At 45.3% G+C, this 1153433-nt stretch overlaps 2 protein-coding genes, 1 long non-coding RNA gene and 1 other non-coding gene across 10 annotated transcripts; 1 reads left to right on the top strand and 3 right to left on the bottom strand.

Annotated features, from left to right (window-relative positions):
- Window positions 1-56883: 56883 nt before the first annotated feature.
- LOC121146323 lies at window positions 56884-56991 on the bottom strand. The gene has a single exon (XR_005882191.1). It is a non-coding gene; the product is annotated as a U6 spliceosomal RNA (small nuclear RNA).
- Window positions 56992-433124: 376133 nt separating this feature from the next.
- On the bottom strand, window positions 433125-569997 carry QKI (QKI, KH domain containing RNA binding). 6 transcript variants are annotated; one of them, XR_005882134.1, is made up of 8 exons: window positions 569751-569997; window positions 539454-539596; window positions 516689-516805; window positions 477191-477334; window positions 445516-445603; window positions 443839-444138; window positions 441094-443162; window positions 433125-437222 (listed from the first exon to the last, which is right to left on the bottom strand). XR_005882134.1 is itself a non-coding variant. In XM_040965174.1 (8 exons), exons 1-8 carry the CDS (start codon window positions 569890-569892, stop codon window positions 437206-437208), a joined length of 1026 nt encoding a protein of 341 aa, XP_040821108.1. In that variant the 5' UTR covers window positions 569893-569997; the 3' UTR covers window positions 433125-437205. The 6 variants fall into 6 exon arrangements, 3 of the variants coding, with proteins under 3 accessions (XP_040821108.1, XP_040821106.1, XP_040821107.1); XR_005882135.1 differs by having other exon boundaries at window positions 441094-441929; XR_005882133.1 differs by having other exon boundaries at window positions 443839-444114; window positions 569751-569992.
- An 80037-nt stretch (window positions 569998-650034) lies between these two features.
- Window positions 650035-1147585, bottom strand: PACRG (parkin coregulated). Of its 2 annotated transcripts, XM_040965490.1 has the most exons (5): window positions 1147187-1147585; window positions 1063729-1063863; window positions 870611-870782; window positions 844237-844386; window positions 650035-650687 (listed from the first exon to the last, which is right to left on the bottom strand). In XM_040965490.1, the coding sequence occupies exons 1-5, from the start codon at window positions 1147340-1147342 to the stop codon at window positions 650527-650529; spliced, it is 774 nt and encodes a 257-aa protein (XP_040821424.1). In that variant the 5' UTR covers window positions 1147343-1147585; the 3' UTR covers window positions 650035-650526. The 2 variants fall into 2 exon arrangements, with proteins under 2 accessions (XP_040821424.1, XP_040821425.1); XM_040965491.1 differs by lacking the exon at window positions 1063729-1063863 and having other exon boundaries at window positions 650339-650687; window positions 1147187-1147466.
- LOC121146171 lies at window positions 832066-855802 on the top strand. The gene is made up of 3 exons (XR_005882153.1): window positions 832066-832096; window positions 838722-838725; window positions 855731-855802. It is a non-coding gene; the product is annotated as an uncharacterized LOC121146171 (long non-coding RNA).
- Window positions 1147586-1153433: the final 5848 nt, after the last annotated feature.

Below are 1153433 nucleotides of genomic sequence, written 5' to 3'. Positions count from 1 at the left end.
GCTAATTCCAAATGCATTGTTACCGCTGCCCCCGCCCATGGAGCAAACACACCACCTTCATGTATACTTGGGTATACATATGCACCTTCTAATGCATACTTGGGTCTTTTTCTCGGCCCTGTGCTCTATTCTATTTGTCCTTTCATGAAACTACTCATGTGTGAGTTACAGAAAGGTATTTTGCAATGCATCTCAATATTTGTCACCGCTTTCTCTCCACTCTTTTGCTGAACACTTTAGCCTCAGCCAAAATAACTTAATGGTGAAAGCTTGGGATTAAGTACAATTGTTTCTTAATCAACAGGTGCCGTAAATTTAGAGATTAAATGGGGAAAATTGTCATGTCGATTGCATTGCAACATCTCCAGCTCATGCTGCTTCTGCTTTGCAATTTCTCTCATACACGTTTCAAGAATTCTTTTTAGGTTTTATCCAATGTATTTTATCTTGAATTGCTGCTGTAATTTGGATTTTCTCATTTATTATACTTTTAATTGGCTCTTTTCATATGTAATTGATTTTTGCATGCTAATTTGATATCCTACTAATTCATTAATTTTTCAACTAAGTTTTATCATTAATTCTCTGGAGTTCTCTTGTCTCTACAAATAAGAGCTTATTTCTCTTCTAATTCTTTTGCTTTCAATTCTTTTCTCACCCAATTACATTGGCCAATGGTTGTAGAACAATATTAAAGAGTAGTGAAGGAAGTACAATTTTTTTTTCTTTTTTCTGTCCTTGAGAGAAATATCTTACCTTTCCCAATGTAGGATGATTCTGTAATCCTACGAGGTTGGATGCTCCTGATCCAGGAGAGCATCCTGTAGGAATTTGGTCTAACAGCAGAGCACATGTTGCAAGCCTGGGCCCCTTCCATTGCTGACTCCCATGCAAGGGTGAAGAGCTTACCCAGACTCACAAGAAGGAAAAGAGAACTGGCTCCTCTGATCCCACGAGGCTCTCAAATACCTCTTCAAAGGATGGAGATAAAAGCAAGTGCAGAACACTTTAGAACAAGTTTTACAAAACGCGCTTAAGCCTGTGGACACTCTGATGCAGACTTGGACAACCTTTGGGTTCTAGAACATACGTATACAGAGAGAACATGAAACAACACCTATGAGGACAGATGGATGATGCCGCCTCCAACACAATGAAGCCAACATCTTAGTGCAACCAAGATGATGTGGGGAGGCAGGGACACAGAAATAGCCACGGCAGAGAAAGCCTTTCTGCAGTGCTAAGGATCCACTAGATGAAGCTCAGAATTAGGACGCTGACCCAGGAAGCTTAGGCCACAGACCAGAGTTTGCAGGTGCCACTACTGAGGCCCCAGCAGCGTAGTCTTCCCTCACTCCACGCCCACCAGAGACACGCTTCTCTCTCCCCTTCTCCCTCATCCTCTCCATCCCAACCAGAGGTCCACACGAGTCTGCCATCCCCTCACCTTCTGAAATGAACATTTAAACAGTAAGTTAAGAATAAGATTATTTGCATAAGTATTACATTCAATCTCATAATTTTTTTTAAAAATTCTCCATATTCCAGAGTTATTTCCTCCTTGACACATTTTATCTTTAAAAATTTTACTTTTTTCTCTTGATTGCCTTGTTACTAGTTTTTTTTTTCTTGCCTTTAAAATATTTGTGCTTAACGCAATCCACATGTTTCTGGTTTTCTTACCTTATTTTGCTCTTTTTAAAGTCATTATCAGATATTTCTTTCTGCCTGCTTTAATGCTTTTTCTCATTGTTTTAAATTAAGTTTCTTTTTTATCTTTTGGCTGACAGAAGCTGGGTCTGTACATTTTCTATCATCACCTTTTTAAACATACCTCATTGACTTTTTACATATTGCTAAAACAGCTCTTTTTATTTTTGAATAACAGTTTCAAACACTAACTCTTCCGCATTGTATGACTTTTCTTCTTCAGAAATGCAATCATCTGTGTATGCAGACACTCTTGGCAGGTTCAAGGGCAAGGGGATCCTTAGAGCTTCATTTTGGGAAACTGAACCTTCCCTGGTAGAACGAGGAAGTCCCGCACTTGGGGGAACAGAGCAGCAACAGGCTGGACGTGCAGGCAAAGGCGGAAGCCGCAGTCTCGGGGCAGGCTTTCTCCTTTCTGCCAAAATAACACGAGAGCAGATTTCATGTGTCGCATAGATACAACTTCAAGAACAAAGCAAATGTGTAATCAGCAGCTTGAGGCTCCGCTTCATGAAGTGTTCAACACATACAAAGTCAGAAGACCACTGCGCCACAGAGATATACCCAAGGGCTGGCAATGATGCCAGTGTCGCTGTTGTGCAGTCAGGGTTTGTGGTTGCTGTTGTCCTGTTTATTTTAGCTATCAGAAATCAGACAGAGTGTGATAGCTCACCTTTCGTAGAAAATCTTGAATTTCCTCGAAGTCTTTTGACTGCTTAGGTAAGCCCCCATATTAACAAGTGCTGGCTCCTTCTCGGGACTCAATTGATTGTAGAAGTTGCTACATCTAGGAAATACAACTTTGGCAGCTCATTTGATCAAGTCACTGGGCATGACCATCTTCTAAACAAGGGATGCCGGAGTCAACACAACACATACACTGTCTGCCTCTCCTCACATTGACATCATTTCCCCCTCTCATTCTTTTTATTTCTTTCTGTATCTTAATTGCATCCTCTAAGGTCTCCTGTTCAGGTGTTTTTAGCTTCTCTTGAATTCTTCATTAAGTCTGTGCTTCCAGGGCTTTCCTGCAATTTTACCTCCACTGCTCATATGCTTTCTTCTTTCTCTCCTGTGCTCCATTAACTCTTGTTTTATTCCTGTTAGCTGTGTTCCTCACTTCTACTTCTAATTCCCACTCTTTTTATGTGAGGTATTTCTTCAAATCTGGAAATGTTTGTTTGATTTAATTCCATTTCAGTTACTCCGTGACAACCTTCTGTTTTATTGCTTTTTCAGAGAACTTTGATCAGTTTCTAAGGGTGGATTCATACACGCTCTTTTGTGTTTCACAACAGCTTCACAGGAGTGTGCTTGTGTTTGCTATCCCAGTTCACAAGGCAGAACTAACAGTTCCTTTAGGCTTTGACTGGTTAAGTACTTTCTCTGAAGGAGGTGTTAGGCTGCCTGGGGTGGGAAATCAGCTGAAGTTGAGCACAGTAGGCCGCCGACAGGAATGCCAGTGAGGATCTGCAGCCGGGCACTAGCTCGGCCTCAGCTTTGCTGCTGTTCTTGTTGCTGAAAAGGAGACAAGAGCACTGGAACAGAGAAACATTTCTTAAAGTTATCTTTCTGTTTAAGAGTTTGGGGTGGGAGTAGAGTGAAATATTTCTCTTCTAGGTCAGTGTAGTGTCTCATCTTAAACAGCAGACTCTCCTCCCCTTCCTCTCATCCCTCTTCATCTTCCCCTGGTGTTCATGCATGCACACACACACACACAATCATACACACAATCACACACACACAATCTCTCTCTCTCTCTCTCTCTCTCTCTCTCTCTCTCTCTCTCACACACACACACATACTCAGCCCCACCCTGCAACCTACCTCCATCCTCAGACCTGGGATCCATTCTCAAAGGCAGCTGTGAGAGGGTCTTAAGGAAAAAGGCTGGATAAAATATTACCATAACCTCTGGAGGCTAAGAGTAAAGCCCCTATTAGAATTCGAGACCTACAGCTGGGACTTGAGGCATGGGGGCAGGAGATAAAGTTCACTATTGTTAGCTTACAAGTGGCTCAGACTTCCTGGCAACAGTGGTGAATCATTCAGTCCTTTATGCAGGCCCTCAGCAACAGCCCACTGTTTCCCAACAAAAAGGGCATTCAGGAAGAGCGAGCTGGCTCTCGGGCCTTGAAGAGCCAGCTTGGGGGCCCTGAATGGGCGCTCTGGCCTCCCAAGTCAATGGGCTGCATGGGAAAGGCAGTGATGTCACCCCCAATGCATCTTAGGTTCTGCCCTCCTTCCCCTGCTCGCTCCCCTTTGCTGCTACCCAGTCTTATGTTTCTCTCCTCCCTCTTCCTCCCTCCAGCTTCTCTGAGGTCACTATTTCAAAGTTGAGAGCTCAAATCCACTGAAGGCCTACAGCAATGGTACTGCCATGGTAACCCTAGGTTTTCTCCACTTGATGTTTTGCACAAAAAGAAAAAGAAAAAAGATGCTTAAAGGAGGGATAAGAATAAAAGAGGGAGCAAGGCCCGGACAGCCCTGGTTGGGAAATGACAGAAGTCAGTGGAAAGTCAGCCCAGGAAAGCCAGCGGGAAGCATGGGAGAGCCAGGGAGAGCCAGGGAGGGCTCTAGGGCCACCTTGCAAGAGACCCGCACTGCTGGCCCTGGCACCCGGTATTGGGTGTTCTCTAGCACAAGAGGAGAGTGAGAAAATTTTTCCAAGAAAATTCCAAACATGCCCGGAACCCCCTGAGAGGGAGGAAGCTGTCAGAGCTGCAGTGGAGGAGCAGAGAGCAGAGGGCTGAAGAGGGCTGTGCAGCAGGCAAGGAGCTGACCTCCGCACAGAGCCCAGGGCCTGGCACTCCCATGACCTGCAGCCGTGCCAGCCAGCACCAGGTCAGCAGCACCCACTGACTCAGATAAACACTGCTCACTCCTGGAGAATGGACTTGAACTCCTGACAGTCATTTCTTTGATACATTTCAAGACCACACTCCAGAAAGCAGGTATTACACACCCCGACAATCAGCTCCCCAAAAGGCCAGGCAGCCCCTCCCCAGTGGAAATCCAGACAAGAGATTAGAACCATGGGCTGGAGAGCCTTGCGCCATACCTCTTGCCCTGGTGCCCAAGTGACCTTTGTTACTGCCCCATTTTGGGGAACCACACCTGGTCCTGGGCCATAGTCTCTGATCCTATACCCACTCCCCAAACCTGAATCCTTTCCTCATGTAGAAACACACAGAGTACAGTGCCCACAGTCCTTGGGACTCAGTACCCCTCCTTACAAGACTGGCTGCTGTGGTGATGTCCACCAGCAGCAAAGGCTGAAGAGAAGGAGCTGGAAGGAAGAGAAAAGAGAAAAGAGAAACAAGGCTTCTTGGAGAGAAGGAGTTTCTGGACAGGGCTGCTAGAGATTAGCAATGGATAGGATGGAACAGAAAAGGATGTCTCCCCAAAGAGGACACATACCTGTTGTATGCAATGGCTGGTGTTTCTAGTGGCTAGATCGTCCAGTAGCTGGGTTTCCAGAGGCCGGGGTGTCCATTGGATGGAATGTCCAGTGGCTGGGGCATGCAGTGGCTGGTGTGTCCAGTAGTTGTTGTGTCCAATGACAGGAGTGTCCAGTGGCCAGGGTATCCAGTAGCTGGGTGTCTAGTGGCCCGGGTGTCCAATGGTAGGAGTGTCCAGTGGCCTGGGTGTCCAGTGGCTGAGTGTCCAGTGACTGAGTTGCATTCACTAACTGATTCATTCAGTTAGTTGACTGAGTTGTAGTTAATATAAAGCAATAAGAAATGGCTGTTTTCCCAATTGGTCTTTATACGTGGGCTGTGGAGTGCATGTCCCTGGTTCTTACATGGGTACAGCCTCTTGCTTTCAGTCCTTTTCAGATGTTACGTTGATTTAGTTTCCACGTGGAAACCTCCCCATTCAGTTTAGAATCGGACTTGAATCTCATGAACATTTCATATTTTTCCTGAGAAATGGGCTGAGAGTCGCTGGTTGGATGCACAATCATTGGCCATAGTGTCCAATGCATAGTTGGGCTGCTCTGAAATGGCTGTCAGTCAGTGAAGCGGGCTCTAGCACAGGCACCTTTGGGTCTCCAGGTCCCTGCAAGGATCCCCATGAGACATACTTCCTACTTCTTGCTGCTTCTGAACTCATCTCTGCCCAATAGATATTCTAGGCATTAGCGGAGAATCCTGTCCTGTGCAGGCTGTCCTCTTGTATTCTTCTCACCTCTGCCCAGGAGGTGGCCCAGGCCCTGCTGGTGGACCCTGTCCCTGTGGCAGGCTGTCCTATTGGGTGGAGTCTCTTCAGAGTGCTCCAAAGCAGTCATCCTCTGCCAGATGCACCCGACCTTACAAAACTGTATCCTGATCCCATTTCAGCCTATCCCCACCATGTGTCAAAGCAGGCAGCTATCAGGGCCATTCTCACCCTGATTCCAGAGTCAAATTCAAGTCCAGGAGGCTTGGCCATTGGCCACATAGCCCACTGCACTGGCTAGAATCTCAGGATCTTATGGCTGAGCAAGTTCCCAGAAGACCCAAGTCCTTTCCTGACAGCCTTGCCTGATGTTATGGTCTTGTTCTTTTAGTGCTTACTTTCATATGGCTTGCGCAAATTTGGAAATCAAGAGATCCCTTAATCTGTGTTACGGAAAAACAGAGAAAACTCTGAGATCATGCTGGCACACTTCCATTCCTCACTGGAATTCTCTTGTATCCTCGGAGCCCTGCACAGTCACTCTTCTGATGGCCCCAGAACGCACTTGTGCTGCAAGTTCTCCATCTAGGCATCGTGCCTCTCTTGGGTCTGCGGCCATGCTTACTGGCCATTTTCTTTCCATCTCTAGGGTTCCAGCAGAAATTCTGAAGCAGAAAAGCCCCATTAAAAATCCCGTGACTCTAAAACATTCTCAATTAAGAGCCACATCCAGAAGCCTCTTCTGAATCCCTCATAATCCATTCATCTTCCTCCCTCTGTCAACCACCCCCTCAGCTTCCGTCTCTGGGGTCAGGTTGGGGTTTCCCAGTCTCTAGGGGTGAGATTTAAATTGTGTGGATCAGAAGGAGAGCACAAAACTCCCTAAATATGAAATCCGTTCCGGAATGGTAGCCATACAGACCAAACTGCCCAGGCCATAACAAATCTGACCAGACACAGTTCTGTGGCTCCTGCTGGAGTTGTTGTAACTGAGCCTGGGTCCTTGAACATGGACAGTGGCCCTTGTTCAGGGTGGGAAGAAGCCAACAAGGAGAGTCAACAGACTGACAAGAGAAACAAATCCTGATGACGTCTTAGTCCCTGCATCAGCCTGCACCGGATCAATTCCCAGATTTTTAGAAATATGAGCCATTCAATTTCTTGTCATAAAACCAATTTGGAGCTTCCTCTGTATTAATGGAACCAATTTTCCAACTCTCCCGTATGCAAATTCCAGAAGTCATTTTTAGCTCATCTGTCACTATTATCCTCAGGAACAAGTTGCTGAATTCTGCCTTTTTTTTTTTTTTCCTCCCTTCAAAAATCTCAGAAAACTGCTTAGGCCCTGCGGTTCTCAAAGACCATCACCACCTCCCTCATATTTCCTCAGCCGGAAGAGTCCAGATTCCCGCAGCTGTGTCTACACTAAGCCTGACTAAAACTCTGCACTACAGGGGACTATTCTTTGGCAGATACTAATCCCATCGTGTTTCCAGAGTTGACTTTGGCTTCTTATTTTCCCATTGTCATAATCTCCTTTCCCAATCCCTTGAAATTTGCCATGCCCTGGCCCCACTTTCTCATTCTTGTTTCCAACCCAGCCCTTACCAAGAATCTTCATCTTCACACTGTGAATTCCTCACACAGGGTTCTGCTCCCAGCCAGTAACTGGGCAGGGCAGGTAAGAAGGGATCCTCTCTGCTTCTCCCGCAGCTGGGATTTCTCAACTGTGTGGCCTGTGTTCAGGGCCATCACCCACTGGCCTGGCAGGAGTCCTCCTGTCTGCTGGGGGAGATTAAATCATACACGTTGCCCTTGGCTTGTGTTTGGAGACCCTAACCACGGTACTTCCTTTTGTGACTTTACTTATAATTTTTCTCTTTTCATAAGTAATCAAGTTAAGAGCCTCTGTAGTCACAAAGGATGCAGTACTGCCCTTGCTAGAAGGACAGTCATGCTCCCTGGCTTGCACTCCCTGCAGTTACACCAGATCAGGGTCCACTGGAGCTGATCTGCCAGGCCTATCCTGAAGTGACACCCTGGGAAGGCACAATTCCTAAACTCACAGGGTGTGGTTTTGCCTCTCTTATCCACAGAGCCTCAGCCAGCACCAGGAGCTGCCAACCTACCTGGACCCAAGGGCCCAACTCATCCCTGGGGAGTTGTGGTAGGGAACATGGCCGTGGAATAGGTTGGTTGTGACACATCTTTCAGGGCACCTGAAACAGCAGGTAGAGTTTGCTGCTAGGATACAAGTTGTGCGTGACACCAGGGGCCTCCTGATGGGATTGCATTCCCAGGGAGGATGCATGGTCAGGGAACCCAATAGTAGAAGTAGGAATGGAACCCTTCACGTCCCTCTTCATGGTCTACTGAAGGAGTCAGTCCTTCCCAGGCCGCATTCTAGGCCTGCCGTCCAAAGGCCCATCTTTGTGGTCTATGAAGGAGTCAGACCTTCTCGGGCTGCATTCTAGGCCTGCCATCCAAAGGCCCATCTTTGTGGTCTATGAAGGAGTCAGTCCTTCCCAGGCCGCATTCTAGGCCTGCCGTCCAAAGGCCCATCTTTGTGGTCTATGAAGGAGTCAGTCCTTCCCAGGCCGCATTCTAGGCCTGCCATCCACAGACCCGTTTCTTCTGCTGAGGAAACAGGAAAGTCCCAAGGAACACAGGCAGTAAGCCCTATCTGGACACTCCAGATTCCTTAAGTTGGGAACCTGCAAGTAAAAGTGGTGTCATGCTGGTTACTTCATGAGGAGCTGATCTATTTTTTTTAAAGATATATTTATTATTTTTATTGGAAAGTTAGATTTACAGACAGGAGAGACAAAGATCTTCCATCTACTGGTTCAATCCCCAGGTGACCACAACAAGCTGCAGCTGAGCCAGTCCAAAGTCAGGAGCCAGGAGCTTCTTCCAACTCTCCTACATGGGTGCACGGTCCTAAGGCATTGGGTTATCCTTCATTGCTTTCCTCAGCCACAAGCAGGGAGCTGGATGGGAAATGGAGCAGGTGGGACATGAACCGGTGCCCATAAGGGATCCCAGCGCATGCAAGGCCAGGACTTTGGCCTCTAGGCCAGCATGCCAGGCCCGAGGAGCTGATCTTAATTTGCAGGAGAAGGCAGAGCCACTTGTCCACAAGGAGGGCAGGGGAGTCACAGGTCTCCTGGGCTGGTTCTCGGTGCCCTTTCTCTAATCACAGCCATGAACAGAAGCATGAAATAGTCCTTGACTGTGGAGGCTCGGACAGCCACAGCTCCAGTTGCTAGCTATGACCGTGAGGCATGCTCTTGCTAGGGGTGCAACTGGATCCTCTAAACAATGCCACTACCCCTTGATATCCAGCGGGGATTGGCTCTAGGATCCCACAGAGGCCAAAACCCACTAATATAAAGCAGCATGGGATTTGCCCCTAATCTATACACTGCTTCCTCCTGTGTCTTGTACCATCCCTGGATCATTTTTAATGCCTGATATAATGTAAATGCTATGCAAATGACTGTTCAAACTGTATTGGTTAGGGAATGACAAGAAATCGTGTAAACTGGAGACAAAATTACTGCTTCTGACTACTGCAGACAGTGACTGCCTAGGCCCTGGGCCCCATTCTGAAGAAGAGCCCTTACAGGTGTCTTCCAGTTAAGCATGTCCGAAGCTACTTTGTCATTGCCAGACCTATATGATGGAAAAGAAAAATTATGTGTCATTATACGGACACAGGCAACACCTCTGCAAAAACTGATACCAACCAATATAATAATAAATAAACAAATGAAACAAACAACTACAAAAGCTCTCAAAAAACCAGGAATGGAAGGAGACTTCCTTAACTAGATAAAATGTGTTGGCTGGAAGCCCAGAGCTGGCCTCACCTTGGTGCACGACGACAGACCACTTCCCCTAGGCAGGATCCAAGTAGAGTTCTGCTCTGGCCATTTGTATCCAACTCAGGACTGGGGGTTCTAGCCAATGCAATAATTCATTAAAAAAATAAATGCAATGCAGACTGAAAGGGAGAAGTTAAGCTCTACTACCTATCTGCAGATGCCAGTTATCTGTGTAGCAAAGTCCAAGGCATCTACAGATGTTAGCTGTTAGAGATCACTGGTGAATTCAGCAATCAGCCCACACACAAAGTCACATTTCCAGACATCAGCAAGAGTCTGTGAGCTGCAACAGAGCACAGGTATTTCTTCTCTGCAGCTTGACCCAAAGCTCAGTGTAGTTTCTAACCAAAACTATCCCGGTTTGTTTGTTTTACAAAGCATTTCCTCACTTATACTGTTTGAAAGTCAGAGTGACACAGATGCCCCAAATTACTGCTATGAGCAGAACGGGGCCAGGCTGCAGCCAGGAGGCAGCACCTCTGTCCAGGTTTCCTCAGCGAGTGACAAGGACCCAAGTACTTGAGCTGGGCCGATGTTATGGCATAGCACGGAAAGCAAGCACCCCCGCACCAGCATCACACATGGACAGCAGGTCCTCCACTTCTGATCCAGTTGTCTGTCAATGACCTGGAAAAGCAGCAAAAGGTTGCCCACGCTCATGGGCTCCTGTCATTTGGTTGGAAGTCTTGGCTCCTAGCTTTCACCTGCCCTGGCTCAGGTACTACAACTGTATGGATAGTGAACCAGTGGATGGAAGACTTCCCAATGAAAGTCAAGTGGCAGGAGTCAGCTGACACTGCGTCAAGGCTGGGCGGTGTGTCAGGAAGCAGGACAAGTGTTGAAGACAGACCCACAGGCGTAGACCCAACTGATTTCCATGAGACTACAACAACAGCGGAAAGAGGAAGGGCTGTCTTTTCTGAAACGGGTGCTGCAACGATTCTTACAAAAAATAAGGAAGGGCAAGCATGATAGCGTAGCAGCTAAAGTCCTCACCTTGAACACACCGGGATCCCATATGGGTGCCAGTTCTAGTCCCGGCAGCCCTGCTTCCCATCCAGCTCCCTGCCTGTGGCCTGGGAAAGCAGTGGAGGATGGCCCAAAGCCTTGGGATGCTGCACCCGCATGGCTTCAGATTAACTCAGCTCCAGCCGTTGCAGCCGCTTGGAGAGTGAACCGTCAGACAGAAGATCTTCCTCTCTGCCTCTTCTCCTCCTCTCTCTGTATATCTGCCTTTCCAATAAAAATAAATAAATCTTTTTTAAAATGTAGGAAAAAATAATTTCAGTCTAAACTTCTCTGGATGTATTTCCAAATGAATCATGGGCTTTCAATATAAAATGAAACATTTTAGCGAGTGTGGGGCGATGAGAACATCTTCAGGACCTATGCGACGAGTTACTGCTAACTATGACACCAAAAACCAGGATCCAGAGAAAACATTGATAAATTGTACCTGAGGAACTCTTGGCCTGTGAAAGACTTCCTTAAGACAAACTACAAACTGGTTTTTTAAAAATGCATTTTTGACTAAGTATTACTATAATGAATTGTAAAGAACTCTCAACAGCAAAAATAAATAAATAAACAATCCAATTAGACCACAGGCAAAGCCATTTCACAGCAGAGAAAATGCAGATGGCAAATAAGCAAATGAAAAGACGCTCAACATTGTTAGTCATTAGGGAAATGCAAATAACAACCCAAATGAGACATCATTGTAGACCTATCCGAGTTACTGCAACGAAACACAGTGCGAACACCAAAGCCAGCATGCAGACAGAGGTTAGACCAGGCCACATTGCAGCAAAATGCCATGGCCACTTTAGAACAGTCTGGACACTTTTTAAAAAGAACTAAACATGAAGCCAACATGTGATGCAGTGTCTGCATCGGGAAGTTGTGTTGAAGAGACGGAGGTTTGAGTCATACGCAAATGTCTGAGCGGCTCTTCCTCTAACAGCCCACTGGCTGTTCCACGGCACGCGGTTCATGCAGGGCTGGTGCTCAGACCACAGGCTTCACAACAGAAAGACTGACACTTCACAGGAAAGTTCTTCCAAACAACCATGGAGAAATAAAAAAGTTTATTCAGGTACAAAAGTAGCATAACTATGTTCATAATGTACATTTCCTATGATGGTTTACAAATACCTCATCATGGATTTCCAAAACTATGGCATCAAAATAAACTTACCAGGACTGGAGTTGCAGTGTGATGTTTTATTCTAGCAGCATCCCTTATGAGAGTCAGAGTCCCAGCTGCTCCACTTCCTATCCAGCTCCCTGCCAATGTGCCTAGGAAGACGACAGATCATGGCTGAAAACCTGAGCTTCTACCATCCACATGGAAGACACAGATGGAGTTTTGTGTCAGGGCCCCTTGGCCAGCAAGTCAAACCCCGACACTCGTTGTCTTTGCGGAATCTTTATTGTGGAGAAGACACAGCAAAACCGGCGTGGCGGCTGCAGCCGCGCAACAGCCACACCATCGCGAGGCGTGCTCTCTCTTTCTGAGGCGCGCTCTCTCTCCCCCTCCCCGGTTCTCTGGCTCCCTTATATATTGGGTAACCCGGCCAATCGACGTAAAGGTCACCTGTGCACGCAGCGGGCAGGCCAATCATCACACAGATCACGCGCTGTCCACTCGCCATCCACGCACCCCTGGGCCAATCACAGCAGACTTCCTGTGACTTGTTTTTTCTACCACAGGAGGAAGCAGTAGTCCGGCGCCGTCCGTCTAGGGTGTGGGATGCAGGCTCCCTACAGTTTTGATTTCCTGGCTTCAGCCTGGCCCACTTGCAGCCATCTGGGAAGTGAGCCAACAAAAGAAAAATCTCTCTCTTTTGCTCTCTCGCTTTACCTCTAAATAAGTAAACACATCTTTAAAAAACTAAACTTATCTTTCATTTATTTTTCCACAAAGTTTGTGCAGCCTCCTTGAACATATAAAGTATTCTTCTGAGTGAAAAAATAATAACAACGAAATATTAGATGGCTTATTGGCTTGTCACCCCATTCCTAGAGCATTCTGACATGAGAAAATTATGGAGACAGGAAGCAGAGGTGGTCATGCAGATCTCCCTGGATGGCACAACTACATAGAACCAAACACACAGAGAGAACTGGTAAGATCTGAGAAGGTTGGTGGGGCACATCCTGATTGGTTTCTTGGTTGTGTTGCTATTCTATATTCAGGCAAGGTTAAGGATACAAGGGTCCACTCTGTTCTAATTTTTGCAGTTGTGCGTGAGTCTACAATGATTTCCCAATGAAGAGCTTCAAGCACACACGAATTCACCTCCCCTTTTTTGGTATTGGGTTGAATGGTTCTGGAGCAGATCCTGACCTCTTGGTTTTTCACAAACATGGCAGCTGATGCTGGGGCTCAAGGACACCTGGGAGGCCTGTCTAGAACTCGGATTACTGGCGGGCTGTCCTGTGTGGCTGAGTTCAGGCATAAGAATCCCTCACAGAGTCGTTCTTACTCCATGAGCCAGTCTATCAACTTCATCCTCATAAAACAGAAGTGCGGCTGCCATATCTGATAGCCCAGGCTCAGTAAAAGGAAAACAGTCATTTTCTTTAACGGAAAGACTTTCTCACACCGGAACCTTAGAAACAACACAGTTTTATGGACTTGTTGATGTGCGTGAGCATGGGAGATAGTAAAAAGTTTCAATTTCCTTGCTGGAGTTGTATTTCTGGCTGTGAGTTTCCAATCAGCCCTCAGACATTTGCTCTCTGGACGCTGACAGAGAAGTCTCTACAAGCACTCCACGTGTGAGCTCAGGGTTTTAGCAGCTGTGCTTGTGTTGATCTGCTAAGATCTGGACTGTGAAGGAGATGTTATGACATTGAAGATGTCACACACTGAATTCCATGAGGATTCAACCTCACAGAGGTCTGTCTGTAGGAGTGTAATGCTGAAGAGGGAAGGTTCTAAATGGTGTACCATGGAACTGGCATTGTTCCGACACCCGGCCCAGCGCTCACTGCTCAGAAGTCGGTAGTGGTGTTTTAATCATTTGTTTGCTTCCTAACAAAGAGAAAGGATCAGCCATGCCCCTCTCCACGTTGCTGTAGCAGCATCCCAGGGAGCTGCTCACTTCTGCTCTCACAGGTGTACAGATGAACACACCAGGAAATTCCCATGTGGCAAAGGGATTCTAAGCAGAAAGCCGAGTTTGGCTGGGGGCGGGGGGAACTGAGCCCAGCCTCTCCCACCTGCTCCTGTAAGCTTACTCAGCACCCAAGCAGCAAGCCTTCAAACTCTCCTTGTGCAAACTTCCATCACACTTCTTTGTTCCCAAAATTCTCATGCGTGGTCATTCATCTTGTGTGCCATGCACAGAAACAGGCTCGCACACCTTGATGTTGCCAGCTTAAATAAGCCTGCAGGTAGGGTCTCAAGAACTGATTTGAGGTTGTTCCACAGTTAATTTTCAGAAGACAGTGACAGCAGACTTGGCAATTATCAGTCAGTTTCATCTGCACAGAGTAGTGACACTCAGGTACCATGCATTTTACTGGGGGCACTGACATTTTTAGAAGCAGCAAGAAGGAAATTACTTACTTCTAGGACATGAGCTTTAAGGAGATTTCATTAAAAAACATACTAATTTTAAGTTGCTAATTTTCTAACCTTCTTAAATGTTTAATCTTCAAGCATCTAAATTCTGGCAAACTTTAAAATGAATAAAAGTTTCTACAGAAAGTCATTAAAACAAAGTCTTCTTTCTGTCTGTGCCCACATGCACGAGCCGGCAGAGAAGAGGGTGCTGTGACACCGCAGCTGGTGGCACCCACAGGGGCATCTCAGAGCCTGAAGTTAGCAGTGTTGAGCGCCCCAAGATTTGCAGTGCTTCTTCTGCAAGATGAACCTGGCTTTCCAAGAATCAGATACCCAATGGGTGACTAAATAAGCAGCGAGCTGACTGCTTCTGCCCACCTCAACGTACTTTCCTCGGTCTTCCAAAGATCTCAAATTCTCATGGAAGAACCCTCTGCAAACAGCAAAGGATCACTGACCCAGAACAAATAACTTAATAAGCCTTGGTAATTATATTTGGGTCATTTTATTTTAAACTGTGAAATAAAAAACTCAGTTCACATTAGTGCCACAATCACGGTAGCCAGACACTGGAATGTCCTTGATACATTGCTGTCTGTGAATGCAACAGTTTTCTTTCTACACACAAGTTTCAACTGTGTCCATTTTTAGCACACTCTTTGCCTTATAACCTCGCTCTAGGACTGGATTCAAGACAGAGCTCTTCTTATCCCCTTGGCAGCGGCTTGGGATGTTATGAACTAAAGGATGCAAGTACCTTTTTACAGGTAACCCATGTTCCTTAGGGACACTGCTCAGGATGAGGCTGCCTGGGCCTGACCCTGTGTGTGGTGAGGAGTGGCCAGGGCATGGCCAGATGTCAAGAATGCCGCCACCTGCCTGTAATTACATGGGTTCTTAGCATGTGTCACACATTGGATGAAGTCACCAGAACCTCCTGGAAACAGAGAGAGTGAGTGCTAAGCTCAAGGAAGCCCTGGCACAAGTCTGGGAGATGGCAAGATTGAGAAGAAGGCCAGAAAGGAGACTGTTTTCTCTCGACATGTAAGCTGGTAGGAATCCCAACTCCCTCAACACACAGGGCGTTAGGGTTCGAGAAAAATAGAGAGCCGAAGAAGAAAACCCAGCACACATATATTTATTTTAACATTCTTAACCGCCTTAACAGCAGCACATTTGAAAAAGAGTAATGCTATTCTTCTCAAAGGGTTTTTCTCCTAGAAGTGTTTCTTATATTTATCAGAAGACAAATATTTGTTTAGCTCAGGTTTTATAAGTTGCATAGAATGTGTGGTAATAGTGAAACCACGAACATTATTTATGCATCAATTGAATCATAAAAGGAGACCAGAAGTGGGTTCTTCGTGAAAGGCGTTTGGCATACTGATCAAGATGCATCCTGGGATGACAGCTTCCTGTATCTGTGTATGCCAGGGTTGGGCTCCCAGCTCTGCCCTGGATTCTGCCTTCCTGCCAATGTGCACCTGGGAGGCAGCCGATGGTGCGCCAGGCCTGGGTTCCTCCTTCCTTCCATTGGCCATGTTAAGCAGGACTATTTTGGCATTTGGGGAATGTGCCAGGAAATGAAAGTCAAAGCTCTCTCTCTCATTTGTTCTATCCTCTCTTGTCCTCTCTCGCTCCATCTCTCTGCCTTTCAAATAAAATTTCTAAAAAGTAGATTTAATAATTTTTGTACGATGTGTAATTTTACCTTTAAATAAATACTATGGTTTATATTGATTTTCAGTGGGTGAATCTCCATACACACCCATAGGACATGCTCCCACTTTTATAACCATGCAAACACAATGCTTTGACCTCTACTATGGTGTGTGTAGTCAAGACTTTGCAGTGAACCCAGTCAGGTACCTGTGCTCTGCAGGAAGAGCCAGGTATTGCTCTGAGATGTCACAAGTCTTTGTGTCCTTTTCTTTGGAACATTCCCTCAGCTTCTTTCCTCCAGGAGCTTGATGTTTTTGAGAGCCTCGGTGTTCTTCCCCCCTTTTTAGTTGCAGGCTCCTTGGGTTGGCTTTGTCTGAGGCTTTGCCATGGGTCAATTTGGGAAATGCATTCTTAGCCGGTGTTCTCGGGAACCAGACCTGGGCACCCGCCAGTTCCTCAGCAGTGGTGTGCATTTGTGGTCTCCCATGAAGGTTCTGGTCAACTTCTCCACGTGGAGGAGGAAATGGATGGGCAGGCTGTGGAGTGAACCTTTAATGATTTTCATCAAATCATCCCCTTAGATTTGCCAACCGTTTCTGGCTTTTGATTTTCATTGCAAAGCATGCAGAGCTTCCGTACTCCAACATCAGTACTGCCTTTCTGTTTACACATGGCGCTCGCCTGCAAGAAAGATGCAATTCTTCCTCCCTACGTGTTGATGTGCTTGCTTAATTATTGACTTCTGAAATGCACTTGTGACTTCATTGCCCAAATCTGCATAAGATATGTGATATTTTTGTGCTCTAGACTTTGTAAAATACCTTGCATGTGTAAATATGTGCACCTATCTATACAAATTGTGTGTTCATACTTGTGTGTGTGTCAGCTAAGGAATACAACAAATGTAGCATGAAGCCAAGACCAATATCCTAAAGGAAAAAATTACCGAGGCCAAAGAGGTCTTAAAAATGTCATCCTGCCCATTTTGAATATAAATAAAGCACGTTTAGCTTATTCTCAACCTAGGCAGTCTCCAGTCTGCTCAAAATACAGGGAGCTGTGTTTAAACTGATGACCATCAGTCCATCTCCCACTGTGGGAGACGCTGCAGGGAAGACATTCAAAGCCCCATCATTATGATTTAACATTTACTTGCCATCATAAACGTAGGCAGAGAAGTGTGATAAATAAAGCCGTGCCTGCCCAATAAGGCCGTGTGCCCTCGGGAGCTCTGTGCCATGAAGAATGGTGAGTGTGCTCCGTTAGAGAAGCTGCTTTTATGACGTCGTTAGGAGACTACCGAGGAATTCTGCCTCCTGTGGATTTGTTTCCAATGTGTTTGTCGGAAATAGCCCACAGTTAAACAACAACAAAAGCCAAAAGCTACAGGCACAGGAGGAAGGGGAAGGTGACTAGTGGACTAGTAGAAGGCGACCCCTTCCTGAGCTGAGTTAACGAGCACGGTCTATCCCTTAACCAGAGGTAAAGCCCCTGCCAATCCTACCCCAGGTGTTGATGCACAGCATGCCACGCTGAGCGGAAACCCAGGAGCTGAGACCCCGCCATGGCCTGACCCTCAGCGTGTGTAGACGTTGCGTGCTACCCTCAGACTCCTCACTAGCTTTTCTCGATGCTCTGCGTCAGAACTGTCTTTACATGAACATCTCCAATGAGTCCTCTCTGCCTGGGCTCCAGAACATACTTCACCCCGGTACGTGTACCTCCATCATGCTACAAAGGGCACTTTCAAATTCTCTTGATGGGAACTACTTTCAATGAAAAATATGTACTTTTTAAAACAGAAAAAAATCTAATACAAAAGCATCTTAGTTCTTTCATTAATTTAAATAATCAAAGTAAGGTGAGCCCAAAAGGCTCGATCTCTCTAGCATAAGAAAAAAAATTCTCTTATAAAATAGATCAATGTCCTAGAGCTTTTTCCAGCATGTCTAATATCTTGATTCTTTAATACTGGCATGAAGAACTATATACATTTATAAGGCGTCATATTTGAAGTACGCATGCATTATGAAACCATTAATTCCAGCAGAGAGACAGGTATTACCTCACACTGTTGTCATGCACGTGGTGAGAGCTCTTCCCGTCCTGCCCTCATGTGTCAGGAATCTGATCCAGAGTTGGCCTCGGTCATCATGTCGTGTAGTGGCTATTTTGAACATATTTCTTGTATCTCACAGGAATTTTACATCTCCTGGCAAACATCCTCATACCACCCACAGCCACCACTATTCTGTTCTCTGCTTCCATGAGACCAACTTGACTGCACATGCAAGTGGGGTCATGCGGTGCTTCTCTCTCTGTGCCTGGCTCACTTCCTTGGATTCATCCATGTTTTCATAAAAGAGTTTTTCATTTTTAAGACGAACTAACATTCCTTTGTGTACATGGCATACTTACTTATGCATTCACCCTTAATGGGCACTTAGGTTGATAACTTGATCATTAGGAATCAGGCCGTAATCAACCAGGTAATGCAGATATTGCTGATAATCTGCTTCTTTATTATGTATATTATATATGTGAATATATGAACATATGTATATATGAGTAGATTGTTGCGGCATATGGTAGCTCTATTAGCGTTTTTAAAGAACCTCTGTGTTATTTCTATGATTGTTACTTTATGTTTCCATAATTTTTGTCTTTCATAATTACTGTGTCAGCCTACGTTCCCACCTGCAGCGTGTCCCTCACGACCTCATGACAGCTGTCATCGTTTATCCTTTGCTAACTTCCCAGCTCACTTTCTCTGAAGACACATTTTGTTGTTGTTGCATTGTTCTGCTTTACAGACCTGTTGGTCACTGGTGTGTCTGTTTGTTGAGACTGTCCGCCAGTTTTCCATCTGGTTATCTGTTTTGTGTTTATCAAGTTCCGCTTGATGTTGGGTTGTTTGAGCTTTCCGTACACTCCGGATACTAACCCTTTGTCACACACCTCACGTATTTTCTCCTATTCTAAAGCTTGCCTACTTGCTCTGTTGATTGCTTCTTTGCAGAATTTCCTTTGTGTAGTGCAGTCTGGGCTGTGTACTTCTCTCTGTGGTGCCTGTATTTTGGACATCTGTCGCCGGGGCATCCTAGCGCTCTCCTGCCAGATATGCTTTCTGGTCTGTCCTTGCGTAACGTGAGTTAAGAGTCTCATTTCACTCTTCTCGTGAACGTCCAGTTTTATCAGCACCACATGTTAAACAGACTATCCTTTCCCCATTGCACATTCTTAGAACTTCTGTTTGAACTCAGTTATTTCCGGTTCTCTCACCTGTTCCATTTGCCCATGGGTCTGTTTTAATTCTGTGGTCATGCTGTTTTGATTGCTGCAACTTTATGGTGTCATTTGGGGTCAGATAGGTGGATGCCACCAATCTTATTCTTTTTGCCCAATGTTATGGAGAGCGAGAGAGACCATGCTGGACACAAGTGTAGCGTGTAAGGAGGACTCTTTAAAGATTTATTTTTATTATTTTTTATTGGAAAGGCGAATATACAGAGAGGAGAGACAGAGAGGAAGATCTTCCATCCAAAGATTGACTCCCCAAGTGACCGCAACGGCCTGATGCTATGCCGATCCGAAGCCAGGAGCCTCTTCTGGGTCTCCCACGCGGGTGCAGGGTCCCAAAGCCTTGGGCCGTCCTCGACTGCTTTCCCAGCCCACAGGCAGGGAGCTGGAAGGGAAGCGGGACTGCCGGGATTAGAACTGGCGCCCATATGGGATCCCAGGCGGGCATGCTAGGCAAGGACCTTAACCACTTGCGCCACCGCGCCGGGCCCAAGGAGGACTCTTTATTAGCCAGGCGTGGCTACACAGTTCCTGCTACCCACGCAGCAGCCAGGGATTTTTTTTTCAAACCATCCAAATAACAGACCATGATCCGGTCAGCATGCAATACAAACCATCCAATAAACTTAGGTTCAGACCACAGCTTAAGCCAATCAGCTGGCAAGAGTGTTCATAGGAGCAGACAGCTATTGCTCCAAACTCAGTTCAGGAACCAAATCGCAGTCACAGCTGTCCACTGCGAAGGGACACTCTCACCCTGCTGCACCCCATCACACTAAGGACTGTTCGGATGTTTGAAGTCTTTTATCACTGCATTCAAGTTTTAGAAATTTCTCCCTGTGTCTGTGACTGTGGTGTCTTATGATTCAATGCTTAGTGGAAGCTGTTAAAAACACTCTCCCATGTCTAAAATTACAATGCCTATGAGAAAATTAAAAAAAAAAATCTGAATACAGGTCTAGTACAAACTCCAGGTAAGAAAAACAAAATAGGGTGTCTCTGCCCCTCCCCTTTCGAGAGGCACCCCACCTCCCGGCTTTCTCTCTGGAGGTGCTTTCCCCTTCCCTCCCCGTTCACTGATCATGTGGTCCATTCACAAATAAACTTTTCTGTCTGTAATAGAAAAAAATAAAAGTAAAAGCTGTGTTCACCACCACCCCCCCCCCCACACACACACAACTCAATGCCTTTAAGATCTATTATTGTAGAGCAACTTATTTTGGATTTTAGAGTTCAAGACTCCAAAAGCAAGTTTTAACATTCATTGTGCACAGCAGAAGGCCTTGTATGTCACTCAGTTGGCTAATCCTCCTTCTCCAAGCACCAGACCCCATATGGGTGCTGGTTTGTCACCCAACTGCTCCACTTTCCATCCAACTCCCTGCTTGTTTCTGGGAAGGCAGTGAAGGATGGCCCAAAGCATCAGGACCCAGTGCCCACATGGAAGACCTGAGGGAGTTTTCTGTCTCCTGGCTTTGGACTGGTTTGGTTCTTTCTGACTGCTGGTCATTTGATGGGTGAACCAGCAGTTGGAATATCTTTCTTTCTGTCTCTCCTTCTCTCTGTAAACCTTTCTCTGCACATCAGCTTTCTATTCCTCACATAATAAAACCTTACAGGGAACTAGCAGTGTGGTAGAGCTAAGCTAACACATGCACTGCCAGCAGTCAATACAGGAGTGACAGTTACAGCCCAGTTACTCCACTTCTAGTTCACATCCCTGCCAATGTGCAGGTGAAATCAACAGAAGGAGGCCCAAGTATGTGAGCCCCTGCCATCACGTGGCAGAGCCAGATGAAGTTCCCAACTCCTGGCTCCAACATGGCACAGCCCCAACCATTTTAGCCATCAGATAGAAGACCTTTTTCTCTGCCATTCTGATGCTGAAAGAAATAAATTAATCTTAACAACAACAACAAAAAAGTTAAATTGGGGTCCAGGATGATATCCTAGTGGTTAAATTCCTTAACTTGTGTGTGTCGAAATCCCATGTGGATGCTGGTACATATCCCAGCTGCTCTAATTCCCATCCAGCTCCTTGCTTGTGGCCTTGGAAAGCAGCCAAGGACTCTCAATGCCTTGAGATCCTGCACCCGTGTTGGAGAGTCAGAAGAAGCTCCTGGCTCCTGGCTTTGGATCAGCTCAGATTCAGCCACTGCAGCTACATGGGGGAGTAAATCAATGGATAGACTATCCCCCTGTACTTCTCTCTGTAAATCTGACCTTCCAGTAATAAATAAATAAGTAAGTAAATAAATATCTTCAAAAATGTTAAATTGAACCTCCAGCTTCCAGGACTGATATTGACTTTCCTTACTGAAAATTGAAATGATAGAAGATAAATTGTGTTGATGATAAAATAGATAATAGAGAATGGAAATGTAAGATACTGGAAACAATTTATGGATGGAAAAATTAAAAATGTTTAATTTGATGAAAAAAGTTTGAAATTCCTTCACAGTTCTTTCATATTTTGCGTTAACCATGACCTTTCAGAAATCTTCTGATGCAGTTCCACACCAGTTGTGGTTACAAACCGAAACCCTGAGGGCCAAGAGGCAGTTGGCAGAAGTGGATCCGAATCCTCCTCAGTGGAGGACTACCGGGCCTGAACACATCCTTACCACTAAGTCCAAGAAAATGAGTGAGCGACACTTACCATGCATAAATAAAAATCACAAGGTAGCAGCCATGTAGAAGCGGCTGAAGAGAGGTAATTGCTGGAGGAAAGCTTTATTAAACTATGTATGTCCAGACAGGGTAGAATGTTAAAAGATGAATAATTGAAAAAGAGTGACATCAACAGCCTATCTTCTACAACTCACTTAAAATCAGTTAATATGTTAAAGAGAATGTTAGAGAAAGTTGAGAAAAGAACTAATGAGTTGTCAGATAGAACTGAAGAAGTCATGCAGAATGTAGCACAGAATAAAAAGAGTGGGGCAATGTAAGATTGCCCCACAAAAGGTCAAATATATAAACATCTGCCTACTATGCTCCTGGAAGGAGAAAAAGAGGATAAAGAATTAGAATCAACATTCAAGATATAATAACAATGGCTGGAAACTCCCCAAAGTATTGACATTCTTATAGTCATGAAGTCCGATGAATACCCATCTTTTAAAAATCCGCATATTGTTCTGAAATTGTAGAAAAGTGGTAATCCAAAGTAGAAAAGAGAAAGAACCATGAAAAACACAACAATACACACACACAAAAATGAGGATTGGCCTGCTGATGTCTCCACAAGGAAAGCAGAAACGTCAGGGAGCGTCAAGCTTTGAGCGAAAGGAACAGACAGAGCAGGTGTCCAACCTTTTCAAGGATGAGGGTGAGGGAAAGACACGTCCACAGAAGGTGGACCTGAGCAGACACTCCCCGCAGGAAACGACCAGGATACAAGGACCTTAGCCCCATTCAACAGCAATGACCTGCTGCCCAGATTCTGACCATGCCTCCCGGCTGCCTGGTGGCCTCTGCATGGGAGGGAAGGAGACTCCACTGGAGGTGCCTTTTACCCAGGCGCAGACAGGGTATGCTAAATCAGGAAAAGCCATCTGTCAAAAACTTGCTGGAGACATGGTCAAGGATGCCAACTGGATAACCCAGAGTACTGTACCACAGGGCCACTTCTCCACATTCCTTCTCAGACCAGAATCTGTCTTGAATCCGGTCAGTGTGTCTCATTCACTGTTTTGGAAAAGAGCCAGCTGTGGACGAGCAGTGCCACCACTCTCACCACCTGCTGGGAGCCAGGATCTCTCTGGCAGGTCTGGGCTGGCTAAGATAGCCTCACAAGGGCCAGCTGTGGACGAGCAGTGCCACCACTCTCACCACCTGCTGGGAGCCAGGATTCTCTCTGGCAGGTCTGGGCTGGCTAAGATAGCCTCACAAGTTTGCACTTCTCTGCCACAGCCTCATCACATCCTTTACTTAACGTGTTTCCTTCCAGGGCACCTGCCACTTCTCTACCGTTTAGTGATCGATTACTCGAATCGTTGTTTACTTTCTTCATCATCAAAGCGGAAATTGAAGTCTGACATTTTTTGTCATCTTTATTGCATCTGTTTTCCAGGACATTAAATCAGAAAATGTGCTGAATAAAGGAAAAAGTACAAGGGTCTTCTTTAAAATTGGGATTTAATCAGCAAATGGACTAAAATACACAAAGGAAAAAATTGCATGAGAAACCAGGATAAAGTTAAACAAAATGTCATTGCTTTAGGAAATATGATAATTTTAAAAGAAATCTTAAATAATATGCAGCTACACTTTATAAATTAAGAAAATGTAGCCAAATTGCCAAAAATAAACTCAACATGTAGAGTTGCATTTCTATTTCATAGCAAGTGATTTAATATTTAAAATAGGATAACATTTAAAAAATAAACAATATATAAATGCTCAGAATGAACCCAAAGTAAAAAATTAAACATTCTGTTAATATAACATGCCAAAAATATGTACAACATTTAAAGAAAGATGTTAAAGGTGATCTAAATAAAATGTTAAACACAGCAACATTTTGTGTAAGAATTGAACATTGAGCATAAATCAATGCAGTTCCAATAAACTTTCAAAAACGTTTTTACAAATTTCAAAAATCACTTCTAACTTTTGAAAGGAGGGATATCTAGGCAAGAATCCAAGGCTCTGTTGGAGATATGAGACTTTGTTATAAAATAATAGCCATGAAATTATAAATACTCAAGTGATGGCTGTCACAGAACACTGTGAAACATTAGTTATTAAGGCGGTGTGGCAATAAATGAAAGTAAACAAACCTACTGAGAGTCGAGGAGCAGGTGCACACGCACAAAAACGACTTATGAAGGAGGGCACGTAGGCAACCAGGGGAAATTATGACCATATCAAATGCTTATTCAAATTGTAAAATAATGAAACCTTTGCTAACATTTTAAAGGAAAAAGTAAAACCTGCTACAATATCTGTGAATGATGAGATTTCTGAAAAAAAAATTCAAAAGCAAAAAGTGGGTAATTTCAACCTCATCGAAATGAAAAAAAAAATCTATTAATCTGAAGATAGTATAAAATGAAATAGCAAGCTATGACCAAAGAAAAGGTATTTTTAACACTTGAAATGAATGAGTAGGTCACATAATATTTGTAGAAAGTGAAAATATTTGCAAACCGTGAGACAAACTATCCCATGGAAATATCTGTCAAAAAATCATAATATTCCATATGATTACATATTACAAAAATGGAAGACACGATTTATCCCTAAATATACGCCACTCATTGTATTCATGAAGAAGATGAGAATTTAATGCATGTAAAATATATTTCACTGCCATCATATTGCAAATGTGAGTGAGGTGTAAATTAGTACAAACACTCCAATATAATTTGTATTTCCTTATAAAGCTGAATAAAAGAATTCCTTATGACTAATCTAGCCTCAGAGAAAATATTGCTGAGGAATATTGGGAAGCATATAAGAATGTTATTACAGCACTGCTTGTAATTTGCACGTTTATCCTCAGTGTAAATTACATATTCCTGGCAAAATATCTTTTCAGTAGAATGCTACAAAGTAAAGAAAATAAAGTAACTAATCAGTGAACAGAAACTACTGCCATTCCTGTGTATGCAATATGATAACACCACAAGGACAGTACAGTGGTGGTCAGCAAGAAGCTCAGGGATTGGGTCCCTCCAGACAGGATGCAAAGTCAGGGAGGGACACAGAAGAATCCACACATCTTCGGGCAATCACCTGCTCCTGAGTACCAGGATATTTCAAGCTCTGCATAGTCTGTGTGTGGTGCCTTCGTGTCTTGCCGGGCACATCCACCCTGTCAGGCATGCTGCACCGTCATCAGGTCGACTTCCTTTTCTGTGGGTTTCTGTTTGATTCCGTGAGTTTCCTAAGCAGTCCAAAATAACATCCTGGCCTCAGGGGCCCTTCCCGCATACACTTTCAGCTTTTGTGTTTTTTAGAGCTACATTAAAACAAATTATTATATGTTGTGTTAATAAGATGCGTGCAACATAGAAAATGACAGGAATTCCGGTTTGGGAAGTTCTAAGCCTCTATTTCCATATTCCAAAATGACAAAGCAGATAGTAGCATGAACACATGAGGCAAACATATATAAAATAAACACGTGAAGATATATTATAATATTTAATTATTTCAAGAATGCTGTTCCTCTGACATGTGTTTATGGAAATTACATGGCAGAATCAGCTAATCAGACAGTATCTAACCCTATCATTGCAATGCTTCTTTTACTATAATTTATAAAATACATCCTCAATTTTAATATGTGAGAGTGGTCTCTAAAGCTATGCAAGAATTTTGCCAGTTGCATCAAGTGGCACAAATATTAATTCTACAAAATATCTTACTTGCAAATTTACTCATGTTCTCCCGAAGCAAATGGCATTAACGCAGTTACAAATTTGCATTATAAATAGATTTTTTTCCCCAAATAATCTCTCTCGGTTTCATGCCTCCAACTAAATAATCCTGAGATGTTTGCATTGGGTTATTTAGAAAATGATAATCATAATAATTACCATATTTCCTGAAGGACCAATAATCTAACAATTAACCCACTGAAATAGAAACCTATGCCTATCATCTTGTCCTGCTGGTGAGCTAAGACACAAGTTGTTATTCCACAGATTAAATGAGAATGACATACATGGATAGACATGCAACACACATTCAACAATAATCACACAGGGAGGTCTGAGCTGTTCTGAAACAAAGAATTAACTAGGAGATTTGGATTAAGTTGGATTTTATCCCAAGGACAATAATCTTATTTTGTTTCAACCTGATGAGATGGCACCACCTAAATGCACATCAAGATTTACAGCAATGTCCTCAGACCCACAGCAAAGCAGAGCGGGGCAGTGTGATTCTTTCTAAACCATGAAATCAAGCTAGAATCTCTCTCTCAATCATCTCAGGAGCCTATGCTGCCGGCACCTTGTCCAAGTCAAGTTAAACTACAAAAGAAGTCGTTTCTGCAGCCACAGACCAAACAGCGCTACCCAGAACACTGGAATGCATCAATTCAAGATTGCTTTGAGGCCAAGTCACAGAACCACAGGTCAGTATCTGCTGAGAAAGAGAAGGATGTTGTCTTTGCTCATGGTCCCAAGAAACAGGGAGGTAAACAAGGACAGAGAGGAGCCCCTACCCTCAATACAGACATGCAGGGAAGGAAATTGAAGGAGAACATGGGAGGCCCAGAAGTTTCCTTGTTTTAAGCAAACCTTGTTGAATTATGGCGTGGCCAGCCCAAAAGCTTCCTTCCTTTGCTGGGAAAGCAATGCCAGTGAAAGGAAGACTCTGGTTTCTGGGGCAGACAGCATCCAGGGAGAATGTGCCATATGATCTGAGAGTAGGCCTGAAAAGTACACCAGCACAATGGAAGAGCCCGTTGGGAAGCATCTGTAAGCGACACCTGCCAGGTCCACAGTGCTCAGCAGACTGGCCATCCTGACAGCCAGGTGCCCTCTTAACATCCAGCCAACATGGCTGCAGGTGGGGTGTGTGAAAGTGTAAGCAACTCCATAGGGAGGACGTGTTGTCCGCCGAGGATCGGCAACATTGCAGGATGCTTTCTGGTGAAATGCTACAAAAATAACTTCCAGAAAAGAAGGTGAAGTATGCCATCAGTCAGTAAACCAAACCTAAGAAAAGAAAGTGTAAACTCTACTTTCTGCTAAGGTACAAATGTACCTTACAAGCACCAGCTATGATGACATGTGATGGTTATGGCTTCTGATAACCACTAGATATTTTTTTCTTTAATTTTTTTTAAATTTTTATCTTTCATGCTGCACTTCCATAGGCTCAGGGATTTCCCGTTATCCTCTCCACTCTCCCCTCACCCCCTTCTCCTGCCACATGCTACAATTTTACCCTACATTGCTACAATAGTGTCCTCCTTCAACAGCAGTCACAAGTCCCTCGTCCTGCTAATGAAGGGTACCATGACCTTGTAGCTATAGACAGTGGTAGAAAGCTCGTCCCAGCATTCTACTGTCAAGATACATTGAACAGTTTCATTGGATTCCATCTTACATTTGAGAGTGGAGATACATACTGCTCTATATCATCTCTTCTTGTTTTGCTAGTCTCGCTTAATCGTTCATTTACATGAATATATGCATCTACGTGTTGACCTGTATATCTATTGATTTGTGTTTTACATGAAGTTGGTTGATATCAGAGACCTATGCCCTTTGTCCTTTCAGGATGGACTTATTTCACTGAGCATGATGATCTCCAGTCGGAATCATTTTGTTGCTAATGATAGAAATTTCATTCTTTTTAAAGGCTGAGTAATATTCCAGAGTATATGTTGCACCGTTTCTTTATCTACTCCTCTTTGGACAGGCTTCTGGGTTGTTTCCATGTCTTCACTGTTGTAGATTGTACTGCTGCATATGTGGGGTTGCAGGTCTCTCTCAGATACAGGTTTTATTTGCTTTGCATGTATTCCCAGCGGTGGGATATCTGGGTCATATGGTGGATCAATATTCTGTTTCCTTTGCACTCTGTGAACTGACTTCCTAGGTGGCATTACTAGCCCACATTCCCACAGCAGTGGGGTAGGACCCTTGTCTCCCCACACCCACGCCAGCAGGTGTTGTTAGTAGAGCTCTAAATGTAGGGCAGTCTCACTGGAGTTAGGTGGAATCTCAATGCAGTTTTTATTTGTATTTCACTGATGATTAGTGAGCCTGAGCATTCTTTTCATATGTGTACTAGCCATTGGTTCTTTTGAAAAATGCCTGTCCGTTTCCTTCATCTGTTTCTTCACAAGATTGCTTGGTTGGCTCTCACTGGATTCCTGAAGCTTCCTGTAAATCCTGCATCTGAGTCCCATACCTGTTATGTAATGTGCAAAAACGTTTCTCCCGTGGGAGCATTCTGTTGGTTACTCCTTCACTTTGTTGAACATTTCCTTTGCTGTACAAAGATTTCTTGATTTCATGCAGTTCTGTTTGTTAACTTTGGCTTAATTGCCTATGTTTTAGAGACTTTTCTACATCTGTTTTCATCGCTACCTCCTGCCATATTCCTCCTTCCTGGAATTACACATCTTTGTAACTTTCAAGACAAGAGGAAAGGCTGGCATCATGACACAGCAGACTGCCAACTGTCATGCTGGCATTACATAAGGATGTCTGTTCAAATCCTGGATGCTCCACTTTCAATCCAGTTTCCCATCAATATACCAAAGAAACCAATGGAATATGGCCCAAGAGCTTGGCTCACTGCACCCATGTGGGAGACCTACATGCAGTTCCGATCTCCTCAGTTTGGTCCAGCACTGATTTGAGTTGTTGCAGACATTTGTTGGGTAAGCCAGCATGTGGAAAATTGCACTCTCTCTCTCTCTGCCTTGTACCTCTGCACCAATTGACGCTCTCCTAGTTGTTCTATTCATTAAAAAAATCATTGAATGCTTAATATATATAGTATTCTAAGTCCTTTGTATGACTAGCTTACTTAATACTTCAAGTTTATTGCCTCTACCATCTCCATTTTCTACTTTATTTTCTATATTACCAAAGAAAACTATTCTTAAAACTCAACTTGGAGTAACCTGAGTGACAGAGTGGGTGGTTTTATCTGTCGAAAGGATAATAGCATCTTCTAAGAAGGAGCTCTACAAACCGAAGCAGTTCTAAAACTACTAACTTGGAAGCTGAGAGCAAGGGTTCAATAGCTGCTCTGTCCCAATTTATCTCATTCATGCTTCTACAACCAAGAGCTTCATTTTTACTCCAGATTAAGTGTCTCCTTAGGAAAAAGAAACAGCTATTAACCACTGGATGACAGACTGCAGCCTAGAAAACAGGGAGGAAAGGGGAAATTCAGGTTCCAAGTCTGTTAATCAAAGTTTCAAGGAAAGTATGACTGAGGCTCATTTTTTCACATGACAATCCCTAGACTAATTACCATAATCAGAGATAGGATAAAATGAGGAGATTAGGATTGAATCAGATTTATTTTTATTATTTTTTTTATTGGAAAGGCGGATATACAGAGGGGAGAGACAGAGAGGAAGATCTTCCGTCCGATGATTCACTCCCCAAGTGAGAAGCCAGGAGCCTCTTCTGCGTCTCCAACGCGGGTGCAGGGTCCCAAAGCTTTGGGCCGTCCTCAACTGCTTTCCCGGGCCACAGGCAGGGAGCTGGAAGGGAAGCGGGGCTGCTGGGATAGAACCAGCACCCATATGGGATCCCGGGCGTGCAAGGCGAGGATCTTAACCCCTTGCACCACCGTGCCGGGCCCTAGGATTGAATCAGAAACACTGAGATGTCATGAGGTCAGAGGGATCCCAGGTGGACGCCAGCATCCTGATGACAGTTACGTTCACTACTTCACACCTTTCCCTTCAGTCACAGCTCTTACAAACTGTGCTTTTGTGCTGATGGGTTAAAAAGAAACATTTGAAAACATGCAATATTTAAAACAGTTTTCTTTTAAAATATGTGTTTGTTTTTGTTGGAAAGGCAGCTACAGAGAGAAGAAAATGCAAAAAGATCTTACCTAGAATTTTGACTTACTGGTATAAATCAACAAGTGCAAGAGCGTACAATCTTATGCCACTTCCTGGATAATCTGGATTAACAAACCACTCAACATATCCATTCAGTGATTCATTGCTTTGCAAAAACCAAGCACAATACAAAACAGGTGCATTGTTGGACATTTGTAATTATTACAGATGTTACTTTTTTGGATGGATCTAAACTTGCTTTCCTACTATCACTATTTTTTTAAGTTTATGAAATAACTCTGTATCAGCTTCCCCAGGATGACACTTTAAATATTTTAAGTTACCTTCTCTCATCCTTTTTTAGGCTAACTAACCCCATAGCAACATGAACAGTTATGACTGATGTTTAGAAAAATACCTTTTTCATTTTGATTCCTTCACACAAATTTTTAAAGTGCATCGGAACTTAAAAGGTTATTGTTTGTGATTCTCATTATTTATGAGTCAATCTGAAAGTCATGCCATATGTGGATTTTGTGAGATAATTTTATTGAAAAAAAAAAAAGCTAGTTGTGAAAGCACATCCTCTGGCTAGCAAGGACTCCATAGCCCCAGCCACCATCTGTGCAGAAGGGTCCTATTACTTGAAGGATAGCTTTTTTTCCCAGGACACAGTCCTCGAAACCGTTCAGTTTATCCAATGTATAGTAAACATGTTATAGTTTAAATTTGATTCCATAAAAAAGAAATGGTCTTTGCTCATACCCCCAGTGCTGGCATTAGTTCACACATCACATCAACCCCAGAAAGTAATTACCCTTCGTTAGGCGCCCACAAGTTGATAAATTGTAAAAGCCTTGTTGTGGCAGTCTTCTCATCACCTAGTTGCAGTAATAAATCAACCTGGCAATCCCTCCCTAGGGTCACTGCATCACAGAACGTGTGCTGAGGGGACAACTTGCAGCAATAGCAGAGCTAACTTTGGAAGGAACAAGCATTCCAGCAATGTGGGAATTGTGACTTGGAAGCAGTGTTGCTTCCATTGACGTGTAATTGGCATTTAAAAAACATAGTTTTGGAAAATGTGTCTGATCCAGCCTCGTTAACCACGAGATAAAATGGGCACTCACTCAGCATCTGTGAGAGTACAGGGCGGGGGGAAGGGCGCTATTCTCTTCAAGCAGATTTCATCAAAACCTTTGCCCTGTGTGCTCACAGTTCTACAATATGCATGGTCCTTATCCCAGAACCGACAGCTCCTTAACCTCTTCCATCCTTGCTTCTTGTGCTCCTGCAGAGAACTCAACATGCTTTTCCTGAATGCCAGTTTATAAACTAACATCTGTCTTTGTCTCAAAGATCCTCAAGATCCATTTCTACCATTATCCTCAAAGTACACTCAGAATTCTAGACGGAGTTGAAATGAGAGAGAGATGGAAAGCCCGACTAGACAGCCAATTTTATCCATGTGACTTGTACTCCTTAGTCATGCAAGAAAGGTGGTGCTGCCTGGGGCCCTTCACTGTGCCCTGCTGCTTTCCTCGTCCCTCTGTATTCCTGAGGACCATGCCTTGAGTGAGGGAGCACGTGTTAAACTCAACAGCCTGGAGGAAGAGTAAATATAGATGTGAACTATGATTTCTCTCTAAGGAATATTTGTTCCTTTTTCATTCAGCTATTTTTCATGATATATATCATGAATATTTAGAATCAGAACAATGAGACTTGCATATTATTTAAATAAGTGGAGGGAGATAACCATGTTCATGGATTAGAGCAATCAATATTACTAAAAGAACATAAAGTTTTATTTACACAGGATGGATAAGTTCTGAATACTCAGCATACAGCATGTTGATGATTACAGTTTTTAAAGGGATTTGTTTTGAAAGTTCTCATTATACACACACAAGATCACCTATAAGCACCTCCCCGGATCCCACAGGGTGCTAGGGCCCAAGCACTTGAATCAACCTGTTCCACTTTCCCAGTGCATTGGCAGGGAGCTGGATAGGAAGTAGAGCAGCCAAGACTCCATCTAGTGTCCAGGTAGGATGCCAGTGCTGCAGGTAGCAGCTTAACCCACTTTACCCAATATCAGCCCCTGATAACTGGTTTTAAAAACATACCTAAAAGTGTTAATTTGCTATGTTAATGCAAAGTAATCCACACCGGGGTATACCAGACCTGATTCTTGTGTGTGCATGCCAATACAGGGCCTGGCACAGTCTGTCACCCAAATCTCTCTTTGTGTACACTGTTAATTGCCATTGCCGGGTCAGTTGTCTCCAACTCTGTCTTCTACACAAACTAATGGGTATTGCAGACAGTCAGATCCTGCCCACCACACACTCAGCCCCCAGGCAAACCAGTGGCATTTGTAGCCTAGTAGGAGTAACCAGCAATACCCCCACCAGGCCTGCCCCCTACCCTGGCTCCTGTGCTTGCCAGTATGTACAGCACACTGGTCCAGTCTGTATGACATCCCATTCAGCTCTCATATCAATAGGCATTGAACCCTACCTCAACCCAACCAGCTCAACTATCCAGCCTTCACATGTGCCACTCTCTATCTAGCTATGCCTGTCCTAGTCCTGGTTCTCATGCTCACCAGAGCGGCAACCCAAGAGGGAGGTGCCTACTCTTTCCCTAATGGGCTCACTCCCACTCCTGGATCTGGCACTCTTCAGGTGGTACTGAACTTTAGCTCGACAGTTTGCTCTCCCATGGCAGCATCTGCCAGCTGGTACTATGGCAAAGCCCAATCAACCCACACCCACTCTGGCTTATGCATGTGCCAGTAGGTACAGTACACCTAGCCTGGCTTGTCCCCAGTCCAGCTCACATGAAGGCCAACAGATGTTGTAGCCCTGCTTCGTCTGGTCTGCCCCCATCCCAGCTCTCACACTCACCAGTGGGAATAATGGTTCAACAGGGGAGCTCCCTGAAGCTCCCCTACCAGGTTCACCCACTCTCTTCTGAGTCTCACATGTGCTGGTTGGACCCAAACTGGCATGGCCTGCCTCACCTTGGCATTTGCCAGTGGCTGCTGTTGCCTGGACCAACCTGGCCTAACCCCAGTTTCAGCTCAAACTGGTGGGAAATACAGCCTAGCCAGCCCAAGCAGCCCCCAGTTCAGGCTCTAATGTGAACTGCCTGGTATTGCGGCCCGACCTGGCAGGACCCACACACCATTCTGTCTCTCAGATTTGCCAGTGAGTTAAATGAACTGGCCTAGCCTAACTCACCCCTGACGTGGCAAAGGTAAGCCTGTGGGTACTGTAACCCAGCCTGGTCTGGGCTGTTCTCTTTCTTGGTTTTCACACTCACCTTCAGGGACTGTGTCCCCGACAGAGGAGTTTCCCAAGCTCCTCCATTAGAACCTCTCCCAATGCCAGATTTTGCATATACCGGTTGGTTCATGGGCCAGCCCTACTTATTCCTCTTCCTGTCACAGCAAGAACAGTAGCCTTTACTGACTGGCCTTCATCCATTCTGGTTCTTACTGTTGGGTGCTACAGCCTAGACAAGCCTAGTCCACACTCAGACACAGTTCACACATGGCTCAGCAGGGGCAGACACCTAGACTAGCCCATTTACCCTGGTTCTCATGATTACCAGTTTGTGTTGGAGTCTAGCCCATTCTGACACATCCCAGACCCTGTCCACATTTGTGCCAAGGGAGACTGCATCCAGACCAGACTGCAGCCCCTACTCTGGCCCCTGCGCTCACCAGTGGAACCCACAACCTAGCAGGGTTTGATCTCAGCCACTGATCACACACATGCCAGTGGTTGCTCTGACTCAGCTTGGCACAGCCCCTCCCCTTTCTTAACCTTTGCCTTTGGAAGCTGCAGCCTGGCCTGGCCCAGCCAGCCCCTAGGCCTAGCTTTCTCACTGGCTGGTGTTGCAACCTGGCCTTGCTCAATCTACTCTCATCCCTGGCTAATACAAACTAGTAGGTATGGCAGCCTAGCCTGGCCTGACCTGCTCTGCATCCTGGTTTCTGCACTTGCCAGTGGGCTATGGTTTTCTTGGCCCTACCTGGTCTGCCCACTTCCAAAACTGACTCAAACACTTGCTGACAGATGGAGCCCAGCCTTCCCAACACAAAGACCTGAACAACGCGTTCATCAGTGAAGCAATGACCCGTTAGATACGTTTCCCAGGTTCCCCCATGCGGGCCACTCCCATTCCCAGATTTCATGCATGTTGGCATGTGCTAGGCCCTTACACAGCATGGTCTGTTCTATCCATTCTGGCCTTTGTATGAGCTGGTGCGACCCAGCCCACCCCACACCCTGTTTTAGGGTGCTCATGCGGGACCAGCCCCGCTTGTTCCCAGCCCCAGCACCGGTAAGCATCAGTGAGTTGCATGGTCACACCTAGCTCAGTCCATCACCATCCCAACTCTCAAGCTAACCAGTGAGACTTGTAGTTCCATAGGGTTGGGCCCACTTGTCCCCCACAGAATCCACCCCTGGACCTGGTTCTCTTGTGTGCTAGTTGGTCTCATGGCCCAGTCTGATGTGACACATTCCCTGATCCGACATTCACTGTCAGATACTAGAACCTAGACCTGCAAGACAGGCCCCCAGACATAGCTTACATGTGTCCTGGCTTGTGGTGGTCAGCCATGTTCCATGCTAACAAGCCTGACCCAGGAATCCCATGTGGGCTTGTATATCCGTCTGACCCATAAAGATCTTCAGGGCCTCTTCCCTCAAAACAACCAGGTCTCAGTCCCACTGCTTACCTGCAAGTACAGTGGCTTTGTTGTTGAGTGTCCCTCAGGATTCATTCCTCACCTACATGCATAGTGGCCTTATCCATGGATGTCCCTAGGCAGTAATTGATACCCCCAAAACTCCAGAGCTCACCGCCAGGCTGCCAGCAGGCAGAGCCCAGTGCCAGTTGGCACACTGGCCACCCATGAGCCCAGGACCCTCCCCCACCCAGGAGCAGCAGATAGGGAGCAGGGTCCTCAGCCTGGCACTACATAAGGTACCTGCTCTACTGCTCAGACTTCAGACAAGCTTTAGATCCAGGAATTTTTTTGTGTGTGTGTGAAATGGTAAGCATGATGTGCTGATGACATTTGCATGGCTACATGTAATATGAGGATGTCATCACACTGAAAATATGTGCCTTGTCCGGCCTTTGAACGTAAACAGGATACAGAGTATGGAGAACCTGACATTGGCTGAAAGGCTGGAACACACGAGGAGACTATGAGCTAGTAGGGGAAATTTTGTCTGACTCACTGAATTTCCCCCAGGATAACGGATGGGTTAATCACAGCACCAGGCTGAACTGCCAGGGCTCAAGAGCACTTGATTACACCTAGACTTTGGGCTCTAAGGGTTGAATCTGTGTTTTTCAGTAAAGCATGTACAAGTCTGTGTGTCTAGATGGATGCCATCTGGTTGTGACAGTGCAGCCACCATGATCACGGACACAGCTTCCTTCCCTGAGCAGCCCCTGGTGACAACAGCTAGGCACAGGAAAGAAGAGTGAGAAGATAGGATTTAGGTAACACGATGTGTGCTTATGTCTTTTAAGGTTGCTGTATTGTAAAAATGGTTTGAAGTGAGTTACATTATTACATGAATCACAGCAGGGTTTATGAAATAAATACGAACTAGGATGAAGGAAACACACAGAGTGGAAAGTTATGAAGCCAACGAATCCCTGCCTTGCGTTGCTTTGCAAACACACAGTGAGGTAGACGTGCTTCTGACTGTCCCAGCACGTAGCGAGCAGGGGAACAGCCACCTCCAATAAGCAAAGCTTCTTCCAGTCCATGGATGATAAGCTCACGTTTCTGTGCCCTCACAAGGAAGACTTCACAAACTTAGTAATACAGTAAATGGGAACATGATTTGCTAATATTTCTTCCAAAGCCTGTCGCTGTATGCCTGTGACATGACACCCCAGGTCAACCCTGAACCAAGACGATGCAGTACAGCTGCTGATCTGCCTCATTTACCCTTCCAACCAAGACGTCTCCAAAGCATTCACACATGGGAGTTGATGTACCAATACAACATGAATGTGCAAGAAACACACTTCTATGAAAACTGAAGTACTACAAAGCTGGATAACTAAAAGTAGTTTCCATCAGCTGCAAGGTTTCTTAACAGAACTTCTTCAGCCAGGAGAGCAGCTTCACAAGTGGCTCACTTTACCTTAGATTAACTCACTCTTTCTGAATGACAGATGGAGCAAGTTCCTTTATTCCAGCTGACTACCCAAATGCTCACAATGCCATGGCTGAGCCAAGCCAAATCCAGGTGCCAGAAACCCAACCCAAATCTTCCAGTCAGTTGAGCCACTCTACCGCCTCGCATGTCATGTGCTAGCTGAAGTCTGGAGTTAGGAGTCAGAGACAGCATCATCAAACAGGGGTGTGAACAGCAGCATCCTAACTCCTCAACCAAACAGCCCCCATCATGAGCTAATGTGGCTGTGTGAATCATCAAATAGAGGACTAGAAAACCACTTTCATGTTCATGTTCCAACCCCCTGTAGCCAGAGCTGTGATCACAGGTCTTGCCCGTGGACCTCTGCTGTCCTCCTGAAAGGGTGGTGTGCTGTTAGCACTGAACTCCTCTCTTCAAGGGCTACTAACCGTAGCTTTAACTTCTCTCTGCTTTAACTTCTGTCATTCAGAACATTTTATGTAAAAGAATGTGATGCCAAAATTGTGCGCTCCATGTAACCGAAGGAAGCATTTTAGATTTTTTTTAAACAAAATTGATTGTTCTCCTAAAAAAAGAGTTGTTTTAATGCAAAAGTTTCATCTTTTAAGTTAAGAAAAATAATCTTCCATTAAAGTTACTGAGCAAAGATCTTCATGAAAACACATAGAGAGATAAGGTAAGTATGTGTGTCCTACATTCCTTAACGCGTCTAGATAGCTCCAGTGGGATTTCTCTTAACCAACTACTCAACAGAAGTCAGCACCCTCAACTTCCATTATAAAAACATGCTGATTGGACCCAGCATGATGGCTCATTGGCCAAACCTTGCATCCACTTGGATCCCACATAGGCACCGGTTCATGTCCCGGCTGCTCCAGTTCCCAGTCAGCTCCCTGCCTGTGCCCTGGGAAAGCAATAGAGGATGGCCCAAAGTCTTGGGACTTCTCCTACACATGGGAAACTTAGAAGAAGCTCCTGGCTCCTGGCTTTGGATCAGCTCAGCTCCAGCTATTATTGCCACTTGGGGACTTGGGGAGTAAACCAGTGGATGGAAGATCTTTCTTTATCTCCTCTCCGTAGTTCTACATTCCCAATAAAAATAAATAAATATTTTTAAATAAAATAAAAAGACATTCTCTCCATTTTGATTGTCAATTCTGAAGAGTCAGCTGCCTTTGCTATACTATTTTAACTAGTACTTGCAAACTAATGAATAAACAGCATAAAATTAATATGTGATTGCAAAACAGAAGATGAGTAGCCGTATGTAGTTTCCGTCACTTATAAGGAAACTAATAAATATTAGGGGAGGAAATATTAAAATTCAATTCTTCTGTGCTCAAATAGCATTGCTAATATTTTTAATTCCACACTCCTCTAAGGAGCCTCAAAGTAGAAAATGTTGATAAGGAATTTTGATTCATTATAATGATGAACTGTGATTGCAGTCTATACAAGTAGAAGAATGACACTTCACCCGTGGTTCGTAGGTTACAAACGCTCAGTTTCTCTGTTGCAAATGTCTCACTGAAGAGCTATATGCAGGAATCGTGCCTCTCTAGTTTTCTTCCCGCATTGTTTGCTTGTCATTCATTTGCTTGTCAAAGAAGTGAAATGACTCTTCATGGGTGACTTTTGCCTCCCAATAGGGCTGGCTTCACAAAGACGGCATGGATGCTCTGGTCTGAGACCACCAACTTGTTTTAATGTTTTGTTGTCTTTTTGAAGTCTGAGTAAACAGGGCACATGCACAGAGCCTCCGGGTGGACAGGGTCAAGCTCAGAGGCACAGCACACCACACAGGTGCAGCAGTAAGCCTGGCACTCAGGTGTGTGTTCCGTGGCACCTGGAGGGCAGGCACAAGCCATAACCTGGACTCAGGGTGGGGACAGAGATTGCATTGGCATCCACAGCACTAACCATAGGAGAGGGGAGGTGCTACCTGTCTGGGAGATTTAGGACTCCCAAGGGGCTGGGTCCCCTTCCATTTCTGAACCACACTCCCTTGCCTTCCAACCTAGGTTCCAGGTAAGGATCTCCCAGAAGCCAAGAGGAATTTTATCAGTGAATAGAAGCATAGTCAACATGGACATCATAATAAAGCTTATCAGGATACTATCAGAATGTTTCAAAGATTTAAAAACCTATGGTTTTCACAACACAGGGAGAGGCTAGTATTGTGGTAAGGTGTCGAGCTACTGCCTATGGTACTAGAATCCCATATCAGCACACCTGGTTAAGTCTACTTGCCCCACTTCTAATCCAGCTGCCTGCGAATGCACCGAGAAAAGCAGCAGAGGATTGTTCAAGAACTTAGGACTCTGCCAGTCGTACAGGAAGCCTGCACAAAACCTTGGGTCCTGGCTACATCCTAGCCAAGTGCCAGTGCTTGCAGACACACAGGAAGTGAACCAGCAACTGAAGATTCCTTCCCACTCTGTCTCTCACTTTCTAACTCTGCCTTCCAAACAAACAAATAAATCCTAAAAAATAGAGTAGTATAATATTACAAATCAACTATTCATAGATATTTATAAGTACCTTAGAAATTAAGTGTAAAGATCTTCAGACTTGATGCAAAAGAACAGAAACTTTCGCTTTGTCACTTCAAATAGAACTTCAATTAGAATCATGACCTCTAAGCACACCAAAATGCACATTATGAATGATTTGTCAGAAACTCATTTTAATGCTAAAGGTTACAGGATATTCTGAACATCACAGATAACATGTTATTTGCATAAGCAGAACCATCTTTCTAAAATTAAAAAATGAAGTTATTTATATTGCATTAATTGTTATTAAAATATAAATTATATTGATCTAATAAATGAATTTCCAGAAAACTGAGCTCAAAAAATCTCATGAATAATCAAGATTTCACATTAATAAAACATCAGCTATTACATAAAATTTTAGCACTTAAGTATTTTCATAATTTATATATATGGTATGATTCATACATTGTTAACACTTTTATTACGTTTGTATACTAAGATACCTTAAAAGGAAAAATCTTCACTTTAGCACATGTAGTGGCACATGTTTCTGCTTTTTGAATAATAATAATTGATTGCACTTTCATTTTTCACTGGGTCTCAAGATTTGCACGGCTGTTGTACCCCAAAATATGTGCTTTATGTGTTCCTTGTTATAGTCGAACTCTTCTGACCACAATACCTTTTAATATAAATAATTGATTAACTCGCTGGCAATCACTTAGCAGGTTTTACAGAACGGAGTTTCGTTCCTGGAGGACCTCTCCTCACTGATGACAGACTTGGGCAAAGATTCCTCAGATCTTAGAGAGCACAGGCCTTCCCTTCCTTTGGAGGGTTTCCGTTTTCAGTCATGACTGACAGCTCTAAGGCAGGTCCAGCAGGTGCAGCAAGGAAGCTAGTGATGAGGTAGTGAGGTGAAGACCCTGTGCGAATCCTCAAAGTATTCCCTAGGTGCCTGTGGAAAACAGAAAAGTAGTCAATAAGCCTCATCGAATCCCTATGAATCCTTCAAACTACAGACTTCGGTCAGCATCGTGCCCTGCAAGAAGCATGCTTTGCTGCAGCCAAAAAGAAAAGTGTTCATCTGAAAAAGGAGCTAAAAATACTTACCCTTGTCAGCTTCCCCAGGGACTCTGAAAAGTGTTGATTGACACAGGAATTAGCTAATTTCATTTGGAGAAGGAAATGGAGGCGTCAAATCAGGGCAGCCATGACCCAGGCTGCAGCCTACAGAGACTGCTGGACTCTCAGGAAGCCTGGGTGGGCTGCCTGCTGCCTCCAGCTGCCCAGAGCCCCTCGGACCTGACTCTGCTGTGCTTCCCCGCTGGGCCTCTTCCCACCCACCTAGCAGGGAGCTGTCTGCACAGTGGGTGCTCTGCAGCACATCTCTCTCTGTGATGAGCTTTCCTAACTCATTCATGATCACCAGTCATGACATTGATTCTGCAACATCATCACATTAAAAAGTTCAAGTTTCAGACTACCCACTTCTTTTTTTCAACTAGCTGTTACTTTAAACATATGTGTGTGTGTGTGTGTATTTTTAAATTCCTGGTGCATGGTACAGCGTAATTTCTTCTCCACTGGCTGGTCTTCTTATCCCGGTTATTCCACTTATGAAGGCCTACGGATTGATTATGACCCACGTGTTCGCTTCTGGGACTTAAAAAACACACAGCAACTGGGGACAAAAGTGTGGCATAGCTAGTCAGGCTTCCACTTACAATGTGAGCCTCCCATAGGGGTGCCAGTTCTTGTGTAGAATGTTCCACTTCCAGTCAAGCTCCCTGCTAACGTACCTGGGAAAGCAATGCAGGATGGCTCATCCACTTGGACTCCTGGACCCATGTGAGAGACCCAGATGGAGATGTCACCTCCCAGCTGTGGCCTGGCCAAACACCAGATGTGGAGGTCATCTGATAACTGACCCAGTGGATAAAAGATCTCTCTTTCTAACTGCCCTTCTAACTGTACCTTTCTTACACACACACACACACACACACACACACACACACACACACACACACACACAGATTACGAAACAAACCCATTCATCTCAAGCCATTCATTCAGATGGGTGTTCTCACCAGACCTACAGAATCTTTTCATTCTGCATGAAAAACAAAGTCACGATTTCCTATGCCACTTACCTTCTGTTATTAAACTTCATTGTTTTACAACCACTCCTTAAAAAAAAAGTTCCATATTCAGTACATTGCAAAAAGAATTCTATCTCTGTGGCTTCAAACATTAAAACAAAATGTAAAGAAAAATGTTCACTCAGTGAGTTGTTCTTTTGTGAGTTTATATTCTGATACATCTTGACAAAGTCCAGTACTCGAGGCTTTAGCAGTTTCTCACACGCTACCCCAGCCTTATCAAGACACAATTTTTGAATGATGGAAGTAACAAAATTCCCAGATAGAGCAGTTTTCACAGGTTTATAAGAGGAAAGGAGTTTAATATTCACTTTCAAATAATCATTTAACTTCATAATACTATCAAATAGATCTTGTTAGCCTCATTTTGAGACGAGCAAATTGAAGCCATGCCCTTCAGATGGCCATCATTAGAAAGGTGAGCATTTCAAAGGCCTGTGGGTACACAGGTTCCACCTGTATTTCTTTCTGCACAATAGACGCTGGTATCATAGTATAACTTGATTAATAAGGAGACCGATGATAGGAGTGCAGGAGGATTATGTTAGAGTAAGGCCATCATACACGCCCTTCTGAGTATGTCGTATCACAGGAACAATTTGCAAGCAAGAGTGGAGAAATGGGTTTTGTGCTCCCTTTTTGGAGGGCTTTTAGACTCAAGGTGTGAAATCCTATTGCTGAGAGAATATATTGTTTCATACAAAATGTGAGATGGCCTGAGAAACACCAGAACCTCAAGAAACATTGCTGACTGAGAGCCATCGCCGGAGCCTCTTCCCAGCTCGGTCTGCTCTGGCTACATCCCCGACGGGCGCCTGTAAAAGAGTGGCTGGCAGAACACACCTGAAGAAACACCAGTGGAGAAACAACAGAGCACCGACCAGGACCACAGTGTGACAGCAACACAACAGAACTCCAACCAGGACCACAGTGTGGCAACAACACAACAGATCACCGACCAGGACCACAGTGTGGCAGCAACACAACAGATCTCCGACCAGGACCACAGTGTGACAGCAACACAACAGAACTCCAACCAGGACCACAGTGTGGCAACAACACAACAGATCACCAACCAGGACCACAGTGTGGCAGCAACACAACAGATCTCCGACCAGGACCACAGTGTGACAGCAACAAAAGCCAGGCTCATACCCCCATTGTTGATGAGAGACAAAAAATAAAATTGCATTACTGCCACCTTCCTCTGAATTATTGTGTGCCTATAAAAGGCAAACAGGCATCTTTATATGGTTGTGAATTTCTATTAACCGGGATAACATAGCACTCATGGAATTAATACCATCAATGTCAAATTATTCACCCTGATAAACATTTCCCTATGAAAATTCTGTCTCAGTCTGAGAAGGGACAAAACAACCCCAGTCATGTCTGGTGTTTTAAGTAAATCACTTATTTATTTTATTTATTTCTTTGAAAGTTCCACAGAGATTCCCCATGTGCTGTTTTACTCCCTAATGCCTGCAAAGGTTGGGGCTGTGCTCAAAGCAGGGTTCCCCATGAGTGGTGGGGACCCAGTTACTTGAGTAGTCAACACTGTTGCCTTCTTGGGTTCATTAGCAGGAAGTTGAAATCAGAAGAGAAGATAGACCAGGACTCGAACCCAAGCATTCCAACAAGGGCTGCAAATGTCCCAAACAGCATCTTACCCACTATACCAAATGTCCACTTCTGCCACTTACCTGTTCCCAACTATAACTCTACCCAACACTGTTGTGCTGGAGGCCCTTGTCAGAGCACTTGCTATCTATTTATTGCCTTACTCTATCATACCAGCTATCAATCAGACTGTAACTTCTCAAATCCCTGACTTGCAGATGAAGGGTCCAAGCAAGCAGCGGTTAGCAACAACCAAGTCTTTCATCAAGTTCCACAAACTATATGCCCAGGCTCATCTGAAAAGCATTGTCCACCGTTTTGGTCCCAGGCCATGGGTGTGTCACCGTTTGAACACCACCTGCTCAGGGGAAACACCCTCAGAAGAGGCACTTGCCCATCTAGGGCAGCCTCATCGAGGTCTAACACATTGGCTCAGCTCCTGGGATCAAGGCACCCGGAGCTCCCTAGCACTAGGGATTCGTTTCTGGAATGTTGCCATGTTCCCTCCAGAATCTTCCTTCAAATGCATCTCTTCCAACGCCAAGATCTGTCCCCAGCATCTCACTGATTTGTTTCCTGTGGCCACCTGAGCTGACCTTCTAACAAGCCACTCTGCTTCTACCCTAGCTCTGCAGGGTCGTTTCCAACAGGGGCTGGTCACTTCTCTGTGGTGATTCCCCCTGTGGCTCTCTACCACCATCTGAATGGCTGTCAATCCAGATCCATCCAAGGTCACAGGATCTCCTGTGAACAGCCCCCTCCTTGTGGGGCACAGCACAGACTTACAGCCCAGGACTAGCCCTATGCAGGAGAGCAAGGTCTACACAGTGCTTATGTAAGGCCGCATTCCAGCACTTGTGCTTCCATTGCCCACAACCTCCTGGCCTCCCTGCCTGGTTCTCCACAACCCTCTGCTCAATGCAAGCATGGAGAGTTCTCTGTCTACCACTACCAGGCCTGCAGCTCATTGATTCAGTTCAGAGCCATGGAGGGGAAGCAGCAACCACAGCAAAGCCAACTTGGGAACACAGATCCGGAAGGGAGGCAACTTGCTAGCCTCCTATCTCTCCCAAAAATCATTCTCCACAACTCTGACTCACAACACTGCTCTCCTGCAATAACATGTTAATTTGTTTCATTGTAAAAAATAAATCAGCTTCCTTCTGCACCCGGGTAAGCCTGGTCCTGTGTGCATGTGTTGAAGGAGTGGGACAGAGGGGATCAGCTGTCGCTGCCTCAGAACCCCTGCATGCTCCAGTGCCCACCCCAATAATGAGCCAGAGCCTTTTCCAGCACACAAAAGAGAAAGCTTTCAGGGCCCCACCAGGCTCCACGTTCCTGTTCTATCTTCTGTCTGTGTCACCAGGGAGCACACCGCAGCACTGCACCTGAATGCTATCTGAAGCCATTACACCAGCCTTTCTGTGTGAAGAGATAGTGTAAAAAATGATATAGAAAATGCCAAAATTTCCTGATAATCCAGAAAGTAATTTTCCATAACTGGACTTCCACAAAAGGTTTCTTGATGTCTGATTTGGGGGCGGGGGGAAAACCTGCTTTTCCTGCTGAGGGAAGGTTAATGATACTAACCAATGCTGTTGGGATTGTCAAGAGTGACAATTTTTGAACCCTAATACTCATAGTTTCCTTCCTGTAAATTTTGTTTCTGCTGGGCCTGACGAATGTCGCCGTGATAATGGGCTCAACAGGGGTAGACCAGTTAACTGCGTCACCAAGATGCCATAGTCAAATTAACCTGATTTTAAGATGTCAGTCATTCACTGACAGCCACACAGACAGGAGTTCACTACCATGCTGAAATTCCCACAGATGCAACCGTGGGTTCCTGGGAAATGCTTGTACTAAATTTAGGAGATAACTCCTTTGCCTTAGCACAGGTAAGTGCTGAATTCAAACGCATTTCTTTCCTTTTTTTCATGACAATGCATGTACCAATTCTAATAGATATTGTTATAGTCATATCACAGAAGGATTCAACTTCCTGCTTTCTGGCTTCAATAATCAATTTTTCAGAGCACAAAAGATGCACACAAATATATTACGGCTTCTCCTCCTCCCACTTCTCTTCCCATCTCCCCTTCCCACCCCTCCTTGATGTCACTACTATATCCTGAAACCTGTCTCTATGGAAAATAGCACTTTTCCCCAGCACTTGTTTTATATAGGCCAAACCTCTAATCAATACCAAAAAGGAAGCTCCAGCTTTCTACAGATCTTGCTATTTCATGTCTCTGACAAACTCACCACATTCCCAGCCATCGTTTCCCTCCCCAGCGTTATTCGAAATACCAATTAGTTTCCTGTGAGATCCAGTTGTCCTGTGGAAGCCTGCAAATATGTTAGTCTCCTTGGTGATGCCTACGGATCTCTGCATCACACAAGGAGATTAAATAAGGGCCCTGGGGGATTCATGTCACATCCACCTTTGGGTCAACCCAAAAGCTGCTCTCCCGGGAGCCCATTAAAGATCCCGAGCTGCTTAAGAACCAGTGATGGCTACTTACAGCCCCGGGACTTGCCGTCCAACTGAATCCTGTCTACACAGAATGGCATTTGTCCTACCTCTTCATCGAGTCCACTCGCTGTGACTGCCGGGGGTGAGACTGCATTCACTTCCAGTGTCTCTTCAGACCACCCAACAGGCCAACGTCATGATTCATCCTTCTGTTTCCCCAAGTAATAATTTTCAAAGCCACTTATTTCATTTTGCACAGGACAGGAAAAGAGAGTGCTCTTGAAAATACTTGTTAGACACATAATAAAATCTGTGGCTCGTGAAATCCATCTGCCGTTTCTCAAGACCTACCCAAGATGGAACAGCTCCATGTGATAAAAATGACTTGACTGATCTACCCATCCTTGATTATTGTATAATAGAACAAGATACTGCTTGGCTCCTTATTACATTATTCAGAAGAATTTGCTCTCAACACACACCATATTTTGGGTCAGCTGGCAACCTTTCAAAGAGTGGCAGGTGTGATCCTGTGCTATGCCCCTGATCTCATGAGTTATTCCAGAACAGTCTCAGTAGCATAGCATTCACTATGGGGCAAAGGTGGTGGGAGTCACTTATCCCAGGCTTTGGTAGCTTTGGGAGCCCAGCCCTGCTCAATGGCCCTTCTTCTCCACTCTTCCAATGACCTCTTTGCGTTAGCTCATTGCCACAGAGCTCTGGCCAATGAATGGCCCATGTTCTGCTGTCTTTGTCTCTCTGTTACTGCAAGCACTGAGAAGTAAGCCAGCTATACCTCCAAACTAGGCACAACAGCCTAGTGGCTAAAGTCCTCACCTTGTATGTCGCAGAACCCATGTGGAAGCTAATTTGTGTCCCAGCTGCTCCATTTCCCATCATGCTCCCTGCTTGTGGCCTGGGATTGCAGCGGAGGATTGTCCAAAGCCATAGGACCCTGCACCCACGTGGGAGACCCAGAAGAAGCTCCTGGTTCCTGGCTCTTGGATCAGCTCACCTCCAGCCATTGTGGCCACTTGGAAAGTACATGGTAGATCTTTCCTTTTTCTCTCCTCTCTGTATATCTATCTTTTCAATAAAAAATAAATAAATCTTGGGAAGAAAAACCTTGAAATATACAGAGTCCATCCTTTGAGGACCAGTGTAATAGGTCCTTGTCACATATACAGTGCATCTGTGAAGTCACCAAGTAACTCCCCTGAGCCGCCATCTTTCTTCCTAGCTCTCAAAAATTAAGCTGATCACTTCTTGACTTAAATATAGATTTCTCCAAATGTTCAAGAAGCTAGCTAGGCTTATACTCATGGTAAGCCAACTGCCTCTCTAAGTTCCTCCTTCTTCATAACCTTTTGTAAATTCCTGACCATATGGAATCTAGTTGGTGCTAAGCAAATATTTATCCAATGAGCAAGGACTCATAATGTCCACCAGCTCGTAGTATGATCACCGGAAGGGCAGAGTTGGTGCAAGAAGCAGAGTCACGTGGTGATGACTTTAAATGATGTAAGATGTCAGGGGAGGGAGAGATCAAAGCAAGCTGAGATATTATGGGAAGGGTTTTACAAAAAAGGATTTGATTCAAGCAGGATGTGATCATATTTTCATGGGTGGAGAGGAGACAGGACATAAGAAAGAGCAATTTAAGAACTACAGATAAGAAAAGCAAGTTTGAAAATGATTTCTACATGTGTCTTCATGTCTAGCTCAGCGTTTCCCATGTCTCCCTCACCTCTTACATAAAAGCAGTAATGCTTACACTGCAGGTAGTTCCAGGAGTTAATAAAGTGACTCTGCACAGTTCAGCACAGGGCTTAATCATCACAATGATCAATCAGCAATACCTGTGACTGCAACCTCTGCCGCTGTTCTCAGCGACAGTTACACGATTATCATGACAATGAGCCACGGGAAGCTTATGGGTTGTATGTTTTTAACAGACCACAGAGGGGACTAAAACCGCTGAAGGAGCCTGCATGTGAAGGTGCTTGAATATGAGTGTGAGTACAAATAATTGATCCTGCGAGATTGGCTCTGAGAAAGAAATACATATCTTTTTATCACGTTTTTTAATCAAGAAGTGAACATTATGGTACTAAATAAAAGGAAAGAGTATTACGTTGTCTGAATTCCTATAAAGTATATGATACTGTGACATGCATTATTACATTTATTACTTCTGAGAAGGAACAAGAATATGAGCCCAAATAAAAATCCATGTGAGATCCTAAACCCAATTTTTCTCACATGCAATGGTGTACATGCAGGTGACCTGTCTGATTAACACCTGTTGAACAGGGCTCAACAAATAAGAGCTAAATCCTACTTTGGTCAACAGAACACAAGGAGAGCATAGCCACCCATTTGCTCTGTTTTGTATGAGGCAGCTTTAGGGTCATGACCAAGGAGTCCAGGAGAGCCCCACCAGCAGAACCTAGGCCGTTGGTCGCTACCCCCTTCCCAGTCGGACTCTGCCTTTCCTAGGCAAAATACAATTACTCCCTTCTAAGTTGCTCTGCTTCCTACATGTTTCCTGTTACATAACCTAAGCTAATTTTCCACAACAGTTCCAATTATTTCACTGCCAAAGTTCTTCAGGACCCTGCACTGGTACCAACACAGAGCCCAACTTCATCTTCTGGGTTAGATGGAATACTCTGAAACTGAAACATGTAGGGGCAGAAGCATTTGGGATTTCTGACTGGTTGGAACTTTGGAATGTTTGCCTTTACATAACAAGATACCCTCTCAATGGACCCAAGTCTAAACTTGTGTTCATTTATGCCTCATACATAATTTAGAAAACAGCTTCAAATTAAATTTCTAAAATATTTTAATGATGTTGTATGTGAAAGAAAAACTGCGGTATGGGATTTTCCAATCACAGTCATATGGTGCTCAGAGTTGCACAGCTTCTCTTAGGGACGCTCAGTCTTGCCACCAGGGAGCCTGAGAGTCACAGCCCTGACTCGCAGGATTTCACACTGCCTTCCCCATGTGAATGAGCCACCACACTGACGAACAGCCACCTGTTTCCCTGCAGGTTCCAGTTCTCCCTATTTCTGTACCCACAGTGTCTCTGCTCCCCTTCCTGCCTCTTACCATGAACGCACTCCCAAGCACAGAGCGACATCCCAGCTCGAGGCGACCCTCTCTACCACTGTGTTTCCAACCCATGCGGGACTCTCCTCTTTGGCAACTCAGAAGCCACCTGCTCCTCCCAGCAATGGTCCTGCCTTGTGCTTCATTCAGACAACTAGCATGGAATGGTAGGCATTACCTGTGTCTCACCTCCCCAATAGATCCTCTATTCCTTGGAGGCATGATGATGTCACATCCTCAGCTTTTATAATACGGACTTCATGCTTATAAGGAACCTGGGCAAAAATTTCTTTAAAAAGATAATATCCATGAAATAGCAGATAACTTGAATATATGTCCATTTCAGGCAAAAACTAATATAAACTCCTATGTATGATCATACATTTAGATGGAAAGATTTTCCTCATTCCCTGTCTCATTTGCAGAAAAACTTGGTAGATTTTTTAAATGGTCGCTTGATCTGTCTGTCTCATTCAGAACTTTTGCCATCATTGTAATAGTGAGGACAGATCTTCAGCGTCACTCATGATACTAGGCCAGGGCTCCTGCAGCTCTTATCACATTCACCAGGACGATAAGACGAGCACATGAGTTGCATGACAGCCTCCTCTGCCATGCTGTCATAACTGCACCTTGGAGACTGGCATTTAAAGCCAGCCAACCTTTACTTTTTTAATGATGCATTTTGTATTGCTCAAAGATTTGCCCAACTAAAACACTATCATTACAACATGAAATCCACACCAACATCGCGTATGTGCTGTTTTGCTTTCTAATTTATTAAGTGAAGTCTGATATGCATTTCATACACATTGCGCAGGACCAGCTACACGTCAGATGCTCAGTGGCCCATGTAGCTGGGATCTCTGGGATTTGACGAAGCAACTTTGCAGCTCATTTCAAGAAGTACCAGGTGGTTCCCACGGTGTCCACAGGTATATGAGGCAGTGGTAACATCTTTTGTTTTCTATTCTGCTTTCTGTCTGTCCTCTATATATATATATGTCTTTTGATACAGTTCCATATGGTCTTGGATTTCTTCTCTTCCCTTCTCAAATCCCCTTCCCCAACTGATTTCCTCTACATTATTACAATAGAATAGTCATTCATAAGCAGTCTTAACTCCATCATTCTGCTATTTAAGTGTGTCCTGACATTGTAGGCACGGGCAATGGCAGAGAGTCGAGCACGGATCTATGTAACAGTCGAGCATGGATCTATGTAACAGATTCATTGGGAATCCATCTTTGATTGGAGAGCAGAGATGTATACCGCTCTGCGTCTTCATGTCTCAATGTGACACTATTGTACAGTTACTCTAAATGACTATATGTACATGTATGTTGACCTATATATCTACTGCTCTTGTATTTTGTGTGAATGTTGCCTTGTATCAGGATTAACATATGATTTTTGTCCTTTTGAAATTGTCTTATTTCACTGAGCATAATGGTCCTAGTTGGGAATCATTTTGTTGCAAATGATAGGATGTCATTCTTTTTAATGTCTGAATAGTATTCCATAGAGTGGATGTACCTCTTTTTAACCTTTATTAAAGAGAATTCCTAGCACAAAAGACAGCTATGTTGACAACTTCATCATGGATCGCTTAATTTTTTTCTTTTTTTATTGTGTGCTGTTGAAAACTGCTACTTTTATTTAACATTTCCTTTGGATTTGAGAATTCTAAGATTTCACTGAATTTTCATGATTTTATTGATTCTGGCTGCTGAAAATGAAATAATGCGTATTCATCCAGATTTACATGAAACGATTATGACTCAGAAAATGGGTCAAAAACACATTTGTTTTTACTAAAAATCTATGTATCTGAGCTCTCAGAGAAGCAGATTTTTAAAAAATATTTAGCAAGAAAATCTTCTAGTGTTCTAATTCTACTGGCAAGATTAGGAGACATAGTTTATTGAAAACTATCCACATAACTGAATATTTTGGGTTAGGAAAGCATTTTTCTTTAAAGACCTGAGTTTCTCACAATTTTAAGGAGAAACTCATAATGGAAAGAATGGCTGTAAATGAGTGGATCAATTTGCACAAGAGCCCTATGAATCCATGGAAGTGTGGACTATTCTTTTCAGGTCAGTTTTGCCGTAAAATTTTCCTGATATAGCACAGTTGGATGAGTACCAGAGAACATAAGGGAGGAGTGGCCGTGGAATGCTGAAGTTTGAATAAATCAGGAGACAGGCAGGTCTATCCTGACGTGGACACACTAGACTCCTGCCCAAGCAACCAAGGTCTGCAATCCTGGGACCCTTGGCACCTGGAGCTCCAGGTTGCACCTCCCGGATATGTCCCTGCCCAACCCACTTCCTCCTTGTCAAACCAAGCACATTGGGAGCTCTCTTTGACCTGAACAGTCTGTGGCCCTATGCACCACATATGTCCCTACAGTGGACAGGGCAACAACTGTGTGGCTAGGTTGTCTCTTCCACACATTTCAGGGGAAGAAAAATGGAACTTCTTCACAGTGGCTTATGTGAAACTTGTAGTTCTGTCTCCGGGAATGAGTGTCCAGCTCTGACACCTTACAGATAATGAGAAAGAGAAAAGAAAAAGGAGAGAAATGCTCCCATGGACAAAATCAATCTTACAGAGTGAAAGGGACCCTAGGAATCACTTTATTTGAATATTAGATGAAGCTTAAATCCCGGTCTCCATGCATTTGTTCAAGATCTGGGCACCAGCAGGGTTGCTCTCTGCTCCTGAGAGGGCGTTTGGTGGCTGTGTCCTCTGGAGGGAGTAGGTCCTCACGTTCCATAAGCGGACTGCGCACTTCCCTCAGGCCCTGGAGTGACTGGGTCACCTCCTCCAGAAACACCTGTTAGTACTGTCACCTTGCTGGTTCAGTTTTAACACGAGTTTTGCGGTCCACAGCTTATTTCGTAAGCACCCAAACTGAATCGTTTCTTCTCTACAAGCAACGTATTAAAAAGTGGCAGTAAAAGAGTTCATTTGTTCTTGGCACAGGGGTTGTCATGTTGGTGATGATCTCCTTACACATCCTTACCCTGGGTCACCAGGAATTCCTCACTGCTCCGTGGAGAACTACACCCGCACCCTGCCAATACCCAGCACCTGCACCCGTACCATGGCCTCTGTGACACCAGAGACAGCAAGCAATGTCCTCCCAATCAGCACTTTGTAATTTCTACCTTCCAGCTTACTTCACATTCATGAAAATTCATTGAGAAGATTCTGTTGTCTTAATGTAAACAGAATAGTTTCCATGTATTTCATAGCTACCATTCTAACAAGATAACCATGCAACCTCTCTCCCATTCTCCCTCCCTCAATCCCCCTCTTTGCTTGCTTTCTGTTTTTTCTTTACTTTTTGCAAAGGCACTTTTTTTTCCTGTCATGTGTGGATAAGGCCAGTTCACAAGTAAGGGTGCCTGGGCTCAGACTCACATGTACTGATGTGACATTTTCAAAATTCTAACAAAGGAAAATGATCACACACACACACACACACACACACACACACACACACACTATGTGCATGTACTTTAGGCTCTCTGGTAAGAATGATCCCCTTTATAAGAATGAAGGAAAGAGTGGCAGGGATGGCTGGCACCGCAGCCAACAGGTAAGGAAAGGTCACAGACCTGGCTGCTCAGACTTTTGCAAGCATGGGCTTCTGACTGACAAGAAAGCAGATCTCCTCCCATTCACTGTGGAGTCATTTCCTCCCATTTGACAGCCAGACAGCCCCATTCCGAAAATGAAAGACAAATACATAAAGTTAGAACAATTAGTGACCTTCATATTCCCACTTAGGACCAAGAAGCTTCCTCCATCTCCAATAATATCTCCATTTTTATCTGTCAGAATTAAGAAAAGAGAAGAATTATCCATCCAAAGGCAGCTGCCAGCTAATTCACATTTGACTCCCATTTATGAATTGTATCACAGATGTCATTGTCAACTCCAGGACATTACCTTGCCAATGGTGGTTGGCATGACCTTTAACTCCAAATCGTTTAAAAGAGGTTCAAGTGCGGTGATTCAGAGACCACAGCCATCACTGCATGTGACACATGCCAGCTGATGCCAGAGGGTGCCACGCACATTGTGGAACGGGTACGCTTTGCTCAGCATACAGTTTGCTGATTAAGCATCACCCAAGGGTGCGCAGATACAAGACCTGTTTTGAAAACACATACTTGAAATCCCGTTGAACTGGATTTCCTTTCTCAAGAGTTCTCTGTAGCTATCTTTTTCCCCTCCTTCAGAGAAAAATCAAATGTTCCATAATGCGTTTTGTGTAGAACATGGTTCTAACAACACAGAAAATTTCGTTAAATGTCAGAAGAATTTAAAGCCTTGTTGTTGAAAATCACAGGCTCAAGATGTTGCCAGTATTTAGATCTTTGAAAACTTAATAACCAATGTGTGTGAAAATCTCTCTGAAACCTGTGTGTGGCTGTGGAACACGATGTGACCACCAGTTTATCAAAAGAAACCAGCAATCATGCATGCGAAGCAAGAGAAAGGTTAGGGGTGCTATTGAATGGGTACCGAGTAAGCGTTAATCCAATTGCATTTTAAGAATACAGACATCCATTCCCAATTGTTGCTCCACTAAACTAAACAGTAATGTCTGTAAGGCCATTAAGATAATTTGCTATCCTTGCTTTGTCCTGTGAGCCCTGAAAGAAAAATTAGAAATTGAATGACAAATAGTGGTACGATTTTAATCTAAAAGTAGATGGCTTTTGTAAAATATTGAAAGGTGCTCAACACAGGCTAAATGCATGCATGAATTCAAACATATATGCAAAGACAAATGTGCACACATAACACTACCCAGATGGTGCACACATGTATACACACACAACACTACCCATGTTTAACCAAACAGAGAATGATAACAAAAGCAGGGTATAGCAGAGAGGCTGTGATCCCAGGAAATAGGAGAAGACAGGCCAATTGTAGAGGGACAGCTGGAGACCTGTGGACCCAGGGAAGCAGCCAAGACAGCAGAAGGTATTATAGTAACCAGATAACCCAGCTGTGGTCAGCAATCCATAACCGGAACTCCAAAAATGGTTAGGTGGGAAGGGGAATTCAGCAGGAGTTCAGGAGGTCAACCCAGGCATAGAACTGTTTTTCCTGCTGTTCTGCTTTTTTTGACCACGAAAAGAAGCAGAATGGCAGAGCCGGATCAGACGGGTGCAGGAACAGGATGGATTTCACGGCTCAGACTCCCACCAGTGCCATATCAGGGGAGGGGAGATGGAAGAACAACAATGAGCTCCACAAGCATTAAACTGAGAGAGAATTCATGTCCAGTTCAGCACATCGCACTGGTCCCATAGGGAAAACAATACTGACTTGGCATCCTACATGTTCCACTCAAAATAGGTCCGGATGGCCTCCAGACCTAATGGCCAGCAGGCCCAGACCATCACCAGTGTCACATTGTCCACCATTTTGTGTGCTAAGGAAAAGGCTGTAGGGCTGAATAAAAAAACAACAAACTGCGAAGGCACTGAGCCAGGAGAGAATGTATGTCCAGCTCACTACGTTGCGTTGGTCTCACAGGGAAAATATTGCCAATTGCCAGCCTACAGGTTGTACCCAAAATAGATGCAGGTGGCCAACAGACCTAATAGCCAGCAGATTCCAACAAGATCAGCCGCTGACATTCCAGTGATTAAGCACAGCTGGAGTCTCCATAATGCAAAGCACTGCTTGAACCATGACTGGGAAAGAGGCTGTGCAGGCAATGCTGTGGCCACAGGACAGGATCACAGGGCGTAAAAAGTGGTGAGCCAGGTGCTGGAGCTACTGAGACCATGGTGGAAGTCTAACACAAGAACCTGGAACTGGAGCTCACTGCAGGAAGTGGCACAAGTGACTGCAAACAAAAAATTGGGTATTGACATCGGTTCTAATCCAGGGGCCCCATTTTCCATCCAGCTCCCTGCTTGCAGCCTGGGAAAGTAAGTGAAATCAGCCCAAAGCTTTGGGGCCCTGCGCTCATGTGTGAGACTAAGAGGATCTGAGCTCCTGCTTCGGATTGGCTCCGCTCCAGCCATTGCAGCCACTTAGTGGAATCAGTGGAGGAGGATCTTCCTGTCTCCCTTCCTCTCCATATGTCTGATTGCCCAAGAAAAATAAAGCTTAAAAAAAAGTGGGTACTGAATGCAATCAGTGGTCAACACACCTTAAAGATCAGACCTAAGGAGAGAAATTTGCTAGCCAGAGTAGCAATAACTGACAGCAAAAGAAGAGACAGAGGCACAATGAATATTATGGATGCTTCCCCCACAAACGAGCAAAAGCCTTTGTGAATCTCAGAGTTAACTGAGAAAGAAATCAGAGAAATGGAGAAAAAGAATGTTAAAAACTTGTTAAAGAGCTTCTCAAAAATAATGAGAAGCACATACGGTAATTTAAAGATTATAAGGAAATAGCAGCAATGACTCAACTGAAACCTGATATACTAGATGAACACAGTATAGCAAATTAAAAATTCAGCAGAAATCTTCAAAATAGAATGAGGCAGAAGAAAGAATCTCAGAACTGGAAGACATTCCTTGAACAATAGGGGAAAAATCAAAAAGCTGGAAGAGGAACTGAGTCAAGCTAAGAAAATTATTCAAGAATTAAGGGCCACTAGTAAAAGGCAGATTATAAGAGCTATGGGAGTTCAAGAACGTACAGAAAGAGAATTGGGCTTAAAAGTGTGTTCATTGAGGCCTTTGCGAAGCCAGAGCAGTAGGTGCCTTTCTTCTGAGTTTTTGGACTGGAGCTGCCAGCAGTCTCTCTTTCATGAGCTCCCAGGTCTGGGGATTCGCCCTGGGGACTGTTGGAGTGAGCCTGGAATCAAGCATGTGTTTTGGTCCCAAGAGCAGGTGGGATGAGGGAAGGAAAGACCCCAGGCTAGTGTGTTGTGCATGTGAGCTATGCCTGGGATCTTGCACACACACTTGTATCCTAGGAGATTGGAGAGCTAAGGTCCCATACCTAAAGCTGTGTGTGGAGAATGAGGTGTGGAGCGGGCCAGGCCATGATATCTAACAGTTCATACAAAGGCTGGGACAGAAGGGGCATGCTATGCCAGGTAAGGGTCTAGCACCTGCTGGCATGCGTGAGATCTGGGTCTGGGAGTGGGCTGGGGATAAGTGACCCATGGGAAACCCCTCGTGGGCCACAACTGCTGGTGAGCATGAGGTTCAGGCCTGGGTGTTGGTCAGGTTGGGGAAGGTAGTTCCACCTGTCAACAAGTGTGTGAGCTGGTTCTAGAGGGAGGCAGACTGGCCAGGGCCAAACCAACCTTATCCTACTGGCTGGTGCAGAAGCCAGACTGGGCTGTGGATCATGCTTGGCTAAGTGATCACCTACTAGTTTGCATGAGGCAGGGATGGGTGCAGACTGGGCAGGGTTAGGCTGCAACACCTGCCAGTGAGAGTTGGGACTGAGGGCAGATCAGGTCAGGCTGCAGCACCAGTGGCAAAGGACAAGATGGGAGAAGGGCTATGCTGAACTGGGTCAGAGCAACCACTGGCACGTGCAAGATTTGTGGCTCAGAACAGGTCTTGTTGGGGAACTACAGGGATGCCCCAGTTGGGTTATGGCTCCCACTAGTGAGTATAAGAGCTGGAGTGGAGGTGGTGATCTGGGCTGGACATGGCTACAGTATCCCTAGGAATTGGTGTGAACTGAGTCTGGGGTGTGCCAAACTGGGCTAGACTTTGATACCCACTGGTGCTCCTGAGGGCCAAGGAGGGGGTTACACAGGATAGGCTAGGTGTCAGACCTGCTGAACCACGCTAGAGCTGTGCTTGTGTCTAGATCAGGTGTGCTTGGGATACAGCACCCAACAGTAAGAACTGGAATGGGTGTGGGCCAGTTGAGTGAGGCCATTGTTCCCTCTAGGCAGGAGGTGGACTAAGTCAGTTTGGGCCAAGGACCCACCAGTATGCACAAGATCTGCCACTGGGAGGAAACCTGATAGATGAGCTGGGAGAACTCTTTGCCAGAATATATTCCCTGCAGGTTAGCTTAAGAACCAGCCTGGAAGCAGCTAGGACCTGGCCAGGTTATGGTACCTGTTGGCATACATGTGTGTCAGACCTGGGGACAGGCCAAGTAGGGCCAGTTCAAAATGTCCACTGGCAGGTTTGAAAACCAGAACAGGGTACAGGACAGTCTGGGTCAGACCAAAACACCAGCCAGTTCACATTAGGGCTAGGACTTGGGGCTGGCTGGGCTAGACAGGGCTGCAGCACTCAACATCATGAGCTAAAATGGAGCAGACCAGGTCAGGTCAGGCTACAGCACCTGCTGACAAACACCGAAGTCTGGTTGGCAGTGCCAGTCTGGGCCACAACACCTACCAGCACATATGAGACCACAGGGCAGGAGGTACCTTGTAGCAGGTTGTGGAGGGCTCCCCTACTGGTTCACTGCTCCCACTTGCAAGTGTGAGAACTGAGATCCAGGCAGATGAGGCTGAGGAAGGCTACAACCCCTGTTGGGCTGAATGTGACCTTGGTTGCGGAAGAGCCAGTTCGGGCTAACCCACTGTATCCACTGGTGTATGCATATGCCAGAGTAAGAACAAGCTGGTTGGGTTTTGCCACAGCATCAGCTGGCAAATCCTGGTGCTGGGGCCAAAACCTGTCAAGCTAGACTGCAGAACCACCTGGAGAATGAAAAATCAAGGACTGGAAGTAGGTCCAGTATGGAAACTGTGGTCACTATTCTGATAGACTGAAACTGGCACTGCGTGAGAACCAGGGCTGGGGAAGGGCCTGGCCAGACAGGCAGTGGCACTGGCCAGCATGAATGAAGGCTAGATAGTGGAATCAGTTGAATGAGGCTAGATTTCAATATCCATTGACGTGTATGAGTGCTGAATGGGATATGGGCAGACTGGACCAGTTTCCTGCACATATTGGCAAGCACAGAAACCAAGGGTGGGGGTGGCCTGGTGGGGGTTATTAGGGGTCACTCTGACTGAGCTGCAGCTACCACTGGTGTACATGAGGGCCAAGTGTGTCGTGGGAAGAGTTGTCCTTGCGCAGGGGCCATGCTAATTTTCTCTGTATCATTCCAATTTTAGTATATGTGCTGCCGAAGCAAACACGGTGGGAAGAGTTGTATTAGGTCTCAGAATCCATTGGTTTGTGTAAGAGATGGGGCTGGGGACAGAACTGACCTAGCAATTGCAATTACCAGTGTGCATAGGCTAATTTGAGTGACAGACTGAGCCAAATCCTGTACTGTTAAGGCACACAACAGTCATGTCTGGGATCACTTCACACAAGGTTTCTTTGTGGATCCCCTCAACTGAACCACTGGACTCAGAACTCCAAGCACAGAGAGAATTTCAGGGTCTGTGGTCTGGGCAAGGAGTGTACATGTCTGACCTAGGCCCCCACAGTGGTTCAGATGGAACAGTGGACAGCATGCCCAGATGCACCTGGAGGATATGGCAATCCATTGGAGCCTGCAAAAGACATCTGGTACCATAACAGAAGAAGGAGGTAGAACAACTACTCGAGCCAAGTGTTGACAGCAAATATCTGGGCAAATAATGACTCTAAATTGGGTTAGATCGGCCAATGGACCTTGGAAAGATTTCCTCATCCTTGCACTTGAGCAGAACCCTCAGAGCATGTCCCACTTCAACAACACCGGGATGACATTAGGTGGCCATTCCTCACTTCTGGGTACTGAGGCAGTTGGGAGGCTGGGTGTGGCTTCTCCCCTTACTCTCCACCTTTCCCCAGACACAGGAAGAAGAAAAAGAAAATTCTGAAGCAATAGTCTCATCAGCTTTTCTGTAATCCTCAACCCTTCCCACCCTAATCAACAATGAAAACATCATCAAAAATATTTTTTTAAAAAATTGTATTCAATGAAATAATAAAGAAAAATTTTTCAAATTTGGAGAAAAAAATTGGGAAACAGAACTTCCAACAGGACTGACCAAAAGCGAACTTCACCATGACACATAATAATCAAGCTCTCTTCAGTTGAACACAGGGAAGATATCCTTAAATATGCATGTGAAAAAAACCAACTAACATGTAGACTTGCTGCTAATCTCTCAGAGGAGGATGGAAGAGAGGCCAGAAGGGAATGAAGCAACATATTCCAGATATTGAAAGGAAAAAATGATCAGCCCAGAATAACTTACCCAGCAAAGATTTCCTTTGTCTTTGAAACTGAAAGGAAATTCTTCCACAGTAAAGAAAAGCTCAAAGAATTCACCCTTTCTGAACCTGCCCTACAAATGATACTTAAAGATGTTCTCTTCACAAAGAAAAGGAATAGTACTCACAAAAACCAAAGGCAAATGTGAAGAGCATCTGAGCAAAACAGCAACAGAAGACTAAATCAAACAGTGAACAACCCATCGCTAAAATGATAGGAGCAAACCAACACCCATCAATATCAACCCTGAATGTAAACGGCTTAAACTCATTAATCAAATATCATAGATATGCAGACTGGATCAAGGAACAAAATCCATCTTCTGTTACCTACAGGAGATCCATCTCAACAACAAAGATATGTGGAAACTGAAAGTTAAAGGATAAAAAATATATATATATTCCAGGCTAATAGAAAGGAAAATCGAGCTGGTATGGCATCCTTATATCAGATAATATAGACTTTGATGTGAAAAATATTAAAATAGGTGAAGAAGAACACCACATGATGATCACAGAAGAGATCACCTTACTAGTTTCTTAGAATGTGTTATTTCTCCTGTCTAACTTCACCAGGATTTTCTCTCTTGCTTTTCTTTGCTAGTCTGGCTAAAAGTTTGTTTTGCTCATCTTCTTTAAAAATGGCTCTTCCTCGGGCCTGGCGGTGTGGTTTAGCAGCTAAAGTCCTTGCCTTGAATGCACCGGGATCGCATATGGGCGCCGGTTCTAATCCCGGCAGCTCCACCTCCCATCCAGCTCCCTGCTTGTGACCTGGGAAAGCAGTCGAGGTCAGCCCAAAGCTTTGGGACCCTGCACCCGCGTGGGAGACCTGGATCCTGGCTCCGAATCTTGGCGCAGTAACGGCCGTTGTGGTCACTTGGGGAGTGAATCATCAGACGGAAGATCTTTCTCTCTGTCTCTCCTCATCTCTATATATCTGACTTTCCAATATATAAATAAATCTTTTTTTAAAAAATGGCTCTTTCTTGATGTGATTTGTACTTCTTAGTTTCAATTCCATTTATTTTTGCTGTGATTATCATTTTTCTTTTATTAATAAGTCCTTGAAACATATTATTAGATCATTTATTTGAGATATTTCTGTTTTTTGTAAGCACCTGATGTTACAAAGGTCCCTCTAAATACTGTCTTTTGCGACATCTTATGGGTTTCGATACTTTTGTCTTTATTTTTATATCTTTAATAAAGATTTTTTTCATGTTAATTTCTTTAGTGAAATATAGGTCATATAGTAGCATCTTTTTCTTCAAGGAAACTTTTGATTTTATTTCTGCAATGACACATTGGCCATTCAGTAGCATGTTAGTTAACTTCATGTTGTAATTTTACTATTTTTCTTTCTGTTGTTAAGTTTGTCTTATGGCTTTTAATTTAGGCAGATGTATAGTAACTGTGTAATAGAAACTATCATATCCAGATGTGAAAATACAAGGTAGAATTCATCTCTACTTCCAAATCAAAGATGGATTCCCAGTGAGACTGTTGAATATATCTTGACAATAGGATGCTGGACTATTTGTGGTTGTCCTTCCCTACAATTAAATAGCAGAATGATGGACTATTTATGAAGGACTGTACTTTGGAATAATGTAGGGGAAATCATTTAGGGAGAGGAGAGCTAGGAAAAGGGGAGGTGAAATCCCAGAGCCTATTGGAACTGTATCACAAAATAATACAATTAATTAATTGTTTTAAGAAGTGAAAAGATTATGACTGAGGCTGAACCTCGATATCCATCTTGGGTCATTTAGTTTAAAAATTGTGTATTTGCACTGAGTTTTTTCTATATTGCAGAACTCCGACAATGGCCTCCAGGGTCTGGAAGTATATATGAATACTCTCACAGAGCTCAGGATCCAAACAGGAAAATTCAATTACTAGACACAGCACCAAGGATAGTCCTGCAGTAAACCTTAGCCAACAACCATAAATATTACACTAGGTTTTCATTCTATGCTGTGTATGAAAATCCAATAGTAGAATTATTCCGGTCAAGTCATATACAGGTGACGAATTGTTAAATCAAATTTTGAAGAGGGAAAGAGACAAAATTTGGTAGGCCAAATTGGGGTGGACCACTATTAAAATTTCCATAGCAAGAAACATTGCAGAAGCAAGAGACCTCAGGTTGTGTGCAATACAGAAATGCTGAAAATTATTTTTAAAGCAAATACATAGTCAAAGGTTTAAGAATGTAAAGCAGAAGGGGCAAAACTCACTTCACAAAAGACACTTGCTCAGTGTCTTTCAACTCTCTATCTTTATTTCCAGAACAATTACTGACAAGTTTGATGAAAAGAGACAGAAAAGGACATGAGTTTTAATCAACTTAGTAAACGAAGCCCTGTTGTCTGTCTCCAATCTGAAAAAAAAAAAAAATAGGAACAGCACTTCTAGTTTACAAGACAACTGTGAGAATTGAGATAGACTAGACACAGGGCTTGGCACAAGGCTTCAAACCTACATTAAGTGGTACTAAACAAATGTTCATTCATTTAATTCTTGAATACAACTCACCTTCATAGTTTGGTACAAAGAGTTCCTGGAGTATAATATTAACATATCACAAAGCAATGGAGCCTAATGATATCTGACAATATGACTTCTGTACTTAAGATTAGCACTAATAAAATAAAACCCCCTGAGTTATGATTTGGTAAATCTGTGCTACAACAGGAATTAAAGCGAACTTGGCATTAATCAATCCCATTCAAATGTGCGCTGGCCTTGGACCAGGAGAACATGTCACTGTGTGTGCAGAGCTGGAGCCGGCCCCGTTGGCTGCTGCCGCACCTGCTCAGCCCCTGTGCCATTTGGATTTTTCATTTTGCAACACTTTTGCTTAATCTGTGTCCTCTTTTCCTTCTGATCATTCTTTAGGCAATGGCCTCTTGATAAAGATTTATAGTGAGTATTTCCTAAATTAAACATGTCTTTCTATTCATCCCCTGGATTACCTCCTAATTGTGAAACTGCAAAGGGCTCTGTTATGACCTGGGAGGGAAGGAAGAGGCAAGAGTTTCTAGGCCAAGGTTAAGCCCAGAGAAGATCAGGCTAGACCAAGCACAGGTGTGAAAGGCCCAAACGTTTGCAGTGCGGTTCTGCCCTTCCCTGCTTCCCAGGACAGGGGCTGGTGTTTCTTTTGCAGCTGTCGGGCTTTTACCAGAGGCCCCGCACCAAACGGCATGCCCTTGAGCACAGATGTTTGACCTCTTTCAAAGCAGGGGTATCCCGCCCAGACACAACAAAGCAGCTCGTCTGGGTAAACGGCACGTTGCCATAGTGGTAACGGGTGAAAGATGGGAATGTGGGATGAATGATGTCAGTGACAGCGGAAGGTAACTGATGGACAGGCACGAGGAGATAATGAAATCATTCAGACCCACTGTGGTTCTCCCAGAACTCGGAAATATTGCACACAGTATTTTCCATGAAATAAGATAACCACAGAAGTTGAAAACACAAGCATATTTCATTAATGCATTTCAAGCCCAATACAACAAACAGTAAGGAAAACAGCAAACATTTATCACATGCTTTTTATTCCATTTATTTGACTGCTAATAGATTGCAATAGTTCCTACTTGCTTTAGCCTTATATTCAAGTACTCACCTTATAAACTCTGCCACATCCTCATTTCCTGACTTGCAATTAACAGTTTGCTATGAATCTGACACGTTCTCCCCCGTGAGCCTCACTTAAACTCCTTCATCAAACACACCTGCCTCTTCTAACGTGCAGGCAATTGCCTCCTTTGCCAAGAAGTAGCAGCTCTTCTAAGCAGAGCCTCTTCTCCCAGACTTCTACTTTCCCAAATTCATACATACTTTATCCCAATCTTTCTCGGATCATGGGCTGACTCAGTAGAAAAGTTCGTAACATTTGCTGTTTCTATCCATACACCTATCCATCCATCCATCATCAATTCACCAAATATTGATGGAGTGACAGTTTGAAGGACCTGCTCTTCGAAAGGGACTAGGATCTGAGGCTAGAAATCTAGATAGGATTTAAGGATTGTGTACCATTTTGCAAATAAGTGAATTTTCTGGAGTTCCGTGCAACTCCCCCAGCCCCCTGGGCAAACAGCACATTAGGGTTTTAGGGTATGATCATCTAGCAGAAAATCTCACCACAGTCATGGGTACTTGGGAGCTTTTCACATCCTCCCAATCCTTAGTTATCACATGGATAGCAATGACACTGCCATGGGGCTGGGTCCAGGTAAAACACCAGAAGCCACGCATGTGAACGCTCCCTAGAAGTCAGCCACTGTCACTTAGTCTAGACTTTTCCAGCTGAAGATCTGATGTTTTTCAGGCCTCACACCGTGGTGAGAATCCTCTAGCCTCCTGCAGTTACCGCTGTTCACAGTGAACCTGCAACTAGTCCCTGACCGAAAACAGATTCTAATTCCCCTCATGGACAAAACTAAACTCATCACCTGTGAGTAAGCGCTGTCACCGGCTCAAACACATCTGGGTCCCTGTACTGCTCACTGAGGTCTCAAAAACCAGACACTGAGTATCCCGTGCCCCTGGAATCCTGGAGGAAAGGACTTTGTTCATTGATACGGGCTAGGAATTCTCTCTCACCATGAACCTGCATTATTAAACCTAAGGAAGCAATTGGAATTTTTTTAAAAAATAGCTTTCAGAGATTTAGAAGGAAGGTTTGGTGGCACCAAAGCATTGCCCAAATAAATTCCTCATGGCTATAGACAGGGTGGGGAAGGGGGTGGCATTGCTTCACCAAGGCAGCACCCTGGTCCCACCCATGGGAGAGCACCGTGTCCTTTATTCTAAAACTAGTGTTCTTGGTATCTCAGGGCATGATGTGTCCTGTGCTATGCTACCCTCCTATGACTCCCAGGCATGTTTCTTTTAGTTAGTTGGCAAAGACAATTTAAAAATCTTAATGTGTAACAGTGTTGTCATCCACCTTCGCCTAACGATCAGCCCTATGGAGGAATACTCCCACAATATTTCTGTGGTGCAGCAGCAGTCAGACATTCCATACTCTCTATCCAGAGTTCAAATTCCCTGAGATGGAACCTAGGCTGCCCCACAGAAACGTGCTCAGCACCTGCATATTCAAAGTGGAATGAATGCAGAAACATGGCACATTTATGTTCTGGCTTCTAGAACACCAGCTCCTATATCAGGAATCAGAAAGGGATCTTGACATGGGCTGCCAGGGGGTCTGCTACCCCTCCACTGACCATTCCCTCAGTTGATCATCCATATACCCAGTCCAGCTGTCCCAAGTGTCCCAGGGTGGGCCTGGGAACTGATGGAAGCACAGTGCAGCCTGGGTCAACCACCGCAAAGCTTGCTCACAGCCTGCGTCTGGCTTTAGACAACGAGACGCGCTGTACTCCCTCTTCCTCCACACTCCAGGTGTGAATACGTCTCAGCTTGTAACACGCCCCAAATCTGGATCATCTCCAAGCTCCCAGTCTCCTGTTTCTTCTTTTCCTTTCCCCCAGAAATCTCTCTCTTCCAAGTATTTGGCTCCCAGTGTAGCACACTGATTGACAGCCCGAGTTCTAGGGAAGACGACTCTACCACTGTTGGCCAGTCACTCAGAAGCTCAGCTTCATTCCTCATCCTGAAAGCAGGATTAATAATCGAAGCCTTGCAGCTATTGTGGGGACTAAATGAACTGATACATGCACAGTCTTGGAGTGATTGCTTGTAGAAGTATAAGCTATTTAGAAAATCATTGCTCTGGCGTTTTCTGAAAGCAGGTGACTCTCAAATACTTATCCAGTGTAACAAATCTCACATTCACCTCCAAGTTAAAAATGTCAATCTGCATTCCAGTATTTGCCTATCCTAGGCCTACTCTGTTCCACATATGGCACTCTCAAAACCACTTGTTGCGCATGACTCAGGACTGTCATCCAAGCCTACTATTTTGCACACGTGACATTCTCACTCTGGCCTGCGTTATCACAGGTATGACCTGCTCATTGACTCATTTACCAGAACCAGACACACAAACGGACTGTACTCTCCTGATGCCCCGGCACCCCCAGTAACCGGAACAACTGGAGCATTCCTTTATCTGTGTTCCCCTTCTCCAAAGCCTTTGACCAGGCCAGTTGCTGGGGTGATCAGTGCCATGGGATGTCTTCTTTCCCAGTCTGTGACCCCGTCTAGACCCTTGATGCCTCCAGAAGCAGCTCTGAGCCCTAAAGCCCTGAGTTATCCTCTTTGTCAGAGATCAGCTTGGGGGAGTGATGCTCTCTCTGGTGGCAGAGAACACCAGTGAGCCTGAAATCTGGCATGTGCGGAGTTGAGTGGCGTGTACCCAGGCTTTTTGTCTAACTACTCTGAATTAAATCATGTGTACACATTATATGTCCTCTTTAATGTGTACGTTTCATGTGACTTTAAAATAAGCAAAGGTTTCAAAACCCCAACTCATCACAGTCGTTATAGGAACAGTGTAAGTATGATTGCTAAACTTCCCCAACATGACTCAAATATCTCCTTGCTGGTCCTGGGCACACTCTCTATCACACGCTGGCAGTAACCCGCTGCCTTGACTCCTCCAAATGTGCCCTCCAGAGCCTCGGAGATCAGATGCTACCCTGAAGCTCACACTGTGAGGGTAGAAGAGGGAGAGGGAAGAGAAGAGCCGCCTCCCAGCCCTTCCTCACCATGGCTCAGGGAGGAGCCTGATTTTCCCTGCTCCCACTTCTGCACATCAGTGCCCTGTCAAAGTCAGTGCTGTCTACGTGCCTGGAGTGTGCACTGCTCACACCACCCTCAGAAAACACTAGCAAGCAGCCTGGTCATTAGAGAGTCACATGTGGAAGAGTGAGAAGCAGATGTCTGATCCCACAGAAGTCACCTTTGAAATCCTCTGTCCTTGGGGCTGGCACAGTGGCGTAGCAGGCTAACTCTCCTCCTCTGGTACTGGCATCCCGGATGGGTACTGATTCTAGTTCCAACTGCTCCACTTCCAATCCAGCTCCTTGGCCAAGTGACGGACGGTGATGGTCCAAACGCTTGGGCCCCTGCACTGCATAGAAGATCTGGAAGAGGTTCCTGGCTCCCAGCTTCAGATCGACTCAGCTCTGGCTGTTACAGTCACTGGGGAGTAAACCAGTGGATAAAAGATATCCCTGTCTTTCCCTCTCCTTCTCTGTAACTGTGACTTTCAACTAAAATGAATAAATCTTTATGATCCTCTGTCCCGCAGTTCTCTCACAGCAACCCTTTTCCTGGTGCAGCGCGTGGGCTTGTATGTGTGCCTGTTGCATGTACACAAGGATGAGTGCACATACATGCTCAATGTGGGTATGATTTCACAGGTGCACCTATGTACCTGCTTTGTGTGAATGTCCATGGGTATACCTGTGCTGTGAGAGTGAACTGTGCATGTGTGCAGGCCCGTGTCACACGTGTTATGTATACACGCATAGGATGCTGATGAACTACGAGGTTCCCAGGGCTCAGCCTCCTCTGTGGGTAACAGAGTCGAAGAGGCCAGGATAATGCAGGCAGATAGGCAGACTCTGAGAACAGACAGCACGTCTGCTCTGGGGCCAGATGTCGCCTTGCTGCCCTTCGTCCTGTCTGTTTGTGCAAGCGGTGAGAGTGAGGCAGTGCTGCTGCCCTCCACTTCTAAACACAGGGGCCTGGAGCCCTTTTTGCTGTGGGTGATACATCCCAACCTGTTATCTGCCCCTCTCCAGGGCAAGTGGCGACTGTGACGAATTAGCTAATGATTGGCCCAACTAAGAAAAATGTTCAGTTTAAAAATTACTTCCAAATATTTCATATGACCTTGTATTAAATCCAGATTAAAACTATCCCATGTTACAGTTCCTCGCACACTTCCCGAGGTTCCCCTTGAAATCCTGGAGACACCACCCACCAAAAGTCACCTGTACAGTCAGCCATATCATACATCCTGTTTTGATTGGAATTACTTCCAGAAACACTGTCATTGCACCCTGGCTACATAATTCTCTGATTCTTCAATGATCATTGCTGTTAGGAGAGCTGGAATGGGGTGGTGGTGAAGATGGCATTCGTGGTGTTAGACACAGAGTCCTGCATGTTCTATGGGGTCACCAGCTCCCCAGGCCACCCCAAGACTGCCAACGAGAAAAAAAGGACAACTTCCACATAGCCATAGCCATGAAAGCTAGGAAAGCAGACATAGCAGGGTGGATGGCAGGAATTCACAGGCCTGAGGGCTCTCAGAAACGACAGAGTGAAGATGGCTCCTGTACACACCGCCCAGGTTGTCGTCCCTGATTAAGGATGTGTGAGGGTTATTGAGTTTTGAATTAGGTACACTCTAATAAAACAGTAGAATGTTCTTATCTGATTGCACCTGCATTGATTGTGCTAAAACGGTCTACCTTGGATCGGGTCAATGACTACATAAACTCGCCAGGAACTCGGGCTGGGTGTTTGTTTCCAGATTTGTGTAGGCGATCCAATCTGTTAGACTACAGCAACCCAAGGAATCAGCAAGCTTGCCTCTTAGTGGCGGATAAAGTTTATTTATGTTTCTTGACTATAAGGCATTTTGTTTAATCTCCCTGGCCACATACTCAATTGAGTTACTTTTGTTGTAAAATTCTGCATTAAATGACAGAATTTTATTTCAATTGTTTTTAAATTTTAACAAATCTTTCATATAAATATAAAATAGCCAGTTACATATCACATAGAGAAACTGTATCTTTCCAAATAAGATGAAATGCACAATTTATATTTAAGATGAAAAATATAGGTTCCATGGGTATTCCATTGACAGCACAATCGAAAATCCTAGTTATATTATTGCCAATGCCATCTAGACCTGCATCATATAAAATAAGCCCACAGAGAACCTCCTACCTGTTAATACCAGAAAGCCTCACTTTGGCACAGAAAAGCGCTGAGCTGCTTTTGCAATCCTCCATTGCCATGTGCACGACATTGTATTTTCACAAATTACAAGGTCATTAACCGTGGTATCATTGAAGCTTTACTTACATCACAGTGTAGTTCTTTTAATAGACTTTTTAGATTTTACAAATAGAGTGAACTAAAACCTCAAGGTTAGAATTGACCTATCTTTCATTCACTTACATTTTTGAGGCCTGGTTCCATTCTGACCCAAACCTAGGAATTAGAGTAGGAGGGTAAACAAGAGAAGCAGGTGCCTTGCCCTCACCAAGTGAGGTGCTGGTGCCGAGAGCAGCCAATGGCGGCCGTGAGCAGAGAGCCCAGGTGCTGAGGAGCTGTGGGACATAATGCAAGGTGGGGCTGTGGAGAGGCGGAGGGGAGAAAGCGGTGCTGCCAGTGCAAGCAGGGAGATGGAAACATCAAGACGTGTATGAGAGAGGAGTTTAGGCAGAAAGATGACAGACTCAAAGATGGGGTGTGTACAGAAGTCTGGTTTGCCTGAGGGGCGAGGCCACCAGGGAGGAGCTTGGGCAGACTGAGAGCTGAGAAAGAATTGCTGGGATCCAGACCATAAAGGACACAGTAGGGGATTTATTTTAAGAGTGACAGAAGCTACGTAATCATTTAAATAAAGGAAAAACATGTTCAGATTCACCATTTAAAATACTCTGCTGGCTGCTGCTTACGGAAAGGGTGTGAACAGATGCAGTAAGGCCAACACCAAAATCTAGCAACTGCTGCTAACTAACTACCCAAATCTCTTCTCATTTTCATATTAAGAGGTCACGTAACTGCCTAACAGCATGATTTGCTTGCACTTACGCTGCAGGCTTGTGGGTGAGGTGGAATCACAGGCTGCTGAGGAGTTCTAAGAACCCTGCAAGACAGGGAAACAGGTACAGCACGAGCTGCGGTCTCCTTGCCTGTCCCCACTGTGTCAGGGGGCCTAACGACCAGGCATGACAGGGCACAGGCTGACTGGGATGGGAGAGCAGGAAGACAGAAGGATGAGCCTAAGATCACCCCAGCCACCCAAGGATGGCCAGTCTCCGAGAGGATAAATCACTATCTTGCTTAACTTGGTGTCTTTGCAGTGAGCTGAGTGAATAGAGGTCAGAATCTTCTGGATATATGTGCTCCATGAGGGAGAAAGAGGAATCAAGGATGAATAACTGAAGTGCGGTGCACGTGACAGTTGGGATAGTAAGTATGGAGTGTAGACAAACTCTTAGCATTACTTGTAGATAGGCAGGTTCATGATCAGACAAGGAGAAACTTCCCTTTAGATCACTCATGTTTTCAGAGAAAAGAAACAACGTCATCATCTGGGGACTGAGGCTCTACAGAAGAAAGGTGAGGCGTGGATGTTGTATGAAAAGCTGAGCAAGTTGAACTGAGAGATTGTTAGTGCTTCCAGGCTGACAACTCGCCCCACATCTGAGGAAAGTATAAAGCAAGAGCCTCTTTTTCAAAGATTTATTTATTTTTATTGCAAAGTCAGATATTTACATAGAGAGAGAGGGGAGGAGAGATAGAGAAAAATGATTCACTCCCCAACTGACCGCAAGGGCCGGTGCTGAGCTGATCCGAAGCCAAGAGCTCTTCTGGGTCTCCCACACGGGTGCAGGGTCCCAAGGCTTTGGGTTGTCCTCAACTGCTTTTCCAGGCCACAAGCAGGGAGCTGGATGGGAAACAGGGCTGCCGGGATTAGAACTGGTGCCCATATGGGATCCCAGAGCATTCAAGGCAAGGACTTTAGCCACTAGGCCATGGCGCCGAGCCCAACAAGATCCTCTTTCTATCACCAACAACACCATTAGGTCATTGTTATTAGGCTCGTATCACCTGGTCAGGAATGAGCACATGACTTATAAGGCTGGATTTAACCAGACTCTTTGGACGATGGTCCAGATTCCCAAAATTAGTAAGCACAAAACCAAAGGTGTGAGACTAAAGGAGTCTAAGATGAAAGAAGATAGGGACAGTGAAAGGGCATCAGTCCAATGAGTGATGAACCCTATCTAAGTGAAGCTTGTTGGTGCAGAAAAACAAGAGTAAGTAGAAAGATGAGGTTGGGCAGAGAGTGCAGTGCTTTAAGGAAGATTTCGTAGAGAGTGAAACCATTGGCGGTGACTAGCTAGACATAGCTGTGAGAATAATGGCAAGACTGGGAGCAGCAACATCAGGAAGTGAGGAAATGAAGCAGCAGAGCAGGTGTTTGATAGCTCCTTACCTGGGTGAGAGCATCACCAGCGATGACACACACTGAAGTGGGGCTAGGCTCTGTTACCACCTGGGGGGTGGCAGGCGACTTCTCTGACATGATAGCATAAGCTTGGAGCTATAGGAACTACCTGCTTGCTTTGTCTATCCCTAAGAAAGGCAGTGGTCTGAAAAGAGCAAGGAGGGCACTGGCCTTCCTCCTGCACCTGTGCAGCACATCACCAAGAAGGAGCCCTTGCTAGAGACACAGCAGGGAAGCCATGGCTTTGCAAGTAAATATATCCGTATCACAGCTGGAAGGGCAGAAGGCCTGACAACAAGAAAACTACACCCAAACAAAGCCAAGGTGACAAAAAATAAACAAGTGAGCTAAAAGTGCACATGTGATGCTTGGTCTTGGGCATTCACCGCTGTGATTGGACAGGCACTCTGTTAACAGCATGCTCACTCTCCATGTTTGTGCTCATCATCATTGTGGATACAACCTATATCATTCTAGGGGTGCTGAGCCCACTACTCTTCCACTGAACAGAAAGGCAGGAGACTTGGCACTGGGTTAGGATTGAACTAGCCCAGGTGTGACGTTGAGGAGGAGAGTGGCACATGCGTGGGTAGACTGAATGGGAAGGTCCATCCCAACGTGGGTGGGCAACAACGTGTCAGCTGCAGTCCCAGTTGAACCAAAAGGCAGAGAAAAGAAAACTCCTGGCTTTCTTGTCCACAGCCAAGGCCTCCTTCATCCCCCACACTGGGATGTCAGGACTCTAGGTTCTGTGGTCCCCTTCCTAGAGCCCATACTGGCAGACCTTTGGCCTCCAGCTGAGATTCACAATGACTGTGTGCTCTGGTTCTGAGGCCTCAGACCTGGCAGAGCTCCGTGGCTCTGCAGCTCATAGCCAACATGTCGGGGTACTTACAGTCTCTGAGTGAATGAGCCAACCCCCAAACAAGTGCCCCTCATGCATCTCTTCTTGTTTATCTGAGTGGTTCTTTCATTCTAAACAACATGATGGAAGCAGCAGGTTCTTCACACGCTTCAGCTCTGAATGTATACAAAACACCACTGGTTTGGAGAGTGGGACTGAGCAGAGCATTGTCAGGAGTGCAGGAGACCTGAGACCACGCTGGTCTGCATCTCTTTTCAGAATTTCCCAGCTCAGTTTTGCCCTGGCCCTCACCTGTCCTGGAATCTGGGCCAATGTCTGAGGTTGTTCTGCAGCATACTGTTGTATTTGTTCAGGAAATGTCCGGAGACTTAGAGCTTCAAATCGTTAAGCACAAATGTTACAGGTTTTTTTTCCTAAGATTCTAAGACATCAAAACACAAAAATGAACTTTTAGAAAGAGAATTCTAATAAATGCTGGTAAGAGCTTCCCTGAGCAGCCACCTCGCACAGAGAGAGAGAGAGTGAGAGAGAAAAATATACAGAGAGAGACAAAACTCACTGTGGCATAGCACATTAAGGCCCCGCCTGAAGCATCCACTTCCTATATGGACACTGGTGCAACTCTCAGTCACTTCTCTTCCATTCCAGTTCCCAAATAATGCTCCCTGTAAAGCAACAGAAGATAGGCCAAGTGCCCGGATTCCTGTCCCCTATGGGACACTCAGGAGCTCTTGGATTCTGGCTTTAACCTCATGCAAACATGGCCACTGCAACAACTAGGCAAGCACAGCAGCAGCTGGAGACCATCTCTCCTTAACTCTTCCCTTCACAGAAAATCTTTAAAATGAAAGGTACATGTTAAACACAAGTAAACATGCACACACATTACACTTATGCACAAACATACACACAAACACATTCGTGAACAACCCTGGCTTCCTCCCTCTCCCATCTCCAGTGACCACCCACGTCCTCGCAGCCTTTGCTCCATGCTTGCCGCCCCTAGTATCACTTCCAGAACTCACAAAAGTATGGAACATGTCTGTGTTCTTGTGTTCTCACTAGAATTGAAGATAGAACCTGCTCTCCTTGTGTCCTCAGCACTCAGCAAACATATACTGATTGGATCCAAGAGAGAAAGGCTGTATCAAGGTCCTGAGTTATGTAAGTAGGAGACTTCACTTTATTCTCATAAGCACAGACAGCCTAGAAATGTGGGGCTTCCCCTCTTTCCCAAGAGGCTTACAACATTGGTTATTGTTCTGGCCACGCATAGCAGCCTACTGCCCAGGGAGCTCCTGGAAGCGGGACGCATGTTTCTGACAGTGATGAGAGTGCTAGTCTGTCCTTTCCCATGGTGGGCATGACCAGGGAAGCCTACCCACCCCAAGAAGAGGTGCTGACATAATCCAGATGGCAGAAGCCTTTGTTGATGCATTCCGTACACTGTGTCCTCCACATCCAGCTTCTTTCAGACACTCAAAGACTGAACAATGAGTACATTTCAGCAAATCCACTTATTCCCGTGTTTCAAGTATGTTCTTGAATAGATTCTTCAAAACTAAAGAGCAGCTAATTGCACCATTATGTGATGAGCTCAGAAATAGCAGGTCTGATCAAAGCCATGGCTTTGCTATAATTACCTCTCACACATGCCTTTCTTTCTCATCACTCTCACCTTAGGCTGTACAAACAAGAGCATAACCCCAGCCAAAGCCGATCACAGCCACGCGAGTGGAACCCAACAAGCCGGCAGATAGAGGCAGACATCTAGAACCTGGAATTCAAGGCTCAAATCGATAGTCAAAGAAAGGCATTATTATTGCAACTCCAGCATTTCCCAGGATAAGGAAGTTATAAAGAGGCCTAGTATACAAATTGAGTAGTCCTAGGAGGTTAACAATTGCCGACATCTGATGAAGACAAACCCAGGCATTGCTGTGATGAGGCAACGACAGAGGTCAGAAAGGTTTCTGTGCAGGCTCCCACTCCAAGCCACATCACAGCCTGGAAGCTGCTGAGGAAGTCACAGGTCCCAGCTGATGGGGTTCTCCTGCCAGCCAACATCTGGGAGCCAAGGAGCAGCTTTTCTGACTGATCCTAGGACTCCAAGTGCAAAAGGAAAGAAAGAAATTTCCCGTTTCCGCAATCTGACTGTGAAACTCAACGTATGTATAGCGGCGATTCACTGCAGGTCAGACCACCTGCAGGACTCATCCTGCCCTCATGGGTGACCCAAGACCCACCGAGCAGGCCTGTGTGTTCCCAAGAGTCAGTAATACTGCTCACACAGAAGTGTTTTTGAAGAAGTAGGAAGGACACGAATAGGGCCTCGCCTGCCCGCAGGAACAGTGCCGTCTGTCTGTGGTGAGCGCTGCTGTTGAGGATCACAATCAGATTGCGGAAACGGGAAATTTCTTTCTTTTCTTTTGCTCTTGGAGTCCTAGGATCAGTCAGAAAAGCTGCTCCTTGCCAGGACTGCTACTGGTTTGTGGCGAAATGAGAAAAAGCAATGAGAATATCTAGAGCTCTCTGCAAAACCAAACGCAGGTGTTTCTTCTTTTTTCTTTTTCTTCAAAGTTAACTTTCTCTCTGTTCTAAAATGTTCATGTGTCTTTTTCCCTAAGTAATTATACCTTTAAGAGATGGTAGCTGGTATCTGTTTGGTTTCCTATCTACAGTATTGTTGGCTAAGGATGAAATCAACAGAATTGTCCTGGGCTCCACTTCCTTTGGAGGTTTTTACTGCTGTAGGGAACCACTCCTTGGAAGGCAGTTATTGCTCTCATTGTAAACCATTGGCAGGGGTTGAAACAACCCAAGAAGACACTCAGGTGCCTGGAACACAGCTCTGCCAAGCCTGCTGTGGAGACCTCTTCCTCACCTCCCACCCTAAAACATTTTCTAAACCAGAAACAACCACAGGTCCTCTCCAAACACACCACAGGGCACCCACTAAGCCTCGCCGTGGGTGTAGATCACCAGGTTCCTAGCTAGAAGCCTCATGTCCCAGCCCATCATCCTTCCCTGAGTGCAAGCCCTCCCAAGCCACAACACCAAGAACATACAGGATATGCACTCTGCTCACAAGGCAGGGTCATGTCCCTCCAGAAAGCTCTCTTCAGGGGGTCTCTGGTCAGAATGCAAGACCTCTTTCTTACCTTTCCCTCATGAAAAGCCTTTGATCTTACTTTTGTTTTTAAGCCTCATTTCCCCAGATGAAATCACTAAGTGCAAAGAAGCTCAATGCAAGACACAAGACAAGAGGGAGGGCAATGCCCTAGGACTTGGAGTCAGGGTGAGGATCCCAGTCTTCACCAAAAGCCTTTGATTTGGGCTCTGTGATGCCTTCATCCCCTGGAACCAGCTCATCTCTCCGATCCCTTCCTGCTCTAAGCATGTGATCGCAGACAGATCAGAGACAAACTTGTTTAACCATCATCATAGGACGTCTCCCAGAAATCCAGCCAGTCTTCACTCACCTGCTTTCATTGACTCGATCACCTTTAGCCATGAAATACTTAGTAATTCCAAATGTCTCAACTTGCGTGACTGGGAAAGCCGCTGCTGCTTCCTAGCACACACGAGACAGACATTCTGTCCTCTGCAACATCCGCATTTCCCTTCTCAGGCAAGGCTTGTGTATGGCTTAGACTTTGATTATGAATTTTGTAGTTCTATATTCCACTCAATAGATCGCATGCCTTTTTCTCTCACTGAATCCCTCAAAGGTGGTGAGCTGGTTTTACTCATTTTTAACATTTAGTATAGAGTGTGGCGTGTGATGCGTTCTATTAACCACCTCCCCCTCTATTCCTTGGGTGGCACACACTAAAGTACAGGCTCTGTCTAGTCTGTTCGCACACAGTGAACCTGGCTTTTGCTCTATCGTTTTCATGTCATTATCTTCCATACACTGATAAGAAACATGTGTGCAGAGAGCTCAGGTGACTTCTGCAGCTCTCAGACATGATAAATGAACAATCGATTGGTTCCGGGCTCCAGCCAATAAATCCATGAACTAATAACACTCATTGGCCTCACTGAAATATTGCAATGACCATTACACAAAAATTGGTTCCCATATAGAATCTGCCAGAAAGTACACATGGTGTAATGATCTCTATACTCTGAAATCCTATTTTACACATTATTTTAAAACAGTATCTCTATTTGTCTCGAATTAATTCTCACTCTTTGGGAGCAATCCCTGATAAAGTTCTCCACCAAACTCCATGGATTCTGCTTCCCCTGAGTCCTGCTCTAATTTGTCTTCCAAATCAGCGTGCTCAGTCTAGCCTGTAAACATATTTACTTCAACAGTTCGGGATTTAGTCAGAGAAAACAAATGCAATTAGCTCAAAATTCTTGATTTTGGAAATGGGAAATAAATCTTGAAATGTCATCTTGATTGAAAACATTTTATTGAATAAGTGGAGAAATAAAAAATGTGCTTTCAAGTTTTATTATTCTGTGACTATTGACTAAATAAATGCTCAGCTGTGGACTGTGCACAGATTAATTTGCCAGTTCAATGTGCAAACTCCTTTGAGCCTTCTACAAGTTGGACTGGCTCCTCAGTTAATTTCATTACAGCTTGCAGTGACTAGATAAAAAGGGAGATGAATGATATTTGAAATTAGTGTTTCCCCCTCCAGGGCTAAACTACAAATCAGATATGATCAATTTTTTATCCCGTTCCCAAATCAAATAATGTCAGACTTCATCCTGTGAGAATCCCCATTGAGCTGAGGGCTGTGGCTGACCTGTCCCTGCCTCCTCTGAGAAGCAGAGTCATTCACTTGGGCTTACATTCCAGGCTGGGTGCCTGGGAAGGGCAGGAGTGGGAGCAGGAGGTTGGCGACTTCCCCGAGACCTGAGGATTCAGACCCAAACACATGATCACTACTCCTTATGTGACACAGCGGGAACTTCAGAAGATTTCTGCTTTATTGATCGTTTAATTTCTCTCTCTTTAAAGACATTCTTGGCTAATGTGACTTCCTTGTGAAGTCACAAACAACGGTGCCATTGTGCTCAGGGGCTGAGCTGTGGAGCTCCAGAGGCTCCCAAGTCAGGGCTTCTGGGCTTCATGAACAGCAGCAGCACCAGGTCATTGCACTCAAAGGGTCCCAGTAGAGCAGATCCAGCTTCCACAGAGGATGAAAAGCCATAATCCCAGCTCACTCTGCCTGCCGGCTCTCCCAAGGAGCTAGAGTGACTGCACATTGCGGGAATTCTGTGCAGAAGGTAATTTAATGGGAATGTGGCACTTCTCTTGTGGGATTATCCACCATAGTTGCTGCTTTTATTGGCAAAGAAACCCAATGACTGAAGAGAAACCGAGTTTAATTTCCAGGTGACACTCACGGAAGCTCTTGAGATGCCCTGCTGCTTCAATTGTCACCATCGGATTTAGGGGTTCACGGTGGCGTCCCTCCCAAAAGAAAGTACAGAGAAAGGAAAATGGGGGCTAGCATCAAAGCAGTAACAAGGGCTTTTTTTTAAAAAACTATGTCATATCACAGACAAAAGAGCCCAGAAGCCCTCAATGATCAGCAAGCTATTTACTATTTAATAATGATCATTATGACTGCATATTATTTAAACCATACACCAAGAAGGTGGTACAAAATCTGCCTCCCCCATATCAGGAAGCAAGATATTCAGAAGACCAATGCTTTCTGGTATCTCGTGATTATTATGATACAGTGTATATTGTTCCCAAAGATTCCCAGAACTGTGGAATAGCATGATTACAGTAACAAACACAGGATATTCAAGTATGCTTAGTCAATAGTAAAGAATTGTTTGCAGCTTTCCAACGTGATCAGAACTGACGATTAAAAGCTGCAAAACCTTCCTTTCTCTAACAGTAATGCCCAACAAAAGACCGTTTCTTCTGAGACCAATTTAATTATGGTCATTGAAAAGTATGAGCATTTTGGAATCTCATTTAAACTCAATAACTGGGCCCGGCGCGGTGGCGCAAGTGGTTAAGGTCCTCGCCTAGCACGCCCGGGATCCCATATGGGCGCCGGTTCTAATCCCAGCAGCCCCGCTTCCCTTCCAGCTCCCTGCCTGTGGCCTGGGAAAGTAGTCGAGGACGGCCCAAAGCTTTGGGAACCTGCACCCGCGTGGGAGACCCCGAAGAGGCTCCTGGCTTCGGATCGGCAAAGTATCGGCCCGTTGCGCTCACTTGGGGAGTGAATCATCGGACGGAAGATCTTCCTCTCTGTCTCTCCTCTCTGTATATCCGCCTTTCCAATCAAAAAATAATAAAAATAAATCTTTAAAAAAAAAATAAACTCAATAACTGTGATACAGTATTTGACCTACGAATAATATTAGCAAAATTTAGAAAATTTGCATTAAAATTCTAACATTCGGGCCCGGCGCGGTGGCGCAAGTGGTTAAGGTCCTGGCCTTGCACGCCCGGGATCCCATATGGGCGCCGATTTTATCCCGGCAGCCCTGCTTCCCTTCCAGCTCCCTGCTTGTGGCCCAGGAAAGCAGTCGAGGACGGCCCAAGGCTTTGGGACCCTGCACCCGCGTGGGAGACCCAGAAGAGGCTCCTGGCTTCAGATCGGCATAGTATCGGCCCGTTGCACTCACTTGGGGAGTGAATCATCGGATGGAAGATCTTTCTCTCTGTCTCTCCTCTCTGTATATCCACCTTTCCAATAAAAAAAAATAATAAAAATAAATCTTTAAAAAAAATTCTAACATTCATTCTAATTCCATTTGCTCATTTAACTTTATTTCCATTTTGCCTAAAAGGCAGAGAGACAGACAGAAATCTTCCCTCCATTAGCTCACTCCCATGATGGCCACGACAGCCAGATCTGGGACAGGCTGAAGCCAGGAGTCCAACTTTTAATCTGAGTCTCCAGCTAGGGAGAATCCCAGGCACTTTGTATACTATCTGCTGCCTCCCGAAGTAGGCATTAGTAGGAAACCGAAATTAAAAGTGGAGCCAAGCTCAAGCCTAGGAACACTGAAATGGGCTTGGGAGAGGTGGCAAGCTGCATCTTAATCCAAGAGCCAAATACCCATTCATTTGACTCATTTAAAACTCACTCCAGGTAAGCAAGCAGGTGACTTGCCCTGCACTCCTGTTACTCAGCCTATGGGCTTTCCTAGGCACATGCTAGAGGCCTGATGTGCAGAGATGATCTTTATGGTTCTCTGCGCATCTTTGCAGGGAAAAAGTTTCATGAAAGGAGCTGACTTCAGGCATCTAGAATGTGCCTGGGCGTTGTGGTTGTGGCCATTCCTGTGAGACTGAGTTGGGCAGCTGCTTGTCCGCTGACTCCATCAAGGCCCAGGGGGCATAATGTTTCTGCTACCAGGGGAACCCAGAGAGTTACTGCAGTGCAGTGACGATAGTTAACAAGGACATCTTGATACTTCTGCCTGAGATGGTTGTCAGTTATTCTGACCGATACCAGGCATTTGTGCCACCTCCCTTATAATGTCGCCAGTGTTGGATTCATGAACCCTGACGACATAATCTCCAGCGAGGTAAAGCGCTGTACTCCACAGGAGGCCCACCCCCTGTACTCACTCTGTGTGCCCTCGAGAAAAAGCATCAGGCTCTGATTTGCAGCACCTGTTTTTGCAGTGGAGGTTTTGCAGAATCCACTGCCCTTCACTCAAGGTCCAGGTTGTCCAGAAAAGCTAACAGACTGTCTATCATTTGAAGACCCAAAAGACTTGAGAGAGAAAGCTCGATATAACAAACAAGTAAAACAATAGGTGAATTAAAGACCAGATTGGATGAAAACTTGCAATATCAGGAAGATCTGTCACAGATGAGTCATTCTGTTCTGTAAAAAGTTGTTCCTTGATGGAGCCTGCAACCCATTTGGAATAAGGTTATGTGCCAATAACTAGTGAAACCCTAGATGCCGGCATCAAATTGATGATTGAGAAGAAGGACAACCTACTCATGCCGCTGTGCTCCGGGTAGCTGTCCTGGGCATGGTTTCCCATGAAGAAGCAGGTAGCCCAGCAGAGGGTGAGTGGCCAGAAGTGATGAAAAGTCTGGAGGTTGTATAGCAGTCACAATGAAGTCATTCCTTGCCCTCCACACACTCTCAGTTCAAGAGGGACAGCAGTGGCACAGAACAACAGCCAGGAATAGACAGGCAGAATCCAGCTGCCACGGGACTGAGAAGGAAGCCAGGGGATGGGAAGACTCACAATCAGTTTATTCTGGGTTGGGCATGAGAGTTTTCTGAATGCACAGCCCGAGGCTCACATGTTCAGGCAGGGTGAGCATTAGAGAAAGAGGCCATCCGAGCACTTTCTGGTGCACCTGAGAGGACTCTAGACGAGGTTGGAACATCAGCAGTGAGAATGTTGGGGTAAAGATGAAGGGTGGAGGACAGGATGGATCTCTGTCATCTAGGAGGCACTGCAAAGTGTCCTAGAATGAGGCTCAAGGAAGGTCAGCCACACTGGCATTCACCAACCCTGCCTTGTCCACTGGGTGTGGATCCAGCTGAAGCACAGAGCTCAGCAGGGCAAGTCAGGCCAATCCGAAGTGCTCTGCAGGGAAGAAGCTGAGAAGGAAACAAAGACGCAGCAGAGGCATTTGGTCTAGTGGCTAGGAAACCAATGAACATATCCACATCCCGACCAGCAGATTGTCTGGGTTTGTTGCCCATCCCCGCTCCTGATTCTAGTTCCCTGCAAATGTAGACCCTAGGAGCACCATCTGAGTGAGTCATCCTCTTTTGTTGAGATTGGGTTCTTGACACTGCATTGACTGGAAGCAGAGGGTAAACATTTGCCCCACTCCAAACCCTGACTGAAAGATGTAGGTAAATATTAATCTGGAAGAGAGATTATAAATTAAGCCTGACCTTTCCTTCAGGAGAAGGAGAGAAAAAATAGGATTGTTGCAGCTGGAAAACAACTCACCCACCTTGAAACATGAAGGGGAAATTTTCCAGACATGGCATGCGTGTTCTAAAGCAAGGGGCTGCCATTGGTAGGATGCACAGCTGTGCCAGCACAGGAGCAAACACCCTTTGATTTTCTTAAGCAGTATCTGACCTTCTGGACACACTGGAAAAAGGTGAATTTTCTAATAATAAAAGTTTCCATTGTTCATAACAGTGTTTTTTTTTAAATATTTTGAATTTCATCTCTGATTAAATAACAGATAGCAGTTGACATGTATTTAATATTATATGATTCGGTTGTTAGTTTTTTCTCTTTTTTTTCATAGTATTTCCCAAGATTCAGTTTAGTAGGCATAGGGATTAGCCCCTCCACCTTTCCTTCTTCCTTTCTCATACTTCCCTCCACTGTTTCCTCCACATTATCACAACACTATAATCCTTTCGCAACAGTCCCAGGTCCAACATTCCGCTATTTACACAAGCCATGGCATTGCAGGTGAAGGCGATGGTAGAAAGTCTAGAATCCTAATGTTCAGATATGTTTTAAAGTTTCAATGGGAGTCCTCCTTTTATTTGGGAGTATGGATGCATACTGAGATGTATTGTAAACATACATTTATGGAGTGTCATACACCATGTGTCAGCACTGCATGAAACAACGGTCCTTGAAGGACAGTGGCCCCACATGTGTTATTCCTGAAAACACATTTTGAGAGAAACCCATATTCCTGGAAACAGCAAGAATCTGCAGCAACAGCTGTGTATGGCCAAGCACTTGTGCAATTTCCCTCTGATCATCAAGCTTTTCCCCTTCCTTCTTCCTGCTTCTGTCCTTGTTCCTGCATTGTATATCAACTGATCCTAGGGAAAATGTGCTTTGTTCCACTAAGTTCTTACAAGGTCTCTCTAGCATGCGCTTATTTCAACTTTCCCTAGCTCTGATGCCAATGCCAAGTGCTGCAAAGTTGGACATCAGTGGACCAGAGTTTTTCACCACCCTGATACCTCAGAGTCAATTTGTTCAGCACCTGGAACAGCTTCCTCCCCACCTACAATCAAACTTCAGGTGCCCCATAAAAGCTTGGCTGTGCTTTCCTTTACCTGCATAGGGTCTTTCATATCTCTCTTTCCTTGGCCCAGACTACTAGGTTTGATATTTTGTTCAGACCACGAGTTTGGTCCCTAACCTTTCAACCTCTGGTGGATAACTCAGTGCACTTTAACTCAGCCTGGGTCACATTTTCTACTTCCAACTTCAAACTCCGTACTCTGCTCCTTTCATGGAATCCAGAACCTCAGATGTTAATGCACCATGTTAGGAGGTGACAATGATGCCAGAGGACACCTCACTGAGCTTGATCCTGCACTGTCCAGTACCCCCCACCCCGTCTGCTTCCATGGAGATCAGTACATGGTATTGAATATATCCAGTGTCTTGGGTGTGCACTACCCTGGGTCTACTAACATGAATGTTTTCACCGCCAGTCCTCTTCTTTCTCACTATGCCTGCTGTTCAGGTCATGGGCTAACCACATTGCATGCACGTGTGTCCTTCATTTTAATCATGACATTACTAATGAGCATGATTATGCTAATTTGCGGAACAGGAAGCAGGGGCCAAGCAACAACCCCAGCTCATTATCAGTGGGATAATTTGAGCTCTGGGATGGAAGGACTTTTATTCCATGGATCAACTGCATGCTAACACTGTTATCTGCATGACCTTGCTCCTCTAATTGCATGTGTTATTTCATCTTTAAGCTTTTCCTTCTCAACACCACTTTGCTGTCTGTCTATGGGAGGGAGGGGTGTCTTACACCTCCCCAAGTCTGCTTTAGTCCAAGGCCAAAGAGCTTTGAAAATTAGTGGAAACCTCCTGTCCCTGTTACCAACTGCTTGTTTCCTCAACTGTCAGATGCTAAACTTGGTTCTTCTGCTTCTTCTTCCTCCTCCTTTCTTGCTCATGGCTGTATTGCTTCAACACTCTGGATTTTCCCTTCATCCTCCAAACCAGTTACTAAGTTCTTTCAAGTTTCCTACCATAACGTTTCTTGCATTTATCTCAGTATTTCCTTCCCAGAATTCTACTATCTTTGTTAGAGATTCTTATCCTCCCCCAAGAGGTGTCAACAGTTTTCTCCTTATGCATGAGATAACGTTTCTGTTTAGACCTTGATAACATCCCTTTTCCTTCCAGATGCCCAATGACTCCATTCTCCTAAGGCTTTCAGAAAGAGGCTTGAATTTAAGCACCTTCCTTCTCTCTCCATCTCAACACTAGACAGGGTCCGGGCCAAATCTTGCTGTCCAAAGCTGCCGGCTCCAATACTTCTTACTCAGTCACGGACACAGTACTCTGTATTCCATCCAGGCTTTTCAAAAGTGTGAAGAAACAGCTAGAAAACCATAAAATGTACAAGTGAAACAAGTCATTCATTTGTCCAGTAGTCTTTGTTTTAATACAACAGAATTAAGAAACATTTAGAAACACTTTAAAACAAATTTAGGCCAAATTAAACATTGTTTTTGCAAGCTTGGGTCTAAGGTTTGAAACGACGATTTTAAGTCTCAGCTCCAGCCGTTGCAGCTACTTGGGAAGTGAATCAATGGACAGAAGATCTTTCTGTCTGTCTTCCTCTCTGCATATCTCACTTCTCAATAAAAATAAATAAATCCTTTTAAAAACAAAACAACAAAAAACAAATTAATTAATAAAAGAAGCAGAGCATCCCGTCCTTGAACTCCTGCTTCTATGGGAGCCTAGATTCAAGGGTGATTGACCACCCTTCTACACCACAACTCTGGCCACCCAGACTAATGCTTTAGCAAGCACATATATTCATTTGGTTGTTTTCCTGTATGGTGCAATTTCTATGACTTCATCAATAATTGCTAATCCATTCAAGGAAGATAATTTAGTAAAGTATTTATTTCAGTCAGTTGAAGAAATGCACAGTTTTGCTGTAACTAAGATTCATAAATATTATTAAAAGGAAAAAGTTCATAGGAATTCCTGCCCATTTTCAGTAAAGCACCTGAACATGGATCTTGTGCCTGAGCATCCAGCTTTGCAGCTGAATCTCAGAGTGTGTCCACTCTGCCGTCCACATCATCCCCTGTGAAATGGTAAATCAAAGCACGGGTCCTGTGAGTGACCTTCCCTGATGTGAGATGAATCTTGGGTGCACCCTCAGTTAGCCGATGGAGGAAAAACCACAGAAGCTGGGCACTCTCTTCCCAGTTTCCCTTTGGAAACCAATGCTTCTTTTCCCACAGAGAAGGTTCTCCTCTAAGGATTAAGGTGTGGCCACGTTGTGGAGCAGGCAGCCATCTAAGAAAACAGTTCAGACTTCACCATAAGGACATAACCACGAAATAACCCAGTAGGGTCCACAGCCTTGATTCTGAAAGCTGACCTTGGGTCAGTAGGAACTGGTAACTGTAAATGGTCATTCTTTCCCAGACTAGCAGTGCCATTTTAATACCCCCGAAAAACATACATGCTTAAAACTCTAGTAGCTTAAGAAGCATTAAACCTCTGGACTTGACAATAGCTCCTATTGTACTTTTGATTCAGTCCCTCTTCCTACTTGGAAAAAACTCGAAGCTTAAACTTAAAGGAGAAATAATCAACAGGATGTAAGCAGTTGAAATGACAGTTAGTGGCATGTTTTCATACTTTCCTCAGCTGCGCCCGCCACGAAGGTCTCTGTTGTGTCTTCACCTTTCTCCTGCATCCTCCCTTCCAAGTTCTTCAGAACTCAAGCACTATCCAGGCTTGCCTTGGCTGCACCAAAGTGCAGGTCTTTGCTATCATCTTTCATCTCCTGCCTCCCTTCCATGTTGTGTAGGATACTAAGGGATCTCTATAATGTTTGATTGAGTAAGGCACGGACTGGAGAAGCCGCATTCCCAGCACAGCCATCTGCTAGGCAGTCGGATTCCCCCAGGCATCTGTTTGTAGCAAACATGACACAACACCTCCAGGCAGTCTGCTCGACCTAGATGCCAACAGACTAGCTGTTCTTGAACCATTCTGTGTGATGAGGATTTTCATCTTGGCACCTGTAAACAAGGTTTCTATTTCCTTCCATAGAAGGCGCTTTCCTTTTTTATCAATCCCCCACTCCCTGCAAAGCTTACACCAAGCCACACTGCAAGACAGCCTTCCCTTACTCTTTGCTTCTCATCAGTACAAATATCTTGAAACACACTTGAGGCATCTCTTCAACCAAATGCAGAAATATCCTCACCCATCTGAAAATCATCGAAGAAAAACAGCCTTTAGTTTCCAAACACCCCCTGTGTTCATTGTTAATAAAATCCCAGCCCAGAACAATGTCGCTATGAGCATTGCTCAGCCTGGCCCGGAGAAGGGGGCCATTTGCTGCGAGTCGCTCATCCGGCCATCCCGTGCTAATGAATGCCTTCTGTGCATTTCCTTAAACAAAGCCATGATTCACCCAGCAGATGCACATGAGATTGGCTCAAGGTCAGAAAACGACAAGGAAAAACATTTAAAAATACAAATGCAGGGTGATTATTCCTCAGCTTCTCATCCCTGCTCCTCCCATCCTCAACCAGGTGGATCAAAATTACTTGTGCAGCGTTCTGCCGGAAACAGCTCTATGTGAAAAGCTTGCCAGTTGGGATATTTTAAAATGCTACTGAATGATTAAACACAAATCCTTAAATGGAGAGAGTTGGATTGTATTAAATATCCCCTAGCAATGCTGGCTGCCCACACTTGCGCCTGTGTCTGGCTGCTGGCTGATAAAGCGGTGGCTTTAAAATATTCCTTATTAGCATGCCTGTATATTTCTACCTCACACAGTCATCCAAGGGTGATTGTTATCTGTTAATTGAATTCTGTGCCAGCAACTGTGTCTTTGTACACTTGCCATTATAATTTCAAGGATTGTAACTTCATTTCCTATTTACAAATAATAGTGACAAAAATATAGTTACAGATTTATATATTCCCATGTATGTATGTGTGGATTGTGTGTGTATGTGCATGTGTGCTAAGAAGACTCACTTAAAACTACTGCAGGTCCCAGAAAGACACAATTTTATAAGCCACACCAAACATTTCTGGATGGAAACACATATATCCTAACACGTGACAGCTTCCTGCCGCTGAGCAAGGCTGCAGCATCCACAGCACAGAAGCAGGCATTTTTAGTTTTGCACAATAATCAAAACTGACGTGATGGGCGGAATGCTTGGTGAGCAGTCACGAAGCTATTCATTTATAAGCCTGTCTTTTCCCATGGCTTATAAGAATGAACCACAGTGACTTGGTTATATCCCACTTTGGCTTTCACAATGTCTTATCCAAATCAGGCACTACACGTGACAAAGCCCCAGGACAGGTGCAGCCTGGCACAGGATGGCCCCTTGTCAGCTGTGGGAGCAGGGATGCCTTCCAGGCAATGGCTTCCCTCACCCTCATGCCAGCTTGACCTTCACATTCTCTGTTAGGAAGTGAGTCATTCTCTCCAGTTTTGTAAGATTCAGACAACTCCTAAAGCAGAGTGAAAATGCTTAGTCCTACTATAGTTAAATAATGTGTCCAGTGGTGTTTGGTGAAGCACTGGTAAAAGAAAGGCACCAACAGACCAACGTGACTCATCTGGAAAACATTTCCTTGCCTTTTCTAGCAGCCTTAGTGGCTCACCAGAGCGTACAGCAGTCTTTGGGCCACAGAAGAAGTGGATTGACAGTTGATTTATTCTAGGGTGATGGGTTGAATTTAGGACTCCAGCCACTACTACTAGTGGGATACGTGACTCCCTGTCCTGGGTTCCCCGAAATCCCACAGGACATTGTGAAACATGGCATGTTTTCCTGCTAAAATCCACCAGGAACTTACAGTTCCCGTGGAAATTTTGCTAGCTAAGAGTATCTGGACTAAAATTACAATGTGTATTTACTTATAAACTGAGAGTAGCAAGTGGTAAACCATGAAGTATGGTTAATTGAATGAATGAAGCAATTTCCTAAGGAACAGAACATGATTTGAGATCATTCCTAATTTTACAAGGACCAGTGTAAGCCCACAAACCTTGAAATCTGACTCAAATGTCCTCCCAGTACCAGGGGGCCAGTGCTGGCACGGTCTTCTCCTGGCCAGGATGGAAGCTGGAGTGTATGAATGCAGCTGAGTGTCTGCCCCAGCCCTGGGTTAACCAACCACCTGCTCAAGTTTAGCATCAACAGAGGGAAATGTCCCCCTCCCTGTTGGAAAAGGACAAGAGAGTGTGACTTGTCTGAGCAATGGTCCCATCTACCATAAGGGGCACAAACTGGAAAAGTGACACTGTAAATCATGGAGAGGAACGCCAAATAGCAGGTATTAATAGGGAGATTTGGGGTGGGCTGTGCTTGCAGCAAGCCTGGTAGTACAGCAAGCAGAGACCGAAGAGAGAACAGCAGAATTGAAAGGCAGAGGCCACACAGGGCAGGTGTCAGGTTCCTGCTCAGTTAAAAATAACTCCGTAACTCTCCAAAGGAGGGTGCATTTGGAGGACGCTTCATTCTTGAGTTAAGTGGTAAGACGTGGAGAACAGCCAAAGCACTCTGGGCAGTCTGTCACACCTCGTATCCTGCTGAACCCCTTATCACACATACAGTACCATCACGGGCCTAATTTACTGGGCCAAGTAGGAATTGCAGACTTGGCTGTTTAAAGATACCAAAACTTGGGTCAAAAGTTAGAATGCATTTGCCTTCTGCTGGTGTTGGAAGTCTCTGTGATCATACCAGACACAGTGTCCATGCCTCTAGCAGTGTGCTGGACGGTCCCAGAGCCAATCAAAAGCCAGAGCCAGATTTTAAAATGGCACAAAACACAGCACACCGTCTCCGTCTTCCTGACCAGTGGCTGCTCTGCTGCCGAGAACCCGCTGTCCAGTGTAGACTGTCCTAACCAGCAGACAAGCACGGCCGAGTCCTGCTCCCTTCACGGCTAGCACCTGAACTCTAAGGGTTCAGTGGGCATGTAATCACAAAACATGAGCAGTTATCTTTTTCTTTCAAAGCCTCAATATGATTTGATTTAGATTTTAATATTTATGTGTTATTACTGAACGTAAAATATTATAGTGAACATTAAGGTATCATTTCAATTCACTTTTGGAGTGGAAGTTTCCATGAAAATAAATAACCTACTCTTTCTTAAATATTTGCATGATGAGCTATTTAAATGCAAGACATTCTAACATATGTAAACAATTGGAAATAGCATGTGTGTGAAAATCTAAAGAAAAACATACACATTGTTAGTCCTAATGTGTGATTCATGATTTAACCAAAGCACATTTTTTAAGTTTCTATGCAGTAAGAACCACATTCTATAATTAAGCATACCACATTTTCAAAGCAATTAGAAATCAGTAAAGTAAAAGAGATGAAATATTCTGTCATAGTGTTAAAAAATTAGTGTCAAATATAAAAATGTTTCCTTGAACTGTATAACCGTAACACCCAGAGGAACATACTTGAACCCATCAAAATCAATCCCATTACTTCAGATCCCATAGGACGTGATCGTGTGTTTAGTAAGTGATGAGACATCAGCTAAAGTAAGACTTTTGTTTAAGAACTTCAAGATTATATACTAATTCTCATTAGCCATGAAGTTATTTTAAACCAATCAAAATAAGCACTCTCAAAAATATTTTCAACATGAAATTTGCAGAAGTAGCTCAGTAGTGGACCCTAAACTGCATTAGCTCATCCTTTCTAGCAAATCCAACTAGGCCACGCTCTTCTTTCTCTTTCTAGTTTTTTCCTAGAAGGAAACTGGAACAAATGTAAGAGGAAAAGTCAGTGAAGGTGGATGCTGTCTGCTTTTGATAAGCACTCAGACTGTATCCAGCAAGCAAAGGCACAGCATAAACTGTTTTGTGCTTGCTCTGTGTTAATTACTGCCCTAGGAAAGCCACTTCTGTGAGTTAGCATACAGCCAGCAGGCAGCCCCGTAAGTGCTGCAGCTGGCAGGGATGCAAAGCACGTCTGGCCAGGTATGTTTGCGACACGGTAGGTAACCTCCCTCCTTTCTGATTCCAGACGATTTTGAATAATCCTACGCCCTGCAGAACGTCGCACCCGAGCTGTGTCTGTTTGTTTAGGCGCCCACAACACAGCCCTTAAAAACCCAAATCTGTATGGAAATTGGCCTAAATGTTTCTACTTATTTCATGTCCCTTGTTATTTCTAAGTGTTCATTTTATTCCAGGGCATAAGCATCATGAAAAGTGATTTTTATAAAATATCCAGTGACTCTAAGGACCAGTGGGATGCAGTCCACCACAATGTCCCACTTGATTCACCTTTGCACGCGAAGAGTGCACCTACAGGAACAAGGGGGGAAAAAGCAGTACCAGGAAAGTACCCAGGACCTGTGCAATCAGAATTTTACAATGTTTATCTTTAAAAATAACACATTTGGGGTCTGCCACCACAGCATAGCAAGCTTCAACCTGCAGGACTGGCATAGCATAAGGGTGCTGGTTCAAGTCCCAGCTGTTGAGCTTGGGAAATCAGTGGACGATGACCTAAGTCCTTGGAGCCCTGACCCACATGGGAGACCCAGAGGAAGCTCCAGGGTCATAGCTTCAGACCAGCCTAGCTCCAGCTACTGTGGCCATTTGGGGAGTACAGCAGAGGATGAAAAATCTCCTCTCTGTCTGTTCTCTCTCTGAAAGTCTTTCAAATAAAACTAAATAAATCTTTTTTTAAAAAGCATATCTAAGAAATCACAATTTTAAAACCTATATATATGTGTGTGTGTATACATATATAAGTACATATAGATGTATGCATATATGTGTAAGCATGTTTTTGAGTGTTCATGTCAAAAAATTTGGGAAAATGAGTAAGGATGCTTCATAGATCTCATAGCTTATCTTCTAATTGTATTTGTAAAGTATGCTCCCATCTATCGACTGAGTGTGCTCACACATTCCTATAGGAAGGCGTGCACAGAAGCATATGGATCTGAAAGGACGGGCCTCGTTTCCTGTTTCCAGCTCTGGGCTCTCAGATGGTGAGACCAAATAATGAATTCACCTGTAACTGAACAGTGGTTTTCCACAGAGCATTGCATAAGCTTCCTGGGGAGAAAATAACGCAATTAAAAGGACCCATTCTCTTAATGGAGTTTAGCATCTCCACTGCCTAACCGACTGAAACGAATGAAAGTGGACGGAGTGCTCAACACACGAGCGCTTTTGTGCTTTAAGACAAACTGACAGTGGTATGTCATTTTCCCTGTTAAATGTTTCGAGAAACATTTAAATTAGCAACCAAAGACAAAAACACGGGAGTGGCACATGAAAGGCTTCAAACATTATGGAAAGATTTTTGGAAATTAAAATTATGAAAACAAGACAAAGGTCATTGCAGGAGCCCCTTCTCCTGGCACGGATGGCATTTTCACACATTCTTTTCCAGAAACCACAGCCTCTGACAGGCTCATTTTCACCAGTCTGTGTCACATCTGAGTGCATAGCCTTGTCCCAGATCCATAAACTTCCAACAAAGTTCACCTTCTTTCCCAATAGTTATTTTGCCTTTCCTTGTGAAGCAATTTCATACTGCTGGTGGTGCTAGCAATAGAATATTAAAAGTCAAATTTATGTCAACATCCACAGAACAAATATCAAATGTTGCTATTAACACTGACATCGAAATCATTATGAAATTTCCATCATGTAAATTCGATATCAGAACTGTATTGGCATGAATGCATCACAGCATTATTCATGCAAATAATTAAAAAATACGCCTCCTGAAGACAAACGATAATGGTGAGGGGAAATGTCCTGGGTGTCTTCTTGCCAATCCGTTAGGCTTGGTTTTGCTCACACAGAATTTCCACGTGATGAGAAAGAAGAGGAACAAACAGCAGGTCTGTCCTTCACAGTGCCAAGGCCCAAGTGGAGGTGCTAGAAGGCTTGTTGTGACACTTCAAACCCTCCTCACTGTTCCTGCTACTGCACAATTGCTGAGCAGTTACTGCTGAACAGAAGATGGGCTATATTGCTGTTGCCAAGTTTCAAAGCGCCCCTCACAGGGCAAGCTTGCTGTTACAAAGACACGGGTGCTGACAGAACAGAGCACAAGAAAGCCATGGAGCTGAGTGCTCACCAGTTCTCCCTCCACAGTGAGATGGTTGCACCCGATGGGTGCAGGAGGGAACTTGAGTGCGGAGGCCACGGAGGTCAGACACCTCAGGGAAAGCATCTAGTTGCCTCTGGGTTGGCAGAGATACCTAACTCTGCTGCGTATACCAGGCTGATAACTTGTACACCAGGGCACTGACTACTGAGCTAAGTAAGCTGTTAGCTTCAAAAGCAATTCCAGACAGAGCAAGAAGAACCAACTCAAGACGCTCTGCCATATCCGCTCCAAAATGCTTCTGCTGCAGAGATGAAAGAATCCTATCCAAATCCACTTTAAAAATGGAACTCTAGCTCAGAAGAGAGCAGGCAGGATTTCGCAAGCCTGAGTTGCCATAAATTATAGAAAATGGACTATAAACTGATTGGAAGTATCCTATGGTGTTGTTATCAGTGAGATATGCTGCAATGGTTGACAGAGAAATGAACTGATGCCAAATGAATTCCCTGAAATGTTGCTTTTTTGGAAAATCAAGAGCTAACTCTTGATGGAATTGGCTTCTTATGACATCAAGCCTCCCATTGCTTCTTATAATTCCAGGTCCTGCTAATGTGAATACATCCGCAGAGAAATCCTGCACCTTAACCATATCTTTCTTTAATTTTTATTTATTTATTTGAGAAGGAGAGAGAGAGAAAGAGAGCATTGCTACCCACTGGCATTCTCCTAGAGTATCCAAAATGGCCAGCGTGGGAAACCTGGGCCGGGAACTCAAGCCAGGTCCCCCCCACCCGAGTCCCCAGGACTGCTCCCACCTGAGCCCTCCCTGCTGACTCTGACGGTCCACCCTAGAAGAAGCTGGAATCATGACTCACGGATGGAAACTGAAATCAAGTGCTCCCAGGTGGGGCCTAAGCATTCTGATAAGTGTCTAAACCATTAAAGCAAACACACACCCAATCCCCACTTGAATCCCTACTGGTAAGACCACACCTCGCAACACTTTTCACTGAGAATGTGTGTTGCACTCTGAATACTGCGCTCTTATAAAGCTCTCGCTTGTACATAATTCACACAGACTATTCCAATCTACAAGATAACGTCTTTAAACAAAATATCCTTTGCATATTTCACATTCAAGCAGTGCGCCTATACACCCACAGCTGGGACTGGTCAGGCAAATCAAATACAAATCTGCTCCTAGGAAGGAAAGTTCTACATCACAACTGCCCATAATGATATGCAAAGTGCTGGCCAGTCCTCAAGATGGACAGAAAAAAAAAGATTTATTTAGTTTTATTGATTTACAGATTCACAGAGAGGAGATAGTGACAGAAAGATCTTTCATCCATTGGTTCACTCTGCAAGTGGCCAAGACTGCAGCTGAGCTGATCCTAAGCCAGGAGCTTCTTTGAGGTCTCCCACATGGGTGCAGCATCCCAAGGCTTTGGGCATCCCCTACTGCTTTCCCAGGCCACAGGCAGGGAGTTGGAAGGGAAGTGGCATGGGTGCAATACAAACCAACACCTATATTGGATCCCAGCACACGCAAGGCAAAGACTTTAGCCACAAGTCTACTGCTTCAGGCCTGGAAGCTTACTTCTTAATTAAGCAATAAAAGCTGTGTCTCTTCAGAACTGAAAGTTCTTTACTTACACCACAAAAGAACAAGCTTTACAAGAATAAAACTCTAGAAATTCTAGAAAAATTGAAACATTATGACAACATGTTCTAATTTAGAAATATGGATATTTCCGTGAAAGATTATCCCAACCAGGATATCTTCTAGGGAGCAACCAGGAGCCCGTACCTGGATCAGGCTGAGTAAGGCCAGGCAAGCAAGATATCCCCAAGCCTTGGAGCAGGCAGGAAGACAGCAGGAACTGTCCCTGTTCAAAACGGGGGTTCACATGCTTTGCTATGGAGTCTTCTGGGAGTCAGAGAGGCCTGGGGTGCTGGACATGCCTGCCTGTTCTTAGCTAGAGCCAGGAGTCTCACAATGAACCCAGAAGATCCTGGATGCCCAAACTGTGGGGTGGAGCTGCAGTTGGACAAGGGAGAGAAGCTGGGGTGTGGGAAAAGCTAGCAGACCAACTCAGCATCCCTTGGCTAATTCCATGCAAGTGGGGTGTTTGCCTGTGGACAGGGCCGCCTGGTGATGGGCACATGGCCTGTATGCAATGCAACCCAGGGCACAATGCCCAAGGACAGTACTTTGTGCTTGTTGGTCTAACCCATCAGCCACGTTTCCTCACATGAGCATGTCATTCCTGTTGAAAATACAGTAAGAGATCCTTGCAGTGAACCCTGAATGGAGGCCCACTGAGTCTTTTTTCCAACAGACCTTCCATGACCACAACCACCAGCTGCCATTTGTCCTCATCTTGTCTGTGCCTTTCTCAACCTTTTACCTTATAAAACCCTCTCTTGTTCTATTGACCGTAAGCATTCCTTTGGATCTTCTTAAGTAGGTGCATGACCATTTGTTTCACAACTCCAGTCAAAGTGAGTCACATCATTTCTTTGCACTATCTCTGCTTTAATAAGCCTTCTAATACTGCTTCAACTTAGAGTCTGTACTCCTTCCAAAACATACCCATGCCTTTATTACTCTGAATAGGATGTCCCAGTGCTAAGAAACAAGGGACAGTACCAGGATGGAAGAAAGGAATGGCAGGGACCACTACAGCTTGAAATGCATGTTGCACTAATTCATAGTCATGACTAAACAGTCACAGATCTTTGAGGCAGTTGAGAAAGTGGACACTGGCCTTTAAAATTTGATATTAAAGACATCTGCAACACCTAAATATTTCCTCCACTGAACTTGAATGAAGGCCGTGCCTGGCATCAATCATCATTAGTCATTCATACCTCAGAGTATGTGAGGTGGGTATCTATTCTATCCAAAAAGATAGCAATTCTGTTATCAAAACAACCACAGGGCATAGCTCCAAGATGTAAACAGAAAGACTGGATGTGTCAAGATGCAAACTCAGGCTGTGTGCGGAGCAGACGGCTCCAGTAGAGGGACCATACCTCACAGGACGGCAGGGATGGCAGCACCGTGCAGGTGAGTGGGCTCTGAGGGGCTGGGCAGGGTCAGCCGAAGGATGCAGAAGGTCTTTGAATTAGGGTGAGGTTCACTTTCCCTTAACCTTGGGGGAACATTTGGGGACAGAACAGGGCAGAGAAATGGTGTGGTTAGTTTTCCCAGCATTTTCTCAACAAAAGCCCAGCATGCTTCTTTGGGGACACAAGGGCTGTGAACCTCCCTATAACTGGCCTTGACGGTGACACTGACAACATCACCGCGTCCTGTCCTATTTCGTGGTAAACTTCATTGTCAAAGGTTTTATCCAGACTCACTTCAGGACCATCTGGTAGCAAAGTAACAGGGACTCACTTCAGTCTGGATTCACAAAAAATGAGGACTCGTTAGAAACAACAGCTGGAGGAAATTCAGCCTCCTAACTGCATTTACAAAACCCCCGGACACTGAGCACTTCCGTGAAAACAACGTTTCGGCTCAGCCATTGCCCTGCTGGGCCGTGTGGCAGCTGCCCATAATCTTGAATGTGGCCAAAGGCTTTCCACGATGCTGGGATGAAGCCCAAACTCCTCAGGCTGCTCTGTAAGACCTGACTGGACCTGCCCCCACTCCCACCTCACTCACTGTCTCCCCTCACTCCCAGGTCGGGTTCCTCCATCCAGAGGTCTTAGCGATCCAGCGCTTGTAAAGTGCCAAGCCTTGGTTGGTGTTGTTCCCTCCCTCCATTCCCAGGAAATAACTTATTCCTTTTCATCACCTGTTCCAATTCTACCTCTTCTGCTCAGCCCCTCCCATTACAGATTCCTTTTGTGGATAGGGTACCAACACAATGGCTAGTTTAAGAAAAGGTATTTATTTATTTATTTCAAAGATGAGAGAGAAAAGGAGAGACCTTCCATCTATTGGTTCATTCTCCCAAATGACTACAACAGGACCAGGGCTGTGCCAGGCCAAAACTCTCTCACTATCCCGCATAGGCGCAGGTGTCTAACCCCATACCAGATGTCAATACTGCAGGTGGCAGCCTAACACTAAGCCACAGTGCCAGCCCCACCTACTACATCCTTTAGCCCACGGGCTACTCCAAGATCATAGGTGTGAAATACATAGCGTAGGACCTGCTGCTCGGTGATACGCAAATTACAAGCCCACAGTCATCAGCATTCCTCTTACTATAACCTGATGACAGCTCCTGGTATTAATCTCTCACTACCGCATTTCCCACACATTTCTCCACTCCCCAGTGCCTCGAAGCACGGGCTGGCTTTGATTCCACTATGAGCTTCCTGAACTGCGTCACAGCTGCGCGTCGTGCTTCTGGAAAACCTTGTCCCTGGAGGAGTGGGACCCTGCATTGTGCTTCTCACTTACCAGGACGTGCCAGTCAGAACAGGTGTGCCAGGGACGCCTGCTCAGCTGTGTAGAGAGAATGAGTGAATAAATACAGCTTGGAAACGAGGTTTTGCTAAAAGGTAAAGAAGGTAAATTCCTAGTGGTAAAAGCAAGTGTACACGAGCAGAGCAGCGCTGCGAGCAGGAAACACTCCCGTTTATCTCAGGCAGTGTCTTCTAGTCAAAGATTCACCAGACACTCAGTGCAGAGTGAGCTGTACCTAAGGCTGATGACCCCATGAGGTATGTTGGTCACATTTTATGCTGGGGGAAGGCTCTGCTCCGTGTCTGGTCACCCAGCTGAGACCCAGCAGGTGATTGGAACGCCAAGAAGCAGTGGTGCAGAAACTTTACCGCATAAGACAAGCTTCAGGGCTTACGCAGGCAGCACGCAGAATGGAGCAGAGCTTCCTGTACCCGTGTCCTGGTGTCAGCCGGGAAAGCCACAGTGAGGAGCGACCCGTGAGTGCGTTCTCTTCACAGCACCAGGAAACACAAGCTTCCTTCTGGAACACTCCCTGCACGTGTCACCACCAGAAGACATTCCTGTGACATTCCTCTGAAAAAGTAGGCAACTGTGAGATATAAACAGTAAATTGCTTATTCCAGTCTCAGCCCCGACCACTGCCTGCAGGAGAGCAGAAAGCAGGCAGGCATGTTCTTCACACCTATGCCGCCCCTTCTCGCCCCTCTGGAATTCTTAACTCAGCTACCACCAGCAGGGAAAGCGGAGCGCAAAGACAAGAAACTTTTGCAAACGCTCATGTTCATTGCAGTAAGGTTTATACATGAGATGCAAATTGCTGTGTGTTATTTACACATCTGAGGAAAAGCAAATCTTGAATGTAAATGTTTAAAGGGCATATTATTTTTAAATATGAAAGTGGTAAAAAAAAATTAGAATCTTTGCAACTCCCACTATGTTAAAGAGAAATTCCAATGAGCTTTTAAAAGAATTTCTATCAGAATTACAGACATGCTACCAAGCAAAACATCCAAAAAGTAAAAAAGTATAAACTTCTGGCTAGGGCCACTTCAAGCCTGCTGCACTTATCTGGCCGCATCTAGAAGAGTTCGCTACTGATTAAACATCACACATGGAATGTTGAGTCACTTGTTTTCAAGTCCCCCATTGTTTCAGCTGGGATTCAAATAAGTGGAGCATTTGTTCATTTTTGGTTTTGTTTTTTTCCAAAACTGGGACGAGTTGAGAGAAGATGGAGCCCCACTGGCTACATTTTCAGAATGGCTAGTTGATTATTTGGGAAAGTGCGTGCAGAGTGAAACGTGATTCACCCACAGAGGATGGGCGTCGCCTGGTTCTCATGTTTTATTGTTATGCCCATCTCCATCCTCTGCATTCTGCATGAATCGTCTCCTTTCATTCTCACAACCACGGCAAGCAGAACATCGCAGCGTGACTATGGGGCAGATGAGGAAGTTAAGGCCTTAGTCTTGGCCAAGACACCTCATGCCTGTGAAACAGCGGCTCCTGGCTGCAGCCCAAGGCCTCTGCCCTTCTACTTGCTAACCTCATGTGTGCAGAACTGTGCTGCCATGGCCAGAATGTACCAAATCCACATGTGAAAACCTGCCACCCAATGCAGCGGCATCGACAGGTGGAGGTCTCAGGATGGGCCTAGTGTCCTTGTCCCTTTTGCCATGTGAGGACCCAGCAAAAGGCATCATCCTTGAAGCAAAGAAGGAGCCCTTCTCAAGCCATGCAATAGGCAGATGACTGCATCTAGGATCCCTCAGCCTACAGAACTGTGAGCCCCCAAGTTATTGCTATTTGCAAACTGCTAACTCTAAGTTATTTTGCCACAGCAGCCCGAGCAGATTCAAATGTGCATGTTATTATATTTTTGTTGTTGTTGTTACGACCTTTTTGACTCGGCGTAGGATCTTCCTGGTTCACACATAGTGTAGTTTGTATGGGAATTCCCTTCCTCTTATAAGGCTGGATGACATTTGCTGTATGGGTATACCATATTTTGATTCTCCGTACACAAGTGGGTTTCTCCTGGTCTTTCATAGTCGCTCCTCTTATTCCCTTTCTTCTCTTTGACTTACCTCTCCTGCCTCCAGCAACTGAACTGCTTGCTTTCACAATAAACGAGTCTACCCAGAATGTTACTTTTAAAATAGCATCAGGAGACCGCCCTGTGCTGTATCAGATTAAGCCTCCACCTGCGATGCTGGCATCCTGTATGGATGACATTTCAAGTTCCCATCATATCCAGCTCCCTGTCACTGGCTGGGAAGGCAGGGAAGGATGGCCTAAGTCCTTGGGAACCTGTACCCAAATGGAAGACCTGGAAGAAGCTCCTATCTCCTGGCTTTGGATCGGCCCAGCTCCAGCCAGTGTGATGATTTAGAGTGGGAGATCTCTCTCTCTCTCTCTCTCTCTCTCTCTCTCTCTCTCAATCCTACCCTCTCAGTAACTCTGCCTGTCAAACAAAAATAAACAAATCCCACAAAACATAGAATCAAATTTTGTTAGTTGACTTCTTTTGCTCAGTGGAATGATTTTTGTAAACTGTATCAATAGGTCACTTCTTCTTACCGCTGAGTAGAATTCTGCCATACAGTTCTATCACAATTTATCATGGTCTGTGCTAAATCAGTCTGCCAAGAGTGTTGATGTGTGCGTCTCTGCACAAATATGAGATGTGTTTCTCCTAAATAAATGCCTGGAGAGGAAATGTCTGTGCCATGTGGTGCCTGCATCTTCACCCTTGCAAGGAGCTACAAAATCCTTCCTGAAGAGGCGCCTAGCTGCACGTCTCTGCAGCTGACTGGGGAGCTTCAGGCTCTCCATGTTCTTGCCCACACTTGATGATGTCAGCCTTTCTAGAAAGTTCAGTGAGAATCTATAGAATGTTGTGATTCTGAGTTCCTTTTCCTATCAGTAATGACGTTGATTCTGCCATCATTTGCTTACTTGCAATCTGTGTTTTCTCTGATAAAGTCAAATGTCTTGTCCACTTCTAAAATTGAGTTGTTTCCTTATTATAGAATTCTAAGAATTCCTTATCTATTCTGTGTAGGAAAGCTTGCAAATCATTTCCATTAGCGTTTAACTTATCTGTTCATGTTGTGGTGTCTTTTGAAGACAACTGACGGACTCGATGCACCTGTCTTTATGTCTTATGATCAATGTCCTTTACAGGTTGATGTCCAATATTTTTAAAAATGTTGTTACATTTTTCTGGTCCTAGTGGTTGTTTCAGGTAAGAGGGTATATATAATTCCTATTACCTCATCAGGATTAGAAGCTAAAATTTGACCTACACTTTAAAAACATAATGTTATGATTATCGAAATGTAAATACATATGTTTTTAAAGAGATTACTGAATTTTGGTACATGTTTGATGTTTATATATATATATATATTCTCACTCAAGTGCAACTTGGAGAGTAACTATCATCTTTTGAGATTCTGAAATATTTTCTTAGAGCTTAAAGTGCTTTAAGGTTTTAAGATAATTTTTTCTTAAATAAGTGCAGCTTCCTCACTCTGAACAGAGCAGGAGACATAACTATGAGGATTAATCACCAAGATGTGAGGAGCCTGGAAGAGGTCTTACTCTAAGCAATTATGAACCATTTAGCAATCACTGAACAAAAACCTGCTGAGAAATCAGAGGTGACAAACTGCTGACCTTGGAAGACACCCTGGGCTCAGACCTCCTTCGACTAGAGCCATTCAGAACTTGGAAAATAAGGAAATAGCTTTCAGAGGCTAAAGAACAGCAGACACAGCACCCTAAACCACAATGTCCCGCAAAATAAAGCAGTGGGGCCCTCATTGCCTTAGAGTGCCCGTCAGCACTGCATGGCAGCCTCTTAGGCCCATCTGAGGCTGGGAGCACTTGCTTTTCACATCTGCAGCACCTCCCTCCCAACTCTCACCAACATCCCTGCCAGGAGCCTAGAGAGGCCCATCTTTGAGAGCCCAGGTCTAGAGAATGTGATTCTGTTACTCACAGGACAGAGAGCACACAGCCCTGGCCTGGGGTGAGGGAGTTAAAAGAGAAGGCACCCTGCCAACCAGGCCAGTCCTGCCCTCCAGTCCTGACCCACATCCTGCAGACTGCTTGTTCTAAGCACAACATAGCCACAGCCCCAGCAAGCACAGCTGTCACCAGGAGCAGGAAAGCAGGGCAGGATTCCTAAGGTTTCCTACAGCTGAGTGATTCGTTTGTCCTTCCTGCTTCCAACCCACTCCTCCCACTTCAAGAACTGAGAGGCTGGGTCCACGGCCAGCAGGCTTGCGTGTCTGGGTCCCTGGAAGTCAGGAGAATATTTTATGTACAGAAGGGTCTAACAACACAACATTATGCAGCATTTCCCCATACTTATCCTGTTTTTTAAACAACTTTGTGCATTTGGCTCTATATCCCCACAGAAGGAAAAATGTGCAGAGATTCTCACATCAATCCTGCATCCTTTACTCTGAAGGATGGGCCACATCCCTTCGAAGCTTTGTGTTCCAGAGTATGGGGCTTAGCTCAGGTCTAGACCTCTGGGCACCTCTCCACAGCCCCCCAAGGCCTTGGCTCAGGTCTAGACCTCTGGGCACCTCTCCACAGCCCCCCAAGGCCTTGGCTCAGGTCTAGATCTCTGGCCCCCTCTGCCATCACCAGGGCTCAGCTCCCACTAGCACATCACAGGCTGCCCCAGCCAAGCACTGCTCTTCTCAGCTCTCAGCCCTCTTCTTTGGAGTCCGTCTACTGCTCCTCCAGGCTCAGATGTTCAGCATTAGGAACCTGCTGGGTGCCTTGTGTCTTGATATAACACATCTTTATTCATGAACAGCAGTGCACACAAATAAGGTCCCTGTCTTAGATTCAGTATTACTGTCTTCAGAACGCTATAATAAATGATCACATAGTGTGGAACCTATAGCAATGGACTTTCATTTTTCTTGTGTCACAGGAGGCCCCGTTCTACTTCAGGACTCTATCAACCAAAAGGCGATTACCAGAGTCCTTGTCATTGCTAGAATCGTGAACCAAAATGAACCTCTTTTTGCGAAGTAGGTTGCCTCTCTCATTTTGTTAGTCACATAAAACTGATTCATATAGATTTATGTCTTTATGTCCTAAATGTCTCCTGTCTCTCTCTTATAAAGGCACCATTAACTGGATTCAGATCTCATTCTAAACCCAGGACAATCTCATTTCAAGATCCTTTGTGTTTATGAATAAGATCAGGCGCACAGCTGCCTGGGTGCCTCTTGGAGACCGTAGTTCATCCTTTCAAAGTATAACTTGGATACCCAGCATTGTGGCACAGCATGTTGGCATTCCATGGGTCTTGGTTTGAGTCCTGGCTACTCCATTTCTCATTCAGCTTCCTGATAATGCACCCACGACGTGAGCAGAAAAGGCCACAAGTCTTTGGGTCTGTAAATCCATGTGGGAGATCAGAGGGAACTGTCTGGCTTCTGGCTTTGGCCTGCCCCAGTGCCAGCCACGGCAGCATTAGAAGAATGAATCAATAGATGGGCAATCTCTCTCTCTCTCTATTGCTCAGTCTCAATCAGAACTTGGAATACACTCTCTCACCTGCCTTTCAAGTAAATAAATCTTAAAATAAAAAATTAGGTCCAATATGTAGTTTCGATTCTGCCAGCCTCCTTTTTTTATACAATAGTCAATTTTGAAGTATCCTCAAGTTGTTGAGTGAAGAGCAATGTTGATTTTAGTAAGTACATAATATCCCATTGTATAAGGATGCAGTGTTTTATTTAACCATTTTCAGGTTCCTTGGCTGCTGATGCTTTATTTTTCTGAGGATGATCAGTGGTGCAGTGAGCACTGTGGTCCATAGAGCCTGACGTTTTAATTCTGTGGGATAAGTTCCTATAGATGGCATTGTTATGTCAAGGCTACTTGGGAGTTAATTAAATGCTAATGAAAGTTCTGAATTGCTTTCCAAAAAGAAAGAAACATTTCACATTTTCACTAAAAATATCATATGGATGCAGTTTCCCCTCATCGCAGGTGGTGTTTCTCAACTTACCAAAAGTGCTAATAGGTTGTAAAGTCTATCGCTTGGAACTGACCTAAGATGGAGGTTGGCATGTATTCATGTGTTTGGAGGCTGTGTGGATTTGCTGGACTCGCTAACCTTTCATCCTTGGTATCTGTTTGTTTGATTCAATTATCCTGCTATTGACAATTTGCAAATGCTCTTCCAATGTTTGTTACTGTTCATTCTTCCTCGCCCTTTTAACATTGTAACTCTCTAACTCACCCACAGCAACATGATTTACCCTGGTCTTTCATTTGTTAGCTGACACTGCATGGGATCTTTCTGCCTTACAAATGGGATTTCATTCTTCAATAGCCAACTATGTTTATCATTTATTTTGTGTTTTCGGCGTGCTCTACCTTGCTTGCAACAAGTCCATCAGCTTAGCCCTACAAAGTGTTGCTCTACAACTTTTCTCTGTGGCCTTTAACCTTAATGCACTTAGTATCATGCGTGTTGAGTGGGGTAGTCCCAGTCATTCTGTGTCCGGCCGAGCCTGGTACACGTGTTTGTACCTAAGAGTGTGCCTCTTTAGATCCCCTGGCACGCAAGAACCTGCTCCTTGCATTCTCGTCCTTTCCAACATCAGACCCACACGGTCTGCCCTGACTTACACTGTTCCGGAGTCCAGCAAGACCAGCACCTGTGCCCATGCACCTCGCTCACAGCTTTCTTGCTACACTTTGAGTAGGACTTCACGGCGGAAGATACATTCAGATGGAATCGCATTAGTGTGTGTGTTTGAGAGAACCAGTATTTTAACATCTCACTTCATGTAAAAATAAAATATGTTCCCATTTGTGTGGATCCTGCTTTATGTTCTTCTATAAAATTTTGAAAACTTTTCAGAAAATTTCCATACCTTTATGATTGAATGAATCTTTGACATGCAACCTTCATATGAATTATAATTCATACTTTAAGCTGCTGTTGGCTTTTAGCAGGATATTTCTGCTTTCATGTCTAACTAGCTATTAGTAGCAAAAGAGCTATTGATTTTCACATGTATCACATTAACTTCTTTAACACATTCTCTTATTAATTATAATAATTTATTTTATTACAGTTTGAATTTCATAGATATGAACAGCATTAGCAGCCAAAGGAATTTTATGTCTTCTTTCAAAATATTAAAGTCACTATTTCCTTTTTTTAATCTTCAGAAACATCAAGCAAGCTCTGGAGTAAATAATCTCGAGCTGTTCCTCATTTTAGCAGAAATGGGTTTCACACTGTAACATTTAGAATAATGTCTGCGCTGAAAAAATAACCTCGATTTTAAATTTCTTTTTGGTTTCTTTTACACTCACATGTGAATGTGTTTTCTGCTAACCCTGGTCCTCATAGCTCTTCCTCGGGAAGATGTGCTAGCGTCATCGAATGTCCTCCCAGACTTTGTCCATCTGCTGCTACTTTTTTTTTCTCCTTCGATGGCTTGCTGCGATGAATCAATCAATCTAACAGACATCCTCCCGCAGAAATCAGCTAACATATCCTAAATTGTGGATTATGAACATGTGATCTGAAGGCCACATGACTAGAAGTTAGGTGCACATTTTCAATTCATGGTTTTTGCATGTCCAGGTGCAGCCACCGGGATTCGATGGCCGCGACTTTAGGTGCTGTCTTTGCGACTCCTTGACCACACAGCTCACTGAATGAACTGCTTTGGTGGCACCTCTGGCTTTCACTCCATCCTGCTCTCTCATGACAGGGAAGCGACTTTTCCTCTTGGCTGCCCAGTCCCGGTGCTGCTGGACCAGCCTTCCTGGGCAAACACCTATAGCCCTGCCCGATGCAACCCAACTGGGCGTTGCTGTGCTCAGGCGACACCACAGTCACCAACGCGTTAGGGATACAGTGGCTTCCAAGGTTGACCGCACACCCAGAGCAGCAGAGAATTCTGGACTTGTGCCCACTGCCTGGGCTTCTGAATGGATTCCAGGGAATACCAGGAAGCAATCTCTCAACTCTGGGAAGAGAAACAGGAACAGTGCACTTTAGGGTGCTCAGGCCTCACTGTTCCACTATTGTTGAGAGAGGTGGGGTGCCTCCGGAGGGAGCCTCAGAGACCCAGTGCGAATCTAGTCCCGGCTGGAAGCAGCCATCCACGCTGCACTGAGCACAACCCCCACACGCTCCGTGCAGCTGAGGAAATCTGGAACCTGTTGACCTCTCCGAGGCTCTCAAGACGCCATCTCTGTCCAGTCTTGACACTTTTCCATGCGCCCTATTTGCTCACCGAGGAGGCGGCGTGTTGCTGCAGCAATGCAAACACGCCAAGCTCTGTCCAGCTAAGCAGGCACCACCGCAGCACAGGAATGTGGGAGACAAACACAGCTCCCTCTCTCAGAGAGAGGGACTCCTGGAAGGGGGAACTATGGAAACACACTGCCCTGGATTCCAGGAGTTCTAAGATCATGTGGAAGGGAGCCTGGAGACAGCGCCTTCAGGGATATAAAGGGAGCAGCACCTGATAAGCCTGTTCTGTTCAGGTGACTTTGTTTCCAAACTCTGAGAAAATTACTTAGGACGGTTCAGTTTCTGAAAATTACAATGGGCTGAAGGTGACCAAAGCGGTCCATATTTTAAAAAGCCAGTCTTTGGAGGTTGGTGGTTCTGACACTATTTAGAACCCCTTTGAAAGTTAGAACTTTCAAGAAGGCAGCAGCCGTGGGGACCCCAGAGCGCACAGTGAGCCTCCAACAACTCTCCCACCTTACTGCGACATAGAGAACTCCCACACTCCACCTTTCTTCCTGGAGAGACAGCATGCAGTAGTCTCCTGTCCTTCCTTCAGACCCCTGGCCATATTGTTCCCCTCAGCCTTGCTTCCTAGGGACCCTTGGGCAACCGGGCACACCTGGCAAGTGCATCTGTCTTGCATGCCCATGCAGGTGGCAGCCCTGTTCCTCATCTGGTCATGGTCAGTGTCCATGCTGTCTTGATCTTGGCAGCCCTGCAGAGTGCACAACCCTGCAGTAGATCACCCGCAAACAGGATTTCCAATGTGGCAGCTCCCCAAACTGGACCCCATGGAGCCCTTCTGAGCCTCTCTCATTGTGAGCCTGGAACTAGGTGGGCTGTGATGCTGTTTGCAGGTGGACAGGACTTCTCTGGAAACTGACTCCAAATTGTCTGCCACATCTCTCGCCTTCCACACCTTGGGCATGCTGGACTGGGAGGGCAATTTCCTGCTAAGCGGGTTACAGATCCAAGCCATTATACCATGTACAATTGGCTACTTTGCTTTGGTATTTTTTTTAATTAAAAATCACAACTGTATCTTCATTACTGAAGCAACATGTGTTTGATGAAATACAGATAAGAAAATTGAAAAAAAAGAAAGCCTCCATTCGCTCATCACACAGACACACCCGCTGTGGATGCTTTGCAGCCATTGATTTTCACATCTTTCTCTCTCTGTCTTCATAAATTCATCCTTTTTTAAAAAGTGGCTCCGACAGTTACAATTTTTGGTGACTCTCTTTTTCATTTAACAAGGGGGTTATATCCAAATCAGATTCCATATCATCAACACCCTCCTAGAATACAGTTAGAATAGCACTTTGTTGTGCTACTATTTAATGGTGGTTTAGTTCATTTCATTCTTTTCCTGTCACAGGTCTCAGTCTGGCCTTTTTTCCCTTTGGGACCTGTCTGGTCCAGGCATTTGGTGGGTAACTGCACAGCACAGGCTGTGGGGACACAAGGACGAACCCAATAAGCACATCCCGCCCCAGTGAAGCAGACTTTTAGGAAGTTAATATTGGAATGAAGGTGACATTGTGAGTGTGGATAGAAAGCATGTTAGAGACTGGAAAAGCAGGAAGTAAGAGCAGAGAGAGCATGTTTGATAGGAGGCCTGCGGAAAGCCGTTGAGCGCGTGGGGGAAGGAGAGCACTCCCAGGCCTCCTGCCATGCCAGGGAGAAAGCAGAGGGAGGCACAGGTGCAGACGCCTGCAGAGAGACTGGGATCTTATTCTGAGGGCAATGGGATGCCCCACAGTGGTTCATTCATGAGAGCGGCCCCCTGGGTCGGACTTGGATGATTGCTTATACATCAACATCAACAGGAGCTGGGCACTGCAATGGCACAGGGGCAGACAGAAGGCAGACACAGTGGTCCACAGGTGACAGTGTGCGATTGTTGCCAAGCATTCCGTAAATGCTGGAAAGAAAAGGAAAAGAGGTCCCCTAGGATCCCATTATCCAAACATCATTTCTATTCATGCGTTTTTCTCTAGCTTCCCAGAATTTCAGGGTCTTGTCTATAAACTTCAAATGGTGGAGGACAAAACTGGTCGTAGCATAGGTTTTCTGTTCACTGTATGATGAGTGTATTTACATTCAGAGAGAATAAAAAGTACTGAATTGTGAACTCATAATGTTAAGCTTAATCATGTAATGAATGCATAGGAATATGAATCTGAATTCCTGCAGGCATATCACAGTGCTTAGTGAGCAGTTGCTTGCTTTGGATGAAGAGGGCAGCTCTGTTCAGAGAATGCAGAATACACACACCTGCTACATGGACAGTGCCAAGAACTATCCCTGAGTCAGCAGCTGCATGAGGAACCTTACTCGAGAGAGCCAGAGAGCTGTAGCCAGCCCCTCACTTGCATCCTGTGCAGCACCCACCTCGTCAGAGAGAGGGGCCATCCTGCCTTCACACCCTTGTGTTGGTTTTGACTGATTCCTACCAAGTCAGTCAGTGACTTCTATCATACAGTATGTGTTGTTTGGCCTTGACGCTTGACGAAGCTTGTGGCTGTTTTTGGTGATTTCCATGTGTTAGTGCGTGACACTCAGGCGTGTTTTGGCTGCAGTATGGATTCTAGCAGAAGATGCGTATTGTCACGGAGCAGTAAGGGTGAGGGCTTCTTCTGATGGTGGTGGTTTTCTTTAAGATTGGCACTGACTGGCCAAAAGCCAAATAGCAGAGCATTTGTTGGAGATTTCCAGTTGTTCTTCAGAAAAAGAACATTAATTTAGCTCCCCACCCAGATACATCTAAATTTCACCCACAGCCTACAGTGGGAGTTAGGGAGGCACATTGCCTTGGGAGGGAAAAAGCCAGTGCTGGCCTTTGGCAGAGGCTAGGCATCCATCACTTAACCTGGCTTCCCTCCATGGGTGATGGGAACCAGGTACTCCGAGCACAGCCTGCTGTCCCCGAGGGTGTTATTAGCAAAAAGCTGGGGAGAGGAGGGTCAGAACTCAGCCCCAGACCCTCTGATACAGTGCAGGCATCTTCCCCAGTTTGTTTCTTCACCACAGTGCCGATTTCTGCCACTGAATTCCTTTCAAACCATCGTCGATGAAGAATCTGTATCCAGTTAAGAATTTACAAAATGTTTTATACTCATTCCTCTCTATCATTATCCTATTCTTCTTTCTAAATTCACAGCTGACCAGCAGTTTAACAAATGCATCCTAATCTATCATTTGTTCATGCCAAAGTTTACCTACGAAGAGCTCCCGACACAAGCATTTGTTGTTTTAAGGTTATTTTTCCAAAGAATGTGCTGGGTCATAACAGCCCTATGAGTTGGGCTACATCATGACACCTGTTGGAACAAGAAAGAAATTGGAACACAGAAAATTATTAAGCAACCTGCCTAAACATGAGTAGCTAAGGGACTTTAGAAGCGGCCGTGCCCTCGTTTAAGCAGTCATGGTTCTAAAACCCTTTCCATGCTTCCCTCTCGTTCAGTCAGAAGAGGCAGTTCATCCCCACAGAGCACGATAACCCAGGAAACACAGCCCCATTTATACGAACTTTCACTAAGAAAACAAAGCAAATGAGTGGAAACAAGAGAAAGTCTGTGTTTATTTTGAAAAGTGCAAAGCTATGCCTTCTTACAAAATTCACCCTGATAACTGTTTTTTGTTGTGTAAAAATTCTCAGTCACATTTGTGCTATTTTTTCGAGTTTTATCCCACGAGCCTTTATTGGTCTTGAGAATCAGAAGGCTGATCTCTCTCCAGAGGCCAGGGTCTCTGCAGGGCTGAGCGTTCAGAGACCCTGTTCAGGGTCTGGGCGTCATCAGCTCCTCCAGCAAGGATGCCGCCAAGCTCACCTTGCCACGCGCTGGAGCGGGAATTACGCCTGACGCAGATCACATCCGAGTCACTGTGGGACAGTTGTCCCGGAATGACTGGATGGCCAACTTATTCCTCAAGAACACTTCTCACTCGGGAAGTTAACATTAGGATAAAAGACAAAAGACAAGATTAATGACTTTGTTAGGTTTATTGGAAATTCCAGAAACATGAAAACACATCTACAAACAACCAGCAATACAATTTGGCTGTTAATTCTGGGTTAAAAACAGCATGTTCAGCCAACCTCTTTCAACACAGTAGTCACCTAAATTGCTGTTTTTTAAAAGCCAGTGCCTTTCCCTGCTAAACCCAACAGCTGTCACATGATTAATGTGCTGGTGTCTTATTAACTGCTCTGTTACAGAAGCCGTCCAATTCACAGCCACACTCTCCGCAGAGACCTTTTTGTAAAAACCTCGTTGAAATCATGCTGTTCTGACTGCGGGCTACGGCACCTTCCACCAAAACATCATAAAGAGCAAAGAATTACTGCTTCCAGTAATCCAGGCCATAAATCAAGCGGCTCTGAGGAGAGGGGAACCAAATCAAGCACTTCCTGAATTTGTATTCAAAAGCCAATCTGTACAGTGGCTTGTTCACGTCCGGAACTGTCAGTAGCCATGTGTGTGCGTGCGTGTGTGTGTGTGTGTGTGTGTGTGTGTGTGTGTGTGTGTGTGTGCTGAACAGGGATGAAAAAACAAAGGAGATCTCAGCACCCATTAAATCATTCCCAGCGCTGTGATCTTATCACGACCTTCCTTGCAGTAACAATATTTTAAGATGGCTGGAAATTGCCACCTTATCTGTTTGTTGCTATCACCCACTGCTAGAGTTATCTAGGCCCAGCTTCTTGAGAAAAATGCAACGTGGCATGACCTTGATTCCTCAGCACCTGACCTTCATGTCTAATCAAACCCCGTCTGGAGATGCCCCTGTGGGGCTCAGTGGCTCTGAGGATGCTGGCTCCCGAGCAGTGCTGGGCACTGCCCCCTCCCCGTCTCTGCTCTGAGTCTGTGCAGCCCCTGTGGGGCTCAGTGGCTCTGAGGATGCTGGCTCCCGAGCAGTGCTGGGCACTGCCCCCTCCCCGTCTCTGCTCTGAGCCTGTGCAGCATTGCAACATAAACTTCTGGATGCCTGGCAGCTGGAAATGATATGGTTGGATTTACTTTAGTTATCAAAGCCCAAGAAGTGAAGCCGTGGTTTGGGGAGGGAACACATCAGGCACTGGTGGAACAAGCCTGTAGATCATTGCCCATTTTTTGACTATTCAAAGAGTTCACACGCACAAGTGAAGCACACACACGCATGTGCCCATGAACACGCATATACACAGCATGAGCTCTAAGGCTTCCGTTTATTTAAAAAAATTCAAAAGGACAAAATGTTTTGTTGCCCCAGATTGGAAGAAAACCTTAAAAAATAGAGGGGGGGGGGAGGAAATATACAAAATTTTCAGTTATTAAAATTCTATTAAATTAAAAGTGACACAAAAAGAGCTGGATTTTTTTTATCTCTCTTGGTGACTTTGGAATTGAATTTGCTTCGTTGACAAAGCAACAGCATCTCCTGCCAGCCCGGCAGGCTCAACCTGGAACCTAGAAACCAAGCTGTGTGCTCCCCGATTCTGACTGTCACCGGGAACAAACATCCTGCCATGGTGATGCTGCCAACCCTTCAGCCCAAACTCGGCCAACAAATAGTCCCCGTGCTTGGCTTTGCCCATTCACTCACACAGGCTATGCCCGTGACAGTGACAGGACACTAGTAGGAGAGCTCATTTTCAGGACTGGCACTGTGGCACAGCATGGGAAGCCACCTCTGCGGGTGCTGGCATCCTGTCCACCACCGATTCCACATGCTACTGCTCCACTTCCAATCCAGTTCCCTGCAGAGCTGCTCTGCATTGCTATCATTGCGACGGTTTCACTAGCCATGGCAGATGAAGGTGGCCTAAACTGTATCTGATTTATTTGAAAGGCACAGAGAGGTGGACAGGGATCTGTCATCTGCTACAGTCCTCAGATACTTAAGGCAGCCAGGGCTGGGTCAGGCCAGAAGCAGAAGCCAGGAGCTCCATTCAGATCTCTGCATGGGCAGGCCATCATTACTGCCTCGAAGGGTGTACACTGACAGCAAGTTAGAATCTGGGGTGGAACCAGGTTTGAACCCATATGCTCAGATATGAGTTGTGACTGCTCAAAGCAACACCTTAACTTAAGGCTGCAATAAGCACCTGCCCCTGTTATTATGGTCAATTGACAAATAACTGTACATATAGCGTAAACACTCTTGTATGGTATATGGTGCAATGTGACTAAATTAAGCAGGTTATCCCCTCATTTGTCACTATTTGCAGTGAAATGTTTGAAACTTACTCTCAGCCACTTTGAAGTTCACAATATGTCCTTACTAGCAGGTCCTTTTTCAGCTACAAATAGCAGTCCAGTGCAGCAGGCACCTCCCAGTGTGGACCAGGGCTTCTGGCACTGTCCTCACTTCTTTAAGAAGCTTATGATGACCAAGTCCACCTTAGTGCATCCACACACCCAGGCACTTGCTGCAAAGCTTGACCAAAAGAGGTGTCCAACCTGTTCTACTTTCCATCCTCTGATGAGACACTTGAAATCCTTTGCTGGTCTAAAAGAGCTGGCTGTCCTGTTCCCCGTGTGTATTTGAGCATGCTTTCCAATATACAGGCAGCAATTCAGGAGGGCCCGAGAATTTCTCTCCCTGGAGCAACAAAGCTGACAACATCTCAGAGCTATCAAAAGCACTCGAGGAATACCCTCAGAACATTCTTCCCCACTCTGAGGTCTCCAAGATGACATCAAATGACTGTCACCCAACCCCCAGTGCTGATGTAGTTTGGCACCAAGGAGTTTGGCTTCCTCCCATTTCCTTCACTGCAGACAGAAAAAGAAGAAAAAATAAAAACATTTGTCCCACCCACCTTCTTCCATACCTCAACCCTCCACATCCAAATCAGGCCTACATGGGAATACATCCTTCTCAATGTAAACAATATTAAAACTAAAAAGAAACCTGTGATGGGGAGCCAAGTGACCATGATGTGACGAAAGGGCAGACCCCTTAGGATAGGTACAGGGCCTTAGGAGGAAAACCACAGGGTGGGTAGGAAAGGGTCCCCCAAGCTCCCATTCCCCCACCTCCCATGGGTGATGCACCTGTCAGCCTTTGGTGCTCACTAGTGCCCATAATCCCCCACCACCACATCCTGCAGGCCCAGGTCTGCGACCTGGCATTTTTCTCTAGCCACAGGTGTCACATGCTTTGGAAACCCATCCAGGTAACCTGTCAGATGCCCAGCTGCACTCCTGAGATGGCAGCAGCACACCCTCCCATGCTCCTCCTAGGATGGCAAGAACCCCCAAGGCCTCTGCCAGAGTGGCCCCTAGTCCCCATACCTCATAGTGCAAATCTGGAGAATGCTAGGGAAACAGAGGCAGGGAGCTTGGGTTACATGCCTGTGAGCTACCCAGTGCTTCCCTCAGGGTGGGCAGCCATGAGTGGCATGTGTGGCTAGGGAAACAAGAGTGAGTTTGTTGATGTCACAGCCAAATCAACTGAGCTTGGGGGCCCGGTGCTGGCTCTGTCCAGGAGCTGTGATGAATGAGGCTGTTCTGTTCTCCGGCCTTCCTTGTCAGGAGTGAACTTTGAGCATTCATCCTTCACCTTGCAGCAGGAAGAAGAGGAACTGCACAGGGACACTCAACCAAGCAGCAGAGCCTTGAGCTCTGCCTTCCTATGCCTGTTCCCAGCCCACTTGCTCCTCACCTGAGCTGTGTAACTTCAGTCAGCTACTCAGCATCCCTGGGGTAAGCTACTGGGGGTGTGGTTCCTGATGGTCATACGCTTTTTTCCACCTCCCTCTCCCACAGCCCCAAGGCCCTGCCACGGGTTGACTTTGGAAGTACAGCTTGAGCTGGAGTTGAGAAACTTGCTGGGATGTGCCCTTGCTTGCTGTCGGCAGACCTCTGGCTAAGACATGAACAAACTGGAAGATAGGGGACCAGGCCCAGTTGCCCTGGTCACATGTGCACGCACTGCACACAGCCTGAGGCCATCCTAGTGGGACTGAAAGGTGTGGATCCCGTCAGCCTCACCAGAGGCTCCCAGCTGGACCACAGCCTGGCCACAGGGTCCTGGACTAAGTCCAAAGTTGCTCTGCTAAGCAACAGGAGCACAGGGAGGTGGTCATGGAACAACCAATAGCAGATTACCCCCAGCCTCTGTTCTCTCACTACCAACCCAGGACCAAGAACCACTTCCCTGAGTTATCGTCTGGGAGGACAGCTGGAGGTGATATGTCATGGTCCTACCAGGCATACCCTCAGACACCACCAGGCATTGCCAACACAGCACACTGCAACTATCGTTGTCGCGGTAACAGTGTCACTGACACTTTCTCTAAATTCCTAAAGCAGCCGCTTGACACTTGAGAAATAGAAGCCTCTGTGTGAACAACAATGTGGGGGAGCAAGCAAAAACGACCGCGGGGGGCAGGGGGGAGTGATGGCATCGTTCTTACACAGCGACAGCTACAGCATTCAAGCCCAGCACTCAGTCGTCCACAGAGCTGGCTGCGGGGGTGTGACCTGGCCTGGGGTGGGCCAGCTCTCCTGTGGTGCCTTCGTACTTCCTGCACAGCCCCAGGAGCCTGTGCCAGGGGCTCAGCATCACCCACATGGCATCAGGAACCCACAGTCACTCTGACAGGAGCTATTGGAACCAGCTCTGCCATGATGGAGGAGTGGCCAACAGCAAACACCCTTGGCTGGGCAATGAGTGACAGTCACTGCAGGGAACTGCATGGGACTTTGCCAAACCCACATCCCTCAAAGACCCAGGAAGAGAAGGTTGTGACTGTTTGTTTTGGGTTCCCACGCTTCCCTCTGCCCCAACTAGCTTGAAAAACTTTCTGTCTGTGAAAGTGGTTGCTTTCTGAAAAAGAGACCACACTTGCACAGAAACTGCAGCCTCCCATCACTATGCTGAACCACCCCATGCCTGAGCCCTCCCCAACCCTGGCTCAACCTCACGGGCCTGGCAAGGTGTGAAGCCTCCCACAGGCCTGAGCCTGCCACAGACTGCCCATGCAGAGGATGCCACAACTACATTTCCACCAGCAAAGGCACTGGGGCAGGGTTTGGCCTCTCTGATGCCAGACTGGGAATTTCTGCTCCTCTGAGCTGGCAGAAAGAGAAAGAAACACGAAGCAACTAAGTGTCAAAACAATCGCTGTATCAAGAGCATGTCTGGAAGCCAGGACAGAGAGGGATGGAGACAGAAAACTGATACACACACAACACCTGTTCAATTGCTGAGTTCAGGAAAGCAAATCTGAAGCAGAGGACCCAGAGTGGTCACTGTTGTGATGAGGCCTGGGCTGCAAGATCCATCGTGAGAATTCCTCCGAGAGCCAGCAGCAAGGCACTGCCTTACACCAACGAGGATTCTGAGCGCATGTGTCAGATCAGAGGGCCAGGTCTATGCTGGAATCAATGTCTAAATCTTTGGGAACATGGACTAAGCCCCTGCAGAGAACCATACACCATGACAAGGGAACAAAGAGAACTTGGAAGTATGGAGCATGGCCCAGAGTTGGGCGAGGCAGTGAGGGGTAAGGGCAGGGTGTGGGCTGGGAGGGATCAGAGCAGAGGCCCTTGGGTGACTGAGTGTGGCCCGTTTAGGGCACAGCTGCTGGAGCAGTACACGGAACCACAAGTGACAATTGAGGAGCATCAGGGATTTGCTGAAGACCCAATATTTCAAAAAGCTTGTGGGGAGTTAAAGATCCATTTATTTTGAACACAAGAGCAAGGACTGGGCTGGAGTGTGGACCCTGGAGCTCCACCTAGGTCTCCCTCATGAACAGGGAGCTGAGCCCTGTGCCATCAGCACTGCCTCGCCGAGTGTGCGACGCCAGAACGCTGGGATGCACTTGTTCCGGGCAGAGCCATCGCCCACACCCAAGTTAATCTTTTAGTTTTACTTCCCACCAACTTCCTGGGATGCCTTCTGTGCTTTTCCAGAGCCAGTCCCAGATATCTGCGAGGGAGATGCATGCAGTTGCCGCAGAGCTCCAGTCTGAAGAATTCAGTGTGTTGATTACAACAGGAATTGCATTAGCCTTACACGTCTTCTCCCTAGAGCAAAAGTCCTTTTATTTGCTTGTTCCAGGCCCTGTTCTTCTCAGAGCCCATATCACTTGGAGTTAGGATGGCCAGAGGGTAGCTACTGGCTTTTAGCTTCAGAGAAGCAGTGAGTGGTATTTCCGTGGAAGTGGGTCCCCAATCCCACCTTGGCAGACTTCCACACCTTGTCCGGAAACCTCACTAAGAGGTAGCAAGGAAGTGCTGGGCACCCAGATAATTCTGGAATTTTGGTGGGATTTGCTGCACTTAGAGCAGTGCCAGAGGAGACCCTCTAAGCCTAAGGTCGGTTTTCCATCCTTTCTGACATGTCACACTTGCAGCTTCCAGAAGCTTCTCACAAGACAGAATCAAATGCATTGGCAGAGGAACAAATATTTCTGTAATGGGAAAAATAGCAATTGAGTCAAGTACTTTACAAGTCAGAAATACATGCACAGCATCTTCTTAAAGGAACCATCGACAGAAAGAAGAGTAAGGCTGTGATGTTGGTTCCCCCAAGGCACCTGTTGAGAAGCTCAGGGGAGAACCCACCAGCTCACAGAATGACCGGCAGTCAGTCTCTGTGTCTGACTGTCCCATTCTTCCAGGGATGAGCTGGAGCTGATTATCTCCTGACTCAGGGTGAGCAGGGTGAGGAGGAATCACAAAGAACCTTAGGATGCAGCGCTGGGATGGAAGGCTTAGGACTGGAGACATGAGCTTATCTGCCTCCTGAGTCAAGCCATACGTATTGGTAAGCACCACCTGACACTTGCAGCTCTGTCTATTTGGAACCACATTTAGCAGTGGCCTAAACTGAGCAGCAGGAATTGCATGTGACACGGTGCCCCAAGAACAAAGCTGATGTCACACGACTGGAACGCTCTGACCCGGGGCAGCATGACGCTTCCTCTCCTCTCACTCTCATGAGGAGTAGCACAATACTTGAATTGTGAACTAAAAACTTTTTTTTGCAGTGAAATGTTTTAATCAATGCAGAAAGTGATAATCAGCTGCAGAACCTGGACTGGACAGCAACGCTTGTTTATTAAAATGCAATCAATAAGCAATACGAGCCCTGAGGATACTTCAAACTGGAAATGCTGCAAAAGTAAAGTTTTTTCGTGAGATCCCATGTATTTTCCAGGAAATATCCTCATTGCCCAACTATGCATGCAATGTGGTTTCTCATCTGCATATGATCCCAGAGAACTGCTTTTAAAGTAGAAAACCTATTACAATTGCAGCATTGATACCATACCTTTCCTTTTGAATATTTGAGATTGCCTTGGTCCCATAGTATCCATATGAGACAAGTCCACATTTTCCTCTCTAGATTCAAAAGTTCATTTGCCTGTAAATCTAAAATACCAGAAACTTTCCCACCTCACTTTCAGAATCTACAAATCAGTAAAAGAAAATGAGGAAAGAATTATCAAGGAGAGAACTAGGTATAAGCAAAAATCTGGACAAACCCAGCACTTATGCACACATGAATTACCATATTTAAATGAACAACCACAAACTCATCGGGTGTACAGGTGCAAAGCTATGACCCCGCAGCATGAAAATGCTTTTTAAAAAATCATAAAGAAGGAACCAATGTGAATTGTTGTATACAACAAAATTGAAGTAAAATGTTCATGGAAACAGAACCCTTAGAGACAACAAATGAAGGCTCAGGCGTTGGCCCGGTTGCTAATCAGCACTTGTTCTGCCAGAATCCCATTTCGGAGTTGCTGCTCCAAGTCCCGGTTCCCCTGCTTTGCATCCATCTTCCTGCTAACACACACCCTGGAGGGCAGCAGGCAATGGAAGTGCTTCCTGCCAGCCATGTGAAGGCCCAATGGGGTTCTGGCTCCTGGTGTCAGCATGGCACAGCCCTGAAAGCTGCAGAAATCTAGAAGGAAAAATCTCTGCCTCTCAAGTAAAATGAAAATAAAAGTTTAAAAAGTGAATAACAGCACTGATTTCCTACACTGCTAATCTGTAGGACATTCTCCCCCAAAATGTTAACAAATGTGCCATAAAATGAAGGTAAAAAAAAAAAAATGGGGAAAGCTTGCTGTTGGACATGTTCTTTACATATTAAATGTTTTGCTAAATTCTGAAACAGTCAATCCTATTTCATCCTAGTCAATTGACCATGTTCGAGGCTGACTTCGTGATGTAGCTCCCTCTCCCCGTAGCTACTACCAATCTAAAGAATATTGTCCCAGGAATTGCCAGCCTGAGAAACACTGGGGGATTTGAACGCACATTGTGTTTGTGTTTCTTGCCCAAATGCTCAAAAAAGAAAGGAAAAGCAATACTAACTCACACTGTCAGTCAAAAGCATCCTGTCTATTTTTTCCTTGATGTGGTCCAGTTTCCTTGCGTCACAGACTTGGGGAGTGACCTTGAGTTCCCAGAGGGAGTCTGGGTCCCCAGGTCTTCCAGCAGAGGGCTCTGTCCCCCAGCATTGATTGCGAAGGACTTAAAGAGCTCAAGGTTAAGATGGCTCCACAAATAAAAAGGCAGAAATGTCATCAGTCCCACTAGGACATAACATTATAAAACTGTAGTCATGATCCAAGAATGTTGCCATGAGAAAAATCCGCGCTCAGAATTTTATTATTAGGCTGCCAAATATAGCTGAGAGCTCAAAGGTGGAGGAGACTGTATCAGAAACCAAAGAGCAGTTTTGTAAAATCATTGTCTAGTAGTAAGGCTCACATTGGAAAAATTAAAAGGATTTAGAAGGTTTTCAAACTAACTGACAACACAAACACAGCAATTTTAAACTAGTGCAGAAGAAAATGAAGACTGTAGAAGTTGAAAATAAATGGAAATAAGTCGCTTCCACTAAGAAGGAGATGAAACTCAATGTTTTAAAAAAAAATCTCTGTAAATGAGGACGTGATCCTAAGGGAGCTGTGGGTTTGGGTAAATTCACACCTCTAGCTAGGGCTAGCTCTTCTTCAATCCCTCCCTTGATTATCCGAACCCTGCCTCCACCACCAACACTTCCGACACAAGGCATTTCTGAATTCTTACATGTTGAATTGCAAGGAAATGAAAATATTTGACTCAAAGTCTGTCAATCCATACTTTACTAAGAATAGTCAGAATGATGCTAAAATGGCCAGGCCATGAAATCAGATACGAAACAGGCTTGAGACAAATGCACATCTTTCTGACCTCACTTGGGGCACAGAGGTGGTAGCTTCTGGAAGCGGCATGCATTCCCAGTAGGAAAGAAATAAACAGCAGGGCAGGTGCAAACAGCTAATGAATTATGGCGTTTGCAGAACAGCGGAACAATTTACCCCCTCCCAAGTCTTAGGAGAGTTTATACGTGACGTACACACATAGACACACATGCAAAACATCTCATGAGTAAGACAGCCAGAGGTTTGCCATTCTTTTAATAAAACGCCACAGCTGTCTCTACAAATAAAACAGTCTGCTCTCTAGTTTTCACATAACCCTGTGTCAATGATTTGGGGAACATGATTATTTTCACACTATGTTTTGATCATGTTTACAAATCGGTTTTATGTAAGGTTGTTATTTTCACATAGTAGGTGCTTTTGTCTTACTTTCGTTTCTCTCCAAGAAAGTGACAGTGGCAATGTAGGCAACATGTACACTGAAAACTGTCCAGTGGGCAAATCTGGAGGGGACAGAATGAACTGGAAGGACACAGGATTGCCAAGTGTTTTTCAACATACAGAAACTTTCGCTCACAGTCATTCGCAGGTCTGTCCTTTTGCTGAGACACGTGACTTCAGGGGCAGAGCGGAGGAATGTCCACACTGAGGGTACATCTCATCTGAACAAGGCTCTGCAGGCCACATGCTGGCTATTTCTAGCAGCTGGAATGAGGCTCAGAGTGGCACAACATGACCCTGAGAGCCCCTGGACAGTGCCTGCACCCCCATGGCCAAGCTGCTTTCACAGCTCCCACCAGAGGACTTGGAGACCAGCCGCAAATGCCTGGGGTTTACAACACCAGGTCAGGGGACTCAGGAGACTCAACCAAATTCCTGTGTCATAGAATCAGACCAGGATTTCCAAACAGAACGAGCATTGGACATCAGCCAGAAAGAGGCGCCCTGGCAAGTACCTACTACTGCTCTCTTCCAGGAAATGAAGCCCTCCAGTGTGGAATTTGCCAATGTCCACTGCGTACATGCTCCCACCACGGGCACCTAACTGAAAGCCAGCAAGATGAGATCACCAGGCACAGTGAGCAAGGGGAATCAGGACGCACCCTTAGGAGCAGGTGTGTGGACAGCATTGGGCCCAAAATAGAGGCTCCCAGACACCCAGAGGCGACTGAGGCTCACAGAGCATAACAAGCAGCTTCCAGACTCCAAACTCAGGGAACAAGATGATTTGATGCGGGAAGACTTTGCCTCATACCGAGCCTGCCTCTCTCTATCTTGAATGAGGATTTGCTCAGAACAGATCTGAAACGCCTTGGGATATCTGTCAAGCTCAGTGTGAGCAAACAATCAAATAGTTAAAAATAAATAAATAATTTTTCCTGAGAGCAGCTTTCTGCAACCAGCCACCAGGCCTCATTTGGCTACTGCCGTAAGGGCTTTCTGAGAGCAGCGCTTAGGGCGCTGGGGAGAGCCACCAGAGATGGGCACTGAGCCGTGTTCCAGCTCCATGCCACCGATGTGTGCACAGCCATGGTTCAGGTCTGCCTGACCCATGGCCACTTCACCTTCTCTCCCCAGTGTGCCCTCACCAGAGCCTTCCAGCTATGAAGGAACACAGGATGCACCTGCAGAGAACAGACAGAGCAGAGGGGAGGACGAGGTGAGCAGCCACAGAGCCATGGAGGTGACCCAGGGTCTCAGCCCACTGTTGGACCCAACACAACACCATGCAAGGCTGGGGACTGTTAACTGCTGAGAATCATTGGATACTTGTGACATCGTTGCCTGGGTCCTGTGAAATTATCAACTTCTTATTAAGAAAAAAAGAAGAAGAAAGAAGATTGTTTACTTATTTATTTGAAAGAGTTACAGGGTGCTGCTGGGACACATGCACACAAACAGAGCTCTGTCACCTATTGACTCACATCCCAAATGGACACAACAGCCAACACTGGGCCAGGCTGAAGAGAGAGGAGCCAGGGGCTTCATTTGTGTTTCCCATGTGGGTGCAGGGACTCAAACACTTGAGCCATCTTCTGCTGCTTTTCCCAGGCCATTTCAGGGAGCTGGATCAGAAGGAGCACAGGGGAGGTACAAATCAGCCTCCAGATACAATGTCCATGCTGCGGCCAGTGGCTTTACCTGCTATGCTGGTCCCACAGTTATCAAGTTAACAAGGTACATTGCTAAAAATGTAATGACTCTCAACTGCAGCCTTAGCAAGGCCAGACCAAATGCTGTGGCATGATCTACACAGCCTTCACGCTGGACTTGCCCTACCTCTGGGCTCCATCTCTTGTCTCTTCCTGCCACATAAAATCAAAATTTCAGAGCTACCACTGGCAGTGCCAGTATCCTACATGGGTACCAGTTCAAGTCCCAGCTGTTCCACTTTCCATCCAGCTCCCTGCCAATGGCCTGGGATGGCAACAGAAGAGTATCTTAGTGCTTGAGCCCTTACACCTCATGGGAGAACCAGAAGAAGCTCCTGGCTCTCAACTTCAGCCTGATCAAGCCCAGCAGTTGAGGGCCATTGGGGACTGAACCAGTGGATGGAAAGTCTTTAGCTCTTTTGCCTTCTTACTATAACTCTGTGTTTTCAAATAAATAATGCCTTAAAAATAATCTTTTCAATTCCAAAAGTCATAAGGCTCTTCATATCCCTATGAACTTCAAAGTATTTAAATTTCCTCCAGATTTTGTGCAATTAAATGAGTGGCCCATGGAATACTAAAGTGGAGACTGAAGAAAAAATTCTTGTTGAGAAAGACATTTAAAATTGCTGTAAAGTACAATATCAAACCATTGGTTTAGGTCAGTAAGATTTTTATATTAAACTCCTTGCTTTAATTTTATAAAAGAGTCACCAAATGACTCCAAATAATGAGCATCTGAAAAGACAAAACCTAAAAAATAAAATTAAAGTTTTCAATTCATCGTTTAGTATTCATGTTGTTTCTGCGTTTATCTCATTACTACAAACAGAGAGGTGAATGGAAATAACTCAGTGAATTTCATCTTTGTCCCCCGAGGCTGTCCTGTACTCTTGAACAGATTATGTGCTTTGAAAAAAAAAATCCCTAGGATTGCAAATACTCTGAACATGTCAAAATGATATATTCTTTTTTCCAACTTTCCTGTAAAGATATAGAGCAATTTTTGTGAATTTTAACAATTGCATTTGAAATAAAATAGAAGTGTGATAAGACCTCAAAAAATTTATATAATCAATGGGCTATACTCAGAGACTTCAAGCAACTGAGAAATCTATCATAAAAAGATCAGAATGAACTCTTTAAAAGCACACACACAAAAGCATGTACGACTGAAGCTCTAAGGAATTAGTGAAATAATTATATATCAAGAAAACTGTCATAGGAAACAAAAGGAACAAATTGAAAACTAAAAAACCCAGACAAGCATTTAAAGTGGAAAAAGGAGCCCTCAACTTAGATAATGAGACAAATGTATTTGGGAAACACCATCACCATTTCCTAACATAAGCAGATTCTGAAACAATAGTAAAAAAACATAAACACCATTTCAGACAGCCAACTGTCACAAAGGAAACACGATACAAAACAATCAAAGCACACCAGCTTGGGTACAGAATTTTCTAGCAACCTGCAAAAAAAAAAAAAAAAACTCAAGACAAAAAACAAAAAGACCAATACATGCTGTGTTCGCCTCACTGTAGGGTGACCCCCAAAGCACGAACCTTCCCAGGAAAGAAAGGACCCAGATCAGCTGTGGCGGAAATGGGCTCGTGACTGCTCCACTCACAGCACACGGAGCTCCTCCCCCGTGCCTTCTTTCTCTCTTAAGTGCATCAAGAAAATAACACATCTTTACCAACTCAGAAGCTGCACAATCTCAGCCAAGCAAGCATCACCGCCCCTGTGTTGTCAAAGAAGCAGGAAGCTGGCCATCCCTGCTTTCCTTTCTGTGAAGTTTTCTGAGTGCCTGATCATGTTATGTAAATGCGCTTTGCTAAACAGTTCTGAAGGGGAAAAACATCCTCCACTCACTGCTGATGATGCTTTGTTGCAGCTGTTAACCCTGTAGCTCAACCACATCTCTAGCAGTCAAAGGAAGGACAAACAAAGCTTAAAGTGGCAACTTGAATGTGTGTGTGTGTGTGTGTGTGTGTGGTGTTGTGGCTGCTCAATCGGAGTGGCCAGAATAAAGCCACAGAGTGAGTATACATTAATTTAACAAACTTAACACCGATCAGAGAGCTAATGTGCCCCAGCTCACAGCAGACGAATGAGCGCAAACAGAACGGTCTCTGAATTCTAGGCTGAGGTATAACCTCAGTACAATGCCTAAAATGGCTCTCCACCCAGTGCCGTGGCATCGGTGGAAGACCACAGGTTGGGTTTTAGGTGCACGCAGTGGGGAAGGACAGAAGTCACAGGGCATGTGGCTGGGCCAGGACAATCTGGCTCTTACAAAGCTGATTTGACCTCTACAGGTTTGTAACTGGACTAGTTTCCCAATCAGTCATTTCCAGTCCACTTCCTTTCTGCCACCTGAGAACTACCTCTGAGACAGCAACTCCAGCCGTACTTTGCTGTGGCTTGAACACCTCAGATGGCTTCAGCACTAACCTACAGATGTAAATAAACACACGCGTTTTTGCCAGCTGGTTGAGACTCACAATGCCACACTTGTGCTTCACCTCTATGGAGTCTTGGAAGTTCTGGGTGGTGCCATACACTGCCCTCTCTCACAAAGCTACATTGAATGCCACCGTGAAGTTCTCTTCCGCCTTCTCTGTCGAGAACCTGTCACCTTACACTTCCTAGGAATGACTCCTACACGTTGCCTCCTCATCTGTCCTCCGCAGTGAAGTTCTTCCTCTCTGAGTCTGCAGCAGTTTCTTACACAGAAGAGCTTACACTTGCATTTAGGCACTACGGGTCTGTTGAAATGGGGGTCTCCTGGGGTGGGGACAGTTTTGTATTTCTTTCTGTGCTTAGTGGCTTCCACACCGTAAGTACTCAATCAGTACTTGTTGGTTGAATAAATGAAGTTTCACAGGCTTCTAAATGTGATTATTTCAAATGGTGTTTTTCATTTGGGCAGACTTATATATATGTCTCAGCAGTGAGTTGGTAGCCATGCCCACTGAATAATAGGCCCAGAGATGTCATGCATTTTTTTTAACACATCCTGTATACTCAACTTCCTTTCTGTAAGCAGGGTAATACATCCACAGGACTTGCATTAGAGAAACTTTTATTTGTAAAATTAATAGCACAGCCATTGTTATTGTGCTCATTTTTTACATGTGAAAACATTAGCACATAAAAGCCAGACTAATTTACTGGCCTTTCTTGGTGAATTAACCACGGAGCCGCAGCTAGCAGCCAAGATTTACTGAATGCCCATGTGACTCTAAGTCCATTACACCATCAGTCTTGTGGCCTACGCAGTCACACTTAGGGGAGAGCAGGGGTGAGAAGCGTCCCTCCTGGCACTGCCCCTGGTGGTAGGATAGGTGTGGATCAACAGATCTGATGTGGGCATAATGAATCAGACCATAAGCTATTGCTCTTCCAAGATTTCTCACTGGCTGAACCAGTCACATGGAAACTGACACCAACAGATGCCCAGGTAGCTGTAACCCCCTTGGAGGCAACATCCTCCATAAAACTCTACTTCATTCCAACACAGGAAGAGCTTTCCGGAGCGAGGGTTCCCTGGAAATTACATTTTGCGGAGAAAGAAATAAAAACAAAAATCGCCAAGTTATGCATTCAGTATGACAACCTTCAGTCCATTTTAATGCTTCTAAGAAATGTTTCCCAAATTACAGTGGATTTCCTGCTTGCTGAGGGAAACAATTTGCATGACATCAACAGAGGCATGAAAATCCCAAGCTGTGTCAGAAAAACTTTATAAACATAAGCATTCGGTGTGCCAGTTCCACGTCTCAGCACCAGCGCGCGAATCGTCAGCTCGGGACTCTGGCTTTCTGATGTCAGCTGGGTCACACCCATCATGACCACGCTTCTGCTAAACGAAAGGACAAAAATGCCAGGCAGATTTTAGAATGAGAAAATGACCACGGAAGCCAAAAATAGGGAATCAGATGTGTAAATAGCCTAATCTGTGGGAGATCAGTTCTATTTTAAGTTTGATATTACACAGAAAGAGAGCAATAGTTAAACACATGTGTCCAAGTACGGACACACACACACACACACACACACACACACACACACACACCCCTAGACCTAACATCAGGGCTCAGAATCATGTGGCTTTGAACAGTCCTAAGCTCTGAGGCTGCTTCCTAATTTACAAACAGAAAAGCAGGACGGCCATGAATATTAACCTGATGTGAACTAACAAATCTGTTCAACCGGTGAGGTGTTTCTTCTTTAGATGAGCAACAGACACAAGTAATGAGGTCTCAGAGGCCAACAGCTGAGGAGCAGCAGGTGAGCCGAGAGGTGCCTGTAACCCGGCTTCAGTGCCAGGCGTTGCCATAGGCTTCCAGCATTTTCTCACTATGGGCAGACTCGCAATCGTGGGGACCACAGCGTTTATGTTCACACACAGCCTCTTAGCATTAGCTTGGCTGTCTGACGTCTGACCTTCTCTAGCCAGCTCCTCCCCTTCCCAAAGTCCTCACACTGATTCAGGCCCCCCGCCGCTCAGCATTGCTGTTCTGGCTTTTCTTCTTTTTCCTATGTTTAAGGGTTTTTCTTAACTTATTTTTTGGTGGGCTTATATTAAATTTTCTTTGTGGTTTTCCTCATATTGCCTTTTCTTCTTTTGGAAACTCTTTCCTGTCTCCTCCTACAGTGCAATACTTCTCTTCTTTGCCTCTTCATCCCTCCTCCCCAGGGCAAAGCAGGCACGGTGCCAACGACCCACAAGACTTTGAGGGGCCTATAAATTATTTCACTTACAAATCAGAAGAAAGCAAAGAACTTTGATGTCAAACAAACTTTTAACAAAGTCAATACATTCAGCTTCGTACTAAGGAAGACATGAAATATTGACCCTGTATTCATTTTATGAAGAAAGGACTCCCAGAGAAACAGCCTGTAGGGCACCCACAGGCTGCTGTCACCTTATCTTCTCCCTCGAGTAAGCCCTACCAACAAGTTTCTTTTCTCTTCCATGCCTCCGTAACACATGCAGTCATTTTCCCAAGGTTTTTTCTACAACATAGTAGCTAACTCCAATCACCTAGATCACATTAATACCAATTTCTTTTTGTGAGTCTTTTTGTGGGTCGTGAGCAGCGTGCAGGCCAAAGCCTGCCTCGTTCACCTTGCACAGGAGTCACCAGGGTTTCGTGTCTGTAAACCCAGGAGCAGATGGTCAGTAAACCATCGGCACCTCGTGCCAGGCACAAGGCTTCTCACCATCAGACCTTCTGCCACCTGTGCCTTCTGGGGAGCTGCAGTCATGGCGAGTCCCACAGCCATCTGAGAATCACAGCAGGTGGGATCTCAGCCAGGCCATCAGCTAAGGGAGGGGAGGCGTGACTTACCGAAGGCACGCCCTGCTCCAGACAGGGCACTGCAAACATGAGCTTTGACATGTTATGGTATGCAGCCTCAGCACTCTACATGCGCTGTGAGCCAATGAGAACGCCCATGAACTGATTCTAAGACATTACCCTCTCACAAATGAATGTGCAGAAGTGAATAAAGATGTATTTATTTGGGACCAAGAAAAAAAAGTCTTTAGAATCAGTGCACAGTTTTTCACGGTTTGCATTTTCCACACTTCCGTCATTTCTTCATACAGAACAAACCAACCCATTATCTGTCTTCATTACAGCCAGCTTGATGGAGGCAGCAGAAATTCCTGGGGAAAAAGTCGCACGTATTGTCTACACAGCATTCCCAGGCTCTCAGTGCCCTGTGGAAAGGCAGCCTCTGAATTCAATGCAGGAATATTTAAAATAGATGAGGAGGAACAGAGCTAAAGAAGAAAGGAACCGACTCGGAGCAGCAGCACTCGGAGCTCCAAGGCTGCTGGCATCGCTGAGTCCCGTTGTTTAAGGCCAGAGGACTGTTTCTGAGTTTCTCATTTGTGTAGCTTGACACAGTTTCAAAACATCACCAGTGCTTGTTGTGAATTGGATGTGCACAAAGTGTGTGTGTGCTATTACTGCCAAAGGAGCCCTGAATGTCTCCATAGGTGGGAAATCCAAACCCTCCCAGGGGAAGAACGGGGCATTCACTCACCCAGACCGTGTGAACCCGGGTTCAACTTGCAAGAAAGAAAGTGCTGTTTTCCCTCTAGAACTTTCGGTTCTCACAGATCCTTTTGTTGCTATAAAATCACATTCATTAACTGAGCCCCAGGGAAAACTGCCGTCACTGAGCAGCAGTTGCGAATAATCTGTGGAATGAGGCTGGCACGGACCCCAGGGCTTGCACAATCCAAGACTCAGAAGTTGGGGTGCAAAGTAGAAACTCCAGCTTGGCCCAGCACCTTAAGGCCGCTGCCCTCAGCCCAACTCTTGCGCTTGCAAAGTAGAAGTGCCTGGTGGTCTCTGGTTGACCCTCCACGTCCTTGACCTTACAACCCAACCCAGCCTCCATAGCCAGGGCCCCCACCACTGCCCTGGCAATTCTTCAAAGGAAGAGAAAGCAAAAACCAACGAAGAGCCTGTGCTTCCTATCCTGCTGGGAAACTGAGAAGACTCTGTTCTCTTTCTCATTTATCCAACTTAATCAAACCCCTACCCATGTATCATTCTAACCTCCTGAATGGAAGAAAACACATATATGAAACCAGTGGATCCACCCATGCACAGTAAAGCCTTTACAATTGGAGCAAGCGGAAGGTGAACCACTAGCCCAGGAGGGCAGGAGACTGGGGATAGAATCCCCCTGCACAGCCGCGGATGAGCAAGTGTAAAGTTGGGCTCCCCCACTCCTGCTGGCTCAGCTTCAGTCGGCCCGGGGCCCACTTCACTGCTTCTTCAAGTCTTCCTAGTGACTTTCTGAGCCATCTGACAATCAGAGCTGGGCTCACCCAGCAACTCCCACGCACAAGGTCCCCTCTGGTGCTGAAGCTGCCTCTTCAGTGCACAGAATAGACCTGGTCATGAACCCGCTGCTGATGCAAATGGATGCTGATACAGGGCCCCAGTGCCTCCATTAATTAGGCTACAGATTTAAATTTTGAGGTTGAACTTTTCCCTCTTGATTAAACCATAAATTTCACAGGCTGGGCAATGAGAAGACTTCAGACATCCAAAGAAAGCGACCTTGCTTGTGGTCACCTTTTTTGAAAACTTTCTCAACTAACTCATGTTTCCAGGGAGCTTCATCTTGTTCTTCAAAACCTGCAAAAGTCAGGATCTGCCCTGATAGGAAATAAAAACTCACATTGGCTCTCGTGCTAAGCACTCTTGTTTAGCTCTGAAAAAGAAATCTCATTTGAGCACTTTGAAAATGCTCTAGGTTTTTGGTAGAAAAACAGAAAACACACAAAACCCACCTCTTTATGTATATAAACCTCAGAAAAAAAAGAAAGAGGAGAGCTCTTGATCTTACTAAAGGCCAGGACTGTAATGAACCTTGTTGGAATAACACCACACACCGGGGTTACATCTGCACCGATGGTCCTGTGACAGCCAGGCAGGGACACGGCCCCTTCCAGGAAGCAGTGTCTACCAGCCACGTCCCCAGGGCTTTGTGGATGGCTCCAGGCATGACACCCTCTGCCCATCCACCAGAGGTTCATCAACAATGAGGCCACCAAGCCACACATGCAGCAGCAGGTGGATAGTGACAGCAGTTACATGACTCCGGGAGGAGATCCTGCAGGGCCGGTTCTTCCCCAACCCAGCACTTAACCCAACCCTGGTCCTTCAGGGTCTCTGTGGGAACTTACTTTCCCTTTGGATTTCTCCCTGTGGGTACTCAGACAAGTTTGGGAAAGAAGGAATTTCAAGGCCAGTTTACAGGGTTGCAGGAAGGCCAGAGATGGTTCTTCCAACGCATGTGCTCCCCATGCACCTGCTGACGCCCCACTGGGCTGTAACTAGCGCAAACACTGGCCTGTGAGTTTTTGTCTGTTTTGGATGCAGTCGTGCTGCCCAGTGCTGAATCCTAAACCTCTCTTCCCGCAGCCTTTCTGGTTGAGACGATGGACGAGAAACACGGCCCCGTTGAGGCGCCAGTGGATCTTTGCCTTGGCCAAGGCAATGCTCCTTGCCGAGCAAGCCCACCAGGGCCCCGACCCAACATGAACGCCCCAGGCCCTGTGGAGGAGCTTCGGCTCAGAATTCCACCTCCCCGGTGCCTGGACGCCGGCCAGAGCCCCACTGGGATTCAGACAAGCAGGCCAGTATTGACCTGGCATCACCACGGAGACAGGAGAGCGAGGGACAGTCAGCACCCGTCCCCGCACCCAGAGGTTGGAACGCCCTCCTGGGAGACTCCGCGGACGCCTGCAGGAGGGCAGGCTTTTACTTTCATTAACACAGAAATCTCCACAAGATAGTGTGCTTTCCTCTGAGAGACAGAGGAAGGAGAGCCCCACTCGGTCCCGCCCCCTCCGCCCTGCGCCGGTGTCCATGGCAACGGCCCGGCTGCCCAGCGTCCAGCGTTTGTGTGGCCAGCCTGGCCTCCGGCTCCGCCACGCCTCCTGCCCGGCTGGCCACCGAGGCGGAAAGCCAGGAGGGAGGACTGGCCCTAGGCCTCCGGGGCGGCCTCCAATCTCCGCACAAAAGTCTCCCAGGCAACCGGGAGGCCACGGTGGCTCCGGCTGGGTGGCTCGCCCCTTCTCGGAGCAGCACCACGCGTGACTTGGGCTGAAATGCGGTGTCTCATGCCCAGCATCCGGGGAGGAGGAATGCGCTGATCACACACGGAGTGGGGGGACTGGGACGGAGAAGGGCTGCAGTGCAGAGTGAGCCCTCGAGGTGTGGGTGGCCTCTGCATGCATGCGCGTGGGAAGAGAGGGGGCAGGCTGGTCCCAGGTCACCCATGAGCCGGGTTTCTCTCCGTTGGACTAGCTGCTCTAACTCCCTGATTTTTCCTCGTTCATTTTGACTATTAAATTCAAAGAGGGGTTTTTTTTTTAATCTGTTGGAGGATGCCGTGCAAAACTAAATTTTGCAAAAATAAATTCTCATCGTTTTGCCAAGTGTCACAGCTTTTTAAATACATATAAATAAAATTTATATATATGTAATATATATGTGAAAAGGCATCTTTCTTAGGACTGTCCATAGATCAGCACTAAACTATTGAGAGCCACAAGTTTCTAAGTTTTCAAAGCCACTTCACTCCTTAAAAGCCTTACAGAGTGTGTCCAAGTCTAGGCTACGCCGTGCTGGCTGTCCCTCCAAGGCAGAGGTTTCCGACCCCAAGACACTGGCGTTTCATTTGTATGGGTTTTTTTTTTTATGAGATCCACAGCTCATTTTCTTTTGCAAGATGAAGAGGTCAGCTTTCATCATTTACATTAGGATAACCAAGGAACGTGCAGCCCAGTGGCCGCCTCACGGGGTTGGAAGGTGTGTCAGGCTACAGGGCAGGAAGGGAGCTGCTTCCTATCACGCCCATTCATGGAGAGTGGGAAATAGATGTGTCATAAGTGCTGGAGACCATCGTGGAACTCGCCTTCTGCCTCGCTCACCCGCCCCGTGCATGCAGCATCTGTTGGCTCCCAGGATGCCGAAGCAGGCGCAGTCCTGCCTGGGGGGCGGGGACTGCGGGCAGTGCTGGCTGGACCACACAGAGTTCACCCTTCTCAGCACCCTTCTCAGCTTTGCTTTTCTTTCTGAGTCTTCCTTGAATGAACACTTCAGAGTCAGGAAGTCCGGAAGACCGTAACATCATTATCAGGAACCGGCGGCCATCCATCAGTGTGATTAGTGAATGCTCCGCGCCTCTCCCGCACCCAGCAGAAAGGAAGGAAGGATTCACCATTTTCCTCCTTCATTTCCAGGCTTTTCTCGTGGCAGGGGCACGCTCGGGGGTCAAGGACCCAAACGATGACGTCACCCCATGGCAATTGCATCTCAGAAGTCTTGCCCAAGTCCAGCCACTTTGCCAGGAATGACTAAAGGGAATCTTCCAAGCCGGCATTATACTTGGCTGGCATGCCAGCTGTTCATCTCTGTCTCACACCTGACCTTTTTTTTTTTTTCGTGATGTAAAGACAAAGACCTCTAACACAGCTGTCCCCAGTACCACCTTGAGAGGAGGATGGAAAGATGGAGGGGAGCTGCTTGGCCTGAGAAAGTGAGGCCATGGTCTGGCCATGTCCTCCACACGGGAGCAGCAAACACAAAGTGCAGGCGGCCTCCTAGAGCTTCTACCGCTGATGCTGGGTGGGTCACACAGCCTGCACATCCTCACCAGCAGTGCGGTAATGTTGCGGCATGCCCGCAGTGGACAAGTAAAAGCCGCTGTGGAAGACCATGCGGAGTGCTGAGAGAGGGTGGCGGAGGGCAGGCTCCCACAAGAGGTGCACAGCCCCCGAGTGACATGGCCGGAGGAAGGTAAGAGTGAAGGACGTTCTGTTCCGACAGCGTCACGGAGTGAGACACGATGACATTGGTCCTGAGATGATCTTTCCTCTGGGACCTCAGGTAATTGGTACTTTTGGGGAACAGCTTCGTGGAACTTGGTAGCAGCTGGCAGCAAAGCCCTTGAATAGGAAGTCCAATAGCTCGGTGACAACGCTTGGTAAGGTTACTTTTCCCCCCATGAGGAACTCGATTTTAAAAATAAAAAGCCAGTTCCCCTGTCTGCCTAACTCCAGTCCTACCAGTCACAAGCTCATCAAAGATGGCAGACTTCTGGTGGACACTTCTGCAGCGGGCCTTGCTGGCTAGCTGTCACTCACAAACAACCGAAGGACAGCCTGTGTCCTGCTTGTGGGAGGCCACTCAGGACCAAAAGCAACTCGTCTTACAGATCAATTCCATAGCATTTAATTAGCCAGAATCGCCGGGTTGAGGTGACAGAAAGGATTGTTGCTAAGCTTGGCTTCCACGTTACCAAGTGAGATGAACATATGCCATTATGTTAAATTCGATGATACTTGAAGGTTTGATAACGTCTCCACTGTGTTCACTCCCCCTTTCTCACAGTCTCCATTCACTGATACATGTGGCCCCAGAACTTCTGTGAGGTTCAGTATTATGTAACTGGGATGGTGTTCTGAACATTTATCTGTGTAGATGAAGGAACCTCAAGAAGGTTATAAAAAGATGTGATTAAAAATTGTTTATTTGGGTGCAAAGATTTTTCTGACAACCACATATAATTTTTTTAACAAATTTTCTTTAAATATTTTTATTAGAAAGGCAAATCAAATCTTTACTGGGAGAAGAGATAGAGACAAAGGTTCATTCCCTAAACGGCCACAACAGCCAGAGCTGAGCTGATCCGAAGCCAGGAGCCAGGATCTCCAGGTCTCCCACGCAGGTGCAGGGTCCCAAGGCTTTGGGCCGGGCTCTACTGCTTTCCCAGGCCACAAACAGGGAGCTGGATGGGAAGTGGAACAGTGACACACAGACCAGCACCCTTGTGGGATCCCGGTACTTGCAAGGCAAGAATGTAGTCATTGAGCTTTCACACTGGGCCCTAGATTTTTATAATTAGCAATTTTATGAACTTTTTGAAGAATCCTCGTGCATTTGTTAGAGCCATAGGCTTAGCTGCTGTCACAGAAACAACCGACAGTAGCTAGGAAAGAAATCTATTTCCCTGTCCTAAGGGGAGGGAGTGATTCCAGGCAGGCTTCGTTTTGCTTCCTGCTGTCTTTCTGCTCCATCATCCAAGTGCCTTGAGCTCAGCCACTTCCAAGGCTGTCTCCCATCAAACACAGGATTTGATGTGATTCTAGGTGGGAAGGTAGTTCAGGGTCGTGGGTTTGGAAGCCACATTCTCCACAGCTCTGTGATGCTTTCTGCCCACCTGCCAAACAAATGACTCCTTTCCAATGGCACGCCCCCCTCCTCTGGGGTCTGAGGGGGACAGCGTCCTATAGCTCCCCCTTTCAAGTCCTTTAGGCATCATGCTGAGGAGGGTCACACTGTCTCTCCCTACAGATAGGCCTCAAGGACAAAAGGTAGAAACCTGTGTCTCTCCGTTACTCTTTCCCTTCCTGGCCCACGTGTGTCTGTATTCCTTGCCTTCTGAATAAACCTTACTGCTTTCTTAAGCTGTGTCGGTGTCTGTGCTTAAAATGCTTATTAAGTAAGAGGCAAGATCATAGAAAAGAATTATTAGGCCCAAGCCTAGACTACAACAGCTTCATGAACACAATGAAAAAAGATAAAACAGGCAACAAGCCTCTCACCTCCAAGGCCACTGCCCAGGGTGCCATACATCAACCCTGCACATGCCCATGACCAAAACAAGCTGCCAAGGACCCCTGCAAGTGTGGTTTGCCTGGACAGCAAAACATCTGGGTGGAAGGTCCAATCCTAAGACAAGAAGAATGGATTTAAAGGGTGCACTGAACAACTATATCATGTTTGTTCTTTTTTTCTTTTTGGTTTTCTAGCTTCTTATAGCAGTGTAAGATTTTACAGAGCTGAAGAAGCTGAAATGCTGAGGCAGGAAGGCTGCCCAACCTCTTTTCATGCCCAGAGCCACCCTGGCAAACCCCTCTCTCCTAGGGTGGCGTGAGTTAAGAGATGAGACCTGCTTTTCTGCTGCTGGGGGATGGGGACTCACAGAGTTCAGGTGAGGAGGCAGATGGAGAGAGTGCAACGGTCCAGCAACAGCATCCCCAGGCTGTGCCTGAGAAAGGAGGGCTTGCAAGGAATGCGGGCAGCTGGAGGACAGGGGGAGTAGGGCGAGTTCCCATGGTGCCCCAGCTGGCCCGGATGTTCCCTGTGGGGCTCAAGCAAGAGGTTTTCTCAGACTGCAGCCTTGTCCTTCCCTGCAGCTGTGCAATGTGACTTCAAACAGAGACCTTCAAGTCTGGGTCTGCAGAGCTGTTCTTCATCCATTGAAGTGCTGAGCTGAGAGTCAGCAGACTAGCCTGTGGCCAGCCAAGGCTGGCACAGTGGTGCCCAGCAGTCCCTGGGTGCACAGGGTGGAGAGGCCGAGGAGGGAGCAAGGCCAGGGAAACTGCTGGGTAGGCCAGCTCCAACCCAGCCAAGAGAAAGCCTGCGCGGGAGTATTCTTATTTTTTAAACATGTCCTAGACAAGAAAAGACATCTATGATTTTCTTCCTTTCTCCCAACAATTAAAAAGAAAATGCGATTTTGAACACAAAACCTTGCACAGAACAAAATACAGCTCAGTTTCACATAAGGCATTCCACAAGTTAAATGTGAATTCACACTGAAGACAGAAGGAGCTCCGTCTATCAATTTCCCACATTTTATAATGAAACCATATTTATCTAATCAAAAGGAACCAGCGACAGCAAAATCCCAAGAAACTGAAGAAAACTAAAATGTATTTTCAAATGTAACCGGTCCCGGAGCCATGATTAGTAAGTACTTGTACCGTTGCTGCTCCTTCTGTCCTCTATAGCTTGCTACATTCCAATGTATGTAAATTAAATTTGAAAGTGTACAAAAACACCCTTTTTAGTCCTATCTTCAGACAAAATGAAATCTTACAGACTGAGTAGCATGTGCCCACATATCTAAACATTCTAGGTATCTAGGTATTGGGGAGACAAAGGAAGAGAGAGAGCTTCCATCTGTTGTATTGTTCCCCAAATACTTGCAAAAAACAGAGTGCCCAAACCAGGAACCAGGGATCCTGGTCTCTCACATGGATAGCAGAGACCCAGTCACCCAGGCTGTTGCCTCTGCCTCCCCAGCCTTCATGAGCAAGAGCCAGAGCTGGTCAGCGGTCAGGCATTGCATGAAGCAAGCTCTCCAGCCAGCATCCACCTTTTCCTAGACGCCACCTTCCTCAGACCAACAGCCCTGGATGCGACTTGGCCAACCTTCTTACTTGACACCCTGTCTTCACACTGGCCTGCGCACCTCATTCTCCTCTCTGTCCAGGTTGTCTTCTTCCACACTTGCTGTTCCTCTTCCCGTGGAGGTTCTGCAGGGATCCCTTCTGACAACTTGCTTGCATCTCTTGGTGCCCTGTTGCTTCCCCGACTCACAGGGATTCTGGAGTCCAGGGGTATGTGGCAGAGAAGCACTGCATGAATCCAGGTAGGGGTGTCTCCTGCAGCACTGCTGCTTTCCCCAAACGTTCTCCAAAGGGATGCAGCAGCTGAGTGTTCTCCCGAGCGGTGTACAGGTTGCCTCACTGCTTCCCAAGCTGGCCATGCTGGGTTATTCAAAGGTAAATTGCATTTCATTGTTAATCTGTCTTCAAAGTTTGAACATCCTGTCATTTGTGTTAGATATTTAACTTACCTATTCTGGCTTTTAAAATAAATCTCTCAGGGGCCCAGCGGCATGTTCTAGTGGCTAAAGTCCTTGCCTTGAACGCGCAGGGATCCCATATGGGAGCTGGTTCTAGTCCAGGCAGCTCCACTTCCCATCTACCTCCCTGCTTGTGGCCCGGGAAAGCAGTTGAGGATGGCCCAAAGCTTTGGAACCCTGCACCCATGTGGGAGACCCGGAAGAGGTTCCTGGTTCCTGGCTTCGGATCAGCGCAGTACCGGCCATTGTGGTCACTTGGGGAGTGAATCATCGGACGGAAGATCTTCCTCTCTGTCTCTTTCCTCTCTGTATATCTGACTTTGTAATAAAAATAAATAAATCTTTAAAAAAATAAATCTCTCAGTATTTTCTGGTTGTATAATTTGCTTCCTTTAAAAATATTTGAATCTCTTGTTTTTGCAAACATTTTCTGATTAGGTAGTTGCTTGATTTTTAGCTGGCTCGTATGTCCTTTGATTAAAGTGTTGAGTTTTATTGCGAGCTTTGTATGCACACCTCCCTTTGGGTTCTCTGCATTTGCAAATATCTGCTCAAGCTCCTCCCACTCCTTCCATTCCTTCCAGCTTTTGGAAGTCATTTCTTGGCATAGAGAAGTTTTAATCTTAGCATTAAATCATTTGGTCTTTTCATCTTAAGGTTTGCACTGTGTATATCAGTTTTAAGGTTCATTTTTACCACAAGATCAGATATAATTCCTATTATCTTCTGTAAATTTTACTGTTTTAATTGATTTGGGTGTATAATGGGAGGTACAAATGCAATCACACTCTTCATATATTAGTGGTCAATTATTTCATGACTGAATTCATACTTTTTTTCTCCACTGATTTGGTAGTGCTGTTTCTGAATTTTTGCATGTTGGGGTTAATGCTGGATTCTGTTCCATCCTCCTCCATTCTCCTTTCGCTTTGGTCCTCCATCCACGTCATCTATCTGTTTGACTATTACTCATAAGACAGCCTCAAGCAGGTACATGTACGGCTGGGCATTGTATGGGAGCGCCCCATCTCAGCTCAGTGAGGACATAAAGGTTTAATTACAGATCCTTCGTGCTTATCAGGCACTGCAGGAATGTTATCAGCCTTTGGCCACTTTATAAATATTTTTCTGTTTTGTGAGCTTCTATATTACAAATACTGTCGATTTCAGCTCAAAAAGTGATATCACCAAAAAAAAAAGTGACATGGTTACCGCTGTGTTTATAAAACTTTGCAGAGCATTTATCCCACTTAGAACTAGAGTGGATGTGTAAGTTAGTGTTCCTGCTTCTCTGTGGGTACGTTCTGCTCCAGCTGCAACCTTTGAGAACCCCGCTCTCCTCGTGGCCTGACCCCTACCTCGCTCAGTTTCTTCAGCTTGCTTCCTGTGTGTTCGAGAACGCAATTAAAAGAGTGTTCATACAGCATGTGCTGTAGAGATTGCCTAGGCATTTACTAAGAGAAATTCTAGAATATTTAGTCTGAAACCTGTTGAATATTGAATTGTGCCATCAACATCTTCACCCCGTATCTCCATCTTATTTGATTATTTCAGCACAGAGAACCACAAGAACTTCAAAATCAAATTCTTTCTTTTTCAGCATAAAGTTCTACTAAAGACATCTGTATCTTGTCATAGCTAGATTCAGAACTTCACTCCAGCACGCTTGTTCTCTGTAAGCCGTATGTCCCAGTGTCCTGTCTGCTAAACCAATGAACTGCCCATGGTATAGGCCATGAACCCTGAGATGCCCAGTTTCCTGACTTTCTTGCCACTGCCATTCTGGAACCCTCAGTGGGCACCGGTGTTTCTCACTGCAATAGCCTCCACCTCAAAATGCTTCTCTTCTAGTCACCCCACCCTCCCTGGCCAGATGCATCTCCCTACAGTGGTGTCAATTCTACCACTTCCCTACTCCAACTCAGACATCTGCACTGTTTATAAAATAAAATCCAATCTTTTCAAAGTGGAACTTACACCTTTCCAGAACTCAATTCCAACCTCCTTCTGAATCCAATTCCCAACATCCCTCCTCTGACACCAGCTTCTACCCACACCTGTGCTTCCAAGCTCCCCTGAGGGAGCAGTGGACAAAGTCAGGACTGGAATTAGACAGTTGAACCAAAATTGTGTCCTCATCACTAAAGCATGATTTAGATAACTTTTCCATCTGAACCTCAGGATGTGTTTTGAAGATATAGCAGCTGCAACTTGCTGATAGACTGAAAAATACAAGACAAAAACATGAGTTGAGGATAACTCTAGGTTTACAGCCTGGGGCGCAGGATGGATGGAAGCATAGGGGTGGGACAAGGCCAGGTGCTGAGGTGGGCAGACAGGAAGTGGACTTGGAGAGTCCGCTGACAGCCCTCCCTCCAGATCCAGCTTCCACCTTATCGCCGGGGAGCTGTGACTGATCCAGTCTCCACTCCAGGGTGAAACACGGCTCTGCTCGGTTACTGCTTCTGCCCTTCTCCCTTCTCTCAGACAACAATCTTGCCAACAAGAGGACTTCCATCTGACTCATTTTAGCTGGATCACAACAAAGATGTGATTCTTTCCAAACCCAAGGGCTAAATACTCACTAATATAACATATTAATATAATCTATCAAGGTAAGTGTGAGGCGTGACTGGAGCGGCAGCCAGGAAGACTGACGTGACGCCCACCATTTCAGCCGCACAGCCACTTTGTTAGCTGTTTGCCTTAGGATCCAGCTGCCCTACAGTTCAGTTTTGGTCTCTAGTTCCACGCTCAGTTCTGTTCCCTGACAGCCCTCTCCACCAACTCCCTGGGGCCCTGTATCCCTGTCCCCACCTACTACTGTAATTACCAATCCCGGATACCCGCCCCAGTGCCACAAAAGCACATTTCCTTCCTTCCTCTCTCTCTTGCTCTCTCTCCCAGCTCTCTGCTTTCACAGCTCCAGCCTCTGTTCTCCTGCTCTCACTCTCCTGACTCACAGCCTTCTCTCTTCTCCCAGCTCTCTGCTCCTGCTCAACTTTCGGCTGTCTTGGCTCTCTCTCTCCCGGCCCTCTACTACAACAGCTTCTCCACGTGGCCATCTCCCTCAGTGCAAATCAAGGCTTTCAGTCCTCAGCTCTCCCCTCTCTGGGTCCTTGGCTCTCCCCACTCGCGGTTCTTGGCTCTCAGCCCTCTGCTTCCCCACTCATCTCCCTCGGAGCCACTAAAACAGGAACCGTCTCTCCTCTCTGTCTGCTCTTTGACTTCTCTGCCTTCCCACGGCCATCTTCCTCTGTCCTGCCGTCTCTCACTTCTGCGAGGCTGCCTCTCCCACTGGAATAAGCCCTTCGCTGTGGCTGCCTTTCCTGTATGACTCACTGTCATTGATGCTTGGGTTTGTGTCATTATTTGCTAAAAATAAAGGCCTGATGTAGTAGCCTAGTGGCTAAAGTCCTCACCTTGCATGCAACAGGATCCCATGTGAGTGCCGGTTCATGTCCCGTCTGTTCCCAGTGTGATAGCCTAGTGGCTACCTTGTATGTGCCAGGATCCCACACGGGCACTGGTTCATATTTTGACTGTTCCACTTCCCATCCAGCTCCCTGCTTGTGGCCTGTGAAAGCAGTAAAGAATGACCCAAAGCCTTGGGACCCTGCACCTGCGTCGGAGACCTGGAAGAAGCTCCTGGAACCTGGTTTCCAATCAGCTCAGCTCTGGCCATTGTGACCACTTGGAGAGTGAACCAGCGGATAGAAGATCTCTCTCTCTCTGTTTCTCCTTCTCGCTGTAAATCTGACTTTCCAATAAAAAAATCTTAAAAAAAGATTAAGATACAAAAATAGAAAGTCTCATGATTGGATCAAGTTTAAGACACTCTTACAAGCAGTGATTTCCATTATTTAGCCCATCCCTAAGAACTTGGGGTCCTGGGAATTTGATGTTAATGCTGTCATTTTTAATTAATAAATGATTTTAAAAAGGTGTTTTCTGAAGGTTTTGTTAAGAATAGGACACAAAAAGACATCAGAGGGAGGCAGATCGGGACTATAGTGGATACCTAATGATTTCATGCTGAAGTCTTGCCGCCTTACCCTCGTGTCTGTGATGAGTCAACAGGAGCATTATGGCGGGGAAACGTTTTCTAGTGAAGCTTTCCTACTATTTTTCTGCTAGAACTTGAACTTTTTCAAAGCACTTTCACAGTATGGATATTCTTCTTCAGGTTTTTTTTTTTTTCAATTTTACTTTTGATGATGCTTACACAGTTGATTATGGAGGGAAGGGTCAAGGACTAAAGGAAAGCAGGTGGAATCATTATTTTCATACCTTCTTTATCTTCTTCCTATATCTGGGGGGGGAGGGGAGACAAAGGGAGATGCCACACCCAGCCTCCTAATCACCCCAGTACCCAGGGATAGGGAACAGCCACCCAGTGTCACCCCAAGATCCCCAGTGTGGAGCATGCTCTAAAGGTTCTGTTCGAGCGGTTTCAATAGTTCTGACATGCTGTCAATCTCAGTGATCCAAGGATGAGGAAACCCTTCCAACAGGTTGACACAGTCCACCCCAGAGTCTCCATTTGTTGTCAGGCTTCTCTGGGATACTTGACCAATTTTTCCTGTCCTGCTTCCTCTGCCATGGTATCAGATGTCTTCTGCAGGTTCCAGTGGGCTGCCATATCCTTACATGCATCTGGGCATATTGTCCCCTGCACCGTCTTCAGTAACTGAGGAGGCCCAAGAGTCAACACACTTGCATTCCACTGTCAGATCAAAGGTCCCGCCCACTTTTCTATAGTTGAAGTTCTGAGTCCAGTGGTGCAGTTGGGGGGATCCTCAAAGAAATCTCATCTGAGGTGATCTCAGACCTGACTTCTATGTGCACCCACCAGTACAAAGCCTGTTCATTCTGTCACCCACATCAGCCTACACACACTAATTGCAATTGCTGGGTCAGATCTGTCTCCAGCCTCATCTCTTATGCAAGCCAATGGTGCTATAGCCCAACCCAATCCCATCTACCCACTCACTCAGCCCCCATGTACACCGTCAGGAAGTGCAGCCCAGTCAGAGCAACCCCCAAGAACCCCCACAGGGCTTGCCTCCAGCCCTGGTTCCTTTGCCTGCCAGTATGTACAGTGGACTGGTCCAGTCTGTCCCACATCACCTTCAGCTCTCATATACATCATTAGGTGTTGAATCCTAACTTAACCCAACAGATTCCACCCTCCATCCCTCACTCATGCCAGCGGGTGCCACTTACTGTCTAGGCAGCCCCACCTTCAGTCCTGGTTCTCATGCTCAGCAGTGGGAGTTACAACCCATCAGAGAGGTGCCCATAGCCTCCCCAGTGGACCCACTCCCTGCCCCAGATATTCTACTCTCAAGGTGGTCCTTCAGTCTAGCTCAACAGGACTTGTCCTCAGTCCCAGCACTTGCCAGCTGATATGGTGGCAAAATACAACCAGCTTGTTCTTACTCTGGCCTATCCATGCAACAGTTAATATAGTCAATTATCCCAGCCTGGCTCTCCCCCTAACCCAGTTCACATGCAGGCCAACAGGTGTTATAGCCCTCCTGAGTCTTGTCTGCCCCCAGTCCTAGTTCTCACACTCATCAGCAGGAGCAGCAACTGAGCAGGGAAGTCCCAACCTGGCATGGCCCACCTCACCTTGACATTTGCCAGTGGGTGCTGTGGCCTGGTCCAGCCTGGTCTGCCCTCAGTTCCAACTCATGCTAGAGGGCACTGCCACCAAATCTAGCCTAGCCAGCCCCCTACCCAGCCTTAATGTCAACTGCCTGGTGCTGCAGCCCAACCTGACCCATCTGGTACCCCATCCTGGTTATCAGATCTGCCAGTGGGTTTGATGGACTGTCCAAACCTGACCCACACCCACATATATGCTGGTTGTTACTGTAACCTGGGCTGATCTGGGCTGCTCCAAGCCTTGATTCTTGTGCTCACTTGCCAAGACTATATCCTGGCAAAGAGCTCCCCAGGCACCTCTATCATGTCTCCATCCAGTGGCAGAACTCACACACACTGTCAAGTCCTTGGCCCAGGCTTACTTAGTCCACCTGCTGCCTGGAGGGAACAGTGACCTTGCCCAACCGTCCCATACCCATTCTGGTTCATACTGCAGGGTGTAACCCACCAGGCATACCTGGTCCGTGCCTTAACACAGCTCTCTCTCACACAGCTCAGTGGGTGCCGAGACCTAACTCAATTCTATATCCACCCTGGTTCTTACGAGCACCAGTGGGTGCCAGAGTGAAGCCCAGTCTGACATGTCCCAGACCCAGTCCATACCCATGCCAAGAGAGACTGAAGCCATGTCCAGCCCAAATCACCACCCCCACTCTGGCCCTTGTGCTCACCAGTGGGAACCACAACCCAGCCGGTGCATCCTCTTAGCATCTCAACCAGGCCTGTTCAAACCCACAGATCTTGCATGTGCTAGTGGTTGGCTCCGACCCAACTCAGCATAGCCCTTCCCCCATGTTAGCCTTCAACATTGATGCTGCAACCTGACCTGTCCCGGCCTGCCCCCAGTCCCAACTCTCACTGGTGGGTGCTGCAGCCTAGCCCTGCCCAATATGCTTCCATCCTCGATTCTTGCAGACTAGTAGGTGTAATAACCTAGCCCAGCATGACCCACACTCCAGCCTGGCTCTTGCACTTGCCAGTGAGCCCTGCCAGTGAGGTTGACCTGGCTCTGCTCACACACTTGCCAACAGGTGGAGCTACCTTGCCAAGCATGACTAACACCCAGGCCTGAATCACATGCTTACCAGCTGGAGCGATAGTCCACCAGGAAGTTTCCCAAATTCCCCCACTGGACTCACTCCCTCTCCCAGATCTCATGCATATCAGTAGATGCTAGGCCCTTACCTGATACAGTCTGCTCCCTCCATCCCAGTGTATGTGTGAGCTGGTGGATGCTGTGGCCCAGTCTGCCCCATACTCCATTCTTGGGTGCACCAGTGGGTTCTGCATTCTGGTCCAGTCCAACCTATACCCAACCCCAGTACCCATGAGAGTTGGAGGGCTCCATGGTCATGCATAACCCAGCCAATCACCAATCTCAGCTCTTAAGTAAACCAGTGGAAGTTGCAGTTCCACTAGGGTGGACCCACCTACCGTCCACACAGAATCTGTCACTAGACCTGATTATCTCACATGCTGGTTAGTGTCATGGCCCAGTCTAACATTATGCGGCCCCTGTTCTGACTCTCACTGGTGGATATTGTGATCTAGCCCTGCCAGATAGGTTCCCAGTCCCAGCTTTAGTTGAGACAGTGAGTGATATTCAGCAGAGGTGGATGTTAACTAGCCCTGCTCACATCTCCACGTGTGCTGGTGCTTCAGTCTGACCCCTAAAGTCCCCCCATCCTCCCAACCGCTCAGTCTCAGTCCCCCATTTACTTGGAAGTACAATGGCCTTGTTGATGGAAGTCCCTCAGAAGTCATTCCTAACCTGAATGTGAACACTCAGGACCTGCATGTACCCCCAATGCCAATCCCCAGACCACCCCCCCAACAAGCCGACACCCCCATGCCCCCAGAGCACCATGCCAGGCAGCCTGAGGGCTTGACTCAGTGCCATCAGCACCCAAGCCATCTGATCCAGGTTTCCCTGCATCCAAGGTTAAGTCATCTGGCTGCCCACATGCATGCCAGTTCCAAAAGACCCAGGCTGGCATGGCCCAGGCCCTTGTTGGACTTGCCCACCTCCAAGGTTAAGCCACCTGGCTGCCTGCCTGCATGCTGCTTCCAAAAGCCATTCTACAGTTCCTAAAACAATTCTTCTATTTGGGAAGTACTGATTTCTTTGGGAAAAAATTTTCCCTTACGTTTTTCATAAATTATCAGTGATTTTACTACTATTCCACCCAAGTTTCTCATAAGTTTTTGTTTTTCCTTGCTTCAAATTTAGCAGAATTTTTGTTATACTGGTTGGAGCTCTTTTATAATCGATGTCTTATTCCTTTTGGTGCTTTAAAGATACCCTGCTCAAATGTATTGTGCCAAGTTGGTATAAGTTCATTTGGAACAAATGAGGTCAAACACATGTATTGTTTTCTATGAGGTTTTCAAAAGCATGTTTAATGTAAACAATACATTTAGGAAAAAAATACAAGAATATTTAGGATAGAACATATAGTGATATATTTAGGATTAATAAAATACATGCTTTACCTATGTGTGTATAACATATATACCATCTGTATAAATTATCTAAGAAATTCCATTCTAATAGCGTGCATGATAGTTTCCAGGAAGAACAGACTTTCTATACAGATTATCTCACATGTATTATCTTACCATAACTGCACCACGTATATATTTTGATAGGAGTATTGCATTAAGGAAATGGCTGACATCCCTTCACTATCTACTCTGTGTTTATTGTATTGCCTGGATATTCTCTAGAGAGAAAAGAAGCTGGCAGCAGGCAAGGGGTACGAATCACTGGACTTGCATCTAGTAGCTGGGGAGAGTTAGGTGGGAAGGGCAAAATGCCAAACGGTGTGTCCAATCTGGACAGAAGAGTCCACTCTTGGCTCCTCACAGCCTCAGGACAGTTGTCTGTTTTTCATCTGTCTGCTTGCTTGATTGATTTGGTTGATTATTTACAGCTTTCTGAGGATAAGCAGAATTATACTCATTGCTACAAGTTAATCTTAGTTGTTTCTGGATGCCCTGGGAAGTTTCTGGAAAACAGTCAGTTGTCTGTGTTCTAGAAAGAGGAGCAGGCATCAGCTTTAAACCAACTCAGCAGGGAGCATCTCTGTGAGCCCCGAGCCCCTGCCACCCTGCAGCCAGGTGACTTACAAGGACCACCTGGTAATCCAGGGTTAGTGTCTCCATCTGGGCAATGAGGATTTTTTAATACCGCCGAGGACATTGATGCTAGCTCTCTGTAAAGAAGTGTAGTTTCAGTTATCAATCCTTTGCAAATCTGTTTTTATAGGGGAGTCTTACATGAAGGCTCCTACTTACCTCTTACGCGCACTCCTACATCTCTCCATGGGACCAGCACTCCAACCAAGCAGGTGCTCCCATCCCCAAGCACAGCAGCACCTGGGGCCAGGGTGAGAGCTTCCCCAGGGTTACCTGGTGCTCCTTTTCTGTATGTTAGCTGGAAGCCACTCTGAGAGGCTTCCCTGGCCCCTGCACATTGCCATGGTCACCATAGCAATCTGTCACCTTCAAGACAGTGGGTATGCTCTCTCAGTCCCTTGATTGTCCTGATCTTCATATTACATTGATTCATTTCCTCCTCATGTGACATCCCCCACTGTCACAGAAGCTCTGTCAGCACAGAGCCATTGTCTGCCCTCGTCTCTGCTTTGACCCCAACAGCTAAGAATGAAGTAGAGCAGGCACTAAATGGGCATTTGCTGACTAAATGAATAATCTCGAAAATCAAATACTACCCAGCCATAACAAATGCACACACGAAATCTGTCCTTAGACTCAGCCATCAAATTCTGATTATAAATCAGAAACTCGAGCGTAGGGAATCCCCGCATAAATATAAAGGGAAATCCATCAGCATTGAACAGCTCCTCCAATCCCCTTTGCCAACAGGAGTAAATCTAGAGTCAGAGCAGGGCACACCAGCCCGGGAAGGAGTGGCAGCGCCAAGTGCCAGCTTGCTTTCTGCAGTTTTTAGCCTCCTTATGACATTTCCTTTCCATCTCCCCTTGACCCTGCCATCCTACTGCTATCCACGTGGAGTGACCACAGCACGTGCAGACCTGATTGACACAATCCCCTTGTCGCACTTGTTCAAGGACACTGCGAGCAGGATGGGAAGAAGAGGAGGGTGCTGTGGGATGTCTCGATGCCTCCACTGTCCATCAAGACCCCCCTGTGACCTTAAGACACGGCTCAGGAGACTGTTCTTCCCAAGCCCACAGCAACAGTCCACTGTGTGGTAACTGGTGGTAACATGGCCTGTTGCCTAAAGAGAGCTGACATTGCTCGAAAACGGTCTCTCCATCCAGTTCTATAAGATGCCTGGAGTTCTAGGCTCCAGGTTTTGCCACTGAAGATCATAGGCCCTGGGGATTTAGCGCATTGAAGAATTGACCCACCAAGTTCCTTTGCCTAGTGGATCCATGGAAGAAAGAAAAGTGCTTTCCCAAAATGTAATAATATAATATCCTCTATCTCTCATTGCCCTCTGCCCCAGCCTCACATTTTATTTACCAGTGTTTATATATGTCTTGTAAGTCAGACACACTCTAAAGCCCTTCACTAATTTTGATGACTACATTCCCAGGCAAACACGGTGCACCTGTGCAGCTGAGCAAGCGATGGTCTTGATGTAGGGTTGGTCTTCAGTTCCAATGAGGCCGCTTCAGCAACACAAACCTTGAGTTGAGCATTGTGCATAAACAACATTATATTTCTTTCTTTGTTTTTTTTTAATTGACTTTCTTGTCAATTTAATTCTTTAGCTGCTTTTTTATTTTTCTTCAGATATGTCAGCCTTTCCCAAAAGAGACATTTTTTTTTTTAAATGATTCGCTTTTCTGGAAACACCTCCTGTCTTTTCAATGCACTGTTTACTTATTTTTTCCTTTATGGGGTTTTCCTTTTGTGCTTTTCCCTGGTTTATTATAAAACTTTCTTTTCTCTTTATTGTCTTGGTTATTGTCTGTGTTTAAAGCATTTCAGGGGGCCTTTAAAAGAATAAACCTGAACATTGCCTAGATTGTAGTATAAAGTTACAATCCAGAGGCATGCACTGTATGATAAATGTGGGGCCCTGCAAGGAGAAAGAAGAGCCACCATTGGGTCATATGCATTGCATCCTCCTTGCACCTGAGACCTGTATGCAATTGTGTTACCAACAATGAAGAGAAAGTGGCTGGAATTCAAATGTTGACATTGTAAAATGTCACTCTTCAGTGTTGTTGGGACACTGGGGGATGAAGAAGTGCCAGAAGAAGGAGCAAGGGTCCGTAGATCCTTGACCCTAACACCCCAGCTGACTGTAATGGCCTTGTAGCATATGCTGACCCTAAACCATGCGCCTGACCCCACTGCTCAAGGCTGACCCCACTGCTCAAGGCTGACCCCACTGCTCAAGGCTGACCCCACTGCTCAAGGCAGACCCTACTGCTCAGGGCTGACCCCACTGCTCTAGGCTGACCCCACTGTGTGTGACTGAGCCTAACATAGTAGCTGACTCTAATGTACTCGGCTGACTTTTACACTTCTAGCTAACCCCAAGACTCTAATGTATATAACTAATGCATGCTGACCTTAAGGTCTATGGGTGACACTAATACATATGGCTAACTTGAATGTGCATGGCTAACTCCATGCATATTCCTGCTCTACATTAGCATTAGCTAACCCTTTGGAATATTGTTGATACTAACGTACATAGCTGATTCTAACACATTTAACTGATCCTAATATGTAATATATAATATACAGCCTACTGCTGATCTCAAAAGCCCACTGCTGATCCTATTGTATACAGCTGAACTTAACGCACATCACTGAGCCCAAAACATGAGACCGATTGTATTACATATAACTTATGCTAGTAAACACAACAGATTCTAATGTGGACCCAATCCTAAAAGCAGAAAAGGAAACCACCAAACAAAGGAAAGGGCCACAGGTCAAATCCCCAACTCCTTACCACTGAATTGCCTCTGTAGAAAGCTCTACTGCTTTGGCATACAAACAGCAACTGCTTCTTAAATTCCTCCAAATCGAGGATAAATGAGGCAAGAGGTCACCAACTGGAACTTAGCAAAGTTTCTTCAAAACGGTTGCCAAGCAGCATCACTGTGACCCAAAAGAGCCGGATTTGGCCATGGGACTTGCTAGCCATCTTCCAGCTCTGCACTTAATGTGTAGTGGGAAAAATACTTCCTTCCTAGGAAGGGCAGCTACTGTCAGCACCAAGTGACTCAACAACAGTGAGAACGCCAAGTGAGCAAGTTCCAATGCTTTGCTTCCTGGCGTCAACAGTAACCCACTGAGCTTGGGCAAAGCAAGGACACGGGCCCCTCTGGTTGCTTCTGAAGGCATTCAGTTCTCTCCCATCCCAGCCCACTGGCATGCCTTTCACAATAACACCCCATAGGCTCCCTGGGAACTATGCTGAGCCGACAGGAACTTGGCCTCCAAGTCACTTTCTTTGCCTGGAACCACATTAGGCAGCCTATTTTCCTTAACAGACAATTCTAGCATGTCAAATCATCATGGCTTACTGTATCAAATCCTGTTTCCAAAAGTAAAACACCCTCTACTTGCAGAGTTAACAAAAACAGATATATTTAGGCTACAAGGACAAATCATTAAATATTTTAAAAAGATATATGATTGTGCAAAATAAAGCTGTGGTTGTGCACATTAAGTGCACTACTTCAAACTGAGATCAACTGGTGCCAAGGCAAATTCTTACAAGATGAAATAAGGCAGGTTTTTTTTTTTTTTAATGTAGAATGAACCATCAGTTCTTGGAAGAAGAATTTGGGTTTTTGATACTTGATTTTTGTGTAGTTAGAATTCTGTAACTGCCAAGAACCTGTGTTTAAGTAAAGCAAAGTTAGGCAGTTTATTCAGTTTGGCCAACGAGTCCTTCTTCCAAGATTTGCTTATCTGAAAGGCAGAGTTACAGAGAGAGGGGTGGGGAGAGACAGAGATCTTTCACCTGCTAACTCATTCCCCAAATGAATGCAACACTCAGAGCTGGGCCGGTCTGAAACCGGGAGCCAGGAGCTTACGCTGTGCCTCCCACAGGTGCCAGAGCTCTACCACATGAGCTGCTTGCCCAAGCACATGCGCACGGTGTTGGGTGAGCAGTGCAGCATCTGGGGACTAGAAGTGGTGCCCATATGGAATGGCTGTGCTTCAGGCAGTCACTTCACCACGCCACACACTGACAATTCTTGTACATCCAGGCTCTGGGAGATGCTGTTTGTACCCCCTTGTTGCTCTGCCAACAGCAAAGTGTAGTAGACAATGCACAGGAAGATTCCGACAGGCTGCTCACTCACCTGTGCTCACACAGCCACGGTGTGGCCCGGCTGAGGTCTGCCCAGCGCTTCCGGAGGTTATGCCATTCGCATTCCTAATTGTTATAACTCTGGAACCTCACCCTGCACCCTCAGAACTCAGAGTTCTGATAGAGAAAAATCTTCTGAATAAACAAAGTGGTTTTATTAGAGATTTCATGCTTGAAATTCACACAGCTGTTAACAGTAATCTGAGATTTACACTGGGAAATATGTCACCAAATTACAGAGGAGACACTCTTGTCAGTGCTGGAAGTTCTCAGGACTGTTTGGGCTGCCAAAACTAAATGCGTGGACAGGGCAGATCATGAACAGAATCCAGTTTCTCACCATTCTGCAGGCTGGGAAGGCAGAGCCCGGCCTGACACTTGGACAGCTGTCTAATTACTCCAACCTTGCAGGGAGAAGGGACAAGGATAGTCCCCACCCTCTTTCCTAGGAAGGCTCTGCCCTCAGGCCTACCTGCCATCACTGCTCTGGGAACAAGAGTTGTGCGTGTTAACTTTGAGAGGAGGTGAGCATCCAGGCATCGCTTAGACATTGGCCTTTGACCTTGAATTTTGCTTTGGAAACCAACAGTGCCATGCCCACCCCTGCACTGCCATGCCCACCCCTGCACTGGCTCTGGCCCCCTGCAGGAATGTGCACTCAGCTACACTTTGTGTTGACCAGGCCTGCACATTTAAGGCTTTCACTGCCACATCAACAGACAGCATTCTCCAGGGGAGAGAGACCCTAAAACATTCGCAGACCTTGCCTACAAAGTTCATGGATTTGTAGAATTATCCCCCTGCCCAGAACCCATAGAGGCCCATGCTCCATTTCCAAAACTTAAAGTCACACAGTTCACTTCAAAATCAAGCTGAACCTGTTTCATCAAACTATTAATAATATTACTTCTTATGTTTCCAGTGCCTTACAGGTACGGCTACCTGACCGTCAAGCATGATGGGGCATACAACAATCACACAACAGCTGCAGAAGCCTGGCAGGCACGACCTAATGTCTTCTGTTTCCTCCCGCCCAAGGAGTCAGTAAAAGCACGATTTAAGAAAACGTCAGTAAGCTGGTAAAGTAGCAACAGAGCAGATGTGTGTGTCAAGGTCTTTCACATGAGGCCATGACAGGCGTCAGAAGGGAAGAGGGGAATGGGCAAGAGGCTGCGAGACAACGGTGGAAAAGAAGAAAAGGAAAAGCCATTGGCTCTACTGCAGATACCAGGCACAGCCGGCAGCAGCTGGGCACATGCTGAAGTCCGAGGGGAGCACAGGCCCACAGGCACAGGCCATCCATACCCTGCTGGCTGCGTGCCACACACTCCACCTGCCATCCATGCACACACGCTCGACTCTTCCTGAACGTCTGGACCATGTGGTGCACACGGACACCGTTAGGTAACCCTCACACTGTGTTCTCATTTTCCGAAAGAAATGAAGGCCCATTACGCTTCTCTCCCTCTCCATTGGAGACCTAGCTTATTATCTTTTTCTTCCATTTTCCCTGTAGTCATCAGACTCCCCTTGACCCCAAGTGTGTACCTCTTTGATCTAGGCAAGCCGACTTCCTTTTCTCTCTCATTTGTTGTGATCAAAACGGAAAGCCAAGATGTCATGTCTAATGTGCCAGGTGGTATTTTCACTAGCCTTTACTGACATGCTGAAAATCAGCACAGCACGGAGACAGCCCCTTAAGTGAATGTGGGGTAGTATCATCCTTGTCTGCACTGGCTGATGCTACATCAGGGAGAGAGGGGAGAGAGAGGGAGGAGAGGCCACACACACACGGAGAGAAATGACCCCCTCCATCTCTGACGTTCCTCCTGGCTCTGCTCTCTGTCAAGCCTACTCGCAAAGATCTTTAAGACTGCCCGCTGATGAGAAGGCTCATCCCCAAGTCGTTCTCAGTTTCTATTAAGGAGTCAAATGGGTACAGAAGCAACTACCTATTAACCACCAAGTCTTTGGCTGCCATCCTTCCACCGCAAGTCATGAAGGCAGAGGAAGCTCTGCGGTGAGGGCATTAGCACCCTCACCCGCCCATGGCTCCACGCACAGGACTGACCCTACAGGAGCTGGGAATCCTCCTCTCCCCAGGTCAGCACTTGCAGCAAGTTGGACTTTGTTTTGCCCTCCGTGAGAGATGCTGTTGGTGCTGGGAGCTTCTTTTCCAGAGCCGGATGCCAGCGGGATGTGATGGGGAGGGCAGAATGAAAGTCCAGGCTGGCTTTGGGACGAAGAGGGGACAACTGCAAACACTTCCTGTTCCTTAAGAACCTGTCCAGACAGTGGAGTTGCAGTGATTTTACAACGAGAAAAATCATCACTAACTTCCAAAATACTGGCTGGAGTTGATTTGTACACAGGTGCGAAGCTACGGCGCCCGGGCTGGGAGTGCAGCCTACACTGAAGAACTTCTTAAAACCCTGGGAGTTCAGTGTCTTGCTAACTTAGCCTCAGGAAGCAAAGCTCTTGGGCCGTGTGAGAGGCGTTGGTGCATATGGGGCAAAGGGAAGGCTGGGCTGCCCCATCTCTGCTTCCACTCAGTCACCCAGAAGCTGAGCGAGGCCACATGAAGGCATCGCCAATGCCTTAGTGAGGAACCACGCATGAACCCTTATACACCAGCTGAAACAGTGCCACCCCACTAACTCTCCAGGAGCACGTTGTCTCCCTCCAACTTTCTCGTACTTTGGGTCCAGCAGGAGCTGCCCTAGGGCTTCCGTTTCCCTGTGCACTTTTGCCTTTGTGGGTCCTTGAAAAAGTTACCAATTGGGCCCAGTGCGATAGTCTAGTGGCTAAAGTCCTCGCCTTGCATGTACTGGGATCCCATATGGGAGCCGGTTCTAATCCCAGCAGCCCCACTTTCTGCTCCCTGCTTCTGGTCTGGGAAAGCAGTAGAGGATGGCGCAAAGCCTTGAGACCCTGCACCCATGTGGGAGACCCAGAAAAAGTTCCTGCCTCCTAGCATTGGGTCAGCTCAGCTCTGGCCATTGTGACCACTTAGGGAGTGAACCAGTGGATGCAAGATCTTCCTGTCTGTATCTCCTCTATAAATCTGAATTTCAAAAATAAATAAGTAAATAAATAAATGAATAAATAAAACCTTTTTTAAAGTTATGAATTACATTTAATGGCTACATTGGTGTAAAAACCTGTGTATTCACATCATATTCAAATATTTTCTTTGACTTAAAGGCTTATTCTTTTCCTTTGGTTTTCAAAATAGCTAAAAATGTTTTAATGGACACCAAAAGTATTATGGCTTAAAGGCACGATGCCCATTTTGCCTTTTGGAAAAGTCAGCCCTGGCTCCAGCAATCACACTTGTACTTCAGATATCATCAGAGAATGAAAGAAGGGCGTATCTCCCACAACTGATTCTGTACCTTCCTGCAGCTCCCAAATTGGTTGGCCAGGACATAGTCAGATAAGCACGCATAGTGACAAAGGAGCATGGGAAATTCAGCCTTTACTTGAAGCATCCAGCATATAGCTGATTGTTGTAAGCCGGCCAACTAGCAGAACCTGCCAAACTTGCCAGTGCAAATAGTTCAATATCTCCCTTAAATGATGGAAGGGGCATGCCCAGCGATGACTGACTAATCAGTACATAATGTTCTCGTGTTATTCTCAAGGCAGCTCTTGCAGGGAAAGCGCAGGCATGCATCTCTCTTGCCTGTGTTTCTGTGAACTGGATCTCAATTTTCTTTCATTGTAGACTTTGATGCCGATGGTCGTGTCCCCGTCATCTACCCTGCCCCTTGCCGCAGTCCGATGCTGGAACCGTTTCCCCACTAATGCCAAGCCTGGGCTCCGTTTCTTCCTTCCCTGTTATCTGACCTTCTAACTCCTGGCATTTTCCTCGCTCTCCATCCCTCCAGGCCTGGTGAACTGCTTCACAATTACTCCCTGCCAGACGCTTTGCCAGTGACCTCTAGTTAAACCCTCCTCTTGGAGCACCCAATAAGCATAAGGGTTGTTGTACAAATAAATAGATACTAGGCTTTTATTATTATTATTATTATCTAGAGATGTATCTGCCCAGGAATTGTCTGAAGACAGGTTGCTCTCCGGTCTCTCTGTCTACAGGGACTAAGAATGTGTGACTCAGTCATTCTTTAGCAAATGGTTGCTGACGGATACAACAGAATCAGAGTAGCTAACACAATCATAGTTCCTCCTGCTGGAATTGTTGGGGCCAAGATGCATTGTTTCCTCGCAGCCTTTGAATTCTTGCTGTAGGGAGAATTCCAGCGGCCCCGCTGCTGTGGCAGGTCCACCTGCGGACGCTGAAGCCCGTGTGCACACACAGACACCCCAGAAATAATCCGGCCAGGTCATAGCGCACCCAGTGACTCAAAGGTCTTTGGAATAAAGGTGAAATACAGAAATAAAAAGCCAGGAGCTTTAAAGCACTGCAGGGTAGAAATCGCATATCCTTAAGACTCATGTGTGGACTGCTTCTTTTCCTGGACAACATTAGAAAGGAACTTATTGTCACAATAGATAGCATCAAGAACATCTTAGCTCAAGAAAACCCCATAGCAGCAAAATGATATTTATAGCCACGATGAAACACCTACCACAAGAACCAGCACAAAAGAGTGCCTGTTTCAATCAACAAGTTATTACAGATTTGTGAAGCAATTGACAATTTTTCAGAAGAACTTACAATAATATTCCTGCACCAGGCCACTTGGTAAAAGCTTCAGTTTTTGATCTACAAAAATCCAGTTTACACTTACTTTTCAGTAGAACACTCGGGCTTTGAAGCCAGTTATGACTCTAGGTGCATCTGCCAGAGCTTGAGTTACCTTTTCATGTCAACATGACTGTCTGAAGCATGATGGTCTTGGTCAGTTCCAAACTGAAGGTGGTGTCCAGGAATGCAAGAAAGCCAGGTGTGTGTTGGGAATGGTCAGCAGCAGCACGGGGGACGTGTCCATCAAAACTAAGAGTTGAGGGGAAAATAAAAAGGACAATAGAGGATTCCACTTGATCCACAGGTTTCCAAATAAATGGCACATTCATTATGCTGTAAGGAAAGACCTCATTAAGACAGAAACACTAGAGAAAGGCAAACACACACACACACACTGTTCTTAGCAACCCACATTTCCCAACAGGCAACTGACCCAACTAGAGGGTGAAGCACATGTTGATTCTGATGAGCAGAGGCCAAGCTTCAATTCTCTGGACTTACAGCTCTGCTCCATTCTTGAACACAGCCAACTTGAATACCCCAAACTCACCAGGACAGACTATGGCTCCATCTGAGTGCTAGTTTTCCAGCTCTTCTTTCAGAGGAATGGTGGAAAATTTTGTTTGAAATTGTTAGTTCAACAAACCTCTATAATTTCTATTTTTTGAGCAGTAGGCCCAATTCAAAATTCTGCTCTTCCCTTGATCACGCCTCTGTGTCCAAGACACTTGAGTGTTGTCCTACTTTCTCTTCCCCCCAGTGGCCCACCTGAACTGTTGATGCTGAGCTGTGGCACCTGCTGAAGCTTGGCTGTCTTATCCAACAGCCGGATGTTTTTCTCTAGCTTCCATCAAAACTCTCAATCCTTGTTCTGACCTCTGGCTACTGCCCATCCTCTGTGTTTATCAACATCCTTTGGGGCCCACTGTTAAGAAGGGATTTGCAGAATTTCCACCTGGGTTCCTTGCACCATGCTGGGTGTGGTTGAATATCATTTGGCTCCCAGCAAGCCTAGTGTCTGCTCATTGACTACCTGCATTGGAAGCCAGTGGCTTGGAGCTTCCCTGGCTGAACCCTGAAATGTGAGGTCACTCCAAAGCACCTGAGAGTCCACTGCTTCTCCCCAGAGGGAAGCCTTTCTAGAACATTCCTGCCGTATCTTCTCCTACACTACTAAGCAATATAGCTTTCAATATACATGTCCATGGGAAGGTAGGGGAGAGAAAGTGATGATGGTGCCATCCAATGTTCTTTCTTCCTCCTAAGTAGTTAATATACATTTTATACTCAGTGTTCTAAGCTTAACTTTTCCTATTCAGTTCTAATAGCTTCAATTCACCCCCCGCAAAAAAAAACCCCAATTTTTATTATTTTCTCAATAAATTCTGGTTATTGTACATCAAAATGAGTTTGGATTTCAGGCTATTGTTCCTGATGTTCAAGAAACCCACACAGAAATTAAATCGCTTTTGTCCTCTGCCCCTAAGACTGGTGCACATCACTGTTGCTTGAAATGAAGGAGAGGAGAGGTGAAAGTTTGGAATAATTAATGAATCAGTGTCATAAATTAAATACTTTGGGTATCCAGTTACCAACCAATTTATATGCTCTTATTCAGATTTTTTTTCTAAAGAAAACCAACAATGGACATTGTTGGTTAATTTCTACATTTACTACATCATAAAAGGCCATGGGGCAGGCATAGTGGTGTAGCAAGCAAAACCACCACCTTCACCACTGGCATGCCATTCATATGGTACCCCATTTCCAATCCTGCTCCCTGCTTCTGCACCAGGAAATGGAAGTTGAGGTTGGCTCAAGTAAAGGATCCCTGGCCCCCACATGAAACGCCAAAAGGAAGCCACTGGCTCCCATCTTTGGCCTGGCCCGACCATTGCCCTTATAATCATTACGGGAGTGAATCTGTAGATAGAAGATCTAAGCCTGCCTCTCCCTCGGCCTTTCTAACTTTGACTTTCAGATTAATAAATACATTTTTAGAAGAAATAATAAAGGCCCTGCCTCACACCAGCCATCACCCAGCAGCAAAGGCGTTAAGCTCCGTAAAGGCACAGACCACTACTGGGCCTTCCTCCACGTGCTCCAGCTCAGTCACAGGGCTCGGTGCCCATCGCCGACGAGCCGTAACTGTTTCCCACTCTCCACTTGAACAGTGAATCAGATGGAACAAAGTGGTGGAAATGAACTGAGCAAAGCAGAAGGGCCGGAAGGGTGCAGTCACACAGCATTCGGTGGGTATATGAGTATTGAGAAACTCTACAGTGACTGGGGCAGCACACGAGGCAAAATCAGTGAGGCACGGCACTGTGAGCGAGGTGACGCATGTGGCTTGCTGTTCAAAGCAGCGATACCTCAAAGGAAAAGAGAGCTCTCATAATGGCTGATTTGCCTGTCATAGATGAGGATGTACAATTGTCCTCAAACTAAGAGAGCTCAAGCAACAGCACAGAACCTGAGAGCTGGCGAGGACTTGGGAAGCCATGCAGCTTGGCACCGAGAATCCAGAAAACAGAGAATAAAGGGCAACCAGACACATTTCATGCCTGCTCGCTGAGACTCATGACGCATAGTGACAAATTAAAGGGAAGTTCTCTGAAAAGCAAGGTTTGTTTAAAATGTCATTGCCCAGAACAAGCCGACATCATTTCATGTCATGTCTTGATTCTTTGCTTTTGATAACACACTCATAGCCACCTCAAGGACAGAGAGAGCTGACCAGTTCCATTTCCTAACTTACAGGGGAAATAAAGTCCCGAGCAGATGAAGTAATTCGCTGAAGGGCACAGATCACTCAGTAGCAGCACAGACTAGCAGCACCAGTAGCAAAAGTGGCAGAGATAATAATAATAGCAGCACAGTAATCGAGGTGCCAGCGGCAGTCACATTTAGGGTAATAGTAGGAACTGAAGTTATGCTGACTGTACCCCACATGGGTACTGATTTTTGTCCTGGCTGCTCCACTTCCAATCCAGCTCCCTGATAACAACCCAAAGAAAGCAACAGAAGATGAATCAAGTACTTGGGTCCCTGCACCCACGTGGGAGACCTGAAAGAAGCTCCTAGCTCCTAGCTTGGAACTGATCCAGCTCTAACCATCGGAGCCATCTAGGGAATAAACCAGTGGATGGAATTATCTTTCCCTCTCTACTACTTTTTTTAAGCATAAATAAATAAATCTTTATTATTATGAAAGAGTAGTAACGGCGCTAGCAGCAGTAATGGGGGAGTGAGGGCATTGAGAGTCTCTGCGGTGATGGAAGTAGCAGTGACAGGGCAGCAGTGCTGATGGTTCCCAGTTTTTAAGCCCGTACTACCAGGAACGTGAGGAAGCTTCTAGACCACATTTACATACGCAGTCTCCAGCTGGCAGGCAGGTCAGCTCACGGGAGCAACTGTCACCACAGCAGAGTGCCTGACACACAGGAGCCACCTCGTAAACATTATCAGCTATTGAAGGATGCACTGCACAGGCACAGTAAGGTGCAAACTAGAAAGCACCACCCCCATGCGCCGCACTCCTCCTAGCTCTATTTCCTTCTCCTCTGGAAGCAGACACACGCGCGGAATGTGTTCCAACTGCCCACAAAGTCACGAATGACGCTTGCTTGTGCAAATCGGAAAAGATGCGCTGCAATGATTTTGAGAATTTCCTTTAAACAACAGGAGCATATGTTCAATTCAAGCAGTGGTTTGCTAGTCACTGGAGTCACACACTTAAAAGACCCCCACTGCAAAATTATTCTGACAAGAATTAAAAGAAGAAAAAGTAACAGTGGGTATTGGCAGGCAGGAAGCAACTGATCTACAAAATTAGGGGTATTTCCTAGGATAAAGGAAGGTAAGTGTTTTAATAAGCTGGTGGAGAATGACTTGGTAATCACGATTTAATACGAAGAAACAAAAAAGAAAGGGATGGATGTTATCAAACAAGAAAATGTCTTCAATAAATTACTCATGTTGATTTTTGTGCATTCCTTGTGATCATTTCTGCCCCTTTCCACTTAAAGCTGCTTATTCCAGAAAGGTGAGTTCTTATTTTTCATTTAAAGGTAAAAATAAGAGGGAAGGCAATGCATGGTGGCTTTCGTCAAGTGCCCTAAGAACCTAAGAAAGAGGGACAAGCAAGTGCTCTTTCTCCTTCCTTCTCCGGAGGTGAGACCTAAGAGCTGCAGGTGGAAGCAGCAGGAAGGAGGAGTTTGTCATGATGAGAGCTGACCCAATACCACATGGATTTGCCTTGAAATCACAGACCCAGGTCTTGCATCGGGACCCTTTCCAGGGAGCCTGTCTGCGGTCAACTTTCATTTTATGGACATACACTCATCCTTTACTTTCCAGCATTATCCAGCGCTTGGTGGAACACGGAGCACTTTAATTTCCCTACCATTTCAGTCCTAATGTAGATTTCTGTTGAATATTGTCTCCTGTGGCTACATTCCAGGAGCTGGTGATGTCAAATCAAGCATTGTGCCAAACATTCCTAACGATGCACACGGGTTAAGTCAACTTCTTCCCATTCCCCCATTTGTTGAAGGCCGGAAGCAAGCATCCTGCACCGGAGGTCAGCATTATGATGCAGTGGGTGAGGTGGCTGCCTGCAATGCCAGAGTCCCATGTGAACACACCAGTTCCTGTCCAGGCTGCTCCGTTTCTGATTCAGCTCCCTTCTAACGGCTTGAGGAAAGCAGCCCAGGACGGCCCACATGCTTTGGCTATGACACCCACATAAGCGATGAGGGAAAAGTTCCCAGCTCCTGGCTTCCCCTGGTCCATTTGTGGAATTAGCCAGTGGGCGGGAGTTCTCTTCCTTTCTCTGTGTAGTTCTGCCTCTCAAATAAGCAAAACAAATGTCAAGAAATACTCACAAAGCAGGAGAAATCAGCGCGTAGAAAACGCCCAGGAAATCCCCAGGAGCCACTGAGGCCTTGGGCAAGCTCTAATTTGACGCTGCACTGAGCCCAACGTTATGGTTTACCTCCATTGCAACATAATAGGAAGAGTTTCTAGCAATCACTACGAAAGGCAGACAAAGGTCTTCTCTAAAGTGACTGTAAATTGGCTAAACATGCAAAATGTCCTTGAACACTGAGTCATCAAGGTAATTGCAGATTAAAACTACAGGATGCAGTGTGATAATGAGTAAAGCTAAAATTAAAAAGAATGACCAAACCAATGGTATGTACATCAACTGGAGTTCCAAAAGTGGCTTAGGTGAGTTCATATTTGTACAGCCTCTTTGGAAAACTCCCTAGTGGTATTTGCACTATTGAAAGCATGCATACCTATGATCCCAAATTGACCCTCCTGTTTATATGCAAAATGTGCCCTTTTGTGCATCCAAAGACTTACACAATGAAGCTCGTGGCAGCATTGTTTGTAACAGGCACACAGCAGAAGAAACCCCAAAATCCATTAATGAGGAAAACAAACACATTTTGATAGTTCCATTAAATGATACTTCATAGCAATAAAAGTGGCCTGTAGGAGGAAGCTAAATCAAAAGTAGAGCATCAGCAACTTAACATGACACACAACACCTCCCCGAACTCTGGCTTTAGAAGGCAGGAGAGCTGTTGCCTCTCGGGAGGTGGAGACCAGCCAAGGCATGCAGGGAGGCGGTGCCCGGCAGAGGCATGCAGGGAGGTGACGACCAGCTGAGGCAGGCCAGGAGGTGGAGACCGGCAGAGGCATGCTGGGGGTTGGTGATCAGCCCAGGCATGCCGGGCCAAGGAATGCCGGGAGCTTCTCTGGTGCCCGTAGTGTTCATTTCTGGACTGGGGCTGTAGGGAAGTGCTTGTGTTCATCTTGTGAATGCATTGAGCTTTACAAAAAAGTTTATTAAAATAGAAAAGCAGATTGATTATTCCTAAAGTTTTTGCCTCCTCAAGTTATTTTTAATTTATCCAATAATAATTAGCCCTAGAATTCAGACTATACGTAAATTTAGAAAAGGTAGAAAAAACAAATAGTAGTCTAGAAGGGATTGGTATATTACTGTTGCTACTGACACAACCTCCTACCATGTATGCACATTCTCAATGGAAAAATTCATAGAGCTTACAATCTGCTCATTCATTTTCACCATAAAGCAATCAGAATATCTCCTTGAAGTCATTCTCTCATATACAAGCATATTAGGTATTTACTGTCACTTTAAATTCATTGTTAAAAATTCCCCTACCTACTGGGCTCAGTACAGCAGAGACGACATCTCCATCAACAGTTCAATATGTTGCTTCCTGATTTAAACTGAATTTATAAAGCCTTATAAAATAAAGTGTTCCCTTTTATGCAAATCACTTAGATTCCAACCAGCTACACATGCATACCATGCATTCTATTTAGCAATAGTCTATACAGGATTATACACATTGCATTGTCCCTTCTGGGTTCAACGTCTTGATGCAACAGATTAAGCCAGTGCCTGCAACACAGACGTCCAATAACAGAGCTTTGGCTGGAATGCTGGCTGCTCCATTTCCAAGCCAGCTTGCCTGGGAAGTCAGCAGAAGATGGCCCAATGCTTGAGCCCCTGCCATCGATGCAGGACACAGAGCTGGAGCTCTAGGCTCCTGGATTTGGCCTAGTCCAGCCCAGTCATTGCAACCATTTGAAGAATGAACCAGTGGATAGAAGACCAATCTCTCTTTCTCTCTCTTCTCTGTCACTCTGTCTTTCAAACAAGTATATTTTTACAAAATTAATTGATTTTTCCATTGAATTTTAATCCAAGAAACAAAAGTTTAGACTGACTGCTTTGTAAACCCAGAATAAGAATTGAGAAAGTGAGCCAGCTGATGCAGAGAGAGACGAGCCCTTTTTCTCACAGTGAAGTAGGGCCCCAGTTCCTCAGTGTGTGAGTCTGGGTGTCTCCTGAGGCTCCTAGATGCAGAGTCTTAAACATCCTTTGAGCAGCAGTGTTTTAAAGGCAGTTTCTGACATGAGTCAGTCTGAATTTCCCATTTCTCCTCCGACTGGTCCTGCCTCATACTGCTGGCTCACCCACCTGTCAGCATGGATGCTCTCATCTTTGTTTACAAGAATTGCCACCTTAATTGCTCAAAGATCACACCTTACCTGCATAACTCCAGGAGACTCGCATCCCTGGACTCTATGTCCTCTGGAGAATTGACTCAAAACATGTACCCCGTTATTCCCCTATCAGTGCGCCTCATAAAGAAGGCCACGTGGGACAAAAACCATCATTACTGGATCTGCAGCCCAAGCCAGGCTCTGCCTCACCCCGGCCTTGCAGCCCAGCCCTTCCTTGGTGATTCCCACTTGAGCTGGATCAGGGACATGTGTCTGTTGGAGGTGAGCAACCCTCACAAGGAAGGGATTTGCACAGTGCCGTGTCACTCACCTGAACAATTGGGGACACATCTTCCTATTTCTGTACACTCGAGTTCCCTGTGAACAGTCTTCCATATCGGACTCATCTTAAATATTAACCCAGTACATTATGTATTTTTTCTATAAATGTCTATGAGATAGAATTTGCTTAAAAATGATGATATAAATTCAGACTTTAAGTGTCTTAGATTCTGTCATACTAGTAATCTGTTTTAAAAAGCACTAAGCCAGTCACTTTTACTCCAAACCCTCCGCACTGTGACTTTCCTGAAGTTTGTAAAATACATTAACTGAACATTAGTAAAAATAGTTTTTAAGACTATTGGTTTTTTAAAGATGTTTCTAAAAATGATTTATCAACATAAAATTATAGAATCACTGAGCGTCGTCAGGATTTAACCAAAGGGCAGTGATATTGCGGTGACCTGGTCAAGTCTTCCTTCCCCAGGTGACAGTGGGAAAATATGAACACAATACATTAAAAGAAAACTCCAGCCGTGCAGACTGGGAGCCGTGCATCTGTAGCAGCTGAGCTGCAGGCCTGCGCCAATCCATGTGTTCTGTGCAGCAGCAGGTCAGAGCCTCAAGCCAACAGTGTCAGAGAACAGAGCAAACAGTAGAGCAGTCGCAAAGATGGGAGGAACCCGTGCCCAAGGAGGGAGGAAGCCTGGCCGCTAATCTGTGTAGACTTAGAGATACCAAGGCGGCCCAGGTGAAAGAGCAGGCCAGAAATTTAGAGCAAAGATTTCAGCTTCTGCCCACTGCAGGGAGGGTGGTGCTGAACTGTCCACGGAGCAGACCAGCTACGCGTCTGTATCTCCGACGACTAAAGACCACTGCATTGAGACACTTGTTCCAGTGCAGAGAGCTGTTCTTCTAGAACATCCACATCCGAAGATGTGGTGCCAGGTTCAAGTCCAAGCTACTTGATGCTTCCCATGCAGTTTCGTGTGAATGCACAGATACAACCCAAGTACTCGAGTTCTTGTCACCCACCTGGGAGTTCCAGATGGAGCGCCTTTGGCCTGACCTCACCCTAGCCACTGTGCACGTCTGGGAATGAACTAGGAGATGGAAGATGTGTCTGTTTCTCAATGCCTCTTTCTTCCTCTGTCACTATGCCTTTCAAAAAAAAAAAATAGATGAGCCCATTAGAAAAAAAAAGTTATGGATAAATCAGAAAGCTGACCAGAGCTTAAGAGAAAAAGCAGTCAAAAAATAATTACCCAGCTAACACATAGTTAGGATATAAGACTTTAGATCCAGGGCTTGGCACAAGCTCAGTAGCCTAGAGGCTAACATCCTTGCCTTGCACACGCCAGGAACCCATAAGGACTGGTTCATGTCCCAGCTGCTCCACTTCCCATCCAGCTCCCTACTTATGGCCTGAGAAAGCAGTCAAGGATGGCCCAAAGCCTTGGGACCCTGCACCTGTGAGGGAGACCCAGAGGAGGCTCCTGGCTCCTGGCTGTGTGGATAGGCTCAGCTCTGGCTGTGGTGGCCACTTAGGAAGTAGACCAGCAGATGGAAGATCTTCCTTTCTATCCTTCCTCCTGTCTGTATATTTGACTTTTCCATTAAAACATTTTTAAATGCTTCATTTTAAGAAGACTTTAAACTATCATGCATGTTTGAAGCCTCAAAGAAAAGAAACCTCACAATGAATTAACAAATGGGTGCTACTAGAAATGAAACAGAAGCTACAAAAATCATTCTATAACTGAAGAATATGAAATGATAAGTTTGTAGATTTGGCCTAAAAGCATATTAGAGAAGGCAGAAATTTGATAAACTTGGAAATATATAGAAATTATTAAATCTGAAGAACTGAGAGAAAAATGATTGAAGAAATACAAACCAAGTCACAAATACCTGTTGAGGAAAGAGAACAGGCAGAAGAAAACAGCTGAGGAAATAATGACTGAAAACGTCCCAAACATGGGGAAAGATCTGACCAAAAGTTTCACTCAGCATGAAGAAAGCACATGTAGGAATGTGAGTTTCAGCCCTTCAGGGGGGAAGCATTAGCTATGACGGTTGTACAAATAGAATAGTTTCTCTTGAACTCAAATGCGACTTCTTCCTAGAATCATTTCTCAGGGTTTGTAATTATCCATTGTGTCACTTGCCTATGTGAACAGCAGTCATATGTACATGCTGTTTGTGGGAGGTATTGTCTTGCATGTAATGGGCACTTTGTTCAGGTGCATCCTGCTGTTCCAGCTGCTCATGGTTCTGCCAGATCCACTGGATCTCAGTGCTGTGCTGTCCAGTGGCCTTCCCTGCCATGGCACGGGGTGGTACCTGTCCAGTGGCATGGGGTGGTACCTGTCCAGTGCCTTCCCTGCCACGGCACGGGGGGTACCTGTCCAGTGGCCTTCCCTGCCATGGCACGGGGTGGTACCTGTCCAGTGTCCTTCCCTGCCACGGCACGGGGTGGTACCTGTCCAGTGGTCTTCCCTGCCACGGCACGGGGTGGTACCTGTCCAGTGGTCTTCCCTGCCATGGCACGGGGTGGTACCTGTCCAGTGGTCTTCCCTGCCACGGCACGGGGTGGTACCTGTCCAGTGGTCTTCTCTGCCATGGCACGGGGTGGTACCTGTCCAGTGGTCTTCTCTGCCATGGCATGGGGTGGTACCTGTCCAGTGGTCTTCCCTGCCATGGCACGGGGTGGTACCTGTCCAGTGGTCTTCCCTGCCACCGTAGAGGGTGTTATCATTTCATCTTTTCAGCAGCAAAGGGATCTTACATTCTGAATTTCTTCCACCTTGGAAGGAGCTGTTTATTTTCTAACAGCAACAGACCATGTGTTTTCTCCATGATTATTTAAAACTCAACCAAGTCACAAGAACAATCAAATGAGAGCTAAATGATCTCAGGATTCAATTAGATAAATTAGCTAAAGTGATGATTCCTTTTAAATCCTAATTGATGGCCTGTTTTTTGTTTTGTTTTTTTAGGAAGTCAAGTCTATTTTACCTTTATTTTGAAAAAAGTTGATATATTGAAATAAAATCCTTTAAGCTACAAAAGCAAGTTAGAAATGCTGACAAACATGGTTTGGCACCAGGGCGCGCTAGGCTGAGGCTCCCACAGGGTGCAGCACCACCATCTCCTATGAGCACGAGTTCAGACTGCAGCTGCCCCACTTCAGATTCAGCTCGTTATGTAGGACCTGCAAAAGCCACAGCGGATGGCTCAAGGGCTTGGGTCCCTGAAGAAAGAAAGAAAGAGAGAAAGAAAGAGAGAAGGAGAGAAAGAGAGAAAGAAAAAAAGAAAGAGAGAGAGAGAGAAAGAAGGAAAGAAGGAAAGAAAGAAAGAAAGAAAGAAAGAAAGAAAGAAAGAAAGAAAGAAAGAAAGAAAGAAAGAAAGAAAGAAAGAAAGAAAGAAAGACTGAGAACCTGCAGGGGGTTGATGAGACGCCATTTTGAGTATTAGAGCACAGTCCACAGCACAGCACACTCATCAGCATGCTGGGATTTTACATGCTTGTTTTGTTAAATGTGGAGTAATGAAACAAACGGAAACCCAAAAATGAAAACAGTCATAGGCTGGTAGTCTGCAAAACTAAGGACATGAGTTTCATGACTCCAAATTCTAGCCATGAGTTACAAATGCACCTCATGCAGCCCTATACTAAGCCAGGAGGAGCACGCGGCAGAATTGGCATTGACAAATGAGCTGTCGACTTTATTTGCCTCTTTGATGTTAATTCTTCATTTTCTTCCCAAATTCCAGGGTCACATCCTTTGTGATTCATGTAATTGAACAGCAAAAACAAAATCTTAAGAAGCAAGCAAGGAATCAAAATGGTAACCGTGTTAGAGAAGAACCAATCTCGCCCTGCAGCTGAGCCATGGCGCGCTGAGGCTGCAGCCTTTACGGTCCTACCAGAAATCTCTTCAGTTAAACAAAAAGGCTTGGGAAAAAGGGAGAGGCGCATCGTCTGCCAACCACTCCAAGTGAAGCTTGCCTACGAGCACAATGCGCGTCTGTGGGGTGGTATCACCTTCTCTAAGACAGAGCTGTTCAGCTGGATCTCCACAGTATCTCTTGTTAGTGAGAGAGCAGACTTGGCCAAACAGCAGCACATCCCTGCAGCATGGCTGTATAAAGTGTCCTTTTTCCCCATTGATCTTCAGATGTCCCATTTTGGGGTCATTCCGCCTCCACGTGCACTACTGGATGAGCGCAGAAAAGGAATAGCTGATTTGGGTTTTAGAAAAACAGTGGTTTTGAAGGGAAGGAATAGCAAAAGGACAATGAGAAAATGAGCAAGAATCAGCCACACCAGAGAGGAAAGTTGATTTCAGGAAGAGGGACCGGCATGCTTGTGTCACATGTTCTTTTTTTACGGTGCTCACAGCCCATTGATCCAGGAGTGTTCTGTGCAGGGACACCGGGGCACTAAGGATGAGGCTAAAGAGCAAAGGGAAACAAAACAAGTTGAATGGAGAGAGCCAGAATCAGGTGAGCAGTCCCAATCCGGACAGGGCTCTGGTTAAGTCTTTGAGTTACAAAGACCACTGGGGCTGCACTATCGAACACGGAAGGAAGAAGGCGGAGCTGACGTGATGAAACGTCACTGACAAGACTTCTGTCTCTCCACGTGGCCATGGTGGTGAATACTTAAGTAACAGCGATGAAGCTGAAACACCCTGGGCATGAAGTGGGGAGCATGAGGCAGCATGAGAGAGAATGAGCCTGGAGGGCAGAGCCAGGATGCTGGCAAGGATGACAGCAAAAGGCGGCTGCCTTTCCTGCTGGAGGAGGAGGCCCAGGCGCGGGGAAGACACAGCTGAGTGTGGGCCTGCCAGTGGATGGCAGGAAGAAAACCCAGGTCAAGGAGTCTGAAAGTTAAGATCTTGCCTCTAGAAGATCAACTGTGCCATCAGAGAGGCAGCTCACCCCCAGGATCCTTACAGCATAGCTTCTGGTAGGTAAGATACAATAACAGCTTATGCGTCCGGCCATTGATGAAGAAATGAAGAAAGTGTGCTGTCTTCCAAGAACGCACACACAGAGCGTGGAATCCCGTGACTCGTGCCGCCAAGTTAAATGAAGCCAGTCAGATACAAAAGGACAAACACGTGGAATGCAGAAACAAGTGTCTAGTGGAAATCCTAAGTGCAGTAGTGCTTACCAGACACTGAGGGACAAGACAGCAGAGAAGGCATTGCTCACTGAGTGTTAAGCTGCGATTCTAAAGGAGGAATAAATCTGGTATTCTATGTCCCAACAGGAGTGGGGGCATGTATACAGCCAACCAGGCACTGTGTTTCTCAAAAGGGTTAGAAAAGATGATTTTGAATATACTCCCCATAATGCAGGGACAACAGTTGAAGGTGAGGAACATGCTAATTGCCCGAGCTGATCATTTATACGTGAATCCAACATTACATTTTAATTCCTAAATAGACACAAATAATACGTTGATAAGAAACAATATTAATAAAACATAAAAGATATATGTGGAAGGAATAAGAGAAACCTTGAAAAGCTTCAAATTGACCCATAGTTATTCTATTCATCATGTGGACACTATAAACAAACAAGTGAGTCACATATACACCTTACTGCTACAGTAAATTCTCACAACAGAAAATGCATTTCTTTATGTACCAATATAAAGCTGTCCTTTTGGAAGAGGGCAAGCTGAAATCGTGGAGCTGATGTGCTTCACCCAGGAGCAAGTGATGAAACTGGCCCCAACATGGAGCCATGGGGACCTGCGTCACCCTCAAAGAGTCTAGGAAAGGGCGGGGGTCAGGGAAAACAGCCTGTGTCATGGCCCCACAAGCAGAGCCTTTGAAGAATGTCAATTCCCACCTGCACATCAATGAGCCAAGTGTACCTTCCAGACCATCCAAGATATTAATGAAGACAAGCACCCACAAGCAGCTAATAATAAAACGCTGACCCCTTTCTTTCTCGCCATCATCCTTCCAGTCTTCTACCTGTTTCCATTCGCAGTGCAATCATGAGAACCAGAACTCTTACACCAAGGTCATCACAGGCATCGGCTATCTTCAGTTAAGAGTGCGATCTCATTGTGCTTCCGGCATTCTCAGACCGACCTGTTCTTCTATCAGAGTATTCATTGGTCCCAGCCCCAACTGGCTGTCACCATGCTGCTTGCTGGGCAGTTAGAAATTTGGAGATGATTTCACAGAAATTATCACAGCCTCCCCAGCCCAGCCCAGCCCAGCAATCTCCAGACCCCATGAGCAATGCTGGAGGGTAGCAACGAGCTCAGTACCAGCCAGTGACTTAGCTGATGCAAATGGATTAGGGGAGTGGAGGTGGTTGTGTCTTTAAATATTATCTTTGGTATTGTGGGTAAAGCCTGCAGAACCAGCATCCCATATGGGTACCAATGCCAGTCCTGGCTGCTCCAATTCCAATCCAACCCCCTGTTAATGCAGCTAGGAAAGCAGCAGAAGACGGCCCAAGTACTCAGGGCCCTGCACCCACATGGGAGACCTGGAAGAAGCTCATGGCTCTTGATTTTGGCAACTCTGGCCATTGTGATTATTTGGGGAGTAAGCCATCAGATGGACGACTTCTCCAGAGAGAAATTATTTTCCTGGATTGTTAAATGAAGATAAAACTGCATCACAGAATCGCTATGAGGCATGAGCAACGCCGTGTGTGCTGCTGCCTCGTGGGAATCAGCACAGAACAGCTCTAAGGGGAGATGGGAGAGCAGCCTGGTGTTGGCCTCATGCGGCCAACTGGATGCCACACTCTTACAAAGGCGTCAATGGTTCTTTTTGATGCCTATCAATCTCACGGTTTCTTTATGAACACAAACTTATAAAACACAAATTATCACTAAATATAAATATATGTATATATTGTTACTTGTAGCATACATATATATCCATACGACTTTCATATTCATATATTTTTTTCTTACGCAACTACTAATTTTGTAGTGACAATACTATCATTTTTAATGTTTATTATTATTATTATTAATGCAGTTTTGTATAGGCTGGAATGTTTGTGTTTTAGTATTTCAACAAATGTTTGATCTTATAAAATGTTTTTAAAATATTTGAGAGTAATACTAAGACTTCCAAATGAGACAGAATTGATATTTCCAAAGTTATATACAGGGAAATCATTGCTATTTTATAATAGTTTTTCCGTTTATCATATCATTACTTATTATTTGACAATCTTTGTATTTTAGTTACATATTTAAATCAGTGGAAAATTATAACAAAATGACTTGGCAGGCTTGAATAAATCATTTCCTGTTCTCCAACCACAGTGATTGCATTTAATGTTTGATAATCAAAATTCAGTGATTTATCATTAAGGTTTATTCCTTAAATGCCAAAAAAAAAAAAAGACCAAACTTGTTTGTGTCCAAAATGATGAAGCTGAGATGAGAGCCCAGGAATCATAGACTTACGTGCCGGGCTTGTAACGGGGGCAAAGGCTCAAAATACAGTGTTTAGGTCATTGGATTCTTGTGCTTAAAGGATCAGGTTTGGGATTTGTAGGAACAGAATCCTGGCAGAGAAAACCAGGGAGAGGGATGCTGGGACGAAGGTAGGTAGACACTGGGGCTAAGACACCGGGACGACGGAAGGGGATCAGTCAGCAGCCTGTTGGCACTTGAAGGTGCAAAGAGAATGGCTTGGATTTCAGGAGCCTGTACAGTCACTCTGCATCCCCAGCATCTGAGTTCGAGAGTCAGTGCCAACACATTTTTTAAGAATCCGTACAGCTGGGAACGAAGACTTGGAAGCCAAGGAGTGCCTCCAGAGGCCTACATATACAAAGGCACAAGTAAGAGACAGCTATACCAAAATATTTCAGGGTAAGCATCGTTGGGAGGAAGTGGCTGTGAGTGAGGCCCTCCTGTCAAGTGATTGGCATATGAGCCCTGGCCTGTTCTTTGCCATCTGGCTAAGCTGTGGCCAGTCCCTCAGCCTGAGAGACTTCAATGAGATGTTTTTAACACTTCCATGTAGATAAAAAGAAGTTGTTATCATTGGCAGTTTGGGATACTTCACTTCATTCCTAAGCATTAGCTCTCGCATCTGTAAGGCTGCGACTCTGGACAAAAATGGTGTAACGTCCCTGTGGGTCCCGAGAAGCCATCGACTTCAGAGCAGAAGCACTGCTCCAATGCAGGCCCCGCGGCAGACACAGGTTTCTTCACGTCTTGCCCACACGATGCTCACCTGGTGAGTGCACTATTTTAGGAACACTGGTCATTCCAAAAAAAGAACAGAAAGGAAAGCTTGCAAGTTCAGGAAGTGGTTAACTAAGGACCCCTTGAAACAGTAGGCAGTGAACTTGGAATTTACTCCCCCGGAAACAGAGAGCCTCAGAAGATTTTACACAGAGAACCGATATGGCTGATCTGGCATTAAAGGATTTCCCTGGCCGTGGTATGCAGACAAGATTGGTCAGAGATATAGAATCTAAAGAAAACTTAATGGGAAGCGATCACAATCCTTCAGAGACAAAGGAATAAAGCTCTGAACTAAGGCGGGGGCAATGGGATCAGAGAGGATAATGCAAAAATCTGGCCCTGCATTGTTGTCACAGTGCCGAGCTTGGTGGACAAGAAGCCCCTTCATCCAGCCTCGGTGTCCCAGAGTACAGGGTCTTCATGTACGGAGGCTTCATCTGCATATTTGCACAAGGCTGAGTGCATTTGAATTTTGCTAATGGATGACAAATAACAATAGGTATTTCTTGCTTGGGTTCTTTTCTTGTCTTAAAATAAACCATGGTCGCCTAGTCACAGCTGCACTCGCACAAAGCCGTCGCAGTCTCTGACTTCAAAGGGAAACAGCTGAGAAGGGAGAAAACAAACAAAATTGCAAGATCTGAGATTTCATCCAGCGTGAGAATGATTCTTTTAAAAGCCTTTCTTCCCCTCCACTGTCACCCATCTCATTGGGAAACATGCTCAGGCTGCGGACACCTCGGCAGCAAGGCCACAGACACGAGGAGGGGAGGCTGCGTGAAAAAAGACGTGCCCTTTCTCCCAACACTTTCCTTCCAACCAGCAAAAGCAAACACTGAAGCCATTATAATATCTGCTAAAAAAAAATTGAAAAACATGTGGCATAATTTGTGGAAAATTTGGAGATTTAGATGCTTGAAGGTCATGGGTTCAATGGAAAAATTCACAAGATGCTACTTTCCAAAGGTCAATGAGAGAAAATCTAAGATTCTCTTCCTGGCTATAGAGTAATCAGATGCTGCAGACATCAATAAATTCTGGGGGTAGCTTTCTACAGAGAATGTAAACCTTAAATGTTATCTGATATTTGGGTTGTGCAGAGAGGTCTAATCCCAGACAGGGAATCAGAGCTGCCGATCTAATTGGTACCACACACTTCTGTCCATCAGCTGTGCTCTTTGAGCATCATCAGAAAGATGAATTTCAACTGGGATTTTTTTTTAAATTCCTAATATGAAAGAAGGGGGTGGCAAGAGTCAGTTGGACAGCTGGCCAGAAACAGGCCAAGGGAGCATCTCCTTGCATGCATGCACGCTGCTGATGGTGGCAAGGACAGCCTGAAAAGAGCCTCCTGCAGGCAACACTCCAGTCCCTCCTGCTGCTGCCACCCTCCTGCCTCCCTCCATCTGCTGCTGATGCGTGGAATCCAGGCCCTACACGCAAAAGGGGACTGACAAGGACACAGCGACTCAACCCCCAGCTCACTCCTTCTCGCCAAACAGTCCCCCTTCCTGTCAGCCACACTCCTGTGTGTGTTTTCTCTTTGCTCTAAACCTCTCTGGCTCTCCAGGTTTGATCATTTTCAGCTGGGAAACTTCCTTCCAGCCTCTTTGTTGTGCTCGTTTTGTGCAGCGTTCAAGGTGCTTAGATTCAGCCCAACTGTCACTTTCATGGCTGCATTCGTGGCCAATGAGCTGCTTCGTGCCATTTGTTGTCTCTGAGAGATGGATCCACAGCTCCTTAGCACAGAGAGGATCTGGAAACTGAGGCTTGGAGTCTCCTCATCTGCTCCTGATGGAGAATACTCACAAAGAAAATCTCTTTGGATCTTTTACAATGTCCCTGATCTTTGATTTGGAAACTCCTCTTTTGGGAATTCACCTGGAATTAATGTGGGTGACCCCAGTCCTGTTCCAAGGTAGCAGCCAGTTCACCTGGATAGCAAGAGCTTCTGTGTGTGTCCACTCCACTGGCAGGGTCTTCAGGCTGCGGCCATGAGGGAGGGGAGCGGGTCAGATCATCACAGACAAATGCTGTAGTCGGGACTTGCTTCCCCTGGGAGCTTCTGAAAGCACGTGAAGCCAGCAGAAGGAGGGCCTAGGTTCAACGTCAGAGGGGAAGCAGACAAAAAGAACAACAGGGAAACGTGAATGTCCACAGTTAAGGGTTAGTTTGCTGAATTAGGTAGTGCTTACACTTAAATCCAAGAAATAAGGCAGATTCATTAGCCGTGGCCCAAGCCCGGGATGGGATGAGAGGAAAACGGGAGTGGGATTTCCAACTGTGCAATTTGTTTGGTGGGTCAATCCTTGCTAACTTTTCCACAATGCTTGTCACTCTGGGATAAGAAATACGAGCTTTCATCTTTCATTCAGGAGTAGAGATGCATACTACACTGTACCTTTACTTCTCAGTATGCTAGTCTCCACTACACAGTTCTAGATGAATCTACATGCCTACGTGTTTACCTGTGTATCTATTGATCTTGTGTTTTGCATGAAGGTTGCCTTCAATCAGAGAAAACATATGAGATTTGTCCTCTTGGGATTGAAACTGTTAAATACATCTAATGAAACTGTTAAATACATCTAATGAAACTGTTAAATACATCTTGGCCATAGGATGCTGGACTCTTTTGCATTGTCTATACCTACAATGTCGTGCTACATTTAAACAGAACAATAATGGACATGTGACTGCTGCTGAAAGATTATATGCTACTGTAACAATATAGGGAAAGATAGCTGGTGGGGGGAAGGAGATAAGAGGAACATGCAGGCAGCACCTGGAGACCTGGTCTACTAGGCCTTGGCAGGCTCTCTCGAGAAACTTGAATCGTGTGGATTCCAGGACGGAGGGGCGGAACATGCGGGCAGCACCTTGGAGGTCTGGCTCCCCAGCCTTGGGAGGTTCTCTAGAGAAACTTGAATTGTGTGCTTGCAATACCCAGGGGTGTATCAGTAGCCAGGTTAACAAACACATCTCCTGATTTTTCAAGCCAATATCTTTTCTTTCAGATATGAAGCAGCAGCATGGTTAATTTGCACATGCTTCCTTCCTCCCACTTGGCTTCAAGCCCATCACCTTTCTCCCCCCACCACCCCCAAACAGGCTTTCCTAGCCATGCAAGCAAGACACTGGAGCTCTCAGCAAGTCAGAGGTGGACGTATGTGGTGGTGGCAGCTGCCATCACTCGGAGGAGCTGCAACTAAGTTGTCTGTGTGCTTGGGAACTCCGTGGAAATGAGCAAAGGCAGACCTGTCCCAGTGTCCCTGCTCTTGAGGGGACCCAAAGGGAATTCCCAGGACACATCTGCAGCACGCTGCTTCACCATTCCCAACCCTGCATAGCCAGCAGGGGAGCTCCTTTGGCTCCAGGCATTCCTCAGAGCTTCTCAGCAGCCCCAGAAAGCCCTCCACCCTGGGCCACCACCTCCTCCCTCCAGAGGCTTGGGCACTGGGATTTACTCATGTTTTCCCAGGTGATGCTCACACATGGCCAAAACTCAAAGGAAACCTAACGCACGCACACATACACACTGCACACCACACACCCCAAAATCATGCCTGAAGGGCACAGAGCCTCCACTGTCTGCTACAGCCATTTCCCCAGAGACCAGGGATCAGTGGACGCAGCTGCCCGCCTCTCTGGGGGACCTGGCTGTGGCTGTGGCCCACCGTGAGTCCTGAATTATTCAAAGCCCATCTTGTGCCTGTGGAAGGCCTCCCAGCCCCTCCCCCAGCATCGCCACCAACCTTTTTCCTTTCAAAAACCACTACTAACAGCGTCTGTGCTGGCTTCAAAGGGGCCACACTGCTCAGCCAGCGCGGGCTGCCATTATGGAATTCAAAGGTCCTGGGAAGAGGCAGAAGCGTGGATTTGAAGAGGAATGTCTCACGAGGTGAAACCTTAGAGGCATGTGGTGAAAGCTTCTGATGTGAACTCTTCAAACGGGAAAGTGCTCAGCGCCCCCCTGGCAGGGAGAGCTGCCAGGAACCAGGGAGAGGCGAAAGCGCTCGTCGTGGGAGCAGAACTGGTTGCTGAATTACCAGATAGAATGCAGCCAATTCTTCCACTCTTAGATCAGCAAAATAAAAATCCTGACGCTATGAATGGAGTAGTGGACAAAAGAAATAATGTAAAATTATCCGCGGGTGGGGGGCAGAGCGGGGTGGCTGAGGGGGAAGCAACGCTCAGGAATACGCCTCCTTAAAAGCTTTACAAGATGGATTCCTCTCCTGGAGGTGGTGGTAGAGGTTAAAGAGATAGAAAATGCAGTTACACTAAAAAGCTTTCCATTAACATTGCTCATGAACTGCAGTACTTCAAATGAGGACACATTAAGGTTAGCCAAAAAAAAAAAAAAGAAAAAAAAAAGAAAAAGAAAGAAAATGATCGCGATTTGCAGTGTGGATTTTTTGTTACCGAAAATAAACGGGCGTCATGTCCAGTCGCCACAGCGATCTTCACTCCAGCTCTCTGTTCTGGATTCTGGGGAAACGGGCAAGTGTAATTAAGGAGCCTTCTCACGATACTGAGGCGTCACTGCCCTAACACACAAAGAAATTCTTGATTTTTTTTTCCTCCCGCCGGTTCTCAAGTATAGATTCAAATGCACATGCTACATCTTCATCTGCAGTCTGTCCCACCTGACCCACCAAGAAATAAATCTACAGGGAGCACCACAAAAATTACAGTATGTTGCTGGAATCACTTCAGGCCATATTCTCCAAGCAACAGCGTCTGAGGTTCGAACGCTGGGAAAAATTCAAAGTCCTACACAGGCAGCGTGTGGATATTAACCTTCACATTCCACTGTAGGTTCAAGTGCTTCCTCTCCTAGATCTAAACAGCCTGAATTGGAAAGTCACCCACTAGTACTGAGCACTGATCGTTGCCATTCGGGTCTGCAGATGAAGAAACAAGTGTCTTAGCAGTTCCTTTGTAGAGTAGGGAAGTAGGGTATACAACGGTACTCCTCAACAGTGTGTGTTGGAGGCGCCCAGCTCATGTTTTCCCCACATGTTCATATGGCCCATGGAAACGCCAGGGGCAGGAGACTCAGGAGCAGGTGGGTGTGTGGGCCTGCCTGTGGTTGCCTGGGGGTCAGACATGAGCTAAGTCCCCTGACTCAGCTCAGCCCAGTGAACTCTGTGATTGCTGCAGTGGCTCCAGAAGACCAGAGACTTGGCAGGACGTGGCCACTCCTGTGCTTTTTGTGCCTGAGTGAAAAGGAAGCTGAGCTGGAATGTGTGAGGAACAGTGGATTAACAAGGATTAATGAGGAAAGGGAAGTCTGACTCCGAGTGAGCACAGAGCGAGTATTCAGACGCTGCTATCGTTACTACTTTTAGAAAAGGAGCACTAAATGGGGATCTTAGACATTTTTATGACAGCCATTTTAGCTGCCCAAAAGGAGCTACTTCCACTCACAGAGAAAGCTTAGCACACTCACAGTGGATGCAGCCACCAACAGGCTGAACACAATTAGACACGTGTAAGGACTGCAACAGGTCCTGCAACAATTCACAGGCCAGCAAGGGCTCGGTGAACACTGGGAATTCTTCTTCTCCCCACTCCTTGTTTCCTCTTCAGCAGAGGCTGGAGCTGAGAGGCCGTGGTTTCACACACTTCCTTTCCCAGGTGTGGTCACATGCCCAAAGCTGCCCGCACCCTCACAGCCCGCACCTGACACTTGCTCTGATCTCCTGGTTCCTTCCCGAATCGTGTTCTTCTCAGGCAGAGATGACCCATGGGCACTGTGGGTCCAATGGTGGCGGGAGCAGACTTAAGACCATGGAGTGCTCAGGCGTCAGAATGAGAAAGAATATGAAATGGGACAAGCTTAAGACCATCCATTTCCACTGGAGACGAGGCTATCCAGGGCATCTAAATAGTCTTCTAAGCTTCTCTGTTGGTCCTGGGCACTGTAACCTAGTAGTCAGCTTTATTTACCAAAATTATTGAGCCTGGCCACTGCTGAGAGCTTATACCACAAAGCAGACCAGCATCAAGGACACTACAACAGTTCACAAATGACATGACACAAGGAGGATTGTGTCCAAGTGGGAGCAACTCTAGAATAACTTAAGTAAATTGTCATTACAGTAACCCAAGTCCAAAATGACAGACCTTAACAAAGACTACTTTACCTTGACTATGAAGGGATCGATATGGAGAGAAATCAGAGAGAAATCAATGGGGCTGTATTGTTTTTCAAGGGCTGCCTTAAAACACACACAGCAATGTCTTCTCTCACACTGTAAGCTATAAGTCCATCCCACGGTGTCAGCAGGCGGTCACTTGTTCTGTGGGTTCTGGGAGAGTCTTGCCATACCCCTTCAGCTCGTCATGGTGTGTCAGCAGTCCTTAGTCTGCAGCTGCCTCACTTCCATCCCAGCTTTTGGGTCATGTGGTGTTCACCATCTGCAGATGAATGTCATACAGAAGTAAAGTGGCATTCACCTGTGGGCAAGTGTCAGGTTAGTGAAAACATCCAATGTTCCAAGTCATGACGGGACTGGGAAAAACAGGGGGAGGATAGGGCAAGATCTAACAGAGCTAAGTACTAACATTCCTTTCTTAACGTAAGTCAATATATGACACCTAAATGGTACAGAATAAAAATGGCTACACTTTACTTAGAATGTGCAGGGAGGTAGCAGAATGACCTAATATAGTGGAAGGGAGGGAAGGAAAGCTGGAGAGAATGTTGCATTTGTCATTGTGAATGTGTGAGTCACATTGGCCATCTCCACTGACAACAGACCCCTTACACGGGATGCTCCCATCAGACTGTCCCTCCGAGGGAGGCCTCAGCTGAGCCCTTAAAGACGCTGTCTGTGTTGATAACGCAGAAACGCTTCCCAGAACACGCACCCATCCTCAAACAACTCGCCAGGCTTTGTTTGTCTTTTTCAGTTGCGTGTGTGTTGCTGAATTTAGAAAGAAGAAGAAATGGTATGTTCAGGCTCCAAAAGGGTGAACACATTAACTGACGGTTTCCTGGCTGACTCGGGCTCACCTTCCCACTGCGCCGGCCCCCAAGCAGGTGGCATGGCAGAAGTGAGTGACTTCATTGTGTTGGGGACACCGTCTGCCTTTGTCACCCCAGAGCATGGCTGCTTACCATCTCTGCCATTTTGAGTTATCACACTCAGAAGACAGTGCCTTCCTGGTGAGCAGTGCAGGGGGCAAAATGGTGTCATCACTGAGTAATTATCGCATTAATACTCCATAATATTACAATAGCAATATATAGCTAGTTAAACAATAGATACAGTAGCATACAAGTGATTATATTATTATTTACCTGATATTACACACTGGCTTGGAGAAAGTCAGGCTCACATAGCACAAACATTTGGAGCAGCAGCTGAGACATCCTTTGGAATGGCCACATCCCATGTAAGAGTGCCTGGTTCCACTCCCAATTCCAGCTTTCTGCTAACGCATCCTGGGGAGCAGCAGGCAATGGCTCAAGTCCTTGGGTCCCTGCCACCTACATGGGAAAGGCAGAAGGAACACCAGGTTTCTGCTTTTGGCCTGGTCCACCTTGGCTTTTGTGGGCATTTCAGGCATAAACCGATGAATGAAGGTCCTCGTCTTCCTCTGCTTCTCCATCTTCCTATTCTTTCCTCTCTTTGTGTTTCTGCCTTAAAACAGATTATTTTTAAGACATTGTAAAAAGTGTCTTCATTTTATAAGGGAGTTGGTCTCAACAAATGAAAAGTCAAGACAAAGATTTGGAGGTGAAAACAGCATCTACTGCTGCATGTTAGCAGAGAGAGAGAGAAAATTCCTTTCTACACAGTCGAGAAAGGGGCATTCTGAGGAGGAGGGCGCTGTGTTTCCTGGCTGTTTCTCTCGCACCAGGGGCTTCCCCAGTGTTTCATAGCCATGCCATCCCGCACCACAACACCCTACACCACTCACACTCTCATCTCTGGCTAATAGGAAAAGCTAAGACACAAAGCTGGAGCGGAGGCACTCTGGGAAGCAGACTGGGAAGGCCTTGCTCCAGAATTACTCAAATAAAGCTTCTATGAGGACTCAGGACTTGCTCATTTTTTAACACTCCCAAATAATAGTGTAGCATGGCTGAGCCTGGGACCACAACATTAGAACCATGTTCTGAACCAGGCTAAGTCCAGCCAGCTCAGAGGAACATTCCACAACAAATGGAACCAGTTTACTCAGTCTTCCTCTGTGCTTTTATTTTTGATTTTATCTTTATATGCAATACTAGTTTTCCATTAAAACTAAGAATTACCTGAATAAACATTCAGATAATGGGCAATAACCTTAGAGATCTGCAATTATAATATTTTATATAAACCAAACACTTGTCTAAAAACAATATCCATTGCATCTCTGAGTCTGAAGGAGAAATTGCCAGAAACAGACCTGGCCCCTAGTGGAGGCCCAGCAAGCAAGTGGGAGGCTTTGAAACTTGGTGGACCCGGAGTCACATTCCAGGCCTGACTGAGGCAGCAAAGACCAGGGAAGACACTGTCTACCCTGCAAGATCATCATAAAAATCAAAATTCAAAGCAAAGCCACACATACAGCCATTGGTGTGTATCTTCGGGCTCATAGTAGCATGAACTGCCTTTCCAACAGCCCAGGGAACTCATGCTTTTGTCTCTTTGTTCAGAGTCTCCTTTTGCACTAAGTACCATTTCCTTTCTCTTCCTACTCCTCTTATTTATCCAATTAGTAATGAAGCTCCTTTGTTTTCTAAACTCACTTCCTTCCTATTCTTTTTTAAATATATTTTTATTTTGAATTTTTGAATTATGTGGTACAATTTAATATAGACTGGGATTTTCCCCCCAAACTCCCAACCCCCGACAGATTTTCCTCATTTTACTACAGTGGTATAGTCTTTCATAAGAAATCATAATTCCATCAGTTTCTTATTTAAGGGACTGGTACAGACAATGTCAGACAGTCCAGCATCCCATTGTCCACACATGTCCAATAGTTTCATTGGGAATCCATCTTTTGTCTGGAAGCAGGGATGCATGTTGCATTGTACCCCACATCTGGATATGGTAGACCCCAGTACTCCATCATTATACATTTCCATAATTGAGAAGCTATGAAACAAGGTCAACAACTGGTATGAGTTAGAACAACAACCACAACAACAACAACAAATTACAGCACCATGAAAACACGTGCCGCTGAGTAACCAACACATGGGTGACAAAAAGGAAATACAAAAGTCTCTTGCGAAAAATGGTGTAACCGTGTAATCCATGAGCCATTTCCTTCCTATTCTTAAAACTGGAAAAAGTATTCCTTCAAAGCTTTCATGTTTCGTGTACATTATTCATGTATCATAAAATTAATCCTTCTGTACTTCTTGGTTCTAATGAAAATTGTACGGCTTGACTTTTCTGGGATTGTGTACCGTAGGGTAATTTGCTTCTGTTCCTCCCTGACTGCGCTGTCAGATCAGTCCTGCAGCCACTGGCACGCAACACACTGAGTGTCTCCCACACCCAACCCGACACTGGGGATGCCAACCCAAGGTCCTGGATTTGCCCAGACAGTTCAAATACTACATAGTTCCTCTTTTTAAAACTAGGAGTTTTTAAATGAAATTGAGTACTACTTAATTACTATAGCATTCATCTCGGATTGTGGCTAAGATACTATACTATCTTTCTGATGTGTAAATTTATTCCTGTTAGAGTCTTACAGGGGTATAAAATTGAATAATGATTACTTGACACTTAATGAATCTCCCCTTATTGAAAGGAATAAAACTATAAAATCCGAACTGTCTGGGGCACAGAAAGTCTGGGGCACATGGTCATAATCACCATAGTAGTTTTTTGGTATTTTTCCCCCTTCGGCGATGAAAAAGCAATCATTATAACTCTCTTACATTAACTGAAGAAACTCACTTGGAGAAAAATTGCTGTATGACTACATTGTGCAGGGAAGTCCCTCCCAGCAGACATCAACCAGGGATTGCTCACCAAAGTGATCTAGGCTCAATGGCATGAGCATTAAAATCAATTAATTCCTCACTCAGATGACTCACAGCTCCTAAGAAGATTGCCTGCAGTAAAGGCTGCCCATAGTGCTCACTGTTTAAGGTGCTGGGTAATACAGATCAACAAAACTGTGAATCCAATGACATTGTGCACTCAAGACAAAAAGTGCTTTGATGCTAAAAGTTTCAGAGGACGGGAACCCAGACTGACTCAGACTGGTTCAGAAACTTTCCACTGCAACATCATCACTGGCTGCATTTCTGCCAAGAGTTAAGTTCAGGAGCCATCTCCTTTTGGGGGAGAATTTTTTTTGAAATTGTATATTCACTTGGGAAGGCAGAGAATGATAATGAGACACCAAGAAAGAAAGAGAGCTGCCATCCGCTGGTATAATCTCCGAATGCCCACAGAGCTGGGCACCAAAGCCTGGAGTTGGGAATTCAACCACATCTCCTATGTGGAGAAGGCAGGGATCCAATTACTTGTTGTCACAGCTGTTCCATTACTACCGCAGCGGGTACATTACCAGGGAGCTGGGTCAGGAGCAGATACTGCACACGGGACGAGTGCAGGCTTCCCAAGTGGCAAACAGGCTTTCTTCCACCATTCTCCCTCTCAATAAGCCCGTGCTAAGTGCCGTTTATTCTTTGTCAATCCCAGAGACACTGTGTGTGCCGAATGCCAACACCTCTGAATTACTTTAGGCAGGCACTGTGTTCTGGTGCTTTCCATCCACAGCTGTTCTGGGAAGTGGTCTGGGTGAGTGAGGGAAGATGCTCAGTTGCCAATACCTGACATGAAGATCTGTCTGCCATCGCCAACTTCAGGCAAGCAGAAGTTTAACTGCCGACTGGATCTCAACACACACTATATCCAACTTATCAAAGCTACATGATTTACTCCTTGAAATAACCGGTTGGGTGACTACTAGTTCCCCCCTTTTTGTGGATGAAGAAATTGAGACTTGGAGTAATGAATGAAATTGTTACAAAGTTCCACAGCTGCTACATAGCCAAGCTGGAATCAGAGTACAGATCTGCCTAACTCAATTGTCTACTCAACAGATCATTGTAAGACAAAACCACTACCTTACGCAGTGGAAGACAAACAATCAGTCCTCACACCGCTTAGAGGCTGCAGCCAGTCAGTGTTCTCGCACACTGCAACGGAGGACCCCCAGGGGCTGTGCAATGGAACGAACAGCCTTGCCCTGTGTTGCCAACTTTGTGTTGCAAGGCTTCCAATGTTCTTTTCTTGTCTCTGGTGTCGCTGCTTGGTGGCACACGGCCTGTGGGTTATACAGTAAAAATGCAAGTGGAACTCCTCTCCAGCTGAGTACATAATGACAGAAATTATAGCCAACAGGTCAACTCATCACTGTCTGGGTAAAACAACAGAGACCGAGGCCTCCAGCTCTGCCCAGTGGCACCACAGGTCAAACAGCTGGCAACCTCATCCAAGAGGTGTTGAATCATCTTCATTGGCCCTGCGAGGAAGATTCACCTTTGCTGGCTCCTCAGTGAGCTGAGCAATGATTTCCTCAGTTAGCTGAGCATCCTCCCTGCCACTCCTCTCAGAACTTACACAAGAAATAGCTCCCTGAGCCTTGTGTACCTGCCTTGTCTAACCCTCACTCTAAATCACATGGCAGCACTAACCTAAACCCTAATACTAGCCCTCATCTTTCCAGCTCATCTCTTTTCATGTCGTAGTCCAACCTCCATTACCTCATGCTGCTAGGTTAGTCCATTTCTCTAGGCTCCAGAATATAGTCAGATCAAGGGGCTGCCTGCTCTGTCTAGCTCTAGTGCAAATACTGTGTGTCATGTTGGCTTTGGGATGTCTGGATTACAAACCTATTGGGGAAGAAAAGCATGTGGAAAAGTGACTTCAACTAAAATTTTCTGAATTACCTAACTGTGAAATGGGACCTTTAAAAAGTTGTAAGAGAATTTGCAAAGAGTGTAAACCATTATTTATGTTTTGTGGGATAAGCTAGCTGGAGTTCTGTGGCCTAAACAGCTATGGAGAATGCATGCGAGTATTTCAAACTGCTCATGGAAAAGGGAAAGACGTTTATCTTTTTGCAAAAATTATTTGAAACGCATGAACAGTGTTTTCATAATATTCATTTTCTATACACTTCTAAAATTCCATATATGACTTTCATTTTTTGCACCAAAATAATCATTTAGTTCTGTTTTCCATAAACTTTCTCAAGCACCTTCAGATTTCTAAACCACTTGCTAGTGGCTTGCTTTGTAGCAATCGCTTTCACAACACACAATTTATATCACATGCTTTACAATCCACATTCCCAGTTGCATCTTGCTGGTATTTGCAAAGTAGGAATGATTTGAGTCACATTGAAACTCATTTTTCTTCATTTTTAATTATAAGACACCTTTTAAAACAAGTTGAACTTAATTTTTAATACCTTAAAAAACATTTAATCTTATCTAATGAAAATTTTCTCATTTTTCATAAAACTCAAGCTTTTAATATAGTGCAACCACATCCCCCCCTTGCCCTGAAACAAAAATAATACATGTAGGTTTCTCTCTTTCATGGTGCAGACACTAGAGACTGTAGAAAATATTTTCAGTCAAAATATCATGCAAGGAACAACGCTCCAGAGACCGCGAACGCCCCCCAGATCTCCACCCGAACCACGGCCATAATGACAGAGTGCCATCCCCAGACCATGCTGTGTATCTACTGAGACAACGAGACACCGCACGTCATCTGAGGACGCCTTCACATTGGCACATCTCTATTCATTCAGCTCAAGAAATAGAATGTAGCACTGCATACTAGAGGTGCCCAACGGGAGACACGGACCCTCAGGAAAGTATTCCTCTCGTTTCCTGACAAGGAAACTGACAACAGGCAGAGCCAACGCAACAGAAACCCATTTTCTTTCTCCTCAAAGCCCTGCCACTGGCCAAAGCACGCTATTAGATAACTCAGTCACATTTTAATAATGAATCACTGTAATTTCTTTACGTACAGTTCTATCTTATGGTGAGCAACAGGTCATTTTTATCCAAAAAATAAATTACATACAAAAAATGCACTTAACCTCTGCACAGAAACATATGGAACATATATGCAAAGACTTCTGCATGCACAATAATGTGATGGCAAAAAGAAACTATTTTTAATTCAATTTAAAATAAATCATTTACAGGCTGCACCAGACTTTTGTTAATACTCTAGGACTAAATGAAGGCGCTTCTACCCACCCTCTATTTCCATCCTTTAGGACATAAGAAGGACGGAAAATTGCTTCTCTGTGAGCTGCAAGTTTAAAATACTCACAAGGAATGAACCAAGACAGAGGGTTAAATGAAAATAGTGCTGGCAAAAGAAGTAGAAGAAAAGCATTGGGCCTAATCCCAAGGCCACACTCGTGTTTGGTTCGCTTTTCTTGCATGATTATAAACTGTGCGAGGCAGAGCCGACTGCCCTGGGATTCTCTGTGGTCTTCTTTCTCCCATCCTCTCCACAAGCCATGAGGATGCTGACTTCGATGTTTGTTGTCCTCGTAAGTATTTTCATCTTGCAGGTGCTCACGTGCAGTGTGCATTCATAAAATGCATAGAAATTTCTACTGGTCTTTACAACTTTACAAGCCTTGCATAATGAGTACACATACATGTGCTGTGTTTATTCACTCAAAATTATTTTTCTGAAACTTCCCCAGATGGACACGTAGTTTTTGTGAATATGACACAGTAGGATACCTTCTTTCTGAATTTGGCATTCCGTTTGCAGGCATTTAAGTTTTCCAGTTCCCACCACTCTAAGAAAGAGCGCAGTGAGTATTTGTGTGTGTGTGTGTGTGTGTGTGTGTGTAACACGTTACTCTTGACACAGACCAGAGTGGAAATGCTCACCCACTGAGTACAGAAACGCACAGTGTTACTGGACATTATCAATTTTGACCTATAGATACTTTCTGGTGCTGGCATCGAGCTTGTTATTACTCACAGACTATAAATTTTTCTCATTTTCTCATGAATCATGGGTTCCATGATGACTCAAAGCTTACCTGTAAGAGCATCTGAGGTGGTTTCTGCTTTATATTTCCTATCTCTGCTGATGGACCCTAAGGGCTAACCCCTTGGCTTGCTGTTCGGTGGCTCATGGGGCTAACATCTATATGAATTCATAGTCCATTTTGAAGTAATTTTATATTACTCTGGTTATTGGCATAAATTTTCAAATAGTGCATTCACATTTCTCCTCCCTTAAACCTATTTTCTATATTTTTCAAATGTGTTACAAGTTTTATAACTAGTATAAAAGCTTTTCTATAATAGCTTTTGTTATATAGTAGTCAATTGTACCTTCTTTCCAAATTCAACTGCCGTGCAGTGACTGGAAGTCAGCAGTGTTAGGGCATTTACAGCTGGAAAACAGAAACAGTCTATGAGGTAAGACATTTCAGCCTGAAAATCCAGCTATTCTCCACTTACCAACAAATTATTTTATAAGCAAAACATGCATATTGCTATTATTTTTGCTTTAAGAAGTTATTATGGCTTTGAAGGGGAAAAACGAAAGTTTTACGTTGCCCAAGCATTTACCGTGCCTGGCCTCTTGCTTCTGTCTACGGATCTTTGCATTTAGGTTTCTATGGTGATTTTCCTTGTTTTGAGGATCTAGCTTCGCTCTTTGTAACATCCATCTGCTGTTGGTTCATTCTTTCAGTTTTGGACAAACTACGGGAGTCTTTATTTGGCCCTTGTGTTTTCCAAAATACATTTTGTCTATGACAGAGTTTTAGGTTTATAGGTTTTTTTTTTCTTTCAGTAATTTAGACACTGTTCCACTCTCTTCTGGCTCGCATTGTATCTGAAAAGAAATCTGTTGCCATTCTTATCAGTATTTTCTGCACATCATGCAACTTGCGCTCTGACTGCTTTCAAGGTTTTCTTCTTACTCCTTCCAAGCGGTTCAGTTACTATGTCTGGTTGTGGTTTCTTCTTGTGCCTGCTGTTGGCATTTCAGATCTACATGTATGTGGTCCCGTAGTGTTACCTATTCAGCTTTGAAACTTCTTGCTCTTTAATGCTTCAGGCGTTTCCTGTCCCCCCTCACCTGGGCATGCCAGGTAAACTGCATGGCTATCGTCAGACTTATCCATATCTCCATAGAACACTGCGTGCCTGCATTTAGTTTTTGCTTTGTGCTTCATTTTGGATACTCTCTGTTGCTGAATATTTGAGCCTGAACTTTTTTCCTATGATGTTTACTCTGTTGTTAGTCAAAAACAATTTATATTTTCACGTCCAATATTGTAGTTTTCAAGAAATTCAACTTGGCTTATTTTTATATCCAAAATACAGATTTTGACTTAACATGTTTAATCTTTGTTTTTTCAACCTTAATAAACCTACGTAATAGAATTATACGATTGTTTTATTTTCTTTGTCTATTGATTGACTTTTCTCCCCAAACGGCCACAACAGTCAGGAACTTCTTCCGGGTATCTCACATAGGTTCCGCAGTCTGGGGACCTTGGCCATCTTCTACTGCTTTCTCAGGCACATCAGCATGGAGCTGGATCAGAAGTGGAGCAGCTGGGATGTGAGCTAGCACCCATGTGGGATGCAGCTTGATCCGTTACTCCACAATACCAGTCCCAGAGAGTGTTTGTAACCTAGTCCTCCGAGTGCTGTGTCCAGGGCCCCGGGAACCCTCGTGTTTCTCGTATGCTTCGTAGGAACACCATCAGCCTTGACTGTGTGAGTTCGGAGGGCTGTCTCCTCCTTTTGTGCTGCTGATACTCTCTACAGTGGCCACTTCAATGTAGGTGGCCTTTCTGCCACCCAGCACTCCCCCTGCACACCTCGCCTTGACCTCACAGGACCCTGGGCTTCATTTCCTCAACACAGGGATTCTCTGCTGCTCCAGCAAGATCTCCTTTCCCAAGACCCTTGCTTGCAAACTCTAAAGACCTGAGTTTAAGCACAGGGTTGGTCTGCTTGTTCCTCTTTCTCAGAAATCATCTTTCTGTGCTCCACAACAACTAATTCAAGCAAGCGCATTCTCTCACATCTTTTCTCCAATTTCTTAGTGTTTTATTGGGTTCATGGGAACAAGCACCCTCTTACTCCGTACTGGGAAAAAGAAGAATTATCCGTATTGCTAATGAGTAATCTAATTCTCCACTTTAAACTGGCCTTTGGATGTCACACTCGGTCTCGTGGCTTGGTAACCTTTGAACTTGGTTTTGGTCTGCACGCGCACGCGTCAGGTGGCTCCCAGTTTGTGGTCTGGCCTGAGCCCACACAGTCCCTGACAAGTTCTGAGGGAGGAGAATCCCTGTAGGAGGCCAGCTCGCTCAGCTCAAGTCTGATTTCTATTTTGAATTTGTTCACAGAAGATGAACAAGGCATGTGCATAATTTAAAAATAAAATAGCTACAAGAACATATGTAGCTTACAAACTGTTGCATTTTACCAAATTCTATGAATGATAGTGCTAAAAATACTTGCTTACTCATCAAAAAATTTAGAGCGCAATGAGTAGGTATCAATAGCTGCACCAGGAAGAGAAACAGTCTCATACTGAAAGTGGCACAGCATGGTATTGGCAAAAACACAACACTGTCTTTTCCAAGAAGCACACGTGTGTGCTCTAAATCACTTTCTTTTATATTTTCCATATTCAAATTGTCAGATGTCGACTACAGACTTCTGAAAAGGCAGTAATGTTAGCTTTACTTCCTGTCCACTTCTTCAGATTCTAGTTGCACTGATAAGAGTAAGAGACGCCTCTTCAAGAAACTGCTGTTTAGTTCACCCTTGCGGAGATGTTATCTTAGAGGGCATGAAATAGTTAAATATGGATCTATTTGGTTTCAAGGAACATTGCCAAAATTTCTCATTTCTTTTTCTCAGCTGAAATGCCAGGGTAGGACCTATTTAAACTGGAATTTTTGGCTACAAAAACAATAAACCAAATGGTTTTACCTATTTACTTCTTTCCTAGCTTGCTGGAAATAACAATGGTTTATATCTGGGAGATTGCACCCCTTTTTATTTGTTTTTCAAAGTGTGTTCGGAAGTGAGACAGGGCCCTCCAGGTCGCTGGTTCACACCCTCAAATGCCTGTGACAGACAGAGCTGGGCCAGAGGCAGGTGCTAGGAACTCACTCCAGGGTGCTCTTGTGAGGGCATGGACTGCTCTCCTTGTGCTTCCCGGATCTGGGACTGAGCCCATGCAGGTCTACAGGCATTCTGACCGGCCTCTTAGCCGTTAGCCTGACACCTCCCTCCCTTACTGTTTAAGAATTGTCTCTGTTCAGAGCAGGTCAGCGTGATGGACTTTAAAAATATTTGTCTCCTTAACCCTATTCAAGTACACTCTGATACTTGGAAGTTAAAGCAATGTGTTCCTGACAGTTTTAAAGGTTTGTTACTATCAAAGTTACACATAACTGGGAAACACATACATGAAGAGTTAGTCTCAAAATTCATTAAAAAATCATCAGTGTCTCCCATCTCCATTTTTCCTACATCCTAGGAAACTACTTTCTTTCAATTTTTACCTCTATAACTCTAAAGTCCATGGATTTTCTAAATATTGATTCTGTTTATTTGAAGGATGAACCTACAAAGAGGGGAGACAGAGGCAGAGAAAGCTCTTCCATGTTCTGGTTTACTTCCCAGATGGCCACAATGGCTAAGGCTGGGCCAGGCCGAACCAGGAGCAGAAGTTTCCTCCACTCCTTCCACATGAGTCCAGGGACCAAGGACTCAGGCCGTTCTTTGCTGTTTTCCCAAGTACATTCGCAGGAAGCTGGATTGGAAGCAGAGCAGCCTGCATTCCAACAGTCACCCATACAGGATGCTTCTGCTCCACTGGCTCCTGAATTCCACGCATCTATCACTTTGTCCTCGCTCTCTCTGTGCCTGTCTACATTGCATTAATGAGATTTCCAACCACTCTCTTCCCCACTTCCACCGCACCACCAGCAAAGTGCATCACCCTGAGTTTTCATGGAAGGATCCCCTGCACTCCCTTCTCTGAAGAATCCCCTCCCCGTAGCAGTGTTCTTTCCAGCATCTGCATGACACCCTGCTCAGCACCCCTTTCCACATGCCTATCTGTCCTTGCAGGCCCATCCTACCTACCCAGATGCAGCCGTACCTGCTGGCTACATCTCAGTATCTATGCAAATACTCATCACACAGGTTAGTGTGTTGAAAGTACATTGTTAAAATACCTGGATTAATAACTTTCTTGATCCTGTTATTTGCAATATTTTGACTCCAGAGCTTCTATTCATTTCAAAATGTCTTCTTATTATTTTATTGTTTTTAAGAATGGAGCCCAGCACACTGGGAAGTAAAGCTACACTGAAGCATGCATCCCTACTCCTGAATAAAAGAAAGACGCCCAATGAAGTTGTGAAGTATATCCTGACAATAGGATACTAGCCTCTCTACCAATGTCTAAACCTACAATGCATGATACACTTACAAAGCTTAATGATAAAAAGAAAAACTTAATGATGGACCTGTGGCTGTTACTGTAATAACACGGGAAAAAACAATTGGGAGAAATGGAGAAGGGTGGAAGGATATCTATGGAACAGCATCATGAAACATAAAAATAAAACAGGAAAAATCTCTTCCAAGTACGTCTAGAGGCACCAGTTATTCACTTGGCCCTCTTGAAGGGTCTTTCCATCCCTGCTCCACATCAGACTGGTGACCACATGACCGTTGCACCTGTGCTGTGCTGTACTGTACTGAAGGCACCTGTCCTTCATCCTCTCTGACGTAGTACTCACTGTTTCCTTTGTCCTAAGCCTGCCAATTTTCTGGTTTTCTCCCTTGTTTTGATGGTGTATATCCCTCAGAAACTTCTTGGAAAAGAGTGTATACAGAAACTAAACTTTTTGAGAAATGCTTCAGTCCAGGTGTTGGCACAACAGGGTTCTGAGGGAACATGAGCTGCCACCCTGCTGCGATATGAGAGTCCCAAACACAGAGATTCTCTCTACTGAAGCCATCCTGGACCAGCTGCCCCTAACAGACCCCTGGAGATCTGCATGAGCGAACCCAGTGGAAACTAGAAAAACCACCATGCCGAGCTGCACTCAGCCGTTAGCAGGACAGATGCTGCTTTAATCCACCTGTGCACGTGGGTTGCTACCTACGAAAGACTAATTGGCAACTTTGGAATAATGTAACTTCCACTTTATTGCATCAGAAATGCTCCTCACCGGGTCAGAAAGGGAGAGAGCCATCCAAACCGGTAAATTTGCTGTTGATTCTGAATTTGAATATCCACATAAATAATGAATGTGTTGGCTTTGAACTTTATGTTGTTTTTATTACACAACTACACTCCCTAAAAGATAGCAAATCAATTTCATAGCCAGCGCTCACGCAGCAGTAGACAATTTATCTTGACACTTGATACCTGCTGGCTACTACTCGCAATTACTCCAGATGCTGGGGAGGGCCGCCGCAGAGCACAGGGAGCCTCATTAGGATTCCAGAAGTGTGTCAACTGGGGTGCCGGGCAGCACCCAATCCCTACCACAAGCAAAATAATGACACTTCGTACTTTCAACTGCCTCCCAGCCCTAAAACAACTCATTAATGCACTGCAAGGTTGCCTTTGTTGAGATTTTAGATTTCCCCATAGTCTAAAAAATGTGTCCCAAGATGTGAGAAAGTGTGAATAAAAAGCAAAGCAAGCATTAGTGCCTGTGACACTGCAATCACACCAGGGCACAGACCGAGGGAAGCGTTGAGGCCTGGCCATGTGTTCTACTGTGCAGGTTTCCACAGAGCTCAAAGGAATGCTGAATGGGTACAGAGCAGTGGATCCCAGCCCTGTCCCATGATTCTCCTACGCTGACCCACGCTGCCCACACTGCCCAATGCTGCCCCACACTGCCCAATGCTGCCCCACGCTCCCCATGCTGCCCCACACTGCCCAATGCTGCCCCACGCTCCCCCATGCTGCCCCATACTGCCCAATGCTGCCCCACACTGCCCAATGCTGCCCCACGCTCCCCATGCTGCCCCACACTGCCCAATGCTGCCCCACGCTCCCCCATGCTGCCCCACACTGCCCAATGCTGCCCCACGCTCCCCCATGCTCTCCCACACTGCCCAATGCTGCCCCACGCTCCCCATGCTGCCCCACACTGCCCAATGCTGCCCCACGCTCCCCCATGCTCCCCCACACTGCCCAATGCTGCCCCACTGCACTCTGAACACTGAACCAGCAGTGTGGGCAGGACATTGTGTTCTCAGAGCAGGGGGAGCTTGCTTTCTCCAGGAGACATCAGTCCTGGAAAAGGAAAAGAGGAAACGTGAGACATGATGAAGCAGCCTTCTTTTCTGAAGCTCCGAGAGCTCTAGTTACCTCGCAAGGTAACAAGAACTCAGAAGTGGTACAAGAGGCTGATTCTCCAACCCTTGACATGTTGATTCTTTGAATTTTTTAAAATGTGTGTCATGATTTTCCCAAGTGAAATCTGAAACAGATGTCATTAACAATTAACAACTCAAAGTTTCTAAAAGTACAATGGCAAAAGATTTTTCTCCTTCATTCTGTCTTTTAGATGTGTCCCTCACTGAATTCACTTTGCAACCCACACAATGGACTTGGAGGTTTGGATCAGATCATCTACATGAATTATTGGTGAGGACAGAAAAGAGACTTCTCTGAAATGTATAAAGCAAAAAGGGGTGAATGACATGCCAACAACCATCAGAACTATCTCAAAGAATCAGAGAGCTCACAGCCACGGAGTGCTTCGTTAGACACGCCCCATAACTGTCACCTTTCCTGCATCAGAAACGAAGAAACACTGAGAACACATATGAAAAAATAGCACCTTGAAGGAAAATAGTCTTCATGACGTACACACTTAATGAACTTCTGAGGAAGAGTTATCTGACTACACTGCTGTGGACTCGAGAGTATAAACAGACGCGATCTCTGACTTCAGAGCTCAACCTGGTGAGGCAAACAAACAATGGGGCTGTGTGAGCACACAGGAAAACCCCGGAGCATCACCAAAGGTCTGGATAGCTTCTGCAGAGGAGGCATGTCCAAGCTGGCATGGCAAGAAGGAGGGAACAGCAGCCAGGAAACAGATGGGGGAAGCCGGGTATGGCTGCATGTGTCCATGTCCAGTGACAAACCTCAGAGCTCTGAAGGGATTACAGGTGGGCCTGCCTCTTTAAAGATCTGACATCAAGTAAGATAAAAAGTTGTGGAAGGGGCCCGGCGCGGTGGCGCAAGTGGTTAAGGTCCTCGCCTTGCACGCCCAGGATCCCATATGGGTGCCGGTTCTAATCCCGGCAGCCCCGCTTCCCTTCCAACTCCCTGCCTGTGGCCCGGGAAAGCAGTCGAGGAGGGGAAAGCTTTGGGACCCTGCACCTGTGTGGGAGACCCAGAAGAGGCTACTGGCTTCGGATTGGCATAGCATCGACCGTTGCGGCTCACTTGGGGAGTGAATCATTGGACGGAAGATCTTCCTCTCTGTCTCTCCTCTCTGTATATCCGCCTTTCCAATGAAAAAATAATAAAAATAAATCTTTAAAAAAAAAGTTGTGGAAGTAATCAGGGAACAAAACAAGCAAATATTTATAAGCCAGGTTAAGGAATTTGAACTTAACTCCAATAACAACAAAAGAAACCATCTATCTGTCATCGATCTATTATCCATCCATCGTCTTGCAGCTTCTGCGAGAGCTTAGCCATCATCTTTCTGGCTTGCCAGTATATCCCTAAGGCTTAGAAAGTGCCTGATACTTCCGAGACACTCAATAAATCTTGGTTGGATGCAAGAGCTCTAGCTGTGCCTAACCACATTTGTGTTGCACAAAGACACTGCAGGTACATGAAGCTGGGGCATGAGCCATGAAGCTGGGGCATGAGCCAAGCGCTGTGGAGGCTGGTACAGAGGCTAGTCTACATGGAGGCGAGGGGTGGTGTTGGGGATAGATCCACAGGCATGGTGAGAACTTTCCCACACCTCTGTACGTAATACATAAGCAGACCAAACATCAGAGCAGTACAGATTTGAACACCTTGATTAGCGAGTTTGATTAGATGGCTGTCTAAGAGATTATTGTGTTCAACAACTGCAGAATGCATAAATACAATGTTGGCAAAAATTAACCCTATCCTACCTCCAAAACGAATCCTCAAAAATCCACAGGAAACAAATTATACAAAACTGTAGAGATAGGGTGATTTGGGAATGTGATCCAGGTTCCCCATGTGGGCGGCAGAAATACAAATGCAATCACTTTTACCATCACCTGCTGTCAACAGGAACCTGGAGTCAAGGGCTGGAGCCAGGACTGAAACCCAGGAACGCTGATGATGAGGCAGTAGCAGTAAGGCTAAACACTCACACCGGAAAACATCCTTTCACAAATTTAGAAAACTTCCAAATAACTCCTTGGTTTAGAGTTGGGCACTGTGGCACAGCACATGAAGCTACCACTTGGGGTGCTGGTATCCCATTTCAGAATGCCTGGTTTAAGCCCCAGCTCTCCACTTGCAATCCAGCTTTATGCTAATATGTCCTGCAAGTTCAAGTCGTTAGACCCTCCTCTACCCAAACAAAGGCCTCTATAGAGTTATGGAATTCTGCTTAGCTCTGGTCCAGGCACCACTGCTGTGGGCAATTGGGTAGGAAACCAATAGATGGAAACTTTCTCTCTTCTCTCTTACTGTCCTTCTGTCTTTCCATGTGTGTGAGTGTGTACGTGTGTGTGTGTGGCTCTGCCTTCCAAGCAGATTAAAATATATTTAAAGAAAATGAAAAATAAATCATTTGTTGAAAAATAAAATTAAAAATCATACTGAAAGAAAATGTTACATGTGAAAACTTTCAGGATGCACAGTCACACTTAGAGTGAAGTTCCTAACTGGGAGGGTCAGGATTAGAAAAGAAAGAAGACTGCAAGATGTCAGAGAGCTAACAAGCCATTGGAAAGGCGTTAGAAAACACAAAGCTTACACAGACCAGATAGAGAGAGAGAGAGATGATGAGAGAAGTCAAAAACAAACTGTGTGGTGACAGAGGGATGGAGGGCCCCACGCCAAGTCCAATGTCCAGGTCTGAGTTATGGTCACAAATAGGTTCTATTACAACAACTTGTCATATTTATTTGTCCCTGAACTTTTGTTTCACATACTTTGTGTATGTTAGCCCTATTTCCATAACAAAAGAATTCAAACATTTCTGCCTTGCAAGAAAACAGAGATGACAGGTGTCGAAACCACAGCAGCAGAAAGGGAAACAACAGAATTAAGCAGAAATGGTAAGTCCTGACTGACATGGACTGATCTTGGAGCAGGTGCTGCTTTGGATTTCAGTGCTACCCTCAGAAAGAAATTCGAGGGAGAGCCCTGTGCCCGAGGGCTCCTGCAGAACGTCCTCCAAGTGGACACTGGCACTGACTGATTCAGCACCCATGTTTTATTTGACTCTGCTGAGAGGAGACTGGACTTGTCCTTAGGGCACCGAGAGGAGTCGCTTAGGAGTGAGACTGCGGAAGGAAATGAGGAAAGCCCAGATGCAGGCACAGGTGCACTCAGACGCCAGGCAGGGGACGAAGGGCTCACAGGCTCCTGCAGACTTGCAGGAAGAAGACCAGGTGAGAGTGGCCCGGTGGAAGCTGACAGAGGGAGCGACTCCAAGGCTAGAAATGAGCAACAGTGGCTACAAAGATGCGGGCAGAGAAGCGCCCTTTGATGACAAACAAGGAGGCTGCAGCAGTTGCCTTCCAGAGACTCATTTCAATGGAACTGGGGAAATCGTACATGAGGGAAACGCAAACCTGATTTTGGCAGATAAAAATTCCACTCTGGTTGGCTGTGTGATGCCAGGAGGAAACAACAGAGGCGGCCTTGCATGCTTCTCCACGTTTTGCTGTAAAGAGGGAAGGCTCTGCAGCAGGCTCCTGTCATTAGATGGAATGGACATGAACAGGCTTCAATGCTGCAGAAAAATATGGTGGACAAGAAAACACATATTTAATATTTAGTCAGTTATTACTAATTTTGACATTTCTTTCTTTGAGAATTTTACTTATTTGAAAGACAGATATAAAACAAGAGAGAGAGATTTTAATGAGCTGACTCACCCTTCAGACGGCCAAAATGGCCAAGGTGATTACAAGCCAAGGCCAGAATGCCAGAACTTCGTCTGGTCTTCTGCATGGGTGGCAGAGGCACGAGGCCCTGGTCCAGCTTCCCCTGCCTTCCTGGACAGATGACCTGGGGCCTGGATCAAAGCTGGAGCAACTTGGACTTGAACGAGTGCTCACAGGAGATGTTGGCATCACAAGTGCCTGCTTCATCGTGTCACAATACAGGTCACTGAACTGTTGCATCTGTGTTTCCAGACAGTTTTTTCTGGCAGTAAACCATCATAAATTTCTCTTTTTTTATTATTTAAAATGTTCCCAAACCAGAAGTACAAATTGTATGCTTTTGAAGGGTATTCTCAGAAACGCAAGTCATACATTCCTAAAACATACGAGATATGTGATCCTGAGTGCGAGGTAACTGAGCAATTAAATATGTCTGACTGGTCACAACCATAAGCCAAGTAAAGATGACCCAACCTCTCAGATGATGGAATATTCCAGAAGCCATGACATTTCCCCTGCAAATTCCAACCAACCAGAAATGCCTGTTTGTGTTCCATTTTGATGTGTGTCCATGAAACACCACGTGGCGAAGTCACAGCCATTCCTCCCCCAAACGTGCTCTGTCCACTCTAGATGGTAAGGCGAAGTCCCCTCCCCGGACCAGTACTCGGCTTTCTTTGACATACAGAGCATGAAGGACACAGGGATCCAAAGGAATGAACTCTTTTTGCTTCATATGTTCCATGTGGCATGAATGCTCATATTAACATGCACTTCAAGTATGACTGACAAATTCATGTATGCAATGTCATACCATCATCAGATGGTGTATTAGTATGATAATTCAAAAGAAATAGGCAGCTAATGAGATGTTTTGTAACAGTAAAAGCTGTTCCCATTAGTTAGAATTCCAATAGTTGTCTATTTCTATCAAAATGGAGTCTATAGAATCCGGTCAGTGTAATTTCTAAGTGGAGCTTTTCTCCGGACCCTCCGACACTAAGCATTTAATCCTCTCACCAAAGCTGTGGGTCGGGAATTGGCATGATTAGGCTCATTTCCACAGGAGAAAACTGAAGCATGGGAGATCAACTTTCATGCCAAAATCTCATCTTTACAAAGGCGTGGACTTAGGGCCCACTTGGTTAAGAGTGACCTTAACCTTCACACCCCTCGACCTGAATGCCTCCCCCACATTTGTCATTTCAGAAATGGTAAAAAAAAAAAGTTTACATTTGTAAAAAATTATGAAATGTTGAGCACACAAAGATTAAAATGTCACCAGGGTCAGATCCTGATGAGCCACTTCCACTAGCACTCTGGCAAGGCGTGACTGCACGGCGACAGCTGTGTGCCTGACCCTTGCCAACAGCAGTCCCTGAAGACAGCAGGATAAATGTGAAGAGTGGGAAGAGGCAGCCAGTCCTCCTCTGCCAAAGCGGGCGGGGAAGCCAACACGGATGAAACAAGCAGTGGGCGGAGGCACGTCTTCCAACCCCAGTGATTTACACTGCAAACAGGAGGACCACAGGCGCCAGCTGGATTTCAGATCCTCCCAGACGGAGCCTTCAGCCCTTCCGTAAGGTATATTGTTGGCGGTCAGGTGTGAATGAGCCAGTCCTCCCCAGATGCAAGTGGAGAAAAGGCTTCTCTCTCTCTTCCTCACTGCTTTTCAACTAAATAAAAATTGTGTTTATGATTATCATTATTAAAATAGCTTGAAGAGGACCTGGCACGGTGGCCTACTGGCTAAAGTCCTCATCTTGAAAGCCCCGGGATCCCATATGGGCACTGGTTCTAATCCCAACAGCCCCACTTCCTATCCAGCTCCCTGCTTGTGGCCTGGGAAAGCAGTTGAGGACAGCCCAAAGCCTTGGGACCCTGCACCCATGTGGGAGACCTGGAAGAAGTTACCGGCTCCTGGCTTTGGATTGGCACAGCACCAGCCATTGCTGTCACTTGGGGAGTGAATCATCAGACGGAAGATTTTCCTGTCTTTCCTCCTCTCTGTATATCTGACTTTGCAATAAAAATAAAATGAATCTTTAAGAAAAAATAGCTTGAAGAAAACTATCTGCTTCCAACCTACAAAATGATATGCGGTATATTATATTGGGGGAAAAATTTTGACAACTTTTATATATATTAAAACATGAACCTAACCATAAAGATCCCTCTAGGATTTTACAACTCCAAATTTAGTTGCTACCTGTATACATATTCATATGTCTGTACTTATCAAGGTATTGTACACACAAACCTAAGTCTTGAATCATTGTGCATGCCAGAAACAACGTAACCAATGTCAACATTCCATTGCTAGAGTCACTCACCAGTGTGACAATTAAATAGACAGCTATGCTACTGATTTGCTGATGGGGACACTCAAAACAAGGCAACAGCAAAAGACAGCTGGGACAAAGAAACCACGCTTGTTTCTCCTTGACACAGAAATGTTTCTTTGGTAATTTTTGCCAAATATTTCACCTGAGCCCTGCTTCTGGCTAAGTGTTGTTCCATTCACTTCCTAAAAGATACTTCTTTTTCCAATTTCTCACATCACACAGAGCAACTCATCATCTTACCTGTGTAAAACCACCTTCAAGCATGGTGCCACCTGTTGCTCTCAGGATGCCACTGGGAGCCTTGCCTTGGCCTCCTGTGGTCCTCCAGAGTCCGCTATACACTGCTGGTCCCTTCCTCACCTTCCTGTCACTCCCAGTGCCTGCATTTCTTTCTCCCCAAAAGCATCTTGACCTTGAAAGGTAACAAAAGGTGAGGACCACAGTATGACGCAGCAAGTTAAGCTGCTGCTGCTGGTCCTAGTTTAAGTTCTGGCTGCTCTGATTCCAATCCAGGTCCCCTCTAATAGCTTGAGAAAAGCAGCAGAGGAGGGCCAAGGTACTTGGACCCCTGACATGCTTGGGACACACAATGAATGGAGTTCTTGGCACCTGGCTTCAGCCTAGCCCAGTCCCGGCCATTGTTGTCATTGGAGAATGGCCCAGCTTCTGATCTAGTTCCATGCTAATGCAACAGTAGAAGATGGCCCAAGTACTCTGGCACTGCTACCCACGTGGAAGACCTAGAGGAGTTTCAGGCTCCTGGTTTTAGCCTGGCCCAGCCATTGAGCATTGCAGTCATTTGGAGAGTAAACCAGGAGATGGAAGATATATCTCTCTGTCTCCCCTACCTCTAACTCTGCCTTTAAAACAAATAAATAAACTTAAAAAAAAAGGAAGTTGATCTTCAGAGCCCCTGAGTTTTTATGGTTCTAACAGGGTATCCCATTTTCCAATGATGTGGATCACAATTCTGTCACCTGGTCTTGGTGCTTCTAAGCACACGACCATTTGGTACAGCGAAGATGCCGAATAGAGCAACGTAACTGTCAAACGGTGCTGCCGGGCAACCTGCCGAGGGAACGGGGGGGGGGCTTTATATCCACAGCAGTGTAAGTTACAGCTATTAACATCACAAGGATTTGGAGAGTGGTTACTTCAGACTCCCCTCTTGATCCCATCTGAAGTCCTGCCAGTTTATCTCTCCCAACCTATCCATGAGCACACAACAGGCTGATGCTTCAGCACTAGACTGACTCCAGCCTCCAAAAGCATTGGCCCCAGCGTCCTTCCCGAGGCACGTCCCGGCGAGTCGTGCTTGAGCCACGTCACCAGTGCTTTGTCTTTCCCGAGACCCTCAGACTGTGCTGCCCTGGGATCCGAGAGACCCTCCGACTGTGCTACCCCGGGATCCGAGAGACCCTCCGACTGTGCTGCCCCGGGATCCGAGAGACCCTCCGACTGTGCTGCCCCGGGATCCGAGAGACCCTCAGACTGTGCTGCCCCGGGATCCGAGAGACCCTCAGACTGTGCTGCCCCGGGATCCGAGAGACCCTCCGACTGTGCTGCCCCGGGATCCGAGAGACCCTCCGACTGTGCTGCCCCGGGATCCGAGAGACCCTCCGACTGTGCTGCCCCGGGATCCGAGAGACCCTCCGACTGTGCTGCCCCGGGATCCGAGAGACCCTCAGACTGTGCTGCCCCGGGATCCGAGAGACCCTCCGACTGTGCTGCACTGGGATCCGAGAGACCCTCCGACTGTGCTGCCCCGGGATCCGAGAGACCCTCAGACTGTGCTGCCCCGGGATCCTCTCTGGTCACATTCCTCTTTACCTTCTTCCCTTGTGTCAAAACTCCAAGTCCAAGAGGAGGAACCTTCTTTTCTGTGATCTGTTCCTTGGCATGACGATAACTGCACAGGCCAGTGTGACTGAGCTAAGGGGTATCCAGAGAGCTGACACATTGTTGGGGGGCAGGGGTGTTTCAGGAAGAGACTGGTGTTTGAATCAGTGCGCTGAGTAAAGGGAGAGATCCACCATTATCAATGTAAGTGGCTGCTAACCAATCTGTGGGAGGCCTAAGGCAGAACGCAGTTCCTCTTTTGGAGCTGGGACATCTGTTTTCTCCTGCCCTTGGTCAGTAGAGCTCAGACTCAGTTCTGTGGACTCCAGGATTCACAGCATTAGCCTTTTTTGTGCCCTACACCTTGGTTTCCAGGCCTTCTGCCTCAAGTTAATTACACCCTTCGCAGTCCTAGGTCTCCAGCGTGCGGAGACTCTAGAATCACATGAACCAGTTCCTACCATGAATCTCCTCTTAGTGGCCTATTTACCTGCCTCAACCTCTCCCCACCTCTGCCCACCTAGACTACTGCTCGGGTGAGACACATGTGTGGATGCAGACCAAGTGCAGGCCCAGAGGAGAACCTGCTGTTGTACATCTTGCAGAATTTCACCCAAAAGCCAAAAGGCCTAGAGTCTTTCTCTGACCTCACCTCAGATGAGCACATTTTCAATGATCAGCTGTACTTCTTTGATGTTTCATTTCAGTTCTCAGTCCTCTGAGGTCTCCTGTGTCCAAAACCTATTTTTCATTTAACAACCTCAAATTGCATCAAGGCCCTACAGTCACAGGGCATTCTGCTGTTTATTAAGCATAAGAATAGCCATTGTGGTGCCTGGAGCCAGTCTCACTGCCCTAACAGGTCTTTGTGCATTCTCTGATTGAAGCTTCGGGAGTTCACAGTGGATTTGGTCTGATCACCCTCATTTTTTTCATATTGCAATAAAAACAATAGCTATTACTTACTGAGAGGTAAGCATTACTCAAAGCATGTTTTATAAATTAACTCATTTCATGCCATGAGGATGCTGTGGAGTAATTAGAGTACATTTCCTGTGTTGCAGAGGAGGTAACCGAAGCATGGAGGAGTCTAAGTCCCTCCCTAAGCTGGTACAACCAGCTGATGACAAACCAGCATCCTCCCAGAACAGCAGTGATGCAGGGAGGAAATCCAGTCAAGATCAGGGGCTGGTGAGTGGGCAATTACCCACACGATGCCTCGGGATAGCGAGGCTGTCACACAAAACCCACCCTTGACCCGTTGCCTTCTGGGTTAACTCTTCAGCCCCGGGCCTTCCTCAGCAACTGGGTACCCTAGTGTTTCATAGGATGTGGAACCATCACAGGCATCAGCATCATGGGCATGCCCAGCTGCCAATGTAAAACACGGAAAATGTGGAAAATGGTGTCTTTGTAACACAAACACTAGCCAAAGAACATAACAAGGCAGATATCTGACAAGCCTCCGTTGTCGAAAGCAGCAGGTGTAAGTGGCTCGATTCCAGAGTTGCTGCCCAGTGGTGGAGAGGGCTGTTGACCGTGGTGGTGAAGAGTTTAAGACTCGCCTGGCTCAGAGCAGCACTGCAGCTGGAGCAGAGGAAAGTGGTCCGGGGAAGGCTTGTACAGGTTTCCATAAGCATCCTCCACCCTGCTGCCCACCTGCAGTCCTGCCTCAGAGATACCAGAGGAAGACAGAAACTGCAGTGGGAGTCACAACCTTCCAGCGCCTGATTCTCTGTTCTGTGGTCCCTCGGCAAATAATGGGTACAGCATGCCACAACCAATCCAGACAAGACCACGCCAGGGTCACCAACCAGCATGTACACCTGCTCCAGGATGAAGAAGTACCACCCCCCGGTAAGAACTGGGCAGCAGATCTCATCCCAGCAGTCTGACTGATTCATGAGCGACATGAATTGTAGCTCAGCGTCGGGAGATTTGGTAGTTAACAAATGTCAGCACTTATTGGTGGGAATGAAATTACGGGGACAGGATGCAAGATGGAATCAGAAAGAAGAATTTAGTGTGAAACAGGAATTTAAGCAGTGCCGATAAATCAAAGAAATAAACTAAGAGGAAAACACTACAAAAAGTTCAAGCAACCCCATTAATAGGGAATGAAGTCCCAGAAGCCAGAATAATTGAGTTATCCCAGAGAGGAAATCACATGGAAGAATGAATTTACAGCCTTGTCGTGCCTGATAGAGTGAAAGACACAACAAAGCTTTTAAGTGGGTGAGAAATATGGAGACAGAGCCAACAGAATGAGAAAGTGGTGATTTTCATAGCAAACCAGGCCTCACCTTATCAAAGACTCTCACTCCTGATGTAATTCATCAGGAAACAGGCAGTCTGGCTGCTGCGGGGCGAATGACAGGATGGAAATCAGTTAACCAGGAACCCATCCCTCCAGGGATAGAGAACAATGTCCTATCACTGACTTCTTTCAGGGTCACAGATAAGTCCATGTAAAAATAGAAAGAATGAAAAAGTGCTGAGAAAACCATCTGACCCAGGCTGCCCTGCTTGACAGATCACTAAGTACCAAGAAGAAATCCCAGCTGTAGGCAATGGACAGCAGCACAGGCCTGGTCCCAGGAGCTTGGCAGGGGTGGGAGCACACAGCCCACCCAGAATCCTAGAGGCAGGGACTCCGCTGAAGCGCCGTGTTAAGGCACGAGGCTGGCGCTGGCATTTAGCATAGTTGGTAAGGCTCCCGGGTCCCACATCAGAGTGTTCGAGGTCAGTCCTCGGCTCCATCTCTGGCGCCTCCAGCTCCCACTAACAGAGACCCTGATGATGCCTACAGAGGAGACCTAAACTGAACTCCGGGATTCCTGCTTCGGTCTCTGGTCTGGAGTCCCCGAGCACAACTTTGGGAAGTAGTCTCTGTCTCTGTCTCTCTCTCCCTCCGTGTGTGTGTGTGTTCGTCTCTCCAAAGTATAAAACACAGGAGACATGAGGAAACTTTGTAGTCTAGACACACCCTGGCCAGTAGCTTCATACGACTGCTTAGCACACAACCTATGGATATTGGAGTTAAGATGGGATACGAGTTTAGCATAATTTCTGGAATTTGAAGACTTAGTAAAAAAATGTTAAGGACATTCAATAAAATTTTATATTTATTGAGTATTTCACAGATACTGTTTTAGGTATGTTGTGTATTAAGTGACAGGATGCCTCCCATAGCTGGGGTTTCATTTTCCATGGTTTTGCTCTGAAGGGTCAGTTGGACCTGGCAAGACTGTCTATTGGAAAAAAACACAAAATCGTCTTAGACTGTTTTTTATGTCAGTCTACAAAGAGACAAGAAGAGCTGAAACTGGCCATAAGACATATGCAAGTTAACTTGTGTTACAGTTATAAAGTTCAACCAACTTCATGTGAACCCTGGATAGTTTTTGGTTCTGTCTTGACCAGGTGTGAGGCTCAGTGGGCAGCCCTTACTTGCTAAAGGCTTGGCCCAGGCAATGAACCCTGTTTCCTGGGTTTGCCAGGATCCAGTCAGGTGTTTTTTGGCACCTGCATCATGCAATAGAGTCTTATTCCAGTGTTGAGTGGGGCCTGAGATTTGATCCCCAAATCTGATCCCAAATGGCTCGGAGACAGGTGACCCTCCTGAGACCATAGGTCATCCCAGCCTGGCCCCCATGGTGCCACCATCATCATCATCACCATCATCATCATCATCATCACCACCATCATCATCATCACCATCATCATCATCATCATCACCATCATCATCATCATCATCTTTTTTCACCTCTGAGTGTCAGCAGTTGCTTCTGCTTCATTTTTTAACACTTTCAGCTCTGGACGTTTCTCACATCGGGTTTCTGTGCTGTGCAGAGAACACAAATCCCTCAGGCAGGCCACTGCCCTGGCAGTCTGCCACCCCTCTGCACATTGCTGCTGGCACAAGCTTGGACACAGGGGGAAGACTACCAACTTACTGTCCTGCTCCTCAACTGTCTCTCGCTGCTTCCCTGGGCTGCTCCATCTTTAAAGCCTTTTCTTAGCAGTTTCAGTTTCCTCCACAGGTACTCTTGATTTAACCTTTAGGCAAGCCCATTTAAAACAAGTAGTGCAAAGGAGAACCTGGTCGTGCCCACACTGCACTCATTCCAACAGCTCCAAGCCTTAGAGAGTCAGGTTGCACCTCCTTGCCCAACAGTCGCACTGTGGATTCACCCAATACTGAGGTTGTTCAGCAGCAGGGCCAGTGTACTCTCCCCAGGCTCGGGTTGCTCTCAGTACCAGAAATCAGGATTTCAAAGGATGGTGAGTTGGCTTCAGTTCCTTCAGCACCTCGGTTTGTCTAATAAGAGTGCTTAGCAAACCAAAGGGAAAGGCGACTGGGGACTGATGAAATATTCAGAATGGCAAAATAGCACGTGCCAGAGAACCACCCCTTTTCTGGGGTGCATCAAGACAAACAGAGCTCCAGGAGGCAGAGCCCCCACCGTGGGAGCAGATAAACCTTGGCTGAGAACACCTCCCGGTAGGCTTGCTGCTGCACACTGCCCGCTCCAGGGAGCACCGGTTTCCCATTAAGATCCCGTTGATCTCTGGAGCCACACGCCATTTAGGCCGTGTGTATAACTAAGTGAGGGTTTGGCTCCCGCTGCCCCGGTCGTGTTCTGTGCTGAGCAGATACTGGGCCCAGCTCGGGGAAGAGCCTGGCCATAAATCATGAAGTGTCAGAGCCTTTTCAAGTCAAATCCCACAGCATTCAGGCCCATCACTCACAGGCTGCTCGCCGAGCGTCAATTATGGAAATGCCTTGCAGTTAAGATTAGACGTGCATTTGCTTATTCATTTGCTTTCCATGCCTGAATTGCAATAATTCTATTTTAGGCATCATTTGGCACTACAGTATTTGCTACAATTTTCTAATATAAAGGGATTTCTGCAAATAAATATAAGCTCTACCTGTGTATTTTTTTTTTTGGTGGAATTTTGTCCAGGATAAGTCCGTTGAAAATAAATGTTTAATTACTGCTGATGACAAGTCTTAAAACAACGTGGTTTTAACCAGAATTACCATGACACAGGGTGGGAGATGCCGGGAGAGGCGCTTGCTTGGCATCATCAAAAGCAGGCTTCCTGTCCCTTAAATCCACGCAGCCTAATCCTTGTGGCTTCTGCTGCACCTCCTGAACCCTTGCTGTAATGAGCATTGTATTTAAGCCATTTTTAGGATTAGAATGGAGTTCACTTCTTTCTGCTTTTCATTTATGTTACTTTTAATCCCTTCATTCTATAAACTTAATTGGTATTTTGCTAGTCCCCAAGCAGTGAACCTAAGCCTTCTTTAAGCATTTCTTAGTCATTTTCCGTTAGTTATTCACTGTGTTTTCTCTTTAGTCAGCTAAAGGAAACGCACAGGCTCTTTCTTTGCTAGAGAACACTTTTCCGATGAGGTCTTTGTTTTGTTACGATGAATTTTTTGTAACAATTATTTTGCATTTTCCCCTCTTCTTGGATGATTGAAGCTAGTTGTTAGCAATGATTCCTTTTTAATCCTGGGCAAAACATTCAACATTTCATTTGGTACAAAACCCAGTCAGCACTGGAGGCAACTGCCATGGTCTCCACAACCTGGACAGGTTTCAGCTTTGATTAAAAGTTTGGGAACCCCTGGATGAAGTCTGCATGGGGGCTGTTAGCCACGTAACCCCTCTGTCTTCAATTTCATTATTTCACAAATACTCCTGTTACAGTAGCAGCATCAGAAAGAACCCCTTGAGCCATCCATGTGTGGCCAAGGAAAGTTCATCCATGAAGATCGTGTCAGAAGGCCGTTCACTTATCGATGCATTTATTTGCTTTGATAAAAACTATAACAAATGTAACAAGTAAAATCAGAATTTGTCATAAGGCCCAGGCAACATGTGCACACAGGCATCAGTAATCGCTGTGTGGGTGTGTTTGTGTGTGAGATATGTATTATTAACTATAAAAGAGAAGATATTATATTAAACTTCAGAAACGGGGACTAAGTAGCTTTGGTAGATAATAGGGTGGCTGGCCTAAGGAACAAGTCACAAACATGCATGCCATCAGACCTCGGAGGACCGATGGCCTCCTGTGCCTGTCCGTGCCTCTTGGTGCTGTGGTTCTTCCATCGCTCATAACCACCGTGTTGAGGTTTCCCATCGAGGGCGGTTGTTATCTTCCGCTTTCACAGGGAGGAAAGTAATGCAGTCCTCCCTCCAGATCTTGCAGCTCCACACTCCCGAAGTCCCAAAAAGCAAAACAAAACTGTGTCTGTATTCAACATACTTATTCTCTCTTTTTTTTCTTTAAAGATTTATGTATTTTTATTGGAAAGGCAGATTTACAGAGAGAAGGAGAACAGAAAGAGACTTCATCCGTTGGTTCACTCTCCAAACAGCCGCAACAGCCAGAGCTGAGCTGATCTGAAGCCAGGCGCCTGAAGCTTCTTCCTGACCTCCCATGCAAGTGCAGGGTCCCTAGGCTGTAGACCATCCTCTGCTACTTCCCCAGGCCACAGGCAGGGAGCAGAGCAGCCAGGACACAGACACCTGTATGGGATCCTAGTGCTTGCAAGGGGAAGATGAGCCAACTGAGCCATAATACTGGGCCCTGTTCTTTTTTCTACTTCCTCATTCTCTATACAATGCAGCATACTAGACTGATCTCTAGAGGTGATCTAAAGTATATCAGAGGGTATGTGTGGCTCCCATGCCATTTTGCACAGAAGAGGAGCACTTGCAGATATTGCTATGAGCGTGCTGTTGGGGGGGAGGGGCTGGTTCCAGAACAACCTCCTGTCACACATCACACAGAGGCCCCAGGGCCTCCCGTTCATTCCCAGCTAACCTCTGCTACCGACACGGAGGCAAATGCTCCTACCCCAAATCGCCTTCTTTCAGCAACGCCGTAGACACCGACAGCCACAAGTGTTTGGGTCTTCATGTTAAAAGAAAGGAAAAAAAGGAAAGCAGGGCTTTCTGTTAGCTCTGATTTCAAACCCAAGATGCCACTGGCCTTTCTTTCTCTCACTCTGTGGTGGAGTCTAGGAATTGGCATCAGGAAGTCAGGAATCTCCATCAGCGATTCAATGGGAATAGATGTAAGACGCCTGGCCAAGCAGACACTGGAAGCTGGCAGTAGCTCAGCCTTTCATGCCTCAACTTACTCTTGGAAGTCTGCTCGTACAACTAAAAACTTTGTTATGAGATCTAAACTGTCAACATACAAGATGAAGTGTCAGTTTGATGTCATAGTTACTTCAGGGCCCTCCTCACCCAAACCCTGCCCCTTCCAATCCACAGGACGGGGAGCAAGGAGACCTGGGGCGGCTCATTCACCCACCCTGCGGCTCTCACACTGGATCTTTCTGTTCTGTAAATATCTATTTTTATTTATTTGAGCGACAGAGAACTGCCTCATACTGGTTCACTCTCAAATGGCAGAAAATAGCCAGTCTGGATTCAGGCCCAAGTCAGAAGCCTAGAGCTCTGGCCAAGTCTCCCACGTGGCTAGCAGGGACCCGGGCAGGTGGCCATCCTTTACTACAGGATCTTAAATCCTGCAGTCAAACTGAATTCGATGTTTCCAGATGTATCCTTCATGATCCTGTGATGTGAATGTCCCCTTAAAGCAGAAAATTGCGGTGATTTACCCAAACAGACAAACAACGACAGGGCCAAACAGACAAGTTCCATGGTCCAAGTTTTTTTTTTTTTTTTACAATGCAAGGTTAAGGGTTGATGTTGCACAGAGTCTTAAGCCGCTCTTTGCAACCTAGCATCCTATATGGGCATGTTTGAGTGCTGCTGCTCTGTTCTCAACCCAGCTCCCTGCTGACGCCCCTGGGAACACAACAGATATGCCCACACAGTAGACGTGGTCCACATGCTTGGGTCGCTACATGGGACACCTAGGCGAGTTCTTCATTCTGTCTTCAGTCTTGCCTAGTTCTAACCATTATAGCTCCTTGGGGAGTGAAGCAGCTTAAGGGGGATCTCTCCCTGTGTGTGTGTGTGTCCATCAGTGTGTCTTCCAAATACGTGAATAAATCTTTAAACAGCAAGTCCTCCCCCAGCACCGCCCCCCCCTTTTTTTCCGAAGAAGCAGAGCCATGGCCTGTTCTTGCTTTTCGGGACTTTCACCTCCATGGGGGTGTTTGACTCAGTCAATGCAAGCCCACAGGGCAATAGCGATGCTGCAGTTACATTGCTGCTGTAATTGATAACAGTAACAAAATGTACCCAACGGTAGCTGCTGGAAACGGAAGGCTGAGGCCCACACGGAGCACAGACATGGTGCAGCTGAGCCTCGAGTCAGGCCTCCCCTCACCTGCTCCCTGGAGGCCCAACAGGAAGTAATGATGGTGAGAAAATGTGTCAGTTCCACTTGCATAATTTCATCCACCTTGCACATTGTCTAAAAATGTATTTATATGCAGTGTGGACATAAAAATTGACGTGCAGCCAGGACTCTATTCACACCTTGATAGAGTTTATAATAGAGAAAGCAGCGGTAAAATTAAAAATGTTGTTGACTTCCAAATGGTGCTTTTTTGTTGTTTTGCGTTTGACATAACTGACCAAATGGGACATGTTCACTTTTAATGTGGTTTTATTTATTTTTCTTACACTATTTCTTTAGCACTTTTTCTTCTCACACGACACATTAATGCATAATTCAGGTTTTTATGTCTCCCTGCGCTGTGGCCATGATTTCTTATGCTATTGAACTGTGCTATTTATGACCAAATGGCCAAAATGTCTTTTATTATTCATTTGTGGGGGCAGTTTTTTGAAAAAAAAAAAAAAAGCAACTGGGAATTTTAACCTCCTGCATCCCAGATTGCTTTCCTGTGCAAAAACGAAAGGTCTAAATCCTGTCCACGGATCCCAGCGATCTCCCTCCCACGGGGAGGTCTCGCCTCTGACCAGACCCTCTGTGTGCACTGGTGGAAGGGCAGGCTGTGGTGTGGGCATAGCAGCCATGTGCAAGGCTCCCATTTTCATTCCAGCAGCAGGGCCATTCTTCCTCCTAGAACTCACTCACCATAGAACACGGTGCAGGCGTGTGTGGCTCTGGTATTCTCACTAACTTCTGTCATCTGTGGGCCGGATCCCCAGTAGCTGGGATGCATGAAGGTCCTGGGCAGGTAGCAGAGGCTGAGTGAGGCCCAAGCAGGCTGAAGCAAGGGCCTGTCCCTGCCACCCTGGGCAGGCCAAGCTCTCACCATCCCCCTGCCTGTGCCTCCCTCAGAGCTGCTGGGAAGGCAAAATCCTCCCAACAGAGCCATAACTCGTACAGGTGCCGTAATTACAAGGTGGAGGGATCAGAGGGAGCCTCTAACACGATCTAACTTTTCCCCTAGGTGAGAAAATGAAGAATCGAGGCAGGTGCTCAGCCCACTAGGCTGAGGATTCGTAACCCGGAGTCTTGAACTGTGATCCCTTGCTTTCCGGAATGTGTTTTTCCTATCACTAAGTTGCGCCCAGAATCAGGCACCTACACTTGTTTTCTTTTTAATTTCTTAGTTTTTGTGCTTATTTAAGTTACAGACATCCCATTGACTGCCTCAGCCTTCAAATGGCATCAACAGCCAGAGCAAGGCCAGGGCCAGGCCAGGCCTGAAGTCAGGAACTCCCACTTGAAAAATGGGGATGCAAGTACTTGAGTCTGCTTTCTCCTAGAGACTAGACTAGCAGTAACCTGGAGTCAGAAGTGGGACTGAAGTTAAACAGCAGACACTGCAATGCAACATGCAGATGTCCTAAATGGTACTTGAACCGGTGTATCAAACTCCCAGTGTTATTTTGTTTTGGTTATTTGAAAGGCAGAGAGATTGAGACAGAGGAAATACAAAGGCAGACACAGAGATCTTCCATCTACTGGTTCATTCCCCAAATACCCACAATAGTCAGGGTGGGCCTTATTGGGCCCAAGTGCTGAAAATTCAACCCACAATTCCCAAAAAAGTGGCAGGGATCCAAAAGCTTGAGCCCTGCCCTGCTCTTTACTAGAGTTTGTGCTAACAGGAGCTGGGATCATTAGTGAAGGCAGGACTCTAATATGGGATGCAGAGGTTCCAAGCAGCATCTTTGTCTAGGCCAAACCCGCCCCCCAGTGTCTGCAGCTTAAGTTCATGATTGTAAAGGCTCCTGAACACCCGAGCTCACACACGTCGCCAGGGCTATGTGGCGCTGCCCAGCATGCCTCTTCCAGAGGGTAAGAGTTTCCTCCCCTAATGACAACAGCTCAAGAGAAGGATAAGGATGGGGAAGGACAAAGAAGCTCTTGGATACTATGAGGAACTTATCCTGATCTGGCTTTGCTCCTCCTCCTGCCTTGGCTAATTTACTTTCTGCTGTGTGAATTCTGACACTTGTCAGTCACAGTCAGTTATCCTTGTCAGGAAGGTCTGGGTGGAGCCGAACTTGGTACAGCACAGGGGCATGGGACAATGGGCGTCAAAGTGGAAAATAGTTAATTAATCTGCTCACTTGGTTGAGAAGCCCATGACTGTGAGATTCTAGAGCCTTGTAGAATAGCTGTGCCATCCTCCATCATTCCCTCCTTCTTAGCACCTCTCAGGATCTTTAAATAAAATATTTCATAAGCTACAATCCATTCACTTAATTAACTAACTCAAAAACTATTTGCTGAATGCTTACTGGGATGGATACCAAGGTGAGAGGGGCAGGTTCTGGCCCTCACCTGACACGTGGTGCTTCTTGCTGCCAGTCTTCTTCAACCAGTGGCGGTCTCATCAGGCTGAATTGAGTAGGCTCAGCTGGGACAAGCCTTACGCTGATGTGACCCTCTATTCAGAATATGCATGCTTGGAATCGTGAAAGCAGGTGGAAAATTCTGAAAGCAACATGAAACAAATGACTTGTCACATAAAAAGGAATCTTCATAAGGCTAACAGCATATTTTTCAGCAAACACTTTGCAGATTAGAAAGAAGGGGAGAAACATGATCAATATGTTATAAGAAAAAAATTTTGCCCATTAGAATACTACACCAAGTAAAAGTACCATTCCTAAGTTAGGGTTCAATAAAGCGAAGTAAGCCAATCCCCGAAGGACAGTATCATATGTTCTCTCATGTCAACATTCATGCAAAATACAAAACAAATAGAAACATTGGTAAACATGCATTTAGGTATACATACATTATATATATATATGCTATACTGCATATGTTGTATAAATACATATATTCTCATATATGAGACTACCGTATAAGAAAATAAAGATGAATCTCTACACCTGAAAAAAGGAAGATTCCCAATGAAACTGCTAAATAGACCTTGACAATATGATACTAGCTCTTCTACCATTGCCTGTACCCACAATGCCTTCAATCAGATAATGATACACCTGCGACTGTTGCTGAGGGCTATACTATTGTAATACTATGGGGAAAAACAGTGTGTGGTGGGGGGAAGGCTGAGTAAAGAAAAGCTCAAAGAATTCACCTGTTCAACTTGCCATACAAATGATACGTAAAGATGTTCTCTTGACAGAGGAAAGGAATAGAACCAACAAAAACCAAAGGCAAATATGGAGAAAGTTCCAATAAACAGCAAAATAAGACTAGATCAAGCAATGAACAACCCCTTGCTAAAATGACAGGGCCAAATTACCACCTATCAATATTAACCCTGAATGTAAACGGCTTAAACTCATTAATCAAACATTATAGATTAGTAGACTGGATCAAAAAACAAAATCCATTTATTTGTTGCACTCAACAACAAAGGTAGGTGGAGACTGAAAGTGAAAGGATGGAAGAAGATATTCCAGGCTAATGGAAAGAAAATTGAGCTGGTGTAGACATTCTTGCATCAGATAATACAGCCTTGACGTCCAAATATCAAGAGAGGAAGAAGGACACCACATAATGATCGAAGGATCCATCTAACAAGAAGAAATAATCTTACTAGTTTCATTTTCATCTCTAATTGTGCTCGGTTTTTCTCTCCTGGATTTCTTTTCTGGCTAAAAGTTTGTTTTGTTCATCTAAATAACTGGCTCTTTCCTCTTGCAATTTGTAGTTTTTAGTTTCAATTCATTTTTACTGTGATTTTCATCGTTTCTTACTTCCTGTTCATGGTTTCTTTTTTAATAAGTCTTTGAGATGCATTATTAGATCATTCATGAGATGTTTCTAATTTTTGTTAGTACCTGATGTTACAAATGTCCCTCTCAACGCTGTTTCTGCTTTATCTCATGAGTTTTGATATTTTTGGTTTTTTTTAATTTCTTCAAATTTGTTTTACTATTTTCTTCAATGATATATAAATCATACAGTCGCATCTTATTCTTCAAGAATTTTTTTTTAATTTTCTTTTTCATTTCTTAAGTGACACATTGATCTTTCAATAACATGTTATTTAACTTCATGTTGTTGTAAATTTCCTGATTTTCTTCCTGTTGTTGATTTTATTTTATGGCTTTTCATTCAAGGGGATGTATGGTAACTGCGTAATAGAGATTATCAAATCCAGATGTGAAGACACAAGGCAGTGTGCATCTTTACTTCCAAATGAAAGATGGACTCCCAGTGAAACTGCCATAACATACCCTGGCACTGATGATACCATGATGCTGCATTCGCTGATACTGTCCGTATCTACAATGTCAGGATACACTTAAAGAAGAATGATGGAATTATGACTGTTCATGAAGGACCGCAGCATTGAAAGACTAGAAGGGAAATCAATAGAGAAGAAAGGACTTGAGGAGAAGGGAGGGGAGATCCTAGAGCCTATGGCACCACGTCATAAAATAAAATAATGCAAACACACACACACACACGATACAGAAAAAGCAAGAGGATTTCTTACAAAAGCTAGAGCTACTATCTACTGCCTCTAAGATACTCTCTTTAGGTTTAGAGACAGTAGTAGACTGAAAGTGACATTACAGAAGCAGATACCCAATGCAAATGTTATCTAGAGGAGGGAATATGTGGCTACACCTGTATCAGACAAAAGAAGCTTTAATGTCAAAAAATACCACAAGAGGCAAAGATGATTATGTAATGAACGGTGCAACTCAGTGATAAGTAATAACAATTACAAACCTATCTGCACCAACTTTCTAAATATATCAGTCAAACTTTAAAACTACTCGAGGCAAAAACACACAGCAACAGCAAAATAGTAGCAAATTTTAGGACACTACTTTCAGTAATAACTAGATATCCAGATTGAAATTCAATAAGGAAACAACTGACTTAAACATTAATATAGACCAAATGAGCCAGTAGACATATACATAATACTTCAGTCCAACAAAAAAGAATGTCAAAATTTATCCTACATGAACAGTTTTAAGAGGAAAATTTGTAACAGGAACTGTTACAAATGCTTCAGGAACTGATTGAAAAATAAGCCTGAAGTTAGTAAAAACAAGGAAATAATAGATCAATTCATAGGAAAATAAGCTAAAAATAATAGAAAGGTGAAGAAAGCCAACAGCTGTTTTCATGAAAAGAAAAAAAAAAAGCTTTTAGCTAGACTAATAATAAAAGAAACACACGTTAAATCAGAGGTGAAAGAGGTATCACTATAGTTGATGCCACAGAAACACACAGGATGGTAAGAATCTATCATGAAGAAATGAAAATAAAAACAAAAATAGCAAAACACATGAGTTGCAGCAAAAACAGTTCAGAAAAAGCTATTGATCTTATAATTTGCATGAAGGCTGCCTTATATCAGAGAGAATATATGGTAATTGTCCTTCACGGGTTGATCTATTTCACTGAGCATAATGGTCTCTAGTTGGGACCATTTGGGTGCAAATGGTGTCATAAATTTAAAAATAAAATAGAAGGAAAAAAGAACCTATTGTGAACAATTCTACACAAAGAAATTAGTTAATTTAGAAGAAATGTATAAAATCATAGAAACCTACAACCTCTCAAGATAGAGCATGAAAAAGACAGACATCTGAGCAAACTCCTAATGAACAAATCATCCCAAGAAAGCCCAGGACCAAATGACTCCACAGTTAACACCAGCCCTCCCCCAAAATTGATGAGGCTAACATTACTTTTATATGAAAAACAGACAAGGATACTACAATAATGGTCAGTGTTCTGATGAATAAAGATGCAAAAATTCGCTACAAAGCACTAGCCAGAAGAATTCAACAGCACATTAAAAACAAAGGCACAGGATCAAGTTAGGCTTGTCCCTGAGATTCAAAGATGGATCCACAACACAAATCAACAAATGTGATTTTTCATAGTAATAGAATGAAGGATTAAAAAAAAGCATGCAATTCTCTTCACAGTCTCAGAACAAGATATTTTTTTTTAAATGTACTTTCAGGATAAAACCTCTCAACAAATTAAGTTTAGGAAAAATGTACCTCAAAATGATAAAAGCCATATATAAGGGGTCCACAGCTAAAACGCTACTGAATGGTTAAAAAGCTGAGATTTTGTTCTAAGTCAGAGTATAAGACAAGGATACCTCCTCTTATCACTCTTGCTCAATATAATCCTGGAAGACTTGACCTGAGCAATAAGATGAGAAAATGAAATGAAAGGCATTGCAATTTGAAAGGCAGAAGTGTGACTATCTGTGTAAAAGGCATGATCTTACATGTAAAACATCTTACAACTCTGCCAAAAAAAAAAACAATGAATGCAGTGGAGTTGCACAACACAAATCAACATACAATGAACAGAAACTGAATTACACAGGAAAGAAATTTAAAAAGAAACTATTCTACCTACAAAGTCTCAGAAAGTAAAGTGCCCACTTAGTAAAAATGATAGCACACGACTGAAAAAAACTGAAGAAATGACATTGTAGACACTAAGAAATAAAAAGGTACACAATGTTCACAAGTGGGAAAATTAACATTTGTGAGATATATGGAATATCCAAAATTATATAATAATTTTATCCCTATCAAAATTTTAATGCCATTTTACAAACGTAGAAAGCACAAATCTCAAATTCGTATGGAACCACACAAGACTCCAATTATTCAAACAAATCTCGAGTGAGAAGAAAGCTTGAAATATCACATCTCCTGATTTCAAAACACATCACAAAATAATCAAAACAAATGGTACCAGCCTAAAATCAGACATATAGACCAATGGGGAAAAAACAAAAAAAAACAAGAGTTGCCAAATAAAGCAATGCACAAATGTTCAACTATTTTTCTACAAGAGTGATAAAAAATGCACAATGAAGAAAGAACAATTTCATCCATTAATGGTTTGAAACACTGAAAAATGCAAATAAATGAAACTGGACGCTTCTTTCTCACCATTCGCAAATTAAGTGAAAACTGATTAAAGCTTCTAACCTAAAGGGGAAAACAACAAAAGAAAACCCAGGGAAAGTTCTTGACTTCAGAGTTGGCACAGAAAACAAAAGTAAAAATGATAAACAATTTGGATTATATCAACCTAAATTTTATGCATAACTAATCGGTCCGTCAACAAAATTAACACACAGCCTATAAAGTGAAAAAAAAATCTTTGCAAATGTTGTAGCTGGTGTTAATATCCAAAATATACAAAGAATTCATGCAACTGAGTACCAAAAATAAACAACACAATTTAAATATGGGTAAAAATATGCATTGAAATTTTTCCAAACAGTACATACATGTGGCTAACCAGACTCTGAAAATGTGCTCAAGGCTATTAATTATTGGAGAAATGCGAGCCAAACTGTAGGGAGATGGATGTCATCTCACACCTGTTAGAGCAGCTATTCAAAAGAAAGGATGGCAAAAGTTATGGAGAGTGTGGAGCAAAAGAAACACCGGCACGCTGTTAGTGGAAATGCCCATTGGTACAACCATTACAGAAAATCCTTGCAGGTGCTGCAAAAATTCAAAGTGCTGCAACTGTCTGATTTACCCAACCCAGGCCAAAAAAGCAAAATCGTTACCACGAGACTAAGATACAGCTGCACTCCCAGTTTCAATTCAGCATGAATCACAATTAGCAGCGTATGGAAACAGTTTAAAGGTCAGTTAACTAAAAATGGACAAGGCAAAGTTGGCATGATTCTTAAACAGAGCACCACTCCGCCTCATACACAAAGAAATCATGACATACTCGTTATAGAACTGATTGGCCTTAGTCACAGAAAGATAAATGCTGTACCAACTCGTTTACCACGAAGTATGTCACAGAAGCAGAGTGGAAGTCTGGTGACAGGGACTTCAGGGCAGTGGAAATGGAGTTCTGGAGCTGGATTCTAAACGTGGCGCCTGCAACAGACAGTGAGGTACTGTCCACTGTGCTTCAGACTTGCTCAGGGGTAGAGCCCACCGTTATATTTAATTTAAAAAAATAGCAAGAAAGCAATAATTAAAGGAACTAGAGGAAAGTTCAGGAAGCAAGTTCAGCTTTGCATATGAAAATCATGCCTAGAGAAATGTCTTAACATCCAGAGTGGGCATTTGAACTGTCAGTTAAGGTGCCAGCTACAATGCTAGATCACCTGGATTCATACACAGCTCCAAATGTGTTTTTTATGTGATTTTCCAATATAGTCATGTAAGAATCTCTTTTTTCAGTTTTTTTTTCATTTTTCATTATTATTATTTTATGATACAGTTTCATAGGTCCTGAGATTTCCCTTACTCCCTTGCCAAGTCCCTTCCCCTCACACTGAGTTCCCCTATACAATTGTATCATTCTTCATAAACAGTCCATCATTGCAAGTATGGCCGATAGCAGAGAGATCAGCATCCTATCATCAAGAACTATTCAGCAGTTTCATTGGGAGTCCATCTTTGATCTGGAAGTGGAGACGCATACTGCATTGTATCCTCACATCTAGATGTGATAGTCTCCATTACACAGTTACTATACCTCCCCTTAAATGAAAAACCACAAAACAAAAATCAGCAACAGGAAGAAAAATAGAGATATACAACTCTATGAAGTTAAATAACGTGCTACTGGATATCTAATGTGTTGCTGAAGAAATGAAAAAGAAAATCAAGAACCTTCTTCAAGAAAATGATACCACTGTATGACCCCTGAGTCAGTGAAGAAATTAATGTGAGAAAAAAAACTGTTTGGAGAAAATGAAAATAAAAACAAAAACATCAAAATCCATAAGATATAACTTCCACTGATCTTTGTTTGTGAGATGTGTCTCCTGAAGGCCACAAATAGATAGTTTTTGTGTTTTTAATCCAGTCTACTCATCTATGACATTTGATTAGTGAGCTTAAGCCATTTACAACCAGGAATATTATAAATAGGTAGTAATTTAGTCCTGTCATTTTAGCAATGGTCTTTTCATTGATTTAGTCTTCAGTTGTTACTTTGCTGGGATGTTCTTCACATTTGCCTTTGGTTTTAGGGGGTGCTATTCCTTTTCTATGTCAAGAGAACATCTTTGAGTATCATTTGTAGGACAGCTTTGGAAGAAGTATGTTCTTTTAGCTTTTCTTTACTGTGGAACAATTTTATTTCCTTTTTGAAGCAGGAAAGCTTTACTGGGTATGTTTTTCTGGACTGACAATTTTTTTGCTTTTAGAATCTAGATATGTCACACCATTCTCTTCTTGCCTGTAGAGTTTCCTGTGAGAGGTCAGCTATGAGTTTGATTGGCATTCCTCTATATGTGCATTGATTTTTTCATATGCACATATATGTTCAAGTGAAGAGAGCTTGATTACCATGTGTCATTGCGAAGACTAATCTTAGTCAACCCTATTGGGAGTTCTGTGCCCCTCCTGGATGTTGTTTCCCAATTCTTTCTCCAGATTAGGGAAGTTTCCATTTACCATTTCATTGAAAACATTTTTAAACCCAGCTTCTCTTTCTGCACTTTCTGGAACTCCCAGAACTTTTATATTTGGCCTTTTAATAGCATCTCTTAATTCTTGAATACTTTTTTTTAACTTGACCCAGCTCTGCTTCCAACTTTTTTATCATTTTCCCATTGTGCAAGAAATGTCTTCTGAGATTGTTTCTTCTGCCTGCTTTATTCTATTATGGAGATGTCCCCCTGAATTTTTAATTTGCTCTATTGTGTCCTTCATTCCCAATAATTCGGCTTGATCATGTTTCAGTGTTACTATTTCCTGTGTAACATACTCCTTAAATTTCTTGAACTCCTGTACGTACTTCTCATTGTTGGTAAGAAGCATTAGAATGAGTTTTTTGAATTCTGTATCACCCATTTTCTCGATGACTTCCCCAGCTGACTCTGAGGTTGGCAAGGGCTTTTGCTCCTTTTCAAGGGGAGTCTTCAGTAATATTCATTGTACCACTGTCTGGATTTTTGTTTGTTTTTTGTCATTGTACTTATAATAGTCAGATTCTTCTCCTTAGGGCAGGTTTCTAAGCTCTCACCCACAGGTCTACAATTCAATTTTATTTTTGCAGTTGGTACCCAGTTAGTTCAGTCCCAGCCCAGTGCATATGCAGTGCTGTTCCACAGACTTTGCCTCCATGCACACTCTGTTGGGTGTCTGAGCTGTGAAATCCACCCTGTTCCCACACCACCAGTTTGGAATCTGCTGCTCTGTATCTGCCCCTGATCAAATCAAACAGACCAGCAGAATGGGCAGTTCTTTGTCTAGGTTCACCTCCTGGTGAATACCGTTCCTACCTGGTTGTTTGTGGAGTTCCAGCCACTGGTGCAGTTCACATCACCACTGACTGATTTCCACTGAGGTATCTGGTCACTGCAACACCAACACTGCAATGTTGGTTTCTGCTGCTTTCCCATGTCCGTCAGAATCCAGGTGCCCCTGTGCCATCAACCTGTCCTCTCCTATTTCGTGGAATGTGGCCTCTCTGATTCACCCTGCTTAATTGCTTCTCCATCTTTTAAATGTGTCCTTACCCTATTCCAGCATCTCGATTCTGAGCTCCAACTTCTAATGCCAGCTTCCTGCTAATGCAGACCCTAGGAAGCAGTGGTGATGGCTCAAATGGTCAGATCCCTGACATCCCATGGGAGATCCACGGATGGAGGGTGGTAACTGCAGGCATTTGGGAAAGGAGCCAGCCGACAAGCCAGCTTTCTCGTTCTCACTCTGCTTCTTAGTCTCTTTATCTCTGCTCTGTCTTTCTGCCTCTCGAGTTTAAAAACCAAAATGGGTAAAGGCTAGTCACAGTAGGTGAACAGTAGGTGGTCTAAGTAGGGCTGGCCCATGTGTGTGCAAGATCTGGCATTGGGAGAGGTTCTGATGGAGGAGCTTGGGAAATTCCTCTGTCAGGACAGAATCCCTGCAGAAACACAATAGGGAGCAGCCCAGACCAGGAACTATGAAATCAAAGTCTGTACCTAGGAGAAATCCTAGCCCAAAGGAAAGGCACTTCCACTGGTAGGGCGGGCATGACCAGTGCATCTACACCACAAGGGAAGAACCACCTAACATTGGAGAAGTTAAAAGTTACTAGAAGTGTATATGGGTAGCAAGCAGAATGCAAGGACACAAGTCCCCCCAAAACCTCCCCATGATGCCAAATTGGAAGCTTTATCAACTAAGGCTTAAGATTTTTTCTATTTTGTTGTAAACTGTATGCACACAGGATTGGCCAACCATAATCAAAAGCGAAAAGTCTGTGCTGCTGGTGCAAGGGCTCAACTCCAAAGCAGTAAGATTCTGGGGCCAGCAGAACATCGGTGCCTCCGGCCCTTTAGGAAATGACGTGCTCTTGGCTCTCAAGCAGCTGTACACGATGCAAAGTAAAAGCAAATATACAAATATTTTTAACTCATGGCCTTGAATACGTACTTGCCAAATAATGCTGCATCTCTGAGTACTTGGAAACTGTGAGTTTATATAAAGTCACACTTTCTCAGTTTGGTCTTGCACAGAGGAAACAAGCGGAATTTCATCTTCCCATCACTATGGGGGACAAAGACAAGTCCTTGTGGTTTCAGCACGTTTAAGAGCAGCAAGAGCTTCTGTCCACTCCGTCTTACTCAGCACTCTGTGTACAGCGCCACTAAGAAGATGGCACAATGCACTGAACACAACCTGGTAGATTAATTCAGCGACACCTGCCAGTATCTCAAAGGTACGATATCTGTTCGGTGGCCTAGGTTGCACATCCAGGCACTCTCCAAGGCAGTTCCTGATACTGCCTCGCCGCTACCTTCTTCTCCCTGGAGTTTTCCTTGCAGTTCACACTCATGTTACAAACTTCCTCAGGAATCCCTCTTCTGCAATCATTGAACTTTAGGAAACGCCTTCGTTACAAGTGCCTATGTCTGAAGGTTTACAATCATGCCATAAAACTTTGACTGAGATTAAGACAGCAAGAGGTGTTTTCTACACTGCCTCAGGATTTGAAAACATCCAGCAGTCATCTTCCGTGAATAAGCTTATCCCGACCTTGCTTATCTGTGTGACTTAGACAACTTGCTGGAGAACACAGGCTTCCAACAGTATCTGGGAACTGTGTCAACATGTGCTAGTGTGCGAGATAACAGGAATTGAAGAAGCATCCATTTTCGTGCTGATAAACAGCACCCATAGGATGCTGGGTCAGCAGCCTGAAGAAACCAGCCTAGGCTCGTGTCCATACAAGTGGCTCAGGCACTCCGATGACCCACTGCCACTGAACGGGAATGGACATGGCACCTTGGAAGGAGTTACTAGCACCCACCAGTTACTAATATGGGCAACAGAACAGGAATGGGTGGGGCAGAGGCCTTGGGCACCAGAAGCACTTGCTCTGTAGGGACAGGGAGTTGAAGGCCAAGGGGCTGATTGTGTCATAGCATTGAACAAAGTCACAGACAAAGGGGTGGGCATGGAGTCATGCAGTCTGGATGGAGCCACGAGTTTGTGGTGGGAAGTAGTGGAAACCAAAATAAATAAATAGAGAAGAATGGAGGGCTATGAGCCCGGGGGGGGGGGTGCGTCTGCTGCTTTCCTCCTCTGAACAATCCCTCCAGATGTTTTTACACCTGCACCTGGGAGAGGCAGCCCATCCTCATTTAGCCAACAGGGGACTTGTTCAGAGTTGCTGGGGTGGTGCACTTGGATGAGAATGTAGCACTGGGGGAACACAGGGGTCAGGGTAGGGAACCCTAACCCTGCTCCCATGGGCATGGGCAGATCAGGAGAGTGCCACACGGCTGCTCTGAAGGACACGGGCTGGGGATGCCTGTGTTTCTCATCCTGGTTCTGCGACTGTAGACAGGATGATCAGGAGGAAATTGTGATGCCAGGAGCTAAGCACCAGACAAAGAGGAAATACTTCCCACTCTAAGCCGATCAAGCTGGGAGGAAAAACACAGGGACCCAACTTCTTTTTTAATCCCAACTGGGTTTATCACATCTGGAGAACATGTTCTGGAGCTGGAGTGAGACTGAGCAAGACTGCCTCCTGCCCCGGGACAGCGGACAGGGTTCACCATGTCCTGGACACCCTTGTGCCTCCTGCTGCCAACCACAGCACCAGTGGATGGGGTCTTCCCTCGTGAGTCTTCTTGTCGCTAGCATGGCTTTTCTGCAGAGTCAGAAACTTGTTAAATTTCTGTAGAAGAGTTTATAAGATTTAAATTTCAATCTCAAAATTGCTCCTAGGACTTGGGAAGTCCTATTTAAAACTACTGGTTAAACAGAAGTGATTCTGTCCATCCGTCTTGCCAGAGGCTGAGACTTGGTAGAACACTTAAAAATTAATCACTTGTTACAGAAATGGAAAAATACATTTCAGAGGGATGAGAACACATTTCAGTTACTGGTTTAATTTTACTCACGTCTGTATGTGAATACTATGACTCAGAATCCATTGTCCAATTTGGGGTGGCATTGCACTCGGCATCCCCCAGACTGCCTGTCCGGATTGAGCCATGCTTCTTCCAGTAGGAAACCAGCCCACTTCCAAACTGACTAGGGGGCACTAACTTCAGTGGCCACAGGAATATGTGTGTGACAGTCCCACTGCCCAAAAATACACACCAAGAGGTTGAGCCATTGCCTGTGAATCCACGTAAGGTTAGGTTTTTCTCTCTTTCTCACTTGCTGCAGAGGACCCAGCTTGGTCTGTTGTGGCTTTGAGGAGTCCCCTCCATTTCTGTAAACAACTGGGCTTTCTCTCCTCTCCCAGAAACCCTGCAGGCTCCTTTCCTTACTCTGCTCTGCTGCGGTTAGCTCAGAACCAAAATCTCAGCAGCCAACCCAGTGCTGCATTCTCATTTTCTCTTAGAACTCTTTTAACTAAGCAGTGCGGCTTTAACTTCGCAGATGTCCAATCCGTGATAGATGGACTATGACCCAAGAAGCTAAATAAGGAAAGACTAGACAGGTTAAATGCAAATGAAGTCAATCAGGCAGTGAGAAATTCTGGATACTAATGACCCACTTAGGTGACATGCAGGCACGTGATGTGGGCTCGTAGAAAGTGGGCGAGGAGTGCACAGACAGTAGAATCAAGAAAAGGTCATGGAAACTTGATTCCCATTTGGCATTTTCTACTTTTGACTTTCTCAACTTAAGAAAACGATTTTCTGTGATATGACATAGAGGGATTTGTGGGGAAGCCATCCCTGACTTCATCAAGATGAGGCTTCCAGATAGCTTCGCTGGTCGCGGAGAGAGAAGCTCCTGCTCAGAGCTGCTCATTCATCGCCTTCCTCACTCAACATTTCCTCCTAACCGGCCAAATTCCTGTCAATTTAGATGCACTAAAAACTGGTGACTCTACTGTTTTCTAAGTGAATAAATTCTTCTAAAATCCTTGGGGCACTTAAAACAATTTGGCTGAACATTCAGTCAGAGAGGATCACCTCACTTCATAAGGCAGTTCTGATCACCAAGGGCCTTAGCAATGGCCCTGTGCGGAAGCCCAGTGTGGTGTCCAGGCACTGAGCTGGGAGTGGCAGCTCCATGGCCCGTAGAGTCAGCATGCAATGGCTCAAAGTTATGTGCAACTCCTCTAAAAATACGTGACTGTGGAGATACACGATTGCCATAACCTCACAGACGTGTGACCTAATAACTGTTTAAAGAAGAACCAGTATTGCTCATGTAAATGCTTTCCCTAATAGAATAATCCCTGAACAATAAAAGAAGATAGAATTTGCTTTCCAAGTTGATTATATGCCTTCCAAAGCCACCGATCTTAAGAGCCCTTTGTGAAGTTTGCATCTTTCTAAGGGAAGCTCCAGTTTTGGCTGGAGTCCCTCTGATATGTCTCCAACGGTGCCCACACCCAGCCTGGCCCTAGTTCGACTCATAACTTAGACACTTGACCAAGCTGGCAAGAGACGCCTCTGTGTTGAGATCTAATATTGGAGGCTGTGTCACATTCTATTTTAAAGAGCTTTGTCGTGCACATCAAAGAAATGGAACCTAAAAGTAGGTAGATAATACGTAAGATCTGAGTCTATCAGGATTTCAAAAAAGCCTAACAGATACGGTCCGCTTGAATCATGTACACTCAAGCTGACTCATAAGGTGGTTTTGTGAACTTTAACCAAACCCCCTGCTGTATGCCAGCTCATCAAAGCCCAGGCTGCTCCTGGAGGCAGAAATGTTTGAGAAAGCAATCTTGTGCAATCAGACCCTAAGGTGACTCCAAAGGTCAGAGGTTGTCAATCTTGGACCAGCAGTGACGACATCATTGGAGAGCTTGTTCGAAATGTAGACCCCCAAAAAATAAATCCCACAGAAGTAGATCATGCCTGGTGCTCTGCATGCCTGCTTACATCTTGGAAACCTCGGATAGAAAGGTGATGATCATGATAGTGGTTTACCAAGGGGCACTTTGGATTCGAGCTGATCTTCCTGCAGGATGGAGCTGTATGTGATCCAGTGGTGCAAAAGACGACAGGGAGAAGCAGGGCCCATTTCGAACTAAGTCATCACTTCTTTGTTATAAAAGCAACAGCAGAACACAACACTTCTTAACACTTTTTTTTTTCTTGGCAGGGCACATTTGATGCACATTATCTTTATTGACTGATGACCACAGCACTAGTAGAAAATAACAAACAATTACTTTTTTAATCATGATCAATTACTGGATTTTCTGTCTTCCACCAATCAATGCTGTTTCTCTGTTCTCTGAACTGGCCACTTGCCCTGGGATTTGCTGCTTCACCTGGCTGCTGCATCTGCGGTCAGAAAGCACCGTCAGTCCTGTGGGTCTCATTGAACTGGCTGCTTCCTACATAAGAGGGGCGCCAGAAGTTCCCCAATGGAACCAAGGATCCCTTGGAATTTACCTAATTACGCATCCCATCATTTACATGTTGCGTATTCAAGTGACCACCTGCCTTCCAGTTTGACCTTGAGAAAGTGCACGGGCTGCTGTCTGAAAGCTGCTTCCTTCAGGGGGTTCACAACCATCTCCTGACTGCCTCTAATATCAGTGCACCGGCCTTTTCTACACACTCAATGGGAAATGTTGCAGATGAAAATAAGCAACATTTTAGTTATCTTTCTCTTGTACCTATTTATTTATCAATGTATATTGCCAAACGGTCACCAAAAACAACAAAAATAGGGCGCATGCATGAGGCTGTTGTAAATGGCCGTTTCGGCCAAAGTGAAAGTCTGGGATATTATGTCATTTTCTCCAGCACATGGAGGCTACATTAGTCTTTCTTTAAGAAAAAAAAAGTGCTTCCACATATTTGAGACAAATTTTGCTGCACACTGAATGATATGTGTGCTTTTTATGTTTATGAAACTACCATCCAGCGAAAAATAGCAGCCTAATATTTTGACATGAAGGTCATTTGAAAGTTTTACTGCCTGCAAGACCGATCCATTTTGTTGACAAAAAGCTCTCCCAGGGCTCTTTAAGATGCCCGGGGCTGCTCAACTTTCTCCAGTCTGGCATTTCCGTTCCCCACCCTCTTCACCTCCTCCCACCAGACTAATTATCAGCTCATTAAGGCTGTCCTAATGAATTATGTTACAGCATTAAGGAAGGGTTTGGGACCAATGTTGGTGTGGATGGAAGGGGCCGAGGCATCACACACTCCATTCACGCTGCTGCAGAAGCCTGTGTGGGCCCGAGCAAGCTCCATGCACACACACCGAAAATCAGAGATTTCAGCTGCAATGAAGCTCACGTGGATATAAATGGGCTCCAGGGAAGGGCTGACTTCCTAATCTTCCTGGCTTTGCACAGGCAAAAATGTCCCTGAGCTAGATGCAGGGCATACATGGGCCTAAATGGGTACCTAAGCCCAGCTGGACGAGGTGGCAGGAAGGAGCATCCCGCTGAGGCTCTGGCAGGCTGGCGAAGCAGGTCATGGATTTTCTGCAGGGCTGACCAAACGTCAAAACAGAGGAAGAAAGATAAAAATGTCAGCCCAGTCTGTCTCTCTGCTTAAAAAAACACACACGTACAATTATGCTCTTACTACTGCTTATTGTATTCTTTTGGGTGCTGGACCACCTCCGTTTGTCTTCAACCCTAAGGACGCAGAAATCATCGCTGCCCTGAGAACAAAGATGGCCTTTTACGCTTCGCTTGTCCCTGGCATAACATTAACAATAACAAAATGATACAGACAGCAGCTCCAAACTAAATCAGATCCTACAACCAAGCCTAAGGAGCGAATCACCAAAGAGCAAAGAAAAGCATCGCATCCGGAAATACCACATGTATTTTAAAGGGCTTGGGTTTTCTTTCCCTCCTACATTCAGGGTTGTGTCACTAATATCGATCACAAAGGCATTATTTTCTTATTTCGACTGCAGCCTGCATCTCAAGTCTTGCAATTACTAACTCCCAAGAAAAGAAACACTAGCCGTATAAAAATCACATGGCCAGCATTTTTTTTTCCTGGTAATTATACTGCATTGCCTTTCTGCATATGGGCCTCCCAGAGCACCAAGCAACCATGGAGCAACCACACAGGGCCCTCTCCAGCTTCTAATGAGAGACAATTACTCCTGAGTTGGAAGCACAGAGCTAATTAATTATCATATTTGGCAAAAAAAAAATCCTTTGTAACTAAACAGATACTGGAGATGATAAATGTCACTCTGTGCATGGACTTCTGAAACTTTTTGTCACTGTAAAATGATGCTTTTCCCAGACAGCATTACAGCAAAAATTCACATTAGATAGAAGCTGGTTAATTTCAGCAGTGATGACCACGTTAACAGCTTTATTGTCTCTAAGCCGGAGTACGTTGACACAGAACAGCGAGCTGACATTGCCACACAGGTCCACAAAACTTATATTCCACACAGATTAATTTTCACAATGTTCCTAAAACAGAATCCAGGAATGATTCCAGGAGGACGAGCCTTTGAGAATGCCCGTCCAGGTGGGACGGCTCCGTGCCATGGTCACAGCCTTCCACAGCTGAACACTCCACACAGAGGGTCCCTCCACAGTGCTGGGACCTGTTCACGCTTCCTGTTGTTTTTTCCCCCTTGTAGCACTGTACACAGCAAAACTTAACTCCTGATGGTAGATGACTCAGACTGTCAGCACCAGGAAGGAAAAAGCCACATGTTGGGGTGACTCAGGATGAGGCTGGGGTACCGTTCAGCCTAGTAGTTAAGCCAAATTCCCACATCTCCCCTCAGACCATCACAGTCCTATCCCCGGCTCTGGCTCTTGACCACAGCTTCCTGCACATGCGCACCAGGAAGCAGTAGGTGACCATGGGTCCCTGCCGCCAACAGGAGACTCCTGGGCTGAGTTGCCAACTGTTGGATTGGGTCTGCCTCATCCCAGCCATTGCACTTAGGGAGTGAACCAATCCAATGCATGGGAGGCTGCTGATTCTCAATGTGCCTCTCAAATAAATAAACATTTTTTAATAAAGAGAGATGACAGCAAATACTGAAAAAATAAAGGTGGGCATGAGATTTTGTCATTGAGCCATACATTAGTTCATCCGGTAAGTGCTACAAAGACTCCCTTTCCTGACCTTGCCAAGTGACAAGCAGCCATCCAACCAAACACTTCCAAGAGCTTTGGTGCAGCTCAACACCCCCAACCCCAAATGTGAAGTGCCCCATCTGAAGTGCTCCAATATCTGAACCTTTAGGAAAGCCAAAACAATGCCAAAAGCAGAAAAAATACCATACCATTAAACTTCAATTCACTTAACAATAGTACTCTAAAAATTATATTACCTCCAGTCTACATATGCAAGATCTAAATGAATTTTGTGTTCACAGTTTGATCCTATTCCTATCATATCTCATGATATATAAGCAAAAATCCGAGAGCAACTGAAATTTGAAAACCTGTATATATCTCCTACCAAAAAAATAATAATAGTAATTAAGCCTCAGCCACAGCTGGAGACCACTCTGTGCCACATACCAAGTAGGGATTCATTTAATTCTCACAAGTACCTAAAGATGTGGGCAGTGTTAGCACCTGACAGATAAAGACAGTGAGCCTAGTTAGGGCACCACGGGAAGGAGCAGAGGAAAGTTGTGTGAGAACCACCATGCGCTAGAGTCCTTCTGACTGGCCACTCATTTGTCTACCTGCTCATCACAATCATTGTGAGAGAACTTACCTCCTCAGGGTTACACACCAGCTCCCTGGAGCCATTTCCGTCACTTGCCTGAGCCTTTCTGCCCACTAACTGGTCACCCCCCATCTCGCCTTCCCCAGATCCCAGCAGCCACTGCTCACATTTTGATTCTGAGAATTTGACCATTTTAGATGCCTCACATAAGAAATCCTGCCAGACACGTCATTTTGAGGTTGGCTTGTTTTCTTCTGCATAACGTCCTCAACTGTCATCCACACTGTTGCACATTTCAGAGTTCTCTTCTTTAAGGCTGCATTATATTCCCTTGCAGATATTCATCCACTCATCTGCTGACAGGTACTGATCTACCCTGTGTCTACGACAAATAGTGTACAACAAATCCTCCTGGAGATTTTGACTTCCGCATCTCTAGATGAATCCTGGCAATGGGATTCCTGGATCATATGGGAGTTCTCCATACCATTTTTTCACAGAAGCTGTGGCATTTCACATCTCCACCAGCCAAGCACAACAAACCCAGCTTCTCTACTCAGGCCAAGGCATCCTTCTTTTCTGCAACAGAGTGAGGCGAGAGCACAGAGTCCATGCTGTCGTTTCTCAGTTCATGCCAGAAAACCCCAAGGGGGGTCTTGCAGGTCCTGCGCCAGCTGAAAGGACAGATTGGTGCTTTCCTTGGGACCATGGTGATAAACTTGACTGTGCTAGGCATGGGATTAGGCAGCTGCACTGCGCAGGTACACGCTGGACAAAGGCTGGAATACAGGTTCCATCCTGTCGGATCGGAGTACAGACTTGTTTGATGTTTCCTAAAGTATACAAGAAGAGCTGGAGCCCCAACACACACTGGCTGGCCTGCCAGGGTCCCTCTTGGCCCTGTAGGCAGCGGTGCTGAGCAATGGCCTACAAACGAGGGACAGCATAAGAAACAAGAAGAAGCAGGAGACTCCCACTGCTCACTGAGTGGAACTTCCCATTCCTGTATGGCTCAGAGCTTCCTTTTTGCCCTCCGGGGACTGGCTCTGTGCCCAGATCTCACAGCCAGGCTGCTATAGTGCTTTCCTCCTTCCCTCCCTCCCTTGGCCAGCATTATTTCTGAGGCCTCAGTCTCAGATCCACAGGCTGCCACTTGCAGCCCCCAACCCACCCTACTCCCACAGGAGGAAGAGGAGGAAGTGGGAAGCAAGGCCCAGGAAACCGGGGGCCATGGCTTGGGTGAACACTCGACGTCAGGCGGTGTCAGAGATGCTGCGGTGCCAGAGCAGGCTCTCTCCTGTGCAAGGAAGCACCTTTCAATCCCTTTAAGGGACAAGGAGGGAAGAGTCATGAATACCTGCCAAAGGGCCAGCCCTGAAGTCCTCAACCTCCTCTGTCTGGGGGTGCCTGTAAGTCCCCAGGCGGCTGTGGCTTCCATCACAGAGATAATCCCACAAATGCAAATTCCGCAGGAAGGAACTGTGTCCGAGAGCAACAGTTTCTCGTCATATTTTGTTTGGCTTTGTCTCCATGAGTGTTTTGCATGTGAGCAGCACTCAGGTGGTTTGTTTCAGAGACGCTGGGATTGGTTGTTCTCCGCTGAATGCCCGCTCGCCACCCGCTTGTGTCAGCTCCCAGCTTAACGTATTTTCTAGCAACATGAGAGCCTCCAAGGAGAAAACTGATAATGTGCATTATTATTCTGCTCTTAATAGCCACTGGTGCATAATAAAACACTGTCTCTATTCTGGTCCACTGTGCTTAAAATAGCTGTTCTGGAGCAAAAACATGAGTTAGACATCAGAAAAACCACTTTGGAAGATTTCTATATTAGCAGTTTCAGTCCATTCTCAATTCAAAAAGGACAGAGCAGAACACCAAGCAAATTGGAATATAAAATATTCCAATGCTTTTGTAAGCACAATTTGCAATGCAAACATTGAGCAGAACAGTGGCTTCCCAAAATGCCCAAATCCTAATCCTCAAAACTTGTGACTGTGTTAGGCTACTTGGCAAAGAGAGAGGAAGGCCGTGGGTGCAGCTAAGATTGCTAGTCAGCTGGCTTCAGCTGGAGAGATAATGTTAGGTTACCCAAAGCAGGTGAAATCACCAGCTCCTAAAACGGAAAACTGAGGCAGATCTGCGGATGGAGAGGATTCAGCCTGTTGTGAATTGTGAGGCCAGAGAAGCTCCTGGTGACCCCAAGAATCGGGAAAGCAAAGGGATTCTCCTCAAGCACCCTCAGAAGGAGCAGACCCCCACCCACAGAGGCAGTGCACCCCTGAAATTCACACCAGGGTCTGTGACATACGCCAAGCGTACTTACACCATGTCAGATTGCCTAGATGAGTTTGTGGTGTATTCATGGCGAATTCCTCCAGGAGCCCTTTATGGCTGAACCCAATTTGACATTTATGATAGCCTGGGGAACACCTCTCCCTAGTGACAGCACATCACCCCATGTCACAGTCACTGCAGGTGACGTGTACTAGACAAGCTGTCATGGGAAGGGAGGTGACTCCTTCCTGGAGCCTGAGCAGCAAGAGCACAAGAAACCAAAGTTGCAGGCCTTGACAGGCACATGGCAGGTTGTGCGCATGCAGTTGGCCTTTGGGGGGTGAAAAGGAAGGTCCTCCGAGAATTCACCTTTTTACAGATGCATGAAAAATCACAAATACGCATCACTTGAACATTGCCATTTTCTAATGACAGCAACTCATAGCCCATGGACCACCGTCCAACCTAGACATGTGCTTCAGTCCCACAAGAAGTGAGCGCCTGGGTGAATGTTAGTTATTTAAAAGTGATAGAGTGCTAGTTCTAGTTCATACGATGCTACGATATTTCACGCGCAGCTAATTCCCACAACCTGGTTCTTTACCATGAGCTGAAAACACCAGACGCAACGAGGTATCTTAGGAGGTTTATTCCAGCGGAGCAGGAACAGAGTAGAGGCGGTGGAGATCAGAAAAAGGGGAGAAGGAGGCACCTGGGGCCTTTTTATGCAGGTAGGCCCAAGGTGTGGGGGGCGGGACTGGGAGGGCTTGAGGGCAGGCCCCAGGGGATTAGTGCCTGGGGATGATTGGTGAGTGGGCTGGATTGGGGAAGGGCTGGAAGATTGGGGGTGGGATTCTCAGGTGGAATGCTAGGCTGCATCCGTTTGGTGGATGGCTAGGCTAGCGCAAACTTCATGAGCTGTGAGGAAGAGGAAATGGCGCCAGGTCCAGGGTGTCAGTCCGTGATGACCTTCGAATCACTCCTCACAGTGAGCACCACATTTTCTGGTTCCTCTTGCATCTGGACTGGAAACCAATTCTTAGTAAAGACTGTTGGCAGAAGTCACGTGTATCTTTTCTGGGCTAAGCTAAGAGGCCAATATGCCTTCACCACTCTTTTCTTCTCCTTTTAAGCATGTGTGAGAGACAGATGGAAGATAATGGAGCCATGATGAGGGGTGTGGGGTTTGGGTCCCTGAGTATGTGGAAGACCAAGCACTGAACACACTTGTTGAACTATTCTACAGTTGATCCGTTGAATCATGTTAAGCCATTCAACTCTCAGGGTGTATCTCTTACAGCTGGTGCCCTTCCTGTAATTAAAACGCGCATGCAAAAGATAAAGAGGCATAGGATCATGCTGTGTTTGTTCGCTTTGGCAGCAATAAACCTAAGGATGTAGGAGGCAAAAGCAGAGGTCATTAATGTGAGTAGGAGGTAATAAGGACTCCTCGGCAATAGTTTCTCACAAGGTCTTTTGCCAAAGCGATGAAGGTTAGCAATCTTGGAAACTCAAAGTCGTGTCTGTTGGCCTGGAAATGATTCTGACACGGAAGGCTGCAAGGTGCACATTACACGCCTTGCCCTAAGAGCCAATATTGACTCTGTAGGATTTTTTTCAAGAGAAGAACATCTTGCTCATAGATAATGGTGTCTAAAAACGGCTCAAAAGGCTTCCAAATTCAACTCAGAAAAGTATAGTTTTATTTGCAGCATGTAAATTGGGAGAAAATAATTATTCATCAGCAGGCTTTTATATCTGTGTGCATCAGCTAAACTTTAGACTGTTGTATGGGGCCCATAGGGGAGACTGTTGTATGGGGCCCATAGGGGACTGTTTTGGGAATTAAAATGCCCTCAAGCAACTAGCAACATTTAAAAGATAATGTAGAGAATTAAGGAGACCTGGAGCACCATGCAAAAGAGAACTGCCTCTCACTCCAAATGCCTAAAGTTGGTGAATGATTGAAGCTCAGTCCTCCCTTGTTCCCAAATACGTGTCCCACTGCACTTCCCAGCAGCCCGTACGGCTGACCTCTTTAACCTTGGGAAGACTATTAGCATTTCGAGGTAGCTCTTGGTCACTGCAATGAGACACCTGAGATAAGCTGCTTATGAAGGAGAGATTTGTTTAGCTTATAATTTCAGGTTGGAAATCCAATGGTGAACAAGCCAAAGCAAACCGTTGAAGTGTTACGCAGGAGGAGGATCCCAGGGCAAACCAGGAAGCAGAGGCAGCGGGTCACATTCAGGCTTTTGTAACAATGAGACACCTTCTGAGCACCCGGCATTGTCACATTGGGGTCTTTCCCTAGGCCCATCCCCGAAAGAGTGTCACAGCAGGGACCATGCCTTTATTACACAGGCACTCTTCAGACGCTGAACATCCAAACTGAGCAGTCTGCACCAGCAGTAACTCCAGAGAGGCATGTCAGACTCAGTGTCTCTAGCAGGAGAGTCTGCAGTGCCACCCACAGAGCATGGAATGGGCTCGCCCAGCTATGTCCTCTCCCTGAGGCTCCCAGGTCCTTGTGGGCTACACAGGACACATGAAGAAGTCAAGAAACTCCCTCAGGAAGGATTCCCAGGTGCACAGTCAGCTCCATACTTTGCAATGAGTCCACTGGGCCAGTCCCCACCTCAGGAAACTCACCGTTAGGGTTGCTGCTGCCCTGTTGACATGCCACTCCCACCCGTGATCTGTGCGCCCTCCCTGTAACCTGTAACGGACAGGGTGAACTCTGTGAAGCTGCTACTTCCAGGGAACAAAAACAGGCCAACAGGAACAATTTTATGTGAATTCACTCAACACAAGGCATGGCAACTACAAACCAGGATAGCAAACACAACACCAACACCAGAGCAGTCACAGCTCCTGCAGTTCCCGCTACATCAGAGGCACCGTCCTACTGACAGCCTGCATCACTGAGTGGCCAGGCTGCCTCTTTCATTAACCGCCACTTCCCGATGAAGGGTCAATAGTTACGTACAAGAGCGCATCAGGCATTTTGAAGAGGATGCAAAGTAAAAATGATGTGCTTTAAAATTGAAATTATTCTCCCTAAAAACTAGTGGGAAAATATAGACATGCGAATGACATCCTGTTGTATGTGAGAAATGACTCAATTTCAAGCCACACTTTGTGGCATTGACCTTGCTGGATGCTCAGGAAGGCTCGTGGCTGTTCCTTAGCAAGCTGAAGGCCAATTTCCTACTAGCACAATGAAATCCCCAACCCCAACACCCGGTGGAGCTCTTGGAAGGCTCACATTCCTGGTGAACAAAACGGAATTACAATGGTTTCTCTTGAAGTGTTTAACTTCTAAAGGCATGTTCTACCTAAAAGGTAACTGCTGAGAATGTGCTGATTTCACCCCACCTCAGTACGTAATATTTTCCTTCTTCAATAACTTTAAAAATTCTAGTAATGAATCCGTGGAAAAGCTGAAAAAAAAAAAAAACAGTGAAGAGCGAAAAAGGCATTTGCAGTTGTAGCAGGCAGCGGGAATTGGAGCCAAAGCCACCGGTCACTAGGAGCAAGCCCAATCCTACCAGGAATTCCCATCCACTTTTTGCACATGGCCTAGAACAAGTCTGAATTCATAAATCTCTGAAAGGAGGGGCAAAGCCCATTGTCATCCTCACCAGCAACTCCTGGTTTAGAAGTGGATGATCCATCATACTCTGCAAAGAGCTTTTCTTTCTGAGGGAAACCACCTTGACTTTTCTTTTTAATAGCAACAGTTCAACGATCTATCTGCATTTACAGTTGGTGGTTCTAGAATGAGCAAGGAAAGGCCTTTGTGTTTCCATCTTTGGCTTCTGTAATCACACCCAGCTGCCCTGGGGAACTGAATATTAAATTTCATTGACTGTCAAGTCCCTCAAAAGTGCTCCCCGGTGGTGCTGCATCCTGTGCCTTGTGAAACCCACAGAAACCTCCTTCTTTCTTTTTTCAAACATTCTCCCTGGGAATAATGTCAGGCGGTTTTAGGAAAAGAAGATTCTTTTTTCTACTCTTCGCAAACACTGACCAGACATCACCAGCAAACCTATAACGGCTACTGAAGCAAAACACGAGCAGGGACCTCCACAGGCCCTGCAGACGGTGTCAGCACAGGGCCGGCGGAACCTGCGAAAGGTTCCCTAAGCTGAGTGACCGTGCCCTTCCTACTTGGAGGAAGCTTAGAGAAAGAAGAAAACTCTGTGTTATTCAGATCAAGTCACAATTAATTTTTCTCATGGGGTAGGAAAGAACAAGAACCTAAGGATCTCTTTAAAGCCTCCTTCCTCAAAGAAAACTTGCAGTTAGCATCTGGTATGTCGGCTTCTACAGTCGCACTGTGTTGGTGTGAAAATGTGAATCCCATGGTAAATCCCTGCTTCAAGCAACTTCCTGCCAGTCATCAGAGAAATCACTGGGCCAGGCTTGAATCCCAGACATAACCAAGACCAGTCCCGCACGGAGCACAAGTGCCTGTTTTCAGAAACACCTCCCAGCACCGCATCCTCCTTCGACCCGTGCTCCGGCTTCCAGTTGCCCCACAGCCTGCAGGGCACTCCACTCCACCCCAGCCCTGCCCGCTGTGCAGCAGAGAGCAAGGAAGTCCCTAGGACCCAGGTGTTCACTCTGTCAGGGACTTGGTATGCTTCCTGTTTGGAGAACAGAGGCAGCATCAGTGTTGTAAGTTAGAGGAGGCCTGGACCTGTTGGGGGACACAGAGAAGCTGGCCAGAGGACCCTGGCTGTGGGATCTCAGCTCTGAGCTCTCTCGCGTGCATGCGTAATCTCTCTCTCTCTCTCTCTCTCACACACACACACACACACACAGGCAGAGTGTGCTGAGCAGGCATCTTTTTTAGCTGATCACAGTTTTGCATCCAAGGATTATCTCAGTGTTAAATGGACCATCACACAGACATCATGAAAGCACTTACATGTAATGTAATGAAAGAATATCTTATAGTCTGACCTGCCACATACTAACTTGGTGATCTTAGAGAGGATATTGAAAAAATCTGAGCTTTGTTTCAACTAGGGAAAAATAACACTTGCGTCAGCGTCAGGAGTGGCTACGGATGCACCAAATGATTTCCAGCAGATTATTTGCACCCACTTCCCTCCCATTTCCTCGCCTGGGGAAGATGGGATTAATAATCTAATGATTATACTTACCTTGTGGAGACATTATGTGAATTAATTGAGGTAATTCATGTAAAACGTTTTGCATAGCATTTGGAGGACAGGAGGCATTTATGAAACATTAGACAATATTTTTTTTCTTCTAGCATACATTAGACAATATTAATGTGATCATTAGTCACCCATTTCTCCATTCACTTAACAAAGAGGTGATGAATGGTTAAGGCAGGGTGTATCAGCACATGACTTTATCGTCCTTTTGTTTTCCACAAATGAGGAACGAGAGACAGAGACCGTGAGATTCCCCCAACACACTGAATTGGTGCTGCTCGGATGTGTGCATGAAGCAGCTCTCCTGCAGGGAGAATTGGAAAGACAGAAAGGACTGGAGAGAAACGTGAGACTCTTGTAGTGGCTTCAATTGATTTACTAGGGTCACACTCCAGGAGCGGTGACACAATTGGAGTCCACTTGGCTGACTTGGGAAGTTCTGCTTTTGACCTCTGACAGCAGAGCTCCATAAACTCCACTGGGTTTCTAATTGTGTGGCCAGAAAGAAAAATTTCTCAGCTGCTTTTTCATGCCTTCAAAATGAATTAATTTTCTAAATGGAAAATTGAAGTAATTAGGTTATAGACTGAATGACATTTACTAAGGTGAAAAGCAGGGAAATTTTTATATCCTTTATTAAACACTTATTAGGTATATTAAGCAATACAGAGTAATTATTTTTATTCCCCCAAATGTGATTGTTCTTTTCATGCCAAGACAAACTGGACCCACAAGGATCCAATAGACAATGCCTGCTCAAACACAAAACAAAACAAAACAAAAAGGCACCAGATTTCTTTCCAGGCCAACTGAGGGGTCGGGCCAGGTACAGGGGGTACAGGGGGTACAGGGGGCACAGGGGATACGGGGGTACAGGGGGCAGCAACCCAGGCAGAGCGCTGTAGGAACCCAGTGCTGACTTGCCATTCAGCCTCAACAGTCCTTTGGGCGTGCCTATCCATGTAGGTTTCATCTACCCCAACCAAACTGTCCAACCAGGAAATTTATCCATTGATTTGAAACTATTTTGAATACTACTTGCTAATTCCAGACACTGCTCTAAGGTGTCTGAGCCCATGGCTGTGAGGGTAACAGGCTAAGCTCCTTACCTTCATAAAGCAGGCATTTTAGAAGGAAAAGCCCAGGCCGATGTGATGACCTAGCAAACTCACTCTCTGTCTGCAGTGTCAGTATCACATACATGAGTTTAGTTGGTGTCCTGGCTGCTCCACTTCTCATCAAGCTCCCTGCTTGTGACTTGGGAAAGCAGGGGAGATGATCCAAGCCCTTGGACCCCTGAACGCACATGCAAGAACAAAAGAACAGTACCGACTGCTGCTTCCTAGCTCTTGGCTCCTGGCTTCAGGCTGGCTCCGCTGCAGCTGTTGCAGCCATTTGGGGAGACCACCGACAGATGGAAGCTCTCTCTCTTCTCTTTGTCAATCTATCTTTCAAATAAAAATAAACAAATCATTTAAAAAAAATTAAAGGAAATAGAAGGAAAATTCAAACAAAAAGCAAAATGGATAAAGTATGTTAGTAAGTTGGGAGGTCACTGTTACGGAGAAAAATGTCTTACTTGAGAGCAGCTGTTGTAAATAACATTCAGGAGAGATGTGGAAACTGCCCAAGCAGCCACGGAGGAAGCACAACGGAGACGAAAGAACCAATGTGTGCAAAAGCCTAAGACAGTCCAAAGGATTTAGTATCACTCCTGGGCTGTTGGGAGAGAGATACACAGCAGCCCTCCCCTCTCCCTCTACATACACACCATCAGGAAAGAAATCGCTGAAGACCTATGCGAACTTAACCGGCCAGCCTCTGGAGGGATACTGTGTGTGCCAGCTAGTCTGTGATCAAGGTTTTTCCATGCTGTTGCAGTGGGTCTAGGGAAGGAGAATTCCATGTGTTTGCTATTCATGGGGACTTCCTGTTTTACGGCCCATAAACTCCCCTAGACAATGACCCTTGTATAGGAACCCTTCCTTGTACAGTCAGGAACTTTTATCCCCTTTCTTTGCATTCTTTCAATGAAATACTTCTGCTTTGCACACTCTTCTATATCCTTGATCCTTGTTCTTCATGAATGTGAGACATGAAGCCAGAAAAGGAGGAGGCAGAAGAATTGTAATAGTCATAGATTTATGACCAATGTCACCAACTTAGGCAGAATACAGTAGATTGAGCAGCTCAAACATTAGGAGTTCATTTTGCGTCTACAGCCATATCACCCTGAACGCTCCCGATCTCGGCTGATCTTGGAAGCTAAGCAGGGTCGGGCCTGGTTAGTCCTTGGATGGGAGGAGTTCATCTTGCACAATCGTGGGTGTTGGAAAGTCCAGGAGCAGGTGCAGATGCCTGCCTGTCTAGTTCCTGATGAGAACTCCCTGTCTGGTTTGTTCTTGATTGTGGTTCAGCCAGAGGTTGAGACAGAAACCACGGTTTCATCCTCTTCTAGAACGGTACTAAACTCATCATTGCCATGACCTCATCTAGTCCTAATTGCCACCTCAAAATTACACCTATAAATATCATCACATCGGGGCTCAGAGTTTCAACAAATGACCTGGAAGAGAGGGGAGAGGAAGGTGCAAGCCTTCAGACTGCTGCAGCTCCTGCAACTTGATTGCTTAAAAAAATCAACAGAAAAGTCTGTTTTCAAAAAGTATAGAAACAGGGCAGTCATCATCTCGGACTTCTGCCTCCACCTTCTAGAATCTTCTGGCTTGTTCCTGGATTGTTCCCTCTCTCCAGCTCTTTCTCAGCCTTCTTCAGTCGCAGCTCTTCCTCCTCAAGCCTCAATCTCCTTGTCTATGAAAAGAATGACAACAATGCCAACAGCACCAGGGATGGTTACCATAAGGGCTTGTTACATGGTAGGCACTTGATCGATGTTAATTTGCCTTTATAGTGTTTGAAAGCTTCCTTTCATCTCTGCCCAAATAAAACTGTCATTTTCTTAGTGCATTAAATCTTAACTAAATGTTGGGAGGAAAGCCCTTTGAACAAATGTGTATTCACATGTTCCTGATTAATAAATCATTAACCCTTCAAGAGGCATCTGCCATTATTTTTAGAATCCATGTTAATTGAAATAGTTTAACAATTTGTAGGCATGTGGATTTCAAAGAAGATGATGCAATGAAATGGAAGAATCCAGGCTAACGTGGAGTCAGAATAATCCTCCAGCACCAGCGACACCAGCTGAGGTTCTTGTATTTCCCAGCCTTACCCTCTGTGCTACCCAGGACTCGGAAGTCTGGGAGAGGCTCGCATGTGTCCCTCCCCAGCTGGCAGCACCACTGGCCAGCTCTGTCCAGCTCAGCCCCATTTCCCTCAGGCCACACTCTGCCCTATGCAGCCAAGCAGCTTGTCCTGCAGGGCCCCTCCCATCTGCACACAGGACAGTGGATGAGGTTGCCATGTGTTTGTGCACAGGGGTCAGTGAGGAAACAGCAGCAGCCATGGCTACTTAAGCCTTTGAAGGCCCCTTCCACATCGAGTTAATTTGACTTCTAAAGCACCATTCAGGTAACTGTCTCTTATGATGCCAAGCACAGAACACCACTGCTTTTCAATCACGTGGCCCAAGACACTTCCCATGATAATGTATTTACATGGACTCCTTCCTAGACCTGGATTTGAGTATCAGCTCTGTCATTTAACACCTTTGCCATCTTGGCTGTGCTATTTACCCATTACAATCTTAGATGTGCATTCCGTCCAATGGAGTAATAGTGACTTCATCTTTAGTGAGTGAGAGCTCAGTGGGTGACATGGGAGCCAGAGATTCTGAAAGTGTTGGGAGATGTGAGTTGGCATCGTTGGCAGCAATGGTCATGGAGCTGGTATCATTGGTGCTGGCCCTGGTCAGGCATGTCCATGCTAATGGGGCCACTGGGCATGGCACTCCAGAGTCAGGTGAGCCCCCCCAGCATACATCACCCAACATACACAGTTACACACACCCTGGGTAGCTGCATTTTGATGGATGTGTTTTCGTAATGTTTGCATGCACTGGACTGTCTGTCCCTTATTGTCTGATAGTTTTCCTAAGAGAAATGAAATAGATGTTTTCAGAGTTGATCAGCCTGATAGAATGGATGAGTGACACAAAAACATGTGTCTGCATCCAGAAGTTCTTTTAGAATTGTCTGGTTTTGCCAGCATTTAGAATAATAAAGCTGGTGACTGTCTCCTTTCCTGCTGGCAAGGGGCTAACCACTGCCCCAAACCCCAGGTTTCCTCTCTGAGTGTCTTTACAAATCAGGCTGTAAGTGAAGCAGGAGGCTGTCAGAGGTTCAGAGTGCATCCTACAGTTTGTGTACCTGGAGAGAAGGCTATGGGACCCTTCAGATGGAGACTGAATGAAAGAAGATGTTTTTATCACTGGTGTCATGGTAGCAGACATAATTATATTGTTAGAAACTTGACAATCTAGTTGTAGGAAAGGAAATTAGGAGGGGGAGATGATCCCATTCCTGATTGATGATGTCTTCTTCAGAGGATGGATTTAGGAGCAGCGGCCCCGGGTGCTGTGAGACTTACCAGGTAAAAGGCATTGCCAGCAGGAGAAAGGCAGTTCTACTGCGCCCATCTCCTGTTTCAGGACAGCGCAGTGGGTAGCGTAAGGTTTGGGGGTAAGCTTTTGGGACGCTCTGGGAGAGGCTGGAGTGCTTCCCTCCCCTCCTCCACTGCCTGCCCATCTATTCTGCACTCCACTGGGGGCCCTGAGCAGGAAAACTGCACCCCTGCGATGCGCCCTTCGCCGTGGGCTCTGCCAGCCAAGTTTCTGCCTGCGGGCATTCCCTTCAAGCTGAGCTGAGTGTCAGTCGGTGTCATTCGAAACACAGCACAGACACCCAGCGGAGATGTCACCAGCCACCGCAGCTCAGAGATGTCAGACACCAGCAGCCCAATTCATCAGGAAATCAGAAAGATGACAGCCCTGGGATCAACACCGAGACAGGCAGAGCCCAAGTGGGTGTAGTAAACTCAGGAAACTAAGAGCTATAGGACCACTGCCACCGAGCTGGCCAGGGAGCTCAGCTCTGGTGTTGGACAGAGATCTGACCGGCGGTACACTCCAGACTACCTCGCTACCCCATCCCCCATCGCTTGCCATGGACATCTATGGACATCTATGCGAAGGCTGGATTATGCTGCACACCAGAAACCAGAGCACAGCAGAACCCATGGAGCATTGCTGTTAGGTCTTACATGCGTACAACTCTAGGAAATGGATTCACTTAAGCAAATGTTCATAGACTCCTCCATGCCACCCCACCCCTACATGCCTCTGACCCAAAGCTGGGAGCTATGGAAGAAACAGGGTTAAAGAGACATACCATTCTCATCATTAAGTCCCTTCCATGGACAACTTGGATCATCCAGGTAAAAACACTGTGGAATATGTAACAGAAAAGCATATATCCATGAGAATCACAAGGTGCTGTTGGGGTTCAGACAGGAGAGTTCACCCCATGGCACAGGCTTGCAATTGGTCCTCAAAGATTAGAAGCTTAGAGATTACCTCAAAAAGCAAAACTGATGGTTGATTGAATTGTAGCCTGAGGCAAAAAAAAAAGGCATGGATTTTGCTGAGCAAGTGTGCAGGGAGGCCATGAATCCTTTCACTGGCTAAGCCCACACTCACGGTAGAGATGTGAATGGCCTGACTGTCCTAGAGTTAGCTGGCTTTTAAATGCATCTGTGAGGCCACAGTCAGAGCACGGTGACGGCAGAGCAGGGAACAGCACCTTCTTCAGAAGGTGGAGGGGTACTCAGGGAGTGACACGCAGCCTGAGATCCCCCAGCAGGGAGAACTAGGGTTAGGGTGGGCATGACTGTCCAGGGTACAGAAGATCAGCATGGCTTGGGTGAAGGGCAGGAGGGCAGCAGGACTCAAGGTAAAGGATCAGACTAGGAAGTAACATTGAGCTGTGGAAGCCAAGGTTTGGAGGTGACTATAGGTAGGTGGGGGCCAGTGGGAGTGCTCAGCAGCGGGGTGACAGGTGCTGGCTGACATGTCTGGAGGTGATGTTGATCGCTAGGTGACCAGAAGGAGAACTGCCACTCCGGGAGAGAGCCTGCTCCACAGCTGGGGGACAGATGGCGTGCGCAGGACAGGTGGTGCTGGGAGTGGACAGAAGGCAACACCTTTGAGGAGGCTCTGAGAGCTGGAATCTGCTGACATGGTCATGTGAGCCCTGGAGCCAGGAAGACCAACAATGCTCCCAGATTTTTGCTCGAAGCACTTGCAGGGAAGAGTTTTTGAGACGGAGAACCCTGTGCAAAAGGTAAGTTTAGGGAGAAAATTTTACTTTAGTCAAATTAAGTTTGAGATTGCCTCTAAGTATTCACAGTAATATAACCTGAAGGGACAGACACACACACACACACACACACACACACACACACACACACACTTCCTTCTGAAAGCGAAATAGAAAAATTAGACAGTAACTGGAAGAGGTGGTAGAGTAAATTTTTGTCTTTAGGGTAGAAATACTCATGCAATTTCAAAAATCACCTCAGCAGTTTCACTTTCCATGGGCCTCCCGGAGTCTCCTTTGAAGCACCCCTAAGGCATAAGTGAATGGTGTTGAGAGGGTAGAAGTTTAACCCAATTCTGTTCAGGAAAAGGGCTCAGCGGGACATCCTTAGAAGCATGTTCCCATGGGCAGGGTGTTAGGAAAGCATGAGTGATGCCCAGCCTGTCTCCACCTCCCCAGGGACCCAACACCCTTACTCACGCTCCACTATTGCCCTCCATTCTCTTCATCAAAGGCTGAAACAGCAGGACTAGCCAATCCTGGGCTTGGGCGAAAGCCTCCGAAACAGAATGCTAGATAAACCTCTACAGAGTCTGTTGTCTCAGATGTTTCATTGTGCTGATGACAGTACGACTAAGCCAACACTTGAGAAAGCTCAGGGCATGGGCACAAGGCAGGACAGAGCAGTGTGAGCTGGGAGGGACGCCCCCTTCCCACAATGACCCATGGAGCCAACTCCCGAGGGAGCGGCCGGGGCAACATTGCTTTGACATGCTGTAGACCCTCACACACACTAAGTGCATGGGTAGTTGCAAGACTGAGGCAAGGTTTATCTAAGAGGATGCCCATGACCACTTTGTTTACAACAGCCGATGTTCTCCAGAAACTTGTCATTCAGTGTAACACAGCAGTTCCATTAATCAAGTTCAAATATAACACGGAATGTTTGGAAGCATACAGCATGCTGCCTGGGCTGAATGGCATGGGGAGTGCTTACAGGCTGCAAATGTCTTCATGAGACACAGTCCGTGTTTGGCACACAATAACATTGGGAGAAATTCATCCCAAAAGTAAATTATCTTAATTCAATCTTTCTATAATTTGTTCTTCAGTTAGCACACATTCCTTTTATGATCAGAATATTTTAATAAGCGAGGAAATGTGAAATTAGCATCCCTATATGTTGCAAAACACACCAGGTTTTATCTTTTTGTCTAACTTGAACAGCCTCTGAAGATAACTCAACTATCGAGAAAATTGCCTCCATAAAGCAGTTGCAGTTCGCACACCCATTACTGCCCACCTCCCACACATTCCCACTCATCTCATCCACGCAGAGACGCATTAATAATCGGGGCCCACACGGTTCCCCCTGGTACCTGGGAGCCACAGGAGCTGCTGTTCAGGCAGCATCTGGAAGTACAGGAGAAGGTCATTCTTCAGCAGAAATTGAAATGGATGTTATTTACTCTAACAAACACTGATTGCCACACAGGCTTATCAATCACTGCAGATATGCGGAACCAAAGGCCACATCTGCCTTTATCCCAAGTCCCAAAAGCCAGGGCAGGTCTCAGCACAAGTCGTCCATTCCAAGTATAAACTACAGCAGCTCTCATCAATGCATCCCGGACCAAGGGAGCAGCGTGTCACTCGGGTGCCCACAGATGCTGCAGACATTGCAAATGACTGCATTGGACAGTCTTAAGTCAGCACAGACTCCAAGACAAGCAACCGAGATAAGCTCAGGCCGGTCTGTCTCTTCTCTGAAGAGGCCTGGGCTGCGATCACATGAGCATCCAGGGGTTCTTCTGCTCTGAGCTCTGACTTGTAAGTGTTGCCAAGAGTGAGCTGATCGGTTCATATGAAAGAAGGAAACTGAGCAACCAACACTGATTACATACGTCCATTATTACTATTCCCTTGGGAGACAGGGAACTCCCATTATCCCTGTTTTATAGGTAAAGCGGTGAGACTCAGAGAAGTTCAGAAACTTACCCAAGGACATACAGCTCATTTCAAAGAAAATCCCACTTGCCTGTTCCAAGCCCTTGTACAAACATGTTGCAGGAAGTACCACTCGTATTTTGGCACTGCCAGTATATAGCACTGAGAGACAACAGTGCACATTGTACATTCCTGGTGGTGCACACTACCGGCTTTGCTGTTAGAGAACAAGACATCAGGAAGACATTAAGGACAGAGCTTTCTAGGAGCTTCTGCTTTCATCTACTCCCCAGTCCCATCATGGGGCCGGCATGCCTTCTGAGCATCCTCAGGCTCCAGGAGCTGCCAGGGCAGGAGCCCCCTAAGAGCTTGGGGGAGCATTAGAGGTGCCTCTGCATGGCTAGGGTGTGGAAAGCCTCTGGGTTGTTCAAGTGGGATAAAATTCCTGCTCCTATTGTCTTCACGTGCTTCTCCAAATTAATTGGGGAAAATGGTTCTGAACTCTAGGTCCCTTGCACATTAATGCCTAATTACGATGCATCATCTGCTTAGCCCAAGACCTTGGACATTAGAGAAGGCCCTCCTGCATATTCCTTAACAAGACTACTGACTCAGACTTGTGCTCAGCAGCTTCCTCCTAAAAACAGAGGAAATAAAATCACACAGTGAGTGGTGATTTTATTCCACTCTCACTTTTTAATCAAATGCCTTAAAGAGAAAAACAAAGAGCCAATTTAAAATTATGAAATCTGCTTTCTGGTTTTTTGGGGGGCGATTGTTTATATCAGAGAACAGATGCCGCATAATCTGGTCATATACCTTGAATCCACTGCGCCTTCTGCTGTTTCACAAGTATCATTTGATGCTTAGTGACAAACTTGTTACATGTCAAGAAGCCACACGCTGCCAAAGCATGTCGCAGCCTGTGCTGCGGGACAAAGCAGCAGCCGCTGGCACTCCGCCTCCACCACCCACCCTGCCGCATGCGGGGTTTCCTGGCAGCCTGCTCCTTGCGCAGCTGCAGTGTGACTTCATGACAGGCTGCAGCAGAACAAAATGATTGCAGGACACCCCTGCAAATACCCAGGGCTTCACACCAGGACATCAGTCACGATGCACGTGGCTGATCTCGTCTATCTGAACCTATGCACCTGGACTTTGATCACTAGCAACCCTTCTAGAAATGGTCTGTGTATTCCTCACGGCCTTTGCTCTGTCTACCTAACTCCCCTCTTAAGGACAAAGGAAGCTGCTATCCTATAAAGGCCTTAAAATGCATATATCTTCCACGTTTCTAAGCTGTTACAAAAGCCATACAATTAATCACTTGGCAAACACCCAAGACCTAAACTCGGGAAGCTTTTCAGAGCTTCCCATCCTGCAAGAAGCCTTCCAGGCATCACCTAATGCACAGCTCCCAGACTCTGCCATCACCCTCAACTCTGCTGCCAAGGCACAGCCCCTTCCAACCTCTCCCCACCTCAAGCTATCTGACCCCTTGTCCATAGGTTGTTTCCAGAAAGTTGCTGAAGGCTGGACTTCCACAAATTACTCAAGATTCAAGGGCACCTGAAGAGCACAGCATCAAAGGCATCCCCTTTCCAAATGAAAGAGTCATGCAGAAATAAGAAGAACCATCCGCGGGAAACCGGGATGAGTCAGAAGAGATTCCAGGAATAGACTCTGATTTCCGTCTCCCATTTCCATCCGACATTACCACCAACAGCCTCCTGCGAGGGCAAAGTGACCTCATGCATGTTCTGACTCCTGAAATATTTGTCTTGAATGCTCTTCCAACTCCTTTCAAGCTGCAATAAATCAAACTGTAAGTCATCTTCTTTTTTAATTTGACAACAGGAAGCTAATGTTAAATTTCTACTTGTAAATGTGTGTTTATGAATGCATCACTTTCCTCACAGCCACCAGGCATGAATCCAGAGGACAAAAGGCCCCTAGCACCAGACCAGGGAGAACAACAAAGGCATTCTGCAAGGGGGCAGGCTTTGTTGGCAACTGGAAAAGTCATGAACTACAAGGTGGAGAGAGATCCTGGCCAAGGACAAACAGGTGCTCCTGGGAAAGTAAGCAAACGAGAGAGAAAGGAAGAAAGGGATGACGGGTGAATGCCTGCCTGGGTAGCGACAGGGCAGTCACCTGAAAGTCTGAGGCTGATGAAACGTGAGGCTGCTTTCTAAATGAGGATTCCTTGACAAATGCCAATGAAAACATTATTTAAAGCAAGGAACGAAATTCTGCCAGATCCATTGGATCTCTTTCTCTGACAGTGACACACCTCAAAGATTTGGGAGAAGCTCAGAGTACTTACTGTTCATGTGACAGCAGGAATATCACCTTGGAAAGCAGAGGAGAAAGGCTCTGAGATGAAGACACTCCAGGGGAAGTGTGACCAGCGGCTGCCACCTGGTGCAACAGACACAGGCTCCCAAGGATTGAGAAACTCACCCCAAGTTACACTCCCGCAGATCCCACGGAGGCTAGGGAAGATGATGCACTGGGGCTGAGAGTGCAGTGCAAGACCAACTCAGCTCAATGCAAAGGGAGCGATCCCAAGCGGCCCACCTCACTCAGACTAACAAGGAAGATCACACACTGGGTGCCTTTATTTTGAAATACACAAAATAAGATATACCAATCAAATGTTGCCAGGGAAGAGACTTGGGTGATTCTCTTTGGTGCCGTTGGTCCATGAGAACTTCTGGAACAAATGATGCACACTTCCAAAGTGTGTCCTGAAGGCCATCCACACAGAATCCTACATAATTCCTGAGGTTTGCCCACAGTGGTTTCTAACAATTAGCACTGTTGCAGAAAGAGTAAACACCAGCACAGCTCTTGGTGACCATGCTAAAGGTCAGGAGTCTCTCTAACATAGATGGCAACCTTTCCAGAAAGTATATTCTATAGAGGAGTGCTCTATTCCTAAGAAATGCATTGGAAAGTGTATCAAAGGCATACACAGTGCTGCTAAGAATGTATGGATTGTGATTGTGGTACAGCAGGCTCAGTTGCCACTTGGAGCACCAGCAGCCCATAGGAGTATTCATTTCCAGCTGCTCTATTTCTTCCTCCCTAATAACGTGATGGGAAGGAAGCAGAAGATGAACCCTTGCAACATGCATGGAAAACCCACATAGATTTCCTGGCTCCTGGCATTAGCTTGGCCCAGACTTGACAAGGACTTGAGCAGTGAACCAACAGATCAGAGATCTCTCTCTCTTTCTGTCTGTCATTCTGTCTTTCAAATAAATTAACCACCTAAAAATAGAGGGTAATGACAATGGTTTCAAAATCACCAGCCTTGTGGCCATCACTGTGCCAAAAGACGGGAAGCCACCACTTGCACTGTCATAATCCCACACGGGTGGCAGTTCATGTCCCAAGTACTTTTGATCCACTAATGGCCTAGCAAAAGCAATGCAAGATGGCACAAATGTTTGGGCTTCTGCCACCCATGTTGGAGACCTAGATGAAGTTCCTGGCTCCTGACTTCAAGTCGGCCCAGGGCTGGCCATTCTCTCTCTCTGTCTCTCTCTCTCTCTGTCACTCTCTCTCACTCTCTCTCTCTCTCCCTCACACACACACACACACACGCATACACATACACACATTCCTACTTCCTCCCCATCTTCTCCCTCCCTCTATAACTCTAATTTTAAATAAATAATATTTTTTAACACATCAATAACCACATGCAAATTATTCTACACCAAATGTTAGTCAAATAGAACCAAAGGGATATACATGTGTAGAAACATAACTGCGGTCTTGGCTCCCGCAGTTCTGTCGGTACAGAAGCACCACACGAAAGCACCTGCTAGCTGCAGGATTAGGAACCTGGTGATGTCATTCAGTGTCCAGCTGCAGGCAGGAGCCCAGCTCTGCCAAGCCCTCACAGAGCAGACAATGCTTACCCCAGTGGGGAGTTTGTTCCACTTTAGTCAGTCTGTTGGTTCTCTTCCAGAAACACTTTACAGACTCACCCAGAAGTAATATTTGGCCAGCTGTCTGGGTATCTTATAGCCCAGTCAAGTGGACACAAAAGTTGTCATCACACATAGTGCAAAAAAAAAAAACAAAATATATTCAAGGAAAGCAACTTCCATGAAACTCCATATCCTTTTATTTCTGCATGGCACACACAGACACTCTAGACTCTGACAGGTCCTGCAGCCAAGGGATCTGTCTACCATCTGTGTGACACAGCAAAGCTCAACTAACTAACTTGACAGTGGAGCCCTATTTCTGCACAACATAGAAACAATCATAATTGAAGTGTATTCATTTTACCATTGTACAAATATACACCGGATACGGATTCTTGCCAAGCACTAAACTAAGCAATTAGTAAAAAGAAGAGAAAGCAAGAAAGCACCCAAGTGAGGTTACATAAGCCATACACTCCAGTAGCCAGTGGAGTCCACCGGACAGCTGCAGTCCTCTCACCAGGCCACACCAGCGGGCTGGCTGAAGAATTTTTTGTTATTATTAGTTTTACTTCATTTTATTAATATCATTTTATGATGCAGTTCCATGCCCTGGGATTTCCCCCATCTGCTTCCCAATTCCCTCCCCATCACTGGGTTCCCCCACATCACTACTATAGTATAGTTCTTTATGCACAGTCATAAGCCCATCATTGTGGGCATGGACAATAGCAGAGAGATCAGCATCCTATTACCTAGAACTATTCAACAGTTTCATTAGGAGTCCATCTTTGTCTGAAAGTAGAGATGCATACTGCATTGTATCCTCACATCTGGATGTGATAGTCTCCATTACACAGTTACTATACATCCCCTTAAGTGAAAAGCCACAATACAAAATCAACAACAGGAAGAAAAAAAGAAATTAACAACACCATGAAGTTAAATAACATGCTACTGAATAACTAATGTGTCACTGCAGAAATGAAAAAGAAAATCAAGAACCTTCTTGAAGAAAATGATGCTTCTGTATGATCTATGAATCACTGAATAATCAGAAGAAAGTTTTTTGAAGAGATGAAATAAAAAAAAATCAAAATCCATGAGATATAGTTTCCACTGATCTTTGTTGGTAAAATGTGTCTCCTATAGGCCACAAATAGATGGGTTTTGTTTTTTAATCCAGTCTACTTATGTATGATGTTTGATTAATGAGTTTAAGCCATTTATATGCAGTGTTAATACAACTAGGTGGTAATTTAGTCCTGTCATTTTAGCAATGGTTTGTTCATTGAGTTAATCTTCTATTGTTATTTTACTGGGATGTTTTTCACATTTGCCTTTGGTTTGGGTGGGTGCTTTTCCTTTTTTCTGTCAGGAGAACATCTTTGAGTATCATTTGTAGGGCAGGTTTGGAAGAGGCAGGTCCTTCTAACTCATCTTTATTGTAGGAGTATTTTATTTTATTTTCAAAGACAAAGGAAAGTTTTACTGGGTAAGTTATCCTGGCCAACAATATTTTTCTTTTAGAATCTAGAATATGTCACTCCATTCTCTTCTTGTCTGTAGAATTTCCTGTGGGAGGTCACCTGTGAGTTTAATTGGCATTCCGTTATCTGCCCATTGATTTCTAAGAATTTTTAAGAAACTTTTCCTATGTTTGATTAAAGAGAGCTTGATTATCCTGTGTCATGGTGAAAACTACTTTTGGTCAATCACGTTAGAGGTTCTGTGCCCCTCCTGGATTTTGTTTCCCAATTCTTTCTCTAGATTTGGGAAAGTTTCCTTTATTATTTCATTAAATACATTTGTAAACACAGCTTCTCTTTCTACACCTTCTACGACCCCCATAACTCTTATATTTAGCCTTTTCATAGTATCTTTCAATTCTTGAATACTTTTTTTGGCCTGATTCAGCTCTGCTTCCAGATTTTTGTTTGTTTCCCCCTGATGACAGGAAATATCTTGTAATTTTGAGACTTTTTATTCTGCCTCCTTCATTCTATTTTGGAGACTCTCCACTGTACTTTGATTTGCTCCACTGTATTTTTCATTTCTGATATATCAGTTTTCATTTGATTCATTTCCAGTGTGACATATTCCTTAAATTCCTTGAATGCCTGCATTATGTACTTCTCATTTTTGATAAGAAGTTTTATACCAAGTGTTTTGAATTCTGTATCCCCCATTTTCTCGATGTCTTCCTCAGTAAACTCTGAGTTTGACAAAGGCTTTTGCTCCTTTGCAGGGGAGTCTTCAGTAATATTCATTGTGCCTCTGTCTCTTCTTTTGCTCTTGGTCACTGTATTTCTGTTTAGCAGATTCTTCTCTATAGGCCAGGTTTTAAAAGCTGTGTCACCCACAGGTCTACAGTTTGATTTTACTTATTGTAGTTGGTACACAGCTCTTTGTTTGCAGTCGCTTGTGCCACTCCCTCCAGTTAGTTCCAGGTCTGGGTTCTCAGCTTAGATTTCCACCATGGTCTCGACAGCCCCAGCTCCTGGCCCACCACTCACCACCTCCTGTGATACCGTGCTGAGGCTGCACCCTTGTCTGTAGAACCTTTCTTCCACTTCCAGTTGGAGTAGGTCCCAAGATTAGGGAAACACCAGGTTTTCTATCTAGCGAGGTTGTTGTTGGTACTGATATTGCTGGAACCTGTTGGCTGTTATGTCTGAGGGCCACTTGGACCTATCTTGACTCATACAATGCCATAGTCGGTATTATTTTCCTGTTGGACCAGTGCAATGCACTGAGCTCAGTGAGTTCTCGCCAAGCTCAGCACATACTCAGCTCACTATTTCCCCTGCAGTCTTAAATTTTTAACACACTATAGGAAATAGTGCCTGATGTGCCACTATAGAGTTCTTGTTCTGCTGGGCATCGGGTCTGAAGGTTACCCAGACCTATCTTGGGTGGAACCTGTAGGATGCCATATTGTTGCAGTTGACTAGGCCAGAAATGAATTCACTCCCAGCTCCATAGCCCTTGCCTCCTTAAGCAAAATGGCGACTAATTCAGCTCTAGGAGGTGGACTGGGCTGTGAATCCACCCTGTTCCCACACTACCTGTTTGGGATCTGCTGCTCTGTTTCTGCTCCTGCTCAAATCAAATGGACCAGCAGGATGAGTCATTCTTTGTCTGGGTTCACCTCCAGTGCTCCTGGTAAACATCCCTTCCCACTTTGTTGCTGGTAAAGTTCCGACTGCTAGTGGAGTTCAGATCGCTATTAGCTGAATGCCGCTGGGGTATCAGTCACTGCAACACTACACTTGTGTCACTGCTTTCCTGTGTCTATCAGTCTCCAGGTGCCCCTCCACTGTTGTTCTGTCTTCTCTTATTTCCTGGCATGTGCCCTCTCTTCTTCACACTGGCTAATGTTTCTCCATCTGTTTAAATGTGTCCTTACCCTATTCTGCCATCTTGATTCTCGGCTGAAAAATTTTGAGAAACGCAATCCCTCAAAAGAAGCAGCACTTTATTCATCTATAAATGAAGGCTTGAGAGAATGCAAACATGCATCAAATACAAGAAAATTTGTTCAGCTGAAAGAAAAAGTGTCTTGTCTAAATGATTAAATACTAGCAAAGACCACAGAGAGAAGGCAGAGCCATTGAAATCTCCACCAGCAGGGTTTGGTGGCATCTTCACAAAGTGGCTGGCTGGCATGGCCTGAGGCTGAAGCGTGAACTACATGACCTCTGGAAAGTTGCTCCACATCCTCAGCTGTGTCTGTGAGGGACTGAGGAGCCATGAAAGAGTGTGTGTGTGTGTGTGTGTGTGTGTGTGTGTGTGCATGAAGTGTGCATGGAGTGTGCATGGAGTGTGCATAGCTACAAGAAAGAAAACAGCCTCAGAGGAGCAGCTGATGCTCGATGTCAAAGTCAGGAGGCAACTCTTTGCTTCAGCAAATGCAGAGGACAGGACAGAGGAGGTGCAGCCTGTAATTGCCTTAAGGGCTTTGTTTACATATTAGTTAAAATTTGCACACTCTATTGTATCTACTGCCCCCAATTACAGCAATTTACATTTCCCTGAAGCCATAATTGAGAAAGTTAGAATTTATAACAGAGACCTAAATGTCAGAGTAGCCATTCTCTAAAATGATGTCAAAGGCTTTAGCTTTTCATTTAAAATCCTTTCTCTTGCTGAAACTCTGGCAACTGAGGCCACCCTATGGGTGCTGCTATGCCGCTTTGAAATCTGTGTCCTGGGTTGCACTCCACCTTGCGGATCTGACCACAGAGCAGGGGGACCTTGAGAACAACATGCTGGGAAGGGACTGTTTAGCTTAGCACTTGGGCACCACATCCCTCAGTGGAGAGCTTGGGTTCTGTCAGAAACCATGTACTATAGCCACACTGAAGCTATTTGGAATATAGACCTATGGGACAGTGGAAAACCCCCGGTTGGCTAGATGCTTGTGATAGAGGTTATGAAACTAATCACACACTTAGCTACAATTGTTTGTAGCAACTGTTTCAGAATGTGATTTATGCTGTACCTGCCGACATCTTGTCACTGATTACCTATGCTATTGTTGATATGTTGGTTACTATTGTTGATATGGTGGTTGCTCAAGAACAATCGGTCTGGAAACCATGGCCTGTGTCCCAGTTTCTCCTTCCCTCCCTGAGCCTTAGTTACTGAAGAATATAAAAACCCTCAGTTGAAATCAATAAACTGACAGCTTGATCAGACATTCTGTCTTGCTGTCCATTCTTCGTGTCTCTTGTCCATTCTCTCCTAGGTTGGTTGCGACCCCCATTGACTGTCCTGTTGGACGGGACAGGGTTCAATTCCCAGAGCCTGGCTCTGCCTCCAGCTTCCTGTCAATGCAGACTCTGGGGAACATTGGGATGGTGTAAGTGGGCTCCCACCTACTGTGTGGGAGATCTGGGTTGCACGCCCAGTGCCTGGTTCTGCCCCCAGCTCAGCAATGGTTCTGGGTTTTGGGAAGTGACCCAGCAGTTGGGCACTGGCTCGCTCGCTCTCTCTCTCTCTCTCTCTCTCTCTCTTTCTCTTTCTTTTTTTTTTGTTTGTTTCTTTTTCTGTCTCTCTCTCTCTAGCTCCAGCTCCAGCTCAGCAATGGTTCTGGGTTTTGGGAAGTGACCCAGCAGATGGGTACTGGCTTGCTCTCTCTCTCTCTCTCTCTCTCTCTCTCTCTCTCTCTCTTTTTCTCTTTCTCTCTCTCTTTTTTTTTGTTTGTTTTTCTGTCTCTCTCTCTCTAGCTCCAGCTCCAGCTCAGCAATGGTTCTGGGTTTTGGGAAGTGACCCAGCAGATGGGCACTGGCTTGCTCTCTCCCTCTCTATCCCCTCCTCTCTCTCTCTCTAGCTATCTATGTTTCTATCTCTCTGCCGTGATCTTTCTGCTCCTCAAGCAGCAATTTCAAAAGAACTGCTTCATGATAAGTGCATGTGAGAAATGATTATGACAGACACGCTGCTTGCTCCGGTGCAAAGTAATTCTTGTGGGTGTAAACCTTGCAGAGGTGGCATTTTGAGGTCAGCAAGAAATAGCATTGCCTGCTGGCACACAACAGGTCAGCCAACCAGCTACTTGTGTTTTGAGGTGAGTGTATTTGTAGAAGACACCCAGATGCACAGCACACTCATCCGTAAGCATGTGTCATGCACACAGTCATCACAGGAACTCATCAGTTACCTGTAAAGATGGGGGCTAACTAGCCGTTTGAGCCAAAGGCCTCCTTCTCTTCCATTAAATTTCTACCCTACACACTTACAGAAGCTACTGTCATTCTGATTGTAACCACATGTCATCAGCAGCAAGACACCAAAGCAGCCCCCAGCGCGTGAATCCATATTCTACAGAACCTGTACACACGCTATCCCTTTAAAGCTCATGTAGCAAAGCAAATATTCAGAAACCCCAGATATTAGCAGCTGCTTTTTTCACATGTTGCTTGTTCAAAAGAGCAAGACTTGACAGAATAAGTCTCAGCTCCTATTTTTTGCCCTTTCTATGATCCATCTATCCAAAAAGTGACTTGCCCTGAAGACTGCCTAAGACCACTCAGGGCCATGAGGCACCATCCGTGAAATAGTGAAAAATAGGTCCATCTTGACTGCCAGTCTTACCCACACTGGGTTTGGAGACTCTTGCTTTGGAACAGAAGTGTGTGGGCCTCTGCCTCTTGGCTGAATTTTCCCTACATCAAATTCTCTTCAGAGAGGACGAAAGGGAACGTGTGTCTCCAAACACAGCCCCTGCCTGCACCTGCAGGAGCACGAGCTGCCTTGTCAGACAGAGAAGGCGAGGAGAGAGAACATGCTTCACATACTAAGAAAATGTTTGGAATATTCATCAACAAATCCCCCCGCTGCTACTTTGTCAGGACCCCATGTGTGAGATAGCCTGGAGCTTCTCCATGCAGCCAATGCCCAGAGACTCTATCCCCCACTCTGCGTCGTCCAATTTGCTCTTGCTACATTCACTGGCAAAGGCGAGAGAGGTCCCGTAGGTCTGACAGCTCAGACGGATTGGCTTTTCTTTGTCTAAATGGTCACTAGTTTTCAATGCCATTTTCCCTCTTGTTGACAACAGTCCCATTCTCTGATTTTTTATCTCCACAAAGTATCTGACCCTCTTTCAAAATGTTAGCTGCCCAACATGTTGGAAAAGCTGTGTATTCAAGAATCTTTTACCAACAGTTACGTTGGTAAATGCCAGAGGTAAATGCTATGCTCTCTGCAACAACACTGGTGCCCGCAAATTGTTTGGGAGAAATTGAGGAATCTTAATAAGAAAATTCAGTGATTTCTTTTTTTAAAAAAATTAATTATTTATTTCAAATGCAGGGTTAGAGAGAGACTGAGATAGAACATTCTCTGGTTCACTCCCCAAATGGCTGAAACAGCCAGGGCTGAGCCAGACCAAAACGGGGAGCCACAATCTCTACCCAGGTCTGTCACATCCGTGGAGGGACCCAAGGGCTCGGGCCATCCTCTGCGGCCTCCAAACCACATTCGCAGGAAGCTGGATCCGACGCGGAGCAGCAGCGTTCTAACCGGCACTTGGGTGGGATGCACTGCACGTGGTGGCTAACACGTGACACAACACCAGGCTCTTGAGGCATTCTGACCGGGATATAACTTCGAAGAAAAAAGATGTGTGGGAAGGAGAAACCAATGTCCAGTAGCTTGATCACCTTGAGAAAGAATCATTGAACTGTCAAAAGATACTAAACATCACGGAGAACTTGCCAGATGTGTGCCAGCCGTTAACGTGACAAGGTTTTCCTTCGGCCACCCTCCTTCCTGGGCTTGCACTCTGCCACGTTTACCCAGGCACAGCCCTGTCAATACAGAGACGAGCTCCAGGCCTCCTTCACTGTAAACAGGCGTGCGGTCACAGCTAACTGGTGCAGGGTTGTTTATGGAGCTCACACTGCACCTCCTCTTATTGGCTTGGCTCTTGCAGATAATTTATTTAAAAGACTTAACTGGCCCCTTATGGCTGGAATCCATTTTAATCTCTAAATTGACCACTCTTCTCGATTGAATTTAAAGATGAGGAGGCTTGATGTTTGAGACTGGAATAATGAAGAGGCTTCTGATGAAGACTGTAATTCAGGCTAATGCACGGCGTTAGTCAACCACAGAAAACGTACAGAAATAGAAATGAAGTCACAGCAGCCCCCACCCCACGCTTGCCCTCTTCTGATGTTAGAATCTGCTTGCTTCAAGGTTTTGATTTTGAATCACAGTGGCGCCACATAAATGGCCCTGCATAAGCAATGCTGGAGGTTTACAGTTTTAAACTTGGAAATGTAGCTGGACATGCATGTCTGTCAAGGAAGAAAAAGATACATTGGCCAAAATGAGATGCAGGAAAACAATCCCTGTCATGCAATGCTTGCATAAGAATAGAATTCTTAAGCTGTTAAAAATAAAGTCATTCTTAAGCTATGTTACATAGATATATGTGTAAATGTCCATAGAAGTTGGACATGTGTGTGTGTGTGTGCATGCATGTTTCAATTCCAACACAGGTATATATGGGTGTCGTCATTCTCTGTATGTGTAGATACAGTTGTGTTCATGATAGTGCTTCCACCAAAAGATGACATACGTGATGACAGTCCCATGGGATGGTATCACGTGGTGCTGCCATAGCCATCTGAGTCTGTATGAGCACCCTCAACGTTCAGTCCAACTGGCCACATTAGATCTATGACAATGCAGGACGTGAGAAATTCAATAAATCTACAGCAGGCGAACTTTCTAAGCTAATGCTTGTGTATGACCCACAAATGGTGTCACAAACATCCAAGCAGTAGCTGGCACAGAAAAGATTCCTCACTCGTGCCCTAAGACTTTCTCACAACACTGAAAATCAGTCAAGGGCACAACTCTCAGAGTGCAACTAAAGCAGACATGGCTGCGTTCCCATAAGCATGCATTATGGGCACAATGTGCAACCGGCCATTGTGTTGGCTGTGCCTCCCAAGGCTGCCTGTCTGCTGAACTCCTCACATAGCACGAGTGTTTGCTATCACTCACTTGTTCTTCTCAAGTCACCCTGGCACAATCCCCTTGGTTACCAGGATAGTTCACAATGTCAGATGAACTGGCTCAAGGATAGGCATCATAATTCTATCGTGTCTCCCTCGCTGGTGATAGAAATCAGATACACTACCTATGGAAGACTCATTCCAGGTTCAAGTACATGGCAGGAAGGGGCAACTTCGCAGGCCAGACCTCCCCTACATCACAGGACCCTGAGCTACACTCAGCAGGCCTAGGCCAGGTAGCAGCGCCCACCTACCCACAGCACAGCCACAGACACTGGCTGAGGTCATTGTGCCCTTCTGGCCCCCTCACCGCTGTCCTCACCCCCCACCACTCTCCCTGAGAGACTGGGAAGCCCAAAGGAAAGGCAATAGCTTCAAATTATTCATTGGAATCAATTGCGGAAGCCATTGATGCTTCCAGGAGTGACTTTCTTGCTGGGGAGGAGAATGCAGGGCCCCCAGGAGGGGTGGCTCACAGGCTCCAGGGAAAGGCAGTGACAAGCTTGATCACTCTTATCCCTACCTTTATTGTCATCCGATTCCAGAGTAGAAAGAAAAGTTGTAAAAAAAAAAACAACTCCCAGCAAAGCCACTTGCAAAGACAAAACCATGACCATCTACACTCTCAAAGATTCAGTCACTAGCGAACTTCGGAAGTTTGAATCAGACTGTGCACGATTAACGACCAGAAACACCAATTTCATGTTAATTGATTTTAATTAATTAAAATTTTCCCTCTGCTTATCTACAAGGGCTTATTGTCAGGGTACCGGCAGTTTAATCTTTGGATTTCTTGCATCACATGTTTTGCCTTTGAAGTCGAACAGTAAAACAAACCTCCCAGCAACAACTGAATAGTCCTTTAGGGAGCAAGAAGGAAGCTGATGAGAAGGTACCAAGACAGGGTGCAGAAGCAGGCACATGACAGGGGCACGGGAAAGGCAGGACACCCCACAAAACCTGCCACAGCATGATCAGATTGTCCAAAATGCAGAATTTGGAGTGCTGTCAATGAAACCACATCAGCTGTCAAACTCCAAAATGTTCCACTTTCCAGAAAGTAAAGGGAAGCATGTGTTTTGGGTCTGGGGCTCGAGAGCTGCACAGAAAGGCTGAAGGAGCGGGCTCTCTGGGGACGAGAAGTAACCCAAACTGCAAGTCACGGCATGAAAAGAAGTTGGGTCTGGGAACCAACCTCCTTTCTTCGCCCCACTGCCCTCAGGAATGTCCCACAAGAGGACAAATAGACACGAGACGAAAATTCGGCTCTCCAACCCACACAACACCGCTGTCATACTTCTACTTTGTGAACACCCTCTTTGAGGAAGAGCTGTGAGATTCATCTATTTTAAGTCTCTCCCACAACTCAGAATGGAAACTGTCGATTTTCTTAAACACCAGTACCACTTGCCAATGTCTTTGGTGACATTCACCCCTGCTCCTACTCAAAGCCGTCACGCAGAGTGTAGAGGCACCTGTTTGTTTTCTTGTATTTCTGAGAGTTCTATCAACTCGGCCTTACCAGTGGACCGAGGCTTCCCTGAAGCACTCCCGTAATGGTTCTCACAAGGCAACAGCTGTGGCCGAGGGATCCCATATATTTCTGTGGATGCTACAGTTGTTTAGAAGGTCAGCCATCAAACAGGGCTCATTTTTCACTGGAGACAAAGGCATTGCCAAGGTCTTTTCAATTTGTATGGAATTAGGCCAGTTGTTCAGGAGTGATAACAGGAGCACTAGAACCATTTTCTTTCCAAAAAAAATGCAATAGAAGATTTATCTTTAAAAATTGATGAAACATTGATCAAGCAGTAAAGTTTTAATGAGATTTGTAAGACAAATGGTAAAACAAAAGCTATGACTGTTTGTAGCCACAAAGGTCCTTATTAGTGAGATAATATAAGAAAATTTGCTACCGACTACACAAGAATTGTTATAATTGAGACAATAGGCCTCCAACACGAAGAATGACATAACAGAAAGAGTACTTAGAGAATAGCTTACTTGCATTTGTTCAGTTAAAAATTTCCAAGGAAATTCAACATGGTCTCCACGAACAGTTTGGGGCTATGCCTCAATCAACAAAATCGGTTCATAGCTCAAGTGTTTTGATTACACTTTCCTTTCTGTTCCAACAGATGACTTGGCCTGTTGCCTTGCTTGTTTTTCAGTTTACCTTCTCCTCTTCTAGCATCTGGCCTGGCACTCACCTATCCTACTATAAATCTTCTTTCCCCCAGACAGCCATTGCTCACTAGCTGGCATAATTCTACACAACCATCACAGTAGATGCTCGTGTATTTGTCTAAGATGTTCCGGAAATTCAGAACATTTCTCTGCAACTGGCTTCTCTCGTTTAAACACAACCTACTGGAATTACTCCACATCTGCTGGCGTGAATTCCTGCTTCCAAGTATTGGCATCAAAGAACTCCCCCAACGTGTCAGCAGGCTAACCTGGTACGCACACCAGAGCTGAGTTCCCTGTTAGCCAGTGAGAGAGCCAGGATGGCATCTCGGACGGAGAAGCACACAGTTAGGCGATCTACCGAGGTCTGAAGCCTGGCTTACGCAGACTCTGAATTCAGGCAACTGGCTAGATTCAGCAAGGACCATGGGATGATTTTCCATTTCTAAGTGTTTTGAATTATCTTATTTTTAGGGGTGTACTTGCTACCCAACAGACTCCACATGTCTGTAATGGAGGATTACACACGTTTTGACATGTGTACACCTATGAAAGCACCACCACAGCCATGACCCTCTTTCCTGTTGGGTCTTACATGTTCCTTGACAGCCCATCTCTCCTGATCTCTGACACTCTACCCTGCCCAATCCTGGACAAGCTCTTGTGGCAAGAGACTCATTTTACACAGATGAGATCCGATGGTATGTCTGGTAATCTTCCGTGTGGCACAGTTATCTTGAGACTTACCTGGCATGCATCACCAGCTTGCTGTCTTTACTACTGAACAGAACTATACTGAATGGGCATACCACAACCAGCTGAAGCACATCTGAGTTGTTTTCAGTTCTGCTTTTACAAGGAATTTTAAAATATTACATATTTCAGTACAAGTGCTTGCAATGAGATGTGCTTTGATTCCTGTTGTGCAAGGACTAGTCCAACGGTCAGATAATTCGTTTGTGGTTATTTCCTGAAGGAATCGCCTGGGTGTTTTCCAAAGTTAAAGTTAGGGTTAGCATTCCCACTAGCACTGCATGAAATTTCCAGTTTCTCTATACCTTCATCAACACTTAGTACAGTACGTTTTAAAGGAACATACAGTTATACCTTAGTGTGGAACTAACTGTACTTCCTTAATGACTGTTAACGCTGAAGACTGTGCTGTTACATAGTGTTCTAATGAATGCTTTAATCAGGTCACATTGCTTTAAAGTATTGCTCGGGTATACAAACCTGACTTTCTGTCTACATGTTCTACTCGTTTTGATAAATGTCTACTGAAATTTAATTATGGACTTGCAATTACCTTTTGCAGTCCTTTCAGTTGTCAGTTCACATGCATTGGTCTTTCATCTTTAGAATTAGAAGGTTAAGTTCTTTTTGACTAATTGCCTCCCTTGTCATTATGAAATAGGCTCCTTTATCCCTGGTTATAATATTTCCTATTCCTAATATTAATATGGACATTGCAACTTCTGCTGGGCCAGTCACAGAATAGGATGTATTTTTTTCCTTCTTCTCTTTTCTTTTTATTATTTTTTTTTTTTTACTTTGGAGTTCATTTCTTTCATTTCACAATAGCCACTCTAAACATTGGCAAAGATATAGCCATTTGGTGTGTGATGATGGCTAGAACTCAGTAAGGTTGCCTAATGGTGTTCCTGGGGTATTTTCTTCCTGTGTAAGCATCTACTCTTACAGCAGCCTTAGAATACACAGTCCTCCTGTGCACACCTCTCCTAACTGCGTTCCTACAGAGTCAAGAGCTCTGGTTGGTTGCAAAGCATGGACTTTCCCAAAGCAAATGCCAGTGTGCCGGTGGACCTTCTGACCGCGTTCCTCCCTCCTGACCAGATGCCAACTCTGGAAAGGAACCATTGCTTAGAGGCAGGCTGAGATTTGTTTTGGCTTAACTGCTTATGACACACCAACACTCATACCGCTTTTTCTAATGGGGCTTGTAACAAATTTTATTAGGACTATAGACAGTTTAGAAACAGGTTATGTTTCTCCTTCTTCAAGAAAATGGAGAGAGAGGAATATGACTTAAGGGACCAATAGAATTTCATAAAATCCAGGCCTCCTTGTTGAGACGTTTTATGCATATTTAGTGAACACTAAGTTTGAACCCATTGTAGACTAACTCAAGTAAAGGAGACCCCAAAGCCAGATTGGCAAGGCTTCTCTGCGGTTATGGTTTGTAAGATACATAGAAGAGTTGTGCCACTGAGTCAAGAGAAAGTCTCTGACGATCCTTCTGAAACCAAGCCAGTGACTGAAGGACTTTCATTTCCTGGAGAAATCTATAGAGGATTGGGTAAGCAGACTGAGAGGTTGTTAAAAGGTTAATTTTAACTCGCAGAAAGTCTCTGTCAGTGTCTAAGCTCCTGAGAACGGTATCTGGTTGGTTATCAAGAATCGGTTAGATCATATAACAGTGTGACAATTTCAGACAAGTTGGGCAGTCATCGGCCATAGTACCCTATGAGATCGGAAATCTCAACCATGCCTTCATTACCGGCCTTGGAAAATCTTGCTAAGTTCCATAGATCATAATAGGTAAGAGATTTATTTACTTGGCATCAAGTGTGCCCTAGCAGTAAAGTTCACTATGACAAAATTATAACTTCTCATTGGAAGGCTGCGGTTTCTTCTAACCTACACAGTGAATGGGATGTGTCTTAGTGTGTGGCCTTGTCTTCTCACCACCTCAAGGTCGTCTTTGTGCTGGCTGAGAGCACACAGAGAAGGAGAGCAAGCAAGGCCTTTGTGCTTCCTCGAGGCATAAAGCATTTGACCTTTGTTGATTTTCCCAAGAGAAAGCAAACTCCATTGTTGCAATGGAACATGAGAAGAATGCAATAAATAACTATCAAATATGTGTTCTCAGTAGGAGGCAAAAAGAGTATGTGGGTTTGTTTTCCAGGGAAGGTGGGAAATGGCTGTTGCACTTACACCCACAGGTTCTGAACAAATCTGCCTCTCCCCAGAATGGATTTCTCTTGGTTTGTTTGTGTTTGTCATTGTTGTGGCTCCTGCGGCTGCTCCTGCAACAGTAGGAGTGTTCTGAGAAGTGGCGTGGGGCACCATGAGACCCTTCCATGAGACGTGCTACCACTGACCTTGGTCCTTTTTCGGTTTTTGATGTATGAAGCTGGTGTCCAAGTCTGGGGTACACATTGCATTTTTCTTACTCTACTTTCCTAGCCCTTTTCCATTTTTTTTTTTCTATTTATTTCAAGTGTCTTGAATGAAAGTCTTACTAACTCAAGTTTTTATGAAGACTTCCTCTAAAGCTTACCACTTTCAAGGGCACAGCTGAGTACTTTGCCATATAGTCACCATGCTCTGTGATCCTTCAGAATCATCTAACTTCACCGCAGTCTGTTGCAGCGAACAAAAAGCCCATCCTCTGTTTGCAGCCGGATCTAATTCCCATGGCCATTAATCCATTTCCTTCTCTGTAAAGCTTCCTCCTCTGCATATATCATGTAAATGGAATAAGGCAAAGCATGGTTATTTCTGGCTGGCTTTTTCCTTGTGCTCTGATGCCTCCAAGGGTCATCCGAGTCGTCATGTGCGTTAATTCCTGATTCCTGCAAGTGACTCACTGATACCCCTTTGTCTGCAGAGAACACATCTTGTCGGTCTACTCCTTAGCTAATGGAAAATTTTAAGTTGCTTTTTCTTTTTTTTTTTTGCAGTTATGAATAATGTTGCTGCAAACATTTACATACAAGTTTTCTTATAAATATTTTCTTAAATCTCTTGGCTAGATCTGGGAGTTGAATTGCTGGTCAAATAAATACTAACTCTGTGTTTAATACTTGAGGAACCAGCAAATTTCTCACAATGCTTGAGCCATTTGCCATTCTAATTTTTCCACATCCTCACCAGCACATAGCAGTTGATTGTTTTTCTGATTGTTCTGATTAATACCATCATTCTGCGTATGAAGTGGCATATCATTTGTGGCTTTACTTTCCCATGATTCATGATCTGAGACATCTTTCATTTGTATGTTATCATTGAAGAGCTATCTATTCATTCACATCTTTCACCATTGCTTTAATTGGGTCACTTGTCTTCATGTTTTGAATGCTAGAACCTAATCAGATATAGGATTCACAAATATTTTCCCATCTCTGAGTCCCATCAAATTCATAAAAAAGACTCCACAGGCTACATGTTCTTTCCCCAACTTTTCTTAAGTCTTCAGAAATTCTAGAAGCTGAGTACTTCCATAAAATAATAAAAAACTCATTGATCAAAGCATCAGTGATTTTTTTTTCATTGTGAAATATCTATTGTTATTTGAACTTTAAACGAAAGGTGAAAGGGCAAGGAGTTACATTAAATAACAATTTTGAATGCTGACCAAATGAAAAGGCAAATGCTCAGCCAATACACCTATAAGAAACACAAAAGTTCAGTTCATTAAATAGGCTTTATGAGAGACTAAAGGTGTCTATCTCCCTGATGCTAGATGCAAATTTCAAAATGTAATTATTTTTGTGTCTAATGGGCAACAACATAAAGCCAGTCAAGCCCAGCACCAGGTATTAAGCTCAGTCCCATGACTGGCCAATGCCAAAGACAACCCAGCCTACAAATCAGGTGTAAAGGCTCGATTTGAAATGAAGAACACATGGACACTGGCAGAAAGACACGGGATTTGTCTTTGACCAGTGCACTCACTTTATAAAGCTGCTTCAGTCCTCAAAAAGCCTTTGTAAATTATGTGAGTCTTAATCCAACTTATTTTATGTAGCCTAGAAATTTTGCTATTTAAAGATACATAACAGCAAATCCTTTCAACAGTAAAGAATATGAAATTTCTTGATTTCTATGAAAGATAGAATGACATAGTGCAAGGGAGAGACAGAATCTTCCTTGTACTCTTTCACTCCCCAAAGGCCCACCATAACCTGAGCCAGGTGAAGCTGCAGCCAGAAGAGTGGAACCCCTCTTGGGATTCACATGTGGCTGGCAGTAACACAAACACCTGGCCATCGTCCACTACCTCTTAGGATCTATATGAGCAGGAAACTGGATCCAAAGCATGCAATATCTGGGACACAAATCTGGCACTCTGATATGAGACACACCGGGTGTCCCAGCAGCGAGCCTGTCCCACCCATGTATCTCTGAGTTCTCAGGAATGCCAGGCCATTGAATGGGTGCCTCTGGAGAGCTAGAATGCTTTGTAAATAACAACCACTCGACAGGTCATCCATGATACAGATGTCTCCTGCCATGAACCGACAGCTGAATGATCAAGGTAATTCTGCCGAGATGGAAGATTGGGGATCAGCATGGACTGGGGTGCAGCCTCAGCTTCTGCATTTCACAGAACCTGTGCAGTCTGGAGGGAAGCCACAGATGGACAGCTGAAAGGATTAAGTCAATGCAAACCAAGGACTTGAGGAAGCCTTGGAGGATTGACAGTTACTTCATTTGGAGCAGAGAAAGCTAAGGTCTACCCTGCTTACTGCCTTCAAAAATTATACAATGTTGGGGATAAGTCTACAGTAAAATTCAAAGTGGAGAAAATGTATATCATGTAAACAAAGAATGAAAAGAAAATATAATAACACTACCTGTACCCACAATGCCATGCAGAATATTGGGCTTGTGACTGTTACTGAAGGACTATATATTGCGATAATATGGGTGAAGAGTTCGGGAATGAGGGACAGAAGGTGGAACCCCTGTGCCTGTGGAACTGTATTATGAAAAATAATAATAAAGGCATTTTTAAAGCAATGTGTTCACTAAATATTATGAATAAATTATGTTTCTGCATACTGCTTCCTTTAATGTTACAATATGAAAATGTAAGATATAAAAATGTAGCATAGTTACATACTATGGTGCTATACTCGCAATAACCATGGGAGTACAGGAAGACCCTCCTTGCCCCTCTCCAAGTCAGCTTCCTTCCTAACTACTCCACACTGATGTTTCACCAATGTCACCCTCAAGCGTGAATATTACCTCCCATGGTCATATGGAGACATCACGCACTTTCATTTGCTGCTTAATAACAGATTAGCTCACCACTTACCATACACTGGACTCTGGACTATAGACTAAAGCAAAAACATGCAGCATCCTACCCGATTGAATGTCCCGTATGTATATAAGTTCATCATGTACACATGTAAGAAGATATGCTTGACCTTCCTGTATGTGTGTAAGTCCACATAACATGAAAAATAACATGACAATCAGCAACAGCACATGTTGGAAGACCCACAACAGGCAGAAGAACAGCTGGAATGTTCTGGAAACTAAGAATGAGTGATGGAGGCGAATGATAAGTTGCGAGAGGAGAGACTGCCAGATGGCGAGGACTTCGTATGTTGCATGAACAAGTGTGACATTTATCCTGAGTGAGCTCTCTGAGGGTTCTGAGCAGGAGGAGGGCATGGGAGAGCGGCCAAGTGCCCAGCAGAGAACAGACTGCAGGAGGGAAATTACACATGCGGTGGGGCAGGGGAGAAGGCGGTGAACTGACGGACAACCTGACAGGTAGAAGGGGTTAAAGAGGATTCTGATTCGCAGGGTCACGCAGTTCCCGAAGAGTCCCCTGACAGAGCGGATCTGTGAGTGGGTAAGGCCACAAGACGGGCCTCGGGAGAGTGACCTCGTAGGGAATGAGTGGGAGCAGTGCCCCGTGACAGAGAGCTGGATACTAACCCCAAGCTTCCCCTCAACAATCCACACTCGGCGCTCCCACAGTGAAACACCAGGGACCCAGCAACAAGGGCAGTCACTATGCTGGCTGTATAGCCATCATGAGCGGCCTGGAGGATGCAGTGGCCCTCCCTGTACCTAAGCTCCCTCAGGCCCTTCAGGGACGAGTCAGATGTCGCCACGCACTCTTCAGGTTAACTTCTCAGTTACTTCACGGCACTCTGTGCAAGGGAGAGAGGGACTGATGACTGTGACAAAATATCTGTCTTAAAGGAGTTCCAGGTGTCGGATGCGGCTCAGACAGCCTAGGGCAATGGCCATGACGGCACATGGAGTGCCGAGGTCGATAGCACAGGAGCCAGGATGGACAGCCAAGGCTCAGATATGAGTGAGGCACCAGGGGTCAGAATACCTGAGGCAGGTCTTCAAGGTCAGTTTTGATGGGAGCTTCACAGAGAAGGGACGAAAGAGACAGACTTGGGGGCTGGCATCGAAGCATAGCAGGTAAGCTCACTGCCTATGGTGCCAGCATTCCATATGGGTACAAGGTCATGACCCGCTGCTCCTCTTCCAATCGAGCTCCCTGCTGATGTGTCTAGGAAGCACAGTGGGAGATGCCCTTGGCCAAGTGCTTGGGTCTCTGCCACCCATGTGGGAGGCCCAGAGGAAGTTCAAGGCTCCTGACTTAGAGCTGGTCCTTAAGTTCCTGTTGCAGCCATCTGAGAAGTAAACCAGAGAGGGTCATACTCTCTCTCCACACTGCCCATTCCCCAACTTTTCCAAATAAATGAAACTCTCGGAAAAAAAAAAAAAAAACTTGGGTGGTGCAAAGCTGTAGAACAGAGAGAGAATCTAAAAATGAGTGTGTAGATGAAGAGCCTGGCACCTCAGTGGGAAATTGGAGTGTGACGTGGCAAGGAATGTTGATGCAAAAGGTGGAGAACAGGGCGATGGCAAGGCCATGCCAGTCTCCTGTGTCTCTGAAAACATCTTGGCACAAAGAAATATTATGTTCAAATGGGCATAAGAGCAGAGATTGCTGACACTTTTACAGACAGTGAAACATGATGGCATTGGTCATAATTATAGCATGCTTTTAGAATATGACCAAAGCTTTCTTAATTCCAGGAATGATCATCAAAAGATGCTACAAAATGATTACTCCTAGGCCTTCCCTCCGTAATTACACCCCAGGGATGGCGTGCGCACACCCTGCAAAGTTCTGGAGGAACAACATCAAAGTCAGTGAAAAGCATTCGTTCCTTCCACACCCAGCACGTCATCGCTTCTGTTTTCTTGCAAATGATGTCACAGAGATGTTCAGCCCCACCCTGTCTTTTTGCCATTTCCCTACAACGTTTTCTCTGCCGTTACATAAAGCACCATTTCATTCTTCTTAACAGGTGCATAATTTTTTTCTCTGTGGATGTTTCATAATTGATTTAACCATTTTCCCGTTGTCATCTGATAACACTTTTGCTCCTATAAAAAGGAGGTAGAATGAATATTTTTGCACATATGTTGTTTCGCCTCCATTTGAGAATGTATGTAGGATAAATTCCTAGGAGCTAGAATTGTTCAAGTTGGTATGTATGTTTTAAGTTTTTATGGACTATTACCTACTTATTCTCTATAAAGACTGTAAAAATATATACTCGCCAAGGCAATTGGTTCCTTTCTCTACATAAAACCCTTAATACCAAACTTTTTGACCATGGCTGATTTGTAGGGGAAATATTTTACATCTAAAATTTAATTGAACATTTCTTCTTCTAGGGCTAAGTATCTTTTTCCGTGTTTAAGAGTCACTTGATTTTTATTTACTCCAACAGATCATATCTTTGGCTCATTTTCCAATGGGTTGCTGACAATTCTCTTATGAATGTGTAGGCTGCTTTTATATGAAAGCAATGAGACCCTTTGTGAAAGAGTTGTGGTAACTTGTACACTTTCCTTTTCTCTTTGTTTTGCCATGCACAATCTCATTTAGGTTTATGTGACCAATTCATCACTCCTTCTTCATACATGGTTAACGGATTTGAGGTCAACTTTATAAGAGCTTCCCTGGGCCACAGGTAGTTTCTAAAAATGATTATTCATATTTTAAAATGACTTTATAATTTTAATCATATATCTTAAACTTTAATCAGCAGCTGGGCTGATATTAAAATAAGAAATCCCACTTTAATTTTTCCAGACATTGGACTATAATTATACCAGTCCATTTTTATTGAATATCAACATCTTTCCCCTGAATTTGTGTTATAAAACATGGAGAGTATTGGAACTATTTTGATTTCATTGCCTTTTTTGAATACATAGTGAAGCATGATGTTTTGAATTTAAGAACGCTACCCCAACTTTATTCTATTTCAAAATTTCAAAGATACATTGGTGTGTCTGTTTTCCAATAGAAATCTTTAAAATATCTGTTTTTGTCTCCAAAATAATATATTCATCTGTAGTATTATTGAATTCTCATTAAATTTGTAAAATGACCAAGAGAGAATTGAGGCTTTATGTTATCAAATCTGTTTAAGAAAAAAATTAAAATTTAATCATTAAAAAACGTATAGGATTTCAGATAACCTTCCCTCTCCTCTCTAACTTTTGCATCTTGGTGCTGTCTCGTGTCATTTGCCAAGCACCTCTCCACAGCTGCCGGGAGGAGTGCAGCGTGACACAGCGCTGCTCTCCGCACTGCCAGACACCTGTAACTGACACATTGCTGACAGGCACACTGCATCCTGGGAGAGGCATGAGGTGGGAGGGCTGTTTATCTTTTTATGTCTTCTTTTCAAGAATAAGCATTGAATGTCAGTAAATGGCTTTCTGCCATGTTTGGTAAAGTCTTAACATTTTTCTCTTTTAATCTATTGCAATTATAAATCATATTGATTTTCCTAATGGTAAACTTCTCCAGACTTCCTGGAATAAACATAATTTTAATTGATTTATCTTTCTGTGATGCTGCTCATATATTGCTGCAATATATTGCTCATATATTGATATTGCTCATATATTATGTGAGATTTTTTTCATTCCATAGAATTTTTTCCTTTTTCATTTTTTGGAGATTTTATGTGGAATTGACATTATGACTTTCTTACGTGTCTGACAGGATTTTCCAGTGAAGCTATTTGTATCTTCCAAGGAGGTTTTTTTTTGTATTAAATTCAATTTTCAGAATAGATATGAAACTATTCAAATTCCCCATTGATTTGATTCTTTCCTGGGCCTCTTATGTCTCTAATTAGGTTTATCTCTAGGTAGTTCACAGTGCTACTTGCTCTGCAGATTCATCTTACTTTATATTTTGTTTATTTGTACTAAGAAATGTGACAGCTGTTCACATATTCCCTATTTTGAAATGCCTCGTTTCTCTTACAATTTATACCTACCAATTCCATAAGGTTCATTCTGCGGTGTGTTATCACAGCCGTTCTCTGCTGAACTGTAGAGATATGCTTGCTCACATTGAATACTTTCCTTGAGTGTTAACATGTTGTCAGGATAGTGCTAAATTCATGTAAAGCTTTCTAGAAACTGCCTCTTTCCTCTCTGCATGTTCTAGAACATTCGATCAATGTTAGAATGGCACGGCTGTCAGCTCCCTGTATTTCATATCCATTTCCTGATCTCACAGAAAGCTTGCTCTCCTTTTGGGTCAGTTTTGATGAATTGTCGCCTTAAGGTCTCAGATTCCTAATGTAAGTGTAGTACTTTCCAGTGACTTTAACTTATAATTGGTAACTATTACTGACACCTGCGTGCTTCTCACTCTTTATCTTAACGGAATCTGCCAACAGTTCATCTATATTGGTATTTAGTGTTATTCAAAAATCTGTCTTTCTAATGTTTTGTTTATTGTTTTGCATGATACAGCTTTGGGAGTATAGGGGTTCCTTCATGAACCCCTTTTGACCCTCCCCATTTTCTCTTCTCCCCCTTTGTTCCCACATTATCACAGCGGTAGAGTCCCTAGTACAAGTCACAGGTTTAACTTTCTGACATTTAGATATCTTGTGACATGGTAAGTAGAAGTCGGCTAGAAAACGCAGTACCGTGACGCCCACTGGGAGTCCTACCTTTCTTTAGCAACAGACAAGTGACGGGTCTCAGACTCCAGACCACTGGGTGTACGGTCTCCCTTGTGCAGTTCGTGTCTACGGATGTACAAGTTTTACATGTGTATATATTTTGTTCTCTGTGTACTTTCCAAAAATGAATTTTTTATGCGCATTTTCACTTTTGTCACAATTTCTTTTCTAATTTAATAATATCTGTCTTATATTTGTTAATTGCTTTCTTTTTAAGTTTTATTTGTTTAAGAAGACAGAGACACAGACAGCTCCCACTCGCTGATGCCATTCCCAAATGCTCCCAGCCACCAAAGCCAGGACTTAGGGTCTCAGGCTAGGTCCCACGCATACACATCAGGCCATCACCCCAGGAGTTAGGGTCTCAGGCTAGGTCCCCCACACACACACGTCAGGCCTTCACCCCAGGACTTAGGAACTCAGGCTGGGTCTCACACACTCACACACACACACACACACGTCAGGCCTTCACCCCAGGACTTAGGGTCTCAGGCTGGGTCTCACACACACACACACGTCAGGCCTTCACCCCAGGACTTAGGGACTCAGGCTGGGTCCAACACACACACGTCAGGCCATCATCCTAGGACTTAGGGACTCAGACTAGGTCTCTTATAACTGTGCCATCATCTACTGTTCTTCCTGCACGGTATGAGAAAGACAAAATGAGGCGTGCAGCCAGGACCCAAACCCAGGCACTGGGGTAGGAGATGATATGATAAAGAAATGCCGACCTACTCTGAAAGTCAGCGTGATTATCCAGGGTGAGCCTTGATGCATATCTGTGGGACGTAAAGGTGTACATGTTGCTTTACGCGCACTCTTTGGATTTGTCACAATTTGCTCTGCTTTATTAAATGCAGGGATTTTGTCTGACGGATGTGCAGGAATAAGTCAGTGCCTGTTTATTCTTGCACTGCTGCTTTTGTGTGTATTTATGTGTTTTTAATAGCAAGGCTGCGCGATTGGTGCACAGGACGCTGTGTCATTCTCAGCGCTGATGGCATTCTGCCTCCCCTAAGTGCCCTTGTTTGTCTTGTTGGCACGTCGGTTGCCCCAGGTCTAACGTGCGATTGTGAGCTATGGCTTTATTCTGGCTTGCATTTGCTTAGGAATCTGCTGACATATGTTTCGGAGCACTCTGGCTTTCTTCGTTCTGGCTGCATCTCACATTCAGTCCTGTCTGCACCGTGCTGAGAGCACCTGGGGAGAGTCCAGGCCAGAGAGCGCTCTCATGCTCAGATGCCTCTGCTCAGCTTCTCAAAGAATGACCTTTTTTTTAAAACTCTATGACTAGCATATCAGTTTATACAGGATTCCATTTGTCCTCTGGATCTGTGGATTTTGTTTTCATCTAATGGTGGAATATCTTCTTGGGCTGTTGTTTTATCTTTGTTCCACTTTGTTGATATGCTTCTTAGGGAACAGCAGCTCGTGAGATGCTCAATGCCACGTGTTCCCGGCTTGCTACTCTCCATCACTCTGCTTGTTAGTGTCTACTCTTTACTCACTTCCATTTTGCTTTGCTCACTTCTGCAGCCCTGTCCTCTCACAGGTTCTGTCTCCGCCCATCCCTCCTTCTGCGGCTGCTTCTGCTTCTCCCTGTGCTCACTCAAGTCCGGGCACACCACACTGCCCTCCTCGCCCTCAGCACACTGCCCTCCGTGCCCTCAGCACACTGCCCTCCCCCTCCCCACACTGCCCTCCCCCTCCCCACACTGCCCTCCGTGCCCTCAGCACACTGCCCTCCTCGCCTCAGCACAGTGCCCTCCCCCTCCCCACACTGCCCTCCCCCTCCCCACACTGCCCTCCGTGCCCTCAGCACACTGCCCTCCGTGCCCTCAGCACCATGTCTTGCTCAGTGCCCAGATCTCTGCTTTCCGTCCCACTGCTCGGATTTGTTCACTCTTGCCTTTGCTTACATTCCTAAATCCTCTAGTTTGGGAGGATGGTGATTTGAATCCACCTCACAACAACGTTTAAGTTCTTGTCTCCCATTTGTTTGCTCATCTGCCTTCATCTTCATCTTTTCTTCTTAAGGCTCGTTTGCTGAGTGGCATCATAGCACAGTGAGCTAGGCTGCCGCTTGCTGTGCCAGGTGCAATACTGCCGCTGACTTGAGTCCCTACTTCTCGGCTTCAAACCCATCTCCCTGCAGATGTGCCGAGGGAAGCAAAGGATGCTAGCCCAAGTTCTTGGGCTCCTGCCACCCACAGGAGAGCAAGACACGGATGTGGCCATTGTGGCCATTTGGAGGAGTGAACCACCAAGTAGAAGCCGTCTGTCTCTCCCTCCATTCTTTCCTCACTCCCCTCAAAACATCAAAGAAATCTCTTTTTTAAGATTTATTTTTGTATTGAAAGTACAAATTTACAGAAAGAAGGAGAACCAGAGAGAAAGATCTTCTAGCCGATGGTTCACTCCCAAGTGGCCACAACACCCAGAGCTGAGTCGATATGAAGCCAGGAGCTTTTTCTGGTTCTCCCACATGGGTACAGAATCCCAAAGCTTTGGGCGGTCATCAACTGCCTTCCCTGGCCACAAGCAGGGGGCTTGATGGGAGGTGGAAGAGCCGGGACATGAACAGGCACGCATATGGGATCCAGGCATTTGCAAGGCGGAGGATTAGCCTCTAAGCCATCATGCTGGGCTCATAAATGCATCTTTAAAAACAAAACAGGACTTGTTTGCATAAGACTCTGTTTTGCTCCGCAGTGACCTCCGTTCACCTGCCCCAGGCCTGCTCCTTGCAGGTTGTGTGACAGGTTTACAGGACCGCTCTTTGGTGCCCTTTATGAGTTCTTTGGCCTCTTGGCTCCCATGAAGCCACTAAGAGCTGCAAATAACCATTTCCTGAAAATGCAGACAGCCTTTGGGATGTCTCGGCTGTCCCCACCTTGACTCTTTTCTAGACAAGTCTTTGGAGAAGCTGCTGTTCAGAGAGGCACTATGGATGTCTTTGCCTCTGCGGAGGACTCCTTGTGCCTGGAGAACCTGCCCTCACAGTGCCCCTGCCCACTCCTTCCTCAGGGTCCATAGGCCTGTGGTGCCTTGCCCTGCATCACTTATGTCTCATGGTTTTAGCAGTGTGCGTTTGTGTGTGTGCACGTCCATGTGTGGGGTGTCTGTGTGTGTGCACGTGTGTGTGCATGTGTGTGTGTGCTGAAGTTGATGCTTGAATGTGCATGTAAGTTGCACTCCTGCATTTCCTTCTCTGTACTGACTTAATGTGATCTCTCAGAAGAGAGGCGATAATACCGCTGATTCCAAAAAGTTCCCTTCCCATCTTTATCCATCTTTTCAATAACACTTATCTAACCTAGATCATTAGTCCTTCATTTGACAGGCTTATCATAAGAGCTCACCAAACATCATGTGATGGGCACTGTGCCTAGCACCTGACTGGAGGGATTGTCATTGTACGTTGATTAAAGAAAAACAGACAGGAAGAAGCTTTGCTTCTGGCTCTTCAGATGAGAAGAAAGACGGTTGGGGAGGGACTGTCAGTGAAATCTGAAATGACCCAAGACACCTGGGGTGCTGACCAGAGTCAGCTCCATTAAGTCAACAGCTGAAACGCAGCACATTCACGTACCATCAAAGCCCCATGCTGGAGCCAGCCATTTGTTCTGGTTGGCAATCTAAGCCCCAAGCCACAGCTGTTGGCAACCCAGCCCTGGATGGAGCCTTTGGTACAGGAGGCGCTCGCAGCTGGCTGCACCAGCAGTCTGTTCTTGCCAGGCAGTTGCTCCCTGTGTCATCTGCCTAGGCCTTTCTGAGAGCTGGGACCAGCGCTGGGGAACCCAGCTGTTGTCAAGGATTGAAGCCCAGGCCAGCTGTGCCACCAGGTCCTGTAGCGAAGCTGTAGCCCAGCCCACTAGGTGACAGCTTGCCTGCAGCTGTCCTCAGGAGGCCCAGGGTCCCTGAGTACAAGCCCTGTGAGTCTGAGGATCCCCTCCTCTCCTGGTATGCTGGGCATCCACGGGCACAGAGATGAACTCCCCTGTCAAGGTAAACGTCCCAGACTAAACAAGACACGCTTTGACACGATGTTCTGTCTTGAAGGGGCTGGAAGGGCATTCAAGCCCAGACAGACTTCCATGACTCAGTCCCCACCTAGCAGAATGGCTAGACGTCACAAACATTCCTACCTTCAAAGCAAAGCAGTTGGGTGAGTGATGGCCTCTGGAAGGAACAGAGCCGTGCAAAGGATGCTGAGCTGGTGTCCCTGGGCACTCCGCTGCTTCAACACAAAGGGGAGAGCGAGAGGCCCTTGGTTATGTGTGTCCTGATAAAGAAAGAATGTGTGTTCGTGTCATCCAATGGTGAGCCATAAAAAGCCACCTCTGCTGTACAGGATGCGTGGTAAGCAAAAGCAAGCTTTGCGAGGGCTCTCTCCCAACTGGGAACACTATTTGGATGGGAGCCATAGACTAATAAAAATCTTTATGCTGGTATATTTTTTCAAGATCTTAAGAGGCATTATTTCTAGAGTTTTATCTAGTCAATCTTTAACCTGTGAAAGCTTAAACCAATATGAATAAAACTCCTTTTTTCCAATGCCTTTCACAGTTTAATTTTTTTCTCCCTAGGCATTAAATAGCCTGTATGTACCTAAAGTCAAAGCAAAACAAATATCAAATGTGTGCACGCAACAGAAAGCACGGGAGGCTCTGAAGTGCCTAGAACCTTGGCTTTCTCACGAGCTCCACTCCGCGCAGGACCTTGAGTTCCAACACAAATCCCTGTTACAGTCCTTGCAGGGCGCATTCATGTCTGCACTGAACACCTGCGAACATAGAAGCTCCCACGTTGCCCGTGTTCACTCTTTCAGGAGTGAAGGAACAAGAAGGCAGGACAGGCTGCTGGACTCCTGACAAGGTTCACCAGGACCAAGCCCAGTCCAAGATGCTGCCGTGTCCTGACTGGCATGTCGGTCAGTGTGCCGGCTGCCAGGCGACAGGAACCTGTGGTATCTTGAACTCACCTGAACCCGTTTCTCGGCAAGTCAGCCGACTGCTCTGGGACTGGCTCCTGCCCTGCCCTTGAGGACCGGAGTAGGCATGGGACCCAGCTGGGAGCTGTCAGGAGAGGCCAAGGCACAGACGCAGGGCAAAGCTCCCCGCCCAACGCCGATGGCCGGTCTGCCTCAGCCCCACCCCTCTGTCCCTTCCAGCAGCCACGTGACCGCAGCACACACTCCAGTGACTGTTCAAGCACAAACTTTTATACATGTTCAATGTTTTCTTGGTTTTTCTTTGTGATGGCTGAAATGTCATTTTTCCTGCTCATCATCCTCTGTCTTTACAATGATTCTCAGACAATCAGAAATTTCCCAGTCACCAAGCTGTGTGGACTGAATCAAATGCTTAAAAGAAAATCACAAAAATGTACAACTTATTTCTGTTAAGCCAAACAGAGGGCATATTTCTCTAGGCAGATTACAGAGAAAATAAATGCATTGGATAGGTCAGATTGACAGGGATTGATGATAGATGATAGATTTGAGACACCAACCTTTAACGCAGCCATGATGGGGGCAAAGGCAGCGGTACTTCGGGCTCAAGAAGCACTGCTGGATTTCATCACATCTTCTGCCCCATCCCACCCGACCCAATTTCTCAGGAAGCTGAGCGTGTGGGAAATTAAGTGACCATTCTAATCTCATATATCTCCAGTAACAGATGGGACTGGAAATGCATTCCCTTCCCAAACCAGCCAGTTTCCCACCACATCACGCCCTCACTCTCAGGTGAACTGCAGTCTTGCGCATTTGTACGCTCATCCTTGCAATGCCTCAGTCCTTACCTCAAATTTCTCTATTCCAAATCACCTTATTCTCCCTGTTTCCTTTTCTTCCACCCACAAACGGTTTTCTGGAAATACATTGGACGGGCACCTCAGTGGGTGATGACCATTTGATGGCCACCTGTCACCGCTCCTCAGAATGAGGCACACAGCTTAGGACTCACAGCTCCCAGCTACAGCTGACTAGTAGGCAATCCAGAAGTTTCTGGAACAAGAGCCACCAGAAAGCAGTGTCTGCTGGGCCGTGCCTTTTGCTACCGCTCCTTTCCTTTCTCATCGTCCTGCAATCACCACTCTGTCCTCCTTCACTTCCAAACAGATTTACAGCATCCGGGGACCCAGGAAACCATCACATGGAAGGTTTTTTCCATGTTTCACCAGATTTTGTCTACATTTAATCGTGTTCCTACTGGGTCCTTCTCTTTTCCTACTTACATCCTCCACATGCGCTCTATCTCCTGTTCACGCTGTTGTGCCTGATGCTGTGTCTGGCGTGATTCCTGGTCTGTCACTTACACAACTGCAGCGTTGGGTTCCAGGAACAGCTAAACGTGATCACCAGTGGCATGAGAGTCAGCCAGAGTATTGCAAAAGCATCTTGTAAAAACCTCATGTAAATCTCCACATAGAGCAGGTTGGTGAGCAAACTTGTTCTTTAAGTGTCAGTCTGGGAAAGTGGGACATGCTTACACCCCATGACTGGAATGATAGCACTAAAACACAAAGTCAAGATCAAAGAGCTATGCCCTTCCTCTTTCTAAACCAAGAGCAAGTGACCCATCAAGAAAGGCTGAGGCAGCACATGGGGGGACTGCGTGGGCGATTCACCTCAGTGCAGTGCAGTGGGAGGAGGCAGTCAGACAAGGTATGGAAGTAGCCTGCCTTTGTTCTGACTCATGGATTCCCCAAAACAGGCCATAGGCCAGAGTTCTTTTTTATAAAGGTTTATTTATTATTTTTATTGCAAAGTCAAATTTACAGAAAGAATGAGAGACAGAGAGAAGGATCTCCTATATGCTGGTTCACTCCCCAAGTGGCCGCAATAGCTGAAGCTGAGCCAATCCAAAGCCAGGACTCGGGCCAGGTTTAACCAATAGGTTATACATTGCAGAATCATGCTCTAAACTAATCCACTGCTCCAACTTCAGAGGTGCTGGGCCAGGTGGCATCACAAGGATGCCTCGCTGGGCGTGCCTGTCCCTTCCCTGGCTCTCAGTTTCCCCAGTTCAGAGTGACTTTTTCAGGACTTGGGCAGGTGCAGCAGAGCTGGGCTTCCTCTTCTGCCACTCCCCTGCTTTCCTGGACTGCAGTACCATTGCCACAGGGGCCGCAGCAGAGAGGGCAGATGCCACAGATGGGATTTTCTGGGCAAGACCAGTAGAAAGTGTAAAACCAGTTCAGGGTGACACTGTAGTAAGGATGAAATGTGGTTGATTGTTTTCATGTGCTCTCAAAAAAAAAATGATCATGAAGCATTTGACCCTCAATGGCTGAATTTGAAGCACCGCATCATGTATGGATTATTCAACCCAGCCCCAAAATGCAAAATTATTATCAGAAAAGTTTAGACCTGTGACTTTAAATACAAAGATCTGGAAGCAGCAAATAAGTGAAGATTTGGATGCACAGGAGGCATCTGCTTAGCTCCAGAGGTTGCGCTTGCATTTCCATTTAAATATCGTGAGAAATATGCAGATGCATCTGAATCACACTAGACCCTCTGAATGCATCATGGATTTGAGCTTGAAACACTAAATAGTGGGGAAAAATAGATATGTTTTTCTGCTCAGCCATTTATCACTGGTGCCAGGCATAGTTGTTGGCTGTGGTGGAAGTTTAATAAATAGCTGTGAGAGAGAAGGAGGGGCAGTAGCGGAGGAAGAAGGGTAGGGACGAGGAAGCAGGAGAAGCAAAGAACAAAGGAGGGAAGGAGGGGTGAATGAGAGGGAGAGAGAGCAGGTGGAGTCAGACCAGGAAGTACAAGCAGGTGTATAGAAGCAGTCAGGTGTGGGTGGATACGTGTGCCTAAGCAACTCTTCCTTAAACCTTGAGTCTCTGGACACAGAACTGCTGTGTGATGTCCTCAGCACCAACATGTTCTCAAATACGCAGCCTTCCCCAACTGCCTCTACTATGCAGCCCACAGGCACAGCCTGGCTCTCGGTCACGCAGAAAAGTCACTGTAGTATGGACTGATTCAGCATAATTAGAGCCAACCACAACAACCAAAAAAAACTTACTTCAGCTTCCTATGTACTGAACCCGGAGCCTTATTTTTACCATATGTTTCTGTCACGAAAAATTTCAAACACATAAGATTGACAGATAAATGAGTCCCTGTGTAGTTAGTGCCCTGCTTCAGCAGTGGTCTCCTTATCATCCTGCTTTCTTTGGAACCCTGCCCGCTTTCCTTTGCCCAGCGTAATGCCTAGTCACAAGGATGACTCCTCCTTGCCCTGTATCCACTCCCTGGCTGTGCCATTTCCTGGTGCCTGGCCCAATATCACTAAGTGAACATTTGCAAGTTGAACTTGAAAGTTGCTTGTGCAACCAGGCTCCTAATGAGCCTGCTGAGTTAACCTGCCAAAGAAGGAGAAACACATGGCCATCCTAGCTGGCCACCTTAGCATCAGAGCATCTTAGATCAGCCCACAGCCAGGAACACCTCCAGACGCAGTTCACACTGAAAGTGGGGCCAAGATCAAAAGAGCCACCAGTCAAACATGCCAGCATCGTGCACCACGAAGCCCTGCCGTGGTACACCCGAGACACTCGTGGCTGTTTGCGGAGCAAGGGAATGTCCGCATGAGTCTCATTTCCTTTTCATAATATAACTAAAGCAGTTATATTGATCCCTCAGTGAAGTGGTACTGAAGTGTAACTTGGGCATTCGTCGTTGAGTAATAATCCACAGCAGGGTTCAAGTTTCCAGTTGCCTCACAGGTACCACAACGAACTTTCTTAAATACTTGATTCAGTACCCGTCATGCTCCATCCACACTTTACATTTTGGTCAGTAAATGTGTCATTTTACTGTTTTTGATCTGTAAAATCCGCTTCCTTTATGTGGATATAGAACTATTTTTAAACAAGATCCATTCAATTAGCACTATTCTAATCCCATCACTCCATTTTTCTGTTGGCTGGAATACTACAATCACAACATTTTGTCCTTACCCACAATTTAGGTATTGGGGTATAGTTTTTACAGGAAAAGTAAAAGCAATATTTGATTTTTTTTTCACTGTTTCTTGAAACAAAATGTTGGTTTTCTCGAGTTTTTCAGGGGTGACAAGTAACTGATCTTTTTCCTTTTGTTTGTTCTTTTTCTTAGCTCAGCACTGAGTCCTTTACATAAGTGTGTGTGTGTGTGTATAGCTGCAGATGCTTACACAATGCACCAACGTGTTGTGATCACTAGCACTGAGTGCAGCATGCCGCTTTGTTAACTGGGCAGAGTTCTGGAATCAGCACGCTCATGAGGTGGCGGTCAGTGAATTACACCATTGAAGGCTCATCTTCCGGGTTTGCTCCTCAAGCCTGGAGTGAGCTGTTCCACCAAGGATCCCTGTGTCCTGGGAATGGCACGTGAGACTGTAGTCTGGGCTGTCATGGTGCTTGTTCTTGCTGGCTTGCACATTGCTTCTCAGCCTTTTCCGTAAAGAGATCCAAGAGAAAAATTATTCTTTTGAACATAAATTCCATTGTAAGCCCATATTCCAAGGCAAATCTAGGGCTCCTGTATCTTTACTTGGTTCTATCATATGTCATACATCAAAATCTTCTTTTTTCCACTGCAAAATTATTTGAGAATGGTAGGCTATCACACAGAACAATCTGAATTATAACACCAACATTGCCACTAGCAAAATGAGTGCCAAAAGAGCTTTAATGTAACAAAGTTTGTCCTCCATGTGAATGAGTGTATATATACATTACAAAAGCTACTGTTTTTTTTAAATATTTCTTTATTTGTTTGAAAGGCAGAGTGACAGAAAGATTTCTTTCCTCCCCTGCTTCACTCCCAAGTGGTCACAGTGGCCAAGGCTGGGCCAGGCTGAAATGGAAGCCCAGACAGCAGGTGGCAGGTACATGGGTCTTTGGACTCCATCCTGCAGGCACCTTAGCAGGGAGCCAGATTGGAAGCTGAGCAGCTGGCACACAAACTGATGCTCTGATATAGATGCCAATGTCCCATAGCTGGCAGCTTAATATGTTGTACCACAACAGCAGCCCCATACTAACATAAATTAATTCATATTTTTCATTTTTTTATTTTGAAACATACTCATTGTTAATTTCATATTAATTATGCAAAATATTTAAATTTCATTATCAACTATCTAAAAAATGATATATTCCAAGGACTCATAAACATGTTATTTGTAAAGCCTTAGTTGCTGATATTCCTAAAGATTATTTAATGCATTTATAGCTTTTTATAATTTTGCCACATAGGCATATCTATAGGAAATGCATTCATGTATAGTTTAAGTGTTGGCCCTTCTCTTTATTTACTCATTCATTTATTATTCATTAACTCATCTTGGGTCAGAGGCAAACTCTTCGAGACTCACAGCAGGTCCTGCCTTGGTCCCCACAGCCCAGATGTCCTCAGGAAGCAAGGCCCAGGTTTACACTGCGCACACGCGGGGAGCCCTTGCCGCAGGGGAGGGGCCTTGGAAGGGTGACCCTGCCATTGGCACTGCTCTCCTATGCTTTCAACAGGAAATATAAGAGGAACTCTACCCCAAATGCAAACAAGTCATCTCTAGGGAAGGGAAGAATATGCAGGAATATCTGAGGTCCTTTACAACACTTTGAAATGTGACCAACGGCATAAAAAGGAAGACTCAACGTCTTACCGCGGGTCTCTAGCATCCTCTAACCCTGGAAGGAACATTTGCTCTGACCTTGCATTCTGTCACCAGAACTCATCTGGCTTGTAACTTTACAAAAATTACATCACACAGCATATAATTTTCTGTGACTTCCTCTTTCACTCAACATTGTTTCTAAGCTGCTATAACAGAATTACATATGCTCTAAAATTTTTATATAATCACTTATAAAATCATTTGATATTTTCTGAAATATTAGTCTTTCTTCCTTAACACTCTTTTTTACCCATTTCTGTTTATTTTAAAGGTAAAGAGATGCCTTTCATCCACTCCATCACTCCACACCTGCCTACGATATTAAGAGCCATGCCAGGCTGACGCCAAGAGCCTGGCATTCAAACCAAGTCTTGCAGATGTAGGAAAAGGAGCAGCCTCGCCACCACCCGTTGCCTCCCAATGGACACATCAGCAGGCCGCTCGAGTCACAAGCACAGCCGCGTGTCCAGTACGGAATGTGGGCATCGCATTGCACGAAACACCCACTGCTTGCCTGCTGTTTTCTTTGACTGTGTAATGCTAATAGGATTGTTTCTTCTCTGTCTCCTTATCATTTTAGATCATTTAGATCATTTTAGATCTGTTTTCTTAGTAACAATACACCGTTTCATCCACGTGTTTAAGTGATTAGCATAAAGCTGAGTATTACAATGACATTATGCATTTGTTCTCGTACTGTGTCCCCTTTATGTCTCGTATTGCCTACTGTGACTGCTGCCCCTTCCCTTGCTTTCTTTACAGCTACTAGCCCATTTTCCTCATCTCTTCACAGTGAACTTTTGGCTTTAGTGACCCTTTTCATGGCATCGTGGCTTTCAGTTGTCTGTATTATTGACTTCATTCTTGTCTCTGGGTTTGCTTCATTGTTCTGTCTTTTGAGTATTGAAGCTGCTGTCTGAGTTCCAGACTATCTTTCTTTACAATGTTCACAGTATTAATAATCCTTTAAGTATTGCCTTTATATACCTTTAACGTGTAATACTTCATCATTTGCTGTCAAACATTTTCACATTTCCATTTTTTCCATTTTGATCAATTAATTGCTATTTTGAATAGTCTAAGCATGTGATAGAATTTTCTTTTACCATCAGGTTAAATATAATCATTCTCATCAAAATGGACTGGATTATAATCATTATTTGGAATACATTAAGAATGTCTTTCTGGCCTTGCATGCCATTACTTTTTTAATTTTTCCAAAACGCTTCAGCAAGGTATATTCTCCAGGGCAAGCCTTTGGCACAATGTATAAATGCCACTCAGAACACTCACATTCCCTATTGGGGTTGGCTGGATTCGAGTTCTAATTCTGGTCTTGACTGCAGCCTCCTACTAAAGCTGATCTGGAACGCAGTAGTGATGGCTGAAGCAGTTAAGTCTCTGCCACCCACATGGAAGACCAGATTGGGTTCCTGTCTCCTGGCGTTAGCCCAGCACAACCAGCCCTGATGAAAATAAATCTAATGTTTAATTAAGGGGGTTGGTGTTTGGCATAACAGATAAAGTCACTGCTTGCAGCCCCAGCATCCGTAATGGAACACAGTTCAAGTCCTGGATGTTCCACTTCCAATCCAACTGACTGTTAACGTATGGGAAGGCACGGATGATGAGCCAAGTGCTTGGGCCCCGTTATCCCTGAGGGGAACTCTAGCAGCACTCCTGACTCCCGGCTCCAATCCTGTTACGGCCATTTGGGGAGTGAGCAGCAGATGGATGGTGTATGCACATGTGTAAATGTATGTGTTGCTGTCACTCAGCTTCCCAAATAAACACCTAATTAATTAATTATGTTATTCCCAAATCTGAACTAGTTTCTACTGCCTAGTTTCTGGCTTCCTATTTTTATTTTATCTTTTGCCTCCTTTATTTTTCACTGATTTTTTTAGGATTGATATATTTATCTGAAAGGCAGAGTTACTGAGATGGATAGGCAGAAATAGAGAAAGGCAAATCTTCCGTCTGCTGTTTCACTCTCCAATGCTCCGACAGCTACAGTTAGGCTAGGCTCAAGCCAGGATCCAGCAGCTTCATCCCGGTCTCCCACATACATGCAGGAGCCCAAGGACTTAAACCATCTTACACTGCTTTCCCAGCACTTTAGCATATAGCCGGATTGGAAGTGGAGCAGCAAGAACTTGAACTGGTGCCCACATGGATATCAAGATCATAGGCAGTGGTTTTAAGGCTACGCCATAGTGCCAGTTCTTATTAGTTAATTTTTAGTAGATTTCTTTTACATCTCTCTTGCTGTTCTTAAATCTTATTGTTTTATTTATTAATTTTTTATTTTGATTTTTTATAGCTTATGTCTCAAGCATCTGCAGATTTGTGTCTTTCATTACTTCTAAGTTAATTATCCGTCATTATCTTTTTAGTATTCGCCCACCCTCAGTGACTTCTATTTTCTTCTTCAAGTACCTTAGATACAAGCCAGCTTTTCTCATTCTGTGTCCCCAGGTCTCCTAACCTCTGTTTCAAATTTTCCATTTTGGTGTTTGACCACCGTTTGGATAATGTCTTCTGATCTATCCTCTAGTTCAGGATGTCTTTCTTCATCTATGCCAAAACTTCCCTTTAGCCTACTCCTTTAGCGTCATTCTAAGTTTTGAGTTTTCCATTCAGAAAATTCCATGTGATTCCTTTTGTCTTTCAGATGTGCCTGATCAGTTCCAACACCTGTTGCTGTCTGGTTATTTTTATTGTATTTTGTTTTACTTTAAACATTTCATCTGTGATTATTTTATATTCTGTACCTGATCGTTCTAGCATTTTCAGATGAGATGTTGTGTACATTTTAGTTGGTTTTCTTTTATACTAGATGCTTCTTTTCTTCGGGGAAGTGTGTACTTGTAAGCCCAATTTTATCAGTAGTGACTCCAATACTCTAACACATGAAGCTTTTCGTCTTAAAAGCTTTATGTTTGTTTCTCCCAAGTGCCAGAGGTGCTACTTACCTGTGACCACTGTCCACCTTCTTAAGAACTGGACCAATGGGTCAGTGGGGCCCTCGTTTTTCTACCTTACATGGTCTAAAAGCTTTCCACATGGGAAGAGACCACTTCCATTTTTTGTTCATTGTTTCTGTTTTTGATGTGGATTCACATGTTTTTTCTTATTTTCTAAGGAACTCAGAGATGTGCAAAAATTCACAGCTACTGTTATGCATCTGAGATCTAATTGCTTTAGTCAAATGTCCCTCCAAATTGTTTCTTTTGAGATATTACAAGAACCACAAGTTACAACCTACAAAATGAGATTTTGGACATGGACACTAAATTATTAAAAGGTATCAAAACTTCAGACTACTTCATTTATAAAAGCATTAAAACAATAGAAACAATAGAAAACATAGTCATAGTAAATAAATAAATAATTTACTCACTAGTCTATTTTTCTTATTCTCACAGCTGGCAGAAAAAAAATACCACACAGCAGAACTGTTTCCTAACTAAGAAGGTAGAATTACACACCATGGTACATAAGCAAAAAGCTAGAAATACTCATGAACATTACCCTTAAATAATACTCAAGTTTAGAAAGCATTTTTAATTTTATAATATGCATTAGTATTCTTGAAATTTAAATGACTTCAGGACAATTATTAGCAATCAGACTTCTAACTCCATTATCTGATTTGACCACAACTGCTGGAAGGAAAAAGACACAAAGAGGAAGACACAGACTCAGGAAATGTCTCACTGCAAGAGTTGTGATACAAAGCCAAGACCATCGACGCTACTTCCTGGGCTGTTTTCACCACTTTGCTAAAACACATTAACGGAATCAACCTAGGTAGAAAAGATTCCATCATCCTATGGAGACTGGGAAAAAAGGGCTAGCAATATAAAAACCTAACAAAGTGGCAAAGCAAAATAGAATAACCTCCATAGTACTGGATCTTCAGAAACCAAAACTTCAAGTTACCAACATGATTTTAATAATTCCATCATCAAAAAGAAAGCAGTGCAACACAGCATGATGAAGTTTGCCCAAATTAGACATTAAAATATTTATAAATCAGCAAAATCTGGCACCATTGTGTCTGTAATCTATGTAATTGGTTATAGTACTAATTGTGGTGAGACTTTGGGGCTATGAATTAAAGACAAGGACCAATGTTTCCCACCCCCAGAAAGTAACTACCTGATGGTCAGTTCATTGAGAAAGCCTAGAGTGACCAGCATAAAACTCAATAGGGCACGACTGTGCTACTGTTCAGTCTGCCTCTTTACAAACAATCCTGGCATTGTAGGAACATATGGAAGGAGGGGGAAAGAGCTGGGATCTCACTGAGGTCTCCTCCCCAACACACATGACAGTATGGGTAAATGAGCAGCAGCTCTGGGTGATTCCCATTGTGACAACTGTGACCTCTGTGGGACAGTGTGGCTCAACTGTCCTAACAAGTCCCCTCATGTACAGCATGCAGGCCCACCTGCCAGCCACCACCAGCTAGGCCCCACCCCTAGCAATAACCACAAGTTGCACAATCTTACAAAAACGGCACCAGCACTGCTTGGAAATATACAAAGTGGCTGAACGGTATGTGACCCTCCCATCCACCACAATCTTATAGGTTATCATGATATCATCATAGCTACCATGGATCACACACCCTCTCCCATCATGCACTCCTCACCACCAATCAGAGAAATGGGTGGTACTCCAGCCTTGCACTGGTCATCCAAGCAAGACAGCATTCGCCTTGGTGAAGGTACTTGGCAGCTTCTAGGCTGAGTTCAGAGCACACTGGTCCCTTGGGAGAATTGTCTGTCCCAGTTACCTGACAATTCTTATTTGAAAAATATCCTCAAGGACCAGCATGAGGGCTCAAAGGTTAAATCGTTGCCTTGCATGCACCAGGATCCCATTCAGATGCTGGTTCATGTCCCATTTGCTTCACTTCCCATTCAGTTCCCTGCTTGTGGCCTGGGAAAGCAGGAGAGAACAACCTTTAAAGCCTTGGGACCCTGTATCCATATGGGAGGTTCAGAAGAAGCTCCTGGCTCCTGGCTTCAGTTCAGCTCAGCTCTGGCCATTGCAGCCACTTGGGGAGTAAGCCAGTGGATGGGAAATCTTCCTCTGTCTCTCCTCCTCTCTATAAATCTGCCTTTCCAATGAAAAATAAATAAATCCTGGGCTCGAAATCCTTGCCTTGCCCCACTTCCCATCCAGCTCCCTGCTTGTGGCCTGGGACAGCAGATGCAACTGGCCCAAGGTGTTGGAACCCCGCGCCCACGTGGGTGACCCAGAAGAAGCTCCTGCTTCAAATTGGCTCAACTCTGGCTATTGTGATCACTTGGGGAGTGAACCAGTGGACAAAAGATCTTTCTCTCTGTCTCTCCTTCTCTGTATGTCTGCCTTTCCCTCACAAAATAAGTCTTATAAATATCCTCACACTGCAAGCCTAGAAAAATAAAGACCAAGCTGAATTTCCAGGACAGCCACACAATCAGACCAGAACCGAAGCAAGGTATCTACTACCGAGTACCTATTTCAGAACAGGTTAAAGAGTGAAAAGAAAACATTTATAATCTGCTTGGCCATTTTATAATGACCCTGAGTTATTTCCTGACAGCAGACACGCAGCGGCACCACACTTCCAATGGCACACGTAATGGCTGCGTAAGTTCCAAAAACCCTCCTCAGAGTCACGTGCTCATCCACGTGTCCGTTAGGAGCGCCATTTGGCTCATGTAGCCCAGCGGTTCTGCAAATCACTCCTTCTTTGTCCCCCAGAAGGCCGCAGCTGTTGCTGACAGAAAGCAGACAGAGTGGCAGGGCACTCGGGTCAGCCCATTCTCTGTCCTTCTATTTGAAAAGGGAAGAAAACGAGCAGGGAAGAGGAAAGGGATCTGCTTCTGCATTCTGTTTCCAATAAGCTTATTCCCCAGCTGTTGTCCATGACAACAAACCCCAAAGCCCTACGGAGGGGTCTAAACTGAGGGCCTGCCCAGCCTTCATTGGAGAATGACTTGGCCGTCTCCCCCACTGCAGTGTGGTCTTGCAGCTTTCGCAATTCTGCTAGCCTGAGCTGAACATGGAAAGGCGGGTTTTCTGCGGATCCCAGGCTACGCCGGGCACACTTGCACTAGTATTTCTAATGGCTGTGAATGAAATCCGGGAACCAAACCTTCCCAGACCTGCACTTGAGATCAGCATGTCCTCCGTGCCTTCTCCCTTCCTAGGGCCTGTTCTTCCTGAACCAGCTTCCTTAGGGCCCGTGGGCTGAGGAGGGAGCCTTCAGAACTCCACGATCCACTAAACAATTCCATCACACCCTTCCTGAAGCCAGCAAGGATGTTTGCAGAAACCCAGACAGTGCAGGGAGGGGTCAGGAAGTGAACCCCAAAGGCATGCTGTTTATAGGCCGGTAACATTGCTGGGATTTTATTCTGCTTTGCTTGTTTGGCTTGTGAGGAGGGCACCGCCCTGCCCAGGGAAATGCCTGGAGTCCACAGGCCATTCAGTCAGAGAAACTACGTCCGTCCTGTCTGGCCACAGGCCTCAGGGGGCCGACAGAGGGAGACAGATGATGAACGGATGGTCAGAATAGCTCTTGGTGCAGGAAAAAGGAGAAACCAGGAAAACTTGTGGAACATACTTGACAAACTCTTACATGCTGAGACTTGCCCGGTGTTTTGCCTGAGTCCGGCAAGGTCACAAGCTGTCATTGCCGTAAAACTAAGGAAAACAAGAACCTAGGCGATAGAACGTATTCCTGCGGTATCTGGCAGCATGCAAGGGACAGCAAGGCCCAGGAACCGCTCACCGAATACCAGCGCTCCACGGGCTGACAGGGGCACGCAAGGTTTGTGTTGCTTTGTGGATCAGCTAGAAGATGAGGTGGTGGGTGATGGAAACTTCAGAGCCTTCAGACGCCTTCAACATCATAAACAAAGACTCCCAGAGTTTCTGAATTCATTGTGACTTGGACACGAATTGTCCGGCTGAAGCCATCTTGTAATCGGAAGTGTTAGGCTGAAGGAGAGGGAGGGGGAACGTGTGTGTCACAGCAGGTGAAAGCGAGGTCGTCACCAGAGGAGGGTGTGCCGAGTGTCAGAGGGAGAGCAGGAGCGGATGGGGCAGCGGTGGGATTGGGGAGACGCCACTGAGAATGTATACTCAGGAGTCATTGAATATGAGTGCTATTTCAAAGTTTCTTGTTTTGTTATTGGAGCTCTCTATTACGAAAATCACTCTGTAAAAGCTGAAATGATTTCTAAATCCCACAATCAGCAAGACTAACGGGTTTATGACTTTGAGTGTGACCTCCAGGGACGGGCTATAGAGCATCCGTGTCACAGTATCAGTGTGTCGTGGCTGCTCTGCTTCTGCCTAGTTCCCTGCTAGGGTGCCTGGAAAGGCAGAAGATGGCGTGAGTAGTTAAGTCCCTGCTGCCCAGGTGGGAGACCCTGATCGAGTTCTGGACTCCTGCCTTTGCATGGCTGTTGCCAGCTGTTGCTGATATTTGGGAAATGAACCACCAATGGAAAACTCTTTCTCTCTGTCTCTCTCTCTCTCTGCCCATGCCACCCCTCCTCCCCCCCCCCCTTTTTTTTAATATCTGTTAAAATCATGTCTTCCAACAGGGTCAAATAACTAAGAAAGATCCTTAGTAAGCCTGAGGTCCAAACTCATATTCCAGGCTCTCACCTGAAACACTAGCAGATCTCCCGGGAGAGTGAGACTGTCAGGCAAAGAAAAACAACACTGCACGGTCACCTGCACCTTGGCTTCCTTCTGGCCCGGACTGCTAAAGGAAGGCCCAGGAAGCCAGCCCACCTTCAGTCCCAGCCAGCCCACTGGGACCGTTGGCTTTTGATAACAATTTGAGTCCCTGGGTTTTGAGTTTTTGCTATCAAAAAGAAAACTTAAAGCAGAAAATATTCAGCCCAAAATAGCTGATAGCACTGTGAAATAGTGCTCTGTAGGAATAAAATCGCTTGAGGATTTCTTTTTTTGCTTGCTTGCTTTTTTTTTTTTTTTTTTAAATATCTAAGAGGTCCTTACAAAGATGGTGTCAAACAATTCCTGGACGTATTGAGGCCAAAGCATTTGTAAGCAGGCTGGTCTTAGAATAGCCATAGACTAACGGCTGTCTGCCTGGAGCAGTAGGCTGCTTCCTCTCCTTTATCCTGCATTCAGAAAGTGTTGGTTCTCCTTTAAGCATTGTTACCTTCCTTCTCAAGTCATGATGACCACAATCAAGTTCAGAAAAAAAAAAAAAATGACTCCAAGTTCAACTTCCTGTGTTGACCTTCGAAGCAAGTAATGTATTACTGGCTCATCATTAAATCCTAACCAAAATGAACATTAATGAGGCCCACTTTCCACAGCTCCCAAAGGTAGCACACCCAGACACTGATTTCCATTTCCCTGAATGTGCTTCAAGTTCATGGTGGCGTTACGGAACTTGGGCAGTACCTGCTGTTTTGAACACAATGGACTTCCCATACATTTTGATGTACATGTTAACCAACTGACACTGTATTTTGACTTTGCAGTTGTGAACTATATTTTTATAACCCCCAAAGTCCATATTTCCATGTCCTAACTCCCAGTACTTGAGAAAATGGCTGAATGTGTGAAAGCAGGGTCTTCATGATTAAGCCGAGATGAGGTCAAAGGTCTGGTCCCTTATTCAATCTGATGTTATTCTAGGAAGAGGAAGCTATGACAAACACACAGCAAGCTGCTAGACACTTGCACATAGTGCCATGACTGTGTGAAGAAGCAGCAACTGGGCAGCTGTCTGAAGGACAAGATGAAGTTCCTCAGCAGAGGCCAAACTTTTGATCTTGGGCTGCTAGCCCACAAAACTGGAAAAAATTGCCCCATGGAAACCACCATGTCTGTGATATTTTCTTAAGGCAGCACTGGGAAATTAACACACTAGTCACTTCCTCTTCATAACAAGATTTGGAAAATCTCAGCCATCGGCCAAACGCTCAGATGCCTGTTTAGCCAAATTATTCTAAGTTTTACTTTTCCACATTGGTTCATGCTAATTATTAAAGATACACATACATTCCAACTGGTGACTGCTGTGAGCCTGGGAATACCTAAAAGGATTTTGCTTGGAATTTTCAAGTACAGAAGCAGAAAACTGGCTCATCTCTCGGCTGAATTTAAAAAGTCTCTTATCTGTATGTCACCTGGCCTAGTTTTCATGTTTTCCTCCACACCAATAGCTGAAAATGAACATGATTGAACCTTAGTTCAAAGTTTGTTCCAAGGAAGAAGTGAGCTACAGGAACCGAATGTGTCAAGAATGACATACGACAGACTGTGGCATGAATGGAGGCGAGGAAGAGGTTTACTAGAGCAGGATGCTAAACTTTCATATGACTCTTGTTACGTGACAAATATCCGTAAATGCTCTGCCTGGATTACCTCATTAAGAACTCACAATAGTCTGGCAGAGGAGGCAGCATCAGTAACTTCATCTTTCAAATGCATTTGCTAGCATTTCAGAAAGGTTAATTTACTGTCCCATTTACGTTACTAACAAGCAGGAGATCTAGACCAAAAAAAAAAAAATCTCCCGGATGATTACAGTTGGGACAAAGTTTGAACTTTTCTATGCTAGCTCAGAATTTCATGCTGAGTTTTCACAGGACTTTGATTCCTGTGTCTTCTACAGCGGAGAAGTTCTCAGTGTACACAGGCAGATTCAACCTTTTTCTCTTCTGTGGAAAAGGAATAGAACAACTGACAAAGAAAGGAGATGGGGAGACGGGAAGAGGGAGGGTCTGGCCATGGCCGTGGAGTGAAGCTCTGCACAGGCAAGTCCCAGTTGTTGTAGGCGTGAAGGGCCAGACATGAGAAATGGGGCGCAAGCAACAGGTCCACAGATCAGATGCCTTCTGTGTGCGGGATAATGAGAGTGACAGTGATAGAGTCAGGAAATTTAAGAGATTATTTTCTGCATATTGAAAATGTACACTTAACCCACTGATCTGCTATTTCCTTTATTAATGAGGTTAAATATTTAATTGCTGCATATGACTTCTTGATTCTACCTCATAGGTATTTGAGCTGATAATAAGAAAATGCTGTCTGGTTATAGCTGGGTGACAATTTCTGTGTTTATTTTGTGGGTCTGGTGAACTAAAGCCAAGTTAGAACTGTTAGCTGCACCCTGCTTTGTCAGCTGTTCTGCCCAAGAGTGTATATTGAATATCCATTATGAAAATGATGAAATGGAGTAGAAGGGACCGAATTCAAGCTATGTAGGCTCTTCGCAAAACATCCAAGATCTGGAAGGATATTCCAACCATCAGAATAGCGTGGGTTATTATTTACAACGAAACAGAACCAATTTTCAACAGCTAAACTGCCACACACACACACACACACACACACACACACACACAGCTACAGTGAGACTCATGGAGGAAACCCTCCTGGGCTCCCCAGAATCCAATCATGTGGCACCTCTAAAGCTGTCCAAGATGGAGAGAAAGCCTGCTAAGCTACAGGATGGGTCTGAATGGTCTAACCTGGTTCTGCCTCACTGCAAAGTGGACTGGGCTTTTCAATGAAGTCTTACCAGTTCCACAAAGGGGAAGAGAACTAGAATTACTGTTAGAAATGGATAGTAATAAAAAGAAGGAGGAGGTGTTACAGTTTGACAACTTGAACGGAAATTTTCTGGCTAGCATTCAGTGTCTCATACCACAGCAGATGTGTGTGGTTACACCACAAATCAGCTTTGTCTGACCCCAACTTCCCACACACCTGTTTCCTCCAGAAATCAGAGTCAGTCCAGAAGTTAAAGGGACAATTGGCCAAACACACTTGGGTTCACTCAAGCCTTTGAAAGATCCTCCCACCAGCTCCCTCAGGAGCCTGGCAGCTGCCAGAGGACTTAAGATTGAGTCTGATTTTTGAACAACTGGCTTTCTGCTATGAATCTGAGAAGTACACAGGACATGACAAGACACAGGTTCAAGTCAAAAAGCTCTTTGAGTCATGGTTAGAGCCAGTACTGAAACAGTACCAGCATGGAAATCTCTGGAAGCTCAGCCACCTATCTGGATCTCAGTGTGGTAGGGGAAAGATGCTGGAACCTGCTCATCAAATTCTGCAACGTGCTCAGTGAGAACCCCAAGGCGTGAGTGTTAGGAGCCGGGGAGCCGGAAGTCAGCTGCCTTGTATGAGGAAGGCAGAGCTGTTATCAATAAAAGAACATCAGGAATGGTAAGAGAGAGAAGCCAAAGAAATTTTTTTAAACCTTTGTGTTTAAATATAATTGTGCTCGCTTTTCTGCTTCCTCAAGAGGCTGAACAAAGATATTGAGTATTTTAGTGGGTTTTGGACTTGACATTTTTTATTCATATACTGAGTCATAGAAAACTCTGTTATCATTGATGTGCAGGTGGTGGCGGCCTTTCATGAGTTATCAGTGTGCTGCACCACCACGTTGAGAAGACATATTGTGTTAGTCACCTTGGCTGCCATAATAAAAGACCATCAACAGAGTGGCTTGAGCAGTTGACACTTCTTTCTCACAGTCATGGAGCCCAAAGGGGCCACCTTGAGACTGGAAAGCCAGCAGGGTCCAGGTCCAGTGAGGATCCTCTTTCGGGCTTGCACATAGCCACCCTCTTACTCTGTGATCACATGCCTAAGATAGAACATATCTCTTAATGTCCGCTCTTCTAAGGACACTAAGTTAGTCATCTAATCACCTCCCAAGTTCCCACCTCCAAATCCTGTTGCCTTGGGAGTTACAGCTTCAACAAGTCAACATGAGCTTCAATTCAGACTGTAGCACACGCTGTATTTATCTTCAAGTCCTCCCAGCTACTGCTGAGCACAGCAGCGTGAGAACACAAGTTGGCTTCTGTACACTGGGAAATTTTTTTTCTTTTACAGATATATTTATCTACTTAGAGGGAGAAAACACAGAATCAGAGAAAAAGACAGGTCTTTTATCTGCTGGTTCATTCTCCAAACGGCCTCAACCACCACAGCAGAGTCAGACCAAAACCAGGATCCTGGAATTCCAGCCAGGTCTTCCCCATCACTGACAGGGACCTAAGCCCTTGAGCCATCTTCCACTGCCTTCTCAGAGGACTTAGCAATAAGCTGAATCAGAAATGGAGCAGTCAGCTCAAATGGGATGCTGGCATTCTAGGTGCTATCTTAGCCTGATATGCCATCATGCCAGCTCACACACTGGCAGACTGTTTCTTTGTCCTGTGATCTTAAGTCTCATTTTCATAAAACATCTATAACACTCACCTAAGACTCACTCAGTGCAAAAGCCAAGACATCTTACATTGCTTTTGCTTCCTAAAAATTACTTTTAACTCTAGTTCCTTAAATTCCTGTAATGAAACTCATTGCAGCCTAAATATGCTTTCAATTGTCAGACAAATACTGAACACATAATAGTCTTCCCAACATTGAAGACTCAGCATTTAACAGCCTGGTCCTCCTAGCCTTCCTGCACAGGACATGGGCAGCTGAAAAGTAAGCACAGAAAGACGAATCTAGGTCCAGATGGTGAGTGGGGACGAGAGGCATGTCAGCCATTCCACCCACATCAAGGCTGTTGCCTCTGACATGTCCATCACAGAGGCCTCTGAGCAGAAGTGACATTTGAGTGTAATCTGAAGACGTGAGGCCCCTATGAGCCTGGAGAAGCATCTTATGTGCAAAGGCCTGTGACCTGACAGCCACAGTCCCACAGGCCTTGAGCAGCCGCGAGTGACACAGTGTGTACAGTCAGAGAACCAAGCGGAAATAACAGTACCACACCTTCCTAGACGAGGGATCTCAGCCTGAGCCCGGCACCTTTATGGAATTACGTTTTCAAGAAATTTAACCACAAAGATAACTTCAACTCTCACAGAGGTGCACATGTAACTTCTGCAGTGAAAGCAGTTTTGTGCATATTTATAGAACCTGTGGAAAAGCAAAAACTACAGGTGAGGACACGTTTTACACATAAAGTGTTGAGAAACTGGCCTATGATTCAACAGCAGATGTTGGTTATAAAAACGTAGCCCGCTGTAATCCGGAGACAATGCCTTCAGCTTTGACCACTGTTCTGTTCCTGGTGCTGGTCACTACCATAAACGTGCCTTTGTACAATTATTTGCAAGAGTCCTTAAGTCTCTGAAGATACTTTTGAAGTCTTCAAAATTAAGTGTTTCCCAAAGACAGTGCGTGTTTCTCTTCTTTCAGTCATGCATTTAACAACGATCTACTCTGCACCCACCATGAGCCAGCCACTATCCACATCCCTGGGTAGTGCTAAGCAGCCAGCACCACACCGCCACAGGTCCGGAGGGCATTGCAGAGCAAGGAGAAAGGAGCCGTCCAGGAAACGGCCACGGGATGCCACGCGGGATTTCATGGACATGTGGGAAACAGGAATAGCTAACAGCAGGGAAACACCATGAGCTCTAACTCAAAAAATGTGTAATCCTAAGAGGCCACATCTTGAAGCCAGTGTTGGAGGTTAAGCCTCCGCCTGGGAAACTGGCATTCCATGTGGGCACCGGAAGTGAATGATGGCATAATTCAGACGATCCTGATAACCAGCTGGATCAGGGTGCCTTCCAGTGCAGGAGGAAACCGAGGAGGAGCCCCGCCCCAGTCGAGCGGGAACCCACTCTCACAGCATCAGCTGTTGCCTTCCCGGATGAGAATTAGCAAGAATCTGGATCAGAAACAGTGGCTGGAATCGGAATACTGGTGTCCCAAAAGACAGATTCTCCCTGTGCTACAACAGCCCTTGCCAGGTTCATTTGCGTAACATGAAGAAACATTCTTAAGTTATGCAGGTGGAAATGTCAAATGGATAATTACCTAATATGCATCTAGAATTCAGAGTGGCAGACTTATGAGAAATTTAAATTCTAGAGTCCCTGGAATTTTGAAGTCTGCAAAGTGTCCATGGAAACTGTGTATTATCTTCCCATTCCTTTTCCCCACAAATATCTGGAAGCCTTCTCCTAAGTGGGTTAGGGTTAGGGTTAGGGTTAGGGTTAGGGTTAGCAGGATGAGCTCTCACAAGCACTCTGAAAAGGAAGGTGTGTAGCCATGCGTGGCAAAAAAAAGAAAAAAAAAAGCCCAGAAAAGGAGGAGCCCCAGAAAAGGAGGAGCCCCAGAAAAGCGAACTGAACAGAAGGGAGAGGAAGAGACAGAAGATGCTGACCGTGATATCAGGGAAGCCCTTGGCAAGAAAGGGAAGAAATCATGTCAGGTGCTGCTGGAAACACAAAACAAAGGCGCAAGAGCATCCACTACACATGACCACAAGCAAATATACGTGGTACAGGGGAGAGCTACTGTTTTCTTGTTAGCAGAGCCCAAGGATACGTTGAGGAGTGAGCAGGAAGTGAAAAAAAATAAGCCATTTACTCTCACAAAAACAGACACTCCATTTTAGAGATTGATAGGACTCAACCAGGCATTTCTCCATAGATATACCAAGAGTGAGCAAGGAATGAAACACAAACCAGTATCGCATCGCACTCATCGGATGGCTACTATTCAAAAGATAAAGAAGGAGAAAGAAATAGCAAGCGTTAGTGAGCATGTAGAAAAATCAGATGCCTTGTGCACTGATGGTACAAAAATATAAATAAAAAATAAAGAGCTGCAGCTGCTTTGAAAATAGTACTAAGGATCCTCAAAAATTTAAAGAGAATTAGCATATTCTACTTGTGGGTGCAAATCCAAAGGTGTTGGAGGCAGTCTTCAAAGGAAGTATGTATACCACAGTGCTATTCACAACAGCACAATGATTGAGGCAAACCAAGTGCCCATCAATAGGCGATAGATAAACAAAATGCAGTGTACGCACATTGCACTGTGTCATTTAGCCTTAAAAAGAAAGGAGATTCTGACAAATGCAACTGCTTAGATGGTCTTTACTAAGTGAGAGAAGCCAGTCACAAAATGACAAACACCGAGTGAGTGCCTTTGCAAGAAGCATCCAGAGTAGTCAAATCGTGGAGACGGAATACAGGGGCAGTTGCCAGGGGCTGAAGGTGGGAAGAGCGGGTTGCTTTTTAGTGGACACAGCATTCGTTTCAGTCCTGTGAAAGGAAAGGAGCCCTGGAGACTGGCTGCAGTGTGTGAATGTGTTTAACCCTCCTGAGCTGTACCCTTAAACACGGTTATGGTGGTTGCATTTTATGTTGTATGTGTCTTATCACAGTTACAATTAAAACTAGCTTTTAAAATGTAATCTTTATAAGGAAATACTTTAAAATTCATGGAAATCAAAACTGTAAGTGTACTTTGGCAAAAAAAAAAAAAATTGAACTCCATGTGTAATTTTTTTCAAAATGCACTGTCCATAAACAAAGACCTGCATTATGTATAGAAGGAATACATCACATATCAGTAGTCAAAAAAAAAAAATCACAAAAGCTTCTTTAAAGGAACTTGGAGAGACAGAGACGGTTGTCACTGAAAGACAAACCTGGCATCAAGGGCCATTGGTTGCTGCTGCTGCTGCTGTGTAGAGCATCTACCAGATGAGAGGAATGAGCTGGAGAGAATAACCCACAGGGAAGCACCTGTCGGAGGTGGAGGATGACGTCAGAGCAGGACACACATACAGGAGCACTGAGCAGGAGAGCTGGACGTGTCGGCTTGAAAGCAGAAGGCTGGTGGGTTTGGCGCAAATGCTGCCATTTGCCTGCAGAGAACCCGGGTCCTCTTCCAAGAGGGAGGTGAGGCTGAGGCTGTGGAACTTCCAGAAGGACAAGCAGGTCTGAGTCACCAAGGAGGCTGGGAGAAGTTGGTGACGCGCAGTGGGACTGCTGGGAAGGGTGAAGGTGCTGTGACAAGCCAACAGCCACAGTGCCCTGTTACCTGACTCCCTCTGTCATTTTTCAGGGATGTGTATATTCAGGCAGAGGGAAAATGTGTTGTTAGGCTGACAGGGCCCTGGACTGCAAACTTACATGGAGCTCATTGGGTGACAAGTAGACTAAAATAATTTTGTGGACAAATAAATCGAAGGTAGGCAGAGAGAGAATCCAACGAAGGCTTTGCGATACCAGGTCACCAGGCATTGCTGAGGTCCCCAGATAGACGGCAAAAACAGGATAGAGAAGAAAACAGAAAAGTAAGTGAAAAATCCTAGGCTTAGCTGGAAAGTGGGAGCATCTGTCCGTCACACACATGACTGGGCAGAGCTTTGTCCGTAAGAGATTGTTCTCACACCCAGCTACTCTGGCTGTGTCTGGGGACAGGGCCACCAGAGCGCGGTCTGGGATGAGGGAGGGGAGAGCTTGGATTTGAACGTCCTCCCCTCTCCCCTTCCTTAGATCCCTCATTTGTAAAAGGAAGAAGATGATGCTGACCTTTGCATGGAGGTCGCACAGGCTTCTTTCAGGAACATGCATGAATGGAAGCTCTGCTGTCCACCTGCCGTGGGCTCCACTGTGTCCACCTGCCGTGGGCTCCACTGTGTCCACCTGCCGTGGGCTCCACTGTGTCCACCTGCCGTGGGCTCCACTGTAGCCGGGGCTGCCTCCCCCCACTCTCTGAGGGCTCCTGGACCTCCCCTTGATGTTGGCCATGGATTTCCAGCTCAGGCTACTTGCCTCCCACAGAGGTAAGAACACAAAGCTGAAAGTGGCATTGTGTGTAAATAAGAACAGAATGTATTTGGCAGTGAGGGACTCCATGCACATACATGTGCAAGTATGGGCCACCCCACACTGAGAAATACTCAATGTGAAGGGACCACAGAGCTGCCCATGAAGCAGAAAGAAAAACTGGCAGTTAAAGAGACAGTACCCCTCAGCAGTTGTACAAGAATTCGGCTCATCTAAACTTTGATAAGCTGCCACGTTACACCAAATCACCTTGTTCTCAGGAATTCCTACTCTGCTTCATGCTATTGTTTGTCATCCTCCTAAGAGAATATTCCAGATGCTGTGGAGCAGGAGCCTCAGGGACAGACCCCTTGGGCTTCCCCTCCCTTCCTCCTGGTGACAACCCCAGCCTCTACCCTGTTTTCTGCAGCGCTGGACCACAAGTGTCATCCCTGACTCATGCCACACCCTCTGCCAGTGCCAAGCCTCTGCATGGACCATGCCCTGGACTTTGTGTCATTGTCATCTAGGAAGGGAGAAGGCCTCCATCGTCTGGCTAAGGCTCAGATGTCCAGTGAGTGTGACCACAGGTTTCCCATCTTCTCCTGTGTATCCTCATCCACTCAAAAATGTGTATCCATCACCTGGCTCAGGCTCTGGGGCATGGCCAGAGCTGAGACCAAGTGCTCGCCCTGGGCCATGTGTCCCTGGAGCAAGCCAGAGACACAGCAGGTCAGAGCCATCAAGCTGTGGGCTCAGAGGATTCAAACACTCCTGCTCCGGTCCAACACCGCACCTCAGTGGACAGGGGCTCCTTCCTACAGCTGCCTTCCTCTCGCCTTCCTCTCGTTTGCAAGTCACCGCCAGGGACCTGCTCTCCATGAAAAGCACTGAGAGGCGCCTTCGCTGGACATCACTGCTGCCCACAGCCGGTCACTAATCCCACCTGACTTCAGACAGACAAAGAGCGCAAGGCAGAAGGAAAGGCGTGCCATGGGGGGTGCGGATTCCTGCAGAGGTGACCCAGCCGAGTAGCAACACGTTAAATAAGGTTGACGATGTGTGAAGAGGAAAATGTCACCAGCGGAGGAGAGACACCGTGAACTTTAGTTTTGATTTAAATTAATGGGAGCTCAAAAAGAGAAAATCCTTCCAGTGTTCTGAGAAAAGTCGAAAGGTTGCAAGTGTGGGCCCGCCTGAGGAGCCGTGTGCCTGGGTGTGACAGTCGCTGACACAGACCTCTTGTGTGTGTGTAGACAGCAGTGAATCACAGCATGAGTGAATTACTGAGATGTCATCCGCCTCCCGAGTAACGCAACAAACTCGGCGGCTTTCTCCCTCTGCTTCACCCTTTCTCTCTCTTTATTTTTTGCCAGCACGGTCTGGAAGAATGCAGAAAGCGAAGAGTTCCAGCAAGCAACCAGCAGCTACGGGGAGTAAGGAGCACAAGATGGTGCCTGCTGAAAAGCCCCCCAGTGCTGTGCTGTGCTGTGAGTAGGGTTTGCCCAGGTCATACAGAGCTTAATTCCCAAAGTCAAATGCCAATGGCACAGGAGGGCAGCAATACAACTGCTTCCTGATGGAGCTCCCACAATGCAATCTTGGTACTTTATGTCTTTAATTGTTTTTTGTTTGAAAGGCAGAGTAAGACAGAGAGAGAGAGAGAGAATCTGTGCACTGGTTTACTTTCCCAAAGGCAGGAGCTTCTTCTGGGTCTCCCACCTGGCTGGCTTGGACTCAAGTACCTGAGCCATGATGTGTTGCTTCCAAGGTACATCAACTAAGTCAGAAACACAGTAGCCAGGATACAAAGCAGAACTCCAGGATGGAGTTCAGAATTTCCTAGTGGAAGTTCAGTCTACTGTGACGCAACTCCTGCCCCAATCGTGGCAATTTATAAGCAGAAGGAAAAGGAGAGAGAGAGAGAGAGAGAGAGAGAGAGAGAGAGGCAGATAGCCGAGGTTCCCATCTCCCTCCATGTGGGATGTAGCTAAGGGGACCGACACAGAGCCTGCAACCGCTGCTTCAATTATCAGCCTCCAAAGTCACAAGAGAAACAAGCCTCTTTCCTTGGCAAAGCAGCCTGTCCTGGGCACTCCATTCCGGACTCAGGCATGGGGACACACATGCCGTGGGGGTTCATGGCCCACGATGGGCAGGCCCAGTTAGCAAGGCTGAAGCTGTTAAACCATACCCCCTCCCTTCTCTCCCGGCTCCCTTTCGGAAACCAACCCACCCAAGCCATGTAAGTTCTTGTGCCAGAACAGCGCCCAGCCAGGCTTACCCGACTTTCCAGTGGGACCCCAGAAAATATGGGTGTGGGGAAGAAATTCCTGGGTTTGAGCTTCAAGTCACAAGGCATACCTGCCTCACCTGGGAGTTTCCAGAATGCCCTAATAGTCATGGACCAGCTCTGCGAAGAGAGCAGTGTGTTTCTGTCCCACCCTGGGATAAGAAGGCTACCCCATTCTCTGGTCCCCTCCTTCCCAAGGCAGGAGGGGGTCACATATCTAACACGGGACTATCTAGAATGCCCATCACAAAGTGGACCAAGGGACCGAAATCCAATTTATTACCACCCAATAAGCCGGTGTCCACTTGGAGAGAGAGAGAGCATAGCTCGGCAGGTGACGCAGATGTACAGCCAGCATCCGAGCAGTGCTCAGAGAGGCCGTGTGCCCAGGCTCTGGGGTGTCTCTAACCCCGCCAGGCCTCTGGACCCACCCGGGAGCCAGCCCCCCTTGCTCCCCTCACTCCAGGCAGGGGTTTTCGACCACATGGGGCAAACTCCCCCTGCAGGCAGGACTCCCACACCTTGGAATGCTGAAAAATGGGGAACAGGACAAGTCACACAATGAGTGATCCAGGTTAAACGGAGGATGACAGTGTCACCAGTTACTGCACAGGATATGTGTGCCAGGTGAGGGATGGCCCTTGGACTGCACTGCAGTGGGGCAAGCCTCATGGTGCAGCGTGTTGGGCCCCTACTTGAGGAGCTGCACCCCATGTCAGAAAGCCCCTTGGAGCCCTGCCCCCTCTGCGTCCAATCCAGCTCCCTGTCAATGAGCCTGGGAAGTGCTTCCAAGTGCTTGGGTCCTGCCACCACATGGAGACCCAGATAGAATTCCTGACTCCTGGCCTTGGTCGGAGCAAGCTCTGGCTGGTGCAGGCCTTTACAGAATGAACCAGCAATGGAAAATTCTGTGTCTCTTTCTCGTTGCCTTTTAAATAAATTGTTAAATATTAAAAAAAAAATAGATTGTATAATGAATTCTTTACCCTGATTTATTTTGCCAGGAAGCTAAATCCTAAATCCTACCTCGACTGACCCAGGCTGTTCCATGATGTCATTGAGCCCCGAGCCAAGTGCTGCCAGACCACTGAGCGACAGAACTGCTGTGTGCAGCTTCCTTCCTCTCATCACCTACAGGCCCACATGCAATTTAATCAGAAAGACAGCATTCCTGCCTGATGAAGACTTGCCAGAATGAAAACACGAGATAGGCACAGCGTGTCTAGTGGGTGTCGCTGGCACTGACGACAGCCGGCGCATAGCTCTACGCATCCGTCACCCAGCGAGGAGGTCCTCCCGCCTGCTCTCTCACTGGCCACGGGAACATGATCACGCCTGTCACCCTTGCAGTCCACTCCTCAGAGCCCCAGGCACCAGCCTTCCTACCCTGCCACCAAAGGAACATGCTCCGAGTGCAGGCGGAAGGCCCAGGTCCCACCGGCAAGCTCCCGTTCGAAAAGTAAGTGTGTTGAAGTCCATTGGAAAAGAGAAGACGGCCACAACACCACAATGACAAGGTCAAACCCAGCCAGCCGACTTAAATACTGCCTGTAGCATGGTTAGCGAGCCGTTGTCACACACCCTCTAGTCATCTGGAAGCTGTTTCTTTCTGAGTACGTGGAATGTGGGCAGTTGTCTTTGAACTATCTTTGAAACAGGAATTTGTCAAGTATGAGGCGTAGCTGATACCACGCAGAAATGCTCCATTTCAACACAGTCAAGCCTTCCTAAAGATATTGCCCCCGTTTTGTTACTCTGGCATTGGAATGTTACGTTGAAGCAATATAAAAATTAACTTCTGGAATCCGTGCTGTGCTGTGGTGAAAGCCACCACCTGCAACTCTGGCAACCTTGATGACTGCCAGTTTGAGTTCCAGCTGCTGCACTTCTGGTCCAGGTCACTAACGCCCCTGGGAAAGCGCCAGAGGATGCCCTGAGTGGGTTCCTGCACACGCATGGAAATCCACATGGAGCTGCTGGCTCTGGCTTCAGCTTGCCCCAACCCTTAACTGTTGTAGCCATTTAGGCAGAGAACTAGCAGACAAAAGCTCTCTCGTTCTCTCGCTCTCTCCCTCATCTCCCTATCTCTTTTTCTCTTTTTTTTCTCTTTCTCTCCTCTCTTTCCCCCCTCTCTGTATAGCTCTGCCTTTCAAATAAATACATCTTTTTTCAGCTTTTTAAATGTTAATTTAATAACATTTTGACAGCATTCATATTACATTCTTTTGATTTTGAAATCTAATAGAGTGCATCAAAAAGGAACTGAAGCCATGAGACAGGGCCAAGCTGTCAGATAAAGTTGGCAGTTTGGAAGGTGTGAGGGAGCGCCAGTCCCCAGCGAGATGTCATCATGGGGACTCCCAGGACACTTGAGGACACGAGCCCTATGTGTCCTGAAAAACAATGAGCTTCCACCAGCAATCCAGCTCTCCTTTCCAAGCTGTGTGTTGGATGACATTTTCTCTAACCATTTTAACAAGTGGGGGGTTAAGGGGAATGCTGTTTGGCTGCCAAGACTGAGTCCCAGGCAGAATGGATAGAACAGGAATAAATGTTGAGCCTCAGGCAAATAGCACTAATCACCCTGATCCAAAAGCACAACAGCTCAAATCAGAGACTGGGCCCTGGGCACCATGTCTTGGATCAGCCCCTAGCCCCTTGGCTCCCCAGACACACAGGGAAGCAGCCCGGGAAGCACCTTTCCCCGAATCGGATGTGCGGTGGCTGCCAGGGTCTCATGAGCTGGCTCTGGGACCTCTCTGGGCTGGCTGCATATCCCCCTGTCACCTGCCAATGTCCTGAGAACCTGAAGCACCTGGGGTCAGTATCCCACATTCAAGTCTAGCCCCCAGGCCTCTAGGACACTGGCTGGAGGAGGACCTTTTAAGAAGTAATCTGTTGGGCCCGGCGCGGTGGCGCAAGTGGTTAAAGGTCCTCGCCTTGCACGCCCGGGATCCCATATGGGCGCCGGTTCTAATCCCGGCAGCCCCACTTCCCTTCCAGCTCCCTGCTTGTGGCCTGGGAAAGCAGTCAAGGACGGCCCAAAGCTTTGGGAACCTGCACCCGCGTGGGAGACCCAGAAGAGGCTCCTGGCTTCGGATCGGCATAGTATCGGCCCGTCGCGCTCACTTGGGGAGTGAATCATCGGACGGAAGATCTTCCTCTCTGTCTCTCCTCTTTGTATATCCGCCTTTCCAATGAAAAAATAATAAAAATAAATCTTTAAAAAAAAAAAAAAAGAAGTAATCTGTTTAATGTAAGGTCCCACTGGCGAAACACACACAGAGGGAGCAGGTGACATTGTGAGCCCAGGAGAGAGGCATGGGGGACACTGTGAGCCCAGGCTTCCCACCTATGAGGGCAGAAATGCCCTGTGTTTAATCTGCTACAGAAGCCCAGGCAAGGCTCTTGCCTTTAGGTTCTTTACACAGAAGCAGAAGGCCCCCTGCGTGTGGTCAGTGCTGACCTGGCCTGGCTGCTCTGTGCAGGGAGCAGGCCTGCCTCAGTGCAGGTCTAGGGGTACCGAGCCCCCTTGGGGACCCACAGTGGGGATGAAGGCCATGGCCAATGCCCAAGCCGTGGTCATGGAGTTAATTGCAATCGCCCGCAGCCCGAGGCAGCCAGGGCAGCAGCTGTGTGCTGTTTCCAACAGGGTAAAGTGTTGAAGGAAAGTAAGGCACAAAAGAGCAGATACCAGGGCTGGGGTGGCGAGGCTGGCAGTGGTGTCTGAGGGGGACAGAGCATCAGTTCTGGGAGGTGAGCAGGTGGTGAGGGTTGGGCACCCCTGGGTGTTACTCAGTGAAATAGAGCTGCACGCATAAAACTAGTTAATATGCCCAGCTTTATGCTAGTGTCTGGGGTAGGGACTCCATTTTCCTCTAACAGGAACCATTTGCACATTTCTGGGTTTTTTTTATTATTATTATCTTTATTTGAAAGACAGACTTGCAGACCAGCAGAAACAGACGAAAAGATCTTCCATCTGCTGGCTCACTCCCTAACTCAACACAATGGCAGAGCTGAACCCATCTTTAACCAGAAACCAGGAGCTTTCTCCTCATCTCCAACATGCGAACAGGGACCTAAAGCCTTTAGCCATCCTCTGCTGCCCTCCCAAGCCATTAGCAGGGAGCTGGAGTGGAAGTGAAGCAGCTGAGATACAAATCAATGCCCATATGGGATGCCAGTGCTGCAGGTAGATTAGCCTGCCATGCCACCACAGTGACATATTTCTAATACCTTTCCTGGACCATACAAAATCTAGAGATCGATTCAGTTCCCAGCTGTGGATCTTGGCAGGGCCAAGCCATATGATTTCATAGGCTTTATATGGTCCCCACTCTGTATCGCTAAAAAACAAAGAAAAGAGAGAGAGAGAGAGAGAAAGAAAAGGAAAAAAAGAAAGAAAGCTCCCCAGAGTATAGAAACTCACTCATCTAGTCTCCCTAGCAAAAGCCCCTTCCCATACAGAACTGCAAAGACTGTTCTCAGCCCTCAGCAGCTCTTCCACAAGCATGGCATCCTCTGCACCACGATGGGCTCCAAGGCTGACATGCGATCCCAGAGTACACAAGCCCAGGGCTCTCCTAAGAAGTGCCCCATGAACGGTCACAAACATCCAGAGAACCTCAGAGCAGGGCCAGGCACAGGAGAACGCCAACCCCACAGTCTCACTCACCAGTTAGGGATGGGGATACTGGACCCCTGCACTCCTCTGGAAGTTATATGCTCCTCAGTAGTTTCCTCTTGACCACTTTTCTGATTCAGGATCCTAGAGATGCTTTCCTGATTGGGCAATGGCGTGGAAAGTGAAGCAGAAAGGTTACCAAATGCATAATTCATTTGAAGTTACACGGATAAGAGAGCCCGGCTCTCATCATCACAGCCTTAGGAAGCCAAGGCTTGCAAAAGGTGTCAGGTATTCCATGCACAGATGGAGTCACAGAAGGCAGAAAATCAATGTCTCCTTCTCACTAGGATGCCATTACAGGTGGGTGCTGGGTGGGTTTGGGGCTGTAGGCCGAGATGCTCAAGCCACTCATGAAGAGGGTGGAGAGGAAGGACTGCGCAACCCCATAGAGGATCCCGCAGAAGGAGGGGCACGGGGGCTCATCCTGTAGAGGTGCAACTCTGAGAAGGGAGCACAAGCCCACCAGGAAGCCATGGGAAGCAGGCAGAAGGCGACCAGCAGGACCTGCAGCCTGGACTTTGCTGTGAGTAAGCCCGGGCACTTCATCTAAGTCAGCATCGCACCTGCTCTCTTCCTGACATGTACACACTCACCTGCATGGTTGGCCTGGACTGATTCCCTCCCACCAGTTGGTGTTGCTCAGCCTCTCTTCAGAAACTACCAAGAAGAGGAAGCTGTCCTCTCCCCTGGCCTTCCTGGAGGAGCAGGTAGCTGTCACTTCCCCTTGCAAGCCAGCTCAGGCCCTGGGATGCTCTGGGCCCCAATGCAGCAAGCTGCTGCAGTGCAAGCTCCAAGGGGCACACTGATAGGTGTCTGCGGGGGTGCTCACACCTCTCCCACATGCCTATGCTTCACATCCCAGTCTGAACACCACCTCCTGCATACCTGGCACAGCCGAAGAGCTCAATGGGCAAATCACAGAATGGGTGTTTTCTGGAACTTGGCCTTCATCAGGGACTCAGATGGAACATGCGGCCTGTAGCTGGATGGATAACCTGAGTGGGGGTTGCTGTTCACATCCTTAGGAAGGGCCTGGAAGTGACATCAGAGAGAGACTGTTGGACAGGGAGGAGTCCTCAGCTTGCTGTGCCATGAAGGCCCTTGCTCTGAAGTTTTGACTTCATCAAAAGTGGGAGCAGGAGCTTCAAAATAATACCCAAGGGGCCAGCATTGTGCTATAGTGAGTTCAGCCCGGTATGTGATGTCAGCATTTTGTATCAGAGCTCCTGTTCAAATCCTAGCTGTTCCAGTTCTCGTCCATCTGTTTGCTAATCCTTGCTAAGGCAGCAGACGATGGCCCCACTATGGGCCATCTATGGCCTCTGAGAGACCCAGATGGAATGTCTAGCTCCTGGTTCCTGCCTGGACCCCCCATAGCTGGGGAAGCCAGTTAGAGAGGCAATCAGAGAATAGGAGATTCTCTCTCGCCCCCACCCACTTTGCTTCTCTCTCTGCACTGCCCTTCTCTGACTCTCTGCCTTTGAAACCCACGTTTTTAATAAAATAATAATGTGCGCAATCTCACACAGCATTATCCATAAGAAGAGACACAGGCCTGCTCGAATGAAGTGGGGAAACAGCTGCAGTTTTTGACGTCAAGTTAACAATATGTACTTGGGTTAAAAAAAGCTGAAGTGCATTCTGCAATTTGACCCAGCACCTCCAGCTGTAGGAACTTATCCTCCAAAGGCTTGAGGACTCATGCCAAGCACATGCAGAGATGCCAATTAATTGCAAATGATCAGGTTGCAAATTTAGCAACAACCAAATCAGAAAATATTAGGTCATCATTAAAAATCAGGCATTTGGGAAATACTGAAAGATAAAGAAAAGGGCTCATGATACAGAAGTTAAAAACAGAAAAATACAGATGGAGGCTTGTCTGGCAGGCCAGGTGCCATTACCTGATTGGGTGGTGGAATAGTGGACTGGTCACACTTAGCAGGTCAAGACACTAACCAGCATGCAAGAGAATCGGACCGGGGTAAACTCTGTTGAGGGGAGTGTGGGCTCAGCCCTGTAGAAATACAAGCCCTGCAGGTTAACTCGCGAGTTGGGGTGGTGATGAGCTGCGCTAGGTGTGACCATGGCACCTGCCATCACTTACAAGTAGATGAACTGATAGCAGTCTGGGCAGGTCAAGGCAGCAGCACCCAAAGGTGCATCCTAAAATAGGATGTGGCGTGGGCCCAGCTGCAACTGGAAGGGGACAGACCAGGCAGGACCAAGCAAACCCCAACTCACAAGAAAGAATAGAAATCTGGATGGAGCACATGTCATACCGAAGTAGGTTCTTACACCAATTGGTCTACAAAAGCCAGGGATATAGGCCACAGCACCGAAGGCAAAGAATGAGACAGGTGGGGATCTTAGCCAATTGGGTCAGAATAACCACTGGCATGCATGTAATCTAGGGTTGGGAATAGACTCGGTTGGGGAGCTGGGAGAGTACACCCTTGCTGGGTTGAGGTTTGCACGGCAGAGTGTGGGCCAGAGTGGGAGCTGCATTCTGATCTGGATATGGCTGCAATCTCCCTAGGCACAAGTGTGAACTGGAGCTGGGCGCACCAAGCCGGGCTAAATGCCAGCACCATCTGGTGCTCTAGAGAACCTGGGTAGATGTAGGACAAACTAGGCTGGCTCTCTGTCCCTACTGAGCCATATGTAAGCAGTGTCTGGGTATGGATAAGCATTGACTGGGCTGAAACATCCAACTGGATGTTTTGAAGAACTGGAATGAATTGAAGGCCAGCAATGAGGGCTGACCCATGGAATCACCAGTGTGTGCAAGATCTAACATAGGGAGAGGTTCTGATGGATGAGCTTGGGAAACTCCTCTCTCAGGACACAGTCCCTGCAGGTAAGTGCAAAAACCACGGTAGGCAGCAACCCAGACCAGGCCAGAGGAACCACTGGCATATAGTTGGCATAGGTCAGGGGCAGACCAGGCTGAACCCATTCACAACACCCGCTGGTGAATCTGACCACCAGAATAGAGCGTGGGTCAGGCCGAGTTAGGTCACTACCCAAACCAGTGCACATTACGGAATGCCAAGGTAAGGTGAGCTGTATAAGATGTGGTTGCAGCACCCAAACAGCACATGTGAGAACCAGGGGGGGATGGGCAGAGCTGGCTGGGAGAATGTGGGCTCCCCTACTAAACGGCTACTCCCACTGGAGAGCATGAGTTGGGATGGGGGCAGACAGACCAGGCAGGGCTACAACAACTGTGGGCCTCATGTGAGCTAGATCAGCAAAGAGCCAGGTTGGGCTGACTGTTCTGACTGGTACAAGCAAAAATTAGAGTAGGTGAGGTTTTGTTGGGCTTTGCGGCAGCATCAGCTAGCAGAGGCTGACATCGGAAGCTTAATCTGTCAAACTGAACGTCAGAACCACCTGGAGAGTGCATAATCCACAGGTTGGAGTGGCCTAGTAGGGAGATAGTGGGCACCTCCCTCGTGGATAACCACTCCCTCTGGAGAGCACAAAAACCAGGACAGGGACAGAGGTGGCTAGACAGAAAGGCACCTGCCAGCATGTGTGTGGGCTGGATAGTAGGGTTGGTTGGGTTGAACTAGGCTTCAATGCCCATGACATGTACGAGAGCTAAACGGGATGTGGGACAGACTGAACAGGTCTGCGGTGCATACTGGCAAGCATGGGAACCAGGGTAGGGGGCAGGCCTGGTAGGGGGCAGGCCTGGTAGGGGTTATGGGGAGTCTCCCCAACTAGATTGCAGCTCCCACTGGTTGCGTGAGGGCTGAGTATGAAGTGGATAGGATCGGGCTGGACTACAACACCCATCGGTTCACATGGAAGACAGGGCTGGAGACAGAACTGACCCAGCAATTGAAACAACCAGCATGTGCATGGGCTGATTGTGGCGACGAACTGTGCCAGACCCTGTGCTGGCAAACACACACAAGAATCAGGACTGGGATCACCTCAGACAAAGAAAAATATAAAAATTGTTTACATAGTACAGTCCTAATTGTATAAGTGTACTCTACCTGCCCTAAGAGAGACACACAGACTGAAGGAAAATACAGAAGATGCTAACAGACCTGATGGATCACAGGTTAATATTTATGTTTCTCTTGCTTTTCCAGGAGTCTCTAAAAATCCTGGTGTGGGATTCATGTTGCCTTAACCATGGGGATGAGGGAAGCCAAAGCTGTATTCACAGGGGGAAACTGACAATCAACTTATCGACTGTCGATGTTACACCTTGAGTTCAGCTGGACGCTATGCCATCCAGGCATGATGACTGGCAGCCATCCTGGGCAGCACTGGAGGGCACTAACACCTTCCACCTCGCAGGATGCTGAGCCCATGAAAACCCTGTCCCCCACCCCAGCCCTGCACTTTCCCAGCTCTTTCAAAAACCTTCCAATGTGGGTCCCACCACTCTCCTGTAAGGCAGGTCAGCAGTTGGAAGCCACTATCATTCACCTCTGTCCTCTCCTGCAGCTGGGGAGAAGCAGCTACACAGCCTGAGTCAAACTCACACGGAGGGATGGGTGGAAACAGTGTCAGGCGCAAAGCAAAGATGGACACCAGTGGGCTACTAGGAAGCTGCCATCCCCTGGGTGGCTTCCCCCGCAGAGTCAGGGGAGGGCAGACACTATGCCTGATTTCCCAGAAGAGATCAGGGTGAGAGAAAATCCCTTCTTCACTTGAATCTCTCCTCCCATGGGAAAAAAAAAAAGTGAAGAAATGATTGTTCAAAAGGCGATGAGCACCCAAACAGGAGCCCTTCACCCTCTAGCTGTGTGCAGTCCCTGGGCAGGCCTGGCCCCAGGCAGCCATTGATCTTGCGAGCTTTATCTTTCAATAGCTTGTGTCGGACTATGCAGGTGGTCCCACGGAGGGCGAGGTACCAGCAAGCTCCTCATGAGCCCCAGTTCAATGTCTCTTCTCCAGTCCAACTTCCTACTAACGAATGTCTGGGTCTGATCTGTACCCAGTTACATCTTTGTGTTTTTACCAGCCAGTTGCCTACTAAAGAAAGAAGAGGAAGTTATCTGAATCCGGAAATAAGTCACATCCTAGGAGTGCAACATGTGTTGTTTGAATACCTATATGTGTATATTTTACATATAATATCATATTCAAACATGTATACTTAAAATATTCCCTTCAGTGCAAATTCAGGATGATGGTTTAGGTTGAATGATGGGATTTGGCTGAGTGATCCGGACACTGTGTGTGCAGCAGGATCTGGAGGAATGTCTGTGTTGCATCTTCAGTGGGCCCAGCGGCCTCCAGTCCATGTGACCGCTGCTGAGAAGTCGCCTGTCAGTGAATCAGACGTTCTTGGGTCATGTTCTGACTGAGAGCAACAAAGGTGCCCCAACTCCTAAGAAAAGGTACTTGGCAAACTCATTATAGCTTGTTGAGTCAAAGCATTTGAAAGCCAGTCTGATGAAGAAAACACTGCCAGTGACCTACTGTTCCCGTGCATTTGCTAGCACTTTCCCTGATTGAAATTTGTATCCATATTTCTGAATGTTCTTGGCCATTGCGATAATAATTATTAAGAGTGCTTGATATGCACAGCAAAAGAACTCATTGTTCTTTGAGATTGACTCCAACGTTGTGCTAACTTTTGGAAAGCTTTACAATTCACAGAACTCCTCCAAGAATCTCACTCTGCTGCATGGTCACACGTTACTGTGGATGACGCATATCACCTCCCCTTCCACTTACAGACATCCCACGGTTCAGAGGTCAAATGACTTCATCAGAGCTATGTACCATAAACGGGGAGAGCAAGGAATAAAATGCGGACTCCTGATTTACCCCACAGCTATGAGAAGTTGGCTAAGCTCTAACCCTGTTCTCAGTAAACTCTTCTAAAGCCCAATGGCTACTTGTTAGAGCAGGTGCCTCTCGAGAATCTAGAACAGACTGTACCAGTGATAGAGTCCTGACTATCTGGCCTTGACTCCTTCATATTATTCTCTGTCCTTGCTTCTGTTTACATCACTTCTCTCTTGCAAAAATCTTTTTTTCTCCACTTCAGTACTGTGTATATAAACAGGGTGACTCATCATTCTGAAAATTATGCAAGTAGGAAGTCTCCCAGTGCCGTTACAGAGGTACAAAGGACAACCAAGACACCAGCTACAAAGCAAACACATGGTTTTGTCGAAAAAGACGGATCTCACTTTTTATCAGGTGATGCACTAAATTACACAAGTTTTAAACACCAAGAGATTAGTCCATCTTATTCAATGCCTTTCAATTGAATGTTCAGGCATGGAATTAATGTTATGTTTATGCCCTGATTCCAGATCCTTGATAAAGATGTTAAGTAGGGCTGAATTTAAAAGCCATCTTATGAATAACACTGTACTATGCTTATTTCCCTAAAAATGGCCCTGTCCTCTGTCACCACCACAAACACAATGCAAGAAGCCAAGAGCTGAGTGTCACTGTTTAGTTAAAATCCCAGGGTAGACCTCACACTGGACGGTGGTGAGCAGAGGGCTGGGGAGACTGGGGACTCTCCCCTGCTGTGGGATAGAGTCATTGTATTGAAGGAACCAAGTTGTCACGAGGAAGGGACCCAGTAGCAGGACCTTCCTTCCAGGGAAGCGGTCCTTCAGGAAGTCTGAACCCCAGCCCTTTCCAGGTCCTGTGGTCTAAGTGAGGGTAGGAGCAGAAGCATGAGCAAAAATGGGGAACCTGAAGACAGTGGGGCTGTTTCTGATCCTTTTTTCTAAGATGTAGGTCGAATTCCTGAAGACCTCACCAGAAAAGATACACAAGCCTTGTTCCGTAGGGTTTGCTGGTGTTAATGTGTAGTTGATGTCTTACGTAGCAACTGAGCATCAATTATGTGTTTAGGTATGAGGTTAAGAATTGCAGATGGAAAAGGAAACATTTAAAAATATTTACTTATCTGAAGGTCAGAGTTAGAGGGAGAGAGAGAGAGAGAGAAACTCCATCTGCTGGTTCACTCCCCACAAAGCCACAGGTAGGCCAGACTGAAGCCAGGAGCCAGGAGCTTCCTCCAGGTCTCCCAGGTGGGTACAGAGATCATCTTCCACTGCTTTCCAGGGCCATCAGCAGGGAGCTAGATTGGACATGGAGCAACAGCTGGGACACAAACCAGTTGCCAGTGGAGCTGCAGGGCCAAACAGAGCTCCTCTGCAGAGAGCCAAGTCTTTCAGAAGTGCCTGCAGTGGCTTGGGAAAAAGCAGCACAGACTGCCCTGCTCCACATCGTCTCCCAGTTGCAGCCTCACATTCTCCCCACCAACCCCTCCCCTCCGTGCCAAGTCCAAGAGGAGAGGCTCCTTCCACTTTGGAGTACTTCTCCCAGCGGGGGAGAGGCAGAGCACTAGCCCTCAGCTCTCACCACCTTGGGGTGGCAGGAACACATGGCAGTGTCTGGAACTCCCCTTCTCCCGGGAAGAGAGGCTGATGCTCTGCCATGGGCATTCACTGTCCCTAGCTTGCCCACTTTGGGCCTTGGGTCCCTGCTCTGACCCATTCCAGGACACTGATGATGGTCTGCTGTCCAGCTGCCCTGGACTCCCCTCCGTGCTGAGCAGTACACGCCCACATCACGCTCTCTCTTTTCTTCACTCCAGGCTGCCCTTGGCATGCCCATCTTCTGTCAGTCCTGGATAACATCCACTCCCTCCATGCGTCGCAGCCCTCCAGTAATCAGCTCTAACATTAGTGCTGTGGAGGTAGGTGCACGTATTCACACAAACAAGGCCAGAGCTATATACTCAAGGTGAGCTTGCGTCTGTCCAATCAGCCACTGAGCCCCAGCTTGTCCAGCCACTCAAGGAAGGTCTGCATGCGAGTTCTCCTTGCCACATCAGGTGTAGGCAGTGCCCACAGCCATGATGCCACAGAGGGATCAGTGAAATCTGGAAAAGCCGTCCATGCCATGACTGCCAGCAGCTGCCTCCTGCCTCAAGCTACCCACCCTGCTGAGTCGCTGCCAAAGCCCAGAATAAATCAAAGGATATTGTTCTTGAAGGGTTAAAAAAAACCCAGACAGAATATACAAGGAGGCTCAAGGACCTGTCCACCAGCCTGAGAGGCCAGTCTCCCCACGACCCACTAAAGCATAAGGATGCCCAGGTCGCCACAGCATGTCCCCTGCCAAGCTGATGTGCAGTGTAACTTCACAATAACAGCAAGCCTCCACCAAAAGCCACTCTCCAAACAGCCTCGGTCTTCCAGCGTCTTCTTGGAGGAAAAAAGCACAGGGAGTAAGAATACAGAGCATTTCCAATCTCAGCGATTTTTAATGCTTAATGTTTGTGTTGATTTTGCTTTTTGAATATCTACTCATTTGAATAACAGAGTTGCAGAGGATAAGAGACAGACCAACTGGTGCCCACAGCAGATGCCGACAGTGCAAGTGACAGCTTAGCCTGCACCTCCGCTCCAAGGCCTTGGTGTTTAACTTACTGTTTACCTCCCTCCTCTCCTTCCTGACTTTCTTTCTTTCCTTTCTCTTCTTTTCTTTCTTACTTTGTTTTCTCTCTCTCTCTCTCTCTCTCTCTCTCTTTCTTCCTTCCTTTCTTTCTTTCTTTCTTTCTTTTCCTTAGAAGTGGAGATGGAAGGTCCCCAGCAGACAGAGGGCTGTCTGCCCCTAGTCACCACTCAGGGTATCCGCGGCTGGAGGTCCCTTCCAGGAACACAGCAAAACTCCTCCCAGGGCTGGCTCGGCCACAAGCCTGGGTCCGCACCGGCTTATTTTAGATGGAAAACAAGCGGAAAAAAGAAGAACGTGGAGTTCGCCGAGAAGGAAGAGAGGTGCTGCCCCCAGTTCATGCTTCTGGGGTCTGGGTCATGCTGAAACTAAACACACAGCAAACTTTCTCTTGGATGTTTTTGACCTGATGGAAAATAGGAGGGTCACCAGTTTCTCTGCTTAGAAGTTCAAATCCTTGAGGCTCATGTCGTACCATCGCCAGTGAGGCTGCCACCATCCATCTGGCGCCAGCTCAGTTCCCGGCAGCTCCACTTCCGATCCAGCTCCCTGGTAATGTGCCTGGGAAGGCAGCAGAGGATGGTGCAAATCCTTGGGCCCCTGCCAGCCACATGTGACATCCCAAAGAAGCTCCTGACTCTTGTCTGTGACGTCACAAGGCCCAAACCATTGCAGCCATTTAAGGAGGGAACCAGCAGAAGGAAGTGCGTGTGTGTGTAACTTTACCTTTCAAATACAATAAATAAATCTTTTTTTTTTTAATTTAGGTCCTGAAATACCTAATTCACTTCACCCCGTGGGGCTTTCCTTGGAGGTGCTATGGCAGGGAGCTGGTTTTGTAAGTCCCACTGGCTCCCACATCCTTCCGGCTGACCAGACGGCCGTGGCCTTGCCATCAAGCAGGCCTGCGCTCTGGGAAACTTCTTTCAGCCAGAGAAATAGTGAGCTGTACATCTCCCACGCTAACGGAAGGGACTCGGGCCACGGCTCTCTTTCTCAATCGGTGACGGAAGCTAATAGGAATTGATGAATTGTTTCCTGTCCCACTGGGTAAAGCATCAACCAAGCCTTAGATTTCAATTGCATGAGAAATGACTTCGGCAGTTCAGCCAGCGAAAGCGTACAGAGCTGTTTTTCTCATCTTACCAGGGTGTGACACAATCAGAAAATTCATAGCTTTGAGACAGCAGCACACGAATGCACCCGTTCCAGAAGCCCAGCTGCACAGCTGTAACGAATGCAGCCTGCTTCTGCACAGGGCTCATCCGAATGCCCGGGCTTCTCAGACGGCTACAGGGGGGCTCCGAGAACCCCATGCACGTCCTGCCTCCGTTAGCCGGCACCGAGTCTGTTCTGCCTCTGCTGCCCCGGCTTGCACCCCGGGCACTGGGGTCGGCCTAACAACCCTTCCAGGTCGTTCTGTGGCTCCGAACCTTGCCCGTTCTGTGGGGCGGGCAAGGCACTCACATGCCCTCTGTGAGACTGCTATCTCTTAGGACTCATGGTCCTGGGTGAGCCTAAAGGGAAGACGAAAGTCCCTGTGTTAGCCCGCCAAGCACTTCCAGGAGCGTGCCCGGAGACTCACAGACCGAGGACGCTAAGGACTGATGGCCAAGGTAGCCCACAGAGCACGAAGCAGATGACAGCAGACAGCAGCTCCCAGCGCACATGGGGGCCACCCTCTGCTCTTCCCAGCTGTCAGAGCACACACGGTGGGCCCCTCCTGGAGGCCAGGCAGCATGATGGAGGCCGCAGCAAGGCCAGAGCAGAGCAGAGGAAGACGGGGTGATTAAGTAAGCAGGAGGTATCGGCAGGCTTTGCCATCCATTTTACGGGTCAGGAGACTAGGTGAAGGAGGAAGAGCACTGCCCAGTTACACAGTGAAGGCCAGCTGAGCGTACATCCAGCATTCAGCATCTCTCTCATTTTGGTCGCATTCTAACATCTCCTGCTCAAGGACAGCCTGTGAAAGAAACGCACCTCCCTCGGCCCCAGAATGTCCCTGTGTCACTCCTAAGTTCAGGTGTGACTCATCAGCACTGTCAGAAGGAGGCCCATGCTAAACCCGGTCCCTGGACCGAGGCGAGGCCCTAAGATAGTAATGGCCGCAGCCAGAACACTGCACTGCCTGTTGCAGCTTTGCTGGCGTCCCTGCTCACATCTCTGGTCAACAGTCAGGGATCTGGGAATGGAGGCAGCCCCCTGGGCAGGGGAGGGGCCTGAGCACACACTGTCAGACTCATGCTGGAGGAGCACCTCCGTCCGTTCTGGTGCGGAGCCTCATGTTGGACAACTGGGAAGGGGACACACCCAGCCACCCAGCTCAGCAGCTGCGGTTCCTGGAACTGTGACCCTGTGCCCAGGCTATGCCACACCGAACGGGTACCCAAACCTCCAACCGTTTCCACATGTATCTCTGAATCTGAAAGCTGAGCTCCTGAATCTGCATGCAAAGGTGAATCTTTCACGTCATCTGTGGTCGGGAGAGAAAAGTCAAATAGAAAACTGCTTTCTTCCATGGGTCAAAGCATAAAAATTAAGAAAAAAACTAAGCTGATCAACTCAGATAATGAGGCAAGGATAAGGGGAGAAGGCGAGTTTAAAAAGCTAATGGCTGTCACAATTTCTGGAACAAATTCAGGTCCCTGAAGGTTACACACCTGACTCCACTGCAGAAGCCCAACTGCTGAGGACCACCGTGTGGAGTTACGTTCTCTCAGCTGGAAGAGGACAAAGCCAGCCTTGAACTCAGGTCTGCTGCTGGAAGCCGGAGGTTCCTTCTGCCATACCATGGGCCTCTCTGAAGAGATGTGGCTGTCTCGTGTCTTCTTAATGACTACTGATTTATCTAAAGAGAAACCCGTGTTCTATTTTTTTCTTAGATTTATTTATTTCAAACAGAGCGACTCTTTCATCTATTGATTCACTCTCCAAATGGCAGCAAGGGCCAGAACTGGGTCCGTATAAAGTCAGAAGCTTCTTCTGGAACTTTCATATGAGTGCCAGGGCCCAAGGATGCTGCTTGCCCAGGCAATTAGCAGGTAGCTGGATCGGAAGTGGCACCACTGGGGCTCAAACAGGTGCCCATATGAAATGCTGGTGTCACAGTCAGAGGTTTAGCGTGCTACACCACAGCATCAGCCCCTATTTTATGTGTTTTATTGAACTAAGCAATTACGGCATGGCCAGATACCCAGGAATGTTGAGAAGGACTAATGAGTGCTGTGTGTGTGTGGCTTTATCACATGTGCAGATCTGCGCAGTCACCACCACGGTCAAGGCATGGAACAGCTCCTGCAAGGACACCTTCCCCTCACAAAGCCCACGAGAGCCAGCTGGGGCAGAGCCCTTGGCTCCGAGTCCCCTGCCTCAGCATCAGCTTCCCAGCTGGGATGCAACTTTGCAAGGCGTAACACCTGTGTCCCTGGGGGAGTGGCTGTAGCGTGTGCCTGTCTGTCGGCACTACTCCTTGCCACTGCATGAGAATACACAACTCTCAAAATTTGAGAAGACATTTTAAAGTGTTGTGTGAGTTCCAAGATTATGACTTTCTGAAACTATTTCGTAATGACTGACCCCCCAACCCAGCCCCAGGACAGGCGGAGCCATCACTGTCACCAAGAAGCTCAGTGCACAGCACACATGGTGAAGTCACACAGTGGGGTCCAGGGACTCCAGGGACAGGCAGGACTCAGCCTGGGGGCACACTGAGGGGCGGAGTGAGGGTGAGTCTGCTGTTTGGCTGCCGAGATGGAAGCAGCTCCTGAAGCCGAGGTGAGCCCGGGGCACTAAGTAGGGACACAGTGAGTCCCACCTTGATCCCAACAGAAATGAAAACAAGCACCTCCCCAATGTGGGATGTGACTGCTTCTAGACAGTCTCCTAGGAACCCCAAGAGGTCACACGCACCTGCAGGACTCACTGGCTGACACCACAAGGTAAGCAGGAATGGCAAAGCCCCCCTCACCTTCGCTGGTTTACAGCAACCATCACAGTGCTCCTGGCCCCAGACCACGGCTGCCCCTGCTTCCAGCCTCACCTCTCCTCCTCCCGACCCTGACACCCTGCTTAAGAACACCCAGTGATGACACTAGGACCGCCAGCTCCCACCTTCGAGATTCTGATTGGATTACACCTGCCAAGGAGGGTGGAGGGCGTGTGACATCATGGGCGCAGACATCTGAAGGGCTAAGCACATCTGGAATGAGAAAAGGCAGGAGCTGCGGTGACAAGTCAGTGCGTGGGGACTGGTTGCAGCACAGCACAGGCAGCCCCCTGAGAAGACGAAGGGGAGCCCTGGGTGCTTACACGACGATGCTGGGGTCGTGTGGGCCTGCGAGGAGAGACCAGCAATGGGTGAAAGCAAGAGCAGCTGAGCCAGGGCGTCATATCCAGGCTGGAAATGCAGCCACTGGGGCTTGTGAAGGAGGAGCGGCTCCCAACTGGGGCTCACCACAGCCTCCTGGGAGAAAAGCCAGGTAAAGGCAGAGCCAGAGGCGCCTGGCCATGCCATCCTGTCTGGTGGGTCCAAGATCAGAATCCCCCATGCACGTGTACTGTGGCCTAGTTTAGTGACATTTGGATGGGGTCGTCTGCTCCCCAGCCCACAGTCAGCCGTGGAGGTAAGGGGCTGACACCCCAGAGTCTACACCCGAGAATGGTTTACAAGCCACAGCTGTGGGCTCCCACGCCCTGAATCCCAGACGCAAGCATCAGCTCCTCGCCCAGACCCCGCAAACCCCCAAGGAGGCTGCAGCAACATCGTTTCACAGCGCAGCTGCGAGGCTCCTGAGGATAATTAGGCCTCAGCTCAGGGACAGATTAGATGCATGTGTCACTGGGGACAGACTATGTATCAACAAGAGGGCGAGCCCACCCCCAAAGGACCCTCAGCTACAGGCACTGTCTCCACATCACTGCGGCCGCTGCACGGGACCTGCCTTCCCACCACAGGCAGGGACACATTTGACAGCATCTGCTGTCAAATGGTGCAGATAATGTCTTCCTGCAAAGCCCCACTTCACCCTCGCAGTCCTGTACCATTCTTCCCACCAAAACCCTGCGTGCAGCCTGGCTTGTTCTCCAATCAATGCCAATTATGCAGAGAAGAGCTTATTCCATAGAATTATAACGAAAGCCACATGGGCCCCAAGGGATCGGGCCTGGCTTTTATGGAAATAATCAATGGCAACTCAAACCACCTCAGGTAGGTTGCAAACAGCCCGCCCTGGGCCCCCAGACCTTGGAAAAGCATCTAAGATCACAAAAACAAAAGGGAAGAAGGGGGGTGGGGTTAAAGAATGGGACAATTTCTTTCTTCTCTCTCTCTTTTCCAGGCATAGAAGGAGCCAAATTGTTGCATGGCTCTGCCATCTGGGCCCTTTTTCTCCTAAGGACCATCCCTGTCCCTCCCAAGACCCCGCCTCTGCTTCTGCCACCCGCCTGCAGCTCCCTCAGGCCTCCTCCAGCTCTGGGAGAACAGCAGAGAAAGATTAGATCTCCCTGCTATGCAAACCAAAGGCTTGAGGCCAGGGAGCAGCCAGCCTTGCCCAGCTCTGGCTGCATCGTCCTCTCCCCAGGCTGCCCACCCTTCCTCCAGCCACTTGGCCTCCCTGCTGCAGCTGGCATCCTCTAGCACAGGCTCCCAGCGCTGACTTCCTGGTGACCACCCCTTTCTCAGGAAGGAGCCTTCCACCAAAGAAGGCCACTCCTTATGCACACACACATCCAGGTTTTATCCCACTTGCACTCCACCCCAAGATGTGTTGGGGCTTGCTGGATCCCTGGGGCCCTCTGGTCCTGCAAATAAACCTTCTGCTTCCTGGTTTAAAAAAAATGCTCAGAGCAGGATTCCTCTGCCAGGCTGTTTGTTGACAGCCATCGAAGTGCAGGCTGGACTCCCTACCGTTGGGGCCGCTGGGGCACCGGGCAGGGTGGTGGCCCTTTCGTCCTGTGGTGACAACCCAAATATCGCCAGGTGTCCCTTGAAGACAACCCCCAAAACAACCACCCACTCAGGACAGAGTGGGCAGTGGTGTGACCCCCCACCCTGACCACACCTCCCTGGATCAGGCAACCTACATAAAGACACGGAGGTGTGTTAGCAGGACAGGAAAGTGGGAAAGTGACCCCAGCATGTGCCAGTCGTGGATGGAAAGTACTGGAAGCAATTATTTCCATACTGAATGTGGGCAAATTTTTTGCATGTTACATCCTAAGCAGTATGGTGTGTTGATGGTTTACACAGCAATTTAGACATGATCCCAGGCAAACCGTGCTCCATGGTAGATGAGGAAATCGATTGCCCACGGATTTGGGGGTCTGAATGGATTATGGAACCAATCCACTCTGGATACTGAGGGCCACCTGTGTATTGATGCCAGCCTTTTTTTTTTTTTTGTAGGGGCAAAAGTCATGCACATGCCTCTCAAAAGAGCATTCCTGAAGACACAACTTCCTGGGAAGCCCTTTAGAAAATGCAGTGACCTGCCCAGGAGCGGTGTCTGAGTGCCACCTGTTAAAAGGGGAAAACCAGAGCTGCCCGTGTTTGCGGCGTGCTTCTGCTTTCCAGTAAGCCAATGTGCAGTTTTCTTGCTTTTGTTTTTTTGTCATTAAGCTACTTTGAGTGCTTTTGCATAAATAATTGCACCCACAAAACAGGAATTTGACACAGACTGTATCCAGAAGAAAATTCTGCAAGGTGACCCATGGAACAGGCAATTTTGCTTGAAGTACTTGGCAACCAAGCTCATCTGGCTCAGCCAGAGGCCCTTGTGCCTATCAATGTAATGTCCCCGTAAGCCCTCGGTGCTTGCTAATTCCCAAGAAACAACACTGGAACGGCTGGTGGGCTTTTATGAGACTATTATAATATCATGAATACTTATTCAGGATTAATCCCAAAACGACATAAGAAACTAGGAAGTCTGCTGGAACCCTTCGCCTGCAGGAGTAATCCACCAGGATCACCAAGAGTAGGAGCCTGCTCTCAGCTAGAGGCAGCCCTGAAAAAACAAGGCAAGATAAGACTAACAGATAAGCCCAAGATTGTACTGGCCAATGTCTCACTTGCTCTGAGTCCGGGAGCAGCGTGCTTCTGTAACCAGCAGTAATCCCAGCTGGTTCAATCTGTTTCTTCCACAGCTGAGAAGTCAATCTCCTGTCCACAGCATCATATTTTCAGACTCTGAGCGCCACCCTGTAAGTGCATGCAGAGCTAACGGGACGAAGAACGTTAACAGTCAAGAAGAGTCCAAAGAAAACTGAAGCTTCTAGAAAGTGATGAAATAGAGAGGTTTCTATCTTTTGTGACATGTGTTTTCTGTTGTAAGTTAAAATTACAAAGTCGCCAACTGTTTTCAAAATGAACAACTTTCTGAACTTAAAGTTACAAACTCTTGAAATACGCTAATTATGGGTCTTCGTAGTGGAAACTTTCCGCTTCTCTTGACCCATGGGTGAGGGGGCCTGTGTTTTGGAGTTGGGGTGGTGTCTGGCCCTGCAGCCACTTGTCACCTCAGCCACCTGCTGCTGTCTGTCTTTGGGGTCAGTCCAAGACGCTGGCTGAAGAACAGAAAATGCAAAACTGCACCAGTCTTTGGGCCAGGCTTCACCATTTGATGCCATGCAGCATTTGCTGGCAGCCAACATGAAAGGAGTGATTCTATGCTCAGAAACCCGAAGCCCAAAGTAAGAAACTTGATCTAGCACAGCTGCAGCCTGGCCACAGCCAGTTTCTTTGCCAGCCTATGAAACAGAACTTCTTTTTAGCTGCTCAAGGGAGCTGCTCCATTCCTGCCCCCAAAATACGTGTGCTGTGTTGTCCTCACACATTCAGGACATCTTTCTGGAGCAAACAGCTGAGAGGGACTGAAACAGGCCTTCATTGTCGCTGCTGTCAGATGGTGGAGCAAGGGTGGGTGAGGGGCCGAGCAGGGTCTCCACCTGGGAGCCTTGGGGCCCAGGACACTAGCATTCGAAGGCCCACATTGGGGTGTCCCTACCTGCTCCTCGCCCAAAGGCCAGAGGCAGTACCAGCTTGCTGCGTCCCTGCTCAGTCCTCGCTTGCCTCCCCTGGCTGAATTTGTGTTGCCAAGAAAGAAAGCAAGCCAAGGCTCCAGGGAAAGATTGTTTGCCTGGCTGCTCAGCTCCCCTCCTCGGCCCCATCAGAGGCTCCGGGGAACCCGCAGCCCCTGGCTGGAGGTGAGGAGACAAGCTCTTGTCACCCGGAGCCTTGGTGGGGAAGTCGGGGGAGGGCAGATGTGGGGCTCCACAGGACAGGAGTAGGGCTCGCAAACCATCGCTGTGGACAGCCATGCTTCCCAGTGGTTCTGCTTGTGGCAGAAGCAGATGTGGCCCTGAGCTGTAACCCCACGGAAGGCCGGAAGGCCGTCAAGGCTTCAAGGCGCAGCCCAAGAAAGGCCCACCAGGTGTCTGCCCTGTTTCATGGGGGAAGCTGCACTCAGCTTCCGTTTGCTGAGCAAAGTAGAACAGCCCCCATGTCAGGCTGCCGGCAGCCAGGGGCAAACCACAGCAGGCTTCTTCACAAGCCGGGTTTCTCTAATGTCTTGATTTGGAGAACTCTGCTGCTCTTGCGGCCTGCTCCTGTCTTCCAGGAGACACTGGGCGGGCCGTCCGATAACTGCTTTTCTTGGTCGGCTTCACTCTCACTGGCCAGACTTGCAGCCATCATACCCATCCCATTCTGGCTGTCAGCCAGAAGCCAAACACCTCATCGTGATCCTTCCTGGGCCACGTTCATCGGCCTCCACCAGAGTCAGCACAGACACCGTGGGCAAGGGAAAGCAGCCTCGCCCTCAGCGTCACCGCTACCGGCCGCAGCTGGCACTGTGGCCTGCTGTCTGCTCACTGCTCCTCCAGTCTCCCCCTCCCTACATCTGCACAGAGCCATGCACGGTCACGCCCGCTTGTGCACACAGGCACTGCACACGTATACATTTGCGTGCATCCATACACAACCACACATACACATATATGCTCCACACTTTTTAGCTCCTTGGTCTAAATTAGACCTGGCCAATTTACACATCCATTCCAACCTGAAGCGGGTGCTGTTACATCTCCCCAGCCTGGGTCAGGTAGACCCTGTGGCAAGTCTCCTGGTCCAAAGGAGTCCAGTATTGATGGCCCAGTGGACATCAGGCATGGCTGGGCCCCATTCCAAACATTGGGGCTCGCTGATTTTCTTAAAGGTGTTGAATAATTGCATTGACACAGGCAGCCACTTAACCTGCTGTACTTCAGTTTCTCCCTGTGTGAGCGAGGAGAGCAACGTCCACCCACGGGGCTGCTGTGTGGCTCAGGAGTATGCGGTTGGTGAGCACCCACAGATACTGGCATCTGCAGCTGAAGCCATGGCTCCTATTGCTGCCTGGCTATTGCTAAGGCTGCTACCAAAAGCACTATGCCAGTGCAGAGGGATAGAGAGGGAACCAGGGCAGCAGGGTCAGGCTTTGTCCCCTGAGAGGTGAATCACCATAGTAACCATGGGGAATGTGAAAGCAAATTACAAGCCAGAAGCTCAGGCCCCCAGCTCCAGTCACTGAGAGTCACTGGCTGGCCTTGCCCACCCCTCGCCCAGAGCCCCTGCCCAGTCACCTCTGCTCCAGGGCTCTCCTCCTCCCCATGAGCGGCTTAGACCACCCGAGTGAGACACCCTCCTCCCCTTCAAAGCTGCAAGTGTTCAGGGATGGGGAATTAAGAAAGGCCAAGAACCTGCAAGGGCACCAGGATTCTAGCAAGAGAAGCAGCCTGGCCTTCCCACAGCAGGGTTCTAGGTGACCCATGGCAGACGGGTGCGCCGCAATCTTGCACAACTTGGGGAGCCTTTATGAGAAATACGAAATGAGGTGTAGAGATGAATATTTCATGAGAGAAGAAACAGCAGCCGTGTACCGAGGCCTTGGCGCTCCTCAGGCCTTCCTGGGGACATGGGTGCCCACCAGCCTCAGGGGCTGCCTCAGGAAGGCTGCCTCGCCCCCTGAGCCCCCCAGCCTCCGGTGTCACAGCAGGGGAGGGACACACGTGGCTGCCTCCAGCTCCAGGCTGCTCCTCCTGGCAAACCCACCTCCGCCGGACCAGGGACTGCCCTGACGCCTGCAGGAATCATCGCCAACATTTTGGGGTGTCCAGGGGAGAGGATGAAACTGGAGCTCAGCTGGGTAAGTTTCACGAGAGTCCCTCTAAGCTTTAAATCGTGAGGGTAGTAATTTCAGCTTTAGGGCCACGTGCATTCCCATGGCTGCAGTGAGCAGTTGCTGGTGGCTTGCAAGGCAGCAGCATGGGAGCCTTGGGTAGACCATGCTCACACCTCTGCACTCTGCACTCCCCACTCTCTGATGCCCCTCTCACCTTCTTTCTGTACCACCCACGGGAGCTCCAGTTGCCCCTCACCCATTTTTCCTCCTATCTGCACCATATACCTTGGTCTGAACCGCAGTACGCTTGTCTCTGTCTCTGCAGAGTGTTCTAGAAACCTTAGCCATGGCTCTCATCCCATTTCCACAAAACTACAGGGCAGGAAGTAAAAATACCCACCCAATGACTGGTGCCCCAAGCCCCCTCTGACTAGCTCACCTCACCTCCATCCTACTCCACCTGGCAGTCTCCCTCCTACCCTGGGTCTTCCAGGCCCACCTGTCCATGCGGGCCAGGGGGTCACCTCAGCCACATGTCACAAGCCGATGATGCTCACCACACTGCCAGCTCTCCCAGGCGAGGCTCTGCAGCGTGAACTCATGACGGCAGGACTAAATACACACGTCATGACAAAGAACTCAGGGTAGGTTTTATGGGAAACTATAGTGTCAATTATTGATTTAAAAAAAAAAGTGTTCTTTTGATAAATGACACTGAGCATTTGAAGGTGCTGTGAGAGGCTGGGTAATTCCTATTCCTTGGTGCGCCTCAGTTTTCCCAGAAGCAAAATGAGAGTGGCCACAGCAGCCACGTAGCACATTCACTGGGAGCTGAATTGAGGACCTCTAAATGGACACCTTAGGCACTCACTAGAAGAGAGCTAGGTCTGCTGGCCCGGACCACAGGAGGGAGAGTCTACCTACAGCAACAGGGTTAAATTCCCTCTGGGGAATAAGGCCTGACCAGCAGGAAACCACCAGGGGGTCAGCACCTGGGCAGGCCAGCAGGGTGGGCGGTTGCTGGTAGCTCTGGCCTAGGAACCCAACTGGAGCCCATCTCCCTCTCACTACAAGCCCAGCTGCACCCACGGCTAAGACGCCCACAGGAGCGTCCCCTCTGTGTGTTCCACAGCAGCCACTCTCTGACATCCCCAGAAAGCGCTGGTTCACTTCCCTTCTCATCCCCTTGGAGGCCAGTCCTGCCCCCATCTTGAACCTTGTTTGCATGGCTCACATCTTCTTCAAGCTGATGAATGAACTTGGCTGTGTAGCAGCATACCCTACTCTGTCTCCCTCCCTGGAGCGGTCCCGCTGGGAAACCTTCTTTGTTTCTGCAAACTTGATGGCTTGGCTCTAGAGGGTGTGCATCAGTGTCTTTAAAGGTAAAAAAGAAGAAGGAGAAAAGAACCACAGCTGGTCTGCAAGTTCCAGGACAATCACTCACTCATAACAGTTCAGCTCAACCTTGAGACAAACGCTTAACCCAGAGGAAGCACCTGGCCCATGATTTAGCCTCACCACCCTGGCCTACCTTCACCTTGGTTCTTCTCCCACCCAGCCAATGTTCTGTACACACCAGGTACACATCATGTACAAACATTCCACTGGGGCCTAGCCTATGGTACCACATGGGAGCTGGTATGAGTCCCAGTTGCTCACTTCCAATGCAGCTCTCTTCTAATGTACCTGCGGAAGCAGCAGACAACCGAAGAACCTGGGCCCCTGCCACCCACCTAGGAGATCTGGATGGAGTTCTTGGCCTCAATGTGTCGAATCCCTGCTACGCTGGCTGTCGTCTCTGAGTGCCTTCTGGTTGCCACGTCCTCATGGCTAAAGCCCATCACCCTCCAGCACCCACTGGTGAACCCCTGCTGAGTTTTCTTTCATCAGTTTTTAAGATAAAGTTTCTGTTTCAGAGTCATTCTCAATGAGGACCATGTCCAAATCACAGGAGTCTGGTTTCTTAAGTTTCCTCACAGATCTTAGTGGCAGCATGCAGCATACCTGCATGGTGGGCTGATGTCCAACATTGCAGAGCAGGTGCAGCTACGACACTAACAGCACTGCCACACCATCTGTGGGACATCGGGTCAGTGACCCAACCCAAGCCTCAGTTGTCCTGAAGAGCCCAAACACTGCTCTCAGCAAGATTTTGAGTCCTTTCCTGCCATGTATGTGTCCCCTGGAAGTTAGGTGGGGGTCACATGAAATGTCAGAGGGATTGACATGAGAGTCACTACAGAAGAATTCTTTAGAAGCCGGCATGTCCAAGTTCTCTTCTGAAGGAAGATAAGTACGGAAGCTCAAGTTGACTTAGATATGACCTAAGACGGAAACAGCCTAGAAAGCTAAGCCTCCACTTAGTCCTGGACAGTCGCCCAGACCCACAAATGGCTTTACTTGCACAAGAAATAAACATTTGTTGAGTTAAGCCATTGAGACTTTTAGTGTTGTTTGTTACTCTAGCACAGGCTAGCTGTGCTGGCGGACGCATTTCCTCACAGGATGTTGTGAGGATTAAATGAATTAGTGTACATAAACACTTCAAAAATGCTAGCACATAAGGCCACACAAATATTTGCTCAAGCTTGTCCAATCAATTTTTCTAACACACTGCTTCTGCAATCTCACATCTTACAATTGATGGTTTTCATGCATAGGTTGACAGATGGGTGTTTCTTAAAGGTCCCCCAAGTTGGTGCATCTCAGCCTCAATGAGTTAGAGTTGTACTATTACTGTATTCTAGCATTAGTGAGTTAAACACAGACGTTGACGTCTTGATCTGTAGGTGTCGCATTCTCGCATCACAACATGGAGAGTTTTACAGCAGCTTGAGTAGAGTGGAGGGGAGAGTATGGGGTCAAGTCTGAAAAGCACAGCAGAGAACAGGTGCTGCATGTGGCACCAGTGGCCGCACCCACATTTGGAGCTGGTGTGTAACTGGGACTCACTGCTTGCACGTAGGAAGCAGTGCATAGTGGTTACTGGTGAGTGAGACAGCCCACATGCGAGAATGGTCTTTCGGTGAACGCTTTCTAAAAAACTGTTCAATCTTGGAGCCAGAACTGTCTCACAGCATAATAAGCTTCCCCCTGCAGCACCAGCATCCAATACGGGTCCCACTTCACGTCCTGGCTGCTCCAGTTGGATCCAGCTCTCTGCCTGTGACCTGGAAAAGCAGCAGTGTTGTATCCGCATGGAAGACCTGAAAAAAATTCCTGGCTCCTGACAGGATAGTTCAGCTCGGCCATTGCAGCTGTGGCTCTAACTCTGCCTTTCTAATAAAAACAGGATGGATCTAATTGTTTTAATTGTTCATCTTATACTTTGGGGAGTGCTTATACATTAGTTTGTCCATAAAAGTAATAATTGGGAATTAAAGCAAATTCATTGTTCTTTTCTTCAGCAAAATGTCGATCATCACAACACACGGTGCTAATCTGACTTCCACCTGTCCTTGCAGTTTCCTCTCTCTCGTGATTGTAAATATTAGTTTGACATCTATATAAGAACTACATGCATTAAGGATTTTCCATTGTTTTATATTTGCACACATCAATGTAGAATTACAAATTCTTTGAAAGGGAGTTCCATCTGTAGGAACACAAGCTGTGACAACACGCACAGGTTGCTTAGCTTTTCTGACAATACTCCTGAGACACTGTGTTAAGAGAAGGTTCTGGCAGATGTGCAAACTAGAGAGAAACCTCTGCTTGGCAGCCAACGTGCAAGCTCAGGCTTGAGAACCGTGCCTGGATTCCTCACTCTGCGTCCTCAGCATTGCTGGCAGTCTCCCTCGCTCCCACAGGCCTGCCTGGTGGCCAAGGTCTCCAGCAGGCAGGGCTAGGAGCATCTGGAGAGTGTGTCTGACATGAGGGCCCAGGGAATCCAGGGAAGCAAGGGGCAGTGGCGTGACATTAACATTGTACACGCGCCTGCTCCAGGGCCAAGGGGGCCCGCTAGTGTGGAAACAGTCTCCATCTGGCTGCTGCTGCAGGGACCATGCCGGCCTGGCAGGCTTGTTGACAACCCCCTGCTCAGGCCCCTCTCCTGTTGGAGCTCCTGTTGAGGTTGTCTGTGCCGCCAGGGGCAGGTGCTGCTGTTGTCACAGCCTCAAAACATCTGGGCCCCCATGTCCACAGCATCTGTGTTGCTTTTCTGCTCACTGACTACAGAATTTGCCTTACCAAACCACGCTGATGACAGCTCACATTCCACTCACTGCAGCTCTGCTTGGCGGGGTCCATAACTCAGAGCCAGGGAAAGTGTGTCCTCCCAGTCTCTTTGATAGGCATTTGGGTCTTGATGGAGTTACCTAATGAATTAATCCACATCCTGAGGCCTTGATGAAAAACCGAGTCCTCTTGGCTTCTTGGAGTAAGCAAAACACCCCAGCTGAGCAGCTGGAGATCATTGCAATCACACCTGGCTCTGAGACACCACCTGCAGACCCCAACTCACAGACGCAGTGACATCAGAGAGCTGGAATTGACCTTGGCCAGAGCAACTTCCCCAGATCCTCATAGCCACCAGACAAGGATCAGGGGCTCCTCACTCTGTCCCCAGGGCTCGCTCTTAACTTAAAGAAAACATAACCGATCACACCACTGAACTTACCCATCACCAGCCAATGGCATATGCACATGATAAGCAGGCGACCACACCTGGCCACAGATTGCGGTCATTCCACTCAAATGAGCAATCCCCATGCAGGCAGTTCCTGAACGATAACGACGCTCCTCAAGCTAGTTCAGTCTTACGGTGGGTGAACAAATAGAAGCCATAGTTGTCATCCCCAATCTTGCTCTTGTCCTGAGCCAACCAGGTGCAGGACCATCCTCTGATGCTGCTAGCCACCAGCCCTTTAGAGGCCAGGAAAGATGGTGCACACTGCCCTGTGCTGCTGAGCTGCTGGTTCAGAGGTCAAGGGGCAGCAGACGCATTTTCCAAATTCACGTGTGTTTGTTCAGAGATGATGCTAATGATGGCTAAGGAGCATCTGAGTTTAGCAGCAGCAGCCGAGGGCCGATTGGAGCGGTCGTGGAGCCCCTCAGAGAACAGGGGCGCACCTGGAGCCCATGGCCCAGCACTCACCTGAGGGACGCAGGGGTCTCATTGAAACATGCCTTGTGAAACTTCAGGACCAGCAGGGGGTGTAGCACATGGTTTATGCTGCATCCCCTTATGCACAAGTTGAAGGCTCAACTCTTAGAAACTGTGTCGTTTTTAATCCAACCTGGCTACAGATAACCAAAACTGTGATAGGCAAACTCAGCATAGGAAGAAACAACTTCCTTGCTAGAGCAGCCAAGCAAGCTGACAGGAGCAGCAGAGTTATGCTCAAACAACACCCAGCTCACTTGTTTAGTAGTGATTTTAGGTATCCAAGCTCTTCAAGGGAACAGCCAAAAATATCTGGTATTTGAAAATATCCTGCAAACAGAAAAGAATAGAGAACAGCTGCCCAGACGTTCTCATTTCCTTTGGATGCTCACAGCACTTATAATCACCACTACCCAACTCTGGATCCGACACCATTCTTTTCTCCCACCCTAAAACACGTCCGGCCCAACCATCTTTTAAGGAAGGATGGGACTAAAGCAGGTGACACAAAGTGCTGACTGTGCCTGGCCACACAGCCTCCACAGCTACAGCCACGCACAGGCACACATCTGGAAAACAGCCACCCAGCGCTGGAGCCTGGACACCCTGCAGAAAACAGAACAAGACAACCTCCCAGGCAGCTCACCTCAGAGACCAAAAAGCACCTGCACAGAGCTAGCAGAGAGAGATGAGGCAGAGATGAGAAATGGGTTAGAGAACCAAAGACAGACGGGCTCTGCTTGGGGGTGCGAGTTAGGGATGGAGAGGCAGTGGAGCGCCTGCCACCTGGAGAAGTCCTTGTGCCTGGGGCTGGCCTAAGCGTGGCAGGAGCCTCAGTTTCCTTTCCATTCACCAGTTTTGCTGTGATGTGGGGAAATACAGCAGCCAGGACGCGTGGGTACAATGAACTAGCAATGTAGGTTTGCAGCAGGTAAGATATCATTGGAGAGGTAATTAAGCCTCTCTCGATAAAGATCAAAACCCACAAGAATGCTGTCCAGAAGCAGGGTACCTTGAAGCACCAACTTGGGAATTCATGCCATGCTACCTGCCTGCTCCAGTAGAGACTGGAACTGCGTGCAGGGTTCCAGTTTGTTGAGTCGAGTCTCCTCCTCCACCAAGTGCAGGAGAGGAAGCATACGAGGGATACTTCACACAAGGCCAACCAGTGTCCACCAGGAAAGTTCTAGAGCACTCTGTGGTGGCCTCAGTGGGTGAATCCTACTTACTGAAAGACTCAAACCCCGGCTTTAACTTCCCAGCACCATGAGGGGCATGAGGACACCCACGGAGGAAAGGCCTTGCATCCCCACAGCGAACACCATGCTGTCCTTCAGCCAGCACCACCCTCAAGGCCATGTTCTTGAGGACTGTCGGTGGTTCTGACAGCTCCCTACGTGCCTTGGGTGTCAGGGGACAGAGTCCTTGCAGAGGGTGCTGTTGTAGCTGGGCTCCCAGCAGGCCTTCTCCTGAGCTGCCCAGGACCAGAGGGCCTGCGGATGTGCTGCACAACAAGGCTGTTCCCTGGAGATTCAGAGCAAGAAGTTGTCATGGGAGCTGGGAAGGCGGAATGGACAGAATCCTGGGGCCCGCCTTAGTGGACTCAGGGTGCCATAACAGGATACCCTACACCAAGTGGTTTGTACAGACAGGGAATGCATTTCTCCTAGTGCTGGAGGCTACAAGTCCAAGCACTGGTGTTGGTGGAAAATAGTGGGCAACCTGCCATGGGACGCGGGGGTGAGGGGATTGGTGTGCCGCCGAGTGAGGGGAGACGTGTGGGGGCAGCCCCGCGTCTACACCTCAGTTCCTTCCCTTGCTGGGTTACCTTGTTTGTTCGGTCCCATCCCTCACCAGCATGGTAGCTTGGGGGACTAGTCCTCAGCCCCATGTACCAGGGGTCCATTAGATCCAATAACACTGAGCTGATTAAAGTCCTGAGCCCTTGCCCAGCAATCGCCCAGAGCAAAGGGCCACGGGAGGAGACATGGTGGCCCCCAGCCATAACATCTCCAGTCTCAGTGCTTCGCTGAAATGCCCACCTGGCCCTTTCAGTGGACTTCGTTCAGTAAATGTGGCCACCATGCTCACTGCTACTCCATCTCACACTGAAAATCCTTTCCTTGAGCAAAGCCAGGACCTCTCACCCAGCGGTCCCCAGTCGCGCTGGCAGACCTGCTCTCTGCCAGGGCCACTTCCTGGCTCACAGATGGGCACGTCTCCCTGAAGCCCTCATGGTGAAGACCCAGCAGCCCTGCAGCACCCAAAAATCTTGGGATTTTTGTCCCAAGACTGTGGGGTCACTCCTTGTCTGCATCTGACTGTTGAGACTCTCTTCCCAAATCCCATGCAGCCAAAGTAAAGTAGCCACAGCTGCTATCATTTTGATCTGTCCAAAATCCAACATTTTTAGAGAGTTATTTATTTTTATTGGAAAGTCAGATATACAGAGAGGAGGAGAAACCAAGAGGAAGATCTTTCATCCACTGATTCACTCCCCAAGTGGCCACAATGGCTGGAGCTGAGCCGAGACAAAGACAGGAGCCAGGAGCTTCCTCCAGGTCTCCCACATGAATGCAGGATCCCAAGGCTTCAGGCTAGCCTCGACTGCTTTCCCAGGACAAAAGAAGGGAGCTAAATGGGAAGTGGAGCTGCTGGGATTAGAACCGGCATCCTTATGAGATCCTGTCGTGTGCAAGTCGAGGACTTCAGCTGCTAGGCTACTGTACCAGGCCCTCCAAAAATCCAACTTTTAAGACCTAAATAGGTTGCAGAGCATGTGGGGAAGAGAACATCCAGCAGACCCACAGGGCCATGGTTTGTAAAGCACCCACCCCTCCCTCATCTAACATATGTCCTCCTGAAATTTAAAGGTAAGAAGCAGTTCTCTGTCACCGACCAGCAGCAACACTACCTACGAGGCACACTCTTGAGGCTCTGGGAAAAGCCGGAACCGCAACCGGACCCCTTATTGCAAAAAAGCGGCTGCTTTTCTACCTTCTCTCCTTTTCTTCCCTTTCTCCACTGCTTCTCCTCTTATACCCCTGTCTCCGCTGCTTTTTCCCCGTAGGCCTTGGCTTTTCTCCCTGAAGGTCTTAGCTTTTTCCCCGTAGGCCTTAGCTTTTCTCCCTGAAGGTCTTAGCTTTTTCCCCGTAGGTCTTGGCTTTTCTCCCGTAGGTCTTATTGCTTTTGTACCCCTCTCTGCTGCCCCATTCTTCTCCCTATTCGTCTTATTGCTTTTAGCGGCTGCTTTTATACCGCTCTCCACCAATCACTTCTCACCGTGGTCCACTCGGCGCTACCTGATAGGCCAGGCGCAATGACATAATCGCTGCGAGGGCATCAGCCTATCCCTGTGACTTCCTGTTTATCTGCTGGCAAGATCAATCCCACCTCCTGGCCCTGGGCCAGCCGCCATCCTGCAACGGCCTTTCAACTTCATGGGGGCTGCTCCTGCTCCCCGCTTCCCACAGTTCTCCCCCTGCTTGCCAGCCAGTGCCACTCCACACAGGCCCTGCCTGCAGTGCTCAGCAACATCCCGCTCTGGCCTGGGGTCTGGCTTTGTCGGGGAGTGAGCCCAGGGCAGGAAACCCAGCTCATTTCCGTCTTCCTCGTACTGAGTCGCTGTGTCCCATAAGAACCCCCAGAGCAACTGAACTGCTGTCAACTGAACTCAAACTGAATTGAAGCCTTGTCTTAACACCCTGTAAGTCGCTGGAAAAAGGAGCTGTTTGCCCACCACCAGCCTCATTTCCCCTCTGGGGGAAGACTTTGAGCCAAAGCCCAGCCTCCCAGATGGCCACCAGGTTTCTCCCTGAAAGATTCCAAGGGTGAATCAGCACTTTTCTCTTTGCGATGCTCTCTCCCAGCGGGGATGGAGGCCAAGGCAGCCCTGGGGCAGCACCGAGGTTGGATAGCACCCTTCCAGAGTGCAGCTGGAAGGAGGAGATGAGGCGTCCACAGCACTTGTCAGCTGCAGGTCAACCCTGGTTGTCAGGGGAGGGTGGAGATGAGCCCCAAGCAGCTGGTGTCGGCAGCTCTGCACCAACCCACCATTTCCCAAGCTTCTCTCGAGATGTTCATGGAATTTAAAATTCACTCGGCTTGGCGAGGGGACTTGGTTTGTAAAACCCGTTCTACTTAACTGCTGTTCTCACTTCTAGCCACGGTTTTTCTGTCGGGAAATGACTTGTGTTTGCTTCAAAAACACCACCAACATTAAAACTGGCAAGCACAAATAGTTCTAAATTTAGCAAATATTCGCTCCTCCCTCCTACCCCCCACGTGGATAAACGCAGTATTTCTCTTCCACCCCTTCAATTCCTGCCTTGATCTGGAAGTCCAAGTTTAGCTAGAGCGATCTCTCCCACACCTCTCTTCACATCCTTCTCGCGGACAAGGAGGCTGGTTAATGAGGGTGCATGGAACGCGTGGCAGCACGGGTGGACCCAGCTGGCGGCCGGCCTCCATCAGCGGTGGAACGAGCAGCGGCCCAGCCCAGCTCCCTTGGCCTGCAGTTGTGCAGTGGGTGGAGACAGGAAAACAACTGCTTTCCTCATCAGCTGTTCAAAATACAGCGTTCTCGCTGAGACTCTGGGAGGACAGGGAGTTCCAGCTAGCTGGGAACTCCTTGCAAACAGATGATTTGGAATGCTGATTTCATGCGGGGTGACGGGCGTGGGGCTTTCAGCAGCCCTCTGGCTCCGCTCGATCCGTGACCTCCCGCTCGATCCTGTCCGTCCCAGAGCTGGTTAGAGCTGTGCTTTGTTGTTTGCTGTTGATGTGAAAGGCAGGCACAGCTCCATGTGCCGGCTCACTCTCTGGGGGCTCCAATGGCCAGGGCCAGCCCAGGCCAAAGATGAGTGAGGAGAGGTAGGGATTTAGCTGCTTCAGCCATCCTCCCAGCTGCCTCCCAGAGTAAGTGTTAGAAAGCTAGAACTGGATCCACATTAATCCTCGCAGCTAGCTGCGTTCTTCATGGACGCGCGGGCCGAGTGATCCACGGCTAAGAGTCGTAGGAGGCGACGCTCAGAGAGGCGTAACCCCGGAATCCCAGCAGGCAGGTGTCAGACAAGCAGATTTGAAGACTGGCTTGGATGCCACACATCAAGGGGTAGCCAGGGAGTGGGGGTTTTGTTCACCTCTAAGTGACCCAGAAACACCACCAATGTGGACCAACCTCCAGGACTCAATCTTATCAACTTGCTTTCCTTTTCTGTGAAACATCGATGCAGGGTTTATGATTCAGAAAGGACTAAAAGCAGCTGTGAAATTCAACACAACCATCTGAGCCATTTGAATATACGGTTTATGGGTGTTGTTCTGCACTGATTCTATGTATTTTGTCAGTTCATGAACATTCAGTAAGATTTTAAGAATATTTCATATTCATAACCAACACTTCAGAACAACATCCCCCTTTGGCTACTTGGTGTCTAAGTCAGCTTTGCTTATCAGTGTATAATAATGTTCACAGACTGTCGGCTTAGCCTGACCACCCTCCACCCCACCCGACCACACCCTACCCCCTCCACAGTGCCACTAGCCTTCAACAACCAGCTTGACCTGGCTGATTCACTTGATGTGTAGGAGAGCACCCATCATTACCAAGGGATGTCCAGGACCACAGAGAAGCCAGCCCTGTGCTCCACACTCTGTGGCAGGCCTTCTGGTTCCCCCCAATATTTACGATCTCCAGCAGGGCAGGCGCTGGGGACCTGGCCCCCAGACTCTGTGTTCTGTCCCAAGCACCTCAGACCCAGCCAGGCAAGCCCGGGGTTGATGGGGACAGGGAGATTTGGAGGCTGGTCAGGCCTTCCTGCCTGCCATCTGGTACTGTTCCCAGTTGGAATGAAGTGAGGTCCCCAACGTCCCCCCAGGGGCGGCTGTCCTGGCTTCCTCTGCTACAGGAAGGGAGGTGATGGACTGGCTAGGGAGGGTGTGGACCCAGAAGGGGCCAGGCACAACGGGAGAGCAAGTCGGGATGCTGCAAACAATCATGAGCTTCCTTGGAAGGTTCCTGTTTAGTTAGAGGCCAGGGTGCCCCCGAGAGTGGGGGAGGGTGCAGGCCACGGCAGTCAGCGTCCACTCCATCAACCCAGCTCAGCTGCCTGCCTCCAGGTTTCCAGCGCAAAATGTGGAATGTGTGCCTCCAAGGGGCCAGCTCTCTGCTCCCCCTCGGACTGAGCGGGTGTGGCTTCCGAGACACTGGGCAGGGCTACTGGTGCCTCTTTCCCGTCACACCCTCATTCCACCATGAGCTTCTCCCTGAACCAGGAGGCACCTCATTCTAAGGGTCACCTTGGGTCTCCGTTCCTTTGCTGTGAGGAGGGGAGTGTGTCCTGCCAAGGCTTCTAGGGAGCACTTCTCCCTTTTATTCCCCCCAGTACCTCCTCAGTAGGAGACCCTCCGGTGCCTAACACCATAGCACCATGTTCATGCTGCTTCTGAAACGCTGGCCTGACGACAGTCATCTCCTGCCTGGAACGCTGCTGAAGCGGGCCTTCGGGACAGACGCACGCGCCCTTCCAGCTGCGATGATCAAGATGAAATACTGTGTGACAGTTCTTCCAGATATCTGTAGCTGCCACAGCTCCAAAGCTGAGTTCCAAAGTGAGACCCAGTGAGTCCTGCTTCAGGTGCAGGCCTTGGCTTCTGCGTGTTCTGGTCATTTTCCAGCCAGTGTTAGAAAGAAAACTCAAGACTCACTTTGTAGATACGGGGTAGAGTGGGGTGGGGACAGAAAGCCAGAGAATAAAGATGGGCAATCCCAGGTCAACATGCTGGGGCGGAGGGCATCTGACAGCAGCCAGGGAACACCCCTGAGCACCCTGGGATCCAGAGGTGTACCCCCAACCTCCCGCTGGAGCAGCAGACGAGAGAAGCGCCAAGGTTAAACAAGGTCTAAGGAATTCTTCCAGAAAGGCAAGTTCCAGGAAGTCAGCTTCTAAAGACCTTCCCCATCCCCAGCCCACTCCCTAACCACTCCACCACAAAGCCATACAGACCAAGTCTCCAAACAGAAAGAACAGACTTCACGGGACCTGGCACAACAGCCTAATGGCTAAACCTTACACGTGCCAGGATCCCATATGGGCACCAGTTCATGTACCAACTGCTCCACTTCCCTTCCAGCTCCCTGCCTAGGGCCTGGGAAGATAGACGAGGATTACCCAAGGGTAATCCAAAGGCGTGGGACCCTGCACCTGCATGGGAAACCCAGAAGAAGCTCCTGGTTCCTGGCTTCAGATATGCTCAGCTTCAGCTGGTACAGCCATTTGGAGGATCTTTCTCTCTGCCTCTCCTCTGCAAATCTGATCTGCCTTTGAAATAAAAACAAATAAATCTCTTTTTTAAAAAGAAATAAAACATACTCAGCTCCCAGAAGCTTAAAGGATCATTTGTCTTCTCTTTCACTGGGAGCCCACAGGTGTTCTGGGCTGGAGAGGCACCTGCCAGGGCGACAGCAGGACTGACACCAGCTCAGGTCTCCCCAGGTGGCGGGCACCCAGGCTGCTGGCCATCCTTCATGCAATGCAGAGAGAAGGGCCTCTTTTATGACTGTGTCCCCCTTTGGCAAGTTCTAGGTCACACAAGTAATCAGGTTGACAGGATTGTACCATGGCTGTGCTGTACTTGGGCCAAACCACAAGGCTCATACAGCTTTTTATAAAGGCCCCAACTGTCTGTCGGACTGACCATCCCGAACTTAGAACATCTCTGTGCCTTAGGCAGCCATGAACTCCACACCAATGAAGCACCCGAAAGCCAAGGAGGCTCCGTAACCTAGAATCAGCACATCATAAGCTGCAGTTGCAGCAGGATGGCTGGCTGACGCCCGTTTGCCTGGCACACGGCACGGGCCCCTCCAAAGAGGTCCTCAGCTGTGAGCTCTTCCTGCTCCTGGTCACGTCTGTGTTTGCTTGATCCTGACGTGAGATTCGGGGCATTTTCTGCCTTCCCTGCCCTAACAGGCAGAGCATTCTGTAGATTCCTCCCAGAAACTTATCCAAAGGGCGAGTTTTTGCCCGACTCCCACATTGGGTCTTTGAGTGAAACACTGTTCGCGCCTGCAACAACAGCTTCACTGTTGACACTCATTTAAGAAGATGCACTCTGCTGGGAGGTCACACCTGTGACAGGTGCAGGCTGCTCTTTGTCTAGCACTGTCTCTCCTCCCACACTCTCCTCGCTCCTTCCTCCTAGCCCTAAGCACACACTTCCCCACAACTGCCACCGTGTCACACACAGCTGCTTTTACTTCTCTGTTTTCAGTGGACATGGTTCACAAGGCCTAAGTGGAGTCTGCAGACAGCTCCTGACATACCAGAGTTCTGGAGTTATGGGAGAGAAGAACAAATAAAATAAAGGAAGCAGCTAAACCAATTTCTAGAACGACACCTTTGGCCCACTGGAAAGAAAGCAGATGCTAACTCCTGCATGGTTTATGATTGATAGCCATGCCTGGGTATTTGAATTTCAACGGTCCTTTGCTGTGGGACCAGAGATCCTTGAATGATGTTAAAACATAAGAAAAACACATTGTGAGAGAACAAGATGGCAGGAATGAAGTGAGAACATTGATAAAACAGACAGAGAAGGATTAGTGGAGGAGAGGCAGAGAGGGCACGGTCCCGGGAAATGGGACTCGGCAGACAGATGGGAGAGGGACAGCTGGAGATGCATGGACACAGGAAGTAGCGGAGACAACGGAGCAGCACTGCAATGAACAGCTCGCCCAGAGGTGATCAGAGCTCCACTGACGGCCAAGAGGGAAGTGGAGCTCACCAGGAACTCGGGAGGTGAACCTCGCATGGAACTGCAGGTCCTGATGACCTCTTAATGCAATCACGAGCAGAATCAGAGCAACAGAACCCTATCAGAGGGGGGTAGGCATGGGGCAGATTTCATGGACCCCATCAATGCCAAAGCAGGTACCATGCTGAGTGCTGCAGCAAAGCCCCTGGGAAAATAATACCAACTTGGCATCACATGGGTTCCATCCAAAACAGGATCAGGTCGTCTACAGACCTAAATGCCAGCAAAAAGAGAAAAGAAAAGAAAATTATGTCATGGGCATCACAGATAACCCTATGATCTAGTTTAAAGACACAGCTTACCAGGTGCTGCTGAGCTGTGAGCAGGGAGCAGAAAAAAAGCTGAGCACACAATGATGTGTCCCCAACACAGGATCAGAGTGGCTGAAGAGCGGCTGCCCAGGAGTCTCAGCTGATGAGGTAATGGCAAAAGTGTAGAATGGAAACCCGGCACTGAAACCAGAGGGAGTGGCATGAGTGACGCAGAGATCCAGGCCCTGAACAGGATCAGTAAAGTCAGCATGTAGACCCCTGGATGACACAGCTTAGACATCGGCCCTGAGGAGAGGAACCCACCAATCCAAGCTGCACTGCCCAAGGGCGAAGGAAAGGCACAGACACAATGAGTGAGATTGCCAGCACTCTCCCACAAGGAGCAAAAGGCTGTTTCAGTCTCAGAATTTACTGATGAAGGCATCAAGGAACTGCCAGATTAAGAATTTTAAAAAATCATTATAAAGCTCCTTGACAACAACAAGAAACACATACAGGAGTGCAAGGAATTTAAGGAACACATTACACAGGAACTAGCAAGCCTGAAACAAAATTAAGTGGAATTATTAGAAATTAAAAATATAATAAAGCAAATTAAAAATTCAATGGAAAGTCTCAGTAATAGAATGAGTGAGGCAGAAAAATTTCAGAGTTGGAAGATATCACATGCAAAAATGTCCAAACAATCAGAAAGCTGGAAAAGGAACTAAATGACCAAACACGAGGGTCACGGGAGCTCTTGAAGGTATGGAAAGGTAAGTTGGGTTGAGAGATAAACTCAATGAAATAAGATGAAAACTTCCCTAACGTGCAAAGGGAAAGGGCAAACCAACTACGGAAATGGCAGAGAACTCCCAAACAGACTCAACCATGAGTGACCCTCCCCATGGCACACCACGACAAAGCTCTCTTCAGTTGAATATAAAGGAAGCAACTGAAAAACATCACTAAGTTCTAGAGAAACACCAGACTTACAGCTGACCTCTCAGAAGAAACAGAATGGAGTGACACATTGCAGAGCCTAAAAGAAAAAGAATCGTCAGCTAGGAATAATATACAAAGCAAAGCTGTCATTTGTATTTGAAAGTGAAGCAAAAAAAAAAAAAATTGAAAGACTTCTCCTCTACAAGACCTGTCCTACAAGTATTGTTGAAAGATCTGCTACAGACAGAAAAAAGAGTAACATCCACTAAATCCAAGGGCAGAAGTGGAGGACATCTCAAAAAAACCTTAGAGGAAACCTAAATCAGACAAAGAGAAATCTAATGCTAAAATGACAGGATTGAATCCTACCTGTCCATAATAACCCTAAATATAAATGGCTTAAACCCATCAATCAAAAGGCACAGACTGGTGGGCTGACTCAAAAAACAGGTTAATGGAAAGGAAAAATGAGCTTGCATAGCCATTCTAATATCAGATCATATATACTTCATAACCAATGGATCCATTCAGCAAAAGGAAATTACAATAATATATGCAAAAATAAATGTTAATACACTGAATGCTAGGACACCCAGCTATGTTAAAATATATAATATATTAGCAGATTTTAAAAGGAAATAGAGACTCTCATAGTTCCAGTACAGTATTAGTGGGGACTCAATGAAAAGACTACTGGAATCCATAAGAGGGTTTGGCAAGGTAACAGGGCACAGAATTAGTGAATGTAAATCAATGGCCCTAGTACACACAAGCAACTCCATGGCTGAGAAAGAACTTGTTCCTTTAAAAATAGCAGAGAAAAACTTTCAATACCTTGCAATAAACCTAACCAAAGATGTGGAAGACTCTTACGATGAAAATTACAAAGCACTAAAAAAGAAACTAGAAGAATGCATTAAAAGATGAAAAAAATTTACCATATTCCTATACCAGTAGAATCGAAATGTCCACATGAGCAAAAGTGATACACAGATTCAATGGAGTCCTAATTAAAATCCCATTCTCAGAGCTGAAAATAATGATACAAAAATTCATCTGGAAATACAAAAAAACCATGAATAGACAAAGCTATTCAGAAGAATAAAAATCAAACAAGAGGAATCACAATTCCAAACCTCAAGACATACTTAAGGGTGGTAATCAAAAGAGCCCAGTACTGGTACCGAAACTAAGAAGAAGATCAATGGAACAGAATAAAATGCTCAGAAGGGAACTCACACATGTACAGCCCATTACTCTTTGACAAGAGAACTGAAAATAGTCCAGGAAAAAAGGTTGGTCTCTTCAACATATGCTGTTGGGACAACTGGATAGCAGCCTGCAAAAGTAAGAAGCAAGAATAGCACTTGCCACATTTTACAAAAATTAGCTCTAAATTGATCAAGGGCCTAAATCTGCACCCAGAAACCATCCAACTGTTAGAGGAAAATATAGGAAACACACTGTAAGACTTCTTGAAAAAAAAAAAAAAACACAAGTAATCAAGGCCAAACTAAACAAATACAACTACATCAATCTAAGAAGCTTCTGTGCAGCAAAGGAAACGATCAACAAAGTGCAGAAGCAGCCAACAGAAGGGGAGAAAATCTTTGCACACGATACAACAGATAGGAGACTAATATCTAGGATTTACAAAGAGCTTCAGAAACTCAACAACAGCAAAACAAACAACCCTGTGGGGGGAAAATGGGAAAAGGAAATGAATAGACATTTTTCAAAAGAACAAATTCAAATGACAGACACACACATGAAAAATGCTCAGGCTTTCCTGCCTATTAGGGAAATACAAATAAAAAATCACCTTGAAGTTCACCGAACTCCAGTGAGATTGGCCTACTTCATAAATCTGCCAACAACACCTGCAGGCATGGTTGTAGGTGAAAAAAATATACCCTGTTTCTATTGAAGGCGACATAGGCTAGTACAGCTGCTTTGGAAGTCAACATGGAGAGTGCTAAGAGAACTGAAAATCGGTCCACTCCATGAACCAGCTATCCCACTTCCTGGGAATATACCCAAAGGAAATGAAATCTGCATTGGAGAGAGTGACCTACAAACCTGTATTTGTAGCAGCACAATCTACAATAGTGAAGATGTGAAAACAACCCAGATACCTGTCTACCTGTCGAAAGACGAATGGATAAAGAAGCAGTGGTACATCTACTGATGGAATGCTACTCAGCCATGAAAAGAAATGAAATTCTACCATTTGGAACAAAGTGATCCCAACTGGAGACCATTATGCTCAATGAAATAAGCCAATCCTCAAAGAACAAACAGATGTTCTCTTTAGTATAAAGCAATATTCAGGCAAAATGCAAAATAAGCAGACATATAGGTAAATGTGCATGTACATAGATTCTCGTAAGTGAACTGTATAATGGGAAGCAGGGCCCAATGTGACAGCTCAGCAGCTACATCCTCACCTTGCATGCACTGGGATCCTACATAGATACCAGTTAATGTCTGGGCTGCTCTACTTTCTATCCAGTTCCCTACTTATGGCCTAGAAAACAGCATGACCCAAAGCCTTGGGACCCTGCACCCCCATGGGAGACCCAGAAGAAGCTCCCGGCTCCTGGTTTCAGATTGGCTCAGCTCCAGCTATTGTGGCCATTCAGGGAGTGAACCAATGAATAGAAGATATTTCTTTCTGTATCTCCTTTTCTCTCTTTAAATCTGTCTTTCCAATAAAAATAAATTTTTATTAAAAGGAAAAACTGTTAAATATACCTTGACAATAAGATATTAGATCTTCTACTATTGCTTATACCTACAATGACATGATACACTTAAATAGCAGAATGCTGGACTTGTGACTTTTGCTGAAAGACTATACTGTCGTAATAACAGGGGAAAACAGTGCAGGGGAGTGAGGAGGAAGAAGGGGGAGGCGGGGGGATCTCTGCATAAAAAATGATACCGTGGAAAATAATAATAACAATAAAAATAAAAATATTTTTGAAAAGAGATTGTCAGAGAAGAAAAGCTAACACGCAACTGAATATTAACAGAAAGAAATTAATTTCAATATTTGAAATTAGAAGTAAATAGATTAAAGTAATTTATGTAGAGAAAAGTAAATAAATGTGTATTTTGCAGTATAAATATTTTTAAATAAAACATAAGAAAAACACAGAAGATAGAAAAAGCTAAGTCTGGGTGTATGTGCTTTCCCAGTGGACGAGTTGGCGATGGTGACAGTGTGGGGCGTTTTCTAGGTGGTAAAGGATGGCGTGTATCATTGTACCCCTTGGCTCACCACCAGACCCTAACTTGGTGGTTCTTCCAAAAAGAGAAAGATGCATTTATTGATTTGAAAGGCAGAGTTTCTGAGAAAGAGATAGAGACACACAGAGGGGGAGCTTTCAACTACTGCTTCACTTCCCAGAAGGTTACAGGGATTGGCCAGGCAGTAACCAGGCACCTGGAATCCCAGAGGAGTCTCCCACATGAGAGGCAGGACCCAAGTATGTGGGCCATTATCCATTGGTTTTACGGTCATATTAGCAGAAAACTGGATCTAAAATGGAGAAACCACCCTGACAGCATTTCTGCACTCACTCGCAAGGCACATGGACTGCACAGAAACGACTTCACGTGTCCTTAAAGGCCAGCAGATCACTACAGGCATGTCATGAGTATGAACTACACAGCGGGCATGGAATCCTGACTGAAATCTAGAACTTAAGTAGCAATAAGCTGTCTCGTTAGAAATCAAACGACCATGGAAGGACCTTAAGCTCTCAGTGTATTTTTGTTGTTAGATCTGCTGATGCATAGCAGCAGACTTAATCTGGAAGAAAAACTTCAAATTGTCATCCTCATCCACCCTGGTTTATCGAGGCTTGTGCCACAATGGTGTGTGTGCCTTGTAGGGGACGACCCTCTCCCTAAGGTAGCTCTGGCATGGACATGCCAGATCTGCAGACTTAGGGGACCAAAGATCAATGACTGCAGCACCCAGCTGACAATGCCACATGGAGAGTGCCCTGAGTGTCACGGGCCATCTAAAGTAAGGGTTGTTGTCACTCGCTTCCCAAACAGTGCAGATAGACACCGAGGAATGGGAGAGTTGATGAAGGTCGCACACTACAACTAAGGTCAAGTTCAGAGCAGTCCCCTCCCAAAGGCCCCATCTCCTTGGGCCAGCAGCGCAGGGATGAGGAGAGCTGCCCAGGAATGTCGAGGGGACGCAGTCAACCAGTGCAAGCAGGATAGGAGAATCACCCAGCTGAGTCCTTGTTGAATTCCTCACCCTGTGACACCAACATGGAGCAAAGGCTCCAGCAAAACCATCTCCTGAAGTGATGGAGTCACTCAGCTGAAGGAACTGCCGACAGCCAGGCAGTCACTCAAGGAGACAAAGATGAGCCAGGAAAAGCACTGTTCGTTTTGTGGACCAAGCATAGAAAAACCAGCACTGGCTCGACTGGAAAGCCAACTTTCGCTTGTCTAACTTTTCCCAGCAAAGATTCCTAAAGGAATGAGCAGCTCCGAGGCCCAGATCAAATGCAGGCTGCAAGTGTCCTTGTTAATACCTTGGAATTCCTTGGAAGACCAAAATGAGGTGGTATCTCACAGAGCATGTCAGGGGTCCTGCCAAGGATGCCTGCGACTTGCCTCAAAGCCCTGCTCTGATTAAAAAAATAAATCAAATGACTTCCAAAAATCTTCAGGGTTTGGTTCCAGAGCAACTTAAGAGCAAAAACAGCTGTATGACTCAAGCACACCCACGTGAGCCCCGCTTTCTAGGGGACCCTTCTGTGGCCCCAGGCACATGCACAAGGCTATTTGAACCCTCCAGACCAAGCAAAGAACTCTGTGGCAAGTGCTTGCCCAGATTCAGGGTCCACTATGCACGAGACACAAGATGACTGACACTTGGTGTACTGATTTGGGGGGTCACTCACTATGAATCAAATGAATATGATACAAACGAGATCAACACCATCGAAACTCAGCAAAGCAGTACTCACTGCTTTCGTACTCAAATCACCACTGAGGGACTCTGCTTTCCATCAGCTGGTCACCAGATCCAAGCGTTTTGAACGTTCTCTGTGCCAAAGCTGCTGTTGACCCCATCAGCCTTCTTGATATTCACCTTGACTTCCCCTACACACTGAACTGATAATCTCTTAACTCCACTTTTGCAAAGCTCCACCTTTTGTCCCTTTCCATGGTCAGTCCGCTGCTCTGATTTAAGCTGTTGTGTCTCTTACTGGCTACCACAACCACTTTCTGATTAGTACCCATACCTCCATGACATCTGCAACCTGTACCAGGTTCATCTTCCCAAAGTGCAACCCCGATGCTCTGCAGCCTTAGCTCCTCCAATTCCAAATTCACTCGTCACCATTCCTCAAACACGCGCACATGCTACTTGCCTTGTGGAATAAGCCCTCCTCCTCCTCCTCACTCAACATCCACACTGGTCTTGGAATCAGGGCAGTTCCTATCCATTCCAAAGCCAGCCCTGTTCTTTCCTCTCTGAGAAGGAACACATTCAACCTCCCCACCTGATGTCCTTCCTCCCAGGCTCCCATGGCTGCCAGGTCACATCTCCCCAAAGTTTCATCACACTCCAAAGGATTAACACTCAGCTTTATCCTCTACCATTTTCCATGTGTTTCAATTTTGAAAACCATCCCTCCCGCCCCAGCTGTAGGATAATCTAAAAATGTCATTGCGGGTACACTGGGGAAGACAGACCTAGTTCTCAAACATTAATCCCTCCAAGAAAAAAGACAAGACTAAGACAATGAACAATTACAGAACAAAATAAGGCACAATTAACTTCTAAATTACATGGTGCAGATGCAAAGTGAATTTGGAGACCGGAGGGAGGCAGAGCAGAGAGGGCTTGAGTGTTTGACTCATCGCCTGCAGGGAGGAGGTAGGTAGAGTTTACTTGTCACGCAGGGCTGAGAGACACGAAGAAGCGACTGCTGCAAAGAATCAACACAAAGACGAAGGGCCACAGCAACGTGCTAGCTGTATCCACAACAGCTGAAAAAGATGGGCTTCAGGTGGGCCTCCAGGGAACGCCTGTGACCCCCCAGGAAAGAAGCCCCTCTCTGAGTCCCAATCAGAGTCATAACATTGCTTAAACTTAGACAAAATAACTCATAAAAGCATTTCGCAGACTGAAACCTGGATCAGGTAAGAACATTTTTCAATCCATTACTGCTCAGAATCAAGGAAATACTAGCAGCCTGCACACTGGCTAGGGGGCGAGGACCGGTGAGCACCCTGCATGCTGGCATAGAGGGCAAGGACCGGTGAGAACCCCACACACTGGCTAGGGGGCAAGGACCGGTGAGCACCCCTCACCTATTTGAAAATTTATGTCCTTTCCGGATGACCAGAGGAGCACAGGCGGGAAAGGCTGGCTGTGTGGGGTAGAGACCCCAGGACTTACCCATCCCAATGTGAAGTAGGCACCTAAGAGGTTCCTGGTGCCTGCCCACTGCGGCAGGGTGCTGGGACCTGGGCCACCTCTGCAACGCAAGGCCAAGGAATTACCCCCGGAGTATGCTCTGTGGCCACAGATGCACGTGCTCAGGTGGCAAGGACCCAAGGGTGAAACAGCCTGCGTTCTTGAACCTCCCGGGGGAGATGACTGCCCACACAGCCACCTCGGCCAGCGGCAGGCAATATGTGCAAGAGGAGCATGCGTATCCCACCCCTGAAGGCTGCAGGTGGCCGCTGCCACGACCCCCAGCCTGTCCTGACTCATTCAGCCTGCTCTTCACTGCAGAGCCGTGAATCACGAGCTCAGAGAATGTGGGTCCATGGTTCTGTTCTAGATGAAGTAGATCCGTGCTCTGACATGAGCCATCTGACAGCAGGTACCAGCGGGCCTCACGTCTGTCTCACCCCCTGCAGGCCACAGGAATTGCAGGCAGCCACTCCCAGGGGACACCCACTAGCAGGATGCCTGCAAGGGCCACTGTCCTTCCCAGACCTGCCTCGAACCCTCAGAGAGGAGGCATAGGAGCAAACCACTGCCCTCTGCCCACCCTCGCTGGGGAGACACCCCTGGTGTAACAGGGGAGTCGGACAGCCTGAGTATCCGGCCTCAGTCCACTCTTTGAGAGAAAGGCACCCAGCTCTATCAGCTCTCCTGGGACTTTTTGTGGAGCTGCTTCTTCCCTGAGACTGTGAGGCCAGTTGCATGGCAGGCTCTGTCCAGTTGCAGGCCCCTGAGCCCTGCCAGGAAGTTCAGTTAAGGAGAAAAGGAACAGCAAGCCCGGAGCCCCACTGTATCCAGACTTCCCAGCCAAGAACGAGGTTTGAGCCCTGTCCCAGCACTCGGAGTCTTCCTCTTGCGTTTCAGGCTCGGACTGGGTGGGAGTGCTGAGTCCCTCCAAACCCTGTGGCCTCGACCTCAGGGCAGGGAGAGCCGCAGAAGCCTGTCTCCCAGAAAACACCCTCGGCTAGCTGCTGCCAGGAACTGCGTGAAGGTCCCTAACGCACGCCACCCTGCACTCTGGCCCTGCAGTGCCACTGCCGCCCAAGTCTGGGCTGGGCTCTGTTAGCTGGCTTCCTGAGGCCTTGAAGCCCTGCCCCCTGACCCCCAGTTGTTCCCTGTAATTGCAGGGGACTCGGCCTCCCACGGAGACCCAGGAGTGAGCCTATTGTTAGCTGGGCTGACACAACCCTGCAAACGGGCTGACTGCTTAATCACTACTTCTAAGCCCTACCGGGGAGCAGCAGAGTCTGAGGAGCCAGATGGAGGGAATCTGCTCTCCACAGTTACCTTTGCAGATGAGAGGACAGGAGGACAGGCCTAGAGCCACAGAGAGGGGAGACCCCGGGGCTCCCGAGACCAAGGGCTGCCCGCGCCATCTGCTCCAGCTCTGCCGCTGTGCAGGTGCAGGGCTGACATCTCCATTCGGGCCACCATGCTCCTCCAACCCCGGGCAGGAGTGGCCCCTCTCCCGCTCCTTGACACAAGTCAAACCCTGCTTCTTTCCAGGTTGTCGGGTTCCTTTGCCCAGCCTATCCACGGACCCTCCACTCCCAGCCGAGGGAAAAGAAAGAAACCCTCAGCAGCTCGCCTCTTCAAGCTGCTGCTGCTCCAACCACTGCTACAGAGCCCCATTCCCAGCATCCTCCTCTCCCAAGGCCAGCACTTCACCCCTCCACTCACAGTCCCCACTCTCCCCCACACATCTCTGGAACTGACCTGTGTGGGGTTGAATGTCATCCCCCGAAAACCAATGCCTGGCCAGAACCCGTCTGCGCAGCTGTAACCAGCTTCAATCAGGGCAGCCAAGGAGAGCTTCAACCCAGTAGGACTGATGTCCTTATGGGAAGAGACACAGCAAGACACGTGGGCAGAATGCAGCCTAGAGGTGGACACAGCCCTTGGAGCCCTTCTGCGAGCCAAGGGACGGTAAGAGTGACAGTTCCCGGCACCTTTGGGCCCTGCTCCGTGGGAGCCCTTGGGAGTTACCCCCTGACCTCCTCCCAGCATCGGTGGGCTCCGCAGGACCCCCACCCCGTGTGCCCCTGAACTCGCGGACTATCCGTCTTTCTCTACATTGGTTTGCCACACAGCTCTGTCCTTACCGTCACTTTCTCACTGTGCCCCTCCTTCCGTGGGGCTCACTTCCCCTCTGTCCGCCTCGGCCCTCTCCCTAGCCCCTCGCTGGCCTTCCGCCTCACCATGCATTTCCTCCAGGCACAGCCCATGTGCTTCTCTTCCAAAGGGAGGAAACGCATGGTTTGTTGTCTTAATCCTTTTAAAAGACAAAATAGGGTATCCCTTCCCCCAAAAACGGATATAAACAGATATCGGCCTATCCCCACCAGTGTGCCCTCTTACTTCTTTGTTATAGATGCCTTATCAGCCAAGGTCAAATGCACATTCGAAAGCATCTAGCCCTTCCGGTTTTTCCACCCCCTTTCCTTATAGCATGTCTTCTTCCTCTCTCAAAACAAAACACTTAGCATCAGAACTTCTATTCCACTTACTATTGCTACTTAAAAACTTATCGCACTCTAATGACACAAAACAACCGTTTTTCCAGGATCATGAATTCGGTGAGTCTCAGGAAGACTTGAAGCCTCGGGGAACTTGAGTGTGTGGGCAGCCATCATTGGGCTGGGCATGAACTCGAATCTGAGGGTTGACCCTGTCCACCAGCTGACCGTGCATCTTAGCCTTCTGCATAGCTTCTGTACATTGTGTTGGCTGGCTCTGAAATGGGGCATTTCCTTTTGTTTTAAACAGCTGTATTGAGACAGAGTCACATGTCATGTGCTCCATCTATTTAAGGTGTATTTGAAGTTCTTCGTGTCCTCACAGTTGGGAAAACATCACTTCCAACAGTTCTGGAACATTCCATCAAGCAGGGAAAACTCCCGCTCCATTAACAGTCCGTCTCCCACTTTGCCTGCCCTCCACACCATGAGTTAAACTCATGCCCCAAGTTATCAGTTGTGTTTCAGTCTGTATTTGCCCACTTTCTAACTCCTATATTTGTCTATTTTCTAACTGCTTTACTGCCTATGCGCCTTCGCTAACCACCTCGCCAGCTGGGTAACCAGCATCTTCAAGAACACTGGCAAGAAGTCTCAGGGCAATGTGCTGCCCCAACTCCTAAATCACATGGCCTCACTTTGTCCCAGCACTGAGGCTGCCTAACTTAAGGAAGATAAATGTCACCTAAGAATAGACAAATAGCGAAGTCACAATGGAAGGAGGGTCCGTGGAACTGGAGACATTGCATGTGCGAAACGCAGCCTGCCTCTGCTTCCTGAAACGCTCCTACTCGGCTTAACTGACCTCTGACACCAGATCAGCACCGTGGCTCATCTTCACTTCAAAACTACGCATGAATTCCGTATGTGTGTTGTCGGGGGTAGGAGGAATAGTTATTTGCGTATTTTAAAGGCAGAGTGACAGAGAGGGAAGATCTTCCATCTGCTGGCTTACTCCTTAAATGGCCACAGCAGCTGGAGCTAAGCAAGTCTGAAGCCAGGAGCCTCTTCTGAGTCTCCCACATGGATGCCTTGTCTCCAAGACTGGAGCCATCCTCTGCTGCTTTCCTAGGTCATAAGCAGGGAGCTGGATCGAAAGTGGAACAGCCAGAACACAAACCAGTGCCCATGTGAGGTGCTGGAATCACAGAGTGAAGGATTAGCCTGTTGAGTCATGGCGCCAGCCCCTGTCTTTTTTATTTTAGGGATATAGTTTATGGGTTTGGCATGATGATAATAGAAATCAAACCACTGAATAGCAGAAGTTGGCTGGTCAACATGTATTGTGTACTTGTAATGTGTCTGCTAAGACTACACAGGCCCCAAACCAAAGAAGCACAGGTGCATCCAAGGAGTCATGGGACCACACTGTGGCCTCAGGGCCATTCCTGAAACCTCAAAATGCATGATTCCAGCACATGCCATAAACAGCTCAACTTACCATGAGTTAGAGCAATGCAATTCTGGGGACCCGTGGTTTTGATTATTTTATTAAAAATACATGTCATAACTTGTTGCTACATGGAAATATTTACAGGATGCTATCATGAGACTATTTCCAATGACACGAAATATTTTCCGAGAATGCATGGATAAATTATGGATGAATAAAGCTAGTCATTGAGAGTGTCAAGGTAACTTTGTTCCTTTTAAAATTTCAGTAAACATGGGCACACACAGGATTTGGTCACAGTTCTGTGCTTTGTAACTCTATAGGCAGGTAGCTGCTTCAACCCAGTTGTCTCATCTTCATGTTGGAATATTCATGCATACTTTTGTCAAAATTTTTGAGCTATCCCAAGAAAAAAAAAAAACTTGGACAAACTTTACCCCAGACAAACCCTAAACAAAACAAATAACCCTGGCAGATGTAGTAGTTTCATGAACCCAGGCATCAACCTTGAACTGTTCTCTTCGGGGAAATGACAAGAGGTGTCTTGATTTTCAGTACATTCAACAAGTGCTTGTAGAAGAGATACAATGATGTGTTCTCTGCTACCAAGTCCTGTGATCACCTGTTCTAACCAACCCTGCCTCCCCAGAAGAGTCGGTAGATCTCCTTGGTTCCCTTCGTTTCCTCTACCAAGCTGGGAGCTTCAAGGCACACTTAATAAGTAGAGTAAATACATGATTTGATTGACATTTTGTGGAATTGAATATAGCTTTCTACCGTCAGGGACAGATTAACACTACACTGGGTCCAACCATTATTTTCCTTCCAGCAAAATCCTTCAAGCCTTCTGAGCAATTTAATGTTTTCCCAGCAGAGTCACCTATGAGGGAAAACATCCAGTGACCCTCTGAAGGGCCACCAAGCCAGTGAGAGGTTTTCATCAAGCAGCTCCCGGTTCTGCTAGCAGGTATTATTAAATGCCTGTTCTGTACCAGGCACAGACATGACAGATCTAACGGGGAAAGTGAAGGGCCCAGGGCTGAGCTGGGGTCTCGCTTCAGCATCCCATCCCTGAGTTCCTGGGAGACATCCAGGTGTCTGGCATACTGACCAAGCCTCCAGGTGAGACTGCAGAAGCCACACTTCAAGAGTCTGCATCAGCCAGGACTGAGCCACAACTTTCAACTCAATCCACTTCTCCTATGTGGCTCGCAAGGACCCACGAACTTGGGCCTCCAGCTGCTGCTTCCCAAGGAAGCTGGAACTGGGAGCGCAGGCATGCCAGTGTTAGACGCAGGTGTCTGCAGTCCTGGGCTAAATGCCCACCCTAAGTCCTGCTTCTCATGCAACCAAGTCAGACCCTCCCACACTGTTTCAGGATAACCTCACTTAGAGTAAACCAAGTACAGTCTTGATTTACACCTGCAAAATTCCTTCACAGCAACACATGGGGTGGCCTTTTCCAGGCAGCTCAACAGAAGCCATCCCCCATGGTTTTCTGTTGTTATGGGAGTCAACACACTTAAGTGCCAGACTGCCCGACTGTGAGTTCTTGGGGTAGAACACTCTGTCGCCCTGTGCTTCAATTTCTCCAACTATCAGGTGGTAACAAACCGTTCGCACCTCACACACTGTCCAATTAAATCAACTAACGCGAATGTGAGGCGCCAAGCAACGTGGAACTACAGTAAGACTCGGTGCGTGATAACTGGTATTGTCATTAGGATTCTGATCACCCAGGCAGGACAGTGCATGGGGCAACATGTCAGTATTGCAATAGCAAGTTGGTGACACAGCCAGGGCTGCAATTAAAGGGTCCTGAACCCAATCTTTCGGTAATTATGTATGATCCTTTAGGCTTGGAAGGATGTAAATCGAATCTGCCTCCTTGTTAAAGCGACATTTTAACTGAAAACATGACAGAAACAACGCATCTTACGTGTCAAACAAATGTATTGAAAACAGGGTTCATTTTATTTTTAACTGATACATAAAAATATTTACCTACATATGAAAATATCACAACACATATAGACATTACCAGATCGGTATAATCGGTATCAATACATCCATCTCCTTGAAATTTTACCATCTTTTTATGGTGAAGAGATTTAAAAAATTCTCTTTTAACCTTTCAGGAAAAGAATGTATACAGTGCATTCTCGTGATTTACTGCTCCCTATTGTGCAAAACAAACTAGAACTTCTTTCTCATACAAACTATAACTCATTAATCAGGTTTTCTCCTCCCATCCCGCCCCCACCCTCCCCAGGCTCTGCTAACCACTCTTGAACTCGTAGCTTCTTTGAGATAACTATTTCCTCATATTCTACAAATAATGAAATCACTCTTAACTTATTTTATTCAACATAATGACCTCCAGTTTTATCCGCATTGTCATGAATGACACAGACTCATACTTTTATGGCTGAATCGCATTCCACGACGTGTTTTTTATTTATCGGTTGGTGTATACTTAGCTTATCTCCATTTCTCGGCTATTGTAAATAGCGCCACCATAAACATTAGAGTGCAGGGGTCTCTCCAACAGACTGAATTTCCTTTGGGAATGAAGCCACATGCAGAGCTGTTGCATTGCAGGGTAGTCCCACTCCGGCTTCCTGATCTATACCATTACTATTCTCAGCATATGCTCAATGGTGCCTTCTTGCATCAGTCCCAGAGCTGTTTGGGGAAGAGCTAACTCAGTCAACTGGCAGGAGGAGAGAGGTTAGGGGAAAACATTTCAGCAAAGGCCAGGGCAGGAGAGGCTACTTGGTCAAAAGACACAAGAATCAACCAGGGCAGAGATGTGCAGGTCTCTGAATCTCCCAGCTGGGGAACCCACACCAGGCCAGGCTTCCTGCTGGCAATCCTAGCTCCCAATCCACCACTGCCAGGCGCTGGACAAATCCTGAGCTTGTCCAGGCCTGAGGCCCGAGAATTCCCTCTGTCCACAGTGACCATGCTGTGGACAGATTTTGGGCAGCTCTGAGCATACTCAGGACCATGATTCCACCCACCGCCACCATGTTGATGGGCAGAGTCCAGGTAAGTCTGGGTAAAGGCATGGGTGTCTGAATAGGGTTCATGTCTTGATGAGGAATGGCTTCTCTGGAAGTTCCATGGACAAAGCCACTCTACCTGAAGGGCTGCAACATGGAACCCACCATAGAATATCAGAAAAGGGAAAAGGTACTCTGAGGCTGAGCCACGAAGCTCACAAATAAATGAGTGAATCAGGCCTGGGGATAGAATCTGCAGGGGATTGTGTGGGCTCACCCTGTGGAACAGCAATCTCCAACAGTATGCACAAGAACTGTGGCTGGCAACAGGCCTGGTTGTACAACAAAGGGGATGCTCAGACTGGGCTGAAATTCGCACTGGTAAATGTGAGTGCCAGAATCAGTGCATTGTCCCTGGCTGAATATGGCTATACTCTCCCTTGGTATGGGTGTACCTGGGTCTGGGGAGAGCCAGACTGGGCTAGACTCCAGCACCCACTCATGAGAGTCAGGGTAGGGTGTAAAATGGGCTGGGCTGGGTCTCAATCCCCGCTGAACCATATGAGAACTGTGTCTGGACACGGACCAGGTGTGAATGGGCTGCAACACCCAACATTAAGAACTGAAAAGGGTATGGGTTGAATAGGCAAGGACACCATTCCTGCCAGGACAATAAGTTAACAAAGTCAACCTGGGCCAGAGACCCACTGGTATGGTAAGATCTGCCACTGGGAGAAGACCAGATAGAGGAGTTTGGTGAACTCCTTTGTCAGGTTGCAGTCCCTGCAGGTAAATGCAACAGCCAAGATTGGGAGCAACCCAAACCAGATCAGGTTACAGTGCCTGCCAGTATAGACATGGGTCAGGTCAGAGGGCGAGTCAGGCCAGGCCAGTTATTAACATCCACGGACAGATCCGAGAACAAGGATGGGATGCAGGAGAGGCCAAGTCAGACCACATCACCAACAGTTCACACTCATGCAGGGACTGGGGGCTACTGAAGCACCCACTGGTGGATGCCAAGGGCAGACGAGTCGTATCAGTCTGGGGAAGGTAGGTGTCAGGTCCATGAGTTCCAAGAATGGAGGGGCCCTTGGGCTTGCCAGTCAGGTAGGTACCAGATCTATGAACCCCAAGGGTAGGGGGGTCCGGAGTGGCATAGGTCTCCTAGTCCAGGTCACCAAGCTCATCTGAATGGTTGGGGGCTAGGTCCATGAGCACCAGGAGTGAGTGGTCTAATGGGTCCTGGGTCACAAGGCACATGGCCATGGGATTGCCTTCAAGGTGGCCGCTGGGTCCATGAGCCCCAGGGGTGGGGGATCCAGCATGGCCCAAGTTGCCTGGCTCAGGTCCATGAGCCCACCTAGGAGAACTGGTCTTCCTCAGTGTAGAGGACAGAGTACTGGACAGCAGACCATGGCACACATGGAGGTCATGGTAGCACATTGAAGCCTGCAGATGATATCTGGTACCATAACAGAGAATGGAGAACAGAACATGTGACAGCAAATATCTGGGCAAGTGGAGACTATGATGTTGTCAGCCAATGGACAATGGAAAGGTTCCTTATCTATAGTAAGATCAACAGCATTTCAAAACTAGCACATCCATCTGGACAAATCCTTCAGAACATGCGCCATCGTGACCCTGGGCTGACATTGGGTGGCCTTTCCACATCCTCAGGTACTGGGATGGTGGGAAGGTTGGGTATGCCCTGATCTCTCCCCTCCCCCCAGAAATGGGAAAAAGATATAGAAAGTTTGGAAACAATGATCACATCCACTTCTCCCTAATCCTAGATGCTTCCCACCCTAATCAACTATGTAAACATCATCTAAAATAAAAAAAAATCAGCTACACAGTGATGCACGTGACCAAGAAGAAACACCCAGGCATCACCCCTGGCTCTGCGTCCTAGACACAGCATTGTTGCATTTAAGACAGAATTAATTTACCATCTTGAGCCTTTATCGTTGTATAAAACTTCCATAGCACAGTCTTGCAAGTTCAATAGCACATCCAGAGATTAAAGTCACCTCTGCTCATGACTTCCTTCTCACTGACTTCGGTTTCTTCTTCTGGTTTTTCTCCATTAGTGGGTTTTAATTGTAGCAATAGATACAGCAGCTGATATCTAATATTAAAAAATATAGTTTCACCGGATTGGCACAGCTAAAGGGTTTTATTTTACAAAACCCATAGCCAGACAACATTGGCTCTGCCTTTTGTACTAGAGATGTGATGGAATTAAAGGATTCGCAATAGCAAAGCCTTCATGAATAATTTAGAATCCTCTAGTCCCAGCAAATATTCACTTCATTTTCTATGTGCCGGTGTCGGACTCTGACACTTGATGAAGGTTTAATAGTACTGAGTGCTCCTTAATTCAGGATCGTCTTCCACTCCCCATCCTCTGCCACATACACACACTGCTTCAACTGTCCTAAGCAACTCTGTCTAAAAACCCAGAATTAATTTATTCTCAATATGATGGAGTTTGCATGCAACACAATTTATTTTAACACTTAATTGACATTTATTTAGCAAACCTCAAATACTAGCTTACATTGGTCCTCATGACAAACCTAAAAGGGAGGAATAATAATGATGTCTTTTCAGGGAAGAACTAACAAAACCCCAGAGCAATGAAGTCCCTCTTGTAGCACTGTGATACTGCCGCAGGCTTGCTGTCCCCTGAGTCTACACGTCTGCCTGGGGAGCTTCCTGCACACTGGATGCTGAGAATCATGTTGACATCCAGAGGCTGCTGCAGCCTCTCTCTCTCATATGTTCAGCAAGGGTCAGGACACTGGGCATGCCTCTGCCCAATTTAGAGAATTTATTCTCAGCTTGAATCCTAACCAGCAACTATTCTTTCCGATAACCTTCTCCCTCACCCAGCATGCCAATGACAAAATACAAAGACATTGCAAGCAGAAATGGCCAAGCAGACCCATTAGCTCTGTGTCCCCATGCAGAGCAAAATGGTCTTCCCAAGGCCCAGAGACTGTGTGACAGTTTACAGCCCACATGAGATGAATCGACTCAACACAGCTACAGGGAACATTGAAGACTCCAGACAAATACACACAGTGTCCATCGGTGTGGCCCTTGAATCCTCTGAAGGTCATCAAGGTCCTTGCCCATCAAAGGGACTCTCCATTTACAGGTATACATGCAACACCTCAACCTGGACTGGGCACAAAGACTCACCCAGACCAGTGCTGTGTATCCCACTGCCCACCATGTCACAGGTTCACCAAGCCAGTGCATGAAGGACATGGCAGTCTACCCCACATTTATGCTATATGAATAATAAGGTGGGTCATAGTGGGGGTCACATTGCCATTAAGTTGGTACAAGAACTCTTTGTGATGGCTCAGTGCTTAAATCCTTGCCCTGCAAGTGCTAGGATCCCATATGGGTACTGGTTTGTATCCTGACTATTCCACTTCCCATACAGCTCCATGCTTATTGCCTGGGAAGGCAATAGTGGATGGTTCAAAGCTTTGGGACCCTGAACCCACATGGGAGACCCACACATAAGCTCCTGGCTCCTGACTTCAGATCACCTCAGCTCTAGCCACTGAGGCCATTTGGGAAGTGAACCAGCAAATGGAAGATCTTTGTCTTTTTGTAAATCTGATCTACCTTTCCAATAAAAATAAATATATTTTTAAAACACTGCATTTTACATTTAACTTATTCAGAACAATGCAAGAAAGGCTCATTGTTTCAAAAATTTCAGAGCACCGGCCATCAAGGCTTGCAAGTGTTCTTGTTGATGTATCTATTGACAAGTGTTCTTGTTGATGTATCTATTGACAAGTGTTCTTGTTGATGCATCTATTGACATGTGTCAGTCTTTGTCAGTTTCTTCACTTCCTGTACAAGGGCTCATTTTTCCAGAGTTTTGCACAAGATTTAAACAACTCTCCCAACATCTCTTTTGTCACCTTCATAGACTCATACCTCTATCAAAGACTTGGATTTCATTTTGAAAAATGTTTTTCATGCATGTGCATAGCAACATCCCACATTATAAAAATGCTGATAAAAAAGGACTCTCCAAGAGACAGGTCATTCTTCCACTGATTAGTGATTCTTTTAATGACTTTTGTTTTCTCTTAGTGGACTTGCATCTGAAGAGCCCAAGTGACCAACAGAAAGCATGAACCTCAGATTATGATTCTGCGTGAATGATGGAAGCTTTGGAGTTCTCTGGCTACAGCTCCGGTTTCTGCACATGTTGCTCTCTTTTCACTGTGATGCCCTACTGTACAGGTGCTGCACAGGGGAAGTTACACGCAAATTACCTGGAACAAGTGAGCTGAACAGTGCTCTGCTTTATCAACAAGACAACCAATGGCTCATGATCAAAGTCTCCAGTGCAAAACTATTAAAAGCTAATGTAGAAATATTAATTTTAAACTCCTCTTATAGATAGTCTGGAATAAATTCACAAGAAATTTTCACATGTCAAAAATGATGATGAATCCTGCCTAGGAAAAGTAAGCCAGAGCTAAAGCTGGTAGACACTGTCGTCTTCTGATGCCTCAGGGACTGTGCAGAGAAAATAGAACAAGGAAGTCTGGGATCTGTGTGAGGACCTAAATCAGAAACCACTATGGAACGAATGACAGGACCCTGAGGAAGCAAAGCCCACAAGAAAGAGAGCATGGGGCCTGCATTGTGGCATAGCAGGTAAAGATGCTGCTTGCAGTGCCAGCATCGCACAGGAGCACCCATGTGAGCCCCAGCTGCTCCACTTCCAATCCAGCTCCCTGTTGATGCCCCAGTGCTTGGACCTCTGCACAGATGTGGGAGACCAGGAAGAAAGTTCTGCCTCCTGATTTTGACCTGGAGCATCCCAGCTATTATAACCATTTTGGAAATGAACCAGTGGATGGGAGATATCTGTTGTTCTCTCTCTCCCTGTAATTCTTTTAGATAAATAAAGTACATACTTTTAAAAATGAATACTCAGGGCCCGGCGCGGTGGCGCAAGTGGTTAAAGGTCCTCGCCTTGCACGCCCGGGATCCCATATGGGCACCGGTTCTAATCCCCGGCAGCCCCGCTTCCCTTCCAGCTCCCTGCCTGTGGCCCGGGAGAGCAGTCAAGGACGGCCCAAAGCTTTGGGAACCTGCACCCACGTGGGAGACCCAGAAGAGGCTCCTGGCTTCGGATCGGCATAGCATCGGCCCGTTGCGCTCACTTGGGGAGTGAATCATCAGACGGAAGATCTTCCTCTCTGTCTCTCCTCTCTGTATATCCGCCTTTCCAATAAAAAAATAATAATAATAAAAATAAATCTTTAAAAAAAATGAATACACAATACGCAAAGACTGCTTCAACATTAATGTTTGGTCAGAATTGACATACTAATTCTGCAGCCCCTGCAACCCCTGGTGTTTGTGGCCATGGTACAGGAAAAAAATATTCCTACACATAGGTTTCCAAGTAATACATTCACAACTGGAAATTAGATAATAAATGCAAGAATGCAAGTTGTCATGAATAACAAATAACAAAATCAATCAATATCCAAAGCAAACCTATAAAGAAATATAATTTGAATGATCAAATACATGATTTAGAATCACATGTCTAGAATGTTTGAAGAAAATATGGAAGATACAATCTCATAACACAAAACCACAAAATAATCATGACAATCTTAAAAAATCTGTATTTGAGAATTCTAAAAATAAAACAGCAAATAAAGTTAAAATAATAAAAATATAAATGCAAGGAATATATTGAAACAGAAGATTAGAATCTCTAAAGACAGAATTTGTAAACTGGAAAAGAGATTTGAAGAAATAGTCCAGCATAAATCACAGAGGAAACAAACTAGTTTTTATTTTATTTATTTATTTGAAAGGCAGGGTGAAAGAAAGACATGCAAACAAAGAGATCTGATACCCCACCCAAATAACTACACCAGCTGAGGATGGCCACGCCAAAGCCAGGAGCCTGAACTGCTGCATGGATAACAGGTACCAAACACTTGAACCATCACTTGATGTTTCTCAAGCACATAGGCACAGAGCTGGATCAGAAGTGAAGCCACCGGGACCCAAAGCGGCGCTCACACAGAATGCCAGTGTTGCAGGCAACAGCTTTTTCTGCTCCTGGCTTCAACCTTTCCCGGCTCTGGCTATTGCATCCATTGGCACATGAACAACATATGGAAAATCTGCCCCCTTTGCCTCTCCCTCCTTCTCTGTCACTCTGCCTTTCAAATGAGTTGATAAATCATTTTCTTAAGTGTGAACAGAAAACAACGAAACAAAAGACACAAAAAGAAAATTAATAATGCCAAAGCAGATTTCTTCCAAGATCTCAATACATGATAGTGTGTAAATAAAACATTTACAACATATGCAGAACCAGATGTGTGCGTCAAAGTTCAATGGAAGTCACTCGAGGTGCTTTCAACTGTAATGAAGTTGACAGATGAAATTAGGAATTTCTAGAGAATTGCTAGAGGAGCTGAGCAAACACGACACCCACAAAACTGAGTTCCCCCAGGGGGAAACTCCTCATCTAATTCCCCTACGAGAGCCAAAAACTCATTCCAATAGCTGATGTTGAAGGATCAAGAAGTGGATGCCATAGCCAGGGCCACATGGGTCCCAGGACCAAGGAATTTTGAAGTACAGTGCTGGCTCCCTGTGTGTAAAATCATCGTAGATGCCACCCTCTCAACAGCAACGTCCAAACTCCACATCAATGCATCTAATTAGTACAAACCAACTTGTCTCTCTAAACAGAAGATAGAGAACCAGTCTCCATCACTATTTCCATTGAGCTGGGGCTGCTTGCCACACACACGCACTGAAAATGCCTAAAATTAGATGATAGCTGTCCTCCAACTTTGATGATCAGGATAAAATGATTTGATAATTCCATTTTGCTGTGAAATAATTACCCATTGGAGCGATTCATACACTGCCTCTACTCACTGTCTCCTTTTGTGTCCTTTTTCACCTACCTCTCAAACAGAAGCTTATTTCTGTATTAAGGAAGTGCCAGGAGGACTAGATAATTTAATACTTAATTAATTTGAATTAATTAATATTGAATTTAAATTTTAAAATAACTTCCCTAGTCCCTTTCCCATGACATTCGAGGCTCCAGAAGAAGAAGACACAAAGTAATCATGTAAGCAACTGAGATCCAAAATAATGGAAGCCAGTGATCCCAGAAGTACCAAATTGATGGCCAGCAGTTGATCAAAGTCGATACATCCCGAGACACTCATGAGCCTTGTCACCAGCTGGGACCATCTCGAAGCCGCAGGGAACACCTGTGAGGAACTGGGAACATTTCCTGAATGAATGGTATTTTGTAGAAAGATGGTAGGAACATTTATGAAACTGGGTGAAGGCCACCACGTGTGGCAATTAATCTACTGACATTGGGAGAGGTGAATAAAGTTGCCTGGTTGTTCTTACAACCCAAGAAAGAGAAGGCAATTTTCATCTGGCTCAAGACCCTAAGTGGAGGATGAAATTTCTTCCTTGAAGATTATATCCTTGAACCTGGGTTGCAGGTTCCATCAGCATTGACAGCTGTCCATCATGTCACATGCTAACTACTGAGATTAGAATGTGGGCCATCAAAAGCTCTGAGGTTGCCCTTTATACTAGTTTTCAACTTCCACACAGCAAATGAACACAATTTGAGTGCCTTTAAGCAACACAACTTTATCATCTTGTAGCTTCTGTGAGTCTGGGGTCCAGGGAGAGCAGAACTGAGTGTTCTTGTCAGGGTCCCATAAGGTTGGACCCCACACAGTAGTAGGCAAGACTTTAGTTGCATGTAAAGCCGGCATGCTGCACAAGTTCAGAGACTGCTTAGCACAAGCCTTTCACTGTGGTGGGGAAACACACACACACACACACACACACACACACACACACACACACACACCCCAGCTCCTTTCTTCAAGGCCAGGAGTGCAGAGTTAGATTTCCTCGGCTTCTGACGCTTAAGGCTCACTTGGTTATGTCTGGCACACACAGGAAAATCGTGCATTTGATTGATGCAGCCAGCTTAGCAGGTACTTTGATTATATGTGCCATCATCCCTTCACGCTTGCCAAGCTTCGCTGCTTAAAAGCAAATGAGAGACCACAACCACACTCTAGAGTTGGGGGATTTTACAAGGACATGGGTATTTGGAAGTCATCTTAAATTCTGAGCTCTCTCTCTCTCCCCCTCTGGACTCTTTTCTCTCTGTGAGTCTGAGGCCAGTGCCCCAGACCGGATGTATCAGGAAGCCATTCTTACCTACACTGCATTTGCTGAAAAGAGTAATGATCTTTTTCCAACCCACCACCCAAACCAAGATTCATGGCCTTTTTGTTCTGAAAATCATCAAGCCAAAGAGGAAGCCGAGGTCAAGAGCAAATTATTACCGGGCATTTCAGAGCAGGGCACACATTTTGTATTCAAGCAAAGTCGTCATGAGAAGCTGATACAGCAGCAGTCTGGGAGAGTATCCACAGCTGGGCCGCCCCTAAGCCTCTGGAAGCATGCCTGGAGTGGCTCATCTGAGATCCGGGAGCTTGAGAATAGAACTGGCTCAGGAATTCTCAACCCATTACACTGTGCTTGAGGGCTGTCTCCACACAGGTGCCCATCTCAAGGTGCAGAACCTGTGACCCTTAACACCAAGCCCAGGTCAGGGGTCCCAGAAGCTGTTTCTCTCACAATACAACAGCGCAATCATGAGATGGCAAGACATGCTAAAAGTGCTTTCCAAAGATAACCATTTGGTGCTGCTCAATGTTGTGCTTTTGTTGAGTAAATAAAATTAACTACCTGATAGAACTATTACTTCAAAAAAAACTGATGGGTTTGTGTGTTATCTAAGGGTCCCATTGCTGAGGACAGCAGCAAGGGGTCAGAGCTGGCAGAGCCCAGGAACATGCACGGAGTACGGTTGCCATCCCCTGCGATGCCCCAGCCTCATGGGTGTACATGCAACAAAAAGTTGCTATGCCTAGACCAAATAGGAATCACATAGAGAATGATATAAACATAGAACAAATAGGCACTCATGAATATATTGTGTCACATACAACATGCAGTAGTAGGTCAGAAGCCACTATAACAATGAATAGGCTGGACCCAAAGCAGTAGCCTAGGAGCTAAAGTCCTCGCTTTGTGCACCAGGATCCCATATGGGCACTGGTTCTAATCCCAGCAACCCCACTTCCCATCCAGCTCTCTGCTTGTGGCCTGTGAAAGCAGTCTAAGATGCCCCCAAAGCCTTGAGACCCTGCACCCACATGGGAGACCTGGAAGAGGTTCCAGGTTCCTGACTTTGGATCAGCTCAGCTCTGGCTGTTGCAGCAGCTTGGGGAGTGAATGAATGGATGGAAGATCTTCCTGTCTGTGTATCTGACTTTCCAATAAAAACAAAATAAATCTTTTTAAAAAATAGGCAGAGGACAGAGAAAATCCAGAGGAGAAAGGCTGTTGGAACCCCCAAGCATTCAGAAAGTTGCCTGGATTTGCACCAGCCCTGGCCCTCGCAGTGATGACTCTGACCCAGGGGCCAAGAACATGTTCAGATCAGTTGCACTGACAGTCCATTGTAGCAAGTTGTAAGAAAGCGCCAATTCAAAGATGAAAGAAAGAAAAAAGAACCCTTGCTTATCAACTTAGAGTTGCACAACCACGCTGCAATGCTACACTCAACTCAAAGACATTTCCTATTATTAAATTCCACTTAGCTGTTCTCATTTCCTTCCTTTGAAGGCCACTTCTATTTTGGGCAACATTAACATAGCACCATGCTCCCCAGAGGACAAGGTGTTTTGTCAGCTTAACATCATCTCCCCACCCCATTCAACCGTACAATGGCTACTTTCCATTCAAGACACACGGTTTACCTCTAACCACGACCATAAACAACGGAGAGCTACTTGGAGACAAGATTCCTTGGTGCAATCCTGACTCTCCATAATTCGTTTTCCCTTGTTCCCTCTCCACCACTGTCCTTTCTCCTTCCCCCAGGCAGAACACTGAGTGCTCTCCCTCCCTCACTCTCTCTTACACACACACACACACACACACACACACACACACACACACACACACACACACACGCACACACACACAGGCTGTCCCAGTTTCCAGCGCACCTCGGCGGCCATGCAGTGCGCTTGCTGAGCTCACGAGGAAGAACCAGTGCATTGAAGTGATCACCTGGGCTTTGCAAGTCTGCAGACACAATATTAATAATTGACTAAAGATGAGTTGCACCTGTGCTCAGAATGTGACTATTTCAAATGTAATTTATAACGTGCAGATGATTTCAACCCTTTTATCACAGATTTGCTTTCTTAAAATAATTATGTTAAAAGAGGCTCCCTCAGGCCATAAATCCTCATGTTTCGCTTCACTCTCGTTTTCCATCTTCGCCCGGCGCTTCGGTAATAAAACCCAAGCTCGTCTAGCATCTTTGTAGAGCACTTTACCCAAAGAGTCCCACGGGCTTTCCAGGTTTCCTCCTATGGCAGACGAGAGAGTAAATTATTCACTTTACAGAGAGCTGTGAATAACGGTTCAGGCTCTCTCAATCTCCTATCACAGTGATGACTAAGCCACACTCTGCAGCCCTTGGCCACCCCACATCCATCCATAGCCTTGCTGAGATTGGCGTCCAGGGCGCCCGCGACCCTCCACCTCTCTCCTCTCCAGTCGGGTCTGCACATAGGGAGGCACAATGAGAAACTGAAAACGAGAACATTCCAAAATGAATCAGTGCACTAACCATTCCCCTGTAACTCAGAGAGGCTGCTCTCCCGTCAGAGCACAAACAAGCATCCACGTAACCTCTCACCCCCACAGCACATCCAGGCTTCAGACCCACACACCACCACTGGTCTCAGATGGAAGTGAAATGGGAAGAAGAAGTAGAGATCAGACACATCCTATCTTTAGATATCTAAAGACAAGCGGCCTTTCCATATAGGAGCCATGAGAAAGACACCAGCTAAATATGCAAGAAGACAGAGAAGGACCAGAGACCATCCCTGCAGGACACGGGGGAAGGCACATGGGCTACACCGCTTCTCAGAGAGGCAACCACGGCCATCCTGTTGTGCTCAATATAGACAGACGGAAAGCATCACTTGACAATGCTAATTGCTGTTAAGAGTCAACAAGTCTCCCTAGAACTGTTCAATCGACCTTTATTAATTGTAGCCTGACAATGTTGCCAGCTGCGTGTTAGCCTGGAAAAGCCAGGAACCTGACCAGGCCATCATTTGGGCTTAACTTCAGGCTTTCTGCTCTAAACCTTGGTGCACTCGGGCAGTGCCTTGAAAGAGCTTTTCCCAAAGCCTCCATCACACTTCACATCTTCCTTTTAATATGCGCATTGCTTACACCATGGTAATAAATATATGCAGAACTACAAATAAACATCTTTACAGATTGGGAATCAATGCACTAAATGGTTCAGCTTCTCTCTAGAATCGCATCAACCCAGCAGCAGCTCATTGCTCTGTGTGTGTGCCAGATCAATAAAAAATACACCTTAAAATACCAATAAAACAGAATGCCACAGAATACATCCTGTGAGACTACAAGAAACGATTACACTGTACAATTATATAGTGTAATACCAACAGCAAGTACTTACCTTAACTGCCCATGAAAAATTACGGGATGCTTCAAGTTAATTTGCTTTCCATTACATCCTTCCCAAACAAAGGCCAGTATCAAGAAGTTTGTTTCAGGCCCGGCGCAGTGGCGTAGTGGTTAACGTCCTCACCTTGCATGCCCGGGATCCCATATGGGCACTGGTTCTAAACCCCGGCAGCCCCGCTGCCCTTCCAGCTCCCTGTCTGTGGCCCGGGAAAGCAGTCCAGGACGGCCCAAAGCTTTGGGACCCTGCACCCATGTGGGAGACCCGGAAGAGGCTCCTGGCTTCGGATCGGCATAGTATCGGCCATTGCGCTCACTTGGGGAGTGAATCATCGGATGGAAGATCTTCCTCTCTGTCTCTCCTCTCTGTATATCCGCCTTTCCAATAAAAAAAATAATAAAAATAAATCTTTTTTTAAAAAAAAAAGTTTGTTTGTAGTCCTTTATTCACATGTTTTGACACTGTCACCAAAATCAAAATGTCCAGTACCCATTAAGATGAGTAGATGATCTGAAAAATTGTATTTTTATCGCTTTAAATTCTATTTATCTGCTTTAGAGGCAATGAGACAGACAGAGCCAGCTTCCTTCTGCCACTTCACTCCCCAAGTATCTGCAGCAGCCAGAACTGGAGCTGGGGTGGAGGGGCTAAGACCGAAAGTCAGGAGTTCTCCAGGCCCCCCACATGGTGGCCAGGGACCAACCACCTGAGCCATCTCAGCACTGCCTTCCAGAGTGTGTGTCAGCAGGCAGCTGGAGTCTGAGCTGTGAGTTGAACTAAGATGCTTCCCCACTGACATGGACATCTTAACTACTTGGTTAAAAGCCCACCCCTGAAGACTCTATGCCTGGAATGTCGTTTTCTCTAGTGGGGTCCTGTTTAGGCTGCAGAAAGCACATGTCCCTAAGCTCAAAGACGTGGCCTGTTCTCCCAAACATGCCTGCTGTGTGGGGGAAGAAGGAGCATTTCACTATCGCTGGGCAATGTTTTCTCTTGCCTTGGACCTCATTCATGTCCCCAGACGTGTAGGGTTGAAGATCCCCAGCACAGCCTGACCCCTCCTAGCGCCCAATCTTTCAGCAGCAGCAACAGCAGCTTGTGTAGCCAAGAAGTGGGGACACAAAAAGAAAGAGAAAGAGCAGAGGGGGAAGAAAAAAATAAACATGCAGAGAAACCGTTGGAGGAATCACAATTCCAGACCTCAAGACATACTACAGAGCAGTAGTTATCAAAACAGTCTGGTACTGATACAGAAACAGAGAAGATCAGTGGAACAGAATAGAAACACCAGTAGGGAGCCCACACATGTATAGACAACTAATCTTTGACAAGAAAACTGAAAACAATCCAGGCAAAAATCTGGTCTATTCAACAAATGCTGTTGGGACAACTGGGTAACAGCTTGCAGAATAAAAAAGCAAGACCCACACCTGTCACAGTATACGAGACTTAGCTCTAAATGGATCAAGGATCTAAATCTATACCCAGAAATCATCAAACTATTAAAGGAAAACATAGGAAGCACACTCCAAGATATAGGAACAGGGAAAGACTTCTTAGAAAAGACGCCAAAAGCAAAAGAAATCAAATCCAAAATGAACAAATGGGACTGCATCAAAAAAGCTTCTGTACAGCAAAGGAAGCAATTAACAAAGTGATGAAGCAACCAACAGAATGGGAGAACATTTTTGCACATTATACAAGTGATAGGGGACTAATATCCAGGATTTACAAAGAGCTTCAGAAACCCAGGGACAGAAAAAAAAAAAAAACCCCTCTAACAAAATGGGCAAAAGGAATGAACAGACATTTTTCAAAAGAACAAATCTAAATGGCTAACAGACATAGGAAAAGATGCTCAGGCTCCCTAGCTATCAGAGAGATACAAATGAAAACCATGTTGAGGTACCACCTAACTCCAGTGAGACTGGCCTACATTCAGAACTCGACTGGTAACACCTGCTGGTGTGGATGTGGGAAGAAAATTACCCTCCTTCATTGCTGGTGGGAGTGTAGGCTAGTACAACCACTGTGGAAATCAGAATGGAGAGTGCTTGGACAATTACAAATAAACCTGCCATATGGCCCAGCTATCCCGCTCCTAAGAATACACCCAATAGAAATGAAATCTGCATGTGAGAAGGGGATCTGTAATCCCATACTTGCAGCAGCACAATCTACAATAGCAAAGACATGGAAATAATCCAGATGTGCTTCCAAAGAAGAATGGTTAAAGAAACTGTGGTACATCTACTCCATGGACTATTATTCAGCTAATAAGAAAAATGAAATTATACCATTTACAACTAGGTAGTCCCAACTAGAGACCATTTTGCTTAGTGAAATGAGTCAATCACAAAAGAACAAATATAATATATTCTAATATAAGGACACCATCATGGAAAGTGTAACTTCAATAACTCAATCAATACTGGGTTTTTTTTTTTTGGCTGCATCCCATGTGCTTTGATGTCTTTTTGTTTCTGTTTCATTTATTCCAAATACTTTCTTTTCTCTTGTCAAATTCATCGCTGGCTCACAGATTACACGGTGACATCATTTTCCCAAGAGACTTTTGTGTTTCCTTTTTGTCACCCATGTGTTGGTTACTCAGTGGTGTGCTTTTTTTTTTTCATGGTGCTATAATTTGTTGTTGTTGTTGTTGTTGTTGTTGTGGCTAGTGTTCTAATTCATACCAGCTATTGACCTTATTTCATGGCTCCTCATTTATGGTAATGTATAGTGATGGAGTACTGGGGTCTACCACATACAGACATGGGGGTACACTGCAACATGCATTCCTGTTTCCAAATAAGAGATGGACTCCCAATGAAACTGTTGGAAATGTGTAGACAATGGGATGCTGGACTGTCTGACACTGTCTGTACCAGCACACTTAAATAAGAGGCTGATGGAATTGACTCCTTATGAAGGGCTATACTATTGTAGCAACGTATGAAAAACTTGTTTTGGGGATGGGAGTTTGGGGGGAAAATCTCAAATAAAATAATTTTTTTTAAAAGTCAACATTCAAAAAACCAAAGAGGAATACATAATTAAATGTTGTCCACTAGTTTGAAGACGACTTCAATCCACATTAGGTGCTCCAGGCTGCATGAATGCAGGATTCCCACTGCACCCACTTCAAAGTCACTACTGTGCCTGATGAGCCTCTGAGCTCTGGCTCAGGTCCCGAAGGCCATGGGTAAATATAACTGCTCGTGAATGTGATTAAAAGGCAGGATACTGTCTACTGTGTGAAAAACCGGTGATAACAAGAAAATAGGAAAGTGGGATCTGTTTTCCAAGTTAGGGAACGCTGTCATCAAATAGTTACTAAAATGCTGCAAATGGAGACGAATCCTTTCCGCAGCCCAGTCAGAGCCACTGGGAGGAATTCTATTTCGATGCCCAGAAAGCCGTGCTAAAACATGGCCTTCTGAGCTGCATAAGGACTTCCCAGGCCCCGGAGAGCTCCTATTACTCCAGATCAGGACTGGAAGTCCATGGACAAACAGGAGGGGCTCCTGTCTCTTGGAGAACAGAGGACTTGGTGGCCTGCACAGCCCCTCCCACACACCAGCCTCCCAAGGAAGAATGACATCATGGGCTACGCTTAATTTTCACTCCATGAACTATTCCATTTTACAAGTCTTACTTTTGTGTTGCTATGATGAACACCAAAGACTAAGTGAGGTTTAAAGTAAAGGAAGGTGTTTTTCCCGCCACATCAGAAACTAGGAAATCAACTGTCAACACGTAGGGGCCTGCTGCCTCAGCCCATGCAAAAGAGGGGAGGGCGAGAGAGCAGAGTGGAGGTCTCGGCTTGCTTCCTAACAAGGCGGCTTCTCCAGACAGCAGCCCACTCCCAGAAAAGCACTGTCAATCACCTCTTGTTTGGGCTGTCTCCTCAACACTGCTGCAAGGGACATGAGATGTCTACATGTGAACTTCGGAGACATCGTTCAGCTCCGTTGGTGTGAACACAGCCCAAGCCCTGCACTGTGGTGGTGCTGGACTGAAGGTGGACCTCGGACACTGCTGGTCCAGACCAGACCACAGACATGACCTGAGCTTGGCCAGTGTTGGTCATGTTCAGAACTCACCCCAGAATCATCAGGGCTTCTCTGCTGTGCATCCGCAGAGTCTTCTCCCTGCAGAGCCTACCTGCCATACAGGTGTCACGCTCAGGAATCCACCAGCCACGTTCAAGACTGACTCAAAGTAGACAGGTGGCCTCTTCCTCAGCCTGCTCATCCACAGCAGGTTGACTGGAACCTCCACTCCACTTGTGGATTCAAACTAATGGTACAGTCCCTACCCAGAGCACAGCCGCTCACCAAGGTCAGCGCACAGTTGGACCCCCAAAACTCCACCCAAAAGGACACACTTGGCTTAGGCTTGTATTCCATGTGTTTCATGCATCAGTAAGAATCTCAAAGCTACACCATAACCCTCAGCACCTGCCCTGAAGCAGAGGGGACACAGTGTCCGGGAGTGGCCACCTCCAGCCTGGAGCGAATCTGTGTGAAGCTCAGATCAGCACTCCTCCCCTAGGCAAAACAGGACTGCTGGCAGGTGCATGGGCCCACCAGCCCAGGGATCTCACAGGAGGAACCACCAGCTGCCCATGGACCTCACGTGTGGGACCACCAGCCCCTGGACCCTGATGCTGAGAATCCCAAGAAGCCATGGCCAGTCCATGGCCAGTCCGCTGAATCAGCCTTGCAGGCGTGGTTCTGGAAACCACTGCTAAGAAGGCCTGGTCTGTGTGCTAGACAGAAGCCCGTGGTGAAAGTGGTTGAGTTGATCAGAGCCATATTACATACCTACCTCCTAAAAGTAAGGCATGCAGCTGCACAGGCTGCCTGAGCCAATGAGTTCTGAGATGTTACCACTATGCCCAGGAAGAAAGTGCAGCTTGCAACACGGCCCTGGCCACCCAGTGCCGGTGGGTGCTCAGCCGTGGGAGCTGTGCACAACACCAACAACCTACAGGAAATGATGCAAACGACACGTCTTATCATTAACTGGAAAAGAAGGGGAGGGTTATTTTTTTTTCCTGATGGTAGATGGAATTGCAATCTTCTTCAAATAAATGTGGACCCATTCCATTCCTTTACAGATGAATACTTTGTCTGCACAATTACATTCTGTCTCTAACGTGTTTTCCTGGTGAGTCCCGGGAGGAGGCGGCTGCAGGAGCCCCAGCCTCCTTAGAGGAAGGGAGGCAGATCCCACTCGCTCCATCTCAGCTTTTCCTTTCAAGGCGTTAGGGGCGAGATATTATTTGCAAGCAGCCAAGGTAATTACCATCCAGCAGGGTCCAATTGTTTTCAATTAAAAGCTTTACTGAAGTCTTTAGTTTTAATACCATTGTGGCCATCTGCTTTCACTGAAGACCCACCCGCCAAAAGCCCAGGCCACATCCAGCTGCCGTAACTCCCAAGAGCCGTTTCCCTCCTAAATGAACCATGCGTGGTTTAGAGACAATATGTGAATAACCCCAAGAACTTTTGGTAGCCTGAGGAAAGCTATAAGACTAGAAAAAAAATCATTCAAAAAAGACACACACTTGTGTAATCGGCCCCCAGTCCACCCTGGCTATTTTTGGCAAGGCTTTGGTAGACCTGGGTTGGGTCTGGGCACCCTGGAGTTGCCCCTGGTGGAACCTGGGAAGTGCCCTTCCAGGGCAGTGCAATGCAGGTCTGGTCCTCACCAGCCTGCTGTTCTCCCGACCCCAGCAGAGCCCCCTGGGAGGCCTTTGAGGTTACAACCCCGGGCACAAAGCCCAGCCACCAGACACTCTCTCTGCTGGAGGCTTGGCTGATGGCCATTTCTTGTGGTTGTCAAATCAAGAGAAAAACTGGTATGCTCCCCCGACTTACTGTCTCACTTCCCGCAGCCACGTCCCCGGCAATGACAGGATTTAACATCTCTCGTAAATTAAGAGCAAGGTTGTCGCAGCCCTCACCCCCTGCAACACTAGTTAGAAAGGAACCTTGCCAGGACTTCCATTAGGACCAGTGGTTTCCTGCAATGCATATCCTCCACCCCACTGCCACCACCTAACCACAGATGAGATGGGGCCAGCGGTATCACTCCTGCCCCAGGGATCCCTGTGCAGCTTCTGGAGGCTCCCCCACCGCCCACCCCCTGAGCAGTCTTCCCCGGGAGCTCCTCACCAGGCCTGCAGCTCCCAGCCATCCCCACAGGTCTCCCTGTCTCTTGACTTGCTCAGCTGCCCCTCCCTTCACACCCCGTCCGGAGAAAAGACTCAAGCTGTGGCTCCGCCATCTCACCCCCTCAGCTGAGGCTGGCCCACTGAGTCCCTCACACCAGCCCCAGGGCCAAAGTGGGTAGGGGACTGCAGCCACATCCTCCCAGTATTGGCCTCTGCTGGGGGGAAGCTGCTTGTTGGTCCAGCCCCACTCACACATGGGGAAAGAGTGTAGGCACCCTAAGTGCTTGGCACACAGGAGCAGTGCTGGCATCACTGTAAGACTATGACTGGGTATTAGGATTGGGGTCCCAGGGTGCAGGTTGGCTTTTTCTTTTAAGCTGTGTGCCCAGTAGCCCTTTGAGTACGTCTCAGTCTCTCCGGTTTTTGACCAGAGATGGGGAGAATACAAAACTCTATACTCAGATAACATTTTAGGAAATGGAAATGTGGGAGCTGCCATTACTGCTGAAGAGAAGCAACAATGCCAGCAGTGACCAGGTTGCAACCCAGCTTCCTTCCGCCTGCCCACCCCAGGGCCTTGGTCCCCTCCTGGCTCGTCCCCCAGTGTGCCGGGAAGACTGCCCTGACAGGATGCTTCATGCACTCCACAGCACCTGGCAAACAGCAGAAGCTCAGGAGGTGATGGCCACTCCGAGTTTTTAGTATTTTTACTTTTCATTATTTGATTGGAACAAAGATCGGCCAAGAAAATAACTGAGATGTCATTTTTACATTTTAGGAGCCTCAAAAGGGAAAGGTTGGGGAAGGAGACGTTTCACATTTCTTAAAGTGGCTTTGACTCAAAAATAAACAGCAGTGCTGGGTGGCTCCGGAACCGTGTCTCACAGCTTCGGAACTCTGCAAACCGCCAAACAGCTGACGCACACCGCTGGGTAGAACCAGACAGCTGACGCACACCGCTGGGTAGAACCAGACAGCTGACGCACACCGCTGGGTAGAACCAGACAGCTGACGCACACCGCTGGGTAGAACCAGACAGCTGACGCACACCGCTGGGTAGAACCAGACAGCTGACGCACACCGCTGGGTAGAACCAGACAGCTGACACACACCGCTGGGTAGAACCAGTCACCAAAATCGCTCTGTGATTTGTTTCGGTGTTTTCCTGTGGGCGTCTTTTTTTAACTGTACACGTGTCTTCCGCAGAGGAGAACAGCTCATTTGGACTTGCTGTGATCTATTATGTAATCCAGGGAGCAGGGGCGGGGCTCGGTGGGGATGTGGTACTAACTTGGCTGAGCATCAGGTATGAGCTCAGACAGATGTGAGCACGTTAGCTCCGCCTGAGCATCTTCCTCGGTCAGTACCCATCTCCCCAAAGACAGTGACATCACGGCATCACGGTGCCACCCTACAACCAAATCTCTCCAGGTGGACATACACACAGCAATGCAACAAATCCGAGAAGTTTCTGTGTTAAACTTTAAGGCGGAAGACAGGCGTGTTCCTGCGTGTCTGTCTCCATGTATCTTCCTGTGTGTGACTATGTATGAACATGTCTGCCTGAGGGATTGAATGGTTGCATGTGGGGGCATCTGTGTGTATATGAGCATGTGTGAATGCATGCCTATGACTTTGTGACTGTATATAGGATTGCCCGTGTGCTATACGTACATGTGACACATCTATGTACATGAGACCGTATGACTGCCTGCCGTGTGTGCGAGTACGTGTGTGTGCATGTCCGAGTGTGTCTGACTAGCTGTCTGTGGGCGTGCCTGTGTATGGATGTGAGTGTAACTATATGTATGTCTGTCTCTGACTGTATGACTGCCTGCCAGGTGTGTGTGTGAGCGAGACCGTGTGGCTGTATATGGGAGTGCCCATGTGGGTGCCCCTGTGTGTCTGGATTGGGTGTGTCTGGTGTCTGTGTGTGAGCAGGCACTCAGTCATTCGAGGGCTGAATAAGTGGTACAGCTTCCACCTTTTCTGCGCAAAGAGACAGACAGACTGCGGGGCCGCACAGGAAGGCACACATTCTTTACCACCCTTACTTGGGTTTAAAGCAAACTTGGCAAGGCCATGATCTCCTGGTAGAGTTAATCACCTTGCCAATACATGCCTGTTGATTAACTGATGGATCTGACACGGGCTTTTTGTCAATTCCGTTTCTATTGGGTAGTTTCTCTCCTTCAAGACAAATTAGTCAGGGCATTGGAGACCGTCTAGTCAAGATCCACTACTTAAATTACTTTGAACACTAAGAAAAACCAGGCTCCGATCTGCCCAAAACGACAGACTCCCATGGGTCGGGAGAAAGATGCACCCCCAACACACCCAGCGTCCTGGGAGGAGGACCAGCCTGCCAGGTTGAGCCACTTCTCCCTGAGCTGCTTAATTGTTAACTTCTTGCACCTAAAGTTTGTAGGGACCCACACACCTCTGCCTGAGGGGCCATCCCAGAACCTTCGTGGAAAACAGCCCACGGAAGCTGACCTAAAGGATGGCAGGTGCCTGCTGGCCACTCCACAAGGCCTCAAATCAGTGCTCACGAGCTTAACTAAGTCAGGGGTCTCTGGTCTGCCATCGGTGGGAGCCGCCCAGGTTTCCCGGTTATCTGAGACCAACCAGAACTCAAGTAGCTGCCACCAGCATACCTCACAATAAATGTCATCCTCCATGCGTCTTCAGCTCCAAGTCAGCTCCGCTGCACGTGCCTGTCCCCAGGGATGCAGTGTTGGAATGGTACTAGCCACCGACAGCACCCACACTACCCCAAGAAGGGGTTCGTCCTGCCGGCATTCATTCCCTGGGCTCGTCTTCCTTCCCATCCATGGCAAGGATCCATCAGGAGCACCATGGGCACAGATGGGCCCTAGGGTGGCAGAAGACCCCAGGACTCATGGGCAGGAAAGCCTGTGGCAGTTGAGGACCGACTGCCTCCGAGGCACAGGCAGGCTGCTCACGGCAGGGAAACAGGTGCGTCTCGGTCACGGACAGGGCCTCCAGAAGGCACGGGATCCAGATAAGCACATGTCCAGTGGCTCAGCCACGGGAACCAGCTGGAAGTAGGGCACAGTGGCCAGAGGTAACAAGAAAGACTACCGAGCCCATGGAGCCCTCCCTCAAAGGCCTTCCCAAAACCTCGCCACCTCTTGCACCAAGCTTGCTCTGTGTCCCCTGCCTCTCTCCAAACCAGGCTTCTGCGTGGGCAGTTCTCTTGGTGGATAAATCCCAGGAGTCGGTATACTGGCAAGAACGGCTGCTGCAGCTGTTGTGAGCAGTTCCTAGGAGTCACCTAGAAAGAACACCACCACCGGCAGGTGACCCCACAGCGCTGGGGCCTCCCACCATCACCCCTGCCCACAGCAAGCAGGCTCCTCAGCGTCTCTGCCTCCTGATCCCATTGCTGCTGTGCTCATGGCAGGCACCTGCCTGCCTTATTTGCTTCATCCGCAAGATCTGAGCAGCTCTCCAGGCCTGCCTCCTGGTCACTCATTTTTCTCAGCCCAAGCAAGGGCACATGCTCATTGGTTCAGCTTGTTCTCAGCCCTTTCCATCAAGTGGCTTACCCAATAACATCAGAGTGCTCACGAGGAGCTGGATGCTCCGCAGAACAAACCTGATCCTTGTTGCAGACACTGTTTAGAGCCTCTGTTCACAGGTGCAGCAATAGGAGGACATAAACAGGCCCAAGGTCATGTCTAACGATTGCCAGTGAGGCCCTGGAGCTCCAGGTGCCTCAGGGCTTGCCCTGAGCCTGCCCAATGCATGACCTTCTGTCTGTTTCCTTGGACACGGGGCCCAGCAGAGATGTGTCAGCTTTTGTTTTTGTCACTTTGTGTCCTTTGTCATCATTCCCACCAGTGAGAATGATGGCAAGGGGGCAGAGATCACACTGCAGGTGCCAGAGGGCCTGGGCTCAGCACTCTCCGACTGCCGAGTACGAGCGTGGACCACGTCCACAGAACTGCCAACACTTCTGATTCCCTCACACATGTCACTCAGAGCCGAGAAGGGCTCCGGGCACAGCCCAGGAGCTGGGCACTTTGTGGCTGAGTCTGCCTCTCTGGGCAGGACCCGGGGTGTCCATGTTTGCTGGAGGATTTCTAACCTTTGCACCCAGTTCCTATCCACGTGACAGGCTGGGCCCCTAAGCAGGGGGCAGCTCCTAGCTTTGGGAGAAACACAGTGTGCACCAGAACAAGGACTCGACCAGGCTGCAATGGGGAGCCAGCAGGGAGACCCCCCAGAGTCTCTGGCGGAGAGAGGCCAGGAAGCCTGGCAATGCGGAAGGAGGCTGGGGGACTGGCAGCACAGCCAAGTGTAACAGCAGTGCCACACACAGACTCTTGTCGTGCTCACGACCTCCGAGAACCAGGAGGTGAGGCGGCGGGAGTTTGGTTCTGCACTGGATCCTGCAAGTCCCCAGCATGGTGCTACCACCAGTGGCCAGATTTAACTGGAGTCTGTGAGCACAGCAGCAGACACCACCTGCAGGTCACAGGTCACTCCACCCGCACCTGACGCCTGCTCAGACCTCTACTTGACCTTTGCTCCCTGATTAAATTGGCCCCTTCCTCCTCACCTTTCCCTCACTTGTTTACCAGGATCCCAATTGCATTTAGCAGCTGTTTTCCCGCCGCATGCAAAGCGGCTGCGGAGAGCAGGTGAGCTCTGACTCCCGGCCAGGGAGGCCCCCTCTGTTCTGGCGCAGTTACCATCAACTCATAATTCAGCCTGACCCTCTCTGACCTGCCCCTGTGGAAACGGTCAGCCCAGGCAGGGCAGAGCTGCAAGCACTTGGGGGGCGGGAGTCCACTGCTTGGCTTCCCTCAAGCTCCAGGAAGGAACTGGCTCTGCCCACACAAAAGTCAACATGACGCGGGGCCAAGGCATGAGCCTGGCCCTGATGACCTGACAAGGACCGGGCACCAAGTGTGCACAGTTGGATGCAGAATCTACTGTCACTTCAGAGCAAGTTTCATGGGGGCAGAGGAGTGCTCAACCCCCACCCCACTGGACGATCTGCTGCCACTTCCCAAAGCATGAACGCTGTGTCAAACCCGAGACGCTATATCTAGGGGCGGAGTCTCAGGACACTGGCCACCAGAAGCAAAGTCTCTGCAGTGGCCAGCGGAATGGAGCCTTCTGTACCACTTCAGGTGTTGGTATGCTGTGGTCCCATCCACAGAGCCGGGCAGCCAGATAGGCTCGTCGCCCCAATCAGCAAAGCCAAAGCGAACAAAGGAAGTGGAAGGAAGGACACGTCTCCCTGGCATGAATGGTTGAGGCTTTGAAATGCAATGTGGAAGATGCCAAACGCAACTACAAGCCCAGAGGAAGCCTTACATGAAGCGGCTCCAGAGGGGAGAGCCCAGCGGGAGACCAGACAGAGCCCAAGCCTGTCTCCACTACTTCTTTCTAACAGACTCCTGGGTAGATCAAGGGCTCCGGCTCAGCAGGCGAAATCAGAATACAGAAGCACGTGGCCATCTACACAAGTCCATTTTGTCCGACAGAGGACTGTGACAAAGAAGGGAGGAGAAGGTGGCAGAACCGAGAGCCTGGGGAGAAATGATCAACAGAGCTCCAGCTTGGAAACCAGCCAGGTGGGGCCCTGGCAGAGATGCCAGCCAGACTCGCCGACGGACACCTGCGTGCACTCAGGGGAGCGCAGGCCGGCCTGAGTGGGTACCATCAGGCAGACCTGCAGGAAGTGAGCGGAGGAAGCCATCAGCCCTGCAGCGGGAAGCCTGGGTGACCAGGGCAGGTAATACAGGAGCAAGCTCCTGAGACTCTCCTGGACCAGGGAGCAAGCGCCCGCAGGAGCCGCGTGGCCAGGGTGGGCACACCAGGACCAACTCAGCAGCAGGGGTGAGCCACATGGGCTCTGGATCTCCACCCTCATCCCCTGGGGGGCAGGTCTCTCAATGCTTGTTCTACACAGACCCCCTGGTGGTGTCCTGCCTTGATGCGAATAGAGAAAGTGAGCTGGAGTCGAGGATTCTGTCCCAGGCGTCTGGGGCTGGGGATAGAAATGCATGGATACATGGATTGTCAGCAATGGGAAATGGGGGTGTCTGCTCATCCCTCCTCATGCAGCCATGGGGACCAGAGCTTTCAGGTGGGAACGTGAGATCTGTCACAGAGGCATGTAGCTAGCTGATGATGCAACAGCCCCAAGCATGTGAGCAGGTATGATGCATGCACCATCTAAGACGGGACTTCTGGTTGTCCAGGAGCTGGCATGGGACACCTTGGACCACAGAGATGATCCTGGCACCTCACGACCACAGCCTGGATCCCTCGTGCCTGGCCACTACGTAAGAGGGGTAAGTCACAGATGCTGCTGAGTCTGTGCATCAGCAGCCTGCAGGGTGTGACACTCTTTAGCCAGTAGGAAGAAAACCCCTGATGTTGGTTCATGGATGAGCCAGCTTTGGAGGAGCTTTGGAAAAACAGGTGATCATTCACTGCTGGTGGCAAGAAAAATGCCTCCCCAGGTGGTTGTTAGTAGCCTGCTTCTCTGATCAATCAGGAGCGATTGGAGGGTAGGGAATGGAGGCAAAGAGTTGGCACAGTGTCATGGGATTCGTGTCAGTGTTATGCTGGATGAAAACCGTCCCCACGGAAGAGTCACTCAACAGGTAGACAAAGTGAATGGGACAGTTGGCGTCAGCCAGCTGCAGGCAAGTCAACTACCCTAAATCTCTCCCATATTGTGGGGTCGGTCGTTCCACCTGATAAAAATGAACGTACATCATGGTACAGATACCTGACCTTTTGTTAATGTTTCGATTTGAGAAACAGATAGATGGAGACAGCTTCCATTCACTGCTTTACCTCCAAAAATGCCCACAGCGGACCATGATGGGCTAGGCTAAAGCCAGCAGGCCAGAACTCAGCTCTTCCACATCAGAGCAGGTATCCAGGTATTTGAGTCATCACCGGCCATGTCTCGGATGTGCATTAGCAGAAAGCTGGAATAAGAAGCAGAGCCAGGAGTTGAACCTGAATGGCATGTGGGTACCCAGAGTGGCATCCTGACTCTTGCATTTTACTCCTGCCACTTGTCTTTGCCTTTTACAGGCAGAGCCACTGCCTAAGGGTTAACCACCTGCTTCTCCCATGGACTCAGGGGAGAACACAGCCCCACTCTGCAGCTAAGGCCATGTGGGCCTATTGTTACAGGCTCTGCTTGTCACATCACACACAGCGTGCTGTGCCATCCTGACACAGCTGTCCCTGTTGAGAGGTGGAGCAGCCCACTAAAGGCTTGGGCAAAGATGAAACCCTCCAAGTGAGCAACCTGGGCACTGAGCCCAGATGACCTGACCTTGGAGCTCCGTGAGAAATGTGTGAGTCTGGAAACCAAGGGGCACAAGGAAAAATCACACCACTGCCATCCCTGCCAGAGCTCTGCCTCTCAGCAGCTCCTGAGCTGGGCAGCCAAGGAAGCCACCATCACACCATCTAGGGAGCCCAGCTTCATCCTGGCAAGAGCAGGACGCAGTGCAGGGCCATGCACCAGAGTGGCCATGCTCCTTCCCCGTCAAGGCTGGCTCTCATCAAGCGATGCACAGAGCATCGAAACCACACGTCCTCCCACGTGTATGAGCTCCGCTTTAGCCCTGAACCAGAAGTTCCCTTCATGACTTGTTGATTGTCGGTTGTCGAGAAAATGAAGACAGAGCAATATTAAAATAGATTAAATAAACCCCTTGCCTCTAAAGCCAAGCACAGCAAGTTGAGCACCAGAATGGTTAGGTTAAAACAGACGCTCAGCTGAGTGTGTTGTAAGGCCGGAAGGAAGGGCACGGATGTTCTTGGTGGAGGGACAAAAGAAAGAGGAAACAAGAATGACCTCAGGACAACATTCATTAGAAAAGGTAAATAAAATGCTTGTCTTCATAACTAGACGAGGACCCGGGGCAGGGACATAGGGGGTGGGTTCAAGCTCGCCTGAGCCACTCAGGAGTCCTAAGATTAGCACGGCCTACCTGGGGGTGGTGACCATGAACAGCAGTCTGGTAGATCCCCAGGACATGCCTGTTCCCTGCAAGTGTCCAGGAGGGCAGTTGCACACACACTCCATCCAACCCCTCTGCCATCATTGGAGTCCTGCCCAGTATGGGACATTCTGAATCCCAACTGTGTGTGAAGTGCATGGTGGGAACTTTGAACAAGAAACACACATACAAAAGAACACATGATCAGAACACTCAAGTGAAGTGATGTCCAGAGAGTCCTGGACCATTGTAAGCAGCAGCCAGTGCTCAATCACCCTGCGGTCCCATCTTAGAATCACCTGCCCACAGTTTTGACCTCAGGAGTAATGAGTGCAGACAGGAGGATGCAAGTTGCCACCCAAGTTTGGAACTAAAAGTACATCTCCCCTCGGCCACGCCTTCTCTGCACTTGGGCTCTTTCCCCTTAACCCTGTGTCTCCAAGCTTTGTCTGCACCGGAGTCCCCAGGAGATGGTGCAGCAGCGTCGAGGGCTGGGTTCACCCTTCCATCTCAGGCTTCTGCTTTGGGAGCAAGCCATCTGAATTTGTAACAGGCTGCCAGGAGCTGCAGCTGCCGGGGGTCACCCTCTAAAAACTACCTTAACTTCTGCTTGCTTGCACTTCCTGCTTTAGAGCATCTTTTAGCCTGCTTCCTCCCCCTGCCAGGGGTCTTCATTGGCCAAGCAAGCTTGCAACAGAGCATCAACGGAGGACACCTCTGCTGGACTCTTGACAGCCCTGGCTCCCAAGTGCCTTGGCCCGGAGAACTCATCTGTGACCTGTGGACACCCTCTCGGTCTCTGGCTCACCCAGGCAAGCTGCCCCTCAATGTTTCCCTGCAAGAAGAACTTTTCTATCACCTGCCAAGGACTTGCTTTACTCTTAGCCACATGAGAGACAAGGAGCACCACCACTCCAAACCTAGGCGGGATAGTACACGGCTGCTGATCTCTTGAACTGAGCCAAATTGAAACAAATGACATGAGAGAATCTGTTGGTGGGGCACCACACCCAGCTATTCTCTGCCCGCAGAGGGAGAAACTTCATCTCCAAGAAATCAAGCGTCCACCTTCACTCCAAGGGCAGCCAGGATGATTCCGCTGGCTGGGTGGAGCAGCGCCACAGCCATTCCGACTCCGAGTTGCCTTCCAGGATCCCTCGCTCGTGCTCTGCTCCTCTCACACGCTGCAGGCTCCTAGCCCCCTCCCACCCCAGGCTCAGCCTGCATCAGTGCTTGAGGGGAGCTGCAGCACTTAGGCGGTCAGGTGACCTCTTCTGGGGAACAAGGTCTTTCTGCTGGAGGAGCCTTTGCCCTTTGCCTTTTGCCCTTTGCCACTGTGGCTCTCACTGAGATGCTGACACCTCCCCTAGCTAACCTTGTTCTGAGCAGATGTTTGCATGTCTTCCTGCAAACACAGGATGTGTTTAGAACACCAGTGATGACCCCGAGCCCTCTGCCTCACAGACTCTGTTGGAAGCTGTGGCTCAGGAAATGGGTGAGAACAGAGCGTCCAAATGACTATCTTAGCTTCCCAGGGCCTGGGGACAATTTGGTTCCCTGCTACATGTCTGAAACTCACGCTTAGTTCTACAAGGAGAAAGTCAAAAAGAGGCCCCCTAACCGGGATCGCCCCATCAGGCCCCCATTCATCAGAATCCTCCTCCCTCCAGTTGTAACTGTACCTGTCCGACTAGCTCATTCTAGTGTGGTCTGGCACACATTACTAAGGTCAGTTAGTTGACCAGATGCTTGCTACATGGCCAGTTCTCACTTTGTTCATATAGACCCTATTTTATAGCATCAAATTTATTGTTAATGAGAGTTAGATATTCAAATGCAATAAGGACCATCAAATAATTCAAATAAGTGGACCCATTTTCAAACAGAGAGAGGCAGACCAATGTCTCAAGGGAGCCACTGATATTTAGCTATAGATAACCAAGGGGGGGGCTCTGAAGTTTAAAGAAAAGTAAACTATCCAAATTTTCATGTGCAATCTTCTACTTTTAAATGTTGGCAATTGGTTCAAACGTGTTTAAAAGCTTGAACAGCTAAGCAAATCAAATCTGCTAACCAGTCTGGCTAGCATATCACCAGTCTACAGCCCTCTCTGGGACATATTTTTCTCTTATTAACCAGTGGCTTACTGGGAAAAGCACCAGCAGGTATTCGGGGTACAAGGTTAGCTCTCCCCAGTTCTGGACCCAGCTACTTACATCCATAGCTCTGCCGTTATCAGCTATACGCTTCCAAAGTCCCCAGCAGAGAGTGGAGGACTACCCAAGACGATCCCGAGGACTATCCCAGCATTGCCTTGAAAGTGGCACAGGCCACAGCTCCTGGGGTCCTGCTACTTAAGACTTGGAACGCCAAGAATTTCTAGCTGCAAAGGAAGCTGCCCCATGTCATCCAGCCACGTGCTCGGAGGAAGGGCAAGAATGATACTACAAGAACGTAGAGCAACAGAATTTCAGCCTGACAAAGTACTCAGCTGCTCCTCAAGGTCATTACTCCTGGTACAGTGCTGTGCACGTCAAAGACAGAACCATTCACTGAAGTAGGTAATTGACATGGAGGTTGACACACACTGACATCGTTGCACACCAAGGCGGTTCCATCCTCAGTTTGGCCTGCTGGGTTGGCCTGGTCTGCATTGGACTTGGGGAGTCAATGGGGAGCAGAAAGAGTTCTGAGCTCACCCTAGATTCAGTCTCTCACAGAGCTTTGGGCCAGTAACCTTGAGCAAGTTGCTCATCTGCCTCAATAGAATAATGGAGGAAAACACATGCAATGACCTTTACAGCTATTGCAGTGCAGCATGAAGTCCAGTGACCTATCCAAGAGGCTGGTGTCCCACAGGCAGTTGGCCGCAGCGCTGAGGCTGGAGCCACTCAGAGCGCTGCCAAACTTGCCCAATGCTCCTGGCAAATCCCACCGTGCCCGGGTCACAGGTGCCACGGGTGACAGTCCCCCAAGGGCAGACACACTTTCTACACAGACTTTCTGGCCTCCAAGCAGTCTGGTTCAAGGGTGACAAAGCCCTCCTCTACTTTCTGCTCTGACTCGGACCAGCCTCAGCAGAAAGTCCTTTGCCCCTCACCCAAAGCCCCACTTCTATCTGAAGATGCATTTGAAAGGCATAATGATTCAAAGGGCTGGGGAGGAGGGAAAGAGAGCTCTTCCATCCCTTGGTTTACTCCCCAATGGCTGCACCAGCCAAGACTGGGCCAAGCCAAAGCCAGGAGCCTGGAGTCCCATCTGGGTCTCTCACATGAGTGGCAGGGGCCCAACTGCTTGAACCATCTTCTGCTGCTTTTCTGGATGCATTCCTAGGGAGCTGGATTGGAAGCAGAGCAACCAGACTGGAATTGATGCCCACATGGGATGCTGGCCTCCCAAGCAGTGGCCTCACCTGCCACCCCGCTGCCAGCCCCTGACAGATGATTCAGATGTACACGTACCCACAGCCAATGCTGCAGAGCCCCGCCAGCCCTCCAGACACATCCCTCCTCCCGTCTCCACGGCGAACGGCAGGTCTCTTTAGCACCAGCCAATGAAGTTGCCGCTTCTTGACTTCACTGCCCGGCTCCCGACAGTTGGTGAGATTTAACTCCTTTGAATAGTTCTGCAGGTTACTGGCGTCCCAACTAAACCCGATCTAAATTTACAAACACAGGCAAGTCAGCAAGCACACAAGTTGCCCTTTTGATTTATGCTTATAACGACACTCATGCCTAAATTGTTTATGTGAGAGGCTAAAGCCCCGTCAGTTGTGGGTGCTTTGAGGTGAGCCCACGCAGATAACCACTCTCCATCCTGGAGATAAAATATGTCAAAATAGAATAATGCGGCATTTGCTCAGACCGAAACGCTGATGTGATTTGCAAATGCCATGCTCCAGGGCAGGAGTAAGATCCTCATTATTCATAATCGACAAGCCAACCAGGGATTCTAGGAGACTGTTGCGAAGGAAAACGAGGTAAAGGTTTCTTCCCAAACATGCCAAACACCCGGGGTACTTCCCTGTGAATTATTCAGACTTGAGCATGCACGTGGGCAGACAGCTTCGAGTTGGGCACTAATTACCTCCCCAAATCACCTCAATGCTCTGGCCCCGGCTGCAGCAATGGGAGCAGAGGTTGGCTTTGAGTGAGCTGTGCTCTCCACAAGCACAGTACATTTAAGAAGGAAGAAAAGGACAAAACAGTCATCAAGAGGCCTTGCGGGATTCTAACAAACAGAAACTTACCCATCATTGCTTTGCAGGGCTGTTTCCCAACCCGGCCACACAGCAACAGCATCCAACTCTCCCAGGAAGCTGTGTTGACATGAGGCACACAGTAGACAAGCTCTCGTGCTCACTACCTTTCAACTCTGCAGAATGAAGTCAAGTCTGCAAAACCCACCGTAAGCCGTCTTCCTGCCCTTGCCCCAGGCCTTGGAGTAGCAGGCTGACCTTGACCCCTCAAACGCTAACAGGGAGGGCAAAACCACTCTGGAGCACTGGGCTCTTCTCTGAATGCATGAGAAGGCGTGCGAAGGAAACGCATCTATAACAATGCCAACTAGGAGTTGAACTTGCAGGCCTCCCCCAACTACATTTAGTAGAACCCAAGTGTTTCCAAGGTGGGCAGCCTCTTCTAAAAGGGCTCCAGGGGTCTGGCCAAGCTCCCTACCCCTCACCAGTGTCAGGACACAAAGAGAGTGAAGTGTCAAAGACTTGACCTTGGGTGGCCCAGATCCAGAATCCTAAGAAATGGATTTCTGTTCTGTATAAATTACCCTAAAATATTTTGTTATAATAACAGAAATGGGCTCACCCAGGATCTGAAGAGAAGTTGATTCAAGTTGCTGGCCATCTCTGCTCCCTGGTGTGCGCCTGCAGCATCCCCTCCTTCCCTGGGGGTGGGAGCTCTGTCTGTAAGTGGGTAGCTAACTGTGGGAGATCACACCTGGATCTCTGCCTGCCTAGCCCATATGGGTGGCCATAGGCACATGGCACACTGTGCCCTTGGTTAACTGAGACCCCAATATGGTCTGTTCACTGGGCATGCAGCAAGAGCGATGGGCTGCACCCCAGGCTGTCTTTTCTGCTAGGACTTTTCTGTGCTAGGACTTCCTTTGTAAACAACTCTAGGAAGTCAAGTGTTACATTCATCCTGCTTTGCAGCAGGTAAGGAGTCTGCCCTGAGACACAGCTAACTATGCTCCCTGTGTTTCCTGACCTATAACTTCATTGGAGGGTCCAGAGAGACAGACATATCTGTTAGCCAGTCACAATGTTGTTGGTGGTGGTGGTGGCTGGAAGTACTGTTGGGACCGTCTTCTGCCTACCCCCTTCTCCTATATAAGCTTGTGACTTCTCTCAAATAAACAGACATTCTTCACCACCAGTTTGTCTCCAGTGTTTCTGCTGCGGAAGAGTGCCATCGCCTCAGCCCTCAGTGGTCGCAGGGCCTGCTTGACAGAACACCCCCAAGAACTAACACACCGACCTAACTAACACAGGTGCTACCTGGAAAGAAGCGAGGTTCATGCTAAGAAGCCCAACCTGCACCTCAGAGGAGAGCCCAACCCCAGCGGACACCTCATCTCAGCCTGTTGGGACCCTGAGCTGAGGACCCATGTCCCACCTACTGACCACAGAAACACTAGGGGTATGATGTTTTAAATGACCACGTGTGCAGCCACAGTTGCTTCATGGATGTATAGAGCTATTCAGAATAATACATAGTTATTTGTTTAATCAGAGCGCTTTGTAAAAAGTGAAGCATCAGTTGGAATCAGCTACTCTACTTGAATCAGTTGATTCAGCCAGGAAACTTGCTGCAAATCCTCCGTGTGGAAGTTGACGGAAGAGGCTGCACCCCTTGCTCTCAGCCAGACCATCACTTGCTCTGTATGCCCAGGCCCTTGTGTGCCCCTCTGCTCCCAAGGCTGAGATGCAGAGCCAGCACAACCCACATCTCTTCTCATCTCCCCCTGTTGGCACTGGGTCTCGGTACCTCCTCCACCCTCCTTCAGGCACTCAGGATGAGCAGCAATGCCCAGTGGGCTGGGCCAACACCGCCACCTCCCTGCTCACTGCCCTAACTGAGAGCTCCACTTGGCCTTGTGTAAATGACCACAACAATTGTGCCTCTACTCACGACAATGTCACCAACGCCAATGGGAGGCAGCCAGTGCCCTGAGCCCTGGGCAGCCCGCACATCCCTGGCATCCCATATGGACATCAATTCCAGTGCTAGATGTTGCACTTCCAGTCCAGCTCCCTGCTAATGGAAGGCAACATAAAGATTTCCCAAGGCCTTGAGCCCTACTGCTCAAGTAGGAGACTCAGAGGACGCCCCGGGCTCCTGACTTTAGACTAGCCCAGTTCTAACCATTTCAGCCATTTGGAGAATGAACCAGCAGAAGGGAGATCTCTCAACACTTCTCTCTGTAAATCAGCCTTTCAAACAAACAACAAACAAATCTTAAAACAAACAGAAACCAAATGATCAAGGTAGTTATTGAAGGCAGGAGATGTAAGAGCCTACGGATAATGCTAGAACACGCCCAGAGTTCCTAGCTAGTCACAGTCTCTGGAGCTTTGGTAACACACACGTAGCCTTGTCCCCTGATAGAAAGTGGATCATGAAGAAAGACTGCAGTGTCTGCTAACTCGGTGGCAATATCCAAATGAATTCACTTCATGCACGTCAGCTGTGGCAGCAGACACACGCAGACCCTGAGGAAATACAAGATATTGTTTCCCCAAAGGAAGCCCCAATATTAAAACACTATGAACTCAAGTCCTTTCTAAGTCTAAAATTCCTAAAGGGTAAAGCTTTTCCTTGCTTCCTGTGACATGGAAATTCTTGCCCTTCAAATAAACCCAGTAGGCCACTCAAAACTGTCATTGTCAAAAAAGAAAAAAGAAAAGAAAAAGAGTACACAATTAAATGAAAGCTATCTACTTAAGAGTTAGGCATGACAAGGGCCCAGCACAATAGCGTAGTGGTTAAAGCCCTCGCCTTGCACGCCTCGGGGTCCCATATGAGCACTGGTTCTAATCTCGGCTTCCCATCCAGCTCCCTGCTTGTGGCCTGGGAGAGCAGTTGAGGATGGCTCAAGGCCTTGGGTCCTGCAAACACATGGGAGACCAGGAAGAAGCTCCTGGCTCCTGGGTTTGGATTGGCTCAGCTCCAGCCATTGCAGTCACTTGGGGAGTGAACTATCGGACGGAAGATCTTCCTCACTGTCTCTCCTCCTCTGTATATCCACCTTTCCAATAAAAATAAATAAATCTTAAAAAAAAAAAAGAGGCAAGACAAAACGCTTAGAACTTAGAACTGGACAGGAGGAAGACGTTGCGGTGTGGATTCTAGCAGAGGTTTGTTCCCTCCCCAAGTCTTGCCTTCATGACACTGATCCTGGTATGTAAACTCGGACCCCTGGGGATGTGGTTGGATGAAGCTGTTGGGTCCCTGTGGCCACACAGACTGGCCAGGGGCTTGCGCTGCTTCCAGGGCTGCCCATGATCTTGCCTCTGCAGGCAGTGAGCGCCATGGCTGGTCTCCAGCCTCGCCAGACCAGCCACCGGCCCCACCGAGTCCTGGCCTGCCAGCCTGCACAGACGCCTGCCTCAGTGGTTCGCTTCGGGCACTTACTGTGTGGTGAAAAGCTGGCTCACAACCAAGAAAGCCCAGCAAAACAGGCTGCTTCAAAAGGATGCTTTGGGGAATTTTTTTATAATCTAGCTTAGGATATTTCCTTTTGAAAATTAATGGCATATACTTGATCGGGAATGCTGAAATGCTATTTCTAGCAAATTACACAGATAATTAAGTCTAATTTCTGTGATGTTTGAAATGAGGGCAATGGATCTTTATAGGTTCTTATATTCAACCATACTGAAAAGTCATTTACATTTTATTTTAATACAGACTTTTCTCAATCTATGATGTTTTATGACGTCAGTAACTAAAGATATATCTATAGAACCAAACATACAAACTGGGAGAAATATCTAATTCAACTATTTAAAAAATCGGCTTATTCTATAGAATGCAGTTTCAATTCACTGAACTTCCTTTTCGGATTAGTATTTGCAGGCATCAACTCCCACCTCTCAGGATGAATGGGTGCCGAGTCTCTCCTTTCGCACAGTGCAGACCGGAAGTGCTGGTAAGTATGCAAGTTAGCGAAGGGCTGCGGCTGGCACAGTGACACTGGGGAAGCAGACAGGGAGCGGATACAGCGACTGGGCTCCCAGGAAAAGCGCGTTGTGGAATGTGCCTGACCAGGATCACAGTTCCTGAGCCCCCCTTGTGCAGAGGGCTCCTCACTGAGGCCAGCGTGCCTGGGGACCTGGTGACGCTTGATGACTTCTCAGAGCCCTGCATCCCTCCCTGAAGACCCTTCGTGGACAAGCTGACTTTGTCAACAAAAAAAGGGTATTCTGTGTTTTCTTCATAATATTTTCTATGAGCTCTTTGAAGACTCCCTTGGAGGCAGATTTTTGAAATTTCACACCAAAATAAAGTCAACTTTAAATTTCATTTTCCAGTAGCGTTTTAAAGTGCACACATGTGAAGTGACATGGTTTCCAATGGAAATTCTTGCTAAGCTGACACAGTCCTCCACCTGCACGTCCTGTGCTCCTCCCATCAGGGCAGAAGCGCTGCAGACATGGGTCTCTACAAGGCCGATGGCCTTCAATGTTTCCATTTCGGGTCAGCAAGCTGTATTCCGTGCCTTGCAGATTAGGGGCAAGCGTCCTGTGGCATCACTCAGCTGGTTAAAGGACAGAAGCACAGACACAGGTGATTGGTTCCAGAGAAAACTTGATTTATGCAAATACACAGTAGGTTCCATTTGGTGCGCATGCGTTAGCTTGCCAATCCTGCTTTTCTGGGCACGTGAGACAAAGAGTGCTGGTACCCACTCCGGGGCCTCCTCCCCACAGGCACCCACCCTCGGGCCTCCTCCCCACAGGCACCCACCCCGGGGCCTCCTCCCACCACGTGCACGGTGTGTTAAGGTTCCTTCCACAAGGAAATGCTTACAGATTTAATATACTTCAACATCCGCACACTTCCAAGAAAAGCTTTAGAAAGGCTTATGGTAAATCCCCATTTGTAAGTGTAGAAAAGACACTCCAAATGATCTGAACGTATTCCGGGAAAGTAGGAAAACACACGATGGCTCAGGCTTTTCCCCCAAATACACAGAGCTTGTGGATGATTTACTTTCCAACTAGGGGTGAATTGAATGTTAAGGTTGGCCTTGAATCTCTTGGTGGACCATACAGAAAGATTACGCAACCGTTCTTCCGGGAGCCCTATTATAAGAAATTCATTACCCACAGCTCAACACGAAGGGTGGTGTTCTCTGAGGACAACGCTCTCAAACAGGTAAACCCCAGGATAAACCCTCCAGTCTCAGGAAGGGGGGAGTCATTTCTCAACATTGGAGTCCAGTGGATTGAAATGCAGTCCATTGCTCCCTGCTCAGTGGGAGCCGTGGTCACAGAGAAGGAGCCTGCACCCACCGCTCCAGCCCCAGTGGAGCCCACCCCTTCAGCCTGGTGTCTAGGAAAGACAAGGAGCCAGGGCCCGGGGAACTTGCACCCTCACCCAAAGCTCCTCTCTAGAGTACAAAGTGCTCATCACCGTTTTGAAGATAGTGGATTCGTCATCCTTTCACGGGGCATAAATAGGACAGTGTAAATGCCCAGTTCACGTAAGACTTGAGGAAAGACAACTTTGTGTTGGTGGAAAAGACAGGATATCCGGGTGCCACATGAGGAAGTCACGTGATACCCAGGTCACTAATGTATAAAATAGAGCTTAGTGACAGCACCCCGCGGGGGGTTGCGGGGACTCAGTAAACACAGTCGCTCACCTCCCAGCTCCTTGGCCAAGGGCAGCACCTGCTTCCCTCCACCCTTCGTAGCTGTCACCAAAGTGACAATGCCAGGAACCCAACAGCGGCTTACCCTTATCCCGCAGTCACTGCCCAGAACCAGTTCTGAGATGCCTGGAAGGCACTGCCAGCCCTCCTTAAGCATTTACCCAGATACCCTTGTTCCCATCAGCGGAGATGCTAAGAACCCAGCTAAACACCACACTTGACATTTTAAAAGATGCAATCAGGTCTGAATTGTTATCCATGTCAAGGGAGAAACTAAATAATTCATAACACTAAACTCCGGTTGTCTGAACAAGCGCTGCTGGTCAGAAATCCGGTGCGGCTATGCCAGGTCACGGATTTGCATTCGTAGCACCCAAGCCACTTACTACTTCTTCAGGAGCAGCAGGTTCATGCAGAGCACCGGGCTTGAAACAGACTTCCACCTCTCCACCAAAGCACCCCATGTTTACATGCAATCATTCACACTCCTGCATCCACTTGCTTAATTATTTACTCAGAAATCATGTAGCAATTGCTTGCTGCAGTCAAGGTCACGCCCTTGGAAAGTCTTGTGTCCCTGTAAGGGGTATGAGGAGGACAACAGCGAGAGGGCAGGACTGGCCTTGTGGGGGCAGGTGACTCTTGGGTTGCACAGCCAGCTCTTCCAGATGTGTGAGCTGTCCAGGCAGCTAGCCCCCGTTGGCTTGGTATCCTCTCCTGTGCACAGTGGATAAGAAGACTCCACCAGGTGGGGCATGGCCGTGACACGGGGCAGTGTGTTCAGGAAGTCAACACCCTATCACAGGGCTCTCTCTGTAGCAAAAAGCATGACACTGCAGACAGAGGAGGATGCCAAGAAGGGAGGCAGGACACAGGTCCTTTTGCCGGCACGGGCACCGGGCCACAGCCCACGAGAGACCCAGCTATGCTGGCCTCCGAGCCCACTCAGCCACTCATCAAGCAAGGGACTGAGCCAGCTCATGGGGGCAGAGCCTGCTTCATGACAGCACGGCCCACACAGCCCACCCAGGAGTTCTCATCTCAGAGACTGACGCTGCATGTGAGTTCTGGAGCGGACGGCGGTGCTGCCAGGCTCCACTGTCTGAGCAGAAAGCTGTGGCAGTGGTGAGCAGCACTGGGAAATCTCCAGGCAGTACAGGGCCGGAGAGCCACCGTCTGTGAGATTGCTTCATTTCCTTCTTGGGTCCGAGTCCCGGTACGGATTCTGACTTCAGTGCTTGGCAGGTGTCTGTTGTCACGTTTTATTCATTCATCCACAGTGGATGTGTCTCCTTATGCAAGCTGTGAAGAGGGAGTGTCTCGAGCCAGAGCCGCACAGACCTGAGCTCGGGGAAAGGTTGTCAGGCCAACGGTGGGGTGCAGCCTTCATGCTTCAGGCTTATGCAGAAACAGGGCAGTAACCCAGGGGCAGCCATCAGGGGCTGCAGTCCAGCTACATGAACACCCAAGAGAATCAGGGGCTCTCCTAGCCCCCCACTCTCACCTCCCCTCCAGGCTGGGCCTCTGCCTGCTAGCCGCACACGCACCACCCTCGCTTGCTTCTCTCTTCCGGAAGGGAAGAACTTCACGGACACTGCACCCCTGACAGCGCTTCCCCCGTTAGTCCTGTGGAGCTGGGGAGGGCGCACCTTCGTGCAGCCTGCGTGGTAAGCTGTGTGCACACTCACTGTCTCACACACGCATTCTTGCAGATGCACACTGCCCAGCCTCAGCCCACGCTCATTCCCGTCCACACACTCTCATCCTTGCCCTTGTCACTAGGTTACGCGCACACACACAATCCCACACTTACACACCACATGGCCATCAACATTCTGCCGCCAGGGCAGTTGTATCCCCAGGACCAAGGCCACAGGAAGGCAGGGACACCAAGTTTCGTTTCTTTATTTATTTTTCAAAAGCCAGCACAGCCCATGGGAAACCAAGGGTACTCCGGTCAGGAACAAAGATTTGGGAAAATTCATGAGGGCTCAGACATTTTTTGCACTTACAACTAAGGGAGATTGGTCAAGAAGAGAAACCAAAAAAGGAGACACAGGGCAGATGAGTGAGCCGTGTGAGGGGCTTTGTGGTGCTGGGGCACAGAAGCACCTATGACCCCTTTGCTGTGGGGGTCTGCACAGAGCCCACTCCCCAGGGCACAGGAGCACCTATGACCCCTGTGCTGCGGGGGTCTGCACAGAGCCCACTCCCCAGGGCACAGAAGCACCTACGACCCCTGTGCTGCGGGGGTCTGGACTGGGGCACAGGAGCACCTATGACCCCTGTGCTGTGGGGGTCTGCACAGAGCCCACTCCCCAGGGCATAGACTGTTGCCCAGACAGCTCAGAGCCGGGCACTTACAGGATGCCACAATGAATGATGCTTGACCTCCAGGCTCTGTCCCGAGGGGCTCGACTGGGCTTTCCCAGACCCCAGGGAGCCTTCAGGACAGTGGGCATTCCAGCAGCTGCAAGAGCAAACAGAGGCCCAGACAGCTGTTGGTCCACGCTGTGTCCCTGAGAAGCTCAGCCCCACCTCCCGGACAGGCTGCTTAACCGTCGGCAATAGAGAACCAAGCCAGCTGAGCGTCAGCAAACCGAACTGCCTGGGCTGAAGACAAATGCACCCACTGTCTTCTCCTGGCCACCTTCATTGCTCTCTCTGCATAGCTCTCCACCTGCACTGCGTCTACGCCCGGCGCCTCCCTCTTTGGAAGGCAGCCAGAGCGAGAGGACCAAGAGCAGAGAGTCGGAAGTTGAAGTTGCTGCTTTAGACTCTGGTATCCCAGATGGGTACCAGTCCGGGTCCCATGGCTCCACTTCCAGTTCAGCTGCCCCACAGAGAAGCCCTGTCCCATCAGTCCCGTGAGACCTGCAGGAGCTCCTCCCCAGCCAGAGCCGGGAGGGTCAGCCCACAGCTGGAGGCACAGAAGTTGAGTAGTGCCTTGTCCACGAATAAACAGCTGAGTCACAGCACAGGGCCTGTGTTCGTTAAGACGGATTGTCAAATATCCCAAGTTAGCAAAGAACTGTCTTCTACTTATTCATTCTGGTTTTATGCGTGGGTCAGCGTTTAAAGCGCTACCTTCAGGCGTGACCCTCAAAATTAGCTTTGCCACTCCACACCCTGCTTACAGCACCTCCCGGCATTTTCCCTAACTCTTAAGCTTTCACATCTTTAATTCTGAAAAGAAATAGATGACAAGCTGGAGGTATTTGCCCTGCCTGCACTGTTCACTCTTCTGGTTCTATCAAGTGTTGCCAAATTACACTTCTCTCTGCACCACCTAGAGAAGCCGATCCTGTTCGTACCTCGGGCACTGGCTGTTCCGACAGAGCAAGCTTCACGCGGATACGAAGAGCCCGTTACTTAGTGAATTAACCTTCCTGTTTCTGTGCGTACGTTATGTGATCATGCCAGTCTGCCATCCCCAGCCCGCGGGGGCGCTGGACGGAGCACCTCCAACACCTCACGCTCTTCTGTCCTAATGTTGGCCTAAGGTTGGCTCCGAGCAGCAGCTCCCACCGGCTGTGCGTCCACACCAGTGCCTTCTGCAAGTGAATCAGACATTCCACCAGCGACTGTGGGTCAGCCATCGCCTCCCTGTGCAGCCAACACAGGAGACAGGAGGAGCTGTCTGCACAACTCCAGGCTGCCAAGCCCCTTCTTCTGCAGAATGAGATCCGTGCCATGGCAGGCAATGTGGGGTGCCTTTCCCTTTGTGCCCCATTACTCCCCTCCGTTCCTTCCAGAAGTGGGGTCTCTCCTGGCCTATTTGCGTGTGATTTCTTCCCCTGGAGTACAAGGACCAGGTCACCTGCACACAAAGGCACTAGGCACAAAGCCTTCACGTGGCACCAATAACTGAATGAATGAACAGAGGGTAAGAATCAGCCTGCCCAGTGGCCAGCTAGAGATAACCACGCCAGAGAACACACGTGGATGACGCACCTGCGGCCTGCGCAGCTGTGAGAAGACAACATCGCCAATGAAAGGAGCCTTTCAAAAACTGGGAACACAAAGAGAAAGTCAGCAGGTGCCACAAGGCAAGGCGCGAGTGGGGGTGGGACCTTCGGAAGGAGCTGTGACTGATGGATGAGGAGTCTGGCACCCCTTCGTCAGTCCGCAGCCTCCCACACACACTTTGAGTGAGACTAATGAGGCCCCGTCAGCCGCACGTTCACCTCTGCCGAGCTCCACACAGCCAGGAGAAGCCAAAACAAGCACAACCTACATGAGCGGTGACAAATGCGCCGTGCACAGTGGTCACTGGTCACGCAAAGGTAAAGAAGACCACGGCAGTGACTGCGGCTGGCTGGCTGGCGAGGGACAGGGGACCACGCCTCATTAGAGGCAGGGCCTGGAGCGCCAACCAGAATGAATTCCAGCTGCCTCACAGCCCTGCAGCAGCAGCTGCCTTCCCTCAAGGGAGAGAGCAGATGCACAGCTTGACCTTGGCCTTGACCTGGAACGTGCCTGCAAGCCTCTGACACAGCAGCAGGGCAGGGCAGCCTCAACTCTCCTCCACCTTTTATCTCAGCTGGTCCCATGTACTTTCTCCTGCCTGGTCCCTTGCCTCATTTCCCAGCAGCCCCTCCCTCCTTCTGCCTCCCTGGAGGCTCTGATGAAAAACCCCACCTTAGTCCATTTAGTATGGGCTCCCTCCTGCCACCCAGACAAGTCAAAGAATAGCCCCCCAACACACACACCAGTGACCCAGAGAACCTGGCCCTCCTGGGTGACCAGACCCTGCAGACACACACTTAGAGTAACTTCATATCTAACTCAGCTGGTCAAAGTCAGTTTTAAGTTGACCACGAGAAGAAGGAATTGATTGGAAAGGAGTTGGACTGTGTCCAAGCAGCACCTGGGGAGAAATGGTCCCCACTCTGTCCTGCCATTTCCTGGAGGGAGAAAGAAGTTAGATAAACAAACAAGCAGCCATTTTGGCTGCACTGGCTCCAGGGGGCTCTGCAGCCCCACTCCTTCTCCTCAAGGTCCAGGGACTGGCACAGCCTTGGGGGTGAGGAGGGGTCTTAGGGTCTGTGCAGCTGCCCAGCTGGCTTCCTCTCGGGAGAGACCACAGCCAGCTGTTTGTCCTCTGGCCCAGCCCAGAGCCTGGGCTGTGAAAGGCGCTAGCTGAGCTGCTCCTTGCTTGCTGTCTGGAGCTTCAGCCCGCATCGCGGCCACCACCTGCAAGGCATTCATTCTCCCTCACTCTCTCTTCCTCTCTGACTCTCCCCTTGAAATAAATACAAGGACAGCAGAGTTCCTGCCTCCCCAGCTTCTGAGGCTGCTCACCTTCCTCCCACGTGGGGACCCTCTGCGTCGAGGCTAGTGAGGGACAGTCCAGTCTGCTGGCGAGGCAGCCAGAAGAGTCACCCACGGTGAGACCAGCTTGCCCTCAGCTAAAGTCCAACTTCGTTCTCAGTTCCCACTTGCCCTCTGTGGCCTGACACATTAAGACAGGGCCCTCTTGCATCTGATCCGCAGCATCAGATAAATCGATGGGAATGGAGTCAGTATTTCACATCAGCCACTTTTTTTCCAGTGGTTATTTCTATCCTCAGAGCAATTCACATATTTAAGGAAGAACAGGTTACCTTCATTCCTATTGTCGGTGCTGCTGGAGACTTGCGACTCCTGGCCCGGCTTACAGCATGACTGCTGGTGAACTTGATCGCCTGTGACCAAGCACCCAGTACTTTCGCACAGTGTCAGCTGGTCAGGATGGAGGCTGCAAACAGCACTGATCAGACTTTCTTGGGAACCATCGAAGATGATGTAAAAGATTTGTCCTGTGCATTCTGACCCCGGCAGGAGGCCACAGGGCTCCCGCGGGAGGATGTGGTTTCTTATCACCACACTCAGCAGTCTGTGGGCACAGGGCAAGGACCCTGGCACTGCAACTTCAAGTCACTCAATAAAGAGAAAGCACACTCTTACCAATCACATGTTAGAGATTAAATGCAAAAGAATTTAAATTCAAAATCTGGATTCAGTACTGTGATGGACTACCAGCAGCACATATAAATCAGTGTGCCAAGAAACTTGCTCAGTGCTGTGAAAACACAGCACCATGTTTAATCATTATCACAACTTAGTAGAGAAGATTTCTTGCAAATAAAAATAGTAAAGTTCAGGAAAGCGATATAACTTTCCAGGTGGTTCCAATATCTGTTTTTAGCATTCAAGTATGTCATACTAGTTCCAATTACCTACACGCCTGTTTTCTTGTTGTTCTGATAGGCTATTTTTAAAACCTGAACTGTGAACCACTATTGCTTCAACATGCTCCAGAATCATCCACACTCCATGGAGACCCTGATCACATTGGGGTGTTCCTCGGGCATCATTATAACCCCAGGCCCCTTGGAAGGCCATCCCAAGAGACTGTGCTGAGCCTTCCTCCTAATTCACAAGTGCCCCAAGCCTTTGGCCTCCAGTCTATCACTTGTTTATTATTTTTTATCATGGGTCATTATCTGGCTTACTAGAACTGGATCTGTCGAAGGAAAACAGTGACAGCGACCCCCTGAACCCCAGCTCCAGGAGCTGACTGACCGCAGTGCCCAGAGCTGAGGGCCGCTCTTCCCCTACCCCCCTCCCACTGCAGCGTCTCCAGGCAATAAGCCACAGTCATTCACCCATCAATGTGACCGAGAGCCATTCCTTCTGAGGGTTAATTGTGTGAGGCCTTGCTAGCTAGGCAGCTACGTTGTAGAAGCAAGACCAGTCACATGGTGACCAAGCTGCAACTCCGTTCGATGCGTTCTACCATCTCTGCAGTCAGACCTGGTGGAAGCAAGGAAGGAAAGGAAAATAGTTTTCACCCCCAAAAGCAATAAGCAAGCTGTATGAAGAGGCTATGTCTTACAGAGCGTGGCAAGCAGCATCCTTAGGAGACGCCTGACCTTGCGAAGACTCGGGAAAGTCCTTGTGGACACTGCACTAAGCTGCTATCTCTTCCTTCCTTCCTTCCTCTTTCTTTCTTTCTTTCTTTCTTTCTTTCTTTCTTTCTTTCTTTCTTTCTTTCTTTCTTAGACTTATTTATTTATATTTATTGGAAAGGCAGATCAGATTTACAGAGAGAAAGAGAGACAGAAAGAAAGATCTCCCATCTACTGGTTCACTCTCCAAGTGGCCCCAATGGCTGGAGCTGAGCTGATCTGAAGCCAGGAGCCTGGAACCTTATCTGGGTTCTCCACACAGGTGCAGAGTCCCAAGGCTTTGGGAAGGCTTCTGTTGTTTTCCCAGACCACAAGCAGGGAGCTGGATGGGAAGTGGAGCAGTCGGGACACAAACTAGCTCCCATTTGGAATCCCAACGATTGCAACGTGAGAATTTAGCCACTGAACCATTGCGCTGGGCTTAAGATGCCATTTCTCACCAACTAGATGAGCCAAAAGCCAGAGCTCAGCCCCACACTCCACTGCCGGGCTGGGGGAGTCATACCCACAAGCATTACTGGTGGAAGCCCTGTGGCAGGGCTTCCTACACAAGGACTGGCAGGAGCAGTCACCAACTTGTCACTTCCCTGTTACTGTCAATCTTGTACCTAGGAGTCTGTACCAAGGGGACCCCAGCAAGAGCATCCAGTGGAAAAGAGAGGGAAAGCAGAAGAATGTTTAGCTGCAGCACATCCCCCAGAGAAAACTTCTTAGTTTGATCTTAAAACACAGTATTTCGATGGCCTGTACACCTGTAGGGTGTCCTAAACGTCATACCTCAGAGTAATCCTCAGTGACCCACTCCTTTTATTAGTTAGCAATAACATTATCATTTTAAAATTCTATATACTAGGAATGAAACAGTACATAATTAGGCTCATTCCAACAGGATAAGTTTTCAGTGTTAAGAATGCAGACCCACACTTGTATTTGAAAAGTGTTATCTAAGTGTTTGACCAACAATTATTTCCTTTCAATGATTACATGGAAGTAAAATTACCACAGGAAACCACAGGTGGGTTTTTGAAACATTGACCAGGCAGCCAGTAGGAAGTATAAAGATCGGCAGCAGCAGGAAGGCGCCTTCTGGAAGCCTCCCCACTGGGAGTTTCCGGCGTGTCCTACCATACCAGTGTCACAACTGGTGACAGTGGTCATTGCTTTTCTAGCTTGATTTCTTGGACTGCCAGGAAAGCTGCAAGACTTTCATATGTTTTTGGCCAACTCAATATCTGTATGTATGTGTGGATTCTCTTCTGCCTTTCCTTGATACATATTTGACCTTTATATTTATTTTCTCAGTCTCTTTGTATATTTGGCATTTTCTGTAAGCTGCCCCCAAATGCTTTTAATAATAACCAGGTAGCATATGAACAAGAAGTGAACAAACACATACATTTTTAATTGAGTTAAATTTTAAAAATACAGAACCTCTTATGCACAAGAGACTGTGATTGGGCCGTGGGCACATACAGATAGCCCACCAGGTCATGTCCTCGAGGGAGCACCTGTCCTGGAGCGGGGATAAGATGTGACTACACAGACACAGCCACAGGAAGAGGGAAGAGAAGGGCACAGGAAGAGATGGTAAGAGGCCACATCATCCAGAGAAGACAGGAGCCCTTTCCTCTGGGAAGATGAGGCAGCGGCTTCGCAAACGAAGTGACCACAAATCAGGGCCATGGGGACAAGCGAGATACCATCAGGGGATGTTGAGGGACAGGTGTGTCCTACAGGTTGTGCACAGATCTGCACCAGAGGCTCCAACGCCGTGCTAGACAACAGAGAATATTTCCATCTGGCTGTAGCGAGGGTGGCAACAGCATGATGGAAAGTAAGACTGTCATTTTCCACTGGAAACAGAGAGTATGGGCCCCTGACACAGAGGCTCCCGTCCTGGGAATCTGCTCTGCATCTGTCATGGTAGGTCGACGGTTGTTTGTTGCTGTTGTTGCCAAGGAAGTGCTGTAACCCACATCGTGCCCTGGGAGGACTGTCCAGCAACAAGGGCAAGGGCTGATGGTGGACGCCTGCAGAAGTACAGCTGGATGAGGGACTGCTGAAGAAGCCAGGTCTCGGGGAGCAAGGGCCAGAAAGAGGCATGGGCAGACAGGGAGATGGAATCCATAGAGCATGGCAGAGGGGACATGCAGCGTGCATTTGTAAAGGAAGCTGTCAGCACTTCAGTTGGAAAAGAAAGGATTTGCCCTTTCTTAAAGTGTGAAGGAGGTATTGCACTGTTTAAAGATGCCAAACACCACAACAAAACTCCAGCAGCCCAGCACTCTGTAAGGCAGCTCAGCAAGGCAGGAGGAAGCAGAGGGGGCCGAGCTGACAGGTGCCCCAGCCCTCTGGGGCAGCACTAGCACTAAGGAAGGAAGCTGCAGAACAACAGGATGGAAGGAGACAGGAACCCAGCAGGGTTAAGGACCCCATGGTGACAGGACCCCATCCTGTCCTGCTGGAGAAGGCCTCCTGCAAGGGAGATTTCCAGCCCACTGTCACTGGGTCTCTCCTCTGATGGCTCTCGCTCTGCTCTCACCATTAAGGGTAAATCTTATTAAGCATTTGGCTCAAATCACCCCACGCAGTAAACCACATAGCTTTCCTACATGATTTCTTTTTTGTTTGTGTGCCATTAACATGTTGCAACAATAACATAACTAGTGATTAATGGGATGAATTTCAATTCAACTAGTATTTCCATTCATCTAAAAACTGTCTCTTAGAAGTCTGTAAAATTAATTTTTTGAAAAAATTTCAACATAACTCTACCAGGAAATCTGAATAATAGTGGATTTAGCTATTTATTCACTTTTGATCGGCTCATACCTTCTTCCTGAAGACGTATTGCCAAGGGCGTGCCTGCAAACCTCCACAGAGGGGGCCTGAGAGCATGAATCACCAAATCATTGACAATCCACAGGGGCCTTTAGAGCAAGAACAAGGCATTGCACAAGACGCTGAGTGTCTGCAAGGGGAAGGGCCCGGTCCTCTCAGGCCAAGGTTGTTGGAGTCCACACAGGCCTCCCCTCCAGGAGTGACTGTCTTTTCAACTTATCATTGATTTACGGATCACCTGAATAATTGAGAATGATCCCATATGCCCATTATTAGCTAGTTACATCTGCAAAGCCCCATTTGCCTACTCGGGTCCTATGCATGGGATCCGGGTCTCAGGGCAGAGACATAGCTTTTTGAAGGTCACTGTCCAACCCGCTGTCTGAGTACAGGTGAGCAGTGTTTGTGTCAGACAGGATACTCTGGGATGTGCTGAAGGGAAACTCAGGCTGGTTTCCACTAGCTCAGATGACAGCTCTTCCGCCTGGAGCCTTAGGGACCCAGGAGTGGTGCAGATGAGCAGAAATACGTGTGGGTCCGACTGTTAGCCTTACTGCCCCTCTGCTGGCTCCCGATGGCTACTGTGGCCCTTGGGGAACCTTGTCCCCCGTCGATGACTAACAGGGAACAGCAAGAGGGAAGCTCTCCCTGCACCACAGAACCATATGGTGGCGGTTGAGCCGCGTTAGGTCAGGGAGCCCCCAGGAACCCTCTTGGCTTGAAGAACTCCAAGTCACTGGCTACCATCGTTCCAATTACATTTTGGCCTCAGGAATATGCGCTTCTTCCTCTGTGCTGCTCAGCTTCACAGACGTGGAGAGCCATCCTGAAAGTCATCCTGAGTAAGAACGGGGAAAGCGAAGAACAAGGGTGACCGCACACACTGAAGCACTGCTGGGAAGGGCTGTGCTTGAACATGCGGACTTACGTTAGGGACACCAACTGATAGGGATTTAAGAGTAAGGACATTCCCAATACAGAAGGAAAATTGGAAGCCAAATCAAGAGTCAACAGTAAAAACAGTTAATAAAGAAATACGAGACCCATGCAGAGAGATACACGGAATCACCTTAATAGTTCTGGGACTGCGTGGTTCTCAGATTCTAGACATGTAAAAGAGAAATGAGCACAAATACAATAGGACAATTGAAGACATTTGAAAATAACTTATGAATTAAATAATAGTGCCTAGATCAGTGTTCAGTTGCTGGATTTTAAAAAAGATTTATTTATATTTGAAAGTCAGAATTACAAAGAGAGATGGAGGAGACAGGGAGCGCGCATTTTCACCTGCTAATCACCCCCCACATGGCTGCAATCGGCAGGTGGGCCGGGCAGGGCCAATCTGAAGCCAGGAGTCAGGAGCTTCTTCTGCGTCTCCCACAGGGGAGCTGGGACCCAAGCACTTGGGCCATCTTCCGCTGCTTTTGCAGGCGCACCAGCAGGGATTTGGATGGGAAGTGAAGCAGCCGGAACTCAAATGAGTGATGCCAGTCATGTAGCTGGCGGCGTTATTTATCCAACCCCCATTTGCCAGATTGTGTTCAATTAACTGTGACTTAATAAGAGAGTGTAATCATTCTTAAGAAATAGACCCTGCCAAACTCTGAAGTATCTACGAATAAAGAGGCATGAGAACTGCAACTTACATCATCTGATTTAAGGGGAAATGTGTATTTAAAGAAAAAGGAAGTGGGCCCGACGAGGTGGCGCAAGTGGTTAAGGTCCTCGCCTTGCACGCCCAGGAACCCATATGGGCACCGGTTCTAATCCCGGCAGCCCCGCTTCCCATCCAGCTCCCTGCCTGTGGCCCGGGAAAGCAGTCGAGGACAGCCCAAAGCTTTGGGTCCCCGCACCCGCGTGGGAGACCCGGAAGAGGCTCCTGGCTTCAGATTGGCATAGCATCGGCTGTTGCACTCACTTGGGGAGTGAATCATCGGGTGGAAGATCTTCCTCTCTGTATATCCGCTTTTCCAATAAAAATAAAATAAATCTTTTTTTAAAAAAAAAGAAAAGAAACAGGAAGTGACAGTAATGCAGGAACTTCTGTCTTCCTTTGTGGCTTCTCCTGGGGCGTCTATGAAGAGCTGGGGTACCTGGGACCGTCCGAGGAGAAGCTACAGCTCTGACCCCCGCAGCCCCGCAGCCCCACAGCCCCGCAGCCCCACAGCCCAGCAGCCCCGCAGCAGGGAGAGCTGGGATGAAGCTCATGGCCTCCCTGGGCTGCACTTCCAGGCTATCTGCATTCGTCACCCTAGGGCAGCCCTGCTGCCTGGCGGGGTCTCTGGAGGCCCACTGGCAGAGACCATGCCCTCACCAACACAGAGCCTGGGGCTCACACGCAGATCCTCGCTGTCTCTGCCTCCTTCATGACACACCGAAAGGAGAGCTGGCATAGTTCACACATCTCTTTCCAAGTAGGCAGCCATGCAGCCCCCCAAGGAGACTCTGTCCCTGAACCCAGAGAAGAAGTGGAGGTCAGAGGCATATTGTGCTCAGGATGGACACTGGTACAGCCCCCGAACTACAGTCCTCTCCTCTTGGCAGAGCCACGAGTGCCACCAGCAGGAAGCCAGCCAGCAGCCCAGAGGCAGCCCAGCACACCTGCTTGCTGGCCGAGCGCTGTTGAAGTGTGGCAAGAGGCACCAAAAGTCCTGCTGCTGAAAGAAACCCAGCATGAAACACTCCACAAGGAGCTTGGACAGCAGAAGGGCCTGGGGCCTTCGCTGGGATCCAGGGCGTTGTGGCCACCTACCTGGCTCCCGGGGCAAGATTCAGGACAAAATGAAGAGTCTCAGAGACCTTGCTGAAGACAGACAAGAGCCAATCCAAGCGGAGAGACAAACAGACAAGTGTTTGGGAGCAGTTTGGCCCATGGGAAACGCATGCCAATTTGGGTGTATACCGTGGCGCTGTCAGCAAGGCCCGCGGGGTGGTGACCAGCCGGTAGAGCTATCCTGTCCTGAACTCGCTGCCGTAAGGCGAGGCCTTCCTTTCTGTTTTTCCCCTTTTGATCTCAGAGTCCCACCTTCCTGAGTCGTGAGCCAAATACATCTGTTTTCTTCATAAATGTCCCCATCTCTGGTATTCAGTCACAGCAATACAAACACACAGAGGCAAGCTGGAATTTAACGTGAAAGCCTTACTCTGTACCTCCATTTACCCCTGAAAATCTAGAGCGGCGGGCATTTGGCCGAGTGATTTGGGCCATGTGTCGGGCAGAGGGGTACAGCGTCTACACCCACTTCCAGCTCCTGCTCCACAGCGGGCAGCAGGTGTCCCCTGCGGGGGTCAGCTCCTTACAAGCCACTCCTGAGACCTGACCCAGGCGCTAGCTGCGGCTGCACCCCGCCTCAGCTGTTGAGGCACTGGGGAGTGGAGCGGGCGGCGGGGTCGCTCTCGCTCACTCTCTCTGCTTCTGAAGTCGTTTTTCCTTCTGATTCTTTGAAGACTGCATGTCAAAGGGATGCTTGCGAACGGGCAAAGTCTACAGGTGTGTGACCTTCCTGCGAGGGGCCCGTGCCCCCCAAGGATGATCGGTAGCCCTTGACCCTGTGTCTTCTCAGGGTGCCTGCCCCACACGGTGCCCATGCCTTCCCCTGCCCTACGCACACTCTTCTCCCGTGATCTGGACTTGGGCCCAGCAGCTGAGCTGGCCGCACCCTGACATCCTGTCCCCAGGACAAACATAATGGCCTCCTTCAAACTGCGGGACAGGAGCCCAAGCCCGAACCATATGAGCAACTAGAACAGGAAACCCAGCCCGACGGAAATGGCCTGCTCCAGCTCTTCTCGGGCTGAAGATGGACCTTGCCTCTGTCCAGCATCACAGACACCTGCCCCTGGAGCCATTCTCAGCTTTGGTATCGTGGAGCCAATACCTGTGTGTCCCAATTGTGGCAAAACCAAAGCGGGTGAAGGGAGGCCGAAAGGCCCCTTGGCAGAACCACCCTGTGTGTTCCTGGACCTTCACCAAGCACTGTGAACCCTGTGGGAAAACAGGGGCAGTACCAGCGCTGGGCAACAACCTGCAGTTAAGTCTACCCAGCCAAAACCCCTCAGTGAAGCTCTGCGCATGGCCTGTCCAGGTCATTTCTCGATGAACTGAGTTCTTTCACGGGACCATGGACGTGCAGGTGTGACCACACAGATGATCCACCTGGCAAACATTCTCTTTCTCCCACCCTCAGCAGAGGCACCTTTGAGGGGGCTACACCACGAGTCTCACCTTGCCTGTGACTTTCATGGACTGGCCCCACCAATCTGGATCCACAAGGAGGCACCCTCGGCTGCCCGGGTCAGCCAGCCGAGGCCACACCGGCCCAGCCAAGGCCACACCGGCCCAGCCAAGGCCACACCGGCCCAGCCGAGGCCACACCAGCCCAGCCGAGGCCACCCCGGCCCAGCCTCAGCAAAAGGTGCTGTTGGGAGCAGCCAACTGGGGCTGGGAGCTGCAGGGGCATCCCTCTGCCTCCTGAGTCCAGCTGCAGCACAGGTCCCTCATAATCAGACAGGCTGCCGGTTCAAAGGACGCTTGTGCACAGGGAGGGCCACGCAGAGAGCCTGGGCCCTCCAGCGGGCCGCACTGCGGGACTGCAGTCTGTCAAAGGAAGCCGGAGACCCGGGCTGCCTGCGAGTAACTGTCCATCGTGAACAAGGACCGTCTGTACACAAGCAGGTCGGCAGGACCGCAGAAAGGCTCATCCATTTACTGGCTTTTATTGTTTCAGTTCTCGTGCAGCTGTTTTAGGACTGATGCTCAAATTAATCATGTCAGAACCCTTTTTAAACTGTTTTAAACAGAGAAAGACACAGGGTGTCCATCTGCAGGTTCTCTCCCACAACATCCAGGACTGGGGTAGGCCGGGAAGGCAGAAGCCTGGGGCTGGGAGCTCAGCCAGCTCTCCCACTTGGTGGCGGGGACCTAATTGCGGGGACCAACGCCGTCTGCACTTGCAGGAAGCTGGAGCCCAGAGTTGGAGCCGGAATCAGAGCTCAGGCATGCTAACGTGGAATATGGGCGCCTCACAGGGCATCTTAACCACTAGGTGAGACATCGGGCATCATCTAGTATTTTTTTAATTAAAATGTAAGGGATACTTAGAATGGAAATTACACATTTGAAGAAGCGCACGGTTTAATAAAGTCCCAAGCACCGGGTAGTTACTGCTCTGTGTACGCCTGTCTGGTCCGAGAGGAGCAAGGTTGTTCCTTTTAGGAAGAAAGCAGAACTGAAACAGACTCGTTCAATTTTAGACACCAAGGGGTGCTGACTGGTGCCCCTGCCCGGGCGCTGCTGCGGGGTGCTGACTGGTGCCCCTGCCCGGGCGCTGCTGCTGTGAAGGGCAGACCCTGGTGAAATGAGTTCAGCAGAAGGCTCCTCGTTCACGCTGGGCTGGAAAGCAGAGCTGCAAGCACACGGGGCAGGAAGGACCCTCACGGCAAACACCAAAGTTGTCTCTGTTCAGGAGTAGCAACTGGATTTTACAGGAGTGGCCACTCCAGATACCCGGGGCCTCTGCCTGTGAGGACCCTGGGCCCACAGCCGCCCTTCCAGTGTCCCGAGGGTTGGGTCATAGGTGCCAGCTGGTCCAGGCAGCAGATTCAGAGGCAGGCCCGCTCCCAACAGCAGCACCGACAAGCCGCTGCTCTAGTCTTAGCAGGACTTTCTCAACTTCAAGATGGAGATCATGAGTGCTGCATTATAGAGGCTTGTTACAAAGCTGGAGTCAAGTGGGATAGTATGGTGGCCCCGCAAGTGACGGCACAGCCTTCGATGTCCTGCATGGGCTCTGGCTGCTGCCCTGGCTGCTCCACTCTGAGCCAGCTCCTGATGACCTGGGAGAGCAGCAGAGGACGGCCAATTGTTGGGGCCCCTGACCCGTGTGGGAAACCTGGAGAAAGTACCTGGGCAAGTCGGTGTTTTCAGTCATTGGGGAGTGAACCAGTACACAGAAAATCTCCTCTCTCTCCTCTCTCCTCTCTCCTCTCTCTCACCCTCTCTCTCGCTCTTGCTTTCTCTTTAACTCTGTTTTTAAATAAATAAATAAATAAATTGTTAAATCTTTAATAAATATTAAGGAAATCAATACAGAACATTTGTTCTCAGTGTTGGACCTGCGTCAACGACAGAGGCATGACTTGGGAACTGATTAAAACTCCAATCCTCAAGTCCTCCCCAGAGCTGCTGATCAGGCCTAGGGGTGAGAATGGGATTCCGGGGACATGGGGTGCTGGCCATGAGACAGCTGAGCTTCAGGTCTCTGATGTGGTGAAGCCCTGTGTGGTCTCTGGGAGCACCAGACAAAAGTCAGCCAGCCACCCACCTGGGCGGGTTTGATGGTGCTCCTTCCCAGTGTTCTCACAGCCTGAACTGCACCGGGGGAAGGGAGGTAGGCTCAGCTCCAGCCTGAAGCACCAGAGAGCTTTGCACAGCAGCCACCCTTCCCATCCCACTGTCTGGACGAGGCTTCGTCCAGGAAGAACTGAGACACAGCCACCTCCTGCCTCCAAGTCCCTGATTATCGCATCCACAACACAGACGCACATTGTCTTGGCATTCACGTGACCCTGTGGATGGTGCTCCTTCCCACTGCCCTCCCTGACCATGGCAGATCTTATGGATGTGAGTCTGCAAATTCTTCATTCTCATAGCAATTCGGAAGGGACAGGTGTTGTGGATCAGTGGGTTAAGCCATCACCTGTGGCATCAGCATCCCACAGGAGCACGGGTTCAATTCTCATCTGCTCCACTTTTGAGTCAGCTCCCTGCTCATGCACCTAGGAAAGCAGTGGGCAATGACCCAAGTGCACAGGGCCCCTGTGCCTACATGGGAAACGTGGATGAAGTGCCTGCCTCCTGGCCCAGCCCTGGCCATGGCTGCCACCTGGGCAGTGAACCAGTGGCTGGAAGTACTCTCTATTCTCTCACTCTCTCTCTCTCTCTCTCTTTTCTCTCTCTCTAGGTTGGTATAATTCTGACTTTCAACAGAAACAAATCTGTAGAACAATGGTTTGGGGCGGATATTGTGGTGCAGTGGCTTTGGTTGCTGCTTGAGATGCCTGCCATCCACACTGGAGTTCCTCATTCAAACCCAGGGTCATCTGCCTTTCAGTCCATGCCCACACATGGCCTGGAAGGACCCTGCTGTCACCAGATGGGGCAGCATCGTTTCCAGGAGAGACCTGAGAGTTCCTAGCTCCAGGTGTCAGCCTGGAGCAGCCCTGGCTGTTGGCCACCACTTAGTGGAATAAACAATGGGCAGAAAGTTCTTTTCTGCCTTTCTCTGACACTCCGCCTTTCAAACTACATAAATAAATATTTTAATAAAATGCGCACAATTTGCAAATCTGAAGTCAGAGGTTGTAAGAAAGATGTTTCGTTATTTCAAGTAGGACTAGCAGGAAGCCGATCCTAAAGGTTCGAACACAGTCGCGTTCTGCCTGGTGACTGCTTGAGGTGGCAGTGAGCCCTAGGTGGGGTGGGATTTCCGGGATGCCTGAAATGAGTCGGGGAGCGGGAGGAAGAAACCCAAGGTGATAGTCAGGTCTGCTCCTGGTGGTCACAGCCACAGTGGGGGGCACGGTGGCATCCCTGGGAAAAGGCAGGGCCCTGGTGATAAAGATAGCAAGTGGGGGTGGGGGCATATCCTCACAGGGGGGATCCACTGACAGGAACACACAGGAAAGCAGTACCAGGGCCAGGCACCCAAGGCACATCAAGCCGACTGCCCTCCCCTCTAGCCACCCAGCCTTTCTGGCTTTATTGGGAAACCACCACCAGGAGGCCAATGGGTGCTGGACCCCGTGCCTGCGGCTGGACCCCAGGTTGGCCACTGTTGCCTTTGTCTAGTGTGTTTTTCCTAAAGATGCAGCCCAGGCCCCGTGTGAGTGGCCAGGGGAGGGCCGAAGGAGCTTGGCACAGGCCAGCCTCAGGGGAAGCCGCGCCGGCCCTCCTGCCCTCTGCCCTACCGTGAGCAGGGCGTAGAGGCAGTTACAGAGGCGAGGAGGCAGAACCCCAGGAGGACAGCACAATGGTGATGCCCCTTACAGTGAGAGCCGCTGATGGAGCAAAGAACACCGGCACCAGATGCAGGCCAACAGCATTTCTGTCTCAGATACCTGCTGCAGTGATAATTCCACTATTGATTACATCTAATTATTAACATCTCTTTCCCAAATGAAATGAAAACTAGTTTCCTGGATGACAGATTGCTATGAGCTAATGCAACTACATAATTCCTAATGACTACCATGCATAAAAATAATAATAAAAAAAATTGGCTCTTTATACAAAAACAATACAAATGAGATGAAAATGACAAATAGATGGTTGAGATAAGTGCATTCAAACGTGCAGTGTAGCTCCCAGCCTGCGCACAGAGACCCCAAATGCAGAGCTGATCAAATCTGAGCCTGCAGACACGTGCCAGTGACAGGCAGTCAGGCCCCTGTGCGCCTGGCCTTCCACGGCGGGCCTTGGCCTGCTGCCCCTTCGCCCGCCCCGGGCTCCTCCAGCCTCACCTGGAGCCTCTGCATGCAGGAGACAGGTGGTAGACACAGTCACAGCAAGAACAATGAGCAACAAGGAGTAAGACGTGTCCTTTCCCAGGAGAAGGTGTGTTCTCACAGAAGACAAAACTGAATCCACACGAATGATTGGACAACAAGAGAATGAGAAAAGCAGGGTGGAGGCCCGGGCCAGGAGACACCTTCCTGTGGCCCCGATGTCTCCCTCCCGGTGGCCACCCCGTGAGTCACTGCTTTGTCTGCACTTGGGAAGGAGAAAAGCCCACGTTCCTCTCCAGGGTTGCACTGCTATGAGAGTAACTGGACTTGGGAATGCCTGCGATGAGAGCAAAGAGGAAGAGGCAGGTGCGTGCTGCCTGCACCCCGTTTGAGGCTGCCTGATGCCCGCCTTGGCAGCCTCACGTTCCAGCTTCCTGCTGACGCACACCCTGTGAGCCAACCGAGGACGGCCTGCCTGGCTGCCTGCTGCACCCAAGGGACACCCACTGAGTTCTCAGCTCCACCTTTGGCTTGGTCTGACTCTGTTGCAGATGTTCAGGGTGTGACCAACGGGTAGAAACCCTCACTCTCTCAATACAAATAAAAATAAATAAAAGCTTGAACAAAACCAAAACAAACTGGGGGAGGGGAGGGTCTGAGATCTAGATTGAAAAAGAAAGACTGTGATTTTATTATTCCATTATATACCTTCCTTACCCAAAAAAAATGCATTTTAAATCTTCATGGGAGCGGTTCTGGTCCTGGGGAGTCCCTGAGCAGCCATCCAGGCTATCTAGGCCTTAATTTACATCTCACATCTTCAAGGAAATCCCTATAAATCATCTTCATCAAATGCATGCATTAGTGATTCCCAGAAGACCCACTATTTGCTGCAAACTCGAGATAAGATGCCTGTTTCCCGATGTTTTACTCAATTAGCTTCATAAGCTGGAATCTGGCTTCACCGCCGCAGCACTAATGAAATGAGAGCGTGTGCCTGGACGTGCCTCGGCCGCTTCCTGCCGCAACGCTGCGGTTCCGCACCAGACCCTCCCCGAGGCCACTTGCTCTTAAACGTGGACGCAATTGCCCATTAACGTGATTGCTTTAAGTGCTGTGGCGGGGAGGGTTGGAGTCAGGGGCATCCTCCCAGCGGACCAAGCCCCCGCAGCGGGGAACGCTGCCAGCCCAGACATAGCAAATCAGCGAGAGGCAGAGATCTGGTTGCTACTGGAATGGGACAAAGCCCTAAAGCCACAGGCACAGCAAGAGTGGTGTGGGGCACACTGCAGGTCACACCTGTCAGGCCCTGTGCTCAGCTCTGTGACAGGTGCTCGACCTCCACGCGGCTCCACCACCCATACACAGCTCCTGCACAGGGTGCTGCCAGCCAAGACCTGGGGTCTTCCTTCCCCTGGAAGCAAGCAGGCACCATTCCAAAGAATTCTGATCATCGGAGCCTTTGTTCTCTCATGGGTGTGTCTTCCCACATCCCTAGGTGTGAGCTCGCGATTTACAAGTGACGGGGCAGAGTCCACTGCAAGGCTGCCGGCCGTCTCCATCCTGGGCAGGAATGGGCTGAGCTCCTCAGTTGCCTCGGGCACAGCTCTGGGTTCCACATGGGGTAGCCAGCAAGGCCACGTGAAAAGTACATGGGCAGAAAGCAAGTGCATGGGTCCCTAAGCAGTCTTCGGCTTATTGCTCTGCAATAGAGACACAGGGCACCCGGAGTCGCTGTCCAACAGCTGCCAAAGACACTCCATGGAGAAGGCTCCAGACCAAGATCCTGGGGTGTGGAGGTCTTGTGTGGACTGAGCCTGCTGGCCCTGCAGCATCACAAAAGCAATGCAGAGGTGCTTGGAGGCAGGAGCATGGGGGAAGTCTGCCGTCAACACTGCATCCCTGGTGGCTTGAATGGGAGCACAGGAGACTTAGCTTCTCGGTAGCCTGGCCTGGCTTCCCCATCTCACACACCAGTCACACGGCCTCCTGGACAGGCAGGACACTGTAACTGATCCACAACACCCAAATCAGATGCAAGCCACCCAAGACGTCATTGCTTTACCAGCAACTCTCACTGCATCCACTAAGACCAAGTCCATGGTGGCAGACAGGTCAGAAGGTGCTCCAGATGCTGTGGGGAGTGTGGCAGGCAAGGTGAGAAGGCGTGGCCCCAGTTCCTGGGAAATATACTCCTTCCAAAGTAGTCTTCCCTCTCCTCTCACATTCCGAATCCATGCAGGTCAGTGCATGGGCCGAGGCTCAGATACGCCATTCCCTGCATGGCTAACAAAGCCAAAAACTGACTAGAAGACTCATGCCAATAAGAGCACACAAAATGTCTAACATGGGCCCTGTTGTGGTGGTGTGGTAAGTGCTGTCCCATATGGGCACCTGCTCAGGTCTCAGCTGCTCCACTTGCAATCCAATTTCCTGCTAAGGTATCCAGGAGAGCAGCAGAAGATAGTCGGAACTCTTGGTTCTGCATTCCTGCAGCAGACCCAGATGGAGTTCCAGCCTCCTGACTTTGATCTGGCCCCATCTTGGCTCTTGTGGCCATCTGGGGAGTAAGCCAACAGATGGAAGGTCTCTGTCCCTCTTGCCCTCCCTCTCTCTCTGTAACCCTACATTTCAAATAAATAAGCAGATCTTTATAAAAGCACCAAGGGCTTCTGTCAGATTCAGATATCTCCCTTCACCCCAACCTGGCCACCAGCACAACTTTCTCAAAGTCCCTAGAGGACCTTCAAGAGGTACAGGAGACTGGGGGTGGAGAGACAAAGAGTGGGAGGTCCCTGCTCTTTGTATAGCACCTTGAGTAAATCACAGCTTAGCAGGCTACTGCCCAGGCAACACAGGACTGTGCTCCACCCACCACGGTCCCAGCTGAAGTCACAGCCGTGAGGCTGCTGTGCAGTGCTGACCAGCCTGCTGGGCTAGTACTGGGGACGCTGGCATAGGTGCTGTTCTCAGTGGCACCCGTGGGCTCCGAGGCCTCACCAGCACCTCTAGATGGGACATTTCCCCCCATATCCGCTGTGCTCATCCTCAGAGGCTACCCGCCCATTTAGGCAGCCTTTGCTCCATCCTCGATAAGAAACTATCCTTAATTAAAGCACCACATCAGAATTCTGCACCAATCTCTTCCCGGCTCTCCTAAGTGCTTTATACAAAACATTAACTCTAGAATCTCATTATGCCTTTGCCACCCCTGTGACAAACACAAATGATCATTTAGCTCTAATGCCTTCCCCAGGAAGCTGTGTCGATGAAGGCTCCGGGATCACAGCGACTTACATTTGTCTCTTCACTTTTTGGACGAGGGTTTATCTCTGATGACAACAGGCTCAGCAAATGGTCCCAGAGCATGCAGCTGACAGCTCCCAGAAGATGTCCTTGTGGAAACAGGAGCTCAAGTTCAGTGTCGTCCTGCCAAGTCCCGGTCTTTGGGCGGTAACAAGACGTGGGCAGCTGGTACGGGATAAAGCTAGAGGCAAGCAACAGATTCTGGACTTGGTGCCTGTGGGCTGAAAGGCCAGCCTCAAGGGCCTCGTTGCTGAGGGAATGTGGACTCCGTGAACTGCGGACACAGGGGTTTGTGACCTCAGGACCTCAGTCTGGTTACGCTTCCCCATGGCCGTGGTGGCATTTTTCTCCAATTCCCAAAGAGAAGAAAGAAAGAAAGAAAGAAAGAAAGAAAGAAAGAAAGAAAGAAAGAAAGAAAGAAAGAAAGAAAGAAAGAAAGAAAGAAAGAAAGAAAGAAAGAAAGAAAGAAAGAAAGAAAGAAAGAAAGAAAGAAAGAAAGAAAGGAAGGAAGGAAGAAAGGAAGAAAGAAACCTTGCGCAATTTTAAAATAAAGCTTACTTAATCTAATTTAAAGGAATATTCTATTATAAAACTGCATGTTTTGGGGGTTGGCATGATAGATAGTTCAACTGGCTGATCCTCTGCCTGCAGGTGCTGGCATCCCATATGGGCACTGGCTTTTGTCCTGATTGTGCTGCCCTGATCTAACTCCCTGTTGATGGCCTGAAAAAACAGAGGACGGGCCAAAGCCTTGGGTCCCTGCACCCGCCTGGGAAGCCTGGGAAGGGCTCCTGGCTCCTGGCTTCAGATCAGTTCAGCTCCTCTGGCTGCTGTGGCCATTTTGGGAGTGTACCTGCAGTTGTCTCTCCTACTCGCTGTAAATCTGCCTTTTAAATAAATAAAAAATAAATCTTTTAAAAAGTTAGAAACAACATGTTTTGTCTTAAATTTTCCTTCATTTGTTCAAACAATGCTGATATCACACTGTGATGTTTTTTAAAAAAAAAAACTAACTGGAAGAACTACCATTAGCAAGCCGCAATAACTTGCATGTGTGTTTCAGCATTCGTGGCATTTTACTGGTCCTTGAGATCCAGGTGATGCCAGAAGCTTCCTTCTAGAAACCCTTCCAAGATGCTCCCCATCCTCTTCCCCTCTCCTTCCTGGCCCTCTGTCCTCCCAGCCTGTCCTATTGCACAGCCATGTTGTCTGTCCCTCTGCGTGCACTGAGTTAGGGCAGGCTGGGCCCTGTTCTGGCTCATTTTCCTTTCTGTAACAGCAGAGCAATGCCATGCTCTACTAAGCAGTACAAGTTGGATACTGGGAAAACTTTCTTCAAACAATTTTTTGGGGGTTGGGCATTTGACACAACGGTCAAATTGTCAATTGAGATACCTGTGGCCTGTATCAGGAGGCTCAGAACTGAGTCCGAGTTCCACTCCCAGTTCCAACTTCCCTGGAAGGGCCTGACACCTGGGTGAGATACCTGACTGAGGTCCTGGCTCCGAGCTCGGGCCAGCCCACACTCAGTAAGTATAGGCACTTGAGAACTGAACTGGTACATGGGAGATTTCTCTTTCTCTCTCAAATGAGTGAAAGTTGAACATTTCTCTGAATATGAGCTATGGATCATTTATGAAAAACTTTGAGGGAAAAGAAAAATCCATTGCTTGCTCTGCCCCCTTCAGTAGACCAAGTCTTTCCAAGCACTTTGTAAAACTCTCCATGACAGTGTCTCAGCTCACAAATGCTGGGCATGGTGCAGCTTTCAGATCAATTTAAAGCCTCACCAACGATACGAGGATTAAGTAGCTGTCACTCTGAATAAGCACCAAGAGAGTGTTTTTCTTTGGAAAAGATTTGCTTAAGTAGAAACGCTAGCCTTCCAAGTAGCTCCTAGTTATCAACGATATTTTTAAACAGAATAATGCTAATTTTGTTTCTTTATCTCTTTCTTAATGGGTCTGATTGAGCATGTCAAAGTAGATATGAACTTCCACGTTCAGATTCAAAAATTGCCGCCAACTTCTTTAATTCTGAGACTGTCCTTATCAGTGACACTAGAGAAAATCAAGGAGAACATAGAGGTATGATTCTGGCAGCTGTTCGAAGCCAGTTTTTCAGTAGGTGTGGGATAGGCTTGTTATTAAACAGTGAATTTTCTGCAATGCAAAACTTAGACTTCCAGTCTCACTAGATAGCTTTGTTTCTGAAATCCCTAGATTCCTACATGGTCCCATGTGACAAATTTCCCACATCTGGCACATCTGTATTCCTGAAAGCATTGCTTGGTTTTGTCCTCCTCCCCTTTTTTTACTCTGCATTTTTCCAGGGGTTGAAATGCCCAGCGGCCAAGCGCTCCTTAAAGCACTTCGCCGAGTGTCTACCTTCCTGCTGGGATTTTCTTGTAACAAAGATGTGTCTAAATTCATTCCTGACTTGGACATTTTTCCATCCATTAAAGATATGACTGCAATCAGAATTACCATATTATCCCACTGCCAAAAAAAAAAAAAAAGACTTTTTAAAAAAATCCTTGGGGATGTTTGACTCTTGGGGGGAGGGAATAGGAGGCTGAGGTCCAATGCTGCCATCAGGACCAGCACCCAGGCCCTGGCCCTGGCCCTGGCAGCAAGCCCACAGGAAGCACGACTTGCAAAGGGGACAGATGAGGCCTCTGCGTCATGGTGCAGCTTAAGAACAGGAGTGGCTGCGGGTCCCTCCAGCTCCAAGCAGATGTGCACTTGCGTCTGCAGTGAGAGGACGGGTTAGATGAGCCCTAGTTCATTCCAGCTACCGGGCTTTATGCACAAAGCCACAGCTTAGCACGCAGTCACTGCAGGCTGCCCCACAGCGTCACGGGAATTCTCCTCTAAATCTTTATTGAAGCGTCAGAATAGTCAAATGGATCAGACCAATAAAAGCTGAAAAGGCAATAGTGGCACTGTCAGGTCCAACAGAGTGGCAAGTGTTAACCTTTTTTTTTTAAGATTTTTTTTTATTAGAAAGTCAGATATACAGAGGAGGAGAGACAGAGAGGAAGATCTTCTGTCCATTGATTCACTCCCCAAGTGCTGAGCCAATCCCAAGCCAGGAGCTAGGAGCTTCTTCCAGGTCTCCCACGTGGGTGCAGGAACCCAAGGTTTCGGGCTGTCCTTTACTGCTTTCCCAGGCCACAGGCAGGGAGCTGGATAGGAAGAAGAGCTGTCGGAATTAGTACCAGCACCCATATGGGATCCCGGTGTGTTCAAGGTGAGAACTTTAGCTGCTAGGCTATTGCACCAGGCCTGAAAGTTAACTTTATTATGTCTTGGTGCCCACCTGGTCTGTGCTTGTATTACCAGACACACACACACATGCACACATGCAACCCTTACACACACGCATGCATATGCACATAAGCCTTACAAACACATACCTTGCACACACGCTCTCAGGAACATACACACATCAGCACATGTCCAACACACAGAAACTTTGCATACACACATGCTCAGGAAAACACACACGTGTGACGTGTACACACAGTTCCACCAGTTCTGTTCAGGACTTTAAATGTAACCCAAAAGTCAGAAACAGCATCAGACCTCCGCCCGCTACCACGGGCTCCGCCTCGCCGAGGCCAAAAGCAGCTCCTCCCAGCATCCTCCCGGCATCCTCCCAGCATCCTCCCGGCGTCCTCCCAGCGTCCTCCCGGCGTCCTCCCGGCGTCCTCCCAGCATCCTCCCAGCATCCTCCCAGCATCCTCCCAGCATCCTTCCAGCATCCTCCCAGCATCCTCCCAGCATCCTCCCGGCGTCCTCCCGGCGTCCTCCCGGCGTCCTCCCAGCATCCTCCCGGCGTCCTCCCGGCGTCCTCCCAGCATCCTCCCGGCGTCCTCCCGGCGTCCTCCCGGCATCCTCCCAGCATCCTCCCAGCATCCTCCCAGCATCCTCCCGGCGTCCTCCCGGCGTCCTCCCAGCATCCTCCCGGCGTCCTCCCAGCATCCTCCCAGCATCCTCCCAGCATCCTCCCAGCATCCTCCCAGCATCCTCCCGGCGTCCTCCCGGCGTCCTCCCAGCATCCTCCCAGCATCCTCCCGGCGTCCTCCCGGCATCCTCCCGGCGTCCTCCCGGCATCCTCCCAGCATCCTCCCGGCATCCTCCCAGCATCCTCCCAGCATCCTCCCGGCGTCCTCCCGGCGTCCTCCCAGCATCCTCCCAGCATCCTCCCGGCATCCTCCCAGCATCCTCCCAGCATCCTCCCAGCATCCTCCCGGCGTCCTCCCGGCGTCCTCCCAGCATCCTCCCGGCATCCTCCCAGCATCCTCCCAGCAGCCTCCCAGCATCCTCCGGCGTCCTCCCGGCGTCCTCCCAGCATCCTCCCAGCATCCTCCCGGCGTCCTCCCGGCATCCTCCCGGCATCCTCCCAGCATCCTCCCAGCATCCTCCCAGCATCCTCCCGGCATCCTCCCGGCGTCCTCCCGGCATCCTCCCGGCATCCTCCCAGCATCCTCCCGGCGTCCTCCCAGCATCCTCCCGGCATCCTCCCGGCATCCTCCCGGCATCCTCCCGGCGTCCTTCCGGCATCCTCCCGGCGTCCTCCCGGCGTCCTCCCGGCGTCCTCCCAGCGTCCTCCCAGCATCCTCCCGGCGTCCTCCCAGCATCCTCCCAGCATCCTCCCAGCATCCTCCCGGCATCCTCCCGGCATCCTCCCGGCGTCCTTCCGCATCCCGCGTCCTCCGGCGTCCTCCGGCGTCCTCCAGCGTCCTCCGCCTCCCGGCGTCCTCCCGGCATCCTCCCGGCGTCCTCCCAGCATCCTCCCAGCATCCTCCCAGCATCCTCCCAGCATCCTTCCGGCGTCCTCCCGGCGTCCTCCCAGCATCCTCCCGGCGTCCTCCCAGCATCCTCCCAGCATCCTCCCAGCATCCTTCCAGCGTCCTCCCGGCGTCCTCCCGGCATCCTCCCGGCGTCCTCCCAGCATCCTCCCGGCGTCCTCCCAGCATCCTCCCGGCGTCCTCCCAGCGTCCTCCCAGCATCCTCCCGGCGTCCTCCCGGCGTCCTCCCAGCATCCTCCCAGCATCCTTCCGGCGTCCTCCCGGCGTCCTCCCAGCATCCTCCCGGCATCCTCCCGGCATCCTCCCAGCATCCTCCCGGCGTCCTCCCAGCGTCCTCCCAGCATCCTCGCAGACCCGCAACCTTGTGCAGTTCACATGGCCCTGGTGCAGACCCTTCTCCTTGCCTCCCTCTGCAGCACTGGGCTGCCCTCCTTCTGTCCGCAGATCTCCATCCATTGCAAGTCTGGGCTCTGGGCCCGCGTTACCCCTGGCAGGCTTGCGGCACATGCCCCTCGTGGTGTGCGGCAATGAACCTCCAGGCTTTAGCCTCCAGTGCGAGAGGAAAGTACTGCGAAGGAAAGAAGCGGTGACTCCTAAAACTATGAATTACACCAAGGGAAATCCTCCCGTAGTAATCTCGCTCTTGTTTCCAGAAAATATGAACTGAAACAAAGAATATAAAAGTAGGGGATGCATTTCTGATTCCAGCTCACTTCTACCCAAAAGAATTTCCTCCCAGAAGCAATCTCTGCTCTGTGCCACGGTCGGAGTGGGCAGAGCACCTGGGGGCAGGGCCAGCGGGTTGGAGGCCAGGCAGGGAGTGTGCCAAGAGCCGGGTGGGAGGAAGGAGACGTGCTGGGCGCACAGCACAGAGGGCAGGGCGTGTGCATTCCAGGAAACACAGCGCTTTGAAAATCCCCATCCAGGCCTCACTGGCTGTCCTGTTCTGGCTTTGAGGGAACTGAAACTCAAGCGAGAAGAAAAGCACTGGAGTTGGCCATTCTTGCTGTGAAACACCTTGTGCCGCGGGGAGGCACAGGGGGACGCAAGCCGGAAATTCCCCTGCGCCAGAGCGTGCTTTCCACTTACTCCTCCTCCCACCTCTGCTCCCTTCCTCGCCACGTTATTTCAGAATGACCTCCGCAGATAGGAACGGGCTTCAGCAAGTTCACGGGAAGTTGGTCTGTGTTATTCTGCATCCCATTGGGGTAGTGCTTCGCTCCCCAGGAGGGCACTGTGTTAGGAAGGTGCCAGCTGGGGGTCTCTTTATTGGCTTTGTTCTTGCTCAGCTCCCCCAATCCTTTTCCGTCTTTGTCCTCCTGTTGGGGGACAGAATAATGCACATTGTGCACTGTTACACCTAAAGCCACCTCATCCAAGTAGGTGACCAAAGGGACCCATTTGCAGAGAGCAGTGGTCCAGGTATGTCGGAGCGAGTCCTGTGTCCAAAAGTGGTGCTGATGGAAGTCCCCTGTGATCAATTGCAGCAACTATGAAAAATAAATCCACCATTCCCCACAAGCCAAGCACAGGATGAGGACCCCACTGGATGTTGCTCTCAGAGAATGAGAATAGAACTGTGTTCCATGAGCTCTGGGCACCTGGACCAGGTGGCACGTGATGCAGTAGCAGGTGGCTCTGCTCAGCCGGTTACGCAAACCCCAGCGGCAGAGGCTGCATGAGCATCTCCAGGCAGTTTCTAAGATCAGCTCTGCTCTCTGGGGGGGAGTCCCTGGCCTCCTGGCCTCTGGCTCCTGCTTTGCCTGTGCTAGATGGTACTGTTGGGTAAACAAAGGCACACAAACAAAGAAGCCAAAGTGTCCAGTTAGATGTGATATAGAAACACGCTCAACCACAGCGGGCTAAAACCGCAGCCGCAGCACTGGGCCAACAGGACGGGGTGGAAGCCCAGGTCGCCGTTCACCCAGCCCAGCTCAGGCTGAGCTTGAGGTGTCTTTGGTGTCTTCAAGTCTTTGCAGGCTTGGGAACATCTGTCTGCCACGGAAAAGGTGACAGTTGCTGCTTTTGAAGTATCACCCAGACGTGGTTCCTAACTCCGTGACCGCTCTCTGATTCCTGTTCTACCCGGCCCTCCTCCCAGCTGGCACCACTTACCCTAAGGCTATGTCCTCCATCCTTCCTGTGGCCTGCCTTTTGCCCCTGGCAGGACAGCGCTGAGAAAGCCACTAAGCCTGGATGGTGGCAGTGCCATCTCACGCTGGCTGGCTGCCATGAGGTTGCCTTTGGACCTGGCCTGGGCACAGGGGCTGCACCCACTCTCTCTACTTTCCCAAAATCTACGGGCTGAGCAAGCTTGTGGCCCACCTGCAGGCCTGGTTTCATCAACCCTGCCCAGGAGGAAAGGTTGGTCAATCTTGACCTCTGCCTTGGGCCACCTGATTTTGTTGGTCTCTTTTTTGAGGGAGAGCAGCTGGTGTGTCCACAAATAATACAGAAATGGAGATTTTGAAAAGTGGGGTGACCAAAAACTCAAATATATGGTGATGGTTCGGCAGGTTCAGGAAGCTACTGCAACAAGTGCGGTTCTGAAAACAAGGCGGCAACTCACTCGAGATCTTTAAACATGTGCAACATTATTTATTATCATTTTGTTTGAAAGGCAGAGAGGCCACAGCCAGGAGCACAGAACTGGGGCCACGGGGCCGGGGGGAGGTGGCCCCCATTGGCCCCACAGTGCACGGTGACATTGAAAGGGCACAGCCCATCACTTCCTGGCTCTGTGCCTTCATCTGCTGCGACCACTACCAGCAACGGAGTCCCCGCAACAGGTGCTCCTGATGCCACGCGGCTGTTTGGAGGAAATACACGTCCACGAGCCCGAGGGTGCCCTGTCTGTGCGTCCTCACCAGGCCCCTCTGCCAGTCTCCCTCAGCCTCACGCTGTCGCCACCCTCCTCTTTGTCACTCCCCTGATGGGTGAGACACAAAAAGTGTGGGACCAGGTGACTGCCCTAAACTTCCTTTGGAGCACACTTGTCTTTCCCTGCTTCGGCCGGGCTTCGGGTCTGCGCGTGCGAGGTCCTCTCAGGTTCTCACGCAGGAACCTGTGCTCTTTGGGCCAGTTAGTAAGGATTCTCCCTTTACACGCGTGAAGCGCTTTCCTTCACATTGTCCGTGTTTTTGCTCATTTTTCATTGTATTTCATTTTGTCCTTTCTCATACCAAAGCTTATAATTTCACAAAGTTTGCAGTTTCTACACTCACTCAGGGCTATCTGCCATGTTATTGCTGCATAGTTCCAGACAGAAGCATCTCACACCCACAGATTGTCAACTGAGCAGCTCATTTTTTCCTGAAGGATTTAGTTGTTCTCTTTTATTTTGCATTTAATTTCTAGTTCACCCAGAATCGATCTATCATGATGGACGGACTTATACGATTTGTGTACTTTGCTTGTGAGGAGACCACTGGCTGTGCCAGGGCTGTTAATATTGAATCATCCCTTCTTCTGTCCACTGAGGTGAGAGGTGACAAGTCACATATTAAAATCCATCATTTACCTGACATTTCTTTCCGGACACTGGCCAGCTGTGTGTTTCTGCAGCTCCCTAGCCCGCCTGAGTGTACTGCTTCCTAACTTGGAATTGCTTAGCACACAGGCCAGCAGGACGAGTCCTCACTCCTGGTTCCTCTTTCCCTCTGCATCACACTGATCGCACTCCTGTAACATCAGCTTCTGTTACCAAAATACAAACAAACAAACAAAAAACGCTAAGCAAAGACTCCCTGTGCCCAGCCTGTCCCGCCAGCAATTGTTCACCGCAATGCCTCCGTTCCATGCCAAGCCCAGTTAGCACTGGTGTGAGGCCACCGAGGGGCAGCCTGTGTCCCTGCACACTCTATACCCACCAGGCCTGGGCCCCCAACAGAGCAGACCCTGGCCCAGGCTGGAGCTGTGAGGGAACCCTTTTTACTGTGTCAAGTTTGATGTGTTCCTTTTGCGGTTTGCAGAGGGGTGAGGGCAGTGAGGGGGTGGGCAGAGCGCACAGAGGTGTGGATGCAGGGTCGGAGCTAGCACAGCCATCTGAAGTCAGGCCCAGAGGCTGCCCCGTGGCTGTGTTTGCATGGCTTCACCCCTACATGAGCCATGGGGCATAGCAGGCAACCCCTGCAAGTCCTCCTTCCCCAGTGTTCTATGCCTGTAATTAAATATACTAGAATATAAATCCTTACTGTAAGTGAAAAAAAAGCCACAAAAATACCTGTTGTGTTTCATTGCTTTCTTTCCCTGGACAGGTTAATTATAGGGTTCTCAGGTCTCTCCTGCTTGTATTTAGTCTTCTTTCTCTGATTCCTTTAATCTGCTTTCCTATTTTCTCCGCTGTGCTCATGTTTGTCCCTTACTCTGAGATCTGCGTGTGCTCACTCATGTGCACTGTTCTTCAAGTGTTTTTTCAAGTTCCAGTCACCTCACCTCCTCTCTGAAGTTTTCAAAAAGTGTTTTTGTGATTTTTGTTTCAGAATTGTAGTTCCTTCATAGGTGACTTTTCTTTTTAAATTAATTTTGCAATGTAGGATACCAGTTATCAGCTGCTTTGTCGAGTCTGTTTTGCTGTAGTTTTTTTTCTTTCTTTTTTAAAATATATTTTCCTTCTGATGAGAAGCTTTAATTTCCCAGTTCTTTTTCCTTTTTAAATATTTGTTTCTTTATTTGGAAGGCAGAGGTGCACAAAGAGGGAGAGACAGAGAAAGAGAGCGAGAAATCTCTCCACTGGCTCACTCTTCAAACGGCTGCGATGGCCAGGGCTGGGCCAGGCTAAAGCTGGGAGTCTGCAGCTTCTTCTGCGTTCACCACGTGGCTGCCAGGGCCCAAACACTTGGCTTGTCCTCTGCTGCTCTCCCAGGCACATCACCAGGGAGCTGGAGAGATGGAGCAGAACCCCCACGGGATGCCACCGGCACAGGCAGTGGTCTTACCTGCTTTTCCTATTTCTTTTAAGGCCATTCCATGTGACAAAGGTGGATTTTTTTTTTTAAGTTTGAACATTCTTATTTGCGTGTGCTGCATTTTACTAAGCCAGCTCTTAGTAGAAGAACCCAAATCAGTGAAAAGGTTACTTGGTCTCTCAGTTAAACGGTTGGCTCATGTATTGCTATTATATTTTTACTAACCCTCTCTTGCTATAACATAATGACTGTTTTGGGTTGTTTGGTTTCATTTTTCCCACAAAATAATGCTAGTGTTTTTGAATTTGTATATTCTTAACTTCTAGCTTTACCAAAAGATCAATACTGTTAGTGCTTCCATTATGTTCCCTTATTATTCATGATATAGTAGTGTGGCTCCTACCACACTCTTCCCAGAACCTTGCTCTGCCATTTGGCTTTGTGCATTTTCCAATAGAAACAGCCAAGGGTATGACTAGTATTCTACTTACTGCATTAGCTGAATCACACACCTTCAGATACACAATACTATGGTCATTTTGTTGAAAACATGTCTAAATGTTCAATACCATTCTTTCTTCAAGATTTATTTATTTATTTGAAAAGCAGAGTTACACAGAGAGAGAGAGAAAGGGAGAGAAAGAGACAGAAATAGATTTTTCCATTCGCTGGTTTATTCCCCAAATGATTGCAACAGCAGGGGAAAGACCAGGTGGAAGCTAGACGCCTTACCTGGGTCTCCCAAGTGGGCAGTGGGGGCCCCAGTACCTGGGCCATCTTCCACTGTCCTCCCAGCCACTTACACTGATTCCTGCTTTAACTGTGTTGTGGACAGAGGACATAGTCTACACTATTTCATTCCTCTTGAAGACTCACTCTGACACAGTATTAGGTTGATAATGTGTTTCAGTAGTTGTTGAGTACAATATCTAACGTGGGCAGGATAGGTCAATCTTTACACCATGTTGCTCAAGTGTTCTATCTTCTTTCTATACCCTTGTGTTTTGATACATGTTTTGCTAGTTGCCAAAAGCCATCAGAAAAAGATTTATGCAGCTCGAGATGGAGTGAGAAGGATGTGAACTGGAGCTCTTGGAATGGAAGCTTCCCAGGGTGATGCCAAATGACAAAATCTGCATTTAGCAAAGCCAAGCCTACAAGGCCATTCCATGTGACAGAGTCTGTGGAGCCTACAAGGCCATTCCATGTGACAATCTGTGGTTGACAAATGCAGGCTGTGGGGAAGTGAATATTCTCGAGGCAACAAGCTCCAAGGGTTGGCACACCCAGAGGAACATCCTAGCTCTCTCCTCTGATGTGCTCCAGGTGGTCCTCCAGACGTGTCAGCATCCGTGCTGTGTTCCCTGAGAATAAATGCTGCCAACTGAGCCACAGCCACCACTGCCACATGCTGAGCGAGTCCAGAGCCTTTGGGCTGCCAGCTGCTGGCTGCCCAGAGGTGAGCTCTGGGGTCTTGGGGGTGTGGAATTGCTGCCTAAGTATGTCCCTGAATGAGGCAACTGTGCGTGTTGGTGAGGAGTCAATCCTGAGGGACTCCCAATGCCAGGGTCACTTTACTTGAAAGGTAAGCGAGGATATTGGGACCGGCTCATTTGGAGGGGAGAGGCCAGACAATTTGTATGGGTCAGACTGATATACCAGCCTACATGCGAGTCCTGTGTAGGACTTGTTACCACCAAACAATGCTGACCAGCTCACACCAGTCCACGCAAACGTTAGGACTGGGGGCCTGTCTAGCAAGGCTAGACCCTAATATCTGATAGGATGTTGGAACAGGGGACGGGTCACATTAGCCAGGGCCATGACACTAATCAGCACATGAGAGAACCAAGTCTGGGTGTAGATTCTGTGGGCAATGTAGGGGCCCAAACCTATGGAAATGCAAGTCCAGTGATTAGCTAAAGAGTTAAGGTGGTGATGGGCTGAGCTAGGTGTGACCATGGAACCTGCCAATACTCACAGATACAGGGGCCGATAACAGTCTGCACAGGTCCAGGCTGCAGCACCCACATGTGCATTCTAAACCAGGGTGTGGGGTAGGCCTGAGTGTAATGTTCAACAGCTTATAAAAAGGCCAAGATGGAAGGGCAAACTATGCCAGACACTGGACTAACATCCACTGGCATGTATGAGAGCTGAGTCTGGGAGTGGGTCAAATGGGGGAACTTGGGAAACTCCCCTCGTGGGTCAAAACTCTCACTGACAATCACATGGTCCAGGCCTAGAAATCAGGCAAGCTGGGCAAAGTAGCTCCAATGGTTGGCTAATGTGTGGGTTGATTATGGAAGGGGGCAGATTGGGTAGAGCTGAGCAAACCTGAGCTCACCAGCAAGAAGATAAATCAGGCTGGAACACAGGTCATGCCAAGCTAGGCTCTTACACCTACTGGTCTGCATGACCCAGGGATGCCAGGTTACAGCATCTAAGGCAAAGGCCAAGGCAGGTGAGGGGCTATGACAAGCTGGGTCAGAGCAATCAATCCATGGCTGGGAACAAGCCTGGTTGGGGAGCTAAGAGGACACCCTAGCTAGGTTGGGGTTCCCACTGGTGAGCGTGGGGGCCAGAGTGGAGACTATGTTCTGGTCGGGATACGGCTGCAGTCTCCCTTGGCTCAAATGTGGACTGGGGCTCGGCACGCCGAGCTGGGCTAGACTCCAGCACCAACTGGTGCTCTGGAGGACCAGGGTAGGTGTAGGACAGACTAGGCTAGGTATCTGCCCCTACTGAGCCATGTGTGAGCTATGTCTGGGTGTGGACAAGCCTTGGCTGCACTGAAATATCCAACAGTAAGAACCGGAATGGGTTGAAGGCCAGTCAGGAAAGGCCAATGTTCCTGCCAGGACAGCAGGTAGGCTGTTTAGGGCTGGCCCATGGATCCACCAGTGTGCACAAGATCTTGCATTGGGAGAGGTTCTGATGCAGGAGCTTGGGAAACTACTCTGGCAGAACACAGTTGCTGCAGGTGAGCACAAGAACCATGACAGGGAGCAGCCTAGACCAGGCCAGGGAACGGTATCCACCAGCACACATTTGGTGGACCAGGCTGAACTAGTTCCCATCACCCACTGGCGAATCCGAGCACCAGAATAGAGTGTGGGTCAGGCCAGGTTTGGTTGCAACACATACCAGTACACATTATGGCTGGGACTGGGTACCAGCTGGGCTGGGCTAGGCTGTAACCCCCACCAGCAGGAGCTGGAATTAGGGGTGGGCCGGCCGGGCCAGGCTATAGCACCCCCTGGCAAATGCCAAGGAAAGGCGGGCCATGCCAGACTGGGCCACAGTACCCAACCAGCACATGTGAGAACTGGTGGGCAGGGGGCAGAGCTGGTAGCGGGAATGTAGAGGGCTCCCCTGCTGGACAGCGACTCCCACTGGAGAACATGAGTTGGGATAGGAACAGACCAAACAGGGCAGGGCTGCAACAACTGTGGGCCTCATGTGAGCTAGATCAGGGAAAAGCCAGGCTGAGCTGACAGTTCCTACTGGTGCAAGCAAAAATCAGAGTGTGTGAGGGTTGGTTGGACGTTGCCTCAGCATCAGCTGGCAGAGGCTGGCACTGAGGGCTAATTCTGTCAAGTTACACTGCAGAACCACCTGGAGACTGCATGATCCGGGAGCAGGAATGGGCCGAGTAGGGAAATAGTGGGCACCTCCCTCTTGGGTTACCACTCCCACTGGAGAGCACGAAAACCAGGACAGGGGCAGAGGTGGCTAGACAGAAAGACACCTGCCAGTATGTGTGTGGACTGGACATTGGGGCTGATTGGGTTGCACTAGGCTTCAATGCCCATTGACATGTATGAGAGCTGAATGGGATGTGGGACAGACTGGATCAGTCCGCTGTACATACTGGCAAGCACGGAACCAGGGTAAGGGACAGGCCTCGTGGGGGTTATTGCGGGTCGCCCCGACGAGGCTGCAGCTCCCGCTGGTTTGTGTGAGGGCTGAGTGTGTGGTGGGCAGAATCAGGCTGGACTGTAACACCCGCTGGTTCATGTGGGAGACAGGGCTAGAAACAGAACTGACCTAGCAATTGAAACAACCAGCATGTGCATAAGCTGATTGGGGTGACAGATTGTGCCAGACCCTGTGTTGGCAAGCACACATGAGAATCAGGTCTGGATCACGTCAGATGAAGTTTCACTGGGAATCCCTTCAACTGAATTGTTGGTCTCGGAAGCCCAACCATGAAGAGCAGTGCAGGTTCCATGGTCTGAGTGTATGTGTCAGAGCTGAGCCTCCTCGGTGGCTCAGACGGAGCAGTGGACAGCATAGCCAGGTGCACATGGAGGACATGGCAAGCAGTTGGACCCTGCAGAGGACACCTGGTACCACAACAAATTGATCATCTACCCCAGCCATGTGTTGGCAGTGAAAATCTAGGCAAATGGAGACTCTAAGGTGGACTATGTCGCCAGTGGATTCTGGAGATCTCATTGTGCTTGGAATGGCAAGAATGGCAGCAATTCAGAACTGTTGAACTCTCAAAACCACTTGAGCAGGACCCTAGGAGCATGCCCCTTGTTGGGGACCCTAGAATGGGGGGGTGGGGAAGTGGGGTGGAGCTTTTCCTTTTATCTCCCGCCTTACTCCAGATGTAAAAAAAAAATGTGGAAACAAGGGTCTTACCCACTTTCCTGTAGCCCTTGACCCTTTGTGCCCTAATCAACTATGTAAAGATTATCAAAATAAAGTAATAATTTTTAAAAAGCTGCCAGGCAACATCAAGTGTTCTCTGCTTCAGCGTGCTGGGAGAGCTCCCTCCGTCACCACCTCAAATCTGATCTTGTTTCTGAGTCTTTTTTTTTCCTTTTCTCAATTGCACGCTGTTCCTTGCTGCATACCAGCACATGGGTTGCAGCATTCATTAAAGAGAAAACCATAAAATTTCCAACTCTGAATGCAGTTTTATTTCATTTTCCTTGGGGTTTTTCATTTTATGTATCTGCTGCAATTTTTTACATGTTAAATATCGAAAAGTCGCAGCTTGGTCATTATATCGGTTCTTGTTTTTTGTCTTAAGTCCATATTTTTTGCTGTTATAATAGGAATGCTTCCTCCTGCTCAGGACTTTGCTGGCCAGTCTTTTCACTAGCAAAACATTTTGTCTCTTGCATTTCGGTTTCTCTTTCCTATAAAGAGCAGACAGACAGGTTTTTAGGAATCCAGTCTAGGGCCTGCCACGCTAGCATAGTGGTTAAAGTCCTTGCCTTGCACGTGCCAGATCACCATATGGGCGTCGGTTCTAATCCCGGCAGCCCCACTTCCCATCCAGCTCCCTGCCTGTGGCCTGGGAAAGCAGTCGAGGACGGCCCAAAGCTTTGGGACCCTGCACCCACGTGGGAGACCCCCAGCCGTTGCGCTCAATTGGGGAGTGAATCATCAGACAGAAGATCTTCCTTTCTGTCTCTCCTCCTCTCTGTATATCTGACTTTCCAATAAAAATAAATAAATCTTTTTTTTTTTTTTAAAGAATCCAGTCTAAGAAGTTTTTGCTTTTAATTGGGACTTAGAGCTCACTTCTACTTGTCATAACTGATTTGTATTTGTAACTATTATTTTGTTATTTTGTTAGTTATTTTCCCTGCTTTTATTTTTATTTCCATTTCCTTTGCATATTGTTTGGATTAACTGGATATGGTTCTCACTTGTTTCCGCTCTTACGCTGCCATCACTGTGCTGTTGGGGAGCTCCGGGTGCTCCCAGGCATGAACACGAGGACGGATCCCTGGACAAGCCATGATGCTCATTCCCAGGCAGCACGAGGAGCGGTCACGAGGGCTACCACGCAGACTCCACCATCGCCCCGGCCTTCTGCAGGCTTGCTCTGCTCCCCGCCGCGCTGCGGCTCCTGCTCTAGCCCACAAGTGATGTGGTGCTCAAGTGTGCTGAGGAGCTCATCAGTGAACTTGGAAAGTTGTGTCAAGATGGACACTTTCCCCAGGCCTCACGTGTTAATGATTAAATGAGCTCCCTGCCAGCTCGCATCGGGCACAGGAAACAAAGCTTCCTCCGCTCACTAAGCTCAGGACCGCTTCTTACTGCAGGAGAAAGCAGCCCGAGCGGAACACACCACAACTTTCACCGCATTCATCTCTCGTTGATGTACAAACTGTCACGCACTTCACTTTTGTGCGGTTTTGGGGTAAGTTGTACCTCCAGTTTTATCACTTTCTGAAGCTCAAGTGTGGTTTTGTATGATCATGATTTATTCACAACTATTTTTGATCTCTGCTTCTATTTGCATGTCGGATACTGCATTATGGATCACCTTGCTTCCGCCTGAAATACGCTACTCAGAACTCCCTTTTACACGGGTTTTGTGTTCATCTGAAATATATTTTAATTGATTATAAACTTCAGTTGGGAGGTCTGAATGGGAGTTTCTTTTCATTGATTGACCTGCTTGGATCTTTGGTTTGGTGTTTTTCATCCATTTCCAGCTGTTCCTGTTTCTCCCTTCTCTTCTGACTAGTCTGGGCCTCTGACTGGACGTGAGCTGGACGTCACCCCACCTCGTCAGGGCGCGCTCGGACACTGGCTGTGCTCCAGGTGCAGAATCTGTGAACGGTCTCGCCAGCTGGCAGCAGTCTGCCGGACCAGCTCACTGCCAGTCCCCTCTCCAGCTGCAGCTCTTTTACTAACAGCTGTTCTGTCTGTTCCGAATCTCTGTGCTTGATCACTTTTCCAATAGTTCCTTATCCTCTGCTCATACCTTAGGGCCTCAGCAAATCTGCATATTAGCCTCTGTCTATAGCAATGTGTCTTACCTGAATCTACTCCGGGATCTCCACAGCTACACCAGTATGCGATGCTCTGTATCCATCCTATGTAAGGGTGTTTGTATCTATGAACAGTACACACACACACACATACTCTCAATTTTTCACTCATGGTATCTTAGTCCCTTATTTGTTTATGCATTCATTTTCATTGCGAGTGGCTCGTTTTTCTTGGAAACATATTCATTTATACATTTGAGGCCTGGGATGAAGGAAGATTTTTTTAAGGAGGATTTGCGTTTCCTTTTGGAAGGTCCTGGTAGGGTACTTTAAGTTCAAAAAAGAAAGTCTTTGGCTTGAGGCTTTTTTAGGTCAGCAAGGTAGCTGGAGTTCTGGCTGCTGACCCACGTGCGGGCAGCTTGTGGTTAAGCTCCTGGGGAAGCAAGCGTGTGCTCACCTGCTCTTCAGGCTCCAAGCTGCCAAAGAGGCCCTGCCTTGTGGTCCTTTGGAGGGAGCAAGTCCTAACTACCCTTTATTCTAAGGATTCCCTGCTCTATGGGGTGGGGTCTCCCATTGGGTATCTGCCTCCGGTCGACCCCGGATCTTGCCTCCTGTGTCCTGTGCCTCAAAGGTGAAGAAAACTGCAGTTCAAGTTAGCCAATGTGGCAACACTTCCCGTGATGTAGGCCAGTCCCAGGCCTGTGCAACCTCTCCCAGGCCACACCCTCTTCGAAATGCTGGGACAAAGGTTCCTTACTCTCTTGCTGTTGTGTTGACACTTGTCACAAATTCAATAATTCACACTGCTCCTTTGGATGCTTTCAGTGGGGACTGTCACGAGGCTGCCCTGCCATATTAGCAAAAACAGAAGTCTCCTTCACTTGTAGAACATGTGTTTGGAGATTTTCTTGCGTGCAACCATAACCTGAGTGGAGTACCAACCGGGAGGGTGAGATAACCCACAGCTCCTGTCTCAAGGACACGACGACATGGAGCAGGCTGTGGAGAGGTGAACTGTTACTGACACGGAGGGGTTGTGGATCCCCCAGGGTGATTTACGGGACGAGCCCTGTGGCGGTTTAGACAAGACTTTGTGTCTGAAGTACTAAAAGCAAGGGCTGGTCAGCTAGGATCTAGGAGCCATCAAAGCTGGCAGCCTGGGGTCCCCAGGATGATCCTCAGAAGGGTGCTGCTGGTTTTGGAGGGTGTTTGGGGAAAGAAGAGCAGGTGGAGTTTGACTCCCTGGAGTGCTTTTGTTTCGCTGATGTGATTTGGAAAGAACCAGCCATGGAGGTTGTGGTTTGGGAAGACTGCTGCCTTCCAGTGCCTGTGGAGCTAAAATACAAAAGGAGGAATAGAATACGGAGGTGCGGGGTCAGGCAGCTGCAAAAGGGAAGGCCTTGGCACAGCAGGGAGAGAAGATCTTCAGGGGAAACCTAGAAGCACTGCTGCCCTGAGCATACCACAGCCCTAGGACCAGCAGTTTACACATATGCTTGGATGGCACACGGATATGTGTCTTGCAGAAATTTTGGACAATAATCCAATAAAAGCAGAGCCTACCCACCCTTTCTGTGCACAAGATGCAAAAAGACAAGGAGATAAGGGACTGGGGAGGCCCAGGCAGGAGCAAGTGCTTCCTGGGAAGAGTTGCATGGAGGATGTGCTGGGGATGGTGGGTGGAAACGAGGTGTCATCCAGAGCCTGGTGTTGCAGGCTTCGAAGCAGCATCAACCAACATGGTGTGGTGCCAGTGGGAAGGAGTGGCAGCTGACGGGAAGGGCCCCTGGAAAGTGGAAGGCAAAATAACAAAAAGTCAAGGCTGATTCCTAGGTCCTCCTCATGAGCAACTGATGGGCAGTGAGGGCTGAGAAAGCCTAGAAGGAACGATGGGCTTGTGGCTGGTCTTGGGCAGCCACAGGCACCTTCTCCCGCAGCTTTGAGGGGGCAGCCACCACCGGACCAGGACTGACTAGAGCAGCTCCAGAGTGGCAAGAGTGTAAAACGCAAACAGCCTTTAGTGAAAAGCCCCATGATGGTGACCACTGTGCCTCATTTTCCACTTGGGAGCTCCTGCCCTCGCTGGAGAATCCAGTTCAGGCCATTCTCACCCCTGGAGTTTTTTACACGACCAGGTGGAAGGAGCAGTCACTGAACTCAGAAAGTACTGTAAATGCAGAATGCCAGTTACACAAATCTTCCCCAGGAGCCTGAGTAAAAATTATGCTCTCAAGCATGAGCACGTGGCTGCTTTCTGCATTTCCCCTAACTGTATTTCAAACTCAGTTTTCATGATTCTGCTGGTTGGCCAATGGCACTCTTATCACACCTCTGTGGTTTACAACAGGGAGCTCCACTCTCAGCAATCTACCCCCGTGAACAGCTTCCACCGGGGTCCTCTGTTCTGTGCAGACTGTCTCCTCCAGGGAACTCTGCTGCCACCGAGTCCTCTTGCAGAGCTGGGAGCCCGGAGATCAGCTACAATGCCAGGGACAAGGTGCTCAACTGCCAAGAAGCACATGTTTAACTCCAGAAGCTTCCTGTAGGCAACTCAAGAGGTGACATGTAAGAGAACTGGCATCCACAATTTCACCTCATATTCTGCCAGCTGCCCAAGGAAGAGGATCTAGCCCATTTTCCAGAAGGGCCGGAGTCCTCACCAAATGGGTTACTCAAGAGCTTGAGAGAAACAGGCCTGGATCCACCCGGGCAGATGGCACCGTAGTCAGGTCCTTGTGCGGATGGAGAAGCTGAGTTTGTGAAGCAAGTAAGGAGACCAAGAGAAAGTCCATCAAGAGGGAAGCACCCAGGGCCCGGCACAGTGGCGCAGTGGTTAAGGTCCTCTCCTTGCACACCCGGGATCCCATATGGGCACTGGTTCTAATCCCAGCAGCCCCACTTCCCATCCAGCTCCCTGCCTGTGGCCCGGGAAAGCAGTCCAGGACGGCCCAAAGCTTTGGGACCCTGCACCCACGTGGGAGACCTGGAAGAGGCTCGGCCGTTGCGCTCACTTGGGGAGTGAATCATCAGACGGAAGATCTTCCTCTCTGCCTCTCCTCTCTTTATATCTGCCTTTCCAATAAAAAATAAAATAAATCTTTTAAAAACATTAAATTAAATTTAAAAAAAAAAGAGGGAGGCACCCTGGAAAAGGTCCACGGCCCTTGAAGGCTTCCTCAGCCCTACCAAGTCTTTCTCCAGACTCCATGCCTACCAGACTGCAGGCAATAAACTCAGTGGCTGTCACCTGCGGGAACAATCTAGGCATGTGTGTGAGCTGAGGAAGGCGGGGGGGATTTCCTTTGCAGGTGACCTCCACCCACCTGTTCATGTGCTCCTGCTCTATTTGTTGAGTATCTGAATTTGGAAGCATCAACATCGTGCAAGCTGTGAGGGACTGGAGAATGGCCCAGAGCCTTGGGCCCCTGCACCCACAGGAGAGACCCAGAAGCTGCTCCTGGAGCCTGGCTTTGGCCCAGTCCAGCTCCAGCCATTGCAGCCATTTGGGGAGTGAACCAACAGATCCAAGAACTCTGTTCCTCCTCTCTGCAACTCTGCTGTTAAACAAAAATAATGTTTTAAAAGTATCATTATTTGGTGATGTGCTTTGCAGCATTCTCTATGTCATTTCAAGTATTAGAAAGAATGTGGATTTTAAAATTTCGCTTTAGAGGACATGGCAATAGGTACTAATTAGGAATGAGTGCTAAGTATGACTTCCAGGTTAAATAACAAGCTTGTTGTCTGGGGCTCAATTCCGAGATGGTATACAAGTTTTTCTAGTGGATAGTCCAGTTAGGTTTCCACGGCCAGTTGCTTCAGCTGCAGAATCCCATGCTAGACATGCAAGAGGTTAGGATACCGGCCATCCTGGCTAAGGGTTGCCCAACAGCAGCATGAGCATGAGGGTCTCCTAGGAAACAAACTGTCACAAGCCACAGGCCATCAGCAGGAGTGGAAGAGAACTGTAGATGGGCATGCAGACTGCACCATCTCCAGAGTGCTACGTTGAAGTCATGTTGGCTTCAGAGAGCTCCACAGGAGGCAGTGTTACCAGAGACTAAAGGAAGAAGGGTCCTTGTGATGTAACAGCTCATGCCAGGACGGAAGCAAGCAGCAGATCCCAGCAACCCTATGAACGCCTGAGCCGGACACACTGTCGTGGCAGGTCCAAGGGACCTGAAGCTGCTTTCCTGACTATCAGGACTGGCAGTGGCCTGGACCCCATGACTTTCAGCAGCAGGTGCAGTGGTATCAAAGGTCACTGCTTCAAACCTTCTCATTGCTGAGTCACAAACAGGAGACCCAGACGCGTGAGTAGGATTGACAATGGGCAACATAGGCCAGATCACGCCTGGTTTTGATAGGGAAAAAAAATCAATCAAAACTCTATAGTTTAACTTGACTTTCAATTGTCAAAAACATGCCACACGAGGAGTCACGTGACATCTGTTGCGCTATCGTAAGTGCAAGGGCTCACATGCTTCCGCTTGGAATTCTTGCCTGGGCTTCGCATAGCTTCTCCACAGCCCTCCCAGGCCTGTGGCCAGGAAGGGTCTACAAATGTAGCTGCAAGTCTTGTGTCGAGTGGGCAGGCGCTGACCAGGCCTGTGCTCCTAGGAGCAGCAGCAGAGCCATGGCTCTCACCCATGCTCTATGTGCTGGACAAACCAGGAGCCAGCTCCCACATACCATTGACCCCCTGAACCCTCACAGTGGAGGGAAAGGGATGTGGTACTTAGGAGAGCTCACACTCACAGGTCTTAGTTTGGTAGAGGGCCGGGGACTGGCGAGATGTGGGACAAGGGAGGCAGGCATGCAGGCAGAGAAAACACTATGCTGAGTTTGATGGTCAGTGGGAGATTCCAAATGCTCTAAGGAGGAAGCACAGCGGGACAGGGCAGAACAACTTGATTCGGTTTTCCATAAACACATCCTACTGCATTCCACAGAAATGTGGCCTGATGCAGAAGGTGTTGTCCTGTGTCATAGTGTATGTCCTGTCAGTGTGTCATGTGGATCGTCTTTTACAGTGTGTCCACGTGTCCTTTACCAGTGTGCTGTCCTCTGTCACGTGTCCATGTGTGTCCTACATCATTGTACACCACACATGTCCTCAGTGTCCACATGTCTTCTATCACAGTGTGTCCTCTATGTGTCCATGTCTTCTATCAGAGTGTGTGTCCTCTATGTGTCCATGTCTTCTATCAGAGTGTCATCTGTGTCCATGTCTTCTATCAGAGTGTGTGTCCTCTATGTGTCCATGTCTTCTATCAGAGTGTCATCTGTGTCCATGTCTTCTATCAGAGTGTGTGTCCTCTATGTGTCCATGTCTTCTATCATAGTGTGTGTCCTCTATGTGTCCATGTCTTCTATCAGAGTGTGTGTCCTCTATGTGTCCATGTCTTCTATCATAGTGTGTCATCTGTGTCCACATGTCTTCTATCATAGTGTGTCCTCTATGTGTCCATGTCTTCTATCAGAGTGTGTGTCCTCTATGTGTCCGTGTCTTCTATCAGAGTGTCATCTGTGTCCATGTCTTCTATCATAGTGTGTCATCTGTGTCCATGTCTTCTATCATAGTGTGTGTCCTCTATGTGTCCATGTCTTCTATCATAGTGTGTGTCCTCTATGTGTCCATGTCTTCTATCAGAGTGTCCTCTATGTGTCCATGTCTTCTATCAGAGTGTGTGTCCTCTATGTGTCCATGTCTTCTATCATAGTGTGTCCTCTATGTGTCCATGTCTTCTATCATAGTGTGTCATCTGTGTCCATGTCTTCTATCATAGTGTGTGTCCTCTATGTGTCCATGTCTTCTATCATAGTGTGTCATCTGTGTCCATGTCTTCTATCAGAGTGTGTGTCCTCTATGTGTCCATGTCTTCTATCATAGTGTGTCCTCTATGTGTCCATGTCTTCTATCATAGTGTGTCATCTGTGTCCATGTCTTCTATCAGAGTGTGTGTCCTCTGTGTCCATGTCTTCTATCAGAGTGTGTGTCCTCTATGTGTCCATGTCTTCTATCATAGTGTGTCCTCTATGTGTCCATGTCTTCTATCATAGTGTGTCATCTGTGTCCATGTCTTCTATCAGAGTGTGTGTCCTCTGTGTCCATGTCTTCTATCAGAGTGTGTGTCCTCTATGTGTCCATGTCTTCTATCAGAGTGTGTGTCCTCTATGTGTCCATGTCTTCTATCAGAGTGTGTGTCCTCTATGTGTCCATGTCTTCTATCATAGTGTGTGTCCTCTATGTGTCCATGTCTTCTATCAAAGTGTGTCCTCTATGTGTCCATGTCTTCTATCATAGTGTGTGTCCTCTATGTGTCCACATGTCTTCTATCAGAGTGTGTGTCCTCTGTGTCCATGTCTTCTATCATAGTGTGTGTCCTCTATGTGTCCATGTCTTCTATCATAGTGTGTCATCTGTGTCCATGTCTTCTATCATAGTGTGTGTCCTCTATGTGTCCATGTCTTCTATCATAGTGTGTCATCTGTGTCCACATGTCTTCTATCATAGTGTGTCCTCTATGTGTCCATGTCTTCTATCAGAGTGTGTGTCCTCTATGTGTCCATGTCTTCTATCAGAGTGTCATCTGTGTCCATGTCTTCTATCATAGTGTGTCATCTGTGTCCATGTCTTCTATCAGAGTGTGTGTCCTCTATGTGTCCATGTCTTCTATCAGAGTGTGTGTCCTCTATGTGTCCATGTCTTCTATCAAAGTGTGTCCTCTATGTGTCCATGTCTTCTATCACAGTGTGTCCTCTATGTGTCCATGTCTTCTATCATAGTGTGTGTCCTCTATGTGTCCATGTCTTCTATCAAAGTGTGTCCTCTATGTGTCCATGTCTTCTATCACAGTGTGTCCTCTATGTGTCCATGTCTTCTATCATAGTGTGTGTCCTCTATGTGTCCATGTCTTCTATCAAAGTGTGTCCTCTATGTGTCCATGTCTTCTATCATAGTGTGTGTCCTCTATGTGTCCACATGTCTTCTATCAGAGTGTGTGTCCTCTGTGTCCATGTCTTCTATCATAGTGTGTGTCCTCTATGTGTCCATGTCTTCTATCAAAGTGTGTCCTCTATGTGTCCATGTCTTCTATCATAGTGTGTGTCCTCTATGTGTCCACATGTCTTCTATCAGAGTGTGTGTCCTCTGTGTCCATGTCTTCTATCAGAGTGTGTGTCCTCTATGTGTCCATGTCTTCTATCATAGTGTGTCCTCTATGTGTCCATGTCTTCTATCATAGTGTGTCCTCTGTGTCCATGTCTTCTATCATAGTGTGTGTCCTCTATGTGTCCATGTCTTCTATCATAGTGTGTCATCTGTGTCCATGTCTTCTATCAGAGTGTGTGTCCTCTATGTGTCCATGTCTTCTATCAGAGTGTGTGTCCTCTATGTGTCCATGTCTTCTATCAAAGTGTGTCCTCTATGTGTCCATGTCTTCTATCACAGTGTGTCCTCTATGTGTCCATGTCTTCTATCATAGTGTGTGTCCTCTATGTGTCCATGTCTTCTATCAAAGTGTGTCCTCTATGTGTCCATGTCTTCTATCACAGTGTGTCCTCTATGTGTCCATGTCTTCTATCATAGTGTGTGTCCTCTATGTGTCCATGTCTTCTATCAAAGTGTGTCCTCTATGTGTCCATGTCTTCTATCATAGTGTGTGTCCTCTATGTGTCCACATGTCTTCTATCAGAGTGTGTGTCCTCTGTGTCCATGTCTTCTATCAGAGTGTGTGTCCTCTATGTGTCCATGTCTTCTATCATAGTGTGTCATCTGTGTCCATGTCTTCTATCATAGTGTGTGTCCTCTATGTGTCCATGTCTTCTATCATAGTGTGTGTCCTCTATGTGTCCATGTCTTCTATCAGAGTGTCATCTGTGTCCATGTCTTCTATCAGAGTGTGTGTCCTCTATGTGTCCATGTCTTCTATCATAGTGTGTGTCCTCTATGTGTCCATGTCTTCTATCAGAGTGTGTCATCTGTGTCCATGTCTTCTATCATAGTGTGTGTCCTCTATGTGTCCATGTCTTCTATCAGAGTGTGTGTCCTCTATGTGTCCATGTCTTCTATCATAGTGTGTCATCTGTGTCCATGTCTTCTATCATAGTGTGTGTCCTCTATGTGTCCATGTCTTCTATCATAGTGTGTGTCCTCTATGTGTCCATGTCTTCTATCAGAGTGTCCTCTATGTGTCCATGTTTCTATCATAGTGTGTGTCCTCTATGTGTCCATGTCTTCTATCATAGTGTGTCCTCTATGTGTCCATGTCTTCTATCATAGTGTGTCATCTGTGTCCATGTCTTCTATCATAGTGTGTGTCCTCTATGTGTCCATGTCTTCTATCATAGTGTGTCCTCTATGTGTCCATGTCTTCTATCATAGTGTGTCATCTGTGTCCATGTCTTCTATCATAGTGTGTCATCTGTGTCCATGTCTTCTATTAGTGTGTGTCATCTGTGTCCATGTCTTCTATCAGAGTGTGTGTCCTCTATGTGTCCATGTCTTCTATCATAGTGTGTGTCCTCTGTGTCCATGTCTTCTATCATAGTGTGTCATCTGTGTCCATGTCTTCTATCAAAGTGTGTCCTCTATGTGTCCATGTCTTCTATCAGAGTGTGTCCTCTGTGTGTCTATGTCTTCTATCAGAGTGTGTGTCCTCTGTGTCCATGTCTTCTATCAGAGTGTGTGTCCTCTATGTGTCCATGTCTTCTATCAGAGTGTGTGTCCTCTATGTGTCCATGTCTTCTATCATAGTGTGTGTCCTCTATGTGTCCATGTCTTCTATCATAGTGTGTGTCCTCTATGTGTCCATGTCTTCTATCATAGTGTGTGTCCTCTCTGTGTCCATGTCTTCTATTAGTGTGTGTCCTCTATGTGTCCATGTCTTCTATCATAGTGTGTCCTCTGTGTCCATGTCTTCTATCATAGTGTGTGTTCTCTGTGTCCATGTCTTCTATTAGTGTGTGTCCTCTATGTGTCCATGTCTTCTATTAGTGTGTGTCCTCTGTGTCCATGTCTTCTATCATAGTGTGTGTCCTCTATGTGTCCATGTCTTCTATCATAGTGTGTCCTCTATGTGTCCATGTCTTCTATCATAGTGTGTCCTCAGTGTCCACATGTCTTCTATCATAGTGTGTGTCCTCTCTGTGTCCATGTCTTCCATCAGTGTATGTGTCCCCTATGTGTCCATGTCTTCTATCGTTGTGTGTCCTCTATGTGTCCATGTCTTCCATCAGTTTGTTCTCATCACTGTGCAGCTATGTGTCTTCCATCAGTGTGTGCACATGTTCTGTCACAATGTGTCCATGTATGCCCTCTATCATAGTGTGTCCTGTCACAATGTGTCCACGTGTCTCCTATCAGTGTGTCTGTGTGAGTTCCCCATCACTGTGCATCTGCATGTATCCTCTATTACAGTGTGTGTCATCTATCAGTGTCCACGTGTGTCTTCTACCAGTGTCCAGTGTGTGTCCTACTGTATCCTGTCTCACTGCAGTCCCCATTCTCTCACCACCCTGACCCACCTATGGACAGCAGTCAATGTTGGGAGTGCTGGCTCCAAGGAGCCTTGGTCCTGGCCTCCTTAAAAAGCTTCTTCTTCACGGAATGGATTCCACATCGCACATGTGGCTCACACACAGGATGGCAGGATCTGCGTGTGTACTGTCTCGTCTGTGCAGTATGTAGAGCAGCTGTCCTCAGAAGTTTTTTTTTTTTTCGTCATATCATTTATAGAAAGAATCTGGGTTACATGAAGCAGTGGACACTACACTTTTCTCAATCTCCTCTCACAAAAACCATCTATGGTGTCAAGTGGCAAGGGCAGTCCTGAAAATGCAAAAAACGTGTGTATGTTGAGCAGAGCTCAGGTTTTGACAGTTGGTTCACTGAGGCCAGCCATGTCCCCCTGGCACTGGCTGCACATATGCCCCAGTCTGCTGGGGACCACCTGACCCCTCAGCTTTCCCACAACCTGATCCCGAGTCCACCATCCTCCAGGGCCAGCTGTGGAAGCAGGGACACGGGAGCACTTCCCTCCTGTCCCATTCCCCAGAAGCCAGATGTAGAACCTTTGCGTCTTCTTGAATGAGCACAAGAGCCCTCTTCAGAAGGTCTCTTTTCGCCCACACTTGGGACTTTTAACACATCAAGACGATTGCAGACTGGATACCTTTGGAATCAATGTACCTGACCAGATCCTGTATCCTGTCTCCAAATTCCTGTATTTCCAATCTGCTTCTCTCATCATCACCCCATTGGGTTCCAAGACCGAACTATGCAGGCTTACAGTCCTACTGAGGGCACATGAGCACTCAGCGGCAGGTTCAGTGTTTTCCAGTTTGCTTTTCAATACCCCCAGCTTTTGAGCTAAGTGCACGCAGGAGAAGCAAGTTTTTCTGACTTTGAATGAATGGAAGGCACACCTGTGGGCACTTCTTGCTATAGTGCTGGGAAGCTGGTGGCCTGCACCACATGTTACCTTCAAGTTCCTGTCACCGAAGAAAAGCAAGACTTAAAAAGGGGGTGGCAGTAAGACATGTGCCAATTCTTAAGAGGACACTAAGCTTGTAAAAATGAGGCAACTGAAATTCTTTCTGCTGCCCACTCAGCTCATGCAATGCCAGTTACACCAGTAGCAAAAACCCATTGGTCACAGTATTTTTTCTTTCAAGATTTATTTCAATGACAAGGGTGGGAGAACAGTGAGAATCTTCCGTCCACTGTCCACTGCTCACAAAGCTGCAACAGCAAGGGCTGGGCCAGGGAGAAGCATGAGTGCAACGACCTGAGCCACCAGGCACTGCTTCCCCCACACACGAGCAGGGAGCAGGAGCGCCAGGGAACCAGCCTGGGTGCCCGTTGGAGCTCCAACAGAGGTTGCCAGCAGCAGCTGCTTTGCTCTAGCACCAGCCCTGAAGGAAGCATTTTTTGAGATGATTTTTTGAGATTCCCCTGAGATTGTATGCAAAACATGTTCTGCACATGTAAGTTTGATAAGTTTGATATGTAGGGAACTGGCGATTTTCATTATTTGGATGTAACTGATTTCATTTATTTAACTTCATCTAATTCAAAAGTAGACAGTGTTTATCTTCAGTCTGAGTAACTGCAAACAAGGTGTGTATGACTTAAAATTTGTTTACTTGAAATAGAAAAGACAGCACAGATTGCAATGGCCTAGGCTGCTCTGGGGTGAAGCCCAGAAGCCCAGAATTCTGGGTCTCTAATGTGGGTGACAGAGGGGCCCACGCACTGAGCCCATCTTCCTTTGCTTTCCCAGGTCATCAGCAGGCAGCTGGATCAGAAGCCGACAAGCTCAAGACTCCTGCCTCCACTCTGATACTGCAAGTGCCTTAACCTGCTGTGCCACAAGGCAAACGTTTCTCATGTTACTTTCATCTCTAAAGCCATTCACATAGCATCCTTTCAGGACAAATGACCTACATTTCCCTTTGGAATTTCTGGGCTTCAGTTTCAGCCCCATTACAGAGATGGAAACCTGTTTTCTGCCAAGGACCATTTTGATATTTACAGCATCACTTGTAGACCACACATGATCAACTCAATCACCAGAACAACCTGTTACAGATTCACTGCATCTTGAGTTGTGCTCGAGACTGCTTCGGCAGGGCCAAACCACAGCTTTATGCAGCCTGCTGCCAGAAGAAATGGTAAACGGCGGCTGTGCACACAATCCTACTGCTCAGGCCCCTGGCAGGAAATCGTGGCAACAAGGCACGTTCTCCTTGGCACAGCCTTGTTCCCAGTAGCACAACAAACACAAAAAGACCTCATGACGGTATGCTAGCACCTCCCACACCCGTTCTTTGCATTAAACGGCCTCCTGGCCAGCTCACTGCCTACCTGCTCAAGGGCAGGCTTCTACAGGTGACGGTACTGCACACCTCCACACTGGTTTCTTACTTGGGCACTGGTTGAAAAGGTGCTCACTGCTGAGCTCTCTTTGCCCTGGCCTAAGGTAGGACTGAGCACGGAGCTTCCTGGGGGAGCAGAGAACAGGACTGATGCTCCCTTGGAGGGTGTGGGGTGCCTCTGCAGCTCCGGCGGGACCCAATGAACCCAGGTCCCTTCAGGACAGGGAGCCTTCCACGGCCAGTCTCCCTAGTCATGGAGTCCATCTCAGAACATCAACGCTCACTGATGAGACCCACAGCTCTGCATGGCATCAGACCTTGCCCACTCAGCCCTTCTCCCTGCAATCAACACTCCTGCTGGTGGCACAAATGGCATGCTGAGCACCAGTTCAGGGTGAGGCACAGGAATTTTGTACGCTTCACTTGCTAACCTACTTTTCTTTCCTGAGAGGCCACTCACGAACTGTGAGGCGTATATTTTTCCATCCCCTAGAACCCTACAGAGTTTAATCTTGGATGGCTTTCTAATGCCTCCTTTGCCTTTTTGAGAAAATAAGCAAAAGCATCATTAGTGTAAATCATTCAATTAAAATGTGTTCAAGACAACTTCCCACTTGCACTACTTGTCTTTTTCATTTTATAGACTAAACCCGACTGTACTACTGTAATATTACAGAGGAAATCAAGGAATGGGGAGGATGGAAGGGCCAGTCCCTGAGCATAGGGAACATTATAAAAAAAGGGCAGACTGTGAAATTCAAGTTTCCATTGTGAAACAAGGCACTGGCATTACCCAGCTTTGACAGGTAAGAGTGAGGGTCACATTTTTAGTATCAATTCCAAAGAGATATGCAACAAAATACTTGGGGATTCATTTGTAAGTATATTCTCTCTTTTTGTTATTTCTAATTCTTCCCCTACTTCGCAGTAACTTCAATTTATTCACATCTAGTTAGGTAACTGACTGTAGAGCATGCATTATAAAACAAGGACCACAGGATTCATTAAAATTGATCCTAATCTTGAGAGTCTCCAAAATTAATGCATTACAAAATGTACTTTTTTGAGCAAATGTGCTGTGTGCTTGTATCAAACAATTGCACTCTGCTGGAAGAAACGAATGCTACATTTTCTAAAAAGATGCCATTTTTGCAGTTTACCAACGGTATTTTCTTTTAGTTGGAGAATGTTTTCAGGACATCTGTTAACATGTTCAATTAATTCGTAACTGCCTTCTAACAAGGTCAGTTATTACACGAAAGCAGCTGATAATTGCAAAAAAGAAATCACATTAGGTGGAAAAGCCTCAAGTCATCCAGTTGCTGCACTCAGTAGTCTTCCTTTTATGAAGACAATCAGTGTTTAGTCGACTGCGAAGACACTCATGTGAGGCCTAAGCTCGGTCTTGCACTGTCCCTTCCCATGCCACACTGGCAGGAGGGACGGGCAGGAAAGGCTCTGCAGGCCTCAGGTGACAGCCAAGGGCAGCCCTGGCAGTGGCCGGATCACGGACAGGTCTGCTCGCTCTGAAGGGCACTGCCACTCAAGTCTCAGCTCGGGCTTTTGGAACACGTGTTTGCTACTTCAGTAGAAACCAGTCCGGCTTCTTCGAACTCTCCTGTGTAGGTTGTCAACATCAGCAAGTTAACCGGAAAGGTAAACTACTCCCCTTTAGGTGGTGCTTTGCTGGCTTCTCCTGGAGGAGCCGGGACGGAGGACGGCATGGGGCCTGCAGCGTGTGAGACCGGCAGTGCAGGGTCCCAAGACCAAGACGCCACAGAGAAAGCTTACAGGTCTCCAACTTACAGGAACCACGTACAGCTTCTTAGCCACTCTTCCATTTTGTTCAACAGCTCTTTGCACACGGGAAATGAGATCTTCCTTTTAAAAACCAAATAAAAATCGCACCCGGTTCTTAACTATAATCAGAAACTATTTTGGAGCGACAACCCAACTGAAGAGCAATGCAGAAGTCCGTTCACTCCGAGTCACTGTGGTCAGAGCTAGTTTCATGGTCACTCTAAAATGACAAGATCCTTCAAGCTTCTAGATACTATTCAAAGTGGCAATAAAAGTTAAGCAGTGGTTTTTTTATTGTGACCCTTGCCCCGTCTGGAAGCGCAGCAGCGTGTTGAGCTGCAGCGATGCCACAGAGCATGCGCGTTGCCCAGGAGGCGGGGCATCCTGAGGATAGCTCCATGTGACTCACTTCCAGAACACGGCATGTATTCTCAGTCTGCCTCTTGCTCTCTCAGTCATACAAATACAGTTTCCACAAAGTTCTAAATGTTTTATATGCCCCCCACCACATTTAAATCATACAGGGTATGTTTGGTAATTGGAGAATTTCTCAGCAACATTTTAAATGAGCCTTTCCTAGCCTGGGATCTGAGATCACCCCACGATGTCTTTTACTAAGCACAGTCAACCATACTGAGTAATCTGAAGTCATTGTTCTGCATTGTTCACCACACTCTGCCCAGTTCCACAAGCACCTCCTCCTCCTCACCTATCGGCACCCCTCCCTATCATCAGTGCAGCACAAACATGAGAGGAACGTTACGTTTAGACTAACCAGTTTGATTCAACATTGAGTACCAGGGTTGGCAAATCTAACCTTTAGTCTCTTCATGGCAGAAACACCATTCAGGTAACATCCTAGTGAATCAATCGCAAGGACATGCATTGGGCCTCGCCCTGAGAGAGCCTGGTCCACGTTAAACTGAGTGGATTTGCTTCTTCAGTCTAAGTCTCAATGCTAGGTTCCTGCCAGTGTAGACCCCAGGGGGCAAAAGGGGACAACTCAAGAAATTTGTCGGTAGGAACCCTGCATCGGGTTCGGGCCCCGGGGTTCAGCATTAGTCCAGACGTGGCCACTGTGGAGTCAACCTGAGGGATGGCCCTTTCTGCTCCTGAAAGACGCACAAACAAAACCAAAAAAAGCCACAAAAAGATAACTAATGAAAACAGAAGAAACATGTAAAGCAATTACTCTAGAGATTTAGGAAAAATTTTGAGCTTAGTTTTTACTAAATAATGGATTAAAATTTAGAAATGCTTCACTTAACCAAAAAGCACTAGTTGATAACTGTGCTATTAACCATATATTGCTGTTGAGAATAAACTTAGGGCACAGTGCAATAGCCTAGTGGCTAAATCTTCGTCTTACAAGTGCTGGGGTCCCACATGAGTGCTGGTTTGTGTCCCAGCTGCTCCACTTCGCGTCCAGCTCCCTGCTGGTACCCTGGGAAAGCAGTGAGGACGGCCCAAAGCCTTGAGATCCTGCACCAGTGTGGGAGACCCAGAAGAAGCTCCTGGTTTCAGATTTGCTCAGCTTTGGCCGTAGTGGCCACTTGGGGAGTAAACCAGCAGACAGAAGTTCTTTCAGTCTCTCCTTCTCTTTCCAATAAAAATAAATCTTACCACAAACAAAAATAAATATATCCCATCCCAAAGTAGCAAAACAGAAGAGATCCTTAAGATTCTCGTATATAGAGGCCCAGTGGCGTGGCCTAGCAGCTAAAGTCCTCACCTTGAACACACTGGGATTCCATTTGGGCGCCGGTTCTAACCCCGGCAGCTCCACTTCCCATCCAGTTCCCTGCTTGTGGCCTGGGAAAGCAGTCGAGGACGGCCCAAAGCCTTAGGACGCTGCACCCATGTGGAGACCTGGAAGAAGTTCCTGGCTCCTGGCTTTGGATCGGCACAGCACTGGCCGTTGCGGTCATTTGGGGAGTGAATCATTGGATGGAAGATTTCTCTCTCTCTGCATCTCCTCCTCTTTGTATATCTGACTTTCCAATAAAAATAAATCTCAAAAAAAAATTCTTTCATATAATATCATCATGCTTCATTAGTGATGATTCTTGATTTGCTAATGAGCAATTTCTTCTAAACTCGTCGTCAGCTTATGGTGCATCAGAAAATTCCAGTCTTTTTGATTTTGTGTATGTATGCATGTGTGTTTTGTGGGGAGCCAACCACACACGGAGCTGCTGCACTAAGGCACAGATGAACTCCTATTTGCATGCTAGGTTTTTCATTTTGTTCAACAAGAAAGGAAAGTTGTTTCATTAAGTAATTCATAAAACAATTAAGTTCAAACAATAGCATTTTAGTATTCCAGGAGTACTATTGCAATTTGTGTAACGATGGGGTTTGTAATGTTATTTTCAGCTTTTAAAACAGTCTTTTTACAATGTTTGCAATGTAAAAGGTGACAATGTGACCTAAGCACCTATCCAGTGCCCTGCATACTACACTCACAGGCTCCAACAAGGGGCGACTACACAGGCACTCATTCATCTGCTTCAGTGACGTGGGAACATGACAACCTGTGTATTAGCAGCTTTGCATACTATAACATTTTCACAGGACACAAAAGTTCTTACAGCATGGGAACGTCTACAGATGGCAACACATCAAGATTCTGTCGACCTAACAATGCCTTGCTCCACCTCTCCTGTCAGAGAACACCCCCAGACAACGATTCAGTCACTCCAATTCTGGGTCGTGTGTGCATGCATATTCATGAAATATGAGGGTACTAGGCAGTCTGGGTAACAACATACTGGGTCAAGAGCAATTACTACATGGAACTCATTTCAGCCCTAAATTTTAAAACTCTAAATAAAACTTGGTGTATATTGGTAAGCCATTATTTAAAATTCATTCTGAAAAAAAAAATACTTGTATTAGGCAAAAGATAGTAAAAAGTTTGTTTCATAGAAAAGATAATGGCTAACCTGAAAAATGAAAGTATATGAAATGAAATGAGAGCTAAATTACAGGTCACGATTGGGTCATTTTATGCTTGAGAAAATACAATGTCCACGACGTGACCCCAGGAGGGGGTGGGATCTCGCGGTGCCAGGCCCTAACGCACAGACCCTATGCCTTTGGCGTCATCCCTGGTGCAAGACCAGCACCATGAGCACCTGGCTACGCAAGCTTGCCAGTTGGCATAAAAATAAATAAAATAAAAAGATTCTTCATGATGTGGACATAGTTATCTATTTATAGGAATTAAATAAATGGTCCAACAAGGAATCAAACTGGTTTCTCAGGGAATATCACTACAAGGAATCTCTCTGACCTTCATGCTCTGAGCAGATCACGATTATTTCAGAAAACGAAGTGTGGAATTAGCAATGCAGACACTGAAAGGCAAGTCGGGAGACTAGGAGCTGATGCTCCGTTCCTGTCTGCACCAGCTCCTGCGCCCCCAGGAAAGGCCGGGAGCCCAGAGCTGTTGGACAGCAGTCTACACGGTGCCAGCCGACAGACAACAGACACGTGACGGCATGTTATCTGTGCTCATGTGCTCTCCAGGGTTAGTCCAGGATCTTTCGTCTTCATTTGCTTGTTTAATTAGACATGTAAAGGTTAATAAACAGAAACAGTCCAGAGTTAGTAGGTTGGTATTATAACATTTATTAAAATAATGCTATGGGTTAATAGAAACAGCAAGGAACCAAAGAATTAAAAGGCAAGCTATGTAAAATCCCAACTAAAACCCAAAGTGTCTAATGTTTTCATTCATTAGCTAACTAAAAGCTCAAGAAAAGACAAGACACCCAATATAATAAAGTACTGCAAAACAATTGGCAATTTTCAGTTATCAAAATTGTGGATTTTGCATTTTGTATCCTTTTCTCAATCAAGAAAAAAATTCTTTTGAATGTTATATAACATACATATAAAACAAGATAGAAAAATACATTATAAACTTGTAACAATGGCTGTAAATACATTATCTTACATGTTTCTCATAGGCAATAGGTTGGTTATGGTACATACACAGCATGAACTACTAGGATAATAAAGAAGACACAAAAATCCACGTCAGCTGTATGGGAACATACAAGCGACACTCCCATCTACCTGCACTAAACAATTACATAATACTGTCAGAAAAAAAGTCTTAAAAACTACATATTTTAATAAGAAATAAATTCAATAAAGAATGATAATACTGAGAACCAAGGCATTCAGAGATTTCAAAAGTCATGCTTTTTTTTCAGTTGATCCAAAATTTATCAACTAAGTTTTCAAAAGTTTGTTCCAAGCCAGCATTACTTGTAAATGTCACACATTTCTTCCTTCCTTCCTTAGAGAAGACCTTTGATGAACATCTAAAATGTCCAGGCTGAACACAGCTGAGATGAAACTGGATCAAATACTGGTATCGTTTTTAACTAAACTATCACCTCAAGTGTTTGAGTGTCGCAAATTTATTCAACCAACCAAACAAAATAAAAACCAAAATGGCACAGCATATATCGTAAATAAATCCAAACAATGGTATGTGTAACAGAAAGACAAAGCAGTGGCACATTAAACCAAGCTAGCGGAATACAAAACAATGAATGTCTATTGCATAGTAAATAAACTGATAAGGGTTTCCAAGTGAGCCACGATGAAGGGGAGGTCACCGTGAAGGTGCTGACCTTGCCTGGGAAGTGTGGGGAAGGGAGCGAGTTGACCAGCTGAAGTTCACTGCCACTGGAGATTTGCCACGTCTGGTACTGAGCAGGTCACAATGATTCACTCAGTGTTAAGATACAGTTTTGCACACAAAGTGCAAAGTGCTCCTAGTACAGAACTGAACTTCATGGCAATGGAGGTGCACTTGAGCATTTATATCCACAATGATGCTTTTTCCGAGTACTTTAAAGATAAAAAACAGAGGGGTCAAAAAGTTGTGTCGGCTAGAGGAGGTTATTCAAACCAGCAGAGATGTACAGCACACGTTCTCTGATGCTGGTGGACAGAGGATGATTGAACTGGGTCATTCAGAAGCTGTTTTCCTGAATGAGTATTACTAAGACTCATTTTGGTAAAAGTTTTGCTAGGCATACTGCTATACTCTCCAATTAGCAAGAGAGAAAAAAACCCACCGTCTCCCCGACTCCCAGTGAAGCGCAGCTGTGATGTCGTCTGTAAACTAATGCTCAGAGGACCTCACAAAATTTTAATCTCAGAATTCTCTGGATGCATTGGAGATTGTAATAAAAGTACTCCATTATGATTTTTGAAAAAAATGATGTTTCAAAAATGTAGCAAATCAGACTTGGACAAATCATCAATTTTGTTCACAGTATCAGATTTGGCAAATTTGTTTCAAGTTAATGTGGCAAAAATCATAAATCAAACCATCAACTCATTTGTCTCCCTTCTCATCTTTCACATACTGGGCGACTGAGGAACATGCATTAACTCTTATTGTGAGGGAGGAGCTGACCTTACGAGACACTTGACTAAATGACCATGAAGGAAAATAAGGCACTTTCTTTTCTTTAGACTTATTCCAATACTTAAAAAATAAAAATAAAGACAAAAAGGCTCTTTTGGTCTTTTGTTTCTTGACAACCACCAGAAAAAATCATTTAATGAAATAAAGGGTTTCTTTGTTCTTTTTCTTTTTTTTTTTATAACACTTGAAAGTATAAAATGCTACATTTCCAAAAATATATATATTTTTTTCTGCACCAGCACCCTTGTATAGTAAAAGAATCTACTTTTTGTTCATTTGTCTCAATGCACTACACTTTATCTACAATTTCATTACATGTATACAGCAAGTAGGCAAGCATGGCTTTTACATCCTTAATGATTTTTTCTATACAGGGAGGTTTAAAAAAAACACTTGAACAGTTTGCCCAGTAATGTGACACATAATGCATGTACCTTGTTCTCGTGTATTTTTAACGGAGGTGTAAAATAAAGGTTCCGTCATTTTAACTCAGATATTTAGCTTTTTAAAAATAGTGTTGCAATTTTTTACTTTGCATTAATTTTCAAACTCCTCGTTATGCTTTCCTCTCATGGCACACTTTCTTCTAATACTTCAAAATATTGGCAGGCAATGTAACAAGGCTGCCACTCGCCCTGTGAGGGCGCTGTAGTGACCAAACAGCGTATCAGATTCCGAATACTTTTTGAAGTCATTCCCCAATGACATCCCTGACCGAAGGTTCATGCATGATGTATCATCACACAGTACATTCAGAGAGCTTTGACTTTGCTATGAGAAGAGAAAGGTTCCTAGAAGTCTCACAGTAACTGCCTCTGTCAATGAGTAGTTAAGGGCCAGCTGTCCCCCCTTCTTACCGTTCGCTCAGAGGGGGACATTAAAAGACGGTCAGTGCTGTGGGATGAATTGGGCCTTATTGCTTTACTACTATTCAGTGCAGTTTCTAGAACCACGTTCACCCAAATGGGAAAAAGAAAAGAAGCTGAGTTGGAGGACAACAATTTCTTTGTCTTTTGTTTGGTTAGATGGTAAGACGAACGGACAAGTGCCTCAGCTCGCTGCGCTGACGACAGGCAAGCAAAGGCGATTACCAGTTAACTGATCAGCAGGCAGGCATGGTCAGGTCATCATTGGGTGAAGAGTTCAGAGGTCAGAAGGTCATAGGTTAGTTGCCGGTGGCGGCTGGGTGGTTAGAAACAAAAAACAAAATAAAAAAAAGAAAAGAAAAGATAGAGAAGAGATTAGTTTCAGCTAGTGACGGCTTAATGACAACATGAAAACTAATCACAACTAATAAAAAAAGCATGTTTAATTCTGACAAACTGATTGACACCATCTACAGAATACAATCAAAATCATGACAATTTTGTATCATGATTTGAACAAATGAAGAGCCCACTCCCACAAAAAAAAAAAAAAAAACTGGTTAACAGAAAAAAAATAGAAATAAAATACAACTAACAACTAATAGTTAGTAGCAGTCAATGAAGGAAACCAGAAAACAACAATGAATAGGTTTGGTATACAGAATTTGAAACAGTCAGTGCAGTTAACAGTGTCTCTGACTGCTATTAAGCATTAGTATTCTCTCAGATGCAAGCATTAAGCAACTATTAATGATGGATGTGATTATTAATAATTGATGATCAACAGAAATGAATCTAATGGAATTTAAATTTCTATGTACAATTTGGATCAACATAAACTCTGGGCCAAACAGGTTTCTTTTGTTCAATAAATGTTTATTGCTTTTTCAATTATTCTATTTACAAACAACATGGAATTTCTTGGCCTCATGATACAAAGCAATACTAAACTGTAGTCTAGAAGTATAGGCAACATCACGGGAACCAGAAAAGGGCCAGGCCTCTGCACCAGCCGACAGTTTCCAGTTGAAAAGACTATTTTACACATATAGAACACTTATAAAATGCACTTGCATGTAAACACTGTAAAATCCTGCCATTTAAAATTCTATACTCAAAAAGCTCTAGATACATCAAAAAATAGAAGAAATTTCTAATTGATACCAATAAGGCATTTTAAAACTACAAACAGCTTTCTTTATTCAACTTCAAAGCTAATACTCTGCAAATACAATAAAATCTGACATTTCATATACATTCCTGCTTTATACTTTTATATTTTAAAAGAAGCCACCTGTAAATACTATTTTCTTTTGCAAAGTAACAAAAAAAATTTTTAAAAATTACAGTAGAACATAAAGTAGTTCTCAAGTGGAAAAGTTACCCCTCCCAGCGTCCTGGAGTTGTCCCTTCCCTAATCAACACCTCTCACATTCTGCTTAGTCCAACTTGGTCCACTTAACAGTAGTATGATTTTTTTAAGACTCATTCAACAGCTTAATTATTTCTACTATATTCTGAGGTTTGATAGAATTTTTTTGTACTGTTGCCATTTGTGACTTAAGGCAGAGGAGACGTGAACAAAAGTTATTCAGTGCAAAGTCAGATTTTCTTTAACTTCACAAACCAAAAAAACCAGTAGGTATAATGCTCACAGAGTTTAAATGATATAATATATATAATGGACTGATTTACCTTCATATGACAAAATGTTTTCCACAGTCAGGATAGTTTATAAATACTATAAAAATATTCTATCTTCAATGTGACCAAATCTTCCCTGAATTTCTCAAGAAGTGGACATTTTGTTTAAAATAAAACTGCTATTTTAAAGTCAAAGGAGAAAATAAGTATTTATATAATCATATTATTTCACAGGTATTCCAGAATATGGAATCTTAAAGCATTTTATATTAATTAGTTCTGATTATAATTGTTTAAACTTTTAATACAAATTACGTGTAAGCAATGGTTTTTATAAAATCATTATTCAAGTGTGGAATATAGAAACAAAGCAACTGCCACTGGTACAGTGCACCTCGAACGTGCCCTCTGCCAGCCGTGGCTTCCCACAGCACACAAAGGAGTGGCAGCCGTGCAAAACCACTGACAGGGCATGACAACTAGAAAGTCAGTTGGTCTCTAAGGCTTCAAATTCAGTCTGACATACTTATTTATAAAGATGGGTTGATTTTTAGTAAAGAACCAAAGATTTGCCCACCATGTAGTACTCTAAATGTTCATTTAGATAGAATTACATGGTTACAAATCCAAGCGCTGAGTTCCCTTGTATTACGAGAATAGTCATAGTAATCTCTTCAAAAGTTTTTTTTTTTTAAATAATTAAGAAAACCTCAAAAATAGAGAAAACAGTAGTATCATAAAATAATTTAAGGAGTTCAGACATCACCCTTAGACCCAGTGAGTGCACACAGTGAGAGCAAGTATATAAGGATTCTGCTATTTCAAAAAATAGCATTTCGGTTTGCTGACATTGCATTCTGAATAAAAACAGCGACAGAATTAAAACACATTTAATTAAAAAAGAGCCATGCATGGAATGTGTTGTCACTTTCCAAATATGATAAAACCTTCCTCTTATAATATTTTCACCTATCTCAAGGCATCAGAGTATTTAAGTACTGCAGTGACTATCATGTTAAAATAATGAAAAACCTCCTGGGGGGGGGGGGATTCCAGGGAAAACGTAAGAGTAGAAAAACTATTTTATTGTACTCATTACAACTAATTTAGCATTACCAATAAGAATGAAGCTTTAATTCATTCATGGGACTATTCAATTTCTTCACACTTAAATGTGCTTTTAAAAGAAAAAAAAAAAAAAAGGCCAACTTTCCATCTCCACAAGACTTGCGAAGAGTCTGACTTTAAACAATCACTGAGCTGAGAGTCCATTTTGTTCACTGAATGATCACCCCAAGTTTCATGTACATGAGAGTTAAAAGTCTTCCAGGCTCTTTAAACGGTGCGTGAGCCACATGCGCCTCACCAACGGAAAGGTATCTCACTCCTTACGTGGACAGCAGCAGCGTCCAACCTAACATGCGCAGTAACTGTGAAGTAGGTGGGTCTCAGAAGGCATATAACTGCAGTGCAAACCCATCACTTCCTTCCCCTACTACCTGTAGAGACTTGATCAACTCAATTAGTAGATGACAAATGTGCCATCACAGAAAACTGGAAAGCATTCTTTTCTACAATGCTTTGGACTCTTGTGGTAAAAACTTAAGAAAACAATCCAATGTCAATAAACCGAAAAAAAAAAAATCACTCCTCAATAAGCATAAATAATGTATATAAGGGTCCAAGGACATATATATATATATATGTATATATATATATGACACAAATGACAAATATTGAAAAGGAGAAAAATGAAGACTTACTTTCCAGTCACAGGTGAGTTAAAAAGGCTATTTAAACAGCTGAATCTTACATACCACAGAATTTCAGGATAGGTTTACCTTCAGATCACATTTTAGCAGCAAATGAAAAAAAATCAAAGGATCCATTTTGGCAAGAAAATGTAAGAATAAAAGGGAACTGATGTTCTAATTTATATATATGTGTGTGTATATATATGTATATGTATAAAAAAACCAACTACATGAAAGCTATCTTCACAGTCCTTACTTTGTGAATTTTAGCTAGGCATTTGACATGTACATCCTCTTGTTTATAAAGTGGCTCAAATATTTCATTACAAAGAAAAATGGAAACTAAATCTTCAGTTTTCTCCAAAAGTACACAGGAAGCATAGAGTCCTTCACTTCTCTCATTAAAGCACCATCTGTTCAACTCATTTTGCAATACCAACCCAGAATTTAGACAATTAAAAGGTAAATTTTAGCAAAAGTTACTGAAAAATAGTTAAGGCAACATAAAAATGTAATAGCTTCTGAAATTAACTAAAGTATGTCTTAGGAGGAATAAATTCCATAGTACATAATCATAGACTTAATAAGTTAAAATATGAAGGGAGAAACAAAATAAAACCAAACAAAAGCCCCAAACCCCTCAATCTGTCAATTCTTATAAATGAATTTAGAAAAGGAAAAGCAACAGGAAGCAGGCAAGCAGTTACATCTCGCATCAGGTGTGGTGTTGCAAAGTGCACGGCCACCCGGCGCACTTCTTACAGACAACAAGTGCATTACTACACTAACCTCGGTCTGCGGTCACAATCCTTGGGTAAGGATGGACACGCATATCGTGCCTTCGAACTTTAGTAGCCACCGCACCTAGTTAAATCGCAATTACCAAGACAAAGTTAGAAAACATTCACAAGGGAAGAAACATTAACAGCAGGTTTATCAAAATGGACTCCAAATGTCATTTACTACAAAAATTTGCTTTAGGAAATATGCTAAGGCACAGTAGTTTTAAAGTTAACCATGTCATGTATATATGCATCTATTAATATTGCATTTATTTTAAACATCTTGCCCTTAACCTATTTCATCTGTTCATTTACAGTTCCCAGGTCACAGTATTCATGAGCTGTCAGATGCAAACACACTGAAGCTTTACTAGTCACATATTCACTGACGTGCCTCGCTTACAGGACAACTTCAATAATGCCATGTTTCATACTGAGAATTATTTGCTAACCTTAAGCCCACTTCCAGAGTTTATCACTTAAAAAGGTTTCAAAGCAATCCTGAAAGCCTACAGCTTGTGGTTTTAAACTCAGTCAATAAGAATGAACTGCAATGAATTAGGTGATTAGTAAAGCAAACAGTACAGTACACTTAGCAGTCAGTACACTACTATACACTCCTTTATAAATTACTGTTACTGGGTAATATGACCGACTAAACCAAATTAATAACAATTTTTAAACTTTATATCTATGTGCAAAAAGTGCAAGTAAGTCACTGACTGCTAGGCTAAGCTTTTTCCCCGGAGGCTGCTGAGACTAAGCATTTGTTAAATTCAGATCTGATGAGGGTTCAGTTAAGACCGTTCTTGAATTCTTAGCCTTTCGTTGGGAAAGCCATACCTAAAGATAAAAGGAAGGGAATTAAAAATTAGTCATCAATGAAGATTTGATGCTAACACCAATCTCCTCACTACCATCAACACACATGTCTGCATTGTTTTGAAGGGCACTGCGCATTTAAGATAATTTAATGTGAGAGCTGATTTACAGCATGCATGTTATCTGTGTGCAAGTTTATGGTAACAGCAATTTATGAGAATTCTCTCAGTTCTTCAGATGGTTAAGTTTTACTGCTTAGGTTGCAAAGCAAGAAATAAAATTGATAATAACAGACTTCACTTAGTATTGATTATTACTCATCTTCTAAATTCCAATTAGAAAATAGTATTTTATGGTTAATTCTGCCAGTCTAATAATTCAGATTTTATGACTAAAAACTTCCCATCAAAGAAAACAATAGTGTTTTCTGGTGAGAAGCTCTAGAGCAGTGCCTCTTGCTGCTTCTAAGCAGTAACTGGCCTATCCCCCCTTTTCCTGGAGAAGCTCGGCACACAGGACTGTAACTGCACAGGGCAACATGGACAGTGCTAGACTAGGAGCAGCGGGAGGGAGCCCCAGGCCCGTGCGAGCCACGAGCCCTAACTCCTCCGACAGATGCTCTGGGCGCAGCACACAGGAGTTCTCGGGGGGAAGCATGCACAGGGCCACAGGACAGAGATTAATAGAAAGGAAATTGGAGGTTACAGGTTATAGGTTATTTTTTAAATGCTTTGAGAAATATGCAAAAGAAACAAGGCTTTCATCAGCAGTTCTGTGGTATGATTCTGACCTGTGATTATTTCATACAGAGATGTAGAGATGAACGGAAAACATGTACAATAAAACGTATTTGTTCATAAAACAGAAGGCACCTGAGTGCATGCACACACACAGATAACATACAGAGCATTGTAGCTTGCTTTAATTGAACAATGCATTTTTGAGTTTAACTCTTAGTGTTCAGGTTCATTAGACTTTCAAATTTCTATAAATCAGTATTAATGCTGGAGGAAAAAAATCCCTTAAAACATCGAAGTCCTAGAAGTCCACAGCACAGCATGCATGCAGCACCAAGGTCATGTACAATTCAGGGAAAAAAAAGGATTTGAATTCTGTGTGGGAAAACAAAGGGGTTGCACAGAAGCAGTGTGTTCCACATGGACTGGTCGTGTTGGAACAGCTGCTGTTCGCTACTCCTCCATCCAGCAAGTCAATGGGCTGAAATATCAGGCATGACTGGCATTTCAATCCACTCTATAAAAAAAAGGCAGCAATAATGTCTTTTTCGAGAACATCATTTTTTTCATGTAACACCAAGCGTTCACACCACGATCTTAATTTCTGGCTAAGTGTGATCCTGAATTCAGTGACTTGGTATTTATCACCTCATCCATTAAATACTTCACTACTGAAATCCATGTCTAATTATAACTAAAACTTCAAATGACAAACATTGAAAAATTTTATCTGGTCTGCTATTTTAAGTGATTACGAGTCTTTAAAAACACACAATAATATAAATATTATAAACATCTTAAAATAATTACACATGAAAATTTCAAATTTAGTTGACAATTTGCAAAGCAAAAGAAATCTAGCTTCATGAAGTGGAGGTGATGGAGATGACAGGCCAGTAGGCAGACCCTAACACTCAAAATTACCTCCGTGATGTCAAAAGTGAAACATGCCTTCTATGTGAAAGTGTATGTAGCAAATTTACCGAACCAAAGTGAATTTAAGTTAATAAGTGCACCTAAACAGGTTTAAAGTACAATTAATTAAAAGGGAAAGCCTTATGAAAGTCAAAATTAAATACAGACTTTCCTAAGTGGAAATTTGCCTTGACTGTCTAAAACTGGTAATCAATTCAAAATCTGGGACAGCAAAAGTTATTAAAAAGAATGTTCACCATACATGGAGAAGCACTTACCTAATACCCCACTAGGTTCAATAGGATACTCAAGGATTGACGTAGCTGGTGCCAACGTGTAGGGGTACTCGTAGGGTGTGTAGATTAAACCAGCTTCAGGCCCTGGAGGGACTATTGCAGCAGTCGGGTGAGGAGTTCCGTTTGGCATGACAGCGGTCTGTATTTGTCTGATCAAAGGCATTATGGTAGGGCCAGCTGGCGTAGGAGTGCGCAGGGCAGCTGGTGGAAGAACAGGCGCAGGCCCGGTAATGATCCGTGGGGCAGCCTGGGCTGTTGCTGCAAGAGAAAAGGCAAGGGCTGCTACAGTAAGCAAAGAAATTCAGAAGGAAGTAGAGAGACAGCAATATAAAACATGGGAAAATAAGAAGGGAGCAGGAAAAAGAAAGGAAAAAGGCAGGAAAGAAGAAAAATAAAAGGAAATCATTAGTACATGCGCCAATCACACAGAAATGTCAAAGCAAACAGCTTTCCCCTTCCCAATGTGATTAACAAATGTGCACAGATTAAGAAGCCACTGCAAAAACAAAAAGACACCATTAAAACAGGTTATATTTATCTGCCTATAAAATGTCAGGACCAGAGGCGCATGCAGAACCCGGGAACACCGCATAGAACCGTTAGAACAACATTTGTAACCAGAGTCCACAGAGGCACATTTCTAAAACCCTGTTTCAGTTTCACTTTAAAAAATGAGTGTTACAAATAAATTCCTCCATCTTAGGGAATAACTATTTATGAATTCAGAATTAATGATATAAAAAAGAAAAAAGTTCATGGATAAAGAATGAAAAGAAATTTGCAAGAAATTTGAAATCCATGTGTGTACTGACTTAATAACACACATTTTCTATGACTACAAATAACACACTCACATCCTCATGAGTAAATTAGTCAGTTACCTCCTAAGTAACTACTTCTAAATCCACTAGGTTGCTTTGATTTTGGAAAATTTTCAATGACTTCAAAATTTTATTAAGAAGTGTGGCAATTTAAATGTTACATTCATAAATGACATATGTAAACATTATTGGACCATCTGAAAGTATAAATTTCATGCTATTCCATTGAAAGCAAAAAACAAAACAAAACAAAAAAGCCGAAAGGAAATCTTCCACGCCTTATACAAAGAAGATATAGACAGGGAAAGTACACTGAGTACAGTTACTGCCAGCCGGCTCCTGTGAACTCTGCGTATGAAAGCAACAGAGAAACACTGGCATGAGAACAAGCAAGCAAATGAGGTTCAAACCAAAGAATTTCACAGGTACACTTTTAAAACCAAGTCATCACCATAAACAAATGACAATGACTACGGTAAGCCGATATGTTTACCCTGACTTGATGTTATATACAAAACATATACATGTACGAAAACATCACATGGCACCCCATAAAAATTTAGTCTACTAAAAAATTTTTCACGTTTTAAAAAATATGTCTTTTGAATAACAGTAAGAAATCTAGGCAGAATAAAAACTTATGTGAAACTCTTACATTGAGAGCGTGACACATCACAAAAACTACAAATAAAAACAGAGTTCTTAGACAAATAAACCAAAATCAAGAATACCCTCAGTTCTTCGAAGTATTAGACCGAGGATTGTGCACACAGCATTCACTGCCCCTCCTACTGCCCGGCAGTGACTGCCCTAAGCCCGGCCTCGGGTTCAGCCTTACGTGATTTAATGTTGGCATCTCTGTAGGTGCCATTCAGAATCGCGAGCTCCATCAGCTGCATCTTCTTCAGGCTGTCTTCTCCTTCCGCCTACACATGGAAAAACATAAAACCACTGGAGTTTAGGACTGTTTACAGACACCACGGCTATATCTACACACAGACTTAAAACAGATATCACGTGACTACAGCCATCTGCTTCAACCAGGAAAGGTGCTGACAACACCAAAGGGCATGCGGTGTATGGCAGTCTCCACCACCACTGCTTATGTAGCTACTTGAAAAGTTTCAGGTAGGTCCTACTGACTTATTAAAAGTTCCTCAAAAAACTTCACTTTCAAGTGGAAGTTAAATGTTAAGTAAAATTAAACATAGCATCTTCTCTTCAGCACCTCTTGTTCGGCTCAGTGTTCCAAAGCACAGAGCTATAAGATCGGTCACACTGCAGGGTCACTCTGATCACTGAATATTTGGCCACCCTATGTTAACTTGATTTTGGCATTCTCTTTCCACTTACTTTTGTTCATCTTTGTTCTAGTTATTATTGATACAATACCAAACCCATTAGACTCTTCCATTAATGGTATCTGTCTTCCAACGAACGTGCACAGCCCATATAACTGATCAAAACACAACATCCTCCTTAACAGCCTCAATATTCAATACCTCATTATCCTTAAATGGTAACTTGCTATCTAAAAATATAAAGTTAGGTCACTGAAGATGATCTAGAGCCTAACTACCTTTCTCAAGTTAAGCCATTTAATTCCCTACTACCTTACGCACACAGCTACTGTCGTAAACCAAGCCCAGACACTGCTCTGCACTTCCAATCTTGAAGAATAAGCTGTAGTCAGTCAGAAACAACAGCAGACAAAGGTCCACCTGTCCAAGCTATCTGGACAGTGACGTGGAGCTGCTACTGATATGCATTATCTAGTTTTGGGGACATAATATTTAAAACCATGTAATAAGTGATACATTTTTCTAACAATTTTGTTCCTCCCTGATTCAAAGGGACAGAAGGGGATAGGTGACAAGATACTAAATTTCCTTTTCTATTACAAATGAATGTCCTCCCTGGCACTAGAGCAGCAAATGGTATGTGTGATTTGTAGTAAACAAAACTCTGGAATGGGCTTTTAATAAGTCGCAAAGAAAATATATTTAGTGTGTCTGGAATATTGTAAATGAAGTCACTATAAAAAATATCATGCCAGATTTCATTTAGCCTGAATAGAGCCTTAGTAAGAGTGGCTGCACCTTCGGAACAAGCTTCGCTCCTGATGTCCGCATGGGAAGAGCTAGGTTTGAATTAAGCATTGTATCTTCACTTTTGAAGCATCAAATGACTAAAACATGTGGCATCAAAGAAGTATCTTGAGAATTATGTAATTTTTCAGATTGGTAGAAACAGGCTCAATGGGGAAAGGGTACACTCAAAATAATACATCAGAAACAAACAATTCACACAAGTGGAGTAAACTGTAAACATTTTTCTGAAAGTTGGGGGTCCTTCTGCCAATATGGATAACAGACTCAGGAGTAGGTATTAATACTTTAGTTTATGCACACATAGTATAGTAAGAAAAAGGTACGTTCTCAGTTAATGCCAACAGCTATTTACACGAACAGATCACATACAACACTACTAAAAAAAACAAGGCATTCTCAAATAGAATAAAGTGTACACTATTTTGGTTAATTAATACTAGATATTAATCATCATCTAAGCAGTTATGCTTCACCACAATGTGTGTCAAAAGCAACTGTATTAGCCCTGAAGCTTGAATGAATAAGGGCAGTGACCAAAAGCTGCACAAGGTCAAACCAAAGCATAGTACTTGATTCACAGACCTCATGAACTTCACAAAACACTCTGTCCAATGATGTGATGACTTTAAGCAGAAGCATGTTTTGAATTCATCAAGAAATTTAAATAGTACTAAATAAAATTTCATTTTCTTACTATAATGGAATTCATAGTCTTTAAAAATGGCAACCATTTGGGGCTGGTTCTGTGGCACAATGAGGTAACCCGCTGCTGTAGCACTGGGTCCACATGGCACTGGTTTGCGTTCCAGCTGCTCCAGTTCTGACCCAGCTCCATGTACTGCACCTGGGAGAGCAGCAGAACACCGCCCAAACCCTTGGGCATGTCACTCACACGGGAGACCTGCAAGAAGTCCCTGGCTCCTGGCTCAGCCTTTGTCACTGCAGAGCAAACTTTGTCACTGGGAGAGCAAACCAGTAGATCAAAGATCTTTCTCTATCTTTCCTCTATGCCTTTCCAATCACTTACAGAATCTATTTACTACATTACTACAAAGCTCTAACAAAAGCAAATCTATGAATGTTGTTTCCAAATCACCAACACTGTATCAGCTAAAACACGACTTGAACTGCCAATGACACTGGCTCCTCATCCTTGTGTTCACAACACTGAAGGACTCTTATTCACCAACGTCCCGTAAGAATCAACATTTTGTCACAGCCCCTTGCCTAGAAGCCCTTTGTGTTTCTCTTTGAGGAATCTCATTTTTCCTTTCCCACAATGCAGTTCCAAGTCAATGCCACACAAGATGGCATTACTTTCATAAATCCAAGTCCCTTATTGTGTGGACATTCTATCATATACCACGTGCTATACCTCATTCTCCATATAATTTCAAAGTAATTTACTCTTTTATTGGAAAGTCATATATACAAAGAGGAGGAGAGACAGATAGGAAGATCTTCCGTCTGCTGATTCACTCCCCAAGTGGCCACAATGGCTGGAGTTGAGGTGATCCAAAGCCACGAGCCTGGAGTCTTCCACGCCTGGTGCAGGGTTCGAAGACCTTGGGGCATGCTTGACTGCTTTCCCAGGCCACAAGCAGGGAGCTGCATGGGAAGTAGAGCTGCCAGGACAGGAACTGGTGCCCACATGGGATCCTGGCACATGCAAAGTGAGAACCGTAGCCACTAAGCTACCGTGCTGGGCCCTCATCCTCTCTATTTTTGGTATTCACGAAAAAAGTTCTCATGGCTGATATCCATAAACTAACCAGCCTTCACTGTAACTCCTAAAGACTTGCAAAAGTGAATTTGATCATTTCCCTTATATTAAAGACAAAGGAAAAGCAGAAACCCACATAACAAAATGGTGTAGGTGTTTGAACTAGAGGTTAAGTCAGCAGTTCAGACGTCCTCTCCCTCCAACTGAATACCTGTGCTGCAGCTCGGGCTCCCGGACTCAGCTTCCTGCCAACACAGACCACAGGGTTGGCACGTGAGGGCTCAGGCTGGAATGAGCTACTGGTGCCCAGCTTGGGCCTGCCCCAGAAGATGGGAACTCTTTCTGTCCCTCAAATAAAAAATAGGACTTTCACAACTGTTTATACTAATCTGAAACAAGAGAACAGATTTTCCAAATAGAAATACATGACAAACATATTTAGAGAGTAACAGTTGAAAAAACTGAGAGAAAGTAACAACAAAAAGTGACCATATTTTTATAAACAATTATAATATCAACCCATTACTCTCACTGTTGTGTCAATTTGGCAAGCAAAAGTCTGACAAGGAATTCAACAGACTTAAACTAAAGGGCTTCCAAGAGAGGAACAGCGTTCAGCCGACTAGACAAACCCAGCAGGTGAATGGGATGGGGGCGGTGTGAAAGGGACAGACACTAAAGAACCACACGGACCTCAGGCTAGCTCTAATTAACCGACTGCTAACAGCTGAGAGGAAGGGAATCAATGTTCTATCTTAGAAAGTGACGTCTGGGGGCCCGGCAAGGTGGCGCAAGTGGTTAAGGTCCTCGCCTTGCACGCCCAGGATGCCATACAGGCGCCGGTTCTAATCCCGGCAGCCCCGCTTCCCATCCAGCTCCCTGCCTGTGGCCCGGGAAAGCAGTCGAGGACGGCCCAAAACTTTGGGACCCTGCACCCGCGTGGGAGACCCAGAAGAGGCTCCTGGCTTCGGATCGGCAAAGCATCAGCTGTTGCGCTCACTTGGGGAGTGAATCATTGGATGGAAGATCTTCCTCTCTGTCTCTCCTCTCTGTATATCTGCCTTTCCAATGAAAAAATAATAAAAATAAATCTTTAAAAAAAAAGGTGACGTCTGAAATTCTTATTTCAAATACATGAGGTGTCAGACAGACATTCAATATGAATCTGGGCCAATTTACATCAACTTATCCTGTAACAATGAGAAACCTTAGCAAGATGACACAACAGCTACTTAGTTCCCCAATGACCTGCCATGTGCTAGCCAGGCTCTACTGCTCTTGGCTCTTCCTCTCGGCCCGCAGGTTTCCTGTGAGGCTCCCAGCACAGGGATATACTGAAGTGTCCCAGATGGCCCAGAGGAGCTAGAGAAGGAAGAGGGGTGTGCTCCCTGCTCTGCGCAGCAGCTCCTCTCAGCTACACACTCCCGTGGCAGCTGTCTCCAGGCTCCCCAGCCTCCAGGAACAACCCTGGTGCGCAGCATACCGCCCTCCCTTCACCTCCTGAGCTGCTGGCATCCATCTGCCAGCATGAGCTGAGGGACACCAGGCTATGGTCTCTGATGCACTCTGTACAGCCCCAGCTCTAAATGTCTAACAGTTGCTAACAGTATCAGGCTCTTCTGGTCCCGGGGTAACCGCACAAGCTTTTAAACTGTTTCCTGCCATTTCTGAATACCTGTTTAACCAATTCCTTTGTTAATTCTCTGCTGAAATATCTAGTGTGACTTTTACTCTGCTAATCCAGATGATGTGTGATCTCCTGATTTCCCAGGCTGTCATTTACAAGTGGGCCAACTCTGCTGACATCACCAACTTCATTTTCTGACAAGAGTCTGTGAACTCCATGGCCAGCTTTTTAAAAGTGCTCTTCATCCCACACTCCATCTTTCCCCAGTCTTCCATCCGGTTACTGGAGAGACACCTGAGGAGCGCCTTCTGCCGTGGGGTGCCCGTGCCTCTGTCAGCGGAGATGTCAGAACTGCTAGGCTCATACCAAGAGCCTCAATGTCTCACCTGGGTCACAGCGACAATTTCTCTTTTTCCAAGAACCCTTAGTTCAAACAATATGCAAAATAGAACAGTCTCACTGACAAGTTCAGACATCAAAATAATAAGACAGAGTAAAGAAAAAGGCTTTGTCTATCTTTTTGGATTTCCCATTAAACTCTCTCGCATATATCCTGTTAAACATAATACCTGGGTAGTGGCAACATCCTTCCTCAGCTAAAGCAAGTACACACACACACACACAGAGGAGATTAAATCAAACATTGATTCTTATGATCACTTACTTAGGTATATAAAGTACTAGACATAGTCTTTGGGACTGACAGTGGGAGAACAACGGAAGGCGAGTTCACTGAAGTGTAACTGGTGGTACCAAGGAGCAGGGCAGATCAAATGAAACAGCACAGAGAACACGAACAGCACCAATGCCTGAAGTTACACAAGTTCCTTCTCTAGAAGGCAAACATGAGGATTACAGGCAAGAAACACTGCCTCCTGTTTAGGGAGCTACCTGGGGAGGATGTGTAAGAAACGCTAATTAACCCCACCTGCTCTTCTCAGGTAAGCCTGCCAGAAAGTCTTCCCCTGCCAGGGACTCCTCAAAGAAACCCACTCCTAGCTATTTGGGACTGGACCACCACCAAGCACAACCCTGATAACCTTAAACACAGCATGGCCGGGAGGACACCTGAGGCAACCCTCCAAGTCACCTTTCCTGGTTTCTCTCACAGTTGCTGTGCTGTGTGGTCATCAAGGGGAGCCCTGACAACAGAGTTTGGTTCTTTCCAGTTGGCTCTAGTTTGGGCTGGAGAGATTATTGGAAACAAAAATAAGGCTGACATCACTGATGCCTCTTGACACATGGCCTGACCTCTTACAATACCAACAAGAAACTGCATTACAGCTAGACAGGATTAATCCCGCTGAAATGCAATTCCTGTTCTAGACTAAGACCCCAATTCACCTTTCTCTAGTCAGGAAAAAAAATTAAAACAAATAGCTTTTATAAAATCATATTTTGTGGAGTTTCAATTGAAATTATATACTCCAAGTATTTATAGGTCATAAAGAATGTCACCTTTGTTTTACTCATTTAAATCTGAACAATTCTATAAAACCCATCATAAAGGTATTATTTCTTGTGCCATTATGTTAATGAATGGCTGAATATTTAATTACAAGGCTACATGAAGATATCATGAAGTCACACTTCAAGAATTAAGTAAATAACAAACGAAATTTGAAACACAAAAACACATTCTTGTAGGAATGAACATATTTTACTAATCAAATAAAAAGCAAAGGGCCTGGCGTGGAGGCCTAGCAGTAAAAGTTCTCGCCTTGAATGTGCCAGGATCCCATATGGGCACCAGTTCTAATCCCAGCAGCTCCATTTCCCATCCAGCTCCCTGCTTGTGGCCTGGGAAAGCAGTCAAGGACGGCCCAAAGCCTTGGGACTCTGCACCTGCATGGAGACCTAGACGAAGCTCCTGGTTCCTGGCTTAGGATTGGCACAGCACCAGCTGTGGCAGCCACTTGGGGAATGGAAACTCTTCCTCTCTGTATATCGGACTTTTTAATAAAAATAATAAATCTTTTAAAAAATCAAAAATAAAAAGCAAATATTCCACCATTATTTAAGTGGTCAGCAATCTTTATAGCAACTTAACAATTCACTTCCAAGTAAGCAAAGAATTAATTAAAAGGTTGTCTAGGAGTTTATGGCTAGGAACAAGTCAATTATGGAACTAAAATTTCAGAAACTTTTGCTAAAATTTCAGTGAAACATTTGCTCTACTGGAGTGGCCCAGTTTTTTTTTTTTTTTCTTCAGGTTTGTTGGAAGGCAGAATTAGAGAAGAGGGGGGAGGGAGGGAAGGACGGGGAGAGAGAGAGAGAGAGAGAGAGAGAGAGAGAGAGAGAGAGAAAGAGAGAACTCTTCCATCTGCTGATCACTTCCCCAATGGCTGCAACTGCTGGAGCTGAGCCCATTGGAAACCAGGAGCCAGGTGTCCCACATTAGGTGCAGGCTTCCAAGGCCTTGAGCCATCCTCCACTGCCTTCCCTGGCCATTTGCTGGGAGCTGAATCAGAAGTGGAGCCACCATAACTTGAACTCAGAGCCCATACAGGACACTAGTGCCACAAGCAGATGCTTAGCATGCTATACCACTGCACTGGCCCCAATTTTGAAAAGGATAATATGCAGGAGTGGGTATTTGATCTGGCAGTCAAGATACACAAATCCAATATTCGAGTGTATGGGTTTGAGACCTAATATTGCTTCTAATTCTAGCCTTCCACCAATGTCAGTCCTCAGAGGCAGACATACTGGCTCAAATAGCTGACTTCCTGTTGCCTGCCTGTAAGACCAGGATGGAGCTTCCGGCTCTCCAGTTGGGCACGAGCACAGCCCTGGCCATTCCCTGTAGACATTTGGGGATGAATCAGGAGATGGGAGCTCTTTGTGCTTCTCAAGAAACTATTTTCCATGAACTTTTTTTTTACATTGAATTAATTAATTAATTTGAAACACAGAGACAGAAAGCTCATCCATCTGCTGTCTCAGCCCTCAAATGGCTACAATGGTTGGGGCAGAGCTAGGCATCATCTGGGTTTCCCAAGTCGGTGCAGGGACACTTGGGACATCTTTCGCTGCTTTCTCAAGCCATTAACAGGGAGTGGATTGGAAGGAGATCAGCCAGGACTTGAACCTGCACCCATACGAGGACCTGGCATTGTGATACAGCTGGTTAAGCGGTTTGCAATTTCCATAAATTTCTTAAGACTCCTTTAACTCACCAAGAGAGAAGAAAACAGTGAGGATGACAAACTTTGAGCCACAAAGGAAGAACCACAATTCCATCTAGTAGAGTACTAGAAGAAATGCTTATCAAAATCAATGTGAGCCTAGAAATAGTATCATTCATCTAAATCTAAGGGATTTCAGATTATATTTTAGAATGTATGCATGTATGCACAATTAAACACTCAAAGACATTTTAGAATTTTTGTCCCCACTTAGATTTCATGAGGAATGAGAATTTTCCCATTAACAGTTGCTATATTATTTTATTATACTATTGCTATGAAATGCTATTATCAAGGTTCTGCATCACAGTCCTTGAAACTTTTAAAAATCCTAACTGATTTAGAAATGTTCTTCTCTAACCATTCTTCTCTAGTTAGCATAAATCTACTCTCCTAGAAACCTGTGGAGGCACAGACTTTTAGAAAAAAATATAATTTTCAAGGAATTAAACGGTTAACAGGACTTCCCAGGAACAGACAGCAAAGTGTCAAGCTGAGTTTCAGAGGACACGAAAGGCCTTCACACTATCAATACAAAATGACACTCAAGGGACACAGAAGTGCTAAAGAGAAAAGAAAAAAAAAAGCCAACGCAGTTCTGATAAAGTCACATTTTAAAAAATTCAGACTCAAGTTGAAACAACAAGGCTCATAAAGTAACAGTTGTGGTAAGAAATTCAATTCCCCCTGCCTTTAAAGACCTTTAATTTTTTTAATTTAAAAGTAAACAGAGGGGCGTGGTGCCATGGCCTAGTGGCCAAAGTCCTTGCCTTGAATGCACCAGGATCCCATATGGGCACTGGTTCTAATCCCAGCAGCCCTACTTCCCATCCAGCTCCCTGCTTGTGGCCCGGGAAAGCAGCAGAGGGCAGCCCAAAGCCTTTGGACCCTGCACCCACGTGGGAGACCTGGAGGAAGCTCCTGGTTCCTGGCTCGGGATCGGCACAGCACTGGCCATTGCGCTCAGTTGGGGAGTGAATCATTGGACGAAGATCTTCTTCTCTGTCTCTCTTCCTCTTTGTATATCTGACTTTGTAATAAAAAATACATAAATCTTAAAAAAAAAAAAAAGTAAATAGAGAATGCTACAGAGACATTCCATCTGCAGGTTCACTTCCCATATGCCGACAACTGGCCAGGAACGGGCCAGGCAAGAATCAGAAACGCTGTCCCAATCACCTACACGAGTGATGTGGACACAACATTTACGCCATCATCTGAGCCTTCCCTGGGAGCCAGCAGGAAGCTGCACTGAAAGCAGCACTTGCAGACTGTCTAGGAGTACGTGTGTCCAACAACAGCTGAACCTGTTAGTTTGTATGCCACACTCAAGTAAGAGGACTTACTCCTAGAAATTACTCCTTTAAGTTACTAATTTAAAGAAAGTCCTAATAGATTGTACGTGACAAGTTCTCTTTTACCTCAAGCACAAATAACATTAGGAAAAATACGGTTTAAGGCAGGAGGACCATATAGATTAACAAGTAATTACAGCAGAATCAAGATGGTGGAATAGGGAAAGGACAAGTTTAAGCCTACAAAGAATCATTAGCCAGGTTGAAACAGAGAGCACATTCCAGGAAACAAAAGAGGACAGGCTGACAGCAGAGGGGCACCAGGAGACCAATGGACACAGGAAAGCAGCTGAGGCAACAGTGTAGTGTTGCAGTGACTAGATACATCAGTGGCAGTCAGCACGTGGAGAACTGAGCTGCAGTGGTGGCCAGAGCTGCACCGGCATCTAGGCAGGAAGGGAAGTTCACTGAGCCCTCACCAGCTAAAATCAGACAGAACTGCCCATCCTACTGATTTGTTTGATTTCACCAGGAGCAAAGACAGGGCAGTACACCCCAAACAGGCAGTGTAGGAACAGGGTGATTTCACAGCCCAGACACCCAAACAGGCCACATCAGGCACCATTTTGTGAAGGGGAGCACAGGCTGTAAGATGGGACTACACATACACTGAACTTAAAGCAAACTCATTTCTGGCTCAGCACACTGAATTGATGCGGCATTCTACAGGTTCGACGCAAAGAGGTCCAGGAATGGTAGCCCCCAAATCCAGCAAATCTAGAACTCTAGGAGTGACACAACAGGCTCCATTTTGTACAGTGTGGCAAAGGCTTCGAGACTGCAGGGACAATAGTGAGCTGTATATGTGCTGAGTTGGGAGTAAACTCACTGAGCTCACTGCACTGCACTGTTGCAAAGGGAAAACGATACAAACTCTGGCATCCTACAATGGGTCAAAACAGGCTCGGCTGGGGCCCAGATCTGATGGTCAACAGGTTCCAGAAAGATTAGGACCAACAACAACCTAGTAATTTAGGACACCTGGTATCTTCCTAATTCTGGGACCTGCTCTAACAAGAAGTGGGAAAAAGGTTGTACAGACAATGGTGCAACCACAACACAGAATCACAGGAGGTGGAAAGCGGCAAGCCAACAGCTGGGGTTACAGAGACAAATGGTGGAAGTCTAATTAAAGAGCTCAGGTCGGAAACTTGCTGGAGGGAGTGGCACAAGTGACTGCAAACAAAGAACCAGGTACCAGCCGCAGTAAGTAAAATTAAGCTGTAGACCTGTGGGTGACATGGCTTAGAAACTTGCCCTAAGGAAAAGAATCTGTTAACCAGAAGTATAATCATCCAGAACAAAAGAAAAGACAGAGACACGTGAATATTACTGAACACCACTCTGCAAAGGAGCAAAAGCCCCTGTCAACCTCAGAGTTAACTGAGCAATACATCAAGATAATGGAAGATATAAAATCCAAAATATTTCTTATAAAGCTTCTTATCAACAATGAGAAGCACATACAGGAGTTTAAGGAATTTAAGGAATGTCACACAGGAAATAGCAAACTGGAAACTGAACCAAGCAGAATTATAAGAAACGAAGGACACAGTAGGACAAATTAAAAATTCAGTGGAAAGTCTCTATAATAGAATGAATGAGGCAGAAGAAAGAATCTCATAATAGGAAGATATTTCTTGCTACAATGGCAAAACAACCAAAATGTTGGAAGAGGAACTGAGTCCCAAGTATCCAAGAATTAAGAGACGCTAAGAATTATAGGAGTTTCAAAAGGTGCAGAAAGAGAAGCTGGGTTTAAAACATATTTAATGAAGATAACAAAGGAAAATTTCCCTAATCTGGAGAAAGAATTGGGAAATATCATCCAGGAGGGGCACAGAACTTCCAACAAGGTTGATCAAAAGCAATCTTCACCACAACACATGAAAATCAAGTTCTCTTCAATTGAACCTAAGAAAAGATTCTTAAATGCACACGTAAAAAAAATCAATTGATATATACAGGAATGTGGCAATCAGACTCACAGCTGACCTCTCACAGGAAACTCTACAGGCCAGCAGAGAATACAGTGACATATTCCAGATTCTAAAAGCAAAAAAATTGTCAGCCCAGAATAACATACCCAGCAAAGCTTTCCTTTGTCTTTGAAAAGGAAACAAAATTCTTCCACAGTAAAGAAAAGCTAAAAGAACATACCTCTTGCAGACCTGCTATACGAAAGATATTTAAAGATGTTCTCTTCACAGAGAAAAGGAATAGCAGCCACCAAAACTAAAGGAAATGTGAACAACATCCTAACAAAATAACCACAGAAGACTAAATGAGGCAAATAAACAACCCACTGCTGAAATGACAGGACCAAATTACCACCCACTCATATTAACCCTGAATGTAAACGGCTTAAGCCCATCAATCAAATATCACAGATTAGTAGGCTGGATTAAAAAGACAAAACCCATCTATGGATCTGTTACCTACAGGAGACATATCTCACCAACAAAGATCAGCAGGATGTATCTCATGGATTTTGATGTACTTTTTTTTCCCATTTCTTCAAAACAGTATTCATTTATTCAGCAACACATTAGTCATTCAGTAGCATGTTATTTAACTTCATGGCACTGTAAATTTCTTTTTTTCATCCTGTTGTTGAAATTGTTTTGTGGCTTTTCACTTACGGGGATGTACAGTGACTGTGTAATAGACTATCATATCCAGATGTGAGATCAAAGATCAAAGATATACTCCCAATGAAACCGTTAAATATATCTTGACAAGAGTTTGCTGCACTCTCTGCCACTGTTCATACCTATAATGTAAACAGCACAATCATGGATTTATGACTGCTTATGGACTACACTCTTGTAATGAGTAGGGAAAAATAGGATGCCAGCACTGCAGGTGGTGGCTTAGCCTGCTACTCCACAGAACTGGCCTCAGTTCTTTACTTAAAAATAAAACTGCTAACTGAATGGAGAATATGCTACTCAAGTCATTAAAAATATTTTAATATGGAAAATATCAAGCATAGACATACAGTGACACACTGCATATTCAAAATATTTCTAATTATACCAGTTAAATAAGAGACAAATATAAACTGTTGAAATATATATATTTTTTAAACTTGGGAACATTTGCAAGCAACTGAACAAGGCTTACAGGCATTTTCCACTGTGACTGTAATTACAGTCAAATCTAAGAATCACTGCATCATTCAGTTCTCACTCAAAATTTTGAGTGGCAGGAGGAGAGGGAGAATGTGAACGTCCTTCCAGCTGGGAGCTTGCCCCTAAATGCGTGAGAGCTGGAGCGGGCAGGACAGGCCTCCCGTGTACCTGGCAAGGAGGGATCCAGCAGGTGAGCTGTTTTCTGTTCCCTCAGAGCACACATCAGCAGACGCTGGACTCCAAAGCTGAGCTGAGACTCAGACACTGCTCAGTCGGGAAGCTGGTTCTTCCTGAGCAGAGCCTTTACCTGTACCAACCACCTGGCTGCTTCACCTAGTTTCAACTTGAGTAGCACAACTTCTGCTTTTCAAGCACACTCCAGAGTTTGAGTTTTGTATGTTTATTCTAGCCTAAACAGGCACTGTATTGTGATTTTTAAAAAAGTTTTCTTTATATTTACTTTTATTGGAAAGGCAGATACACAGAGAGGAGAGACAGATATCCTCCATCCGCTGATTCATTCACTCTACCAAGTAGCTGCAATTGCTCATCTGAAGACAGGAGCCAGGAGCAAGCAACTTCCTCGGGGTCTCCAACATGGGTACAGGGATGGGTCCCCAGGCTCTGGGCCATCCTCCACTCTTCCCCAGGCCACAAACAGGGAGCTGGAAGGGAAGTGGAGCAGCTGGGACACAAACCAGTGCCCACATAAGGATCCTGGCACATGCAAGCCCAGGTTCTAGCCACTAGGTGCTTGTATTGTGATTTTATGAAATATATTTTGAGTTCATCTCCTGGCATACAGCCTCTAAAATTATTCAGATCTCCAGAATGGTGTCTTTTAGATGCAAATGAGACAACCAGGAGGGGGCTCTCTAGATACTTAGACAATGGAAACTGGTTACTCAAAGATCAAAGCATGATTACAGAATTGATCTTTCAGCCCCATCCACAATCTCCAGGGAAGGAAGAAGGGCAGAAGGTTGGATTCATCACTCATAGCAACGATACATTTAATCCTGAAAGCATGATGGAGCCTCCAAAGAGCAGGACTCAGACATGTATGCACGGAGCTTTGGGAGGGTGGTGGGCCTGATCCTCCCTTACCTTGCCCTGTTCTTCCAGCTGGCTGCTTGTCTGTGTCTTACAGCATTTCTATGATAAATGGGTCACTGTAAGTAAAGCAGTTCCCTCAATTTTGCACACTGCTCCCGCAAATTAATTAAAGCCAAGGAGAGATTGTGGACATTTCAAGTTAAATTTAATTATCAAAAGGTAAGAGTGAAAACATACTACTTGTTACTGGCACCTAAAATGGGGCAGTCTGGTGAGACTTTTAGATCTGATGCTGTCTCCAAGGAACAAGCGCCAAACCTGATTGCTACTGGAAGAAATCTTTACACATTTTGGTGAATTGTCAAAGTAGCCTGTGTTCTGAGAATGAATGAAATATAGCCATACTCATATTAGCAGCATACAAACAGGCATTAAGGCAGCAAAGATTTCTAGGGAAGAAATAGAGTCAGGAACCAGTGAGCTACGGAACAACATTCATGATGGCTTACTAGTATTTGATGACTGTTGACTAGTAGCTGATGAGAGCCCAAAGTTGGCAGCTTCCTACAGGGTGGCTGGCATTGTAAGTATTTAGTATGAGCTGCAAGAAACAATCTTAGTGGGGGTGGGGACGGAGAAGGAAGGAAGGAAGGAAAGAAGGGAGGGAGGGAGGAAGGGAGGAAGAGAGAGAAGAAGGAAAGAAGGAAGTTAGGAAGGAAGGGAGGGAGGGAGAGAAAGGAGGCAGGCAGCTAGAAGCACTTCCGCTGAGCTGACCTGCTCTGACCCTACTTGCAGAGCACTACATAGATACTTTTCCTAACACTGCACCACAGAATTGTACAGAAAAAGAAACTATGTTATTGTGGATTTTCATCACCAAACTTTTTTTTTTTTTATTGGAAAGGCAGATATATAGAGAGGAGAGACAGAGAGGAAGATCTTCCGTCCAATGATTCACTCCCCAAGTGAGCGCAACTGGCCGATGCTATGCCGATCCAAAGCCAGGAGCCTCCTCCGGGTCTCCCACGTGGGTGCAGGGTCCCAAAGCTTTGGGCTGTCCTCGACTGTCTTCCCAGGCCACAGGCAGGGAGCTGGAAGGGAAGCGGGGCTGCCGGGATTAGAACCGGCGCCCATATGGGATCCCGGGAGTGCAAGGCGAGGACCTTTAACCACTTGCGCCACCGCACCGGGCCCATCACCAAACTTTTGACTACATGGTACCAAGGAGCTATCTCTTCATCCACTAAAGAACAGACTGAGCAGCTCAACTCTGAAAAGCTCACTATTCACCTTCTGGCATATGTAATTCCAGCAAATATTTGTGAAATGAAATCAAGTACATGTTTAACGCACTCATCAAATATGTTAAAAAAGGGCAACTGTTTTGAGAGTCGGTGAATAATTATCACACATTATTATAAACTCATTTAAAACCGTAGGAACTTAACTGGTCAGGCTTTTACTACAAATCTTAAATTATTCAAAGATCCAGAATGCTAACAAATTCTTTATGCTGGTATTTCCTGAGCATCTGCCTATCATGTCCTCCAAATCCACCCCAGGTCTGTTGATATAAATCAGTCGTTGAAGCGGCTGATCTGCTCTCATCATTACCTCAGGCACCTGTCTCCACAGAAGGCTACCTTCTCAGGAGTTTCTCAGGAGTTACCCTTTCTAATTCACTTTGAAATGGACAACGAAACTTTTTTCAACTTTTCCCATCCTTAAAAAAAAAATCACCCAGAACATGCATCCCACCTCAAAGTTGTATCTTCTCATCTCTACCCCATGCTGAATCTGCACACTTGACCCATTTACTCCAATCTGGGTCTCACAACCATCATTTACACTTACAGCACTGACTACTCTGGGAAGAGTCTGTGCTTGACTGCCCATCACTTCTTTACATCTCCAACCCTCTGTCTTTGCTGCCCTTTCCACCTGCCTGTGGCACTTCAGTCTTTACCACTCAGCCACTACACTAGATTCAGCAGTCTTAAACATCTCCAATTCCTAGCCATGAACAGATGTTTGTGGAGTACACTTTCTTCTAAACAGATAAACACATTACAGAGCATCTCACACTTGTTCTGGTCAAGCCTGAATTCATAAACCTCCGTGGGTGTCCCTGCTGTCTATCTTCGTGACTAGCAGTACCATTCCAACAGGCAACGCAAGCAGAATTCAGTGTATACCTCATCTCTTCCTGTCACTCACCTTTCATCATTTGGTTTCTAAGCATCTGTCTGTTCTACTCAGTTCTTTTCTAACTATTCACTCCTTGGCACAAAATACTGATAGGCTGAAACAGAGGCATGATTAATTTCAGTGTCCACTCTGCCCCTTCCATCCCTGATCCTGGAGAAATGAAAATATACCTGGACACCCTCATCTTCTTAAAACTCTGAGATGTGCGCCTCAAGCTCTTCAGGTGAGACTGGCATCCTCAGAGTGTACGCTGGCCAGAGCAGAGCCAGCTAGCGAGAACTAACGGATTAAGTGACTTGTGCAAGGTTTTTCACTCATGCGATTTTAAGTTCTATAATCACAACATAAAAGCAAATAGTTGAGTGGGTTTCTTTTTAATCACTATTCAACCTGTACTTACTATCACTGAGTAATAAGGACTATTTTGGAATAGCTACTAAGATGAACTGGGCTTTGTGTGTGTTCCTAAAATGCAGAGTCAGGGCATGGAAGATTAAGAAAGAGAAATGCAGTTGTGTCACAGTGAACACAACCCAGGGTACACATCAAAGGAATGTGGCTGTACCTGTGTGCTGGGAGTTGTACAGGAGGAGCTCAGAGATGATGTTCTAGTGGAACTAACATTCACATTTCCAAAACCGTGTAAGAGAGCAGAAGGGTGACAGGGGCCGCCACTCTGCCCTAAGTCTACAAGGGCTGCTGCAGGAACTGCCCAGGCATTTCATACAGGTGGGCGTCTGAGCAATGACATGAAAACCAAGCTGGAAAGGCAGGTACTCTCCACACGCTGACTAAGCCAGGCACGTCTGCCACGGCTGAAAGGCAGAGGAGGAGGACTTCTCTGTATATTAAAACGAAGGCTCTGGATGTAATTGACACACAGATGGGTAGGTGTCCCACAGGCAATCATCACCACTGTGGTAATGACCACAACTGACCAACAACAGGGTGAAGAAGCGAGATGAGCATCACCCGCAGTCCACGTGGAAGGTTCCTGAAGAGGACACATCAAATCCAACGAGGGACATCCCTGCTCTGGAGTCCCAAGCCTGTCTTTTTATGGCGCTCTGTCTTCGTTCCTAGCCTGCTGAACAGTAGTTTCTCAACTGAAATTTGGGACGTGAATTGCTTCTGGCAATCACTTAACACTTTTCAAATCTTCACAGGCATAATTTCAAAAGCAGTAAATTTAGTAATAAATGTATTTAAACTGAGCATTGCACTCCTTAACAGAACATATGAATTAGTACCAGAAAGTAACCCAACTCACGAATTTGCTAATTTTGCTAAAATACACTAGAAAGAATATTACCATCAATATAATGATATGTCAGTTTGATAACATAACTAAAAACAACCCAATATATGTATTTAATTTAATTTAGAATTTAAAAACAAGGGACTTATTTCTATAAAGGGAGTATGTTTAACTTACTGAAAAAGTTATGTACTATAATTCAGTTACATGGTTTCAGAGTTAATTCCTAAAAGTCCTGCCACATGTAAGTAAACTAATCTAATAGCTCCTTTTATCACAAACTTTTCAACCCCAATATTAAAATGCTTATCTGGACCATGATATTTAGATGTCTGAATAACTATGTTTAAATATTATAAACATTTGAAATGTCAAAAATTAATATAATTGAATAAAAATATAAGTAAAATCAGGGACATTTGGTTTTCTTAATAACTTTCCCAACTGTATTTCGATGCACATAAAAAGTAAATGCGTTACAACTGGTTTGCCTAAAAATAAGGTACTAAAGGTGCTACTTACCAACCATCAGAATGGCATGCAAACAAATTAAAGGGACGTAAGAAAATAATTGAACTAAAAAGATACACTGAAAAAAAATCACTCAACTAGTTTTCTTCTTTTAAGCACTTTACTTTAAAATAAAAGTTAGTAAATATTTTAAGCTAGAGCACCTGCTTAGAATGCCATAAATATATAAAGAAATGTAAAAAGAAAAAAATACAAACACAAAACACTAGAATGCATTATACTGAACAATGAAAAGCTTATTTAATCATGGAATATAAACATTACTATTTAAGAATTAGCAGGTGTGTGTAATTAAACTGTTACATAATAAACTCAACATGCAAATTTTGGGGGATACATGGTATCCAAGGCTAAAATGAGAAGATATCATATATAAACTACAAAAACGTTTTTAAGAGAATCAACCCACACTGCCTTATTACTCTATGCCCAAGACTGTGTCTCTTTTACTTGCAGCACCTCAGATTTAGAGCCACAGGCTATCCAGACGGCTTGTCAACAGGAACCAATCCTGACGCAGAGAAGCTAATCTGCAGTAAATCCTCACAAGAATCCAAAGGAGGGTGCCATCCGCACGTTCTGGATTTGTGAGAGCTTGTTCACAGTTACCTCCGACAAGACACACTTCCACATTATCACCAAGGAGTTTCATCTACTGAAGCGCCAAGTTTGGGGAAAAACCCTGGAGGTTGGTTTTCAGAAGTCTGAAGCACTGCCAGGCAGCCCCACGGCATGCGGAAAGTGTGTTACACAGCTGAAACAGCGTTCAAGGATTTCTGCAATCCCAACATGACACTCAAGTCTTAAAACACACACTTTGCCATATTTTTTAATCTGTATGAACTGTTATCCTAGAAATAGCACCACTTTGTGAAGATTATGTTAACAGAATTTTCCACTATTCTAAAGTGGAATAAAATAGCACAGCTACAACACAGCGATGAGTATAAAAAGAACTGGGTTAAATTTTCTTTGATTCGTTTTGCAAGAAGAAACAAGTGTGTCAGCACATTTAAGTTTCCCAGGAAGCTCGGTGTCAGCTCGACCGGAAGGAGCTCCAGGTGAAGCAGAGTGGATTTCCTCAGCCTAGCCCTAACATTACAATTTGGGATCCTACCATCCCTGACATGAACATTATAGTGGTTCAAAGGGAATTTTAAGTTACAATGATAGATAAGCATATATTAAGTGGCAAAGATTAACATATAAATAAAATAGATTTTTGTTAGTATTTATTTTACCCCTTTGGAACAAAATTAAACCAACTTTTTCCAGTGAAAGATGCATGCATATTTTGAGGACACAGAGATTAGCAACAAACAAATCATTTTAATTTCTCTTTATAATTATAACTTAATGGATAAAACTAACTCTCAAAGATCTTATTTGTTAAGTGAAAATATCTTACAATTCAAAAATTTCATTATTTAAAATTTCCCTCTGAGTGTTTCAAGGGCAAGTTGCTAATTCTGATCTGCCGGGAACCAGGAAGTCCCAGAAGCTGCCGGGCTCACCCAGGGAGCGTGCCCGGGGAGGGTGCCCGGGAGCGTGCCCGGGAGCATGCCCGGGAGCGTGCGGCGCAGCAGGCACAGGTCCTCAACTGACCGCAGTGCTTTCCAGAGCCGGGCGGAAGGGACGTTCTTTCTACATTGCAACTTGAATAATCTATTTCACGAGCTTGAGTACCTTATTTTCCAAAACAGGTTTAAATGTGTATACTACTTTGAGATACAAATATGAAAAACATGTAAATAAATAAGAATTCTATGCACTAAGAAAAATTAAGGCCAGGAACTGGTTAATGTATATTAAAAGAGAACCATTTTAATAGCATTTTAATGTATACTTAATTTAGAAAGAGAAATTATTATCTAGAGCTGTCACTTTTTTCCCTCCAGAGATTTGGAACAAAATTTGTTTCCTTCAGCGTGCTTATCGTACTATATTTAGTAAAAAAAAAAAAAAAAAACAAGGCTTAAAAAGCCGATGGCCTGCTCAGGGAACACGGATCAACTCATTCTCATGAAGAGTTTAAGAAGTGATCAGTCTTGCCTACATGAATGTAAGCAAGGCCTGGCTTCTCTCAAACCTATCATCTATGAGTTTGATATTCAAACCCACCAAACTGCTTTAAGTAAACGCCTCTCACATTTGAAAATTCCCATGGCAGCTCAATTAGTTTGGCAGACATGAAGACCCAAATTCAACCCCTTTCTCCTGTAGTTAAGCCATTACAATGACAATTCTGCTCCAATCTTCTGAAGAGACTGTCCCAGCCAGATTCCCACTCAGACTGAAATGACTCTCCAGGCACAGAGGGGCAGCACGGCTCCCTCCAGAACAGGCGCACTCTCCCAAGGAACCACCAGCACCTGGGGCTGACAGATCTACGCTCTGCCTTCTCTCAGAACAACATCAACGGGTGGCCAACAATACCAAGAATCAAATTACTCAGATTTGGTCAAGAACTACTCTTGTAGAGCAGCACCAGTTCACCAACCGCTAAGCTTAAACACTTCAACTCAAGGTGAAACCACTCAGAGCTTCTGTGTACCTTATTCATTAACTCGCTCAAATATACTCACTGCAAACGGTCATAAACAAGCACAAAAACTGCTCAGTTTTGTATTACTGACTTCAATGTCTTTGCTTATTTTTATAAGGAGATTAACCACATGCCAAAAATTTTTTCATATTCACTTTCTTCAGTATCCGTGTAAGTAAACAAAAAAACAGCAATGAAAAAGGATTCTACTTATCATAAAGTTAAAAGCTTACAGATAAACACTTTGTGAATTGCCTGAGGCTTGGTTGGCCAAAGTCTGCCTTTACGGGCCAAGGTCTGTCTTACATGAAGAGACCATTTCAGGTTATTGCTACACAGCTAGCACAGTCTTCATAATTAACAGAAACCTCTGATCGTCATTTGTACTAGAATGACTAAGGATTGTAACAAGAAGAGGGGCATATACCCCACTTCCTATTTCTGCCCTATCAGCATGGTCCAGCACAGAACTCCATCAATTTCACCGATTTGTTGTTTTGTAGGGCCCCTAAGACAGTCAGGAAAGATTATAGGCTATGTATTCACACAAACTCCTGGCTGGGAAATATTATAATTTGATATTTTCCAATGAAATAGGATGAGGAATAGAAGCAAGGATGGCATCTGACAGCTGCGACTCACTCCCAGAGTGCGTGTTGGATACACATGCCCAGGTGACATTCCTGGTGAGAAATGTTGATAGAATGTTTCAGAGCTTTTGTGTATATTGCTGACCTACTATTTCACAGCAAACACAACTCCAGACTAACGAGATCAGCATCACACAGTAATTAGAACCGCACCCCGAAGAATTTACAGATCTGTCTAAAGGAGGTTTAGTTCAGGGTTATGTGCTGAGATTTGAATAAGATGTACTTTAAAAGATGTACTTATTTTTATTTGAACGACAGGTGTTTACAGAGAGGTCTTTTTTACTTCCCAAATGCCGAAGGGCTGAGCTGAACCTATAGGAAGCTGGAAGCCAGGGGATTCTTCCCAAGCCCCCTCGGAGGGCCTCGGGTCATCCTCCGGAGCTTTCCCAGGCCCTGAGTAGAGAGGTGCACAAGGAGCAGGGCACCCACGAGGGCCGCTGGCGCACGCAGGCCAACAATCAGCCTGCCTCGCCATGGCGCTGGCCCTTAACATCACTCACATAGTTTGAAGGCAATGGATAAGAACTTGTCAGATAAAAAACAGTCTAAGTAGATATGCTAACTTTTGTCTAGTTACTGCAATGTTTATTCTTATTCAGGAAACAAGAGAGGAAAGTGAACTAGTTATTAAAAACAAAGAACTATCTCATATACAAATGTAATATCTTCAGAGTAAAATTCTCCAGATAAAATATTATTTTATTCCACTAACTAACGATACAAGATCACAGAAAATCCTTTATTACTTCTATAGTTGAATCAGATAGTGACTGTGCTCTGGGAAACAACTGCTCTACTGAGCCAGCTGCCCTGAGTCTCCGCTCCCTGCCCAGGTGAGGACCAGCTGCCCTGAGTCTCTGCTCCCTGCCGAGGCGAGGAGACTTCCTTGCTAAGACAGGACTGAGTCCTTACCTTCAATGGAGGAAAGCTGAAATGAGTTACCAACACTTAGTTACATGTGCAGCTTTGCAAAATTAATAGGAATGCTTTTAGTTTTTCAAAATAATTACAAAAACAAGGAATGGAACTAGAAACTTGTACGGATATTTATGAACCTTAAAATCAGCACATAAAAAAAGCATAAAAACGATTTTTTTACCTTTAAATATGTTAATGCCAAGAAAGTCTATTTGCTTTTTTCTATCCCCCTCGAGTCACTACTAGATCATTTGCTTAATCAAAATTCTTTTACGTCTTTCCAAAAGGAGACACCGCTCCTCAGGGAAAATTAGAAACATTTACACAGACATAATAATAATCCTGGGCTCTAGCTGTAAATGTATTCTTTAAATGACATTCCCCTAGAACTGTATACCAGTCTAAAAGATGAAGACAGGGGCCTGGCACAGTAGCCTAGCAGCTTAAGTACTTGCCTTACACATGCCAGGATCCCATATGGGCACCAGTTCGTATCCCAGTTATTTGGGGCCTGGGAAAGCAGTCAAGGATGGCTCAAGGCCTTGGAACCCTGCACCCATGTGGGAGACCCGAAAGAAGCTCCTGGCTCTGGGCTTCAGATCAGCTCAGCTCTGGCTTGCTGCAGCTAGTTGGGGAGTAAAACAGCAGACGGAAAATCATTATCTTTCCTCTGTACATCTGACTTTCCAATAAAAAACAAATCTTTAAAAAATAAATAAATAGGGCCTGGCGGCGTGGCCTAGTGGCTAAGGGCCTCGCCTTGAATGCACCAGGATCCCGTATGGTCGTGGTTCTAATCCCGGCAGCTCCACTTCCTCTCTATCTCTCCTCCTCTCTGTATATCTGACTCTGTAATTAAAATAAAATAAATCTTTAAAAATAAATAAATAAGAGATGAAGATAAAATTGACCTTTAACAACAAATAGTTAAGACACAGTTTTAGAGACTTGGTAATAGCTAGCTCTGATGCTGGGAAACAGCTATTTCCTGTCATGTTAGCAGCACTATAACCTAGTGCAGACTTCCTAGGAAACAACCCAGACATTTCAACAGGATTAAGCATTAGCATTTAAAATGCACTTGTTGGGATTAGCACGGTCAACTAGCAAGCTAATCCTCTGCCTGAAGCACCAATATCCCATATAGATGCAGCTTCAAATCCCAGATGCTCCACCTGATATCCAGTTCTGCTTATGCCCAGGAAAAGCAGTGGAGATGGCCCAAGGCCTTGGGCCCCTGCACCTGATGGGGAAGCTGGGCAGAGACTCTGGGCTCCCAGCTTCATGGGCTGGGAGTCACTCTGAGGAATGAATCAGGTGATGGACTGTCCGGCTCTCTCCCAAGTAAAATAAACAGAACTTAAAAATTATGCCACAAGTATATTCACACAACTTAAAGTAAATGCACACTCAAATTTTATGCAGCTTTTCCTCCTTGGTAAGAAGGAAAATAAACAACACTGCACATCCAGACGGAGAGGCTCCTGCATGGTGTCGCGCGAGTACGACAGCATGAAAGGAAGGAACTGCGGGACTCACATGCGGCAAAGATTGTCTTTACATGAAAAGTGAAACCAGTGGGGGCTGGACGAGGTGCAGAATCACAACAACTTTCCTTGCTGTGGCACTTTTGCCTGAACTCACACCAGTCTGTAACCTCTCTGCCCTGCAGCCAGGCGGATTGAGAAGCTCACAACCATCCACAATTTGCTACACCTGATGGCGAAGTCCTCAGTTGGAAACAATGTAACTGATGCTCCATCCCTTGGCCGTGTCACTGCTCCTTCTGCTACCTTCTGACCCCTCTCTGCCTTCTGCTGTGGTTTTCTTCACAACTAGTCAGAGAAACACCCCAGGGTCAGGCCTTGGTCTTTCCTCCTATACCTACATTCTTACTGATCCATTCAGTCTCAGGCCTGATGATACTGAATGTGGAAAATGGAATGCTGGGAACAGGGCTGAGGAAAGGAGTCCACACTGGTGGGGCTCTGAGCACTCCTGAGGACTGATGTCTGAGTCACTGCACAGCATCCCCCACGTACACCAGTTCTTTTTCCTTAGCTTTTGCTTACTTCTGCAGGGTTGGGTCCTTTTTCTGCCCACCCTAGGCCATGAAAGCGGTGTGTATGCTGCTACAATGGTTTCAGTTCTCAGCATAGTATCTTCTACCCAAACTGTCAAAAATTAACTGCAATTACAATCCAAGACTCCAGCAGAGTTCCGGAAGAGTTGCACTGACAGATTCTGCTAGTGCAATTGTGTAAATTGGGGGGAAAATTCCCGGTGCTACCTACTCTGTCATGTACCCTTAACCTAAATTCTGAAACAAGTAACACATGGAAATTTCAGAAAGATTTCATAAAAAATCTAACAGAAAGATCATACTGGCATTCATGGCAATCAAAATCTAAAATTACACAAATCACTAAAAATTATCTTCTTTCATACTATGAATCTGATATGCTTTATTCCATTTCCATGAAATTAATGAAGTAACTTATTTCTTTAAGTTTAATTCAATGCATGGTTCTTAATAAAAACACATCTTAGAAGAATTACTGAAACATCTTTTCCATTAAAACTTTACATGAATAGCAAGGAAAAAAACAGATACAGCTGAATTTATTTACATGTGACGATAAGATCGTTCAATATTTTTAAGCCATAATTATTTCTTAAACATATTGAAGGAATGATAAATCCATGAGCCTTATACACGTTTTTTAAAGAGTGCCTAACCTATCTAGAAATAGTAACAATGAATTGGTGGGAAACTAAATTTCCTTTGACTTTCTCCAATTCCTTTCATAAGAAGCATCTGGGAAGAACAGCACATCATCTGTGAGAGCATCCCTCAGGTAACGTCCAAGGAGAAGCAGCAAACCACGCCGAGCATCCTCGGTGTCTCACCCCCACTAATGCCTCACAACAGCGGCAGTGACAGCATGCTGGCCAGTCCTGCAGCTCAGGACACTGAGCCTCTCAGACACTGCATTCTACAACCTAACAGCCAGTGGACTAGTTAGGAAAAAGCCCAATTCACTGACAACTCGGGAAGCTTCAGTTATCTGCTGTATTCTAACAGCAAATCCTGACTTTCTCCCACCAAACTCACTCATTTGTTTATTATTAACTTACTGTGTCACTGCTGTGTGCTGACACTATCCTATGTACCACAAAAAACAACAGTAACCAAGGCAAGAGATGAAGGCTGAGTGAACAAACAAAAGCAGCAGCAGCAGCTGTAAGGCAGCATCATACATGCCATGGTCACTGGAAGCACCACACTTTGGAAGAACAAATTTAATGGTAAAGGTGGAAGTAAAAAAAAAGTCAGACTATGATTGTATTTTTTCCCATTTTTTAATTATATTTTTGACAATCTTAACATAGTTAATTAGGGTAAAAAGGTTCAAGGGCTACAGAAGTGGGTAAGACTATTATTTCCACATCGTTTCCTTCACGTATCTAAAGGGGATATTAAGGGAGAAGCCCCACCCAGTCTCCCACCCACCCCAGGTCCCTGATGTGGGGCATGCTCCGAAGGTCTTGCTCAAGTGGTTTTGACAGTTCAACAGTTCTGAACTGCTGCCAATCTCGCCATTCCTAGCATGATGAGGTCGTTGAAGAATCCACTGATTGACATAGTCCATCTCAGAGCCTCCGTGTGCCCAGTTTTCACTGCCAACATATGGCTGAGGCGGTTGATTGACCTGTTCTGTCATCGGTCTTTTCATGGTTAGGGTTCTGAGTCTGGCAATTCAATTGGGGAGATCCCCAAAGAAACTTTGAGGTGTTCCCAGACCTGATTCTTGCATGTACTAGCAAGTACAGGGCCCAGCACAGTCCATCACCCCGATCAGCTGGTGGTTGCAGTTGCTGGGTTGGTTCTGTTTTCACTCCCGACTTCCACTGGAACCAATGGGTGTTGCAGTCCAGCCTGTTCTGCCCAGCACATTCTTGGCCCTCACATAAACCAGTGGGAGCTGCAGCCTAGTCGGAGTGACCCACAATAACTCCCACCAGGCCCGCCCCCTACCCTGGATTGCCAGTATGTGCAGCAGACTAGTCCAGCCTGCCCCACATCCCATTCAGCTCTCATACATGTCATTGAGTATTAAAGCCTAGTTCCATCTAACCAGCTCCACTATCCAGTGATTGTATTTTTGTAAGGAAGTATTAAACAATTGTTGATATCATGCTATGGAATACATGCATCAGAATAGAAAGACCAGTTCTGCAACTATTCCTAGTAAAAATTAAAAAAAAAAAAAATTAGAAATACTTTCTAGCTGTCACAGGGGTTGTAGCATAGCAGGGCAGTTAACAAGCATTTGGGATGCCCACAGTCGTCCTGGAGCTTGAATGCCAGCCCTATCCTGTGTCCAGCTGGGCTCCTGCCAGTGCACCACAACAGGGGACAGCAAGTGACAGCCCCTCTCAGGTGGGCCACCCACACTGCGTTCCTGACACCTGGCACTGGCCTGGCTCCACCCCAGCTGCTTTAGGCACCTAAAAAATGAACCAGCAAAAGTAATTAAGGCAGAAAACCACGTGAGAAAATGAACATTGTGACACTGCAGATCAGCACCACAGAAAAAAGCGTCTAAAGCAGCTTAGTGTAAAATCAAGTATTGGGTTTTTGGGTGCCTTAGTTTGCTTTAGAAACAGTCGTGTGTTTCACGGAATTAAGCAGCCATTACATATTCTCTCTCTTTTTTTTTTTTTTAAGATTTATGTATCTGAAAGGCAGAGTTTATAGGGAGGCAAAGAGCAGACAGAAAGGTCTCATACACTGGTTCACTCTCCACATGGCTCCCACCTGCTGTGACCTCCCCAGGCACATCAGCAGAGAGCTGGCTTGGAAGTGGAGTAGCTGGAACTCGAACTGGCACACTTATGAGACATTAGTGTTTGTTACAAGCGCCAGTTTTAATCACTATGCCATCATGCTGGTCTTATGGCAGCCACTATATTTATCATCAACTCCAATGGTTTTTGACTCTTGCTTCGTAATTCTATCCCTAAGCCACATGACCCTCACAAAGTAGGACCGTATTAAGTTTAAAGCTGAGGCTAGCTTTGTGTGGCAGCTGGTTAAGCTGCTATCTGTGATGCTAGCCTCCCTTGCTAGACCACCAGTTCAGGTTCCAGATGCTCCATTCTTGGTCCAGCTCCCTGCTGGCCCAGGTATGTGCACCTCTGTCATCCATGTGGAGACGCGCATGGAGTTAGACTCATGCCTTGACCCAGACAAGACCAGCCCTTGTGGTTATTTGGGCAGTAAACAAGCAAACCTCTGCCTCCCTCCTGCTACTTCACCACCTCTCTGCCCTCTTCTGTCACTCTGCCTTTTGAGTAAGTAAATCCTCTGGTTAAAAAATAAAAAAGAAATAAATAAAGCTGATCTATTTGGGCCACTCTGAAACCATCAGCCCTTAATGCGAAGCTTGGATATTCCAACAAGATTGTATTTTATCAGTTAAAACTATGTAAGCAGCAGGGTGAAGTGATTTAATCAATTCAGCCTGGGGAGCCGTGATGTATCAGAAAGGTCAATGCTTTCACCTTCCTGTTGACACAATACACTGTAACTTAGTAATGCATCACAGGTAGACAATACTGACTGAATCCAGGCTGCATTTTCCGTAGTAAGTATCCAAGTATTATCTTCCTGAATCTTCAAATTCTTACACCAACTTCAACCCTAATGCTTTTATTCATATAATAAGCATTAGCAGAAAGCTTCCTATATGCCTGACACAGTCCCAGGTAATGAGAACTCGCCATGTAAGATATGAGATGCTTTGAAATGTTTGGTATGGCTAAGCCGCTGTGCCAGGCCCACAACCTGGCTCACAGCTATACAGTTTAAGGTATTTCATTGATTTAAAATTCTGCCATGGGGGTTGGGAGGTGCTGAGAAAGCCCCCAAATCACGTGGTGCAACCCAACAATTTATCTCCTGTACAGAGACAGAGAAGCTGTGCCGCACACTGTCACAGGGTCCAGGCTGGCTGTGTCTCATCTCTGCAGGCGTCAGGACAGGATGAAGCTTCTCTGGAGGTCCATGCACTGCCTACTAAATGCTCTGACTGCAAAAGAACACAGCTAGACTCAACAGTCACTGAGCTTCAGGGAAAGAGCAGGAGCAGCATTTCCATACGCTCGGGAGAGAAGAGCCCACAAATGAGTATAATATCACATCACACAGGCAGAGATGGGATGCGAAGTTTCTGCTAAGTGCCAGAAAATGGTTCACAATCTTCAAAACACACACCTGTCCTGGAAACATCTCCTTGGGTAGAGCTTTAGGGAATGGCTTGGAATCTGCACTACACTTCTCTCCAAGAAGTTAGGAACGCAGAGTTCCACAGATTCATAAATGCATTAAAATACAAACATTGTACTGTCCATCATCTTGGGCAGAGAATCCAGGTACACAGCCCAACCCCAAACTGGAAATCACTACTTTTGATTTTCAATTTCAAATTTCTCTCTTAAGGTTAAAAAAAAAAAACTGCCATTATTCACAGTCACTGAGGTTTCACATGTCAGAATCATCCCAAATATTCGATTTGGAGGCTAACGTCAAACAAGATACAAACTAAAAAAAAACTTCTACAATTCTCCTATTCTCTTACCTTATAACTTAGCCACTCTTTTATACTTTATTGCAAGCAAAAATGCTCTAAATGAGTAAGTTTCTCCATTTTGCAGCCTGTTCAGATGTATTAAATTGCCACACCGTTCAATCTTTTGAACAACGGGAAAAGTTCTAAGTAATTTGGTCACATTAACATATTTTCAAATATTTTTTCCATTACAATTCTTCACACTCTCCTAATCCTAAACAGCCCAGTGAGATAACACTCCTCGACCTCCTGACCCAGGCCTGTTCTCTTCTTATTCTCAGATAACCTCTGATGCAAAAAGCATGCCGAACCCAGCATAACTTCTACACCTTTCTTAAAAACATTGAAAATATTCTGTGTTTACACAGTGCAATCTAGCTCTCCAGCTTTCTTCTCTCCATGAACACATGCTTTCATTTTAAAAATGTATGGAGTTTTTCAGAAAAAGAAAATTAACAAAACCTATGGAGTTTTGCTCATGAAAACAAGAACCCACACATCTTACCAACACAAACAAGCTAGGTACGAAAGGAAGGAGATAAAAGCACCGATTTTCACAACCCTGAGAAAACAGACAGAAGGTGAGCTGCCTGGCACAAGAAACACTAGGTTTCACAAACACAAGAAATTTATAGATGATATTACAGCATACAGCAATAAGCTAAAGGCTAAGTAAAACACTAAAAGTAAAAATTTAGAAAAAAATGCAAAGACTTTACTTGTTTTCAAATGAGAAAAACCATGAAAACAAGCGAACAGGAAAAAAATTTAGTAGAAAATTTAGTAGAATTAATAAAACTTGACAGAAAAATTTTAGTAAGTTTAAAAGCTGTGTGACTAAAAGCACTAGGAAGGAAAAGAAAGATTAGATTGGATTCATATTATATAAAACTCTCCCGCAATCCAACTTCAATGAAAAGAATAAATTGCCATTAACTTGATATTGGCATTTCTAATAGAGGAGTACTAACGTACAGTGTTAACTGAAAGTAATCAATATCAGAAAAATGACCAACGAACAGGAACTAGGAGGAAGCTTGTCTGGAAACAGAGCATTCATTCTAAAACATGACATGCTCACTTTTTCTGTTCCTTTAGTATAAAAGCATGCAGTTCAAGATCAGGTAGTTGGGCCGATCCAACCAGCACAGATGTCCCTGTGTAAGTAACACACATCCCAGAACCACTAGGAAGAATGTCCTGAAATTGGCAATTCTGAGTACCCAAAGCGGGCAAGTTCACTGAACGACATTCAGCAGAGCCAAGGTTCCATGACACAGAACTCCTTCTGCTCTGGCAAATAAACGGCTTGCTCTGGGAAGAAGCTTGGCACAGCTGCTGCACCCTACAACCCATGCTGGCTGGGCGACACGCACGGCCCAGCGCCCGATTCCAGCTGCTTGCTCCCGTGCAAGTGGAGAGGCAGTAGGGACTAACAGAAGTGCTTGGAACCAGACCACTCACTCACATGACTCAGACGGAATTCCCAATCCTGGCTTGAGCCTGGTCCACCCCCAGCTGCTGAGGCATTGTAGAGAAAAGCAGTGGCCTGACAGAGCTCTTATCTCTTAATATACATACAAACCCCAATCAAGTTCTAAAGCAACATTCTCTCTCTACTAAGGCTACAGAGGGGTTACTTTCCCTAAGCATGTACTTAACACTCTTGATTTGTAATCCTAAGAAAGTTTATTACCTCAACAGATTTAAAAAAATTATAATAATTATTGTGATCTGTTAAATAACAACCTTGTATTCTTCAAAAGAGATAAACACAGCAATAGATCATTATAACTGTCTTAGTTCATGGGCCTGGCACAATAGCGTAGCAGCTAAAGTCCTCGCCTTGAATGCGCCGGGATCCCATATGGGCACTGGTTCTAATCCTGGCAGCCCTGCTTCCCATCCAGCTCCTTGGTTGTGGCCTGAGAAAGCAGTCGAGGACGGCCCAAAGCCTTGGGACCCTGCACCCGTGTGGGAGACCCGGAAAGAAGTTCCTGGCTCCTGGTTTTGGATCGGCATAGCACCAGCCATTGCAGCTACTTTGGGAGTGAATCATCAGACAGAAGATCTTCTCTGTCTCTCCTCTTCTCTGTACATCTGCCTTTCCAATAAAATAAATAAATCTTAAAAAAAAAACTCTCTTAGTTCATATATATACAGAAAGAAGGCAGAACTTTCTGAAAGATGCAGCTCTACCAATTATACAGCACACAACACAAAATTTATGCCAGGAAAATACCTTTTAGAATTAAAGTAGCTTAAAGAATTACTAAAATTATTATTACAGAATTAACAGAATCACTTAGCAGGACACTCATAGCTTCCACCAGTCTATTATATTATGGGGCTTAATTGCTTAGCATCACATGAGCTGATTATTTTCTGATATACTTAGCAATAAGTCTATGCTATTACTCATAGAACCAATAGTCACATATGCTTCCAAAAACCCCGTTCCGATACAATGTATTCCAAACCAGCAAGTAAGAAAAGGAGGATTACATAACAGTGTACCAACACAAACTCTGGTTTCTATTTCTATTCCTTACAAAATCAAAAGAATTTAAATGATTTCTTTAACTTAAAGGAATTAATTATGTAAAATTATTGGAAAGTAATTGATTTGTGATTCCTTATAAAATCAAAAGAATTTAAATGATTTCTTTAACTTAAAGGAATTAATTATGTAAAGTTATTGGAAAGTATTTGATTTGTGAGTTTATTTGTAGAAGACACTAACATAACTAGGTAATAAAGATTAGACCAATGGGAAAAGAAAGGCAATGGCTGCTGTACTCATTTATGCAAATATTAAAACATTTTTGTTGGATGTAATACTCTAGTAAATAGTTTAAATGCCATTTTTTAAATTACTAAGAAGTTTCCTAACAAAGTGAAGCAGAACCAAGGGAGATGAATAGAGATGAAATGGAGGAAAAATGAGAAAACAAAAGTGGCTCAGTAATTTCTCATGAGATGTCACCCTCAAAATCAGTCTATGTCCTATTTAAGATAAAATGAAAATGTAAGAGTTCTACTATCACCGAAATAACTAAGTAAATCCTGTACATTAATAGAAGTTACACTCAGAGTTCATTCATCTTCCTGTAGCCAATAAGGCGATGCCACCGAGAGGTACCCGGCATCCACAAGCCATAGGAACAAAGCCACTCGGCAGCAGCATCCTCCCAGCGCAGTCCCCCTCACTCCACGTGGGCAGGAGAGGAGTCGACACAATTGAACAGCTTCCATCGTCTAGCTGATGTGCTCAGTTTACATTCTTCCCCAATATATTTTGACTCAAGAGTTGAATACTATTTTTGAAAATCAGTCATTACTGACGTTGCTCCCCCTCCACAACTATTATACAAAAATAGGTCAGAAAAGGATTTTCCAGGTAAGAACCTCAATAACATGCATTTTTGTCCATTAGTCAAACATTATATTTGACTATGTTTCTCTATTTTCTAGTTAATAAGTTGTACTGTATTAGAATAAACATAAATTCAAAATAAAGCTGACTACTAGGAGTGAAGCCCAAACCTAAGATTTGAAAATAATTACTTACTGCAGGTACCAACAATTTCTTCACTTCTTCCACTGCTCTCTTCAGTTTGATTTCTGCCCTGTTCTGAGCATCTTCCACAGTGATCAGTACATGCAAATCTTCATTCAGATGCTCCCAATTGGGCTTGCCTCTATTTTGCTCCTCCTAAAAAAATTATAAAACACATTATTAAAGAGTTCTCTTTTTTAATTTTTATTTTGAATTTTGTGGTACATTTTTGTATAGGCTGGGATTCCCCCTCAAACTCCCACCCCCCGTCAGATTTTTCCCATTTTGTTACAATAGTGTAGTCCTTCATAAGGAATCATAATTCAGTCTCTTATTTAAGTGTATCCTGGCACTGTTGGTACAGACAATGTCAGACAATACAGCATTCCATTGTCTACACATGTCCAACAGTCTCATTGGGAATCCATCTTTTGTCTGGATGCAGGGATGCATGTTCCATTGTACCCCCACGTCTGTACATGATAGACCCCAGTATTCCATCAGTATAAATTACCATAAGTGAAAAACGATGAAACAAGGTCAACAACTGGTATGAGTTAGAACAGCGACAACAACAACATCAACAACAAATTATAGCACCTTCCAAATAATCTTTCAAATAATCTCTTTTCTCTAGTAAAATTCATCACGTGCTCATGAATCATACAATGGCACCATTTTTCCCAAGACACTTCTGTGTTTCCTTTTTGTCACAAACGTGTTGGTAACTCAGTGGTGTGTTATTTTTTCAAAGAGTTCTCTTTAAAATAAGTCTGCATTATTTTATTTTAGTGACATTAGATACCTTATCAATTATTTCAGTGTGAATCTTCAACTTACACACACGTACACACACACGTACACACACTCTGCATGTATGATTATTAGGTTAAATGGCGTTACAATAAATAATTGACGAGTACCTACTATGCACGAGTCAGACGCTAAAGATACAACAGTCGCATGAGAATCCCAACCTATACAGTGCTTCTGAGTAATAACTAACTCTATATATGGCCTCGTCATTAACTCACCACGTGAAACAGCTTAAGTAACAGGCTAACTTGCAGTTTCCTTAAGGTAAACACAATGTTGCCAAGGATAAGAAAGACCTCTCAAAATCACATATCTAAGTTTTCATTCTCAAATTCAAAACTCTTTCCACTTTCCACAACTGTTTCTGATGCCACTAGCTGCACCCATAATTAAGACAAGGGATTTGCAAAGGTTAATATTCTATAACTACAGTGTTACTTAAGTATTTCAAGTAGTAATTATTAAACATTTCATTATAATCCCAACAAGGAATAAATTTAAGATCCGTTAACTTTCCTAATAAACTTTACATTTTAAAAAGTGAACTCTAAGATCACTCCCAATTAAAATCAAGTCACAACTATTAGTTTCACAAAGAATACTGACATTTCATTTCCTTGTTATTGCCTAGTAGCCTGACAAGGAATATTCTCATGCTGAAATCTGCCAATTTACAGGGACGTTTCTTAGAAGTAGAGCTGGGTGAGGTGGGCGTCTGGCACATACCCTGTGTGAAGCGCCCACATCCTACGTCAGATTGCCCATGTTTCCAATTCCACTTCTGATTGCAGCTTGCTATTAAATGCAACAGTGAGGGAGTCATGTGGTGCAAGCGGCTGGTCCCAGTCACCCACAGGGGAAGCCCAGATGGGCTCAAGTTCTTGCTTTTGTCCCAGCACTGGTCTTACTGTGGTTGTTTTAGACATGTGAAAATGTATCAGCAGGGCCTGGCGTGGTGGCGCAGTGGTTAAGGTCCTCGCCTTGCACTTCCCGGGATCCCATATGGGCACTGGTTCTAACCTTGCAGCCCCGCTTCCCTTCCAGCTCCCTGCCTGTGGCCCAGGAAAGCAGTCGAGAACGGCCCAAAGCTTTGGGACCCTGCATCCATGTGGGAGACCCAGAAGAAGTTCCTGGCTTCGGACCGGCATAGCACTGGCCATTGCGCTCACTTGGGGAGTGAATCATCGGACGGAAGATCTTCCTCTCTGTCTCTCCTCTCTGTATATCCACTTTTCCAATAAAGATAAAATAAATTAAAAAAAAAAATGTATCAGCAGACTGAAGACTTCTCTCTCCTGCTTTTTAAGTACATACATAATGTGTATATACTTTCCACTAAAGATACAATATTTCATAATATGTTCTTGCTTAACATTTTGGAGATAACATAATTCGCAGTGTATAAATTACATATACTAAACTTAAAAAATAAAAGTTTATAAACACATAACTGGTATACATAAATGCATCTGGCTCAGAGCCCAGAGCAGCAAAGGCAACAGCTAGACGTACCTCTTGCTTCCGGGCCCTGAACTTAGAAGTCACTACTTACTGTCAGATTCTAGCCAGAGAAAACCAAACAGCTTTCCACTACAACACATATTTTGACATCATCCAAAGAAAACAGAAATAAGTTTCAACAAGATAATATATTCTTATTTTCAGTAAACATCTTTAGAATGATACTTAAAATTTCAAGGGAAACACAAAATGAACAGAAACAGGTAAACATGTATATACATATATCCTTATGAATCAACTGTGAAACAGACCAGCGTACTGGGAAGCAGATACACTGCAGCACCCAGCTCTGCTCCCAATGAAACATCTAAACAGGCCTGTACACTGTGACACCAGACTCCCTACCTCTGCCTGTACCAACTACACCATGATACATTCAAATAACAGGAAGGTAAACTCATAATTCTTCTACTATGATAACTTGGGGAATATTGGCCTAAGAGGAAAACACGGAAGGAGAGTTGGAAAAATCCCTGTGCCTACAAAGCTGCATCATGGAAAACAGTAATTAAAAAGAAATAACTTGGTTAAGAATCCGGAGAAGAGAAAAAGGAAATTTCAAGGGAAGCAAAGTAATAATCAGTGTTTGCATACTATGTAAATTACTAACTCAAGTGATTTGGCTATTTCAACATTATATCATACCAAAACTACAAACCTGGTGTTTTGGAAAACCACTAATTAAAAGCAAGCTCATGCCCTGCCCTTGTCCATACCTACAATGTCAGGATACACTCAAATAGCAGAATGACAGAACAGGACTGTCTGTGAAGGACTGTACTATGTAGTAACATGAGGAAATCGGGGGCTGGGGTAACATGAGGAATCGGGGTGGATTTAGGAAGGAGGGAAGGGAAATTCCAGAGCCTATGGAACTGAATCATAACATAGTTAAAAAAAAAAAGATTAATACCTTAAAACAAAGCAAGTCCACAAGTCCATGGTCCAGGGTAGTAGCCTAGTGGCTAAAGTCCTAGCCTTGCATGCACCAGGATCCCATGTGAACAACGGTTCATGTCCCAGCAACCCCGCTTCCCAACCACCTTCCTGCCTGAGACCTGGGAAAGCTGCAGAGGACGGCCCAAAGCCTTGGGACCCTGCATCTGTGTGCAGCTTTCTTGTTTTGCCCAGAGGGCATCATAAGAAACTGATCAACCAAGGAGTCCAATGAGCCCAAGTTGAGCTGGAGTGCCTGGGTTCCAGGGCAGGTGATACCAGGGCCTGGATTCAGCTTCCCGTCAATGATGAGCCGGGAGGCAGTGGTGATGGCTCAAATAATTGGACTCCTGCTTCTGGGGAGCCTGAGTTAAGCTTCAACTACCAGCTTTAGTATACAGGGGCTGGTGCTACAAGTTAAATTGCCTCCTGCAACAGTGGCAGCACATACTGTTGGCTGAAATGCTAGCTGTTCCACTTTCAATCCTGTTGGATCAGAGCTTGTGACCTGGATGTAGTTTCTGACTCCTGGCTTCAACCTGTCCCCAGCCTTGTCTGCTGCAGCCACTCAGGCACAGAACCATCAGCAGACAAGAGAGGCCTCTCTCTCATCTCCCCCCAACACTGCTTTCCCTTTCAAAAAAGCAAAACTAAAATATGTATAAACATCTCTGTTACGGCATGGAAATTAATTATTAAACCCAGCTTTTAACTTTCATGAAGAATGCTGACTATACTGTCCCAATAAAATTTTTATCTTATCTAAAAAGTAGGGAGTGAGAAAGACATAAACAGAAAGGGTGCTTTCCTCTATTCACTAGCTCGTTCCACAAAGGCCAAGGCCCTAGCAGACCAGCGCCAGGGGCTCCAAGCACAACCCAGTTCTCCTAGCGGCAGAGACCTCATTAACTGGGCCATCACCACCGCCTCCCAGAGAATGTACACTGTGAAGAAGCTCAAGTGAGGAGCTAAAGCTAGGGGACAATGCCAAGCATTCTTATGTGGAACACTGCTTCTTAGCAGAGGGGATAAGGCCCACTTTTCCTTTTTTAACCTGTAACATTTGTTGTGCTTAAAACTGTAAATATTTCTCGAAATTCACAGTCTAAGAGACTCCTGCTTCCAGCTAAGGAAACCAAAATCACCGAGAGGCAACACGTGAAACAACAGCTTCAAGGCACTGGAAAGACGAGTGAGAACAACAATGGAAGGAAACGGGAATCAGGTGAGCCTCTGAGGGCCCAGTCCACTGGCAGGAGCCCCTCAGCGGGAGGACACTATACACAGAGGCCAAGGAAGCAGAAGCAGGAGGGATTCAGGAGTCCTGGAGAGGGCCAAAGCAACACTCACCCAAGCAGGAAACCCCAGAGACCAGAAAAAACGATCAGCCTGAAGAAACTGAGCTCAAAGTGCCTGGTTAACACACCACACCAGACTGGAGGACTTTATCGTTCACGAAACGAGGGCCAAGTACACCAAAGGACCCTGTCTGAGTACTGTTCCAGAATTATCCAGAAAATTTTAAGAGCATAAGCCCTTCCCAATGAATTTAACACCAGAACAAATTCAAGGATATTTATAAGAATACAAAAATATCTATCCAAGAAGGTGAAATCCACAACTGGTATCTCATCATGCAGTAACATGCACGCAAAGCAGCAGCAAAATTCAATTAGTACACAGGTCAGGGGAAAACAGCCCAAATGAAGACTGGAATTAACACTGATCTGGTAATCAGTACACAGACATTTAAACGTGTGTACGCATGCACATCGCATTCAGCTACTGCATATACATTAATATCAGCAACATCTGTTATAAAATCAGTTCAGATAAGCTCTAGAATAAAAACCTAAACCAGGGCCCAGGGCGGGAGTCTAGCAGCTAGTGTCTTGCCTTGCAGACACCAGGATCCCGTATGGGCGCTGGTTCATGTTCCAGCAACCCCACTTCCCATCCAGGTGCCTGTGGCCTGGAAAAGCAGCAGAGGATGGCTCAAAGGCTGCAACCGCGTCGGAGACCCGGAAAAGGCTACTGGCTCCTGGCTTAGCATCAGCTCAGCTCCGGCCACTGCAGTCACTTGGGGAATGAATCATAGGGCGAAAGATCTTCCTCTCTGTATAACAGACTTCCCAATAAAAATCAATCTTTAAAAACAGAAACCATTACTTTCATACTACATTGGAAACAAAAGCTAGAAGGATTTAAAAGAAGCAACTATTTGCTTGACAGAGAATTAAACTACAATTCGTGATCATGCTTTATGGAAGCAATAAGTGACGCATCTGAACTTTCAGGTTAAACTTTATTTGAAAGCCGGCAAAGACAGACAAAGCCAGAACAGCTAATCTTGATCTGCTCAGGTCTTCCCTCAATGGGCTGGGCAGAGCCAGCAGGACTCTCAGGGTCTCCCGGGGGGGGGGGGGCGGCAAGGATCCCTCACCCACTGTCTTCCACCATGCACAGCAGCAGGAAGCTGGAGCGAGACCGCTGCAAGGAACTCTAACGCAAGCTGTGGGTGTTCCAAGCAGCAGCTGTACAAACAACTAGGCCACGGGCCTGCCCCAACAGTTAGGTTTTGAGTTGAATATTACTGAATAGTAAAATGTCTCCCTGTGCCTCATTTGTGAAACACACCAAAAGCAACCAGACTAACAAATATTATAACACATGTCCACAAAGTTATCATTTAGTCATAAATTAAGAGAGATGATTTTTGGCTGCTTACTTCTGATTTCAATTAAGTAATTAAGGACAAAGAAAATACTCAAAAGCAACAGAAAGGCAGGATGACAAAATGGATAAACTTTCAGAAAGTGTGCCCCTACAGCATTAGCTCTTTTTATAGTCACACTTCAACTAACATTTCAAGGCAGGAAAACACAACCCTCATGGCTCCTAATGACTTTTTAAAAATGTTGCTTAGCAGTATAAAACACATTGCTTTTCCTTGAGTTCCACCAGTATATTCACAATTGTATGCTTTCCAGCACAGTTGTGCCAGCTCATTTCTGGACCTGCAGCTCTGCCCACCTGCCAACTTGCCATCCATCTGCAGACGGACAGGGGCCAGGGTCTCTGAAGCATCCTTCCAAACTGGAGTTCACTGTCTCCCCGAGCAACATGCCCACAGTCAACTACAGTCTCAGCTGCTTTTGCAGTTTTTGAAGTATGTATGGATGATTATAACAGCTCAAGTACCAACTAGATTTGCAGGAAAATCTGAAGCCGCACTGCTTCAGCATTAAATCCACACCAACTTCCAGCGCTATTCCCCACTCAGTCCATGACTTACCTTCCCACACACACCCTGCCACATCCTTCGGCAACGCTACCACCTCTATCTGGGATTCTGCCTTCATTTCTCCTGTGTCACACAGCAATGTACAATTATCTCTGTACTGCTTGTACTGCTTTTAGTTAACATCAGAATAATGTCTTATTGATTTTCATATTGTATAAATACACAAAATTTAGTCTTATTTAACAGTAAATAACTTGGCTCAATTGGATAACTGGGTAACAGTTACTGAAGGACATCACTGAAAGAGAATGAGGCCTCGTCTAATAAAAGGATCACATTCTGAGACATGAAGGCAGACAGTGCTGTCATCATGCATTGGCACATTTCCCTATGCAAATAAAAATGGCCACAACATCATTAAAAACACCATTTTAGGGGATCACTGACCTTCTTGGCCAAAATGTCATCACTCAGCTCATGACCGGACTGTACCCAATGATCCATCATATGCTGTATTTCCTGCCATACACTGATGACCGGATCTCTGTCTCTGTAACCGTCCACATGTTCTTGTTTGCTAATTTATCTAAGTTTCTAGGTCTTTTTGATCTCAAGCTGCCAGCCAACACAATCGTCGTCTTCATTTCATTCCTGTTCTATTACTACCTTCCTGATCAATTCTTACAACTTTTCTGGAGTCTGTTTTTATGTCCTATCAAAGATTGTGCTTTTCCTTCTTTTTATAACCCCTCAGTGCCAATTTTAAATATCTCAGAATAATAGAGGACAATAAAAAACAGTCTTCTTAAAAACTATACGACTCAAGTGACATTTAAAGCAACGGGGGGAAAAATGACAGTAAAAACAAGTACATGGTTTATAAAATTTTCAAAAATTCAAACCACCAAACTTCAGTCTTCAAACAAAGGTAAAACAGTGAGCCAGGATTCACAGAAATGGATTCGTAGCAAATAACTCCTAGTACAAGGCAGTGTGTGCACAAGAGCCACATGGTGCAGCAAACTGTTAAAACTGCATCACAAATTTGGGACGACAGAATTCTTGCATCTTTTGGATTATCTCCTGCTTCCAGGTGAAGTGCCCTTACAGTTTCCTTGTAAGTTACATAAGAATAATAACAAGTAGGAGAAAAGCGCCTATACAAAGGTCTACTTATCTACAGAAACACATTCTCTTTAGAGAACTACCTAATAAACTGGCATGGTGGAAATTGAAAAATGATAAACCATTTGCTCTTTTAGACAAAGAACTGTTTACATATTCAGTTTCCGAAAAGGTGAAGGCCATTACTAGTGAGTCAGAGCAGATTAACACTCCTTCTGTTCACAAATACAAATCATTACTTTCTGATAAAATATCTTCCATCTCACTTTTGAAATTGCTTATATACTGACAAAAAATGAAGGGGATGCACAGCAAATTAAACCATCACCTGGAAGGCAGGCATCCTGCATTAAAGTGCCAATTAAAAAGAAAAGATTTATTCATTTTTACTGCAAAGTCAGATTTAGAGAGAGGAGGAGAGACAGAGAGGAAGATCTTCCATCTGATGATTCATTCCCCAAGTGACCACAAAGGCTGGAGCTGCACTGATCCAAAGCCAGGAGCTAGGAGCTCTTCCAGGTCTCCCATGCAGGTGCAGGGTCCCAAGGCTTTGGGCCACCCTCTGCTGCTTTCCCAGGCCACAAGCAGGGAGTTGGATGGGAAGTGGAGCTGCCGGGATTAGAACTGGCACCCATATGAGATCCAAGAGCATTCAAGGCAAGGACTTTAGCCACTAGGCCACGGTGCCAGGCCCTTAAGTGCCAATTTGAGTCTGGCCACTCTGCTTCCAATTTCTGCTAATGGACCTGGGAAAGCAATTGATGTATTTGAGCCAAGTATTTGGGTGACTGCCATCCATGTAAGAGATCTGCATGGAGTTATGGGCGCCTAGCCTCAATCTGGCCCTGCCTTAGCCATTGTGGCTCTTTGGGGAGTAAACCAGTAGAAGGAAGACCTCTTTTCTCTGTTTCTCTGTCTTTGTCTATTGTTCTGTGTTTCAAACAAAAAAGTCTTAAGCAAAACATTTGAGAAATTGTGATCAGAAAAAACACTTGATGAGTCACTGTCCTATGAAGTTTAAAATTGTTCTCTAATTACAATATCTGTTTGAACAACAAAGTAATTCTATAATATGAAGCAGCAGAGCACACTGATTGTCCCAACCCCTGCTGACAGATTCTTTTAATTATGCATTTGTAGTCAAGCAAATGAGCACAAGACTTCTGTTCCTACTGTGCTCTTCACAGGAAAGTTCAGACACCAAAATCTCTTTGTGATAAACTTAAAACCCTTCTGTACTAAAGGTACAAAGACTCAGATGGCGAGCTAATTACAAATGTATATATTTTAAACCAACTACAAAAGTTTAAAATAGACAATTATCTTCAGGTCACATATAGTCTTAAATTAGTTTAAGAAATGTTCAATGACAAACTGGACATAAAGCAAATTTCACATAGTCTAATCCTTCACCCTCTCTAGGCCCAAAAGCAGACTTCAAAAAATATTTTCTTTAACTTAAGTATAAATCCAACAACAATGTTGCTTTCAATAAAGTACTTTCTAATATTACATGAAGATGAAGATAATTCTATATTCACTCTGTTCAAACAATCAAAGGAAAGTCCTGGCAGAAGGCACTCTGCAAATTTATTAAATCAAGCACAATAAAACAATCCGCTGAAGTAAAAAAAAAAAAAAAAAAAAAAAACACCACAAAAACCAACACCAAAACAACCATTGTTTTTTTTTATCAGTTTCCACATTAGAAACAAAATGGGAAATCCCTGTGACTATGGAACCATATCATAACAAGTAAAAATTAAAAAGCCAAACAAACGAACAAAAAAAAAAATCATTTCCAATTGCTTCCTTTCATAAGAATATCTATCTCCCAAAGCTGCAGTATTCAGACTGTCAGGAAGTCCTATTTCAGTTTTCATATTAATTCCATTAACTCTAATTACTATATGCTCAAACCAAATTATGTAACCCCAATCCTAGCCAAATAATACTGGACTATTCCAATGAGCACTGAAATGAATAGTCTCTCGGGCCCGGCGGCGGGGCCTAGCGGCTAAAGTCCTCGCCTTGAACACTCCGGGATCTCATATGGGTGCTGGTTCTAATCCTGGCAGCCCCACTTCCCATCCAGCTCCCTGCTTGTGGCCTGGGAAAGCAGTCGAGGACAGCCCAAAGCCTTGGGACCCTGCACTCGTGTGGGAGACCCGGAAGAAGTTCCTAGATCCTGGCTTTGGATCGGCATAGTATCGGCCAGTTGTGCTCACTTGGGGAGTGAATCAACGTAGGGAAGATCTTTCTCACGGTCTCTTCTCCTCTCTGTGTATCTGACTTTCCAATAAATAAATCTTTAAAAGAAAAAAAAAAAAAAGAAACGAACAGTCTCTAGATCTGAGCTGCATGTGGTAGGCACAAACAGTTCTGACTCAGAGCTATTTCCATATCTGTTACAATGACTTAACCAATGCCCCTAACAACTGGGTATTCACTATGGCACAGAACTGAGTCTCCCCTCCAAGGACACTTAACAAAAGTGTTCTATATATTCAGCATTTTATTATATTCATAAATGAATCCTTTTAACACCATTAGAAATGAAATACACTGAAGGACAGAAACCTGACTCAATGCACTCAGTAGCTGATGCTTTAGCCTCTAAAGACCTTACAACAAAGGTGAGAGGAACGATTAAACAATGCTTAAAGCAATACAATCAAGATAGAGCATGTCTCTGAAAACAAGAAACAAATGGTTATTCTGAAAAGTCCAGAGAAAACTTATCAAGTGAACAACTTATCAAGTTGTTCAATAGGCTAATGAAATCCAAGTTTAAGGACTCCACATCCCCTACGAGCAAGGTAAGTGATACCCCATGGTGTCCCCACGGTTGGGATATCCGGGGCGGGTCATTCACTGCTTGGAGTGCCTCCAACCTGCATCAGAGCCTGCGGTACGGTCTTGCCTCTGCTTTTAATTCAGCTTCCTGCTAATGCATCAGGGAGGCAACAGACTGTGGCTCACATGTGTGGGTTCTGTCGCCCACAAAAGAGACCTGGTGAAGCTCCCAGTTCTGGGGTTCAGCCTTGTCAAACCCCAGCTGTTTTCACTGTCATTTGGAGAGTGAACCACGAGAAAAAAGCTCTCCCCCTTAGGTTGCTGAAGTTCCTGTAACACTCCTTGCCTGCCAAGACAACTCTGCCTAAATCGTTCTAGCACGTACAGTTACTGTGGAAGTAGGTGGCTCCCAAACCACAACTGCTCTCATGTGTCTCCACATGGCAACGTACTTATTCAATGAAAAATTGTGGGCACACCGCGCCCCTTGCCAGTAAACAAGCCTTACACAGCTTCCACAGTTATGGAGCAACTTTCAGGGTCATGGAAGTTGTCCCAAATATCTCTTCAAATAATGAAACTTGGTAGCCCAAGCACATCTACCCACAGAAATGACAACTTTCCAGTTAACAGAATTCCCCTTGATTCTACTGGAGAATTTTCTCCCTGTCATTATATTCAAATATTTAACAAAGAATCAGAAATGTCTGAGTTGCTCAATTAGAAAGGCTCAAACTCATAGGTACAGCAAACAATTAGCAATTATTCAATGATTCACTTAAACAATGCAGATGACCAGTCAAAATCATATAAGATGCCATAATCACGATCCTTAGTGGTGACACTGAAGCTTTAAAAATGGGGCCCTGAACCATGGCTCCATTGGCTAACGCTCAGCCATGCCAGCACCAGAATCCCAGCAGCTCCACTTCCCATCCAGCTCCCTGCTTGTGGCCTGGGAAAGCAGTCAAGGACAGCCCAAAGGCTTGGGACCCTGCACCTGCGTGGGACACATGGAAGAGGCTCCTGGCTCCTGATCAGCTCAGTTCTGGCCATTGCAGCCACTTGCCAAGTGAATCACTGGGAAGAAGATCTTGCTCCCTCCCTGTCTTTCCTGCTCTCTGCATACCTCACTTTACAATAAATAAATTAATTTAAAAAATCATTTCTGTTATGATGTCTCCATAGGTTTCACCAGGGTCTGCTCACAAGTGACACAGTGTGCACAAGGTTGAAAGCACCACAGGAATGTTTCTATCTAATGGACTAATCAAGATAAACAGGGTACTTTTTCTATATAATTTCATTCTGATGGTGCTTTTTTAATAGGTGAATTGACTATGTGAAGATATTTCATGGTTTAAAAATTGGTATACAAAATGTCTTAAAAATTCATTTTAAGAATGATCAAGCTGAGGGTCCCCTGACCCAGAGTGAGAGCACTGTACAGGACAGGATGGTGCAGGGCTGATCCCACTAATCCTCTGCCTGGGCCACTGGTCTGAGTCTGCAGCACCACTTCTTATTCAGCTCCTGCTGAGGCCTGGGAAAGCAGCAGAGGATGGTCCAACACCTTGGATCCCCATACCTACCTAAAAGACTAGGAAAAAGCTCCTGGCTCCCAGTTTCGGAAGGGCCCAGCTCTGGCTGTTGCCGTCATTTGGAGAGTGATCCGGCAGACAGAAGATCTCACGGTCTCTCTACCACTCCTCTCTCCATGTAACTCTTCCAATAAAATAAATATTTAACAACAACAACAAAACCTGCAAGGCACACCACACAGTGAGAACCTTCAGGTTCCAATTCTAGCTCCACATCCTGTTGCAGCCATCATGTGCCACCTAGGGCAGCAGGCAATGGTTCGAGTGTCACAGCATCTGCCACAGTTACAGGCTCCTGAACAGGTCCTGACTTGTCCTACTGAGAGCGACCAGCAAGCGCAGCATCTGTCTCTCGTCTTTCAAATAAGTGTTTAATACATATATATAAATGAAGCTATATAAAATCTGGTTACATTCATGATATTTTCTTATGACAAATTGTCACTTTTTATATATCCTATACATTATTATTTCTATTATATTTATAATTCTTATGAAGAAGAAACTATATTTCTTAATTTTATGCTTTTGTATAACCATTTTGAATTCTGTAATTCAACAATGTGCCAGAATTAGAAGACAAACATTCTAAGAATAATTTATTTTCTTCATTAGAAATCATTTCAAATTTCAAAGGTAACTAAAAATCCATTCTTAAATTCTTCTTCCTGTTATCACCTAATATCCACAACTACATAATCAAAAAGTAAGCTTTGTAAATTCTGTAAATTTTATTAATGGTTCTAAAATATAGTTCCCTGGTTTCCCACAATGCATTTCCAATGACCCAGGAAAGTGCATATTACTCACCTACTGGCGACTAACAGCTTCCCTCAAGGCCTTGTCTGTCCAAATATCTCTGCTCGCTTTGGCTTAAATAAGGAACAGATACAGTATATCCTTTTCTCTATCTTAACGGAAATATAAATACAATGAAAACCATTTTCTGAGATATAAAAACATCAACTCCATGTAATTACTCAAGCTTATAGATTTAGCTATGATTAGCAATTACTGTAATTAATATTTATTTAAAAGTGACCAAACATCTATGGATGGGGAGAGGAGGAGGAGAGCGGTCTGGAGGAGAAAGATGATAACTACTTAAGACTACTTACTACATTCAGCATTTACAGATAATATGTAATATGCAGAAACACTGACACCGTATAGGGCTACAGTTAGATACGTAAGTTTAAAAATCCATAGGACAATGTCTCTTTAATTACTTTTGCTAACAATTATATATGCAAGAGAAGAAAACAAGGTTTCTTGTGAGCCCACTTCACGCTCCTACCGGTGTCCACTGTTTGCCACGCGGCAACCAACTTCTGTCTGCCAAATATTCTTTTGGCATTTCCTACTCTGCATTCTAGCTGATAATTAGTTCTCCTGGCTAGTTTTTAATTTCTCAACAGCTTTATTTCACCTTCATAATGATATTTCCACAGGGTACAGAATTCAGGGTACACATTTATCTTACTTTTAGCATCTGAGCACCCTGAGTCTGTACATTTATGTCTTTCATCAAATTGCTAACACTCCCAACCATCACTCACACATTTTGCTCCCACCTAGGCTTTTCCCCCCTTTTGCTGGGACTCCAATTATACATATGTTAGGTCACATAACTTGTTATCCTCTTGTATTTAAATTGTTGTTCTTCACAAAAGAGCTTCCAATTATTCAAACCTCAAATTCAGCCTTTCTGAAGTAGTATATCCAATTAATTTTTCATTTCAGATATTCTACTTGACTATTTTAAAAGGTTCCATTTTTCCTCTTCATTGCTTCACTTCTCTGTGAGGATAACATTTGTTCATTTTCTCTTTATTTTTTGAGAATCACTCTAACAGCTATGTTTAAAAAATAGAAATATACTCGTGTGTGTGTGTGTGTGTGTGTGTGTGTGTGTGTGTGTGTGTGTAAGCTTCAAAGTATGGATGTTGCTCTCAGCTGAATTTCTTTTGAGAATGTGACCTATTTTTCAAGGTTTAACTCTGAAATGTCCTGTTTCTGGATTCTGTCTGTCTGGAGGGTTGTGTCTGGTCTGTGCTGTGTGCTGGCAGGCCATCTCCTGATCCAGCTGAGGCCTGGAAAACGCTGCTGCTCAGGTGTCCGCTCTGATCGCAGTTCCTACCTTTTCAGTGAAGTGAGAGGCGCTAATGAGCTACAATTCCGAGTCTCTCATTGTTTCTCCTTCCCTTCTTACAAAAGTACACACTTTTCCGGGACAGGATTAGTGCCACCTGCTGTACCATGACACAGGCTACAAGCAAGGTAAAAAAGTACCCACTGGCCAGACTTTCCTGCTCCAGCAGCTAACCACATTGCAGGCTGCTTTTGTGCAGTTCTTGGCGTAGCTTTTCTTAAAATACTGCATCCATATTTTTTTAACTATTCTAGGGGATTCAGTCTGTTAAGAAAGTTTTCTTATTAACTCCATAATCCAACACTCTCACAATGAGACCATATGGAACCAATTCTGGTGACAAATTTCTCTCTCCTTCCTCCTCCAACCAGAACCACTGACTAGAGGTTATGGAGGCACGCCTTGCAGTTTGTACGCACACAGTCCTGTGAGACTGGCTTCAACAGCCTTCCCCTAGTCATCCTAAAGCTGAGTGTGTCTTCGCTTACAGCCACATGTTAACCAACACTGCTACTGGCAGGTAGGAATAGTGGCGAGAAACCAAAGTGGTCAGATAATCTTAAACCTCATTATTGAAAAGAACTGTAATTATACAGAAGTAATGAAAGAGATTCTTAAAATTCCAATGGATTATCTCAAAAATAGGATACTAAGAATCACATTAATTCAGCAAGACTGAGTGTCTACAAGAGGCTGACACTGTACAAGTGACAGAAATTATAAACCTTCAGTTACTAACCTTACACAACTGCACAATCAACTACTTGACACAGTAATACTTGAAAGATGTGAATGTTACCGGATCACCCAAGCAGGAAACAACTTTGAAAAACCCAGACGAGACCAAAACGCAGACTGCATATCTGGATGCACACACTGAGACCACAGTGCCATGAGGCGAGGGGGTGGAGAGCCACCTCCTGCAGCTGCAGCAGCTCAGCATCAAGTCCCTGGCCTTTCCTCTTCACACTCAATTGTAATGGCAAGGCTTTTGTAAAGTAAATGCATTCATTATACACACAAGCCACTGAAATGTAAACTCGACTAAGAAAACTTCACAAGGATAACTAAAATTTAGTTGCCTGACAACTTTACCTCAACGAGATTTATTATAAGTATCTAAAATATTACAAAACAGAATTTTCAAAGGCCAACAAAAAGGAGTTTTCTTAAAACACAGCTTAATGGTAAACACTTGGATTCAAGCAGATGGGGGCAAGATTTTAGAAACTCGTATGAAAATCAGCATTAAAATGACAGTATAATTTTCAAGTTCATCCTGAATGCAATAAACAGTTACTATTTTTTATTTGAATTTTTATAAGCACAAAAATTTTAGAAAAATAAAATCTTCAGTTTCTAAGAAATAACAGAATAAATTTCACCCCAAAATTTAGCAGTCTATTCTGCCCAACCCTGAATCCTTTATATGAACTTTGGTCTAAGGTGATACCTGCCATCTTTTCTCACAGTCTAAATATTAAAAAACAACTTCTAATTCAACATTAATGAAACTGAAAATTATACTTTCAAAGATGTATTACATTTTATAAATTCAAATGAATTAAACTAGAAAAAGTTTTACTAGCCCCTGACAAACTGATACAAAACTATCAAATTAATTTAAGAATGCTAAAAACAATAGTAAAAACAAAATCCCAAAGAAATGACCCTTTAATGAAGTAGTAAGAAATAAAGTGAAATACATAAAGCCTAAACAAACACACAAAGGACACATCTTACCAAGGATTTTTTTATTCTAAAAGGATTTAGGAAAAAAAAAAAAAAGCAGCCAACAAACAGCTGGGAAAAATAAAGTTAATTTTCTTCACCTCCTGCCTTCCCAACAGATAGACTGGGCACTGCGGCTGCTTATACAAATGTTAATTGAGGGCTGTCACTGTTGGGGAGAAAGTGTGGAACCACTGCTTTCCACATCAAACAAAGCAGGTAATTAACAGCATTCTGGCACAATCCCTTATCAGAGAAACACACAATGGAAGCTAACTCTCAAAGCCAAGGCTCAGTTACAGCCAAGCTGAGCCCGAGTTTCAGGGTCACATTCACTTCTTTATTACACAAGCATACATTCACAGCTCAGTCAGACACCTATAATTAAACACAAGAAGACTATCATGCTAATACTCGGGCTGGCTTGCACGGGGGCTGGAGGTGGCTGTGGGGCTCCTCCCCCACCCTGTACACATGATTGCCTTTCATTTTAGCTTCAAGTAGCTACAGTTCACTTAGTTTTGATTACATAGCAATTAGGTATGCAAATATGTAAGATCCAGAAAAACTTTCTCAAACATCACATGGTGAGCAATCAGGCCCATTCTCTTTTCTTGTATATGTTAGCAGCTCATTACACAGCCATTGTCTAAAACAAAGTATGCCTCAAATGCTTGCTTTTTATAACATCAAAAGGCTTCAAAATACATCTGCAGACCCTGGTTAGGTTACAAAACAATATTTACCAGTGCTGGGGGCAGAGTGGGTTAAAGGGGAGCCTGTAAGGGACCAGAGAGAAAACCCCACCATAATTCACATGACATACTGAAAGCCAAATACTTTGATTGGCCAACCAGTTTAGAGTTTATTTTAATAAATCCATTAAAGCTTTCTGCCAAATGTCCTATATTAGTAACAAAATAAACCAAATGCATTAAAAAAAGTACTATGAAATGTCCCAATCATCTCATTAACAGTTTTTGGCTAATTTAAGGGCCTGTATTACAAGCCATGAGCACACTGCATCGTGGACAATCATACATATTTTGGAGATGGGATACAAATGTCTATGTTTCATGTTCATTAAAAAGCAACCTTCTAAATGTTTGGTAATGGCTTGAAAACTACTGCAGTTCCTCGCTGCCTGTGCTCACTTTGGGTTCCTAGCTTGCCAATTTACTTTTAGGCTTTCAATTTCAATCTTGCTAATGTCAACGATTACTTACCAAGTGCTTCTTGGCCTCCTTTTTCATATTCAGCTTCTAACTCACACTCAGTTGTTGGAACTGTTTAAGCTGTTTACTCAGTACTACCTACTCACTGCCCCCGATCTCAGAGAATAAGAAACTGGATGACTACAATTCCATCCCAGTAACAGTTGGTCAGATGGATCAGTGCTGCCCACAGCTCACTGAGAAGTCCAGATGAGAGCTCTGGACAAAGAAACAGAAACAGCACCGTCTGTGTGAACACTACCTTGCATACTCAGAGAAAAGCATCGGGAATCCAAAGACAAACGTGGAAACAAAATGAAATTGACACAATTTTTACTTCACACCATCTCCACCATCCACAGCGTTATCAGTGAATTCCCTTCCTTCAAGTCTTACCCATTCCCTACATAACTCTCTCTGATCCCTTGTGCTCACTTCAAATAACTTGTCATCATCACAAATACAGAAAAAATGTAGTCTTCTACCAGTTACCTCTACGCATGTAAAATCCTCTAACATGAACCCCACATTAATCATTTTTTGCTGACAACTGTAACTTTCTTTGCAAATGTTAAAGCTCTTACAATGTGATACTAGATGCTTCTTATTAGCTACAGGTTCCTACTGATGGGAGACACAGGAAAACATCTTAGCAGTTATGACAGGTTTAACTTTTAAAACTTAGGCTTTTTGGAATCAACAAGTAAAAGTGTTCCATACACGACATTCTAAAAGCTGACCGTTAAAATTGTACATATTATATACATCACCTACATAATAAATGATAAAAAATGATGAAGTAACTAAGTAAATCACGTGGCAGCAACAGGACACTTAACTGCTTGGCAGAAGTAACAACATTCTCCCATATACAAAACATAATCTCACCAAACCCTAAGCACACACATACACACCAACAACGCAGTAATAAAGAATCTTGCAACTGAAACAACAGAGAAACAGTGCAAATTACATTCAGTGGTGTCTAGCTAGACAGAACAGAAGGACGGGCCACAAACAGCTCCCCTGCCCCAGCAGCAGTGATGGGAGCAGCGAGGTGACACCAGGGTCCTGAGCAGTGCACCCAGGCCACTGTGTTAAAGAGCTGCCGCCAGTGCTCCTGTCTGCCTCACTGCTGCTTCTGCGCAAACCCAGCAAGGGCAACAAAGCATCAAGTACTAGAGGCTAAAAAGGTCGATGTATGCTTTAATAATTCATTTTCTCCAAATATCATACAAATTTCATTCTTATTCTAAGACACGCATTTAAAATGATATTTTAGGTTTGTATCACACACTTCGTTCCCTAAGAAATCCCCCAACAGTAGATAAACAGATTTCAGAAGGATGGCCAATGCTTCCTAACCGCAATAATGGCCAAATCTTAGATGCCCACGGTAAGTGGACATCTAAAGCAAGAGATTTTTTAAATGATTATCAACAATGAAATAAACACATGAAGTATAGCTAATACTGTCCTTGTAAACCAAAGACTAACAGCCACATGCAGAGAGAAACAGTGTGAGGGCAGAACAATTCAGAAACACCATGACTTTAGCAAGCAGTTTCTACTCTTAGCATCATCTTCCAAATCATTAGGCTATAAATGCAGCATCTCAGTAAAACAGAGCAAAGGACCTGCACATTTTCATTGTACAGTAAGAGCCAATTCCTCGGGTGAATCACTGAATCAAAAAATATTCCTTTAAAACTTTATTTTGCTACTAAATTGAATGTTCCCTAAATCTGAATTTCACATTCCACATACTGAAAGAATTACACAATAATCAAATCAAATCAAACTTTTAAGTTATGAAAGCAATCATTTATAAAGTAGAATTTCCAATCCTAACGAAAAAATAATTTCTAAAAACAAAGATCTAACCACATAAAACTGACAGCACACAATGCCAAGTATATACATATTTTTAAAGATTTATTTATTCTTGGGGCCCGACAAGGTGGCGCAAGTGGTTAAAGGTCCTCGCCTTGCACGCCCGGGGTTCCCATATGGGCGCCGGTTCTAATCCCGGCAGCCCCGCTTCCCTTCCAGCTCCCTGCCTGTGGCCCGGGAAAGCAGTCCAGGACGGCCCAAAGCTTTGGGACCCTGCACCCACGTGGGAGACCCGGAAGAGGCTCCTGGCTTCGGATCGGCATAGCATCGGCCCATTGCGCTCACTTGGGGAGTGAATCATTGGACAGAAGATCTTCCTCTCTGTCTCTCCTCTCTGTATATCCGCCTTTCCAATGAAAAAAAATAATAAAAATAAATCTTTAAAAAAAAAAGATTTATTTATTCTTATTGAGAAGTCAGATATAGAGAGAGGAGGAGAGAAAGAGAGCAAAATCTTCTGTCCGATGACTCGCTCCCAAATTGACCGCAATAACCAGTGCTGTGCTGATCCGAAGTCAGGAGCCACAAACTTCCGCCAGGTCTCCCACGCGGGTGCAGGGTCCTAAGGCTTTGGGCCGTCCTCGATTGCTTTCCCAGGCCACAAGCAGGGAGCTGGATGGAAGTGGGGCTGCCAGGATTAGAACTGGTGACCATGTGGGATCCCAGTGCACTCAAGGCAAGGACTTTAGCCACTAGGCCACCACGCTGGCCCAATGCCAAGTATATTTTAAATAAACCAAAAAGGGAAAAACTTTCAAGTTTGACACTTAAGACTCAGTGCACAAAATGTTAAGCCAACTGTGAATCAGCTGGGAGACGACCAGCACCCATAAGGAATGCCAGCACCACAAGAGGAGGCTTAGTCTATTATGCCACAGTATAGACCCTGCTATTTGAACATCTTCAGAATGAACTGAAGGATGGAAAAATCTCTTCCTTTTCTTTTCTCTCCCCATTTCAAATAAGTAAATAAATAAATCTTTTGAGGGGGTGAGGGCAATAGCAGCTACCTCCTAGGGCAGTCATGGCTGACATGGACTAGTTTCCATGGAACAAGGACAGGTTAGCCAGCTAAAGCCTGTAACAGCACCCGACGCTGCAACCCTCCTGCCACCACACCAAAAGGCAAGCCTTTAAGTAGCAGCCCGGACTGCGGGTGAGACAGACAGGCAGGAGATGAGAATTCTAAAACCAAGAAAAGAATGAAGACGTGATAGAGAAAGAGATCCTATCACTAATGACAATATTTTCACTAAAATAATACAAAACCAAAGTGAGAAACAGCAGTAAGCAAGTCATCAACCAAGCCTAAAGCCACTGCCCCAATTTAGCATTTTCTCATTAATTATGGATGTAAAAATTTGTGCAGTAAGGGAAGAAAAAAAAAAACAATTTTAACCAACTGATCAAAAGCAATCACCACCCAAATGGGGAAAGCCACTGTACAATACTGAGATTGCCAAAATGCATGGCCTCACTCTAATCATAGCGGAGACACACTCCACTGGGACACAAAATCATAGATTGAGAAACTTAAATTAGAGACAAACTGATACAACAAACACAAAATGGGATGTACATTGGGTTCTGCGTAAAAAAGATTTTCATAATGGGCCCAGCACTGTGGCCTAGCTGCTAAATTCCTTGCCTTGAATGCAACAGGATGGCATATGCGTGCCAGTTTTAACCCTGACAGCCCCACTTCCCATCCAGCTCCCTAAGTGTGTCCTGGGAAAACAATCGAGGAGAGCCCAAAGCCTTGGTACCCTACCCTCACGTGGGAGACCTGGAGGAAGTACCTGACTCCTGGCTTCAGATTGGCACAGCACACTACATGCCTAGCTTGGTTTTGGCTCCAACTGGTCCACATTAAGCACAGAGCTGAGCCACGGTGTCTAAGACAGGGGTCGTGACAGGTGGATGGGGCTGCGGTAGGGTCTGGATACAGTTGTCGTCTCCCTTGGCACAAGTGTGGACTGGAAAAAGACGTACCGGGCCAGGCCAGACCGTAACACCTTCTGGTGCTTTGGAGTACCAGGGTGGATGTGGGACGGACTAGGCTAGGTCCCAACCTCAACTGAGCCATATACGAGCTATATGGGGGTGTGGACGACCGTGGCTGGGCTGAAACACTCTACAGCAAGAACCAGAACGGGATGATGGCCAGTTAGGAAAGGCCACTGTTCCTGCTAGGACAGGAGGCAAACTGGCACATGGACCCGCTGGTATGCGCAAAACCTGGCACATGGAGGGGTTCTGATGGAGGAGCTTGGGCAACTCCTCTGGCAGGACACAGACCCTGCAGGTCAGCGCAAGGAACATGGAAGGTAACAGCCAAGAGCTCATAGAAAGTGTCCCACTGGCATGCATTTGGCATGGGTCGGGGGCAGACCAGGCTGAATACTTATTTTACATAATATGGTTAACAATATGAAACTTGAAATTTACAAAGGTGCTTATTATCAAAACAAAACCATCATTGTTTACACACTTAAATAACAGAAAATTTAATACTGTAACTGTTACTATGGACTATACTACTGTTATAATTCAGGGAATAATACAGGAGGAGGACAGGAAAGGAGAGGGAAAAACCCCTCTGCTTACAAAACTACTGTGGTAAACAATTTTTAAAAAGACACTCTGCTAACCATTAAAAAAAATTCCATTTGTGTCACAAACTGTACTCTAAGACAGTCATGAAGGATCACAGCATCTACAATTTAATTTTAAAATTAAATACTGTTATTTTTTTCTATATTTGTTTTTTATAAATATATATATACAAGGTTCTTTTATGAGTCATTGAATGATTTAATCAGAAGAAAGTGTTTTGAAGAGATGAAACTAACTGAAAATCTCATGCGATATAATTTCCACTGAATTTGTTGGAGAAATGTGTCTCTTTTAGACAACAAGTAGATGGGTTTTGTTTTTAAATCCAGTCTAATAATCTATGATGTTTGGTTGAGCTTAAGCCATTTACATTCAGCGTTAAGTATGTATGGGTGGTACTTTGGTCCTGTCATTTTAGGAATGCGTTGTTCATTGCTTTAGTCTTCTGTTGTCATTTCACTGGGATGTTCCTCCCGTTTGCCTTTGGTTTCGGTAGGTGCTATTCCTCTCCTCTGTCAAGAGAACATCTTGAAGTATCATTTGTAGGGCAGGTTTAGAAGAGGCAAATTCTTGTAACTTTTCTTGACTATGGAAGGATTTTATTTCATTTTCAAAGACAAAAGAAAGCTTTGCTGGATATGTTATCCTAGGCCAACAATTTTCTTCTTTTAGACTCTGGAATATGTGACTCCATTCTCTTCTGGCCTGTAGAGTTTCCTGTGAGAGGTCTCCGGTGAGTTTAATTGGCATTCCTTTATATGTCAATTGATTTTTTTTTTACGTGCACATTTAAGGATCTTTTCCTTATGTTCAGTTGAACAGAGCTTGATGATCGTGAATCTTGGTGAAGATTGCTTTCGGTCAAGCCTGTTGGGAGTTCTGTGCCCCTCTTGTACTCTGTTTCCCAATTCTTTCTCTAGATTAGGGAAATTTTCCTTTATTATTTCATTAAATACATTTGTAAAACCAGTTTCTCTTTTTGCAGCTTCTGAGACTTCCATAACTTTTATATTTGGCCTCTTCATGGTGTCTTTCAATTCTTGAATACTTTTTTGGCCTAATCCAGCTCTGCTTCCAGCTTTTTGTTTTGCTTCCCCATGAAGACAGGAAATAAATTCCAATTCTGAGATTCTTTATTCTGCTTGCTTCATTCTACTTTGGAGACTTTCCACTGTACTTTTAATTTACTCTATTGTGTTCTTAATTTCTGATACATCAGCCTTGGTTTGCTTTATTGCTGCTATTGCTTGTGTAAAATATTCCTTAAATTCTTTGAACTCTGGTATCTGCTTCTCATTGTTGATCAGAAGCTTTAAAATGAGTTTTCTGAATTCTGTGTCCCCCATTTCTCAATGTCTCCCTCAGTTAACTCTGAGGTTGGCACAGGGTTTTGCTCCTTAAGTGCAGGGGAGTTTTTGGTAATAATCATTTTGCCTTTGTCTCTTCTTTCACTCTTGGTCATTGCACTTCTGGTTAGCAGAGACTTCTCCTTGGGGCAGTTTTCTAAGCTGTGTCACCCACAGGTCTACAATGTGATTTTACTTATTGCCGTTGGAACACAGCCAATTGTGCCACTCCCTCCAGCGAGTTCCAGGTCTGGGTTCTTATGTTAGATTTCCACTGTGGTCTCCACAGCCCCGGCTCCTGGCTCACCACTCTCCACCTCCTGTGATACTGTGCTGAGGCTGCACTGTAGTCTGCACAACCTTTCTCCCACTTCGGTTGGAGCAGGTCCCAGGATTAGGAAGACACCAGGTGTCCTGTCTAGTTAGGTTGTTGGTGGTGCTGATCTTGTCGGAACCTGTTGGACATCAGGTCTGGGTGCCACACGGACCTATTTTGACCTGTATGATGCCACAGTCGGTATTATTTTCCTGCCGGACCAGTGCAATCCACGGAACTCAGTGAGTTCTCGCGAGCTCAGCACATGCACAATTCATTGTTGATCCCTGCAGTCCTGAAGCTCCTGCCACAGTGTACAAAATGGCGCCTGATGTACCACTGCTAGAGTTCTTGATTTGCTGGCCATCAGATCTGAGGTCTACCCAGACCTGTCTTGGGTGGAACCTGTAGAATGCCACGTTGATGCAGTTCACTGAGTCAGAAATAAGTTCACTCCCAGCTCGGTGTATGCTCAGTCCTTTCCCTTGCCTTTGCCTCCTTACGCAAAATGGTACCCAGTTTGGCTCTAGGGGGCTGACTGGACTATGAAATCCACCCTGTTCTCACACTGCCCGTCTGGGATCTGCTGCTCTGTCTCTCTGCTCCTGGTCAAATCAAACAGACCAGCAGGACAGACAGTTCTTTGTCTGGGTTTACCTCCCAAGCTCCCAGTGAAAGTCCCTTCCCACCTGGTTGCTGGTGGAGTCCCGGCTGCTGGTGGAGTTCAGATCACCGTTAGCTGAATGCTGCTGGAGTGTCAGTCACTGCAACACCACACCATTGTGTCTGCTGCTTTCCAGTGTCTGTCAGTCTCCAGGTACCCCTCTGCTGTTGTTCTGCCCTCTCCTATTTCCTGGAATGTGTTCTCTCTGCTTCATCCTGATTAAATGTTTCTCCATCCATTTAAAATGTGTCCTTACCCTATTCCGCCATCTTGATTCTTCCTGTATAAACAAGGTTCTATGTGGTGCTGGATCTCACTGCTTGTGGTAAAGTTACCAGGAATGTAGAATGCCTACTAAAGGAACTCTAAGTCAGCCTCCCACAGTACCACTATCGTTGAGCCCAGTACTAATCCTTAGAACAGTATTTTTATCGATTATTTAGATTGGTATTTTAATGTAGCAAAATTTTCAAGTTAAAAAACCATATAAGCACCTTTGAAAAATGCCCTATAATTCTTATTTATTCTTTTTCTGAATAATTAAAAACCCAGTAATTAACATGAAATTTAGGATTCATAGCTTTAACTTTTGGGGAGGGGAACCAACAATTGTGGGGACCCCACAACAGTCTGCTATTTAAAGCGCCCCCCCCGCTCCCCCAAAAAGCAGCAGCATTTCAGAACTATCCAAAGCACTTGGGCAGAACCCTCAGGGTACGTACACACTGAGACTCTGGGTTATATGAGCTGGCGGATCCTCATCCCTGGGTACTGGGACATGTGGAAAGTCGTGAGCGATTCCCCCTTTGTCTCTCCCCTTCCCCAGGAACAAGAAGAAACAGCACATTTGGAAGCAATTTTCCCTAAGCCTCGATTCTTCCCACCCTGATAAACCATGCAATCATTATTTAAAAATTAAACTTATTATAAAAAAAGTTAATGCCTGTATCCATATTCAACAATTCCACGCTGTTTTGGAGTCTGCTGTGGCCTCTGATCCAGCTTCCTTCTAATGAGCCCGAGGAAGCAGTAGAAAGTTGCCCAAGCACTTCCCCCCCAGCCACTGGTCCGTGTTCCAGTCCTGGCTCAGCCTGGTCCACCCCCAGCTGCTGCAGGCTCTGAGACACTGACATCCAGCAACTGGAATAAATAATTCTTTAGAAAAAAAAGTTTTAAAGTCAAAATGAGCAACAACAAAATATTTTAGCGTTTTATGACGGAAAGAATAAACAGAACACAACAGAACACGATACTATGGTTTATCATGATTATGAAACTGCTTAATAATCTCGTGACTACGCCTAAAAACATATCCCGAAGTTTCTTGTTAAGGGACTGTAAGAATGAAATTGATACAGCATAATGATATACACAGCAGCCTACTAATGCTGTCAACAGGGAACTGAATCTTCTAAACAGAATTTGCAACATACAACACAACCACAAGGCACTCAAATATTCCTTAACTAAATTGACTGCAATCTAATCAAGGCTTAATTTTAAAAGGCTCATTAAGAGCATCTAGTGATAAAATGGACTCTCCCTTTCCACAGAAACTCATGTCTCATTTCATTAGACACGGCCGATTAACTCATCCTGGGATTAAATCTATGGCACAGTAATTAGCTCAAATTTTACAGGTTACTCAAAGTGTTACTTTACTAATGAAAACAAAGGTTTATTTTCATTGGCTCCATCTTTTAGTGCCCCTCAAAATAATGCCTCAAAAATTTCAATAAGGATAACATTAAAATAGAAATTTTGTCTCAAATTTTCCCAATCTTTCTTAACAAGCAGTGTAGGCAAAATAATAACTCTTAGGTTTACTCAGATAATACTACACAACCTAAAATAGCATTAATTTTTGTTTTGTTGCTTTATACTCTTCCATCTTAACAAACAAAGCCAAGTCACTTGAGCCCATAATCAAAACGTAACCAGAAACAGAACTAAGAAATAATCTACTAAAATTCTAGCAATAATTTTACTCTGAAAACACCCAACAACTAAGAGTGCAAAGAACAAAAGGCAGCTGAGGCCCAGGACCGGAGGGGCCAGACGGGCTTCCCTTACAGATCATGCCACAAACCGGCAGCGGGCAGGGCTGCTCCAAGTGCGGCTTCAAGTGCAGAACCAAAGCACTTTCAGAAATTCATAGCATTCTGACTGGCTAATTATGTATCTGCTGAAATAAGGCGGTTCTAAACTGGATTATACTGTGGCTTTCTAAAATTTCACCTGATAACTAATTTTAGTCTATTTCATAAAGAGTATGCAATGAGTTAGACTTTTTGTTTCCTGGCAGTCTTTAGTAACACAGATAGCTAAAAAAATTTATTTAGAATCTCCCAGAAAGGCAAGCCTTCCTGTCCCTTTAAAAAAACAAAAACAGTCAACCACCTTTGCAGCTCAAGTCAACTGTCCCATGACATTTCTTGCGAGGCAGGGTGCCTGAGACAGAAGTTCCTGCACGGCAGTTCACTCTGCAAACACCCCAGAGTAGCCGAGACTGGGCCAGGTCACAAGTGCAAGCAGGGAAATCACCAGGTCTCCAACAACCTGGTCTATCAGCTGCTGCCTCCCTAGGTATGCACCAGCAGGAAGCTGGGACTGACTCTAGAGAGCCCAGACTCGCACAGGATGTGAGCATCCCGTTACCTTAATCCGCAAGCCAAATGGCATCTCAGCACCCTCTGGGGGTTGGAGAGAGAGTGTACAAGACACACCTTCATTTCAGACACTAGGTTGGGAGTCCAGCATGGTGGCTTAGCCAGCCAAGCCTCTGCCTGCAGTGCAAGCATTCCATATGGGAGACAGTTTGAATCCACATTGCTTCACTTCCAATCAGTTACTATTTATTGCTGGGAAAAACAGCAGAGGATGGCAAGTCCCTTGGGCCTTGTACGCACATGGGAAACCCAGCAGAAGCTCCTAGCTTCCAATGGGCACAGCGCCAGCCACTGCAGCATTTGGGGAGTGAACCAGCAGAGGGAACATCTCTCTCTCTAAATCTGCCTTTCGAACAGGAATATTATAATTTTATTTTCTATACTCTTTCTGCCTTTTAACTAACTTCTTTAAAACAAAAATCCAGAACAGGATAGAAAACCCTAACCCTGTATCAAATATGCTAAAGCGCTAATGTTTAAAAGATTTTGTTTTAAATTCAAGCTAGCATTAAGATCCAGACTCAGTCTTAAAACCCCTCCAAGTAGAGCTCTCCAGGACCTGCGATGACAGTCTCTGCTGGTGTGGCTCTTCTGCCCACTCTGACAATCAACCCTGGGTGAACCTTGTGGTACGGGGCAGTGCCATCCCCTGCCAGCATGTCAGTCTAAGTCCTTGGGAAGCAGTGCTAGCCCTGGAGTGCCTGTCACACAGTTCCCGGGCCCTCTCTGCAGCCTATTCAGGTCCAGGCTGTTGGACAGAGCCAGCAGATGCAAGCTCACTCGCTATTACTCTCTGCCTTTAAAATATACAAATGGGGCCCGGCGCGGTGGCGCAAGTGGTTAAAGGTCCTCGCCTTGCACGCCCGGGATCCCATATGGGCGCCGGTTCTAATCCCGGCAGCCCCGCTTCCCTTCCAGCTCCCTGCCTGTGGCCCGGGAAAGCAGTCCAGGACAGCCCAAAGCTTTGGGAACCTGCACCCGCGTGGGAGACCCGGAAGAGGCTCCTGGCTTTGGATCGGCATAGTATCGGCCCATTGCGCTCACTTGGGGAGTGAATCATCGGACGGAAGATCTTCCTCTCTGTCTCTCCTCTCTCTGTATATCCGCCTTTCCAATGAAAAAATAATAAAAAAAAAAAAAAAAAAAATCTTAAAAAAAAAAAAATATATACAAATGAACAAGTCTTTTTTTTTTCCTCAAAAAGAAATAACAGCAATTTCTTAAGAGCCTCACAGTGTCAAAGCATCACTTTAAAAATCAGAAGGAAAATCCTGTGGTATTTCACTCATGGATTACCTTGTCTGCCATGTCAACACCACTTGAGCCTTTCCACTGCAGCAGACCAAGCACCCACACAGTACACACACACACACACACACACACACACACACACACACTGCCTGATTCTCTCTGACATTCACAGTAATATTTTACTCATCTGTTCAGTAAACTATTCTAGTCAATCTTTTCCAGTTTTTGTGAAGCCCAAAAATCACATTTCTTGAAGAAACTACTTCCCATTAGCCAAACACCCACCCATCTCTGCCTTAGTATTTGCCACATTATATTTTAGTTTACTAACAATTTAACTGTCCTGGGGCGTGCTGGTATGTGAGAGAGAGATCCAGAAAGGGAGAGAGGGCTCCTTCAGGGCAAAGAGGCAGACGTGTGGTTCAGCTGTGAAGTCACTGCTTGGGACACCTGCCAAAGCGCCTGCCTCAAGCTTCAGCCTCTCTGCCTCCCATCCTGCTTCCTACCCTGCACGCGGCACAGGAGGCTCAAGAACCTGGCTCCTGTCCCTCATTGGGGAAACCTGGACCGGGGCCAGGCAAGCACGTGCCAAGTGTGCCAGTGAACAAAACATCTGTCCACATTTCAAAGTAAATGAAAATAATTTTCCTTTAAAGTTGATAACTCTCATAGACGATAGTACATTATTACAGGAAGAAATTCGGATGTAACAATCATTTGTTGTACTAGAACTGAGGTATCACAAAATTAATTACCACAGGGCTAGTGAATAAGGCTCCTTCTAAACCAGACAATACAAAGGCATAAATTTCATAGTTGCACTTCTAAAGCAAGTGGTCTATTTTCATAGCTAAAACTACCAATCAATCCAATTTCATGAAGGTCTATTAATATCTAATTTACAAGAAGAACACTTTACAAGAGCATCTTTAACAGTCCCTCTCTAGCTGATCTTGTCAAAAGTAATCAAATGAAGGAGGTGGGAGAGGAGCAAAGATAACCGAGTTTGCTGGTAAGGAAGGAAAATAAAGTACAGAGGGAAAACGTCCATTCCTTACAGGCCATGGTCCTTCTCAACCAAGGATTGAAAATACCAAGTTGTAGGGCCTGGCACGGTGGCACAGTGGTTAAGGTCCTCGCCTTGCACGCCCAGGATCCCAGATGGGCGCCGGTTCTAATCCCGGCAGCCCCGCTTCCCATCCAGCTCCCTGCCTGTGGCCCGGGAAAGCAGTCCAGGACGGCCCAAAGCTTTGGGACCCTGCACCCGCTTGGGAGACCTGGAAGAGGCTCCTGGCTTTGGATCGGCATAGCATCGGCCGTTGCGCTCACTTGGGGAGTGAATCTTCAGGCGGAAGATCTTCCTCTCTGTCTCTCCTCTCTGTATATCCGCCTTCCCAATAAAAATTAAAAAATAAATCTAAAAAAAAAAAAAAAAAAGAAAGAAAAGAAAATACAAAGTCGTATGGTCCAGCACAAGGAAGGTTTGATTTCACATAACTTCCCTCCTATACAACTACCTTGGTATTAATGAGAAGTATGAATAATTTCTATTTATGTGGTTTAGATGAGAAACCCTCACTGAGACAGATACAAAATCTAGTAGGAAAAATTAGTACATTTCTCACTCTCTCTCTCTCTCACACACACACACACACACACACACACACCCTCCCTTCATTTATCTCCTGTATATAATACAGAAGCTAGTTCAGGACCAGCATTGTGCATTAAGGATTACACCTAGGCCTGCAAAACAGGCAGGCCACACGGGTGCTGGTTGATGCCCACTTCTGATACAATCCCCTGCTGACTGCCTAGGAAAGTGGCGGAGCAGCTCAAGTCCCGGGCCCCTGCCACACTTGCAGACACAGAAGCAGCTCCTGTGACGGCCTGATCCAACCCCAGCTGCGTCAGCCCTTCAGAATTCAGTCAGCAGATAAAGATCTGTGTCTCTCCTCACTCTATAACTGCCTTTCAAATAAAAACAAAAATTTCAAGAGACAGAGCAAGAGAAGGAAAGCAAAGGAAGAAAAAGCGAAAAGCGAGGGAGGGAAGGAGGAATAACTTTATTAATTCAGCTGTAAGGAAACTGATACTCTGAAACAGTTTAATGTTCATGCAAAGAACAACCTTCCAAAGAGCGTATCCCTACTAGAAAGCAAAATTAACAGTTCAGTATGACTTGGACAATACTATCCCAAAACGATCTAGTAGCTACATGTGAAAATTACTCCACAGAGCAGTACTCCCATTTGTAATAGCAGATGACAAATATAATTTAAAATACATAGCTTATGGAATATTAGGTTATTAAAAAATAAAGACTATATATTCAATGATGTGCTGTTACATGAAAAAGAAATAGCAAGGATGTGGAGAAGTGTTGGTTATATAACAATCTATGGAACAACTGAGAAATTACACACAATTATTCAAAAACTATATGTGGCTTTAAAAAGCAAGGGAGAGGGCCCGGTGGCGTGGCCTAGTGGCTAAAGTCCTCGCCTTGAATGCACCGGGATCTCATATGGGCGCCAGTGCTAATCCCGGCAGCCCCACTTCCTACCCAGCTCCCTGCTTGTGCCCTGGGAAAGCAGTCAAGGACGGCCCAAAGCTTTGGGACCCTGCACCCGTGTGGGAGACCCAGAAGAAGTTCCTGGATCCTGGCTTCAGACCGGCATAGCACTGGCCGTTGCGCTCACTTGGGGAGTGAATCAACGTACGTTAGATCTTCCTCTCTGTCTCTCCTCCTCTCTGTATATCTGAGTTTCCAATAAAAATAAATAAATCTTAAAAAAAAAAAAGCAAGGGAGAGACTGTCTGGTTCAGATGAAGTCAGTGCTTGCAGCACGGGCATCACAGGGCCCCTATCAGAGCGCAGTGCCACTTCTGACCCCGCAGTCTACTAGCAGGACTTGATACCAATGGAAAATGGCCCACGCCAGAAACATCCACTTGGCAGTCCCAGGCACCCAGCTCCGACCTGGTCCAGCCCTGACCATCACAGCCAAAACATGTGCTGAGCCTTTGCCATCCTTCACTTTGCTTTTCAAAGAGGACAGGAAGAAATGGCAAGAGAGGGAATAGGCAAAAGGGCTAGGAATAAAAGCCAGACTTCTCTGAAAATTAACCATTTCCTGCTTTGTAGAGCTGACTTTGGAAAACTAAGTATCTTCAGTTATAAAATGGAAGATATTTAAATCATTCCCTAAAAGTAGAAAACAAAGTGTAACAAATTAACTGTGAATGTATACAGTAGTCCAGGTGTTACACTCTACAACTGAATGTTTTAAAAGATGGTGGTTCCCAACAGAATTATCCTGAAAAGGTAAGAACTAAGGCAAAACTGCTTTCACTATTTTATTGGTAGTATTGTTTCTATCATTATTTTGATGTTGCTTGGTATATCTTTAAATTTTCCTATTATTTCTTTTCATATTACTTTAAAGGTAGAGACAGATCTAGAAAAACAGAGATTTTCCAACTGCAGGTCCATTCCAGAAAGCATCAAACAGTCAGAGTTGGGTCAGGCTGAAGCCTGTCACGCATTCAATGCAGGTCTGCCACGTAAACGGCAGGGACCCAACTCACTGGGGCCGTTTTCCACTGCCTGCCCGGGCAGCAAAGCGGACTCCAACCTGGTACTCCCTCCCACATCTGACCCAAGCATCCCATGCAACATGCTAATTCTTTTTTGTTTTTTTACACATTTATGTATTTTTATTACAAAGTCAGATATACACAGAAGAAGAGAGAGAGAAATATCTTCTGTTTGATGATTCACTCTCCAAATGACTGCAATGGCCAGTGCTGTGCCAATCCAAAACCAGGAGCCAGGAGCTTCCCCCATGTCTCCCACACGGGTGCAGGGTCCAAAGGCTTTGGGCCGTCCTCGACTGCTTTTCCAGGCCACAAGCAGGGAGCTGGATGGGAAGTGGGGCTGCCGGGATTAGAACCGGCACCTATATGGGATCCTGGTGCGTTCAAGGCAAGGACTCACTAGGCCACTGCACTGGGGCCACACGTTAATTCTTGCAAAGACTTGCCCATCAGGCATAATTTCTAATGAAGAATACATTTTGCATTAGTAGAAATCAATTTTCTGTGAGGGAAGACACAAATCAAGATGGAGTCAGTGCAAGCCTCAATTTCAATGAGAATGAAATTACAAACACGAGTTTCTGTACTGTACGTACCTGAGAGTGCCTGCATGTACTGTACGTACTGCACGGAGTGCTGTGTGTGCTCCACACTTACATGTGTCTGTGTACCATACGTATGTTAGAGTCTGAGTCTGTCCTACCGACACTTGGTGTGTGTCTGTGTATGCACACTTTACTACACTTCAGCGTATTCTACACACTACAGAGAGCATGTCTGTACACAGACTTCATGGAGTGCTTCTGCATGTCACGAACACGTCAGTGTGTTACACACATTACATGGGGAGTGTCTGTGTATGTGCTACATGTATTTCCATGAATGCATTCTTCATACAGCATATCTGTATGTATCACATATACATTATGTGTGTGCATACACTATAAGCACCTCATAGATCTGTACCAAAAATTTAGATAATGATTTTCACTAGGATCCAAATTACATGATTACAAACACTACAACTACTAGTTCTGTATCTCATCAACTTAGAAAACAAAAGCTCATTTTTCACCTGGGATGCAATTTCTGGAAACCAAGTCACTAATTTAGAACTCTGGAATTACTTGAGTATTTATTCAACTTTTCTTATCAAATTGTATCTAGCTGTTAATGAAGAAATACAGTATGGCTATTCTGCAACTCTTACTGAAATAAAGAACCTAGAAAACCATCTATGACGATTCGCTTAAATAACAGAGCAGAGACAAGACTTTATGTGCCACATCACAACAGTGCTTACGAAACATTCCTGCAGCAGAAGAAGAGATCAGGAAATGAAGTTGGAAGATTGCAATCTAAGTCTTTCTAAGGACAAAAAACACATTACCGTTATAATGCAATCAGCAAAATCTGTGAGAAAATTTCATTACAAGTCATAGGGCCCCTTTCAAGCAAGAGGAAAAGATGGAGGTGAGTGGCAGGGTTGGCTCAGAGACCTATCACCCAGCCACAATGTACAAGGCTCTCGGCAGGATGTTCAAACAAATGCTTTTGCAACACATTTGTGAGGTGTGAAAGAACCAGGAACACCAACGACAGAGTTGACAACAGAATGTCCTGGTTTAGGAAAGCACAGTTGCATTAAAGACTCTATTTTTGAGGTATCTAATGAAACAATCACAGTTGGAGTTGCACGTCTGGAATCTGCTCCTCAACATCTGCGCGATCATCAGAACTGAGGGATGAGGAAGAGTACCCTGCAACACAGCAGGGACCGCTCTGCGTGAAGAGCAGGTGACAGTTCACCACACTATCGTTCTCCTATGACTAACTCATTAAAAAAAAAAAAAAGATAAACTAAAACCATCAACAAGATGAATCCAAAGGCTATGTGGAGTCACACGTACCCTTGACCTCAGGCTGCTATCCGTCAAAGCCACTCTCATGTCAACCACAAACTGAACTTACTCAAGTTCTTTCCTCAGAGTGCTGATGAAAAGTGTGTCATAAGTGTAAACAATCTAGATCCCCTTGTCTTTGCTATTACCTTCAAAGCTGCCTAGGAACTTGATCTTGGAGCTCTCTTAGCCAAGCCCAAGTCCTGGCGACACAGATCACTGAGTCACCTGACACACGACAGAGCAGGGCTGAGGGGGAAAGTGATCATTACAAAAAACACAACTGTAAGAGTACACTCCAAACAGTTCATGAAAAATATGACTAGAATTTTTTGGAAATATAATTTTGGGCCTGGCACGGTGACCTAGTGACTAAATTCCTCACCTGGAATGCACTGGGATCCCACATGGTCACCAGTTCTAATCCCGGCAGCTCTACTTCCAATCCAGCTACCTGCTTGTGGCCTGGGGAAGCAATCGAGGACGGCCCAAAGCCTTGGGCCCCTGCACCCGTGTGGAAGACCTGGAGGAAGTTCCTGGCCCCTGGCTTCAGATCGGCGCAGCACCAGCCGTTGCTGTCACTTGGGGAGTGAATCATCAGATGGAAGATGTTCCTCTGTCTCTCCTTCTCTCTGTATATCTGACTTTCCAATAAAAATAAATAAATCTTTAACATATACATACATATTTTTAAGTCCTTGAATATACTGGGTCTTCTAAAGTTAATAGAACATGTGCATTATGAAAATACTACATATTGATTTCAAACCATAACTGAGCTTCAAACTTATCACTGAAGGAAAAACAGAAAGTCCTCAGAGATTCTATAAAGTGTGTTCCATCAGCTTCCCAGTTCAGGTCTAATATTTCTGAGGCCACCACTGGTAGAAATGGTTTATGATGAGAAGGTAGCACAGCTCAGACCAAGCACAGACTTCAGACTCAACATTTCTTCTCATTAACCAATTTGAGAGAAAGAGCTCCCACCTCATGGCTCATTATTCCAAAATTACTGGGACTGAAGAAAGGTGGCGACTGCAGACAGCAGCACGAGCGCAGCCTCTGTGCTGGCGGGAGGAGCCCGGCACGCAAGCCGTGGGGCACGCCTGCAGGAAGGGCAGGTGGAATCCAGCTGTGCTGCTCCGGAACCACGAGGTGAAATGCCTCACTCCTGGCTTCAAACTGAAAACCTTATTTGAAAGGCAGAGAGGGAGGAAGAAAACAGTATTCCCATCCTCCTGGTTCACTCGCCCAACAAGCACAATGGCAAGGGCTAAACCTGTGCTGAAGCCGGGAGCTGCTCCTGCCTCCAGGAGGTGCGTTGGCAGTCAGCTGGAGGCCAGAGGATCCAGCAACCACACTCGGTTCCTCTGGTGGGAAGTATAGGCAGCTCAGCACGAGGCTGGACATCTCATGCCCAACTTCAAATCTGAACTACCAACTTTGGCATGAGACCTTAAGTGAATTAATCTTCCTGAGGTTCTGTGGTCTCCTTGATAAGACATGAGTATTAGAATTCAGATGAATTAACACAAATGTAAGGAGGAGGCATTTGGCCAAGCCCACGTTCCCTATCAGGGTGCCTGGGACCACTGTGGGCATTTGGTAACTGATCCAGCAAATGGCACTCAGAAATAGAGCAATGCTGAGTATAAAATACACACTGCATAAATCAAAGAAGTATTCCTTAGAAGCACTGAGTTTCATTTGCTACATACTTTCTCTCCCTGCCCTGTTGTCCTGTATGCAGCCGGCTGGCTGCTGCAGAGGAGCGCCAGCGTGCACTCACAGGCTGGGCGGCACCCCAAGCCCCATCACCACAGTCTCTGCCCCCGGGCTCCAGGCTGCCCAGGAGCACTGACAAAATGAACACCACTGATCCCACCATGACCTCTGAAGCTTAAAGAGGCAAAATTAACCCACTTGCTCAAGAATGGCAGTTTAGAACGCCACAATACTACCTAGGTTCCCAAAAGAATTAAAAATACGTAGTATTCACAATTTCCTGTATTTGCTAAATCACTTCAGGGACAATGATGCACCACATTTATTTCCTGAAATGAATAGTCACTCTTATTACAGATACTCTTTCTAGCTCCATGTAACAAACACCAAGGAAATCCAGTAAAATAGATACAATCAGCTCTGAAGTTAAAACTCTTGTCAAGATTTGGGAACAGCAAAAGCCTTTGTAACACTGGTGCTGAGGGACTTCAAGTTCAGCTGCCTCTTGTAATGCAGGCATCCCGCCAGGGGTGGCAGTGCAAGTCTCAGCTGCTCTGCTTCCTTCCAGCTCCCTGCTAAGGGCCTGAGAAAAGTGGTGCAACAGGGCCCAAATCCTTCAGTCCCTGCTTCCCTGTGGGAGATCTAACAAAGCGTCTGGCTCAGCTTGGCCCAAGTCCTGGCTGCTGCCACCATTTAAGGTGTAGATAGGGGTAAACAAGGAAATGAAAAATCTTTCACTTTAAAAAAAAAAAATCACCGGGCCTGCCTCAGTTGTCTAGCAGCTGAAGTCCTCTCTTTGCACACACCAGGATCCCATATGGGGGCTGGTTTGGATCCCGGCGCCCATATGGGATCCCGGTGTGTGCAAGGCAAGGACTTTAGCCACTAGGCTGCCGCACCAAGCCCTGATGCTACCTTTTTAATACTTGACACAAAGTTTCCTAAGTCAATGTCTACAGAAAAATTTCCACATAATGACAAAAATTCACAGATATTGAATAATTCAATGAAAAGGAAAAAAAGAAAAAGTTCTGCTAGTGAAGCCCAACAGTTTAAGCTAGCACCTAGGACACAGGCATGTGAGCGCCAATTCAATCCAGCTCTCTGCTAACGGGCCTGGGAAGGCAGTGGGAGATGTCCAAATTCTTGGGTCGCCATCACCCTGGTGAGAGACACAGATGGAGTTTCACATTCCTGGCTCCAGTCTAAATCAGCTGGGGCCAGCCTGAACCACTGCAGCCATGTAGGGAACGAAGCAGCAGGCACACTTTCTCTGCCTCCTATCCTCCTGTTTCCACAAGCCCCCCAACCACCAATCTTTCAAAGACGACAATTTTTTAGTTGGAGATGAGGAAGACTAAGCAGTCCAGACAGAATTTAGAAGTAACAAACTGAAGAAACAAAACAGAAAAACTATGAGAAAATGTAAACTATTTCAAAATAAGAAGTACTAAAATTTCCAAAACTGAAAAACACAAGACTATCAGACCTACAATGGTAAGATTAAATTTATAAAGAACTGTCATTAACATGCATCACTCACTCCCCACATACGAAACACTGTTCTAAGTGCTTTCTAACTCACTGATTCTCAAAACCAGTATTAGACACAAGTGACAACACTATTCTAATTTTGTATAATAAGAACTCCGGAAAAAACATTTGTCCAATGTCATCAAGCTGCTAAATGGTAAAACCAAGATTCAAACCCAAGCAATCTAGTCACAGTCTTTGGTCAAACCAGCAAGAATTCATCTTTATTCCAGATGTCTGACTATGGCTCCATACCCTAGCCCTACCGTGAGTGAGTGACTGAAGAGCCACGATGACAGCTCTACTATGAGTTCAAGGTGAGGAGAGAGGCAGTTAACCACATGAGCAAGCATCTCCTCAGCCTAATGGAAATACACAAATCTCTCAGGGAAACAGGAGTCCTTCTGTAGCGTCCTTCTGTAGAGACCTCACTTGCGTCCACTGGCAACTAAGTTAGTACTAAGTCCAAATCTGGGAACCAGAACTTCATAGAAATACTCTTCTATCTGAAAAGATTACCTTACAACTGATTCAGAATGTTTTTATTTCAAGATGCTAATCAAAAGGTAAATGAAACATCTACAAATACTTAAAGAACACTCACATTCAACGCACGAGAGAAAGCAGGCTTTCAGCAACTTACAGGAGGGCATAGGAAACGCAGAGAACACAGGCCTATTAAAGGTCAGGTCTGCGGGTCTGACGTTCACTGCAGCATGTCTATAAAGGCATTCAGCACTTAGGCTACAGTGCACGCTCACCACACTCCAATCACAGGCCGACTATTCAAATCAACACATTTCCAACAACAACTGCTGGGCTGCATGCACTAGGTGTGGATGGCACGAAGGTGTGAAGAGAACAGCTCCCCTGTTTGGCAGGGCCCGGCGGATTTTTCTCTGCCACCTTCACCCAGTCTCACCCCCTTTTTGCATGGACACTCAAGCACCCCACTAAGAATTCTGTAATCTATTGAGGCATTATTTGCCCCTGTGAGATGGCTTTTGCAACCAACATGAGCTTGGGAGCCTTTAATTGCACACAGGAGTACAATTAACCCATGCCGTTTCTGGACACCTTACTGTGTGCCTACCCATTGCCCTGAAATCTGGCCCAGACATACAGCACGCCTTCTGGGAAACGGCTTGATAAGAATTTTACAAAGTAATGGAAGTGAAGGGAGTATGAGTGGAAACTGCTATGGCAAAAATATAGTTACTGTGACCTTAAAGGATAGACTGTCCTTGCAACTCTTTAGAGCATAGAAAATGTGGTTGTTTTAGTTGCTTTCATAATTTTTTAACTACAGGAAATATGGGGAGATTTTATTAACATCACAGAGATATACTTTTAATTATTGTTTGATTGTTTATGAGGTTGTAGAACCTGCAGTTGTAGGAGGATTTAATGTTTGAACCTTTTTGTCTTAGAACTTTGTTTTTTCTCTTTTGTTGTATTTCTCCCGTAAGTGACAGATAAGTTGTGAAAATAAAACGTAGTAGGAATGTTTCACTGATTAGCAGGTAACCATCTGTGCCTTGGCCTTGGAGTTCTGGCTGTCACCTAATGGCTACTTCTGAAGAATGAATAATGGCTTGCTTTAAAGAAATTACAGTAACTTACAGGATTATCTTTAAGAGCACCTGGTTGACCATGAAGCAAAAATTAATTGAACATCTGTGCATGCTGGCTTAGTTCTGAAGTCAAAGATAGTACAATCAAATGTCTGCGCAGAGGCTTGTGCTGTGTCTGAGTAAATAAACAGGACAGCTTCTTCTTGAGTTGTGGCAAAAAGGCACCAGTGCCTGTGTCTTTTCTTACCTCCGACTCCACGCACCCTTTTCGAGCTCCGAACTCAGCTGGAGCTGGACTAAGGCACACAACAATAACAACAACAACAAATCCTCCCTCCAAACAACTTTGGATACAAAAATTTCCTAAGTGCCCAGGTGTACAGTATTATCAGATAAAAGAAACAAGCCTAAACCTTCCAACAGCAGCAACAAAAACAAATAGTTGGACATTTACAAACTATACTAATAAGAATGATCAAAAATAATAAATAGGGCCCGGCGCGGTGGCGCAAGTGGTTAAGGTCCTCGCCTTGCACGCCCGGGATCCCATATGGGCGCTGGTTCTAATCCCGGCAGCCCCGCTTCCCTTCCAGCTCCCTGCCTGTGGCCCGGGAAAGCAGTCGAGGACGGCCCAAGGCTTTGGGACCCTGCGCCTGCGTGGGAGACCTGGAAGAGGCTCCTGGCTTCGGATCGGCATAGTATCGGCCCGTTGCGCTCACTTGGGGAGTGAATCATCGGATGGAAGATCTTCCTCTCTGTCTCTCCTCTCTGTATATCCGCCTTTCCAATGAGAAAATAATAAAAATAAATCTTTAAAAAAAAAAAAAAAATAATAAATAAAGATAAAAGAATTGTCAAGGGGGAAAAAGAAATCAACAATGCATTATAAAATACCTAGAAAATTTAGAACCAAATATTGCTAAAATTCAGTCATTCATGTCAAATGCAAGCTTTTATTTTATTAAGGTCTTCTCTCCCAATGTGAAAGAAGCACATTGATACAAAATCTTCAATTTTTTTCACGACTTCAGTTGTATGTTTTCATTACGCAACACTATAGTAGTACTAATTTCTAAACTGGCAGTATTCCCTAGTGTAAATGTCAAAGTCCTATCAACTGATATTTTGGTTCACTAAAATGAAAAATGATGACTAACAAGAGAAAATAATAAAACCTTTAAAAGTATAAATTCCTGAGTACTGTATGTATAAAAGACCTAGATATTTTAGTATCTGCATCCAGAGGCATATTACTCACAAGACTTGCCCTTTTCTCAAGGACTTACCTTCTTTTTATCCCTCATTGAGCCTTTGCCTCGGACCATTATTTTACATCCTGTTTCCGCTTCAAGTTGCTTAGCTGTAAGCCCTCTAGGTCCAAGGATCCTTCCAACAAAATTAAACTAGGAAAAAAAAAAAGCCAACACAAATTATTCATTTGCAAGAATTTACAGTTCTTCAATTACATTCAGGTATGTGCGGATATATGTATTTCATTTATACTTAAGTTAACAACTTTTTTAAATCCTAAGTTGAAATGACAGCTACAGTCTTTACAAATTTATTTCAACATCACTATTGTTTTGACCACTTTTAGCACAACATCCTCATATGCATTAATAAAATACAGTATGAATCAGCAGCGACAGTACAGCTAGAACAGATACCATAATCAACAAGTCATCTAAACCAGACTACAGTAAAGACTTTGATCAACTACCAGTTGCTACTCAAGAATACAAATCCTTCCTAAAAACACCCAAAATCCTGTTAGGAATTGAAGGTGCTAAAGAGGTTGTTTATTATGTTACATACTGGCTGCCCTTTAGACGGAAATCCTTGGGGAAAAAATTCTCTTATTCATTTACAGAGGAAAGCTACACTTTGTCCAAACCTGTTCTCAGGGAATTGCTAACACACAAGTCTGGGTTACATCAAAACACCTAGGTCAAATGTGGATTCGACCCTGTGCTAAATTAATACAAAAATTTCATCATATTCTGTGCACAATTTTATGTTTTCTCTTATCCATATCTACTTTTATCTTGAACTATTTTTTACCCAGAAAAGTCTTTTTACATTAACAGGACAGTGATATAAGTAACTGGATAAACAGAAAATGAACATCCCTGAAGAGAAATTTCTGGTGTTTTTATATATTCAAGTTTAAGACAAAAGCAGTAACAAATTGATTCTGAAACTCAAAAGTGTGTTTTATTTGCATAAAATGCAAAATTATTTACATATCAATTCCACAAAAACCCATAGGTGACTTTCCTCACTCCTCTTTCAACACCATTCTGCAAAAAGGCAAAGCTGCCAGGGCTCTGGAAGCAGGTTCTTCGGGCCTCAGCACTCTCCAAGGGCAGGAGCGCACACCCAGGGGTCATCTCAACAAAGGTCCCGGCTCTCAGCAGATCCCAGCACCTCCCTTAGCCCAAGGGCAGGAGCGCACACCCAGGGGTCATCTCAACAAAGGTCCCGGCTCTCAGCAGATCCCAGCACCTCCCTTAGCCCAAGCGGGAGAGGAACAGCATTTTATCTTTACCACAACAGCCCAAATACTGAAACTTTCACCCAAATCAGCCCTTCATGGACAACTTAAATTGTTGCATTTCCTCAACACACAGGACTTTATCTACCTCTTTATCCAAACTAAACCCTCACTGTATCCATTTCAACAAGAACCTTACTTACAGTGGAGAGCCCCAAGTCAATGTGGCCTTCCCAAGAGGCCAATTTGAATAAAATCAAGGTTTAAACTCAGAAAGTACATTTATTCCGGCTTGCAGTTAACTCTAAGAAAGATTTATAACAAATTCGAAAGTTAGATCAAAGAAACCACAAATATAAAACAAGGATGAAACTCTGGTAAAGCCGCCATGCCAAGTCCCTGGGTGTGTGTATGCACACTGAGCACCACACATTAATGCAGACCAGCAGAATCTGGCACATGACCGAGAATCAAGAGTGCACCAAAAACTCAGTGTTAGCTTAGAATGACACAGAATGAGATGGAGCACTAACCAAATCCAGACAGGCTTGGCTTGAGGTTCAGACACCAAGAGCTATAGAAACCAAGATGGAAAACATACACAAGACAACTGAAAATCCCACCCCAGAATATCAAGAGCCAAGTAAGTTTCGTGCACGTAGCAGGCTACGGTTACATTAGCTAGAAAACAGTCAAGAATACAGACAGCATGAGCCCTGCTTGTGAAACATGACTGTTTCTGGCAACCAGCTCCAATCAACACTGGCTGTGGACAAATGCCACTGAGGAACAAAAGCCCCTAATTCAAACTTCCATTGCTTCACATGTCAACATGAAAAGTTTAGAAGGGTACTAACAGGAAAACCATGGTACAACCAAGATAAAGGGGTAAGACAATGCATCATCCTTGAAGAAAAAAACACTCCATTGGGTAAAGAGTGAAACATAACAATAAAAACCTAGCACCATAGTAAAAATAACTCTTATAAACTAAATCACTTTAGAAATAATGTAAAATCTAAAAGGATGTTGATTGCCTCCAGGAAAATTATTAGCTCACGCCAAATATCTACTGTTACTAGAAAACCAAGAGTTTCACTTCTTGAGAAAATTTCGAGTTTAGATGCAATCTCTCAAAGTCCCTAGACCTCCTAGTTAACTCCTAACTCCTACTGTACACATCTATTATTTTGGCCCACAAAGTAAACACCGGGCAGTGTAGTGGAGATTCCAAACTGACAAACCACAGCTCCAAATCCCGAACGTCAGAGCTCTCTCCAGGCAGCCCTCTATGTATTCAACAAACACGGGGGGGGGGGGGGGGGTGTTCAAAGCCAATATTGATCTTTGATCACCTGACGATCAGAAACTAGTAATTTACAATCTTGCTTCTTGGAACTCTGATGTATTCGAGCAGATTTTCCCTCACTGTGTCCTATTATACCTAAAGTGCTCACTGGTATACCTACCTTGCCAATCCTTAACACACACAGTCGGTCACCATTTTTGAAGAAGCTGCCTTTTAATGTAAACACAAAAGTGACATAACAGCAAACAGAATGGGATAATAATTGGATTGAGGGATTCAGGAAAAGGGAAAAAAAAATCACAGAGAATCCATCAACATGCCAGGCCTTTTGCATCTCCATTAAGCTCTTCCCCTGCTTCTCTGCAATTTGGAAACTTATGATAAATGTATTAAGATACTGGATAAAACTTTATTCCATCCCCCCTGAAAACAACCTGAACAGACAGTAACCACCATTCACCTCTACTCACATTTTGTTTCATTTCTGCATCTTTCAGTAGAATGAAAAACAGGCTTTAATCCTCAAAATCAAGTCAAAATTTTTATTTAAGGCTTACTAACTGACAAGGAGTGAAATCAACCCATAAACAAAGAAGCTTCCTGATCTCCACAAGTCTGTGAAAATACTTACACTCTCTACTTTTCACTCTGAAATGCTTTTGTAAAAGGCTGATTCGCTTAGTTGAAGGTCAGTCACAGAAAAAGCAGGGAACACAGAGAGACACAAAGAGATGGCGAGCAAGAACAAAGGACATCTTCCACCTGTAGGTTCACCCTCCAAACGGCTGCACCAACTACAGCTGAGGGACGCCAGGGCCAGACTACACTTTTAGGTCTCCCACATGAGCACAGCATCCAGGGTACATAGGCCATCTTCCACTGCTTTTCCCAGGCCATCAGCAGGGAGCTGGATTAGAAGAGGAGGAGCCAGGACTCAAAATAGCACCCATGGGGGATGCTGGCACTGCTACGCCACAACAGTCCCTATTTTTGACAATTTCTAATTTTTGACAATTCCTACTCAGCTGCTTTTTAGTAACTGTTGTGCTGTACACAGAACTTTGTCCAGATAAATTCATTTACTAGATGAACACCATTTACCTCAAACATGACAAAAAATATCTAGAAATGCATGATGCGAGTACATGTTGGTTCCGTGATCAAGCTGCCAGTCACGTGACATACATACCACAGCGGAACACCCAAGTCAGAAACAGGGCTCCTTGCTGAAGTGACTTTCTGCCACCAAAATGAAAGCTCTAGGTTGAGTTTCTAGTTTCCAGCTGTGGCAGTAAATTAGCTGATGGAAACTCTGTCTCATTCTATCTCCCAGGTAAGTAAGCAAATACATTATTAAATGCATTATGACTGGAGATTATTTAGTACATGAAATAATTAGCATGTTAATTGATTTTGACCTGTACCAGACCAGTTGGTCTACACTACAAAGTTTCTACCACAGCTCATCTATCTGCACAATTTCTACTTACTTACCAGAAGCATGTTAAGCCGGCTAAAGCCAAAATATTAAATCCGTGACTAAATTTTCCTAGCCTTAAAAATGAACCAATTGTTAACTGTCCTCAAGAACCAACAGACAACAGCTCAATATGTTGAAATACAACTGGGACTGTCAAGGTCAGCCTTTGCAAAATGTGGCAAGTGGAGAATGAAAAAAATTAATCATACCATCTGCTTTGTCTTGTGCAACCAATTTCCAAGTTAATATCGTTTGCTTTGCACTAAAATCCATTCTGTATTGATTTATCATGCCAGTTCTGCAGTTTTATTCAATTAAAACAATGTCACACACTTTCAAAGCAACCAGAGCTAAGTTCAACTTTAAAGACCAGAAGAAGGGAAAGAGAAAAGGAAAAAAAAAAAAAAAAGACTTTCATTAACCCCACTGTTTAAATATAGAGCTTCTCTGTGGCTCACAATTGTATTTCTACCAAATGGCATGCTAATTTCCAAAGAAGACATTTAACCACCATATCTAAGGTTAAATACCAGCACTCCATCTTACAAAGAAACAAAACGACACCCTTCTCCCAATGCAAAAAAAAAAAAAAAAAAAAAACCCACCTTAGAACATCTTCTCAGTAACATTTTTAAAGATAACACCTCCAATGACACACTGTTAGGATGATGGAAAACTAATGGTAATATTCTCAAAGCATCTCAGAACACTTCTCAGAATTTTGAAAGAGTAATTCCTGGTTAAAATTTGGGGCGAAGGGAAAGCAGCAGCAGATGGCCCAAAGCCTTGAAACCCTGACCCACGTGGGAGACCAAACTCCTGGCTTCAGCTCAGCTCCAGCCAGTGCAGGCATTTGGGGAGTAAATCAGCAGACACAAGATCTTTCTGTCTCCTCTGTAAATCTGCGTTTCCAATAAAAATAAATAAACAAATATTTTAAAAAGGGGGGGGACATATGAAATTTGCAATTCTATTCTTCTCTATAAACTAGATTGATACTACCCTTATGTCCAAGATTTCTAACATGATGTTAGTAGATACCTTACAAACCTTATCAAACAAACAACAGGGCAAGCATGAACACCACAGAGAAACCTATGTCTAACGTATACTTGGGGTGAAATCCTGCACTCAGCACAAGAGCAAAGCAAATCACCACCTCCAGCCCAGGGAACACTGGGGATCTGTCTGGTACAAGTCTATGAGATGCAAGAGTCATCATTATGTAGAAGGCAAAATTGTTATTAAAAGTTTCAGAATCAGTAAATGGAAATGACTACCAGTTTTGGGAAATAACTGCCTCTTTTCTACCTCCATGCTGATTCTGGATAAGTAGTCAGACACCACTTTATCAAACATAAGTTATATTCTTACAGGAACTGGAAAAACCTTTATAAATACTCAAGTTGTGACAATAAATGCATTAAATAATACTTAAGAAAAGATGCTGCATAAAGACAACCAAGAAACGACGGCTGCAAAGGAGGAAAATCAGTAACTGCTTACAACCAAAATGTGAAATTTGTGGCACAGAAATGTGAACAGCCTAAATTATGGTAACACTTCACTCTTTAAATAAGATGCATTTGAGCAAGAGACTGAAAGCAGTGAAGTTAAATTCCAGTAAATAGCACTGCTGATGATCCTTCCACAAACTAAATAACAATAAAAAGTAACAACAATAAGAGATGTAATCAATTAAAATTAAGATATGAAGAAAATACTGTAAGAACGAAGGATGTGAAACACTACATGCAGGTCTGTTAAAAGACTTCAACTCACAGTAGCTCCATGAGTTCTGCTAACAACCCTATGCTCCAGTAATATGCAATTTACACAGTACTATAAAAGGGGCAGTTCATTTTAATGTTTTTCCTTCCCATCAAAGAAGACAGATTCTTCCCCCTTCCCACTATTTCTGTATCTGTTCTGTGTTCCAATGGCTTCCCTGCCCCGAGCCGAGGGTCTCCGAGCACTCTCCAGCAAAGCCTTGATTCCACTCCATGGCTTGCAAAGACTTTCACACAGTCACGAAGGTGACCGATGAAATCAGGCACCCAGCCTTGTCTCTTTACTTCTTTATTGGTTTATTCCAGCCACAGGGCTGCACATAAGGTACACCACATGTAAGAAACTAGCATGTATTTCTATGTGAAATCATATACATGCTGCATGACCCCAATCTGAAATCTGAAATGTGTTAACTGTTGATCAGATACTCAGAAAGTCTAAGATCCTGAAGCATGTAAGAGTTCAGATTACTGACCTGCCAACTGCTTCACTAACATTACAATAGAAAAACATCCTACATCTCAAACAGTTTGACCCCAATTATTTCAGAAAGGGTTACTGCTTTTTATAATGAAAATTTGCTGGAATGCTTTTTTCATGTATAGAAGACTGCCTGGGAATACTAGATACTACAGGCTAAGGAAGGAAATAACAAAAATTAAAGAACAAAGAAGGATAAAAGAAAATTAACTAATGGAAGAGCCAATTTTTCAAAAGATAAACAAAGCCAACAAGTCTTTAGTTTGACCAGCAAAGGCAATAAGGAGAATTCAACTAAATAAAACTTTAAAATGGAAGTTCAAATATAACTAATGCCAAAGAAATAATCCTGAGATTGTAAGAAACTATTGTGATTTATCACGAATCAATCAAGCAGATGACATAACGAATGAATTCAAGAAACAAAAAACCTACACCAAGAACAGTGAAGAAACAAAAAATCACCACAGGCTTGTAACTAGGAAGGAGACTGAACTCAACCACCAAGATCCCGAAGAGGACTGCCCAAACAGCCCGAGGGGAAACACGTGCCAATTCTAACCAGCAGAACAACAGAGATAGTGTGTTTTCAGGTGGCAAGTTCAAAGTTTGAAATGGAGATTCTACAGCAGGCAGAGTCACACCACAGAGAAGGGTGGACATGGCAACAGTACTGCACAAGCTGAGACACAGCCAACAATCCCAACAGCAGGAACTAAAGGTGACGTCAGCTTCCAGAGACGTGGAGCAGACGCAGGCCAGCCAGCACCGCTAACCAGGCCTGAACCTGTGTGAGCCACAAGGATAGCAGGTGCCGGAATAAGCCATTGTGGGGTCCCTTGCGTCCTCCTAACCATTTCCCACTGACCAGCAGGGATGGTGCCAACTTAATGCCAAAAAACAGGTGAGAGTGGCTTTAACACAGAAATGCAACTGGAGGATTTTAGGAGAAAGATAAGTCTGCATTCCCCTCTGGTACTCAGACGGGCATGGACTCAGCAAGGGGAACCCACTTCCACTCCCACCATATTACAGACGCTGAGGCCTGAGCTGCCACAGCTGGTCAGGGTGGATCACTGCACTCAGATCATAACAGTCTTGCACACTGACTGACCAAATAATAGGGTGTGGTGTGGATCTGGGTCTCTGATCAATCACATATCTGACATCACAGACACAAAGACCCCCAATGGCCCAAAGCACATCACTGTCTTGCCCTGTGCTCACACCAAGGCCCACACAGACCATTTGTGAGGTTCCTGAGCCAATATGGACAGGGGCTGCCACCACTGAGGGGGAACTTGGGTGCTGCTTACTTCAGAAGAGAGGTGAGATCAATTATTCTAGCAAACATGATTCTATCACTCTCACCCACTTGTCTGCTGCTCAGAGAAGATGAACCATGGCCAATTGGGGATTACCCTGGACTCTCGCCTCACCTGGAGCACTGCCCAGAGCTCCCCGGCTACCCTCTGCACATGCCAGCAAGGAGGGAGAGAATGGGTACAATGCCTATTCAGCAGAGTAACAGCAGAATACTAGAGATGTCGACGTGCGGGAAGCACACAGAACTCCACCTACACGTCATCACAACACATCTGCACTGCGCATCGTGGTCAGACTGCAGCAGAGACAAGAACAGAGTCCAACACGTGCATGAAGAAAACACCAGAGCATCTGCAGAGGATCGCTGATTAGACTAATAGTTGATTTCTCACGAGAAATCCCACAGAAGGAGGAGACACAGTCCAAGTTCTCCAGGAATCCAACCAGGACACTGCACACAGCATTGCCTTCATCTGCAAATGAAGGCAAAATAAAGACCTTCCACAAAGCAAACACAAGACAGAAAACTGTGTGACCACTCGCCCAGCCTTACAAACAATGCTTAATGATGTGTTACAACAAACAATGAGCATCAAAAAATGAAACAATATGAAGGCAGAAAAATTCCCAGCAAAAGACCAAAGGAAAATAAAAACAAACAATAAGAGTATTTATTGAAAAAGGGAGAGAACCAAGGTGTTATTTACCAAAAAGATAACACTGAGGGCCAGCGCTGTGGTGTTCCAGACTAAGCCACTGTCTGCGGCACCAGCATCCCATCCCAAATGTGGATGCTGGTTGGAGCATGGCAGCTCCACTTCTGATCCAGCATCCTGCTAAGGACCTGGGAAGTCAGCACAGAAGGGCCCATGCATGTCCTGATCATCCACACTCACAGGGCAGACTCAGAAGAGGATCTTGGCTCCACTCATTGCCAACCTCAGAGAACAGCTTGTGGACATGTGGTCTGGCCTCAAGCACCTGTTAAAGAAATGGGCCACCCCCATTGCTAACTTCATGTAAAGAAAAACACCACACTGGGGATACACACACAAGACAGGACAACCAGCCTCTCTGATTCTTCAAGAGAAGACCTTGAGTGTCTTATTAAAAGACGAAAGAACAGGTTAAATAACACCACAGGCCAAATTATGCACCAAGCATCCAGACACAGGGTTGACAAGCACAGGAAGTGATGCCTCACACCTGGTACAATGAAGCCAACATCATCTCAGAACAATTGTGACCACTCAGGCTAACACCTAAGGACATGCTTACTCCCATCAGTGTCCCTGGGACAAAATCCAGGGACCATCTCTGTCCCCTGACTCTGATGTGATCTGGCAGCAAGGAGCTTGGCAACATCTGCCCCTCCCCCACTCCGTGGCCACCGAGGGAGGGTGAGGTCTTTTCCCTCCCCCAGAGAGCCCACCCCACCCAGACGCATGGCTCTACAATATCTTCTCTTTGACAACAAACAAATAAAAGTAAGTAAATTTAAAATTTTTTTTTAAAAAAGCCAAATCTATCTATTTGCTACCTGCAAGTACTAAACCTCATTAGCAAAGAAACAGACTGAAAGTGAAAGGACGGAAAAAGAAATTTCATGTTAATGGAAAGCAAAAACAAACAGGCATAGCCTTCTTAATATCATAAAAAAAATGGACCATAGCAGAAAATATTAAGATAAAGAACAGCAAGATGTAATGATTAAGGGATCAATTCAACAGGAAGAGGTGACTGTGGAGAATGTAAATACACGTAATGCCAAAGCACCTGGCTATCTGAAAGGAACGACTGCGGGTCCGAAGGGAGAACAAACCCTGAGACACAGTTACAGCGGGGGCTTCGACACCCACATCAGTGGGCATACTGACCAGAAAGCCAACGAAGTTAACAACATACCTGCGGACCAAATGAACCTGGTATCTACAGATCATCTCATCCCACAGTGTGAAGACACACCTTCTTTACCAGCCCACCAAACCTCCTCAAGTCTATGCCAGATCATAAATCAAGGGCCCGGAGCGGTGGCGCAAGTGGTTAAGGTCCTCGCCTTGCACGCCCGGGATCCCATACAGGCGCCGGTTCTAATCCCGGCAGCCCCGCTTCCCTTCCAGCTCCCTGCCTGTGGCCCAGGAAAGCAGTTGAACGGCCCAAGGCTTTGTGACCCTGCACCCGAGTGGGAGACCCAGAAGAGGCTCCTGGCTTCGGATCTGCATAGCAGACTGTTGCGCTCACTTGGGGAGTGAATCATCGGACGGAAGATCTTCCTCTCTGTCTCTCCTCCTCTCTGTATATCCGCCTTTCCAATGAGAAAATAATAAAAATAAATCTTAAAAAAAATAAATAAATAAAATAAATCAAGTCTCAGAAAAACATGCGTCTTTTCTGGCCACAATTGGCTGAAGCTGGAAAGCAACAACTTAAACTCTATAAGGTATGGAAACATATGAAGACTAAAAGCGCATTTCTGAAATGACAGTGGGTCAAAGAAAAATTCAAAAGGAAAATAAAAAAATTCCTGAACCTAAATGAATATTGCAGCACAGCATACCAAAATTCACAGGATAAAACAAAAGCAGGGCTAACAGGGAATTCCCAACTATATCAAAAAATTACAGGGCCCAGCCCGATAGCCTGGTAGTTAAAGTCTTTGGCTTGTATGCTCCAGGATCCCATATGGGTGCCCGTCTGTATCCCATCCAGCTCCCTGTCTGTGGCCTGGGAAAGCAGTCAAGGACGGCCCAAAGCCCTGGGACCCTGCAGGCACGCCGGAGACTCGCAAGAAGTTCCTGGCTTCGGACTGGCTCAGCTCCAGCCACTGCGCCTTTTGGGCAGTAAACCAGTGAACAGAAAATCTTTGTCTCTCCTTCTGTCTGTAAATACCACTTTCCAATTAAAAAATACATAAATAAATTCTCAATAAATATATACATAAGCATCAAATAAGTAATGTGTCTGTCAATGCATCTCAAGGACTAAAAGTCAACCCGCAAAACACAAAATTAAAAGTAAATAAAATTTGAGAAGAAATAAAGCTTTGAAACAAAAAATTCACAATATCTAAAAAAATCAATAAATTAAGAGCTTGTTTTTGGGGAAAAAATTAATATATCTTTGGCCCAGATGACCCAAAACAACAGTAATATCCAAATCAGCAGAATTAGAGATGAAAAAGGAGATGCAACAGGGACATCACAATAACACAACAAATCAACTATTACTACAGCTGTGTGTCAACAAACTGGAAAACCACAAGAAATGGACAGACTTCTGAACACAATCCACCTACCAACTGAGTCACGAAGATCCAGAAAGCTTCAACAGTTTGGGGTGAGGCAGTAACAAAGGCCCCCAAACACAGAAAAGCCCAGTCCAGACGTCTTCACTGCCAAATTCAACCAAAATTTTCAAAAACAACTAATTCCAATTCTTCTAAAATTATCTGAAACAACTGAAAGGGAGGAAATCTTCCCAAACTCCTTTTCTAGCATCATCTTAATTTCAAAAGCAGAAAAACACAACAAAGACCAATATCCCTGACGAGCCCGAGCACAAAAGCCCTCAACAAGTAGCAGGCACCTGACTCCAACATCGCAGAAGAACCACTCACCCAGACTGAGGACGGCTATGTGTACTCCACATATGCAACGAACACGTGTGACCCACAGTAGCAAACGCAAGTGGAAATCTTTTCCTTTTTCTATTTATATAACGTTAACAATTTTCACATATTTAACAATACAAATTTAGAAGCATAATGATATCATTCTAACATTCTATCTTCCTGCCTACACACACACCTCACAAACCCTTCTTTCTTTCCTAATTCTTACAGCAGCATATTTTCATTTCATTTCAATCAGCAGGCTTAATATTCCATTAAGTAAAGATATCACTTAGCAACTAGAAAAAAGGGGAAAAAAACAAAACCTACTTTTCCTCTGGGTGTAAATAATCATCAAATCCCAGCATATCAATCTCACTCATACAGTTTACATTTTTACTCTGAATATTAGTTATCACAGACTGAGAAAACATCTATATTCAGAGGACTGATTTATTTCACTAATCATAATGGTTTCAAATTACATCCATTTAGTTGCGAAAGACAAGTTTTCATTCATTTATGGCTAAGTAGTATTCCACAGTGCATCCAGGCAAGTTCATGGCCAACTGGGTTGATTCCATATCTCAGCTTTCTGAATCGAGCTGCTATCAACATGGAGGTACAAATAACTCTCCCATACACTGATGAGATCTTTCTTAGAAATCAACCAGCGGGGCCAGCATGGTGGTATGGCATCTTGATCCTCTGGCCTGTGGCTGCAGTTTGAATCCCAATCAACCCACTTTTGATCCGTCTCCCAGAGGATGGCCTGGGAAAGACGTGAAGGATGGCCTAAAACCTTGGGCCCCTGCACCTATATGGGACACCTGGAAGGGTTTCTGGCTCTAGTCGTTGGCCCACTTCAGCCCAGCCTAGCTCTGGCTGTTGCAGCCATTTGAAGAATAAGTCAGTGGAAGGAAGGTCTCTCTCTCGCTCACTCTCTCTTTCTGTAACTTTGACATTCAAGTAAACATAAAAAATAAATCCTAAAAATAACAGAAGTCAAGAGCAAGACATGAATGTTCATTCTGACAAGTTCTATTTAACATAAACATAATAGACCTAGTTGGAGCAGTAAGGCCAAATAAAAGAAACCACATTCAAACTGGGAAACAAACTACTAAATTGTTCCTGTAGGTGACATATGATTGACAAAAAAGCCTGAAATAGCAACACCATCACTAAATACAAAGCAGGTGAAACCTCAAAACAAAAAGTTAACGTTCAATGCTCAATTACATCCACACACTAACAAAGTATTAAAAACAAATGAAGAAGTAATTTTATTCCCAAAAGTATCCAAGAAAATAATACTTGGGAACAAATTTAACCAAGTATGTCAAAGTTCTAAACACTGAAAAAAGTGAAGACACAAATGAATGGAAAGAAGGTTCACATTACACAAAGCAATCTATATTTAAAGCAACTCCTATCAAACTTCATTGACATTCCTCACAGAAATGAAGGGAAAATCCTAAAATTCCTAAGTAACCACAAAAGATACAAAATAGCCAGTGTAATGCTGAGAGAGAACAGAGGGCTTGTACTTCCTGGTTTCAAACTTTATTACAAAGCTACAATAATCAAAGGGAGAGGTCTGCATTGTAGTACAACGCAAACATCCCAAATCAGAGAGCCAGTTCCGGTCCTCGTGGCTCTGCTTCCAATCCAGCTCCCAAAGATGGCCCAAGTGTTTGGACCCTTGTCACCCATGCAGGAGATCTGGACAGAGTTCCTGGATTCTGGCCTCAGCCTGGCTCTTGCACCACCTTTCAAACAAATCATTTAAATGTATGCATGATACTAGCTCAAGAGCCACATGGACTGAAGAGTACAGGAGTATAGAAATAAACTCATGCACAAATAAATAGAATAACTGCACAACAGGGAAAGAACGGCCTTTTCCATAATTGGTGCTGCAGAAACAAAAATTAGCCATTCACACTCAAATGAATGAAAATGGGATCCTCATACTACACACAAAAACTAAGTAAAAATGGATTGATTTAAACATATGAATGAATCTGTAAAACTACCAAAAAAAGGATTTACCTCTTAAGCCATTTGTCTTGACAATTAGGGTTTTTGTTTTGTTTTTAAAGATCTGATATAACAGACAATAAAGAGAAAAGTAGATGCCAGCCAGAGCTACCCTACTGCCATGGCCACCACTATGGGGATCAGACACTTTGCCCAGGGAAGGGAATCTCAGGGCAAATAAGAGCACGGGCCACTTAGGGCTTGTTTTGCATGTATGAGATGCTTTCTAGAGGCTTCCACAGACCAGCCCTAGGTAATCCAGGGAGCTGAGATGGGGTGGATCAGACAGGGGGATCCAGAGGGTCTCCCTACTTCTGGCCAAGAAAACTCTCAGGCATGCCTGAGAATCTGGGGCTGGTGGTGAACAGGGCCAGGCCAGGTCACAGTACCCACTGGTGTTTTCAAGAGCCATGTTTTGGGGCAGGTCTGATAGGGGTGACTTGAGGATCACACCACATTGGGGGCAGGGATTCTTTGGGGTCACCCTGACTAGGCTGTAGCACCTATGGCTGCACGCAAGAGCCTGGGCTGTGGGCAGGCCAGACTAGACCCTAGCATAGGCCAGCACACATGAAAACAAAGGCAGGGAGTGGGATGTGACTGGGGCCAGATAGGGGAAGTTGGTAGTTACCCTGATTAGGCTGCAGGGTGGCACCCCCCACCCCACAGAGTGCAAGAGAACCAGACCTAAGGGCAGGCTGGACTGGGCTGTGCTAGACAAGGCTAGGCAGCACCACCTGCTGGTTCCCGATACCCAGGGCTGGGGGCAGGCTGGGCTTGACTGTATCAGCTGGCATACACAAGATCAAGGTCTAAAGACCTCCCAGGTAAGAATTCTCGGCTCCCCCTCTAGACCTCTGCACTTCATCCCAGACTTCATCAGAGAAATCACTAACAGCTGGTCCAACCCCAGAGCACAGGACTGCCACCTTATATCCAGAGGTACAGGAAAGACAAGATGGTTGGCTCATCTAACCCAGCAGAGAACTTCAAGTGCCTCTTCAAAGAATGGAAAGCAGGGAAGGCTAGAGAAGGGCTGCTGGAAAACCTCTCCAGGCCAGCCTTCACAGCAAGCACCTAGAGGAGTAGACACACCGGGAACAAGCACAGCCAACAGGCCTTACTTAGAACGCCTCACCTCTGGTGCACTGATGCCAATAACTTCTCAGAACAATTAAGACCACTCAAGTGACATCGCTGACACGTTCTTCCACTCCAAAGGGTCTCTGAGGTCACAGAAAGGGCCATCTTCACTCATCTCTGAGAGCCGATGCAGTCCTAAAGCCAGAAGCAGTGCAGGGTGCACTTTCCCTCCCTCAGCCCTTGGGCACAGAAGGAAGGGTAGATGAAACATGATCTCACCTGCCTTCCCCTCCATCCCAACCCTCTCCCACACAGGTTTGCAACCTCCTCACCTCTGTAATGAATTAAAATATACACTGGTTCAACCATTAGAAAACAAAATCCAGCTATCCTATGTCCAGAGATTATTTAACCCACAATGACCACAGGCATTACTAGCAAGGGTCAAAATATGGAAACAGCAGAAATATCCTACAACAGCTGAGTGGATAAAGAAGGTGTGGTGCGGGCCTGGCGTGGTGGCCTAGCAGCAGAAGTCCTCACCTTGAACACCCCGGGATCCCATATGGGCACTGGATCTAATCCCAGCTGCCCAGATTCCAATCCAGCTACCTGCTTGTGGCCTGGGAAAGCATCAGAGGGCGGCCCAAAGCTTTGGGACCTTGCACCAGCATGGGAGACCTGGAGGAGGTTCCTGGCTCCTGGCTTCAGATCGGCGCAGCCCAAGCCTGTTGTAGTCACTTGGGGAGTGAATCATCAGACGGAAGATCTTCCTCTCTGTCTCTCCTCCTCTCTCTATATCTGACTTTCCAATAAAAATAAATAAATCTTTGAAAAAAAAAAAAAAGGTGTGGTGCTATTCAACAATAAAAAAGGAACTCCTCCAATTCTGGACAGCAGGGATGAAAAGTACATTACACTGAGCTTTAAAGTCAGACACAAACACCACATAACCCAACTTCCGTGTGAAATCTGAACAGCTGAACTTGGGGTGGATACAAAGGTATTTTGAGTTAAAACATCACTTAGGACATCCACAAGGGTCTCCCAAGGGTTAACTCCACAGCTTAGCTTGTTTCTCTAGGTGTAACAGGATGGGCAATCTTGGCCTGATACATTTAGCCCCTGGCTTGACTGCAAGTTCCATCTTCCCTGCTTCCCCTTTTTAAGATGCCCTTGTGGGAGCTTAGGAGTCGCTTGAGCATTGGGAAAATCCTGGGAAGAGTCAAGCAGACTATAAAAGATTCAGATTGACTTTGAATAAAAGGCATTCTCTTTACAAGAATGACCCACTGTGTGTTGTCTGTTTTGTAACCCTAGTGCCACTGCTCAGCTTGGGGTATGCAGCAACAATGCCGACATACAGGGAGCACCAGTCTTAGCCTTGGCCACTCTGCCTCCAATTCAGCTTCCTGCTAATGTGCCTGGAAAGCAGCAGGTGCTAGTGCAAGTACTTGAGTCTGTTACTCACACGAACATCCAGACAGAGTTCCTGAGCCCTGGCTTCAGCCTGGCCAGCCCAAAGCGCTATAGCTATTCAAGAAGTAAACCAGCAGACTGAAGATCTCCTGATGCTTATTCCCCTTAAACTGTGTCTACGGAATAAGTCAATTTTCAAAAAATAAGTAAGCTACTTACAACAGTGATTGTAGGTAGGGGATGAAGACAACAGGAACACATTCATCAGACTACAAATGTTCAACCATACCAGATGAACACCTTCTGGTTATCTAACATATGGTATGGTAGTCAAGGGTTCTCACCAGGCAAGGTTATGAACAAAGTGTAGCAATCTTCACATGGTACATCTCAAAAATGCAAAAATTTTGTCAACTGCTTATCTACAAAACTGAAAGGACCAAAAATCACTGAATAATAAATTATATCTTCCTCTTTCCCTCCCTCTCAAAAGAGGGCAGGCAGGGCTTGTCCTGCTCCATCGGTGCCTATGTCTCCTGCATACTCCAGAGGGCAGTCACCTGAGCCTCCAGGAGCACCTGCCCTTACCATGGCTGCTCCTGATCCCACTGAGAGCCTCTGGCATTGGTTAGCAGCCTGGGCTTCCATGTCCAGCTGGCTCTGGACACGCCAGGGTCTCCAATCTCAGGGATCAGAGCTGTGAGGTTGTGTCCTGATCTCAGTGCACACTGGGCCACGTCCTCTGCAAGGAAGGGAAACACGCCCAGGTGCACACAAAGGGTAAGTTGGCCTACCCAGTGAACTAATCCAAGATCTCAAGTACCTCTGCGAAGGCAAACAGGTATGAATAGCCATTACTTTCACCATATCAAGGCCAATACCATTTTAAGGCTCTTTTTACCCACCTCTCCTCTTGTTGCTCCTTGGAAGCTGCTACTGGCAGAACTCCTTGGTGAGTTCTTCTAATGCAGCAGTCGATTTCAGTGCATCACATGAAGCTAGCTAAGTTAAAACCCAGATGACCACTTTAGGCAGATTGGCCCACACTTAGGCCAATTTCTACAGCAAGTACTCTAGTCTGTAGACACTTGGTCTAAAGCAATCATGGGCAACAACAGGCTATAGACTTATAGAAGAAGGAGCAGCCTGTGCACTGGTTAACTGACTCTGTTACCTTACCTGTAATGGTATATGCTCACTGGAAGGGACATTTTAAGTCTTTCCTCGACTTCCAGTTTGGAGCTGAACTGGTCTGGCAGAAAAAGGACCCAAATCCTTGGGCTCCTGTACCTACATGGGAAACCTGGCTATGAGCTGCTACAGCCATTTGGGAGACAGCAGATGGAAGATGTCCAACTCTTTCTCTCTGTAACTCTGCCTTTCAAATAAAAGTAAAGTTTTAAAAATACATTAGCTCCATAAACTATTATTCAGCTTTTTAAAAAATGAACTGCTCTTATAGGCACCAATTTTAGACCTATTTAACATACTGATAACTGTCTTTTATCCACCCCCATTCAATGCTCTATTATATTCTAAACAACTACTTTAAAAAAAAAATTTATTTTTCTGTTGGAAAGGCCGACATACAAAAGAAGGAGGTACAGAAAGATCCTCCATACACTGGTTCACTCCCCAAGTGACCACAACAGCCGGAATAAGCCAATCCGAAGCCAGGAGCCAAGAGCCTCCTCAGGGTCATCTACACGGGTGCAGAGTCCCAAGTCCTCTGGCCGTCCTCCACTGCCTTCCTAGGCCACAAGCAGGGAGATGGATGGGAAATGGAGCAGCCAGAACACAAATCAGTACCCACACAATAACCCAGCCAGTGCAAGGTGAGAATTTATCCACTAGGCCATTGCCCCGGGCCCTGAACAACTACACTTGTAGTGACTTTGAGTTAGTATATAGTGTTCAGGTAGTTGGTGTGTCACTACCTCCACCTCGGCTGTGCTACCGCATTAGAACACATCAGCCCCTTCTGTTCTCTGTAGTCAAAGAACGTCTCATGACGCTCACTCCATGCATCACAGTAAGATACAGAAATCTTAAGATTTTTCACTGTTTAGTGCATTCCTTCTTCACGTTAACTGTCACTCTGAGTTCACACTCACATGATTCCACTCTGGATTATGGCTGTGACAGCACCACAGTAGCGAAGATTATATCCTAGCACCTAAAACATTGCTGTTACTTTCATGGTCAGGTCCACTTTTCTAACTTTACTATTTTTAATGTTCACATGTCACTTCTCCTTTTGTCTTTAAAGTGACAAATTTATACTGCTTATCATTACTGTACAACCCCCAGTACACACTTTAAGCTCAACTAATTCCTTACCAAATAAACAAAAAACATCACACCCATATGAAAAACAGTCAAATCATGGCAGATATTTTTTTTTTACCAATGATATTGATTTTTAATTAGGGAAAGTAGATTTGCAAGGTAGTTATAACTACATTTCAGCAAGTCTCTCATTTTTTTGTAAACTATTTTTGTGCTAACTGGCTAGATTGACTAAGACAAAATAATACTTTCCCCAATGAAATCATTAATCAATCTTAATTCCAAAGCTAGTTGTTGGAAAAATCCATTTCAATATCTGTGAGGTAAAGTTAACACAGGTTCTCTCAAAAACCCTGTCATTTTCTGCACAAACAGCAATCACAAGAAAGAACATATGATTTCATTCACTTACAAAAATAAATCTAAGCTCCCTAATACAGGTTAAACATCCTTAATTCAAAAGCCTGGAAACATTAATCCTTTCAAATCCCAAACTTTCAGGGTTAGCATGATACCACAAATGGAAATTTTCACATCTGACCCGATGTGATACATCAAAACCCAAATCATTTCTATACCAAGCATTTAAGCCAAGGGATGCGCAGCCTGCGTAAACGGGAAATGGAATGTGTTAAAAGTATATAGCTTTTGAGTGTTTTATAGCCCATGTCATTTCCCAATATTGGAGGAAATAGTAGGAATTATGGTGTTAACTGTTTGACTCCAAGATGCATCTCTACCAACACATGCTGAAAGACAGCCTCCCTTGCACTTGCTAAGCCTTGCTGTGCCCACAGTGCTGAGGCATGCTTCTCCCCCACAGGTCTTCCATCAGTAAGCTCAGACACCTGTAGTTAGGGATCCACCTTACCTGTAAATCATTTGCAGCAGTAATTTTACCAGAGTCGATCCTAACTCTTGGACTAAGTCAAATCACAGGCAAATTTTCTACCGCAAAAGAACTTGGTTCATCTGCCTGAAAACAAAACTCTTGTCCACTTCTGCTCATTTTATTTGAATCTCGGAGACAGAGAGGGCTTGCTTCTGTTTCCCTCCCACTTAATGTGACAGGGAGACAGGAAGAAAGACAAAGTATCCTTCAATCTGTTGGTTTACTCCCCAAAATGCCCACAACAGTCAGAGATGGGTCTGATAAAAGCAAATACCTGGGAATTCAATTCTGGTCTCTACCAGTCTACTAACAGCTTAAGAAACTCAATACAGGGCCCAGCGGCGGCGGGGCCTAGTGGCTAAAGTCCTCGCCTTGAACACCCCGGCATCCCATATGGGCGCTGGTTCTAATTCTGGCAGCTCCACTTCCCATCCAGCTCCCTGCTTGTGGCCTGGGAAAGCAGTCAAGGACAGCCCAAAGCCTTGGGACCCTGTACCCACGTGGGAGACCCGGAAGAAGTTCCTGGATCCTGGCTTCGGATTGGCTTAGCATCAGATCAGCATAGCATCGGCCGTTACGCTCACTTGGAGAGTGAATCATCAGACGGAAGATCTTCCTCTCTGTCTCTCCTCTCTGTATATCTGACTTTCCAATAAATAAATAAATCTTTAAAAATAAAAAAAGAAACTCAGTATATATAAAACTACAAAAAACTTACAATTGTTAAAACATATTTCAAACATAATACTTACATCTATCAGTTAACTGGCTTCACTCTATTTTTATGAATGTGATGAATGGAAGCAAATTATTAATGATTTCACCAGCCAAATAAGTCTAAATGTTATCTGAATACCCACTCATGTCATTTATGAATCAATGAGGCTAGTTCTTGGAAAACAGAAAAAGTTCATTTTATGTAAAAGTATTTTTAAACTTACACAAAAGGGTCTTTTAAAAGCTTATTTTAAAAATATTTCATGAAAACCCATTCACACTCTTCAAAACTGTTGCAGTAAAATAAATTCATCTTAGATCTTCCACCTGCAGTTTTACTCCACAAATGGCCACAATGGAGTCAGGCCAGGAGTCAGGAAGTCCACATGGGTGGCAGGTCCCAACACTGGGTTCATCATCTGCTGTCTTCTAAGTGCAGGAAGCAGGAAGCTGGACCAGCAGGTGAAGTAACTGGGCCTCAGAGCTGTGCTGAGAAACAGGAGCCCCGCACCACCACACTGATTCCTACACGCATATTTTAACTTCATTTTCTGCAAATTTGTTCAAGTAGTCCACTATAAAAACCTCAACTGTCTTAAATGATTCAATGCAGTTATCTTCTACCTCTTGCCTATAAAAATGAAAGCTTTTCAAGAATAGGAACCATTTTTTTATTCATGACTAAACAAACCATATTTAGTTGTACTCTATCAGGTGCCATACATTAGTTTATTTCAAAACATAATTTTATGAGGCAGACTTCTGCAAAGCAATATGCTTAAAACTTAACACTCAAAGCCAATGTAATAATCTGAATTATTTTTTTTTCTAGTCTCCTCCTCTTGAATTGACTTGATACAGCCATTACATTTCGGGCCACATCACTCTTTCCCACAGGTGCTGATGCATGAATGTTGCATGCTTAATAGCATTCTGACTGCGACCCGCTATTATGGCAATAGCACAAGGTTTTGCCAATCAAGACCCTCTCCAGAAGCATCCACTGTCCTTGGAGACAAAATTATTAATTTGCGTCCACTGGATCTTAGCAGAAGTAAAAGCCTGACTAAGACGCTGTGTGAGCCGGACAGACTGGCACTCCCAGGGAAAGAAACACAACATTCCCAAGCAGTCACTACCCTTTCACCACGGACCACTACACCCACACAGCTCATCTACAGTAACCCAAGTCACAAGTTCCTACCGCTATGAAAAACCCAAATACCCAGGACAGGCTCACAGCGCTCACATCTAGGCCTGTCACTTCCTCTCCTTCAACATGCAGACTGGACCAAACCACATTTTCTAAGAATCTGAATTTTGAAGATTACGTTTGGGAGGCATGGATAAGTTAACGGCACAGCAAGCAGCTGCTCCCCCGAGGCTGGCCGACACAATTCTCAGACACTCCCTGATTCCTCTCTTCCACAAAGTTCTGTTCTCCAAACTCTTATTCAGTGTGATATCTAGGATTGTGTGTACATTTACGACGACAAGAAAAATGTACAGAGTAAATTCACAAGCCTTAAAGAACACTAAATAGGAAATTCAGATCATGAAACATCAGCTTCCTTGTTTTCCCATAACCAACTTAAGGCACTTACTTGCCACCTGAAATAAAAACAGTGCCCTGGTCCATGGAACCAATAAATCTTAAAGCACATCACATTTTCAACATTTTAATACCAACTCCGTCCACTAGAAAATTCTCTGAAACTTGCCTCCTTATTCAATATTCATGTGTCAACACTATGGGGGACACAGCCACGAGTAACAATGACAGGGCCTTTTCTTAGTTCCTTACATTCTGGTGGGGACACAGAAAAATAAACACACATGAAAATATGGCAGATAGGGCCCGGCGCGGTGGCGCAAGTGGTTAAAGTCCTCGCCTTGCACGCCCGGGATCCCATATGGGCACTGGTTCTAATCCCGGCAGCCCCGCTTCCCTTCCAGCTCCCTGCCTGTGGCCTGGGAAAGCAGTCGAGGACGGCCCAAAAGCTTTGGGACCCTGCACCCGCTTGGGAGACCCAGAAGAGGCTCCTGGCCTCGGATCAGCATAGTATCAGCTGTTGCACTCACTTGGGGAGTGAATCATCGGATGGAAGATCTTCCTCTCTGTCTCTCCTCTCTGTATATCCGCCTTTCCAAAAAAAAAAATAATAAAAATAAATCTTTAAAAAAAAAAAAGAAAGAAAATATGGCAGATGGGCCAACACTGAGGCACTGAATTTGACCTGACCCAATCCCAGCCACTGTGCCCATCTGGGGAGTTAATCAACAGATAAAGACTGTTGCTCCTCTTCTCTAACTTTGCCTTTCAAATAAATAAATATACCTTAAAAAAAGAAAGAAAGAAAGAAAGAAAAGCAGCAGGTAATAAGAAATACCTCACGGGGGAAAAAAAAATCTGAGTGCAACAGTGAGTAAGCTGGTGTGGGGATGCCTCTTTGGAGTGACCTAAATCTGGACAAGAAGTCAGCCAGTATAAACCAAGGCACAAGTAAGAGAAAGATGCTAAGGCTGGGCACAGATCTGGCTTGCTCTAAATGCCAAAGGCAGCCACAGTGACTGCACTGTAGTAAACAGGGCAAGGTCAGAAAAACAGAATAGACTGTATGTAGAGTTTTGTAACCTAAGTCAAAGAGGCTGGATTTGGAAATCAACTGGTATAGGACAAGGACATTATTTGTAATAAGATGCTTACAGAGAATGGCTGAGCAATGGACTAAGATGGGGGCAACAAGATCACAAACAATAATTCTAGAAAACCATTAGAGCCAAAAGAATGTCCATTCTAGAGAAGTGCAGGCTCAATCGTGGCTTCTCAGAGGTCAGAAGGAACACGAGTAGCAGCTGCACTTGGTGCTGACAGGTGTTCAAAGCTCTTTCCATAGTTCCTCACTTCCTCCAGAAAGTCCATGTTCACTTCCAAATGAAACAAAACAACACATTTTCAAAGATTTTTTAAACTATTCATGATGAACTATTCATATCTCTATCCCTTGCAAGAATTTATTAAAAACAATTGATAATAGTTAAGTATTTACTATCAAATAAATTTCTTCTCCAAGTTATATAAAACAGGGGAAAAAAATGAACAAAAAAATATACTTACATCTGGGTATTCTTTAACAGGCACATAAAGTTTCTCTTGTAACTGAACAATAGGTCCCACAGCATCAGGCAATTCTGCACTCCTTCTCTCTGTACTGCCATTTAATGTGTCATTGTACATGTCTTTCCGTACTCTGCTAATTTCTGTTAAAAGTAAAAATTTTAAATGTGTTAGACAAAAAGATATTCTTGCTAGTCCAAGAAAAAAATATAGGCAGTGGAGGAATTCATTGATCAACTGTTAGAACGCCAATAAATAATTACTGATTTATTCTGTCATTCTCTAAAGTTCATCTGTAACAGGTCTATGAGCCTCATATCTACCACAAATAAAATTTATGTTAAGAAAATATTCTATTAAAACTCACTACAGACCACCAGCACAATATACATCTTATTTTAACTAATTTTTTACATTGCAATAAGGCAAGTTATTCCAAGTAATAGCTTTAGTTTAAATAAACGAAATTAATACCAAAGGCTCTTTTACACTCCAGAGCTGATCTGAGCAAGTTTAACCTGGACCGCACTTCTAAATATTTTATCCTTAGGATATTCAAATCGGTGATCAAAATATAAGCTAGCAAGCTCAAATGAAGTCTGAGTCTGCTATAGAAGCTCAGTGCTTAAAGTTATGAGATGTCTCAAAGGGAAAAGGGGAGGAAGGACGAAAAGGGATATTCTAGGATACTGAGTGAAAAAAAAAAATACTCAAACCAAGAGGAAACAAAGGGAGAACAGGGAAGAGAGGTATCACAGAAAGTAAGAAATGTGAAATTTAATGACAGGATGGGATGATCAACAGTGTCAAATACTACACAAGTCCAAGGTTAAGAGCAGAAGACGGTAGCAGGGATTTGATCACTAATTGGTGAGCACAGAAATGTCATGAACAAACGGTAACCAGAGATCAAGTTAGATCAGGTCAGACCACACTGTAACGATGCAGAGATACCTAAAATCAAAGGCCTGCCTAAAACAGCACAGCCCACACAGTTCCTAGGCTTCTTTCTCTACGCAGAGGTGGGGCTGGAGGAGTGTTTCTACTGCAATGAATGAGCAAGTCCCACCAAGCAAACAGATTCTTTCAGACACTGCTCATCCACCACGCCCGAGAGGCTCCTGGCCAGAACACACCACAAGCGCTGCTCTGACTCACTGGACACCAACTGCCACTTTACGCCCCACCTCGCATTCATCACTGTTTAGAAACAAAATGGGTTTTATTATAAAATATATTTTGGATATCTTCCAAATATGGATCTTCAGTTTGCTGACCTTAAGGAATTACCATAAAAATGCCATGTTTTAATTTTTCTAAATTCTTTAATTGTTTCAGTAAAACGAAATCCAACACAGCTAGAACACATGACCAAAAGTGCTCTTGTTCAGCTGTAATAGTTTTTATCAGTTAAAACAATGCACACTGTCTACTTCAATAGTAGTTTATTTTATCATAAATTTTCTCTCTTAAACAGTCAAACTTAGCAAAGATTTCTCCCTAGCTAGTACATAACAAAAATCAAAGTGCCCTGGTTTTGAATGCATTACACAAAGAAAACTTCAGACCCTCCTAAAGCGCTTTCTGTAGTCCTAGTGTTACAGTCAAATCTATCCTAACCATGCCCAGCATCGATTAGCATTTATCCTAACCCAAGGAAAAGACATTAGGAAATCTGACATCATGACAACTGCACATCTACCCTTTAATTTGGGTCTCCAATAAAAGAACCTACAGATTTCTATTCACTTAAATGCCTGAATCACAAGCTACCAATTCTGTACCAATATGAAGACATGAAGGGAAGCTACAAAGCTTCGCTTATAATAGATTCAAACATCCTAAACAAATAATCCACTATAATATTTTACAAGAATGCATTATGAACAGATGAAATTAATAGCACAATTACAAGTATACTTCAATATTCTAAAATCTAGATTATAAGTAGGAGGATCACCTTAACAGATCATAGACTTATGGTTTTCCAAATAATAATTTATTAGACTTAGAAAGAAAAAATGAACTAAGTTATGAAGTCCTGGTTTTGGCTCCCAAACTCAGGTCTAACATGAATGGCAAGAAGACTTTCCAACATAACTTTTTCAGTCTCTTAAGATACATTATTAAATTTATTAACAGAATACAGGGAACAGTGTGATAGTTCAGCCGGCTAATACTCCACCTTGCAGCACCAGCATCCTATATGAGATACAGTTCACGTCCTGGCTGCTCCACTTTCCACCCAGCTACCTGGCTGTGGCCTGGGAAAGCAGTGGAGGATGGCCCAGAGCCTTAGGACCCTGCTCCTGCAAAGGAGACCAGGTGGAAGCTAGGCTCCTGGCTTTGTATCAGCTCAGCTCTGACCATTGCAGCCACCTGGGGTGTGATCCAGAGGATGGAAGATCTTTCTCTCTCTCTGTGAATCTGCCTCTCTAATAAAAAGAAATAAATCTTGAGAAGAGAGGAGAGGGGAGGAGAGGAGAGGGGAGGAGAGGGGAGAGGAGGGGTAGGGTGAAGTGGGGAGGAGAAGGGTGGGTGGGGAGGGGAAGGGAGATTATGTACAGAAAGCAATGACAAGATGAGTACATACAGTTTTAGGTCCTTGAGGAATTTACTGTTGAGTCCCTGAGGACTCCCTTTCCAAGCAGAGAATCAGCACTTCCAGATGTGTTTTATTTGTAATAATAACCAAATCACAAGTTCTGATTCCAATTCTACCAGTAAGACTGTGATTGTATATGAGTATTATTTAACCTCTGTACTTGTACATCAGTTAGCTGAAGTTGTTCACTGAGCGAGTAATCGGATTATACTGACTTCCAAGAATCCCAATAATTTTCTCTGTAGTTTCACAGTAAAGAACCTTCCACTCCAAGGTCTGGCACTGTGGCACAGAAGGCTAAGTCACTGCTTGCAGCGCCCACATCCTACAGAGTATCAGCTCAAGTCCATTAGCTACTCTGCTTCTAACCCAGCTTTCTACTGAGGAGTACAGGAAAACCACAAGTCCTTGGGCCCCTACCATTCATGTGGGAAACCAGGATGGAGTTTCTGATTCTGCCTTCAACTTGGCCCATACTTATGGCTTATTACCACTGCAGAGTGAGTTTTAAAAAAATTCTTTTTACTCCAGTAGTCCTGATAATCAGAACCTCAAGTAAAGGGAATGTTAACCAACAATATTTTTTTTCTTCATCAAACCGTGTAGTACCTGTTGTTTTACGTGACTTTATGTTTCACTGTCCACTGTGCATCTTTTCATCCTCCTTAACTTACCCAACTACTGATCTGATTCAAGATGGTTAAGTCATCCTTAATGTCTCTCGGGCTCAGTTCCTTGTTTTGTTTTCCTATCACTGCCACTTTGATGGTATCTGAATTAGAGTATGCCCAGTCTGCCTCTTACAGTTTCATGCAATCCTTTACAGATCTGAACTGCTGTATTAACAGATCAACTAGCCAAATGGAAAACTAGAGAATCATAATCAAGGACAGCATGAGAAAACGGAAAACACACAGGTTGAGAAATGCCAATTTCGGACCTAGGCGGTCACATACAAAGCAGCTGAGGCTGCCCACAAAGTCAACACCGCAATGCTGGAAGGCCCGGAAAAGAGGAGTCATCTTTCACTTTGTTTTAGAATTTTTCCAACGAATTTAAGTCAAATGAACATTACCAAGTGTGAAAATTATTTACTAGCTCAGTAGTAAAAAAAACAAATGATATCTATAAATACTTGTGTAAATAATCAACAAAATATACAAATGAATTCTTTTGAGAACTGATAACAATCCATATTAAAACAAAAATCTTTTAAGCATTAAAGTATTCACATCTTATACTCTTATACTAAGCTGAATAAAATTCTTCACCTGCTTAGTGAGGCATTTCTTTGTTAAATTTAAAATCATCAAAAAAGAAAATGAGCAGATCAGCGTAACACACTAGAGTTAAAACACAAAAAAAGCATAAAACCGGGACGGAGTGTCATCTGATCATGACTGCCTGTTTCATTCAACATTTTCTATTAAGTTACTCAGTAAAATACTGCCTATTTACAACTAAATACACTTTGATATACAAAGTATAAATATAAATTCCACCGAGCAAGTTAAAACACTAGCTTCACATTTCAACTTCGGCTTACCTGGATTCTGAGTGTTTGCACTCTACCCGCCCTCCCCTCTTCCTGAACATGAAAGTCACACAAGCACAGCAGTACAGCAAGTGTGCAGCTATTTTAAGCCTGAATTAACAGACTGCCAGGTTTTTTTTACATTCATTAAATATTACAATAATTCTAAACATCTATTTATAACTAAGGAACTGTCACCCTAAAAAAAGGGTGGCTGCTGATACCCTAATGTGGTGAGGGTTAACAAAGAACTCTTCGGTAAAAGAAACCTTTAATTCAGGGTGCAACTAATAAACACAGAAAAAGTTTTAAAACTATTTTCAGCACAGAAAAATCCACGGACGGCAACTTCACCAAGCTTATTTTAAGAAGCCGCCCTCATCCACAGTATCAAGAGCTAACAGTAACAAGAACAAACTCTAGAGTATGCATCAGTAATGGAATGTGTTGCTCATACAACAAGCAAATACGCAAAAAAAAAAAAAAAAAGACAGGAGTGAAGTACAATTAGTGAATAGGATATGCTTTGCCCACTCAACAACCAAAATAATTAAATCTGATTTTATCTTGAAGGGCCCACTTCCAAACAGCATGGATCAGGGGGAGGTGGGTCAGACGGGATCTGATCTTGGGCACTGAATTATGTGCTATACTGTAGATTTATAAATGCAGACGTCAACTCATAGTCCTCATTTACAATGCTAAAATTAGCTGCATGGAACTTAATAAATCTCACACACAGAACAGCAAAGATCTTAACAATGTTACTTCTACTTTCATTTTTCTCAACAGGTCTGTATAAAGAAATGTATTTTGACAGTAAGCTGCAAATTCTGTACTCTTTTACGTAATATAAAAAGGAATGGCAACGATACAACCCAATTTATTATACTTAATTATATGTACAGACATACAGAAGTCAAAAAAAATACTCATTACTGTAACTAATTGTTAGCAGTAATCATTGCTTCACATTACTATAACTATTTTTAAATAATCCCTTATAAATAACAACAACAGAATATCTCAAAAAGAGTTGAAAGCACATGAAGTTTACGGGCTGCAGGTGGACTCAGCCTTGTGACATCAGCATCACAGGGCTCCACTTCCAGTCCAGTCCCCTACAAAAAGCACAAGTTACCCCAGTACATGGGTCCCTGCTCCCATGTGGGGGACCAAAATGGAGCTCCCGGCTTCTGGGAAATGAACCAGCACATAAATAGATCTCTCTCTCTTCCTGTCAAAATAAAAATCAAGTCAGTATGGCTAAGCCTCTATGTGTGGCCACGGAATTCCATATGAGTACTCAAGTCCTGGTTGCTTCCCTTGCCATCCAGCTCCCTGCCACTGTGCCTGAGAAAGCAGCAGAGCATGGCCCAAGTGCTTGGGCCCCTGTGCCCACCTTAAACCGTGCCCCAGAAAAAGCTCCTCACTCCCAGGGTAAGGAGGGCCCAGCCCTGACCTTGAGGCCATTTGGAAGTGAATCAGCAAATGGAAGATTTTTCTCTCTGTCTCTCCTTCTCTCTATAAATCTGCCTTTCCAATACAAATACATAATTTTTTTTAAAAAGGAGCTTGCTTGAACTGTTAATCATCTTAATATACTATAAACATACAAGAATAAAGAAATCTTTCATAGCAAAAATCTTAATTAAATGTACTCATGTACATGCAACTAGACACTCACTGTAAATAAATAAAAAAAAAACACCACAGACGTAATTGCAGAAAACACAGATAACAAACAACACTATTGCAAAAAGGATGTGAAGGACCTGGTGTGGTAGCCTAGCAGCTAAAGTCCTCACAGTGCATGCGCCAGGATCCCATATGGGAGCTGATTGTAATCCCGGCCACTCTGCTTCCCATAGCTGAGGACAGCCCAAAGCCTTGGGACCCTGCACCCACATCAGAGACCCAGAAGAGGCTCCTGGCTGCTGGCTTCAGATCAGCGCAGCTCTAGCCATTGCTTCCACTTGGGGAGTGAATCATCAGACGGAAGATCTTTCTCTCTGTCTCTCCTCCTCTCTGTATATCTGATTTTCCAATGAAAATAAATAAATAAATCTTAAGGAAAAAAAAAACGATGCGTAAAAAGGAAATGTCTCACACACTACTGATGGGAATGTAAGTTAGTGCAACCACTGTAGAATACAGCACAGATCTGCCATGTGATCCAGCAACCCCACTAAAAGGTGGGTTCCAAAAAGCAGGGATTACTGTGTCAAAATGACCTGACCTGACCACTCAAGACTATCATGCCACTATTAACAATAACCAAGGTGTCCATCGGCATAGGAACGAATAAAGAAAAGGCAACACACCCCCACACACACGCGCACGCACGCACGCATGCACACACACACACACACACACACACGCGCGCAAGTGCCATAACAAGGGTTGGCCCCATGACACAGCAGGTAAAGCAGCCTCCCTCAGTTCAAGTCCTGGCTTCTTCACTTCCAGACCAGCTCTCTGCTAATACACTTTGGAAAGCAATGGAGAACGGCTCACATGGGCCCCTGCACCCACGGGAGACCAGGAAGAAGTTCACACGGACACACTCATTCCTGGTCACCACAGTCATTCAGGAGCGAACCTCTCCACCCCGGCCACAACTCTGCTTTTCAAACAATCTTCAAGTAAGAATGAAATCATGAAGTTTTTCACAAATTTAAAACTACGCTGAAATAAAAAATATTTTAAAAGCTATATTTACCAATAATACAGCGGATTTGTACCCACACATGTAACAAATACATATTATAATACCTACTCCCTCCTCCTCAGCCTCTGGCCAAGGCTAGGGATACAAGCAGGCAAATTGGGCCTTGCTCCCTACTGCTGCACAACAAGAGCAGGCAAAAACAGGGTACGCAGTCATGACCTCCTACAGAAGGACCCCAACATATTTCATAATGCAAAGTAGCAGTAGCATTACCTTTCTTGGAATTTATCTCAGTCACTCACACAATCTAAGGAAGTTACATAAACACACAAAGCATTATGCTGGATTCAGTGGTCATGTGGGCTGCTTGACTAGGACGCTGGGAAAAACTGAGTCCTCAAATGAGAATTGAGAGCCCTGGCTCCTTCTAGACTTCACAGCTTCCAAAGCCTCAGATCAGCAAGCCAACCAGCCTCTACACATGGAGGGACAAGCCGGAATGGAGCTTTCCTGGCAAAGACATCACCAGGCTGGCTAGTCCCTATTTTGCCATTATTCAACCATTCCCCAGAAACTGCCTTACATGACCTTGCAGTACTCCCGAGCAGAGCAGAGTGCAAGTGCGAATGGCAGAGAGATCTGGTCCACAGGAGACACATCTCTCAAATTCACCATGTAGCACATGGGCCAGTCGTGGCCAGGAGGGCTAAGCCGCTGGGCACCTCATATGGACACAGGCTCCATTCCTGCTTGTTCCCTTGGGATCCAGCTCCCTGCTAACATGCCTGGGAAATCAGCAGGGCAGGGCCTGAGTGCTTGGCCCCGCCCCCACCTCCCAGGACATCCAGATGAAGCACCAGGCTGCTGGCTGGCTTCACTGAACCCATGGGAAAAGCACAAATCTGTCTCTCCGCAACTCTGATCTTGGGAGAAAAAACACAACAATGAATCCTAACTCCTTTCCACACAGTCTTACTAAGATGACAGTGCTTAAATGGCACAATGTAGTTAAAAGCACTTCCAAACAGATATCCTTCATTTTTTTAATAGGTAGAAAACAGAGGTCTAAGTATTAAGTATTTCCAGCAAAAGATTCCATCACAGGTAAACAGAAAAATCAGAAACTATATCTGACCCTAAAAGTTGTATTCTTCTCATACAACATGGCCTCTGCAGACTTAACTATTTCATCCCCAAAATTAGATTTGCTTTCTGACAAAACCGATGGTCACGACAAATGGGGGAAAGTAGAGACAAGAGTCAGGTAGGAAACACTCCTTTAAACTTTTCTCACAGACTAACTGCACATCCTTCAAGTTATTTTAAGTTTGTCACAATGTTTACTCATCTATAATGACATCTTCAATTATTACTAAGTTAACCTTCTGAGCTTAATAAATTCTTTCAAATGTGTAAATTATCAAACACAAAACAGAATCTATCACTAACTAAATGCATCCTACAAGGGTAGTTGAAAAATCCCATTCAGATCTTTGCAATCCCATTTCTCTTAACTTGTTCAAGAGCACTTAGGTCTCTGATTTCAACCTCTGTCCTGCACGCACCATGGTCGGCAACGAGGACCTGCCAGCACAACCCTGGGCGCCTTTCCTGGTACAGCCTAGAGGGCTCAAAGGGCACACGCGGCTCAGCGTCCTGCACTGACCTAAACCTCAGACAGCACCCATTTTTTCACAGTTGGCCAGAGTTCTATGTTTTTTTTTCCAGTTATTACAAAAGAAAAAGTCTGTAGGAAAACTTAAGTCTGCTTTCACATTAACTCATATCAATTATCATGAAGGAACGGAAAACAAAAGTAGGAAAAGTAAAGATTCCTATTTATCTGCTGATGGCATCATTACACTGACGGCTCTGATCCGTGAAACGAGCTTAGAAGACACGCTTCTGTGAGCCTCGAAGGTTCTTCCCATGCTTGGATCTCTAACCCCAATCTCATCACTGCTGGATGGATATGCCAGCAACACCTGCGGTGATTCAGGTAAGTGCTTCTGTTTTTCTTGTTCAAGGTACTTTTTGTTGAAAAACTTCTCAGGAAACAAGTCAATGAACAATTGTGTTTTTTAAAGCAGCCTCTAGGTTGGCATATGGCAGCTGCCGTTCAGATTAGCTATCTGGTTCCATAAAACCAGTATGCATTTTTCCCAGTGGAAATCAAATGAACAGAATCTCTGAGAGCAAAGATCTGCTTTCACCAAGACCAGTCTGGATAGGCATTAAGTGGAAACTTACTGGCATGACCCAAAATTATCTTTTAAAAAAATTTAAGATATATTTTACTTTTTTTGAAAGGCAGAGTTATGGAGACAAGGAGCAAAAAAGAGATCTTAAACTCATTCTCCAAACACCTTCTCTGGCCAGAGCTGAACTGATTCGAACCCAGGAGCTTCTTCTGGGTCTCCCACGCGGGTGCAGGGGCCCAAGGATCTGAGCCATGAGCCACTCTGCTGCTTTCCTAAGAGGCTGTATCAGAGGAAGAACAGCCGTGACTTGAACCAGTGTCATTACCACGTGTCAGCACCACAGTACCGGAAGCTTAACCCACCATGCCATGGCACCAGCTCCTTGAAAAATTTTTAAACAGCATTCCATCTCCACCCTCACACTGACACAGGAAAATTGGTGAAATCCTGCCATTCGAGATGAATCCCAGAACTGAGCTAGAGCGGACCCTCTCCCTGACAGTAATTTAAAACCAAGCACCCCAAGAAAATTACACACAGCAACAGCGCTACTGTGTCTAGTGGGCTGTCTCCAGAACAACAGCAGGACCAGCACACCAGAAACCCCCAGGACCCTTCAAGAAATGAGAGGTATCACATGAGCATTCAACGAGTTTTTAAGATTTTGAAGAATTTCACAGTATGGACCAAACGTGCCCAAACTGCATCTGCTCATCTATGTAAGTATTTCTTATCTGAAACGTGCAAGTGGTCTTTTCCCAGACACTATGTGCATAGAACATATTCAGAGAAAGCCACCTAGCAAATTGTGTCTGCTTAAATTAATCCTATATGGTTAGAATACAATAAAGAAATAGTTACATTTTCCCCAACTCCTTTTCACTAAACTCCCCTCAAATATTCAGGTATAAAATCCAGGAAATCTTATAATCTGAGCTATCAATCCCAAAGTATATTAGTTTATTAAAAGTATCCTTGGAGGGGCCAGCTGCTCTACTTTCAACCATTCTCCCTGCTTATGTGTGCCAAGGGCTTGGGCTCCAGCACCCACATGGGAATCTGGAGGAGGCTCCAGGCCTGTGGCTTCAGATTGGCTCACCCGAGCCATGGCAGCCATTTGGGGAGTCAACGAAAGAATGGAAGACTCATTCATTCATTCTCTCTCCTCCCCATCCCCATAAATGACTTTCTAACGAATAAGTATTTAAGAAAAAAAAAACATTCTCCAGGCCAACATTGGCATATCCGGCAAAGCCGCCTGCAGTATCAGCATCTCACACAGCAGTTTCAGTCTCAGCTGCTCCACTTTCTATCACCTTCCTATTAATCCTCCTGAGAAAGCAACACAAGTAGGCCTAAGCACTTGGGCTGCTACACCTATCTGGAGACCCAGAAGCAGTTCTCGGCGACTGGCTTCAGATGGGCCAGCTCTACTCACTGCAGCCATTTGGTGGACATGATTCAGTGGGTAGAAGCTGACTCTTGCACTCTCGCTTGTTCGCTCGCTCTCTCTCCCATTCCCATCTCTAACTCTGCCTTTCAAATAAACAAATCTTTAAAATATATACATATGTAACTTAATAATGTGTTATATTTACATAGCTGTAACTTCAAACCCTGAAACAGTAATCAAAACAAAAATAAACTGAAAGACATCTTTTTTTTCCCCTTAAGTTACATATGGCCACAACAGCCAGGACAGGGTCAGGACAAAGAGCAGCTAGGAACTGTGGCTGGTCTCCCACGGGGAGCAGAAGCCAGTACCTTCCCAAGTGGGATGGAAATGGAATGGCCACAACTGGAGTCAGTACTCTAAAACAGGATGCCAGCATCACTCCAGCAAATGGCTGCACCTACAGTGCTGCACCCCCATACTCAGCAGCACATCAGTCTGAAACCATGCTGTAATTCTGCGATCACCCTCCTTACCTTTATAGGACCCCGGCAATCCTCCAATACTGAACTCACTCAGTGACAATGAGTTTTCATATGGATGATTCTAAAATCACTCTGTAACTTCAAATGTGAGCTACTTCAGATTTCGTAGGCACTGAGATCAACTGCTAATCAACTAAGTTATGGCTGCATTTATCACAGTAGTTGTGCTTTGGATGTGTATCATAAGAAAACTCTTTTGAAAAGGTAATGCATCATTAGTAATTGTGGGAACTAAATTTAATATCAGTTTATGAGCAAATTACACGCAACCAGCTACACTACAGAACAATCAATTTACTAAATTCACAGCTTGCTACAGAAAAATGGCAAATTTTTATGTGAATACTAAACACACAAGAGTAAGATCACCAAATTACACAAACACATGAATTGCAGAGATACGAAGCACAAAAGCTATCTATACCTTATTCTAGCTTGACTTTTGATGCTAAAACACAATAAAATTTTACATTTTACCTGAACATGAAAACACTGTGATCCTCTGCAAGTTCTTCTCCTGGATAAGCAGCGTTACAGTTAAAACAAGCACACTGGGTATTTCCTCACAAAGCATATGTATTCATATTCTCTCAGCTCTAGCCCTAATGCCAACTTTGCCACATCTTAAACTTCATAAAGCAGAAGACTGAGCACCTGTATCACTGACAAGAGAAAAGCTTAAAGGAGCTTTGTCTACACTGCGCTCTCAGTGCAACTCTGCGGTGGTAAAGAGCCAGGTGGAGCGACAATCAACCTTACAGTAACTTACTGATTCTTATTTTAAAAACAAACAAACAAAAAAAGACCTTCCACCTTCTGACCACAACCTCAATCATTTGTTTCCTGAAAGTTTAAAATATTTCTTCCTTCCATTGCTGCTTCCTCAACCCATTATTAAGTTCTCCCACTGTCTTCAAAAACTACCATTTCTTAAAATCCTACACTTGAAGGAGCAGATTTACCACAGCTACAAGCCTTTATCACTTAACTGAGCTACCCAGAAAATGGTCACATCAGAGCTGCACACCGAAGCAAATCTAATAATCTAGTAAGAGCAACCCTTATTTTCCTTTAGGAAACACTAGTATCAACAGGTATAAAAGATATTATTTTCACATTTACATTAGCATTTGTCACTTCAAACATCTATCACGCTGATAATGCCTCCCTTTCTTATAGTGACAAGCCCACCTCCCAACACGGACACAGCAGTCTTTCGGTGAACCGGTCTTACAGGGGTACACCTCAAAACCCGTGCGAATGTAAACCTAGCTCTAGGCGTACATTCGCTAAGGTGGATAAGGACTGGGCAACTCCCCAAGGAATGACAAGCACTGGTCACTAGAAGCAGAAAATGACAAAGCCCATGGTGCCCACAATAGAAACTGTCCTATACTGTGTTTAAACTTGATGATGAAGGGCGAGCATGCTTAGACTAGCAGCTGAAGACATCTGCATCTTAAAGGCCTGGCTCTGGCTCTGACTTGAGCTTCCGGCTAATCCAGAACCACATGGCAACTGCGACTGGGTTCCTGCCCCGACAAGGGAGGCCTAGACGACATGGAGGGCTCCGGCTCCCAGCGGCAGGCACGTGGCAGGAGAGCAATCAGCGGGAGCTCCCTCGCTGTCTTCCTTTCTGTGTCTCTCAAACACATGAAAAAACTAAAGTTTTGTACTATAAATTATTTAAAGCAAAACATGAAACAGACGGAGAAGCCATCAACTCAGCATTAACTGCAACAGTGTTCTGCATTCTTTAAGATTACAATTCTTCACATTCATGAAAAAAATGGCTTTTTTATTGTTAAAGATTTTATTTCTTTTTATTAGAGAGGCAGATTCACAGAGAGAGAGAAAGATCTTCCATCCTCTGGATCACACCCCAGGTGGCTGCCAATGGTCAGAGCTGAGCTGATACAAAGCCAGGAGCCTAGCTTCCACCTGGTCTCCTTTGCAGGAGCAGGGTCCTAAGGCTCTGGGCCATCCTCCACTGCTTTCCCAGGCCACAGCCAGGTAGCTGGGTGGAAAGTGGAGCAGCCAGGATACGAACCATCACCCCTAAGGATCCTGGCATATGCAATGCAAGGGCTTTGGACAACGGGCTACAGTGCCAGGCCTTTAAAGATTTATTTATTTTTATTGAAAATATCATATTTACAAAGAGAAGGAGAGACAGAAAGGTCTATCTACTGGAGCTGAGTCCATCTGACACCAGAAGCCAGGAGCTTCTTCAGGTCTCCCACACTAGTGCAGGGCCCCAGGAGCAGCCAGAACAAGAACTGGCACACATACGGTATCCTGGATCATGTAAGGTGAGGATTTAGCAAGAGTCATCATGCCAGACCCCATTTTATTTTCAATATTGTCGACACAGCTGTGAAAGATGCATGCCCATGCAGACTTCCAACTAGGGTGGGAGGGTCGAGGTATGAAGAAAGGTGGAGCGACAAATATTGCCTTTTTTTTCTACTGTGTCTGCTCTGCTGGTGAGGAAGTTGAGGGGGCCACTCCTTGCTGCCAAACTCTGTGAGCAACCAGCGGACAGGAAGGGTCTGTTGATGACTGCTCCCAGACCCGGATGTGGGGAGAGTTCTGAGGGTGCTACTGTGCTACTTGAATGGTATGACACTGTAGGCCTCATTGCTCCGGGGTTGAGAACATCGTTCCAAGATCTGCTGCCTGACCGAATCCACCTTAGTGCATCCACACTCAGGAACATGTTGCAAAGCTCAGCCAGAAGAGCTGTCCAACATCCTCTGATGACGAACTCTGTCCTCTGCTGGCTAAACGATTTGGCTGTCATGTCCCCCATGTGCATCTGGGCATTCTGACCGCTGCCCAGGCATCAGCAACTGAGGATACCAGGCCCAATGCAGGCACTCCAAGGTCAGACCACATATATTGTGACTTTCCATGTGGCCAGGGTTTTTTGTCTAGACATCTAGTTGGAGATTTCTCCAAGAATCCTCACCTGGGGTGACCCCAGACTTAACTGTTGTACATGCCAGCCAGTGCAGGGTTAATTCAGTCCATCACCTGAACCAGCCAATGCACATGCCAGTGGACAGAGCTGCCTGGTCAGTTCCACCCTAGCCTTGGACCTCACACATGCCACCAGGTGCTGCAGCCCAGCCTGGCATGGTCTGCCCTCAGTCTCAGACTTTGCATGTGAGTGCGGGTGTTGCGGCCTGGACCCACCCAGTCTCTTCTAAGACCTGGCTCCTGTAAGTGTCAGTGAGTTTCCTAGTCCAGCCTGGCTCAACCTGTTGGCACCACAGCTCTCATACAAACCAGCAGATGCTGCAGTACTACAGAGGCCAGCCCACAAGCACCCTACAGATTCTGCCCCCAGATCTGGTTCTCCCATGTTCTCTACTGGGTGCTGCAGCCCAACCTGACGTGGCCTTCCCCCTGCTCCGACATTCGCGGGGAGGTATTGTGGCCAGGTCCAGCAAGGTATTTCCCCCAGAGGTGCTACTTAGCCCATCCCAGTTCTCCCACGTGGATGAGTGCCTTGGCCTGACCCAGACATGTCCTCTGGCCGCCCCTCCTTGGCACAGCTCCCTCACCTGCCTGTGAGTGCAATGACCGCCAGCCCATGGAAGTCCCCCAGAAGTTAGTCCTTCCCTGTTAAATAAGCTCTCAGCCACTCCCATGCCAATGTGCCCCAAAGCCCCTTCCCTGGCAATCCGCAGCCCCCCCACCCAGGGGCTGGGCTTGCATGTCCAAGCCTGGTACTCCCCGTCCTTCCCACATATTCCTGAGAAAAAAGGGCAGGGGGCAAGTATGCTGGCACACTGTATCATCAGCACAAATTTGGCATTAACCGGGCCCAGGATGCCCACCAGATAATGGCTGCTTTTCTTCCAGCAATGTAACATTTACCTAGGTACAAGCAACCTAGGCAGTAGCCTACAGCTGGGGAAAAGATATGGCTTATGATCCGAATTGGAGCATCTTATTTAAGAAAATACTAACAATGTACTCCTATGTGCTAAAGGCCTTCTGTATAAAGCTTATGCTACCTTAAATGAGCCAGCTCTAGCTTTTACACATTCAAGTGCCATCCATCTGAACGAAGCAGGGAAGCACACGACCCTGGGATCCCTGTCCTCAGTGTTGAAACGGGTGGATACATTTCAAGCCTGTTCTCTCAAGAGTTGCTTTATAGGCAATTTTCTCCCAGTATCAAGGCCTACAATTTCCAACTGGCTGCCAGTTTCTGATTAAATTCATCACCTTTATTATACAAATGGGCTTTACCCCATGGCCTGCTGCACAACTACTATGAGGAAAGCATTTTTCACTGGTAACGGCGAAGTCACGCTGCAGCAGCCAGCACTGCCATCAGAGCCACTCCGACGCCAGCTCCTTCCACGTGCTGTGGCAGCTTATCGCTCACAAGAAAACCTCTAACAATCGTGTAGCACACAGAGTTCTACAGAAATGCCCAGTGAAACTCAACTTCAAATTTCTCAGTCAACGTTATCAAGTAAATGAATCACAAGCAGAAAAATCAATGTATATAATATTTCTAAATTATAAAAAAGGAACAAAAATCTTTTGAAGTGTTGAAAAAATGAAGAAATACCTTTTACTACTTTTATGGTTTCTTCTCTACTTTCAGCTTAACTTTCACCATCTGACTCAACTGTCATACATTATGTTACACAACACTTCTACCTGACCTGACTTTTCTTAGTAGTGGGGGAGGGGCCTGCAGCAAGGAGGGAAAAGACAGAGCAGAGAGCCCCCGAATCGCAGCTGGTCACCAGAGCCAGTCCTGGGGCGTAACAAGTTAATCCTCAGCCTGTAATGCCAGCATCCCACAGGGGTGTTCATTCAGATCTTACCTGCTCCACTTCTGATCCAGATCCTGGCTAACACTCTAAGAAAGCAGCAGAGAACAGCCCAAGGCTTTGGGCCCCTGGATCCAGGTGGCAGACCCAGAAGTCCCTGGCTTCAGGCATAGGATGAGTCCAGCAGACAGAAAATCAAGCTCTCTCACCTTTCAAGTAAAATAATGTTTAAATTCAAAAAAAAATCTACTCACCAAGGCATTTTCAGAAAACTGGTATTACTGAATTTGCAAAAATGTTTTATAGAATCAGTGTAGTTAGGACTTACCCTAATAAATGTGACCAGTAAGCCAAAAATTCAACTAAACACATTTCCAAATTTATAAAGGAAAAAAAAAATGTCATCTCTAAGAGCCAGATTGCCATTCTGGGATTTGATCATTGTGCATAGCCGTTTCACACTCCCAAGGAACAGCAGGAATGTGTGTGTGTGTGTGTGTGTGTGTGTGTGTGTGTGTGTTCTCTTTTGTTATTTTCTACTTGCCATATGCTGATATCTTTACCTAATGGACTGTTATACCTGTGAATGAAGAGAAATCAAAGTATGCTATTGCAAAGCTAGAAAGGAAGGTAGGTGGGGAACTTGGACAGAAAGAAAGGTTGGGCGAAGTCTCCCTAAGCTACCCCTGTGTTACAATATACGTGAAATGTGTCTACTTTGTATATTTAAGTAACAAATACATTTGAATTACACAAAATCTATTATTCAGTGAAACCACATGACTAAACTGTCATTTAACAAAAACCAGAAACCAACACGTTTCCCTGTTTTCAGCTAAAAGTTGAACTTTGGACTAAGTGAAATTTACCTAGTAATATTTTTCTAAGTAATTTCAGAAAATATTCTGCTAAACTAAACACTTTTATTATCAATCCTGGAGTACTTTACAGTACTCTGTGTAATAATCCATGTTCAGGATACAAATTATCATCCCTTCCCTTCCAACCTGATTGGTCTTGCAAATCACTGGAACAAAAGCAATGGGTAAGGACACTGAAAAGGCACTAAGGTGAAATCTCACATCAAGGAGAGGTTATCAGCAACTCGGCCCTGGGGTTTAGACGCCATGGCTCCAGAACCAACAGAATCAACCACTGCTCCTCCTTCATTGGCCTGACTGATTCCTAAAACCAAGACAATCACCAGTGCAAGACAACAAAGCAAGAAGTTAAGTAAATACAAATGAACTAAAGGAATAAAGAACTAGAAAGCTGAAGTAAGCATACAGAGATTATGAAAGCAGTAAAATAGATTCCTTGAATAACAAAAAGGGTCAAAGAAAACCTGAGGCAAGGGGAAGAGAAGGGCAGCAGGACCACAGCAATCCACTGACATGCCACACTGCAATGGGAACCCACAGACTACAAGCAACCCTGCGCTCGAACCAGACACACACACAGGAAACCCTGAGAACAATGTCCCGGTGAACTACAAGGATGCCCGCCACCACACAGGCAGTGCAGACAAGGTCCTCCGCACGAGGCACACAGCACCTCCTGCTCACCTTTTCTGCACTCAATCCTGCCTACCTTCAAAAGCCAAATGAATGCCTATCTCTTCTCAAAGATCCCATAACCTCTTATGTTTTCACTACTTGCAGCACTTTTCATAGTATCTACCAAGTACCCAGACAACTTGAAAAATACAGCATGCATGTGAGGCTTTGGGGTACCCCTCACAGGATCTACAGAGAGCACGCACTCAAATATTGATTAATCTGAATAAAAAAGCTCAGCTACATGTTCAATCATTAAAAATTAATGTGGAAATATGCAAGTGCTATCTGGAAATGACATGATGTATCATGATAATCACTTTCTACTGTCAAGCAGTGTAACAGGTTTCAGGTTAACTGCAGAGTAACAGTAGCAGAGTTGGCACTCATAGGGCCCACTCAGAATATTTACAAATTAAATCCTTTTACAAAGTGAGTCATAAGGAGCAGGCACTGAGCACAGCCGACAGATACTGCCTGGGCCACCCGCGCACCATGGCAGAGGACCTGCAGGCAGCTCTACTCTCTCCTGGCAGCGAGAGGCCCCTGTTGATGCCCACCGTGACCTCAACCACAGGCTGTAGGGAAGAGTCAGGTCCCTGCCAGGCAAGCGGATTTTACATTCCTCCTGCCCCAGACCAGTTTCTACAGAAATCTAGGAAGCCAAGCTACAGAGGATTCCGTCCTGCCTCCCACTGGCCTGCTGCCCCTGTCTCGGTCATTCGCCTGTCTTTGAAACAAATAAACCTCAAGATTAAATTAGTGTGTCCAGTGCATCTATTTCCTCTTAACAACTTTTAATAATTTGTGGGAGAAGGACAACTAAGCTTCTCACGTATCCGTGAGCTGTAACAATAGTCTTTCTTGACAGTATAGATACAAAATTGGTCAGTCCTAACCTCCCCAACAGATGTCAATTCCAATAAGGTTACAGGACAACGCTCCTGCAGCGCCTCTCTCAGGCCTGGGAACAGCTGGCTATTCAATTCTCCAGTCTAAAAAGGACACAACAGGGAAAAGTGGCAGTGGGGAGAGAAACGCAAATTATGATCAGTTCTATAAAGGTATCCAGGGGATCTCGCCCTTCCCCTCCATGTAGAACCAAAGAAAGCAAACTCTCCCCTGCGGGCAGAATTCAACTGCAAGAGACTGGAGTTGCTAGTTAAAAAAAACAAGTTCAATATCAAAGGACTAAGAAAACATAATCTCAATAAATTGTTAACCAAAACACATTCTATGAAAGACCTTAAATAAGCGGTATATCTTCTACAACTGCGAGATACATTTTAAAGCAAAATCTACAATATCTGCCTAACTAAAAAAAGCTGACAGACTGTTATAATGCTGTAAACTATAACAATAAAGTGAGATAAGATTATCTTTTTACTACTGCTGATAATTTTTTATTACGATAATAAAACCAGGATCCCTAAAAAAGAACTTTCTCTTTCTAGCAGGTGACAATAAACTATGACACGTTCTTCTGACTTACATAAACAAACCAGCTGCCTGACAGACTTCAGAATTGCATCAATACAGATATACCGTAACTTCACACACATGCCACCCAGCCCTCCCCCAAAACACAGAAACCTGCCAACAACGAAGCTGCCAGCCGCAGCCATTTCAACCAAGTCCTGAACGAGCTGTTAATACACCCAGCCTAGCGACAACTTGTGCAAAAGACAAGTTCTTCTAAGACAAGCATTCTCCACTCACACCCCAGTCATTCACCCATTTCCGCTTCCATCAGATTCCCGAGTAACTCATTGCTTACAACTAAAAGACAAACTATTTCCAATTCTGACATCAGGGCTCACTCAATTCATTCTACTCACTAACCACTCTTTCGTGTATTAATACCCCCATCTACTGGAACATAAGTTCCTTACTATTAAAAATTCTTAAGGACAAAGAAGTTTGCAGTAGAAATTTTGCAACTACTTAATTTACATACAACAAGCTGCACTTATAATTCATAATGTCTAAAATGCATCTAAAATATTTAAACATTCAGCAGTTTAGCATTATTAGGAACATTATTAACATCCTTAGAGTTTCCTTTCTGTACTACAGATTTTCATAAGTAATTATCTCACTTAAGATTCCTCATCAGTTCAGTGTTGGCCCAAAAAAAAAAAAAAGATCATAAAATATACTGTAATGTGGGCCCGGCGCGGTGGCGCAGTGGTTAAGGTCCTCGCCTTGCACGCCCAGGATCCCATATGGGCGCTGGTTCTAATCCCAGCAGCCCGCTTCCCATCCAGCTCCCTGCCTGTGGCCTGGGAAAGCATCAGAGGACGGCCCAAAGCTTTGGGACCCTGCACCTGCGTGGGAGACCAGGAAGAGGCTCCTGGCTTCGGACCGGCATAGTATCAGCCGTTGTGTCACTTGGGGAGTGAATTGTCAGACAGAAGATCTTCCTCTCTGTATATCCGCCTTTCCAATAAAAAATAAAAAAATAATAAATCTAAAAAAATACATATATATATACTGTAATGTTAGAGTGGAATTGGAGATACAAGCAACCCTAGCCCCATTTTAAGACTGATTCTGTGTGTCACCCCTCCCCCCCCCACAGAAAGTGGACCACAAGGAACGGCACCCTGAGCACAGCGCACGTGCTCAAACGCGCCGCCTGCACTCAGTCCCAGCCCACCACCCGTCCAGTGCAGCTCCAGGGACACAGCAGGGATCCGTCTTCAGTGCTGGAGCCCCTTCCTGCACCACAGCTGCAGACCCAGCCCTGGCTGCTGCAGCCACACAGAGAACCAACCAGTGAACACAAAGTATGTGCCTTGCAAACAAAATATACAAATTTTAAAGTTTTCTAACAAAAGGCCCTAGCATTGTGGTGAGGTGAGCTGAATTCCAGCTTCCACACTCTGCACCCAGGTTCCTGCTGGCGCCTCTGGGGAAGGCTGCAGAAACACGGCCCTGGTGTTTAGAATCCTGCCACCCACAGGGTCAGGGAAGGATGACCTGGCCCAGTCTTGGTTGTAGCGTCTACTGGGGAGTAAATCAGCCAATCACAGACATTCCTCCCCCCTCCTCTCTCCCTCCCCTTCTTCTCTCCTTCTAACTTCCAATAAAATCTAAGTTTTAAGAGTAACTTGGAGGGCCCGGCGCGGTGGCGCAAGTGGTTAAAGGTCCTCGCCTTGCACGCCCGGGATCCCATATGGGCGCCGGTTCTAATCCCGGCAGCCCCGCTTCCCTTCCAGCTCCCTGCCTGTGGCCTGGGAAAGCAGTCGAGGACGGACCAAAGCTTTGGGACCCTGCACCCGCGTGGGAGACCCGGAAGAGGCTCCTGGCTTCGGATCGGCATAGTATCGGCCCGTTGCGCTCACTTGGGGAGTGAATCATCGGACGGAAGATCTTCCTCTCTGTCTCTCCTCTCTGTATATCCGCCTTTCCAATGAAAAAATAATAAAAATAAATCTTTAAAAAAAAAAAAAAGAGTAACTTGGAAACAATGACAGAAATCTGAATATAGAATGGTTATTGCATTTATGTGTGTGTAGGATTAACCCATTTTGTTCAGTAGCCATAATGGAGGAAAATATTAACTACTGAAGAGATATATGAACAGGAATGTCAAGGGACCAACTAATGTCATAAGCACAAAAACCAACAATAGGTCCTGGCGCAGCAGCCTAGCGGCTCAAGTCCTTGCTTTGCTTGCAACAGGATTCCATACGGGCGCCGGTTCTAATCCCGGCAGCTCCACTTCCCATCCAGCTCCCTGCTTGTGGCCTTGAAGGGCAGTCGAGGATAGCCCAAAGCACTGGGACCCTGCACCCACGTGGGAGACCCAGAAGAGGCTCCTGGTTCTGGATCAGCTCAAATTCTGGCTGTTGCAACCACTTGGGGAGTGAATCTGTGAAAAGATCTTCCTCTCTGTATATCTAACTTCCCCATAAAAATAAATAAGCCTTTTTAAAAATCAACAATAGAATGAATAATGAATAAGCTCACAGGATTTCCACTGCACCTGGAAACACACAGAACACCACATCAGTGATAGTGGGCCCAATTCCTCAATGGGCCTGGGAAAACAGGGCGCCCCAGCCAGTTCCCAGACCCGCACACTGCCTGGGACACCCAGACACTCCTGGCTCCTACATTCAGACCAGCCCAGCTCTGACAGCTGCAGCCACTTAGGCATAAAGCAACAGCTAGAAGACCAATCTCTCATTTCTGTTTTTCTCTCACCCTCTCCACCACTCCTCCCTAACTGTTTCAAATAAAAACAAAACAAATTTTCAAAAATTCCTGTAGTAATAACACTAAAGAAAATCTCAAATTTAGATCCAAAATACAGAAACCTCAAAATGAAAATAAGTATCACTTTCAGAAAATGGAACTATTCCAAAAAAATAAATTTTCCAATGGGTTATCACGACAGCTCACATTACATGTAATTTTCATTTTCTTAATCTCATCAACCCTACACTTTGTTGCTTTGCTAAAGAGTTCATTATAATTGCCCTCACATTATAGCCCGAGTTTCCAATGATCCCCTACAGACGTCACGATAAAATATGAACTTCTGTAAACTGCACTTATTAATCTACACACCTTTTCTGAACAAGCCTTGCAGTCTAAACATCCCCACCATTCTGACACCTGCTGAACGCTCCCTTCTAGAACAAGTAAGAACATCAGGCCTGTGGAATCATTTGGTCTGGCTCTGCCAAGGCAACCACAGACAGGACTTGAAAGTTAGTACAATTATAGCAGGCTGATATTATGCTAATAATTCCATATGGTCTATGAATGATGTGATAAATAGCCCAAAAACCCTGCCTGGAACATGGTCCACACCCTCACTCACTTTATTAAATCCTATCCACTTTCAACACCAACTCAAGAATCCAGCACAACGGCTCAACTGGCTAACCTTCCCCTCACAAGCACTGGGATCCCAAGTGGTAGTAGGCTGGGGTCCTGGCTCGCTCTGCTTCCCATCCAGCTCCCTGCTTACGGTCTGGGAAAGCTGTGGAGGACGGCTCAAAGCCTTGGGATCTTGTACCTACATGGAAGACTGGGAAGAAGTTCCTGGCTTCAGATCAGCTTGGCTCTGGCCACTGCAGCCACTTGGGGAGTGAACTAGCAGACAAAAGACCTTTTTCTGTCTCTTCATCTCTCTCTACCTTTCCAATAAAAACAAATCTAGAAAAGGAAGGAAGGAAGGAAGGAAGGGAAGGAGGGAGGGAGGGAGGGAGGAAGGGAGGGAGGGAGGGGTGAACACCAATTCATGGTCTACTTGATTCCCCACACGCCATCTCACAGTAGGTCGGCAGCGAGGGATCCGGGTGCACACCATAAACCCACCAGTGCTCCCCTTCTCGTCTCTCTTCTCTACAGGCTACTTGGCTAACGTCACTGTGCATCCCATCTTAACCTACAAACACTGAGAAATCACATACTGCTGCCATCCGACAGTACGAGCAGCTCTTTCATATAACACTCTTCAACCACACAAAGTTTACATTAGTGTTTGAAGGGCAGTTGGTAATTCCATTCACAGACAGAGTGGCTATTCAGAAATGTTAAATATCTTGTCTGAGATCAAATTAAATCAATTAATTGCAGTCACCATTAAATTACAGGTTGTATGAGCATAGCCAAAAAGAATTCTTACCACTTCACCACATGGTCTCCTTAGCAAACTCACTCATTTCTATCTCTCTGCCGGCTCACACCTGCGTGCTCACATACGGAATTAACAGCCGGGCATCTGTCCTAAGAATGGGCATACACTCCCAGCCACGGAGGCAGCGGCAGCACAGCAGGAGCGCAGGCAACTGCACAATCATTTTTGTTTGTCCCGGGTTTGAAAATTTTTTTATTCTTAGAAAACTTATTCAGTCACAATACAAAACAACCGTTATCAGAGGAACACAATTATTGTACTACAGTTAACAAAAGAACTGTGGTTCATACACAAGTTGCCTGAATTTACTGGAGAGGCGCAGTCCACACAGCCACTGAGGTACTGGTGGCAGCCACTCCACACCGCTGGCTTAGACACCTGCTTCAGATCCAAGCCTGCTGGGAATGTATGTTTCGGATCTGAATCAGTTAGCAACATTAGGACTCCATACTAAATCTTTCCATCAAAAATATTGTTTTCTTTTGAGTGGTCATTTAAAAATAGTAACAGCAGCAACTGAATGTAACTATATTGCATTATGTAAAGAACTGGCGGGCTGTGTTCTGGTTACAGACAAGCTCACGTGAATGAGCTGAAATCCTCTAAAAGTACCGTAACTTCCTCACTTGCAGCCTCTCATCAGACTTACAATTTAAGAAAAAAAACAACAGTACTCCAGTTACAAGAATTTTATCAACATTTGTTCAACACACACAACTTAAGCCAACAACAGCACTTTCTTCACTTACAAAAATATTCTAATTTCTGTCCTCTAGTTCCACTTACAGAGCTCTGCTCAGACCTTAGCTTGTGACATGCCCACGTCACAGCCTCACCAGGCCCAAGTCTGCACCTGCGCAACGACCCAGGCACCTTCTTGCTCGGAAATAACAAGAAGAATCGCCTCACGCTACCTCAACACTCCCTGCATGCAATCAGGAAGAAATGGTTTGCATTACGAATTTGAAAAAATTATACCAGCTTTCATAATTTTACTATCAAATTAAATACGTATCTTAACCTGAAATCAACTTAGAAGCCAAGCGCTGCCCAGGTGTTGACGCTGCCCAGGCGGTCCTCCCCAGTCTTGAAGATGACCAAGCCCGTGTCAAACTCCACAGCCAGGTGCCTCTTTACAACTCTACCACATCCATCCCAGGGCCAACACCCTATCACGTCCATCCTGACGCCAACTAGGAAAGGCCTTCAGAAAGTTCGAGAAATCGTGCATGGATTCCAAAAATGTTTAAATCAAAATTATTCTACTTTTTTTTAATGAGCTTTTTACTGTTTTAAAAGCATTCTTCATCTGGAACCTCACCAGTTCTTAACAGTCACAGATTCCATCACATCCACTGTCTATGTCGCTTTGTAAATATACAAATGTACAGATATATATAATCACACATATATGACCCAACTTTATGAATCATGCAAAAATTTGGGACATATATATATAGAAAGGCTTAAATACAAGCCAATCTGACAAATTCTGCTTACTACAAATAAGGTGATTAAAAAACAAAGTTATAGTAAATGAATTCATTTCACCAGACCCAAACTTTTCAATGCAGCACACCGAGCATAAGAGCTGACAGGCAGACTCCATTCCACATAGAGCTCTGCTCAGGACAAAAAGACAAAATCACAAGAATTCTAAATAAATCACTCATCTTCTGCTATCTAAGTTTTAAAAACTCACCACGACTTTTAAACACTGTAATTACTAAAACAGACTCGGTATCTTTTAGAAATGAACTGTCAGTTAACTGAAAATTGCAATTAATCAGTCTTCTAAAACATGGCACCATTTCAAATTAGCTTAAAGATGCACCTGTATTTTCAAAAACACTAATGAATTAAGTGACAAACTGGCACATAGAAGTAAACTCGGATTTCTCTTAAACTAAAACCATTCAAATGGTCCTTTATCCAAACACATCATAGCATGACTTAAAACAAGGAATCTTTGTATTTGTTATGTTTTACATAGAAATTGATGAGGAACAACGTTTACCTAGGTAACTCCATAAATGCCAAAATTCCCAAGAGCAGAGATGAGCACTGGGGGGCTGGCGCACCATGGGATAAAGGTTGAGGAAAAGAAAGCACTACACTGCTCTCTTTCTCTTTAACATCCACAGCAGTACAACAAGACCATCACTGGCCACCCTGAAGGCAAGTACTACAAATAAAATTAAAACCACTCAAGAAAAAATAAACTTTTTACTCAAAAAAAGGTCCAAAGCCATTGCCAGTCAGTACTTAACTTTTTAGTGTTAAGGCAATGTTTCCAAAGTTGCCTCTGGAGGACAGCATTGGGGTGCAGCTTGTTAAGCTGGCACCTGTGACACCGGCATCCCTGAGGACAGCAATTCAAGCCCTGAATGCTCCACTTCCACTCCAGTGTCCTGCTAAAGGCCTGGGAAAGCAGCAGAGTCGTCGTGATGTGTGAGCCACTGAAATCACTGGGGAGAAACAGAAGATGCTCCTGGCTTCTGGCACCATCCCAGCCACTAGGCCCATTTGGGGAGTCAATCAATGACAGAGTATGTCTGTCTCTCTCCCCAATGAGTAAATAAAAATTGTTAAAAAGAATCTATTAAAGATTATTAAAAAAAAAAAAAAAACCTACCTCCATGCTCACATCCCATACTTGAGAAACAAGAAAGCAACCACAAATAGGTGTCAATGTGCTTTGCACACATCTCAGAGTGGGCAACAATCCATCCCGAAACACACGATGGAATCCAGCAAAGGTAAGATGCCACGCACATGCTGAGGTTACAGAGGGTCAACTTCTTAGCGCAGCCTGACATAACTGTACTCACTGTTTATAGTAATACTGCCCAGAGACCCCAAAGCAAACACCAATTTTTAATTAGTGTGTAAGCATTACTTAAAAGTTTTCATTGAATAAAAAACACATTATTGCTCTTAAAATTCCCACTGAACTGTCTTTAACATCAAATAAAGAAAAAAAAAACAAGGAAAATAATGAGCTCCCATTAAGCATGTAAATAAAACCTGGTATAGAATTCTGACTCCTCGACAAGTCCATCCACTCTTCCCGTTCCTGGTCTTAAAACAAGAATTCTTGACTGTGTTCACAACGATCAACGAGCCAATAGCATGAAGTTGCTCAATGGGCCAACTTCCAACTTATCAACAAATAAAACTCACCTATATCACAGCATTTACCATCCAGGAGACAGAAGTTCTGCTTATGACAGCACATTAAAAAAAACTGTAAAGTTTCTACACACCCACCCAACTCACCCTGCAAAACCCAGAAGAAAGCAGCCTCTTTGGCATCTGCTGTTAAGAGGCTCCTGTGAAGAGCAGCGGCGTCCAAGCCGGCTGTTGTATGCTAGCTCGCTGCTTTGGTCATCCACCGCCCTAGCTAGACACCAGCAAGCACTGGGCCTACGGCAAGGGGGCTCCCGCACAGACAGCAGATACAAATGTGCAGGAAGCATCTTAAAGAGCCAAATTAACTTACTTCACCTTGATATTCTTCAACTCATTTAAGCAGAAATATTCATATGAAACACATTAATGAATGTGATTAGCAAAGTGATTTATTTTGAAATAAACCCAATTATTCTAAACTTAATATAGAACATGTAAAGCCAATCAAGTTTATAAAGGAATCATCTCCCACTTACAGAGAAGCTACTGAAAGTGCAAAATGCAGCTGAATGAGTAACTGTTAAAACAACGGGTCATTCCTAGTCTGCCATCTGTAGCAGGTGACACCTCCCTGGGAACTGATGCCAGCCTCTCATCACAACCAAGGTAAAGGGCTTGAGGTCCAGGAGCAGCGAGGCCAGCTCTGGGAGCCTGCTGACCTCATCCCGCAGGGACGTGCGCCTGGAACATTGTCAACCATGCCGGCTTCCACAGACAGCAGCTCCTGAACTAAAATGTTAGTAAATGACAAGGGTTCTGGAGGAAAGGCCTGTAAGAAAACTGCGTATTACTCCAAAAAAAAAAAAAAAAAAAACCATATTAAGAAAAACCTTAAGTAAATGTCTATTTAAAATATTTCTGCTCAGAATGTTTAAGGGAAATGAAGCAAACAAGGAGCAACTCCTCTGAAGCCAAAAAAATTCTCTAAAAACACCGCAAAGTCCACTTTCTTCCATCAGGAACATAGAACAGGCTCCTGCTCACCTCCCGAGCCACACACGCACTGCTGACCCCACAGAGGAGCCTCTGCTCACACACTCCCACCCCACGGAACGGAGCCGCGGCCTCTGCTCACACACTCCCCACCCCACGGAGCCGCGGCCTCTGCTCACACACTCCCACCCCACGGAACGGAGCCGCGGCCTCTGCTCACACACTCCCACCCCACGGAGCCGCGGCCTCTGCTCACACACTCCCCACCCCACGGAGCTGCACGGCCTCTGCTCACACACTCCACACCCCACGGAGCTGCACGGCCTCTGCTCACACACTCCACACCCCACGGAGCTGCACGGCCTCTGCTCACACACTCCACACCCCACGGAGCTGCACGGCCTCTGCTCACACACTCCACACCCCACGGAGCTGCACGGCCTCTGCTCACACACTCCACACCCCACGGAGCTGCACGGCCTCTGCTCACACACTCCACACCCCACGGAACGGAGCCGCGGCCTCTGCTCACACACTCCACACTTGCTCCAGATCAACAATGTCAGCCCCCTCCTCTCCACCCAAGCCAACTCTGACTAAGAAATCCGGCTCTCCACTTCATTTTTAAGTCCATTTTAACCTTCATTTTCTCAATTCTGATTGCAAAACTTCGTAAAAAGCAAGAGCTGGCATCCATCTAGTCAAGTTTCCCGACAAGGAAAGGACACCGACACAATCGGGCCAGCTGTTCTTCCCCACGGGCGGCCATGAAGTCCCAGGTTTGATCTGTCACCATCTGTCTTCCATGAAAGGTTTCCATGTATTGAAACCACCAACTTAGGCCCTCTCTGACTGGCCTAACCTAGAACGAATCCCTACTCAAAAAAAAGCAAGCCGTGTTGCAGCTACTTGGCAGCAAAGAGCGGCAACTCCCTGGAGAGCGAGCCGAAGGCTGGCCAGGGAGCAGCAAGGCAAGCAGGAAATCGCACCACACTCCCAAACTTTCAAACAAAAATCCTCAAATTGTAAAAGCAAATGGCAAACTGTAAAACATTTTGTGATAAAAATCCTAAATGGTTTCATTTAAAAAATAATCAAGCACCTCTACTAGCAAAAAACTTAACTCCATTAATCAAAAAAGTAGCCTTTATAGTTTTACCTAAATTTGCAATTAATTTTTCTGAATTTGGACAAAAACATTTCAAGCCACAAACAGAAGTCACAGTTTATTCGGGGCAGTGACCGGTTGCAAAGCACTGAGGCATAACTTGCCAAATTCTATCATTACTTAAATCATTCACCAAGTAAAAAAAAAATGCAGTTAACAGACGAATCCAGTTCTCAAGTCATGTTAAGCTTATAACAAGCTAACAATCACAGGAAGCGGCTTATCCCACACTGGGGAACAGCCCCTTTTCCGGCAGGCTTGTGCTGGTCTGATTAAAACAATCGGGCTTCCGAGGCCTCGGCGGGCAGAGCTCAGGGCAGCGGGCAGGGCGCAGGGTGCAGGGCGCAGGGCGCAGGGCGGCGGGCAGAGCTCAGGGCGCAGGGCAGCGGGCAGAGCTCAGGGTGCAGGGCGGCGGGCAGGGCGCAGGGCTCAGGGCGCAGGGCGGCGGGCAGGGCGCAGGGCTCAGGGCTCAGGGCTCAGGGCTCAGGGCTCAGGGCTCAGGGTGCAGGGCGGCGCGCAGGGCTCAGGGCTCAGGGCGGCAGGGCTCAGGGCTCAGGGCTCCGGGCTCCGGGCGCAGGGCTCAGGGCAGCGAGCCTCCATGGCGCAGCGATCTCCAGCGAGCAGCCTCTGCCACGCTAGTCATTTTCTTCTCTGAAAACCCCACACTTTCACATAAACAAATACATAAATCTTGGTTAGAAATAATGACGACAGGGACTTCTGGGTCTAAAAAGAAACTACCAAGGCCAAAAGGATAGAAACTTAACAGGAAACCAACGTCAAATTATTCAGTGATTCTAGATCAACGAAAAGACACAAGAACGAAGATCTTTTCCTTCCAAAGAAATTCGAATTGTTTCGTTTTTAAATGGTACACACGAGCTGAAAATAATTACAACGTTGCAACTTCCTATGCCATTCGACTGAGTTCAACTTTGAAAACTGCGATTTTAATTAACTTAAAATATGGCCGAGGCCTCTTTTCATTTCACTACTAGATTCCTTCTCAACTACTTCACCTCACAAACAAGCTTTCCTCAGAAACGCTTACTGCTAAAACTTAATCCAAACATTCCAGAAAAATAAGTGTTAACGCTGAGCCGTGATAAAGCTGTTAACAATTTTAAAAGGCCCCCCGTATTTGCAAGCATATTTCTGGACACAGAGTAACATATAAAAATGCTCCGTAATTTAAGTTTCAAGTAAATTCCATATAGGTCAGAGACGGCGTTTCCTTCGTTACAATAACAACTGGCGCCCCTTAGCGCTCACATTTGGAAACACTCGATTCGGGAGTTCCTGCCTTTTTTTTTTTTTTTTGACATTCCAGAAAGTTTTCTGCCTCCACAATCTTTCAAATGCCAACACAAATAGGAAAGGCAGAGCCCCTTAAAGGGACAGCTCAGCCTCCCTCAGCCCCCGGGGGCGAGCAGCCCCGCCGACCCCGAGGGCGAGCGCCCCTTCCCACGCGCGGGGCTGCTGCGTGGCGGGCCCGGGGGCCGCGCGGGGGCCGCGCAGGGCTCCTCCCGCACACGTTTCCGGCCTTTTGTTCGGCGCTGACATCGCGCTCGGAGCGCCGGGCGCCTTTCCCCCGCGCCGCCGGCTGCGGCCCACGGCTGCTCGGCACGACGCGCGGGGCCGCCGGCGGCCAGCCCGCTCCCCGCGCCCCGCAAACTTTTGCCCGGCTCCGGTCGGAGCGCGGGGGGCGCCGGCGGCGGGGCCCGGGACTCGGCTCCCGTCCGTCACCGCGGGACTTCGGGCTCCACCCCCTCCCCAAAGCGAAGTTCAACTCCCGCAACACTTCTCGCTTCCCCAAACAAAAGGACAGAAAAGTGCGTCGCCTGTCACCCCGCGCGGCGCCCCAGCCGGCCCTCCCGCCCCGCGCCCCCCGAGCTCGCGACGCGCGGGGCTGCCACGCGCGCGCCCCCCGCGCCCCGCGCCCCGAGCCCCGGGCCGGCGCCTCGGCCCCCCGCGCCCGGCCGTGACCTTCCCGCCCGCCCCCCGCAGCCCGCCGGGGACCCCGCGGCCCGGGGCGGCGGCTCACCTTCGTCCAGCAGCCGCTCGAGGTGGTTGAAGATCCCGCAGAAGTTGGGCAGGCTGCTCATGAGCTTCTTGTCGTTCATGAGCTGCATCAGGTAATCTGGGGTGGGCTTCGGCTTCTCCTTCGTTTCCATTTCCCCGACCATATTCCAGGCTGCGCCGCTCGCTCGGCCCGCCGCCGGGGAGCAGGGAGGCGCGGGGGCGAGCCCCGGCCGCCGGCCGCTCGGGACGCGGCGTGCCGCTCCGCGCCGGGCCCCGCGCCGGCTCCCGCGCCGGCTCCCGCGCCGAGCCCCGGGGCGGCCGGCCCCGCGCGCCCCGCCGCCGCCGCCGCCGCCGCCGCCCGCGGGCACCCTGGGCCGCCCGGCGCGTCCCCCCGCGAGGCCGGCGGGCGAGGCGGGCGCCGACGCCGGGGAGCGGCTGCGGGTGTCGGGGCGCGGGCTGTGCGCGGGCTGCGTGCGGGCTCGGTCCCCGCCGCTCGGCCGCCGCCGCCGCTCCGACTGCGCTCCTCCTCTTCCTCCGGGTCCTCCTCCTCACTCACTCGCCGGCCGAGTTCGCCTCAGTTCAGGCGGCGCTGCCGGCGGGGGAGGGGCGCGGGCCGGGGGCGGGCGGCGGGCGGGGCCGCGCAGGGCGGCCGTTGGCGGGGCCGGGCTCCGCGTCTGCCCGCCGCCCTGGCCGGGGCCGCCCCGCGCCGCGGCCGCCCGCACCGCGCCCTCCGGCCGCCCCGCGCCTCGCCCGCCGCCGCGCCGCCGCTGCCTTTTTTCTTTTTTTTGTTAGAAACCTCTCTCCGCCGCCCTTCGGCAAGAGACCGCCACCCTTCCAGAAGGAAAGAAAAAAAAAAATTTTTTTTTTTTCTCTTAACGTCCTGTTGCTTCACGGGGGACTTTGGTGGGGTGGGCGTCACGTGGCGCGACACGTAGCGCTGGGGCTCCAGGGCGCGTGCGCGCGTGCGGGCCGCTGTCCACGCCCCTCCCGAGGGTCGCTCCGCCCCCGCCGGGCTCCCCGAGCGCGCGGCGGGGGGAGGGGCGCCCGGAGCGCGCCTGCGTGGGCAGGGGCCGGGGCGGGGCCGCCGCCGGGCTGGGCGGGGCCGGGCCCCTCCCCTCGGAGCGGGCCGTCGGGCCGGCGCGGCCCCGCCCCCCGGGCCGAGCGCCGCCGAAGGTTCCCCCGCGGTGGCTGAGGGGGCCCGGGAGCCCCAGGGGCGGCGCCGCCCCCGCAGCGGCACCCGCGCGACCGCCCCCGGTTCCCCCCGGCTCCCCGACCCGTCGCGAGCGGACGCGGTGCGAGGGGCTGCGCCCGGCCACCCCGTCGGGCCTGGGCGGAGGAGGCGGGCCGCGGAGCCGACGACGTGATGGAGTCGCGCCAGCGCTCTGTCTCGGCTCGCGCCTTCCGCTGGAGGCCGAGGGGGGCGAGCCTAGAATCCTGCTTCTCCGGAATGTCTGAGCGCCTGCTAAGCCCGGGCGGAACAAAAGGTGTCGGACTCGTTTCCAGCACTCTGCGGTCGGCGGGAGCTTCTGGTGAGCCCGTTTGAGAACAACGGGTTCGTTTTAAAATTAAGTTCATTTGATCGAGGAAATGAGATGGAGTTGGTAGACACATTAAAATCCTTTAACTCGAGTACTTTCAATTCCCCAGCAGCCATGGCCGTTTATAGGGGCTTCCAATATTCACCTAATTGTCTGTTTAATTGATGGGTTGTGCAAACGCAGGGATTACTGATTTGATCAAAAAGCCGTTGTCTGGAACACAGCCTTGGAGCAGGAACCCCGCGGTCGTTTTCGCAGGTTATGACGTGGTTTATTCGGTTGCTGGGCTCCGTCGCAGCTAACTCCCTCTCCTGAGCAGGTCATGGATCGCTCCCTCCACCTGGGGTCCGGCGACCGCACTGGACCCTCCCTCCACTCTGGGCCCGGTTAGCCCCTGACCACGGTCCTGAGAGGAATTCAGACCTTCTCACTGGCCGCATCTGCACGTGACCCCGTGCACCTGTGACTGCCTACCTGGCCTTACCCCCAGTAAACCTCTGTCTGGCGTGGCCTAACCGCCTGGGGTCATCCGATGGGACCAGATGGACCAGGGATGACACGCAGTGCTCTTGCTCCACGTAGAATCCCACGTGACGGCTGTTGTATAAGACTTTTGTGAGCACTTCCCTGCTCACTGCCTACTCTTGGTTTCTGAGAGTTTAGGGACCCCAGCACCCCACCCCCTGGTGCCACGGGCCTTGGGCCTGCCCTCTTCTGAAAGGGGAAGAGCGGGAGCCCCATGGACGCTACCCCTACCTTTCTCTTGATCCTTCAACTTGCCAAGCATGCTCTCCTACCCAGGCCCCTGAATTCGGCCTTTGCTGTCCTGGGGGCGCCACGAGCTGGGCTCCCTGCTATTCCGGGGTCTCCGCAGAGACCCTCAGGGCAGCCCTGCGTCAGCACCAGGAGTGAAGGCGCACACGGCCTGTCGTCCTGCTTACCTGCCCAGCGTTGGTGTCCACCTGCCGTGTGCGCTGAGCTCAGCTGCTGCTTGGCCACTTACTGCTGCCCCATGGGCTTCTTCTGAGCAGCCACGTGACTGCTTGGAATTCCCAACACCTAAAGAGCACATGGCGGGTAGACTTTCTGTAAGAATGTATTCAATCAGTGAGCACTTGACAGGGACGCTACAAGACTCTCCTGTCCTTCCTGCAGTGTGGAAGTATGTACAGGAGCGGGGAAGGGCCAGCTGTCGCCCACACGAGAAGGAGGGGCCTGGCTGCCAGTCACCGGCCACCTCTGCATTGGGCCCTCGCGGGCCACAGCTCTCCCGGGACACACCTGCTCCATCCCAGGCATCTACGTCTCCATCCCGCCGACTCTTGATTCAAGCATCTCGATATACAGAGAATGCTTTAAAAATTCATCAAGCAATGCTTGTTAGGAAAAAACAATGTGTAGATTTCAATAGTTTTATGCACCAAACACATCACAACATTAATTACCGAACATGCACTAGATTCAGCAAGGAATACCAAAGAATCTTTTTTTATTATTATTATTATTACTATTATTATTGGAAAAGCAGATTTACAGTAGGAGATACAGAGAAAGATTTTCCATCTGCTGGTTCACTCCCCAAGTGGCTGCAACAGCCAGAACTGAGCCAATCCAAAGCCAGGAGGCAGGAGCCTCTGTCCCAACGCTTTGGGCCATCCTCCACTGCCTTCCCAGGCCACAGTCAGGGAGCCAGAAGGGAAGTGGAGCAGCCTGGACTTGAACCAGTGTCCATATGGGATCCCTGAGGTTGCAACTCCAGGTATTAGCACCTAGGCCATTGCACCAGAAATGGAATACAAAACATCTTGAGATACATGGCTTCCCTTGGGGAAACTTAGAAATTTTGAATTAACATAGAATAAAAAGTAGCATCTTAAACTCAGAATGTTGCAGTAGACGCTGGATATATAGTGTCCAGTTGAAGTCCCTGGCAGTGGTGTCCTTTCACTGTGGGCGATTGTGTCATCTGATGTGTCTCCTGTGATCAGCAATTAACATGAGTACAAATTCCCCCTCTCTTCTCCTATGTTTGATAAGTTATTTTTGGTTGTTGCTACTCTTGACATTTAAAATAGAAAAATTGGGATAGTTCAAACATTCCCGTCCTTGTCACCCAGAGGCCCCCCTTTTTTTTAAAGATTTATTTTTTTAATTTTTATTGGAAAGGCAGTTATACAGAGAGGCAGAGCCAGAGAGGAAGATCCTCTGTCCAATGATTCACTCCCCAGGTGGCTGCAACGGCCAGAGCTGAGCCAATCCGAAGCCAGGAGCCTCTTCCGGGTCTCCCACGCAGGTGCAGGGTCCCAAAGCTTTGGGCTGTCCTCGACTACTCTCCCAGGCCACAGGCAGGGAGCTGGAAGGGAAGCGGGGCTGCCGGGATTAGAACCAGCGCCCACATGGGATCCCAGGTATGCAAGGCGAGGACCTTGACCACTGCGCCACCGCGCCGGGCCCACCCAGAGGCCTCTTGTGGGAACTGAAATGTCCCTTGGATTTAAAATTCCCTGTTTGATGACTTTGTATCTCAGTGTTCTCTTGAAAAATCTTAATCCTTAAATTTTCCACACAGGAAATGGGGCATTTCTTTGGTAGCTGTGTACCTGTTTATTAAGTGATTTCTCGGGTATCATTTTAGTTGATGCAGGACATAGGAGATGCTGTTTGAAAGACTGCAGATGGCACACCGTACGTGTGAGTATCTTGATCTGCTCTGTAACACCTGTTACAAGTAAATGAGTGGGCGTTGACCCCGAGGTGCTCCCGGGGTCAGCTGGGAGGTCACTGCACCCGCGTTTCCAGTTAACTAGTAACCGCCAAGCACGAAGCAAAGACGCGATGCTGTGGCCATGTCATGAGCAGTGTCCTTTGCCCCCGAAAACCTGCAGGGCCACACTAGGTCACAGTGCACCTCCGCTAAGGGGAGAACCCAAGAGCTGCGGGAGGGACATGAACAAGAACTCGGACAGGCGGAAGGTGCCCCAGTGTGGCACAGGCGTCCCCGTGGGGAGAAGTGGGTGCCAGGTCCTGGTTGGCTCCAGCGTCGCACCAAAGAGTTTGCAGATGAAGGGCCTCGGGAAGTTTTAACTCCAAGGAAATGAATCAGTCAGCGGGAAGCATGCTTGTCTCCTGGTACAAACTCAGCATTTGTGAATTTCCCTACTGGTGTTCTCATGTTTGTTGTCCTGCCGTTTCAAGCCCGAGGGCAGCAGAGTTCCAGATGTAGTACCACGGCCTGGTGGTTAAATGTTAACTGACAGTATAAAGTTTCTACTCATTTGACCCCAAGTGAAACCGTAGAGGCAGAAACTTTCCCAGCCAGGATGGGGCCCTTGGGCCGCAGAATGCAAGGCTCATTCCCGGCCAGAACAGAAACCTCAACTAGAAGGGTCTATTAATCATAGGAATATGAGAGTGAATTAAAAATGTGTTTTGTTCTGATAGGCACATGGACTGACTGCAGGAGGACTTGACAAGCCCCTGCCTTCATGAGCTTCCTTCAGCATCTGTGTGCTTAGACGAATCTGTGCTTAGATGTTTAAGGGATTAAACAGATGTGGTTTGATTCAGAGTCTGTGAGTTTTAAATAGCTAATATGGGTAACCATGGTGTGAGCAAAGAAAACAACCACATGTGTCCCAGATAGTTAATGAAATGCCATTGTCCCTTAGTGAAATTCGACTTAGACACTGGCTGTAATTTTCCACTGATTTCTGTAAATCCTGTGCCTTCTGAAAGGAACTCCCAAGGGGACTCAGGAAAGACCAGAGTGGGCTAGCATTTCATAAAAGCCCCAGTAAAGGGCGGGAGGCCCCATTTTACAGTTGAATAAGCCAAGGCCCAGAGGGTGAGTTGAGGAACCCGAGTTGTACCAGTCGTGGATGCTGAGGACAGCTTTCAGTCCGGACCATGCAGCTTATGATGCGCTGACCACACAGTGCTGGGCCTTCTGCGTGTCTTTTCACAACCAAAATAACTGTCATGATTGAGTTACATGTTTTTAAGCATTGAACCCTTGAATGCAGTTGAGACATTGCTGGTGTTGCACAGAGAAAATTGCTGAGCTGGGTATAAAAAGGGGGCGGGGTTTGTGAGTTCCATCTTATTACAAACTTTGAGTCAATAACTGTCTGCCGAGTTGAACTCAGTGACCTAAGATATCTTTTGGAGTTCCAAAATTCTGTGACTATGAATAAAATTTGCTCATGAGGATCAGCAAGTTTATTTGGTGGTCCTTTAATTTGTATACCTAGGATAGCTCTATATGCATTCTTTATTAAAATAAAAATTTATCTGATGACTTTGTTGGTCTCCCAAAAACAATATAATGCATTTTACTAAAATACTTAACATTTTTATAGTTTCCAAAGGGTTACAGCCACATTATTTTTTAACCCATTATAAATTAAAAGAAGAGCACAAAAATTTTTCATCCAGAACTGTAAATGGAAAAACTTACCTCAAGCAGTCAAACTCGTTTTTCTGTTCTCAAAGTGCTTTATAAGCAGCCCACTCTTCAATAATGACTTGTTTCAGTGAATGAATGATAAACGGAAACACAGACCTGCCTGGACCCCAGGGAGAGTGAACAGCTGTGTAAGCGGCTCGCAGCAGCGGAGATGCGATGGGTTTCTCTGCCTTCAGTGTCATAGGGAACTGGGAGGGCCGGGGTGGGATCTCCAGTGTTTGCAGAGCGATTCCATGATTCCCAAGAAGGCTTCTAAATGCAAGAGGCATGAGACTCAAAAGAGACCAATGATAGGAGGCAAATGGGCCAGAGTAGTGTAGGCTCCTGAATGTGTAGCAGAATGGAAAGCCAGGCTCCCAACATGGAAGGGACTGGCGTAGCCATCACATTCTAGCAGAATCATTTTCACTTTGTTCCTTACATAGGTTGGAGGTTGAAAGCAAGTATTTGACAACTTACCAGTACTCCTGGATCTGGTTTTTCTATGTCTAACTGTGAAGCCAGGGCCATGGCCTAGCAAGTTGAGCCACCACCCGCGACACGGCATCCTATCTGGGTGCTAGTTTGAGTCCTGGCGGCTCCACGTCTCGTCCAACTCCCTGCTAAAGTGTATGCTCCTGGTTTGACCTGCCCTCACCGCTGCGGTTATTTTAGTTTGTGAACTAGGGGATGAAGACTTTGTCTCTCTCTCTCTCTGTTTCTCTCTCTCTTTCTCATTCTCTCCCTCCAGAATTCTGCTTTTCCAAATAAAATCTTTGAGAAAAAGTTGAAATATCTCCACCAGACTTGACAAGCAGTCACTACTCTGAGCTGTATGCCCAGATCCCTGTGCCGGAGTCCAGCTCCAGCTGAGTTTGGAACTCGCGAAGGGTGTGTGGATGAGGCGTAAAGAGGAAAGAAAGAGATGGACCACTAGGACTTCATGATCATAATGGACAACGCACAAAAGCTGTCCGCTTTATTTATACAAAATCAGTCAAATTCTGGCTCAGACTTTTTATGTCATGGTCAAGTGGGTGTTTCTAAAGATAACTCTGCCATGGTATTACCTAGAAGTTCCTGCTGCCAGTACCTAGAAGTTCCTGCTAGGATTCTTATCCTACAACTCAATCTTGTATCACAAAGAAAAGGAGAACTTAAAGATCAAGGAAAGAATGAAAGCCTAAATACAGGTCCTTTCATTAGCATAGGTTCAATGGGGACAGCCAAGACAGTGGGAATGGTAAAGGGCCCTTTTTGCAAGATATTGACCTCCAAGCTCAGGCTGAGCAAAAGGTTAACCTTGCAGTAGCAAATGCCAGGATGAATTAGAATTCTTCTGCAGGGTGGTCCAGTGTCTATGCAAAAGAAGGTGGAGCTGCATTCAGGTGGTTGTAGAGACATCCGCCGGGCGGGCCCTGCCGAACAGCAGGAAATTCCTTGCGGCCCTGCCTGCAATGGAACACTCTTCACCCCCTCACGTCCCCCACATCTACTGCACGGACCCCAACATCCCTGAGATTCACAGCAGGATTCAGGAACCAGAGCCTGGGCCCTGGCACCTGCTGAACCTCGAGCAGGCACAATTCCTGCCACTTGGCACCCATGTCACCACAGTTAATAAAACCTTTTTGTGACTATTGCTTCTATTTCCATCAGCATCTTTACATATTTGGAAAATGACTGTTTCCTATCTTCATGTCCATTAAGGCTGGATTTACTCATTTTTGCTAACTGCAATGAAAAGAGAGAATGTTGTGTCTAGTGTTGCCATAAGTTCTTTAGGTATATGTGAGCCCTTCCAGAAAGCTTATAAAAATGCACAGTATGCAAAAAAAAAAAAAAAAAAAAACTGTGCTTAGCTCTCAAAAACATTTCACACCAAAATAAAACTATCTTTTAATTCCAGTTTCCACAAATGTTTTGAACCGTCTTCATTTAGAAAGGCTCATGAAAAATCATGCTCGCACAGTTACAATGAAATCAGCTTTACTATTTTCTCCCCCAAATAATATTTGAAGAAAACGAGTTCTTGCCGGTGCTGAACAATGATTAATCCTCTGCCTGTGGTAAACGGCACCTCACACGACAGCACGCCCGCCCGCTCAGCGCCCCTGCTGCAGAGCCCCTCGCCGGCCTCTGCTGAGCTGGACAAGCAATACTGATGATGCAGCGTTTACTAGTTCCTAATTATTCTGTCCAAGCCCATCTGTAAAAGTGCGTTCCATTTGCATTCTATAGATCTTCAAGGGCCACCAGCTTGATTAGCTGGCAATAAAGGCACTGCATTTTTCTCAGTATTCTTTCACAGCAATCATGGATTTTTGGGAGAAAGCACGATGGGACATAGTAAAAGGAGTAACACTTTTAGGTTTAGCACTTCCGAAATGCATGGCCTCTATTTATAGTGTGAGTCTGGAATTCAGCACTGGTGAGAAGCTGCAAGCTGAAAATGTGACAGCCAGGGCTGCTACCATTTCCCCGTGCAGGTAGACCTTTTACAGGAGCAGGGCTAGGAAAGCTAAACTGTCGAATTGCACGCTCAGGAGAGAGAGAAAGGACACGGATTCAGGGAGTGTGCGGACCAGCCGTCCCATCGGCTGACGTGGCAGCAGTCAGCCGGGTCCGGCGCCAGAGCCTCTCTGGGCTGCTGCAGGCCGGAGAGCACATCCTTCCCCGTGCCAGCCTCCTGACCTCTGAGCACCGGCACAGCCAGGCTTGACTTTTCTCTCACTCAGCTGACCAGTTTCAACATTTCAGCTGGTCCCATGCCTGCTTTCGTGAAGACACACTTGCCCTTGATCAGACGGCCCCAGGCAGGCCCTGCCACTGGGTATGGGGGCAGGGGGCAGACACCGAGCCCAAGACAGCAAGAGGCAGGCAGGCAGTGTCTGCGTCAGAGCCCCGGGGGGCGGGTGGAGGGGGCCCTTTCATCTCCAGGCTGAGACAACTGGTTTGGGGCCCTTTTAATAAGTACTTCCTGCGCATTGTGAAAATACGAGCTAATAATACCTTAGCCCCACAATCAAGCCATCTGCCAAGGCCTGTAGATGCTTCTTCTCCCACGTGTCAAAGGCGAATTGTCCTTCACCCCTGAGCAGCAGCCCAGAGACCTCAAAAGGGAGGGAAGTCCTGGGCTCCCATCTTGGCTCTGCTGTTTACCTCAAGCTGCTTGAATGTACTTATTCTTGCCTCTTTGTTTGTCGCCTGTGAAACGGGACAATGCAACACAAGGACCCAAAGATTGCCCCATGTTCCTGATCAGGAAGTGCCTAGCAAAGTGCCTGGGGCTCAGTAAGCTTTCAAAATAAACACTACCATTTTAGAAATGAAAAAGAGTGAGGCCTGGATGGAGCTTGTTATTTATCAGGGCACTAGGATTTTAGAATGTGTGTGTGTAGATAACTCCAGTTTACATTGAAACTTTATCCACAAAGCTCAAAAGTATAGTAGTCATCAGTTTTATGCCTGCTTCCTATTGCACAAACCATTTCCTGTTCCCAGGACTGCTGACAGAGGAAGTAAAAGGACAACAAGCCGATGACCAGGAGCCTGGATTCCAGGCCAGCACTGTTGCCAGCAGCGGCAGCAAGGGATCGAAAGCTGGCCCGGGGCCCCACGGACTCCCAGACCTATGTCCAGCTGTGGACGGATGGCAGACGCAGCTCTGTAACTGCAAGATAACAATGGACAGGAGCGGCTGCCTTCTCCCGCTCCTCCCTGCCGGGCCCTGGAAGCTGAGGAAGCTTAGCAGGCCAGGTCTTGGGAAGGTGCCGGAGTGTCTGGTGGACGCACACCAGCCTCCCGAGGTTCACTAGACACCGGGCCGTTTAGCACTGACAGCTGTGGGCTGCTCCAGGGCTCATTCTTACCTTCTGTTTTTAGAAGGACTGTTTCCAAGGCAGAGACACAACAGAGCTGCTCTCCACTGCTTCTCTTCCCAGCTGTCCACAACAGCTGGAGGTGGGCAAGAGCTAGAGTCAGGGGGCAGGAACTGAACCCAGGTCTCTCGCACCATCTCCTAGGGTCTGCACTGGCAGGGAAGCTGCAGTCACTGCTGGGAACGCATCCAGCCACTCCGTGGGGGATGCAGGAATTCCAACATGTTAGCTTAACCACCTTACTTTGGATCCAACGTCTGAAACGTGACAGTCACAGGCTGGTATTTTGGCATAGCAAGTTGAGCTGCAGTCTACAATGCCAGCATCCAAAACGGGTGTTGGTTCACCTCCTGGCTGCTCCACTTCAGGACTCAGCTGCTTGCGGATGTGCCTGTGAAAGCCCGGGTACTAGGGCCGCTACCACATGAGGGTACAATCAGAGGACGCTCTGGTCCCTGGCTTTGACCTGCAGCCCGCCCAGGCCTGGGCTGCTGCGGCCATCGGGGAGTGGGACGGCAGCTGGAAAATCTGTGTGTCTGTTACTCTGCCTTTCAAATAAATAAACCTGTTTTCAAAAAGCTTAAAAACTATATACAGGCAACCGCTGGCCTGTTCAAGGCCTTTGTCACAGACCCGTCTGCATGGACCCACAGCTGTGAGTGCAGAAGAGTGAAGCGGCCCTGAGGTGTCTGTCCCGTGAGCCACTCAGCAGAAACACACCCACAGCAGACACTGGGCAAGAGTAGGCAACAGACTCCTTTTTTTTAATCAGATATCGTGGGGAAAATAGCCCTTGTTTGGAGGGCACCTGAAATCCGAGGGTGGGGCAGCAGGAGGGAGTAGTGCACCTGCCTGCCCAAGCAGGCCCTGCCAGCACCACGCAGCCCTAGGCTAACCCCCTCCCCAAACCAACACACACCCACAGAGCCTCCAAAGAAACGCGCCAGGAAGCCAGTGCAAAAGCAGCTCTCAGAAGCTCAGTTCACCTGGTGCCATCAAGGGCATTCCAAAGAAACATTGTGTGTGACCCTGTTCCGAGTGTGGCTTCACAGGGAGCCTCATGCCACACTGTACCATGCGCGACGGACAGAGCTCACACGTGCAGCGTGCATCTTCTTGGTCTCCAAGAGGGCACGTGCTCTCTGCAGACACCCGGCACTGAGATTCACGCCGAACCACAGTCGAGTCGCTGACACTGTGAGAAACTTGGTTAGCCATCTTCCTCAGGGTGCCTGCTTTTACAAAAATGAGGGAGCTTTACACACGGCTGTGGTAAGAAAGGATAAGGCTGCACAGGTCACAGCAGAAAGCCATAATCACCTGCTTTGATATCAAGGCAAAGTCTTGGTCGTAGTGTGATGCTGTCATTCCCTTAGCGAGTGGGCCAAGTGTCCACTCTGCACAGGGAACAGCTCCCCTCTGCTGGGAGCTTGAGTTAAACAGCTCCACCTCTGCCTCTCCCCGCCCCTGTGACAGTGTTGCAGCTCTGACTCCAAGCCCCTCTGCTCAGACAGGCTGAGTTCCTTCAGTCCCAAAACTCACCGGTGTGCCCCGACAGGACTCCTAATTTACAGAGCAACATATTCATGGTAGCTCCACAATGTGTTTATGCCAAAGCCTTGTTCTACACATTTATCATTGTACCTCCTGGATCTGAGACTGCCAGCACCTCACCATGACTTCTCAAGACTCGGCTGACATTAAAATAAAATAAAATAAACCAATGGCTGTGCCTCAACACGCTAACCCTCCACTTCTAGGTGCTGGCATCCCCTGTGAGTACAGGTCTGTGTCCCGGCTGCTCCACTTCCCTCCCAGCTGCCTGCATGTGGCCTGGGAAAGTAAAGAAAGACGGAGCAAGCCCTTGGGTCCCTGCACCCTGGCTCATGGCTTCAGATAAGTTGCAGCCATTTGGGAAGCGAACCAGCAGATGGAAGATCTTTCTGTCTCTTTCTCTGTAAATCTGCTTTCAAATAAAAAAATAAATAAATAAACCTTAAAAAAGAAAGTTGATGGTTGTCACTTACCCTTTGCTGTACACTGCATACAGTAGTCTCCACCTCTGCGGTTCTACCAACATCATTCTGGTTTGTTCAGCATGTAAAAGCATGAGAAGAGAGCCAAAGGCACAACCCCCCCCCCCCCAATCGTTCCAGTTGGAAGCATGGCCACTTCCTTATTTCTCAGCCCCACTGTATTGGGGGTCTCTGGGCCACCTCTAAATTTAACAGTTGCGGTTGGTTCCAGAGGACATTTGGATTCCGAGCCCCGTTTGAAGCCACTCTCGGCGGCAGCACTGCTGGGGAGAGAGCCGGGCGTTCTGCCCGGCCACCCCGGGACAGTGCTAGAAAGTATCTCTAACTAAAAGGGCGTTGGATAGGCCATCTGCTTTCAACTGAATTCTGATTGGAATGCCTGGTCAACTTCACAAAACTAACACGTGTTCAGGCTCACTATATCCTTTCCCCAAAGGAGGCAGCAACTTAAGCGAGGCAAAGATCTCCGTGCCGGTGAACAGCCTTGATCTGTGAAGTCGCTAGCAGCTCCCGATGCCCGCCACTCTGGGCCAGTAGTTGAGGAGCCAGAGCCTCGGCCTTGGCCATGACAAACCTCAGGTAGCTCCAGTTGTCAAGTGCCTCTAATCTCCCTAATTCCTACAAGGGAGATTTGAAAAGCTTGCGGTTATCTCCTCCTAATCAGGTACAAACTGTGCTTGCGGTGAGCAGGTAAAGGGAAAAGCTTCCCCAGGTGCGCCCACGCATTTCTCTTTGCTGGGAATCCTCCCTGGGGTCCACAGGCGGGTGCTGGAGGAATCTAAAGGACCCACAGCAGCCCCTGCCTGGGGCCACACACCCGGCCCCACCTGCACTCCCTGCACCTGCCCCTTCTCCCAAGGATGAACAAGGCTTCCCCTGCCTGTGCTCAGCCTTAGTTACAGAAAGGTCAAGAGGTTGTAAAAATTATCAGCAGTGGAAAAATCACAAGCCGTTAAAGAATCTCAGAAAACTGCCAGTAGTCACTTCCAAAGCCTGACTTCATTTAAGTTTCCCAGGGGAACTGAGCCAAATCCATCCAGTATTTCCCAAACATTCATGTTGCTGTTACGTGTAGCCAGAGGTCCCATGTCCATGCTCTGTTACTGAGCTGCTCCTAGCTCTGGGCAGGATCCACTCCCAGTCCCTGGCCCTTCAACGAAAGACCCCTTCCCCTCGCCGCTCCATAGCCCCTAGCATAGAGCTCCTTCTCCTGATAGGATCTGGCCGTGACTGGGGTCTTGGGGTTCCCTCCCTGTTGTCACTTGCCACCCCCCTCATCCCCTGGAGACTTCTCTGGTTTTATATACTTCTAGCATAGAGTAGGATGTGGGCTTCTTGGTCACTGACTTAAAGCTGGCTCGACAAGGCCACACAGGAGTGTGATGGAGCCTTTTGCCACTCTGTTGTGTGGCCTTGCTCCGACTGCTGGATCTCTAGAACACTCGATGTTCTTGGAGGAAAAATGGGCACAGCAAACCTCCCCATTCTGTCGCCTTCTTGTGAGGATGAGATGAGGCAGTGATTGGGAAGCCTTTAGCCCTTATCTGGAATATGGCGACTACTCAAACACCAATCCCCAGGCCTGGTGGCTAAAGTCCTCATCCTGCACACACAAGAATCCCGTATAGGCGCCGGTTCTAATCCCCACAGCCCACTTCCCATCCAGCTCCCTGCTGGTGGCCTGGGAAAGTAGTCAAGGGTAGCCCAGAGCCTTGAGACCCTCCACCCGCGTGGGAGACTCCTGGCTCCTGGCTTTGGATTGGCTTAGCTCCAGCCATTGTGGCTGCTTGGGGAGTGAATCAACAGAGGGAAGATCTTACTCTGTCTCTCCTGCTCTCTCTGTCTCTCCTGCTCTCTGTATTTCTGACTTTGCAATAAAAAACAAACCGATCCCTATTGTTACCATGCCATGCATACCCCATGCTCCTCTTGGGCTGTCTTCTGTTGCACAGCGCCTAGCCTTGGAGATGCCAAGGTCAGCAGCAGTCTCTGTCATCAAGGACCTAGCAGGGTGCTTAAAGAGGCAAGTAACAAGATCTGCTGAGCAACAGAGTAAGCTGCTCACGGGTGCCCACCAGGGACCCTTTAGGGAGGTGGGGCTAGTCGGCCTGAGGACAGCAGCCAGGGAAGGCGATATAGAGCTGGCTCCCTCAGGAGCTGCAGCACTAGAGGGAACAGCCCCAGGAAGGGTTCTCTCCAGGACACAGGGTACAGAGGGCAAGGCGCCCTTGCCTTGACTGGTTCCACGGTTGCACTGCTTTCACAAATGAACCCAGTGTCACTTAGTGGTCACAGGGACTCCATCGGAAAAGCATCTGGAACCTGCTTCTGTAGTCTTCTGTCCAAGCTCGACCTGCGATAAGCCTCTGGCAGAGGCACTGTGCAGGAAGTAAAAGATAAGTCTATTTAGGTACAAATAAAGAAAAGAACTCATGCCCAGTGTTTTTTCATACCATGTGCTTTCTCGACCTCCACTGACTGGGTATTTTCCATGAGCTGACACCCCGTTAGTCTCACCAACAGCAATTCCATGTGGGCCTCTTGTCACTTGTCAGGTTCTCGCTCTGCCACTGTCTGGTTTGGCAATCCTGAGTCTGTTTATCTGACAGTAGGGATGCCCGGCTTGCAGGTGGATGAGACACCGTGTGAGCGAACGCACGTGGGACCTCAGAACCGTCAGCGACCCTCAGTCCACTGCATGTGCCTCTGCTTTCCTAACCCACTCTGAGAGCAGTGAGCACTGCTAAGGCGAAGACAATGTCAGTTCTCCCAAACCAGCGCCCTGCCCTTCCCGGGAGCCTGCCAGCAAACCCGCGGGCTTTGAGCCTGGGGCAGGGCCTGGCTCAGAGACCCTAGGAGGTCTCCGCCCCATCCGGCTGCCAGGACCACTGCTTGGAAATGAAGGTCCTCCAGTGACAATGTGGGGACACGACTTTCTTACTATTGCCCACATCCGCAGCTCCACTGTCCAAGGGAGACACGGGCTTCCATAGTGTGTGAAGTAGTGAGTGTTGGGCCAGCCACCTCGCTAGTCCGTTCTGCTTCCACAGACAGACCTACACAGGCTGAGCTCACTGAGGGAGAGAACCTGCAGTGCCTGTGAGACACAAGCCCCTCCCCGCCCCCCAAGACCTCTCCTAGTTTACACCATGTGATTTTGGGGGAGCTTCATGTCCCTCCCCCAGCAACTCATAGACATGGCCCTGATCCACATCCTGGACCTCAGTCCCATCGCAGCCGCTTTGCTCGATGAGGCTTACGTGGGGTCGCTTTTTTCTAAATTTATGTGTCATTGCTGACTTTACAAGGTGAAGATGTTTTAGTCATTTTTTAAAAACAGATTTATTTATGTTTTTGAAAAGGCAAGTTTACAGAGAGAAGGAGAGATAGAGAGAAAAGTCTTCCATCCATTGGCTCACCCCCGAAATGGCCACAACAGCCAGAGCTGAGCCTATTAAAGGCCAGGAGACTCTTCCCATCGCTCACATGGACGCAGGGTCCCAGGGACTTGGGCCATGCTGTTGGGCTCACTCAGGCCACAAGCAGGGAGCTGGATGGAAAATGGAGCAGCAGAGATAGGAGCTGGTGTCCTTGTGGAATGCTGGTGCTTGAAGGCTGAGCTGGCCCCTGGACTCAGGAATGCTTGATTCACTTTGGACAATTATCTAGCCTGGCTGATCTCCCTTTTGTTTAAGCTGATGAATGCTGGGTTTCCCCAGTACTGAAAACAAGGTACCAACCTATCAGCTTTGCTCAGGGCCCGGCTCCCCTGGGCCTCAGAAGAAATCTTGCCCCATCCCTTCCCTAACCCTGTCCTGCAGGCCTTCTTGATAATCCCATTCCTAACATCAGTGACAGTGACAGACCTGGCTTACGCTGAGGGAAAGCCACGCACAGGCGCCTCAACAGCTGAGATCGCTTATAGAGCAGGACCCTGGCTAAGACTCACAATCCTAGGAGGAACTCAGTCAAACTGCCTGCGTCTCACCGCACTGACCTTCTGCTTTCATTGAAGATGCTTACGGTTCCGTGTGCACCTGCAGGCTTGGGAATGTTTGTGCCAACTTCCTCTGTAATATTCCCTTGGGTTGGAATTTGACCAATAATAATTCTTCTCATTTAGAACAGTATAACTGAATCCCTAGAGATTTGGGGGAAATGGAAGATAACAGAATTTGTTTATACTTAGTTATGTGGACCAATTTCTTCATTTCAGTCTTTTGGTCAAGTTCAATATATCTACTAATGGTTGTTGGGTTGGTTCTGTAAAATAATGCCTCTGCTCGTTTTGTCTAAAGTGCATTGGGGTGTGACTAAGGTTTTGTTTCTGAATCTTACTTCAAAAATCTGGGGCCCGGCACCGTGGCCTAGCGGCTAAAGTCCTCTCCTTCAACACATTGGAATCCCATATGGGTGCTGGTTCTAATCCCAGCAGCTCTACTTCCCTTCCAGCTCCCTGCTTCTGGCCTGGGAAAGCAGTTGAGGATGGCCCAAAGCTTTGGGACTCTGCACCTGTGTGGGAGACCTGGAGAAGGTTTCTGGCTCCTGTTTTTGGATCAGCAGCTCTGGCTGTTGCGGTCATCTGGGGAGTGAATAATTGGACGGAAGATCTTCCTCTCTGTCTCTCCTCCTCTCTGTATATCTGACTTTGCAATAAAAATAAATCAATCTTAAAAATATATATATCTGGTACATAGAATCCAAGTCTTTATCAACATGAAGAAATTTCAGGTGCAACTTAACTATCCTTTCCTTTCATTTGGCAAACAGCAGGGTGGCCCCCGATGCCCAGGCGTTCTGCTCTCAGATTCCCTTTCCACGCTTTGGGTTTGTTGCCCTCTCAAAAATTTAACAAACAAACAAAAAAAAAACCTTTTCTAGCATTATTCTCCCTTAAATCTTCCGCCCCAGCCCTTCCAAAACGAAGTGCGGAACAACTGCCAAAGGCATTTACCGACCCTGCTCCTTTCTGAAGGAACGGGAAGAGGCTGGAGTTCCCGCTCCCTTGTAAAGTTTCTGTTGGATGTACGCAGATACAAGGGCCCTCTGAAAGTTCACAGAAAATTAGTTATTACCGAGCGGGGAGGGGTATGCATAGATCCTAACTGGTGTTAATTTCCCCTCCTCATCAGTGGAGTTACTGTCACTAAACTGAGTGTGTGTGTGTGTGTGTGTGTGTGTGCATTTGCTCAAACAAAATATTTCCGTCCTGCTTTCTTAGCAGATACTGAAACAGCCCTTCTGTGCACGAAGGCAACAAAGAATGAAGGAATTCGTCCAATGAAAGAAGGGTAGAGCAATTTTTGTTTCTTAAACAGAACAATACAAAACTTTAAAAAAAAAAAAAAAGTGCACGCGAGAACAAAGCGCACACACCCCGGACCAACCGTCTCGGCAAGCCGGCTCGGCTCAAAGCGGCCGCGGGGCGACGGGGTGGGTCCGCGCGGGCTCAATGGCTCCCCGGGGACCGCGGTGGTAGCCCCAAGTCCCGCACCTTTTCATCCTTTTGTGCCCGCTTCCCGATTCACATGCAGATTAACTCAGACCAGCTCCTCTCTAAAATACTTCCTTTCTCTCGCCTTGGGAAGGTGAGGGAGCTCTAAATATTCATGAGGGCTTTCTCCTGGGGTTTCTGGGGCGCTCCGGTCGGGCGCCTTCGAGCGGCCTTGAAGCCTGCGTGCGGGCACGCACACACACCCGCAGCCGCGCGCACACACCCCGCAGCCCAGCCTGGGTCAAGCGCACGGCCCGCGCCCTGTCCGCCCCGCGGGCGCGCACCACCCGGTTCCCATGCAAAGACACAAAGGCGAGAGGGGGAGGAAGAGGAATGGAAAATCTGTTGCCGGGGAGAAACAATTGTGCAGCTCAGCACAAAAGAAACAACAAAGTTTCGTTTGCTTTCTCGAGCTGCGAGTGCAGCCGCCGTCGGAGTCAGCAGGAATGTTGCAAACTGGAGCTGGTCCCTGCTAAGCAGGGCCTGGCCGGCCTGCCCAGCGACCAAGAAAAACGGTTTCAGCGTTGCACAACAGAAGACCCCTGTGAGGGGGTCTTCAGAAAGACCACGGAATAAACATTTTACGAGAAAAAAAAATGGATTTCAAAATATTTGCACCAGAATACATTTTTAATTCTATTCTCGATCGCCTCAATAACCCAGTATTAGTTATTCAAGTCTAAAAATAAGTGACTAGTCGGTTTGTGTTACCATGTGACAATCAGAGCGTTACCTAGTCTCTTATAGTGATGTTGGCTTTAAATCAATTGCATCCATTAAAATTGAGACAGAAGCTCATCCGGAAGTTTTGTAAGTCCACAGGGACACTGTCAGGGTTCAACTCACTGAGCACGATTCACGATTTTAGTCATTTATTACTTGTCTGTGAATAGGCACTTGACTACAACCAAGCTTTAGAAAAAGACTATGTTTTTAAGAAAAAAAAAACTAATGAAAGTTTCAAAAACCATTCCAAATTCCCTCTAGAGGGGAAAAAAATAGTTTGCTTGGAAGCCATTTCAACAGAGCATTTTGTAAGAATTGGCATGACTATTGTCTATGTATTTTACTTTTTTTTTTAAAGATTTATTTTTATTATTTTTTATTGGAAAGGCGGATATACAGAGAGGAGAGACAGAGAGGAAGATCTTCCGTCAGATGATTCACTCCCCAAGTGAGCGCAACGGGCCGATTCTATGCCGATCTGAAGCCAGGAGCCTCTTCCAGGTCTCCCACACTGGTGCAGGGTCCCACAGCTTTGGGCCGTCCTCGACTGCTTTCCCAGGCCACAGGCAGGGAGCTGGATGGGAAGCGGGGCTGCCAGGATTAGAACCGGTGACCATATGGGATCCCGGGCGTGCAAGGCGAGGACCTTTAACCACTTGCGCCACCGCGCTGGGCCCGTATTTTACTTTTTTAAAAAAGATTTATTTTTATTGGAAAGGCGGATATACAGAGAGGAGAGACAGAGAGGAAGATCTTCTGTCTGATGATTCACTCCCCAAGTGAGCACAACGAGTCGATGCTATGCCAATCCGAAGCCAGGAGCCTCTTCTGGGTCTCCCACGCGGGTGCAGGATCCCAAAGCTTTGGGCTGTCCTCAACTGCTTTCCTGGGCCACAGGCAGGGAGCTGGAAGGGAAGCAGGTCTGCTGGGATTAGAACCAGCACTCATATGGGATCCCAGGCATGCAAGGCGAGGACCTTAACCACTGCGTCATCGCGCCAGGCCCGTCTATGTATTTTTAAATTGTTGTGTCGCTTTAATAAAAAAATGAAATGAACAGGTAAATACAGTTATCACCATATGCATAAATAAACCAACCCTCTTGCTGTTGGTTGATCACAAACACTCAGCTGACTGCGTTGAGGGCCTGTGCCACAGACGTCCGGTCCCCTCGAGGGCCCCCATCGCTGGCCAGGGCTGAGGCTGGGGCTGGGGTCTGCAAACAGCACTGGACACAGGACGGAAGGCCAGCTCTGGCCTTTGACCTGGAGGGCCTTGACGGACTTCACCTGAAGCAGCTGTGTTTTTTGTCTTGGCTTGGTTTTTGATTGTAAAATGTAACTATATGTTTCCTTCATTATTTGTTTAAATTGACACATAATAATAATTGTTTTTTTTTATTTTTGTTTACATTGTATTATGTGGTACAGTTTTATAGGCGCTGGGGATTCCCCCCACCCCTCCCATACCCCTCCCCCCATGGTGGATCCCTCCACCTTGTTGCATAACCATAGTTCAAGTTCAGTTGAGATTCATTCCTTGCAAACACATGCCTAGCATAAAGTTCAGCGTCTTATTGTCCAGATAAGTTCAGTGGCCTCTTGGGGAGACCTTCTCTAGTCTGAAGATAGGGCTAACAGAGTAAAGATCCGGTCAGTTAAAAGCCCCAACAAGGCCTCAGTATCAATATACAACATTATGGAATTAATTGACATAGTATTGGGTAAACAATATGTTAAAGATAATGCAAGTTCCATTCTTCGAAACATCTGGGTTGAGACAGTATCAATGACAGGTTCAAAAAAATAACAAACAACCAAACAAAAAATTACAGATTAAATCAAGGCAAACATGTGGTATCTAACCTTTTGGGATTCGCTCATTTCCCTTAGCATTATAGTTTCCAGTTGGGCCAATTTAGCCACAAAGAACTGCATTTTGTTTTTTTTAATAGCTGAGTAGTATTCCATGGAGTAGATGAACCAAAGCTTTCTTATCCAATCTTCTGCTGATGGGCATTTCGGTTTTTTAAAGTTTTATGTATGTATGTATTTGAAAGGCAGGGTTAGAGACAGAGTTCATCTGCTGGTTTGCCTCCACAAATGGCCTCAGCAGCTCACTGCTGTTGGTCCAGGTCCGGTCCAGGCCCAGGGTCTTCCACATGGGTGCAGAGGCCCAATGACGTGCGCCCTGCTCCGCTGCTGGCCTAAGCACGTTAGCAGGGAGCTGGATGGGAAGCAGAGCAGCCAGAACTTGAACCAGGGTCCATATGGGATGAAGGTACTACAGATGGTAGCCTAACATGTCACAGCACCAACCCTGACACATAATGATTCTGCATATTAATAGGGCAAATTGTGATATTTTAATACACATATTAAAATATTTAATGGGAAGCTCAGGACAATTAGTTATGTGTCATCTCAAACATTTATCATTTGTATGTATTGGGGAACTTGCACATTTTTGGCTATTTTGAAGTGTGGAGTAAGTTATTTCTAGCTGTGTTATCCACTCATTGCCTGTACCCACGCCTTCCAGTGTTTTTACAAAATTCTATTCTAATAACTTTGTATTCCAGGTCTTTGAGCCATTCTGAGATGGTTTTTGTGCTTTGCCTTTTTTCTCCTGCAGATGCATATCCAGTTTTTCAGCATTCCTCACTGAAGTGACCGTTCTCCAGTGTACACGCTTGATGCTTTTCGGCAAAGATCAGCCGGCAGGGGTTGCGTGGATCTATTTCTTGGTTTTTTATTGGTTCCGTTGGCCTGTGCTGTTTTTCATTCTAGGACCATTCTGTTCTTGTTACTATAGTTTAATAGTCTGTTTTCTGATCAGTTTTTTGATGCCTCCAACCTTGTACTTTTACTGAAGATTTCCTTGTATGCCTGGGGTCTTTGTGGCTCTATATGAAGTTCATAATTGTCTTCGCTTTTCCTTGAATAATGAGCATTGTACTTTATGTTGGCTAATATGGACCTCTCAACGTATTATCCTTCCAATCCATGAACATGGGTGTCTTTCATTTCTTTGTGTGTTTCCTGTTTATTTTCTCCCACCAGAGCTTTGTAACTTTCATCATATCTATTATTCATTCCTTGGTTAAATTTGTTCCCAACTGCGTTTGTGTGCGTGTATCTGTTGTAAATGGGACTGTTTTTTTTCCTTTCCTACTCTGCAACTTCCGGACTGTACCAGTGCCCGCGATTTGTGGGTGTTGCTTTTGAATCCTCCTACGTTGCTGAATTCATTCATCCGTGCTAGCAGGTTTTGGTGACGTCTGACCTACAAGGGGTCATGTACAAACAGGGGTGATTGACAGCCTCCTTTCCTACTGGGCGGTCCTTATTCTCTTGTCTGAGTGATCTGGCTGAGAGTTTCTGTGTTCAGAGTGGTGGAAGTAGGAATTCTGACTGCCAGCCCGCCTGGCCCCGCAGACACCTTGCCTCTGACGGCAGCATTTAGTGCTCTCAGTGCCCTCACTACTGCTTCGGTCGCACCCCACAGGTTTTCATTTGCTTCAAAACATATTTTTAACTGCTCTGTTAATTGCCTTCTTGACCCCTGGTTGGTCAAGAGCATGTTATATAACTCTATGTATTTGTGCTATTTCTAGGGTTAGTCTTGTGGCCTCCTGGTGAGCAGAGATCTCCGATATATGCCATGACTTTGACTTTTGGTTTTTGTTTGTTAAGTCTTTCTTGTGGCTGCGTGGGTGGTCAGTGATGAGGAGAATGGATGTTCTGTGGCAGTTGCATGAAATGTCATTTTTAATATTTGCTACATAATATCGCTTGATCTACAGTGGAGTTTAACATTGATCTTTCCGGGTTGATTTTCCGATTCTTGCGGCATTGCAATCTACCTGCCTCTTTGGAGCTGATCGTGCCTGCTCTGTATAATTCGGTGCTCCAGCAATGGATGCAGATATAGTTACAATTTTATTTTTTCTTGTTGAATCAATTTTTTTGTCATTATATAGTGACCCTTTTTTAAACTCAATGTCTATTTTATCTGGCACAACCATAGCTATTCCTTTTGCTTTCCATCTGCATAGAGCAACTTCCTCCATCCCTTCACTTTCAATCTATGTATGTCTTTATGATGAAGTACATTTCTTTCTTTCTTTTACAAGACTTATTTTCTTTATTTGGAAGGCAGATTTTTATTAAAGATTATTTATTTATTGGAAAGGCAGACCTACAGAGAAAAGGAGTGACAAAGAAGGAACTTCCATCTGCTGATTCATTGTGCAAATAACCTCAATGGCTAGAGCTGAGCCAATCTGAAACCAGGAACCAGGAGCCTCTTCTGGGTCTCCCACAAAGGTGTAGGGTCCCAAGGCTTCTGCTTTCCCAGGCCACAGGCAGGGAGCTGGATCAGACGTGGAGCAGTTGGGACACAAGCTGGAGCCCAAGTGAGATGCCAGTGCTTGCAGATGGAGGATTAGCTAGCTAAGCTATTGTGTCAGCTCCCGAAAAGCAGGTTTTACAAGAGAGGAGAGACAGAGAGAGAGAGGTCTTCTCAAATGACCCCATTGTCCTGGTTGGGCCAGATTGGAGCCAGGCGCTGCTTCTAGCTCTCTCAAGTGGATGTAGGGGCCTAAGGATTTGGGCCGAGTTTTGCTGCTTTCCTGGGCCGTTAGCAGGGAGCTGGATGGGAAGCAGAGCAGTGGAAACTTGAACCAGTGCTCATATAAAACGCTGGAGTAACAGACGACAGCTTAATCTTTTATGCCACAATGCTGGCCCTTGAAAGTTAATTTATTTTTTCTTTAGAATAATATTTTTAAAATATTCATTTACTTTTATTAGAAAGGCGGATCAGATTTATGGAGAGAAGGAGAGATAAAGAGAAAAATTTTCTGTTGCTTCATTCCCCAAATGGTTGAAACAGCCAGAGCTGAGCCAATCCAAAGTCCCAGCCGGGAACTTCTGGGTATCCCACGTGGCTGCGGGCCCCAAGGCATTTGGCCATGCCCCAGTGCTTTCCCACGTCGTAAGCAAGGAGCCGGATGGATGCAGAGCAGCTGGAATGCAAACTGGCATTCGAGGTGTATCCCAGCACTTGCAAGCTGAGGGTTTAGCCACTGAGCGATCATGCTGTGCCTGAACTGAATTTCTTAAAACCAAGATATTGCTAACCCTTATTTTTATTTTTATTCATTCATCCATTATAAATAGTTTAATTGGAGAATTTAACCCTTTCACACTCAAAATTATTGCCTCAAGACTGTTTTATCAGTTAAATTATTTTGCTTTTTGTTTTCGCATCTGTTTAGTTCCTCTCTTCTGCCCTTGTTGTCTGGTAGTTTTCTGATTGGTGAAGTTTGACTCTATTCTGTGTGTCTTCTCTGGTGGTGCTGCGCTGTGGCCGTGGCCGTGGCCAGCCTTCCACTCCCGCCTGTTCGACCGTCCGCAGCGACCTCGTAAGGTCGGCCTTGTGGGCGTGAATTCCCTTGGGCTGCTCCTGCTTTCATTACGCTCTGTTTCTTCATCCTGTGTGTGGGTAGCCTGGCTAGGCAGTATGCGCTTGCTTAGCTGAAGAAAACTTTCCACTGACCACTAGCTTCCACAGTGTAGAAAAACTTGACAACAGTGAAACTAACATGAACAATTTAAAATATGTATTTGTTTATTTTTGTCGGAAAGTCAGATATACAGAGGGCAGGAGAGACAGAGAGGAAGATCTTCTTCCATCCACTGATTCACTCACCAAGTGGCTGCAACAGCCAGAGCTGAGCCAATCCAAAGCCAGGAGTCAGGAGTCTCTTCTGGGTCTCCCATGTGGCTGCAGGGTCCCAAAGCTTTGAGCCGTCCACTACTGCTTCCCTAGTCCACAAGCAGGGAGCTGGATGGGAAGTGGGGCAACCGGGACACAAACTGGCACCCATTACGATCTTGGCACATGCCAAAGTAAAGACTTTAGTCTTTACTAAGCTTACTGTGCTGAGCCCAACATGAACAATTTTTTTTAGCCTGTAAAATTTAAAAGTATGTTTTGAATATAATATTATCTGCCATTTGACTCCCATACATGGATGGTAATGTTATAAATCAATGGGATCTTTCTGCAAGGCAATTTAATAACAAATATCAAATGACTTAGGATTGTATGTACCTTTGGGCTATAATTTCACTTCTGAGAATTTAGTTTGTATAAACAACCATGAAGGACAAAGAAATAGCAATGTTATTATGTCAAATGAAAGGATTGAGAGAAAATTATTTTATTATTAGTGTTATTATTTTATTTTTTTGGCTAAAAGCTCCAGGAATTACTTATGTAATGAGACATTAACAATAAAGTTTGTTAAGAAAAAAAAGTTTGTCCACAGTTAGTGAACTCCTCGGTATCTATTGATGAACAAGAAAGGTCCCTTGCTTCGTGGAAACTCCCCACTATGACAGAAATGCTCAGGATGTAGAGAAAATCCACGTGCAGGCCCTCACAGGACAGAGCCTTGACGGCAGTGTGGCACACGGGGGTGAAGCCACCCCTGGCTGCTCTGCCTCTGACAAAGGCCCAGGTGCTCGGCATGCTGCCATCCGCGGGGGCTACAGGCACCTGACTTGCAGCCTGGCCCAGCCCTTCTGGCCTTCCGGGAGGGAACTGACAGGTCTCTGCTTCTGTCTCTCTCTCTCTCTCTCTCTCTCTCTCTCTCTCTTCTCTCTCTCTCTCACTCTTCCCTGCCCTCTCTATCACTGTGCCTTTCTATTAAAAATAATAAATATTTCTTTAAAAAATGGTTCCTCTGTGACATCAAAAGAAAACATGAAACATTTCACCTAATTGGTCATGATTTGAAAAACATACCAAAAATATGTATTTCTGAAAACATCACATAAATCGTTTCTCATTAGCTTCTTTAAAAGATTTACTTATTTGGGCCCAGCATGAAAGCCTAGTAGCTAAAGTCCTCGTCTTGCATGCACCAGGATCCCATATGGGCACCAGTTTATGTCCTGGCAGCCCTGCTTCCCATCCAGCTCCCTGCTTGTGGCCTGAGAAAGCAGTAGAGGATGGTCCAAAGCCTTGGGACCCTGCACCCGCGTGGGAGACCCAGAAGAAGCTCCAGGCTCCTGGCTTTGGATTGGCTCAGCTCTGGCTGTTGCAGCCACTTGGTGAGTGAATCAGTGGATGGAAGAAGATCTTCGTCTCTGTCTTTCCTGTCCTCTGTATATCTGACTTTCTGATAAAAATAAATAAATTTTTAAAAAGAGAAAGATTCACTTATTTGAAAGAGTTATGGAGACAGTGGAAGAGAGCTTCCATGTGTTGATTCACTCAAAAATGGTCATAAGAGCTAGAGGTGGGCCAGCCCAAAGCCAGAAGTTTCGGCTGGGCCTTCCACATGAGTGTGGGGCCCAAGAATTTGGGCCATTTCCCCTGTTTTCCTGTATGTGCTGACAGAGACCCGGGCTAGGTCAGGGCCCTCTCATTTGCTTTTTAAAAAACAGCAAGGGATGGATGTTTGGCCTGGTAATTAGGTGCTGGTTGGAATGTCTACAGCCATCTCAGGGCGTCTGGAATGCAGGCACACCTCCACTCACAGTTCCAGCCCCCCACCCTGCTCACGTGCACCCTGAGAAGTGGCGACTGATGGCTCAAGTGGTTAGGTCTTTGCCACTCCCGTGAAAGGCTGGAATTCCTAGCTCCTGATTCGGGCCTGGCCCACCCCAGCTGACATGGGCATTCGCGAAATGAACCAGCAGATAGGAGGCGGGTGTGTGCGCGTGCGCCTACCTGTCTGTCAAATAAGTTAAAGTGTAATTAAAGTTCACACAAAATACAGGTTACATTAGCATTCCCACTGTCATTGTGGAGACCTCCTCTCTTATTTAACCTCTCTTTTTTCTTTGCACAACTTCATTACAATGGAGTTTCATGCAAATAGAAAAGCGTCTCAGAACACCATCTTTTCTCCAACCAGAACTGATGTGAATTTGTTATTATAGCAGCAAGAAATAAATGGAAATGTCTATACAGAGTCTTAACTTCGAGCTGAAATATTAAAAGTGACAGTTTGCATCACTTCCTTTCTCACAAAATGTTACGTCTTGGGATGATTTTCAGTCTTCAAATAATTTTAAATGTTTACTCCTTGAAACCTTTACCCCACTCATTGCAGAGTTGGAAACTCCGTCTGCTTTTGGAATGTTTACTTGTTGTCTCAAACAAGATAGGCGCAGGCAGGCCAGCCACGGGCACTGGGACTGACCGTTCCACACCGTGGCATTCCTGCAGCCCAACACGGGCGTTGCCCTAGACCAAGACAAGTCCACAGTTGAGCCCAAATCCAAGTTGACTGTAAAGGTTTAACTGGCCGAGTCCCAAATTCACAGCTACTCTTGCTCTGAATTGCTCTGTCCTCCAACAGTGTGCTCCTGTACAAACTTGTCAGGAAAGGATTGGTTTGCAAACAAGGGAGAAACTCCCCAGCAAGTATTCCCACTGTGAAATAATCGCTTTGTTCTGTTCATACCCACCAGCTCGATGGGGGGAAAAAGTACATATTTTCTTTTTAAGTGTTTTGGTGACTTAGTTGCATGGTCTCTTTGTATTGGCTATTCTGTGAGTTATCCTCATAATGACTCTTTAATATGAATTTCCATAATCTAAAGAAAAAAAGGCTTTGAACTACATCACGAGATGCTTTAAGTGACAACCATATTACTGTAATTGATATTTCATCCTGCAGCTCAATGCAGCTGTTGCTGAGTCATAGATGCTGCAGGTGGGAATGGCCCACTGGGTTAATGATGACCCTGGCCGCTGGTGGCTGTGCGTCTCCGTGGCCCCAGTGTGGCCTCTGGAGCTGGGCCAGTCTGTGTGACTCTTCTGTAAGGAGAACTTCCTAAAGAACAGCCACAGCAAAAATGCATGCTGAAACCCAGCGAGCCTGTTGAGTCTTTTACTCAGTTCCCCTGCACAGATTTGCACAAGGATGTGAACCCTAGGGCACGCCACGTTTGGAACCTTCTGGCCTTGACTCCACGTCTCGGAGAAGCGTGCATGGCTCCTGAGGAGTTCTGTGGGTTAGCTTTTCGCAGAACTTCTCCCAGCATTTTATTATCTGGCATTGATTTTTTTTTTTTTCCAATAAGCAATTCAATGCTAATTTTGGCTTTCCTAGACTGTTACAACAAACTGATATAACAGAGAAACATGAAGAATGTGACTTACGTAACTCTCCATTTTAAGCATAATTCATCTGTAAAGTGATTCAGTCCTCTTCAACTCCGTGCGTGGAAGTTGTTTGTGTAAATGGAATCCCACCAAAGGCTTCTAAACTGTGGTCGAATTTTGGCACTTTCCCAAAGTTAATCTCTGAATTTGTTACCTTTTGCTTTTCTTTCATGTGTCATCTCCCTTGTTCACATTGCATTAGGTGTCAAACCCAGCGGAGAGGAAGTTCAAGTTCTTTGTAGTCCATCAAGTCTCAAGGTAGTGGGAAGTATTTTACGCGCGTTAGAAGGAAGAGATTCTTAGCCGATATTTTAGTGGCGCATCAAAAACAAATCGTTGTGGGCAGTACTATCTGACAGCGGTTTTTACAAATAATCCTAAGCACAGTTTTCCACCGAATTTAGTTTGTACTTTGAAGTGCAAGGAGCTGCACTGGGTGCACACGGATCTGGGCGTGTCCTGTTTGTGCACTGGGGCACGACGAGCACGGCTCCGCAGAGCTTTAAGCCCTTGTTCCTTCTCGCATTGAATGACAGTGGAAAAGTTGCTTAATGTCTCCCAACATCGGCTTTCTCATCTAAAATTAGAATTAACAATCCTGAATCTCAAACAGGCGGGCATCTTGTGCCGTGGAGGAGCCGCTGCTTGGCACAGCGTTCGTGTCTCTTCTGCCTCCGCCTCTTCCTCTGTTCCCCCCAACCCCAGCCCCACCCCCACAGCCCCCTCCCCATCTCATCCTTTCTATCTCTGTATCTCTACCTTTCAGATAAAGAAAATAAATAAGGCATACTTCACATAGCATGCTATTGTAGTGACTCGGTATAGGGCCTGGGTGTTCTGTGCCGCTCTACTGAGCCTCCATGAGGAGTAAGTGGAAGGGGAATTATAATAGGCTCCTGAGATGGCAGTGATCTGTAGTGTAACGTTTAGGATAGATACAATTAGTTACCACTCTTGGGCATGGAAGTCTCCCGGACCCAGGGGAAGGGCAAGGAAGCAGCTGAGGTCGAGAAGCCACTGGAAGCAGGGATGGCCTTGCCAACTTTTGCCTATTGGCTACAGACTGTTTTCCATCCCTCGGACAAGCTACCTGTGTGTGGCTGGACCAGAGCTGCCAGAGCTCCAGTCTCACAACTTCCACATGTGAAAACAGAAACAAAACTTGCATAGAGCTGTGTACCTCCTCACCCAATCATGATGGCAGTTTAAAATCCTAAGCATGGCACCACATTGTGGCACAGAGGGCTAAGCCACTGCCTGCAGGGTCTGCATCCCGTAAAGAAGAGCCAGTTCAAGTCCTGGATGCTCCCCTTCTGATCCTCTCCTTGCTGATGTGTCTAGGAAAGCCATGGAACATGGCTGAGGTGTTTGGAACCACACTATCCACATAGCAGTACCTAATTGAGTCTGACCCAGCCCCAGCTGTCCCAGTCATTGAAAGAGTGACCAAGCCTTTCAAATAACTAAATAAATCTTAGGAAATAAAAAGTCCCAGACAAAGACTTCAATAGCTCACACAAGGTGAGGTCCTTAGCTGGCCAAGCAGAGGGGTGGTGGCCACAGAAAAGAGACAGTCAAAGCAGGGCTGTTCGCAGAGGAGTGCAGAGGGTGGAGCCGGACTCCCGCCTTGCTCCTGCACCGCTCAGGCCTCTGGGCTCACGGCTGCAGCTCTTGGGATAGTGGGCAATGTGAAACCTCACCCTGCCTCGCTTCCCCAGGGAATGTGAGGGGCCCAGCACACCATGGGCTTGAAGCCTTGAGCAGCCTCAAGTGCATGCTGCTGGTTCAGTGTTCTCTTTCCAGCCGCAGCCTGAGGGAGAGTCACTCATGTTGGCAACTTCAACCAGAAAGCTGGAGTGAGGACGAACACATCACGCTGGATCTACTATCTTCTGATGCAGCTTTATTTTAGAGATTTAAATTTTTTTTTCCCCAGAGTAAGAATCTTGGCTTTCCTTTGTTGAACCACTTGTGTCATTCCTGTGGGGTGTCATTCCTGTGGGGTGACCCCAGAAAGTTTCCTCATTGGTAACCCTCGAATTGCAGAGCATCCTGCAGCACACCCAAAGGTGACGGCAGTGGAGGCGAGCTCGGGAAGCAGCAGCGGGTGGACCCACACTACATGGGTCAGGCACTCGGCCTGTTGTCTTCGGGCCTCCTTGCATGTCCCTGAGCTGGCTCCTGTCTAGCCTGGCAGCGACCGTGCCTGTGGCCTGGGGTGGGCTCTTCTGTCACACACTCCAGGCCTTTCAGTTTGTCTATTCTTCATGAAGTGGGCAAAGGAAGAGCATGTGGCATTGCATCTTCAAAGCAGACTCACAATGGTCAAACTTTACCCACTGCCCTGCCCCACTGCTCTCTGGACCCCTAACTCTGATCGGGAGCCAGGGACTGGGCACTGGCGTACGTGAGAGGGTGGAGTACCTCCTGCCCAGAGTGCCAATGGCAGAGGCAGAGGATACATGCTGAAAATAATATCTCTGGGGTGAGGGCCAAGGTCATGGCCAGTGAGTGAGTCCAAACCATGTCATAAATTAAAGTAAGTATTGGAAAACTGAAAACTGGGTGGCAGAGCCAAGACGAGAGGTGTTGAGCTTCCGAGAAAGTCAAGAGTGACCAGTGGGAACGAGAGCAACAGGCCACGCCGGGGAAGGTCATGGGTGGTTAACCTGGTGTGCTCCAGGCGGCTGGGCTCATGGGAGAACCAGGCGGGAGCTGGCTCGCTGCCCACTGAGCGGGGAAGTCACCTGTCCTCCACTGAGTGGAGGCTGCTTGCTGTTAGGGCTCCTTCACAGATGGATAGGAAATTCTGCCCTTTAAGTTATCCTAATCTCACACGAGAGAGGGTGCACACGGAGCCCAGCTCAGGTTTCACAGCGTGACCTTTATCCAAACAGAGATCAATTCCTTTTGCTTTGTCACCTCGCAGAGCCCCCAGACGGCTTGAGCACAGCTGAGAGAGCTCACCGTCGGCCGTGCACGTGGCTTCAGGATTGTTTGCCTGATGTGTGCGTGTGTGCGCGTGCGCAGGAGGTGGGTCTGCCAGGCTGATCTGTGGCAGCATCTGTGCTTTATCTAATTATCCATACACTTCCTCCTCTTCCCTCTGTTTCCTGTGGGGGCTTTCTTTGTGCGTGTCCAACACCATGAGATTCCAGAGGAAGTCAGAAAGCTTTGTGATTCCAGAGTCCAATGGCGAGGTTAGGCTCTCTGTTTACAAGATCAGTCATCATACAAAAACTAACCATACACCTTTCAAAACATTTCAAAACTAAGGATAATTGATGATGTAATTGGTCTATAAATACAGACTTGGCTAATACACAGGCAAAATTATCTAGTGTCTTCAACTGAGACACCAAATAATTTAATTCCTTAAAAAGGATTCTGACAGGAAAATGGGCCACTTTGAGCTGCGTGCTTCGTGCACGCTTTGGTTACCCATCCACCATCCATCCACGGGGGACTGCCCTTACTGAGGCGTTTTATTTTGTCCTACCATCTTATTGTTCTTGTAACTGATTACACTCTATCTCCTGCCCTGTTCTGGCATCTTCCCACCCACTGCCAGGGGCGACGGATGGAAACTAGCTTGTCTAACTGTGTGTTTGGACGGAGACAGTTTTGTGGCAGGAGATGGAAGATCTAGGAGCCCTGAGGATCCAAATTCCCCTGTGATTTCTCACTCTGTGCTTTCTAACGGGAAATCGAAAAAGTCTTACACTCTAAAAAACAAAAACAAAACTCTTTATTCATAACTTCTTTTTTGTCTATCAAGTAAAATTCCTCTAAAAAATTAAGTAGACAATGTCTCTAAAACCTTTTGTTTTCTGGTTGGGCAGTTCCAGCTTGGTTAGCGTGATGTTGCTTTCCGTTGGGAGGCACAGCAGCCGCCCTAGTGCTGGGGAATGCTGGGAGCACCCTGCAATTGGGGGGGCAGGACGGAGTGCTGGTGCCCAGCTACCCACCTTGGCTGGGTGCTTCAGGAGAATGCGTCTACAGACTCTGAATCTCACCACCTTTTCCCTAACACTGTTCAAGCTCTGTGAGAGTCTATAATTATAGCAACCAATAGCAGCAGGAATCCTGTAAAGATTATCTTGTGAGCAATTAATTCTCAAATGTGAATTAAAGAATGGATTCCTATGGCAATCTAGGCATGACTTTCGTATTATTTTGTCAAATCACCTCTAGGAATATCCTGAGATAGAACCTTAATAACAAACCAATAAATTCTGGACAGCAGGGGCAATATCCTATTATATGAACAAAGCAGCAATTAGGGGAACTGATTTTTATCTTAACAAGGGGAGCACTAAGATATTGAGCACTTGCTGTGATGGATGCTGTATTAAGTCTCCCCAGCTTCCAATTCCTCATCTCGTCTCCCTGGCAATGGCAATCCTGTGGCGTCAGTAGCAGTCTCGGTCAGATGAGGAGACAAGGTCTGACAGTGAGGAAGGAGGTACCACCCGCTCTGCCACACTCAGTCGGGAAATCACAACCACCTGGATGGTGATGGGAACTCGTCTCCCAGAGCTGGTCTTGCTGGTCAGGAGTCATCTTCCACACAAGGAACAGGGACTGCATGCCTTGGGCTCACATTCAAAACTGGTGAAATGAACAAAATCTTGGCCCGTCTGTGCCTGTCTTTCGTGCGTGGGTGATCCCTAGAACTCTGAGCTTTCCTGTGACAGCCGTGTTTGTCGTCTGGCCCGTCCGGTGGGTAAGTCTGTCGCTGCAGTGGCTCACGTGCCGAGCAACTTGCGATTTAATGTGAATGAGTGGAAAGGTCAACAGCCACATGGTATGAGAACCTCTGCATCAGATAACGTGTGTCTAGGGTAGACTATGAGAAGAACGTTTGACGTGCAGCGAGAAGCAGATTCTGAGATGAGATGTCCTCAACTGGAAGTTCCAGAACCATGATTCAGCCTCAAGTTTTTCTGATATAACCCAAGCTCTTGCTTTCTCTAAAACTTTCTCATGCATTACAGCAAACAGGCTCAGGGCCAGGTGTGATGGTTCATCTGGCTAATCCTCCTCCTGTCAGGGCTGGCATCCCATCTGAGTGCCGGTTCATGTCCCAGCTGCTCCACTTCTGGTCCAGCTCCTTGCTTATGGCCTGGGATAGTGGGGGAGGGTGGCCCAAAGCTCTGGGACCTGGTATTAGTGAGGGAGACCTGGAAGAGGCTCCTGGCTTCTGGCTTCGGATCAGCTCAACTCTAGCCAGAGCAGCCATTTAGGAAGTAAACCAGTGAATGGAAGATCTATCTCTCTATCTCCTTTTTGTAAAGTCGGCCTTTCCAATAAAAATAAGTAAATATTTTTAAAAAAAGAAAATAGGTTCAAGAACCTTGGGCTAACAAAGATTAAATTTAAATGCATAAGAACACCATATAATCATTTCCATGACATGCAATGGCTTAGTACAGAGAAAAAAAATTTTTTTTTGAAAATCATAGCAAGATTTCCTAGCCAATGGTTCAATCCCGGAGTATCCTCACCAGCCAGGGCTCGTCTGGCTGGCCTGGGGGCTGGGAAGTCAGCCCCAGTCTCCCATGTGACTGGTAGGACTCAGCTGCTTGAGGCCCCACCTGCTGTCTCTCACCATATGTATTATCAGGAGCAGAGCTGGTTCTTGAACCAGATATTCTGATGTGGGATGAGGCTGTCACATCTTAATTGCTGAGCCAAATGTTTGCTGTCACGTAGCACATTTGGCCTCCCTTTTGAAATGGCTATCTCTGTCTTTGATGTCCTCTCCCTAGATAAGAGACTTGCCACAGGGAGATGGACCTGGCACATGCACACTGCAGCTTGGGTTCTGTAACAGAGCGAAGAATGAGCTCGCCTGAGTTGTTGGGGGGAAGCAGAAGGGCGGTGTTCCCCATCATGGACCAGCGAGGGGCAGGCCATCTCAGTAAAGCAAGAGCCTCCACCATTGCCAACGCTCCAAGTACCTTAGGAGTCCCGGACTTCCAACTGCTCGCCCAGGGAGTTTCAAGCCTGCTGGTAGACCGTGCTTCCGTCACATATTCAACATACAGCTGTAAAAAGAATGTCATCAGGGCTTGCTCCCCAGCGTGAGTCCTCCTCTGCTGAGGGCAATGTGTGGGGGCACATCTTCCGGGGGGAGAGTGGGCTGGACTGGACCGACTCGTGTAGCTGTTGACGACAGGCAGAGGCTCTGGGAAGGCAGATGTCAGCTTTAGTCCTGCCTCTGGCTCTCTCGCAGAGTCCTTCACTGTGGGAGCCTCTGCCTGAGTCCCCCACCTGCAGGATGGGCTGATAATGTCCTTGCGCCTCCGACGGTGTGAGGACAGCATGAGGCAGTGGAGACTCCTGCGGGGTTGCTGGGAGATGGTGGGCAATCTCTGCGTGGTAGCTAGTCTTACTGTCTTAGTAACGCAGAGACACCCCTGCGAGGCAGTCCATTTCTCAAGCTGCTGTTTCCTGGAAGCTTCCATGTTTGGGTCCGAGAGGTGCTCCACAGCAGCCAGGAATGGTGCTGTGGCTGGGGTGAGGGTGAGTGAGGCATTGCTGCTCTGAAGGGCGCAGGCTGTCCTCCCCTAAGCCCGCCCCATGTCAAGCCTCCCAGACGCTTATTAGGACCCTTCAGAGCTGATAAGACAGACAACGCAGGCAGCCTTTGCCCAATATAAAATATGCAAGTAACACCATCTTAATTAGATGTTCATGTCTCTGAAGATATAAATAAATGCTTCCTCTTTTGATATGTCTGATTTAATAGCCTAATAACAGGGGACTGCTGCTGAAATATAATTCAGGGGGGTGAGGGAGAAATTAATAAACTCAAATATTTAAAGCTCAACAGCAATTAACAACCCATTTAAAGCAAATTTTTGAATTTAAATTTTATTTATCCTCTTCCCACCAGGACTCAGCCTGGGGTTTCTCATTATCCATTTGCACACCTAACAGGGTGCTCTGCCCTTTGCTCGGGAGGCACTGTTGTGGTCCTTTACTCGGGACCCTGGGCATGGTGCACCAGAAACCCTGAAGCCATTCGGAAAGTGATGCGAGCACGAGGCTTCCCATCTCCACACTTCTGCTGTTCTACCTCAAAAACTCAGACCTGCCTTCCTTCCTTCCTTCCTTCCGTCCTTCCTTCCTTCCTTCTGTTCTTCCTTCCTTCTTTCCTTCCAAATGTTTCACTATGACACATATGAGGGGGGTCTCCAAAATATTCAAAACAATTGTGGAAAATATATATCATCAGAAAACTGTATGAGTTTCAGAAGTCTTCACTCTAACTTCACTTACCTTTTCATCGTGTCCCAATGACATTCTGGAGACTCTCCAATGTGCTCCAAGCAGAGGCACGAGTCCCCATGAATGGAGCCATGTGCCCATTAATGATCTCTGCTCAGGGAGGGCCAACACCTGAGTCCAAGTCCACGACACGGACTTCCAGACAAGTCTATTTAGGTGTCAGCCAGGAATGGAATCCCATATTTCTTAACACGATAGTTATTCATCAATTTGGAACCTGGCGTGAGAACCACTTCAAATGAAGATGCTACACACAGGTTAACTGAGAAGTCTCCACTCAGCCATGTTGGTATGAAGACACTGCATGCATGCATACAAACAGGGGTCTCAAACAGTACCTCTCCTGATTAGACTCTTTCCAAGGACTTGGTCTTGGAATGTTGAAGGGTTAATTCTCTCCTGTTTCCTTGGTCTGAGATGAGGGCAGTGGAGGTGACCGTCCCCATCTGCTTGGCAGAGGCAAGGAAAGCTGGACTACAGAGAGGAGCGAGAGGACAGAGGGAGGCAAAGTGACACTCACGCCACCTGCACACGCTGAGATCGCTGTAGTCCTGACCTGCGGGCGCTCTGTCCAAGGAGGAAACACCCCATTGCCTCTGCTGCAACTGCTCAGGGTCCTGAGAGTCATACCAATAACTAAATGAACTTGGATTACTCATCATGGGCAATGGGAGCAGCGGATATCAACAGGCACCCCAGAACACCGGAGAAGGCCAAGGCCAAGGCCAAGGCCGCATAGGGGCTCACCTTCAGAAAACGGAGTTCCTCCTAGGAGCTACTTGGCAGGTTGGGGACGAGACTGTCCCTGAGCTGGGTGAGTGGGTTTAGCCACATGCCAGACCGGGCCACCAGGAGCTCTGCATTTCACTGTGTGTGCTTTCCTCAAGAAGGTAGGACTCCATGCCAGCTGGGGACCAGTGTTCTGGTGCTGCTGTGGCACAGCCCCACCCATGTTGCAGGACACAGCGGCAGAGATGTAGCTTCTCAAGGCCCTGGAGGCAGAAGTCCAAATTCCGGGTAACAGGAGGTGCCAACAGAATCTCTCCATGCCTCTTCCGATTTCTGGTGGCCGTAGCATAACCCATGCTTTCAGGCCGCCAGTCTTGCCTCCACCCTCACTCCTTTGCATGTGTGATGTCTGGGGTGGTCTCATGGCAGGAGTCTTAATCACACCTGCACATATTCTCCCCCATGCCTTAAAGCAGGTCTCCGTCACAGGTTCTTGGGGTTAGAAAGAGGAATCCTGGGGGACAAGGGGAGGGGCTCCAGTACATTCTCTCTGCATCTTTCCTATCCAATCAGAGCTAAGGTTTGTTCATTTCTCTTTTAACTAAATTTTTCCTGCAGCTGCACACCCGCCTGCTTGCTCCCAGCGGAGGTTCTTGTGTGGGTTGGCTGAGCCACTCAGGGGAGAGATGTGCCTGGGGTTCTCAGTGGAGTTTGGGCTAAGGAGGCAGCCATGTCCAAGGCCTCATGCGTTCGTTGGTGCCGTTGGCCTTCGAAGCACCAAGTTGGATGCTTGTCTTAGGAGATGCGAGGAGGCCTGAGTGGGAGGAAGGCCCAGGTGGCACATGGCCCTGTGGGCAAAGCCCAGAGAGGAAGCCGGCAGCTCCAGGCAGCCAGCAGCACTTTGCCAGTCAACTACCCAAAGGTAAATTAGCTGATTATCTGAAGCAGATGGAGTGGGGAATCTGGGCAAAGTATATTAAATTTTTCCTGTTAGCTAAGCTTCTTTTTTTTCCTCTCTCCTCCAAGCCACCTCAAGTGATGAAAGGATGTGACAACCACTGCAGGTGCTGAGAGTCAGCAGGTGAACAGCCCACTCTCATGGCCGGCGCAGGATCCGGAGCAGGCTCTGCCCTTGAACTCTGCCCTTTCCACATGTGGGCCGTAACATGTTCCAGTAACTCCAGCTCTCCCCTCACTCACAGTTCAGCTTCTCTGGGGAGGATGCGAGTGGCCCAGATAAAGGGCCCAGGTGCGGACACGGCCACTGTGGGTGTGAGGGAGGGCAGGGCAGCTGCCTGCTGATCTAGCCTGTGAGTCTGTAGAAGGTGGGGGTGGCCCAGGGTTCTGGGCTTTAGCTGCTGCCCTGGGACTGCAGGCTGGGTGAGACGGCCAGGAAGGACTGCGCTGTGAGGTGGCAGGGCTGGGGGAGGCAGCACCCAGCAGGAGTAGCACGGAGCAATGGTTCTCAACTGCTTTTCCCTCTTAACAGCCATGCAGGACCCCATCCCACCCCAGCAGGTGGCCTGTATCTGACTGTATTGAGTTCGTGGTGCAGTTAAGCCTGAGAACACATGGCATGTACCACGTTTGCTGTCGGAGTGAGTGTTAACATTCCCAGGGGCACCCTGGAGAAGAAGTACCGTGTGCCCCTGCACGTGGAGTGAGGAAGGGAAATGCCACCTTGGGGTCATTGTGAGAGAATCTGCCTTTGAACTTCCTCATGAGCACCCGAGGCACCCAGGCTCCAGAACAAGCCTGCCCAGCGTGACTGGCAGGCCTCAGGTGCAATGCCTTCAGATCCTCTGCGGAAATGGAGCTAGCGGGAGCGAATGGGAGGCTGGGCAAAGAAGCAGTTCATGGGAATGTGCCTAGCCAGGGCTTAGGCATGGCAGTCCGTCAGAGCACTTCCTCTGTGACTCATCAGTCCCAGGGACAGCAGAAGCCAGGGGCAGCCCCCGGGACATGGGGACTGAGCTGCCTAGACCTAGAGGCCAGCTCGGGGCTGGCCAGACAAGGGGCCTGGGGCTGAGTTCCAGGCTTTGGGAGGAGGCTCAGCCTGCCTGGGAGTGCCTGGTGGGGAGGGAGGTGGCCTGGGTCCATAAGCCATCCAGAGCCCTTCAGCATGCTCCAGGCTCCAAGCTCTCTCACTGGGCTGGGTTGATCCACTCCCCTCTGGTTCCTACCTGCATCCGACTCCTCCTGTGAGAAGAGGGCAGGTGTCTGGGTCACCTTGGCTGGCTCTTCTGGGGTAGGGTTGGACAGGCCAAGCAGCTGAGCCGATCCAAGAGGCTGGAAGAGTTGCACAGGACGTGGCTACCAGCCGAGGCCATGCACACCGTGTTCTCCAATGCAGAGGTGTGGCACATCTTTCTTTCTTTCTTTTTTTTTAGATTAATTTATTTTTATTGGAAAGTCAGATATACAGAGAGGAGGAGAGACAGAGAAGAAGATCTTCCATCTGATGATTCACTCCCCAAGTGACCACAATGGCCAGTGATGCACCGATCCAAAGCCAGGAGCCCGGAACCTCCTCCAGGTCTCCCACGCAGGTGCAGGGTCCCAAAGCTTTGGGCCGTCCTAGACCACTTTCCCAGGCCACATGCAGGGAGCTGAGTGGAATTGGAGCTGCCAGGATTAGAACCAGCGCCCATATGGTGATCCGGCGCATTCAAGGCTAGAACTTGAGCCACTAGGCCACGGTGCCAGGCCCAATGGCATTTCTTGTCTGAAGAAGAACCACAACAACTGCAGGCTGGGAGGAGAGTGAATTTTAGAAAATTCCCTGGGGACACGGAGATGGACTCAGTTGTCCGCTCTCCCTGTGGCCAGAGATCTGCTGCTTCTTCAGTCACAGCGGCGGTGGCCTGCTGGAGACAAGGACTTCCCACACCGTGTGGCCTCACCGTCGCAGGGGAAGAACAGAGACCTCTGCTCCCCCCACTCTCCTCTCCCTCCCTACCCCTGCTTTATTCTCCCCCTGACTCAACCAGGAAGGCATCTGGGCAGGTAGAGACGGTCCAGGGAAACAGCCTTGTCTAAATAAATACGTATGTGGCAATGTCCGGAAATTTACCAGCAGTCTTGATGCACCAGTTAAGTGAGCTGGCTTCTCTGCTGCTATCCCAGGTCTCACCCAAGGGCTCCCAAAGCCCAGCATGTTACTGGTAAGGGATTCGGGACATTTGTGCAATACAGGCCAACATGCTCTCAAGACTCCAAGGAATGAAGTTATGAAAGTGGAAAATTAAACTTAAGGCCGTGAAATTTCACAGGGCACTTCTGCCAGCCCCCAGTGGTGATGTTGGGTGCTGTAGGGGCCAGGCAGGGCCTGGGTGGCTTCCCAGCTCACAGCACTGTGTGACCACTGCCCAGCCAGACCTGGCCCGAGAGAAGGCACCCAATATGAGGACTGGACGCCCAGGGATCTTCCCAACCAAGTTACTCTGGGCTCAGGGAGATGAACGGACATGCTTCAGGGCACACAGCCCATCAGTGTGGAGGCCAGACCCTGGGACTTGGTCTAGTCATGAGTCCCAGCTCAGAGTCAGAGCTGTGGCCTTGGGTCTCAAAACGTGTGGCCACGCCTCTGTGCCTGGGGTCAAAGACGTGTGGCCACGCCTCTGCTTGGGGCACTGCTGACCGGGAGGGGCTCCCTCAGGGGCACTGCTCCCTGCTGCAGGCATCCCACCCCATCCCTGCTTTCTCTTCTAGGTTATGGCAAGCATATGCTAGTCTCTCAGAGGACCAACGTGACTTAAACATCCTGGTGCAGTTCCTCTAATACAGCAGCTATTTCGTGGCAGGTGCAGACCGGAACAGGACAAGTTGCTGGCGGCCTGCACGGTCCTGCCGTCTTGACCCCTTCCTGTGCATTTGGATTCCCACTTCCCCTGCACTTGGCAGTGCAAGGCTGTGGCAGACAAGCTGGGATGTCCCAGACATGTTGCACGTTCCCGTGCCTGCTGCTGTGTGCACACGTGGTCCCTGTAATTTAGAAGGCCTCTGCAGGGTGGGACTGGCATTTGGGAATGGGAGTGGCGGGGTGGCTGGGTGCTGTCCTGACTCTGCAGCCACGTGGCTGGCCGAGTCCTAGGCACTGGAGGCCCACAGAACCCTCAAGTTGTGGGAACCAAAAAATATCTCTGGACATTGCCTGCTGTCCCCGAGCCGGGGGAGTCGGTCACCCTCTGCCAGGGAACCATTCAGGGGACATGGTGACACTGGTCCATCAATCTCAGGCTTCTCAAGTGCCAAGACTCAGCTGCAGGCTGACGAGCATGACTGGCCGTAGTCATGATGGTGTAACTCTTCGTGTGTGGCCTCGTCCCCACCCTCCGGGCTGTGACCTGCTATAGGCCAAGGGTCACTACCTGGCAGTGCGAGCTCGTGGCTACTGCAATGATGGGCGTGTCTTGTACTCTCTCTGTGAGGCCTTCTCCTCCTGTTACCAACCGTTGCAGCGTGTCCATGAGCTATGTCTCACGACTATTCCTCTTTTTCTTACAGCTGGGTAAGCAGAAGCTCTGAGCTTGCCGGGCAAGCTTCCCTGTGGGTAGTAGCCAGGGTCCTCTGACTCTTGGTCCCAGCCGTGTATGCCCTGCCTCTCGTCTCCAAACCCCGAAAGCTGTGTGGCCTCCGTATGCCAGATGCGTGGGCTTACTGCTGCTGGTACTGTCGCTTGTTATCGCCGCAACAACATCCCATTCTGTGAAAATAGGGGGAAAATCACTTTGATGTTGTATTTGCATATCCAAGGATTGGAGAGGATGGTTTGTATAAACAACTTATGTGGAGGTGGAAAAATGGAGCCTTGTTTCAGCAGCTTACAGAATCAACGTGGAGGCTGCACGTTAAATGCAAGAGAGCCATGGCTTGCAAGATCTTCAATGCTAGTTGGTGATGATGGTCCCATCACTGGTCCCATTCTCCACTTCTTTGTCGCTGCTGCACCTCAGAATTCACTCCCAGGCCACATTTATTCCATGCTGTCATAACAGATGGAATTTTATGCCTCATTCCCCTCCCACCCTCGCCTGCTGCCTCCCTGTTCATCAAAAGGAGCAGCCTGAAAAAAAACAAAACAACTGTGATTTGCTGAAATTCTGATTTCTTTCAGCAGTTTTATTGATTTTATAACTTATCTTTTATGGATTGTGCAAGGTCTCAGGTCCCCAGCATCTGTTTGTTGCATCTGCGAAGACAGATAAATTCTTTCGTATGCTGCTGAACCAAGTTGAAGTGGGAGATGGACAGGCAGGAGGGGATGGAAGAGGACAGCGGCGTAGTCCTTGTCACCCAGGCCCCGGGTGGGCGGAGCAGGAGGACCCAGTGCAGGCTTCTTTGAGCCTGCAGGATCTGCCCGCTTTGGGTCTGGCTGACCCGGCTGTGGCCCCAGAAAGGGGCGACGTGGTGGGGGCTCTTGGTAGGAGCACGGGCTTTGGAGAGACAAAAGACAACTGCACATGGTCTGCCATCGCTCGGACTCGGCGTGTTGCGCCTGGTCATCAGAGACACGATTATACATCACAGGGCTTCATTAGAATGATGGCCTCGACATTCCAACTGCCTCCAAACCTCTTCAGCTCCATAACTGTTTACAAGATTAATAGACTCCAAGGCATAATCAGCCTTTCTAACTGGGAGAAGAAAAGAGGTCATCTCAACCCTGACAGAAGTAACACTGGCACAATGCGATGGGGTCTACACACCGGCCCTACGGCCAAGGTGTGGAGGAGAGCCCCCGGCCGCACAGCGGGAGGAGGGGGAGATGGAAAGAAGAGTCAGGGCTGGGGAAGGCAGTCAGTGCAGCTGACGGGATTCACCCGTGTTGTTGGAAGGTTTGGTGCGGACAGCGTAAGACGCCTTGCAACGTAGAGCCTGTAGGATAGGACTCAACTCTGCAGCTGGCAGCAGAGCTGGAGTTGAGAAGAGGAAGAGGCTGCATGCCAGGAAGGGCAGGGAAGAGACAGGAACCCAGAGAGGGTGGCACTGAGGCGGCTGTCACTGTGGCTAGGAGGAAGAGGCGGAGCCCTGGGCTGCTCTCTCCTGGGTGGATCCCGTAGCGGATGGGCTGGTCGGGATGCAGAGCAGGGTGAGCATCAGGTGCAGAGGCTAAGGCACCACTTGGGATGCCCATCACCTCTGATTCAGTTGTCTGCAACTGCAACCCTGGAGGCAGAAGGTGATGGATGAAGGACCTGGCTCCCTCCCGCCCTTGATGGAGTTCAGGACTCCTGGTTACAAGCCGACTCAGCATTAGCTCTGCGAGCATTTGGAGGGTAAATCAACAATTCTCTCTTTCTCTCTCATCACTCTGCCTTTCAAATACAAATAAGTAAATATTTTTTAAAAGCTACTTATTTTTGCTTTTTTGAAAACCAAGTTTTACAGAGAGACGAGGTAGAGAAAGAGGAATTCCATCCATTGATTCACTCTCCAAATAGCCACAACAGCCAGAGCTGAGCTGATCTGAAGTCAGGAGCCAGGAGCTTCCTCCAGTCTCCTATGCGGGTGCAGGGAACCAAGGCCTCAGGCCATGCTTTGCTGCTTTCCCAGGCCATAAGCAGGGGAACTGAATCAGAACTGGAGCTTCTGATTTGAACGTATGCTTATATGGAATGCTGGCATCGCATGGATGATTAGCTTGTTGAATCACCTCAAATAACTTTTTTTTTTTTTTTTTAGAACTAGTCTTTCTGAACGCTGAGGATCTAGGAGCCAGTGTGTGTCCGAGTGGGCAGGGTGGGCATGTGTGACACAGCAGGACGGGCAGGAGCCGTCAAGGTTGAGAAAGGTACCCCTGGGCCCAGGAGGCCTGCGGTGGTCACCCCGATAGTTCTCAGCTTGCATTGGGGTGGTCCCTGGTCACTTCAGTGCTGTTTGCGTGAAAGAGCCACTCTGTGGACCCTGCAGCTAAGGACAAAGTTCTGACCAACGGGTGGGCACAGAAGGCACGATGTTACTTGCCAGCTAATCTCACTGTTGCCTGCTTCTGTAACTGCCTTTCTGCACTGGGATTCTTTTTGTTTGTTTAAGATTTGTTTTACTTATCTGAAAGGCAGAGAGAGAGAGAACGAGAGAGAGAGAGAGAGAGAGAGAGAGATCTTCCCATTTGTTGGTTTATTTCCCTGGCTGGGCCAGGATGAAGCCAGAAGGCTAATCTGCCTGCACCTGCGGCTGCCAGTGGACATTAGGGCCCAGGTGTTTGGGACCATTTTCTGCCACTCCCTCAGGCACATTAGCAGGGAGCTGAATCCGAAGCGCAGCAGCCAGGTCTTGAACCAGCGCTTGGATATGGGATGCCAGCATCGCAGGGAGTGGCCACAGCGCCAGCATCGCAGGGAGTGGCCACAGCGCCAGCATCGCAGGGAGTGGCCACAGCACCAGCCTGGAAACAGACCAGCTTTACTAGTGGGGAGGGTGAAAGGAAAGCACAGCAAAGCAACGAGAGATTTTCTTTTCCTGAGTAGTGAGAGACCCCACGGGGGGGCTGCCCATCTTCAGGAAGGGGAGTGTGCACTGATCTACTGTGTGTACAGCTATGAGCCTTCCTCTTTGGCGGCACAAGCTCCCGGGAACTGAGAGGAACAGCGGAGGTTCACACTGTTTTGGCCTCTGTTTTCCCTCGCACCAACCATCAGATGACCCGGTGTCTTGGCAGGTCGGGTCCACATGCACGTAGCTCAGACAGACATGTTCGCTTTGGTAGCAAGCTGGTGACAGAAAAATGAGGCCCAGCCCTGGCAGTCTCAGCGTCATGGCTGGGCTGACCTGAGCTTGCGCTTCCATCCGTCTCTGGAAGCACAGCATAGCTTAATGGACAATTGACATCACCGGTTTAAAACCCTGCACTTACAGCCAGGTCTGACACAGCACTCCCCTTCCCACTTGAGAGCTTCCCGCTGAATCATGCAGTAACTCTCAGGGCGGGAGAGGCAGGGGTTAGCCCAGCGGGAAGCAGTGAAGGCCCAGGACCAGCTTACTGCCAAGGGCTGTTGGTCTTCCACAGAGAGGGAAGAAGCCCTCCTTACACTGACCAGGTAGAGCAGTGCCCAGGAGCTGGCTTGCACCCCAGTGGGGGTCGAGGCACTTCTGGGCCGTGGGTGACTGCGCAGCTCTGCTCCATAGGCAGGCAACAGGCACAGTGATCTGTGCACGGGGGAAGTTCATCAGAGTGGGAAGAACTGAGAAATTCAAGTGAGCCTTCCACGCTGCGCTTCCCCGTGAACTCTGCCTGCCTTCAAGAAGAGACTGTCTTGCTGTGCCAAGGGGAGAGCGACAGAAGGAATCTACAAGGGAAACTTCAGCACCTGAAGTTGGCCCCCAAATTAAAAAAAAAAAAAAATCTCTCTTTTTGCCACGTAGTTTTCTCCATCCACTATTAAATATCTCAATTTTGACATGTGAGCGGAAAGCCCCCTATCATCGTCCCCCCCCTTTGGGAAGCGAGTGGCATTGTATCATTCGCACAGCGGGAGGAGTGAAGCTTCACAGGAAGGAAGTTTAGGCTCCGCTGGAAAAAGAAAAGACGATTAGGGCATTTATTTTTAGCTGCCTTTTAAAAAATATATATTTGAAAGCACTAAATTAAATCTCCCATGTCCAGAATGGAATAACCTAATTTTAGCATATTAATTAACAATAAAAGTAGTGTTTTTGCTTCATACAAAAAAAATCAAATAATTAACTTACTGAGGAAATGGGATCATATGATTTTACTTTGAGAGGGTAATGAATGACATGGAATAACTACAACAGAAAGGTTTTTGCAAAGCGACTCCAGGCTGCTCCAAGCATGAGGCCTGCACGGGCCCTCTATCAGATACCAAACTGGAACCAGTGTCTGCCCAGGCCCGTTAGCTGTCCTAACGGCGAGGCACACACACCAGGCAGCAGGAGGCACATGGGACCAAGGGTGAGGTTGGTGCCCTACGGCTTTCGAGAGCTCCTGGAGTGTCTGCGTGCTCCCTGAACCAAGAAGCCTTCTCCTCGTGGAAGGAATTCCAACATTTTGTATTTTACACATTTAGACCTTTGAACTTGGAATATTTTGCTATACTTCACATAGCTTCGTTCCCTGGGGGGAAATGCAAGCCTTTCAAGTGGTTGTCATAAAGCTAAGTGCATAAATATGCATGTGAGGTCATCATTACCACAAGATGATACTTAAAAGGTTCAAGTGTCTCTTATTAAGATTTTTTGACTTATTCAGGGACAGTTAATCAAAGTCTCTGGTTTTTGGTTGCTGCACTTGGCCTTTGATTGTTCTGAGTTTCCAAGGAACTTCCTACTTTCATTCTACAGAATGAAATAACAAGGCCTTTGATTATTTGCACCCACATTTAATGCAAGACGCTGTATTGGAAGCATTTAAACACTCTTCTATTTCAAGTGAAAGCATTCTATAGCTGGGACTCTGAGGGTTGGCTCATGGAACTCTCTGGAATGAAACTGGACGACCTTCCTCATGTTACGTGTGTCGTGTAGTTAAGGCGCAGAAGCAGATCTGACCCGCGACCATCCTCTGCCCGGGAGTCAAGGCCCTTGGTGAGCTTGAGAGCCCAGATTATAGGGTCAGCCCAGGAATGTGACACCACAGGACTTCATTTTGGCCAATTTCTTCTAGAACATCCCAAGCAGAATCTCCTCTAGAACCTGGCATTTTGTTGTGGAAATTGTCTACTTCGGTTTTTCCTCACCCACTGGGACTGCGAATATCAAAACCCACAGAAACTCAAGTCTCTTGCTTAGGAGTGTAGGGTTTGGGGTATGGCGCAGTGGCCTAGTGGCTAAATCCTCACCTTGCATCCACCGGGATCCCACATGGGAGCTGCTTTGTGTCCTGGCCATTGAACTTCCCTTCCAGTTCCTTGCTGTGGCTTGGGACAGCAGTGGAGGATGACCCAAGGCCTTGGGACCCTGGCACCCATGTGAGACACCTGCAAGAAGCTCCTGGCTCCTGGTTCCGGATCGGCTCAGCTCGGGTCATTACGGCCACTTGGGGAGTGAACCACAAGACAGATCTTTGTCTCTCCTTCTCTCTGTGAATCTACCTTTCCAACAAATAAATAAATAAACTAAAAAGAGCGTAGGGTTTGCATGTAACCATGCACATCCTCTTGGATGCCTTATTATAACAATTTGTAGCTTTTACTTATTTATTTTATTTATTTAAGAGCCAGAAAGACTATGTACACACACAGACACATGCACAGCTAGTTCACTTCCTAAGTGTTCACAGTGGCTGTGGCTGGGCCAAGCCAAAGCCAGAGTTGGAACTCAAGCAGATTTCCTGTTACTTGACCATTGTCTGCTGCCCGTGGTGCACGGGGCAGGATGCTGGAATCCCGAGTGGAGCCTGGATTTAGACTGTGATACCAGATGCAGTGTCCCAAGTAGGATTTTAACAGCTTGGATCAAACATCACGCGCACCTCAGCTTGTAATACTCAACGGGATGTATGTGCTACATGCATAGTAATCACACAGATAGTTTACACAGATAGGAGCGGTCCCTGCTTCGTACAGACATCCTTGTATTTTCACCCAATGTTTTGTTTTCTTTCTTTCCTTTTTTTTTTTTAAGATTTATTTATTTTTATTGGAAAGTCAGATTTAGAGAGAGGAGATACAGAGAGAAAGATCTTCCATCTGGTGGTTCACCCCCTAAGTGGCCTCAATGGGCAGAGCGGAGCTGATCCAAACCCAGGAGCCAGGAACTGCTTCTGGGTCTCCTATACAGGTGCAGGGTCCCAAGGCTTTGGGCTGTCCTTGACTGCTTTCCCAGGTCACAAGCAGGAAGCTGGATGGGAAGTGGAGCAGCCGGGATATGAACCATCATCCATATGGGATCCTGGTGCATGCCAGGTGAGGATTTTAGCCACTATGCTATCATGCTGGTCCCACACCCCAACACTTTGAATCAGCTGACTGGGAACTCAGGGGCATGGTGGTTGATGGTTAGTGCTGTGCCAAACCTCCCAGCCCTTAATCATGACCTCAGAACTGGACTGTGGCCACAGCTCAACCCTGTGCCCGCAGCAAGCACCCACCCAGAGCAGACAGTCTCCATCACCAGAATCCATCACGCTGCAGCTCTGTTCTCCCAAGTCAGAATCGGAGCAGCCACTGACCTTAACCTTGCCACAAGCAACTGCTGGGAAGAGTCTCCCAGAGGGTTGTGAAATGTGGGTATTATGAAAGAACTGTGCATGGATGTCAGGTTTTTTTGACACTAAAATTGAAACGTGTTTCAGTTTCATCCTCCCCCCGCCCCGTGGACTTTTGGTAATACCCTCGTGTGTGTGTGTGTGTGTGTGTGTGCCCGCGCGCACATGTCAGATTGGGTCCCTCCCTCCCAGGCCGGAAGCGCCTCCCCACAGTGTTGGCAGTGGCCCCCGGCCCTGGCTCTGGTCTGCGCAGGAGGCAGAGGTCGGCCGGCTCCTGCGCTGCTCCCTCCCGGCCTCAGGCTCTCACCCCAGGCAGCCCTGCTCCTCACTGCACTCAAGGCAGAGCAGAATATCCCGTGACAGGATGTCTTTCCAAGCGCAAACCAAAATAGCTTGGGCCCGTGAGCCAGATTCCTTTCTCAAGGTGCACTGACTCACGTCTGGCCTCACCTCCAGGTCCCGCGGCCTCGCGCCCACGCGCGGGAGCTCTGGGATAGGACTAAGGCAACGTCCTGGAGTCCACTCAGGCTTTTCTTGTCCCCTCCCCACCACTACTCGACGGGGACTCAGCTGCTGCCTGCTGTCTCACGGTTTATAATCCGTGGTGCGAGGAGGGCCCCTTTTAGTGCAGGTACCTTCCAGAAGAGACCCCTCCTCTTTGGAATACGTAAAGCTGGCTGAGACCTTAGCAAAACTCAGGCGGCAGAGCCGGGAGATGCCAGTGAGCGCCTGAGGTCCTGCTGGGAGTCAGGGATGGAGCCCGGTCACAGCCCTGAGCCCTGTGTGTGGTCTCTTTCTAAAGGCTATTATCAACCATGTATGTGTGCTAAATATGTCCCAACGGAGTAGTTATTTACATATGTAATATTTACGCATACACACTTAAATACATGTGGTATATGTTTATTGAACACATAGCATGTGTTTTCTATTGCACTTACATTGTTACATGTGTGTATTTTACATATGTGGGTGTATATTATATATTTCATATGTATGCAACATACACACATGTTATGCATATGTGATGTGTTGCTTGTACATGCATAGGTGCATAGTATATATGTGATGTGTATTATATGTCTCATATATAATGGCACATATATTATATGTATGTGCTGTATATTAAATATATATGTGTATATTATGTATGTGTCACATATATGAGGTACCTGTATGTTATATGTATGGAGTACATATGTGTGAGTTATGCAATTATAATATATTATGCATATGGTATATTGTGTTTGCATGTATATTCTAGGTAAGTAGTATATATATGTGGGTTTGTATTATGTGTGTACTGCATTTGAGTGGCATACATGTATATCATATATGTATGCCATAGGTGTGTAATGTATAATGTGTCCACGTATATTATGTGTATGGCATTTATTGTCTGTATGTGTATTATTTATGTAGTATATATTTGTTGGTGCATATTATGTATGTATCACATATATGTAGTACCTATATTATATGTGTATATTAAAGGTGTACAGTATGTAGTGTGGGGCCCAGCACAGAAGCCTAGTGGCCAAAGTCCTTGCCTTGCATTCACCAGGATCCCATATATGTGACAGTTTGTATTTTGGCTGCTCCACTTCCGTTTCAACTCCCTGCTTGTGGCCTGGGAAAGTGGTCGAGGATGGCCCAAAGCCTTGGGACCCTGCACCCGTATGGGAGAAGTTCCTGGCTCCTGGCTTCAGATTGGCTCGGCTCTGGCTGCTGTGGCCACTTAGGGGGTGAACCACCAGATGGAAGATCTTTCTCTCTGTATCTCCTCTCTCTAAATCTGACTTTCCAGTATAAATAAATCAATCTTTAATAAAAATATATATTGTGTTCAGATATGTGTGTAGTATGTATGTTAATGTATTATGCATGTGTTATACACGTATAGCGTATACACATATATGAAAGAAAGGTAACTTTGTGACCTTCGCAGGGTCCAATGTTGTGTAACTGCACCTGCTGCTCCATCCCATGCATCCTCAACACCTGATTCTGACCGACTGCCCTGGGAGCGGAAGCCGGTGGTCAGTGCGCTGTGAACCCAGCAGAAGCCCATGGGTCCCTGTCTGGTCAGAGATTGCCTGGTGTCACGCATGTCTGTGTTGGACAGGGACCGGCAGCCACCACGGCTCTTGCCTTGCTGCTTTCTCACCAGGGACGAGGTTCCATTTGGGGACAACTCCATTTGTTAGAAAACCGTCCAGATTCAACCGGCCTTGCTCTCTCCTGCCCTCAGTTTGTCCTTCAGAAGGACTGGGTGTGCAGGCAGATGGGCACTGACTTTTGGCAAAAGGTGGGCTTTGGGCCCTACGGGCTCCGGGAGGTCCCTCAGCCGCCCTCGTGCTGGTCCCTCGCTTCGTTGGCATTCTTCATTGGAGCTTTGTCGGCAGCAGCCCAGCTGGGCGCCCTTCCAGCTGTTCCTGCCACTCTGTGGATATGACTTCCAACACGGCCCTCCAGACTCATGGACTGCGGTCGCTCTAACAGGGTGCTGTCCGCCACGTGGCAGTCAAGGGCAGGGGCCATGGGCACAATATTGTCCAGCCCTGCAGGGGGTTGGGGGAGGGCTCGCTGGCCTCGCCGGCCTCACCCCTGTCCTCTGGAGCGGCCCAGGGTACATCTAATCCCTGCTAGTATTTTGGGAGTGTGAGCCTATCCCACTCGCACAGCTCCCCGCCCTCTGCCCATGCACTTTTTAAAGGATGGATATAAATGTTTGCATCTGTGGAGAGCCTGTCTGCCCTGCGCCCAGCCCAGAGACGCGTTTCCCGGGGAGCTTCTATTTTCACCCGAGGTTCTGTTTAGCAACATCATCATACCCTGAGCTTGTGGCCAACCAGGTCCCTCCACCTCGCTCCTCCTCTTGCGTGGAACTGCTCGTGAGCCTGGCCTCTGCTCTGCTCATGCCACTGTTTCACTTTTGGAACCCTTATGAATTGTGCTCATTTGTCTTTTTCATTCGGACTCATTACTGCCGCTCATTTGAGAACCTTTCTGAATCTCAGTTCTCTCCTGTGCTTCTGTCCTCCCTCACGGCTTGCTGCATGCGTGAATACTTAGTGTGGCAAAAGCACAGGCGGAGGAGCTCAACAGGAAGCTGGTCCATGACACTGAATGTGTTCATTGGGATGGAGTGCAGACCCTACAGATATGGAAGGACTTGGGTCAGAGCGCGGCATGCATAGTGTGTCTATGCAGAGAGACAAATACAGGACTAATCATGCAGGACCAGGGTGTGACATGGCGGGTAATGCTGCTGCCTGCAAAGCTGGTGTCCTACCCACAGTGCCGGTTCATGTCCCAGGTGCTCCACTTGTGCTCCAGCTCCTGTTAAAGGCCTGGGAAAAGCAGTAGAAGAGGAGCCAAGTGTTTGGAAGCCTGCCACCTACGAGAGAGACCCAGATGAAGCTCTTGGCTTCTGGCTCCTGGCTTTAGCTTGGCTCAGCCCTGGCTGTTGTGGTCCTCTGTGGGGGAAGCAAGCAGATGGAAAACTGCCTCTTGCCCTTTCTCCTTCTCTCTGTAACTCTGAATTTCAAATAAATAAATAATTCTTTTTTAAAAAAGAAAGTATGTGTGCATCAGCTGGCACATATGGATGTGTTTCCTTGCTCTGTTCAGGTGGCCGGAAGTGGTGACACCCCAGTCGTTTCAAGCACATTCTGGACTCATGGCTAGATTTCTAATTCCAGTTCTCACACAGAAGGAGTTGGGGCTCCTTGGGGATGTGGCTCATCGTGGGGGCTGGGTCAGGGAGAATACAAGACAGGTTTACATTGCCTTGTAACAGCTTCAAAGGAACAAACGCTCTGTTACCATAGGGAGGGGGACTCATCCAAGGGACATGCGAGTCAAATTGAAATAGGTCTTGTAGGCCCCGGTCTCCCAAGGGTTAACTCCACAGCTCAGCTGTTTCTCAAAGGTGTAACAGGAAGGGCAATCATGGCCTGATACATTTAGCCCGTGGCTTGACTGCAATTTCCCTCCTTCCTGCTTCCCCTTTTTGCACATCCTTGGGGGAGCTTAGGTGTTGCTTAACCATTGGGAAGATCCTGGGAGGGGCCAAGCAGACTATATAAGAGAGTTCGATGTCGAATAAAGGCCTCACTTCACAAGAATGAGCCTCAGTGTGCTGTGTGTCTTGTCTGTCTTGGCTGTCTTGTCTGTCTCATAACCCTAGTCCCTCCGCTCGACTCGGGGCTGGAAGTACGTGGCAACGCGGGCGTTGCCAACAAGGTCTCAGTGGCCAAAGCTAAAAAAGTTTTGAGTGAATAAATAAATAATATAGAATTGCATTGTAACTCGTGATATGCAAGCAGTACACAGGAGTCCATGTTACACCAATATATGATTACAGGAGTGAGAAAGAAGGGACCCACGTCCCTTACGGAAGGACTCAAAACACTGCCAGACATCTGCCAACCCCAGGGATGTGTCTGGAATGCAGCATTGTGGCCCATCTCGTCACTGTGGGGCCCTTGCCCCGGCTGAGACGGTCATGACGTAGTGGGGCCCGCAGGGTCCCATTGCCTGTAAGGTCACCATGTGCTACACGACTGTAATTCACATTGACACTTCCCCAATTCAGGACCTGGAGTGCAATGCCACACACTTCCCTCCAGCCTCAACTCTGAGAGGTGTTGGGTTCATTGTCTTGCTTCCAGAATACGGGGCGGAGGAGGGAACCGCGGAATCTTGCCCTGGATAGATCTGGCAGACACTGCCGCAGCCTGGTGACATTAAAAACCTCCAGGGACACATCACTTAGACCACGTGGGCTTGAGACAAGATGCAATGAGAATGACATGTGTCTCTGTGGTTGTGCTCAAACCAGTGAAGTGCAGGCTGCTTGAGGGGCGGAAACCAAGTGAGGGACATTCTACAAAACAAATGACCTGTGTAGTCCTGAAAATGGCCAAGGTCATCACAAACAAGGACATGTGGAAACCTTCCACAGAGCGGAGAACAAGGTAACATGGCAGGGAGTGCAGGAGCATGGAGGCTGTTGTCTGGGTCTAAGGTTATGCCTCCCTGGATTACAGCAAACTGCAAAGACACCTTGTCAGCTGGGGTCCCCCCACCCCCAGGAGCCAGGCTGAACGTGGACCAGTGGGCAGCTCGTACCTGGCCAGCTCCCAGCCCTGGAGGCTGCACTGCCAATTGTCCTTTCTATTGTGGTTCCAGAATCCTACCATAGCCATCCCCACCAAGTCCGGGCATTCTTTATTTCATTCTGGCAGGAAGCTTCTACCTAGAAATCCACCAGTATCCAAGGCTCACGTGGTATTTCCTCCATGCTGGGATCAGACTCCCATCAGCATGGCAACTTGGCTGAGGAGCTCATGGGGGGCCCAGGGCGCTGCCCTGCTTCTCCAAGATGCAGCCAGGGAAGTCATCTCCGGGGCGATCCTCCTATTTTGCGCTCACACAGCCATGATTCAAAGCCCCTGCACATGTGTAAGCGAACCCTGTGCCCACTGCCCCAACCTGTCCCCACAAGCCTTTCCAGAGCCATAAGACCACCCTATTGGCAATTTTCCCCCCCAAATAAAACCTACAGCTCTCAATCATGACATTTGACCTTCAGGAAGCCTTCCTAGCCAACATACAGATAAGATCCAGCCCCTCTGCTGCCTGACTTCCCAGTTCATCCTCCCTCCATCCCTTCTCCACTTTCACCCCTCATGCACTCCTCTGGGAAACTTTTGAATCAAATCCTCGGCATGACTCCGTGTCACTGCAGCTATTTCAGCAACTCCTTGACATTTATGAGCAGCAATGAAGAACATATTTCTTCAGATTTTGGCATACTTTGTGTGAGTTTGGGGGGTTCAGGCTTTGTGTCCTTGAACAACTTGTCATTTATTGACATGGAGTTTGCTGTAGTTTTCTGCAAGTTGTTCTTGAACAAATGTTTCCCCGCTGTAGCTGGACAAAGTGCTAGTTGCACACAATGGCTGCCTGGTAAATGCAATATTCATGCTTACCAGTTTGCTAAATGTGTGACCTTCATACTGGACTGATGCTAACAGGCTGCGGCTGACCGGTGAGGGTTTGACAGCACTTGGCAGCTCTGGATGCCAAACCCTGTTTGTCCCTGGACCCACCTCAGCAGGACATCTTCCCTGGGGTTGTTCCCCAGGTGGCTTTTCTTGCACCTGCAGGTTCAGTGCCCATGTGGCTGAGGCTGAGGGCAGACGGAGTGCTTGTCAGTCAAGTCAGGGTGACACACCTGTGCACAGTCCTCCCCTCATCTGTGCTTCCTGTTCACCATCAGAAAGCTCTTCCCCTTCCCAGAGCACGGCTTGTTCCCGGTAAGCCACACTTCAGAGACCCACTCCTCTGCAGACATAAGCTTAGTAAAGAAAAAGCCCATTTCCCTTTCTTCCTTGAAGACAGGCCAGGTGCCACTCTTACTTAGCAAGCCCCATGGAGCATTCCTAAGGGGGAGCTCGTTCCTAAGAGGGGGCTTGTTGTTGACAGGCAGGTGCCATCATCAGAACCCGGGGTTCATTTCGGTGTTGCTGCTGTCTGGAAAGGGGGCTGGGGTGCTAGCCAGCGTCAGGGAAGCACCGGCCTCAGCGAGAATTAGCAAAAGAAGGAAGCCACCCGTTGTCTGCACCGGACCACTCCCAGGCCTGGCCCTGGTGAGGGAGAAGGTGTCTGGCTGTTGGTGCACGGCTCTGTTTACATGTGAGTGTGTCTGTGTGTGTGTTTCCGTGAATATATCTGTGCTGCATGTCACTTTGTATATACACACATGTGTGCGTGAATCAGCAGCTGTGGAGAGACTCCATCCCAGGGAGCAGCAGGCGTAGGGCAGTTGCAGGTAGGGGTTCCCAGTCCGGAGGCCCCCCAGGCTCCAGGCTGACATAGCTGGCTGCTCCAGGCACCTGTAGCATACCTGTATGAGGTAGTGACAACACGGACCTGGATGTGAGGGCTGGGTAGCAGGGGCTCTCTTGGGGTGATGGGGCCGCCCTTTGCCACTGCCCAGGGCTCCTCTTTGTGTGACGTGTGCACCACGGAGAGATCTGTACAACGCAGCTTTCTTCCGCTTCCCTGGGTAGGGCAGGAGGGCGGGACCAAGGGCTGTCTGGGGCAGGGTGTGGGGTGGAGTAGAGGGGAGCCGACTACGGGCCTGTGGGGCCAGAATATTGATGTGATCAGCCTCTGGGGGGTCCCAGATGGTTTGCTCTTGACAGATCTACTAGTTTATTGATTTCGTAAAAGTCATTTATCATTATTGCTGGGTCAAGACCCTTATTTGCCTCCACTTGGACCAAAGTCATCAAGAACTGAGTCTTTGCTAATTCTGGCAGTGACAGCTTCCCAGTGCCAGGTTACAGAAAGTCTTTGTCAGTGTCACCATTTGCATCTTTGTATAACGCAGCTGATTCACCTACTACGGCGGCACTGGGCAGTGAGGCGAGTAGGGCTAGCTTGGGCTGGCATGGGCCAGTCTGTCTCCGCCAGACCTTCCTGCTGAGCCAATCCTTTTGCTCAGGGCAGTGGTGAGATGTGAGTTGCCAACCGGGCAACTAGTGGAAGAGCATGCAGCTGCTCCTGGGCTTCATGTGGGCTGCAGCCAGGCACGGAGGGCACAGACACCTCTCACTCACAGGTGAACACACGCCGATGCCCCCGTTCTGTCCTTGGCCCAGCGCACACCCCACTGTCCAGCCCCACCACTGGAGGCTGTGATCACCAGGCTGAGTGAGCTGCCCAGCAGGTCTCAGCTTTCCGGGTTCTGCCAGTGCCACCCCAAGCCTCAGGAAGCGTCCGCTGCTTCTGTCTAAGCTGGGGGCGCACATGCCAACTTGTCGTGCACTTTGGGGAAATGAAAGTCAGGCTCTGGGAAATCCAAAAAGGAAATGAATCTGGTTAGAAACGTCTTTCTTTAACCCTCCACGCGTGGTGTGCCACCCTCAGTGTGGGGGTACAGTTTAAACCTTGTGGTGTCCTTGCCAAGCGGGAGGTGGCGCCTGTGCCAGGCTTGTGTTCCTCTAGGTCACAGAGAGGGATGACGGGGTTCCTCCCCGCGTGCTGTCGGTGCCACGCATGCCGACCCCACGGTTCCTTGTGAGAGATGGTGGGCCTTTACATCCTGTCCCCACACCTTGGGTTTTCCTCCTGTGGTCCGGTCCTCCATGCCTAGAGGAAGACTGCTTCTCTGAATAATTAATTAGCAAGTTATTTAAAGCCTTTGTAGCTTTCACCAGAAACCTCAGCCTCGTCATGCTTTACTTGAGAGCCACCATTTTATGAAGTGCCTGGACGTCTTTTGGTCTGCAAGAAACGTAGCCAGCCAGTGAGGTGGTCTTCTCAGGCAGAAACAGCTCTTACTCTGAAAAATGTTCCCTTTGTTGTTCCATGGAGCAGCTGCTGGTGCCCACCCGTGCATGCCTGAGTCCCACGCAGCATGGTGCCCACCCGTGCATGCCTGAGTCCCACGCAGCATAGTGCCCACCCGTGCATGCCTGAGTCCCACGCAGCATGCAGGGGCTGCGCCTGCCCCAGAGCCCAGCAGACACCTGCAGCTGGATCCGGCCTTTCCTGCCTCTGCCCTCTCCTGCCTCTCCCTCCTCCGGCCCCAGCCCGCAGGGCCCTGAGCTGCTGGGGAGGATCCGCACAGGCCGAAGCCCGCTGTGGAAGATGTGTAGAAGCTTCAGGAATTCTGGCCCGTCATATTTTTGACAATCTTACTTGGGTTTTGGCAAAATCCTGTGGCAGGTGCATGGACCACATTTCCAGGCACTGCAGGGAAGGGGTGGGGAGAGGACCGAGGCCAAGCGCAGGCGGTTTCACTGTAAGACAAAGACAGAAGGACAAAGAGAAAGGGAGAGCCACGCGCAGAGAGGGATCTTCCGTGCCTGGCCACAATGGCCGTGGGAAGCCACAGTCCCGGCTCTCCCAGGTGGGTGCAGGGGCCCGAGCAAGCACGTGGGCCATCTTCCGCTGCGTTCCCAGGCAGGTTAGCAGGGAGCTGGGCAGCCGGGACTCCCACTCACACTCATGTTGACATGGCAGTATCCTGGCTTCTGGAATTTGTTTTGTTTGCTAGCCGGATTCTACAACTTTGGGAAGTTTAGCCACAGCAGTGAACGGAACAGCATAGCGCTGGTGCTAAGGTGCTAAGGTGCACAGGCGTGGAAATCCTGTCACCACCGATATTTCTAAAGAAAGCAGAGTTGGGTCCCGGCCTGGCGGGTACTCTGTCCTGCTCCTCTCAGGGCCAGGTTCTGCCAAAAAACGATGGAGAACAGGGTAGATTTCCTGCCAGGGGTGGGCTCTGGGAGGAGCCCTGTGGCCAGGTGGGCCCAGCCCCCTGGTGACTTCGAGGCTGGGAAGCGACAGCGTTGGCCAGTCTGTCCCAGCACTCCCAGCGCTGTGCGCTCTTCCCTGCCACCGCAGCAAGACTCCAGGCACTCAGTTCCTCCGCAGGACCGAGGGAGGCGGGACTTGTCTTCTGCCACCTGGAAGTTGATGCTGTGGTCTGCTCCGGGGCTGGCAGGGCCTTTCTTCTAAGGGCTGTTGTCACAGAGAGCTCATCAAGATGCCACAGGAAAGAGACGTGACACTAAGCTCATCACCATGCACGCCCCGCGCATGGAGAGAGGTCCACCGGGCAGGGGCGATGGTGCAGGCAGCCCCCAGAGAGTGACCGATCCTGGAGAGCCACAGCTCCTCCAAGGAGTAGGGTCAGAAGCCAAATCCTCGCCCCCTCCTGCCCTGGTTTCTAAGGAGGGTTTCCTCCATGAGACGGCGTTGTATCTGGAGCACCCACAGTTGACTAGGAAGAGGAAATTGGGGAACCCTCCCCTGCACCGCTGTTGCCTCGGCAGGCAGGAAGGAAGCAGCACACAACCCGGCCTATTTTTGGCTGCTGCTTCCTGGAGTCTGTCCCGAGGAAGGGTGGGGAGGTTGGGGAGGGCAAATGGCCGCGGTCTCCTCTCTGCTTGCTGTGTGGCCTCCTGGTCTTCCCATCCCCTGAGCCCATTTCAGGGCCTTTGCGAGGCTGGTCACCGACCCCACCAGTGAAATGGGTGCCACAGGTCTGGGTTCAGTGGTTTTTGGAAAAGCCCCCTCAGTTCGAATTCTCTCCCACACCGAACTGTGTGATGAAGGAAACGCCTGCCAGTTGTCCCAAGACACGGAAGGCTCCCGTTACAAACACAAGCTAGGGCCGGGACAGGAAGCGCTTGGCCAGGCCGGGGGAGCGCCTTTGGCCCGACTGTTTCACAAAGTCAACCAGCCAGCCAACTAGCAGGGTGCTGACTGCCGGACTGCCCAGCGACACAGTCTGCATGCAGCCGGCTGTGGGCAGGGCCTCTGGGGACAGGGTGGAAGGAAGGTGGACGTGGGGCTTGTCAGGGCTTCCTAAACAGTCCTCACAGAGCTCCCAGCTGTGAAGGGCTGAACCTAGGCCTCTCCAAATGGGAAGGTAGCTGTTTTCAGATAATCTGCTTGGCATATGTCCACCCAGCTTTGCATGATGTCCACTGGCAAGCCACAGAGTCGAACGTTTGTCTAACAAGTGCAGTGCGGATCAGCCTGTGTACTGCAGGTGTTGAAGAATTCTGGAAACCTCAACAAGTGTAAGAGAGCAAGCAGAGCTGGGGTAGGTGTGGCTTGAGGGTGGCCCCACCTGCTACCTATTGGGATAAATATATAGAGATTGACAGGAAAACAAGCTTTTTCTATCCATCTTAAGGCCATGGGACCCCCCCACCCCCCAAAACAAATCACAGGGTAGCTCAGCCCAGGGTTGCAACGTGCCACCCTCTTAACCTTGTGTGTTGAGCACTTACTGTGCACAGGCCCTGAGCCGGGGGCAGACACCCCAAGAGGTCCTTCCTGGCGTGGTGCTCCTTTGGGCCACCTTCCCAGCCAGGGACCTCATTTTTAGAAAAACCCCTTTTCCTAGCCTCTCCCATGGCCGCTCTCGCAGAGGCCCCGGTAGCTGATTGGTTGCCTGACTCTGGAGCCAGTCCGTTTGGTTTTTACAGAAACAAGGAATGTGGAGTCAGAGAGACAGATTAATTTCTACAGATGGCCCAAGCTTCGGACAGATAGTCAAGAGAGGGAGGGATGTTGTGTTTAGCAGAGGGGAAAGAATAGGACAGACCTGGGGGGCGGGGGAGAGAAAGAGAGAGAGAGAGAGAGAGAGAGAGAGAGAGAGAGAGAAAGGGGAGGCTGGCTGCCTGGGAGAGGCCCTGCTTGCAGCCTCCCTTCCCTTCCGGCTCTGTGCTCCTGGCCAATCAGTTGGGGTTTCACGTATCAAAAATGTGTCAATAGTGAGGCAAGCCAAGGTCTGCGGGCCTCAGCAGCATCTCTGTTCTGTGTGCCTTCATTCCCAGGGACATCCTGTCTCCTACATGAAGCTGGTCAGCTTCCAGGACTCCCTCTCCCAGCACCCCCAGGACCTTCCCTCATGTCTCCATTCATTGCCGTAGTTCTAATGCAGGTGGGAAATCGTTCCTGGCTGGGCACCACTAATTTAAATAACATTTATCTTTTAGTTTTTTTTTTTTTAGGTTGTGTAGTGTGTCAGAAAATCACCCCAGACCCGGGAGGCTTTTATCCTCATTGTGACAAAATGGCTGCGCTGCCCCCTGCATCACAGTCTTGCAGGAAGAAATGAGAGAAAGTGAAGAGCCGCACTACCTTTTCTGGAAACTCCATTCTCGATAAAATTTCCTGTATAGCTCAACTGCCAGAACTGAGTTCCCAAGAAGTCTGACAGGTTGTTGCTACTGTGATTGTAACAGAAGGGAATTTGTCTCCCAAGATTGTGGATCCAGTTGTAGTCCCCTCATGGCCTACCTCCCAATTTAATTTTGAACTCTGTTGCTAGTTCCTCCCATCTTGGCCTTAAAGTTTTTTTTTTTTTTTTTTTCTGCAGAAGTGTTTGGTTAAGAGAGGGTGCGTGCCTTGGGCCCCTCTAGGGTCTACAAAACCAAGGAGCGCCAAAGATGGCCCGCTGTGCAGGAGCTGGGGAGAGGCCTGGGTGGAGCCCCGCAGTGCTGGCGGCTCCTGCAGTCCGCACTCTGCTCCTGGGAAATGGGCTGTGGGGCTTTACCCTGCAAACTGCAGGACGAGTGATAGGGGGCGGGGGCAGGAAGGCCCGCACAGTCAGCTCCAGGGAGACTAGGAGTTCTCCAAGCTCCCCTGTGACGTCACTCTATAAACATCATGAACCCAAGGCCCAGAAGGAGATGAGGTGTGCCCTTGGCTCTGACCCTGGAACAGCCAGGCCGGCAGGGAGGGCCCGGGGTGAGTGACTCTTTGTTCCAGCGAGTGAAACACTGTTTCGGCCCTGCTAGCCAGGAGGCCAGTGGAGGAGCTGGCTGGCCCGGAAGGTGTGGGAAGCAGGTGCACCCCCAGGCCTGTTGTGGGAAGCTGCGGACTGTGGCCGGGCTGGCCTGGAGTGGACACATGCCTTGCCATTGTTCCTAGAGCGAGCAGACTGTGGCTTTTGACTCCAGGGTGTGACCCAATGCTTGCACTAAAGTCTCAGGATGTTAGCCATTATTTCAAGCATCAATATGAAACATCTTACCATGTTCATCTGTAGCAGCGGGCCGCCAGTGCCCGCGGGAAGGAGCCATCGGTGCACTCCGCTGCCCTCCGCTCTGCCTGCCAGTGCCCGCAGGAAGGCTGCCTGCTCTGCCCACCAGTGCCTGCAGGAAGGAGTGCCCGCACTCTGCTGCCCTCAAAGCAGAGTTCAGCGCTTGCCTTACTCATTCATCATTGCCCCCACGCCCTCCCTTCACCCACTGTCTCCACATTTTCCAGGTCTCCGTCACCCACGCCAGCCCCCAGCCCCCGGAGCCAGGAGCAGAGCCGCAAGCAGCTGCCTCCCAAAATACACGCAGCAACTTGTCTCACCTGTATTTACTCTCATGCTTAATTTTAGCCAAAAGGCTGCGACGCAATACTTATATATACTCTCAGGAAGGCAGTTCCCCGGCAGGCGTGCCCCTGGGATGCCCCTGCCAGTCCATGGTGAACTCAGGCTGTGCCTGCCTATTTCAGGCCTTTGGGATGGTGGCGGGAGTGAGGTGGGCAGCGCTAATATTCATGGTTGGGTTAATTTATGGGCTTTATGCAACTTAGTGGCTGTGCTGAGAGGCAGTGCCCGGGACCCTGGTGGTGGAACCTGCAGCCTGCAGCCACTCCATCAATCGTCTCTGTGCCCACGGGCGCCCTCGCCTGCCTGCGTGTGTGGAGTTGGTGCCAGGACTCACTTCCACGTGCTGGCTGATGCCCTCCTCCTGCCCTGTCCCCGACAATCCCAGCCAAGGGAACCTGGATGAGGAGGGGCCCTAAGCAGTCTGTGGCTTTCCTCTAGTTGGCCTTCGAGCAGAGCTGCCTGCGCGTGTGAGCAGGGGAGCGCAGGCCCCGGCCTCTCCACTCTCAGAGCTTCTGGAAAGCTGTGGAGCAGGAGCAGGGAGAGCCTGCATGGAGCGCCAGTGAGAAGAAGGCATTTTGAGGCTGTTTCCCCCAGTTTTATCTAAGTTGGAAAGTGAGACTTTCAGGGTGTTTCTGACCTTGGTGGGGAACATTCACTTGCTCTTGTGGAGTTACCAGAGTGACAGCCGCTCCGTGGGGGTTGCTTGCTTTCTACCCTCCCATCTCCAGTGGGTAAGCAGCCACCCTCTTGGTGTCAGGGTGTTGGGAGGGAATGGGTCTAACATCCCTGTGGCTGCTGGAGCTTAGGTGCCCTGAAGCTGGCTCATGGTGGTACCCTCTGCCTGGGTCAGAGCAACTGGGTGCCTGAACCGCAGCCTGGGTCTTGATCTGCCCTCCAGGGCGCCCAAGGCACTGTGGGTCTGTGGGACCCTGTGTGTGTTCCTGCCTTACTGAAAGGTGCCACACTGGCCCATGACACACTTCCTCTAGCCCCGCCTTCTCTCCTTGCCAACCTTGGCAGGGGCTGAAGTCCAGGGAGCAGTGTGGTTCTGGCTCCCCTTGCCAGGCAGTGCAGCTGCCTGCCAAAGCTCAGGAGCTATGGATGGCAGCTACTCACTTGAGGCTCTTCCCTGCTCTCTGCTCAGCCCTAGCTGCCAGCAGCTGGCAAGGAGGGCACCTGTGGGCAGGTGGGCAGCAGCAGGTCAGAGCAGCTCCTCCCAGGGAAGGAGGGAGGGGCTTTCCAGGGCCAATCAAGGGGGAGCAGATGACTCTCATATTACAAAAAGATGCATGGAGAGGAAGAGAGAGAGATCTTCCATTTGCTGGTTTACTCCCCACATGGCCAGGGCTGAGACAGTTGGAAGCCAGGAACCAGGAGCTTCTTTTGGGTGTCCTTCCATGTGGGTTCAGGGGCCAACTCTTGTGCTAACTTTTGCTACTGTTCCTGGCATCCATATGTGATGCCAGCACCACAGATAACAGCTTATCCCTTTGTGTCACAATGCAGACTCGTTCATTTTTTTTGGAAAGAATTATTTATTTGAAAAACAGGAGAAAAAAATCACAAAAAGAGAGACAGATTCTACACACTGATGCACTTCTCAAATGGCTGTAGTAATCAGGGCGGGGTCAGGCCAAATCTGGGAACCTAAAACTCAGTCTGGGTTTCCCACATAGGTGTAAGGGAGCCCAGTACTTGGACGATCTGCTGGTCAGCTAGGTGCATCAGCAGGGAGCTGGATCAGAAGTGGAGCATCTAGGACTCACACATGTGGGGGTGCCAGATAGCAGGTGGCAGCTTAACCTTCGCTGCCACAATGCCCTAACCAGGGATTTCATTTCTGAGTCAGTTCTTGCGATAGCAGGTGCTATCCTGACCTCTGTTTGGGATGAACCCCAAGAGTGTTTCAGGGTCCCAAGAATCCCAGAAAGTGTGCATCTTCTGCTTGGCACACTGTCTCTCCCCCAACCCTGGTCCCCCTGAAAAAGCTGGGCATTGTGGGGCCCTGACGGACTGGTTATGTCTGGTTCCTCAGGTACCTCTCACCTACCCACCAGCCTGGGTGCGCAGGCCCCGGGAACTCTGCCGGGGTCACCCTTGTGCGCCTGCTCAGCTCCCTGGGTGGAGTCCTTCCCTCCGCCCTGCAGGTACGCACAGCTGTCAGGAATCCACACTGCCCTGGGAACTGGGGAGCTGGGCGAGCATGCTGCTTCCCTTCCTTCTCCCGGGACAGGTGTCAGCCCTTGTCTCAGCGAAGCAAGCAAGCGTCTCCCCAAAAATGATCTCCCGGGCCGCCGAACATCTGCTTCCTCCACTGACGCGTGTTTCACTTGCTTACTGTCAGCTTCCTAATTCCACCCCAACGGGAGCTGGTGCCACGCAGCCTTCAGCCCTTCCCTGCGCAGGGTGGGGGGAGGGGGGCGGGTTTCGGGGCAGGAAGGAGCTCCTGTCAAGCTGGGGAGGGATATTCAGGATGCAGTGATGGGGGAGGAAGGAAGCTGATGACAAACTTTGACCGGGTCAGTGGTGCCCCCTCTCTGCTCTCAAAGACACACTGGCAACAGCAGGCCTGGTTCCTGTGGGTGTGACCTTGCTGAGGAATAGGGTTTCTGCACATGTCACTGAGTTGTGACGGGGTCTCTGGTGTTATCCCTAGCCCAGCATGGTTGCTGTGCTTACAAGAGGAGGTGATGGAGGATGCACAAGTCGTGTGATGAGGCAGACAGAGATTGAAGTGACACTGCTATAAGACAGGGAACCCCTGGGACCTCCAGGTAAGCCCCCGCTGTCCCCCAGATATCTGCCTGAGGCTCCCAGAACTGTGGAAGGACAGTTTTGAGTCCCTGGTGTGGAGTTCTTTGCTCCAAATACGGAGTGTGCTTGGAATCATAGTGACCTCAGAACAAACAGGCCCGAACAGAGCATCTGCGTGCGGGCGACGCAGCCACGCAGCACTGAGATGTAAACAAGTGCGGAGGACAACCAGCGAGACGCCTGCAGCCGAGACAAGAGTGCGCAAGGGCTTGGAAGAGGAGGCAGCTCTGGAATGAAGTAGAGGCCACGCTTGTCCACACTCGTGGTCTAACAACTTCCAGAGAAGGCAGGAGCTTGAGCCACCTGCACGGCACAGGAAGGACAGGAGAGCCTCTGTCTAGACCGGGATGCTCGTGGGAACTAAGCACCTCTGTGCTTGGCGGAGCACCTCTGTCCCTAGAATGGCAGTGGCAGATTTGAGATGCAAAGCCTGTATCCAGAATGACAGTGTGTTCCGTCACCCTGGAAACATGGCAGCGGTGCCTCAGCTCTCACTTCTCAGGCTTGGTAGGGCCGCCAGCTCTGGGGCTAACAGACAGCTTGGCTGGCAGCCAGAGTGTGGGCAGCACACCAGGACCTGGGCTGGGGGCAAAAAGTGGTGCCAATGGCTCCACTGAGATTCAATGGGCCATTACCAAAGCAGAGGACAAGGCTAAGCCGAAGACTCGGAGCTTGTGCCCGCATTAGTTGGGGTGTGGAGTCCTGAATGCGTTCCCACGGAGCTTGGCGGCAGGAGGGTCGCTCCTAGCAGCAGAGTTTCTTCATCAGGTGAAAGCTATGCTTTTTAAATCTGCGTATCAGCTCTGTATCTTCAAGCCTCTTTCACTGCTATCGTTTTGACCGTAGTACAACCCTCTCAGGCCTCCTTTTACGTCTCCCACAGAGTCGGACCTGGGCCAGGCCAAAGCCCAAACCCCAGCATCCCATTCAGGTCTCCCACCACTTGTCCAGCTGCGTTAGCAGGGAGCTGGATCAGAAACGGAGCAGCGGAGGAGCAGCGTTCAAATCAAATCAGAGCTCCAGCACGAGATACAGATGTTGCAAACTCCGGCCTCACTCACACCACCAAGCCTGCTTCCTTGGATAGCTTCTCTGTTCATAGAATACTGGTTCTGTAACATAGTATTTGGTAATTAATGAACAAAGTGTTAAGTAGAATATCACATATTAAAATAATTAATGGCAAATACTTTAAAATAGCATGTATCTGTGGATAAAGATGAGATGAAACTAAAGATGAGTGCAATTTGTTTTATAGAGATTTTGTATATAGCTGTATTGTTATAAATACAAGGGTACTTTGGACATTAGTGAAAAACAAAAGAGTCGTTTACTGAGGTGCAGAAAGTTTTTGAAATCCGTGGATAGTTCTTTCACGCTGTGTATTTCTAGGAACTCCTCAGAGACGCCTTGCACATACAGCGAAGGAGTGAGGTTTCTCATTCCAGCACATGCACCCACAGGTGTCTTGCACATACAGTGAAGTGGTTTCTCATTCCAACACATGCACCCACGGGTGTCTCATGCCTAGCTGGAACGCAGGGCGCGGATGTCCAGCCCGGGGACTGGACGAAGACCCACACCGGGTATGTCCTTTCTGGGACTTTTTCTGACTCTATTTTAGAAATAGCAGCTGAGCCTATGTGCTTTCTGTAAGGAAAACTTTATTCTCTCCAGTTGTGCCCTGGCTTCCGCGCTGCAGTTATGATAGGAATTCGAATCTTTCCACGGGTCAAGTACACCTCAGCAAAGGCTGTGGAGGCTGGGTGTGGCTTCGCTCCTCGTCTCCCCCCTCCCCCAGATACAGGAAGGAAAGAAGAGAATGTGAAAACGGTGATCTCAGCCACCTTCCTGCGGCCCTTGACCCTAACCACCCTAGTCAACTATGTAAAAATCATCAAAAATAAAAATAATTAATAATTAGAAAAAGAGTAACTAGATTTTTCTATGAGAAGCCAAAGTTGGAAAAGCACCAAATAATCAGACGCGGTGCCGCCATCTGGGCGTGTTCAGCTTTGTGCCTGGTGGCTGTCGCAGGGGTCAGCCTTCTCCATGGGCCTGGGAGGAGGGGCTATTTCTGCCCTGGGTCTGGTGACGCACAGGGCCTGGCGGCCTGAGAGCTTTGTTCTCAGAATTCACGCTGTCATCAAAAGGACTCCACAGCAGCAGGGGCCGGGCCCCTGGCTTAGCTGGGACCCAGCTGTGAGCTTCTGTGTCACGGGAAAAACTCCTGGCGGGCAGGCAGACGTGTTCCGCGTTCCGGGTGTGGAATGTCAGCTGGCCCTGCCTTGTCTGCCTTTGCTGGAATCTCCTCCATCCTTTGGATCAACCCAGTCTTCCTCCACCTGAGCTCAATGATGTGCGTGCCTGCACCATGACACCTGCTAAGGTTGCCTTCATGTGATCCACACCCGTGCCCCTGCATGGGGTTTCCACAGGAAGCATCCCTAAGGACCTCAGGGAGTCTTCCTGGGCGGCCCAAGGGAGACACTGTAAGGTGTCTGGATCCTCAGGACCATACGGGCTCTTTGTCACAGCACTTTGAGGTGAATTCTATTTGTATCCACGAACCAGAGTTTTTAGTCAATGGCCAAGTGGGTCTGAGGCAGCCACTCCTTGAAGGTTGAAGATGTCTACAGAAGGGTTTGGGTTCTGTGTCAACTCATTGCTTGATTCACAAAAGACCTTGGTGTGCTTGGAGGAGAGTAAGCACCACTGCCTAAGGACCAGTGTTGTGGCTGCACTCAAGCCCCCTGCCCAGCACTAACTGCGGGGCCTGGGGCAGAGCTCTGATCCTGCAGGGCTCTCGGGGCGCTGGACTGGGAGATGCCTGGGGAGGACCAGCCAGCTGCCGGCCAGGTACTGCTTACCTGGTGCGTGGAGATGACCGACCTGCATGTGGGAAGGAGCCCAGAGCTGCACTGATACTGAACCTGAAGCAGCCTTGAGCATTAAAGTGTCGCATGGATGCAAGTGGATGCTTCTTCGAACCAGTTCTGGCTTCTTCCAGCCTAAGGCCTGGGTCTTGGCTTTTAAAAATTGGCAAACTCAGGGAGGCCCCTGCAGAAAACAGACTGTCTACAGAGTTCACTGCCCCCCATGTACTCTTCTCTCAATGAACACACCGGCATCCCATGTTGGAGTCCCTGGCTCGAGTCCCGTTTCCTGACTCTAGCTTCCTGAGTGTGTCCAGCTTGGGTGGCACGAGGCAATGGCTAGGTGACTGGCCCCCTGCCGTCTATCCGGCAGGCCCAGGTTTAGGTCCAGATTCCTGGCCCAGCCCTGGCTGTTGTGGCTGACTGTGGTGTCAACCAGCAGATCAAGAAGGTCTCTGTCTGCCTTCCAGCTAAAGTGAACATCAATGACTTTTTTCTTTTTTTAAGTTCCCTCTAAATCTAGGATCATGTGTCCTCAGGAGAGGCAGAGGAGCTGCCCCAGAGTCACGTGCCACCTTGTACTGACTCTGTAGGTTCCGGGCTGTCGGCCGTCTCAGGAGTTTGCTCAGTCCATTCCCACCTCCACAGGAGCAGTTTCTTCCTCAAATGAGGCAGGAAGACCCTCACAGGTGCCAAGAGGGACGGTGACACTCATGTGTAGGTGTCTTATTCATGACCGTGACTGTTCCACACTGCTTGGTCGGTCTCCGACGTGATGACCCATGACCTAGGCGCCTACCCTCAGGTCAAGTCCCTGGGCAGAGTGAGGCCCAAGGCCAGGACCCTGAGCACTGGAAGGGTCTGATGTGGAGTGGCTGCCCGAGGACCCTTGCCTTGACACAATGGCACAAGTCACACACATACACACTACTAAGACTACGGTGTGCCTAGGGCCGGCATTGCCAAGTGTTCTGGAAAACCACTGCCTGCCATGTTGGCATCCCAACTGGGAGCCGGTTTGTATCTTGGCTGCTCCGCTTCCTATCCAGCTCCCAGTTCATGGCCTGGGAAAGCAACGGAAGACAGCCCACGTGGGAGACCTGGAAGGAGATCCTGGCTCCTGGCCCAGTGTTGGCTGTTGTAGCTGTTTGGGAAGTGAAAGAGCAGATGGAAGAGCTTTCACTCTCTCTGAAAACGCTCTCAGATAAAAAAAAAAATCTTAAAAAACAAACAAGAAAAAAGAGCGCAGTGTGCAGACACTGAAGCCCCAGCAGGGCACAGGCCCTCCTGGAACTCCCAGGGGCTGCTTAGGAGGGAGGAGCACCAGCGGGTCCTCTGGGCCAAGGGAGCCAGGGCCCAGAACAGGGCTTGGTCCTGCTGAAATGGAGTGACCTGGGCCGCCTTCCCAGAGGGCAGGGGTCTGCAGCAGCCGGTGGCCCAGCAATGGCAGGGCTTTCTGGAAGCCTCATCTGGCTCCTGCTTGAACGAGGGAACTCAGGCAGGTGGAGAAACACAGGTAGGGGTTGGAGGGGCTGGGTGCAAACCAGGGGTTCCTGTGAGAGGCCGCCAGGAAGACTGAAACTGCTTCCCCTTAGTGCCTTCCAGGACTCCCCACTCCCCCTACCCTGTGTGCCCAGGGGCACTGGCTCAGTTCACACCCTGGCCTCTGGTCCTCGGTGCCCGAAGGAGCTGGGCAGCTCCTTCCCTTGCTGCCGGCTGAGCTCCCTTCCCTGCAGGCGCAGCAGCTCAGGCCTGGTCCGGACTTAGGGTGGGGTCAGGGAGGGGCGGTCACCTGACCGACAGGGTGGCCGAGGTTGGAGGACACGACCTTCCTCCCGGCCTTTCTTCTGGAGGCTCACAGCAACTGAATAAACCGCGTGTCTTTGATAAGCAAGAGTCGTTTTCTTTTTTCTTCTTTTTTAAACCCACTCCTGTGTGGAGAAAGCGCCAGGCTTCCGGGGATTGTTTGGGCCCGAGGCGCGCGGGGAGAGGAAGCTCGGGGCCAAGGCACGGCCGGCCATTCTGGGCAGTCATTCTGATCCGGCCGGGCTCGGGATTCGGCTGCCTCGGGGCCGCGGGGCGGAGAGGACGAGGCGTTTCCGCCCGACGGAACCCGCTGGAAGGCCCGGAGGAAGAGCAGCCCCGGGGAGCTGACTCAGGGCAGGGCGGGCCTAACCAAGCCAGGCCTGGGACGCGGTCCCCACTTTCTCACGTTTAGATGGATGTCGTTTGCGCAGCTGGCCTTGTTGTCTCAGCCTGCCGAGTGACGTCGTGTATGACCGTAGCCCGTGGCTCACCCCATGACCACTGTCTCTTCTGCTGGTGGCCCTGGAGCAGGCCTTCGCTTCCACCTGCCTGCACCCCCACTCTGTCCGGCATCACTTCCACAGCCACCCGGCTTCCTCATCAGGTCACACTTGGAGGGACTGACAGCTTGGGAACTGGGTTTGGAGTGGGGTGTGGGGCTGCATATGGCTCAGGGAATGGCAGAGGGTATGTACGGATGGTGGGAAGTCAGAAAAACATACCTAAGCGTAAGAGAAAGGCAGGGACAAAGTGGCCGGTTCCTCAGTTCGCCAGCCCAGGGTGGCCCACGCTAGGTGTCTGGGAGCACAAATGGTGCACTCAGGAGCCCTGCCTTGCTTGATGGCCCGTGGGCTTCAACCAGACTTTGCCTCTCGCCTTTGGCTGCATCCCTGCGGTGTGTGCCTCTGTCCACAGCACTCGCTGAGCCGGCCCCGAGGCCCGGAAGGCTCTGGCACTGCCCCTTTTGGAGGAATAGTGATTTTCTTCAGGCGAGTGTCCTGAACTCCATCCCACTGTGGGGCTTGTCTGGTTGGTGCTGCCCATGAGCTGGGCTCGTGGCTCACCCCCTGCTGGACTTCAGCCCTTTCAGGAGAAACACACTGGACATCTGATCGACCTATGGCAGGCCCTGGGAGAGAATGGGGCTGCTGAGGACCTCAGGACCACTCAACTTGACTAGTTTTTCAGCAAGAGGAGAAGAAGGCCCTTTCTGGGATCCTGGTGCGGGGAGCACGACAGGGCAGGTTCTGCTGTCCTTTGGGGATCACACTGATGCCACTCCAAGTTCCAGGAAGTACTGTTCCTTGGATTTCCGGCCCTGGTCGGTTGGTGTGGCACCATGGACCCGTGAGCTCCCGAAACACCTGTGTCCCCACCCAGTCCTTAGCATAGACCGCAGGACACAGGCCCACCTGTTTCCGGGCAAGACCAGAGTGTGTTGTCTACAGTGCGTTTTATGTGTGTGTGTGCTGCTTTTTCAATAAGTGAAGATCCTTATAGAAGCCGCATCTCGGTTAAGATGTGGAAGAATTCCTTCTCCCTGGAAAACTGCGTGTTGCCCCTCCCAGGCGACTTCTGTCCACTTGGAGGCCACTGCTGCCCTCCGCTCAGGCAGGTGGAATCATGGCATGCTCTTTCTTTCAGTGTAGCTTTGCATTTTATCCATGGAGGGGCAAGTGTGGCCTCTTATTTGTCACTTCTTATTTCGAGAGTGCACAGGTTGTTTCTTCATTCTCCTGTTGGTGGACACTGGTTCTTACCAATTCTTGGCTAGTGTGACTAAAACTCCATGGACATTTTTTGCACAAGAAGTTTACTTTTTTCCTGTTTATTTTCATTGTATTTGAAAGACACATACACACACGATTTTTCCATGTTCTGGAAGACACACACACACACACACACACACACACACACACACACACAATTTTTCCATGTTCAGGTTCATTCCCTAAAAGCCCCCAACAGTCAAAGTCAAGGGAACTTGAGCTGAGTTTGGATCTTCCACGTGGGTGGCAGGGACCCAAATGGATGAGTCTCCACCGGTTGTGTCCCAGAGTGCGCGTCAGCAGGAAGCTGGAATGGGAACAGGGTACCAGGGGTGCTATGTCAAGTGGCACCTTAGCCACTGTACCAAGCACTCTTTCTCAGGAGGCAGTGTAAGTGGTGCCGAACTTGTTCAGACACTCCACATATGACCTGAAGTTCTCGTTTACCCTTCAGTGCGCCAGGTGCAAACGGAAGGTCCAAGTTCGGAGAAGAGGTCAAGCTGGCTTGCTCTTCCCGTGCTCCAATGGTAGGAATTCTTGAAGGGAGGTGGCACCAACCAGTCAGTCCTGTCCTTAGCTGGGAAGCAGGAGCTGCTGGTGAGGTTGGGCCTGTGGTGCACCCTTCGAGGGCTCTGTTAACATCAGTGCATGAGTCCTTGGAGGAGGGGACAGTGCAGGAAAGACCCCAAGGCTCACCTGATGTGTCTGGGTGTGGAACAGAACTACAGGAGACGGCAGCTGAGAGCGGGGGAGATGAGGTTGTTCCGGGACTGCTGGAGAGCAGGACCTAGGAGCTTCCCTTTGGTCTTGGGGGAATAAGAACCATCTTCAGACGCAGAGCAGCCCTTGCCATAGCTCCTCCCAGGCTCCCCGGAGCCAGTGCAGGTGGCTAAATGGAAGCAGCCTGGGACACCCCGGTAACTGGGTCCCCCGGAGCCTCTCACCCAGCCTCTCTGTCCCACCCTGGCTGCTGTGGGCCCCTCCTTCACAGCTATGGCTGGAGGATGCTGTCACTCGAGGCCTGCCACCGTGAGAGTGTGGGTGCTTGCCAGGGACCCTGGGAGTGGGCCATAGAAAAGGAGACAGGAAAAACAGCTGGATTAGGAAAAGGGGCCTATGTAGGAATGAAGGAGAAGCAGGCAGAAGGGTGGCCTCCCAGACAGATGCAGCGGGGCAGATCAGCAGCCAGCGATGCAGCTGCCTCTGGGTCCCCACCCTTGAGGGGTTTGTACAGGAGTGAGGCTGATGGGGCTCTGCCCTGGCACAGAAGACGCGATCGGCACACGGCAGCAGTGATGGCTCAGACACCCACGGCTCCGGCCAGCTGCAGGGGACACTTGGCCCTGGTTCCCAAGGCTGGCCTGGCCCAGCCCCAGCCCAGCCTCAGACTGCTGCATTCAGGGGAGTAAACCCGTGTGGGTGGGAACAGCCTCCTTCTCCTGTTCTCTCTCTGTATCTGCCTTTCAAATAAACAATGTCAACAGATTAAAAAAAAAAAAGTTTAAAAAAGGAACTTTGTACTCCAAGGAGGTCTTATGCAGGCATCCTTGTCTTGCAAAGTGGGAGCACAGAGACCCAGCATGCTCGGCCACCGCATCAAGCCACTCTCCCTGCTCCCAAAGGACCTGGGGGTGCCCCAAGAGGGAGCTGGCTCCCAAAGCAGCCCTGCCAACCTTCCCAGGCCCCAAGGAGAAAGCCGCAGTGTGGGGGCTGAGCTCGGTCCTGGGGCCTCTGGGGTCTGCCCGCACCGGGGGTGAGAAGGATTAGAGCTGGGAGAAGAAAAGCGTCCGGGGGATAAGAAAGGCTGGCAGGACAAAGCAGGCCCTCCGTGACTGCCATGCTAAGCGTGTCTCCAGCAGCGCCGGCTGTGAGAAAGTGTCAGCGCCCACAGCGGCCTGTGCCCTGGAGCTTGGCGCCTGGTGCACGGTGAGCTTGGGCCACTCCTGCCCATTCCTGTATCCAGCGTTCCCAGGCCCCAGCGGCCAACCTTGGGCCACGTCCCACTTCCTCCCGGAGACAAGTCTTTGGCTCACCCAGGGCAGCAGGAACCCCAACGTCTTCCTGGGACAAACTCCACACAGGGAGTGCCCCTGGCCGTGCCACCTCCCTTCAAGAGGCTGCAGATGCCAGATGGGGGGCACAGCAGCGTTGTGTCCTTGGAGGTGACTTCAGAGATCCAGGTCTGACCCCGTCATTGCAGACGGGGATGGAGAGCCTGGTCCGGTTCTGGCTCAGCTTGGGGGCCTCACACCACCTGGGACGAAGAAACAGAGAGCTGGGAACTGGGGAGGGCGGGGAGGAGGGGTCATCTGAGCAGCGCTGTCCCGCGTGAATCCATGTGGGAAGTGCTGTTCAGGTTGGCTTCAGGGAGCAGGTGCAGGTGAGGGAAGCGGGCTGTCGCCCCCAGTACTGAGAGATGGTGCATGTCTGAACACGGCTGTGCAGGTGCCAGACCTGGTCCCCATGCTGTGTGCATGAAGCCTTCAGTGGTGTTTTAAATGTCACCCACAGGACCTTGGAAGTTCAGCCCAGCCTTAAGCTCGCTTGGGCGAACTGAGCCTGATTCTGTTTCCACCCACCCCTGGGAGGCCTGGGGGCTTGGGGGCCGCCCAGCACTGGCCTAGCTGGTGACCAGCGGGGAGACCTGGGCCAAGTTCCCATTTCTGAGCAGCAGCTTCCCAGCATTACCCACGGCTGTGGCAGGGCATCAATGACTATCTCCCCAAAGGCCAGAACTTCCTGTTGGCCTCTACTGTGGGACCAGCCTGCACTCGGTGCTTGTTCCAGATCTGTGGTGTTCTCCATGCCACCCTATGTCTCCCCCTCTTCCCTGCTCCCTTTCTTGGGGCAGCACACAAGAAAGCAGGTATGTTGCACATACTCAGAATCCTAGAAACCCGGGACTCCAGAGCCATGATAGTGCCCGGGGACATGTGTGTGAGCACAGACTCTGAAACTACGCCTGCTTCCTCCACCCAGCCGAGGGCACCTCCTGCAGGGGCCTCCTAACCCCTACAGATGACTGTTCCAGGAGAAAGACATGGGTGCCATGCTGGGTCCCTCAGAGGAACTGGGAAGCAACCTCTCCCCATATTGCGTAAAGCCTGGGAGGGACACCATTCCTCCTGCACGTGGATGAAGAGCCAGGCCTTCTCGAGAGGCCGGGAATGCACCAATCAGATCTCATCTGGGACCACAGTGCAAGGACCCTGCACCTGTTTCACCTCTGTGGTTCCTGGGACATTAGCAGCCTTCGCCCAATTACTGACTGCCTATCAGGTTGGAGGGACCAGTAGGAAGCCGGGGAAGGAAACCAGGCAGGACTGGTGTGGACTGGCAGGACGGATGGTTGTGGGCATAAGCAGGGTATGCATCTCAGAAGGGTGAGCTGAGCCAAGCTGATGCTTCCACGCACAAAATGTCAAAGAAACAACAGCTAAAACAGCGTCTCCTGGTATTCTGCTGCGGCTGGTGCGTGGCGTGGGGAAGCATTTCAGTGCCATGCTATGCTCTTTTCAGCCATAAGCAAGGGCCCAGTGCTGTGTGGTGCAGGTGCTGGCCTGTGGCCCAATGCACAGGGCACACTGGCCATGGGGTGATTCCCGGAGAAAAGTGACTGACTGAGGGGCAGACGCACCGTGATGACCCCGACGGTCCAAGTGAGTGGCCATTCTTTTACTTTTCTTTCTTTCTTTTTTTTTTTTTTAAGATTGATTGATTGATTGGAAGTCAGATATACAGAGGAGAGACAAAGATGTTCCATTCGCTGATTCACTCCCCAAGCAGCCACAGTAGCCGGAGCTGAGCTGATCCGTAGCCAGGAGCCAGGAGTCTCTTCTGGGTCTCCCACACAGGTTCAGGGTCCCAAGATTTTGGGCTGACCTCAACTGCTTTCTGAGGCTACAAGCAGGGAGCTCTATGGGAAGTGGACCTTTCTAGGGTTTTGGTGTAGCAGTTAAGACCATTTGGGGTGCCAGCATCCATATCAGAGTGCCTGGGTTCAAATCTCGGTTCCATTTCTGATTCCAGCTTCCTCTAGGTGGTGGTTGAAGCACTGGAGTCCTTGCTACCCACATGGAAGGGCTGGCTGAGTTATCAGCTAGTGTCACACCCGCCTGGTACAGTGCCTGCTAGTGTGGGCACTTGGGGGACTGAGTCAGTGATGGGGCATCTCCCGCCCTCTCTGCCTTTCAAATAAATGAACAGAAACTTGGATTTCTGATTTTTATTTCAGATTTTTTTTTGTGCAAAATAAGTATCTTTTAATTCAATATTTTCCCTTTAGTTTTTAAAAAAAAGATTTATTTGTTTATTGGAAAGTCAGATATAAAGAGAGGAGAGACAGAGAGGAAGATCTTCCATCCGATGATTCACTCCCCAAGTGAGTGCAACGGCCAATGCTATGCCGAGCCGAAGCCAGGATCCAGGAACTTCTTCCGGGTCTCCCACACGGGTGCAGGGTCGCAAAGCTTTGGGCTGTCCTCGACTGCTTTCCCAGGGCACAGCAGGGAGCTGGATGGGAAGTGGAGCTGCGGGATTAGAACTGGTGCCCATCTGGGATCCCAGCGCGTTCAAGGTGAGGACTTTAGCTGCTAGGCCACGGCACTGGGCCCTTCCTTTAGTTTTTTGAGACACTTTTGCAGTATGATTTTTTATTCTCTTTAAGAAAAGGTTATTGGGCCTGGCGCGGTGGCGCAAGTGGTTAAAGGTCCTCACCTTGCACGCCCGGGATCCCATATGGGCGCCGGTTCTAATCCCGGCAGCCCTGCTTCCCTTCCAGCTCCCTGCCTGTGGCCTGGGAAAGCAGTTGAGGATGGCCCAAAGCTTTGGGACCCTGCACCCACGTGGGAGACCCGGAAGAGTCTCCTGGCTTCGGATCGGCATAGTATTGGCCGGTTGCGCTCACTTGGGGAGTGAATCATCGGACGGAAGATCTTCCTCTCTGTCTCTCCTCTCTGTATATCCGCCTTTCCAATAAAAAAAAAAAATCATAAAAAAACAAATCTTTAAAAAAAAAGAAAAGGTTATTTACTTGAAAGACAGTGTGATGGTGAGGGAGACATGGGGAAAGAGCCAACTTCCACCCACTGGTTCACTTTCCAAATGATGGCAACAGCGAGGTCCAGGCCAGGCTGAAGCCAGGAGCCAGACATTCCTTCCTGGTCTGCCTCATGATCAGTGCACCCACATGCCTGGAACATCTTGTTCTGCCCTCCTGGCTGCACTAGCAGGAAGCTGGACTGGAAGTGGAGTTAACTTGGACCTGAGATGCTGATGTTGCAAGTGGCGGCCTAAGCTGCTGCACCACAGTTCCAGACTTGTATTCTTACTTGTTTTGTATTTCTGTTACAGTTCTGTTTCTATGCGGCAGATGCTTCCTGGGGCAAGGACACAGCACAGGCGCAGAGCAGTCAGTGGCCAGTTTTTTTGTTTGTTCTTACAAAGTATCTTGTTACATCCTCTCAGTTCCTTCCCATTTCTCAGATAAGAAATTGAAGCTCAGAAGATTATATTGAAAGACCAGCATCACTGGGAGAGAGGTGGTGGGATTAAGTGTCAAGTTGACCTTGAACTGGGTTCTCCCACAATCTGTGAACTTGGCTGAGCCTTTCAGGTGGGAATTCAACTCTTTGTTCCCAAGGTTGGTCTAATCCATATGACAAGCTCCCCCTTTTTAACCGTGCTCCACCAAGCCATCTTTCATTTGTTCGGTAGTCCTGTTGTGAACCAATGTGGGACTCAGATTTTAGCTCCTTGTTGGAAAGGGCACGATGTTTGACGTTGTCATAGATGGATGCTTCCGGTTCCCCACACGTGAGTGGTCCTGCACTTGTCCACGTGTGCATCACCCCTCTCCAAACAGCCCAGAAGGTGGGGTCCCAGCCCCATGGCTGCAGGAACAGGGGCCGTCAGCACAATGAGCGGCTGCGTGGGTGCCAACAGGGCTGCCCTGGACAGGCGCCGTCAGCCAGCCTCCTGTGGGCGGTGTGCTGGTGTGTGCTGGGCCAGCGGTGGAATGAGTCGTGTGGGCGTGTCCAGCAACTTCAGCCTGTTCTTTCCTGGGGAAGGTTTTAAACCAGCATGGTGGTGTGGGTCGTAGCTGTGGAGTCTGAGTGGAGGGACAGAGTCACCTTGGTGGGGTGTAGCCCACTGCCCCCTAAACGCTCTGCTTGCTCAAGGCTGCGGCCAAGGCTGACCCAGCTGGGGAGTGTCTGCCGGCTGGACTCCCCATACACTGCACACATTCTTTTTCCCCGGGGAATTCCTCGGGGAGCTGTAAAGGTCCCACTCCTGTGCCGCAGCCCGTTCTGGAATGGAGCCGACTGAAGGGTGGTTAAAATTTTACCTTTTTGTCAATCAAGTCCTTTATGGGACATTTTTTTTTTTCTGGCTGTATTTGAATGTTATGCTCACTGCCCCCAGATGCATGAGAGAAGAGACAAAAACGCCATTTAAAACTTGGTTCCAGAATGCCCCTATTATGCCATGAACTGAAGCAAGGGACACATGGACTTTGCTGTAAGGAACATGGTTTCAGCTGTAGGCTGCTTTCACGCAGCCCACAGGGGCCTAAAGCTGGCAGCCTTCTCCGGGGGAAGGCGTGTCTGCGAAGCCCAGCTGCATCAGGAACCCAGTGCCTTGCACCTTGCACGATGAAGTTGCTTTCTGTGGATCCAGACAAGTGGCTCGTTCTGAGTTTCAAGTGCAGCAGCGGCAATTCCGTGCGGTATGTGGAAATGCTAGATCCACAGTGAAAGGTCTTCCTGTTAACGCGTGAAGCAAAGATGTTGCATTTTTGGTGTTGCCTTTCTGCTGATTGACCAAAACCATGCTTTTCTTAAAAAAAAAGTTTATTTTTATTGGAAAGCAGATTTGCAGAGAGAATAAGAGACAGAGATGGATCTTTCATCCGCTGGTTCACTCCCCAAGTGGCCACAATGGCTGGAGCTGCACCGATCCGAAGCCAGGAGCCAGGAGCTTCTTCCAAGTCTCCCACTTGGGTGCAGGGTTCCCAAGGCTTTGTGCCGTCCTTCACTGCTTTCCCAGGCCACCTTTCCTAATGGACATCTCTTGGCAGGGTGTCGGTGTAGGATAGAGGCCACTCATCTGGGGCTGGCCTCACTGCAGGGAGAGAGAGGATAAAGAAATGAGAGAATCCACAGCTCCCCAAACTCCAGGCTTGTGTGTCACTGGGGCCGCCAGGGCCGCTGGGGCCAGGCCAGGACACAGTGGCTCCCCTGGCTCCTGCTCTTACTGGAAGTGAAGCCATTTCTTACAGGTGACTCTGGGTTGACCTTGTAGGCTATGGTCCACATGTGGGAAGTGCTGTGGGTTGACCAGATGGGGCTTAGGCTATGTGACAAGGCCCGGAGGTGGTCAGTGTAACACCGCGGCAGGGCAGCGACCTAAAGCTGCCTACGGTGGTGACAGGAGTGCTTGTCATGGCAGGGACTCTGTGAAGCGTCTGGCGCACGTGGGCCCACAGCAATGCCATTGCTTCTCACGTCTGCACCAGACCTGAAGGGGCCGACCCGTGCCTGATCTGGAGTGGCGATGAGTGCCATCCGCTCCAGGCTGCAGAAGCGCTCGAGCTGACAGGAGACCACATTCCTAGCACTGGCCAAGTGTAGGATTCCCTGTGGGAAAGTGCCCTTGAGTGGCACGCGTGTCTCGGATTAGCAGTGTGTCTTTGCCCTGCAGGGCAGAGAGAGGATGATGGTAGCATTCCTTTACATCCTGTCACAGGACACGGAAGTTGGTTTGAAACCTCCCCCCCCCTTGTAGGACCCAGCGATGTGCCACGCCTCAGGTTCTCCCTCAGACAAGCAAAGGGTGAGTGTGGGGCAGCAGGTCCGGCTCAGCTCATTATGTTGTTTGGAAAGGAACCAGGCTGACTCTTCCCAGGAAAGCCGTGCCTTCTGGGCCTGGGAGCACAGCTGGGACGTGAGCTGCACCCCGGCAGGCCCTCCTGGGATACCACAGCCAAGGCCTCAGGAGGGCCTGGACTCCCCTTGGCCTGGTGTGCAGGGTAACAGGAGCAAGGTCAGCTGGGCTCAGCGGAAGCTCCTTGGATCTGGCAACAGTGTCTTATAGACACACTTCGGCCCTGGCAGAGTTCTAGAAAGAGGGATGCTTTGGTAGGTAGAACAGTTGACATGGCGTTTCAAACTTTCTGCCACCATTTTTAATTCTATATAGTAGAGTCAAGTTTGACATAGAGGAAAATATTCTTGGGTTAGCTCCCTTGGGTGTGTCACGTCCGTACCACACGCTCTCACAGCCTCCCAGCTGAGGCTTGCAGAGGGCTCTGGACAAGCTGAACAGCCCAGAGAAGTAATAAGTGCAGTGGGCATCAAAACACACTTAGAATTTTTCCCTTTTGCTCTTCTTGCAACCGGCCTTCTAGGATTTCCCAGGATCTGGGCCTGAGCTGCTCCAGAATCGTGCCCATCATCCTCTAAAGGACCTCACTGTATTAGGCGGCTTCGGCAAGAATATTCTCTGAGCGTGCAACTGTGTCAGGGTTTTGAGTGCTGTTGGTCAGCCTGGGACTTCTCAGCTACTGTGTGCTGCCCTGGCTTAACTGACAGGGACTGTGCCCAGAGAGGCACCTCATGCAATGCCTGCCACTGTCTTTCTCCCAGGGAAACTGTGCTACAACCTGTGACGTGACTTGGTTCTCATGTGGACAGAAGACAGGCTAGTTCTGCCACCAAACCAGCCGCATGCACAGACACCTCCTCCCCGTGCTCCCACACGCCGCCGGGGTCCTGCTAAGCCCTTTCCAGGAACGCCTTGGTTAGGAGCTCTTCTGACACCAGCATCCCATCAAGGGGCACTGCTACTGGTCCCAGATGCTCTGCTTCAGATCTGGCTCCCTGCTGGAAGCCAGTGTCTGGGAAAGCAGGGGCAGATGATGGGCCACGTGCTTGGATCCCTGACACCAACAGGGGGACCCAGAGGAGTTCCAGGCCTTTGGCTCTGGCCTGGCCCAGGTGGGGTCATTTAGCCATTTGGCCATTTGTTCGGTGAACCAAGGTATGGGAGATCTCTTTGCCAATAAAATAAATGCATTTATCATGTGATGCTTGTAGTTGAGTGATGAGGGATTGGGGCTTTATAAGGTAGACCTGTGTCTCTTGCCTTCACAAGGTAGCTGGTCCGGCCAGGTCCTGAGCCTTTCACTGCTGCTCCAGGCTTGCCAGGTTCTTCTGGTGACCCTGGGAAGCCAAGCGTCTGTGGCTGGCTCTGGAAGGCAGAGCTCCTGAGTACCAGGGCAAGTGCCAGCTCATCCCTCCCAGGCTGCTTTCCTTGCCTAAGGGAGACACCTGTGCATGTGTTCCAATCAGTGCCAAGCACATGCACAGCTGCACATGCACACACACACAGCACATGCCACCTGCAAGCTCATTATTCCGTTGCTCTCGTCTCTTTGAGCATATTCCACAAGCCTTTTGAGTCAGTTGGACATGATTTGGGACAAGGGGGCTGACAAAGTGGGCCGTGATGAACTGTGTATGAGTAAAACAAAGGAAGTGTTTCGTGCTGGGATCTCTACATGGTTCTATGTGTGTAGGTATCTGGCCTCTCGGGGCTGGTGTTAAGGCGCAACAAGCTAAGTTATGTCTTCATCCTGTAGGAACACTGACTTGAGTCCTGGCTTTCCCTCTGCCCATCCTGCTTCTGTCCAGTGTGCCTGGGAAAGCAGCAGCTCAAGTGCTGGGGCCAATGAACCAGTGAGAGGAAGAGCTCTCTCTTTCTTTGAAATAAATAAGTAAATAAATACAGCTTTCTAAATCACTTGTGATTGGCTTTCTGAGCAATTATCTCCTATTAGGAAGAACTCACTGTGACTGTGCTGGCAGCGCCATCTGAGTTGCCAGCTGTGCACTGGTGTCACTGCACGGTCCAGTGACACACGCGGCTTCTTTTGAGCTCACAGTCCCACCGCCGTAAGGAATCAGGTCAGCACCTCACACAGATCACCTGCATGCGGGGTGACCTCGGGCTGCAGAGACGGTCATTGATGGTCATTGTTTCCAGGTCCAAGCCCAGCTTAGGGCTCTGGACCAAGCAGCTAGGGCTTTTGGCTGCTACGTGGGGCCGTTTCCATGTAGATGACTTAGAGTGAGGGACCTGACCTGCTCGGGTTTTAACAGGGCTGGTAGAGCCATTCTGGAGGGAGCTGTGCATGGCCTGATGATGTCACAGGCTTCGGTGTCCTATTATCACACCAGCGACGCCAGGACAACAGCAGGCAAACATCTCTGTCTTGGCAAAGGCTTGCCTTCACCTGTTGCTGTACTGCTGCTGGCAATATCTTTTCCAGAAAATACACATGAAAGCTCATTTGTCCCACCTGACTATGCATCCCTGTTTTGTCTTACAAGATTGACAAAAACAATACACCAACAATAATCCTGTGTCCCAGCAACAGGGAAACCGGACAAGGAACTGATTTCTAAAACTGGTGCTTGATTGTTGGAAACTTGTGCTTGCTGGAAACTTGTGCTCTGAGTAATGAGCATGATGGCCTCGAGGCGAAGGTCAGTGGAAACTCGCTTTGCACCTACACTTTTAGGTAGAAATCACGTTTGGCAGCTGAGAGGAGAGGCTCAGGGCTGTGCGTTTTGGGGCAGTCGTGGCATTTCTCAGGTGTGCAGTCAATGTCCCGTCTTTATGGAGTTCTCTGGGCTGAATTTCAAAAGCCTTGAACTCCCCACCCGGCTTGCCTGAAAAGCCATTGTCCATGGCTGACTGCCTGCCTTGCCGTGGGTCTCCTCTTTGGGTGCCTTTTTCTTCTCAGTAGAATGAAAAAGTACAGGAGTTTTGTCCTCTTTTTTCTTTCTGGTTTCAATAAAATTCCAGTATGTGCCATTAGACCCACTGAGTGGAGCTATGAAAACTCATCCAACCACAGGCAGGTTGCCCAAAGAGAGGACAGGCCAGGGGCCAGTGTGGATTGTTTCAAGGGGTGATGGTTAAAATGGTCTTAAGTCATTTTCTTTAAAAACAAAACCAAAAATCTGCCTGAAAAGCAGAGAGAGGGAGAGAGGGAGATAGCTTCCATCCATTGGCCCATTCCGCAAAGGGTCATGGTGGTTGGGGCTGGACTGGTCGGAACCCAGGAATCAGCATCTAGGTTTCCCATGTAGTTGGCAGGAATCCAAGCAGTTGGGCCATCTCCTTCTGCCTTTCCAGGCACATTAGCAGGGAACTGGATCAGAAGCAGCTGGGACCTACCCAGTGCTTCCATATGGCGTGCTAGTGTGACAGGTGGCAGCTGCCCGGCTGTGCCACGATGCTGGCCCCTGTAAGTCATGTCTGAAGATGACTGACAGTGCTGAAGCAGCTGCTGGTCCACCTCTTACGGGTGGCACACCAGGTGTCGGATGCCACTAGGAGGGAGCTAGCTTGCTCTCTGAACTGTGCTATCACATGTAATGTTTCCTACACAACCCTGACCCGGTTCTCTCCCCAACACTTCCCTCCGGGCGTGCTAAGATATGCTCGGGAAAGGCCCTGCAGGCCAGGGTACTGGGAGACCGGAAGTGTTAACTACAACTGCAGCCGAGGTTATCAGGGGCTAGATTTCCCACTTTAATTAGAATATAGATTCCACAGTTTTACTGACTGTCAAAGCACATTATTCCACACAGCTGGCCCGAGAGGCGCTGCCGAACCCATGCTTGTCCCCCATGACAAACACCTATTAAGCAGTCAGCACAAACCCTTCCCCTGCATCCTCTGGCATCGCCCTCCAGGGAGGCAGACACAAAACAGCAATTGCTGAATTGCGTATGAAAATTATAGTTTTATTGTCTATGCAACTGAAGGTTTAGCTCGCACCCCGGCCCCCGTTCGAGCCGTATAAAGAAGCGATTCTTCTCATGGAACAAATGAACACAGTAAGCTATTGTAATCCAAGAAACAGGCACTGTTTATGTATTGGAAAGCTTTGCTCTCAACAGGACCAACAATCCCAGGGCCCATAAGCCACTACTCTAGCAGCTGGAAAAAGAAAGCTGTAGAAGTCACAAGTAAAGGAGGCCCACGACCACGGCACCAGGGGCTGCCTTCCCCCCGGCCCAGCTGTGCCCAGCGTTAGTTCAGCAAGCATGACTCATAGGTCGGGACCATGTACTTGATGTTGATGAAGGCATCCTCGCCTCCGTAGCGCTCGAAGGCCTCCAGCGTCTCCTGGATCAGGTCTCCGATGTTCTCCCTCTTCTGCTGGCTGTAGTCGATGCCATCTCCGGAGTTAACTAGTTCATGCAAACACACAGAGGGGCCAGTTAGTCCCGGGCAGCCTCCCGAGCCACCCTGGGGGTGTTTCTGCAAATGCTTGTCAGAAGCAAGCTTACTGAGTGACTGGACAGAGGTTTATAAGTGGTGACAAACACATCTAAAAAAAGTATGCTGAGCCCCAAATGGGAGTCAACCAAAATTAATCTCAAATAAATGGCTGGGCAAACAAGAAGTGAGTTGACCACATTGCACGAGTCCAGGTTGGGGACCTTTCTCCATCTGGCTGCAACACTTGCAGTGTGTTCTTGGGCCTAGACTTGGTCAGTCACAGCCTGGCACCACCGGTGGGAGTTGAGGGGACCGGGTGGTGTTCATCCCAAGCTCCTAAATGTGGAGTGCAACACGGTGTTTCAAACCCCTCCCACTCAGGCATTCAGGAGTAAAGGTGCAGACCAAAGCAGAGAGAACAGGGATGAACCCTGGTTCAGGGGCTGGATGCTTCCAGAAGCTGTGGAGCCACATCCCTGACCGCTGTGAGGTTCAGGACCTGAGCTGCCCCGTGTCTCCAGGTGCTAGCAAAGATGGGTCAGAATACCAGCCACTTATCAGAGAGAGAAGTGTGCTGTTAAGAGGGAGCCTCTTAACCATGGTGCATGTCAACTTTCCCAAAGGTGGGAACTGAAAGAAAGAACCTCAAAGCCATGCTCAATAATTTTTTTTTTAATTTAATTTCATTTTCCTTCCTCGGAGTAGAAGGCCCTTAGCTACCAGACGGGGAGCAGAATTCAAGTAGAGTGTACACGATAATCAAGCACCCCACGTGCCATCCACACACACAGACCACAGGAGGGATCTTCTAGATGTTTGTGGGACATGGGGATCCTTAGAACACACTGTGAGGAATGTCAAGTTCTTTGCTTTCCCCCCACCAACATAAGTTTACTTTTTAAATTCCATTTCCCATGAACTTTTTCAGGCATGCTCATATATAGAATACATAGAACAGAGAGCAGAGAGTCTTTGTTTCAAATAAAATGGTTCCTGCATTATTGTTTTTGAATAATCAAGGAGGATATATATGTGTAAATATTTTAAAAACCGACAGAATCCGGCATATGCGCATCAGAGGTAAACAGGCCCTTTGTAAGGACGGAGGTGGGTCTGGGGAGAGAGGACTGCCATTGCATCTCAGCTGAATGAAGGTCAGGTGGGGCTCCAGGAGGCGCTGCTGATGCTGGAGCAAGGATGCTGAGGCCGCGGCTGGAGGGGGCAGGACACCCAGCAACAGAGTGGTCTGAAGGTCGGGCAGGCAAGAACGCCGTGTGCCCCAGGGGGCGAGTGACGGAGTGGATCCGTGGGGAGCAGCCCCCCCGAGGTGCCACTTCGTATTCCATTCCCGGGATCCCAGCCAGAGCTCAGGGCTCCTGGCTGTGGCCCTCAGCCCAGCTCAGCTGCTCCCGGTTACCACAGACTGCCGGGAGCCTGCAGCAGTTGGGAGAACCCAACTGGAGATGGCATACTGGCTTTGCACAGCCTCGGCGCAGCTCCGTGTGGACCAGGATCCGTGCATCAAGCGCCAGCAAGCACCGCTTGGGTCAGCGTGCCAGCCCAAGAGGCAGGAGCCGAAGAGATGGCAGACACACGTATTTTCCGGGAGGAGGCAGAGACCAGGCAGAGCGCTGGCACCAGGGCGGGCCTGCCCCGCCCCATTCCCCCGCTGCCTTCCAGAGCGAGCAGTGGTGACAGCTACACTGTAGTCTGAGTCTTTGTTTTTAAGAAATATGTGAGTGTAGGAGTAAGCAAACTATGGAGCTTTTTGTTTCTCAGCAGTGTACGAGCCCAAAAGACTGAAGAACAGAAGCCGCTTAGTCACAAAGCGAGTTGGGCTTGGACTCCTGGCCGGGTACAGAACGTGCAGCGCTGGGAAAAGCAGGCCCCAGAGCGGGCCGGAGCGGGCTGGAGCGGCCTTGGCCCTAACTGTGCCCGCTCTGCTTGGGCCCCGCCCGATCTCGTGGCAGAGGCGGCTGAGTCACGGCATCTTCCTTTCAAAATGGCTGCATTGCCAGGTTTTTTGAGAACCTGAAATGGATGCGATTAATTTGAGCTCACCATTTTAAACACACACAAAACTGTTGCAAAATGTGATGCTTAAAACACTACACACACACACACAACCCTTACCAAATCACATGGCTGTTTACAACTGTCAATTCTGATTAGGAATATAACATTTCAATTTAGGACTCTAGGATTCTGTTTTATGTTCTGCAACTAGAAAGGTACGTGGGGATGGAGAGGATATACTTTATTTATAACCAAACAAATAGGACTGCAGCAATGGCTTCAGGCGGACTTTGCACTTCTAAAAGGACCGGATGCGGGCAGAGTATGGCAGAGGGGCCGTCCTTTGCGCAGATTCATGCACACACCGGGCCTGCAGGACGGCCCTGGCTTAGCATTATTCTGAGTCCATTTATTGCCTGGAATGTTGAATTTCCTTTTTAAAACTATATTTATTTATCAGCGAGGCAGATACACAAAGACACACACACACACAGAGAAAGCAAGCTACCGCCTGTTTCTACTCCCTAAGTGGCCGTAGCTGAAGCTGGGAGCTGGCACCTAATCCAGATCTCTCAGCTGGGTGGCATGGCTGCTGCCTTCTCTCTCACTAGGGCCTCAAGTTCTAGACTGTAGGGAAACCTCCCTCTTTTCATGGACACAGAGAAAAAAGAATGAAAGGCAAACAAGTCAGCAAGGAAAGAACAGAGAGTTTGGATGCCCAGAGGTTCCATGTCTGCAGGTGTCAGACATGTCAACGGTGGCGGCGGCAGCGACTGCAGTGGCCATCATGGGAAGCTGTGCCTGAGCACTGAATCCTGTATTGGGCTTTGCTGGCTGCGCGGAGTACTGTGAGCGAGGACAGACGAGTGCCCTGAGAGCTGCTGTCCCGTGGCAGCCCCAGTCTGCAGGGACCCAGGGTCGAAAGGCCGTCTGGGAGCCCGTTTCCAGGGCCTCGGCTGCTCTCTGTCCCTGCCTGGGCTTGAGTCTTGGGACTCAGGCTTGGGAGACAGACGCTGCCGCTTGCTGTGACAGATGCTCAGCATGACACGACGGAGGCACAGAAAGTGGTAAAGGATGTGGGGCTGGCCCCGGGGAGGCCCACAGTGAGTGTGTGTCATGTTCAGATTTTGCGCTCACAGCTTCTGGCGGAGACATCTTCACGTGGCAAATGTGTGTCTGTTTCACACAAAGCAGTGACCCAGAAATGCTTACTCCACGCAGTGCCACTTGCCTTCCACCCAGATCCCTAGGGGGCCATCTGTGGGGTCTGTCTGGACTTGCTGACGAGGGCCAGGAAAGCAGGTGCGAGGTGGGAGATGCAGCCCTTCCAAGGCCCTGCCTAGGCTGCAGCACTGCACCCTTGTGGGGCAGGACAATCGCTGCTCGGAGGCAGGAGTGTGCGGTGCCCAGGCAGAAAACCCTCCCATCTCCACCCTGCCTCTCCTCCAGGACCCAGCTCAAGCAGGAGCCTTCTGGAAGTCTGCACCCCAAAGGTTCTTTAAGCAAAGTGCAGCCTGGGACGTTTAGACAAAGCACACCTGGAAATGGTGAGGCTGGCAGCCCACGGTCACACTGCCACCGTCTAGCCTACACATCCACTCTCGCAAGCTCTGACTTGGGACTTACTGCCCCAGGCTCGCTGAAGACACCTGCAGGAACGAGCAGATCTCTGGGACAAAGAGAATGAGGATGAAGGCAATGGGACAGCAGTCACCTGGGCCACGGGCAGCTGCAGACACTGAGTCAGAGCCAGGAACTGCCCCACGCACCTCAGGCTGAACTGGCACGAAACCCAGCTGGCCAGATACCGCTGTCGCAGCCTTGTGGTTTGGCTACGCCTGCTTTGGTCGACTGCTGTCTCCCTGGCCATTCGTGTGTGGAGGATGTGTTGTCCAGCGCAGCCACTTTGCACACCCAGGGCTTGAATGTGGGCTCGCTGGAAGCGCTTCTCTGTGTGAGACCTTGCACCCACCCGTGGGACCCTGCAGAGTGCCTGCGCTGTCTGTGGCCCAGGGGGAGGCACGTGCCACCTGACCGGTGGTAGCAAAGCTTGGCCCTCGAGGTGCTGAACAGTGGGCTAGGGCGGCCATGGAAGCGACTCTGAGCAGGACCAGAAGAGGAGCCTTTGTGTCCTCAAACGTTGAGCTGCAAACATGTCCAGGGCAGAAGGTCCGAGTGGAGGACTCTGTCAAGACCTCTGGGATTCGGTGGCACTGGTCACAGCCCCCCCCGTCCCCTGCGGCTGTGGTGACATCACCCAGTGTGGCTGGAGACAGTGGGATGTGGGGCCTGGATTCAGGTCCCAGCAGGCAGGTGCAGATGGAACCCGCAGGAAGCGCTGTTATGATATGTCTGCAAGACCATCACAGGCTTTCTGTTGGATGATATGGAAGGAACTTTCCCTGCAGGGATGGGGCAGCGGAGCTTAGCAGATTCAGCAGATGCAAGATAGAGAAGACAGAAACGGCAGGTCTCTACGCTGTCTGGGGTTTAAGCAGGAATGCTAGGTGTCATGGAATGCAACTACAGGTTTTCAGAAGATGCTCCTGCAAAAGCTACTCTACCACCCCAAAGTATCAGCGAAACAACAACTCATCACGTTGACGAGTTTGAATTATTTTTGAGCCTTTTCCCTTTTTTTTTTTTTTAAATCTGACTTAAGAAAGCAGGAAGAAACAGGGTTATTGTCCTATCTCTTCAGATAATTTCCATCTTAAGACCCAGATTAAACTGCTCAAGTTTGCTTATTCAGAAATATTCATTTATGTCTGCACTCAAATTACTTTTCAGGGAAATCTGTGATGCCTAATCTGGAATAAGAGGATGCTTTCTCCCTCCCCATAAAGTTTGGGTAATTGCAGGGAAGCTGCTGTGAATCCCAGCCAGCTCTTTGCTGGGGGTGAGGGGATGGGGAAGCCACGAAGGAAGGAGAAGCTCTGACAGCAAGTAGAAGACGGGGCCTGTTGTGCGATGTGGCTGGCCATCTGCTTTTGGGGCCCTTCTTTGCACGGCCTTTGCAGCTCTGCAGGGTAACTGTGGCCTTTTCCCTCCTTTAGCCATACCTGCATTCCCACTCAGGCCATGTTCAGACACTACTGCACAGACCAACCCTGTTGGGTCATGGAAACGCTGCCAGCATCCCTTTAGCATGACCTCACCATGCATGTGCGCAATGTCTGGTTCACGGGTATGTGAAACGACAATCCAGAGCTTCCCACCATGGCACCTGCGCACAGGCTTCCATCCTCCACAGCGTCTCAGATCCAGCTGCCCTGAATGACATTCCCAACATTTCTTCCCCCTTTGGAGAGGTAAGTGTTGAAGCCAGCCCTCATGCCCAGCTGGGTGTCACACTCTCTTCCTCTCTGAGACTGAAGGAAGAACTGAGGCAGCAGGCTGCTAGACCATCACATCTCCAGGGGCTCTAGAAAGCTTGTCCTCCCCTCTCCCCCGACACATGCTGCCTGTCCCCTGCCTGGGTCACTGGATATACTTAATTGGTCTTGGTCCTGTTGACTTTTAAACACCGGAACTTCCCACCGAGAGATACGGACAATTTCCAAACATATGTCATTTTCAAGTGTAAAGTAGATTAGGATTCTCCAAGAAGTGAACAAATGGTAGCTAACAACTGGAGCACTCTGCCTTAATGGAAAGAACATTGGACTTGAAGCCAGAGGACGTGGGATGTCACTTTTCACTAACTTCGTAGCTGGAGTGTGCAGGAACTTCCCAGCCATTCAGCGGCAGGCAGGGTGGTAAAGTCTTCCAGTTATGGTTTCTGTTTGAAGAGAAGACCGAATTTTGCATGGTCTCTGGTTCCTCTTCATCCTGCCATCACTTTTTATAATCTCACAGTAAAAGTTTGGAGCAAAGGTTTGAAAGGGTGAATATTCAATGGATGTCTTACATAAAATGGAAAAGGTGGTATTCAAAGTCGGCCACCTGTGTCAGACACATCCAAGGCAGCCTTCAAGTTTTACGAAAATCTCCAAGATCTGCATGGCTAAGGAGTTGGTTCTAGTTAAGAAAGTGAACACAAACTCACAGCCTTTGTTGACACACCACCCAGTGTTGGTTCAAACTTCTGTGTAGCTTCGAATTTCTTAGACTAAAAATTAAATGTATGGATTAAAAAAAAAACCCATCCAATTGACAATGACTTGGTTAAACCTACAAAAAAGTCAAGTGTCTTTTCTGATTGGTGATTCTTTGACTTGGGGGTTATGCTGAGAAAAACAGGTGGGTTTGCCAACTTATCCCGTCAAAACATGTTTCTACTGATAGATTCGGTCATTGCTGGATTCATCTGAATTCAGACTTGCTAAGCAGAAATTCCTCCCTCCTTGTTGACCAACACAATGTAATGAGCACACTGTGTCCGAAAAGACACAGGAGTTTCAGCGTGTCTGTAGGGCCTGACATCTGTGTCAGGAGCCACAACAGCATGTCACTCAGGCAGATTAAACAGCCCAGGAGCCCAGTGCAGCAGTCACCCCCAGCACAGAGGAGGAAGTGGAGGACTGGAGAGCTGACAGTCAAGTGATCCAAGCGGGAAGTGATTCGGGGACCTGGAAAAGGAGCCGAGGCAGGCACCTGCTGAAGGACCAGGCAGGAGGAGGCTTGGTCTTTCTTCAGGGCATCACTCCTCGTGACCCTCCAACAGTCCCTGGTGGAGTGTGCTGCCACCAGGAAGCCCGATGGGACAGAGTTGGCATCACTCAGAGCCTGTGTCCAGACTCAGGGCTGCCTTTGCGCCCCCTTCCTGTGTGCCCGGGGGTGGCCTGTTGTCCGCCCGGTCTTTCCATTTTCTTGCCTTGTTCCTCACCGATATCTCATGAATAGGCTGGTCTCACTGGCGTTCTGTCACCTGTGGTGCTCTGCAATGGCTTCTCCCTCAGAAAGGCGAAGCCAGCCTTCCAGCTTGGGCTGACTCCCAGGGAGCCCCTCTCCTGCCCTCAGCCTGGACTTTCTGCTGACTCCTTTGACATGCCCATGGAGCCTGCTCCCCTCTCCTGATGCCCTCTGTTCAAGGCCAGTTTGGAATTCAATTCCACAATCCTCTTTCTCGCTCATATTCATTCCTGGAGTCTACAATAGCCCCATCACCATGCAAATGTCACTCAGAAGTCTTTAGCACTTGTTTGATGTTTATTCAGCTCTTCCACATTTTACTATGTTTTGGATGTGTTCTAACGCATAAACTTCATCCACAGGCATCGAATGCAAATTGAACGCTTATAAACTGATGAAGGAGAAAGAATGAGTGAATGATTGCTCTGAGTTTACTGGACTCACAGACAGAACAAGCAAATTCAGCTCCAAGTCACCATTTGCCACTCTCATTCTCTATTCGCTATTTACACATTTGTGAGTTGTTATCCATGGAAATAGCCTTTCTGTGAATCTGGAAAGGTTTGAGCAAATGAGTTCCGGCAGAGAGAGGGTTTCACAGCTCTTCTTTCAATTTCCTGTTTGATATAAAGCTGGACTTACATGGGTCATCCTTAAAATGGGGCAATAAAGAAGCTTTTCCTCCCTCAAGCGGGAAATCAGAATATCCTATTTGTTAGCAGCCTTTGCTCTAAGATGAAGAAAATGTTGGATTTTTAAAAAATCATACTTTTCTTTAATAACTGAAATTTGTGCTTAATGTAATTTCACACACAGCACTGGGTAATTTCCAACTGGCTCCAGAAATAGCAAGCGATTTTGATTGAAAACAAACTATTGATTGCTGTTTGGTGTGCTACAAATCTATTGGAAATAATTTTCACTGCTTCTCCACGATGCTGAACACTTTTTAAAAAGAGCCAGAATGGCAGCTGCTGTCACCACTCCTTTCCAGGCAACAGCATGATGCCACGCACAGCGTCCTCAGCTCTGGCTGTGTAGTGTGCCTCGGTAACTTGGGCACAAGAAGGGAAACCTCAGGCTTCTAAGAAATGCTAGCAGTAATCTATGGGAACATCATCTTTGTTAGAACACAGGGCCCGGAGGACCTGGCGTGTCCACACCGGGTGCTGGCAAGTGATCAGGTGAGACCAGCGTTTCACAGATGGCATGGAGTGTGCAGGCATTGATCCACAGAGCAGAACCTCCCCCTCCCCCGTCTGCATGCACTCTTTGTTCTGCTGAGAAGAATTCTATAGATAAGCTCACTGGTGGTGCTTATGATGGGAAAACACATTATTCTCTTTAACACCATTTCTGTAGACGTTTCGTGACTATTTGGGATGTATCTCAGCTTGCCTTAAGTATCTACTCTTTGCAAATTCTAAAATGAATTAATGGATGCAAAATTCTAACACATTTCCAAGCTATTAGCCGAGAGTTTGACCGAGTGGGAATATTTCTCATCAAATGAGCTCAATTAATGCAAAAATCATATATTTAATGAACAAATCAAAGCAATCCGCTGTGCTGTACTGAGTTAACGGTGGTGAAAGTGGCAGAGTTAAAACCTTGAAGCCTTTTTACAACCATCTCAGTGTAAAAGAACCTTGAACGCCTTTCAAAGTTCTGCCTACCAACTTCTGTTGGCTCTGACCCTGGCAAGTTAAAGGTGTTGACATTAAGCTCATGAGGACAGAATAGTCTGAAACTATTTGTAAACACAAACATTTGCGGCTTTGCTAATGTCCAAGTCAAGTCTAGACCAGGCAGTAAAAGAGAGCGAGAGAAAAGCAGAGAGAGATGTCTAACCCATGCGGGGTGGGTGGGTGGTCGAGGCAGTGGGCTGGTGGTGGAATGTACGTGTGGACGCTTAATTTGCCATGGCAGCACAATCACATTGGCGCAAGAATCGACACTGAAACAGGCGGACTTTTGATGCTTTTGAATACAGGATTTTATTTGTCTGAGTTATATTTTTATCTCCTAAGATGTTTCAGGGCTGTACACCCAACTGCTTTTCTGTGAGTCAGAACTTGGAGCAGGAGGTCCAGACAATGGCAGTGTGGAGACAAGACAGTTGGCTCCGGGGGTGCCTGAGTGCCCAGATCTACCTGGAGCTCCATGACTGAGCTGTTGTTGGCTTTCCTGCTCTGATCAAGGCCATGGACGTAGGCCGAGGTGAGACAACAGGTCTGCCCTCAGTGTCCTTTCTCCCCGCTGCGGTCCACGCCCTCGTGCCCAGAGGAACAGGGGAAAGGTACGCTCACTCCCAGCTCTCTCAGGGCCAGTGGCCTTCTATCTTTCTCTCAGACTGAAGCAAAGAACTGGTTTTTCTAACTTCAGGAGCCCAGTTTGTGAAGAACCAGTCTCCAGTAAAGCAACATGAGGAAGTACATTTTATTTTGACTGCTAGCCCAGGACTTAAGTTTCTAGGTCATCTTTGGGTAGCATTCCTATGGAGCTTAACATTTACAAAACAACTTCTATTGATATTTACTTGTATTGTGTTGTGACACACTGAGTACATGTCATTCCAATTTGCTATCAGGTAAGTAGCTGCATTTCAAGAAATGGGGAGAAGACCCCATGCGTGTCGCTGACCAGAGTGGGAGCTGTCTCGCGGGGGACAGTGGGGCAAGCACTGGAGGAGACCTGGAGGAAACGTGCCTGCCCACTTCCTGAGCTGCAGCTAAGCTCATGGCACCATCACTGTGATGGCTCCTTGGCTTCATTGCCCTTCTAAACTGCAGTGACAAGTCCCCTGGGATGAGCCTGTCCTGGGCCAGTCTCCCAGTTGGAGTCAGAGCCCCGACCAAGGCTAGTGGGGCAAATGTCCCGGCAAAAGGCACGTCGCCGGGCATCTGTGGGGCTGCTGCCTGCAGCCTGGGGTTCGTGGTGCCCCTGATTTCTCAGCCTCTCCCCCAGGGTCTTCTACCAGGGATCTGTTTCCCTTCCATTGACCAAGACCCTGCCATCAGTCCTTCCAGTTAGTCCTGGCCTCCTGGGAACAGTCTGTGCTGAGGAACTCCACCCTGTGCGCCGGGTCCCCAGATGTACAGCTCTGCCATGTCCTGGGGCGGGGGTCTTGCATGTTGATGGGCTTACAGGGACTGCTAGCTCATAGGAGTACCTCGGGGAGTGGGAGTTTCAGGGGTCAAGGCTGGCTTGTTTGATGATGCCAAACCCACAGCCCCACGCACCCTCCTGCAGGTAGACCTTACTGCCAGTGGGGTGGGCTGGCGAGCTAGCTGACATGCTGTGATGGTCCTTGCAGCCACAGGAGCTGGGGGCTAGCTCTTTGTCCCCCATAGGACAAGCCTGCTGCTCACACACCACATCCAGTGCTCCAAGCAGGACTCTTAGTAGGCTGACTTCCAGCCAGTCCTCGTGTGTCCAGGGATCCTCAGCGAACTTATGTCTCTACAACTGCTGAGGTGGCAGAGAGACCAACTTAGTCCCCAGGCTCCTGAAGCCAGGGATAGAGGAGGCGGTGAGGGTGGGAAGACAGGGACTGCCGATCTCAATCAGGAGTAAGGAGGAGCAAGCCAGCTCACCAACCGCAAACAGCAGCTCTGTGGCGAGGCACGGACTTGAGCCTTCAGCACACAGAAGTTGCAGGGTGGGGAGGGTTGCTCTGTCCAGCGAACAGAGCTCAGACAGCAGCTTGCAGGTAGACAAAAGTCTAACTCTGCGGCAAGCCAGCCAGGGAGGACATGCTGGACAGCACGTCAACAGCCAAGACCTTGAGGTTGGAATAAGCTGCCCCTGGAACACATTGTATCTCCAAGTTATCGCGTTGGCATTTCAGCACTGCTAGATGCGACACACAATCACCATTTGTGATGGCTGCTTAACAGTAACGGGCCCAAAGCGGTGCCAGCCACTTAGCTCTCCTCTGGTCAGGTGCAGCGTCTTCTGCCTCCCCGGGGCCCGTTTCAGGAGCGGTGCAACAGATGCCCCAAGGCATGCAGTCTTTGCCCTCTGACCAACACTCTTTTCTCACAGTAACTCTCAGACTGGAGATTACTGCTTCAAGGAATATTAGCAGTTTGTAGTTATTGGCCTATATGGCCACAGTGACTGGAAAGGTTATGCCAGTTTACAAGGTTGCCAGCAGCACGAGTGTGTTTGCTCTACTACAGCATTGGGTGTCACCATGACGATTCCTGTTCGCTCATTTAGTGCATAGGAAATGCTCCCCTCAGCTTGCTTCAGTTAGCATTCTTCTGATTCCTAAGGAGGTTTGGCATTTTCCCATTTTTTTCTATGTGGGGTGTTTTCTGTTCCCTTGTGAGAGAGACTTATTCTTTTTCTTTATTGGATGTATATATTAGAAACGAAGTCTCCTGCAGTACCTGGAGGCCAGGGAGTGGACCGCCCTCTGGGTTACATTTCTGGCACACAGATGTTTCAGCAGTAGTTTCTTTTTGACGGACTGAATTCACGTGACTGCAGACAGCAGCCAAGGAGATTGGAGAGGCCACTAGAACTAAGGTGGCCAGTGTGCCTCCGAAAGTCTCCCGGGAATTGCCGAATCAGAGGGGTGGTGTTAAGCAATCTGCAGAAGTTGCAGCATGGATCCTGCGGGGTAGTTTATCCCTCCCCTACCCCTCGCAAGCCGCGGAGTCGATAGTGAAGTGGGTTTCTGAATGCTTTCTCTATATCTTTGGACTGTCCACCCAGCTACCCACAGACCCATCAGTTTGCCTCGCAGGCCATCCTGTCAAAAGCCTCGCACGGGGACCACGATGCTAACCAAAGGCGAGAATGTTTGCACTTGGGCCTCCTGCTTACAAGGCGGGGCTGTTTCCAGATGAAGTGTCTCCTGGGGCACCTGGACGCATCTGCTGCTACTCTCTTGCTAAGTGTACTCCGTGAGCTCCCGCAATTGATTCAGCCTTGCGTCGTTAACATTTCTAGGTCTTAAAATCCATGGAGAACTGCCCAGGACCAGCGTGGCCTGGGACTCTGTTGACCTCCAGGCAGCCCGAGCTGGAGGCTTGGAGGCAGCTAAGAGATGCTCAGGGTTTCCTGGGAGGTAACTTGGAGGATGTGGGTGGAGCCCAGGCTGAGCACTTGGACTTACTGAAGGTTAAAGGACCAATAGCAGTGGAAACTAAAGTCTGCTATTTATCTTCAGGCCAGAGACAGTGTAGACAGCTGCAACATGAGCCTCCTTAGAAAACCATGCCAGTAACCTTAGCCATGACCCCTGGGGGGCACAGCATCCCAGGGCACACTGCTCTCCCGTTTAGGCATCCATCAGCACAGTTGTGCCGCTCTTGGCATTGAGGCCTGTTCAAGAATCTGTCCACTCTCTTTTAAGAATAATTGGGAAAAAGAGATCTTTAAACATTCTTATTTCACCTAATGAAACAAAGCTTGGTAGCGGGAAGAGTTATGCATTTCAGTGAGAGCGCAGGTTAAAGGCTACAACAGGCACCTCCAAAGGCTGCTGGATTCAGCTGTGTTCACATCTCAGTGGTCCTCATTTAGGCATTACCCAGGTTCTCTCTTACTTTTTCATGTCCTTACATGCAGCTAGAGCCTGTTAGAAGATTTAAGTTACAAATGAAGAAAAAGCAAGCTGCTTAGAGAAGGCCTGTGAAGAATGGAGTGTAAAAAATCTGTGTATACAGATTTTTTTTTTCTTCTATATTGAAAAGCTACAGGCAGATTTGATTACTGTCCCATCTGGAAGACCAAGGTACAATAAAATGCTTGCGCACAACCCTGGGCTGTGCAAGTGAGCGCACACTGCCTCTGGCATTCTGGAGTCGGGCCGAGTCCGTCGGGGAAGTGCTCACTGAGCCTATAACAACTACCCACCAAGGACCTCAGACCTCATCCTCGCCAAGAGCCTGACCACAAGCTCAGCTACGCAGAAAAGCAGCGTCTTCATGCCCTGCTCGCTGCTGCCTGCCTACAGGGAATGGCCTGTTGGCCAGGCTGGGCACCTCAAAACCTGGGTGGCCAGGAGAAGTCTCCCAGAGGGGACACTGTTGGGGGCTGGGTTTCCTGTAGGAGGGAGCCTCCTCGGGCCCTGGGGATTGTGGGATGAAGACAATGTAAACTGCAGGCTTTCCAGCATGGGGCAACTCCCAGCCTCGGTATGGCCTGCTTCCAGTCCCGTGGGGGTAGTGGGGACTGTCCACTCTGGGTTGTAGGGACACAGAGCTACAGGGACCCTCAGAGACAGCACAGGACCCTGTGTTGGCCCTCTGGGGAAGGGCACAGCTTCAGGGGTGGGGTAAGAGGTCCTTGATTGAATCCTTAGCAATACTGTGAGATGGTGATGCTGGAGGTGTGGGCCATGGTGAAAGCCACCACTCCGTATGTGACCCAGGGGATGTCACTGACGGCTCTCCCTACCGACTTCCACTCATTGTCTTACCATCTCATATAGTTTACAAATTGTGCTAAGCCAATGTCACTGACTGGACTCTTAGGAGTGCCAGCAGCAGCCTGGTGATGCTGGTCGCGTCACTGCCCCGCTCTTAGCGTCGAGACGGGCAGTCAGATTGTTGAGCATAAAATGTAAGCCACCGTGTGCAAAATCATTTGTCTTTGTGAATATTTTGATCAAAAAATTCAATTTCGACATTATGAAAACAAGATGGTTAAAGCCTCCCGCAACACCCCATGCTGCCTCTGATTTGCACTGCCTCTGCTCCACGTGGCTTGGCTCCCCACTACCGGCCTGGGAAAAGCAGAGGGAAGGGTCGCCATATGTGGGGTCCCTGCGGCTCCTGGGGGGGACCCCCGTGAGGCTCCTGGCTAGAGTGGTCATCCGGGGAGTAAACCAGCATTGCAAGATTTGTCTTACCTGATTCTGATTTATGATTCTGATTTAAAATGAGGTTAAAAAAATGTCATTTTACAATATTATTTAATGACCTAAAAGAAAATCGCTTTCTTTTTAATCCTAAAGTCTAACTATGCCGCTTTCTATCTCATCCATTGCTTTTGAGTTATCTCTGAAATTATTAATTGACTAATATCAGAATTACAGATGATAATTTGGGGCCACTGCGATTGCCACAATTTCAATGCAAAGATAGACAAGCCTGTCAGAAAATGTATTGTGAAAGAATAAAAATGTTTATATTTGCTCCTTTAAAATAATTCAGTGTCCTCAAGTGATTCCTTTCCTGGGGCTGTCGTCTCACACGACAAAAAGGAAGGCTGTATTTGACAATCTGACTTTTACTGACTAATTTTAAATGTAAATTTTGCTTTTCAGTAGTTTTCCTTTTTTCACTATGAAAATAATTTGCTTACAGATACCATTCTCATGAAGTTGAAGGTGTTCCTCCCCCATGATATGCGTTTAATGCATTTATGGAAGTGTTTCTGTGGGGGATACAGGACAATGTGAGGGAGACAGAATTGGTTTTACACTCACGCACTAAGCACCCATGAAACAGCACTACAGCGGACGGACTTTCATAAAGGAGATTAAACTGTCATTAATTTATTTGTAATGTTTTCTGTAAACTATTTTAATGCAAAGAAGTACACTTTTCTCATCTATTTTATCATAACAGCATTTTTAATTTTAGATAATTTTCATTAAAATTCTTTTTGTTTTCTCACAATAAAAGGTTTTTTTTTTTTCTTAGAGAATAATTGGGTTATATTCTGCTATTGTTACTGGAGGAATCAGACCAGGTACTATCATGGCAAAAATCAAACCTAGGTTGGAACTGAAAAATCAGAAAGTTTTGGGAGAGATTAGAGTTGATGAGAATATATCAACATATGGTTATAATCACTGTTTTATCTTCAGAGTCACCGCTTTCATTTCCACGATGAAAAATCAGACTTTTTTTTTTTTCTGGATTCTTACTTACTATAAAGAAATGTTTTAAAGAGTTTTAAAACTCTCACAGGACTTTAATCTTATATTCTTTATACATCTTGCAACTGTTTTGAGTCTGTTGGCTTTTTCTACCAATAATGTGGACTGTCATTATATATGTGAAAGTTCTTGTCACATGTCTTTTAAATTTCTCATTTTTTTTTAAAAAAGACTCATTTTATTTGTTTGAAAGGCAGAGTTGTGGAGAGAGGTCTTCCATCTACTGTCTTACGTCCCAAATGAGCAGGGATGGGCCAGGCAAAACCAAGAGCTGGGAGGCACACCGGAGGCTCCCACGGAGGGGCAGGACCTGAGAAGATGGGCCAGCCCCCACTGCCCTCCCGGAGTGTTATCAGGAGTGGACTAGCACTCACAGGGGATGCCAGCTTAACCCAAGCTGCCACAACAGATCTAATATCCCAGCTCCAAATGAGAGGTTATATATTTTAGTTACAAATCCTTTTCCAGGCTATAAGTTGAATTTCCAAATATCATATTCCTACAGTTTGTGGGCTGTTTCTTAGGCAGCAGCATGTTTGTGACGCCTGCAGTGTCTGGACCAGACCGCTGCCTTGCATCGCTCAAGCGCAAGTCTACCTGACTTAATTCTGTTGCTGTCAGGATGGAGACCATGGTTGGCTTTGGTTCACTTGATGGTCCCACCTCACTGATAACATTGGTGGTCACCCTGTTCACTTGTTCTGATGTGTGATGCATGTGTGTGCTCATGTGCATGGACGCTGCCCTTGAGCTGCGGTCATGCCAGGAGGAGGTAAAACACCAGCATTAGAACTGAAATCAATAGTTCATTACTGATTGCTGTTTATGACCTAACTATCACTAAAATCTCCAAAGAACAAGATGGCTTACAGGATTTCCTAGAAATTGTATTTACTGTTTAAATCTTTCCTGCTTGGAAGAACGGGGAGTCATGGAACTTCTTTTCCAGTTCTTTGAAGAATCCCTTAACACACTGGGAAGACAACTAAATATTAGCACTATGCTTAATTTTACTGTCAGATCAATTGATACCTGTTTCTGTCTTCGAGAAACCTCTTTGGGTGTGTGAGAAAGCCCTAGTCGCAAGATAATATTCACCTTTTGCACAAATATTTTACCAAAAAATGAAGAGAAATTAAAAGAAATTTTAGAAAATAGAAATTTGAATTAATCTGATTTAGATCACTCAAGATTATTAAAGAACATTGAAGTAGCCATTGTGGTGAAGGGCTGTATCTTTGAATTATGCAGGAGATAAAAATACATATTTATTTTAGCGAAAGAGAATGCAATAGAGAAGGCAGAGAGAGCTCTCAACTGTTGCTTCTCTCCCCGGGTGCCCAGGACAGCCAGGGCTGAGCCAGCCAAGCTGAAAGCTGAGAACTCAAGCCACATGAATCATCACCAGGTGTCCCAGGGTGTGCCTCAGCAAGAACCTGGACTTGGGAGTGGAGCCAGGTCTGGCCTCCAGGCACTCTGATTTGAGAAGTGGGTACGCTAAGCAGAGTCTTAGCCATGACACCCAATGCTTGCCCTGTATGCATTGTTTGAAACATTGTCCTAATGGTTGTCTGCCTGTGGTGTTTCCGCCTTAGTTCTGACTTGGTCATGCTTAACTTGGATGTGAATACTACATGGAGGATGCAGGACCTTGGTTTATGCTACCAAGAGAGTTTGAACTTGACTACTGGAAAAGTGCTAGAAGAAGAGTCCGGGGCCCCTCTCACGCTCTGGCCCATGGTGGTCAACGTGCTATGTTCCTCCCGTCTCTGTAGCTGCCATGGTACTCCGTTCCTCATGCTATGTCTCCAAGTTCTGCTCTCCTCCCAGCTCTCCTGCCTTCTTTCTGAATATTCACATTCAGCCTTTACAATCGCCTAACTGGAACACTCTGGTTTCTCTTCAGATCGCATAAATCTTTCGCCTTTTACAATCGCCTAATTGTGCTTCTCCACTGAGGAAACCTTTGGGAACTTGCTGGCTTCTGTGGGATGCATTTCTGCTTCTTCGGCCTGGCATTGAGCCCCTCCTGGCCACCTTTTCTCTGTATCTCCCACCGGAATATTAGTCCCAAGTCATGTCTCAGCCACTCACTTCCTTAGCAAGAGCCACGGTCCCTGCTGCCCTCGCTCTGCTCACTCGTCCTGTGCCCTTCCTTCCCCACGTCTGCTTACTCAGCTCTGTCAAGTTCACCTTCTACCAAGTCTTTCTTGGTTACCCAAGTCAGAAGACACTTTCCACTTTTGGTTATTTTACAGATATTTATGCTTCCCCGGCGGTGCCCTGCTCAATAGTTACTGTGAAAATGTGAAATTCACAAGCATTGCAGGTCTGGGGGTGGGCGTTGTGGCACAGGGGGTCAAGTTACTGGCATCACATGTTGGAGGCCTGTGTTCCCATTCCAGCTCCACTTCCTGTCCAGCTTCCTGCTAGTGGGCATCCTGAGAGGAGGCAGGCGATGTCTGCTATCCTTGTGGCATGCAGGGTAGAGCTGCTGGCCCTGCTTCTGTTGGCTCAGTCCTGACTCAGCCCTGACTCAGCCCTGACTGGTGTGGGGAGCGAATCAGCTCTCTATGTCACCGTCACTTTGCCTTTCAGATAAACTTTAAAAGTAACAAATTACACTTTACAAAATTATGCGGTGGAACAACCTTTGTATCTATTGCCACAGGCTGTCCTATGTCGGCAGGTAACTGGGGCCAACATGAAGAAATGGCGTTGCTGTGTGAAGGGAGAGGCCACAGTGGGTGCCAGGTTCAGGACAGGGCTCAATCCAGCCAGCAGAGGAGTGGTCTGGGGGGTGGAACAGAATCCTGAAATTCCGGAAGCCAGGGGGAAGATGTGGGGACAGCCAAGGGGACCCACGGATGGGAGTTCAAGGCTGGGTCCATGTGTCCCTGGAAGGAAGGAGGCAGAGAGGGGTGAGGAAGTCATGTGCTCATGGACACTCAGCCAGGAAGGAGATGACTGCAGGACCTCCAGAGGCCTAGCAGCCTCCCCACGCTGTGCTGTTGACTCCCCGACCATGGGCTGCGTGTGAGCTCAGGTGGGTTCGGTGTCACACAGTTCAGCCTCACTTACAGATGGCCGTGTGTGGAAGGCACCAGGTTAAGTGCTCTCCCATGGACTCGCGAGTCACGGCATAACAACAGTGACAAGGCTCAGGCCTGTGGAGCATCTGCGGTCTCTGTTTCCACCGCAGTGTGGGCACTGCCGATCCCGGTGACACCTGCTGTTTCATCTTGTCTTCGTAACAAACTGCAGAACAAGTGCTGTGATCCATGTCCTTATTTTGATTTTAAGGGATCAGCTGTTACAGAAATGAAACAATTTGAGTGGGCAAGGCCAGGCTGGCCCAGGTCTGGCAGGGACAGGGCCCAGCAGGGCTCATGGGTTTTCCTTCCCGGGCAGGGAGTGCCCAGATTCAAAGCTCTTGGCTTCTCCTTTTGGGTGCTGCCTATCCCATTCTTCACAGACCAGGGGGCCAGAACAGCTTTCAGACTTCAGTGCTGACACACATTTGTGGTCTCTCGGAACACTCTGTCCTACCAAACAGGTTCTGAATGTCACCTTGCCCCGTGGAGATGGCCATCCAGTGCTTGCCATGTATGTGGGTTGAGGGACAGTGAGGACCTGCCACGGCTCGGAGAGAAGTGGCTAACCTAAAGAAGACTGCACAGAGTGAGTAAAGGACTGGGAGCAGGTTAGGCCACCTGCAGCACGCATCTCCCGTGCCTGCCTGGCTGCCGGGACTCCGACACTGAACTCAGCCAGTCAGCCCTGGACTCTGGCAGCCTACATTTCTGGGTAAAGTGGGGCCTCATGCTGACTCTTTCCTGAGGTCAGTACAGCATCAGGAAGGGCAGTGGGCACCAGCACCCAGCGAGGATGATGCATGATTATCCTTATGGCTGCTGATATTATTTAGACTGGGGTCATGTTAGAGTTATGTAATATGATGACACTGCAGGCCAGGATTAATTATAAGCTTTTCTTAACTTTGATTCTATTTCAAATATAAGCTTAAGTATTTAAAAATTCAAAAAACATGTATAAAGAGATATTGAGGGCATCAATGTGAAAAAAAAAGATTTTTACAAAAGAAAATCAGGCACAAGATTGGTATGAGAAACATAAGCACTCTTATAATCTATCACATCACTAAGCAAAGTGATTTGGATATATTTGGGAAAAAACCGCATAAAGACATCTTTTAATTGATTAGGCTCAAATACAGCTAATACCAAATCAGGAAAGTCAATCAATTAAAATAAACAAGATTGGTGCTGGCACCGTGGCACAGAGGGTCAAGCTGCTGCCTCCAATGCCCGCAGTCCCTCATGAGTGCTAGTTTCACTCCCGGCTGCTCCACTACTGATCCTGTTCCCTGCTAGTGTGCCTGGGAATCCTGCACAAGATGGCTCAAGTGCTTGGGTCCCTGCACCCATGTGGCAGCCCAGATGAAGCTCCTGGCTCCTGGATTGGTCCCGGCGCGGGTCATTGCAGCAACTTAGGGCGTGAACTAGTGGATGGAAGATCTCTTTGCCTCTGTCTCTCATTCTCACTCTGACACTCTGCCATTCTTGCTCTAAAACATACATACTTTCACATATACCAAAACCCAAGCCACAAAAATGTAAAGCCAAAGCACAAACCGATGCTCAGGTGCCAGCCGGTCCCGGGCCCAGGGAGTGGCACGGGCATGGCCAGCCCTGGCTACGTTTAGCATGTGCTCCTATGGGCTTCACCTCCGTGCACAGAACACCCATGGTTCCCCTCACCATGGCCAGCCTCCCTCTGCAAGCCCCGTCTGACATCTCCATGGTGCGCGCTGACTTTGAAGTTGGTACTTTCTGATGGATGACATTGCATCGTTCCAAAGTGGCCTGGACACTGACTCAGGTTTCAGCTATGTCACAGCTAATTTCATGAATACAGGTGGGCATCTGAGTAGGTCACCCTTGAGGGGCTGCCGAAGCCTAGATACACTTGCGTTTCTCTTAAGAACTCAGTCCATCATCTTTGTTAACACGTATATCCACCAAATTGTAGTCATTTTAGGTAATACATGAAACTAATCTCTATCGCAGGTGTATTTTGGGAATGGAATTAGGAAAAACCAGTTGAAGCGGTATAAACAAGGGAATATAAAGTTCTCTCTCTATTATATTTCTTCGATATTCCAGAACTAATCTGTGCTCAGATCTCAGGCAGAGTGCTACGCAGGGCGCTCCGTCAATGTAATCGGGGATGTGCTGGCTGTGGGCCATGCACTTCGCAGGCCCGGAATCTAACTCGCTCACGCACCCTGCGTGGGTGTAGCTGCGGAAGCTGAGGTTGAGCTGCTGTAACAGCTTAGCCCAGAGCTGCCCGGTGTCAGAGCCACACGTGGCTGCAGGTCTGCTTGGTCCTGGCTGCTCCAATGTTTACCTGTAATAACCTCGGTGACAAAATGCCACCCACATGGAGCACAGCACATTTCTTAACCATGGTCAAGTTCATCATTCTAGTGACTGAGAAGGCAACACAACTGCGCAGGTGAATCGGACAGCAGCTGTTACTGCTTGCAGTTTCGAAGGCTTCAGATGAAACTGCCATTCAGAAAAAGCAAAATCAGAGCAACTCAGTAACTTTTTACAACTAGCCGTTATCAAAGCCTAAAGAATTCTTCTTTCTTTCTTTTAAAACACAAACTCTGGAAGGATGATACAGAGTAAATGTTTTCTGAATAATACCTAAACTCTGTGGGGAAAAGTGAAAAGAAACAACCTGGAGGCTTACTCTCCCCAAATCATTTTCCAGTTTAGAGAGGAAGCAGTAAGATAGAAGAATCACTTTTGCTCTGGTATCTTTGTTCTGAAAACCCTAAAAAATCTCACTACCTCCAAGCCGCACGTGCCCCTCCCAGGCCCCCAGCCTCTGCACACTGCACTGCGATGGGTTCCCAAGCCACACGCCCCACGCCGGCCCCACAACCAGCAGCAAAGTGTGTGCTCGGGTTCCACGCTCGATTCTTTCCCAGTGTTAAATGAGTGAAAATAGCATCGTGCATCTGGCAAGGGGATGGCTTGGTGACTTCATTCTTCTGGTGTTTTTCGCACAAATACTTCTATTTCCAGTGCTAAATGAGCATCTGTGGAAATGCTTAGGACCCGGGTGTTCTTTCTGGGTGAATTGAAACTAGGATTTAAAGGAAACATAAGAAGTTCAGAACTTCAGGGTGGTCCTCGGAGCAAGTTTGGATATTCCTGCAGCTGCTGCAGGCTGTGAGGAGATCATGGAGCCGCTCCACGCCTGGCACAACGCCCACAGGGATGGGCTGTGGGTGGACGCTGTCCTTGGCTTCTAAGGGCGCACGGTCAGGAAGCACTAAGGCCCTCCTGGTCCCAGGGGGTGAATCTGGACAGCTCTGTTTGTTTCTTTTGTTGGGGACCAGAGGACCAGGCTGTCAGACTTGGAGAAGCACAGAGAGAGCGCACTGCCTTTGTGAATGCCAAGGAAAACCAGCAGCCAGAAGGAAGCTGCATTACCCACAGTTCCTCATTCTGAGCATTGCTTACCGTGGAGAAAGTACATCCGTTCTGGCAATGCCACCAATCTGTTAAACGTTTAACAAAAACTGTTCAAGTTTTATCTGCTCCCTGGTAACCGGAGGACCAGAGGGTTTTCAAGGCCACATGTACGTATGTGCATGTACTCACACATATACACACACGCACAAACACAGGATGCACACACACAATGTCGGCTGGCGTGCCACAGCCCAAAGGGTCACAATTACGGATGCAAACAACCAAGGACTGAAAACGTTGGAGAAAAAAAAAAAAACAATAAATTCCCACCTGGACTGAACCTTCTGGATTTCCTCGCCATTATTCCCTGAGCAATGCAGGACAACTGTTTACACAGCATTTGCGTTGTATTGTATGTTGTAAGTAATATAAGCAACATACACTTGGCATCCCCGTCGTCAGCTCTCTTAAAGTCACCGATGGTGCAGAGTTTCCTGGCTAACAGCTTCCATGGATGGGACACAGGCCCAGTGCAGAACCCAGTGAGGGGTGGTTCCTGTACAGGTGGACGAGGTGGGCATTATGGGTGAGGGCAACTGTTGAATTTAGCGTGGGCACATTACTTATTCAGGACATAATAAGCCCTTTCTTTTTTTTTTCCTTTTTTTTTTTTTTAAAGATTTATTTATTTATTGGAAAGTCAGATATACAGAGAGGAGGAGAGACAGAGAGGAAGATCTTCCACCCAATGATTCACTCCTCAAGTGAGAACAACAGCCGATGCTATGCCGATCCGAAGCCAGGATCCAGGAACTTCTTCTAGGTCTCCCACACAGGTGCAGGGTCCCAAAGTTTTGGACTGTCCTTGACTGCTTTCCCAGGGCACAAGCAGGGAGCTGGATGGGAAGTGGAGCTGCGGGATTAAAACTGGTGCCCATATGGGATCCCGACGAGTTCAGGGCGAGGACTTTTAGCCACTAGGCCACGCCACCGGGCCCAATAAGCCTTTTCTTATGGCAGAGTTAGAATTACTGAGTTTGGGATAATCAAGATGGCAGAATAGGGTAAGGACATGTTTTAAATGGATGGAGAAACATTTAATCAGGATGAAGCAGAGAGAACACATTCCAGGAAATAGGAGAGGACAGAACAACAGCAGAGGGGCACCTGGAGACTGACAGACACTGGAAAGCAGCAGACACAATGGTGTGGTGTTGCAGTGACTGATACTCCAGCAGCATTCAGCTAACGGCGATCTGAACTCCACCAGCAGCTGGAGCTCCACCAGTAACCAGGTGGGAAGGGACTTTCACTGGGAGCTTGGGAGGTGAACCCAGACAAAGAACTGTCTGTTCTGCTGGTCTGTTTGATTTGACCAGGAGCAGAGAGACAGAGCAGCAGATCCCAGACGGGCAGTGTGAGAACAGGGTGGATTTCATAGTCCAGTCAGCCCCCTAGAGCCAAACTGGGTACCATTTTGCGTAAGGAGGCAAAGGCAAGGGAAAGGACTGAGCATACGTTGAGCTGGGAGTGAACTCATTTCTGACTCAGTGAAATGTATCAACGTGGCATTTTACAGGTTCCACCCAAGACAGGTCTGGGTAGACCTCAGATCTGATGGCCAGCAGATCAAGAACTCTAGTAGTGGTACATCAGGCGCCATTTTGTACACTGTGGCAGGGGCTTTAGGACTGCAGGGATCAACAATGAATTGTGCATGTGCTGAGCTCGCGAGAACTCACTGAGTTCCGTGGATTGCACTGGTCCGGCAGGAAAATAATACCGACTGTGGCATCATACAGGTCAAAATAGGTCCGTGTGGCACCCAGACCTAATGTCCAACAGGTTCCGACAAGATCAGCACCACCAACAAGCTAACTAGACAGGACACCTGGTGTCTTCCTAATCCTGGGACCTGCTCCAACCGAAGTGGGAGAAAGGTTGTGCAGACTACAGTGCAGCCTCAGCATGGTATCACAGGAGGTGGAGAGTGGTGAGCCAGGAGCCGGGGCTGTGGAGACCACAGTGGAAATCTAACATAAGAACCCAGACCTGGAACTCACTGGAGGGAGTGGCACAATTGGCTGTGTTCCAACGGCAATAAGTAAAATCACATTGTAGACCTGTGGGTGACACAGCTTAGAAAACTGCCCCAAGGAGAAGTCTCTGCTAACCCGAAGTGCAATGACCAAGAGTGAAAGAAGAGACAAAGGCAAAATGATTATTACCAAAAACTCCCCTGCACTTAAGGAGCAAAACCCTATGCCAACCTCAGAGTTAACTGAGGGAGACACTGAGAAATGGGGGACACAGAATTCAGAAAACTCATTTTAAAGCTTCTGATCAACAATGAGAAGCAGATACCAGAGTTCAAAGAATTTAAGGAATATTTTACACAAGCAATAGCAGCAATAAAGCAAACCAAGGCTGATGTATCAGAAATTAAGAACACAATAGAGTAAATTAAAAGTACAGTGGAAAGTCTCCAAAGTAGAATGAAGCAAGCAGAATAAAGAATCTCAGAATTGGAAGATATTTCCTGTCTTCAGGGGGAAGCAAACAAAAAGCTGGAAGCAGAGCTGGATTAGGCCAAAAAAGTATTCAAGAATTGAAAGACACCATGAAGAGGCCAAATATAAAAGTTATGGAAGTCTCAGAAGCTGCAAAAAGAGAAACTGGTTTTACAAATGTATTTAATGAAATAATAAAGGAAAATTTCCCTAATCTAGAGAAAGAATTGGGAAACAGAGTACAAGAGGGGCACAGAACTCCCAACAGGCTTGACCAAAAGCAATCTTCACCCAGATTCACGATCATCAAGCTCTGTTCAACTGAACATAAGGAAAAGATCCTTAAATGTGCACGTGAAAAAAAATCAATTGACATATAAAGGAAGGCCAATTAAACTCACCGGAGACCTCTCACAGGAAACTGTACAGGCAAGAAGAGAATGGAGTCACATATTCCAGAGTCTAAAAGAAAAAAATTGTTGGCCTAGGATAACATATCCAGCAAAGCTTTCTTTTGTCTTTGAAAATGAAATAAAATTCTTCCACAGTCAAGAAAAGTTACAAGAATTTGCCTCTTCCAAACCTGTCCTACAAATGATACTCCAAGATGTTCTCTTGACAGAGAAGAGAAATAGCACCCAACAAAACCAAAGACAAATGTGAAGAACATCCCAATAACATGACAACAGAAGACTAAAGCAATGAACAACGCATTCCTAAAATGACAGGACCAAAGTAACACTCATGCATATTAAACCTGAATAAATGGCTTAAGCTCAACCAAACGTCATAGATGATTAGGCTGGATTAAAAAACAAAACCCATCTATTTGTTGTCTAGAAGAGATACATTTCACCAACAAAAATCAGCGGAAGCTATATCGCATGGGTTTTGATAGTTTCTGCTAGTTTCATCTCTTCAAAACACTTTCTTCTGGTTAAATTCTTCAATGACTCATAGATGATACGGTAGCATCATTTTCTGCAAGAGGGTTCTTGATTTTCATTTCTTTAGCTACACGTTAGTCATTTAGTAGCATGTTAACTTTATGGTGTAACTTTATGGTGTTGTTCATTTCTTTTTTCTCCCTGATGCTGACTTTGTTTTGTGACTTTTCATTTAAGGGGATGTATAGTAGCTGTGTAATGGAGACTGTCATATCTAGTAACATGTTATTTAACTTCATGGCATTGTAAATTTCTATTTTTCTTTCTATTGTCGATTTTGTATTATGACTTTTCATAAGGGGATGTACACTAGCTGTGAAATGGAGACTAACATCCAGATGTGAGCATACAATGCATTTCTACTTCCAGACAAAGATGGACTTACAATGAAACTGTTCTCTATATCTTGACAATAGGATGCTCGACTCTCTGCCATTGTCCATGCCCGCAATGATGAACATATGACTGTGTATGAAAAACTACACTTTAGTAATGATATAGGGGAACTAGGTTGGGAGGGAATTAGTGCTGGGATTAGGGAAATACCAGGAGCCTACGTAACTGCATCATAAAATGATAATAGTAAAAGAATAAATAAAATTTTAAAAATGTGAAAATGAGATTAGGTTGAAAACATAAAATTGATATAGAATAATAAAAACAAGAATTACTGAGTTTGAAACTTAATTGCTTATTCCTGACCGAGTGGAGCTTTTTAATGCCTCGATGGGGTTTGTAAGATTAGGATGGGGCCCAAAAAACTGCTTTTGAAATTAGCTCCAGAACCCAAAATTCCATCTTTCTTTCTGCCTGTCTGAGAGCCTACTTAGAATATAATCTTATTGTTATCTGTGTTATCACATGGAGTACACATAAATGTCTTGCTTTATGTGCCAGTAACATTCCCCCAAAACAGCAATGCATACTGATATTTCCTGACAATAAATACTGATGGACAGTTCATACCAGTTTTATCATCCATACCAATTGTAACAGATGTCAGTTCATCATTCCATCTGAAAGATTTTATAAACCACCATCCATTCTAAAAGACACGGCCTGGGAAGGAGCATGCATCGTGGGTAAATAGTTATTTGTGGAATATTCTGCTCACCCCACCACTGGCCTAAACACAGATCATGTTCCAAATCACGCAGCACTGTGAAGAGGAGACAGGGAAGTGATGTGCAAGGTGGAGCTCCATGTACAACAGCGTTCTCCTTGGGCTGGCCCGGCTGGGGCGCACACAGCAAGCCTGCTATGGGTCACATCTTTGCTAGGAACGTCATTTGCCCATGACTGCCACTACCAGCACACAGTATGCCTTAGCCAATCAGGGCTTGGCCATACGTCCAGGACAGCTCCGCTCCTGGTGCTGACAAGCAGGCAGCCGGACTGCGCTCGCGGCTCCTCGCCCACCGCAGATGGCACCTTCTTTCCAGGGACCTTTGCACATCAGCTGTCTGCCCACCCCCCACCGAGCCTTCTTTTCTAACTTCTTCCTGCATGGCATGTCTCCAGAGTAACTTGGGCTTCTCCTCACATGGTATGCAGGCAGAGATGAAATTAAGAACCGTCTGTTTGATGTCAGGATGGCACTGGGAATGGCAGATACAGTGATGGACAGCTTTGACCTTGCGGGGCGGTGGAGAAAGAACGAGGGACTTAGGAACACCGCAGCTGGGCTTGCTGAATCCAACTGGGGTGCAGAGACATGGGCTGAGGCTCCTCGGCCCCTCTGGAGAAGCTTGGCAGAGCAAGAAGCAAGGGGGCGGGTCACAGGTAAAGCGACCAGTTAAGTACAGGCTTACAGGGAGGAGAGTTGGGTCTGCCCGTTTGAGCGTGTGGCTGCTGGGTGTGGCTGGAGACACAGCCACAAGAGGCGGACGAGATGAACCTAAGGGAACATGGGAAGGGTAGTCGCCATTATCCTAAGAATAAAACGGGAGGACAAGGAAGGTCTTACATAGATAAGCGACAAAATGAATCTTGTCTTTTGCTTATTGTTTGCCCCACATTTGATGTGGTGTAAGCTGAATTCAAAGTGATGATAGCACTTTGGTCTAGAGTGATAAATGAAGGTGTACTTGGTGAGTGGGTGGGCGTGAGCGTCATCACCAGAACATGGTGTTAGATCTGACAGAGTGAGAGAGGGCATGTTTTAGATAAAGGACAACAGTGTTAACTTTAACAGGAGGTGAAGGGAGGAACTTTTGAAGGAGGGAGAAGGTGAACTTGTCTTTGGATCCATTAAGGGCAAGCTGCTTTGAGGCAGTGGAGCGAGGCAGGCAGCTCTGCTGGGCATCTCACATCCCATCAAGAGACTGGGAGAGCTGTTGCATGATGGCATCTATGTTGCTATGGCATCTATTGTGTTTGGGGGTTGAAGACAGCTAAAGTAAGATGAGATTAATCTGGTAAAGACACTAAGCAGTGAAATGGGCAATTTTCTAACACCTGTTCCCATCTTCCTGCTACAGGGCCTTCTGCCAGACCACTGCTCTTCATCATGTAGAAGATGCCGGCGCGAGCGTGTGTGTGTGTGTGTGTGTGTGTGTGTGTGTGTGTGTGTGTGTGAGCTCCCTGGGGAAAATGGGCAGCACCCACTTAAAAGAACTGGGCAGTATTTACTATATTGCATTTAAATTTGGTTAAATTTGTTTGCATTTATTAAATGATTTATTAAACTATCTAAATTTACACCAGTTTCCATTTGGTGTTGTAAGTCACAATTCAGGATGCCTGATCCTATATTTCAGTGCTTGCTCAGAGTCCTGGCTGCTCTGCTTCCCATCCAGCTCCTTGCTAATGTCCACCAACTAGAAAGCAGGAAGTCAAATTGTCAATGCCTGCAAAGGATGCAATCTTATGTACAGAAAGCTTGCAAAGATTTCATCAAGAAGCTACTAGAACTAACAAATTCATCCAAGTTTCAGATACAAAAATCAGTAGTGATCTTATACAGTGTTAGTGAATCCTTGAGAAGTCAAAATAATCCTATATCCAAAAGCTACAAAGTAACAAAATACCTGGGAATAAATTTAACCAAAGAGGTGACAGATCTAAATCACTAATGAGAGAAACTGAAGAGGCCACCAACACACGGAAAAACATACCATGTTCACGGATTACATGAGTCAATAGCATTAAAATGGCCATGCTACCAAAGTGATTTATAGATTTAATGCCAATGAAAATTTTCACAGAACTGAGAAAATATGACTAAAATTTATACAGAACCACAAAAGACTTCAAGTTAACAAAGTGATCTTAACTAAAAGGAACACAGAAAGACACATTATATTACCCAACTTTCAAAAATAGATTACAGGGAGCCTGCACTGTGGTACAGCAGGTTAAGAGGTCAGAAACCAGCATTCTGTATGGATACTGGACCATTACCCGGCTGTTTCACTTTTTCTCCAGCTCCCTGCTAATGGCCAGAAAAAGCAGCAGAAGATGGCCCAAGTGTTTGGACCTGAATTACTCATGTGCAAGACCTGGATGAAGCTCCTGGCTCCTGGCTCTGTCCTGGTCCAGCACAGCCATTACTGCCATCTGGAATGTGAACCCAGTGGATGGGAGATTTTCTGTATTATCTCCCTGACTCCCTGCTCTTCTTCTGTTTTTGTAACTCTTTCAAAATAAGTAAATCCTTTTTTTAAAATCTAATAAATCCAGAGTAATTAAAATAGCATGGCATTTGCATACAAACAGTTCCATAGATCAACGCGACAGAATAGAGAATAGAGGTAAACCCACCTGTCTATACCCAAATGACGTTTGAGCAAGGTGCCAACAACACGCATTGGAAAAACGACAATCTTTTTAAATAAACAGTGCTGGGAAAATTCAATATACACATGCAAATCCATGGTAACTAATACAGAGTACAAAAGCATGTACTGTATATGAGCAAAACTGACTGTAAATTTTGGTTGCTGTTTCTTGGACTTTAGAGGAAAAGCGGCTTTCTACTTACTGATTGTTGGATTTTATTTAGTGGAGGGTTATATTTGTGCTTATGAGGAAAATTAAAAGAATGTCATTGTAAAGGTTAAAAGGAAAATAAGAAAAAGAAGGAGGAGAGAGGGTAGGTGGGAAGGCATTATTATGCTGTTAAAACTGTATATATGAAAGCCATGAAATTTTTTACCTTTCTATAAATAAATTTAAAAATTATATACAATTTTTACATAAATACAATTAGGCAAATGGGATTTCACTGAATTGTACAACTTTTGCACAAAAAAGTTAACAAGTTGGAGAGAAAAATCTATGAAATGGGATAAAATATTTGCAAGCTATGCATCTGACAAGAGGTTTATATTGAGACAATATAAGGAACTCCAGTAACTCAACAGCAAGACAATAAATCCAATTTGAAAAAGGGCAGTGGATCTAAACAAACACTTGTCAAAGGAAGATCTACAAATGGCCCATAGGTACCTGAGCCAATGTTTGGTGTCACCAACCATCACGGAAATGGAAATCAAAGCTACATGGAGCTGTCACACGGCTCCAAGAAGAATGGCTATTATCAAAAGGACAGAAGATGACAGGTGCTAGCGTGGATGCACTCTGCTGGCAGGAGTGGACATTAGTACAGTCACTGTGAAAACCATGTGACTCTATCATGGAGGTTCCTCAACAAACTCCCTCTAGAACTCTGTGTGACCCAATCCTGGTCCTCGGTGTACATCCAAAGAAATGAGATCCGCATGTGGAAGACACACCTGCACTGCATGCTCAATGCACCACTACTCGCAATCGCCAAGAAGGGGAAATGACCTGAGCCCAAACCCCAATAAACGGATACAGAAAACAAAACCAGAGGCCTGCTGTTAACTGAGAGACCAAGCAGACACTCACTCAGATGTGGAGTCTCTACAATGGATTATCTCAGACAAGTTACATACATGCTGACTATCAGGGGTTGAGGGAAGGAAAGATGGGGAAAGGTTGATCATCAGTTATACTAGATAGTTATACTAGATAGGAGTAAGTAAGGGGCTCCACTGAGCAGCGGGGTGACTAGATAATGTACTGCATGTTCCCTATGGAAATAAAAACTATGAATATAAAATTGTAGGTGTTTTCACTAAAAATTAATGTTAAATACTTGATAAATACATGTACTCTGATTGGATATTACATATACTTACATGTAACAAAATACCACATAATATCCCATAAATATGCACAATTTTTATATCTATTAAGAAAAGACTTACTGACCAATGTGTTTAGAATTTTACTTTTTGTCACTAAAAGGACAAGCGTGACCAGGTGATCCTGGGGGAGGCAGCGGTGAAGTTCTTTTGTCTTCAATAGTACATGTCTGTTTGAGCATCAAGATTAGTGCAGCATGTGGACTGTCTCACAGTCTTTGGTTTAAACTAATAATACTAAAGAGTAGCTTTTCATCATGATGCCTTATTCTAAATGTCCTAATATTACCTGAATTTTTCATTTAATGGGAAAAGAAGATGGTACTGCTTTCTTTAAACTTTTCCAAATAAGGGTTTTTTTTTTTAAATGAGGAAGTAAATCCCCGTCAGAACACTCAAATCAATGCTGTTACTTCTAATGAGTCAATCTGTAATATTTTAAACTATTGTTGAAAAACTTGATCTGATTTTATCTCGAATCTATTAGAGATTTTAGTTTAATAATGAAGGAGAGAATGCTGTCAACGTGCTGGTTTAATGTTAATTGAGTTTGGGATGCATCCTAAAATTGGGCAGGCCTCATTTCGTCTCCTATGCTGTTAAATGACTAGATCAAAAGGTTAGCCCAGTGTTGCCTGGCTTCTATACAGGGTGTCTCAATTACACATTATCATTCCACGAATGCTATATTTTTCTTAGCATTTGTAATCACCAAATGTAAGCTGTTTAAATTTTATCTCCAATATGATGATTTTGAAGGCTCATTTTTCTGGAACACTCACTATAGGTTTCTTTTTACAAAAATACACTTATTTATTTGAATGTCAGGGAGCTAGAGAGAGACAAAGCATGTGCTCCCAGCTGCTGGTTCACTCCTCAAAGACCTACAAATGCCACAGGTGCCAACTCAATCCTGGTCTCCTTTTTGGTGAGGGCAGGAGCCCAGTTACCTGAGCCATTGCTGCTGCCAGTCAGGGTCCCTAGTAAAGGATGACAGAAATGGGAGCTGGGACCAGCTGTCAAACCGAGGTAGGACATGGGCAGGCCAACCAAGGGCTTAACCATGAGGTCAAATGTCAGTGCCTAGATTTCTACCTATAAAACTAAATATTACTTAGGTTTAGTACAGCAAAGCATGTGTCTTGATGTACAGCTGTCGTTGTTTTTAGCTGCTGTGTCACACCGCGCTTTGGTCTTCTCTTCCCTCCCCGTCTACTTCACACAATGGTGCGAGTTTTTACTTCCTGCTGCCCAGGTGGGCATCTCTGAGGACTGCAATGAAGCAGGTCTTGAAACAGGAGGCCAAGTTCTTCTTAGCCTCCTCACTAGCCCTCCACTTCCTTGAGCAACTGGGGTGGCACCTGCCCAAGCCTGGATGCCTTGGGTCTCTGTGGTGGTTTGCATGGTTTCTGCCAGAGAGGCCTCCTGCCCCCTCTGTGGGGGTGCGCAGCCTGGCTCTCCTTGCCTCCGCTCCAACAGCACTACTTGCACAGACCTCTGACTGCCAGGCACTTCTATAGCCAGGTAGTTTTACCTGGAGTCCTCATGCTATCTCCTGCCCTAAGATGTGATTCTGTGAGTATGATGAATTAAAAGTCTGTATTCCCCAAAATGTTTATGTTGAAGTCTCAACTTCCCCTATTTGGAGGAAGGGCCTGTACGGCAGTAGTTAGGGTTAAACGAGGGCTCATTGGTGCTGCCTCCATCTGTTGGAATTCATATCTTAGCGTTGACGCTTTTCTTTCCTTACGATGGCCACGTGAGGACGTAGCAGGGAGGCGGTCATCTGCAAGTCAGGCAGAGGTTCCTGTGGAGCCTGAATTGTCTAAACCTGACCCTGCATCTACCTGGGAGACTCAGAGAGGCTCCTGGCTTTCCATTGGCTCAGCTGCAGCTACTGAGGGTGCAGGGTCCCAAGACTTTGGGTCATTCTCTACTGCTTTCCCAGGTACAAGCAGAGAGCTGGATGGGAAGTTGAGCAGCCAGGACATGAGCTGGTGCCCATGTGGAATCCAGGTGCGTGTGAGGGGAGGATTTAGCTACAGAGCCACACCAGGACCTCAAAATAATAATTTTTTTTAAAAAGAGTTGGGCCATAACATTCAGAAATAAGACTAATATGATTAATTCTTATCTAAGTTTATTTTCTTTTTCAATTATTTCAATATTTTCCAAAGTTGTCTGTTGAAAGCATTAGTATTGTGTTTGGGAGGAAAGCACGTGACTTGCATAGAGCTTAGCTTTCTCCCAGATCTGCCAACGCTGAGAAAGCGTGTGAGGTATCAGAAGGGGGGCAACTGGAGAGGAGAGGAAGAGACAGACCACGTTCATCTGAAATTAATGCTGGTGTCTTGGGGACCGTGCTGAAGTTGGCTTGCTCAGCGAGTCTTCACTCAGAGTAAATGGCTTAAACGTGGCAGCGATTGAGACGGTAAGTTCTCGGACCAAACTGTTTCAAAATGCTTTAGAATAGTATAGAATATCTGCACATGGAAGCTGAATGGATATATAAAAAGTAAAAATTACTTTTTAAACCACTTTTTAAAGTAGTTGCTCTGTAATATCTCATTAATAAAAATCTGTTATTGTTGATACTTCAAAGAAACAATCTACTTTCCCAGCATTTGATGATTTCAGCATTTCGTTGGCTCTTTGTAGCTTTGCTGGGAAACACTGTCATCCCATTGCAGTGGTGCAATGTTAAAAACAATGTTTAAAATGAGATTTAAAAGTAGGATATAATTTTTAAAGATTTATTTATTTTCATTGGAAAGGCAGATGTGCAGAGAGGACAGGCAGAAAGATCTCTTTTCTGATTCAGTCCCCAAATGGCTGCAATGGCTGGAGTTGGGCCAATTCAAAGCCAGGAGCTTTTTCCCACATGGGTGTAGGGAGTCCTAAGCTCTTGAGCCATCCTCTACTGCTTTCTCAAGCTATAGGCAGGGAGCTGGATGGGAAGTGGAGCAGCTGGGGCATGAACTGGTGCCCATATGGGATGCCACACTTAGAGGTGGAGGATTAGCCAGTGGGGACATTGCAACACTTTCAGGATATTCTGTTCTCCCATTGGAGGCTTATTAACTGGCTAGCCAACTGCTAAACATTGGCCACTTCCCCTGGGACATCATGGATGTTTCCTAAACCGAGGGAGAGGCACTGTGTGGATGGAAAAGCGTCTTGGGGAGGGTGGTGGCAGAAGCTGCAGCTCCTGGAAGAAACACTGGGAGTTCCAGGACATGGCCCAAAGTGTGACGTCACCACAACTGACGGGGCAGAGCTCAGGGGGCTGGGGTGTGCACAGTTAGCCAGGGTCTCTCTGCACCGACTTTCCCTAGGTACCATGCTGCTTGCCCTAGCACTTCAGTCTTCTTGCTCTTCATATTCTGCTTTCTTGAGCCTGAGGCCCTGTTCTCTGGCCAGTTCTGGGAAGACAGCTTCAATGCAGATGTTTAAGGCAGGCATTTTCTATCTTAAAGTTGAGCTTAAGGGCAGGCAGAGGCCTGCTGGAATTTAGGGCCAGAGGGAAAAAGTACTTATGAAGTGGCCAGGGCCTGTGGATCAAGCCCTGAACAGCCCCTGTGGCCATGGAGGCATGGGCTTCCCAGAGTTTCCTGTCTGCTCAACGCAGAGAGGGGAGCAGATGCAGGATGAGGAATTCAGGCCATGGTTCTAGAAAGCTGCCTCAGGTCCCAGGTGCTGGTTCCCATGCTGGTTCCAGCCCTGTCCTGCTCTTTCAGTCCCACCTCCTCGGGTGGGTCCCTTCCTCCTTGTCCTCCTCCTCCTGGGCACCAGTGGCCTGCAGCACTGCCCAGGGAATTCACAGTCACAGAAAATGAGGGACTTCCTGTAAACCCCCTTGCTGAACAGTATACTGATAAAATAGCTAACCATGTCAAAACAGTCTTCAACCTCATTGCATATCCTCCTCATCAGATAGCTTACGGGCCAGCTCACCAGCACCTAATTCAATTGTAATGCTTGAAATACATATACTTTATAATTGCATAGTGTTTTTATCTGTTCAGGAAAACTAGGGTAGACATATTTCTAGCTTCTATTCATAAACATTTCAATTGCTGTTTCTTCCCATCTTGGTAGCACTGGGAGAAGATTCACCAATAATAGACCTGCAAGAACTTTTAATGGCCTCAACATATTTTAATCAAGCACAACATCGATCTAATTAAACACAAATGACTTTTTATGAATTGATATATTACTGTTTTCTTCATGAGAAGATAATTGGAGAGTGATGATAATGATGTTAACGCTAAATATAATATCCATTTAAATTTATGAATCAAATTATTATTTGCCTTAGTGAAATGTATAGTAATCAAAATATTATGATACTAATTTTTGATTCAGACATGAGAAATATTCTATTATGATAAATGTTAATATAAGAATCTATTTTTTTAGTAACCAAAATATAATCCTGATGCCATTTAAAAAAATTATTTATTTGAGAAGCAGAGATGGAAAAAGAGCAGGAGAGAAAGAGAGAGGTGCTAGGGCAGACCCTTCTGCTGAGTCACATTCCTCATGTCCACAACAGCCAGGGTTGGGCCTGGGCTGGGTTAGGACTGAGCTGAGGCTGGACCTGGGCTGGGACTGGGCCGGGACTGGCCCGGGTTGGGGCTGGGGTCAGGACTGGGCCAAGACTGGGCTGGGTTGGGGCTGGGGTCAGGACTGGGCTGGGGCCAGGGAGGAGCTGGGGCTGGGCCGGGACTGGGTCAGGACTGGGCCGGGGAGGATCTGGGGCTGGGCTGGGTCAGAGCTGGGGTTGGAGCTGGGGATGGGCCAGAACTGGGCCGGGCGGAGCTGGGTCAGGATGGAACTGGGGCTGGGCCGGGAGCCAGGATCTCAATCCAGGTATTCCCTGTGGCAGGGGGAGGAGGAGCAATCCTGTTGTGATATCTAACATCAATCACCGCCAGTTAACTAAGTATTGGAAAATTCAAGGCTACTTTAAGGGAAAGGAGGAGCGTTCTTAAATAAGTTATTTTTATTTCTTTTATGTGTAGAATGAAAATATTTAGAATTTAGTAGGTAGAGAAAATTGTGAAGTTAACAGTAATAATGATATCAGCTAACTTTTGTATATTGTGTGCTTACTGTACATCAGGGACTAAATTATTCATATTCAACCCTCACAAGCAATACTCAAGGCAGAGATGAATTCTTGTTATCTGGGTCCCATTGTGTGCTGTGGACACTTGAGCCACAATCCCTCAGACTCCGGATGTCTACGCTCACTCATTCCCTGAGCCTTTATTAAGAGTCAGCTGTTGGCTACCCACAAGCTGAAGAATCTGGGTGTTGGTCCTCAAAGCACTTTTGATTTGAAAGCCAATCACTGGCTATTAGCATATACATGGCCTGCTGAGCTCCTGTCCCTTTGGCTGGCCAGGCCACAGCCCTCACCACTCTGGGGCCTATGGACTTGAAGGTCCTTCTGTCCTCATCCCTGCCTCTTCCTTCTCCAATTCTCCCTGTACACAGCTGCCTGGTTGGCCTGCCCCTCCCTCCTTGTCTTTGCAGCTGTCTAGTGCCCTGCCACTCCTGCCCTCTAATTCCAGGTCTCCAACCTGCCATGCCTATTCCTGCCTCTGCTTCTTGAGCCCTTAGCTTGCGTGACCTCAGCCGCCCTGTGGCTACTGGTCCAGTCTCTGCCCAGGCCCAAGGTCCTGCCTCTGGGAAGCCACTCCTGACAATCTCTGCTGACCTCCCTGGTAACAACACCAGCCAGCACCTAAGGTTTGCCCTGGCTGCTGGCTAAGTGCAAGCAGTCTCCTGCTGTTAGCTGCTGGGTGCTCAGGCTTGGACCATGCCACTTGGGGCTGGCAGGTGCTAGGTGAGGGCTGTGTCCCTCAGGCAGAATAGCAGAGGCATGCCAAGCCTTCTTGGAGATGGAAATCAGCCTCCCTGAGGCCCCAGCAAAGGGCCCCTTTCACCGAGATCCTGGGACTTGGGAGTGTTGGCAGAGGCCAGTCTTATTTAACTAGAACCCTAAATGATGTCATGCAGAAAGCGCATTCCCGGGTGATTGAAACGCAGCCTGAGTTCCGGGCAAAGGGAGTCTAGGCCCTGTCTGGGCCCTGGGTCACTGCCGGCAGCAGTGGGTCCAATCTAGCCTTGGCTCCCCTTCCCCTGGTTATGGTTATGGGTGCTGGTACTGGGCTGGGGGAGGGATTCGGAGCTTTTGGCACCCCTGAAGGGTCTGGGTGATGAGTTCCGATTGCTCCTTTAAACAAGAAAAACACTTTCAAACCTGCAAAGTATTTCCATCAACGCACAGTACAACCATGCTTGTGTTCACATAAATGAAGTCACAACTTCGCTCTTCTCTTCATGCTTTGTTCCCCTCCCTCCCCCAGTAGAAAGTCAACCTTCTTATTTATCCATAGTAGCAGTGCCCTTTATCTGAAAAATATGTAAATCTATTTAAATTAATTTCCTGTAGTACCAAACAAAACAATAATCATATTAGTCCCATTCATAATGTACTAATAACATTAACATAATTGCCTCAAAATATGAAATTGTTAGGTAATAGGCTTTTCATAAGTCATTTCCCCGAGAATGTCATTTTTAACTCGACCCTGCGTCTTTGGCTCGGGGTGGCATGGAAGCCAAGTGCCCGATGTAAGGAGGTTCGCTTGCCATCAAGGCGTGGGTGGCATGATGCTGAGCACACGCCACCTTTGCCCGTGCTTTCCCTGCCCGGGTGAGGCTCTGCACACAGTGTGTCCTGTATCCTGCTCACCTCATACCAGCTCGAGGGGGGAGGCCTTGGAACACCTCCCCTCTGGGTAGACTGCTGCAATTCCTGCTGGGTGCTGGGCTCCCCAGAGGCTTCCATGAGGCCCTTGGTGGGTGCTGCTTCTGGGCAGTGCCAGTTACATTGCCGAGAGGGGACTCGCAGGGCCAAGGGGGGTTGCACAAAGAGTGTAGGCGGCCAGCAACCCTTTCTTCCCTGGAGGAACGCATGGAGGCCAGAGGCCATGTGGGCTAGGGCAGCCAGCAGGCAGGGCTGGGAGCCTGTGGTGGTGGTGGTGGGGGGCGGGGGTCGTGCACAACTGACATGCCGTGGCCACAGAGTGATTGAGCGGAATCATACATTATTTTCACAAATACTTGTTAATTTGCGCTGCATTATTAGGCCTAGAAAGGGGGAGATCATGTTATAACTGAGTGGATCAGAGTGAATCTCTTTGATCAGACACTCTGTTCTTGCTGGATAATTAGAAAGTCACCCTGAATTTACGCAGGACTTTTCTTCCCACTGCGCTCAAAGCGCCAAGTGTGTCTTCCTCCCCCTCCCCACGTTATCCTCCCAGTGACCCCAGGAGGTAGGCAAGCGGAGGATAGAATCTCTGCCTCTTAAATCAGCTAATTGCACTTGAAAGTATTTTTAGCACTTTAGAACATAAATGATGTTCCAGGGCAGAGTCAATCCCCCGTGTTTCTCTGAAACTCAGAAGGATGTGGCAGAGCTGTGGGGAATATTAAATCATTCGATGGTGCCAATAACAGCTCGACGGCACAGGCCAGGCCACGGGCTCACTGTCTTCTATTTCACAGGTTGAGCATTTAACTCGTCTTAGGACGCACGGGATGTGTTGGGATGTGTTGCCGTACAGGTGCAGTGTCACCTCCCTTATCTCAACACACACACAGACTTGGGAAATGTTAACACTGCCCAGTATTACATGCGTAAGCTACTGACAAACCCCAAGGTGAGAGCTGCCAGGTGCTCGGGGAGCACCAGGATCTCCATCTCACAGGTGTGTGAGCTGCCAGTTCAGAAGCTGAACTCCTTGTTTGGACTCAGTAAAACTGGGGAGCCAGGGCTGAGCCCTAGAGGAGAGTGGCACCCGGTAGGCAGGCAGCAGAGGGGGACAGCGACTCTGGGCACAGGGAAGGGATTCCGGGGAGGCCCACACTGCAGCGGGCTCAGTAGCTGCCGGACTGCCTGCTCTGGGTGAGATGGCAGGGTCTCCAGCAGCCTGGACACCGCCCTGCTAATGAGGACCACTGTCTCGTGGAGCTCCGTGAGTTTCCACAGAGGCAGTGGGGAGGTTCCTGGATTTTCATCATTATCTACCCCCAGGATCCCGAGACGCTGGCAGAAGGCTGGGGACAGACGCGCTGTGCCCCGTGGTGGGGAAAGACCAGGAACGAGTTAAGCAGTTGAGTGTCCACGAAGCAGCACTTGGATCTGGTGCAAGTACTTTAAATTCAGCTGCTGGAGTGGGAGAGGAAGTTAGAGACAGGAAAGCACCTCCGCGCCCTAGCATTGAAATGAGGGGGGCAGTGTCGTAGTCCACAGCTTTCTTCTTCTGGCGGCCCAGCAGAAGACCACAGGGTCCCACGCCCAGCCTCCCCGGGTATTTGCAGAACACATTTACATTTGAAGGGAGCCCTCTGCTTGGCCAGGCTCGGTTTTCCAAAGCAGCAATTAGGCACTGAAATAGAATCACAATAGCAGTGGAAATGCAGTTGCTGAGCTGTGGGGAGAGGAAGCCGAAAAATCTCTACATTTTGAAGACTGAACTTTGAGACTCACTGCTCTTTGTTTCTTGGGCGCAGGTTCTGCAGCTTGGAAGGGACTGGAACCCATTTGGATCCCTGTGGGAACCCGGGAATCCGTGGGTGCAAGAAATGAAATAACCATGATGGCAAAAGGCCAGGTTGAAGCCAGTGCTGAGCCTGGCCCAGGGTCACACTGGGGAAGGACTGCACAGAGGCCTGATGGCCGTGCGGATGGCAGGATCAGCCCTGCCACAGGGGAAACCCAGGAAGGGCGGGCAGGATAAGGACGGCAGGGCACCCCTGCCAAAGGTGTGGGGTGCGCCTTCCTCAGAAATGCACAGACATGGCCCGCCTCTAACCCTGAGACCCCAGAGGTCAGAACTGAGCATGTAAAACCCCCTGGGGGAATTCTTCTAGTCTGGTGGGTTGGATTCATGACCCTCCCTTAACCCCTGACAACTGTGGCGCAGTTGCACTGGGACCTTGCAAAGATCTCAGATGGTTCCGAGGACCAACAATACAGCCCTACCTGTCTGGGAAGTAGCAGGACCCAGGGGGAGTAGCCTGGGAGCCTTCTGGATGGGGAGGGGGACAGGGAGACAGTGCCAGAGCCAGACAAAGGACCAGAAAGGGGCTAAGGAGAGGGAGAGTGCATGGCCTTGGGCATGGGGCGGAGGGGAGCTGGTGCTGACTTGACGTGCAAAGGATAAGATGGGGAGCGGCAGGAGGTGGCCTTCCCAGGCCTACAGAGACTACCTTGGGGTCAGCACAGAGAAGGCTTCCTCAGGGACCCAGGGCCATCAGGTAGCACATCTCACAGGCCTGGGCAGGGCAGGAACGGTGGGACCATAAAAGGGTGCACGGCATTAATGGCTGGACAGTCACACAGGGTTCCCCAGTACCTCTCTCCAATCTGCCTAGAGAAATCCTTGCTCCAGCCCTGCTCCAGCCTCGCTCCAGCCTCACTCCAGCCCTGCTCCAGCCCTGCTCCAGGCTCACTCCAGCCCTGCTCCAGCCCTGCTCCAGCCTCACTCCAGCCCTGCTCCAGCCCTGCTCCAGGCTCACTCCAGCCCTGCTCCAGCCTTGCTCCAGCCCTGCTCCAGCCTTGCTCCAGCCCTGCTCCAGCCTCACTCCAGCCCTGCTCCAGCCCTGCTCCAGCCTCACTCCAGCCCTGCTCCAGGCTCACTCCAGTCCTGCTCCAGCCCTGCTCCAGCCTTGCTCCAGGCTAGCTGGCTTCTGGCACTTTGTTCAATACTATGTTCATTGCTGGGCTGGGCAGCTGGTGTGGTGACTGGCAATAGCACAGAGCTGAGAACTTGAGTCCAGACCCCTGTCTCTACCTGTTTTGGTTGTTTAGTTGATACCAGGCTAAAGCATCATCATGTGGGCGTCAGATTCCTTCTTTGTAGAGCTAACCCAGTCTGGCCACCCTCTGTTCCTGTGTGGAGATGACCGAGAATTGCACAGGTGGCTGGGAGAGTGGCTGCTGCTGGCAGCTCCTAGGGGACAAAAGCTGCTCAAAGCACCGGCGACCATCAGCGTGGGCCGCAGATGCATCTCATCACCGCGACATTGCCACAGGAAGCTACTACCATGTTCCAGAAGTGTTAGCACAATCGCCGGTAAAGGCAGCTTTCCGAGACCCTCCCCCAAGATGCCATGATGACTGCAAATGTTGGAACACAATGTGAGAATATTGACTTTAGTGAGGGTGTTACCAAAGTTAAGACAGGTGTCTAATTTTGAACAGAGACAAAGAAATGCAGAAATGAATACCCCACCATCTCTCCCTGGGACAAGGTAAAAGTCCGCTGGCAGGTGCAGGGCAGGACTGGTGTCCTGACAAGGTACACAGCATCACGAGTGTCAAGGACACCGGGAGGGCTTCTGAAGGTTCCTAAGAGTTAGGGTTAGGGTTAGCGCAAGCGTCTGTATCTACCAGGATAAAAGAAAAAATGTAGTAAACCGCAGCCCATGACATGCGTAATGGGGAGATGAACTAAATCCTGTGCAGAGCTTAGAACAGGAGAGCTTCTCTCACAACACTCAGAAAACTGGCTCATCCAACGAGGAAAGGAAAAAACCAGAGGCCTGATCACCCACAGAGAACCAGAGTATGCAGGGGAATCTGCAAAAACCAATCACAGCTAACAAGAATCATTCAAGGGGAGAGCAGGTCTGAAACACACGACAAGCTCTAGCCTCCTAATGGTCTACACTCACCAGGCAACAGGGCACAATGTAGACCCTGACCACTGTTCCCACGAGGGACCCCGAGCAGGAACCTTACAGCGATGTGTGTCGTTGCCATAAAGAAAAAAAAAGTTCTTAAAAACACAATAAAAACACTTGAATAAAGTGACACCAATCTATTAGCAAACTAAGTTTATATTGCTAAGTCTGGAAAAAAATCTCAAGGAACTAAATGAATAGATTTATGCAGTTCAGGCACAGGTTCTGAGGTATTTCAAAAACACAGAGAACCAACAATTAGAAAAGCTTGGTAGATGTAAAAAACAACAGCTATTTCAATAATTGAAATTGACTAATACTAATAACATTCTTCTAAAACTAGAGTTCATGGACACAATTATTGCTCCTGTCTGACCTCCCCGGCTGCCCTTGGCTTCCCATTCGGATAACCGGGATGGTGTCCCAGTGGCTTCTGCCTCCTCAGCCATCTGCACAGCCATCAGGGATCCAACGAAGCCAGTCGTTTCCCATTCCCTTCCTAAGTCAGGGCCATCTCGTGGAGTGGATGGTTCATTCCTTCGCTTATATTGCTTCCTGCAACTCAGGATGCTCAGGCAAAGCAGTGGGTTCTGATGCACTCACTCTTCACTGCTGCATGAGGGACTTCAGAACGTTTGTGGAAAACAAAGTTAGAAGATTTTAATTCAGTGCACAAAACTTCAAAATCCGTACTTTCATTTTCCATATTGCACATTTCCCACGAACTTCTTGAAGACTTTCTGTATGTCTAGCACCCAGAACAGGGCCTGACACACAGCGAAGACTCGGTATGCCTGTTACATGAAGGAATGTAAATGGACTGACTTCTGTGTCTGGATTTAATATATAATAAAGCAGGTATTAGAAAACAGTAGGGGAAAAAGCAATTAATATATGGTTTGAGGTATAGTACATTAGACAAAAATTAATTTTAGCTGAATATCCCTTCCTGTGTATTAAAATACAAGTCAAATTGCTTAAGGAAATTCCCAGGGAAGTTAGTAGAAAGTAGACTAGCGCATGAACTTCTGGAAGGGTAACTTTAGGAATGGAAGCAGTTGGACAAGTGACAAAATTAACAGAAAGAAATCTTGCTTTTTTCTTTCTTTCCTATTCCTTTCTTTCTCTCTTTTAACAAATTTATTTGGATGGCAGTCACAGAGAGAGACTCTTTCATCCATTGGCTTACTCCACAAGTGGCTGCAATGGCAGGGCTGGGCCAGACTGAAACCAGGAGCCAGGAGCTTCTTCCAGGTCCCCTACATGGGTGCAGAGGCCCAAGGCCTTAGGCCATCCTCTTTAGGTACACTGACAGGGAGCTGGAATGGAAGAGGAGCCCTGAATCTGCACCCATACGGCAGGTGGCAGCTTCACTTGCTACACCACAGTGCATGTCCTGGCTGTACTTTTTTTTAAAAGTAACACTTTTGTACGGTTGGTGCCCTGGCTTCTAGAGTTAGGAGCTGTTGTTAATGCAAATAACTCCCAGGTGGTTGGATTGTGCTAGGCTGCAGGATGCTCTTGTCCCTGCAGACCATGGCTGTGGCCTTTACTCCTTCGCTGGAGCCTAGAGGTGGCATCTATATGGCCCAGCACCCAGATCCCCTCCTGGCGCACCACTCATCACTCACCTCTTGGGCAGTGAAGGTACCAAGAATTGGGTCACCCCTGCCTGGCTGGCTGAAAACTGACGTGATAGCCTTGGCAGCTAGCCTGGCCAGGCAGCTGGTCCTCCAGGTTGCAGCCTGCTCCTCCTCCTTATCTAGGCTCTCCCTCCTGGAGTCTCCCAGCTTCCCTAACAATTGTGCTTGTATGACAGTGAGAACTGCATCCGCTCAGAGCCCATTTTGGGAGGAGAAGCTGCTTTGTTTGGATGTTGCCATGGACCCGAGGGCCTTCGTGTACTGGGAATGGCCCTGAGTCCAGGTGAACTTATTAACTTCTCAGTGTGACAGGTTGTTTCTCGTGGGCTCTGTAAAGTGTCATCTCACACTCCTGGGGAACTTGCCTTGGAGAGTCTGTGGTTTGCATAATTTAATCCTTGATTAGAAAAAGAAGGTATTAAGAGGAGGCTTCGGGCAAAGAGTAGGCTGAGGATCTTCTCTGTTGTGATGGCTCATGACTGAACAACATCCACAGAGGGTGGGGCATCCGAGGCGTGGGCCATCCAGGATCAGATCGAGTCCCTGCGTTCCAGTGCTGGCTCCGCCCTTCATTGCAGCTTCCTGCTAAGGAGAACCCTGGGAGGAGCTAGGGGATGGATGGCCCAAGCACTTGGGTCCTTGCCATACATGTGACAGACCCAAATGGAGTTCTAGGCTCCTGGCTTAGGTCTGGCCCAGCCCTGAATGGTAGAGGTATTTGGGGAATGAACTAGCATGTGGCTGATCTTTCTTTCTTTCTTTTTTTTTTTTTCTAAATTCCATATATATTTTTTAAAGATTTATTTTTTATTATTATTATTTATTTTTTTTTTTATTGGAAAGGCGGATATACAGAGAGGAGAGACAGAGAGGAAGATCCTCCGTCCAATGATTCACTCCCCAAGTGTGCGCAACGGCCGATGCTATGCCAATCCAAAGCTAGGAGCCTCTTCAGAGTCTCCCACACGGGTGCAGGGTCCCAAAGCCCTGGGCCGTCCTCGACTGCTTTCCCAGGCCACAGGCAAGGAGCTGGAAGGGAAGCGGGGCTGCCGGGATTAGAACCGGCGCCCATATGGGATCCCGGGCGTGCAAGGCGAGGACCTTAACCACTTGTGCCACCGCGCCGGGCCCCCGATCTTTCTTTTTCTCTCTCTCTGTCCTTCCAAATAAAACACCAACACACACCATCTAGAGCGGTGAGGCCAAGCTGGCAGGAAGTACAGTTGGAACTGCTCTCTTCCTAAAAGACCTGCTAACCAGTGGCATGGGGTGTGACGGAACCAGGGATGTGGTGGTCAGTGGGGGGTCTCATGGCCTTGCTGCCACCATCTTGCTTGGAGCATCTGTGGTGTCCGTCTCCTTGAAACCCTGGGTTACCTGGCCTTGTGCTGGCCAGTGAGTGGGAGCGGACGGCAAGCTCCATTTCCTGAGCCTCACTCCAAAGCCACTGAATTCAGGTCTGCTGACAGGACAGCTCTGCACTGGCTAACAATGCCTTGTCTATGCATGGTGGCAAACAACAAACAACAATGCCTCCGTCTGTTGGGACTTCTCAGGATGGAGTCTAAAGTCCCCTCCAGAGGGACTGCGCTGTTCTCCTGAAGGGATGGTCAGTTTCGGCCTGTTCCCTCCTCGTCGTCCCTCCAGGGCACATACTTGTCATTCATGGGACTTCAAATTCTTGGGATCAACACAGAAAGTTCTTTCTGAAACAGCTTCTTAAAACATTAGATGCCAGTATTAAGATCCAAAATATTACATGATGAATGGAATTTATTTCTTTTTTCCACTTTGGTGACATTGAACTTGCTGCTGTTAGGATGTGCAGGATGACAAGCACAACCCAGGCCACCAGGCAGCCAGGAGAGCTGGCGGATGCCCCTGCCCTGCTCCCTCACCCCTGCTCTGCTCCGGGTGCCTTTCAGCCCTGCTGCCAGGCTCGGGACTCTGGCAAAGTGGACTTCCACCCTCCTAGAGCCCAAAGCTTGACTGCACACAGCTTTTGTTGGACAGCTCTGGGCACTTCCATTTGTCCAGCCAAGAATGTATTTGCCCAAAGAACCCTGCTCTAATACTGAAAGTCTGAGCTCAGGGAGGTATCTGGTGAGGAAGGATAATTTGGTATTGATGCTATCTTTTCTACTGTTACATTGGCATCGACAGGTGCATTGTATCTCTCAGTAGAGTGTAGTCCAGAGGCCTGGGCATGACGTGGAGGACGCTGAGTGCTCCCTGGCTGGGACTGAGACAGCAGGCTTACCTCCTTAGGCTTCAGTCTCCCCTTCTGTCCCACAAAGATACCTGGAGTGACAATCTCTAGTTTATACCCTAAAAGTCCTCTAATTCTTAGATGGGACATTTGACATTTGTCCTGAAACTTAAAAATTCATCGTGTCATAAGCTTCTAGACTCTAACCCATTTAATTATACTAATAGATTCATACATTTTTAAAAATACAAGAGCTCACTTAACTTTTTTTTACATCTTCTGCCTGCTTTAGCATCTTCTTTGCAGCTTTTGAAATGTTGAATAGGCTGGACCAGCAATGGAGAAGAAATGCACAGCTGATATGTACTCAGACACATGTATGACTCCCTGCACACACTCACAGCAAGACACACCAGTGCTAAGCCTCGTGACACACACAGACAGGTGCTGAGCTCCCCACTCCGTGTGTGCCCAGAGCCACGGGACACACACATGAGTCCTTGGACACGCACACAGTGAGACACACCAACGCTAGGCCTTGTGACACACACAGACAGGGACTGAGCTCCCCACCCCGCGTGTGTCCAGAGCCACGGGACATGAGTCTCTGCCTCTGGCTCAGTTCTGAGCTGCAAGCTCTCCCTTTGTTTACTCTGTGGCTTGGGCTGATGTTCCAGAACCTGCCTGGGTGGTGTTGCAGTTACTCCCCATCATGGACTTAGGTTTTAGTTTTCTGGGGAGCTAGGCCCTTTCCCAGTTTCTCCTGCTGTCTCTCCAACAGGGTAGAATTGTTTATGTGACTGTCAAGGCAGCACTGGGAAGCTGCTGCTTGGGCTGCAACTGGCTTGAGGATTTGAAAGACAAAGCACCTAGTTCATCTTGAAGCTGAAAGTCAGAAGCAGGAGATAACAGTGATGGAATCTCTCTGGTGGCTTCTCTGAGACAGTGACAGAGCCTGCTGTACTGACCAGACGGATCCTGCTGGCGTCCCAGCCTCTCTTCTTCTGTGCTAATTCATGAGAAATTAGTTTGATCTCCTTCTAGGTAATTCTCATATGCCTTAATTTTGGAATGTTTGATGCTGATAAGTCATTATTCAACTTCAAGTCCTCTTTTTTTTTTAAATAGGAGGTAAAGACTGGGCCTTTGGATAAAGACTTTCTGAGGTTCACTCACAGTAAGTGGATCTAGAAGCCCTGTGGTTGGGGACACGTGGACAGAGGCAGCCATTACAAACAACAGTGTGGAGACACTGGAAAAAAAAGGGGACCGGAGCTGGTTGGTGACTGACACACTCTCTTGCCTGGTTGTGTGTCTCAAGAGAATGGAACCAGTACCTTAGGGACCTATCTGCTCCAGGTCCCCTTCCGCGTAGGTCACAGCCATCACGCTGTGAGAGACAACCAAGGTGCAAGGGGAGAGAGCAGTGGAGAAAGCTGATGGCTTTGGACACAGAGATTGTGTCATTGCCATCACCTGGACAAACCCTGCTGTCACTGTGCTGAGGGACATCAAGCCAGGAGCAGACAGAAGCAGGGCTCACTTACACGTGGATCTAAAACAAGACCTAGTGGTCAGGCATGCAGAGGTAACCAGAGGAGAGTCACTGAAACGTGAGAGCAGGTGGCATGGGACACTGGACCGTATTAGGGGTCATCCATGCATGGGCAGCTGCCCTTCTCACAGACACCATGAGAACTCATGATGGGAATCAGCTTCACCACAGGAAATATTCACTATCTACAAGCATCCCATGCTTCATGACATAACATCAAATATGATAACATTTATTTAAAAAAGGGACATTCTGGAAGATTTAGGAGCATGGCTTGGCTACTAGCGTCCCAAGCAAGCAGAAGGCCTGGAGGGGCCTCCCAGGGCACCAGGGCAGGGATGACCTGCTCTGCTGCCTCCACACTGCCGTAGCTTATCTGTTGACTTGGAAGGTGGCTTCCACAAACAGAGCAGGGCCACAGCAACGACCCAGGCAAGAGAGCCATGACTCAGTGTCTGGCAGCCATCCCCCAGGCCTCACGGTCCCTGCAGCACCAGGCCAGAGTGGCCATGAGGAAAACAGCACACTGACAAAAGGTACCCAGGCATTATGAAAGCTTCCCTTGGACTGGTGGCGTGGCCTAGTGGCTAAAGTCCTCGCCTTGAATGCGCCCAGGATCCCATATGGGCACCAGTTCTAATCCTGGCAGCCCCGCTTCCCATCCAGCTCCCTGCTTGTGGCCTAAGAAAGCAGTTGAGGACGGCCCAAAGCCTTGGGACCCATGCCCATGTGGGATACCCAGAAGAATTCCTGGCTCCTGGCCTTGAATTGACACAACTCTGGCCATTGCTGTCACTTGGGGAGTGAATCGTCAGATGGAAGATCTTCCTCTCTGTCTCTCCTCTTCTCTATATGTCTGACTTTGCAATAAAAATAAATAAATCTAAAAAGAAAGAAAGCAAGAAAGCTTTCCCCTGAAGACAGCTTGGTGGAAAAGTGCAGCAGCTTACTGTTGGCAGTACTGGGGACCTGGGCCTCAACGACAGCTTGGCCATGACCCACCCACATCGATCTGCGTTTCATCACCTGCATATGGAGTGGAGAGGGGACGGGCAACCCAAGCCCTGGGACCTTCCTGAGCCAGTAGGAATTCACCTGCTGTGCGCCAAGATGCCTGGGAAGATGGCTGGCGGCACCTGATTTTCCTCTTGAATGATCCTGGCAGAACACATCTCCTCACTCCAACTCTTGTACCCTCTCCCAGAGGCCTAGCTAGGTGCACACCTGGCCAGCACATTCTGGCCTGGGGCATGGTGGCCTGGAAGCCCTTATGACCAGCCCTACTGCTTCCAACTCCACTCCAGCGTGGCCAGCCTTTCCTGCTTCCTCTCCCCAGCCCCACTCGCCCTGCCCTAATGTGACACTGGCATTTGTTCCTGACTGTGAGATTTTAGGTCTCCTTCTCTGGTGTTCCCTATATTACGAGGCACAAAAAGAATATTTTAATTATTTATTTAGTAATTATATTTCTTTACTAAAGAACATTCACTTACAGTTATCATTGACATGCTAGCACATGAAGTTTCTCCATGGTATGTGGAGTTTTTGAAAAATGAGCAGTTGCATCTCCTGGACTCTAAGGATCATCTGAGTTGAGTTTACTTTGTGCAGCTCAGACCTCTAGAGTGAACGTGCAATCTGTAGGCTGGTTTCCCTGTGTCCTGCCTTGCCCTGAACCTGGCTGCACATTCACATGTTCCATGCAGCCAGGGAGGTCCCAGTGCACCCCTAGCCCTTCTCTCTGAGCCTTTTCTTCTCCCATCACCCCAATTCGGGTGTTCTCACACTCTTGCCCTGTGCCCCTGAGGTTCCACCTACACTGGCCTCTTGCCCTATGAGCACGGCTTGTTTGTGCCCAGGCCGTTCCCTGGGGACTCCCCAGCCTGGGACACTCTTCCCTCTGCACCCACCTGAGGCTGAGCTCTTGCCAGCCTCCTTAGAGTTCCAGTCCACGCCCTGTCGCTCTCCAGTCCCAGGCTGCTCTGAGATCCTTGTCCCCTCGCCCTCTCTCCCTGCCCCAGCATTGAACTCCACGCAGGCATGGCACTGTCTGCCTCGTCCAGGGGTTCACAGCTGAGGAGTGAATCCTGGCTCATGCTGTCTTCTGTGGTGCTTGCTGGCAATGACCTGGCAGCAGGCCACATGGTGTCTCTGGGCTCTTAGATGGAGTGTACCTATCTCAGGGCTGCTCCAAGGCAAGTGAGCCAGTGCTCTCTAGAACACTCCCTGGAAGCATGGGGGTGGCTGCTCTGCCACACCTGCAATACGCCTTGTCTTGCTACATCTTTGACAGCTTGGTCATCATCAAACAATGATGAGAGTTAACACCATTATTACTGCATTCTGAGAGGCACTGATTTTACCCAGGATTGCTCAGCTGATAACTTACAAAGGTCCCCCCACTCAGGTCCCCGGAGCAGCTGTTGCTGAGTAGTAGCTATTCCAAGAGCAGCCATTAACTCTGCCTTCACACAGTGAGCATTCAGCTATCCAAGGAATGGCAGTACTAAGGTATTTACAGTATTTATATCATATGACTCATGCCAATGTGAGCTGCCGCCAAGGATGGCCATACAGGAAGGACCAGTTGTGAGGGCTGTCCACAGGCCCCTGTCCATCATAGCCCCAGCAGGAGCAGAATGAGGAGGGCAGTGACAAACCCTTTGTCTGATGACTTGGATGGACTAATGCTAAATCTGTACAGAATCTGATGGAACTCCTGCAGTGCTGTGGAGTCCTTCCCACTGTAACTGAGCACAGACCACAGTCATAGGCGCTTGCTCAACAGGTGACAGAGTGCAACAAACCTAGAAATGCAGAGGAAAAGGTCCCAGGAAACCCTTCATGATCCCGGTTCTCTTGCAATACAGACTCTTACAAATCAGCAAAATGCAATGCTCCCCAACCAAATGGCGAGGCGGAGGCAGCAGGGCGTGCAGCTGACTTCATGGGGCCAAGGTCCCTGAGCATTTCAGCTGCTGATTAATTTATAGCCAAGCATTGTGCCAGTCCAACTCATTACCAGGCAATCAGTTAACAACAAAAATTCTATTTCTTACTTCCTCTTTCCCCATGGTAATGGTGCAAATTCTATCTTATGGCCCAATTTGGTGGCACCTGTAACAGTGGACAGTTTGTTTTGCTGGTTCTCTGTTCTTACTGATGAGAATTCTGGGCTGCCTCATTAGCTGTCATTTAATTGTACAAAATGGAGGGACTCAGCATTAGCAACCACAAATTGGGGAACTGCTGTTTGTTGCAGGAACGATGCCATGATCAGAGACGTGTGTTCACTGTGTCACAGCTGCTCAGTGAGTACCCCCAGGTCCCAGGCAGCTGGTGGACGTGGTGATGTGCTCTGGGGGCTTGCTGGAGACAGCAAGTGGGGAAGGAGAGTGTCGTCCGGCCAGCACTGGCGTGGGCAGCCCTCACTGTCAGTCCGCGGTGAGGAGTCACCCTCTGCTCAGTCACCAAGGGTAAGTCTGAGCTTCCCAGTCAGCCTGCCCACAAACAGTGGTGAAGCCTGCATAGCTTGGCACTCGGTGCCCTCTCCATGGGGCCTACGGAATTGAGTCATTTGCTTAAACCCTGGAATACAACAAGCTGCTGCGGCCCTAGGCCCAAGGGAGGCCCGTCCTCTCGCTGGCCTTCCATGAGCTTCCTTTGAAAAGACCGTGCTCCTAGCCATGTGGCCTTTCTAGTCACCATCTCCATCAGCCATAAATACTCATCAGCCAGCTATTTTGGTGTGAAATCAGTGGAATAAATGGAACAAGTGCATCTGAGAGCATGTAGTGGATATGGGTGTATGGGTTTTGGAAACATGAAAAATCTGTATATTGAAAGACTGTGTTTTCAGGTCTTTCGAAACTACTAGCCAAGTCATTTACATGATGTTGGAAAACAAAGAGACATTTGAGTGTGAAGGCAGTTTCTATTCTACAGACAAAATGGTGTCGACCTAGAGACACTGAGGGGCCTTGGTTCAGGGTGCAGGCTGCTAGTGTATTTCTCCTCCTATTGTGGCGAAAAGATCCCTCCAGAGGGAAAGTCTCAACACGTGCAAGTGGCCTCCTTGGACCCTCGGCTTTGGTTTTAGTTGACAGACACTCATTTATTTTCTCAATGAGTGAATCACATCACTGCTCGTTCTCAGTTGCCGGGAAGTCCAAGTTGCCACAAGCAGGAGTTGTAGATGCGATGCCGATGTCTGCGGGAAGTCGGGACGGGCCAGGGGCCAGTGACAGCGAGAGCGGTCTGTCCTTTGGAGACGGAAATAAACTACACAAGGAAAGAATCCTGCTTCTCCAACAGTGCATTCACATTATGAGTGAATTCCCATCGGTGTGGCAAATATCAGAAAACCGAGGAATGGCATAGCCAGACAACACTATTTTTTGGCACATTAAAAAAAAAAAATAGTCCTCAACAATGACAACATGGGGTATCTTGAAAAGGTGGTGAGTAAACCCAGTACAAGAGGCGTTTTAGTAAAGGACGGTCATCTGGCTGTGAACCACAAGGAATTCTGCAAACAATAGCAATTACTAATGCCTTCTCTGCTTCTCCTGGCAGCTGGATGGGACATCAAAGGGGATGTTTGTCTTGTGCAGCACGTGATGGTGACAGTCTCCTCACCCCATCCAGGCCTCCGCCTGGCACCGTGGGTCCCTTGCCCCTTGGCAAGCTATGAGCAGTGCTGACAGCTCCAGTGGCAGCTCTGACAGGCACAGCTCGGCTTGATCTTGGAAACCATTTCATATCACAGTTAAGAGTTGGTCTTGGTCTTTGGATTTACCAGAAATTCTGCAGTGTTTGCTCTGTGAACACTCGAATGGCTGTATCCTGCCAGTAGCATGGGAATGTCTGTTTAAATGGACTACGGTTTTAGCACGTGAATCAAAAACCAATTGTACATAGAAGAGCTATTGAAAGAGGGAATTTTTCTTGACCTGATTGGATGTGGGGTAAAAGCAGTGTTCCTACTTGAAATGACCATAACTTTGACCCAAGGCTCAAATACCCTTTCTAGAAGGGCTTCAAAGTCCTGCCTTCAAGCAGCGAGTGCTCTGTCACAGAAGGAGCCCTCAGCAGCATCAGAAACAGCTCTGGCTCGGCTTCACGGTGACTCAGAAAGTGCCAGGAAGCACAGCAAAAGAATGCCCGTGCTGGCGAGGACTGGGCATTCAGATTTTTTTCTGGTGGATAATAAAGTCCATTATAATTATTGATGCTTATTCATATTTCATAATGATTCTTAATTTTTATTTTACAAGGCAAGGACATTGAGGCTAGAGGTAAATCTTAAGTGGAGAGCAGAAACAGAGATCTTGAAAGGATCTTTTGTAGTAGGTTTAAACTTCGCTAGGAGCAGGAAGCACAAACAGGAGAACCTTCCTAAGATGCAGATGTTTCGTGTTGCCCTGAACATGGCCGTGGACAGCCACGTGCACATGGCAGGCTTTCTTTGCTGGAGTGATGTCACTGCACACAGGCTCACAACACGGTTCCCTCGAGGGATCGTTTTCATCGAATTACTAAAACTGTAATTCTTAGCAATACACAATGCTGACTCTGCCGTTGGCTGGATCTTTCACAATGAAGTCATTTCTTGATTTTTGGGAGGAAAGTGGAATATGGAACTCTGGGAGCAGGTTAACACAGCCCCTTAATCGTTCCTCTTCATTGGGCTGTTGTAACGTGGGCTCTTGGCCATTGAACGGGGCGCCTGGCGTCCCTGGCGTCCCTGGCGTCCCTGGCGTCCCTGGCGCTGCAGAGGATGCTCTTATGGCGCAGGCGCTCTCTGACTTTCTCGTGCCAATGTTGGAACTACCGATCTCAGACGCGTTTCGCTTTTTTAATCCTGTATATTTTCCCCTTTAGTGCCTGATTTCTGTTTTTGACTTTTGCTTTCTATGCTTTTGCTTAAAGTCATGGCAAATTGTTCATGTCGAGAGTTAAAGAAAATGAAAACAAGTACATATGGAGCGATGAGAAAATTTTCCTGGAATGACAGCTTCTAAAGTCACCCAATCATTTGTCAGGTACCCCTAGGGAGGAGCAATCCAACACTGGACAAGATGTGGGCCTCTGAATCCCCCCTCTCACGGTGCTGCCTGACCAGTGGTTGGCTTCTACAATTACCCGGCAAACATCTAGATAAATACGTTTCAGGTGGCTGTAAATTCACGGAGGGTCAAAGAGAATGAGGGATGTAACAGGTGGGTACCTATGGATTTGAGTGACTATTCCAGGGAAGGTATAAGACAAAGACTGCAGGTGAGCTGCCGCCAGAAGGAACAGCAAACAGGTGCCCAGCAAAATGTTCCAGATGGAGGGACGAGCAAGTGCTAAGGTCCCCGGGCACAGGGAAATGTGGTGGGTTTTACACCAGGTGTCTGGTGGAACAGAAAATGCTGAGTCAGAAAGGCAGGCTAGGGAGTCAGAGAGCTAGGTAGGGTCAGATGAAGTCACATCCTGTAATGCATTGGTGAAGACACTGAGCTCCACCTTCTAACATTTTCAGACCATTCTGGTCACCAGATGCAGGGGCACCATGGGAGAAGGTGAGAGGCCAGCAGGGAAGCCCTGAAGGCCAGCAGGTGCCCGGAGGTAATGAGGGGGAACGCTGCTTTGTCACTGTAGAATTGGGCTGGAGCAGGCTTATGAAGGCAGTGCAGAATGGAGCTAACTAACTACAGTCCCTGGGAAGGTGGGCTGCAGTCCCAATCACGGCGCCGAGGGAAGACGGGTTGGGGGAAGAGGCTGCCAAGAAGGCGCCAAGCCAGGAATTGTTCTGAATACCTTCAGTGGGAGAGGCCTGCTGGACATGTGGAGTGGTTGTTGGTGAGAAGTTAGAGGCTTAAGATGTTCAGAGAAGAAGGCAGAGTGGGTGTGTGTAGGTGTGTGGGGGTGAGGAAAGATGTGTGTGTCCGAGTCATCAGTGTGAAGACGGTGTTGAAAACCGTGAGTCGGGCTCAAGCGGCCGAGGGAACAGAGGCAGGTCGCGGCCGGAAGCAGACCGAGGGCAGAGCTGCGTTAACCTGGCCTCCCCGTCCTCTCTGTAATGACTGGCCATGCAATGACCACTGTGCACGTCTGCCTTCCAAGGGTGTGCTGGAGACACCCGGTCTGGGAGGACTCTCTTCGTGACAACTTAGGCTCTCTTCTGATGAATATGAAGAGTGAGCCCAGCCTGGTAACCTGTCCAATTGTGTTCAGCTTTAGGCAATTCTTATAATTCAGGCAGAAGCGCATACTTCTGAAAAAGCCACATTTTACCTTGTCAACAGCTTACCAAAATAGCCTATAGAATTTATTTAAGTTTAAAAGTGCCCCTTCCCCCCGCAAGGAAGACGGAGAGACAGGTTCCCTCAACCTCCACCTGGCTACAGAGCAGCCTCAGGTGGAAGCAATACACGGAACTGCTTCACTTAGTTCAGAATGAATTGTAAATGATGAGTTCTCTCAAATTCGTAACACTTGTTGGGGAGTTTAATGAGGGAAATGTGAGTTGAGTTAAAGATCAGACTTTGAAAAACAGCAACAACTAGAGAATGGCAGAGAGGAGAAGGGAGTCCGCGCTCCGCCTCCTAAAGGGAGGGGCAGTTAACTTCTTCCTGGATGGGTTACTAAAAAGAGGAACATTACAGAGAATTTATTTTCCTCTATTAAAGCCTCAGCAATTTTTTATAGCTATGTGATTGCTTTGTGGCTGAAATACTTTGTTTGCCAATGTTGAGAATCTCACGTTCCGGCACCATTATTGTTTGAAAAACACTTTCATTGTAGCACTGTTCACTTTTATTCTCCCAAAAGATTACATCAAAATGAAGAATTAGTCTGGCAGCTGAATGAGTTGCCACCTTTGCAGGAGAGATGTATTGAGAAACGAAGCACTATTTCATGGGGTCCCAAATTAGATACTTAAAACCTTCACTGCTCTGTCGGACTTGTAATTTCCGGGGCTTGCATTCAGCCTCCGAGTCTTGAACTGATCAGATGGGGCCTTGAGGGATGAAATACAGTCACCGCTGGCCCTCTGTTCGAAAACACAGGCCGTAAACAATGAAGAATTTCTTTTGTAAATGGAAGCGCGTGACACACAAATGCAGCTTATTCCTTGGGCAGAGGGGCTCTTAAATTATTAGTACAACAGCAAGGCTTTGCAGTATATTTTCTGTGTGTAAAATGGGCACAGAAAGAGCACATCTGACGTCCCTGTGGTCCGAGACTAAAGAACATTCTAGATGATTCAAAGGGAGATCCTTGGCTAAGCTCACATAGAAAAATGCCATAAACCAGGGCTGCTCAAACTAAATGAAGCAGGAGAAAGCAGAAGGAGTTTTTCTTTTCTGCTGGTGGGTGCAGCGGGGGAACTACTGATGGTGATTTAAAGGAACTGTCCTGTCTTGTTCCTATAGAAATGAAATGGAGAATGTGTGCCAGATTAGGACACTTGGGTTTTGTTTGAAATACAGTCACACATGGTGCAAAGAGTATTCATCTTTGTGAGTCACTTACCAAGCACACAGAGTAGCCAAGGCATCACAGACAAAACCTCCAAGTCACAGGGAAAGCTTGACCGCGAGGCTGCTGTGTCGGATACCCGCTTGCCGCCGGGCTCCAGCTCAGCTTCCAACTACGGTTCGGCCACGGTGGCTTCTGCGCATACTTCACCAGTCACAGCCCATGCTGAGCCCCCAGGGGAGCTCAGACCCTGCCGCTTCATGGCAGCTGGGCCTTAGGGAGCCCCAATCAGTGGCTCTGGATGGCTCAAAACACGAATCAACAATGAAGATGGCTGTTGATCTTGTGAATGAGACAGAATAGAATTTCTGCCAACCTAGCCTTCCAGGGATAGTTTGACTCAAGTCTTGCTCTCTAAGTGCTTGCGGTTGTTGACAGAAGCTCACCAGGATGGGCTGTCAGGAATGAAGAGCCAGAGGGGTGTGGGGGCCCTGCACACCTTCCTGAAGCCTTCACTGCTAGTGTGTGTGCACGTTCTGCACATAGTCCATGTGTGTCTATGTGCGTGTGTACACAGCTTACAATTCTATAGTCTTGCAAGTAGAAAGGCCTATACCTCTTAATGAACATAACAAGACTGAAAAAGAAGGTTAGAAAATGACCCTGACAGAGACATAGTCAGTGCGGGCATGTTTGGGGTATGCCTGGTACCCTGTTCCTGCAGGCACATGTGTGCCATAGTCAGCAGTGGCCAGCGGGCAGCCCAGCCTTCCAGAGTCAGTCGATGGCACGACCCCTGGATACGTCATAGAACTAATGCTCCTGGACCAACACCGTGGCTACCAGGAAAAGTCAGATCCCAGGCAGGACCACAGCTGGTTCCCTGGGGTCATTTCTTGAAGCAAACAAATATTGTTGTTAGAACACACACACACTTGCACATATGCCCCCCAAAAAACTGCTTGCAAGGGGATAATCTATCAGCAGGGAAAAAGACCATATCCTTCAAACCGAGCTATCAGTGAAACAATGCTCATTTCAACTGCGATGTGCAATTCACGAGTGACACCCGTGCGTATGTTGGTTAATGTCTGAAGTCGGAACTTAATTGGGACACAAAAGAAACAATCCCCTTCAATATTTGGAGACACCTTCTTTTCAAGCAAAAAAAATTTTTTTGTTGTTTTGCTTGGAGTCTGAAAGCACTCATTACCATAAATGATATAACCCTGTACTCTGCTAAGTATTCCATAGGTGTTGTTTAGTACATACTTAATTTTTCTCTGGTTACTTTATTGGCTGAATCCATCAAGTCCAAAATGCATTGGATGAGCTATTTTAAGTTTTCCTACCTGTGGATGTGTGCTAAAATACAAAATTTTGGTTTTGTCACATTATCCTTCTGTGCCTGATGCTAAAAAATTCTGCCTCCTTTTCCTTGTCTTTTATTAGAAATGACATTAATATAAGCAAACTGAGCCCAATAAATCAAGATGAAAATACTAAAGCAATTACATTCTACAACTCACCAATTCAAAATACATTTCAGTTGCACCAAGGAACGCACGGGTGGGTTTGGGGTTAGGAAATCAATGCTGCCCTGTTAGCTAACGTGCGTTCGTTACATGCACACCACCACTGGCATGAATGAATAGAATAGGTGCTGATACAGCTGCTGGTGACTAGCTTTCAGTGCTGTTGATTGGATGATTATCATTTACCTAAAAATTCTCCAAGGAGAGGGAAAGAGGATGTGCCTCAGCAGATTCCGTCGGCCAGGGGAGACCTTTGGCTAGCAAATGAACCTGATTTAATTTTCTGACTTTTGACTTTGCTTTTTCTACTGTGTGGATGAAAACAGTTGCAAATTGCAGCTCCATGATAAGATCTTTTTTTAGAGCTTTGCCCTGGCTAACATCATCAGTTTAAAAAAATCTCTTTAACTTGGGTGAAGCCAATTAGGTGGCGGCAGTGTTGTTTCTGAGTCAGAGGTTCGCCTCACCTCTTGCTCGGCTCTTCTTTCCTGCCAGATGCCTTGCTAAATGGATGGAGTGTCAGGAATCCCTGATGGGGCTGGGCCTGGTCCTAAGAGGAAGAGTGCTTTTTTGGTTTTTTTCTACTCTTCTGTTACTCTGGCTGTCATTCCTTGGTCCCTAACTCACTTGGTCTCCTCCTTGAACCTGTTAGGCACCCGTTTACCCTGCCTTTGGGTTTTCAACCTCTTATCTTTCTGTGTAAACACACATCTTAACTTTCATGGCTCATCCAGATCAAGCTTTCCAGAAGCTCCAGCTATTTTCCCAGATCTGATCTATTCTGGGGGCGGTGACCTCACAGCCCTGCCTTTCCAGTGCTGCTGAGGGGCCATACGGTAATGGACAGGCGTCTACCGCACACACCTGTTACAAGCTGAAATATTCATAAACACTTGGTTTTGTAGTCTAACTGGTCACCTTTTCTGGTTTTCTACATGCGTGAATCTGCATGTAAAGGCCTAAGAAGAAAATGTGAGATTTTCTTGAGAATATATTAAGTGAATAGCTATATATTTTACTGACTTCCCCCATAATGAAAACATATTGTAAATTTAAGCCACACTTCTGCAGTGCGCTGATTCAACAATAACTTTCATCATTTTTTTTCTCTCCAAGTTAATGAAATTTTTTGTGGTGTGTAAAATCTCATCTCTCACTAGAATACATTCCTGAAAATATCAAACATCAAGTTTCTAAATAATTTACATTATGAATTAAAGAAAGATTGGTAGATAACGATCCAACAGACTGACTCAAGTTGCCTTTTGAGAAAAATTAGAAGACTTAAGAAATTTCCATTTTTCCTTTCTTTTTTCGGGGGGCGGAACTGGATTCGATTTCAAACAAATGTCAGGGAAATCTTTCTGGAATGTGATTGCTTCCATGATGAAGGATCAAAAGGGAAAGCCCCAGACTTCCACGCTGTGGGGAAATCGCGCTGTAGCACCAATTTAGGGAGCGAAATCCCCCACACGTGGCTTGGAGGCAGAACGGGGCGAAGGCTACGCCTCTTCCTTCCCACTGGAGGCATCACCTATAAGACCTACACAGAATGTTCTTCGGATGAGTTGACAGAGAGTTCTAGGCTCACTGGCTTTAAAGATGCTCCAGTATCTCTTATGTGTCTCAAAACAAAACAAGAGAAAACCTGCCATTTAGGGGGCTGGATGAACGTGCACTGCAGTGAGAATGCGGCCTGCTGGGAAGAGCGGAGAAGTGGGCCAGCCTGGGCAGGGCAAGTCAGGGGTCCTGGGACATACGTTCTGGGGATGGTGTAGCCCACGCTGGTGACAGAAGGCAACGTGAGCACACCTGTTCTGGGGACTGTGCCTTGTACTGGAATTTTCCACAGTTCAACAGAAAAACCAGCACTAAATGGTAAGAGATCTTCAAGAGGGGGTTACAGATTGAATAGTTCTTCCTCTGCCTCCTCCTGACTGTCTCTCTCCAACACCTTTAGCAGCGTTACATTTGCCAAACCCAAGTCTAACACAGGCTCCTAAACCCCTTCTGATAACACAGGCCCTGAGTCTAGTCAGGCTCACAGCACCTGTCGGGGAAGCACAGCCTTAGTAGTAACACACACACACACGTTTGTATCACAGCTGGGTAAGCATGGGAGTGTTGGGGGATGAAGAGCTGGCTGTGCCAACCTTACCTAATACCAGGAGTCATAGGGGAGACAATGAGTTTTAGTACGTAGCAGAAGACAAGTATCCAACAAAACAGTCCTGGAGTAATTCCGACAGAGTAATTTCTCACAGGCATAATTTTTCAGGGACCAAACTTTGAAAGGCAGACATTGGGTATCTCTGAGAAAGGTGATCCTTGCAGCCTGGGGACCAGAGAAGTGCCTTAAGAAGATGCACTTCACTAGGCAAAGTACCGGTGAGTGCCAACAGAACGGGCACAAGTACAGTAACAGACATGTACAACAACATCTTGACACACTGGAAGCAGAATCCTCTGTCAGACATTGTCTGCTTGCTCCCCAAATCAGAGATGTTCCTAGCCTGGTTTTATGAATGAAGAAAAGTCTAACGCAGGATATGTTTGTTTGACTTAAATAATGGCATTTGGGACTAACATTTGAAAAACTTTCTCTAGTTCATCCAATAAACAAATAATTCTCATACTCTAAGTGCTGACTCTTGGATCAGTTGTGGGGATACAGAGGCAACGACATACACCGTCTTGGCTTGCATAGAATTCACTTCCACCTGTAGAGGTAACTAAACCACATGGCAGCATTAAACACCAGCAGTGACAGCGTGGTTCTCAAGTAAAGAACAAACGTAGAAGGAGTGGCTGACAGCAGTACAGGAGGGGTGATAGCTTTTGGAGCTTTTCTATGTGGAGGATGCTTGGAACATCCAGTTCCACAATGCTGAGAAAATGTAGTCAGCAGGGCTCGGGCAGGAGTTCTTCCAGGCAGGAGGAGGAGGGCTCTGCAAGCATGCGGGTGCTGTGGGATGAGTCTTCTCTGTCTAAGGCCACCAGCAGTCAGCAAGCTCACGTGGCACGTGGCTTCCTCAGATCCCAGGCAGCAGGGCTTTCCCTTCATTGTGTCTGCAACTTCACAAAGAGAACACTGATTTATACAGATCCAATTCTGTTTTTCCATGAGACCTGATTCCAGCTCATCCATGAACAAGATTCTAATCTAAAGTACAGACCCAGTCTGATTAGCACCAACATTTGTCCCCGTACAAAAAGGGAGTTGCATGTTCTAGAACCTGTTGGATGAAATTAGTCATTTTTAATTAAAAAAAATTTTTTTTGACCTGGTGTGTTGGCTCAATGGCTGTATCCTTACAAGTACCAGGAATCCATAAGTGCACTGGTTCGTGTTCAGGCTGCTCCACTTCCCATCTAGCTCTTGTGGCTTGGGAAAGCAACAGAGTATGGTCCAAAGCCTTGGGGTCCTGCACTTGTGTGGGGGACCCAGAAGAAGCTCCTGGGTTTTGGCTCAGCTCTGGCTCTTGTGGCCATTGGTGGATGGAAGATTTTCTCTTTGTCTCTTTGTCTTTCCACAAATCTGCTCTGCCTTTTTAATAAAAAATAAGCAAATCTTAAAAAAGATTTACTTTTATTGGAAAGGCAGATCTATGGAGCGAAGGTTCACTCCCCAAAGGATTGCGATAGCACTGCTTTCTCAGCGCTGGATGGGACGGAGCAGCAAGGGACATGAACCAGCACCTCGACGGGATGCTGATGCTTGCAGTGGAGGATTAGCTGATTAAGCCATTTTGCTGGGCCTATCATTTTTAATTCTTTAAAAAATTATTTATTGTATCTAAAACCCACTTGTTGCTCCCTCTTACTCAACTACACTACAGAAGAAAGCATTTACAGATTGAGGAAAATACTTAAGATATAACACATGTTTTAAGCAATGGGATAACTCATGTGAAATCTGGATCATAAATTTTAAAGATTTATTTTTATTATTTTTTCATTGGAAAGGCAGATATACAGAGAGGAGAGACAGAGAGGAAGATCTTCCGTCCGATGATTCACTCCCCAAGTGAGCGCAACGGGCCGATACTATGCCGATCCGAAGCCAGGAGCCTCTTCCGGGTCTCCCACGCGGGTGCAGGGTCCCAAAGCTTTGGGCCGTCCTCGACTGCTTTCCCAGGCCACAGGCAGGGAGCTGGAAGGGAAGCGGGGCTGCCGGGATTAGAACCGGCGCCCATATGGGATCCCGGGCGTGCGAGGCGAGGACCTTTAACCACTTGCGCCACCGTGCCGGGCCCTGGATCATAAATTTAATTGTTGAGTGAAATTAATTCTGATGCCAGTCCACATCATCATCATCAAGTCTTTTCTTTCTCGGCTAACCAAGAAGGGAATGCGATGTCAATTGTGCATAAAGGGTTTGGTAAGACTGCTGTCCACGGACGCTCCTGACAGCATGTTCTTTATTTCAGCAATCAATGAGAGGCCCCGGGGATTGGAGCTGCATGTTGAATGCATATGCCTTGTGACAGGAGTAAATAACACTTGGAAGTAAAAATAAAACGTCTCCTCAATGATGTCAAATAGGACAATGGCAGCTGGCAACCACAGTCTTTTCCTAATGACCTGTCTGAGAATCCTGAGCAAAACAGGTGGTAGTAACCTGGTGAGCTCAATAGTGTCAACTTGTTGTCAGAACCTCTATAAAGAAAGAGTTTGCAAGAGGAAAGAAGTTGTAAGTGATTAATGTGCGATCTGAGACTTACATCATTTTTGGCAATTCGGTTTGTTGTCACACAACGTACCTTGTGAGGACAGACTCTGGAGACAATGACTGGGATGGCAGAGAGGACATTTCCAGACTGTCTTGGAAATGACAGTATCTCATTCACAATGTTACTGTCGGCTTTATAGGCATTCTCAACAAAAGGTGAGCATTTTTGTTTCGTTCAAGCAGAAAACAAACCAGAGCTAAGTTCTTCTCTATTTAACAATAAACTATGTTGGTAGAAAATATTAATATAGAAAATATTCAGTACTTAGAAATCATATTTATGGAAGATTCTATACATCAAGAAAACAGGAGCTGGTATGAGGGCTCGGTTAGCTAATCTGCGACCTGCAAAAACTGGCATTTTACATGGGCTCCGGTTCACGTCCTGGCTATTCTACTTTTAGCTCCTTGCATATAGTCTGGAAAAGCAATAGTGGAGGACAGCCCACAGCCTTGGTTGGGATCCTGTACCCCCATAGGAGACCTGAAAGAAGCTCCTGGGTCCTGGCTTCAGATCAGGCTCAGCTCCGGTTGTTATAGCCATGTGGGGAGTGAACCAGCAGATGGAAGATCTTTGCCTTTCCTTCTCTCTTTAAATCTGCCTTTCTAATAATAGTAGTAGAAAATCACTGTAGTCCCAATATAACCTTAGGAAACAATTATATAACTAAACGTTATGCTACCAGGTTCAAGAGATGGAGGAGGCTCAGTCTCTCTTCTACTGTCAGCCAACCAGCCAGTATTTATTAAGGATTGCTGAAAACAATCATCCTAACTAGGTACTGGAAAACGTCTACACACCGCATATCTCACAACACTTGTCTGTGTAACCCATCAACCACTCAGTGTCCTTTTAGAGACAGCAAATCCTTCGCGCAATTTTGCTCTGCCTTTTCTTGCCACCTTTTCAGCCTCTACCGCAGATGTTTTCAGTTCAGGGCCCTTTCTTCAACTGGAGGTGGACAGACTGTGATACAGCCATCCTACCGGGCAGAGGGAGTGAAGAGGGCAGCTGAGGTTAAGCTATGTTTGTGTGTGAGTGAGCACATTGGGAGCCCACACCCCAGCTGCTCAGGGAGCACACGGGAGGGTCTCAATGCAGCAGTTCCTACCACAAGGGATAGAAGCTGGAGGTGCAGACAGTCCCAAGCAAATCACCATTACCCGTGTGGCAGACAGCGCTGGAAGAGATGGAGAAGGGCAGTGCTGTTCAGAGGCCTGACTTCCAGGGCAAGGTGCCTTTCGGTTAGAAGAAAAACATATATGCTTTTGGCACAGGGAAGGAAAGCAGCTATTCTACTGTCACGTATCAAGGCCTGCCACTGTGCCATACTCAGGGCGCTGCACCCCATGCCAGTTGCAGAGCACTGATGCAGTCACTGTGGCCCTGACGTAGCATCGCTAACAGATGCTTTCAGATAGACAAGTGCATGGAGAACCACCAAACTTTGAAAGGCTCTTGAAAACTGTACTGTAGGGGAAAAAACTATGCATAGATTTCAAATCTTTTTTTTCAGAATATACTTTGTAATTGCATCTTTTCCACAGAGTGTTTAAGTATTGTGTAACAAGCAATCTTTGGAAAAGCAGAATATTTTTTGCATGTTTTCCCAAAGCTTCTCTCTTACAAGTAGTTTTTGACAACAATAAAACATTGAAACTAAATGATAAATTGGCCTGCTAAGGGTAGCATTTACCAGGGCAACTCTGGCTGCTTTACGGATTCCCTGGGAGGAAGGTGAGGAAATTTTGAAACATTAAAAATAAGTCTTAATAAGTCTTTAAAATGCAGATGCTAGAGCCTTTTGAATATGAGGCTCTTCTAGAGAGCTAATATGGAAGCGGCAGTGGGCAATACATCTGTACTGTCTGCTCGGCCTTGGCAAGGCGCTCAGTTTCCAGCATATCACTTCCCTGTCAGTGTCTCCATAAACACAGCAGATGGACAGAATGGGCAGCAACAGGGAATCCTCACTTCCAACACCGGAAGGAATTTTGGAGCAGGTATTTCCTATTATGGAAGTAAAGAGAAATGTATTCTATTTTTTAAAAGATGTATTTATTGCCTTGAGAAGCAAAGAGAAACATACAGAGAGAGAGAGAGTCAGAGACAGAGAGAGTTGCATTGGCATGGAGCTGGATGGGAAGAGGATCAGCTGGGACCCAAGCCAGCCCTGCGGTATGGGATGCTGCTATCACTGTCGGCAAGCCAGCCCACTGTGCCGGGATGCTGACCCCCAGAACCATGTCCATGAGAAAGAAATTTCCTGACCACAATACCAACTCTTCTTAATCCAGTGGCATTTTACTGGCTATAAATTTATAGCATCTTCATGGGAGGTGGCCGTGCACTATGGGGATAACGAGGCATTGTTTTACTTGGGCCTGTGTGTCTAGACATTAGACTTGTATCACTCTTTATGAATGCAGGTGGGGCCTATCCTTCTGGGTTTTAGGATTCTCAAGAGAACAGAAGAAGCTGAATGGAAATCCTACAGGTTTTGGGTATGTTACAGAGCAGCAGGTAATGGGATCCTTCCAAAATGAGCATTCTATCCATCACCTACCATTACCATGGATGAGGGAAGGTCCTCTCGACTCTAGGCAGATGCTCAAAGCTCTGTCTTGCCACCTCCTCCTGAACCTTCTTCAATAGATTATCCCTCTTCTGTGTCAACCCATTTGGGAAGCCAGCATTCAGCTGGCGGCTTAATCTGCTAGGCCATGGCACTGGCCTCACAACCTCTTTCATGCATTGCCCTTTTGGTTCCTCAACTACATCACTGCCTGTGTCTCCTTTGGAATCTATCAGTCCCTCAAACAGAGGTGGCACTGGGGACTGCACTGGGATGTCGGGGTGACTTTTGTGAGCCTGTTTCATTGATCAGACCTACCCAAGACCTAGCAAGGGCCTGAGCAAGTGTGGCTGTGGACACTCAACTTCTCCCCCCTGGCCTTCTTCCCTCACCATCTTGACCCTTGGATAGCTATAAGGAACAAGTGGGCAGTGAACACAGACAGGGAAGGGGGTCTCACGGTACAGGCTGTCAGGGGGAAAGGAGGCTGGTGCAGTGAGCCAGTTGTGTACTGGTACTACGGGGAGGGATGCTGTGAGTTAGGGACCACTCGGTCTGAGCCACAGCCCCTGAGGTGTGGCAGCCGAGTGAAGCAGTAATGTGAACTGAAGAGCAGCTAATGCAGATCGTATCCACCAGTCTGGTCAAGCGTTGTGCCATCGTGTTTGGTTCTCCTTCCCCCCAAGCATGATTGCACCAACTGTACTTTGCTTTTTCCAGAAGGAGTTCTTTGATATAAAATAGTTTTTCTAATCATACTACAATCTCAGTGAACAGATGCACTGTCTTAACCCAGTTGTCGTAAGACAGCTGCCAAGCTAATTTTGAATGAGTTGATTCATTAAGACAGCTCCTGTTGAGCTTCTTATGTGTGCCTGACACTTTCTAGGTCTACATGAGTCCCTTTTTACCCCAGAGTACATGGATTTACCAAAGTCTTCCAGAGCTTAGCTGGGACATCAGCATCATCCAGTTTTATAAATGTTTTCAGACGTAGATAAAAACACTATCAGGGCTCAGGGATGCTGGCTACTGTTTTTGATTCGAAAAGTCCTTTGATTTGCTCTCACTTGAGAAATTCATTGCTTGGAGAACCAGTCAAATTCCTGTCTGGGTATGGGTTTTTGTCAAAATGACCGGCAGCAGACTGAAATCAATCCATTTCCATTGTAATACCATCAGCGACGGCAAGCAATTGTATTTGTGCTTCGTATTTCAAAGCAACAACCTTCTTGGTTACATCCTCAAACTCTGAGCTCATGCTTGCTTTTGCTGTTCACCGAGGGTTTTGTTTCTGACATTTGTTGCCTTTTTGTATGATCTTACATCAGACGTTAATTTTTAAAGGCTTAATTAGGACGCCATTTCTCTAAGCTAAACTTAGTGTTCACGGCATGGCTGAACCTAACGCAGCTCAGTGGCATCTGCCTTCCCTTCTGGCACTTGTGACTGGCTGCTGGCTGTGTGGATTTGCTGGGAGGACTGGCACACAGGCCAGGCGGCTCCTCTTCCGTCCAGGTACCTGCTGACCTGCCTGGCCAGGCTTCTTACAAATGCATAGGGGGGTCTGGGAGTGGGTGTGAAAATGCTGCACCTTAAGCTATTCTGCTTCTGCCAGCATAACTCAGCGCACACGTGTACTGAGGAGGGGCTGACAGCACCTGCTCAGGCATGAAGGATGGCTCGCCTGCCGTGATGGCTTGCCAACCTCTCGGTATCCTTACCTTACCTGGAGACTGGGGGAGTGGAAGAAGGGCTGTCAACAAGTTCATGAAGAATGGAATTAGAAGGTAAGCTGATTTTACTACCCAAAGTTTTACAATCCATGCATACTATGAGTCTTTAAAAAGTTGACAAACTGTGTGCATTATGAGAAAAAAAGGCATGGATTTCAAAAATTTTTACCCTAAAATAAACTTGCCTTTTAATTCCATTTTCCACATAGTTTTGAAGTGGCTTCATATCCTTGGTATATTTTCAATTTCTACTTCAGCAGGAGGAGCAGGAAGACATACTGTTTATACACCACAAAACATGGCATGGACTTTTATGGGCTGTTTCAGTGAAAGCCACGGTGGATGTTGGGCACAGCAGTTAAGGCCCTGCTTGGGACACCAGTCTCCCACACCAGAATGCTGGCATCCAGGTCACAGCCTGGCTCCTCCTTCCCGTGTGCGTCCCGGAGGCAGCAGGTGATGGCTCCAATAGCACAGCCACTGGCACTGTGCCATCCGGGGAGACCGACCTGGAGTTCCAAGCCTTGGCTGCATTCGTGGCTCTGTCCTGGCTATTGGGGGCATTTGAGGAATGAACCAGCAGACAGAAGGTATCTGCTAGTCCATTATACTATTTTTTTTGCCTTTCAAGTCAACAAAAATTAAAACTAAATTGAAGTTGATGGAAACCAGTGAGAGTTATCATATTATTTGTTATGGTGGCATTTGCCACTAAATACTGTCCAGGTCACCTTGCAGCCCAAGTTCTGCCTGGTGTCGTGGCGCGGCACGATCAAATTGGGGTGATTACGGACACACCATCATACATACATAGTGTGCTGTTGGTGGTGAAAAATTTTAGGTCTATCGTCTTAGAAATTGCTGGCACTAATTCTTACTGGCTGTGGTCACAGATCTGTAGAATGTCCTCCTCCTGTCCAGTCAGAACTCTGACCCTTGATCAACATCTGCCAGCTTCTCCCTCTGCCTACCCTGGGCTCCTGGTATCCACTGCCCCACTCTTTTTTCTATGTGTTTGGCTGTTTCAGATTCTATGTAGAAATACGATCATGCAGCATGTCTGTCTGTGTCTGATGTATTTCCTTTTGCACAATGTCCTCTGGTATTATTCAGTCCATGTGGTTGCAAATGGCATAATTTCCTTCTCTTTTTTTTATCCATTTCCCACGGATGGACATAAGCTGACTCTAGGCTACTGTGGATGATGCTGAAATTAATGTTAAGTGTGTGGATCATTTTTTCCTGTGGTTTCTTCAACACATTCAGGAAAAATGTGCATTAAGAAAAGAACTAGACACGAATTTCAAAAACCGCGCTCTGAAACAAGCATGTCTTACTTCCATTTTTGGAGCACCTTCATCTGTGGGTGCCTGGAAATGGGATGGCTGGATCTTATGGTCAATTCAGCTTTAATTTCTTGAGGAGTTTTTGTTTGTGTGCCAGTGCTATGCTGCTTTGATTACTTCATCTCTGCAGTGTGTTTGCAGCCAGGTAGTGGAACACGTCCAGCTTTGTGATTTCCGCTCCAAGTTACTTTGGTTTACAGGCTTCTGTAGGTCCATCTGAATTTTAGGATTTGTTTTTATTTCTGGTTAGGACTGTATCCTCTCATGTATGTATTGTTTCTGTATGCACACCTCCATCTCAGAGCCTGTTTCTAGGGGAACCAATTGATACAGTCACTCCACTTCTATTTTCACCCACTGCTTAGAAACCTAGTTCAGTGTGAGAGGCACAAGCCTTAGGAGGCACCGAGCCATCTCTGTATCCCTACACGTTTCACATAGTTCTCAGCCAGACAGAAGTCTGATGCTTGCTAAAATCAGCAAAAAGCCGTCCCCCTGCTACCGAAGCCTTTTCCGACCACGATCTCTTTCCCAGTTCTTCTCCTGTGGTATTCACCTCTTCCTGGTGCGATACACCTGGAGCTGTCCACTCTACCCTTCCACCAGGTTCAGGTTTCTTGGGGTGGGGGTCTGGTTTCACTCTCCTTCTGACCTGAGCCCTGGCTGTGCCTGGCATGCCGCTCGGAGCCCAGTGGGCATGAAGCAAAGATCTTCTTAATGGAACGCGTGCGTGTTTGTTCTTCACATCTTAATTCATTCTTAAGATTCTTCTATTTTACTTTTCCCCCTACGTATGACATACACTTTCCCATACCTACTAAATTTTTCAGCAAAAGTTAATTGGTAATTATTTAAGGCAAGATTAATCCATACCCAAGTCAATAAATATTAGAGTCTTGTTAACATTTGCTTTTGGTGCTCAATAATCATTAACTTTTTCAATGGCATTCTGATACTGCTTCAACTCTGTGATTTTTTCAACAGTAACATTTTAATTGTTGTCAGTTCTCTTAATTACTTGGAGTGCATGCAGTTTGGATCTGAAGATGTATTAATATTTGTAAATGTTTGTCAAGCTTATCTGGTGTCAGTATCTGTTTCTGCAGCATTGATGGTAGTTTTGGTGGTTTAATTTTCTTTACTATGTCCGATTGGACAAATGCCTAAGACCTTTTAGGATGACTATCAATTCTGACCTTCTTTGTTATTTTGCAAATAGTATAAAATGATGTATAAAGATGCTTTTCATGCAATAATTTTGTTCACACATTTTTCCATCTAATTAAAAAGAGAGAGTAAGAGAGAGGGAGAGAGAGAAAGAGTGCACAAGCGTCACCATTTACTGACCCACTCCCCAATGTACACAATGGCCAGGACTTCACAAGGTCAAAGCTGGGAGCCGGGAACTCAGTCCAGTCTTGCCCGTGGGTGGCAAGAGCCCAGTTATCTGAGCCATCGCTATGACTTCCAGGATCTGCACTGGCAGGAGTCAGGAATGGGAGCAGAGACCCCAACCTGGGCCCTCTGATGTGGGCGGTGATCACCCCACTCTGCAGCCTCAATGCTATGCCGTGCATCCTTCCTTCACCTGACACTCCTCAACACTCAGCGCATGCTCCATGACAGAGTCCACTACAGTGGCTCATGGGGACTGCCTTTTCTAGAGGCTACCCCTGAGAATCTTCATGTCTTCTGTTAACACACTTACATACGGAGCTGTTCTTTCATTGTGGGTGGGGTAGTTTTCTAGACTTCATGCAACACTAGCTTCCCTAATAGCAGCTTTGAAAAGTTCTCCACGCTGACTGCCACCCCACGAGGACTGATTTAGGGACAATGCTCACCTCCTTCTGAGCCCAAGCATTGCCTTGTCATCAGGGTGCAGGGTGCAGCTGTCCTTCTTCTCAGACTCTCAGGCAGAGCTGACAGACCCCAGAGCTGGGAGCCACATTGGAGCTCCCAGGCCTGGCTTCTGGAGCCCTTCTCTTCAATACACACACCTGCACCTGGAGGTGGAAGTCAAGTCTCCCCTGACACTATACTGATGACATTGGACCTTGGGTCTGTAGCAAAGTCCCCAGATACAGGGCGTTTTGGGTTGCCCAGTATCACTCTCAAGCTTCTGATGCAGCTTCAACGTTCCTTGGAAAAATCCATTTTATTTATTCATTCTGTGATATGTTTGTATTTTTAAATAGCTCCTGTGACTGTACATGCTTTCCTCTCTAAGCCATGTGATTTCCAGCTTCTGCATGGGACGTGCTGCACAGCTGCAGAAGTGCCCCTTCCCTGACAACTGTCGAGGGTGACAGCAGCACAAAGATGCTGCCTGGGCAGGGAGGGGGCCGCGAGAGGCAAGCCACATCCAGATTGGGATGAAGGGCTCAGTTTCTGAGCATTCCTGCATTCAGAACTCTAATTTCTTCGGCAACACAAAAGCAAGTAACCAGGAAAACGGGGAGCAGACATCGGCAGCAGTCAGCACAGCATGAGCCATGTTCTCTAACGGCCCCTACAGATACCGCACAGAGAACAGTTCCTCAGAGAGGGAGGGAGGCTGGAAACTGCAGATACTGCATGGAGAACAGCTCCTCAGAGAGAGAGGGAGGCTGCAGACAGGTTGTGGATGCAGCGAGAAGTTACCAGCCAGGAATCTGGTTTCAGGATGGAGCTAATGGCTGGGCTGCCTTACAAGGGTTATAGAAGAATAACGATGGCTTTTAGGCTTTGGACCTGAGCAACAGGAGGTATTGATTGAGAGGGAAATGATCAAAGAAGAGAGGGGAAGTGGGCTGTATGTGGGAGGTCACATGTAGGTAGTCAAATGGGTAGACCCAGTGAGTAGATAGAAACACAGGTTAGAAGTTATACCCTTTCCCTCCAGCATTTGGTCCTCTTGGGTTCCCTTCTTCGTCTTATGGCCATCTCAGGAATCCCAGGGTCCTGTTGGTCTCTTCCACTGCCCCCATCACAGGGTTGTGCATGGCGTTTGGTTTGGTGAAGCATATCAAAGGCCCTATTCTCTAGTTCTTGTCCTGCATACTCTTTCTTCACTGGGAAAGAGATTCCAGATTGTCACTCCCATTATCAGTCCCCTCATTGTCTCCACATCTCTTTAAAGGATCTAAGGAAACTGGCTCTGAGTGCTCTGCAGCAGCCAGCTTCCTGGAACGTGTAGACAAGGTAGGATAAACCTGGCTTCTCCCTTGAACTCTCCCAGACTGAGGAACGAGAGCAGGTGCCCAAGGGAGAGATGATCTCTGCACCTCTGAAGACTCACAAGACTCCTCTTTTCCAAACCAGTTTTTCTTTTCTTTTCTTCTTTTTAAAGTTTTCATTTTACTTAAAGGACAGAGTGGCAGGGAGAGAGGGAGAGACAAAAAGAGAAAGCGGGATTCTTCCATATGCTGGTGCAAATGCCCACAGTGGTCAGGGCTGGGTCCAGCTGGAACCAGGATTCACAGAACTCGTGCCAGGCCTCCGATGTGGGTGGCAGGGGCTCTTGCAATTGAGCCTTTACCTTTACCTCCCAGGATGAACTGGGAGGAAACTGGATCAGAAGTGGAGTAACCAGGATTTGAACCAAGACTTTGATAAAGGACGTGGGTGTCTAGAGCAACAGCTTAACCAACTACACTACAACACTCATTCATTAAGAGAGGTCAACACTTGGCTGGGCACCAGCAGCTCATTTTGCAGCCACCCAAGCAGGGGTTTGCCTCAATCACTCACTGAAAGGCTCAAGAATCCTCTTCTGTGTTGGTCCAGGCTGCCCTTGCTGAAGCATGGGAGACTCACTCCTTTGCTCTTGATGTACCCCTCTGTCTCACTTGTCCTTCTGTCTCACTTCATACCCAGTCTAATGCTAACACCTCAGGCTTTCATCTGTGGTTGACTTGCCTCATGTCTTATGTTTTCCTTGGAGGATCTTATTAACCAATCCCACACAGGCTATTATCTTCCAGCTCAGACTACATATCGATATCTCTGAGAACCACACTTAACTGGATATGTTGGATATTTATACCTCGGTGTCTCATACACAAATTAAAGTCAACATATCTAAAACTAAAATAATACTATTTATCCAAAACATTCTCTTTTTGAATCTAGTACGGTGCGAGATGGACTCTAGTAAATTGTCTTTAAAAGAGACAGAGACGGGAACAACCTAACAACAAGTATTAGTATCAAAGCTATTAATAAATTAACTTAAAATATCTCCTATACCAACACAGTGAGGTAAATCAATTTCCCGTGAAGCTGGAAGACCTTTATTGAATCATAATAAAACCATGCTCAAGAAAGAAGCTTTCAAATCCTTTTGTTACAGTGACAGCACAGAGCTGACACCAAATCTTGGTAGAGTTGCTCCAAAATAGATAATTATACCTAGAATTTTACTGTCTAGGAAGACTGTCAATGTGGATAGCATTGGTTGTGGGCACTTAAAATAGAGGTGGGTAACCCTGCTAAACAAGTCTCAGGCATGTTCACTGTTACGCTTCTAAGCTGATACCCGCCCGGGCATGTGCTGATCTTGCCCTAAGCCTGTGCTTACGAGCCTTTGCTGCGCCAGTTGCTATGTCTCACCAACGAGATGCAGGTGACGCCCACTGTGCCCACTGTGCCCTTGCCAGTTAAGCTACAAAAGCAGTCGCCATCTTATAAAATGCCAGGGACTACTTCAATCTTGTATGTCAACATGACAATCCTAATGATCTCCAAAGAGACGCAATTCTTTTTTTCTTTTTTTTTTTTAGCTTGGATGAGATGACAAAATTTTCAATTGACTACTAAAAGGACTTTGCAATGATTTCTGCAGAAAATACACCATGCTTAAGTGGCATTAATGCATCCAATGCAATGAGTGGCATTTTTTTATTAGTAAAAAAAAATACATTAGTAAAAAAATCCATACGTAGTAGTGACTGGCTAGAGAAGACACATGATAAAAAATTGTCTAGAAGGTGGCAGAAGAACTATTTTGATATTTTTTTCAATCAGAAATATATCTAATGATAAAATGCTAAAACATTTGCATGAAAGTGTGGAATATAACAAAGGTGTTAACTGCTGCTAGAACAGTTCCTCTAAATTTGTTATGTGGAATCTAAAATAACTGATCTGATGCAAATAGAGAGCAGAATGGTGCTAACCAGGGGCTGGTGTGGTTGGGAGGAGAGTGTCAGGGGATGCTGGTCAAGGGAAACGGTTTTTGTCCGCTAGGCGGAATGGATTCGCAGACGCGTTCTGCAGTCTGGCAGTCAGCGTGTGCTGTGTGCCTGAAAATGCCGAGTGCACGTGAAATGCTCTCACCTGCAAAACTGATGCTGATGTGAGGTGATGAGTGTACCAAACCAGCTGGATTTAACCATTTCACAATGTACGTGTATTTCAAAACATTGTGTCATGCAACAGAACTAAATCCATATAATGTGCGATTTAGATCATGATAAAGGTTGTGGTTTTAAAGGTGGAGAAAAGAGTCTACTTTTTCCTTAGAGTTGGGGTCAACTGACTGATTATTTGAAAAAATACACACCTGGATCTTCATTTCAAGTTCCAAACCAATATAAATTCCAGATACAACAAATATTGTACTGCGACAACAGGGCAGGTGTTCAGCCCAGCAGCTAAGACCTCAATTGAAGCAGCAGACTCTCACGGAGCAGTGCCTAGCTTGGAGTCCCAGCTCCAGCTCCAGTCTAGCTTTCTGCTAATGCAGACCCAGAATGGCAGCCATGCTGGCTTCAGGAAGTGGATACCTGCCTCCTACTGGGAGACCTGAAGAACTTCCTGGCCCAGCCAGTCTCTGTTTCCAAGGAGTTAATTAACTTAGAAGGCCCCATAGGCAAACAGAGCCAAGCAGAGCCCCTTAATGTCCTCGTTGAAAAGATGAGCAGAGTTACTTAACAAACTTTCTGTGGCGATATTGGCAATACACGCAACTGACAAAAGACTAATTTCCTTAATTCACAAGGGACTCTGAGGAATCGATTTTTAAAAAGGCAGCAAAACAAGAGTAAAGTGGGTGAGATGTAAGAGGAGACTTGATCAGAAAGCAAATAGACTTGGCTAGCAATCCTACAGAAGGACACTGGCCTCGTGGGCCAGGAGAGGAACGAGCTCTGGCACAGCACTGAGCTCGGCAGTGAACCCGTCACTCTGCAATCCCTTTCCGAGTTTTCTATTTTTTCCTGTGACTCTCTTGGCAAGAGGGGCTAGAGAACCACCTTTCACTCCAGTAAGACTGACCATGTTAAACCAAATGTTTTCATGAATCCGAGACTTTTTATAAAAGCCCTACTTGGTGGCTCAGTGGGTTAAATCAGCTGGCATCTCCAATGGGCACTAGTTTGAGTCCTGACTCCTCTATTTCCTACCGAGCTTCCTGCTAATGCATGTGGGGAGGCGGCAGAAGCTGGCCCAGGTAGGAGACCTGGATGGTCCTTAGCTCTCTGGTTTTGGGGGGTGAAGCAGCAGATGGGAGATGGCTCACCCCATTTTTTCCACACCTCTGTCACCCTGCCTTTCAGATAAACACATTACAACTAAGTTCTGCTATAAAGATGCACGTGTAGATTTTAAGTTGTCAGATGGCATTAAGGGTCTGAACTCACAGGACTAATCTACTGTGCATATAGGCTTTACCCTGCTGTATTATTAACAGCAAAACTTCTCATCCTGCAAAGTTTTAAAATATAGGTTGTCCTCGGGTGTGTGTTTTCTTAGTCTGTGACACAGCGACTCTGTTGTGTGGAGAGACTGACTGAAAGCAGCTTGAATGTTGTCATCAAGGAGAGATGCGGGAGGCTGAGGAGCAGGGAGGCTGAGGCAGCTCATCATTTGCGCAGAAGCATCAAGCAGTCCCTGCACTGGCTGGAGGAGAATCTCTAACTGTCACCAAAAGGTCAGCTGTAAGTGCTGCTGTCACGGTGGCAATGTTCAGAGTCAAAGACAGTGAGAGAGAGAGAGAGAGAGAGAGAGAGAGAGAGAGATTCTGGGATTTGAACTTATCCTAGGAGCTTCAGAGAAATGATGAGTCTCCTCAAGGAAGGTCCCAGTGAAGTAACAGAGACTTTTTATTAAGTCAGCATCACTTGAAGCAAGACAGTTTTACGTCTTAAAATAACTTAGGTTGGCTTCCGTTCTGATGCCATCATGACTGGCTGGGATCAGGGGATTTGACCAGGTTGGAATCTGGCTGCCCAGAAATGAGCTGACTTCACTACCCAACCTGTCCAGTTGTGGATTTAAACAGTTTGCAGCCTCTCATTAAATATGACTTAGATTTGTCATTGTACCAAGAAGGAAGTTCCTATTGGAAATTCAGGGCAGTGTCTAAGTACAAACTGAATACAACATACAACTTGTATGAATTGATTCTCAGCATGCGTGTATCTCAGGGCAGAGATGGGGCACTTAGTCAAGAGCCTACTCCTAGCATCTGGGCTAATTTGGGTTGGCTAACTGAATCCCCTCCAGTACGTCTGCAGTTGAGTGCAACCACGTGTTTGCAGCACGACGCTGGCACTGCAAGGTTAGCTCTGCATCCACTAAAAAAGGATGCACAGGGCCCAGCCTCAGACCACACAGGTCCTCGGCCACTCAGTGGCCTCTACTCTCAAAACCAGGATGTCCTGGCAGACTGTCCATGCCCTCATATTTGGTAATTACGGCACTTCACTGAGTACCTGTCAGCAGATTACATTCTAGAAGGAATCTGCATGACGACATGGCTAAGACCTTGGTATAAAAATACCCAGGCTTTTTCAACAGCTCTATAAATACTTTAGGAGGAAGACATTTTGGCTCCTATATGAAGTTCACTCTTCAGAGTGTCAAATAAGTATATTGTGCTAGCCCTTTGTTTATATTCCTAATGTATTTGTGTGTTTACTAGTCTTGACTGCTCTATTATCTTTGATAAGATTTTTTTAAAATGTGTGGAAGACATTTTTACGTGACTGTCTTGGGCATAACAAACACGCTTCATGGCGATAATGTCCTACAGGAGACATTTGCCAACAATTAAATGAACAAGGCACTTGGTGGGAAGCAGAGGTCCCCCACAGGCAGAGTTGCAAATGCACAGACTCTTGGGAGCTTGGTTCAAGCCCTGCATGCATTTACTGTGGAAGGGATGTTAGTTTTAATGGGTTGTCTTAGTCTTAAGACTCCCAAAGTCTTTTTGCAATGACACTGGTGAATGTGGAGGCGTATGGATGTAGACTTTGGCTGCATGGAACAGTCTTGATTGGTTTTCAGCTGTGAATTTACAATGCCGAATTTCCTTTGCACTGGATGCTTCATACTAAATTATGGTTTGAATGTGTTGGGCCCTTGTTCAAGCGTTAACTAGGTTGATGTATGCTTTTTTCACATACTGTGAAACAAAATCAATATGAAGGAGACTGAAAAAAAAAAACCCCTCGGTAACTCATAATATTCCTTTAGAATAAATATTATGTGGGAGTTGTCTCATTTTGTGCTGTCCTCATCTGTGAAATTAGGTAATCTCTGTGGTACAAGCTATCAATATTAGCAATTATTTGTTGTTTGTTTCATTCAAACCCTACTTGATAGCCCACATCACTATAGTTTTTTTCTTAAAAAATTATTATTATAGAGTTGGGAATTGGGCAATGAAATGTAAAATGGTAGATCTACTTTTGACTGCTTGCAGTCTCAGTCCCCCAAATTCATCCTTCAGACCTGCTGCAGAGTGCCACTGTGCACCGTGGGGGCGGGATGTCACGGCTCAGTCGGCTCCGGCTGTGCTTATCATGGCTCCCGAGGAACACCCAGGGCAGGATGCTGTGTGTCAGGGCCACTCATCACATTCCCTGGGGAATGCCGACAATAGCTGCTTTCGTCCTCCCTGTCCCCCCTCCCCCGGCTCCTTTTCAGCAGTGGAAGGTGTCAGAAACACCGGCCCTGTATTCCTCACCACCTTATTTGGTAAATGGACTTGAGGGCTCAGCTGAAGATCGCTCTGCCTTGCGGTTCTATTTGGAGCTACTCACAGGTACTGCCTGTCCAGCTGCTGCCATTACCTCTCCTTTTAAAGGAAGGCTGATAGGAAGAGGGACTAGTAATAAACTAGAAGCAAAACATCCTCTGATGTCATCTGATGCACTTTTCTGCTTAATAATCTAACAGGTTTTAGACAAATATTTTTGGTAGAAAGGTACTGTCTCCCCCTCCCTTGCTAGCATTGTCATGTCAATCCTATCAGATGCTCATTCACGCAGTTCAAGGTAGATACTGAACAAGACGCACGTTCAGAGCTCTTCATTTTGCTCCATCATTCTGCATCATCCCAACCCCCACAAAGAACACATAATCATGGACATAACCACTGCACTAAAACCCAAGGCAGCTCTACCAGCATCCCTGACACGCCAAAGTTCGCTCCGCCACCTGGGCTCCCAGGCACACAGCCTCTTAAAACGGCTCAACGGTATATACCTCTTTCATATTTTATTTCTAAACTTTTCTTTTTAAAGGAGTTATTTTTTATTGGAAAGGCAGATATACAGAGGAAGGAAATACAGAAAGAGCTTCTGTCCACTGGTTCACTCCCCAAGTGGCTGCAATGGCCACAGCTGAGCCAATCTGAAGCCAGGAGCTTCTGGTCTCTCATGTGGGTGCAGGGTCCCAAGGCTTTGGGCTGTCCTTGACTGCTTTCCCAGGCCACCAGCAGGGATCTGGTTGGGAAGTGGAGCTGCTGGGACTAGAACCAGTGCCTATATGGGATCCCAGCACTTGCAAGGTGAGGATTTAGCCATTGGGCCAACATGCCAGGCCCTCTGGACTTTTCTTGATAAAACTGATTAATAACAGAGCAGGTGCTCTGTTTAAGTATGGTGTTTTGGCAAGCCTTTCTTTAACTTTCCTCGAGGCCACCTTTAGATGGAAGTTTGATCTTGGTTCTTCTTTTTGTAACCTGTTTGACCATGCCCTACTGATATCATCCCCTTCATCCAGGCCTCACGAAAGCCCGCACTACAGTCTGGGGAAGAGGCCAAAAAGCAAGAAAGGAACAGCCCAGGGATTATGTGTGAGGACAGAGGGTCAATTCTTTTTGAGGTGCTTGCTGGATGTAGAAACAGAAGCAAAAATAATCGACGGACTGAATGATGCAAGATAAGCTGGTTTACTAACAAGACTGTGGCAATTTCACTTTAATGGAATTCAAAGCAGTTATTGAGTTGTGTGCGTGTAGACAGTGGAAATATGTTAGATGACGGGAGGAGAAGAGGAAGTGCCGCTGACAGTATGGGGCCCCGAACGGCCCCGTCCATCTGCTCTCGCGCCCGCAGCCCCACAGCCCCACTCCCCACGCCTCCGCGACGGCATCCAGATGGCACCCACAGACTGTGAGTTTGCCTTTTCTCAGACTGCCACGGTCTCACTTGGGACTCTTCTATACTGAGTGCTTGTGAGCAGCATCCACAATGCTGTTGCAAGAGTAAGACCAGGGCTGCGGAGTGTTCTGCCTTTTTCCAAAGCGGACAGTAATGGGCTCTGACAATCTAAAGTCTGCAGAGAGAGCATAAACTTATGTCAGAACCAATGGGGGCTGTGCTTTCCTGACCCCCATGCGTCCTGGGTGCTTGCTACCGGCACAGGCTTGAGTGTAAAAGTCCTGCGTGCGTTGTGCAGTGCCGGGCCAGAAAATGAGAATGGAAGACTCAGCAGAGGGCTTGGGCGTTGTTTCCAGGCACTGAGCTGAACTTGATGGAAATGCCAGATGTTTGATGATCCCCCAAAATGGGAAACAAGGATTTTCTCTGGGAATGGCAGTTGATTTCAGCGCTTCATGAGGCTGGGACCCCTCTGCTGCTGCAGCGCCTGGGCCTACACAGCCCTGCTTCTCTCAGGGAGGCTTGCTCTTCTCGGATTTTTGACACACTGAAGTCACCTGTTCCATCTGGCATCGCCTCCACTTAGGTGCAGTGAGAAAATCCAAATTGTAACTAAAATAAGGCAGGCTGAGAACACTTTTCACAAACAGGGCTTGCTTGCTTAACAAGACAGACTCCTGGGATACAAGATTCCCAAGAACTGTTACTAAAAAGAAAATAATTCTTTAAGAGACTTTTCTCACTTTCTACCAAGCTTTTGTATAGAAAACAAAGTGTCAGAACAGTGATAGCTCGACAAATATTTACAGCTTATGAAAGAAAAAAAATAGTCACCGAGGAGCATTCAACACAAGCCAACGTGAGCTTAGTGTCAAATGAAAATATGTAAAACATTGGTAAAAGAAAAAAAAATCTGGAGTTTGCTATTTAAAGAACTGAAAAAAACAGAAAACAAATATCAGTATCTATCTTCCAACCAAAGCTCGCAAGCTGAATTTAGAGAGTAGGTGCTCGGGTCTGGGGATGTACCACATCAGTACCTGGGTGCTGGTCTCAGTTCTGACTCCTGCCTCCAGCTTCCTGCAGGGATGGCCTAACCACCTGGACTCAAGGGCCAAGCATTGTGGCACAGCAGATCCAACCACCTGCCACTACAGCAACCCACATTAACAGGAGTTAGAGTTCTGGCAGCTCTACTTCCAATCCAGTTCCCTGCTCATGTGCCTGGGAAGGCAGCAGGAGATGGCCCAAGTGCTTCAAGTTTTGCCACTCATGTAGGAGATCCTGATGGAATTGGTGGTCCTGGCTTCTGTGGTGCCTGTAGCCACCTGGGGATGAGGGAGCCCTGTGTGCGTTTCTGTCTCTCTCTCCCTCGCTCCCTCTCTCTCTCTCTCACTCTGCCATGCAGGTGGGGGCATGGTTTGCATCCCTGCTCGCTGCCATGGCCCAGTCCAAGCATTGTGGTGATCTGGGGAGTGAATTGATACAGAAGAGCTCTATTTGCTCTAATTGTCTTTCTGCCTCTCAAGTTAATTAACAATAAAATATTTTATTTTCTACTTATTTTTAGTAGAATCCAAGCAGACCTGGATTTGGTACTCTGTGGTATAACTTCTTTTGAGAAAACATAAGGAACAGCAAGCACACAATGTCTTTAGTCTGTGCCTGCGATGTCCCCAGCCAGCAAAGCTTACGCAGCCTTCTGAGCCGCTGAGACGTGTTTCTGGGGTGCCGCTGCCCACTGCCCTCCTCTCTCCCTCCCCTGCTGTGGTTTCATTCTCATCTGTTTCCTTCTTTTCCTTTTTCTCCTCCATCTTTTTTGTAAGCCGCTGATACACTGAGAGATGTTCTGACTATCGGCCTGTCACCTGGGTACGCATTTCCTGGTTTCCAGCCTTTCGTGCATCAGGGCCCCGTAATTTCAGGGTCCCACATAGGGTTGGCAAGGAGAGGGGAGGAGAAAAAGGGGCCGGGAGCAGCAGATGCCATGGCAGTGTTGCCTTTGCTTGTGTGTCTTATCTGAATATAAAAACACGTCTGTGTTGAAAATAATATTAATCCAAAGGGAGAAGGTGGCCGAAACCGCATTGACACAAGTAATCTTATAGAAGACTGAATGTGATAGTAACATAAAGACGGAATTTAGAATGATAGCACTTGAAACCCCAAGAGTTTACCAATTCTCTATTAAAATATATATATGCATTTCCAGTGGAAAGATACTTTGAGACTAAGCTAGCAGTAACAGTCCTGTCACATTCCGTCTGCTATGCTCCTGCACGCCTTCTGCTATTGCCTGCATGCTATTGCCTGTGCCCATCAGCACCTTTGCATGAGTTAACAAAAGGTCATCCCTTTAGGGGTGATGTGCTACTGAACCCCTCAAAGCTGCATGTTAGGACAACTCAAATATATTTTCAGATTGTTTAAATTTCACTATTTTCTTAGAAATCCTCATTTATCATGAAGACATACTTGAGACTAGTTCTATTTGCACATACAGCTATTTTCACCTTATTGGAAACTAATTAAAACACGATCACACCTCACTCAGGTATGAAATGTGGCGAACAGCTCATCTTCGATATGAGTTGTGAAACTTTGCATAAAATGAGCCGGAATCATTTGCAGTGACTTCCATCAACTGGGAAGAGCACGTGCACGCATCACCCAAATGACAGGTAACTTCTCATTTTTGTTTTTAGAGTAATTAGTCTTAGGAAGCTGCAAGACCTGGGCAGTGTTGGCCTACTGCCTGCGGCCCCTTTGGGCGAGCCACGTGTTCTCCCAAGCCTGGAGCTTGCTCTCACTGTTCTGTGCATTCAGAGAGGGCAGGATTATCTTGTCCTTTAGGGCAACGTGTGTGGGATGCGCACTGGGGCAGTTGCTACCTGAGCCGAGTAGCTGGAAGGGGAGAAAGCAGTCACAAACCTGAGGCAAGCCCTCCTCCTTTCCTCAGGAAACAAGCTTTGGCTCTGCAGGGCAGCTGCTTCCCAGCTGCTTCAGGACAATGTGCTGGGGTGGTCTGTATGCAAGGAAGGGGCAGGGGAAGGCGGGAGTGACAGCTGCGCACCTGTCCCTGCTCGTCAATTCTTTATTCAGGCCTGTGCCCGCCTGCCCGGGGCACCTCCCCTGGCAAGGCCTTGCTGTGGGAGGTTGCCCCTGAAGTGTCTTGAGGAGGCTGCAGGTGAAGGGGGACCCGGTAGTGTCAATCCTCATGGTCTGCCTTGGGAGCTTGGCTTCCTAGCCACCCTTCACTGCTTTTCCTGGGAACTGCAGGAGAAAGTCTTTGTGGAGACCCCGTTCATCTGCTGCTTCTCTGTTATTCATGAGATATCGGCACAACTGCAGTTTTCCAATTTTAATTTTTTGGGTACAGATTGTTTAGATAAATTGTAGATAAGGAATCATTCCAAGATCTATTAGCAACCTCTCTAGGTTGGTTTAGCTGATTCTCATTTCACGGGAAAAATCATCATAAAACCACTTTTCTTTGAACTTGGAGAATGGAGAATCCTGAAAATTTGACAGTTGGTGGCAATTTATGTAACTTGTTCTATTACTGTTGGCAGGATGTGGGAAAACACAGGAATGAAAAAAATCTGAATCTGTAATACATCCCCTCCCCATCTACACTTGGAACAGTAGTGAAGGACAGAAAAGACAGCGACCTGGGACTTGGCGCACTCGGCGCTCACTGCCAGGGACAGTCAGCTTTTATTCTGTAGTGGTTAATCAGTTTCTGTCAATGAGTGGGTACACAAAGCACTTGTTTCCTTTCCTGCCTTCCTCTGTCCCCTTTGCCCTTTCCACAGCAGTTTCTGATGCACCTGCCGCCTCCCCAGGACCCTGACATCCCTGTGCGTGCTCCACAGTTCCTTGGCCTTCCATGGACTTGCCCTCTGCCCTCTCTGCTACTTCTTGCCATATGGGCACCTCCTGGTTAGGGCTACGCCTCTTGGCCTAATGGGTGCCCTGCTCCAAGGCCCGGAGGGCGGGTCTGACGTCCCCTCAGCACCAACACCTGTGGCATAAAGGGAGGGGCCTCTGACCACAGCAACCACCCAGTTTCACCAGGTGGTAGACGGCCACAGCTGTTTGGACCCAACTCCCACAGGGGACTGATCAGGCGGTGGACCAGCTCAGGCTGCTGTGGGCTGTGCTGCCCCGTGTGAGTGTGCCCATGCTTTCCTCATTTCTGTCTCCAGTAAGCAGCTGTGGGTGTTCTAAGCATTTGAATCTGAATTTGAGAGCTGATCTTTGCATAAGTCTGTCCCAGCAAGTGACCGTGGGGGCGACTCTCCCTCCCATGGCCAGGGACTCAGGGAACACCCCTACCTCCACCACAACGCCATTTCCTAAACTTTCCAAACACAGCCAACACCCAGCGGCTGTGGGCCTGAGGACAATCTGCTGGTGAAGTGGCGGCACTGCCGTGTCCCTGGCTCTTCCAGCTTCTGGGCATGACAGAAGCGTGGTGGAGGGTGAGGACCAGTGACAGATGACCAGGTGGAGGTGGGCCTGTGACCATGCCTTCCTATGCATCACACGTTTTCACAGATTCTATAAAAAGTGCCCCCTGCCCTGTTTTCCATGTTACAACTATTTCTCTTCTGTTTCTGTCTCTTTCACACAGCTAAAGAGTGGTTATATTCCCTGGATGTAGGGTATGCGCAGATAGGACGTGAAAAGGGTAAACTTAAGGGCCTGAACCCGAGACACAGGCCCTTGCTGCCTTGCCCAGCCTGGTCCGTGGCACTGAGCACGGCCCTGGCAGGAGGGGTGCCAGGACAGTCGGGAGCCACGTGTGCTATGTGACCCCGGCGCAATGCCGTACCAGAGGAGGCTGATCAGCCATCCCAGAGTAGAACTGCCCGTCCTGTGTCCTGAGCCAATCGGGATGGTTGGTGGCCCTAGCAGAGGGCCATCTGGGACAAGGACTGTGCGAGATGTGAAAATATACTGAAGGCATTATGTCTGTTGGTATGTCAAGCATCATTATCAAATGTCCTGGCTTTGGACACCAGAAGGTTAAAATGCGACCTCACTTAGCAAGAGAAAAGGCTCCTGGTGCAGTTCTATCAATACATCTGGAATGTCGCTCATGAAATTCAATCCTTGTCTCTCTCCTACTCGTGGCCATGTGCTGTTTGGAAAGTATGCATGAACTGAGAAGTATGTGACACGTGCCCACGTCTGTACCCTTGCTGCTTAGAGCCCAAGGTTAATGCCATTTGCCTTCGAGTGAGGTCACACAGACGTTATAGCTCACAGAGTCAAACAGCACACGGGGACAGGCGGGTGAAGGCGCGTGTGCCTGGCTCATCCTCAGGAGGCGGCCCGTGTCCTAGTGTATCATTTTGCGCTGCAAGAACTCAGGGGCCAAACAGGCCTAGGCCTTTCCCCTTTCCTTATTAGGAAAAAAATTAGCAGTTGCTTTTTAAAATAGCTTTTTTAAAGTAAATAAGTGAAGAGGGGCACTGTCACTTTCTATGCGTTGAGTCTCCTGAGGCAGGTGTCTCAGAGAAACACAGGCAGCTTTGTGCTACTCGGGGATGTTCAAAATGTTCAGGACGTGATGACATACTGACACGGATCTACCTTTCAAATCGTGCACTCACACTGCTCTGGCTGTACGCACGTGTGTGTGTGTGCAGATACATAACAGCCCTTACTTCTGTCCTCTTCTGTGGCCAAGATCTTGGCTCTTCCCCACCCTCTTTGGGTCAAACAGGAACCATGGCAGTTCCTCCTTCATACAGCTGCCGTGAGCCGCAGAGACACAAGTGAGTGCACAGCCAACTCCGGGAACGGGGTCTGACCCAAACCCTCCTCCTGTCCCAGCGGAAGGTCCTTTGGCAACAGTCAGTCAATGGCTCCAGCAGCTGGGGTCAGGCTGCAGCTGGCTGAGGGCAGCAGCCATCACTCTCTGGAAGTGCTCAGAATCTCTGTGAGTACACACCGTGTTACTGGTGAGCTTCGTTCATTACTTCGTTCATTCACCTTACATGTGGCGTCTCTGATTGCATCATTCCCAGACATTGGGACCTCACTAGAGAGCAAAGCAGTGCAGTTTCTGCAGTGACACACGGAGTGTGCCAGCCGCTGCTGACCACCTTGGTGGGCATGTAGACTCTGTAGCACCTGATATGGCCTTGAGCACTAAAAGGTAACTCCTGTGAACATCTGAGAAGGTTCTGGAAGTACATATGCACACATGTTAAGGTCTGTGGAGATGGAGCTGCTGACTTTGATGACAAGCCAGGTGCACAATGCTGTTCTTTGGACAGAGGGAGTTGCTCACTCTTGCAGATTATAAATATATGATTAAACATACTGAGCTACTTTGACCCTCTGTCCCCCCAAACCAAACTCTTGCCCCAGAAAACTAAAACCCAACCAAATTCTACTTGCACTAGTCAAAAGAGGTAATGCAAATTATATTAGCAATCTTAAAACTTAGTTCAGTAATAAATAGTTCCAGCCATTCAGCTCAAACATATCCAAGACATCAGCAATGACTTTCAACATGGAAACCATGCTAGGCAGACGAGTTTCTGTTTGGACTCCATTCCCTTCCAGGTGTGAGCACGTGAGTGTGGAATGGGTGGCAGACACGAACATACCCAGAGCCTGTTCTCTGCACTGACGACCTGCTGGCTTCTGCCAGAAGGGTTTCATACGCCTTACAGGACACCACTGCTTTGTACTCGTGCTGCGTGCCTGACACAGACTGGAAAGCTACCCCTTTTAATTTCCACTTGAATGTGTCCAGTCCCCTCTCTAAACGATAAGACAGCCCTTGCTCTGAGCTGGTCCCTTTTCAGTTCCCTAAGAATGGAAGGCAAAGGGAGAACATTCAAAATAAGAAGAGAAAATAGCCACCAGTTTCCTAAGGAGAGAAGGCGAATGGAACTCAATTTTGATGATATACCTCTAGACAAAACCATTTACAAAGGGTGCTTTTTCCTTCTTATACAGCTAAAGTGATTTCAAAATAGATTTGTACTCCTGAAAGCACCAAATGCACATGAGGATGAAAGCTGCTTCTTAGCAACAGAAAAACTGCTAGGATTGTATTTGAGAAAAACTTACTGTGAAAGAAATTTAAAATGCACTAATCACTTTCTGGTGGAAAGGACGTTGCCTGGAAGATCTTGGGTGCAAGGCTTCAATCCTTCCATGGCCAGTGCGTCTGTTTCTCGGCCAGTGCGTCTGTCTGCCTGCCTACCTTTGGCCATCTCCTCCCGCCTGGCGCGGTGCTATGGCTAGAGATGTGTTTATGCTTGTTTACTGCTTAGCGCCCTTCCCTGGAAGCAGAACAGACAGGTACACAACATCTTCTCGAAACTATCTTTGGAGTTTTGGTCACGCGTCTACCTTAACAATTACAACAATAGGAAACACTGAGTGAGTCATGCATGAGGACTGGCTGGTGTCCTCGGACACACAGTCTCCCTTCCTGGGCATGGCAACCAAAGAAGCCAGGAAGACTGAGAGAGGGCAGGGGAGGGCAAGCAGAAGGGTGGGCTTCCTGGTGTCTTCCAGAAACATGTCCGTGTGGAGGCAATGCACGGCTCTGGCATGAATGGGCCCCATCCTGCCCGTCTCCCCTTGCTGTAAAATCCCCTAGACAGACTGTGGTTGGAGCAGGAAGTTACACGAGATTGAAGAGCCTGGGTTAAAAGGACTCCTGCAAAGGGGAGGGGACCTCACGGCTGCACAGATTTCACGATTCCGGTTGTGTGACATGACCAGAATCCGAATCAAGAGAGTGACAGGCCTATGTGGTTAGGGTGGCAAATGGGGGCAAAGTTTTCTTTAGGAACACTCTTGTTTTGAATTCTATTGCTCCAAGTTAGGGTGAGATTTAAGGAATTATGAAGGGAACAAATTCCTTGTGAATATTACGAACAGTCTCCTTATAACGAACATGAAGATGGCCAAATGCCAATCACATGTGTGTGGCTGAGAGGACCCTCAGAGCCCCAGGTGCTCCTCTCCTGTGCAATGACCAGGTGAGCCCATCAGTTGCCACCTTTCAAAACTTGCCTCATTTTGAACATGGGTAAGAGTTGGTGGGCCATGCCCGGCGTGATAGCATATTGGTTAGAGTCCTCGCCTTGAATGCGCCGGGATCCCATATGGGTGCTAGCTCTAATCCCGCAGCTCCACTTCCCATCCAGCTCCCTGTTTGTGACCTGGGAAAGCAGTCGAGGATGGCCCAAAGCCTTGGGACCCTGCACCCATGTGGGATACCCAGGAGAAGCTCCTGGCTCCTGGACTCAGATTGACCCAACTCTGGCCATTGCGGTCACTTGGGGAGTGAACCATCGGACAGAAGATCTTCCTCTCTGTCTCTGCTCATCTCTGTATATCTGACTTTCCAACAAAAATAAATAAATCTTAAAAGAAAAAGAGTCGGTGGGCCACAGAAGTGAAAACCCTCTGGAGTTCAACTGCAAGTTAAGTTTCAAGTTGAGGAGGATAAGCCCAGGGGCCCAGGGTGGTAGGCACACTGTCCAGCAATCTGGAGAACACCAGTTTAGACAGGGAAATGCTTGGCATAGACTGTCTGATTCTTGCAGGGTATGCTGCTATTCAGTGGAAGGGGGTGCAGAGGGAGGTAAGAGGGCAGAGCAAGGGCCCTGACACGGGGTACAGTACACTTGAGTCCCCACAGACAGGCAACTCCTGCTGGCCATGCAGCCATGCACAGTGTAAGATCTGGGTTAGCAGCTCCAAATTCTGTGGGCACTGATACTTTAACACGTAGGCTGTGTGGACAGGAACAGCAACTGCCCCTGGAGGAATGAAAGTCCTCTTGAGCACAGGTAGGCATTGTGACCACCAAGCCTGGGGCAAACTCCAGCCACCTCCAGCCCATCTGGAGAAGGGCTGGCAGCGACAAGCCCCACCCCAGCAGCTGTGTACCTGACAGGCAGCCTGTGGCTAGGAGCAGCCAGGACCCCCAAAAGTGTAGCCTGGAGGAGGCAGAGTGCCCTGAGCTGGAAAGGAGATATGGGAGGAGATAAAGATAGGGAGGTATGTATGCAGGGAGGGCAGGAGAGAGGGGACAAGGAGAAAGAATGAACAAGAGAGAGAGAGCAGGAAGTAGGATGGGAGGGAAGGGAAGGGAGAGATGGAGGAATGAAGAGACAGAGAGAAAGCGAGGTGTTAAGAGGAGGCATTAAACCCAGGCTCTGTGACATCAGAAGTCAAAATACAGACTCCCGGGGAGCCTGGCAAAGAAATCTGCCTCTTCTGCACGAGTGAGATCAGGCACTGAGCATGGGTGAGCTGATGCGTCAGGGCCACACAGGCGGCTTCCCTGCCAGTCCGCTTAGCACGAGGGCACGTCTCCTAATCTCCTACAGATCTGAAACAGCTTCTGTTTCTGGATGTCTTCTTCCATGCTTAAAATGTACACTATGTTAAGGACACATTTTTATTTGAAATACTTTGAGGAATGTTTTCAAAATACATGCTTGTGCAATTTCAAACATCAAATGTAAAATCTTGAGAATTATTTTTGAGGAAGTCGTTTCATGAAGTAATATAGGATTTAAGAAAGAGGGAAGGAAGGAGGGAGGGAGGGAGGAAGGAAGGAAGGAAGGAGGGAGGGAGGGAGGGAGGAAGGGCTCAGCTAACACCCCTCCAGTCCTGGCCTTTCTTTGTCTCCCTGGAGAACACCGTGCTGCCAACCTCTCACACATGTTATCTGGACCCCCAGGAACTGACTGCTTCAGAACTGCTCTGGCCACCTTCAGAAGAAATGACTTACTTACGGTTAAGAGAATTTAGAGCAATGTAAGTGGGAAAAAATGGTGAAAGTGCTAACTCTGACCTTAACTCTTTTCACACATCCTAAAAAGTTCAAGGCAGCCCTCAGACACGAAGTTAAAACTCAGCTCAAGGTTCCTCTTGCAGGCACCAAAAGATGGACCAACTGTTCCCATCTGCCCAATCAGAGTGAAGCATCATGGGAGTGGCAAGAGTACAAGATGCAATTCTATGATTTGGGATAAATATCCATTTGCGAGAAAGGCTTCCAGTGTCAGTATTGAGAACCATGCCGTGATTTTTAAATTGGGAAAGTCAGATTTTTCATTTATTAGGATTTCTTTTTGGTGTCTTATCTCTCACAGGCTTTGGGATCTGGTCATGGATTGCAGAACAGTCAGAACTCAGGTACGTGGAGAAAGGGAACTCCCAGGGGTGAAGAATGTCAGAGCCTTCCTCTGCAGGAAGCCTGGGGACAGTGACACGCTGCACAGAGCTGCGCCCTTGACGAGCGCTCCCCACACGGCTGGCCCTGGAGCGCATGGCGTGGCCAGCTCCCTGTGAACGCAGACAGGCTGAGACCAAGTCCACTGCCACAGAAATCCCCCAAGCCAGACACGCTCGCAAGATCCAGCTCTGTGCACAGCACTAAAGGTTCACTGAACATCCAATGAACACCTTAATTCACGCTCAACCTGGGACACCATAGCAAAGCTTAAATGTTTACAAACAAGACAATAGACATTTTTATGGTTGATAAATCACAGATTTGTCTGGAGAGAAAAAAAAATTATCAAATGTTTGACAAAAGAACTGTGATAAGAGATAAAGAACACAGCTTTCACTGTCCAGAGAAGCCGGGAGAAGCATCCCGCCCCCCAAGCCCACACTTGCAGCGATGCGAGCTCTGATCACATCTATGGACAATGTGTACTGGGTCGCTGTGCTGAGCCACAGACAATAGCCCTTTTTTTTTTCCCCTGAAAGTATCTGTAGGAAGAACATACAAATTAGTCAACAAGGGGACTGAAATAATGCTGGCGTTCTTTGTCAAAATAATACTGGAAGGTTTATCTGCAAGATTGTCGGTATTCTTCCCCACTGGGCAGCTCCTTCTCCTCCATTCACTGTGGGATGCTGCCCTCTGGCACCTGGGCTGCCCAGCAGTCAGCTGGCCTCTGAGGACTCTCCCTGTTCTAGTCCCTCCCGCCCCCAGAGGCCGTGGGCAGCTGCACATTCAGCTTTATCCAGTTACAAAAGCAAGCTTGTGATGATCTTCACTTGATTCCGTTCAACATGGAATTAACTGAAATCGATTCCCAGCCACCGCCCTTGCTGCTGGTTGGGAGGGGCGGCCAGAGGAGTGAGACACGGTCTCTAAGATATGTGGTGTGCAGCGGGCATCACACAGCACAGGGCAGGAGGAAGGTGGGCTAGCAGACAAAGGAACGGGTGGATGCACCGTGGCACCTGAGTACCCTCGGGAAGGGGGACTTCATGGCTGTAGGTGGGAGTAGGGGAGAAGGTGGCAACTCAGACAGCAGTGGGCTGTGGTCCCTCGATAAGTCATCTTCACTGAGTAGACCCTAGAAGGCCCATAGCACAGATGAGGGGGACACAAGTGCAACGGCTTCCCAGGGTTCTCCAGGTGCCAGACAGACAGACTTACACTCCCAGGGCTAGGAGAGGCCTTAGCTACCACTGGCATAAGGGTCTCCTCTGTAAGCAGGGCAGGCTCGGGCACAGTGGGCACTGCAGATGATGGCGCAGAATGTGGTCCACTGTAATGGGAGACGGGAAGTCACAGAGGCCCGAGGAGGCCACCAGAGACAGTCCATGTGGGAAACATGTTGGATGTAAAGCAGTGCACACTCTGAGGCTGCAGCTTCTGTGGAGTTCAGTAGTGATAATATGATGGAATGAGCCAGTGGATGAAGACAGAGTTATGACTGTCTTCTGGGAATGGGATTACAGAACATTGGCATAAACTTTTTAACAGGAGAGAGAAAGAACCCTATATTTTTGCCCAGTTCTGACTCCAGGATGAATTTTATGAAGGGATTTTACTCTTCTCATTAACTTCTGGTTCTGTAAGTCTCATACATGACTGAGGCCTGAGAAAAGATAAGCCTGTTTGGTGAGAAAGGAACATTCTGTAAAGCTCCTCGTGCTGTTGGCAGGCCAGCAGGCAATGTCCAGGCAGTCGCCGAGCCTGCAGGATTACATCAGAGCCCGGGGCTTTCTGCTGGGGCGTCCAGGCCACAGACCCCTGCCCGCCTCACTGGCCTTGTACCCTTGTGTACCAAGGAACCCACCAGGCTGTGCCCAACTTGTCTTTTCCATTTCTTTCTCTCCCTCCCTTCCTTCCTTCCTTCCTTCCTTCCTTCCTTCCTTCCTTCCTTCCTTCCTTCCTTCCTTCCTTCCTTCCTTCCTTCCCTCCTTCCTTCTTTCCTTCCTTCCCTCCTTCCCTCCTTCCCTCCTTCCCTCCTTCCCCTCTTCCCTTCTCCCTCCCTCCCTTCCTCCCTCCCTCCCTTCCTTCTTACTTTTCTAAAAGATTTATCCATTTTGATTGGAAAATCAGATATAGAGATGAGCAGAGACAGAGAGGAAGATCTTCCGTCTACTGATTCACTCCCTAAGTGGCCACAATGGCTGGAGCTGAGCTGATCTAAACCCAGGATCCAGGAACTTCTTCCTGGTCTCCCATGTGGGTGCAGGGTCCCAAAGCTTTGGGCCATCCTCGACTGCTTTGCCAGGCCACAAGCAGGGAGCTAGATGGGAAGCGGGGCTGCTGGGATTAGAAGTGGCACTCATATGGGATCCCAGTGCATGCAAGGTGAGGGCTTTAGCTGCTAGGCTACTGCGCCAGGCCCTGTCTTTTCCCTTTGAAGGAGCTGGCTCATGCCTGGCTGCTCTTTGTGACTGTACTCCTGAAGGTCACGCACACAGAGAGGCCTCTGTCCGGGCCCTTCCAGTTCAGTCTGGGAACGTCCGTCCTACCCCGGGGGAGGTCTGTTCACACTGTTCGGGCCTAAGTGTTCTGGCTCCTTCCAGGTCACAGTGCATTCTTGCTGGTTAAGGCTCAGCAGTGAGGAACTTTCTGTTAGGGTGGCCTGAGCCCATGGTCCTCGTGTGCTGAGTGTTTGGAAAGCAGGACCAGCTTCAAGCCACTGAAGCCCTGTTGGTTGCTAAAGCACAACATTAGCGACCGGAGTTCTTTGGGTTTGACCTTGCCTACCAGGAGTCAGCTTTTCTTTTGGAATTCTGCAACTTCTCTCTGCCCGATAGGGATCAACTATGCTGTCTCGGTGTTGTTTCCAGATCTAACTCAACAGGAAAAAGTCCTGGGCCGCCTGGGAGCCTGACCGCGAGCAGACACCAAGCAGCAAGACAAGTCCTTGCCGGGGTGAGCAGTGCCTAGCACTGACCTAGGCAGGGACAGCGAAGGCCAGCGGCTGTCAGCCCTGCGCACTGGGCACATGGCACTGGTGCAGCTGGCTCCACTGTGGCGTTTAAAGATGCTTTTCCTATGTTGTACTTACTGGCTATTACAGTTAGTGGTGAATTAAGCCTATGAGCACAGCATGGATTAAAATGAGGTCTTGGCAAAAGTTAGAGAAAAAAAAAAGAAGGAAAGGAAGAGGATTAAGGGAGGTTGGTATGTTTATCTTCTTGGAATTATAAGAAATCTACAAAATCTGTTTTCTTTATGTTAACACAAAGTAAAAAAAAAAAGTAAAAGATGTTAACAAAAGCCGTTTATACCTCTCAGCAAAGAAACCAAATGGAGTTAGTCGTGGGGGCGCCAACGTGAGGCCATCTAGTAGGAAACCCACTGGGATGAGTCACTGCTCTGTGTACAGGGGGCACAGGGCAGGGCCCCGCAGTCCGTAGACTCAGAGGGGGAGCCGGGCTCGGAGCAGGCGCCGATCGGTCCCTGCAGACCCTACAAGCTCTCAGCCAACAGAGCAGAGCGAGGTGCGAGCTGCCACCAACATTCTCCAATGCCTCACGTAATCAACGCTCAGTCAGCAACAGATAATTCTCCCTTCCCCCATTTTTCTAGAAGAGAGTTTTTTTAAAAAGACTGTGTTAACAAACAGGCTAGATGGCCACTCACAAAATCACACCACCTAAAACCAGAATTAATCACTATAGCTATTACGCATTTGTGAGCAAACCTCTTGTCAGCTCATGTCACGTCCGGCTTCTTTCCACCCACATGCTCGGTGGTGGAGATGGTGCCTCCTTTGGTCCTGTAACGGGCTTTACGCATTGATTATAAATCTCAACTTTAGTTTGTTTTGGCAAAGTGTTTTCTGCAGGATCACTGTTTTCACCATTCCCCAACTGTTGCTTATCATTATTATTCCTATTATTTTACAATGATCCTCTTGTGTTTTGCCAGCTTAGAAGTGTGTGGTATGGGTCCTGTGTGATAGCCTTGTGTCTACATCCTTGCCTTGCATGTGCGTTGGGATTCCATATGGGTGCTGGTTCGTGTCCCAGCTGCTCCACTTCCCATCCAGCTCCCTGTTTGTGGCCTGGGAAAGCAGCTGAGGACGGCCCAAAGCCTGGGAGACCCAGAAGAAGCTCCAGGCTCCTGGCTTAGGATTGGTTTGGCTCTGACCATGGTGGCCACTTGGGGAGTGAAACAGTGGATAGAAGATCTTTCTGTCTCTGGTCTGGATGTGAAGTGGCTGTAGTTACCCAGGAGTGAGTGGAGCTCAGGTCTGAGGGAGTAACTGTGACGACAGAGGAAGAGCAAACCCAAGTGAGGGGAGGGAAATGGGGGCTGGAAGCACAGAAGCCGAGGGCAAGCTGGAGAAGCCAAGGAGTGGATGCCGACAGCAGCCATGGACATCGTCCTCATGTGCGTATTGAGAGGAGTAACCAGCTACTTCCTGCTGCTGCTAAAGAGCAGCTGGAATAGAGAGCCCTCATCCCCTCTGCCCCAGATGGGGAGCCAGTCAGTGTGTAGGAAACATTTGCACAACCAAGTTCTGGAAAGTGCATTGCAGTGAGATGGGTTGGGTGGAACTGAGCTGCAGTGTGGTTTGGAATGTGCACCTGCATGTGGTCAGCTCCACCCCTGCTGCAATGTGTTCAAGTGAGCAATGCTACACATGGACTGGCAGTATTATAAATTGAGAAAGAATGTGATGATGGAGATTAAACTGGGGCACAGAGAGGCAAAGCAGGCTCTCTACCAGGCTAGATCAATCTGAGGGGAAGGGTAGAGGGTCGAGAGTTAGAAGCTGTGTGTGTGCATGCAGGCATCTTGGTGGGGATGTTGGGTTGTGTGGGGGACAGGGTGAGGGACTGCCCCAGCCATCTGCAGGTGCCTGGGACCTGTGTCATGCCATGGCCATGTTGGAATTAACTCTTGGGTTCCATTCTTAGTGGACCATCATAAAGGTCCTGGAAGGTGGTCAGAGCCAGCCAGCTGAGCAGAAAGGCTGGTCAGCATTGGAGAAAGCCATGGGCAGTGTCTATGGGAGCTGAAGTAGGGAGGCAGTGAAACCATTTTTCTGGCTGTGCAGAGTAGAGGGTCATTTGCTAGGGCTTAGAGTAGGTGGGGGTGAGCTACTAGGAGTGGGAGAGTAAACACGGGGAAGCAGCTTTAAGCTTAGATGCAAGCAAATCTGAGCTGCTCACTCGCTGGCACTAGGTAGGCAGTCTCGGATCTCAGACTCAGGAAACCAACTGAGAAACAAATACAAAGAACACCTAATTTTGCTCTCTGACTTCAGGGCCACGACATGTCCCAGAGCCAGGCTGCGATGGCTGCTTTAAACATTTCCTGTGGGATTTGACTGATCGTAAAGTTATTTCTTCCAGTTTCTTATTGGGTATTGATCAAGCAGCTGCAACTAGGCCACAAGTGGAACTTTTTATTCCTAAGGAGTTCTTGGATTATCTTGTATTTTTTTTTTAACTGTCCAACATCTCTCTGCAGGAAATGATCCTGTCGTATGAGCAGCAGTGCCCAGTTTCCCATGAAAAGCCCAGGTTTCCCACGACAACCCACCGTCTACTAGAGGTGACCTTGAGAACTATGCCTCAGAATCGCCTGTAAGATGGATTCGTGCTGCAGGAATTACAAGGATTGCGTGGTCACAAGGCCCCCTGATCTTTCTTGCTTAGTTTCAATTTCTATTACAATACAGGCTTATTCTGGACAACTGCTCCCATTTACTTCTTTCAGTGAATGTCGATTGTGATGGCTCACGGAGTAGGAGTACGTTCCATTCCCCCTCCCTCCCCTCCCCCAGTGCCAGGCGCCCAGCTGCCCCGGGGGTGGTGGAGCCCCGCCTGCGGGGGGTGGTGGACTGTGGGGTGACAGTGCTGATTTCTGCTTTCCAGGCAATAGAACGCTTAATTAATCACTTGTTTGGTTTCTGCTAGTTGCATTACCTTTCTGGTTTTAGCTTTCCCAGTCCTGCAGGTGTCATGCTATGGAAACCAAGCACATCTTCAAGGATGTGGCCCGGTTTCCACTGTTTGTCTTGTTCCTCTTCCCCAGCATATCCCTGAGTGGGCCTGTTCCCTTCCACCGCTAGCTTTTTCCAGAGTAGTCGGCTTTCTCCTGCCCCTCACCTTCATCTGTTTCTTTTTGTGGACACCTGCAGTAAGGTGACACTGCCTTCCCCTCCTGTCTACCTCCTGTCCAGTGCACATGGAAAAGCAGCAGCATGCAGCTCATAATGGCTTCCTCCCACATGGCTTCTCCAGGAACTCAGCTATGGTGTCCACAGCAGCGGTGCCACCTGCCACGACCACATGTGTCCCATGGGGTGTGGCTGCACATGCGTTTGTGCCATTCCTTCTCCTGTCTGGGCAACTCAGCCTCTTTGCGATTCTTCATTAAAAGCAATGTCTGAGTAGATTACAGCATTATGCAGGTGCTGCCATGTTTGAAGTTGTCCTTAGAGTTTGCTAGTCAGAACTTCACCAGTGTGGAAAGTTCATGGCCACAGGGACTGGACACAGACCCTGGGCTCCTGAGTCCACGGCCACAGGGACTGTGTGCAGGCCCTGGGCTCCTGAGTCCACGGCTACAGGGACTGGACACAGACCCTGGGCTGCTGAGTCCACGGCCACAGGGACTGTGTGCAGGCCCTGGGCTGCTGAGCAACCATGGAGGAACACACACAGGTTCAGTGTCACCAGGAGTGTGAGAGCCACAGCTCATGGATGGGGCTTGCAGTTGCACGAGTAGACCTGGGTTGAATCCTGCTTCAAAACTTCCAGTAATTCTCCTTTCTCTTGCCCATGAGTCCTGTATGTTATTAGCACCGGGTAGATTTCTCCAGGAACTAAGCAGAAGGAGGCATATTTGCACATGGATTTTTGTTTTTTTGTTTGCTGTTAAAGGCTAATTTAAAAGGATGGTGAGATTCTATTTTCAACTGGCTGAAGTTCAGTGGAAATATAATAGGACACTGTTACAGCAAATTCTTTCAGAGAGAAATTCTGGCAAAGCGGATTCTGACTCCTTACAGCGGGCTCTGACACAGCCAACTACTGTGCTAGCAAGTCACACCCTCCCCTCCCCCGCCCAGGCTGACGCCTGCCACAACACGGGGATTTGTCCACGTTTCATTTACACCAGCTCAGTCTTTCATTGCTTAGAGCAAGCAAACAGGAAATATTTTGCAAAAGGGTCAATAAAAGACGTATAGTTGCATTGCAGCTACATTTTTATCATAAGCATCTGTTTTCACAATTTCAATACCATTTTTGAACATGTTGGCCATGTGAAATTGTTTCATTTTGTCATTGTGTTTGTGAAACCTTTGTGATTCAGCAAAGTGCACTGATCAGCTTACAATCTAGGCTTGATGAGAAGCCTGCCCATTCCACAAACGGGAAGCTTTAAGGTTTCTGTTTTAAAATTTCTTCTTCTTTTTCAAGAAGCCCTACCCCTTCCTACTGGTGGGAAGAAGCACTGGGAGCTGTGGACAGATGCCAGCTCCTTGATGGGGAATCTGATCGGCTCCCGGGCTATGACTTGTTCATGCTTTTCCACTCACTTGTCCGGAAGGCCTGATCCGACTGGCTAGGAAAGCCAGTGCCCACCCCCTGGAGTCTCCCCTGTGTCACCTAGTGGACATGCCCCCAGAACACTGTCCCTCAAGCCCTCATGTGAATACTTTCAGCTCAGTTACCAATTCTTCCCACAATCAGCAAGCATGGATTTGCCACATGACAGGGCCAGCCCCATGGTGCCACGACTCAACTGCTATCTGGTCTCTACAAAGCTGCCCCAACTGCAGACGGCCAGTGGAATTTCCACCTGTCCCAACTTGGGTCTTTACTGTGTCTTCTGCTCTTGGAGCACACAGCATAACGGAGGGCCCAATTTTGGTCTCAGAGTCACAACCATTGCCCAGGACTGTACTCTCTGAATTACACCATCCATGGCCTTCAAGCATCAATTAGTAGCTATAAGTTTCAGTTTCCTTAAATACAGAATAAAGGAATATATATACCACAAGATTACTTGTGAAGAATGAATGATATAATATAGATGGAATAAATATACATTTATATAGAAAATTACAATTTCTTATTCATGTTAGCTGAAACACGATTTTTTCTTAAATACTTAGCAATTGTTTCTAATTGAACCTGCTTAATGTAAAAAAAAGATCAACATTAATGAATGAATATCACATTGGACATGAAAAATCCCTTTCTGAATGTATCTAGCCCAGAAGTTATCTCTACAGCTAAGAAATCAGTGTTCTTATGGAGGAAGACAATGACTGTCATCAATCATCTTGTTTGGACTGCTTTTGCAGGCAGAGGAACATCGCAAAGACCTCTCAGGCATTTTGTTTTCAGCGAGAACTAAAATAAAGCAAACAGGAACTAACTTCTATCCACTCATTTTATGAACAAGGCATTTTCAGAAGTGGCTGAGATAATTTCATTTCTTGGTGGAAAGATATGGGTTCGCTTGAGAGAGAGGGGCAGCAGTTATTTCACGCCCCCCAAAGGGGCACGAAGAGCCCATCACTTCTGCATGGAACCCCAGGCGCCATCAAGAATGTGAAGCCTAGGACTTCCTAGGTCACCGGTGAGACCGGACGTCTGAACCAGAGTGCCGAGGCGGACCCAGGAGGGAGTTCCACATGGCACCCTGGGGGCATGCTCTGCTGGGGCTCCCGGGTTCTCCTGATGAGCAGTGCCAGGTTGGGCTGCATCCCAGGTCTGCAACACCTTCCTCTCTGGGTAGGGGCCAGGGCGCCGCTGGATACTGTGCGGTTGCTGCCTTCTGCCTGCCCTACATCTGCATTTCATTCCAAGGAGTAAACAACATGGAGACGAGAACTGAGAGGTTAGTTATGAGAAAACAAACAACCCACAAACAATAGGTTGTGCTGTCTACTCTGTAAAACAAAAGCAAATCTATAGAAGGGGTGTGGACAGGCAGTGCTGGAAGGGTCCTCACCCCTGCAGTGAAGACATTTTCCAGGAATGAGCCCTTGGGGGTGGTCTTGCCCAGAAGCGGGAGGGGAGGACAGCTGGCATGCGTCAAGGACTGGGAACAAGTTCACAGTGTTTGTCTCTGGGGACCTGCAGAAGAATGGAAAATTGGCTCTTTCATTCTCTGCTCTTTGCTGCCCCTGAGCCTCTGCTGTCCCCAAGTGGCCATCTGGATGGGACCAAGTAGGTGGCCAGGAAACAGATTCCTAATGCTTCCTGTTTGCTAGGCTGTCCTTAACCCTTCATTTACAGACAGTCTGTGCAGTAGGAAAGTGGGCAGGTGAGCAGGCCTTGAGCCACTCTGACTCGGTTCCAACCCCACTCATGGTGGGAACACACCACTGCGCACAGCGCCTGCCTCATGTGTCCTCTCCCACACGGGTGCCCACGCGGCTACCAGGATGAATCAGTGCTGCTGTGCGCTGGGGAAGGCTGCTAACGGAGTAGTTAGACAGGCATTTTGTGTTCCACTTTCTGGCTCTGCTCTTTGCAATCTGAGTGACCCTAGGCAGGTGTTCTAACTGCTCAGGGCCCCAACTTGCAAATATGTGACACAAGAATGAGGGCTCCACGGAGCCAATGCACAACAGCTGGCACCTCATCACTTCAGGAGATGCTACAGCCACTGTTAAGGATCAGTGAACAGTCTTTGAGAAAATGAAAGCTAAATATATATTTTGTGCATATGTTCATCCTACAGAACAGCATGCTGTTTGGCTATTGTAAGCTAATAAGAGTCAAATGAATTGTCCTGAAGAGCAAACGGGTAAAAGAATTTTATGTGTCCATGCCCAAACACTCCTCACAAACTCATTGAAACTAATCACTAGTATTTCCCACGACCTATTTGTTAGGAGCTTATGAGAATCTGTATATTAACTGATGCAGATTCATTATTCAGTAGGGACTCTATGAGTTCCTTGGCTGGCACAATGGAGTACAAGCTCTGTAAGGCTTCACGGCTGCCTGAGGAAGAGCCCTGCTCGCTGATCAAGCCAAGCCGAGGCTCCTCCAGTGGCGAGAACTCTTCGTCTTCATGTTTCTGAATGACTCACACTTGCTACTGGAGAAGCAGTGTGTGTGCCCAGGAAGTGGGCAGCAAAACTTAATCTTAAGCAGAATGCGTAATCTATGTGGAGCTGCAGGGCAGTGGAAGAACGAGTCAAGAACGGGCTAACATAATTGTGTATAGCTTGAAAAGCGTTGGAAGCAGCAGAGCTGCTAACTGGATAATGATGGTGATGATGCAGTGGATGCCAGCTCCTGAAAGATGCCCTGGAAGCAGTGGTAGTGTGATCAGAGGTGGGGTCACTTGTGGTGTGAGCACGGGTCAGGAGCAGCTGACATCCACCCAGACTTGGCACACAGCCTGCCTTCTCTGGATTTCAGGGATAGAGCAGGCTCGGAGAGTATGGTTTTGGACAGATGATGTGTTATGAAACACAGTCAGAAGTGGCCCCTGCCCTCAGGGAACTTCAAGTCTGGCCGGGAGCTGGCCATAAGCACAGCACTTGGCAGAGCAGTCAGCGACAAAGGAAATGCCAGGCCCAGTGCTGGGGAGCAGCGCAGCCAGGCGGACATGTTTTGGGAAGGAAGGCAGCGAGAACCATCTTTGCCCCTGCCTCTTTCCTCTCTGTGTGCACCCTGGGAAGCTGGAGCTGCACCCTGGGCCTCAGAGGGGGCTCCCGAGCCAAGGTGACCATGTCAAGGACTCCTCAGCTTCCCGCTGGAAGGAGGCACCTCCCATGCCTGCAGGCAGCTTGCCACCTAAGCTTCATTTCACTCTGGTTGTGAGGCTCTGCGACTTCTCTCTCCACCCTGGAAACCCAACTTCTAACAGAAAAGTCAACACAGAATTAAAATAGGAACAAGAGCAATTTCTCTTCTCTCTCTCTCTCTCTCTTTTAAAAAAAAAGAGCTCTGCCGTCCCCAACAGGAATCGTCCCAGGCCATTCCCTACTGTGTTCCGTGAGTGCTTTGGTTCCAAGTGGCAATGGAAAGCACTCCAGGACACCGAATTCCGCCAGACTCGCAGCACGGAAGACATTGTGGCTAGCCGGGCCTGCTCTGTGGGAGGCTGCGGCAGACGGGGAAGCTGGGCCTTGCTCATATGGCATCCACCCCAGGGAGCCCCGGGGAGGCAGCCTACCCCTGCAAGATGGAAACTTTCCCTCAAGATTCTAGCAGTCAAGTTTAAGTTTGGCTGTCTGTAATAGAAAATTGCAGTCATGCCGACGCAGGCCAGGTGGGTGCTTAATCTCTTTCCTGTCTAGAAAAGGCTTTAAGATGTCCTAGGACAACTAGACTTCCCCCTGCTTTCATACTGAGACTTCCTGACCACGTGTTTTCTAGCCAAGATTGCTTCATGGCTAGTGGTGGCTGCTGGAGTCCCAGCCTTCTCTCCCAAGAGTGGGACAGGCCACCTTCCCTGACTGGTGGAGGTCTACACTCCATTTCACCAATGGCCATCATATCACAGCTGTTGTGAGCAATACAGAGGCTCCACTGCCAAGAAATGAGGGGCAGCAATGGGTTTTCCTGCCCCCTGCCCCATGGATGCTTCTATATGGGGGGATGGCCCTGATGGTGGGGGCAGGGGAGCTCTCTCACTGTGCTCACCTGTCCTCCTGTTTCCCCTGGCCCAGCCCCTCTGCCTCTTTTCTGGAATCATGGGACTCCAGGGCTTTGTACTCTACCTCCAGTCTCCAGCCAGGGACCATGTTTGTGGCTCTGTTGAGTCTCAAGTGGTGGATGAGGTATGTGTCACAGGTGAGCAAGTGGTCTTGCTGGGACGGCTGAGTGGGATCCTCCACATCTTCACCTTCCTCAGTTGGATCTCCAATCCCCTGTCCTGGATAAAGCACAGCCTCCGGACTGTCTCCCGAACACCTGCCAGACTCCCTCAACTCCACTAGGAGCCGCCCCTTCTCCCCACCTGAATCGCACTGCGCTGATGTCACTCACCTAACTGCCAATATTCAACAGCAGTTGTCACTCGGTAAACACTGTGTAATGCCTCTGCTTTCTTCCCAGTCTTTTCCATGCAATTAGGCTGGGGGTTTGCTGCTTGTGTTCCAAGACCTCATTCATACGCCTTCTTTAGCTTAGAATCTGCTTTTCCCATCTGCCCGGCTTCTGACAACTAGGTGAAATGTTAGTAAAATGTGGTCTCTGATCCAGGCTCCAGGAGCACTTCATGCCCATGCATCTTAAACACATCATTTCCTGACCTTGACTGCAGCTGTTACAAGAGAACAGTTTCTGAGCTCCACCCTTCCTCTCTCACGCTTTTCCCCGTCCCTCCCTTCATCTCTTCCTTCCTGCTGTTTTGCTCCTTCTGTCTTTGGATTTCCATCTCTGGGCATGGTACCTTCTAAGCTGCTGGGTGTTCAACAAACGTTTACTCCATGAGTCAACAAGTGCTAATATGAAACCAGAGAAGGGCCCCACAGGACTGGGCTGCTGCCTTCTGCCTGCTTCTTACTTCCTTTGCGCTCCATTAATAGGACAAAGTGTCTCTCTGGAAACGATAGGAAAGTTCTACTTTTTTTGTGACTTAGACCAGAGATTGTGCAATTTTTGTCGAGGCAGCTGCAGGCAGGAGAAGGGAACCCGCGGTGTTCGCATGATTTCTCTGCTGACCCTCTGTGTCCGGCAACATCGCGGTTGCCTGGAGAAAGGAAGGAGCTGTTCAAATGAAGAAGTGAGACTGCCAGCAGACGGGGCAAAGTGGGCATGCGCACTGGCCCTCCCACCGATGCACTCGTGTCTTTCAGTGAGGTTATTTTTGACTTGGATGCATAGATTTTTGGATTAGTTAAGGACTCAAATAAATGGAACAGACTTTTCACCAGGGCTGGGTACCAGAGTTGAATCACCAACTCTGCTTCCAATCAGGACAACTTCTAACATCTGGGATTGGAAATCCAATGTAGAAAGGGCCCCATTTATCTTCGGAGCCACTCTGACCCAGAAGAGAAGTACTGGGTTTGTAAATGAAATGCCACTGGGACCCATCAGGGAAAGAACTGTCTGAGGAGGAGGTGGAGATGGTTCTCATTCCGGGGTGGGTGTTGCTCAGGTTCCTCTGGCCTAATGTCCTTTGTTCCATGGAACAACGGGCTACACTCAACCTGCAGCTCACAGCAGACAGCACCTGTGCCCCAACACCTGGAGCTTTCTTGGAACTCTCATGTTGCCAGATAATCTCAGCAAGGTTCCCCACAGTCACTCACTCCCATTCCTCATGAGTGGTAGCACTGAGGATGGCTGGAGGGGCATGGGCATTCCTAATCCCTCTCTCTAGCCTTCTTAGGAGCCCCTCCTATCAGTTCAGCTGAAAACGAAAATAATCTCTCCATCCTCTAAGTAAAAACTCTATGTTTGACATGAAAACATAAATTCTAGTATGCCTCTTTGGTACCTTCCTTCCACCTGGCTTGCCTAGAAGACCTGGGAGTTGACACTGCCCTCAGGCTTTATAAGCAACTCTCCGGGCCAAGCATGATGGCTCAACTGGCTAACCTTCCTTTTACAAGCATCAGAATCCCATATGGGTACGAGTTTACGTCCTGGCTGCTCCACTTCCCATCCAGCTCCCTGCTTGTGGCCTGGGAAAAGCAGCAGAGGATGGCACAAAGCCTTGGGACACTGCACCCATGTAGGAGACCCAGAAGAAACTCCTGGTCCCTGATTTTGGATGGGCTCAGCTCTGGCCATTGAGGCCATTTAGGAAGTGAGTCAGCAGATGGAAGATCTTTCTGTGTCTCCTTCTCCCTGAAAAATCTGGCTTTCCAACAACAACAAAAAAACTCAAACAAAACAACAAACAAACAAAAATCACCAGCCCAGAAAGACAACTCTCTTCGCTACAAGCTCAAAGCCAATGATCTCAAAAGCACAGATCTCAGTGAGGCACAGGCTACAAGTTGCTGCTCCTGCTCCCCAGCCATCAAGCGGCTATCAGCAAGCACTCCTGAGTGGCCCAGAACTCTGTGCTGGGTAGAAAGAAGACAGACTTGGCAAAATTTAAACAACAAAGATTAAGAATGGGGAAATAAAGTTGTCTTCTTCTTTTTAAAAAATATACAGAAACAGACAAGTGCAGTAAGGTGATGTGTAGAAAAAGTCTGGCTGATCTGGGTTTGTATTTTACTCTGCTGCTAACTAGCTGCTAACTAGCTGATCATGGTTCAATATTCCACCTTTCTAAGCCTTAGTCCCTCTGCTCTCCACAGCTGAACATGAGCCCCCCATGCTGCTGAGGCAACTAAGGCAGAGTGCTGGGCACAGACGGTGCCCACGTGGCAGCAGCAGCCCTCTCAGCAAAGCTGCTGCTGCTGCAGACACAGTCCAACTGCCACTCATCTTGAACAAGAATTGCGCAGGAGGCCATGGACAAACCCTCATGCAAGGTTTGAGTTGGACACAAGATAATGACTGACAAGTTGGTGAAGTCTGGGCTGCTCTTGCTATGGCCCCTAAATAAAGACCTCTTTTCTAGTTAGCTGTGGGTCGCTCTGATTTTGCTCCCAGACAGTGAGAAAGGCTGGTTGACTTTTCAAGGTGCTTTCCTGCATCGTGGTTATTGTTTCAATGACAAAAACAGAAGGGATGCTGTTGAAGAGCATCTGTGATCCCATGGTTAGGCACAGGAGCCTGAAGCGTTACCAGGCATGTCCTCAATCTCCTGCCTCTCTTCTATCTAAGTATGGGAGCAAGGTGTCCCTCTAAGGTGGCCACGGAAGGACACTTGGCCCACAAAATCATCTCCCAGTGGGTAGGGTTACTTGAAAGTGGTGCCGTGGCCGCCTGCACCTTGCCGAGTCACACGTCTCCTCACACAGGGGTGCCACAGGACTGCTTAACTGCTTTGGACTTTCTGCCTTGAGTCTTTCTGCTCAGCTGGCAAATGTCCCCAAGAGCAACACTCTTCTGGGCATACTCCGCCTCCTCAGCATCTGGAGCAAGGGCAACGCCTTCGGCTTGTGGAAGAAACTAGATGTCAACTCAATACCTCCAACGTTTTCATAAACCTTTTCATCCATTTCTTTTATCTCATTTGAAAGATGCAGAGACAAGACTGTCCACCTGCTGGTTCACTCCTCAAAGGAGCCACAGCCATGGCTGAGCCAGCCCTAGGCCAGGGGCCAGAAAACCACCCCAGGTCTCCCACACAGGTGATGGGAAGCCAAGTCCCTGAGCCATCGCCTGCTGTCTCCCAGCAAGTGCAGGGGCAGGAAGCTGGAATTCGCATCAGAGCCGGGACTCCAACTCTGGCACTCTGGAAGGGATGTGGATTCACCAACACTGTGCCACATGCCCACGCCTTTTCAAGATCTTCTCTAAAGACTGAAGGACTGGCGAGTGTGTACAAAGACTTTGAGTTTGGGTCCTTGTGGGCACTTTTGGTGGAATTCTCCTGGTCCTGAGCTTGCAGAGAGCGACCTCAAGTATTTTCCACATAAAAGGAAGTAGAGGTTGGCATTTCGCCTTGTGGAGGCTTTAAGACAGACACCACTGGCAACGTGAGAACACAGGAGAACAGGGTGGGTGATGGTTCCTCCCTGTGCTAGGATGCTCTGTGTCACGGTGAAAGTAAGTGTTTGAAGACAAAGAGGAGAGAGTGCCTGGGGCAATAAGGAGGGCAGGAAGGTTTCAGTTTCCAGAATATGTTATGGCACTTGTACATAGCAGACTTGCGACTCTCCACTGTGTGTTGTGTGTTTGAAAATACACATGTGAGTCTTAAAACACAACTAAGTCTGTATTATATGCATTACAGATGTTTAATAGAAAAAAATCTATTTTTTAATCATATGATTTTATCATGTCTAAGTATTTTTCATTCATCTACATGACAATATATTTTTTCCTAGAAACAATGTTCAATTATTTAACTGCTTCCATATTGATGGAAATCTCATTATTTCTGTTTTTTTTTAAGATTTATTTATTGGAAAATCAAATATACAGAAAGGAGAAGAGACAGAGAGGAAGATCTTCTGTCCATTGATTCACTCCCCAAGTGGCCGCAACGGCTAGAGCTGAGCTGATCTAAAGCCAGGAACCAGGAGCCTCTTTCAGGTCTCCCACATGGGTGCAGGGTCCCAAGGCTTTGGGCCGTCCTCAGTTGCTTTCCCAGGCCACAAGCAGGGAGCTGAATGGGAAGCGGGGCTGCTGAGTCAAGAACTGGAGCCCATATGGGATTCCAGCATCCATATGGGATCCTGGAGTGTGTAAGGCAAGGACTTTGCTGCTAGGCTACCATGCTGGGCCCTATTTCTGTGTTTTTTCCCCCCACTATTGTTAAAATCAGATTAGAAATATTTAGGTGCTTGAGTTGTTTCCCCTGCTAATTACTTCCTTAGGTTTAGTTTCAAGAATTATAATGATTCCATCAGTTTTATGATTATTTTAAAATCTAATGGCATATCAATCTGTATTTTAGAGACTTTGAATGGAGGCCATAGGAGTGGAATTTTCTGGAACTCACGCAATTCTTAGGGCCATGAGCTTATTTTGGGTCCTGACCCTCCAAGGGCACACATCCAATATGTGCTTTAGGGTCTAGCAAAAGTGAAGGAAGCAAGAAATTTTCTTAGCCAATGCATGCTGTGTTACTGCGTCCAGAGAACAAACTGCATCCTTTTATGCATTCTCTGTGCGTGCATGTGTATAGTATAATAAGATCATCCCGTGACCTGGATCCAAGAGGTTTTCTTGGACCACTTGCTAATTACCGTGATGTCTAAGAAAAGTCTTATTTCTGGTACTCAAAATCAAGAGAGTAACAAAAATCCAGTTATCCAGAATGTGTTTCCCATGTAGAGTTGTATGGGAAGCCAAAGCCGCCCCCTTGGGCTGGCAGGGGATCTACTCTGAGTTGCTCAGGGCAGGGCAACTCCAAATTCCCAATGTTGGCAACACATCTGACACGGTAAAAAGTGACTTGCAAGCTTGAAGTCTATATCAAGAGGCACATGGCCCTGTCCTAAAATAGCAACTGTGGTTTAATGAAATGTAGAACTTGAGAACTTCCTGGGATGACAGAAAGCTGTTCCTACATTTGGAAGACAGTTCCTCACTTTGCATATTTACTGGCGTCTTGGCTGTAGGGAAGCCCAGGACACCAAGGCCTCTAATTTGGGGCAAGTCCATTAAGTTTGTGCACCCAGTTGAAGGATTTGTTTATTTGGAGGTAAAAATTATTTGCGGTTGCGTCTGTGATGGAAAATGCCCCTGTCTGCCCTCTGCACTCAAAGGGGACGCTAGCTTTTCTACCCTTGGCGGTGGGCCTTTAGGGTTGTCAGCTTTCTCCGGGCAGCTCCTATCTGTGGCTCCTGCTCCACCTGCGGTCTGTGCATCTTCTCGGTGGGCAATGCTGACCACACCCTGAGCCTTGCCACGGCCCACTGGCCCCCAGCAAGCAGAACACACCTGGGTACTTCTGGGAGCAGTTGGGGGAGGATGGGAAGCTATGTTATTTCCAGATTACTAGTGAGTGCTTTTGCACTTGGAAACACTATGACTGTGCTGGGAATAAACAAGATCCTGGCCTTGGGCAAACTGCTCACACTCTCTGCTTCTCAGCCTCCTCCCCTGTAGTAAGAAGACAAGAGTAGGTCTCAAGCCTGGGTGCGGAGGACCCCAGATAGACAGGAAGCAGACATGCTCAGCGAGCACTCAGCCCAAGTCTTTTCATTTGTAACGTGTGCAATAGGTGGTTGTGAACTGCAGTCACCCCACTGTACTGCGTAACACTAGAACTAATTTCTTCTGACTTTGATTTGGCTGGTTTCCATGTCCTCAACCTCTTTCCAACTTGTAGTGACCACTATTCCACATTCAGACCAAGTCTTAGAGAGAACCCAGGGCTCCTGTTTTCCTGAATGTGACACGTTTTACTTAACCTGAGATCTCCCAGCTCCAACCATGTTGCTGTAATGTTCCCACTGTACAGATATCCATGTTCTTGTCATCCACTCCTTGGCGTGGTGTATCAGTCGATTCTGGAGCTCAGCAGCAGTTACTGCGATGTTTCCAACTCTATTCTTTCTGCTGAAGATGGCTTTGGCTATCTGGGGGTCCTGCACTTGCAGGTGAATTTCAAGATTTTTTTTTCCAAGTTCTGTGTAGAATGTCACTGATTTAGAAGGGGAACTCAATCTGTACACTGCTTTCAGTCGTATGGGCACTCAATGATACCAACTCTTCCTGCCCGTGGACAGGAGAGGCCTTTCCGTTTCTTGGTATCTTCAGTTTCTTTCACAGTATCTTGTAATTTTTCCGATAGAGGTCTTTGACATCATTGGCTAAATTTATTGATAGGTGGTTTATTCTTCTGTAGCTATTATACATGGAACTGTTTTTATGATTTATTTTTTTCAATGAGTCCATTATTAGTATATAAAATGTTATTGATTTTTATATTGATTGTGCATTCTGTAACTTTACTGAATTCATTTATCAGCTCTCCTAATCTTTCAGTGGAGTTGCTAGGTTTTCCCATCTAAGCAGAATCAGGTCCTCTGGAAACAGGCATAGTTTGACTTCTTCACTTCCTTTCTGGAGGTATTTTGTTTCCTTCTCTTGCTCAATTGCTTTGGCAAGGACTTCCAGTACTATAATGAGTAAAAGCAGCTAAGACTGGCATTCCTGTCTAGTTGCAGATACGAGAAGGACTGCTTTTAGCTTTCCCCCATTCAGCATAATGTTGGCTGTGAGCATGTCAAGTACAGGATTTATCTTGCTGACTTACTTTGGTTCTATAGTTTGCTCAAGGTTTTGTTTTTTTTTTTTTTCAGAATCATGAATGGAACTTGAACTTCACCAGATGTTTTTCCTACATCTAATGAGATGGTCACATGATTTTATCCTTCAGTCTCTTAATGTCATGCATTATTGTCAACTAATTGTATCTATTGAACCCATGCCTGCACCCCTGGTCAGGATGAATAACTTTTTTTTCTGTGATGTTGGACTCAATTTGCAAGTATTTTGGTAAAACATTATGCATCCATTTTCATTAGGGACATTGTCCTACAGTCTTCTTTCTCCTGTCTTGTTTCTGGTTTTGAAATCAAGGTATTGCCAGCCTCACTGAGACTGGAAGTTTTCCTTCTTTCAATATCAAAGAATAGTGTGAGAAGCATTGATGCTGGTTCTTTGTCAAAAGTGCGGTAGAATTCAATAGTGCGGCATCTGGTCCTGGATGTTTCTTTGTTGGGAGATTTTTTAAAATGAATGATTCAATCTCCGTGTTTATTACTGATCTGCTCAGGTGTGGTGCGTCTTTGCAGCTCACTTTCAGAAGGTCCTGTGTGTCTAGGTATCTATCTGATTATTCCAGTTTCACCATCTGTGTAAGTCGTTTCTCATAGTGCCTAGCGATCCTCGTATTTCCGTGGCATCAGTTGTAGCATTTTGCTTTTATCTCTGGTTTCACTTATTTGAGTTTTCTCTCTTTTTTTGTCAGTTAGTCTAGCTAAAGATTTGTTAGGTTTATCTCTTCAAAAGCACACTCTTAATTTTCTTTATTATCTGCATTTTAAATGTCTATTTCATTTATTTTTCCTGTGATCTTTGTTACTTCTTTCCTTCTATTAATTTTTATGCAAAATCTATCCCTAAAAATACATGCATTCTATAAGCTTTGGTATATTTTACTTCTGCTTTTTAGAAAAATTTTAAGTTTATTTTTTGATTTCTTCAGTGATTGAGCCATATTGTTCAGATTTCACATATCATGTAATTCTCAGTTTCTTTCATGTTTATTTCTATTTTTAGTCCACTGTACTCAGGAAAAACACTAATGCAGTTTTCATTTTTAAAAATTTGCTGAGGGGCCAGCCCTATGGTATAGCAGCTGTTATGTGTGGCGCTGGCATCATATATAAGTGCAGCTTCAAGTCCAGGTTGCTCCCCATCCAAACCAGCTCCCTGCTATTGTGGGAAAACAGCAGAAGATGGGAGGATCCTTGGGCCTCTGGTGCCCATGCAGGAAGCCCAGGGGAGATCCTGACTGTGCCAGGCATCGCGGCCATTTGGGGAGTGAACCAGGGGATGGAAGAGCTCTCTTACAATCACTCTGTCTCTCCTTTTCTCTCTCTGCAATTACACCTTTCAAATAAATAGAAATATCTTAAACAAAAGTCGTTGAATGTATTTTGTAGGTTAGTGTATGCTGATGAAAAGAATATATATTGTACAACTGTTAAATGAAATGTTTGTAAATGTCTGCTGGTTGGTTCAGGTGACAGTATAATTTAACTTGGATGTTTGTTTTCCTTGACTGCTCTGTCCACTGGTGAATATGCAATGGAATCTCCACACTATTGTTGTTTTGAGGTATATCTTTCCTTTCAGATTTAAAGATGTTAGTTTTATACAACTGCACGCTCTTGCTTTGAGTATATATTTACAACCGTTGTATCTTCCTGCAGAAGTGATCCCATTGTCATTAAGCAGTGGATCTTTATACATTTTTTACAGTTTTGACTTAGGGTCCATTCTGCGCAGCAGGAGAAGCACAGCTCCCTCATCTGCCTTTGCTTTTCGTTGTTATGGGCCATCTTTCTCCAGGCTTTTACTTTGAGGCCGCATGCAACTTACTGACAGTCAGTTTCTGGCAACAAGCATCTCACTGGATAGTGATTCTCTCTTTATATTTTTATCCAACCTGTATTTTGTAACTGGGGAACATGGCCCACTTATGTTCAAGGTTATTATTAAGTAATGCCTTGGTCCTGTAGTTAAATTATTTTCCCATTTGTTTTACATATCCACTGTGTTTTCTTTTGCTGTATTGTTCTTCTGTGTGGTTGGGAGGTTTACAATATTGATAACATTTGATTCTTATTTATGTGTATCTTTCCTCCTATGGAAGGCAAGTCTTCAGGTGGTAGCTATCCTCTCTGGCATTGTTTGCAAGGTCAGGCAGGCAATAATGAATGTCCTCCTTCTGGTCTTAGAAAGTCTTCATTTTCGCCTTCGTCGATAAAGGATGGCTTTACTGGCTATCATGCTTTCAGAATGTGGAATGCAGCATCCATTCCTTCCTGGACCCTAAGACTTCTGCTGTTACAGGCCAGCTTTGTGGTATGGTGGGTAAAACTCTGTCTGCAGCATTGGCATCCCATGTGGGCACTATTCCACTTAGGATACAACTCCCTGTTAATTTACCTTGAACAGCAGCGGGAGGTTCCCAAGGGCTTGGGACCCTGCACCCACGTGGGAGACCCGGAGGAGGCACCTGGCTCCTGGTTTCTCTCTGCCTCTGCTCTTTCTGCTGTGGCTATTTGGGAGGCGAATAAAGAGAAGTAAGAGCTCTCCCCACCCCATCCCATTATTCCTACATTCAAACAAATAAAATCAATCTCTCTCTTTCTAAAGCCTAATGATAGACTAATGGAGGACTCACTTAAATGTAACTTACTGGTTTTTTGGCAATGCCTGTGTACATATCAGATGCCAGTTTAGTCCTGGTTGCTGTGCTTCTGGTTTAGCACCTGCTACCATGCACTGGAAGGCAGCAGCGGCTCAGTCCTTGCTGTCCTTGCCTCCCCTGCACTCACGGGAGAGACCTGGAGGAATGTGTGTTCTTGGCCTTGGGCTGGCCTAGCCCTGGCTGTTGTGGGCATCTGGAAGCTGAATCACGAGGTGGTACATCTCCCTCTCCATCTCTCCCCATCACTCTGCCTTTCAGATTAATCAACAAATCTAAAAACTAAAAAATGCCATTTAGTATAAACACTTTCATTATTATGAAGATCTTTGCATTAGTATTTTTATTAGATAAATCATGTTCCATTATGTAGACACTGAGTGATTTACATGGCAATTTCTCTTATTGGACATGCACTCCAGACTGCGTATACATAAAACTCTCTCTGCAGGTTGTATTTTGGGTAGTTTACTATTGACGTTATTATGCTTGAATATCTCTTTTTTAATCACATTTATTTTTTCCTTAGGTTTCTTATAGTTAGATGTCTGTATTTTTCTCAAGCTTTAGCACATTTTCAGCTATTATTTCATTACACAGGTATTTTTATGCCTTATTCTTATGTTTTTTTTTGGCATACCCAAGTTTAAATATTTGTTCATTTAATGGCATCCCCAAAACTTCTGCAGGCTTCTACATTCATTTTTTCCCCCTTCTGACTATGGTATCTAATGAACTAGATTTTCAAATTTAAATTTTATTTCTGCTTGATCTGTTGATATGTTACTGAGGATTTCAACTCCATATTTTATTTGATATAATGAGCTCAATGCCAAGATTTTTGCTTTGTTTGTTTCCAGCTCTATTTCTCTCTGCTGAATTTCTCATTCATGTCAGGTGTTGAGTCTGTTCATAATCATTCTTTTAAAATTCTTTTTTAAAAAAGATTTTTTTTTTATTGGAAAGATAGATTTGCAAGAGAGAAGAGACAGAAATATCTTCTGTGTATTGGTTTACTTCCTAAGCGGTTGCAATGGCCAGAGCTGAGCCAATCTGAAGTCAGGAGCTAGGAGCCAGGAGATTCTTCAGGGTCTTCCATGTGGGTTCAGGATACCAAGGGTTTGGGCCATCCTCTACTGTTCTCCCAGGTCTCAAGCAGAGAGCTGACTGGGAAGTGGAGGAGCTGGGACACGAACCAGTGCCCATATGAGATCCCAGTGTTTGCAAGGTAAGAACATAGCCACGGAGACAACGGCCTTGGTCAGGTGTTTGTCTATCTCCTTTCCCACAGAATCTGTTCCTAAAGGGTTCCTAAGCTCCTGTGAAGGTGTTCTGCTGCTTTTCCTTTTCACAGTCCTTGCACTCCTCCATCGACACTACGTATCTGGCAATCGGTGCACTGGTGGTCCCTGTGCCTCTTCAAGGATGGCTTCTGCAATGACAGGCTTTTCTTGAAGCTGTGTCTTCAGTGAGCCTGGTACTTGCCATTGTACATCCTTGCAGTCCATTCTCTTTACGCCTCTGCTGCTGTTATCAATGGCCCTGAGAACTCATATGGGGCCCCAACCCACAGGTGCTTAGAGAGTGCTTAAAGAGGTGATTTGAAAAAATGATGTCACACAGGGTGGTGCCTAAACTTTATGGAAAGAGATGTGAATACAAATTGTACACAGACTGAGGGACCATCACAAGATGGCACAATAAGGTGGCCAGCCACCTGCGAGCCACGGCAGAGGCCTCTGGAGGAGACTACCCTGTCTATCCCTTGATCTTAGACTTCAGGCTTGCAGAAGCAGCAAAGTGCACGTATCTGACTTGAGCTGCTCACTGATGGGATTTGCTGTGGGACAGCTGTCACACTCGAGAGTCACCCCAAGATTGCTGGGACTGCCCTCTGTCCCCCAACCCCTGCTGTCCAGTGCCATGTCTCTTCTGAGCTCTCCTGCAGTTTCTCTCAGAATGTTCCAGAGTATTTTGGCTACTTCCCTCCTGCCGATTCCTAATGTAGGATAATCAGACCTGGTGATCATGAAATAATCCCTACTTTCTTGGGCAGGCTGCTGTTGTAGAACAGCATACCCGCCGCAGAAAGTGGCCCATTCCATCCTCAGCTACAGCCATGCCCAGCTCCTTGGCAGTCTCAGATGTGTGCCTCTCTGGTAATCCCCTCATCGTGCCATGGCTCTGTCTGATGGCGCTCCCCACTGTCTTCCTCATTTGCAAAATCAGACATCCACTTCTGTACCTACACTTGCAGGGCACAGTGCAAGGTGCACCCTCCAACATCTGGCGGGGGAGAATCTTTGCCTTTTCAGGTCAAGATTCCTGAGCATTAAATGTGACTGTGTGCACTGTGGATAACATATCTGAAATTTGCTTGGTACAGTAAGTCCTGATCACCACATTTCAGTCATTAAAGAAATGAAAGAAAGTAGAAGTGAGTGCACCTGCTACCGAATTGCATTGGCTTTAGCTCTGGCAGGCTCTCTTCAAATATCAACATCTTTCACAGCTGACAACACTATTGGGCTGAAAGTAAATCCATATTTGTATAACACAACCTCCGGAATCGCATGCAAGTTAGGAAGGGAAAAGTATAGTCATAAGTATTTAAGTCTTAGGTGGCCAGTGCACCCACTGGGCTCTTCTAGCCTCCAGGATGTGGGTCCTGACTCATAGTCACACAGAGGGCCAAGCCAGAGGCCACAGTAATACAAGTCACAACTGTGAAGTACCAAGGTAGTTTTTTGGTTTTGTTTTTTGGCTAAGGCGGTCTTTCATTTTTTTTTTTTTTACATTGAAATGGCAGCCAGGCCAGACAGAAGCTATGCTTCAAATTAATTATGGTTCAAGTCATTTCCTTTTTAAACGTTGGAATGGGGTAAAAGCAGAATTCCTTCAAAGCTTTCAAGGGAGTGCCCACTCTGATTCCCTGGGGGAAACTCCCAACCTCTGTGATAAGGATCTTGACCCGCAGGCCTTGCAAGGGATAAGCATCGGACAGAAAACGTGTAAGTTCAAAGGCAGTGCACTAAACAGAGTTAAGACGAAACACTCAGTGGGTAAAATGGAAGCCATAGGAAAAAGTATTACGGTCAGCCAGGAGCCCACAAGTTTAATACTGAAGGACGTAGCCATCAGTCTCACTGCTGATAACACTGGTGCATGACAACAACCTGGTTTTGGTCTCATTCATAGTTTATAAATCGTCTTTTCAAGTATTTTCACTGTCAGAAGCATCTTCAGGGAGCCGGGGAGTGGAACTCCATGGTCATGGGCGGCAGGGATGGCAAGGTGGGGGAATTGCTGTGGTCCTGTTGGGTAAGCCTCAGTATCTGGGATCCAGTCCCACTTCTGCTTTCGATGCAGCTTCCTGTTAAAATGCACCATGGGAAGCAGCAGATGACAGCTCACGCGTCTGGGCCCCTGCCACCTGCATGGGGTCTCATGCTGGAGTTCTAGCTCTCAAACTTGGCCTTGTCCAACGCTCACTGTCGCAGGCTTTTGGGAAACAAAATAGTATACAGAAACTATTCTGCCACCTTCCCCTCTCAGTTGCTCTTTCTTTCAAATAAATAAAAAACAAACAGAACACCTTCTCCGTGCCAAAGAAACCTCTGTGGAACTTCAAATCTTTTCAGTTTTGAGAGGATGCCGGACAATTATTAAGTGAGCACAGCCCTTGACTTCAAGATATGCTATATAATTTTTTATATTTTTCCATAGTTGAAAAATTGTAGCTTTTCTGTATATTCATGGTCAAAATGATATAATTTTATGCTACATTACTTTTAGGTAAATCATATCTTCAATTCAGCTGGAGTTGCAGGTTTGAATGTTACTAACTTGGAAAGCTAATTGCTAAGGGGTGCTCAGCGCAGTTGATGTTGTCATTGGTGCACCATGCTGTACTACGTCATTTACAAATGTCTCAGGAAACATACGGGCTTTGAGAACCTACCCAACGGGGCTGGTTGGTGTGGATCCTGGCTACTTCACGGGTCTCTGCTGCTTCCAGGAGCAAATCAAGCCTTCCTCTGAAGAACTGATGGGGACTGGCCCGTGTGCTCAGCGACCGCAGGAATCGGACATTTCTGGGAGCCTTATGCCACTTTGCTACAACGATGATGTTGGGCTTCTCTTCCGTGACGGGGCGCACCTGCTCCGGCTGGAGTGGCGGCTCTGGGAGCGGGCCTGAGCGAAGGCCGTCCGGGGGATGCAGACACGCAGGCGCTGCCCTTGCCTACGGTGATTTCCTTTCCGTGCTACCAGCACTCCTGTCCCAGCAGCCACCCTGGATTCCAGCGGTGGCAAACGCCATCTCAACTTAATTAGGATGAGGAAGCACGGACACTTCCACTCGGGCAGTGTTTGTCTGCGGTTCCCTTCTTTCAGATTTCCTGAGATTCAGTTAAAGGCATTGTGGGGTGGCCCAGGTTTGCTACATGATGACACACAGGAGAAGAATTACTGCGTCAGATGCAGAATTTTGCTCAATTTTGTACTCATTCAGTCAGCCACTCTATAGTAATAAGTAGACCGTGCTTAATTCAAAACGAAATATTTTTACAGTGACATGCCTGGTAAACGCGTCTCCTACCAGCACAGATGGCATAAAAATGCTTGCTGATTCTTTTTTCAGACTTCATGTCATGCTGTGGGAAGATATGGCTGAAATAAATACATTTTATTTTGTTTTGTGACATTTTTCCATATGATTTAATTATCGAGAAGGGCACATAAGAGAGCTCCACTATTAAGTGGGATCCATTATATGCTTAAGAGCAAATTTGAATCTTTTTGTTGAGCACATTTTTAGGAAATAAATTGTGCACGCCATATAAATAATATGACATTTGGTGGCAATCAATTTGGTTTATGGTGTTTTGCCCAAAGGAACAGGTGATTCAAAGTTTAATTTGCCCCTCGTCTACATATTCTTAATAACTTGGCACTGTGCACAGTTCTTGGGACATCAATACACCAATTAACAAAATAATTCTTTCACTGCTGTTGGAATAAAGAGCTGATTCTATTTTCTTCCTCTCATTTTGGTTGTTGTGCAGGGCAAATGCAACAAGCAAAACAGTCAAAGAGGGAAACAGTGGAAGACAGAGTCACTGTTGTCCCAGCAGATGTGAGCACAAAACCAGCTCACAGGCGCTGAACAGGGGCTGTGCGCACAGGCACCGGGCAGGGGTTGCCAGGGCGTGTGGGCAGTCTGGGGACCGGGACAGCGCTCCTGTCTCCCACCAAAGGCGCTTCGGGCTGCAAGCAAGGGAGTGTGGCCCACAGTTGGGGAAAGCCTTGAGTAAGTGAAACGGCTCTACTTCGGAGTGAGTCCAGGTCCTCCACTGCTCTTGTACCTGCCAGGGCATGGCCCTCTGCCTGCCCTGTCCTGGGCGAGTCCCCCTGCCTGACAACACCCAGGCCTCCAGGCAGCTGCAAAGTCACTCTAGTTGCTCCTGGGTAATTTCAGGAGGAACCCAGTGAGTCCCAGATAAACCTGTCTTGTCCTCCTCACTGCTGTACCATTCCCTATCCCTCAGAGCCCCCGTCCCTGTCCACACTCCTGGATTATGAAAGTATCCCAGTTTCTGGTAGACTGCTGGTCCCTGAGATAAGATTTTATTCTGTGTGTGTGTGTGTGTGTGTGTGTGTGTGTGTGTGTGTGTGTGTGTGTAGCTCTCTTAGATCCCAGCCTCCTAGGCGAGGCCCAACACATTTCTTTGGCATCAAATCTCTACTTCCCTTCCCTTTCCTTTCTTCCAGATTTGTCTATTTTTATTGGAAAGGCAGATCATATTTATAGAGAGGAGAAGCAGAGAGAAAGATCTTCCATCTGCTGGTTCACTCCCCAATTGACCACAATGACTGGAGCTGAGCTGATGTGAAACCAGGAGTCAGGAGCTTCTTTGGGGTCTCTCTTACAGATGCAAGGTCCCAAGGCTTTGGGCCATCCTCTACTGCTTTCCCATGCCATCAGCAGGGAACTGGATGAGAAGTGGAGCAGCTGGGACATGAACCGGTGCCCACATTGAATCCCGGCACTTGGCAAGGTGAGAATTTAGCCACTGAGCTATTGTACTGAGTCCAACATCAAATTTCTTTTAAAAGCCACTAAGGCACACCCATGTCTAGCACTTCACAGTTTACAGGCACATACATGCATCCATATGTACACTGAGCATGTGTTCTAGCACCCATATGCCACAAAAATTCCACAAGGACAGCATGTTAACACTATGAGCCTTAGCATGATTTAGGTGCTGTCTGAGGGCACTCAGCTCAGCTCTCCTTGATAACTGGGCCCTAACTCTAAGCGTTTTTAAAAAATTATTTATTTATTTTTGTCTCTAAGCTGTGTGGCTACACTGTAACTGGCTCTCAAGTCCAAGTGCCTCCAAGTTGACAAGGATGGAGTGGCGCGCCTGGGCTGTCTGAAGCTTCTGCACACCAGCCCCAGGCCTGTGGTCATGACATGTTCAGGGAGACCTTGGGGTGGGCTGTGCCTTCTCAGCCATGAGGGCTCTTACCCCACAGCCAGCAGAGAGCATGGAACCCCCTTGGGATCATACCGGCAGCCCAGGTGATGTGGAGGCTGGACAGGAAGGTGGAGCAGAGTCCTGTCTGAACAGGGAGGAAATTCACGGGGCTGGGCTGGCAGCCCAGCATATAAGCGGGGCTGGGATGCGTCAGGCCCACTCCGAGGACACTGTCCCTAGGGCATGGGCAGGAGAGTGGGCAAAGCCAGACGGGAGCTGAAAAGACGGCGACGTGATGCAGATATGCGGAAGGTTCCGAGAAGGATTAGGGTTATTGCAGAGCAAGGCAGAGTAGGAACCAACCCTGTTTTGTTACCGATTGTGACCCATTTCTACCAATTACTCAAGTACCCTTCCCCTGTGTGGCCCTGTCATTCTCAAAAACAAGGATCTAACATATTTTTTTCTAAAAGTCAAACTTTTAACAAACCCATGGAACTAGGTAGAACTTCCCAGTTGTACGTGAGAACAGAAAAATAAGGAATGTAAATGTAAAATGCTCCTTCGAGAAAGGTCGCTGCTGGGCCCATGATACCGCAGCCATAAATCAGATGTTCTGTCTCCCGAACACAGCACTCAAAGGCTTAAAGCAATAATTGAGACCTGTACATTCTGTTTCCCCTTGAAAGGGGATCTTTGCAATTATTTATCAACCTGTGCAGTTTACAATCAAATTTACAACTCACAGCAAGAGGTATTCAGGCTGAAGTCTAAGTCTGCTTTCCTTGAAACTCTTATAAATTTTAATACTTCACAGGTTGCTACAACTTTCTCAAACCTCTCACAGACCATTTCTAAGTTTGTAAAATACAATTACAAAGCTAGGTGTATGAACAAAGCCATAGAAATCATGGATGATTTGTTTTACTATTAAAATCCTCAGGATTGAAACCTCGCTGCTGCTGCAAAGCAGTGGCCTTGTAAGCAGGCATGGAGATGCCAACTGCTGCACGTCGCCCCGTGTGCCCAGCACGCGGGCAATGTTTGGCCAAGAAGTCAGGTCTGATTCCCTCCAGCCTCTCCCTGCTGGAGTTGAGCATGCTCTGTACTTGCAGGCAGAGTTGCACCTGTTTACTGGTGAAATGTCAGATCAGAATCCCTGGCCTAGGCTGGGGAGAAGTGGGGGACTAGTCTTGTTAAGTGGTCTCTGCTGGGTTCTGGGGTGTGCTTTGCTCCACTTTGCCAGGATCAGGGTTTGGGTGAGAGACTGCCAGGACCCGCTTGGGTGGCCAGCTCTGAGCACTAGACCTGGCTGGTGGAACTTGCTTCCTGGCAGGCTGGCAGCTGCCAGGAAGCTTCTCAAATTGCTCGTGCCCAGGCACATGTGACTCAGATCATTCGGAGTGTCTGAGGAGGGTTGGGGTTACTGCACAGCCCAGGTGACTGGCACTGGGCATCAGAACCTGTAAATCTTCCCATGTGATTTCACACACAGGCAAGACTGAGAACTGTGATTCTTGCCAAGGTTTGACTAGGTCTGAAGTCACACATGGAATGACATGTCAGGTCCAAGACTGTCTGCAGCTGCCCTTCCTGGACCACACTCCACCTAGCAGGATGGCCCTCCTGTTGGTGAGCACCTGGGTGGACCAAGCTGGTTCGGAAGATACTATTAGCATGGCTGAACCAAAGATGTGGCTATCGTTTTCATTCTTTCCTAAATTCCCAAGCAAGTATCCTGGGATACTGAGAGGTCCTTGTGCTGATAGGTAACTGCTATCGGATCTGGGTAACCATACCCTTGATCCACAGAGCTGCAGAAGAAGCCCACCCCTACCCTGCTGTCACTCTAGAAGGTGACACTTCACACTAATGGGGAGATTTGGGCCGTACCAAACCATTGCTTACACTTCTGGAGGATGGGAGGGGCCACGCCCAGTATCTACCAAAACGAAACAGATATGTACATTTGAGTCTCGTGAATGCATTGTTCAGATGTGTTCACACAAGCCCACAGAACTTGTGGCTTGATGTTGATCTTAACACCCTTGAAATAACTTAATGTCTATCAAAAGAGAACTGGTTACATATGTTAGAGCCATAAAAAGGAAATCTAACTCAGTCTTTGAATACATGAATATATCTTCATGTCCCCAGATGGAATGTTCTAGAAGGGACTGCCTTAAATCTGATGCAGTGGTTGGGGGAATGTGGAACCCAAACCCAAAAGGAAAGCAGGAAGCAGTGCAAATATTTCCTAAAAATTTGAAAATGAATAATCCTAACTAATTATTTTCCTGGGAAGAATGCAAAGATGGCCTGTCTTGGGGTGATAAGAAGATTGGTTATGTTGATGGCGAGAACGCAGGAGCAACACGAAGGTAGGGTCTGTAAGAGGAGGAGCTTGAGCTCCGGACCATGGGTTTCATTGGGGTCGAAGACTGAACAGGGAGACCAAAGGCACACGGGGCCGGTGGCATGACAGGCGACCCACTTCCCAGAGCAGCAGATAGCAAGGTCAGCTCCCAAGGCAGCAGGCAGCGCTCAGGTTTGACAGTGTTGCTGTTGTCACCTTCCTTGCCTACCCCAAAGTGCAGTAACTACAATGCTATTCAGAAAGAGCCTGGGAGAACACCAAACATTAAATGCTCAGTATGGTAGATGAGGAAACCAAATAAATAAATAAATAAAATAAAGGGTGTGCTGGGAAATGTAGTGGGAACTCCTCCGAGAAGTTGCCTTAAGCATTGCAGGGTGGAATTAAGCTGAGTCTGTATGTTCTTCTCAGCCAGTTCAGGTTCAGTGATTTTGAATTGGGGTTGGGAAATTGGAAGGAAAATTGAGTTGTGGGGCAAAAATCAACTGTTTGACTTAATTACTAAAATGCCTAACTCTCCTGCCATGATGTCAATGCTATGCACATTGTAATTTAAGGTTGTATAAACCAGCTGCTTTGTTAAAGTTTAGTACAAAAGGCATGCCAATTATTAATACATTTCAGTGAATATGGGTACATGAAAAGGAAAAGTAATTATTTAGCTATGGGTCAAAACCTCCATTATTTTAAGTCTTGGTGACCTGTGAAACTCTGAACGTGAAGGAATACAAATGTGTTTGCGCTGACTCTGCAAGAACTGAGATATCCTTGCATGAAATACACGTGAGGACATCATGAGGTTCACAGTGGGTGTGAGGTGGGGCACTGTGACATTGGGGCCAGACACACAGATGTGTTTTGCGACACATCTTCCCAGGGACTACCATGGCTGCAGAATCTAAGGAGTTTCCTGGAAGCACTGATGGTCAAAAGCCCAGCTATCCCCTCCAACCACAGTGTCTCCAACCCACAGAGATGGCCATGAGCCTGTCTCCTGGACTTGACAGAGGACAGAGAAAGGTGGAGGCCTCTGTGGCTTGGGGTCTCAGCCTAGTCACTCCTCTCAGACTCATGGCACAAGTAACAGAAGGGAAGAATAAGGAAAGAGGGAGAAGGTTGATACCTCCTCCCCACTCCACCCCACTCTGGCCTAAGTAAGAGAGCCAGCATCCGTGTGAGAGGGACTCAGCTGGCCAAGCTGAGCCCTCCATTGTCCATTGCTGGGACAAGAAGGCAGCAGAGCCAGTCACAGTGATGGAAACTACACTGGGACAGGGGTCAGTGGAGGGAGAAAGCGAGGGGAAGCAGCCAATAGGGGCTTCACATGCTAGCATGCTAACACCGCCATTGCCGGGTGCTTTGGGGGAAACTAGAAGGCTGTTTGCTAGAGCTGTTGTTTTGGGACACTACAGCCGTGCTACTTGGAGCACCTGCTGTACAGCCTGTGGAGGAACTGGAACCTGGAAGAATAGTAGTTTGGTGGACATCATGCATGTGAGAGTAAATGAGACTTGCAAAGAACTTAGCAGAAGGCCTGTTGCACTAAAAATTCAACATGGTGTTGAGGAAGAAAATCATGATACACAGCACCAAGACTAATACCCATTCCTGGGGACCCCGTCCAGGATACATTTGACACTAGTTGCTATTCTTGGTTGCACAAATTCAATTTTTTTAAAGATTTATTCTTATTCAAAAGGAAGATTTACAGAGAGGAGAGACAGATAGAAAGATCTTCCAACTGCTGGTTCACTCCCCAGGTAGCCACAATGGCTAGAGCAAATAGTTCTTCTGGGTCTCCCATGTGGGAACAGGGTCCCAAGGCTTTGGGCCATCCTCTACTGCTTTCCCAGGCCACAAGCATGGAGCTGGATGGGAAGTGGAGCAACCAGAACACTAACCAGCACCTATATGGATTCTGGCACTTGCAGGCTGAGTATTAGCGAACTGACCCATCATACCAGGCCCACAATGCAATTCTAATAAGAATAGAATAACTCTCTTACTAGAGCACATCAGTTTCTCTCATTTTAGCTAAAAATACTGAGATTGTTTTAAGCCCTAGCTAAATGTAAGAGAGACATAACATTCAAATTAAATGTTAAAATGTTATATCATGTGAGTCTTACTGCAGCAGTACCCAGGGACTGAATGGGACCGGAGAAGCCCACCAAGTGGCCAAGGCTCTCTCTATCATGGCTGTCAGAGCAGGCTGCTCAGCGAAGAATGCTCTGACTTCAAGCAGCGTGCTAACAGCCTCTGTGTGTGTGTGCCTGTGTGGTTGCCTATGTGGACCCACAGTTTCAGAGAGCGTCATGACGGACAAAGCCACTGCTGGGCTACAATTGCAACATGAGTCTCCAGAACAAAGGAGCGAGAGCAGAGGCGCAGAGGGGTGTTTCGGTCGGAGTCTGGCAGCTTGTGGCCCTGCAGCCCAGGGCCTGCCGCAGCTGGAGAGGGCACCGGCGCATCCAATGGGCAGCATGACTCCCTAATTGTAAGCCATTCAGGAGTGGTGAAGTCACGTGAGGGTCTGATGCATTATTGAAGCAGGGAAAGTTCAGGCTATGTTTTGCCATTACTGTCCTCTCATTTTGAAAATAATTTAAGACACAGATTTAAAGAGTTGCCATTGCCAGAGGTTTAATCCTGAGTGCAGCTTGCTGGTCCATTCAGTGACGCACATTCCCTTGGAATTTAGACTCCCAGTTTCCTCTTTCCTGGGTTTATTGCTCTTGGATATTTGCATAAAAATGGAAGCTTTGATCTTTACTGGCTCATCAGCCCAAACTGCCTCCTGCTCATTCTCAGACACAGGTAATGAGGGCTGAATGGGTTCAGTGGTTCAGTCAATGAGACATGCACAGGCAGTGCCTGAGCCCTGCCTCTCCCCTTCCCTTGTCCGTTTTGCCATGGCTGTATTTACTGTAATTTTCCTGCAGGACCATCTCAGGCTGTCCTCCGGATGTGACGAAGGTAGCTGCAGGCAGCTGCCCTCTGTCATCATACTGTGAAGCAGAAAGGAGCAAGATGAGCTCCGTTTATTCTCTCCACCCAGAGCGCATGGACTTAGCACTCATGGTGGATGAACAACAAAAGTTTAAAAGTGTGTTTAGTGAAATAATAAAATAAAATTTCCTTAACCTGGAGAATTAGGAAACAGAATACAGGAGGAGCACAGATCTCCCAACAGGGTTGACCAAAAGCAATCTTCACCACAACACGTGATAATCAAGCTCTCCTCAAACGAACATAAGGAAAAGATCCTGAAATGTGCATGTGAAAAGATCAATTGACATGTAGAGGAATGGTAATCAGGCTCACAGCTGACCTCTCACAGGAAACTCTACAGGCCAGAAGAGAACGGTGTGATATATTCCAGATTCTAAAAGCAAAAAATTGTCAGCCCAGGATAACGTATCCATCCAGCTAAGCTTTCTTTTGTCTTTGAAAAGGAAATAAAATTATTCCACAGTAAAGAAAAGCTCAAAGAATATGCCTCTTCCGCACCTGCCCTACAAACAATACTTAAAAATATTTTCCTGACCAAGAAAAACAACAGTTCCCACCTAAACCAAACACAACTGTGAAGAGCATCTCAGTAAAATAACAGAAGATTAAACCAATGAGTAACCTATTGGTAAAATGACAGGACCAAATTGCCACCCTGAATATAAATGGGTTAATCTCATCAATCAAATGTCATAGATTAGTGGACGGGGTTGAAGAACAAAACCCATCCATCCTTTGCCTACAGGAGACATATCTCACTAACAAAGTTCAGTGGAAACTATATCTTGTGGAATTTGACGTTTTTGTTTCATTTCTTTAAAACACTTTTTTTCCCATTAAATTATTCACTGACTCAGATTATACTTTTATTCAAGAAGGTTCTTTTTCATTTCTTCAGGGACACATTAGTCATTCAGTAGCATGTTATTTAACATCATGGTTTTGTAAGTTTCTATTTTTCTTCCTGTTGTTGATTTTGTTTTGTGGCTTTTCATTTAATAGGATGTATAGTAACTGCAATGGAGACTATCCTATCCAGATGTGAGGATACAATGCAGTATGCATCCCTACTTCCATGTCAAAGATGGACTCCCAATGAAACTGTCAACTATATCTTGGCAATAGGATGCTGGACTCTTTGCCACTGTTCATGCCTGCTATGATGGGCTTATGACTGTTTATGAAGAACTATACTGTTGAAATAATACATATAGGGAAACTCGGTGGGGAGGAGTGGATTTGAGGAGGAGGAAAGCGATATCCCAGAGCATTTGGAACTGTCTTATAAAATGATAATAATAATAATAAAACAAATAAAAAAGATAAAGATTTGTGTCTGTTTCCTCCAGGGTAGTGACAGCAGCCAGGACAGAGACAGGGGTCAGGCCTGCTTCATTGTGTGTTGGTCTCACATGCCAGCTGGGTCATCTGTAGGTGCTCACGGGACATTGGCTGTGTATATTCAAAGCATGTAGTTACTGCTGCGGTTGCCAGATGAAACAGCATGTCCAGTGGACTCTACATCTTAGATAAATAGCAAAAAATATTTTTATTATACGGATGCTGAATATAGCATGACGTATAGTTATACTGAACAAAAATTACTTGTTGTTCATCTGAAATTCAAAGCATCTTGTATTCTTTTGCGGGATCAAGCAAGCCCCGGTGGTGTGTGAACAGCAGGCAAATCTCCAGGCGCTGGGAAGTGCGATGTCTGGATAACTGGTGTGATTATGTAACTCATCCTCCTCTCCTTACCTCCTGCCCCGCCAGAGTTTCATGATCCATGCGCTGCCTCAGTCCTGGTTGGAAGCCTCAGGATTCTTCCAGGAGGCCACCTCGCTTAGTGATAAATAAAGCAAGGATAGTCACAGCATCTCCCTGAGCTACTATCATGCTGTCTTTCTGAAGTGGAACCTAAAATATCAGCTCACTGACCATTTTCACAATGCCATATGACCTCCGGTGCTGGCATGGCCACAGCACCCATACAGGAGATCTTCTGCGGCCACACTCTATGGGCCTTTTACATGGTCTCTTAGGCTTGTCCGACTGAGCTACCCCCGGCTGTTGCAGCTTTAGCTCTGTTATAGCACTGCTCCTATGGAGGAGGCTGTGCTGTGGTCTGATGGAGGGGCACCACTGCTCAGGTCTTCCTGATTCCAGGGGCTGCTCCCAGATCAGGCTGGGATGCTCTTGCAGGGAAAAGGAGATGTTAGAATCCTCGTTCCAAAGCTTGCCTGCCCTCAGAGACGCATTTACCATTAGGTGCTGCTGTGGTTTGCCCCTCAACCCTGGGCAGGAGGTCAATCCCCTACATTTAATGTCGATTGGATGAATAACATGGAAACCATTTGGCTGTGGCGCTTAGTGGTGGGACTTTGGGAAAAGCCTCAGGTCAGGTGAGTTCCTTGGGGTGCAGGTCTTGTCCTCATGATGTATTCCTGGCAGCCTCATAAGCAGAGGGACACACACACACACACACACACACACACACACACACAACTCCCCTCCCTCTACACAGACACTCATCTCTTCCTGTCTCTTACCATGTGATGCTCTGCGCTCCCTGAGGCCCCTGTTAGCAAGATGAAGGCCATGGACCTTGCACCTTTTGATGCATGAGCATAATAAGCCCCTGTCCTTTATACAGAGACTGCCTCAGGGATTCCATCAAGTAGTGAGAAATGATCAATGCAGCAGCAGCGATCACCATGGTACTGCCACCTGGGAGCTCCCAACTGTGGGGTGGACCATCGTGAGGTGGTCTGTCCCTGTTTGCTGCCCGAGGGAGCCTCGCACCGCAGCTGAGACCTTGTCGTTTTGTGGTAGGATGACCCCAAGCGCCTTCTGCTCCACAGTGTCAGACTGACGTGTCAGAAAGCAGTTGCCCATCTTCCCAATTGCATTCAGTCTTCACCGGTCACAACTCCTCACCCGTCCCCCGTACTGGATGTGATATTTTTTCTTTCTTACTTTGTATTGATAGGATTATTACTGCTCAAAGCACTAGCCTGCATTTATCTTCATTGACATCTACAGTAAGTAGATTGGAGTTATCCATCCAGATGGAATAATTTTGGATGTTTCAGAAGGCTGGGTGATGCAGGATCCTCACTGACCACAAACTCCCTTCTTAGAATATCCAAAACTTATATGATTGTACTGGACACAACAACATCCCTTATGTATGCATATATACATATGCATATATATGTATATACATACTAAAATTGCCTACTGAATACATTGGAAAGCAATTCTGAAAGCAGCATTTTAATAGAAAAAACACATATAAAATAGAACTCTCACACATGACTTCCCAGAATTAGGTGGATGAAGGAAACAAACAAGCGTGCAGGAAATGTAAGCGTAGGAATCCCAGCACTGTGTGTTGTGAGAGCACCAAACTGCACAGGCAGACCACAGGCTCAGACAGGGCTGCAGAGCGGGCCCACAGTGCACAGGCAGACCACAGGCTCAGACAGGGCTGCGCAGAGGGACCACACTGCACACGCAGATCACGGGTTCAGAGAGGGCTGCAGAGAGGGCCCACAGTGCACAGGCAGACCGCGGGCTCAGAGAGGGCTGCGCAGAGGGACCACACTGCACAGGCAGACCACAGGCTCAGAGAGGGCTGCAGAGCGGGCCCACAGTGCACAGGCAGACCACAGGCTCAGACAGGGCTGCGCAGAGGGACCACACTGCACACGCAGACCACAGGCTCAGAGAGGGCTGCTCAGCGGGCCCACAGTGCACACGCAGACCGCGGGCTCAGAGAGGGCTGCGCAGCGGGCCCACAGTGCACACGCAGACCATGGGCTCAGAGAGGGCTGTGCAGAGGGACCACACTGCACATGCAGACCATGGCCTCAGAGAGGCATGCACAGGCCCCACTGCACTTATGTACCTAAAACTGCAACCTGGAGATTAAATTTCAAAATGGACCCTTTTGTGGTAGAAAGTTTGCATCCAGCATTTAAGCATAAACAAAAATTATTCTATGTGGGAATTTGCCTACACATATTGCAAATCGGTTCCATTTCCCTTTATTGTCCTCTAATGCTCTCATCAAGAGCACATAATTAGTTCACTAGACTGCAAAACACTGGCTCTCCCTGAAGCAGCCAAGCAGAATTCCTGGCTCCTGCAGCCGCCCTCTGGAGCTTCCACTGTTAATGGGCCATGTTTTCAGGCAGGACTGCGGGAATTCGCGACGCTGACAAGGGATTGCTGTCTGCCCAGAGCCATGGTCGAGGGACTGCACTGAATTATGAAAGATATTTCAAAACCACATTGCCAGAGTCGGTTGAGAACGGCTATCAGCACCCTCCACGGATGCAAGTCACTGGGCCAGTTTTCCCTGGGCTGCATCAGTCTCTCGTCTGGGACAGAAAATAGATCCAGCCAGAGGTTAGGACGGAAATCCCAAAGATGAACCACGGATTCCAAGCGTTTCTGCGGTCATGACTCAGTGGCCTCCCTCCGGGCCAGGCTGCGGTCTGCCCGCTGAGTGTGGGCTAGAGGGGAGCAGTGGGAACGGCAGCCCCACTTAACATCCTCAACGTGCTGCGTGTTTGGGCTCCAGTTAACATACAAATGCACGCAGTGTTAGAACGAAGAATCCGTCCGCGATTGGCTCCAGCAAGATCCCGCAGGAAACGGGAGGAGTTCGTACGCCCCGTACATTCAAGCAACGGGACCATCGAAGCCTGTTGTTCTGTAAGTAGCCACTTACTGTCTCCAAATATTATTTCCTTTTCCCTCACTAATTAATTAAAGAGAAAATAATGCTTGAACACTTCATAATCTTAAACTCACAATATTTTACTTTAATTAAAATAGGTAATTTAGAAAAATAATTGGCAATTGCTAAAACCTCTAATGCTGATGAGAATTGAGCTGGAAGCATTCTTTCATCACAAATTGGTACTTAAAGTGCAAAGTTCTGTGCACAGCTGGAAAGAGCCATCACAATTTGGCATTTATGTTCACTCGCTATCATTAGACCAAGCAAACTGAAACGAAGAAGGGAAGACAAGCAGTGTGTTTCGCAGACATGTTAGGGTAGATCTAAGAGCTCAAGGCACGAAGGAGACTTTCTAAGTGGAAGTTGGTGACATGTGGCATATTGCAACGTTTTAATACACTGATTCCATAGCTCACTCCCAAATATAGCATTGATAATATTCAAGTGCAGCTTAAAAAATTGAGGCTATCTAAATCATTTTCCTTGGACCAAAGGCTAAGTTTCAGGGGGCAGACTCGGCTTGAAAAGCACCACCATTCATAATTAATTCATATAGTGACACACTGAAATAAAAGTGAGAGAATAGCATTTGAAATAAGCAAACCACATTTTGTACAATTTTTTTTTTTTTCTGTTGAGGACAAATAATGAATCGCTTCTCTGAAATTCCACACAACATGGCATAGGTTGGTGCTAATTTGCAGGAACACCAAAGAAAAACACATCCTTTGGAGAGCGTATTTGTTTAGTGGGAGGCTGTCTTTTTCAGGCCTGGAACAAAAGTCTGTTGATGTGGCTGAGAACACACACAGGCATCATTAGGAGTGTGTTGCTGGCGAGGGGAGGGAGGCATACCATTCTACACAACGGAATTTGCTATCACATTTTCTCCTTGGTAACACATTAAAAAACATAAGATTTTTAAACAACAGTCCAAAGAGTGAGGAATTAAAAAAAAAAAAAAAGACGCACACAAAAATCCAGGGCAACAATGCTTCTTTCTAGTGGAGCACAATGGCGATATTTCAGCCCCACTCGACAAGTCTTTACAATAAAGGTTTTTTATAGTTCTTTGCAAATAAAAGCCCCAAATATTTATCAAATCATAGCCATGTTAGAGTAAATTGGGCATTTTTTCACTTTCATAGTTTTTTTGAGATGTAGAAATTCTAAAACTATATATTACAAAGCTAAGATCCTTCATAAGAAAATAAAACAACTTGATACATTTAAATCTTAGGTAAGAGCTTTACTTTTTTGTTATATTTTTATTTTGAATTTTTGAATTTTGTGGTACAATTTCATATAGGCTGGAATTTCCCCCCAAACTCCCACCCCCGACAGATTTTCCCCATGTTGCTACAATAGTACAGTTCTTTAGAAGGAGTCATAATTCCATTGTCTCTTATTCAAGAGATTTACTTTCAAAAGGATTATTTTAGGAGGAGGTCTTTTAAAATTTCAGCGTGGAAACTTCTGAAACTAACAGTGATAAAGTCAGCATACAAAAACTGCCTTCTGGGGCTGTGAGTTCCACTGAGTTTACACTTGGGCAACGACCCCTGTGAGGCGTGATTCAAATGTCCCATCTGGACCAGGTGCCACTTCCTGCTTCCCCTTTCCCACAGCTTGCGTAATTCGCACGGTTCCGGTTATCCACCAATAAGATGTAACCTCATGACCCTCTTAACCTGAGAGTACCACTTTCCAATCTCCCCTCCCCCTTGACCCCACCCACCTACCCATGGCTCCTGGCTCAGATAATCTCTGTCACCAGGCCCATCCACAGCCCCTCCTCCCATTGACTTCCTGCACCCCCCCCAACTTGCAGGCTCACTCCCCACCTTGCAGGCTCACCCCCCATCTTGCAGGCTTACCCCCCACCTTACAGGCTCAGCCCCCCCCACCTTGCAGGCTCACCCCCCCACCTTGCAGGCTCAGCCTCCCCACCTTGCAGGCTCAGGCCCGCACCTTGCAGGCTCACCCCCACATCTTGCAGGCTCACCCCCACATCTTGCAGGCTCACCAGTTTTGTGTAAATGAGCCTCCATGTGTGCACCCTTCTCTTCCCTTCCCTTTTCACCTGGCCCTTTCCCCATCCTCCATCTTGCCCTCTTCCTCTCTCTGGCCACCCCCCATCCTGCCACCATGGCAGGGCACATTTCCCTTCTAGTTTTCACTCCCTCCACCCCTGCTCCTGTTCCTACTCTGCTGGAATAATGCACCTCTGAAGCACCTTGCTGCGTCTGGGATTCTGGCTTGTGGTAAACTAATCGTACAAAGAGGACTTGGCTATGGGAAATCAGCTCCTAATAAGAACTGTAAGAACATAAGAACTTTAAGTGCGTTTAAAACCCAACAATCTCCCCAGCACTTTTTGGTCATTCACTGAATTTCAAGACAGATGGCTCCAGACTCCAATGGTCAAGGAGTTTTCCATTTGGGGAGGAGAAAGGGCTGACTTGAACCTGGGAAGATTCCTGGAGGTCACAATGAATTGACCTTGAAGCCTAGTTGGTGGAGAGAGGAGGGAGGGCTTCCTTGGCAGAGAAGACAAGGAAAAGGAAAGTATGCAGTGGGCTGGCATAAGCGTGGGCCAGAGGATGGAGAAGACACAGGGCATAAGGAACGAACCCACACTAGAATATGGGGGCCAGCTGCGGATGGAGAGGAGGGCCCTAGGAAGGCTCTGGTGCTGACGTGACACTAACACACCGGGCCCTCTAGTCAAGACACGGGCAAACTCACTGAATATTCAAAACCTCACAGGGTGGGCACTACTATCACCCCCTTTGTCCAGATGAGAAAACGGAGATGTGGATGGAGTAACATGTCTGGTGTCACAAAAGCACTGTGGCTGCAGGACAATGGGCTAGTGTAGGATCATAATTTTCAGTGTGTGGGTGGGGAGCTGGGGAGGGGAAGGCCAGCCACAGAAGGCTGATCAGGCAGGAATGAGGCAGGATGAACTAGACCATGCCTAGGAACATTTCAGGGAAGGAAAAATGTACAATTTACAGTTTTGTTATTGGCTCCTAGTGGGGAGTCCCAGATATCCCTGGATTTCCCAGAGATACGGAAATGGGACTGTACCTTCTGTGAGCTAGGAGCTCCACTGGGAAGCCTCTGGAGGTAAGGCCAGCAGGGCAGCGGGTGTGTCTGGTCATGTTCAGGCAGGTGCCTCTGGGTGGCCTGCAGAAGGGCCAGACACCTGCCAGGAGTCCGGTTGGAGGTACAGATCTGGAAGTAGCTGACTCATGTAAACGTTCAGAGGGAGGAGGAAGATCACGGACAAGGAGGTGAAAGGTTGAGAGCGAGCCTAGCCGGTCCAGGAGTCAGGCTCTAGGAGGCTGCCTCCAGGGAGAGTGAGCTGAGATGGTGCAGAGAAAGGGGCTATCCTCAGGAAGGCATGCGTCTCTGTGGCATCTGGTGCAGGGGGTGGGAAGTAGGGAAGGCCAGGAAGACACAAGCCTGCTTGGCAGGGGTGGGAGATGGAGGGGGAGGGGAGACAGCAGAGCCAAACAGGGACTTTGGGGAAGGGGAAGGAAGCCAGTCAGGGCCGAGAGGTTGAAATCCTTTGTTCCCAGCAAAGCCAATCAGCAGTTGCACAACTTCCTTTCAATGTGACATCAGGAACATTGTTTTATTCTTGCCACGGACTTCACACACAACATCCATTGACTTCGGCAGGAGTACTGGGGTTGGAGCACCATCACCGGGTGGTTATGTAGCTGCCAGCTTTGGTTTGGTGCGAGATTTGTAACCAGTGACCTGCAATATCGAATGACAGGGCACAGACCAGGCAGATCAGTGAGGGCATAAAATACTTTCAGTGTTGGCCTTCGATTCTGTGTGCTGGGCGTTCCTTGCTGTTCTGTTCCAAACACAAGTCACACGCAATGTTGAAGCTATGTTAAAAAGAAGGGTTGGAGAAGAGACTGATCTAAGCCAGGAAAAACTCTTGCTGGAATCTCTTTTCCATATTCTAAGTGTTTACTGTAGGTAGGTAAATACTGAGGATGTTATCCCCTGAATCTTAAGAGGAAATTGTGGATCTAGGGGCACTGCTCTTGTAAATTCTTTTTAAACACAGTGTGCTTTGAAGAGAGGAGTGCTGAACGCAGAGATGATGCTGCCGACAGGCCAGCAATGTCTTCTCTATGGATGCTAAGCAGCTCGCCAGGGCCAGATTTGGTGCACACACTTGAAACCAAGCTCCAGGACAACCTCTGCCTTGAAAATCTGCGTTGGATCTATTACTTTGTGATTGGTGTATCAAATCCAAATGATTGAGATAGCAAGAGAAAAATGTAAAAGAATTCATTGTAGGCATAAAACATACCAGTCACAGTTCTACTTTCAGCGGAAAGATTCAAAGATGATTGAGTTGAATACGGCCCTCCAAGGCTAAGCACTCAGGAACACTCTGTAAGTTGAAAGTCCCTCCCACTATGAGGCCTGCGATCTGGTGCAGATTTCTCACAAGCCTGCACGTGATCTATGGCACATGTCTTTTACCCCTCTAAGGGTAAGTTTTTTGCCTAATCTCAAATTTTCAGTGAAATCAATTAAACAATTAGTTTTTCAGCTGTGCTTCTCTCATGTTGAGGACACTGGGGCACCCTGGGGGTAAGATGGTGTATGCGATGCTTGCGAAACAGCAGTAGATGCAGCTGAAGTGAGATGCAAGCCTGTTTGTGGCTGTTGAGGGGCGTGGGTAGGACGGGTGGCTGGGCCTTGAAGGGGACAGAGGGCTTGACCAGTTACCCGGAAGCCCAGAAGGGATGCCATTCCAGGAGTGCCAAGATCTCCTGTGCTAGAGCCAAACTTCTGTGTGAGAGGAAAGGGTAGGAGAGCACAAGTCCAATTGCAAAAGTCCCTCATGGACGTACCACACATCTCATTCCCTACTGCAGGAGGACAGATGTGCTAAGAGCTGTGTTAGCACAGATGAGGAAAGTGGACATGGAGACAAGACTGCTGAGTGGACGGCTGGAAGACATGTTCTTGGATGATGAGGGTGTGCCTGCTGCTGGCTGTGACTTGGCAGGATGTGTATCATTCCTGCGTGCACGGAAGACCTTGAGATGTCTCTCTGATACTAAAGATAATGAGATTGCCACAAGGATTAAATAAATTAAAAAAAAGTACAGTGAAGGATGAATGAACATCATCATGTAAGAATGCTGTATTTTCAATTTTCTTTACTGAAGAAATGAATACCTGAGTGTGTTTACATGGAATGTTCAACAGCGCATCCATTTACAATGTTCACATTCCTTTTGTCTAGGTTGGACAGTCTTGTCATTCTATTCATTGAATTGTGCTGATCACACTGTGCTTAGTTCAGGATGCAGTCAAGATGAGCCAGACAAGGATGCTAAGCTACAGGCCAGTGAAGGAAGACAAGGCAGTCTCAGCCAACCTCCGCTGGGAACTGAGGGTTATAAGCTTTATAAGGCATGTTCAACTAACTGCAAAGGATGTGTGGAGGCGCATGAGTCACATTCTCAGGGCTGTCAGCATGTGAAAGGGATGCGCGATTCAGAAGCTTGGCAAAAAGAGTTAATCACATCCCATATGCCGCGGCTTGACCATGTGCAAGGTGGCGCAATATTGTCTACATTTTCAGAGGAATATTGTGAAAATGAACACAATATTATCTGCAAAACAATTAGAGATGCTTGGAAAAAAGCCACTATGAGAAAAACTCAAGTATATCTTTTCTGAAAAGACATTTTTGAAAAATGTTAGTTTGAAAGGCAAAATACAAGAACAGATTGGACCTGAAAGATGTTATCGATCGTTTGTAGGACGAGGTTGAACGCCCTGTGTAAACACCAACCATTCAGAATTACTGTCTTAACAACTAAGAAGAGAGTGCTGAGTGGGACGCAACCAGAGGGTTCACCTGTGACAAGAGAAGGCCAGCTAACAAGTTGGAACAAAAACGTGTCAAGGAACAAAAAATGTCAAGATTTTCCTGAAAGAAGAAGGGTTTCCTTTCCCTCAGACAATATGCTGCACATATGGCAAGTTTCTTAGCTTGATAAACATCTACAAGAAGATAACTTTGGGACAGATGGTACTTTCTCTTAATTTCCATGCCATTAGACTGAATAATTCACAATTTGGATGATCAGATTGATTTCTGTTTTTGGAAATCAACAGAAGGCCTCAGGGTAAATGGCCGAGGGGTAGGGACCAAAGTATTCCAGTTGCCTCTGATAACTGATTATTTGCTGTGGTCAGGAGGTGCTGGTAGAGGCCAACTCTTGCAATGGATACAAGGCCACGGATGACACCTCCTGGTCATTAATGGGTGCTACATACACAGACTTGTAAGCACAGGAGGATTCTGGGAATTCACAGAAGGTATACAAGGGTTTTGGGCCTGCACAGAAATGTTGACAAGTGAGACTGTGTTTAAATGGTCAAGAACTGAACAGAAGGCAGGGAACACAGTAAAATGTTGCTGTTGTTTATAAGAAAATACTACCCTAATTTATAAGATATTGAAATTCAACAATTTAGGGTTTTCATTAGAGATTTAACATAGACGAATAAGATACCATTCCTGAGTGAAGACCAACTAAGCTGTCCTCTCCCCTATTCAGTAGCTCTCCTCCTTCCCGGCCTTCCCACTCCAGGAGGGGTCAGTGTCAGCCCTACGCCACAACCAGTACCAGGCCAGCACTGCTGCAAAGACCAACGAGTCAAACATCCCTGCTGTTCACTCCCATGGGTTTCTTTCCACATCTCACATAAACACAGTCAGATTCTCCTTGGAAACATTAATTTGGAGACGGCTTAGCAACTCAAAGTTGAGCGCAGGTCCCAGCACTGCTGGCAGTTCTCCAGGCCATGCTGTGGAGCTGCACTGTGTGTGGCAGGATGTTTACCAGCACCCCCAGCCTCCATGTGCAAGATACTGGCACTGTGCCCCCACTCTCATCTGTAGCAACCAGAAATGTCCCCACACATTATCAGGTGTTGCCTGGAAAGGCAAATCATTCCAGGTTGCAAACAAGGGCTCTACAGAGGATGAAAAGGTTGCCTAAGTTTTGCAAAGATTTGGTGCTGCTCCTGGACTTGGGGGGAGTGTGACATATTATAATTACAGTTGATGGGAGATGTAGACAGAAAATGCAGACTGCATGACAAATATCTGTTCTAGAAAAGCAACAACATGAGCTGGTATAGTTCTTGGCATCATGGAAAACACTAATTTTAGCTCACAACTCACTTATACATGTTATACCATTTAATGTTGATTAGAACAGTGAACAAAAATGAAAAACCTCCAGTTTATATGGAAAAATAGAGGTGTGGAATGGGTGAGATGATTTGTTGAAAATGTAAGAATTAGCTAGAAAGGTGAGACTGGAGCCAAAGCAGTTTTTAGGCTCTGGATTCTTCCTACAAATTATTTTTGCGGGTACAAGAGGAACAGTGATTCTAAACCAGCAGCTACTGGGTTGTCACATCAACAGTGGCAAAACCAAGGCTGACGTGTGAAGCATCAGTTGTATTTTCAACTTTAGTACATAGAGAAGGAAAGAGAAACATAGAGTGGGGGGGTGGGCGGGCTATCCAATCCCTGCACCTGCTTTAGCCTCACTCTACAAGGCAGCTATCCTTGGAGGCTCCACTCCCCTCCGTCTTAGACTTAACAACTGAACCAGGTGTCACAGCTTTGAACTCCAGAAATACACAAAGTGTTGGGAGAAACACATGTCTGTCCATATTTGCCTTTGACATAATGCTTTAGAGTTTTCATTATACACAAAGATTAGTACACTAACATGTTCCATATTAGTGTTATGATAATATGATATAAATATATATGTATAGCATATGTGTGTCAGTTTTTCATGCACAATTTTTTTTTTAAACTGTGGAGTGCGTGGCCAAGCAAAAGATTTAAATAGTTTCTAACAATGTCCACTAAGAAACATCAGCCACCTCTAACTTAACAAAGTGCCCATCGTGGTTTCTGGGTCGTCCCTCCCCATCTCCTCTCAGGCTCTCTGCACTCCCCGCTCACTGGACATCCTCAGCCTAGATTGGGAGCTACTGGTCAGATATGTTGTAGGATTTCCTCCATTTGAGTTGGCTGATATTCTTTCTCAAGATGAAGCAAAGGCTTTTATTTTCCTGGGAGGAATACTAGAGCATGCCTTTTTCGGAACACCAGATTAGGGTGGGGAATATTAAATTGTGACAGCCATTCCAGGGATGGCCCTTTAATCATGATGTATTATTGTATCTCCCACAGGACAGCAATGTTATTTAGGATTTTGCACTTGGCCTTGCAGAGAAGCCTAACCCAGTGTTGTTTCTTGCATTGTTCTCTCTCAGTTTTACTAGCAAGAGCTGTTTTGTTTGTTGACTACCTCCTGTTCAGGTCTCTGGGATGGTTTCCATGGGAAAGTGGGTGCTTTTCTTTGAACATTTGGAAAACTTTGACTATAAAGTGACTTGGTGATGTTGATTCTTTTTCCTTTCTTTTTTTTTTCTAAAGAAGGCAGATTTTGTTAGCTTATTTCATTTCTTTAATGCTTACTGATTTATTTGGGGTTGTCATTTTTCTTGAATAATTTTTTTAACCTCTATTTTCCTAATAAATTACTTCTTTCAAGTAAAAATACTTAACTAAATTCACCAAAGTTCATTATTATTTATAGTGTCTGTCCTACTCATCTTTTAACTCCTATTACTGCTTCTTTCTTTCTTTCCTCCTCACCCAATCTTGGATATTTTATTCCATTTGAGAGAACCAAGCATGGTTTTTTTTTTAAAGATTTATTTTTATTATTTTTTTTATTGGAAAGGCGGATATACAGAGAGGAAGATCTTCCGTCTGATGATTCACTCCCCAAGTGAGCACAACAGCTGATGCTATGCCTGTCCGAAGCCAGGAGCCTCTTCCGGGTCTCCCACACGGGTGCAGGGTCCCAAAGCTTTGGGCCGTCCTCGACTGCTTTCCCAGGCCACAGGCAGGGAGCTGGAAGGGAAATGGGGCTGCTGGGATTAGAACCAGCGCCCATGTGGGATCCTGGGCGTGCAAGGCAAGGACCTTAACCACTTGCGCCACCGCGCCGGCCCCAAGCATGGTATTTACAAATGCTGTGTACTGTTTCTTTGATATCAATTTAATTAATTCTTGCCCTTTTCTTCAACTTTGTTTTTGTTGGTGTCTAATTCTGTTACACTGAATGGTTTACATTTACCTTTTAGTTTTAGAGGTTTATGTTCTGAATTACCAATTCATTTAAAGTATTTGCTTGTCAGTAGAGAATATCACTTAATAATCTTGTTAATATACATTCTTGGAAATTTTTGAGATTGAAGTTCTCATTATGGTCGCTTTGGTAAATAGTTTCTTTAACCAGAAAAGAATGTTTCTACTGGATTGTGTTTTATATTGAGTTGTGATACGCCAAAATTCACCTGTTTAAATTGTTGCTTAAAATAAGTTTTAAAATCTGTTTCATCAACTTATCAAAACTGGATTTGTTAGCATTCTATGATTGTAACCCTTTGTTTTCTATATTTCAGTTTATACTGTTGAGTAAATACAAGAATATACTTCCCTAATACCCTGTCATTTCTGCCTTTAGATTTAGTTTGATATAGATAGAAATAGATACAGATATCTCTAATCTTTGATAATTTTTATCACTTTTGGGACTTGACATAATTTTAAGCATCTCAGTCTTAGCTTTCAGTTTATTCTTGCTGCTGGTATGTTTATTTTTATAATAGTTTGATTAGGGTTGAGTACAATTGAAAACCTTTTAATCATTGCATGTCTTATTTTACATTCACACCTTTTGAAAGGTAAGAGTACATTTATGTGAAAGCCAGAGTGATGGAGAGAGAAGAGTAAGAGAGGCAAAGGGAAAAGTTGAAGAGATCTTTTATTTCCTGGTTCACTCTGCAAAAGGCCTTAGTAACCAGGGCTTGACCAGGCCAAAGCCAGGAGACAACTCCATCCTGATCTCCTACATGGGAGGAAAGGGCCCACATCCCCGGCCACCTTCTGTTGCTTTCTCAGGTTTATTAGTAGGAAGCTGGATTGCAAACTGAGCTCCTGGGACTGGAACTACAACGTTGACGCAGGATGCGTGCATCTCTAGATCCCCAGTGCTGGAACTGGATCCTCACTTCTAAAGGGCAGTTTCAACTATATTTTATCTATCTATTTATTATATATGATTGTAGGTAGTGACCTTTATTTCTGCTTAGTACACTGTCTTATATCTTTTATAGCTGATAACACACTGTCAATAACATTCTTTCTTTATGGAGTGCTGCTCTTTGTCTCTGGCTGTCACAGATATTTTCTACTTGTCTTATGTGTTGCCCAATTTTGTCACAATACGACTAGGATCAGAATTACAAGTTTTATTTTTCTTGGTTGGATATACTTTTTCAATCAGAGATTTTAAGACAGAATTTGCTAATCTAACTCAGTGTTCTAGTTTAATATTCATCTTCAATGAGCAGCATCTCTAACTCAACAGTTTGTTCTCTTATATAGTGAGCTATTCTCACATCAACATTCCCATTCTTTTTCCTAAAAAAAGTAACTTCATGAGTTTATGACTGCAACTATATTCAGATGCTTTTCTACAAAAAACAACCAAAAGGAAGAACAAGCAACTTGCATTCCAAATTAAGTGGAGATGTAGCAAATATATTGATGAGCATGGAGAGCCTCCATGGCCTCATAAAAAGGGACCCAGCTGCACGGTGTCCATCTTTCTATCTCATTCTATCTTGTCTCATCTTGTTTCATCTTATCTTATCTTATCTTATCTGCATGGGCACCTAAGGCATTGGCTGCAGAGAAAAGCTTGCAGCATTCATATGTCCTAAGCAATGTTTGGAGAGCCACCAGGGACCTACGTGGTGTGCAGCCATGGAGAAAGAGCCTAGGTCTCCTGTGGCCTTCCCCTTTGGGTTTCTGTTCCATAGTGTCATCCCAAGGCCCACTCACCCAAGGTCCTGTAAGACAGTTGGGCACCTACGCCAGCACTGAGGTTGACTTGGTCCTATGGACTAGCTTAATTTTCCTGTGTACCCTTCCATAGATCTCAGATACCCCTGGGCATCCCATCCTGAGTCAGTTGGCCAATTAAGGATACCAAAAAGTAGCCATGGGGCTGCATTAGTCAATCCTTAGGCCCAGAAACAAAATGTTAGCTTTCCCTGCAGGATTCAGCCTCTTGAGGCCTTAGGAAGCAGACAATTGGCACTGCCTGCCCTTCTACCCTTCCAAAGACCTAGAAGACATCTGAAAGTTCTTGTCTACCAACCCTTGGCTCAGAAAGCAACTAGCAAGGCTTCTTTGAGTGACTGTGCCGGATGAGGCCTCTGGGAAGCAGCTGGGTAGCTTGACATGAGTGGCTTGGCTCTCGAGGTTCTGTGAAAGCACAGACTTCTTAGCCTTTGGGCAGAGAATGTAACTCTGCTTCTGTCCATTGGCATGATGTGGCTAAAATGTGGGCCTCTGACTCTACTAGGCAGCCTCCACACCACCAGCATGCTATGCCATGTCCACCTGGGCTACAAATGTGGCCCTGCCCCAAAGCGGTTCCCAGAGATTGGTGGATATCCGAAATCCAATGCCTGCCTAGGACCATCAGAATGGCCCTGACATTGTGTAATTCATGGAAACAGACAGTTTGTGCTCATAGCTGCATTCAGACACTGGAGAACTGAAAAACCTGACAGAGCTGTATTTTAGCTGGCAGAGGAATCCCATGATCCCCTTCAGGCTTATCATTGAGAGAACACGGGCAGAAACAACATGCCTACAACTGAGGCAGCTACAAAGACATGATTTCACTATGTCCACCTGGAACCAAAGCCAACACGGCCTAACCAGCTAACATTCTAGGGCACATCTCCAGGTGAAAGTGTTTTTATTGCAAGAATCACCCTATCAAACTGGCAACTAATTCACTGAGCCTGAAAACTTCATAGTGAAACAGAAGCTTAGAAAAAGCAACATGACATCATATCCTTAAAGGAGCAAAACTGTCTAGCTCAAAGAATATTAGAATAAAAAAAATTTTCTGAAAAATTCAAAATGATTTTAAGGAAATCTTATCATGTTTCCTTAAAGAATACAGATAATTCAGAAAAATTAGGGAAAAAAATTCATGATCAGTAAAGAAATAGAAATAACAAGAAAGAACGAAATATAATTTCTGATGTTTAAGAAATAAATAAATGAAAATAAACCAAAGGTCTTAGCATACACAACAACTCCATGGCTAAGAAAGAACTTGTCAGAACAGTCCCTTTTAAAACGGTGGAGAACTTTCAGTATCTTGGAATACGCCTTACCAAAGACATAGAAAACCTCTGTGATGAAAATTACAAAACATAAAAAAAAAACCAGAAGACATTAAAAGATGTAGAAATTTATCATGTTCCTAGATCAGTGGAATCAACATAATCAAAAAATCCAGATAACTGAAAGTAATATACAGAGTCAAGGACTCAAAACTGGGAAAGATGATACAAAAATTCATCTGGACCACACAAGAGAAGCATGAATAGCCAAAAGCTACCTGAAAGAATAAAGATAGAGCTGGAGGAATCACGATTCCATGTTTTAACACATACTGCAGATGAGTGATAAACAAAACAGTTGAAATCAGTACAGAAACAGAGAAGAAGATCAATGGAACAGAGCGGAAACCATAGAAGTGAGCCCATACGTGCATGGCCAACTAATAATGTTCGACAAGAGACCTGAAAATAACTCAAGGAAAAACACTGGCCTCTTCAACAAATTAGACAATTGTGTATTGGTTTATAGAAGTAAGAAGTACCCCTGCATCTGTCACCTTATAAAAAAAATCATCTTTAAATGGATCAAACATCAAATTGCACCCAGAAACCATCCAACTATGAGAGGAAAACATAGGAAACACTCTGCAAGATAGAGGCATTGATAAAGAGTTCTTAGAAAAGTTGCCCAAAGCACAGGCAGCAAAGCCAAAATAAACAGATGGAACTACATCAAACTAAGAAGCTTCTGTACAGCAAAGTAAATGAACAAAGTGAAGAGGCAACCAATATAACGGAAGAAAAACTGCATGCTACACAACAGATAAGGGACTAATATCCAGATCTAGGAAGAGCTCCAGAAGCTCAACAACAACAAAACAAACAACTCTGTGGATATGGAGTGAAGGAAATGAGCAGGCATTTTTCAATAGAACAAATTCAAATGGCTAATAGACATAAAAAAATGTTCAGGCTTCCTAGTTAAATGAAAACCAAATTGCAGTTCCACCTAACTCCACTGAGAATGGACTACATCCAGAATAATGTATTTTGTGTCATCTTTCCAAGTTTTGAGAAGAATGTTGTTGAGATTTTGGCTGGGATTACCTTGAATCTGTATATTACTTTCAGTTATATAATAACAGCTGCTGACACGGATGTGGGGAAAATGAGTACAGGCTAGTATAGCCATTACTGAAGTCAGGATGGAGAGCACCAAGACAGGTGAACACTGATCCGCCATTTGACCCAGCTGCCCTACTCCTGGGAATATAAACAGGAGTAGTGAAATCTGCATATGAGAAAGTGACATACAACCCTGTAGTGCAATCAACAGTAATGAAGACATGGAAACAACACAGATGCCTTTGGAAAGAAGAATAGATACACAAATTGTGGTATATCTTCTCTGTGGAGTACTACTCAGGTATTAAAATGAATGAAATCCAACCATCTGCAAAAAAAGGTCTCAACTATTATGAATGTATCTGTTCGTTATGTTCTCTGATAAAAGGCAACATTCATGCAAAATACAAAAGAATAGATACATTGATGAGCAAGTATATCCACATATTCTCATAGATGAACTGTATAATGGAGACTTGTATACCAGGAAGTGAGGATACACTGCACTATGCATTTCTACTTCCGAATAAAAAAAGAATCACAGAGAAACAGGTAAACATACCTTGACAACATGACACTAAATTATCTATCTTTGCCTATACCGAAACTTCCATGATGTACTTAAATAACAAAATGTTACACTTTTAACTGTTAACAAAGGAGTAGTGACTCTAATGGTATGGAGGAAAATAGTGGGAGGGGAGATGCGGAGAGAGTGGAGAGGGAAATGGCGGAATCCCTATACTTATAAAATACATCATGGAAAATAATATAAATAATTTATTAAAGATATAAGGAAATGCAAAAACATAGTTGAGAGCCTCAGTAACAGACAAATTCAAGTAGGAGGGAAAGAACTTCTGAGCTTTAAGGAAGGCTTTTTGAAATACTCCAGTCAGATGAGGAGAAAATGTTCAACAAATGAAGAATACCTGCAAGGTTTATGAGACACAAACAAGAGAAAAAATATTTGTCTTGCAAGACCTGGCATTTTGGCACAATGGGCTAAGCCACCATCTATACCATTATTATCCTACAGGAGATCACAGATTCTGGTGCTAGCCATTCTATCCCCAATCCAGCTCACTGCTGATGTGCCTGGGAAAGCAGCAGAAAACATTTCAAGTACTTGTGTCCCTGGCATTCCTGTGGAAGATCTCACAGATCCGGGCTCCTGGCTTTGACCTGGAGCAACCCTGGCTGCTGTGGCCATTTGGGGTACGAATCAGCAATGTCCCTGGCCCCACTCTGTCACACTGCCTTTAAAATAAGTAACCAATAGACAAATCTTTATTAAAAAATCTTAAATGTAAATGGGCTAAATTCTCCAATTAAACAATTCACACAGGGTGAATACTTGCAAGTGACACCCAGCAATCTGCTCTGTCAACAGGAAATTCACTTTACTAGTAGAGCTACACAAAGACTTAGAAGGAATCTAACCTGATATTCTACTCAAAAGGAAATCAGAGGAAAGCAGGAGTTGCAATGTTTATATCACATGAAGCAGAAGTAGGAACCTGAAACAAGTGATAGAGACGGTCACTATACAATGGTAATGGACCGATACTACAAGAGGAAATAACAATTGTAAAAACACATGCAACACTCCACTTTCCATAATGAGCAAATGATCCAATCCCACTCCTCCAGCCTCATCAAAATATCAACAAGAAATATCGGTTAAGCTATATTACAGACTAACTGGAACTAAGGGTTATTTACAAAACACTTCAAACCACAGCTACAGAATATATGAAAATATTCTTAACACATGGAATATTCTCTACAATAGATCCTATAAGACAAAAAATACACTGGATTTTTCCATATCCATTTACCAAAAGAATACATACATATATAGGATGAAATATTATCCAACTGTAAAAATATGAAATCCTATTTTTTTTTCTTTCTTTATGGCCACATAAATGGAACTGGAGGCCAAATGCAGAAAGGCAAAGAGCACATGGTCTGTCCCCTATGTGGAAGTTTAGAAAAGTTGCTTTCACAGGAATTAAGAGTAGCATAGGGTTTCTAAGAGCTGAAAAGCAAAGGAGGGTGTGGGGGTGCAGGGCACTCACATAACAGGTACCGAATCTCAGCCACAGAGGAAGAAGCTGTAATGTTCTGTAGCACAGAATTTGATTTGGCCATTACATATTGTATGTATCGAATGGTCACACTTTGCCCCATCAGTACATACCATATATCATCCATCAGCTAGAGAAGTCCCAATTATTTCTTTTTGTATATATGGGTTTACCTTGTTTATTTGGTTGTGCATTCAGAAGCTATTTATTTTAGTCCTGCTCATAGCATTATGTATATTATTTTAAACCATCATGAAAACGTGTTCCAAATTTTCATTTTGTTTGCTGTCTTCTTAAGTATTTGATATCCTCATGGGCTATGGCATTTGTATTTGCGGGCTAACTTGAAGTGGATTTTGTTTTGTTTTGTTTTCCCATTTCTCCCACCTTCTTCTTGCCTGTGCCTCTGCTTCTGTCAAACGGTTTTGTGGTTGTCCTGGCTCACCTCCCAGGGCCTTCAGTCTACCAACAGGCAGCCTCAGCAGCAGGTCTTCATGGTCTCTCATTTGTTTCTGGAAGAAGCCTCGCCTCTAGCCTGCTGCCCGTGATCACCCCCAGGTCTGGTCTTCACGCTCCGTCCAACAGAAAGGCTCTCACCCCACCTGCCCACATAGAACTCCATCCAGTTTCCCTTGCTTGCTTTCCGAATGGGATCTTAGAAGTCTTGCCATCTCAGGCCCACTTCCTGTCTGGTATTTATGTCCTGTTTCTGCTCTACAGAGATGGCAATCTAGCTTCTGAGCCCAGATCTGTCTTTCTTGGTTCCTCCCTGTTCATGTTCAGTCCGCGACTGTGCTGGCAGCCAGCCTGTGTTTGTATGTAGCAGTGTAGATATTCAGAGCACCATGGTGAGGTGTGACAGAACATTGTCAAGAGCAGTCATTCAAAGTCATTGGTCCTGGAGAAGTGAACTGGTCAAAGTTCTAAGGATGAGAACTGAGCTGTTCCTAACAGGATGGGCACAGAGGGAAGCATCAAGCACTGTGGTTAGGAGTCACAAACACTAAAGGCACAAAGTAGAGAAACACTAAGACCAAATCAAAGGAATGCTTAACAAACCCATGAAGGTAGAAATGAGATCTGTAAAGAAAGAAGTAAAAACAAATTTGGGAAAACTATTGAGACCAGATAATGCGTACACCTTATTTTCAGTTTAAGGATGAAATTTAGACCAAAAAATAATAGAAGGAATAGCTGCCAATCGTTGAAAGCTTCTGGATTTCCAAATACATAAAGAATTTCCTTACTGCACTCGTATGTGAGCCTCTAGTGACCCTAATGAAACAGACACTAATGTTACCCCTGTGTGGTAGAGAGGCAGCGGGATTCAAATAAAGCTCACACAGGCCAATTCATGATTGGATGGGCTCACGTTCTAGTTTCTAGAACCTAGAGCTGCCATTTCAGGAGAATCACTATCTTTGTAAATGCTATTGAGTCAAGAATCTGGGACTGTACCGCTGGGCCTAATATCACAATTCCTTGGAGAGAGAGCAAAAAAGGTTTTCATCTACACAGAGAGAAGGTAGCCACCTAAAGACATATGCAAGGAATGGTGTGACATGGCCATAAGCCAACGTGTGCCAGCAGCCAGCAGACCCTGGCAGAGGGCAGCATGGGTGCCAGTGGCCAGCAGACCCTGGCAGAGGGCAGTATGGGTGCCAGTGACCAGCAGACCCTGGCAGAGGGCAGCACGTGTGCCAGTGGCCAGCAGACTCTGGGAGGGGGCAAAGTGCATAACAGCGGCCCGCAGACCCTGGCAGAGGACAGAACGGTGCCCCATGGGACCCTAGGTGGAAGCATGGCTCTGCCACAGCTGGGTTTCAGTTGTCTGAGCTGATCCTCAATCTCCAGCCTCCAGATTCACAAGTGATCATGGCAGCCCTGGAAAACGAACAGGGGCAGTAGATGGCTGATTCAAGGCATGACAATTCAGTGTGCCTCCAGATGGTGGTCCTAGCCAACACTCTAGGAAAACATGTTGCTTTGGGATGATTATACTAGAAATGATGTATGGGATAGAACAAACTAAGGCAAAGCTAGAGCAGAGAGATGTTTTAGGAGGTTTTGCCAAAACCACTCAAGCACAAATATTTGGATGATGTGCACTGTAGGTTATGGTTAACATTTCAGCTACGTGGTTATTTGGTGGTGCAGTTAACAGCCTGGATTAGAGAAGAACTGCTCTAGAAACCACGCCTTCCTGGGACATGGAGCACAGTGCTGATGGCTTCCATGTGCCCTTGGGGCAGAGCTGGCAGCAGCTCATCCACAGCTGTGGGCATGGCAGTTTCCATCTTCTTTGTGAGTGCATTTGTGATCCTATTCTTAAGTCGGAAAACCTTTCAAGTCCAAACTGAGCTATTAAATGAAATAATGTTCAAATCGTCTTACTATTTGGGTAAGTACCCTGCACAGTTTATAAGGTGCATGCGTTTGCAAAATATTGCTGTTAAATGTATGACAGGGACATGACTGGAGTGAAATCTACAGCGTCTGGAACTCTGAAGTGCTAATTCCAGGAGCTGCCCTGCCCAAGCTCTCTGGTCATTCTGGGCTCTGGGCATGCATGTGTTCTAGGACCAGAAAAGTGGCTGTGATGAGCCACGGTTTCCTCATCTGGAAAGTGCTAGAGCACCATGTCCTCTCCAGGACTGTGGTGAGGAGCAAGCTGAGCTGGAATGCAGGCTGGGATCCAGCCTCAGCTGTTGGTTGAAGGGTGACCCAGGCAGCTCTTCCCTCTGTAAAACCTGCTCCTGTCCTTGAGGGCTGCGGGGATTAATTCAGTGTACATGCATGCAGCATCTGGCACTTTGTAAGTACTTTCTTAAAATCAGCTAGCATTGTCACTGTAATTTATGGTGTGGCTGGGGGAGACCAGACACCGGACTTGGGGTGGTTCTAGATCCCACATTCTTGGGGGTACACAGGGATTCACACATCAGTTGGCATTGGGAACACTGGACTCTTGAGGCAGTCCTCTGAATCAATGGGCTTTTTCTGAGGATCTTATTGGGTTAATTCAGTGGCTGCCTTGGAATCAGACTGAATCTTCATTGTGCCTGAGGAATAAAATAACGCTGGGGGCTGGCAGGCAAACAGTAAAGCACATCAGGGAGGTGCAGGGCTTGGAATACACTCAAAAAGGGAAAATATATTACAGTCAACACACACATTGTAGGTCATAGCTAATGATGACATTTGAATTCATCTCTAAAGTCTGTGCAGCACTGTGAAGAATGGGGCGACTTGGGGAGAAGGTGCGGGCAGAGAGCAGAAAGCTGAGCTCATTAAACAGCCTTGCTTGCCGACATGTGCTGTGATGGCTGGGGCTCCTTCTGACCAACCTCCTGCTCCATGTTCCTGAAACACTGTTAGTTGAAAAGCTATCATGAAATCTCTCTGCTTGTTTTTATATCTCAAAATAGTTCAAGTAAGAAACACATTTGGAAACATGGTGTTTAACAGGAGTATCGTCGAAGCTACTCGTCTTCTGAAATAGTGACACATTCCGTCTAAATAATACAGCATGCCAGTAGTGGTGACCTAGACTTTCTCTGTGTAGCTGACACATTTCATATGCATTTTGAGTGAAAACACAATAGAAGCATTTCCAATCTATTCAAGATATTTTAACTCAGTGCATATGATTCTCTCTAGAAAGTATTTAGTTAGATAAATTATTCAAAATCAAGTGCATAGAATGGCATAAAATGAATTTCAAATTAGTTCACTGAATAATCCCTAAGCTGGCAAAAGCATCGAGGTGTGTACTACCACATTTTAAGTTGTAACTACGAATAAATTTAAGAGATTATCTTATAGAGGAAATCTAGGATTGTAGAAAATAGCAGAGTCTACTTTAAAAATAGACTCCAAGACAAACAAAAGCTGTGCAAACATTTATAGAGTAAAATCTTAAAGTATGAATGAAGTACAGAAAGATCTAAGTTAACAGAGATATGCTATTTGTTTACGAATGAAAAAAAAAGTCCATCTCTTCAACATGCTGGTTTTTTAGAAATCAACTTGTAACTCACAGTAATTCTGAGGAATACTTCTAGCTTAGTCTCTCACAGATCCTGACTAGCTGATCTTCAAACTCCAACAGAAGAACAAAGGGCTGAAACCAGATCAGATAACTTTGAAGAGATGGGCTATGTGACTTCATGACCGGAACAAGAGGCAGCCAACATGCTTACGGAAGTGGCAACTTCACAAGTGTGAGAAGCAAATGAAAAGGTTAAGGATGGCACATTTAGTAACAGATAATGGGATCAGAGTGCTACCATGTTTTACTCAAGGTCAAAACCCTGAAACCACAAAGACTACACTGAAAATCACCTCAGCTTTGCAAGAGGCCCCATCATTAGAGAGAGAGTTAAACCAAAGTCTGGAAACATGAGTAGCCGAGGAACGGCATCCGAATGAAGAAGCTACCACTGATAAGCAATCCCAAGAACAAATGAGCAACACACTTCAATAGGCAATTACTTGGAGAGGAATTTGATGATTGAATATGAGAAAAGATACTCAAATTTACGAGTCATTAGGAAAGCACAAAGTGACAACTACATTCTTACATCCAGTTGCTTAGTAAGAATGAAAACATTAGCTCTCTCCAGTGTGAGCTAGCACATGGAGGAATGCGTCTCACACCGTGCTCAGGCTGGTGTGCATTAGAGAGCCTGCAGCAGCCTTAGCAAACGCAACGTCAGCATGCGCCTGTTAACTCAACATTCCCACCTCTGGGTCTGAACCCTAATGTTCTCCAGCTCGTACTCACCAAAACAAAGGCCGCCTCAGTCACGGTTTATGATAAGGAAAACTCAGAAACAGTGAAAACCACAATCAACCCAACACTCGCACAATATGTTGTCTTCAGCACCCAGCTGACTGGGATCACTTGCAGCTAATCCATCTCAAAATGCTAATGACGTAAGGAAGCATCTCTGAAGAGTGATCACACAATGTTACTGCTGTGTGTAAACCTTGGGAACATGCCAAAGGGATTGTGTTCAGTTATAGACTTATCTACTCAAGGTCTACACACAATTGTATCAAGGAATGCACATCCATGGGCGGTAATTTCAGGAAAGTCATTACATTTGAGGATGAAAGGGTAATGTCAGTATTAGCAAACATTTCTGTCCCTTTAAGAATTTTCTGAAACAAACACAGAAAACTGATGTGCGTACAAGTATTCATATGTTGGTTTCTGTATTTTTCTAGATGTCTGAAACATTTGATGGACATATCAATTATCAATTAATATTATTCATCATGTAACAGGACAAAGAACGTTGTACTACAGTTCCAGGAGGTAAAGGCCCATCTCCTGTTAAAGGATTTCTGAAATCAGGATTATCTTACAATTAGGATGTGCAAGAATGGATATGTCCCTCTATATCACCCTAAGACTGATGGCATGTCAGGGGTCCATGATTAGAAAAGTCTGAGAATCCCATACTTCCTTTTTGAGCAAGAACTTGTTTTGAATGCTGAAAGCAGGCAAGTCCTTTCTTACTGCCACGCTTTCCTGTTTGGTCCAGTACTTGGAGCTGGAAGGGTTACAATGAACAACAGGGAGAAGGAGCCAGAGCCCACAGTTGCTTTTCCTGGCAGTCCTTCCCAACTCACCCACAAGTCAGAGACAGACTGCCTGCAGAAAGGACACAAGTGAACTACAAATGGGGGAGTGAGTGTCGTGCACTTTTTTTCGTGGTTTTTGCAATCATAAAGCATAAACGCCTATGAGTTATGGAATGCAAATATGTAAATTCAGTGATTTCATACTCAGATAAGCCCACCACTGGATGCAAACTCAAAATTGAATCATATACTGATGAATGGCAAAATTAATACTAACAGTTTAAATTTTTAATTCTTTGCTTAGAATGCAATTAATGTGTAAGAAAAACACTTCATGACAATTTGGTAGACAACGGAAGAAAGGGAAGTGCTTTGTGTTTGAGTTGTGGCACCACGCTTCTGTCGTGCAATGGGCCCCAAGAGGACACAGCTAGCCTTGCTCTGTTGGCAACACGCACTTCATTTCTCTGTCAATGGCATACACTCAGAGGAAGAAATTAGGAAAACAGAGCTCAACTTCTTTCTAGCTTGTTTGGTAACATCCTTCACAAACGATCCCCCACGAAAGAACCAGCCTGAATCAAGTTCTTTTCGCTTTGGCGATTACACACAGACACACAAACACACAGACACACAGATGACAGCTAATGCCTTTCTTCTTCCATGAAGAATATCAGGACATGCTTTTCTTGTGGCAGAAACTGGTAGCCAACAGTTTCAATTACTGCCCTCTTTTGCTTGGGTCTTTGATGAACTATCTTTCCCAGGTTCTTGTGCAGTGAGCTGTGGCCATGTGATCGAGTTCTAGCAAGTGAACAGATGTGCCAGCCAGGGTACTGACTTCAGAGTGGGCTACTGAGGCTTCTGGTTTAACAGTACACGACCAAGACTAGGCAGTCAGCAGGTTCAATGTGAAAAAGCCACTGTCAGCCTGGGTCCCACAGCTACACGGAGCAGGGGACGTCTTCTCAACTTTGGCCCAATGGCCTGAAGCACAAATGTACAGACCTCGGGCCTCTGAGGGCATCTTATTGTGTCACCCTGGTATCACCTCACTTAGCCTAACGAAACATCCACAAAAATTGTCATGTGGCCACGAGCAGCCAAGAGAAATTATGCAGAAGAGATTCTCTTTAAATCATTTGATCTCTACTCTCGGCCAATCCTAGAGAACAATTCTGAAATTTTAGTTAATTAATGCACATCCAGTTCAAACCCTCACTTGAAAATGATATAAAAATTTGGCCTCCATTCTGGAGAATTCTTTTTTCTAAAAAAATGTTAACAACAGGAGTTTTTGGTGTTTTTCTGCTGGACTTTACAGAGGCCATTAAGAGCCCACAGGAGAGTCTGGAAGCATTGTCACAGGCAGAGAGCGGCTGGGCTGGCGGCATGGGAAGTCTCAAGTTCTCTTCCACGCTGTGCTGGCCGGCGGCTTGCCACTGTCCTGGCCTCCACTTCCTCTGCCGGGATGGTGCTGCTGTCAGCTTCCCTGGGCTGTGGCCAGGCTGGATTAGCCACAGGGCATGTATAAACTGCTTAAAGACTTTGAGATGTGAGAGGAAAAGCAATATAGAAAGAATAACATTCTTGTTGTTTTATTTTAAGTGGAAGTTAGATGTCAAAAGGGAAATTTTTCTCATTCACTCTGTAAATAATGATTCCTGGAATCTGGAGCTTGTTTTTTTCTTTTTTTCTTTGCAGGAGATCATTTTCTTGTGCCAGAACTAGAAAGTTTGTGCAATAGCCTGAATAGATAGTTGATTAAATTTACTGATGAGCATATTCAAGGGAATTAAAGTAGTCATTATGGCTAAAATATGCTTTTATTGGATTTCTAGTAAGTAGCAACAATTAAGCTGGCCAATTTTTTTTAAAAAACTGCATTTAATATTTCTAACTTAAATAAATCTTCTGTTTAAATCCACAGAGATTTAGCTTCATTAGTACATTAAAAATTAATACATGACAGGCTGATATTACAATGCAATGTATTATTTATGTTCACCTAAATAAATCAAATCATGTCATTTTGAAATAAAATAATAAGCAATAAAAGCTCCACTTGAATGAATGGCCTAATGCTAATGTGAACATGAGCCATGTTCTATGTACCTATATTTTGGGTTCTTTCAGATAAAACAAAAGCACTATAGTGAATGAATACATTAAAACAGAACGCCCAACAAGTCCTCACTGGCATTCCATGGGCAAGGCATTGTGCCAGGCATTACATAATGAGATGAGAAGACTTCCCCAAAGCAAGACTTTCACATGGCTAGACATGCCTAGAATTTGACATGCTTAGTGTGGTCATACATCTGACTCCACTTGATCCCACAACACTTGCTCCAGAGAAGAAAGGCCACGCCGTTTCTTACTCAGAAACCATGGAACCAGTTTCGTAGGGCTGCATGATGGCGACTCCACACAGCCACACTCAGGGTGTTATCAAGGTCTGAGCTCACGCTGAAGGGAACAGTCCCACGCCTCTCCACATCCTGCAAATTGCCAGTGGCCACTGGCATTTCTCGGCTTGAAGGCACCTCATGCCAATCTCTGTCTGCTGCTGTCTGGCAGCCTTCCTGTGTGTGTCTCCACAGTACCCTCCCCTGTGTGTGTCTGTTCATGTCTTCTACGCTGGTAAAGTCACCTCCACAACACTGAGACCTCCTCTCAACTTCCTTTATCAGCATAATCCTATTTCCAAAGAAGGGGCCATCCTGGGTTCCCGGGAAGCACATGGATCGCGGTGCACTCTAACTCTGACAGCCACCTGCAATGCCTCTGGCTTGCTGACACTTTTCTAGCCATCCCCATGGAGATCTCCTACCATCGGTAGGAGATGATGCTAGGAGGGCCAGCTGTGACAGAGTGGGAAATACCGCACACAAGCCACTGCATGAAGTCTGGATAGTGCAAGGTTTTGCACAGAAAAGGGTAATATGTCATCAAAGAGAGGTGAGGATCTTTTTATAAAAGTGGAGGCACAAGCTGATGAGCATCTGAAATAGAGTACCAAAAAAGTGAGAAAATGAAGAAACAACAATGGCACAAGTAAAAGAACAATGATTAAAATTAGTTATTAAATTCATCCTCCTTTTAGAAATGATTTATTTATTTGAAAGGTAAAGAAAGAGAAATAGAAAAAAAGATGGGGGTCTAGCGAGATGGCTTAGTGGCTATATCCCATATGGGTGCTGGTTCATGTTCCAGCTGCTCCACTTCCCATCCAGCTTCCTGTGTGTGCCCTGGGAAAGCAGTCTAGGATGGCCAAAGCGGCCCTGTGCCTTTGTGAAAGACCTGGAAGAGGCTCCTGGGTCCTGGCTTTGGATTTTGTTAGCTTCAGCCATTGTGGCCACTTGGAGAGTGAACCAGCAGATGGAAGATCTTTGTTCTCTGTTTCTCTTTTTGTCTATAAATCTGCCTTTCCAATAAAAAGGTAAAAAAATTTTTTTTTAAATGGTGGGGAGTATAGGGGGAGGGAGAAGAGAGAGAAGGGAGAGAGACACACAGACACACAGAGAAAGAGCGAGAGAGAGATCCACAAGCTGGTTCACTATCCAAATGTCTGTGATGGCCGGGGCTGGGCCAGGCTGAAGCCAGGAGCCTGGAACTCCACCTGGGTCTCTGATGTGGGTGGAAAGGTCCATCTTCCACTGATTTCTCAGATGTATTAGCAGCAGTTGGATTGGCAGCAGAGCAGCTAGGACCTAAAATGGTGTCCATTATGGATGCTAGGGGCAGAGGCGGAGGCTTAATGCCACATAGCTCCCCTGAGTTAAGATCAAAGGAGGCACACAAAGTGACCCCTAATGTTATGGGTTAACTTTGTTCTGAATTTGACCATTGCAAAAGCTGCTAAACACAGCCATCCTTTGACCCAGCAAGATACAGACAATTGAGACATTCTCAGAGCCGAGGAACTGTGCGGATGTAAAGGTATAGGTGCCACTGCCTTGCTCCTGGGTCCAAACTGCCTCATCTAAGCCATCGCCTACTTCCTCCACACTTTACTTCTTTGCTCCATTCTGTCCTCAGGAGCTCAGAAGACACTGCCTCTTCTAGAATAGCATTATTCTTTCCATCTTGCTCTTCGGTTCCTTCATTTTCTGGAATGAGTCACCCTTTTCAATTTTTTTTTCCCCAAAATGAGTGCTTACAATTGTTGAGCTATGCCTTAAGATTTCTGTAAATATAAACCAATGTAATTGTCATCCTCAAAGCAATGGTTTCCCTCATTCTACAGAAGAAAAACCCGAGGTTGGGCAGACAAGGGTCCATGGAGGGTCAGCATGGGGGACTGGGCTTGTCAACCAGGAAAGTCACAGCTGGGAAATGCAGCTACTATTCGGGATAGATGGCATACGAGCAAACAGCAGACTGGTTTGTCTGCATCCCAGGGTGTCAGACAATGGGATCATCGGCAACATCTGACCCAGTGGCACAATACAGGCCAGCTAGAGGCTAAAGTCCCAGCAAAACTGGACACACACAATTTGACAGTTTCCTGCAATGGGACTACATTTGGCTTCAAAATTATTGATGTTCTAATCTCAAAGTCTTGGCTCCTTATTTACACACTGAGAACTTGTTATATGGTAAATACTAGACACCTCCATCAACATGCCAGATTCTTTTGGGAGAAATGAGGCTGGAACTAGGTAATGCTATGGGTAGACAAAGGATACACTTCCGGAAACACCACTGAAGTCTGAACTACTTCATTATTCATGGATTCCAGGTGTTTTCCTCGATATTTTGAATTAATCTGAAAATATTTAGAATTATTTTGTGTTCACCATTTAATAATGCTATCTAGGTCTCTACTGAAATAACAGATAGTAATGACAGATATCTATCCAGTTCTGTTATTATTTTTTTAAATTTTAAATTCCATAGAACATACTGATTCCTTCTGGAAATGTGAGAAGAGGACCCAAACCAGCTTTTTTTTTCTACATAATGGGGTAAGCATGTCCCCAATCCTGATTCAGTTAGGAATTCTCCCACTGGTTGTTAATTTGGGGCAAGGCATCCTCTGCACAGAATGTGTGCTGGTGTGGCCCGGGGGTGGGAGATGCTGCCATGACCCTTTCAGTGGTGTGTGCCCTGGGAATCAGCCATAATTCATGGAAACATCATCAGCCCGGAAAGCCTCGGTGTCTGTTTCTCACTGTGCTACCACTTACGCTCTATTGCAGCAGTTAATTCAGTTCCCAAACCTGAGTGAATAGCACTTTTTTATTTAAGACTCCGTTTGCAGCCAGGAGAGACAACAAAGGCACACTAACTTCATCGTTTACCTGATGCACACCCACCATGGGGCCTGTCGGTCTCCATCAGAACTCAGACCTTGAGCAGCCAGTCCGCGCCTGCTGCCCAGGTGGAAGGTCCTGGTACTTTTTTTTTTTCCCTAACATAGTTAATGCCTCCATGTCAGCCAGTTTTCTCTTACTCAGCTAGTCCTGACCAGAACAAAATTCTAATTTTTTAGGAGATGTTTAAACTCATTTTTTCATTTCCAACAGAGGGCAATCTCTCAGCCCTGTTTCCTGTCCCCCAAAGAAGGACTGGATTAATATCCTGCGAACTGTGCTTTGGCTCTACTTCCTCAACTGCATCCCATTGTAAGTGGCTTTCCTGGGTATGGAGCACCATCTTTAGATAATCTCACCAATTTTATTATTTTAAAAACAACTACACTTTACATTCAAAAGCCTTCTGGAAATTGGAAATTTCAAAGCTCTTTGAAACATAATCAATCACAATCAGGATACAAATAAATATTAAAAAGTACAGAGTATATAATTTCATGTTACAAGATGGACTTTAAAAGCAAGTCAGACATAAATAAATACACACACTGTATTTCTGCCACAAAAAAACATAATATTTCAATGGTATCTATTAATTTGGACATCACCAGCAGGCTTTAATTAGGCTGTGCTGTATGCAAGTGTGTTTTGCAGTTATGGGCACAGTGTCCAAACACCACGGCATGAACCAGATGACAGCATTTGCATGAGAAGTCATCTCATGTCAACTAAAACAGATGACATAACCTTCTTCTGTGTAAATTATATAGTGGCTATATATGTGTTTCTGCATATAGTCAAGCCTTTTGCTACTCAAATATCCATAGCAATGGGAAAATAAAACAAACACCAATTTGAAGGAGGATATTTAGGGTTAATTCTAGAAGTTTGTGGGGACGGAGTGAGAAAGCAAATTTGGTGTAAAAATTTTTTTTAAGATTTATTTATTTTTATTGGAAAGTCAGATATACAGAGAACAGGAGAGACAAGGAGGAAGATCTTTCATCTGCTGATTCACTCCCCAATTGGCTGCAATGGCCAGAGCTAAGACAAACTGAAGCCAGGAGCCAGAACTTTCCTCTGGGTTTCCCATGCAGGTGCAGGGTCCCAAAACCTTGGGCGATCCTCCACTGCTTTCCCAGGCCACAAACAGGGAGCTGGAGGGGAAGTGGGCCCTCTGGGACCTGAACTGGCGCCCATATGGGATCCTGGCACATGCAAGGCAAGGATTTAGCCAGGCCCAAGTTTTTTTTAAATACATATATAAGAGGCAGTTTCAGAAAAGTGTGTGGAAAATGTGTATTATGAGAACAAAACAAATAAACAAATTATGGTTTTCAAAAAATTTTGCACCAAAGGCATTTTATCAATTCTACTTTTCTTCCAAGCTTTTGAAGTACTCTCATGTGGTTATCAGTTGACCTGAAGATTCTTATCCAACAAGGGCCAAAGGGAAGGGTTTATTCTGTGTAGACTGTGTACATTCTGAGTAGTCAAGTCCCTGCCATGTGGACTCAGTTGGGACCACAGCAGGGTTATTGGTCCAACATGACTCAATGCACGGGTTATTTCTTACAAGAAGCATGAACAGACTCAAGCAGTTTGATCTTCAAACTTTCCAAGTTGACAAGGTATCATCATTGGAAAATATCTGCATGAAATACCACGTGTTGGAGAAATTTTCTATTTTTTCCCCTTTAGACCTTGAAGGAGAAGAGAGGGCTGTCAAAGCTTTGGCAATCATGTCACTCTTGCTAAATGTCAGAAATGGCATCAAGTGTTCCACTTAACCCTGTTGGCTCGTTTGCATAATCCAATAAAAATATTAAAGCCACCATTATGGTTAGAATCAGAGAACTCCTAGGTATACTAGTAATGTAATGCTGTTATACATCTTGGGGATGAGGGCAGGGAGGGGCTCGAGAGCGTGGAGACCTGTGTGTCTTTGCTACCACAAGCAGCTCTGGGCCATACACACAGCCACTATGCATCATCTGACACCTTTGCCTAGTGGGCGGAACCTGGCTGGCCACTCAGGGAACAAAGAAACCATGGACAATGGGCACTGCAGGCTGCAATGACTTACTGCCACCTTCATTTTGTTGTCCCTTTTGGTCTTTGTGCCACTTTGCTTTGATAATTTTCCTGATTTCTATTTTTGTTAATTTTAACAAAATCTAAAGGCATTCACTACTAACAGCATTGTTTTCCATGAGGCTGCTCTTTCGTCACCTCGCCTGTGCCCTTTCAGATGCTTGGTCATTGTTTCCTGAGCTGTGTTTTGATTTAATTGGGGTGTGCTGAAGGAAGGTGAGGTTTGAAACACGGGACGTCAGAAGGACTGTTAGAATTATTGTGACCTGTCCAAATGGCATTTGCTCTGTTCCTTTTGTAAATGCCCTCGTAAATACTGAAGACAGTCTTGGTCTCGATGCTGTGTGACAATAAAATGTCACAGAAATTAGCTCTGTAAGATGAACAGAAGTGGCAGGACTCACTGGAGGGACTCAGCTCTTCGGCAGGTATTCCTCTTGGGCTCTGAATTCTGTGTCTCAAGGTCAGCTATTCAACCAAAGGTATAAGGCTGACCCAGGGTTAATGAGGCATGCCTCGCAGTACCGTTGTGTTTTGGTAGCTTGGAAATGAAAGTACCATGTCGCACATTCTATTTGACATAAAAATCTGTCGTCCCTCTAATCCCCTACTTCCCACAAACACTTGTTACAGTTAGCTGTCTGCTTATCCAGTCTTTTTCCTAGGATACGCATAATTCTGTGTGTGTACAAGTGCACGCACACATGAATGGTCAGACAGAAACAGAACTCTCCACATTCTGTAGTGTGTACATCTGTCCATGTTTTATGTTGTGTAAAATGTGTTCCTTCCTCTCCCTTACCCCAGGCAGAATATATGAAGGTTCTTCGAAAAGTTCATGGAAAACATGCATTATTAAGAAATATACATGGATTTCAAACACTTTTACACCAAAATCAATACCACTGAAAAATTATTCATTCGTTTATCTATCTGGAAGGCACAGAAACTAGAAAAGAGGTACACAGACTTAGAAAGAGATAAAGAAAGTTCCCATCTGTATTCCCAGGATTCTCAACCACTGGGGCTGCGCCAGAGCTGGGAGCTGCATCCGGGGTTCCCACAGGAACGGCAGGGACCCAGAGGCTAAGTCATCATGCCTGCCCTGGGGTCTGCACAAACAGGTCATCAGGAAAGTGAAGTAGAAGCAGGCATTCAACGCTGACAGGGAAGTGGATGTCAGAACTGGCATCAGATCTGTTAGGCCAAACGCCCACCCCAGACATGTCCTTGACTTCCACGGCTCTTCGTGAACTTTCTGAAGTCGCTTTGAGCCATTCTCCTGTGGATGGACACAGACTTTCCTAATTCTTCACTAGTTCAACGTCTCTGTGATTCTTCCTACAGAGTGGTTTCCAGAAGGAAAAATGAGGGGTCAAATGGATACACACTGAATGCAAAGTGTCAAGTCATCTTTCCAATGCTTCAAGCATGTTTGCCCTCTTTAGTTATTACCAATAATGTCTGTTTTCTCAGAAGTTTGTAAGACCCAGACTCAGATTGCATTGCAAATCTAACAACTTTAATTACTAATGAGGTTGGTTATGTCTTCATTGTTTTTGACCATGTGTCTTCTCTGAAACTGTTCTTTTCTGGGTTATGGCCTTTTTCTTATTGCTGTTAGGTTCCCTTTTTCTGTATCTCTGGAGTGTTAAAATCTTTACTACTCCATGGATTGAACTCACTGTCTTCCAGTCCTCTTTGCTGTCCGCAGCTGTGCTGCAGTCCGGTCCTCTTTGCTGTCCACAGCTGTGCTGCAGTCCAGTCCTCTTTACTGTCCACAGCTGTGTTGCAGTTATTGCTCTATGTGGGTGTTCAGTCTTATTTGCCTGATTCATTGATCCTTTCCTTGATACTTCCTAGATTTTGTGTTGTGATAAAAAATGTTTTCTTAAAACTGTTATGTTTTTAGATTAATGGAATGGATCATCAAACAGGACCCAATTATCTGTTGCCTACAAGAGACACATCTAACCAGAAAAGATGCTAAGAAACTGAAAGTGAAGGAATGGGAAAACATATTTCAGGCCAATGGACGAGAAAAAAAAGGCTGGGGTAGCTGTCCTAATTTCAGATGATATAGACTTCAATTTGAAAAACATCAAAAGGGACAGGGAAGGACATTTTATATTGGTGAAAGGAAAGATCCATCAGGAAGTAATTATCATCGTAAACATCTATGCACCAAATTCCAACGTGCCTACCTACATGAAGCAATTACTTACAGACTTAAGGGGAGACAAAGATACACATACAATAAGTGTGGGTAACCTCAACACCCCATTAACACCAATAGACAGATCAACGAAACAAAAACTCAACAAGGAAACAACAGAGCTCACACAAACAATGGAACAACTGGACTTGGTAGACATTTATAGAACTTTTTATCCTAAGGCCACAGATTATACATTTTTTTTCCAGCAGTGCAAGACACCATCTCCAGGATGAACCACATGATAGGACACAAAGCAAATCTGAATAACTTCAAAAAGATTAGAATTATACCATGTACCCTCTCAGACCACCATGGAATGAAACTGGAAATCAACAATTCAAAATGCCCCAGGAAATACAGAAACTCTTGGAGGTTGAACAAAATGCTATTAAATGAACAATGGGTCAGAGAAGAAATTAAAGACGAGATAAAAAAATTTATGGAAACTAATGAAAACTCTGATACAACATTTCAAAACTTGTGAGACACCGCCAAAACAGTGCTACGGGATATCTACTGCAATTGGAGTTCATGTCAAGGCCCAAGAAAGGCGCCAAATACAGGAATTAAGCACACACCTCCAGGAATTGGAAAAGCAGCAGCAGAAGGACTCCACAAACAAGAGGAAACAAGAAATCATCAAAACGAGGGAGGAGATAAACCAAAGAGAAATAAAAAATAACTATACACAAAATCAACGAATCAAAAAGCTGGTTTTTTGACAAGATAAACAAAATAGACACCCCACTGGTCTGACTGACAAAGAAAAAACAAGAGAAAGTGAGAATTAACAACATCAAAGATGAAAAAGGCAACATAACAACAGACACTGCAACCATCAAGAAAATAATTAGAAATTATTACAAAGAACTGTACTCCAACAAATCAGAAGACCACCAAGAAATGGAAAGGTTCTTAGACTCCCACTACTTACCAAAACTTAGCCCAGAGGCAACAAAAGACCTGAACAAACCCATAACTGAAGCAGAGATTGAATCAGTGATTAAAGATCTCCCAACAAAGAAAAGCCCAGGCCTAGACAGTTGCACTACAGAATTCTACAAAACATTCCAAACAAAACTAACCTCAATCCTTCACAAACTCTTCAAAACAATAGAAAAGGAAGCAACCTTTCCAAACTCATTCTATGAAGCCAACATCACCTTAATCCCAAAACCGGATAGAGAACCATCAGAGAAGGCAAACTACAGACCTATCTCTCTGATGAACATTGATGCTAAGATTCTCAACAAATTCCTAGCCAATAGAATTAAAAAAAAAATCAGACAGATCATTCATCTGGATCAAGTTGGATTCATCCCTGGAATGCAGGGATGGTTCAACATTCGGAAATCCATAAATGTGATACACCACATTCAAAAACTGAAAAATAATAATAGTATCACATAATAGTATCACGTAATAGTATCAATAGACACAGAAAAAGCTTTCGACAAAATCCAACACCACTTTATGTTAAAAACCCTAACCAAGGTGGGCATAGAAGGAACATTTCACAACATAATCAAAGCAACATATGAAAAACCTAACGCCAGCATCATTCTGAATGGAGAACAACAGCTGGATCCCTTTCCATTGAGATCTGGAACAATACAAGGATGCCCACTATCTCCACTGCTATTCAACATAGTCTTGGAAGTACTCGCTGAGGCCATAAGACAAGAAAAAGGAATCAAAGGAATTCAAATGGGAAATGAAGAAGTCAAGCTTTCACTATATGTGGATGACATAAGCCTTTACATAGAAAAACCAAGAGACTCAATACAGAGACTGCTAGAACTTATACGAGAATTTGGAAGAGTGGCAGGGTACAAAATTAATGAACAAAAATCAACAGCCATCGTGTATGCAAATAGCTCCAAGATGGAAAAAGATCTAACCAGCAAGATGGCATTCAAAATAACAGAGAAAAGTATGAAGTATCTAGGAATAAATCTAACCAAAAATGTAGGAGACCTTTTTGAAGAAATCTACAAAGTACTCAAAAAAGAAACTGAACAAGACCTCAAAAGATGGAATAACATCCCATGCTCCTGGGTAGGTAAAATCAGTATCATTAAAATATCTATACTGCCAAAAGCAATATATACATTCAACACAGTCCCAATCAAATTGCTCAAAACATTCTTCATGCAACTGGACACAATGATACAAAGGTTCATCTGGAAACACAAAAAACCACGAATAGCTAGAACCATCCTGAAAAATAAGAAGTTAACAGGGGGAATCACAGTTCCGGACCTTTGGACATACTATAGGGCGGTGGTTATCAAAACAGCCTGGTACTGGCACAAAGATAGAGAGGAGGATCAATGGATCAGAATAGAAACACCAGAAGAGAACCCACACAGATACAGCCAAACAGTCTTTGAAAAAAAGACAAATGACAATCCAGGCAAATGGGAAGGTCTCTGCAATAAATGCTGTTGGGACAACTGGCTGATAGTGTCCAGAAACAAAAAGATAGACCCACATCTCTCACCATACATTAAGATCAAATCTAAATGGATAAAAGACCTAAACCTACATTCAGAAACCTTCAAACATTTGCAAGAAAATGTTAGAAATGCCCCGCAAGACCTAGGAGTAGGCCCGGACTTCCTGAAAAGGACACCAAAAGCAATAGCAGTCAAGACCAGAATAAACAAATGGGACTTCATCAAACTAAGAAGCTTCTGTACAGCAAGGGAAAAAAATTAACAAAGTAAAAAAGCAACCCATAGAATGGGAGAAGATCTTTGCGCACTACACAGGTGATAGAGGGCTAATCTCCAGAATATACAAAGAACTCCAGAACAACCAAAATACCAAAACAAACAAGCCACTCAAGAAATGGGCACGGGAAATGGGCAAACATTCCACAAAGGAACAACCCCATATGGCAACACATGAAAAAATGCTCAAGCTCCCTGGCAATAAGGGAAATCCAAATTAAGACATCAATGAGGTACCACCTGACGCCAGTAAGACTGGCCCACATACAGGGAAACACCAACAACACTTGCTGGTGAGGGGAGTAGGGAACCCTGCTCTACTGCTGGTGGGACTGCAGGTTGGTACAGCCGCTATGGCAATCAGTATGGAGAACACTCAAACAACTGAAAATCACCATACCATACAATCCAGCAATAGCACTCCTAGAAATATATTCAAAACACCTGTTACACAACAAACCAACATGCACCCCTATGTTGATAGCAGCACAATCAGTAATTGCAAAAACATGGAAGCAACCAAAATGCCCATCAGTAGAAGACTGGATAAGAAAGCTATGGTTTATCTACTCCATGGAATACTACTCAGCTATTAAAAAAAAAAACAACAAAATGCAGTTCTTTGTGGCCAAATGGGCCCAACTGGAAACCATTATACTAAGAGGAATGAGCCAATCCCAAAAGATAGATACCACATGTTTGCCTTAATCTAAGATGAAATGATGTCAATATGAAAAATAGTACCTGTAAAATGTAATATTATCTCAACCTCAAACAACCTATCCCACATGCAGTAAGATATTTTGAAGTAACCAATGAACCAACAATCAATGTGAGTCAGACTGCTAATGATCTACATCATAGAACTGTAAAACCTAATAAACTTTAATACACTATATTATTCTGTAATGGAGCAGGAGAGCAGAGAAATCTTCCATCTCCCTAGAATGTGTGAGGAAGCTGTGATATATACCTCACTAAGTGGGACACAAAGATTAGTTACTTCTCACTAGGGTATTTAAGATTTCTCTGCACACCCCTCCTAAAACTGTTCTGCACCTAAACTGTTGACATATGTCTTGTTAGAATTATAAGCCAGTCTAGATTGCCCGAAAAACAGCCAGGTTCAGCAACATTATGCTTCAACACTATAAAATGCTAAATAATATAATGAAAATAGACACGAGACAGCTGAATAGTAATCCAGAGCCATTTTAAGGTGTATGGAACCCAGTTGTATATAAACTAAAATTGAAATGTCAATGAAGAAGTCACAGGGTGTGGTTGGGAACTTGCATTTTTTTTTTAACATATTGGTTACTCAATACTATGTCAATTAATTCCATAACATTATAAATTGTGGTTTATGTTATGTTGGGGCTTTTAATTGATCGGGATTATACCTTGCCGGCTCTATCTTCAGACCAGATATGGTCTCCCCAAGAAGCCGTTGAACTTACCTGAACAATAAGATGCTGGGTATATGCTTGCAATGAAAGAATCTCAACTGAACTTGAACTGTGGTAAAGCAACAAGGTGGAGGAATCCACCATGGAGGGAGGGTTTGGGGAGGGGTGAGGGGACTCCCAGTGCCTATAAAACTGTGTCACATAATGCAATGTAATTAATTAAAAAAAAACCTATTATGTCTTACAAAATCATCCTTTGTTTTCTTCTAGTTCTTTTGTGGTTTGAGTATTTTTCCACTTTTGCCTTGAAGCTCCGCAAGGCTGACTGACATGTCCATATTCTGCCTTTGCCTTCTTCTAAATAGAATGCCAGTTAGCTTATTTGAGTTAAATAATGCAGACTTTCCTGCCAATTGAAGACTTCAAATGGTATTTGTATTCCTGCTCACAGATGGGTTTGCCCCTGACTTCTCACTGTTTTTTATTGACTTTATCTTTTGGCCCCTGCCCTGTTTCACTTGGGGAAGGGCAGCTATATTCCTCTCTGTTACCTCTTCTTCCTTCTCTAGAATTCTAAGGATTTCCCTTCTGCTTGGTCATGAGTCTCAGATACACAAGATTATATACACTGTGGAATGTAGGAAGGTAAGGCATGTTAAAACAGATGTCTCTGTACAATGGAGTTATTTTGGAATCCCAGCTGCTCAAAACTTACAGCAATGTTCTTAATCACCATGGTTACAGTCATGCTGCCTCCTTTTGAAAAGAAATTTTGATTTCAGAATGGTCTTGAATTTGAACAACCCAAATTGTGGAGTTGTGCAAAGCACCCCTCTGTACTCCATACTCTGCTTCCTCTATGAGTGACGACTTTAATTAGTGTACTCAGCACAACCCACACAGCACGCCCAGTGTCTTCTATTGTTTAAATGCAAACTCCCTTTGCTCCTCTCATGTCTCCCAGTCCTGAGTGACCATCAGTCTGGGAGCTGGCATGGAGGCAGGCAGGTCAAGCTGCTGCTTCTGGTGCTGGCTCCTACCTGCTGCACTTCCGATCCAGCTCCCTGCTAATGCCCCTGGGAAAAACAACTGGACACAGCACAGGGGCTTGGGCCACTGCACCCATGTGAGAGACCAAAAAGAAGTTCCTGGTTCCAGCTTTGGTCTGACCCAGCCCCAGCTGTTGCCACCATTTGGGGAGTTAGTCATTGAATGCAAGAGCACTCTCTCTGTTCCCATCTCTTCCTCTTTTTCTGTAACTCTATATTCAAATACAGAATAAAAAACATTATATTGCGGGGTTTTTTGTTTTGTTTTGTTTTTTGTTTTTTTAGTTCCCAAATAAGAAGGAGAACATGTAACATTTGTGTTTATTTCAATTAACATGATGTTCTCTGGTCCATCTCTTTCATTGCTGATGACAGGATCTCACTGGTTTTTCAACACCTGAACAGTATTCCACCATGTATATGTATCACCGTTCCCTCATACATTCAGTTGACGATGCACAGCTACGTTGAGTCCCTGACTCAGGTATTGTGAACAACACTGCCATACACTGTGCAACAACGATCGCCACAGGGCACATGTGCAAAGAACTGCCCTGCCTCCCGAGGGCTGCGCTTACAGGAGGTCCCCATCTTCCGGACAGGCAGGAGCCAAGGCCTCCAGGGCCTGCTGCTCACTGCCCACTCTGACTTGGCCTCCTGCACCTTCTGCTCACCACCCACTCTGGCTTCTGTTCTCAGGCAGGACTCCATTCCTAGAGAAATGAGATGTTTTTTTTTCACAGATTCAGAGCTCCCTTCCTAAGCTCCTCAGTCTCTATTCCAAAGAGTTCTTGAGAAAAGTAAAGTCAAATTATTTTATGTTTGGTTGCACTAAGATGAATTAAGTTTTAAAGAGTAAATTAATTTAAGGACTTAATGAAGATCATATTTATGGTAATCTCCATAATTGGTGGGCACCAGTTTCTGTAATTAGAAAGATTTTGCTCTATTTTGGTATCAGTTACTGGAGAAAATCAAATTTGGGGTATAGAATTTTTCAACTTTGGCATCCTTTTTAGAAAGCCGGATTTTTCTCATAGCATTAAAACTAATTTAAAGAACTTTAACTTAGGTTAGCATTCCCAAAGTTTCATGATTAAATGTAGAACCCAGAAATTTCAAGCAGTAGACAAGGTCTTAGCTAACTAATTACTCCAACTAATGTCATACTTCATTCTATATGTTTTACTGTAAAAAAAAAAAATAAGAAAAGGTTATTGGGCCTGGCATGATGGCTCAGTGGCTAACTCCTTATCTTGAACATGCCAGGATCCCCTATGCGCACCAGTTCATGTCCCATCTGCTTCATTTCCCACCAATCTCCCTGCCTGTGGCCTGGGAAAGCAGTAAAGGATGGCTGTACCTATTTGGGAGACCAGGAAGAAACTCCTGGCTCTTGGTTTTAGGTCAGCTCAATTTTAGTCTTGGGGTTACCCGGGGTGTGAACCAGTGGACGGAAGATCTTTCTCTGTATCTCCTTCTCTCTGTAAATCTGCCCTTTTAATAAAAGTAAAATGAATCTTCAAAAAATATGCTAATGTTATCATCTCGAGGTGTGCCTATCTTTTGCCCTTTTGTTCACCCTCATCTATTCCTACACAGCAGAGGAAATAATCTACAGTGTGAAAAGCAACTGATAGTATGAGAAAAATTATTGTACAAACCACAATTTAGGGCTAATTTCCAAAATATGTAAGAAACTCCTATAACTCAATCACAAAAATTCCAAACAACCCAATGACAACATGGCAAAAGGACTTGAATGGAAAATTTTTCCAAAGAAGACATACAGGTGGACAATAACACATATATATGAAATGGCATCCAACATAGCCAACCAACAGGGAAACACAAGTCTGAATCACAAGAACTGTCACCTTGCACTGTGGGGACGGCTTTTAGCTTAAGAACAGATGAAGGGAAGAGGACAGGAGGGAGGAGGAGAAACAAGGAGGAAGAAAGAAGGGGATATCATGTCATCAGAATTGCATCTAAGAACGACTTTGAATCCATTAAAATCTCAGTAAAAATTAAAACCAAAAATTGAACACAAAGAAGGAAATGGAAAAAGAGATAACAAGTGTTAAAGAGGTTGTTGGAGAGGCGGGAACCCTTGTTATGTTATATTATATTATATTATATTATATTATATTATATTATATTATATTATATTATATTATATTATGTTATATTATACTATATTATTTGATGGAAGGTAAATTGGTACAGTGACTATGAAAAAAAATCAGAGATGTTCTCAAAAACCAAAGAACTACCATGCAATCCAGCATGCAATCTGCCCCTTGGTCATCCAGCCAACAGAATGGAGATGAGGGTTTCAGGACACATTGGAACTTCCAGGTTCACTTGAGAACAGGCACAACAGCCAGTGGAAGGGAACAGTCCCAGTGCTCACTGACAGATTGGACGAAGAAAGCGTAGTCTGCACATACAACAGGATGGATATCACTCAGTCTTCAATATGAAGGAGACACTGCCACGTGTGCCAACAGGGGTGGACACAGAGGACATCATGCTAGGGTCTAAGTCAGGCAGAGAAAGACAAATATCTCATGACTGCTCGCATAAGACTGCACAGAAATAGAAACTAGAGCAAAGGTTCCAGAGGCCAGGGGCAGTGGCTGTTCCCTGGGTGTGGGGTTATAGCTGTAGGAGGCAAGTGGCTCACAGAGACCTGCCGGGCAGCCCAGGATCTGGTGTACACGATGTGGCAGGTTAACCGGGCTGACCACATGCACACAAAAGAAACTACAAGAGATGGGTGAAGGATTACTGCTTTGATTGTAGTGACGGTACCATGGGTGTTCTTCAAACTCACCACAAGATAACTACGAACAACGCACACTGTTTTGTATATTAGGAACTTTCAAAGTTCATGCAGAGTGCATATCTTGGTTATCAAAATATTACTACATCAAAATAATGCATTAATCCAATTTTTACATGAAGTTTTTGATGTATCTTCATGCTGATTATATCCCAGTCTAACTTGGGACAAATATTAAATAAAAGTGTGAGTGTGTTTAATAAATGGTATAGCCAGACGGGGAAGGGGACAGGGAAAACAGATGAGGCAGCAGAAGAAATACATCAAGTCACAGCAAACATGTCTGTCTGTCCCCTCTCTTCTAAGATATGTAAATGTCCTGAGTATATGTGGGTTAGGATTTTTATAAAAGTTTTCTAGGTGGATATAGACCAATTGAAATGCCTGCAGCTGGAATCCAGTAACAAGAGAAGCACAACCAGTAGAAATGATCACTAACAATTCTCCCCTCCAGAAACCCACTGCTATTGTTGGGCTATCATAGGCCAGGAGCTAATGTGGAATGTTAAGTCCTCAAATTATAGTTAATGCTGCCAAGAAGGTAAGACTTCAATCATGTCGTTTAAGGGGTGTGCCTAGTGTGCATCATAGGACACTGGGGATGTGTCCCTGGGGGACATTCTAGTGAGAGGACTGGTGTAAATGCTTTCTCCTGTGTGATCCCTTCTGTCTACCTCCTCTGCCACTGCCACCCGTCATTCCTATCTGAGGCCAACTCAATGTGATCACTGAACTGGACTTCCAGAAGTCAGGTTTCTTGAGTATTTCATTTCTGTGCTGAAGTCTGGACCAATATAGCAGCAAAGAAATGACCAAGAAGAATGAAATGTATGCTTCCTATGTGGAGGACAAACTTAGGAAAATGAGTTCCTCAAGGAGATATTTTCTGATAGAAATAATATGACATTTGGTGCATTTACAAGCAAACACAGAAAGACCACAACATTCTTGGACAAGCAGGAAGGGAAAAGTACAGGAGGAATTGCAGCCCCATAAGGTAAGGCCATTGGGACTGCAGATGCAGCCAGAGGTTCATCAAACAGAAGCAACCCATGTGGATTTGCCAGCAAAAGGGCTTGAACTGCTTGGTAGAGACGTCACAGCACAACAGGAAGAAAAATCATAATCTTGTCTAGTGCTTACAGCCTTCAAAGTGCTTTGTCATAGTTGGCCTTCACAACAAAATCCTTATTGTTTTTATTGCTTGAAGAATAAACTGAGGTTTGGTGAGGTGAAATTATGCAAATCAAAAATTGCACCCCAAGCATCCATTCATTTATTCCTGAAAGTATCTGCGGGGCCAGCTGTGGCAAAGTGGGGCCACTTGTTAATCTGTTGTGATGATGATCTTCTCAACTCACAGTCCTTGGATTTAGGGCAGTTTCCATCTCATCCCCAGGTTAGCACTTTTGTTCTTGACCTGTCATGGCTGGAGGCTGCCTGGCATCTGGATAGTGGAAAGTACAGGTAGGCCTTCTGGAGTGGGTCTGGTTCTTGAGTCAAGGGGACGAGGCCGGGTGTGGGAGTCTGAGAGTAGCTCGTTCATTATCATGAGGGCAACCACTGAACCCCACTCTGAGCAGAACTCCTTCGCAGAGGTCACGGAGAGTGACCCCTGCAGATCCTTTGGTTGAAAAATTCTTTGCCCCAAACAGTCCTGTGCAGTGGTCCACAGTGTGCTAAAGCAAAGCAAAAGGGGAAGCAGAAGCACCTTGGAGAGGAGGAGGAGGAAGTGGGATGCTGCCTATCACACAGGAACTGCCTACACGCCGGATGAGCCAATGCCTCATTGTCTCCACGTTCCTTCTTGGCCGAGCTTTCAGACTCCCTTCTCTAGTCATCCAGGGGAGACATGTATTTGTGTCGTGCAGCTGTCAGGCTGTCGGCTGTCAAGGCCTTTCAACTCCAACCAAGTGGCTAAACATGGGCACTTCACAAATAGAAGATGAGGTCGTGGGGAGCCAAGGGCCATGTGGTTTGTGTTTGGTCTACTCACAGGGCAGACGAGGTTTGGGGAGGAGAGCAAAGGGCGAAGGGTGATTTGCTAAGACTTCAGGCAAGGTGCAGCTGATGTTCTGGAAGGCCAGTTATGGCAGCAGAACCCTTCCAAAAATAGCTGCCTCTGGGTCAGTGCTCACTGCAGTTTGCCCTCTGATCTGACTAGACACAGTTCATCCCAGGGCCACACACACACACAGCTGTTCCCCACACGCCACCTATCCTAGAGGAACTTTCATACCATCCCTCTGTTATAAAAATGGAGTATAATATTTCTCAGGTCATGAATGGGAAAATGAATACAAGAAAAATGTGTATGAGGAAGGGAGCCAGAGGCTGAACTGACACCAGAAATAATGAACATTTGACTTGCCAAGTGTGGAAAGGCAAACAGGGCCAGACTTCATGTTTGAAGCAGGAACCCTGAAATATAAAGCACTGAAACAAAGAAACAATGAATACATAAAATGATGCTGAAATGACAAATAGAACAAAGTTTTTATTTTGGGGGTGGGGTGGGCGAGATTGTCTCATCATCACCAGGAACGGCTTTTATGTTCCCGAGTTGTCCCTGCCACTGTGAACAATGTCACAGGTTGCAGTCACCTTCCTGCATTTGTTCAGGGTTTATTAGGTTTATAAAACATTACATACTAGGGTTTCATTATTCCAAGATGAGCAGAACTGGGGAGCTGGTGCCACCATGGTGTCAGGTTGCTTTGAGCAGTGCCAACTGGCTTCTTCTCCCTCTCCTGAGGACCCATCCAGTTGGGACAGCCAGGCGCCCATCACTTGATCCCAGTGCCAGGAAAAGCCCAACCCTTCACCATGTTCCTGGCACTCAGCAGGTACCACGCAGAGTCTAGAGGACTTAGCTAATTTTACTGTAACCCTGCAAATGAACCTAGGAGCAAAGTGCCAGTTGTGCCCCACTTTCACGGTGACGGAATGGAGCTACAACAAGTTAGGCAATTTGCTCACGTACGTGGCTGCCCTGCTGCCAGGATGGGTTTTGGCTGCAGAGTCAGAGTCATGGCGGTGCCCCAGGTCAAATGACAACAGTGAGCGTTCCCGGAGAGACGAACGGCGCCTGTGCTGCCAGCTTTGGAGACCAGTTGTTTTCTGCCTGAGCCCGAAAGAGCCCCCTGAAAATTCTGGTTAAAGCTGAGCCCAAGATGACAAGGGGGGGCAACCCTCTGGGATCTGGTCTCATGCGGAATCCCCTAACTCGAGCCAAGTGGTCACAGATGGTGATCTACAGAACAAGCCATACTTTTGTGAACTTTTCCAAGTAAAGGGTAGGATAGGAGTGGCTTGTTGAAAATATCCCAAGGCTTCAGCTGTTCTATTTTTAGGCTTTTTTTTTCAGACTCTCTTTACAAGGGTCATTGTCCTACACGTTCGGGGAGGAAGCTGGAGGTGGAGACAACAGGGACACACAGGCTGTGCCCTGGAAGGAAGCACTGTGAGGTGGTAAAGTCACCGTGAGGATGCCACTCGGGGAGGCAGATTCAACGAAGAGCTTCTGCTACCTTATTAAGTCATGCAAGTTAGAGACCATATGTCTTCCAAAAAAACGGAACATATTTGTTTACAAACATACAAGTAAGTGACAAGATGTATAGAAAACAAATAGCATACCCTCTGAATTTTTAAAACTAGTTCTTTACTGAGAGCAAAAGAGCATAGGTAAGGCGCAATCAACCTGAGACGGAAGGCAATGTGCCCGCAGACAAGGAAATAATGAGGCTTCTCAAGTAAGCTGTGGCTGGCCAGGCCGGGACTTTGCCTCTGCTGTGCGCTGTGCTGTCATTCATAACATGCTCATCATCATATACTAGCAACGTCGAGTGAGACCGTGCAGACCGTGCCCTTACATCTCTGCCAGCCGCCCTGGACTGGGAGCTCTGCCCTGAGCAATGCTAACAGCAGGCAGTGGATCCGCCAAGGAGGGGCCGGGGCAGAAGCAGATGGAATGGTGCTATCCACAGACCCTCTAATCAGAGAATCTGACACCACTCTTCACGCGTCACGCCTAATGGGCAGGTGGGTGGCAACCATTATTTTTCTCTCTGTTGTGCCACATATAAATACCTGGGCAGTCCGAGTGCTCGGAGTAAATAATTGCTGTTTTCATCACTTGTTCCCCTAATATGCAGGGACTATATATGATGCCCAGTAATGAGTTTCTGACAGTCAGTTACAGACCCGGCTGTTCCACGTCCCAGGTGAGAGTGGACGCCTGTCTCAGCCGTCAACACGCTCACGGGCTCAGCCCCCTCAAGTCTCCTCTCCATGACCAGATCGCAGGTGCCTGCAGTCCCCTTCCCACCGGCGCAGCCCATGGGGCAGCAGCGCCTTGTGAGGTCTGTGACCCTGTTCTCTGTGCTGCTGGACAAGGCTAAGGTCCCAAGGCTCCAACCAGTGACCTTGCCTTTCTTTTCCATAGGATTCGCCCCCATTCTAGGGGCCGCCCACTATGTTCGCCCCATGTGCTTGGCATCGGGAAAGTTCCCGCGTGCACAAATGTGAATGGGAGTGAGGCTGTGGATCTAGCTTCCCCGAGGGTTTGGGGCACCCAGAAGTTCTTCCAGAATGTGCTGAGTGAGCATTACCTGGCTCATCCTGTTTTTACCCAAGGCCTTGCTTCCTTGCTTTCCTTTTTTTTTTTTTTTTCATGCTCTGCCCTGGCCTTCTGGCCCAGCTCCTAGAGGGCAGGAGCGGACAGTGTTCTCCCGGAGGCCCTGGTAGCACGCCTAGCGCCCTCTCCTGGCCTGCAGCACCTGTGCCTCCGCACTGTGCTCTTGGAAGTGGCATCACGCCCCTAAGCAGCCACGCCTTCCCGTTAACTCTGAATCATCCCTTCCTCTGAACCTCCATCCTCAGCTGATGAAGTCTTGGTGATTTTTCAAGTGCTAACTCTCAAGCTTCCTCCTCTTTGCTCTTGGTGCCAAGTCCAAATTTGCTTCCTCCTGTCTGGGCTGCTACTCCTGTCCTCCGCTCGCCTGTGTCCTACAGCATGTGAGACGCTGTGTTGTTCTGTCCTCCTAATCGCTCACCAACTCAAGCCGGCAGAGGACAGCCCCAATCCAGACCCATCACAACCCTGCAGCCCCCGGGGCCTTCTTTAGATGTGTTTTCTGTGAGAGCCACATTGCTGACTTCCATGTCTTGCCCTGAAAATTGCAAGCCCTAAGTTCTGGCTGCCAGCACCCAACACAGTGCTGTCGGAGGCCGTGCGCCAGGGCTGCGGCCATCCGTGTGGGGAGGTGGATTCCTGTGCTCCAGCTCTATCCTCTCCGCAGAACCCTCTTCCTGGGGTGCATGCTTTTAAAAGTCCTCAGTGAATTTAATAACTTGATGTAAATACAGCCTAAATAAAGCAAACCAAGCAAACAAATAAACAACCCTAGACTATCAGAAAAATGTCTAGGCCGTAAAAATTCACTTAAAGTGCAGAATGTGGATAAATTTTTAAGCATGGTGTCTCTTAGGGATTTACATACGTGATTTGATGGGTTATAATTCAATTTACATACCACTCCATGCCAGGAACACATTTGTTAGGTGAAGTGAGATATATCCAAGCTTGCAAAGAAAATTGGTTACAACAGAGCAAAAATAGAAAAAGAACATGTTTAGTACTTAGCATGAAATCTCAGAAATTATTGCAAAGAAACACAGGTGCTGCACCAAAGAAATGACACATCACAGGTCCATTTTCTTATAATGAGACGTGCAGACAAAGCATCCCTTCTCTGTCGCTGCCCACCAGAGGTGTCCAAGTGAGGGGCTAACAACACAGCAAGGGAGAACAGCCTCCAGAATTCCCTCCATCAGCACTTCAAACCCTGAGCAGAAAGCTTCCTGCCAGCTCCAAGTCAGGGCAGTTATTAGGCTTGAAAGTTGAGTATTATTTCTTGCTGCAGGCAGTTCAACTAGCTGTGTGAATGTCATTTGTGTAAGTGCCTCATTATGCACAGAAGTGGTGGGAACACCCTGTGTTTACCTTGCGTTTCTGTACAGAACTCATTATCGATAGTGTCTGCTTAGGTCTTCCTCATCCTTCAGAATAGAAATCTTTCTGATTTTGCCAGAGGATTGTAAAATTTGGGAACTATTGGCTGCAGCAGCTCAGGTGGGAGACAGAGCAGGGCAACTGAGCTTAATGAGAGGAAGAGAAGGGCGGTGGGCGCCCAGAGGTACATGTGACGGGAGCAGAGTCTTCCTGTTGGGGAGCAGGTGCTGCAGTGCGAGGAGCTGCCCCAGGCTGCTGGGGAGAAGCCATGAGAATGGACCCTGTTCTCAAGCCCAAGACAAGGAAAAGCAATGTGAGAGTAATGAGGGACAGAGGGCGCTCACGTGCTGAAACCTGCCCTCTGACCTTTGAGAGGGTGCATTTATGCTCCCTGTGTGCTCCCTGGAGATGGAGCGTTGTCACACCCCATCTCCACTAAACCACTAAAACAGAGCAGCCATGGGCACACTCCTCCCACTCAGGCACCAACTGCCTGGGAAGAGGCTGCATTTCCTTCACCTCTAAGTTAGCCCCGTGGCTGGTTTCTGGCCAGCATGACACGTGCCTCACCCTGGTCTTCCCCTAGAGCCCAGCCCTGGTCCCAGCGTCTTTGGCCTCTCAAAGGGTTCTGTGACATGACCACCAGGAGCCTCAGGCAAGAACTAAGCGCACTGGTGTCTGCGCCCTCCAGCTTGCTTCAGGCATCTTCCGTTCATACACAAAGGCACTTAGTGCGGGATGAGTGATGGGTAACCATCGGCTGCTTTCATCATCATCATCGCTGCTCATGCGAACTGTATGCATATTTATATGTGCTTTAATTTCCTGAAGTCTTGGCACAGCACCTCCCTGCATTCAGGAGACACTCATTTTCCTCATTCTGAATCTGTGAGGACAGGCCTGCTGCTTTTGTTTTTCTGTTTTTTTTTTTTTTTCCTTTCTGCATGAATGTATCTTCTCACACCCCTACCGCCACATATTGCCTCTACGCCAGGAGCATCTGTGTTAAACTGGACCTCACTGACCATTTCACTGCAGGGCCTGGCTCCTCAATGCAGGACGCAAGAGGCAGATCCTGCTCCATCCCTCACACACTGACTCATCAACAGGTTCTGCGGACTCACCGAGAAAGCAGGTGTGCAAATTTAAAGCAAACTGAAGATCTTATTAAAGATCGGGATTCTATCTCCCAACAGTCAGTCAAAGCGACAGCTGCTAGGACTTCTTTAACGGGAGTGTCATTTGTCCTGCAGGACACCTGCAGAGCTTTTGATGAATGGGCAAAGCGATATGCTTAGGAAGTTGGAATTTCTGTTTTCTGTGAAAGAGCTAAGATAAAGTCATGAAATTGTAAAGATAGAAAGATTTTCAAATAAATTCTTAACATATTCTCGTCTAGCAATTTTAGGCTGGTGACTATGTATTCTTAGAATTGTAAAGAGATTCTACAATCTGACATGGGACAGCAGATGCAATTTTTGCTGACTGCTAAACAATGAAATGCTTGCTGTAACAGAGTAGGTGAGCCACAACAGTGCAAGAGGGGAAGCTAATAAGATTGGGTGTTAATGAACTGAAAATGAAAAAGTGGAAAAAATGATAAGTGACTGAATATGGGATGAAATGCAAAGGAAATATTGAAAAAAATAACTGTCAGATTTGGTTTCAAGGGTATGTTGGAGAGAAACCTTCCATGCCAACACAGATTCTCTGGCAATGGTGAACACATCTGGGCTGTACCACATTCAATGAAATGGTATTAAGCAAAAGGGCAAGAACCACCAAGGTGTCGGCGTAGTCCACTCAAGTGCTGACACAAAGCTCCGCCAAGGCTGTATTTCGCTTTGAGGCCAAAACCATGATCTGAAGTTTCATCCTGTAAGCACGAGGGATCTACGTTCACTAATTATGTGCAGGCAGACTCAATCTTAAACAGTGTTATTTATGCCAAGCTTCAATGACTGAGGACTAAAAACAATGATTAATTTTTCTACATTTTGAGTAAGATGGGTTTCTATGCTCTATATTAAGGACATAGCATAATTTCAAATGTAAACTTGTATAACAGGAAGAAAAATCAAATTTCAAATGATGTGCTATGATAGTAGAGTGATTTATACATAGCAGGAGAAGCAAACAGAAATAATACACAAGAAACAAATGTCTTCTTGAAATGTCAACGTAAGGACATAGGAATACTGAGTTACAGTGCTTGGAATTCAACAACAAAAGGTGTACCTGTTCAAAAACTTCATAGTATTGCGTGCAGTGCTTAATTTGGGTCAGGTTTTTGTTCAAAAACAACATCACTCATAATATTTAAAAAAACAAATCGTAATAAATATTATTGAATGGGATTTCTTTTCTCTTAGTGAGAAGGAAGGAGAGAAAACATTAAAACAAGCTACAAGTTTAGGGGTATTTGCTAGACACCGCCGGTGTAAATACAGTGAATGTATCTCAGTGACTTGTCTAATATGTTGGAATCAGATGTATAATTTGGTATAGAAGAAACACTGAGCACTCATAAAACATGGGAAACTATAGAAGCTTTTTCTTTTTCCATTTGAGCAATGCTATTAGTGCTTTTTAAGGAACGGATTAACAGCATGTAAATTACTTAATCTCTACATTCATTTTTCTATTTTGTAGAGTTAGATGCACTTTTCTTCTTCTTGGATTTGTGAGGATTAAATGACATGATTCACAAGAACAATTCAATGCAGCGCTTGGTGTACAGAAAGCAAGCACTACGTAAGTGTTAGTCCTTGTTAAAAACAGCTTGATCATAGACAAAGATGCTTAGGACTCATTAGTGTCAATAACTGCATTAAAAATTTAAAAATGGGAAAATCTGCCAGAGAAATATAATTAGCAGAAGATTGTTAAGACTTCTATTTTGAAAAACATTAAAGTAGTCATTAAAGTGGTCAACTGCGTGAGCTCATCAATGCATAAGGGAAGAGATTTGTATTTTCCATGATTGATTTGCACATGAGTTCACTACCTTGATAACAGAATTCTAGAAAGAGTTTATCTTCCTTGCCTGGAACACCCTGAACAGATTACTTTTTATAGAGTATCATTTTGTCCATGACCCACAGTTAACTGGGTCTTGCAATCACAGATTCAACTATACCAATGACCACCTTTAAAATTTTCCAGACTTGAAGCACCATTTTTCTGGCTGAGAATTTCTTTAATGCTTAAACAGTTAAATAGTATTAGTTGTCTTTATTTAAAAAAAAAAACTTGTAATCAAAGACATATATGTCATCTGCTTAGGTATTTGCATCGGCCATTTATTAATTTTTATGTTTTATGTTGTTTTCAACATTCAATGTACTATACAGATACAATTCTAAGAATACAACGATATTCATTTCTTCTCTCTGGCTCTCCCCTATCTCCCTCCTCCTCCTTTCTTCCCCCCACCTGGTTTTTTTTCATTAGCTTTTGAGATAACATATTTTATACTAGCACCCAGAAGCGAAGAAGTGCTGTAGCCTGCATCTCTACTGCTGAGTGGAAGGAGGCCTCCCAGGAAACAGTCAGATCCCCTGACAACGTGACAACAGATGTTCTCTCTTTGTCTTTACCTATAGCGCCATGATGCACCTAAATAGCAGGATGTTAAAATTCTGACTGTCACTAAAGGACCATACTACTGTAATAATATGGAGAAAAATGGCAAGAAGAAAGGGCAGAGAAATGGGGAACCCCTATACCTGCAAAACTATATCATGGAAAATAATGAAAACAATAAAAACCAAAAAAGCTTACATTACAATAAAAAGACTTGTATTTCACTAAATAAGTTTAGCAAATAAAGAGGCAAAAACACCTCAGTTTAACGGTACTGCAGACAATGACCATAAACAATAATTAAATGGAAAAATGATCAATTCACCCATATGCAGGTAAATTTTAAAGTAATCACAGATCATTAAAACTAGAGTAATTTAGAATTCCATTTTGCTTTCTCCCCTTTAAAAATGTCCCTTTCTTTTGTTTTCTTTCTCATTATTTATATGATATAAAGAAAACAGCTTTTATGCACCCATAGGTACAGTTGTAAGTGACCACAAGAGCCTCATTCTCCTGCTCCCTTCCTTCTCTTCAGCAGTTTTTGCAGACTTGATTTTAATCCACTCTAAATTCATAGTCTGAATTCTCCACTAAGCACACATTTAACAAGTAAAAAGTAAGACTACAATTCCACAGGAGCATAGGTAAGAGTTAAAACAGCTATCGCACCTCAGAATGGTCATTTCATTACTACACATTCTTCTGTATTTGATATTAGCTGTGTTTGTATTCTGCATTTGGTATCAGAATAAACATAGGATAGCTATGTTTTTGAGACGAGCTTATTTCATAAAGCATAGTGGCTTCCAGTAATATCCATTTTGTTGCAGTAGATGGGATTCCATTCTTCTTTTTAATCCATAGTGTGTACATATATTCTACATTTTCTGTATCCTGTCATCAATTGATGGGCATCTGGGATGATTCCATATCTTAGATATTGTAAATGAGCAGCTATAAATGTAGGGATACAGATGACTCTTCTATATGCTGATTTCTTTTCTTTCTTTATTTATTTTTTTGGTAAATTCCAACACATGGGATGGCTGGGTCAAGATTTGTTTTGAGATTTCTGTGGAATTTCTGTGCTGCCTTCTGTAAGGGCTGTATGAGTTTACATCTTCACCAACCATGGGTTAGGCTACCTTTCCCCCACTTCTGCACCAGTGTTATTTTGATTTGGGATGATATGCATTCCACCTGGGTAAGGCGTTAGCCACCTCGCAGTTTTCATCTGCCTCTGCCTGATGCCTGGTGAGCCTGAGCCTTTACCACGTGTCTGCTGGCTGTCTGTATTCCACCCTTCAAAAACTGTCCATGTCGAAAGTGTCTTAGGCCATTGCGGCTTCAAAAGCAGGAGTTAAGTGGTAGTAGTATTAATTGCACAAGTTCCAAGACACTCTTACATATAAATTTATATATGCCAAAGATTTTCAAGAGGCTAAGCAGCAATTAGGGATTATCTTATAATTGCAATCTAAGGGTGTTAGTTCCTTAAATGTGTAACATCATTTCTCACAAGTTTTTACAACAAAATCTCTCACACTTAAAAACTATCACTTGACAGGAATGCTGAAAGCATTAAATGTTAGGCATGGAAATAATTTATTTAGAGAAATTTAGCTACAGGAATGCCAAAATCACTTATATGTTAAGTGACTGTAACTGTGGAAAAATTTATTTGGAATGAATTACACTTTGTTTTCAAAGTGAGAGAAACTTGAATTTAATAGTATGTAGGATTTGTAGTAAATATAGTTGGAAAATTGTAGGAAAAGGCAGGTTTTCGAAACGGAAGTGCTTCTTTCTGGTGTACTGATCCATGCAGATAGATGCCATCCCCTAAACCACTGCACAGCTAGCACAGCAATATGTGCTCTTTGAGTTATTATCAGGATCAGGAGAACATTGTTTCCTGTATAATCCACAATTGTGCTAGACTCAAAATATTGATTTGGCAAAATAAATGAAGACTAAATAGCAAGAACAATACTTAGTCTACATAGCAACTGCACTTGGGAGTATTGCTTTGGGAACTATGTGATTAGTCAGGATAAAGAGATTACAAATCATCCCACCTAAACAAGTGATCTTTTTATAAACCATCCTGGTTGGAAACAAAAGCACGGCGCAGAGCGCACTGCCTGAAACAACAAGGCTTCAGTCTTACTCCATATCTTGTAAAATCTGTCCAAAGCAACCATGTGAGATTTATTATTGTAACAGTCTCCATCTAGTAATTCTAAAATATTCTGAAATAAACAGGAAATGTTACCAGCAATTGAAAATTTAAATTCATCAAGCAAATATTTTGAGTGACAAGTTAAAAGGTCATTAAGTATCAGTCCCATAACCAGTTAAGCAACCAAGAACACAGAAGCTTCATGTGAAAAACGAATGACTCCACTATTTATATGCTCCAGTATGTTGTTACACTGTTCCTATCATCTCTATTTTATTCTACTTCCTGATTTCTTATAATATTCTGATAATTCTGTTTCATTTTTGGGAAGAACTAACATGCTGCTCTTCATTTATAATCATAGCTTAAAATTCATTATTTTGGAGAGTTGGTCTTTCTGGAAGAATCAGTTAATTTTAGTGCAGATTAAAGCTTCTAGCTGGTTTCCCAGTGCTAATTGATTGACTATTAGTGTTTTGTAGGTAGAACAATGCATAAAATTGGGGCATGTCTATTTTGGAACCCACTCAAGTATCCAAATAATTTCTTAGCATTACACATTTCAGATGGCAATGCAGATCCTGTCTAAGTTAACTCTGTATTTCTGATGGGTGCTGCTTTACAAAGCACCAAGGATTCTGAAACGGTCTGTCCTGGCCTCTTCCCCCTTTATCACACACACGCTTGCCCCTCAGCCGGCAGAAGTACTGCCCAAGCAACTGGAAGCAGGAGACATGACTCTACTTTTAGAAAACAAGTGAGCTCATCTGGAATCAAGCCCATTTAGCTTCAAATCCCCACTGCCCTTGGGAAACTGGGCAAAGCACGATAATGTTTTGGGCTAAACTTTCTTGCCAGTTAATGGATTTTATTACTCATGTTATGAGTTGGCTATGCGATTAGGTTAACTGGTTCCCAGGAATATTCCGATGAAAACGGGATGGGATGGTTTTTACTCTCCACGGGAGTCTATTTTCCATTTTTGAGAGCTGATGTTTTTCTCCTCCACTCTGATTGATTCAGACACTACATTTCAATAAGTTGCACTGTTTACATGTGAATACTTTTGAATCAGGATGGTGATGACGCATTAAAGTGAATTAGTGCTGCTTAAAATGTGAGATATCTATCGGGTCCGGCGGTGTGGCCTAGTGACTAAAGTCCTTGCCTTGAAAGTGCCGGGATCCCATATGGGCGCCGGTTCTAATCCCGGCAGCTCCACTTCCCATCCAGCTCCCTGCTTGTGGCCTAGGAAAGCAGTTGAGGACCCACATGGGAGACCAGGAAGAGGTTCCTGGTTCCCGGCTTTGGATCAGCACAGCACCGGCCGTTGGGCTCAGTTGGGGAGTGAATCATCAGATAGAAGATCTTCCTCTCTGTCTCTCCTCTCTGTATATCTGACTTTGAAATAAATAAATTAATCTTTAAAAAAATGTGAGATATCTTTACCGATGATGTTTCAGATTTGATGAAATAAATACATACAAGTGAATAACTTTCTTGTGGGAAGACTTGTTACATGAGCTGATTACACTCTGTATGTTCAGCAATTTTGCCCATAATTATAAGAAAGAATTTGGCTGTGATTAAAAACGAAAATTAAGGGCACTCAAGTAGTTACCTGCCTTTCAGCAGAGTGGAGTTACATAAGAAAGTTACTTAATACTCTCTCTGATGTTCATGATTAGGTAGACTTGCTGCTCATCTGTACTCATTTCCTTTATTATTGATCACTAGTGTACAACAGAAACTCATGTCAGAAAAACATTTTGGGTTTGTAATGCACAAGAACTTGAGGAGCAAAAAGATAGACCCGCATTTATCACCATACACTAAGATTAAATCTAAATGGATAAAAGACCTAAACCTACATCCAGAAACCCTCAAACGTTTGAAAGAAAATGTTGGAAATACTCTGCAAGATCTAGGGGTAGGTCCGGATTTCCTGAAAAGGACACCAAAAGCAATAGCAATTAAAACCAAATTAAACAAATGGGACCTCATCAAGCTAAGAAGCTTCTGTACAGCAAGGGAAACAATCAACAAAGTAAAAAAGCAACCCATAGAATGGGAGAAGATCTTTGCGCACTACATAGGTGATAGAGGGCTAACCTCCAGAATATATGAAGAACTCCAAAACAACCAAAATACCAACAACAACAAAAAAACCAAACAAACAAAAACTAAGACGCTCAAGAAATGGGTATGGGAAATGGGCAGACATTTCACAAAGGAACAACCCATATGGCAACACATGAAAAAATGCTCAAGTTTCAAGTTTCCTGGCAATAAGGGAAATCCAAATTAAGACATCAATGAGGTACCACCTGACGCCAGTAAGACTGGCCCACATACAGGGAAACACCAACAACACTTGCTGGTGAGGGGAAAAGGGAACCCTACTCCATTGCTGGTGGGACTGCAGGTTGGTACAGCCTCTATGGCAATCAGTAAGGAGAACACTCAAACAACTGAAAATCACCATACCATACAATCCAGCAATAGCACTCCTAGGAATATATCCAAAACACCTGTTACACAACAAACCAACATGCACCCCTATGTTGATAGCAGCACAATCAGTAATTGCAAAAACATGGAAGCAACCAAAATACCCATCAGTAGAAGACTGGATAAGAAAGCCATGGTTTATCTACTCCATGGCATACTACTCAGCTATTAAAAAAAAAAAAACAAAACCAAAATGCAGTTCTTTGTGGCCAAATGAGCCCAACTGGAAACCATAACGCTAAGGGAAATGAGCCAATCCCAAAAGGTTAGATACCATATGTTTGCTTTAAGTTTTTTTTGAACCTGTAATTAATACTGTCTCAACCCATGTGTTTTGAAAAATTGAACTTGCATTATTTTTAACATATTGTTTACTCAATACTATGTCAATTAATTCCATAACATGGTATATTGTGGCTGATGTTTTGTTGGAGCTTTTAATTGATCGGGATTATACCTTGCCGGCTCTATCTTCAGACCAGAGAAGGTCTCCCCAAGAAGCCGTTGAACTTATCTGGAGAATAAGATGCTGGACTCTATGCTGGGTATATGCTTGCAATGAAAGAATCTCAACTGAATTTGAACTGTGGTAATGCAACAAGATGGAGGAATCCACCATGGGGGGAGAGTTTGGGGAGGGGTGAGGGACTCCCAGTGCCTATAAAACTGTATCACATAATACAATGTTATTAACAATTAGAAAAGAAAAAAGAACTTGAGGAGATCTGCGCCGGCCGTTTGATCTGCAGCATATATAACAGCTGTTACGGCGGTCAATGCAATTTCCATTTTCTTCATGCAAGAAAGAAAAGAAACCTGTTGATCAGAGTGACCTCAGAGATGCTGCTCTCAGCAAGGCCATTTACATGTCCAGAGCATCTATCCTCACGCAGGTTTGGATGGAGGAATTATGTTTTGTTTTGTTTTTTGTTTTATTGTTGTTTTAGTCAATAATGGTTTATTTCTACCATATGACCTTGGGCAAGTCATTTTATCCAATTTTCCACTTCTTCCTCTGGAAAGTAAGGGAGACACTCCCAACATTATACATCTCTGTCCTTTCTAGTGCTAGCCTGTGGGATTGTGGGTGATGTTGATGAAATTACTCGGGAAACATATTATGTGTGTGATGGGAAGCTGCACAGCTAACACACTCAACTGAATTCTGCTGTTTGTGGCATGGTATAATCACTATGCTGTTTGGGCACACTTTGACTTTCTTGATTTATTTAAAGTTTTTTTTTCTGTTTCCCCTTTTTCATTTTTGAAAGTATTATTATTATAATTTTATGATACAGTTGCATATTCTCTGGGATGTCCCTTACCCCTTCCCCTAATCCCATCCCTCACTGAGTTTCCCTATATCATTACAATAGTATAGTTCTTCATACACAGTCATAAGCCCATCATTGCAGGCATGAACAGTGGCAGAGTCCAGCATACTATTGTCAATATATAGTTAATACATCCTGTTAAATGAAAAGCCACAAAACAAAATCAACAACAGGAAGAAAAATAGAAACTTACAAAGCCATGATGTTAAATAACATGCTACTGAATGACTAATGTGTCACTGGAGAAATTAAAAAGAAATCAAGAAACTTCTTAAAGAAAATGATGCTACTGTATGATCTATAGATCATTGAAGAATTTGATCAGAAGAAAATGTTTTGAAGAGACGAGAATAAAAACATCAAAATCCATGAGACACAGTTTCTGCTAACCTTTGCTGGTGAGATATGGCTCTTTAGGCAATAAATAGATGGGTTTTGTTTTTTAATCCAGTCTATTAATCTAGGATGTTTGATTGATGAGTTTAAGCTGTTTACGTTCAGGGTTAATATGAACAGGTGGTAATTTGGTCCTGTTGTTTTAGTAATGGGTTGCTCTTTTTTTTAGCCTTCTGTTTTTTACTGGGATGTTCTTCACATTTGCCTTTGGATTAGGTGGGTGCTATCCCTTTTCTCTGCCAAAAGAACATCTTTAAGTATACTTTGTAAGGCAGGTTTAGAAGAGGCAAATTTTTTGAGCTTTTCTGTTCTGTGGAAGAATTTTATTTCTTTTCAAAGACAAAGGAAAGTTCAGCTGGGTACGTTATCTGGGCCGGCAAATTTTTGCTTTTAGATTCTGGAATATGTTGCTCCATTTTCTTCTTGCCTATAGAGTTTCCTGTGAGAGGTCTCCTGTGAGTTTAATTGGCATTCCTTTATATGTCAGTTGATTTTTTTTTTCACATTCACATTTAAGGATCTTCTCCTTATGTTTGTATGTCCGATTGAAGAGAGCTTGATTATCATGTGTCATGGTGAAGATTGTTTTTGATCAACTCTGTTGGGGGATGTGTGCCCCTTCTGTATTCTGTTTCCTAATTCTTTCTCCAGATTAGGGAAAATTTCCCTAATTATTTCATTAAATATATTAGTAAACCCAGCTTCTCTTTCTGCATCTTTAGAACTCCCAGAACTGTTGTATTTGGCTTTTTAATACTGTCTCTTAATTCTTGAACACCTTTTTTAGTTTGACCCAGCTCTGCATCCAGCTTTTTGTTCCCCCATTGTGACAGGAAGTATCTTCCAGTTCTGAGATTCTTCCTTCTGCCTCATTCATTCTATTATGGAGACTTTCCACTGAATTTTTATTTGTCCTATTGTATCCTTCATTTCTAACAAATCTGCTTGATTTTGTTTCAGTGTTGCTAATTCCAGTGTGACAAAATCTTTAAATTCCTGTATTTGCTTCTCATTGTTGTTAAGAAGCTTTATAACAAGTGTTTTGAATTCTGTATCCTCCATTTTCTCGATGCCTTCCTCAGTGAACTGAGGTTGGCAAAAAGTTTTGCTCCTTTGCAGGAGAGTTTTCAATAATATTCATTGTGTCTCTGTCACTTCTTTGGCTTTTGGTCACTGTACTTCTGGTTAGCAGATTCTTTTCCTCAGGGCAGGTTTCTAAGCTGTGTCACCCACAGGTCTACAGTTCAATTTTACTTATTGCAGTTGGTACACAGTTCTTGGTTTGCAGTCACATGTGTCACTCCCTCCAGCGAGTTTCAGACCTGAGTTCTTGTATTAGACTTCTGCCATGGTTTCCGTAGCCCCAGCTCCTGGTTCACCACTTTCCACTTTCTGTTATCCTGTGCTGAGCCTGTACTGTTATCTGAATACCTTTTTTCTACTTCCTGTTTGAGCAGGTTCCAGGAGTAGGGAGACACCAGGTGTCCTATATAGCTAGGCTGTTGTTGGTGCTGATCTTGCCTGAACCTATTGGGTATTAGGTTTGAGGAGATGTTTTGAGTTGCAAAACGCCTAGTCAGTATTATTTTCGATGTGGGACCAGTGCAAAACATTGAACTGGAAGTGAGTTAGCTTCTAGCACAAGTGCATTGGCACCTCACTGTTGTCCCTGAGGTCTCATTGTCTTTGCCACACTGTACAAAATGGCGCCTGATATGCTACTTGTGGAGTTCTTGATCTATTGATGATCAGGTCTGGGGGCTACCCGGACCTATTTTTGGTTGAACCTGTAGGATGCCACGTCATTGCAATGTACTGAGCCAGAAATCAGTTCACTCCCAGACTAGCACATGCTCAGTCCTGTCCTGTGGCCTTTGCTTTCCTACACAAAATGGTGCCCGATTTTGCTCTGTTGGTTGTCTGAGCTGTGAAATCCACTCTGTTCCCAAACTGCCTGATTGGGATCTGCTGCTCTGTTTCTGTTCCTGGTCAAATCAAACAGACCAGCAAGACAGGCAGTTCTTTGTCTGGTTTGAGCTACTGAGCTCCCAGTGAACTCCCCTTCCCACCTGGCTGCTGGTGGAGCTCCAGTCTCCGGTGTTCAGATCACAGCTTGCTGTTTTCCACTGGGATGCCTGGGCACTGCAGCACTACACCATTGATTCTACTGCTTTCCCATGCCTGTCAGTTCCAGGTGCCCCTTACTGTCGGCCTCTCATCTCCTATTTCCTGGATTGTGCCCTCTCTGCTTCACTCTGGATAATGATTCTCTAAGTCTCCCTACCCTATTCTGCCATTTTGATTTTCCTCTTGATTTTATTTGAACTCTGTTTATATGTAAATCATGGAGTCATTGGACAATGTGCTTTAACTCTGAAATGCAATGAAAACCCTTTAAACTTAATGTTTTACCATGCCTGTTTAAGATTTTACTGACCACAATCTTAAGTGTTTGAGTTTTTCACAGGAATGCAGTCAATATTGGGGATTGCATTTGTGTTCTTTGAAAAATACACTATAAGCTCTCACTCATGGTCATCTGTCAGTTTTCAGAGGACTTGATTTGAAAAACAAAATTCTGAAGATGTCCTCCAAGGGTCCTGTCCTGTGGCCTATGGCTCCATTAGCAAGAATGTCGCTCCCAGCCAAGATCTAACAGCCACTCCGAGATCTTCAGGCCCCTGGCTAGAGGTGTTTTGGACAATCCATGCCAGCAGGGTCTTCTCAGGATTGCAGGCTGCCAGTCAGTTAGCCAGGACTGGTGCTTCCACTCCTCAACATGAAGATAACTATGGTTTACTATAACCATAGTTAACAATAAACAAACACATATACAAGCACATTTAATATTTAACAATTCTTGTTAGCATGACTACAAATGACTCAGAACACTTGGTATAGATAATAAATATCCATTTTGCCTAGCAGTCAAATGACAGCTTAAAAGTAGGAGAATACTGCATGTTAATTCTGGGATTGTGGCCCAATGATAGTTCTCTTTTCAAAATGTTGATATTGCATCCTGAGCTTTTTCAGGTCATGCCAGGGATAACTCCAAGGGATACATTCTAAGACAAAAGGCGGGGCTTTCTGATGGGAAGCAGAGGTGGAGATGCAAAGGATGTGTGATACGCAGGGTAAAGGTCACGGAAGGGGTATGGTGGTTTCTTTTTTTTCCCCTTGTACCATCATTTCAGAATGGATGTCAGCTCACATGAAGGGGCTGCATTTAAAAGTAGAAAAAGTGAATTGATGAGGGAGGGCTGGACAGAGAGCTTAGCCATGGCCACATTGCTGCCACTACTTGGTTCTTTATTACTTGGAACATTAGTTCAAGGTGTACAGGAAACTCTAACACAGAAAACAGGGCAGCAAGAAAACATCAGTCATATCTGTGGTTTTTCTGGGGAGTATGTCCACTGTGTTTTTCAGTTCCACCCTCATTGATGGTTATTACACTGAGCTATTTCCATTCCATTCCATCAAAGTGAAAAATGCCAATTTTTAAGGAAAGGCAATAAAAATGAAGAACTGATTTCCTACTAAGAGGAAATTTCCTCCCACAGTGACATGTGTAGTTGAAGTGAATCAAAACCAGTGTGGCAGGCAGGGGAGGTGGGGCTCCCCAGACCCTGGTGGGTCTTGGGGTCCCAGTGAGTGCGGAACTAGTAATGGTGGGGACACTTCACAGAGAGGCACCCTTGCCGGGCATGCGCAGCTGCTGTCCTGTGCCTACTTTATGGTAAGATCGGGAACAAGCCAGTGGCTGCGGGGTTGGTGACTGGGCCTGCAGGCCCATAGCTTCTGAAGCACAGGGTTAGGGAGTCTGTCATGCAAGGGCCAGTACCAACGGGGTTGTATTTGGTTCTCCTTGAAGGGTAGAGGGATTCCCAGGGGCACGAGGGCAGAAAAGCAAACTGGGGGACTCTTGGGACCATGAAAGGAGTCATGAGGGATGTTCATGCAGGACAGCATCCATGTGGAGCATCAGGGACCTGCAGGGCAGAGGCTGAGGAAGCCCAGCTAGTGAGGGTAAGCCAGGCCTAAACCCCTGCCAATCCTGTTCAGGAGGCAGCGGTGAGCAAGGCCATCCCCTTTGGCACCTCTTACATACCAGAGTCAGGCCTGGATGGGAGCAGCCAAGAAAAGGCACCAAAGCGGAGGTGCTGCCCAGCCACTCTTAGGCAAACTTCCAGCTGGAGCAGGCCCAAGCTGGATCAGGAAAGAAAATCAAGGGCGAGTCACGGTCAGGGTTCTGGTCTGTCGGCAGGGCTCTGAGTGGGATCTGAGATGCTGTGGAACAACCGAGGCCTGTGCTGTGGTTCACAGGGCATTAAACAGTGCCCCTTCACCCTACCCTTAGCCTTGCCTTTGATGAGGGACGAACAGTGACTTTCTGACATCACAGTCTCATCTGGTCTCGTTCTTATTTTCTCTGCAACGCCCACAAAGAGACCTCTGGATGTTTGTCCAGTCTCACAAAAGGCTGACATGCAGAGGAGAACGAGGATCCCAACTTAGTTATCAGCAAGCCTAGATGTGATATGTGCTTTAAAACAGACGATTTACAAACTCAATGAAGACAGAGGCCTCTTTAAATGAAAGCTTTAGAAATTTCCATTTGCTTTCCTGCCTCGGGGGAGTGACACTTTGTGGCGCACAAACACAAGCGCACACTGTTTTCTCCAGGGTGAGTAACTGCAGGTTGCTCATCTGGGGCCCAGCTGGGGCTTTTACACACAGTAGAGCACGTTATGCAGATTTCTCTCGGTGCAGTTGAAAGACCTTAGGTGAACCGGTGGAAACCTTCCACCAACAAGTGTGCCAGGTTCTGGTGGGCAGCAGGGATGGCTAAGGCTCAGGAACCAGCAGACCCCAAAGATTCCATCAATAGGCCCTTGTGGGTGGCTCCAAGTGGAGGGAAGGTGTTAAGATACACAATGTGAATAGGGCTTCGCAGACAGACTAAGCCACAGACAGCTCTCCCTGAATCTTTACCCTCCCTCCTGATGAGGGGTCTGACACAAACACAGGAACTTGACACACCGACAGAGGCTGGGTGTACACAGGCAAGACACACATTCACTCTCCTCGTCTGAGTAGGATGGGGACGCGTAAAGAGAACCGGATATTTGAGTTTGAATCTGGCAGTAAAAGCTGTGTCCTAAGATAGGGGGTCCCTTGCCAGGCCATCACAGGCAGGGCATTAGACCACATGACCCATTGTGACCCGCAGGTCACCAGGCAAAGATGCTGGCCCTTGTCCCATCTGGAGGCTGTTTACACAGAAGCATCAGGAGCAGCAAGTGTCGACCTAGCACCCTGGTCATGGGCCTGGACACCACTAAGCTGTGCCAGGGCTGGGACATACTTCTAGACTCTTTTGCAAGTCTGTCCCCACAGGGAGGGTGGCCTAAGGGTGTCAGAGGTGAAGTCAGGATGACAGGGCTGAGGCAGCGGAGACCAGGATGCGTGGGAGAGCCATGTTGTGGACTTGGCAAGTTTTGTACTGAGAAGCTAAAACTTCAGGAGCCATCAAAAAGCTGCAAGAAGTGTCTGTCTCAGAAAGAGGCTGGGATTGAAAAGGCTAAGAGGGGCACGTGATGCTGGGTGAACTTCCCCACCAAGCCCTGATTAAAGAAGTCCTTCAGTCCCACTCTGCATGAAAGTGAGGGCTCCAGCGAGTCCCTTAAAACTGTTTACCGCGGGGAGGGAGAGAGAAGCTGCGAGAATTTGTGTTGGAATATTTGAGCAAGTAGGAGTTACTAGCATCTGAAAAGCAGACCCTGCATTCCATTTCTGACTGTTGGCATATGGTAAGATATTGATTCCCGAATATCTATTTTGCATTTAATCACCTTACTCACATGTCATTAATTCTAATGGGTTTCTAATGGGTGTGTCCTAGAAACAACACACCACCCAGTTTTCGTCACACCCTTTGAGGCAGATGTAACAGGCGCCTGACACTCGATCACGCTCAGCCACAAAGTCACTCCACTCACATTTTGTGATTCATTCCTCTCAGTGTCTCCCAAGTTGAGGTTCCCACAAAATGACCCACTTGCGCCTCCCTGAAGGTTGGTGCTTTGTTCATCCTCCTCACCATTTGCTTTTACGGCCGTAACCCATCAAAGGCCACACAGCTGGAAAGGTGCAACCGGAGGCCAGAAAGGACATCTGATGCCATGGCCTTCCTCCTGGGCTCTGCTCGGCACACTCCGCCCCGTCGCTTGTTTTCCCACATGCTAGTCCACCTGTGCAAGGCAGGTGAGCCTGTGTTGTCTGGTGCAGCCCCACCCTCAGGCACAGAGGGGTTTGAACTTTTTGCTCAGCAGTTTTGGCAGGGGCAGGCTCAGGTGACATGGTCCTCTTTCCTGACCAGTCCCAGGTATCTCTCAGAACCCCAGAATATGCAAAGGCTGTGGACAGTGTCTGTTTAATTCTCTTGCTAATTTGCAGCATTATCAAAGACAAAAAAGAATCCATTTTCTGCTATTTCTTCTCCTTGAAACTTACCTACATCTTTTCCCCATCTGAAGGAGCCCTTCCTGTTGGAAGGAAAAGGGAGGGATTTCTACTACTGCTGAAGATGGCAGTTCTTGCTGGCTGTGCTGAGACGCGATTCTCACCTGTTGGTAGGGCAGGGTGGTGGTGGGGAGCAAATGGAACCCCAAATCTCTAATATTATTGCCCAAGATAGGATTCGCGCTCCCTGCACTGTCACAGGGCAGTGCAGTCTGCACTGGGTTGAACCATGTCCTCCCATGTCCCTTCCTGAATCTCAGAAGTAACCTTATTTGGAAATAGAGTTGTTATCAGCAAAATTGGTTAAGATAGGGCCATTCTAGAAAAGCAGGCCCTTAGACAAATGTGTAGGAGACTGATACCCTTACAAGTAGAGAAGAGGTGCAGAGATACCGATATATTGGAAAAGGTTTTGTGAGGACTGAGTGGAGGTATCTACAAGCCAAGGAATGCCAAGGATTGCTGGCACCTGCAGAAGCTGAAAGAGTCAAGGAAGTACCCTGTAGGCTCCTGAGAGAGCCTGGTCCTGCCAGTGCCCTGACTGTAAGCTCCAGGCCTACAAAACGGTGACATGGTCTGTTCCTGTGGCTTGATCCACATACCATGTGATAATCTGTTACCGCAGCCACAGCACAGAAATGCAAAGCTCTCCCAAGTGGGTGCTTGATGCTCCGCCATCACTCTCACTGCCATGTCTTTCTAGTAACAGAAGAACCACTGGCAATGGGCAGATGCAGGCCAGACAGCCTGTGGAGCAGAGCACAGGTGCTCACAGAGACAAGGGGACGTGGTGTCATCGCCCTTCTGCCATCAAGGGTGTCCACCAGAAAACCTGGGCTGAAAAGCAGCTCCAACTAAGCAGCCTTGAGTGGAATGTATTTTTTTTTTTAAGATTAACATATTTTTATTGCAAAGTCAGATACACAGAGAGGAGGAGAGACAGAGAGAAAGATCTTCTGTCCGATGATTCACTCCCTAAGTGAGTGCAATGGCCGGTGCTATGCCAATCTGAAGCCAGGAGCCAGGAACTTCCTCCAGGTCTCCCACTCGGGTTCAGGGTCCCAAGGCTTTGGGCCATCCTCAACTGCTTTCCCAGGCCACAAGCAGGGAGCTGGATGGGAAGTGGAGCTGTCGGGATTAGAACCAGCACACATTCAAGGTACATTCAAGGATCCTGGCACATTCAAGGCGAGGACTTTAGCCACTAGGCCACTGTGCTAGGCCAGAGTAGAATGTATTTTTATGTGGTTTACATTTATGGATTTTATCATGGGAAAGATATCTCCTGGGCTGACTGGGGGTAAGGCCATGACATGTGAGCGGTGTTAAATGATAATGTCGGAGCTCTGGCTGCTTCCAGGACCAAGGCATCTCCTGGGGCAGCTAATGTAGAACATCGCACAACTCCCAGCTTGTGCAGGTGTGTGTCTCTGTCCCATCCTCAACCACCCCAGATAGGTTCTGCTCAGTGACATCTGGAAACTTTGCTTAGGAAGAATGCTTAGAAGCAGGGACATTGAACTTGGAGAGGCAAAGATTGAAGGAGAAAGAAAACTGTGTACAATCCCTTGAGGGCCTGTTTTTTAGAAAAGGGATTCTTCAGTGAATCATATAGTTTAAGCTAAAAACATAAGCCAGAGAAGTAGCAGCCATAGCTCTCATTTCAATACAGCATGCCTCTCTATGCAGTTACAAGAGTTAGCCTCATATAGCGGTGATGCTGCCTTATGAAGGCCAGAAGCTGCAGGTATTGGTCACGTAAGCTGGGTTAACAAGCTAGTGCCACACAGATGTTCAGAAACACCTAATTCTACTAGCTGTGCCACACTCACTTCACACGGGGAGACAGACACTGTGCCTTTGTGGAATGAATGGTCTTACGAGTTCAGTTCAGTGCAGAGCTGCTGGAATCAGAGGGCCTCTGTACACACACCCCAGTTTTGTTATGATCCCGACATTCCCTTTAGTGCCGCAAGAGCAGCCTGCCTGGAGAGGTGCTCACAGCGCCCAGCCCAGTCCTAGGCCAGCTGCAGCTCTCACTTAGCGGCTTAGAGGTGTTTGGAGGCAGCAGCTCTCATCATTTCCTCAACAAACTTAGGATAATCCAAGGCTGATACATCTAATAAAAACTGTTTTCAGAGGAACTCTGAAGCAGCATTCTAAAATGTACATCAGGAACCCAAACTGCTCAGAATCCCACAGGATTGGAATCCAGTTTCAGAACTGGATTGAGATCTCTGTGAGAAGACAATTTTGAGGATGAAAAACTGAAGATTACTTTTTGGTAAACAAAATCACACCCCAGAGTTCATAAATGTTTTTAAGGATCTCAAGAATGGGTCACACGGAGCTTGGACACAGCTAAGTGGTGATGACTCAGCTCACCTGAGAATTCCTGGGTTCTCAGAGAAGCTGCTTTCCAAGACTCCCTGCAGAAATACCATTTGTGTTTCTCAGAAGACATTTAAGTTCAGAGTTAAAATCCTGCAAAACCTCCACTTTTACAACATTGTTTCCCTTAATGTAAAATTTAAAGTTTCAGTTTATTTTCACAGACTTTTATTAGTCTCTGGTGTCATATTCCTCAATCATTTTAGACATCGAAATACAATATTTCATTATCACATCGGTTTTACATATTCAAGGATACAAACTCACAGTATTTTTGGAGTCTCAGATACCCAGAGTCAGAGCTATTTCAGGTAAGAGCTGTTTCAGGATGCATGGGGTAGGTAGCCAAGGAAACAAAATCAGGAAGCCAGGGTCACTAGGGAACCATGACCTGCCTTGCACAGCCTGCGTCTGATGCGCTTACTCTGACCCCTCAGGTGGAACACCCTGCAGCATTAGTTTGTAGTTTCACCTCTGAAAGCTCTAAATTGCACAGTCCTACTGTCTTCATTTATGTAGCCTTTAAGAGCATGTGTGAAAGAACGCAGGAAAGAGGCACCTGCTACTGGCTGTACGACATATGCATTCTAGGAATGTTTTGCAGAAGTTCCTCTTTCTGTCTCATTTCAAAGCAATCCCTGGGAATATAACAATATGCTTCAGAATTCACCACTTAAATTCAGGGAAATGAACTCAAAGGCTTAGCTGTCAGCTTGGGGCATCCACAGAGGACCCTGACCATGACTTCCGTGGTCTGTCCTGCTCATATTTCCCTTACTGAAACACAACACTTCCCACAACAGTGCTCGATTGTCACTTGTCTGAACATAAAACAAAGAGGCCAGGAAATGACAGACTTGAAAAGTGCTTTTCCTTGAATTGGCCCCAGAGGCCAAGACTTACCTGGCCACTCACCAGCAGTGACCATCAGAAAGGTGGGCTGCATCCTTAAAAGCAGAGGGCCATGAGGGCAGGAGGTTGGGTTTAGCCAATGGGTCACAGAGGGGCCAAGGCCATTGTTTTTTGACATGGAAGGATATTGGTCCCATGCGATACTTTCAAGCACTTCATTATATTGGTGCATAGTAACTACATTAATTACTATGTTTTATATAAGATCATATAACAAGGTACGTACATGATATTGCTCATGTGCATAATGTTGTGTAATAAGAATGGCTACCTTATTTAATATTCATCCAGGAATAGGCTCCACAGGAAGTGGTAATGGACATGCTACCTCTAATTGTTGAGCAATCCTAATAGAAAGTTGGCATTGGACGTAGTTTACACAGATCAAGAAATTTAAGATCAGAGAAATTAGATGATATGTGTAAGGTCACATCTCTTCTGGCCATAAAACATCACGCTCAGATTAGTTTGTTGTTAACTCTTCCCTAAATAATATGTATTCATAAATAAAAATGCAGTTATTCTCTCTTAGGGCAAGAATAATCTTGTAATATTTTGTAAGCTTTTCGCACCTCTGAGAGAGTAGAAAGGTTGGTGACTGTGCGCATTCGTCGCTGTCCTGCTCTTTCTAACTGGTTCCCAAGAAGACTCAAGCCTGCGGCTCCCCAGCAGGGCAAGTGCTGAGACATTTACCTAGCTCTCCAGCTACTCAGCACTCACTGCTCGTCTCCGAGTAAGCCCATCTGACCTCTGACAGCCACGCTAGCACTGGCTGACGTCTGCACTTGAAAGGGCAGTCAGCACATGGGAAAGCGTATCTCCCCCGCTTTCAAATTTACATCTTGTCCCATTCTAAAAAGAGTTTTATAGTGGGACTTAAATATGTTTGAATTTGACCTTAAAAAGACACTGACTCAAACAAAGGGCATACAGGGAAGAGACATTAGAAATGAACAAAACTACTCTCAAATACATTAAAATTTAGGATGAGTGTTTTCCTAATGTTACATACAGTAAACTTCTAACACTTTCAGTTGTATGTAAATATATATATATATAGATATTACTAAAGACATAAGCTTAAATAAAATGCATGGGTATGTGCTGTGTGCATAGATGAAACTTCTACAATGATAAAGCAGAGCTTATTAAAACTCTATTGATGCGTAGTCTCTCCTTAGTGAGAATGCTATATTAACTGGAAACCCAGTGACAGGCTTCTTGATTGGATCCACAGTAACCCAGCCACTTTGGAGAACAGTTTTAAGTTTTTATAGCTAGAATGCTCCAATTTTATAATAGGATTAAATGAAAATATATAGCAATCTGGCATTATAGTGACATGTTTCTAAGACAAGCAGAAAATGAAGCTGAAACCGATATTTTTCTCCTGAAATGTCAGAAAAATATTAAGCACAAAGATAGTTTGTAGAAATCCTGATGCTTGCATACAGAAATGCTCCAAAGGAATGAGCTGTCTTTGGGACCAATTAAGGAGTGCAGCATAGACTGTGCATTCCCTCCACGGTAACCCCGCAACAGGAATGGAATTCTAAAGCTAACCACGCCCTTGTTAGTCACCTGGACATTTGTTGGTGCAAGACTTTGATGAGGAAGCAGTGGAAACCAACTCTTCTGTTAATAGCCAAGCATTCCCAACGAGGTCTGTCTATCTCCGCTGGCATCTGTATTTATCCTTCTTTCTAGGTGTTTTTGGAGGATAAGGCAGATTCTAATTATCTTGTGAACATTACCGACTTTCTGCTTTCACACAAAGGCAGAAAATGATGCTGAGGTTTTAGTTCCAGATTTTACTTTTGGGCACGAAAAGCAGGAACACAGCATTGTTCAGACCCTCCACCCGGGGAGGGGAAGGGTATCCAGCTACATCTGCCATGAGCACCAAGTACTGAAAAAGTATTTACACAGGGGAAACTGCAGAGGCAACTTTTACAAAAATAAAATGGAAATAGAATACACATGGGTTCTGTGAGTACTGATAAGGAAATATTTGTGAAACATACACAGCAAAAGCTTCAAGTTTTTTGCGGGAGGCTGCTACTGATTCTTCCATGTCTTTAATATCTCTGTCTCCACGTCCATTTCCATCTCCTTCCGTCCCATTTCTCTCTCCCTCGTTCTCTTGCACTCTCCCTCCATCCACTTGTAGCTATAGTATCTCTGTGGTGGTCTTTAGCTCCTGTATTTCTAGCATTTCCTCCTCTCTCTAGCTCCATCAAGTTACAACTAGAATCTAAACATAGTGAATGAGCTGAGAGTTTCCATGAAATAGATAGTGCGGCTATAACACCAAGGGTAGTAGATGATACTATGTGGCAAAAGCATGAATCACAAATACGGAATATTTAATAAGTATCTCCCATAAAGTGGACAAGTCTTTAACAGAATATTAAGTTTGAACAGTAAGAGACACATTACTTAAACCTAGTTTTATTTTTTCCAAAGAGTGACCATCTTGCCTAAATGGTCACAGTGACTTCCTCAGCTAGTCTGAAATGGAGATCAACCCCACCCACCACAAGCATTCTCAAGCTCCTATTACCCCAGTTTGAAGCTATTTTACTAAATATACATAATATTAAGCATCAGCAGCTAAGGAGCTGCTGAGAATTCCCCGATTTCCTGACAATTGCAGGCCGGAAGCAACCTGATAGCAACTCAGCAATAATGAGAACACAGTGAGGCCAAAGGGCTTGCTTGGGATGGTGACCACCACACATAGCTTCATGGTGGGTGGTTTTCTTGTCTGTATGGCCAGACCAAGTAGCAACACCTTCAGGCAGGGTCCCACTAAACTACTACTTTGCTTATAGGGCTACCAGAAGTAGATCACAAATATTGACTTATGCCACACATGCAAGAAGTATGAAATTTTAAATAATCAACACAAAAGAAAATTAGAATCACCGATTTCAAGAAAATCACATTGCAAAGGAACAGATGTATACCCCGGTGCCTGCCAGACATAAACCAATACCATGCCGGTACATTCGTTAGCACAAGACAAGGGCATCTCAGTTCATCCTTGTTTTCCCAAAGAACATTCTTAAAGACAAATAGATCAGCATATATGTACAGCCAGTACTTACCCATCAACAAGGTAACTACAAATTCTATAAATTCTTAAACAATTAGCAATTACAAAATTTAAAAAAAATTCCTACTTTTTTTTTTAGGATAACATGCATTAAAACTCTTGCAAGGGCTTACCAGATTTAAACAACAATGTTTCAAAAAACTCATCTTATACCAATTAAACAAAACAGATTGAGTTTTCAAAAGCATCTACAGGTAGGATAACCATTAAGAAAAAGAACAAACTCAAAATCTGCTAATATTATCCAACAGACTATTAAACTAAACTTTACATTTTGATTATTAGAAGCTTATAGAACCACTTCAGTGCTTCTGGACTGAGTAGGGAGGCTGTTCACGAGAGAAGCAATAAGTGAAATTGTTCGTTTTACTGTATCCCCAGCGAGTAGCAGGAGAAGGAGTGGGAGCCTGCTACTTAGCTCTCCATCTGGGTTAGGGAAATATGCAAGGATAAAATCCTGAAAGAGTTGCTGGTGAAAGCAGCTCTACTTCAAGCCACTCCTTTTTTCTTTTGGCTTAGAAGGCCATTTGAGTTCTGGGATAACTCACCATTCATGTTCTTGAAGATGTTCATGATGGGGAGGATCTGACGGTAGTAAGGCACCAGGGCCTCACCCACCATCTCAGCCGACACCACCAGATGCTGGAGGACTTTGAGTGTGACGCAGATGACCTGTCTATTTCGGAGGTTCAAGGCATCTAGGTGGGAGGGGAAGGACCAAGCAGAAAAGACAAAGGGTTCATTCCACGGTGTTCAGGGGAAGCTGTCCTGTGGATACAGCTCCTCAAACCCTGTTCTACTGGCCCTCGGCAGTGGGCCTTGGCTATCCTGATGCCATAAACAGGCTCTTGGTTGATTACTGTGGATTTTCCCATTTGTGTTGGTTTCTCACCCACTCTAAGAACGCAGCTCATGTCCCTTCCCACTGGCTGACGAGCTTAGAGAGAACAGAATCCGTAGGATGGTGAGACTGACTGTCACATAGTGTAACTGCAGTTACAGGAGACACAGCAGACACGCTCTTCTCCAACTCTCTGCTTTAGTCAATGATCGACCATGTTCTTGGTCATTCCGAGTGAACAAACCTTGATGAGGGCACTTCCAAAGGTATTTGAAAATTAAATCTGAGATAGGTTTATTTTGATACAAAAATATTTGAAATCCAAGCTTAGCACACTGTGATTTGTTCCACTAAGGCTTATGAAGGACCCCCATATTTAGGAGGGAGGCAGAGCATATGCTGACTGCTCAGGCTGACTACAGACACCTGGAATATGAACATAGGGTGACTCTGTTCAGACTCTCAAGAAAGTAGGGAAGGAAAGCTAAAATTTTCAACATCTACTTAGAAGGAATCAATAATGAGCTATTAGGAGACCAGAGAAGTACAAAACAGTTCAAAATAATGGTTCTTAGAGCACAGCAATGCATGGCAGTGATGGGACGGGGGAAGCATGCTGTGGTCCCTGCAAGGTGCCGACTGCTGCCAGGGGAACGCAGAGGCCCAGGCAGGTGTAGGGATGCAGATAACTGGCTCTGTGAGCCTGGTCAACTCACTCCCACTTTCTAGTCCCTACTTCTCTCAGTCACAGAATTTGTGATTTACTTTCCAAGTTGATAATGTTCTTTGACGTAAGTAGAAGAACTGAGGAGTGATATCCTGGGTTATTTCAAGAACAAGTCAGGCCCTTGTTTCTGAGATGCTCTACCTGCTGATGAAGGTGATCGACTGTGACCTTAACCATGTGCTGACTTTGGGAGGGATAAAGGAAATGGGGCTACTAAAGCAGGACAGCATGGGAGAGGCATCCTCACGGGATTTTTGAACTCCGCCTCTGATTTCCAATAGTCCTGATACTGCTAACATTCCTTGTTTCTGTTCCTCAGATTTAGCAGTGCCACACAGTGCCATGCAGTGCCACGCAATGCCACACAGTGTCTACTCAGTCTCAAACCTGTTCCACACCCTTCACCTATCTCCTGCTGCAAAGTCTCTTGGTTCTGTGCTGTAATACCTTAACTTTGTCTTTATCTCTGTCTTCATGTCCACTCCCCTGTATGCACCTTCACCGAGTCTCCCTGGTCTGGGGCTCCATCCTCAGCTCCACTCCCCTGCTTAGGGTCTGTACAGACAACTCCATTCTCTTAGAGTGGGTCTACACTCTTGCCTCTACTGCCCAGGCCCTGACCTTGGGGTTCCTCCCTGGATCACCCCTGGTTCACTCTCACCTCTGCTGCCCTGGCCTTGGCCTTGGGGGGGTCTCTCTCTGGATCACCCCTGGCCCACTCTCGCTTCTGCTGCCTAGGCCTTGGCCTTGGGGGGTCTCTCCCCTGGATCACCCCTGGCCCACTCTCCCCTCTGCTGTCCTGGCCCTGGCCTTGGGGTTCCTCTGCTGGATTGCCACTGGTCTCTCTAAACAGTTCCCTTTGTTTCTGTCTTTGTCCACTCCCCCAGCCTATCTTTTCTCACTGTTGCTGGATTAATCTTCCTAGTATTGTCTGATCATGCCCCTGCCCCATCTATCAGAAGAGCCAGAGGCCACAGCTCTCACAGAGAGTCAAGCACAGAGTGTCTAGGGCACAAGGGAGGGATTCAGCATAAATCCGAACCAAACAAAACCCTTAGTTGAAAGTCCAGGAATATAAAGTATCACTTAGTGGTTTCACAGTTATTTCCTCCGGAATCACTAGCAAAGTATGGGCAGCCTCATCCTCCTCCAGGAACAAACTAGGGGTTGGGGATAAAAACATTGCGGAGTAGCCAAGATTGTATCCTTGTTAAGTTTGAAAGCAGACACAAATAAAGACATGGAGACAGCCCAGCCTTGACCCAGCACCTCCCTACCCCCACCCCAAATATAACTACAGGATTCAATTGCATGATGGCTCATTACTGTAATGCTTAGACACATTGCTGCCATGTCATAGCTTCTGAAAAACAACTGAAAATAGAATGCCCTAACCGTAGCCTGAAAGCTGCTGGTAATGAGATGCCACAGAACGAAGCCTTGGGGTACCACAGGCAGAAGAACCCACAGAGGGCTGTGTGGTAGGCAGCAAGCTTGATGGCTCTCATCCAGAATTAAAATTATTTTGTCTTTTCAGGAAGTCAGGGCTCCCAGACCTCGCCTATTGGTGCAGCTCTCCCGACCAGAAAACAGAGAATCTGCATAGATGCAATCCTGGGGATGGTGGACAGTCGCTAGTCCTTCCCCAGGCATCGACGAGCTTCAGCTGCCTGCTTCAGCTCTTCATGGATCTGCACCTGCTCAGAAACTGTTTTGCCATGGATTAAACATGGGTCTTCCTAAGTATTAGTTCATAAACATTCCTTTCCAGAATAGCAATTGAAGGTAAATATGTTCCCATTAAAGTTTTAGCATTTGGGAAGATGGAAATGAAAATGATTGACAAAGTATCCCTGTCTTGCAAGTTGATTCTGAACAAACAGACCACGTATGATGGCTTTTTCTACAAAGGATGCAGCTGTTTAGTGTCCATTGAAGGGGGTGGACAGCCAGCAGAGAAAGCTCCAGAGAGAAGGATAAATCCTAGAGCTGAAAAGGTGACAGTGAGGCAGTGAGAATTCTCCTTCTGCCCCATGGTCTGCTCTAGTCTGCATGAGAGTCCACTGAGGAACTGGAGACCGAAGCCACAGATGGAAAAGAGGTAACTGGCTTTATCATTACAGGGTGTCTCTGAGGATTAACTGATGTGTGAGAAGTAGGCAGCCCTGTATTACAAGAGCTAGAGGCTGTACCACTCTGTCTCAAACTAGAGGAGTGCTAGGTCCAATCAACTGAGCACAATTAAGTGTTTGACATCTTGGGTTTTTGCTTTTTCTCTCTATTCATCTCTCCAGTTGCCCGACTACTTAAAGAGAACTTGCAACCACATCTAAGTGGGGAATCACATTATACGAATGTGTTGTTTGTCCTCTCTTACATCTTCAAGGTAAATGTAAAACTGAGTGTATATAGATCTCATTTCATTGTGTGTGTGTGTTTTGTTTGACAAATCCTTTCCCCATGGTTCAAGTACTAGCTGCTCACTGCTGAGCTAGCTCCCCGATATTACACCTAGGAAAGCTGTGGAGCTTGGCCCAAACACTTGCGTAGCTGCATCACTGTGGGAGACCCACGTCAAGTTCCAGGCTCCTGGCTTCCAACTGGCCCAGCTCTGTTTTCAACCATCTGTGGAGTCAGCCAGTGGATGGAAGATCGCTGTCTGTGTGTGTGTGTGTGTCTGAATTGCTCTGTTTCTCTACTGTTGTAACTCTGCCTTCCAGGAAGCCTGTCTGTGGACACTAGAAAGTCACCGGAGCAGCCTGGGAGGCCTGGGAAGGCATAATGAGGCGACTGCAAAGAGGACTGCCACATGCTGTATCCTCACCATGCTCTTGGAGAACAAGGGTGGCCGTGCCAGAGCTGCAGTCAAGCTGCTGGGACCCCTCTTCCTGCCAGCGCTGGGGAAGGCTTTGCCATAGGGAACATACTGATGAAAAAATGAACTACACGCACACACAGAGTGGAATGGGATAGATACAGATGGTATAATTAATGTGTAGATTAGGCTCATGACTTGGGGATAAATTAATGATCTCTTTCATCATATATAGTGAGATTGGCCATTAGGAAGTAGTTTCAATACAGCCTTCATTGAATTTACATGATTGTGATAAATGTTATTGAATTGAACCGGAAAAACATCTAAACTGTTACTCTGAAAGGCAACTAAATTGGAATACTAAGTCCGTTTAAATGAGCAATGAATGGCCTCAGCCATGGCTGTGAAACAGAACCTGGCTGTGCCCTGTAAAAGCTCCAAGCTTCATCCAAGAGGGACCTTTTAACATAGTGCATTTACACTTCAACTCCTCGAATTTCTTTCTCATTCTTGGGGAATTAAGATATACCATTAAGCCGAAAGTCTTTTTGTTCTTACTGTCCTAAAGGAATAAAAGAAAGAAATTCTTTTTTTTGTTTTGAAACAACACTCTCTTTGAAAATGTATGTTAACAGACAATAAAGAGAATACGATTCCGTAGCTTGAAAGAGAATAAATGTATTTATTCTTGTGTTGATGGGTCTGAACACCATTGTCAAGATGTAAGTGAGGACTTTGAACTCCAGGATTTAAGGTTTTGAGAGAGGTCTGACAGCAGGAGTCTACTGACATTCTGGAACCTTTCTACTCATGAAATTGGATTTGTATTGTTCTGCTTATTGCCTTCAACAATAATCAACAAGATATAACTTCTAGATATAGAGGTACTGCTGAACAATAAGGAGAAAATAACTTAAAATCAAAGTGGTAAAACTTATTCACCTTTGATGGTTATAAGCTACATGTATGACTTTCTCAAGCATAAAATCCATTATGGCTATGATTTTTTTTCCAACTTGAGAACATTTTCTACTATTAGATATGACTTGATACTATGAGATCAGAACATACAGAAACATTTTGACTAGTTCTTAAACAAGCAGAAACACCAAGACAGACAAAAAGTAAACACATTCTAAAGACTATATATATAATTGTTACAAATATTAATATCCCTAATGTACAAGCAGCCATCACAATCCATTAAATGACTGAATGCTTCAATAAAAAATAGACAAAGAATATGTGTAGATATTATACAGATTAATAAATATAAATGAGAGGTTAATATTCTAGCATGTTTAAATCCATTTTTAATCAAACAAACCGCTAAGTTTGAATATCTCATTAACTAAAATTTGCTGAAATTTTAACACTCAGTTGGTATATATTTGAAAAAAAGAGACATCTTCCTACATTACATAAACCATCCCATCATTTCTGTGTGGTGTCTCTGTACTCCACCCCAGAAGCCATAAAACTGCACAGGACACGGAACTCGGCAATTCTGTTTGTGGACTTTTAGCCTGAAGAAGTATGCAGGTGTGCACAGAGTTACATGAAATGATCTGAAGACAGAAGCTTTTTACAGTTAGAGACAAAACAAATGATACAAAACCAATGGACTGCGGAAGTAAAATACACATTAGCCATATAATGGAGAATGTTCAATTAATAGTCAGATAATAGGAAAAAATGTTGGTAAAATAGGAACATGTTTATCAGATGAAAGACAGTAAGGTTGCAGACTGCAAAGCACATTTTATGATGATTTAATTTTATAGATTAGACTACATAAGAAAAACACACCAAAAATTTGTAAATTTAGATCCTAACAATACTTAAAGATCTCATTTGTGCCATGAATATATGCGGACATATGACTTTGTTGCACTAAAAAACTCTTTAAAAAGTGTTTTGAAACAATTATCAATTTGGTTCTTAGGCTTTCCTCCAGTTCTGAAACATTATTCTTCATGATTCTCATTTTCATGTTTTATTAATTTAGCATTCAAATTCTCTGTCATGTTTTTTGCTTGATTGTTTTTTATTATTCCATTTAGTTCTTGGAACAATCTTTATTTTGTTTGAGTTTAAAATAAGTGTGAGAGTTTGATAGAAATCTCAGTAAATCTGAAGAATAAGCTGAGAGACAATTGCCTTCTTTGCTATAAAGTAACAAACCTTTCCCCTGGGGACACCGGGAAGCCCCCACTGCTTCACCTTGTTCTTAAGTGCCCGAGGGACAACTTCAGAACAGATACAATTCTGTTAGATTTATTCAGGAATTTTTTCATATATATACATACATTTTATATAAAAATATATATACATACATACATATTACATATATATATATCACTGACATGGACAGAGAGAGAGAGAGACTAGTTAGAGAGCATGAGAAAGTACTGCTGCATGCCCTCAGAGTTCCCACAGCCAGGGCTGAGGCAGGCTGAAGCTAGCTGCTCATAACTCCTTTTGGATATCCCGCAGCATGATGGTGAAGCAGGCACGCGGGCTGCCACCAGTAGGAAGCCCTATTAGAAGCAGAACTTCCCATACGGGCTGTGGGCACCGCAAGTGACGGCTTTAACTGCTGCATCATCACATCCACCTGATTTGTCAGGCTTTTAATACTTCAGCAGATTCACTTCTTTTACTTCATTGAATGAAACATACAACATAATGCACACTGACTGTTTCTAAATTTGAAATTCAGAGCATCAGTGAAAGAGAAAGTGATGAGCCACTTCACAAATGTTGAGGGCTGGACCAGGACGAAGCCATGAGGTTGAAACTCCATGTAGGTCTCTGATGTGAGTAGGAGGGACCCAAACACCAGAGCCATCATTATCACCTCCCCAGGATGCCTTCCATGAGAGTAACCGGGATTCATCCCGGCATTCCACATGGGAAGCAGGCATCCCAACAGTGGGTTCAAGACAGTTAAGCAGCATTCATTACATCCACAACGCTGTGCAACCACCACACTAGCTTCACCTATGCTCCCCAACTTTTCCATCACCCCTTCAGCAGACCCTTCCCCCTCCAACTCCTGGAAACTTCTCATCTAGTTTCAGTCTCCAGGAATTTGCCTACTACAGATGTCTACAGTATTGTAAGTACAATTTTCTGCTGAGGTTGACACATTTCATTAATATTTGACATTGTTGAGACCAAGGCCCTCAGTATTAGTTCTTTTCCCCTGTATCTCTAAATGTTTTATTGAGGTTGTTGAGATCAAAGTCCTGTTTGTTGAGTTGGATTGAAAAGGATGTGCAGCACAGAGGTGAGGGATCCTCACCCACAAGTCACTAATTTATACGGTAGAATGAATTCAAGTGGGGTTTCAAACAGCATCTCGATATATAAATTGCTGAAAATTTTCTTCTTCCACAACAGAGCTCTGTTACTAAACAAGTAAATGAGATGTGGCTTGCTTGCTCGTGTTCCTGGTTAGGTACACCATCCTGGACTTAATCAGCTTTCAGACACAGAGTAAATCTGTAATAAGGGCAATACTCTCTTATTTAATATACTCTTTTCAGATTTCTCCTACTTGAAGTAACAGATGCTTTATTTGTACACACGTATATGTATATATGTAGCAAGAATATATATAACTATATATGTGTGTGTGTGCATTTTGTCTCTCTCATCCAACACAGAAAGGAATCATCTCTATGTGAAAGTTAGATTTTTCCATCAAAGCTTTATCATTACAAGTGATACTTGTTTACTTGTTTTTTCTTTTTCCAATTCTTTCACGGGCAATGCAGTCTGACTTTAGGACCACAGTATACTATTATTATTATTAGGTTAAAGCATTTGGCATGCTTTACTACCAAATACTTTGTTTTAAATGTCAGTATATAATTATTACTATTAAAATGAACAGAGGGATTTGGTTACCAAACTGATCTCAAGGACATATTTTATACTCAGCCTTCAAGACATAAAGAATGTGACCTGAAAATGTGAATGTGACCTAACGGTTCTTCTCAGTCTTGTTTCCCCTGGGCTGGCACCTGGGCTGGCACCTGGGCTGGGCCTGGGCTTGCTTGGCTCCCTACAGCTCACCTTGCACAGCAGCAGGACCCACAGGTGCCTGGACAATGTGGTGTGGATTTGTCTCATCAGAGCGCACTGCTCCTCTGAACTGGACTTCTGGCTTAGGTCCTTGAGAAGGAGTGGGACAATGCTGCGAGTCCTTGTGCATGAGGGGCGACACACGGAGTGTGTTCTGGGGGAACTTCAAAGTGGCCTGGGGCTTAGAGACTTCAGGTAGTGTCTTGTTCTCCATCAGTAATCAGGGAATGGCGCTGGGCCCATGGGCTCTTCTGAAAAGCCAGGGACAGTCTGCAGTAGGGCTGCCCTCATGACACACAGTTCAACTCTCTTAGGGGAGGGAGGCTTAAGGTTCCCTGGATGAGGATTTAGCAAGGATGACTGAGAATGGTGATGACGATGGTGGCAGTGGCAATGACAACATTATCACACTTAGGTGTTAGCTTATCTCAATAGCTGGGTGTACTTATTGTTCTGAGTTTAAAATGAAGATACTGAGTCTCAACTTAGTTAATTCTTCTGATAGCTGGTACATGGCTCAGGGAGGATTTTGAGCAGGTATTTGAGTCTACAGCCTTTTCCTGTAGCCATCACACCACACTGGGAGATGATACGGTACACTTGTTTCTCCTCGTGAGACAGGGAGCGGGTCATCAACGCTTGACAGATGCTGTGTGAAAATGCAACCTCACCATTGCTGGTTCTTCTACTACCCTGGGCCCCTTTGCCGCAAACCCACTGCTGCTTCTAATCATCTCTCCGGTTCGTATGGGGAGGGCCAGACCTGGATTCCTCCTGACAGGTACAGGCGGAACTGACAGGGACATCAGCTTAGAGAGTGCTTGCCTCGTGGAGATGACTTCCTTAGAAAGTGGATGTTCCAAGTGCAAAGACTGAAGACTCTGTTTCCCTTCACAGCCATGTGCTTTCGCGTGGGTGTCAGAAGTGGTCAGTCTTGGCTAATTTAGGGCAGTAACGCTAAAAGTGTAGTGGCTTGACACTAGAAAGAACCACTGAGACAAGGCATGGGTCACATCCACGGTGAAGGAGAAGAAAGATTTCAAGAATTGTGCATTTTCTTCCCAAATGTTTCAGTTACCAGGAACACACATCTATTCCAATCATAGCCATTGGCAGAGTTAGCTCTGTGACTAAGAAATGTTAGAGAGCAGATGGATACTCAGTGTGCAGTCAATATCTCTCCCATAGAATTCAATTTATTTTGGGAGCAGCTAATTCTTTGCCCTAACCTGAACCCAGGCTGGGCGACGGGATTGAGGGTAATGTAACCAATGTGCTCTGTCCCCCTTGGCCACAGTTCTTAGAAACAGCTGGTCACGTGCCCGGAGCTGGAGCTGGAGCAATCATAGTTAGTCTTTGACTTAAGATTTTGCAGGAACTGAGTAATCCTGTAGTCCCAGGAGCTCCTCAGAGCAGTATAAGACAAGGAAGGAGCATCCTGACTACCAAAGATGGAATGAGAATATCCTCTGATGGGTTCAGTTTTGCAACTAACTGAGCAATTCCTTAAGTCAATTTGAATAATTTTTATTTGTATCACATAATCAAAACAATCCTCATATGCCTCTTTTTTGTGTTTTAGAACAACTTAGATTTGTTCTTAAGTACTTCTCAATTCCAATTTTAAATTAATTTGTGTGTTAAATTTCAAGAAATGGAGGCATGGACAATGGCAGAGACTCCAGCATGCTATTGTCAAGATATAGTTAACAGTTTCATTGGGAGTCCATCTTTGGTCTGAAAATAGAGATGCATACTGCATTGTGTGTCCTCACATCTAGATATGATAGTCTCCATTACACAATTACTACATCCCCTTAAATGAAAAGCTACAATACAAAATCGACAACAGGAAGAAAAATAGAGATTTATAATGCCATGAAGTTAAAAATATGCTGCTAGATATGATAGCCTCCATTACACCATTACTATACATCCCCTTAAATGAAAAGCCACAAAACATAATCAACAACAGCAACGGAAAAAAAAAAAGAAATTAACAACAGCATGAAGTTAAATAACATGCTCCTGAATGACTAATGTGTTGCTGGAGAAATGAAAAAGGGAATCAAGAACCTTTTTGAAGAAAATGATGCTTCTGCATGATCTATGAGTCATTGAAGAATTTAATAAAACTGTTTTGAATAGATGAAATTAACGAACAGAAAAAATCAAAGTCCATGAGACACAGCTTCTGCTGATCTTTGCTGGTAAGATGTGTCTCCTGTGGGCAAAAAATAGATGGGTTTTATTTTTTAATCCAGTCTACTAATCTAGCATGTGGATTGATGAGTTTAAGCCATTTACATTCAGGGTTTGTATGAATAGGTGGTAATTTGGTCCTGTCATTTTAGCAATGGGTTGTTCATTGATTTAGTCTTCTGTTATTTTACTGGGATGTTCTTCACATTTGTCTTTGGTTTTGGTCAGTGCTATTCCTTTTCTCTGTCAAGAGAATATCTTTAAGTATTCTTTCTAGGGCAGGTTTGCAAGAGGCATATTCTTTAACTTTGCTGTGGAAGAATTTGATTTCATTTTCAAAGACAAAGGAAAAGTTTTGCTTTTTATGTTAACCTGAGCTGACAATTTTTTGCTTTTAGATTCTGGAATATGTTGCTCCATTTTCTTCTTGCCTATAGAGTTTCCTGTGAGAGGTCTCCTGTGAGTTTAACTGGCAGTCCTTTATATGTCACTTGATTTTTTTTCACATGCACATTTAAGGATCTTTTCCTTATGTTCAGTTGAACAGAGCTTGATTATCATGTGTCGTAGTGAAGACTGTTTTCGGTCAAGCCTGTTGGAACATCTGTGCCCCTCTTGTATTGTTTCCTAATTCTTTCTCCAGATTAGGGGAAATTTCCTTAATTATTTCATTAAATACATTTGTAAACCAAGCTGCTCTTTCTGCAGCTTCTGGGACTCCCATAACTCTTATATTTGGCCTCTTCATGGTGTCTTTCAATTCTTAAACACTTTTTTTGGGCTGATCCAGCTCTGCTCCAGGTTTCTGTTTGTTTTCCCCTGGTGACAGGAATTATTTTCCAGTTCTGAGATTCTTTCTTCTACCTCCTTCATTCTATTTTGGAGACTCTCCATTGTACTTTTAATTTGTTCCACTGTATTTTTCATTTCTGATATATCAGCTTTCATTTGATTCATTTCCAGTGTGACATATTCCTGAAACTCCTTGAATGCCTGCTTTATGTGCTTCTCATTGTTGATAAGAAGCTTTATAACAAGCGTTTTGAATTCTGTATCACCCATTTTCTTGACGTCTTCCTCAGTTAACTCTGATGTTGGCAAAGGGTTTTGCTCCTTGGTAGGGGAGTCTTCAGTAATATTTATTGTGCCTCTGTCTCTTCTTTGGCTCTTGGCCATTGCACTTCTGGTTAGCAGATTCTTCTCCTCAGGGCAGGTTTCTAAGCCGTGTCACCCACAGGTCTACAGCTTGATTTACTTATTGCAGTTGGTACACAGCTCTTGGTTTGCAGTCACTTGTGCCACTCCCTCCAGTGAGGTCCAGGTCTGGGTTCTCAACTTAGATTTACACCATGGTTTCCGCAGCCCCAGCTCCTGGCTCACCACTCTCCACCTCCTGTGATACTGTGCTGAGGCTGCACTATTGTCTGTACAACCTTTCTCCCCACTTCTTGTTGGAGCAGGTCCCAGGATAGGGAGACACCAAGTGTCCTATATAGTTAGGTTGTTGTTGCTGATCTTGCCAGTACCTGTTAGCTGTTATGTCTGAGGGCCACACTGACCTATTTTGACATGTACAATGCCACAGTCGGTACTATTTTCCTGAGTTGTCACAAGCTCAGCACATGCGCAGTTCAGTTGTCCTAGGCAGTCTTAAATTCTTTGCCACACTGTAAGAAATGGCACCTGATGTGCCACTACTAGAGTTCTTGTTCTCCTGGCTGTCAGGTGAGAGCTACCTGGACCTGTCTTGGGTGGAACCTATAGGATGCCACGTTGTTTCAGTTCACTGAGTCAGACATGTGTTCACTCCCAGCTCCATGCATGTGCAGTGCTATCCCATAGCATCCTTAAACAAAATGGCACCCGATGCTGCTCTAGGAGGGCAGACTGGGCTGTGAAATCCACCCTGTTCCTGCACTGCCCTTCTGGGACCTGCTGCTCTGTCTCTGCTCCTGGTCCAATCAAACAGACCAGCATGACGGGCAGTTCTTTCTCTGGGTTCACCCCTGGAGTTCCAGTAAATTTCCCTTCCCTCCTTGTTGTTGGTGGAGTTCTGGCTGCTGATGTAATTCAGATTGCCTTTTACTGAATGCTGCTGGGGTATCAGTGACTACAACACCACCCTGTTTTGTTTGCTGCTTTCCTATGTCTGTCTGTCTCCAGATACCCCTCTGCTGTTGTTCTGTCCTCTCCTATTTCCTGGAATGTGCCTCTCTGCTTCACACTAGCTAATATTTCTCCATCCGTTTAAACGTGTTCTTACCCTATTCCACCATCTTGATTCCAAGTCTGTCTTTATCTAGTGCATGTAGTACAGTGACCGCCCCAAACTGCCACTTCAATCTGACTCTGGCACCTATATAAATTCCAGTGTGGAGACTGAGTATGCAGTTCATAATTTAGTAATTTTTCAGTTGTTTTATGCATTTGCTGGGTACTAACTGGTGCATTACAATTTGGGGGAATGCATTGCCGACTAACATGATATCTATGTGAAATGAGAGAGCCACACACTTGTGCTGGAGAGGGAGGCCTGTTGGGATGGCTTTGGACTTGAGGATTGCGTTGCAGAGAAGAATTGCAAAAGATTTTCCAGAAGGATTCCCAGGGACTCCGAAGATCACTTCACCTTTAGATTGAGATGTGAGAATGGACATGCTTCAACACAACCAAACAGGCTAACGCATGGGACAAGCGTAGGAGATCATAGGAGACAATGTCAAAAACATAATCTGTAGCCAGGTGTCTGTTGTGACTCCTGTAATGTCATGTCAAAGAATTGTGGGTAGGCAGACACTGCAAGTGCAGTCGGGCTAGAGTCTGCCTAGGAAAGACGCCGTGTGCAAGGGTCATGAGTCGAAGATCTCTTTCATGTCTGACAGCTAAGGTGTGTGGCCTGGGATGCAGGAAAGTAGCAGGCAGAGTGACATGGGTGCCAGAGGACAGAGTCCTGGGCTGCCAGAGCAGGTAGAAAGTTGGAGTACCATCGCAGAGGAGAGTGAGCTGCCAAGAGTGGCTTTCAGGGACCCAGAGAGACCCTTCTGTGCCCTGGCTTCCAGTGGTTCCACGGTCAGCAGGGTCCACCTGGCCAGTCCCTCCACAACCACCAGGAGCACAGCCTCCTGTGGACATGCAGTGAGGAGGGCTCACTGTGTTAAATCACTCCCTGGTTTATGCCTCTTGGGTTTCTGGAACTGATTGTGCCTACAGCACAGCTCACTTAATTCTGATTGGCAAAACTCTTATTAGGTTCCTTGAAAAACATGAATGAGTATTGAATTTTTGTGAAATTCATTTTCACATTTAAGATGATCATGTAGTTTTTACACTTTCATCCAGTAAGGTTATAAATTGTCTTAATTTATTTTTTAATATTAAGGCAATTTTATATTCCTGAATTAAAACCAAGTGTGTCATGAGGCATCATTTCTATATGTTGATGAATTCTACTCATTAGAAACATTGTTTAAAAACTTTCCATGGGTGCTAATAATTGTGATTATTATCAAAATTTCCTTTCTCATACGGTCTATAAAGTTTTGGTTCCAAAGTTACACTAGCTTTAACAATGAGTTCGAATGTATATTATTTAGTCTTAGTGTCTGAAATAATGTGCAAAGAGTTAATGTTGGTGCTTTAGTCTCGCACTTACTCTTCCTTTTATTCTAGGTTGATGTTATGGCCTAGCTGAGCCCCCTCCAGCTCAGAATACCTACAGGCCAATCGGCTCAGGTATTTAGACCAAAGCCATCTGGGTCCAGGCACATGGCGGGCCAATGGGCCCAGGCCTTCCTCCAGACCTGAGCCACATCCAGGGACAAACCGACACACCTGGCCCCAGCCCTGCCGCCTGGGAGCTCACAGCTTTTAATTTTCAATAAACATATTTAAGGCTATGTATCTTCTTTAAATGTGTTATTATATCATATATAAAAAAAGATTGCAGTGTAATTTTAGTAACATTTAAATGTAATGTTGAAGGAGTATTTTTAATATCTAATTTTTGTAATATTTTCATTTTTACACAGCTAAAATGTTTTCTGATTTCATTAGGAGACATAGGCTACTCAGAAGTATATGTATTTTAAAATGTTTAAATTAAGATGTTAAAACTTAGGTGTTCGTGAGGTTTCATGTAATACTTTGGTACCAGTGCATATTGTGTAAGTTCAAAAGAAGCTAAGTGTATTTGTCTCCTCCGCAATTATTCTTTGTTTGTAGTGAAAACATAAGATTCCTCTTGCAGCTTTTGGAAACGTAGCTGTGCTATCATTATCCATAGTCTCCTTGCTCTGCCACAGAGCCTCACAACTTATTTCTCCTCTCTCACCACTGACCCAGCTTTTCCCTACTGGTTTCTCAGCCTCCAGAAAGCACTGACTGTTCCACGCTCGCCGTCAGTGAAACTGATCAGCTTTCATAGATTGCCCGGCAGTGAGGTCACACGTCACATGACACTTGTCCAACTTCAGTAACAAGAGTGACAGCATTTCATTCAACTTTTATGACTGGGTAGCGTGTGTGTGTGTGTGTGTGTGTGAGAGAGAGAGAGAGAGAGAAAGAGAGAGAGAGATATGTATCCATCAATATGGTGCTACAGGAGTCATGGGTTTGCAGGCAGATGTCTTCTCACAGATGGATCAGCTTGCCTTTTTATGTATAGTATCTGGGAACCTGGACAGTCCATCTTCTGAGAACAGCTACATGGTTTGCCAAGAATGCTCTACACCTTTACAACTCTGCCACCAACGGTATGGAAATGCTCTTCACATCTTTGCTAATGCGCTCATCATGTTGATAACAGCCATGTTAACTGGAATGAGTGATATCCAATTGTGGTTTTGAGTTGCATCTCCCTGATGGCTAGTGCTCCTAGGTACTTTATTTTCTTTTTAAGATTTGTCCATTGATTTATTTTATTGTAAAGTCACATTTACAAAGAAAAGACAGAGAGATCTTCCATCCGCTGATTTACTCCCCAAGTAGCTGCAATGGCCAGACCTGAGCTGATTCGAAGCCAGGAACCAAGAGCTTCCCCCTGGTCTCTAACATGGGTACAGGGTCCCAAGGCTTTGGGCCATCCTCAACTGCTTCCTCAGGCCACAAGCAGGGAGCTGGAAAGCAGCAGAGCTGCCAGGACATGAACCAGCATCCACATGGGCTCATGATGCATACAAGGTGAGGACTTTTAGCCACTGGGCTATGGTACCGGGTCCCTGAGTACTTTAGTTTTTCATGCATCTTCTGACCTTTCATGTTGTTCTTTAGAAAAATATCTGCTCACATTCTCTGCTCCCTTTTTTTACAGGGCTGTTCATTGTGTTGTTGCTAAGTTCTTTGAGCTCCTTACACATTGTGGATATTAATCTTTTGCCAGATGTTCAGTTTAAAAAGTACTTTCCCCCAATTGTCTCCTCTCCTCCTAGAAGCTCGATGTAATCCCCTTTGTTCGTTTTGCTGTGCTTTGTTTGTTTTGTTTCCTGTGCTTCTGAAGTCTTATCCAAAAAGATTTACCCAGGCCGATGGCTTGCAGTATTTTGCAGTAGTTTCATGATTTCTGGTCTTTAGATGTTTGACATATTTTGAGTTGATTTTTATAAACGGTGTAAGGTATGGTCTTGTTTCAAACGTTGGAAGGCAGGAATCAGATATTTCCTACATCATTTGTTAAAGAGATAGTACTGTCTCCCAGGATGTTTTAAGCAGATTTTTCAAAGTTCATGGTAGCTGGTGGTAGATGCATGGATGTGCTGGAGTGGCTATTCTTCTCCATTGGTCTACAAGTCTATTTTTGTGCCAGCTTCAGGCTGCTTTGATTATAACAGTCTTATGGTATGCCTTGACATCTAGGATTGTGATACTTCTAGCTCTGTTTTCACAGTTCAGAGTCAGTTTAGTTATTCAAGGTATTCTGTTTTTACTTATGGATTTCAGGTTTTTTTTTTTTTTAGTTCTCTAAAAATTGTCTTGGAATTCAGATGATGATTGTATTGAATCTGTAAATTGCTTGGAGTAATACAGACATTTGTTAATATTAATACTCATCCATGAACATGGAGTATTTTCCATTTCTTGGTGTCTTCTGTTTGATAACTCTCATTGAAGAGCTCTCTCACATCCTTGATTGGATTTATTGTAAGTTATTTCATTTATTTTAAGCTATTCTGAGTGGTATTGCTCTTACAAACTGTTTCTTGGCCAGATCATTGTTGATGTATAAGAATGTTATTGATTTGTGTGTAATTTTACATCCTGCAGTCTTGCTGAACTCTTTTGATCACTTTCAATAGTCTCTTGGTGGAGTCTTTGGCTTCTTCTGTATATATAATCACTCCGCACGAACAGGGATCATTGCGCTTCCTACATTCAATTAGAGCTGCATTGATTTCTTTTAGTTTTTCTTTTGTTGCTTCTCTTTTTAAAAAAAGATTTGTTTTCATTTGAAAGGCAGATTTATACAGAGAAGGAGAGAAAGATTTCTATCTGCTGGTTCACTCATTCGCTACAATGGCTGAAGCTGAGCCAATCCAAAGCCTGGAATGCCTTCCAGGTCTCCCATGTGGGTGCAGGGTCCCAAGGCTTTGGGCCACCATCCACTGTTTTCCCAGGCCACAAGCATGGATCTAGATGGGAAGTGGAACAGCTGTGACATGAACGGGCAGCCATACAGAATGCCTGTGCTTGGAGGTGTAGGATTATCCAGTTGAGCCATGGCAGCTACCCACTTCATTTCTTTCTTTCTTTTATGTTTTTTGCACAATGTCTCTGCCTAAACCTTCTACAATGATATTAATAAAAGTGATGAGAGTAGATATCCTTGTCTGGTCAGACATTAGTGTCTTCCTTTGAGAAATGGCTATTTAGATCCACTGAGCATGTTCAATTTATTTATTTATTTACTTTTTTATTTATTGTGTTTACTGAGTTGGTTGAGCTCTTTATGTAATCAGGATATTAGCACCTTATCGGATGGATAATTTTCTCCCACCCTGCAACTTCTCCCTTCACTGCTGGTGCCCTCCTTAGCTGACCAGAAGCTTCTCAGCTGCTGTAATTCCAGTTGTCTGCTGTGGCCTCTGTTTCTTATGCTTTATGGATTTTCCTAAACAAACAATCTCCCCGTGGTAGTGTGCTGAAGCATTAACCCTCTCCATTGAAATCTTTAACCCACTTGGGTTAATGTTTCAATATGGCAAGAACCTCATTATTCTCTGTGTGGATATTTAATTTTGGCAGCACCATTTCCTGAAGACGGTCCTTTCCCAAGTGCATATTTTCAGGAACTTTGTTGAAGATCACCTCACTACAGATGCGTTGGCTTACTGGAAAGGTATGTTTTCACTTCAAAGCACACAGGATCATATGTTTGCCTTAATATAATACGACATCAAATCTAAACATCGTATCTGTGAATTTTATCTTATTGCACTTTCTAGCTGTCTGTACCACATGAAAAAAGATCTTGTGATGTAACTCATTAATCAATAATCCATGAGAAACTATTTGTGATCATCTGAGATTGTTAATATCCCTCTTATCACTGTTATTACTACTACCCATGAGTAACAATGATCTAATCCTTATTGTACTCCCATTGAAATCACACGGTCACACACTAGCACTTATTTCTGCAGGAAGATGTTGGGCACTCTTTTGTACCACCCTAGTGTCACACTTATATCCCTGCTACAAGTTTGACAACACCATGGAGATGAAGACTCACTCTTTCTAAATTTTTTTTCTTCTCAACTCGTGGTGGATTATACCTAAGGGGATGTGTAATGGAAGCATAGTGGAAATAAATATGTCCATAGGTAGCAAGAGAGAGAAGTATGACCCCATGCATGTAGTACAAAGATGGGCTCATAGCAAAACGATAGAAAATCTCCTACAATGGCAGTGTGATGGACCTCCGAGGGTACATGAAAGACATCTACTGAAAGACTGGAGGGGAGAACAATGGGGGGCTGGGGAGGGGAAACCCCAATGCCTGTTCAACTGTGTCATTCCATAAGGAATAACATTAAAGCATACAAGAATGTTCTGGTCACTGCCTTAAACTCTGATCACCGTCATAAACTGGATTTGACTACATAACATGCTTTGTGTGATTCCCATCCAGTGAAGTCTTTTGACGTATTTTACAACCCAAGACGTGACTAATTTCTGTACATGTTCTAAGTGTGACTGGAAGACAAACGGGCTTTGCAGCTGTCAGTGCAGTGGTGCGCTTTGGTGATGAATGGAAGAGGCTCACAGGACTAGCAACGGTTCAGATCCTGACTCTAGCACTTGCTGCCTATGTCATGTGGCATGGAAATGCTTTCTAAGGCCTCGGTTTTGTTGCCTGAGGAATGGGGATTCTATCAGCTGCTTTCTTGGGGAGCTAGGAGAATTTACTGACACAGGGTTCCAGGAAGTTCTGGGCTCACCACTGGCCCTCAGGACTTACCGATAGTGGTGGTGTTGCTATCACAGTGGGGAAGCTCAATCTGACTTTACCCATTGTGAAAAACAAAAAGAAATTCTTTGGATAATATTGCCAACAGATTTGATAAAATCTATTATATGCAATTTCTTCTCACCTCCCATGGAATGATAATAAAGTTACAGGTTTCATGATTACACAGAAGCCCACATTCTCTTCTTAAACTAATAAATGTAAATTAAATAACCATAAAAACAAGATCTTTAACTCTCGTGGTAGCTCTGTAGCAAGGCACAAATCACAACTATAAGTACCAAATACTTATGTTGGTCATACAGTGGCAAAGAAAAACATACATATCAAAAACGATTACCAAATGAAGAACAGACATGCAAGTGAAGAACAAGTATGTAGCTAAAGAAGTTACAGAAGCAAAAAAAGTAAAGTATACAGAAAACAGATAAATCCATTACGTCAAAATTAAAATATCATAAATTAAAAAGTAAACAGAACAAGACTTTTTAAAATAATATGGAATAGAAAACATGGAGACCATTGACTGACTTGAGAAATAAGACATAAAGCGTAAATATACATAATATGCCCATTTTATAGGTCAGACAATGGTATCAAACTGGGTATCAAAATGCACTGCAGGTCACTGGATCGCTAAATGACTTGGTCTGGAACCCAAGCTGAGAAGGATTATTGCTTAGAATTATATGCAAGACTAAGAAGTTTTGAAAGACTAGCAAAGGGGAAATTTTCTTTTTACTGAATGTGTGAAAGGATATAATAGGGCAAGAAGTAGCTCTCCGCCAAGAAGACAAAACAATTCGAAACTACAAAGTAATCGAACAAGTATTCTACATAGCTTTAAAATCTCTTTGAGGAATAACAGAATAACTATAACGACCATAACGACCATAACGATAAGCAGCACACTACGGGAAATCAGTCAGAGGAAAAAACGTCCTGATAAATAAAATATTCAATAAGGTATTTTGGTAGACGAAACCAAGACAATTTCTCAAGAAATAACAATAAGAGACAAACTGGAAAAATATGAACAGAAAGATTAACTCAGAGCATCCGTCTAGGAGGAACAACACACTTCTTCCAGAAACCACAAACCTGAAGTGTCGTTAAAGAAATACAAATGAAATGCTTCAGGTGCTGAGAGCTCCCTGTGTCTCCACATTGAAATTTCCCAGGAAACTGAATGAGAACATCATTAATTCACACTCTGTCAACAGAAGACCTCACACCACCAGTGCAGCTTGCAGAGTCCCGGGCAGCAGGTCAGAGGAGAAGGACTGGGACCCACTGGCAGCATTACCTCTCAAGAGGCATAAGAGATGGCAGCATGATTCCAACCTAAAAGGACTTCCAACCCGATCGACTAATCAATTTGATGGCGGAGTTTTTCAGATGTGCAAAATTTATGTATGCATGAGTAAAAAGATATAAAGGAAGAAATAACTCCGCCCCTTCCTCCCCCCAAAGCTACTATATATATTATATATAGTATATATTAATTTATATATAATATATTATACATCACTGTATAGCATACTATGTTATATAGTCTATATACCATATATTATATATATTGTATATTATATATTGATTTATATATATATATAAATTAACCATAATTCTGGAATAAGCCTTCACAGGGATAACAGGATAAATATGCTGCGCTAATAAAATTTAAAATAAAATAATAAAAAAACAGATTTACCAAAACTGTGCTAGAGCCATTTAAGACAGAGGGAGGGGAAGAAGGTTTGTCGGTGGACGGCAGTGAAGTTTCTGTGACTGTGCGGCCGTCGGCAATCCCTCCCCAGACTGGTGTGCACGATGCATTCCCACGCCAACGCCCCTCTTCCTGATGACCGAATTATCTCTTCCTTCCCTCCTGGAGACACACCAGGTTATTTGGTTTCCTTTTTGCCCTCTACACTCTGCTTTCATTTTCACAAAACTCTTGCCTTACTGATCTTGTTTCACGTTCTTTCCCTCGCACTCTGTATGCTACGTCACCTCCTGTGAGCCATTTACTGTGAGTCTTTAGCTCACACACTTGAATTTCTCGTCACTTACACCATGAAGGAAGGAATACAGCCCGTTTCCCTACAAACATCCTCTGGTCTAACTGAAGTGATGTCTAGATTATCCATAGTACAATGTAAAGGCACAGAAGTAGTTCCCACACTGTCCTGTTTAGGGACTAATGACAAGAAAAAGAATCTCTAAGTACCCATTTGTTATCAACTATTTTCAGTTGGTACACGCCAAAGTTGCAGAGCCCAGGGAGACAGGCCAACTCTTCAGCCCAGCCCCTGTGCACTGACCTGACCATGCCCTTGAGGTTGGGCCTGGAATGCCCAATCCAAGCACCGCCCCCGCTCTGACCAGGCCAGCAGCACCACCACCACAGGGGGTGTTTGAAAGCTAGCATGTTTGGTCTGGCCGCTGTCACTGCTCCGGAGCCTGGGTCTTATGCAGGGGTAGCGTGGGGCCACAGGTGCACACACTCGTCCACTCTCACTTGGCCAAGATGCCAGGTTTTGGAGTACAAGGTCTGGCAGTGGAAGGGAGATGAGCAGTTACCTCCCCTTCATTAGCAAATTTACTTTTGTTCTAGAAGCAAAAACTCTGTGAGTACTCAGTTTCTTCCTTCCCAAGTGTGTTGTGACTTTAATCACACAGAAGGTTGTACCAGCTACATCTTCCTGAGAACATTTTTCCTTGAAACATTTTGTTTTACAAATAGAGCTTGTATTCAGATTGTGTTTTCCAAGGCAAACTGAAGGTTGCTCTTTATGCCGTTAGTGGTTGACTTCATGTTCCACATCCTATTGGGTACTCTTGGCTCTTGGCACTTCTTTGCTGCCTACTCGACTCTTGTCTCTTTAATGTGCAGCCGTTGCTTAAATGTCTCTGCCATTGACACTCAAGATTTACACTCCAGCTTCCCTGGATTTTTAGCGTCATTAATGCAAAATTACTATTTGCCATTTCATGGGGTTTTGGAACTTTTTCACCATAACCAACTATTTTGACTTAGCTCTAGGTTTTGTGGTTCCTGGGCTTGCTGGTTTCCAATGATGTTCTCCTTTGAGGGGTTCTGTTGGGCACAACAGCACAGGCTCAGGACCCTTGCATGAAGGGCAGATGGCTACGATGGACACTAGTCCCTTCCATCACACAAATGAGATGGAACAACAGCTATGATGACCCTGACCGCAGCCCTACCCCGCACTCCATGGTGTCCTGGAGTTTGTCTGGAGGCTGCTGTTGCAGAAACACTGTAGCCCCAGTGGTTCTTCTATCATCAGGTGTGCCCTTCCCCCGCCCCTGCCTAGTGGTAAAGGAGTTTTATTTATATTATGCTTTAAGCCGCCAGCAGAGCGTGCCTTGGTGGCCTTGGTGTGGGTCTTCCTTTAGGCAACAGGGACCCTTTTCTACCTGCAGAATAGGGGATGCTTTTCCTCCCACAAAGCTTCTTTTGATTACTTCTGCCATTAAGTTGTTTTTTTTCCCCGTTGATCCGATATTTCCTCTGAGATTTTAGCTTCTGCTTGCGTTCCGTATCTTCCAGTAAATTTTCCATTCTCACCTTATTTTTCTGGACTAGCTTTCCTGAGAGGGCCTAGTGAGGTAGTTGTTTGTATTCACACATTGGCGTTGTGCTGTTGATAATTCTCCATCACTCTGGGCAGATGTCAGTCCCACTAAGGCATCTATAGTTTGCCTTATGCTAGTCAAACTTGTACTGCACATGGGCTGCTTCGTCCTGAATCCTGAGGGGGTCAGAGAAGTTTCCACTGAGCTTTTCTCTCCTTTGGACTGTGCAGGAAACTTTCTTTCGGTTTTGCAAGGTTCCTTGCAGCCCTGGTGTTGTCTCTGTTCTTGCGTCCCTTGAAAGAGATTTCCAGATACTGAACTGGATTTTTCTGCACTCCTCCCTGTTCCGTTGATGATGGTGTGAGTCCGCACTCTGCACTGAATGCGGTGGTACCTGCCCCTCACCCATGATGGCTGCCGCGGTTACTGAGCAGATGGCAGTTTGCGTCACGCCCACGCATCACTCGGACCTCCGGCCTGATCCGGAAGGGGCAGTGTAGATCCGACACAGCACCAGGACAGGGGAGCCCTGACAGACCAATGATGAGCTTGGGCTAGCATTTCCTTGCCTAATAAGGATCAGAGCAGGCCCTACTCCAGCTTCCGGTGGTCAGGAGGAGTATAAAAATCTCCTGCACGCTCCTTTGACCGCCTTTTCATTCCACAGCTCACACTCTGTGCCACTCAGTTGCGCAGAGGAAAGGCCCGAGAACGAACTCTCTCCCATCCCCCCCCCCCCCCCAATAAAGGCCCGTTTACAACAGTTGGCAAATACTTTCCCTTCTCTGGTGGATGGCAAATCTGACAACTCCTGGTATTGCTCTTCTAAGTTAAGATGGGATTTAGTCCTTTGCTGGATAGGATAACTGCAAACGCACTGTCCTGTGACAGATGGCAACAAGGCTTCTTCTTTGCTCAGCACCCAGCCAACCCCAGGTTCCACTGCCGCTCCGGGCAGTCAGTACACCATGACTGTTCTTCACCACTATATGCCAGCATCATGTTGGAGTTGGGACCCTGAATAACTCAAGAAAGTGGAAATCAGAAGCGTCCCTCTCCTTACCCACCCCACTTCTCTTTCTTCCACATCTCATTCCAGTAGCATCTGCCTGATCATTTACTGAGTTTAACCCACGGGATAAGAAATACACGGTCAGCTAAGCCCAGCTCTGCTCACAGCAAGGTGACGGATTTTGCTGTGCTCTCAGACATACTGCCTACATGCTAGTTGGGGTGCTGAGGTTAAGTTTGCCCCTGGGCAGGGTCAAAATTATCTTAATGGCATGGCATGTAAATAAGACACCCAGTTTTGTACGCCATCCTGCTCCTGGTTCGATTAACCTCATTCCAGAATTCCACCTGGGAGGCTCGAGTCTCGGCATTCGTGCTTTCCCACAGTTCTGTAACTGGGTGTGGTCTCATGCAGTTAATGAGCAGATCCTCCTGAGGTCAGGTGGACTTTTGCTGACCCTGGCAGACTAAGAACCAAGTTGCAGTGTTGGGGTCAGGGTGAGCAGGTAACAGCGGAAGCTGGGAAGCTGCCTCTTGGTCCCCACCACGGCAAGTCAGCCCTGCTGCTGGGACCTCATGTCACTAAATCCATATGCAGCTAATTCTCCCTGACTAATCAAGTTTATGGAGTTCTTAATCATGCACTCACTCATCAGCAAGTGACCTCTCCTAGGTGTGTGCTGCAAGCTTTGTCCTTACCACACATCATTTCGGTCTCAACTTTTATATATCTCCAAAATATAGATCAAAGGAAAAAAAACCCTGAAAACCCTTGGTTCGCGGTAGTCTAGTTTGGCCTATAAATAGCATAATACATACATTGCTTAGCACTACCTCAGTGTCTTCAAAGGGGCCTGGGGGGAGACACCCATGAAAGCAGGGACCCTGTCATGAAGCATTTAGTGAAAGAAAGGCAGAAACAGACAGTGCTGCTATTCCAACAGGTGTGGGAAGAAATGGACAGGTTGTTCCAGGGCATTTTCTGTTAACCAATGAAACTTGTCCATCATCTTTGACAAATGTGGCATCTGGAATGTGTGTGTGTGTGTGTGTGTGTGTGTGTGTGTGTGTGTGTAAGCAGAAGTTCATGCTAGCAGTTCAGATGGCATCTTGAAATGGGTTTGAGTCCCAGCTCTGGCTCCTTACTGCCACTTCCTGCTAATGCAGACCTTGGGAGTCAGTGGCTGAGTTCTGCCCCTCAGCCTGGCAGACCTGGGTCGGCTTTCCAGCTCTGAGCTGTGGGCCTGGTCCAGCCTCTGTTGTCACAGGCATTTGGGGGAAAGAACCAGATGGAAGTTCTCTGTGTACTTGTTAGTCTCTCTAATAAACAAAAATCAAAATTAAAAAAGAAATCTAGATTGGAAGCATCCCGGCTAGAATCCAACATATTCAACAATCCATTACCGACAGTGAATTATGCTTAAAGGAGCTCTCGTGCAGCACTGCAAATACTCCTGCAAGAGTGGCAGAAGTCGGCCTTGCCCTCAGCTGACACACACGGGAAGGGACAACTGCTGTGGAAAGGTCACTTTAAGGGATCATTTCTGTTTCCTAGCTATAGCCTGTCCTTCTCTTTGGTCCAGCTCTCCATGCCACAGTGGGATTACAACCTGGCCAGTGGTGGTGGGTCACTACAGAGATTTTGAAGAAGGTGTGAGAGCAAGTTTCAAAGCTGATTAAATGTAAGCAGTGAGATCGGAACAGCTGCAAACATCATGTGTTAGTGTGGTTTAATTCAAATCTGTGATAGGGGACTATAGACAGGATTAGACAAACCACACTCTGACAAGTGACACAAGACAGGAAAAAGAAGAGCTTACACTCATTAGTTCACTTCCCAAATGCTGCCAGTCATTGGGGCTGGGTCCGGCTGAAGGCCAGAGCCAGAAATTCAACACAAAACTGTCATGTGGGTGGCAGGGATTCAATTACTAGCCCTCACCTCTACTTCCCTGGGTGCTTACCAACCATGCTGGGTATTGAACCTAGGAACTCTGACATGAGATATCGTAGCCTTAACCACTAAGCCAGATGACTGCCCCAGACTCCCTGCTTCTAACTGGCAGCAGCACTGTGTGCAGGTGAAAAGTTCCAACAGTAGCAGGGCATGATGGGCAAGGCCTGAGCATATCTGTGGGAACGCTGTCATTCACCCAGGTAGAAGCTTGGGATGGTCATGGGAGCTGTAATAAAAGGGCCATCCGTGGCTCTGGCAGCAAGGCGAATGGGAGTTAAGCTAAAGCTGCTTAAGCTACTGTCTACAATGTTGGTATCCTACGTGGCTGTTGGTTTGTGTCTTAACTGTTCTACTTCTGCTCCAGATCCCTGCCAATGGCTTTGAAGGGCAGCAGAAAATGGCCCCAGTGTCTGCCACCCACATGGGAGACCTGGATGAAGCTCTTGGTTTTGGGCTAGCTTAGTTCTAGCCATCTGGGGGAGTGAGCTAGTGGATGCAAGACCCCGTGCCTCTCACCCTCGGTAACTCTTCCAAATAAATAAATAGTTAGGAGGAGGAGGAGGAAGAAGGAGAAGAAGAAGGAGGAGAAGGAAAAAGAAGGAAGAAGAAGATAATCTCAGCAATGCTTCCGTGGACCACTCTTTCAGACAACCCGTTCAAGGGGACTCAGCCTACTTCACAGACAGATCAAGCCAATGTTGGGGTGACCCCAGAGTCATCATAAGCAACCCATTGTAGATCAACAACTTGGTGTTTCTGGAAACAGTAATTTTTCTCTATTCTAGATGTATCATTTTCTTAAAATTATCAATCCTATAAGGTGTAAGGCATGCAACACAATTACATCTCCATTCTAAGAATTTGGGATGCCATTTGAAAAGGAGTTGGAAATTAACAGCAGTGCGTGCACATAGGGACACTTCACCCCTGAGTATGTAAGTTACCATTAATGCTTGTGTTGTTGCCTTGATGAGTTTTAGATTGGCACAGACCCTATGCAATTTAAGTGATTTATGCGGCTAAGCTATGGGGCGATCTCAATGATGGGATGTGTTTTTGAAGATCTGGGTTTTTGGCTTCCCGAGTCAATGAATAAAAATCCCTGCAAAACCTGGGGATTGCTTCGGTCTGCTGTGCTTTACTGCTTCATTAGCAACTTGTCAAAAAGCGGGACCAGGTAAGGTGGGTGATGGTTTTTCACCTGTTCACTTACTTTTTATCGGGATAATGAGCTGTGGAATGACAGGTAGAATCTTGTTCCCCCCATGTTCCAGCATGTCGTGGATTCCTTGCCGAGCAAAAAACTCATAGGGAAATGTCATTTCACAAAGCCCATCAAAAAACAGAGGCAGATAATGATGATAATCCAGCTTCTCAATTTCTACCTGAAAGCAGAGAGAGAAGAGATGCCATGTGAACACCAAGACTGGGACAGCAGAACCCCAGTAGCCATGAGGCTGTGTCATCAATTTTGGGGAGCAAGTTCTTTATACTGGCAGGAAGATCTTACTGGGCAGTCCACCCAGTGACCTGAAGCTTGTCATCACGTCTTTAGTCTATTCACACTGAAGTTAAAAATTCTTGACCTTCAGTCTTTACCAGTCAAAGCTCTTGGTCACATGCAATCTACTTTGAGAACATGTTAATAATTTGTTATCTCCACACCACCACCCCCCTTTTTCTTTGGTCATTTGGCACAACTGCAAAAGTGGTAAGGATTTAAGAATTTATAGTAAATTTGCTGAAAGTCCCATGTCAGAATAAAGTGGGAAGAAGAAGACAGTTGTAAGAATTCCAAAGAGAAAGTAAAAAACGATGTCCACAAATGCTTTCCTGTGCAGTAAGCCACCGAGAAGTGTAATAAAGTGCATCTCTGTGAAGACCTGGCAGCTTGGAACCTGGTCAACATGAGTGTGGCCAGCCCAACAGTTCCTTACACACTTCCCTGGGCATGGATGACAGACAGATTATTGGTGCCATCAAGAAGGGAGAGAGATTGGGCTGAACACCCCTGGACTGCTGGGACACCAAATGGCCAATGACTCCAATGACCTGCGCCCACTCTTTCCTGTGCCCACACTCTGCACCTTCAGCAATGCCTGTGCAGCAGCATCTAGTCCTGCCAAGGAATGGGAGTTACCGCTCTGGAGCTGAGAAAAGAGACGGGGATCTGCGTATCATCTCCATGGGGGAGATTCTCTCTTGCCAGGGCCGCTTGCTGCTGAGTTCCCCAGCCTGACTCTCCCCAGCACTGTGCTCCAGAGGATGCTGATGGTGTGCGTGGGAATCAGCTAACAGACTCAGACTTCAGCTCCAAAGCATCTCCACAGGGAAAAGCACGAGAAGGTCCCATTAGGGAACCCGGTTTTTCTGCTTTGCAAGTTCCTGTGAGTGCGCCCATGTTCCAAAGATCATCTTCTAGTTGAGTAAGGGGCTCCCGAGTCAGCAAGAACCTCTGGGAAACTCCCTTTTGCCATTACAGGAGGGTTCCGTGTTCCCTGGCTGCCTCCCAACATTGTACAGGCTCTTGACACATGCCCACCTGCCTCTGCCACCAGGAAGGACCAGAGGAGGTCCACCAGGTTCCTAGATGCTCATGGTGAGTCTGAATGAACCACAGGCCTTAGAGCTCTCTGCTCTTCATCTTCCGATTCACAATGCCCATGCCAGCTGCTCCATGAAGAGAGCACCCAGCTAAACCGAGGTAGTCAGTCAGCAAGGGATGGCATTTAGATCCTCTTTTGGACTTTTAGAAACAAATTCCAAATGTAGATGTATGCAAGTGTCAAGTTTAGTTTATATGCCTTGTGTGGTTATAAAATTTCATCAAGTCAGTGAAAGTTTATGAGATATCTATTTATTGTCACTTATCTCAAAGATTTTTGTGCATTTAAGATGTTTTAGAGGGGTATTTTGTGTATTTAAAAAATATATTACCACATCATTCAGTTCCTAAAGGTACAATGCTGTTATAATTTTACCTCCTAAGCTAGTTTCACGATATAAGTGCTGCCTGGAACACATTTTTATTCACAGTTCTGGATGTTTCAGTTCGCTTTCCTTTAGTCCATTGTTGCTCTTCTATGTACTTTCTCTTGTAACTATCAAAACATCAATTTAATATGATCTAAGCCTCTTTGCATCTTGACACATCAATTTAAGTCATTTACATTTATGGTCATGCCTAGTTTAACTTCAGTCATATTAGTGTTTATGGTCTCTGGTTGTTTTTCATTTGCTGTAGTCTAGTTTGTACTTTTCTTATGTAGCTTGCATCTCTAGCTACACTAAGGGCTTTTTGGTTATGACTTTCAAGGTAAATCAGCTGTCTGACAGTGACTGGAGGCATTTCCAAATGAATTTAACTTAGTAAGAGAGGCAAGTTTTTTTTTAATCTACTAAGATTGTTGATTTGGCAATTTTCCCTTGGAATTCTATTTCTGCCTTTGTACAGTTTGAGGCAATGGCACTGACACATGATGATGTTGACTGCTTCAATGCCGAGCACTGTTGTAAACACCTGTGTGTCCTCGTTCACCCAAGAGCTGCAACAAGTCTAAGACACGTGGTTATTGGTATTTCCGTGTTCCGTAACTAGAATCAGGGCAGCAGCCTGTGACCGCAAACCTCGTCAGTCAGGCTGCATGACCTGGTGCTGCCTCTTGGGCTCTGCCCTCAAGCAATCCAAGCTTCCATATTCTTCTAACCCCACCCCCACGTGAAAACTGCGCCATTTACGTTTGTCTCCCGCCTCCTCACCAACAGTGACAATGCCATGACTACTTTGCCTATCACACCTTTTTCAATCCTTTTATTTTCTCCCTCTCTCTGGAAAGGTCCCTCCTAAACAGTTTACCACTAGATTCTCTGCTCTCCCTGCCTCGCCCTGCATTGTCGTTTTATGTTTCCAGATAGCAAATAAGCCAAACATGATTCTTATCCTCAGAAATTTAAAGAAAGAAAAGTAGAAAAAAAAAAACACTGAAAGGAACACTGAATAAAAGAGTGAGAAAAAAAGTATCTCTATTTCTTTAAATGCTCAGAGTTCTCGCCCAACTCTTCTCCAAAGGCTTTTCGTTGTCATCTACTGATTCATTGTTTGACCTCTCTGTGACAACTGTAAACTTTTGCCTAATGACAACTTGTTACTCCATTTTAAACAAATACCACAATTTGTATCATAATTACTCCAGGGTAAAGTATTTGCTCTAAATTTCTGCTTTCATATCTTCTAACATTCTCTTTTTCATTTTTTTTTATTATTATTTTTTAAGTTTTTCTTGATACAGTTCCACAGGCTCAGGGATTTCCCCTCCCACTCTCTCTGCTCTCCTCAATATCATTACAATAGTACAGTCCTTCAACAACAGTCATAAATCCATCATTCTACAATTTAAGTGTAAAATGACATTGTTAATTCAGTCAAGAGATATTTAAGAGTTTCATTAGGAGTCCATCTTTCATTCGGGAGTAGAGATGCATACGGCAATGTATCTTTACTTCATAATATGATAGTCTCCATTATACAGTTCCTTTAGATAAATATATGTGCATATGTTTATGTGTATATCTATTGATCTTGTTTTTATTTTTTTTTAACAGAGAGAAGGAGAAGCAGAGAGATCTTCCATGTGCTGGTTCATTCCCCAAATGGCAACAAAGGCTGGAGTTGAGCTGATCTGAAGCCAGGAGCCAGGAGTTTCTTCCAGGTCTCCTACACATGTGCAGGGTTCCAAGGCTTTGGGCTGTCCTCGACTGCTTTCCCAGGCCACAAGTAGGGAGCTGGAGGGGAAGTGGAGCAGTCATGACAAGAACTGGTGCCCATATGGGATCCCAGCACTTGACAGAGGAGGATTAGCCAATGGAGCCAACATCCCTGCCCTCATGCCCTTTTAAAATATTACTATCACTATTATTACCAAATGGTTTTACACTATATGTATATTAGGATCCTTTTTTGCATGTGTATGTGTGTGCATTGTTTTAAGTGTTTCTGCCTTTACTTTAACATGGGCTTTTTTTTTTGTTTCTTTTTTTTTCTGTCAAACTCCTTCCCTTAAAACTCAATTTTCACAGTAAATGTTTTCATAAGAATTCTCCATAGTCACTCTCTCCTCTTTCTTATTTCTAGTCTCTCTCTAAAAAAGATTTACTTGAAAGCCAGAGTTACAGAGAGAGTGGGAGAGAGAGAGACAGAGGAAGGAAGCTCAGTCTTCCATCCACTGCTTCACTCCCCAGATGACCGCAACTGTCAGAGCTGAGCCAGGCCAAAGCCGGAAGTCAGGAGCTTCATCTGAGTCTCCCACGTAGGTTGGAGGGCCTCAGCACTTAGACCATCATCTGATGCTTTCTCTGGCCATTGTCAGGGAGCTGTATCTGAAGTGCCAGGACATGAAGTGGCACCCACACGGACACCAGCATCACAGACGGTGGCTTCGCCTGTAGTGCCACAGTGCTACTCCCTCCCATCCTCTATTCTACTTGTCCAACATTGCACTGAAGTTGCTGTTCTCAAGATCATCAGTGACACGTTCTTTGTTCAGTCCGCCAGTACTTCTGTGTTCTCATTGTGCTGGTATAGTTGTCCCAGTGAGACTGTCTTACCTGCTGACTCCATGCACCCAACCTCCAACACATCAGCAGTTTGATCCACTCTGTCTCCCCCGACCAATCTACTTGTTTTTGTTCACCCAGCAACTTGCCTTGCTTGGGTTGGTTCCTAGTGAGCTACCTGTTTCTCCAGCTGCCCTTGCTTCCTTTCTCCGTGTGCTTGGTCCCCGCTCTGCTGTGGCTCCTGACTTGGCTCCCACCAGGGCCTCTCTGATCTGCCCTTTGGAGTCACTTCACTTTGCATGCGGCTGCTGAGAATGCTCTGTGCTCCATGGACAGCAGCGCCCTGACTTTACTCGTGCTATTCCTTGGGGATCTTCTTGGGATGGAGATGTCTGGGATACGACACACCACAGGCTGGCACCTTAAGAAGCAGACAGTTATCTTCTGCCTGTCCTGAGGGTGGGAAGTGTGAGGTCAGGGTACCATGCAGCCAGGTTTTGAGCAGGTAATCACTGCACCTGGAGACAGCGGACTGCTCAACCTGTGCTATGTGTGTGCAGAAAGCTCTAGGGTCCCTTCCTTTCCTTATAAGGGAGACAGTCATACCTCAAAGGCTAATTTTTGTGATCTCACTTAACCCTCATTACCTCATTGTCAGCTCCACCCACAGCCAGCCATGCCAGTGTGTGAGCTCAGTTTGGGGCAGGACACAGCTCAGTGAGCAGTGCACCATTCTCTTCCCATCCAGTGCTTCGTTACTGGCAGGTCCTTCCATTCAGATTCAGATCAGGGAGGCCCTCTGACTCAGCCTCATTTTCTTTGCATCCCTCATCATTTATTCACTGCACTGCTTTAAGTTCTGTTTTGGGGGGGTCTTCTCATTGTCTGAAAGGGTGTTTGGCACCTAAGAGGTTATTTTAACAGTGGGCTTCTGAATCTGTTCTCTGTGGTAGCTTCTTTGAGACACGACCAGCTAAGGAACAATGACCAGAATGTGGTCATTTTGAAGCACCAGAACATGGTGTTTGTTTTATGGCTGAGGCCGGGGGTGTGGCAGAGTGTACAGTGTGCCTGGCATTGAACATGCTTCCAACAGCTAGAAGTTATAGAAGGTTACTAGAAGGTTATAAATTATACAACCTTATACGTTACAAAACAATAATGTTATGATGATATATTAAAACAATGTGAGATTTTTTTCTCTCATTAGGGATGCACTGATTATTTGAATTTCAGGTATTTTATGAACATTTAACAGATAATTAAAATAGACCACTTGCAGGTTTTTAAATGAAATATAATATTTATATATAGTTATGGAATATAGTATAATAATTTAAACATGTTACCATGTATCCTAAGCAAGTCAGGGTACCTAACATTTTATCTCCTCAAACATTCATGATTTCTTTGTGCTGGTAATCTTTGGACTCTTGTAATTGTTTAGAAATGTATTATTAATCTCTATGATCACGCCTTACTATAGAACACCAGAATTAATTCTACCTAAGTAATTTCATTTTTGTCATCTGCTGTTAAATATTTTGCCATTCCCTTTTTTTCCTACCATTCCTCTTCTCTCAAACCATTATTCTGCTTTCTTCTTCCATGAGTTTTATTTGTTTGTTTAGCTTCCATAAATAAACAAGAACAAGTAATCTTTTTCTTTGTGGGCCTGGCTTCCTTCATTGAACATGGTATCTCCCTCTGTCTACACTGCTACAAATGACCAACATTATCTTCTTTTCTATGGTTGAAATCTATTCCACTGTGCATCACACTTTCCCCCTCCATTCAGCCACTGAGGGACATCTTGGTTGATTCCATTTCTTAGCTATTGAATAATGGTTCAATAAACATGAGGGTACAGGTGCCTTTGTGATAGAATGATTTCATTTCCTTTGGTTAAGTACCCATCATAACATGGCCGAATCATATGTTTTTTTTTTCTATTTTAGTTTTTGAGAAGGCTCCACATTGTTCCCATGGTGGTTGTACTAGTGTGCAATCCAATCAATACTGCACAAGTTTCCTTTCTCTGCATCTTGATGGCGTTTAGTTTTGAAACATTTTTTTTATATAGTAGCTATTCTCACTAGTATGAGATGCCACTTCATTGTGGTCATGATTATCATTCCCCTTATGACTAGTGATACTGGGCTATTTATATACTTATTGGCCATTTGACTTCTCTAGAGAAGTATCTATTTAGGTAATTTGCCAAAACTTAACTGGATAACCTCCTGTTGAGTTCCTTATGTATTCTGTATTTTTAATTCACTTTTGGGTGAGTATTTGATAGAGTCTCATTTGTCTATTTTTAGTTTTATTACCTGTGCATTTAAGATCTTATCCTAAAATACTTGCCCACACCAAAGTCTTGAAATATTTTTCCCATGCTTTCTTAGAGTAGTTTCATATTCTCAGGTCTTAGCCTGTAGGGCTTGGGTCCATTCAGAGGAGATCTTGCACCACACTGAGAAGGGACCTGGTTTCCCTTTCCTGCATATGCAGCTTCCCAACACCACTTACTGAACAGGCTGCCCATTTTCCAAACTATGTTCTTGGAACTAAGTTCATGGCTATGGGCATGTGGACTAATTTCTGGTTCTCAGTTTTGCTCCAATGTTCTATGTCTTTTTATGACAGAACCATGCTGTTTTAATTATCATAGGTTTTTTATTATTTTGTAGTCAGATATTGTGACTCCAGCTTTGTGGTATTTGCTCAGGATTGCTTTGGTCATTTTGAGCCTTTGGTGATTTCATATGAATTTTGTGAATTTTGCCTATTTCTGTGAAGAAAGTGATCAGTATTTGATGAATACTGCATTGAACCTGTACAAATAACTAACTGTGGATAGCTTACACATGATGGCATCATTGCGCGTTCTAATTCCTTAGCATGGCTTGTCTTTCTGTGTTTTCTGTTCTCTTCTATTGTGTTTTATAATTTCCATTGCATAAAACTTCAATTGCCTTTGTTAAATTTAGTTCCTGAATTTTTTTTTGTGGTAGGTATTATGAATGAGGTTGCTTTCTTGATTATTTTTTCAGGAAGTTCACTATTGATAGATAAAAATTAATAGATAAAAATTTTTGTGTGTTAATTTTTGTATCCTGAAACTTCACTGAACTCATTTATTAATTCTAATAACTTTCTTGGCAGAGTCTTTCGGCTCTCTCTCTCTCTATATATATATATTACATATCATCTGCAAACAGACAATTCAACATCTTCCTTTCCAATTTGGAAACCTTTATTTCTTTCTCTTGCATCAGTACTCTTGATACCAAACTGAATATGAGTGGTGTAAGTAGACACCTTCATCTTTTCTAGATGTTTAAGGAAAGGCTTTCTGATTTTCCTCATTTGATGTGATGTTGGCAGTGGGCTTATCATCCATGGCCTTTATCATGTCGAGGTATGTTCCTTATATGCCTAATTTGTTTGGCATCTGTATTATGCCAAGATGTTGAATTTTATCAGCTTCATCTTCTGTATTTGTTGAGATGGTCATACAATTTTTTTTTGTTCTCAATCATGTTCATGTGATATCTTTTAAAAATTGATTTATGGATGTTGAATTACCTTGACTTCCGGGGATAAATGTCTCTTGATCCTGGCATATATTCTTGCTACTGGACTTGGTTTGTTAGCATTTTGTTGGGTCTTTTTGCATCTGTGTTCATCAGAGACGGATTGGTCTGCAGGATTCCCTTGTTGCACATCTTGTCTGGTTCTGATGAGAATAATGTCAGCCTTGTAAAAAGGTTAGACAAAACCCTTTTCCAGATTTTTTTTTTGTAATAATTTAAGAACTAGAATTTAGCCCTTCTTTATATTTGGTGGAATTCAGTAATAAAATCATCAGATTCTAGATGGGAGACTTAGTTACAATATCAGTGTCATTATTCATTGTTCTGTTGTTTTTCTACTTTTTGAAAAATCCTTATGGGTTGTACATATCTGTCAACTTACTGATTACTTTCCGATTTTCATTTTTTTGTATATAATAGTTCATGATATTTTCTTTTTCTTCTAAAAATTTTTTAATTTATTTTTACTGGAAATCTAGATATACAGAGAGGAGGAGAGACTGAGAGGAAGATCTTTCGTTCAATGATTCACTCCCCAAGTGACTTCATGGCCAGAGCTGCGCCGATCTGAAGCCAGGAGTCAGGAGCTTCTTCTGGGTCACCCACACAGGCCCAGAGAGTGGGGCCATCCTCTGCTGCTTTCCCAGGCACGTTAGCAGGAAGATGAATGGGATTTGATTGGGCACTCTCATGGGACGTGGTGCTGCAGCCTGTGGCTTTACCTGCTACACAGTTGATGAGGTTTTAAACTGTAGCTTTTCATTTTAATGCACTCTGCAGCTCCCACATTTTTGTTGGGTTATTCATTGTGTTTTATATCTGTTTCTTGAATTTATCATTCAAAAGTGAGTTTTTTCCTTCATTTCCTGGAAGAGTTTGTCTGTATTTTCTTCCATATCACTGAGTTTCTTTTGAATTTTTTCACCCCTCTTCAGACATTTCACAGATGTCCTTCACATTTGCATCAATTTCTGGGGAGTCATTTTGTTTCTTTGGAGCTTTCACGCTTCCTTGCTCTTCCATTCTTTTTCTGTGCTAGGCTGATGAGTGCACATCTGATGTCAGAGTTCCTTCAGTCTGGAGTAGCTTTCTCAAGGAACGCCTTTGACTCACACGGGATGTAAGCTGTAGGCTGGGCAGCTGGCTTGGCTGTGGAGGTGTTGTCTATGTGTGATTTCTTCAGCTGAAACGAACATGAGCAGTGTGTATGAACACTTCCGTCATCAGGTCGGCAGGTATTGACGGAGCTAGTGGTGGGGCTCTGCAGTCAACATGATTTTAAAGAAGGGGTATCATCAGGGGTTGCATGGAGGCAAATGGTGATGCTGGGGGATAGCAGGTGCAGTGCTGGGGCTAAGCATCCTGAGGGTTAACAACAGAGAATCCTCTGGCAACAGCAGGTGCCACACTTGGACGGATAGTGGGGGGTTATCCCAGGTGAGTAAGTGCCAGTGGCAGCAGCACAAGCAAAGCCTGGAGTTACTGGCTGCACAGGTGTGTAACCTCAGGTCCCATGCACCTGAATGCCAGCAGCAGTGGATGTAGCCGTGACACGAAGTTGAGTACTGTGATGCGGCAGCAAGCATGGCTGACACTATGCTCCCCAGAGGAACAGCTGCAATGTGCTCTTGGAGACCTGTGTTCACTCATTTCATTCCAAATCACTGCGGGCTTAATTGGCTCTTCTATTCACTTTTAAAATCTTAGAAGCAGAAGTTTCTGATTTTCTTAGTATCATAAAATACAAGCATATTAAAATATGTCCATATTGGTGATAATAAGGTCTTCACTTTTAAAAATACAAATAATTTAAGAATGAGACTAAAATTCAGAAAAGAGATGAGAGGACTTCATGTTAGTCGGTGTTTGTCATGTAGTGACCACAGTCAGTCACATTGTTGAGTTCTGGATTTTTATGTCTGCTTAAATTTACTGAATTTTAAAAGCTTTCTTAAAAATAAGCCATTTCCTCAGTAATATAGAATTCTTCTCTTAAGTAACTAATAATACCTATTACATATTATATTTATTTGGCATTGCCATAAAATAATAATTTATGAATTTGTGAATCTTTCTTCAAAGGCTAAAACAATGTAGGATTTTAAAAATATTTAAAGTAGGACATAGAACAGTTCTAGACATATCTGTTAAGATTTTTACATGTTAATGCACTGATTAATGACTTCCTTGATAGTAACTCCTGAAATATAAAATATTTTTATTCATTGAATCCTTTTTGGAATTTTTGCTAACTTTTTATAGATCTTATCCTGTTGATCTCTAAATCTTACAAGTGACCTTTGAGCAAAAGCAATAAAATTCTAACTTGACCCTGGCAGACCAAGTATAATATTTTATTCCCATAACAAAAGTGTAAGATGGTGCTGAAAGGTCAGAAACACAACGAGGCTCATGACTTACACTTTATGAAAACTACAATAGTAGGCTTACTCTTACATTGCTCACATCTTTGCATCAATTATCAGATGGAATATCTGATATTATGAATCATGAGGTTGATTTCCAAAGGGCTTGCTTATATTCAAGAATTAATTTGAAAAAAGCACAATTATCTACTAATAGAGTATGTATTATGGCCTCCTTTGGATTTATTGTAACATTTATGAAACAAAATGTTAATGTTTTATCCAACCCTTGAGGTAGCCACTGAATTAATGCAGGGGGTCTTGGAAACATACAGGCTTAAAACACTGTCTAAAGAAGGGACACAGCATATTCACGCTAATGCCACTGCTAAGTTTTCAAATGTCTGTGGATGTAGTTGTGTCAAATAACTGGAAGCAATTTTTCATTTTATATTTTTCAATGATGTTGAATAACTTACTAAAATAATGTAGTAGCTTATGATACTGTTCATGCTAAAAAAAAACACCCTCATTTCATAACATGAAAAATATGTAAGTAGAAAAAAAGATTCCAGGTAAGATGACACACAAGACTTATGTGGGTCCAACTACCAGCCCTAAGACAGCTCCAACGTGTTAGATGTGAAGTTGGGCTGAGGCGAAGATGAGATCCAGTCCCAGAAGTGACCTCAGGTCATACCAGGTAACGCGAGGAAGCACGGGACTGTGCGGCTGGGCCAAGCCAGGGAAACTGTTACAGAGCAGAGCTGAAGCCAGACTCCCAGCACGCAAACAGGAGATGTCTAGGGTTGTCCCACCTTTACAAGGGAGACTTCACATCTGTGCCTGCATACAGAAAGAGCACTGCTATTTCAGAAACTCTAAGTAATGGATTCCTCAAGAATCTGAGGCCAAGAAATTAATAACCCCCCCCCCCAAATGAGACCCATATGAGGGGAAGGAAATCATTGGGGGGCCTGATGGAAGCAAATGAGCCAATGTTGGTGCGAGCATCATCCAGGTACCTGGGAGTGCATCCCATGTGGATGAGCTCACAATGAACATCCCTGTGATAATGCAACCACTATAAGGAGGACTCAGCCGATAATCAAATCAAGAATGGCAACTCGCTAGTTCCGAATAAAGTCTGAAATCATCTCAACAAAAGAGCGTTCAAAATGATACAGTATCATAAACCTAAAAATCCACTGGATAGGTTGAATGATAGGCTGGCCAAAGATCAAAAGAGATTTAGGCATTGTGACCACAAGCAGAGTGGGGCTGCTTCCGAGGTAGCACTGAAGTCCCACCAATCAGCCGTCCCCACATCACTCCGTGGTGGAGAAAGGCAGCCCGTGAACAAGAAATGGTCCTGAGAAACTTGCGTCATAAACTAAGAATATCATTCTTCAGACTGAAGCTTCATATTTATATTCTTTTGAGAAAAAAAACCAGAACTACAAAATTCAAGGAAAAGATTTTAAAGCAACTAGAAGCAAAAAACAAATTATAAAGATGTAAATGAGTACCAACGTTACATATCTCTTTAACAAAACAGGGGCAGGGCCGGGCGCTCAGCCTAAGCGGTTGAGACACTTGTTAATGCAGACACATCATACGTCAGTTCAATGTCCAGCTCCACTGCTGACCCAGTAGTGATGCACTTCCTGTTACCTACATGTAAGACCAGGACTGTTTCCCAGCTCCTGCCTGCAGCCCTGGCCCAGCACAGCGAGAAGTGAACCCCATCAGGTGTTATCTCACTCAAAAAACAGCAAATGGCACCCAGGGACAAAGTAAAAATTCTTCAACATGCTGAAAGACAGAAATCCACAAGCTACGAGGCAACTCGGTGAAATGAGTATTCAAAATAAAGACAAATTGAATGTATTTGATCAAGACTGAGGTGGGTTTTTTTTTGTTGTTGTTGTTGTTTTTACTATTTAACCATTACCTCTACAAAATGACAAAATTTGTTAAAGATTCTGAACTCAGGGCAAAGAAGTGAGGTGCAAGAGGAAACAATAAGTCAGTTGTTGAGAAAACTAACAAGCAGCCATGATAGAGGTAAAACAGAGACTGCCAGCAGGTTGATTTCAAAGGAAGAGGTCAAATAGGAAGAAACCACAGGAAGAGGGGGGGAGAGCTCAAATAGGAAGAAACCACAGGGAAGAGCGGCGGGGGGTGATCTGGGTGCAAGAGAGGCCCGTGCATCTGGGCGCAGTGAGGACAGAGCCACTGACTGCCTCTGAGAGAACAAAAATAAAGGGAACAGAATGGAGAAAAGAGAATGAATAAAACTGTGCCATTCCAACAACAGGCTGCCTACGCATCACCCTCCCCTACACAAAAATGTGGAGAGGAGAAAGTATGGAACCGTGAGTCCAAACCTACACGTAATCGTAACAACCACAGAGATTACATCCTCTTGTTAAAGTCAGATCATCAAAAGAGCGAAGACTCATTCAGGTAGAGATAGAGAAAAGCTACCAAATAAAAATAGCACAAAAACAAATACGAATGGTCGTGTAGGATGAACTCCTGGAAGATGATTGCAGCGTCAAATGGCATGTGTATTTTTGTCATCTGATCAGTGAGGGCACCAGCATATATTCTCATCAACCATAAATGAGTATTTGCTTTCACACTGTCCATTTAAAGAGAACGTTATTCCAAACTGATCCTTAACACTACAAAGGGAGGAGTGGTGTTGACCAGTGTTTTTCTATTTTGCACTTTGCTAACTGTGAGAACAATGACCTTTTAAAGGTATTTTTGAAAAGTTGTATAAGGGTATTTCAATAATTTAAGGGGGGAAATGGAATTAAAAATATTTATTTTGGTGGAAACAAATCTGGGATTTCAATCATTTTTTTTTAATAACATACAATTCTCATGAACTTTCTGATGACCCCACATATAAGTGGACTTGAGCACCAGTAACCACCACTAATTTCATCCCATTTGCTATGATCTTTGTAGAGCACCCCCACATTTCTTTCCTGCGATTTGTATTTTCATGTCATTTGCCCTTTTTCTTCACTGAGGAATTGGCCTTTTTATAAGCAATTCTTTCCTATTAGAGAACGAGTCTTTTGTGTGTGATTGGAATTGCAAATTTTTCTTTTGTCATGCAGAGTTTTTAAGCGATTTTGAAGGTATTACTCTTTTATGGGTTCTGAATGTTGAGTCATTGTGAGCAAGGGTTTCTCCTTGTTTTGTGACTGAAGGATGGAAACAGGAAGAGAGGGGCCGTCCTTCCTCACTGCGGCCCGCCTGGGATTCTCAGTCATCCAGTGGCAGTGCTCCCGGGGAGGGGGTGCCCTGTGTTCCCATCCGGGGCTGCCCACTGAGCAGCACCCAGGCCTGCAGGCCCACTGCACTCACACCTCCTATTTCTTGACTTTCTGTTCTGTCTCCCTAGCCTGACTATGTTATTCAGAAACCAGTAGCGTTTTGATTTCACAGCCACGCGTGTTTAACGGATTCCAGGATCTCCCAGAACAATTTCCTACACTTCAGTTTCCCGTTGTTGCATCCTAATTTGTTTTTCCACACAAAATGTAGACTTAGGTTTCAGCTCAGTTCTACCTCATGGACTACATAGGCCCTTACTTCAACAATTGTAGAAAACACTTTTCTTTTCTTTTACAATCATGCATTCTGTATTTCAGAAAAATGAAAAAATAATAAGCCAGAAAGTGAGTCTCAAAGTGTCATGTCACATTTTTAAAGGAAATAACGAATTTCTGACTAACATCCCACCAAACTTTTTAAAACTTTTTGTATTTGCAAATTTAAAAACAATTTTATGTCACTGAGAAACCAGAAATTCACTATAGAAATAACAGCATCTTCAGAATTGAATCACAATGTATTTTCTTCACCTCAAAAAACAGAGTGTCACTTACACAGACTCTTTAGGAAGGCAGAGAGGAGAGCTGAGCACTGCATTGCGTGACAGCCTGACCCTAAACCGAGGCTAGGCTCCGGCTCACTCCAATCAAAATACAGTAGTAGGCACATGGAAATCAGAAGCATACTACAAGCCATGGCCAAACAGGCAATCTTGCAGAATGTGAGAAAATTTCAGCTTTAAATTGAAGTAGAAAAAAAAATGACAACATCTTGGCAGAGGCAGATCAATTAGTTGATGCAATTGTTTCAATTAAAAGGTTAAAAATTCCTAGCAAAGGGCCCCGGCGCGGTAGCCTAGTAGCTCAAGTCTTTGCCTTGCAAGCACCAGGATCCCATAAGGACACCAGTTCTCATCCCAGCAGCCCCGCTTACCATCCAGCTTCTTGCTTGTGGCTTGTGAAAGCAGTCCTAGATGGCCCGAAGCCTTGGGACCCTGTTACCCACATGGGAGACCCGGAAGAAGCTCCGGGCTCCTGGCTTCAGATTGGTTCAACTATGGCCATTGTGGTCACTTGGGGAGTGAATCAGTGGATGGAAGATCTTCCTCTCTGTCTGTCTTCCTCTTTGTATATCTGACTTTCCAATAAAAATAAATGAATCTTTAAAATAGATTCTTACCAAAAAACCTGGAACAAACATATATTTTATGCTGAAACTTCATGATCACTCATATTATGATTAGAAATAAGAAGACAGTTGTCATTATATTCATGCAACTTTGTCCTGGAAGTTCTAGCAGATCAGTAAAATTGGGGAGATGTGTATAAAGACTGGAAAGGAAGAAACTAAACTACTCCCGTCTGAGTATGATACCCAGAGAATCTATCAACGTGTGAGAACTGAGAAAGACTGCTGTGAAAAACCAACGCTCGGGGAAGAATAGCATTCTTAGATTGTTTCAAGCTGCTTAGAAAATATTTTCATAAGTCTGCAATAGCCAGAAATGAGGCAAAATGCTTTAAGATATCAGAACTTACAATTGACAAATAAGATTTACCAAGACAATTACAAAAGGTTATCGGCAAACCTAAATGAGAATCGAGCATTCCTGTGTGCATAAATGGATGTACTGACTGCTCACGGAAGGCGGGGTGAAGCTTAGAGAGGCGGAGATGCTGCCTCAATTCATCACTATCTCGGTAACTTGCTGCTTTACCACAAAAATAAATGGCTCTAAGTGGCAGATATTAAAGCCAGAGCAACAAATCTGTACATGGCATTGGAGAATCAGATTACCTGATGGAACAACCTTCTTTTAAGCTTCTGTCAAAAATGCTCACAATCAGCTAAAGGTCATGTGGAAGCAGATCTCGAATGTATGCACACTTAACCTTTATTCTGCGGGATTGTATTTCTGATCACAGCGGTCAGCGAGTGCTACTTCCAAGTGCGATAGATAAAAACAGAATGAATTCCTTGTCCTCTGGCTTGGGACGTGACCCATTTCGATCGCTCGTCATAAAGCTAAAGGAATTTCCTAAACCTTTTTGAATGGCATTTATTTTAACCAGAGAGAGCTAAACGGGAACACAGAATCTATTGAAATGCATTTTCAAACTTTCTTTTTCATGTGTTACATTTCTCTATAACACTAAAGTAGCAGAGTTTAATCATAAGTGGAGAAGCAATACTTACACACTTTGGGGTAACAAGTATCCATTAAATGGAGAAGCAAGGAAAAAATGATACATATGCCTGGAAAAACCCTGGCAGTTTTAGGAGTCAAGACAGAGCAAAAACCACCGGTGTTGATTGTGAACCAAGATCCTGTTTTTTCAAGAACTTGTCTCTGAGCCAGATAATATATTATTTAAATGCATTCAACAAGGAAAAGGAAAGACAAAGCTTATGAGGGCTGAGTGTTTGGCTGCCAGTTAGGGGGCCAGCATCCTGCATTGGAATGCCAGCTCCATCCCTGGTCAGTTTCCCCTTAACAGGAGTCCTGACACACCCCAGGAGGCAGTGGGGGCGGGAAGGGGGGGATTCACCTGCCTGGGCTCCCCATGCACACGGTGGACTAAGTCCCAGGCTCCAAGCCTCAGCATGGCCCAGCCCTGCCTGATGTGCTTGGTGAGTGAGTTCTCAAACAAATAAATATTCACAAATAAAACCAAGAGGTTAGGATATAACTGATCTAGGTGAAGTCAATGCTATGAAGCAGTTTAAAAAATAGACGATTGCTCTAACAGCAGTATTATCTGTCCCTGATACAGCACATAATTTTATCTTATACATCTACATACACAGATATTTGTAACTGCAATTAGTTCTAATTTATTAAAATTCTTTGTATTTGTCATTTTAAAACATATTTCTGGGGCCCGGCGCGGTGGCGCAAGTGGTTAAAGGTCCTCGCCTTGCACGCCCAGGATCCCACATGGGCGCCGGTTCTAATCCTGGCAGCCCCGCTTCCCTTCCAGCTCCCTGCCTTTGGCCTGGGAAAGCAGTCGAGGACGTCCCAAAGCTTTGGGAACCTGCACCCGTGTGGGAGACCCGGAAGAGGCTCCTGGCTTCGGATCGGCACAGTATCGGCCCGTTGCGCTCACCTGGGGAGTGAATCATCGGACAGAAGATCTTCCTCTCTGTCTCTCCTCTCTGTATATCCGCCTTTCCAATCAAAAAAAAAAATAAATCTTTAAAAAAATAAAACATATTTCTGAACTAAACGTTTCACTCAAAATACCCCTAAAATAACAGTTATCAAGTGGTCACACTAGTCATAGTGCCGTGCTGAATGTTACAGGGTCTTCAGTAGGAAAAAAGAATGCAAGCTAGAGGAGAAGGACTTGCTTCATCAGGCTTGTATTTTCCTCGGGACAACACATTGAAACAATGAGTCAACGCCACCCTCCCCTTGTGGAATCAGGCAGAAGCTGGGTTCAAACTCATCCCTTGTAGATGAATGCTTCAAAAAGTTCATATGAAAAATAGAATTGAAAGTTTATGCTACTCCTAAAAATTCCAATGCACGCATTACATATTCATAATATGCATTCTCTGTGGACCTTTGTGAACTCCCCATGTGCATAGATTTCAACAACTTTTTGTACCAAAATACACTCAGTCTTTAAACTCCCTTGATTGTGACCTTTCTAAGCCCCCTCATGTGCAGTGAGCCCTGCATGGTGGGAACTCTCTGAGCCTTTCTGGTGTAAGCCCCTGAGCACACAATGACACCCCCATCCAGAGCCAATGTCAGGACGAAATCAGATAGCATGTGGGTGTCCCTGCTCTCTCAGTTCTCTGGAGAGAAAAGTAGGCAAGCATAAAAGGGGAAGTAAAATTCCACATGGTCGAAGGCCCAATGACGGGGACACATCAAGCATGACAACACAGGAAGGCAACTGCAGGGAAAAGAGAGAGAAGGATGCACTGGGGTGAGTGGGAAAAGGTTGTGCCTGGGGAGGGAGTACTTAGTGCATCCCTGCAAGGCAGGAAGGAGTGAGCACGCCAGCTAGAGGAAGTGCAGGAGCAGAGGCACCAGGGTGCACCTTCCTGCACCCTGGAGGTGGGGGCTGCTTGGTCCACAGCCGCCTGAGTTGGGAATGATGCAGAGACAAGAAAGAGCCTTCAGGGCCAGGCTGAATCTGAACAAACACTGCAGGAGACAAATTGCAAGGGATGAAAAGAAGCATTTGATGGTAACGTGCTGGTGGCAGAGCCCAGGACGACTTGCGAAGACAGAAAACAGGTGTGGACACTTAAGGGCAAGAGCTTTCGCTCAGAGACCATAGACCCAAGGTTCAGGTGTGAGGCCACAGGGGCCTGCATTGCAGTATGTCTCCAGAAGTAAGGTTGAAAATGACAAGAGAGGGTTATTTCTGTAATGAGCACACCGAAGGACACCTTCCAGGACTGGATGGTCACTTAGACGCTGAGAACTGAGAGCACGATGCCTTGCCTCTCACAGCCAGGGTTCAAACCCTGAAGACAGGCGAACCTCAGCTTCCGTGGAACCAGAGAGCTCAGGCAGGGCCCAGCATTCTAGGCTGTAGCTTCTGTCTGCCGTGTGGACCGTGGGAATTCTCGAGAACAGGGTCCAGAATTCAGAGTTCACATTTTGGCCTTTGGAGGAGAGTCGGAAGCAGGGCTGCCGACTGGAATCTGCCTGAATATCATGGCTGGGCACATGGCGAGGAGGTCTTCGAGGGGAACTGCAAGGGAAGTCCTAGCCAGGAGAACCACACAAGAGCAGGGCATCCATGGGTTTGCTTGGATGCTCGGCTGATGCATCACAGGGGAAACAAGAGACCACTACAGGAAACACAACACCTTGGCCGAATATATGTTTGCATCGACTACATAAACTTTTTTTTTATGGCAATATGTCTCTCTTTTTTCAAATTAGAACAGAAATACTTACAAAGGACCCTGTATTATCTCAGGTAGACGCTGCTGTCAGCTTTTACCATGCTCCCTCCTCCCCATCCCACCTGTCTTGCCTGGCCACCAAATGTGCACCTGATTCTTCCAGTTTGTCATGGAGTTTTCCATGCAACCCTGGGAGCTGGAAGGAGCGAGGACAGCTGGGAAGGCCATACTGTTAAAAATATCTCCAAATGTGTATCAATTAAGGCTTAATTTCATTTCTTTTTAGAAACAAAACACCTTTTGGAACGTTTCCGCTTCCATGCTGTGCATATCTTGCAGTACAACTATAATTAGATCATCTAATTGCTCCTCTCCAGGTACTGAAAGAATTCAACTGTTTAATCGGAAGGAATGAAGAAAAAGAAGTGGAGATTTTGATGCATGGAGCATTTGGGGGAGGCAGGCACAGATGGGGGTAGGGGAATGGCACCAAACTGCCACAAAACATGCCAGCTACTACCCTGGTTGGCATGTGTTGCTGATGTGCGCGACAAGAAGAAGGTAAAAAGGACACTGCCTCATGCGGCTCACCTCGGCCTCCAGAACTAGCAGGTGACCCCTTGGTGCCTCAGTCAGCCAGTCTGTAAAACGGGGCAATGACAGTCCCCATCTCCCAGGTGCTGTTGTGAGTCAATACATGCAAGTGGCTAACAGCAGTACCTGGCTAACGAGAGAAAATCGACAGAACTAAACCAAAAGATGATGGCAAAAGAATCCTTGTTGTTTTCAATAGCTGTTACCTTCCTAATAAACTAGCTGACTTTCTCAATAGTACAACTGTCTTTAAGCTTTACCTTGCAGAGAAAAAAAACACACACCTTTTCCCCTTTTTTTGGTATGCCAACTTTCTTCTAAACTGTTCTGGGGCTCCTGTCATTTTGTTGAAAGTGATTAAAAAACAGAAGTCATTTGTGAAGGACACAGAACACAGAGTCCTGCAAGCTCGTGGGTCAGAAACGGGCAAGCAGCAAGGTCTGCCTGCAGCTCAGGGGACAGCCAATTAGGTCAGACAGGAAACGACACCATCTTCCGGGATTTGCGGGGGCCGGGGGGGCGATTCTTGGGGGGCAGCACTAACTGCTGCGAGGCTCAGTGTTCTTATGAAATGCTGGACCTCGTCAGAGGTAGTATGCTTGCACATGGGTAAGTTCAGGTTCATAAAAACATCATAGCTATATAGACAAGCCGATTAAGTAACACTATACAGAATTTATGAATGCCGTATTTATCCACTGACTTCTCTGCCAATTAGTCATTTCCAGTGACGAACTGACCTTGGGCCACAAGCCTAGATATGCTTCTTATATAGCTTTGTAGTCCAGTTAGGGTGGCATTTTAAGATTGCATACCAACACAGATGCAAAAGATAGTCAGTACTCCGGGTGGTACTTCTGGAAACAAATTTAAGCCATGTGGCCAGAGTTCTTAAGATTAAGCCTGAACTTGGCAGTGTGAACTCAGTGAAGGTTCCAGAGAAAACTCAAAGCCATCAGTGAGAGGGGGTGATCCTCACAAGCCTCATTCTGCCGTGGGCGGGCGTGGGTTCTCTCCTCAGGTACCCAGGGCCTGTTCCACGTCTGCTAGGCGAGCTCAAGCACTGGTGGTCAGGGTTTCCGCTGCTCTTCCTGTCGTGGAATCTCTTGCGTCACCTGGCATGGTTGCTCTGGGGTTTCTAGCCTGGTGGTGCTCACTGCTTTTTAAAATTAATGTTTTGTGGCCAGGTACGTTGATGATCTGAAGCTACTATGATTTAGCACACCACAGATGTTTGCAGATAGTCTACGTGCCCTGGGAGCAGAGGGCCGATTGGCATCACTTTCCCACCAGGACTCTAGGTTAAGCTCTGCCGAGCGAGCAGATTATTCTTAGTTTGGGAACAGAGAACATGTTTGAATGTACATGGTTGGTGAAGACCTTTTCATTGTCTGACAAAAGCAATCAAATGAATCCTTCTGTACAAATCTACCAAACAGCTCATTTTTTATGATGAACTTGGTGTACAGCAGATACTGGACATCGATAACATTTGCTATTTAACAAGATCTGGTTGTGCTGCCAAGTGCCGTCGGTTTCCAGGGCAGGTGGCCTCCCTTGGCCCTCAGGGGAGACTTCATCCCTCTGCAGCACCAGGCATTTCACACAGACCTCTCCCAGGGCATGGTTGGTGCCCACATGTTGGTAGCTGTTCTGTCAGCCCTGGATGGCACAGTCCATCCACTGGCTGACCCACAGTATTTCTCTGATTCACGGCACAGGTATTGGATTGTACCTGCTGAATGAATTCATCAAAGAGCAGATTCTTCAGTGTGGCACCCCTGGTACCTCCTGTCTCCCCTGACTAGCCATCAGTTTTATTTCCCTTGGGTGCAGGCAGGGACCCCCTGTTACCTCCTCTCCCACCCCCAAGCTCTAAGTCCTGTTCTTTTTGCTTTATTTTCCTGAGGGCAGGGGGTCCTCCTTCCTCAAACAGTACATGCTGCTCACCAGCCAAAGCCCTGCCCTGGCTGTTTGCAGAGGAATTGCAGACCTTGACCAAGGTACCTGCTCCAGAGTTTTTCCTTAAGATCCTTTCTCAAGTTCCAAGTTCTGACATTTCGCCCTCACATCCAAATGTAATTACATCAAACACATCACTGTTAGCTGAAAACGTCCTGCCCTTCCGCGTGCCTGGAGTGCTTTTCCAGTCTTTCCATTTTGATGTGTGTCCCTTTGTTCTTCATGAAAGCTTATACATGCTGTATCTTTTTCCATAGAGTAACAGTTACCAGTGTGGATTTTGAAGCTTAAACCCAAATTCTGCCCCTATCCCCAGCCTGGATCAGTGACAGGATCTTGGGCCAGTGCCCTCAGCTTCCTCATTAAAATTGAAACAGGAACAGTGGATGCTTTTCCCACCTGTGGTGCATAACGCACAAGGTAATTCACGGGTACTTGCACACTGCCTGGGACGCATTCATCATCATGTTGCCAGCATACAGTAACAGCATTAGAGTGTTACAATGACATAAGCAATTATAAACTGTGTTCCAAAATATTTCCCTCTGCAATAATGTGAATTGGATCTCCCATTGCCCTCCTCGCTGGGCTGTGGCCCTCAGACAGAGGCAGTAGGGGCAGGATAGAGGGGATCAGGAGAGCCAGTGGTCGGAACTATAGGTATAGATTTCCTCTGGGGACTGGGGGATCTGGGGTTGCCCAAATATGCTGGTGGAGGTCAGTGGTTTCTGGCTGTTACAGCTTGTTTCTCAGGGCATGGGCCAAGAAAGCTTCAAATCACAGTTGAGACTAAAGGGCCAGGAGGGACATGGTCAGGAGAACCAACACAGCTGCACCACAGCAGCCCCTGTGTGTGCCAAGCAAGGGGACTCGGTCAACAGCCAAGCTTCAGGGACCTTTACCAAGGTCAGAGGATAGACCACAACCTGGGCCAGTCTTGGTGGCCTTGGCAGCAGATTACAAGCAAGGAGGCCCACTTCCGGGTGTGGCTGGATGAAAGTAAGCTCGGCTGGGAGCCTGAAGGAGTGAGGAGAGGGCACTGGGGCATTGATCCCCAACACTGCATCTTGCATAGGAGACATCTAAGCATGACAAGTGAGGAGAGAGGGAGAAAAGGATGAGGAGCACTAAGACAAAGGCCACTTGGCCACTTGCACCCTCTCCCACCTCCCAGGTCCCATGAAGCAGAAATAGTATTCAAAGCCGCAAATGAGCAGCTGCTGGTAGAATGAGGGTTCCGACAGGTGGCACACAGCACCCATCACACATGTACAGCATGCTCTTTTAATTCTCTTTCGTTGCACTCACTCTCTCTGGTCCAGAACTTAGCATGGCACATAGTGTCCCATACAAACCTGGATGGATAGGTGGGTGAACAGATGGAAGAGAAAATGAGGAAATGAGTGAATGAGTAAATTGTTTTTTTAGTTAATTTGCTTCTCTCTAGTTCAAATGCATTTTATGTTTAGAGATTTTTTTCTATAAATTTCTGCAAAATATGTCAAGCAAATATTGGTTTCAGACCTCCTGGACTTAGTCATCTGGGATAACAATTCGTTTTGTGTGACTCTAAATCCTTCATTTCAGTCGCTTTTGATTCACAAGTGAGAAACAGAATTCCATTTAGGGTAAAATGACTCGCCCAAAGGCAGGAAGTGATTGAAGTGCCCGCTCATCAATCCTAACTTATTTAGGTTCATTGTTCTTTTCTCAACTGAAAGGGACCTTTGATTTCATTTAGTGCTCTGTACTTTCAGTTTGTGAAATGTGTCACAAACTGAAATGAGATGCTGCCTCCTTCCGGGGCTCTGTGTTATGTCCCGCAAACACACAGCGCAGTGGTACCCGGAATACATCCTCAGGACCAGTCTGGTTTACAGGCACAGTACTATTCCTTTTAGGACCTGGACTACTGGCAACAAGAGAGCTAAGGAATCCTAGAGTAGACAGATTTCATGTACACGGAATTAAAAAATAGAGAAGAAATTATCAAACGAAGCAAGCTGAAGACTTTAGATAGAGAAGACGTCCACCCTTTGATGTGCTGTTGGTACTGGCAACTGATTCCACATAGTAACTCAGTTAACCTGACACTGAGTTAGGCAATCTGTCATACCATTACATTATGATAAGAGAGAAGATACACTCCAAGTTATTAAAATCATGAACACAGAGAGCAGCTTCTGATTCTCACTACTCCCAGTGAGCTGTTAATAAAGGGAAACTCTGCTTGGTAGTATTTGCTGATTTTGTTTGTTTGGGTGCGGTATAAATTTCAACCACCAATTTAAGATCACCAGAAACAGGTGCACAGAGACCTCTTATGCACACTCCTGATGCTTTTCTCCTGATCCATATTTGCTGCTGGAAGGTCTGACACTCCTCTGTCATGCGAGGCTTTCATGAAGCAAACGTTGCACATGGAGAGGGGCTTCCCAGCATCAACACTGCCATCTGGCAGCCAGGTCCCTTCAAGATTTCCTTTGTGCTATCTGTAGAGGGCCAACTGGCTCCCTTCCACACCACAAAATGGCTGCTGATGCTCCAGGAATTGCAGCAATTGGTGGCAACATCCAGAAGCAAAAAAGGAGCAAGTTTGTTGTTTTGTGTCTTCTTAAGAGATAAGCAAACACTTTTTGATTACAGTCATTCTCCTTTTCCACCCGCCACTGAGGCACCACTTTCCCCCAAATCAGTGCGGTCCAGATTCCTGGGAACTAAATCTGTTGGATGCTACGCCCTCCTCCACTTTTATCCCATAGGATATTGAGGAGAGCAGCTCCTTCAAAGGTTCTGCTACAGCAGTGTCCTGGAGAGAGAATGAAGACGCCGTCAACAGGCTGGGTGCACCCAGAAAAGGTGCTGAACAAAGGGTGTGTTCCTCTCTGAGGGTTGCCCGGTGGTGGCCCAGGACACAGTAACTGAACTGACAGGTCTGCGAGTCACAGTGTGAACTGGGCTGTGCTGCTCCTGAGGTTCCGGGGAAAGAATCTCTTGTGTTGCCTTCCTCACATTCTAGAGGCTGCCTGCACTGCTGCCACATTCAGAGCACGCATCTCAAACTCTTTAAGTTTTACTTCTTTTTATTAATATAATTTTATGATACAGTTCCATAGATCATGGGATTTCCCTTATCCCCTCCCCAATTCACTCCTCCCTTATTGAGTTCCCCTATATCATTACTATAATATAATTCTTCATACACAATCATATGTACATTACTGCAGGCATGGACAATGGCAGACTTCAGGACCCTATTGTCAAGATATAGTTAACAGTTTCATTGGGAGTCCATCTTTGGTCTGAAAATAGAGATGTATACTGCATTGTGTGTCCTCACATCTAGATATGACAGTCTCCATTACACAATTACTACATATCCCCTTAAATGAAAAGCTACAATACAAAATCAACAACAGGAAGAAAAATAAAGATTTATAATGCCATGAAGTTAAAAATATGCTGCTAGATATGATAGCCTCCATTACACCATTACTATACATCCCCTTAAATGAAAAGCCACAAAACATAACCAACAACAGAAATGGAAAAAAAAAAAAAGAAATTAACAACAGCATGAAGTTAAATAACATGCTCCTGAATGACTAATGTGTTGCTGGAGAAATGAAAAAGGGAATCAAGAACCTTTTTGAAGAAAATGATGCTTCTGCATGATCTATGAGTCATTGAAGAATTTATAAAACTTTTGAATAGATAAAACAAACAAACAAAAAATCAAAGTCTATGAGACACAGCTTCTGCTGATCTTTGCTGGTAAGATGTGTCTCCTGTGGGCAATAAACAGATGGGTTTTGTTTTTTAATCCAGTCTACTAATCTAGCATGTTTGACTGATGAGTTTAAGCTGTTTACATTCAGGGTTAATATGAATAGGTGGTAATTTGGTCCTGTCATTTTAGCAATGGGTTGTTCATTGATTTAATCTTCTGTTATTTTACTGGGATGTTCTTCACATTTGTCTTTGGTTTGGGTCAGTGCTATTCCTTTTCTCTGTCAAGAGAATATCTTTAAGTATTCTTTCTAGGGCAGGTTTGCAAGAGGCATATTCTTTAACTTTTCTTTACTGTGGAAGAATTTGATTTCTTCTCAAAGACAAAGGAAAAGTTTTGCTTTTTATGTTAACCTGAGCTGACAATTTTTTGCTTTTAGATTCTGGAATATGTTGCTCCATTTTCTTCTTGCCTATAGAGTTTCCTGTGAGAGGTCTCCTGTGAGTTTAACTGGCATTCCTTTATATGTCAGTTGATTTTTTTTCACATGCACATTTAAGGATCTTTTCCTTATGTTCAGTTGAACAGAGCTTGATTATCATGTGTCGTAGTGAAGACTGTTTTCGGTCAAGCCTGTTGGAACATCTGTGCCCCTCTTGTATTCTGTTTCCTAATTCTTTCTCCAGATTAGGGAAAATTTCCTTAATTATTTCATTAAATACATTTGTAAACCAAGCTGCTCTTTCTGCAGCTTCTGGGACTCCCATAACTCTTATATTTGGCCTCTTCATGGTGTCTTTCAATTCTTAAACACTTTTTTTGGGCTGATCCAGCTCTGCTCCAGGTTTCTGTTTGTTTTCCCCTGGTGACAGGAATTATTTTCCAGTTCTGAGATTCTTTCTTCTACCTCCTTCATTCTATTTTGGAGACTCTCCATTGTACTTTTAATTTGTTCCACTGTATTTTTCATTTCTGATATATCAGCTTTCATTTGATTCATTTCCAGTGTGACATATTCCTGAAACTCCTTGAATGCCTGCTTTATGTGCTTCTCATTGTTGATAAGAAGCTTTATAACAAGCGTTTTGAATTCTGTATCACCCATTTTCTTGACGTCTTCCTCAGTTAACTCTGATGTTGGCAAAGGGTTTTGCTCCTTGGTAGGGGAGTCTTCAGTAATATTTATTGTGCCTCTGTCTCTTCTTTGGCTCTTGGCCATTGCGCTTCTGGTTAGCAGATTCTTCTCCTCAGGGCAGGTTTCTAAGCCGTGTCACCCACAGGTCTACAGCTTGATTTTACTTATTGCAGTTGGTACACAGCTCTTGGTTTGCAGTCACTTGTGCCACTCCCTCCAGTGAGGTCCAGGTCTGGGTTCTCAACTTAGATTTACACCATGGTTTCCGCAGCCCCAGCTCCTGGCTCACCACTCTCCACCTCCTGTGATACTGTGCTGAGGCTGCACCATTGTCTGTACAACCTTTCTCCCCACTTCTTGTTGGAGCAGGTCCCAGGATTAGGGAGACACCAGGTGTCCTATATAGTTAGGTTGTTGTTGGTGCTGATCTTGCCAGTACCTGTTAGCTGTTATGTCTGAGGGCCACACTGACCTATTTTGACATGTACAATGCCACAGTCGGTATTATTTTCCTGAGTTGTCACAAGCTCAGCACATGCGCAGCTCAGTTGTCCTAGGCAGTCTTAAATTCTTTGCCACACTGTAAGAAATGGCACCTGATGTGCCACTACTAGAGTTCTTGTTCTGCTGGCTGTCAGGTGAGAGCTACCTGGACCTGTCTTGGGTGGAACCTATAGGATGCCACATTGTTTCAGTTCACTGAGTCAGACATGTGTTCACTCCCAGCTCCATGCATGTGCAGTGCTATCCCATAGCATCCTTAAACAAAATGGCACCCGATGCTGCTCTAGGGGGGCAGGCTGGGCTGTGAAATCCACCCTGTTCCTGCACTGCCCTTCTGGGACCTGCTGCTCTGTCTCTGCTCCTGGTCCAATCAAACAGACCAGCATGACGGGCAGTTCTTTCTCTGGGTTCACCCCTGGAGTTCCAGTAAATTTCCCTTCCCTCCTTGTTGTTGGTGGAGTTCTGGCTGCTGATGTAATTCAGATTGCCTTTTACTGAATGCTGCTGGGGTATCAGTGACTACAACACCACCCTGTTTTGTTTGCTGCTTTCCTGTGTCTGTCAGTCTCCAGATACCCCTCTGCTGTTGTTCTGTCCTCTCCTATTTCCTGGAATGTGCCTCTCTGCTTCACACTGGCTAATATTTCTATGTCTGTTTCAATATGTCCTACCCTGTTCCGCCAACTTAATCATCTATGTGTGGCTTTACTTCCTGCCTCGACCTTAAGAGAACCTTTGTGCACACAGGACCCCACTTGCGTAATCTGTGGTGCTCTCCCATCCCACGACCTATAACTTCATTACATCTGCAAATGGGTGCCCTTGCTCTGAAGGGGAACATCTGTGCAGGTCAAGGGAATTAGGTTTTGGACACCTTAGGTTCAGTACTCTCTCACATTAGGTTTTGTAAGATGTCACTGCTAACACCTTTATAAGAACACTGTTAGGCTGCTCATAGGGAAGGCTGGGATTTGGAGTGATTGAACCAGGCACAAGAACAATAACTGAGATCATTGGGATTATTTCTAATGAAGATTTATAATTTCATATCAAGTGAATCAGCGCCAATATCTTCATGTTATTGAAGACATTTTTAATAATTGAAACTTCATTTATGAAAAACAGAAATTTCATCAATTAATTACAGTTCAAGTGTTGCTTATATGGGGATGATTTTACCTGTAAACAGAATGTGGGGGTGGAGAAATGCATGGTGTGGAGGCGGCCTTGGGGTGCTTGAGCCCTACCTGGAGATACAACAGCTCGCGTTTACACTGCCTGCAGCCATCTGCAAGGTGTGCAAGGGTCCGAACCTAACACAGGCTGGCATGTACCACACTCCGGGTAATCACAGAGTCCCCCTACATACCTGAGTCCTCCCATCATTTCCACATGGTGCCCTTCAAACCAAGGCAATAAAAAAACCAGAAAACCATGTGGATTATCTCATGGGACAGATTTCTCTATCAATCATGAAAGATTTCATATTTTTCTACTTTAGTTCCCATGACTTTAAGAAATGGAACAAAATCCAGCTGGCTGGGCATCAGATGTGCTTCCACTTCACTGGGGTTTACCTCTCAACAGTTACCTTACTTTGGAGTTAGGTGAGACCCCATGGATGATCTCCAAGCCATCTAGATGGGGGGAGTGAGTGGAGCTTCTCTGTCCTGTAACTTTGCACCAGGAAGCATGGTGAACTCAGGAGTGAGGGGTGAAGGTGGCACGTGGGTACAGGTGAAGTCCTGCCCATAAGTACCATTTGGAAGGGAGCTGCTCAGCACAGGGAAATGCCTGCCTTTGCACTGGTACCACTGGGAAGCAAGCTTTGCCCTAGCAGCTGCACCCCACGCACATCCTGCAACATGCTTCCCCCACCACCCCACCCATGATTGGCCATGAAGGCTAAGAAAGGATGGATGTAACACTGCACTGTTCTCTGCAGATCCTGACTTGCTATCTAGAGGAAATACAGGGAGGCTTCTCGCTCCCACTGAGACTGAAAGAAGGGGAGGATTAAGGCACTGGCTTCCTAAACATGAGAGAGAGAGAGAGAGAGAGAGAGAGAGAGAGAGAGAGAGAGAGAGAGAAAGATTTCTTCTGTTCATGGGTGGCTAAAGCATACATGGAGAATTTATTCAAAAATATTCTCATCACATTAGTGAAAGGGGCCATTAAATGAATTTTTAGAAATTTGGTTTTAAAACTTGACACAATGATTTTAAGAGAGAAATGATTCCAGATTTTAGCCAATACTTTTCAATTTGCTTGCATCATTAAGTGTAGGACAATTTTCAGTATAATGGATGTGCTATTGCACAGGAATTAGTTCTGTTCAATATCAGGCAGTGAGAAAACTAGGAGGAGGTAGGTGGCCTTATGAAAGAGGTCTCCTGCAAGCTTCCAGGGAGCACATGGCATCTGCAAGCAGTCTGAGTCACACTCCATCTCCAGCCTGGACACTTGTGTGTTTCCACTCAAATTCACTGTAGCCACTCAGGAGATATGAGGCCTCTCAGACAGGCCTGGGGGTCACCGTGGGTCCACATTTCTCAGGGAGGTGCAGGGGAAGGCCATTGTTTATCTTCCCATGTTCACAGGGGGACGTGTCCTTGTTTCCATAACTGATGGGTGATGTTCCACTTACCCCAGGGCTCGGAGTAGGGGTGAAGTCCCAGCTGGGGAGCACCCTCAATTTGCTGTGACAGCTCCACTGAGCTCAGCCCCTCTGTGCCCTGGCATGTGTATCTTCCAGTTATGTCACACCTGGTTCAATCATTCAACAGACTGTTTCTGGCTGCCTTCATGTATGATCAACCAGGCAGGATAACCAACATGGGTATAGCATTCCACCCCAAGGAGCTGTCAGCCAAGGGTGTCCCGGAAGTGGAAGGCCTCTGCCAGGGACCAAGCAGACAGCCCAAGAGTGCTCTTGCTGGCCCTTTTGCCAATGTGTCATTAAGGCCACCAAACAGTAGTGACAGCAAGAATTTGCTGGATTTTAAATCTCTTCCTATATTTCTTCTTTACTATAGGATTCGTCTGGCAATTAAGTAGGCTTTTACTTTTGTTCCTTCAAATGTTCTCTCAAACCATTTTAAAAATTAGGAAGATCACATATCTTCAACAGTCATAGCTCACCTGCACCAGAATGACTTGGGGCTTTGTATCATGCTCAATAATAGATGCCATTAGACAAACAAACCCCAATAACTGCGAAAAAAAGATGTGAATGACAGCCTCAGTTGTCACTTTAAGCACACCTGATTTCATAATTGTGAAATAACGTAGGAAGGAAGAAAAATTGACTTGGCTTGTCTGAATCAAAGAGCATTGACCGGTTAAAAGCATATAATTTCCCCCTCTGGGCTCTAATATCTGGATTCTTGCACAAGGCTTTCACTGAGATTTCACTCCTTAACAAATTGATTTCAGGGGAAAAAAAAACTATTTTTTTAACTCATCATCTAAACTGGATATTGCATTGGCCAAACACAGGGTGTATCAGGCTCTTGACCTGGGCATGCTCCTGGCTCCCAGTTTAGCCCTGAGGTTACCTGAGCAAAACAACAGGCCTGGGACCCTGTAGCCATGGAATCCTCGCCTTCTCTTCCACAAATCAAAGGTGAAGCCTCCCACATGAGATCCAAAACAAAGCAGAGCCTATGCTTGCAGCAAATCTCACCATACCCACCCACAACAGGACACAAAGAGGTTTGCTTAAAACAGCAGTTTGTACAAAGCATCAAGAATGGCCCAAGCAAAGGCGACCTGTGGGAGAGCTAAGAAGAGGCGGTGCTTGCCACTGTCTTGGAAATAAGACCTGGATGTGTTCTAATTCTTCAACAAGTTTGGATGAAATATGAAGGAAGTTCAGAAAGATTTCTGAGAACAATAGTCCTTCAGGACTAGGTACTCAGAAAGTTGCTCCTTTCTGCTGCTGACAGGATGAGACTCAGAGAAGCAGAAGCAGCCGATGACGACAGCCAATTCAGTATCAATCTATTACAAGCAAATCACAACCCAGGACAAATCTAAGGAAATTTCATTATTCCTAAATCTCTGACTCGCCACAAAGATTTCTAACATGTTGAATACTGCAAGAAAAACAGCAAATAACCCACGGAAGTGAGGGTTCAGTGCCAGCGTTAATTCCATCACACACAAGCACGGGTGAGTCACTGAAGCAGGTAATTAGAATTGGCATGAGGCCGAGCTGGGTTCCAGGGCTTTCTGGGCTTCCACTGTCGGCAAGGAGCAAACACCACCAAGCTGCTCCTCGGTCACAACCAAGGTCCCCAGCACTCCGAGGGTCGCCCTGCACCCTGGCCCTGAGACTACCACCTTCCCCACGGAGAACCAAAACGCTGAAAAACACAATGAATGCTAGGTAGTTAGAAACACCATTATTGTCTTTTTATTTGCTCTCTTCCCCACCAAACTGTAGGGGTCTATCTTGGTTATCATTGAATTTGCAGCTCGAAGTAGAGGGTACATGACTGAGCACATAGCAGGCATGTGTCAGTAGATACTTGGTGACAGCTGAAATGTATCAGTGAGTGCCTGGCTTTGTTCTATCCAGTTTGAGTCCACGGTTCCCCACCTCCGCCTACCCCAACTGGGTCACGGAAGGCTGACATCTCCATAGAGCATGCTCAGAGGTTTACTGGGCACAGCCCAACAGCCTGGCAGTCGGGGATGTACACAGCTCTTCTGGGAAAGTAGCTCTTGTATTTTAGGATAATACAACTAGTTACTGTGAAGTAACATCAGGATGAAAGTTTCAATATGCCACAGGAGTGAAGGGTGGCACTGGGCATGGAGGCAGGTGAGAAGATGAGCTGCTGCACCTGAGGGCAAAAGGGATGAAGTACTTGTGAGGGCTGCGGCATCAGGAATCCCAGAAGGGAGAGGCCTTGGTTGATGACGGCAGGGGGCTGCAAGGAACAAGGGAGGAACTGGATTAGGAAGGACTGGCAGGAGTTTCTACTCTCTCTGTGCATTGGGAAGTAGATCCGTGTTTGATGCATGCATAGCTGGGCTGGGTGTGGGCAAAGGCCTGGGAGAGACAGGCCTGAAGCTGGGACAAACTTCCATTGCTTGGTCACAGTGGAATGACATGTAGAGTTGGAATATTTTCAAGGTCAGTGGAGATACTAAGGGGTACACTGGCTGTAGAGACACTTAGGAAATGCAGGCCTGGGGTAGAACTGAAGGATTTAAGACTGAATAAGGAAGCAAGGGAGGGGAAGTAGCCCTGGGCGAGAGCTACCTCTCAGCTTTTACCCTGGCCACTAAGTGCATGGTGCTGTCAGTCAGCCTGAGAGGGGGCTATGCCAGGGGGCAACTCTGTGATGTGACCGTGGCTGGGGGGGGGGTGGCTGTGGGGCAGTGACCTGCACTGTGGGCATGCGGAGTTCTAACATGTGACTATACATGATCTAAGTGAAGCCAAGGTACCCAGGGGGCACCTGGATACACGAATGTGGCTGGCAAGAGACTGTAGGCGGCAGGAATAGGTGACCATGAGAATGACAGTAGGATATAAAAAAGCCCATGTACTGACTCGTGGGCTCTAGCACAAAGAACAGGTGAGTAAGGCAGAGGGCTGGCAGCGAGCTGGTCAGGTATTAAGTCATGGAGGGGGTGCAGGCAGGAGGGCGCTGGAGCTGTGGGTGACAGCAACAAGGACCTGGAGGTGTCAGGCAGAGTTAATTGTAGACATTGTGTGGATTGATGATGGCAGGGCTTTTAGAGGTACCCAGCAATAAAGAAAAGGCACTAGCTCTTCCTCCAAACGTGACATTTTTAAAACAGTTGTAATCCTGAGCTCTGACTGCAAAATATCACTGGCGAGCAGTGGACCTTTCAGAATGAAGCACTGTGGAAGGAGGTGGGGGAAAAAGGATTGTCTGGGTGATGTGTGACCCTTTAGTAAATAAAAGTGAAAACGTGACGAAATTAACAACAGTTGCAGAGGGCATGCCAGGAAATGGCAGGCAAGTGATGTGGAGGTGGACGATTGGACTCAAGGCAAGCACAGTCCTGTGCCCACTGGGAGGAATGGGTTGGGTTCATTTTATTTGCGAACAGAATGCCTTTAAACAAAGCGTAACATCATTCACACACAGCAGTCAGGATATTGCTTTTGTGAAGGTGGTGCAGAGTGTAGGGTAGTTCAGGGCAGTCCAAGTATGTTTGCTTTTTAATAATTGGCTCACGGTTCTGTCTCTCACAGGGTTTGTCCTAGTTACCCCTCCTCTGACAAGGTGACCGGTATAATCACATAAGAAATATCCTCACGTTCACAAACAAGTGGTGCTAATGATCAAGACTGTTTTAATTACATTCTGTAACAGCTGGCCTGAGCTCCTGGTGGTCGCTGTCAGGTTGCACCATTCCCTGGACTGGTGGAGACTGGAAGCCCTGTGTTTTCTTGAGAGCATGGCCCTAACAGTTTAAATGAAGGGCAACCTGTTTGTGAGTGATTATTTTCTGTAACTAGGACCCTTGAAGGACTCCTGTTTGTGTCGATACAAAAGCACCTTGCCAAAGTCATACAGAATGACAGTGTCTTCACTTATGAATCAGTATCTATAGGCAAAATGGGGAGGAGATTAAGGAACCACAACAATGGAACCACTTTTTAATATTTCCAAACTATAATCATAAAAGTACAGATGAAGCAACCAGAGTAGTGAAGCCAAACTTAATAACAAAGCTGCAATGAAAAGCTGGGCAAGGTATGCTCGTCATCCTCAAAATCCAAGTGGAAATGGGGCACATCACTGAGCCCTAAGTCCAGTGCAAGATGAAGTGACATAGAGCAGTGGCTGTCGCCTAGCAGAGAACACAAATGACCCCAAAGGGTTCCAGACAGCAGAGAAGGGCAGTAAGTGACCCAGAAGGGTGTACACATTCTAGATCATGGGTAGGGAAACAGATCAGGGACAAGATAAGGGCTAAAGCCTTCTTGAACCTGAGAATTCCCACTTCTCTTCTAGAATAAATCTCTTTCCTGAGGACAAGCTTCTGGGAGTAATATCCAAATTAAGCAGGATCGCAGTGGAGCAGAAGGTATGAAGGAAGGTTGTCTGGCCAAAAGAAGGGAGAGACAGAAGAGAAGACAGATTGTAGGAATGCAAGGTTTGACAAGAGAAAACTGAGAGCTTGTGGGGCTGGAGAGGTATCTGAACCCCACCCTCTTACAAAGGGCTAGAGAGGCAGAAAAGGAACATTGCGAAGTCAGTCACAAAACTGTTACAGATAAAAGGGAATGAGGTCAAAACTCCAGTTAAGGATGTACTGTGCTCCTGGAAGGTTTAGTCCTTACAGACCAGTTCTAGGTCCTATGTTGGTAAAGTTACTGAACCTTTGCTAAGAGTAAATAAAATCGAAGCAAAATCATGGTTGTATCTATGTAGGAAGTCATGAAGAAATGAGGAAACTCAACGGAAATGAGTAAGTAGGAGCCAAGTATTTTATACCCAGCCACAGTAACTTTTCAAGCAGCAATCTCTCCAAGAACAGCAATGCACACAATTAACCTTACGAGTAACTTTTTTGGGGGAGCTGTTTAGAACTTACTTTTAGAAAAATTATTTCACTCACATATTTACCACTCTGCCCATACAGGTTATTTATTCACCAGACCTTATTTGTAAATGAAGTCTAGAAAATATAACCAGAGTTTTAATAACAGGGAATAGTACGATAAATCACTTTTTGCTAAGCACAAACTAGAACATTAATCATAGTCATATAAGGATCTGACACTGTCACAAAATAATTATATTGTAAATTCAAAGCAAAATTATGTTTGTACCTGTGTAAGTGGTAGAAAGTGTAATAAAAATCATTTCAAGCCAAGGTTAATTCTGCTCAACGGGAAGTAGAATTGGGGTGTGGAAGGAAATAGTTTGTTCTATATCATTTTATAAACTTATTTTTATAGCACTATAGTGACAGTAGTTTAAAAATACGTTAAGAAACTTGATAAATTATTATTCACAGAAAAATGACAAAGGATCTAAAGTTGCATTGAAATAAAAATTTCAATGCCTATACTCTAAAATGCATTAATACAGGGTTGATAAAATCATGTATTATGGTTAAGCAGCTTTGTGATTCTATGACCTTCCTTCTTTTTATCTCAAATGTGCTCTTCCTTTCTTTCTTTCTTTCTTTCTTTCTTTCTTTCCCTTTCTCCTTCTTCCTTCTTTCCTTCCTTCCTCCCTCCCTCACTCCCTCCCGTCCTCCTTCCTTCCCTTTTCTTTCATTTTTTTTTAATGAAATGTGGTCTTGTGACCAGTTCCTGAGACCTCTACTAGAGGGATAGAGTTAGATACACAAAATGACTGGAGAGACACTGCCCTAGGATTTGTGGTGCACAGGCAGACATGCCCCAGAAATGCAGCTCTGAAAAATAAACAGCTGTTGTGTAGAGTGAATCACTAGGACAGCCTGAATTTCAATGTCATGCGTACATCAACTATAGGATGATAAGTCTGGCATTGAGGTGTAAAACTACACAGGTATCCCATATGAGCCCCAGTTTGCAGCCTAGCTACTCCATTTCCAATCCAGTTTCCTGTTAACCATGTGGAAAAAGCAGCAGAAAATGGCCCAGGTGCTCAGGCCTTTGCCGTCCACTTGGGAGATCTGAAGAAGCTCCTAGTTGCAACCTGTACCAGGCCTGGACATTGCAGCCATTTGGGGAGTGAATCAGTGGATGGAAGATGTCTCTCTCTCTCCTTCTGAAACTCTTTTAGCAAAATAAGTATCTTTAAAATAGATCAAAGGTAATTCAAGATCCTTATGGGGAAAATGGAAGAAACATGCTATTTTTTGTAGAAAAAATTTTTGAAATACTTGCATAGTTTTTCCATAGTTTTTGCCATGAACTTTGGTAGTCTATTGTATGTATAGTCTCACCAAAGTAAATTTCTCTTTTAGCTCAATTTTTCAATAGCATTTCCAAAATTTTAGAACATGTCAAAGAACTATTCCATGAACATACATTTCACAAGTTTACCATTTAACCAAACTCTCTTCATATGTAAATATTATATACATATACTAATTTTTTTTAAAGATTTATTTTTATTGGAAAGGCGGATATACAGAGAGGAGAGACAGAGAGGAAGATCTTCTGTCCATGATCCACTCCCCAAGTGAGCACAACGGCCGATGCTATGCCGATCCGAAGCCAGGAGACTCTTCCGGGTCTCCCACACGGGTTCAGGTCCCAGAGCCCTGGGCTGTCCTGACTGCCTTCCTGGGCCACAGGCAGGAAGCTGGATGGGAAGCGGGGCTGCCGGGATTAGAACCAGCACCCATGTGGGATCCCGGGTGTGCAAGGCGAGGACCTTAACCACTGCGCATCATGCTGGGCCCTACTAATTTTTTTTAAGCAGGGATTTTTATGTCACATTTTGTTCGATTCATGACAAGTAACTTTAAGCAAGGAAATAAAGGTATACTTTTATGTACTGTATAATTCAGGGAAGATTATAAATACTTATATATGAACTAATAAGGCATGTATGCATTTTAAATACTATGTATATAAACTTTCATGAGAGAAAACATAATATTTGTGTCTCTACGTCTGACTGGTTTCACGAAGTGTAATGATCTCTAGGTCCATCCATTTTTACAACGAATTCAGGATTGAAGCCTGTTATTAACTCCTTTCCCTCCCACGTTTGCTGTGTCTCATTCTCCGCTGACTGACATGCAGCTCGATGCCACACCTTTGCTGTTGTGAAGAACGCTGCAGGCAGAGCTGCAAGGGCAGGTGCCTCTTTCCTCTGCTGACGTCATCTCATTTGGATATGTTCCCAGAAGTCGGAAAGCTGGGTCGAAGGATAGATCTAATTTTAGTTTTTTGAAGAATTGCCATGCTGATTATCATAACTGCTATACTAATTTATATTCCAAACAGTGTATTCATGTTCCCTTTCTCTACCTCCATGCCAGCATTTATTACTTTTTGTCTTTTGGATGACAGCCATTCTAACTGGAGTGGGATGACACCTCATTGTGGCATTCATTTGCATGTCCCTGGTGACTAGAGAATTTTTTTCATGTGTCTGTTGGCCAGTGTATTTCTTTTTGAGAAATGTTTTTTTTCCACATCCTTTGCCTATTTCTTAACTGGATTGTTTGTCTTGTTGAGTTCCCTCAGCTTCTTAATATATTCTGGATTATAATCTTTTATTAGATGCATAGCTTGCAAATATTTTCTCCAATTCTGTCAGCTGCCTTTTCACTCTGTCCATTGTTTCTTTTACTGTGTAGAAGTTTTTTTTTTCTTTTTAGTTTGATAGGAATCTACTTGAGTTCTTTATTCTCATGGCCTACACTTTAGGATTTTTATCTGAAAAAAATCAGTCTATATTGCACCTTTGTTTTCCTCTCAGAAGTTTCACAGTTCCAAGTCTTCAGTGCAGATCCTGGATCCATCTTTTAGCTGATTTTTTTGTATAAAGTAGAAATCTTACTTAAAACTTTGGCATAAGGGAGAGACCTGGAAGAGGCCCCTGGCTCCCAGTTTTGGATCACCGCAGCTCTGGCTGTTGCAGCCATTTGGGGAGTGAGCCACCAGATGGAAGACCTTTTCTCTGAATTTCCATTTCTCTGTAAAATCTGCCTTTCAAATGAAAATAACTAAATCTTTAAAAAAAAGCCTTTAACATATGAAAATCTGATTATCACAATACCATCTTGTTGAACGGACTGAGAGAAATTTCTTGAGAGAGATTTTCTAGCACATTTGCCAAAGATAAGTTGGCTATAGATGTATGGGGTTATGTTGGGGCCTTCTATTTTGTTCCATTTATCGATGCATTGTTTTTAGGCCAGTACCATGCTATGTTGGTTATAATAGTCCTGCAGTATGTCTTGAAACATGGTATTGTGATGTTTCTAGTTTTGTTCTTATTGTTCAAGAATGCTTTGTTTATTTGGAGTCTTTTGCATTTCCATTTGAGTTTTAGGACTGCATTTTCTAAATCTGTAATAATGACACTGATATTTTGATAAATATTTCAATCTGTAAATTGCTTCACAGACATTTAATCTATAAATTGCTTATAGACTTTTAAATAATACTACCTCTTTGGATCATTGAATATAGGAGGTCTTTGAGTTTTTGTATGTTTTGTAATTTTCATTTTAGAGGTCTTTCACATTCTTGGTTAAATTTATCCCAAGTTATCTATTTAGTGTTTTTTGTAACTATAGTGTATTTTGAAGTACCTTTATAGTTTCAGTAAAATAAAGGCAAATGAAAATTTTAATGGTGGATGTCATGGGAAAGCACTTCTAATAATAAGATGTTGGCTGAAATGAAAAAAAAAAAGAAGAAGAAAGTATAAAGTGTAGAGTGGTTAATAATTCTGAAGAGTGGGTCACATTTCTCTTCATCCCAGACCATCCAGTAAATGTACTTACATGTATTTCTGTTTACTCTCAGTCTTAATGAGATCCCCGTACATTTGTGTAATAACTACCTACAAACAATGTTGCTTCAGCTACTTAATTCATTAATCGGGGAGGGGGAGAAAGGAGGGAGATCTCATTTCCTGGTTTCTACCTGCTTGCAACAGCTGGAGCTTGTGCCAGAATGAAGACAGGAGGCTCCATCCAAGTCTCCCATGTGGGGGGCAGGGACCCCATTACTTGACCGATTATCACTTGGCGCTTCCCAGGTAGCACATGGCAGGAAGCTGGAATCCTTAGTAGAGCCAGGACTTGGAACTAGCCACTCCATTACAGGATGTGAGTATCTTAACTGGAATCACGTGCTCAACCTCATTTCTGCATTTCTAATACTGAGTCTACATAAGATTAAAGCAGGATGCAAAGTATGCTTTAGTTAAGAGAGACAGTGTAGAAACGTTACACGTTTTCTCTCCGCTTTGGAATACTGAATGCTTGTTAATAACAAAAAAGAATTGAAGCAAGGTGCAAAGCCAATCTTGAACATTTTGAGGATGGGTTAAAAAGACAGACTCACAATGACCTGCATTACAATCAGTTTTTAAAATTGAAGGAGTTAGTAAGGGATTGATGCTTAATAACTGAGTGTAAACACAAAATATGCGTGGAGAAATCTGATGTTGAACTCTGCTGTGGGAGTTTCTTTTCCGTGGTGCTGCAATTCACACATGAATAACCCTGTTCCTCCTCGCAAGCATGCGCACATTTTCATATACATGGTCATATGTAGAGCAGCGTAACTTTTACCGTGATGGCCTTATACTATTACATATTGGTTTGTCTTATCTTATAGTTTATTCTAGCATTGGGCTTGAGTGAGTCAACCAGAGGAAAAAAATGTTGACGATCATTCAAAGACAGGAAAACACCTCACTGATCGAGAGTGCTTTTGTTGATGAAACCATTTTAATATATTTCAGGATCCAGTAAGTACATTTTCTGATTTCAGTTTTATAGAAGGTAATACATTACTCATGAAATACATTTTGACCCGATCACACTGAGTTTATGAAACACTGTCTAAACATTTGAGCTTAATGGAAGAGGAAAAACTCAGGTAAGATAAGTTTGAAATCAGTTCACATTACGCAGTGTATATAAAAAAACACTAGAACATATTATAATACAGTATTCCAACACACTGAACTCCTAAACTTCACATTTGTGGAAGTCAAACTGAAGAGCTAGTGCGTAGTGTTCAATGAGAGAGAAACATCAATATTTTGGCTGTCTTATCAAAGATCTGAAAGACAGGGACACTGTCATCCCACAGTGCTCTGGTATTTGGCATTTCATAAAAAAATCATATGCTGTTTTGTTTAGACCTATTTCATCTTTGGAACCACTGTTACATGAAAAAATCAGTCAAAGGACTTTTATTTTTACCAGGATTCTAAAACAAATAATTAAAAAATATTTGAAATTCTATAAACTGATCTGTTGTCCATTTTCTTAGAGTAGCTGAATTCAGGAGATTTGAAAAACTAAAAAAAAAAAAATTAGACTTTGGAGTAGCCCAATCCTTGGTGCCATCTTAGCAATGATGCTGAGACAAAAACCTGGAGTTTGGTTGATTTGCCTCCCCATGAGTAGATCTTTCCCAATCTACTACTTGTCTACAGTACCTCAACTCATATAATGACAAAGAGTAAATAATTTGTAGCTCATCCCTCTTTTTCTTTTAAGATTGATTTATTTTTATTGGAAAAGAGTGAAAGAGTTGGAAAGAGGGGGAGAGGTTCCTACTATGGGTTTACTTCCTAGATACTGACAACAGCCAGGGCTGGGCTAGGCCCAAGTTAGGAGCCCGGAACTGCATGTGGGTCTCCCATGTGGGTGGCAGGGGCCCAAGCACTGGGACCATCCATCTTGTTTTCCTGGGCACACTAGCAGGAAGCTGGATTGGGACGGAAGTTGTTGGGCTCACACTGATATGGGATGCAGGTGACATGAGCTGTGGCTGAACTGAACACCCAGCCCCTAGCCTCTTTCCATAATGACTTCAGAAGACACTGGCAAGAGAATCTAACTGCCCATGGCCCTGAGATGGGGTGTGGAGCTAAGCAAAAGTCTGCCAGCTGTCTTTAAACACACCTGTCTTGTCCCTGGGCTGTCCTGAAATACCACCTGGTAGGACAAAGTGGTGTTTATCATTTATATCATATTTATTCAGTAAAAGTGAGAGAAAGAAACCCGGGGGGAGAGGGGGAAGGGATGAAGGAACAGAACATAATTCTGTACAGGTGTTGCTCTGTCTGCTGCCAATCCAACGAGGTAGATGTTTATAAAGAATTGTTACGATTTAAACAATCATTATGATGTGGTCATATTAGCCACTCAAATATGTGGACAACAAAACTTTTAAAACCGCGCCTGTAGATTTCTTGGAGCGGAAGATGATTCAGCTTTGCTGTGTAGTCCACAATATAGCAGGAATGGAGTCATTGTATTCATTAGTAGCTGGGATGTTTCTCAGAAAGCTCTGGCTTATTTTACGATGTGCAGCTATGTCACTGGATTTGATTAAGTGCAAAACAGCTGATACTGTGTTTTATGGTTAAAGAGAACATAATTACTTAATTTCCTTATTAAGATACAGGACTATACTATAGTAATAATCTAGAGGAAATCAGGGGAGGGAGTAAGGGAAATCCCAGAGCCTATGGAATTGTATCATTAAATTAAAAACAAAAATACAGAAAAATGGGCCCAGTGCGATAGAGTAATGGTTAAGGTCCTCGCCTTGAACGTGGCAGGATCCCATGTGGACACCAATTCTAATCATGGCAGCTCTGCTTCCCATCCAGCTCCCTGCTTGTGGCCTGAGAAAGCAGTTGAGGATGGCCCAAAGCTTTGGGACCCTGCATCAGTGTGGGAGACCTGGAGGAAGTTCCTGGCTCCTGGCTTCTGATCAGCTCAGCACCGGGCATTGCGACCTCTTGGAGAGTGAATCATTGGATGGAAGATCTTCCTCTCTGACTCTTGTCCTCCCTGTATACCTGCCTTCCCAATAAAATAAATAAATCTTTTTAAAAAATAAAAAAGTATTCTTTTCCTAGAGGATATTAAAACATTTTAAATTATTTTAAACAGCATGTTCTATTCTGGTCATTGGAAATAGTTTATTGAAGGCATGCTTATTGAAAAAATATTTGAGTGGATTTGTTTTTGAAAACTAGTAAAAAATTAAAACAAAGATGCTCCTTTGTGGCACATATCACAATACTTAGCAAACACTATGCAAACAGTGAGAAAATGATCTAAGTGAATAAAACCATTTCACATGAATCATTTCTTCAGCAGGTGTGTTATTACTATTTAATTTTTATTTTACTCAAAACCAAGATTTCATCAACTAAAAAGTTAAAGTGATTTTGTCTAGAGCAGAACTGTTTTTACTTTGGTGGATATTTTCGTTCTGTGCACTAAGCACATTTCACGTGTTCACAGCTTCAGATACCGACTACTCTAACTGGCAGCTCAGGTGCAGAGGCTTGAACTGATCCCCAGTGTTCCTGAGTGCCTGCTGTCTACCTAGCACTGTGCTGTGTGCTCAGCTGTGTGCAGACACGGTGCCTGCACAGCAGCACTCACTCATTTGCCTGAGGAAGTAGGGCTGGGGAGCCCTGTAACTGCATGACACTGACTGTAGTACTCCAGTCTTTATTCCAGCAGTGTGCTAAAGTCAGGACCTTACAGGATGGAAGCAGGTGCACAGCGACAGCAGGTCATGAACGATGGGGTCCAGGCAGTCCCTGGCACTGGTGTGCACAGCCACTCAGACAGTGAGGATGCCCCTCTTGGCAGCCCTGGTGTGAAACAGGTTCAAGTCTGTTGCTAAGACTAACATGCATTTACGAATACATAAGTGATCAATTTCAGTATTGAATTTCCCACTTTTAAGCTGGCTTTTCTTGCTTTCTGCTCCCCATTATTTGCCGACCTTACAGCCATTCAATTCAAGGTGTCACTTGCTCTGACCAAACTGTAGAAAATAAGACTACACTTTTTCCAGCTTTGGAGCCACCCAGATCCACCTGAATGAATCTGAAATGTCATAATGACCAACACCTTTGTAATCCTGTTTCATTATGGGAAAACATATTGATTCCATTTCTTTTGGATGTCAATTTGGCTAATATATCTTAAGCTTGTGAATTTGCTCCTTGTCCTCGTGAAACTAACATAAATTGGCAGAAATTATGATGGAACTTGTTTTCCCCACTCTTCATGTTTTGTTCCACTTCTTTACCTTCTTAAGCCCTCTGCCCCAGCAGGTGGTGGAGTGGTTGATTGTAGTGGTAAATTGAGAAGGATTTGCTGGTCAACTGTTGATGGCAACAGTTTCCGTAATTACAGATCCTTCCATGGAACTAAGGGTGCTTTCCAGCAAGGACCACCCAGGTGCCTGAGTCTTGGTGGCAGCGGAGCACTCAGAGGTGATGATTCTGTTTAACACTCAGTACCACAGGGGCACACACACCCAGGACGGCCATGTCCATGGCACTAGCTGTGGCAGCACTTGGGGCCAGGGCAGCTCCAGGCGAATTGGCCAGGGGGGTGGGGTTTGGGATGGCGTCTGTATTTCCAAAAGTCATTCTGGTGCTGGGCTGCTGAATGCTGCCCCTGGTTGGGGGAGTTCAGCGGCTGGCGAGGCTGCTGTGTCAAAGTGAGGATTTTAGCAGGAGTGAGCCACCTCCTGACTGTCCAGCTGGGGTATGGGCATGAATGTGGTAAAGAAGGGACTGCCACTCCCACGGTGGGTCACAGGTTGGCTGTCAGAGCTGCCAGAGCAAGGCTAGCCTGTGCTGGGTGGCAGGATGTGTCCTCTCCTCATTTCTCTATCCTGTGCTAGCAGGTGCATCCTCCTTTTCTGCTTTGCTGCTTCCACTCCTCCCAAGGAAGGTGGAATAATTTGCGCGATTGGTAAACAGGGTGCAGTTTCTATGCTTTGCCCACTGACAACCATGAACTCACTGCGGTCACCATGCCAAGGGCCACTCCAGTCTGGCCTGGGAATCGGGCACTGCACATGCCTGAGCAGCTCTTAAGAGGCCTACACTGGGCTGTCAGCAGAGGACCTTAACCACAACTGGGCTGATGTGCTGGCCTCCATCTGCCTGTTTTCTTTCAGCTGCTTCCATCTCTGACACCTCCGATCCCCTTTGATTTTCCTGCTGGTGCTAACCATGAGCAAGTGCATCGTGTGACTGACTTAAGGTTACACTTTACTCTCCCCCAGTTATAGCGTCAGTCCAGCAATACAAGCCTACGTACTCGCATGGTTCACAGTGGTCTCCCTCCTGCAACGGTGCCTGACACATGACAGAGCCTTAGCTGACTGAATCTGAGAATCTGCAATTCATTCAGAATTCTGAGGGGAACAGTCTAGAGTATATGAAGCACTCAGAGACGTAAATACTGAAGATTGGACAGAACAAGACTCACCTCTGAGTGCGAGAATGCCAGCGGGCACAATGAGAATGTATGAAAGGATAAAGATACAATCAGATTTGCTCAGGCCACCAAATGAGGACGAGCAAAGGAGGCTGCACAGACAGGGCAGGTTCACACAGGAGGTGATGGAGGGCGTTGATGTAAGAACAGAATTGGCCTGGGATGGGAGACCACTGCCTATCGGCCTTCATGCTACCTGCTGGTTGCAGGTGAAATCAACTGCATTTTGGAAACTGCTAAAAGCCACTGGTGGGACCTTAGATCTCCATGGTGCTGCGGAGGGAACGATACATAGAAAACAATCACTCAGTGGATTTCAGTTTGTGAAGTGCTAGATAAATCTAAATCTAGTATTTTGCTTTATCTCTGCAAAACAGCGATCACAGAACAGCTCTGTACCTTCTCGTACAGTGAACTACATTCAATTATATTTAGTATTCTATAGTCCTTTGGTTTTCAAACTTAATCTATGGGCTATACAACTTAGGGCTGGTTGTTAATGGAACCATATTGTTTTCTCAGGTAAGACCTCCCATCTTCAAAATCACTCTGAATCCACAAGGCTGACAAGGTCACAACATTTGACATCAACCCTTCCTTGTTTAGGATGTGAAATTTGGTTTATTAACTACTCAGGACCAGATATGTACACATGGACACAAGCAGATATAAGCATGTGCATGTGAATATATTATTTTACCTAAATATTAACATTTTCTGTTTCTAATTCTTATTCTTGTCACTAACTCTAACCTTTTCCTTTATTTTTTACTCAGTAAATGAAAAAAATACAAGCCTTATAAAATTTTAGCACAGTAGCAATAAAGCTTATAACAACCGCTTTTTCAACATGAGTTTAGGGGTTGGTGGTGCATCTGGCTAATGCTCTGCCATGTGGCACCGGTCGGCATCCCATAAGGGTGCTGCTTCGTGTCTTGGCAGCTCTGCTTCTGGTCCAGCTCTGTGCCTAAGGCCTGGGGAAGCAGTGGGAGATGCCCCAAATCCTTGAGACACACTCACCTACGTGGGACATGTGAGAGAAATTCTTGGTGTTCAACTTTGGCCAGGAGCTCAGCTCAGCTCAGCTCAGCTGGTCATTGTGCTCATCTGAGAGCGAGCCAGAGGTTCACTGTCTTCCTCTCTGTAAAATCTGACTTTCAAATGAAAAAAAAAATGAGCTTAGACTACACTGCCAGATCCAGATGTGCAAGAAAAAGGAGAGAAAAGGAAGAGAACTTTGAGGGGAAGAAGAAAAAGACAAAAATGTGGTTCTCTTATCAGAACTGTACCTGATACATGAAACCTGTCTCTTAGCACTAATAATAGAAGCCTTTTCCCAGCTCCTGCAAGCATAGCGAACATCCCACAGTTGGTTAGTTCCCACTGGAACAGGCCACTGCAGAGCTGCTTCACTTCCTGTTGTCACGTTAAGGTTACAAACAGCCAACTGGCTAATAATTCCCATAACTTGTATTGCCCAAGAAATCATGCTTAGATTAGAATTCTGGCGAAGATTCACATGGGAAAACCAACAAGGACCTTATTCCAAAGACCATGGGTAAAAAGATTTAAGCTTTTTTTGAGAACTATTGTGTTTACCATTGTTGAAATCATTAAATGTAATGAACCATGTTAACATAATGCTGAATTTGAGGTTCTATTAGGATAAACGGCAATGATGGGAAATTGTATCATTTAAATTCTGCTTTCACTTTCCTTTCATGTGACAGACTTTTACTCGATGGAATAATATATAAAATGAGAGCTTCATGCAGGATGAATGACATTGGGATAACGTAAGACTTTCTAACTCTGCCACTAACTCCTTATTGAGGGTCACATAACGACAGATGTGTCAGTGAATGAAATGTTTTCTCAGGAAGAAGTGACGAATCAAGTGAACACCTCAGATTTGCCTGGTATCTCGCTTTGGTAATCATCGTCACGTGGACCACACACATTCCACTTTGCTGCTTCAAACAATCTACTGAATGAGACCCAGTATTCTGTTATGGGAGTGTGTTGCCTAATATCTCAACAAACCAAAGAGTGAAGTCTCCTGGACCTGCTAAGTTTCCTTAGCAGTGAGACTGCCACACTGCTTCCGTTCTCACAAGTGAAGAGAGAGAAACCCAGAAGCAGAGGTCAAGTGCTTAGCACTGGAATTCCCAACTGCTGGGTTAGAGAAGTAGAGTTCGCTTTGGAAGGCCAGTGGCTGCTCTGCTGCACACAACGCCTGTTGTGTGTAGCATATCTCACACCTCCTTCCTTGCTCCTGACCCAAACATGCCTGGGACCCAAGGAGGAGGGACAGGAAGCTAGGTCCTCCTGCCTTGTGAGGGGCTGATTCTGTCTCAGCGGGCAAGAAGGCAGCTCCCGACAGATAGGAACTCCCATGGAGTCTTTAGACTGGGCCTGACTGAATGGCTTTGGGGCAAATCTTGTTAGAACTTGAAATACAATATTGGTTGCCTGCCTTATCCTTTGTGGACTTCTTGGGTCGAGGGAGGGGGCAGCACATTCATGAGCTGGAGGAGGTGCTTTTCCCTCCAGGGACACCGCGAGTCAGCCACAAGATTGCATGTGGGGCTGGGAAAATGCCAGGACAGCAAGACCCAGAGTTACACAGCTATCATTTCTGTTGTGTAATTTCATTGTTACAGCTTTTCTAAAGTTTCCGAAGAGATGATGGCTAGAAAATACGGGCCATACCTTGGAGAGGTGGAACTTGATGAGTGTGAGGGTGCATGTGTGAGACAGAGCATGTGTGCACGTGTGCATGGGAAAACGCAGGATCAAAGGGCTGAGGAAAAATGGACCAAGCCTCTTTATTTCTCTGAAATAAAGAAATTGTAAGCTGAGAACCACTACAACAAAATGCATGCTAAGTAATGCCTGGGTGGGTCAGAGAAGTGAGATGTAGATAGTTTTGAGAGAAGGAATTCAGGGCAAAAACGAGCAGAGGCAGCCCTGGCTGAGGCTGGCTTGCTGGAATGCTGCCCTTGAAGCCGTGGGATCAGAATGCCCCGCCACCCAGAGAGATGACAGCTCTCTGAGCCAAGGGCACTTGCAAGTGCCCAAGGAAGATCTGGTTCACTCAGAGCTGAAAACCTTCCACTGCTGGACCAAGTGGAGAAAGAGGAAATGGACTTGCCTTCATGCCTGGAATGATCAGGAAGCAGGGAAGTTACAGGAAACAAGGGTCTTTGTAACACTTGAAGTCAGACAGTGAAAGACAGGGATCCCGACAGATGGGAAGCCAGGGAGGAAATGACCATGAGCATGCCAGTGCACTGCAGGGAGGGAATCAAAAACCCGTGGAGCCCAGTGGTCAACTCATGCATAGGAGGCCGAGCAGGGAGTCTAGGAAGGCCAGGACAGCTGGAGTTCCAGGGCAAGGGTTCAGCTTGGCAGCCCTGTGGCAGGTCTTTCTGGAATCTTCTGCTAAGTACAGGCTAGCTCCCAGGTGAGAGGCAAGCACACAAGGCCGGGAGCACTGCTGGCTGGGACAGTGCCTTGAACCCAGCTCCTAAGCAGTATCTTAGCTGCCACACCAAACGCCCACTCTAAAACTAAGGTCTCCACCCACTAAAAGTATCTTTAAAAATAAGCATAATTAAAACTATTTCCGAGACATAAGAGAACTCATAGCTAGCAAACCTGCACTTCAACCAATGTGAACGGAAGTCACTGAAACAGAAGAAAAACGACAGCAGATGAATCTGTGGGGCTACCCAAAGGAATGGAAAGGGCAAACGCAGGGTGACTACGTGTTTTTGTTATTCCTTATGTTTCTAACAGAATTGACTGCTTAAAGCAAAAATTACAACAACATTACGTTGTGGAATTTAAAATATGTTGATGTAAAAGTTATGATATAGTACAAAGGTTAGGAGAAATTAATGATAAAGTGTTACAGCAATACTTGCCATTTTTTTATTCAATAGGAAGAGTGACAGGGATTCAGGGAGGGACACACACACACACACACACACACACACACACACACACACACATCTTCCATCATTGTTACTCCCCAGCTGCATCTGGGCCAGGCTGAAGCCAGGTGTCAGAACTTCATCCTGCTCTCCCACAGTGTGACAAGAGTCCAAGTATCTGGGCCATCCTCTGTTATGCTCCCAGGAAACATTAGCAGGAAGCTGGATTGGAATTGGAATAGTCAAGACTCAGACCAGCCAACTGATAATGGGATGCCTGTGGCACAAACAGCAGTTTAACCTACTCTGCCACAATGCTGGCCCTCTTTTGCAATGTCTTACACTATGTATGAAGTGGCACTGACTCTTCGGAAGTTCTCATGCTGTAAGTCCACATATACACTATAAACCTTTAGGTAACCACTAAAGTACTCAACACAAATGATTACTTAATGGGAATGAGAGTGGCAATAATACTACAGCTTCTAAATTAAAAATATAATGAGAAGGTTATGAGACCTTTATGAACAAAACAATTTATAACCATGGGTAAATTTCTTTAAAAAAACAGCTTGTTAAAGCATATTTAAAAAAATACTTAACCTGCTTATCATTGCATATATTCTCATTTTATTTGTAATTCTATTTTAGAATAAGAAAACTATAATAAAAACTTAGAAACATGGTTGTTAAACAATGGAGTCTGAATTTATATTCAGCAATGACTAGCTCAGAGAAGGTGTCTTTATCTGTAGACCACCTCTCTGAATATATGAACACATACATATTTTCATAAAGAAATATTAAATTTCATAATACATTAATTTGCACTTATACAAACACAATATAATTTTGTGTACAGCTATAGCTAATATAATTAATATACAATGCTATATTTGTGAATATAATTTGAAAACTGAAGACTTCTTGAAGTTTTAGAATCTTTTTATATGTTAATTTGGAAAAGTAAAGACTGTTGCTTAAATTATAGTAATAATTTTATGGTAATTAATAATTCTGGATCAATGAACACTGAGTCAAGCTGATATGGCCATTATTTTTTCAAAGCCTGAGATAACCACCCAGCCGGAATGATTCCCAAACTATTATGCAGGTCCAGCCGGAAAAGGTATGCACAGTGCAGTCACGTGCTCTTAGTAGAGGGAGAAAATTACTTAATGATGCAAGACTTCGGCAAGTGCAGTGCTAACTATATAATTTTTGTGGGGATTAAGGCTAATGTCCAGTGGTGGCAAGCAAGAGGGAGGAAGGACAATACAGGGTAGACATGATTACCGCGATTCCTACTGCTGACTTCATGTTCTTACAAGCCCTTCCTACTTCTGCTTGTTGATAAGCAAACACATTTCTGAGATGATGGGAATGGCAAGGATAATAAGACTTGAAATGGACACAGAGAAAATGAAAGCAAAACTATCCAGCAAGAATACAGAGTGAAGTTTGAGGTATAAATGCCTCCTTTCTCCTCTTTCTATCTCCTGCTATCCATACTTTCCCAAATTCTTTCGCTTATTATTATTTTTGACTCCATTCTTACAAACAGACAAAAATTATTCTTCCTTTCATCATTATATGCAAAGGTAGAATTTGAAGTGCAACTGCATATAGGGATTATGAAGGTAAAATAAATTAAAAGATAAACCACCGGGGTACAAATAGTTTTGAAATTCTTACATAACATTTACATAACACACATTTTCCATGAACTTTCACAAGACCCTATCTATTGCTTTCTTTCCCCTAGGGACATGCTTGATTTGCTTATCCATCAACAGTAGAAAATTATTTGCCTCCACCCAAAATTTGCTCTTTTCAATTTTCTCTGAGAAAAAAAAAAACTATTGTAAAGAGAATAATAGCATCCCGTGGCATTAGACTATCAGTGTGGGGTTAGTTACCACTGAGACAGAAGGAGACAGAAGAGCATGTGCCACGTGGAAGAGGGAATTGTGGACTCCAGACGGTTAGTGACCCATGGAAATGTGGAGCCATACCTGCTGCCATTCTGTAGCCTTCCAGAAGAATCAGTCGTTTAGATACAAAAATTCTCCATTTTAAATGTCTCAAAACTAATTGCTCAGGCTTATCAAACCCAGCTGAGCAAGGGATGCAGCCTTCAGGCCTCCAGAGTATAAACCTTTTCAAGTTTTCCATGGTTGCATGGTTACTGCTGGGTTGGTCAATTTAATAAACAGAGTGTGATCACAGAAAAAATATTCTCTCTCTCTCTTTTTGATCCCCCCTCATGCATACACCCATTCATAATTTCTTGATCATCTTGCAGCACGATTCTTCTCAATACGTTTGTCAACAGACAGAACTTGCTACAGTTTTGCAAATACACAGAATTTTTTTTTCATGGACCAAGCGGTTAGCAGTTTATTCCTCCAATGTTTTCTTTTAAACATGTACTGTGGCCAAGGCATTGTGGGCAGCATCAAGAAAATTAAGATATGACTGCTGTTCTCTGGACAAATTCTATACTTCTACACTTCAACAATTTACTTTTAAACAATCACTGTTGCTTTGGCCAGCATGTTACAGAATTGTTAGGGTCAGCTGAAAGGATGGTTTCAAGATGCACAGAGTCTTTCTGAGAGTTGGTCAGGAAATTTCTCTAAGAGAAGCAGCAAACCCACAGTCTGGTGCTCAGGGAATCAGACCAGCTTCCGCACCACCGAGTTCATCTACAGCTACTTCCACGAACACCGCCTGTCAGTCAGATAGGATCACACAGACCCACCAAGCTGACTTCTTAATGAAGACTTCTCAAGATTCTTAATTCTAAAATCTGTTTGTATTTCAATGTCATTCTGTAAAATAAACAGAACCTCACTCAGTTATAACAGACCTAAGAAGAAAATGCTCTCAGTATTTCACATTTTAGCTGCGGTTATTTCCTTTCATTTACAACTTACTGCAGTGATGAAAGCAGGTTGCCTAGCTCTCTTTACACACATTATTTTATGCATAATAGGGTAATTATATGAAATGAGCACACTATCAGTGGACTCCTTGGATGAGTGAATTTTCTTGGGCTAAACAAATGCCAAAATGTGTAATACTATTTTGTCTTGGCACATTAGGCTGAAATTTAATTACCTTCTGTTAAAAGTGATAGCAAAACCTTGCGGTGTAACTTTCCTGTGTAGACGAACAGTGCGTATTGCCAAAGCCCCCAAAACCCATGTATGGGGGGTGGTCATTTAAGGAAATCACAGTTCCACCACATGTCACACCCAATGATGACACCTCCTGAAACCAATCATAATGGCAGAGACAGGAAGGGTGCCATGCTGCCCTGTGAGAGGCTCCTGTCCAGCGGCCAGCAGGGAAGGCTGGGTCCAGCTGCAGAGGCCCATGCTTTCTCCTTTGTTCTCTTTGATTTGGCGTCAAGGCTTCAAGCCTGTTGGTTCTGCTTTGCCTTCACTGGTCATCACTCCTTCGTTGAAACAAATTGTGCTTTGCACTGCTTTCTGGGGCTAAGGCCTTCTTTACATTTCATGTGAGAGGAGAGGGTTGCTGGGAGAGAGCACTCGCATCTGCTGATTCACTCACCAAGCGCCCACAGGAACCCCAATGGCTGAGTCTGGGCCAGAAGCCACAACTCAGTCCTGGAATCTGACCACTTTGAGCCAGCACTGCTGCCTTCCAGGGTGTAAAAGGCAGGAAGTGGACAGTGGGGGCCAGCTGGAACTCAAGCCCAGGCATTCCAACCTGAGCGACGTAGGTATCCCAACCAGGATCCTAATTGTGAGGCTAAACATGCCAGCCCCAGCAGGCAGAGGTCCAGGAGCTCTGGACCTCTGACATCTCATCACCGGTGCATTGCTCCACTACTCTGCAGACACACAGCCTCATTCACTCCTCTCTCCCTGGAGACTCATTTCCCCCTTGTCCAGTTCCATTAAATCCACAGACTTCGCACACCACTCATTTCTGAGTCACAAATATTGCATCTCTTTAGAGGTCTTCAGCTTGCATTGTGTTGTCTGGAGCACTCAGCTCTTGGGTCTCCAAGGTCTTGGCACAGCTCATGATGCCTCTCACTTCATCTGGTCCTGGACAGGTGCTGCCTTCTCTGCTGAGAAGGCTCTTCCTTTCTTTTCTGAAGACTTCAGAAGTGGGGACCATCGTCTTCCCAAGAATCTCTCTTCCTAAGGTGTCCAACATATGTCACTGTACAGTGCTGTGTAACACAGCAGCCACATCTCTTGCATTAACTGAACCCTGGCTTGTCCAGAGGCTCTCTGCTATTTGCCATGCCTGCATCTCACAGAAAGAAGTCACAAGGTCAAACATGGAGGAGAGTGTCAGAGCTGTGGTTCAAGTCCACACTGACTGGCCTGAAAGGCTCCAGACATCACAATGTGCCGTGGGTTGAATATTTTCTTCTCTAGGACTCTAGGTAGGAACTCAGTTCCTGACACAGTCGCGTCGGGAGGGAGTGTCTAACGGCAGAGTTTTACATGGTGAATGATCTGCTTCAAGACTGAACGCTGTTACTGAGGGCATGGGTTTGTTTACATGGGAGTGGGTTTGTGATTCGAAGGGCTCTCTTTCTCACTTGTCCCACCTCACTAACTCACACGTGCTTCTTTGCCATGTGACGCCCTCACCTTGGAAGGTTTTTGCCGTATTCAAGCACTATACACTTGGCCTTGCCAGCCTCCAGAAATGTAAGACATCAGTTTTCCTTCTTGACACATAATCCAGAAAACAGAACAAGAGACATCGCAAGGAAACCATCAGCCACCTCCTCTTGTTTGGAGTGAGTGGTTCAGCTCTTCCAGGGGCCCCTCAGAAGCAGCCTGAGATGTGTGTGTGGGGAGGGAGGGTGAGTTCCATTCACTGGAGAGCCATGGGGACATGGCCTCATCAGCACTCTTTGGCATCACCAAGAAAAAAGGATAACAGGAGAGCCTGGGGTCTTCCAAGGACTCCCATCAGGGTCCAAGGAGGGTGTCTTGCCTCAGTGACTGGACACTATCTTCTGCTGCTGAAGCCTGATTCCCCAGTTAGAGACCACTGGCCAGGTGTGTAGTGTGAAAAGGAAAGCGACCCTAAACCCCTTGGGTAGCCTAAACTAAGACTTTCACTTCATCACCATGTCAAGTTTGTAACCATCTACCAGGATCTTATCGGACCTCTTTAAATAGAATTCAGCTTGCAGCTTCCTTGTCCGCAGCCCATTCCAATGTATTCACCTGTAGGACACATTGATTGGAGGTCTTCTGGGACAACTGTAAGTTGCAGAAGTGATCAGCAAAGTGTGCATTTGTGCTAATTATTATGTTTCACAATTATTGTTCCTCAGCAATACTTTAGGTTCATGGCTGCATTTATAGCTTTCTAAATGATAACGATCATACTAAAGACTGTAAAAGAGCAGGCGTGGGTCATGAATCACTCAGATCAATAATGCTCCACTCAGAAACTGGAAAGGCTGAGGTTAAAGTAAAACTCACAAGAGAATTAGTCATGTTTAGTGGATTAAACCTTGCATGGAAAGATCAGACTTCATACAGTAAACACCAATCCTTATAATTAAAACGCTAATCCTCTTTACGAAAGGAATACTTGTTTGTCACGAAAATGTTAAGAAATACATAGAAGGCCAAGCCATTTTCTTTCTGATTTTTAATTGTGTTTAATCCAATGTAAGTTTGTTGGGGCTCTAAAGAGTTAGAGGGGCAGTGGATATACAATATTACTCGGAGATTCCACTAAGAGTTGGGGCATTGGCACATTCCTTTCTATTGCAAGTTATCACTTAGGTACCTGAACCTCAGAGGCACGGAACAGCCTGCATGCAATAGGTCCTCATGAGTACCTACTCAATGAATGAATGTAGGGCAAATGAATTGAACAATGTCACACATCCAAGTGCCTGAGCTGGGGCTCACATTCACATACACACTAGTTCTGACAAGGAATAGCTGACAGCTTTCCAGCTGTCTGCCTGTTCACATGGCTCTCCTAGCAATCTTACAATATCCACAGATTTTTTTTAAGATTTATTTTTAATTTTTATTAGGAAGTCAGATATACAGAGAGGTGGGGAGACAGAGAGGAAGATCCTTTGACCACTGATTCACTCTCCAAGTGAGCACAACAGCCGGAGCTGAACCGACCAGGGGCCAGGAGCTTCTTCCAGGTCTCCTACATGGGTGCAGTGTCCCAAAGCCTTGGGCCATCCTTGACTGCTCTCCCAGGCCACAAGGAGGAGCTGGATGGGAAGTGGAGCAGCCAGGACATGAACTGGCACCAATATGGGATTTCTGCGCATGCAAGGGGAGGACTTTAGCAACCAGGGCACTGTGCCCAGTATCCATAGGTCTATATTTGTTTCTAGGCCCCTCCAAAACAATTTCCCCTTGCCCTAACATTTCACATCAAAGCATTTTGGGGCTGACCACACAGCTAATTTAAAATATCTTTTATTTTCTACTCTGTATCTTTATTTCTTTCTAGTGAGGGATAATGCAAATGCTTTAGGATCTGGAAATGAGAAAGTGCAGAACTGCTGCTTCTTGCAGAGGCTGTGTCACTCACAGGTGAACACAGCGCAGAGGGCAGTTGAGCTGATGGCTATTCCCACTCCTGGGGCTTCCTCTTTCAACAAAAGAACGGTCACTTGGTTAGAGGTGTGATGACAGCAGGGTCAATATTTTGGAAGATAACTATTAGACCCTATAATTGACTTGGTATGCAAATATGGATTCTAAATGACATTTAGGATCATAAACGTATAGGGAGGAAATATACACAATGCATTTTTATACAGTGATGGTATAAGAGAGGCCTTCCTAAGCATGCTTCTATCCGCAGCAATCATAAAGACTTCTATGCTTGACTTACAAGAACAAAAAGGTATACATGAAATACGAGATCAATAATTCATATGCTTAATAAAGAATCAATTGTTTTACATAACAAAAAGAAGCACTGTAGAAATGGATGAGTTCTATATCTATCAACGTGATGTACCGAATAGCTCAGAAAGGTCAACTCTTCAAATATATTTAAAAATTGACGAATGTTACAGAAAAACATAATACCGCTCTGTTCAAATTCATCTTTCAGAAGGTAAGGGACAAGAAGGGGGAAGAGGAAGGATGAGCTGAGCGATGGAGCCCACAGCCTTCATGAAGGTCTTTGTGTCCCAGCAAGTTGGATTCTGAATTCTGAGGCAGGAAGACCAGACAAGTCCTTGGGTCTCTGCCACAACAGGAATTGTAATGAAGTCTCTGGGTCAGAAGTAATTCACCTGGGAGTGAGGACACACCGAGGTGATATGGTGACAAAAGCCCTGTTTAATTAGGGCCTACTATGTGTTAAACAGAACCAAACCCCCAGGTGTATTAACTCACTTATTCTACATTAACAAATCTGATGGGAACTGTGAGCCTCCCCATTGTATTGCTGAGAGTATTGAAGAGAGATGCTAAGTGAGTTGTTTAATGGGCTGCCAGTTAAGCCTGAGCAGGCAGTTAGGTTCCAACCAGGAAGACAGCATTCTCTTCTGGCAAGAAATTAGCATCAACAATACATGGAAAATTCTTGTAAGTCAATAAGAGATAGGCAACTGAGGAGAAACTGGGCAGAAGGCATTAACAGGGCATTCATAACATAGAAGAAATGACCTCCCAAATCAACATAGGAAGGATGCCAGGATTACAAACGCAAACCGAAAGCCCCCATAGTGTCCAGTACAGGTCAGCATGCGCAACAGTGAGTGGTTCTCCAGCTCCTGGCTTACTGGAAGGGAGAGGGAGACGAACACACCACAGAACACCCTGAGAGTGCCTACTGAGAACACCCAAGCGTCTGCGTTCTTTGTGGCTGTTTTGCTTTCGAGAAGGATATCAAACTATCACCTCATTCAGGGAGTCTGTCACCAGCATGTGGGTACACCACGACCCTGCATCCTTCAGATTTCCCATCCACTCTACCACTCACTGGAGTACAGGATGTGCTGCCTTTCATCAGTAGTTCTGATCTCTTACTTAAAGGCAAGGGTGGTGTTATTTTGTAATTTTTCATTCCTAGCATTTAAGTAGGAGATAAATGAATGTTGTTGGCTTGGCTATAAAAAGCACAAACGTAACCAAATAAACCATATTTTGATTTTCTCACTGTTCCATTAGCATATGTCAGACACCTTCTGACAATCCAATTATAGTGAGCAAAACATATCTCAGGGCAAACAAATCTTCAGCACTTTGTCTTAGGAAGATTTGCTCTCTATTTTCTTGAAATTAAAGCTGAACTTGACATATTTTCTGCAGAAAAGAAATGGATTACTGTACAGCAATGTCAACTTTTATCTTTATTAAATCTTTTTTTAAAAAGTATTTATTTTATTGAATATTCCCCAATAACACAGGCCTAAGACTCTGATTGGCTTCTGATAGGCATAACAGGACTGCTGGAATATTTTGGTTTATTGGGTGCCTGTGTCAAGAAAGTAGAAAGGTACCAGGGAAATGAGCTAACTATATATCAGAAGGAACTAGAAAAGCAATACAAAATTATCTCAAGATAAGCAGGAAAAAAAGGAAACAATCAATATAAAGGAACAAATCAACCAAACAGAGATGAAAAGAACAATTCATAAATCGATGAATCAAAGAGCTGGTTCTTTGAAAAATCAACAAAATATACAGACTGTTAGCCTAACTAAAGAGAGGGAGAAGACATAAATCAATATAGAGTTGCAAAAGGAAATATAACAGATATCTTAGATGTACATAAAATAATCAACAACTATCACAAGCAATTATATATGAAAAATTCAGAAGATTTAGAAGAAATGGATATGTTTCTGAACACATACAATTTACTAAAACTGAATTGTGGAGCAATTAAAAACATCAACAGATCTATAACTTGGATGAAATTGAATCAGTCATTAATTTCCTCCCAACAAACAAAAGCCCACGATTGGATGGTTTTGCTGCTGAGTTCTAACAAACATTTGAAAAAGAACTTGCCTCAATCCTCCATAGATTTCAAAACAACAGAAGGGGAAATGGTCTTTCCAAACTCTTTCTGTGAAGCTGACATAACCTCAACACCAAAGCCAGACAAAGACACAACAGAGAGAGAGAGAACTACAGACTGATATCCCTGATGAACACACATGCAAAAATTATCAACAAAATACTAGCCAACCAGATCCAACAGCACATCACACAGATCATTTACCCGGACCAGATGGGATTTATCCCTGGCATGCAGGGATGGTTTAATATACACAAATCAATAAATATGATACAACACATCAACAAAATGAAGAACAAAACCCATATGATTATCTCAATAGATGCAGAGAAGACATTTCATAAAACCCACCATCAGGCCATTCATCCTAGGCAAGATAGACATAGATAGATCATTCTACAACACAATCTAAGCAATATATTAAAAAACTCAATTCCTGCATCACAGCTAATGGGCAAAACAGTAATCTTTCCCACAGAGATCTGGAATTAGACAAGGACGTTACTCTCATACTGCTATTTAAGAGAGAAGTCCTAACTAGAGCTACTAGGTAAGAAAAAGAAATTAAAAGAATTCAAACTGGAAAGGAGCAATTAAAATTATCCCTGTTTGCAGACAATATAATTGTATACTTAAAAAAACCAAAAGATTCAAAAAGAGGTTACTGGAACTCCTAAGAGAGTTTGGCAAGGTAACAGGGCACAAAGACCTTAACCAAATCAATGGTCCTAGTATACTCAAACAACTCGATGCTTGAGAAATAACTTATAAAAAGAATCCCTCTTAAAATAGTGGAGAAGAACCTTAATATTCTTGGACTAAACCTAACCAAAGATATGGAAGAACCCTATGATGAAAACTACAAAACATTAATAAAAGAAATGGAAGAAGACATTAAAAGATGGAAAAACTCACTATTTTCTTAAATCAGTACAGTCAGATCATCAAAATGTATATATAACAAAGTAATATACAGATTCAATGAAATCCCAAACAAAATCCCAACAACATCCTCTCAGAGCTGGAAAATGTATAAAAATTCATCTGAAAACTCAAGAGACCATGAATAGCCAAAATTATTTGGAGAACAAAAATGAAGCTGAAGGAATTATAGTTCCAGATTTCAAAATACACTACAGGGCAGTGTTAATCAAAACAGGCTGGTACTGGTATAAGAACAAAGAAAAAGATCAATGAAACAGAATAGAAACTCCAGAAGGGAGGCCCAGAAATGCAACTAATCTCAGGGGAAAAGCTTGGTCTCTTCAACAAGTACTGTTGGGTAGTCAGACATCAGCTTGTACAAGTAAGAAACAAGAACCCACCTGTCACCTCATACAAAAACCATCTCTCAATGGGTCAAGGACCCAAATCTTCACTCATAAGCTATCAAACTATTAGAAGCAAATGTAGGAAGGTCTCTACAAGATAGAGGTGTTGATAAAGACTTCTTAGAAAAGTTGTCCAAAGTACAGGCAGCAAAGCCAAAATAAACAAATGGGACTACCTCAAACCAAGAAGCTTCTGTACAGCAAAGGAAACGATCAACAAAGCAAAAAGACAAGCAACAGAATGGGAAAAAAGCTTGGCACACTACACAACAGATAGGGGACTAATCTCTAGGAGCTACAAAGAAACTCAACAACAGCAAACAGACAACCCTGCGAAGAAATGGGCAAAGGAAATGAGTAGGCATTTCTCAAAAGCACAAATTCAAATAAAAATACTTAATAAAAAATAAAAATACTTAAAATAATGTTTAGCCTCCCTAGCTATCAGGGAAACACAAATGACAACCACATTGAGGTTCTACCTAACCTCACTGAGATTAGCTAACATTCAGAAAGCTAGTAACAACAATTGCTGGCATAGATTTGGGGAATCCTCTGTTGGCAGGCGTGTAGACTAGTCCACTATGGATTTCAGTATGGAGAAGGCTCAGACAACTGAAAATTCATCTGATTGACCCAGTTGTCCCAATCCTGGGAATATATCCAAAGGAAATGAGATTTACATATGAGAAAGCAACAAATTAGTGTATATTTATAGCAACAGAATCCGTAACAGTGAACTCAGGGAAACAACCCAGAGGAAGGGGTAAAGACGCCATGGTACATCTTCTCCACAAAATACTACACAGCCATTAAAAAGAATGAAAATTTACCACTTGCAACAATATGGTCACAATTAGAGATCATTATGCTCAGTGAAATAAGCCAGTCTCAAATGGATAAATATCATATTTTCTCTCTCTGATCTGTGGCAACATTCGTGCAAAATGTAAAACAAATATATATCTAGGTGAACGAGTATATGTGTGTCTGCATGTGTATGTCTCTGTGTGTGTGTGTCTCTGTGTGTGTGTGTGTATGTGTGTGTGTAGTCATGTTTGAATGTAAATGACGAGCATCACACCTGGAAGTGAAGACAAATTGCAGTATACATCTCTATGCCAGAATGAAAGGAGATCTCACAATGAAACAGTTAAATATACTTTGTTATATGATATTAATTTATTGTTGTCTATAGCTACAATGCCAAGATGCAAGGGCTATATTCCTGCAATAAAATGGGGAAAAATGGAACCAGAAAAAAGGAAGGAAACGGGAGAATCCCTATACCTACAAAGCTGCATCATTGAGAATTTTAAATTTATTTTTTTAAAATCCCTATTAGCAGGCATTCCATGTGCTCTTGGTAGGGAAGGGTTATTCCATGTGCTCTTGCTAGGGAAGGGTTATTCCATGTGCTCTTGCTAGGGAAGGGTTATTCCATGTGCTCTTGCTAGGGAAGGGTTATTCCATGTGCTCTTGCTAGGGAAGGGTTATTCCATGTGCTCTTGCTAGGGAAGGGTTATTCCATGGGCTCTTGCTAGGGAAGGGTTATTCCATGGGCTCTTGCTAGGATCCAGGATATTTCCACTGACAGTTGAGCTACACACTGTTTTTACTGTGCGGGGATTAGTTCAGTCTCACATGATCTTTTATAAGGCCAAAATTTCATGGTGTACATAGTTGCAACAAGTTTTTTTAAAAACATGACATAAATATTTTCTTCTATATTTTAATGAATTGATGTATAATATTCCACAGAGAGATTTCATCATTACTTAAAGGTTCCCCTAGTTTGGGAGGGCAGAATGTTTTGCTATATTTTTCCTGATTTTTGTTACAAGCCACACCTTACAATGAACACCTTTGCGTAGGATTTTCTTTTTGGTTCTATTTTTATCTATGTTTATTTTAGTTGGAAGAAAATGAACATATTACCAAAGTACTTTTCAGGGCCTCCATGACAGGACCTGAAAGTGGTGATTTCATTGTGTATTGGTCAAAATAATCATTTTTAAGAGTTTTATTGGGCCCGGCGCGGTGGCGCAAGTGGTTAAGTCCTCGCCTTGCACGCCCGGGATCCCATATGGGCGCCGGTTCTAATCCCGGCAGCCCCGCTTCCCTTCCAGCTCCCTGCCTGTGGCCTGGGAAGGCAGTTGAGGACGGCCCAAAGCTTTGGGACCCTGCACCCGCGTGGGAGACCCGGAAGAGGCTCCTGGCTTCGGATCGGCATAGTATCGACCCGTTGCGGCTCACTTGGGGAGTGAATCATCGGATGGAAGATCTTCCTCTCTGTATCTCCTCTCTGTATATCCGCCTTTCCAATAAAAAAATAATAAAAATAAATCTTTAAAAAAAAAAAAAAAAAAAAAAAGAGTTTTATTGCAATATCATTAGATGGATATGTATATATGTTTACACATGTATATACAATTTGTAAGATGATTACTCCAATCAGCCTTAAAATGTCCATTATATCATATTTCCAGTGTGCGTGTATGCATGTGTGAGAAGATCTAACTTCTATTCTCTTGGCAAAGTGTAAGTAAATCAATATAGCCATGTTAGATGTCTTTACTATCACCCCCACACTCACAGCACAACTTCAGAATTCACCCTTCATGTTTAAGTGAAACTTTGTATGGTTTCCCAAACGTCCTACGATGCAGCAGTCCTACGCCTGGGTGTACGCTACAAGCGAAGGAATTCAGACAAGCATCACCAACAGCGGGCAGTCCCATGTCAATTGGGACATGGGAAATGTCTCAATGCCCTTTGATGAATGAATGGAAGGAGATATGCATCACATAAATACAGTGGATTATATTTTGGCCTTAAAAAGCAAGAACTGGGCCTGGCCGCGTGACCTAGCAGCTAAAGTCCTCACCTTGAACCCACCGGGATCCCATATGGGCTCCGGTTCTAATCCCGGCAGCCCCACTTCCCATCCAGCTCCCTGTTTGTGGCCTGGGAAGGCAGTCGAGGATGGCCCAATCTTGGGACCCTGCCATGTGGGAGACCTGGAAGAAGTTCCTGGATCCTGGCTTCGGATCGGCATGGCATAGGCCGTTGTGCTCGCTTGGGGAGTGAATCATTGGACGGAAGATCTTCCTCTCTGTCTCTCCTCCTCTCTGTATATCTGACTTTCCAATAAATAATTCTTTAAAAAAAAAGCCAGGAACTACTGAATATTGTTTTCTCCATCTGTTGGATACCCCGATAATCCTCTGGACAAACATGTTTAGCATGAAAGCTGGCCGTTCCTTCATCTGCTGAGCCTGCATCTCCTGACATTTTCTGCTGGGACCCAGCAGGGTCCCGGCAATAGGGTCACCTTTGTCGCAGGCCTGCCTTCCATCTCTGCCTGAGAACTGTGTTCAGATGTGAGTCTCACCCCTTCTCTGCATTCACATCATCTCTGCTTGTTTTGAGGATTCAGCCACTCTTGATTGGGCTATTTTTAAAGGAGCCTGAATTCTTTTCCATTACATAGCTGAAACATACTGACAGAATCGCACTGAACACTGTAACAGGGGCAAAAAAAAAATCCTCGATGGTCTCACTGTTCAGAGCTCCCACTTCACTATTTCGGTACTTTTCTCTCTAGAATGTTTCCTACATATTATTTTGTTAAAATACTTCAATTTAACCACATTTCACACTTTTCTGTTTTACATTTTAGTTTATTATAGCTTCGTATTTTCTCAAATTATTCTGAAATCTTTATAAACTTCCAAATGTACAATGCTTTCTAGTATTTTACAAGTGACTGCACCGTAGTCTGTACTTGCACATTCCTCTTACTTCTGCTTGGTGTTTTGATGAATAGCAGTAAATATAAAGCTCTTGGGGTTCAACTGTTTCCTTAGGAAAAATTCCTAAGAATGGGATTACTTCACTAAGATCTGTATTTCTCAGATGATCTAGTTTTAACTATTCTTCACAGAATGCCTACGTGGTTGACCTTCTGAAGAGAGCTTTCCTTCCAGCCTGCGATTGCTTCTCAGCTTCCTGACCTCGGGCCGAGGCCTGATGCAGGTACATCTCAGCTCCCTGGCCCTGCAGGTGCACCCTGTGCGTCTCAGCTCCCTGGCCCTGCAGGTGCACCCCTGTGCATCTCAGCTCCCTGGCTTTGCCGGGCTCGGGGAACCTGGCTTCCAGCCACAGCCAGCTCTGTGACCTGGCTGCTCTGGCTTGCTCTGCCCGTTTTCTTCCACTAGGTTAATGCTCTGCTCCAATCCCACTCACTTCTTGGGAGAAATTTACTCTGCCATCCTTCCTTGATTTACAAATAACCTCTCCCCATCCTACTTTTTCTTCTAACAACACTTTCACACTTCTAGTTTAACAGTTGCCATGGTTTCTTGTAGTCAAGTTTATTATCTATAAATACAATAGGTCTTTAAAAGTTCCTATATTAATAAGTATTATCACTGTTTGGGCCACCTACTGACAATATTTGTTTAGGAATCTATTGAACAGCCTCTCCATAACTGACGCAAGTACCATAATGTCAGATTCTGAGCTAAGCATCCTTCTGCAGATAGTTTTCGATCTGTAGGTCTGTAGATTTAGCACATTAAGAAAATAATTTTGATTTTCAGTCTATAGGTTATTTCCAGAATTAAAAAAATTCATATGTGAATATGTTTGGAGATTATAAGTCAACAAACAGATCACCAGAGTATTACAATTTCCTTCTGCAGACACAATTCTGGTCCAGTGCCTAACCCACTGTGTGTCATACTAAGAGAGAGCATCCTGCAGCATCTGGCTGAAACTCAATAGAAAGCAAAAACAAACACCCTCAGTTGTCATCACTCCTTCTCTGCCTCCATGCTGAGTGTGCAAGTGTGTAAGCGGAGACACAGAGATGTGTAAGACACGTGTGTCTCGTTTTTCTCAAAGGAATTTTGTACCTTTTAAATGCCTATTACTCTACACATAGTGTTTTTCCTTTTACGTTTTAAACAATGATATACGGGTATCTTTCTACAGCAAAGCACAAGTCAATTCTCTTTTGACAAAAGATCTATTTTGTTTTTGTTTGAAAGGCAGAGTTACAGAGCGAAGGAGGGACAGAGAGACAGAAGTCTTCTACTCACTGCTTCATCCCCAGTTGGCCTCGATGGCAGGTGTGAGCTGAACTGACCCGGAGCCAGCAGCCAGGTCTCCCAGACGACAGGGTCCCCCGGACTTGAGCCATCCTCCGCTGCTTTCCCAGGCCATGAGCAAGAAACTCGATAGCAAGTGGAGCAGCCAGGATACAAACTGACGCCTATGAGATGCTGATGTTGACATGGAGGCTTAGCCTCCCATGCTATAGTGCTGATCCCAAATCATTATTTTAAATAGTCACACATTTTCCATTATGGAAATATGCAGTGCTATAATTCCTACAGTTATTTTCTGATTGTTAACTATATCTCTTGCATATATATATATATACATATAAATTTAGATATATAATACCATGTATATATAAATGTAAGTCAGTATTTTTATTTTTACAGGTTTAAAAAGCAAAGCAAAGGTAAGTGTGTAAAAAGAAAAAGTGCATAATGACTCTGAATGGCAACAGTCATTTAACCTTTCAACGAAGACTCATCAGTTCACATTCCCACTTACAGAAGCAGAGGGGAGCGCCCATGCTTGCTGGGCCCACACTCAGGGATGATTTACATCTTTGGCAATAAGCACAGACGCACATTCAGTGCCTGCCTGGCTTTAATTCTTTCACTCTGGACCTCTCCAAACACTCCTGAAGTGGAATCTCAGAACTGCAGTGGTGAAGTTAGGCCACACACATCAGCTCAGCCATGGTTAGGAACTGACATCACTAGGCTTTTAACGGCAGAACACGGCATCTCCTTAGAAATTTTAAGTCTACTTCCTTGATTTGGAGTTTTAGAGAACTGATACTTGTTTACTTTTTGTGCTTTTTTTTTTTTTTAAAAAAAATTCTGTTTAAAGGAAGTATTTGTAAGTGATATTATTTCTCTGTTAAATGTTTACAAATAATTTCCTAGGTCTATATTTTGCATACTATCTATACTCCTCTTTCATAGTTACAAAATTGGAGTATTTATATAGTAACCTATTAGACTAAAATATCATTGAATTTATGCTTCTTAGTCAAAAAATTTAGTGCCATATATTTTTGTTAGGAATTGTATAGCTTTACTATTTTTTTTATATGCCCCCATTTTCATTTCAAACTCATTATTGACTCTACAAAGAGTCTTATCTATTTCATAGCTGTTCATTGTATCAAATTCTTATGTTTCTTGTAGTATTTAGTTGACTATTTTGCTTTTGATTTTATTGTTATGTGATGTAATTATATAGGGACAGTTTTTCTTCTTCCTCAATTTTTTGTATTTCAAATATTTTCATTGTTTTGAAAGGCAGAGAGAGAAGAGAAAGACAGGGATCTTCCTTGCTTCCGTCCTTAAATGCTTCCAGAGGTCCAGGGCAGGCTTGAACCTGTGGCCTCCCATGCTACACGATAGCCCAAAGCTGACATCTAGAGGAGAGCCGGGACAAAATCAGGCACTCTGAAATCAGCTATAGGCATCCCAAGCAGTGTCCTAACCATCACAGCGAAGCCTTACCTCTCTAAAGGATCTTCGAAACATCTATATACAAAGTAAAAATGTAACTAGAATACAGTCTGCCTCTCTTCTCTGGGGACCACACACCTGTCCGAGCCTTGTCTCTCTGGCCACCACTGCTTGCTGCTGCGGATTGCTCATTGCCTCTGGATTGCAGGACTTCTCACACACATGCCTACTCTTCTCATCTTTGCACCTGTTTCTTGCTCAGCCTTCCCTGTTCAGCAGGCCTGCATGGTTCCCTGCTCAGCCTTCCAATGCCCTCTCCGAAAGAGAGTCCTGCCTCGCCACCTGCCTACTCTGTGCTCCCGACACATTTTCCTTACTGGTGGGTGAATTCCTAAGGAGTGTGTTAGTGAGTTTTCTTCTTTGCATCCACAACACAGCCCTTGGTATGGAATTACTTTACTTTAACAGTATTTGTGTATCGAGAGAAGCAAAAGAAGATGGGAGGATGGGGAAGACTGGAGGGGCCAGGGCAGAAAGGCAGAAAAAAACCTTATGAAAGATTTTATTTGAACAGAAGGTTCTTAGAAGCATCTACTCCTAAAAACAGTCGATTTTAAACTGTTGAGGTGATTAAGAAGGAGAAACTATCCAAAACTAATTTTTAATATACAAAAATTGTAGAGAATTGTGCAGTTAAGAGAAAAAAAAGATTAAATGTCAGCAAACTGATCTTCAGAGAAAAGTGATGTAGAAAGCAAAACGTAAATGAAAAACCTCAAGTAAAACGTGAAAAATGAGCACAGTGCTTTATGCTTTGTAAAGCAGAAAAAAATGCCACTTTGTGGCATTTAAAGTACAAATAGGAAACAAAGCACATAGAACAGACACCCTGTACAAGGCAGTTCTGGCAAGGAAGCAGATGACTAATTTTCATGCATAGTTCTCCAGTCCTTACTGCAGGACTACCTTGTACTTCAAGACATGCTTGGAATTTGGCAAGCTGTAATACACACTGCTGACTGGCCAATTATAAGGCATCTTGACATCTCTAATTTCGTATTTTCACAGCATCAATTTCCAAGACATGGCTGGGTCCTTCCCACACCTTGAGTTACCATCTGCTGTGTAATGTTCGTCTCAGACTCCACCAACCTGACCTGGTTGTTTAGGACACTATGGGCGGTGTGGTCCCGACAGGAAAACAGGGATGAGTTTAAGAATCCAGCTCTGACTGGTTCAGTGATAACCTTGAAACTTACCACATCCACCCATATTTTCAAAAGTCAGATGTTCCATCTTGACTAATACAGGATTCCTTTATATGAGACTTAATTGGCTAAAGCCCATGGCAGAGAACCAGGTGACAGACCATGGTGACTTAGAACATGGATCCGGCAGCTACACTGCCAGGTTCAAGTCCCACTCAGCATGCAGGGCGAGTGACTAATCTCTGTGACTCAGCACTATCAGCGGTAACAAGGAGATAATAATAGTCTTCAAACAAGGTTGCTCACGATTGAATTTAAACAACGCTGCTGGAAATATGTGAAGAATTATATAAATGTTAGCAAATATGGATATCATCATCACCATTATGATTTCGGGAAGATCCATGTCGGTAGTAAACAGGGAAAGTGCTGAATTTCTGTGGAATAACTAATATTTCTATGTTGTGGACCACCTTGTCTAGTGTCTTGAGGTTTACCACATTCCAGAGGAAAACTGATGCAACGTGAATTGTCTTAGGAAGTGAGGTAGTTTTTAAAATGCAGTAAGGAAACACTAGCAAAGAATCTGCAATGACACATTATTTTCAAGTCCTGAATTTGGTATATCAGCTTTCTGAAAGTAGAATCACACTGATATATCACTATATTTTTCAGAATTTACTTTGGCATTATATTTGCAATATTTGCAGTCTTTGTTGTTGTTGTTGTTGTTGTTATATTAAAAACAAACATCATGGCCAGTATCCCATATGGGTGCCATTTTAGTCCTGGCTGCTCCACTTCCAACCCAGCTCCCTGTTATTAAGCCTGGGAAAGCAGCAGCAGACGGTCCGAGTCTTTGTGCCCTTATACCTATGTGGGAGACCTGGATGAGGCTCCAGGCTCTGACGTGGTCCAGCCCCTGCTATTACAAGATTTGGGAATAAACAAGTGGGTGGGGCCCAGCACAGTAGCTTAGTGGCTAAAGTTCTAGCCTTGCATATACCGGGATCCCACATGGGTTCCAGTTCTAGTCCCGGCTGCTCCATTTCCCATCTATCTCCCTCTCAGTGGCTTAGGACAGCAGTTGAGGATGGTCCAATGCTTTGGGACCCTGTACCCGCATGGGAAATCTGGAAGAAGCCCCTGGCTTCTGGCTTCAGATCGGTTCATCTTGCAGTCATTGTAGCCATTTGGGGAATGAACCAGTGGACAGAAGACCTTTCTCTGTATTCCTTCTCTCTGTATATCTGCCTTTCCAATAAAAATAATAAATAAATCTTTAAAAACAGTGGATAGATCTCTTTATACCTCCATCCCTCTCTCTCTAATTTTGCCTTTCAAATAAATTAATCTTTAAAAACTCTCTTGCTATTAAATTAAGCTGGTACCCCATTTGCATTGATTATAGGAGGGGCATGTGGCATCAGCTTGCCCAAATTTGTAATGAGAAATGGTGGCTATGTTGGAGTTTAAATGGTCACATGAATTTCATGGCAGGCAGCAATGAATTCTCCACATCTTGACTTTGGCAAACTATAATACGTACTATTCATGGGGCATACAAAATGTATATATTTATAACACTGTGTTTTACTCATTACTAAGCTTAGACCACAGCTGCACTTTGCTTTATGTGGTTGGGTCACTAACTTTCCACTGACCTTCAGAGGAGAAGGATGTTTAATGGAGGAAATCTAGCGAACAGTAATCAGGCAATCATTGGCATGCTTTGGATAAACCTGGGCACCTCAGGCTGATTTGCTCTCCTTTCTCTTTTCTGATATCTGTGCTTCTTGTAATTTTAAGGACCTGGGTCTCTATTAGTGGCCTCCACCTAAGCAGTGGAACTCCTAGTTACATTTCTTGAGCTTCAGAAGATCTACCTCTGTTATTGCCATCTCTGTGACTGCAAGGCCATTGATAAGTATCTAGTCCTATAACTGATCGCCCATCCTGACTGAATCAATGTCTTGGGCCGGAATAACCTGGGAAATGTAGGTCATGGTGGAATATCTAATCTGGGGGGAATTCTGGTAGAGGGGAAAGTTAAGGATGACTGACAATTTAAAGACAGCATAGTGGAACATTGCAAGAGAAAGAACTCTCCGGCTTGCTATAAAGTGAGAGTAGAAGCTGCTGAGGGGACAATCTGGGAAGGGCCAGTCAGCGGCTGTAGTCAAAACTAAAGGCAGGTGGACATTACACAGGCCAGGACCTGTCCAGGAAGAAGAGGAATTAGTCCTGTGAAGAGCCTGCACCCACTCTCTTTTCTGTTGTTAAGTCAACATGGTGAACTAGCCAAGGCAGAGCCTTTGTTTTGAATTTGCAGCCAAGTGCCTTGGCAATGCTGTTTTGCAGTGGTTTATCCTGGCTCCAAGTTGGGGACCAGACTTGGACTTACCTGGCATTTGATTCCGGTCTGGTTCAAAACCTGTAGCAACTGCCATCACTCACAGCACTCTACTTTACTCAACACAGTGCTAAGCTGTCCATGCTCTGATCTTTTGAACTAGCATGAGAGGCTTTAAATATATGTTTCTGCATGTTAGAGGCCCTTACTGAACTATTTCCTGGTGCTGATGTCCTGGACTCTTTATAAGTGCTATATGGAGAATAAAACATAAAAGAGAATGGGATGTGGGGTTGGGGAGAAGAAAAAAAAACATGAAAGAATCTGATTTGTAAAACACTGCCATCTATTAATAAACATCTGGGAATTGCACAGTCAATAATGAAATTGATGTTAAAACATCATGAGAGCAGGTATTATGACTTTAGGGTCCTTATACATTAGAACACTTTGCCTCCCACTATAGGCTACAAGATGGAGAAGAACATTCAACTTGGCAAGTGTAGGGTAGACACTTCTTCAGTTCTCTGCCTGACCATGATCTAGAATCTACAGAACCACTGTGTGATAGCAAGGTCTGACAGATGTGTTATGGGATTCCGTCATCCTTGGACCAGACGCTATCACGTTTTCCTCTCAATGGATGCTGTGCTCATACAACCAAGAGGTGAAGGTGACTTTGACTAGAATGTCTTCTGCAAGCGCAGAGCATACACTGAAGACGATATGCTTAGTTTACGATTTCTAACAGAGCTGAAGCTGGAATGATGAGTGTATAAATCATTCCTAGTATGAATAGAGAAGGTAGTGCTTATTTCTGTTCTAGTGGACATCTGAGAGCTGAAAGGTCATCAGCTGAAGGATGTCAAAGTCCAGGGGGACCTCTACGGAAGACTCAAGCAGCAGTCTTTAAAGACTTTCCTCCCACACCAATCAGGTAGCAAAGGAACTAGTAGTTTAAGAAGTTTCATATTGCGTGGAGTCTAGAGGAGGCCGAGTGTGGATGGCACAATGAATCACTGTGGAGGCTGAGATGCCTCCAGAGTCCATCTACTCCGATCCCTGTGTCACACGGAGGAGGACATGAGTGTGTGACAGAGTAAGGCTGCCAGACTCAGGGTCCTGGCCGAGCATTCTTCCTTCTAACATCTCAGCTGTCCCACAGAGTGTGAGAGGCACAGCACCTGCGCACCTAAGTGTGTCTCCTGGAAAGCCTGGGCTCCGTGGTGATGAAGCATAAGAAGAGACATGAGAAAGGGGAAGAGGAAAGGCAGCACCACATTCAGGACAGCCTCAAAGATGCAGGAGTTTCTTCCTTAGCTGCACAAAGCCGGGACAAAGCCAACTGAACAAGGGAGAAGTTCATACCTCCCTCCACCCCCAGTACTGCTGGCATGGAAACAGATGATCATTTGTGTTGAGGGAAACATTAAAAGTATTACTCAGAAAGATGGACTTTGTTGACAGGTTATTTTCTTTTTGACCCAAATTTCCTAGTAAAATGTTCCCTGCACTATGTGCACATCTGAAAGTTGGGGTGCAGTCCTGGAGGGGATGCATAACCACTGTGAACCTATAAACCCAAGCAAGGTAACCATAAGGAAACTTGAGGCTGTGGCACTCCAGTGGTCTCTGGCTTCTGTGGTATATAAATTTGCTACGCCCAGGCACAGTGGTTTCCACCCAAGGCATTTGGTGAGCTGGGGGTCAGGGGTGGGGAACTCTATAAATGCTCAGTTCCATAACCCTGCTGAGGTCAGAAGACACTGGATCAGCACTGGCTCCTTCCTACAGTGACTGACTTTGTGGATTATCGGGTTGATAATCCAGATCTTATATATGGCAGAAACAAAGCCCAGAGAGAAAAAAGAGCATGTGGCTCCACAGATCAATGTGGGACCTCAAACCTGGCCAGGCTGTTCAGATTTTTGATTCCTTACTTCCCAACCGTACCACCTCTAGAATGCTTGTCAAGTGCAACTTAAAAATACTCTGCCAAAAGTGTTCTATGACATTGAAGAAAGTTCAGTCTTTACAAGTTGAATTTGTGTTAGGGAAACTGTGGATACAAACTGAGACTGCAAACCATTCATGGAGATTAGAAGAAAATTATCCTAGCTCTAATAATCAAGTACGACTTTAGTCTTTATCCAAATGTGTTCTTAAAGAATGGGGATGTTAAAAATGGAAGCCTTTGTAAAACCTACAGCCTCTGAGACAAGTGCTGAGCTACAGCACAAACACACCCCTTGTGGATTACTTCAGTCAAGAATCTATGGCTCAGGTGACAGGGGCAATGCTAGTATTAAATTTTGTTTTATGTTGTAATTTTTACCTGTTTGGGAACTGAATTGTGATGAGAGGTATTTCATTCCTTTGATTTACAGCATGGAGAACAAAGATACATGGCAGGCAACTTTAATTTAGCTTTCAACAACTTTCTGGAGATAAAGAGCAGTGAAAAGATACTGCTGGAGCGTCTATAGGATTGCTTTCCAAGTTGCACCGAATAGGCAAGGAAACAGAAGCACTTTCTATACGTGCTCTTTGATTCTCTCCCAGTGAGGAAGACGGGTGAGGTGTGAGCAAGTGGGAGAAGGAGGGGCTCGTGAAACCTCATCAACACTGTTGTCTTATTTGCTAACCAGGAAAAGCAACTTATTTCTTCCTAGTATCCAAGACTGCCAGCCAGTGAGGAGAGGGGCCCAATTGGCCCATAGTTGGGACATGCAGTCAGAATATGGCAGGAAAGCTGCTGCACGGAGCTAATGTGGGTGCCCAGCTCACAGCTGGGAGACGGCAGCTTGCACCCCGACCCCCGACTCCCACCTGCAGTTCTTTCCTTTAGGTGGGGACTCCTCAGCTACACAGGGCATTTGCAGCCATGTCTAGGCAAGGCAGTCCCTATGCAGCCATAGAGGCTCTTCCTAGATGGCAGAGGGCTTCAGGGCTGGAGTGGTACTTGCTGGCAAGTTGCTCTCAATTCTTTACTTCCAGATGAAAAAACAGAGGCCCATTTTGCCTAAAACGTAATTCCCAAGGGAAGCAAATACCCGGCAGCCTGCAGAGTTAGATGGTCAGTCAGACTCACATCTCACAAATTCCACAGAAACAAGTTGCTGGGCACATACAATTTGAGTTCAGCTGATTTCCAGGGATTTTTCACTTGACTGTTCATTCAAAAAACACTTTCATGCCAGCCTGGCTCTGGGCACTGTGCGTCAGGGTTTGGCCATGTAAGCATGCCTCCTGTTATCCCAGAAAGAGCTTACATCTTCCAGGAGAGACAACAAAGACAGGCAGGCCAGCAGTGACTGTTTCTGGAAGGTGCATTCAAGGAGACACACGTTGCTGCTTCTGATTATTGACAATAATAAATGACACTTGAGCCAATGGAGTAGGGCAGGCGATCGTAATAACCGACTGGACATGGGGTGGACAAGAAAGACATCATGGAGGTGGTGATATTCGAGTTAAGACTTCAGCAACGGAAATGAGCTGGCTGTCCCATGCAGAAGCTCTCTGGAACGAGATCTTTAGGAAGAGCGAGAGGTGGGGGTCAGGAAGGGCGTTGGAATTTTTACAGTAAGAACAGTGAAAAGTCCCTGTGATTTGACAGACATTTTTAGTTCACTTTTGTGTCTTATGGGTTTCGGATGAGGGGAGGAGTGGGAGGCAAGAAGGAGACTGGAGTAACAGGCTGGGGCCAGCGAGAACCTTCAAGGTGAGTAATGCTGCTTGTAGCAGTGGACATGAGAAGGGGCTGGACTTCAGAAGTCCGGACATAGACAAAACCCATAGCTCTCACTAGAGGCAAGGAAAGGGAGGAGGGAAGTGGTGAGTGGAGGGGGGGCCCTGGATAATTGTGGATTTTTGCCTTGAGTCCTGGTGAGAACAAGTGATCCTGCCATTTTTTTCAAAGCTCTCTGAGGGAAACACCAAACATTACTCGAGTAAATAAAATTAGTCCATGCTTCACTAGTGTAACTTGGAGAATTATTAACACCAGGTGAGGTCTGGTCCCTTTGTGCGTCTCTCAGTTTCTGATGTACACACAAACTGAACTTCCGCCTTTCTTGTCATGGACTGTTGCATATCCCAGCTCTATCGTTTGACTGAAAGTGGACAATGATCTCTTCCATTTCTCTGGGCCTGCACTGCTAGGCTTCCGTCGCCCTGCAACATCAATAATTTCAATTGTCCAAGAAAGCAGGAATTTAACTCAGAAATGTGTATCATTTTGACTGCTCTAAGTTTAGTTTGACAGTAAAACATATTCTTCAAAAGAAAGTGCTATCTTGTTCTGCCTTTAAGATTCCTGGAAGAGTTACACAATCAAACGACAAATGTCTCATTAATCTTCACAGTGTTTCAGCGAGGATGGCAGGTACATATTTCTTATGTTTTGAGAGAATTTTTGGTGAGGTAGGTTACACAAAAGCCTCTTCAAAATTTATATAATAAAATTTAGGTTAACTTAAATACATGTAAACTTAATTAAACACAATGCATACTACTTTATGGGGGTGAACCACATATTCAGATAACTTCATAAATGTGGCCAAAATTTATTTGGTGTTTGGCACAGTGGAAGATCACAGTACTCTATGCGGTATAGCGGATGCAACTGAGGAGTTTAGAAACAGACATACAAGCCATCAGAAATCGGTTCACCTGCTTACTGATGATGGTCTGGAATACACCTTGGCAGAGAACGTCACAGATTAACGACACTGAGAGAGGAGAGCAAGAGAGAGAGATCTTCCACCCATGGTTTCTTTTTAACTTTAAATTCCTGCTTTTCATGATACACTTCCTTAGGCTGATGGATTTCCCCTTTCACCCTCCCCATCGCCCTTCCCCCTACTGGTTTCCACTATATTATAACAATAGTATAGTGTTTTGCTCCCCAAATGCATGCAACAGGCAGGGCTGGGCTGGGCTGAAACTGAGAAAGTTAGAACTCAGTCAAGATCTCCAATGTGAGTTGGTAGGGACCAAGCATTTGGGCCAAACGGTGTGATACTTCTATGTAATCATCGCAGAGGCCAGGCTTAAGCTGCCCAAATGCTAGTTCTAGACACCTTTATGTATGTCCACTCACTCTGTAATTTTGAGATAATTACTAAAAATTTTACTCCTTGTGATAAAGCACTATTCGTCATTTAATTGTCTGATCTTCTTCCTCACTAAAGCAATTCAAAGTCTTAACGGGCACCACCAAACAATGAAACGTTTAAAAACATTCAGTTCCCTTGGATAAAATATACATCAGGTGCTGTGGCCTGAGGAAGCAACTCCTGTGTTGGTGGACTGCACACAAACAGGCATGCATGGCCCACACATTGAATCAACAAGATGAGAAGGGAAGGCACCCAGGGCCCTTGAGACTTTGGGGTGCCATGGGAATGTTCTATAGCACATACAGCTTCTTTGAGTAAGGAACATCTGAGGAGGCAATAGTATCTGTTTCCAGATTTCTATTTTCTTGTACAATATCCCTAATGAACTCCTTTGCAACAGTGGTTGATCCCAGTTTCAGGCAGCTGCCGAGGTTGCCTTGTACCTAAACAAATACTACACTTGTTGGAGAAAATCAGTCGTTTTTAAAGATACATGGGAGGGGGGCCAGCAGGCCCCACTGGGAAAAAACCCTAGGATCTTTGTGGGGGTGGCAGAGTGCTGTGGATTGCCCAGGGAAGAGGGTTTGGAGATACGTGGGAATGGGAGCTGCTGAGGAAGTACTTCACAAGTGTGGAATGACTTGGGGGGCTTCCACAGACTGGACCACTGCACTTCCAGGTAAACTTGAGACTTGGTGTTTTAGAGAGGGGAAACCAGAGGGCATGTCTGGATCAGACCAATGTACCCACCCACTGAAACCTGGGCAGGGTTAAGTGGCATTGCCAGCCTCCTGCCAGCACACAAAAGCAATGGCTTGGGGGCTGGACTGGCAGGACTAACCCACAGTATCTGCCAGTGTTGTTGGGGCAGGGGATGGGCCATGTAAAGTTGGGCTATGATACCAACTGGCACATAGAGAACCAGGTCTGGGGGCAGATTCTGTAGGGAATAGGTGGGTTCACCCTTGTGGGTCTCAATACCTAATGGTTTGCACAACAGCTGGGAGGGTGACTAACCAAGCTAGGCATGACCATAGAACTTGTTGACATGAGAACTGGGTTTGGGAATGGGGGGCGGGAGGATGGCTCAGGGTGCAGCACCTGAGGGTGCACCCAAGAATCAAGTCAGGAGGCAGGCTGGCCCATACCACCTGCCAGTACATGCAAAGGATGGGACTGGGAGCAGGCTATATAAGGCAGGGGCTTAGTAAATGTCAACATATGTGAGATAACAGATCTGGGAGCAGCCTGGTGGGGGAACTTAGGGAACTCCCCTGCCATGCCACAGCTCCTGGTAGTGAGCATGAGAGCCGGAAGTGGATGTAGGCCAGACCAGGCAAGGTAATGCCACGTGTCAGCATGTATGTGGGCTGGCTCAGGCTATAGGCCAAGACTTAGCACCTAGTGTCATGCACAGGAGCCAGGACTAGGTGTGGGCCTTGCCAGGCTGTGCTAGTTCACATAAGAGCCAAGGATGAGGGCAAGCTAGGCAGGGCTAGGCTGCACTAAAGAGTTGTGACTGGGAGTGGGCCATGCCAGGCTGGGTTGGAACACCACTAGCATGCATAAAGTTTGTGTTGGAAGTGGACCTGGTAGGGGAACTAAGGGCACTCCACCGCTAGGCTGCAGTTCTCACTGGTGAGCATGAAAGCCTGGGCTGAGGATGGACTGGACTGCAGCATTCATGGAATACATTTGGGCTGGGTCCAGGGGGCAGGTTGGACCAAGCTAGGCCACAGTACCTGCTGGCTCTTACAAGAGCCAGAGTGGGTATAAAAGGGACTGGGCTAGGTCATGGCACCCACCAGTCCACATGAGAGTCAGGTCTGGGGATGCGCCAGGCTGGGCTGTAGCATCTGCCAGCAAGAGCATGGATGGGTGCAGGTTGCTGGGGCAAGACTAAAATACCTGCCAGTGAATGCTAGGACTAGAGATGGGCCATGTCAGGCTGGGCTCAACACCTACCTACGTGTGTAAGATCTAGGGCTAGGAGCTGGTGTGATAGGTGGACTCCTCTGTCAGGCTGCAGCTTCTGCTGGTATAGTACCCATTGGCATACATGCAGGCTAGGTCTGGGGGAGAGGAGGGCTGGGCTAGTTTGCAGCACTTGCTGGCAGGTCTGAGTCAGGAGGGAGTGCAGGTCATGCTAGATTGGGCTGCAACCCTCTCTAGTTCATATGAGAGTCAGGACTGAGAGCAGGCTAGGTAGAACTAGCCTGCAGCACCCACTGGTGAATGCCAGTCAAGGCAGGCCATGCCAGACTGGGCCACAGCACCTATCAGGACAGAGAGCTATCTCTAAGTGCAGTCATGTCTCTGCCATAGTCCCATCTTTAAAGTGTGGCTTCCTGTGGAGATGAAATTTAACCTCTGATGCAACCTTTTGTGGCTATGTCTACCACCCTCCAGTCCCAACCTGGCCAGCCATGAGGTCTTGCAGCACTTGCACTTTCAGAGTCCCAGCTGGTGGTTTGCACTCCTTCTCAGACGGCTCTGTGAGTCCTCTGTTCTACTGGACGCTCTATGGACAGTTCCATGAGTCCTCTGTCCTATAGCACAATCTATGGACAGCTCCGTGAGTTCTCTGTCCTACAGCACACTCTATGGACAGCTCCGTGAGTTCTCTGTCCTACCGCACACCCTTTGGGAGAGGACAACGGGGAACATTTCCAGCACACAATGATGTGTTTCAATTCAGATATGTCCAAGGCCAATGGAGAATTCCCCAGACAAAACCCTTCCGGTTGTGAAGATGCTACCCTCCTCTCCACCCCTCTTTTATTTACTGCTGTTGCAGCGGTAGTCGATCCCTGACCCCTCCTGGGTGGTCCTCTGATAGGCAATTCCAAGAAGTTTCTAAAGTTGGCTCAAGACTGTGCATCACCAACTAGTTTCTCTCAGCTAATTCCTTCATGTGCTTGACCAAGCTACTTTCTGTATCACATAGATCATGGCATCCCTCTTTCAAGAGCACAGTGTAAATTTCTTTTTTTTTTAAGATTTTTAAAAAAATTTTTTTTATTGGAAAGGCAGATATACAGAGAGGAGAGACAGAGAGGAAGATCTTCCGTCTGATGATTCACTCCCCAAGTGAGTGCAACGGGCCGATACTATGCCGATCTGAAGCCAGGAGCCTCTTCCGGGTCTCCCACGCGGGTGCAGGGTCCCAAAGCTTTGGGCCGTCCTGGACTGCTTTCCCAGGCCACAGGCAGGGAGCTGGAAGGGAAGCGGGGCTGCCGGGATTAGAACCGGTGCCCATATGGGATCCTGGGCGTGCAAGGTGAGGACCTTAACCACTGCGCCATTGTGCCGGGCCCCACAGTGTAAATTTCTAATGCATCCAGGTCCAGATGCGAAGCTCTTTTCTACCTTTCTTTGTACAGTCTACCCAGTCGTGGGAAACTCCAATGTTCAGGAAATCTGTTGGTGGTTCCCTCTTCCTGGACCAGACACGGTTAATGGAATTTCTCTTCTGGGATTTGCTTGTGTGTGTGTGTGTGTGCAGGGATGTGTGTGTGGGTGTGTGTTTATTCCTCACCAAAACAGATCCTTTAGCAAAAATGTTAGTGACTAACAAAAAAGAAGGCACATCATTTCATTAACTTTATCTTTTTGTAATTACTAATTTTTATAAAAAGAATAAAGAATCGGGTTTTGATAAGCATTGTCTCATTTTACCTTCAGAGAAAATAATTTGCTTTCTAGATATGAAAGATTAGCTTGAATGAGCCAGAATAATTTGTTCCATTATTTAGTTTGTAAATGGCAGACACAGGATATGAGATCAGTTCCAACTTTACTACACGAGATTATAACCACTGTAATACCCTACTCCTGCTTTCAGTGCTTTGTATTCAGGAATTACTAGTACACTAGAACATTTTGGCTGTATTTACTCATTTTCAAATCAATTCGTTAAGTCTCTCTTTATATTTTAAAAATTCTAGCTTCTGCTGGAAAGAAATCTCACTAGTCTGCCTGTATTGACAAAGATGGGTAAGATAGCTTCAAGGGGAATCACTAAATTGAAACAGTGCTGGTAACATGAGTGTTTATGTGGCTTGAACTCACGCTATAATCGATGTGCTACAATTGGCAGTGAAAAAATACAGTAGCAAAATAAAAATGCTGAAAGTATGCAGGTCTGGATGTTAATCTGTGATATTGATCGTCCTCCTGAGAGGGGTGTGGATTGCAAGGTCAGTAAAAATGAAGAGCATGTATACCCATCTACATGTTATTTAAGCATATGAACTTCTGTGTGGACAGACAATGTTCTCATGCATAAATGTGAAGGCCTGCTGCTACGTCATCTCCTCGTATGACTCTCAGCTGGCAGGTCACATGGTTTCCCACAGCATTATTACTTCCAGCACAAAATGAGAGATTAGAAATTCCATGTTTTGATATTTGCATATCTGAGTCATGGGCATCTTTTAATAGCTAATATAATCACCTCTTAGAGAATCTTCCATTATACACAATTACTCATTAGAACTCACAGTCCCAACTTTAGCCCCTTTCCCTCCCATCTTCATCTGCCCAAACAAGAGTCCATGGAAGTGTTTGTTTAAGAAACTAACTTCCTTTTCTAAAACTATTTCTCCCCATTCATCCTCTACATCCCTAGACATTTCCATCCTATTGTGGCAACCAGTATCACTAAAGCTAAAACAAGCCCATAAACATGGAAAGCTTTCCCTTAAATGAATCCTAGGGGGTCTTGGTCTTGTAATCAAAGTCCCCTAATTACAAGACAAGGATAACAGGACACGTGTAAGTCAGTTTGCTCCTACAACAATCCAAACATGGGCATGGTCAAGGCCAACACATCAGTTTGGGGTGACTGCTGTTTACCTCAGCCTTGGTGACTTGCCTTCGGTCTTCCAACAAACTCCTAATATCCGTATTAAGCAAAAGGCGCACCATTGCTTAAGCTACCAAACACAATGCCATAGCGCGGAGGCTGAAACAGGCATCAAACATCAAGAATTCTAGCATTGCAGGTGTCTGAGATCAAGGTGCCAGGCCAGCTGGGTTCCTGCTGAAGTCTGTCTTCTTGGTGTGCTGTCAGAAGCTACCTCTCCCGTGTCCACTCATGGTAGGCAGGGAGCTCAGGCCGCTCTTCTGCTCAGACACACACTCATCCTTCCGTGAACCTCTCAAAGATCCCACCTCCAAATTCCATCACATGGGGGTTTAGGTAGAACTTCACTGTACGGATTTGAGGAGCTTGAATTCAGTTCAGAGGAACTGAACCTGGCCACCTTCAGAGGAAACACTGCACTGACAACTTCCTCAGTAAAACAGACATACTCATGTGTTCACCGGAGAAATGTTGGTGAGTGCTAACTCTTGTCAGTCATTGGGGTGGGTGAGACACAACCTCTGACTTCTGCAAGGCCCCACGCTGAGGAAGGGAGTGAATGAACCAATGAGAGAAGGGGTGTGCTCAGGGCAAGTTGGGCGACCACAGAGACAGGTACAATTCTCCCATCCTCATCACTTACTGAGTCCTCACCATGGCCTAGAGCGCCCCAGGCTCTGGTGCCACAACCCTGTGGTCCACTCTCTCCTGCAGTGATGTGCTCGTATCTCTAGGGGGCACCAGACTCACCTCCATGCAACCCTTGGACCTTCCCCTTTGGAAGACTGATGGCATCTGTCACCTTCAGATCTTTGTTCAAAGGTCACCTCACTGAGCTCTCCGATCACCACAGCTGGGCAATCTCCTCTGTGCAGTCCCACTTCCTGTTCCCCTGGGTGATTACAGCTGTGCAGTACACCTCTTACTAGATGTGCGAGTGCTGACTTTGCTTCTTGTCCACTTCCACACACTTGGGTCTAAGGTCCATAAAAAAAGGGTTTGACTGTTTAATTGGCACCTGTAATTCTGGCATCAAGACAATGTCCAACACATTGCAAATATGTTCTTGATAAGCAACTGTCAAACAGATAAATTAATGTAAAAACTAAAGCAATACTTTTAGGCATGGATCAGCTGGACTGATGCCACAACACGGATGACCTTCACTGGTCAGGTATTTCAGAGAACCTATCAAACGTGATTCAGAAAGAATCTAGTGTGCTTGGGAATTCTGCAGTTGTCTCAAGTATTGTTGAGAATGGTGTTCATGTGCAGTGGGTTAAGTTGATACCTTTGGTGCCAGCATACCCTAACTGGAATCCCAGCTGCTCCACTTCTGTTCCAGCTCTGCACTGATGCACTTGGAAAGGCAAATGAAGATGGCCTAAGTGTATGGGCCCTGCAACCGGGAGGGAGGCTAGGATGGAATTCCTGGTTCCTGGCTTCAGCCTAGCCTAGCCCCAGATAATGTGGCTAATTAGAGAGTGAGCCACTGGAAGGAAGATCTCTGTGAATCCTCTCTGCCTCTGTCCCTTTCAAATAAATAAATAAATGAATGCACACATACGAAAAGAAAAGTCTACAAGGTACTGTAACAAACTGCAATGCAAATGACACATACCGTGAAAGGCTGTGTCTAAGCTACTACAAAAATAAGGTTTTAATGAATATTTAAGTATTAATATAAATAATACATTTTTGAAATTCATTTTTATTTTGTAAAACAGAGTTAATCTTAAATATAGTATAGTTTTCAAAATCTTGTTCTAGCTAGACTTGCAAACATTCTTTGAACCGCATGGGCCTAATTAACATCTATTTATTCTTATTAGTTTGTGTTCCTTTGCTTGGTGTTCTGCAGTGTGGCGATGAGATCACTTTAGTTAAAGGGCTGATTGTTCTCAGAGTTTTACTGGTTTTCACTTCTTACTAAAGCATTAGTGAAAAATATCCAATACCGTTCATCCTGAAATCAAAGTACCATCGACAGAAGACTCAGTCTGGTTTCATCGCTGCTTTCCTTAAACCCAAAGTAACCTATACAACACGTGTCTCCGGAAGCCACCTGGCCCTGCATCTCCTGCTTATCTCCCCTGCTACCTCTCTCTATTGCAACCGACGCTTGCCTGATCTCTGTCCCTCATAGCTAAACTCCAGATTGTCTCAACATAAGAAAGTTCTAAGCTACCTAATTTCTAAAGAGAATTTTCTCACATTATTTTACACATTTTTAAAAGGATAAACAAACAATGAAAAAAAAAAAAACCCTGGGGGAAAAATTCATAGCTCTAATACTTCTAATTTGCAGTTAGTAACACGTGATGCTAAACAGATTCTATGACTGCAAAACTTTGGAACTCTGTGCTATGCAATCAGCAACCAAAAAGGTTTCCATGGAGATATGCCAGGAGCATGGAAAAGGCAGGGGTGAGAAGTGACCGAATCCTTCACATTTCACACCTTCAGTTCACCCTGCTTGTGACTGTCCACGCTCTGTGTTTTGACCACACATGTGTTGTCAGCAGCTTACTGCTACAGGGCTGTGGGGAGCTTACTGAGCCCTGCCCCAGCTGAGCGCTCCTGGGCCTTCCCTGTCAACCCCCAAAGGGACACTCCTGATCCCCAGGCCTGCTAGCCTCAGGGCCCGAGGCACTACCCAGGTTTCCCCTTGCTAGAAACTCAGAGCCGACAGAGTGAATCATAGCTGCCTATAGGGCTTTCCCATCCTGAGCATAGTGTCAGGATCCCTGGCAGCAGGGTCTGCTGTTGAGGAGACAACTGAACAGGTAGGAAGGAGCAGTGAGTTCACCACGACCTCTAGAACATTCCTGGGCTTTAGGCACACAGGTGGTCAGCATTCATAATTCTGTCAGCATCATTTATAAGATTCTAGAGAAAGTCTGATCATTGCTTCCATTTTTACCATTGTTTCTTGCATGCCCCCTCTGAGCCTGAAGCTTCCACCTGCAGGAAAGCAGGTTTATTGACCTCCAGTCAGGTACGGTGGGAGGTTCTTCGTGGCTCCTTGCACTGCTCATGTTCTGCCTCACTACAAGCTGAGATCCCCACTCCATTTCCATCACTGGATTCCTACGTCTGTTTAGGCCTCTGTTGCACTCTGAGGAGACCACATATGAATCAACGGTCAGGTCAGCCCAGTCTGCCAGTCCTAGTCTGCAGCCTGGTCAGCCAAATGCAACAGAGAGGAAGTGAAGGGTGTACAGGTGTGATCCGGGGTTTACAGGGAGTGAAGGGTGTGCAGGTGTGATCCAAGGTTTACAGGAAGTGAAGAGTGTGCAGGTGTGATCCGGGGTTTACAGGAAGTGAAGAGTGTGCAGGTGTGATCCAGGGTTTACAGGAAGTGAAGGGTGTGCAGGTGTGATCAGGGGCTTACAGGAAGTGAAGGGTGTGCAGGTGTGATCAGGGGCTTACAGGAAGTGAAGGGTGTGCAGGTGTGATCCAGGGTTTACAGGAAGTGAAGGGTGTGCAGGTGTGATCCAGGGTTTACAGGAAGTGAAGGGTGTGCAGGTGTGATCCAGGGTTTACAGGAAGTGAAGGGTGTGCAGGTGTGATCTGGGGTTTGGTTAATGCAAACGTTCAGTAAGCAGCGCATAAATGCCAAAGACTGATCCACAGCTGATTCCTCTGTAGAGAACCAACACCAAAGCATGTGAGAGAAGAAAAGCACATTTTCCTTTATCATTCCTTTGCTCAAGAAAAACAGATTGAGAAATCTCTGCACGCAGCTTTAGAATCAGCAAATCTGAAATGGGATGTCAGCTCTCCCTTTCAAAACCAGTGAGACCTAGCAAAATGATTGAACCATTCTGAACTTCAGTTTACTCTCCTGTACAATTGTGTTTATTGGAAGGCCTGTGAAAATCAAAGAACACACTTGGTAAAGGGAAAGTGTTACTCTTCCATATGTGAGATGTGTCTATCCTGCGCAAAGTCTGTTCCTAAGACAAATCTGCCCCTGTGACTGGGAGAGGCAGAGCCCACATTACACTCCTAATGAGAGGTAGGAGCAATATTTGGACCCAAGTCTGTCTGACTCTAGACTACCACTAACACCACGGTTCTTATTTCCTATGTGCTTCTGTAACTACATCTTTTGCTACAAAAGTGTCAGTGTTTCCATAAAGTATCACCTGACATGTATGCACTTCCCACATTAGATATGTGCCAACACTCTATGAATGATACAAAGAAATAAACTCTGGCTTAGATCTCTGTTAAGGCTTGCGTTATGGGCCCTGCCCTCCCTGTGCTCCACACAGCTACAGCAACAAAAGAAAAATCCATTGAACTTCTAACTCTCCACTCTGAATGTCACCTTCTATGCACCTGTGGTTAAGGTAAGGCGATATGATTGAGGCGTGGGAGGCAGGGGCAGGGAAACATGAGTGGTACCCTTAAACAGAAAGGAAGTGCAGAAAAGAGAAGTCTTAAGGGACAGGGCACAGCCACATGGGCTCTGAGCAGCTCTGGCAGGGGCTAAGTGGCTGCTGGACCACCAGGCAGGAGAGCCTTCTCCCCTGTGGGGTCCAGAGGTGTATCCTAATGATGTCCTCGTCGCACGTTCTGGCCTCTTTGGTTTCCATTGTTTTAAGTCTCCCAGTCTGTGGGGCTTTGCTTTAGCTGTCCTGGAAATGAACACAACACCAAACTTTCCTACAAGCCACCCAGGGAAAGAGGGGTGGTGCCCTCTTTGAATGGTCATGAAGCCAAGCAAGATCTGAATGCATGCAGAAGGAATGATGACAACACACACTCAACAGCAACCAGAAACGGCGGAAGTGACTCTGAGTGGCCGCTAGGGTTTGTGTCTTTCTCCACAGTGGAAGCTGCTATTTCTCTGGGTCTCCAGGTGTGTGTCATTTCTGCACTGACCTCCAGGCTGTCTCACACATCAACAGGGACAGAGCTGGACTGTGCCGCGAACACACACACTCACTCTCTCTCTCTCTCTCTCTCTCTCCAGCACCACAGCAGACCCTGCCTCATAGCCCAGCAGCACACCCAGGATCAGCAGGCATGGCTGCCTTCTCCCTCCTTCCTGCCAGGTCTTGGAATGCTTTGACAGAGTCAGTAATTATGAACATATTAGAGTCCAGGTCAGCTGTCCCAGAGAGTGTAAGTGGCACGTTAGGACAGCTAGCTAGACCACTGCTCCTGAACCCTGACCGACACCCCATTTCTGCTTCTTTGCTTGCGTGTTCACTTCTGCAAGTGGGAATGACAACAGGCCAGGTCAGAACAACTGAATTCTTCAATCCTTGCACATGAAGGAGGAACAAGGATTATTGGTTACATCTACACAATAGCTGATATGCTTCCAGCCATCCAGCATTAGCAGACACTATTGGCCCTCGACCAATTCGTCAGGATCCGTTAATCACTGCTAACTACTGACACCAGGTTAATCCTTAGTGATTGAGAGGGTACAACGAGTCTGACACGCATAGTCAACAGCTATCTCTACCATGCTCTAAGAGCCAGTTCACAGGGATGAAAGTCAAAAACACTTGTGCGAAAGTGCTGTGCTTACTTGATGACTCTTATCTCCGTATTCTATCAGATGCTTGGCATGAGATTTCCATTCATTAACACAATTTCACCAACCAGCACAATACCTATTGCATGGTAGTTCTCAACATCCAGTCAGCTAATAATAATAATAATAATAATAAAACAAAAGTTAGTAAGGTGAGGAAGGATATTACTCCAGGTTAATTAGTGGAAGTGTTACGCAGTCCTGGGTGCTAGAAACATTGCTGCGTGGTCAGCTTGCGTTTGAGGCGGAAGGTTCATGCAAGTAAAAGAAACGGTATGTCAACATTCTGTGCGATAATTTTTTCATTGGAGAAATTTAGACTTATTTTGAAGCCCGGCAAATTCTACAGCTGTTTTGTTCAGTGTGGAAGCTTCAGGAAAGGAAATTTAAAGTAAATGTCTACACTCTCATTTACACACAGCGTCCAGGTTGACCAGGAAGGTCAGCGATGTCAACACACCTGCTTCATTAATTTGTCAGCTGAACGACTGACTCATCGTTCACTTTTCCAATGTTGCTGAAAAATAAACTTACTGTGTATCAAAATAAACTACTGCTTTGAGCTGTTCAGTAGGAGCACATGCAGAATGAGGCCACGGATCAGTCTGCAACTTGTGAGATTCCATATAGTTATACACATATTGTAAAGATTTCCTTTTCAATTGCCTATCCACAGGAAATGTAATCATGACAGCAATTTTCTTGCTATTGAATTCGTAATAAAGACTAAAGAATCAAGGTTTCACTTGTTTCCTATGTTAGAATTCTTAAAAAATTATAATTAGTGTTTCACAGTAATACTTCATTTTTACTGTTAATAGAAATTTCATAATTTATGGATAATTCCTTTTTAAAGATTCTTTTCAACAATACAGTTGTATGGGCATTGGGAAGGTATCTGTAAGTTCATAGGCAATTTTTAATTTCCTTTTTCGGTTTTTTTGTTTTTGTGTGTGCAGTGGTAAAGCCAAATGGCAGCCTACGTGTGCATTCCAAAGCCCAGGGATTTAGTGAGAGGCTGAATTTGCATTTGAGCACAGAATATGCCATCCTTTTTCCTGTTTAATCATGAATGATTGACATGTGCTGGAGGAAAAATGAGTGAAAGAGGGAAAAGGAAATGGAAGAAGAGGGAGAAAGGAGGAAGGGAGAGAGCAAGCGAGTCCCACCAGCCGAACGCGATGCAGGTCTGGACGGGAGCAGGGCTGTGGGCACAGCCTGCTGCAACGACAGCCACCCACATCACCACAAGGCCATTTTTAAAAAGATTTACTTATTTTATTGCAAAGTCAGATATACAGAGGGGAGGAGAGACAGAGAAGAAGATCTTCCGTTTGATGATTCACTCCCCAAGTGACCACAGCAGCCGGTGCTGTGCCAATCCGAAAGCCAGGAGTTCTTCCTCCAGGTCTCCTATGCGGGTGCAGGGTCCCAAGACTTTGGGCCATCTTCGACTGCTTTCCCAGGCCACACGTAGGGAGCTGGATGGGAAGTGGGGCTGCCTGGATAAGAACTAGTGTCCTTATGGGATCCCGACACATTCAAAGCAAGGACTTCAGCTGCTAGGCCACAGCATTGGGCCCGTTTAAACCCAAACACTTGGGGTCCAGTGCAGTAGCCTAGCAGCTAAAGTCTTTGCCTTACACTTGCTAGGATCCCATTTGGGCACAGGTTCTAATCCCCGTGGCCCTGCTTCCCATCTAGCTCCCTGCTTTTGGCCTGGGAAGGCAGCTGAGAATGGCCCAAAGCCTTGGGACCCTGCACCTGTGTAGGAGATCCAGGAGAGCCTTCTGGCTTTGGACCAGCTCAGCTCCAGCCGTTGCAGCTGCTTGAGAAGTGAAACCTTGGCTGGAGGATCTTCCTCTCTGTCTCTCCTCCTTACTGTACATCTGACTTCCCAATAAAAATAAGTCTTCAAAAAAAATGAAAAAACTGAAACATTTTTTGTAAATGTCCTATTTTTACTACATAATAGATATTATTTTGTTTATGTTATCAGGTAAAGCTCATTTTATTTAATGAATCCTTACCTTAAAATATTATTTTAGGCTTATTTTTCCTCTACTGAACCTTGAAAAACAAATAAACAAAAACTACTTGCCCTGTCTTTTAGATAAGTGAATTAAGCCTGCAAACTATGAGAGGTTAACGTGGCTGTTGCCCATCTGTGGATACGGAGGTGGCTGGGACGCAGGGAGCAGCTGCTCCCCTAATCTCCCTTTGCCCCCACCTTCACAGAAGGAAGAAAAAGAAAATTTGACAAAAAAGGTCTCACCCACTTTTCCCCTAATCCTTGACCCTTCTCACCTAATCAACTATGTAAACATTAGCAAAAATTAGAAAAAAAAAAAAAACCAACAAAACCCAAAAAACCCAAAAACTAAGGACGCTGTTGAGTGAGAGCCCTGCCCACGCTGAAGCGGCTGCTCCCCGGCGGGCCTCTGGAGCTTCCAAAGCCAAGGCCAGGGCCCATTACACAAAGGTTAAGAAAGAAAGCCAATTTCTCCTGCACTCATGCCACTCCTGGGTCTTCAATTGAAGCAATAATCTCCATTGAAAGGCCAGGTTTCAGACTTTAAAATGATTTTAAATATAGCTTAAATGATAGGTAGGTGAATGCTACGAAGTTTTGAATGCCAAAGAATGCACATAGAGTACAAGCTGTAGTAATAATTTTGCACATTTGAAATACAGGTGTATCTTGCCATCTCTAGGAACAAACTGTTGAGTACAAAAACATTCATACATTTCTTAGTACACCTAATATCACGAGTTAAAAAAAAAATGAGGCTGGAGATAGCCCCCAGAAGGTTAACGGAACCTGACCAGAGCTGAGCCCAGCAACAGAGAGCAGAGCTGGGAGGCATGCCCCATCTTGTCACCGGCTCAGGATGATGCATGTGGCTCCGCGTGGCCCCTTCGTGTAACTGAGCCCTCACTAAACAGGGCTATCTCCTCAGAAGATGCCAGACAATTTAGGGCGGTTGTTAGTTCAATTCTGAGACTCTCCTGAGCCAAGGCTATCAATCACGTCGAGCAGCGGAATTATTCACGCGGCTCAGAGCTGTGGACTGCTGTGCACGAGAGGCTGAGATACGATCAAGTTCATTTCATTTAGACTGGAGGCTGGACCTGAACTCCCCTCCCCGAGGAACAGTGCTATTTATCTGTTGAACCGCCCAGTTTCTCAGGTTTTGTTAAAGTGGTTTCTGATGGAAGATTCTTTCAGAACATTTTGCACTACAGAGAAAAGAGGTTATATTATGAAAATCCACTAAGCCAGGGAGTAACAGGGGATTCCCAAGTTTGAATACTGAGTTGAGAAAATGCAGAAAATTAGGTACCAAGAGCTTCAGCCATTTCATGACCTACAACAACAAAAGCATGCTGAGTGATTTTTTTAAAAAATTACATTATTTTTTCCTTTAGTACTGTTTTGTGAGACTTGGTTAACAACTAAATAAATCATATCTTACACTATATAAAGGAGAAAACGAATTTATAGAAAATGAGAATCCAACTTTAATGACTCTCCCAAGTGTAGGGAAAGTGGATTCTCACCCCTGCCCCAGCAGATTCAGCTGCGTGGGAGCCACTGAGCCTTTGGCTCAATGATATGTTTCATTTCTGGGCTTGTACAACACATAGAGCATTTCTCTCCGATTCATTAGCAGAAGCCTAGAAAGCAAAACAGAAAGTCGGAAAGCAAAGCAGATGAGGTGAAGCCAAGCAAGCTATGTTGGCTGCAAGTCTCCCTGGCTCTCACCTAGCTCCCCACTCACAGGGAAACTAAAGCAACAGAAAAAAACTAAACACGCTCACTTTTTAAAAGCCATCCTCCGAAAGAAACACTGTTACTGAGAAATTGACTTCAAAATGAGTGAAGAAATTAATGTACACGAAGATATCAAATACACAACATCATGGACTGGTTCAGCAACACAGCAAGCTATCCTGTGACTGCACTGCTGGCATCCCATACGCGCTCTGGTTCATGTCTGAGGCAGGCACTCCACTTCCTATCCAGCTGCCTGCTTACGCCCCAGGAAAGCAGCAGAGGATGGCTCGAGTCCTTGGGTCCCTGCAAGCGCATGGGAAACCCAAAGGATCTCCCTGTTTCTGGCTTCAGATTGGCTCAGCTCTGGCCATTGAGGCTGCTTTGGGAGGGAACAAGTAGGTGGAAAATCTCTCTCTATATTTTCTTCTCTCTGTAAATCTGCCTTTCCAATAAAAAAGAAATAAATTATAAGATCTTTTTTTTTTAAAGCACACATACAACATGAACACTCAGTGTTACATATAGGATTAATTTCATCTGAAGTGGACACACTCCTTCATTTCATGTGTTCAGACTAAAGTGAAGTGTTATGATCCCAGTTCAATGTTCTTCTCATACCAGTTAAAAACTGCCCTGTATGGTAATCCTCCCTTGCTTGCTTGTTTCCAGAAATGCTACAACAAGTTTGTTTTTATCTAAGTTATTTGTACTAAGCGTTTCATCTAGGGATTATTTTTAATTATCAGGCTTTTTCATACTGAAAAGATACTCATATTAAATTCTTTCTCATATATATTTTAAAGGTTAAAATAATCAGTTTAGATTGGATTTGGAAATAATGAGTTATTTGCACCATCTTCCCTTTAATTCATTCACAACAAAACATTCATGTGTTTTTAAATAAAAAGCATGAATAGTAAATATATTTCCAAGCTTAGTTTAATTTGGGGAAACAAAACATGAAATTTACTGCTTAAAATCTGAAATATTCACTAGTACTTATTATTTCCCACAATGTCTCTCATTTCAGTTAAAATTAATCCAAAATTTTAACTTTACAAAGTATGGCTGTGTTCACAAGTGTCAATAATGCAATCTCTTCATTTTCATAAAAAGTAAGCAGGACAATATCCTAGACACACTGCAGTTGGATTTGCCACTACCAAAAAACAAATGATAACAACTTTGATAATTAGGATGTAGAGAAAAGGAAACCCTTGCACACAGTTTGTGGGAATGTAAATCAGTACAGCCATTTTGAAAAGCAATATAGACATTCTTCAAAAATCTACAGATGAATCTACAGGCGAGCCTACAGTCTCACTTCTTGATCCATAGCCAAGGATCTGTCAAGCCGTCCCAGAGATCTGCCCTCTCATGTTTACTGCAGGATTCTGCACAAGAGCCAAGAAAATGGCCATCCACTCATCAGTGGACTAAGAAATGTGGTACACGTATACACTGGAATACTGTGGGACCATTAAAACAGATGAAATCTTATCTTAAATGAAACAAGCCAAGCCTAGAAACACAGATATAATATGATCTCAATTCACATGTGAAATCAATATAGAATAAATTAATAGAACGGTGATTGTCAGAGGTTAGGGAGGGAAGACAAGAGAGACTGGTAGAAAAAGGTGGATAAATAAATATTTTATTATAACCACATAGGACTAAGAAGTTTTGGGTTCTATTACAAAACAGAGTTATTATAGATAATGTACTAATCAGTTCTCTCTAAAAGGATTTAAATGATAGGACTTTGCATGTTTTGCATAAAGGATTTTCAATATCTGAGGAGATAAACATATTTACTGTGGGCCGAATCGTACAATACACACCTGCACTTAAGGATCACATGGTCCCATAAATATGCGTAATTCTTAAGTATTTACTAAACAGTTTAATGCAGTGGTATAGTACTTACTAGTGCAAAAGCCAATGTTTCTTTCAAGAACAAGGTTAACAAGAGTTTTTATACATATATATTTTTTCTCAGTGAATGTCTGAGGTGAAGAGGAAAGAGGCATCCACGTGTTACTCTTGAGCGTCTTCACCTTTCTTCAGTAAATATACTGATTTACATTTCACACAAGTACACAGTGTCACTACAGGGCACACAGCATCACCGCCCGGCACACAGCGTCACTCCTCGGCACACGGCATCACCGCCCGGCACACGGCATCACCGCTCAGCACACAGCATCACTGCTCGGCACACGGCATCACCGCCCGGCACACGGCATCACCGCCCAGCACACGGCATCACCGCTCGGCACACGGCATCACCGCCCAGCACACGGCATCACTGCTCGGCACACGGCATCACCGCCCAGCACACGGCATCACTGCTCGGCACACGGCATCACCGCCCGGCACACGGCATCACTGCTCGGCACACGGCATCACCGCCCAGCACACGGCATCACCGCCCAGCACACGGCATCACCACTCAGCACACAGCATCACCGCCCAGCACACGGCATCACCGCTCGGCACACGGCATCACCGCCCGGCACACGGCATCACCGCCCGGCACACGGCATCACCGCTCGGCACACAGCGTCACTCCTCGGCACACGGCATCACCGCTCGGCACACAGCGTCACTCCTCGGCACACGGCATCACCGCCCGGCACACGGCATCACCACTCAGCACACAGCATCACCGCCCAGCACACGGCATCACCGCTCGGCACACAGCATCACCGCCCAGCACACGGCATCACCGCTCGGCACACGGCATCACCGCCCGGCACATGGCATCACCGCTCGGCACACGGCATCACCGCTCGGCACACGGCATCACCGCCCGGCACATGGCATCACCGCCCGGCACACGGCATCACCGCTCGGCACACAGCATCACCGCCCGGCACACGGCATCACCGCTCGGCACACGGCATCACCGCCCGGCACACGGCATCACCACTCAGCACACAGCGTCACCGCCCGGCAAACGGCATCACCGCCCGGCACACGGCATCACCACTCAGCACACAGCATCACCGCCCGGCACACGGCATCACCGCCCGGCACACGGCATCACCGCCCGGCACACGGCATCACCGCTCAGCACACAGCATCACCGCCCGGCACACGGCATCACCGCTCGGCACACGGCATCACCACCCGGCACATGGCATCACCGCCCGGCACACGGCATCACCGCTCGGCACACGGCATCACCGCCCGGCACACGGCATCACCACTCGGCACACAGCATCACCGCCCGGCACACGGCATCACCGCCCGGCACACGGCATCACCGCCCGGCACACGGCATCACCGCCCGGCACACGGCATCACCACTCAGCACACGGCATCACCGCTCGGCACACGGCATCACCGCCCGGCACACGGCATCACCACTCAGCACACAGCATCACCGCTCAGCACACGGCATCACCACTCGGCACACAGCATCACCGCCCGGCACACGGCATCACCGCTCGGCACACGGCATCACCGCTCGGCACACGGCATCACCGCTCGGCACACGGCATCACCGCTCGGCACACGGCATCACCGCCCGGCACACAGCGTCACCGCCTGGCACACGGCATCACCGCCCGGCACACGGCATCACCGCTCGGCACACGGCATCACCGCCCGGCACACGGCATCACCACTCAGCACACAGCGTCACCGCCCGGCACACGGCATCACTGCCCAGCACACGGCATCACCGCCCAGCACATGGCATCACAGCTCATGTGGGTTTGGGTTCTCCTTGCTACTCCTATTGAGATCCCAAGCACAAGCACTCACACACACACACACACACAATTATGATTAAAATGTGAATGGTTGAGACAAAATAAACTGTTTATTACCAAATTACAATACTCTAATTTTTAGAAAGTTATTTAACCTAAGATGTAATAATAATATAATAACAATTCATGGCAAAATGATAAATAGTTGTGAATGGTAAGAGAGACTCAAATACAACATGTCCAATCTAAGCCTTTCTAAGGGCGCCTGGAGCTTTCTCAACATTCCAAAGATAGGATGAGATTTAGAAAGACAGATGGTGACATTGCCACATGTGAAGGTCAGATCCACACTATTCCACCAGGTCTTTCTTGACAAGAGAGGATAGTGTTTCAACAGTGGAGGTTTCAGCAATGTACTGTTCTGGGCCTGGCGCCATAGCCCAGTGGCTCAAGTCCTTGCCTTGAATGGACTGGGATCCCATATGGGCACCAGTTCGTGTCCCAGCTGCTCTACTTCCCATCTAGCTCCCTGCTTGCAGCCTGGGAAAGCAGCCCAGGACAACCTAAAGCCTTGGGACCCTGAACCCATGTGGGAGCCCTGGAAGAAGCTCCTGGCTTTGGATCGACTCCATTCTGGCCATTGCAGTCACTTGGGGAGTGAATCATCAGATGGAAGATTTTCCTCTCTGCCTCTCCTCCTCTCTGTGTATCTGACTTTCCAATAAAAATAAATAAATCTTTTTTTTTTAATAGGAAATATAATGTTCTGTTTATCTAAGGAGCAGGAATAGAGGGGAGCGACTGGAGAGGACCCTTAAAATAGTTAACATGCAAGGATTTTTACTTCTGGGTATATTAAACTAATTCTACTCCCCAGTGCTCACTATAATGCCAAGCTAGCTCATCTGAAGCCATCAGACCCTAACCAAAGCATCCAGGACTTGTGAGGGTCCAGTCCCAAGGTGGAGGAGCTACCTGCCTGAACTGCAAGTGTTCTTCCTGAGACGCAGGTACTCTAGGCTGCTTCACCAGTGTCAATACTGGGATTCATAATACGTGGCTTCAGGGTCCTGGAGAAGAGGGGTTCAACAAAGGCGCGAGCTCAGCATCAGATATCATTCCCCATCAGACACCTGCCACTCCCACAGCTCCACATGCCAGGAAGGGACATTGAAGGCCTCTGAGTGGAGACACTAGAGAGCAGCCAAGTCACAGATCCCACAAAGCTTCGACTGCAGCCTCAGAGAAGCCGACCACGGTTGCTACGAACATCACACTCAGCAGCAACACATCACTCAAGTTCATCACGTACAGTAGCGACTCTCAATCAAGCATTCTTAGTCATGCCAGAAAGTGAGACCAAATGGTGAATGCTACGGGGGAATTAAAAAAAAGCAAGCAGATGATGAAAAGCAACTGACAAATAAATTAGACATGATGATAAGATATGTAAGATATGGACTTTAACTATAATTACTAAATGTTCACCAAGGGAGGAAGAGCTCCATTAAAGAACAGGAATATCCAGAAGAAAGTGCATGATAATCTCCAGCTGAGTCCTGCCTGTGATTGTGAAACTGCGTGTTCAGTGGGGCCAATGAGCCGTGCTGAAGAGGCGACGGGTGACAGCACAGAAGGGAAACCAGGGGCAACAGGAGAGAGAGGACCAGAGATGTGGTGGAAACGCACGGAGGTCCAGCACTAGTCCTTGAGTTCCTGGAGAACAAAGATGGAGCCAGCCTGAAGGCCACTGGTGGGGAACTTTCTCCAAATGCAAAAAATCCTCCCTTGCTGGGCCTTCTTTGGGAACTCTGTCAAGAGTTTGACTCAAGAGACACATTTCAGAGTTATGGTAATGACATAATGATTCTCAAGTTGCACAGGGAGAGAGATTTTGTTAAGGGCCTGACCAGGAGTACTGGACAATTCGTTTGGCAGTTTCCATTTCGCTCCTGCAGAGGAGGCCTCTGTTCTCATGTGAGGGGCAGCAGGGGTCATGTGTTCTACATTGTAGGCAATGATATTTTGGGATTCAGATCTTGTAGGCAGAGAAAGAATTAAAAAAAATGGTGGGAGATTAAAAGTGTGTGGAGATATCTGGAGACAGTGAGGCTGAAAGGGAACAAAAATCCCCACTACCACTCAAAAAACTCAACAAAACAAAAACCCTCAGGCAAACACAGCTGAATGTTGAGGTAGTGGCATCTAATACTCGATTCTTCTCGGCTTTGATTTCCTTGCCCTGCGATGGGCAGTGCCATGCAAGCCTTCCCCAAAGCCTCCATAAAAGTGTGTGACAAACTGAAGCCTGCGCTTTTCTGGGCAGGAAAGTCCACCAGGCAGAGGGGACGCTGAGTACGGGATGCAGAATGCAAAGAAAGACTGGGATTTCTACAGAAAGAAAGTCACAGGAGAGGAGCCTGCAGGAAACAAATCCCCCTACAGATCCCCACCGTCCCCGGAGGCGGAGAGCTTCAGTAGGCTTGCCATAGGCCTCGGTTCTCAAGGAAAGTGTGGGTTCCCTAAAAAAATCCACAAAAGCAAACTCTGAGCCAGAGAGAAACTGTCAGTTGCCCCTGCCATTGTGGAGACAAAGATGGCTGGGAGCAGGGTAATCGGGCGAGGTGTGGACGAGAACAGAGTGGCAGAGGGTATACTCATGCCTGCTGGGAAACAATTCCTTCCTGGTACTGAGTCACAGAGACACATCAGCTCACTCTTGTTTCATTCATTCGTGTTGTTGGGTAGCGGGGGAGAAGAAGAGACAGTGACAGAGACAAGGCTGGGTGCTGGAGAAAATCCTGAGAACCAACGAGCTGGGATGTGTTGAATTCCCGCCTTGCCAGCCACAAAGCGGGTGCTGTTGAATTTGAATCTTGTAATTATTTTCTTCTAAACCTGCCTGTAGTCCTGCTATGTTATCTGATGTTGGATGTATTATGGCACCTTCCTGAGCTTTTCTGTAAATATTAGTGAGGCAGGCAATGTTTGACAAGATCTTCTGTGTTTTTTTTTTCAACTGTATTATTCTATAGCTTCAGATCCATAATACAGAGGATGTATAGAAACCTGTTATAAGGAGTGTTTATATGCAATTAGAATTACCAAAAAAACTTAAATTATGGGTTTGGTTCAGCTTCATTTGAGAAAATACTTTGACATTTTAGTTTTGATTTGCTTCAATAATTTTGGGAAATATAATTACCAGTATGAGCTAATTTATTGCATGGTTCTTAATTTAAGAAAAAGACTGACAACAGGCACTAAATAAATTTTGCAAGTCAACGACTTAAATGTATTTATGGATTTAAAACTCTGCTTAAACAGAAATAAATCCCATCTAAAGCACAATGTTTGATAACATAACAGCTGAGGTTATATGCCTTTCCAGGAAAAAAACCTGCCTACCCCCCAAATATGCCTTGTTATCACACCCTTCCTAACAGGAAATGTCCCTCCAGGATTGCTAGATGGGTTCACAGAACAGAGTCAGACACACAGGAGAAAATCCAACACAGAAATGGAAAATAAATGGGACAGAAAGAAAGGAAACAGGACAGGAGAGAAGATTTAGAGAAAAGAAAAAGCTAAGATAAAGACAGCACCCAAAACATAGAGAGCAAACGGAATTAAGATTGAAGAAAACAGTAATAGAAAGACAACCTGGTTCTTTGTTCCTCTGTTCCGCCCACCTCTTGAGTCTCTGTCTGAAAAATGATAATCTGGAGGGACGGGTGCAAATGAACCACCAAGCTCTAAGTTAGAGCATGGGTTACTTCCTATGGTTACTTCCTACGTGTGATGTCTTGGTCCGGTTATGACAACAGGTTCCGTCACTAGATGTACAATATTCACAGGGCTGTGTCTACAGTACACTACGTTGGTTAAGAAGTGTCTGGAAAACACAGGCCTGCAAGCCTCATGTTACGAGGTCTCTAGTTCTCTTGTCACCAGCAGTGAGAAGGTGTCCTCTTACAAAATGGACACTGGCTGGAGAGGGAGGCCCAGATCAGTGACAGAACTGAGCAGGCGTCATTTGCTGAGAAAGCAACTTTCCTCTCATAGACAGGCTGAGATCCAATCTTCAGATGCAAATCCTTGGCATTTCCCATTGTTTGACCGCTGGGTTTCCCCAGTGTTGGGTTGCTGCCCTTCTGTTCTCACTGTGTATCTATATGGCCAGATACAGTGGCTGGTGGCTACTGTAGTGGTGAATGCCGGCAAGGTGCCAAGTGCCCCACACTGAGGTGATGTTTTTAATATACTCAGCTAATAGCATTAATAATCATTTCCCCAGTGTCACTTTACTTTGTAAAATGTGGCTGCCAGAAGGAAATGAATCCATGCTGTGGTTTATATTCTGTTTCTGCGGGACTGCACTGCTCTTCCTGCCTTTGGGTGTGTCAGACCAAAAGGCTTCATGGGCCTGATGTTCCAGCGCCAGCAGGCCCCTTCCACCAGAGTCTGAGTGTAGACTCCAAATTTCAGATGCTTATCCCACAAAATGAGCTAAGTCAAGGCAATTCTGTATGAATGGCTTTCACACACCAAGCATTACAATGAAATCATGCTAAGCATAGAGGAAAGACTATTTAAACAACTATATTCCTAAGTAAAATTGAACTCTGGGGTCCTGCTTAGAGCAAGTCTGTGAAATGCCGCTATGTCTGTGATGGTTGGTGGTGCTCCACTCTTTTGAAAAAACAACAACAACAACAACAACCAATGTGAACTATCTTTCATGGTGCTCTCAGCACTCTCTACATTTTAAGTTTAAATTTGATAATATATTATCCAATATGCAACAACCACTATCTTCCTTCTGTCCTCTACTCATCCACAATCGCTTTTTCAGAATTTTTCTTGACCTCTGAAGAAATCTCCAGTGATTTCATTCTGACATTGCTGTTCTTTTCTGAAATGATAGTGCTGAAATGTTTATAATTTCTCTGAGATATTAAGCAATGTACTGTACTATTCTCTTGACCATGTCGAAAGCACAAGTTTAGACATTTGTGAGTTCATGACAACACAGTAACACATTTTAAGCCAAACATGAAAACCAATTCATGAAAACTACTTTTTTTCCTGGCCACCATTACATTTGACAGGGAATTTGGTACAACATTCAAGGTTCCAGTAATCTCTAAGGTGTTTTCATTGCAGGCAATAACAGACAACATAACAGAGTTTCTCTGTTAGGCCTTTGGCCCATTTACAAAGTGTTATTTTCCTCTCCCTGTGTTATTAAAAATAAAATAATAAAAGAAACTGGCAATACTGAGAATATTTTTGTATGTCCTTAACTGCCTCATTACTTTCACAGCGATTCAGCCAAGATAGAGTAATGTGGGCCACACTTACTCTTTCTCTTGAAAACACTGAGAATCCAATGACACACAGGGGAGAATGGCCGCTAGACACTGAGCCCTGGAATTACAGGGGAGTGGTCTCCCACAGGTATGAAGTAGGGGCACCTGGGCTAGGTTGGCTGAGTTGAAAATATGGAAAGGGGTGTGCTGGAAGACCAAGGTGACTGGAGTTCACCAAGGTGACAGGACAGAGGCAAGGAGAGGCGAGGCGAGGAAAGGAGAAGAGAGGAGAACAGAGGAGAGGGAAGGGAGGGGAGGGAAACAGAGAGGAGGAAAAGGAAGAAGAGGTGAGGAAAGGGGAGGGAAGGAATGGGGAGGGGAGATATGGGAGGGGAGAGGAGGAGATGGAAGGGGAGGAGTGGAGGGAGGCGAGGGGAGGAGAAGGGAGCAGAGATTTGCTCAGAAAGGAAGATGGTGCACCCTGCAGACAGGTAAAGGCTTTCACTGAACACTCAACAGTGTAGCATAGAAAGAAGCCCTCCTGAGGCTGCAAATGGGAATGAATGCAAAAGGAGCCAAGACAACCAGATCATGCTCGCAGCTGACTCGGTGGTCAAGCTCATTACCCAGTGGGTTGACAAATCAAATGGGTATTGCCTCAGTAGCAGGGAAAGGTCAGTCATGGACTTCCCACCACTCGGGTCCTGCCCAGCAACGATTTGGAAGGAGCAAGATTTTTTCAAGTAATGAAACTGCATCCCTAAATAATGGTCAAGAACACCGGCAAGTGTAAAAGTGTGTTGACAATGTCACATCCCTAATGTTTGTCATCCTGTGTTTTGAAGATGCCCTGAGTCTGACGGCACAGCGAGTACCAGCACCTCCAGGGACAGAGCACATGTGCCCAAGCCTCCTGACAGCGAGGCAGCAGAGAGAGAGAGGCTGGGCAGGGATTCGTGCAGGCTTCCTTGTCAAATGCTCGTTTCTCCTTTCCAGTGCCACCTTGCATACTGCAGCAAACATGGCATCATCTTTCCTGCAAGCCCCTGACCTATGATGGATCAGCCTTCTGCTTTCCTTCTGCCTCTTCTGGGTCCACACAACAATTCTAGCTGATTTAAGTACAAACTGTAAAAACGGGCGCACATACACACACACACACATTTATGTTTATCAGACAATCTTTGGTAACTAGAGTCTGTTTATGTAAAAGCACATTAGAATTCAAGTTTGGTTTGCAGTTCAGCTAATTATTGCAGTTTGTTCCACTGCTTAGTTCAAAAGTCCCTGAGTAGAAATATATGTTTCAAATTATCCTCACAAACATAAAATATAATAGATACATTATTTTGGAAATTAACTGTTTTTATGAAAGCCTTAGGCAGATATAATATGAATAGCATTTATTTTCATATTGCCATTGAATTTAAAAATAATAGCTTTTGTTCTCCCCATTATCTGGGATGAAAGCAAGTTCCAATTTAAATATAGACTAATGAACTTTACCTTCTGTTCCACTGCCTGCAAATACTAATTTTGATAACCAAATTATTTTCTCCATGTTAGCTGTACTCTACTGAAAGTGAAAAGCATTTTTATTTCCTTACATATGATGATGATCTGTAGCTGATTGCCCAGTCGGGGAACCGTACATACTGGGAAAAGATGATATTCTTGACTTCTTAGAGAGCTTTGACCCAGAAGAGGCAAGATGGTGGACTAAGATAGGGCGAGGGCATGTTAAAATGGGTGGAGAAGGATTAGTGGAAGAGAAGCAGAGAGGGCGCAATCCCAGGAAACACACAGGCAGGCGGGACGCAGGGCTGCCCGGGAACCCACAGGCGCAGGGAAGCTGCAGCGATGTGTTACAGCAGGTACCTCAATGGTTATCAGAGCCCCATCACCCACAGGTGGGAAGGGGATGCCACTGGGACTGCGGGAGATGAACCAAGCCACAGATTCGTGAGTCTGCTTTTATTTCCAATCACAAGTGCAACACAGCAGTGAAGCCTTTGTGGATGGGTGTGAGCCCTGGGGATGGAGTTTTCAACTTCCCCCCCGCCCACCCCCATTGCCACAGGAGACACATGGGGCATCATATTGAATATAGTGGCAAGCCCCTGGGAGAAAACAGCAAACCGCTGTTTTAAGCTGCTGTGCTAAAATTGATGGCGAATCCACAACCATTCTCCAAGAGTCGTCCACGCAAACTGATACCATTTTGTCGGGCCCACCAGAATAATAATACCGACCTGGCATCTTGCCGATTCCACCCCAAATAGGTCCAGGTTGCCCCCTGACCTGGTAGCTAGCAGGTTCCAACAACAAGAAATGAATAATCCAATCCATGTGCTACACAGAGGCCGTCAAGAGCAGAGCGCCAACAGGGAGGAAAGCACAGGTGACAGACCTGTGATTCTACACTGGAGCCTGAGACTGAAACTTGCTGAGGAAGTGATGTGAGTGCCGCAAATGGAGAGCCACGCGCTGAGTAGGTCCAGCAGTGTTAATCTGCTGACCCACGGACATCGCAGCTTAAAGATTAAATCGAACCAAGGGGAACAATATGCTCGTCTGAATTGCAATGGCCAACAGCAAAAGCAGAGGCACAGGCACCATGAATGAGGTTACCTATGTCCTCGCAGCAAAGGATCCATGGTATGTCAATCTCAGAATTAGCTAAGGAAGACATGGAGGATCTAGCAGGTAAAGAATTTTTAAAAATCATTCTAAAGGTATTTAAAAGCAGCAAGAAGCAGATATTTCAAGGGAAATAACACTGAAACAAAATGTAACTGAACTATTAGATATGAAGAATACAACAGAACAAATTAAAAATATAATAGAAAATCTCAATAAGAAGAGTGAGACAGAAGAAAGAATTCCAGAACTAGAAGACACCACGTAAAAATGCCTGATCATAAAAATGGAAAAGGTACTGAGTAAAACCAAGACTACCATCCAAGAATGAAGTTACCCCATCCCAAGACACACCATCTTCTCAGAGGAATCCCTGCAAGCCAGATGAGAATGCAGGAAAAAAAAAACCCTGCCCAAGTTTCACTTATACTTCAAAATGAAATAAAAAACTTGGAAAGCAAACAAGAACATAAAGACTTTGCCTCAGCTGTTCAGTGCCCAGTTATCCAGATCAGTCCCACAAATACTGCTTAATGATGTGCTAGAGACAGAAGAAAAAGAATAACACCTATGAAATCCAAGGGAGACAAGAGTGGAAAACATCTAAATAAAAACACAAACAATGAGAAATCCAATGCTAAAATAACAGGATCAAATCACAACTTGTCAATATTTACTCTGACCGCAAACAGCTTAATCTCACCCACCTGAAAACATGAATTAGAGGACTAGATTAAAATAAAAATTTAAAAAAGGACCCATTTATCTGTTACCTATGAGAAACACTGCTCACCATCTGAGATATGTGGAAACTGAAAGGATGCAAAAGGATATTTCATTCTAATGGAAAGGAAAAATGAGCTGGTGCAGCCATTCTAATATCAGATAATACAGATGTTACTATGAAAAGTGTTAAAAGGAATGAAGAAGGACACCACATAGTGATCAAGGGATCCATTGAGCAAAAAGAAATCATGACAATAAACGCATAAGCGCCAAATGTGAGAGCACCTAACATTAATGAATTTAAAGAGGGAAATAGACTCCAATACAATTGTTGTGGGGGATATCAACGTCCCACTAACTTCAATGGACAGACTGAGGAGACAGAAATTCAGCAAGGGAACAACAGAGTTCACCAAGACAATGGAACAAATGTACCCAACTGATATCTACAGAGCCATTCATCCAAAGGCACAGAATACACTTTTTTTTTCATCAGTACCTGGAACTTTCTCCAGAACGGATCACATTATAGGCCACAAAACAAGTTTAAGCAAATTAAAAAAAATCATCCCATGCGCTTTCTCAGACCATGATGAAGGGCAACTGGAGACCAGCAAGTCAAAATACTCCAGGAAATGTGTACATAGTCAGAAACTGAACCTCACACAACTGAAGGAACAATGGGTTACACAAAGCAGAAAGCACTACAACAACAATTCTTGATCAAACGAAGGCATTAACACAATATATCAAAAATTGTGGGACACAGCCACAGCAGTGCTAAGAGGACAGTGCACTGCATACAGTGCCTACTTCAAGAGACTAAAAAGGTACCAGGTAAACAAGCTAACTATACATCCAAAGAAGCGATGGAAACAACAGCAAAATAATCCCAAGATTAGCAGGAAAAAGGACATTATCAAAATAAGGAGAAAATAAACCAAATAGAGACCAAAAGAACAATATATAAGATGAATGAATCTAAGAGCTGGTTCTTTGAAAAATCAACAAAACAGATAAACCCCAAGCTCAAATAATTTAACAGAAGATATAAATTACTATAATTAGGGACAAGAAAAGGAAATACAAACATGGATACGTTGGACATACACAGAATTATTAGCAACTATTACAAGCAACAGTATATGCCAACAAAGACCTAGAAGAAATAGACCTAGAAGAAACAGATTCCTGGACACAGACAATTCACCAAAACTGAATCATGACGTAATTAAAAACGTATAACTAGCACAGAGTTTGGATAAGTCATTCAATTCCTCCCCAAAGGAAAAGTCCAGGCCTGGATGATTTTATTGCTGAGGTCAAATAAATATTTGAAGCAAAACTTAGCTCAATCTTTTACAAACTATTCAAAACAATAGAATGAGAGGCAATCTTTCCAAATACTTTCTATGAAGCCAACACAACCTTAAAACTAAAAACAGAGATACAAGAGAGAAAGACAACCACAGAAATGAAGAAAGTGAAGAGACAACTAATCAAGAAAATGAAGAACAGGAGAAACCTTTGCATGCTACACCACGACAGTGAATTAATATCCAAGGCTTACAAAGAACTTGAGAAATTCAACAACAGAAAAATAACCTTGTGGAAGAAATGGGTGAAGGAAACAAGCAGGCATTTTTTCAAAAGGATATGTTCAAATAGAAATTTAAAAAATCCTCAGTGTCCTTAGCTATTAGGGAAACACAAATAAAAACCACAATGAGGTTCTACCTAACTCTAGTGAGAACAGCCCACATATAGAAACGTATTAATAATGCCTGCTGGCAAGGACGGAGGGAAGAAAGGTGCCTTACTCTATTTTTGGCAGGAATGTATGCTAGAGCAGCCACAATAGAAGTCAGCATGAACAGTGCCCAGACAACTGAAAATTTATCTAACCATATGACCCAGCTATCCCGCTCATGGGAATATATACAAAGGAAGTGAAATCTGCGTAAGAGAAAGAAATCTGCATTTCTAAATTTATAGCAGAACTGTCCAACACAAAAGACATGGAAGCAACGCAGATGCCTGTTGAAAGAATGGATAAAGAAACTGTGGTGCATCTATTCCATGGAATAGTATTCAGCCATTAAAAAGAGTGAAATTCCACCATCTGCAACATGGTGTCCCAACTGTAGACCATTGTATTCAGTGAAATAAGTCAGTCACAAAGGGACAAATACCATATGTTCTCTCTGATACAAGGCAACCTTTGTGCAAAATACAAAACAAATAGATATGTAGATAAACAACCATATACATGTATTCCCATCGATGAACTGCATAATGGAGACTAGCATCCAAAGCTGTGAAGATACACTGCAGTATGCATGTCTACTCCCAACAAAAGGAGGACTCCCAAAGAAACCATTAAATACATGTTAATGACTTGATGCTAGATTTTCTACCACTGACTCTACCTACAATGCTGTGATACACTTGAATAATGTCAAACTTGTAACAGTTACTTCAAGACCATACTACTGTAAGAATATGGGGGGAAGAGGTGGGAAGGAGAAATGGGGAGGGAGGAAGCAGGAAGGAACAATCCCTATGCATATAAAACTGTATCAAGGAAAATATTAATAACCATAAAGGTCATATTTTCATCTTATGAACAATTAGGTTATTCTGATTCCAGTCCGTGGTTTCAAATATAGCTATCAACAGTTACCACAGAGACCAGGCAAGTGAACTCATAATAAAAGTGTACTGCACTTGGTAGCAATAAATAGCCAAAAGAAAAAAAAAAGGCTATGGACTCGATCCCTTACTCATCCATCTGAAATGGTAATTCTGGTGGCAGTCTCGGTCTTCCCCTGCCCTGAGTTCTGGCACTGAAATGGAAAAGACAGAGGATGTGACAGAGATGGAGGACCAGAACACAGGGAACAGCCTTAGTAGCCACACCCTCAGCTCGGCAAAGTGGTCAACTGGCATAATACATCTGCTCTGCAAATTTTCACAAGTCCCTCTGTTTCCTTGTCACAGATTAAAGCACTCAAGCTTCAGGCAGATTCATTCACTTCCCTATGGTCCTACGGCTGAGCAGGTGGAGGCCAAGTTCCTGCCTTCCTCCATTTTCTTCTCTCTCCATCCTTTTTGTTCTGTTCTTCCCACCCTTCCTCTCTCCTCTCATATTTTCATTCAATACATGACAGGGAACGCCTAACGTGTGTCAAGAACCGCACCCTGGGAGAAGGATATAAAGGGATCTTGGGCTTCAGAGGGATGTGCCAAAAAGAGGTTGAAGAGGTTGGGACAGCCAAGCTTCATTTGTGTGTCTGGAGGGGCAGAGAGACCGTCTCTAAACAGTCACAGAGGATTATCCTCATATGTCACATAGGTAATATACTGGCACTATTACAAAGCTTTAGAAACTATATCACATAATGCACATTTTAGATGTGTATGAAAATCTTTAGTGGGTTTGGATGGGTCAAATATGCTAGGATAGTCTATTTATGGGGACCATATTTTTCTATACAAATCTAATTTACAGAGTCAAATTCAGTGCAATGCTTTCATTCAATTATCATTGATTCATTTAACTGCAGAGGTCTCTTGGGGAAGGATTCATTCTGAACGTCTGGCTGGAAAACATCGCAGGCTCACTGCATGTTGCTTCGCTGTCTTTCCCTCTCCCACATAGCCACTGCTTTGCGCTCTCCACCACCCGTAGTGGTCCTCAGCTGGGAGCTCCATGGCTTTCTATACTTGACCTCATCCATTCTGCACAGTGAGACAGGAAATGTTTTTCTGGGGCGTGGCTCAGATCATTGATGACTCAAAAAGGTTTAGTTCTTTTTTCTTTCTTGTTCAAATGCCACCGTCTCTGAGTACTAGCAGAATTAATGCCAGGATTCTTACAAGGTCACTTCAGGCCCTGGGTGACATGAATTCCACCAACCCACACAAACTTAATTGTACTACAAGCACACAGTGCGGTGGCCTCAAGCATTTGCTCATGCTGTGTCCTTTGAAGTACACCCACAGCCTCAGAGGGCTCTTCTCAGATGGCATCTCCTTACCCCTACCACCACCTCTCCCCCTCTTTGTACCCTGCCCATCTTCATCCTCTCCAGGGCCTGCTGCTCACGTCCCTGTCTCTCTTTCTACAAGGTCAGTCTTATACCCCTGATTGCTACAACATCAACTACTACATTGAAGAATGCCAACTGTGAGTGAAATGACACTTTCCTTCCATAAGGAAAACATGGAACAGTTTTCTTAAAGATTCAAAGTCTACATTCAATTGGCATACATTTACAAGTTAACCCACTGAACGTTATATGTGTGCATGTTGGGCTTTAGATGTTCAATGCTATATACTGCATATGTGTTGCAACTCTTTTCAAACATGACAGCTATTTTATTCTACCTTTGCAATGCTTCTCTTGTGACACTTACAGACACACACCCACCACCTTAACATCTGTGCCCCTCCCCACTGGCCTGCAGCTTTTTTTTTTTTTGCCAAATTTCCAGAATCATTGTGTTGGCACCCAAAATAGCAGGAAACAAAGTTGCAGGCTGGAGCAAAGCACAGCTCACTGGGTGCCAGCAATTGCTCCAGAACGCTATATTCCTGTCGTGTGCTCAAAATTGATGAGAACATAAAATTTCAGAAGTGCTCTAAGTATGTCATTATAAATTGGCTTGATATTCATTATTATAGTATAGATAATTGCTGAGTTCATTTGATATTTATGTGGATGTCACATGTATTCCAGGGGTGTTACACTATAATTTAGTATTAGTTAATGATCACTAAAAATAAAATGTAATCAAATTTTTCTAACAGAACATATTTTAAGTGAATTAATACAGAAAGATTAACAGATCATTTCTTTTAAACTTAACTTCCTTCTATGAGAAGGAGGATACTGATTTTATCATTTTTTGAATACTATCTTGAACAATTTTGTGGTCCAAGAAGTTGCTGTTTCAAATCTACCAACAAAATTGCAGGGAAAATACATTTTGATTCAGTGCACAGGAAAAATGCCCCATGTGCATTATTTTATAGTTTCCTCATTAAATTCAACTGTACAGGAGAAACCATTACTATCTTAATTCTACCAAAGAGGAAACTGAGGCAAATCTGATGAGCTTCTCAAAATTGCATAATTAATTTGAGACCAGCCTTGAATCCAGCCAGAGGAGACACCAGAAGTGAGACTAGTGCAAATTGGAAGCCATGGTGGGCAAAACAGTCTCAGATAGGGACAAACAAGGAATGCATTCTGAGAACACCAATGCCTTTTGAAAAGTATATGACAAAGTGGTATGGATAGAATAAACAATCTACCACTTGCAACCAGAGCTTAGAGCAAGGGTGTCACTGTGAAGTGATGTGGTCTACACGTGAGCACACTGGGGTCAGAGTCCAGCTCCAAGAATACACTGTGTGTCTGAACCATGCTGGCAAGATCTGGCTTTGTTTGGGAATAAGTAAAGACTAAAAATGTATCTGGGAGCCCCTGCAAGCAAACTGCATAAAAGAAGGGAAGAGCATAGATTTACAAACCTGTTTACTTGCATAGAGCAGTAGAAAGTTTCATGAACTATTTGATATCTTTAGCAGAGTACAGTGGAACATGTGAAACAGGAAAATATCCACAGAAAAGCAGGCTAAGGAAAATAAATGAAACAGAACAAAATGCAAAATGGACCAAGGTGTCATAAGGGATGTGTGATTTAGGTTCCAGAATGAAAGAAGATAGGGATTAAAGAAGAGTACATTTGAAGGAATAATGAACAAAAATCTACATTTGATATAAGGTATAATCATAGGCTTTAGAACTCAACATGTCATAGATAGGATAATTGCAAAGACGCCATGCCTACATGTCTCATCTTGGTTGGGCTGTTGTGAGCGGGGAAAGCTACCAGCTTCAACGCTGGCCTCACACATGAGCACTAGTTTGAGTCCTCGCTGCTCCACTTCTATTCCAACTCCCTGCTAATGATCCCAAGAAAGCAGAGGAATATGACTGTACTATCCAAGCCACTGTCACTCAAGTGGGAGACACAGATGAAGCTTCTGGATCCTAGCTCTAGCCTGGCCAAAATCCAGCTGTTTGTGACCATTTGGGGGATCAGCCAGTGGTGAGGACGTATCTCCGTATCTTAATCTCTCTCGCTTTCTCTAATTGCCTTTCAAATAAATCCTTAGAAAATTAAAACTTCTGGGAAGAACAAGATATTACATACAAGACAGCAATGAGAGCAATGTCCATAAACTTCTCATCGGAAACTATGGAAGCCACAGGACAACACAAAGACATCTTTCAAGTGTCCAACCGAAGAATGCCCAACCCAAAACATTATGCCTTATGAAAATATCTTTTAAGTGTGAAGGACAAATAGGATGCTTCCAGATGAAGAAAATTCCAGAAAATGTATTGTTAGTCTCCTGCTCCACCCTCTGGGGCTGGTGCGGTGAGATAGCAGACGGATCTTTGCCTGTGGGATCAGCATCTCATATGGGCACTGGTTCTAGTTCTGGCTGCTGCACTTCCAATCCAGCTTGTTGCTACAACTAAAAATAAGTAATAAATCCAGTAAGCTCTAAGATGCAAGATTATCAGAAAGTGAATTACAGTCTTAAATGAATTTCAAAGTCTTAGAAAATTTTTAAAAATTTATTCATGAGGGGCTAGCACATTGGCTCAAATGGCTAAATTTCCACCTTCAAGCACCAGTTTGTGTCCCATCCAGCTTCATTTCTCATCCTGCTCGCTGCTTGCAGCATGGGAAAGCAGCGGAGGATGGCCCAATGCCTTGGGACCCTGCACCTGCGTGGGAGACCTGGAAGAATCTCCTGGCTTTGGATCGGCTCTGTTCTAGCCATTGTGGCCATTTGATGACTGAAGATTTTTTTTTCTCTCTCTCCTTTTCTGTAAATCTGCCTTTCCAATAAAAATAAATAAAACTTTAAAAATTATTCGTAAAAAGGAAGCAAATTTTGTGTATTTTACTTATACAGTTTTCAGACTGGGAAAAAGTAGGAAGCATTTCTATTATAATCTAGAACACGAAAAAGGAATTCACTCTCATTGTTCTTGGCTAGCGGTATAGTTCTGGAAATTTCTGCCACACACATTAAGGAAGAGAAACTAATAAAAGGCATAATAAATAGGAACACAGGAGTCAAACTCTCCATATTTGCAGATGACACAATTCTACATATAGAAAGACCAAAAATCTTCACCAAAATACTATCACAAGTGACTCACAAATTTAACTGTGTTGTAGAATTAAACATCCATATCCAAATTTATAAAGATTTTTATATAAAAACAAACAAAAAACTTGCTGATAAAGAAGTTGTAACAGTAACCCAATTCACAATAGCTACAGACAATACTGTGAGTTAAAGGTAGTCAGGGACGTGAATTATTTGTGAGACCTAAATTACAGGACAATAATGAAAGAAACTGGAGAAGCCACACCCCAAAATAGGCAGACCTCCCATGTTCATGGACTAGAAGGCTTACATTTATTTAAATACTCATACTACCCAGTGATTTACTTATTAATTATGGTCTTTGTGAAAAATAGCCATTGCATTCTTACGAGATTTAGAAAAAACAATCCTAAAAATGTAAACGGAAACACAAAAGATCCTGAATTGCCAAAGTACTCTTGAACAACAAGAACTAAGCTGGAAGCATCAGCATAGCAAGATTTCAAGTCACAATATCAACCTACTGTAATTAAAACAAGACTGAACTGAACAAAAATAGGCACGCAGACCAATGGAACACAAGAGAAGCCATAGAAATACAGCGCTCAAGGGTAGCCAACTTATTTTTCACAAAGGTGCTAGAAACACTTCCTGGAGAAAGGCCAGTCTTGTCAATAAACAGTACTCAGAAATTTGTATTTCCAGATGCAGAAGATTGAAAACAATCTCCCTCCCCCAACACACACACACATACCAACACACACACACACACCCCAACACACCTACACACACATACTAACACACACACCCCCCAACACACCTGTCTTACTTTATCCAAAAATCAATTCACAATGGACCAGGGACTTAAATGGGGGATCTGAAGCAAGGAAAGCACAAGGGGAAACACCTTAAGACCTTGTAATAGACAACCATTTTTGAATAAGATCCCAATAGCACAGGTAATAACATTAAAAAAGAGAGAGAAAAAAATAGAATGTTATCAAATTCAGAACTTTCAGTGTGGTAAATGCAACAATTAACAAACCAAGATGCATCTAATAGAACGTGAGAACATATTTACAAATGATGTGAGCAACAAAGCACGGATGTCAAAAATATGCATTGACACTGATGATACTGGCAGAGGCTAAAAAAAGCTACCCATCAGTGAGACTGTGGGGTTACGCTTCTGAGAGGGCAGAGGGTGACCTGGCCACTTTAAACAGAAGCATAAGACTAGCTGGCTCTGCATCTGAGTCTATACCAACCAAAAATTCTCTGGTTTGTAAGGGCACGCACACAACAAGGCACACTGCAGACTTATTAGTGGCAATAAAGCTTTGAAAAGCATCTAGCGGTGGAATTATCCTAGGAAGTGCTATGTGGCAGTCATTAGCAACAGATGAGACATACTGTTAGTAACTCAGATAACCTTGTAGCTAGATGTATTCAGCTGCGGTTTCCAGATTCTCTCTGCTCTCACTAGAAAAAGCCAACTAGATGGACAATTTCAACAGACTCTTGTTGCTTCCATCAACAAGCTTTGTTTGACCAACGAGAGACTCTGGCACAAGAACGGAGAGAGGGAACAAGGGCACTGCTCCCGTGGCCCCCTCCCTGTCATCCCTCTCCTCTCAAGGCAAAGTTTTCTACAGGACCACCAGAGTTAAGGGACCTTTCCCTGCAGTATCCTTTGGGGTTCATGGATGATAAAAGCCCAACTTCCACCAGCCTTGGGTCACTGGCTTACCCTTTTCCCACACCTTTGAATGTACTGGTATATAAACCCTCTTTGAAACATCATGAATTTACACACAGAATTTTCTGACACAAATGGTATAATTTTGCTTATTACCTGTAACCTAGAGTTGTCATTGGAAAATACATACAAATTTGTACACATAAAACACACTCACACATTCTAAACATATTCTAAATGCAGTAGCTTTTTCAGCCAATTCATTTTTCAAAAATGTTGGAAATGATACTACCAACTAAATCACTTCAATTAAGTAACTCCAGAGCATTTTCATTTATTTTGAGTAATAGGAGGTAGAAAACCGAACTGTTTCTACAGTTTAAGTAAGAACTATTTTTGCAAGAGAAGATCTCACACGCTGTACTTGCAGAATACTCGAGCTAACCGTACCTTCACCTGGGAGGTACAATCCTTCTACACCCATCAACAACGGGACACAGCTCGTGCTGCTTCAGCTCAGTAGAACGCAGCTGCGTCTCATGCAAAGTAGAAATGAATGAATGTGACATGAAGCTGTAACTCGAATTGTCCAGAATATTCTTTATGCTTTTAGTTCATCCTATGGAGCTCTGAGGTGGTAAAACGAGCTCTCTAGAACCCTCTAAAACCTCACAGCCAGCAGGTGTCTGACCTGACACCCCTGAGTCTCTGCTTGGCCTCTGAGGGACATCACTGTCACACAGCACACCATGTCCCTGGGGAACTCCTGACTATGGTTTCGGCTAACCGAGACCTCAACCTGGCCTGTTCACTGGCCATACAGGAGAGGGCAGTGGTTTGCACCCAGTCCTTTTCCTCTGTCCTGGGATGAGCTGTGCTGGGACTTTCTTGATAAGCAACTCTGAGAAGTAGGTATGGTCTCATGTTGCCTGCCAGCAACACGTGGTGTGTGTGATCTTCAGCTGACCTACAGCTAAACATGGTGAACTTGACCTGCGTCATGTACCTAACAGCCATGTGAGCTGTACATGACCTCTTACATGATTGGAGGGTCCAGAGAGACAGACATACCTTCTAGCCAATTACAGTGTAATTATGGGGTGGGAGGACAGATGGGAGACACCCTTCTGCCATCCCCTTTCTTAGTTTACATATTTTTGTGTTTGCACAATAAATGAACATGGTTGACCAGACTGTCTCCAGTGGTTCTTGCCACAGCTGAAGAACACCATCGCCTCACCCCCTTGGTGGCTTTGGGAGCCTGCTGGACAGAAAATCTAGATAAGTTTCTCTGGGTCAACCCATTGCTTATCATCTCTGATTGGGTTCTCAGAATTCATGGGCATGGAATCTTGGACAAAGAACTACTAATGCTTCCACATTAGGCCTTCTCATTCTCTGCAGACCCAATGTCTCTATTAGGTGGAGCAAATGGTCAACAAGAAGAAAAACCTAGCTCAACTACTTTCTGTGTAAAATCACCCTGAATTTTATGCCATTTGGAACTATATAAACTTTCTGATGAATCATGCTTTTCTATGTAAACTAATTATTGGCATCAACATAAAAAGAAATGCTTCATATAATGGCCTTGAAGTTTTTCAGTTTGAATGAGAATGTTGGCATTTAGTCATCAATAATCTTTTTTCAGGTACCCAAAGGGATACACAACGTGGCTTAAAAATAGTAAGTTGCATTACACGATTTAAATGCTATTTGGTCCACAAGCAGATTCTTCCATGGGAAACAATCAGTAGCACATAATTATGTGAGAGAAGAAACAAAACATTTTCCTCCATCATTTTTCTGGCCGACAAAAATGGATGGAAGCATCCCTGCAGTGTCGAGACCAGCAGTGCTTTGGAACCAGCAGACTTTCTCCCGAACGTCACTTTGCTGCTTCCGATCCTGTGAGAGCCAGCAAAAACTATAGACCTGTTCTCAGCCTCAGTACACTCACTTATGGGGAAAAAATGTCTGTGTTGATTGGCAGGCTAGTGAAAATTAAAGAGGAAAATAATTAGTAAAAGAAAGCTATTAGTTTCTCCCCATGTGTCCAAAAACTGACATACCTTGCTTTCAGTTCTCTGACCAATTGGATGTGAAAAAGCAGGGATCTGAGCCCAGGCCTTTGATTCTATCTTGAAAAGCTCATAGAAAATGCATATCATAAAAACAAAAAACAGTATGATTTCAACTTTCTTAGAGGAAACAAGAAATGGCTTCAGTGTCAAGCTGGTGTGAATCCACCCAGTCACTCATTGATCAACTATTCACTCAATGCCAATTACCTGCTAAACTCTCTGCAAAGTGATGCATGAAAGGGTGCAAGCTTTGGAAGAATGGCCAGAGGTTCCCTGGCTGGAGGACAGGAGGGTGCTGGGAGGGGAGACAAGTAAGGCAGGAAAGGGAAGAGTGGGAGCCCAGGGGAGCCTTGCGTCCTGAAGAGCTTGTATTGCTTCTTGGCACTCTTGATAGAACAGTGGGATTCTGAGATTTGTTCTGGAAAGGTTCTCTGGCTGTCATGGAAAGGGCAAGGGCACAGGCTAACAATCTGAACATCTGTCATGTGCATCTACTCTGTTTGCCCACCCTCTCATCTCTCCATCAGCTAATGGGGCCCACATCCCCCTTTAGGAAACGGTTAAGGCCTCCATCCTGCATGTTAAGTGGAGCTGATCTACGCCTTTGCCATCACTGACAAGAGGGTACAGGACCCCAGCTAATCCAAGCAGCCTGTCAGCCCATCCACAGGGACAGGATGCTGGAGGTTCACAGAACCCAGGTTGACTCGGGAAAACAAGATAAACGGATGACCTCTCTCTAGGGTGATCTACAGAATGTGGGTCTTTAGCTGCCAGAACCATTTCCTATGCTCTTGACTGGAGAGCCTCTGAGAATTACCACATGCTATAATGACTGGCAGCCTCTGAGAATTACCCCATGCTATAATGACTGGCAGCCTCTGAGAATTACCACATGCTATAATGACTGGCAGCCTCTGAGAAACACCCCATGCTATAATGACTGGCAGCCTCTGAGAAACACCCCATGCTATCATGACCGGAAGCCTCTGAGAAACACCCCATGCTATCATGACTGGAAGCCTCTTGAGCTAGCTGTGCCTGAAGGCAGAGTACCACTGGGCTTCTCCGCGGCGTGCCGACAGGTTCCCTGTTTCCCACTTAGGTTAATGTGGGTTTCTTTGAGGTGCAGCCTATGAGTCCTGAACACTTTTTGCAGTGACACAGTTTGGAATGACAGAGGTGTAGATGCTCACTGCCACCACCAGGAATTCACAGCAGATCTGAAAAAAATTTATGAAAATATGTTTTGTAGAGCAAGGTTTCAAAGATTTTGAAATTTCTGCACCTAGTAGATACCTTTTATTCCAATTTCCATGAGCCTTTAGAAGTATTCTTGCTAACAGATGGAGACAACTGAGTTTCAGCTGAAACACATTAGTGCCCTATTTTCATGGCTTCCGTACAAATAACTGTCATTTATTCCATGTGTAAAGCTAGTCTATGGTTTTATAATTCTAGCAGTTAAAGTCATGCACACTGACACCTACTGGTCATACACACAAATTGCAGTTCCAGTTTATTTGAAAGGTACACAATCTCAGAAACAGGGAATGGCCCTGGAAAACTCCCTGTCTTCTTGTTGCGTGGATATTTAAGTTACCAAGGCATACATCAGTCATTGAAACCACAAGTCAAACACTCTGAATGTGGTGGTTCTGGAGCACATCTGCTCCTTAAGCTCGCTAGACTCCAAAACATAGAGGGACTCCCACCGCACCAGCCTGACAGAACACACACACACTAAAGACACAAGAACCTGTTTTCAAAACGCATTCTATGTCTCTGATAGTCTTCATGAGTCTAGTTCAACCACAAAGGCAATTTCTGAAAAATAATAGGTACAGAATAATATAGCTCCTTCCCTATCACAAAAAATCAGATTTTAAAAGCTTTTGCAACTTTATGTTAGTTCAGCTTGTGGATTGCAATAAATGAAATAGGTCTTTTTCCAACCCTGCTATGCTTGATGAGCCCACCAGACACAGCACCTATTGAGACCATCCAACACATGCCGGCCAAGCCCTAACTTCTGACAGGTAAACTTGGTGAGAGCATTCTTCAAGGATTTTTTTCCCTCCACTTAACAGAACCATTTTCAAATGATCCTGGAAGTTGATTTTCACACTATACACAAATTGTTAAATGTGGCCATTTATAAGAAAGTAAAAGAATTAAATTTGAAATTTTGTTTATGAATGACTTTGGACATCAACTTATTAAATGCCTGAAATAGGTATATGTTGATGCCATTCACAAATAACACTACAGAATCCGAGCCATTTCAAAACTATGGATCAGAGAGCAGCCATATTTAACACCTGAAAAATTTAATACCTGCAAAATTTAAAGGGTAAAATTTGCATAAACAAATGCATATTTTCTAGAACAAAATGTCTTGAGTTAAAAAAAGGACTCTTATGTATGCAAATAGTTCAAATAAAGAACTCATGATATATGAACAAAGTGATTTTCAATAATGAGACTTTGCTGTATGTGGGGAAGTTCTTTATTTAAGGCTTCTGCTGCTGAAGTATTTTATAGAATATTAACCTTCAATACGCTAACAACCTGAGCTTGTCATGTGGATGAAATGTCCACATCTCAGTACAGTTTACATTTTCTTTCATTTACAACCTTCTCTCAGATTTAGTGGTCTCCATACACTGTCATGCACTGGGGTCTAAGAACTTGCTCTTTGTTTCCCATAACATGAACATTACTCTGATATAGTAGGTATATGATCATGATTTCCATAAAAATTTGGTTTGAGGCTCAGAGAGCTTCATTAAAAGCTGGTAATGGCTATTGGGTCTACGTTTGAGCCAAACACTGATTTCATATAGAAACCCCTTAGGTAGAAGCATTAAGACATGCAATGCTGTTGACTGTTGACTGAGAAGCCTCTAGCATTGAGTTAGGGGTCAACATCAGCACCAGGTGTGTCACCACCTGCACAGGGGGACGATGGGGGAGGAGATCCCGTGACTGACGCATTCATTAGTGGCTAGTGTGCACTTCTCATAAATACTGCATGGTTACATTCTCTGTTAGTGTGGATCAGAACTGCACTCCCCAAATGCATTTAACTCAAACTCTTTTTTCCTAATATGATCTGGCATTAACACTGTTTCCAAAACACAATTCTCTACTGATTAGTTAACTTTTACTATCAGCATAATATTTCCTTCACCTGCCAACATGCTTAAAACGATCACCGATAGCCTAAGGTGTTGGTATGGTAGCTTAAGCCACTACCAATGACACCGGCATGCCATACACACACCAGTTTGGATCCCTATTGCTCCACTTGTGGTCCAGGAACCTCCTAAATTAATTGGGAAAACAGAGAAAGACGGCCCAAATGACACTCATGTTGGAGCCCTGGGTGGAGTTCCAGGTTCCTGGCTTCAGCCTGGCCCTACCCTGGCTGCCATGGCCATTTGGCAAGTGAACCAGCAGATGGAAGATCTCTCTCTGTGTCTCTCCACTTTCTCCATAATTCTGCCTTTCAAAAAAATAAATGACTCTTTCTTTAAAAAATAATAAAATGGTCACAAAAATCAGAGAAACTATTACATCTATAGATGATATTGCTTCAGGGGAATGACGTAAAGAGCAGAAGGATGATTTAGGATTAGATGAACATTTATAGTACTTTGAGATATTTCTTTGGAGTCAAGGTAGAGTTACAAAAATCAATGCTATCTTAATTACTCATTTTCAAACAAAAACATTAGTAGCATTCAAGACCAATATTGAATAAACGTCCATGAAGATAACAGTAAAAACCCAGCTGCATCTGGATCAATTTTGGCTTAGCTTTTTCTTCTCTTATTTCCTATCAAGACCAAAATGAATCTTAATTGTGATAGGAAATTCATAGAACCAGGAACCACACGGGCAGCATCTTTGCCACACTTCCTTCCTCTGAGCCCTAGGGCTAGGGCAACCACAGGTTTCCTGGGAGTTCATGCTGGTTTACACTGCCTGCATACTCTATTATCTCCATTTCACTCTTTCCTAAGAATGGTTTGGGTGTTAGATATATATTCTATTTGTAGTTAGACATCACAAATCAATGTGGCTTCAGGCAGACCCCACCAATCAATCACCATTCAACACTAGCAGGAAGCTAAATGGATGAATGGACATCCAAATAAAATGAAATGTGGTAATATTTATGACATCAAAGTGTTCTTTTTCCGCGTTACCCTGTCTTCCTTCCTGTCAAACTGTAGCAAAAAGAGCCATGTACTAAATGCCATGAAGTTTTAGTTTTGAGCATCTCTTGAACTCAACTTTGTTTCTGAAATTAGAGTGCTGGATAAAGTGGGCAGCACCATTGTTTCTTGGTCTGTGAATGGGCAACGGGGTTGGTCTGGTCAGCAAACTCAAAGATTTTCTCCTTTTTATAATTGACGAACTTTCTTGAGCGGCCAGCAATGAAAGCACTGCATTATTATCACCATTATTGTTATTTCAGCATCTTCAGAAAGGATCCTTTCCATCTGCACATTCCATCCCATAGATGGCACATGACAGTACACACATCTCTTCTAAGCTCAAAACATTTACACAGCTCTGTGGACGTCTTTTCTGGAACCCCTTTGTGCCCCAAGTCAGTGGTTCTCTTTCTGGCCACACACATTTTCTTTCCCCAGTTACTTCTGTGTCAGGAACTGGCAGTGCCACCTTCCTTTGCTGCTGGGCTTTGAGGAGATTTCAGAGGCTCTGGCTACTGGCCAATGCCCAGAAGTCTCCCCGTCTTTCTCCCTGTGGCTCAGCCATGCTCCCTTTCAGGTTCATGCACATCTTGACTCTTTCATTCTAGTACTCACACACTTAACTTCTTCCCTGGGATCAAAGTCCTCTTCCTCTCCCTGCTAAATGATCCTCATTTATCACCACACACATACCAACACACATACCCTTACTTATGCCAGAGATGGCCAGTCCCCTCTGGACTATTCTCACTTTAGGTAATCTACCCTATGGAGTCTGGATTTAAACTACAGAATCACCTCTTCTCTGATTTTCCAGTTCGCTGGTCTGCCCCTGGATTTGGGACTTCCTAGTCCCAATGATCATGTGAGCCAGAACTGAAAGTAAACTGCTTCCTGGTTCTGATTCTGGAGGGTCGTGACTGACACAGCAGCCCAGCACTGAGGCCTACTGAAGGTAGGCTCTGCTGAACGCATCCCCAACTTTCTCAAGAAGTAGGCAAAACCTGGGGTCAGAACCCCAAATAAAAGTTAGAGACACCCATTTAATCCTCAGCAGTAAAAAGGTGAGTATTTAAAGGAAAGTATGAATCATGGCTTTTTCCCCAGAGGAAAACACAGCCCTGTTACCCCTCTGATCTAAGTGACAGATGCAGGGGGGCGAGGAGAACCCAAGTTTACTACTAATACCGAGGAAATAACAATAGACTACAGTGTTGGAAGGAAACTCGTATTAGTTAGATGCCAATTTTATCAACACCTAGCTGTATTTTGACTTTCCATTATCACAAAGAGAGAAATAATAAAAATTGCAGCTTTGTGTGTTTAAAAATCAGACCCATTTAAATCTAAGAGGTTCCTTCCCGTAGCCATTAGAGATTAAGTTAACACTAGGGTATATTATCATAGCAGAAATGTAGGAGTTGTGAAAATGATCAAATGATAAATATATTATCTTCCTGTCTTGGATTATGGTTGTTAAAATACCTTTAGAATCTAAGAATAAAGCCTCAGGGGTAGCATTTGTAACAAGGTCAAACAGATAAAAGGAATACTTCATTTTTCTTTTGGGAAATTCAGAAGAAAATAGTTTGGCCAACTGTGAAGCTATAGGATTATTCTTGTCTACAAGAAAATTGAGCTGAAATCTCAAGCCAAACTGAACAATGCTTTCCCTTATTGTTAAGACTTACACCATCTCTCCTGAAAATTCTTCATGGACGGACGGAGGGAGGGAGGGAGGGTGGGAGAGAAGCACCGTTATCTTTTTAAAACTGTAGCTAAGAAATAAATGGAATTTTAGGCTTATATTAATAAAGTGATTTTTTTTAAAAAAGATGTATGTTCTATACTCATTTCTTGTTTTGTTTTTCTTTTGATATATTTTCAGATTAGCAGACTCTGATCATTTTTAAAAAGATAGGAGAATGGTCTGTCAGTCCATTGGGCCTAACTACAAAATAATAAATTTGAACTAGACATGAAAAACATTTTGTTTCTTAAAAAAATAGTGGAATGTGATCCGTTAAGCATGTGTTAGAATTTCTGTAATCATGCACAGAAAATAAGTTCATTATTTTAAGGCTGTTTAAAGCTGTACAATAAGCCACATATTTTATGCAAAATATTACAAGGTTTACAGAGTACTCAAATCACTCTTTGGAACACCCAAATTGATTGTTTCATAGTTGCTGCTTATTTTCTTCATAAATGCAAGTTTGTAATCACATGTGGAATATTACTGTATGTTTATGATACATATGTATTGGAGACAAACATGAAAGATGCTACAAGAAATCACCTTCAATTTGTCAGAACCAATGCTTATTACTCTGTAAGAGCCTAAGCATCTAGGTGAGTAAGGATCTTCCTGCTACCAAAACAATCCAAAAAACGCTAAGAAAAAAAATCTGATGTTTTGACAAATAAGTGTACGTACATGTCTATCACGGGTTACATGCCAGTGAGGCAACACACCTGTGTACTTTTCTTATATCCGACAGGTGTTTGTCACCAAGTCATCCCCTTAGAAGGAATCATAAACATATTCGTGATCCTGCCATGATGGAAACGTACTTCCTGGTGTGCTCTTTAAGGATTACTGGAGAGCTTGTGTTCTTCCCATATCCCTAGTAAAGCCCAATCTTTCTGCCGCAGGAATGTACTTGAAGCAAAAAATGCTTGAACTGACACCTAACAAATAAAGTATTCAACAGATTTGGGTAATCCAGTCTGTTGTCAAAAATGCACAAGGAAACAGGAACTTGTCCTTTAACACAACTGTGCTGGAAAGCCTGGAATCGATGCATTAAACGCTTAATGAGAAAAGACCAGACAGATTCACAGAATTTCATGCTGCTGCTTAATTCCTTTCCACCTCATGTTAAAATTAAAAGAAGACCATAAATGCCACCTTGTGCTTCGCTGACGAGAATTGGGGTAAAAAGGGAGATTCTGCTGAGCTTCCCACGTGCCTCACCTTCATCTACTTGTCCAGCAGAGAACAATGAGCACTTAAAAGGGAATCGGTGCTCTTGATTTCTCCAAGCCAACCAAGATGGAAAAGGACCTTAAAGTTATTTATTACAAAAAGTCATGGATCTTTTTTATAACATCTCTGCCCCCAAAACCAATCTGTTGATGAGCTGCTATAGCGGCAAGAAATCCATCTCCTCCCCAAAAGGCCATTCTATCTTTGCACAGCTCTTATTAGTACATGGATCTTCTTAAATACTCCCAATGCACATCCCCTCCAGCTTCGGGCTCTTACTCAGTTGCATCCCCTGAAGGTGACAGTCCTTGAAATACTAGAACACAAACGTCACATCTCTGCACTTCTTTTCTAGGTCAGGTTATGTTGTTTGTATGATAGTTCAATCTGTTTTATATTCATTAGTGTATTCATTCACTTCGCTAAAAAGTAAGGAGAATATGCTACACTCCAAATCCATGATCTAGTGAAGGCAAATATGGAAGCAGAAAGTCAGATGAATGCATATCTCAAGAATTCCAGGGTAAGAAGGGGCAAGTGTTTGGCTCAGAAGTTAAGCTTGGCACACTCACATTTCATATTGGAGTGCCTGGGATTAATTCCTGCCTTAGCTTTCATTTGCCTTCCTTGTACTGCATATCCTGGGAAGCAGCAGGTGAAGGCTCAAGTCCTTGGGTCTCTGCCATCCCTGAGGAAAATGAGGACTGAGCTCTGGATCCCTGAGCACCTGGGTAATGAATCAGCAATAAAAGTTCCCTCTCCCCTCCTTCTTTCCTTTCTCCTCCCCTCTTTTCCTTACCTTTCCTCTCCTCCCCTTCTCTCCTCCCCTCTCCTCTCCTTCTCTACTCTATTTGCCCCCTTTTCTCAAACTAACAAAAGCTATTTTGAAAACAATTCTAGTGTGGGTATAAAATATGAGCAAATAAATCTTATTTCACCCCAAGATAAGTCTTCTGAATTAAATAAACTATATGGCAGATAGAGAGCACCCAAGGGACATAAAAGGTCTGGGAGTGACTCAGACAAACACGAAAGCATGGAAGGAGTTGGTCATACAGAGGGCATGACAGGTGCAACAAGGGTCAGTGGCAAGGCCTTGAGCAGCAAAGAATTCATCACGGGGACAATGGCAGGCCACCAAGCCCCGAAGCCTACGGCGGGAGGAACGGCCGAGAGGGATGAAGGCTGACAAAGAGAACCTCAGCCATTCCAGATGTGATGATATCATTAGCGTCAGGGTAGGTTAAGCACGTACAGAGCCACATATCCTCCCACTGAATGTAAGCTCATCGAAGGCAATTGTCATTCCTAATATTATCTCCTCCGGGGTCAAGGAGGGAAAGGTGAGATGGGAGAGGTGTGAGAGAAGCTTGGGACAAGACATGATACAAAGCAAAGACTGAGCCCCAGCCCTCCTTTCTCTGTGTGTGCACGTCTCTGTGACAACCTAGAAGGACTCTGGAGTTCCCATTACATATGGATGGCCACCTCACTCTGGCTGCCCTGGGATGTCCTCGTAGCCCACCACGCTATCGCACCGGGCCCATACTTTGTCATTTTCTTTAACCACCACGCTATTGCACTGGGTCCATACTTTGTTATTCTCATAAATTGAAGAGATCAGCCAACTTGTCTCACTCCAATGATTTCTGGCATGTTTCTCTTCTACGTGTGGTTAGGAGACTGGACACATTCACAGGAACATTCAGTGGCTGGAATTTCCTTGGTGGCCCCTGCTCTGTCAGCACGGTCAGAAGTAATGACAAATCACAGATTGTGTCATGCTGAACTCACTCGAAGTGCCTCTAAAGCAAATTTCTCCTGGCCAAATCCCCAACCCTCTCACCAGCAGGAGAAATCTGTTCAAAGGAAGCCACAGTAGACAAAGACAATGGGATTAAGCACTTATAGATGATACGTCTCATTCTTCAAAATTTCACAAACCGTGTGAGCTCTCAGCATGGAGCAAGGGGTCAGCTGGTGACTGGTCCTTTCAGCTCGGTGGTAAGTCCAGCCCCAGCTCGGCATGCTCAGAAGCCACTGGGATCAGGCAAGTGCCACACTACACTTCCTAATACACTCTGGCAATCTCCGGTAACATGCTTCAAGAGCAGCAGAAAACAACCCAAGATATCCAATCTACTCACAGTAAAATATCATACAGAATACTGAACTTGGGCAAAATCTGCAGGAAACCCACACAGGACATAACCAAAGTACCTGGCCACAGTGTGAAGTGAGGAATTCACAGCTCGCTGTCGCCATTACTGATAAACCACGCAATACCAAGGAGGACTGATGAACGCATCACAGCGGATCGTCCCAAGGTCTCAGAAAAAAGACTGCATTCTTATAGAGTATAAAACACACAGCCAGTTTTACCTGCAAAGTACACAGGTCTCAAGCCATTATAGCCGGAAGGACCAAACGAACATGAATACTGACGTGCTCAGTACTTAGATAGTGTGTCAAAATTAGGCTGGGAGAAGATGATTTTATGATAGAATTTGAAAATATGTAAAGAATACCAGTCACCTATCATTTGATACAAACTAAAGATTGAGCTGTAAGATCACGCAGTTACTGTGCTGCATACAGAGAGGGGAAGAGGGCCATAAACGTCAAGAAACACACAGAAAGAATGCCGAGAAACAGCTGTAACATTTTGCTTTTCGTGCCAGGAATCATCACTTTACAGTACATATTGACCTGAAAGTGGATTTACTAATATCCAAAAAGGCAAAACTCAGCTTACTTTGTATGGTGGTATTGCTTCATTTTAATCTTCAGTACAGCAGAATGAAAATTTCGGATGTCTTTTTTTTTTTTTTGTCAGAATTTTCATTTTTGTCATACCTGATGAACACTTTCATTTGTTTAATAAAAGTCATATATAACAATAATACAACAAGAATTGTGACCTTTTCTAACCAACATATTCTTAATGTTTTATTTCAAAGAAAATGTTCTCTTCTTAAAAATACATACTTTGCAAACCTAGCATAATGACTTCCTCAACTGTGGAAAAGAGCGATTTGTAGATCAACAAGAGGAAACCATTGTAAGACGTTTATCTGGTCATTATTATTTACCTATCATTAGGAGAAATCATACAAAAGTGTCCAATCTATGAGATTGCTGAAAAGCTCTGCCAGCCACAGACATTGTTTTCACGGGTGGGCAGGTAGCCAGAGAGGCCCACCATGCATGCAAGTGGAACTCTCCCCCCAAGCCCAACTGGTCCTTTCACCTCTCCCCTACTTCGCAAGTCATGGATCTCTCTCAATTTTTGCATGATTGTTTTTGGTTGCCTATAATTATGAACTTCAATACTGATACGTAAGAGTATTATATTAGTTATGTTAGTCAACATTGCTGTATTTTTAATCTAATACTATTTTCAGGGCATAAGTCATAGTTTCAATCTTTGTCTACATCTCCTTTCTGTCTAACCTTGAATCACGTCCTATCATCCAGAAGTACGCAGCGGGACAAAGTCTACCGCTCCGCACTCTTCAGAAATGCCCAACGCTCCACACGGTGGTTCTGTGCTCGAGGGAGGATGTTACAGAGATAATCTTCACATTCATCAACAACTTGTATAACAGATGTTTTTTCCCCACTCTACATGCCAGACTACACCTAGTCAGCATTTGCAGAGGGCCAACCCTAACACTACCTTAGTAAATTTAGAATCAAAACACATCTAATAACTACATTACGATTTTGTTATGACCAATAACTAATTTATATTTGGCCCGAGGTATTAATAACTTCATTAGTAATTGTGTCCACCAAAGCTCTCATCCACAACAACCCTAGACTGGGTCAACCTGATTGCCCTTCAGGGTAATGCTATTGATTTATTTAGCTAAAGGTAGAGACAAATTACACATCATCATTCTAACTGGATGACTCCCATCATTACAGGGTGAGGAGAAGGACGGCTTTGTTTCAGGGCACCACCACAGCTGCCTGAACATGTCTATTATTGGTGGTGTTTCCTGAAAAGGACCCAGAAGGTGAAAGGGAAAAGAAAGCAAAGTAATTCCTGACTTTCACACGGCTACTACCGCTCTGAGACACAGGAGGTAGTGCTGGAGGTAGTGTCGGTATGACGACTGGCACCTCAAGCTAGCTTTATTCAGTGTTTAGAACCTAGTTGAATTGGGAAGTGTGTTTTCACAGTGCTGATAACATGGTCTCCTGCTTGGCACAATTTAAGGTGTCTAGCTCAGTTGGATAGCTGAGCAAAATCCTTTGTTTTTGGAGGCTATTGTTTAAGCACTCTTAGGACATCCATTCCTTCAGGACTGATTTGGGGCCATCCACTACTGTTTACAATGAATTTATCTTCTCAGTTAGAGATTGGTGTTGCCTGGCAATGGCAGGCAGGCCCCACAGCCAGTGAGACTGAAAGTCTTTGCTGTAGTCCGGGTGAGCTATGCTGTGTTTTGCTTCACGGGGAGCACAGGCATTTGAGATCAGTGTCAATGACAGTGGTCATAGGTGTTCCCCAGTTCTTTGCCTCCAATGTGCTCTAGGTGGCATAACTCACCTTGTTTCCAATATCCCCTGCTCACCCCAAACCTCTCATCTAGGAGGTCAGGTACAAAGACACAGAACATATTACAGAATTAACAGGGACCAGTCATAGCCCCCATGTTAGCCTGTATGAACCATGGCAGATTCAATAGGCAGAGACCTCAGGCAGCAGGCATTGTCCTAACCATCCGTATTCATGGTGGCCCAGTAGGAATGTCCAGGAGCAAATGGAGGCACATCAACCAGGGGCGTTGTTGATGCTACAGAATTCAGAAGAAAGCTTTTTGCCCAGGGCAGTGCTAAGGTCAGGCTTTGAGGAGAGCTCTTGGATTCCTCTGCCCTTCATTTGAATCTTTACTCAGGAACGGGCCAAGGGGAAAAGCTCCCTGTCTGGACACAGCTGCCATCAGTGACCAAAGAGTCTCACTAAAGTTTCTAGCTTGAGGGAAACAAAAATCAAAGTTTTTTATTTGCAGCCAATTTTGAAAGAGATCACACAAGTTATACAAGGAATGTACAAGATGTATATTTATTATAATGCTACTTGTAGAGGGTAGGCAGTAGGGAACACCCATCTGCACACATTTCTAAATGATTCTTATGGTGGAGCTGTCCCACTGCCTGATGCACACATGAGGTGACAAAGGAGCCAGTTGGCTCAGTATTTGATCAGACTGGAACATCAGTGGTTGCTGAGGCATCACTTGATCTCTACCTAAGACCCTCCCAAACAGGCTGGGCAAGGTCTGGTGGAATGTGATCCCTCGTTTTGCACATGACTCATAGTCTGGTGTGCAGATGCAGCTGTGTCAACAGTTTTCCACACTGCACACACTCTGGCATGGTGGATGTGTTGTGATCACACAGCTAGGTAGCCATTGGATGGGTATGCTCAGTTGTATGGGTCCAGTTACTCTGATCATAAACCAGTATCTACATGACTGACTCATTTGTTTCTATCAGCAGTATGGTCTATTGTCAGGCTCTGCTGTCCCCATAAAAGGTTCCCTTTATCTACCTTTTTTTCCCCCAAGGGGAAGACCAAACAGCTAGGCTACTGACAAAAGAGCCCTAGAGTTGGAAAAATATAACAAGTTTGACTAGAGGAAATACCTACCACTTAGAGTTGAGAATAGCCTTGAGATTTGCCCATAAATACAGCAGCCATGTCCAATGTTGGCTGTGCCTAGTTGGAATGGAGTCTGAATAGCTATAGCAGCCCAGTGCACACCCTTGGATCTCAATATTACTAAATCACTGGTGAACGAACCTTAGGCCTTATGGTGGCAGAAACGGAGATACACACACCACTTCCCATCCCTGTCTGTGATTAACTATTATTTTTTGGTCATGTGATCTACTGGGATCAGGTTCCAAACTACATTCTGCCGATTTGACACACAAGGCTTTGGGGACTCTTTCTATCATCTGGCCGTAAAGCCCAGGTTCCTCTACACCAGTCCATGAGTGTCAGGCCCAAGCACCAGAGGCTTCCATGGAACAGACATTCAGTTTCTGCAAGAGCCCAACAACTGTAGCCAAGTCAGGGAGGAACAAATCAAAACTCCAAAGGGTGCTCATCCTCAAAAGCGTGAGCCTCTCTGCATTGAAACCATGAGCAACAGAGGCGTGACACTTGAGGCATATCACAGCTTGCTGGACATCTCCCAGTGCACTCTGCTGGTTTGGGTCTTACCCCAAGGATATCTGCTCCTGAGTCGCGTGGAAGACCAAGGACAGTGTCCTAGTGAGGCACATTTTTGTCCCCATCTCCCAAAGAGTCAAATATAGTACTAGGCCTTCTTGCTGGGATATTTTCCTTACTGAGGGTTCCCATGGAAGGAAGTTAAGGCACCACGTAAGCATAACCCTTGGAAGGTGATAGTTTGAAAGAGCAGGAACTCTGGGTCAGTTACTGGAGGCAAAGTCATGGAAGCAGTGTCCATGTAGCTAAAGATAATTACAAGCTGCTGATAAAATTCCAGAAGAAAAAAATTTGTTTAAAGTGAATCCAGATCCAGGGAAAAGTCATAAAGTGTCTCAATATGAGTGGTTACAGATCCAGGCTTGGAATCCAGAGAGGATGGTTTCTAACTGCACATTATTCTCAAAAAACACAAACCACTAATACGAAGTACACGGGTTTACTGTGTATGCGCATTTGGTTTGGCTTGGTTTTGGTTTCTTCCCTCTAAGGACTAATGGAAACACTGGAAGAACTAAGGTAAGACTTAAAACTATTTTTGATTTTATGTTCAACAGTGGTCAGTGATTTATGATGATCATTTCTCAAAGTAATGCATTTTATTCTCCTAAGTTTACTGGTCAGAAATCTAAAAGACAAGTCAGTTCTTCCTACAGTATCTACTAATTTTCTATCTGTACTCAGGCCTTCCTAATTAGATTGGTATATTTTATTTAAGGTTGTAAAATTGCACATCACCATTGCTTGTCTACTGACTCATTCGGCTTTCTCTTTCCCCTCCCTATCATGCACTAACCTTCGTTAGGTTACGTTAGGCTGTGGGTATCTGAGCCTTGTTGCTTTAGGTTGTCCCTCAGAGTCAGGTAGCTCCCAGTAATCTCACTCAATGAGCACCATGTGTAAGTGCATCTCCCTGAGTGCTGGCAGAAACTCAAGGCGAAAATAACTGGGTCATAAAACCAAGTCAACTGATTTAAGTGGAAGTTACGCATACACATTTCTATAAAATGCTAAAGTCAGCTAAAGATTGTTCTTCATATTCAAAAGGCGAGTATACAAGAGAACACGCTGCCAGGCCATACAATCACAGAAGACAGAATGAATCAGTTTACTCTGACTTTTAAAAGTCACTGGAGAGCATTGCTCTGACAGGGCTGATTACACAGTAAACAATGATCTGCTCACATCATTGCAGAAAGGATATCCGTGAGATCTGGGCTAACAAGCTATAAAGTACATCTTATTGCTTAAAGCAGCAACCCAGAATGGTCTGAAGTAAAACACTTCTATTTTTAAACTGCTGCAACATTTAAAGGCTGGATTTTCAATTTGTCAATCTTGCTTAAAGAAAAAAAAAAAAGACATTGAATAGAACAGCCTAAATAAGGGCAAGTAGAATTCAGGGAAGATTTTTTTCTTTTTTCTAAATGGATCAATGGTGTAGAAAATTTGGTATCATTGGAACAGGCTTAAAAAGGAATGCATACTACAGAACAATAGAGACTTCTTCACGAGCAGAACTACTTTGACAAACAAGAGCTTCGGCGCACGCATCAAAAGCGCACAGGTCAGAACGGCTTCTTGGTGAGGTGTACACTTCACATACAATCCGGTTTTCTGCCTCTCACGCTATCGTGTGTCTGTTACAACGATCGTGTTTTTGACAATTCATGCTTCTCTCTCACCAAAGACCTGTCTAATAACAAATGGTAGTGTGCTACTAGAGCGCCTGGTCTGGTCCCTGGTGCCCATGCTAGCAGTACCCGGGAAGGATGTTATGTCGTTGGGAAATACGTACCTGTGTGCTCTTTCATTTGCCAACATCTAAAACTCCTGGCTCTCTCCCTACTTGGGCAGCAGCTGTATCTGTCTGCCTCTGGAAAGACTGCTGGGTTAGAGAGGGAAAAGGTGGTTGCAGTGCTGCTATTTAAATTCCTGGTGAGTGAGTTTTCCAAAGCTGAAAGAGGATGACAAACAGGCATCCAGAGCCTCACAGGAAGCGCTCCCTAGCCCCAGCACTCATGGAGATGGGATTGTTAAACAGCACATTGCTGTGACTCTCTCTGCTCTCCACCTTGTCCAGGAGCAAGGAGATCACAGAGCATGTGTGTCACAGGCATAAGAGCAGAGCAATCCCTAACGTCTCTCCTGGGAGGGTGTGAGCCCAGGGTCCTCAGCAGGTTGCCATGGCAGGAAGGGAGATGGCTGAGCCTCCTGACCACACAGGTGACATAGGTCTCTTCACAGGCAGCCTGGGGACACAGAGTCAGCTTCCTGAGCTCCAGCAGAAGCAGGCGGGAAGCCTTGGTTAGAGTCACTACTGGACGGCTGCACTTCTGCCTGGATCTCATGGTGGGTGTGTCCAATCCTCCACCCCTCATGTCACCATCATCTTAGTGATGACAGCACAGACAGCTCACATACAAGGACACTCATTGGCCCTCACAGGCTGAGTGTTCTACCACCCCTTTTACAGCATTTTTTAATTGTTATTTTTCATGATATGGTTCTATCAGCACAGGGATTTCCCCCACTTCCTGCCCTTATTCCTCCCCTACTGCTTTCCCCATACTGTTACAATGGTATAGTCCCTTCAGAAAGCAATCATAAGCTCATCATTCCCCCTTTTAAGTGTATCATGGCATTGCAGGTAAAGAGAATCCTAATGTCAACACTTTCATTGGGAGTCCTTTCATTCAGCAGTAGAGATGCTTACTGTAACATATTCTCACTCCCCAGTATGTTAGTCTCCATTATACAGTTCCTCTAGGTGGATATATGTTTATACACATTTACATATATATCTATTGATCTTGTTATTTTGCATGACTAGCTTATTTCACTGAGCAGAACAGTATCTAGATGGAACTACTTGGTTGCAAATGATAAAATTTCATTCTTTTTAATGGCTGTATAGTGTTCCATGGAGAAGAGTTACCACAGCTTCTTTATTTATTCTTCTTTCAGCAGGTATCTGGGTTGTTTACATGCCCTCACTTTTGTAGACTGTGCAGCTGTAAATACAGGATCGCCAGGCGTTTTCTCCTATGCAGATGCCACTTCCTTTTGATGTATTCCAAGGAGTGGGATTCTTGGGTCATGCAATAGAGCAGTTTTCAGTTCTCTGGGCATTCTCCATCCTGACTTCCACAGTGGCTGCCTTAGCCTACACTCCCACCAACACTGGAGCAGGGTCTCTTTTTCCCCACATCCATGTCAGCGGGTGTTAACAGAGCTTTGAGTGTGGATCAATCTCACCGGAGTTAGGTGGAACCTCAATGTGTTTTCACTTGTATTTCACAGAGAGCTAAGGAGCCTGAGCATTTTTCTATGCCGATCAGCCATTTGAATTTGTTCTTTTGAAAAATGCCTGCTCATTTCCTTCACCTGGTGTTCATCAGGATTGTTTGCTTGCTGTTGTTGAGTTTCTGACGCTCTTTGTAGATCCTGGTATATTAGTCCCCTATGTGCTGTGTAGTGTGCAAAGATTTTCTCCCACTCTGTTGGTTGCTTCTTTACTTTGTTGATTGTTCCTTTTGCTGTACAGAAACTTCTCAGCTTGATGTCGTCCCATTTGCTTGTTTTGGTTTTGACTGTGCTTTTGGTGACTTTTCTAAGAAATTGTTCTCAATGCCTGTGCTTACAGAGCGCTTTCTATGTATTCCTCTAATAGTTTGATGGATGCTGCCATTTACTGTCTTTCTCACTTCTAAAATTCAGAAAATACTTAAATTTTTTCACCTAAACCATGAAAAATGCATTTCTGTTTTCTCCCATTAATAAATTCTCCAGACTTGGGTATTTTGTTTTAGTGGTACAAACAGGCAAAGATACTCACCGAGGCTGAAGCCCCAACCCTTACAAAGCCTTTGGGACTGGGAGCCCTGCAAACAGGGTGATAATCAAGCTTACCTCGACAGAACAGGCTCAAGGAAGGTGGTGGGGGAGAAGTCAGAACCTTCTGCAATTATCCCAAGATTCAACTAAAATTCAGATACAAGAAAAATCACTTACATTCCTTAACGCTTTATATTACAACCAGGGACAAGTTTAGCATGAAATATCAGTTATCTCACTGTGAATATTTGTAGAAAATTCCCGAATAGACATTGCCATGGGGATATCTTAATGATTACAGAAAGAACATACCCCACACACAGAAATGTTTGTGCTCATGTGCACAGTGGAAGTTAAAGGGCAGCATCACTTTTCCCACTGAGACTCCAAAAATACATCAGATGTCATTATGATTATCCACTCACATTATGGCCACTGACTTTTTGATGACAAAACAATTGGCAAGGACGTGTCCCAGTGTGATCATTGGACAACGATGCTTGCACCAGACCCAAGCAACTGTCCAAGACATCGAGTCCTATATCTAAAATCCCTTATAGCGACTTCTTTCCCTCTTAGAAATTATTTCCATTAAAAATTAATAATATAAATGATGTAGTCCATGTTCCTACATGTTTAACCAACAAAAACAAATTAATTATTATATTGAAATCAATACTGATCCATTTTTTTCTCGATTTGTGTAACAAAACCTTCCTTAAAAGTAAATAGTCCAGGCTGAAAACTGAAAACTGAAAAACAAAATCCTTAGTGAAGGGGAGAGGCAGGGTTGTGAAGTATCATTGGTTCTATCCCTGATGTTGCTGTTGCCGAGCTGATGAAGGCACCACTCGGAGGAACCACTGAGCAGATCTCTGAGCCCTCCGGGGACACTGAGTCACTTAAGATCTCATCAGGCTCAAAGGATCCGTAAGAATGAAACAGGTTTTTGACAAAGAATAATCCAGAAGAAGTGAGGACAGGGAAAAATCATTTGCATCGGTCCTTCTCTAGGTGAGACTCAAAAGTCAGTTGCTCTACGGTAGGAGAATTTCTAAGTTGATAATCTGATACAGACTGTGAAAGTTGGTACAAGTGTTCCACCCCTAGATGCTCAAAAAAATGGCAGGCACCATGGGGATGGTGGCAAGTTTCACGGACGTTTGGGCTGTATCTTCAGCCCTGACTGCACAGCTCAGGCAAGGGAGCTGCTCAGTGAATGTGTCTCCAGTGACTGGGGAGCAGGGGCTCGCTCACTGGGAGAGGGTGGATGACATGGCACACACTGAGTACGTTCTTCTGAGTCAGACTCATGCTCCGAGAATTCCTAAGTGTGATCCCCTGAAATCTTTGCATCTTTAGTGCTGACATAACTTAGCTATTACAGAGTTGAGAAAAATCCACCCAAATATCAACCTCCACCCACAGAGCACTCTCCATCACAGAAACTGACTTGCACCAGCACTGTTTTATGTGCCAGATTCACGACAAATACTATTTCACTCTCAATTAAAAATAATGCATTCACTACATTCCCTGGGGACCACTAAAAGGCATAAAGTAATCATAAGTTTGTGGGTTTTTCGTACTTGTATTGGGAAACAATTTCAAATATATAATAAGTTTTAAAAAGATTTAAACTGGCAAAAATACCACCTACATGCAGTGCACCTGCCATCACTGCTCATGTTTCCCACTTTTACTGTAGAATTAGCTATTTATCCATCCATGGCTCTGTCTTCATCATCTGTCTTCATGTATCTAAACAACAAATATGCAATATAGATGTATATGTACATCAGTTAACCACATGTACACACTTTTTGGAAATGTATTTGATGCCCTCCAAACCATTTGATATTTGCTGTTGCTGAATCAAGATCAAGACTTCCCCAAGACTGAAAAATATTAAGAAATGCTGATATTGGGCCCGGTGCAGTAGCCGAGCAGCTAAAGTCTTCACATTGCATGCACCACGATCCCACATAAGTGCCAGCTCTGATCCCGGTGGTCCTGCTTCCCATCCAGCTTCCTGCTTGTGGCCTGGGAAAGCAGTCCATGATGGCCCAAAGCCTTGGGACCCTGACCCACGTGGGAGACCCCGAAGAAGCTCCTGGCTCCTGGCTTTGGATGGGCTCAGCTTCTGCCATTATAACCACTTGGAGAGTGAATCAGCAGACAGAAGATCTGCCTCTCTGACTCTCCTCCTCTCTGTATATCTAACTTTCCAATAAAAATAAACAAAATCTTTTTTAAAAGAAGTGCTAATAACAAAGCTGTAATTGAGAAACAATAATGCATAGGAAATCAATCTTTACACTGGTTAGCAGTGGGATCATGACGTAGATAAGCAGAGAGCCTGAGCGGCCTGCGTCGTGCAAGGAGTGAACGGGGAATTTATGTTTATTGGACATTTGTAATGTGCCAGCTACTTGACATACTACCAGCAAACATGCCTTAATAATTACGTGAAAGCATACTTTAAATCCAACAAATCAATTAGCGGCCAGCTAAACAGACAGCCGACTCCAGCGACCTGGAGCGAGAAGGGGAAAGCTCATTATTGGACATTTCATATATGCCAGACGGTTTTCATACTATCAGCAAATACGCTTTGTTAATGATGTGAAAACATGCTTCAAAAAAAATCTCACAAACTAAGCCGTGGTCAGTTCTACGAAACGGTAGCTATAGAATAAAAATTGGACTTCAAATTCTTAATTTTTAACTCCTTAAAAACAGTCACTGGGTAACAACTGATCATCTACCGTGAGACGCTGCTCCAAGGACACGCGTTCAACAATGAGTGAAGCAGAGAAGGTGGAGGTGCAGAGTGTCTACCGCACACCCAGCTGGCAGCCTTCTGCACTCCTTGACCGCTCCTAAGAATGCTAGCCCTGCCTGTCCCGAAGCGTTCAACCTGGAGTTTGGGGTTTTAGAGACTAGCACCTCCAGGTAGAGAGTGCCAAGGTGGGCTGCTGAAAGGAAGCACCCTCGGGAGTACAGTGCAGAGGTTGAAAAGAGCTTCCTGGGCTGAGTCGTGGATGGTGGAGAACCAACCGCTTTAGGTGGCCAGTGGTGTCAGAGCGCAGGGCAATGGGACTGACGAATGACCTGCGTACAGGAGCAAATGGCTGCCTCTGGTTGAGCTGTTCGGAGCAGTGGCTCTCACTGGAACTGGACCCATCTCCTTTTCAGGATTCAGACTCCAAATGTGTGCTGTATGTCCTCAAGCCAACAGAAGGAGCAGCCTCCGAGCAGGTCTACTATGTCCAAACAGTACACTCTGAGTCTTCAGCCATCGTGAGAACTACAGCTGCACGTTTGCACCTGTCTCCAACACGATGCTCGGATATACCCCTTTCATACCTTACTCACACGTCCTTGCTAGAATATTGACGTGCAGCACCCTGTCCCCTCATTAAGTCCCCTGCAACACTTGGGCCCTTCTCACATTCATTTCTTCACAGGCACTTACCTGTGGGTAACCGTAAGGCAGGAAGGCTGTAGCCTATTTGAACTTCATCTGTAGGTGAGAACAGACTCACTGACAGGAGCCATCGGGAGATGTTTACAGATCCAGGAGGCAGCAGTCACGGGTAGAATGTGTCACCAAAAGGGCATATGCAATGCCTTGCCAGTGCAATGGTACTGGCAGATGGGGCCTAACAGGTGGTGTCCAGAACCGAGAGCGCCACTCTCACGCCCGGACTCACAGGGCTTAGCAGAGGGCTGCAGGGTGCAAGTTTGATCTGCTGCTCTCCCTGCCTCTAACTTTCCCCTGCCACCACAGGGCAAGGCAGCAGAACGCCCTCCACAAAGGCAGCTCCTATGCACATGAACTTCGCAGCCTCTGAACCTGTGAGAAAACAAGCTTCTTTTCTTTACTAATTATCTGGTTTGTGGTGTTTTGTTGCAGCAACATGGAACAGATCAAGACAGGTTCTAAAACCCAGACACAGCTTCTACAGTTTTAAAACTCTACAATGTGGATTGGGAAAAGAGGTACCGGGCCGGGCCAGACACTAACACGTTCTGGTGCTCTGGAGTACCAGGGTGGATGTGGGGCGGACTAGGCTAGGTCCCAACCTCAACTTAGCCATGTACAAGCCATATGGGGGCATGGATGACCATGGCCAAGCTGCAACACTCTACAGCAAGAACCAGAACGGGATGATGGCCAGTTAGGAAAGACCACTGTTCCTACAAGGACAAGAGGCGAACTGGCACATCGACCCACTGACATGCGCGAAACCTGGCACATGGAGGGGTTCTGATGGAGGAGCCCAGGCAACTCCTCTGGCAAGACACAGACCCTGCAGGTCAGCACAAGGAACTTGCAAGGCAACAGCCAAGAGGTCATTGAAAGTGTCCCACTGGCATGCATTTGGCTTGGGTCGGGGGCAGACCAGGCTGAATCTGTTCATGTCATCCACTGGTAAATCTGACCGCCAGAACAGAATGTGGGTCGAACCAGGTCCGGTCGTAACAAAAGTAACACGCAGGCTGGAATGCCAAGGTGAGGTAGCCTGAGCCGGATGCAGCCGCAGCACCCAACCAACACAAGTGAGAACCAGGAAGGGAGGCGGCAGAGCTGACAGGAGAAAAAGGGGAGGCTCCCTAGCTGAACAGCAAGTTACACTGAGGAGCGGGAGCTGGGTGGGGGGTAGACTAGACCAGGCAGGGACACAGCGCCTGTGCACCTCATGGGGACCAGATTGGGTGATAACCAGGCTAGGCTGACCAATCCCATTGGAGTAAGCTACAACCAGAGTTGGTGAGGGTTGTCGGGCTTAGTTGTAGCAACAGAAGGGTAACGGGGACAGACTGGGCTAGTATGCCATATATACTGGCAAGCCAGGGTAGGAGGTGGGCCTGGTTGAGGCTACTGTGGGCCGCCCTGACTGGGCTGCAACTCCTACTAGTTCGTGCGAGGGACAAATGCGTCCAGGGTGGAACCAGGCGGGACTGTAAGAAGACACGGGTGGAGACAGAACCGGCCCACTCTACCAAGAAGCACAGTCCAAGGAACCACAGAAGCAAATGATACTACAGAAAAAAAGGATTGAAGAAAAACAATGAAAAAAATTAGTCAAAGCATTTTAGAAGCATCAAACCTCAAAAAACTAAAATATTTGATTCTTCTAAAAATGTTTGGTTTTTGACTTTGTTCAAAAGATAACTTAGGAACAAAGATACATTTGGTATATGTTTACTAACAAATGAAACATTAAAAATCAGGTTTTTCATCATTATTTCTTCTCATTAATATTCATACACATGACTTTAAAACCACCATTTTTTTATTGATTACATTGCATTATGTGACAGTTTTATAGGCACTGGATTCCCCCCACTCCTCCCACAACCCCACCCCCATGGTGGATTCCTCCACCTCGTTGCATTACCACAGTTCAAATTCAGTTGAGATTCTTTCATTGCAAGCATCTACCAGGCATTAAGTCCAGCATCTTATTGTCCAGATAAGTTCATCAGTTTCATCATCTCTGGTCTGAAGGTAGAGCCTGCAGAGTGGTCTTGATAGTTCAATAGATCTGAATTGCTGCCACTCTCACCACTCCAAGCATGATGTGGTCGTTGGAGAATCCACTGATTGACATAGTCCATCATATAGTCTCTGTTTGCCCAGTATTTTCATTGCCAACATATAGCTGAGGTGGTTGATCGACTTGTTCTGTCCTCTGTCATTTGATGGTTAGCGTTCTGAGTCTGAGAGCTGGATTGGGGGGATCCCCAAAGAAATTTTCTCTGAGGTGTTCCCAGACCAGATTCTTGCATGTTCTAGCAAGAACTGGGCCCAGCACAGTCCATTGCCCGGATCAGCTGGTGGTTGCAGTTGCTGGGTTGGTTCTGTTTCCATCCCTGTCTTCCACTAGAACCAATGGGTGTTGCAGTCCAGCCTGGTTCTGCCCAGCACACACTCGGCCCTCACATAAACTAGTGGGAGCTGCAGCCTAGTTGGAGTACCCACAATAACCCCCACCAAGCCCGCCCCTTCCCCTTCCCCTGGTTTTCCAGTATGTGCAGCAGACTAGTCCAGTCTGTCCCACATCCCCTTCTGCTCTCATACATGTCAATGGGTATTAAAACCTTGTTCCACCTAACCAGCTCAACTATGCAGCCTCCACGGATATTGTTGGGTGTCTCTTGTCTAGCCACCCCAGTCCCTGTCCCTGTTACCTCTTGGTAACCCAAGAGGAAGGAGCCCACTATTTCCCTCCCAGGCCACTCCCACTCCCAGATTATGTACTCTCCAGGTGGTTCTATGGTTTAACTTGACAGAACTAGCCCCCAGTGCCAGCCTCTGCGAGCTCATGCTGTGGTTAAGCCCCAACAACCCTCACCCACTCTAATTGTAGATTGCACCAGCAGGAATAATCAGCCCAGCCTGGTGTTTCCCTGATCTGGGCTACATGAGGTGCACAGGTGCTGTAACCCTGCCTAGTCTGGTCTACCCCCATCCCAGCTCACGCTCTCCAGTGGGAATAGCTGTTCAGCAAGGGAACCACCCCTAACTCCCCTGCCGGTTCTGCCCTGTCCCTTCCTGGTTCTCACATGTGCTGGTTGGGCACTGCGGTCACATCTGGCACAGGCAACCTCACCTTGGCATTCCGTGTTGTATACTGCTTTTGTCACGACCAAACCTGGCTCGACCCACACTCTGTTCTGGCGTTCGGATTTGCCAGTGGATGACGTGAACTTATTCAGCCTGGTCTGCTCCCGACCCATGCCAAATGTATGCCAGTGGGACACCATTACTAAAAGTTTGTATCTTCTATCATAGTTTTAGCATTAATTTTTAAATAACTTTTATAAAATGTGACCTATGACATTGCGTCTTATCCACACTAAACAGTAGAGACATGTAGAATCTATAATTCCTCTAATATCAAAGTTTCAAAATTTTAATCCATTAAAACTATACTTTTTGATCATATTATTTATAACTCATAAGCACATTCTAAATTTAGCATTTTGGTATTTAAACTACCTTCAACTTTAGATAAAGCTTCAAAAACATTATTATAAGAAGTAAGTTATAGCATTCAATTTAGTTGTCATGGTGACTTCTCCCACCACACATTTAAGGGCAGGAACTTCTCTGGTAGCTATGAATCTGAGAGATCATGCATTGTGGCCGCTTTAGGGACAAGCAGTACCCTGCTGGAGCCTCACAGGCAACTGGGGTTCTCCCGCTGGACAGCAAGCTACAGCACCGTTCTGAACACTGATCGTGTCTATCAGTCAGCATTTGATTGAGGGCTTTTGCACGTTAATGTGATCTGATGTATACAATATGGAGAGAAGAGTTCTGTTGGTTCTGGATGGATCTCCACCTGCTGGGAGATGCTGTCACCTTGGTTTCTTCCGTACAACGGCAGGCAAGAATGGAGAATGATGCTGTCTGCTGGGCCTCACTGCCTCATCCTCCTCTCCCACTCTCGACTTCCCCCGTGTCAGAGGAGCACTTCAGTATGGCTTAAAGTCCCCCTGAAACCTAACCACAATGAGTTCTCGTTCATATTTGCATGATTTGAGATTAATCCTATGATAGTGGCCACCGGATGTGTAATCCCCCTGACAGCTGCTCCCTTGTGGCTATGCCGACACTCAATCCGCACCAGGAAAGCCTTGAATCATGCCATTGCTGGGGGTGGGAGGGATAAAGAGCCGAGAGGCTCCAGAAGTGAAGGAAATGTTTACAACATTCCTGCTAGTCACTGCAGTTCACTTCAGACAAATATGATGGAGAACAATTAGAGTCAGGCCTTGGAGCTCAACTGCCAGAGAAATAAAAAATACATATATATTTCTAAGAAGGAACAATTAGTAAGCATTTAGCAGATCACATTGAAGGAAGAAAACCTCCCTGGAAATATGATTGTTGAAGACAAGTTAACAAACAGAGCTTGGAGCATTAACCAATTGTGAGGCTGATAACACCCCCCCCCCCGTAAAAATGAAGCGCCCCAAGTGAAGGACACACATTTATAGCAGGCTTTTTCATGGGAGATCAGCATTGGAGATAGAGTCTACATCATGTAGAGAAGGACAGAGGCTACTGGGGAGCGTGCATGAAAAACAGCGACTACAGAACAAAGCAGAGTGTTACTGCCAGCTACTTTTAGCTAAAGAGCTCAACAACCTTCAGTGAGAAAAGATGGAGGACACACAGTGTGCTCCCCAAGAGGCACAGCTGAAGGGGCCTGTATGCAAGTTGGAGAAGAGGTGTTGGAGAAGAGGTGTTTACCGTGTGGATGGCACAGCTTTGTTCCTCTCTGTTGCCAGATGCTCCTGGGGTGACCCACTGGCCTTTCCCCTGCACTGCAGAGATGAGGAAATCCAAGCTTCCCATTTGACGGGTTCACAAGGCTGAGTACGAGTCAGAGAAAACAAACCATCTCCTTGCCTGGGCCTCATGCTCCCTGGACGTCACCAGCAGCCTGAGCTTGAGGGTGAGCCGGCCTTTTCCAGTCTCACCACTGAGCTGGCACTTGTCTGTTGCGTGCCTAGAGGCCCTGGCCGACACTCCAAAGAGGAAGCTGAGTGAAGGTGGATTCAGACTCCTAAACCAAGACTCAAACCCTTAAATGATACAAAATACAGGATGTTACATTCCAACAGTGGCAAAACTAGAAAATCTGCAAATGAAGTTGCACAGGGAAGAGCAAAATAGTTTGTCTTCTTAATGAGAGATATTTAAGGTCTCTGAACATTTGGAGGGGAGGGAAAAGCAAGGTTTGGGTTTTTTTGAAATCGTAACTATTTGGCAATACATCCCTTAATCTGAGCATTTTCTTAGTCCCTCACGTTTTCACCTGAACTGATCTAAAAACACCTGTGAGACAGTCCATTCCAATACTGAGTTTATGCCGCTTCTTGAAATAATCAATATTGCTCATATAGATCTAACACAGAACAGCGCGGTCGGAAACACCAATCACCTGTGAGCACGCTTTGTGTGTAGCTGCTGCCAGCGTATGAGAAAGAGGACCCCAAGAGTGAGGACGCAGCTCTGGGTCTTCCTGCCGCCGTGCACTGGGCTCTCACACCTCGTGCAGGGCCAACATGTCACAGTCTCTCTAAGGAGGCCTGATAGGGGTCACTGAAAGCTTTGGGACCAGTTAGCTTGCAGGAGTTCATTTATTTCATTTACAAGAAGCATTCCATTTTGCCAGGCTGGTTAGGATAAAATATAATGTATTTATCCCTGAGACTGTATGTAATGACATCTGGGGTCCAATGGGGGGGTCTCAAAGGGTCATCCTTGTTTACATCATCATGGACTTCCTGTTAAAATAATTACTAGTGACGTACCACCTCGCTCTCTGCAGCAGATCACGTGTTTCCTCGTGTCACACCAAGAACAGCTTTGAAATGCCTTGCTGGTACATGCTGCAATAACACGCATGCGCGTGAGTGAATGGCAGTGAGGGTTTAGTGAGAAGTAACTCCCATCACAAACATTTTGGGAACCATGATCTGTGATCCTTGTTTCAATTAGCCGCTCAGCATTTTGTTATCCAGCCTGGACTGTGCACTGCACCACCCAGCAGGTGAAAGCAGGAAGCCAGAGCTGTGTCTTCACAGAGCACATGACCTAACGCACTGGCTGGCTGGAAGGAATTGCTGAGTTGAGGATGCTCAGTTCTTCAGCACTACTTCTCACATGCATGAATAAAACATTTAGACCAGAGGGGAAGACACAGCAGACAGAGAGCTCAGGCTTCGCAATTGTTTCTGGACTCTGAATCAGGCTTACTTTTGCACTATAATTGACTGTTTTACACATTAAACTAACTTTTGTAACTTTCCCTTCTTAATTGAGTAATTATCTTTTTTAATGCACTAACACAAGTGAGCTTCTGACCTAGCGCTAGGCAGGCCCTGAGGCCAAAATCTGTTTCAAAAGAGATGATAAGCTACTGAAGTATATCCGAGCACTCAAGTTCCTGAAAGTCTACCAACTTACTTGTTATGCAAACTGTCCTTCAACATCTCCTAATTCTGCATATGGGAAAGGCTATGGTCAGTGCCGTGCGATGGTGTGACAACTCTAGTTGCTGCGAGATTGCGTCTGCATCTGTACTTTTCCAGGTTAGGTTTCACTGAGATAATCCAATTGAAGAAATCATCTGTTTGGGTTTTCTTCCTGTGAATGCCCTCAACTACCTGTACATTTCATAACAGTTCTTTTAGGAAAGTTTCTCATTTTCCACTGAACATACACAGACACACACACAGCCAAACATATTCTTTCTTCATGTAATCATGTTCTACCTATCATTTTCTTCTACATTTGCTTGAAGAAAGAAAAAAGTTCATTGAGTGGGAAGATTTGGCACAAAAGGACTATTGGGAAACAGGGACTTTCTTTATGGGTCAAAGTGTGTGGCAGGGGATGCCAGATCTCACAATGTCCTTCCTTTTGGACACTCAGTTCCACGTGCTGAATTCCTGTTGGGATACATCTCTGACTGCACACTCTTAGACTGCTTTTTTCTTGATTCCATAACCAACTGTAGCCACGCAGGCTCTGAGACAGCAGGGTTATATTCCAACATCTGGCACATGAAGGCCCCAATCAAGTGCTGGAGCCAAGAAAGGTTACAAAAAGCAAAGGAGCGGGGGAGGCAGAGACCAGGAAAGAACTGTCTAACCTGAGTCTCAGGTGAGTCCAGATGACTGGAAGTGATCCACACACGGCAGCTTTGGTCTCCACTCTCTCCAGAAACATCTGTTCCCTAAGAACTACTCTGCAGTAAGGTGTCATATGTGGTATCTGCACTTCCAGAAGTATGTGGGAAAGCAGAGCAGATGCACAAAGAAAGTTATCTGTGAGAAGAGACATACCGCTGAGGGGAAGCAGAGCGATCGTGAGGCCCCTGGCAGGTGCTTGGGGTGGAGGTGAGACCCGGGGAAGTCGCCCACAGCCTGCACCAGACTTCCCGCTCCTCACTCAGCTCCTTGCTGAAGCAGCAGTGATCACCCAAGTACTCTTACTCCTGACACAGACAGTGAGGCCTGGAAGGAGTTCCAAGCTGGAGGCCTTATCCTCAGTCCAAACCTGAGCAGCAACATCATTTGGGGAATGAGCCAACAAATGAGAATACTCTTCTGTTTTTGCATGGGAGTGCGTGGGTGTGTTTCTGCCTGTAATCAGAAAGAAACGATACTAGGATAGCTCTCCAAATGTAAATGTAAAAAAATCATACTGCATATTTTAATAATCCACACAGAGAACAATGCTAGCTGCCCTTCATTGAACACTTAATACTTAGTAGGCAGTGTGCTAATGGCTTTGCATTCATTGCCTGTGTTAGTAAACAATCAAGTGAAAATGCACTTAATGCAGAGACATGAGACAGTGACAGTCAGCTGGCCACAGGATCTCGGTGGGGCAGAGGCCCCAGGGGAGCCCAGGGCACCTCCATAGGCCTTTAGAAAAAGAGGAGCATATCCGCTTTCCAAGAGGCAGCCGCTCTCCTAGTGCAAATACTCTATGATTCAGTTTATAAGGCCTTCAGGTCTACAACTTGCTCATTCAAAGATCGAGGAAAGCGGGAAACATGAAACAACCTTACCAAACGATCTACAGCCTCAAGAAGACTCAGCTCAGATGCTCAGGTACTTTTTTCAATTACTTGCAAATCATAATGATTACAATGTTTAATTAGTTCAGAGTAATCATAAAACGTAATGGAAGAATATCCTTGCTGGAAAGGTAATGTTATCCCACATATGGTATTATTGATAACGAATTTATCCAGAATCAGGCTTCATATAGCCTAGCTTTTGAACATCAAACTTAATATTAAAAATAAATCTGTTACATCTTCCAAGTTCCTCAGAAAATGTGTAAGGTGTTAATTTTATCACAGTAAACAAAAGGGCCCCCATAACCTGTCCCGGCTGCTTGTAACTCAAGCATTTATCTTGGCAAGGGCAAAGCACACACTCATTAGTCCCCTGCCTATCTCCTCCCTGAACACAGACATCATTCTTTCCTGACAATAGGCTGAATTGGAAAGTAAACATTATGAAAATTAAATCTCATAAAATAAGGATTAGTAAACTCGAAACTAATAATATAACGTGCACTCAACATCTTCTTTGCTCTGGTTTATTATTCCCAAATAATAACGCGCAGCCTTTGGCAGACAAGGTATTCTGCTGGGAGCGTGCCAGAAAACATACGCTAAGACTGCACGTATCTGCTGGGCGGCATGAACCACAGCAGAGAGGAATGTGCTGAGCCCGAAGCAAGCTGGAAATCACCCTGGCCCATGGCCTTTACCTTGCTGACATCAAAATACATCCATGATTCCTTCGGAATGTGCTACTGTGGCCATGGAGTGGCCAGACCCCAACACCCTCTGGCCATTCTCCCTCTGGTCCTGTGGAGCCTTCACCCTGCAGCAGTACTGAACCACTCCTGGGCTGAAATCCTCATGTCCTGTGGTTGTGACGTGCGGCGGTGCAAGCACAACGGTGAACCGTTCAAGTGGCCACAGAGGCTTGCTCAGGACCTTCGTGAGAAGGCCGTGATATCTGAGCAGCTGTCAAGCTGCATTTCAGTCCCACGCGTGCATCTAAAAGGAATGTGGGTTCATCTTCTGGTGCAAAGTTGTGAGAGCTGTTTACTCCTTTGGAGATGGATTCAGAAGGTTGGTGTGCACAGGCTGGCAAGCCGTGCCTCACCTGCAGGAACACGAGAGCATCCCCTCTACTGAGCCTGTGTGTTCGGTGCAGTGGATCAGGCTACACAATGCTCGCGCTCTTGCAGCACAGGTTGAGGAAGTTGAGGGTGGAAACTGGAGGCACGTGCTGAGGCAGAACAAGGGCTCCTCCCCAGGCCATGCCGGACCAATCTCCAGCCTTCATTCCTCAGGGGCAGGTGGCATCCCAAAAGAAGATGCTGTGTGCTCAGCACCTGGCCTTCTGCAGCTCTCTGTATCAAGTACTATATGATGTATAACTCTCGCTACAACCCCAACTTGCAGCATTATTTCTTCCATTTGTAAGAAATCAAATTGAGGTCCCAAAAGGAAAACACCTTGCTATGGCTGTTGTATTGAGAAGTGGAAAAGTCAGAACTGAAGACCAAGGCTGCACACCTGAAGGCCATTTAGCCTTACAGGGCAGGACACTGCCTCTCAACTGGCAATGACTGCAGCAGGCTCATTTCCCAGGTCGAAGTTAGAGACCACAGGTGTAGCCCGATCTCCAACTCAGGCGGTCATGTGCAAAGCCATTCCTGCTGGAAGGTGCCTGGGGGGCCTTCACATGAAGCCTCTCCTCACACCACTGGAGACACAGCTTAAACGGCAAACCATCCACAACAAAAGCTAGTAATGCTCCAGGGTAAAAGGCACATAGAGTATGAGCTTAACATTTCCTTTATCTGTTTTACTGATGAGGAAAAAAATGCTCTGGAAGGTTCTACAAGAAAGAAACTGTACAAGAGTGAACAGCAAAACAGTGAATTCTACAGAAGGTTGGTCTGGGTGAGAGCAGTGCCTCCTGCTTCCCTAACTGTCTTCCTAATACAGCCTCTGCCCTGAGGAGATGGGCTTGTTCCAAGAAGGAGCTGTTCAAAGGGTCATTAGCATCCCAGGAGCTCAGTACCCTGAGCCTCAGGGTCTCCCTTCAAGGCAGGTGCCAGCTGATATGAGAAAACACTGCATACTTTACAATCAAGTTTCCACTGAGGCCAGTTGGCTGAGGAGGGACACTGCATTTCCCTGGGGGACAGGTCCTGGAAAAATGGCTCAGTGCACATCTGGGATATGCAAAGATGGACCTTCTGCATAAGGCAGGTGAGGGACAAAGTCAAGTCTGTGCAGTACAGAGGCCCCTGGAGGGGCTCAGAGGCAGACACTGCCACCAACTCCCTCCATGATGCCTTCCCTGAGCTGGGCCATGTTTACCCCACTGTTCTGAAAGCCTTTGCCAACAGAAAACCGGTGGTGGTGAGTTTCCATTGCCAGAGACGCTGGGAGAAACTGCACTGGGACTGAGACATTACAAAGAAGCTAGGATCAAATCAAATCAAAACAATCAGAACAAAGCAAAGACCCAAATCCCCAAACCCTAGGCAGGGTCCTGAAGCTTTGACAAGGCACCAAGGAAGGTGGGTGCCATGTCTCAGAGCCACAAGCAGCTCAGCAGCTGCGACTCCAAAGGCTCCTTCCAAGAGAACAGGAGTCAGGCCAGCCCTGTACATCAGACAAGAACCCTCCACACTGCCCTGCCCAGCCTCAACTGATGAGCACATTGGACTCCAACCATGTGACAGGTGCCAAGGTCAAGCCCACAGGAAGTACCACACACAGTTCAGTCCAGGAACAGCATGGAGGTTTCCCAAGAGGGAGATTGATTCCTTCAATCAAACACCCATCATGGAACTCATCAATGGAACTCACTGTCCTCCCTGGCCTCCAGTAACTTGCCAGCTACCTTTTGCTCCAGTTGCAAATCGTCCATGGAGCATCATTTTCCTAAGGGAACTCTCATCCTCCACCTTCTTACCTCTGTCTGGCTCTTTAATTTCTCTCAGATTATTTTTAGAAGGAGGAAAGTCAGTAAGTGGACGAATTAGCAGGATTAGATATCAACATTCTAGTTCAGAGGTTTATTAATCTGGAGTTTGGTCAGCCTCGCTGGGGGTTGCGGGGCAGGGTGGACGGGCGTAGTTGGCTTTGGAAAATAAAGTGCGTAGCAGTAGTTGCTACAGCAGAGATCTGTAGGAAGTGACAGATACCGCATCGTGTCCGAGGGCTACGAGGGGTTCTGTGCTACCAAGAGCAATTCCTTGCACATAAAATACCAGGTTATAAATATCGACTCATTAGAAAGCGCCCCTGCACCCACATGGAAGACCTGGATGAAGCTCCTGGCTCCCGTTCTGCCTGGCCAAGTCCTAGCTATTCTGTCGTTTAGGGAGGGACCAATGGATGGAAGACAATTCTCCCTCCCTCTCTCTGTGTCTCCTTCTCCCCTCCTCTCTCATAACTCTTTCACATAAATAAACATTTTTTAAGAGCACTGGAGGAGACTGGAGGTGGTTAGAAACGCCTGAAACCCTATGTTTTAGGTGATTTCTGGAAAAGGATTGGGCAATGTGGGGCCCAGGGCAGATTAGTCACAAACCTTAGAAGGGCAGGAAGTAGTAGCTTTTCTTATAATTATCTTAGATGAACAAATGCTAAGAGTATTATCTTTCTTTCTTTTTTCTATAAGGTTGTACATTTTTTAAACTTCATGCAACGGTTTGCTGTTTTTTTTTTTTTTGAAAAAAAAAAAAGCCATCTGATTAATTAGAATGCTTGAGCAAAAGTGAGTTTAGGTTCATTTAATTTCTTGGTTCAGAGCATGATAACCAGGAAACCAATTTTGCTTCCATCTTTCATTGCTGAAAATATTCTCAGTGTCTGCTGGCTCACTTTTCTGCCTTAGCAAACAACACTACATCCGAGTTAATTTAATATTTCTCTCATGATTCAGGAAGCATTGCTGTCTCTGGATCATTACTTTGAATGAATCATAGCTTCGTGGGTCTATAAGAGAAAAACCCAGCTAGCTGTTTACTGATTTCACCACAAACCTTGAAGGTTGATTTTTAAAACAAATTATTGCTATCTTGTTTATTTTCTAGTGATTTCAAGCTCTAAAAGTAGAGCAAAAAAAAAAAAAAGGAAAGGAAAGAAAAAAATCTAGTTAATTAAAGGTTCTATTTAGCTGTGTTCCAGTTAATTTAAGCCTTTCTAAATACTAATTGCATGAAGCAAGTTAAATTTATTCTGGAGAAGATAAGCCTTTTGTGAAATAAGCTTAAATGGTTTTGAGTCTTCAAGAAGTGTAAAATAAACTTTTCAATAATTTAAATTATATGTAATATTCTTAAGCACCTTCAGGATCAGATAATAGCTTTTAGCAGAATTGTAAATCTGAGTAACTACAGTGGAAGCTTTAAAATCTTACAGTGTTCAGAATGAATGAATACACTGACACTTGATATGTATATTTTTTTAAAAAAGCCCTATTTTCAATATGAAACCACCAGAAGAATTCATCATGGACCTTTCATGTTATATATATATATATATATATATATACACACACACATATATGAATATTGATTGATTGTATTTGAAAGGCAGAGCTACAGAGAGAGATCTTCCATTTGCCGGCTCACTCTAAATAGTCCTTTCACTATGCCATAACTCTGGCCCCTTAATGTAAATTATATTAAGATGCAATATCCTTATCATAAGAATCTAAAATAGGAGACGACAGAAAACTAGCATTCAGCAGAAATTTATCATTTTTCTCAATCTACTCATATAGCCATATACTTTAATAAGCTTCTTAATTTTGTTTTTTTTTTTTTTTTTATTATTTTTTTTTTTTTTATTGTTGCTTACATTGTATTATGTAGTACAGTTTTATAGGCGCTGGGGATTCCCCCCACCCCTCCCATAACCCTCCCCCCATGGTGGATTCCTCCACCTTGTTGCATAACCATAGTTCAAGTTCAGTTGAGATTCATTGCTTGCAAACACATGCCTAGCATAAAGTTCAACGTCTTATTGTCCAGATAAGTTCAGTGGCCTCTTGGGGAGACCTTCTATGGTCTGAAGATAGGTCTAACAGAGTAGAGATCCGGTCAGTTAAAAGCCCCAACAAGGCCTCAGTATCAATATACAACATTATGGAATTAATTGACATAGTAATGGGTAGACAATATGTTAAAAATAATGCAAGTTCCATTCTTCGAAACATCTGGGTTGAGACAGTATCAATGACAGGTTCAGAAAATAACCAACAACCAAACAAAAAATTACAGGTTAAATCAAGGCAAACATGTGGTATCTAATCTTTTGGGATTCACTCATTTCCCTTAGCATTATAGTTTCCAGTTGTGCCCATTTAGCCACAAAGAACTGCATTTTGTTTTTTTTAATAGCTGAGTAGTATTCCATGGAGTAGATGAACCAAAGCTTTCTTATCCAATCTTCTGCTGATGGGCATTTCGGTTGCTTCCATGTTTTTGCAATTACTGATTGTGCTGCAATGAACATAGGGATGCATGTTGGTTTGTCGTAAAACAGGTGTTTTGGATATATTCCTAGGAGTGCTATTGCTGGGTCATATGGTATGCAGATTTTGAGTTGTTTGAGTGTTCTCCAGACTGATTTCCATAAAGGCTGTACCAATTTGCAGCTCCACCAGCAGTGGAGTAGGGTTCCCTTTTCCCCGCATCCTCGCCAGCAAGCGTCGTTGGTGTTCTTGTTTATGTGGGCCAATCTTACTGGTGTTAGGTGGTACCTCATCGATGTTTTAATTTGGATTTCCCTTATTGCTAGGGAGCTGGAACATTTTTTCATATGTTTGTTTGCCATTTGGACTTGTTCCTTTGTGAAATGTTTGCCCATTTCCCGTGCCCATTTCTTGAGTGGTTTGTTTGTTTTGGTTTTTTGGTTGTTTTGAAGTTCTTTGTATATCCTGGAAATTAGCCCCCTATCGCCTATATCGTGTGCAAAGATCTTCTCCCAATCTGTGGGTTGCTTTTTTACTTTGTTGATTGTTTCCCTTGCTGTACAGAAGCTTCTTAGTTTGATGAGGTCCCATTTGTTTATTCTGTTCTCAACTGCTATTGCTTTTGGTGTCCTTCTTAGAAAGTCGGAACCTACTCCTAGGTCTTGCAGGGTATTTCCTACATTTTCCTGCAAGAGTTTGAAGGTTTCTGGATGTAGGTTTAGGTCTTTTATCCATGTAGATTGGATCTTAGTGTATGGTGATAGATGTGGGTCTATCTTTTTGTTTCTACAGGCTATCAGCCAGTTGTCCCAACAACATTTACTAAAGAGGCCTTCCCACTTGCTTGAGTTGTCATTGGTCTTTTTGTCAAAGATTAATTGGCTGTATTTGTGTGGGTTCCCTTTTGGTGCTTCTATTCTATTCCATTGATCTTCCTTTCTGTCTTTGTGCCAGTACCAGGCTGTTTTGATAACCACTGCTCTATAGTATGTCCAGAGGTCCGGGATTGTGATTCCCCCTGCTAACTTCTTATTTTTCAGGATGGTTCTAGCTATTCGTGGTTTTTTGTGTTTCCAGATGAACTCTTGAATCATTGTATCCAGTTCCGTGAAGAATGTTTTGGGCAATTTGATTGGAATTGCGTTGAAAATGTATATTGCTTGTGGTAGTATAGACATTTTAATGATATTGATTTTGCCTATCCAGGAGCACGGGATGTTATTCCATCTTTTGAGGTTTTGTTCAATTTCCTTTTTAAATAGTTTGTAGTTTTCTTCGAATAGGTCTCCTACGCTTTTGGTTAAATTTATTCCCAAATACTTCATACTTCTCTCTGCTATTTTGAATGGTATCCTGTTGGTTAGATCTTCTTCCATCTTGGTGTTATTTGCGTACACTATGGCTGTTGATTTTCGTTCGTTAATTTTGTACCCCGCCACTCTGCCAAACTCTCGTATAAGTTCTAGCAGTTTCTGTATTGAGTCTCCTGGTTTTTCTATGTACAGGATTATGTCATCTGCATATAGTGAAAGCTTGACTTCTTCGTTTCCTATACGTATGCCTTTGATTTCTTTTTCTTGTCTTATGGCCTCTGCAAGTACCTCTAGGACTATGTTGAATAGCAGTGGTGATAGCGGGCACCCTTGTCTTGTTCCAGATCGCAGTGGGAAGGGTTCTAGCTTTTCTCCATTCAGTATGATACTGGCATTGGGTTTTTCATAAATTGCTTTGATTATGTTGTGGATTTTCCCATCTATGCCTACTTTGGCTAGAGTTTTTAGCATGAAGAGGTGTTGGATTTTGTCGAAAGCTTTTTCTGCATCTATTGAAACTATTATGTGGTTCTTGTTTTGCAGTTTTTGGATGTGGTTTATAACATTTATGGATTTCCGAATGTTGAACCATCCCTGCATTCCAGGGATGAATCCTACTTGATCCGGATGAATGATCTGTCTGATGATTTTTTGAATTCTATTGGCTAGGATTTTGTTGAGAATTTTAGCATCAATGTTCATCAGAGAAATAGGTCTGTAGTTTTCCTTCTCTGATGGTTCTCTGTCCGGTTTTGGGATTAAGGTGATGTTAGCTTCATAGAATGAGTTTGGGAGGGTTGCTTCCTCCTCTATTGTTTTGAAGAGCTTGTAGAGGATTGGGGTTAGTTCTGTTCGGAATGTTTTGTAGAATTCTGTAGTGAAGCCGTCTGGGCCTGGGCTTTTTTTCGTTGGGAGATCTTTGATGACTGTTTCAATCTCTGCCTCGGTTATGGGTTTATTTAATTCTGCAGTTGCCTCCGGACTGAGTTTTGGTAAGTGGTGGGAGTCCAAGAACTTTTCTATTTCTTGGTGGTCCTCAAATTTGTGGGAGTACAGTTCTTTGTAGTAATTTCTAATTATTTTCTTAATGATTGCAGTGTCTGTTGTTATGTTGCCTTTTTCATCTTTAATGCTATTGATTCTCACTTTCTCTTGTTTTTTTTTGGTCAATCGGGCCAGTGGAGTGTCTATTTTGTTTATTTTCTCAAAAAACCAACTTTTTGATTTGTTGATTTTATGTATAGTTTTTTTGATTTCTATTTGGTTTATCTCCTCCCTTGTTTTGATGATTTCTTGTTTCCTATTGTGTGTGGGACTCTTCTGCTGCTGTTTTTCCAGATCCTGGAGGTGTGAGGTTAGTTCCTGTATTTGGCGTCTTTCTTGGGCCTTGACATGGGCTCCGATTGCGATGAATCTACCTCGTAGCACTGCTTTGGCGGTGTCCCACAAGTTTTGGAATGTTGTATCAGAGTTTTCATTGGTTTCCATAAATTTTTTGATCTCATCTTTAATTTCTTCTCTGACCCATTGTTCGTTTAATAGCATGTTGTTCAATTTCCAAGAGTGCCTATACTTCCTGGGGAGTTTTGAGTTGTTGATTTCCAGTTTCATCCCATGGTGGTCTGAGAGGGTACATGGTATGATACTAATGTTTTGGAAGTTGTTTAGATTCGCTTTATGTCCTATCATGTGGTCGATTCTGGAGAAGGTGCCATGCACCGCTGAGAAGAAGGTATAGTCTGTGGACTTAGGATAAAAAGTTCTATATATGTCTACTAAGTCCAGTTGTTCTATTGTTTGTGTGAGCTCTGTTGTTTCTTTGTTGAGTTTTTGTTTCGTAGACCGGTCCATTGTTGTTAGAGGTGTGTTGAGATCGCCTACAAGAATTGTGCGGGTGTCTATGTCTTCCCTTAAGTCTGTAAGTAATTGCTTTACGTAAGTAGGTGCATTAAGATTCGGTGCATAAACATTAATGATGGTGATTGCTTCTTGATGGATCATTCCTTTCACCAGTATAAAATGGCCTTCCCTGTCTCTTTTGATGTTGGTTAGAATGAAATCTATCTCGTCTGAAATTAGGATAGCTACCCCAGCTTTTTTTTCTCGTCTATTGGCGTGAAATATCTTTTTCCATCCCTTCACTTTCAGTTTCTTTGCATCCTTTCTGGTTAGATGCGTTTCTTGTAGGCAACAGATGGTTGGGTCTTGTTTGATGATCCATTCTATTAATCTCTGTCTTTTGATTGGTGAATTTAGACCATTTGTGTTGAGAGTTAAAATTGAGAGGTTGCAATTTTGCCCTGCCATGTGATTGTGTTGTGTGTGTGTTGTTGCCTATGTAATTGTCTTGTTGGTGCGGCCTTTAGTTTGGAGACCTTCTTATTTGCCAACTTTGTTTGTGATTTGCCTCCTTTTTGTCCGGGACTAGCGCATTTCTAAGGAGACTTTGCAGAGCTGGTTTTGTGTAGACATATTCTTCTAGTTTTTCTTTGCTATTGAAGTATCTGATTTCGTTCTCATATACAAATGAGATCTTTGCTGGGTAGATTATTTTTGGTTGACAGTTGTTTTGTTTCAGGACTTGGAAGATCTTTGTCCATTCTCTCCTTGCTTGTAGTGTCTCTTCGGAGAAGTCAGCAGTGATTCTGATGGGTTTTCCCCTGTATGTGATCTTTTCTCTACTTCGTACTTGTCTCAGGATTCCTTCTTTGTCTTCATTGGAGTAGAACTTGAGCACCGTGTGTCTGGGTGAAGATCTCTTTGGATCATGTCTGTTGGGAGTTCTCTGTCCATCCTGTATGCGGGGTGGATTCGTGTTCCAAGTGTTTTGGAAGTTTTCCTGTATAATTTCATCGAGCACTGCTTGCATCCCAGATTCTCTTTCTACTCCCTCGGGGAGGCCGATGATCCGAATATTCAATTTTCTAAGGTAATCCTTCATCTCTTGCATCATTTTATTAGTTTTGCTGAGGTTTGTCTCCAGCTGTTTAATTCGCTGGGCACTTTCATTTTGTGTGTCTTCTGTTTCAGAGATCCTTTCCTCTGCCGCATTTATTCTGTTGATGAGGCTTTCAATCTTATTATCTTGGGCATCCAGTTTGGTTTTGATTTGTTGTATTTCGGTGATTATGCGGTTCTGGAAGTCTTCCAGCTTTGTGTCCACGTCTCTGAGAGATTTTAGCATTATTTTCATCAATTCCTTTGTTGGTAACACTTCCATGTCTTCATCTCGTATCGTCGATATTGATAATGGCTTTTGGCCCTTGTTTGGTGGGGTGCTGGCTCTTTCATCTGGAGCACAACTCTTTCTGGTGGTTTTTCCCATTGCGTTGGTGTATTCTGGTGAGGCAAATGGACCCGTGTGTTGAGGGGCTGTCAGGTGCTTTCCTGTAGAGATTGGAGCCTGTAGGCGTGGTGTTGCCGGGCGTGGTAATTTTCAAGGCACCGTTGGTGCGTTCTCAGGGCCCGGGGCTGTAGAGCACCACCTTGGGGGCCCAGTGGATTCCAGGCACACTCTGGGCACCTCTTCTACAGGTGTGACACCCCAGGGCGTGGCGGGATGGAGGCGCTCTCTGGGTGTGCTCCCTTCACGGGAATCCGCAGTGCGTAGAAGGTTTTATGTGCTTTCTCCCTGCGTTCTCCGTGTCAGGGACTGCAGGGTTTTTCAGAGCCCACCTGGTGCGTCTCCCACACACGGGACTGTGGGTGAGGCACTTTGCAGGCGTGGACTCTTGTGCAGTGAATCCACCACTCGTGGTGTGTGGGTGTTCAGAGCCCCTGCTCCCGTGTGGCTCCCCCACTCAGGCCCTTAGCGGAGGAGTGGACCAGGCGCCCTGTTATAATGACTTCACGGCGGCAGGTTCGCACCGTGTCAGTTTGTTGCAGGAGTTCCCCTGACACCTGACACCTGCGCTACGGAGGTGCTGCTGCTGCAGGCGGGGCGCCCAGCCCGCTCGGTGCGGCGATCAGAGTCCTGGTGGTTTCAAGCACTCACCAGGCAGGATGTGGGGGACTCCAGACCCTCGCCAGCTACCTCTGCGCACCGAGCCGCACTGGTCCCCTCAGCGCAGGGACATCCGATGCGCCTTCCCGGGGCCCCCTCAGCCACCAACACAACACCACTGTGCGTAGTTCCACACAGACCCAACAGTTTCGGCCGTCTGCTCCGCGTTCTGAGGCTGGAGCCTCAGCGGGGGGGCAAGAAATGCGGAGGCTGCCACGTCAACCCCCAGCTCACCAAAAGTCCGGCCGCTGCAGTCTGCCTCCACCGCTGCCGAAGGCCTCCCGCCGGTGACGATCCCCCTGATCTCCCCGCCTCCGAGCTGGCCGCGTCTCCCGTCAGGCCGTTTTCAAAAGTGACTCAGCAGGTCTGGAGTGGGATGTCGGTTTCTCTGCCTTTGCCCTGCTCCGTTCTCGTTGTTCTTCCGAGTTGTGTGGATCTTTTTGGCTCCACACTGTCCCAGGGAGCTTCACGGACCTCTCCCTGCGGTTCCCTGCTGTTCCTCTTTGCTGCTTCTGTAGCTTTCTATCCCTTTCTCACTAGACTCTCCCTCACAGCCCTCCTCCTACGTCGGCCATCTTCCGTCCCTTCCTCAGCTTCTTAATTTTGTATGTATAAAAGCTGCGTGCTTATCTCACACACCTCGTATTTCAAATACTTCTCAAACTGGAGCATTTTTTGGAATCCTAAATAATCCTGACATGTCCATTATCACTGAGAGCCGTACTCCAGGGCAAGTACTTGGCCGTCTGTCTAGGTTTCCTGGTACTGCTCGACACGGAGTAGATTACGCAGGTAAAACGATGTGCTCAGAAGTTGGGGCGATATTTAGTTACTAGGAGATGCATGTGAGCTTCTTCCAACCTCATTCTTTTAACAATCACCACTTAAGTCTCAGGGGACTTGCAGCGAATCTTTAGTGTAAACATCTATTGGACAGGGCACGGAACAAAGCATTGCGTGTGCTTTATAGAGCAGTTGTGGGAACACAATAACACAATACCTGGACCTTGTCTACAGTGACTGTTAGTGCACAGAGTCAACAGTCGATAAAGGTGCAGGGCTAGAGGCAACTGGAGGCAGGCAAGTGGTCGGTCTCCATCCACCTGCAATGAAGTCATTACCAGAAATAATTTCTTGTTGAAGGACAGCCCCTCAAAAAAGCCAGGTCACCAAATGTTCGAGGACCCTAAGTCTCCAATGTTCTCAGCAGACTGAGAATTTTGCAGGAAGCAAGCTTCTTGCTGAGATTGTGGGTCTCCCTTGGACAAAGCGTGCCTGGGAGGTGTGAGGTGTCTTCATCAGCATCTCCTCTTCCTTCAGTGACTGTGGCCCGGATGTATCCCAGTGCAGAGTTCTGTTAGTCTCCTTCTCCGGTCAGATCTGTTTGTTTACCGTATTGGTTCCTGTAACTCAGGTTTACTTATCCTGCTGCCTGAGCCCTGGTGATTGTTTTCCAAATCTCTTATGATCCATCATTGCCTTGGCTTGTGTGCTATTGTTTAGCTAACTAGTAACTTTTATCTATCTGCTTGCCAAGTAAAATATCGATATAAATTGCCCTAGAAAAATTCAATAAAGTGTGCATTGGTTCATCTCGCCCTTGCATCACTTGTGACCCAAATTTCTTCTCGGTGTGGACGTCACACCTTCAGTCCCGGCCCCTCTACAGGGACCCCCAAGAATTTCTCACCAGAAGCACTTCTGGAGTTAAAAGTCCATTTCTGCAGAGACTAAAAGTTGACTTTATGGAAAATTAAATGTGCTACAATATGATGTGTTGACTTAGACTTTAAATCAGGGATGACAACAAAAGCAAGCATTTTGAGTTTTCCCTTGAGTACTTCTCATGATGATAGATACAGACATTGATTAGACAGGCAGAGGGTAAGAGTATGTCTGTCTGACTTTATGTCTTTCTCGTTTTTACCTAGAAATCTTAGGATTAACAAAAGGTGCCATGTGCTATTAGTAAACTAAGTCCTGACCCGTAGTAGGTCACCAACAAACAGATATCAAATGAATAAATTACTTGTATATTCTATATTTAATTTTTTAAAATTCCATAGCTATTGTGAGTTCTAGTCTACTGCTACAATAACATGATTTCTTTTTAGTGTATCCTTCACGTCACCTTATCATTTCCTGTTGGAAAGCAAACAGTGAAACACGAATACTTGGCAGTCAGAAATTTTAAAAAATAATATCTTCATCAAATAGTGTGTGTAAATAACTTCGTAAAATGCCAACAGGGAACACAATACACAATTCTGAGGGAATACAAGGACAAAAGAGATAATTAATTGAAAGTGAGTTTTCGAGGTAAGTTGATTGTCACTGGGACTCAACAGCTGTCCAGAGAGGTGAGGAGCCAAACACCTGGGCTCAACAGGACAAATAAGAAGGGAACTAACGCCAGCGTCAAGAGGAAGAGAAAAGGCACGGAGGACTGCAAGGTAAGGGTCAGACACAATAGAAGGACATCGAGGACACATGAAGGCAGTGGGGCTTTGCAATGAGACAAGTGAATCCCATCATACAGATACAAAAGCACAAATAATGTGTTCAGACGCATGCTCAGATTTCAGTTCTCATTGTGTAACCATGGGCAAATTAAGGAATTCCTCTGATCACACTCATTTATTAAATAATATCACCAAGTTGTATTTTTGATAAGATTTCTTATCATTATGTTCTAAGAATTGTATGAAACACACTGAATCTTTTAAGTACAAAGTAAAAGCCAGAATTTTAAAAAAAAATTTAGAATTTTCTAAAATAATATAGGAAAATCACCTGCTATGCCACAAAAGTTTCACATATTACAAGTTTTGCTTATTTCACAAATGTGGTTCCAAGTTCAACCCTGGGTTAATCTATAGTTCAATTACCCCGACTGTGCTTAACTTTCCTATGCCTTTCCTAGCCTCTCTTGCTTGGCTGCAAGGCAGGCATGCTTATTTCACTTTTAAGAGTAGTATATTGGATGGACATCTTTTCAAATGGTCACAAGGTATTGGGGTACATGCTGGTGCCCGTGCACGGCTTTATTCTCTTCTGCTTACATTATACGTAGATCCTTGGGCCACAGTTATCTAGCCCATCTCCCCAACTTCACAAGCAGGGAAAACCAAGTCTGGATGGATAATGCCCATTTGGTTATTTGAGTCTTTGCTATTATTTCTTATTCACTCAATAAATGCCAGGGCCAGCCTTTAGGGGCTATGGGCCTGGTGCCTTCCACAGGCTGCCCTGCTGTGTGGGGCACTGCAGGAGCAGGGGGCATCTCCAGCCCAGGACCTTCCCATTGTCAGGGTGTCCTCAGTCTTAACTCTTCTGATGGCATGACTTGGGACAGACAGAAGAGCCAGGGGCCTGAACTCTGCAAACTGCTGGCCTGCTGGGAGCAATGACCGCAAAGCATTTTCAAAGTCACTTTCAGCCAAAACTTCAGTGAGGCCAAGGCGAGTGGAGTCTTTGTAGAGTCAGCCTGAGGGGGCGGGCCGGGAAGAGGAAGGATGGCATACAGTCCATACTAGGGCCGAGGGAGGTGCCTCTGCGTCTGGGCCATGCTGGCACCCTTGCAAGTGGTTTTCTGAATTCAGGCACGTGCTGCGGGCCTTCTGCCAGGTACTGGACATGTCTTGATAGGTGTGGAGAAACATGTATTAAAACAGATACAGAATTTTTCCAACTTCAATTATATGGGGTGAGTCCTTGCATGTAAATATTCTGTTTATAAAGACAGTCCTAGGTCATGATCACATGGCACATCACATAGAAAACTTCCCATAGGTCCGAGTTAGACCCCAGAGGGACCTGAGGTTTGTCCTCCGTGTCTGGCACCCAACACCACCCTCCCTACAAGTATTTCCTGGGCCTTAGTAGGAATCCCCTTTTTCCACCGTGTGCAGTGTGGCGGTATGAAGCCGAATACACCAGGTGCTCTCTCACACACTCCTCCCCTCCCCAACAAAAGGCCCAAGGGTCTCAGGGGACCCTCTTCATCAGTCCTACAACAACAATGGACCTGACTCATCTCTCTCCTGTAACTTTGAACCTGATGCAAAATGGTACGAGGGCAGAAATGTTGCTTTCTCTATTCTATTCGTGAGTGACCCTGGGCCTGCTGGAATCCTTCCTGGCAAACCTTCAGACCTTCCGGACTCCTGAGCCTCCTGCACAGCCCACACAAGCCCCGGCTTCCGGCCAGCCAGGGGCTGCTTCAGTCGGGCAGAGAGGGTTTTATAGCCCCAAAGTGCAGTTCCTTCCTGATGGCAGAAGGCCACTGGGTTGCAGACCCTCTGCAGCTTTCTCAGCTCCACAGGCTGCCTTTTATGGACAGCAACATGAGGCGGAATGTATCGCAGCCTTAGCACTGGACTCTGAAGGTAGATCACCAGCTATGCTGGCGATCGCACTTGCAAAAGCAAGAGCTGCTTTACCCAGCGCTCAGCTGCTGGGAACTTGGTGCCAGCAGTCTTGTAATCTGTGAGGGGATGGAAATGGACGTTCACAGTGAGCCACGGGGCTGAGCGGGGCTGTGAGTTTCAGTCAAAGTTGCCCCACTTTCTTCTGGGTGCCCCTTGTGTCAATCAATTCACACAGAGTCTGACTGACTTTCTTGCTTCCTCATGTTACTTGCAAGTTACTTTTGTTGCTGTTAGGTTTGGAAATCAAAGGCGATAATAAAAATTCAGGAAAACATGTGTATGTTCAAATGTTCATGGAAAGTAATGTTAAAAGATATATTTTTGGTCTAAAGTTTTTAAATTCATGCATAGTTTTTCCATAATATGTATTTTTCATAAACTTTTTAATGCCTCGTTAAATTAAATAGCATAATATTATTGCTATGCTAACAGATCTTAAATTTAGAAATAAGTAATATTTTGACTATTTTATTCTATCCACATTTTGAGGAAACCATCTTAAAATGGTCTTCATGAACATTTCCTAAGGCTCATCTGTGGGTGGGAACTGCAAACATACATGAAGCAGCAGAGTAAGCCCCACAGCATATCAACTTTGCTAAACAGTTATGAAGAATTCTATTAACCTGCTTCTGTTCTCCACCTGGAACTGATTTAGTTCACAAAACGCTGAGGGTGTTGTGAAGTGGTATTTTTCCCTGTCCTTTCGCTGCCAGCGGGGAGGGCCAGGAGCAGCCTTGTGCACACAGAACAAGCCCAGCCTCTAGGAGCACCTTTCTGGTCCCTTGTTTTCCTCCCGGGTAGTCCTTGGCAGCTGATTTACAGGAAGTGACCTCAGCTGATTTGCATCTGTGCTGTGTTGGGGAAGCAGGAAAGGAAGTAACAGATTCAACTTTAATCAGGGGGAACAACATGGGCTTGACTCATGAATTCCTCAGTTTTTTTTTTTTTTTCAAACCACCTTGTCCAAAACTCAAAATGCAGATTCTTCAAAGGCAGCACCACAAGAAAGGCAGAGCAAATGCTCGCTCTCTGCTGTGTCCTCGGGCTTCTCGCTCCCATGACAAACGTCAAAGCGTTGGAATTGTAGATCTGCAGATTGAAATTTAATAACTGGCAAAGATATACTGACTAGTCAATCAGGAATTGGAGATGAATCATTAGATATCAATTGTCAGTATATTAAAGCAAGTGTTTCTTACTGTCAAATCTCACAAAACTCATATTCTTGGTAGATAATAGTCATAAGAATCTTCACTACACACCTCACAAGTCAAAGGCATCGAGTCATTTGCCTCACATAAACAACAATGCAACAGCACTCAGTTTTATATTGCTGCAAGGTAGCAGGTTGTATTAAATAGAAAATGTTTTTAAAGGCATTAAATCACCAAAGCTTGTTTTGCTCCTCTACTGTTTATATTTTTCTGTTGTTATTCCACTTAAGACTCGCTTGACGAAAATTATCATTTGAAGACTTGTAATTATAAATTATTAAATTTTAGAGACAGTAATTTGATATATCTATGTATATAAGTGTGGAATTATTTCTTCCCTTGCTATAAGAATTAGTTTTAGTTATTCTCATTAGACAACCAGTAAGGTTGGCATTGGTTCTCCTTACAGGTGATATGCACTGCTAATCTGTTCAATAAGAGGATATCATAAAAAGCTGGTCACTGTTGCCCTCAATGTCTGCCTTTCCCGCACACGCCTACTGATCCCATCTCTACAGGAAAACGGCAGTCTAGGCTGTAAGAGTTGGTTTTCCTGCAGACATATAAACACATTGTGGTTTTTTTTTCTCCACCAACCCCAATGGTCGTGACTGACTCCTATGACAAGATGCTCCTAAAAAGAAACATCACAGAGTTACTGCAGCAAAACACAGAAGTCCTCCTGAAGACCCACAGACACAGAGGAAGCCTTTCATGTACATGCCAGTGAAGGACAGACAGGCACAAGGAAATGCGCTGGACCAACAGGGGTATGAGCCAGTGGTGACAGACCACAGGGCCTCCTGGCCTCTCTGCTGGGGACAGGGCCCCTTTGGGGGAGAATGGCAAACAGGGCCCCTTTGGGGGAGAATGGCAAACAGGGCCCCTCTTCAATCTCTTAGGGCTTGCGTTGAGGGCAAAGAACTCTGTATGCCATGACCCTCCTCAGGGGAGAAAGGGAGCTGCTAGCACAGAGCACAGGGGAAGTTCAGAGAGTGACTTTCAGGGCACCCCAACTTGCAAGAGTGAGTTCTGAGCTCTGAAGAACCCCTTGGTCAAAGTGGTACCGACTCTAACTTTTAGTGCTGTGTGCTCCATTAGGGGGTGATAGCTGCTTGGGATTTGTAGATAGAAAGCAAACAGGGCAAAGATCGAGGCTTCCCACCAGTGAGAGGAATGCAAAAGCAGCTCAGGAGGATGAATGTAAAACCTGTCCTTAGATGTCTCCATCACTGGACATTTCTTGCTGTGAATCTGGTCATTCCATTAACTACTTTGAGATGCGATGTGGCATAGTCAGTTAAGCCTCTGCCTGCGGTGCCAGCAGTCAATACGTATACCTGTTCAAGTCCCAGCTGCTCCACTTTCGATTCAGTCTCCAGCTAATGCACATTAAAAAGCATCAAGAAAGAGTTCCAGTGCTAGGACACTGCATCCACGAGAGAGGCCCAGACTCTTGGGCTTCAGGCTGGTTCAGCTCTGGTATTTGCAACTATTTGAGGAGTAAAGCAGAGGATGGAAGATCTCTCTCTCTCTCTCTCCTTCTCTCTGTAACTATACCTTTCATATCAAAATAACTTTTTTAAATAGATGAAGAAATAAAAACGGTAAATGGGAAAAGAAACAACTAAACACATCTTGAGTTCCAGCAAAAAAAAGAAAAGGGGAGGGGGTGCTGCTGAGGATTACAGAAGTTCCTGCATCAGGCCTTTCCCTCCAGGAACCCCCAGCTACCTGGCGTCGGGTGCTATCTGGGCTGAAACAAGCCAACCTCGCCCACAGTGATCCAGGGTGTCTGTGCACTTCTGCCTGAAGGAAGTGCCAAGGGCGGAAACAACAGGTTCTCTCTTGTCCTGGCCCCAGCAGGCTCTCTCTTGTCCTGGCCCCATGAAGTGGACCACGGAATCTAGAACCCCCCAGCCCTTTGCCTAAAATGACTGCCAGACTGTGGAAGGTAGGTCCCTGTCTGACTTCTCCCTCCCTTCATCCCTGAGACCCTCATGTGACAGGTGTCCTGCCCTATAAGCAGAGGGTTGTTAGCCACTCATCATACCAAATTCCTTACCATCATTCCACTGCCTTTAACCTCTCACAATATTCTTGCCTGACTGTCCATAAAAATAAATAATTTGGGCCCAGCGCGGTGGTCTAGCACCTAAAGTCCTTGCCCTGAACTCGCGGGATCCCATATGGGTGCCAGTTCTAATCCTGGCAGCCTTACTTCCCATCCAGCTCCCTGCTTGTGGCCTGGGAATGCAGTCAAGGGCAGCCTAAAGCCTTGGGACCCTGCACCCGTGTGGGAGACCCAGAGAAAGTTCCTGGCTCCTGGCTTTGGATTGGCACAGCACTGGCCGTTGTGGTGACTTGGGGAGTGAATCATTGGATGAAAGATCTTCCTCTCTGTCTCTCCTTCTCTCTGTATATCTGATGTGCAACAAAAATAAATACATCTTAAAAATAAATAATTTGGCGGGACGGCACCATGGTGTAGTAGGTTAATCCTCCACCTGTGGTACTGGTATCCCATATGGCCACTGGTTCATGTCCTGGTTGCTCCATTTCCAGACCAGCTCCCTGCTTGTGACCTGGGAAAGCAGGAGAGAACGACTTGAGTCCTTGGGCCACTGCACCTAACACGGAAGACTCAGAAGAAGCTCCTGGCACTTGGCGTCAGATTGGCTTAGCTTCGCCCATTGTGGCAGTTTGGGGAGTAAACCAACAGATGGAAGATCTCTCTCTCTCTGTATCTCCTTCTTTCTCTACTTTGACCCTGCCTATCCAATAAAAATAAAACAAAGCAAAAAACCAGCTTGCCTTGGGTGTTTAGCTCTTTATTTCTGAAGGTTCCTGAATCTTGGAAAACCTTCATTAAATAAATGTATCATGCTTTTCTCTTGTTAATCTGTTTTTCATTACAGGGTTTCTGAACCACGGCCCTTGAGATGGTGTGATAGCTGAGGAAAAGCAGTTAGAGATTACCCAAGGGCCAAACACAACACTCACACAAGAGTTAACGTGTGTCAGCACAATGATGACATCAACACAATCCCTAGATTAATAACATTTCACAGCAACTTTTCATAAAGCAACTTCCTGTTAGATAATAACAAGAATAAACATGCATTTATTTTTAAGAATCCTTCTGTCAGGCTGTGGTAAAAGCAGGTTGCCACATGACAGGCAAAGAACCCTTCAGCCCAGGGAGAGACAGTGTCACTACTGCAACAAAGGAGGTGTGTATGCAGGAACATATTTCATACCTTAGACTGAATTTAAAGAAGGCACCCTAAAAAAAAAAAAAACAAACAAAAAACAGGGCCAACAGGTCATCTGAGAAATCAGAGCTAAAGTGATTAATTAGACTGTGTTTTGTCTCAAACAGATTTACTAAGCATTTTTCAAATAGCCGCATTGTTTGTAATTACCCAAATCACACCTCTGTTGGCCGGCTTGGGTTACTTCATGCATGAACAGCAATCTGATTGAGCACTCTTGTGAGGGCTCCATTCTTCATTGTAATTAGCCATAATCATAGCCTTCCTGGGAGCATGAGAATGAGCGGGCGACTATTCACAAGCTTGGCCCATTTGAATATGAATCTTCTCAGGAAGGAGCCCGCAAGAGGAGCAACAAAGAGCTTCTCTAGGGAATTCTGCAAAGCCTGGGCTCCCCCTTCCCAGCGTTCCCTCTCCACTCTCTGGATTCTATTTGCTAAAACAAGAGTGGCTTAATGAAGACAATGGCTTATTATTCCCTAAGTGACACCGGAGGACCCAAGTATTACAGGCTGAGTTCTTTCAGTCTTTGCCAAGGACATAGGGAACAAAAGAGCAAACAATTGCTTGCAGAAAAGAGAACCAGGACTGGGCTCCACTTGGTGAGCGCTGAGCTTGGCTGGGACCTGAAGTAGTGCAGAGCTCTGAGGCTGGGCTGCCTGACCTCTTTGCCCACCTCCCCATTCCCACCCGAGGCACCCTTCCTGAACCCCTGCAAACGACTCAGACCTCACAGGGGAAAAAGCCTTCCCAGCTGCAGCAGCAGCAAGGTCTGAGAACAAAGGCTCAGTGGAGGAGGGTGACATTCCGGATCCGTCCCAAGCACATTCACAGTGAGCCACCTACTGGCAACTCCACTTTTCCTTTTTTATTGTCTAATCACCCAGCGTCTGAGGGGAAGCCTTGGTAAACATGCTGGAATCACTCCAGATGCTTTCTCAGCCAGAGAGGGGGAAAGGGAATTTCAAAAGGAGACAGCGTGCAGAGTAGCGCTGTGTCTTCCATGAAGAAACCGCGGCTGGCTTTCAGACACAGACGTAGTTAATTCTCCATGCTCTCCAGCAGCATCCACAAGGTGATTCAAACTATTTCAATAAGCCTCTGACTCATGATGCTAATAACCGTTTTAACTATCGACAAAACCTGTTAAAATTGTGGTGTTGCACACTGAAAATAACTGTCAATTCTTCAAAGTCTCCCGGTTTCTGTGGGGAGATCTGTATTTAAGCCATCTCGCTCTCTCTCTCAATACCATCTTATTTATTACCATGCTGATAGCATTTGTTCAAGGGCTCCAGTGGGACACCTGATGATTCTCTGATAATCTCCTGCCTCCTTCATCAACAATGTGAGGTGACTTTTCCAGGAACATACGCTCAGCTGACTACATAGCTACACAAGCAAGGGATGTCACCACCAGTTGGTACTTTGACTGCTATGTAGAAATTACAGCGTTAGAACTGAACCAGGCTAAAGAACTTCCTTCCCAAGCATGGTATAAGGTTTCTATTGGTAGAGCTTGCTGCAAAAACCGCATGAAGAAGCTTCAAAGTAGGAATCTGTCTGGGCTCCTGCGGAAAAGGAGCAGCATTTTGTAGAGTACGTTGGGCTATTGCCTGTGATGCCAGGATCTCATATGGGTGCTGGCTGAAGACCTGGCTGATTCACTTCCCATCCAACTTCCTGCTTATGGCTTGGGAAAGCAGTGGAAGATGGCCCAAATCCTTGGGACCCTGCACCTGCGTGGAAGACCCTAAAGAAGCTCCTGGCTTCAGATCAGCTCAGCTCAGCTCCAGCTGTCACGCCATTTGAGGAGTGAACCAGAAAACGGATGATTTTTCTGTCTCCTTCTCTCTGTAAATCTGTTTTTCCAATAAAGATAAATAAATCTTTAATTTATTCATTTATTTATTTATATTTATGACAGTGGAAGCCGGCCCAAGTGTTTGGGCCCTGCACCTACATGGGAGACTGAAAGAAAGCTTCTGGTGCCTAGCTTCAGGCTGATCTAACCCAGCAATTGCAGCCATTTGAGAAGTGAACCAGCAGATAGAAGATCTTCCTCTCTTTCCCTCTGTCTCTGTAACTCTGCCTCTCAATGGATGAGTAAATCTTTTTTTTCAAAGGGGGCGCCATAACTGATGATCAGTATTAGTTACTGATGCCCAAAGAAGAGCACTCAACCTGTCTCCCACTGAGTGCTCACTGGGCATACGGAGCTCTGGGAAGGCACAGGGAGGCATCTGCAGTGGAGCAAGTACAGCTGGAGCTGCTGGACATCTCTGCCCATGCCCAGCATAGATGCAGCTGGAGCTGCTGGGCATCTCTGCCCATGCCCAGCATGGATTACATTCGTTTTCTTTTTGAGTGTTCCTCTTGGCTATTCGTTTTGCTGATCCCCTCTAGTCAGTGCTTGATCATAATTATTTTTAAGGTCCTTTTAAATAGTAAGGTAAACCCTTTACCCTGTATTTCTTTCTTTCAGTAGTAACAGTTCAAAATGGTGGGCTGCGATTTCTTCTTCACATGATAACATATGATTCTTTGATTGTTAGCATTAAGCTAAGCCTAATCTAAACCAAAGGGGCTGCTGGTAATTTTATCTGTCATTATGACAGCCACAGCTTAGTTGTCATGCACTGTGTCCCATGTGTCCTTTAGTACGTTCAGTGTGCTACGTGCACCATTTCACCCCATCCCTCCCACAGCTCTACTCCATGCCTCAGCTCCATCACACCAGTATCTGTAGCTTACAGTGCAGTACACTGAGACAAAGTAAGCTTCAGCCACTTGACCAAGATGACGAAACTTACTAACCGCAGGGTTGGAAATGAAAGAATGAACCATGGTTACCATGCACATGAGCAAGTCAGCAGTCATCTGCTCTAAGAGTCAGCCAGTTTAGTAGCAACCCATCCAGGGTCACACCCTCTTGTCCCCCAGCAGCCTGCCACAGCCACACAAGGGATGCCTCCACAGGCCTACCTCTCCAACCAGTGGTGAGGATTTGGTGAACATGACAGTGAGAGCAAGAAGTGCTTTCTCAATACTGATGACCTCCAAGACAGATTCTACTCCAAGTCACAATGTACTGAAGAGATGGCTTATTTGAAGCAGAACTGGAGTGGGGGCTTTCAAACATATTTTTGACCAAGCTCATTAGACTAGGTCAGAACCAAATACACTTAATGCCGCATATAGTAGGCACAGCCACAGCCCAAATGAAAAGTCTTAAAACACAAGCTGCTGTCCTGTGGCCTTTTGAGCCATCTTTTCCTGTTTACTTGGCAATTACTGGCAATGACATTATCTATCAAAACAAATGCAAATTGTAAAACGGAATACACAGAGAACACTTGCTTTTAATTTCTTGTTGGTAAGAAACAAGTAAGTTTAAAACAAATGAACAAACACAAAAAGCTTAATGTAGGACCCATTCACACGATCATCACTTCTGAGTCAATCTCCACCCTATCTCATCCTCTCAAGGGTTCAGTCCCTAGATTCTAGATAGTACACATACTCTGTCCAACTGAGAGAAGAGCTCCTGGTGTTGTCTTCCTCAGTTTATTTCTCACAATAGTTTTTCTGCCGTTTGACTAGCACATGGAGAGATATCTGCTGGTTCACTCCACGGCAATAGACTGGGCTTGGCATGGCAGAATTGAGAGCCGGGGATTCAGTACTAACATCCCATGTGGATGAAACCAACACAACTCTTGGAGCCACTGCCTACTGCTCCCAGGTATGCATTAGCTGGAAGTTGGGGCTGGGAGAAGAATTGGGACTCAACATCAGGCCCTCCACCAGGTGATGCAGGGGTCCCAGCTGGCATCTTGCTTCCACTGCCAAATGCTCCTCTGCCTTTTTTTTTTTTTAAAAAAAACTCATTAACAGGACTCTATCACTCTTTCTCTATGCCAGTAAACAAATTTTGTTTCCTTGTTCTCTTACCATGACAATTTCTTTAGTATTTGATCACCTCTGTGAATGCTTTCTTTTGCCTACAAGCCTGCTTCCCCCAGCCCCAATGCCCCTGGCAACTCTTCGCGATTTGTGTCTTGGCAAACTTCTAGTTCCTACTTGGCATCAGCTCAGACAGCAACTTCTCTGTTACAAACCCCTCTGATTTCCCCAAAGAGTTGTTCTTTCCCGTTTTCCTGCGGCACTTGGATTCTTAGAGCTCTCTTACAAATGTGTGATATTGCGATATGTGGGTTCTTTTCCCCAACTTACTCAACTTCCCAGGGTAAACATGGCTTTGTGTGAATATCTTGCTTTGTATTATCACGGTAGTGTCTGGCACCTCTTCAGATCATTCTGGGAAGTGATTATTATCCAATTGATTTGACATGAAATAAGCCTTAAATTATATTAAGGCTACAGAGCTACCCCCCATGAATCCTAAGTAAGAAGAATAAAAATGAGGTACTTTCAAAATGTTCTCTTTCTCATAAAAATTGGCTTAAGGTAGCCTATGAAAGAATAAAGTTAGCTACCATAATTTGAAAGTTGGAAAGGATTCTCGGTAGTTCTGAAAGCTTTCCTTGAGTAAAGAACTGATCAGCCATGCAGCTTTGCAGATTCTGGAGGTGATTTTATTTACCCACCTGGTAGGAACACGCCAGACACTGTGTGACCTGAGACATGTGTCTGTCACCTGTGGCTGCCAAGACACACCAATCCTCCTGGGCTGCTTCTCCTGGACAGCTGATCAGATGGGTGCTGTCACTGCCCTCATGACCTCTCTTGGCTCTGGGGGAAGGTGGAATTCAATTGTCGTTCACAGTGGCAGCTGGGATCTGAGCAGATCCAATGGTGCACTCCCAGGCTTCATTGGCGTCAGCAGCATGCTCCCTGGGAGCTGTGAATTCAGTCCTCCAGGAGCTATCCTGCTGTGGCTGCTGTTGCCATGCCACTGTCCCTACAGCTGCACTACCTGTCAGGAGCTCCTCATCCCCACTGGCAATACCGAAACTTCCAGAAGCAATTTTTTTTCTGGCTCTAGCAGGCCCTTCCATTTTCTCCTCCTTATTCCTGATAGGATGATCTAAAATGCAATCTGCCCCTCTCCCTCACATTCTCTCTCCCCCTCTTTGTCTCTCTCTCTCTCTCATTCTCTTTCTCTCTCTCCTTAATACCTTTTGGTTTTTCTCAACAATTTTTTAATGTGGGACTCAAATTACTCAACCTGGACATGAACTACTTCATGATCAGGTTTCATCTTACTACTAACTTCATTTAAAACCCTTCCCAAATGATCTCCTTGGTTTAAGTTACCCAGTTATCTTCCAGTGCACGCTAATGTTGGCATCTGCAGGCCTGCAAATGTACTTTAATATCTCTGCATGAATGCAGAAACTCTGCTTGGATGATTTTTCTTCCCTTCCCACTTTCCAGTGGGAACCACATCCATCACTATAGCAGTGACTGTTCCCATAGCTACAGCATAGCTTAGACCTTTATCCTGAACCTAGGTGTTCATTCAGCGGTGAGTATTACCAGAAATCGGTATGCAAAAACGAACAGGGGATCCTGTGTTCTGAACACGAAGTATGGTGAGGTATTACACAGAATTCACCATCATGAAGATGAATGTGCATAGAAGGTAAAGTACGCGCTACAGAGATGAGAAGTGTTGGCCTACAAGAGCTCCTAGATCAGCAGAGCATCAAGGAAAGGGTCCCAAAGTAAGAGACTTTCTAGCTATCCTGTGGAAGCTATGCATGACACTGACCAAGAGAGCTGGACAGAGTACCCCGTGAGTGGATGGCCCAGGGAGGACAGGAAATGCGTAGGGAGCATTGAGGTCCCAGAGTGTGGGACTCAGGACCTGGAGCCCAGAGATCAGTGTGAGAACTACAGGAAACAGCGTCCTGATTGTAGGGTAGCATGGAAGAGAGTGGGAACTGTGGTGTGTTGAAACATTGCAAGAGGTACTGAGGTAAATGTTTAAAAATACATTTATTTGGGACTGGTGTTACGGCTAAGCTGGTTAAGCCTCCCCTGTGATGTCAGCATCCCATAAGTGTCATTTTGAGTCTGGCTGCTCCACTTTCTATCCCTGTTCCTGCCAGTGCATCTGAGGAAGCATCAAGTGACCAGGTGTTAGGGTCCTTGCCATCAAAAGCAGAGATCTGAGTGGAGTTCCAGGTTCCCGGCTTCAACATGATCCAACCCTGGTTGTTGTGGTCATTTGTAGAACGAATCAGAAGACGGCAAAAACTTTCTGTTTCTCCCTCTCTTTGTAGCTCTGCCTTTCAAATCAGATAACAAAATAAATGTCTTTAAAATACTTATTTATTTTCACCTACTTGAAAGGCCAGAGAGACAAAGGAGAGACACGCACCACTTCCAAAATTCCAGGATTGAATTAGGCTGAATACAAGAGCCTGGAACGCCATCCAGCTTTCCCCTGTGGGTGGCAGGGCTCCATATGCTTGATGTATCTTTTGCTGCCTCCCAGGAACATCAGTGGGAAGTAGGGTCCAAAGTGGGGTAGCCAAGAATTGACCCCGCACCCTGACAGGGGATGTGTGATTGTCACTGGAGGCCTAACGTATTCCACAACACCTACCCCTGAGGTCCTTTGGTATCAGAGAACAATGAGAACCCACAGCGAGGCTGGGGAGGGTGGAGCTTTACTCTTTTTGTCCAAAACCAGGCTGACAGTATAGGCAAAGCTCTTGTAGGTAACAGAGAGGGATCCAGGTCATTGAAAAATGTTAAGTCAAAACATGAACTGGGATTGTTATTAGAGACTTTGTTCTGAAGATGAATAAAAGGGTCAGATCTGCTTGAGAGAAACGCTAATATGGTTGGTGAGAGTTTGGCAATGGGGAGGAGTGGGAGAAAGGATGAAAGGTTTTTGGGCTTCTAGATTGTTCAAAAAGATTTAACATGGTGTATCCTTAAGCTGGAATACAATGCAGCATGAATGCAACTTGTGGAGGGTGTGAGAATGCACTTCCCGTTCTCTCTCTGCAGGGCATGGAACAGATCATTAGGCCCATGTCTGATTCCCGAGGCAGAGTTGTGACTCCCATCAGCTGCCAGCAGGCCAATGCCCGAGCCTAGCAGGGATAACAAGGCTGACACCTGTTGGAGCTGGCAATCTTCTGACAGTCCACCAGGGCCCAGGGCTTCCTATTGGCTCATTCCCCTATCACTGCAGTGCAGGCTTTGGTGTTTCCACCTAATCCCCTCGCTCTTCCCTGGGAGCAAACACACAGTAGGTCCACAGGCTATCCCATCCTAGTTTTGACTCTCTCCCTCGTAGGGTTTTACCTGCAGGTGTTTCCCACTTCAGCACTGTGTCTTGTCATGTGCTACATGGAGGACACTGATGTCAGAGTGACTCCACAATGATACTTTTGGAATTGCTCACAGTGCAGTTTCCATTCAAACGGCAGGATATAAACATTAGGTACTGCATGACGACATGGAAGTGAAAATGCAAAGGCTGAAAGAGGCAACCTGGCCATTAACTCTAGCGGCTGGGGGTAAATCAACACCTTCCATTAAACCGTAACCATGCAATTTGAAGAAAAGCTTTTGTGAGAAGTTAAGCATGTCACATGATCCAGAGAGCACAGGCATGCAGTGCCCTGATGTCAGAAATAACGCAGGCGACAGCAAGCAAGACTGTCCCAGGTTCGCAGAACTGCTGGGGGTCTTAACAACCAACATATTCACTCCATCTCGAACATTCTATATATTTGAAATTTTGGTATAATTTCACCTTTCAGATAAAAACTAGTTTGGATTATGAAAGCAATATATTTTACCTAAAAGGATGAAAAATCCAACTGATGCAAAATAAGGACAATTCTCCTTGCTACCCTAAATCAGTGGACTTCGCTCTCACTGATACCGATGCTCAGGGCTTTGACAAGTGCAGGTTTTACGTAGTTTTCATTTTGAAATCCACTGCATTATAGCCAGAGGGTTTTTGGTTTTTTATTCTTTGCTTTTTGTGTGTTCTGAACTTAGTATTATTTCATAAATATTTTACCACATTGCTAGTTGGCAAAATTATAACATATCTCATAAAGTGCATTTATTATGCTTTGATTAACCATGGGGGATTTTTATAAACTTAGGGGAATTTTGTACTACCCTGTAATTCCATTTTTCCTGTGAACTTTTGAAGCTCCCTCGAATCCTTCGCCCAGCGTGGTTCCATGGGCTGCCTTCCAGTGTTGGTTACCACAGTGACTATCTTCCCCCTCGCAGTGCACCCCTCCAGAGCCCAGGAGACAGGCTTCCTTGCTGGAGGGAAGATTAGCTTTCCGCCTCTGTGATAACAGCCAACCACTCTCAGATCTGTTATTGGAAGGACTGCTTAGAGCAAGAAAGGAGTAAAAACGATGTGTCAAGGAATCACTGAGGACTTGTGCTTCAAGCCATGATGGAAGAACTGGAACAGCTCCAAGCTTCCCATCATAAAGAACAGTGAGACTCCAGGAAATGGAAGCCATGGCTGCTTGAGGAAGAAGCCCAGGCGAGCAAGTGTGGCTGATTCACAAGAAATGGACAGCTGTGCTTTTATAAATGGTGGCAGTTCCATGAGAAGATCACGTGTAACAAAAGGGAGTGACTTTCATCTGGCTACTGAATAGCCTGTAGCCTTAAAAAAAATGCCAATCCAAGGACTTCTGGCCAGGAAAAGCAGACGGAGGCGAAGTCCTGCACAGTAACCCCCTCCCCACATCTGCACAAGGGTCCCCAGGAGAAGGCCTTCCATAGAAGCATCTGAAGCCCCGAATGCTGGCTGGGGCACAGGGCCTTGCATAGATGCTCTGGCTGATGAGTAAGTGACACACGGTCATTATTCTATGAAGCCATTGAGATTGGCAGACGTATCTGCTGTGGCAGTCAGCACGGCCTCCCGAACCTGAAAAAACTATGCTGAACACAAGCAAAAGACCAACAGTATCTCAACCAAGATATGACAGAACAACTTGGGAAGAAATCTGCCCAAACAGCACCATCGGCCCTCGATTCTTTTCTTCTTGCTCCTATTTTCTGCGTTGTATAATTTTTCTAAAATTTTTTTAAAAGCTTCACTATTTCCACTACTCTGATAACTGAAAACTCCTGGACTTTGATTTTGCTGTTGTTAAAAGAAAAGGAGAGTTTGTATTTCATCTTCAGGCACTCATCAACACACTTCGATATTTAGTGTGTGGAACTACAACATGGATTTTAGAGTCCGATTCAACATACATGCTCGTGAATTCCAAAAGCTCTTTATGAATATTTCTTTTCTTAGATTTATTTTTTATTGGAAAGTCAGATACACAGAGAGGAAGATCTTCTATCTGTTGATTCACTCCCCAAGCGGCCACAATGGCCAGAGCTGAGCTGATCCGAAGCCAGGAACCCAGAGCCTCTTCCAGGTCTCTCACGTGGGTGCAGTGTCCTAAGGCTTTAGGTTGTCCTCGACTGCTTTCCCAGGTCACAAGCAGGAAGCTGTATGGGAATCGGCACCCATATGGGATCCCAGTACATGCAAGATGAGGACTTCAGCCAATAGGCTACTGCACGGAACTCAATACTTGTTTTCATTTTATTGTGTATTCAGTGTTTTTTTATTGGTGCTTATAGCATGGTGCCTCCTCAACATGGATTTCTCTCCCTTCACAGTTTCTACCTTTTGGCTAAACTTCATAAAACTGCTATTTTTGAAATATTATACAGGGCCCAGTATGATGGCCTAGTGGCTAAAGTCCTCGCCTTGAACACGCTGGAATCCCATATGGGCACCGGTTCTAGTCCCGGAAGCCCCACTTCTCATCCAGCAATCTGCTTGTGACCTGAGAAAGCAGTCAAGGATGGCCCAACGCCTTGGGACCTTGCACTTGCGTGGGCAACCTGGAAGAAGTTCCTGGCACCTGGCTTCGGACTGGCGCAGCACCAGCCATTGTGGTCCCTTGGGGAGTGAATCATCCGATGGAAGATTTTCCTCTCTGTCTCTCCTCCTCTCTCATATCTGACTTTGCAATAAAACATAAATAAATCTTTTTAAAAAAGAAATATTATACAAAATAATTTAAATTTCTGTGTCTAAATCAGGTCAATTGTTCTTAAGTAATATCTGTAGATAAACTTCAAATTGTCTTCTAACATTTAACTGCCAAGGTTTAGTATTATAATGGAAAGAATGGACTGGACACGTCAGGCCTAGGTCCCAGCTCTGCTGTGAGTACCAAAGGGCATTGTGACATTGTAGAAGGAAAACCTGCAAGGCTTCATTTATATGAGTTTTATACTTGAAAACAGAGAAATCATTTTAAGAAGCTTTAGCTGTCTTCCCAGTATTCTGGGATTCTTTTCTTATACACTCTGAAGAGATGTTTCATGGCATAATCTATTAGAACACTTCGAAGGAATTCCACCCTGTCTTCCAGGAAAATATTTTTAAAACTCAGTTTAAAATTTAAAATTAAGGGGGGGACTCAGCTACAAGAGCAGCTAGAGGTATAAAGGAGTCCAGGGGAGGGTGGAGGTGATCTGAGGCCACAGCGGTTCTTCTTGGCAGGATGCACTTCTCTGCCACCTGTGGCGACCAGACTGTCACGCTCACTGTCACAGGGAACAAGAAGAAACACGGTGGACACCTCCAAGTCGCAGCCCTTCAGCCTGAACCATGATGCAAAGGAGAAAGAGAAAACAGAGACCCATCAGCTAGAGCTCCTCCCACCCGTGCCTTCTGGGCCAACTGGGGGACAGGCAGGCAGGCAGGCAGGCAGGCGAGAGGCGGGCACAGCCCGGAGAAGGGCTTCTGCTTAAGACCACAATCACTACCCCCCAGACTAGCCCTGTGCCCATCGAGGACCAGGTGTATAAATACAATCTAATCGAGAGAGAGGGAAGCTTCAGCAGGAAGGGTTTATAAACTGAGGGGGAAGAATGATAATCCAAAGGAGCAAAGGATAAGAAAGTGATTTCTTTTCCCCATTCAGAATCATGCACAATGAATGTATAGAGCATTGCCAAAAAAAGGGAGAAAACACATACGTTCTGTTAAAGTCAAATATAATTTACAGCAATGCAAAAATACACCAGAATCCAGGAGTTAGGAGACAGATGCTTCTAACAATTGTAAAGGGAAAAGAGGTTGTGGGGTGTACAAATGGCCAACACAAAGGTGAAGAAGTCGGTTTTTATATTGGAAGAAATAATTCTACTTAAGAATATTATGCCAGGGCGCAGCACAGAAGCCTAGCAGTCAAAGTCCTCACCTTGCATGAGCCAGAATCCCACACGGGTGCCAGTTTGAATCCCGTTGGTACTCCATTCCCAACCAGCTCCCTGCTTGTGGCCTGGGAAAGCAGTCAAGGACAGCCCAAGACCTTGGAATCCTGCGCCCACATGGGAGACCCGGAAGAGGCTCCAGGCTCAGCTCCAGCCGTTGTGGCCGCTTGTGGAGTGCATCAACGGACAAAAGATCTTCCTTTCTGTCTCTCCTCATCTCTCAATATCTGCCTTTCCAATAAAAATAAAATAAATCTTAAAAAAAGAATATCATTCCAACAGTACATACTTTTCATTTAAACTTATAATAGACCTTTAAATGATCTGTCCAGTTGGTGCCAGCAGGACCCATGCTGCACCCCTTTTCTTACACAAACTCAAATACAAGAAAAGAGAGAATTGAAAATGTGTGCTGCCAACAGGCAGTCTGTAACACCATCTGGCAAAAACCACGGATTCTCTCTGCTAAAGGTAAGATTTCACAAACTCACAGCTTCCTTAGTTATCCAAATAGAAGATTAGCCACACTTTTAAAGAATATAACTAAATAAGTATTTATAGGATACATTCATGGTTCATAAATTATCTGCAGATATTTTAATGTGGTATGCATTCTGCTGTTGGTGATTTATCTGCTTTTACTGGAAGATACACACGAGGGAATGATTTCTTAGTGTTGTCTAATGATCCAGGACAGGCTTTCTTCCTTATCACTAAATTATAAATACAAACAAAAAGACAGGCAGAAAGACCAGATCATACTGTACTTCAGTTTGGAAATGTGCTTTACTTTACAAACAATTATGGAAACATGAAAAACGGCAAACAGAATACAGTGACTATAAAGACCTTTTTGGCAATACTTCATGTATACTTTGCATATTAAATCATACAGGAATGACTGATGAAGCAATGTTTTATTAAATTAGCCATTTTAAAGTATATTCATCATCCAAAAGAAACTTCCAGATAATGAAAGAAATGACATAGTATAGCTTGGCTAATTTGTTTTCCAACTTAAACAATAGAAGAAAGCAGGGAAATGAAAATTTTCAACAATAAACATTTATAAAGATCTTGCCACAAAATTCAATGATGCCACGGGACACAGTAAAAAATAGAAGTAAATACATAAATGTAGGTGACTCTCACAATTTATTTTAACTTAGTATGTCAGCAAAGGGGATTTAATTATGTAGACCACGAAACTGATATTTAGTGTAGAAGTTTATTGGCAGTAGGCTATGACATGACTTGGTCACACTACCCAAGGTACAGCTGTAACTTGCAGTTTAGGTTAAAATGTCGCCAAGTAACACAGAAATGGTGCAAAAAGTAGGAAAAACAAACAAAAAAATGCAGCCTAAGTGAAACTGTAACCCACACTTCTCATACAGAATAGCTGATGTAACATTTTTTGGCAAATGCTGGTGGCAGGATGAACACCTTGAGATTTAGCTAGCTACCTTTCCAGAGTATTCAATATGTTTTAAAATGAAACAATGTCAGATTTAGTAAGGACTGTTTCTGCAGGTGGGAGTGGGAACTACACAGCAACACTCACTTGCCCTGCTGGTTACTGGTGCGAGGAATTGCGTGTCTGGGAAATGGCGTGCACATAATTCAAGTGGCTAAAACAATGTCAGTCATTCCTCAAGGTTTCACAATTCTTAGGCAACCTTTTGTTATACACATGGTTTAGAAGCACATTTAAATAACAGACTAATGGAATTATAACCCCTTATGAAGAACTATTTTATTGTAACAATATGGGGAAAATCAGTTGGAGGAGCAGGAATTTGGGGTGGGAGGAATCTTAAACTCTAATGTAATTGTATCATAAAATTCAAAACCAAAAGTAAAAATTAGGGCCCGGCGCCATGGCCTAGCAGTCAAAGTCCTCACCTTGCACATGCCAGGATCCCATATGGGTTCCATTTTTAATGCTGGAAGCCCTGCTTCCCATCCAGCTCCCTGCTTGTGGCCTGAGAAGGCAGTTGAGGATGGCCCAAAGCCTTGGGACCCTGCACCCACATGGGAGACCTGGAGGAAGTTCCTGGCTCCTGGCTCTGTCTCTCTTCCTCTCTGTATATCTGACTTTGCAATAAAAAACAAAAGTAAAAATTAAAAAAGAAATACTCTAATCCTATTTTATTTAGTGATTAATTCCTACAGTCTACGTTACAAATTTCATAATACAGGCAAAATTCTCCCTCCTGTTCAATGGCTATTAAACATTTCAAGAAGAGATAATGTAATTTACATTAACTGTTCTTCTATTTTCAACATTTAGATGCCACAGTACTAATAACTTATTAGCAGAAACTAAGTAGTCTTGGCTATGTACTTAAAATACACAGGAAATTCCATGAAATCCAGTATGTTTTTCTCACAGAGAAGGCAGAGGATGGGGGCACAGAACAGGGGGTTGCTGAATGGGTATGCGTTTGCAAAGAGCTATGGATCTCCACTGCACAGCAATGCAAATGCTCTCAACACTACTCAACTTCACACTTAACAATGGCAAAGGCAGTAACTTCCACGATTGGAGAAGGAAGAACGGAAGTAAGGTCATACAATTACTAATAAAAATGTCATTGGTAAAAATACAACTGCAAGAAGGGAAAATATTCATTCTGCCCTAAAATTCTAAAACTAATTAGCAGGCAAAAAACAAAAACAAAACCCACAACACTTCAAGTCCAGAAAGACCTGGTAAAGGCGTTATCCAAGGGAGGAAACAGGAGAGCTCCTGATACGACACGCAGGACTGGGCGTGGGGTGTCCTCTGGGTGGGAAGCCGGGCAAGCCCGAGCACAGGTGTTGCTGAGAGCTGGACGGAGGGTAAACGAGCCCTAGGTAGGAGTGCTTCCTGCACACGCTCCTGCACCGTGGGGACCCCGGGAGGCAACAACACAGCCTCCCTGCTTCGATCAAATGCTGAGTAAATCATCATTTTAGAAATTACACAGCAGTGATTTTTCAGAGAGAAACAGAGAAATTACTTGATGAGTTACTAGAATTGCAAATCACTGATTTTGGTGCCTGGTGAGATTACTGTCCAACAATGTAGTTCATTTGGCATCTCTCTATATTTATTTGGGAAAAATTAAAAATAAAAAGACGTTTTTTCTGTGCAGAAGGTAGAGTTTTAGTTCCTAGGAGAAAAATATTTTAAATATTAAAGCCGGAGCACAGATCACCCTTTTGTTTCTGTGTACTTCCTTCCATTATGAGAAAAATTTATGCAAAAGCTTGTCCTTCACAGATGTTAATTATCAGAATGACGTGGGCCACACTGGTCCCAGTGTCTTTTGCAAAGCAAATCCCAGCAGAAACTAAAGAATAGAATAGCTGTGGTAAACACTGCTTAGAATTTGCAAGATTGTCTTATACCAAGTATAACAAGCACTCTATTTAATTCATTGAACAATCAAAATGAAATCTAGAAGCCACTAGCTCAAGTAGGTTGTAATACTGATATGGTACAATTAGATTTTCTCAGATATTCAACATAATTGATTAAAATGTTCTTTTCTTAAATGTTTTCACTTTCCTCTAAAACTTGAACCTCGGTAGGCCAATCAAAGAGCAATCTAATTGGATATGCTCATTAAGTAAAAGAATAATGAATGCATCAAGCTTCTCCAGTGTTGCGGAACAGGATATGGCATTCTTTTGATTTGAGCCATGCTCCGTACAAGCACGTACCATGCAGTAGAGGGTCTCCACGCTGTGTGCCTGGATCCAGGCCACACTGGACCAGGCACACCATGAATGCGCAGTGAGTACTTGTTGAACTAAACATTTAATCAAATGAAAACACAGACTGAGCAGCACTACCTTGGAATCACAAATGCCTATCTTGGGTGGCACAAGGAATGGTATGCGTGCCAGCTTCACAGCGCACAATTTACAAATTCCTTGCTCATTTGTTTCTCACCTTCTGACTCCCAACACTTACCAATGTAGCCCAAACGTGATGAAAGTGGACCCTTTTTTAAAAATAGCATTTATTTTGGTCGAACACCTGGGCTACTGGCATGGAGGAGGCGGGCTTCTCTACTAAGGAGGTGATGGAGGAGGCGGGCTTTTCTACTAAGGAGGTGATGGAGGAGGCGGGCTTCTCTACTAAGGAGGTGATCAGAAGATTGGCGACTTAGATTTCTTATGTTTGTCAGGACATGGATAATAGCCAATCATTTTCAAGAAAAATTATCAACTATCAGTTTTTTCCATCTAATTTGTTCCATTAAAACAGGTATTTGTTCAAATTTCAAAGTTTGAAAATAAAGTTAGATATGAACAGTATAGCCTCAGGTTTTAGGGTGTGTGTGTGTGTGTTTTGCCATTTTTCAGACAAAAAGCTGACTCTTTTTCCCCACAGCAGGTCACAAAGGCCCTCCTGTGAGAGGTGCAGTGCCTACACAAAAAGACACCATTACTTCCTAAAGAGGAAGGGACACCGAGAATCAGGCCCTTGCTGCCCCCCTCAGACACAGCTCCTCCACCCCATCACACTTGCCCTCGGCAGTCCACACTTCATCCACCGCTGCCCTGGAATGGCTCTCTGCCGGCCTTCCCTCTCTTATAAAAGCTGCGTACCACATTGATCTTGGTAATTCGTCTTTCTTCGAGGGAGCTTCCAGCAGGGTCCTAGGATGGGCAGATATTTGACCTCTACAGAGACAATAGGCCCTTCTCTTAGAGAGAACCTTCGTCACGTTTTCTTTCAAAACATACATGTGGGTTCTATGTTCCAATATCATCTATATATTTCATTACTATCTCAATTAATAAAATCTGAATATATTTAGACCTCATCTGCTATGAAAACTTTCATCATACTTACAGACTTGATGGATATTTTCTTTAAAACAAGTACTGTATAGGGGGCACCATCTATGATGCCTCCATCGATTATGGGCTATTATTTGAGTTCTGGCTGCTCCACTTCTGACCCAGCTCCCTGCTAACGTATCTGGGAGAGCAGCAAAGGAAGCTCCAAGCTCGTGGGTCCCTGCACCCGTGTGGGAGAGCCAGGTGGTGTGCGGGGCTGCTGGGTTGGGCCTGGCCCAGCCCTAACCATTGTGGCCATTAGGGGGATGAATCAGCCACTGGAAGACAGGATTCTCTGTCTCTATCCGTCTTTTCCCTTCTCTCTGTAATTCTGACTTTCAAATAAATAAACCTTTCAATTTTTTTTTTCCTGAAGCAAAACCAAAAGAAAAAATGTGTGCTTACTAATTACATAAAATTTAGATTTCTGATACAATAATTTGGAAATCCAGTGAATTCCTCGGGCATTTTTTCTCTGCTAATTTTATGGCCGACAGGGAAGCAGGTAGTTAGAATCATGTTTTCCAAGACAAAAGTAATTTTGCACTATTTTGATTCATTTTTTAAACTCATTCTACGTATGGGTCATTACAAACACCACACAAAGGCTTCCACCAACAGTGACTTCCACCTAAGGAACTGCAACCATGCAAACTGTGTGGTGTATGAAAAAACACCTAAAACACATAAATGAATATGCATGTGATTAATACTCACTTCCACCTACTTTCGTGGACTTCTGCTTCTTTCTCACATGTATCATATTCATACAGCTGCACAGTAAATGCTTTTATAGGTTGACACTGAAAAGAACGTCATGGTGCAACCCCACAGGGGAATGTCTCAGGCACAGGGACAGGACAATGTCTCCGGAAGTCAAGAGCCTACCTTCCCTGTGGCCCTGGCTTTACCCAGCCAGAAGCCCCACCCGCTGCCATTCACATAAAGACAACTGGGTTGAGCCTGCTGCACCCAAACGGTTCTAAACGCGTGTGTCTCATCTGCTTACTAGTAATGATTTTAAGAATAGAAAGGGAAAGGGGACATAAAATATGCACTTTTCACTAAGGAAATATATGCTTTCATATGCTCATTAAATATTTATGTTGAAATGCACAAGACAGAGTCCTTCGTGATCCCTTAATTAGTGTTTTAATAGAATAAGAACTCAATTAGAATGTAATCTCATTCATTAGTGTTGGGATATAACTCTGATACTAATTTTTGGTAATTAATAGGTGCTAAAAGCACATAATTTGGTTGTTTTCATTGTGCATTCTCTTTGACACTGTCTTCTATTTGATATCACTACATTTAAGAAGGAGAAGTACGACACCAACATTCTAACTTCAAGAAATCATATCGACAATCTCATCAGTCAGGTTTCCACTTGGGCGTCCGTTTGTCTGCATCACCAGCTGATGGCTGTACGGCGGGGTCTGGGACAGTACCTGTCTCAGGTCAGTACTCCAAAAAAGTCTGGAATGAATGGATGAGCCTGATGGACTCCCATGAGCATCACTGAATATCACACAGTTACAAACAGTGGATGTAACAGCAAACGAGTTCAATAAGGTGAGGCTGCTGTTTATCAGCTATAAGCAATAATATTTATAATATTATTTATATTTATTATAAGCAATATTCAGTAAACATGTACTATGAAGGTCCTATATGCATTACAAATTGCAGTCTACAGGGAAACATTAAAATACACATAGCTCTCACAAGATCCATAGGAGTGTAAAATAAAATTAAAAGCTACCTCCCTCAACCTGATCTCTGCGGTAGATGAAAATTCAAATTCTACTGTGTTAGACAAACCAACCATGCATAGAATGTATTAAAATATAGGACTTTAATGAACTATCTGAAACATCAGAATTAAAATATTTATTCATGAGGTATCAGGGATGATGGCCAAAGTTAAGTCATGTCCTGTCCCAGTCCTTCTAGAAGCCAAGGCAATGAAGGGCAGATATGAAGACAACGAGTCTCCTACTAGCTGTGCTGGTTTCCCAGGCGGGGTCTTCAGCCCAGTCTGGGGAGTCAGGAAAGATTTCAGGAGGATGTTGCACGTGATTCTGGTTTGAACAGAAGGATAGTCAGTGAGCAAATTGAAGGAGATGAGAGTGGTAGGGACGAGCAAAGGTGGTTTTCAGGAAACGGTCAATACAAGTAAAGGTCAACAGGCAAGAAGCAGGGTGCATATTTGGTATTCTGTATGCACAGAGATTGCTGATGTACAATGAATAAGGCAGGAAAGGATGAGAAGACAAATACTGATTTTTACTTTACTGTTATCGCATTATCTACAAATACTGGTATACTGCACAGAGGATGTGTAGAGCTCAGTGTTTCTGCAAACTGAGGTAAATTTTAATCTTCTTGATCGACAAAAAACAAACAAACAAACAAAAAACAAAAAAACTGGGCCTAAATAAACTGGGTGTTGCAGTGCCTCCTTCTACTTTCCCACTGGGACAGCCACAGCCATCAGAGTGTGCATCGCTTCTTCATGAAATGAGCCATTTGCCAAACTGCTGCCCGAGATCGGTAAGCAGTAGCAATTGCTGGTTTATTAAATGTAATATGTTATAATAATAAAGTGTTAAAATTACAACCCACATAGGCAGAAAAGGCTAGAGAACTCCAAACAGAATTACAAAAATCTCACCTTCTGCACTTTTTGACTTGTGGTTTTAATATTACCAGTCTAAAACATTATCAAAAATACAAAAAGGGAAGAAAAATGAAAACAGCTGAGCAAACCCTCTTGTGCATGTGCAAATACTTCCTATGGACCAAGTGACTCTCCAAAAATGGCAACTGCTAACACATCTAAAATGACACTTTCTGTGAAAAGTGACTTTCAAAACAATCTTCACAATTCAATCTTGCCCTTGGTTGGTTTAAAAAAGATTTAATGATATTCAATAACCTGAGCGCGTATAAAGGTATCCCAGGTGAGGGGCTAATGCTTCTCAAGAGATTCACCAGAGTTTGAAGGGAATAACGAAACTACAGAGTCTCCTGATATCACCAAACCGACCTTAATTTTATGTTAAATATTAACCAATGAAAACTGAAATCTTAGCCCTGCCGCTGAAATAAGATGAACATGTCGGTATGCACGTGCATACCACATGGAAATGTTATCTCCTCAAACACACACGCCACACTCACATTACAGACACAGCAATGAGAGTGGTCTATTTGTACATCTTTTTAAGTCTTTGTGGTTTTCCCAAACCTATACTCTAGTATTTTCAACAGAGATTTAATTTACACGTGTATTACATATCTGTGCATATACAGAACCATGCAGTACACATTATCTGGTTACATTTGCTTTAAAAAGAGAAATTGCAAAAGAGGTTTAAAGAAGTATATTCTATTTCACTGGTTTTACTTTTACATGAGAGAGCTTGAGAACTGATCTCACAAAGGGAAAAGATTGTCCCTCATTAGTGCTTTTCTCTATGTCCACGCCACGACATTAAACTAACAATCCCACACCATTAATGGAAAGATCTGGTCAATATGATGATTGAAATATTGGGGAAAAGGCCATTCTCAAAACATAAAAAATAGCAAATACCTGCCTTCTCTGAAAAGCAGAGAAAATTCTAATTTACAGAGCTGGGCCTAGCCTGCTGAAGACCCTTGGACATTGACTCACCTAGCTGTCATCCAGAGCCTGTGCCCTGTGGACATCTTCCAGGATACCTGCATGACCCAGAGTGTGAGACACGCACCAGGAAGGACACAGTCTCACTCCAACTCTGCAGCCTAGAGAAGATGGGTGGATGTGAAGGAAACTTGAAATGCCTGTGTTCCAATTAAATAACCTGATTAAAGACAGTAAGGGAAGCTAGAGATCAACACTAAGGAGCTCTAACAAATGTACATAAATACAGTATAAATGCTCTCTAAGTGCAAAAAATATTTCAATAGAAGAATAAGACAGAGGATTGAACCTATCCAAGGAGAGTGGATCAGTACACCGGAAGACAGACCTGAGGAAGCCAACCAGGGTGAACCACAGTGAAACAAAAGGAAAATAAGAAAAAAATAGAGTAAGATGTGAAGAATTGTATGGGAATGATTAGCTTGTATTTAACCCGGACTCCACAAGTCATCATTTTTACACCAGATTGAATATTTAGGATTCACAACTAGATAAAAACAGGAATATTGGTGTTCAATTCAAAATATGGAGTGGAAGTTTGGAGTTGGCAGTATCTCACTGCGACTTGGGATTGCTACAGTTGTGTGTAAGTCAGTCTGGGGTGTCATCACCTGAACGTCATTCTAAAGGTAAAATTTACTATCTATATATTTATAAGTAATATATAACATGTATTTTACTTTTAAAATTTACTATATATGTGTATATAACATATATTTTTTATTTTTAAAATGACATATATATGTATGTGTGTGTGGTTAAAATAAGAGAAAAGCAAAAGTCAGTACTCTGCACTTAATGGGATTGAAAGCAATATATAAACTGATAAAATTACTGCTCAGCTTGTTGATTTGAAAATTTGAATACAAAGATTACTTGAGATTCATCATTGAAGAAACAAACTTTTTACATAAGCTGCATGTGGGCCCTAAAATGTCTGCTCTATGCAAGAGGAGGCAACTTGTTTTAATACACTCTTTGGATAACTTTAACTTTCTTGTTTGAATCGTGATCTATTTCTGTCAATTAGCTTCTTAAGGTCAGATTTTGTATCAGTTGGCTGGAGGGTCCCACGTAGTATCTCATCCATTGTTGGTGCTCAATTCTTTCATAAATAGATAAGTCGCTGTTGCCTAAGCACTTGTAAGACCACATTACTTCTCTATGATAGAATACAGAGCAGTAATACACAAAAACAAACTGGACTCTGCAGCTTTCAATGGGACCTTTAGAGTCTCTGACATAATCTCTCCAAACACACAACACAATTGTCTATGAAGGTAGAGAGTAAGAGGGGAACCCAACATCAAAATAAAACCAGCAGAACAAGAAGCATGCAAGCAGAAGTAAAAGGAACGCATGTATTAATGAGGCCATTGGGACTGCACTGCAAACTCAAAGTTTATATCACTAACGGGTTGCAACTAGGGGCCACCATGCAAAAACAGCTAGGCAGACGGCTTTTTCCTCCCCTACACTTCCTGCCATTCACTGCCAAATGTATCAATTCCGGAGCAAAATGAGGGGAAGGAGCAAGTGACAGAAGACAAACCTTTTACTTTGAATTAACTTTTAAGATAAAATTCTATCCACCTCTAGTACAACATGAATGCCATTCCTCTAATATCTATTCATAGTCAATTCTCAGAAACAAATGAATATTGAGCAAGAATTAAGTATATCTAGCAAGTTATATTTAAAAAAAACCAAATAATGCCCCACACCAAAATACTATAGTTAATGAAAATATAGAAGACAAAAGTGGGTGCTGGTACAGCTTAAGGATCGCAAGTCTTTGTCTATTCCATTTGTCTTTTTGCAAGAAGTTAAAATATCACATTAGGCCAACTGAATGGGGATCAGATGAGACATGCTTTTCTAGACAGGGGCTGTTGGTGAGGTGCTGGGCAATCTACCGAAGAATAGCCAAAATTTGAATTTTTAGCAGTACTAGACAGATGCAAAAGGAAAATAAAAACATAATAGCATTTTTCAAGAAGTTTAAAAAATGATGACTGGAAGACAGGGACAATGATAGAAATAACAGAACTTAAATGCAGAGTATTCATGCATTTATTCTAAAACAAAAATTAGAAAAATATGACAAAAATAATAATCAGGAATATTACAAAAGAAGTTTCCTCAGTTTAGGAAAAGTTTCAGGTAAGAAGACAACCACTTACCAGACCAGTGGAAGAATGAGTAAAAGATAAAACACATATAGCAACTCTTAAATATCTAAAAGTAATATAGTTGTCCTGGATATCAAAACAAATATGTGAACAAATAAGAACAGATCGTCTTCAAAGAGCCAAACTGGCTGTAAAGTCTCAGTAATCAATGTTAGGATGCAATGATGGTACATTCCACAGGGAAATGGGGGGAGATGGTATTTAACAATGTGACTTTCAAGAAACTAAAGATCTTGGAATTTTGACCTAGTTTTTTGTTTATTTGTTCAGATTTTCTTTTATTCAAACTGCAATTCCATTTTAGAGGACTGCTGTTATAGATATGTTAGATTAAGAGCAAAGAAAGTCTTTATGATAATTTTATCAACTTTAAGTGGGCTTTTCCAAATGTCAAGAAGTACACTTAATACTCAATCACATCTTTTTTTATTAGAGGTTATAATTCTCTTAAGAAACCTGCTTACAGTGGTAAACAAAACTGTGTGACTGAGCACTTTACCCTGAGAATTGATACAGGAAAAGCCACTGGATGGCCTTGCTAACACAGAGCTTTGCCACTAAATATATTGGTGTATTTTTTGTTCGTTCGTTTTGTTTTTCAAAGGCCTTCCTAACTACTGCTAAAAGTTTAAATTTATATATTAAAATATTTTGTCCTGAGCATTCGAATTTTAAAGATTGGCGTTTTATTTTAAAACATATTTTATTTGAAAGAGTTATGGGTATGGGTGGGGGGAGTAAAAGAGGGAGAGAGAAAAAGAGAGTGAGCGAGCACAGGAGTGAGCAAGTGAGCACTAGAGATTTGTTGGTTCACTCTAAGGCTGAGCCAGGATGAAGCCAGGAGCCAGGAGCTGCAGCAGGCTTCCCCATGTGGATGGCAGGGGACCACACATGTGCCACTTCTTTTCACACGCCTTTAGCAGTCAGTAAGACTGGACATGAAATAGCCAAAGAACTTGAATTGCTGCCCACGGGGTATTCCAGTATTGCAGGAGAGAGTTTTATGCATTATACCACAATGCTGGCCCAAAATCTATTTTCTTTTTTTTTTTTTTTTTAAAGATTTATTTTTATTATTTTTTTTCATTGGAAAGGCGGATATACAGAGAGGAGAGACAGAGAGGAAGATCTTCCATCCGATGATTCACTCCCCAAGTGAGCGCAACGGGCCGATACTATGCCGATCTGAAGCCAGGAGCCTCTTCCGGGTCTCCCACGCGGGTGCAGGTTCCCAAAGCCTTGGGCCGTCCTCGACTGCTTTCCCAGGCCACAGGCAGGGAGCTGGAAGGGAAGCGGGGCTGCCGGGATTAGAACCGGCGCCCATATGGGATCCCGGGCGTGCAAGGTGAGGACCTTTAACCACTTGCGCCACCGCGCCGGGCCCAAAATCTATTTTCTTAATAAGACTTAATAAAAACATCTCAAGGATGTGGGCCCAGTGCAATGGCTCAACTGGCTAATCCTCTCCCTGCAGGCACCGGGATCCCATATGGGCACTGGTTTGCGTCCTGGCTGATCCACTTCCCATCCAGCTTCCTGTTTGTGGCCTGGGAAGGCAGTAGAGGATGGCCTTGGGACCCTGCACCTGTGTGGGAGACGTGGAAGCAGTTCCTGGCTTTGAATCTGCTCAGCTCTGATTGTTGTAGCCATTTAGTGAGTAGATCAGCAAACAGAGAACTTTCTGTCTGTCCCTCCTTCTCTCTGTAAATCTTTCCAATAAAAACAAGTAACTTTTTATAAATCTCAGAATGAATTTTATCTTCTTATGTAAATGTTATCATTTTCTAAATTTTATAATCCATGTATCACTACTTTCAGAGTAGAAAAAATGCAGCAAACCCAATGATGCTGTGTGTTTTTATAGACTATCCAATGACAAATGTGCTTCCTACAGCATTATAAATAACATGAGCTAAGCAGCTTCGTTACTGCAGCATATCTGCTCTGATCTCAACTGTTTGATGCAAATACTCCCAAAGTTATCAATAATTTCTATACAAATGAGCTGTGGAAATGTCTGGTGATGTATTTATTCCTTCTACTTTCTGGTAAAAATCAATATGTACATATCTCACATTAAAACAAATGTTTACAAGTGGTAATAAATGTAAAATTTACATTTTGCTTGTATATTCAATATCTTTTTGATAAAGGTAACAATTTCAAAAGAGTGTTGCCTCAAGTATGGATTAAAATGGATGTGGGTGTTCATTAGAACTTCGTCTAGATTTTGCCTGAAAGAAAGGAGAGATTTTAGAATAACTACAGAGGGTTGGAAATTCTCTGTGTAACTGCAAGGATCAAGTGTTCAGAGATGCACGCGTGGATCCCTTTAAGTGGAAACAGACAGCCATTTTTATTTGTAACATGCATCCGTCGGTGTGTTTCCAACCCTGATCTGTCATAGGACATGCGTGACTGTAGCAGTGCTTTGGTCAACAGCAGGGATATGAGGAAGTGCCAAGACAGAGAGCTGCGCGAGCTCACCAGAGGCTTCATTTGGGTTCCTACACAGAGCTTTCCAACAAGAACCAGCACAGACTTGCAGAGTTAAACATTGGAGAGGTGATGGTTCCCACGCTGCAATTTGTGGGGAGGTGAGAGCAATTTCACTTCCTCACAGGACACAAGGTGACAAGACGCGGTCCTAGCTAGGGACCCTTAACGCTCTCAGGATCTCTCCTCCAGCTCAACAGTGGTGGTGGCCTTACAAAACGGGAGTGATTTGTTTTTCTTCTACTTGTCAGTCTACTGAGATCTGAGACTTACAACATGGCTTGTTTCCCTCGGGGTCCCCGGTAATGTGAATTGTCTTTAGGCAGTGCCTAACCAATCACTGTCAGCGAGCAGTGGTCGACCTTTCTTCTCAATCTATGCACTTTCCATGAGTTATAAATCAGTTGACTTTCAAGCTCGATGAGATGGCATATGCCCTAGTTGGAAGAACAGATGGAGGCTTGGGGGAAAATTGTTTCTGCAGGCTTGCTACACGCAGCTCTGCTCCATAAAAGTGAACCATTCGCACTAATTTCTCACATAAATTATACAGGCAGCAGGGAGCACCAGCCCATTCAGCAGAAACTCTTTCCTGAAGCTTCCAGAGGTCATCTAAACAATTTAAATTACACTTATTTCTGATGCACAGTTGTATTTTTACACTGCTCACTTTTAACACCTAACAATGGACACCAAGCAAGAGAATGGGATTAATTGTGTATGCCGCAACAGCCTCCAAAATAACCAAACCAGTACATTAACTGTCAGAGGGGAATTTTTCTCAAGACTTCTAGATTAAGCGCTGCCTATTAATTAATCACAGGGGAATTAATAAGGGAAGTGCAGCAGCTCTTTTGTACAAAAATCAGGTGTATTGTCACTTCTCTTGAAATACTTGCCTCACAGATTCTACTAAAACCTGCTATTCAAACTCGGGCTTTGACAGTTATCAAAATATATAGGACAGGGCTGTCACTGTGACATAACGGATAAAGCCCCCACCTGTAATGCGGGCATCCCTTAAGGGTGCTGGTTTGAGTCTCAGCTTCCTGCTAACACACCCGGGGAAACAGCGGAGCATAGCCCAAGTCCTTGGACTTGGATAAAGCTCTTGGCTCCTGGCTTTGATCAGGGTCCACACTGGACCACTGTGGCCCCATCTAGAGAGTGAATCCATGAATGGAACTCACTCTCTCTCTCTCTCTCTCTCTCTCTCTCTCTCCCTTATTCTCTCCCTCTCCTCTTCCTCCCTTCTCCCTCCCACTACCATTCTCTGTTTCCCCTTTACCTCCTATCTCTCTGTAACTCTGCCTTTCCAATAAATAAAATTCATCTTTTTAAAAAAGATTTATTTGTTTTTAATTGGAAAGGCAGGTCAGATTTACAGAGGGAAGGAAAGACAGAAAGATCTTTTGTACACTGGTTCACTCCCCAGATGGCTGCAACAGCTGGAGCTGACCTGATCTGAAGCCAGGAGCCAGGAACCTCCTGGAGCTCCCACACAAGTGCAGGGTCTCAAGGACTTGAGGCATCCTCTACTGTTTTTCTAGGCCACAAGAAGGGAGCCAGATGGGAAGGGAAACAGCTGGGACATGAACCAGCACCCATATGAGATCCTGGCATTTGTAAAGTGAGGATTTAACCACTAAGCCATCACACCAAGTTCATAAAATTCATCTTTATAAAAAAAAGACACACAAGCCCATCATAATCCCAGCAGAGCAGTAGTTTTTCCTTAAGTGACACAAATTATTCAATTCTGATAAATTTGCCTACAAGATTTCAAAAGTCAACATAAGAGCTGCCTTAGGAGCAAGAGACACAGCACCAGTTTTTGAAGTCTTAAGAAATGGAAGTACGAGAAAATTAAAGTGCCAAGGGACTAAATTATAAATCAAAATGTGGAACCCTGTGACTATGCTGAAAGAGAACAGATCAGGTACAAGACACAGTGTGACTTATTTTAAAATGCAATAATGTTTACAGTAATGAGCTATCATGGTTTGGGGCTGATTTTAATTGTGAGAAAATTAGTGCACATTTTAATAATAATTATATTCAATAACTGTTTCTCCCACTAGGAAATTATCACTTATGTCAATGAAAACAGTCACACTGACAGAGTTTTTTATAGTTCATGAATACCAATGCTGCTTAGAACTGATATAAATTGAAAGAAGTGGGAATCTGAGCAAAGAAATTCTAAACATCTTCATCAGTTCACAGAGAACTGAGAGTGCTGTGCACACCACCATCAATGGAGGTTTCAAAGATTTAAGGACTTAGCATATGCACAGCATTTAAAAAATTTTTATTTTTATTGGAAGATCAGATATAGAGAGAGGAAGAGAGACAGATAGGGAGATCTTGCATCTCTTGATTCAATCCTTAAGTGGCCACAATGGCCAGAGCTGTGCCAATCCAAAGCCAGGAGCCAGGAGCCTCCTCCAGGTCTTCCACATGGGTGCAGAGTCCCAAGGCATTGAGCTATCCTCAACTGCCTACCCAGCCCACAAGCAGGGAGTTGGATGGGAAGGGGGTGCCTCTGGGATTAGAACCGATGCCCGTATTGGATCCTGGTGTGTGCAAGGCAAGGACTTTGGCCATTAGGCTACCTTGCTGGGCTCATGCACAACATTTTTTTTTTCATTGCTATTCAAATCAGACAAATGGATGTGATTTAGAATGAAAAATGAACTTGTCATTTTGAATTGAGCCTCAGGGAACAAGTGATGTGGGCCATCAAAGCAGCAGTCTCAGGCAGTAGTTCCACCCTCATGCAGCAGGTCCCTCAACCCTGCTGTTGCTCCTAGGCCCATTTGCTCATATAAGAGTTGGTCTCTTTGGCAAGCTTTCACACAATATTTATTCTCTGGAACGTTTTGTGACCATCTAAAAAATACATATGTTTTGATAAGAATGAAACAAAATTTCACTGAACTTCATAATTGAAAAGGACCATACGGTAGCATGCTATCAGTCTGTCCTAGAGTGCCTGGCCTTGAGCCCTGGCTCGCCTCCTGGTTCTGGATTCCAACCAACGTACACTGTGAGAGGCAGACTTGAGTCCTGGCCAGTCGCATGGGAGATCCAGAAGGAGCTCTGGCTCCTGGCTTTGGTCTGGCCCAGTCCTGCCTGTTAAGAGTATGTGGCCCTCTCTCTCCTCTTCTTCTGCCTTTCAAGTGGAAACAGATACTTTAAAAAAAAATGTTTAATGATCACAGAAATCACTGGGTACATTATAGCCACATGTAAGTAGATCCTGGATGGCCATGGAACAGTACGCAGGGAAGTAGCAGCTGGCGCTAGCATGCCTTACCAGCACTCCACAGACAACGCAGGGCACCCAAAGGAGCAAACCATCCAGAAACATGGAGGCTAAGGTCTCCACCTGAGAGGAGCTCAGTGTGCGTCTCTGCTCTTTAACCTTAACTTTGGCTAGCTTTTAGGTCTGATCTGTTTTTCTGTCATCTTTCTTCAATTTGCTAAATTTCTGTAGCTCATGTAAGATGACACATTTTGAAATGATGTGGATATAAATAACATGCCAGAGACATGCTCCTATAAATGATAACTGACAAAAAAGTATTAGGAAAGTGTTTGCGGTTATCTGATGACATGAATACTAATTTAGATCAAAGTCATGACTGTCGCACAGCAAAGTCTTGTAATACAAGCTTTCATCAAGAGGTAACTGCTTGCCAAGGAAACGATCCCACGTCTCCCACAGGTCACTGAAGGAGACACATCTTGACGAAGAGAAGAAGTTACCCAAGTGCGTTCTCATGCTTACGATATTACTGAATTATTTCAAAATAAGTGATTTTTATATCCTTAGGATGGTATCTATGAACTTCATTCAATCGGATCTCATTGAATTAATATATACTAACAGGAAAAATGCTACCAAGAGTAGAAAGCTTTAAAAAAGTGATTCTTGGGCCCGGCGCGGTGGTGCAGTGGTTAAGGTCCTCGCCTTGCACGCCCGGGATCCCATATGGGCGCCAGTTCTAATCCTAGCAGCCCTGCTTCCCTTCCAGCTCCCTGCCTGTGGCCCAGGAAAGCAGTCCAGGACGGCCCAAAGCTTTGGGACCCTGCACCTGTGTGGGAGACCCGGAAGAGGCTCCTGGCTTCAGATCGGCATAGCATTGGCCGTTGTGCTCACTTGGGGAGTGAATCATCGGACGGAAGATCTTCCTTTCTGTCTCTCTTCTCTGTATATCTGCCTTTCCAATAAAAAAATAATAAAAATAAATCTTTAAAAAAAAGTGATTCTTAAAAATTATTTACATTTAAGGTAAAGGTAAAATATTATAATGCATAAATGATAAAAGCCTCAAGAGTAGTTGAGGTAGCTCATAACACTACACAGTTATTTTAAAAATTGTAATGTGCCTATGATGTTTTTCTCTAACTGAGGCTTCTACTGAAGTGTCCATTTAAAAATCCTTGTGTTTGCACATTATTTAAAAGAATGACTTGGAATTCTGTATTAAGTGTGTAATGATTGTGATTTCAAGTTCACTCAGAAAATTCTACATATGACTTTGAGAACCTCAGAGGGTTCCTGGCTCATCCTCAAAACAAATTCCTAAAAGTGACAAAGAGATGAAAGGGAGGAAGGGTAAGTTGAAGAGAGGAAGAGTTAAAGGAGAATGAGGAGGAGGAGCAGGGGCTGGAAGAAAGAAAGGATGAAAGAGAAGCAGGAGAAGGGGGTGCGGGAAAGCAGGAACTGCAGGGAGGAAGTCTTAGACCAAGGTTGACTTGGAGACCTAGCTTGGAGTGGCAATGAAGGACACCTGTGGGTGAAGTGAGGAAGAAACGTCACAGCCCCCCTTGACTCCAGAAACATCACAGCCCCCCCTTGACTCCAGAAACGTCACAGCCCCCCTTGATTCCAGAAACGTCACAGCCCCCCTTGACTCCAGAAACATCACAGCCCCCCCCTTGACTCCAGAAACGTCACAGCCCCCCATTGATTCCAGAAACGTCACAGCCCCCCATTGACTCCAGAAACGTCACAGCCCCCCCTTGACTCCAGAAACGTCACAACCCCCCCTTGACTCCAGAAACGCCATAACCCCCCCCTGACTCCAGAAACGTCACAGCCCCCCCTTGACTCCAGAAACGTCCTAACCCCCCCTTGACTCCAGAAACGTCACAGCCCCCACTTGATTCCAGAAACGTCACAGCCCCCCATTGATTCCAGAAACGTCACAGCCCCCCCTTGACTCCAGAAACGTCATAACCCCCCCCTTGACTCCAGAAACGCCATAACCCCCCCCTTGACTCCAGAAACGTCATAACCCCCCCTTGACTCCAGAAACGTCATAACCCCCACTTGACTCCAGAAACGTCACAGCCCCCACTTGACTCCAGAAACGTCCCGGTCCCCCCTTGACTCCAGAAACGTCCCGGTCCCCCCTTGACTCCAGCTTTATGATTTACTTTAATGAAATTCAAAAGTGCTCTCCATCTACATTTACGTGAAGCAGACGTAGAGAAATGTGCCAAATATTCTGCAAGTAGATAAAACATTCTTCCTCTCTGTAAAATGCCCATGTAGAAACTTACAGTAGGATCTGCCTCCCAACCCGTCACAGTCCTTAGAGGGGTGTGGCTCATGTTCCGGGAGTCTGGGGAACTGATCACTACAATATATTTTGATTATTTGCATAGCTCCCAACAGCGATCTGCTTGGTGACTCAGTCAGACCGCGTGGCCCTTCGCCACATTAGTGCCTGTAATGTGACTGCGGAAGCCATCCACAAGAGAATATGCATCACATTTCCCACATATTAGCAGAGTCAAGAAGAATGTAGAAAAAGAAACAGATGAGAATGCTTCATTTAAGTAATTTTTACACCTCCAAATGGCTACAATTAATCACCAGAAATTATTCAATCATGATTAGAAATCACCAAATTTTTTCTCAAAGTATATTTCAGGACATTTCTGGGAGATTTCTATTCTGAATCAAATGTACAGCATTCATGCTGCTTAGCTAGTGGTCTTCCCATCAATAAACACATATAAAATTTTGTTACAAGGACTAACAAAAGTTTTCCTCACATTTACTAGCAAATTTTTGGGAAGCATACCAAAAGGCAAGCACATAGCAATACTCCTTTATTTGGGTCGTAGATGATTCAGGCACTTAGTTTTGACGGCCATTATTTTAATCTAGAGCTGTATAGTTTAATATGGTTACCATGTGGCTATTTAAATTAAAATTAATTAAAACTAATTAAAATTCAGGTCCTCAGTCCCAGTAGGCGCACTTCGAGTGCTTAACAGCCACATATGGCCAGTTGCACTGTATTGAGACAGTGTCGATAGAGAACATTTCCGCCACTGAACAAGGTTGTATTGCCACTGCTCTGATCCTTAGAGACGCTGTGAGGGGCAGGCTGCACGGGACAGGGGGCAGAACTCAGTCAGCTGGGTTGTTTTGGCGTCTGGAACAAAGAAGGCCACGAATACTGAACTATTTCATCAGCTCAGCCTGAGATGGAGAACCCTAAAAATGTGAATCCATTTATCTATCTCTGATGCTCCCATTTTCTGCTTTAGTAGATTTCATGTCTGATGTTACCATAGAATGCTTTTGGTGTTGCTAGAATGGACGGTGCTTCTAACATGACACTGTTCACGTCAGGTAAGCCAGAACACACACAAGGGGATGACGGACACCTTGGGCAGGGAGCCCAGGTTGGAAACTTTACACATGGAAATGCCCCTTTACAGGCTGCGATAGCCTTCATCATGGTTTGAAGCAGGGAGTCTCGAGGATTTCAGAGACACAGGCTTCCTAAGATTCTGACCAAGAAGTAGACCATCTTATCACCAATGTACCCCATTTCAGGCATCACAGTCTTTCTTGGAGGCCTCAGGGAATCCCATGGGGTGCTGGAGACAGCCAGTGCTGCCTGGGGAGGCACTGTTCCCCTTGGTCACCTCAGGGAACCCTGCAGGGTGCTGGAGACAGCCAGTGCTGCCTGGGGAGGCACTGTGCCCCTTGGTCACCTCAGGGAACCCTGCAGGGTGCTGGAGACAGCCAGTGCTGCCTGGGGAGGCACTGTGCCCCTTGGTCACCTCAGGGAACCCTGCAGGGTGCTGGAGACAGCCAGTGCTGCCTGGGGAGGTACTGTGCCCCTTGGTCACCTCAGGGAACCCTGCAGGGTGCTGGAGACAGCCAGTGCTGCCTGGGGAGGCACTGTTCCCCTTGGTCACCTCAGGGAATCCCATGGGTGCTGGAGAATATTGTACAGGGTTTTGATTTTGCTGCTTTTATTTTTGTTGGGTAGGGTGGGAGAAAGTGATGCTGGTTCCTTTAACTGTACAGTTCTCTGGAATATTCACAAAGTCCTCTACCCCTCTGTAGCACCAAAATGCCCCCATAGTAAATGCACCAAGGAATAAGCATGGATAAACTCAGGGATTGTTCAAAAAACTATGTTTTGATATTATGTCAGTGTAGTGGGAAGACTTGAAAACAGTAGCAAAGTTCTAAATGATAGAAGTCTACAGGTTCTAGAATAAGATGCTTCTCTAAATTTATGCCATTTTACTATCAGTGACAGGAAATAAACTATTTCCTCCATATTATTAGTTTTCATCCTACTAAATCAGTACTGTAATAAATAGTACTCAAAAAATTAATACAATCATGAAAAGAAAAGCAGTTTATAGCCCTTTATAACTGTACTTACTGCCGGGCCATCAAAGATAAGCAAAATGATACATCTCAAATTCTTATTAATAACTTACTTTCCAGATGAATATTTCTGGTCTTCTGATACTTCTAAAAGTCATTCCTCAAATGGTCAGAATGTCCGCATTAATTCCTTTTACTAATACAATTTACATGTAGGCTATAATTACTTAAGACAGTAAAAACCACAGATCACTTTTTACAAAGAATTAAGGCATATTATTTTACACAACAGGAATCAGGGTTTTGAGAACCCCACTTGTTATCCTGAAGCTGTGAGTCAGTACACAGACAAGCAGACAGAAAATTCAGGTGATTTTCACATAGATAAACAAGTAAGAAAACTGATGTAGGTCATCAAATATAAATAAACCTCCAAATCATGTCAAAACACTGAACTACATTCATGTTATAAAACCAAGATATCAGAAATGGCTGCACATTCTATATATTTTCCGCATTGTAAGTATGTGTTTATATAACAAATTCACAGTTAAATAGAGATGATTATAAAAAAGATAACATTTGTAACTCTTCATTCCCTCACCTTACAAAACTGAAGACAAAATTTAATGACAAGGATACCACAAGGTTTCTCTTATGGCTTGGAATAATCTTAAATTCAATAATCAAATATCAGATGATTGCTCAAGACTTAGAAATACTCGGTAATAATGTAGTGATATTTTAAGGGTATTTTTTATCTAATTCCAACAATGTCTTTCAGTCTTTGCAGAGGGATAGTTCATTTGTATACCTATTTGCTTGGACAAATTCTTTAATGTTGTGATTTTCTAATTGCAAGCAAGGCTTCCATTTGTCCTCAGATATGGCTACTGGACTGCTTAGTCGAGGTGTCAATGGCCTGAATCAACTGTCTTTTACTCAAAACCTTTCCTCCCCTCCACCGAGGTGACACACGCGTATAGCTGCTTTGTTGTTGGCAGGCAGAGAAAGCCCTTCTGGCTGATAAATATCACCTAATGCAAAGTGGCTGATGACGAAAATAATTAAATAGCAGAAGCTGGTGGGAGATCAGCATTCATTTTTCAAATTAAATGTAAAAGCCTCCTCCACTTAAGAGATTGGCGAGTTCTTACAAATAACATCAGCCTGCCTTTTAGAAAGAAACACAGCTACATTAGGATGGAGTCATTAGGCAATACATTTATTTTGAAGCCAATTAACCTTTTGTCAGAAGAATGTCGGTGCTGCAATGGCTTCCGCAGTGGAGGTCGGCTGCTCACAGGGCACGTATGACAGCCCCGCTGCTGGCCGGCACAGGCTGCGGGCAGAGCAGCCTAGGAGGAAGGCTCTGCCTTCTCTGTATTCTACTCTGCATTTCCAGGGAGCACACAATCTTGACCCATCCATTTAGGTAATTAAAGCTTCCATTTGGAAGTGTCCTGCAGGAAGGTGAAATCTGGGGGAGATAAATGGCTGTTGCTCTCTGTATCTCCGCCAGTTCCATCATTTGATGGACTGCCTGAAACCGGCCCGGGCTGCCAGGTTCTCATAAAAATAGAGATGAATGGGGCAGCAGACAATTCTCCAAGGCAAAGCAACTCTGTCATTTCCCCCTTTGCAGGCTGTAATTTAATTGTTAGCCAAGGTGGACGGCTGACACCCAGGGCTTTCTCTAAGAGCTAACCCACCAGCTTTGCTTTGCTCAGACAGGACTGGGCTTATTTACTTAGCAGCCAAGCTTGTATGGCAATGGGAGATGTCACTCCAGCAGGCACAGCTGGCTGTCACAGCTGTGCCCTCACTTACCTTCCAGGCTATTTTGTTTCCTTTGGAGTCATGCTCAAGGGCAATTGGGAAGTCTCCTCGTTCATAAAATTTTCTGAACGCTGTGGGCTTGGTTGGTCGTTCTTTAAATGCCCCAGCAGTTGGAGGGCCTCTCACCTGAAAGGAAAAAAAGAAAGAAAACGGAAATCAAGTTTTTAAATACACTTAAAAGAGAGGGACGTTTTGTTACTCAAGATTTTTTAGAGTCCACTTTGAATAACAATACTGGAATACAGGACAACCAAAATATGTGATAGTAAGATACAATGGCGTCTCATATAAATATAAGAATTTAGGATAGGAACTTATTTTACAGGCATTATTTCAAGCTTCTTTGAAAAGCATTCCTAGAAATTACCTTCTTAAAAGGAAGATTAGCATGACTTCACGTTAAAGGGAAATTTTAATAGCGGTATCTAAATTCAGAGTGTTAAAACTTCAAACATTTCTGTTAACTCTAAATTTTAATCTCACATCATTATACTTTGTGGAATATGAAAGTAATACGCTTGAAATATTTCTTCCTTGCCATATTTTTACATATGCACAAATGGTGGAATGTGGTCTCAAGGATATTCACAATGAAACTATAAAAAGTGACAAAACTGAAAAATATAGAAAGAGACGCTTGGAAACATGAAAGCATGAGAGAGACACATTGGAATAGACTAGATGAGAATCTTCCGCTCTCAAAATTGTGAAATTTTCATTAAGTAACTTTTCCTAAAGGATTTTCACACTGAGTATATCTTTTACTTTTGTAATTTTGTATCTGTACTGATTCAGTAGGTTTCAAAATTCAAAGTGAGAGATGAAGACTTTAGGCAATTCTGGTCAGTTCCAAACAGGCGCTACAGAATGAGGTAACATGAAGACTTCACTGACATCCATCTTTTATTACCCAGCACAGGATCCTCCCTCCGTATTTGATTAAGGGACAGCCTCAGTGACACTGCGAGTCACCAGCAGGAAGCAAGCTGTACTGCTTGCTTAAGACTTGAGTCTGTCCTGTACTAGAATTGTTAGCTACCGTGTTTAGCTGGATCCATTCAGCTGCAGAATAAGCACACGCCTCTGACATCTACATGGGGCATTTTTGAGCTGAAGGCTCATTCCTACAAGCCAGGGAGAACAGCTGCACCTCTTGCATTGCTGTGCAAACTTCTCAGATTTAGGCAGTGGGGGGATTTTGCCAACAAATTCCACCAAGATTTAAATTTTGACAACAAATTAGTTAAAAGATATGCCTGTCAATATGGCACCACTTTAACAATCTCAAAAAAATGGCAGAAGATAATCTCAAGGTAGAAAATTAGCCATATGTGTTCACTCTGGATGCACAGATACATACACACAGAACAGTATAACATAACATGTATGTAGTGGCTATGTACACCCATGTGTCTCCTGTTAATGTGGCCCACTGATGACCGATCAGCAGAACTCTCATTTATTAAAAACTTATATAATTTGTATTGACTTAATGATAGATGAACATGCAATTGCAGCAGATAATGGGGAGATACATATATATATATATATATATATATATTTATATACATATATCACTTATGTAACTATCCCCATGTTAATATCTTGGGAAACTAGAGGACTACATTGCAAAAGGTTAACGATGTTGACAAAATTCAGAACCATGTATTATTAACTGCTCTTAAGATCATTAGTTATTTAGAAGTGACTGTATGGTTTTTTTTTAATTTTTGAGTTTACTCTAAAGGACATAATATACCTCTGGACCCCTGAAACAAGGACGCACTATGCTGTAGGTTAGAGTGTTCCGTATATGTGGATCTGCTCCTGTTCCTTGATGATATTTTGCATCCTGTATCCCTGCAGATTTTCTGATGGATTTTATGGTAGCTGCTGAGGTTTTAGCTTGTTATCAATCCTTTCAGTGCATCAGAATTTGCTTCCTATACAGGACAACACTGCCCTTTGGTGTATACACACTTTGGTTTCCCATGTCATCTTAGCAGATTGACACTTGGGTTCAATGTGCCAGGTCCCTAGATTTACCCCTTTTTTTACATCCTTCAGTTCTTGGTGAATTGTTTCCCCCTAGAATTCATCTGATAGTCATCCCAACTTTCTTTTTTAAAACACATTTTTACTTATTTGAAAGGGGGGGGGCGAGAGAGAAAGAGAGATCTTTTATCCATTGGTTCACTGCCCAGATGGCCACATGCACAGGGCTACATCAAGCCTGAAGCTTCATCATCACCTCTCACAGGGTGCAGGGTCCCAGTCACTTGGGTGCTCTTCTGCTGCTGTCTCAGGTGCATTCCAGGCTTAACCCATTGTGTCATGAAGGCTCCACCAAATCTCTTATCTTTCAGTTCAGGACTGGACGAGGCCGAAGCTGGGAGCCATTGGGTCACCATATGGGTATAGGCACACATGAACTTGGGCCATCCTGCAGTGCTTTTCCCAGAGGTGTTAACAGACAGCTGGTTTGGAAGTGAATAAACACCCCTATGGAATACAGGTGTCGCATATGGTGGTCAGTATGCCTCGAAATCAGCATAATCTTTGATTAATATTCATTTCACATATTACTTTCCCTTTCACCTTATTGTCTATTTGACTATACAATTCTATTTTAAATGAGTTTTGTAAATAATGCACCACTGATTGACAGTTTTAAACCAACTTCACCAATTTATATCTGTTCATTAATATGTTTAAACTCCTTGCAGTCAATGTAATTGTCAATGTGTTAAAGTTTAAATATACCATGCCATTTTTTTTTTTTGGTTTGTTTCATCTTTGGTCTATTTTGCTTTATTTTTTTCCCCTGCTCTCCTGTGTGTTACTTGAACACATATAAAATTGCTTTTTTTCCCCTATTCTGTTTAAGGATATCTGAGCATACAATGTTTAAGTCATTTGTCTGATGGTACATTGGCACACACACAGTGAACAACATCTACTGAGTATTAATTTCACCAGTTCAAATAAAGTGTACAAACCTTAACTTTCTGTATTTCTCACTGCCCTCAGCTATTTATAATCATCTGAAGTGTTTTTTACATACATTTAGAACTGTATCAGAAACCTCAGTATTCTCAACTGTCAAATATTATTTATAAGACTCAAGGGGAAAGAGAAAGACTTCTGGATTTGCCATTATTTTATTGTGTTCTTTGTTCCCTTGTGATATCACACAGTTTTTTCGTTTTCTTTTTTAATTTTTTCTTTGTTGAGAAAACTTCCACAGGCATTCTTTTAGAGTAGATTTGCTGGTCAAATTCTCTTAGTTATACTAATTTATGGTTTCCTTTTTATTTTTGATACTGTATTTTAGCTGAACAAAGGATTTTGGATTCATGGATCATTTCTTCTAGCATTTGAAAAATATTATGCCAATTTCCTCTGGCCTCCAAGGCTTCTGATTTAAACAAACCCCACCATTTTCTGTTTTCTATAAAGAACCAGGTTCTTCCCAGGACTTCAGGATTTTCCCTTTGTCTTCTGTGCTCCAGTGCTCCAGTATGATGTGCTTCGACACGCAGTCCTTTCATCTGTTGGTATTAGAATGTGGCCCAATTCTCTGAATCTGTAGGTTTTTGGATTTTGCAAACATCTAGGACTTTATCATCATTTCTTGTTTTCTTTTAAAGTCATACATTTTATTTTTAAAGAGATTTTATTAATATAGAGGAGACAGATTTCATAAGCACAGTTCTAAGATGATAAGTATACTTCCTCTCTCTCCTTCTCAATCCCCCTGCTTCCTTCTTTTTCTTCTTTAACCTTTGCAAAGACAGAGCTTCAAACCCCTCTATATCACAGGCTTAATTCTCCACTAAATTTTACTACTTTTCTAGGTGTGATCTCATTTCTTTGACGCCAGTGGCACAATGCTAACTTTTTTTGGGGGGGGAGGCGCAGTTCACAGTTGTCTCAGGTGAATCATAATTGTTAGTCTTTTTCTTTTTTTTTTTTTGGTAATATCTACCACTCTATCTGTATTTTTAAGGATTTTTCCATGTGTCCCCTACGTTCCACTGTAGATCCCAAATGTCTGCATTTAAATTTAATAGTGGTTATTGTACTTCTCAGTTTTAAAATTCCTATTTGATCCTGTTTCTTCCCTGTTTGGTCCTTCATTATGTCTTCTATTTATCTTCTGAAATAATATATTTTGGAGATATTTATAATTGCTTGCTGGAGCCTTTTTGACGAAGGACCAGACGGCTGTTTTTAAAGACAGCTGAAATCATCATCTCGGGATTGCCATCTATCGATTGTTGTTGTTTGAATCATTTGGAAATCTTCCTAATTCTTGAATGATTTACTAGTATTTCTACTGAAGCCTGAACATTTGGTGTATTAAAAAGCTCTAGGTCTTAAGCCTTCTGCTCTAGCTTGTGTATTCTGACATCCCTCTGCCAGGGCTACATGGAAGGGTGCCATCTTGCTGCTGCTGACTTAGTTCCCTTCTTGGCCCTACTGACCCCACAGAAGGAAATACTTCATTAGCACTGACTGAGGGTGGTCTTTCCAGTACCCTCTAATCCTTTGCTTGTATTACCATGGCTGGGAGGGGTACAAGTGCCTCATCACTGCCCCCAGATTACCTACAGTGACAACAAAGAGCGGCCTCATTTTCTTTGGGCAGTGGTGAAATTCCCTATTCTCCACTAGGCATCCTCTGGCACTACTCCAGTAAGAGAATTAAGTCTCTAGTTACTGCTGGCCCCAAGTGGTCTCCATTAATAATGCAGGTATTGGGGTCCCTTAACGTTTCCCATCAGAACAGGGAGAGTCTCAATGCTTCATTTTTTGTATTCAACGACAACACTGTTCAGGTGCTGTAAAAACACCATCATCTGTTAACCACCCCTTCCAAGTTGTTCTAGAAGTCTAATAATTATTTTTTTGTTATAAGTCTCCAAATAATATAATTACATAACTTGCCTAAAATCTACTTGAGATTTTTTTATCTGTCCTCCTTTTCTTTTTCTGTTATGTCTTTTTTTTTTATTGTTGTTAACATTGTATTATGTGATACAGTTTTATAGGCACTGGGGATTCCCCCCACCCCTCCCATACCCCTCCCCCCATGGTGGATTCCTCCACCTTGTTGCATAACCACAGTTCAAGTTCAGTTGAGATTCCTTCCTTGCAAACACATATCTAGCATAAAGTCCAGCGTCTTATTGTCCAGATAAGTTCAGTGGCCTCTTGGGGAGACCTTCTCTAGTCTGAAGATAGGGCTAACAGAGTAAAGATCCGGTCAGTTAAAAGCCCCAACAAAACCTCAGTATCAATATACAACATTATGGAATTAATTGACATAGTATTGGGTAAACAATATGTTGAAAATAATGCAAGTTCCATTCTTCGAAACATCTGGGTTGAGACAGTATCAATGACAGGTTCAAAAAATAAGCAACAACCAAACAAAAATTACAAGTTAAATCAAGGCAAACATGTGGTATCTAATCTTTTAGGATTGGCTCATTTCCCTTAGCATTATAGTTTCCAGTTGGGCCCATTTAGCCACAAAGAACTGCATTTTGTTTTTTGTTTTTTTTTTAGCTGAGTAGTATTCCATGGAGTAGATGAACCAAAGCTTTCTTATTGTTATGTCTTTTGTAATCAGTTTTTCTTTTTATGTCTCATCTGGAATACAATACAACCTTTCTGATTCTGAACTGAAAATTCCAATTACTGAAACTTTTCAAGAAAGGAAAATAAGCCACTTTAAGGAAGCCTGGAAGGTATTTTATAAATTGATATAGCAACCTGCACTTCTTTCCTTCCACAAACACTCACGTACTCACTACAGAAATTATCTCCTACCTACAATTATGTGGATAATCCTAATTCATAAATTTTTAAGAAATAATCCATGCTGATGTGTGATAGCTCAACAAGGTTATATTTTTCTTGAATATCTGTTATATCTTTTTACTTTTGTTGCTTCCTTATTTTTAACTTTTAAAAATTTTTGCTCTTCTAAATAAACTGTCATCTCAAAAAGTTGTGATTTGTAAAATCAACTGGAATATTCTCAATTAGATCTCTCCGTGCAGCCATGAAATTGTGAAATTTTACACAAATTATTTGTCTCTTTGTGACTAGACCTATTTTATTGTACATATATCGTCATCTAAGTTTTACAAGGGGATATAGTTTTTATTTTTTAGAAACCATACATAATTCATTCTAAATAACTCTAAAAATATGTTCATAAAAACCAACTGAAATACAATTTACTCTGGAAACGTAACAAACATAATAGTATTGGCAATGACACAGATGGTTGTAGCTTGACTAAAAACATTTAAAACCAGCAAAATATTGTAAAGAATCTTTTGGTAAGATCCATGTTTACGGGAAAGGAAGAACTCTAAATTTTATTTCGTGTCTTAAGAACTTTACTCCAATTTATTATAAATAACATAAAGCAAATAAGGAACCATAAATCAAATGAGATTTGTGGGGGAAATACAATTAAGATTTCTTGAATGGTGAGGGCAATCCGTAAACCAATTAGAAATAATGGATGCTGCAGCAGAATGCTTTTAATAAAAGCTAATGTACTTGGGAAGCAAGGTATTGAATGCCATTTGAAATGCTGCAGATGACGGAGCACTTTCTATATCTACATTTATTGAATGTGCTATAATGGATTTAGGGCTTGGATCATGGTGTCTGTCATGTGGTCACAAAACTAATAATAGTAAGTAGGAAGACATTTAAGGCTCTCTAAAATTCTTTATCAGTTTGAAAATTCCTATTCATTACTTTTATTCTTTAACATAACGAGAGCTTCTAAAAATTAAGACTTTTATTTCAACTGGGAAATCTACATTTTGTCATTCTAATTGGTCCATGTAGCCAACTTACTAACACTTTGAAACAATAAATGGAAGAGACAAGAATTTTAGTTTTATCAGCTTCAACCCGAAATTTCACTTCATGGGACCACTGTTATTATGTGGGTCACGGGCAAACCTTATACCGCCTCTGAGTTCCTTAGGCGGTTAGGACTAGTACTGGAACAATTTTTGCCATCTACCTGGACACCTGAAAATTCAGTGTCCAATCCATTTGTTCATTCTAATTGTTTAACATATCAGAACTTTTACAATGACATCAAATGAACAAGAAAAGATATGCTTTCAAAATTTGTTTAGTAAGCCAATTGCATTGTAATAGATAAGGTACCCCAACCTCATAAAACTGAGATCATACTTCCAAGGAAAGTTATCATAACAAACACACCAATTAAAATATAACAATATATCATAACAACATCTAGAAAAGATGAATCTTATATATCAAATACATAGTTCAGTAAATATTCTCTATGTGTGGATAGATAGATATATTCCAAAATCCTTTAAATTCAGGCACTGCAGGTAATACCAGGTAGCAGGGAGATCTTCCAACTATATGGGTCTCCTATTTTAGGAAGATTATTCCCCTCCAATCTAATAGGATGGCCTGGAGTCAGGACAATACAGATCCAAGATGAGTGGTCTGGACACTATTGCCATGGTCCAGGAATGAGATCGCACAGACCTTGAGTGAGGGCCTCATCAAGAACAGTAACAAAACCCCCTAGTTTGTGTTCACTGTTTTAAGAGCTTTATTGGTATTCATTTTCTTTTTTCTTTTTTTTTTTAAAGATTTGTTTTTATTGTTTTTTCATTGGAAAGGCGGATATACAGAGAGGAGAGACAGAGAGGAAGATCTTCCGACTGATGATTCACTCCCCAAGTGAGCGCAACAGGCCGATACTATGCCGATCTGAAGCCAGGAGCCTCTTCCGGGTCTCCCACACGGGTGCAGGTTCCCAAGGCTTTGGGTCGTCCTCAACTGCTTTCCCGGGCCACAGGCAGGGAGCTGGAAGGGAAGAGGGGCTGCCGGGATTAGAACCGGCGCCCATATGGGATCCCGGGCGTGCAAGGCGAGGACCTTTAACCACTTGCGCCACCGCGCCGGGCCCTATTGGTATTCATTTTCAACAAAGTGATATGAAATGATTTTCAGAAAACCAAAGAGCTCAAATAATTTTCCAAAAATTACAATGTTATTAAATAGTAGGAAAGAGATTTGAACTCTATCTCTTTATAGAACATACCCTCAATCACTATCCTTGATGGTTTGATTTTGGCAAAAATATAAAGGAATATTACACAGGATATGTGACTGGTTGAATAAGGAGAGCTAGTAGCAGAGATGAGATTTATATTTCGAGAACAAAAGTTCTAACTAGTCTTCTCTAAACTGTATATGCAAAAGAAACAACCAGAAAGCATTTGGGGGGGGGTGAATCTTGTTAAATCATTTTTAATTCCAAAACTTATTAACAACTAGTGTATCTCATTCTAAAATTTTCAAAAATATACACATAGCAAATACTATATACTGGCATATCTTAAACATTTTTTTACTTTATTTGAAAGGCAGAGACATACAGGGAGAGAGACAGGGAGACAGATAAAGAGATCTCCTACCCACTGGTTCACTCCCCAAATGCCCACAACAGCTGGGGCAGGGCAAAGCCAAAGGAAGGAGCTGGGACCTCACCCATGTGGGTGACAGGTTCCACATGACTTGACTCATCACCTGCTGCCACCAGCAGGTGGAACTGGGAGCTAATTCTAGAACTCTGAAACAGTACATAGACATCCTAACAAGCCACGGATTGGAATCAGATATTTCTTCATGCTTTGCTGAAACGCCTGTACGAATGACAACTACAGTGAGCCTCTGGACAATGGCACACTAGGTGTGGAGCCTAGCAGATCGGAGTCAACAACTAGAGTGAGCCATTGAACGACAGCACACTAGGTGTGGAGCCTGGCAGAGCAGAGTCATGTATGAACCAGCTTCTCACTGGTATAAGAAAAGGTCTATGCAAGCTCTTTATGAAGGAAAACAGGTTTATTTGCCTCTTAGTTTTGGAGGTTCAAGTTCAAAACTGGAGGCCAGTTGTTTTGGTTTCTAATGAGGTTGGCAGATCACAATAATGGAGAAACGATCCCTTGGCAAACCTGGGAAGCTTAAGATTTTATAACAACCTTCTCATAAGAACTATCTTTTGAGGGCATATTGCCAGTAACCTAAGGATCTCCCACTGGGCATACCTGGTAGACACTATCATTGGATGAAGAATCCATTTGCTTGTATTGTTACCTTGTAACTTTGAAGTTTAATATTTTGTATCAGCTTAGAATCCAAATCATGTTCCAACCATAGAATCTGGGGTATTGCTGCACTACAGCAGTGGTCAAGTGGTACATTCAATCTGCAAAAACTGGCAACGGTGCCCAAAGCGAGAGGATACAATGCGAAAAGGCTGAGAGTGCAAGGCATTACTTGGATATTTAACAATAAAGGGATTCTACAGAATAGGAAGAAGAGTTAAAATGGTCATAAGAAATGGTAAAGAGATTATGTAAATCATAGAAGTATATGAATCAATCAAATAGATACTTGTAAAAAAATGATACAGAGAAGCTGATTAAGAGGATTGAACGTATGCATCTGAAAATTTAAAAGCAATATTGGCATGATGGGATGCAAATGAGCCTGCAGAGCTGAAGAAGGAAGGAAGAACAGGATCAGAGGTTTCTGCTCAGAAGATGGCCCTCTATTTCATGGGATGCCAAAACAGAGTAAGGTGGGGAGGCAGAAACAGGACAAAATTAATGGGGAATTGGAAATGTGGAAAGAGAAGAACTTTAACTGGCTATCACGATGGGATAGATTAAAACAGAAGAAGCACACACCTCTAACACAGTCATCTAAAATGCTGAAGAATATAAAATTTTTAGTGTTAGAAACAAATAAAACTGAATCTAGGGACCTATCATTCATAGAAAAAGAGTAAAGTAGTATAGATTTCATCTAATTGACTCACTGAAAAAAATATTGACTACCTAACACTCATGAGCCACTGGGTTTAATATTGTTGAAGTCTAAAAGTCCAATTATCTTTGAGATCTGTAATTCAGAGGAAAAAATAAGAGTGCATCCCCCAATTTTATGAGAAATTAGACTGTGATAGGCACCATAAAAATATAGCTCGAATTCCACAACCTTTTTGGATTTGAGGAATTTTTTTTCATAATAAGTAATAAGGAAACATTACAGAGCCTTTTCAAAGTACTCATACTTTTCAATGGATCCAGATAGATAAAAATTGTAATTGCCTGAATACCTAAACTATGTACAATTTTAATCAGAAGCAAATATCAAAGAAATATGTTTTTCACAAGATTCCTATATTTACAGACATTGCAGTTAGATCTTGCTTGTCTGGATTTTTAGTATATTTCTTAGACTTGGGTAATTAGTATCTTAGCTATATAACTAAAAATTCACTTCATGAGAAAAATTCATTTTTATCCATTATATGACATTTCTCACAATAAACTCCACACTTCCTATTTTGAAACTCAGTTGCACAAACGGGAAAATCTGGCTGAAATTTTAGGATTCTAAAATAGTTAAATTACAGGATTATTTGAAAGTGCTTGCACAAACAATCTTAATATAGCTAGTATAAATATAAGCTGGGTTCATACACTATGAGTGTAACTTTTATATTAGCATTGTCATATCAGGATTACAGAAGAACAGTTACATTTAATGCAACTGTTTAGGTAGGCACAATGAAAGTGCTATGATATCAATATAATAATAATACAGAGAAAATGACAATATTTTAATTAAAATATATTTTATGATAATCCATTCTATACTTTATAGTACATATAGGAATATATATATTCCTCTCTATATAGACTATGTATGTACTGTCTATATATAAAGTACATAGAGCATGTATATATAAAGTCTGTACTTTATATATAAAGTATATATAGTATGGAGTATATATAGAGTCTACATAGTCTATCTATATATAGAATTTATATAGGGAGTAGCTGGCAGACCCCCAAGTGAAGACAGAAAGAGGAAATGTAAAAGCTACTTGCTTGACTTGAGCATGTATACAGTAAATACTTTGACATATTGCACTGTACCTCATAAATTGTACACGTATGACATTTCCATCAAAAGTTGAAGAAACACCATAACTTTGAAGACATTGGTAGTAAAGAAAACTTCCTCACTTTGTGTCTTGTTTCCAGAAGGATGTAAGCCAGCTCAGCAGAAGCATGGAAGGACGAGGTGCCCTGCACCCTGGGAAAGCCAGTGGACCCCAGGAGCCCCCAGCTTCTTCTCAGGTCTGATTCAAAATTGCACTCACTGACTTCTAAGGTTCTTTATACACCTCTATAGGCTAACACATGCATCGATTAATCCAACAAATATTGAGGATATGCCACATCATCAGGTGATTTGTGCATTTCTAGAGTTCAGTTGAAGCTCAAGTACAAAAGCTCTGTGCTTTCCTCTGGATGAAGTGAAAGGGCTATGGAAACATCCCCCAGGTCAGTCGTCAGGGCTTGTTTATTCCCGAGCTCCTTCACATAACAAGCACAACCTTGCACATCTAGTAGCTTTGTCTTAGGCTAAGCTCCAATAACATCATGTAGAGTCCACTCAGCTAAAATGCTTCTGTACCAACTGCATGACTTAGGGAAATCCAAAGAGAGCTGAATAAATTAGTTAATGTCATTTTAAGATTTATGACTCAACTGCAACATCTTGGAACTCGAATTCTATTGGAAACTGTTTCTTGTTTAGTATGAGGTTGTTCTGAATGCATTTATTTATATATTTTTGCTTCAAGTAATAGATGGGACTCATTCTTTAAATTGTTTTTTTTTTCACTGCCGGAGAAAAAGAAAAGAAGTATAAGCTTTCCTCAAAAAATTTGATAATCAAGTGACCAGAAATAAATCTCGACAGTTAAAGCTAAGAAACAGTTCCCAGAAGCTGCCCTCTTCTTTCAGCTAAATATAGAAAAGGCCACCTGTTTAAGTGCCCACATGGGGCACCTGCTATCAGCTTGTCTCCAGAGAGTCATCAGAGGCGTCAGTGTAGATTACGCTATTTAGCATCTGTTGTGGGGAACTGATAAAATGCCTGAATGACTGAGACAGCTTGGCTAATACATCCTCAGGCCTCACACCAAGACCAAAGAAATCAGTGAGCCAAATGTGAAAGAAGATAAAGGGACAAGAGTTTAAAGCAGATTCCATTCTCATAACACCTTCCATGTTGAAAGCTTGGTAGCTAGTTCACATCTCCACACCCATCTTCTGTGTCTTGCTATAGTTACTTCTTACTGAGTAATTAAATATGATATTCTTGTATATGTGAGGTGACTCTTACCATTTTCACGTAATAGATCATGGATATTATATCAGAAAATTGGCAAATCTTTGTATCTAATGATGCAAATTCATATTCTCCAGAAAGAATTAGTTATTTAATAGGAAGCAATTTTGTGGAACTACTTACAAAAACTATACTGTGAAAAAAAGAGTTTTAATTTTCCATCAGTTTACTGGTGTCTTCTAGAATAAACTACTTCTGGAGCAGGTGTTTGCCTTATTGGCTCCATGCCGGGTGGGGACTCCTGCATCTCGTATTAAAAGTGCCTAGGTTTGAGTCCAGATCAACTCCCACTTCCTACTTTTTGCTGATCCATGCCCAGGGTCGTGGAAGGTGATGGTGCAGTTACTTGAATAGATGTTGAGTTCCCATCGCCCAGCTTCTGGCTGGCCCAGACTGGCCCACTGTGGGCACTTGAGGAGTGGAAGCTTCATTTGTGTATTCTTTGTCTGTTCATCTGTCTGTCTTGTATAGAAAGTGAACACTTCAAGTACTTTGAAAACACATGTAATTTACATAGGCATTAAACATCCTGGCTGTAATTTAAATTTTCTAAGGAATAAGAAAAAAAAGAAAGTACAAAGAAGTATGTCAAAAATGTGAAAAGAGAAAGAATGGAGACATTCTTAAATAGCATGTTGCCTATCTTAGAAAAAACCACAATGCATCCTTCCCTATTCAGAAGTACAGAGCATTATTTTCACTTGTTTTTATTCCTTTTTTTAAAAATATGCATTTTGTCTCTTGAACCAAGATCCTTATTTGTGAAATGAAGGACAAAACAACGCAGCAAGTGTGCATGAACAAGCTAGTTTTAGATAGGTTTCCTCACATGCATTTCTTCCACAATGCGGTCCTGAACCTGTGTTTCAAATATGCAGTGACATGGAAAAGAACAACCAGGAGGCCTTGATTTTGTAAGAGAAATGTAGGAGAAACCGCCTTTCTTCCCAGTCTGCATGAGTTCCTTAAGCCCAACAAGTGGGAAATTTCAATCATGTGTCCTTGCATGGACATTTTTTCCTGTTTCTTCTTTTTATTCAGGAAAGCATACAATGATATTAATTAAATTAAAACAAGCCACAATATTTGGTTACATCAACATGAGGAGATAAACTGAGGGGCAGAAGGAGCCAAGCACAGACTGCGCCAGGAGAGGAGAGGGCTTTGATCAGTTCCAGAGGAGACCAGATACAAATGGAATAAACAACAAAAGCAACCATTTGGGAGACTGAGAGCAGAGGAGGAAGGGACCCAAAACAAACACACCTGTGGGTGGTAATTGCAGCCATCATTCATTCTTTCAGCAAGGAGGTGGGAAGAATTCGGATTTGAAGTACAAAAGGGTGCTGGACTCTACAAAGTAAAGAATCGGGAATCTACTTCAGATGAGGATCTAGAGAAAAATCAACTCATTTATTCAGTGATGAGAATCCAGAAGGGACATAATACAACAGAAAAATAAGAAAAACAGTGTAACGAAGAGCACCAAAACACAGCAATTGCTGAGAAATAAGATCAAGCTAATAGTTTTAAGAGCAAAAAAGCAGAAATTTGAGAATTCTGACAAAGAAGAGATTGTGATACAGCAGGAAAAGGTGAAATGTAAGTTGGAAGGACTCTGTAAACAAGTAGGGATAAAAGGCTTAAAACAAAATTACTTCTGGACTCAGCAACACGGAAAGGAAAGCCTGTCAGAGGACAGAGGTGGCTGCAGATCACGGACACGGTCCGAGTCTTTGAGCAGGGAATTCAGAATACAAGAGCTGTTTCTCCTGAAGAAATTATATCTGTGCTCTGGCGGGGGGTGGGGGGAAAAATCACTCCAAGGTACACGTTAGTGAATGTATCATAATGAAAATATGAATGATGCTCTGTGTTACAAATATTGAGCCACTTATGGGAAAGCCAGATGCCATCTGCTCCCAGTCCAGCTCTTGACACCAGCAGACAGTGGATAAGCACCCACATGATTAGGAAGAAAGGGTAGCAAAAGTATATGTTTCCAAGACAACTATTTTTCTAGAATAGAGTCATGTCTTTGACACAAATCTCAAGTTACTTAATATCAATATCTGCTTCCCTCCTTAAAAAAGGTAGGTAAGTATATGCAAAACTCGGTGTACATATTATATAATTATAAGTATTATATATTTTGGCATATAAGACATAATATTAAAAATGGTTACATAGAAAAAGTTACAGCTAACTTTGCCTAACAGGACAATTCATACTGTTGGTTGAGTTTCTTGAGCTCTTCCTCACAACAGATCCAGGTGAGGATGGGGAAAGGCACTTGAATATGCTCTTAGTGGAGTGCAGACTAGTGGAACCATTAGGGAAGGCAGTATGCAGATTTCTGAGACACCTGAAATCAGAGCTACCACATGAGCCCGCTGTCCCACCCTGGGAATTCGTCCAGATGAAATGAAATCAGCATGTGAGGTATCTGTATCCCCATGCCCAGAGCAGCTCAATTCGTAATACCTACGTTTTGGAATTATAAAAAATGGTAATTTATAAAAAATGGTAATTTTGTGGTCTGTTTTCTGTTTTTTTCCTGTTACTATTTTTACTTTCTACTGGAAATTTGTGGAAACCAGCATTTTAATGAAGTGTTAAACATGTGGAAGAAAACATCAATATCAATTTTTTTTTAAAAGATTTATTTTATTTTTTATTGGAAAGGCAGATATACAGAGAGGAGAAACAGAAAGGAAGATCTTCCGTCTGATGATTCACTCCCCAAGTGAGCGCAACGGCCAATGCTATGCCGATCTGAAGCCAGGAGCCTCTTCCGGGCCTCCCATGCGGGTGCAGGTTCCCAAAGCTTTGGGCTGTCCTTGACTGCTTTCCCGGGCCACAGGCAGGGAGCTGGATGGGAAGTGGGGCTGCCGGGATTAGAACCGGCGCCCATATGGGATCCTGGGCGTGCAAGGTGAGGACCCTAACCACTGCGCTATGGCGCCGGGCCCTCAATATCAATTTTTAAAAATACTGACAATGGTTGTTCATCAACAGACAAAATTTTACGAAGTACAAGGCAAGTCATAAATTCATAAGTGATAGGTACATGCAGAAAAGATACAAGATTAGTATCCAAAATATAATTATTCTAACAGATCAACAAGAATTAAATAGTAAGCCCACGAAAAAGAGGCAATAAATAGTGATTTAAAAGAATAACCAACTGTATAGCTAACAATTTCAAAGTACTCAAGTTTATTAATAACCACAGGGATGCAAACAGATCAATACTAACATGCCATTAGTTGCCAGATGACAAACAACTCTCCAACTCTGATGTCTTGGGAGTTAACAGAAGAACCGGGAGCCTCACAGCTGCTCTTCTGCCAACTATTTGACACTGTCTGGTAAAGCTGTAATACAGAGATTTGTATACCCAGTGGTCAAGCAGGTGCGCCCTGGACACTCAAAGAACTGCTTTCACACCCTTATGTCTTTCCAAACAGGAAATTATATTAGAAGATGTTGACTGTGAAAAAGAAAACACAACATGGAGAATGGCAAATAATTACTGCATGTTTGGAATATGAACAATAATGCTAAAAATGGAATGAATACAAATTGACTCAATAATGCATATGCATCAGCAAGGAGATGACCACTGTTCTTTGATTGTCCTCCCTTTCTTGCAATATTCAAGGGCCCCAGTATCCCTTACCAACAACCCCACATTCAAGTCCAGCCAATGCCTACTGTCTCAGCACCATCACGACAAATCTCATCATGCCTTACAGAACCAACAAGACACAATTACTAAGTAATGTACTTCTCACTTTGCATTCTGATACCTAAATGGTCCCCCATAGCCTCTTTTTTGTTCAAATGTTAAGCCCTTTGACTATACCTCTTCCACTCACACTCACTCCTTGGCAAGACCTCTTTTACCTACCCTGTTCCCGTCTCAGTGTTTGCGCGCCTCCCTGCACTAATGGAAACTTAACATGCCCTTAAGGATGCTTACTGTGAATTTTCTCCCTAAAATCAAAGAAATGGAGTGCCTGCGGTTTCTTCCTTATCACTTTCAGACTATTCTACATGATTTAAGGATCTTTGCAGGCAGTTGTACTAGTATTTTGCCCCCCTCCCCCAATTCTTTCTTCTAGTCTCCTTCAATCATCTTGACTTACATCCTAGCTAGACACATACTCCAAATGTTATTGTAAACAATGGCAGCTACTTCCCACACTAAGGCTACCACCTCTTCCCTTTCCAGCTCAGTCCCCCTGAAAAGCACCCCTAAAGTCTTAGCTATGTGGATCCCAAATGCCCCTGTTGCTCTATTCCCACTTCCCTGCTTCTGTTTCCTAGTCTGCTCTTTTTACATTTCAAGTTGTGACCAAGTGTCATAATCTCTCCCTGAACTTGCCTCAAACCCCCACAAACCTCTCTTGGCTTGTTGTACTTTGCGAAACCTTCATGCTACCTACACCAAGCTCTCTCTGTCAGCTCTGTGCGAATATGTGTGCCCCTGATTGTAGCTGCAGCACAGCAATCAATGCCACCAGTTTCCTACTTGTTCAATCCACCCCTTTCACAAAAGACTACTTCACATCTTTCATTCTGTCCTCAAACCTCCAGCACCTCTTCTCCATCATCATTCACATCTAATGTTCTTGCTCCAAGTCACTGAAAAATAGAAATAACATAAAGGGAACTCTAATAGGTTCTACCACATCTGTGTAGCTAACAGCATGTGAGACATCATGCAACACTCGTCTGCCTGTGACAGTGGAAGAGCTGCTGCTGCACCCAGCTGGGATTGACCCCGCAGGTGTCAACAGAACTCATCCCTTCTAAAGCTTCCCATGACATCTCCTGTCTAAAAACTATAAATTACACTCTGTACTCCCCTCTCCCCTGTAGAACAGAGTACTGTATGGTGAAATTGAAATACATAAGATGTTATTTTAAAAAAGAATAATCTAGATGGAAGTGGAAAAGCACCCAGTGTGATGCTAGTTTGAGAGGGGAAGAAAGATGAAGATAGGCAGTATTCACAAAGTCATGATACACACTTTTCTGAGCAGTCATAGTCTGAGGTTCCAGGTAGTTAGGAGTGAACAAGAAAACAGGAATCTGACTCTCCTGGAGCTAACTTTAGAAGCATTAGGTGATCAGAAAGAGATGGGGGAGAAGAGAGGAGAGGAGTGGGGATGGGATGGGAGAATAGGAGAAGGGAAGGAAGAGTAGAAGGGGGAGGGGAAGAAAGGAGACCGAAGGAAACAGGGAGGGAAGGAAAGAGAAGGGACCGAAGGAAACATGGAGTGAAGGAAAGAGAAGGGAAGGAAAGGAGAAGGGAAGGAAGGGAGAAGAACCCATGGTGATACAGGGACTTTGAACCTGGAATCCAATCTCAGAAACAGAATACAAAGACAAAGCACAAAAAAGGAATCAGAGTAGAGAAGAAAGAACAAAACATCCACTTAAGGCACCACTCTGAGTTTGTCTTCTGGTCCTTAACAAGTAAGGACACACTTAAGCACAATTTAAGTATCTGCAAGACTGATTTATCCTCAATAAATTCCATATTCACTGCAAAGCATATTTTGTGTGAAATTATAAACATATTAAATGAAAGAAGCATCCATATTATACCTAATGATGGTACATTCTGGGGGGAAAGCTGTCTAGAAAGATTTTAGATTCATTTACAACAATAAAAAGTCTACCATTCTATTACCTCTTTAAATACGATTCTCCTTTGAAACTTTCCCTGGACACCATTGTACAGGGCTGAGGTCACAAATGTTGTCATTTTATTTGAGCTATCTAGTCAAATGTAACTCAATATTTTAGAAGTGCAAAGTAATTTAAAAGATTTACTTGGATCTTGTCTGGCTTTAAGTCGTCCTTTGATGCATAGAGGGATCAACACAGATCCAGATAAGACTACTCTTAGAGACAGTTTAATGTGAAAGCACTTTTCCTGAAAAAAGCAATTTATATCTTCAGCCTACTTAACAACGTATAATAAATTTTGCACAGAGGAACATCAGGTTTCCAAGGTATTGGAGGAAAGGATACATAAAGTAAGATTTTAAAAGGGCAGTGCAGATGATCAGTAAGTCAGAAGGATTGATTCATGAGAAAAGATGAAAAGAATTAACTATGTAGGTAATGGCTAACAGTTTATGTTTCCATTTATATCTATCTGTCGAGCCATTTGTATCTATAAATGTGGAGAAAATTATTTGATTCACTGCAAAATAACAGCACCATCCATTTGGATATTTAAAACTGGAGTACATAAGGGGAAATCAGGCAAGAGATTAAAGAAGTATGAGTATGTCTGCTCTACTGGTAATAAACAATTGCATTTTATTTATATCAACATTATTCAAAGGAAATGAGCAAGATTTTTTCCAAAGTGCATTAGATGCACAAACATAAAATCATATATAGATACAGTTCCCTTCTTACAGAGAATTCATAAGAAAGCAGTACCTCTTGCTTACAACCACAAACTGCCTACTATTTGAGAAAAATTACTGAAAAATAATAAAACTTATGATAAGTTAAAATACATGGTTAGATTATTTTGCTCCGCATACAGATGCTTATAAATTTTAGATACTGGGCCCGGCGAGGTGGCGCAAGTGGTTAAGGTCCTCGCCTTGCACACCCGGGATCCCATATGGGCATCGGTTCTAATCCCGGTAGCCCCGCTTCCCATCCAGCTCCCTGCCTGTGGCCAGGAAAGCAGTCAAGGACAGCCCAAAGCTTTGGGACCCTGCACCCGCGTAGGAGACCCGGAAGAGGCTCCTGGCTTTGGATTGGCATAGCATCAGCTATTGCGCTCACTTGGGGAGTGAATCATCAGACGGAAGATCTTCCTCTCTGTCTCTCCTCTCTGTATATCTGCCTTTCTAATAAAAATAAATCTTAAAAAAAAATAAATTTTAGATACCATAATTCAAATCATGGTAAATTTAAATTGATTATCAGTACTTTCATACTATGTTACAGGTTTCAAATACTTATAATACAATGGTATGTGATAAATATTATACATAATATGATAATAACACTATGCTATTTTTAAGAATTATAATACTTTGGTACTTTTAAATGTGGTCTGAATGGACATATAGTCTCTCTGGACAAGCATTTTTGCACTTGTTTGTACCTTTGTGGATCTTTAGGGGAAAGCAGCTAATGTTAATCTGCTGGAAATAATTTTCTATTGAGAGAATCTAAGAGGCTTAAAATGAATGTCTAAATTAATGTCTGCTAACAAACTGATATATAATTCAAGTGGGTTTGTACATTGATTCATGATACTATATGATCCAAATTGAATCCATTTTATTTCCAAATAGCTAAATATTAAATGATGAAGTAAATCTAATCCTATAAAAAATTACTTCAGATAGTAGACATTCCTTTTTATTTGCATAAAGAATAACACACTCCTTACTGGCACTCTTACTTTGAAAATCGACAGGATGAAGAATCTTCTTGGTTATCTTCAAGAGAAGGGTAGTTGGCTCTAGCAAGCTACTCCTTCACCTTAGCATCAGCACTCCCTATGGGCACACATTCCTATCTCGGCTGTTCCACTTCCCATCCCGCTCCCTGCTTGGGGTCGGGGAAAGCATAGAGGACAGCCCAAGTCTTCAGTCCCCTGCACACACGTGGGAGACCTGGACGAAGCCCCTGGGTCCCTGCGTAAGACCAGCCCAGTGCTGGCCAGAGCAATCATTTGATGAATGAACAGAAGATGGAAGATACAAGATCTCTCTCTCTCTCTGGTCTAATAATTATGGTTCAACCTTCTTACAGCCGTAGCATGGGTTCAAATCTCAATCAGCGAAATGAATCAGAAGACAAGCCACAGACAGATTTTTTTTTTTCCAAAAGACATATCAGCTCAAGGACTTCTATTTAAATACACAAAACAAGTGAAACTCAAAATAACTACCTTCATTTTTAAAATGACCAAAAGATCTTAACAGATGTCTCACTAAATCATACAGATAAATGACAAATAAGCATATAAAAATGGTCCATGTTATATGCCATCAGATAAATGTAAATGGTAATAAACTGACAATTCACCCTACACCTATTAGAATGGCCAAACTCCAAAATGCTTATAACACTTATTTTGATAATAGGAACTTCCAATCATTGCTGGTGGAAATGAAAAAAAAAAAATGATTCCACCATTAGGAAGACATTTGACAGTTTCTTAATGGATTAAACATGCTTTGAACCTGTAATCCACAAATCATTCTCCTTGATACTTAACATATTGAACTAAAAACTTACATCTATGCCACAATTTGAACACACATATTTAGAACACATTGGTCACTGCCCAGACTGGGAAGCAAACGAGAAGTCTTTCAGAACGTAAATGAAGACATAAATCTTAGTACGTGTATATTGCAGAACAATAACAGCACAAGAACACACATGTTATCATGCCAAAAACAGAGATGGAGGGAAAGGAAAGGTACAGTTTACTGTGGATCTGAAATAGTCACAAACTCTATGTTTCCAACTACATGACGATATTCCAGAAAAGACAAACCATGGAGACAGAAAAAAAAAAAAGTCTGGTTGGCATGAATTAAGGGCAGGAAGGGTTGATCTGAGTAAATGGGGCACAACAGTGTTCCAAGGCAGTGAAAAACCTTGAGGAAGGCATCACGATGAATACAACTGGTCATTCATTTGTCAAAACTCAAATAGTATAGAAGAATGAACCCCAAGGTCAACCAGGCACTTTCCAGAAGTGATGTGTCAATGTGGGCGCATCAACTGCAGTAAATGCAGCACTCAGAGGTAGGTGGGGCTGTCAGGGGAACGCCCTGCACACGTGGGGCCCAGGGAGTCCATGGGAAATCGCGGGACTTTGTACACTGAAAGTGCTCTAAAAACATCCACGTTAATCTTTCAACAGTAGTCAACTAACTCTAATAAAGTTTCAATGACATTAAAAGACAAGCACATTTTTGCTTTTTCAATTTGAAATCCAGAACTTAAAAGTTCTTATTTTCTTTTGAAAAAAAAAAAAAGGTTTCTGTTTAAAAATTGTCTCACAAGTCTTATAAAAGATGCTAACGTGTTGAGTAGTTATAATCATAGAGAAGAACACCATTTTCAGGCAAAGGTTTGTTTAGGGAAAGAGAGAGAGAGATGAGAATATGAGAATGTATCAATATTAGACTACATATATGTTAGATGTTCTGCTAATTTTTTCACGTGTTTAGTGAAATTAAGTCCTAAAAAATAATAATACAGCACCATTCCATCAATCAAACATTAATCTAAGAATTTTGCTGACACCAAGAATCATAAAGTGCTCATTATTAAGGTCTGCCAATATTTTGTAGCTTCTCCAACAGGTAATAAAAGTGTAAGTACAGAGTACATCACAGCCCTAATAAAAATTGGAAGGTCTTATCAGACTGACAGGATAAGATATAAAACACAGATGAGCTACCCATAAAAGAACAGCTCAAGATGAATCATTTCTTCCTGGCTATCGCAGAAAAGCTCAGGGCACAGCACGTATTTATTTTTCCCTACTTCACACTATTACTCACGGCACGAATTTTAGCATTTCTATTTGAGAAAGTGTGATTCTTTCTGTCCTGTTACAACTTGAGGCCCAGAGCAGCTGGGTTTTCCCAACTGAAGAGTCTTTACACTGAAATTCCTCCTTTCCCATTTTTCCGTGTTTAGAAAGCAGCCAATTCGCATCTGATCATACCTCTTTCTTGCAATATGTTAATGAAGACAGCAGAAGCAGCAAAGATGTACTCAGGCTGCTTATCTGTGGCCTCCTATGAACTGCCCAGAGACCACCCCAGTTACTCCCAGGGACAATCTAGGCAGCCGCTAAAGCTGCTTCTCGACTGCTTCAGGTGGCATTAAAAACAAATGAACAAACAAACAAAAAACCCCATAGAGTGCCAACATTTTACCGTCTTCCAGTCTTTTCTCACTCTTTCTGATAGCCCTGCTATCTCAGCTCACATTGAAAATTACTTCATAGATTGCCAACATTTTATCGTCTTCCAGGGTTTTTTTCTTAAGATTTTATTTTATTATTTTCATTGAAAAGTTGGATATACAGAGAAGAGAGATAGAGGAAGATCTCCCGTCTGATGATTCACTTTCCAAGTGGCTGCAATGGCAAGAGTTGAGCCAATCCAAAGCCAGGAGCCAGGAGCCTCCTGCAAGTCTCCCACATGTGTGCAGGGTCCCAAGCCTTTGGGTCATCCAGGCTGTAAACAGAGAGCTCAATGGGAAGAGGGGCTGCTCAGATTGGAGTTGGTGCCTATATGGTATCCCACCACATGCAAGGCTAGGACTTTAGCCACTAGGCTACCGCAATGGGTCCCCAGATTTTTTTTTTCAAATCATTATTTCTCATAACTTTTCTGCCAGTTGTTTAAGTTATATTATGGTATCACAAGGACTCTAGGGGCAAGGTCTGAATTTCTATATCAGTAAAACACCATATGCTATGGCACACAAAATCATCACAAAGCCTTATTTACCTAAAACAATAAAAGCTATTTTTTTTTTAAATAACATAGAGCCCCATGAAGATGCTGTTTCTTAGAGAATCATCTTGTTATTTGCACCTGATAGTTCCAATCTCCTCTACAGGAGATCTGTAATGGTCTTTCCCATTCCCAGAAGGAGATAAAGAAATGGACATGGAGGTGGGTGTGGGCAGGTGGGTGTGAGAACCGGGCTGGAGGTGGCTGCACGGCCAGGAACTGCCAGGAAGAAGCAGAAACACCGTGGAGGAAGGCACGAGCCCTGGTGCGTGCCTGCCACCTCGCTAAGGGACCGGAATAACCGTACCCTGCTGAGAGACACAAAGAAATGAAGACTTCTTCCAGCTTTTACCTTGACTTCTGCGGGAAGATTCAAGTTTGTTATTTTCATCTTATTAACTTAGGAAATCAATGTAAGTATAGTCAGACTAATGAAAGACTTAAGGATCTTGCCCAATTGGTAACAAATGGATAATACAGAAATATATATTAACAACAGCAACGAGACATACGGAAAGACACAACACTTCTGACCAACTTGTCGCAAAACAAGGGAGGGTCTTTTAATCATTTATAAAAAAGTACGGTTCACATCAGTTGTTGACGAGCACAGAGGCAATATCCATTCTCACATTCTGCAAGAGGAACTCCAAGTCCGATATAACCCTTCTAGAGACAGGTTTGATAACAGCCCTCAAAGTGCTAACATCCTTTGATCCAGCAATCATGCATCCAAGAATTCATACTAATAAGACGATTAGAAAGTTCACAGGAGGTAAGTACAAGAATAATTATCATCACACATGTCAAAACAGAAAAACTATATGCAATACCTCCCAAGCACTGATTCACTACATGAATTCTATTTAAAAAATGATTCAAATCTCAGGTAAAAACTTAAAATGTAAACTAACTGTTACCAGAAAAAAGGTACCAACACACGGTAATGAATGAAAAGTAGTGCATACAGTATGATTTAATTTGATGATTAATATATTTGTGTTTATGTAGAGGAAGAATAAAGGAAGGAAGCTAGGACTGCTATTTTATAGATGAATACTTACAAAATATTAAGATTATATTTTATGTAATCTAAAAAGCTGACTCATTTAACCAATCAATGCTTAGCTACAACTTCAATGTATTTTATCTCAATGAGATGCGTTATTTTGAAATCGTGAATTACATTGTTTCAAATGCCTACCATTAATAAATATTTTCTCATTTATAAATCTCAATTTACCTATTTTTTTTCATAAAGTAAGTATTCCTTTATTTGATATTCTTTACATGTTCAATGTTCATGTTAGCTTATTTTCTATTTAAGGCTGTACTTTGTCAATTTAAAAAATTTGTAAACAATAGTTATCTGTGTGAACTCAGGCGGCTTTTGCTGTACGTTTTCTGAGCATCACTGGGGAACAGGCTAACTGATACAGACTTAGAAGATCATGTTTTGTTGCCTGGTAGTTGTCTGACTTCGGATGGTTTTAGGGTAAATAATCACAAGTGCAAAATAATAATACATATCACTTCGTTGTAAGCGTTGCAGAAGATAAAAGTTCTTACCATTGCCACTAAGTTAAAATATTCTTGTAAAGATTCATTTACGTAAAAGCACTGGAGAAAAAGTTTTTGATTTACACAAAATTTAAAATAGAAAAGTCTTAGCTAATTTGATCTGGTATATATTTTAACAGAATACTATTTTCCTTGAAATCTTCCTTAAGTAATTTAATAAAGTTGTAAAATCAAATAATCATAGTAAAACAAAAAGTTACATAAATAATGCCATTTAAATTGTTACCATCATCAGTTTAACTTTGCGAAGCACATGGCATTGAAAAATTTCTCAGGACTATGCTACTATGAGTCACATAGAAAAGTCATGTAAAATTCAAATTTCCAGAAAGTAATAATTGATCAATTCAAGCTGCTTCAATATTGTTCTGTAAACTAGCAAAGCATTTATGCTGTCACTTAAAGAAAATGAAATTAAGATAAAATTGTTTGAAAAGACAAATAATGTGAGTGTTTGCACTAACAAATGTTTTTTGGGGTCATAATCATTATTTCCGCTTTTACATGCAAGTCATCACTTCACCCTTGTAATGTTATGGTTACTTCTTCATATGCTTTTTGAAATCATTCATCCGGTGAGTTGACCCAGAATTTTACCTTTCTTGATAATCACTCCAGTGGAACAAATAAGAATGTGTATTCTCTGGCTGTTTGGTGGAATGCACTATGAATGTTTATAAAATTAGTCTTAAGAGCAATTTTACTAAATATAAAACGGATTTTTTGTTTAAAAAAATTTTTGGAATAGGTGTTGGAATCTATAGCATTGAGCATGTTTATTTCTCTGTGAGTTTTTGCTGAGTGTTTAACATTTTTATGTCTTCCCACTAAGTACATCCCTTTCTCTCAAATGACTCACTTTGCTCCAAGTAACATTTGACTCTGAACTCTACATTGTTTGACATTCATTAGACACTGTAACTTTCTCTTTGTACATTATACCTGTTTCCATCATTTAATTTTTAACTTCAAAAAATGCTTCATGTTTTAAGTAAATTTCTTGTAGGCAGTTTAGCTTTGGTTCTTGCTTTCAAATAAAATGTGAAACTTACTGACTTTTAACTAAGGTTTTAATTCATTGGAACTTGATTTGATTATTGAAATAATGGGCTTTAAATAGCACACAGCTATTTTTCTTGTTTTGTTCCATTTCTTCTTTCTTTTCTGCCTCTTATTTTCCTTTCCATTGATTAACGGACATTTTTGATGATTGCTTTTACATAATTTTTTGGTTTAAAAGCTATAATCATTATTATTTTAGTAGGTGCCTTGGTATTGACATATATTTAAACTTATTGCTGTCTTCTTCCAAGTAATTGTGTCATTATTTGTCATGTATTACAGATACAATACACTTCCTTTTCCGTCTTTTAGGGGTTTATGCTAGCAGAGTCATAGACTTTATTCTTGTATATGCTACAGACCCTAGTAGCATATTTTTTAACATACACATTAAAGATATAAATAATTGGGATTAGAAAATAATGTGCATTTGCTCGGTTTCATTTACTATTTCCTGTCTCCTTTATTCCTTTGTGCATATTGCAGAGGTTTGCCTCTGACTCATATTTTATCTGCTTTAGAGGACTGACTCAAACATTTCATCAGTCAGTGTGTCTTACTGGAAAAAGAAAATCAAGTATGTTAGCAAAACAAAACATGTATTTCTCCTTCAATACTTTTTCAAGGTTAAAAAAAACCCCACAGGCTCACGGTGGGCATTTGGCAGAACAACTGACGTGCTGTTTGTGATTCCTGCACTTGTATCATAATATTGGGTTCACGATCCAGCCCTGCTCCTGCTTTTGGATTCTGTTCACGCAGGCGGGAGGCAGCAGGTGATGGACCAGGTTGCTGAGTTTCTGCTGTCCACGGGCAAGATGTAGCTTGAACTCCAGGCTCCGGGCTTTGGTCTGGTCCAGTCCTGGCCATCCAGGCTTTTGGAGAGGGAGCCAACACTACTTTCTTTGTGCATTTTAAAGATCCTCCCCAATTGTTGTTTAGATTACATATCAGCATAAATCTTTCCTCCATTCATAGTGGGTCATTTTGTGGCATACGTATTCTTTTGATCTTCTCATTTTAGGCACTTGCATTATAACGGTCCTTGGTGCAGTTTTCTTCATGTTTCTTCTGCTTGGATTTTATGAACCTTTTTAAGACTCTTGGTTTATAACATTTTTTATTAATTACATTGCATTATATGACACAGTTTTATAGGCACTGGGATTTGCCCCACCCCTTCCATAACCCTGCCCCCATGGTAGATTCCTCCACCTTGTTGCATTACCACAGTTCAAGTTCAGTTGAGACTCTTTCATTGCAAGCATATACCAAGCATAGAGTCCAGCACCTTATTGTCCAGATAAGTCCAACGGCTTCTTGGGGAGACCATCTCTGGTCTGAAGGTAGAGCCAACAGAGTATCATCCCAATCAATTAAAAGCCCCGACATTACATCAGCCACTATTTATAACGTTATGGAATTGATTGACATAGTATTGAGTAACCAATATGTTAAAAGAAGAAGAGAGAAAATAAAGAAAAAAAAACGCAAGTTCTTAACTACATCCTGTGACTTCTTCATTGACATTTCAATTTTAGTTTATACACAACCGGGTTCTATACACCTTAAAAAGGTTATAGATTATTATTCAGCTGTCTCGTGTCTATTTTCATTAGAGTTTTTAGGATTTTATAGTGTTGTAGCATAATTTTGTTGAACCTGGCTGTTTTTCGGGTAGTCTAGACTGGCTTATAACTCTAACAAGACACATGTCAACAGTTTAGGTGCAGTTTTAGGAGGGGTGTGCAGAGAAATCTTTAGTACCTTAGTGAGGAGTAACTACTCATTGCAAAGTTTTATTGGGAATCAATCTGATTTGTAAGTAGAGATGCACACTGCATTTTATCTTCACATCTGTATGTGATCATCTCTATTACACAGTTACTATGTATCACCTTAAATGAAAGGCCATAAAACAAAATAACAGTGAGAAAAAGAAAATTTACATGAAGTTCGGTAACATGCTACTGAGTGACCAGTGTGTTGCTGAAGAAATGAAAATCAAAGACCTTCCTAAAGTGAATGATGCTAATGTATGACATGAGTCATTGAGGAAATTAATAAGAGAAACAAAAACAATTTTGAATGATTGAAAATAAAAATAGGGCCTGGCACGATAGCATAATGTTTAAGGTCCTTGCCTTGAATGTGCTGGGATCCCATATAGGTGATGGTTCTAATCCCGGCAGCTCCACCTCCCATCCAGCTCCCTGCTTGTCCCTGGGAATGCAGTGGAGGACAACCCAAAGGCTTGGGACTCTGCACCCTCATGGGAGACCGGAAGAGGTTCCTGGCATTGGTTTCGGATCGGCACAGCACTGGCCATTGCTGCCACGTGGGGCGTAAATCATCAGATAGAAGATCTTCCTCTCTGTCTCTCCTCCTCTCTGTACATCTGCCTTTGCAATAAAATAAATAAATCTTAAAAAAATATCAAATCTCTGAAGATGTAGCACAAACAGTATTGAAAGGGCTATCGATCTTGTATTTTGCTTGAAGGTTGCCTTATATCAGAGAGCACATATATTTGTCCTTTAGAGACTGACCTAGTTCACTGAGCATAATGGTCACCAGTTGGGACTATCTGGTTGCAAATGGTGGAATTTAATTCTTTTTAATGGTTGATTAGTATTCCACGGAGTAGATGTACCACAGTTTCTTTATTCTCTCTTCTTTGGATGGGCATCTGGGTTATTTCCATCTCTTGGCTTTTGTAGATTGTGCTGCCCCGAATAAAGGACATCACATCCCTTTCTCACATGCAGATTTCATTTCCTTTGAATATATTCCTAGGAGCAGAATAGCTGGGTCATGCAGCAGGTTTATATGCAGTTTTTGTAGCACTCTCCACACTGATTTCCGCAGTGGTTGTACCAGCCTACAATCTCACCAATAGTAGAGTACAGTACCTTTCTCCCCACATCTATGTGAGCAGGTGTTGTTAGTAGTGTTCTCAATGTAGGCCAATTTCACTGGAGTTAAATGGAACCTCAATGTGTTTTCATTTGTATTTCCCTGACAGCTAGGGAGCCTGAACATTTTTTTTTTTATACATCTACTAGCCTTTTGTTCTTTTGAAAAATGTCCGTTCATTTCTTTCTCTCATTTTTCCCACAGGGTTGTTTGTTTTGCTCTTTGCTAATCCTGGATATGAGTCCTCTCTCAATCGGTGCAAAGATTTTCTCCCCTTCTGTTGGTTACTAATCCACTTTGCTAAATGTTGTCCTTGTGTACAGAAGCATCTTACTTTGATGTGGTCCCATTTATTTATTTTGGTTTTGAATGACTGCTTTTGGTGACTCTTCCAATCAGTCTTTCCCAAAATTCCTCTATCTTGGAAAGTGCTTCCTATGTTTTCCTATAGTAGTTTAATGTTTCTGGGTACAGATTTAGATACCTGATCCATTTAGAGCTAGTTTTTGTATAAGGTGACAGGTAGGGGCAATCCAATTGTCCCAATAACATTTGTTTAAGAGGCCAGAATTTTCCCTTGGATTATTTTCAGTTCTCTTGTTGAAAATTACTCGGCGGTACATGCGTGGGCTGTCTGGGGGGGGTTCTATTTTGTTCCATTGATCTTATCTGTTTCTGTACCAGTACCAGATTATTTTCATGACCACTGCTCTGCGGTATGTCTTGAGGTCTGAAATTGTGATTCCTCTAGCTTGATTTAGGTGATCTTTAATCAATATTTTTATTTTATTTCCCTTTATTTCAAAAGACTTTCTTTAGCACACTGATCCAAGTCCCTTGAATTACTGATTTTCTACTTTGGCTTTGTAAATAGAAATGGTTATTCAGCTAGTAAAGTTTGGGCAATGGTTGCATCTTGTAATTTCTAGTACTATTTCTCCTTGTTTTTGGTAGTTTCTAAAATTGCACACCTTGATAACCCTGGCCATGCACCATTGCTAACCTCCAGGGTTCCATCTATGGATATTTTTTCCCCTTTCATTCTCTGTACTATGAGCTTCAGCTTACTTAGCTTCTCTGAATTCAAATCTTAAATTTCTTTTTTCCTTTTTTAAAGGATTCAGTTATTTTTACTTAAAAATCACAACTACAGAGATCTTCCAGCTGCTGGTCCACTCTCCAAATGGTTGATTTGAAAGAAGGAGCCAGGAACTTCTTCTGGGTGTCTCACAGAGATGCGATGGTCCAATGACTTGGGCCATTCTCTGCTGGTTTTCCAGGTTCTAAGCAGGGAGCTGCGGAGTAAGCGGAGCACCTGAGACTGGAATAGGTGCCCATATGGGATTCCTGGCTGCAGGCACAGGATTAACTTACTACTCCATTGCACCGACCCTTCTAACCACCATTTTCTGAAGCATGGAGATAGCTGAGTACGTTTGGGCTCCCATACCCTGAAATTGAAGCAATTGTTTCCCAGGAGCCAGGATCCAGGTCTTTCTCCAGGGTTCCTCAACTTCCTCCAGGTCTGCCACGCAGGTGCAGGGTCCCAAGGCTCTGGGCTGTCTTCAACTGCTTTCCCAGGCCTCAGGCAGGGAGTTGAATGTGAAGTGGAGCTGCTGGGATTAGAACCAGTGCCCATATGGGATCCCAGCACGTTCAAGGCAAGGACTTTAGCTGCTAGGCCACCGCATCAGGCCCTATTACTTTTTATGCCTAATGTACCTGAGAAATATGTAAATAAAATGAGCTGATATTTGTAAAGTGTCTAGTGTAGTGCCTGTCAGATTACAAGTACTTTCAAAGAATTTTATAAATTAATTAAAAGTAAATTAACCCTACAATACTAAGTAGACACCTCGGAGGCTTACAAGACTCAATGTAACCGTAGAGATTAAGGAGCAGTGCAGATTTCAGCTTCGTGTATTTAACAGGAGAAAATGTAAGGCTTCTCTTTTCCATCATAACCCATTCTTTTTTGCGTTTCATTGCAATCAGAGACCATGATTATTACTTCATCTTGTAGAACTACTGAGAAGCTACTCATATAGCAAAGCATGACACCAGTTGCTTGCAGTTGTTGCAGATGCACATGGAATGTATCTGTATTCTCTGTGAAGTCTGGGGCAGGGCTGGCTCACAGCTACTTGTTTGCGGCCCAGATGGGTTTTGGTTCAAACGATATTCTTACTGTTTACTTGAGGTGGAATAAAGGAAGGAAGGAAGGGAGGGGGGGAAGGTATGAAAGAGAGAGAGGGAAAGAGGGGAGGAAGAACAGATGGAGGGAAAAAGGGAAGGAAGGAGGAAGGAAATACAAATGAAGGGAGGAAGGTAGGGATACTCCTGTTTTGTTCTCTATGCCCAAGTGACTGCAGTGGGTCTGCTTTCAAACAGGCTGAACCTGCCCTCCACAGCAAGATTCTGTTGCAAGGCAGTCTTGCTCAAGATGCTCCAGACTATGTTAATATTAAACTTCAGATCGATTTCCAATGTAAAATCATAAAACAGTTCCCATGTGACTGCAGGCACCAAACAATAAATCCAAGGACTCAAAGGGGCCTCTGCTATGCCAATTTAACCTAGACCTAGAGGATGGAAACCTGTGATTAAAACTAATATTGATCATTTAAATATATCACCAAAATACAGAACAATATCTTGCTGAAGAATGCAGGTTCTGAAGGTTCATGGCAGCAGTGACTGGTCCAATGCTCGGCAGGATTCTGGAGGGCACGATGGGAACACAGAGCACAATGACAGTGTTGTTGAATGGCGTTGGTGAGGTGACCCTAACAAGCTCTATGTCCACCATAGGAAGCACAGTAGATGCTGGCAGAGCCCTAGGTGGTTGAAAACCCCAGGCAGACAATCTGTGCAGAGTGCAACAGGGAATGGAGCCGAGCACTGGGAGCCAAATATCCATTATGAGTATAGAGGTAGAAAAAGATGCTGTGATATACATGTCAAGAAGGAACTGAGTGAGTCAAGTATTCAATTGTTCAAGAGATCTTTTAAAAGAGGAGAGATCAGGGACTCTGCTCCCTGTACAGCAGAACACTGAGCCAGAAGAAAAGGAAATTTGGTTGATTTAATGCTACCTTATTATAACCTCAGGGAGAAGTGACTTGGGGGAGACATAAGAGAATCACAAAACTCGTTTAATTCAGTATTTGCTGTCATCAATTTTACCTGAGTACTTAGCAGGTCAATTAGGAAGTTTTAAATTCTTAGGGGAAAAAAGAAACCCAACGTATGGCTTCTGGCAAACGAATTGCTATGGGCAGAGGCAGATTGACTGTAAAATTAATGAAGCTTAAGCTGCAGGCTTGCCACTTGCCTTGGGCTCCTTCCAAGGCTTACCACGCTCTTTTCAGAAGATGGAGTGTCAGCCACCAACCAGGGAGACTAAGTCATTCCTACATTTTGATTCTGGGGCTGAGAACTGGGCAACGGGCAGCGAGAATTCTCTCCAAGTTGCCCTGGCCCCAGAACACGAAGACTGTCTTTGACCTGGTGTCTGCTGGTGGCCTGCTTTCTGGTTCACAGATGCTGTGTTCCGCCATGTCAGCGCGTGGCAGAAAGGCTCAACAAAGCTCAGGGGCCTTCTTTTTTTTATGGCACTCCTCACATGGTAGAACCCTCAGGACTTAACCACTCCTCAAAGGCTCCATTCCTAGACTGGTGCCTTAAGTTTGGGTTTTCACATGGGACCATGGCAGCTGGATAAAGCCCCAGTCCTGCCACGTGCCCCTCTCCCAAACAAAAACAAACGAGACAGCTTTTGTCCCCAACATGCTTGGTCTGCATGGAAAAGATGACATAAACTTATAATCTGCATGAATTAAGAAAAAAAAAACAAGCAAACCAGCTAAATAGTACAAGAATAACTGATTTCCACTAATACATTAATTAAAAAAAAATGTATAAACTTTTAAGTGCACATAGCCTTCCTGTGATAGACTGCAAGAAAGCTGAACAGCCAAATTTTAAAATAAAACAGAGATGGAGATCTTCAGGCAGCCCTGTAGCGGAGAATTAAATGGGATACACAGTCCAACAACAGAAAAGAGCCAAATGTGGCAACAGGAGGAGAGAGTCATCCAGGAAATGGAACATCCTCTGTGTTCTCCCACATCATGGCAGTATCACTAAGAAATAAAAGCTGATACACAGTGTTGCATCATGCATCAAAGAAGCATCTTTGTGAAAACAGTCCCATAACTGCTAAGCATCACACACTCATTCCCTGCTCTCCCTTGGAGCGCTCTCTCATCTACAGTTACAGCTGAGAAAGAACATCCTTACTGAAGGAACAAAGGAGATGCTCTTTGCATAACTGTTTAAATAGGTGTTCATTTTTAGAGGCTAATTGCTCGCTTGTTCGTGGGTGATTCTGTGACTTGAACACTACCATACAGATTCCAGGGTGACCTGAAACGTGTACCAGGTGCACCTTGCCCTCCGTCCGCTCTGCTCTGCTGTGAGAGCGTTGTATCAGAAGGCTTTCCATGCTGATCTGACACATGCAGATAACATGAGAGTAAATATGACAAACCTGAAAAGCTTGGAAATCAAATAATCGCAATTATTTTTATTAATGAAAATTGAATGCTTAAGTAATGATGGAAACAAAAATAATAAAATACTAATTTAGGTATGGAATTTTGTTCATTTGTGTAAACCAAGAGCTTTATCTTAATTAAAATCATGACATGCCTTAAAGATTTTCCAGCACAAGTTTTAAGCTAATCTTGTAAAATCTAAAGAAACTTTTATTTAAAAATAAAATTTTTGCTTATTTAATTTACTTATTTATATCAAAAAGCAGAGTGAAGACAGTGGTGGGAGAGAGATGTACAGAGCAGGATCTTCCATCTGATGGCTAATGTCCCAGATCCCCACAGCAGCCAGGACTGGGCCAGGAACCAGTGCGCCCACCCAGCTCTCCCATCATCTGCTGCCCGGCAGGTGAATTAGCAGGACGTGGAATCAGAGCAGCAGGAATTCCAGCCTAGTCGCTCTGATACATGCTGTGGACCTTTGTGGATCTGTGACTTAACTCACACATCACAACACTCACCCCAGAGCTAAAATATATTCCTGTCTAATATAATCAAGGATAAATGGTAAAAGTAGATAAATATCAAAGATTCCAATTTGTTTTTCTTCCTTGTTTGTAACAACCAATTAGAAACTAGTTAGTGCTATTAATTCATGTGTCTAATTTTAAAGTATAAATGTTCTTTACGTTTTGTGGGGATAGTTTGTGGATTGTGAAAAGCTAGATACTTCCCATGCTGACCCCTATAAAACATGTGCTGGTTTTGTAAACTCTCCTGATAATAAGATGCCCACTATTGCCGCAACAGAAATACACACGATATGGAAGTTCTCCACTCTGCCTCCTCTTCCACTTCCTCTGCACATGTTAACAGCTGTTTGTGGTGAAACTCCTTGCCAATCTTACTCCTTTTTTCTCTGGTTCTTCTGTACCACAACTGAAACCCATTTCAGCTGAGTCCCAGCCTCACCGATCCATGCTCACTCCTGAAAGACTAACGACCTCCACAGGTGCTAACCCCTCCATTCCTGTCTCAAAGAGCAAGTGTCTACACAACACTCCAGAACACCTCCAACTTCAATTCCCCCAATAGCCCTAACATGAAAAGCTTAACATTGAAATGGACACTCAAACATTTCAACTCTCAACTATTAAACTCCCTTTACTTCTGCTACTTATCCGAATCTTTCCTCCTCCCTCTTAATTTTTCTTGATAAAAGCTCCCAAACTCTTTCATTCTCATAATCCTCTCTGGAATTCACACTCTCCACCTGTTTCACTGTATCATTTCTATCTGGAACGCTCTTTCTTTTCTCCTCGCCTCCTTCTTGCCAGTTCATGATCTTCAGCAAAGTGCTTCATCTGCTCACCACCTGCCCAAAAGGCCTCTGTGGCTCTGGGTAAGGTGACCCTGTGGGCCTCTAGATTACTGTCTCACAGGAATCTCACTCACATAAAATACTTTGGGTGGCTCTAGACCTTTCATCTCCCGTTTCAAGGATATTTTTTCTTAGTTCTTAGAGAATATTGTTTTAGCCTTTGTGTAGGTTAGTAGTTAAACCACTACCTGTGATGCCAGCAGCCCATATAGGTACATGTTGGAGTTCCAGCTACTCCACCTCCAATACAGCTCCCGCTACTGACCTGTGCAAGTCGCAGAAGATGGCCCAAGTGTTCGTGCTACCGCTATCTCTGTGGGAGAACTGAGTCATGCCCTGACTCCTGTTTTTGGTCTGGCCCAATGACAATTGAAGCCATCTGAGCAGTGAATCAGCACATGCATGACTGTGTGAGTGTGTGTGTGTCTCCTTCTTGGTAATTCTTTCAAAATACATAAATATTTTAAAAGAATATCATTTTCTAAGGTTTTTTTCATGGATTAAAAAAAAATGTTCCAGTTTTTCTCTATGCATGGAATATCTTCAAATATCTGCAAAACTTTCCCTGCCCATTATTTTTCAGATTTTTTTGATCTCCCGTTCTAGTGATGCCCTGAATTAGCTTTATAGACTTCTCAAATGCTGCTTCTGTCAGTCACTCTCGTGCTCTTGGTTTCAGGCCCATTTAAAACTAACTCTTCTCTGCTTTCCTAGTTGGGGTTTCTGATGGTGTGGGAATCAATCCAGCTGCTTTAATATATCATGTCCGAAAAGAAGTCCCAATAGTTTTCAATAATCCCCATTAACAAATCATTCACTGAAAACATTTTTCCCTCCTTTGAGACTTTGTTCCTGCCATTTTCTTCTTATTTTTATCATTGTATCAAATTCAAAATGGTATGAAAATCCTTTCAGAAGTTCCTTCCATCATCTCGCACTAGAGGTCATTATCTTCCCTCCTCCAATGCTCCCCACAGTTTACTCTGCCTGGAGCCGTGGCTGTTTGCACAGCTGAAGCATTTTCCCACCAGACTCCTGCATGATGACAAGCAGCTTCCCTTATCTCCATGGGAAGCAGTGTCTCATGCACAATAATGATCAACAGACATTTCATGAAATAATGAACATATGTTTCTTAGAAGTTCTTTGGGGCAAATACGTTCCTGTTATTTATTCCCAAGGTGTTTTCTCTTCATATATCCAAATCATTATATCATTATCCCTTTATGTGGTGATACCAGCAGCTATGACTATTCATTTTGTACTCCAATTTTTTCTTAATTGTACACTTTGATAGTACTGGGCAATTCTAACATAATTTGAGAAGGATGCACAAAAAGAATGCAGAAGCAATATCATCTCGTTAGGATTTAGCCAAAACACCATTAACTTCATAACGGATGTTGGAGTCCAAGGCTATTGAAGACATCAACAAGTCTGATTATACTTCTGCTGCCAAAATATAGTACTCAGAACCTTGCCACACAAACATGACAACAGAGGACACAACAGATACTCTGTCTTAAAATCACAAAACAATGAAATGTACTCTTGTAAGAGTAGTAGACCTCTGCTGTAGATGCTTAGCTGACAGAACTCTTCATCCTTCATGTGCAATGATTATAAAGATTGTTGCATCCCAAGGTATTTGCATGAACAGTACAGTCTACTTCGAATACTGTTCAAGTGCACCTTGCCTGGTAATTCATGCTGACGGCACAGTAACCAAATGGAAGAAGCACAACTATCTCACAAGGAGGATATGTTTCTACTCTTACTTCAGTTTGTTAAAATGAAAGTAATTGATTTTACTTCAATTTTACTTTTGCAGAATTGGAAGGAGAACTCTAATTAGAAATTTCTTAGCAGTGCCAATTTTCCAGTGGAACTAAACATTTCCTTATGCAAAAATCTGGCTATAAAAAAATCTTCTAAGATTAACCCAATGCAATTTAATCAATGCTAATTGTGTAGTCAAATCTCTACATTACTGATGGGATTCTCTGGCATCATGTTATTTATTAATTCACAAAATGGTTGCTAATTTCATGTTGTTTTAAGGGTTCTTATTTTTCAATCCACTGCATATGTTAGGCAAGAATAAGGAATAATCCAAGCTCTACTAATAAGAGTTTCATTCCTTCAATGGAATCACAGGTGAATATAACAGCAAAAGAGAAGTGAGAGGATATATGGCCAATATGTCCTTTGAAAAGTATGCCTGCAATTTACTAGCTAGTGCAAAAAATGACAGTACAATTGATGACCATATGTTACATGCAGTTCAGGAAACAGAAACAAGTATGTATGTTCATTGGCTGAAAATTAAGAGAAAGCTAGAAGTTTGCACAAGCAATTAAGTGTTAAAAAATCAGTTGATAAAGTTTAAATCACCAGCTCCACAGCTGCCACAGGTTGAAAGCTCAGAGTAGCACACCAGAGCAATCCACCTGCCAACCAGGACGGTTGCAGCAAGGAGTGTCCAATGCAATTGTGAAAACACTTAAAAGAGCTTTCAATTGAAATGAAATCATTTTGGAAAAGGATATCTATGGAATACAAAGTGTGAGGAGTACAGATTTTAAGTCTGAATGAACTTCACCCGTAGAATTCAAGTTTATAAACTCTAAGCAGGGGCTGGCACGGTGGCTCAACACACTAGTCCTCCTGGCATCCATTGGGCTCTCATTCACTGCCCAGCTCTCTACTGCCGATCCAGCTCCTGGATTTCTGGCCCAGCTCCCTGTGCCTGGCCTTGGGAGGCAGCAGGAGATGGCCCAGCTCCCTGTGCCTGGCCTCGGGAGGCAGCAGGAGATGGTCCAGCTCCCTGTGCCTGGCCTCGGGAGGCAGCAGGAGATGGTCCAGCTTACTGGGCTTCTGTACTTGTGTAGGCGATCAGAAAGATGCTCCTGGCTCCTGACTTTACATTGGCTCAGCTCTGGCCACTGCAATCATTTGGGAAGTGAACCAGCAAATGGAAGATTCTCTCTCTTGCTCTTGCTTTCTCTGTGTAAAATCTAACTTTCAAATAAAAATAAGTAAATTCTTGAAAAAAAAACTCTAAACAGCAATGCTCTAGAGTTTCTGTATAGAAAAATAGAGATAAAACAGGCGTAAAACAGCATTGATTGATTTCCTTGAGATGAATAAATTTCATGTGTTTGGAATAATCCTGGAATGGCCTGGTGGGGGCACGTAATTTCCTATTTAGTTCGTCATGTTGACAATCTGGGAATGCTTACAAGCATAGAAGAACACTTGAAAAATCTTCAAGTTCAAATGAACACTTTAAATAATCAACCAGGATTAGGAAGCAAGAGTAATTGCATCACTATCTACATCTTCTCTAACACATGTGACACGTAATGTACTTGCAGATTTGTAAACAAGTGGTTTTTTAATAATTTTACCAAATTAATTTGTTTTTTTTTATTGTTGTTTACATTGTATTATGTGGTACAGTTTTATAGGCGCTGGGGATTCCCCCCACCCCTCCCCCCATGGTGGATTCCTCCACCTTGTTGCATAACCATAGTTCAAGTTCAGTTGAGATTCATTCCTTGCAAACACATGCCTAGCTTAAAGTTCAGCATCTTATTGTCCAGTTAAGTTCAGTGGCCTCTTGGGGAGACCTTCTATGGTCTGAAGGTAGGGCTAACAGAGTAAAGATCCGGTCAGTTAAAAGCCCCAACAAAATTTCAGTATCAATATACAACATTATGGAATTAATTGACATAGTATTGGGTAAACAATATGTTAAAAATAATGCAATTTCCATTCTTCGAAACATCTGGGTTTGCCTGACTTGTGCAGTTTATTGGAGGAATCACTATTTATTGAGAAAAGAACCGAGCATTTTTACAGATGATGTTTAATGTGATCTTTAGTCTCATAACCCTCAGTGGTAGTGTTCCCTTCGTTTTTTACATATATGTGAAAACGGTGAAAGATGAGATTTAAGTAAGTGGGGGCAGAGTCATTTACCAAGTGCAAGAGTTGGAACTTAAAACCAGTTGTGAGAAATTTGAAAGGCTTTGCCTTGCCCACTGTATAGCATGGGCTTCCAGAAAGAGTAAGGGGCTGGCTGCCTGATATTTACCTTGAGTTTCCTCTGGATTTATACAATTTTCATTTGTCACTTTGTTATTTCAACAAAGAAATGTATTAGAAAGCTCACACACAAGTTGATCAGTTGTCATTCTTAAAACATTTGAGGAACTCCTTCCCCATCTTTCTGGCAGTCTGCAAATGGTTAAACTTGATGAAATACTAATGAAGGATTACAGAGTTATTTCTTTGACTTTGCCACTTGGGACACTTGGCAAATGAGACAATTCATCTCAGTGTGCAGCTAGTCTCGTTTCTTTTTTTTTTTTTTATTGTTGCTTACATTGTATTATGTAGTACAGTTTTATAGGCGCTGGGGATTCCCCCCACCCCCCCCATACCCCTCCCCCCATGGTGGATTCCTCCACCTTGTTGCATAACCATAGTTCAAGTTCAGTTGAGATTCATTGCTTGCAAACACATGCCTAGCATAAAGTTCAGCGTCTTATTGTCCAGATAAGTTCAGTGGCCTCTTGGGGAGACCTTCTATGGTCTGAAGGTAGGTCTAACAGAGTAAAGATCCGGTCAGTTAAAAGCCCCAACAAGGCCTCAGTATCAATATACAACATTATGGAATTAATTGACATAGTATTGGGTAAACAATATGTTAAAAATAATGCAAAGTTCCATTCTTCGAAACACCTGGGTTGAGACAATATCAATGACAGGTTCAAAAAATAATAAACAACCAAACAAAAAATTACAGGTTAAATCAAGGCAAACATGTGGTATCTAACCTTTTGGGATTCGCTCATTTCCCTTAGCATTATAGTTTCCAGTTGTGCCCATTTAGCCACAAAGAACTGCATTTTGTTTTTTTAATAGCTGAGTAGTATTCCATGGAGTAGATGAACCAAAGCTTTCTTATCCAATCTTCTGCTGATGGGCATTTCGGTTGCTTCCATGTTTTTGCAATTACTGATTGTGCTGCAATGAACATAGGGATGCATGTTGGTTTGTCGTAAAATAGGTGTTTTGGATATATTCCTAGGAGTGCTATTGCTGGGTCATATGGCATGCAGATTTTGAGTTGTTTGAGTGTTCTCCAGACTGATTTCCATAAAGGCTGTACCAATTTGCAGCTCCACCAGCAGTGGAGTAGGGTTCCCTTTTCCCCGCATCCTCGCCAGCAAGCGTCGTTGGTGTTCTTGTTTATGTGGGCCAATCTTACTGGTGTTAGGTGGTACCTCATCGATGTTTTAATTTGGATTTCCCTTATTGCTAGGGAGCTGGAACATTTTTTCATATGTTTGTTTGCCATTTGGACTTGTTCCTTTGTGAAATGTTTGCCCATTTCCCGTGCCCATTTCTTGAGTGGCTTGTTTGTTTTGGTTTTTTGGTTGTTTTGAAGTTCTTTGTATATCCTGGAAATTAGCCCCCTATCGCCTATATCGTGTGCAAAGATCTTCTCCCACTCTGTGGGTTGCTTTTTTACTTTGTTGATTGTTTCCCTTGCTGTACAGAAGCTTCTTAGTTTGATGAGGTCCCATTTGTTTATTCTGTTCTCAACTGCTATTGCTTTTGGTGTCCTTCTTAGAAAGTCGGGACCTACTCCTAGGTCTTGCAGGGTATTTCCTACATTTTCTTGCAAGAGTTTGAAGGTTTCTGGATGTAGGTTTAGGTCTTTTATCCATGTAGATTGGATCTTAGTGTATGGTGATAGATGTGGGTCTATCTTTTTGTTTCTACAGGCTATCAGCCAGTTGTCCCAACAACATTTACTAAAGAGGCCTTCCCACTTGCTTGGGCTGTCATTGGTCTTTTTGTCAAAGATTAATTGGCTGTATTTGTGTGGGTTCCCTTTTGGTGCTTCTATTCTATTCCATTGATCTTCCTTTCTGTCTTTGTGCCAGTACCAGGCTGTTTTGATAACCACTGCTCTATAGTATGTCCAGAGGTCCAGGATTGTGATTCCCCCTGCTAACTTCTCATTTTTCAGGATGGTTCTAGCTATTCGTGGTTTTTTGTGTTTCCAGATGAACTTTTGAATCATTGTATCCAGTTCCGTGAAGAATGTTTTGGGCAATTTGATTGGAATTGCGTTGAAAATGTATATTGCTTGTGGTAGTATAGACATTTTAATGATATTGATTTTGCCTATCCAGGAGCACGGGATGTTATTCCATCTTTTGAGGTTTTGTTCAATTTCCTTTTTAAAGAGTTTGTAGTTTTCTTCGAATAGGTCTCCTACGCTTTTGGTTAGATTTATTCCCAAATACTTCATACTTCTCTCTGCTATTTTGAATGGTATCCTGTTGGTTAGATCTTCTTCCATCTTGGTGTTATTTGCGTACACTATGGCTGTTGATTTTCGTTCGTTAATTTTGTACCCCGCCACTCTGCCAAACTCTCGAATAAGTTCTAGCAGTTTCTGTATTGAGTCTCCTGGTTTTTCTATGTATAGGATTATGTCATCCGCATATAGTGAAAGCTTGACTTCTTCGTTTCCTATACGTATGCCTTTGATTTCTTTTTCTTGTCTTATGGCCTCTGCAAGTACCTCTAGGACTATGTTGAATAGCAGTGGTGATAGCGGGCACCCTTGTCTTGTTCCAGATCGCAGTGGGAAGGGTTCTAGCTTTTCTCCATTCAGTATGATACTGGCGTTGGGTTTTTCATAAATTGCTTTGATTATGTTGTGGATTTTCCCATCTATGCCTACTTTGGCTAGAGTTTTTAGCATGAAGAGGTGTTGGATTTTGTCGAAAGCTTTTTCTGCATCTATTGAAACTATTATGTGGTTCTTGTTTTGCAGTTTTTGGATATGGTTTATAACATTTATGGATTTCCGAATGTTGAACCATCCCTGCATTCCAGGGATGAATCCTACTTGATCCGGATGAATGATCTGTCTGATGATTTTTTGAATTCTATTGGCTAGGATTTTGTTGAGAATTTTAGCATCAATGTTCATCAGAGAAATAGGTCTGTAGTTTTCCTTCTCTGACGGTTCTCTGTCCGGTTTTGGGATTAAGGTGATGTTGGCTTCATAGAATGAGTTTGGAAGGGTTGCTTCCTCCTCTACTGTTTTTGAAGAGCTTGTAGAGGATTGGGGTTAGTTCTGTTCAGAATGTTTTGTAGAATTCTGTAGTGAAGCTGGACCTGGGCTTTTTTTCGTTGGGAGATCCTTGATGACTGTTTCAATCTCTAGCTCGGTTATGGGTTTATTTAGTTCTTCAGTTGCCTCCGGACTGAGTTTTGGTAAATTGTGGGAGTCCAAGAACTTTTCTATTTCTTGGTGGTCCTCAAATTTGTGGGAGTACAGTTCTTTGTAGTAATTTCTAATTATTTTCTTAATGATTGCAGTGTCTGTTGTTATGTTGCCTTTTTCATCTTTAATGCTATTGATTCTCACTTTCTCTTGGTTTTTTTGGTCAATCGGGCCAGTGGAGTGTCTATTTTGTTTATTTTCTCAAAAAACCAACTTTTTGATTTGTTGATTTTATGTATAGTTTTTTTGATTTCTATTTGGTTTATCTCCTCCCTTGTTTTGATGATTTCTTGTTTCCTATTGTGCGTGGGACTCTTCTGCTGCTGTTTTTCCAGATCCTGGAGGTGTGTGGTTAGTTCCTGTATGTGGCGTCTTTCTTGGGCCTTGACATGGGCTCCGATTGCGATGAATCTACCTCGTAGCACTGCTTTGGCGGTGTCCCACAAGTTTTGGAATGTTGTATCAGAGTTTTCATTGGTTTCCATAAATTTTTTGATCTCATCTTTAATTTCTTCTCTGACCCATTGTTCATGTAATAGCATATTGTTCATAATTCGTTTTTACGTAGGGCAACATTTGGGCTCACAAATATGTATCTGATGAACAGCTCCAAGTAAAATTCAGATAGTTGAAACTACAGTAGAGATTGCTATTCACAATTTCTCCACATTCAACTTACATGTGCTACACCAGCATTTAGCTCTGCAGGTGCTGTCTTCTTACCAGCGGCTGATCAGCTTCCTCTATATTCTAGGGCCTCTCCTTAATGAGGAGGTGCCAAACTATAGCACAGCAGGAGGCATAAGGGTATATACTCATTTCTATACCCAACAGGAACCCTCCAGTGCTTTAAACGAAGGACGAAGGACGCAGTAGCCTCAACTTGTCCAACAGGATTGACACTGTCTGCCCCCCCTGCCTAACAGGAATAGTCAGGGCAAGCTAGGACTTACAGGAGTGAAGCTACCTCAGAACTCCCACTGAAGGAACAACACAGAAGATCATTCCTCTCAGACCACACTCTGTGACAATCGTCTTCCATGCAGGACCTTAATCTGCTTTTGGGCTTTTAGTGATACATCAGCAGACCCTAATCTTTGTCTGTCCTGTCCCCAGGGAGAAACTCCCTAAAAAATTGCATTGATGTTTGCAATATCCGGCCCTCTCTGGGAAGCTGCCTCCATGTCTACTGTGGCAAGCCAATAGAGTCCTGAGTTTGTAGATTGGTGTTGGGTTAAGAGAGAAATGGACTATCACAGGAATTATAAGTTAGCCAAGAGAGATAAGTACAGAGGGACACACTGCTTGACTTCGCACAGGCGTAAATACAAACACACACAGCGACGGAATGAAGTGGAGATCCTACAAGTAAACACACTAGGAACAGATACTGAAGGATGCAGTCTCGCCACTCAATAGCACTGGAAACAATGGATATTCACATGCCAAGAATGAAACTAGAGTCCTATCTCCTAAAACACAAATCAACTTGAAAAGTATTAAATGTGTAAATACACAACCTGAAACCATGAAATTACTAGCAGAAAACACCAGACAAATACTTCAGGACAATGGAATCGGTTTTTTTTTATAAGATCTAAAAAGCACAAAAAGCCTAAGAAAAACACATCAAAATGGAATTATATGAAACAAAGAAGTTTCTAGGCAACAAAGGAAACACCAGAGTGATGAGATGCCCTTCAGAATGGCAGAGCAGATTTACAAACTCTAAACTTGATAAGGGGTTAACACCTATACTTTAAAAGGAACTCATGATTAGAAACAGACTTACACAGGCATTTCTAACAAAAGGCATACAAACATCCAATAAGTATATAAAAAAGCTCTGAGCACCACTAAACATCAGTGCACTGCAAATCAAAATCAACAGATGCTTCACTCCAGTTGGGACGGCTACTTACCCACAAGACACACAATAACACTATAACACGCATTGCCAAGAATGTGGACCAAAGGGAATCCTCATACAATGTGAGGGGGAACACACATCATCGAAAACCACTGTGGAAAACAGGTGAAAGTTCAACCAAAAACCTAAAAATAGGACAGTCCTATGATCCAGTAATCCCACTGCTGCTTTACTGAGTCTACATTTATAAACAGACAGAGATAGAAAGGTACAGATAAATAGACATAGATACAGATATCTCTAAAGAAACATTAACCACCTGCATATTGATCAACTGGTAAGTAAAGAAAACGTGATACACACACAGTGGTGTGCTATTAGCCATGAAGAAGGATGAAATTCTGTCAGTTGATTTCTTTTTTCAATATTATATATATCATATATATATTCCTATATATATCTGAAGGGATCCAGGCAGGAATTGGCACAGCCAGGGGACTGACGAGCCAGCATCCATATGGGACCATGGTGCCTGAAGTGGAGAATCAATCAATTGAGCCTCTGCAGTCCCTAAATTCTGTCATTTTTAATGAGGAAGGGATTAGGAGGACATTATATTAGATGAAAGAAGACACAGGAAGTCCAATAATGCATGATCTTACTCACAGGTGGAGCCTAAAACAGACAAAAGCAGAATAGTGGTGATCAGAAGCTGGGAGGACAAGAGGTCCTGTGGGGAAGGTTGTCCAATGGGAGCTAAAGTGCAGCTGTGCGGGCAGAACCACTACACATAGCCATGATGTACAAGATGCTTCAAAAAGCTGCAACATTTTTTGAAATTTTCAGCTAAAACAAATCATAAATGTTTCATGAAACACACATTTGCTCTGATTGAAACATTACACAATGCATGCATAAATGGAAATATCAACTGACTCCATAATTAAGTAAAATGTTTATGTGTCAAGTAAATAAAAATTTATGAGGACAATAAAGGTTTATAATCACCACATGAAAAGTACTCAGGTGAGCTTTCTCATTAACAATAATAACAACAATAATAAAGAAATCTTGCTTCTGAGATGGAACTCACAAAATATGGGGTTGGCATTGCAATGATAGCAAGCCCTGCTGCCAAGCATGGCTCTCCATCCCATCCTGGAGTGCCAGTTAGAATGTCTGCTATCCTGCTTCTGGCCAGCCTCCTGCCAGTGTGCCTGGGAGGCAGCAGGTGACGGCTTTGCAGCTGAGTTTCTGCCATGCATGTGCCTGACTCGGAAACCCAGGTAAAATTCTCGGCTCTTGGTTTCTGCCCGGCAGTCCCAGCTGGAAGAATTCAATCTCCCTCTCTCACTCTGCATTTCGAGTGACTCTTTAAGGAAAAAAAAATATCCCAAAGTTAGTCTGATTTACAGTGAGCGGTGCATGCATTTAGGTTATAGTTAGAAAAACTGTTTTAAGAAACTAAGAAAAGTTCAAAGCATTTCAGAGGGGCGGGAAATACCCTTCTCAGATCAGCATTTCAGAATTCAACAAGGAATCCGTAACAGCTTTGATCATATTTTTCTCTTAACTTAGTCTTTCTAGGCTAAAGAGAGAATCACTGGCAGGAAATTCAACTTTAGCTGAAGAAATGAAATTCCAATACTTAAAAAATAAAGAGACATGGAGCACAGCATGAGAGAGTAACAGAAATCAAGGTGGTACAATATTTGAAAATGCGGTGTGGCATGTGGGTTAAGTGGCAGTATGGAGTGCCAGCAGCTCATATGGAGTGCCAGTTTTAGTCCTGGCTGCTCCACTTCCGATTCAGCGGGGAAGGCAGGGAGGCCCTCCACCATGCAGGAGACTGGAAGTTCTTGGATCCTGGCTTCAGCCTGGCATACCTTGCCATTCAGCCATTGAGGGAGGGAGGGGTAAAAAAAGAAACGGCTGGAAACCCTCTCTCTTTCTCTGTCGCCCCTTTCTCTCTGTGACTCTGTCTTTCAAGATACGACACAATTAAGAAAAATAACCTGAAAATATAAGTGTTGTAATTTTTCAAATCCTCTGCCATTCCAGTTGAAAAAACAATGTTTCCAATGTGTGCCAAGTATAATTTAAGTCATAAGAAATCTACAGCTAGATATCAAATCATATTTGTCTAATGAAAGGGTTAGATAAAATCATAAAACTTGTATCAAAAAAGGACAAATCATTTCTAAAAGAATAGTTGGACCAGCAGAGAATATTTATTTCCAACAAGAGAAATTACATCAAATCTGTTTAAATTGAACTAAAAATTTGAAAAGAGAGAAACCAGATTTGCTTGAATAATATCTTTAAGGTAATGAATACATCGCTATTATGCTACACATATGCAGAAGTACTGGCTTTCAGGATCGACAATCAAAGGAACACGCTTACCTGGACATAAACAGAGCTAAGTCACGAAGACGGCATGGAAGGGGTGGGGTGAGTCAAGAGAAAGCAGCACAATGTCAGAAGAATGCGATGCAAAAAAAAAAAAAAGAATGAAAAGCAAACACAATGTCAGTCACACATCTGCATCTATTCACCTGCTTAAAATAAAAAAGTAATGTTATCTTGTGGAATTCAAAAAAGAAAGAAAGAAAATGCTGAATAGAAGCAGATATATGTCAGAAGAGTGGTGGTAATAGGTTGCGTATTCCAACAGTCCCCTCTATTTTAAGGAAAGAAGTAAAAATAATTTAAAGCAATGTTAACTTTGAGAAAAACATGCATGTTAAATGTTCAAGGATAAGCACCAGTATCATGGAAACAGCATGATACCTGAAATGGAGAGGGAAAAACTCCATCAAATAAGTGAAAAAAAAAAGTCTGTTAAGAGAACAATAAATAAGAAAAAATGGTCACAGAAGAATAAAACACTTAAGGAATCAGCTGGAAAATAAACATATTGCTGATCACACTAAAGATTAAATTTTCTCAAAATTATCAGGATGGGTATGATAAGCAAAACTCAGCTTATTTCTAGTTCTTAAGAGAGTCACTAAAACAAAACAAAAGCAAAAATTGTGAAGGCATTGAAGAGAGAAAACATTTAAATAAAATATTAAAAGAAAATCCTAAGTTACATCAAACAAATGGCATTCAGGAAGGAACAAAGCTGAGAGAAAAAAGGATGAGTGCATAACAATAAAACTTCTGTGATCAGGAAGATGCGATGATGTCAGCGTTATGTAACAAGTCACTTGAGAACATAGAAACCCAAAGGTATAATAAGTGAAAGAAAGAAGTAAATTTAATTTCATAATGGGAGACCTTAACCCAGGTTTCTGCTGCAACAACACCAACTCAAAACCACCTAAAAACACCAATCAACAAAATCATACAGACAGAATATACAGCACTTGAGCGAGCCAATATCATCCTCATTCGTCACAAAAAGTTGACCATGTGTCACACACAAACTCTTCAAACTGAGCAGGAGGAAAATATTACAGAAAAAAAGGGCTGAGAATTGGTGATCAGAGTAAAACTTAAATCATCTTAGGGCCTGGTGCAGTGGCCTAGTGGCTGAAGTCTTCTCCTTGAATGCACCAGGACCCCATATGGTACCGGTTCTGGTCCCAGCAGCCCTACTGCCAATCCAGTTCCCTGCCTGTGGCCTGGAAAAGCAGTCAAGGACAGCCCAAAGCCTTGGGACCCTGCACCTGCATGGGAGACCTGGAAGAGGCTCCTGGCCCCTGGCTTTGGATTAGCTGAGCACCGACCATTGTGGTTACTTAGGGAGTGAATCATTGGATGGAAGATCTTCCTGTCTCTCCTCCTCGCTATATATCTTACTTTCCAATACAAATAAACAAAATCTTTTTTTTTTTTAAATACTGTTAGATTTACCAACCATATGCGAAGGAACACACCAGCCCGGTGTAAAAAAACTGCAACAGACCTTTATTGGGGAAACTCCGTTAATGGACCTCTCTCTCTGCCATGCAGCAGAAAAACAGAGGCGAAGAAAGGGCTGCAAAGGAGCAGAGGGGCAAACAAAGAAACCGCAAGGTCTTTTAAACTCTTCTTGACGCGGGAGCTTAAGTGGGAGTCGCCTGGGCCTTGCTGGGAATGTTGGCCGGTGTCCCTCGTGGGTCCAACAGGGGCAGGCAGGATCGCTGCTGTCCTCCCAGGTTCTGGTCTGAGATCAGAGTGACAGACCTGGTTCAAAGCAAACTCCGCCCTCCTCCCGTAACCATGGCAACCATCACATTTTTTTTAAGAAAAATTACATACCAACAAAGGAAATGGCTTACTTACTATAAAATCCAACAGAAAAAAAATCAATAAGAACCTGAAACATTACGTAGATAAGAGAGTAAACAAATGTAATTCCATAAAAGTAAGATAAAATTTAAGATACAATTTAAAAACAGGTTCTATAAGTAAATGTATTATTAATAAAATTATAAGTATCCTTTGATTTTTTAAAAAATTTTCCTAATAAAACTAGAAATAACATAGACAACTAGAAGATCGAGAAGATAGCTACAACCACATATTTGTTGTAACTTGAAAACAAGCCTGTATTATAATTTTTAGGCAATAAAGTCTGCAGATTCAAGTAAGTAGAAAATCCTCAGGAAAATAAAACTAGAAAATTATTTTGGAAAGAGTATGTCGGTACCTCAAAAACCAAATAAAGCGTTACCTACAGACATGCATCTCTACAGTCAACGAAACTTAAACTGGTATGCTGAAGAGCCGTCTGCATTACGAAGCCCAACAAAACATTTTTTATAATAGTGAAGACACGCGGTAAAAACCCTAAGTGTGCATCGACAGAGTTTTAAGTGGGCAAACACGTAAGGCTGAATACTATTTGGAGTTGAAATACAAAGCACCTCGGGGTGGGTGCTGGTTTGAGTGTGGGATGCTCCACCTGCAGTCCACTTTCCTGCTAGTGCCCCTGGGAAAGCAGCAGAGCACTTGGACTCTGCCACTGACATGGGCGAACCACAGGGAGGTTCTCCCTTCAACTTTGCCCAGACTTAGCAAGTGCGGCTTTTGGGGAGTAGACCAGTGGATGGAAAATTTCTCTCTTTGAAATAAGCAAGTCTTTAAACAACAACAGAAAATCCTTTAATTTGTAAGAATAGACATGAACTTAAAAGATCTTAGGTAAATATAAGGTTGGCACTGGGAGACATGTACCACATGAAGTCAGTTATATATAGACTCCAAATTATTCAAGCCTAGAGAAACACAGGCTAGAAGGGGAGCTGGTCAACTGGTACCAAGTTGGTTGAAGAACAGCAAGTTCTGGGACAACAGCAGTGATTAACCTGTGTTCTACATTTTTTCAAAGCTCAAAAGAGGATTTCAAATGTTCTCATTACAAAGAAATTACATACATTTGATGTGACTGATACGGAAATTAGCCTGACTTGATCATTCCAAAATGCATACACGTGTTGAAACACCACACTGTACTACATAAATATACACAATCAAGCTAAAAAAGACAAGGGAAAAAAAAAAAGAAAGGTTGGGCAACTCCAGCAGTGGTTAAGAACTGCACAGTGCATCTACTCAGGGGACAGTAAATGACACGTTGGGGCCATGGATCCACGCAGGGCACCTGACTGCTGGACCAGTTCTTGACTGCAGCCCGGCCCAGCTTCAACTATTGCACACCTCTGAGGAGACAGCCTGCCAATGCGAGGTCTCTCTCTGCCTTCCAAGCAATATAAATAAAATTTGAAAATTGGAAAATCGGGAACATTTTTTAAAAAGGAGAGATATAAGATCAAAAGAGAACCAGACAAAGGGAGATCTGTTTCTTTCTGAGTCTTCCAAACAACACGAATACAATGTAGAATTCAAAAGCAAGGAACGTTAAAAAAGGAGAAATATATAAGATCAAATAATCCCATGGCACTCACAGAATTAATTATGTAAAGTGAAATACAATTAACATATTTATATAAATAAGAGACCCAGCATTGCTGTAGAAATGTTCTGTGAAATTCTGAGATAAAATATTCTATCAATATTAGATCCCTCCCATAGAGAAAAAATTGGGACATTCCAGCGAATTTGATAACATTACTTTTTAAAGAAGATTTCTTTTTATTGCAAAGTCAGACACACAGAGAGAAGGAGAGACAAAGAGCAAGATCTTCCATCCAATGATTCACTCCCTAAGTGACCACAATGGCCGGTGCTGCACTGATCCAGAGCTAGGGGCCAGGAACTTCCTCCAGGTCTCCCACGCAGGTGCAGGGTCCCAAGGCTTTGGGCTATCCTTGACTGCTTTTCCAGGCCACAAACAGGGAACTGGATGGGAAGCAGGGCTGCTGGGACCAGAACCATATGGGATCCTGGTACGTTCAAGGTGAGGACTTTTAGCTGCTAGGCCACGACGCCGGGCTCTGATGAGATTACTTTTACAAAGAAACAAGATCAATGATTAAAACACACAATAGGAAGTACAACAAGAGGTCAGTCTCTCTCATGAACCTCAGTTTATGAATAAAAACGTATTGACTGGCACATATACAAGGATAACTCAGAAAGCTCATGGGAATTGGAAACTACCTAGTAGGTTTATCTTGGTGTAAATGTTTTTGAATTTTTGCACTGTGTTTTTCATACTACATGATTCTGTGAACAGTTTGCAGATCCCCTGTGTGTGTGTGTGTGTGTGTGTGTGTGTGTGTGTGTGCTCATGTGTGCGTGTGCCCATGCATCAGCAGCTCAGTTGAGTCAGCAAAGATGGCTGAGCAGTCAGGTGTCATGTTGCTCTATTCAAGCAAGGGGTCAACAGTGAGAGAGTTAAGACCTTAATCACTTACTGTAACCACACAAAAAAGCAGCTAACCAGCCAAAAAGGTGCAGGTCAAGGCTCATGTGGGTCAGCTGAGTTAGGGCTTGTCTCATTGCTAAGGGTGTTTTGAAAAGGGTTCCCACAGCCTCACGGATCCTGGGCAGTGCATGTGGCAGGGGTTGCATGTGGGTAGAAGCAGGAAGGCCTGATATATATGTGGAGAAGTACTTGGAGCAGGGAAAATGTCTTCCAGTATCCCCCCGCCCCTTCCTTGGGTAAGCAGGCTTCAGCACAAGTACCTGGAATCTTTTATGGGATAGTCAGACCAATGAAATGCCACGTCAGCAAATTCAAAAGACATCTTAGATTGGTTATTCTGCTATTTAGATAGGTCAGCAGAAACATGGAGAGATGATCCAAGGGTGTGTATCTTTGGACAATGGTTGGATAGAGAAATCATAATAGATGAGAGAATCTGTTGACAGGATTAGTTAGATGGGGCAAGGTATGCATATAAATATAAATGCAGAAGAACAGATTCCAGAGTCACTTGCTTATCACTCCTTTTCTTATCACTATTCTTACTTATATCTTAAATATTAATTTATCCTTAAATGTAAAATTCTCAAATATGGATGTTAAAAATAATACATTCACATATAGCAGACACAGAGAACTGGTTTTAAAATCAGTAAATAGTTAATATATAAGAAATTTGGCAGGAAATAGTAGCCATTGCTTGTTTCAGTCTTGTATCTCTAAATATGGGATAAAGGCAGCTTAAAAATCACCCTACATTTAGGTTAGAGAAGACAATAGAGCCAATATCTCAGCACTTCTGTTTGCAAATTGTCAAATCTCAAATGTGATTCTGATGGATTAACTTTTACATGAATTTTTAAAGACTCACCTAATTTTTGTTGGAAAGTCGGATTTACAGAGAGAAAGAGAAACAGAAAGATCTTCTGTCTGCCGATTCACTCCCCAAGTGGCCACAGTGGCCAGAGCTGAGCCTATGTGAGGCCAGAAGCCAGAAGCCTCTTCCAGGTTTCCTACACTGTGTAGGATCCCACGGCTTTCGGCCATCCTTTACTGCCTTCCCAGACCACAAACAGAGAGAAGGATGGGAAGTGGAGCAGCTGGGACACAAACTGGCGCCCACACAGCAGCCTGGCACTAGCAAGGCGAGGACTTTCACCATTAGGCTACTGTGCTGAACCCTGAAATAATTTATGTTTAAGCACTGATTCTGTTGTAAGAAATATGAAAAAATTTCTGTAAAGATTTAAATTATTGGATCAATATACCAATGATTAAAACACACAATTACTGTGATGGAATCTGTATGGGCAGAAATATGGAGCAACCATTTCCAAAAGAAAAATTCAAAATTTTCTAACAGACATTTTCTCAGTTCATCTCATTTCAAGAGGACAGTAAGGGTTTTAAAACACATTCCTGGATTTGTTCCTACACCATTCATCCAATGGAGAATGACTGGAGAAAGAAATAAAGAGTGAAAAATAAATGCAGAACCTTGCTAACTGATTTGAGTAGAAACAAAGATTAACCAATATTACACTTTCCACCTACATCAACAGAAAACCATGCATTATTTAAGCTCCTCTAGAAAAGCTAGCATATACCTCTACTTTGTAAAGATATTGCTAAGTATGGAAAGTAGCAACTACCTACTTGTGAAAGGGAGTCAGGAGTTAAACTGTAATTATTAGCTTATCAACAGTTGCAATAATGTGATACTCACCCCTCAGGGACAGAGCACATGAAAACCATTAATATGCGCTATAATTTAAAGTCATATTCAAAAAGGGCTGTGGCTTTATGATATGAAATAGTCCTTGACATTCATAATTCTTAAGCACTTTCTTTTATCATTTTGCTGATATATGTTCTAATTTAAAATCAGAAGGATAATGGATGTGCTTCTTAAACTGCAAATTGGGTTTTCTATCAGAGCCTTGTCAGCACTGTGACACGCGGCCTGACGGTGGTCTTGCTCGGTGGCCCTCCTTCCTGCCATTTCTCAAGGAGACACGCTCAGTCTGGAGGAGAGTGCAGGAGACTGCCGAATCCCCCAGGAAGTATCCGGGGACCATAATAACATTTACTGCAAGCCATAATCATTTTATGTGCTCTCTAACAGCTTAAGAGCAGAGCTATACTTTGCTGTCACATGTATTTTTATTAATAAAGGGCATCCAAAGTTTGAATGCAGATTATAAATCTGAAAGTCTGGATACTTCTAATTTGTGTGAGGCAAGTCCTAAAATTTAGAAAAATTCAGAACTTGCCAGGATATTAACTGGTTTCATGAAAACAGAAATGATCTGCAGTGTTGTGGATATTTTTGGATATATTTTGCCGATAAACAGAAAACCTTGCCCATTGAGTGTAATTACAGAGATAAAAAGCACACACACACAGGGTACACTAATATAACTACTTAACACTGGAACATAAATCAAAGCTACACTTTGGTGTAAAACAGTATTATAATCAAATCGATGAAGTTCCTATCAGAATGAAAAGCAGACTGCGTTTGAAAAATGCAACATTAGCTGGCTTCTCAAATTGATTCCTCACTATTCTTTATGAATAACTGACTAAAAATCTAACGGCTTTTGCAGGGAACAAGATACAATAAGCTCCTATTCACATATTGTAAAATTGTACTTACGTACCACTGCTATACTAAACATTGTTGTCTAGTACATATCACACACACGTATATACAGTTTTCATGTGTTCTAAAATTTTAATGAACATATGACCTATTAGGCTAATAATTCCAAGTAAAACATTATGCAGAGGTCACCGATCCTTTATACCCACAGGAGACTCTCCAGCATGGAAAGAGTTAAGTACAAACTCCTTAACATAGAGATCCAGGTCCTTGCTGGACAACACATCTGAGGTGCTGGGTCGCAGTTCAGGGTTTCCACAGAAGACAAAGATGCTTCCCTAAGCTCCTGGAATTGTCCCCTGTGCTGGCCAGGGGAAAAAGGACTCCCACTCCCAAGCAGCTGAAATGCTTGGTTTGCAACAGCCCTTGAAGCAGCATGCCTGCTAAGAAGCTTTGGGTGAGAATTCAGTTCTTCTCCCGCCATGTTTCCAGAACCATGTCAATAAAAATAAGTTCATTTTTCAACACTTGTTTACTGGGGACTTGATAAATGCCAAAGACAAAACAATGACTATGAAAGCCTTGTTCTCCACATGCTTAGAGCTTTGGCCTGGGGAAGTGTTTTGATTCTTTGTTTCTGCAACTACTTTGCAATGCAGACAAATTTAATATCATTTAGGCTTTTGTAATTCCCCTCACTGGGTGTTTCATCAATTCAATTAACCCTTGTGACTCATTTTCCTCACCTACCAAATTGGGATCTGGCTGTTGTATCTGTGGGATTCTGATGCTGGAGGAGACATACACCAGCAGGGGAGGAGACCTAGTGCAGAGTGCAGTGAAGCATTCCAAAGGAGAACTTCCTGTGGTTTCAAAGGGATAGTATACTACATATTGGCAGGAAAATCAATCCTGACCCTGCTCCTCGCTACTTAAGCAGAACTGCAGGGAGGGAAAAAAGGCAACTGATGATGTCTTCAGCATCTGCCAGCTCATCTGTAATGCCACAGGGTAGAGCCTTGCCATGGACAGCTCTTTGTTGCCACCAACAAGGAATCAGGTTGGACAAGCAAATGTGCAAGGACATCATTTTGCTTGGGTTAAAACGAGGAAGCTGGGTGTCTAGGGGTACACAGGAACAGCGAGAACGGAGGCAGGCACCGCAGTGGGGTCTTTGGACATTGGGAAACAGAGATCAAAGGGAAGCCGGGAGGATTTCATTCCAGCTCCACACTTGCATCTCCACTCTCAGCTCATTCAGGATATCGACAAACGCAACCCGCTGGACCATCTATCCTAGACTGATTCAGATTTTCACATCTCCACTGTAACCATCACACTTAATTCACTCTCTGTTCTAGCCTCAACTACTGCAAGATCTTTCTAATTTGTCTCCTAATTCGCAGCACAGAGCCACAGGGTCTATTTTGGACACCACAACCAAAGTGATGCTTTCCTCATGCTACTGTTGTGTGAAAAGATTCCAATAGGTCAAAAGCTAAAGACATGTCAAAGGGCTGTAAAACCTTACAAATCTCTACTCCCACTCTCATCTCAGTTCTGTGTACATCAATGCCAGACCTGCTTCGCTGCCCTCTTGCCATACTGACCTCCGTGCAGTTCCTTGGCCACATCAAACCATCAGCCACCTGTCCTACTTTTGCATAGGCACGAAGTAAAACTCATATGCCTTGTTGGCCCACTAGGCTCATGGTGTGCCAGTCCTTCCCTCTGTCCTGTGCTCCTCTTCTGCCACTGCACCTTGCCTCTCTGTGTGGGCTCAATACGAAGTTTCCCAAACACTGCACACCCATTCTGACCTCTTAGTGTATGGCCCTGCTCTGAGGTCATCCTGAACCAACTCCAACAGTGATTCCCATCAGAGGAGAGAAAGACAGTTTCTTTTGTAGGTATGTGGTCAGCTGTCACGGCCCCAAGCAGACCTCCCGAAACCCCCATGTGTGCCAAGGCTGACAACCTCCACTGCCAGCCTTCTCAGAAGGATTGTGCTGGGGAGACAGAAGTCGTCTTATATAGAGAACCTGAGGCTAATGGTGCCCAGCTGGAACAGCCAGTCAGTGGGGAATGCCGTCGGGTACAGCAAGAGATCTTCTGTATGAAGCCTCCCTTCTCTGACTGGAATCCAGATAGAAACCTGGGGAGCACCTCTGCAGGGGCTCTGGCGGAGGCTGCCCCACCCCACTCAGATTCTGTGCACAAGGATCTCTGCCTCAGGCTCTGCTTCCATGACAGCTGGCACACACCCATAAACATCTGAAGGCTGCTTTTCAAGAAAAACAGTCCTGGTGGTGACTTTTAGAACACTGCGTTAAACACAAATAACACAGGTGAAGCTGCAGTCATATTACTGTAGACAAAAATAATATCTCACACAAAACCACACCCTCAAATGAGTGAATTTTCAGTAATTATAATCACCTGAGATTCCTGAATAGATTTACCACTTTCATATATCTAAGAAACACATGCCTCATTCTCTAAAATGTATTCAGAACCTAATAAAAAGTGATGAGAGAGAAAGAAAAACAAGAACTTATTATAACCAACAATAAAACTGGAAACATATTTCCTAAGAAAATAAGACAATGAAATAAGTATTGCAAAAATCATTTAAATGAATAATAACCACCATTCCTTCGACACTGATGGGATGTTGGGTAAGGATCTGGAGCTTTCATGGCTATCCATTTCTCTCACTGACCAAGAATATCCCCAGAAATCTAAGATAATGGGAAATCACTTGGGACTAACACACCCTGCAGCCATAGCTGTATAAACTCCCCAGAAGCCAAAATGACAACCTGGTGTGGCTTCCACACTGGGGGGGCTGCTGTGTGGAGATCAGTGGTTTGACTAAGGCAAGCACTTTTACTCCTCATCGCAGAGCTCACGGTTTTCCTTGATGAAATCTAGACTGAGAAGATTTTAAGACAGGTGTAAACAGTGGAGATCATCTTAACACCTCGGTGCCCTACAGAGCTAGTTCTCCCAATCAAATGAATGCTCCTCCATGCCTTTAATTCACAGGAATCATAAAGATAACACCATGTCAACTCCTGCAGAAGCAGCTTAAGTTTTGCTTGAAGACTTCTCAAGCTAAAATGCTTAAAAGTCTCGAAAGCTTAAAATTGTTGTATATGATGAGTCAGCACCATGGCTTCCTTTGGGTCAGACACTTAAATGCTGCTTAATTAAAGAAGTCACAGATGTTTAGTATTTTCCTGTTACAAAAATCTCCACCATGGTTTCAACTGTTATGTACAGGGTTTTTCTTTACTTGTTTAGGATAATAAAATGGCTATCCCTCAGGTCACAGTGCAGCTGTCAGTATCTTCATTCTGATATGGTGTAGACAGGCAACCTGGTGGGTGTGCAAGCTGGTGGTGCCTGTCAGCCACAAGCCTCTGCCCCACGGTAATTTGACCCTGCTACAGATTCACCAAGACACCCCTTTTCCCAGGATGCATTTGCTCCATCATCCAGTGTCCCGAGGGGGGATTTGCCCATGCTTATCAGCCGAATACATGGAGTGACCATAAAACTCCCAGGGTGCATCGCTACCTCATGAAGCAAGGTGCTGGAGATATATCTCTCTTTTCCAGAGTCCAGGACTGGAGTAAGTGCATGGGTGTTCTCTTTATTTCCCCACCCTTTTCTCCATTTGGACCAATACCCACTTAGGACATGTATCATTCTGGGTGGTACAACTGAGGCTTGTGTGTGTATGTGTGTGTGTGTGCAAGCACCTGTGCAGTGTGTGTGTGCAAGCACCTGTGCAGTGTGTGTGTGCATGCACCTGTGCAGTGTGTGTGCAAGCACCTGTGTAGTGTGTGTGTGCAAGCACCTGTGCAGTGTGTGTGTGCAAGCACCTGTGCAGTGTGTCTGTATGTGTGTGTGTGTACATGCACCTGTGCATGGGTGTTTGCTCTCTTACTTTTTGCACAAAATCTTTGTCTATGTCAGCACTAGGAATTCTTGTCTTTGTGCATGCTAAGAGCTTGGAATAGCAAATTAATAGCCTACTCCCCTATAAAAGTTCTTTTAAAAAAACGAATTAGCAAACATGTATTTACTATGTAGTAGTCTCAGTGTTGTGAACATATTTGTTTATTCAATACCCATTTCTCCATGGCACATACTCTTATTAGCCTCATTTTGGGTGAGGAAACTGTGAAAGAATGAAATTAAATAACCTGCTCAACATGCACACAGCTTGGCTGAGATTTCCAAATCTGGCTCTCTGGCCCAAGTTCTCAACGATTATGATACAATGCTTCTGATTATGGATGACATTTATTCTTGTCTGTAATGACCTAGGGGTTTATATAGAGTAGGCCAACCGATAAGTTATGTAGTTATACAATAGTTTTGAATTGAAAAAATGAAGATTCGGGCCCGGCGCGGTGGCGCAAATGGTTAAAGGTCCTCGCCTTGCACGCCCGGGATCCCATATGGGCGCCGGTTCTAATCCCGGCAGCCCCGCTTCCCTTCCAGCTCCCTGCCTGTGGCCTGGGAAAGCAGTCCAGGACGGCCCAAAGCTTTGGGAACCTGCACCCGTGTGGGAGACCCGGAAGAGGCTCCTGGCTTCGGATCGGCATAGTATCGGCCTGTTGCGCTCACTTGGGGAGTGAATCATCGGACGGAAGATCTTCCTCTCTGTCTCTCCTCTCTGTATATCCGCCTTTCCAATGAAAAAATAATAAAAATAAATCTTTAAAAAAAAATGAAGATTGGGGATCAAATAGAAACATTATAAATTTTGCATATACATTGGAAATATGCTATAAATAAAGAAAAAATAAGAAAACTTTTAAAAAAAATCTTGTTCTCTCATTCATGGCTAAGAAAATTCATGAATGTGTAGAGGTCTGTGCAAGTGTTAATTCTTTACATATCACAAGAATCTAGAGTTTGAAGGGGGCATACAAACTATATTTCAAATACGTCATTTTAAAGATCAGGCATGCATGAAAATAATAACTTATAAAACACCAGATTTGTTTGTTGAGAAAGTTAATGATGAAAGTACAGAGATGTCAAACCCAAGCTATTATACCATTTGTAAGAAAAGGATGAATTTTCTACTTGTTTCAAAATTTCTATCTATTGGAATGCTACTAGTTTACACTGACACTGGTAATGTATGAGAATGCACGGTTTTAGAGTCTCATCGCTAATGTCATTTACTTGACTTTTACACGATTTAAAAACTCACTGGTGAAATTATTAAGAGTAGCTCTGAGTGCAGGCAGCATGGCGTTTTTCACTCTTCACATGCTTGGGGAATATTCTTGCTTCCATTTCTGTAATGTGCCTATTCATATTCTTTGGTCTTTTCAACAACAACATCAATCTTTATTGCTGATATGCAATGCATTTTATGCATTAGCCAAGTCACTTGGTTTAACTCTCTCATTTATACATGGCACATATGTTATATTTATATATGGAACTATATGTTCTTTAGTCTTCTAATGCCAGTTTTATTTGACCAAGAACACTTGAGTCTCCACTGAAGAAACTTGTTGGAGGACTAACTTTTCCAGATTACAATAAACAATGTAAAATTCAATTAGGAAGATACAAAAGCAGGATGGATCAATGAATCTAGAAGAAAGCCCAAACATGCATAAGTACTATAATAAATGCTGAACTGTAAAGAAAAGGAATATATATATATTTTTTTTCCCTAAATCTATAAAATGTTTCTGTAAAACCAACCCACAGATGATTGTTCCAACACAGGGGCAATGAACAGAGAGTTGTTCTTTCAGATCAGTTTTTATCACCTATTCAAGGTATTTATTATTCAATTCCAAGAGCACACAATATAGTTCAATTATTTAGGGTGTATTTTTCTCTACTCTGTTTTTTCATTAATATAGTCAATACAAGAAATTGTACTTGTATAACAATACATGGAACCAGGCACATACTTTCGCCTATGTTCCAGTTCTCAGAAGAAAAACAGAATTCACTCGGTAAAGATATAACCTCCTTAACCTTGCACAAAACACGCTCAGTGCTCTCAAATGTCTGCCAGCAGTAAGTGGAGACAATGATGTCGGCAGTGTGATGGGATAGGAGTCCCAGGGATTTCCTCCTCCACACAGAAATCCAACCAGTAACTAACCACAGCCAACGTTTCCTTTCCAGATAACACAGAAGCCAGGAGTGAGGCTAGGACGCTGCTTTGGACTGCAGAACCTAGGAAAGCCACACCACACTATCAGTGCCTCACGGACTGTGTCTCTTTGATCTACGCCACCTCTCTCCCCAGCCACCAAAAGATACAGAATGGTCCAGGATGCATAGTTCTGACAGTGGGAAAAACGAATGGGAATCAGACCTTCAGCTTCACTGCCAGGCTTTGCAGGAGGATCACTATCTCAACCCACAAGGAATAATGGGAGTCCATCTGTGCTGGACCAGCTGGGCTCATTTGGAAACACAGCATGAGGCTGGGGCTCAAAGGGACCAGGACATGGATCTTGATGAACACTTGCTTTCCCACTAATGGAGTCAGCACACACAGAAGCTAGGTAACAGCATTATGATGCAGGAAGCGTGACTGGATTCTAGGCTCAACTCACTAGGCAGTTTCCTCACATAGCGTAGGTGCTCTTGTAAAATCTATCATAGGCTGAAAGGCAGTTACTGGTCAGTGATTAATCTGTGGAGAGAGCATCGGGCCTTCCCATCTCCAGCAGTGGGGAGATGACCCACCTTTGCCTCAGGGCTCTCATTAAATCTTCCTCAAGCTAGTGCGTAACTGCAGGTCAGTGAACACCTACAGAGAAGAGTCTGGTGTCTCCCCACCCAGCTGTAGAGCCTTGATTCCACTTGAATGCTCGGCTTAAGCTTTCTCTCTAATCAAGGAAGCAAGACCAATTCCACCAATATACAAGGCCTTTCTTATATTATGAGACCAAACAGGAGCCCCAGGGAGACCTCATCCAAAGTCAGAACCAAACATACGTTTCTGTCAAACCACAAATTTCCAATAGCAAAACAACCCAACCTATAGCTCTGCCTGATGGATGATGATTGTGGAGTTGAGCCAGCAGCCTATTTATTATCGATATTCAGCCAGTGATCTCACCAGGTCATGGAGTACAACCAAATTTATCATTCAACCTCAGAATTCAGAAAGCGACCCAGCCCAGCCAGAGTAGCTAACAGCAAAGTTGGCCTGGTTAGTATAGCTTCCAGCCAATCATATGAAATCTCCGACTAGCCTAAGTAGTAAAAGTCAATCATCCTCAAAAACCATCAGCAAAGGCCCCAAGAAATGGGGACTTCCTTGAATACATAGGCACTAGTGTAAAAACTTAAGGATTATTTTAAAGTTAAAGAAATGAGAATCCACCTAAAAAACAACTATCAAAGCTTCGTCAACAGATCCAGAAGATACAGAAATCCATGAAATAAGTGACGAAGAACTCAGAACATTGTTAAGGTCACACAACTGTAAGAAAACAGAAAACAACATGAAATTTGGAAGGTAATTCATGTGCAAAATAAGAATTATAACAAGGAAACTGAAACAACAGTAGAATAAAAAGCTTAGAGAATACAGGAAATGAACTGCAAAATTTAAATTTACAAGAGTAGACTTGAACAACTAGAAGAAAGAATCAGTATTTGGAAGCAGGAAAATTGAAATTACCCAATTAGGGGAGAAAAGATATAAAAGAATGCAGAAGACCTTTGAGAATTATGGAACATCATCAAGTGAACTAATATTCACTTTCAGTACAAGTGCCTAAAGAAACAGGTTTGTTAAGCATTTTTAAAGAAATAATGACTGAGTATTTACCCAAGTAGGGAAAAACAACAACATTCCCATGCAGGAAGCTTAGAAGTTAGCAATTAAATCCAACTCTGACATTTGCACATAATAATCACATAATCAAAAATCAAAGGCAACAACAGAATGATGAAAGCAGCAAGATATAATAGATAGAAACCTTCTAGGCTAGGAGATAGTATCAAAGAGAAAAGCCATCCACCAAGATTTCATCACCATGCAAAGCTGTTCATCAGAAATGAGGGAGTTTATTCCCAGATAAACAAGAGACTGCTAAGTGAGTTCAGCTCTAGGGGATTTGCTGACGTGAGTTCATTTCTGCTAGTTAATAACAAAAATATGAAAGGAAAAAAACAATTGCTTACATGACATGTAGGCATTCTCAGAATTCCCAAATACTGTAAAGGTGATATGTAAAGAAATTCTGTTCTTATAATGATATTTAAAAGGCAAAGCTGTTTGAGACTGGTGTGGTGGCTTAGCTAGCTAATCTTTCATCTGCAGTGCTGGTATCCCATATTGGCACTGGTTCATATCTCGGCTATACCACTTCTGATCCCACTACCTGCTAATGGCCTGGAAAAACAGCAGAGGATGACCCAAGTCCTTGGACACCTGAACCCACACGAAGATAGCTCCTGGCTCTTGCTTTCAGATCAGCTCCAGTCTTTGTGGCCATTTGGGAAGTGAACCAGTGGATGGATGATTTTTTTTCTCTCTCTCTCTCTTGTTCTCTCTCTCTCTCTCTATGTGTGTGTCAAATAAACTAATAAGAAAAACCACCCAAACAATTGAAGCTCAATTATTATGTAAGAGGCATACATTTCAAGACATAAACGTTGATGCCAGATTCATACAAGTTTGGGGAGGAGAAGAACAAAAGTGTAGTATTTTTCTATGTGACTGAAGGTAAACTGTCACCACCTGAAACTAGCCTTTTTCAAGGATTTTTATGTAAGCCTTATGTTGAGCATAAAAGATCAAGTCTGTAGTAGTTGCAAACATTAAAAAAATTCAAAGAATTCCAGTACAGGAAACCATCAAATCACAAAGGAAGATACTGAGAGAGCAAGCAGGAAACGAGAAAACTACACAACAAACAGGAAACAAACTATAAAATGATAACAGCAGATCCTTGCTTATCAATTACCTTGAATGTGAACAATCTAAGATCTCCAATGAAACGACACAGAGTGACTGGATAGACAAGTAAAACAAGATACAATCCAAAAATATTTAAAAATTTTTGTGGACTGTGGGATTACAAGAGAAGCTTATTTTGGTGCAAAAAATGCTGAAATTTATGCATGTGAGAGATTGCAAAAACATCACAGAAAACAGGCTTCATGAAAAAACAAAGCATATGTTTAGAAATGTTTTAAATAAACTTATTTTCCAATTCTATCGTGCATGAATGTTTTGAGTGTTCTTGTGTACCACCTGGCATCGCACTACCAGGAAGAGCATATTTAGACTTAAAGTGAAAGTGTTTAAGGCACATTCGGGGCAAAGGTGAACTGCAAGGCAGCAGAGGGAGCAGCACTCCACTGCTAGAGCAGGGCAGGTACAATTTCTGTCTCCACACTGAATCACTCAGAGTTGTGCTTCAACTGATGGTGGATCTCACAAGAGCAGCTGTGGTAAGGCACCTGCCCAGGTGTTTGAACCACTTCCCTGCACTGGGACACACTGGGCTAGTTTCTCTGGCGCAGCATCTTCATGGTCAGAATGCACAGTATTCACCGAGATACATGAACTATCTCTCTGAAAATAGAAAAATCAATGAAATGGATTTTTTTTTAAAGATAAATCAACAAACCTTCAACCAGGCTCACTAGGAAGAAAAAGACAGAATGGTCAAATGGGATCAGAAGTGAAATAAGACATACTATAATTGATAGCACCCAAACTGAAAAGATAATAAATTTCTGTAGGGCCCGGCGCGGTGGCGCAAGTGGTTAAGGTCCTCGCCTTGCACGCCCGGGATCCCATTGGGCGCCGGTTCTAATCCTGGCAGCCCCGCTTCCCTTCCAGCTCCCTGCCTGTGGCCCGGGAAAGTAGTCGAGGACAGCCCAAGGCTTTGGGAACCTGCACCTGCATGGGACACCCAGAAGAGGCGCCTGGCTTTGGATCGGCATAGTATCGGCCCGTTGCGCTCACTTGGGGAGTGAATCATCGGACGGAAGATCTTCCTCTCTGTCTCTCCTCTCTGTATATCTGCCTTTCCAATAAAAAAAAATAAAAATAAATCTTTAAAAAAAAAGAAATTACTGTAAGCAATTACATACCAATAAACTGGATAACCTAGAGGAAACAAATTCCTAGAAACATACCACCTACCATGGTTGAATCTTGAAAAAATAGAAAATCTAAATAAGACCAATTTAGTAATGAAATAGCTCCTACCAAACGAGAGTCCAGGACTAATGGGAAGTTAAAAAAAATAAAGATCTAACACTAATTCTTCTCAAATTTCCCATAAAACATTTCTGGCTACTGTGTTGCTTGGATTCCTTACACATTTTGGTTATTAATTCTTCAAAAGACACACGATCATACTCAAACAATTATCACCTACCCCAGTATCTGCCCCTCTTCTAGTAGTTTTTCGAGCAAGTTGGAGAACTGGTGTGATTTAAAGCTCCAGACTTTATTGACTTGACTTGTCCTCATTCTTCTGCATGTGGATACCCAGATGTCCTGGAGCCACTTACTGAAGACACTGTGCCACTGTGTTTTCACCCATGTGTTTCTAGCACTTTTGTTCAAATCAGTGTACTGTAAATGTATGTACAGGATGATTTATGGGTAATGTTCCTTATTTCATTGGTCAAAGCATCTGTTTCATGCCCGTTCGTTCGCTGTATTTCAATATAAGGAAGAGAGTAGGCTGAGCGGTCTAAGGCGCCAGACTCAATATAGGGAAGAAAGTAAATTTCAAACATACTATAAAAAAATGAAAGGCAAACAAGGTGATGAATGTGTCAACCAGTCTTCGTCAGCATGCCACACCATACACCCCCAAACTGTATCTGATCATGACATTGGTGAAAATAGCAATCAAAGAAAAGAGCCGTTAAGGGAAAGATGCCAACTTGGCCCAAGTACCTAGCCTACAAGCCTCAACGGTAATGCATCCTTTAGAGTATGTCCTATATTTTTATCTCTTTTAATCTTTTTTTTTTCTTAATGAAGATTGGCCAGTGTCTGGCACTATTTATAAAAGCAGAACTGAAGTGCATTTTTCTCATCTCTGGCATTCTGAAGCTAAATTGTGGCACCACCACAAGCAGTTTTTCCTCGTAGAGATGCTGTATTGTTTACTGTGTTTAACAGGCTATTCTGTTTTATATCAGTATTTGTTTTTCTAATACTTGCAGGAACTTGAGAGTATTTTTATTAAACTTTAAAATTACAGATGACTTTTTGCCTTTGTTCTTACTGAAATCAGGGAATCCATGGACGTTTCCAGCAAACAGGAATCTGTGTTCACTTGTAAGCCAGAATATCAGCTAATAATCACAACTTCTAATCGTTCTCCTTGGTGCTACTGGGGGCCATTTTCTCTGCCTTCTTCTGATTTCCTTCTGAACTTTTTGATCCATCTTCATTTTCCTGATTCAAACCGGACAGGCACAAGTTTAAAGATAATAAGAATCCATCATTACAATGACAAAGTATAATCAGTAATATTCCTTTATGTGAGTGTAGGAAATAGACCTGCACTTCTCTTGGGCTATTTTTAGTGCCAGATGTCCAAAATTCTTTCTTAATATGAACTTCCTTCACTCAGTTCTTGGTCAGTAGTTGAAATGTTCCATATGATTGATTTTCAAATAACTGATATTTTACAGTGTCTCATGTTTTTTTCCTAAGGGGAAAATGCCTTATAAGAATGAATAAAATGGAAACTAGTTTCTTTTTCCATATGAAAATTGTTCATCATGAAAGAAAAGACTACATATGCAACGAAGTTGTGGGTCTGAGATCACTCGGGGGGATGAGTACCGACCACAAAGTGGAATTCTGGAGAGGAACGCTGTAGGCTGCAGCATGAGCATGTCAGCAATGCACCGCTGCGAGAGACGGGCATTTAGGATGGCAGACATTTATGATAGCAGTACCTCTTCTACCACATTTTTCCTTCAACTAGCAATACACTTTTCCAGTTTCCACAGCAACCCAATCAATTTCTGATTACAAATGCAAGCAGAGCAATTTAGGCTCAGACTAGGGAAAATGAAGAGCATATTTGTAGATTCAGAGAAAATTTGAAATTATCCTGTATCACTCATCTGAGAGGCTCTATTTGATATTCACAATTAAGATGAAAAACTTAAAAGGAGAGTTTCTAACTAGAGGTAAATCAGATTTTACAGAAAACGCTCACAATTTTTTTTTGCCTTGTCTTGCAAAGATATAAAAAATGTCAGAACTGCTGTCGGATGAATGGCATTTAATTATAGCAGTGGAACTGAATTAAAGCAGAAACAAACGATAATTAGACACCAGTGTGTTAGGGACTAATGGGTAAACGAATCATCTCAGTAAACTCTATTTGTTTTGGATTAATGCATTTAGTCACCAGATTAAAAGCTGAAATGCTTAAATATCAAATTTTTCTTTTTAGGCTTCTATTATTTAATAGAGACAAAAGGATCATCCTGACTAACTATGTAATGGAAAAACGGAGATGTAAATATAGTTAAAGGTTCTAGGTTTAAATGGATTCATAAGAACAGTGAGATCATTTCTAAAACTACCTGACTCACATACAACAAGCTAAAGTACGTACTACTTGGAAACACCTTTTACTGGAATAAAAGCTTCTGGAAAAATGTCCTTCTTAACAAATGAAGTGCATTTGGAAACCAAGGTAAAGGCCACTGAAGTCATTAGGCAAATGCAAATAACCTTAATGACCTGTAAACACACATGTGCCTGCGGAGTGCGTGACTCACTGCACCAGGGACTGAGGCACTGGGGAAGATACTAGAATCCTGTAAATCCTCAAAGGTCCGAGTTGAAACGCGGAGCAACGCCGTGTTAACAGAGTCTGGGAAAGCATACAAGCACTGTGTCCTGAGCGCCAAAGACACGTGCGCTCCATATGTCTCAGAATGTGCCTTGTAATTCACAGCAATGTTTCACTGCACTGCCACAGACTCCCTGCAGCCTGGGCAGCACTAACACAGACTGATAAAACATCTGAATATTTATCAGTTTAATCCCCACAGAATCCCGCTGGCAAGGACCTTGTGGAGATAGTAATGGTAGAAAACTAGAGCAACTGCCATGTGCAGAGCATGTGAACACCACGTGAAAGAGCTTCCAGGAATTCTACTGCAAGGACAGACGCGTGGTCGCAGTGTAAGCCGCCGGGTAGGACCTCCGCCATCCCACACTGCAGATTGCCTGGGACCTGGTCTTGCCTCTACTTCTGACCCAGTTTCTTGCCAATGCGCACTCTGAGGAGCAACAGACAATGGCCCAAGTGCTTGGTGCTCTCCACTAATCGGGAAACGGGTTAGAGTTTCTTATTCTTGGCTTCAGCCTAACTCAGCCCCAGCCTTTCCAAGCATTTGGGGAATGAATCAGTAGATGGAAACTCCTCCTCTTTCTTTCTCCCCTCTCTCTTGCTCTACTTCTTAAGTGAATTGAAGAAATCTTCAAATTAAAAAAGAGAGAGAGAATATAATTTTACTATATTAGCTAAGTTCAGTTACAAATGCCAGTCCAATTTTCTAAATCAAGATTTTGCTTTTATGGCAGGTCAAATAACTGTTAAAATAATAATAAAAATCTCTTTTTTTTCAAGTCTTAGAAATATATAGTCTAACTTATGATCCTAGAATAATTTTAGTGAATGAAATGACAGTCTGGACTGTTTAGAAATAATTCTGAATGCTGTAAAATTTTTATTGGTTCATTATTCCAGTTTAATGTGTATCATCAAATACCATCAATTTGCTATCATCAAATTTTCAAAATTCACTGACTAAATGACAGATATGCGTTTAGGTCAACATGAAAGCTAGCTTTTGGCCCCAGGCTGAAATAAATTTATAGTTCTTTACAAAATGTGAAGGATTTCTATGGCATCTTCGAAAGAAAATTAGTGAAGGCAGACAAAAATTTAAGTTTTATGTTTAAGGAAAAAAAATCCCAACCAATGTAACAAATATTAAAGTGCTACCTAACAGTTTTCCACTGGGTAACCTGGGATGGAGAGCAGGGAGGCATACATCTCTCAGGGATGTAGGTTCTGCTTTCATAATCTGATAGAACCATACTATTACATGCCTTATAAACAGCAACCATATATTTAATGCCATATAGATCAAGAGTATAAGCTATATATTTAACTATATATAAAAGAATAGCTATTTGTTTGCAGTTACCATATACAAACACCGTCTAAGTGTCCAACAACAGTATGCAGTTAAAACACTTTTGCTATATCCATATCAATGGAATACTTCTCAGCACCAAAAAGGAATGAGTTCTGACGCATGTAACAACATGGATATATGCCAAAGTGATTATATTGAGTGAAAACAAACCAAGGAAAAAAGTCGATTCTACTCTGTACAACTTGATGCTTACAAAATTCCATAAAATGTAAACTCATCTAGGGCTATATAAAGCAGATTACTGGTTAATCAGCTATGGGGAAGAGGAGTGTGATGGTTCACAAGGTACCAAGGAACTTGAGTGTGACTGTTACGTTCAATAAATTGATTATTGTCGTGTCTTGTATTAACAGCCATATTTACACATGATGTTCTATAATGTTCATAGCTTAAGTTCATTTTAAAAACAGAGTAAACACATGTTATTTATACATTGGATATCAATACCTTAAGGGTTTTAGAACCATGTGTAGTTAGGAGTGGTGGAACGGAAGGAATGTGGGCCTAAGGGAAGGGAGGAGGACAGCAGAGTGGTCTCAAGTGTGATACCTCAGCTGCATACACTGAGACTCTGAAATTAAGTTTACTTGAGAAGAGCTGTTTGAATTTGACAAGGGAAAACTTTCTGTTGCTCTTCTATTAGAAACTGAATATAAGTTCTGAAGTTTTCCCATATTTTAATCTATTTCTGCAGATTCACTCTAATTCACTTTGTTTAATGACAAACATCACTTAATTGAGGGTGACTGATCAGAAATATAAAAACACAGAGTGTAATTCTTTAGGCTGAGTTATTTTACAGCATAGTAAGACTTGAAATATAATAAAAACTGTCAATGATTTTTTTAGCACACCTAACACCTGTATCCCACAACAGTCCCTCCCTTCCCAAGAGTTTGTGATGGCAGTGCGAGCTTCTCCTAATAGAAGAGGAAGCATTTCAAGTGCCACTATAGAATAAAGCCATTTTCTATATCCTCCGAACAATTCTTTGTGAGAATTGCCTCTGGGTGGATACTGGCTCATTTGGAACCTTGGCTTTGATGCTGACTCAAAGTTTTGCCTAATCTGAACGTCTCTGAAGTGTCTCTTTCCTAAGTGCCAACATAATCAGTTGACTCTGGCTTTTCCAGTATTTGTCCTGGATAAACTTGATATTTTTGCCATGCAAGTCACTTAAGTTGTTTCTGTTTTGTCCAGTATATCGCATACACTGGTGCTGCTGATACACAGCCTTTCAGCAGCTTCCCAAGGGGGTCTGTCGCCCCTCTGGTTTTATCCAAACACCGTTCCTGTGACTTCATTGTGGCATCAAGTGGTAGTAAGTTTCAAATCAGTCACATTAGCTTCTACAAAGGCAAATAAAACTCTGTGATACAGAAATGAAACTTTTTACTTGTAAGATTATTTTTAGTTCATCACCTTTTTTTCTTTTCATTAGTGATGAATCTGAAAAAATATTTAACTATTGTTGATGGACATTTACAGTTGAATTACTTTCACAAGGTAAGTTAGGATGAAACAATTGAGAAACACGGCTCATAATATTCCATGACAAAGGCACTGGGCTGAGAAGTGTGTAAGTGTGTGTGTGTGTGTGTGTGTGTGTGTACGCGCCAGGGATGGAGAAGACATTAGCCATTTATGCTTCACACTTCATCTTGTGAAGGCTATAAGGGATGAATTTCTAGAACATTTTCATGAGCATATTTACTCGTAATCATGACAGAAGATAATATTATGCATGCAAATTACAGTGAACGTGTGTATAATCTAGTGAAATCGTCAGTAAATCTATCACAGGAGAACTTTCATTTAGAAATAACAAAACAAAACCATCTTCCTTTATGTTCTAAAATTACTAATATTAGGGCAGACTCGTATTGTGGCACAATAGTTGAAGCTACTGTCTGACCACAGAGGCATCCCCTATCAATGTGGGTCCAAGTTCTGACTCCACCAACAGACTCTTTTAAGACAAAGTAAACACACCACACACAATGGACCATGACTGGACTTTACAAAAAGACAACAGGGAGGGGCTGGCATCATATAGCTTTCATCCGAGATGCCAGAATCCCATGAGTGCTGATTCCAGTCATGGCTGTTCCACTTCTGATCTACTTCCCCATAACATCTCTAGGAAAGCAGAGAAAGATGCCCAAGTCTTTGGAAACGTGTACTCATGTAAGAGACTCAGATGGGGTTTTAGGCTCCTGTCTTCCACCTGACTGCCACAGCTGTTGGAGGGGGCAGGTGCACCATGAATGGAAGGGCTTGTCTCTGTGCCATTCTCTCTCTCTGTAACTCCATCTTCCAGATAAATAAATAAATCTTTTTAAAACACAGTAAGATCACTAATATCAGTTGTTTAAAACTATTCCTGTTCCATGTCTATAATCCTAACATATAAAACTCTAAGCAATATTTAAACATAATACGGTGCTAAATTCAAACCTTTCATGTTCATCTGAAAAGATTTAACTCTGTCATTTTACTCAAGGTTGAAATAAAGCTAGCTCTATCATTCAAAACAACTGCTTTTTTATTTCTAACGTGAAATGCAGGCTGCAGAAGATTCAGTGAAGGATTTAGCATTTGTCTCAGGGACAATATACTCATAGCTGCTTTAATTTAGAATACACAATCTGTAAAATATACATCTCTGCGCAGTTTCTTCCAACTAAAAACCGCAAAAGGAAAATATTTAGCCATGATCTATCTTTATTATTTTATTTGACATTTATTATATAATCATATTTCTATAGCATTACTTTCTCTTACTATCTTTCATCAAAGTCTTCAACTTGAATTGGTTTAAAAAGATAATTCTCAAGTACAAGTTATTATTTATATAATTTTCCCTATATTATAATCCATTCTTTTTGTTGAAAAGCGATGGTAACTTTGATTAATTGTAAATTCATAGACTATAACTTCGGACTTTTGTTTCTGGTGTGACTCTTCCATCTGCATGGAAAAAAGAACCACACTTCTCCCTGAACCGAAAGTATTATTGTTTCCAGACAGATTTTAAAAGTTTCAATTCTTGTACTCCAAATATCAACTACTTCCATTCATTGATACATTCCATAAAATCCATAATCACCCTCATTACCCATTGTTTTTCAATATCTCTGTCCTTTCTGATTTAATGGATGTCCTCACAATGCTTAAACCATAACAGATTTTTTAAACCAATTCTTACTGGAAAGGACTCCTAAAACATATAGCAAGATTGATCTTCTTTTAAAAATTTCATGTTAAGATCATTAGAAATATTGACTGAATATATAAATGTGTCCTTTAGAGATAATGAAAAATTGCAATGTTAAAGACTATATCTAGAACTCTGGATCCCTGAAGTGAAATGTTAAGTGAGGATGGTCACCTTCGGTTACAGTCTTTCCAACAAGGGATTCACAGGGTCCATGACATGCAGAGAGGAGCAAAAGAATGCATTCAGAGGCATTTCCTATTGTTTTCTGATTCTTGTTTATAACTTTGTTTCTTTCCCCTTGTGTAAGTGCCGGTTCTAACCACAGCTGCCTCACTTTCCATCAAGCTGTGGCCTGGGAAAGCAGTCAAGGACAGCCCAAAGCCTTGGGACCTGCACCCGTGTGGGAGACCTAGAAGAAGCTCCTGGCTCCTGGCTTCGATTGGTTTAGCTGCAGCGGTTGCGGTCACTTGGGGAGTGAATCAGCTGATGGAAAATCTTCCTCTATGTATATTTAAGTAATAAAAATAAATAATAAATCTTAAAAAAAAGATTTTACTAATGCAATACATGGGTTTTTACTGATGCTAGATTTTTTAAAGATATCTAAACATTTTAGATAATCTCAAAACACACTGCTTTATGGACAATTAAATGAATATCTAGAGGGGCTGACGTTGTGGCATAGTGGTAGTGAGTACTGGCGCCTACAGTGACGCTACCCCACATATGTGCAGGTTGTACTCTTGCTGCTGAGCTTCCAACCCCTCTCGCAGCTGCTCACTTGGAAAGGCAGCCCAGCTGCTTGGCCCTTGGCACTCGCATACACACTGGGAAGACGCTCCTGGCTCATGATTTCCCCCTGGCCCAGCCCCGGTCGTTAGAACCATTATCCAGGCAGTGAAGCACCTGCTAGGATATCCATCTATCTCTCCCCCTCTCTCTGCTTCTTTATCTCTATCTGTAATTCTGAGTCTCAAATAAATGAATAAACCATTTTTAAGTGTGGATTTAAAAAACAAATAAAACTCAGATCCATGTATCTTTATTAATTACTTTGAGTGACAGACAACATCATCCAATGCCTGTAAGCAGGCAGGGCTGGGCCAGCTTACAGTCAGTGAATTCCACTGAGGTCTCCCTGTGGGTGTCAGGGAACTAAAGATCTGAGCCATCACCTGCTACTACGCTCATCTGGGTGCGAACCAGCACATGGCAGCACTCCGTCCCTGTCTCTCTTTCTCCCTACTTCTCCCAAATAATAAACAAATAAAAGACATTAACAAAGATGCAAAATGAATAAAAAATAAAAATCAATACAAATTATAATATAGGAAAGTAAAATAATAAAGTAACCGAGTAGAAATTAGAAACCCACTATTAAAACCATAAGAATGAATGCATTAACCCATGTTCAGGAGATGGTGCAGAAATACAGAAACAGGGGCCCAGCACAATAGCCAAGTGGCCTAATCCTCACCTTGCAAGTGCCAGAATCCCATATGGACACAGTTTCATATCTCAGCTGCTCTACTTCCCATTCAGCTTCCTCCTTGTGGCCTAGGAAACAGTAAATTTGGCCCAAAGCTTCAGGACCCTGTACCTGTGTGGGAGATCCTAAAAAAGCTCCAGGCTCCTGGCTTCAGATTGGTTTAGCTCCACTGTTGTGGCCATTTGGGAAGTGAACCAACAGATGGGAGATTTTTCTGTCTGTCTTTCTCCCTGTATATAACTGGCTTTCCAATAAAAATAAGTAAATCTTTAAAAAAGTAGAAATACAGAAATAAAAGGAAACAAACAATAAGTAAACCTAACCAAGACAAAATTCAAATTAACATGGAGCAGTGAGGATACATTGATAGATATTGAAATTTAAAATGCATTAATCATGTGTATGAGATAACTCATTTTACCAATAAAAAACATGGCAGATGTGTGATAATTAAGCATGATGTTGACTTTTTTCCTGTTTTATATATTTTCCCAAGAATAAGACATTCGAAGGCTTCTTTTATGCTGAGAATACATTTAAAGAAACACAACACTAAATGGAAGACTTGAACTTAAAGAACTCAACAGGAAGAAAACAAAGCATTTAAGTAGGAAAATAACCTATTTCTCACAAGACACAGAATTGTCCATGTGGTATAACGGTGTACTTCAAACTGCTTTTTGAAAATGAAGTTAAAGGGAAAAATAATTTTGTACCAAATGTGCTGGAGCGCATAGAGAAGTCATCCATAAGTCTATCTCCCAAGGACGCATCAGTGACTACTTGGACACATATTTTTTCAAACTTTGTCCCACCACAGTAAATTAATCTTTTAGTCTCATTTACATGAATGTTTTAGACTATCCCTGTGTGTAACATAGTGATGGAATGCTACCCAATTTTCACATGAGGAGATAATCTGGCATGAGAAAACATGAATGAATCTGAGGGGCCTGAGGTTCAGTCAAACAGCCAGGCACAGAAAGACAAACGCTGCATGATTAACTTACACATGGAATCTAAAATACTGAACTACGAAAGGTAGAATAGCGGTACTCAGGGATTGGGAAGAAAGGCCAGTGAAGTATGTCACCAAAAACATGCCAAGTTTAGGGAGAAGGAGCCACTGCACAGCACGCAACAACCTGGAAGTCGCTGAAGGAATAGAGTGAAGGATTCTCACCAAAGGCAAATCAGTAAGTGAAATTACAAAAAATAATAATGCAACAACACTTTTTTTTGCAGAGTGCAAATGTTATACAGAGACTCAGCTTTCCTCATAGAAGAAAGGTCTTTTTCTTTGCATTTATTGAGATATTGTTTTGCTGTCAATGGCAAGAACTCCCAGAGACAGACTTCTGCTAAACTCTCCAGGTGAGCCAAACATGGCAATCCGACATTCTCACCTGATCAGGACTTAGTGTGTAACCAATATTCAAGTGCTGAGGCCTTAACCCCCAAGGGAGTGACATTTTGGAGATGAATTCTTGGGGAGACAATTAACGGGAGATTAGGTCCTGGGAATGGGATCTTCACGTTAGAGCTTCATGGGAACAGTATCCTACAAGAAAAGGAAGAGGGGTTTTTCTCTCCTCAAGCATGTCTGGAGGAGAGACGAGTAAGGACACAGCAAGAAGCTGGGAAGAGAGGTCTCACCTACAACCAAATCCACCTTGCCCTGACATCTGTCAGAAATGAACAGCCGTTGCTGAAGCCGCTCTGGCCCCTGTGTTCTGTTAGGGCAGCCCAAGAGACTGATTTTATACTGCCCCCACTACTCTGGGTGCTGGGTAATATGACATTACCCAGGGTCTGCGGTGGATTACTAGCAAGGACTTTGCTCCCTGATAAGTGAAAGAAATGTCAATAATTCATGCTTTCTTCTAGCCAAGCAAATCATGATTAAATTGTGCACAAGAATTTAAGGGTTGTTTGGCACTAGAATAACAGCTATTAATATAACTAAAACTATGTTAACAGATTGAACAAGAAAAAGTTTTTTGATTCTCAATACATGTAAGAAATTTCTTATGAAAGTCAATATCAATCTTAATTTAAAAACATAAATCCTTAAACATTAAAAATGGGAAAATACAGCTGCTGTTGTCCTCTAAATTAGCCTGCATATTCACCACAATTCTAATCTAAATGCCAAAAGCAATTTTCGTAAAAGTTGCCTGCTTATCTCAGAATCCCTGTAGATGATAACAGAATAACAACATCACGCCACAAGACGACTGTGTGATACCAGCAGAAAAACAGACCAACAGACCACGGGGACAAAGCAGAGCCCCCAGCTATTACTACACAGCTTCTTGTTAATGTGCCTGGGAACACAGCAGATGATGACCCAAGGTCCTAGACCCCAGTCACCCACGTGGGACACCCAGATGCAGGTCCTGACTTCCATCAGCCCAGGTCTATGCTGAAGTCATTCTGCTATTTCCAAAGCCTGTTGCACGCAGGTAACTGTGATACTCCTAGAAGATACAGACACACTTTACAAACTGAAGAAATCATTCTAAGATTACTATTCTGGGTTTATCTAGAACCAAAGCAAAGCAACTATCCAGCTGAAACGCCATATTCCATCTAAACAACAACATCTTGTCCAGTGAAGGCTGCTCAGCGAAGCAGAAGGCAACACCGTTATACATGTGCTGGTGTCCGTGTGGGGAGGCAGGGGAAACGATGGAAAATGAAGCATGAGACCACCAAACAACATGGAAGTTCCTTTGATGTACATCATTATTTTTAAGAACTCCATGGAGTATCTAAAAAGGAATTCAAAATATTGATCTTATGGAAAATGAACGTGCTATGAGGTAACAGATATGCAGTTCAATGAAATCCATTAATTCAACAAGGAGAACTGAGAAAGAATCAATTAGAGATTTTGAAATTGAATACTTAAATCAGTGCATTAAAACATAATTGAGGGGTCAAAAATCAGAATAGGTTAAGGGGAACAAAGAATTTATGACTTGGGGAAGAAAACTTTGTTAGACAAAAATGAAGATGAAAGAATGAAAAAGAACGAAAAAGCTTGTGAGACACGCATACACGAAGCGGACCGAGGTTCCATGTACCTACGTCTGTTCCGAGACTATCGTATCTATGCATGGATCTGTGCATCCACATCCAGCAACCTATGTTATCAATGGCAATATGTTTCCTAAACATTCTGTGGAATGATAAAGTAAAAACTGGGGTCCCAGTTGCCTCTGGGAATAGGAGGATACAGACGGTACAAAACTGCAGCTCCCTTTGTAAATTCATGTATTTTTTAGTTAGAAGAATAAAAACTTACTAAGACACTATTTGTGAAATCGAAATGACAAATATGTATGTATTTTCTATGTTTAAATGTATTTATTTGCATGTATAAGTGGTTTTAAAATGCAACAAATAAAATTAAATTTTATTTAGTTTTTAGCAATGAAACATTGACTAAAATGAGATCCAGTGAAGTGACTGGCTGTGAAATAAATACACTGTTACTTAGGAAAACATAAATGTGGAATTATATATAACTAAAAGGGAGGTATTGTTCTGCTTACTATTTGAAAGTGATTTCTACAATTATTTCTACTTCGAAGGTATTTTTAACTTGACATATTACTACATGACAATTTAGAAGATTAAACTGATAAAATGTTAAACTTTGGTATGAACACTCTGCATATGAATTAACAGGAAAACCAGATTTTTGAATTCTAAAAAATATCACCAAGTTACAATTCCTAGAACTGAGTGATATTTGCTAAAAATCTTCAACAAATATTTCTATTATTATGAAATAGAATTTAAAAAGAATTGCAAAGCAATGAAAAATAGGACATTATTAAATAAACATTTTGAAAAACTGAACAGCTATCTGCAAAATAGTTTTTGAGATCTTTCTATCATGCTAGCTCATCCAAATAGTCTGTCGTGAAATGAAGACGTCGACTTGAGTCTCAAGAGCTTTCAGTGTTTGCAACCCATTACTGACACGTGGCACGTGTGTACCAGAGGTGCTGAGCCGCGCCCTCAGCACCAAGCACGTGCAAAGGCAGATGCCACGCAGACCAGGGGTCAGAAGTCCTATCAGAGGGCACATGCAAACGCTGACCGTGGCCATGCATATCAGACTTTCACTGCAGGCAGGATTCTGGAGGCTGGGTTCCGACACACCAGAAAAAAAAAAACTGCATTTTAAGGAAATAATCTAAAAAATAGTTTTAAAAATTAGAAACTTTAATTTCAAAAGAAAGTATAATGACAACAGGCTGAAAATAACTAGGGTGAAAGATCTAAGGTAGTGTACTCAGAGGCTGGAACTTTATAAGGTGTTGTAAGTGCCTAATGGGTTTGCAATATCACCTTAAAGTGTATCATATTAGGAATGCACAATATTTCCTTTTAAGCCTTATTTTACCAAATGCAAGCTAGAGAGATGCATGCACACACACACACACACATACACACACACACACACACACACACATTCTTGATAAAGCAGATCTATATGTGCTATGTATATGAATACATTTAGGTATATGTCACTATGAATATGTATATATTTTCCATAAGACACATATAATTTAAAGAATCTTAAGCAAAAAAATATGCAATAAATGGAATTTATAACATATTAATTATTGAAAAACATGAAAAGAGGCAAAATACCAGGAATACCACTGCATCTCCACTCAACCTTGGCACGCATTCCCAGCTCTTCCTCCTTGTCTGTTAGACGTCATCAGACTGTACCCTCACTGCATCACACATTTCTCTCTGTTGACTTAGAAGAACAGCAGCTGTTTTGCTTCCAAGATAAAACGAATTTGGAAACTTCCACACTCCCGCGGGTATTGTGCATTCTATTCTTGAATCAGACTGGACCACAAAAAAGGCCTACACACATGCACTCCACCAATTTAATCTCATGCAGATTCAATTTGCCAAGATACATTTCAATACTGTGTCTTTGGGCATCTCTGAAAATTTTTCTTCTGGATGGAATTTGGTATTATATTTCTTGTTAAGAAATAAAACTGGAGGGATAGCAGGTCACATATATTTAAAATGCTACAAGATCAATTTCTCTCAGAATTCTGGGCAGAGAAAGCGTCAGTTCCCTATAGGGGCTGACGGGCTTTTTCTTGTGTGATAATGAGGAGTGGAAAATGCTCCCTTCTTCAGGAGCAGATGCCAAGAAACCCAGAATTAAATGTGAGCATCAATCAATAAATATACTGACCTTTACGAATGCTAGAATTGATTCTGCTTTTCCTAGGCACAGGCTTTCTACTTTAACTACATTTTATTTCTTGTTCTGTTTTGTTTCTCATCACTCTGACTAGTTTTCAAAGGCTTCTGTCCTAATGTTTATGCATTTCATTGTAAGCCAGTTGAAACCAGTGAAGGAACACATTAGAAAGAAATACATACATGTATTAGAAATCATAATTTTTGCCAGAAAGTGTATGCTTTAAAAAGAGAGGGATGGGAGTTGCAATTGACAATAGAAAGGAAATCTGCTGAGTGCAACACATAAATTTGACAAATGGCTCGTATCATTGAAAATAGAATATTAGTTACAAAGCTTCACCAGTAAGCCAAAATAAAACCAAGATAAAAACAGCCAAAAGACATTTCCCTAAAAAAAGCATATCCAACTTGTCAGAAAACATGTGAAACTGTTTTAACTTCATTAACTATAATAAAATGTGCAAAATAATGACATTGCATGCTATCTAGAATATTTAACAGGCAACATCAAGCAATAGTTTTTGTGAGATTACAGAGCAAACAGTGGTCTCACACAGATCCAGTACGAATTTAAATTTGAGAAAGAAATTGAAAAAATAACTTCTATATCATTATAAAATGATACATTTACATAACCTAGGGCCAGTAACGCCCCTCCCAGAGACACAGCTGTGGACGCTCACAGGCACGCTTCTCCAAACAGGTGTCATAGTATAGCAGCATGTCTAGCAGTTCTAAATTGGATTTCCCACAATTGCCCACCAAGAGGTAAATGGGTACGTAAAACAAGGCAGATCAGTCACGCTCAGCGTACAGCACACAGTGGGTAAATCTCAAAAGCATGATTTTGACAAAAGCAGACACAAGATAATTACATACTTTATGAATTTAGTATAAAACAATGTTGATTTGTTGAATGAAACAAGGACAAGGTTAGCTTGGAGGTATGTTTGGGAAGTGACTAGAAGGGAACAGATGGAAATTTGGTGACGTGGGGAAAGTTCTTGACTTAGACGCTGGTCACATCATTGTGGTGGTTTAATATTTTCTAAGTGAATCACTTAAGATATGTACATTTTCTCCATGCATATATTCCATCAATCACAGTCTTGGAAATGATCAAGCAAGGACTGTTTCGAATTAGGAAAAAAAAAAAAACACTGACTTTCCTTTTCCTATCTTGACATTTAACAGGTGTCTCTAAAAACTATATACAGGACAATGCAACAATCTCTGGGCATTTGAAGAAATAAATCAAGATTTGCTACCTCACTTCCAAAACCAAAATGATTTAAAATAATGCAAAAGTTTTAAAGTGAAACAGAAATGTAAGAGAGGGAGATAAAAATACTATTTTCCCCTCATAATCTAAGCCAAACTGCTTTATCCTTTTGAATGAATATGTATAACTTTCACGATAAGCTTATAAAATATTGCATATAACACTTGTGAATTATTTTCATTCCTATGTTCAATATTTATGTCAAGCCATCAGCACTTTGTAACTTGTAATTTAGAGCTGATTATCCACCTATGCTATAAAATATTCAGTGATTCATTTCATCCAAAAGCATCATAGCACAGGTCGGGTCATACTCCAGGAACTCTTCCTGAGCAGGGCCTGACACAATAAGTGAAAAGGTATAATTCCCTGCCTTGAAGGGGCTTACTCTCCAGTGGGGGAAAAACACAGGATCAGCTTAACGAAGGATCAAATGTAAAACAGAAAAGGGATTTGGGATAGCTAGAACAGGGATGGAGGGTTTAATAGGAATCTGACATCTTAATAGAGTTGTATGAGAAGGACTCACTAAAAAGTAACTTTTGAATGAGAGTTTGAAGCATCAAGAAGAGCTGATACAGAGTGGAAAACACATTTTAGTCGGAGGAGACTGGGCAAACAAGCACATGGAGGCGGCTCTGAAACGGGTGCATTCAAAGAATAGCAGGAAACTCAATGTTGATGACATCCAAGGGTGGCTGGCTCACACAGGGCAATGGAAGCCACCTGACGAAGACCATGTCCTGATGGAGCTGTAAAAGCACTCTTGTCCTGATAAAATGTCAAACTTCAAACAAAATGGATCTAAATCTTTTACCTGATACCATCAAATTCCTAGAGAAACACATCGATGGAACTATGTGGCAAACATTGCTTGGAAAAGATCCCAAAAGCACACGCAATAAAAGCAAAACATAAACAAATGGGATTGTATCATGCTATGAAGCTTCTGCTCTGCAAAGGAAAACACTCAACAAAATAAAGGGACAACAACAGAACGGGACAAAATATTTATACATGCACAACTGTAGGGAATTAATATCCATTGTGTACTCAAAAAACTCCACAACAAGATAATGCAATTAAGAAATGGGTGAAGGACATGAACAGGCACTTTTAAGGATGAAATGCAACTGGCCAAGACACATGATAAAAGGCTAAGGGGTCACAGGAAAATGTAAATGGAACCTACAATGAGGTTCCCCTCTTTCCAGTTAGAATGGCTGTCACCCAGAAATCAAAACAATAATAAAGGTTGATAAGGATATAGGAGAAAAAGATACTCTAATCTGCCACTGGTGGGAATGTAAACTGGGATAGCTGTGGAAGACAGTATACAGGCTCCTCAGAGATCTAGCCATCCCACTCTTGGAAAGTTGTCAAATGAATTGAAATCATTAAGGAAAGAATCAGTTGTAATCCCATGTAATTCAATACATAATAGTTGAAATAGCAAATCAAACCAGATGCCTATTAACTCACGAATGAATAAAGATAATGCGATGTGTATACGCTATAGGATACTACTCAGCCATAAAACGAATGAAATCCTGTCTTTTGCAGCAAACTGGATACAACTAAAAACCATTATGCTTAGTGCAGTAAGCCAGTCTCAAAATTTCAAATTTCCCTGACACTTGGTCCTTTCATTGTCAGTGTTTCCCCCGTACTGCCTATGTATTCGTTACACTACAATTATCTTACACATCCCGCTCCCTTTTTCACTGACAATAGAGCATGTTCAGTGCTTGTGGCATACAGTTCTAACCATCGCTCACAGTGCCTTGCTTCCTTTTCTTCAAGAATAAGACACTTGGAGTTTGAGCTAGACACAGAGCTACCAGTTGCTTATTTCCCAGTCTCTTGCCACCAGCCGTGGCCACTGACCTAAGTGTTGGCAACAGATTCAAGAATGACCAGAAAGGCCAATTCCTCCCACCTCCTGGAACCTGCCCTCATAGTAATGAAGCTGGTTGCACTCTAGTTCTTCCTGCCTTATTCCTGCAGGTGGCCCTTGACTCACTTTCCTCTGCCTGATGTCAATGCTGGAAAGTAGATGTTTTGGGAACTACTGAGCTTTCGTACTTTCTGATGAAACAGGTATGCAGATCTGAGAGTTCTTCAAAAGCAAGTATTTGGATGGCTTTTGCAGACTAAATGTATAACTAAATTCTAGCTAGTGGGATGTGAGGGACAGTTGGATGCAGTACCTGCACCATGCTCCCAGTGGGCAGCCCTTGGGTTCCTCTACCTCCTTCCTAACAATGGTGTCCTACAGTGATGGTCCACCTTACCCCAGGTATCAGCCTATAGACACAAAGCAAGCACATATAAGGGTCCTCTGCCCTTTCACCTATTTCATGGGGAAAACTGTCTGACCTACTTGGATTCCCTACAAACTTGAACTTCAATATCTCACAGAATAATTTCCATCTCAGTAAAGCTATTGTTGTTTGGTCTCTGTTTAAAGTAGGCAAATCAAGATCTTATTGTATAATTTATAAACACAAATTGTTAACATTGTGTATCCAATGAACATATGGCTATAAATATGATTCCTTATGAATTTAAAGCTATATTAAAGAATGAATTCTTCCACTCCCTGTGACTTTGAGCATAAAGCATCTGCAGAGAAGGAAAACTCCAGTAGTAAGGTCAGGTGGGAGTGAACTTCGTCACCACACCTCAGTCCATATCCTAACTTGCTCTATGATACATTAGAGAGGAGGCACCTGCTGAGATGCAGACAACACAGTGCAGGTTGCTCGTTACTGGTCCATGGCTCTACCAGACCCCAATAAGGGCATTAATTTGGGGACTCATTATTTTTAAAGTTTGCAATAAAAATGTCTTAGAAACAAATTACTATTGAAGCACAACTGACAAATGGATTTTAAAAACATCGTTTACATTTGGTGTTATTTAGCGAATAATTTTGAATTCTCATATGAAGATTATGACATTAAATGTGAATTTATGCTTGCACATGACATCTTATCAACTATTGTTTCTGATTAAGTTTGAATATTTACGTTACTGTTAGCACCCTCAAATATTGACGTCTCTGGGTCCTGGGTATACATCATATGTGGCAAACCACAGGGCTGATGACTTTCCTAATTAATTAGTGATGGTTCGACAGAGAAAAGTCCTGTTTCCCTGGAGAACATGGGGTTGCAATTAAGGAAACTAGAAGCTGGTATACACATTCAGAACAGAAATAAGTCTTCAGAAAGAGATAAGAATATTTTCCCTTGTAATGCTGAAAAGCCTACACTGTTGAAGATAAAATGGTGAAATGCAAATATTGGATATGCAAATGAAGCTTTCCATGCCCTACTAAAGTCACTGTGCATCAACAGTGCTGGGAGCCTTAGAGAAGGACTTTCTTCTTGGTTTCTTATTTTCCTTGGAGTGTCTGAAATGAGCATTTTGTTTTGCTATTCCAAAATCTTCACACTGTGCTTAAAACATGGTTAATCACTGAACAAATAGCTAAATTGCATTTGCACCTAAGAATTCTAGTTATAATAAACTGAAAAGAGGACTGTTTCTGCTTTGATGACCTCAACGAGGGGAGAAACACTCCTACTAAGAGTTTCCCCTTAAGATATGAAAAGTGGAGAAGATAACTTAAAGCTTACTTGTGTGGAAAAGCACCACAAGCCCTTTCGTTTTTTTGTCCCTTTGGTTTTGTACACATATCTATCGTGTTTAGCAACACTGAAATAGCTGGATTTGCTGATGTAGGACTTTATATACTAATCTAGGTAAACTAACTGACATGCTCTAGGGATGTAGGAAAAAAAAAGATCATTTCCCTTATACATTTGTCATGTTAAAACATAGCACTGAAAAGAAAAAACCCAAATTCTAATGATAATAAATACTGTGTAGAAAAAAAAATTGAATGATTATTTAGAACAATTATAGGGTTCTGAACTGTTGAAAAACCAGTCATCTTGAGTGTGACATGCACCAGTACTGAAATTCCATGAAGAAAGGAAGGAAGGAATTTCAGTCTATTTCCAGGAATTTTCACATCAGCTTGTAGAGCAGCAGGGCAATGTGGCCTAGAGGCCGACAGGTAGGGGGTGTCACACACGTTATTTTAATGATAGGGTTTAGGGCAAGGTATTTTATTTGCCACACTGAGGTAGAACAATGTGACACTGGAACACAGCACTCTCCAGTTAACCGACAGGTTAGCACAGAACCAACAGAGCCCCTCAGGTTGTGAATTAGACCCAGCTGATCAAGCTGCATTTATTATGTTATGGCTTCTCCCCAGCTGGGTGTTTCCTTAGAACCCGGATTGCCACACCAACTTTAAACTCTGTAAACACATGGGAAGGTTTCAATAAATAACCCGCTTAGTGCATAGCTAAGCCTTGCGCAGCACACATGTTTCTTAAATATTGGGAACGTATTTCTTACGGCCACGAACAATAGAAGCGAAACACAAATCGTATTATCAGGCAAAGACAGCTGAAGTAAAGCCTGGCTTGCTTAAAACATGTCCTTTGGCCCGTCAGGACAGGTTCCACACTGAGGTGCCTTCAGCACCCTCACAGGCTGTTCCGATTTTGTGAGGATGTTGGTAGGAGTCAAGGCTAGGTTACCCTAAAAGTCGCCCAGCTAAACAGAAGACATTCCCTACTGAGTGTGACCTGAGGTACTTGGTTCCCAGTTGTCTACCAACTCCTACTGCAATTTTCTGATTGCTAAACACTTGCCTTCTAAAAGGGCCTTTGCTGAGTGGGGCTAGCTTTGGATTCCACTAGAGAAGCGGGTGCTTTTCCCTCATGTTCACAACTCAACAAGTTCTTGGACATGGCCTAGAACCGGGCGTGGTCATCACCTGCCGAAGACCCCTGCGACCACCTGGCCAGGCCCGACCCCAACAGAGACTCAGAATGCATCCCGGGGCCGCCAGCCTCTCTGCCTCAAGTGGCCCCTGCCTCTCGGAGAGTGCACTCAACGCGGGAAGGTCACTTACGACTGAGTTTTTCATCATGGCTTTGACCGTGAAGCCCTCAGACACCAGGGCGTGAGGCTGGTGCACCGGGAGCGGCTGTTGTGGCAGCAGCTTGGTCCTCTTCGGCAGCTTGTCAGGGCATTTGCTTAAGCTCAGAGTCTCTTTTTCTGCCACCATCTTCCTAGAAAATATCTTTTTCCTCAGACAAAAGTGTAGAACACACTGAGTTTTACGGTTGTGAGCAGGGCTCAACAGGCGCCCTACTGGTAGAATTTTAACCCCTCGTCGGGCCCAGGTTGATGTAGATGTTCGGCAGCTCCCAGGTGAGGGGAGTTGAGGGGGACGAGGGGGCGGGAAGGGGGCAGGACCGTGGCTAGAGTCGCAAAAAGCTTCCAAAAGGGAGCCTCCCCGTTGCTAAGCGACTCGTCAACACGGCGGGCCCTTAGCCCCGCCTCCCCGTGACGTATGTTTCCTGGGCCTTCTGCCGGAAAGGGCCAGCAGGCCGCGGGAGGCCTGAGGAGGAAGAAACTACGCCGACAAACTACGACTCCCAGGAGGCCCCGGGTCGCGGGTAGCCCGCGCGTGCGCACTGCGACGGCCGGCCGCCGAGGGGGTGAGGCGGGCAGGCCTGGAGGATTTCGCCCCGGAGTGGCCGCTTGCTGGAGGCGCGGGCGGGCGCCAGAGAGCGCAGGGCCCCTGCTTGCCCGGCAGCCAGCCGCCTCCTGACCAGTGACCATGATAGGTACGTGGGTGCCTGTTAAGGCACAGCGTCTCTGCGCCGCCCTGCGCCCGGGTGTGGCCGCCCGGGACCCCCGGGGTCCGCCCGGTGACACCTGTCAGTCACTGAGAAAGTGTGGGCGCCGCCGGGCTCGGCTCCTCAGAGCTGCGCGGCCTCGCTGAGGTCCTGCAGAAGTGTGTGTGCCCCTCGTGCCCAGCCTCGCCCGCGCCCCTGACCTGGGCGCCCCCCTCTGACCCGGGGCGCCCCTCTGCGGGCAGTGCCTGGAGCGGGAGGAAGCCGCAGCCTGGCGGGAGGGCTGGGGAATAGACTGCAGAAGGAAAAGAAAAATAGTGATAAAACACCAAAATGACGTCGGTGCAGCTTTATGAATGAAACTTTGCAAGAGGCTGCGTAGAGCTGTTTATGCACATTGTCAAGTGGAAGGCCAGCGAATGTCCTCTTCCGGGACGGTTAGGTCACAGGTTCCCTCAGGGTTATCCCTGCACAGAGTACGGTTGGAAAACATGGGTGTTTATAGGGATTCGACTTGCTCTAGATTAGGTCTTGAGCGTTTGGTAAGATTCTAGATGATTCTTGACAGGTGTCCTTGACAAAGCACTTTTGATTGCACCAGCTAGGTGGCTCGGGAAGAGGAAGGTAGGATTTTCAAAGTGTTCCTTTATGGATGGCAGCTGTTGTCTTAGCTTTTATGAGCAAGTGCGTCTCTCAACATGGATGATTAAACTCTCGGCTCCCCCTAAGGAACCTACATTAGGCGTAAAAACTGCGTGGACCGTGTACAAGTTTATCTTAGTCACCTGGCTACAGGTGGCAGTTTTTGACATGGGTGTGTTGAGACGTGTCACAGGTAGGCAGAAGTAATGGGAAGTGCTACCATCACAGATTTTGAGTTTTTTGTCACTAAACTTTGGAGCCAGGAAAGACAGCGTGACCTTTACTCACTGATTAGTTGGAAAGATACATACACACACACTCACCTGTTATATAGAGACATATTATGTATGCTACATGTAGATGTATATACTATATATTATATAAATATGATAAAGTCTTCAACTTAAGAAAAATATTTATGAATTAATATACATGACAATAGAATTTTTTTAGTTAACTTGAGAAAAGTGCCTCTCAGAGCTTGCCCCCTCCATTCTTATGCCCTCCTTAATGCAAAGCATACTACTCCACTTTATTTAAAGTCTGCCTAACTTTTGGGGGACAAATAAAAAAGACGAGTTTCCGGAAGGAGAGGAATAAGGGGACCAGTTGTTACTGCAGTGCAATGAAGTCTCCTGCCTTTTACTTCTTCAAAACTGAGGACTCCGTCCTTGGCTTGGGGATGGCTTCAGCCGTGCTTAGCTGTCCTCATGGGCTTCTCGGGCGAGGTAAACTGAGGACTCCGTCCTTGGCTTGGGGACGGCTTCAGCCGTGCTTAGCTGTCCTCATGGGCTTCTCGGGCGAGGTAAACTGAGGACTCCGTCCTTGGCTTGGGGATGGAGCTGTCCGCACGGGCTTCTCAGGCGAGGTAAACTGAGGACTCCGTCCTTGGCTTGGGGACGGCTTCAGCCGTGCTTAGTGTTTAAGAGGAAGCTCGATGCTGGTATTTGTTGAGATGTTCTACAAGTCCTAAAGGACTGGATTTAGCTGTTTGAATAACAAATATGTAGGTACATGGTTATACATATAACAGTGTTTTCAGCACTAAGTTAAAATTCAATGTCTTACACTTTAAAAAGGAAGATAAACCCAGTAATTAGAACATTGTCTCATCTTTGCCTTGTTCAACTTAATACCTCTTAAAGAGCTCGCATGGCTCTGCTTGCTTGTTCAGGTCCGCCCCACAGTAGTTTCCACTTAGAGTTTTAAGTTGCCCTATTTTACACTCACCTTGAAGCCCTGCACCATCACAGCAAGGCAGCAAAGGACTGCCGTACCCCTGTTGGGCTGCAGGCTCCCAGAGCCCATCCTTGCCAGGATGCCCTCAGCTCCCAGCAGCAGGCCCTGCCTGCAGATGCCCTGGCAGCCTGTCGAGTGCCTGTCAGGGCTGCACCAGCTCTTGGCTGTCCTTGGTGGTTCTCTCTCTAGCTACATCCAGAGCAGCACCTGTTAGCCCCCATGTGTGGTCCTTCTGGCAGATGAAAATCAGTGTATATATTCATTTAAGAATGAATTTACAAAGGGAAAAAGGCCACTCCTTATTATGTAATTGCCCTAGTGGACTCAGTAATTGAGCACCTGTTGTGTACCTGGTACAGTGAATAAAACACAGAAATCCCAGCCCTCAGGAAAACTGCCATTTACCCACAAATGTTTTTTAAACTTGCATACCTACAGAAAATAGTACTGTGTCAGAATTTACATTTCTAGTTGAATATCCTGTTTATTGCTACTTGCCATGCTGTTTAGTAATCTTACATGAAAAGCAACTCATGAGGTCTAATTGTGCCATGAAATGATTTCTACTAAATCTTTACAAGGAAGATTTCATGTAGCTATGTACAGTTCTTTGGGTCCAAAGATTCTGAGATGTTGACTGTATGCCCTTTGTAGTGTTCAGCCTGTTTCTGGGGACTTTTTGTGTGTTGGGGTGTGGGTAGGGGGAAAGATATCATGGCTTTCTTGCTTGAATATTATACAGTGAAAGAACTTCAGTAAGATACGCAAATTTATTCTTACCTCCAAAAATTCTTTGAAAATTGTGAAAAGATGAAAAATTTCCCTGTACTTCAAAATGATTCATATTCATGAAAGCAGTTTCAGTACAAAATACTTTACTCTGTTAGCTTTTGGTTCTTTGATCAATGGAAATTGTTTTTTACCTGCTGTTTCTTCAGCCTTTAATTGTAGCCCAGTGCTTATTCAATGTTTCTGTTTTAATTTGCATTTAATGAGCTCATTTAAATATTTCTTTGTGGTAATCTGAATGGTTTCTCTGTTAAGTTCTGTCCTGTTAAGAAAAGGGACTTCCTTGGCGCTTGGCTGGTTTATGTTGCAGCTCACCTGCCTGGAGTGCTTGCTCCATCCTGTAAGGGGGAGAGACTTGCATAGAAGGAATTGCAGTGATAAGACTATTTCGCCCAGTACTGTATTTCCACATTATCTAAGATTGCCACTCAGTTAATTTGAATATCTGTTTTTCAGTAAATAGAAAACTTCCTTCCTTGATGAATAGGTATTTGAATTCTCAGTAATGAATCTTCCATGTCAGCTCTTTCTAAGGTGTTAATATGTAATGATGTGGATCCAAGTGCCAGTGAGGGGCATATTTTGCCAGGGAGAAGGGACACAAAGACAAGAGACTGCTTCTTTTTTACGAGTCTGTGACCTAGTTGGGCTGATAGGATGTGTGTTGGGGACACACTTTTGACCTCTGGCCTACAGAAATGGAGTAGATGTGTACCCACATCTGCTTCCGATCCTGGAATTCTCTTGGATTTGAATGCCCTTCCTCTCTAATGTGTCCCTGGAAGCTGTTATTCATCCCTTCCTCAGTTTTTCTGGCATGTTGTGTGCTATTAGGGTCTGGCCCACTTGGTGTATTAGTTATCCTGTGGCCATTCAAACACGTTACCATCAGCTGTAGTGCCAATAACAACACACATTTAATAGAGAACACAAGACCCAATTGAGCATGAAGAGTCTAAGGTCAGGGGGCTCAGGGGGCTTCTGCCTTCTGGAAGCTTTGGTGGCAAATTCTTTTTCTAGAGGTTCCTGGCATCCCTTGGCTGCTTCCCTTTTACTACAGTCAGCCCTTCAGTGAGCACACTGGTGCAGGACCCAAGTCGACCTCCCCATCTCCAAATTCTTCTTGCAGCTGCAGAATCCCACCACTGTATCAGGTGGTGTTCACAGGTTCAGGGCCAGGCCATGAGCAGCTAGAGGAAGCATCCTTGAGCTCAGCAGGATCGCCTTTCATGCTTCACCTTCAAAGGGGGTTGCAAGGTGCTCATTCTGGAGGGAAACCACTGAAACATGGGCAGTGATCAGACTTGAGGTTTGTCTTTTATGATCATTTAAAGAATGACATCATGTTATATGTTAGGAGTCTGGTGTTTTTGGTGGGGTGTGTGTGTGCGTGTGTGTGTCCACACTGGCTAATTAATGAAGCTGACCAAGGGCATAACTCACTCTTCAAGGTAGTTTTCCCAGGTGGCTTGAAAACATGTGGCTACTCTCGGACTGAAACAGCGAATTACAGCTGGGTAATTTGATGTACCAGGTTGCTAATTTGTATCCTGGAGAGAAAAGGGAAGCTTTGTTAAACTTTTGACAGGATATATGATTTCACATAACAGCAGATGATCAGGCAAAGCAGGAGCAAATAACCATTTTATGTATATTTTGCCTTCTGATTTGAGGGTTCACTATGAGCGTTAGACACTTAATGCTCTTTTGGAATAGTTTAACATTGTCCTGTCCTTTGTAAATAATGACTAATCTGGTGTGGTTGAAAATTACACCATTACAATTTTCAAATAAATTCTTGTGAAGTTGAGAAGGACAAAAGAACAACACTTTTGTAGGTTAGTTTATTTTAGGTTTTTTTTAAAGGTTTCAGTGCAGAACTTGATTCTATGAGGCAGTTTTGTCTGAAACATTTGGAAAATATCCCACTGCACACTACCAACACCGTTAAGAGGAATTCTAGTGAAAAAATGGGGTAACTTTTTAGAATATAAAGATGCAGAATTTTATTTGTAGAAAAGGGAAATGCCCACTTTTATTGGGGAAAAGAACAAAGTGAACGTTAGGTTCTGCAGACGTTTCTGGAGACTGAATCCCAGAGCCTGTGACGGGCAGCAAGCCTGCAGAAGCTAAAGGAGAAGAGGCTGTGTATGCATGGGCCGTGTTGATCAGCAGTAAGCCGCGTGTGTTCACGTGTATGACCAAGCGGGGATCTTCCAGCAAAGTGGTATCTGTTGACCTAGACTTTCTGCAAGTGTGTCCCAGGGAGCCAGGGGTGAGCTTATAAGTGGAGCCTGCTGGGGAGGATACATGCTTGATAGAAAGCCAGGAACATATGGAGTTGCTGGCCGAGACGAGGGACGAGAGTGTGGGCATGCCTCGTGACATCCTTGCTTAACTCTCAATAACGAGGGGCCACTTGGTCTTCATGTTGGAAAAGGAACTGTCAGATTTATTTTTAGAAATATTCCTGACAGCAAACAGAGGTAAGACACATTTCCCTTTGGCTAGCATTTATCTTTTGGCTAATCTGGTCTATCCTGATTCCATAAGGAGCAATGTGTCTGCAACAAAGAAACAAACTGTGCTTGTTGAATTTCAAGGGCCATTTTGAGCGAAGGAATCACACTTTTCTTCCTGCTGGAGGCCAGTGTGCAGCTTAAGGTAACTCTGTCAGGCCACCTCTAAAACCATAGGAAGTCGCTATGTATATGCTGGGATAGGAGAGAAGTGAATTCAAATTTTAAAGATAAAGTGAACTTGAGCCAGGAGCAGTAGCCTAGTGGCTAAAGTCCTTACCTTGCAGGCCTGGGATCCCATGGGAACACTGGTCTGTAGCCTGTGTGC

Source organism: Ochotona curzoniae, unplaced genomic scaffold (genome assembly GCF_017591425.1).
Source record: "Ochotona curzoniae isolate NIBS_2020 unplaced genomic scaffold, NIBS_Ocur_1.0 scaffold_3890, whole genome shotgun sequence".
In the NCBI taxonomy this organism is placed as follows: domain Eukaryota; kingdom Metazoa; phylum Chordata; class Mammalia; order Lagomorpha; family Ochotonidae; genus Ochotona; species Ochotona curzoniae.
Note: the sequence above shows the minus strand (reverse complement) of the source record. Positions and strands in the feature narration are given on the sequence as shown.

What these genes read in the sequence shown, in the direction of transcription:
- QKI (XM_040965174.1), bottom strand. Translation starts at nt 569,892, where the DNA reads ATGGTCGGGGAAATGGAAACGAAGGAGAAGCCGAAGCCCACCCCAGAT. An exon ending in CTGTTAAAGAATACCCAGAT is followed by an intron (nt 516,806 to 539,453) that starts GTAAGTATATTT and finishes TTTTTTTCCTAG; the next exon opens with TTTAATTTTGTTGGAAGGAT. An exon ending in TGAACCTAGTGGGGTATTAG is followed by an intron (nt 441,169 to 443,838) that starts GTAAGTGCTTCT and finishes CGATTTAACTAG; the next exon opens with GTGCGGTGGCTACTAAAGTT.
- PACRG (XM_040965490.1), bottom strand. Translation starts at nt 1,147,342, where the DNA reads ATGGTGGCAGAAAAAGAGACTCTGAGCTTAAGCAAATGCCCTGACAAG. An exon ending in GAAACAAAATAGCCTGGAAG is followed by an intron (nt 870,783 to 1,063,728) that starts GTAAGTGAGGGC and finishes CTCTGCTTTCAG; the next exon opens with GTAGAAATTGAGAAGCTGGA. An exon ending in CATCTTCAAGAACATGAATG is followed by an intron (nt 650,688 to 844,236) that starts GTGAGTTATCCC and finishes TGCATGAACTAG; the next exon opens with TTAACTCCGGAGATGGCATC.